This window comes from Ornithorhynchus anatinus, chromosome 1, assembly GCF_004115215.2.
Source record: "Ornithorhynchus anatinus isolate Pmale09 chromosome 1, mOrnAna1.pri.v4, whole genome shotgun sequence".
Taxonomy (NCBI): domain Eukaryota; kingdom Metazoa; phylum Chordata; class Mammalia; order Monotremata; family Ornithorhynchidae; genus Ornithorhynchus; species Ornithorhynchus anatinus.
Genome location: NC_041728.1, coordinates 109033496 through 110186928, shown reverse-complemented (window position 1 = coordinate 110186928; position 1153433 = coordinate 109033496). Strand labels below are relative to the sequence as shown.

Below are 1153433 nucleotides of genomic sequence, written 5' to 3'. Positions count from 1 at the left end.
CATTATTCTTCACTGGTTTTACTTCTTTGAATTTATTCAATGGTTAATCTAAAAGCTGACCCCGAGGGCTTATCAGTCAGGCAACCTATTTGGAGTATTCTCATAACTAAGGTTTTCAGTTTACTACTTCGCAAACACTGGCCTCGTTATTTTTTTATTACAAATTAGTTTAAAGGGACCACACGGACTTTGAAAATATCAATTTTGTCCTTAGAATTAATAATGACAAACTGCTCTTTTTTCTAATGCTTATATTTTCAATGAGAGATGAGTTTTATCAACTTCATTTCCCAATGACTGGTGTATCTATATTAATTGAATAGAAATAGTGATTTTTTAAAAGGTTTACACTTTTAAGGCCCAGTTACTTTTAATGTCTGTAAGATTGTTAAGAAAAACATGGGGAGGAAAGAGGGATTGTTATTAATTTCATTCATTAAATTTCTGAGCTTCGTTCTAATGTTGTGGAACATGGGCAAGTCACTTCACTTCTCTGCGCCTCAGTTCCCTCATCTGTAAAATGGGGATTAAGACTGTGAGCCCCACGTGGGACAACCTGATTCCCCTATGTCTACCCCAGCGCTTAGAACAGTGCTCGGCACATAGTAAGCGCTTAACAAATACCAACATTATTATTACTATTATTTAGATAATTAATTGAGCAATCTTTAAAAGTACAAAAACAGCAACAGCATTCAACTTACTCTTTTGGGTATTGCTTTCTAAAATGATAGGCTACAAACTCGTAAACAATGCAAATAACACTCTCATATTTCAGTTACAAATTTTTTTTATATCAAGCAGTGACAATAGGGTCTTTGAAAAATCCAGGAGACAGGAGTCCTGTAAAACCAGATTTACATATGATGACTTTCTTTCTCTAATTCATCTAGCGAATTTTTAAATTGTAGCGGTATGTGGAAAACCTATGCTGTTTCATCTGTTTACAAATGTCTGGGGAGCAAATACTACCAATAAACATGCAATTTCCTCTAGTATTTTCTCTCAAAGCCAGTGGTTTTGAAAGATCTTTTTATACTGGGAAATCGCAAAATTAATTCCTAGGCAATCAAAAACTGTATCATATTGTCATTTTCAGTTTGTGGCCCAAATCACAGGATTAAAGTAGCAATTTTGTTCAGCTGCTTCAGCCGATCGTTGTTCCCCTCAATCACTTTATGTTACCTTAGACATCATTGTTTACATGGTCTAGATTATTAATCCTGATCCGAGGCTTCAGTTTCTGGAAACCTCTGAAAACTGGAATTACTTTTACTTTACTAGACCAACTACTTTTCATCTAAAACAACTTTGCTCCGTTCATTTATTTAAACATAAGCTGGAATTGATCAATGAACAAGAAGGAAGGGAAGAAAGATAATGGGGGGCTGGGGGGGGAACTTTTCTAAACTTACTTGACAAGAGAACAGTGGCAAACCCATAGAAGAGTCAAATCCATTTAAAGTAAATGTAATCATGATTAACTGTAAAGAGGAACTGTTTATTCTTCCTTGATGATAGTCATTGAATTTAGTTCTTCCTCTGATTAAGAGCACTTAAAACTACTGAAATGCTAGCTGAGCTAACTGATTATTACCCTGTCTACCCCAGCGCTTAGAACAGTGCTCTGCACATAGTAAGCGCTTAACAAATACCAACATTATTATTATCATTTGACAAACCAGTCACAGAGAAAGAATGGGATTTGGATGAAGTAGAACACACCTTCAAGTTAGAAAAAACAGACAACTACCTTCAGATTCTTCTATTGCTCTGCAGCTAGTTATTGACACCGAGGGGCAAGCACTGTGATGAAAATAAAGTTCAGCGATCACAGATTCATCTACCAAAATGCCTCATCTCCAGGTCTAAGCAGGCAAAAAACCAAATCTAAATCACATTGAATATATTACCACTTACCATTGGGTTGGACATTTTGTATCCCTTAACGAACACTCTCGCTGTGATGTGCTGAATGATCCTGACTCAGAATGCAGCTGCTTATGGTTATCTCAACTGGATTTGCATGGCATGCAAATAGCACTAGTAATCTAAAAGCTTAGAGTAATTTGTTTGTCTGACCAGTCTTGGGGACATTTTTCTAAGAAATGGTGAGGGAAAATTGTCTATCTTATCAATTGTCTGATTTACCCAGAAAAAATGAATATGGGAGAGCTCTAGGGAAGTAGATAAAGACTGCACCATAGACATTCTAAGTGGAATTTCATTACAACCACAAAAAATTCAAAATCAAAAAGGTACTTTAGAATGGTTGATCCTCCTGAGGACATACTGGAAGAATATGAAAAGTTTGTCACCAGCAAAATGAATGCCACCTCTACTTTCACAGATCCTTGAGAAACTGAATTTTAGCCACAGTGAACTACCACTTTGTTGGCAGGAAACGTGTCTACTATATTGTACTGTTCTTTCCCAAATGCTTGGTACGGTGCTCTGCACACAATAAGTTTTCAATAAATACCACTGATGGATTATAAGGATTAATTAACACCAGTTGGTGCGTAGAATTTGTTTTCAGTGATCCTGTAGACCCCTCTCAGGATCACACCTTTAAGTTTCCAGTACTCTACTAGTCTCGGCTACAGTAGGGAGAGTTAAAGAGAGGCATATTCATTCCATTCCTAGCTTGGGCAGAGGCTAGCAAGTGGAAGGCAATCTGCTACAAGTCAAAACTCACCTGCGCTGAGCAGCACTGACATGGGAGGGAGATGAGAGTGGAAACTCAAATTTACTGCTCAGAAGAATGCAATGGTAAACCACTTCCATATTTTTACCAAGAAAACTATGGATATACTACTAGAACAATTGCAAGATAGTTGGGTGTTCTGGGAGAGATATGTCCATGGAGTCGCTATGGGTCAGAGGCGATTTGATAGAATAAGACAAGACCCTCTGAAAATATTCTGATTGAATAGGTACACCTTTTGATGTTCTCACAAAAGAAGACTTTTCCTTCTCTCTATAAGTCACAAACCTACCAGAAATATTTCTTTTCAGAGGTCCCAACAAACAATTCAACATTTTAATACCTTGGAATTCAACTCTGGGAGCTCACAAAAAAAAATCTGAGAAAACACCCTGAGATTCAGGAGTGAGGCAGAGTCTAAGCCAACTGGAATATAAATCATTGTTGCTATATTTTTGATAACATCTTTAATTGGACCTGGAAACGAGCAATTAGTTAAATTTATTAAGTGCTTACTGTGTGCAGAGCACTGATGGAACAAACTGAAACTCTGTTATATAGTATAGCACATTTGTTTCAGTCATTCAGTGGTATTTATTGAGTGCTTACTGTGTGCAGAACACTGTGCTAAGTGCTTGGGAGAGTTTAGTACAGCAACACAACAGAAATATTCCTGCCTACATTGAGCTTACAGTCTAGAGGGGGAGATAGACCTTAATATGAATAAATGCAATTACAGATATGTACATAAGTGCTGTGGAGCTGGAGGGGGGAGGGAGGATGGATGAAAGGAGCAAGTCAAAGTGACTCAGAAAGGAGTGGGAGAGAGGAAAGGAGGCTGTGGCCAGGGAAGGCTTTTAAGAAGAGATGTGCCTTCAATAAGGTTTTGAAAGAGGGGTGAGTATCTGTCTGTCAGACGTGAATAGGGAGAGCATTCCAGGGAAGAGGCAGGACGTGGGTGAAAGATTGGCTGCTAGATAGATGAGATTGAGGTACAGTGAGAAGGCTGGCATTAGAGGAGCAAAGCATGCAGGCTGGTTTGTAGAACAGTAGTAAGATGAGGTAGGAGGGTGCAAGGTAATTGAGTGCTTTGAAACCTATTGTTAGGAGTTTTGGTTTGATGCAGAGGTGGATGATCAACCACTGTAGATCTTGAGGAGTGGGGAAATATGGCCTGAATATTTTCTAGAAAAATGATCTGGGCAGCAGAGTGAAGTATGGACTGGACTGTGGAGAGACAGGATGTAGGGAGGTCAGCATGGAGGATGATATAGTAATCAATGAGAGATAAGATAAATGCTTGGATTTCCATGAGAGCAGTTTGGATGGAGAGGAAAGGGCAGATTTTAGTGATGTTGTGAGGTTCAAACCATCAGGATTTAGTGAGAGAGGAGTCAAGGATAATGTGAGAATACAGGCTTATGAGATAGGAAGGGTGGTGGTGCCATCTACAGTAATGGGAAAGTAAGTGGGAGGACAGGCTATGGGTGAGAAGATAAGGAGTTCTGTTTTAGACATTTTACGTTTGAGATAACAGCAGGACTTCCAGGTAAAGATGTCTTGAAGGCAGGAGGCACTGCAAGACTGCCGAGAGGGTGAGAGATCAGGACTGGAGATGCAGATTTGGGAATCATCCTCATAACAAGTGGTAGTTTAAGGAGACCATTGTTAGATAGGGATTGTCTCTATTTGTTGCTGAATTGTACTTTCGAAGCACTTAGTACAATGCTCTGCACACAGTAAGTGCTCAATAAATACAATTGAATGAATGAATTAATTAATTAATATGAGTGAATGAGTTCTCCAAAGAAGTGGGTGTAGGTGGAGAATAGAAGGGGACCCAGAACTGAACCTTGAGGGACCCCCATAGTTAGGGGGTTGGAGGCAGAGGAGGAGCCCACGAAAGAGACTGAGACTGTGTGGCCAGAGAGATAGGAGGAGAACCAGGTAAGGGCGGCGCCAGTCACTGTATTAAGTGCTGAGGTAAATCCAAGTACAGTGATTTGCACACAGTAAGTGCCCAGTAAATAAGATTGAATGAAAATAATCAGATTGAACACTGTCCTACATGGGGCTCACACTGTTAATCCCCATTTGACAGATGAAGTAAATGAGGCACAGAGAGGTGAAGTGACTCACCCCAGGTCACACAGCAGACAAGTGGCAGAGTCTAGATTAGAACCCAGGTCCTCAGACTTCCAAGCTCACATTTTTTCCATTAGACCAAGTTGTTTCCAGCGATTGATTTTCCAGCCATATTTACACCCATGATGGGTGATGCTTTCCCACTGTCATCTTCAAGCTCAAAGGATAATGACAAAGTTCTAAATCCGTGTCGGGCTTAATGGGACTCGGGGCTGGCAGTTCATTTATTCATTCATGCATTTAATTGTATTTATTGAGTGTTTACTTTGTGCAGAGCACTGTACTAAGGGAAAATACAATTTGGCAATGGACAATCCCTGCCCACACCGAGCTTACAGTCTAGAGGGTGGGAGTCTTGGCCCCTCTGGATTTGCTGCTTCTTGTTCCAAAGAGGGCCACTGTACTGTGGCTGGTGTGAGTCTCAAAAGGTCTCCCACAAAATATGAAGCGCAGTATTTTTCTACTATACAGAGCCACCCCGAAGCTAATCAATCAATCAATCAGTCGTTCAATGTTAACACTGAGTCCTTGCTGTGTGAAGAGCAAAGTCAAAGAGCTCCTGAGAGCACGATCCCTGCCCTCCAGGACCGTAAATATAGAGTGTTATCAGAAAAATCTGACATAAGGAGTTTCTGGCCAACCAATACCTGTCTTGCAAAAGAGTCAAGGAATTGTGAAGAAAGGGGGTTCAAGACAGAGAGACTACTTTGCGGATCCGCGGACCCTGCCATATCCCCTGCAAACCCATAGTTAGACAGGGCTTTGTACAGCACCTTTTTTTATTTCTATGGATATGCTTATATACATAATCTCTATAAATGGGTCAAATACATCTTTTACCTACAGGCTCTTTACCGTTTCAGAACAATGACCTTAGAGTTGGATATCAAGGAACATCTTCCACTCCTCCTCAACAAAATCCTGGAACTTTCCAAGACAAGTTATTTCGTGATGCCTGTGTTCATTTGGGAGGAAGTGACAGGTGTATTCTTTGAGAAGATCAGACTATATAGTACAAGTCATTGGAAGCCGTTTCCCAAAAACTAATTAAATCTTTGAAATGAATTATGCAAAAGTGATGCTGGCTCATCTACTTTGTCCTTTCAAAGAAAAGGCATTCACAGCATCTGCCTCTTTCCAATTGTTAATGGTATTTGTTAAGTTATTACTATGTGCCAGACACTGTTCTAAGCTGCTGGGGTAGGTGTAAGTTAATTAGGTTGGACACAGTCCATATTCCACGTAGGGCTCACGGTCCAAATCTTCATTTTACAGATGAAGTAACTGAGGCACAGAGAAGTGAAGTGACTTGTCCAAGTTCACAAAGCAAGACAAAGGGGGAAGTCAGGATTAGAACCCAGGTCCATCTGACTCCCAGAGTTCTGGCTATTCATTAGGCCATACTGTTTCCATTCCCAACCTTAATTTCCAGTGTTCTTTCCATCCAATGCGTACTTCCTGGATTCAGTTTATTACACTAATTCAAATGGTACTCTTCACTTTAAAAAAGTCCCAAGTCCAAAACCAGAGATGATGGAAACGTTTCTGATGATATTCACCAGTGATCAAAATGTGGATCAAACAGTCATCTGCATAAATTCCGGAGTGCTGTGCTCTCATCTTACCAGCAGAATCAGAAAAGACAAAGGTCCACATCCCTTTCAGGGCCTGGGACTCCTAGAGTCTGTTCTTAGTAAAACACAAATACAGCAACAAAATATGTCTGCAGGTCCATTTTAAGTCCTCTGTTTTTCTCACACCTCGATTTATTGGCTAGCTGTATAGTAGTCATCTATCTTAAAACCTCTTGGTGAAAATCATCAGGTGGTTTGTGGGGATCTCTTCAGAGCCAGGTGCATCTTTTGGTAGAAAAAGGAGAACCCCAAGGGGAATGAAATGACTTGGGTACCTCATCTTCTGAAAGATTTGATCGACTGGAAGAGTTGCTGCACATTGTTTAATAACATCTCTCTGAAGTTGTCCCCAATTAGGAAATAGAAAACTGGGTTTATCACACTGTTTAGAAAGGCAATGGGCCTCGTGATAATATAGAAGGAGTTGATGGTGGACTGTTCACTGCAACTTCCAGCCCAGGTGTCCAAGCGAGACGCAATCCTCACATTGCGCATTACATGGTAGGGGGTGAAAAGCACCGAAAAAATGACCATGGCCATGATGATTAAGGTCAGGGGCCTTTCCAGCGGGAGAGCCGATGATATCTGCTGACTCCTGTGTTTCAGGAAAAAAACAATCTTCAGGTAGAAAAAGCACATAACAAAGAGAGGGATTATGAATCCAAAGAACGTGAGGAACAGGCTGTAGCCGAGGTTACATTTTGGATCGCCGGAACTTGCGTAATCAAGGCAGGCGGTGCTGTTTTCTGTTATAACTGGTTCAAGGATGAGAAGAATTGGCAGGATTTCAATTGTTACCAGTATCCAGATGGTCACTGAGGCAACAATTGCTACTTCTTTCTTCTGCAGAAACTGTTCACGGAAAGGATATTTCATCAGAAGATAACGATCGATACTAATAAAAGTGAGGAAAAGGATGCTCGTGTACATGTTGGCATGAAGGATATATCTGTTGCTTTTGCAGAGAACGACTCCGTATGTCCAGCTTCCCGAGGCATAACTCCTCACCAACATTGGAAGAGTACAGAGTAAGGCCAGATCTGACAAGGAGAGGTTGAAGAGATAAATGTTGCAACTTTTCCAGTCCTTCAAGTAGAAGATGTAGCCCCAAACCACTGTGATGTTCCCCAGGAGGCCGATGACAAACTCAATCCCGTACATAATAGACAGGTAATAATTTTCCAGGATCGTCTCTACCACCGTCTGGTTGCAGCGGGTACCATTCTTCTCCTGAGTGAATCAGAAACAGAAGAAAAAAAGCTCAGGAATGCAGATAATCCACCGATTCAACTTTCATATAATGAGCTCCTAGCATTATGATCATGCAGAAACTGAATATAATAATTTTGGTATTTGTTAAGCACTTACTATGTTCCAGGCATTGTACTAAGAGTTGGGTGGGTACAAACAAATTGTATTGGACACAGTCCTTTTCCCAAGTGGAGCTCCCAATCCTGATCTTCATTTTACAGATAACCGAGGCTCAGAGAATTTAAGTAACTTGCACAGGGTCACTCAGCAGACAAATGGTCACCGGGGATTAGAACCCACAACCTTCTGACTCCCAGGCCTATGTTCTATCTGCTACATCATGCTGCTTCTCTATGCATCATATAGTCGGGTCAACTGGTAAATGTAGATCTGAGAAGCAGAATGGCCTAGAGTATACAGAAGCAGCGTGGTGGAACGGCTTACATCTATCATTGGTATTTTGGGAGCTCTTACTCTGTGTAGAGTACTGACAAGGGTCTTGAGAGAGTACAATAAAAAAGACACATCCCCTTCCCATAAGTAATCCTTCCTGGATTTAGGAAGGGAAGAGGTCATCCTTCTCAATTTTCTATCGATTGTTTCAGGCTGCTTATATAGATGTAAATCTCGCTGCGGAAGATGACATAAACCAAAAAAAAAAGAAATTCCATTGTTAATTTCATCTGAAACCTAAATCTGACTTAAGGATCCTAGTAGGGAACCAATGCGTACAAGCACCTGACATGAAAGCTTGCTGTCAAAAGAGTTTGCAAAAGATAGAAAAGTCTTCATCTAGGCTGCTGCTCCAGGGATGCAGCTCCGGGGGTGGGGAGTGGGCAGCTAGGAACTGGACACTGGTGGAGTCGGGTAATCAGAAGTAACCATACCCTCGACACCAAGGACCGACCTAAAGAAGGGTGGATTTATTTGTAGTGGTGATGGTGCTGGTGGGGGTGAAGAAGTAAAGAGAAGGGGTAATGAGTAGCTTCTTTCTCTGCTTCCCACCCCCTGTGGGAACCCTCAGTGTTCAGTTCTGGGTCCTCTTCTACTCTCCATCTGCACCCACTCGCTTGGAAAATTCATTCACTCCAAGGTTTCCAGGCCTGATCTCTCTCCCTCTCTGCAGTCTTGCATTGCCTCCTGTCTTCAAGACATCTCCACTTGGGTGTTCTGGTGTCACCCAAAACTTAACGTGTCTAAAAAAGAACTCCTTATCTGCCTACCAAAATTCTGTCCTCCCCGTCACTTTCCTATCATTGTAGATGGCAGCACCATCCTTCCTGTCCTTCAAGCCTGAAACCTTGGTGTATTTCTTGACTCCTTTCTCTCATTCAACCCACATATTCAATCCAGCACTAAATCCTGGCAGTTCTACCGTCACAATATTGTTAAACTCCTCCCTTTCCTCTCCATCCAAATAGCTACCATGTTAATCCAAGTGCTAATCCTATCTCACTTGGATTACAGTATCAATCTCCTTGCTGACCTCCTTGCTTCCTGTTTCTTCCCACTCCAGTCCTAGTTCACTCTGCTGCCCAGATCATTTTTCTACAAAATCATTCAGGCCATGTTTCCCCACTCCTCAAGAACCTCCAGTGGTTTTCCATCCACCTTCACATCAAAACAAATCTCTTTACCATCTGCTTAAAGACACTCAGTCACCTTGCCCCCTCCTACCTCTCCTAGCTGCTCTACTACAACCTACCCCATATACTTCTTTCCTCTAATGCCAAATTTCTCACTCTACCTCGATTCCGCCTATCTTGTGGCCAAGCTCCCCCCCAAGTCTTGCCTCTGATCTGGAACACCCTTCCTCTTCATATCTGATAGACAATTAGTCTCTCCGACTTCTAAGCTTTATTGAAGCCACATCTTCTCCAAGAGGCCTTCCCTGACTAATCCCTTATTTCCTCTTCTCCCACTTCCTTCTGCGTCACCCTGACCTGCTCTCTTTGTTCTTCCCCTCTCCCAGCCCCACAACACGTAAGCACATGTATGGAATTTCACTTGTTTATATTGATAGCAGTCTCCCCCTTTAGACTGTAATTCCTTGTGAGCAGAGAATGTGTATATTATATTGTTATATTGTACTCTCAACTATTTAGTACAATTCTAAGCACCCAGTAATAAATACAATGGACTTACTGACTTTCTCCACTCCCCAATCAATCAATAAATTAATCATATTTGAGTGCTTACTGTGTTTAGAGCACTGGACTAAGACTTGGGAGAGTAGAATACAACCCCTTCCCTTCTGCCATGCCACTGCCTGGTCCCTTCAATCAATCAATCAGTCACTTTTATTGAGCTCTTATGTACAGAGCACTGTATATAATACTTTGGGAAGCTACAATAAAGCAGAATTATCAGACGCATTCCCTGCCCATAACCAGCTTACATTCTAGTAGTGGAGACAGACATCAAAATGAATAATCTATTTATAATATATAATTTAAAGGAAAAGTGCTGTGGGTTAGAGGTGGGGTGAATATCAACTGTCCAAAGCTCACAGATCAAGTGTTAGATAACTCAGCTGCAGCTAGAGGAGCAGAATGTGAGAGTTGGGTGGTAAAAGGAGATTAGTAAAATGAGTTAAGCTAGGGCAAGATGTTTGAGTGCTTTAAACCCAATGGCAAGGCTTTCCTGTTTGATATCGAAGTGGATGGGAAGGAGTATGGTCTAGTGGATAGAGCAAAAGTCTGGGAGTCAGAAGGTTGTGGGTTCTAGTCACAGCTCTTCCATTTGTCTGCTGTGTGACCTTGGGCAAGTCACTTCACTGCTCCATTCCTCTGTTTTCTCATCTGTAAAATGGAGATTAAGACTGTGAGCCCCATGTGGGAAATGGGCTGTGCCCAACTCGATTTTCTTGTGTCCACCCCAGTGCTTAGAACACTGCCTGGCACACAGTAAGCGTTTAACAAATAGCACAGTTATTATTAGTATATTAATGGCAGCCACTGGAGCTTCTTGAGGAACCACACTTAATAAAAATGAGGACAGGTGGGAGGCAAAAAGAGTCTCAAAAATAGTGACTATCCATCTTGAGACATGTCTGGTCACCTTGCACAAAGCTGTCCTTGATAATCCAGGCAAAGAATGCTATGGGTTTAACCTACCAGATTGTCTGCTTTGAGTCTGGAACATTCTCCCAGATTGGAGGATAGATGTCTGACTGGGTTAGCCGCATGCTAGAATTCTAGGCCCCTGAGCTGAGACAGTTTAAAGCAGGAGTTGGAGGAAGGCAGAGAAGAAGAAACAAAGATTGGGGAGGCTGTTGTGGTTACTTGATTTCTAAGTGGAGTCCCTGGACTGGTAGACAAGTTTATTTTACTTCCAATCAATCAATCAATGGTCTTCATTGAAATGTTACTGTGTGAAGGGCACTGTACTAATCACTTGGGAGAATACAATACAGCATACTTGATAGGCACATTTGCTCCCAACAGGAATTTGGCTATTCTATCAAATAGCCTCTTTGAATTGTCATAAATTTATTAATGTAGGTATAAGGAGGCACATAAAATTGATTGAGTGCACAATTCTGAGGAATGATGGCAAAACAGGCTATCTGATCTGGGTTCAGGAACCAATCATTCAATCATTCGTTCAGTAGTATTTATCGAGTGCTAACTGTGCGCAGAACACTGTACTAAGCACTTGGGAGAGTACAATATGACAATGAACGGACACATTCCCTACCTACAATTAGCTTACGGTCTAGTTGGGGGTGAGACAGACATTAATATAAATATATGAATTACAGGTATGTACATAAGAGCTGTGGGGCTGGGGCAGGGAATGAACAAAGGAAGCAAGTCAGGGCGATGCATAAGGGAATGGAAGAAGGCACATGTCTTCCAAGAAGCCTTCCCTGACTAAGCCCTCCTCTTCTCTTCTCCCCCTCCCATCTGTAATGCTCTTACTTGCCCCTTCATTCATTCTTCCTCCCATCCCCACAGCACATATGTATATATCTGTCGATGTATCTGTAATTTATTGTATTTATTTATTTTTACCAATGTCTGTCTCCCCATCTAGTCTGTGAGCGCATTATGTACAGGAATGTGTCTGTTTTCTTATACTGCACTCTCCCAAGTGCTTAGTTCAGTGCTTTGCATACAGTAAGCGCTCAATAAATGTGATAAAATGAATGAATCAATGAGAATAGGAAAGGGGCCTACTCAGGAAAGGAATCTTGGAGATGTGCTTTCAAGGCTCTGAAGTCGGGGGAGAGTAATTGTGTGTCAGATTTGAGGAGGGAGGGTGCTCCAGGCCAGAGGCAGGACATGGTCTAGGAGTCAGCGGCGAGATCGACGAGATCGAGGCACAGTGAGAGGATTAGAATTAGAGTCAGTCAGTTACTTCACTTACTGTATGCAGAGCAATGTACTAAGCACGGGAGAGTACAATATGACATTGTAACAGACACATTCCCTACCCAACCCTCAATTTATAATATTGTTCCAGTGAAAAAATTGATTCCACTTACGCTTTGGCTTAGGCATGTTTTCAGGTACCCAATTATGCTGGAATTCTAAAGACTACTTCTATCTCATTTCTTAGAAGGCATTATTTTTCAGTTTTTGCTCCCTTTAATTTGTTCAATGGTTAATTTAAAAGCTGACCCATTGGTGTTATCAGTCCGACAACTTATTTGGAGTATTCTCATAACTAAGGTTTTCAGTTCACTACTTAGCAAACACTGGCCTTGGAATTTTTTTTTAACAAAAATTAGTTTAAAGGGACCACCCAGACTCCAGAAATTTCAGTTTTGTCCTCAGAACTATTAATGGCAAATTGCTCTTTTTTCTAATGGGTATATTTACTAAGAGGGATGGGTCTTATCAACTTCATTTCCATATGATTGGTGTTTCTATATTAATTAAATAGAAATAATGATTTCAAGGAAAAGTTATACTTTTTAGGGCCATTTCCTTCTAATGTATGTAAGACTGTTAAGAAAGACATGGGGAAGAAAGAGGGATTGTTATTAATTGTATTCATTAAATTTCTAAGCTTTGTTCCAATGCCATGGAGCATATTTACATAATTCATGGAATGATTTTTAAAAGTACAAAAAAGCAACAATATTCTACTTATCCCTTTGGGTATTGCACTCTAAAAAGATAGGTTTGAAGGGTAATGTGGCAAATAACAGTCTCATACTTCAGTTACAAATATTTTTTACATCAAGCCTTACAAATAGGATCCTTGAAAAATGAAATTCTACAAGGGGATAACAATCATCTAAAACCAGATTTACATATGATGAGCTTATTTCTCTAATTCATTTAGTTAATTTTTAATTTGTGGAAACCCTATACTGTTTCATCTGTTTTCAAATGTCTGGGGAGCAAATATTACAAACAGACATGCAATTTCCTCTCTTATTTTCTCTCAGTGCTCGTGGTTTTGAAAGTTCTTTTTATACAGCAAATTCCCAAAATTTATTCTTAGGCAATCAAAAACTGTATCATACTCTCATTTTCAGTTGGTGGCTCAAACCACAAGATTAAAATAGTAGTTTTGTTCAGCTACCTCAGGTGATCGCCTCAGGTTCACCTCAAACACTTTGTTAGTTACCTTTGACATCGTTATTTACAAGATCCAGATTATTAACCTTGATCCGGGACTTCAGTTTCAGGAAACCTCTGAAAACTGGAATGGTGCCAATTACTTTTGGTCTAGTTTTCATCTGAAACGTTTTGCTCTGTTCTTTTTTCTGACATAACTCTAAGCTGGAATTGATCATTTAACAAGAAGGAAGGGAAAAATGATGATTGGGAAAACCTTTTCTACAGTTCCTTGATAAGAGAGCAATTGCAAAGTCATCTACTTAAAGTAAATGTCATTATGATTAACTGTAAAGAGGAACTCTGTATTCCTCCCTGATGATAGTTATTGAATTTATTCCACCCTCTGATTAAGAGGACTTAAAACTACTGATATGCTAGCTGAGCTGAGCCAATTTAGCTAATTTTAAGAAACAAAGAATGGGATTTGGATGAAGAAGATCACACATTAAAGTTAGAAAAAGCAGACAACTACCTTCAGATTCTTCAGTTGCTTTGCAGCTAGTTATTGACACTGAGGGATGAAACACTGTCATAAAAATAAAGTTCAGTGATCACAGATTTATCTCCCAAAGTGCCTCATCTCCAGGTCTAAGCAGGCAACTAAACTCTAAATCACATCAAATATATTGCCACTTACCATTGGGTTGGACATCTTGTACCTCTGATTGAACACTCTGGCTGCGATGTGCTGAATGATTCTGACTCAGAATGCAGCTGCTTATGGTTATCTCAACTTGACTTGCATGGCATGCAAATAGCACTACTAACTCAAAAAGCCTAGAGTAATTTATATGTCTGACCACTTATGGGGACATTTTCCTACGAAGTGCTGAGGTAAAACTGCCTAATTTACTTATTGTCTAATTTACCCAGAAAAGATGAATATTGGAGAACTGTAGGAAAGTAGATTAAAACCACAGCAAAGACATTCTAAGTGGAATTTTACTACAACCACCTATATTTCAGAATCTAAATGGTACTTCAGAACAGTTGACTCTCCAATACACATTTATATGTCGGGAAGAATATGAAAAGGTAAATGGCAGTTTGTCACCAGCATACAAAATGCCACCACTACTTTCAGATTTCCTTGAGAAAATTGAATTTTAGCCCTGGTGAACTAGCACCTTGTTGGCAGGGAACGTGTCTACCATCTCTACTTATGTACTGTGGTACTATTCTTTCCCAAATCCTCAGATCTGCACATAATAAATGCTCAGTAAATACCTTTGATAAATATCATTGACTGATATTTATTCTGTTTAATGAGATGTGCATCACCCTGATTCTATTTATTTGTCATTGTTTTAATGAGGTGTTCTTCCCCTTGACTCTATTTATTGCCATTGTTCTTGTCTCCCCCGATTAGACTGTAAGCCCATCAAAGGGCAGGGACTGTCTCTATCTGTTGCCGATTTGTATATTCCAAGCGCTTAGTTCAGTGCTCTGCACATAGTAAGCGCTCAATAAATACTATTGAATGAATGAATGAATGATTATAAGTATTAACACCAACAGGTGGCTGGAATTTAAGTAGGGTCACCTTTTGGAAATATTCTGATTGAAGAGATGCACCTTTTGCTGTTCCTGCAAAAGAAGACTTTTCCTTCTTTCCACTAGTAACAAACCCAGCAGAAACATTTCTTCAACACCTTGGAATTCAACTCTGGGAGCTCCCATAAGAAAATCTTAGAAAAGAGCATAAGATTCAGGAGCGAGGTAGAGTCTAAGCCAACTGGAATACGAATCATTGTTGATTCATGCATAGATTTCACTTTGAATTATTGAGTACTTACTATGTGCAAAGCACTGTACTAAGCATTTAATAATGTTGGTATTTGTTAAGCGCTTACTATGTGCCGAGCACTGTTCTAAGCGCTGGGGTAGACATAGGGGAATCAGATTGTCCCACGTGGGGCTCACAGTCTTAATCCCCATTTTACAGATGAGGGAACTGAGGCGCAGAGAAGTGAAGTGACTTGCCCACAGTCACACAGCCGACAAGTGGCAGAGCTGGGATTCGAACTCATGAGCCCTGACTCCAAAGCCCGTGCTCTTTCCACTGAGCCACGCTATTTAGAGAGTATAACTGAATTGGCAGACATGTTCCCGCCCCCTCCACGGTCTCTGCCCACAACAAGCTTACGGTTTAGAGGGGGAGACAGACATCAATATAAATAAATAACAAAACATATATTTTAAAGATATCTAGATAAGTTTTCTAGGGTTGAGGGTGGGGCACATATCAAGTGCATAGATGATGCAGAAGAGAGAGCAAGCGAGCTGGGAGAAAAAAGGGATTAATTGGAGATGGCATCTTGGATGTTTTGAAGTTGGGGAGTAAGGAGGTCTGGCATATATGGAAGGGGAGAGAATTCCAGGGTAGAGGGAAGATGTGGGAAAGGGGTCTTTGGCAAGATAGATGAGATCAGGAGACAGTGAGTAACTGGTACTAGAGGAAGTAACTGGTACTAGAGGAGTGAAGTGAATGGGCTGGGCTGAAACAGGAGAGTAGTGAGGTGAGGTAGGAGGGAGGGAGCTGATTGAGTTCTTTAAAACAATGGTAAGGAGTCTCCGTTACACAGAGTGGGATGGTCAGCCATTGCAGGTTTTTGAGGAGTGGGGACACAAGGACTGAAGGATTAGAAAAATGATCCATGCAGCAGAATGATGTAGGTCAGCAAGGAGGCAGATGCAGTAGTCAACGAGGGATAGGATAAGTGCTTGGATCAGTGGAGTAGCACTGTAGTAGAGGAAAAGGCAGATTATAGCAAAGTTGTGAAGATAAAATGGACAGGATTTGATGACTGAATATGCTGGTGTAACGACGCCAAGGCTATGGGCTTGTGAGACAGGAAGAATAGTGGTGTTGTCTTCAGTGATGGGAAAGACAGGGAGAGGACAGTGTTTGGGGGGAAGGTAAGCAGTTGAGTTTTGGACATTTTGAGTTGAGGTGTTGGCAGGACAGCCAAGGATAGATGTCTTGAGGGCAGGAGGGAATGTGAGATTTCAGAGACGGAGCAGGGTGAGGACTGCACGTGCCCTAGACCTCTACCTCATCCATCAGGTAAATCCCCAATCTTGCATATTCCAGTACTCAAATCAGGCTTACTTAAAAGGCAAATTATATAAGTAAAGTCTACCAAGACAGTGAGGCCACAATCTGGGCTTGTAGAAGCAGTGTGATTAATGGAAAAATGTGCTTTCTAATCCCGGCTCTACCTCTTGTCTGCTGTGTGACCTTGGCAAGCCACTTAACTTCTCTGTGCCTCAGTTACCTCATCTGTAAAATGGGGATTGAGACTGTGAGCCCCACGAAGGGCAACCTGATTACCTCGTAACTACCCCAATGCTTAGAACAGTGCTTGGCACATAGTAAGCGCTTAACAAGTATCATTATTATTATTGTTATTATTATTATGGCCTGGGCGACACTCCGCCACTTGTCTGCTCTGTGACCTTGGGCAGATCACTTAATTTCTCTGTGCCTCAGCTACCTCATCTGTAAAATGGGAATTAGACTGTGAGCCCTATGTGGTCAGGGACAGTATCCAACCTGATTAGCTTGTACCTATTCTATTCTGTTTAAGTACAGTGCCTGGCACATAGTAAGCATTCCAGAAATACCACAAAAAGGTGCACCTGGAAAAAATTTTTCCCTTAAGATCGCAGTGCAGAATTCATGATTTTCATCCCCCAAATCAGAAAAGGAAAGCTTCCTGAAAAAAGTGTGTAACTTTATCCGTGACTTAAATTCAGAGCTCGGGCTGAAGTTGGACATGTGAACGCAAGTCTCTAGCCAGTTTTGTGGTTTCAGTGCTTGAAAGCCCTAGTGACTAGTGAGATTATTGTCCAGGCACAACCTCAGAATTACAACATTTATGATTCCTGGAAACCTGTCTAAACACTGCAAGTCAGAACCAATTTCCTCATGGGGATAATATTAAAGATTAAAGATGGTTTCATCCTGAACCAAGGTTGGATAGCCTATATTTACTCAAATATCCAAATTACCCAGATATGTGGATTCAATTAATAAAAATAATTAGAGATAAGTAATAATCCATCAATCACATATATTGAGCATTTATTGTGTGCAGAACACTGTACTAAGCTCTTGGGAGAGTTCAATGTAAGAATGTAAGAGACACATTCTGGGGGGGGGGGGGCTCCCCTTCTAGATGGCAAGCTTTTTGTGGGCAGGAAATTTCTGTTTATTGTTATATTGTACTCTCCCAAAAGCTTAGTACAGTGCTCTGTGCACAGTAAGCACTCAATAAATATGATTGACTGACTGAATGATTGATGTGGACTGTGTCCAAACCTGATTTGCTTGTATCTATCCCAGCATTTAGTACAGTTCCTGGCACAGAGTAAATGCTTGATAAATACCACTTAAAAAAAGGGACAGCCTTCCAAACTTACTTTTCCTGGAAGTCTGTCTCTGGGATCTAGTATAATAATAATAATAATGACAACAATAATAATAATAATAATATGATCACCATAATCGGTAGCAGCTTGGTCAAATGGAAAAATCACAGGCCTGGAAATCAGGAAGTTTGGGTCCTTGTCTTGGCTCCACCACGTGCCTGCTGTGTGACCTCGAACAAGTCACTTAGCCTCTCTGCGCGTCATTTTTCTCATCTGTAAAAGAGAGATATACCCCCTGCTCAGCCCGACTCTTAAACTGTGAGCCTCTTCTGTGACAGTGACTGTGTCTGATCTTGTATCTGCATATAGTCCCTACTTACTTCTTATGAAATACAAATTTGCCACACTTTTACCTGCAAGTAGAATCTTCTTTCCAGTAGCATGACCTGGGTATCTGAACTACCACTATAGGCTAACAGTCCACCCAGAAGATCTTTTAAATTACAGAATTAAAAAAAATATATTTCAGGTTTACAAAGTATTAAGAGAGAAAGGAGGGCCTGCATTCCAAATGAAAACTGGGAGTCAATCTGCTCAGGCTATACCTTCTTGGTGCACTGCCATCAGGAAAAAGGTGATACTCTCCAAGCTATAACTTCATAAGGAATGCGAAACAAGGAGGAAAAAGAGAAAGCTTTATCAGGTGTTGTAAATATTAGTCATAACATGATTAGGCACCGCCTTTTTGTGTGCACAATGTGTCCCGGACTATGGATCCTACACAGAGTTCTTTTTAGGCACACACCCCTTCATGTGCAAACTTCACTCTCAGCAGTATTGTCTTCAAATATGAGGGTTAACTATATATAAATGTGTATAGCTTTAGCTGTAGATAAAGATTCTACATCTCTATCTTTATGAATGTATGTATATTTATATGTATCTCTTTGACACATCAAAAAGAAGCTGCATGGCCTAATGGATAGACCACAGGTCTGGAGGTCAGAAGGACCTGGACTTCATCACTTGTCTGCTGTGTGACCTTGGGCAAGTTACTTGATATCTCGGTGCCTCAGTTACCTCATCTGTAAAATGGGGATCCCCATGTGGTACAGAGGCTGTATCCAAACCCATTTGCTTGTATCTACTCAAGTACTCGATACAGGGTCTGGCACATAATAAGTGCTTAACAAATACCATATCTTAGTACATAATATTTGGCATGTGCTTAATAAATACCGTCATTTCTATTATTCTCTGTGAGCTGGGAACGTGTGTACCAATTCTGTTGTACTGTACTCTCCCAAGCTCTTATACAATGCTTGCACACAGTTTAGGGCTTAATAAATGCCCCTGATTGATTGATTGCCGTGGTATTTATGGAACATTTATTATGTATGTTCCGAGCACCGTGGAAGATACACGATCATTCAAGCCATCAGACAAGGAGCTGCCTTTCCTCTCTCTGCAGCTCCGGGAGTCATATGGATAAGGTGTGCCAGAATGCACTCTGGTGATGGCCACGCTTGTCCCTAATTGTGTCCATCATCAATCAATCCATCAACCGTATTTACTGAGCACTTACTAGGTGCAGAGCAGTGTCCGAAGCACTTGGGAGAATGCAATACAGCAAAAGCAGCGTGGCTCAGTGGAAAGAACCTGGGCTTCGGAGTCAGAGGTCATGGGTTCGACCCCCGGCTCTGCCACTTAGCTGTGTGACTGTGGGCAAGTCACTTAACTTCTCTGTGCCCCATTTACCTCATCTGTAAAATGAGGATTAACTGTGAGCCTCACGTGGGATGACCTGATTGCCCTGTATCTCCCCCAGCGCTTAGAACAGTGTTCTGCACATAGTAAATGCTTAATATTACCAATATTATTAATTAGCTGACACATTCCCTGCTCATAATGAGATTATGGTTCATCTCCCCTCCCCTTCCCTCTCCTCTGTAACTGACCCCGTCCCTCCCAGACCCCAGAACGTGCACCTCCCTGTCAGTCTTCCCCTACAACAGTACCTACCTTCCCTCTGTGTGGCTTATTGGTTTAACCTTTGCTCACTGGGACCTCTCTACCCCTTACCTGATTCCTGACGGGCAGAATCCTTTCAGCCTGTTCTCCCAGGAATTCTGAGGGCTGGAAGAGAACTAGACAAGTGAAGAGGTCCGCCTGGAGGCCCCTGTTACCCCTCAGCCTGCCCTGGCTCCGCCTCCCCGGAGTTCAGAAGTGCCAGTTGTGTGGTAAGAGTGGGGAAGTGTGGCTGTCGCCAGCCAGATTAAAAAAAATAAAGCCATACAAGGAAGGACTGTGTACAGGCAAGGGGACGATCCAGTGAGAGGTGTAGTGGGGAGGGACAGGAAGAGTGGTGGAGAAAAGGGGTGGGATAGGGATTATGTTTGTGAAGCACCACGGCCTAGTGGATACATCAGAGGCCAGGCAGTCAGAAGGATCTGGGTTCTAATGCCAGCTCTACCACTTTTCTGCTATGTGAGCTGGGTCAAGTCACTTTACTTCACTGTGCCTCTGTTGCCTCATCTGGAAAATGGGGATTAGGACACTGAGCCCCATGTGGGACAGGGACAGTGTACAATGTAATTTGCACGAATCCACTACAGTGCCTGGCACATAGTAAGCTCTTAACATATACCATCTCTATTATTATTCTTGCACTTTTTTTAGATCCACCCCAGCACTATTTACAGTGTCCGGCACATAGTGCTTAACAAATACCACAATTATTATTATTATTATTAGGTGGGTGGGGGAGAGGAGCAGGGGAGCCACTGGAACGGAGATCCAGAGGCATGGGGAGGGTATGTGAGGTGAGGGAGGTGAGAAAGGGTGACTGAGATAAGAGATCCAGAGGAAGGCTGAAAGAATTTAGAAATCCACACAGGAAAGGAGGGCAGGGTGTGAGCAAGGATCTTACAGTTTGATTGACTGACTGATTATCCCCTTCACTCTTACCAAGTTCTGTCTTCTCTTTTGGGGGTTGAATGCATCTTTCTTAGGAAGCCAAATTCAATCTGGAAGAAATTAGTCTCTTATTCCTGGAGTATTTCACAATCCATTTTTGCCTTCAATCTGCCAGAATTTGGCCTCCTCCAGACTGTAAACTCTTTGAGGGAAGGATATGGGTCTATCTATCGCTCTGTACTCTTCTAAGCGATGAGTCCAGCACTTAAATATCATTGACTGATTGCCTGAGCGATCCGATTCCCGTTTGAAACAGATGAGAGTATAAAAAGACTGAAATGGAAAGCAAAATACCAATTCATTTCCTGATTAGATAATTTGCCGTACACATGAATACAATTCCCTTTTCTGAATGATAGTAATAATGATGATATTGGTATTTGTTAAGCGCTTACTATGTGCAGAGCACTGTTCTAAGTGCTGGGGGAGATACAGGGTCATCAGATTGTCCCACGTGAGGCTCACAGTCTTAATCCCCATTTTACAGATGAGGTAACTGAGGCACAGAGAAGTGAAGTGACTTGCCCACAGTCACACAGCTGCCAAGTGGCAGAGCCGGGATTCGAACCTATGACCTCTGAGTCCCAAGCCCTGGCTCTTTCCACTGAGCCACGCTGGTGGCATCATTACAACACTTTAGGAGGGTTTTGAAAATTTCCACAGTTCTAGTGAATTTCCTTTGGTGGGGGATCACAAGGCCACAGTCGCTTTTTAACCCCCAGAGATGGTATCTGTGGGCCAGGATTTGACATAGAACTTTGGAGGAGGAAATGCGTGAGTTTTCAGTTTGTGTCTAGTGGTGGAAGACAGTGGGAACCTGTCCTGAGTGGAGTCACGCAGCCTAGTAGAAACAGCATGAGCCTGGAATTCAGAAGGACCTGGGTTCTAATTCTGACTCCACCACTAGTCTACTGTGCGACCTTGAATGAATCACTTGTGCGTGGCTTAGTGGAAAGAGCACGGGCTTGGGAGTCAGAGGTCGTGGGTTCTAATCCCAGCTCCGTCACTTGTCCGGAAAAGTCACTTAACTTCTCTGTGCCTCAGTTACCCAAGTGTAAAATGGGGATTAAGACTGTGAGCCCCATGTGGGACAACCTGATTACCTTGACTCTACCCCAGCTCTTAGAACAGTTCTTGGCACATAGTAAGCACTTAACAAATACCATCATTATTAACTTTAATAACTTCTCTGGGCTTCAGTTACCTCATCTGTAAAATGGGGATTAAGCCTGTGAGCCCCATGTGAGGCAGGGACTGTGTCCAACCTGATTAGCTTGTATTCATTCATTCATTCATTCATTCATTCAATTGTATTTGTCGGGCACTTACCTTGTGCAGAGCACTGTACTAAATGCTCGGGAGAGTACAATACAACAATAAACTGACATATTCCCTGCCCACAATAAGCTTAGAGTCAAGTAAGCTCTACCACAGTGTTTAGTACAGTGCCTGGGATACAGTAAGCACTTAATGAACATATTAAAAAAATAAAGGAAGCGTTGGCAATTCCAGTTTGATTACCTCTTGTGGGCTTCCAGCTGAGACCTTGGCTGCCACATGGGCTGGCTGCACTTCTTGGCATGTGTGTGCCAAGGAGCAGGCTCAGTCTTGGCATCCCCTAGCTCCGTCCTAAGACCATGACCCGGGGTCCGAACCCCAGGTGTGTTAGGCTGCCAGTGCACCCACTCGCTGTGGGCAAGGATCGTGTCAATCAACTCTGTTGTATACTGCACTCTCCCAATCACTTAGAACAGTGCTGTGCACACAGTAAGTGCTCATTAAATACCACTGATTGACTGATTTGATTGAGCACCCGGCAGCAGTGTCCGCTCCCACAGCAACCCACCTGGGGAGATCTCGGGAGCCCCTCTGAGGTGGAGTCTGGGGGGAAATCCTACCACCAATCCTGCTTACCTGCTCATCTCTGCACCTGGATTTGTGACCTTTGGGCATTTGTTATTGGCCCCAACCCTAACCCCACAGCACTTACGTAGTATCTATAAATCATATGTTACCAATTATTTATTTATATTAATGTCTATCTCCCCCTCTTGGGAGATAATAATAATAGTGATAATAATAATTATTGTGGTATTTGTTAAGCACCTACTCTGTGCCAGGCACCGTATGAAATGCTGGGGCAGATATAGGCAAACTGGGTTAAGCACAGCCCCTGTCCCACTTAGAGCTCACAGTCTCAATCCTCATTTTACAAATGAAGTAACTGAGGCACAGAGAAGGGAAGTGACTTGCCCAAGGTCAAACAACAGATAAGTGGCAGAGCCGGATTTAGAACTCATGATCTTCTGACTCCCTGGCCAGTGCTCTGTCCACTGCTCCATGTCACTTCGTGATGGATCTTCCAAGGTTTTAGTACAGTGTTCCGCATGGGCTTGGGTGTCAGAGGTCATGGGTTCTAATCCCGGCTCTGCCACTTGTCTGCTCTGTGATCTTGGGTAAGTCACTTGACTTCTCTGTGCCTCTGTTCCCTCATCTGTATAATGGGAATTAAGCCTATGAGCCCCTTGGACTGGGTCCAACCTGATTACCTTGTTTCTACCCCAGTGCTTAGAACAATGCTTGGCACATAGTAAGCACTTTACAAATACCATAACTAATGCCTTAATTAGTAAGCGCCCTGTAAATATCATTAATTGTTTGATTGCCTTGAGGTTGACAAGAGGTAGTTTCTGGCTCCACAAAAGCCCCTAAGTCAGCCCCTCATCCACAGAAGACTGCAGGGGGGCTGATCTGTGACAAGCAAGCAAAGGGGATTTGCTGGTAATTGGAAAGGTCGGAAATTGCTGCAGTTTGAACACCTTGAATGCCCAAGCAGCCTCTTCCCATGGTAAATTGAAGGTGGGGAGGGTGAAGGAAAGGCAGATGTGGAAGGAGATTTAATGATGATCCAGCATGGCCTAATAGATAGATCACAGGCCTGGGAGTCAGAAGGACTTGGATTCTTAACCCGGCTCCCCGACTTGTCGGCTGCATGACCTTTGGCAAGTTACTATACTTCTCTGTGACTCAGTTACCTCATCAGTTACTTCATCGGAAAAATGGAAATTAATACTGTGAGCTCCATGTGGGACATGGACTGTGTCCAACCCGGTCAGCCTGGCACATAATAAGCACTTAGCTGTAATTTATTTATATTAATGTCCTTCTCCCCCTCTAGACTGTAAGCTCACTGTGGGCAGGGAATGTGTTTGTTACAGGGTTATGATGTACTCTCCCAAGCGCTTAGTAATAGTAACTGTGGTATTTGTTGAAGTGCTTATAATAAGTGCCAGGGCAGATGCAAGCAAATCGGGTTGGACACAGTCCCTGTCCCACATGGGGCTCACAGTCTTAATCCCCATTTTCCAGATGAGGGAAATGAGGCACAGAGAAATGAAGTGACTTGCCAAAGTCCAGACAGCAGACAAGTGGCAGAGTTGGGATTGGTACCCATGATCTTCTGACTCCCACACCCATGCTCTATCCACTATGCCAGGCTGCTTCTCTGCTCTGAATACAGTAAGTGCTCAGTAAATATGACTGATGGACTGACTAATACCAAAAAAAACCCCAAGTTAATGAAAAAAGAATTTTTAAATTAGGTTCTCCCATTTTCAAGTATTTAAGAATGAATTAACAAGAAGTTGCCCTTCTTTTGATTATGTTTTGATTCTTTCTTTTGGAGCTGACCCTCATACTGGGAGCATAGGGGGAGGAGTCTCGAGTGCGGTTTCCTCTGGCGGGGGCCAGGAGAGAACCAGGGGCCCCAGCTATAAGACCTCTTCCTCAGATCATGAAGCAGCATGGCGTAGTGGATAGAACACTGGGTCGGGAGTCAGAAGGTCATGGATTCTAATCCTGGCTCTGCCACTTGGCTGCTGTGTGATCTTGGGCAAGTTACTTCAATTCTTTGAGCTTCAGTTACCTCATCTGTAAAATGGGGAGTGAGAATGCGAACCCCATGTGGGACAGGGACTATGTCCAACATGATTTGCTTGTATCCACCCCAATGCTTAGTGTAGAGTGTCTGGCACATAGTAAGTGCTTAACAAAAACCAAAATTATCATTATTAATATCTCTCAGGAGCGGACAAGGCAGCGGGTTCCAAGTTCACAGATGTTCTACTACGAGACCTTCCTCTGGAGCTGAATCGGGGAGTGGGCTGGGGCAGAGGCGAGGCTGACATCAGATAACCTCATATGATCGGCAAATGTCAATCGTAGGGGACATAGCTCCATGTTGAGTTGAAATTCAACCCCTTTTACTAGGGATTTCTAGATCTAATAATATGCCCAAACACATACGTAATCCAAACCCATGCCTCTTATGCAAATTGAACCCATTTTGTGCAACCACGTCGCCCTCCCTGACTCAAGACACAAAAAAGGTCTCTCTCATTCACTGTTCCTTTTATAGCTATGCTCAGGAACAGAGTAGTCCTCAGGTGTCTGTGGGGGCTGAGACATGGTGAGGGGCCACAGCTTCGGCACTCTGTCAGGGTTAGGTGAGGGGAGTTTAAGGAGCAGAATTAAGAATCCACCTATAAACACCTCCCTTCCCCATTCCTGTCAGCACCCATGGCCTGATAGGACCAAGAGTTGATTTGGTCCTGATTTTTTGTGTGTGTGTGTGTGTGTGTAAAAGAGAGAGAGAGAGAGAGAAAGGATGTTTGTATCATGGAAGTGGAAAAGGTAAAAAGCCTCAGGGAACAATTTCTTATTTTGAAAGCCCCTGCTCTAAAATATTGGTTTAATCTTTCCCCACCTCCTACACAAAAAAATTCCTCCAAACCCAATGCTTGGAAGCTATCATGAGTCCTGTTTCTTTTTCTTTCACTGGATTCATGATCTGACTGCCTTCTTTTCTCTGGCCACATTTTAATTAAAGTGTGGATCAGGAAGAGTATCGGCATCTGGGACTTTAGAATTGGAAGGTCCAGGGTCTGGGAAAACCATGGCCAGTGAGCTCTTGCCATCCTCACAGAGGAAACGTCCAGGCACTGGGACAATTTTAAATGTCAAATAAGTTGGTTCTTCTCCAGAAAAAGGCCGCTTGTTCTGCTGGAGAGTGGCACAGTCCAAATCAACATGGGCCAACTCACTCCAGAGGAAATTGGAAGGCAGATTGTCTCATCCACAGGACAATCCATCGTGAAAAAATTACCCCCTTTCGAGTCAGTTTTTTTTTTGAGGTCAGAACAAGAGCCCACAGTCTGCTGTCCGACTGAAAATCCTGCATGCTACTTTCTGAGGGAGAATGTAGTGATTTGTTGGAGATGAGAGTGGAACCTAATCTACCCATTTTTTCTAGTGGACTCAGCTCCAAGCTATGGTAATGGAAACCTGATGGCGTCGGGGTTTGGGGAGTCAAAGTGCAAAGTTCAGAAGATGATGGAAATGCTGATGATGGTGATCAGAGGTCACTCATTTAACCTATTTTTCCAATACCCAAGTCAGTATAAACTCTTCATAATAATAATAATAATGATAATTATATTTGTTAAACCCCTACTTTGTGCCAGGCACTGTACAAAGTGCTCGGGTAGATCGAAGCAAATCGGGTTGGACACAGTCCCTGTCCCACATGGGGCTTCACGGTCTCAAACCCCATTTTACAGATGAGGTAACTGAGGCACAGAAAAGTGAAATGGGTTGCCCAAGGCCACACAGCCGACAAGTAGCAAGCAGGATTAGAACCCATGACCTTCTGACTCTCAGGTCCCTACTCTATGTCAAGCTGCTTCTCCTTCAGGACAGGGCTTGTGTCTGTATTCATCTGTTATGTTGCTGGACTCAGTTCAGTCCCCAGCACACAGTTGGAGCCAGTAGATACTGTTGACAGGAGAGAAAAATCCATGTACATAACTCTTTCCCCTAGTCAGGGACTGAGTAACTGAGGTCTTCCCTAATTTTGCCTCAAACCAGCGCAGCCACCCAGGTCTTTGCAGTATAAGTTATATAGTTGAGGAGCAGCCTGACCTAGTGGAAAGAGCACAGGCCTGGGAGCCAGAAGGACCTGGGTTCTAATCCTGACTCTGTCACATGCCAGCTGCGTGTCCTTAATTTATTTGTGCTTCAGTTACCTCATCTGTGAAATGGGGATTAAGAGTCTGAGCCCCATGTCAAGGACTGTGTCCAATCGGAATGACTTGTATCTTCCCCATCACTTAGAACAGTGCTTGGCACAAAGTAAGTGCTTAACAAGTACCATTATTATTATTATTATTATAATCATCATCTCCCACCAAATAATTGGGTTTCCCACTAAGGCTCCTTAACAGCAGAGCAAATCACACTGCTAAGGTTGAAACCCAATTTTTCTTTCCATGACCTGTGACTGCCAGGAAAATTTTCCCATGTCTATAGGTCAAGGCATTCCTGGGAGGGTCCCAAAGGGCTTGAATCAATTCCAAATTCCAGTGTGTTTCAGGAGGACTTGTTTCATGGGACAGGAAAGAAGTGAGGCAGCTGAGATGTTTTGCTTGATTCAACTGAGACTTTGCAAAGTCCCTCTGAGGTCATCTGAAATTTCAGATTTGCAGCTGGAACGTAGACTAAAAATACCTTGGCTAGATATGGCTCTGAGAATCTCTGGAGAAAAGATGTTATATTAAAGTAGGAATTTTCATTAATCATGGCTGTAGTCATGGGGTCGCTGCTGGGAATAGCCACCGATTTGGGATACCTTTGAATTATACTACTTTATTGCCAGAGATTATTGTCAGTAAATTTAAATTTTACACTGAGTTTTAAGACTAGGGAGGAGACTGTTATGGTAATCCATTCTGGAGGTGGGAAAGACTTGTTAACAAGATAGGGATGAATCCAGATGTCACTGTTAAAGGAAAAATCAATGATCTCCTGCCCCTTCTAGCATCCTGACTCTGATCAATGCCCTTTTTTTAAAAAATAGCATTCCTTAAGTGCTTACTATGTGACAGGCACTGTGCTAAGTGCTGGGTAGATACAAGCTAATCAGGTTGGACACATTCAATGTCCAACACGCTCAATGTCCCACATTTTACAGACATGGGAACTAAGGCACAGAGAAGTAAAGTGACTTATCCAAGGTCATCCCCTCTCATTCATTCATTCATTCAATATTTATTGAGCGCTTACTATGTGCAGAGCACTGTACTAAGCACTTGGAATATACAATTCGGCAACAGATAGAGACAATCCCTTTCCAGTGACGGGCTTACAGTCTAATCGGGGGAGACAGACGGACAAAAACAAGACAACATCATCACGATAAATAGAATCAAGGGGATGTACACCTCATTAACAAAATATATAGGGAAATAAAAATATATACAAATGAGCACAGTGCTGAAGGGAGGGGAAAGGAGTGGGGGAGGAGCAGAGGGAAAGGTGGCTTATCTGAGGGGAGGTGAAGGGGGGAAAGGGGAGGGAGCAGAGGGTGGAGGGGGAGCAGAGAGGGAGCAGAGGGAGCAGAGGGAAAAGGGGAAGCTCAGTCTGGGAAGGCCTCCTGGAGGAGGTGAGCTCTCAGTAGGGCTTTGAAAAGGGGAAGAGAATGAGTTTGGTGGAGGTGAAGAGGGAGGGAGTTCCAGGACAGCGGTAGGACGTGGGCCAGAGGTCGACGGCGGGATAGACCCCTCTCAGGGTCACACCTGGGGAGTTCCAGTACTCTACCAGTCTCGGCTATGGGAGGGAGAGTCAAGCAGAGGGCTATGTCAAGCAGAGGGCTAGAGAAGCAGCGTGGCTCAGTGGAAAGAGCACGGGCTTTGGAGTCAGAGGTCATGGGTTCGAATCCCAGCTCGGCCACTTGTCAGCTGTGTGACTGTGGGCAAGTCACTTCACTTCTCGGTGCCTCAGTTACCTCATCTGTAAAATGGGGATTAAGACCGTGAGCCCCACGTGGGACAACCTGATTCCCCTGTGTCTACCCCAGCGCTTAGAACAGTGCTCAGCACATAGTAAACGCTTAACAAATACCAACATTATTATTAACATTATTATGTCCACCTATGCTGGGCAGCAGTGGCATGGCAGAGAGTTGAGGGCGAAGACTCAAGTTTACTGCGTGAAAGGCGGCAGTGGTAAACCATTTCCGTATTTTTACCAAGAAAATTCTATGGATGCACTACCAGAACAATTGCAGATGGAGAGCAGGGTCTTCTGGGAGAGATGTGTCCATGGTTTCGCTATGAGTCAGCAATGACTTGATGGCATAAGACAAGACCAATATCATACAGCAGACAAGTAGCGGAGCTGGAATTAGAACCCAGATAAATCAATCAATCAATTGTTTTTATTTAGCATATGCTAAATGACAAGCACTGTACTAAGCGCTTGGGAGAGTACAATAGAACAGTATAACAGACACATTCCCTGCCCACAATGAGTTTACATTCTAGAGGAGTGTCAGGCATGAATAAAAATAAATTACAGATATGTACATAAGTGCTGTGAGGCTTAGGGGTGGGACGGGGGGTGAATAAAGGGAGTAAATCAAGACCATGCAGAAGGGAATGGGAGAAAAGGAAATGAGGGCTTAGACAGGGAAGGCCTCAGGGAGGAGATGTGCCTTCAGTAAGGTTATAAGGGTAGGGAGAGTAATTGTCTGTAAGATATGAAAAGGGAAGACATTCCAGGCCAGAGGTGGGCAAGAGGTTGGCTGTGAGATAGACAAGATCGAGGTCCAATGAGTAGTTTGGCATTAGAGAAGCAGCGTGGCTCAGTGGAAAGAGCATGGGCTTTGGAGTCAGAGGTCGTGGGTTCGAATCCCAGCTCGGCCACTTGTCAGCTGTGTGACTTTGGGCAAGTCACTTCACTTCTCGGTACCTCAGTTACCTCATCTGTAAAATGGGGATTAAGACTGTGAGCCCCACGTGGGACAACCTGAATGCCCTGTGTCTACCCCAGCGTTTAGAACAGTGCTCGGCACATAGTAAGCGCTTAACAAATACCAACATTATTATTATTATTATTAGAGGAGAGAAGCTGTAGTAGGAGAGTAGCAAGGTGAGATAGGAGGGGGCAAGGTGATTGGGTGCTTTAAAGCCGATGGTAAGGAACTTTGGTTTCAAATGGAGGTGGATGGGCAACGACTGGAGGTTCTTGAGGAATGGGCAAACTTGCACTGAACGTTTTTGCAGAAGAATGATGTAGGCAGCAAAGTAAAGTATGGCCTGAAGTGGGGAGAGTCAGAAGGCAGGGAGGTCAGAGAGGCTAATACAGTAATAAAGGCTAAGATAAGTGCTCGGACTAACATGGTAGCAGTTTGGATGGAGAAGAAAGGATGGATTTTAGCTATGAGAAGGTTGAACTGACAAGAATCAGTGATAGATGGAATATGTGGATTGGGTGAGCGAGAGGAGTCAAGAGTAATGTCAAGGTTACGGTTTGTGAGGCAGGAAGGAAGGAGGCATATCCACCTCTACTTAGACCTTTCGCAACCCACCAAATTAACAAACTAACAGTAGCAAACCCTGCATGTGTCTGTTTATGTGAGAGGTGAATAGTTCACTTTACTGTCATTCATTCTCTAGCACAGAGGTCAAGCCCTGACTCGGTGATTATATTTTGCTGCTCTTTTCGCCTGGGTGTGCACACAGGAGTCTGCGTGTGTCTGATCATGCCGGAGATAGCGAACTTGCAGTGTGAACAGCAACTCAAATACATATGATTCAAGATTGGTTTTATGGATTTGTATCAAGCTTGGGGAAAAGTGGTCAGCCAATGGATAATTCCCAAACTGTTGGCAAGTCTGTTCCATCCTATTCCTGGAAATCTCTTGTGAATAGGATTTCACAACCTCTTGTTGCAATACGAGAGATTCATTTTGCATTAGAAAGTTGGAATGTCCAAAAGAAATCTCCTTTGCAGCAATCAAAACCCATTTCCTTTCTTTGTTGAAGATTATAAACAGCTGTTAGCTCCCCTCCTTCTAACTCTTCAAATACCAGAAGATCAACATTAAATTGTATTTCAGTCTTATTTTTACTAGACTCATTAACCTCCCAATTCTCTGAATATTTTCTCCTGGGTTTGATTTTTAAGCCCTCTACTCATTTTTAATTGTTTTGACTTGCGCCTTCTATCTCTTCTTCATAACTTCTTAAGAATTAGAGGCTGAAGCTAAACATAATATTCTATAGATGGCCTGACTTGCATATTTTCATAATAGCAGCGTGGCTCAGTGGAAAGAGCCCGGGCTTGGGAGTCAGAGGTCATGGGTTCAAATCCCAGCTCTGCCACTTGTCAGCTGTGTGACTGTGGGCAAGTCACTTAACTTCTCTGTGCCTCAGTTACCTCATCTGTAAAATGGGGATTAAGACTGTGAGCCTCACGTGAGACAACCTGATTACTCTGTACCTTCCCCAGTGCTTAGAACAGTGCTCTGCACAGAGTAAGCGCTTAAATACCAATATTATTATTATTATAATACTGTATTTGCACTCTAAATTGTTACATTTTTTTTCCATAATTTCCACAACTGCAAATTAAGGGAGGGGATATTATGCTCGATTAAAGTCTAATATTTAATTATCTTCTTCCCATCTATGCTCTTTCCTCATGTATACCTTTCTGTTCTTCCTCCTTCCTCTGTACAGGACTGTCACCCCTTACAACTATGTAGAATAGAAAATTAATTTGTATTCCCTCCTTAAAACTTGGAATGAGGCAATTATATTTAAATATATTTTAATTTTGCTTTCCCCTCTCAGGGTCACACCTGGAGAGTTTCCAGTACTCTACCAGTCTCGACTATGGGAGGGAGAGTCAAGCAGAGGCCTACCCCTTCCATTCCTAGCTTGGGCAGTGGCCAGAGAGTGGAAGGCAATCTGCTTCAAAACAAAACTTCCCGGTGCTGGGCAGCAGCGGCATGGGAGAGACTCGAGGATGGAGACTCAAGTTTACTGTGCGGAAGGAGACAGTGAAAAACCACATCTGTATTTTTACCAAGAAAACTCTAAGGATCCACTACCAGAACAATTGCAGATGGAGGTTGGGTGTTCTGGGAGAGATATGTCCATGGATCGGAGACGAATCAACAGCACAAGACAAGAAAATTCCACATGAGTAATTATTATTATATATTATAAATTCTCATGATATATCATAAATGATTATGCATTACACATTATATATTCTACATTTCTCATTTATTCATATGGATGTCTGTCTCGCACTCTAGACTGTAAGTTCACTATGGGCAGGGAACATGTCCGCTAGTTCTGTTTTATTGTACTCTCCCAAGAGCTTAGTATAGTGTTCTGCACATAATAAGTGCGCAATGAATATGATTGTTTGACTGACCGATAATTATGCAGTGGAAGCAATAACGTGAGTAAATATGGTTATAATAATGATAATACACTCCAGTGCAACCTTCTAGACTGTGAGCTCATTGTGGGCAGGGAATGTGTCTGTTGTATTTTTCTCTCCCAAGCACTTTGCAAACAGTAAGCGCTCAATAAATATGATTGAATGTATGAACCACAGTGCATATTTTCTTTATGTGTTTTCCCTAGAATATTGTTACGGAATCAGAGAACATCCTTCCAGCAAAGCAAGCCTGTTTGGTTGCAGGGTGTTGTGTGGGATGAATTAGTCAGGAATGTGCAGTTGGACTGAGCCATCCTGAGTACCACAGTGTAAGTTTGCCCTCGTAGGTCTATTTAAACATTCAATTCTCCCTTTAGAGGAGAACTGGATGTAATAGAACTGCGTACTTTTTTCTAAAGGACATTTGCATAATTCAATTCATTATATCCTCACAATATTCATGGGAGGAAGGGAAAGATAGGTAATGTTATCTTATTAAGAAAGTAATTGAGGCAGAGAGTGGGGAAGTGACTTAGCTTAGGTCACGCCTCAGGTAAGTCTGTCCTCTTGGCAATAGGACATACTATCCTCTCTTTGTGCTCCTATTACACTCAGCAAAATATAAGCTGGTCAATAACTGGCCTAGTGAATTAGTAATAGCAGCAGCAGCAGCCTCTGGCCTGGAACAACTTCCCTCCTCTTATCCAATGGACAATTTTTCACCCCAACCTCAAAACCTTATCGAAGGAACACCTCCTCCAAGAGGCTTTCCCTGACTAAACCCTCCTTTCCTCTTCTCCCACTCCCTTCTGCGCCACCCTGATTCGCTCTCTTTATTCATTCCCCCTCCCAGCCCCATAGACCCTATGTACATATCTGTAATTTATTAATTTAAGATGTGTCTTCCTCCTTGAGTTTGTAAACTGGTTGTGGACAGGGAATGTGTCTGTTTACTGTTTTATTGTACTCTCCCAAGTGCTAGGTACAGTGCTCTGCACACAATAGATGCTCAATAAATAAAATAGGATGAATAATAATAATGATGGCATTTGTTAAGTCCTTACTCTGTGCCAAGCACTGTTCTAAGCGCTAGGGTAGATACAAGGTATCCAGGCTGTCCTATGTGGGGCTCACAGTCTTAATCCCCATTTTACAGATGAGGGAACTGAGGCACAGAAAAGTTAAGTGACTTGCCCAAAGTCACACAGCTGACAAGTGACAGAGGTGGGATTAGAACCCATGACCCCTGACTCCCAAGCACCTGCTCTTTCCACCAAGCCATGCAGCTTCTCCACTAAGCCACCCTGCTGCAGCGTGGCTCAGTGGAAAGAGCACGGGCTTTGGAGTCAGAGGTCATGGGTTCGAATCCCAGCTCGGCCACTTGTCAGCTGTGTGACTTTGGGCAAGTCACTTAACTTCTCGGTGCCTCAGTTACCTCATCTGTAAAATGGGGATTAAGACTGTGAGCCCCACGTGGGACAACCTGATTCCCCTGTATCTTCCCCGGCGCTTAGAACAGTGCTTGGCACATAGTAAGCGCCTAACAAATACCAACATTATAATGAATGAATGAATAGCAGTAGGAAGAGTTTTATTAAGCATTGTCTTTCTGGAGACCACTACACTGAAGGCCGGGAAAAAACTCACAGGTGAAAATTTGAAATGATATCCAGTCCCGAAAGGACTCACAAGTGAAGAACAACAGAGGTGACACGGAATGGTGACTATATTGCTGACATAATACCCTACATTGTAGATCCTCAAGGGATCCTGGTCACCTCCCTTAGGCTTGGTATTTTTCCCCATCTTCATCTTTAAAGTATGATTTAGCCCCCTGGCCGCCTCCCCCCTTAAGTATGAACCTGTTTTGTGGAGATCCTGTCTTTTAATCTGCTCGATAAGTTTTCTTCAGCTTTGCAAAAATATGTTAGCAACCTTAATCCAAGTAGCATCATCAGAAAATGTAGTCAAGTGGATGTCCAACTTCAAAATATGTCAAAATCTTCCAGTTGCAACTGATAATGCACAGAGAACACACTGCACAGAGAATCTACCATTACTTCCCAGGAGTCGTTCCTTAAACCCCGCACCTGATTTCATTCAATCGTATTTACTAAGTGTTTACTGTGTACCGAGCACTGCACTAAGCACTTGGAAAGTATAATTCGGCAACAAAGAGAGACAATCCCTACCCAACAATGGGCTCACCGTCTAGAATACAGTCTAATTAGGCTCATGGTCTAATTTACCCACATATTGCCTAGCTGAAGGTGAGAATACTCCAAAGAGGCTACAGACTCATAAATCAGGGATGAGAATTTACTCTGGAAAAGAGCTAGCTCTCTTAGAGAAGCAGCGTGGCTCAGTGGAAAGAGCCCGGGTTTAGGAGTCAGGGATCATGGATTCTAATCCCACCTCTGCCACTTGTCAGCTGTGTGGTTTTGGGCAAGTCACTTCACTTCTCAGTGCCTCAGTTACCTCATCTGTAAAATGGGGATTAAGACTGTGAGCCTCACGTGGGACAACCTGATTACCCTGTATCTACTCCAGCGCTTAGAACAGTGCTCAGCACATAGTAAGCATTTAACAAATACCAACATTATTTATTCATTTATTTAGGACATCAGTAGTATATCTCCAACCCTTGTCTACAAGGCGGGCCAATTCATTTTAAGAGATTTTTCCATGATGTACTCTTCACAGAGATTTCTGCCTGAAGTTTGGCTTTATCTTGGCAAATGAGTTGTTTGGTAATTAATCCTAAAATTTTCAATCATTCAATCAATCCGTCAGTCGTATTTATTGGGCGCTTACTGTGTGAGGGGCACAGTATCAAGTGCTTGGGAGAGTACAATACAACATGGTCGGTAGATACATATCCTGCCCACGACGAGATTAGAGTCAGAGCAGGACCTAGGTAGTTCCATCCTCATTTTATATCCCCTGCTCCCTTCCAAACACATATTTGTTCATCCCCGTTGCTTGGCTATATGGTGACTGGTTCAGAGCTATTTAGGAAGAGATGGGGAATAAACAAGGGAGATGGCCTGAAAGACTCAGGGATCTGCACCCCTACTGCCTCCTTTCCTACTTCAAGCATGTATCTTTTTTGTCATTCATTCATTCAATCATATTTAATGAGTGCTTAATATGCTCAGAGCACTGTACTAAGTCCATGAAAAGTACAACACAACAATGAATGGTGACATTCACTGCCCGCAATGAGCTTTCAGTCTAGAGGTGGGGAGACTGACATCAATACAAATAAATAAAATTACAGATATATACATAAGTGCTGTGGAGCTGGAAGGGGGGAATAGCTAAGGGAGCAAGTCAGGGTGATGCAGAAGGGAGTGGGAAATGAGGAAAAGTGGGGCTTAGTCTGGAAAGGCCACTTGGAGGAGACGGGCCTTCAATAAGGCTTTGAAGTGGGGAAGAGTAATGGCCTGTCAGATTTGAAGAGTGAGGGCATTCCAGGTATTAACATTAATAATGATAATTGTGGTATTTAAGTGCTTACTATGTGCTAGGTACTGTACTAAGCACTGGGGTGGATACAAGTTGATCAGTTTGGACACAGTCCCTGTCCACATGGGGTTCCAAGTCTTAATCCTCATTTTACAAATGAGATAACAGATGTGGCTCAGTGGAAAGAGCATGGCCTTGGGAGTCAGAGGACATGGGTTCTAATCCCGCCTCCACCACTTGGTCTGCTGTATGACCTTGGGCAAGTCACTTAACTTTTCTGTGCTTCAGTTACCTCATCTGTAAAATGGGATTAAAAATATGAGCTCCACTTGGGACAACCTGATTACCCTGTATCTACCCCAGTGCTTGGAACAGTGCTTAGCCCATAGTAAGCACTTAAATACCATTAATTATTATTATTATTATTATGCACAGAGAAGTGAAGTGCCTTGCCCAAGGTCACCCAGCAAACAGTCTCTAGTCTGTAAGTTCCTGGTGGGTGGGGAATGTGTCTGTTTATTATTATATTGTACTCTCCCAAACGCTTAGTACAGTGTGCTGTACATATTAAGCGCTAAATAAATACAATTGAATGAATGAATGAATGAATGAGAGAAATGGGGAGCTGGGATCAGAACTCAATTTCCTCTGACTCCCAGGCCCATGCTCTATCCACTAGGCCAAGCTACTTCTCTCAGTGGTGGGTGAGGGGTAGGCCGTTTATAACCCAAGGGGGTGGCAAGTATAGCTTGACTTAAACTCTTTTACAGTTAAGACAAAGAACACTTAGGTTTCTTCATTTACCCCAATCTTACCTTCATCACACATTGGTTTTGACTGCAACACTAGGTCCGGGTATGTGGGTGGTGGTGGCATGGTGGCAGAGGGTGGATGAAAGCATAGGGGAAATGGGGAAATAATTTTAAGAGTTGCAATGGGCATGTCACTCCTCTCCTCAAAAACATCCAATGGTTGCCTATCAACTTTTGCATGAAGCAAAAACTTGTCACTCTTGGCTTCAAAGCTCTCCATTACCTTGCCCCCTCCTACCTCAACTCCCTTCTCTCCTTCTACAGCCCACCCCGTACACTCCACTCCTCTGCCACTAACCTCCTCACTGAGCCTTGTTCTCACCTGTCCCACCGTCGACTCCTGACCCACGTACTACCATTGAACTGCAATGCCCTCCCACCTCAAATCCGCCAAACTAACTCTCTTCCCCTCTTCAAGGCCCTACTGAGAGCTCACCTCCTCCAGGAGGCCTTTCCAGACCAAGCCCTCCCTTTCCCGCTGCTCCTTCTCCCCTCCCCATTGCCCCTTCTCCCTCCCTCTGCTCTAGCCCCTTTCTCTCCCCACAGCACTTGCATATATTTGTACATATTTATTGCTCTATTTATTTTGATAATGATGTGCATTTATCTATGGTTCTTTTTATCTATTTTGATGGTATCGATGCCGGTCCACTTGTTTTGTTTTGTTGTCTGTCTCCCCCTTCTAGACTGTGAGCCCATTGTTGGGTAGGGATTGTCTCTATCTGTTGCCGAATTGTACTTTCCAAGCGCTTAGAACAGTGCTATGCACACAGTAAGCACTCAATAAATATGATTGAATGAATGAATGAGGTAAAGGAAGGGGACGATTGAAGAGCGTGGTGGGGGAGGAGCCAGAAAGGCTGAATAGTGGAGGTCACTGGGAAAGGTAAAAGTATATATTTTCATTCATTCATTCATTCATTCATTCATTCTAGACTGTGAGCCCATTTACAGACTGTGAGCCTGTTGTTGGGTAAGGATTGTCTCTGTTGCCAAACTGTACTTTCCAAGCACTTAGTACAGTGCTCTGCACACAGTGAGTGCTCTGTAAATACGATTGAATGAATGTTTACTGAGCACTTACTCTGTGCAGAGAACTGTACTAAGTTCTTGGGAAAGTACAGTACAACAGTAAACAGAGACATTCCCTGCCTACAACAACCTCAGAGTCTAGAGGCTGGGAGAAAGACATCAATACAAATAAATTACAGTTATGTGCATAAGTGCTGTGAGGCTGGGAGGGGGAAAGAGCAAAGGGAGTGAGAGATGAGGAGAAGGGGGTGGGAGATGTGGAAAAGTGGGGCTTAGTCTGGGAAGGCCTCTTGGAGGAGATGGGCCTTCAATAAAGCTCTGAAGGCAGGGAGAGTAATCAATTATCTGGCAGATTAGAGGAAGGAGGGAGGGAGTTACAGGTCAGAGGCAGGATATGGGTCGGGGTCAGCGGTGAGACTGACGAGATCAAGGTACAGTGAGAAGGTTAGCACTAGAGGAGTGAAGTGTTTGAGTTGGGTTGTAGAAGCAGAGAAGGGAGGGGAGGTTGGAGGGGCAATTTTGCTTCCGATGAAGTAAAAGTCAGTGGCTCTATCCTGGAATCTCCCTGACTCAACATATTATTCCATCGATACAATTCTGAGTAATTTTGGTAAAAAAAAAAAAAGGGCATCTCACCTTAGTTAAGCAAATGATCTCCCATTCATCAATCAATCAGTAGTATTTATTGAGCTTTTACTGTGTGCAGAGCACTGTACTTAGCACTTGGGAAAGTATAGGGTACAAATCCAAGTGAATAGAGGACACAGAAGGGAGAGGGAGTGGGAGAAATGAGGTCTTAGTTGGGGAAGGCCTCTGTGTGGAGATGTGATTTTAAGAAGTCTTTGAAGGTGAGCAGAGGGGTGGACTGAGATATGGAAGGGGAAGGAGTTCCAGGACAGAGGGAGAAAGTGGGCAAGGGGTCAGCAGAGAGATATAAGATTGAGGTACAGTGAGTAGGTCGGTGCTAGGGGAGCAATGTGTGCGGGCTCATTTGTAGTACCAGATCAAGGAGGTAAGGTAGGAGAGGGCAATCTGATTGAATGCCTTCAAGTCAGTGGTGAAGAGTTTCTATTTAATGACCACCACATTTTTCAAAAAACTCCAATGTTTGCCCATCCACCTCAGCATCAAACAAAAACTCCTCACTATTAGCTTTAAAGCACTTTATCACCTTGTCCCCTCCTACCTCACCTCGCTACTCTTCTACTCCAACCCAGCCCACACACTTCACTGCTCTAATGCTAAGCTTCTCTCTATAACTCGATCTTGCCTACCTCGCCATTAACTCCTCGCCCACATCCTGCCTCTGGCCTGGAACATCCTCCTTCCTCAGATCTGAAAAACAATTACTCTCCTCCCCTTCAGAGTCTTACTGAAGGCACATCTCCTCCAACAGGCCTACCCTGACTAAACCCTCCCTTTCCTCTCCTAACACTCCCTTTTGCATCGCCCTGACTTGCTCCCTTTGGTTTTTTCCCCCTCCCAGCTCCATTCATTCATTCATTCAATCGTATTTAGTGAGTGCTATGTGCAGAGCACTGTACTAAACACTTGGAATGTACATTTCGGCAACAGATAGAGGCGATCCCTGCCCAACAACAGGCTCACAGTCTAAACGGGGGAGACAGACAACAACAAAAAAACAAGTGGATTCATTCATTCAATAATATTTATTGAATACTAATAATTCAATTAGATAGAGACAATCCCTGCCCAATGACGGGCTCACAATCTAACTGGGAGAGACACGGACAAAAACAAGACAACATAATCACGATAAATAGAATCAAGGGGATGTACACCTCATTAGCAAAATAAATAGGGTAATAAAAATATATGTAAATGAGCACAGTGCTGAGGGGAGGGGGCTTAGCTGAGGGCAGGTGAGGGGGAAAGGGGGAGGAGCAGAGGGCAGATGGGGAGCAGAGAGGGAGCAGAGGGAGCAGAGGGAAAAGCGGTAGCTTGATGAACTGTCAGATACGGAAGGGAGAAGGAGTTCCAGATCAGCAGCGTGGCCTGGTGGAAAGAGCACGGGCCTGGGAGTCAGAGGACTTGAGTTCTACTCCTGGCTCCACCACAGTGTGACCTTGAGCAAGTCACTTAACCTCCCTGTGCCTAAGGTTCCTCATCTGCAAAATGGGGGTTCAACACTTGTTCTCCCTCAGACTGTGAGCCCCATGTGGGACCTGATTAACCTGTATCTTCCCCAGTGCTTAGTTTAGTGCTTAGTATACAATAAGCACTTAACAAATACCACAGCTATCATCATTTCTATTATTATATTATTATACCAGGCCCAAGGGAGGAATGTGGGCAAGCGGACGATGGTGGGTAGATGATTTTTAAGACCAATGTAGCCTTCCAATCGTTTGCTTTGTAAATATTGTCTCTGTTGCATATTAGCCCGGAACCTAGTACCATTTTTATTTCTCCCTGTGTCACAATCTTACCTATTATATATACCTCCAATAAGATGTCGCAAAATGACACTAGCAACTCCACGGATGGGAAATGCATGTATACCTAGGAGGAAGCCATTCTGAGGGTGTATATATATTCTTTCATTCAATCGTATTTATTGACACTTACTATGTGTAGAGCACTGTACCAAGAGCTTGGAACTTACAATTCATATTTGTTAAGCGCTTACTATGTACCAAGCACTATTCTAAGTGCTGGGGTAGATACAAGGTAATCAGGTTGTCCCACGTAGGGGTCACAGTCTTCATCCCCATTTTACAGATGAGATAACTGAGGCACAGAGAAGTTAAGTGACTTGCCCAAGGTCTCACAGCTGACAGGCAGCGGAGCAGCGATTAGAACTCATTACCCCTGACTCCTAAGCCCGGGCTCTTTCCACTAAGCCACGCTGCTTCTCTTGAATTCGGGAACAGATAGAGACAATCCCTGCCCAACAACAGGCTCACAGACCGAACGGGGGAGACAGACAACAAAACAAAACAAGTAGTCTGGCGTCAATATCATCAAGACAAATAGAATCATAAATATATACAAATCATTAACAAAATAAATAGTGATAATATATACAAATATGTACAAATGCCTTGGGGAGGGGATGGGGAAGAGCAGAGGGAGAGAGAAGGGGCAATGGGGAGGGGAGAAGGAGCAGAAGGAAAGGAGGGCTCTGTCTGGGAAGGCCTCCTGGAGGAGGTGAGCTCTCAGGAGGGCTTTGAAGAGGGAAGAGAGTTATTTTGGTGGCGGTGAGGAGGGAGGGCATTCCAGGACAGCGTGTAGGACGTGGGCCGGGGTCGACGGCAGGACAGGAGCCAACGAGGGACCGTGAGGAGGTTAGGGGCGGCAGAGGAGCTGAGTGTGCGGGCTGGGCTGTAGAAGGGGAGAAGAGAGGTGAGGTAGGAGGGGTCCAGGTGATGGAGAGCTTTGAAGCCAAGAGTGAGGAGTATTTGTTTCATGCGAGGGTTGATAGGCAACCAAAGGGAGATTTTAGAGGAGGTGAGTGACATGCCCAGAGCGTTTCTGTAGAAAGATGATCTGGGCAGCGGAATGTAGAATGCATTTCTATACATATCTGTAATTTATTGATATTAATGTCTGTCTTTACTCATCTGGACTCTAAGCTCTTTGCAGGCAGCTAATGTGACCTAAGCTCTTAGTAAAGTGCCCTGCACACAGTAAGTGCTTAATAAATATGAATGAATGAATGAATGAATGAATGAATGATGGGGTGATGGACAATCACTGGAAGTTCTTGAGGAGTGGAAAGATGTGAACTGAACTTTTGGTTTAGAAAAATGATCCGGGAAGTCAAATGAAGAATGGAGTGGAGAGAAATAAGACATAGGTAGGCCAAGGAGGAGGCTGATGCAGTACTCAAGGGGCATATGATGAGTGCTAGGGTCATTCATAACATTATTCCTAAAGGAAAATCGGTTCTGATTTACATTTGACTCAAGATGCAGTATTCGGGAACCATTTTGGACATTGGTTCGAGGACTCCCTGAATGGCATTCAGCCTTCCCTAAAAATCTTTCTGGAAGCGGACTAGTCTGTCATCTCCTAATTTTAAAAACTGGCACAACTTCTCCCTATTCCCCTCTTCAGGTATTTTTCACCCTTGCACAATCAATCTGTCAATCATATTTATTGAGCACTTGCTGTATGCAGAGCACTGTACTAAGTGTTTGGGAGAGTACAACATAATAGAGTTGATAGACACTCTCTGCCCACAGTGAGCTCACAGTCTAGATCATAGTAATAATGAAGGCATTTTAAGTGTTTACTATGTGCCAAGCACTGTTCTAAGCACTCCACCCACCAACCCTAAAAAAAACCAAAATAAAAGAGCAGTTGATAAGCAGCATGGTCTACTGGATAGAGTACGGTCCAGGGAATCAAAGGGACCTGGGTTCTAATCTCTACTCTGCCACTTGTTTGCTGCATGACCTTGGGCAAGTTACTTCACTTCTTTGTGTCTCAGTTACCTCATCTGTAAAATGGGGATTAAGACTGGGAGCCCCATGTAGGGTCATGATATGTGTCCAACCTTAATTAGTTTGTATCTACAATAGGGCTTAGTAAAGTGCCTGGAACATAGTAAGCACTTAGCAAATACAAAAAAACCAAAAACAAACAAAAAAGCCCCAAATAATTGCATAACAAATACCACTTCCCCAAGTTTTCAAAGACCTCAGTCCACAAGCCTGGCTAACTGGAACCTTCCAGGGTTTCCTAGGTGCGAGGAAAGAAAGAAATGGAGAAAGCTGCTGATTCTCAGTAAATCCAGGTCAGGAAGCTCACCACGGCAGCCAGGGCTAAAAATATCTGAATTGCAGCAAGCTCCCTATAGGAGTGAATCTTCCACTCAGATTTTGATCTGGTCTTCTTTGGGAATTGCAGTGAGGCAATAGCTTACACATTATATGGCTTCAGGAAGGAACAGCCAGCTGTTGCTTATTAATCTTGTCTACAAAATGGAGGGAGGGAATTATTTGCTAGGTTTTCATTTGTGCCTGTACCATTATAAAACACGGACTGCCCCACTAACTCTTTGTGTTCAGTTCTCAGATCAATTTCATATATTTTATGGAGCTATTTGATCTTCGGAAACCACTGAGGTGGCTATTGATTCTTCAACCGTGAGAAAATTATCTGCACTTATTCGCCCCTAAATATTATACCCTTTTTGACAATACCTGAAAATATAACTCCCTGAATAGACCCTTTTACAACGAGGGATCATTGCTTGACTACATCTGTCACAATACTGCAAATGAGAAGCAGCGTTAGCTAGTGGAAAGACCATGGGCCTGGGAGTCAGAAGGACCTGGATTCTAATCTAAACTATGTTATTTGTTGGCTGTGTGATCTTGGGCAAGTTATTTCGCTTCTCTGTGCCTCAGTTAACTCATCTGTAAAATGGGGCATGTACTGTGTTTAACCTGATTAGCTTATCTACCCCAGCGCTAAATACAGTGTTTGGCACATAGTAAGCACTTAACAAATTCCATTAAATAAAGAGCACTCTCCTCCTCAACTGACCTTTAAAAACATTTCAGCTGATAAATAGGAAATAAAAGCCAAGGTAAATCTCACTTTTCCAAGTACAATATAGACTAGAAATGTTGAACTGGGGATGCTAAATGAATGAATTAATTAATGTTGGTATTCATTCAATAGTATTGATTCATTCAATAGTATTTATTGAGCGCTTACTATGTGCAGAGCACTGTACTAAGCGCTTGGGATGAACAAGTCGGCAACAGATACAGTCCCTGCCGTTTGACGGGTTTACAGTCTAATCGGGGGAGACGGACAGACGAGAACAATGGCAATAAACAGAGTCGAGGGGAAGAACATCTCATAAAAACAATGGCAACTAAATAGAATCGAGGTGATGTACAATTCATTAACAAAATAAATAGGGTAATGAAAATATATACAGTTGAGCGGACGAGTACAGTGCTGTGGGGATGGGAAGGGAGAGGTGGAGGAGCAGAGGGAAAAGGGGAAGAAGAGGGTTTAGCTGCGGAGAGGTAAAGGGGGGGTGGCAGAGGGAGTAGAGGGAGAAGAGGAGCTCAGTCTGGGAAGGCCTCTTGGAGGAGGTGAGTTTTAAGTAGGGTTTTGAAGAGGGAAAGAGAATCAGTTTGGCGGAGGTGAGGAGGGAGGGCGTTCCAGGACCACGGGAGGACGTGACCCAGGGGTCGACGGCGGGATAGGCGAGACCGAGGGACGGCGAGGAGGTGGGCGGCAGAGGAGCGGAGCGTGCGAGGTGAGTGGTAGAAAGAGAGAAGGGAGGAGAGGTAGGAAGGGGCAAGGTGATGGAGAGCCTCGAAGCCTAGAGTGAGGAGTTTTTGTTTGGAGCGGAGGTTGATAGGCAACCGCTGGAGTTGTTTAAGAAGGGGAGTGACATGCCCAGATCGTTTCTGCAGGAAGATGAGCCGGGCAGCGGAGTGAAGAATAGACCGGAGCGGGGCGAGAGAGGAGGAAAGGAGGTCAGAGAGAAGGCTGACACGGTAGTCTAGCCGGGATATAACGAGAGCCCGTAGCAGTAAGGTAGCCGTTTGGGTGGAGAGGAAAGGGCGGATCTTGGCGATATTGTAAAAGTGAAACCGGCAGGTCTTGGTAACGGATAGGATGTGTGGGGTGAACGAGAGGGACGAGTCAAGGATGACACCGAGATTGCGGGCCTGCAGGACGGGAAGGATGGTCGTGCCATCCACGGTGATGGAGAAGTCTGGGAGCGGACCGGGCTTGGGAGGGAAGATGAGGAGCTCAGTCTTGCTCATGTTGAGTTTTAGGTGGCGGGCCGACATCCAGGTGGAGACGTCCCGGAGGCAGGAGGAGATGCGAGCCTGAAGGGAGGGGGAGAGGACGGGGCGGAGATGTAGATCTGCGTGTCATCTGCGTAGAGATGGTAGTCAAAGCCGTGAGAGCGAATGAGTTCACGGAGGGAGTGAGTGTAAATGGAGAACAGAAGAGGGCCAAGAACTGACCCTTGAGGAACTCCAACAGTTAAAGGATGGGAGGGGGAGGAGGCTCCAGCGAAGGAGACCGAGAATGACCGGCCAGAGAGGTAAGAGGAGAACCGGGAGAGGACGGAGTCCGTGAAGCCAAGGTGAGATAAGGTATGGAGGAGGAGGGGATGGTCGACAGTGTCAAAGGCAGCAGAGAGGTCAAGGAGGATTAGAATGGAGTAGGAGCCATTGGATTTGGCAAGAAGGAGGTCACGGGTGACCTTAGAGAGAGCAGTCTCGGTAGAGTGGAGGGGATGGAAGCCAGATCGGAGGGGGTCAAGGAGAGAATGGGAGTTAAGGAATTCTAAGCATCGATTGTAGATGACTCGTTCTAGGATTTTGGAAAGGAAGGGTAGTAGGGAGATAGGGCGATAACTGGAGGGGGAAGTGGGGTCAAGAGCGGGTATTTTTAGGATGGGGGAGACGTGGGCATGTTTGAAGGCAGAGGGGAAGGAGCCATTGGAGATTGAGTGGTTAAAAATAGAAGTTAAGGAAGGTAGGAGGGCAGGGGCGATGGTTTTAATAAGGTGAGAGGGAATGGGGTCCGAGGCGCAGGTGGAGGGGGTGGCACTTGCGAGGAGGGAGGAGATCTCCTCTGAGGATACTGCAGGGAAGGATGGGAAAGTAGGGGAGGGGGTTGGTTGGGGGGGAGGGGAGAGGCGGAGGGGTGACTGGGGAGCTCAGACCTGATTGTGTTGATTTTTGATTTTTGATTTTGATTGTGTTGGTATTTGTTAAGCGCTTACTATGTGCAGAGCACTGTTCTAAGCGCTGGGGAGATACAGGGTAATCAGGTTGTCCCACGGGAGGCTCACAGTCTTCATCCCCATTTTACAGATGAGGGAACTGAGGCACAGAGAAGTCACACAGCTGACAAGTGGCAGAGCCAGGATACGAACCCATGACCTCTGACTCCCAAGCCCAGGCTCTTTCCACTGAGCCACGCTGCTTCTCTCTCCAGTCAAAGTCTCATTCTTAACACCTAAAATGAAGACATCATGCTCAGAATAGATAAAACTGAATTTTCAAACAATGAGGCTTAGTTCAGGAGCCAATCTACAGCAGAAGAACCAGATTTACTTGAGATGGAGGTGACCAGAAGGGGCCATAAAGTCTGAAACACTGACAGACACAAAATGCACTTTTCAAAGCGGGGTCCCAGTGCTTCCACCTCCGTGGCATGGTGTCCACAGTGGGAGTGGTGGCTGCTGTCAGCACAGCCAAGAAAGAGGAGGGGAAAGAGAACCCCACTCTTCTCCAAGGCTAACACACACAGCCACCACTGGGGCTGAATCCTCCTTGAGGATTGGAATTAGATTATTCTAGTGAGGCCAAATGACGTGTGTCTGGACAAAACTCTCCTATTTATGGTCTGGAAGAACACTACTGTTGCTGTTGGGGAAGCTGGTATCTGTCTCTAGCATGCATGTGTTTATTTCTGACCTTCCCCTTTATGTGCATATATTTCATTCATTCAGTAGTATTTATTGAGTGCTTACTATATGCAGATCACTGTACTAAGCGCTTGGAATGTACAATACGGCAAGAGATAGAGACAATCCCTGCCCATTGATGGGCTTACAGTCTAATCGGGGGACACAGGCAGACAAAAACAAGAGAACTTAATCACGATAAATAGAATCATGAGGATGTACACCTCATTAACAAAATAAATAGGGTAATAAAAATATATACAAGTAAGCACAGTGCTGAGGGGAGGGGAGGGGAGAGGGGGAGGAGCAGAGCGAAAGGGGGCTTAGCTGAGGGAGGTGAAGGGGGGGCAGAGAGGGAGCAGAGGGAAAAGGGAAGTTCAGTCTGGGAAGGCCTCTTGGTGGAGGTGAGCTCTCAGTAGGGCTTTGAAGAGGAGAAGAGAGTTAGTTTGGCGGGGTTTGGCACATAGCAAACACTTAAAAAAACACACAGTCATCATCTTTGACATTTTTATTGCCAAATGAACGGCCACTTATCGATTCTGATTATTCTATCTGTAAATCTTTTTTTATTTCTGTCTCCCTCAGTAAACGGTAACCACCTTCTGGGCGTAGAATGTGCTTTTGTTGTACTTTCCCAAGCATCCTCTAGACTGTAAACTTATTGTGGGCAGGGAATGTGTCTGTTTATTGTTATATTGTAGTCTCCCAAGCGTTTAGTAAAGTGCTTTGCACAAACTAAGCTCTCAATAAACATGAATCCCTGAATGGCTGACTTAGTACAATGCATTGCATCCAATGGATGCTCAATAAATACCATTCCTACTTTTAAATAGGGAGAAAAGTTGGGAGGGAGGAAAGGAAGATTGGGAAACTAGCCAATATGGAAGCTAGTTTATTGATCTCATATGTTCCTTTTTTCTCACAAACTAGATTTTTATTACTATAGTATTTGTTAAGTGCTTACTACGCATCGGTGTTCTAAGTACCGAGGGAGATACAAGTTACTTGCATTTTTAGAGCTCTGTTCTAAGCCCTTGGGACAGTACAACATAACAAACAGACATTTCCTGACCACAAAAAACTTTCAGTCTAGGCTGCTGCTCCTTAAAAATAATAATAATAATGGCATTTGTTAAGCACTTACCAAGTGCCAGTCTCTGTAGTAAGCACTGGGGTGGATATGAGCAAATTGGACTGGACACAGTCCCTGGCCCACGTGGGGCTTGCAGTTTCGATCCCCATTTTCTAGATGAGGTAGTGGGTACAGAGAAGTGAAGTGGCTTACCCAAGGTCACACAGAAAACAAATGGCAGAGTCAGGATTAGAATCCAGATCCTTCTGACTCCCATGCCCGTACTCTAACCACTAAGCTACATGGCTTCTCCTCCTGTTGTCTCTGACTGCACCATTCCAATAGGAGGCCCCTGTGGGCAGGAACTGTCCCTATCTGCTCTGTTGCCTTGTACTCTCCCAACTACACACTACAGTTCTCTGCACATATTTTCACCTTCCTTCTCTCTTTCTCCATCTCTACATTGATCCTTGAGGTCTTCAATATAATAATAATAATAATGTTGGTATTTGTTAAGGACTTACTATGTGCAGAGCACTGTTGTAAGTGCTGGGAAGATACAGGGTAATCAGGTTGTCCCACATGAGGCTCACAGTTAATCCCCATTTGACAGATGAGGTAACTGAGGCACAGAGAAGTTAAGTGACTTGCCCAGAGTCACACAGCTGACAAGTGGCAGAGCCAGGATTCAAACCCATGACCTCTGACTCCCAAGCCCGGGCTCTTTTCCACTGAACCACGCTGCTGGGTGGATACCCTGATGATCATTCCACTGTCACTAATAATAATAATGATAATAACTTTGGCACTTGTTAGGTGATTACTATGTGCCAAGCACTGTTCTAAGCACTTGGGAAATGCAAGTTAATCATGTTGGACACAGTGTCTGTCCCACATGGGGGTCACTCATAGTCTTAATCCCCATTTTACAAATGAGGGAACTGAGGCACAGAAAAGTGAAGTGACTTACCCAAGGTCACATAGCAGAGAGGTGGAGGAGCCAGGATTAGAACCCAGGTCCTTCTGGAAGTCATGTTATTCTTGTACCACTAATTCACAACCCTGGATCAACTCCATAGTCCGTTTCTTCTGCTCTTGTCCATGAGCTGTGGAGAGTTGCTAGCAGAAATCCAGACACCTGATCACCTCATCTGTCTTAAATCCATCCTCACCTGGTTTAATTCTGCTCCTTCCTCCACCTGACAGTACTTCTCCAACCTTACTGACTTCCACACCAATTGCCTCATGAGGTGTACCAGACATTTAACTCCCTCCTAAAACTGCTTTTGACACTATGGACCACCCCCTGCTCCTGGAAATATGATCTAATCTTGGCTTTACTGACACTGTCATCTCCTGGTTCACCTCTCATTGCTCTGACCATTCCTTTTCCGTCTTTTTCACAGCCTCCTTCTCTGCCTCCCACCCCTTGATGGGGTGTGTGTGTGTGGGGGGGGGGGGGTTGTGAGGGGGTGTCCCAAAAGGCTCAATTCTAGCTCCTCTTCCATTCTCTTTCTATGTCCACTCTCTTAAAGAACTCATTTGCTGCCAAGGCTCACCTACCATTTTAGCTAAATGATTCTCTAGTTTACCTCTCCAGCTCTGACTTTTCTCCTTCTCTGCACTCTCACATTTCCTCCTGCTTTCAGGACATCTCTACCTGGCTGTCCTGCAGGCAACTCAAACTAAACATGTCCAAAACTCCTCATCTTCTTGCCCAGACCTTTTCCTTCTTGTGCATTTCAAATCACAATATGATTAAATTAATACGTGTTGTTTACGTAGATTGAGCCAGAATAAAGAGTATGCCTCTGGTTAGCCCTATTTTACAGATGAGAAAACTGAGGTACAGAGAGGTAAAGTGACTTGCCCGAGTTTATCCAGCCAACAGTGATAGAGCTGAGACTACAGCCTGGTTCTCCTGACTCTTAATCCTGCAATCTTTCCCCTAGGCTATGCTTACTTATTCATTCAATCATATTTAATAATAATAATGTTGGAATTTGTTAAGCAGTTACTATGTCCAGAGCACTGTTCTACACGATGGGGGAGATACAGGGTAATCAGGTTGTCCCAAGTGAGGCTCACAGTTAATCCCCATTTTACAGATGGGGTAACTGAGGCCCAGAGAAGTTAAGTGACTTGCCCACAGTCACAGAACTGACAAGTAGCAGAGCCGGGATTCGAACCCATGACCTCTGACTCCCAAGCCCGGGCTCTTTCCACTGAGCCACACTGCTTCTCTAGTGCTTTATTTAGTGATCTATTGAGTGCTTACTGAGTGCTAAGTGCTTGATGAATTTGATGTACATAGTGCACTGATGGCAACATTCATTGACTAGAATTATTTGCGTCTAATACAAGTCTTCTCTTCCTTTTCTAAATCTCACCAGGGGACCATGACTACAATCACTTACTCAATGTCCCCTCTGTCCACAAGTTGCGCAACACTCACAAAACATCTTCACCACCAACACAGCCAATGAAAATGTTTCATAACCATGGGCGACTTTAGGTTTTTATTAAAATGAAATGCATTTGTTAAAATGCATGGCAAATATAGTCATCTTGCTTTAAGATAGATTAGCAAAGCTTTAAAGTGGAGTTTCAGGGATTTCTAAAATTTGGTAACATTAGAAAATTATCCAGGTAATTCTCATGCCAGAGAAAATTTAGACCTCAATTTTTCAGACATTTTCTGTCAAGGTGCTCTTTCCTAGGACTGATTAACAGTGACCACGGAGATCATGCCTGAAGTAGCTGAATACTATACTTGCGTGGAGTCAATCTTTTGCCATATTTACATATTTCAATTATCTGGATCATTTGAGCACCTCAAATACACCCTGGTATCAAGTACCTGATGAGTTTGAGTGAAAGAGGTATTTTGGACTAAGAGACATGTAATTCCCTCCCACTTATGCAATGAGCCCTGTGGAGTAGAAACTGTGTCTGATCTAATTCGCTCAGCTCTTTCCCGCTCTCTCCTCTGCCTCCTCCCCCCCTCCCCTCCCCCGCCCTAGAACCCCACTCTACCAGCGCAACCTCTCTTCCCCCTCCCCCTACTCTCCCCCACACCAAACCACTTCCTCACCCCCTCCCCCCTTCTCTCTTCCCCACCCACGCCCCATCCCAGTCCTCCTGTCCCACCGCTACCCCTCCTCCCCCTCTCCCCGTCCAGGGCCCCGCCACCTCCTTCCCATCCAAACCCTCCCCTCCCCCCGCCCTTTCCCCCTCCCCCCCTTGCACCCACAGCTACTTTCAAGTGCAGCCTCTGGAACCCCCGCTCTATTACAGGTAGGCTACCTTTTGTCCATGACCTTTTCCTCTCCCGCTCTCTCCTCCTCCTCGCCCTTTCGGAAACGTGGCTCCCTCCCGAAGACACGGTCTCCGCCGCCGCTCTCTCCGGCGGAGGCCTCTCCTTCTCCCACTCCCCCAGACTCACCGGTAAGGGAGGAGGCGTCGGCTTCCTCCTCTCACCCCATTGCCGCTTCCGCACTATCCCTCCCCCCACCTCACTCTCCTTCCCCTCCTTCGAAGCCCATATCATTCGCCTCTACCACCCACTCCAGGTACTTGTCGCTGTCATCTACCGCCCTCCCGGTCCCACCTCCGACTTCTTCAACCACCTAGACCCCTTTCTCACCTTCCTTCTCTCCTTCTCTCTTCCCACTCTGATCCTCGGAGACTTCAACATCCATATGGATGTACCCGACGACTCCTCTGCCGCCCGCCTGCTATCCCTCCTCGACTCTGCCGACCTCCTCCTCCACCGTACCGCGCCCACTCACCGACTCGGTCACACCCTCGATCTCGTCATCTCCTACCGCTGCACTATCTCCTCCCTCACCGACTCTGAAATCCCTCTCTCTGACCATAACCTTCTCACCTGCCTCATCTCTCACACTCCCTCCCCCTGCAAATCTTTGCTACTGCCCCACAGAGACCTCCGCTCTCTCGATCCCATCCGTCTTTCCAAAAGCATCTCTCTTCACCTTGCCGCCCTGTCCTCTCTTCCCACTCTCGACGATCAGGTCTCCGCTCTCAACTCCACCCTCTCTACTCATCTCGACTCTCTCGCCCCCCTTTTCCTGCGCCGCTCTCGCTCCACTAACCCACAGCCCTGGATCACCTCCTCCGTCCGCCTCCTCCACTCCTATGCTCGAGCTGCCGAGCGCTCCTGGTGAAAGTCCAAGCACCAAGCCGACCTCAAACACTTCAAATTTTTCCTTTCCTGCCTTAACTCTGCCCTCTCCTCCGCCAGGCAAAACTTCTTCTCCTCCCTCATCGACACCCATGCCCGTCACCCCCGCCGATTGTTCCGGACCTTTAACTCTCTCCTTAGGCCCTCTGTTCCTCCCCGTCCTCCATCTCTCACCCCCAATGATCTGGCCACCTATTTCATCACAAAAATCAACACAATCAGGTCTGAGCTCCCCCAAGTCACCCCTCCTCCTCTCCCCTCCCCCCCACCAACCCTCTCCCCTACTTTTCCATCCTTCCCTGCGGTATCCTCAGAGGAGATCTCCTCCCTCCTCGCAAGTGCCACCCCCTCCACCTGAGCCTCGGACCCCATTCCCTCTCACCTTATTAAAACCGTTGCCCCTGCCCTCCTCCCTTCCTTAACTTCTATTTTTAACCACTCAGTCTCCAATGGCTCCTTCCCCTCTGCCTTCAAACATGCCCACGTCTCCCCCATCCTAAAAATACCTGCTCTTGACCCCACTTCCCCCTCCAGTTATCGCCCTACCTCCCTATTACCCTTCCTTTCCCAAATCCTAGAACGAGTCGTCTACAATCGCTGCTTAGAATTCCTTAACTCCCATTCTCTCCTAGACTCCCTCCGATCTGGCTTCTGTCCCCTCCACTCTACCGAGACTGCTCTCTATAAGGTCAGCCGTGACCTCCTTCTTGCCAAATCCAATGGCTCCTATTCCATTCTAATCCTCCTTGACCTCTCTGCTGCCTTTGACACTGTCGACCATCCCCTCCTCTTCCATACCTTATCTCACCTTGGCTTCATGGACTCCATCCTCTCCCGGTTCTCCTCTTACCTCTCTGGCCGGTCATTCTCGGTCTCCTTCGCTGGCGCCTCCTCCCCCTCCCATCCTTTAACTGTTGGAGTTCCTCCAGGGTCAGTTCTTGGCCCTCTTCTGTTCTCCATTTACACTCACTCCCTCGGTGAACTCATTCACTCTCACGGCTTTGACTACCATCTCTACGCAGATGACATGCAGATCTACATCTCCGCCCCTGTCCTCTCCCCCTCCCTTCAGGCTCGCATCTCCTCCCGCCTCCGGGACGTCTCCACCTGGATGTCGGCCCGCCACCTAAAACTCAACATGAGCAAGACTGAGCTCCTCATCTTCCCTCCCAAGCCCGGTCCGCTCCCAGACTTCTCCATCACCGTGGATGGCACGACCATCCTTCCCGTCCCGCAGGCCCGCAATCTCGGTGTCATCCTTGACTCGTCCCTCTCGTTCACCCCACACATCCTATCCGTTACCAAGACCTGCCGGTTTCACTTTTACAATATCGCCAAGATCCGCCCTTTCCTCTCCACCCAAACGGCTACCTTACTGCTACGGGCTCTCGTTATATCCCGGCTAGACTACCGTGTCAGCCTTCTCTCTGACCTCCCATCCTCCTCTCTCGTCCCGCTCCGGTCTATTCTTCACTCCGCTGCCCGGCTCATCTTCCTGCAGAAATGATCTGGGCATGTCACTCCCCTTCTTAAACAACTCCAGTGGTTGCCTATCAACCTCCGTTCCAAACAAAAACTCCTCACTCTAGGCTTCGAGGCTCTCCATCTCCTTGCCCCTTCCTACCTCTCCTCCCTTTTCTCTTTCCACTGCCCACCCCGCACGCTCCGCTCCTCTGCCGCCCACCTCCTCACCGTCCCTCGGTCTCCCCTATCCCGCCGTCGACCCCTGGGCCACGTCCTCCTGTGGTCCTGGAACGCCCTCCCTCCTCACCTCCGCCAAACTGATTCTCTTTCCCTCTTCAAAACCCTATTTAAAACTCACCTCCTCCAAGAGGCGTTCCCAGACTGAGCTCCTCTTCTCCCTCTACTCCCTCTACCACCCCCCCTTCACCTCTCCGCAGCTTAACCCTCTTTTCCCCCCATTTCCCTCTGCTCCTCCCCCCTCCCTTCCCATCCCCTCAGCACTGTACTCGTCCGCTCAACTGTATATATTTTCATTACCCTATTTATTTTGTTAATGAATTGTACATCGCCTTGATTCTATTTAGTTGCCATTGTTTTTACGAGATGTTCTTCCCCTTGACTCTATTTATTGCCATCGTTCTTGTCTGTCTATCTTCCCCGATTAGACTGTAAGCCCGTCAAGCGGCAGAGACTGTCTCTATCTGTTACCGACTTGTTCATTCCAAGCACTTAGTACAGTGCTCTGCACATAGTAAGCGCTCAATAAATACTATTGAATGAATGAATCTAATTGTGCTATGACCCCAGTGCTTAGCAAAGTACTCGGACATATTACTTATTTAACGAATACCTCAATTATTAAAATAACTCGAGCATGTAGACACTGTTGATAGCCACCTGTGATGTTGTTCTCTCCAGTCCACTGGATGGTAGCCTTATAGAGGAGCAGCACAATGTAGTGGACAGAGCATGAGCTTGGGAGTCAGAAGGACCTGGGTTCTAATCCTGGATCCACCACATCTCTGCTGTGTGGCCTTGGACAAGTCATTTTACTTATCTGGGCCTCGGTTACCTCATCTGTAAAATGGGGATTGAGAATGTGAGCCCCACGTGGGACCAATTTGATTTTCTTGAATCCACCCCAGCCCTTAGTACAGTGTCTCGCAAATAGTAAGCGCTTAACAAATACTATAATTATTTTTGTTATTATTATTATCATCCTAATTGTCCACAATTCAAGCAGACAGGTCACAGTGCTTCTTAGAAGCTTCTTCTATTCTGTGGCTAGTCAGACCCTGGCCAGGCTAACGAGCTTAGTTGACTAGCATCGAGTTTAGTTCTCTAGCACAGAGGGGTTGGCAGGGAGTGATAGAAAGCATTCAACCCTTCCCATAGCTCCGGGGGCTACCAAGCCAACCCAAAATTGTGATGGGTCTTTTCACCTGATCGTTTTTCACCCCAAATGTGGCCAATGGAAGGGAAGAGGATCGGGAAGTAGCAAGGTATATCCGGAAAGAGGTCTCCACAGACTCTTGGCAGTACGTTGGAACTCTGTCACAACGATGTGAAGAGTTGCCACTACCCAGAGCTGGGGACACCCACTCTGTTAGACTTTGTGTGGTGCTAATTGGACCCCTTCACTGGAGCTAGGAAGAGTGAGTATACTAGGAACTTGAACCCCTCTCGCCCCTAAATGGTGACTGTGGAAGGTAGCCCACATTGGGATGGTTTGAAGGTAACCCCAGGTGAGATGTGGGATGATTTTGAAAAGTGTCTCCTTTCCAGTTTTACTAGCTGCAAAAAGTGGGGTACCATTCTGACCAGTGTACTTATTCCTAATTAGTCTAGAAATAGCCCTGCCCTCTGTAGATTATCTCTCGCAATTCTTTCTACTAAAATCTTAATGAACCTGCTTCCATTACACATAAGCCTCTAGTCTGTGAATCCATCTTCAATCCTCCTATCCATGAGCTCACGAGTTACTCGGTGGCTGGTTTCACCAGATGACATGTTCCCAGCAAAAGGGCTGGGAATTTATATTAATCTTGAAGAATAGAGAAAATCTTGTCACTCCAAGATTGACACTTTTCCCTTGTTCTGAGCCAAGAGGAGCCTGAAATCCTGGTGCACCTGCCATCTTTATCATCGTTCTTGTCCCCTCTGTCCTTGAGGGCTGGGACAGTGTCTACTAACTCCATTGTATTCTCTTAAAGGCTTAATACAACGCTTTGCACGGAGTAATTCCTCAATAGATACTTTTACTACTAGAGAAATACTGTAGATTGATAGATTTCATATTTTTGCTTCACCTTTCCAAATGTGATCATTGTCAACCCCTTCTCTCCACAACTTACCCTTAGACTATGAGCTCCTAGAGGGCCAGAGACTGATTTTATATCCATCTAACAATGGTTGAGTTATCGAGTACTTACTGTATGCAGCGCTAGGGTAGATACAAGGTAATTAGATTGTCCCATGTGGGGCACACAGTGTTCATCCACTTTATACAGATGAGGTAACTGAGACTCAGAGAAGTTAAGTGACTTGCCCAAAGTCACAGAGCTGACAAGTGACAGAGGCGGGATTAGAACCCATGACCTCTGACTCCCAAGCCTGGACTCTTTCCACTAAGCCACGCTGCTTCTATCCGTGTGGCTCAGTGGAAAGAGCACGGGCTTTGGAGTCAGAGGCCATGGGTTAAAATCTTGGCTCGGCCATTTGTCAGCTGTGTGACTTTGGGCAAGTCACTTAACTTCTCGGTGCCTCAGTTACCTCATCTGTAAAATGGGGATTAAGAATGTGAGCCCCACGTGGGACAAGCTGATTCCCATGTGTCTACCCCAGCGCTTAGAACAGTGCTCGGCACATAGTAAGCGCTTAACAAATACCAACATTATTATTATTCTATTCCTCCCTCATCAAGTCCTGTCCATAATTTATTTTAATATGCCTCACCCTTAGGCTCTAAGCTCCTTATGGGTAGCAGTCACATCTGCCAACTCTATTGTATGGTGCTCTCCCAAACATTTAGTACAGTGCTTCACACACAGTAAGTGCTCAATAAATGCAACGGATTGATTGAAATCCCACACCCACTCCCAGGTCCCCCATCAGCTCTCCAAACTTTTAACTCCCTCCTGACATCCCCAGTGCTACCTTCTTGACCCCTGACAGTTGGCCAACTACTTCACTAGCAAAATTCAAATGATCAAGTTTTAACTTCCCAAAGTTTCCTCAGCTTCTCCTCATGACTCTTCTAGCCCATGTCATCTTTTTTTTTTCTTAGGTATTTGTTACGTGCTTACTGTGTTCCAGGCACTGTTCTAAACCCTGGGATAGATACAAGGTAATCAGGTTGAGCACAGTCCCTGTCCGCATAGGGCTCACAGTCTTAATCCCCATTTGACAGATGACATAACTGAGGTACAGAAAAGTAAAATGACTTTCCCAAGGGCAAACAGCAGATGAGTGGTGGGGCAAGAAGTAGAACCCAGGTCCTTCTTTCTCCTGTTTTCCTTCTGTTCCTCAAGAGGAGGTCTCCCACACCCCGTCTTTCTGCGTCACTGACCTAACTCGTCTCACCACTTAGACACACTTACCTCCCCCATTCCCAATCTCTTCTCGTCCCTCACTGCTTCATTCAACCTCTCACTTCCTGTTGACTCCTTCCTTTCTGCTTAAAACATGTCTTTCTCCTGCGCATTTCTGAAATCCTCTCTCAATCCCATGTCCTTCTCCAGGTATTGCCCCATCTGTTGCCCCCGTTCCTCCCCTGATTCCCCAAATAGATCCTTTATGAAGACTACTTTCACTCCCTTGCCACCATCTCTCTTCTTGACCCACTACAATTGGGCTTTCGACCCCTTAACATCATTGAGATTGCCCTCCCTTAGGTCACTAATAGCCCCTTTAGAGGCAGGTCCAAGGGCTCTATTCCGATCTGGATGAGTGATGCTGAGGATCCTGGTGAAAAAGCTGTGAGGATCCCCCAGCACTTATGTACATACCTGTAATTTATTTATACTGAAGACTGTCTTCCCCCTCTAGGCTATAAGCTCGTTGTGGGCAGGGAATGTATCTGTTATATTGTTATTGCTATATTGTACTCTCTCAAGTGCTTAGTACAGTGCTCTGCTCACAGTAAGCACTCAATAAAAACTATTGAGAGACTGACAGTTGCCCCATTGCTCTCTGTAAAAATTGTGGTATTTGTTAAGCGCTTACTATGTGCAAAGCTCTGTTCTAAGTGCTGGGGGATACAAGGTGATCAGGTTGTCCCACGGGGGGCTCACAGTTTTAATCCCCATTTGACAGATGAGGTAACTGAGGCACAGATAAGTTGTGACTTACCGAAGGTCAAACAGCTGACTAGCGGGGGAGCCAGGATTAGAACCCGTGACCTCTGACTCCCAAGCCCACGCTCTTTCCCACTGAGCCACGCTGCTTCCCCCTATAAGGTCCTTGTCTACCAACTCTGTTGTATTGTGCTCTCCCAAGTGCTTAGTACGGTGGTCTGAACACTGGAATCACTTAATAATAATAATAATAATAATGTTGGTATTTGTTAAGCGCTTACTATGTGCCGAGCACTGTTCTAAGCGCTGGGGTAGACATAGGGGAATCAGGTTGTCCCACGTGGGGCTCACAGTCTTAATCCCCATTTTACAGATGAGGAAACTGAGGCACAGAGAAGTTAAGTGACTTGCCCACAGTCACACAGCCGACAAGTGGCAGAGCTGAGATTCGAACTCATGAGCCCTGACTCCAAAGCCTGTGCTCTTTCCACTGAGCCACGCTGCTTCTAATAAACACCACTGATCAAATGACTGACACCTAGGCTCACAGCCTAATTTTGACCTTGAAACCTGAATACATTGAAGTTTCCCTACCCAAACCTACATGACTGGTAGCCTACCTAAAATAGTGCTTATAATAACAATAATAATAATAGTATTTATTAAGAGCTTACTAAGTGCCCAACACTGGGCTATGTGTTGGAGTAGACACAAGATAATAAGATCAGACAGTCCCTAATAATAGTAATAACTGTGCTATTTGTCAAGCACTTATTACATGTCAAGTAATTTACTAAGTGCTGAGGTAGATAAGCAGATCATTCATTCATTCATTCAATAGTATTTATTGAGCACTTACTATGTGCAGAGCACTGTACTAAGCACTTGGAATGTACTAATCGGTTACAGATAGAGACAGTCCCTGCCCTTTGACAGGCTTACAGTCTAATCAGGGGAGATAGACAAGAACAATAGCAATAAATAGAATCAAGGGGATGAACATATTAAAACAATAGCAAATAAATAGAATCAAAGTGTTGTACATCTCATTAACAAAATAAATAAGGTAATGAAAATATATACAGTTGAGAGGAAGAGTACATTGCTGAGGGGAGGGGAAGGGAGAGGGGGAAGAGCAGAGGGAAAGGGGGGGAAAGAGGTCTTAGCTGAGGGGAGATAAAAGGAGGGGTAGAGGGGGAGCAGAGGGAGCAGAGGGAAAAGGGGGAGCTCAGTCTGGGAAGGCCTCTTGGAGGAGGTGAGCTCTCAGTAGGGTTTTGAAGAGGGGAAGAGAATTAGTTTGGTGGAACTGAGGAGGGAGGGCATTCCAGGACGCAGGGGGACGTGGCCCAGGAGTCGACGGCAGGATAGGCGAGAACGGGGAAGATCAGACACTGTCCCTCTCCCATATGGGGCTCACAGCCTAAGAGGGAGGGAGAATGAGTATTCTATCCACATTTCAGAGATGAGGAAACTGAGGCACTGAGAAATTAATTAAGTTCCCCAAGCTGCCTAGGCAGGAAGACAACCCTGGGCTCTTTCAAAAAGTCATGCTGCATCACCGCCTCCTCAGTCCTGTCTCTAAAGACCCCACCAAAATATGCGCAGGCCTCTTCGTTAAAGACGGGTGGTGGAAAGTAGTTTCCTCATTGATTATCCGTTTGGGTTTGAGAAGCTGTCTTTCCACCATCCAGCCTTAAGTAACTTTTGTGTTGAGAAACAACAGGAGCAGGGAGAAGAAAAGATGCTATAGACTGAGTGTGGTGTGTCCGTTATATTGTTGCGCTGTACTCTCCCAAGTGCTTAGTACAGTGCTCTGCACACGGTAAGCCCTCAATAAATACAATCAGTTGACTGTTTGATGCTCACTTTGGTCTTTCGAGAAATAAAAAACCTGCCAAAATTTTTTATTTATCAAGGAGAATGAAGGGAGGTTTGAGGGAGGGAAAGGTTTATTTTATGTTCTGCTGCCCCTCAGTGGCTCGTGCTGCTATTCTACAACTCAAATTATGTATCCCTGACTGAGCACAGGGAAATGTGCTAATATGTTGCTAATACTAATGAGAAAGATTCACTCTATCTTGCTATAACTCAGATTTCTCTTCACCTCGACAAGATTTCTACTCCTCCCTCATCAAATCCTGTCCATAATTTATTTGAATATGTCTCTCCATCTAGTCTGTGAGGTTCTTATAGAGAAGCAGAGTGGCTAGAGAAGGAGCGTGGCTAGAGAAGCAGCGTGGCTCTGTGGAAAGAGCACGGGCTTTGGAGTCAGAGGCCATGGGTTCGAATGCCCGCTCGGCCACTTGTCGCTGTGGGACTTTGGGCAAGTCACTTTACTTCTCGGTGCCTCAGTTCCCTCATCTGTAAAATGGGGATTAAGACTGTGAGCCCCACGTGGGACAACCTGATTCCCCTGTGTCTACCCCAGCACTTAGAACAGTGCTCGGCACATAGTAAGTGCTTAACAAATACCAACATTCTTATGGGTAGGAATTTCATCTACCAACTCTCTTATACCATACTTTCCGGGATTGAGCACAGTGAATTGGGTGGAAGCGTTGCTAATGCTAATGTGACAACATGGCAAAAAGCATCCCTGGTGTGGATGCTGACTTGTGATTTCCCCACCAGCTCCCGCGACAGGGACATCGGGGTGGGTGTCTAGCCTGCCCTCACAAATCCAACATTCCTTTGAGAGATGACTGTGCCCTGGGCCCGAACTCTCCAAGAATCGCCAGGGGCTGCTATTGGGGTGCCCGTCCAAGCCAAGATGGCCACGTCCCTGGAGAGAAAGCTGCTGGGGTGAAGGCAAGTGTCTTCCTCAGTCTGAAGCCGGGCCAACCATTTTGTGTGAACCGGGTTCAGATCTCCCCCATCCAGGCCGGGCTTCCCTCACAGGGCCATCCTCAGAACGATTCCATCCGCGTGGCTAGGGAGGAGCATTCACCACCATCCCCTACCGCCATGATGGAACAGAAGGAGGAAAGGAGGCCTTCAAGGGCAGGAGACTTTCCTGTGTCACCCGGAGGGTTCAGGCAGGAAGCCTCCGGGCTCCCCCAGTCTGGGCATACTTAGGGGCTTCTCCGATCTCTGTCTCTGAGGAAGGCAGGGATCTCTCAGAGCCACTGTCCATCTTTCCTACCCGACACTATTGTGTTGGTTGTACAGATGACCTGTAGACTGTCATAATCTCATTGTCGTCTGGGAACTTGTCTGTTATACTGTAGTCTTGTTAGAGTTGTTCTAATGTCCCAAGAGCTTACTAAAGTGCTGTGCACATAGTAAGTGCTGAATAAATACAATTGACTGACTGACTTTCCCAGTGGCTAACAGAGGGATTCTTTGGACTTGGGTGAGAACAGTGCTAATCCATTCCCTACACAAGGGAGCAGGGTAGGTTTTAGCCAATGTGGCCCCTCATGCCCTTCTCTCTGCCTTCAAAGTCTTATTAAAAGGACATCTCCTCCAAGAGACCTTCCCTTACTAATCCCTCATTTCCTCTTCTCCACCTCCCTTCTTTGTTTCTCTTGCACTTGGATTTGCACCCCTCCTTCAGCCCCACAGCACTTACGTACAGACCTGTAATTCATTTATTCATATTAATATCAGACTAACCCTGTAGTCTGTAAATTCACCATGGGCAGGGAATGTGTCCATTATATTGTAGTCTCCCAAGTCTCACAGTCTACAAGTTGGGAGGCAGACATCAAAACAAGTAAACAGACATCAAAAGCATCAATATAAATAAATAGAATTATCTATATATACACATCATTAATAAAATAAATAGAATAATAATTATATACATATATACAGAAGTGCTTTGGGGCAGGGAGATGGGTAGAGCATACAAGCGTGGTCTAGTGGAAAGAGCTTGGGCCAAAAGTCAGAGGACCTGGGTTCAAATCCCAGCTCCACCACTCATCTGTTGTGTGACCTTGGGCAAGTCACTTAACTTATCTGTGCCTCAGTTTCTGCATCTATTAAATGGGTATTCAATTTCTGTTCTCCCACCTTCTTGGACTGTGAGCTCCATGTGGAATGGGGTATGTGTCCAACTTGATTAACTTGTATCTCCCCCAGTGCCTAGGATGGTATTTGACACCTAGTAAGCATTTAATAAACGCTACAATTATTATATTATTAATATCATCATTGTTATTAAGTAGGGACAGTGTTCCAAACACTGGGTTAAATGCTGGGGCAGATACAAACAAATACAAATAAGAGATCAGGCAGAGTCCCTGTCCACCCAGGTTGATAAAAGTAAGGTAATAGTGGATTGCAAAATACAGCAAGCAATGGAGTGAGCAATCGAAGTCACGACCTCAAGACAAGAAAGCCTAGTTTGTGCAGGTGTGAGTCCCCAGGTTACAGTGGTTGTTTACAAACACCACATCTGCAAACACCCAGGGCTCTGCAGATGGGAAGATGAGCAGTGCACACTTAGTTCTGTGGGGTCGGGGGAGGTTGCAGCAGATCAATCCGTCCATCCATCCATCCCGGGACCTGGTCTTAAGGGGGCTCGGGACCCGCTCCAATACCTCGGCTTGTGCAGGGTTTGGGCCTAGGGAGTCGGGTCGAGACAACAGACGGGGTGTGTTCAGGCAACACTCTGGTCACCAGCCCCAGCAATCCTTTTCCCCCACAGACTCCCTTTGGGTCTGGCACTAAGGGGAGCCTCCGTCCTGCCCACCCTGCCCTATCCTGCCCCCCGCAAACCTGGCTAGTCCCTTCCCACCACCAGCCCAGCTGAGAGGTTCACAAGCTGCCCCATCCTTGGGCCAGGCCTGTGCAAATGGAGATTGCCTGCCAGGTTAAGCTTTTTTTTCCAATGGTATTTGTTAAGCGTTTGTTAACCGCCAGGCACTGTTTTAAGTGCTGGAGTAGATAGAAGCTAATAAAGTTGTTCACATTCCATATCCCACACAGTGTCCACAGTCTTAATCCTCATTTTACAGATGAGGTAACAAATGCATTGAGAAGTGAAGTGACTTGCCCAAAACCACACAGGAGACAAGCGGTGGAGCTCGGAAGGACCCTGGTCCTTCTGACTAGCCGACCTGTGCTCTATGCAGTAGAGCACATTGCTTCTCTTGGTCAGCCCACAGTCACCCTCGGCCCCTAAGGTGCCGCAGCCTCCTCTCTAGGCCCCAGTTCTTCCTCCGCGGAACGAGTCAGAGGCGGGCCAAGGAGTGTGGGGCTTCCAGCATGTGGGGAGGAGCTGGAACCAAAGGGGAGTGGGAGTGGTTCAGAGCAGGAGAGACCTGGGTCGGGCCAACCAGGTCAGAGGCCCGGCCCTGAGGGAAGATAGATAGATCAGGGCCCAGAGAACAGCTGAAACGTGGAGTCCAGAGAAGGAGTTCTGGGGCTCCTGAATCAACCTTACCTGCGCCAAAATGCCTCAGATTTCAAGCCTTTGTGCTATATGATTAAATAGGGAAGATGTCTTCTTTTCCCCTTCCCGCATTCTCCACTTAAGGCCTCCTGTTCTTCCCCACCACAAGGAGCAGAACGAGGCTTGATGTGAACTCTAACTTCAAAAAGTGAATTAAAATCACTTAAAAAAAGCAAGAAAAAGATGAAAATGTCCAATTGTTTGTATTGATGAATTGAGTTCATTTATGTTTAAATTTCATGTAGTATATAATTGTTTCAAAGATATATTATTACATGATATCCTTCCAAAATGAAAAACGTCCTGGTCAGCAATGACTGACCATTGCTTTGCTGTCTCCCCCATTATTACATGATATCCTTCCAAAATGAAAAACATCCCGGTCAGTGATGACTGACCATTGCTTTGCTGTCTGTCTCACCTATTTAGACTGTGAGGCCGTTATTGGGCAGTGGTTGTCTCTATCTGTTGTCGAATTGTACATTCCAAGTTCTTAGTACAGTGCTCTGCACATATTCAGTGCTCAATAAATACTATTGAATGAATGAATGAATAAATCAGGAGGTCACAGGGACAGACATCCTGGGCTCACAGTCTTGGCGAGGTACCTAGAGCTATCAGAGTGTACATCCTTCCCCCAGCCCCCCAATGGCCACCATGCCCACACACCCTTTCCCCTCCGTGATGGCTGCTTTGGGTGTGACTAACACTGGCCGTGGCAGGAAGGAGAGTCTGAACCAAGATGGGGCAAATGAGGATTCGGGGAGGGTGGCAGGGGGGATGTCATCTGGGGGATATACAGGGATTCCATTGTCCCAGTTTAGCAAAGTTTTCACCCTAAATAATCAGCTCTGATTGCAATTCTGGGGATGTCCCACCGAATTGTCTATTTCCCTGAAGAGATTAGACTTTCAAGGAGTCACCCATGAGCAGATTGACTTTCTCCAAGTGAGTGGCAGAGTTCGAAACTCACGTTTTAAGAGACTCATCTCCCACTCCCTTTGCATCACCCTGACTTGCTCCCTTTGCCCTTCCCCCCATCCCCTCAGCACTTAGGTACATATTTGTAATTCTATTTATTTATACTGATGTCTGTTTATTTGTACTGATGTCTGTATTTCCCCACTAGACTGTGAGCTCATTGTGGGCAGGGATTTTCTCTATTGTTGTATTGTACTTTCCCAAGCTCTTAGTACAGTGCTCTGCACAGAGTAAGTGTTCAATTAATATGATTGAATGAATGAATGAGAGAATAAGAGGGCTCGGCACATTGCAACTTCAATTGAGATCTGGAGCTTTAATCATTCCCCTGCCCGGAAGAAGGCAACCTTCTCATAACCGATGACCTTCAGATTATTCAAACGCCCTGTGAAGCTGATAGGTTGACCAAAACAACCAGAGAACCTGAGGTGGTAGGTCTGGGTGGAGACCCTTGAAGCCAGTTGGAAGGAGGAAGTTGGGTAATCACTGGAGGATTTTGAGGATGTGGCCAGGAGTTGCTGCAAGAAGAGGAGCCAGTCGGCAGTGGAGAGAATGTGCTGAAGAAGGGAAAAGCTGGAGTCAACCAGGCAGACTAGAAAGGAGGCCGATCAATGAATCAATGGGACTTTTTGAACATTTACAGTGGACAGAGCCCTGTATGAACCGCTTGGGAAAGTTCAATCTGACAGTGCTAGTGAATACATTCCCTGTCCACCACGAGCTTACAATGTTGGTGGGGGAGATGGATATTAATATAAATGAACAATTTATAATATGTCATAGATATGTACGAAGTGTTGTGGGCCTGAGTGTGGGGCGAATATCAAAAGCCTAAAAGTCACAGATCCAAGAGCATAGATGATGCAGAAGGGAGAGGGAGCGGTGGAAAAGAGGGCTAAATAGAGGAAGGCCTCTGGGTGAAAATTTAACCTATATAAGGCTTTGAATCTGGGGACATTGGTGGTCTGGCATATATTTAGGGTCCAGGCTATGGGGGGGACTTAGTAAAGGGGTCAGTGCCAGTATAGATGAGATTGAGGCACAGTGAGTAAGCTGGAGATAGAAGAGTGAGGTGTGTGGGCTGGACCTAGTAGATCAATGAGGTAGAATATGTGAAGGCAAGCTGATAGTACTTCAAAGCCTATGCTAAGGAGTTTCTGTTTGATGCAGAGTTGGATTGGCAACCCCTGCAAGTTCTGAACTTTTTTGAGAATAATGATGTGGGTAACAGAGTGAAGTGTGGATTAGAGTGAGGAGAGGCAGGAGGCAGGGAAGTTAGCGAGGAGGCAGATGCAGTAGTCAAGGTGAGGTATGATAAGTGTGTAGATCAGTGTAGTATCGGTTTGGATGGAGAGGAAAGGGTGGATTTTAGTGATGTTGTGAAGGTAGAACTCACGGGATTTGGTGACAGATTGAATACATGGGTTGAATGAAAAATAAATTGGACAATGCCAAGACTTTGGGACTGTGAGATAAGATAGTGGTGTTCTCTACAGTTATGAGAAAAGCATGGGGAGGACAGGGTTTGCTTAGGAAGATATATAGCTCAGTTTGGACACATTTAATTTGAGATATCAACAGGAGGAAATGCAAGACTATAAAGAAGGGAGATCTGGATTGGAGAAGGAGATTTGGGAATCATCCACATAGAGATGGTAGTTGAAGTCATGGGAGCATATGAGTTCTCCAAGAGAGTGGATGTAGATAGAGAAGAGAAGGAGAACCAAAACTGAACCTTGAGGGACCCTCACTGTCAGAGAGCAAGAGGCAGAAGAGGAGCCTGCAAAGGAGACTGAGAAGGACCTGACACAAAAGTAGGAGAACCAGGAGAGAACAGTGTCAGTGAAGCCAAGGTGGGTTAATGTTCGAGCAGAAGGGGTGGTCTAGTGTTGAAGAGAACTGAGAGGTCGAGGAAGATTAGGATGGAACAGTAATTATGGTATTTAAGTGCTTACTACGTACCAAGCACTGTTCTAAATGCTGAGGTAGATATAAGGTCATTAGGTTGTCCCACGTGGGATTCAGTCTTAATCCTCATTTTACAGATGAGGTAACTGAGGCACAGAGAAGTTAAGTGGCTTGCCCAAAGTCACATAGCTGATAAGTGGTGGATTCAGGTTTAGAACCCAGATCGTCTGACTCCCAAAGCCATACTCTTTCCATTAAGCCACGCAGCTACGGATTTGGTGAGAAGAAGGACATTGGTTACAGAAACATTCTGGGCATATCACCCCCCTCCTCCAAAATCTCCAGTGGTTGTTTATTAACCTTCGTATCAAACAAAAACTCCTCACTCTTGGCTTCAGAGCTCTCCATCACCTTGGCCCCTCCTACCTCACCTCGCTTCTCTTCTTCTACAGTCCGGCCTTCCCAGACCAAGTCCTCCTTTTCCTCTGCTCCTTCTCTCCGCCCCGACTCCCTTCTTCTGCTCTACCCCCACAGCACTTCTTATAAATGTACATAGTTATCATTCTATTTATTTTATTAATGATGTGTACATATATCTATAATTCTATTTATTAATACTGATGCTGTTGATGCCTGTTTACTTGTTTTGTGCTTTGCTTTGTTGTCTATCTCCCCCCCTTGTAGACTGTGAGCCTATTGTTGGGAAGAGATTGTTTGATGAATTATATTTGTTACTGAATTGTACTTTCCAAGCGCTTCGTATAGTGCTCTGCACACAATAAGTGCTCAATAAATGCGATTGAATGAATGAATACCTTAGAGAGAGAGCTGTTTCTGTGGAGTGAAGGGCCTGGAAACCAGATACAGTAGTTTAACTTCGATAGGACAGACCACAGTTTGGACCCCGGGTAGTAGGCAGTTTTAGTGGAGAGGAGGGGGCACATCTAGAAAGTGTCCTGGAGGGAAAATCAGCAGGATTTAGCAGTTGACTGGATGTAGGTGCTGAGAGACACTGAGGAGTCAAGGATGACCTTCTGGTTGTGGACTTTGGGGTCAGGGAGGATGAAGGTAACAGAGGTAGGAAAGTTAAAGAGGTCTGGTTTCAAGAGGGAGGGTTAGAGGTGTTGGTGAAAGGAGAATTGCATAAGTTGTAACCAATTGATAGAGGGATAGGAAAACGATGTTGAAACTAGAGACAAAGCCCCTGCATAGACTTACACAACTCATGGAAGGTGAACAAGATAGGGGTGTGTTTGTTTTCTTACCCAGAAAATACTGTAAGTTCTAAAATTTGCGGGAGAAAAATGGATCTGTTTCTAAACTCTCTGCCATTTGGGCTTTTGTTCAAAACAACGTTGAAGAAGGGGAAATTCACAGGGATGAAAATGTTGGTCAGTTTATCATTCCAAATCATCGGCAATTTAGAAGAGAGAAAAATCTGTCCTAGAGGATTATGTGGTTATGAAAGTCAGCCGGTGTATCTAACCGCCCCACTGTGAGCAAAGTTCTAAGCAGAGTTCTTTCAGACAAGTTACTGAAGAATACCATTAACTCTGGATTATTATCTAGTTCATGGCCCCAAGCCCAGTCATAGCCTAATTTGAAACTCAGCATGCTTTCCAACATCTACAGATCACTTATCAGTTGTCAGATCTCATACTGGTCAGAGACTTAGCCTGTCATTGTTGATATAACAAGGGGCAGGGAATCAGAAGGACCGGGGTTCTATTCCTGCCTCTGATACTTTTCTGCTGTGTTACTTCTCTGTGCCTCAGTAACCTCATCTGTAAAATGGGGATGAAAACCGTGAGCCCCATTTAGAACGTACACCATATCCAACCTGGTTAGTTTGATTCTACCCAAGTGCTTAATACAGGGCCTGGCACATCGTAAACACTTAACAGATACTTGCGGAGGTGAGAGGGAGTTGAAGTGGTGTGACTGCGGAGGGGATGTATGAAAAACAGGTGAATCAGCTGGCATGGTTCCAGTTTCAGTGAAACCAAGCAATCACCTCAAATGAGCTGACCAATGGCTGGCTGGTCTAGTTGCTCTGACCCCCCTTCTGGCCATACGAAGGTCACCTGTAGCTTTAGCCACCATAAGAGGACCTTCCAATGCTACCTGGACTGTAGCCCTCAGAGACAAGGTCAACAAAACATCTGAATAGAAAAGAAGAGTTAAAAAAATACGTTCTCCCAATGCCAGCAGCAGTTATTTACGTCTCGGGATTACATTTCCTCCTCTCACCTGACACCCCTGTATAACGATTTTGGAGATGAAGGCTTAGCAAGACTGAATTAGTTGGCTTTCAAAATTTTTAGGGTGGGAGTCTTCATTAGTGTGTCTCGTCCATTAGAGGTAGGCACGGTGTGGTTGGGGTTAGGGGAGAGCCCAGGCTGAGTCTGTGTCGTCCCCCAGGTCATGGGCACTGTATAAGGGCTGCTCTTCCCCAGAGTACTCAGAGACAGTGGCTCAGATCTACCCTCAGCTCCTCCTGGTCCTTATCAGCCAGGCCCACTACCTTCTGCAGAGAAGCAGTGTGGCTCAGTGGAAAGAGCACGGGCTTTGGAGTCAGGGCTCATGAGTTTGAATCCCAGCTCTGCCACTTGTCGGCTGTGTGACTGTGGGCAAGTCACTTAACTTCTCTGTGCCTCAGTTCCCTCATCTGTAAAATGGGGATTAAGACTGTGAGCCCCACGTGGGACGACCTGATTCCCCTATGTCTACCCCAGCGCTTAGAACAGTGCTCGGCACATAGTAAGCGCTTAACAAATACCAACATTATTATTATTATTCTGCCCTCAGCCCAGAGAGGTGAGTGGAGAAGGGCCCGGGAGAGTAGTCAGGGGTCAGGGGACAGGCGGTGGCTGCAGACTCAGACCGTTGCCCTCGGGACTGTGCACTGTGCGCTGTGCAGAGGGCTCAGGGTTGGAGACTTGTGGTAAGTCCTGATGAGGTTGTACATGGGAAGAACTCCAGCCCTAGCCCAGGCCTTTGTCCAGCACTGAGCAAAATTTCCAGTGGGGAGGGGTTGGGGTGAAGCATCTTAGGGGCAGTCAGGGTAGGGAGCGCAGACAGAGGTTGTGTTGGCCTCACTGGTGCGAGAAGAAGAGAAGTGGCATGTCCTAGTGGAGAAAGAATGGCCCTAGGCATCAGAGGGCCTGGGTTCTATTTCTGTTCTGCCACTCGCCTGCTCCGTGGACTAAGGCAAGTTACTTAATTTCTTTGTATCTCAGTTTTTTCTTCTGTAGAACAGGAATTCAAAACCTCTTCTCTTTCCCCTGTAGACTGTGAACCCCATTTGGAATTGAGACTAGGGCCAACCTGATTATCTTCCCTCTATCCCAGTGATTAATTCTGTGTTTAGCAGAAAGTCAGTGCTTAGCAAATACCACAGTTATTATTACTAAGAGGTCAGGTGGAGTTAGTAATAATAATAATGTTGGTATTTGTTAAGCACTTACTGAAGCAGCGTGGCACAGTGGAAAGAGCACGGGTTTTGGAGTCAGGGCTCATGAGTTTGAATCCCAGCTCTGCCACTTGTCAGCTGTATGACTGTGGGCAAGTCACTGAACTTCTCTGTGCCTCAGTTCCCTCATCTGTAAAATGGGGATTAAGACTGTGAGCCCCACGTGGGACAACCTGATTACCCTGTGTTTACCCCAGCGCTTAGAACAGTGCTCTGCACATAGTAAGCGCTTAACAAATACCAACATGATTATTATTATTATTATGTGCAAAGCACTGTTCTAAGCCTGGGGTAGATACAGGGTAATCAGGTTGTCCCACGTGAGGCTCACGGTTAATCCCCATTTTACAGATGAGGGAACTGAGTCACCGAGAAGTTAAGTGACTTGGCCTCAATCACACAGCTGCCAAGTGACAGAGCCGGGATATGAATCCATGACCTCTGACTCCCAAGCCCGGGCTCTTTCCACTGAGCCCCGGGATCCACCCCTAAGCTCCCCTGGCCCAGCCCCTCACCACTGCCCCCTATGCAGCCACTCCACTGCCATCTCCCTGCCCCTGCCTGCGGTCTCCCCCAACCCCCACCAAAACTGCACTGCCTTTCTCCCCCGAGGCCAGAGCCCCTGGGAGCCAGGACTCCCGGAGTATTAGGGATGGAGCGAGGCTACCTCTGACCAGAGCTGGTCTGCCATCTCCTCCCTGACCTCCTCCAGGAAACACGAGCACGCAGCCAAGGGGAAAGTGAGCCCCCTCCCTCTCTGTGGCCCCCATCTTCCCCTCCACCTCCCCAGTTCTGTCTCCCTCCTTACAGGCCTTTGCCTCCCTTTCTTGCTTACTCTTAATACATGCTCTTAGCACACTGCTCTACTTACATTAATAACTGTAGAAAGTCCCTGGCTCATACTAACCCAGCACCTTCCTAGACTGGGGAGCCTCAGTGACACTTAGTAGAATCAAACCACACCACGAACCATCAAGGGTACTGTGGAAAGTTTTTACTTCTCTCCTGGTTCTCCTCATTCTCCTGATTCTCCTCTTATCTCTCTGGCCGTTCATTCTCGGTCTCCTTCGTAGACTCCTCCTCCCCCTCCCATCCCCTAACTGAAGGGGTTTCCCAATGGTCATTTCTTGGTCCCCTTCTGTTCTTCATCTATACTCACTCCCTTGGTGAACTCATTCCCTCCCACAGCTTCAACTATCCTCTCTACGCAGATGGCAACCAAATCTACATCTCCTCCCCGTTCTTGCTCCCTCCCTCCAGGTTTGTATCTCCTCCCGCCTTCAGGACATCTCCACCTGGATGTCCACCCGCCACCTAAAACTCAACATGTCTAAGACTGAGCTCCTTATCTTCCCTACCAAACCCTGTCCTCTCCCTGACTTCCCTGTCACTGTGGACAGCACTCCCATCCTTCCCGTCTCACAGGTCCACAACCTTGGTGTCATCCTTGACTCTGCTCTCTCATTCACCCCACACATCCAATCCATCACCAAAACCTGAAGGGTTTCACCTTCACAACATCACCAAGATCTGGCCTTTCCTCTCCAGCCTATCTGCTACTTTGCTGGTTCAACCTCTCATAATATCCCAACTGGATTACTGCGTCAGCCTCCTCTCTGATCTCCCATCTTTCTACAGAAACGCTCTGGGCATGTCACTCTTGCCCAGTGGTTGTCTATCAACCTTTGCATGAAACAAAAACTCCTCACTCTTGGCTTCAAAGCTCTCCATCACCTGGGCCCTTCCTACCTCACCTCCATTCTCTCCTTTTAGAGCCCACCCCATTCACTCCGCTCCTCTGCCGCTAACCTCCTCACAGTCTCTCATTTGTTCCTGTCCAGCCGTCGACCTCTCTGGCCCACATCCTACCACTGCCCTGGATTGCCCTCCCTCCTCACATCTGCCAAACTAACTCTTCCCCTCTTCAAAGCCCTATTGAGAGATCACCTCCTCCAGGAGGTCTTCCCAGACTGAGCCCTCCCTTTCCCTCTGCTCCTCCTCCCCTTCCCATTCCCCCTACTCCCTCCCTTTGCTCTTCCCCCTTCCCTTCCCCATAGCACTTGTGCATATTTGTACATATTATCTATTATTCTATTTATTTTGTTAATGATGCAAATATATCAATGATTCTAATTATCTTGATGGCATTGATGCCTGATTACTTTTGTTGTCTGTCTCCCCCACGTAGACTGTGAGCTCGTTGTTGGGCAGGGATTGTCTCTATCTGTTGCCCAGTTGTACATTCCAAACACTTAGTACAGTGGTCTGCACATAGTAAGAGCTCAAAAAATATGATTTAATGAATGAATTTAGTTTTACCTACGTAATAATGTTAATAATGTTGGTATTTGTTAAGCGCTTACTATGTGCCGAGCACTGTTCTAAGCACTGGAGTAGATACAAGGGAATGAGGTTGTCCCACGTGGGGCTCGCAGTCTTCATCCCCATTTTACAGATGAGGGAACTGAGGCACAGAGAAGTAAAGTGACTTGCCCAAGGTCACACAGCTGACAAGCGGCGGAGCCGGGATTAGAACCCACGACCTCTGACTCCCAAGCCCGGGCTCTTTCCACTGAGGCACGCTGCTTCTACGTGCAAGGGAATGACACATATACACACATTCATTCAATAGTATTTATTGAGCTTTTACTATGTTCAGAGCACTGTACTAAGCACTTGGAATGTACAATATGGCAACAGATAGAGACAATCCCTGCCCAATGATGGGCTCACAGTCTAATCGGGGGGTACAGATGGCAGAGCAGAACAGAACGAAACAAAAACAAGACAACATTCATTCATTCAGTTGCATTTATTGAGCACTTCCTATGTGCAAAGCACTGTACGAACCGCTTGGAATGTAAAATTCAACAAAAGATAAAGAGCAATCCCTGCCTAACAACAGGCTCACAGTCTAAATGGGGGAGACAGACAACAACAAAAAACAATTAGTCAGGTGACAAAACAAGTATTCTCTCACTCACAGAACCAAGGGTCTAATAAGAGAAGCAGCATGGCTTAGTGGAAAGAGCCTGGGCTTGGGAGTCAGAGGTCTAATCCTGACTCTGCCACTTGTCAGCTGTGTGACTTTGGGCTGGTCTCTTAACTTCTCCGTGCCTCAGTTACCTCATCTGTAAAATGGGGATTAAAACTGTGAGCCCCATGTGGGACAACCTGATTATCCTGTATCTACCCCAGTGCTTAGAACAGTGCCTGACACATAGTAAGCGCTTAACAAATATCATCATCATCATCAATACCAGTTTGATGGTTAAGGGAGCCCATTGTGCTGATGCTTCTTCTTTCCATTTCCAAACGCTGCTACTTTCAAGTGCTGCTCCTCCTGCTTTCTGTGCATTTCAGTGCTGCTTCAGGTGCTTTCTTGCCATTCAAAACCAGTGCCTTTTATCTGCCTTATGTATCATTCTTTCATTCATTCATTCAATAGTATTTATTGAGCGCTTTCTATGTGCAGAGCACTGTACTAAGCGCTTGGAATGTACAAATCAGTAACAGATAGAGACAGTCCCTGCCCTTTAACGGGCTTACGGTCTAATCGGGGGAGACGGACAGATGAGAACAATAGCAATAAATAGGCCATGCTGCTTCATGCAGATACAGATAATCAGGTAGGTACAAGACAGTCAAGTCAAATAGAGTCCCTCATGTGGCTCCCAGTCAAAAGGAAAGGAGAAAAGGTATCTCATCCTCCATTTTATAAATGAGGAAACGGAGGCACAGAAAAGCTAAGTGACTTACCCAAGGTCACTCAGCAGGCAAGTGTCGGACCCAAGATTAGAACCCAGGTCATCTGACTCCCAGACCCGTGTTCTTTCCACTAGGTTACACTAGTTCATCAATTTGTAAACTACTAAATTATACTGCAATATACTTACACACATCTTTAACTTCCATTGCACGTTCTGAAGTTCTTCATAATCAATGAAGTGTACTCAGAAGGACCTCAACAAATACATTGTTTCTCTTACTCACTTTTGTCTTTCCTGCCTTTTTTGCCTCATCCCCTACAGCTCATGCCCCTTGACCCAATTGGCCATCTGGAAATTATGGTTATCTTTATTTCTGTACCCCATTTCTTTTTCTCTGTATCATTTTAGCTCAAGTTGCCCATGACTTCTTTTGTAAAGGTTATGGTAAGGAAGTCCTGCAAGCTCAACTCTAGACTGTAAGCTCAATGTGAGCAGGGAATGTATCTGCTTATTGTAGTATTCTGTGGCCTAGTGGATAGAGAAGAGGCCTGGGAGTCAGAAGCAAATCAAATCTAATCAAAACTCCACCATTTGTCTGCTGTGTAACCTTGGTCAAATCACTTCACTTCTCTATGACTCAGTTACCTCGTCTGTAAAATTGGTGAGTAAGAATGTGAACCCCATGTGGGGCAGGGACTGTAACAAACCTGATTAGCTTGTATCTACTCCAGCTCTTAGAACAGTGCTTGTCACAAAGTAAGCACTTGACAAATAACATCATTTTCATTATTATTATCATTACTCTCCCAAGTGTTTAGTACAATACTCTGAACACAGTAAACGCTCAATAAATACAATTGAATGAATAAATGAAGCCTGTTAAAACCTGATCAAAACTTAGGAAAAAAGCTCACTCTCTTGTTACCAATAAACAGCTTCATTCAAATTCTAAACTAAGTGACAGCTTAGACCAAGAGTCATTATTTTTTGTTTCTTTCTTACGGTATTGGTTAAACACTTACTATGTGCCAGAACTGTATCATGATCATCATCATCATCATCATAAATAGTATTTATTGAGAACTTACTGTGTGCAGAGCATTGTACTGAGTGCTTGGGAGAGTGCAATACAACAAAGTTGATAGATACTTTACCTGCCCACCTTGAGTTTACAGTCTAGAAGGACTGTATTAAGTCCTGGGGTAGATACAAGAGAGTCAGGTTGGACACAGTCCCTGTCACACATGGGGTTCACCGTCTTAATTCCCATTTTACTGATGAGATACCCAAGGCACAGAGAAGTTAAGTGACTTGCCCGAGGTCATATAGGAGACAAATGGTGGAACCTGGATTAGAACCCAGGTCCTCAGATTTCCAAGTCCTTGCTCTTTCGACTGGGCTATGCTCTTTTCTAGACAAGGATTTAGATATTCTTGAAAATCCTATATGAGGCAAAGCTATAGCTTGGGATCATCAATTGAAATAAAATTGAAAATCATATAATAATAATAATCGTGACATTGGTAAGCCTTGTACGAAGCACTGTGCTAGGAAGCCCTATATAGGAGCAGCTAGTGGAAGGAATATGGGACTGGAAGCCAGAGGACCTGGCTCTACCACATGACTGCAGTTTGACCTTGGGCAAGTCACTTAATTTCTCCATGCCTCAGTTTCCTCATCTGTAAAATGAGGATTCAATACCTATTCTCCCTTCTACTTAGACTGTGAGCACTGTGTGGGACAGGGATTGCGTCTGACCTGATTATCTTGTATCATCCCCCGTGCTTAGAGCAGTGCTTGATGCATAGAAAGTGCTTCATTCATTCATTCATTCACTCATTCATTCATTCATTCGTTCGTTTAATCGTATTTATTGAGTACTTGCTGTGTGCAGAGCACTGTACTAAGCATTTGAAAAGTACAATTAGGTAACAGATAGAGACAATCCCTACCCAACAATGGGTTTACAGTCTAGAAGGGGGAGACAGATAACAAAACAAAACAAGTAGACAGGCTCCTTTTACAGCCCACCCCATACACTCTGCTCTTCTGCCGCTAACCTCCTCATGGTCCCTTGTTTGTGCCTGTCCCGCTGTCGACCTCTGGCCCACGTCCTACCACTGTCCTGGAATGCTCTCCCTCCTCACATCCGCCAAACTAACCCTCTCCCCCTCTTTAAAGCCCTATTGAGAGCTCACCTCCTCCAGGAGCCTTCTCAGACTGAGCCCTCCCCATTCCCCCTACTCCCTCCCTCTGCTTTAATGTTGGTATTTGTTAAGCGCTTACTATGTGCAGAGCACTGTTCTACGTGCTGGGGTAGATACAGGGTAACCGGGTTGTCCCACATGAGGCTCACAGTCTTCATCCCCATTTTACAGATGAGGTAACTGAGGCACAGAGAAGTTAAGTGACTAGCCCACAGACACACAGCTGACAAGTGGCAGAGCCGGAAGTCGAACCTATGACCTCTGACTCCGAAGCCCGGGCTCTTTCCACTGAGCCACGCTGCTTTATCACCTTCCCTTCCCCACAGCATTTGTGTATATCTGCATATATTATTTATTGCTCTATTTATTTTATTAATGATGTGTATTTATCTATGATTCTATATATCTATTGTGATGGTATTCATGCTTGACTACTTGTTTTGTTTTGCTGTCTGTCTCCCTCTTTTAGACTGTGAGCCCATTGTTGGGCAGGGATTGTCTCTATTTGTTGCCAAATTTTACATTCCAGGGGCTTAGTACAGTGCTCTGCCCATAGTAAGCGCTCAATCAATAGCATTCATTCATTCATTCAATCGTGTTAATTGAGCGCTTACTGTGTGCAGAGCACTGTACTAAGCACTTGGAATGTACAATTCGGCAACAGAGACAATCCCTAACCAACAACAGGCTCACAGTCTGTCAAAATAGATAAATAGAATTATAGATATATATCCATCATTAGCACAATAAATAGAATAATGTATACGGACAAATATACACAAGTGCTGTGGTGTGGGGAAGGGGGTGGAGCAGAGGGAGGGAGTCGGGGCGATGGGGAGGGGAGGAGGAGCGGTGGAAAAGGGGGGCTCAGTCTGGGAAGGCCTCCTGGAGGAGGTAAGCTAATATTTGCCACAGTTAAGCAGCGTTGCTCAGTGGAAAGAACACGGGCTTGGCAGTTAGAGGTCATGGGTTCGAATTCCGGCTCTGCCACTTGTCAGCTGTGTGACTGTGGGCAAGTGACCTACTGAGAGCCCACCTCCTCCAAGAGACCTTCCCAGACTGAGCTTCCCCCTTTCCCTCTGCTCCCTCTGCTGCTTCTCTGCCCCCCCTTCACCTCCCCTCTGCTAAGCCCCCTTTCCCTCTGCTCCTTCCCCTCCCCTCAGCACTGTGCTCATTTATATAAATCTTGATTACCGTATTTATTTCGTTAATGAGGTGTACATCCCCTGGATTCTATTTATTGCTATTGTTTTTGTCTGTCTCCCCCGACTAGACTGTAAGCCCATCAATGGGCAGGGATTGTCTCTATCTGTTGCCGAATTGTACATTCCAAGCGCTTAGTACAGTGCTCTGCACATAGTAAGCGCTCAATAAATACTATTGAATGAATGAATGAAAGTCACTTAACTTCTCTGTGTCTCAGTTACCTCATCTGTAAAATGGGGATTAAGACTGCGAGCCTCACGTGGGACAACCTGATTACCCTGTATCTCCCCCAACGCTTAGAACAGTGCTCTGCTCATAGTAAGCTCTTCCAAATGCCAACGTTATTATTCTTTTTAAGCAGAGAAGATAAGCAGGTGAGACACAGTCAAAACCATTCCAAATGTCCTTGGGAGAGGGTGCTGTGGGCCCTCCCAGCCCAGCCATGAATCCAGTTGAGAGACGCCCCATGCTCGCTAAGCCCGTTTATCTGTTGATAATGAAAGGGCATCAACCTCATTGCACAACCTTCCATCTGACGGAGCCTCCTGAGAAGGAACAGGACCCAGATGTTCCAGCCAATCCAGTCCGGCAGCCAATCGGCGTGGACTGCTTCGCAACCATTAAAACGAACTTTAGACTCTCATTCAGTTCCAAATCGTGGGCAAAGGGAAGAGCTACAACATGGGAAGATCAACGCTCTGTTTTCTGATTTCATTTGCCCTGCTGGCTTACTACCTCTACACGCCCCTTCCTGACAATACTGAAGAAACTTGGAAACTGATAGTCATTCATAATGGTTTTAAGACTATGCAGTATCTGGTAAGTTCAGAATTGTATTTCTTCTGGAAACTCAGTGGCAAAATATGGATGTGACGGGAGGTACAGGTAATCTTTCTGAGGTGGTGGAGTTTTACAGTACTGTTCTTTCAGTTCATTATGTTAATGTACAACTAATAATAATAATGTTGGTATTTGTTAAGCGCTTACTATGTGCAGAGCACTGTTCTAAGCGCTGGGGGAGATACAGGGTAATCAGGTTGGCCCATGTGAGTCTCACAGTTAATCCCCATTTTACAGATGAGGTCACTGAGGCACCGGGAAGTGAAATGACTTGCCCACAGTCACACAGCTGCCAAGTGACAGAGCCAGGATTCAAACCCACGACCTCTGACTCCCAAGTCCTGGCTCTTTCCACTGAGCCACGCTGCTTCTCTGATTGTCAATCCGTTGTAATGATTGTCATCTTTAAAGTCTAATCATGTTTTAGGAAGTTTTAATTGTAGTCCACAGATCAGTGAGATTTGGTTTGGACCCTGAAGATGGTAACTAATGAATGAAAGGAAGTATTTCAACCCGACAATGTTCGTTCATTTTAAGAATTGCCCATGAATGAATAATAACAGGTCCTGAAATTCTTTTAAAATTTTTCATCCATTTTTCTCACATGTATGCAGTTTCTAATTAGCTGTAGATTACTGACAAATCATCAGGCATTTAGGGTCACCACGATTCTCTAGAATTCAGAGGAAGAGTAGACTTCTGGCCCAGTTTGGCATTGCGGTTAGAGCACGGGCCTGGGTGTCAGAAGTCATGGCTTCTAACCCCAGTTCTGCCGCTGTCTGCTGGGTGACCTTAGGCAAGTCACTTCACTTATTTGTGCCTCAGTTGCCACATCTGTCGAATGGGGATTGAGAATGTGAGACCCACGTGGGACAGGGAGTGAGTCCAAGCTGATTAGCTTGTGCCTACCCCGGGGCTTAGTACAGTGCCTGGCACATAGCAAGCACTTAACAGATACCAAATCATTGTTATTATTATCTCAGAGAGGGGAGAAGGAAAGCAGGATGGGGATGAAAGAAGGAGGGTGAAAGATACTGAAGATACTGCAAGGTCTTTGTGGTCCGAGAATGTATCCGTCAACTCTATTGTCAACTCTCCCAAACACTTAGTACAGTGCTCTGCACACAGTAAGTAATTGATGGATTGACTGAAAGAGCAGTACATGGAAAAGTGGAAGAGTAGAGGTATATTTATAATTTATTTTTATTAACGTCTGTCTCCTGTTTTAGATTATAAACTTCTGATGGGTAGGGAATCTGTCTACCAGCTCTGTTGATTTTTCTTTATGGCATTTGTTAAGCCTTTACTATGTGCCAGGCCCTGTACTAAGCGCTGAGGTAAATACAAGCTAATCAGGTTGGACACAGTCCATGTCCTTCTGCATGGGGCTCACAGTTTTAATCCCCATTTCACAAGTGAGGGAATTGAGGCCCAAAGAAGTAAAGTGATTTGCCCAAGGTCACACAGCAAACAAATGGCAGAGCTGGGATTGGAACCCAGCTCCTTCTGACTCCTAAGCCAGTTCTCTATCCACTAGGCCATGCTTTACAGTGAAGCAGCGTGGCTCAGTGGAAAGAGCCCAGGCTTGGGAGTCAGCGGTCATGGGTTCGATTCCCGGATCCACCGCTTGTCAGCTGTGGGACTTTGGGCAAGTCACTTAACCTCTCTGGGCCTCAATTACCTCATCTGTAAAATGGGGATGAAGACTGTGAGCCCCACGTAGGACCACCTGATCACCTTGTAGCCCCCCAGCGCTTAGAACAGTGCTTTGCACATAATAAGCGCTTAACAAATACCATCATTATTATTATTATTCCAGTGCTCTGCCCACAGTAAGCACTCAATAAATACCACTGATTGATATGTAGATGTTCAAGAAGAGACAATGGACATACATATAGGCAAGGTCAAGGTGATTAAGTTTGCCCTTTTTTCCACAAAGCACACATTCATTCAGTGCACACACCCTGGAGAAGCACTGTGGCTTAGTGGAAAGAGCATGGGTTTGGGAGTCAGAGGACGTGGATTCTGATCCCGGCTCCACCACTTGTCTGCTGTCTGACCTTGGGCAAGTCATTTAACTATTCTGGGCCTCAGTTACCTCATCTGTAAAATGGGGATTAAGACTGTGAGCCCCATGTGGGACAACCTGATTCCCCTATGTCTACCCCAGCGCTTAGAACGGTGCTCTGCACATAGTAAGCTCTTAACAAATACCAACATTACTATTATTCATTCAATTGTATTTATTGAGTGTTTATTGTTTGCCGAGCACTGTACTAAGGACTTGGAGAGTACGGTAAAGAAGTAAACACATACATTCCCTGCTCACATGCACACACGCAACACACACACACACAGGGCCTGGGCAAAAGCCATTATATTCATTATAATATTAGTATATCAGTATAATCATTTTGAATAATTCTGCTGGGTGGTGGCTGGACTCCCCCAAGTGCTGGTGCATTTTGGCAGCTGGAATCAATATTATTGCCCAGCCCTGCCTCATAAGAACAGGCTTTGCCAGCAGAGCTTGTAGTTTCTCCTACAAAGAGATTGCACTGAGAGGAGCAGCCTGACCTAGATAATAGACCACGGACCTGGGAGTCAGAAGGACTTGGGTTCTAATCCCAACTCTGGCATGTATCTGCTACGTGACCTTGGGCAAGTCACTTCACTTCTCTGGTCCTCAGTGACCTCATCTGTGAAACAGGGATTAAGCCCGCGAGCCCCATTTATTGCCATTGTTCTTGTCTGCCTGTCTCCCCCGATTAGACTGTAAGCCCATCAGAGGGAAGGACTGTCTCTATCTGTTGCCAATTTGTACATTCCAAGTGCTTAGTACAGTGCTCTGCACATAGTAAGCGCTCATTAAATACTATTGAATGAATGAATAAATGACATGAACTATGTCCAAAATGATTATCTTGAATCTACCCCAGAGCGTAGTATAGTGCCTGACACGTAATAAGAGCTTAACGAATACCATGTAAATTTTTTTAAAAAGGCACCCTGCACCCAAAGCGTAGTGGGAGTTGGGACTCTACAGAAATAAGAGAGCCTTTCTTGCAACTGGTCTCACACTGGTCTCCCTGACATTTCCTAGTATTCAGGCCTACTCTCCTCTTCCAACCAACCCTGCTCCTCACCCCTACAAATCTCTGGGTTACAGGTCTAAGAAAATATGTGGGCAGGGAATGTGGCTGTAGATTGTTATATCGTACTCTCCCTAGTGCTTAGTAGAAGCAACGTGGCTTAGTGGAATGAGCACGGGCTTCGGAGTCTTACGATGTGGGTTCTAATCCCGGCTCCACCACTTTGCTGTGTGACCTTTGGCAAGTCACTTAACTTCTCTGTGTCTCAGTTAGCTCATCTGTAAAAATGGGGATTAAGACTGTGAGATCCCTGTGGGACAACCTGATTACCTTGTATCTACCCCAGCACTTAGAACTGTGCTTGGCACCAAATACCATCATTATTATTATTACAGTCATCTGCACATGGTAACCGCTCAATAAATATGACTGACTGACTGACAAAGCAACTGCTCAGAAATTTCCCTCCAAACTTCTCCTTAAATAGAGATTGTCCCAAATGCCAAATTAAAACGAGATACAGAAGAAGCAATGGTAGATATAGAATGTGTTCAATTCTTTTCCACCTTATATGGGCTTCCCTTTGATTCTGGGTGCATGGGGAAGTACTGATTTTCCCAGCTGCTGCTCCTAAATTCTATTAATGTTCCCGGTTCCCTCCCTATCATCCAGGTTGGGGCTAGAAAGCCTCCACTCGGGGATGTGCATGATGAGGAGAGATTTTCTGCTTCCTCCTGGTTCCCTCTCTTGAATTTAGTTAGGGAAGGCAGTGGCTAGAGACCCTGAGCATTGTCGATACCTTGGGCCTGTCCTGGGGTGGGGGTGACCTTGCTTGAGAAGCTAAAGGGCTTCTAGGGTAATCCCAGGTCTCATAGGTAGCACCGTCCTTGAGGGATGTAGGGGGAGGGAGGGACGGAGTCCCTTCAAGCCCCTGTTGAGGTGGTTGAATCAATCATTAGTGTTTATTGAGCACCTACCCGGTGCAGAGTGCTTGGGAGAGAAAAACATAATAGAGTTAGTATACACAATCCCTGCCCTTAAGGAGTTTATTATCCACTGGGGGAGACAGATATTAAAATAGACGATAGGGGAAACAGCAGAGTAAGGAGCCTATATACTTAAGGGAAGCAGCATGGCCTAGTGGATAGAGCAGAGGCATGGGAGTCAAAAGGATCTGGGTTCTAATCCTGACTCTGACACTTGTCTGTTGTGTGACCTTGGGCAACTCATGTCACTTCTCTGTGCCTCAGTTCCCTCATCTGTAAAATAGGGATTAAGACCTTGAGCTGCGTGTGGGACAGGGACTGCATCCAACCTGGTTAACTTGTATCTACCCCAGCATTTAATAATAATAATAATAATAATAATGTTGGTATTTGTTAAGCGCTTACTATGTGCCGAGCACTGTTCTAAGCGCTGGGGTAGACACAGGGGAATCAGGTTGTCCCACGTGGGGCTCACAGTCTTAATCCCCATTTTACAGATGAGGGAACTGAGGCACCGAGAAGTTAAGTGACTTGCCCAAAGTCACACAGCTGACAAGTGGCCGAAAGCAGTGCTTGTTACAAGCACTTAACAAATACCATAGTCATCATTATTGTTATTACTATTATTATTATTATGTGAGATGTGTTGAAGTTAGTATCAAAGTGCTTAAAGGATACCCTCTTAAGCGCATAGGTGTTACAGAAGGGAGGAAAAATAGTCTGGTGAAATGAGAAGGAGGTAAGGCTTCTTGAGGAAGATATGATTTTAGTATGGCTCTGAAAATGGGGAGAGTGATGGTCTGTTGGATATGAAGGAGGAAGCCCATCAAGGCCAGAGGGAAAAGGTGAGAAAAAGTTTAATGGAGAGAGTGGCGTGCTTGAGGTACAGTGAGTAAATTGGTATTGGAGGAGTGAGGTGTGGACGCTGGGATGTACTGGGATCGGAGGAAAGTTAGGTAGGAGCAGAGAGCTGATTGAGTGCTTTATAGCCGATGGCGAGAAGATTTTATTTAATGGGACATAAATGGGTTAACACTGAAGGCTTTTGAAGGGTGGGAATACATGCCCAGAGTGATATTTTAGAAAAATTATTTGGGCAGCAGAGTGAGGTATGGACTGTAGAGGGAAGAGGCTAGAGGCACTTTCTTCCCTTCCCATCATTTACGTATATATTAGTAATTTATTATAGTCACTGTCTCCCCTTCAAGAATGTAAACCCCTGGAACCCATCTACCAGCTCTGCAGTAATGTACTCCCCCAAGCACTTAGTATGATACTCGGATCAAAGCAAGTGCTCAATAAATACTGTTGATTGGTGGACTGATTGATTGATTGAGGCCGGGAGGTCAGCGATGAGGGTGATGTGGTAGTCGGTGGAGCTGTAAGCTAACTGTGGGTAGGGAATGTGTCCGTTTATTGTTATATTATACTCTACCAAGTGTTTAGTATGGTGCTTTGCACACAGTAAATTCTCAATAAATATGATTGAATGAATGAAGGAATAAATATAATAATAATGTTTGTATCCGTCTCCACCGATTAGACTGTAAGCCCGTCAAAGGGCAGGGCTGTCTCTATCTGTTACCGATTTGTACATTCCAAGCGCTTAGTACAGTGCTCTGCACATAGTAAGCGCTCAATAAATACTGTTGAATGAATGAATGAATTAAGTGCTTACTATGTGCAGAGCACTGTTCTAAGCGCTGGGGGAGATACAGGGTGATCAGGTTGTCCCACGTGGGGCTCACAGTTTTAATCCCCATTTTACAGATGAGGTAACTGAGGCACAGAGAAGTTAAGTGACTTGCCCACAGTCACACAGCTGACGAGTGGCAGAGCTGGGATTCGAACCCATGACCTCTGACTCCCAAGCCCGGGCTCTTTCCACTGAGCCAAGTGCTTGGATCAGCATGGTAGCAGTTTGGATGAAGAGGAAGGGGTGGATTCTAGAGATGTTCTGAAGATCATACCAACAGGGTTTGGTGACAGGCTGAATGTGCAGATTGAAGGAGAGAAATGAGTCAAGTCAAGGGCAATGCCTACATTGCAGGCTTATGAGACAGGGACGATGGTGGTGTTGTCAACAGTGATGAGAAAGTCATGGGAGGAGAAGGTTTGGGTGAGAAGACGAAGACTTCTGTTTTGGACATTTTTTAGTTTGGGGTCTTGGCAGGGCATCTAAGTAGAGATGTCCTAATAATGATAATAATCTTGGTATTTGTTAAGCGCTTACTCTGTACTGGGCACTGTTCTAAGCTCTGGGATAGATGCAGGACAAGCAGGTTGGAAAAAGTCCCTTTCCCTCATGGGGCTCACAGCCTTAGTCTCCATTTTGCAGATGAGGTAACTGAGGCACAGAGAAGCTGTGACTTGTCCAAGGACACACAGCAGACAAGTGTCAGATCCAGGAGCAGAACCCAGGGCCTTCTGACTTTCAGACTTTTGCCCTAAGGCAGGAGGAAATGTGCAGTCTTCCACATGGTGTAAACTGCAGTATGAGTTCATTTACTAATTGAATTCCCCTGTGGAACAGTGTTGTTCTTTCCAAAATCCTGAGGGGAATTTCAGCACTCTATAAATGCTCATTATAGAGGGTTCTTGCACTTGACAAACATTAAGCATTTCTGTGTCGTTGTACCATGTGCTGTGAAAATAATAATAATAATAATGTTGGTATTTAAGTGCTTACTATGTGCCGAGCACTGTTCTAAGTGTTGGGGTAGACATAGGGGAATCAGGTTGTCCCACGTGGGGCTCACAGTCTTAATCCCCATTTTACAGATGAGGGAACTGAGGCACAGAGAAGTTAAGTGATTTGCCCACAGTCACACAGCAGACAAGTGGCAGAGCTGGGATTCGAACTCATGAGCCCTGACCCCAAAGCCCATGCTCTTTCCACTGAGCCACGCTGCTTCTCCGTAGCAAGTAGCAAGTGAGGAATTGGCTTGCCTGACACCAACCAAATTTCCCTGACCACCTATAGCTGGGTGACAAGCACTGCCAAAATGGCTGACGGAATCACTCTTGATATGAGTGGAAACACATGTGAGAGACTGAATAGGGACTTTGTTCAAAGACAGAAATGTCACTGATGATTTACTGTATAAGGTTCTATTCATTCTTTCATTCAATAGTATTTATTGAGCCCTTACTATGTGCAGAACACTGTACTAAGCACTTGGAATGAACAATTCGGTAACAGATAGAGAAAATCCCTGCCCACTGACGGGCTTACAGTCTAAGCGGGGAGATAGATGGACCAAAACAAGACATCGCAATAAATAGAATCAAGGGGACATAAACTTCATTAACAAAATAAATAGGGTAATAAAAACATATACAAATGAGCACAGGCTGAGGGGAGGGGAAGGGAGGGGGGAGGAGCAGAGGAAAAGGGGGCAAAGGGGGCTTAGCTGAGGGGAGGTGAAGGGGAGGCAGAGAGGCAGCAGAGGGAGCAGAGGGAAAAGGGGAAGCTCAGTCTGGGAAGGCCTCTTGGAGGAGGTGAGCTCTCAGTAGGGCTTTGAAGAGGGGAAGAGAGTTAGTTTGGCGGAGGTGAGGAGGGAGGGCATTCCAGGACAGCGGGAGGACGTGGCCCGGGGTCGATTGCAGGATAGGGGAGAATGGGGGACGGTGAGGAGGTGGGCGGCAGAGGAGCGGAATGTGCGGGGTGGGCAGTAGAAAGAAGGGAGGTGAGGTAGGAGGGGGCAAGGGGATGGAGAGCCTTGAAGCCCAGGGTGAGAAGTTTTTGTTTTGTGCGGAGGTTGATAGGCAAACACTGGAGGTTTTTAAGGAGGGGAGTGACATGCCCAGAGCGTTTCTGCAGGAAGATGATCAGGGCAGCGGAATGAAGAATAGACTGGAGAGGGGAGAGACGGGAGGAAGGGAGATCAGCGAGAAGTCTGACACAATAATCCAGGGAATGTGTCTGTTTGTTGTTATATTGTACTCTCCCAAGTTCTTAGTATAGTGCTTTGCACACAGTAAGCGCTCAATAAATATGACTGAATGAATGACTGTATAAGCTATGAATTACATTCTAATATTGAGAAGCAGCATGGCCTCATGGAAATAAGATGGGCCTGGTACTCAGAGGACCTGGGTTCTAATCCTAATACATGTCTGCTGAGTGACCTTGGGTTAGTCACTTAACTTTTCTGTGCTTTGGTTGCCTCATCTATAAAATGGGGATTAAAGCTGCGACTCCCATATGGGACATGGATTATGTCCAACCCGATGGTCTTGAATCTACCCCAGAGCTTAGTACAGTGCATACTGTACAGTATAACAATGTACACATTCCCTGCTCCCAGTGATCTTACAGTCTTGAGGGGGAGACAGACATTAATATGATTAAATAATTACAGATATGTGCATAAGTGCCATGGAGCTGAGGGAAAGGTGCATAAAGGGAGCAAATTGGGGTGATGCAGAAAGTAGTGGGAAAAGAGAAAATAAGGGCTAAGTCAGGGAAGGCTTGGAGGAGACTTGCCTTGAGGAAGCCTTGGAAGGTGGGGAGAGTGATCTTATGTCGACTATGAAGAGACAGGGCATTCCTGCCTAGATGCAGATCATGGGTGAGAGGTCGGCGGTGAGATAGACGAGATTAAGGTACAGTGAGTAGGTTGGCATTGGAGGTAGCAAAGTGTACATGTTGGGTTGTAGAAGGAAATCAGAGATTTCATTGTCTGAAAATAATAATTTCATCACCTACAATAATCATCTCTAATTATCTTTTTTGGGGCAGTTATTAACCATTTACTATGTGCCAGGCTCTTAACTAAGCACTGGAGTAGATTCAAAATAATCAAGTGGACACAGTCCACGTCCTAAAAGGGACTCATAGCCCCATTTTGCAGATGAGGTAACTGAGGCACAGAGAAGTGAAGTTCCAGGCAGGAGGGATGGTATGAGTGGGATGGTATGAATAAGGGGCTTACAGAAAGAGAGAAGTGTCTGAGGTTGGGTAAATAGGATGGGGTTAGAAAGATAAAGGGCGGGCTGGGTTGTAGTGGGAGAGGAGAGGAGATCAAATAGAAAGAAGTCCTGACTAAAAGGGATGCTTTAAAGCCAATAGTGAAGAGCTTCTACTTGATGCGGAAATTGGGGAGCCACTGGAGGTTTTGGAGGAGTGAAAAGACAAGCGTAGAATGATATTTTAGAAAAATGATCCAGGAAGCAAAATGAAGTATGAACTGGAGAGGGAATAATAATAATAATAATAATGTTGGTATTTGTTAAGCGCTTACTAGGTGCCGAGCACTGTTCTAAGCGCTGGGGTAGACATAGGGGAATCAGGTTGTCCCACGTGGGGCTCACAGTCTTAATCCCCATTTTACAGATGAGGTAACTGAGGCACAGATGAGGTAACTGAGGCACAGAGAAGTTAAGTGACTTGCCCACAGTCACACAGCCGACAAGTGGCAGAGCTGGGATTCGAACTCATGAGCCCTGACTCCAAAGCCCATGCTCTTTCCACTGAGCCACGCTGCCAAGGAGGCCAGTGTACGACAAGTGCTTGGACTGCTTAGGTAGCTGTTTGGATGGACAGGAAGAGACTGAATAGGCAAGTTGAAGGAGAGAAATGCTACTGCTAGAATTGTGGGCTTGTGTGGCAGGGAAGACGGTGGTGGTGTCTACGGTGATGAGGAAGTGACAGAAAGGATAGGGTTGAGGTGGGAAAATGAGGAGCTCTATTTATTTTGGAAGTGTTTAGTCAGTGAAGTGTTCAGATTCCCTCAGTCTTAAGAGCCCACCACTGGTCACTCGTATCCAGTAGCTTGACCTGGCTTCTCTAGGCCTCCCTTTGGTTTAGAAAGTCATAAATCATTGCAAGACATAAATTCACCATCTCTTACTTTGCTGCAAGCTCTTCTTGAATTTCAGAGTAGTTTTTATCAAATCATTCCTCGTGGTGGAACTTTGCTATCTCTAGCCTTGGCCAAGTGTTTGTGGGAGATGGTATCACAGATAATCGCAGTTCATGTTGGTATCTGGGGCAGGGACTCCTGGTTCTGGAAGACCTTCTGTGATATGGTCATAGCGTTTCTGGCAGATGTTCTCTTTCTCCAGGGGTGAGACACTGAGTCATCAAACAGCAGATATATAAAGGGATGTCACTTTTACCTTAAAAAGGGGGGGGGTACCATTTTGAATTTCCTGCCCTTGGTTTCACATTTAATTGTGAATCTGAAGTACTTAAATCTCCAGAAATGCATGTTATTTAGGAGGTTGGGCATAAAACAGGAACCCAAATGGAGTTTGAGTTACAAATAATACCTGAATAATCATCAAATTAAACAAAAACGTGTTAGATTTTACCAGATTCGGAGGAGTGCAAAATTGAGGAATTTTGGTTCACTAGAAGTTCGGTCAACTATTTTCTCTTTATCTAGTTTCACTTAGATCTATTTCCACTTTAGCTATCAGATTTCAACAAACTCAAAATTCAGCCAAGCCTCTCTAAATTAGGCTTCTTGGAGAGTTTGCCAAATTGGGAAGTTTGAATTGTACAAACAACTCCGGTAATAAAGGCAATCTGCACTCAGTGCCTGGGTAGTTTCATCAAGGTTCAGCAAATCTTGGAATCTCTGCATTGGGGATCTGCCAAATCAACCTTCCAATTTCTCCTTCAAATGGTCAATCTTTGCATGCCTAGCCAGAAGAACTTGCTTTTCAACTGCACCCAGAGTTCGTGTCTTTGGTAAAACTGAGTGAAACCTGGATCCCTTCCCTCCCTTGTGCACTAATAATCTCTTAATCCCCTGAATTTATTGCATTCCTCACTCAGCTGGTTCAAAGCAATAGGCTGGTTATTCAAACTTTTAAAAGTGCACTTCGGGAAAATGGATATTGTTTCCTACTTTTGCACTGAGAAATGCCTGGGCAATGATTGGGAAAGACTGGGATTTAGCCTGGAGTTTGCAATCAGCAGAGACTTTGGTAACAATGCAGATCATGTTTAAAGTCTGTCAATCAATCAGTCAGTGGTATTTATCAACCACCTACTGTGTGCACTGTACTGTACTAAGTGCTTGAGAGAGAACACCAGAGTTGGTAGACATTCCCTCCCCTCAAGAAGCTTACAGTCTACAGGGGGAGACCGATGTTAATGTATAAAGGCTATGTAGGTAAGTGTTGGGGGCTGATGGTGGTGTGAATTTCAAGTGCTTAGAAGGTACAGATCCTAGTGCACAGGTGACACGGAAGGGAGAATGCAAAGGAGCGAAAAGGGTTTATTAATAATAATAATTATGATCTTTGTTAATCATTTACTCTATATCAGGCACTGTACTAAGTGCTGGGATAGATACAAGCAAATTGTGTTGGATGCAGTCCCTCTCCCACATGGGACTCATAGTCTCAATCCCCATTGTACAGTTAAGGTAACTGAGGCACAGAGAAGTAAAGTGACTTGCTCAAGATCACACAGCAGACAAGTGGCAGAGCTGCGGATTAGAACCCATGACCTTCTGACTCCTAGGCCTGAGCTCCATCCACTATGCCATGCTGCTTCAATGAATTGGGGAAGGCCTCTTGCCTACAACTGCCTCCCATCAGCAATGTTCAGGGGTTCCTATAAGAGAACCCCCACAAAGAAGGGAAGGAACCCACCCTTTGCCCCAATATAATTTCTAATTCATTCATTCAATATTATTTATTGAGCACTAATTATGTGCAGAGCACTGTACTAAGCACTTGGAATGCACAATTTGGCAACTGATAGAGACAATCCCTGCCCAATAACAGGCTCACAGTTAAATGAGGGAGACAGAGAGCAAAGCAAAACAGAACAAAACAAAAGAAGTAGTCTGGCAGATCCAAGAGCTTAGGACAGTGCTCTTCACACAGTAAACAATAAATATGATTGAATATATGAATGAATGAATAACACGTCAACAGGTCCACATCAATGCTGTTTACTGGCTCGCCCATATATTGGTTTAGGGATTAGTGACCTCTGTCCCACAGAGCCAAGACCAGTGTCTCCTGGGCCCATTTTATACACTTCAACACACCTGGCCCCTCCCCGGTTCCACCCTGAAGTTGGGCATCCTCGTCTCTAAAATCGGTCTGGCTGGTCTAGGATGTAACTTAGGTGTGTTCGCATGTTTCGGGGTGTACCCTGGCTGGGAGTATGTGCATTTCTTGCAAAAGGATCATGGTGTGGTCAGCTAGAATGACCTTCTTGGGCTGAAAGTCAGGGGGAGGCTTTCCTTCCCCTTCAACATGGCCAATATCAATAGCTGAATGTGTCTGTTTATTGCTTTATTGTACTCTCCCAAGCGCTTAGTATGGTGCTCTGCACACTGTAAAGCACTCAAGAAAGATGACTGATTGACTGAAAGCATTGACCTTTCTCCAGAGATAGTTGGCCAAGGCCTAAGGCCAAGGCCAAATGCAGTTTAAGTAGAATTAAGGCCAAATGATATCCCCTTCCTTCCATGTTGGTCAAAGATTCTGAAGCTCATTATTAAAACTCTTCCCAGGTATGATTGGTTTCGGTTTTCAGCAGGATTGTATGATTCAGTGGATGATATTGGGGAGGAAAATATTGGTTCAAAATAAAACAGTTTAAGAATAATACAGTGCTAACAATAGGAATAATAACAGTAATATTAATGATAGTTGTGGTATCTGCTAAGCACTTACTATGTGCAAAGCACTATTCTAAGCACATACTGTGCACACCCAGAATAATCAGAATTGACAAGGTCCTTGTCAATCATTCATTCATTCATTCAATAGTATTTATCGAGCACTTACTATGTGCAGAGCACCGTACTAAGTGCTTGGAATGTATAAATCGGCAACAGATAGAGACAGTCCCTGCCCAGTGACAGGCTTACAGCCTAATTGGGGGAGACAGACAAAAATAATAGCAATAAATAGAATCAAGGGGATGTACATCTCATTAAAACAATAGCAATCATGAGATCACAGTCTTAGTAGGAGAGAGAAGAGGTATTGAAACCTTATTTTAAAAAGATGAGGAGACTGAGGCATAGAGAAGTTTAGTGACTTGCCCAAGGTCACAAAAATGGCTGATTTAGGAGTCTAACCATGGTCTTCTGACTCCCAGTCCTGGAATAGCACAAGGATGATGGCCAAATGCCTCTGTAAATGAATGAGGGATGTAGCCACTCCAGAAAGAACAGCAGCATAAACAGGCTGAGTAGTACAACTTACATTTGGTGTTGTGGCTCCCAGCTGGGATCAGCATTAGAGCAGTTATGGACACCCTGGACAACTATTCCTTGACCCCAGAGACTTGGGGAAGCCCATTTCTCAATGTAAGGTCCCTATTTACTGATTGTAGTGATAATAAGAATTACAGTATTTGTTAAGAATTTACTATGTTCCAGGCACTGTACTAAGTGCTGGGTGAGCTACAATCAAATTGGGTTGGACACAGTCCCTGTCCTACGTGGGGCTCACAGTCTCAACCCTCATTTTACAGATGAGGTAATTGAGGCACAGAGAAGTGAAGTTACTTGCCCAAGGCCACTCAGCAGACAAGTGGCAGAGCCAGTACTAGAACCCATGACCTTCTGACTCCCAGGCCTGTGCTCTATCCATTACTCCATCAGGGGTCTCCACAGCACGCATGTGGTATTACATACCTGTAGTTTATTCAAAGCTCTAGACTGGGAGCTCATTGTGGGCAGGGATTCTCTCTATTGCTGTACTGTAGTTTTCCAAGTGCTTAGTACAGTGCTCTGCACACAGTAAGCACTCAATAAATATGATTGAATCATTGAATGATTAGATTCCCCTCTAGACTGTAAGCTCATTGTGGACAGAAAACATGTCTACCAATGCTGTTATATTGTTATACTGTATTTTCCCAAGCACTTACTCCACATATTAAGCAGTCAATAAATGTGATTGATTGACTGACTGATCTCCATGATCCCCAAAGAACCCTAAACACACCTGATACCTGAAGAAGCAGTATGACCTAGTTCATTCATTCATTTGGTTTTATTTATTGAGCACCTATCATGTGCAGAGCACAGTACTAAGTACCTGGAAGAGTACAATTCAACAATAAACATCCCCATTCCCTTTGCTCAATGAGCTAACAGTCTAGAGAGGGAGACAGACATTAGTATAAATAAATAAATTACAGATATGTACATAAGCGGCAGTTATAATAGTATTTATTCATTCAGTAAATACTATTGAATGAATGAATGAATGAATGAATGAATGAATGAATGAATAAGTGCTGTGGGGCTGGGTAAGATCGGATCAAGGATGACTTTGGAGAAATGCTCTAAGAGGCCTCTGATGGACGTCCGGAAAATGGTACATGTGATGCTACTTACCTCTCATGATGCATGGGACATCGCTGATGTCAATCTGCCAGTGTCTGAAAGATGAATGAGCCTCCGTTCTGAGGGAGAACACGCTCAGAGGAATCGGTTATAATGAGAGCATGTCGGTCCAGGCGTACTCTCTCAACCTTGTCAGTTGGGATCCCAAATAGGCTTGAAGTAATAATAACAATAATAAATACTGTATTTGTTAAGCACTGGGGTAGATACAAGGTAATTGAGTTGGACACAGTCGCTCTCTCACAAAGGGCTCACAGTCTTAATCCCCATTTTCTAGATGAGGTATCTGAGCCCCAGAGAAGTGAAGTGACTTGCCCAAGTTCACACAGCAGACATGTGGCAGAGTCAGGATTAGAACCCAGGTCCTTCTGAATCCCAGGTCCATGCTCTATCTACTAATCCAGGCAATAATACCTGTGTTTCTAAGTGGTGCTTTTATCAACACTGTAAGCCCGTCGATTAGACTGTAAGCCCATCAAAGGGCAGGGACTGTCTCTATCTGTTACAAATTTGTAAATTCCAAGCACTTAGTACAGTGCTCTGCACATAGTAAGTGCTCAATAAATACTATTGAATGAATGAATGAATTAACAAAGCGCCCTATTCCTTACAACAACCTTGCAAGGTAGGGTTCAGGTACTTTTACCCCTCATTTACAGCAGGGGAAACTGATGTATGGAAAGGTTAAGTGACTTGCCCAAAGCCACACAGCAAATGGTGGTCAGAGCCTGGACTCGAACTTGGGATCCCTGGCTTTCAGTCCCACAGCTAGGCAATGAGTGAGTAGGCAGGCAGAAGGGCAGCACACAGAGGGGTTTTTTTTGTGTGTGTGTACATCATTAATAGTATTTCTTGAGTGCCTATCGTGCAGGATGCTATACTGAGCATTTGGCAGTGTATAACTGATGAGAAATTGAGGTATAATTGAGAAAATGTTGGACCCTAGTGGGAAGAACCCGGGCCTGGGAATCAGAGTTCTGTTTTGTAGTCCCAGCTCTGCCACTTGTCTGCTGTCTGACCTTGGGCAAGTCATGTCAATTCTCTGTTCTTCATTTACCTCATCTTTCAAATGGGGATTAAGGCTGTGATCTCCATGTTGGACATGCATAGTGTCCAACCTGATTAGCTTGTAGCTACCACAGCGCTTGGATACAGTGTCTGGCATATATTTAAATGCTAAATAAATACCATTTAAAAAATGAAACAAATACACAATTCCTGCCCTCAAGGAGTAAACAATCTCCTGGGGAGATGGGCATGCACTAAACTATTTATAAAGGGTGGGCGTAGAAGAAAGAAACAGCTGCCAGAGAACAAAAAAGACAAAATAATGAGTTAACAAACTCTATGCCAGTTCTAACATGCAGAAGTGACACTCTCGCACAGGAGTTACATAAAGGAAAACTCATGGGGTCCATATTAAGCTCATGCATACAAGACATTTCTTCCAACACTGCAGTGTTGAACATCCAAATTGACTCACATTGCCATTTGGGTGTTTCATAATTCCTTAAAATTGTACTAGCCTCAAAATGAAGTGAATATGTATCTTCTGACAGAATTTGCTGGACAGGCTACTGCTTGCAATGATTATGAATATGTAAGTGTTGAGGACATCTAGTGGGAGAAAATTCATCAGGGAAGGCTTCCTGAAGGAGGTGAAAGTTTTTGAGGGCTTTTAACCTGAAGAGAGCTGTGAATTTGAGACTTTGAAGGTGGAAATCAAATTCCCATCTATCCTAATCCAAATTTTCTGTTGGATGTGGAGCAATCTCCTCCATTTTAGGACAACAGAACTGATGTTCGGTAAAGCGCAGTTGCCCACTCCTCTCTACATCAAACAGAAACTCCGGACCATCAGTTTTAAAGGCTGCAGCACTTTTCCCCTCCTACTTATATGCTCTCTTCTCCCACCATGCTCCTGGTTGTACTCTTTGTTCCTCTCATGCCAATCTACACTTCATACCTCATTTCTACCTCATGCTCTCCCTCTTCCCTCAAACTTCCTCCCCCTTCACATCTGACAAACTGTGGGGTGAAAACAGATTCAATTCAATTCCATTCAATCAATTGTACTTATTAAGCACTGTACTAGGCCCTTGGGAAAGTACAATACAGTAATGAAGAGTGACAATCCCTGCCCACATTGAGCTCACAATCTGGGGGCGGGGAGACAGATATCAGTACAAATTAACAGACATCAATATAAATAAATGCTGTGGCAGAACTCAATGTATCTTCAGTCCTTCATCGTTGATAATATTTTGCTCTTGTGTAACATTTAAATTTTTCCAAAGCAATAGTAGTAATAGTAATAGTGGTAAGTGCTTACTGTGTGCAGAGCACTGTACTAAGCGTTAGGAGAGACTACTCAGATGGGAATTAGACACAGTCCCTTTCCCTTGGGGGATCACAATCTAAGTGGGGGAGAAGGGAATAGAGATAAACACATCAGGAATGATGAAGCATAATAATAATAAAGATAATTCTATTACCTGTTAGGTCCTTACTATGTGCCAGGCATTGTACTAAGCACTGGGGTGGATAGGAGCAAATCAGGTTGGTCACAGTCCCTATCTCACATGAGACTCACAGTCTTAATCACGACTTTACAGTTGAGGTAACTGAGGCACAGAGAAATTAAGTGACTTGCTCCAGGTCACACAGCAGACAAGTAGGGGAACAGGGATTAGACCCCAGGTCCTTCTGAATCCCAGGCTGGTGCTCAATCCACTAAACAGTGCTGCTTCTTGAGACATTAAAACACAAGGCAGAATTTTTCTCTCCTGGGATCAATAATAAAGGAACTAGTAGTCAAGAAATACACTGAAGATTAATATTAGGAAGACTTGCTTTGAAGAGCCTGGAAAAAGTCATGAACGTGCTGATGTAACAATTGCCACAATGAACGTGCTGATGTAACAATTGCCACGAAAATAGAAACTGTCAGTTCTGTGGTGTTTCCAGTGACAACATATGGATCCAAAAGCTCGACAGTGGAAAAAACAGGATAGAAAGAGCATTGAGTCTTTTGAAATGTGGGGTTGGAGAAGGCTTTTGCCAATACCACGGACTGCTCGAAAAACATACAAATGTAATTGGGAGCTAATTAAACCAAAGTGGTGTTTTTGAAGGCCAAGTGACTGAACTTAGCTTATCTTATTTTGGACACACTATCAGGAGAACTAATTCTCTGGAGAAGACATTAATGCTAGGAAAAGCCCAGGGAAAACGTGGAAGAGGCAGACCGGCAGCTAGATGGATAGAGACCATAATAACGGTAACGGAAGAACCATTAGCATGGTTAAGAATTATGGCAGAAGACAGGATGTTCTGCGGAAAGTATATTCATAGGGTCATATGAATCGGAAATGACTCAATGGCACTTGATAATAATAATAATAAAGGACCAGAATTTCAGGCTCCTCAGGGCTCTCAGTTGAGGGCACACCCATGGCCACCAGTCTTCCCAGAATTTTGTGGTAGCCTCATGCTGTGGGTGTGTTGGGAGTAACTTTTATCACCAGCCAGGAGCTTCAGGTGAGGATTTGCAAGAACAGACCTTCACATTTTAGAAGAACTGGGTGTATCGGTTGGCGAAACCTAAAGCATAAGAAGCAACAGGAACGTCTTTGGTAGAAACTTTGAATGCCAGTAATATGTGCATTTCTTTAAGGAACATCTAGTGATTCTGGATTCCTTAAATTCAGAAAGCAAATAAAAAACAAGCTGTTCCCCCAGCAGAAAAAGTGCAGCTTCTTCTGTCAATCCATTAATAATATTCATTTTGGACCACATGTTGCAGAGCACTGAGTGGAAGGAGCATGGGCCTGAGAATCGGAGGACCAGGGTTCTAATCCCAGCTCTGCCAATTTCTCGCCCATTGCTTGCTGTGTGATCTTGGGCAAGTCACTTAAGTTCTCTGTGCCTCAGTTTCCTAAGCCATAAAATGGGGATTCTATACCTGTACTCCCTCCTACTTAAGACCATGAACCCCCAAGAGGGGTACGGACTGTGTCTGACCTAATTAACTTGTAACTAACCCAAGGCTTAGAAAAGTGTTTGACACATAATAAGCATGTAATAAAAACCACAGTACACACAAACCGAAGTAAAGACACAGTCCCTACTCTGAGGAAGCTAACAATCTAATGGGGAGACAAGTGGATAAGACCTACCAATCATTCAATAAGTAAAAGAATACGAGAATAGGTAAAACAATTCAATAAGTAAACACTCACATGTTAACGTGGCTGATGGGACATTACCAGGGATTTGTAGAATAACCCCTGGATTTGTAGAAAAGGAGGGCTTACGACTTTCTATTATAGATAAGCAGCGTGGTTCAGTGGAAAGAACACGGGCTGTGGAGTCAGAGGTCATGAGTTCAAATCCCGCCTCTGCCACTTGTCAGCTGTGTGACTGTGGGCAAGTCACTTAACTTCTCTGTGCCTCAGTTACCTCATCTGTAAAATGGGGATTAAGACTGTGAGCCCCACGTGGAACAACCTGATTGCCCTGTGTCTACCCCAGCGCTTAGAACAGTGCTCTGCACATAGTAAGCGCTTAACAAATACCAGCATTATTATTACTATTATATGATTTTATATTGAAATAATTTGTAATATTCCACTGAGTACTTGGATAATTCCTATCTGTAATGTATAAAATACCATATGCATGATTTTTGTGTGTTTTTTTGGTTTTCATTTCAGATTTTTAAATACTTGTTTATCATTTCTTTGATCTTAGGCTACATTAACTGAAATACTGGGGCTTGCCCATTATATGGATGTTATTAATGCAGTCACAAACCAAGGAAACGTGGGCCCGATATCAGATGAAAATATCACTGTGACAGATACGACATTTAATGGCATTCCAGTTCGTTTATACATGCCAAAAAGGAAATCTGATACCCTGAAAAGGGGAGTGTTCTTCATTCATGGTGGTGGTTGGTGTATAGGAGATAAAGGTAAGTGTGAAAATGAAACATTTCTTTAGTTGCAAAGTAATTACTGAATCTGTTAAAGAGGGTGTCAGTGTGTTGGACAATGGATATACTTATGTTCATTCATTCACTCATTCAATTGTATTTATTGAGTGCTTACCGTGTGCAGAGCAATCTACTAAGTGCTTGAAAAGTACAATTTGGCAACAGATAGAGATGATCCCTACCCAACAACGGTCTCACAATCTAGAAGAGGGGAGATAGCCAACAAAAGAAAACAAGTAGACAGGCATCAATAGCATGAAAATAAATGAATAAACTTATAGATATATACAAATTATTAATAAAATAATGAATATATACAAATATACACAAGTGCTGTGGGGCAGAGAGGGGTGTAGATCAGAAGGAGGGAGTAGGGGTGATGAGGAGGGGAGGAAGAGCAGAGGAAAAGGGGGGCTCAGTCTGGGAAGGCCTCCTGGAGGAGGTGAGCTCTCAGTAGAGCTTTGAAGGGGGGAAATGAGCTAGTTTGGCGGATGTGAGGAGGGAGGGCATTCCAGGCCAGAGGTAAGAAGTGGGCCAGGGGTCGATGGTGGGACAGGTGAGAACGAGGCCTAGTGAGGAGGTTAGTGGCAGAGGAGCGGAGTGTGCAGGCTGGGCTGTAGAAGGAGAGAAGGGAGGTGAGGTAAGAGGGAGCAAGGTGATGGAGAGCTTTGAAACCAAGAGTGTGGTGTTTTTGTGTCATATGAAGGTTTATAGGTAACCATTGAAGATTTTTGAGTAAGGGGGTGTTGCCCAGGGCGTTTCTGTAGAAAGATAATTGAAACAGTGGAGTGAAGTGTAGATTGAAGTAAGGAGAGACAGGAAGTTGGGAGATCAGAAAGGATGCTGATGCAGTAATCCAGTCGGGATATGATGAGCGATTGTACCAACAAGGTAGCGGTTTGGATGGAGAGGAAAGGGCAGATCTTGGCAATGTTGTGAACGTGAAAGCGGCAGGTTTTGGTGATGGATTGAATGTGTGGGGTGAATGAGAGAGCAGAGTCAAGGATGACACTAAGGTTGAAGGCTTGTGACACAGGAAGGATGGTAGTGCCGTCCACAGTGATGGGAAAGTCAGGAAGAGGACAAGGTTTGGGAGGGAAGATAAAGAGCTCAGTATTAGACATGTTGAGTTTTAGGTGGCGGGCAGACATCCAGGTGGAGAAGTCCTGAAGACAGAGGGAGATATGAGCCTGGAGGGAGAGAGAGAGAACAGAGAAGATGTAGATTTGGGTACCATCTGTGTAGAGATGAGAGTTGAAGCCTAGGCTGGTCTTAGTGGCTTGGCGTCTTAGTCATTAAGTCAACATTCAGTGATTTTTTTAAAAACTATGTGAATGCAAAGCATCATCCTAATGGATAATGGATACAACAAGACTTGACTCCTGGATATCAAGGACCTCACAATCTAAAACAGTAGATAATGGACTTATGAGGAAAGACAGAATACATTAAAATCAAAACAATGTGTGACACAAGGACAATGCTACTCTCCTTTTGGGCAGGGACTATGTCTACCAACTCTACTGAATTGTACTTTCCCAAGTGCAAAGTCCAGTGCCCTACATATAGGAAAGTCTCCTTAAATACCTCTGATTAATCGATTGTCCACGCAGTGTGACTCAGATGGGGTAGGGCGGCAGTGCGTGTCCATGCACTTGGCCTAGTGGATACAGTATGGGCCTGCAAGTTAGAAGGTCATGGGTTCTAATCCCGGCTCTGCCACTTGTCTGCTGTGTGACCTTGGGCAAGTCACTTCATTTCTCTGGTCTTCAGTTGTTACCTCATCTGTAAAATGGGGATTGAGACTGTGAGCCCCACATGGGACAGGGACTGTGTCCAACCCAATTTGCTTGTATCCACCCCAGGGCTTAGTACAGTGCCTGGAACATAGTAAGCACTTAACAAATACCAAAATTATGTTCATTATTATTATTGTTACTATGCAATGTGTCTCAGAGAGACAGAAGTATGACCTAGTGGAAAGAACATGGGCATGGGAGTCAGAGGATCTGGGTTCTAATCCCAGGTCTGCCAACTGCTTCTTGAGTGCCACAATTTTCATTCACTCAATCGTATTTATTGAGCACTTACTGTAAACTAGGGGTTCAATATCTGTTCTCCCTCTTAAATAGACCATGAGTCCCACGTGGGTCAGGGAATGTGTCCAAACTGAATAATTTATATCTACCCTAACTCTTAGAACTGTGCCTGGCACATAGTAAGTGCTTAACAAATACCATGAAAAAGAGTGTGTGTCCATGCACCGTGGCTCATTTTGGGGGAGGAAGGGCTGGAGAAGTGGATGACCCAGTCAGCAAGGCTCCGTGGTGCTACTTTTTTTTATATGGTATTTGTTATGCTCTAAGTAAGCCCTGGGGAAGATGCAAGTTAATCAGGTTGGACACGGTCCATGTCCCACATGGGGCTCACAGTCGTAATCCCCACTTTACAGATGAGGTAACTGAGGCACAGAGAAGTTTAATGACTTGTCCAGGGTTCACCCAGCAGATAAGTGGCAGAGCTGGGATTTGAGAAGCAGCATGGACTAGTGGAGAGAGTATGGGCCTGGAGGTCAGAAGGACCTGTGTTCTAATCTCTGCTCTGCTATTTGTCTGCTGTGTGCCCTTGGGCAAGTCACGTCACTTTTCCATGCATCAATTCTCTCATCTGTAAAATGGGCAGTGAGACTGTGAGCCCCAAATGGGCCAGGGACTGCGTCTAACCTGACTTGCTTGTATTGACCCCATTGCTTAATTTAGTGCCTGGCACAAAGTCAGCACTTAACAAATACCACAGATATTATTATTAGGTCCTTTCTATTCCCAGGCACGTACTCTATCCACCAATCCATGCTGCTTCCATTCCTCCTCACTCTTCACCTCATAGAAATAGTCAAAACAAATTGGAGTCTCAAAGTAAATCATTTGTAATGGTGAATTAAATGCTGTAAAGGAGCCATAACTTGCTAGAGTAGTTTGAAATTTCTTATTTAATGAGGGCAGAACTAGTGCCCCGACATTCTGAATCACCACTGTAACCCACGAACTGTTAGTGAAGGGAGGCTTAACTAGATGGAAAATGATGAAAAGATATCACCGTTTTGACGTTGCTCCTCTCGTGCTGTGACTACTTAAAGGGATTCGGGAGGAAGCCAGGAGCACACCCAAAAATTGCTGAGGTGGAACAAGCGAAATATAGGTTGTGATTTCCCGATTAGCACTGACGTAGACAATATTTTCATATGGGCTGAACATAGAATGGTTTTCAGTTTCTGGATAGTTAGTAGTGTTAGCTGTAATAGTATTAATTGAGCACCCACTTGATGCAGTGCCCTGTATTAGGTGCTTGGGAAGCCCAGACAAGCACCGGATGCTAGGCATCAGGGCATACTAAAGGTTTTGATGGTTATAGTCAGGCAGGTGATTAGATATCATATGGTGAATTTAAGAAATGTGCTACCTGCAAGCAGTTGTCCAATTTCCTTTTTTTAAATGGAGAAGCAGCGTGGCTCAGTGGAAAGAGCACGGGCTTTGGAGTCAGGGCTCATGAGTTCGAATCCCACTCTGCCACTTGTCAGCTGTGTGACTGTGGGCAAGTCACTTAACTTCTCTGTGCCTCAGTTCCCTCGTCTGTAAAATGGGGATTAAGACTGTGAGCCCCACGTGGGACAACCTGATTCCCCTGTGTCTACCTCAGCGCTTAGAACAGTGCTCGGCACATAGTAAGCGCTTAACAAATACCAACATTATTATTATTATTATTATTAAATGGTATTTGTTAAGTCCTTACTATGTGCCAGGTACTGTTCTAAGAGCTGGGATAGATAAAAGATAATCATGTTGGACACAGTCTCTGTTCCCTATGAGACGCACAGTCTTCATCCCCATTTCACTGATGAGGTAACTGAGACAGAGAGAATTTAAATGACTTGTCCAGGGTCACACAGCAGACAAATGGTGGAGCTGGCATTAGAGCCCAGGTTCTCTTACTCTCCAGGAACATGTGCTTTCCACTAGGCCATGCTGCTTTGCTAGTATGTAAGACTCTTGTGGCATTCACTACTAATTTCCAACACAGAGAGGAACCTATATAGGTATCCTTTGGACCTGCTAGATGGAGTCAAACAAAGATAATGATGATCCCAGAAACCTTTTCATATTTGAAATGCAGATAAGCAAGGTACATGCTGGAACAAGACAATTACAAGTCAATTTTCCCCAATCTTCAGTGTGACTTGTCCCTCTAAATTCCCTCGAAAATCTGCACCCTCTGCATTGGTAAAATGATAATGATAATAATAATAACTGTGGTTTTTGTTAAGTGCTATGTGACAGGCACTGTACAAGCAAACTGGGTAGGACTGAGTCCCTGTCCCACATTCATTCATTCAATAGTATTTATTGAGCGCTTACTATGTGCAGAGCACTGTACTAAGCGCTTGGGATGAACAAGTCGGCACATGGGGCTCATAGTCTTCATCCCCATTTTACAGATGAGGTAACTGAGGCACAGAAAAGTGACTTGCCCAAGGTCACAGAGAAAAGTGGCAGAGCCAGAATTACAACCCAGGTCCTTGTGACTCTCAGGTCTGTACTTTATCCACTAGGCTACTCGGTACCTTCTAGGCTGTAAGAGCTCATTTTGGGCAGGGAACGTGCCCACCAACTCTGATGCATTGTACTCTCTCAAATGCTTAGTACAGTGTTCTGCCTATAGTAAGTGCTCAATAAATAGCATTGATTGATTTAAAGGAGGTGGAGTTTTACTCGACACCAGCCTTGAATTTAGTGCAAACAGGATATACACCTGGAGGGTTTCCAGTCTCAACTATGGGAAGAAAAGTCAGGCAGAGGCCTACCCATTCCATTCCTGCTACAAATTCACCTGTTCTGAGCAGCAGTGGCACCGGAAAGAGTCTAGGGTGGAGACTCAAGTTTATTGCATGGAAGAAGGCAATGGTGTACCACTTCCATATTTTTTACCAAGAAAACTCTATGGATCCACTACCAGAACGATTGCAGATGGAGGTGGGGCGTTCTGGGAGAGATATGCCATGGGTCGGAGATGACGGCACAAGACAAGGATATATAACTTGCTAATAGTTATGGGAAGGGTTCAGTCTTTGAGCTGGGTGGATGTTTACAGAGGTGGATGCACGGGGAAAGCTCACTGAATTCTGGAGCTTTTCGAAGGATTGAATGATTCTACCCCACAGCCCCAGAACATAGCAGTATTGGAAACATGGCAATGGAGTTGAGCCCAAACAATAGCCTTCAACTCTCCTTTTGTGATGAGCCCTGATAACGCCGGCTCTTAACTTTATCATGAGTCACAAGCTCCTTCTTGCCTGCCCCAGATGTTTTGAAGCATGAATAAACAAGAACAATGAACTAACCGGAAGAGATCAAAGAAAAACGCACGGCAGCTTTGAGGTCCCGCGTTGCAACACTCCCGTCCTTCCATTTTCTCTTCTAAATGGTGGGATGTCCATAACTGCTGGGGGCCGTGGATGGGAGCTAAGCCTTCGACCAAACTGAAATCCCACAGATGCTTGCTATACTTCCATGCCTGAAGATCCGGCTGATTACATTGCAACAGTTCCTATGGGAAATCTACTTGCTAATGTATAGATAAATGTAGTTTGTATGCCTGAGTGGTTTTTATCCATGTCAGTTTTACCCACATGTTCCTATCTCTAGATATTGTCACATCACACACCTGATTGCAAATACTTTTTTTTCCTCCCATAGTAGTGATTAGAAAAAAGTTGCCTGGAATTTGCTCTTGGGGTGTGGCAGGAGGTTTAGCCAAATGAAAGAAGGTTTGGCAGTCAGCCCTGATCAAGTCAGGCTAGAGTGAGTTTGAATGGGTTTTAGATCTCCAACATTTACTCCCTCCCCCCTCTAATTTGAACAAAATGGTGAGGGCAAAAGGAAGAATAGTAGAATATAACTGACGAAACTCTTTCAGTCATTAATTTAGGGGCTGTCTGATTACAAACGGTCAATCAATCAATGGTATTTATTGAGCTCCTAAGAATAATAATAATGATAGTATTTGTTAAGCACTTACTATGTTCCAAGCACTATTCAAGCACTGGGGTAGATACAAGGTAATCAGGGTGTCCCTCGGGGGGTTCACAGTCTTAATCCCCATTTTGCAGATGAGGTAACTGAGGCACAGAGAAGTCAAGTAATTTGCCCAAAGTCAAACAGCTGATAAAAATAATAATAATGATGGTATTTGTTAAGCACTTACTATGTGCCAAGCACTGTTCTAAGCAGTGGGGTAGTTACAAGGTAATCAGGTTGTCCCACATGGGGCTCACAGTTTTAATCCCCATTTTTCAGGTGAGGTAACTGAGGCCCAGAGAAGTTAAATGACTTGCCCAAAGTCACACAGTTGACAAGTGGCAGAGCCAGAATTAGAACCCACGACCTCTGACTCCCAAGCCCATGCTCTTTCCACTAAGCCACGCTGCTTCTCTGGCAGAACCACTATCATAGTTGGGATTACTACATGCAGAGCACTGTACTAAGTGCTTAGGAGAGTACAATATAACAGATATTGTAGACATGTTCTCTGCCCCAAATAAGCTTACAGTCTAGAGGGAGAGACAGACATTAATATAAATGAATGTTACAGATATAAAAATTAGAGGACACAGTGCTCTGCGCACAGTAAACACTCAATCAATATGATTTATTTATTTATTAATGTCTCCCTCTCTAGGCTGTAAGCTCCGTGTGGGTAGGGATAGTGCTTTCTGTTGTACTATAGTTTTCCACCTTCTTAGTACAGTACTCTGTATACAGCAAATGCTCAATAAATACCATTTATTGGCTGATTTATCACTTGGAGAAGTAACCCACAGATTTCTCAAGGGGGACATACCTAAGTACAGAAGTGACACAGAGGGAGAGCTAAGTGAGGGCTTAGTCAGGGAAGGCCTCTTGGAGGAGACGTGATTTTTATAGGGCTCTCAAAAGGGGGAGAAGGGTGGTCTGTCAGATTTGAAATGGGAGGGAGTTCCATGTCAGTGGACAGTCATGGGCAAGGGGTCCGGGACAAGATAGACAAATCTAGATTTAATGACTAGTTGATAAAGGAGCATAAGTATGTCGGTTGGTCTGTGGTAGGAGACCAGTGAGGTTAAGTAGCAGGGGGAGAGCTGATTGAGTGCATTAAAGGCTATGGTAACAAGTTTCTGTTTGATGTGGATGATGTGGAGGTGGATGGACATCCCCAGGAAGCTTTTGAGGAGTGGGGAATTGTGGACTGAATTTTTCTTAGAAAAATGATATGGGCAGCAGTGTGGACCAGAGGTACGGACCAGAGCAGGGGGAGACAGGAGGAAGGGAAGTAAGTGAGGAGCCTGATACCATAGTGAAGGCAGGATATGGTAGCTGTTACGTATAGAGGAAGGGGAAATTTTAGAAACGATGTGACGGTAGAACCAACAGGATTTCGTGACTGGCTGTAAGTCTCTGTACGGATTGAATCAAAGAGATGAATGGCAGTGGTTGTGAGACATGGAGAATGTTGGAGTTCTCTTTGGTCACTGGAATGTTGTGGGGAAGACAGTGTTTGGGTGGGAAGATTAGGAGTTCTGTTTTGGACATGCTAAGTTAAATTTGAGGTGTAATTGGGCACATGGTAGGTGCTCAATATGACTGATTGATTGATTGATTCAAGTTGAGGTGTCTTGAGGCAATTGGAAATCCAAGACTGCAGAGAAGGAGTAATTTCAGGGCTGAAGAGGAATATTTGGGAATCAACCATGTAAAGAGGGGTGACTATTGAGACTTGGGCTCAGTACTCTGTGTACTGTAAGTGCTCAATAAATACAATTGATTGATTGATTGTTTGATCGGTTGGAGGTGTAACCATCAAAGACCTCAAGGGATACAGACCAAAGTGCAAAAGTGACAGAGGGAGAGAGTGGAAGGCATAGAGACGAAGAACTGGGGAAAGTGACTGAGAAAGAGATAGAAGAACCAGGAATCAGTGAAGTGTTTACAGGAGAAGGGAGTGTTCCACAGAGTTCAAAGCAGCTGAGAGAGGTTAAGAAGCATAAGGATGGACGAGAGACCATTGGATGTGGCCTGAAGGAGATCACTGGTGGCCTTACAGAGGGCAGTTTCCGTGAAGCAGAGAGGACAGAAGCCAGAAGGCAGAAGTGCAAGCAAACAATTAAAGGGGAGGAAATGGAAGCCGCAGAAGTAAACATTTTCTTGAGGGGTTTGAAAAGGAATTGTAGTTATTGGGGCAGTAAATGAAGAGGGTTAGTTATAATAATATTAATGATGGTATTTGTTAAGTATTTACTATGTGCCAGCTACTGTACTAATCCTGGGGTGGATACAAGCAAATCAAGTTGGGGACAGTCCCTGTCCCATGTGGACAATCTCAATCCCATTTTTCAGATGAGGTAGCTGAGTCACAGAGAAGTGAAGTGCCTAGCCCAAGGTCACACAGCAGACAAGTGGTGGAGTCGAGATTAGAAACCAGGTCCTTCTGACTCCCAGGCCTGTGCTCTATCCAGTACACCATGCTGGTTCTCTGTTATCTCGCTACCCCTCATCTTCCTGGTAGTGATAATGAGAAGCAATGTGGCCTAGTGGATAGAGCATGAACCTGGGAGTCAGAAGGACCTGGTTTCTAATCTTGACTCCACCACTTTTCTCCTCTGTGATCTTGGGCCAGTCACTTCACTTCTCTGAGCCTCAGTTACCTCATCTATCAAATGGGGATAAAGGCTGAGGGCCTCATGTGGGGCGTGTGGACTGTGTCTAAACTCATCAGCTTGTATTACACCATCGCTTAGCACAAGACTTGGCACACTGAGAGGGCTTAACAAATGCCATTTTAAAAAAAAGTGAGGCAAGCTGGCCCTGCTGAAATGGCACTGTTTCTTCTATCCAGGGAGGGGTCAGAAGCCTCTGGGAATTAGCTTCCTTTGTGAAGGCTGATTTTCTATTCAAATATGGCCATTTAGGAATGGATCCAAATATGCATTAGCCAAGCAGGCAGCAACTAACTCTCTTCCCCTCTTCAAAGCCCTACTTAGAGCTCACCTCCTCCAGGAGGCCTTCCCAGACTGAGCTACCTCCTTTGCTCCCTCTGCTCTCTCTCTGCTCCCCCTCCACCCTCTGCTCCCTCTCCCTTCCCCCCTTCACCTCCCCTCAGCTAAGCCCCCTTTCCCTCTGCTCCTCACCCTCCCCTACCCTTCCCCTCAGCACTGTGCTCTTTTGTATATACTTTATTACCCTATTTATTTTGCTAATGAGGTGTACATCCCCTTGATTCTCTTTATCGTGATTATGTTGTCTTGTTTTTGTCCATCTGTCTCCCCCGATTAGACTGTGAGCCCGTCACTGGGCAGGGATCGTCTCTATCTGTTGCCAAATTGCACATTCCAAGCGCTTAGTACAGTGCTCTGCACATAGTAAGCGCTCAATAAATACTATTGAATAAATGAACTGAATCCTCGCATGGAGAGGAGGGATTATAAGAGGATGGTCACAGTGGGGGTTTCTGATGAGAACCCCCCTGGGTGTTTTCAACTGCATGAATAGTTCTAATTTTCTTTCTCCAATTTCAGCCATGAAGAACTATGATTTGATCTCAAGACGGACAGCGAACCAGCTTGATGCTGTGGTTGTATCAACCAAGTAAGGAATGTTTGGTTTAGGGATTAGACTAATAATGTTGGTATTTATTAAGCGCTTACTATGTGCAGAGCACTGTTCTAAGCGGTGGCGTAGATACAAGGTAATCAGGTTGTCCTACGTGAGGCTCATAGTCTTAATCCCCATTTTACAGATGAGGTAACTGAGGCACAGAGAAGTGAAGTGACTTGCCCACAGTCACACAGCTGACAAGTGGCAGAGCCTGGATTCATAGGGGTACCTAAAATGAGAAGGAGGAGATTGGCTCAGTGGAAAGAGCATGGACTTGGGAGTGAGGTCATGGGTCAAATCCCAGGTCAGCCGCTTGTCATCTGAGTGACTTTGGGCAAGTCACTTCACTTCTCTGGACCTCAGTTCCCCCATCTGTAAAATGGGGATGAAGACTGTGAGCCCCACATGGGACAACCTGATCACCTTGTATCCTCCCCAGGGCTTAGAACAGTACTTTGAACATAGTAAGTGCTTAACAAATGCCATAATTACTATTAGAATGTCCAAGTCTCCCCTCTCCTCAAGAGCATGGCTCAGTGGAAAGAGCATGGGCTTTGGAGTCAGAGGTCATGAGTTCGAATCCCAGCTCTGCCACTTGTCAACTGTGTGACTGTGGGCAAGTCATTTAACTTCTCTGTGCCTCAGTTCCCTCATCTGTAAAATGGGGACTAAGACTGTGAGCCCCATGTGGGGCAACCTGATTCCCCTGTGTCTACCCCAGCGCTTAGAACAGTGCTCTGCACATAGTAAGCGCTTAACAAATACCAACATTATTATTATTATTATCCTCCAGTTATGCCCAAACCAACTCCATCTCAGGCAAAAAATCCTTTCCTTGGACTTTAAAACACTCCATTGGTTCAACTCCTCCTACCTTACCTCACTGATTTCCTACTACAACTCAGCCTGAACACTTTGTTCTTCTAATGCCAACCAACTCAGTGTACCTCAATCTCATCAATCTCACTACCAACCTTGAGCCCACGTCCTCCCTCTAACCTGGAACTCCCCTTTCATATCCAACTGACCATCACTCTCCCCACCTTCAAAGCCTTATTAAAATCACATTCTCTATGCACTTGAATACTCTTTAAGCCTTCCATACCCACCCTACAGAAATTATGTACAGAATTCCGTATCAGCCCCAGATAATTTATACTCATATTTGTGTTCTGAAATTTAATTTAATGTCTGTCTCTCCTTCTAAGCTGTACGCTCCTGGTGGGCAAGGAATGTGTCTATCAACTCAGTTATATTGTATTCTCCCAAGAACCTAGTACACTGCTATGCACACAGTCACTACTATTGATTGACTGACTAATGGAAATTAGAGTAGGGGACCATAATGTGGCTTAGTGGAAAGAGCACGGGCTTGGGAGTTAGATGTCATGGGTTCTAATTTTGCCTCTGCCACCTGTCAGCTGGGTGACTTTGGGCAAGTCACTTAACTTCTCTGCGCCTCAGTTACCTCATCTGTAAATTGGGGATGAGGCCTGGGAGCCCATGTAAGACAACCTGATTACCTTGTATCTACCCTGTGGCAACAGTATTTGGCATATAGTAATTGCCTAACAAATATTATTAAGCGCTTAGTATAGTGCTCTGCACACAGTAAGTGCTCAATAAATAGGACTGAATGAATTTCATGCCCCATGCCATTCAGGGATACCATTGCTTAGACATCAAGGGAGATGTCAATGGGAAAGACAGAGCCCTGTGACGGGATGGCAGGACATGCGATGTTTTTTACAGGATTGGTTAGCTTATTATGGGAAGGGAACGTTTCTGCTGATTCAGTTATACTGTATTCTTCCAAATGCTCACTACAGTGCTCCACAGGTAGTAAGTGCTCATAAATATCATTGATTGAGTGATCCGTGGGTGACGGGTCAGTCGGAGTCATCCACATTTTCTCTCCCATTCTCTCCACAATGCCTAATGGCATACGTTACAAACTGTTAGCAGGGAGAGAGGTACAATCTCCCATAATGGAATACAATAACAACATCTGAAACCTCAACAGCAGCAGACAAGACTGGGCTCTGTCTCATTTCCTAAGCCACTGTTGAACATAACATGAAGAGCGGCTGAAAAATGTGTGGGGTGGAGTATTCTCTTCCACTTTCTTGCAAAAAACAGGGAAAGCAAAAGCAAGCGTGCAAAACAAACCAAAGAACAATAGGAATAAAATATACTCTGTTCCTTTGCACAACCAAGCAGACTAAAGCTAGAAAATGAGAATAGCGAACAAGGCAGAGCATACGTAGATAAGGATATTGAGGGAAGCAGCAGCATAGTCTAGATGAAAGATAATCATACTGGACAGCAGGGGACAATGCTTCTAATCCCAGATATGCCACTTGTCTTCTATGTAAACTTGGTCAAGTGATCTGGCCTCTCTTGGACACAGTTTCATCATCTGTAGGAAGCTGATAAAATACCTGCTCTTTCCCCTGCTTATACTTTGTGTAAGCTCCTGTGGGTAGGGGACTTTGTCTGACCTAATTATCTGGCATCTATTCCAGTGTTTTGGCACATAGTAAATACTTAATAAATCTCCCAATTTAGGGCCGCTGTTTCAGGAGGAAGAGCAGGAATTGTCTAATGATGGACGTCCAGAATGATGGATGGGAAAACATTCAGGGAGGGTCTCATCTTGGAGGAGTGTTCGCCATTGGGTTAAAACATCAGTGGTCACTGGGGTTTTCCTCTATCTGATCTGCTAGTCAAACTACCCTCAAACAGGGACTCAGATAGAGCTAAGGGAAGGCTCAGTTTTAGATATCTCTGGCTCTTACACATTTAAGCATTTTTGTATATAATTTTATTCAATTATTCATTTTGTTTCCACCTATAGCATTTTTATATATAATTTTATTCAATTATTCATTTTGTTTCCTATTTAATACAGCCATATCCCACAGTAGAGCCATGATGTGTATATTGAAAAACATGGATACAGCAGCGTGGCTCGGTGGAAAGAGCCCGGGCTTGGGAGTCAGAGGTCATGGGTTCGAATCCCGGCTCTGCCACTTATCAGATGTGTGACCTTGGGCAAGTCACTTCATTTCTCTGTGCCTCAGTTACCTCATCTGTAAAATGGGGATTAACTGTGAGCCTCACGTGGGACCACCTGATTACCCTGTATCTCCCCCAATGCTTAGAACAGTGCTCTGCACATAGTAAGCGCTTAACAAATACCAACATTATTAAATAGTTGTATCATGGGGCTCAGTTTCCCTTAGGTTTATGTGTTATAAATGTTCCAATTATAATAACATTTCTCATTCATTCATTCATTCATTCAATAGTATTTATTGAGCGCTTACTATGTGCAGAGCACTGTACTAAGCGCTTGGGATGAACAAGTCGGCAACAGATAGAGACAGTCCCTGCCGTTTGACGGGCTTACAGTCTAATCGGGGGAGACGGACAGACAAGAACAATGGCACTAAACAGCGTCAAGGGGAAGAACATCTCGTAAAAACAATGGCAACTAAATAGAATCAAGGCGATGTACAATTCATTAACAAAATAAATAGGGTAACGAAAATATATACAGTTGAGCGGACGGGTACAGTGCTGTGGGGATGGGAAGGGAGAGGTGGAGGAGCAGAGGGAAAAGGGGAAAATGAGGCTTTAGCTGCGGAGAGGTAAAGGGGGGATGGCAGAGGGAGTAGAGGGGGAAGAGGAGCTCAGTCTGGGAAGGCCTCTTGGAGGAGGTGATTTTTAAGTAAGGTTTTGAAGAGGGAAAGAGAATCAGTTTGGCGGAGGTGAGGAGGGAGGGCGTTCCAGGACCGCGGGAGGACGTGACCCAGGGGTCGACGGCGGGATAGGCGAGACCGAGGGACGGCGAGGAGGTGGGCGGCAGAGGAGCGGAGCGTGCGGGGTGGGCGGTAGAAAGAGAGAAGGGAGGAGAGGTAGGAAGGGGCAAGGTGATGGAGAGCCTTGAAGCCTAGAGTGAGGAGTTTTTGTTTGGAGAGGAGGTCGATAGGCAACCACTGGAGTTGTTTAAGAAGGGGAGTGACATGCCCAGATCGTTTCTGCAGGAAGATGAGCCGGGCAGCGGAGTGAAGAATAGACCGGAGCGGGGCGAGAGAGGAGGAAGGGAGGTCAGAGAGAAGGCTGACACAGTAGTCTAGCCGGGATATAACGAGAGCCCGTAATAGTAAGGTAGCCGTTTGGGTGGAGAGGAAAGGGCGGATCTTGGCGATATTGTAGAGGTGAAACCGGCAGGTCTTGGTAACGGATAGGATGTGTGGGGTGAACGAGAGGGACGAGTCAAGGATGACACCGAGATTGCGGGCCTGCGGGACGGGAAGGATGGTCGTGCCATCCACGGTGATGGAGAAGTCTGGGAGCGGACCGGGCTTGGGAGGGAAGATGAGGAGCTCAGTCTTGCTCATGTTGAGTTTTAGGTGGCGGGCAGACATCCAGGTGGAGACGTCCCGGAGGCAGGAGGAGATGCGAGCCTGAAGGGAGGGGGAGAGGACAGGGGCGGAGATGTAGATCTGCGTGTCATCTGCGTAGAGATGGTAGTCAAAGCCGTGAGAGCGAATGAGTTCACCGAGGGAGTGAGTGTAAATGGAGAACAGAAGAGGGCCAAGAACTGACCCTTGAGGAACTCCAACAGTTAAAGGATGGGAGGGGGAGGAGGCTCCAGCGTAGGAGACCGAGAATGATCGGCCAGAGAGGTAAGAGGAGAACCAGGAGAGGACAGAGTCCGTGAAGCCAAGGTGAGATAAGGTACGGAGGAGGAGGGGATGGTCGACAGTGTCAAAGGCAGCAGAGAGGTCAAGGAGGATCAGAATGGAGTAGGAGCCATTGGATTTGGCAAGAAGGAGGTCATGGGTGACCTTAGAGAGAGCAGTCTCGGTAGAGTGGAGGGGACGGAAGCCAGATTGGAGGGGGTCTAGGAGAGAATGAAACCTCTAGTAAAATAATATGAGATTCCTGTATGTGCTCTATTCCCCTACATTCGTTACACTGTTATATTCAGCTTCAGTGAAAATTATTGAGCTCAATCTTTTGGGGAACTCATTTGCTCTCATTGTTCAGCCATCACCACTGTATGTATGATGCACAAACCTATCTCCCTAACCCAGACCTCTCAAATGACCTACAACCCTATATCTCCTTTTATGCCCAGGGCATCTCCAATTGGGTGCCCTGATGGCTCCTCAAGCTCATTATGTCTACATCGGAAGTCCACATTTGCCATCTTATCAGCAACACCATCTTCCCCATCCCAAAAGCCTTCCAACCTGGATGTCATCCTTGACTCTTCACTATCTTTCAACTCACCCTGACCATGTCCTCATTTCCTCTATCCTCCCTTCCCTCTGCATCCACTGGGCACTTGGCTGTGTACCAATAAATACCATTGAGTGATTGATTAATAATAATAATAAAAAAATAAATATAATAATTATAACAATACTTATGGTCTTTGTTAAGTGCTTTCTATGTGCCAGGCACTGAAGTAAGCGCTGGAGTGGATACAAGCAAATTGGACACATTCCCTGTCCCGCAGGGGGCTCACGATCTCAATCCCCATTTTACAAATGAGGTAACTGAGGCACAGAGAAGTGAAGTGACTTGCCCAAGGTCACACGGCAGACAAGTGGCAGTGTAGAATTAGAACCTATGACCTCCCGAGTTCCAGGTCGGTGCTCTATCCACTATGCTATGCAGCACAGCCTGAGAGTCAGAAGATCATGGGGTTCTAATCCTGGCCCCGCCACTTTTCTGCTGACCTTGGGCAAGTCACTTCACTTCTCTGTGCCTCCACCCCAGCACTTAGTACAGTGCCTGGCACATAGTTAGAACTCAACAAATACCATTATTATTATTACTATTATTCTCTCTGATTTGATTGGTAACCTGCAATGGACAATCTGGAAAAACGGTTTATCGAGGTATGCCTCCATAGGTTAGATGGTGGGGGAAGAGAGTTGATTGCATAGAAGCTTCCCCCAAGCTTTACACTAACAAGGAAATCACCTGTGAAAACTGTCAAAATATGGTAAGAGCAAAAGTGGACAAGGAGAATGGTCTGCTTAGCAGTTGAGTGGTCTGTCTTAGGTCTGCCCTTATTTGCTATTGTTTTAATGAGATGTTCTTCCCCTTGACTCTATTTATTGCCATTGTTCTTGTCTGTCCGTCTCCCCCGATTAGAGTGTAAGCCCGTCAAAGGGCAGGGACTGTCTCTATCTGGTACCGATTTGTACATTCCAAGCGCTTAGTACAGTGCTCTGCACATAGTAAGCTCTCAATAAAGACTATTAAATAAATACTATTGAATGCCCTGGACAATCACCTGGGGACCTGCCCAGTTGAGTTGACTATAACTGGTCCTCAGGAGAGAAACCCTCCTGGATTTGCCAAACAGCTCTCTGCCCTTTCAGTCCCTGTCAAGAATGATAATTGTGATATTTGTTAAGTGCTTGCTATGTGCCAAGCACTGTACAAATCACTAAGGGTAGATATAAGTCTAGATGAGACGCAGCGTGGCTTAGTGGCAAGAGCATGGGTTTGGGAGTCAGAAGTAGCGGGTTCTTAATCCCGGTTCTGCCACGTCAGCTGTGTGACTTTGGGGAAATGACTTAACTTGTCTGTGCTTGGTGCATAGTATGCACTTAACAAATACTATTATTATTATTTTTTTATTATACAAGATACAGGCCCTGTCCCACACTGGGCTCACAGTCTAGGTACAACCAATTTTTAATCCCTATTTCACAGATGAGGAAACGGAGACATAGAGAAGTTAAGTGACTTTCCCAAGGTCACGGAGCAGGTGAGTGGTAGAGTGTGGATTAGAAACCGTGTCCTCTGTCCCCACAGCTTGTGTTCTTTCCACTAAGCCATGTTGTTTGGGGAAAGGCATCCAAAAGGGTCAGGCAAAATTTCAGGTGGGAATTTTGAGAGATGACAATGTCTCTGTTTGCATTCTAGGAACAAGTTCAGGTTCAAGTTCAAGTTCAGAGCAGCCGGAGGCCAACAGAGAATTGCCGCTAGCAGGAAACTCTATGGCTCCATTTTGGTTAGCATAGGGGTACCAATGGATTTGCTAATGAATACTGTTTCTGACCCATCTCAAAGAAATAAAACATCTGGAAGGTTAGGGAGAGGAAAATGCTGACGGGGAAAGCTAAACGATGATGCTATTTATTAAGTGCTTACTATGTGCCAAGCCCTTTACTAGCTACTACAAGCCGAACAGATTGGATACAGTCCCTGTAACAGGCAAGTGGCAGAGCGAGGACTAGAACCCAGTTCTTCTGATCGTTAGGTCCATGTTCCTTCAATCGCTCCTCCTATCCCGCCTAGATTACTGCATCAGACTCCTTGCTGACTTCCCAACCTCCTGTCTCTCCCCACTTCAGTCCACATTTCATTAGGCTAACCAGGTCATCGTTCTACAAAAACGTCCAGGACATGTCACCCCCCTCCTCAAAAATCTCCAGTGGTTCCCTATCCACCTCCGTATCAAACAAATATTCCTCACTTTAAAGCCAGCATCTCCTTGACCCCTCCTCCCTCACTTCACTTCTCTCCTTCTACAGCCCAGCCCACATACTTCCCTCCTCTGGTGCTAACCTTCTCATTGTGCCTTCTCATTCTTACCTGTCTCACCACCGACCCCTGGCCCACGTCTTGCCTCTGGCCTGGAACACCCTCCCTCCTCAAATCCAACAGACAATTATTCTCCCCCTTTTCAAAGCCTTATTGAAGACACATCTACTCCAAGAGGCCTTACCAGAGTAAGCCCCAATTTTCCTCATCTCCCATTCCTTCTTTATCACCCTGTCTCCCTTTGCTCTCCCCCACCCTCCCAGCCCCACAATACTTATGTACATACCTGTCATTTTATTTATTTGTAATTGTAAGCTTATCGTGTTCAGGGATTGTCACTATTTATTGTTGTATTGTACTTTCCCAAGAGCTTAGTATGGTGTTCTGCAAACGCTTAAAAAATACAATTGAATGAATAAATGAATAAATACTGGGCCATGCTGTACCAGGGGCCAGTGGAGAATTCTGGCCATGATTGAGCCTGACCTTGGTATGAAATGAAATGAAATGAAAAAGTGAGTCGAGGAGGGGTTGACAGTGTTCTAATTTTCTCCTCCTGGTTAATGCCTGGGTTCAGGGAGGGTGCCATTGCAACTCTTTAACATTGGAATTTAAATGATCAATACTGGGGATTCGGCCTTAAGCAGATTACCTTGAGACACCTCCCATTAGGGCTTGAATTCGATGTCAACAACTTTAAGGGGAAATAGGAAAAATCTTCACTTCCTGGTGTTCAGCTCTCCCCAGATAAACTACTTTAACAAAAATGTGGCATCATGTCTTGAGCAAAATGATGCACTAATCCTCACAAATTTGATGAACTTCAAATTCAAAAACTTATTACTATGTACTGATGAATGAATGAAAGAATGATGGGATGAAGAAGTTAAAGAATGAATGAAAATTAGTCTGCTTTCTTCTCATTCCTTTCCTATTCAGTTGAACTATAAACAAATCTAGAGGGTCAAAAAATATGTTTTACATTTCACCAAGCTTTTCAAATGGTACATTTCAGCACTTCAACACAGAGCACCTGCATTTATTGTAACTTCAATGGTATCTTAATTTTTTTATGGTATTTGTTAAGTGCTTACTATGTGCAAAGCACTGTTCTAAGCGCTGGGGATGATACAAGGTAATCAGGTTGTCCCACGTGGGGTTTACAGTCTTAATTCCCATTTTATAGTTGCAGTAACCGAGACACGGAGAAGTTAAGTGACTTGCCCAAAGTCACACAGCGGATGCGGTAGAGGGGATTAGAACCTCTGACTCCCAAGACCATGCTCTTTCCACTAATCCACGCTGCTTGCATTTCTTAATGATATATTAAAGCTATCTTAATGACATGAGAACAGCATGGCCTACTGGAAAGAGCACGGGCCTGGGAGTGAGAGGACCTGGGTTCTAATTTTAGATCTGTCAATTACATTCTGTGTGACCTTGGGCAAGTGACTTAACTTCTCTGTGCCTTAGAGTCCTCATCTGTAAAGTGGAGATTGATTACCTATTAGAATAGTGCTGGACATGCAGTAAACATAGTAAACACTTAATAAATATTATTACTATTGAGAAAAAATGCCAGTAAATGAATGCAACACTAAATATGGAATTTGCTTTTGTCCCCATAGTTATAGGCTAGCACCTAAATATCATTTTCCAGTTCAATTTGAAGACGTTTATACTGCTGTGAGATGGTTTTTACGAGGTCAAATTCTTGAAAAGTATGGAGTGGATCCAAGCCGGATTTGCATTTCCGGAGACAGTGCCGGAGGGAATTTAGCTGCTGCTGTGAACCAGCAGGTAAGATACTTCAAGCGTACACGTTTTTTTTTTTGTTGTTGTTGTTCTAGCTTGTTCTATATCAATGCATTTCATGTATCTAGAAAAGAAAAAACCAAAGACTGCAGTAGCGTCTTAAAGAACATCGTAGAATTTATTAAAGTTCTTGACATATCCAGTATTTTAAGAAATCTCTTCCGTTCTTATCTCAGGTCTAGGATAACTTAGAATTTTTATTGCTTGGGATCCCCTGGGGCTTATTTGTGAATGAAACAACTGAGAAGCGGCGTGGCTCAGTGGAAAGAGCAGAGGCTTACGAGTCAGAGGTCATGAGTTCTAATCCCACTCCGCCACCTCTCAGCTGTGTGACTTTGGGCAAGTCACTTACTTCTTGGTGCCTCAGTTCCCTCATCTGTAAAATGGGGATGAAGACTGTGAGCCTCATGCGGGACAACCTGATTACCCTGTATCAACCCCAGTGCTTAGAACAGTGCTTGGCACATAGTAAGCGCTTAACAAATACCGACATTATTATTATTATCAAACAGTTCTTTAGGTAGCTATCCTTTTAACTAGCAGGGATCCTTGTTGGTCAGGCTAATAGTTTTGGGTTGATTAAATGATTATCTGGACTCAGCATACCCTCTCAGGGTAGCACCTGAAGAGTTTCCAGTCTCTACTACGGGAGAGAGAGTAAAGCAGAGGCACATTCATTCCATTCCTAGCTTGGGCAATGGCTAGGGAGTGGAAGGCAATCTGCTACAAACACCTGTTCCGGGCAGCAGCGGCCTGGGAGAGATTCGAGAGTGGAGACTCTAGTTTTCTGCACAGAGGAAGGCAATGGTAAACCACTTCTGTATTTTTACAAAGAAAACTCTATGGATACACTATCAGAATGATCGCAGAAGGAGGTGAGTGATTCTGGAAGAGATGTGTTCATGATGTTGCTATTTGACAGCATAAGACAAGACTCAGCATACACTTTGGCCAGAATGGGAGAGTCCAAAATTTTGTGTATTGTCATAAGATTACCAACTTTCAAACTAACATGTAGACTTTGGAAGAGATACGTATTTCTGCAAGAATTATTCAGATTTTCTACCTTCTTTCATAAAAGGGAGTCTTAAACTGCATTTTCCAGAAACATGTTCCCCAAGAAACAAATTCCAAAGGTTTTGAAGACATTAAAGACCAGGGTGCCAACTTTCCATTATAAAAACAATAATAATGATGGTATTTGTTAAGCGCTTACTCTCCTGGGGGAGATACAGGGGAATGAGGTTGTCCCACGTGAGGCTCACAGTCTTCATCCCCGTTTTACAGATGAGGTAACTGAAGCACAGAGAAGTGCATTGGAGGCAAGGTATATAAGGGACAAGGGAGGAAGATTTGAAGGGGAAAGGGAGAAAGGAGGGAAAGAATGGAAGAGGGAGGGAAACAAGGGAAGGTGAGTGAATGAGGGGAAGAGTACATATAAACTGCAAACAGTGGCCAGGAGCCCATCACATCAACAGGGAGTTGTCTGCCTTCTTGCCCCACCCCTGCCCAATCTCACCTGATTCTTGTCTTATGCTTTCCAGTCGTGTCCGACTCATAGTGACATCATGGACACATCTCTCCCCGAACACCCAACCTCCATCTGCAATCGCTCTGGTAGTGTAACCATAGAGTTTTCTTGGTAAAAAAATGGATGTGTTTTACCACTGTCTCCTTCCATGCAGTCAACTTGAGTCTCCACCCTCGGTTCTCTCCCATGCCACAGATGCTCAGCACAAGTAGGACCACCTAAATCTTATTGCTAAAGCAGCTCCGGCATTTCAACTCCCATCCAGCTTCCATTTGTTTCACGAGGATCCCAGCTCACACTGGTCCAGCCTCCCCTCGTACTGGAGAGATCCCAGCCCCCATCCAAATGTGAAGACCCCAGCCTTCAAGGCATCCACGAGGTCTATTCCAATTAGCAGGGGCCAAGAGGTGGAGTTTGCCATTTTGACTCCTAGATTCTTTTCTAAAGAGAAGGGAGGGTCAGGCTAGGTATCCTTCCTGGTCTGCCCAGAAAACTGTGTTGGTGGGGAGAGAGTGATGTCACGCTCACAGTGCCAAGCCCTTAGGAGTGTGGACACATGTTTAATTCACTATACTGACAACACGGGCTTGGGAGTCAGAGGACATGGGTTCTAATCCCATCCCTGGCACTTATCTGCTGTGTGACCTTGGGCAAGCTGCTTCACTTCTCTGTGCCTCAGTTACCTCATCCGTAAAATGGGGATTAAGACTGTGAGCCCCACATGGGATAACCCGAGTACCTTGTATCTACCCCAGTGCTTAGAACAGTGCTTGGTACCTAGTAAGTGCTTAACAAATACCATAATAATAATAATAATAATTGTTATTATTATCTCCTTCTTATGAATTTCAGAGCAGCTGAATTTGTCGCTGTTCTTCTGATTATTGAACCAAATTATTTAATTGCCCATTTATTTTCACAGCTGCTAGACGACCCAGATGTCAAGATTAAAATCAAGATACAGTCTTTATTTTACCCCGTGCTTCAGTCCCTTGATATGGATTTACCATCCTACCGGGAAAATGAACACATGCCTATTCTGAAAAAATCATTCATGGTCAGACTATGGAGTGAATACTTTACCACAGACAGAGCCCTAGAAGAAGCGATGAGATCCAATCGGCACGTACCCGTGGATTCAAGTCATCTGTTCAAGTTCGTGAATTGGAGTGCTTTGCTTCCGGAGAAGTTTAAGAAAGGTCACATTTACAATAGCCCGATTCCAGGAACTCCTGATTTAGCCAAGAAATACCCAGGATATCTAGATGTGAGAGCATCCCCGCTCTTGGCTGCCGACGCAAAGTTACGCCGCCTACCCCTCACTTACATCATGACCTGTCAGCATGATGTCTTAAGGGACGACGGCCTCATGTACGTCTCTCGACTCAGACAAGCGGGGGTCCAAGTGGTGCATGAGCACATTGAAAACGGATTCCATGGAATTCTGTCTTTCATCAGTTTTCCAACTGATTTAAATGTAGGCCACCGAGTAGGAAATGAATACAACTCTTGGCTGAAGGAGAATTTATAGGACAAGCTCTGATTGGGTCAGGCCAGTGATCCAACCAGCCCAGGATTCTGCAGCTGGCAGTGGCAACAGAACACTTGGAAGAACCTTATAATATTCATTCTTAAAATTTGGATACCCTCTTGTTACCCAAGAAGCGTTATCTACCATTATTTACCTCTTTTCAAGCTTTACAACATCTCTAACATTTTCTCTGTCATCCTTAACCCTCCCTCCAACGACTCGTTATGGACATGTGGGCCACAAATTTTACCCGAATCTTTTTTTGAACATATTGATATTAGTTTTTTGTTTTTTCAATGTCATTTGCCCAGTGCCATTTTACATTTTCCAGACTGTGAGCTCCTTTTAGGCAGGGAAGGTGTCTACCGACTCCGGTGTATTGTACTTTCCCAAGCACTTAGTATACTGCTTCACACACAGTAAGCACTCAAGTAAATGCCATTGATTGATATGCAGATTGATTGATTTTGCCTGCACAATTTCTTGGAGTAATAAAATCTCCTGTCTTTTTGAGCCAATGAATCAAGCGTCCTCTAATAATTCGACTATCGGGCGAGATGAGGTTTGGCAAACTCTACTGGACAGAAGTGTTGAATAACTAATAATAGTTATGGTACTTGTTAAGCTCTTACTATGTGTCAAGCGCTTTCCCAGGCCCGAGCTCTCTCCACTACACCACACTGCTTCTCCTAGATCGTTCCTAGATTGTTTCAGATCGTTCCTGTGTCCCTCAAGACAGCATGGCCTGTGGGAAGAGCATGGGTCGGGGAGCAGGGGGATCTAGGGTCTAATCCCAACTCTGCCGCTTGTCTGCTGTATGACCATGGACAAGCCACCTAAATTCTCTGTGCCTCAGTTCAATCTTTGGGAAAATGGGGACTCAATACCAGTTCACCTTAGACTGTGAGCTCTATGTGGGACAGGGACTGTATCCAACATAATTTTCTTGTATCTGCCACAGTATTTAGTACAATGCTTGGCACATAATAGAGCATGGTCCTGGGAGTCAGAAGGATCTGGGTTCCAATCCCGGCTCCACCACTTGTCTGCTGTGTGACCTTGGGCAAGTCATTTCCCTTTTCTGTGCCTCAGTTACCCCATCGGTAAAATGAGGATTAAGATTGTGAATCCCATGTGGACAGGGACTGTGACCAACCCAATTACCATATATTTACCCCAGCACTCAGTACAGTGCCTTATCAAGCACTTATCAAATACCACAATTTTTATCATTTAACAAATATGGAAATTATCAGTATTACAAGATTTTTAAGTTAAGACTTGTCCCTCATCCCATACCTTCCTGAAAGCCGAATAACTCATAACTCTCTTTTTTTTCTTTTGTGGTATACGTTAAGCACTTAATATGTGCCAGGCACCTTACTAACCACTGGGCATATACAAATTTATCAGGTTGGATGCAGTCCCTAACCCACATGGAGCTCACAGTCTTAATAATCCCCATTTTACATATGAGATAACTGAGGCCCAGAAAAGTAAAGTGACTTGAGCAAGGTCACACAGCAGACAAGTGGTGGAGTGGGATCAGAATCCATGATCTTCTGACTCCCTGGCCCGTGCTCTTTCCACCAATTAATAAATACTAATAATAAAAGATAATCATGGTATTTGTTAAGCACTTACTATGTGCCTAGCCCTGGTCTAAGCACTAGGGCACATAAAAGGTATTTGGGTTGTGCCACGTGGGGCTCACAGTCTTAATCCCATTTTTACAGATGAAGTTACTGAGGCACGGAGAATTTAAGTGACTTGCCAACGTCACACAGCAGACAAGTGGCAGAGCCTGGATTAGAACTCATGCCCGCTGACTCCAAAGCCTGTGCTCTTTCCACTAAGCCACACTAAAGAGTGAATAGCTATGGGATGAGTTTCATTCATATCTAATCTAATCATTGATTTTTTTAAGGTCAGGCGAAGTCTCCCTTTCTAGGTTGGAGATTGTGTTCTTGGTTCCTTAAGCAGTTAACTCGAAACCATTTCATAGGTTAGTTTCACTTTCTGCAGGATTCAAGTTGACACCCTAGGAAATGTAGCTCTGTTCGCCTCAGGAGCGCACTGCTCTGGTTGACAAGCTACCATCATAACACACAGGGATTGAGGGTTTATATGGAACCTGGCCTTGGCCACTTGGAGAGCCTTTCCATTTGGGAGTCACCAAGTGGCCATTTGGATTTCATTCATTCATTTAATCATATTTATTGAGCACTTACTATGGGCAGAGCACTGTACTAAGCGCTTGGAATGTACAATTCGAATCTGCAATTCGATTCTGCCAGGCAGTCCATCATTCAGGTGGCCTGTCCCCCAGCCACTACCAATAAGGAACCAGACACTTCTATGGCCTAGATTTTTTTTTTTCATTTTAACACTTAAGCCTCCCTCCACAGCCCTGACAAGAGTTCACTCAGACCTCAAGGAAGTAGGAATTTTTTTTTAAAGGTATTGGTTAAGTGCTAACCGGTCTCTTTGCCACTTGTCTGCTGTGTGATAATAATGTTGGTATTTATTAAGTGCTTACTATGTGCAGAGCACTCTTCTAAGTGCTGGGGTATACAGGGTAATTAGGTTGTCTCACAGTCTTAATCCCCATTTTACAGATGAGGTAACTGAGGCACAGAGAAGTTAAGAGACTTGCCCACAGTCACACAGCTGACAACTGGCAGAGCCGGGATTCGAACCCATGACCTCGGACTCCCAATCCCATGCTCTTTCCACTGAGCCACGCTGTGTGATCTTGGACAAGTCGCCTCACTTCTCTGTTCCTGTTACCTCATCTGTAAAATGGGGATTAAGACTGTGAGCCTCAAGTCGGATATGGATTGTGGCCAACCTGAGTAATTTAAATCTATCCCAATGCTTAGTTCAGTGGCCAGCAAATAGTAAGCACTTGACAAATACCACTTAAAAAAGAATCATTACTCTATGTACAGTGGTAGATACAAGATAATCAGGTTGGACACAGTCCTTGTCCCATAGGAGGCTCACAGTCTACTTAGGTAGGAGGGAATAGGATTTCATCTACATTTTACAGAGGAGTTAATTGAGGCAGGGGAAAGTTAAATCACTTGCCCAAAGTCACCCAGTGGAAAAGTGGCAAAGCAGGGATGAGAACCAAGGTTAATAATAATAATAATAATGTTGGTATTTGTTAAGCGCTTACTATGTGCTGAGCACTGTTCTAAGCGCTGGGGTAGACATAGGGGAATCAGGTTGTCCCACGTGGGGCTCACAGTCTTAATCCCCATTTTACAGATGAGGGAACTGAGGCACCGAGAAGTTAAGTGACTTGCCCACAGTCACACAGCCGACAAGTGGCAGAGCTGGGATTCGAACTCATGAGCCCTGACTCCAAAGTCCGTGCTCTTTCCACTGAGCCACGCTGCTTCTCCAATAATGTGGGTATTTGTGAAGCGCTTGCTATGTGCAGAGCACTGTTCTAAGCGCTGGGGTAGATACAGGGTAATGAGGTGGTCCCACGTGAGGCTCACAGTCTTCATCCCCATTTTACAGATGAGGTCATTGCGGCCCCGAGAAGTGAAGTGACTCGCCCACAGTCACCCAGCTGACAAGTGGCAGAGCCGGGATTCGAACCCATGACCTCTGACTCCCAAGCCCAGGCTCTTGCCACTGAGCCACGAAGGTTCTCTGACTCCCAGGCCCACACTCTTTCCGCTAGGCTACATTAGAAGCAGTCAGGCTTCTAGGCTGTCAGAAGCTGGTCGGAGGATGGTCAGAAGGTCCCCACAGAGAAGCATTCTAAGATTAAATGACCTCAGGCCCACTTCCATAACATGGCACTTGTCATCACATCTATCAATCAGTGGTATTTATTGAGCATTTATTGTTTGCAGAGCACAGTGAGGCATAGTGGATAGAGAAGGGGTCTGGGAGTCAAGAGGTCACAGGTTCTAATTCTGGGTCCTCCACTTGTCTCCTGTGTGACCTTAGGTAAGTCACTTCACTTCTCTGGGCCTCATTTACCTCATCTGTAAAATGAAGATTAAGAGTGGGAGCCCCACCTGGGGCAGGGACTGTGTCCAACCCGATTTACATGTATCCACCCCATTGTTAGTACAGTGCCTGGTACATAGTAAGCACTTAACAAATACCATAATTACCATTATCGCTTGTGAGAGTACAGTATAACAGACTCCATAGGCAAGCTCCCTGCCCACAACAAGCTTATAGTCTAGAGGATCTAGATCTAGATCTAGCGGATCACATTCATTCAATAGTATTTACTGAGCCCTTACTATGTGCAGAGAACTGTTCTAAGCGCTTGGAATGTACAATTCGGCAACAGATAGAGACAATCCCTGCCCATTGACGGGGGTTTACAGTCTAATCACATTATGGTGAGTGGCCCAGGAAACACAAGTAACAGCATGTTTGGCTCCTTGTCTGGAATTCTTGAGGTCTACTGGTGGCCGTCGTAAGAGAGACTCCTGGCTCATCTCAGCTGCCTGTAACCAGCCGGCTGCACTGCCTTTCCCTCTAGATCATAAACTCCTTTTGGGCAGAGAACATGTCTTCCAACTCTGTCATGCTGTAGTCTCCCAAGTGCTTAATACAGTGCTCGGCACACAGTAAGTACTCAATAAATATGATCGATTGATTCACAGTAGATCAGTGAGGAAGAACAGTTAAGTACATTGCCATCCACATATTTATTTTTTCTCATTACTAAATGATTTTATTATTGCTGATAATGATAATAATGAAAAAAACTGTGGTTGTGTTAAGTACTTATTATGTGCCAGGCACTGTACTAAACAATGGGGTAGATACAAGCAAATCTGGTTGGACACAGTCCCTGTCCCACATGGAGCTCACAGTTTTAATCCCCACTTTGCAGTTGAGGTAACTGAGGTACAGAGCAGTTAAATGACTTCTCAAGGTCACACAGCAGACAATTGGCAGAGGTGGGATTAGAAGCCAGGTCCTTCTCTCAGTCATGTGCTTTATCCATTAGGCCACACTGCTTCTCTAATTTTGTGTCTTTTTACTCTGTAACTAACTGTTTTCATTGGTTTGTTCGATTCATTTAAGTGGTTGATGCTGCTTGTGGACCAAGGACCATACATTAATCAATCATTCAATCAATGGCATTTATTGAGTACTTACTGTGTGCAAAGCACTGTACTGAGCACTTGGGAGAGAACATGATAACGGAGTTGGTAGAGATGATCCTTGCCCACAAGGAGCTTACTGACTCGATTAGGGGACAGACAATAAAATAAATACCAGATAGGGGAGATGGGAAAGTATAAGGATATTAATCAATCATTGGTATATATTGAGAACTTACTTTGTGCAGAGCACTGTACTAAGCACATGGAAAAGTACAATAGAATGGATATAATCATAACTGCTATGGGGCTGAGGGTGATGTGAAGCAGAATGGCTTAGTAGAAACAGCATAGGCTTGGTAGTCAAAGGTCGTGGGTTCTAATCCTGACGCCGCCACTTTTCTGCTGTGTGACCTCGGGCAAGCTGCTTAACTTCTCTGTGTCTCAGTTACCTCATTGGTAAAATGGGGATTAAGACTGTCAGCCCCACATGGGACAACCTGATTACCTTCTATCTACCCCAGCGCTTACAACAGTGCTTGGCACATAGTAAGCACTTAACAAATATCATCATCATTATTATTATTCTTATCAAGTGCTTAAGGGGAACAGATCCAAGTCTATGCACTTGGGAGAAGGGAGAAGTGAATAGGGAAAGTGAGGGATTAGTCAGAGAAGACCTGCTGGAGGAGAAGAGATTTTAGCAGGGCTTTGAAAGTTGGGAGAGTGATAAGGTCTGTCCAATATGAAGGGGCAGGGAGCTCCAGACCAAAGGGAGAATACAGACAGAGAGTTAGTGGTGCGATAGGTGATTATAGCAGTGCTCAGCACATAGTAAGTACTTAACAAATACCATAATAATAATAATTATTATTATTAGTGCACAATAGTTGGCACTAAAGGAGTCAAGTGTGTGGATGGGATTGTAGTAGCTGATCTGCAAGGTAAAATAGGAGGGGGAGAGCTGATTTAGTACCTTAATGCTGATGGTAAGGAGTTTCTATTTGATGAAGACATGATAGGCAACCATTGAAGGTTATTGAGGAGTGGGGGACTGTGAACTGAAGGCTTTTTTGGAAAGTGATCCAGGCAGCAGAGTGAAGTCTGTACTGGAGTTGGGAGAGACAAAAGGCAGGGAGGTCAGCGAGGAGGCAGAAGCAGTAATCAAGGCAGATTAGGAATAGGGTGTGGATCAGCATGGTAATAGTTTGGATGGAAAGGAAGGGGCAGATTCTAGAGATAATCTTCTATTTTTCCCTTGCATTTAGTAGAGCCCCTAACCCATAGCAACTGCTTAATGGTATTGATTGGTCCGTTTAATGATTGAACAGGTCCAAAGAGAGGAAGTATCTCATTATTTCATTTCATGAATCACCAGGAAAATATCAAGACAGGGGTACTGATTTGCATAAGAGGGAAGCAGCATGGTCTAGGAAAGCAAAGTGGCCGAGTGAAAAGAGAACGGGCCTGCAAGTCAGAGGAACTGGGTTCTAATCCCAGTTCTACTGTGTGATCTTGGGCAAGTCATTAACTTCTCTGTGCCTCACTTTCCTCAACTGTAAAATGGGGGTTTACGACCTGTTCTCCCTCCTACTTAGGTTATGAGCCTCAGGTGGGACACATACTTTGTCTGACCTGATTGATTTATATGTATCCCAGTGCTTAGAACAGTGCTTTAACTCCTAATAAACACTTAATAAATACCATAAAAAAGAGGCTTTTGGTTGGATAACAAATTTGCCTTGGCATCCTATCTATTCTACCAAACTAGAGTCGTAGGGGTCTAACTACCACCCGACATGGCGCCCCCTCCCCCTGCCAGTCTTATGACTCAGTTTGACGTTGGCCTGGCCCCTGCCCATGATGGAAGCATGAGTGTGGCCCCATTAGGCCAGACAGTGGTCTGGGGGTCACCCCTGCCTCAGGCTGCTGTTCTCTCCAGGAGATTTAATTTTTTGTTGGAACTTTAAATGAAAAGAGAACAAACACACGGCTCCTTATGTCATCTCGTATTCAATGAATGAATCTCCTCCTCCTGCCCCGGAGCCTGGGCCAGAGGGTCCAGGGTCTGGGAAGGAACCGAGGGTGCTCTCCTGCTTTCTCCCCTCCAGCCTCTGCCCTGGAGTCTGGGCTGATGAGTGGGGAGATGAACATCCAACCGTGGTAGGCCTGGATCTCTTCCTCCTCCCGAGCTTCCCAGAAAGTCCCGCCTCCCTAATGCCACCCCCTGCTCGGAAGATCCAGAGACTTTGTGATTTAAATTGAAGACAGTAGAAAAGGAGCTGCTATAAACTGCCCATCTGCTGGATCATCGTGAATGATTTTGTCTGATTAATGCACTACAGTGCAAACTGTTCCTATCTGACTTAGAACTATGTGAAGTTCAGTTTGTCTCTTTCATATATAAAAAATGTTCAGAAATAAGATCTTAGAAAAGTTGGCCTGAAGAACAAGACTGTAAGCTTGTTGTGACTGGAGAATGCATTTGTTTATTATTATATTGTACTCTCCCAAAAATTTAGAACAGTGCTTTCCACACAGTAAGCACCAATAAATAAATTGAATGAATGAATATATGAATTTTCCTTGGTATGAAGTGGCTGCTTTGCAGCCTTCCACTGATCCCCTAGGCCACCAGCCATGTGGAATCTAGAGTCCTGATGAGAAGCACTGTGCTAAATGTATAGAGCAGGGGCCTCAGAGTCAGAAGGACCTGGGTTCTAAATCCTTCACCATTTGTCTGCTTTGTGACCCTGGGCAAGTCACTTAACTTCTCTGTGCCTACATTTCCCCATCTGTAAAAGGGGGATTAAGACTGAGCTCCGTATGGGACAGGGACTGTCCCCAACCCGATTAACTTGTGTCTACCCCAGTATTTAGTACAGTGCCTGGCACACAGTATGCACTAAAGTACCATAAAAAAGACCACCTAATGACCAGTGCAGCTCCTTTTGGCCAGCTTGATATTGTTTTGGGGAGCTGTGGGATGGGGGGTGGGGGAGAGAACACCCAGATTTCCCCATCCAAACCCTGTTTTCCCCAGAGTCCCTGCCCCAGCTGACCCTGAGGTCTTCGCTTCTTGGCCTGGGTTACTCAAGTCTCCTGTCAGTGCACTGTGCCCAGAACTGGGCTTTCTCCAGGCCCCTGGTTCCTCCAGATGGTGTCCTGTTCATTCTGCCTCTGCCAATCAGCTACCTTTGACACGGTGGACCACTCCCTTCTCCTGGAAACATTATCCTACCTTGGCTTCACTGACACTGTTCTCTTCTATCTCTCTGACCACTCCTTAGCAGCCTCTTTTGCAGGCTCCTCCTCAGCCTTCCACCCTCTAACTGTGGGAGTCCCTCAAGGCTCAGTTTGGGTGCCCTTCAATTTTCCATGCACACTGATTCTCTTGGAGAACTCATTTGCTCCTATGGCTTCAACTACCATCTCTAGGCGGATGATTCCCAAATCTAAATCTCCAGCCTTGAACTTTCTCCTTCTCTGCAGTCTTGTATTTCCTCCTACTTTCAGAACATCTCTACTTTGATGTCCCACTGACATCTCAAACTTAACATGTCTATAACAGAACCTCTTTTATCTTCCCACCCAAAACCTCTCATTTCCAATTAATTTCCCATCACTGAGCTGCTCCCTGTTGCACAAGTCTGTAACTTTGGAATTATCCTTGACTCATCTCTCTCATTCATCTCACATACTCAATCTGACATCAAAATCTGCCAGCTATACCTTGCCAACATCACTAAAATCTGCCCTTTCTTATCCCTCCAAACTGTTACTATACTGATCCAAGCATTTATCACATCCCACCTTGACTATTACACCAGTCTCCTCCTTGATCTCCCTGCCTCTTGTCTCTCTCCACTCCAGGTCATGCTTCACTCTGCTACCTGGATCATTTTTCTAAACAATGTTCAGTCTATTTTTCTCCACTCCTCCAGAACCTCCAGTGCCTTCCTATTTACCTCTACATCAAACAGAAACTCCTAAGTATCAGCCTTGAAGCACTCAATCAGCTTGCTCCCTCCTATTGACCTTGCTGACTTCCTTCTACCACCTGGTACGTTCCCTTTGTTCCTCTATCTCCAACCTACTCACCTTACCTTGATTTCACTTATCCCACCACCTACCTATTATTCCCTATGTCATCCCTCTGGCCTTGAACTCCCTCCCTCTTCATATAAGACAGACCACCACGCTCCCCACTTTCGAAGCCTATTTAAAATCACATCTCCTCCAGTGGATGTCTTCCCCGACTAAGCCCTTCTTTTTCCTACTCCCTCTCCCGTCTTTGTCATCCTGGCACTTAGATATGCACTATTTCAGCATTTGAAATCTACCTCACTCTCAGACCCACAGCAATTAGGTGCATACCTGTATTTAATTTATTTTAAAGTTTGTCTCCCCGTCTAGACTGTAAGCTTCTTGTGGGGAGGGAGCATATCTACCAACTCTGGTGTACTGCTTTTGCCCAAGAGCTTAATAATCAATCAGTGGCATTTACTGAGTGCTTACTATGTGCAGAGCGTGCTTACTATGCGCAGAGCACTATTCTAAGCGCTTGGGAGAGTACAAGAGAATATGCAGATCTGTTCCCTGTCCATATTGAGCTTACAGTCTAGAGGGGGAGGAGACAGATATGAATATGAATGAATAACTAATTTATAATAAACAATTCCATTGATTAAATCCATTTCATCTTTATAAATTATTGTTAATATTCTCAATAATTTTAATATGTTGATAAAAATTTAATACACTGCTCTGCCCACATTAAGTAGGCAGTTACCACTGACTGATAGATTGTGGAATTTTTGTCTCTGTTGCCACTCCTGAAACTGGAGGATCAGGAAACAGCAGGCTGAGGCTCAGTAGCTGGAGCATTTAAAACTTCTTACCCCACCCCCCTCTCTTCTGGCTCTCAAAAACAAGAACGTGAGCAGGAATAAAATGCATTTTGTATTACATCTGGGAAAAGAGTGAGATGCCTTTAATACATAGACAAACCTACTTCAACTTCTATCCTTTGCTGCCTTTACAGCAGTGTCTGGCTTTTAGCACAGTCCTCTCCACTCTTCTGAAACCCTCTAGGGGCTCCTTTCCTGCTATCAAACAGAATGGCTTTCTAACCTATGGAATCTTGGAAGCCTGTTCCCTCCTAGTAGAGGGATCGTATTGTACTCTTCCAAGCTCTCGATAAATACGATTGAATGAATGAAAGAATGGCCCCTGCCTGACCTCCTGTGGATGCCTCCCCTCTTCTAGAGTCCTCCAAAACCCCAACCTCCTCTGGCCCCTCTCTACTCCTGGACCCTCCTGTTGGATCCAGGGGACTGACTGAACCTTCCTCAGGCCTCTGCCCTGGCCCTGGCCCTGCCCCTGGCCCCCAGGCACCTGCCCCTGGCTCCCAGGCATGCACTCCTCCATGGTCCTGGGCTCTCTCATCTTCATCAGCCAGATACTGTATTTGACTGCAGGCTCTCCCTGCTCTCCAATGAGATAATAATAACAATAATAATAAAGGTATTTGTTAAGCACTTGCCACGTGCCAAGCACAGTTCTAAGCACTGGAGGAGTTACAAGGTTAACAGGCTGTCCCAGGTAGGGCTCACAGTCTTAATCCCCATGTTCCAGATGAGGTAACTGAGGCACAGAGAAGTTGAGTGTCTTGCCAAGAGTCACACTGCAGACAAATGGCAGAGTCGGGATTTGAATCCACAACCCATGACTCCCAAGCCCGTGATCTTTCCACTAAGCCATGTTGCTTCTCTGACATGTTCCCTCACGGCCCTCAATCAATCAATCCATCAATCAGTGGAATTTGTTGACCACTTTCTTTGAGCAGAGTACTGTACTCGGTGTTTGGGAGAAAACAATACAACAGAGGTGGTAGAAATGTTCCCTGCCCAACTGGGTCTTACAGTCTAGAGCAGGAGGCAGACATCGAATTATAGATGTGTACCTAAGTGCTTCCGGGCTGAGGGAGGGTGAATATCAAATGCTTAAAACTTACAAATCCACTGGCAAGGGTGACACAGAAGGGAGAGAGAATAGGGGATATGAGGGCTTCGTCAGGGAAGGTCTCTTGAAGATGTGATTTTATACAGCTTTGAATGTGGAGAGAGTGGTGGTCTGTCATATACGGAGCGGGAGGGAGTTCTGGGTCAGGGGATGTGAGCGAAGGGTCGGCAGTGAGGTAGATGAGATTGAGGTCCAGTGAGTAGTTTTGCAATGGAGGTGTGTCCCCGCTCCCTAGTTCTAGGGTGAGGTATCTCCTCAGGCTCTTAGCTTCTCGGGGGTTCAGGGGAGGACTGGAAAGGTTCCAGAGGTTGGTGCCCCACACCCCGGGATCAGGTCTATCCAGGCTAGCTGGGAGGATGTTCGACAGGGTCTCATGGTCCAGGATAGAACCCCTTTGCTCTCTTCTCCTCCATCCCCAGGCCCCTGAACTCTCCTCTACACTAGTTCCTCCCAGGTCTCAGCCTCCACTCAGCTTCTAAGTGCTTTCCCTCAGCCCTCAGGGGTTCACCCCTATCCCCTCAGCTCCCGCCCCAGCCACCGGGGCTCTTCCCGACAGTTCTGGTTCACTTACCACGGCCAACCAGTTGGTACTGAAGGCCGTGTGTTCTCTCTCTTCTCCACTAAGTTTCAATCAATTATTAGTATTTATTGAGGCAAGTGTTTGGGAGAGTACTCTACAATAGAATTAGCAGACACATTCCCTGCCCATAATGATCTTACACTATAGAAGGTGAGATTCTCCTCAAAATTCTCACATATTCACACGCCAGCTCTGGGTAAAAACAGAAAAATGTATTCTTGCCTTACTGGAAATGGAGAGCCAGAGACAAGGTCAGTGGACTAGAGACACAACAGGGAGAGGGAGAACTTGGGAGAGGGGAGGGGGAGGGAAAGGCAGGAGCCAAAGATGGGGGGAGACTCACTTTCCTTTGGTATGATCCTTGTGTTTTATGTGGACGAGGACGGGGGGAGTTGAGGGATGAGTTCTTGCTAGAGACAGTCTAGCTCCATCCCTTCCCTGCCGTGAGTTCTGGCTCTCAGGAGGTTTAGGCCAGTGGCAAGCACTCAGACTCTAACCTATGGGGAGAACAGGCCTGGTGAGGCAGGGCTGGGGATTGGAACAGCCCTAGGGGAGGTTTGTAAGGCAGTAATGGAGGAGAGCATAGCCAATCAGGGGCAGGGGTTCCCCCTTGGGACAGGGCAGAGAACATCCCTGCCCCACCACGGGGTACCCGGCAGTGACACTGATCCCTTCAGATCTCTGGCACTGCTGGGGTCAGGCCTGTTCTGCATCCCCACTCTCTTTCCAAGCCCAGCTCCACAAGAAGTCCTGTTCTGTCACAAAGTCCTTGCCCCAGTCGGGGCTGACCCGGGTTGCTCTTGGGGGGAATCAGACTCCAGACAGGGTATCCCTGTCCCTACTCCCTCAAGGAGCACCAATGGGTCTGGATCTCTCGGCTCCTCCCAGCTCCTCCATCTTTCCCATGGGTCCCTGTCACCATGCCTCCCAGGGTCTGGAGCTCCGTGGTCCCTGCCCAGCATCGATAGCCCCACTCTCAGAATGGCACCATCTCTGCAGTGCCCTCGGCAACCTCATTTACCTCAGAGAGAGGAGCCCACTGCCATCGTCTGCCATTAAGACCCCAGAAAACATTGTTGGTAGGCTCTGCTGGAAAGTCATGGATTATTAAACCGTGGCTCGAACCCCTGAACAGTTGAGGTGGGTCCAGAATGGACTTTTCCACACAAACTGACTACCGCCTGAAGGTTCGGTGTGGGTGACCAGGTCCAGCTTCGCCAGCGGTAGAAGAGGAATATGAGCACTCTGATTAATAAAAAGAAAATTTTAAAAATCACAAGATCATCCTCTGCAGACAAACATGGGGCCTCCACAACTTGGGAGACAGATGGCTTAGCCCCACACCATCAACACTCCCATCAGTCCCTGCTCCAGCTCCTGCCCCAAAAGGATGGAGATACAGCAGCAGGGTGAGCCCTTCTGAACCCTCAGAGCAGAGCCAAGTCTGAGATGTGGCTATCATCTCTAAAAGGCTCTGGACAACTCTACTGAAGCTGCAGGGAGCCCAGTGTTCTGTTTTTCCAACGAACTACTGCTTTTAATGTATTTGTCATTGCCTTCCTTGTTGTTTTTATGTTTCTATCACTTCATCTTCTCTAATGAAGCCCCTTGGGGGCCTGAATCCCATCTAATTCTCTTCTGTGTAAATTTGCCGGTGCTTAGAAGAGTACTTTACCCACATTAGGCATTCAGTTAAGAAAAGGTGTGGCTTAATGGAAAGAGCACGGGCTTGAGAGTCAGAGGTCATGCCTTCTGATCCCTGCTCTGCCTCCTGTCAGCTGTGTGACCTTGGGCAAGTCACTTAACTTCTTTGTGCCTCAGTTACCTCATCTGTAAAATGGGGATGAAGACTGTGAGCCCCACATGGGACAATCTGATTACCTTGAAATCACCAGCGCTTAGAACAGTGCTTGCCACATAGTATGTGCTTAACAAATACCAAATTTATTATTATTATTACTACTGAATGGATGAATAATAATAATAATGTTGGTATTTGTTAAGCGCTTACTATGTGCAGAGCACTGTTCTAAGTGCTGGGATAGATACAAGATAATCAGGTTGTCCCACATGACGCTCACAGTCTTCATCCCCATTTTCCAGATGAGGGAACTGAGGCCCAGAGAAGTGAAGTGACTTGCCCACAGTCACACTGCTGACAAGTGGCAGAGCCCGAATTCGAACCCATGACCTCTGGCTCCCAAGCCCGGGCTCTTTCCACTGAGCCACGCTGCTTCCCAATAAATGAACAAATGAGTGAATGAATGAATGAATCCCCCCTCAGGGCCCACCCCACCTCTCTTAGGGTCCTACCAAGGATGAGGAACCTGTTCTGGACCAGTGTCCTGGGTGAGGCAGCCCAGCTAGGCTAAACACAGGAAGCAGCCAGGGGCCCCTGACCTAGAGAACGGGAGCTTGGGGATGAGGATGGAAGGCCATTCTGATGAGGCAGAACCTATCCCTAGGTCTCCAGCACCTTTAGTACCTGGAAAGTGGGACTCTGCTCTCCAGGAGAGCCTCAGGGAGGAATAGGAGGCCAGGAACCAGCCACCTTCCAGCTCCAGGGGACTGAATGACCTCAGGCAGCCCGGGGTGGAGAATAGCCCCTTTGGAGCTTCCAGGGAGAAGCATCCTGAGGAACACCCGAGGGGCCAGAAGAGAGGAGAGGAGGTGTCAGTTGTGTGGGGCTGGGATGTCAAAGAAAAGCTCGATGGTGCCAGACTCCCCCAATCTGAGAACCGGGAGATATCAGAGCCGGTCCCAGTGCCCCCATAGCCTCATTGATCCCCACATGCCAAACCAGGTGGTGTTCAGTCCCACAACCCCAAGAAAATTATGGCCCAAGCCTGTTGGATGCCAACTTGTGCCACAGATTTCGGCTTATTTCAGGCAACAGCAACAAATCCCCTAACTAAGCAGTCACATCGGCCACCCAGGGTCAAGAGTGAAGGCCAACAGCAGAGCTTCCCCCATCTTGCTCCAATGAAGGACAATAAAACCTCTGTCTGTCTTACACATGCTGATTGACCCTAAGTTACCCCAACTCCATCCCCTTGACATTTTTGCTGAGTGCTCGACAGAGGCCTGGGCTTGAGCTGGAGTCCTTTCCATGTACAGCCTCATCAGGATTCTACCACCGGCCCCGGGTCCTGAGCCCTCCCTACAACGCACAGCCCCAAGGGAGTCGGTTTGAGTCCAAAGCTCCCTCCTTTCCCACATCTCTGCCTTCAACACCCCCTTCCTCTCCCCCACCCTCCTCTCCACTCACTTCCCTGGGCTGAGGGCAGATTGAAGGGTGGCTCTCTGGCCCCAAGGCAGGCCTAGTGTCAGTAATAATAATAATTAAAAATAATTATTCTGGCATTTGTTATGTGCTTACTGTGTGCCGAACACTGCATTAAGCACTGGTATGAGACAATCAGGCTGAACACAATCCCTGTCCCACAAGGGGCTCTCAGTCTCGATCCCCATTTTCCAGATGAGGAACCTGAGGCACAGAGAAGTGAAGTGACTTGTCCAAAGTCACACAGCATACAAGTGGTGGAGCCGGAATTAGAACCCATGACCTTCACTCCGTGTGGCTCAATGGAAAGAGCACGGGCTTGGGAGTCAGAGGTCATGGGTTCGAATCCCAGCTCTGCCACTTAGCTGTGTGACTGTGGGCAAGTCACTTAACTTCTCTGTGCCTCAGTTACCTCATCTGGAAAAGGGGGATTACGACTATGAGCCTCACGTGGGACAACCTGATTACTCTGTAAATCTACCCTAGTGCTTAGAACAGTGTTCTGCACATAGTAAGTGCTTAACAAATACCAACATGATTATTGTTATTATTACTCCACGCTGCTTCTGGGTCTGACTGACCAAGACCAGGAGGAGCTGGCAGAAGACATGGACATTGGTCTCTGAGTATTCCGGGGAAGGAGAGCATGGATATGATGCCCATAGCCTCAGGGAAGACAAACTTAGTTTGGACTTCCCTCTCCCCGCTGAAATCCTGTCCTCTCTGGGAGATTCAGCCTTGCTCCTCCTGCTGCTCCTTCTAAGCTGGATTGAGGCCCCGCTGCAGCCCCAGGCCACAAGGTAGTGAAATAGCTGACCCCAACCCACATCCCTCAGACCACAGACCCCAAACTTTCCCCATACTAGGGCATAGCTGCCTTCAAAGGAGGGATGTGGAGACACTCCCTGCTCTGAGGCCATCCTGCCTGAACTTGCTCTGTCCTGCTTTGGTTTCCTCATTCCAGTCTTTTGTCAGTAGGGTGGCCTAAGGCATTAGGGAGGCCTACGGTCCCGTGAGATTGGGACCAGCTGCCCTGGACTTAAATGTGTCTACCAACTCTTCTTATATTGACAAACTGTACTCTCCCGAATGCTTAATATAGTACTCTGTACACGGTAAGCAGTCCGTAAATATAATAACCGATTTGTACATTCCAAGCACTTAGTACAGTGCTCTACACATAGTAAGCGCTCAATAAATACTATTGAATGAATAATGTTAATAATAATGTTGGTATTTGTTAAGCACTTACTATGTGCAGAGCACTGTTCTAAGCGCTGGGGTAGATACAGGGTAATCAGGTCGTCCCACGTGAGGCTCACCGTTAATCCCCATTTTACAGATGAGGTAACTGAGGCACAGAGAAGTGAAGTGACTTGCCCACAGTCACACAGCTGACAAGTGGCAGAGCCGGGATTCGAACCCATGACCTCTGACTCCCAAGCCCGTGCTCTTTCCACTGAGCCACGCTGCTTGATTGGTTGATTGTTGGTCCATGCTCAGCCTTTTCAAGACACTAAATTGGGTTTCTCTCGGCACTGCAATATGACAGGATGCCTCTGGGGCCCTGAAGGACAAACCTAACCCAACCCATCTGCCTCCCAGCCTCTCTCGCACAGGGGACTCTAACCTGGTCAGCTGTGGCTCCAGATGTCGACAGCAGGACTTGGAGAATCCTGACTTCATGGCTCACTCTAGCTGAGCTGCAGCTCTTCAATCTAGCCGGGACTTCCTGGGCAAAGTCTCTCTCCGGGCTTGCTGACAGCTGCTTGGCCAAAGCCTGTGGAGAGAGAAGAGTCGGGTGAATGTGGGGCAGAGGGGGAGGGCCAGGACCTGCCTCACCACCCCCAGAGCTTGTCCTACAGCTGGAAAACACTGGAAGCTACTGGAGATGGACAAATAAGAAAAAGATGGACGTAATGAAAACGGAGTAAGACAAGGACAACTTGCAATGGAGCGTTGTAGCTAAGGGAGCCAAGTTTCAGATTCAGAGCTCCACAGGGTCCAGAGTCCAGAGTCCAATGGTCCCAATAGTAACAACATTCCCAACGGTCCCAGTCTTCCCAAAGTTCTAAAAGCTGCCAGCCCCGCACCTGGTTCCTCCAGGCTGGAGCGGGACATAATGGGAGCTTGTAAGACTCTGGGGTTGGTGGACTTTCTCCAAGGTAGCTGGGTCACATGCTCTAATATTGGAGGAGTGACTGGGCTCATACTTAAAACAGCAATGAGTCCTCATCCTGTCTATGGGAGAAGTTGCAGAATTCACCTGCTTTACCGAGATTGAACCACCCCTTTTCCCCTGCACCTCCTCCCCTCTCTGTCACCCCGTCTCCCCCCCTCTGCTCTACCCCCTTCCCTGCCCTACAGAACTTGTGTATATATGTACATATTTATTATTCTATTTATTTCATTAATGATATATATCTATAATCCTATTAATTTATATTAATGCTATTGATACCTGTCTACTCGTCTGGATTTGTTATGTCTCCCCCCTTCTAGACTGTGAGCCCGCTGTTGTGTAGGGATTTTCTCTGTTGCCGAATTGTACTTTCCAAGCACTTAGCACAGTGCTCTGCACACAGTATGTGCTCAGTAAATATGATTGAATGAATGAATATCATCAAATTTCCCGACTTTCTCCTAGGTAGCTGTGTCATAGGCTCCAATATTGGAGGAGTTGCTGGGCTCTTCACCCTGAGTCTTCACCCTGTCTATGGGAGAAGTTGCAGAACTCACTTGCTTATCATCAAATTTTCCTAAATAATTCCTGGTTCTCAACTTTCTCTCTCTCCCTTTCTTACACTCCCACTCTCTGTCTTTCTCTCTCAGTGAATGGTATTTATTGAGCACCTACTGAATGCTCAATGCCATACACGTGAGCAGATAACAGAGAACAGAAACATATTCCCTGGCCTCAAGAGCTTACAGTTTAGTGGGAGTGAAAAATAAAATTTATTTGCAGAGAGTGAAACCAACAGAAAGAATGAGGATTCAGCAGGAAGTAGGAGAAACACATCAGGGTGAAAGTTGAACAAAAAACTGAATGTGCAGATAAATATATAAGGAAGATCTTTGAAAAAATGAAAATTCATACATTTCCCCCGGTACTGAGGATAGGAATGAAATGCACACATGCTAAGGGTGTGCTTTGGGCTAATGTGACAGGGCATTGGAATTAATCAGCAAAGACTATGTGGCTGAAGCAGCGTGGCTCGATGGAAAGCATGGGCTGGGGAGTCAGAGGTCATGGGATCGAATCCCGCCTCTGCCACTTCCCAGCTGTGTGACTTTGGGCAAGTCACTTCACTTCTCTGTGCCTAAGTTACCTCATCTGTAAAATGAGGATTAAGACTGTGAGCCTCATGTGGGACAACCTGATTACCCTGTATCTACCCCAGCGCTTAGAACAGTGCTCTGCACATAGTTAGCGCTTAACAAATACCAACATTATTATGAAGGTCTTTAAAGTTGGGAGAATTCATTCATTCATTCAATCATATTTATTGAGCACTTACTGTGTGCAGAGCACTGTACTAAGTGCTTGGAAAGTACAATTCAGCAACAAACAGAGGCCATCCCTGCCCACACCGGGCTTACAGTCTAGAAGGGGGGAGACAGACATCAAAACAGGTAAACAGGCATCTATCTAAGTAAATAGAATTATAGATATATATACACATCAAAACAAGTAAACAGGTATATTAAAACAATAGAATTCAAGATATGTACATATATACATTCATTCATTCAATTATATTTATTAAGCGCTTACTGTGTGCATCATTCTCCATGTCCAGAAATCTGCTACTTGAGCATAATTCTTAACCTTCCACTGTCTTTCAGCACTCACGGTCCTTCAACAGATTTTCTCGTTACAGGGCATCCTTGTCCTTCATACACCTCTCCACTCCTCAAGGCCTTAGAGTGACTCCTGATCTTTGCATCAAGCAAACACCTTTTACCAATGGCTTTAAGACACTCCACCCACTCTCTCCATCCTACATATCCACTCTCTAAGAAGCATGGCCTAGTGGAAAGAGTAAAGGCCTGAGAATCATAGGGCCCGGGTTCTAATCCTGGATCCGCCACTGATCTGCTTAATGCTCTCGGGTAAGTCATTTGATTTCTCTGTGCCTCCATTTCCTCATCTACAAAATGGGGATTAAATCCTATACTCTCCTAATTAGACTGAGACACCCAAGTGGGACAGGACACTCTGCAACCTGATTAACGTGTACCCACTCCAGTGCTTAGAACAGTTTTTGGCACAAAGTAAGCATTTAACAATTACTATAATAACAGCGATAACTATAGTTATTATTACCTATATTATTAACTTGAGAACGTCAGAAGAAGGACTGTTTAAGGAAGAAAGGTAAGTACATTTCAAAAAACTGGATTAAAATCCCCATTTTGCAGATGAGGCACCAAAAAGTTAAGTGATTTGCTCAAGGTCATACAGCAGGTATGTGGGAGAGCTAGGATCAGAACCCAGGTTCTCTAATTCCCAGGCTCCTGGTCTTTCCACTAGGCCAATGAGTGTTACACAGAATCCCTTGCCTGATTGAACACCATGTCCATGAAAATATAGCAGTGCACCTTTCCTGGATCCCTCCTATTGGAGGTGAGCATTGTTCAGACATCAGTGATTATTACAAATATTTATTATTATTACTACTAATAGTAATAATGATAATGGCAATGGGCGTGACTCAGTGGACAAGAGCCTGGGCTTTGGAGTCAGAGGTCATGAGTTCGACTCCCGGCTCTGCCACTTGGCTGTGTGACTGTGGACAAGTCACTTAACTTCTCTGTGCCTCAGTTACCTCATCTGTAAAATGGAGATTAACTGTGAGCCTCATGTGGGACAACCTGATTACCCTGTATCTACCCCAGTGCTTAAAACAGTGCTCTGCACATAGTAAGCACTTAACAAATACCAACATTATTATTATTATTACTTGTTAAGTGCTACTGTGCGCCAAGCACTGTTCTAAGCACCGGCATAAATAAAGACCATCAGGTTGGGCACAATTCCTGTCCTACATGGGGCTTATATGCTAAGTAGGAAGGAGTAGGATTTAATCCCCATTTTACAGATGATGAAACTGAGACACAGAAGAAATTGAGTCACAAAGAAGTAAAGTTACTTGCCCATCCATTTTCATCTCACAACCATAACGTTTCTCTTAAAACTTATCCTAGGGCACTACACCTTTTTTAAAACCTTCTGAAAGCTTTGAACAACTCCAAACTTTCCTTTTAATAATTCATCAAAGACCTCTCATCCAACTATGCTTCCTAGTGATTCTTTAGCCTGTTGGTATTTTCTGTCTCCACACCTGCCCATACATACTACAGTGGAAGGTTAATACTTGATCCTTGCCTGGCTTATTCAGTAGCCCAACATTTACAACTTTTTGAGTTCGGAAGAATGGCCTTTTCATTATTTCTAGTTTAGCAACCTGTTTTGGCTTTATCACACCAGATCAATCAAATAGTGGTATTTATCTAGCACTTACTCTGTACAGAGCACTGAACTAAGCACTTGGATGAGTACAATATAACATATTTGATAGACTCATTCCCTGCCCATAATGAACTGACAGTCTAAAGAGGGAGACGGATTATGGATATGTATGGATATGCACTCTGGGGTTGAGTGTGCAGCAAACATCGAGTGCTTAATGGATACAGATCCAAGTGTACAGGTGACACAGGAGAAAGAAGGAGTAGGGAAAATGATGTCTTATTCAGGGAAGGCCTCTTGGAGCAGATGGGAATTTAGTAGGACTTTGAACTTGGGGAACGTGGTGGGCCGTGTATACGAAAGGGGGAGAAAGTTCCAGGCCAGATGGAAGACATAATCAGAGAGATAGATGAGATGGAGGTTCAGCGAATAGTTTAGTATTAGAGTAGTAGAGTCAGGGGTCTAGTTTGTAATAGGAAATCAGTGTGGTGAAGCAGAATGAGGGGAACTGATTGGCACTTTAAAGCTAATGGTAAAGAACAATTATTCATATTTACTGAGTGCTTACTATGGCAGAGCTTAGGAGAGTAAAGTGTGTCCTCTGGGAATCAGCGTGGCCTAGTGGAAAGAGCAGAGACCAGGGAGTCAGAGGACTTGAGTTTTAATCCCAGTTCTGGCACTCGTCTGCTGTATGACTTTGGGCAAATCACTTCATTTCTCTATGCCTCAGCTGTAAAATAATTTTGGTATTTGTTAAGCACTTACTATTACTGTTACTACTGTTACTGTTACTACTGTTCTAAGTGCTGGGTAAGATGCAAGGTAAACAGGTTGTCCCACGTGGGGCTCCCAGTCTCAATTGCCAATTTACAGATGTGGTAACTGAGGCCCAGAGAAGTTAAGTGGCTTGTCCAAGGTCACACAGCAGATAAGTGGCAGAGCCAGAATTAGAACCCACATCCTCCAACTCCCAAGCCCGTGATCTTTCCACTAAGCCACACTGCTTCTCCTTGGCAATTAAGACTGTGTGTCCCATGTTGGACATGGACTGTGTTCAACCTGATTAGCCTGTAGTAACCTATCTACCCAGGGGTTACTACAGTGTTGGGCACATAGTAAGTGGTTAATGAATACCATTTAAAAAAACAGAGTTGGTAGACACATTCCCTGCCCACAAAGAATTTCTGTTGGATGTGGAGGTGGCTGGGCAACAACTGGAGGTTGTTGAGGAGTGGGGAGACAACTGAACTGAACTTTTTAAAGAAAAATGATCTGGGCAGCAGAGTGAAGTAAGGGTTGGAATGAGGAGAAACAGGAGGCAGGGAAATCAGTGAGGAGGGTGACGCAGCAATCAAGGCCGGAGAGGATAAGAGCTTGGATAAGCAAAGTAGCAGTTCATTTGGAGAGCAAAGGGTGGATTTTAGCAATTTTGTGAAAGTGAAACTGCCAGGATTTTGTGACAGATAAGATATGTGGCTAGACGGAGAGACATGAGTCGAGGATAATGCCAAAGGTTAAGGCCTGTGATGCAGGAAAGATGGCAGTGTTGTCTACACTGAAGGAATAGGGGAATACAGAGTTTGAATGGAAAGATGAGGAGTTCTGCATTGGACATGTTAAGTTTGAAGTGTTGGCGGGTCATACGAGTAGAAATATCTTGAAAACAGTACCATGAGCCCAGACAGAGACCTTTGTGCTGCTTGGCCTCCCCCAGGCCGCTAAAGATTCACCTCACCCAGATTCCTGCTCCGCTTCGATGAGATCCTTGGATGCATCTCACCTACATTTCCCTGGGTTGAGATCCTTGGATGTTCCTCCCCCACTGCAAAGCACTAATTAACCAGGACCTCCTAATGGGTCTGGCACTCGCTGGCAAATTCAAAGTGAAACCAAACCACTACTGTATAAAGCAGAAAGTGTCATTCCATGCTAGTCGAATTAGGAGGTGTAAATACGTACACACACTCACATACTCACACACGTTCTATTACAATAAGCATGGCTACTCATCTGGCTGTTTGTCCCAAGTTTGTGCAGATGGTCTCATGAAGGAAAAGTTCTAGAAGTCCAGATGCCCACGCTACATCATCCTGGCTCGAGTCTTAGGTGCTTCCTGGAAACCACTACAGGCGTCTCAGTGCATTTCTTAGATGGTTTTGCCACCCTGCCGGGGGCTGGCTCTCTCCCCCATTTATCTACTCATTTGGCAGTTGTTTCAGGGGAGTCTTAGCACCGGTCTTCATTTGCTGCTCCAATTACTTGCTGTCAAGAACTCGTTACCCGGCAAAACCAGAGGGGATGACTACTCCTCCTCCTTCGCCTACCCCCTGGGCTACCTTTGCAAGAAACGTCCAGCAGTCTTTCACCTACCAGACGACAAGGCAATTCAGATCCTTCTCAAACTCCCCTGCAAGACAATTCTGTTTCTTCTTAAATTCCTCAGCAATTCAAGTCCTCCTCGTACTTTGCAGCAAGATAATTCGGTTTCTGATATTTGATACTGCTGTTCACAGGGTCAAAGAACAGTCTCTTATAAAACGGCTTCCGCATTACAAGATGGATTCACTTTTGCTCACCACAGGCAGGAGGAAATGTGAGACTGCAGAGGAGAGAGGTCGGGTCTGGAAAGGTAGATTGGGGAATCATCTGCACAGAGATGATATTGGAAGCGATGGAAGCAAATGAGTTCTCCAGGCTAGTAGGTGTAGATGGAGAGTAGAAAGGAGTCCAGAACTGAGCCTTGAGGGACTCCCATAGGAGGTAGGCAGAAGAGGAACCCCTGAAAGAGGCTGAGAAGCGGCCAAAGATATAGGAGGAGCATCAGGAGAAGACAGTGTCAGTAAAGCCAACGTTAGATAATATTTCAAGGAGAAGGATGTAGTTCCTTGGGGTGGAAGGAACTGGGAGGTCGAAGAGGATTAGGAAGGAATAAAGCCTTCAACTTTATGACACCAGATCCCTTTTTCCTGCCCATTGTCCACTGATTTGTCACATGTCCAAAAGAGATCTTGGCCCTCCCTTATTTCACATGGCGATCAGGAAAGCAACCAGCCCCACAGCTTCACCTACTCGACCTCTTGTCTTGTCTTATGCTGTCAAATTGTTGTCAACCCATAGTGACGCCATGAACACATCTCTTCCAGAATGCCCGACCTCCATCTGCAATCGTTCTGGTAATGTAGTCACAGAGTTTTGCTCCCCTCTTTAAAATGTCTTCCCCCTTTCCATTTTCCTGCTCTTGTATATGCCCTCTTCCTGTTTGACCCCTGCACCTCCTGCACCCTCAAAATATCCTCCTCCTGTTCCCAGTAAAGTATTTTTATAAACTGTACCTGGCAAGGCTGGCCCTTTCCCCATCAGCAGTCAGTCAATCGTATTTATTGAGTGCTTACAGTGTGCAGAGCACTATACAAAGTGCTTGGGAAAATATAGTGCAGTGGTGCAGTGGACAGAGCACGAACTTGGAAGTTAGATGGTCATGAGTCCTAATTCAGGCTCCGCCATTTGTCTGCTGTGTGACCTTGGGCAAATCACTTAATTTATCTGTGACTTGGTTAATTCATCTGTAAAATGGGGATTGAGGCTGTGAGCCCCACTTGGGGCAGGCACTTTGTCCATTCCAATTACCTTGTATCCATCCCAGTGCTTAGTTAACAAATAAAATAATCATAATTATTATAATATAACAATAAAAAGATACTAGTTGCCGTCCTCACCCCACCAGCGTACCATGACCGTGGAGCTAACTTCTCTTTACGTGACATAGGAGAAAGACTAATGTGATTTATGTTTTTACCTATTCCCAGTCATGATATTAAAGTGATGAACTCAAAGATGGGGGGCTGAAAAATCTGAGAAACCATAGTAGTGACAAAACTTGTACAGCTGTTTTTAATTTCAATAAGGCTGGAAAACCTGGGGACTATTATCCAGACATGGACATTCATGAACTTCTCATTAAATATGAACCTAAGAAATTAATCCTTGTAATGAGGGAAGAATGAACAATAAAATGATAAAAAATACAATGTAATACCTAAGTATCCGTTTGCTTAACACTTGATCTATCCACAGGGACATTTATAAATTTTTACAAGGTGATATTTTAAAATAAATAAAAAATCAATCACTGAGTAGAAAGGCAAGGGAATAAGAAAACAATAGAAATAAAAATGATGAAAAATAAAAATAAAATCTAATTTTCCAGCTCATCTAACACGAGCTATCCACAGGGATATTTATTCACCTCCTACAAATTATGAGCATCGGAAAGGATCGCCGGGATGATGAAAGTGGTCATCAATTAGACTGTAAGCTCAAGGTGGGCAGAGGATGAGTCTGTGATATCGTTACATTGCACTCTGCCCAGGTCTTAGTACAGTCCTCTGCACATAATAAGTGTTCATTAAATATGATTGACTTACTGGCTGATTTAAAGTGAGTTTAAATGGTTAAAAAGAAAAATCCTGAAAAAGCAATCCATGGTATTTATTGAGCAGTTTTTGTGCGAAGAACACTGTGCTTCATTCTTGGGAGAGTAGAAAGAGTAAGTGGACATCTCATCTCTGGATTTTGAGCCCCAGGGGCTAGTGAAATTTTTGCCCAGGGTGATTTTGCTCTAAATCCCATCAAGACACAGGAGCCTTCTTTATAGTTGGGTGAGACCCCTAGTGGGTTCTAGCAAGTTTTACTCCCTGCAGTTCATTCATTCATTCAATCGTATTTATTGTGTGCTTACTGTGTGCAGAACATTCATTCATTCAATCAATCATATTTATTGAGTGCTTCCTATGTGCAGAACATTCATTCATTCAATCGTATTTATTGAGTGCTTACTGGGTGCAGAACATTCATTCATTCATTCAATCGATTTACTGAGGGCTTACTGTGTGCAGAGCATTCATTCATTCAATCATATTTATTGAGTGCTTACTGTGAGCAGAGCATTCATTCATTCAATCATATTTATTGAGTGCTTTCTATGTGCAGAGCATTCATTCACTCAATCGTATTTATTGAGCGCTTACTGTGTGCAGAGCATTCATTCAATCATATTTATTGAGTGCTTCCTATGTGCAGAGCATTCATTCATTCATTCAATCATATTTATTGAGCGCTTACTGTGTGCAGAGCATTCATTCAATCATATTTATTGAGTGCTTCCTATGTGCAGAGCATTCATTCATTCAATCGTATTTATTGAGCGCTGACTGTGTGCAGTGCACTGTACTAAGCTCTTGGTAGGTACAATTCAGCAACAAATAGAAATAATCCCGGCCCACAGTGGGCTCACAGTCTAGAAGTGGGGATACATCAAAAAAATAAATAGGCATCTAGAACAGTGTACTAAGTGCTGGTGAGGGTACAATATAACAACAAACAGATACATTCCTTGCCAACAACGAGTTCACAGTCTAACAGCGAGCTCACAGTTCTCCCCACCGCAGCAACCTAGCCATCACCCCACGATCCAGGAACCCCTGTTTCTCCTACCCCACCCTACTCTACCCTTCTCCCCTCTCCCCAACATATCCCCCCCATCGCATCAGGACCCTTTCTTGGTTCTAACCCACAACCTCTGCCTCTCCATCTCTCTCCCAGCCCCAGTGTCCCCACAGGCTAAGTCACGGTCACAGTTACGGTCACTTCTCCCCCAGGGCCGAACGGGGCCCAGGTAGAGCCAGGGCTCGTTTTGGCCTGGTCTGGCTGCAGCGCTCACCTCTGATCACCTTGAGCCCCCTATTTTCAGGGGGGGAAAGGATGGCCCTCCTCCCACAGCTCATCTGAAGCCCTCGGCCCATTTCTCTGCACTTGAGTGTGTGTATGTGTTTGTGTTTGTGTGTATGTGTGTGTTCTTGTGTGCCTGTGCTTGCATGCCTGTGTATGTCTGGTGTTCATGGGAAAGAGTGCTTGCAGCATTCATTCATTCATGCAGAACAGAGCTTGGCACATAGTAAGCCCTTAACAAATACCATCATTATCATCATTCAGGCATTCGATTGTATTTATTAAGAATTATGGTATTTCCTAAATGCTTACCATGTGCCCAACACGGTTCTAAGAGCTGGGATAGATACAGGATAATTAGGTTGTCCCACGTGGGGCTCACACGTGGGACATTTTATATTGAGGTAACTGAGGCACAGAGATGTTAAGTGATTTGCCTAAGGTCACACAGCAGTCAGTGGCAGAGTCGGGATTAGAACCCACATCCTCTGACTCCTAAGGCCATGCTCTTTCCACTAAGCCACGCTGAGTACTTACTGTGTGCAGAGCACTGTACTGTTTGGGAGAGGACAATACAAGAATAAACAGAGACATTCCCTGCCCACACAGAGCTTACAGTCTAGACGGGGGGTGGGGCACAGACATCAATACAAATAGTAGAAATAGTATCATTAAGCACTTACTCCGTGCAGAGCACTGTACAACTCCGTGCAGAGCACTGTACAGAGTGCTGAGAGAATATACACAGGTATAAATTAATTGTAGTCCCTGCCCCTCGTGGGTCTCACAATCTAAATTGTGTGTGTGTGTGTGTGTGTGTGTGTATGTCTCTGTGTATGTGTATATCCATATTTGTATTTAAGTAGCTCTTGGGTCAGAGTTACATGTGTATTCCTAAGTGAGAGTGATGCTTCTATGTCCGCCCATTTCACCAGGTCATCTCAGTCTCCTCAAAACCTCATTTTGTTAATGAGATTCTATTTATTTGCTATTGTTTTAATGAGACGTTCATCCCCTTGATTCTATTTATTGCTATTGTTCTTGTCTGTCCGTCTCCCCCGATTAGACTGTAAGCCCATCAAAGGGCAGGGACTGTCTCTATCTGTTACCGATTTGTTCATTCCAAGAGCTTAGGACAGCGCTTTGCACATTGTAAGCGCTCAATAAATACTATTGAATGAAAACCTCAGCCATAGGTGACCCTGGGTCCCCTGTCTAATCCTCCTTGACCTCTCTGCTGCCTTTGACACTGTCGACCATCCCCTCCTCCTCCATACCTTATCTCACCTTGGCTTCACGGACTCTGTCCTCTCCTGGTTCTCCTCTTACCTCTCTGGCCGGTCATTCTTGGTCTCCTTCGCTGGAGCCTCCTCCCCCTCCCATCCTTTAACTGTTGGAGTTCCTCAAGGGTCAGTTCTTGGCCCTCTTCTGTTCTCCATTTACACTCACTCCCTCGGTGAACTCATTCGCTCTCACGGCTTTGACTACCATCTCTATGCAGATGACACGCAGATCTACATCTCCGCCCCGTCCTCTCCCCCTCCCTTCAGGCTCGCATCTCCTCCCGCCTCCGGGACGTCTCCACCTGGATGTCGGCCCGCCACCTAAAACTCAACATGAGCAAGACTGAGCTCCTCATCTTCCCTCCCGAACCCGGTCCTCTCCCAGACTTCCCTATCACCGTGGATGGCACGACCATCCTTCCCGTCTCTCAGGCCCGCGATCTCGGTGTCATCCTTGACGCGTCTCTCTCGTTCACCCCACACATCCTATCCGTTACCGAGACCTGCCGGTTTCACCTCTACAATATCGCCAAGATCCGCCCTTTCCTCTCCACCCAAACGGCTACCTTACTGCTACGGGCTCTCGTTATATCCCGGCTAGACTACTGTGTCAGCCTTCTCTCTGACCTCCCTTCCTCCTCTCTCACCCCGCTCCAGTCTATTCTTCACTCCGCTGCCCGGCTCATCTTCCTGCAGAAACGATCTGGGCATGTCACTCCCCTTCTTAAACAACTCCAGTGGTTGCTATCGACCTCCGCTCCAAACAAAAACTCCTCACTCTAGGCTTCAAGGCTCTCCATCACCTTGCCCTTCCTACCTCTCCTCCCTTCTCTCTTTCTACCGCCCACCCCGCACGCTCCGCTCCTCTGCCGCCCACCTCCTCGCCGTCCCTCGGTCTCGCCTATCCCGCCGTCGACCCCTGGGTCACGTCCTCCCGCGGTCCCGGAACGCCCTCCCTCCTCACCTCCGCCAAACTGATTCTCTTCCCCTCTTCAAAACCCTACTTAAAACTCACCTCCTCCAAGAGGCGTTCCCAGACTGAGCTCCTCTTCTCCCTCTACTCCCTCTGCCATCCCCCCTTTACCTCTCCGCAGCTAAACCCTCTTTTTCCCCTTTTCCCTCTGCTCCTCCACCTCTCCCTTCCCATCCCCACAGCACTGTACTCGTCTGCTCGACTGTATATATTTTCGTTACCCTATTTATTTTGTTAATGAATTGTACATCGCCTTGATTCTATTTAGTTGCCATTGTTTTTACGAGATGTTCTTCCCCTTGACTCTATTGCCATTGTTCTTGTCTGTCCATCTCCCCCGATTAGACTGTAAGCCCGTCAAACGGCAGGGACTGTCTCTATCTGTTGCTGACTTGTTCATCCCAAGCGCTTAGTACAGTGCTCTGCACATAGTAAGCGCTCAATAAATGCTATTGAATGAATGAATGAATGAATGAATGAATACAGGAAATGGGGCTAAGGAGAAGGGGAATAGTCGAGGAAAAGACGTCTGCTTTCCTGTTCTCCCTCCCTTGTTCTCTCCCTCTCTGTCCCTGTCTCTCTGTCTTTGTCTCTCTCATTCCTCTCTGTTGGTCTATCTCTATCTGTCACGCTTCTTTGCCTCTGCTTCCTGCTCTGATTTTGTTCTTCTTTTGTTCCAGGCTTTTTCTTCCCAGGACAATCTCACTACCTCATCTCCGACTAAGGAATTGGAATATCTTGGAGCCCAAATTGTTTCTACTGCTTCCCCAAACCTTCTAACTTCTCATCTGGTGCTGGTACAGCGCCTTTCACCTCTTTCCCCTTCTACCTAAGTAATCGAACAAATAAATCCCTGAAACCCAAGTCAGGAATCAATCAATCAATCAGTGGTATTTATTGAGTGCTTACTGTGTGGAGAGTGCTGTACTAAGTGTTTAGGAGAGTATGATATAATAGACTTAGTAGACACATTCCCTCCCCACAAGGAGCTTACAGTCTAGATAGGCAAAATACCTAGAACACAGACCATGTATTTCTCCCTCGCTCTTTCTCTCCCTCTATGTTGCCCCTTCATCCTCATATAAACCTCCATTTCCTCTCTATAATCACCATTATTATTATTCTTGCTTTTAACTCCTTTTCCACACCTTTGTCCAACCCTGAATTGATAATCATGGTATTTGTTAAGCACTTCTATGTGCCAGGCACTGTACTAAGAGCTGGGGTATATAAATCAGATGGTGTTGAACACAGTCACTGGCCCAAGTGGGGCTCACTGCCTTAATCCCCATTTGGCAAATAAGCTGAGGAACAGAGAAGTAAAGCGACTTGCCCAAACTCACCCAGCAAACAAGTGAAGGAGTGTGAATTAGAACCCATGACCTTCTGACTCCCAGCCCCATGCTCTATCTACTATGCCATGCTGCTTCTCTGCCATCACTCGTTGCTGATCCTGGTGTGGTTGTGTTTGCTGGGATGGGCCAAGAGCTTAGTAGCAATTTCCCAAATTCATTAATTCATTTATTCAACCATATTTATTGAGCTCTTACTGTGTGCAAAGCACTGTACTAAGCACTTAAGAAAGTACAATATAACAACAGATACATTCCTTCCCACAACAAGCGTTAATATGAATAAATAAATTACAGCTGTATACAGATACATACATATGTGTGTGGGGAAGAGGGAACTGAAGCACAGAGAAGTGAAGTGACTTCCCCAAGGTCACACAGCAGGCAAGTTGCAGAGCCAGGAATAGAACCCAGGTCCTTCTGACTTCCAGGCCTGTGTTCTATCCACTAGGCTATGCTGCTTCTCTTAGGAGTACTAATGCCATTTCATGACTGTACTAAATACTTGGGAAAAAACAACAGAAGTAGAAGACACAGATCCTTACTAAAAGGAGACTACAGTCTACTGGGGGAGGTGAGTATAAAAGCATTTACCACTAGCGTGAGCAGTAGGACAAAGAAGGATCAGATAAACAGCAGAATAATAACGTTGGTATTTGTTAAGCACTTACTATGTGCAGAGCACTGTTCTAAGCGCTGGGGTAGATACAGGGTAATCAGAATGTCCCACGTGGGGCTCACAGTAAATCCCCATTTTACAGATGAGGTAACTGAGGTCCAGAGAAGTTAAGTGACTTGCCCACAGTCACACAGCTGACAAATGGCAGAGCCAGGATTCGAACCCATGACCTCTGACTCCCAAGCCCGGGCTCTTTCCACTGAGCCACGCTGCTCCTCCAATCAGAATCAAACAATCAATTAATCAGTGGTACTTGCTGAGAACTTACTGTGTGCATAGTACTGTATGAAGCATTCCTACTTAGACTGTGAGCTCCACGTGTCACTTGGAATGTGTTTAGTAGAGTGTTGGGCAAGTAAGATCTTGACAGTTATTATTATCATGATGGGGTGCTGGGAATTAATTGGAATTAATTAATTTTTAAAAATTGGAAAAATTTTTTTAATGATATTTATTATCACTACATTCCAGGCACTGTACTAAGCACTGGGGTAGATACAAGCTAATGAGGTTGGACACAGTCCACATCCCACATCCCACATAGGGCTCACAGTCTTAATCCCGATTTTACAGATGAGTGAACTGAGACAGAGAAGTTTTTTGATTTGCCTAAGGTCAAGCAGCTGATATGTGATAGAGCTGGGATTAGAACCCAGGTCCTCTGACTTCCAGACCACACTGCTTCTTGAGGCTTCCTGGAGGAGGTGGAATTTTGCAAGGGCTTGGAAGATGGGGTGATGGATTTGGTAGATTTGGAGACGAGGGCATTTCAGACTGAAGGAAGATCTTGAGCATGGGGTTGGATGGAAAACTAGGGAGTGAGACCCAGCTAGAGAGCTATGGGAGAAGCAGCCGGGGATTCAGTGAAGCCTCATCTTCCACGGCTCCAACAGCTGCTCTCAATCACCTTGCCCCCTCCTACCTTACCTTGCTGCTCTCCTACTACAGCCCAGCCTGCACACTTCGCTCCTCTAATGCCAACCTACTCATTGTTCCTTGATCTCATCGATCTCAATTCCAACTTCTCGTCTATATACTGCTTCTGGCTTGGAATGCCCTCCCTCTTCAGAGGCAACAGACAATTACTTTCCCTACCTTCGAAGCCTTACTGAAGGCACATCTCTTCCAAGAGGCCCTCCCAGACAGAGCCCACATTTCCTCTGATCCCATTCCCTTCTGTGCTGCCCTTACATTTGGATTTGTTCCCTTTATTCACCCCTTCCTCAGCCCCAGAGCACCTATGCACATATCTGTAATTTATTTGTTCATATCAATGTCTGTCTCCCCCTCCAGAATGAAAACTCACTGTGGCCAGGGAATGTGTCTTCCGACTCTAATATATTATGTTTTACTCTCCCTAGTTCTTACTACTGCACACAGAAAGTACTCAATAAATACAATTGATTAATTGTTGAAATTAGGGACCCCCCCCACTCCACCCCCTTCCTCAGTATCCCCTCAGCTCTGCAGGACACTAAGGTACCAGGGAATAGGAGAAGAAGTGGGAGGGACAAGGGGGGATGAGGGGAAGCAGGAGGCAGAGGGCGATGGGGATAAGTGGACGAGTGGGTTGATAGACTTGGGGAGACCAGAGAAAGCAGCAAGATGCGGGGGGAGTTAGGGGGAAATGTGGTGAGAGTAGGGGAGACTGGTGTCACAAATGATATGGTGACGGGAAGGCAATACAAAGTCTAACCCCACTTGTTTCTCCTGACCCACCCACTTTTCACTAGTCCTGGAAGAAGCAACACATAAAGGACTTGGGAAACCATTGGGTCAGCCTGCTATGTTGACCTCATGGCCACTAATCTTTAAGGGATTTGCTGATTAGCAGTATCCCAGCCTATAATCTTAACTGTGATACTTATTAACTGCTTACTGTCCCAAGTGCTGGGGTAGATACAAGATAATCAGGTCCCACATAAGACTTTCGGTCTAAGTAGGAAGGAGAATAGGTGTTGAATCCCATTTTGCAGATCAGGACACAGAGAAGTGAAGTGACTTACCCAAGGTCACACAGCAGGGCAGTGGCAGAGAGAGATTAGAAGCCAGGTCCTCTGAGTCCCTGGCCAATTTTCTTCCCAAGAGGCCATGCCTTTCCCTATAAAGACACGGTTCCTTCGTGGCACTGTCCTGTAGGATGGGATGAGTTAGTGAATGGTCTTTGTTATTATGATTATTAATGATAATAGTATTTGTCAAGCACTTAACAAATGCCAATTACTATATTAAACAATGGGGTAGATACAGTATAGTCAGATCAAAGTCTTTGTCCCACATAGTGAAACCCTCCTAAAATCTCACCTCCTCCAATTAGCCTTCCTTAATTAACTCCCAACACCCTGAGTCATATCACCTCATTAGCTACTTCTAGCACTCACATATCCCCTAGTCTTCCTCAGTATTTGCATATATATAGAATCAATGGACAAATGCTTCTTCTGATTACTCTATTAGTGTATAGTGGTTATGTCTTCCTCCCCTGATAAAGTGTAATCTCTGTGTGCAAGGCACGTCCTGGGTTTCTCTTGTATTTTCCCAACTCCTTTTATACTGTATTATACACACTAAATACTCAATAAATACCATTATTAAGTAAATAAGGAATGGCCATCAGAACATTGTGGTGAACATATATGCCGTCACAGTAAAACGTTTTCTGAGAAACACGAATTTAGAGTGTTTTAGATGTTTGTGGAAGATAAACGCTTAGTACGGTGCTCTGCACACAGAAAGCGCTTGGTAAATAGGATTGGTTGATCTATAAGATTGGTTGATTCACAGCACCTGAAAGCTAGCACAAGCAGAAGCAATTTCAGCGGAAAATATCACCATGGCAGCTGTAACAAACTATATGAAATAACCACCAGATTAAACTTAGAAAGAACATGGCTTTACTTACTGTATGACCTTGGACAAATCACTTTACTTCTCTGGGCTTCCGTTCCCCCATCTGTAAAACAAGGATTCAATACCTTCTTAGACTGTGACGCTAATGTGGGACAAGGACTTCACCTGGCCTTATTATCAGGTGCAATGCTTGGCACATAATAAGTGCTGAACAGATATCACAATTATTAGCATAGAGCTTGGCATATAGAGCACAAGCTTGGGAATCATATGGTCATGGGTTCTATTCCCAGCTCTGCTACTTGTCTGCTGTGTAGCCATGGGCAAGTCACTTATTTCTCTGGGCCTCAGTTACCTCAGCTGCAAAATGGGGAGTAAGACTGGGAGCCCTATATGGGACAATGACTGTGTCTAACCTGCTTAACTTGTATCTACCCCAGTGCTTAAAACAGTGCTTGGCACATAGTAAATGCTTAACAAGTACCACAGTTATTATTATTATTATTATTGTTATTAAAGCCTCAATAGATACAATCTCCCTGTAATCAGCTAGTTTCCTTCCCAGTTTATCCCCTAGTCTACTAAATCTTTTCTGACATCTTGGCAAGCTTCATCACTGATTGACTGCTGTCTCCTGGAAATTATTTCAGGACTCATGTTGAAGTTAAGAACACTGGCTCACTCATGTTTTTCTGACCACATCCTAGGCCTTCTTAACTGGTGCTTTTCACTCTCCTTACCCATTAACTGTCAGTGTCTTCCAGGGATCAAAGTTAGTTCCTCAATTCTTCCCTCTGTGCATTCTCTCCTTTGGAGAACTCATCTGCTCACATGATTTCAACTAATACCTTGCTGTGGATGGCTTCCAAATTTACGTTTCCCCATCTCCAAGCCTGGATCTTTTACCTACTTACTCTCAAGATGCAATTTTGATCCTCCTTCTGGGACATTTTTTGCATGGACTTCTTGCTACTGCCATAAGCCCAGTATGAGCAAAACAATGTATATTCTCCCCTAAAAACTCTTCCCTTCTTAATTGCCCCAACTCATTGTTATTATTATTATTATAATTATCATCATTATATTGTTTTTATATGTGTCTGTCTCCCCCACCTCTAGACTTTAAGCTCATTGTGGGCAGGGAATGTGTCCATTTATTGTTGTACTCTCCCAAGGGCTTAGCACAGTGCTCTGCAAACAGTAAGCACTCAAAAAATATAATTGAATGAATGAATATTAATTTATGTTGGTAATTGTTAAGTGCTTACTATGTGCAGAGCACTGTTCTAAACACTGGGGTAGATACAGGGTAATCAGGTTGTCCCACGTAATGCTCCCAGTTAATCCCCATTTTACAGATGAGGTAACTGAGGCACAGAGAAGTGAAGTGACTTACCCACAGTCACACAGCTGACAAGTGGCAGAGCTGGGATTCGAACCCATGACCTTTGACTCGCAAGCCCGGGCTCTTTCCACCGAGCCAAGCTAAGTACAAAGCACTGTTCTAAGCTCTGGGGAGGATACGAGATAAAATCCCGATTTTACAATTGAGGAAACTATAGCACAGAAAGTGACCTTGCCCAAGGTCACGAAGCAAGGAACTGGCAGAGCCTGGATTAGAAGCCAGATGCTCTGACTACCAGGCCTATGCTCTGTCCACTAGGCCATGCTTCTTCTGTTGCCACCTACCTCCCTACCAATCAAGCTTACAACCTCAGAGTCCTCTTTGTCTCTTCCTCTGGCTCTCCCCTCACAACTCTTTTGTCACCAATTCATGCCAATTCCATCCTATAATGCTTTGCCCAGCTGTGTCCCCTCTTCTTTCTCCTCTTCATGCTCTCTGCTCTCCCCTCATATAAGCCCTCTATGCCTCATTTCTCCCTATTACTATGGTTTCCTCACAGGCCTTTCTGCTGTCAGCTCCAGCCCTTTTCAGTCCATCATCAATAATAATAATAATAATAGTATTTATAAAGCACTCACCATGTCCCAGGCACTGTACTATGTACTATGGACACTGTATGATGTCCCAGGCACTGTGGTAGTTGCAAGGTAATTGTGTTGGACATAGTCCCTGTCCCACATCTCCAACCCCCATTTTACAGATGAGTTAACTGAGGCACAGTGAAGTGAAGTGACTTGCCCACCGTCACACAGTAGACAAGTGGCAGAGCCGGGATTCAGCAGCACCATCAGTCACCTTCTGAAAACCTAGCCGGGTGACATCACTCCCCTCCCAAGGCATCTTCCGTGGCTCTTCTTCAGACAATCAATCGTTGGTCATTATTGAGCACTTGCTGTGTGCAGAGCACTGTACCAGGCACTTTAGAGAGTACAGTATAACCGAGTTGGTAGACATATTCCCTCTCCACAGTGAACTTACAGTCTAGAGGGGGAGGCAGTCAGTAATATTAATAAATACATTATAAATAAATAATAAACTCCAACTCTCCACAAGCTGCTCCCACCTTCCTGGACAGCCCCGGCTCTGCTCCACACCACCTCACGTCTCTCAGCCCAAATTATCTCACGACCACTCATTTGACTTTCCCATTCCTCAGACACTCCTTCCCCAGGCTTGCCTCCCAGTTTCCTCACTCCATTTCTCCAAACTGCACTCCTCCCATCCTCCCGCGGTCCTGGAACACCCTCCCTCCTCACCTCCTCCAAACTAATTCTCTTCCCCTCTTCAAAACCCTACTTAAAACTCACCTCCTCCAAGAGGCCTTCCCAGACTGAGCTCCCCTTCTCCCTCTACTCCCTCTACCACCCCCCCTTCACCTCTCCACAGCTTAACCCTCTTTTCCCCCCATTTCCCTCTGCTCCTCCCCCTCTCCCTTCCCCTCCCCTCAGCACTGTACTCGTCCGCTCAACTGTATATATTTTCATTACCCTATTTATTTTGTTAATGAATTGTACATCGCCTTGATTCTATTTAGTTGCCATTGTTTTTACGAGATGTTCTTCCCCTTGATTCTATTTATTGCCATTGTTCTCATCTGTCCGTCTCCCCCGATTAGACTGTAAGCCCGTCAAACGGCAGGGACTGTCTCTATCTGTTGCCGACTTGTTCATTCCAAGCGCCTAGTACAGTGCTCTGCACATAGTAAGCGCTCAATAAATACTATTGAATAAATGAACATTAAAGCCACTCTCAAAGTCTACTTTCTAAATAAAACCCACCCACCCACTTCCCACCCGACTCCCTGCCCTTCTAGCAGCATGGCTCAGTGGAAAGAGCACGGGCTTTGGAGTCAGGGGTCATGGGTTCAAATCCTGGCTCGGCCACATGTCAGCTGTGTGACTGTGGGCAAGTCACTTAACTTCTCAGTGCCTCAGTTACCTCATCTGTAAAATGGGGATGAAGACTGTGAGCCCCACGTGGGACAACCTGATTCCCCTGTGTCAACCCTGGCGCTTAGAACAGTGCTCGGCACATAGTAAGCGCTTAACAAATACCAACATTATTATTATTATTAGTTTTACTATCCACCATATCCTATCATATTTTTCACAGGTTTATGTGCGTGTGTTTATGTGTATATATCTCAACTCTGATATCTCAACTCTCCCAAGCACTTAGTCCTCTGTGTACAGTACGTGCTCAATAAATACCACTGATTGATGGATGGATGGATTGATTGATTCATTCATTCATTCTGATCACCCCGGCCACTGCTCACTGGAAGACTGCAAGCAGTATTGGGGCTGCAGGCTTTGATGACGATAGAGTCTTCATCTAAGAATGATGGAAGAGTTTTGGAGATAAAACGTTCAGGTCCCGAGCAAGGGAATTTGATTATTGTGCACCTGGGATTAGGACTTGGGCCCAGTGACAGTTGTCATCTCCACCTGCAAGTTCTCAATTTGCTTTGGTTTTAGGCTGATAAAGGGGCCAATCTGAACTTCCATTTCTATCCTTTCTAGATTCTCCTCCATGAGGCTGTTTCATCCATGACTTCTTTTTCATCCTGTCTGTAATGTGATTTTGTCAGATTGGCAAAATAAAGATCAACAGTATGATTAGTTTAAATGAAGCAAAATGACGATAGAATGAAGCTAAATGAAAATCTCATTCTTACATAGTGAACATCAGAACTTTATTCAACATTCTGCTATCAGAGCCACTAAGTCGTTCCATTCATTTGCTCCCAGGAAATAAGGAAATGAAAACTGAGCCATTCAATCTAATAACATGCAATTGAAAACATAAAAGATTTCCCCCATGGTACTCAGCCGCTCCTCTCAGATAATTGTTCAGCAAGTGCCTTTTTCACTTTTCTGACTTAGATTTCATTGGTACATCCACTACCTCCACTTCCTCTCCTCCAATTCTCTCCCTGACCTCTTCCGATCTGGCTTCCACTCCCTTCTTGGCACAAAAACTGCCCTCTCAAAGGTCACCGAAGATCTCCTTTTTGCCAGATCCAATACTCTCTACTCCATTCTATTCCTCCTTGACCTCTCAGCTGCGTTCGACATTGTCGACCACTCCCTTCTCCTGGAAACATTATCCAACCTTTGCTTCACTGACACTGTCCTCCCCTGGTTCCCTTCCTATCTCTCTGGCCACTCTTTCTCTGTTTCTCTCTCAGTCCCCTCCTCCGTCTGCCACCCTCTAACTGTGGGAGTCTTTCAGTTCGCCTTCCATTCTCCATCTACACCCATTCCCTTGGAGAACTCATTCATGTCCATGACATTAACTACCATCTTTATGCTGATGATTTTCAAATCTACATCCCAAACCCTGATCTTTCTCCTTCTCTTTAGTCATATTTCCTCCTGTCTTCATGGCATCTCCCCTGGGAGAAGTAGCGTGGCTAAGTAGAAAGAGCATGGGCTTGGGAGTCAGAGATTGTGGGTTTTAATCCCCCCTTTGCAAGTCACTTAACTTCTCTGTGCCTCAGTCACCTCATCTGTAAAACGGGGATTAAAACTGTCAGCCCCACATGGGACAACCTGATTACCTTCTATCTACCCCAGTGCTTAGAATAGTTCTTGGAACATAGTAAGCGCTTAATAAATATCATCATTATTATTTTGTCCTGCAGACACTTCATATTTAGCACATTCAAAATAGAACTCCTCATCTTCCCTCCCAAACCCCACCCTCCCTCTGACTTTCTCATCACTGTAGACAGCACCACCGTCCTTATTGCTCTTAAGCTTTGACATTATCCTCGACTCATCTCTTTCATGCAACCCATATATTCAATCTGTCACCCAATCCAATCAGTTCTATTCATTCAATCATTCAATCATAATTATTGAGCACTTACTGTGTGCAGAGCACTGTACTAAGTGCTCAGGAGAGTACAAAATTAGAATGAACAAAGATAGCCTGCCCACAACGAGCTACGTTCACAAGTGTGGCCTGGGAGGCAGAAGGACCTGGGTTCTCATTCTAGCACTGCCACTTGTCTGCTGAGAAACCTTGGGCAAGTCACTTCACTCCCCATGCCTCAGTTACCTCAACTGTAAAATGGGGATTAAGATTGTGAGCCCCACGTGAGACAGGGGCTGTGTCCAACCCAATTTGCTTGTATCCACCTCAGTGCTTAGAAGAATGTCTAGCACGTAGTAAGCACTTAACAAATGCCACAGTTATTATATATACTAATGATGTTATAATCATAATAATAATATTAAAACCTACGCTTTCCTCTCTATCCAAACTGCTTACACACTGATCTGAGCAATAAACATATCCCGCCTTGATTACTGTATCATCTTCCTTGCTGACCTTCCTTCCTCCTGTCTCTCCCCACGTCATTTCATACTTCACTCTGCTGCCCGGATTATTTTTCTACAGAACTGTTCAGTCCATGTTCCCCAGCTCCTCAAAAACCTCCAATATTTGCCCATCCAACTCCTTATCAACAGAAACCCTTGCTCCTCTAAAGCACTCAGTGACCTTTCCCCCTCCTACCTTACCTGCCTGATTTCCACCTACATTCAGCACACACACTTCAATCCTCTAATGTCAACTTATTCACTGTACCTTGATCTTGTACATCTCATCACTGACCCTTCGCCCACGTCTGTTTCTGGCCTAAAACTCCCTCCCCCTTCATATCTGACAGACGATCACTCTCCTTAACTTCAAAGGCTTAATAAAATCACATCCCTTCCAAGAGCCCTTCCCCAACTAAGACCTCATTTTCTCTTCTCCTACCTATTTCTGCTTTTCCCTGACTTGTAATAATAATAATGTTGGTATTTGTTAAGCGCTTACTATGTGCAGAGCACTGTTCTAAGCGCTGGGGTAGATACAGGGGAATCAGGTTGTCCCACATGGGGCTCACAATCTTAATCCCCATTTTACAGATGAGGGAACTGAGGCACAGAGAAGTTAAGTGACTTGCCCACAGTCACACAGCTGGCAAGTGGCAGAGCTGGGATTCGAACTCATGAGCCCTGACTCCAAAGCCCGTGCTTACCTATGTGCTTAGAACAGTCTTTGTCACAGAAAAAATGCTTAACAAGTACCATAAAACAAACAAAATCCCCACCACTGGTCCAGTTGGGAGTAATGGGGCAGCCAGAGACAAGACCATGAACAAAAACCCACAACTGAAACAATCTACTGTATACAGGCTCACTGCACTTCCAAATGTGGCATGCTGATAAGATCTCATTTTAGACTGTGAGCCCGTCACTGGGCAGGGATTGTCTCTATCTGTTGCCGCATTGTACATTCCAAGCACTTAGTACAGTACTCTGCACATAGTAAGCGCTCAATAAATACAATTGAATGAATCTTATCAGCTGAGCTGTGTCCTTTCTGAAGACACATTGTGTCAGAGAGGACATCAATAGGCATTTTTCAGTAGATGGTCCAGACAGACTCTTATTAGAGAGAAGATAGAGATTATGGTAGACTCCAGTCGGCTCTCTCATCTTTTTCCTTGAAGATGGTGATTATAGTTTGGCCTTTGATGCCCTCTGGCATTACCTCAGTGTATCATTGATTGAAAAATAGGTCCTGCTGATATATAAGCATCATGTAACAATAATAATAATAATAATAATGATAATAATGGTATTTTTTAGGAGTTTACTATGTGCCAGGCACTGTGCTAGGCCCCAGGGTAGATACAAGCACATTCCATCTGTTAGCTCCTTGTAGACAGTCAATCAATCATATTTATTGAGGGCTGTGTGCAGAGCACTGTACTAAGCACTTGGAAGCAGTGTGGCTATGGGAAGCAGCGTGGCTCGGTGAAAAAGAGCCTGGGCTTTGGAGTCAGAGATCATGAGTTCGATTCCAGGCTCTGCCACTTGTCAGCTGTGTGACTGTGGGCAAGTCACTTAACTTCTCTGTCCACAAAAGGCAGGGAATGTATTTACCAACTCCATTGTATTATACTCTCTCAAGTGCTTAGTACAGTCCTATTTTAATACAATAAATAGCATTGATTGGTGGACTGATTATTGGTGGAATCTAGCAGGGACCCCATCAGAGTTAGAGCATCACTGATTTATCATATCTCATTGCTTAGGTTTGGCAAAGATTCCCTCAAAAGCCGGTCAGTTCTTCTCACTTTTTCACGTTCTCTAAGGTGGTACCAGCCTCACCCTAGATGATGGAGGAATATTTAGAGGATAACCGTAAGTTGCTAACCCCTTGATAGGATTCTCTTATTGACTGTATGAGGGAGGAAACACTGGCAATTGACCATCAGTGCTGAGATGGTATGAATGGGGCCTTACCACTCCTTTGATATTTGTTAGTTTCTAATTGATTATAGCTGTGTGAAGGCAAAGCCCACCAGATACAGCCCTTCGATCATTTTAATTTGATTCAGTGAGAAAGGTGATTTTTCGGTACACACCACCTTTTCTAGGAGTTGAGGCACACTCCCCATTTGCAGGTAGATACCAGGTGACATTTATAACCACATAATCCCTTTACATAGATTTTTCCCTATTCCAAGTTGCCAGTGATTTGCAAGCATAAAAAAGAAAAACACATTCATCCCTCTGAATGTTCCAGCCTTCAGCTTTGTCCTGCAAAAAACCCAGGGAGCTAGTTCAAAGAAAGATCTGTTTTCTCCCTCAAGTTTTGGAACTCATGGTATTTTCTTGGGTGCGGGGGGAAGAAACAACTTGTATCCTGTTCACCTTCCATGAGTTTTGTAACTCTATTAACAGGCTCTTTCTCCACTGTCAACATCCTTTTCTTATCACCCCATCAATCAATTACAACTTACACAATTCACCATTCCCCAGCCTCTCCAACCCTTCCCCTTAAAACCAGTTCTCCTCTGTGCCACTAATACCCACATCCTTCCTGACCCCAAAGCCCACAAATGGGGTCATCCTCAACTCCTCACTGTCATTCAGAGATTCCATCCAGTCAACGGCTAAATCTTGTCAGTTTTTCCTTCATGACATTTTCCAGATCCTCCTCCTCCTCTGCACTCAAACACCTAAGACCCTTGTTCATCCTGTCAAGGTTTAACTATTGCATTGGTTTCCTTGACAGTCTGCCTGGTTGATTCCAGTTTTTCCCCACTTCAGCGTATTCTCGCCACTGCCAACTGGCTCATATTCTTGCAGCATCTCTCAGCTACATTTCTCCACTCCTCAAAATCCTCCCATGGCTACCCAACTTTCTCTGCATCATGGGGAAATTCGTCATCACTGGCTTCAAAGGTCTCCAACTGGACCCACCACCCTAGGTTCTCTGGTTATGTTAACCTCCCAAAAGTGAACACAAAAATCAGACTCACAGGTTATCTGAATCATTTGAAGATTATCTGGTACCTGAAGACTGTCTTCCTCCAACAGGGGAATGACTAAACCTCTAGATCCTATTCAAATTTGCAATGTGCTGGGCCCCCTTTAAAACCTGAGTTTTGAACTCTATGGCTCCCTTGGATGAAGACATCTTATCTGCTCACTGAGGACTCCTTAGTAGTGTAAGCTCTCTGAGGAAATGAATGGTAATTAGACAAGTCAGTGGGATCATTTCCAGAACTATAATCAGAGAGGATTGCTTAGGATGAAGGCTTTGGTTGCCAGGGATGGTGGAAGCTTGGTGGATCCCCCAGATCGATGCTCCCCTACCCCCCCGAATCCCCACTTGCCCTGCTTCAGAGGCAGGCTCTCTGTCCTGCTATGGTCAGTGCTGTTCATGCCAAAGCAGCAGTTACGGATGGGGAAGGGTGTGTGACCATGGCAGGGAGGCTCTGGATGCCCCACCAAGATTGTGGGCCCGGGGTTCCTGTCCCTATCATCCCCTGATTCAGAAGCTCCAGAACTACTCTCCCGGCGCCAAGTTTCAGCCGTTCCCTTAAGCCTTGATCCATCTCCCCTCAAGGCCAGAACTGTAACCTGATTGACCCCACCAGCTCCAGGTCTGCAGCCTTTTCTTAGCCCTGGCTGTTCTCAGGCTCAACTGGTCCTCAACATCTGCCTCTGTCCCCACTCCAGCCTTGATCCGGTTACGCTCCTACTCTCAACATGACACCACTGCATTCCTCTCTCATCCCACATCAGGGTTGGGGGGCAAGGAGTGAGCCTGTTCTTGGGTAGGGATTGTCTCTATTTGTTGCAGAGAAGCAGCGTCGTTTAGTGGAAAGAGCCCGGGCTTGGGAGTCGGAGGTCATGGGTTCGAATCCCGGCTCTGCCACTTGTCAGCTGTGTGACTGTGGGCAAGTCACTTCACTTCTCTGTGCCTCAGTGACCTCATCTGTACAATGGGGATTAACTGTGAGCCCCCATCTAGGACAACCTGATTACCCTGTATCTACCCCAGCGCTTAGAACAGTCCTCTGCACAAAGTAAATACTTAAGAAATGCCAACATTATTATTATTATTATTGCTGAATTGTACTTTCCAAGTGTTTAGTACAGTCCTGTGCACATAGTAAATGCTCAATAAATACAATTGAATGAATGAATGACAAGAGAGGGGACAGGCCGGAGCATAGTTTAGTGGACAGAGCATGGGCCTGGGAGTCAGAAGGTCATCAATTCTAATCCCAGCTCTGCCACTTGTCTCCCGTGTGACCTTGAGCAAGTCACTTCACTTCTCTGGGCCTCAGTTCCCTCATCTGTAAAATGGGGATTGAGACTGTGAGCCCTGTGTGGTACAATTTGTTTGTATCCACCCAAGGGCTTAGACCAGTGCCTGGCACATAGTAAGTGTTTAACAAGTACCATCATCATTATTATTATTAGAAGCAGTGTGGCTTAGTGGAAAGAGCACGGGCTTGGGAGTCAGAAGTTGTGGGTTCTAATCCGGGCTCCACCACCTCTCAGCTGTGTGACTTTAGGCAAGTCGCTTATCTTCTCTGTGCCTCATTTACCTCATCTGTAAAATGGGGATTAAGGCTGTGAGCCCCACATGGGACTACCTGATTACCTTGAATTTACCCCAGAGCTTAGATCAGTGCTTGACATAAAGTAAGCACTTAACAAATACCATTATTTTTATTATTATTAGAGGAACTTGGGGAGGTGGAGGATGGGTGATTCTGGGCTTTTGAGGGGATGCCCACCGTCTGGACCAGCTTCTGCTCAATCCTGCAGGAGTGGAGGCCCAGTTGCGGAAGTGTTAGGGAGCAGAAGCTGCCTCACTCCTGTGTTTTTCCAGTGTTGGGAAGGCTGCAGCAGGGCCACTTCCCTGGAGAGGTGAATGAAGAACCAGGAATCCTTTCTACAAGCTGATCCTCCTTCTCCCCACCACCCCTTCCCAAGTTACATCCTATAGCCCCCAGGTATTCAGTCTGTCATCAAATCCTGTTGGTCCTAGCTTTACAAAATCTCTACAATCCATCCCTTCCTCTTCATCCCAACTGCTAACACACCAACTTATAATATCCCACCTCAACTACGCATCAGCCTCCTCGCTGACTTCTCTGCCTCCACCTCCCCCCTCTCCAGTCCATACTTTATTGACTGTACCATTATTCTAAAAGATGTTTCTGCACATACCTCCCCACTTCTCACAAATCTCCGATGGTTGCCCATCTATCTCCGCATCAAAAAGAAAGTCTTCACTATTGGCTTTGAAATGAATAATAATTGTCATATTTGTTAAGCACTTACTGTGTGCCAGGCACTGTAGTAAGTGCTGGGCTGAAAACAAGCAACAGCGGGTTGAACACAGTCCCTGTACCACATGGGGCTCACTATCTCAATCCCCACTTAACAGATGAGGTAACTGAGGTACAGAGAAGGGAAGCGTCTTACCCAAGGTCACACAGCAGACAAGTGACAGAGCTAGGATTAGAACCCAGTTCCTTCTGACTCCCACGTCCATGTTCAATAAACATCCACTAATCAATTAATTGAAACACCTCGTTGGCTAAATTCCACACATGTGCAGATCTCTCGCCACTGGCCCATGTATAACCATATTGGCTGAATCCTCCCCTTCCCCCCTGTGGAGGGAAGTGGCAAGAGCTGTGCTCTCTCAAGGCCGAAGAACCACTCCACTCACCCTTGGGACAGTCAGTCAATTATATTTATGGAGCACTTACTCTGTGCAGAGCATTGCATTAAGTGCTCAGAGAGTTCAATATAAAAATTAACAGATACAGTCCTTGCACACAACGAGCTTAAAGTCTAGAGGACGTCTGTATAGCCAACAGTGTCAGTTAGGAAAGAAGGACAGTGGTCTTGGGAGAGACCCTGCCCTCCTCAGAGACAGAGAGCAGAGAGATCTTCAGGCTGGGGGAGTCTGACACTTTCTGCCCTAACCCTGAAGGCTACGAAGGCGTGTTTTCTGCCCTGGCTGGCCTCCCTCGCTCCTTCTATTCCATCTTGGCGGCCAGAGATGTCTGCAGCTGCTCGTCCTCGGCCGTGTGGCCGGCCCCGTTCCGAAGACGCCACAGTGAGGAAAACCAGGCCCGGACGGAGGAGATCCAGAGGCCAGCACACGCTGTATGGGTGGCCCGGCCTCAGACTGAGAAAGACGTTCTCCTTCTCCCCAGTGGTTTTGTCTCCAGGGAAGTAGTCCTCTTGGGTAGGACAGGCACCCCGCCAGCAGCCCCCAGGGACATTCGGGGGCCTTGGACCCAGGGCACTGTCACCTCTCAGGGGAATGTTGGATTTCTGTGGGGAAGCAAGAGACCTGAAGTCTCCTGCAAGATCGAAAGCATGGAAATCACGAGGCAGTGTTCACATTAGCGACACATTTCATTGAGCTCAGTCTGGGACACGTAAATCGAGTTGTGGAATGGCTGCACAAGCCACTGAGGGGCAGCAGAACACCAAACAAACCCTTCCCTCCCTCAAACCTCCCTTTGTTTTCCTTTACAGACCACAAACTGTGCTGAGGCTTTTATTTCAAGAAAGACCAAAGTGGGCATTTTTCTTCTCCCTGGCCCTGTTGTTTCTCAACACAAAAGTTACTTTAAGGCTGGATTATGGAAACACAATGCCTCAAACCCAAATGGAACATTAATAAGGAAACTACTTTCCACCAACCATCTTTAACGAAGAGCCCGGCACACACTTTGCTGATACATTTACAGACAGAACTGAAGAGGCAGGTAGGTGGCTTGGCCTCGTGGAAATAGCCCAGGTTTGTCATCCTGGTTTGGCCAGTTGGCAGCTGTGAGACCTTGGCAAAATAATTTACTTCCCAATGCCTCAATTTCCTCATCTGTGAAATGAGGATATAATACCAGTTCTACCCCATGTTAGGCTGTAAGTCCTATAATACCAGTTCTACCCCATGTTAGGCTGTAAGTCCTATTTAGGGCAAGGCCTGTGTCCAATCCCAAAGCTATATTATATTATATCTACCTCGGCACTTAGTACAGTGCTTGGCATATAGGGAACATATAAGAAATACTGCAATTATTACTATTATTGAGGACTGTGTCTGATTTTATTATCTTCTATCTACCCTGGCTCTTAGCCCAGTGGTTGGCACATTGTAAGCACTTAATACGATTATTTTTACTGTCATCATTAGTACCAATTCAGGTAGGGAATTTTCAATGCAGCCAGACTTCAGGGTCAAAATTAGGATGTGGTCATAGGTGGCAATCAATCGATGAATGGTATTTATTAAGTGTTGACTGTACTCAGAACACTATAATCAATCAATCAATATTTTTGAACAATTCCTGTGGATAGAGCTCTGTACCGAGTCAGAGAATACAATAGAGTTGGTAGACATGTTCCCTGCAAACAAAGAGCTTTCAGCCTAGAGGGGGAAACAGACATTAAAATAAACTGTGGGTATGTAAAGAAACTCTGTGGGGCTGAGAGTGAGATGAATATCAACTACCTAAAAAGTAGAGAGCCAGGGCCGTAGGAAAGGTAGAAAGGAGTGGAAGTAGAAGAAATGAGGGCTTAGTCGGGAAAGGCCTCTTGGAGGAGATGTTCTTTTAATAAGGCTTTGTAGGTTGAGGGGGAGTGATGGTCTCTTGGATAGGAAAGGGGAAAGAGTTCCAGGTCAGTGGGAGGATATAGGCAAGGAGGCAGCACTAAGATAGACAAGGTCTAGGTCTAATGGGTTGGCATTAGAGGAGTAAAGTGTGTAGACCGGGTTGTAATAGGAAATCAGCGAGGTAAAGTAGGAGGGGGAGAGCCAAAGGCTGTTAAATGCAGAGGTGGCTGGGCAACCACTGAAGGTTCTTGAAGATTAAGAGAACATAGACAACTCTTTTTTTTAGAAAAATGATCCAGGCAACAGAGTGAAATAAGGATTGGAGTTAGAGATAGGAGGCAGGATGCCAGAAGGAGGTGGATGCAACAGTCAAAGCATAGTCAAGAAGTCAAGCAATTTCAATAACTCCTTCACACAGTGAGGATGGATAGGGTTGGGTGTGTGTGTTTGTGTGTGCATGTATGTGATGTACAATTGACACTCCATTCCCCATTGGTGTTCACAGATTTGAAAAAGGACAGCCACAAGCAAGGAGGCCAGACCAGGGCTATAATGTCATGATGAAGCCCCATCTCGGGCAATATAATAATAATAATGGCATTTGTTAAGTACTTACTATGTGCAGAGTACTGTTCTAGGCACTGGAGAGGATACAAGGTGATCAGTTTGTCCCAAGTGGGGCTCACAGCCTTAATCCCCATTTTACAGATGAGGTAACTGAGGCACAGAGAAGTTAAGTGACTTGCCCAAGGTCACACAGCTGACAAGTGGCTGATCCAGGATTTGAACCCATGACCTCTGAGTCCCAAGACTGTGCTCTTTCCACTGAGCCAAGCTGCTTGCAGTGCCATTGCGGGAGAGAAATGGCAGGGGGGAAATTAAAACGCAGGTTCTCAGATCCCAGGCCCCTGCTTTTTCCACTAAGTCATGCTTTTTCCATTAGGTCGTACTGCATCTCACACACTGCTGAACATGTAATAAGCACTTAACAAATACCATAATAGTAATATATTTCAGAGAAAACAGGGTGATGCAAATGTCTGTGACTATTACAAGCTATTCATTTCACTAAGGTCCAGCAATTCTGATGGGATAGATGGTGCCTGAGAAAACTCTAGCTTTAAAAGGTTCTGGCTTAAAAGGAATTTAAAATGGTATAAATGAAAACATCAACAAAACTGATTCATGTCACTAAATAGGAGCTTGGCTTTGTCTTGTGAAAGCAAACAGAAACAAATTTCTTGCCCTCTGCATGAAAGCCAAAGGTTTGATTTTAAGTGGATTGTGGATGAAGTGATTAGTTTAATATCCTAGCCTGTTTATGGATACTAGCCTGCCAAAAATACAAATTTATCAAAAACTTACCATTCATACATACATTAAAACTCAAATGCTGCTAACCTATTCACTCTGCCTCATTCTTATCTCTCCTACCACTGAAGTTTTGCTCACAGCATCCCCCCTTCCTTCACATCCAGAAGATCATTGCTCTACCCATCTGATCGAGTGCAGTTTGCATCTTCTGTAAACAACGGGTTAAACTTAATGCCCTTTGACATATCGCTTATTGTGATCTCAGCCAGATGGGAAGATAGGCTCCAAATGAAGACAAAATGATAATACATATTGTTGTAGTCCTTGTATTTTTATGGCTATTAATTTGCCCAGAAGTGAGCCAGGGCCATGCTCTTGCTGTGGCTGGGGTCGAGTGTTGAAGGAAAATAGGCTAAGCTAAAGACTCGACAGCAGAAGACAAGACAAGAAAGACCCCGGGCATTAGCACAACTAATGGACCCACTTCTTGAGACTAACTCTTTTTAACATTAACTCAACCCTTAATCTACTTCCTAAACTCTCTCAACAAACACTACCCCCAGACTTCTGCTTATCACATCCTGCCAAAGTGGAGGGATCACAGACTTAGCAATGGGAGAAGAAAGAAAAACCGAAGAAAGAAAACTGCACCATCATCCCAAATTGCCCAGAACTGAGCAAACTATTTGGTAGTAATAGATTAGGGCATCCCTGGGAAGAAGCTCAGTGTTATGGGCAATAAGAATAGTATAAGAGGAGAGGGAAACGAGACCCATGTTGCCATTCACTGTCCTCCGAAGGGAAAACAAAGTAATCCCAGGCCCAGGGACTTCTTAGGCTGGGGATGCCAGTGCCAGTCCGGCTCGTTAATAACCTGAACACCAGATGAGATTGAGCACTTCGCAGGAGGAAAACTCTATGCCTGGATTGGGCAGGGCATAGTTGTGTAATCGCTATAGCTGAATCTCTGATTTCCTGCCGATTGTGTGCTGTATATTAAAGCATCTAGTTTCTAAGTTGTGGTGATCATTCCCCCCATGATCCCAACACATGAACCCTCCAATATAACCACGGGTATCGAGTTGGCCACTCGGGACCATATGCAGTCTTCAAAGCCCTTTTGAAATAACATGGTCTCCAGGGGCCTTCCCTGAGTGTGGCCTTGTGGAAAGAGCACAGGCTTGAGAGTCAGGAGACCTGGGTTCTAGTCATTGGTCTGCCACATGTTTTCTGAGTGACCTGGGGCAAATCATTTAACTTCTCTGTTCCTCAGTTTCTTCATAAGTAAAAGAGGGATTCAATACCTGTTCTTCCTCCTACTTAGACTGTGAGCCCCTTGTGGGTTAGGGACTGCGTCCGATCTGATTATCCTGTATCTAATAGAGTGCTTAGTACAGTATTTGGTACACAGTGCCTGATCAATATCACAGTTGCTACTATTAGTAGAAGTTGTAGTATTCAATCAAATTTATTGAGCACTTACTGTGTGTAGAGCACTGAACTAAGCACTTTGGAGAGTACAGTATAACACAAACAGACACATTCCCTGCCCACAGTGAGCTTAGTGGTAGTAACTTCACCTTACATCCAAGGCTCTGCACTCAGTAAGCGTTTCATAAATATGTTTGATTAGTTGATTTTTACATCTCCCATCAGCCCTACCACCAACTATGCATATATGTTTTGTTTTTCTTTATGAAATTCATTAAATGTTTACTTTGTGCCACTATATTGAACCCTGGAGTAGATACTAGATAATCAGGTTAGACACAGTCCATATCCGGTCCATGGGACTCACAATTTTCATGCCCATTGTGCAGATGAGGTAGTTAAGGCACAGAGAAGTGAACTGACTTGCCTAAGGTCATACAGCAGACAAGTAGCAGAGCAGGGATTTGAACCCAGGTCCTTCTGACTCCCAGGCCTATGTTCTATCCACTGTGCTGTACTGATTCCCACAGATCAACCCACAGCCATTGTGTTCAAATCTTATAAACTCTATTTACTCTCCTTAGCTGCAATTGACCATATTTACTCACTTAAATGCCTGTTTACTATTACAAAAAGTATGCCAAAAGCTGAGGGCATTTAAGTGAGTAAATATGGTCATAACAGGCATTTAATTGAGTAAATATGGTGAACTGCAGCTAAGGAGAGTAGAGTTATTTAGAGTCATGAGTCATATAAGAGTTAGATGTCTAGCAATCAAAGCTATTTATTGAGCACCTTCTTTATGTAGAGCACTTTACTAAGTGCTTGAGAGAGTACACTATAATTAGTAAAAACACTTTCCTCACATAAGAGGAGCAGGAAAAAGAGAGGAGGAAAAGAATAGGATGTAAGAACGGGAGAAGAAGATGCTAAGGAAGTAAGCTCGTTACAGGGAGGGAATGCATCTGCTAATTCTTTCGTATTGTACGCTTTCACGTGTGTCTATCTGTTGTTATATTATACTCTCCCAAGCGCTTAGTACACTGCTTTGCACACTGTAAGCACTGTATTCGTCCGCTCAACTGTATATATCTTCATCACCCCATTTATTTTGTTTAATGAGATGTACATCACCCTCATTCTATTTATTTGCCATTGTTTTGATGAGATCTTCTTCCCCTTGACTCTATTTATTGCCATCGTTCTTGTCTGCCTGTCTCCCCTGATTAGACTGTAAGCCCATCAAAGGGCAGAGACTTTCTCTATCTGTTGCCGACTTGTACATTCCAAGTGCTTAGTACAGTGCTCTGCACATAGTAAGCGCTCAATAAATGCTATTGAATGAATGAATGAATAAATATGATTGAATGCTCAGTATAGTGTCCTGCACACTGTAAACATTCAATAAATATCATTGATTGAGGTACTAGAGACTGCATCTCTTTCATGGATATCACTGTTCCAAGTGCTGCATAACATAGGCATTCAGTGAATTAAACTCACTCCCTTTTTCTCTTCTTTCCTTGGATCCCTCCTTTCTCAAAGAAGAAATCCCCCTCCCCAGGCATAAACCCATTTCTGCTGCATTATCACGCACTGACACTTTTCTTCTTCCACTAGCTGGAGCCTCTATTACTGCTCACAATTTTGTGCTACCAAATCAAATCACCTCAAAAATCAGGGTGGGGCAATTATACAGGGTAGTGAGGTGAGTAAATGTGATATTTAAATATCTGTCTCTCCCCTCCAGACGGCAGGCTTCTTGGAAGTAGGGAATGTATCCTCTAACTCCATTGTACTCTTCCAAATACTTGGTACAGTACTCTGCAAACAGTAAGTGCTCAATAAATGCAGCTAATTGGTTGAGTCAATCAATTTATTGATTGCTCACTTTATACAGGGCACTTTATTAAGGCCTGGGAGTCAGAAGGTCATGAGTTCTAATCCCTGCTTCTCCACTTTTCTGCAGTGTGACCTTGGGGAAATCATTTAACTTCTTTGTGCCTCAGTTACTTCATCTGTAAAATGGGGATTGAGACTGTGAGCCCCATGTAAATCACCTCCTCCAAGAGGCGTTCCCAGACTGAGCTCCTCTTCCCCCTCTACTCCCTCTGCCATCCCCCCTTTACCTCTCCGCAGCCAAAGCCTCATTTTCCCCCTTTCCCTCTGCTCCTCCACCTCTCCCTTCCCATCCCCACAGCACTGTACTCGTCCGCTCAACTGTATATATTTTCGTTACCCTATTTATTTTGTTAATGAATTGTACATCGCCTCGATTCTATTTAGCTGCCATTGTTTTTATGAGATGTTCTTCCCCTTGACGCTGTTTATTGCCATTGTTCTTGTCTGTCCATCTCCCCCGATTAGACTGTAAGCCCGTCAAACGGCAGGGACTGTCTCTATCTGTTGCCGACTTGTTCATCCCAAGCGCTTAGTACAGTGCTCTGCACATAGTAAGCGCTCAATAAATACTATTGAATGAATGAATGTGGGACAGGGACTATGTCCAACACAATTTGCTTGTATCCAGTGCTTAGTAATAATAATAATAATAATAATGATGGCATTTGCTAAGAGCTTACTATGTGCCAAGCACTGTTCTAAACACTGGGGGGGGGGGTGGTACAGTGCCTGACACACAATAAGCGCTTAAGAAATACCATTATTATTATTATCATTTTTATTACAACACAATAATATCCGACACATTCCCTGCCCACAACCAGCTTGCAGTTGAACTCCCTAAAACATTCCAAACTGTTATAACCAGAGTATCCCAAAGGAGGCAAGAATGACAAAGGTTTTGGCAAAGAACGCAGGACCTCACTGGGAACAGTCAAACCAATGAGTCTTTTCGATCTTCTCCTGTGGCCTCCCGGCCCTGGTGAAGGGATTAGTAGAACTGAGGAATGGTTTTAGCTCACCCCTTGGAGAAAGTGTGCTAAAAGAGATACAGCTCTCCCAGGATAAAACTACTTTTAATTCTTTCTGAACAGAGTACACATATAATGCTTGAGATCATTTTTTTTTTCTTCCAAAGGAGTTCTAAGGGGGAAGACTTTGTGGAATCAAATTTTTCTACACCAGCAGATGGTGGCTAACCCCAGCCTATGTACGTGTCTTGAACAGAGGTTGCCTTTTGTGATTTTCCCATAGTGCCCAAGCAAAGAGCATGTTCTTTGGAATTTCACAATGAGGTCAGGCCTGGTACAGTTAGAGTTGGTTTTCTCCTGGGATGACACGATTGCTCTTTTCAGGACCAAAAGAAAAAAAAATATTTGAAAAGTTACAAAGCCAACCGCAAGGTTCCATGGATGCCAAACAGCTTTCGAAAGCCAATTTAGTGATTTCATGACATAAGTGTAAACGAATCAGAACCATATGGATTCAATTTCCTTTAGACCCCATGCCATTTTTAAAAGGGAATTGTGTCTAAAATGTGCACTTAATGTATTAATAGTCATATTCTCTGAACTAAACTAAACTAGAGAATAGTTTGTGATATTTCTTAAGGCCATTCACAATCCTAATATGTATAAGCTTTCGTATATGATATGCTTGAGAACTGGGAGCTACCTTGTGAGTCAGATGTGTGGCTTAGTTAAGAGTCGGGGTTTCCCATTAGGGAGCTTTCAATAATACCCCTACTTTCACCATATCAATCGATCACCGGTATTTTAACACCTACTGTTCACAGAGCTCTGTACTAAGCACTTGGGAATGTACCCTAGTGGTAAAAGACAGGACTCTTGCCCTCAAGGAGTTTACAATCTAAACAAGGGAGACCAACCAAAATCATTTTCAAAATCATCTAGACTGAAAACTCATTATGGGCAGGGAATGAATCTTCAAACTCTGTTATGTTGTACTCTCCCAAGTGCTCGGTACAGTGCTTTGCGCACAGTAAGTGCTCAATAAATACAATTGATTGGTTTTAGACATTGTACTTTTTGAGTGTTTCTTATATGGCAAGCAATGTACACAATGTTAGTGTGAACCGAGGAGTCTCAAAAATCAGGCAAGGTACCAGTAACAGAGTCCCTGAATTTGTAGTCTAAAAGGGAAGGAGAACAAGTATTTTATCCCCATTTTACAGATGAGAAAACTGAGGCAGAGAGATGTTAACGAGCTTATTCAAGATCACAAAACATGCAAGTGGTGGAACTAAGACTAGAACATAGGTCTTCTGACTACCAGTCCTGTGCTCTTTCAATAATAGGGCATGCTGCCTAATAGAAGAGAAAGAAGAGAATGAGAAGCTGGATATGGGGATAATTAAGTACTGAAATAATCCTGTCTTGTCTTATGCTGTTGAGTTGTCTCTGACAGCATAGTGACTCCATGGAAACATCTCTCCCAGAACACCCCACCTGTATCTGCAATCGTTCTGGTAGTGTATCCATAGAGTTTTCTTGATAGAAGTATGGAAGACATTTATCAGTGCCTTCTTCTGTGCAGTAAACTCAAGTCTCCACCCCTGACTCTCTCCCTTGCCACTGCTGCCCAGCATGGGTGAGTTTTGACTGGTAGCAGATTGTCTTCCACTTGCTAGCCACTGCCCAAGCTAGGAATGGAATGGGTAGGCCTCTGCTTGACTCTCCTTCCCATAGCTGAGATTCATAGAGTACTGGAAACTCTCCAGGTGCCATCCTGAGAAGGGAACTGAAATAGTAGGGAATGCAAATTGATGTATACAGAAAGTGCAGTGAGTGATCATGAGTGTCTAAATGCTGTAGTGGTCCAAAATGGCTCAGGTGTTGCTGAGAAGATATGTTTGGAGAGAAGAAAAATCAAGTGCTTGCTCTGCACATAGTAAGCGATCAATAAATATGACTGAATGAACTGGGGAAAGTCTGCTGGAGAAGGTGGGATTTCAAGGGGTGTTTGGAAGCTGGAGAGAGATGTGGTCTAATTGATTCGAAGGAGTAGGAGATGCTAGGGTGGAAGAAAGGCGTGAGCCAGGGAGTAGAGAATAAGGAACAATGAAAAGGTTAGCTTGAAATGAATGAAGAGTGAGAGCTGGAGAATCAGTGTTGCCTAATGGAAAGAGCACAGACCTGGGAGTCAGAGCACTCGGGTTCTAATCTCATCTCCATCACTTGTCTGCTGTGTGTCCTTGGGCAGGTCACTTAACTTCTTTGTGCCCCAGTTCCCTCATCTGCAAAAGGAGGATTCAATATCTGTTCTCCCTCCTACTTAAACTACGAACTCCATAAGGAACCTGATTATCTTGTTTCTATCCCAGAGCATAGTACAGTGCTTGGGATATGGTAAGTGCTTAAAAAATACAATTATGATCATCATAATTCTTACTATTATTATTATTACCTGGATTGTAGTTGGAGAGGAGCATGTAAAGGTAAGAGGGCAATGCCCATGAAGTGCCTTAAATTGAATTGTCAGAAAGGAATGCAGAAGGAATAAATAACTGTTAAAACTTAACTTCTCGGTGCCTCAGTTACCTCATCTGTAAAATGGGGATTAAGACTGTGAGCCCCACGTGGGACATCCTGATTCCCCTGTGTCTACCCCAGCGCTTAGAACAGTGCTCGGCACATAGTAAGTGCTTAACAAATACCAACATTAGGTTTGTGAATCATTGGTATTCAAACTGTGTCTGCTGCCTCTCCCACTGGATTGTAGACTGCTTGAGGGCAGCAAAAGTGTCATTAACACTTATTGTACTCTACTTTCAGACACACAGTAGACATACAATTAAATACTGATGAATAGTCAATGAATAAATAAATGAATAAATTCATTAATCATGCAGAAGGCTAAAAAAAGTCCCTCTGAATTCCCTGGAAAGTCTGATAGACTTCCCTCCAACCAGTACCATTTAAGAACATATCTTTCTAGTCTATTCATTTCTCCTACCTGCAGTTGATTTTAGTATCTGTCTCCCCTACTTTATTGGGAGCTCATTAAGGGGAGGGATCTTGCCCATTGTACTCTACCAAGCGGTGAGTAAAATACTCTGCTCAGAGCTGATGCTAAATAAATAGCATGGCCTAGTGGATAGAGCAGAGATCTTGGAGTGAGAAAGACCTCAGTTCTAATCCCAACTCCACCACTTGTCTTCTGTGTGACTTTAGACAAGTCACTTCACTTCCCTTGTGCCTCAGTTACTTCATCTGTAAAATGGGGATTAAAACTGTGAGTCCCATGTGGGACATGGACTGTGTCTACCTGCTTAACCTGTATCTATCCCAAAGGTTAGAACAATACCTGATATAAAGTAAGTGCTTAATAGATAGAAAAAAAATCTATTGATTGAGCTGAGTTTTCAAGACACTGAGGAGCTTAATAACAAAATTTTCAAGAGAGATCATTGGGTTTTCTGAGGTATGGATGGAACAAACATTTGGATCCAAATCTCTACTATTAATTTTTCTTCTTCCTATGTCCTGCCAACTACAACCTCAGCACTCCAGTTCCAATTACACATGCAGCACTTCTGTTCATATCCTCTTACAGGGAAACATCAGAGCCTTCCTCCTGAGGCTATTCATGAACATGCCTGCCCAACTCCGGGACTGAAGTTGGACAAACAGAAGCTGACCTGCTGGAGCTTCCGGGTGATGGCCCCCAGTGCCGAGGGCCAGGAGCCGCAGGACCGGTTCACGTGAGCCAGGTCTTAACTGGTGATTCGGTGCAGTGGGGAAAGAGTCCGCTCCTCCGTCCATACTAGGGAATCCTGTGAATGCCATGTTAGACCCCCTGCTGTTTTCTACAGAAAAAAATTCAAGTCAGTCAGCCAATCAGTTAATCATAAGAATAATAATGATGATGGTATTTGTTAAGTGCTTACTATTTGCCAAGCATTCATTCAATTGTATTTATTGAGAGCTTACTCTGAGCACAGCACTGTATTAAGTGTTGGGGGAGATACAAGATAATCAGGTTGTCCAACGTGGGGCGCACAGTCTTAATCCCCATTTTACAGAAAAGGTAACTGAGGCACAGAGAAGTTAAATGATGTGCCCAAAGTCACATAGCTGACAAATGACATCCAGGATTAGAACCTCTATCTCCCAAGTCCGCTCTCTTTCCAATGAGCAACACTGCTCCTCTACTGAGTACTTAATGTGTGCAGAGTACTCTACTAAGTGCTTGGGAGAATACAATAAAACAATACAAGGGACACATTCCCTGCCCACAACAAGCTTACTGTCTAGAGGGGGAAACAGGCATTAATATAGGTAAATAAAATTGCAGATATTAACCTAAGTAATGAGGGGCTGTCAAGGGGGATGATCAGGGCAATACAGAAGGGAGTAGGAGAGGAGGGCTTAGTCAGGAAAGGCCTCTTGGAGGAGATGTGCCTTCAATAAGCCTTTGCAGGTAGGGAGAGTAGTTGTCTAACAGGTATCAAGTGGGAGGGCGTCCCAAGCCCGAGGCAGAAGATTGGGCGAAAGCTTGGCAGCGAGACAGAGGAGAATGAGGTACAGTGAGAAGGTTGGCATTAGAAGAGCCAAGTGTGTGGTCCGGATTGTAGTAGAAGACTAGTGAGATGTGGTAGGAGGAGGGAAGGTGATTGATTGCTTTAAAGAATCCAATTGTGTTGAAGGTATGTCATAGCAATGTGCTCTGTGACCAATTCCTCAGCCACTGGTCCGGGTGGCAACATCCAAAACTCCTCAGAAAGAGCTGATCCTGCATCTCCTGGGTAATAATAATAATAATAATGTTGGTATTTGTTAAGCGCTTACTACGTGCAGAGCACTGTTCTAAGTGCTAGGGTAGATACAGGGTAATCAGGTTGCCCCTCGTGAGGCTCACAGTCTTAATCCCCATTTTAGAGATGAGGTAACTGAGTCACAGAGAAGTTAAGTGACTTGCCCACAGTCACACAGCTGACAAGTGGCAGAGCCAGGATTCAAACCCATGACCTCTGACTCCCAAGCCTGGGCTCTTTCCACTGAGCCACGCTGCTTCTCTGTAAGGGTGAGGGAGAGGCACAGGCCTTATAGAGCCACATCTGCCCTCAGGGTGGTCTCTAGTGACAGCCTGCTGGGGCTGGGACTCTACAGATCTGAGACCCCCATGACCCCAGGCCCAGTCAGGAGAGGGAGAAAGAACACAGATGAAAGTGAATCAATGCAGCGGCTCTCACACAGCCTGACACCCAAGCCTCTCCATGCACTCTCTCTGTTCTCCCACAGTTTGGCCCCTACCCCACCCTGATCATTCATTCATTCATTTAGTCAGTTAGTTGTATTAATTGAGCACTTACTATTTGCAGAGCATTGTACGAAGTGATCATTCCCTGACCACAGTGAGCTCCCAGGGTAGAGAGGGAGACCTACACCAATCTAAATAAATAAATTACAGATATGTACATGAGTGCTGTGGGGCCAGGACCAGGGGATGAATAAAGTGAGCAAGTCATTATGACACAGACAGCACGAGACTCCCTGGGGTCTGGGCCCAGGCACAATAGTATTAATAATAATAATAATTATGGTATTTGTTAAGCATACAAATGCGCCAAGCACTCATCGAAGTGCTGAAGTTGATATAAAGTTATCAGGTGAGACACAGTCCCTGTTCAACAGGGGCTCACAGTCTTAATCCCTATTTTACAGACCAAGTAATTGAGGTTCAGAGAAGTTAAATGACTTGCCCAAGATTACACTGTAGATAAATCAGAGATCCAGAATTAGAACCCAGGTCCTTCTTAATCCCAGGTCCGTGCTCTAAAATTAGGCAATTCTTTTTCTCACTTACTCCTTTTTTTATCTATACTTATATATCTGTCTCCCCTACTAGAAAACTTCTTGAGGGCGGGGAACTCTAAAGACCCAAGTGCTTATTGCAGTCCTCCACATATAGAACATGATCCAAGATGTTATTAATTGATTAATGCAACAGACCTAACATTAGACACAAAATGATTCATCCCAGTGCCTGGAATTTGGAGAGGAATGATAGGAGAAAGATGGGCTGATAACTGGAGGGAGTCATGGGGTCAAGGGAGGGTTGTTTGAGAAGCACCCTGGTTTAGTGGACAGAGCACAGGCCTGGGAGTCAGAAGGGTCTGGATTCTAATTCCAGTTCCGCCTCAAGTCTGCCTTGTGACCTTGGGCAAGTCACTTAACTTCTTTGTGCCTCATTTACCTCATCTGTAAATTGGAGATAAGAATGTGAGCCCTTTATGGGACAGGGACAGTGTCTAACCTGATTAACTTGTATCTACCTCTTAGAACAGTACTTGGCACATAGTAAGTGCTTAACAAGTACCATGATTATTATTATTATTATTTGGGACATGGGCTAAGTAACCATGTTTGAAAACAGTGGGGAAGAAGCTAATGGAAACTGGAGAGTTGAAAATGATGGTCAAGGAGGAAAAAAGGGAGGGGGGCAAGTATTTCAAAAAGGCATAAAGGGATTTAGTGAGCTCCACCCAGGAGGCATAAAGATAGAGTCACACCTCCCCATCTCCTGCACTGTCTGTATTGAAAATGGGGTCACAAGCCCTTGGGATATTTGGATTCTGAAGTACTGCATGTGTGAGATGGAGACACAAAGGACACAATGCACACAGTGCCAATAAACAAGACTTTGACTTTATATTACTTCTGCTCCAGGGATGCGAGAGGGATCTGTTAGGATAATTGGAGTCAAACCATACAGGTATAGTTAGGAGAATAGTTCATAAAGAGATAGGTATAAAGGAGGAATAATACCATAGCAGTTTCATTCTGGCATGAAAGAGCCCCGGGTTCTCAAATGGACCTCCCGCTCTCACACTGCTTGGGGTTGCCTGGCGTCAGCTACAGCATTGCTGGACCCAAAGCTGAGGCTCAACTCCTTTGATCTTCCTGAGGTAATAATAATAATAATAATGTTGGTATTTGTTAAGCACTTACTATGTGCAGAGGACTGTTCTAAGCGCTGGGGTAGATACAGGGTAATCAGGTTGTCCCACGTGAGGCTCACAGTTAATCTCCATTTTACATATGAGATAACTGAGGCCCAGAGAAGTTAAATGACTTGCCCATAGTCACACAGATGAAAAGTGGCAGGGCTGGGATTCAAACCCATGACCGCTGACTCCCAAGTCCGGGCTCTTTCCACTGAGCCATGCTGCTTCTCAGTCTTATATACCATTCAGCTGCCAACTGTACATATGCAGCTGGGTCTCCGAGGCTTTTCAGCCTGTTACCTTCCTGCGCATCTTATCAATGGAAAAACATTTCTTCCTGTCCTGAGTCCAGTCAACTAACTGTCTGTAGGACTGCTCAGTGCCTTTGTGTCAGACCACAAATCAAAGTGTTAGGTAAACTGTGTGTTGGGCACCCAGAATGTATGATCAGCACTCAGGCATAATACCCCACATTCCTCAGGTTAACAATTTATTTTCCTCCTTGAGTACAATGTTCTTGCATGTACACTGTCCACTGTGCACGCTTAGCATGTGCAGGCATGTTACAAACACTGGGTATGATGAGTCAAATGAGCCCCTCAACCAATCAACCCATGATATTTAATGACCACTTACTGCATACAGAACATTGTACTTAGTGGTTGGGAGAGGACAAGACAATAGAGCTGGGAGACAGAGTCCCTGCCCTCAAGGAGTTTACAATCTAGATGGGGAGCCAGACATTAAAATTCATTCAATAGTATTTCATTCATTCAGTAGTATTTATTAAGCGCTTACTATGTGCAGAGCACTATGCTAAGTGCTTGGAACGTACAAATCGGTAACAGAACAGATAGAGACAGTCCCTGCCCTTCGATGGGTTTACAGTCAGAGACAGTCCCTGCCCTTTGATGGGTTTACAGTCTAATCGGGGGAGACAGACAGACAGACAAGAACAATAGCAATAAATAAATTACAGATAGGGGAAATGGGAGAGTATAAAGATATGTACCTATATTCTGAGGGGCTGCAGAGATGATGCAGGAAGGAGGATGAATATGGGAAATGAGGGCTTAATCAGGGAAGGTGTCTTGGAGGAAATGTGTGATTTTAGGAGACCCTTGAAGTGGGGAGAGTGGTGGTCTGTCAGATATGAAAGTGAAGGGAGTTCCAGTCCAGAGGGAAGACATGGGCAAGGGGATAGCAGCGGAGTAGATAAGATTGAGATACCCATGATTATGTAGGCATTACAAGAGTGAAATATGTGGGGTGGGTTGTAGTAGATCATCTGACTGAGTGCCTTAAAGTCAATGGTAAGGAGTTTCTGTTTGATGAGATTTTTGAAGAGCGGGGAGATATGAACTGAACATTTTGTTTTTTTGAAAAATGATCAGGGCAGATTATGATGACAGATTGAATATGTGGGTTGAATGAAAGAGATGAGTCGAGGATAATTCCAAGGTTATGGACTTGTGAAATTGGGAGGATAAAAATTGTCATCTTTGCCACTGTACATGTGTGATTGCTATGTGAAGAGCACAGGTCATTCATTCATTCAATCGTATATATAAAGCACTTACTATGTGCTGAGCACTGTACTAAGTGTTTGGAATGCACAATTTGGCAACAGACAGATACAATTCCAGCCCAACAACAGGCTCACAGTCTAAACAGGGGAGACAGACAACAAAACAAAACAAAACAAAACAAGTAGTCTGGCATCAGTGTCATCAAGATAAATAGAATCATAGATACATACACATCATTAACAAAATAGAGTAATAAATAAATTATAAAAATATGCACAAGTGCTGTGGGGAGGGGAAGGGGTAAGAGCAGAGGGAGAGAGAAGGAAGAATGGGGAGGGCAGGAGGAGCAGAGGGAAAGGGAGGGCTCAGTCTGGGAAGGCCTCCTAGAGGAGTAGAGCTTTCAGTAGGATTTTGAAGAGGGGAAGAAAGTTAGTTTGGCAGATGTGAGGAGGGAGGGCATTCCAGGTCAGTGGTAGGACGTAGGCCAGGAGTCGACAGAGGGGGGACAGGTGCAAATGAGGGACCGTGAGGAGATTAGTGGTAGAGGAGCGGAGTGTATGGGGCGTGCTGTAGAAAGAGAGAAGGGAGGTGAGGTAGGAGGGGGCAAGGTGATGGAGAGCTTTGAAGCCAAGAATGAGGAGTGAGTGAGGTCTGCAACTTCCAAGTGGTCAAGCCTCACATATCCTGAAGGGATGCCCAGTTAATTATCAGTTGGTGCCAGAAATCTGTTTCAGTATTGTCTTGGACATTCTCCACTCTTTACAAACAAACCTATCATTATCTTGGGAAGTTGCCTATCCTTGCCATGGGGACAGCCCCCCAAAGGTCACATCTCAACATTAACCATGACCTTCCCCACCCCCTGACCCAGGTTGGAGGAGGGACCAAGGATCAGGAGGAAAGTTTGCTCTAGGAGAGGGATATGTCCTTTCTGGGCAGTGTAGGTGAATCCAAACATTCTCCATTGCTGAACCTGGCCTCAAATTACATTTGCCCATAAAAACAGATGATTTCCATAAAGCCACGGAATGTCCTTGACTTTAAATGAGTAAACGAAGAACATTTGAGACCAAGCATTTTAAAATGAGTAAAATCACAATCTATTTCCTACAAGTCATTTTGGAATAAAGTGGTGTAATGGAAGACAAATAATTCTACTTGGAGCATGTCTTCTTCTCTGGGGTTCTTAAAAAGGTCGAATTTTCCTGAATAAGCACCTCAAATAACAACTTGATATCAGAATATACTGTCTTATTCAAGTCTCTTTGCCCTAATGACCTGGCCACATACATTATTAACAAAATTGAAACCATCAGGCAAGATCTTCCTAAAATCCTCTCTGCTCCTCTCTAATCTCTCCCTCCTCCTGCATCTCTTTCAATTCCCAATATACACAGTAGTACCCTAAGATGAAATTGCTCATCTCCTCTAAAAATCTACCCCTCACCTGTACCTCGAACCCCTTCCCTTCATACCTTCAGATCTTATTAAATCACTTGCCCCCTCCTTTCTTCCCTCCTTGGCAGCCATCTTCAGCCTTTCCCTTAAGAATGGCTTTATCCCCACTGCTTTCAAACATGCTCACGTATACCCTATCTCAAAAAAAACCCCCTCCCTTGACCCCATGACTCCCTCCATTTGCTGGTCCATTTACTTCCTACCTTTCCTCTCCAAACTCCTTGAGAGAGCTGTCTACATCCATTCTTACCATTTCCTCTCCTCCAAATCTCTCTTTGATCCCCCCTCCAATCTGGTTTCTGCTCACCACACTCCAAGGAAACAGGCCTCTCTAAAGTAACCAATGTCTTTCTTGACAAATTCAATGGTTTCTACCCTGTTCCAGTCCTCCTGGACCTTCGGCTATGGACCAACCCCTTCTCCTAGAAACATTTTCCGAACCTGGCTTAACTGACAATGTCCTCTGACGATTCTCCTCTTACCTCTCTCTGATCACTCCTTCTCATTCCTTTTTTTCAAGCTCCTCCTACCACCATCTGACAGTGGAGGTCCATCAAGGCCTGGGTGTCTTTCTATTCTCCTTCTACATCCATTCTTTTGGAGGACTCATTCACTCCCATGGATTCAATTACCATGTCTAAATAGATGATTCCTAAATTTATCTTTCCAGCCTTAAGCTCTCCATTGCAGTCTCACATTTCCTCCTGCCTTCAAGGTATCTCTACCTGGATATCCTGCCAACACCTCAAACACAATATGATCAAAACAGAACTAGTTATCTTTCCACCAAAATCCTGTCCTCCCCCTATATTTCCCACTATCTTATCTCATAAATCTGTAACCTTGGTGTTACCCTCAACTCACCTCTCTCATAAACCCCATACATTCAACCTGTTATGAGAGAATCAGTGTACTTAGTGGATAGAGCTCGGGCCTGGGAGTCAGAATCAGAGTCAAACAATCACTATTCCCCCCTTTGAAGTCCTAATGAAGGTGGATCTCCTCCAAGAGATCCTCCCAGACTAAGTCCCCTTTTCCTCAGCTCTCCCTCCCTTCTGCGTCAACACTTAAGTATATATGTATATATCTACAATTCTATTTATTTATATTGATGCCTGTTTACTTGTTTTGATGCCTGTCTCCCCTCTCTAGACTGTAAGCCTGTTGTGGGCAGGGATTGTCTCTGTTTCTGCATTGTACTTTTCAAGTGCATAGTAGAGTGCTCTGCACACAGTAAGCACTCAAAAGATATGATTGAATGAATGAATGAATGAAGGACCTGGGTTCTAATCTCTGATCTACCACTTGTCTGTTGTATGACCTCGGGCAAGTCACCCCAGTTCTCTGGGCCTGCGTTCCCTCATTTGTAAAACAGGGATTAAGACTGTGAGCCCCATGTAGGACAGGGATTATATCAGAACTGATAACCTTGCATTCATTCATTCATTCATTCAATTATTCAATTGTATTTATTGAGAGCTTATTGTGTGTAGAGTACTGAATTAAGCTCTTGGTAAGTAAAATTCAGCAATAAAGAGAGGGAATTCCTGCCCATTCCGGGCTTACAGTTTAGATGGGGGGAATAATAACGGTATGTGTTAAGCTTTTACTATGTGCCAAGCACTGTTCTAACCACTGAGGTAGATATAAGGGAATCAGGTTATCCCATGTGGGACTCACAGTTTTAATCTTCATTTTACAGATGAGGTAACTGAGGCACAGAGAAGTTAAGAGGCTAGCCCAAGGTCACACAGCAGATGTGGCGGAGCCAGAATTAGAACCCACGTCCTCTGACTCCCAAACCCACACTCGTTCCTCTAAGCCATGCAGAGAAGTGAAGTGACTTGCCTAAGGTCACACAGCAGACGAGTGGCAAAGCCCGGATTAGACCTCATGACCTAATAACTTTCTGGCCCACGCTCTACCTACTACACCATGCCGTACTTAGTACAGTGCCTGGCACATAATAAACACTTTATAAATACCACAATTATTATTATTATTACCTAATCCTGTCAGGTCTACTTTTGTAACATCTCTGAAGTCCAGTCTTTCCGTTCCATCTAATCTTATACTATGTTGATCAAGGCACTTATCTAACCCACCTGACTTCTGAATCTCTCTGCCTCCTTCCTGTTCTCACTCCAGTCCATACTTCATTCCGCTGCACACAACATTTTTCTAAAAAAAAATTTCATTCTAATGCTCACTGTGCTTCAGTCTCATCTATCTCACTGCTGACCCCCTTCCTGTGTCTTGTCTCTGTCCCAGAACTCCCTCCCATTCCATGTACACTCTCCCCAACTTATAAAACCTTATTAAAGTCCCATCTCCTCCAATATGCCTTCCCTGATTAGAGGTCTTTTCCCTGACTCCTCTCCCTTTTGTGTCATCTGTGTACCTGGGTCTGGATTCTATAAGCACTTGATACTCACCCCACCCTCACCACTATCCATAAAGTATTTATTTATATCAATCTCTATCTCCCCTACTTGACTGTAAGCTCGCTGTGAGCAGGGAACATGTCTACCAACTCTGTTGGACTGTGTCCACCCAAGCACTTAGTATAGTGCACTGCATTCACTAAATGTTCAATAAATAACAATGACTGAATTGAGTTTTAGCTGGAACAATTGAGCTAATCCTAATGAAGAACACTTAACTGTAGTGACCATCTGAGGACATGCAGTATGATGATTCCAGACAAGGCCTGGAAGCAACATTCTCCAAATGATCAGAGCAGTCTGGGAGTTGGACTGAATTAGAAACCAGATCCCCTGATTTCCAGTCCTCAAATCATAGGATTGACCGGTTTCCCAAAACCTTAAATAAATGATTTGGGTGACTCTTAATTTCCTTTGCATGGAGTCAGATGTTCACTCTTAAAGTCTATGAATATTTCACATAAGGACTCTGTTTCAAGGTACACACTTTAGCCATCTCTCCTCAGCAATAAACTTCTCTGTGCCTCAGTTACCTCATCTGTAAAATGAGGATTAAGTGTGAGCCTCATGTGGGACAACCTGATTACTCTGTATCTACCCCAGCGCTTAGAACAGTGCTCTGCACATAGTAAGCGCTTAACAAATACCAACATTATTATAAAGTGATTTCCTCACCACTAAGTGGAAATGAAAACTGCCACCTGTGTTCTATGTTGAATATGGCTTAAGAAGATTACACCTACAGTAGACTGAGAATTTATGGCAAATTCACTAATGCCAGGCAGAAAACTCAGTCGAATGAAACAAGTCAAGAAGGCCTCACCTTCTCCAAGAGGCCTTCCCAGACTGAGCTCCCTTCTCCCTCTACTCCCTCTACCACCCCCCCTTCACCTCTCCGCAGCTAAACCCTCTTTTCCCCCTTTCCCTCTGCTCCTCCACCTCTCCCTTCCCCTCCCCACAGCACTGTACTCGTCCGCTCAACTGAATATATTTCCATTACCCTATTTATTTTGTTAATGAATTGTACATTGCCTTGATTCTATTTAGTTGCCATTGTTTTTACGAGATGTTCTTCCCCTCGACTCTATTTATTGCCACTGTTCTTGTCTGTCCATCTCCCCCGATTAGACTGTAAGCCCGTCAAACGGCAGGGACTGTCTCTATCTGGTGCCGACCTGTTCATCCCAAGCGCTTAGTACAGTGCTCTGCACATAGTAAGCGCTCAATAAATACTATTGAATGAATGAAGTCAAGCATCTCCTTGTTCAAGGGACAAGATGAAGAGAAGATGCAAATCTAATGCATTTGAAATTCCTCCTTCCAAGCTGATTTTTTGGGGAATAAGATCATCTATCTTATTGGCTTAGAAGATCTGAGAAACTGATGTCCCTAGGTCATGCATGTTTATGCTGGAGTAAACCCTTCCTGTAGCCTGTAGGTTAGATTGTAAATGGACAGCCAATCAATGATATTTATTGAATTCTTATTGTGTGCAGAGCATTGTATTAAGTGCTTGGGAAAGTACATCCTTGCCCTAAACGGGGGAGACAGACAATAAAACGAAACAAATGGTCTGGCATCAATATCATCAAGATAAATAGAATCACTGACATATACACATCGTTAACAAAATAAAGTAATGGATAATATATACAAATATGCACAAGTGCTGAGGGGAGGGGAAGGGGGAAGAGCAGAGGGAGGGAGTAGAGGCAATGGGAAGGGGAGGAGGAGCAGAGGGAAAGGGAGGGCTCAGTCTGGGAAGGCCTCCTGGAGGAGGTGAGCTCTCGGTAGGGCTTTGAAGAGGGATAAGATAGTTAGTTTGGCAAATGTGAGGAGGGAGGGCATTCCAAATCAGCGGTAGGAGAGAAGCAGCATGGCTTAGTGGAAAGAGTCTGGGCTTGGGAGTCAGAGGTCTTGGATTCTAATCCTGACTCCTCCACTTGTCTGCTGTGTGATCTTGGGCAAGTCACTTAACTTCTCTGTGCCTCAGTTACCTCATCTGAAAATGGGGATTAAGACTGTGAGCCCCTCATGGGACAATCTGATTACCCTGTATCTACCCCAGCACTTAGAACAATGCTCTGCACATAGTAAGCACTTAACAAATACCATAAATATTATTATTACATGGACCAGGGGTTGATGGCAGGACAGGTGTGAATGAGGGACCATGAGGAGGTTAGCAACAGAGGATCTGAGAATACAGGGTAGAAGGAGAGAAGGGAAGCAACATAGGAGGGGGCAAGGTGATGGAGAGTTTTGAAGCCAAGTGTGAGGAGTTTTTTTTTCATGTGAAGGTTGATGGGCAAGAACTGGAGGTCTTTGAGGAGGTGAGTGACATGCCCAGAGCGTTTCTGTAGAAAGATAATCCAGGCAGCGGAGTGAAGAATAGACTGGAGTTGGGAGAGACAGGAGGATGGGAGATCAGAGAGGAGGCTGATGCAATAATCCAGTAGGGATTATAGGAGAGCTTGTACCAGCAAAGTAGCAGTTTGGATGGAGAGAAAAGGGCAGATCTTGGTGATATTGTGAAGGTGAGACCGGCAGGTGTTAGTGACGCATTGGATGTGTGAGGTGAATGAGAGAGCAGAGTCAAGGACGACACCAAGGTTGCAGGGCTTTGAAAAAAGAAGGATGGTAGTGCCATCAACAGTGACAGGGAAGTTCTTCATTCCGCTGCCCGGCTCATTTTCCTGCAGAAACGCTTTGGGCACATCACTCTCTTTCTTAAAAACCTCCAGTGGTTGCCTATCATCATCTGCACAAAACAAAAACTTCTCACTCTAGGCTTCAAGGCTCTCCCTCACCTTGCCCCCTCCTACCTCTCCTCCCTTCTCTCTTTCCACTGCCCACCCCGCACGCTCTGCTCCTCTGCTGCCCACCTCCTCACCATCCCCCATTCTCACCTAACCTGCCATCGACCCCTGGGCCACGTCCTCCTGCTGTGTTGGAATGCCCTCCCCCCTCACCTCTGCCAAACTAATTCTCTTCCCTTCTTCAAAGCCCTACTTAGAGCTCACCTTAGAGCTCACCTCCTCCAAGAGACCTTCCCAGGCTGAGCTTCCCCTTTTCCCTGTGCTCCCTCTGCTCCACCTCTACCCCCCTTCACCTCCCCTCAGCTAAGCCCCCTTTCCCTCTGCTCCTCCCCCTCTCCCTTCCCCTCCCCTCAGCACTGTGCTCGTCCACTCATTTGTATATATTTTATTACCCTATTTATTTTGTTAATGAGATGTACATCACCTTGATTCTATTTATTGCTATTGTTTTAATGAGATGTACATCCCCTTGATTCTATTTATTGCTATTGTTTTTATCTATCTGTCTCCTCCAGTTAAACTGTAAGCCCATCAATGGGCAGGGACTGTCTCTATCTGTTGCGGATTTGTACATTCCAAGTGCTTAGTACAGTGCTCTGCTCACAGTAAGTGCTCAATAAATATGAATGAATGAATGAATGAATGAATGAATGAAGTCAGCGAGAGGACAGGGTTTGGGAGGGAAGACAAGGAGGTCAGTCTTGGACATGTTGAGTTTTAGGTGGTGGGCAGAAATCCCGGTGGAGATGTCCTGAAGGCAGAAGGAGATATGAGCTTGGAGGGAGGGGGAAAGAACAAGGATGGAGATGTAGATTTGGGTGTCAGCTGCGTAGAGATGATAGTTGAAGCCTTGGGAGTGAATGAGTTCACCAAGGGAGTGAGTGTATATGGAGAACAGAAGGGGGCCAAGAAATGACCTTTGAGGAACCCCTACAGTTAGTGGATGGGACGGGGAGGAGGATCCTGCGAAGAAGACTGAGAATGAATGGCCAGAGGGTTAAGAGGAGAACCAGGAGAGCACGGAGTCCGTGAAGCCAAGGTTGGATAATATATCCAGGTGAAGGGGATGGTCCACAGTGTCAAAGGCAGCTGAGAGGTCGAGGAGGATTAGGATAGAGTAGGAGCCGTTGGATTTGGCAAGAAGGAGGTCATGGGTGACTTTTGAGAGGGCAGTTTTGGTGGAGTGGAAGGGATGGAAGCCAGATTGGAGGGGGTCCAGGAGAGAGTTGGAATACAAGGCAGTGAGTGTAGATGACTCATTCTAGGAGCTTGGAAAGGAAAGGCAGAAGGTAGGTAGGATGATAACTGGAAGGGGAAGAGAGGTCAAGGGAGGGTTTTTTTCAGGATGGGGGAAACATGGGCATGTTTAAAGGCAGAGGGGAAGAAGCCACTGGAGAGTGAGGAATCCAATATCACTATTTGAACAATCAATCAAGAGTATTTGTTGAGCTCTTACTCTGCAGAGCTTTGTACTAAGTGCTTAAAAGAGTGTGGTAGTTAGTAAATGTGATTTCTACCCTCCAGAAGCTGCGGAAACAGACACAAAAATGAAGTGCAGTGTTGGAGAGTGCCGTGGAAGCCATTAAAATGAATTACAGGTAGGAGGAAAAATTCTCCTTGCAGAATGGTACCTGGGGAGTTTCCAGTACTCTACCAATCTTAGCTATGGGAGGAAGAGACAAGCAGAAGCATACCCATTCCATTCCTAGCTTGGGCAGTGGCTAATGAGTGGAAGGCAATCCGCTACAAGCCCAAACTCACCTGTGCTGTTCAGCAGAAGCATGTGAGAGAGTCAAGGGCAGAGACTCATGTTTACTGTATGGAAAAAGGCAATGGTAAACCACTTCCACATTTTTACAAAGAAAATTCTATGGATACACTACCAGAATGATTGCAGATGGAGGTGGGTTGTTCGAGGTGTCCACGGAGTCACTTTGGATCCGAGGCGACTTGACAGCAGAAGACACGACAACAAGGAAGAAAAACAGAATCGATCAACTGTATTATTGAGCATTTACTGTATGCAGAGCACTGTTCTAAGTGCTTGGGAGAGCACAATATAACAGAATTGATAGGCATGGTTCCTGCCCACAAGGAGCTAACAGTCTAGAGGAGGCAGACATTAAAATAAATTATGGTTATATAGATAAGTGCTGTGGAGTGAGGGTGGGGTGAATAAAGGGTATAAATCCAAGTGTGAGGGTGTCGCAGAAGATAGAGGGAGTAGGGAAATTGAGGGCTTAGTCAGGGGGAAGGCCTCTTAGAGGAGTTGTACTTTTAATGAGGTGTTGAGAAGCAGCATGGCATTGTGGCTAGAGAACAGACCCTGGAGCCAGCAGGTCATGGGTTCTAATGCCGGCTCTGCCTCTTGTCTGCTGTATGACTTTGGGCCAGTCAGTTCACTTCTCTGTGCTTCAGTTAACTCATCTGTAAAATGGGATTGAGACTGTGAGCCCCACAGGGGACAGAGACTGGGTTCAATACTATTTGCTTGTATCCACCCCAGTGCTTAGAACAGTGCCTGGCTCATAGTAAGTGCTTAACAAATACTACAATTATTATTATTATCATTATTATTATTATTGTGATTTAGGTGGCGAGAGTGATGAGGGTCTGTTGGATATGAAGGGAGAGAAAGTTCCAAGACAGAAGCAGGATGTGGACAAGGGGTCAGTGGTGAGATAGATAAGATGGAGGTCCAGTGAGGACCTTCAGAACAATTGTATTTTTCTCCTAGATAGCCCGAGACAGTGGGGTTGCTTGCAAGTGAATAAACTCATAGTAGGAGCTCAGGCAGAAGGAGGTTAGTTACTTAAAAATAAAAGTTCTAGGCATCAGACATGGAAGAGACCAACCGAAAGCTGGGCTACGTGGCATAAAAGCCAACTGCCAGTCTAGTACACAGGCAATGAAAGTGAACTAAAAACTAATTTCCTCCTGTCATCAAATCAGGATTACCTTAGAGTGTCTCAAATCATGATTACCTAGAATGCATCAAATCAGGATTACGTGGGGATTTCAAATCAGCATTATTTAGAGTTCTTCAGCATAAATAAGAGGTAAGAAAGCGACCCATTAATGCCAGATTCCCTTTTCTGCCAAATAACATGAAAGGTCACAGGTTAGAAGATGGCTATGGGCTATATTTTCTGAAAGCATTACAGATTTGAGCTTCACAGATGTTGGATGAAGTGAATGTATAATCTAAAGCGCATCTGAATGCCACCCCCAGGCATACTTGTTTTTCCAAAACCTCTATTGCGCTCAGGAAGTTTTATCTTTCCCTCAGACTGCAGACCTCATAGGCCCTGGTAAATACAGAGAGAAAGCCTGATGCCAGATGTGGTCATTTCTTGAGGCAAAAGCCAGGGAAGAAAGACATGAATCCTAGGGAAGGACTTGACAAATTACCCAGAATCATCCTCCTATCAACATGGAACAGCTAGCTCTGCTTAGATTCACTTTAACCGAATTTGGATGTTTGTTGACTTTGAAGACAGGAGAAAACGTTTCAAAGCAGCAGGGCCTATGATACAAATACTTCAAAAAATGGAAAAATGGAAAAATCATGTACATTTAATGCCTGCTATTCCTTTTCCTTCCAAATAATTGGATCTGCCCATTTCTGAGGAGGGTCTGAGCACAGTGGGAATGTGATTTAGACTGTGAGCCCGTCACTGGGCAGGGATTGTCTTTATCTGTAGCTGAACTGTACATTCCAAGCACTTAGTACAGTGCTCTGCACATAGTAAGCGCTCAATAAATACTATTGAATGAATGAATGATTTTCATTATCCAAACTCAATGAGTCATTTCCAATTCATAATGACTCTATGGATATATTTTCTCCAGAATGTTCTATCTTCTACCATAATCTGTTACCTTGCTAACAATTCTCCAGTTGTCATTGTTATTTTTGTATCCATTTAGCTGCTTGTCTGCCTCTTCCACATTTTCCCTGGACTTTTACTAGGATTAGTGTCTTCTCCAGAGAATTAGTCCTCCTGATGATGTGTCCAAAATATGCTAATCTAAATCTTGTCATGTGGCCTTCCAAAGACACATTGGCTTAATTTGCTCCAAATCCCATTTGTTTGTTTTCTGGGCAGTCCATGGTATTTGCAAAAGCTTTCTCCAACACAACATTTCAAAGGTATCAATGCTCTTTGTATCCTGTTTTTTCACTGCCCAGCTTTCGGAGCCAGACATTGTCACTGAAAATACCATAGAACTGACAATTGACAATGTGTGATTAAATGTGATACACAACACAAAAAGCCCACCTGAGCATCTCAACCTAGAAATATTTCTGCAAATATTCCAGTGCTTATCTTTAGCAGGATAGAGCTGCACAGTTGGAAACACAATACTTAAGGCTGCTCCATCTCTTCACTTTATGCTGAATTTCTTAAATTTTATAAAGGGTCATCAGGATCCTTCTTAGTTTATCCTTCAAAAAAGTAGAATCCCAAGAAATGAAAAGCATGTTCATTACACAATGTATGTTCAAGCTACTTGTCGACAGGGAAGATGTGTACCAACTATGTTATATTGTACTTTCCCAAGTGTTTAGAACAGTGCTCTGCACAAGGTAAGATAAGTTCTGTCCTATCTCTATAGTAGAAAAATTTCCCTGGTTCTGTGTTTTCCCTAGTTTCAAACCACATTGACTTATACTAAAAGTTACAGTACGTAGAATTTCCTAAGAAATTCATTTTCAAATAGAAATACATTTTCTGAGAAGTAGCTTGGCCTAATAGAGGATGAGCCTGTTAATCAGAAGGGCCTGGGTTATTAATATTATTATTATTATATTTGATAAGTGCTTACTATGTGCCAAGTACTGTTCTAAGCCCTGGGTTAGATAGAGGGTAAACAGGTTGTCCCACGTGGGGCTCACAATTTTAATTCCCATTTTACAGATGAGGTAGCTGAGGTACAGAGAAGTTAAGTGACTTCCCAAGGTCACACAGCAGACAAGTAGCAGAGCCGGGATTAGAACCCTTGTTCTCTGACTCCCAAGCCCGTGCTCTTTCCAGCATGGCGGGCTTGGGAGTCAGAGGTCATGGGTTCGACTCCTGGCTCTGCCACTTGTCAGCTCTGTGACTGTGGGCAAGTCACTTCACTTCTCTGTGCCTCAGTTACCTCATCTGTAAAATGGGGATTAACTGTGAGCCTCATGTGGGACAACCTGATTACCCTATGTCTACCCCAGCACTTAGAACAGTGCTCTGCACATAGTAAGCGCTTAACAAATACCAACATTATTATTATTATTTCCACTAAGCCATGCTGCTGCTGTGTCACCTTGGAGAATTCACAATTTCTGTGTGTCTCAGTTATCTCATCTGTAAAATGAGGATTAAGATGCTGAACAACTTATGGGACATGGACTGCGTTCAACATTGTTATATCAGCTTGTATCTACCCCAGTGCTTAGTACAGTGCCTGGCACATAGTAAGTGCTTAACAAATACCTTGAAAAAAACCCAAAACTATTATTGATTTGTCCAGCAACTATTAACTGCCTCTTTAATGAACATGATCAGGTATGTTGTAAAAATGGGTTCTCTTTTAACCCTCTTTTTAAAGAGAAATAAGTTCAGTAACTGCATATACTAAGGAGATATATATGTATATAATATATATATTTATACACATGCATATATATGTATACATGTATGTGTATATGCATGCATGTGTATATACACATATGCACATGTGTATATATATTTTCAATTCTAAAATGTTTCCTTTCTTGTTTTCAGAGCTAGTAAAGCTTGCCTATTTCAACTAGATGGCCATCTGATGAGGAAAAGCAAAAAAAAAAAAAATAATTAAGGTTAATATCCAACAGCTGTGAAAAACCACTACCACAAATGACTTGGAGATATTTGCTTATGCAAGGGAAATTTTAGCCCTGCTATTAAAAAAGTCTTGCCACTGATATTCCTAATAGTGACATTAAAAAGTCAGAGGTTCTATGATAATACTAATTTTCTAAACATATGAAAATGTAAGTTTACCAAAGGACATCAGAAGGAATATACATTCTAAGATAGATTTCAAGAAAGAATAGACTTTAGGCAGGATTACATTAAAATAAATTCTATGGATTGTTGGTAAAAGGTTCTTTAAGCTTCCAAATCCTCTTTCCCCATCCCTTCTGCATCATTAAAAGTAATTCAAATCAATTCAATCATATTTATTGAGTGTTATCTGTGTGCAGAGCACTATACTACACACTTGGGAAAGTATAATACAGCAATAGAGACAATCTCTGCTCACAACAAACTCACAGTCTAGATTACAATAGTGGTATTTATTATGTGCTACCTATATGCTAAGCACTGTTCTAAGCACTGGGGTAGATAGAAGCAAATTGGGTTGAATACAGTCCATGGGCTCACACTCTTAATCCCCATTTTACAGACGAGGCAACTGAGGCCCAGAGAAGACAAGTGACAGACAAGCGGTGGAGTTGGGATTAGAACCCAGGTCCTCTGATTCCCAGGCCTGTGCTCTATCCACTAGGCCATAGTCCTCTGATTACCAGGCCTGTGCTCTATCCACTAGACCATACTGTACTTGGATCTGTACCCTCTGGGCACTTGACATTCATCCCACATTCAGCCCCACATCACTTCTGAACCTTTCCATAATTTATTCATAATGTCTGTCTCCCCCTCTAGACTGTGGGCAGGGAACTATTTTACCAACTCTGTTGCACACTCCCAAATGCTTAATACTGTATGCTCTGCACAGAGTAACTGCTCTATAAATACCATTTTTTGATTGATTGAATACATCTAATTGTCAAGCTACCTAAATCATTATTTTGCCATCTAGAGTTTTTTAAGCAAGGATGATAATAAAGTACTTTTATCAATATGAGAAAATACTGTTATTCTTGTATTGCTACCTCTAACCAATTGCATCCTGAGTGCTTTTTAAAAAATAAATATGATTATTATTACAAGTTTTGGCATGTCCGAATAATGTTCACGCGCTGAGTCAGACCAGTGGTTCATCCAATCTGAACCAAGAGAAGCAACCGAATGAATTCTTGGGAGAATTACACAATGGTCACCCTCCTTGACCCCTATCCTAATGATTTATGCATATTCACAAATTTTTGTTTGGACATAGAGATAAAGAGATAGGTTTCTTTCCTTTTCAAAAGTGAATCTACTTGACAGTGAAGCTCTCTACAGGCATACAATTGTGGCTCAAAAGAGTAAGACTAGGTGTGGAATGAAAATCATCAATTGATTGATTGATGAGTGACTGATACTCCTTCTCACATGATGTGCAACTAAAGGCACATACTGGCTGTGTTAGCAGGTCACCTAAAGGCACATGCTGGCTGTGTTAACAAGTTTGTCCCATTTAGGGCCTGCCTCTGTTTACAACACTGCCTCTTGTTATTTCATCCTTTGCCAAATATTTGCTCAAAGAGTGCAGCACTCCCCACCACTTCCCCTTCCCCCCCCACCCCAGGTTTGGGGCTCATCAAGCTGCTCCTGCCGTCATCTCCAGCATTCCCCTGCTGCATATCAGTTAAGAATCTGTTTCACCTCATCTTTAGCGTGGCTCAGTGGAAAGAGCCCGGGCTTGGGAGTCAGAGGTCATGGGTTCGAATTCCACCTCTGCCACTTGTCAGCTGACTGTGGTCAAGTCACTTCACTTCTCTGTGCCTCAGTTCCCTCATCTGTAAAATGGGACTAAGACTGTGAGCCTTATGTGGGACAACCTGATTACCCTGTATCTACCCCAGCGCTTAGAACAGTGCTTTGCACATAGTGCTTAACAAATACCAACATTATTTACTATTGTTCATTTGCTCCTCCTTGAGAATCTCCTTTCAGTTCACCTCGGAGCTGCTGTGTGGGTAGTCTGCTGTCACCATTCTCCTCACGGATCTTGCTCAGCACAACTGTGCATAGCCTACTAGATAGAGGGCCTGGGAGTCAGAAGGACCTGGCTTCTAATCCTGGCTCTGCCACATGTCTGCTGTGTGACCTTGGTCAAGCCAATTCACTCCTTGGGCCTCAGTTAACTCATCAATAAAATGGGGATTGAGATTGAGAGTCCCTTGCAGACTGGGACTGTGTCCAAACAGATAACCTAGCATCTATCCCAGAGCATAGTACAGTGCATGGCCTTATATTAAGCACTTAACAAATACCATAGTTATTATTATCATTATACTATTATTAATATTATTATTAATGCAAAAGGGCTAGGGAGATGGGGAAAGGGGTAGGAAAGACTAAGCAGGAGCCAACTCAGTCTGAGTTCACACAGACATTGCCTCAGTCTATTACTATTACTATCACTATTATTGCAATAGTGTGTTGTAGATTTTTAAGTAAACTATAACTTCTTATAATGTATCCTTGTATCATGGGCCTCACAAAAAAAAACCACAAAAGGAGATGTAGCCTTTACCAAAAGTTAGGCTATCTTCCTTTTATCATACATCAGAGTGATGCAATAATAAGAAATCAGCAGGAACTGGCATCATTTTAATTTTAGGGTGATCACACTTTTTTTGTGAGTACCTTTAGGGAGAGATACAGATATGCATTTTCTTTAATTTTCCTTTCAGTCACCCATACTGATGCACCTCCTTCATCTCTCTCAATCAATCAATCAATCAACCAGTGGCATTTATTCAGTGCTTTCTATGTGTAGAACAGTGTATTGAGTGCTTGGGAGAGTACAGTACAACAAGATTAGCGGACTCAATCATTACCCATAATGATTTTACAGTCTAGAGGGGGAAACAGGCATTAATATGAATAGCTAAGTAATTCATAATATATAATTTAAAAATACATACATAAGTGCTGTGGGGCTGGGGATGGGGTGAATATCAAATGTCCAAAGGTCACAGATCCAAGTTGATAGACTATGCAGAAGGAAGAGACAGCCTAGGGAAAAAGTGCTTAATCAGGGAAAGCCTCTTGGAGATGTGACCTTAAATAATGCTTTTATCTCTTTTTGCCCTGACTCACTCTTCAGCTTGACTGTGCTTCAGTATCTTCAGCATCTGCTTTTAATTGTTCTTGTCTTACTTGGTTTTTCTTATGGGGTCACTAAGACTCTCTTTCTCTCTATGTTCCTTTTTGTCCGATTACATAGGGAAGGAAGGGTCACTGGACCGGTATTCAAATAATGTTTCATTTTTGAAAATGCTTAGATTTTTCCATCGTTATCATTAAAAAATCAGCTCCGTCAAAATTTCCCAGGGAAAACAAGTTTAAAACAAGTAACTTCTTCCTGGGATGACTGGAAGCACTCAGAGAGTCTCATATGTACATTTACATAAAAGATGAAGATTGTGGCTATCAGGCCGAGGCCATCGGAGAGCACGATGTCTGAAGCTATAAATACAAACAGTGGAACACACCACTGAATGTGACAGACAGCCCCCATAACAGGAACCGTGTCAAGAGCTTACATCTTTCCCTTCTATCCTCAAGGCATTGGGAAGGTAGCTTAAATGAATTGCATGAATAAACAGAATTAATTTTCAAATATTTCCATTTAGACTTAATGCACCATTCACTCTCTATTATAAAACAAACACACAAAATCAGAATGCTATCCCTTTGCTTCGGATTCCTGTGCATTTCCCACATCCCAGGTGATCTGTATATGGCATAAAAGCTCCAGGAGGATTTAAAGCAAATGCCACTGGTAATTTGAAAAATCTTTTCCTTCAAAAAGCCAATACTGCACTCTGTAGAGAACTCAGGATAAGAAATTGCCACTGCCAATCTATTTATAATCAGTTCCCTCTCCAGGCTTGGGATATGTGAGGTGGTAACAGGCTCAGCAGATGGGGTTTTCACTGAACTTAGAAATATTCCCCAGACACCAAAAAGATTGGTTTCTGGTAACTGGATTGATGCTGTCCCATTGTCTTCTCATTCTTGAAGTGTGTTTGCAAGGATATCCATTCGTACTTAAATTTAAATCTTCCATTAATACTAGTTTCCATTAATATCACCACACTCTTTCCCAGCATAATCAGAGCCAGCATTTCTAGGACAGGATCCCCTGGTTTTAGTTTTTCAGTTGGGGCAGTTTCAGTCAGTGTAAAAGACAACAACAGAACACATGGCCCCAGTCACCTATAGCGTCAAGGGAAGGAGGTATTAATGGGCTGGGAGCTGACTGGGCAGTTGAAAGTGGCTCTGCATACAGTAAGTGCTCAATAAATTCAACTGATTGATTGATCGTTGATGGCACACACCATGAAAATGAAGTCACCACTTGTTCATTTTGGCTCATTCTGCATGGCCCATTTTCCACTAGAAATTATTGCTCTCATCCTACTAGGAGTAGCTTTGAAGACATTGCAAACTTTAGACAAAAGTTCATGAAAAAAATTTGTAATATTCTTTAACCACTTATTATGTGTCAAGCACTGTACTATAAGCGCTGGGGTAGATACGAGATAATCCAGTCCCACATGAAGCACACAGTCCAAGTAGGAGAGAGAAGGGGTAATGAATGCCCTTTTTTGCAGATGAGGGACCTGAGGCCCAGAGAAGTGAAGTGACTTGTCCAAGGTCGCATAGCTGAGATTAAAACCCAGGTCCTCTGATTCTCAGTTTCATACTCCTTCCACTAAGCCATGCAACTTCTCTTGAAATTTATAATTACTAAAATTGCCTGAAGTGGGTCCCTTGGAGCTTGGGGATTTCTGATGTCTGACTTTGCTCGTTTCAGAAAAGCCTTGGTTTCTGGGGGAGGCATGGCAAGAATCCAACTACTGAGGATGTTTGAACATGGCTGAAGTGATGTTCATGGAAATGGCTAAAGAACTGTACTTGATGCCAAACTGTTGACACTCTGTTCTCATCCCATTTGGATATTTTTCCCCACCAATACATATAGCACTGCCATATGAACTCATCTCACAGGGCAGCAATAATATTAATAATAGTAATGACAATAATATTTATTAATGTTTGCCAAGAATTGGGATAGACACAATGCAATCAGATCAGACAGTCTCAAACCTTTTCCAGCCTCAAATCCAACAGCTTTCCTCACATCTGGCCACACTAAATCCTTTCTCAAAGCCCACCATGAAACATCAAGATTTGTGAGGTACCCAGAGGAATGATCCAAACTGACTAAACCTATTTCATAAAAACTGAATACAGCTTACTACCACGGTCTCATCAACAAATCCATACTACTGTGGCTTCATCATCAAATCCATGCTTCTTCAGTTTGCTGAAATACAGGGTACACTATATCCATTTATACAGTACAGGAGGTATAAAAGAATTTTGCAGTTTGTAAACCAAATATCCTTGTATAATCCTTGGGTCTCTTTAATAATGTTGGTAATTGTTAAGCACTTACTTTGTGCAGAGCACTGTTCTAAGCGCTGGGGTAGATACAGGGTCATCAGGTTGTCCCATGTGAGACTCACAGTCATCCTCCCCATTTTACGGATGAGGGAACTGAGGCATAGAGAAGTTAAGTGACTTGCCCATAGTCACACAGCTGATAAGTGGCAGAGCTGGGATTCAAACCCATGACCTCTGACTCCCAAGCCCATGCTCTTTCCACTGAGCTAGGCTGCTTCTCATGATGGTATTTGTTAAGCGCTTACTATGTGCCAAGCACTGTTGTAAGCACCGGGGTAGATACAAGGTAATCAGGTTGTCCCATGTGGGGCTCACAATGTTAATCCCCATTTTACAGATGAGGTAACTGAGGCACAGAGAAGTGAAGTGACTTGCCCAAAGTCACACAGCTGACAAATGGCGGAGCAAGGATTAGAACTCATGACTTCGATGTTTACAACCTTGGTTTTTAAAATGGTGGCATTGCTCCTCCTTGATCGGGAGAAGAATTGGCCATGGTTTCAAAGATGGATCTCATTAAAAAAGGTTTTAGTGCACTGGTCATTTGTCATCAAAGGAACAAAGTGATTTTAGCCTGTGAAACAATTTGGTGATCTTCTCAACTGCTGGCATGGGTGCATTTAATTTTTCCATTCCCTGGGTTTGCATAAATTTGACACAGACAGATTTTAAAAATTACCCTTGCTTTTCTTCTCTAGCACTATAGATGGAAACATAGGAGTAACCTCTAACTACAACAGCATCCTTATCAATCAGCAGAGTTTAGGGCAGTGTAGATTGCATGGGTCACAATGTGAGTAATAATGTTAATAATAATGTTGGTACTTGTTAAGCGCTTACTATGTGCCGAGCACTGTTCTAAGCGCTGGGGTAGATAGGGGAATCAGGTTGTCCCACGTGGGGTTCACAGTCTTAATCCCCATTTTACAGATGAGGTAACTGAGGCACCGAGAAGTGAAGTGACTTGCCCAAAGTCACACAGCTGACAAGTGGCCGAGCTGGGATTTGAACCCATGACCTCTGACTCCAAAGCCCGGGCTCTTTCCACTGAGCCACGCTGCTTCTCTGGCAACATCAGTCAAAATCCTGAAGAGAATAAATTTAGCTTTTAGATAGTATATTTAATTCCTATATGATATGGCTACAGATTTGAGAAACAGGATTGCCTAGTGCAAAGAGCATGGGGCTGAGAGTCAGAGGCTCTAATCCCAGCTTTGTCACTTGCCTACTGTGTGACCTTGGGCCAGTCATTTAACTTCAATATACCTCAATTATCTCATCTGTAAAATGAGGATGAAGACTTGTGGGATATGGATTGGGTCCAACCCGATTAGCTCGTAACTACCCCAGAGCTTAGCAGAGTGCCAGTTACTTAGTAAGCATATAACAACATTTAAAACCAAAAAAGAAAAAGAAAAAGTGGCAGTCTGTGGACCAGGCCTGCTGCTATCAGTCTCGCCCTGAAGGAGCTATGAACCAAGGCCTCAGACACTGCCCTGAAGGGCAGAGAGGCAGTATAGAATCCTGTATTTCAGTCTCAGTCTGTGCAGGTTAGTGATGGAATTATCATTTCCCCTCCAATTTCTTGCTCCAGGTCAAATGAGAACTGAGGACCTGGGTTCTAATCCCAGTTCCACCACTTGTCTTCTTTGTGACCTTAGGTAAGTCATTTTACTTGTCCGTGCAGCAGTTTCCTCATCTGTAAAATGGGGATTGAGACTGTGAGCCCCACATGGAGCATGGACTGTCCCTAACCTGATGAGTTTGTATCTACCCCAGTGCTTAGTACAGTGCCCAACACACAGTAAGTGCTTAACAAATGTCATAAAAAAAGAACTGGAACTGTGGGCGTCTAGCCTTCCCAATTTACCCTCTGTATCTCAGTCGTGACTATCTCATCTTCGACTCCTTGCCCACATCCTCCTTCTATCTGGAACTCTTTACCCTGTAGTATACAGTAGAAGCAGCATAGCGTAGTGGATAGAGCATGGGCCTGAGAGTCAGAAGTACATGGGTTCTAATTCTGACCATCTAATTCATTCATTCATTCATTCATTCATTCACTCACTCACTCAATCGTATTTATTGAGTGCTTACCTTGTGCAGAGCATTGTACTAAACATCTGGAATGTACAGTTCGGCAACAGAGACCATCCCTGCCCAACAACGGGCTCACAGTCTACTTGTCTGCTGTGTGACCTTGGGCAAATTACTTCACTTCTCTGTGCCTCAAGGTACCTCATTTGTAAAATGGATATTGAGACTGTGAACCCCACATGGGACAGAGACTGTGTCCCACCATTTTTGCTTGTATCCACTCCAGTGCTTAATACAGTGCTTGGCATATAGTAAGCACTTAACAAATACCATAATAAATAAATATACAGTCCACCACTCTCCCCATCTCTAAGGCATTGGTAAAATTACAACTCTTCCCCATTTTAGCCCCTCTTGACCCTTCAACCTCTCTATGTCATCTACGCTCTAGAATCTGTACCCTTTCAGCACTTGATTTTCACCCCAACCTCAGCCCCCAGTACTGATGTACAGATTTGTAATGTTTTTAATTATATTAATGTATGTCTCCCCGTAATGACTTGTAAAGTCCTTTTGGACAAGGAAAATGTCTACTAACACTGTTGTATCATATGCTTGCAAGTGCTTAGTACAGTGTTCTGCACAAAGTAAGCACTCAATAAGTATCACTGACTGATGGATTTCCAATTCTTGGCCCAGTCCAGAAGGCACTTAATCAATCTTTGAGCACTTACAATGTGCAAAGCACTGTACTAAGATCTTGGAAGAGTACAATGTAACAGAGTTGGTAGACATGTTCCCTGCTCATAAAGAGCTTACGGTCTAGAGGAGACCAACATTAATATAAATAAAGCATATGTACGTAAGTGCTGTGGTGCTGAGGGAGGAGTCAATGAAGTGTGAAAATCCAAGTACAAGGATTTGCAGAAGGTAATGGTGAGAAGAGGAAATAAGAGGCTAATAGGGGAAGGCAACTTGAAGGAGATGTGCCTTCAATTAGCATTTGCAAGTGAGGAGAGTGATAGTCTGTTAAAAATGACGGGGGAGGGCTTTCGAGGCCAGAGGAAGGACATGGGAGAGGCCAATAGCGAGATAGATAAGTTTGAAGTAGAGTGAATAGGTTGACATTATGGAAGTGAAGTGTGAGGGCTGGCCGTAGGAGAAGAGTAGTGAAGTACGGTAGGATTGGGCCAGATGATTGAGTGCTTTAAAGTGGCAGTAAGGAGTTTCTGTTTGATACGGAGGTGGATTGGCAACCAGTGGATGGCCTGAACGTTTTTGTAGAAAAGTGATCTAGGTGAAATGTGGACTGGAGTGGGGAGAGGCAAGAGGCAGGAAGTTCACCACGGAGGCTGATGCAGTAGTCAATGCAGGGTAGGTTAAGTGCTTGCATTAAAGTGTTAGTAGTTTGCAGCAAGGCTTAGTGGAAAGACCCTGGGCTTGGGAGACAGAAGACTTGGGTTCTAATCCCGGTCTGCCACTTGTCTGCGGTGTGACTTTGGGAAAGCCACTTAACTTCTCTGTGCCTCAGTTACCTCATCTGTAAAAGAGAAATTAAGACTGTGAGCCCCACGTGGGACAACCTGATTACCTTGTATCTACCTCAGAGCTTAGAACAGTGTTTGGCACATAGTAAGCACTTAATAAGTACCACAATTATTATTATTAATATTTGGATGGAGAGGAAAGGGTGGATTTTGGCCATGATGTGAAGTAGCATGGCCTAGGAGAAAGAACCCGGGCCTCGGAGGCAGAGATCCTGGGTTCTAAACACAGCTCTGCCACTTGTCTGCTCTGTGATTTGGGGCAAGTCACTTGACTTCTCTGTACCTCAATTCCCTCATCTGCAAAATGGAGATTCAATACCTGTTAGACGGTGGGATTGGAGGGGAATACCTCACCGACTTAGACGGTGAGCCCCATATGGGACCTGATGATCTTGTATCCACCCCAGTGCTTAGTATAGTGCTTGGCACATAGAACGCACTTAACCAAAACCACAGTTTTGAACTGACAGGATTTGGTGACAGATTGACTACGTGGGTTGAGTAAGAGAGATGAGTCGAGACTAATGTCAACGTAATCCACTCCAATCAATCAGTCAATGGTACTTAGTGAGCACTTACTGTGTGCAGATCACTGTACTAAGTGCTTGGGAGAGTGCAAGAGATTCCCCTTCCTGAGGGCCATTCATGTGCAGTGCATTCAAGGGAGTCAGTTCCTACCGGCTACTGGGATTTGGGGTCCAACTGCCCATATGTGATTATATTGCACAGGGCCCTCCCACATCAGTCCCAAAGAGCAGAGAGCCCTAGGTGTCTTGACTAAGTCTAGGCCATGCTGGGACTTGGATGGATTTTTAGACCCAGTGGGCTGCTTCATCTCTGTATGGGCTCTCTCCCCATCTTCCCAGGTCGCACTGCTTTTAGAGCAAAGCAAACTTAGTAGCTTGCTCCATTTGATCCAGGCCCAGGCATCCTGCCAACGTTCTGTAAAAAAACCGAGTGAAACCACCTTATTAAAATCTGAAGGGCTTACCTTGGAAACTTCACCTTCTGAAAACTCTGGTTTCAAAGGTTCACCGTGAAGTCCAATGTTATGAAGGGGAAAAAAAGTAGGTTTTACATTATAAGAGCTTAATTCACATCAAAAGGTTTATGTGGAACTACACAGAAAGGAACATATTTTGCTTAAAAAGGGCTTATTTTGAAACCACAGGTAAACAAATATAAAATGATCAAACCCAGTTTAATGGAAACTCTGAGTCCACGGAATCTCATCTCTTATGTTTTCTTGCCCAAGTGCAGAAACCGTTACTAGTTTTCCACAAGGTGTTTTCTTTGGGGGAAGGAAAGAGTTCACTTTTACCTGAGGTGATGACAAAAATACATATTAAATTCCAGTGCTACAGTCCTTTGTGAGACTTTCCAGGCTGAAACATTGGCAACAGCAGGATGGAATATTGAGGGCTCAGCCTTGACATCTTCAGGCCGGAGGGAAGTCAAGAACAAACCGCCACTTTGCTCTTTCCAAGGTATTTTGGCTTAAGATCAGCCACGGAGTCCAAGATTAATCCAGAATCTGGAAGAACAAAATGATCCCTTCAAAGGGAAATAGACTGGAAAGAAGGGGACGAGAAATAAAAGGACAAAAAGAAGAACTGGCGTGGACAGTGAAAATAGAATATTTCGAGTTCCATAAGCCTCATTACAAGTAAATTCGATTGTCTAATCAAATCCCTGCCATTTATCCCATAGTGATTTCACCACACTAGGTTAATGAGGTTCAATTTGAAGCAGAGACAATGAGAAGAAAATCTGGCCACCAAAAGCCAGAGCCCTATAATAAAATAGGAGTGATCAGCACCCTGACCCACTTCATGACCAAGGAATCTCAGTGGGATATCTACATAGCCATTTTCACCCTCTTGTTTTCTAAAGTAATAGAGTCACCTCAGTAGCATAGCCGATTGTCCAGTGGTAAAAGGGGGTTTTAACAGCACCTCCCTCTGTGGCTTATGTTGAGGTTGTAAGGATTACAATTACAATTTCCTTGGCATTTTGAGCTCTTCACATCAAGCTTCAGTAGTCCCTCTCTAATTCCCAATGATGCACTCCAACAGAGCTTATAGTTAGTGAAATTGACATTTGAAAAGTCTTGCTTCAATGGGGAAATTTATTCTTTCAATAGTATTTATTGAGCTCTTTCTATGTGCAGGGGACTGTACTAAGTGCTTGGAATGTACAATTCGATAACAGAGAGAGACAATCCCTGCCCAGTGACGGGCTCACAATGGGGAAATTTATTGATAGTGGTTGAAATGTGTGTTCTTCTCAACCCCTACCACCAGAACTTCTTTAGTCCTTACACATCCCTAGGTTTGTGCGCACCTGTCTGATACCGTAGTGATGTTTCTAGGAATGCGGTATGCCATAATATGGTTCTGTGTTTGTTGAGCAAACCCTGAAAAGCACAAATCTGATACTTGTTTTAAACCCTGTCTAGGCATTGGAAAGACAGGCTGGGCAGGACAATTTCTTCATTAAAAGGTGAAGGTGAGATTGGTACTGCTAATACTAAACAGATTAAGGACAGATTATTTGTAGTTATGCTAATACCACAGGTTTGCATACAAGTAAACCTTTTGTGATTGGAAAATATAATTATTCTACAGTCTTCAAAGATGCTAATTCTTTACCAATATTTACAAAATGCAAGGTAAGTCTCAAATGGAGAAAGTTATTTCATTTTATTTCTCTTTTTCTAGTAACAGAAAATTTTAGAAAATTAGTTTTGCCTGATGATGGCCAAGGTATTCTACTGCTAGTCACTTGTAGAGTTTAGTGTCATATAATAGAGAAGAGAACAGTGCTTGGCTCATAGTAAACACTTAACAAATGCCATCATTATAATAGAGATGGGGCTTGTTAAGACTTATCTATCCTCCTGTCTACAATTGAATTAACCTCACTGAAACAGTCTATGAATCACATTGTAATTCAACATGGAAATGTTACTAGAGAAGAGATTTTCTGGGAAAGATAATCATGAAGACACTGTATAGAAGTAGTGAGGCCTAGTGGAAAGAGCATGGTCCAGGGACCCAGAGGACCTGGGTTCTAATTTTGACTCTGCCACTCTTCTATTATGTGACCTTGGTCAAATCACTTAACTTTTCTCTGCCTCAGGCTCCTCACTGGTAAAATGGAAAATAAATTTTCATTTTTGCTTCTACATAAACTGTGAGTCCCATGTGGAAAGAAATTATGTGTCTGACCTGATTTTCTTTTATCTATCCTGTTGTTTTAGTACAGTACTTGGCAAACACTAAGTGCTTATCAAACTTTTAATAAGAGAAGAACATAAAAACAGTGCAAACTCTAATGTTCCCTGTGGGTCTTGAATTCTATTAACAGTGAAACACTGAGGAGAGCTTGCATAATGTCATGGCTTAGTGGTACAGTCACAAAAATGTCATCTGTTGATAATAAACATTTATAAAGAAGAGGTGAAAAAATAAATAAATGTGTAAGCAGAACTTGAAATGGTGAGGAACACATCTTGTAAATGAGATTTAAAAGGCAGATTGAAGCTGACAAGAATACTGAATTAACACCTCTTGCTACTGATATAAGAACAACAAATAGTGATTTGAATTTCAGCATTTCAAACAATAAAAAGAACAGTAAAATCAGAGCTTTTAGTGACGAGGATGAAGGAAACTAAACATTTTTATTATAATTCTCAGGTATTTGTTAAGCAATTATGTGCGGAGGATTTTACTAAATGCCAGGGTAGATACAATATGATTAGGTTAGACAGAGTTGCTGTCCCACATGGAACTCACAGTCTAAAGGGGGAGGAGAAGAGGTATTTTATCCCATTTTTACCTAGGAGGAAAATGAGGACCAGAGAGGTTGTGACTTGCCCGAGGTCACTGTACTAGACGATTGGCCACCCTGTCTCCACTCTATCTCCTTCCAAAACTGTACTAGATATCCTGTCTCCATTTTATCTTTTTACTGTGGGAGATCAATCATTTAAGTTTCGGCAGCGATGTGTCAATTACATTAACTTATATGGACCATTCCTAAGAACTGGGTTCTGATTGGAGGCTGGAGTACCGGCAGCGCAAGGAGATTGGGAAGGATTTCGCACGCTGGAAGAGTTGCAGTCGAGTGGAAATATTTGCAAATAAAGGTACCAGGTTCGGACTGCACAGGGCTGTTTGTAACTCATACCCTCCTGGGGTCAACGTGCAGGCAGCCACTTTCTACCTTTTCCTGCTCTCTCTGCTCACCCTCTTGAGTCTGTTCATCTCTACACCAAGGTCACGAAAACCCTCTCATGCGATTATGAGATCAGAGTTGTTTCTCTGATAAATTCCATATCAGTCACACAGCAGGTAAGTGGCAGAGTAAGGATTAGAATCCAGATCTTCTGCACTACCAGGCCTGTGCTTTATCCACTAAGCCACACTGTTGCTTCAATATTTTAGAGACTACCTTGGATAGAACACGGGCCTGGGAGTCAGAAGGTCATGGGTTCTAATCCGGGCTCTGCCACTTATCTGCTGTGTGAACTTGGGCAAGTCACTTGATTTCTCTGGGCCTCGGTTACCTCATATGTAAAATGGGGATTGAGACTGTGAGCTCTATGTGGGACAGGGACTGTGTCCAACCTGATTTGCTTGTATCCACCCCCGTGCTTAGTGCAGTGCTTGGTATATAGTAAGTGCTTAACAAATGACATCGTCATAATTATTATTATTATCTAATTGTGTGTTCACCACTCTACCTTCACATAAGTAAGATTATTTCAGGGCTTATTCACAAAAGTTTCTAGGGTTAGTCAGAGAGTCAGTTCACATATACTCAATCAACTCTATCTTCCACATCTACACTTGATGCTAGGTATTCTGTTTGGCTAAGTATTCTCTTGTGAATGTGTACTATATACAGTTAGTACATATAATCAATCAATCACTGTTATTTGTTGAGTGCTTTGTGTGCAGTATACTGTACTGAGTTTATGGGAGAGTACAATACAAGGTAGTTGGTAGACATGACTCCTGCTAACAAGGCACTTACAGTCTAGAGGGTGAGATAAACATAAATTACAGACAGGGAATCTGGCAGAGTATGAGAATGAGTACACAGATGTCGTGGGAATTGATTAATTACATCACAGAATGTAAGGGATGTGAATATCAAGTGTTTAAAGGGACCTACGCAAGTACATCAGTGACTCCAAAGGGACGGCAAGTAGGAGAAATGAGAGCTTAGAAAGAGAAGGCCTCAGTGTGGAGATGTGATATTAGGATGACTCTGCAGTTGGGGACAGTGGTGGTCTGCTGGATATAAAGGGGGAGGTAGTTCCAGGCCAGAGGCAGCATTTAGTTGAGAAGTATGTCATCTCGAGATAGACAAGATGGAGTTACAGTGAGAAGGCTGAAGGTAGAGCAAATTGCGTGGGCTGGATTGACACAGGAGATCAGTGAGGTAAGATAGGAAGGGTTGAGCTGATTGAGCATCTTAAAGCCCAGGGTAAGTAGTATCAGTTTGGTGTGGATGTGGTTGGGCAACCCCTGGAGGTTCTTGGATTTGTACCCTTTAATTTACCCCACCTTCACAGCATTTATGTGCATATCTGTAATTTATTCATTTATATTAGTGTTGTCTCCCCATCTAGACTGTAAGCTCCAAGTGGCCAGCGAATGAGTCTACCAGCTTTGTTGTATTGTACTCTCTCAAGCACTTAGTACAGTGCTCTGCATCAGTAAGTGTCCAATAAATATATGATTGATTGGACGATTGATATAATGTGGCCAAGTTGACAGATTGGAAGGAAGGTGAGGATAAAATGCTCTAGGATTTGGAGATGAGGGTGAGGGTGGAATCAGGTAGACCACAAGTCTTGGCACCTCTGAGATCATTTCTCCAGATTTCTCCTTCCTCAGGCAGTGTCTCGTCTTCCCAACGTCCATTCCAACCTTAGACCTGCGCTACCTAAGCATTGAAGTTAATTCAGTCCCAGTAGAACTTATTCATTCATTCATTCAATTGTATTTATTGAGCGCTTACTGTGTGCAGAGCACGGTACTAAGCGCTTGGAAAGTACAATTCTTTAACAGAGACAACTTATTATATGTAGACATTATATACTCTGTTCCCTCAATCCCTGCTCTGCCACTTGGCAGCTGTGTGACTGTGGGCAAGTCACTTAACCTCTCTGTGCATCAGTTACCTCATCTGTAAAATGGGGATTAACTGAGAGCCTCATGTGGGACAACCTGATTACCCTGTATCTACCCCAGTGCTTAGAACAGTGCTCTGCACATAGTAAGCGCTTAACAAACACCAACGTTTAAAGCACTGTCTCCCTTGCTAGACTGCAAGATCCTTGAGAATAGGGATCATTTTGTAGTCTCCCAAAAGCTTAGTGCATTATTCTGCACACGTTAGTTGCATAACCCTAATGTGATTGAGATTATCATTTGTGTATCATGAGGTTCAATATTTCTGTTTTATACTCCCAATTTGACATTTTAAAATCTCTTTTTAGAGACCAAAAGTAGGAACCCTTCTTAGACAAAAGGGGGTGAAGGAAGCATGAAATAGGCATCCCCATCTGCCACCCCACCACCTCAACTCCTGCCACTGGAAGCACATGATAAGTTTGGTAATACCTGATTCTCATGACTAATGAAAGACTTTTGGGAAAGCTTTACCGTTCAGAGTCTTCCAATTAATACAGTGTTGCCCCTCCTCTGCCTGGTTTCCCTAGAAAGGATATGATTAGTGGAAAAAACTATACGTTCAGAACTCTGCACCACTGACACAATCCCTCTTCCCTGACTAAACTCTCCATTCCTCTTCTCCCACTCCCGTCTGTGTCGTCCTGACTTGTTCCCTTTACTCATCTCTGTTTCCATCCCCACAGCACTTATGTACATATCTGTCATTTCTCTCTTTCTATTAATGTCTGTCTCCCCTCTAGACTGTAACCTCAATGTGGGCAGGGAATGCCTCTGCTTATTGTTTTCTTGTACTCTCACAAGAGCTTAAAAGAGTACTTTGGACACAGTAAGAGCTCAGTAAATATGATTTACTCATTCATTCAATAGTATTTATTGAGCGCTTACTATGTGTAGAGCACTGTACTAAGCGCTTAGAATGTACAAATCGGTAACAGATACAGTCCCTGCCCTTTGACGGGCTTACAGTCTAATCGGGGGAGACGACAGACGTGGCTCAGTGATAAGAGCCTGGGCTTCAGAATCAGAGGTCATGAGTTCGACTCCCGGCTCTGCCACTTGTCAGCTGTGTGACTGTGGGCAAGTCACTTCACTTCTCTGTGCCTCAGTTACCTCATCTGGAAAATGGGGATTAACTGTGAGCCTCATGTGGGACAACCTGATTACCCTGTATCTATCCCAGTGCTTAGAACAGTGCTCTGCACATAGTAAGCACTTAACAAATACCAACATTATTATTATTATTAATAACAATAGCAATAAATTTAATGGATGACTGAATGAATGAAGGCAGGAGGCTGGAAACAATGGGTACTCAAAACACACAGTATCTTGCTTCTCATGGCCACAAGGCCTTGTACTTTCCACCTCTCCTGATTACTGGTCCTGTACTCTTCCATAGCAAAAGCAAAAACTCCCAGAAAAGGGGTAGCAGAAACTGTGGGAGGTTGGGGGAGGGAGAGCAGTTGGAATGTGAGCAGGAGCCTGAGTCTGAGGCAAGTCACTCTCACCGCCACTTGTCTTCGATACGTATTCATTCATTCATTCAGTCATATTTATTGAGTGCTTACTGTGTACTAGAGCTTGGAAACTACAATTCAGCAATAAAGAGAGACAGATGGGCTTACAGTCTAGATGGGGAGAGACAGACATGAAAACAAGTAAACAGTCATCAATATAAATGAATAGAATTATAGATATATACATATATTCATAAGTGAAGTGGGACGGGGAGAGAGGGAGAAGAGTAAAGGGAGTGAGTCGGGGTGACATGGAAGGGAGGGGGAGCTGAGGAAAAGGGCGCTTAGTCTGGGAAGACCTCTCGGAGGACGTACACCTTCAGTGAGAGCTGAGTACAGTTTTCAGGGAACCCAGGAGAGCCTTGGACAGTGTGGGGCTCCCTGACTCCTCTTCTCCCTCCCATGGGCACCTGTACCCTCTCCATCCTGGGTTGGACCCCCAACTCTGTCCCCAGTGTCATATCCCCCCATGCAGAGGTGCCTAAATCAGTCAGCCGGTCAAACATATTTATTATTTAGTGTGTGCAGAACACTGTAGCAAGCACTTGAGTGAATACAATATAACAATGAACAGACACATTCCCTGCCCACAAAGAGGTTACAGTCTAGAGGGAGACCCCTCCAGAAAGAATTAGAAAGAAGTAGACCTGGGGGTATATGGGTGGTCCCTGGGGATGTTACCCTGCAGCAGAGGGTCCTCATCTCCACTTCTCAATCCTGCCCTGCCCCTCGTTGCAAGCAGAACAGCACCTCTTATAACACTTGAAACAGAGAATAATAATAATAATGCTGAAAATAAAAATAATAGCGTGGCTCAGTGGAAAGGGCACGGGCTTTGGAGTCAGAGGTCATGGGTTCTAATCCCAGCTCTGCCACTTGTCAGCTGTGTGACTGTGGACAAGTCACTTCACTTCGCTGTGCCTCAGTTACCTCATCTGTAAAATGGGGACCAAGACTGTGAGCCCCACGTGGGACAACCTGATTCCCTTGTGTTTACCCCAGCGCTTAGAACAGTGCTCTGCACATAGTAAGCGCTTAACAAATACCAACATTATTATTAACATTATTAATAGTATTTGTTAAGCACTTACTATGTGTCCAGCACTGTTCCAAGCACTGGGGTAGGTAAAAACTAAGCAGGTGGGACACAGTCCATGTCTCACAGAGGGCTCACAGTCTTAATCCCCATTTTACAGATGAGGTAACTGAATCACAAAGAAGTTAAGTGATTTGCCCAAGGTCACATAGCAGACACAACAGAGCTAGGATTAGAACCCCCAGGTTCTTCTTACTTTCAGGCCCATGTTCTTATCCACTAGTCCATGTTGCTTCTTTTTGTAAAGCCACCTGGAAAATGGTCAATCTGGGGGACTCTGCTGAGCATGAGTATCTTCATCCAAAAAGACATAATAGCTTCATGGTCCCATAGACTCTCTTTTCAGTCTAAAGTTGGCTTATGGGCCAGAGGTCTGAGTGACTGGATTGCAAGACAAAATTGAAAACTAAATTACCTGTCTATTCTATAAAAGCAGTCTTGTAGCCAGGGATCGAGTCAACTAACCCTATTGGATTATATTTTCCCAAGTGCTTAATACAGTGCTCTGCACACAGTAAGTGCTCAATAATACCCTTGATAGATTAGTTGATTGATCAAGGGTGATTCTGATATTAAAAATAAGAAGACATAAATTCACAAATGTATACAAAAATAGGTTTCCATTTAAAGCAAAGTGTCATAGACTCTTTTTAATAGTAGTACTATTAATAGCATTAAGCACATAGTGTGTTCAGTGCACTATATTATGTGCTGGTAAAGAATGTACAGGTAGGGATTAGGCATAGTAGTCTTATAACCCAACATTACTGAATTAAAGTCAGTACTGTGATTAATGTCAAGTTTCTACAAAAAGAAAGTTAGTAACAAAACACCCAGTCTGCACACTTCACTCCTCTTATTCACGGTGCCTTGTTCTTATTTCTCTGGCCATTTACCTCTTGTTCATGCCCTTTTCCTGCCTGGAACTCCCATCCTCTTCACATCTGGCAGATTGCTTTCCCCATTTTCAAAGGGCTACTATAATAATAAACATAATTATCATGCTTCTTAAGCACTTGCTATATGCCAAGCACTATACTAAGTGTAGGGATAGATGTAAATTAGTCAGGTTGGACACCGTCCCAATCCTACATAGGGCTCACAGTCTTAATCCCCATTTTACAGATGAGGTAATTGAGGCCCAGAGAAGTGAAGTGACTTGTCCAAAGTTACACAGCTGACAAGTGGGGAAGCTGGGATTAGAACCCATGACCTTCTGACTCCCGGGCCCTTGCTCTATTCATGGCCCAGTGGAAAGAGCACAGGCTTGGGAGTCAGAGGTCATGGGTTCTAATCCCAGCTTCCCCACTTGTCAGCTGTGTAACTTTGGACAAGTCACTTCACTTCTCTGGGCCTCAATTACCTCATCTGTAAAATGGGGATTAAGACTGTGAGCCCCACGTGGGACAATTTGATCACCTTGTATTCCCCCCAGCGCTTAGAACAGTGCTTCACACATAGTCAGTGCTTAACAAATATCACCGTTATTATTATTATCAAATCACATCTCCTTTAGGAAACATTCCTTACACAATCTATCCTACCCCTCCCACCCCTGACACACCATTTGCCCTTCTTTCTCTATCACCTATGCACTTGAGTCCATCCCCACTAAGCACCTTGGTGTTCACAGTACTTCTGTAGTGGAAAGAGCCTGGGCTTGTGAGCCAGAGGTCTTGGGTTGTAATCCCAACTCCACCACTTGTCAGCTGTGTGACTTTGGGCAAGTCATTTCTCTGTGCCTCAGTAGCCTCATCTGTAAAATGGGGATTAAGACTGTGAGCCCCACATGGGACAACCTGATTCCCTTGTATCTACCCCAGAGTTTAGAACAGTGCCTGGCACATAGTAAGCGCTTCACGAATACCACTATTATTATTATTATTATTATTAAATAGCCTTGTACTTGGTTGCCTCCCTTACCTGCAATTTATTTTAGTTTCCATCTCCCCTGCTAGATTGTAAATTTATCAAGGGCAGAGATCATGTTTGCATACCTGTTCTCCCTCTATTTAGACCGTGAAACCCATTTGGGACCTGATGATTTTATATCTTTCCTAGTACACTGCTTAGCATACAGTAAGTGATTAATAAATACCACATTTTTTTTAACTCTATTGTGTTCTCACAAGTCCTTAGCACCGTGATTTGAACAAAGTAAGTGTACTTAATAAGTAGCATGGTCTAGTGGACAGAGCACGGGCCTGAGAGTCAGAAGGACATGTGTTCTAATCCCAGCTCTGCCATTTATCTGCTGTGTGACTTTGGGCAAGTCACTCCACTTCTCTCGGCCTAGGTTACCTCATCTGTCAAATGGGGATTAACACTGTGATCCCTGTGAGGGATAAAGACTGTGTCCAGCCTGATTTTCTTGTATCCCCCAGTACTTAGGACAGTGCCTGGGAGGGAATGTCACTGTTTATTGTTGTACGTTTTGCCAAGCTCTTAGTACAGAACTCTGCACACAGTAAGTGCTCAATAAATACAAGTGAATGAATAGTAAGCACTTAAATACCACAGTTATTATTATTATTGTCATTATTATTGATACAACTGATTGAATTTATAAGCACTGAAAACAGTGTAGCCTTTCTGATTGTCCTTGAACAGAATTTGCTTTGATCTCCTGATTTCCAGAGCAGTGTTCTTTCCCCTGGACCAATAGCAGAGTTCTATCCTTTTAATCCTCAAGTGAAGGTGCAGGGACCTGTTACCAAGGAAGCTGAGTGTCCTAATCTCCTTCAGTCCTTGGCTTTCCTTCGCAATCAATAAATCATCATATTTAATGTGCACCTACTATGAGCAGGGCACTGTACCAGGCACTTGGAAAAGTACAAGACAACAATATAACAGACACATTAACTCACCACAACAAACTTAGACTCTAGGTAGGGAGGCGAGAATTAATATAAACTAAAAAATTACAGATAAGTACATAAGTGATGTGGGGCAGGGGGTGGGGGTGGTGAATAAAGGGAGCAAGTCAGGATGACAAAGAAAGGAGTGGCAAAAGAGGAAATAAGGGTAAAGTAAGGGAAGGATTCTTGGAGGAGATATGCTTTCATTAAGGCTCTGAAGGTGGGGAGAGTGATTGTTGGATATAAAAAGGTTGGACATTCCAGGCCAGAATCAGGATGTGGGTGAGATTGAGATACAGTGAGTGGGTTAGCATTAGAGGAGTGAAGTGTGAGGACTGGGTTATACTAAGAGAGTAGCAAGGTGAATGGGGCGGGGGGTGAGATACTGAGTGCTTTAAAGCTAATGGTATGAAGTTTCTGTTTGATGAGGAGGTGGATGGGCAACCCCTGGAAGTTCTTGAAGAGTGGGGAAACATGAACTGAACATTTCTCTTTTGACCACTAACTGTATTGCTCAAGGAACAATTCTAGGAAAAATGTTGAGTCCCTATAACATTGGGGAATGTGCCAGATAAACTAAAAATTCAGCCAAAACAGAATGTTGCCAACATTTATCTAGGACTTTCCGAATGAAAGTCTTTAAATGAGCTTTGACCCAAAGGAGTCATTTAGACAGTCTCTGAACGACTTCAAAGTATCTTAAGTATTTACATGCAACTTCTAGAAACAGTAGCACGTGTGCATTTCTATTTTAAATACTGTAAATACTTCCACTTATTACATTATTTCAAAGGAATCTGTTGTTTTTCTATCGTGCCAGCATGTAAAGTTACGTTATGACCATATGCTTGCCACATTGGCTTCTTGTTAATCCTGTATATCTTCTCACTGATAGCAATTAGTCAATCTCCTCTTCTCTTTTGCTTGCTTCAAATAATTTTCCCCATACACTACTGGCCAGTGAGGGAGGGTCAAATTCCAAAGTGTGTCGCATGAGTCTCATTATGGGCATACTTTCAAGCCCCGGGGAATTCCTGGACCTAATCATTTATGAGAAAAATAAACTTCCAAGGATTTCAAAAAGGAACAAACTCTGGCCTTGAATTCAACCTGACCCCAAGGTTATGTTCTGTTAGTAAGTTCTGATTTCCATTGTTCTGATTTATGACTGCTGTTATTATTATTCTTGTTGTTGTTGTTAAGTGCTTACTATCTGTCAAGCACTGTTCTAAGTGTTTGTGGAGACACAAGTTAATCAGGTCAGATACAGTGCCTGATCCATATGAGGTTCATAGTCTAATCAAATCCCTATTGTACAGATGAAGAAACTGAGTCCCAGAGAAGTTACTTGATTTGCCCAAGGTCTCACAGCAGGCAACTGGCAGATCTGGAATTAAAACCTAGGTCCTCTGACTTCCAGACCCGTACTGTTTCCACTAAGCCATGCTGCGCCTCATGAAAACTGTCAGGTCAAGTTAAGGCTGAGGCTCCCATGAAAACTGAACTACCAAACATCATGAGGCTAAGGATAATGAGAAAACAGCATGGCCTAATGGAAAGAGCATAAGATTGTGTCAGGAAACCTGGGTTCTAGCCAGTATATGCTGTGTAACCCAAGAAAGTCACTTAACTTCTCCGTGTCTCCAATTCCTCATCTGTAAATGCATTCGAATTCTTTCTCCATGTTAGCCTGTGAACCCCATGTGAGGCAGGGACTCTGTCCAGTCTGATTATCCCATATCTACCACAGTGCTTGGCAAGGGGCTTGGCACATAATAAGTGCTTAACTAATTCCACAGTCATTATTATTATCATTATGACAATTCCTGTTTTCCACCATCTCTTTCCCTGATGGTTGGCCATCACTTTTGGAGATGGGCAGGGTTGGCTCTCTGCCCACCTCTGCCAAACTCTGCCCAGACATTGACCCTTCATCTGGAAGGCCAAGCTGAAGCACAGAGTAAATGCCTGGGGAACCTGTAGGAATCTTTTCTGGCAATCTTCTCTTCCATCACAACTGATTGAAATGTGTGCCCTATGAACCCTGGGCCCTTTCACCTCTGCCAAGGAACTCTCTGCCAGCCCCGAGCATGATTTGCATACCCTAGGCCGCATATAAAAGACACAGCTCTGCCTCCTCAGCCTTTCTCATCTCCAGCAGGGTAAAACGCCTGGCTATTGCAGCCTCATTTTCCTGCTTCTGGCCCAACCCCAAACGTAGCCAAATGAACTGTCTTCCCTCCCCACCTTCCAGGGGCAGCATCCATTCCCCTCTGCAGCATCAGGAGACCCTATTCCCTCCTGTTTACCACCATCCCATTGGGAGTGAGCACATCACCTACATCATGAGGCCTCATATAACCTCAGGAAAGCTAGTGGCTTCTGAGCTCTTGCTGTAGACTCTGAATCATGGGTAGATATTCTCATTCTCTAGCTCTGGCCACAGCTTCCTACTGACTTTTGTTTTCATTTTATATAGTGTGAATTGTTGTTCCCCCTTATGCTTTTTTAATGTTTTATGTTTCTTTGCTCTTGATGTGTCTGCCTTCAGTCCTCTCCTCCATCTATAATCTTAGATTGTGAGCCCCTCAAAGGACTGGGACGTATCTAATTCTCACCTGTATATTCTTGCCCAGTGCTTAGTACAGTGCTCGTGGCGCAGTGGAAAGAGCACGGGCTTTGGAGTCAGGGCTCATGAGTTCGAATCCCGGCTCTGCCACTTGTCAGCTGTGTGACTGTGGGCAAGTCACTTAACTTCTCTGTGCCTCAGTTCCCTCATCTGTAAAATGGGGATTAAGACTGTGAGCCCCGCGTGGGACAACCTGATTCCCCTGTGTTTACCCCAGCGCTTAGAACAGTGCTCTGCACATAGTAAGCGCTTAACAAATACCAACATTATTATTATTATTATTATGCTCTGCACTTCATAGGCACATAATAAATACTATTACTACTAATACAAAGAAAATCATCAGCAAAAAGTATGAAGCAAGAACCCAGAACTCCAGGTTTTGGAGTTCAAGACTCTCATATGCAAGGTTACAGAGAGCAAATGAGTTCTGGTGGGGAGTTAGAAGAGAGAGTTACAGGGAGTACAGCCCAAATTTCAAGAGCCCAGACTGATTTTAGGTAACACTTAATCTGACCCCATTGGCAGAAGTGATGAATTATCCTGCTAACATGGGAGCTCAAGATAATTTCTTTTTCTGCCTGCTTGAGTCTGAGTCTGATTTGCTGTGTCCTGCAAAGAGGCTAACCAGATAAGTCTCCAGCCTAAGACAAATGATGGAAGCCAGAGAATTCTCAGATGTTTCTGACATTAATTAACTACTGGCCATTTAGTGCTCTAGAAAACACCAGCTCATTGTGGACCGGGAATATGCCTACCAGCTCTGTTGAATTATAGTCTCTCAAATCCTCAGTGCAGTGGTCTGCACACAATAAGCACTCAATTAGTACACTTACTAATACTAATACTAATTACTGATAGATGTGCTATACCTACTCCCTCGGAGAACCCTCCACTCCTCTCTTCTGCTCCCTTGTCTTAAACTACAATCTTTATGATTTATAATCTCTACCCAAATATACAACTCCAATCTTGACCTCTTATCTCTGCAGTCTCATATTTCCTGCTGTGAAATATCTCTACCTGGATGTTCCACTGACACCTCCAACGCAACATGTTCAAAACAGAATTCCTTTTCTACCCATCCAAATCCTGTCTTCTCCCTGCTTTTCCCATCACATTAGACAATATCACTATCCTTCCTATCTCACAAGCCTGTAACCTTGGCCTTGCCCTTAACCTATCACTCTCATTCAGTGCAGATATTCAATCTGCCATCAAATCCAATCAGTTCTATCTTTACAACATTGCTAAAACCTACCCTATCCTCTCCATCCAAACTGCTACAATGCTGTTCCAAGCACTTATCCTATCCTGTCTTGACTACTCCATCAGTCACCTGATCTTCCTGCTATCTTGTCTCTCCCAACTGTAGTCCATACTTCACTCTGATGTATCATTTTTCTACAGAAACATTCAGTCCAAGTTTTCTCACTCCTCACCAACATCCAGTGGTTGCCAACCACCACCACATCAAAGAAAAACTCCTCACCATTGGTTTTAAAACACTAAATCAGTTCATCCCCTCCTACTTTACCTCACTTATATACAGACCAGCACACATACTGTACTCCTCTAGCACAACCTTGCTCATTGTGCCCCAATCCTATCTATCTCATCACTGATCCCTTTCCTAGGCTGGGACTCCCTACCCCTCCATATACGCTAGATCACCACTCTTCCCATCTTAAAAACATTATTAAGGGCATATTTATTTGTTTATCTATTTCTTTATTTATATTAATGTCTGTCTTCTCCAGAGACTGGGAGGCCAGCAAAGAGGATGATGCAGTAATCCAGGTGGGATAGGATAAGTGACTGTATTGATGTGGTAATAGTATGGATGGAGAGGAAAGGGCGGATTTTAGTGATGTCGTGAAGGTGGGACCGACTGGATTTGGTGATGGATTGACTATGTGGGTTGAATCAAAGAGAGAAGTCAAGGATAATGCCAAGGTTATGGGCTAGTGAGACAGGAAGGATAGTGGTGTCGTCTACATTGATGGGAAAGTCAGGGGGAGGACAGGGTTTGGGTGGGAAGATAAGGAGTTCTGTTTTGGACATGATAAGTTTGAGGTGACAGGAAGACATCCAAATAGAGATGATTTGAAGGCAGCAGGAGACACAGGACTGGAGAGAGGGAGAAAGATCAGGGCTGGAGATGTGGTTTTGGGTGTCATCTGCATAGAAATGGTAGTTAAAGCCATGGGAGCAAATCAGCTAGCTCTCCAAGGGAGTGGGTGTAGTTGGAGAATAGAAGGTGACCCAGAATTGTACCTTAAGGGGCCTCCACATTTAGGCGGGGCAGGGGGGGAGGAATAGGAGGAGTCCACGAAGACTGAGAATGAATAGCCAGAGAGATAAGAGGAGAACCAGGAGAAGACAGAGTCAGTGAAGCAGAGGTTGGATAACGTTTCCAGGAGAGGGGGATGGTTCACAGTGTCAAAGGCAGCTGAGAGGTCTAGGAGGATTAGGATGGAGTAGAGGCCACTGGATTTGGCAAGAAGATAATAATGTTGGTATTTGTTAAGCGCTTACTATGTGCAGAGCACTGTTCTAAGTGCTGGGGTAGACACAAGGGAATCAGGTTGTCCCACGTGGGGCTCACAGTCTTCATCCCCATTTTACAGATGAGGTCACTGAGGCACAGAGAAGTTAAGTGACTTGCCCACAGTCACACAGCTGACAAGTGGCAGAGCCAGGAGTCGAACCCATGACCTCTGACTCCAAAGCCCGTGCTCTTTCCACTGAGCCAAGCTATCACTGGTGACCTTTGAGGGTGGTTTCTGTGGAGTGAAAAGGATGGAAGCTAGATTGGAGGGAGTCAAGGAGAGAATTGGAGGAGAGGAATTTGAGACAGCGGGTGTAAGACAACTCGCTCAAGGATTTTGGAGAGGAATGGTAGGAAGGAGATGGGGCAATAAGTGGAGGGACCCATGAGGTAAAGGGAGGGATTTTTTAAGATAGGGGAGACATGGGAATGTTTGAAAGCAATGGGGAATGAATGGTTAAAGATAGCGTTAAGGAGGGAAGAAGGGAGGGGGGGCGAGACTTTTGATAAGGTGCAAAGAAATGGGGTCCAATATGCATGTGGAAGGGGGTGGCTTTTGGGAGGAGGCAGGAGATCTCTAGAGATACTGCTGGGAAAGATGGGCAAGTTGAAGATGGGGCCAGAGGGGAGAGGGACTGGGAAGGGGCAGGGGTTATTTTAGGGAGCTCACACCTGATGGTGAAATTTTCTTAATAAAGTAGGTGGCCAGGTCAATGGGGGCAAGGGATGTGGGAGGCAGGTGGACAGAGAGCCTGAGAAAGGAGTTAAATGTCTGGAACAATTGGCGAGGGTAAAGTGCATTGGTTCCAATAAGGGTAGAGAAATATTTTTTCTGGGCAGAGGCAAGGGCAAAATTAAAGCATGCAAGGATAAACTTAAAGTAGACAAAGTCGACCTGATATTTAGATTTCTGCCAGCAACATTCTAGACTGTGAACTCGTTGTGGGCAAGAAATGTCACTGTTTATTATTGTATTGTACTTTCCCAAGCACTTAATAATAACAATAATAAAAATGTTGGTATTTGTTAAGCGCTTACTATGTGCAGAGCACTGTTCTAAGCGCTGGGGTAGATAAACGATAATCAGGTTGTCCCACGTGAGGCTTACAGTCTTCATCCCCATTTTACAGATGAGGTAACTGAGGCACAGAGAAGTTAAGTGACTTGCCCACAGTCACACAGCTGACAAGTGGCAGAGCCGGGATTCAAACCCATGACCTCTGACTCCCAAGCCCGGGCTCTTTCCACTGAGCCATGCTGCTTCTATTAATACAGTGCTTCTACTTAATACAGTCCTCTGCACACAGTAAATACTCGATAAATATTATTGAATGAATGAATGAGTGAATGAATCAATGGACCTGGGTTCTTCTAATCCTGAGTCCGCCATTTATAATCTGTGTAAACTTGGGCAAGTCACTTAACTTCTCCGTGCCTCATTTACAGAATGTGGATTCAATACCTGTTCTTCTTCTTACATAGGCCCTGAGCCATTCATTCATTCAGTCATTTTTATTCAGTGCTTACTGTGTGCAGAGCACTGTACTAAGTGTTTGGGAGAGTGCAACATGACAATACACAGACACATTCCCTGCCCACAACGAACTTGAGCCTATGTGGGACCAGCTTATCTCGTGTCTACCCCAGCACTTTGTACATTGCTTGGCACATAGTAAGCACTCCTTGGGCAAGTCACTTAACTTCTCTGGGCCTCAGTTACCTCCTCTGTAAAATGGGGGTTAAGAGTTTGAGGTCCATGTAGAACAGGGACTATGACCAACCTGATTAACTTGTATCTACCCCAGGGCTTAGAATAAGGCTTGAAACATAGTAAGCACTTAACAAGTATGTAACAAATGCGACAATTATTATTATCATTCTTATTATGACATGAATAAATATAAAAGTTTGTTTAAATGGATGGATATGTAGCTGTTCTTAAGATGTGAAGGAGATTTTATCACACATATGACTGTGGTTAATAAGTAAGATGTACGTCTGAGGTTTAGAGTACCTGATCCACTGATGAATTATTGGGTTTCATTTTTTTTAATTTAGTTTAAAAATGGGGCTGAAATTAAAACTTTTTTTAAAAAAACTGGGTTTTATTTTATCTTTTTAAGGCTAATGTGTTTGGAAAGTGTTCCTTAAAAAATATTCCCCCTTCTGGATAAAAGTGATAATTGTGGTATTTGTTAAGTGCTTCCTATATGCCAAGCACTGTACTAAGCACTAAGGTAGATGCGAGATTATACATAGTCCCTCTCTCACTTGGGGCTCAATCTAAAAGGGAAAGAGAACTGACATTTAATCCCCACTTTACAAATGAGGAAAGTGAGGCACTGAGAAGGCAAATGACTTGCCCAGTGTCTCACAGCAGGCCACTGTCAGAGCTGGAATTAGGACTCAGGTCATTTGAATCCCAGGCCTGAGCTCTTTCTACTAGGCCTGGAATGTGCCAGTATCACAAATGACTGAACAAACACTTGATATCACAGTTAGCTATTTGCCTATGGTACAGGATTAAAACAATATTACTTAATTTAAGATACTGACCTTGGGCATCAATCCAAAACAGAGCAATATCCAAAGCTTGGAGGGAGAAGAATACTGACAATCATGCTAAAATGAGCAGATCCTGACCACAATATTGGTTACCCAAAAATACTCCAGACTCTTTTCCAGTGTGCAGAGGTAGAAATCCTCCAGATTAAAACAAACAAAAATAGGATCTTTCCCATTTTTGTACATGAAGTAGAAGCAGCATGTCCTCATAGATGATAGAGCACAGGCCTGGGAGCCAATTGTCTACTGTGTAACCTTGGATAAATCCCTTACCTTGTCTGTGCCTCAGTTATCTCATCTGTAATAATAATAAGAATAATTATGGTACTTGTTAATCCCCTTATTATGTGCCAAGCACTGTTCTAAGCACTGAGGTAGATACAAGTTAATCAGGTTGGATACAGTTCCGGTCCCAGATTGGGCTAACGTTCTTAATCCTCATTTTGAACAAATGAGCTAACCGAGGCACGGAGAAGTTAAGTGACTTTCCCAAGGTCACATAGCAGCCAAGTAGTAGAGCAGGGATTAGAACCCATGGCCTTCTGACTCCCAGGGTGGTGATTTATCCAGTAATAATGTTGGTATTTGTTAAGCGCTTACTATGTGCCGAGCACTGTTCTAAGCGCTGGGGTAAACACAGGGGAATCAGGTTGTCCCACGTGGGGCTCACAGTCTTAATCCCCATTTTACAGATGAGGGAACTGAGGCACCGAGAAGCTAAGTGACTTGCCCAAAGTCACACAGCTGGCAAATGGCAGAGCCGCAGTTCGAACCCATGACCTCTGACTCCAAAGCCCGTGCTCTTTCCAGTGAGCCACGCTGCTTCTCACTACTCACTTCTCAGTACTCTATGCTGCTTCTCTAAAATGGGGAATAAGGCTGTGAAACTCAGTTACATCAGCTGAAGCATAGTCAATTACAGAGGAGGAATTAGGCAAGGATGTGAAGAGATCATGAGGAATATGAAGGCCAGAGGTGGTAGGAGAGGCCCGGCATGAAACTAGTTTTGGTGAGGAAGCCTGAAGGAGAGATCAGGTCTAACTATCATGGAAGTAGCTGAGAGTGGCTTTGTCCACAGAGTTGCTGGGGAAAGGGTCATCCCTGGGTTTAAAGTAGAAACAAGATCCAGATTAAAGAAAGGGGTTCATTCCTAGATCTAGTTTCAAGTTCCTCCAGTCTCAATATCCTGAGCTTCATATATTCCATTTATTCAAATGTATTTATGGAGCACTTACTGTGTGCAAAGCACTGTACTAAACACTTGGGAGAGCAACAATAAACAGACACTTTCCCTACCCACAGTGAGCTTACAGTCTGGAGGGGGGGATACAGTCATCAATACAAATAAATGAATTACAGACATGTACATAAGTGCTGTGGGAGTGGGAGGGGGAAAGAGCAAAAGGAGCAAGCCAGAGTGAGGCAGAAGGGAGTGAGAAAAGAAAAAAGGGGAGCTTAGTCAGGGAAGACCTCTTGGAGGAGGTGTGACTTCAGTAAGGCTTTGAAGGGGAAGAGAGTAATTGTCTTTCGGATTTGAGGAGGAAGGGTATTCCAGGCCAGAATACTTCTCACTTTACTTCTCACAAATAACCTTTTTTTAAATTTATCCTTCCAATCTCCCAGTACTCTAACTAATAATCAAATGCATCGAGATATGTCATCTCAAAGACCTCCATAAAATGTCCTCAAAAAACTGCGCTGCCAACACAGATCTACTGATTGGGAAACTTTTTTAATGTGGGATATTACTCCCTCCTCCAAAATCCTTTTGTGATCATTTTCGATTCAGTTATAACCATGCACTCTTCATTCAAGCCCATACACCAAGTATTTTGTAGTTTTAAGTAGATGGCTATGCAGAATTGCTAGGGGTGATACAATTCACTGAAACCTTCTTACAGAAAACTCCAAGTGGCTGGGGAAGAATTAAAAATTTCATTCTGCAAATGGCTTTAAATCCAAGGGCTTTGCCTATGATTCATTCATGTCTGTCCTCTTAATCCTGTCTGGGAAAATGGTTTCCCTGAATGTTCCAGAAGAAATCCTTGGCATGAAGGAAGCCAGGTTTGCTTGACCAATCCAGTGCAATCACTCCTACAAACTATCAGAAGCAGTGTTGCCTAATGCTCGGTAGACAGAGGACCTGGGTTGTAATCCTGGTTCCATCATCTATCTGCTCTGTGACTTTGGACAAGTCACTTCACTGCTCTTTGCCTCAGTCTTCTCATCTGAAAAATGAATTTTAAATCCTACTCCCTCCTACTTGGACTGTGAGTCCCACGTGGAACAGGGACTCTGTTCAACCTGATTATCTTGAATCTATCCCAGTTCTTAGAGCAGTGCTTGACACAAAGTAAGCATTTAATAAGTATAATAAGAACGATAATCATTATCATCATCATCACCATATTCCCTGGAACTTAGGAAATTTACATACTTAGGAAAACTTAGGAAATAAAACCCCAGGCAATTCACTGAATATTTATTTTCACCTTCCTCTATGAACATTGTGTAAGATGAGCTTTAAAAGTCTAACCTACAATTGGTAGGGAGGAGTCCTCTGGAAGAACAAGTCAGGAAGGGAAACCTAAACTACAGAGCTAGAGAAGCACTACTCACTCTTAATGGGGACAGGATAGAGAAGGTGCCCTATATTGCCTTCTAAACCTCAAAACTGGTGAACGTGAAGAGGTCCATGCCTGGTGAACGTGACCTCAGTCACACTCACACACATGAATAGGCTCCTACCATCAAGCTTGGGAGACAGAGATATCTACATGCATGCCTACATACATACATGAGACATGATAGCAATTCCAAAGGGCCTCACTAATTCCAAGGAAGCAATGTTAAGCCCTCAGAAAATTGGACTCTGTACATTTGGAAACAATACCTCCATCAGTTAAAAAGTGAGATTCTCAAAGAAGTTACTTGGAGGTAACCAGGAGCCCCACCCTGAAAATCTTTGATGATCTGAAGACTGATTAGCTGGGCCTAGTCATTGCTCAAAGCTCACATCTCCTGTGGATGGAGGCTTGGAATTGGGTAAATATGGTTTGAAGATGAAGATGATGCTCTCTTTTTTACGGAATTTGTTAAACACTTACTATCAGCCAGGCTGGGGTAAACACAAGCTAATTGGGTTGGATACAGTCCATGTCCCACATGAGGCTCACATTCTTCATCCCCATTTTATAGATGAGGTAAATGAGGCAGAAGAAGTTAACTGACTTGCCCAAGGTCACACAACAGACAAGTGGTGGAGTCAGAATTAGAACCAATGTCCTAATTAGACAGAATTAGAACCAATGTCCAAATCCTGTCGGTCCCACCTTCACAACATGGCTAAAATCCACCCTTTCCTCTCCGTCCAAACTGCTACCACATTAATACAATCACTCATTCTATGCCACCTAGATTACTGCATCAGCCTCCTTGCTGACCTCCAAACCTCCTTACTTTCCCCACTCCAGTCCATACTTCACTCTGCTGCCCACATCATCTTTCTACAAAAATGTTCAAAACGTGTTACCTCCCTCCTCTAAAATCTCCAGTGGTGTTCTATCCATTTCCGTACCAAACAAAAACTCCTCACCACTGACTTTAAAATGCTCCATCACCTTTCTCCCTACTACTTCATCTCACTTCTCTCTACAACTGAGACCTTACACTTAGCTCTTTTGGTGCTAACCTTCTCACTGTACCTCTAATGTTACTGTTTCGCCACTGACTCCCGGCCCATGTTCCATCTCTGGCCTGGACTTTCCTACCTCCTCAAATCCTCCAGACAATTACTCTCCCCCATCCTTCAAAGCCTTACTGAAGGCAGATTGCCTCCAAGGGGCCTTTCCAGATTAATCCCCATCTTTCCTCATCTCCCACTCCATTCTGCATTGCCCTGGCTTGCTCCCTTTGCTCTTCCCTCCTCTCCCCACCCCATTCTATCCCACCTAGATTACTGCATCAGCCTCCTCGCTGACCTCCAAACCTCCTTACTCTCCCCACTCCAGTCCATACTTCACTCTGCTGCCCACATCATCTTTCTACAAAAATGTTCAGGACATGTTACCCCCCTCCTCTAAAATCTCCAGTGGTTTTCTATGCATTTCCGTATCAAACAAAAACTCCTCACCACTGACAGCAGCGTGGCTCACTGGAAAGAGCACGGGCTTTGGAGTCAGAGGTCATGAGTTCGAACCCCCGCTCTGCCACTTGCCAGCTGTGTGACTTTGGGCAAGTCACTTAACTTCTCGGTGCCTCAGTTCCCTCATCTGTAAAATGGGGATTAAGACTGTGAGCCCCACGTGGGACAACCTGATTCCCCTGTGTCTACCCCAGTCTTAGAACAGTGCTCGACACATAGTAAGCGCTTAACAAATACCAACATTATTCTTACTCCATAGCACTTATGTATATATCTGTAATTTTATTTATTCATATTGATGTCTGGCTCCCCCCGTCTAGACTGTGAGCTAGTTCTGGATAGGGATTGTCCATCTTTATTGCTATATTTCCCAGGCACTTAATACAGTGCTCTGCACACACTAAGTGCTTAATAAATATGATTGAATGAATGAATGAAAGTCCTGCTGACTCCCAGGCCCATGCTCTATCCGTTTTGTCACAAATCCTTCTCAAGCCTCAAGCTTCAAGTCTCTATTTTTTCTTTCTGAACTCACATCCTGAAGAGAAATGGATGCGTGGGTTTTCATGGGCCAATGGGTGGAAAGGTCATCTTATTTATGAAATTAGTGCTTTGACTTAATTTGCAACTTGGCTCCTGCATCTATGGTTTCCTGCATTCAATAGCTCTGATGAAGGATTTCAGTGAAACCACTAGAATGAAACTGTTACACTATAGCTTACAATTAACTCTGGATATCTAATGACAGTAGAGTTAAGAATTGGTTGCAGAAAAACCAAATGACCCATTGTCTTAACATCAGAATTGGGCTGGCCGAATTACATTCTCCTTGACATAGTAAACCCTTGTTGGTGGTACCAAAACTCAGCTGGCCTTAGTACAGTGCTCTGCACATAGTAAGCGCTCGATAAATACTATCGAATTAATGAATGAATGAATCTGAGAGCAATTCACTGAACCTTTCCTCATCTGAGCAATGAGGAGGTAGGACAGTTTTCATGGGAGGCTGCCCTTCTGTGAGATTAGATTTTTTCATGGTATTTGTTAAGCACTTACTATGTGCCAGACACTGTATTAAACATTAAGGTAGATACTATATGATTGTCAGGTTGGACACATTCCCTGGGGTTTACAGTCTTAATCCCCCAATTTATAGATGAGGTATTTGAGGCCTAAGGAAGTGAAGTGACTTGCCCAAAGTCACCCAGCAGACAGGTGGTGGAGCTGATATTAGTAATAGTAGTAATAATAATTATTATTAATGAGGAAATAATGATAACAGTACTTGTTAAGTGCTTACTATGTGCCAAGGACCATTCTATGTCATGGGATAGGTACAAGTTAAACAGGTTGGACACAGTCCCCGTCTCACATGGGACTCACACTCTTAATCCCCATTTTACAGATGGGCTAACTGAGGCCCAGAGAAGTAAAGTGACTTGCCCAAGCTCACACAGCAGACATGTGGCAGAGGTGGTTTGAGCCCAAATCCTTCTGATTCCCAGGCCCATTCTCTATCCACTAAGACACACTGCTTCTCAGGTTGGGGTGGGCACAGAGTGGGGTCTGCCACAGGGCTGAATGTGCTGATGGCCTGCTCTGCCCTTTAAGACCCCATCAAATATAATCAATCAATCAGTGAGTAGATCACTCTATTAAGCAAATCAGCATGTGGTGGCATTCATTCATTCATTTAATTGTATTTATTGAGCACTTGCTCTGTGCAGAATACTGTATTAAGAGTTTGGGAGAGAACAATACAGCAGTAAACAGACACATTCCCTGCCCACAGTGAGTCCTCCCTTCCCCAGTCACCACCTCAATTTCACCACAGCCTCTGGCTGGGCAACAGGCCCGCCTTGATCTTAACTTTGCAATCTGGGCTAAGCATCCTCCTGCTTCAGAGAGCAAACTAGAGAATCAGGTTCATTCATGTGGGAGGAAGGTTTGTCAGGGAAAGCCTCTTCATACTGAACACTTTTCCTTGTTCTTCTGCCGGCCCTTTGTTCTTTTCTCCTTTTCCCCTCTGTCTCCATTTCCTGCTCTCATACTTTCTCTTTTTCTTTCCCTCTCTTTCTCTCTGTCTCTTTCTCTCTCATCCTCACCTTCTTTGGACAAACCTCAAATCACCATTAAGTGAATTGTGTGTATATGCATGTGTATAGGAATTCTAGAAACTCTTTTCTCCCTTCCACCTACACTGTGAGCCCCATGTGAGGGACCTGATTATCTTGTTTCTCCCTTCCACTTACACTGTGAGCCCCATGTGAGGGACCTGATTATCTTGTATCTATCCCACCTCTTATACAGTATTTGTCACATAATAAGTGCTTAACAAAAGACATTATTATCATTATTTATAGTAGTAATAATAATATCAGGGAAGAGTCAGGCCCAAGTACAACATGATGAAGTATTTAGTGAATTTTTGCAAGCTCAAAGCAAAATCCTTTAAAAGGAATACAGAGCCCCATATCATATTTCTGACATGCAAGTTTCAAACACCCTGCTTTTTTCTAAAGGAAAATTAGCTAAAAGTAGTACTTAGAGTTAGCTCATTTTTTTCTCACTGCCCACAACAAAACAGATGTTCTATTCAATCTTTGTGTTGAGAGTAATAGCTTATTTAGCTTATGATTTTCTGAACATCCCAAACAATAGCTTAGCTGATGTCTTCCACGCCCATCTTGTCCCATTTTTGCCTATAATTAGTACTAAGCCTGAATATCAATCCCTAACATTGCTCATTTTGCCTTCCAAAGTCTTCCCTCGGATCTGGATCACCAGGAACAATAGAAAGGAAAATATTCATTTCTCTGAGGATTCTATCTGTGTGTAAAGAATGTTTGGCTTGGCATGGAGTTACCTTATCAATCTGGAGAGCCGGAAGTTCTCCTGATTGGAACTACTACATCTGTGCGAATGATATCCGAATCTAAATCTCCAGCCCCAATCTCTCTCCTTCTCTTCAGGCTCACATTTCCTTTTGCCTTCAAGACATCTATACTTGGCTGTCCTCCCATCAAATCAAGCTTAACATATCCAAAACAGAACTTCTTATCTTTGCACCCAAACCCTATTTTCCCTGTGATTTTTCCATCACTGTTTACGGTTTTCCATCACTGTAAACACCACCACCATCCTTCCTGTCGCACAAGCCCATAACCTTGGCATTATCCTTGACTCCTTTCTCTCATTCAACCCACCTATTCAATCCATCATGAAATCCTGTTGGTCTCAACTTCATAACATTGCTAAAATTTGCCCTTTCTTCTCCATCCAAACTGCTACCACATTAAATGTAATCACTCATCTTATCCTGCCTCAATTACTGCATCAATCTCCTTGCTGACCTCCCAGAGTCCTGTCTCTCCCCATTCCAGTCTACAAAAACATTCAAGAAATGTCACCCTGCTCCTCAAAATAATAATAATAATAATGGCATTTGTTAAGTACTTACTATGTGCTGAGCACTGTTCTAAGCACTGGAATAGATACAAGCTAATTAAGTTTTCCCACCTAGGGCTCACAGTCTTCATCACCATTTTACAGACGAGGTAACTGAGACCCAGAGAAGTTAAGTGACTTGTCCAAGGTCACACACAACTGACAAGCGGCAGATCCAGGATTACGACCCACGATCTCCGACTCCCAAGTCCGTACTCTTTCCACTGAGCCTCACTGCTTCTTGTGACAGCTTGACAAGTTGACAGTGAGATAGACAAGATGGAGGAACAGTGAGTAGTGAAGAGTTTGGACTGGGTTGTAGTAGGGGAGTAGTGAGGTGAGGCAGGAGGGGACAAGGTGATTGAGTGGTTTAAAGCTAATAGTAAGGAATTTCTGTTTTATACAGAGGTGGATGGGCAACCACTGGAGGTTCTTAAGGAGAGGAGAGACATGGACTGGATGATTTTGTAGAGAAATGATCTGCACAGCTGAGTAAAGTATGGTCTGGAGTGGGGAGAGTCGGGGAGAGAGGTAAGCATTGAAGCTGATACAGTAATCAAGGCAGGAAGGGACAAGTGCCACTAGGCCATGCTGGTTCTCTAAAACCTCTTTAAGATAGAAAAATCAAATCAATCAATCATATTTATTGAGTGCTTACTTTGTGCAGAATATGTACTAAGCGGTTTTTGGAAGGCCAAATGACTTGACTTAGATTAGCATATTTTGGACACATAATCAGGAGGACTGATTCTCCGGAGAAAACAGTAATGCTAAGAAAAGTTGAGGGAAAACGTGGACAAGGCAGATCAGCAGCTAGATGGATAGAAGCCTTAACAACGATAATGGAAGAACCATTAGAAAGTTTGTGGATTATGGAGGAGGACAGGACATTCTGGAGAAAGTATATCCATGGAGTCACTATGAATCAGAAATGACTCAGTGGCAGTTAATTATAATAAGAGCTTGGGAGAGTACACTATAGAAGTCATTAGACGAGTGCCCAGCCCTCAGTGAGCTTACAGTCTAGAGAGGGAGACACGAATTAATATGAACAAATACAATTATGTATAAGGCATTAGTGCTATGAGGTTGAAGGAGGGATGAATGAAGGGACCAATCCTAGTGCAGGGGCAATGCAGAAATGAGGAAATGAGGACTTACTTGGGGAAGGCCTTTTGGCGGAGTAATGTTTTTAATATAGGTAAATGTGTTTTTAATAGCATCTTAATCAAATGTGGAGAAATATACATGAAAATCAAGTTTAAAAGATTGTAAACCTCCACCACTAAATTGGGAGCCCCATGATGGCAGGGATCTTATTTACCAACTTTATTTTCCAAAATGCTTAGTCCCTTGTCTGGCTACCAGGTTTTCACAGGTGACTCCACTATCTACATTTCTAGTCTGCTTTTTCACCTGATTTACAATCAGGTATCTTCTTTCTACCTTTCAGCTTTCTCCTCCTCCTGACACTTTGAACTTAATTTATCAAAAACTGAACTCATCAACCTCCTTCCTAAATTTTCTCAATTTCCTAACTTGACAAACTCTACAGGATGAGCATCCTCCGGTTACAGAGGTTCACTTATCTTGGTGGCAGCTCTGACTTGTTTCTGTACTCAACTCTCACATTCAGTCCTTAGCTACATTCCACTGGTCCTTCCTCTAAACTATGGAAGAGTGGGTTTGTGGTTCTGCCCTTTCTTTTCCCCTTTTCCCTGCCTGTGTTTCAAAGCTAACACTCTTTGGCCTAAAACTTTTATAGTGGTTTAATTCTGTTGGGTTATGCCACAAACTCCCCTGCTTTCTCCACCACCAGCTCTGCTATACCAGCTATCACACTCTGTACCATGGATTGGTGGAAAGAGCATGGGGCAAGAAGAAATGAGATCTGGGTTCTAATTCCAGCTCCATTATCTTGTTATGCAACCTTGGGCCAATTTCTGGGCCTCCGTTTCCTGATCTCTGAAATGGGGATAGAATAGATGCTCTTCATACCTATTTGATTACGAACCGCATGTGGGACAGAAACTGTCTCCAATCCAATTAGTTTGTATCTATCCCAGGGCTTAGGACAGTGCTTTGCAGAAGGCATACCACAAGAGGTTGACAATATAAGAGGAGGAAGACAACACGATTAGACTGCAAGCCCGTCAAAGGGCAGGGACTGTCTCTGTTACCGATTTGTACATTCCAAGTGCTTAGTACAGTGCTCTGCACATAGTAAGCACTCAATAAATACTATTGAATGAATGAACATATAACAAAAGAATATCATACACACAATGGAAACTTGTCAAAAGTAATGATGGATTGCAATTGAAATTCTATGTGTTCGAGTTTAGATGAAACATTTTTTAAGGAAGTTGGAGTCTAACAGAATTCTACTAGGGAGAAACGTTGAGCAAAATATGTGCTATAATGGTTCCAATGAATAACCGATGACCTATTTTTAGCCTGCGTGATTTGCCTCTCTTGATTAGACTATGTAGTTAATACAAATTATCCACAATAGTTGCAGCATGTCCCCTCAGCAAATTCACCACTTAAATATTTTATCTGATACCTCCTGACTAGGTCTATTTTTAAGACTTTTCAAGGGGATAACTGGATTTTTAAATGCCTTTAAGTGCTCTACTCAGTGTTTCTCAAAGACTCCAGCTCAATTTTCTGTTTTCAGTTTCAGGTGATAGTCCGTCTAATTATATTCCCGGCCATTTACAGTTGCGTTTCACACTCAATAAATGACCTGCTGGGAAGTAGCTCTCTGAAAGGGCTTTTTCCATCAAAATTCACTTTGAACTTCCCAGCACATACCAACTGGTTTGTTTCGCATGTACCAGTTTAGAAAAGCTCATTTATCAATTCTACTGCTCCCCTACTCTTACAGAGGTGATTGTTCTCTTGAGACTGGGTTATAAAAGAATAGAAGCAACATTATTTGCTTTTCTCACTCAAGACTTTCCCTCTTTTCATTACTAGCTCAACAGGAAAACAATAAAGAACGTTTTGTACGTCCAAGACCTCCCTTATTTTTTCTTCTGTTTTTTTCATGCCTTAGACCACCACACTTAACACCCTTCTTGTGCAGCCCTTCGGGAAAATGGTTTTTGCCTTTCTTCTTCTGATTTTGCTCTGAAAATTGATGGATCTTTGCACTTTCAGGCTGGATTCATGTGTTTAAATGAATGAGGATTTGGCAATGATCAGGGTAATGTAATCAGTGAAGGCAGATCTAAAGACCCTGAATTATCTCGTCTGGCTCTCTACATTGATCAGATCAACTGGTTAATTGCTAAATCACCTCTTCATCTTGTGCTGTGCAAGCACGGATAATGTTCAAAAGACAGACATCATTAGGAGGCAATGTGGCCTAGTGTAGAGAAGCAGCATGGCTTAGTGGCAAGAGCACGGGCTTGGGAGCCAGAGGACATGGGTTCTAATCTTCCCTCCACCACTTGTCTATGTGACCTTAGGCAAGCCACTTAACTTCTTCTTGCCTCAGTTCCCTCATCTGTAAAATGGGGACTAAGGTTGTGAGCGCCAAGGGGGGCAACCTGATTACCTTGTATCTACCCCAGTCCTTAGAACAGTGCTTGGCATATAGTAAGCACTTAGCAAGTACTGTAATAATAATAGTAATAATAATAATATGCCCAGGAATGGGAGGTTTTTTGTTGTGTATTCTTCGTGGTATTTGTTAAACACTTACTAAGTGCCAAGCATTACTCTAAACACTGGGGTAGATACAAGTTTTATCGGGTTGGACACTGTCCCAGCCCTCCATGGAGCTCAGACTATAAGTAAGAGGGAGTTTGGGGACCCGGGTTCTAGTCCTGGTTCCTCCACTTTCTAGCTGTGTAACCTCAGGGTCATCTTCTCTGTGCCTCAGTTTTTATTTGGAAAATCGGGATGAAATAACTGATAACCCTCTCCCATTGAAATAATGATCTCTTTGTGGGATAGAGACTATGTGATAGATGTTTAGCTTGTATTTTCCCCAGTGCTTAGCATAGGTCTTGGTATATAGCAAGAGGTTAATGAACATCATCATGATTATGTGATGTCAAAATGTGATATGATGGTTATTGAGATTAACCAGAAGTTTCTTTTATATAGGAAGAGGTTACTAAACATTATTATATGATGTCTAAATATGACAAGATGGCCATTGAGATTAGCCAGAAGTTTATCTTATTCTTAATTCTATGGCTTCATCAATCAGTCAAATATATTTATTGAATATTTACTGTGTGTAGAGTACTGAACTAAGTGATTGGAAGACAAGTTCCCTGCCCATAATGAGTTTACAGTTTAGAGGGAGATACAGACATTGATATGAATAAATAAATTACAGATATGTACATAAATTCTGTGGGACTAAGAAAGAGGTGAATAAAGGGAACAAATCCAAGTGCAAGGGTGATGCAGACAGGAGTGGGAAAAGTGAAGAAGCAGCAATGCCTAGTGGATAGAGCACAGGTCTGGGAGTCAGAAGGGCCATTCTGTTCCTGGCTCTCTCACATGTGTGTGTGAGCTTGGGCAAGTCACTTAAATTATCTGTGCCTCAGTTGCCTCATCTGTAAAGTGGGGATTAAGACTGTGAGCCCCATGTGACACGGAGACTGTATCCAACTTGATTACTTTGTATCTACACAATTACTCTCCCCACCTTCAAGACTTATTGAAGGCACATCTTTTCCAAGAGGCCTTCCCAGACTAAGCCCCATTGTTCCACATCTCCCACTCCCTTCTGCGTTGCCCTGACCTACTCCCTTGGCTCTTTCCTATCTCCCAACCCCACAGCCCTTAAGTACCCATATGTAATTTTATTTATTTGTATTGACATCTTATTTATATTGATGTCTGTTCCCCATCCCACCTTCCCCCAGACTATGAGCTCGTTCTGGGCAGGGATTGTCCCTCTTTACTGCTGTACTGTACTTTCCCACGCGCTTAATACAGTGCTCCACAGGCAGTTAGCACTTTATAAATATGTCTGAATGAATGAATGAATGAATCTGCAACTCATCTCTTTTATTCAACCCACTTATTCAATCAGTCACCAAATCCTGTCAGTTCAACCTTCATATCATTACTAAAATCCACCCTTTCCTCTTCATCCAAACTGCTACTACCTAAATCCAATTATTTACCTTATCCTGCCATGATTACTACATCTGCCTCCTTGCTGATCTCCCTGCCTCCACCCCACCCAAGTCCAGTCTTCACCCTGATGCCCAGATTGTTTTTCTACAAAACAATTCAGTCCATGTTTTCCTACTGCTCAAGAACCTCCAGTGGTTGCCCATCTGGGCTTTAAAGCCCACAATCATCTTACCTTCTTTTATGTCACCTCACTGCTTTCCTACTACAACCCAGCCCACACACTTGAGGGAGTAAGGGAGGAGGAGGAGGCAGGGCATTCCAGGGCAGAGGCAGTATGTGGGCCAGACATTGGTGGTGAGACAGGTGAGATTGAGGCACAGTGAGAATGTTAGCACCAGAGGAGCGAAGTATGTAGGCTGGGTTATAGAAGAAGAAAAGTGAAGTGAGGGAGGAGAGGACAAGGTAATGGACTGCTTTTAAACCAATGGTGAGGAGCTTTTGTTTGATAAGAGGTGGATAGGCAACTAATGGAAATTTTTGAGGGAGTAACATGTTCTGAATATTTCTGTAGGAAGATGTTTCTGTAGAAAGATACAGAGTGAAGTATGGACTGGAGTGGGGAGAGGCAGAAGGTTGAGAGGTAATGCCCAGGTGGAGCTGTAGATGCCCAGGTTATGAGTTTGTGAGGCAGCGAGTATGGTGGTGTTGTCTATAGTGATGGGAAAGTCTGCGGAAAGATAGGGTTTGGGTGGGAAGAGAAGGAGTTCTGTTTTCATCATGTTCAGTTTGAGGTGTCGGCGGGACATCCAAATAAAGATGCCCTGATGGCAGGAGAAAATGTGAAACTATAGAGTGGGAGAGAGATCAGGACTGGAGAAGTAGATTTGGAAATCATCCATATAGAGGTGGTAGTTGAAGCCATGGGAGCATATGAGTTCTCTAAGGGAGTGGGTGTCAGTGGAGAATAGTAGATGGCCCAGAACTGAGCCTTGAGGGGCTCCTTGAGAAGCAGAGGAGGAGTTTGCCAAAGAGACTGAGAATGAGCGGCCAGAAAGATAATAGGAGAACCAGGAGAGGACAGTGTCAGTGAAGCCAAGGTTAGATAATGTTTCTGAAGGAAGGGGGTAGTTGGCAGTGTTCAAGGCAGCTGAGAGGTTGAGGAGGATGATGATGGAGAAGAGGCCGTTGGATTTGCCTAGAAGTTTAACCGCAACTTGGAAACCCTGAACCTGAACAGTCCAAGGCTTTTCTCAAACCACTGTGCATGATTAAAATTAAAATTTTCTCACTTGTCAGTTTTCTTACCTGAATCCCAACAAGAAATAATTCTTAAGTATAATTTCATTTATTCTCCATATGGTATTTATTTCCTATGGATGTGTTTGTAAAATTGTGTTTGGGAAATTGTCTTACGCTAATATATGAATCCCAAAATATTTATTTCCTGTATATTTTTACCACTTTCATTCAATGATCCAGTAAAGTATTCAAAATGTGGTGCTATTTGAAATATTCCTAATTTTACTGAGAGGCCCATTCTTTTATTGGTATTTTTAAGAGCTTACTATATGCTGTACTCAGCGCTAGAGTAGATAAAAGCTAATCAAATTGGGTGCAGTCCCTATCCCACATGGGTTTCACAGTCTTAATGCCCATTTTACCGATGAAGTAACTGAGGCTCAGAGAAATTAAGTGACTTGCCAAGGTCACAAACCAGAGAAGGGGCAGAGCTGGGATTAGAACCCAGATACTTCTAACTCCCAGGCCTGTGCTCTAACCATTAGGCTATGCTGCTTCTCTATATTTATGTACACTGAGACTTAACAATCCCCTCCTCTTTTTTGTAATAATAGTATTTAGTAAGTGCTTACAGTGTATAGAGCATTATGCTAAATGCTGAGAGAGTGGGATACTCTCACAGTCTCTCTCACAGTCCCAATCCCATGGGGGAAGCTCAATACCTAAATATTTAAGTGGGGAGAAGAATTTGGAGACAAACAAATCCAGAGTGATGAGACCTTGAAACACAACACAGCTGTTATCTCCAGCCCAGCATGTCCAGGGAATGCCAGGAGCGAAGATTATAGAGGGTGGGAGGGGAGGCGGCCCTTACCACAATGCTTTCCTTGGGAGGGATGGAGGAGTCCAATCACACAAGGGAGCAGCTTTTGTCCCTGATCCAGCAAGCCTGAAGCATGCTGAGAACAGGGACCCTCAGCGACAGGAGGGAAGGTGGTCTTTTAATAATGTTGGTATTTGTTAAGCACTTACTATGTGCAGAGCACTGTTCTAAGGGCTGGGGTAGATACGGGGTAATCAGGTTACCCCACATGAGGCTCACAGTCTTAATCCCCATTTTACAGATGAGGGAACTGAGGCACAGAGAAGTTAAGTGACTTGCCCACAGTCACACAGATGACAAGTGGCAGATCCGGGATTTGAACCCATGACCTCTGACTCCCAAGCCCAGGCTCTTTCCACTGAGCCACGCTGCTTTTGCCAACTCTAAATTGCTGTCTCTCTTCCATGGATTCTGATTAAATATAACCTCAGGAGATTAAAGCAAACAGCCCAAGAGTCCTAAGGAAGATGGGATCGGGGTAGATTTGGGCAGTGGAGGAGAGGGAGATTGGATGCTTCAGGTTTTTATATCAAATACCCAACTATTTCACCCCTAAGTAAATAGACATATTTCAGATCCAACTGGAGCATAGCCCACTGATAAAATTCAATCACTTCTACACTGATATGCTCAATAATCTTCCTGTCACTTATAAATGTATGCTTATATATATATAGCAAAATTTGTAGAAAAGAAAAAAAAGGTTGTTTTCAACCATGTTATTCTAGGTAATCCATAAAAGTAGAAAGCTGGAGTTTTCTTTCAAAAGTTGTACCTAGTCCACAATGCATGTAGACACAGTTCCAGTCTGAATATCACACAAAACATCCCCTCGTTAGGGAGCTACACGGTTGTAGTCTGGAAATGATAGATTCATTCATTCCATTTTCATCGGTATCCCAGGAAAGAAATACTGAAAAATGGATGGGAATGAGGTATTTTAACTCTTAAAAGGAATCGATCTGTCATACCAAATAATCTACAATGTGAAGTTAATGGCTCTGTCCTCTGGTTGTCTTGCCTCAAGGAGCCTCTGTGCTCTCTGGAATCCATACAAAAACTATCCTCTGAGCTGTTCAAACCCTCTTCTTTCGAAGTGCCTCTCCACATTCAACTTCTTTGATGACTGGGCCAAGGGTAAATAAAAGCAGGATTCATCAAACAATCCCCTGAGAGTTTTGAAACATGCCCCTGAGAACTCAGTGTGCCCTGAACATGAGGAGGAGTTCCCGGGGTCAGTTTCAAGAGGGGATTTGTATCCAGGACACCAAAGGCTCTCCATCTGGATTAGCTAAACTCAAAGGCATTGACCTTTTCTACTCAAAAGCAGTCCAAGCAAACAGGAGCCCAAGGCAATGAAGGCAATTTTGCACTCACACTAAGATCCTGTGGGGTTGCATGAAACAATTGCTAAGTACTCCTAATGTAACTATTTTACTTTTCCTTTAGCTATTTCATTTATTTTGCCTCCTAGAACAGAGTATAAAAAGCTTTTGGGCTTTGTAGTTGGAGCTGTTCATTAGAACAAATTACTGGCCTCTGAGCACAATAGTAGTTTCTTCAAATGTCACGCAATCATTTTCCAAAAGGAGATGGCAGTTCCTTTTAAATACTTCTGGTTAGCATCTAAGGACAGTTTATAAAATGCTTCAGAAGCTAGCAAGTTACATAAAAGAAACCCAGGCCCCAGCCGACCCACAGACTTTTCATAGCAGTTAATTTCTAATGGGAGAGGTGGCGAGGCCAAAGTGACTCCAGGCAGCAGCGACAGATGCATTAGGTGAATGGCCAAATGACACTTGCAGAGATGCCAGGGCTCAACCTACCCACGAAACAAAGACTCCTCAATCTTGTCTTCAAAGCCTCTCCATCACCTTGCCCTGTCCTATCTCACCTCCCTTCTCTCTTTCTACTGCCCACCCCATTCACTCTGCTCATCTGCCGCCCACCTCCTCACTGTCTCCTGTTCGCACCTATCTGCTGTCGAGCCCTGGCCCACGTCCTACTGCTGTCCTGGAATGCCCTCCCTCCTCACATCCGCCAAGCTAACTCTCTTCCAAGCCCTACTAGAGCTCACCTCCTTCCCCCTTCCCCTCCTCTCAACACTGTGCTCATTTATATATATTCTTTATTACCCTATTTATTTTGTTACTGAGGTGTATATCTCCTTGATTCTATTTATCTTGATGATGTTGTCTTGTTTTTGTTTTGTTCTGTTGTGCTTTGCTGTCTGTCTCCCCCATTTAGACTGTGAGCCTGTCATTAGGCAGGGATTGTCTCTATCTGTTGCCGAATTGTCCATTCCAAGTGCTTAGTACAGGCTCTGCACATAGTAAGTGCTCAATAAATACTATTGAATGAATGAAAGAATATGACCTGCCCATTTCAGAGGTGGCCAGGCCTTGGTCTTGAAAATACCCTGCACCAATTAAGCACAATCATCCCTTTAGTAACTGCTGCACCCCAGATTATGTTGGAATTTCATATTGATAGTATTAAAAATGGTATTAAGTGCTATTGTGTGCAGACTACCATGCTCAGTACCATGATATGTGTGGATGCCAGGCCTTGCAGAAAGAGTAGATGAAGGAGATGAATGGTTTTGGATGGCACTGGGTTGTTAGTATGATGATTTTCACCCTGAGTGTTTAAAACTGACTAATCAGAGCAAAATGAAGGAACTGTGGAGTTGACAGCCACCTTGTGATCATTCTTGAGACCTCACCAGATTTGTGAGATTTCTTGAGAAGCAGTTTTGCCAAGTGGAAACAGAGCTCTTAATCGACACCTGTTCTCCCTCCAGCTTAAATTGGTCTGTGTCCAACCTGATTAACTTGTATCTATCCCAATGCTTAATACAGTTATTGACACATAGTAAGCGCTTAACAAATGCCATGATAGTGATTGCCATGAGCCCCAACTGAGATGGTTTCAGGCACTCAAGACAAGTCCTAAGGGAAAACTATCCTCATCGCCATTTTAAGTCACGAGTCCCTGGCCTTGCTCTATAGATTCCAAACCAGCCCCTCCACCTGAGCTAGGAAAGTCCCAAGCCTATGGATACCTCTCATTCTCCCGTGCCTACCTCATGGGCTTATCTGGCAGTCTACTTACTGCCCACAAGCAGGGCAATTTAACCTCTCTTCAAACTCCCATGCGAAACAATTCCATTTCTCCTCAGCAATATAGAGCCTCCTGTAACTTCTCTGCAAGTTAATTCAGTTTCTTCTCCAATTCCTCCTTTCAACTTGTTGCTCTTGGGGTCAAAGAACCCTCTCTGAGGAAATGGTTTCTGTGTTACAAGATGGAATCACACTTCCTCACCACAGTAATGAAAGCAATAGTACAGGCCTGAGAATTAATTCACTGTTTCATTCATTTATTGCACTTTTTGAGCACTTTCTATTTGCAAAGCACTGTACTGAGTGCTTGGAAGAGTACAAAATTATAACAGACACATTCCCTGCCCACAGCATGGCCTAGTGGATAGAGCATAGGCCTGAGAGTCAGAAGGTCATGGGTTCTAATCTCAGCTCCACCACTTGTCTGCTGTGTGGCCTTGGGCAAATCACTTAACTTCTCTGTGCCTCAGTTACCTCATCTGTAAAATGGCAATTGAGTCTGGGAGCCCCACATGGGACAGGAACTGTGTCCAACCCGATTTGCTTGTATCCAACTCCCAGTACTTAACAAATACCATAATTACTATTATTATTATTATTAGAGAATCAAGGGACTTGGATCCTAATCCTGGCTCCACCACTTTCCTGCTGTGTAACCTTGAGCATGTCACTTAACTTATTTGTGCCTCATTTGCTTCATCTGTAAAATGGAGATTCAGTGTCTGTTCCCCATCCATCTTAGACTGTGAGCCTCATGTGGGAGAGGTCCTGTGTCTGACCTGCTAATCTTGTCTTTGACCAAGCACTTAGTACAGTGCTGAGCAAAAGGTAAGTGCTCAATAAATTCCATACAAATTAGCTTTCTGCAAAACTTTCCCCATGAAGGCTCAGCAGGCTCAGAAGCAGTGTAGCCTTTTCATTCACTCATTCAATCTTGTTTATTTAGTGCTTACTGTGTGCAGAACACTATCCTGGCTCTGCCACTTGTCAGCTGTGTGACTGTGGGGAGGTCACTTAACTTCTCTGTGCCTCAGTTACCTCATCTGGAAAATGGGGATGAAGATTGTGAGCCTCACGTGGGACAACCCAATTACCCTGTATCTACCCCAGCGCTTAGAACAGTGCTCTGCACATAGTAAGCGCTTAACAAATATCAACATTATTATTATTATTATAAGCACTTGGAAGGTACAATTCAGCAACAAAATAATAATAATGATAATGATATTTGTTAAGTGCTTCCTATGTGCAAAACACCGTTCTAAGCACTCTATTTGTTAAGCACTTACTATGTGCCAAGCATTGTTCTAAGCACTGGGATAGATACCAGGTAATCAGGTTGTCCTACATGGGGTTCACAGTCTTGAGCCCCATTTTACAGATGAGGGACCTGAGGCCGAGAGAAGTTAAATGACTTGCCTAAAGTCACACAGCTGACATATGGCAGAGGTAGGATTAGAACCCATGACGTCTGACTCCCAAGCCCATGCTCTTTCCACTAAGCCACGCTGCTTCTCCAATAGAGACAATCCCTACCCAACAACAGTCTAGAAGAGGGGAGACAGACATCAAAACAAGTAAACAGGCATCAGTAGCATCAGTATAAATAGAATTACAGATATATACACATCATTAATAAAATAGAGTAATACATATATACATATTACAGCATACACAAGTGCTGTGGGGCAGGGAGGGGGGTAAAGCAGAGGGAGGGAGTTGAGATGATGGGGAGAGGAGGAGGAGCAGAGAAACGAGGAGATTAGTCTGGGAAGGCCTCCTGGAGGAGGTGAGCTTTCAGTAGGACTCTGAAGTGGGGAAGTGTGTTAGTTTGGCGGATGTGAGGAGGGAGGGCATTCCAGCCCAGAGGCAGGACCTGGGCCAGGGGTCGACAGTGGGATAGCCTAGTGGATAGAGCACAGACCTGGGAATCCGAAAGTCCTCAGTTCTTATCCTGGCTCTGCCACTTGTCTGCTGTGTGACCTTGGACAAGTTGCTTAATTTCTCTGTGCCTCAGTCACCTCATTTTCAAAATGAGGATTAAGACTGTGAACCCTCTGTGGACAGGGACAGTGGCCAACCTAATTAGCTTGCATAATAATAATAATTATGGTATTTGTTAAGCGTTTACTATGTGCCAAGCACTGTTCTAAGTACTGAGGTAGATACAAGGTAATCAGGTTGTCCCACTTGGGGCTCATAGTCTTAATCCCCATTATACAGATGAGGTAACTGAGGTACCAAGAAGTTAAGTGACTTGCCCAAAGTCACACAGCTGATAAATTGGGGAGGTGGGATTAGAACCCATGACCTCTGACTCCCAGGCCCATGCTCTTTTCATTAAGCCACGCTGCCCACCCCAGCGCTTAGTATGGTTCCTGACACCTTTATTCATTCATTCATTCATTGAATCACATTTATTGAGCACTTACTGTGTGCAGATGACTGTACTAAGCACTTGGAAAGTACAATTCTGCAACTGATAGACACAATCCTTAGCCTACAATGGGCTCACAGTCTAGAAGGGGGAGACAGACAACAAAACAAAACAAGTACACAGGCATCACTACCATCAAAATCAATAAATAAAACCATAGTTAAATGCACATCATTCATAAAATAAATAGAGCAATAAATATGTACAAATATATTCAAGTGCTGCAGGGAGGGGAAGGGAGTAGAGCAGAGAGAGGGAAAAGGGGCAATGGGGCGGGAAGGAGGAGCAAAGGGAAAGGGAGGGGTCAGTCTGGGAAGGCCTCCTGGAGGAGGTGAGCTCTCAGTAGGGCTTTGAGGGTGTGAGGAGGGAGGGCATTACAGGTCAGAGATAGGACGTGGGCCAGGGGTCAACAGAGGGACAGGCGAGAACGAGGGACCATGAGGTTAGCGGCAGAGGAGCGGAATGTGCGGGCTGGGCTGTAGAAGGAGAGCAGGGAGGTGAGGTAGGAGGAGGCAAGGTGATGGAGAACTAAACAAATACCATTAAAAATAATCAGTTTTGGATGGGTGGGAACAGCTGAATAGTTGAAATCCTGACAGATAGGGGTGGGCAGACTCCAGTTGGTACCAGACTGAGGGAAAGGGTGCTATGGGCTCCCTAGGAAGCCCTAGGTATCAGCACCCACCTCTGTAGCAGACCTCAGCCTCCTCCCATTTATCTCTGAGCCTCTCACTCCCCTGACTCCCCTTTCTGGAACCCCCCTCTCCTCTCACAGACTCTTCACTCTCCTCAGTTCCTTTTTATTTTATTTTCCTTCATGGTATCTATTAAGTGCTTGCTACGTGCCAGGCACTGTACTAAGCACTGGGGTGAATACAAGATAATCAGGTTGGACACAGTCCCTGTCCCACATGGGGCTCACAGTCTCAATCCCCATTTTACAGATGAGTTACCTGAGGCCCAGAGAAGTCAAATCGACCTTCCCAATGTCATATAGCAGATGAGTGGCGGAGCCAGGATTAGAACCCAGGTGCCCTGACTCCCAGGTCCGTGCCCTTTCCACTAGACCATTCGGCTTCTCTGCAGTGCAGACTCCTCACTTAGACTCATTTCAGTTTCCTCAGTCTCCCCACTCTACTTATAGACTTGGCCCACTCCCCGTGAAGACTCTTCCCATTCCCCTCTCAGACTCTTCACTTGCCCCACTCTCCTCGCAGATTCCTCAGTTGCCCCACTTCCCTTTTAGTTTCCTTACTTGCCCCATTCCCCTCAGACTCCCCACTCTCCCCACTCCCCTCACAGACTCCTCACTCTTCCCACTTCTCTTTCATTTTCCTCACTCTCCCCATTCCTCTTTCAGACTCCTCTCTTGCCCTACTCCACTCTCAGTCTCCTTCCAATCCCTTCTCAGACTACTCCCTCTCCCCACACCCCTCTCAGACTCACTTGACCCATTCCATTCTCAGACTCCTATTCTTCTCAGACTCTTCCCATTCCCTTCTCAGACTATCCACTCTCCCTTCACCCCTCCCAGACTCCCCCCATTTTCCTCACTCCACTCTCAGACTCCTTACATTCCCCTCTCAGACTCCTCCCTTTCCCCTACTCCATTCTAAGACCCCTCCTGTTCCTTTCTAAGACCCCTCCCATTCCCTTCTCAGTCTTCTCCCTCTCCCCAGTCTTCTGTCAAACTCCATTCCCTTCTCACCCCTCCGTTCATTTCCCCTACTCTCACTGTATCCCTCTCAATAGGCATTGCATAAATACTATTGATTGGCCCGAAACCCCATTTACTTGCCTCATTTGAACTTTCATTGCTCAAACATTAGTGGGGAGTATCTGCTCTTAGATTGTTTACATTTAGATGTCATATTTATGATGATGATGGAATAGGCATTCCTCCAGTGGATCTTTCCTGAGAGAGAAAACTGTCTCTGGAGCTAGGTTGCTATACTGAGAAGCAGCGTGGCTCAGTGGAAAGAGCCCGAGCTTTGGAGTTAGAGGTCATGAGTTCGAATCCCAGCTCTGCCACTAGTCGGCTGTGTGACTGTGGGCAAGTCACTTAACTTCTCTGTGCCTCAGTTACCTCATCTGTAAAATGGGGATTAAGACTGTGAGCCCCACGTGGGACATCCTGATTCCCCTGTGTCTACCCCAGCGCTTAGAACGGTGCTCTGCACATAGTAAGCACTTAACAAATACCAACATTATTATACTTGAGCAAAGACTGAAAATCAGAATACAAAGAGGCAGGCGTGAAAACAGACCCAGGCCTCATATGGGACAAATTAATTAGATGGCCCTCCTGATGGTGGGATCCCATGTGAGTGCCACTTGAAGAAGAGTGAGGAAGTCCTCTATCCATTAAGACAATCCACCACAGAGAAGTATGGCAGAGTGGATAGAGCATGGGCCTGGGAGTCAAAAGGTCATGGGTTCTAATCCCAGCTCCACCACTTGTCTACTGTGTGACCCTGAGCAAGGCACTTAACTTCTCTGTGCCTCAGTTACCTAGTGTGTAAAATGGGGATTGAGACTGTTAGCCCCACTGTCTCCCCCTTTCTAAACTGTAAGCCCGATGTGGGCAGAAATTGTCTCTTTTTATTGCTGAATTGTACTTTCCCACCCCTCTCAGGGTCACTCCTTTAGAGTTTCCAAAACTCTGCCAGTCTCAACTACAGGAGGAAGAGTCAAGCAGAGGCATAGCCATTCCATTCCTAGCTTGGGCAGTGACTATCAAGTGGAAGGCAATCTGCTACAAGTCATAATTCACCTCTGCTGGGCAGCAGCGGCATGGGAAAAAGTAGAGGGTGGAGACTCAAGTTTATTACATGGAAGGAGGCAATGGTAAACCATTTCCATATTTCTACCAAGAAAACTATGGCTACACTACCAGAATGATTGCAGATGGAGGTGGGACATTCTGGGAGAGATATGTCCATGACGTCGTTATAGGTTGGAGATGACTAGACAGCATAAGACAAGACTTTCCAAGTGCTTAGTACAGTGCTCTGAACACCACAAGTGCTCAGTAAGTATGATTGAATGAGTGAAAATGAGAGAGGGACTGTGTCCAACTAGATTTGCTTGTATTTACTGCAGTGCTTAGTACAATGTTTGGCATATAGGAAGCACTTAACAAATGCCAATATTATTATCATTATTATCCATCTTTTCAGCAACACTCACTAACAGATAAAGGATCTCACCATCAAGAGCTTCATCTTTGAAAGAAAGTTCAGATAGGAATACATCCATCAATATAGATGTCAACCTAGAGTGAATGGAGTTTCAGCTCGATAAACCTGTCCATTGGAATGGGTTTGCTTTCTGAGGCAGGTGAGTTATTACGTTTCAACGCTAGAGAGTTCCAGTGTTTGTCTGGTTAGTGCTCAGTTACCTTTGATTTATGAGCCAAAGCAGACACTGGAAACACAAAAGCATCTCATCAGAAGAACCAGCTGAAAAAACCATTCCTCAGACTAAAACCAGGCCTCACATGGACTTAACTATATGTAGAATCAAGCATGTTACTGTTCTTAAAAAGCTTACTTGACCGTTTCCACACATGGAATGTATTATGTCAAGCCTACTGTTATGGAAAAAATAACCCAATCTCTTTCACTAATCCATGGATTGAAAGCATCTTGCAGAGTGTTCAACATTGCATTTCCTTAGCTGGGAAATGCATGTTAAAGAAACCGCTAATCTTACTGGCATTCATTACAGTGTTTGATAGATGCTGAAAGCTAGAGCTGATGTGCCAAACCCTGGCTTGTTTAATAGCAGTTCTCTGAAAGTGATGACACCTATTTCATATCCTAGAGTCTATAATAAGCAACCTCCAAGAAACACCATTGGGTTTCCTTCTAGTTTCACTATGACAGTGGATACATGACAATCAAGTTGGACACAACCACACCATAGAGAGGAAGGAGGACAGTTATTTAATGTTCATTTCACGCCCGAGGAAAGTAAGGCCTAAAGAAGTGAAATGACTTTCCCAAGGTCACACAGCAGGCAAGTGGCAAAGACAGAATTAGAACTCATGTCCTCCGACTGCCAGGCCAGTGATCTGTCCACTATGTCATGCTGCTTCTCTAGGAGGCTTGTGATAGCCTGGTCATGCTGGCCACTTGCCATCTCTTGTCCTGACCTAGAACGACTCTTCCCTACCACTGCTTTCACCATCATTTGAGGCAGGAAATATTTGCTGGGTTTTTCAACTATCCTCTGTACATCATTGCTCTAAGTTCCCCACCTCCCAACATTCTGAAAAATTATATCTCTTTGAGCATATTAATATCAGCTTTATGATTCACACCCTAGGAAAAAGAACAGTACCCCACAGAGGAGTGAAATAGTGAGTCTGCCCTTCTGGTGTAAATTGCTCTTGGGAGGCAAGCAGTGAGTTCATTTCCCAAAACAACAGGATACTCTGTTGTGAATTACCTTTCTGGCCCATGTGGGTTTCCCTGCCCTGAAAGAGTTGATTCATAGCATAAAATGAGGTGATTGTGCCCCAGACAGTAACTCATTTGGTTTTTACAGGGCTGGACCAACATTACAACTGTTTAAGTAATGATAAATTCTACTCCTAAATTGCCATTCATCTGAGAAAAAAGAAAAGCTGTACAAGCACCGTCATTTTGAGGGGTGAGGGCTAATTCAACCTGGATTATTTGATCCTTCCATATTACCTGTTATATCCTTGCTCTTCATGCTCCCACTATTTGAAAATCATTTCCTTTCATAGCATCCATTAGATTGGAAGCTCCTTGAGGGCTGGGACTGTGGCTTTCGATTCCACTGTTCTCTCCCAAGCATTTAGTACAGTACAGTATTTTGCACTCAGTTGGCTCTGAATAATATCACTGATTGATATTAGGATATTGATATTAGGATATTGCTTCCTATAGATATTAGGAAGCAGCGTGGCTCAGTGGAAAAGAGCCTGGGCTTCGGAGTCAGAGGTCATGAGTTCGACTCCAGGCTCTGCCACTTGTCAGCTGTGTGACTGTGGGCAAGTCACTTCACTTCTCTGTGCCTCAGTTCCCTCATCTGTAAAATGGGGATTAACTGTGAGCCTCACGTGGGACAACCTGATTACCCTGTATCTCCCCCAGCGCTTAGAACAGTGCTCGGCACATAGTAAGTGCTTAACAAATACCAACATTACTATTGATTGGTTGGTTGAGTGAATGATCGATTGAAGTGATTTACAATTTGCTATTTAGGACACGGACAAGGGCTCTGTAGGTTCGGTAAACTGCAGAAGTGGTTTACCACTGCCTCCTTCCCGGAGGTAAACTTGAGTCTCCACCCTTGACTCTCTCCCAAGCCGCTGCTGCCCAGCATAGGTGAGTTTTGACTTGTAGCAGATTGCCTTCCACTGACTCGCTAACCACTGCCCAAGCTAGGAATTGAATGGATATGCCTTTGCTTTCATTCATTCATTCATTCATTCATTCACTCAATCGTATTTATTGAGAGCTTACTGTGTGCAGAGCACTGTACTAAGAACTTGGAAAGTACAATTCAGCAATAGAGAAACAATCCCTGCCCACACCGTGCTTACAGTCTACAAGGGGGGAGACGGACATCAAAACAAGTAAATAGGCATCAATGTAAATAAAAAGAATTATAGATGTATACACATCAAACAGGCAATAATATAAATGAATAGAATTATATATATATGTACAGATATACATAAGTGCTGTAGGGCTGGGGGGGAAGAGGAAAGGGAGCAAGTGCTGAGGAAAAGGAGCCTTAGTCTGGGAAGGTCTCTTGGAGGAGGTGAGCCTTTAATAGGGCTTTGAAGGGGGAAAGTGTGCTGGAGTCTCCATCCCATAGTACTGGACACTCTCCAGGTGTGACCCTGAGAGGGAAAATTTGTATCTACCCTAGCACTTAGACCAACCCTTGACACATAGTAAGAGCTTAACAAACACCATTATAATTTATTAATAATAGTAATAATACCATGATTTCATACTGTGATGTTCTAAACATAACCTTACTGCCTTGCCCCGAGTGGGTCCATTCATTCATCACCCCCACCCAGCCCCACAACACTTATGTATATATTCTCACTGTTGGCAGGGAATGTATGTATTGTCATATCACATGCTCCCAAACACTTAGTACAGTGCTCTGCACACATTAAGTGCTCAATAGTTATGATGGAATCAATATCTGTAATTTATTTACTTATATTAATGTCTGTCTCCCATTCTAAACATCGTTGGTTGTGGGCAGGGAATCTGACTGTTCATTTTTATATTGTACTTTCCCAAGCACTTAATAAAGTGCTTTGCACACAGTAAGCATTCAATAAATATGATTGAATGAATGAATGAATGCACATTTGACCAGGGGTTTCCACCCACCCTCTATGGGAAACTGTAGTCCTACAGTCTCAGAATTTCACAGGGAGTCCCCCTCATCCCCCTAGACTGTAAGCTTGATGTGGACAGGGAATGTGTCTGTTTATTGTTGTAGTGTATTCTCCCAAGTTCTTAGTATAGTGTTTTGCACACACTAAGCACTTAGTATAGTACCTGCACATAGTAAGCGCTCAATAAATATGGCTGAATGAACTAAGCACTCAATAAATATGATTGAATGAATTAATGAATTAATGAAAGTCACCTTCTGCAGCACCCATTAGGGAGAATTCTTCCTCTCAAATTCTCTTTCTCCATCTCAGTAAAAATATTCATTAGAGCCAAGCCAGTGAGAAGCAGTGTGACACAGCTTGCCCTAAAGGATAGAGCATGGGCCTGGGTTCTAATCCCAGCTCTGCAATTGTCTGCTCTATGACCTTGGGCAAGTCATTTAACTTCTCTGTGCTTCAGTTACCTCATCTGTAAAATGGGGATAATGACCATTCATTCATTCATTCAATAGTATTTATTGAGCACTTACTATGTGCAGAACACTGTATTAAGTGCTTGGGATGTACAATTCAGCAACGGATAGAGACAATCCCCGCCCAATAACGGGCTCACAGTCTAAAGGGGTGAGACAGACAGCAAAGCAAAACAGGACAAAACAAAACAAGACATCATCAAGGTAAATAGAATCATGGAGATATACACCTCATTAACAAAATAAATAGGGTAATAAATAATATATACAAATAAGCACAGTGCTGAGGGGAGAGGAAGGGGGAAGAGCAGAGGGTGGGAGAGGTGGGGAAAGGGAGGGGAGGAGGAGCAGAGGGAAAGGGGGAGGCTCAGTCTGGGAAGATCTCTGGAGGAGGTGAGCTCTCAGTAGGGTTTTGAAGAGGGGAAGAGAGTTAGTTTGGCGACCTTGAGCCCCATGCGGGATATGAACAGTGTCCAACCTGATTAGCTTGTGTTTACTCCAGCATTTAGTACAATTCTTGGCACACAGTAAGTGCTTAACAAATACCATAATCAATAATTTAAAACGCCACTTTTCTGTGGGGATGGAGAACAGCAGCAGCCAGAACAGATCATAAGAGAAAACAACACTCTCACCCTAATGCTTCAAAAACCTCGAGGTTCACAGAAAGGCATTCTCTTAGTAGCTTCTTCTGTCACTTCTAGTCTTCCTGCTACTCCCAATTAACATTATTTGATTTCCTCACCAGCCATAAAGGTCTAAAGTGCTCGAGATGTTCCCAGGGGTTATTGTATTCTGTTCGACAACTTCAGATTTAGACCTCAAATGAAGAGGCTGCATTTTAAAATTTCTCCATATATCATTGTATAAATGATTATATTCTTCTCTGAGATATAAAGTGAAGACTCCCTATCAATCACATAGATGCTTTGGCTTTATTTACAGTTGTTCCAGATGAATAAAAATGGCCAGGATTCCTCTCTGTGGTTTATAAACTTATTTTTATTTTCATTCCACTCCTGGGTTTTGTTCTTGTTTTAATGTAGAAACATTATATCCTCTTTTGTTGTTTTCCAACTTGCAACTGGTTGTCTAAAAGAGTCAAGTCAGATGTTCAGTCAACTTTCCACAGGCAGCATCTGATTATCCTGTGTCTACCCCCAATCTAACTTAGCACAGTGCTTGATACATAGTCAGTGCTTAACAGAAAAACACAAAAGTGCCTAGTGCCCTTGGGAGGGGATGGGTGGAAAGAGGCTCTTTATGAAGAATTGATCTCCTAATATTGGGACAACAGAAGAGCAAAGCTTGGTAACCACTGTATCTGATTTTTTTGTTAAATGATTTCAACTGGTTGGCAAATTTATAATTTTCAGCCTCTGTGAATACTTTATTACTCTTCAGATTCCATCTACCTAGTTCAGCTTGGATATGATATAAAATATATAAAATATCATATATTTTATGATATAAAATCTCATCCCAGGATTTTTCAGTGTAGTCCACTGTCTCGGGTATTTGACAGATGGATGAAGCAGCCAATTTGGCAAAATATTTGCCCTTCTGTTTTACATTTGACATGTCATAATAATGAAATATTTTTTACAATGTGCTTTCCATAATTTAGCCTTTATTAAAGTTTTATTTTGGTTTATGGGAACCAATGTCTTCATTTAGAGCTGCCTCATAACAAAATGGAAAGAATATGAGCTTGGGAGTCAGGAGACCTGGATTTGCATCCCATCTTTGGCACTTGCCTCCTGCTTGACTTTGGGTAAGTCACTTAATTTCTCTGTGCCTCATTTTCCTCATCCATAAGATGGGGATTCAACATCTGTTCACCCTACGTCTTGCGCTCTGAGCCCTTTATGGGACTAGAACTATGTCTAACCTGCTTATATTGTACCTACCCCAGTATTACAGGAATGTAGAACACACGGTAGGTGCTTACAAAATATCACAATTATCATTTAGGATCTGTGTCACTGCTGGCTGAAATCCAGGTATTAGGCCAACCTTATATCTACCCTCTCTTCTGCTAAGCAATTCATTTCTCCATCCTTATTGACTCCCAGGTCTACAACACTTGTTCCAGACATTTAAATCCCTCCTTATATATCCTGTCACCCCACCGTCCCCATCTCTTGTCCCTAATGACCAAGCCATGTACTTTATTGAGAAAATTGAAACCATCAGGTGTAATCTCCCTAAAATCTCCCTTGCACCTCTCCAGTCCCTCCCTCATCCTGCCCCTTCTTGAACTCTCTCAATTTTCCCAAGAGTTTCTTAAATGGAGATCTTCTGCCTTCTCTCAAAATCCACCTTCTCCACCAGCTCATCCGACTCCATCCATTCGAATGTGATTAAAACACTTGCCCCCTGCCTTATTCCCTCCCTGACCACCATCTTCAACTGTTCACTCTACAATTGTTTTCTGCCCACTGCTTTCAAACATGCTCATGTCTCTCACCTATCCTAAAAAAAAAACAACCTCCCTTGAATGCCATGGCTATCCCCAATTATCGACCCATCTCTCTCCAAACTCCTCTAGTGAGTTGTCTACACCCACTGCTTCCAGTTCCTCTTCTACAATTCTCTTCTTGATCCCCTCCAATCTGGCTTCTGCCCCCTTCACTCCACAGAAACTGTCCTCTCAAAGGTCACAAATGATCTCCTTCTTGCCAAATCCAATAGCTTCTACTTCATCCTAATCCTCCTCAATCTGCCTTGGACACTGTCATCCACCCCCTTCTCCTGGGAGGATTAACTGTCCTTGGCTTCACTGACGCTGTCCTCTCCTGATTTATCTCCTATCTCTCAGGCTACTCATTCTCAGTCTCTTTGACAAGCTCCTCCTCTGCTTCCCACCCCCTAACTATGGAACACCTTCAAGGTTCAGTTCTGGATCCCCTTCTATTCTCCATATACGTGCACTCCCTTGGAGAACTCATTTGATCCCATGGCTTCAACTACTATCTCTATGTGGATGATTCCCAAACTCACATATCCTGCCCTGATCTCTATTTTTCTCTACAGTCTGATATTTTCCCCTGCCTTCAGGACATCTCTATGACACCTCAAACTAAACATGTCCAAAATATAACTTCTCATTTTCCCACCTAAACCCTGTCCTCCCCGATTCCTATCATTGTAGACAGAACCACCATCCTTCCTCTCTCACAAGCCAGTAACCCTGGCATTATCCTCAACACATTTCTCTCATTCAGCCCACAGATTCAGCCTGTCACTAAATCCTACCAGTTCTACGTTCACACTGCTAAAGTCTGCCCTTTTCTGTCCATGCAAACTGCTACTACTTTAATCCAAGCACTTAGATCTATATTGCCTTGATTACCGTATCCACCTCCTGGCTGACCTTCTGGCCTCCTCTCTCTCCCCACTTCTGTCAATATTTCATTCTGCTGCCTGGATCATTTTTTGATGAAAAAGTTCAGTATACGTTTCCCCAACCCACAAGAACCGCCGCATCAAACAGAAACTCTTTACCAGTGTCTTTAAAGCACTCAATCACCTTGCCCCATCCTACCTTCCCTTGTTGCTCTCCTACTACAACCTGCCCACACACTTTTCTCCTTTAATGCCAACCTATAAACTGGAGCTGGATCTTGTCTATCTAGCCGCCGACCTCTTGCCCACATCCTGCTGCTGGCCTGGAATTCCCTCTGTCTTCACGTCTGACAGAGGATCACTCTCCCCACCTTAAAACCTTACTGAAGGCACATCTCCAAGAGGCCATTCCCAACTAGACCCTCATTTCCTCTTCTCCCATTCCTTTCTGTGTCACTCTTCAACTTGGATTTGCACAGTTTATTCACACTTTCCTCACTCCTACACGGGCTGGAAAGAGGCCTCCTCTCTATGAAGGGCCACTGAAACTGTGAACAGAGGAAGCACATAGCCTCCCATCTTCCAGTCGTTCCTCTCAATCCCCTTCCAAGTTGTTTCAGGTTCTTGCTGTCCCTATTGGGAAACAGCATGGCATATTGGATAAAGCAGGGTCCTGGGAATCAAGTCATGGGTTCTAATCCCAGCTCTGCCACTTGTCAGCTGAGAGACCTTGGGCAAGTCACTTCACTTCTCTGGGCCTCAGTTTCTTCAGCTATAAAATGGTGATTAAGACTGTGTGCCTTATGTGGGACAGGTACTTTGTCCAGGCCTATTATCTTATATCTACTCCAGTGCCTGGTACATAGTAAGTGTTTAACAAATACCATAATAATAATAATAATTATTATTTAGTTTATATCCATCATTTTTTCATTTATATTAATGGTATTTAAGTGCTTACTATATGCCAGGCAATGTTGCTGGGTTGGGTACAAGCAAACTGGTTTGGACACAGTCTATGACCCACATGGGGCTCACAGTCTCAAACCCCACTTTGCAGTAAAGGAACTGAGGCCCAGTGAAATGACTTGCCCAAGCTCACACACCAGACAGATGGGGGAGTCTGGATTAGAGCCCAGGTGTACTGACTCCCAGGTCCGGTCTCTTTCCGCTACACCATGTTAATGTCTATTTCTTTCTCTAGACTGTAAGTTTATTGTGGGCAGGGAATGTATATACCAATCCTGTTGTATTATACTCCCCAAAGCGCTTAGTACAATGTTCTGCACACAGTAAGCACTCAATAAATACGATTGAGTAATTAATTGATTGATTAATCTGTGTCTTTACTATATCACACCTGCCCTTAAATTTAACTTTTCATTCCAAGATGTCATTATTAATAATAATAATAATAATAGTATTTATTAAGCACTTATTATGTACCAAGCACTGTTCTAAGTTCTGGGGAAAATACAAGGTAATGAGGTTGTCCCACTTGGAGCTCACAGTCTTAATCCCCGTTTTACAGATGAGGGAACTGAGGCACAGAGAAGTTAAGTGACTTACCCAAAGTCACACAGCTGACAAGTAGCAGGGCCGGAGTTAGAATCCATGACCTCTGACTGCCAAGCCCATGCTCTTTCCACTGAGCCATGCTGCTTCTTTAGCCAGGAGAAGCCTAGATATTGGGATGGTATGATAACCTCTCTCCACATGTCAGTGTTCTCACCACCTTTTCTGTTGCTGTTCAGGATTTCCAAGAAGTTTAATATGCAGGCAGCCTTAAATTTAAGGAGAACATATTTGGCTTGGCTGTCTTTTGGTTGAGAATGACTGCATTAGACCCTATGCAAAGGGTCTAATTCAACTGACAGAGTAGAGGACCACTTAGATGAATTTCATCTCATTCAATTGATCAACAGCATTTCCAGAGCACTTACTGTGTGAAGAGCACTGTACTAAGCACTTGGGAAAGTACAATAGAGATAGTAGACATAATCCCTGCTCACAAAGAGTTTACAATCTATGAGATTCAATCAGCTACATTGAGGGTGACCACTATTAATTGAATAATAGGAGGAATATTTGGCTTAACACATGGACTTCTGCTTATTGCTCTGCTGAGGATTCTATTTAAACAGTCCCATGAAACATTTATCTCACCCAAATAAAAGTTATTGGTAAGGGAAACATGTAGTTGCAGCATGGAGTTCTAACAAAGGGAAACTGAAGGAAGCTGCCTAATTTTGATCCATTCTCCCTCCCTCTGCTTTCCCCCCGAAAAAAGATTTTGTTTCACCCTGGATTTCAGGTCTGTCTAACCTCCCAAACTCATATGCCAACTAGGAAATTGGACAATAAGGTATGGGGGAGAATTCTGGAGCATTCAATTTCATAGCAAAACCTCAGGCACTCACTAGACTCGTTTGCTCACTGCTGACTCTGGAACTTTCAGATGCATGTCTCCATTCACTCTGACAACCAGCCAAAAATCTGAATTTAGACAAGTTTCTCATGGGCTTGAGTTCCAATAGATCTAAAATGATCGGTTTGAGGTTCAGTATGGTGCAGACCACTTAGGAGCCAATTACACCAAACCGCAGGAAAGAAGAGAAACCAGAGAGCCACTAAAATACCCCTTCAAAGTGAAGGGCTACTGACAGAGCGACGTCGGTCCAGATGTAAAACAGGCCATCATGTCTGTACAGTTTTTCACATTCGTATCATATTCCAATCATGACTGAACTGCTTTGAATATTTTTTCCCTTATCTCAAAGGAAGTCCAACAATACAGAATGTTCAGAAATGTGTTCCTACTAAAGGAAGCATATGTTCTTCCTGTGCAAAACATCCGTGTAGATCCAAGGCTATTAAAGTGGAACAATCTTGTTGCCTCTAATAGCCAGTCAGATGATGTCTGCTTTTTCTTAGGGATTCCAAATCATACCACAACCTCCTACAGGGATGGATTTCCCAATAGTTCATATAGGAGGCAATGAGGCTTAGTGGATAGAGCACAGGTCTGGGAGTCTGAGAACCTGGGTTAGAATCCTGGCTCTGCCACATGTCTGCTGTGTGACCTTGGATAAATCCCTTAACTTCTCTAAGGCTCAGTTACCTCATCTTTAAATGGGGATTAAGAGGGTGAGCCTCCTGTGGGACAGGGACTGTCTCCAACCTAATTAATTTGTTTCTACCCTAGTGCTTAGAACAGTGCTTGGAATATAGTAAGTGCTTAACAAGAACCATAATTATTATTAATATTATATGTGTATATATGTCCTCTGGAATGTAGGCTCATTATGGGCAGGGAATATGTCTGTTAATTTTGTTGTACTGTACTCTTCTAAGTGCATATTATAGTGCTCCATAGAGCAGAAGCAGCGTGGCGCAGTGGAAAGAGCACGGGCTTTGGAGTCAGGGCTCATGAGTTCAAATCCCAGCTCTGCCACTTGTCAGCTGTGTGACTGTGGGCAAGTCACTTAACTTCTCTGTGCCTCAGTTCCCTCATCTGTAAAATGGGGATTAAGTGGGAGCCCCACGTGGGACAACCTGATTCCCCTGTGTTTACCCCAGCGCTTAGAACAGTGCTCGGCACATAGTAAGCGCTTAACAAATACCAACATTATTATTATTATTATTATTGCTCTGCACAGAGTAAATGGTCAATAAATACCATTGATTGATTGATACATATTTTAGCAAACTTGAGTAATTCACTTAGAAAACATTTAGCAATGCTTTCTTTCCAGCTCCTTCTAAATAATATTTGTCAAACACGTACTGTCCCGAAACCAGAATGAGGAACTTGAGGGACGCTCTGAAAAATCAAAAGATCCCTTCCCTACCATCGAGGAGTTCACAATCTATTAGAAAAGTAAAGTGATAATAATAATTCTAATATTTAAATGCTTGTTATGTGCCAAGCAGCACAGTAATTACTGGGAGGATACAAGATAATCAGGCAGGATGTAGTCCCTATTCCACATTTGGCTCACAGTCTAAGTAGAAGGGAGAGCAGGTATATGATCTCTCAGTTTACAGATATGGAAACCAAGGCACAGAAAGTTACATGACTTGCCCAAGGTCAAATAGAAAGTAAATGAAAAGCAATATCGCCTTGTGGAAAGAGTATAGACCTGGGAGTCAGTGGCTGGGTTCTAATCTTGGCCCTGCCACTTGCCTGCTATAGACACTTTACTTCTCTGTGTCTCAGTTACCTCTTCTGTAAAATGAGGATTAAGACCCTAAGTGGAACAGGGTCTGTGTACCACCTGATTATCTTTTATCTACCCCTATGCTTAGTACAGTGTCTGGCATATAGTAAGTGCTTAGCAAATGCCATCAAAATAAAGGTGGCAGAACAGTATTAGAACTCAGGTCCTCTGACTCCCAGGTGCATGCTCTTATAAATTAAGGTCAAAATACAACCAAAACAAATTCCAAAGCAATATACTATCCATGTAGAACAAGATGGGTGCTAACAATACTGTGAACAACCAAAAGAATCTAAAAGCATCCAGTTTATCATGAGGCAATGTCAGTTATTCTTTTCTCCCGAAATGAAATATTTTACCTTCTGTCTAGACTTGGTCATCAGTTTCTGTACGGTACATGTTGGGCTAATAAATAAAGGCTAACAGATTGGCAGACATTTAAACTGCTGTGGTATTGGCTCAAAGGATGAAAAACAAACAGAAATCTAAATTCCAGGAGCTTGAAACCCAGATTTCCAACCTCCCCCTCTGTTAAGTTGGGAAAACATGCTTAACTAGTTATTTCTTATTCATAGGTCTTTAAACCTGGAGTAAAAGTAAAGTAAGAATCCACAAAATTCTGCTTTTTACATAGCAATTTTGGTTTCCTGGTTTCCTAATCAGTTCAGCCTGTCTAATCAACAGTAGTAAGCCCATTAGAGCGGTTTCATTTCTCTGCTGGAAAAAGGAAAAAATATACTCTTCCATTCTCCACTTTGGATTACATTCAACTTGAGTATGTGAAGTGGACTAAAACCTTTCTTCTTAGCATATTCCTAATTCTTAAAATTTGATGTTGCTACAGAAATACCAAGACAAGACAAAGAAATACCAAACTAGTCCTTTATTTTTATGGCATTTGTTAAGTGCTCACTATGTGCCAGCCACTATACTAAGACTGGTGTAGATACAAGCTAATTAGGTTGGACACCTTCCACGATCCACATAGAGTGCGCAGTCTTAACCCCTATTTTAGAAATAAGGTAACCGAGGCACAGGAGAGTTAAGTGAATTGCTCAAGATCACAGAAGGCAAATGGTGGAACTGAGATTTGAACCTAGATTCTCTGACCCCACGGCCCATGCTCTTTCCACTAGGGCATGCTGCTTCCTAGTCCTACTCATTAAGTATCGAGAAGTTTTCACAATTCTGCTTTCAGTATTCATTTTATGAAAAAATGAAGACTAAAATGAAGCATCAAAATATCTTTAACATGTTAATAAATACATACCTTTGATTGATTGATAAAATATATCTTGCTTGTCTCTGCCTCTTGTGTCTCTCAACTCCACTCTGTACTTTGCTCTGCTGCCCAGATTATTTTTCTATAAAAAAGTTCAGGCCATGTTTCCCTACTCCTCAAGGATCTCCAGGGGTAACACATGCATCTGTACATCCAGCAGAAACTCCTAACCATGGGCTTTAAAGCACTCAAACGCCTTGTCCTCATCTACCTCACTTCACTAGTAGCCATCCCACACACTTCACTCCTCTAAGGCCAACCTACTAATTGTACCTCCATAACACCTATCTCGCTGCAAACCTTTGGCCCACATCCTGCATCTGGCCTAGAATGCCCTCCCTCTTCATAGCCAACAGACTCACCCCTCCTTTCAAAGCCATATTGAAGGTACATATCCTCAAAGACCTTCCCTGACTAAGCCCTCTTTTTCTTTTCTTCATTCTCTTCTGCACCTCCCTGACATCTTCCCTTTATTCATCGCCCCCTTGCAGCCCCAGAGCACTTATGTATATATCTGTAATTTATTTACTTATGTCAATGTCTGTCTCCACCTGTAAACTACTGTAAGCTCGTCATTGGGCAGGGATTGTCTCTACCTGTTGCTGAATTGTATATTCCAAGCACTTAGTAGAGTGCTCTGCACATAGGAAGCACTCAATAAATACTATTGAATGAATGAATGAACTATGAGCTCATTTCGGGCAGGGAATGTGTCTGTTATATTGTTATACTGTACTTTCCCAAGCCCCCTCTCAGGGTCATTCATTTGTATTTACTGAGTGCTTACTGTGTGCTCTGTGTACTGTACTAAGCGCTTGGAATGTACAATTCAGCAACAGAGACAATCCCTGTCCAAAAATGAGCTCACAGTCTAAAAGGGGGAAATATACAGCCAAAAAGTAGACAGGCATCAATACCACCAAAATAAATAGAATAATAGATATACACACATCATTAATAAAATAGAGAAATAATATGTACGAATATACACTAGAGCTGTGGGGAGGGGAAGGGGGTAGAGTAGAGGGAGGGAGTAGGGACAATGGGGAAGGGAGGAGGGGCAAAGGGGCAGAGGGAAAGGGAGGGCTCAGTCTGGGGAGGCCTCCTGGAAGAGGTGAGCTCTCAGTAGGGGAAGAAGAAGAGGGGAAGAGAGTTTGTTTGGCAGATGTGAGGAGGGAGGACATTCCAGGACAATGGTAGGACATGGGCCAGGGGTCGACGGCAGGACAGGTGCCTCCCCACGAGGCACCGTGGGGAGGTTAGCAGCAGAGGAGTGGAGTGTATGGGGTGGAGAAGGAGAAGGAGAGAAGGGAGGTGAGGTAGGAGGGGGCAAGGTGATGGAGAGCTTTGAAGCCAAGAGTGAGGAGTTTTTGTTTTATGAGAAGGTTGACAGGCAACCACTGGAGGTTTTTGAGGAGGGGAGTGACATGTTCAGAGCATTTCTGTAGAAAGATAATCCGGGCAAGCGGAGTGAAGTATAGACTGAAGCAGAGAGAGGCAGGAGGATGGGAGATCAGAGAGGAGGCTGATGCAATAATCCACTCTGTATATTATGAGAGATTGTACCAGCAATGTAGCAGTTTGGAAGGAGATGAAACGGCGGATCTTGGCCATGTTGTGAAGGTGAGACCAACAGGTTTTGGTGACGATTGGATGTGTGGGGTGAATGAGAGAGCAAAGTCAAGGATGACACCAAGGTTGCGGGCTTGTGAGACAGGAAGGATGGTCGTGCCATCCACAGTGACGGGAAACTCAGGAGAGGACAGGATTTGGGAGGGAAGATAAGGATCTCAGTCTTGGACATGTTGAGTTTTAGGAGGCAAGTGGACATCCAGGTGGATGTCCTGAAGGCAGGAGGAGATAAGAGCCTGGAGGGAGGGAGAGAGAACAGGGTCGCACCTGGAGAGTTTCCAGTATTCTACCAGCTGTGGCTATGGTAGGAAAAGTCAAGCAGAGGCATATCCATTCCATTCCTAGCTTGGGCAGTGGCTAGCTAATGGAAGGCAATCTGTTGCAAGTAAAAAGTCACCCACGCTGGGCAGCAGTGGCATGGGAGAGAGTAGAGGGCAGAGACTCATGTTTACTGTGCAGAAGGAGACAATGGTAAACCAGTTCCGTATTTTTACCAAGAAAACTCTATGGATTCACTACCAGAATGATTGAAGATGGAGAGCAGAGCATTTTGGGAGAGATGTGCCCATGTGTCGCTATGGGTCAGAAACGACTCGACGGCATAAGACAAGACTTTCCTGAGCACTCAGTACAGGGCTTTGCACACAGTAAGCACTCAGTAAATATGATTAATCAATTAACTGTGTTAGTACAATACTCACATCTATATTATATGTACCACAACTGAAATGCATTAATTTGTTAAAGTCATTAACAGTATCATCATAATTACCAACATCTTTGACTGAGTGTCCACTGTGAGTACAGAGGACTGTACTAGGAATTTGAGAATATGCAACAGAAATGGCTGATGGAGCCGCTAACCTTGAGGGACTTATCTTTAGGGAAGCAGCATGGCTTCGTGGAAAATCCATGGGCTTGGGAGTCAGAGGACGGGGCTTCTAATCCAGGTTCTGCCACTTATCTGCTGTGTGACCTTGGGCAAGCCACTTAACTTCTCTGTGCCTCAGTTACCTCATCTGTAAAATGGGGATTAAGACTGTGAGTCCTACTTGGGACAACCTGACAACCTTGTATTTACCCCATTACTTAGAACAGTACTTGGCACATAGTAAGCACTTGACAAATACCAACATTATTATTATTATGAGGGGGATAAATGAATTCATTGAATAGCAAATAGATATACCTTTTAGTGCTAATGAGGTGTTTGGGATGTCCAAGAAAGTAGATTTTACCAGGAATTCCTCCCAATCAATCAATCAGCAATTTTAATTGAGTTGTGATGTGTGTAAAGCAGTGTACCATGCCTCTGGGAAAATTCAGTAGGGTTAGTCAACATGATCCCTGTCCTCAAGGACTTTACAATGTAGCCAGGTAGAGGACCAATAAAATAAATTCCAGGTAGGAGTAAGTAATAAAGTATAAATACGTAAGTGCTTCAGGGAAGGGGTTGAGGCAGAAGGGCTGAAGTAATAATAATAATAATAATAATGGTACCTGTTAAGCACTTACTTTGTGTTAAGCACTGTTCTAAGTCCTGATGGTAGATACAAGATGAAGGGGCAGTAGAGGAGGAAATGGGCTTGGGGGAGAAACAAGAGGTGAATCAAGGAAGTACTCTTGGAAGAGGCAAGATATCAGCAATCCTTTGAAAATGCGGAGAATAGGGGTCTGCCGGATATAAAGGAGGTAACACTTTAGAAGGATTTTGAAGGAAGTTCCTCCATTAGACCGAAAGATCACTGAGTCAGGGATTTTGTCTACCAACTGTATAGTAGCTTCTCTGTGCCTCTATTACCTCATCTGCAAAATGGGGATTAAGACTGTGAGCCCCATGTGGGACAGCCTGATCACCTTGTTTCCCCCCAGAGCTTAGAACAGTGCTTTGCACATAGTAAGCGCTTAACAAATGCCAACATTTTTGTCCTCTCCCAAACTCTGCACAAAGTAATCTCTCACTAAACACCATTTATTTTTATTTATACTATTCATAGAATGTTTATTATGTTCCAGACACTGTTTTCTAAGCAATGGAGTAGATACAAGTACATCAGTTTGGACACAGTCCCTGATCCATCTGGGGCTCCAGTCTCAATCCCTATTTGACAGATGAGGTAACTGAGGTACAGAGAAGTTAAATGAGTTAAATGAGTTCCCCAAGGTCACACAGCAGACAAGTGGCAGAACCAGGATTAGAACCCAAGTCCTGACTCCAGGCTCATGCTCTATCCATTAGGCCACTGTGCCTCTCGATTAATTGACTAATTGATTGGCAGAGAAAAGACTGGAGCTGTCTCATGCAAAGAGAAAAACTCAAAAGAGTGAGTCAGGGATGGGAGAGTCACAAGTTAGGTAGTTAGAAAGTTTCCTTGGGATGAGTGAAAAGTATAAACAAGGTGTAACAGGAGATCAGAATTGTATATTCCTGCTGAATTGTATATTTCAAGTGCTTAGTACAGTGTGCTGCACATAGTAAGTGCTCAATAAATACTACTGAATGAATGACTCAGAAAGGCTAGCCTAGCAGGAAATATTTCAAAGAGAGTCTCCAATTCAGAAGAGGAGAAACAACATGACCTAATGGATAGAGAAAGGGCCTGGGAGTCAGAAGGACATGGGTTCTAATCCTGAATCTGCCATTTACTATACTATAAATGTTTTTCCTACGTCTTAGGTTTGAGTCCCAAGTAGGACAGGGACTTTGTCTAGTCTGACTCTCTTGTATTTACTGCAGCATTTAGCATAATGCTTAGCAATGGAGATTAATAAATGCTATAATTACTATGATTATTATCAGTGGGTTTTCTGCACACCAATGTTTCATTCCACACTGGGTGGACAAAGAAGTTGTCATCTATCTCACTGGAGAGCTTGTCATTTGCACTGCCACTCTTCTAAAATCTCCTTCTTAGTAGTACATTCCAAAACAAATGAAAGGAACCCTTCTTCCCAGAGTGAGTGATAAACATTCGGACCGCTTTGGCACCAGAGGTGACTCAGGTCCGAAATACCACTTGTTTGGGGTGTTTGGGATAAATTCCCAGCCATAATGAAATTCTAAATTGAAAGTTAGGGTTTTAACAGGAAAAGTTGGGAATGTTAAATGGCAAATCCTTAATGAAGGGGTCCAGATGGGCAACTAACATTGGTTCCTCAAGTGTTCTGTTAATACTAATAATGATGATGATGATGATGATGGTATTTGTTAAACACTATGTGTCGAACACTGTTCTAAGTACTGGAGTAGATACAAGCTAATCAGGTTTGGCACAGTCCATGTCCCACATGGGACTCATAGTCTTTATCTTCATTTAACAGATGAGGCAACTGAGGCACAGAGAAGTTAAGTTACTTGCCCAAAATCACCCAGCAGACAAGTGGCAGAGCTGGGATGAGAATCCAGGTCGCTCTGACTCCCAGGCCCTTCTGACTCCCAGACCCATGCTCTATCCACTAGGCCAAACTGCTACTTCTCTGCTATGTGACTTTGGCAACTCATGTAATTCCTCTGTGCCTTAGATTCCTCAACTGTAAACTAGAGATTCAATATCTGTTCTCCCTCCTACTTAGACTGTGATCCTCATGTGGGACTGGGGCTATGGCCAACCAGAAAAGCTTGTATCTACCCCAGCATTTAGAACAATGCTTGTCACATAATAAGAATTTAACAAATACCAGAATAACAGCTACCAGAATAATAATGAAAGATCTTTGACCTGCCAAGAATACTTACATTTTTCATGCCAATTGATGAAGCCAGGTTATGCAAGATACCGGGTTCAGATCAACCAACTTGAATGACATGGATAAAATGGACAGACTGGCAACCTTTTACCAGAATGTGCTTTTCTCATCCAACCCGTTACATCATTTGCACTTGGATCCAATTTATATTTATTTCCCTCCACAGCATTTTTGTGCTAACCAACTTTTCTTCCTAGACTTCAGCAGACACTGAATGACAGATGAAAAGGCGGGACAAAATTTGCCTGGTCCAGGAACAGATGACAAGTCAAATTATACTCATGGAAAATATGTAGAAAAAAATGTGAATTGAGACTGCCTGCCAGAATCTTCCCCCTTTACGCCAGATCATCTTTGCTTTCATTAAGATGTACCTGAAAGACCATAGTCCCATGATGAGTTTTCTTCTATGACATTCAAGTTCCAAATAAAGCTAAAATGACAGTGATGAGGTCCCTGGAAATGATCCCCTTTCGAGGAGTTGTTAGGGTTTGAAAACAGGAATAAATTCAAAGTGCCTTGTGAGGAGGAGCTTGGCCTAGGGGAAAAAGCCTGGGCCTGAGAGTCAGAAGTTTTGTGTTCAAATCCAGGCTCTGCCACTTGCCTGCCATGTGACTTTGGCCTACTATCTTTACTTCTTAGTACCTCAGTTTCCTCATCAGTATAATGGAGATTAAATCCTATTCTCTCTGATTTACTCTGTGAATCCCATGTGGGACAGGGACTGTATCCAACCTGATTAACTTATGTCTGCCCCAGTTTCTAGAACCGTGTTTGACATATAGAAACCACTTATTGAATACCTTTTTTTTTTTTTTGGATTTGATTTTCAAGTGAATTAGATGAATGGGAAATTGTCCTACTGTCTCAAGGTGACTCTGGAGTATCGACCATCTCAAGGTCAAATGCTATCTCTTGACCTCCTGAGGCAGCAGGTGGAACTCGGAAGTGAGGGTGGGATACCGCCCCCACAACCAAAACTGCCAGATTGACAGCCCGAGCCGGGAATACAAAAGGTACCCCTCGCCCCTGTGCTAATCAAATTAAGTGGAGGGGGGAGGTCAGGGATTGAATAAACTGAGGCTGGAAACTGGAATGGCCTAAGAGCACAGTTGATAAATATCTACAGCCTATAACCTTCTGTGCAGAAAAACGAGACTTGCAGCAGCCAGCTGCAGGTCGGCTCTGTCCAGAGCGTGAGAAGCCAGATCTGCCTGCACCTAGTGAGGAGCCATGGGATGGATGGGTGCCTGTCCTGTCCTGCTGAATGCTCGTGGGCCTGGAAGCCAGATGCTTCACCATGGGTATGTAACATTTAATTGGATTCCTCCTGAGTGGGACATGAACATGGTGGGAGCTAGCCACCTCACTATGTGCGAGTAGCGCATAAGTGGACTTAACGCATAAGTGGATTCCTCCCGTGAGGGGAGGGCACATGGATGAGAGGTAGCCACCTCCCCATGTGCAAACAAACCATAAGTCGATTCCACCTGGGTGGGCCTGGGTGTTCTTCCATGTGTAAGTAACATATGAGTATATTCCTCCCATTGGTGAAGCTCTCATACTATTATACAAGTATATTCCTCCTGTTAGGAAGCTGTAACTCCACCGATAATCATATTCCTCCTGAAAGGGATTTCAGTTCATTACGTCTAAATAATCAAATAATTCAGTTTGTCTCATGGAATAAATGTGATACAAAACTCAAGCTTTCCATCCCCAGCCTCTCTCTCTCTCTCTATGGTGCCGATTACAAACAAACCCGTGACACCTACTGAAAGAAAATAAATTTCTGCAGGGTCATTTGTAAGATAGTGCAATTAGGCATGAAAAAATACTCAAATTCAGGTTGAGGAACGACAGGAACAGGCTCAGGTAGAACAGAATGAGATATAGGGAATAGGGAGAAGGGTCTGGGGAGGGGCAATCAAAGACATCAGAAACAGCATATCAGTCAATCAATCATACTTCTAGAGCACTTTGTGCAGAATTTGTCAGCAATGTGATGCTCCTTTTATGTCAATGTGCTTCATAAAGGATGGAAAGAACCTGGGAGCTAGCAGAGAACAGCAGCAGAAATGAAAGGGAGGAAAAACTAGAGGTCCATTGAACAGTCACTTTCAACTAACTAAAGGGTTTTTATAGAGAAAATGGTGAAAAATTTTCTTCATGTCCATAGAGGACTCAATGAGAATAAATAGGTACAATTACCACAGAAGAGATTTTACTTGAGCAGAAAGCTGAACTCCTTGAGCAACAGAGGGACCTGGCACTGGAATTGAACTCCAGAGAGTATAATTTTTGTCCCTGTGGGTTTCCCTCGAATGGACTAGATCCCCTTCTGACCTGGAGTGTTTAGAAATTCATAAACCTGGAGGCAGGCTCTGGACCAAATCTTATTTCTAGGATTATTCAGCTCTAGATAATGGGATAGAGTTAGGGTTATAGTGGTGCTAGGATAGTACATTCCTGGAGGGCAGGGATTGGGTCTACTAACTACTGTACTCTTCCAATATTGTGCTCTGCCCAGATCAATTCTCCGTATATACTACTGGTTGATTAAGAGTCTATTCTGGACTGTTTCAGAAGCCCAGCTTTCTCTGAGTGGGTTCAGGCAGTTACCGCCTCATTTTTCTGAGTTTCCCAAGAACCTAGTACAGTGCACTGTAACCAGTGGGCACATAATAACATCATTATTATTACTTAATAGATGCTACTTCTTTTGGTCACTGCCCGTCCTCCCGATCACTAGGGAAACATGATTTCCTCAGCTCCGCCACTTTGTGGTCAGTTGATCTCATGCCACTCTACCGTGTTTCACTCGACCCTACACCACACTCTCCTCAACTCATTTCTCCAAACCACCCCAACAATGTCAGCGATAACCTTATTCCAAATCAACACATTTCTACCCACACTTCCCTCTACTTTGTCTTGCCTTATACCGTCGACTCGTCTCCCACCCATAGCAACTCCATGGACACATCTCTCTAGTCTGTCTCCCCCAGTTAGACTGTAAGCCCATCAGTGGGCAGGGACTGTCTCTATCTGTTGCCGATTTGTACATTCCAAGCGCTTAGTACAGTATTCTGCACATAGTAAGTGCTCAATAAATACTATTAATGAATGAATGAATGAATCTCCATCTGCAGTCATTCTGGTAGGGTATCCAGTGAGTTTTCATGGAAAAAATATGGAAGTGGTTTATTATTGCCTTCTTCCTCTCAGTAAACTCAAGTCTCCATCCTCTATTCTTTCCCATGCTGCTGCTGCCTAGTACAGCTGAGTTTTGACCAGTAGCAGATGGCCTTCCACTCTCTAGCCACTGCCCAAGCTAGGAATGGAATTGGTATGCCTCTGTGATTGACTCTCCCTCCCATAGTTGAGATTGATAGAGTACTGGAAACTCTCCAGGTGTGTTCCCGAAAGGGGTCCTTCTACTTACTACCCTATAACATTGATTCATTATATTCTGTGGAATTCCAACTTTATCTTGAATAAATTCTCTTTCACCTTGGGCTTGTTCCTCTGCAGCTCATTCAAGCATCCCACCATTACTAAAACCTGTCCCTCTGCTGATGTTACTGTGACACCTGCTGCAGTCTCCTAGTGAGGTCTCAGCTTTTCTCAAGTCCCTGTCTTATGAGCAAAGGTGGAGACACTGGTCCTCTCCTTGTCTCCAAATAATAACAATAATAATGTTGGTATTTGTTAAGCACTTACTATGTGCCAAGCACTGTTCTAAGTGCTGGAGGAGATACAAGGTCATCAGGTTGACCCACATAGGGCTCACAGTCTTCATCTCCATTTTACAGATGAGGTAACTGAAGCACAGAGAATTGAAGTGACTTGCCCAAGGTCACACAGCTGACAAGCAGCGGAGCAGAGGGTCCAAGCCCGGACTCTTTCCACCGAGCCACGCTGCTTCTCAAATGATGTTTCTGTCCTGTCCTGCCCTCTTCATTGCTCACCTCCATGCCATCTGGTAACCCATGTCATCAGCCTCGACCAGTAACTTACAGTTACTTCTAACATCTATCCAATGACTTCCTTTTGGCTAAATCTGAAGAGCAGTACTTTGATCTAATCCTCAAATAATTCATCCCTATTAATAATAATAATAGCATTTGTTAAGCACTTACTATGTGCCCAGCACTGTTCTAAGCACTGGGGGAGATACAAAGTAATTAGGTTGTCCCATGTGGGGCTCACATTCTTAATCCCTATTTTACAGATAAGGTAACTGAGGCACAGAGAAGTGAAGTGACTAGCCTTAAATCACACAGCTGACAAGTGAGGGAGCTGGGATTAGAACCCCTAACCCCTGACTCCCAAGCCCGTGCTCTTTCCACTGCAATAAGGATGGATGTCTGAAGATAGCCATCACAAGTTTCTCCAAATGGGTGACCACCATTATCAGGGAGAAGATCATGGTGAAATGGTTGAGAGATCCAAACAGAAACAGGGCCAAGAAGAAAGAATCCTTGCCAGCAGAGCTCAGTGAAACATTTTGTTCCAAAGCAGACATTTTTCCAGGGGAACATTTGTAGCTGAAAAGAATAGCAGAAGTAGTTTAGTAGACAGTTTAACAGATTTTGGCACAAATAGAGTGATTCCTGTACTGAGCATCAGTCTGCTTTGCAGATGTAAAAGCCAGGATCTGAACTTCCCCTCTTCTCTTCCAGTATTCTGCCTAAAGGAAAGGAGTGGTGGATTGGCAGATTTATTTACATGTATCTGTACCCTAATTGATAATAAGATTCTGTCCACTTGTGTGAATATGGTTGAAAAGTCCAAAGGGTGACTGACATTCAATTCTATACCATGTTCATGGAAATGTACAGAGAAGTAGCGTGGCCTAGTGGAAAGAGCAAGAGTCTGAGAGTCAAAGGACTAAACTCAGCTCTGCCACTTGCCTGCTGTGGAACCTTAGGCAAGTCACTTCACTTCTCTGTGCCACAGTGACCATCATCTGTAAAATGGGGATTAAGAGTGTGGAGCCCTATGTGGAACATGAATTGTGTCCAGCCTGCACTGCTTGTATCTACCTCAGCATTAAGTACAGTGCCAGGCACACAGTAAGCACTTAACAAATACTATCAAAGAAAAAAGATTAGCCTATATCACACTGGTAATGTCAAATGCCTTTTGAGTAAAACCTAAAGAAGAGGGTTGGTAACAGGCATCCACCAGCAAAGGGAGATAGAGAAAAAGCTCTGTTTCAGGTCTAAAATAATCAGACTATTGCCTCAGTTAAAGAATTTTTCAATAGGTATCTCATTTTGGAGCCTGGTAGGGAAAAGGAAAATCAATCACTTACTCAATCAGTGGTACTGATTGAATGTTGTTCTAAGCACTTGGGAGAACCCAATATAACAGAGTTGGTAGATATGTTCCCTGCCTCAAGTGTGCTTACAATTAAGAAAGACTAGACCTTTTAGTCCTACTAGACTGTGAGCCTGTTGTTGGGTAGCGATTGTCTCTATTTCTTGCTGAATTGTACTTCCTAAGAGCATATTACAGTGCTCTGCACACAGTAAGTACTCAATAAATATGATTGAATTAAACAAAGGGAGGCAGTAAAATAAATTATGTATATGTACATAAGTGCTGTGGGGCTGAAGGTGTGATGACTATCAAATCCTTTAAGGATACAGATCCAAGTGGGCTTAGTCAGGGAAGTTGGCTTGGAGGAGATGTGATTTTAGTAAAGTTTTGAAGGTGGGGAGAGTGGTGGTCTGTTGGATATCAACAGGGAAGTAGGTACAGCCCCGGACTGTGAGCCTGATGTTGGGTAGGGATTGTCTCTTTATGTTGCCAAACTGAACTTTCCAAGCGCTTAGTACAGCGTTCTGCACACAGCATGTGCTCAATAAATATGATTGAATGAATGAATAATAATAATAATAATAATAATGGCATCTTTAAGCACTTACTATGCTTACTGTTCTAAGCACTGGGGTATATATAAGATAATTGGGCTGGACACAGTCCCTGTCCACATGGGGCTCACAGTCTCAATCCCCATGTTGCAGTTGAGGTCACTGAGCCATAAAAAAGTTAACTGACTCGCTAACGGACATATTTTCTTTGTACTTCTGGTTACCTTTTTCTGCTGTGTCTGCCCTTCTCGTTTCTTGTTCTGAGTCTGTATTGCCAGATCCTGCAATGAGGGTCCTTCAGATTAAATGAACAATCTGGGAAGGCGTAGAAATGGGTTCAAGACAAAATTTCTTCTGAAGAGTTTTTTGAACCATAAAGCATCTCAATTCAACTCAAGTTAAAAGTAACTACCTTTGAAAGCAGACAACTGGGTAGCGGGGATTATTCATTCATTCAATCACATTTATTGAGCTCTTTCTGTGTGAGAGCACTGTACTAAGCACTTGGAAGGTACAATTAGGGCAACAGAGAAAATCCCTATCCAACATCGGGCTCACAGTCTAGAAGGGGGGGCGGACAGACAACAAAACAAAACAAGTAGACAGGCATCAGTGTCATCAATAAATACATACAAATATACACAAATGTTGTGGGGAGGGGAAGGGGGTAGAGCAGAGGGAGGGAGTAGAGGTGATGGAGAGGGGAGGGGGAGCAGAGGAAAAGGGGGACTCAGTCTGGGAAGGCCTACTGGAGAAGGTGAGCTCTCAATAGGGTTTTGAAGAGGGGAAGAGAGCTAGTTTGGCAGATGTGAGGAGGGAGGGCATTCCAGGCCAGAGGTAGGACGTGGGCTAGGGGTCAACAGCGGGAAAGGTGAGAATGAGGCACAATGCAGAGGTTAGTGGCAGAGGAGTGGAGTGTGTGGGCTGGGCTGCAGGAGAGAAAGGAGGCAAGATAAGAGGGGGCAAGGTGATGGAGAGCTTTGAAGCCAATATTGAGGAGTTTTTACTTCATGTGAAGGTTGAGAGGCAGCCGCTGGAGATTTTTGAGTAGGAGAGTGACATGCCCAGAGTGTTTCTGTTGAAATATAAACTGGGCAGCAGAGTGAAGCAGGGAGAGACAGGTGGATGGGAAATCAGAACAGAGGCTGATGCAGTAATCCAGTCGGGATATGATGAGTGATTGTACCAGCAAGGTAGCAGTTTGGATGGAGAGGAAAGAGTGGATGTCGGCAATGTTGTGAAGGTTAGAACCCAGGCCCATGTTCTATGTAGGCAAGTGGTCAGTGCCAAGGTAATCAAGATTGAGGTTCAATGAGTGAGTTGGCATTATGGAAATGAAATGTGCAGGCTGGGTTGTAGTAGGAAATCAGAGAGGTAAGGTAGGATAGGGATAGCTGATGATTGCTTTAAAGCCAATGGTAAGGCATTTTTGCTTGATGCAGAGGCAGGTGGGCAACCATTGGAGGTCTCTGATGAATGGGGAGATATGGACTGAATTTTTTTTAAAAAAACAATGATCTATGCAGCCGAGTGATGGTCCAGATAAGGTTTCATTTTTTTTTTTCTATTTTGAGATTTGGTGTTTTAGGTAGAGTGGGAGATTGGTTGAGGAGGAAGGCCTAGTCAGAGGTAGTTACTTTTAATTTTGGTTGAATTGAGATGCTTTATAGTTCACAAAACTCTTCAGAAGAAATTTTATCTTGAACCCATTTCTACTGCTTCCCAGGTTGTTCACTTAATCTAAAGGACCCTCATGACAGGATCTGGCAATCCAGACTCAGAACAAGAAACGAGAAGGGCAGACAGCAGAAAAAGTTAACCAGACGTACAAAGAATATATGTCCACAGGATGAATCAATGTGAAATAACTTGGCTCAATTTAAGAAGAAAAACGGGTTGCATCATGTCTCGGGAAATGGTTTTGCTCATTTGAAGTTTCCAACTGGGGGGGTAAGGTTCAGAAGGTGAATGAAACACTCAAACAGCTGCATGATTTCAAACTGAGATGGATCAAGCAGCAAAAGAGGTAAAAATCACATTAAATAGAGAGAAAAAACAAGGAAATATTTGGGCAATGTCTTTCTTACTAATTACACTGACACCAAGGAAATTTATGGAACTTAAGAGGAACCATTATGGGCAAACAGCAAACCTTGCTCCAATCTCATGACGGAATTTTATCCCTCTCAGGGTATTGTCTGATTCTACCTCCTAGGAATCACTATTTTTGCAATCTCTTAAGCCACTAATCACCAGATAAGTGTTTCTTTGTTTTCTGAGCTTCAATATTATATAACAGTAGAGATCTTAATTAACATACTGTTCAAAACTACTTTAAAATTACCTTGAATATCTTTCTCCCACCTGCTTCTCAACTTGCGAAATGTTTGCGTGAAAATACAGAGACAAGTCCCAGTAACTGGGATTTATGTAGCAGAAACATCCGCACTGCCCCACACTAACCTTCCTGCATCCTTCAGTCAGATGTTTGTCCTTAAAGTTTTATGAGCTCCAGTTGTGATTTGTTAAAAGGAAGCACAGCACTAAATTCAATTGTTCTACTAGGGAAAGAGCTTTCTCACACAATATGATTTTATAATACCAGGAGAAGGCAGGTTGAGACCATTTTACAGTGAACTGCCTCTAGAGTTAAGTAATTTCATTAATTCCTCTTGCTGCCTCCATGGGACAGACTTCTTTTCCTGTGGAATTTTTTTAAACATCTACCCAGGCCCATGTTAAATGTGAATTGTAAACATGTGTCCAGGCAAATTGGAGAAGAAAGTGAGGAAAGGGCATGGGGAAGAGAGTTGGGGTAAGAAGGAAAGAGATAGAGAGACCCTGAGGGAAGGGGAGGAGAGGAAGGGGAAAACAAAGATCTGTGGAGAGGGATGGGGGAGACAGTGCGGACTCATGGAAAAGTAACGGGCAAAAAGCAAAACATGGACACAGACCCCAACTGAAGCATGGTCTAGAGAGAAGAGCACAGGACTGGGAAGCAAAGGACCCAGCTTCTGATTCCGGCTCCACCACTTGCCTGTTGTGTGACCATGGGCCAGTCACTTCACTTCTCTATGCCTCAGTTACCTCATCTGTAAAATGGGGATTGAGACTGTGAGGCCCAGGTGGGACAGGGACTGTGTCCAACCCTATTTGCTTGTATCCACCCCAGCGCTTAGTACAGTGCTTCATACATAGTAAACATTTATCAAATACTATGATAATAATAATAAGAAAGGCAAAGCCGCTAATTTGTTTAAAATCCTTCAGCCCAAATAGGAGTCAGAGGTCATGAGTTTGAATCCTGGCTCTGCCACTTGTCAGCTGTGTGCCTGTGGGCAAGTCACTTAACTTCTCTGTGCCTCAGTGACCTCATCAGTAAAAAGGGGATTAACTGTGAGCCTCACATGGGACAACCTCATTACCCTGTATCTACCCCAGCGCTTAGAACAGTGCTTGGTACATAGTAAGAGCTTAACAAATACCAACATTATTATTCTTCTTCTTGCTCTTTTCTGCAATAGTTAATAATAATAATAATAGTAGTAATGTTGGTATTTGTTAAATGCTATGTGCCAAGCACTGTTCTAAGCACTAGGATAGATACAGGGTTACCAGGTAATCCCATGTGAGGCTCACAGTCTTAATCCCCATTTTACAGATGGGGTACCTGAGGCACCAAGAAGTAAAGTGTCTTGCCCAAAGTTACACGGCTGACAGGTGGCAGAGCCGGGATTAGAACCCATTACCTCTGACTCCTAAGCCCATACTCTTTCCACTGAGCCCTGCTGCTTCTCTGAAATGACAGTATTTGTTAAGCATGTACTATGTGCCAAACACTGTTTTAAGCACTGGCGTAGATACACGGTAATCAGGTTGCCCCACATGGGGCTCACAGAATCCCCATTTTACAGATGAGGTAACTGAGGCACAGAGAAGTTAAGTGACTTTCCCAAAGTCACACAGCTGACATGTGGGATTAGAACACACGATCTCTGATTCCAGAGCCCATGCTCTTTCCATTAAGCCATGAAGAGTTCTCAAATCAATATCCGTTCTCCCTTCCACTTAGACTGTGAACCCCTTGTTTGACCTGATTAACTGGTATCTACCCTAGTGCTTGGTACAGTGCTTAACATATAGTAAGTGCTTAACAAAAACCACAATTAATTAACTACAATCAACTAATTTACCTGTCCCTTATCATTTCCACCTGGATAAGCCAGCCCACTCTGTCCTCGGATCTCCAAAGCAAACGTCCTTCTAATGGGAAGTTGGGGAAATAAAGAGTGTTTATTCCCCCCATTTCACAAATATACACACACACATACACAAACATACACAAACACACACACACACACACATACTCCCTAACCAGCAGTGTGGCTGAAACATGCTGCACCTGGTCTACCCATATCCGCCCTTTCCTCTCCACCCAAACGGCTACCTTACTATTACGGGCTCTCGTTATATCCCGGCTAGACTACTGTGTCAGCCTTCTCTCTGACCTCCCTTCCTCCTCTCTCGCCCCGCTCCGGTCTATTCTTCACTCCGCTGCCCGGCTCATCTTCCTGCAGAAACGATCTGGGCATGTCACTCCCCTTCTTAAACAACTCCAGTGGTTGCCTATCGACCTCCGCTCCAAACAAAAACTCCTCACTCTAGGCTTCGAGGCTCTCCATCACCTTGCCCCTTCCTACCTCTCCTCCCTTCTCTCTTTCTACCGCCCACCCCGCACGCTCCGCTCCTCTGTCGCCCACCTCCTCGCCGTCCCTCGGTCTCGCCTATCCCGCCGTCGACCCCTGGGTCACGTCCTCCCGCGGTCCTGGAACGCCCTCCCTCCTCACCTCCGCCAAACTGATTCTCTTTCCCTCTTCAAAACCTTACTTAAAAATCACCTCCTCCTAGAGGCGTTCCCAGACTGAGCTCCTCTTCCCCCTCTACTCCCTCTGCCATCCCCCCTTTACCTCTCCGCAGCTAAAGCCTCATTTTCCCCTTTTCCCTCTGCTCCTCCACCTCTCCCTTCCCATCCCCACAGCACTGTACTCGTCCGCTCAACTGTATATATTTTCGTTACCCTATTTATTTTGTTAATGAATTGTACATCGCCTTGATTCTATTTATTTGCCATTGTTTTTACGAGATGTTCTTCCCCTTGACGCTGTTTAGTGCCATTGTTCTTGTCTGTCCGTCTCCCCCGATTAGACTGTAAGCCCGTCAAACGGCAGGGACTGTCTCTATCTGTTGCCGACTTGTTCATCCCAAGCGCTTAGTACAGTGCTCTGCACATAGTAAGCGCTCAATAAATACTATTGAATGAATGAATGAATATCAGGAGTCAATTAGCCCCCCACTTTATAATCTTGTGTCTTGTCCCTCTCTCCTTCCCTCTGACTGGAGAAACTGTTTAGCCAGTCAAAAAAGGCATAGGCTCCCCATTCAAATCACAGCATGGGTAAAACACTGAACTTCTAGATCTTCAAAGAACATGCAGTACTCTCTCTAAATTCCTTTTTGTTTATGACCTGAGTGCCTCTCAGCTCATAGCTTCTCAGGTCATAGCTTCTCTTCTAAAAGCCACTTAGCTTCGACGTGCCTCAGTTACCTCATCTGTAAAATGGGGATTAAGACTGTGAGCCCCATGTGGAACAACCTGATTACCTTGTATCCCCCCCACCAAGTACTTAGAACAGTGCTTTGCACATAGTAAGGGCTCAACAAATGCCATCATCATTATAGCCCATACTATTAAGACCTTCCAGATCAGGGCACCCAGCAATATTGTAACCAATGTCCAGAAACAGCATAGCCTAATGGATAGAGAACATGCCTGGGAGTCAGAAGAACCTGGATTCTAATCCTGACTCCACCACTTATCTGTTGTGTGAGTCTGGGCAAGTCACCTAATTTCACTGTGCCTCAGTTACATCATCTGTAAAATGGAGATTAAGACTGTGAGCCCCATGTGCGACATGGACAGCGATCTACCTAGTTAGATTGTATTTACCTCAGCACTCAGTAAAGTGACTGGGCACATAGTAAATGTTTAACAGATAACAAATACCAAACAAATACCATGTCGAGAAATTTCACCCCAGCTCCCTGTTGGCAGGGTTCATGTCACCAACTTTGTTGTATTCTACTCTTTCAAGGGTTCTATATATTGGACTGCACACAATAAGTGCTCAAAAAATACAATAAATTGAGTAATTGATCTCTATCTGCCATCTTGCAATGTCTCCTGCAGGACACAGAAGGACTGGACAGGAGACCGTGAACGGTTTGGCACTAACCACAAGTACTTCTGGAAAAACAAGTCAAGCAACTATTCTACTGACAGTGAGATACCTCTATTTCCCCTGCTCTTAGATAATAATAATGTTGGTATTTGTTAAGCGCTTACTATGTGCCGAGCACTATTCTAAGGGCTGGGGTAGACACAGGGGAATCAGGTTATCCCACGTGGGGCTCACAGTCTTAATCCCCATTTTACGGATGAGGTAACTGAGGCACCGAGAAGTTAAGTGATTTGCCCAAAGTCACAGAGCTGACAAGTGGCAGAGCCGGGGTTCAAACCCATGACCTCTGACTCCAAAGCCCCGGCTCTTTCCAGTGAGCCACGCTGCTTAGATGAATGTCTTGAGCAGCAGTGTGGCTTAGCGGAAAGAGCCCGGGCTTGGGAGTCAAATGTTGTGGGTCCTAATTCCAGCTCCTCCACTTATCAGCTGTGTGACTTTGGGCAAGTCATTCTCTGTGCCTCAGTAACCTCATCTGTAAAATGGGGATTAAGACTGTGATCCCATGTGGGACAGCCTGATTACACTGTATCTACTCCAGTGCTTAGAACAGTGCTTGGCACATAGTAAGCGCTTAACAATACCATCATCATTATTATTATTAAATAGGCAGCTCAGGGCATTGATCATTTAATCACTGATTCATTCATTCATTCAATTGTATTTACTGAGCACTTACTGTGTGCAGAGCATTGTACTAAGTGCTTTGAAAATAAAGTATGGCAATAAAGAGAGACAATCCCTGCCCATAATGGGTTTACAGTATAGATTGAGTGAGACATCAAAAGAAGTAAGCAGGCATCAATATAAATAAATAGAATTATAGATATATACATATATACAAAAGTGCTGTGGAGTGGGACTGTGGGGGGAGAGCAAAGGGAGTGAGTCGTAATGAGATAGAAAGGAAGGGAAACTGAGGAAAAGGGGGTTTAGTCTGGGAAGGACTCTTGGAGGAGGTGCACCTTCAGAAGGGCTTTGAAGGGGGGAAGAGTGATTGTTTGGAAGATTTGAGGAGGGAGGGCATTCTAGGCCAGAGGTAAGACATGGACCAGGGATCAGTGGTGAGACAGGTGAGATCGAGGCACAGTGAGAATGTACCAGAGGGGTGGAGTGTGTGGGTTAGGATTTAGAAGGAGAGAAGGGAAGTGAGGTAGAAAGAACCAAGGTGATGGAGAGCTTTAAAGCCAGTTATGAGGAGTTTTTGTCTGATACAGAGAGGTTGATAGGCAACCACTGGAGATTTTTTTTTTTGAGAGGGGGGAGGATGGAGGGGTGACATGACTTAAACATTTCTCTAGAAAAGATAATCTGGACAGCAGAATGAAATATGGACTGAAGTGGGGAGAGAGGAGTTTGGGAGGTCAGGAAGAAGGCTAATGCAATAATCCAATTAGGGTAGGATGAGTGATTGTACTAACATGGTAACAGCTCAGATGGAGAAGAAAGGGTGGATATTGGCAATGTTGTTAAGGTAAGAAAGACTGACAGGATTTGGTGATGGATTGGATATGTGGGGTGAATGAGAGAGGGGAGTCGAGGATAACATCAAGGTAACAGGCTTGTGAAACAGGATGGATGGTTGTGCTGTCTACAGTGACAGCAAAGTTCAGGACAGGACAGGGTTTGGGAGAGAAGATAAGGATCTCTGTTTTGGACACGTTCAGTTTGAGGTGGCAGGAGAACATCCAAGTAGAGATATCCTGAAGGCAAGAGAAGATGTGAGCCTGGAGGGAGGGAGAGAGAACAGGGGAGGAGATATAGATTTGGGTGTCATCCTCATAGAGATGATAGTTGAAGCCATAGGAGCGAATGAGTTCTCCAAAGGAGCGAGTGTAGATAGAGAACAGAAGGGGACCAAGACCTGAACCTTGAGGGATCCCCACAGTTAGGGGACGGGAGGGGGAGGAGGAGCCCGTGAAGGAGACTGAGAATAAATGGCCAGAGAGTAGAACCAGGAGAGGACAGAGTCAGTGAAGCCAAGGTTGGATAATGTATCGAGGAGAAGGCGATGGTCCACAGCGTCAAAGACAGCTGAGAGGTCCAGAAGGATTAGGATGGAATCTAGGACAGAGGCAGCGGTGTCACTTGGCAACCCCCTGAGTGCCAGAGCACTCAGGGACAAGCTGCTCTCCAAATAACAGATAGCCTAGAAAATGTGCCTGCGACATTGCCTTCCATGCCAGCGTTCAACTTCACAAGAGTATGATGCCAGGCGAACTTCGATCTTGTGGTGCAATAACAGTTTTTACATAAGTAACAAAGAAGGGCCTGCTGCTCTTATTTTTCTCATTTCAGTTCTATTCACATTTGGTTGGGATTCTCCATCAGCAGTACCATTTTCAACAGCCACAGTCACACATCTTTAGCCTTGGTTCAGACCCTCATTACCTCGCACGCTCCTGGGACAGCCACCTTGCCAGTGTCCCTGAACCTAGTACAGTGCTTAAGTGCTTAGCGCAGTGCTTTGGACACAGTAAGTGCTCAATAAATAAGATTGAATGAATGTACCTGTTCTCTCTCCCCGTTAGTCATCCCACCAAGAATCGCTCACTCAGCGAGGAGTGCAAAACCCCATACTAAGGGAGGTAGTGTGGATTAGTGGAAAGAGCTTAGGTCTGGGAGTCAGGAAAACTGGATTCAAGTCCCGGCTCTGCCTCCGGCCTATAATATCTCCTTTGGCAGTGTGACATCAGGATCCTGGCCAAGCTAAAGGCTTACAGAGCTGAGGTGTTGCCCAACCTTCTCTAAGGCTGAGAGACCCAGAACATACATGGGCACCACGTCCGCCGTCTTGAGAGGTTCTGTTGAGGTCACTAATCGGCCATACTCAACACCAAAAAGCAAGATGAGGTCACGGACAATGAAGTCTTGGGACAAAGTCAAGTCCTTAACCATCAAAGCTAAGGTCCTCTTAACACAGCTACACTGGGTGGCTTATGTGAGGAGGATGAGTGACAGCAGGATGCCCAGCCAATCAATCATATTAATTGAGTGCTTGGTGTGTGCAGAGAACTATACTTAGAACTTGGGAGAGTACACAATAATAGAGTTGGTAGATGTGTTCACTGCCCACAGAGAGCTTAAAGTCTAGAGGGAACTAGAAGCTGCTGTTTCAAGAAAAGAGCTGCTTATCTTCCCACCCAAACCCTGTCTTCCCCTGACCTTCTTCTCACCTTAGACAACACCACCGTCCTCCCTGTCTCACAAGTCTGTAACCTTAATAGAATCTTCGACTTATGTCTCTCATTCAACCCACACATTCGATCTGTCACCACATATCTGGACTCTCTAGAATCTGGCCTTTCCTCTCCATCTAAATTGCTCCTATGCTGATCCAACTTTATACCATTTCCTTCCTTGCCTACCTCATCAGCCTCCTCATTGACTTCCTGCCTCCCATCTCTCCCCTCACCAGTCCCTACTTCACATTTCTGCCCAGATCATTTTCTAAAATATCATTCTGACCCCATCTCCACACAAAAATCTCCAGTGGTGGCCCACCCACCTCTACATCAAACAGACACTCCTTACCATTCACTTTAAGGCACTCAAACAGTTCTCTCCCTCCTTCTAGAGCCCATCTTGCACACCTTGCTCTAATATCTATTCACTAGACCTTGATCTAGTCTATCTCAACAAACTTAAGTAATATTTATTGAGCGATTACTATGTACGGTGCCCCATACTAAGTGGTCGGGAGAGTACCGTAGAGAAGCAGCATGGTTCAGTGGAAAGAGCCCGGGCTTGGGAGTCAGAGGTCATGGGTTTGAATCCTGGCTCTGCCAGTTGTCAGCTGTGTGACTGTGGGCAAGTCGCTTCACTTCTCTGTGCCTCAGTTACCTCATCTGTAAAATGAGGATTAACTGTGAGCCTCACGTGGACAACCTGATTGCCCTGTATTTACCCCAGTGCTTAGAACAGTGCTCTGCACATAGTAAGCACTTAAGAAATACCATTATTATTATTATTATTATTATTACAGTACATTAGCAGACATGTTCCCGGCCCCTAATGAGCTTATAGGCTATTTCTCCACTGACTCCTTGCCTACATTTCCCCTTTGGCCTAGAGCTTCCTCCTCCTTCATATCCAATAGACTACCACTCTCTCCATCTTCAAAGCCTCCTAAAGTCACATCTTCAAGAGGCTTTCCCTAACTAAGCCCTAATTTCCCTGGTCTGCCCTCTCTTCTGCATACCTTTGTAACATGATTTGAACCCCTTAAACACTTAATATTCACCCCAGCTTCAGCCCCATAGCACTATCTTAACACTTTGTCATTTCTAACCAACTCTATTGTATCATACTTTCCCAAGTGCTTAGTGCAGTGCTCTGCCCACAGAGTTGGTAGATATGTCCCTTGCCAACAGGGAGACAAAGAAGCAAAGGAGAAAAGAGTTCCATGTGTTTCCAGAATTTATTTATATTGGTGTCTGTCTCCTCCTCTAGATCTGTCTCCTCCTCTAGACTGTAAGCTCATTGTGGGCAGGAAATATGTCTACCAACTCTGTTGCATTTATACTCTATGAAATGCTCAGTACAGTGTCCTGCACACAGTAATCACTCAATAAATACAAGTGATTAACTGAATGATGTACTGAAAACATTAAGTGCAACAGCACAACAAAGAATCATCTTATTGTGTGAAAATTGTGGCTGGGACTGTGAATAGTGCTCTGCGCACAGTAAGCGCTCAATAAATCTAGTTGAATGAATGAATGAATCCTGCAATGGCTCTTTCAGCTATGCACACACTCATAGGTGAATTTCTAAACTGTAAACTCACTGTGGGCAGGGAATGTGCCTGTTATAGTGTTACATTGCACTCTCCCAAGCACTTAGTGCAGTGCTCTGCACACAGTAAGTTCTCAATTAATTCAGTTGATTGATTCACCATCAGAGGTATACTCTTCAATGAATCTTCAAATATGAAGGACGATTATGTACAACAGAGTTGGTAGCCACGTTCTCTGTCCATTAATAGTTTATATTCTAGAGGGGGAGACAGGCACTAATATAAACAAACCACAGATCTGTTCATAAGCACTGTGGGGCTGAGGATGGGTTAAATACCAAGTCCCTAAAAGGTACATACTGTATGACCTTGGGTAAGTCACTTAACCTCTCTGGACCTCAGTTTCCATATCTGTAAATTGAGGATAACATAGATTCTGTGCCTTTTTTTTAAAATGGTATTTGTTAAGCACTTACTCTGTACTGGGCACTTTACTAAGTACTGGGGCGGATACAAGCAAATCAGGTTGGACACAGTCCCTCTCCCACCTAGGGCTCACAGTCTCAACCCCCATTTTACAAATGAGCTAACCGAGGCACTAAGAAGTTAAGTGATTTGTTCAAGGTCACAGCAAACAAGTGGCAGAGCAGGGATTAGAACACAGGTTCTTTTGACTTCCAGGCCCTTTCTCGCACTGCTAAGCTACACTGCTTCTAGTTCGGTATGGAACAAGGGATCTAACCAATTTCACAACCTTGTATCTATCTCAAATACAGGGGTAATGCACACAACAAAGGCCATTATTATCACTATTATTTCTTAAAAGAGTTTAATAGGAGCAAGACACATATTCTCTCCTCTAAAAGAGCTTACAATCTAATAGGAGGGGTCCAGCAAGCAAAAATGATTCACAAATACTGGAAATAAGGGAAAGAACATAGATATAGTAGTCCAGACTCTACATGTACATAAATAATTGAATATGAATTACAAATAAATATACCTATGTACATAAGTGCTGAGAATAGGAGGAAATTATGAAAGTGTTAAGGGTAGCTGATGGGTCGACACAACTAGGGTGTCATAAACAAGTTGGGGAAGGGTATTTGGAGGAGCTAGAATTTTGGGTGAGCTTTCCAGATGATGATACCTGTGATCTGGCAGATGTGGAGGGGAAGGTTGTATCAGGCTGAGGAAACCCTCCCATTCACCTCTGAGATGCACAAAAAGTTTCTGATTGTGAAAGTTAAGACTGTTCACCCTTACTCAACCTCACATATTTTCCAATTATCTCCTGACTTTCACTCTCCATTCCAGCTCGACGACCAGCAATCCAATCACTTCTATTCCCTCCTTGGAAAAATTGGACAAATTTCAGCTCTCTCCAGGAAGATTTCCCAGCTAATTCCATCTCTTTCCTGTCTCTCCAATCAGAACAGCAGCTCCTTCAGGTGGAGCTAAACCACTGTGGTTGGTTACATGGGAGTTTGTGCTTCCATTGTCTTTGAATCTATAATAATTATGGTATTTGTTAAGCACTTACTGTGTGCCAGATACTGTTCTAAGCACTGGGGTGGGTCTCTTCTCTCTCATTCATCCCACACATCCATTCCGCCACCAAAACCTGCCAGTCTCACTTTCACAATATCGCCAAGATCTGCCCTTTCATCTCCATCCAAACTGCTACCTTGCTGGTACAATCTCTCATAATATCCCAACTGGATTATTGCATCAGCCTCTTCTCTGATCTCCCATCATCCTATCTCTCCCTGCTTTAGTCTACACTTCACTCCACTGCCCAGATTATCTTTCTACAGAAATGCTCTGGGCATGTCACTCCCCTCCTCAAAAACTTCCAGTGGTTGCCTATCAACCTTCTCATGAAGCAAGAACTCACCCTTGGGTTAAAAGCTCTCCATCACCTTGCCCCCACTACCTCTCCTCCCTTCTCTCCTTCTGCAGCCAAACCCATACACTTCGGTCCTCTGCTTCTAACCTCCTCACTGAGCCTCATTCTCGCCTGTCCCACCATCGACACCTGGCTCACGTCCTACCACTGATCTGGAATGCCCTCCTTCCTCACTTCTGCCAAACTAACTCTCTTCCCCTCTTCAAAGCCCTACTGAGAGCTCACCTCCTCCAGGAGGCCTTCCCAGAAGGAACCCTCCCTTTCCCTCTGCCCCTCCTCCCCTCCCCATTCCTCCTACTCCCTCCCTCTGCTCTACCGCCTTTCCCTCCCCACAGCACTTGTATACATTTGTATATATTATTTATTCCTCTATTTTTTATTGATGTGTATATATCTATGATTCTATTTATCTATTTTGATGGTATTAAGGCCTGACTACCTGTTTTGTTCTGCTGTCTGTCTCCCCCTTTTAGACTGTGAGCCCGTTGTTGGGCAGGGATTGTCTCTATCTGTTGCCGAATTGTACATTCCAAGAGCTTCGTACAGTGCTCTGGATGCAGTAAGCACTCAACAAATATGATTGAATGCATGTATGAATGAATGAATACTAACAAATCCAGTTGGACACTGCCCCCATCCCACTTGGGGTTCCTAGTCAAAATCCCCATTTTAGAGATGAGGGAACTAAGGCACAGAGAAGTGAAGTGACTTGCCCAAGGTCACACAGCAGACAAGCAGCAGAGCTAGGGTTAGCACTCATGACCTCTTGATTCCCAGTCCTTTACTTTATCCACTATGCCATGCTACTTCTAACCTCTCTCCCCAACCAGGTTGCAAGTTAGGGTAGAGAGTCTGTACTGCTCCTCCATCATAACTCTCTTATTATTTCTGCAGGATGCAGGTCAATAAATGTTGGGGACTTGATGACAAGGAAAATTATGATAATTGAAGCAAGAGGACTTACTACAGGTATCACTGGTACCGCCAGTGGGATAAAAGAGGAATGCACCTTCCTTTTGTTCCTGCTCAATTTATTTATCGCAGTCATCTTGGAAGTATTAGAATATACTTTTACACCCCTGGGAAACTTTTCCAACTTAACAGCCATGAAGGAAGCAGAAAACTGCATTAAGACAAACAGTACACCTACTGGCAGACTGTCAAAAAGAGTGGAACGGCAAACTGGTATTAAGAACCAGACCAAACTAAAGGCCTACAAATAACGTAGAGCTGTCCAAACTTCCCCTTCACATCTGGGCTTCTTGAGCAGCACCATCACCTTTCTTAAAGGTTATGAGCAGCAGGATTCACAAACAGTGAATTCTTGATTAAAGTCAGTTTCTTAGCACTGAAGCTACACAAGCTTCAGTATACCTGCACTGGGTGAGACACATAAGGAGAATGAGTGAGAGCAGGATACCCAAACAGCTGTGGTATTGGTGAGCTGAAATTAGGAAACCAAAAAAAAAGAGGACAGAGGAAAAGTTTTGAGGTTAGAATACCATGGGGCAGCACTGCAATCAAGAAAAGGTCAGGCTTTTTCGAGCAAAAACTCTGGAAGGATTTTGAGACAAGAAGGCAAAAGTAAAAATGTCAGGTACAGCAAACGTCAAAGAGGAAAGAATGGCAAGTAGTTTCCTTTGTACAGGTCAAATAGGACTTGGTAAATAATGAACACTATGATTACTATTATAGGCCTCACTTTGGCCTTTTAAGTCACCCCTGTACCCAAAAAGGTAAATTCCACCTTTTTCTCTGAGTGTCGAGTTCAACTCAAGACATATTAAGTTTCTTTCAGTTCCATTGCCTGACTTCTCTCAGCGTGGCCTGGTTTCCTTTGTTCAATTCCCAGGCAAAAGCTCATTTACATATTTGCTCTAAGCCATCTGAGAATCCAGAGGAAAAAGATGTAACTAATGGATAAATCAAAAAGAATTCATTTTCTTGACATCTGGTTGATGTTACTTTTAAGTGAAAACAATTGGTTTCCAAACAAATCCATAAAGGACAATTATTGTCATCCTGGGGCCACGTATATACAGTGTGGACTTTTCCTATTTAATCCTATAAAGGAAAACAGAGCCCTGATAGAGAGGGGAAAATACAATTATATACCAAGGAGTCAGTCAGCAATAAAGTCAATAAGAAAAATTATTTCTCTAGTTACAAGTCTGTTTTTCTTTTCCAACCAATTCTTTATTTTTTTTCTGGAATATAGACCTCTACACTAAAATCTAAATAATTCTTTTTAATAGAGAAGTTCTTTGTACCCCAAAGACTGAAACACACTTAAGATGCCCCAATATTCCTTTTGGTGTATTTGTTTATTTATATTAATGTCTGTCTCCCCCTACAGAGTGTTAGCTCGTTTTGGCAGGGAATGTGTCTGTTTACTGATATTTTGTACTCTCTCAAGCGTTTAGTACAGTGCTTTGCACACAGTAAGTGCTCAATAAATACAATTGAAAGAATGAATTCATTCTTGTATCATTTCAGCAGATTCTGAGCTCTCAAAGCCCTCAGTGATAATAATAAAAATAATGACGGTACTGGCTTTAAAGAACTCAATCCTCTTACCTCCTCCTACCTTATTTTCCAGCTCACCTACTGCATCCCAGCCTGCACACTTTGCTTCATTAATGTGAACCTACTCACTGTACCTCGATCTAGTCTCTTTTGCCTCCATCCTCTCGCTCACATCCTGACTGGCCTGGAACACCCTCCCTCTTCAAAGCTGACTGACATTCATTCTCTCCACCTTCAAAACTTTATTGAAGGCACGACTCCTCCAAGAGGCCTTCCCCATCTAAGCGCTCATTTCCTCTTCTTCCACTCCCTTCTCCATAGCCTTTGCATTTGGATTTGTTCACTTTACTTACCCCTCCAACAGCCCCACAGCACTTATGTACATACTCGTAATTTATTTTTATTTATTTCCACCTCAAGACTAGGTTACTGTATCTACCCACTCTGTTCTATTGTTATACTGTACTCTCCCAAGCACTTAGTTCAGTAGTCTGCACACAGTAAGTACCCAATAGGTTTGATTAACGCTCTTTCAAGTGCATTACACTTCAAAGGATGAGGACGATTTCCCCACAGTGTCCAAAAAAACAGGTGGAAGCCAGGGGAAGGAAAGACATTCTCGATCAATCTCTAGTCAATTCTTCTTATTCTGTGACATGAGTTGATTATCCTCATCAATATCTCAGATTTGTGAATGTCAATCTATTATTAGAACTTCAACTCCAGTAAATGACTCACTCATCCTCCCTCTTTCAAAGAATAATTCAAAAGTGAACTCTCCACTTGCATTCTGGTCTGGCACTGATTATTTCCAAGTGCATGCTGCTGTGAAACTCCCTGGGTTCCTCACGTGACTTCTAGCTTAAAATATTTTGTTGGCCACTTGTTGGGCCCATATGAACTTGGAGTCCCAAAAGATGTGATCATAGGTTAAATAGGAGGTTAAGTAGATTAGTAAGAATATGATCAGTGTCAAATTATTTCACCATCCAGCAGGACTCATTCAAATTGCAAATCCGCATAGAAAAATGCAAGTAACTGGTACAGGAAGGAGTGAATTGTTCACTGGAAGGATCTTGAAAACTGCACTTTTCATTTCTGGTAGTTCTGTGAAAAATATAGAAAGATATGTAGTCATATTCCAATTCAAAGTTTAAAATCATAATTAACACCCCTCTTCTGTCAGACCCTGAAATATCAGTGATAAATCCTAAATGATCCTTCTTAAGCAGTGATTGTGTGCCAAGCACCATGTTAAGTACTGGATTGATTCAAGATAGATTGGATGGAGTTCTTGTCCCACACAGGGCTCACAATATAAGAGGAAGGTAGAAGAGGTCTTTTATCCTGATTTTACTGATGACAAAAATGTGGTCAGTCAATCAAATTTACTGAGCTCCTACTGTGTTCAGAGCACTGTACTAAGCATTTGGGAGAGTACAATATAACAAAATCATGGACACATTCCCTGCCCACATCGAGCATACAGTTTAGCATCTAGAGCCTAAAGTCTCACAGCAGGCACGAGGCAGAGATAGGATTAGAACTCCGGCCTCCTTTGCTCTTTTCTCGCGTGGCTTTGGCAAAAAGCACAAACTGCTAGAACCCCATCCTAATCTCAAAAAGGGACTTATTCTTTATTTTGAATAAATTTAGGTATTTTTTCTATTTGTGGATATCAAATTCATTCAATATGATTATCAAAATCACACAAACTTGATTCTGCCCCCAAAATATTTTGCAAGCACAATGACAAAGGAAACTTAATCCCATCAGAGCTGACTGCAGTTTAATGCAAGCACAGTATCCTTAAGGACGATTTCAAAACTCTTTGAAACCAACCCAAAAGAAAATCTGAGTCTCAGTTAAAATTGCTCCAGAGGCAGCATTTCAGTATCTTGGAAAAATGCATAGACTCTTTCCTGGCTATAGAAAAATCACAAGATGGTTTTCCTGAGACAGTAACTTCATGCTTTTTAGTCTCCCTTTAAATGGCAAACTTTTTAAGATATACCATATGCTGACATACGTAAAAACATTGGGAAATGTCACTTGTGAACATCACAAAATGGACTCTGGTCTCAGGAATGCAGATCAGGGTCTAGAATGCATAAAAAATTGGTTTAACATCTTGGAAAAATGTAGAAGGAATGAACATCTATTTATCATAACAAAGACTTTCTAAATTTTATCAATTAAAAATTAGTTGTGTATTTCACAACTCTATTCATGGAACATTAATCTCTCTGAGTATAGATGGCAGAAATGGCACTCAATAAATCAGTAAAATCTATTTATCTGTGTTCAGAGCACTGTGTCATCTACTTGGGGGAAAAAAGCCAAAAAAAGTTCTGTACTCAAATATCTTACCACACTTTTGCTTCATTGCAAAGAAAACGATGATATTTTGCAAAATCAAAAGGGAAATCTGAAAAATCACTGTCTCTCCTTCTTCCTTTCCCATTATTGTGCCAGAAGGGATCAGCCTATTTTGTACAACCGGACATGTGCCAATATTTAATCCACACTTTTCCAGAGAAGCCCAAAGGGAAAAATCAATAACCATTGACTAAGCCCCATCCTTTACCTAGCCCCACCCCCCAGTGACATTGGGCAGAATATCACAATTTGGTGAAATGCCAAGATAAAAACAAACATTGTGGACTAATGGAAAGAGTACCGACCTGGGAGTCAGGGAACCTGGCATCTAATCCCAGCTCTACCACTTGTCTGCTGTGTGACCTTGGGCAAGACACTTAACTTCTCGGTGGCTCAGTTCCCTCATCTGCTAAATGGGGATTAAGCCTGTGAGACCCACATGGGGCTTGGTTTTAGTCCACTCTGATTATCTTGTATCTACCCTTGCACTTAGTAAAGTGCCTGGCACATAGTAAGCATTTAACAAATGCCACTGAATGAAAAATAAAATAAGTAGCACCATTACTGGGTCATATGAAACATCCAACAGCCTAGGATCTTGTTTCCAACTGTGTTATAAGAAGGTTGAAAGACCCATGTGATGGTTGCCCTCCCAGATATTAACTCTCATAGCTAGTAGCCCATGATCAGCATAGTCTTTCCTAGGATGTCAAAAGCATTTGTCTGGCTCACTGGGCAGTCTGACAATTATTTGATTGATTGATTGATTCTATACCTTCATCCCACAGTCCATAAGGATGTCAAGCAAACCAGAAGACTTTCATTCTGAGCAGAGTACAATTTTCAGCATTGACAGGGATTTGATAGAATGAAAGACATTTTAATATTGGAAAAAAGTGAGTATATAATGAGACCCAGTTACTTGTTGGCGGTAACAATGCATTAGTGACAGAGCTAGGAAGACGATGCCTCAGTTCCTTCAATTTCCTGAATCACTTGGCTTTGTGTTCTAGTAATAATAGTTCTGGTACTTGTTAGTGGATAGCTATGGAGGAAACATTTTGCTAAGTGCTAGGGTAGATGCAATGCAATCAGATGAGACAGTGTCTTTACGCCACATGGGACTCACAGTCTAGATGGGAGGGAAAGCATTTTACAGATGAGGAAAGTGAGGCTCAGAGAAGTGAAGGGACTTGCCCAAGGTGACAAAGCAGTCAAGTGGTGGAGCTGGACTTAGAATCCAAGTCTCCTGACTCCCATTCCTGTGCTCTTTCCTCCAGGCCATGTAGCTTCTATGAATCCTTTCAGGTTTCTAGTCCTTGAAAAGTTTTCTAGAGAATTAAGTCTAAAATATTTCAAGCAATGTATGTCAGAAAGAATATAAAAATATTTTCCAACTTCTGCATCTAATCAACTTGGGGAAATTTTTAACTGAAAGAGTTTACTGCTTTCTTTCCACTAAAGAAAAATAATCATAGGATTCCATATGAATAGTGCCAAAAATCTAAATTTTTTGAGAATGACTTCATTCTGTTTCTCTCTTTAGAAGTTCATCTGAATTTCCCATCCTTTTGGTTCCTTTATACTTTTTTCTTTCATTTACATTTCTGTTTCTCCCCATTAGAAACATTTTCAAATGAGTTTTCACACATTATGAGTTAAAACTGGATTCTTTGGCCTATTTCAAACACTCATAAAACACCATGGCTGTAGCACTGAATGCCTGGCCATCAGTACATGCTATGCTGATGAATGATCATCAGTGAAAAAAACCTTTTCAGTGAACTTTTTGAGGAATTTCATGAAAGAAGTCAGGTTCTCATTTCAGAAGTCAGGTCTGTACCACAAAGCATGTGGATAATACTCCATTCCTTATCATTACCAAATATTCTCTTATCTAGGACATTATTCTCTTGTCTGGGACATTAATCTAGGCCACTGCACTTGGATTTGCACCCTTTATTCACCCCTTCCCTCAGCTCCACAGTGCTCATATATGCATCCATTATTTATTTATATCAATGTCTGTCTCCCTCTCTAGATTATTGGAATCTCATTATGGGTAGGGAACATGTCTACTAAATGTTATAATGCATTCTCCCAATTGCTTAGCACGGTGCTCTGCACACAGTAAGCTCTCAATAATTACCATTGATTGATTGATTAAGCCTCTTGTAGGAAGGGGTCTTGTCTACCAACTCTGTTGCATTATACTTTACCAAGAGCTTAGTACAGTGCTCTCCACACAGTAAACCAGTAAATACAAATGATTGATTGAGAAATGGTAATTCTTAAAAGTTGGAGTTTTTTTCAGACCTATCTTCCAGGCATCCCATCAAAGTAGACAACAGAGTTTGCTCCCAAAGGCCTCCCAAAAGCTGTGCCACAAAACAAGGAAATATGTCAGTGCCATTTCCTTTCCCAAGGTGGTTTTGACACCCTACAACCAACTCTTGGGAGATGGGTAAAATAAGGCAATGAATTATGTGGGTGCCATTTCATTCATTCATTCAATCTTATTTACTGAACACTTACCGTGTGCTGTATTAAGTGCTGAGTCCATAAGAAGGGAGATAGGTTGGTGGTGGCAAGACCAGGGAAGAACTTAATAATAATGATAATTATGGCATTTGTTAAGTGCTTACTGTTTGCCAAGCACTGTTCTAAGCTCTGGGGTAGATAGAAGATAACCAGGTTGTCCCACATGAGGCTCACACTTTTAATACCCATTTTACAGATAAGAGGCACAGAGAGGTTAAGTGACTTCCCCAAGGCCACACAGCAGACCAGTGGAAGAGGTGGGATTAGAACCCACGGCCTCTGACTCCAAGCCCGTGCTCTTTCCACTAAGCCATGCAGGGTCTTGGCGGGCGTAAATGGGGCTCATTGCTCTTTGCTCTCAGTCAGAGAAATCTGACTAGTAGGCCAGTGTGAGTTGCCATGTACATTTGTTTCCAGTAAACTGCATAGCTTTGGACCTCCTGGCATGTTGGTTAATTCTTTGGTTATCTCTCTGGCGTGGTGAGGAGCTGGGGGAAGGTTTGAGGTTCTTGCAGTTTCTCTCACAGGGCCCCTGTACATTGACGACAGAGGGCAGCTGGAAGCCACATCAGCCATAAAGAATCCAGCCCTCATTTTTTTTTCCTATCTCCACACCACTCAAACATTTTTCTGGCTGTTGAAAACTGAGGTTTGGTCTTGAAAACCCTGCTCCTAGCCAAATGTATGCTAACTAATACCATTCCTTTTTCAGAACTGATCTTGGGTTCACTAAGCTGCTGCTCCCCCTTTGCTTGTTCATGTCAGATAAGAATTGTTTGGGGGCTAGAGTCAATCGGATGTCAAAGTTTTCATTTTGATTTCTTAATGACCCACCGGTCGTTGATTTTTTAAAAACTTTTCTCACCTTAAGTTGTCAAGGACTTAAAAGGAAGATTTTTTTATGGTATTTATTAAAAACGTACTATGTGCCAGGCACTGTACTACGAACTGGGGTAGATGAACCTGACCAGGTTGGACACAGTTCATGTCCCACACGGGGTTCACATTTTAATACCCATTTTATAGATAAAGTAACTGATGCACAGTGAAGTTGAGAGGCTTGCCCACAGTCACACAGCAAGCAAGTGGCATAGACAGGATTAGAACCCAGGTCCTTCTGACTCCCAGAACAGCGACCCAGAACACTAGCCCATGTCGCTTCACATTGTTGATGATGACAGTGATGATGATGATGGTATAATGTTAAGTGCTTGCTATGTGCTAGGCCCTGTACTAAGTGTTGGGATGGATACAAGCAAATCGAGTTGGACACATTCTGTGTCCCATGTGGGGCTCACTGTCTCAGCCCCCATTTTACAGATGAGATAAATGAGACACAGAGAAATTAAGTGACTTGTCCAAGGTCACAGAGCAGAAAAGTGACAGAGCAGGAATTAGAACCCATGACCTTGAGACCCCCTCCCCAGGCCTGTGCTCTGTCCACTCCGCCATGTTCATAGCTTACCTCTGCACACAGTGCTTATTAAATATGATCGATCAATGGACTGATTGACCTGGAGAAAACCACCATCATAATAATTATGTTATTTCTTAGCACTTACTATGTGTCAAGTACTGTGTTAAGTGTTGAGTTAGGTACAACATAATGAGATAGAAAGAAAGGAATTAGAAGTCTTATTTGTTTTTCTTCAGTCCCGAGCTATTTTTCTCTAACTTCCCAAGTCGGTGAATGACCTTGCTGTATCCTTCTACCTCACTTCTCCTGCTATGTCAACTCTCTGATATTATTTAGTTGTGGACTCTGAGCCCCATTTTATACCTAGTTAGGGTCTCTGGTGGTCACTCCTCTAGTAGAACATTGTGCTACAAAATCTATTTCCTTCCTGAACCGTGGAAGCCTTTGGACCTCTTAAGCCTGTAACGCATGGCAATTCCCGATTAGGTAGTGTTTCCATGTGTTGTTCACCACTGAGTCAGCCATAAAGGATTTCTGCGATTGGTGTATGTTGCCGGTGTTTGCACAAATTGGACATTTCAAATGTCATGCCAAATCATGATCAACAAACCTCCAGGCAAGGGAAATCGTCCAGTCTCAATTAAGAACTGGCATCTGAATCCCTGTTTAGGCGTCACTCAGATTTCTTGGATCAGAAACCAGACAATTGGATTCAGCTTGACTAGTCCCTTGAAACCCTTACTAAGTTTACCCAGTCTGGTAGAGCATTGATTTCTTCACGTTACTTTGAGTTGTTTTATAACAAAACAGAAGCAAAGGAATACTGCTTACAAGGATGACACATGGCTCAGAGCAATCCTAGGTTGGAAGATTTTAGTACTTCAAAAAGTGATTTAAGATATGAAATAGCATGCTAAAGTCTATTTTGAAATAAAGCCAGGCACAAAAACAAATTAACAAATTGAACCAGCACTCCTTAGTAATTACCATTCATGTGTCTCAGAAGTAGATCTAGCCACACTTGGAAGATGCTGGCTCCATTTATGATTTCAAGAGTCGTTTAAAGAAAGATGATAAAGTAATCATCTTTCTTCTTTAAAGAAATAAGAAAGTGATAAAATACCAAAGCATCCTCCAAACAGATAGTCACAATATGACTGAACATCAGCCGCAGTGAGAGTCACCAACTCCAATTTTCAAGAACAATTTCTCCACCTGTGAGGGAAAGCCAGAGGCTTCTGCTCTCTTTTATCTCTCCTTTCTCTTTCTATTACTCACTCTCCCACTGCCCCTGAACACCTATTTTATCTTTTCCCTGCCACAGACACAGATTGCCCTAGAAATCAAGTGATCCATGGTGATTAATTGATTGATGGTTGTGGAATCTACGCAAATGATACTGATTGAATGGTTCAGAGATTTCTGTGTGCAGGGTACTTCATTCAGTACTTTGGAGAATACCATTGAGATAGTAGGCATGGAACCTGCCCTTCCTCAAGGAGCTTACTATCTAGCACATTAAACAGAGAGAAACAGAGGGAAGCCAAAGAAGTGATAGATCTGCATGTAAGTGCTACCACAATGGGGTGAGGGCCCAAATGCTTAAGAGACATGGAAGGGCTGATGTAGGAATAGGTGGGGAAATAGTGTGGAGAAATGAGAGATTAATCAGGGAAGACCTCCCAGAGGAAATGGGATTTCAGAAGGGCCTTGAAGATGGGGAAAGTAGTGTAATGGAGATGGACAGAATTGCCAGCAGAAAATAAGAGTGTCATTGGCGAGAGAGGCAAGGCAGAGTCAATAGGCTGGACTGAGAGGGGCGAAGCATGCAAGTTGGGGTATAATAGGAGAGAAGCAAAGATAAGAGCTCACTGAGTGCCAATGGTCTGGAGTTTCTTCTTGATACAGAGAGGAATGGTTGATGATGATGGTTGGAGAGGAAAGAAGGATGGGAGCAATTGCGATTGGAATTGGGAACCTATAGTAAATTCTTCAGAAATATCTGGGAATGTGGAATGAGTGATGTTGGAATCACAGGAAGGTGGGGAAGTTAAAAGGGAACTTTGAGGAGCTGACCATTTTTGGCTTTAATTTTAACAATAAAGTTGGTGAGGTTATAAAGAACAAGAGATGGGGTAAAAGTTAACACTGGGGGCTGCAGGAGGGAGTGAAACATCTGGGGGCTGCAGGTATGGAAATTGGTAAAGGAGGAATAGTAGATAACAGACCCAACTTTATACATATTCCTCTTCTCATTCGTCCATTAATTAGAAGATAGATTTAACCTTTCTCTAAGTTGGCTGCTCAAATTCAGAAACTACAAACTTTTGATTGTCCTTATGGGAGAGCCAACTTTTCAGATGTTTGAAGTTATTTTCTGATTCAGTGCACATCTATTTCATTCCCTAACTGGAATTCAGAGAAGCTGAAACATGCTTACATGGGGTCACAGCATATATCGGACAAGAAGAAGTATGGCCTGGTGGAAGCTGTATAATCTAGTGAAAAAAATCACAGGGTCTGGAGTCAGGAGAACTGAGTTGTCATTAATCTTGGCTCCTCCACAAGCCTGTTGTGTGATCTTGGACAAGTCACTTAGGTGTTCTATGTCTCAGTTTCCTTATCTATAAAATGTGGATTAAATAGCTGTTTTCCCTCTTTCCTGAAGACTATGAGCCTACATGAGACAGGAACTTTTTCTGATCTGATTATATTTTCTCTATTGCAGCATTAGCCAAGAGCCTGCCACATTGTAAGTGCTCAACAGATACCACAACTATTAGGAGACAGTGATCTCTCTTCACACTGAAACACCAGAAGGTGAAATTGTCTTAATGTCAGCAGTCCCCTTCAAACAAGGACACTTACATATATGGCTCTCTGGTGGTTCCTGCCTCGATCACCATATATGAGCTCAATTCAAGTTAGTCTTCCTTCAGATGTTTTCTTGTTGATCAAACGTATGTATCTAGGCCTCATCCATATAACTTTGAGCTCCTGGGTCACAGGAAGGGTGTGTTTGGTTGTGTGGGGTGGATATGGGGGGCGAGGAGGAGATAGTTTAATTTGCTCTTACTATTTGTCATTTATTGTCCTTAATTCCTATTTCTAAATGTGTCCATCCTCTTCCACATCAATTATGGGTATAGAATCATTTCTGAATTATTTTATCTCCCACATGCAAAAAAAACCAAACACTTGAACACACTAATGCATTAATTAACATTATTAATATTAGCAATAAGCAATCCAAAACATGAAGTGCTGCTGTCACCATCATCAATATTATAAGATCAATGATGTAGACACTTAATGATAATATAGAAGAGGTGGAAGACAAAACCTTGCCCTTGAGAGCCTTATTAACTAGTAGAGAAGATGAGCTAACATAATCAGCTGATTTTCAATAGTTTAGGAGTTAAAGCAAATAATGAACAAGATGGATAAATAAACAACAACCAGGCCATTAAAAAAGAAATAGAGAAATGCATAAAAGTTTTGGCTGAGCAGATGGCATGGAATTTATTGAGGAAGGCCTCAGAGGAAGAGGTGTTTTCTGGGAAAGGGTTTGAAAAAGGAAGGGTGGAGTGGCATAGCTAATGGGAGACTGTTCAGGAAGAGGTAGTCATACCATAAATGTTACTATTTGACAAACAAGAAGAATAACAAAGGGTCTGGGTTGCCTTTCAACAGGACTTCAAAGACTGCAAACATGCTATTTATATGGGAAACTGAAGTAGATTACCTGGAAGAGAGATTGGATCAATCACTCCATCAGTGGTATTTACTGAATGCTTACTGTGTGCAAAGCACTGCATTCATTAATTCAATCATATTTATTGAGCATTTACTGCATGCAGAGCACTGTAATAAGCTCTTGGGAGCTACAATACAAGAATAAACAGACATATTCCCTGCCCACAATGAGTGTACAGTCTAGAGGGGGAGACATATTAATATGAATAAATAAATTACAGATATGTACATAGGTGCTGTGGGACTGGGAGGAGGGATGAATAAAGGGGGAAGTTAGGGTGATGCAGAAGGGAGTGGGAGAAGAGGAAAGGAGGGCATAATCAGGGAAAGTCTCTTGGAGGAGATGTGACTTTAATAAGGTTTTGAAGCCAGGGGAGTAATTGTCAGATTCAGGGAGGGAGGGAGTTCCAGGCCAAAGGCAGGATGTAGGTGAGGGGTTGGTGGCTAGATAGATGAGATCGAGGTACAATTTAGCATTAGAGTAGCCAAGTGTGCAGGATGGGTTGTAGGAGAAAAGCTAGATAGAGGTAGGAGGGGGCAGGGAGAATGAGTGCTCTGAATCCAGAGTTGAGGAGTTTTTGTTCAACATGGAGGTGGATGGGTAACCACTGGAGTTTCCTGAATATTTCTGTAGAAAAATGATCCAGGCAGCAGAGTGAAGGATGGACTGGAGCAGGGAGAGACAGGAGGTTGGGAAGTCAGCAAGGAGGACGATGCAGTAATGTAGGCAGGATAGGATGAGTGATTGTATTAATCTGGTAGCACTTTGGTTGGAGAGGAAAGGGCAGATTTTAGCTATGTTGAGAATGTGGGACTGACAATATTAGTGACGGATTGAATATGTGGGTTAGATGAGAGAGAGAGGAGTTAAGGATAATGCCAAGGTTGTGGGCTTGTGACCTAGGAAGAATGGTGGTGTCATCTACAATGAAGGGAACGTTGCAAGAAAGACAGGGTTTGGGTGAAAAGATAAAGAATTGTGTTTTGGACATGTTAAGCTTGAGGTGGTGGGAGGGCATACAACTAGAAATGTCTTGAAGACAGGAGGAAAAGCAAGACTGCAGAGAGGGAGAGAGATCAGGTCTGGAGATGTAGATTTGGATATTAGGCGAATAGAGGTAGTAGTCGAAGCTATGGGAGCAAATGAGTTCTCCAAGGGAGTGGGTGTAGTTGGAGAACAGAAGAAACCCAGTACTGAACCTTGAATGAACCCCATAGTTAGAGGGTGGGAAGCAGAGGAGGAGCCCACGAAAAGACTGAGAATGAGGAGCCATAGAGATAAGAGGAGAACCCGGAGAGGACCGTGACATTGAAGTCGAGATGGTATAATGTTTCCAAGAGAAGGGGGTGGTTGACAGTGTCAAAGTCAGCTAGAGGTTGAGGACGATTAGTCTGAAGAAGAGAGTATTGGATTTGGCAAGAAGGAAATCTTTGGTGACCTTTGAGAGAGTGGTTTCTGTGGAATGAAGGGGACGGAAGCCAGAATAGAGGGGGTCAAGGAGAGAATTGGAGGAGAGGAACTTGAGACAGCTGGTGACAACTCACTCAAGAAGTTTGGAGAAGAATGGTTAAGAGGGTGATACCTGGATATTAAGCACTTGGGAGAGTATATAACAGAGTTGGCAGACCTGTTCCCTGCCTACAATGAGCTTACAGTCCAGAGGAAGGAATGTATTTCCTCTTCAGCTACTATGATGAGAAGCTTGGAGGATCTGTCTGATATAGAAATATTAGTAATGGTCTTCACTGAGCACCCACTGGGTGCAGTGGACTGCATTAAGCTCTGTGGAAAAGTAATAATAATGATAATAACTATGATAATTGTGTATTTGTTAAGCACTATGTGCCAAGCACTGTACTAAGTGCTGGGTAAATACAAGATAATCAGGTCCCTCATGGGGCACACAGTCTAAATAGGAGGGTCAACAGGTGTTGAATCCCCATTTTGCGGATGAGGTAACTGAGGCACCGAGAATTGAAGTAACGTGTCCAGAGGTCACACAACAGACAAGTGGCAGAGCTGGGATTCTTCATTTGTAATAGAAATGCAGTAAGGTAGGAGGTAAGAAGGAGTGAACTGATAGAGTGCTTTAAAGCTGACCATAAAGAGTTTTTTATTGATGTAGAGGAGGATGGGCAACCACTGGAAGTTCTTGAGGAATGGGGACACATGGCCCACGCATTTTAAAAAAAGGGATCCGAGCTGCAGAGTGAGGTAGGGACTGGAGTGGGGAGATACAAGAGGTAAGGAGGACAGCATGGAGGCTGATGCAGTAGCCAAGATGGGAAATGACAAGTGCTTGGATTAATGTGGTAGCAATTTGGATATAGAGAAAAGGGAAGATTTTAGTATTGTGTTGAAATTTGAACCGACAAGATTTGTTGTCAAGTTAATAAATAGCCAAATCCCAGTTCTTGGCACCCAAACCTCTTTCTCCTCAGAGAGCTCTTGCTCTTCTCATGGATGCCCACTCCCCTTCCAGATGAAAGCAAAGATCGTATATCTATTCTCAGTTTAGGGTAGTTCAGGTTTACTGAGAAAGGAGACTGTTCTACTGATGTCATGACTCTGCAGAGGATACACCTGAGAAAAACAAGAATCTCAGAATCAGCACATAGAGAACTCATCCAAGAGGACTAACCAATATCCCTTAGCAGAGTGCCAGTGCAGTCTTCACCCCCCTATGGTTCCTGACAAGAACATTGATGCATTTCCTGTCTGCTCAAGAGAGAGTGCAGCTGAAGCCAATAGTAGAGTTCTCATCCTATCTTAGGTCACTTGAAGACAAACAGATTAAAATCCCACTTTAAAATCTCTCACAGCTGTGAAACCAGCCTGCGAACAACAGCCTACAGCCTCTACAGAGTCTCCATAATAACCATCCAGGTGCTTTGGAGTCCTCTTAAAACAGGGCTCCATCCCCATCCCCTGAAGTCCACTTGTACAACGTAAAGTTCTCTGAAGAGGTTGCTGGGGTTTTTAACTAAGAACTACTTACTTGGCACAGTCAAGGCATTTGTTGATTTCCACTTCCAAAATGTGATTCCCCTACTTCTAATCTTTTTTGGCATCTGTCTCCCTCACTAGATTGCAAGCTCCTTAAGGGCAGAAATTCTACTTATTCTATTGTTATTACATGCTCTCAAGAGACATATACAGTGATCTGCACACAGTAAGCTCTTAAACACCACTGATTATTACTGTCATACTTTGTCCAACTCTTGGAATCATGTCAACTCAAAAGCCATCCTTAGCACTTATATTGATTTCCATTGCATTAATTTTCTTTTTTTTATTCATTTTACATCCTTTCATACTCATTCTATGATCAACGGTTGCTTTGTCCTTTCTCTCCTTCTTGCTATTTGTGAGTCATTTGTGGTTCTCCTGTGTTCTAGTGATTGGAGCTTACTGAGAGCCATGACTATCCCTTTTATGTCCATTTACTACAGTGTTCTGATTGCAGTAGGCATTCAGCAAATATTTTGATGGATTATTCAATCTGATCCTAATTCAGTTTCTGGAAAGAGAAACATTCTATGTTAGTTGGTTATCTTCCAGCAATATCCAGTTATCCTAGGACACTGCTTTTTAAATCCATTGCTAGCAAATGCAGCTTTAAAATCTGTTGTTTTGAAAATAAGTTACTACAAAAATTCACAATTACACTTTGATCAGGATACCTTTGATGAAAATTTTGCTTTCCTAATAATAGTAAAGGCCTAACAAATACCTCTATTATGTGTCAAACAGTGTTCTCAGCATTGGGGTTGAAACTGCTCTACACACAGTAAGCACTCAGTAAATACAATTGAATGAATACAAGATAATCTGGTCAGACACATGCAGTCTCTGGTTGACATGGACCTCAAAGTCTAAGAGGAGGGAGAACAGGTTTTAATCTCCATTTTATAGAAGAGGAAACTGAGGCTCAGAAATGTTAAGTGCCTTTCCCAAGGTCACTGAGGAGGAACATCGTGGATTTGGGATTAGAACCCAGGTCCCTTTCCAGTAAGGCCTTGCTGCTTCTCAGCTCTTCCTGTGTCCTGTCTTTCATTTTCTGCCTGACAGAATGTTATGAATTTCCTTCAGTTGGTTCTGGATGTTGCCCACTGATGTCTATTACAAGTCACCTAACATAGTTCTTTAAATCCTTAAATAGCCAGTCCATAAATCAGTAAAAGCTATGAAAGGATTTCCTTCCTGGGAAATATTTTCCTTTTCCAATAGCTTTACTGAAAGTCAAGAATAAAATTGCTTCCAATCGCTTCTCCAAGGAATCATTGGCATCATTTCCCCCAACACCTAGTCAGGGACAGGAGGAAGCTGAGAATTCTGCCAGCTGAGTTAGATATTCTGCGAATTGCAGTGGTCTGGTGGAAAGGTTACCTTAGTGATTCCATTTTCTTCCAGTGAATGAATAAAACACTAGCTGTGTAAACCTTTATAGCACTGTCTCAGTCATAACCATGTAGTTTCAGCTTGAGAACAAAGCAGTGTTCTCACTCGCCAACTGAAAATGCACTGTTTCTAAGAGCCAAGTCAGGGCTGGCATTGTTAAAAGTTTCATGACTCTATCACCTCTTTCCCAGAAAAGTACAATGCAGCATTTTTTTAAACTGTCAAGCAAATTTCTAAAGTACACTAAATAAATGCATCACCTCATTTTATTTTATTTTCTTTAAACAACCGGATTGTTCTGAGTACCCAAATCTTACCACTGTAAAAAAACCAATTGTGCTCTATATTCTAATGTTGTATCTCTTTAAATAGCTTATCATTGGGCACTGGTACATATGTTGCAGCTCCTCTTGATCTTAACATAATGGAGGCCTTCAAAAACCTGTGAAGATATTAAGATCAAACTAAGAAACTTGCAGCAGCAGAGTGTCACACCTGAAGAGATCAAGGGATAGCGGGCCTGCCACAACAAACTGAGGACTTTTGCTCATCACTAAAGTTGACCTACAACCTCATATACCCAACTCTGGTACGCCTGAAGCACAAGATAGTACCACTCTTACCAGAGATGAAGACAAGATCTTATGGAGATGAGGTCATTATGGGCAGGGAGCATTTTTTGCAAATTCTATTGTACTTTCCCTAATGCTTAGGTCAGTACTCTGCACATAATAAGCCCTCAATAAATTCACATAGTAAGCATTCAATAAATACTATCGATTGACTGATGGCAAAACACTATACCAAACTCTTAAACATGCCTTCTACTATCAAGGAGGATCTCTGAAGCATTAAAAAAGCTTGCCATAGGATTCAGAAACTAATACTTATTTCTGACATTTGACAAAGTAACTTAAAACCCTTGAAAAGAGGGGAGCACCCAAATCTGAAGCCATTATTGTAAGAATCTCTGAGCAAGAAGGGGCCTAACCTTCCGATATTTTCTTAAGTAGCAGCAGTAGCAACATTTCTTGAGCCCCCACTAGGTTCAGTGCACCTGTACTAAACACCTAGAAAGTACAGAGTAAGCAACCCATTCTATCCCCACAAACGGCTTATACTCTGAAGGGGGAGACAAAGATAAAAATGTTAGCAAAATTAATCGAGCAGACACATAAACGTGAGTCCACTCAACACTTGGATCACTAAGGAGATGCCACAAGATTTCAAAGAGGCTACTATAATCACAGTTTTGAAGAAGCAAGGGGAGAGAACTGACTGAGGAAAATGGAAAGGAATCTCCCTGCTTAACAAGATTGAAGCCGGCATCTTACAAGTAGACACCTAAAGAACAGAGTTAACTCTCTGATACCTGAAATTTAATATGGGGCTTCTTGGATGACTATCCTTTGCCCCTCCCTTTCATCCAATCATCTCTTGCAGTAAGCCCAGATCTAACTCATTTTATACCAGACATCCTCCTAAATTGCAAGTTATGGTAACACCACGTGGCCAGATATGCCACCTGGTTGGTCTACCCAGAAAGGGAATGCTTTGGCATGAGTGGGGAGGCTACTTCACCTTGGGGTAATGGCAGTGAGAAGAGAATCAGAGGAAGGAGACACAGAAGAAGTGCTAGTTAGAGGTAGGCTTTATCGCTAAAATGGCCACTGATAGCCCCTTAAGCCCACACGAAGGGAAATACTTTAGTTAAAAGCTGGGTGAATTGTCCCCCAAAGTGTGCATGGCACTGTACCAGAATCAAGTTAGGAAAGGAGGTTATCTGCAGGACAATATTATTTGAGAGTGGGCAAAGTATTATTCATTCAATTCATTCAATCTCATTTACTCATTCATTTATTCAACCATATTTATTGAGCACTTATGTGCAGAGCACTGTACTAAGCTCTTGGGAGAGTCCAATATAACATTAAACAAATGAATTCCCACAATGAGGATGTAAAATCACATTTCCTTTATTTGCAAAGTTTCAAGCAAATGCAGATTGCTGTCCCTCTTATCCTGCATGCCAATAAAGCCACAGTAGTCAATACCAGCCACTTGGCTGAGGAGAATCGAGGAAAAGGAGCTTCTCAGTCCTATGAACTTTCTTGTTTTTGTTTCTGCCACGTCTTTTGCAGTGTAGAAAACAACAGTGTATTCTCCATGTTATTGCCAAACTGACATCATTCAATTAAGAACTCCAAATGTACATTGTAATCGTCTTCCCTTAGAGCATTGCCATTTATGAAATGATATATGGAGTGACCCAGCAGAGTTTTACTTACTTTTTTTTAATCCTGGAAAATGAAGGAATTGTCTCTACTATAATAATGTCGCTTCCAGGGCCTTTCAGCAAGATTAATAGCTCCCACATAGTATGCAGCCCAAAGAATTGTATATTTCCCTTCATATTAACAAATGTTTAACTGATTAACTGCAGATGGGTAAAGACCTAACTCCAAAGTAAAATGCACTCATTTGCTCCTGCTTCCAACTCAAATTAAGGGTCCTTGTGTCCTGCACCACTTCTCTACTCCCTATTTCCGAACTGCAGTGAACACCTCAGATGTACTTAGACTGTGAGCCCCAGGTGGGACAGGGATTTGAAAGCTCACCTCCTCCACGAGGTCTTCCCAGACTGAGCTCCCCCCATTTTCCCTCTGCTCCCTCTACCCTCCCCCTTCACCTCTCTGCAGCTAAACCCTTTTCTCCCCTCTTTCCCTCTCCTCCTCCCCCTCTCCCGTCCCACCCCCTCAGCACTGTACTCGTCCGCTCAACTGTATATATCTTCATCACCCTATTTATTTTGTTCATTTTGTTTAATGAGATGTACATCACCCAGATTCTATTTATTTGCCATTGTTTATATGAGATGTTCTTCCCCTTGACTCTATTTACTGCCATTGTTCTTGTCTGCCTGTCTCCCTGTAAGCCCGTCAAAGGGCAGGGACTGTCTCTGTTGCCGATTTGTCCATTCCAAGCGCTTAGTACAGTGCTCTGCACATAGCACTCAATAAATACTATTGAATGAATGAATTGTGTCCAAATTGATTATCTAACATCTACCCCACTGCTTAGTACAGTGCTTGTCACATAGTAAGTACTTAATAAGTACCATTAAAAAAAATAATCCTCCCCTAAGCCGATAGCACTAAAAACACAGGGCAACCTCTGCTAAAATCTCAGCAATGGCATTCTGTCCTGTTACCCACTGTTTGGGAGATGGGATTAGGTTTCTCAGGATCCCAACACCCTTGGGTAAAAAGAACTGACTTTACCAGTAGCCCAGATCCCAATCAATCAGTGGAATTTATTGAGTACTTACTTGTGCATAGGACTGCACTAAGTGCTTGGGAGAATGCAACAGAGTTAGTAGGTATGCTCCCTGCAGAGTCTAGAGGGGCAGACAGATATCAAAATAAATTTGAATATGTATGTAAATCCTGAAGGGCTGACAGTGGGGTGAATAAAAGGTACAAGACCAAGTGCAGGAAAAATGAAATTTGCTGAAGATTAGAGAAAATTTTTAAGTACATTTGTTTTTTATGGTATTTCTTAAGCCAACACTGTGTCAAGCACTGTTCTAACCACTGGGGTAGCTACAACTTTATCATGGTGGACACTCCCTCTCTCACATGGGGCTCATAGTCTAAGTGGGAGGGAGTAGAAATTAATCCCCAATTTACAGTGGAGGAAACTGAAGCACGGGGGGGTTAAGTGTCTTTCCCAAGGTCACACAGCAAGAAAGTGGCGGAGTGGGATTAGAACCCAAGACCTCTCACTCCCAGGCTCTCTCTACTATGCCATCCTGCTTTCTGTCATTTTTCTTTATCCACACCTTATTCTGCTCTCAAAAAGGGTCTCTCTCCTTAGGTACATTTTCCATCCAAGTCATGGAATGCTTTTCAGAGCCTTCAAGTATGCCAAAAGTTGAATTTAGTCAAGAGCCTCTCTTGACTTGAGCTCAGCAGGGAGACTCTATCAGCACACATCAGATTTAGGGATTAGCAATTAGGGCTTGGCTGCTTTTTTTCTTGATATTTGCAGTCACGCTTTATTTGAATTCCTCTTACCTCCAGTCTTAGAAACCAAAATCTTGAATATTTAATTTTCCAAGAAGTCTGTTTGCAACAGGCAGGGTCAGGTGTCACCCCTTGGTTGCAACTGACTGGGGGAATACTCTTAGATCAGATAAGTATCACCTTCAACTTCTCACTGGTGTTTTGTCAAGGGTTTTGACATGGACAAAAGCAGAATAGTGAAAGTGTGCCCAAACTAACCTCGAAGGACATTTCATAGTAAGGATTCAGTAAATACCATTGATTGATTGATAATCCATCTCAAGAGACATCATCAGGAGCTCCAAAAGGCAGTCTATCCCCCATACAAATCTATGATATGAGCTCATAATTATTTTGAGGTGGTTCAATATTGATGTCACATATAAAAAATGTCCCACTTCATGATTTACATTTTAGTAAGGTGAGCTGGTATTATGGTGCACCGGCTCATTTAGGAACAATGTGTATGTGTCAGTTGAGTTTTGGGTTTTTTCTTTTTGTTTTTATAATGATACTTATTAGCCCCTTACTACATGCTAAACAGTGGTCAAAGTGCCTGGGTACATTCATGATAATCAAGTTAGAAAAAAATAAATCCTTGTACTGTATGGTGCTGACAGTTTAAGTAGGAATAAATAGGATTTCAGCCCCATTTTGCAGATGAGGTAATTGCAGCACAGAGAAGTCAAGTGGCTTACCCAAGATCACACAGCAGACAAGTGGTGGAGTCTGTGTTAGAACCCAGGACTTCTCTTTCCCAGGATCATGGTCATTCCACTAGGCTGCCCTGTTTCTCCAGATGCTTGTTTTCAGACCTTCTGAACTTCAGCTCTATCTTTCAAGGTATTGTTCTCTTCCAAGTGCTTCACAAAGTGCTATGCACACATTAAGTATTTAATAAATACCACTGATTGATTTAGTTAGGTTGTTATTATCTAGAGTAGAATTGCCCAAATCAGTTCAGGTTATATTGCCTCCTCCTACTCTCTGTGTGGAAGGAATTCTTCTCTTGTGTTACAAGAGGTTTTGCAGGGGGTCTTTTGAACCTACCTAGTGCTCGACTAATTTCACATGTAAGCCCCCAACAAGCTGCCTTTCTAGTTGGTGAGGGAGACGGGGCTTTGTCTCCCTGTTCTATGCAGTAGAACAGGCCTGGAACAATCAATAATTGCTACGTAGAGCCACAGCTGCCATGCCTAAGGCAGGTAAAAGGTGTTGCTTTGAATGAAGCATTTGCAAGGGGGTACTTAGAAGTGGCCCAGATTCTCTCACAGGAGGTACAGAGGGAAGCATCTGCAGCACCAGGAAAGCAGCACTTGGAAGCAGAAAGAAGAAGCATTAGCAGAATGGGCTCCTTGGACCACAGACTGGTATTGGGCTCTTGGTGGAGGGGAGTGAGTGTGTGTATGTGTGACTCCCTTGCACGGTGGTAAAACTAAGAAAAAAACTTTCCATTTTAACCTTTGTGATCAGAGGTGTGGTTTGACTTCTATTATGTGTCACTGAGGCTTCCCCATTTGAGTATGAACTGGGGGGCTTGTGACATAATTATGGTACTTATTAAGCCCTTACTATGTACCAAGCATTCTTATAAAAACTGGAATAGATATAAGTTAATCAGGTTGGACACAGTCCCTGTTGTACATGGAGTTCGCACTATTTTCGTTGCCTTCACTTAGTGCTTACTGTGTGCAGAGAACTATACTAAGTGCTTGGGAGAGTACAAAACAACAGTAAACAGACACATTTCCTTCCCACAATGATCTTACCTCATCTATCCTTCCCACCCTGAGACTGTAACTGAGGCACAGATGTGATGTGACTTGCCCAAGGTCACACAGCAGCCATGGTTTCCAACTTTCCCCCTGATTTGCACACTTCATCTTGCTACATCCTCTAGGTAACAGAGAAAAAGGCCAAGAAACTTTGTCGAGGGGCAAAGGTAAGGAGATACAGAATCCTGAAGAATAATTATGGTATTAAGTACTTTATGCCAGGCACTTTACTAAGCGCTTGTGGTGGCTTCTGAAAAAGAGGAGCTGAGTGAATGTCATAATTCTCTCAGTAATATTCAAACGCATCCTCACTGTACTTACTCAAAAGTTTCATACTGTGCTTTGCACACAGTAAGCATTGTTAAATACCACTGATTAATTGATCCACATGTCTCCTGCCTGCCTATGCTGAAACTGGGATGAGGGTGGTGACAGACTACAAACCCTGGATGGGATGACCAGGCAGTGTGGTTCAATGGAAAGAGCATGGGCTTGGGAGTCAGAGGTCATGGGTTTGAATCCCGGCTCTGCCATTTGTCAGCTGTGTGACTGTAGGCCAGTCACTTAACTTCTCTGTGCCTCAGTTACCTCATCTGTAAAATGGGGATTAAGACTGTGAGCCTCATGTGGGACAACTTGATTTCCCTGTATCTCCCCCAGCGCTTAGAACAGTGCTCTGCACGTAGTAAATGCTTAACAAATACTTAAAGCAGGACCTAAGGTCAATGGGGAGGTCAGAATCACCAGTTCCCTTGGCAGTGGGCAGAGCAGAGTGTGTGATGGAAAGGGGCAGTGGTGGTGAATGGACCTCTGGATGCTGCCTTAGAGGGCCAAGTGGAGTGTTTGGAAGATCAGTTTTTAAGCTCCTTGTGGGCAGGAATGTGTCTTCCAACTCTTTTATATTCTCCCACATGCTTAGTACAAAGTTCTGGATACACTAAGCACTCAAATTTGATATATTACTCTTCTTACACCTCCCTAGACCCTCAGACAGCTGGCAGCTTCCCAGTCCAGGGCTCTAGCAGTGTCCCTCTCTTCCAATCCTGCAGCTCTGGGACTGTCCTGCCTTGGATACTGCTTTAGTGGCCTGGGAGGCCATTGCACTGGGCACTGTAAGGAAAGTTGGATGTGCTCTAGGATGCCCTCCCACCACTTATCTGCTGTGGAACCTTGGGCAAGTCACTTCATTTCTCTAGGCCTCAGTCCCCTCATCTGTAAAATGGGGAGAGAGATTGTGAACATCATGTGAGACAGGGACTGTCCAACCTGATTTGTTAATGTGTACCAGCGCATTAGTGGTGCACATAGTGCCTGGCACATAGTAAGTGTTTAACAAATACCATAATAATAATAATAAGGGGAGCAAGGACCCAGCAGTCAGTGGCAATCCATTCCATATTGTATAGAACAGACATCAACTCATTGTGTAAGATACAGATTGTAAACTGCTTGTGGGCAGGGAAAGTGTTTGTTATACTCTCCCAAGCACTTAGTACAATATTCTGCACACAGTAAGTGCTTAATACATGTGATTGATTGCTGAGAGTGCATGGGAATGTGCCCAGATCCCCCCTTCAGAAGGCCAATCAAACCTTGGAAATGTTTCACTCCCAGTCAAATGGCAAGAAGTCCCAGACTGCAGAGACAGCAAGCTGGGAACAGCATGGGCTTAAATCTGTTTTGCTTGGGAGGAGAAAGTTTCATTTAAAAGCCAATGAGGGAGACACTCTCTGGAGGACTAATATTATGATGGAAAGTGTGTACATGATTTCCCTTCTGCAAAGAAAGCACCAACATCTGCTCAGGGGTTTATTCAGCTGGCTCCAGGGTATGGGATCAGATGATAAAATCCATTCATCCAAACTGGGTCCATGCTAGGTACTAGAAATACAGCTCTTTTTATGCATCTCAAATTCACCCTATTAGATTACCCCCCAAGCATAAAATTCATCCCCCAAAGGCTACTGAAATGCATGGAATATTTTATGTTCAAATGTGGTTATGATTGAATTGAGCAGCTATAGGTAAATTACAGTGGTTAGGCAAACCCAAGCTAATGTTACAATTTGGCCAGAAAATCCTGACACCTGAATGGTAGACAGAGACATTACTGTGGATGTGATCCATTGCCAAGGAGAAGAAACCATTTTCAGATGTGACACACTGTTTTGGCAGGATTAACGGCCATAAGGTATAATCAGCAGTGCTAAATAGGGTTGTTATCCATGAATCCTCTCCTCTTAAGTAGAGTTAGACCTCCTTGCAGCAAGTACTTTTTAAGTGTGAAACAGTCTGGAACTTGGAACTGTCCTGTAAAAGTAAAAGGATTGATGTTGCAGACTTTGAGAAATGGTATGGCCTACAGGAGAGAGAGCAAACCTGGGAGTCAGGGAACTGGGTTCCAATCCTAGCTCTACAATTTACCTGATGGATGTGTGACCTTGGACAAGTCACTTACCTTCTCTGTGCCTCAGTTTCCTCCTCCATAATAGAGAAGCAGCATGGCTCAGTGGAAAGAGCCCAGGCTTGGGAGTCAGAGGTCATGGGTTCGAATCCCAGCTCTGCCACTTGTCAGCTGTGTGACTGTGGGCAAGTCACTTCACTTCTCTGTGCCTCAGCTCCCTCATCTGTCAAATGGGGATTAATACTGTGAGCCTCACGTGGGACAACTTGATGACCCCGTATCTACCTCAGCGTTTAGAACAGTGCTCTTCACATAGTAAGCACTTCACAAATACCAACATTATTATTATTATTATTAAAATGGGAATTAAACCCTATTCCTTCCTATTTAGATTGTGAAGCTCATGTAGGGCAGGAACTGTGTCCAACCTGGCTATCCTTTATCTACCCTAGCACTGCTTGAGGCACAGTAAGCATTTAATAAGTATCGAGTGCCATTAAACGCTTAAGTTACCACAAGTATTACTATCAATACAGTGGCTCCTCTTCTTGGCTGTGGATTCAATTCAAACATCTACCATGGATATTCAAGTGCTTGCAGAATTTAAGACTGCCTGGCTCTTCCTTTCATTATGTTTCCTTCTGGTTCCCACCACCTCCAGCTATCACTGGCTCCACCCTAGTTCAGTCTTTGACGTGGAATGACCGTATCCCTCACATCTCCCCATTGTAATTGATTTAATTATTTACGTATTTTAGAGTCTATCTCCCCATCTAGACATGAGCATGTTTTGGGCAGGGATTGTCTCTGTTGCTGAATTGTACATTGCAAGTGCTTAGTATAGTGCTCTGCACATATTAAGCACTCAAATATGATTGAATGTAAGTGCTTTGCACAGAGTAAGGACTCAATAAATACCATTGAATGAATGAACAATGTAGCACTCTCTTTCTTTTAATTTGTAACACCAGACTTTTATATCCAAATATATAGAGATTTATCAATATATTGATATCCATGTAGGTAATAATAATAATGTTATTTGTTAAGCGCTTAGTAGGTGCAGAGCACTGTTCTAAGTGCTGGGGTAGATACAGGGTAATCAGGTTGTCCCACGTGAGACTCACAGTTAATCCCCATTTTCCTGATGAGGGAACTGAGGCACAGAGAAGTGAAGTGACACCCACAGTCACACAGCTGACAAGTGGCAGGGCTGGGATTCGAACCCATGACCTCTGACTCCCAAGCCCGGGCTCTTTCCCCAGAGCCACACTGCTTCTGCTGTATTCACACAAGTTTCCTGCAAGAGGCAGGTCCTAAGAGAGTTTGTTTTTTAATGGTATTTGTTATGCATTTCCTAATCGCTAGGCACTACATTAAGTGCTGGGGTAGATAAAACCTAATAATAATAATAATTATGATATCTGTTAAGCACTTACTATGTGCCAAACACTGTTCTAAGTGCTGGGGTAGAATCAGGGTAATCTGATTGCCCCAGGAGCAGCTCAGAGTTTTAATCCCCATTTTACAGATGAGGTAACTGAGGCACAGACAAGTTAAGTGACTTGCCCAAGGTCACAGCAGACAGGGGTGGAACAGGGATTAGAAGCCATGACCTCTGACTCCCACACCCATACTCTTTCCACTAAGCCACGCTATTTCCATTTCTTATTCAAAGAAATTATAACCCCTTCCTCAATCCCATACCACTTATGTGCGTTTCTGTAATTCTATCTATTTCTGTTTAATTTATCAATGTCTGTCTCCCCCTTCTATCAGATGTATTGAGTACTTACTAGTTGCAGAGCACTGTACTAAGCGCTTGGGAGAGTACAATACAAAAGAATTAGCCGACACATTCCCTGCCCATATTGAGCTTACATCTAGATGGGGAGACAGACACTAATATGGAGTGTAAACTTGTTGTGGGCAGGGAATGTCCTTTGTTATACTGTTTGATCCCTGATAATGAAGTTCTCCTATGAGTGTGTGGCAGAAAAGGTCAGAGTGGGATCTACGGGCCCAGCCATATCGTGTGCCCAAATAGGTTGTCACTTGTCATGTTTAAATTCAAACTTAACGATGTTTTTTGCAACTGTTAATCTACCCATCCTGTTAATCCACCAGCACACAATTTTCCTTCCCTATGCTCTCTCTTAATTATTGATATGTATGTAATGTACATATACAGTGATATCAATTGCATTTTTGTAAGGTTCTAGTGACATCTAAATTTTTATATTCAAAAGTGTTGTTACACCTTATAGCATTTGATATATTCTGTTTGAGTTAGGTGGTGTGTGTGTATGATTATACATATCAATCAGTCAATCATATTGAGTGCTTACTGTGTGTAGCACGCTGTACTGAATGCTTGGGAGATTACGAAGGGGAAAGGAGAACAGATATTTCATCCCCATTCTATAGAGGAGGAAACTGAGGCACAGAGAAGTTAAGTGATTTTCTCCAAAGTCGCATAGCAAAACTGTGGACAGCAGCTAAATCCTCTGACTCCCAGACTCGAACACTTTCCACTAGGCCATACTATTTGAACTGAGGCAGAGCCATCATTCTGAATGGAAAATTCCATCCAAAGAAGCCTCAAGGCTTCTCTACTTTATTCTTCTCCTCCTTCCTCAGTGAGGGGCTCCATTGAAGTTTATTCTTCCTCCTTCTTAAACTGCAATCCCCATGTTTCTCAGGGACTGCATCTAACCTGATTAACTTGTATGCACCCTACTGCTTAGAACAGTGCTTGACACATAGTAAGAGCTTAACAGAATCCATACAAAACTCATTTGGCATTGGGAAAAACAAGTGAGACTATATAGGCCGATGCCAGACATGAGCCTGGAGATTATTTCCCATGAGGTTATTGGATGCCACGTCTGGTGAAAAGAATTTAGATGATTTACTCCTTCAGGCATCCTGCCAAATCCTCAAGGAGAGAGATAAAATTGTTATATGCTCTTTTCCACTCGAGAGGGGAGAATAATATCTACAAAGACCTCAATCTCATATCTCTAAAATGGACAATATTTTTGTAATATCCCTCTTCTCAAGAGGCAACTCTATCAACTCTATTGTAATATAGTCTCCCAAGGGCTTACTACAGTGCTCAGGCACATATTGTGTGCTCAGTAAATACCACTGACTGATTGATTCTTTTCCTGAGAATCTGAGAGCTGATGGGTTTGGTATTAGCTCTGAGCGTGAGTGTTGGAACTCAGTTCTTCTTTGAACATGCCAGTAGGCAGGGAGCTTTCTCCAAATAAGTGAATCAGACTCAGAGAGATTTTGCTGGATCTGAGCAATGGTTGCTTGAGGATCCAAGGTCTGGAAGCAGTGGAAAGAGCCCGGGCTTGGGAGCCAGAGGTCATGGGTTCTAATCCCAGCTCTACCACTTGTCAGCTCTGTGACTGTGGGCAAGTCACTTCACTTTCCTGTGCCTCAGTTACCTCATCTGTAAAATGGGGATTAACTGTGAGCCTCACGTGGGACAACCTGATTACCCTGTATCTACCCCAGTGCTTACAACAGTGTTCTGCAGATAGTGCTTCACAAATACCAACATCATTATTATTACTTCTCTGTGTGTGTGGAAGTGTTGCCAACAGTGTAATCAAGGCTAAAGAGGAGAAGAGAGGTGTTGATAACTGGTTACTGGCAGGAAACTTGTGTGGATACGTACATGGATATCAAAAAATCTCTATACATCTGCCACGTAGTGTCAGCCTGGGCCTTACTTAATGATTCAGGGCCCTCCAAACTATAATTTTGCTTTCAATTCCTGCACTTCCCTCAGACAGCTGGTGCCCAAAGGCATCTGAAAAAAGATACTGGCATAAAATCATCCCCTATAGCAGTTTGTGGGTTTGGTGGATAGCTATTCCAGCCAGAGAGTATTTGCCAATCTGTCCAGAAAATGGTGGTCTCATATTAAAAGACCACATAGCTGAAATGACCAGACTGTCTCTAGACTATAAACTCATTGTGAGCAGGGAACATGTCTACCAACTTTGGTATATTGTAGCCTCCCAAGCAATTAGCACAATGAGTCATCAATCAATTGTATTTATTGAGTACTTACTGTGTGCAGGGCACCCCAAGCTTACAGTCTGTCTTAGTTCTCTGTACATAGCCTTCAATAAATATGATTAATTGATTGACCAATTATTTGGTCCCATTAGTCCATGTCTTTTGGAAACTTTTCACCTTTGAGACTTGAAATGTCTTGAACTTACACTCCTGACTCTGAAATGTCCTGTCCTTACTGCTCTCTGTCCAAGTTCACTTTGGCTGCTTGGTTTTCCACACTCTTGCCATTCTGAGTGGTGACCCTTTTTCCTGCTCCCACTCTTTGCAAACTATTTCTGTCTGCTTTATCTCCTTCATTAGATAATAAGTGTCTAGAGGGTTAAGAATGATGTCTCTTTTATTGTACCCTTCTAAATGCCTGTTAGATTGTAAATGCCTAAAGGGCAGGGATTGTGTCTACTAACTGTATTATTCTCTCCTAAGCACTAAACACAGTGTGCTCCAAAGAATATAGGTTCAATAAATACTACTAGCTGATAGTAGAGGGATCCATTCACAGTAAGTTTTCACTAAATATAATGGAATGATTGATTCCAATCGCTGTACTCTCCAGGTATTTACTTATAAACATGAGAACTTTTAGAAATGCAAATGTTCAGCTGGTGACATTTCTCTGGCATCTTGGTAAGCTGGATGCTCCCAGAAGTCAGGCTATAAAAATGAAATCCCCTTGATCATCATCTGAAGTGAGGAACAAGGCACTATTCTGTGAGAACCTTTAAAGCAGGGAAAGTGTCACTTAGAATACTGCTTTGCACTCAGTAAGCACTCAATAAATGCCACCAATAAATTGATTTATTGTGATAGCCCAGATAAATGAAATCTCCAGGTATTGATGATGATAATAATTGTGGTATTTGTTTGCTGCTTATTGTGTGCCAAGCCCTGTACTAAGCACTGGAGTATATACAAAGGTAGTCAGGTTCCACATGGTACTCACAGCCTAAGTAGGAGGGAGAACAGGTATTGAATCCCCATTTTTAAGATGAGGGAACTGAGGCCCAGAGGTGTGGAGTGACTTGCCCTAGGTCATGTAACAGGTAAATTCATTCATTCAATAGTATTTACTGAGCGCTTACTATATGCAGAGCACTGTACTAAGCGCTTGGAATGAACAAGTCGGCAACAGCTAGAGACAGTCCCTGCCGTTTGACGGGCTTACAGTCTAATCGGGGGAGACGGACAGACAAGAACAATGGCAATAAATAGAGTCAAGTGGAAGAACATCTCGTAAAAACAATGGCAACTAAATAGAATCAAAGCGATGTACATTTCATTAACAAAATAAATAGGGTAATATATACAGTTGAGCGGACGAGTACAGTGCTGAGGGGATGGGAAGGGAAAGGGGGAGGAGCAGAGGGAAATGGGGGGAAAAGAGGGTTAAGCTGCGGAGAGGTGAAGGGGGGTGGTAGAGGGAGTAGAGGGAGAAGAGGAGCTCAGTCTGGGAACGCCTCTGGGAGGAGATGAGTTTTAAGTAGGGTTTTGAAGAGGGGAAGAGAATCAGTTTGGCGGAGGTGAGGAGGGAGGGCGTTCCAGGACCGCGGGAGGACGTGGCCCAGGGGTCGACGGCGGGATAGGCGAGACCGAGGGATGGTGAGGAGGTGGGCGGCAGAGGAGCGGAGCATGCGGGGTGGGCAGTAGAAAGAGAGAAGGGAGGAGAGGTAGGAGGGGGCAAGATGATGGAGAGCCTTGAAGCCTAGAGTGAGGAGTTTTTGTTCAGAGCGGAGGTTGATAGGCAACCACTGGAGTTGTTTAAGAAGGGGAGTGACATGCCCAGATCGTTTCTGCAGGAAGATGAGCCGGGCAGCGGAGTGAAGAATAGACTGGAGCGGGGCGAGAGAGGAGGAAGGGAGGTCAGAGAGAAGGCTGACACAGTAGTCTAGCCGGGATATAACGAGAGCCCGTAGCAGTAAGGTAGCTATTTGGGTGGAGAGGAAAGGGCGGATCTTGGCAATATTGTAAAGGTGAAACAGGCAGGTCTTGGTAACGGATAGGATGTGTGGGGTGAACGAGAGAGACGAGTCAAGGATGACACCGAGATTGTGGGTCCGAGAGACGGGAAGGATGGTCGTGCCATCCATGGCGATAGGGAAGTCTGGGAGAGGACCGGGTTTGGGAGGGAAGATGAGGAGCTCAGTCTTGCTCATGTTGAGTTTTAGGTGGCGGGCCGACATCCAGGTAAATGGCAGAGCTGGATTAGAACCCAGTTCCTCTGACTCCCGAGTGTGTCCCAAATAGAAAGTAGTTTCAACGTCCTCATTCTCCCAACCGTATTTTCCCGAGTCTCTGAATTACCTTTCTACCTGAGTCTCTACCTCATAATTGCTCCACCACCTCCCCCACCATTCTTCCCAGCACTTGGCCTAGCAGATAGAGCAAGCGCCTGGTAGTCAGAAGGACTTGAGTTCTAATTCAGCTCCCCCACTTCTCTGCTGTGTGATCTTTGGCAAGTCACTTAAGTCTCTTTGCTTCATCTGTAAAATGGGGATTAAGACTGTGAGCCTCATGCATGATATGTCCAACTAGATTAGCTTCTATCTACCCCAGAACCTTGTACAGTGCCTGGCACATAGTAAGTGCTTACCCAACACCAAAGAAATGAAAAAAAAAACACTTAAAGCTATGTTCTTATGTTTTGTTGTGTCTCCTACCTGTAATATAGTTTGTCTTCCTGAATTGAATATAAGCTCTTGGTACTCCAAAGGTGTTTAGTAAAGTGCTCTGCAAACAGCAAGCTCTCAATATATACCACTGTTTACTTCATTCAATAGTATTTATGGAGTGCTCACTGTGTGCAGAGCACTGAACTAAGCACTTGCATAAGTGCAATATAGCAATACAGAGTGACAATCCCCACCCACAAGAAGCTCACAGTCTAGAGGCAGGGAGACAGACATCAATACAAATAAACAGACATCAATGTAACTGAAATTACAGATATATACATAAGTGCTGTGGGATGGAGAGAGGGGGAAAGAGCAAACGGAACAAGTCCGGGTGATGCAGAAGGGATTGGGAGATGAGGAAAAGTGGGGCTTAGTCTGGGAAGTCCTCTTGGAGGAGATGTGCATTCAGGAGGGCTTTGACGGGGGTGGGGGGGGAGAGTAATTGGCAGATTTGAGGAGGGAGGGCGTTCCAGGGCAGAGGTAGATGTAGGCCAGGGGTTGGCAGAGAGATAGGCAAGATGGAGGCACAATGAGGTTATCACCAGAGGAGCGAAGTGTGCAGGCTGGGTTGTAGAAGGAGAGAAGCTAGGTGAGGTAGGAGTGGGGCAAGGTGATAGAGTGCTTTAAAGCCAGTGGCGAGGAGTTTTTGTTTGATACAGAGGTGGATAGGCAACCACTGGAGATTTTTGAGGAGATCACACAGCAACGTTTCTGTAGAATGATGATCCGGGCAGTAGAATGAAGTATGGACTGCAGTGGGGAGATGCAGGAGGTTGGGAGGTCAGAAAGGCTGGGGCAGTAATCTAGGTGGAATAGGATGAGTCGAGTTGATCTAGGGAGGCAAACAGTGGCAATCAATCATATTTATTGCATACTTACTGTGTGCAGAGTATGTATTAAGTGCTTGGGAGAATTACAGTATAGACACATTACCTGCCCACGATAAGCTTCCAGTCTAGAAGGGGAGGGATCAAGTTCTGAGGGATCAAGTGTCAACGACAGAACTGCTAGAGCAGAAGGCAATGGGCTGTGTGGTTTAGTACATCCCTGGCTGAGCAATCCAATTCTACATCACTCAGTGACTCGAAAGAAGATGCCAGGACTGGTAAGTCTGGCCAAGATTTGGGAGATTGGAAAAAGTGATGTCTGCTAAATCAGAAAGGTCTCTCTTAAAAGTGACAGTGCTAAAGGTAACGGAACAGGAAATCAGCCTGGAAATAGAGTTTGCATGAAACAGGAGCCTCTGTCTGTGGTTTGGGAAGCCACAGACCAGATTTGGGTGGAAATTAGCAAACGAAGCCAAAATTCTGATGCTGAGCATGACATAGCATGGGAGGGAGCAGGCTCCTGGACCCTGGAAATGCCACCTCCCGGGCACCATCCCAAAGTTTCCATTCTAGAGGGTTGGTGGAGAAGCAATGGGAAGCCAGATGGCATCAAACTGAGAATGTAGAAGAATTTTACAATCAGAGAGTGACTCCTCCAAACCGCCCCATTGGCCTTGCTGAGCAACCGGGCTACAACCTATTTCAGTGTGGTTCCTTTAAATGTAGAAAGCAAAGTCAGCTGACCCACCTTTTTGCAATCAGTGGACCTTAGACACTGAACAAAATTTAATTTGGGTCTTCCACGCATGAAATGATTTCCCTTTTTTTCTTTTTAAATGGTATTTGTTAAGTATTTACTATGTGTCATGCACCATTCTAAGCACTGGCATAGGTACAACTAAATTAGGTGGGAAATAGGCTCTGCCTGAATGGGGCTCACCATCTAAGCGGGAGCGAGAACAGATATTTAATCCCCATTTTACAGTTGAGGAAACTGAGGACCAGAGAAGGTAAATGTCTTGCTCAAAGTCACACAACAAGAAAGTGGTGGAGTAGAATCCAGGTCTCCTGATTCCCAGTCCTGTTCTCTTCCAACTGGATGAGCCTCTCATCAGAAACCTGACACATCACAGCACAACAGACATTATGTCTAGGGAGGCCGGGAGCTGGAATGCTCTGGGCACCAAACATTGGGAATTTACTTGACAGAACCTCTTCTCCTGGACCACTGGGGAGAGAAATGGGAGACTAATGACTGCAAAAAATATGCATAGCAAAGCAGCATGGCCTAGTGGTTAAAGCATGGCCCTGGGAGTCAGTTAACATGGATAATGGGAGACAATTATTACTGAGAAAAGTGTGCATGGTGAAGCAGCGTGGCTTAGTGAGTAAAGTAACGTCCTGGCAGCCATAAGAACCTGGGTTCTAATCCTGGCTCTGCCACTTGTCTGTTGTGTGAGCTTGGGCAACTCACTTCTTTTCTCTGTGCCTCAGTTACCTGTTCTAAGCACTGATAACTGTTCTAAATGTTAAGACTGTGAGCCCCATTGGGGACACGAACTGTGACCTACTTGATTCTTCTGTATCTACCCAGCACTTAGTACAGTTCCTGGCAAATGGTAAGCGCTTCACAAATACCATAAAAAAGAAATTAACATTTTCCCCTTTTTCTAGCCTCTGAAAATATTCCATGGCTTCCCCTGAAAACTGACTAGTGGCAGCATCCTGTTACTGCCCAAATCCTTGGACTACATCCCCCTTGCTGGGGGAGGGAGAGGAAGTGAAGGGAGGAGCAACACAGGTAGGAGAGGAGGCTGGGGACAGTCCTTTGTGTTGAGGCAAAATGAAGACTAAATCGACTTGAGCGTGAAGCGGGGAGGCTGACAGATTGGGTGGGAATGAGGAACAGGGAAATCAATCAACCCTGATTTAGCCCTCATTTCTCCTACTCAACCTCCCCACTTGGCTGTGTACTCGGAGCACGGGCTTGGGAGTCAGAGGTCATTGGTTCGAATCCCCGCTCGGCCACTTGTCAGCTGTGTGACTGTGGGCAAGTCACTTAACTTCTCTGTACCTCAGTTACCTCATCTGTAAAATGGGGATTAACTGTGAGCCTCAAGTGGGACAACCTGATTACCCTGTATCCACACCAGAGCTTAGAACAGTGCTCTGCACATAGTAAGTGCTTAACAAATACCAACATTATTATTACTCCTTAAGTACTTTGATACTTATTGAAGCCCCTTGGCACTTAGGTACATATCCTCAAAATCTATTTTCCTTACCCCTAATGTCTGTATCCCCTGTAGGCTGTAAATTCCTTATGGGCAAGGATTGTGTCTACCAATGCCATAATTTATTACTATTATTATAGAGAAGCAGGTGGCTCAGTGGAAAGAGCCCGGGTTTGGGAGTCAAAGGTCACGGGTTCGATTTCCATCTCTGCCACTTGTCAGCTGCATGACTGTGGGCAAGTCACTTCACTTCTCTGGGCCTCAGTTCCCTCATCTGTAAAATGGGAATTAACAGTGAGCCTCACGTGGAAAACCTGATTACCCTGTATCTACCCCAGCTCTTAGAATAGTGCTGTGCACATAGTAAGCACTTAACAAATACCAACATTATTATTATTGTATTTAATTACTTATTCTGTGCCATGCATTGTTCTAAGTGCCAGGGTAGACACACAATAATGTTTGGACACAGTCCCCTGTCCCACAAGGGACTCACAGTCTAAGAAAGAGGGAGACCAGGTATTGAACTTCCATTTTACAGATGAGGACACTGAGGCTCAGGGAGGTTAAGTGACTTGCCCAAGGTCACACAGCAGGCAATTGGCAGAGCTGAAATTAGAACTCAGGCCCTCAGTTTCCTAGGCACCTTCCAATAGGCCACACCACTCCTCTTGTGTACTATTCTCTCCCAAGTCCTTAGGACAATGCTCTGCATCCAGTCAGTGCTCCATAAATGTCAATGATCGATTAATCCATGGCCAATGAGTAAGGAAAGTGGCCTCCAGGGCCCATCACACTTACAGGGGGTGGGATTATATACATTATGAAGCTGTTGATGTGGATGATTCAGGACTCAGCCTGAGAAATTGTATTCTTGGGGAAGCAGCATGGCTCAGTGGAAAGAGCACGGGCTTTGGAGTCAGAGGTCACGGGTTGGAATCCTGGCTTGGCCACTTGTCAGCTATGTGACTTTGGGCAAGTCACTTAACTTCTCGGTGCCTCAGTTACCTCATCTGTAAAATGGGGATTAAGACTGTGAGCCCCACGTGGGACAACCTGATTCCCCTGTGTCTACCCCAGCGCTTAGAACAGTGCTCGGCACATAGTAAGCGCTTAACAAATACCACCATTATTATTATTAATTCCAAGGGGAAGGAAAGGGGCTAAAACACGGAGACACCTTTTAGGCGGACAAAGGACATTTCACAAATTGTGTTTAAAAAAAAAAAAAACTACTGAACTCTCAGTGGTCATATCTTACCTGGGTCCAAACAATCAATCACTTGTATTCATTGACTCTTCATTTTGTGCGGAGCACAATATTTATTTATTCAATCATATTTATTGAGTGCTTTCTGTGTGCAAAGCACTGTACTAAGCACTTGGGACAGTACATTACAACAGTAAACAGACACTTTCCCTGCCCATAACAAGCTTACAGTCAAAAGCGGGGAGACAGACATTAATACAAATAAATAAATTACAGATACGTACATAAGTGCAGTGGGGCTGTGAGCGGGGAAGAACAAATACAGCAAGTAAAGGTGATACAGAAGGGAGTGGGAGAAGAAGAAAGGAAAGTGCCTAGTCTAAGAAGCCCTCTTGAAGGAGATGTGCCTTAAATAAGGCTTTGAAAGGGGGAAGAGTAATTGTCTGTAAGAGCTAAGGAGGGAGGGCATTCCAGGTGAGAGGCAGGACAGGGGAGACCGAGGCATAGTGAGAAGGTTAACGCTCGAGAAGCCAAGTGTGTGGACTGGGTTATAGAAGGAGTAATGAGGTGAGGTAGAAGGGAGCAGGTTGGTGGATTGCTTTAAGGCCAAAAGTGAGGAGTTTTTGTTTGAGGAGGAGGTGGATAGGCAACCAATAGAGATTTTGAGGAGCAGGGTGACATGTCCTGAACATTTTTGTAGGGAATCAATCCGGGCAGCAGAGTGAAGTATTGACTGGAATGGAGAGAGACAGGAGGCTGGAAGGTCAGCAAGGAGGCTGATAAATTCCATCATATTTATTAAATGCTTACTGAAGCAGTAATCCAGGCAGGATAGGTTGAGTGATTGGATTAACATGGTAGCAGTTTGGATGGAGAGGAAATGGTAGATTTTAGTGATGTTGTGAAGGTGAGACCTACAGGATTTAGTGATGGATTGAATATATGGGTTAAATGAGAGAAAGGAGGCAAGGATAATGCCAAGGTTAAGGGCTCGTGAGACAGGAAGGATGGTGGTTAGGTCTACGCTGATGGGAAAGTCACAGGGAGGGCAGGGTTTGGGTGAGAAGTTAAGGAGTTCAATTTTGGACATGTCAAGTTTAAGGTGACGGGAGACCATCCAAGTAGAGATTTCTTGAAGGCAAGAGAAAATGCAAGACTGCAGAGAGGTTGAGAGATGAGGACAGGAGATGTAGAATTGGGTCTCACCTGCCTAGAGGTGGTAGTTGAAGCCATGGGAGTGAATGAGTTCTCCAAAGGGGAGGGTGTGAATAATAAGCACATAGGAGAGTATAATAGAATTAGCAGAAGTGATCCTTGCCTTTAAGTGAGTCGCCGCCTTGGGGGGCTCCAGAAGGTCGGGGGGAGAGGGGCGGAGTGCCGCCGTGGCATGCTCCCCAAGTAGCCTAAGAAACCAGCCTCCTCCTCAGCAAACCTGTCAGAACCAGACCCCAGGGCCAGCGTGGTCAGACCCACTTCTTTCCACCTCCTGGCCCATAGTTACTGCTTCCTTTGGGGGTTTGCTGCACAACCTAGTGAAAAGCAGCATGGCCTAGTGGATAGAACCCGGGCCTGGGAGCCAGAAGAACCTGGGTTCTAATCCCGGATCCGCCACTTATCTGCTGTGTGACCTTGGACAAGTCACTTCACTTCTCTGTGCCTCAGTTACCTCATCTACAAAATGGGGTAATAATAACGTTGGTATTTGTTAAGTGTTTACTATGTGCAGAGCACTATTCTAAATGCTGGGGTAGATACAGGGTAATTAGGTTGTCCCACGTGAGGCTCACAGTTAATCCCCATTTTACAGATGAGATAACTGAGGAACAGAGAAGTGAAGTGACTTGCTCACAGTCACGCAGCTGACAAGTGGCAGAGCAGGGATTTGAACCCCTGACCTCTGACTCCCAAGCCCGGGCTCTTTCCACTGAGCCACGCTGCTTACAGTGAACCCCATGAGTGACAGGGACTGGGTCTAACCTGATTAGCCTGTATCTACCCCAGTGCTTAGTAAAGTGCCTGGCACATAGTAAGTGCTTTACAAATACCATCATCATTATCATCATCATTTAAGGATTTTACAGTGTAGTGGATCGACTAGGTCCCATGTTGAGATCTCTCTGATTCATCATGCCGCTGACCCCTTGCCCACATTCTTCTGCTGGCCTGGAACTCCCTCTCCCTCCTTGTACAATGAAGCATCACTCTCTCCACCATAAAAGCCTTTTTAAAATCAAATCTCCTCCAAGAGGCCTTCCCTGATTAAACCCTCATTTCTCCTACTCCCTTTCCTTCTGTGTTGCCCTTTTACTTGGATCTGTACACTTTACTCCCCCCACACTCAGCTCCACAGCACTTAAACACATCGCGGCTCAGTGGAAAGAGCCTGGGCTTCGGAGTCAGAGGTCACGGGTTCGACTCCTGGCTCTGCCACTTGGCAGCTGTGTGACTGTGGGCAAGTCACTTCACTTCTCTGTGCCTCATTTACCTCATCTGTAAAATGGGGATTAACTGTGAGCCTCACGTGGGACAACCTGATTACCCTGTATCTACCCCAGCGCTTAGAACAGTGCTCTGCACGTAGTAAGAGCTTACCAAATACCAACATTATTATCCTTCATTTATTTTAGTGTCTATCTAACCCTCTAGACTGCAACTCCTGGTGGACAGGGAACTTGTCTACCACTTCTGTTCTATTATACTCTCCCAAGTGCTTAGTGCAGTGCTCTGCACACAGTAAACACCCAATAGACACCACTCACTGATTGATTCTGCCACCACCCCACGCTCCCCACAACTCTTCATTCACTCTTTTCCTCCATGCCTGCAAATTCCTCCCCCACCCCGTAGCCTTTTACAGCTGTTTCAGCTGTTTCAGAGTTGCAGCAATGGCAAGCTTACTGGCTGATTACATAAGGAGGGGAGGTAAATTTCTAAACTCCTCCAATCACTTGCTTCCAAGGTTTTGGAGGGTGGACAGGAGGATGAGGGGGAGAACGGGGGTGTGACCAACCAGCCACAAGGGATAGAGTTGTAGTGGAGGGGATAGGGATAGAAGGGCCAGGGAAAATATACACACACCTCCCTCTCTCACACACACACTCACACAAGAGAAAGTCAAGAGAGCTTGAAAGCCTCAAGAGGGAAGCCAGGCAAAGAAACTTCCAAAAGAGCAGGGAGCGGAGAAGAAACCCCAGTTTTGGCATCTGTGCATAGGGGAGAGATTTGTTCATGAAAGGATATTTGAGGAGAAGTTCGTGGGACCAGGAAAAAAAAAGAGAAACTGAATGTGACTGGAACTAAAACGAAAATCCTAAGAAAAGCTGCAGTGTAAGGAACTGCCCAGGGAGAAAGTAAAGCAAGAGAACTGAACTTTTTCATACATTTCAGTCACTTTACAAGTATTGCTGGATTGACTTGAGCTTTCACGTGACCCTGAAGCACCGAGGAAGCTGTGAGCCTGTAAGCCCGCCCGGCTCAATGTGCTAAGCACATTCTGCCAAGCGAAACGACCGAATCATCCATCGTATTGCCCCATTGATGGGGATGAGGGGACTTGGTGTGCGCCTGGTCTGGTGAAATTTTCCCTTGTGTGGGAGGGTTTCCCACCTCTGCTTACATCACAGGAGGAGCCAGGGACTGAGAAAGCATAAACTGCAACACAAACACAAATGTCAGGTATTGTCTCTCCTTCATTTCTATTTCGATAAGGGGACTCCACAGCTTTTTATCTACCTTTCTCCTGTCCTTCTCGGATTGATCCTTTTCAGTGCAATTTCGAGATGAGCCCCAGCGGGGTCTAGTGGGTGGGGAATTGGGTTGGACAGCATGATTTTTTGCCACTGGGAGATAGCAACTCCAACTCATAGAACCTTGACATATCTAACTGTAGCACAGGGCTACTGCTTGCCAGTCAGATGCCATTAAAATGTGTTGTGACCAGCTGGGAGGAGACAGTAAATAATGGATAATTTTATGAAGTGTTCTAGGGTTACCTTTCCATCTGGGTTAGACATCTCCAGAGTCCAGTTTACTGAATTGGATTTAGTGTTAGGCTGCCCAAAATTTTGACAAACCATAAGCAATTCAAAGTGGTATTTTAGTCCTCTATGCCAGAAGACTGTTATTCAGAACAAAGGTCTTGTCCCTGTAACAGGGTTGTCTTCTCCCTGGAGACCTGATCCCTTTGTTACAGGGGAATGGAAAACTCTCAGGTGCTCCACAAATGGGCAGTGGAAGTACAGAAAATCAAAGATCAACCTGGAACAAAGTGGAGGGAATGGAGTTTATAACAGTTTCTCTGGCACTAGCAGCAGCTATTTACAGCTCCACTCTCTCCCCAGATTTGCTCTCTGAGACCAAGATTTTCAAGGAATCTAATTCCCACACATACACACTTCTCACCCCCACACTCCACTCCTCCACACACCTCTTAATAATTGATAATTATAGCACTTGTTAAGTGCTTACTATATGCCAAGCCCGGTCCTAAGCGCTGGCATAGATACAAGTTGATCACACTCGGATACAGTCCCTGACCCAAATGGGCTCACAGTCTTAATCCCCATTTTACAGATGAGAGAACTGAGGCCCAGAGAAGTGAAATGACTTACCCAAGGTCACACAGCAGACATGCAATGGAGCTGGGATTAGAACCCATGAACTTCTGACTCCTAGATCTGTGCTCTATCAACTAGGCTGACAGCCAGCTCCCTCTGCCTCATCCATGCACTTGGAGTTGTGTCCTTTGAGCACTTGATATTCAACCCAACCTCAGGCTCACAGTACTTATGTGCACAACCATCATGTTTTTATATTAATTTCTGTCTTCCCATCTAGACTGTAAGCTCCTTGTGGGCAGGGAATGTGTCTACCAACTCTGTTGTATTGTACTCTCCCAAGCACTTAATACAGTGCTCGCCACAAAGTGCTCCAAAAATACCATTGAATGATTGATTCCCCCACCTCTTTACATCTATCAGTACTTGACATTTTAGAGACCCTTTATTATAGATGCAAAGCACTGCAGTCTCACTTCCTGGTGGTGGGGAGGGGGTCCTTCTCCCTTAGACAACAAAGACTGTAGGGCAAGATGCCTAGGCATTAAACCCCAGGAGAGAGTTTTCCCAGAGAGGAGACATATGGGCAACAGAACTGCTGTTACTTGAAGGTCTGGAAATTCTCCCCCTTATTCTGTCATCAAGAACAGTTAGAGAGGGTGAGTAAAGTGAAGCAGAGGGGGAGGGGGACACAGCTAAGACGCAGTATGGTTTAGTGGAAAGAGTCAGAGGTCGTGAGCTCTAATTCCAGCTCTGCCACTTCTCAGCTGCGTGACTTTGGGCAAGTCACATAACTTCTCTCCCTCAGTTACCTCATCTGTAAAATGGGGATTGAGACTGGGAGCCCCATGTGGAACAACCTTATTACCTTGTATCTATCTACCCCAGCACTTAGAACAGTGCTTGGCACACAGTAAGCACTTAAATACCATCATCATCAAGTGTCAATACTTGTCTTTCCTCCTAGTTAGACTGTGAGCCCCAGGTGGGACAGGGACTGTGTCCTACCTTTTATTTTTTATGATATTTTTGAAGCACTTATTAGGTAGTGGATATTCATATAAGTGTGATGGGGTTGAGGGTGGGATGAACATCAACAGCTCAAAGAGTACACTGTCTGGTGAGTAGTAAGGATGTTATTATTATTATAGTTATTACCATCATAAGTGGGGAATTCTTCCCACAGACATTCTGAGGAAGAGGATGGGCAGGATGGTTCCCTTTTCAGCCTGACATTAGTCCTGCTACCTTAGCCCCTCTCACCTCCTCTCACACTGTTTCTTAGTAATGGCTCTGCAGTAAAGGAGCTGATGTATTCTGTGGCCAAGACACTTTGGAAGCCAATTGGAGGTGGTTCAAAGTGACAGGAATGTCTTATATTTGTAACCCACAGCTCTAGCATGGTCTCGGTCTCCAGTTCCCCTTGTGAACTGGCCAGCAAGCATAATTCCCCCGTTGCTTTTCATTAAGAAAGAAGCAGAATGCTTAGAGGAATTTTCTAATGAATACCCCTCCTGAAAACACCAACATTGGTCGGGCAGCAGAGACTACATTTTCCACTAGAAGAAGCGTTGCAAAACTGCCGAGTTACTACATCTCCTTGGGACCTGGGTCGAATCTGTGGTTGTGTGCAGGTCCCTCGGGGAGCAGGGATTGTGTTCTACCTGGCTATCTTGCATCTATCCCAGAGCTTAGTACAGTGTGTGGTCCATAGTTAGTGCTTAACAAACACCACAATTATTATTAGACTGGGACTCACAGTATTAATTCCCATTTCACAGTGGAGGTAACAAACACAGAGAAGTTAAGTGACTTGTCTAGTTGGTAGACTGGAGAAGTAGCATGTCCTAGTGTACAGAACGTGGAACTGGGAATCACAACGACCTGGGTTCTAATTCTGGATCTGCCAAATGCTTGCTGTGTGACATTAGGCAAGTCATTTAACTTCTCTGGTCTCAGTTTCCTCAACTGTAAAAAGGGGATACATTAAAAAGGGGGAGGTTCTAATAAATAATAATAATGATGGCATTTGTTAAGCACTTAGTATGTGCCAAGCACTGTTCTAAGCGCTGGGGTAAATATAAGGTAATCAGGTTGTCCCACATAGCGCTCACAGTCTTAATCCCCAATTTACACATGAGGTAACTGAAGCACAGACAAGTTCAGTGACTTGCCCAAAGTCACTCAGCTGAGAAGTGATGGAGCTGGGATTAGAATCTATGACCTTTGACTTCCAAGCCCGGGAGCGTACCACTGAGCCATGCTGCTTCTCTAATAATAATAATGGTATTTGTTAAGCTCTGACTATGTGCCAAGCACTGTTCTAAGCACTGGGGTCATCAGGTCATATGATACAAGGTCATCAGGTTGGACCCAGTCCCTATCCCACATGGGACTCACTCTCTTAATCCTAATTTTACAAATGAGGGAACTGAGGCCAGGAGAAACTAAGTGACTTGACCAAGAGTCACACAGCAAACAAGTGGCAGAGCCAGAATTAGAGCTTAGGTCCTTCTGACTCCTGACTTCTGACTCCCAAATCCGTGCTCTAGCCACTTTCCTACTTAGACTATGAGCCCCAAGTGGGACAGGGACTGTCCGACCTAATTAATTTGTACCTACCCCAGCATTTAGAACAGCATTTGACACATAGTAAGCGCTTAACAAATACTGTTAAAAAACCCCACTCCTTGTGGGCAGGGAATGAATCTACCAACTCTGCTATATTGTACTCCCCCAAGTGCTCAGTACAATGCTCTTCAAAGAATGTACACTCAACTGATGATTGATTACTTATAGATACTAATGGTTCCATTTTAGGGTTTGCCCCCAGGAGGAGAGTGAAAGGCAGAGGGAATCCCTGCTTGTTGGCTTCCTCTTCCTTCTTCATCAGTATCTGCCTGGCAGCTCTTCCTGGCACTGGCGCCTGCCCCAGACGCTGCGCGTGCTATGTCCCCACGGAGGTGCACTGCACGTTCCGGTACCTCACGGCCCTCCCGGACCACATCCCTCCCAACGTGGAGCGCATCAACCTTGGGTACGTTCGAAACTCTCTTCTTCCTCCTCCTCCTCCTAGTTCCCAGCCTCTCCCTGCTGGGATGGGTCGGTGTCCCTCACCACCTGGTCCTGTATAACTAGGATAGGATATAACTTCCATGGAGTTATATTTCATATTTGGAAGAATATGTCACTGAAAGCAAAATTCCCCTATGGGTATGAAAATAGCTGAAGAGGCCAATTAGAGACAGTCCCAGCCTCACTGTGCAAACATAAAGGTCGTTCCCTTTTGTCCTATCATGTTTAATGTTTTCAGCATCTGGTGCTATTTGGTCTTTTGCCTCCTATGTCTTGTTCATCCATTTCTAGGACTATTTGAACACTGCTGCCTGTGTCTCCATAAATGTTCAGTGTCTGTGTATATATATATATATAATGCCTATTATATTATACATTTTTACTTACATTAATAACTATCTCCTTATCTAGATTGTAAGATTACTGTGGGCAAGGATTATGTCTACCGACTCTGTTGTACTGTACTCTCACAGCGCTCTGCCCACAGTAAGCACTCAATAAATACCATTGATGATGAAGAGGATGATACCAATGGCATGCTCGCTGATACTCTGTGCAGGGTCCTTTTCCCACATAATTAAATTAACATACTGCTAGTTCAGGCCATGTTTCCCCAGTCCTCAAGAACCTTCAGCGGTTGTCCATGTACCTCCACATCAAAAAAAGCCTCCTCACCATAGGCTTTAAAAGACTCAATCAATTTGCCCCTTCCTACCTCACCTCACGGCATCTCCTACTACAACCCAGCCTGCACACTTCATACCTCTAATGCTAATCTCGCCACTGATCTCTTGCCCATGTCCTGCCTCTAATCTGGAAAAATCTCCTTCCTCAAATCTGACAATTACTCTCCCTGACTTCAAAGACACTGAAAACACATCTCCTCCAAGAGGTCTTCCCAGACTAAGTCATCCTTTCCTCTTCCCCCACTCCCTTTTGCATCACTCTGACTTGCCCCCTTTATTCATCCCCCCTCCCAGGACCACAGTACTTATGTACATATCTGTAATTTACTTTTTTTATGCTAACGTTTGTCTCCCCCGCTAGACTGTAAACTCACTGTGGGCAGAGAATGTGTCTTTTTATTGTTGCATTGTATTCTCCCAAATGCTCTGTACAGTGTTCCACAGACACACTGAATGAATGAGATTTTTCTGGACTTAAATTCAGGGTGGTTGTGTCGAGGTGTTGATCCATGTAATGCCGTCTAAATGCAGAAAGTCAGGCCTGGCTTTATAAAGTAAGTGAGGTAAGACACCATATCAAAGCCGCTCTGCAAAGGGTGACTGTGCAGGACTTTACCAAAATGGCAGTCGTTCTATTCTCAAAAATGGCCTCAGCATTGCCATTCTTCAAGATGGTGGCAGGAGATTGGTTAGTGGAGTGAAAGTCAGGATTGTGGAGTGGAGCTGCCCAAGGAGCTCAGTCAAAGGGTGGTGATGGAGAAAGGTTCATTCCCAGAATGTTGTGTAAAATGTCACTGTGTTTTATGTTGCGTGCCTGTGCGGTGTGACAAGACATTCCCATGCAGAGTTTATGGTTGGCTCTTTTGGCCCCATCTCAGGGTAGCAAAATATCTGGTCCACCCCCAAAAAAGATTATATTCTACCCTGGTTATATTAATTATATTGACCTTTCAAGATCTTACAGTGTAGACTTTCCTGCTCCCTGTCTGTGTATCTCAAACTTGCCTCTGCCCTCCCCCTTTCTTGAGCTTCCCTATGACTTCCCTCTCCTCCTATCTTCAGTCAGTCAATCAATGAAATGTATTAAATGCTCACTGTGTACACAGCACTGTACTAAGTGCTTGGGAGAGTATAATATAACAGAGTTGGTTGACCCATTCCCTGCCCATCAGGAACTTACGGTCTGGAGGATGACAGTAGAGTGGCTATCTGGTCAGGGACCTCTAAACAGATTGGACACCAAGATGGATTCAAGAGTCCTATCCCAATATGGAGTGGCCAGTGGAGTAATAATAATAATAATTCTGGTATTTAAGTGCTTACTATGTGTCAGGCACTGTTCTAAATGCTAGGGTAGGTACAAGTTAATCGGGTTGGACCCAGTCCCTAATCGACCTAGGACTCACAGTATTAATAGCCATTTTACAGATGAGGGAATTAAGGCACAGAGAAGCTAAGAGACTTGCCTAAGGTCACACAGCAGACAAGTGGCGGAGTTGGGATTAGAACCTAAGACCTTCGGACTCACAGACCCAAGCTCTATCCGCTAGTCCATGTGTGCCCTTCAATTTATGGGCATTACCTGGGAAAAGGCAGGAGACTCCCCCTTTCACATTCTGTCCCCAACCTGCCCTAGTTCCACTCTATCAGAGCTTGATTTAGTGGAAAGATCACAGGCTTGGAATTAGAGGCTATGGGTTCTAATCCCGATCTGCTACTTGTCAGTTGTGTGACTTTGGGCAAGTCACTTAACTCTCTGTGCCTCAGTCACCTCATCTGTAAAATGGGGATTAAGACTGTGAGCCCCATGTGGGACAACCTGAATACCTTACAACTACCCCAGCACTTAGAACAGTGCTTGGCAGATAGTAAGTGCTTAACAAAACCATTATTGAAGCAATATGGCCTAGTGGCAAAATCACGGGCTTGGGAGTCAGAGGATGTGGGCTCTAACGCCAGCTCTGCTATGTGTCAGCTGTATGACCTTGGGCAAGTCACTTTACTTCTCTGTGCTTCAGTTACCTCATCTGTAAAATGGGGATTAAGAACTGTGAGCCTCACGTGGGACAACCTGATTACCTTGTATATCTACCCAGTGCTTAGAACAGTGCTTGGCTGTAAGCACTGAACAAACACCATTTTATATATAAATCTATATATAGATATACATATATATATACCTTCCCAACCTGCCTCCCTCTGCTTCCTTTTCTTTCATCCCCTGCTCTGCCCATCCATTCCCTTCATCATGGTTTGGTGCAAGAGAAGGTACCTGATATAACCCAGCCTGCACACTTCGCTCCTCTGGTACTAACCTTTTCACCATGCCTCGATCTTGCCTGTCCGGCCATCGACCCCTGGCCAACCTCCTACCTCTAGCCTGGAAAGTGCTCCCTCCTCAAATCCGGCAAACAATCACTCTTCCCCCACCTTTCAAAGCTCTACTGAAGGCACACCTCCTCCAAGAGGCCTTCCCAGACCAAGCCACCCTTTTCCTCAGTTCCCCCCATTTTACATCACCTTGACTCACCTCCTTTTGCTCTTCCACCCTCTTCCTGCCCCACAGCTGTTATGTATATATGCATAGTTCTATAATTTTATTTATTTATATGGAGGCCTGTCTACTAGTTTTGATGTATATACATCTACAATGCTATTTATTTATATTGATGCCTGTTTACTTGTTTTGACATTTGTCTTCCCCCTCCTAGACTGTAAGCCCAGTGTGTGCAGGGATTGTCTCTCTTTATTGCTGAATTGTATTTTCCAAGTGCTTAGTACAGTGCTCTGCACAGAGTAAGCACTCAATAAATACGATTGAATGAATGAATAATAGGGAGTGGGTGGAGACTGAGTAGTGGGCTGAGACAATCTCAGGATCCAGAGAGCCAGGCTGGCCCACTGGGGAAAATTCTGGTAGTCGCAGGTTGCTGTGAGCATGTGTGAATCTCCAAGCGGCTACTGTGACTTATTGCTCATTGTGGGCAGGGAACATTTCTACCAATTCTGTTATCCTACTCTTCTAAACACTACAGTGCTCTTCACACAGAAAGAGCTTGATAAATACAACCTATTGACTGATTGATTGATTTGGGCTGGGAGCAAAGAATGATTGTCTCTGAACCAGTTAGGAGAGCAACAAGTGGAAGTAGAGGAGCTTCTGTTTCTCCAACTCTCGCCCTTCTCCTAACATTCCACTCTGTGGAACTGCCTGGTAAGAATTTTCTACCATCACAGTCTAGGGCTGAGAGGAGAAGGCCTCAGACTCAGAGAGCCAGACTTTTAAAGGGTGCAGAGACTGAGGTGCCATAGAGCTCCATCTTCAGCCTCAGCAAAATTTTCTTGGTAACACCTTGATGAAGTGAGCACCAATTTTATGGATGCCCAACTTTCCCCTTAGTAAAAGTGTCCCATCGAAAATGATTTCTAAAATGACTGTCCATTATATACCTGTCCAGAGAACAAGCAGGTGGAGAGGGGAAAGGATTGAGCAGTATAAAATCCATTCCTCCTCCATCAGGTTCTTAGGGATAACCTCCCAGTATCCATGTCATGGAAATTGTTTCTTACAGTGGCTATGTCTTCTCAGGACAAGTACATATTTCAAGAGAATTTTCACCCTTTTATCAATGAATGAATCAGAGATTGAGGACATACTCTCTGCCTAGTGCAGTACTAAATGCTCGGGAGAGTATAAGACACTTGGTAGATATAATCCCTGCCCTCAAGCAATTTACAGTCAAGCAGAGGAGACAGATCTCTATCTGTTGCCAAATTGTACATTCCAAGCGCTTAGTACAGTGCTCTGAACACTGTAAGCTCTCAATAAATATGATTGAATGACTGAATACTAAAATAAATTTCAGGGAAGGCTTCTGGGCGGAGATGTGATTTGAGTAGGGCTTTGAAGCCCACGCTGAGAAGCAGCGTGGCTCAGTGGAAAGAGCACGGGCTTTGGAGTCAGAGGTCATGAGTTCGAATCCCAGCTCTGCCACTTGTCTGCTGTGTGACCTTGGGCAAGTCACTTCACTTCTCTGTGCCTCAGTTACCTTATCTGTAAAATGGGGATGAAGACTGTGAGCCCTACGTGGGACAACCTGATTCCCCTGTGTCTACCCCAGCGCTTAGAACAGTGCTCTGCACATAGTAAGCGCTTAACAAATACCAACATTATTATTATTATTATTGAAGATGGAGAGAGTTATGATTTGTCAGATGTGAGGGGTACGGAGTTCCAGACAGGAGGGAAGGCTGAGCAAGTGGGTGAGGCTAGAAGAAGTGTTAGTGAGTAGGTTGGTATTAGAGGAGCAAAGTGTGTAGGCTGGGTTGTAGTGGGAGAGGAGTGCAGATGATTAATGGGGAGAGAGCTGATTGAGTGCCTTGAATCTGATGGTGAGGTGTTTCTGCTTTATGCAGAGGTGATTGGACAACCATTAGAGAGGTTTTAGAGGAGTGAGGGGACAAGCAGCCCTGATAACCCATAAAACATTTGATGCAACATGTCCAAGTGGACATGGAAGCCAGAGGACGTGGATCTAATCTCATCTCCACCACTAGTCTATGTGTGGTCTTGGGCAAGTTGCTTTACTTCTGTGTCCCTCAGTTACCACAACTGTAAAATGGGGATTAAAGCTGTGTACCCCATATGGGACACGGACTGTGTCCAACATGATTATCTTGAATATACCCCAGTGCTAGGTACAGTGTGAGACACATAGTATTGCTTAACACCATAAATATATTTCCTTGCTTGACTGTAAGTTCAGTGAAAGAGGAATCATATCTTCTAATTATTTTCTACTCTCCCAAGTTCTCATTAGCATGGTCTGCACACTATGATTTTGATTGATTTTTTCCAGTTCCATGTCAGTCTCTCCATCCCAACAGCCACCCTAGGCTGCTTCAGAGCTGCTCTCAGGGCTGAGTAGATTGGCAGCAGAGAGAGCAGACTGTATCTGATCTTATTATTTTGTGTCTACCCCAGTGTTGTACAGCGCTTGGCACAAGTAAGTGCTTAGCAAACACCACAATTATTATTAATGAAGTCATGACACAAGTTGTCACTGATATCCAGATAGATGCTGGAGTCACCCAGAAGGCACCAGAACATTTTAATCTCTCAAATAATTGTCCATTTTACCCAGCCTGCGCATACACAAATCTTCCCAGTGAATCGCAGAATAGACTCCTGATTCCATATCCCCTTTACACCAGTTGGCTAATGAGTTGGAAACCTTTAACATGAGAGATCCAGATGGATTATTTGAAACTTTAAAACCCTCCCTTAGGGTCCTCAACAGACATGGGTATTCTTCAAACTTTTTTGTCTCATCAGATCTGGATTAAAAGTTTGCTGACAGGTCTTTGCAGAAAAAATTATCTTGATTGCTTTTACACGCCGGTATTGACTGACTGCCTAACCCAGGTTTGGAATGAAATGTCTCTTACAGTTACAACAGCGTGGTTAAACTGACTGAAAAGAACTTTCTGGGCCTGAACCACTTGGAACTGTTGATGTTGCACAGTAATGCGATTCATACAATCCCTGACAAGGTATTCACCGGTTTACCTGCATTACAGGTAAGGAACAAGAACGGGAAACTCTCCCCCATCTTTCAGTCTTGTGAGGAAAAAGCAGTAGATTTCTATGCAATCTGGGAACATGTGAAAAGCAGTGTGGCCTAGTGGGAAGAGCACAGGCTTGGGAATCAGAGGACCTGGGTTCTAATCCCAGCTCCACCATGTATCTGCTGTGTGACCTTGGGCAAGTCTATTAATGTCTCTATCCCTCAGATTCCTTGTCTTTAAAATGGGCATTCAGTACCTGCTCTCCATCATACTTAAACTGTGAGCCCCATGTGGGACTGTCAGAAATAGTTATTCCATATCTACCCTAGTAGTACAGTGCTTGGCACATAGTAAGCACCTAAATACCACACAAATACAAAAAAATGCTACCCACAAACTTTGCAGAGTGAGTGGACATTGGGTTACATGGAAGTTCTCATATCCTAAGATAATTATGAATTTTTATCTTTCTCTCAGGATTTACATATCTTTTAAAACTGAAAAGGTTAAACACGCTCCCTTAGATGATTGTATTTTTATGGTATTTTTTGAGTGCTTACTATAGTCCAGGTAGTATACTACACACTGGGGCAGATATGAGATAATTAGGTTGGTCACGGTCCATGTCCCACTGGGGGTCACAGCTTTAATCCCCATTTTACAAATGAGCACTTTGAGGCACAGAGATGTTTAGTCATTTGCCCAAGGTCACACACCAGAGAAGTGGTGGATCCAGGGTTAGAACCCAGGTCCTCTGACTCCCAGACCCATGCTCTTTCCTCTAGGCCATACTGCTTCTCTTGCACAGAAACAAAAAATAAAAGCCTGAAGACAAGACCTTCTATGAAGCATTACTTTCCTTAGTTTGTGAGAAGGGAATGTGCCTACTTTTTTTTCTTATGGTATTTGATAAATGCCTACTATGTGCTAGGCACTATTCCAAACGTTGAGGTAGACACAAGCTAATCAGGTTGGACACCATCTTTGTCCATATGGGGCTCACAGCTTTAATCCCCATTTTACAAATGGGGTAACCCAGGCACAGAGAAGTTAAGGTCAGACAGCAGACAAGTGGTGGAGCCAAGATTAGAATTCAGGTTCTTCGGATTCCCAGGCCTGTGCTTTATCCACTAGGCCATGCTGCTACCACTGACTCTGGTGTATTGTACTCTCCCAAGTGCTTAGTACAGTGCTCAGCACATTGTAAGAGCTCAATATATACTGTTGATAGATTAATTTATTGCACATACTCATTTGAGCACTCTTGCTTAGTGAAAAGAGCACAGGCTTGGGAGTCAGAGGACTTGGGTTCTAATCCCAGTTATGCCACTTATCCTGCTGTGTGACCTTGGGTAAACCACTTAACTTCTCTGTGCCATATGGGACAACCTGATTACCTTGTATCTACCCCAGTGCCTAGAACATTGCTTGGCACATAGTAAGCCCTTAACAAATACCATAATAATAATAATTATTATTATCCTTCCTTTTGAGAAAGGCAGCCCATGAACACAGATGGGGTGTCATAAGCCCTTTCAGAAAGTTTTGCTCAGATATCACTTTGGCATTGTGCTAATTTCCCTTTCACTTGAGGAATGACACTTCCTGCCTTCTACCTTAGAGAAACAAACTGAAAAGTAGCTACAAGCTTCTACTTTGTACACAGCTATTTCATGTCCTGAAGCAACGTAAGTGCTTGAACAACCCAGTACCAAATGGGTTTGTCTGAATGAAGGTTCTAGGTCTCCCATAAACTTAATAATTTTGGTATTTGTTAAGCGCTTAGTATGTGCGGAGCGCTGTTCTAAGCGCTAGGGTAGATACAGGGTAATCAGGTTGTCCCACATGAGGCTCACAGTAAATCCCCATTTTACAGATGAGGTAACTGAGGCACAGAGAAGTTAAGTGACTTACCCACAGTCACACAGCTGACAAGTGGCAGATCTGGGATTTGAACCCGTGACCTCTGACTTCCAAGCCTGGGCTCTTTCCACTGAGCCACGCTGCTTCTCTTAGCCCCACTCCCTTAGCACTTTAGGCATTCTCCCACAGAACTTAGGTACATATCCTTAAACTCATTTGCTTCCCTTACCTGTTATTTAATTTAATGCCTGTCTTCCCCAGGTCGACTTGAAAGCCCCTTAAGGGTGCGGATCATGTCTACCAAGTGTATTATGCCCTCCCAGGTGCATAGTACAGTGCTCTGCACAAAACAAGAGCTCAATGAATACTATTGATCACTAGCTCAGCCTTGGGATCATCTATGGTCATCAGGAAAGTAAGGTAGCTCAGTGGAAAGGGCATAATACTGGGAGCCAGGAGATCTGGGTTCTGATCCTGGCTCTGCCATTTACCTGCTGTGGACTCTTGGGCTAGTCACTTAACTTCTCTAGGCCTCATTTTCTCCTTCATTAAAATGGGGATTAAATTCCAGATCTCCCTCCCTATTAGATTGAGTTCCAGGTGGGTCAGGGACTGTGTCTGATCCGATTGTACTCTATCAACCACAGACCTTAGCACATAGTATGTGTTTTGCAAATACCACCATTATTATTATCATTATCATTTTCTCATTGAAATCCACAGGTCCTTAAAATGAGCTATAACAAGGTCAGAAAATTGCATAAGGACACCTTCTACGGCCTCAAGAGCCTGATTAGGCTGCATATGGACCACAACAATATTGAGTTCATAAACCCCGAAGCCTTTCACGGACTCAGCGCCCTGCGATTGGTGCATTTAGAAGGAAACTTTCTCACCAAACTCCACCCAGACACATTTGTCTCCTTGCGCTTCCTCCAGACATTTCCGATATCCTTCATAAAGCACATCTACCTTTCAGACAACTTCCTAACCTCCTTGCCCCAGGAGATGGTCGAACAAATGCCTGACCTAGAGAGCCTCTACCTTCATGGGAACCCTTGGATTTGTGACTGTGGTCTGGAATGGTTTCCGGGATGGATGGAACGTAATCCAGGTGGAGTATAAATATCCTGCTTCTTCTCAGACATTTGGTGGGCATTTCTGGCCCCAACCTTGTAGAAAGAAAGTATTAGTGGTGGAGAAGGCTCAGAGAAAGGCAACTAAGAAGATTGGCAAGATGGAGAGCCTTCCTTATAAGGGTAGATTGAAAGAGTTAGGACTTCTGAGAGGAGACAGACCTGAAAATTACAAACACAGAAATTTCAGTCATCGGATCCCCGAAACACCTTGGATGTGAGGATGCTTTTTGAGAATTAAAGGTGATAGGTTTAAAACAAACCGACAAGGAGATTTATTTTTCACGCAGTGAGTTGTTACTAGGGAATCTGTCGCCTGGGTTAATTGGGCAGGCAGAAGATTTAAGCAGATTAGAGAGTGTTGGGGTTAAACTCAAGGATAGATGGTCCAAAAGAGATTGCTGAAAGTGTAGAAGGGAAGAGAATTAGGGATGTAAGATTGTATATCCCTAACCACTGGGATGGATGTGCATGAGGGTAATATGATAAGGCCCTTTGGGAGATAAAATCCTAGTCTGAATGGACCACTGATCTGATCCAATCTGACAATTTGGTCTTATCTGTTCCTTGTTATGTGGTAATTTAACAATGAGTAGAAAAATGGACAGAGAGGTTAAAACTGAGATAAAAAGTAAAGACCAGCTAACATAGAGAAGCAGTGTGGCTCAGTGGAAAGAGCCTGGGCTTGGGAGTCAGAGGTCATGGGTTCGAATGCTGGTTTTGCCACTTAGCTGTGTGACGGTGGGCAAGTCACGTAACTATTCTGTGCCTCAGTTCCCTCATCTGGAAAATGGGGATGAAGAGTGTGAGCCTCATGTGGGACAACCTGATTATCCTGTTTCTACCCCAGCGCTTAGAACAGTGCTCTGCACATAGTAAGCACTTAACAAATACCAACATTATTACTATTATTATCCCAGTAATTGAGAATCAATCATCTTGGGGAAATATTATTTAGCATACCAGTCCTTTATGTTATTTCTTTTGAATATCTCATTTTAAGTTACTGTTTAAAGAAGAATTCACACTAATCTTATTGCTGTCAACATCCCTATGTTTTTTCTTCATTTTACATTTTTTTTATTACCACATGCTTGATGCAACAGATGTTTCATATTTTCTAAGAGCCTCCTGCCATCACTATTGCACTGGGAGTAATACAAATGACAGACTTACCAAAGTTCAGCTTTTATTAATCATCCATAAGGTGCTGAGTAGGGGAGATCAGGTTCCAATACCACCCAGGCCTAGAAAAATGTATAGAAATATCTTGGACTAAAGTGAATATCTAGATACATTCTCAAGAGGGTTTAGAAAGCCAGGAGTGTGGCTGAGCAGATATGCACTCTGTGCTAAAATTGACAAGAAACCAGGCTGCTGTGTCATCAATCAATGATATTTATTGAGTGTTTACTGTGTGCAGAGCACTGTACTAAGCATCTGGTGGGGGGGTCTGATGCAACAGAGCTAGTAGACACGCTCCTGGATAGTAATTATATTACTAGAGAAGCAGTGTGGTCTAGTAGAAAGAGCAAGGCAAAAGTCAAAGGATCTGCGTTCTAATTCTTGTTCTGCCATTTGTCAGCTTTGTGACACTGGGCAAGTCATTTAAATTTTCTGTGCCTCAGTTTCCTCATCTGTAAAATGGGGAGTAAATACTTATCTCTTCCTCTTAGACTGTGAACCTGTATCCATCCAACCTGATTAACTTGTATCTATCCCAGCTCTGAGTACACTACTTGGCACATAACAAGCACTTAACTACCACCATTATCATTATTGGGAATAATCAGGTTGTCCCCCATGTAGCCTCACAGTTTTAATCCCCATTTTTACAGATGAGGGACCTGAGACACAGAGAAGTCAAGTGACTTGCCCAAAGTCACACAGCAGATAATAGTAATAGCATTATTGATACATTAAATAATACTATTAATTATTGATTAGTATTACAGGCACTAAGAAAAAGTTCATAGATAATTATAATTGTGGTATTTGTTAAGCGCTTACTATGTGCCAGGCACAGTTCTAAGCAATGGGGTAGATACTAGATGTTTGGGTTGGACACAGTCCCTGGTCCACAAAGGGCTCGCAGTCTTATTCCCATTTCACAGAGGCACAGAGAAGTTAAATGACTTGCCCAAGGTCACATAGGAGACAAATGGTGGGGCTGGGAATTAGAATCCAAGGCCTTGTGACTACCAGGCCTGTGCTCTCTCCACGAGGCCACACTGTTAGATGTGGTCTCTGGGCCTGAAAAGTTCATAATCTTTGACTGGATGGGAGCAGAAGGGTTGCCACAGGCACACAAGGAAAGATACCACAAAAAAGGCACAAAAACAATATAAAAGACAAGAAAAATGATGAATAAGAGTGCCTAATACAGCGCTTGGTATATGGTAAATGCCTAACAAATACCACAGTTAATAATCTCTAAACTCTAAGTGCCTGGTGGGTAGGGATCATGTCTACCCACAAGACTGTACTGTAGTCTCCCAAATCCTTAGTTCAGTGCTCTGCACCTGTAGCCTCCCAGGTGCTTAGTTCAGTGCTCTGCACCCAAGTAAGGGCTCAATAAACATTATTCATTTTCTGATTGATTGATGAATACAATACAAACAAAAGGGTACTGTTGCTTAAGGGTTTCAGGCCTCTCACGGCCAGAGAACAACATTCTAAACAGTCACAACCATAGCCAAAGCAGAGAGTGGGAAGGCCATAATGGAACGCTGAGAGTTGGAGAACTGTAGTTCCCAGCATTCTAAATCCTGCCAGTTTGTCTTCAGTCAGTCAGTCACATTTATTGAGCGCTTACTGTGTGGAGAGCACTGTAATAAGTGCTTTGGAGAGCACAAGATAGCAATGAATAATAATAATGATGTTGGTATTTGTTAAGCGGTTACTATGTGCCGGCACTGTTCTAAGCGCTGGGGGAGATACTGGGTAATCAGGTTGTCCCACGTGAGGCTCACAGTTAATCCCCATTTTACAGATGAGGTAACTGAGGCACAGAGAAGTGAAGTGACTTGCCCACAGTCACAGAGCTGACAAGTGGCAGAGGTGGGATTCGAACTCATGACCTCTGACTCCCAAGCCCGTGCTCTTTCCACTGAGCCATGCTTCCTCTGTCCACAGTAGCTTACAGTCTTCACCCTTCCTGGGATGCAGCAAGGGCTAATTGGAAGTCTTGACTGCAGAGGCGGCAAGATAGCTGCTCTCCTAGATTGCAGGCCTCACCAGTGCAGTGTTAAAGGCTTGGAAGGTGTCTTCCTAATAATAGCAATAATAATGATACTTGCACTTACTATGTGCCAGGCACTGAACCAAGCACTGGGGTGGTTACATGCTAAATGAGTTCAACACAGTCCCTGACCCATTTGGGGCTCGCAGTCGCAATCCCCATTTTCCAGATGAGGTAGCTGAGGTGCAGAGAAATGAAGTGATTTGCCCAAAGTCCCACAGCAGACAAGTGGTGGATCTGGGATTAGAACCTCTAACTTCCTGATTCCCATGCCCATGATCTATTCACTACACCATGCTTCTTCTCCCACTCTTCCTCCTGTCTTCGTTCCATCATTTACCTGAGCAACATGTTGGTCACTGACTTTGCCACCTGTGTCAAGCCATCAGGTTTGCTTTGCCCATTGGACTAGATGCAAAATCCCCCCCCCCCCCACCACCGTTTAGAGGTGATGATACTGAAGCTCAGAGACATTAAGCTAATTGCCCAAGTTCACACAGCAGGTCAGCAGGTCGAGCTAGACACCAGACCTCATGACTCTGAACTCTCAGATCCATGCCATTTCCACTAGACTGTATACTGTCTCTCTTCTAGAGCTCAGTTTGCAGCAACGCTGATCAAACTGCTCCTCCTGGGAGACAAACTATGGGGGGGGTGGGGGAGCGCTGATTTGGGCTAGGGTTATATCAAAAGTTGAGGGTCAGCTAAGGAACTGAATCATCAGGACTACTTTAAATTGGAGCTTACCTTGAAGAGTCCCTCTAGTTCCAGGGCCAGGAACAGGGGTTTGAAAGAATGCTATGTGCATGAACATTTTAGCTCTTCTCTTATTACCGGTCCTTATCAGTTTCAGAAGTGCCTAAGATAGATTGTATATCAGCTATTGATTTGTTACTGTCTTTGGGAAAGCAAACACAGGCTTATCTGCAAGAATACTTAGAAGAAAGATAACGATGAGTTATGAAATACTTAATCATGACAGATCTTAGATTAATCATGACTGATTCTAGAACAACACTGAATCATTTTAATATTGCATCAATGTATTGATCAATGGTATTTATTGAGCTCTTAATGGATGCAGAGCACTTCAGTTAGCATTTGGGAAACTGCAATACAACAGAGTTGGTAGACATTTCCTGCCCACTATGAGCTTACAGTCAAAAGGAATGGCTTTTAAGTAAAACTGATAGAAAAGTGGCTTAGATAGAATACAGTATAATTGCGATAAAAATGATCATATTTTTTGCCAGGGTGATTCAGTTTGAACAGGGGCCTGATTTTCAGGGTCTTTCAAAAAATCAAAAAGAATGAGCCAAGAGTCCTATTTTCAGGTAAGGAGACATAGCATGCCCTAGGGAATAGAACACAGGCATAGGAGTTAGGAGGATCTGGGTTCTAGTCTTGGTTCCACCACTTGTCTGCTGTATGACCTCAGATGAGTCACTTAACATCTCTGTGCCTCAGTTACCTCATTTGTAAAAATGGGGGCAAAAAGTATGAGCTCCATGTGGGACATAGACTGTGTCCAACCTGTTTGCCTTATATCTACCCCAGCATTTAGAACGGTGCCTGGTACATAGTAAGTGCTTAATAAATACCATTAAAAAAGTTATCTCACCTTTAAAATGGAGATTAAAACTGTGAACTTCAGGTGGGACAGGGATTGTGTCTAACCCAATTTGTTGATATCCACCTTGGCACTTAGTACAGTGCCTGGCACATAGTAAGCACATAACAAATGCCAATATTATTACTACTGTTTTTATTATTCAAAGGAAAGTGTATTATTCAAAAGAATTGTGATGAAGAAACATTTCAAACTGATATTAGTACAGTTAGATAGTAAATTATAAAAATATACAACTCTAACCTGATTTTAGGTTTTAGGATTAGGAAAATATAAAAAAAAAGAAAAAAAGAGAGGGTTGGAAAAAAATTTCAGTGGGCCTAATTCTAATAAAAACTCTTTCTTCAAAATGTAAAAATATTAGCCACAACAGAGGCTCCTTGGGCATAATCATCGAAGTGCTTTTTTTCCCTCCAGATGTAGTGAAGTGCAAAAGAGACCGAAACAGTTCTGCTTCCCAACAATGTCCAGTTTGCAAAAATCCCTGGAATTCTAAAGATCGACTCTTAGCCGAGATCCCAGCTTCCGCCTTGGTTTGTACTAAACCCGTCATCGATCCGACCCTAAAGCTGCGGAACACCAGTCTTTCTGAGGAAGGCGATTCTACGCCTGCATCCCCTAAAGAGTTCTTAGCTCCCATAGGCTCCATGGATTTGAACATGGCCGACCACTCCGGAAATGAAGCCAAGTTGGTCTGCGATATTCAGAAACCCTCAATAAAGTCACCCATCTCACTTCTACGTGAAAACGACCTCTCCTTACTGAACGTATCATTTTCAACTTTCTTGATATGCAATATAGATTCCGCTCACATCCAGACACTCTGGAGAATTCTGGCCCTTTACAGTGTCTCTCCCCTAAGGATGGAAAGAAGCCACTTGCTTACCGAGACGCCTCACGTCAGTTACAAATACAAACAGGTGACCTCCAAGAGCGAGGATATCTTCACCGACATAGAGGCGGAGGTGGGAGCTGAGCCGACATGGCTGATGCAGGACCATTTCTTGCTCCAACTGGACAGGACGGCCACCACCCTTAGCACCTTGCATATCCGCTTCTGGACGGAGGCCCAGATCACCCTCCCTCCAGTGGGAGACGGAGGACGAGGGAGATATAAGTGGACCGCCATTTGCCGAGATAACAGCACAAAGCTGCAGCACACAGTTTTGGTAGGCGAAACTGTGGACCTGAACTGCCCTGGGCACGGGGACCCTGCCCCACACGTAGAATGGGTTCTAGCAGATGGGAGCAGAGTGAAGGCTCCGTACGTCAGCGAAGATGGAAGAATCCTAATCGATAAGGCCGGGAAATTGGAACTCCAGACGGCTGATAGGTTTGACGCTGGCCTTTACCACTGCATCAGCACTAATTATGGAGATGCAGATGTTCTGACCTACAGGGTGATCATGGTCGAGCCGGACTTAGGGGATCGCCATGTGAACGGAGTTCGGCGAACGGTCATCCTTGGTGAAACAATTGATCTTCCTTGCCAGTCGACTGGGGTCCCGGATGCTTCTGTCAGCTGGGTCCTCCCCGGACCCATCCTGCTCCATCGATCCTCAAGGAACAAACACATTTTCAGCAATGGTACTTTAAGAGTCCAAAGAGTCACCCCACGAGACGGCGGACTTTATCGATGCGTAGCAGCCAATCCATATGGAGTGGACTTTCTGACTTTCAGAGTGTCGGTTGAAAGCACAGGAAATGCTGCTTTGACCAGGGATGATGGTGAGACTGATGGCTCTGGGCAGGAAGAACATAAAATTGCTAGTAAGGTTACGGAGCTTCCTCCTGAAAGAACTGATGGAACATCTCCTCCAGCTACGGAACCGGTTGGGAGAAATGCACGTAAAGGGCAGCCTCGTAGCAGGATGACCTACCACCACCGCGGTGACTATTGGAACAGACAGTTCAGGGGTCACAGACGACAATTCCCTCCTTCCATCAGAAGAATTGACCCACAACGTTGGGCGGCATTTGTAGAAAAAACAAAAAAGAACTCTCCTCCAGAGAAGCCAGACAACAGCACCTCCACCCCAATGCCAAATGTCAAACAGTTCTCAAAGGACTTAGGAGATGGTGAAGGATCTTCAGGTGTCTCTCCTCCAGAGGAGGAGTTTCTGCTGCCAGTGACCAAAACTCTTACAATATCAGCAAATACATCAACCTCAAAGCCCACAGTACCATCAGGTAACAATAAAGCCAACTTCGGTCCGGTCCCGGAAGCCACTCCAGCTGGGAGTTCATGGCTCTTCTCGACTGAGAGATCTGAGACAGCAACATTACATGCAGATCATGAACTTTCACCCTCTGTGACAGCAATGCCCAAGAAAACAAACATAACCCAAGCCTCACTCATGAATGGACAAGAGTTGATGAAACGACCAGCAACTACTTTCTCCTCCCTACTGACCAACACAGGTGAATTCCGGAAGGTGGACCAGATGTCAGCGTCTTTGGGAAAAAGAAATGAACGGTACAAAAAACCATCAGAAGAGTTAGTGGAGGAGACCATCAAAGACATCCATTTTGAGAAGTCTCATGTGGAGGACAAAGCGGAACTACTGACAGACTCTAGTCATTACACATCTTTGTCCACAGTCAGCAGGCCAAGAGATGAACGCTTGTATTTTCTCACTACACAAAAAACAATTACCCCAAGCCCCCTTCCAGGTTCAACCATTACTGCCCATCATCAGATCCAGGTCATTAATGACTTAGTGACTACTGTACCAATGTCCAAACATTATGGGAGGCGAAGGAAGATTTCTGGGAGGAGAAGAATTATCAGACCAAACCGAATTCCAAATATCAGAGAAAGATATAATTTTGCCAGGCTACAATTTAAGGGATTTGCTGAAGAAAGGACAACTTTTCTTCCAACTACAGTGTTGGATCGCAAGTGTTCATCATGTACTTCTGGACCAACGCTCCCTCCAATGCCCATCTATTCGGTCACCCCAAGGATTTCATACTCCACCCCAACACCATTCCAAGTCAATGCTCCCACAGCTCCACATGATCAATCTACAACTCTGCCCACAAGACCAGCATCACCCACTCAAGTGAAAATGGAACCAAACTTAGAGGTAGAGAAACCAACTCCTACCATAAGGTTTTTCTATGCTGAAAGCACACAAGTAACTCCACAAAATGACTCAGTGACCAATGCCCCAATATCCATTCACACTGAACAAATTCCTTCCACGAGCATTAGTGGCCCAATGGTAATTCATACCTCAGTCAGTGCGATCTGGGAGACAGCACCTGTGACCTCTTCATATTCGGTTGAAAGTGCCAATTCTCTGACCTCTGCTGCCCAACCCACTGTGAGAGCATCAAGAAGAAAAATTCCCTGGCATCACATCTTTGTCCACAGTCCTGTCCAAAAAGAAACGATCAATTCACATAAACCCAGTTCACTTGCAGGCATAACCCCGGGGCTGTCCCAAATTACCCCTGTTCAGTCCACAGTTGGGGCTTTCCACATTCATTTAAAAACTATCTCAACAAGACAAGATCAAACAGAGAACTTTCTGCTTCCAACCAGGGCTACAGTGGCCCACGATAACCTCTTGGAAAGACATAGCCCTCGGGATACTGGCATCCCCGTAGAGCGGCCCTCTCCCTCTCTTACCCCTCATCTTGCAAGCAGCACAGCAGATTCATCCAGGATCACGTTTCCTTCTCTTCCCCACACCCTGGCCACCGTCACCCAGACTCCAACAGCCAGATCTGTGAAGCAGAAAGGGCAAAGACGAAAGAGGCCTCAAAAAAGGATAACCACGGCCCAGAGTATGACCTCAACTCAAAGCCCTGCATTTGCTCCATTTGGAACTACGTCTCCTTCCATGTTCAAAATGGTGAGAACTTTAATGCTGCCTCCCATACCTGAATACAGCCCATCTCCCCCACAGGGCACTTCTGGAGTCCCAGTTAAATTCAGCCCACCACCGGTGAGTCTTCACAGGGCAGATGTGACTAGAGAGATATCCAGAGTAACCACTCAGCCACTGAAAACCAATGCTAAGATGGCTGGGCCCAGGAAACCACTGGAGGTCAGCACTCCTGAGAAATCAACATTCACACTCCCAGCTACCCCACAGTTCCTGAAGGATAATGACCACATTCCAGCAATGCCTCCAATTGGCACTCTAGGGATATCCATTGGGTACCCTGAGCAACCATCAACTCTCATCTCGGACACGACAAGGGCAGGCCTACCCCAGACTTCGAGAGTCGACACACTTCAGCTTCTGACGGAGGTTCCGCCGGATTCTAGATCATCCCCTAATACAAAATCTCCTGCTGGAACCACCCTCTTCTCCAACACACAGCATTTGGGCCTCCTACCACCACTGGTAACAGTTCCACCCCGATCCTGGAAAGACAAGACCGCTACTCCTCGGTGGTCAAACAAGTTTGAGCACAAGCCAAATTCAGAGATTCCTGAGAGAGGCCAGACTGTAAGAGAAAATACAGTGACTGTACCAAAATCCAGTTTACCCGCCACCTCCTCTCTCCATACTTTGGGTCAGGAAAGGGAGAAGGTGGATTCAATCGGGAGCTCGTTTGACCAGGCAGCCAATCAAGAAATAACTGGCTCCCACCACCTCACCCTAGACTCCTTGCCCAGAAAGAGATTTGAAAAGCCTAGAATCATTGGAGGAAAAGCAGCTAGTTTTACGGTCCTGGTGAACTCAGATGCTTTCATCCCATGTGAAGCAAGTGGAACTCCTCATCCCACCATATACTGGTCTCGAGGCTCATTAGGTAATTTAAAATGGTCTCTGCAATTCTCTTTATCCATACACAGGGTGGGATTTGCATTGGCCAATCAGTGGTACTTATTGAATGCTTACTGTATGCAAAACACTGTACTAAGCACCTGGGAGAGTACTGGATAGAACATGGGCCTGGGAGTCAGAAGGACCTGGGTGCTAACCCCGGCTCCGTCACTTGTCTACCGTGTGAGCGTGGGCAACTCTTCTCTGTGCCTCAGTAACCTCATCTGTAAAATGGGGATTAATGCTATGAGGCCCATGTGGGACAGGGACTGTGTCCAACCTGATTAGCTTGTGTTTAGACGAGTGCTTGACACATAGTAAGCACTTGAGAAATACCATCATTATTATTACAATGCAACAAAGTTGATAGACACTTTCAGTACCCACAGTGAGTTTACGGTCTAAAGGGGGAGACAGCCATCAGTATAAATAAATTATGAATATGCACATAAGTTCCTTGGGACTAAGGGAGGGGTGAATATCGAGAGCTCAAAAGGCAGAGATCCAAATGAATGGGTGATAGAGAACGAATGGGAGTTGGGAGAAAATGGCTTAATCATGCCATTCAAGGCAAAGAATGAATTGGAGGTTAATGCCTCTTGGGACCTCAAATGACCACTATTCTGGGACTCCCCATGACTTATAGGTGCCTTATTGTGATTTCTAATGTACGAAGATTAGCAGAATGAAGAGGATGTATCTAGACTATCTTGCATTAAAGCATAATCACTTGAATGGTTCCTTTTCAAATAATAAAAATCAATAGACAAGGAGTATATATAATCACATTTGAAGCCACCAGCCATTAGGACATAATGGATTTCCTGGTGATGTACGACTTTACCGTTCCTATAATGAATCTTTTCTCCTACCGTTAACCTTCAGGTTAAACCTCCCTGTATAAGTAAAGCCTAAACGGGAAGCTCTGATGCTCTATGTCTGTGTTTTTCTCTTGTGCTTTTTAATCAGGACTCATTATAGCCAGCGGGAGGCAAGAGGGTCGATTCCAAGTGTTTGCCAATGGCACCCTCTCGATCCAGGCTACGAGGGTTCAGGACCGTGGACAGTATCTGTGCGTGGCCGTCAATCCACAGGGCTCTGACCGCCTCTTGGTCACTCTATCTGTGGTCACCTACCCCCCCAGGATCCTGGACAGTCGCACCCGGGAGATCACCGTCCACGTGGGGAGCTCGGCAGAAGTGAGCTGCAGAGCCGAAGGCCGACCTCTCCCAACGCGCTCTTGGATTCTAGCGAACAAGACAGTCATCCGGGAAGCATCCGAGGGAAGCCGGCGAGTCTCCGTGAAACCCGACGGCACCTTGGTCGTTCGATCCCTGACCGTTTACGACCGTGGGGTCTACACGTGTCTGGCACGCAATCCCGCTGGCATGGATTCCTTGAGCGTGAAGATCCAAGTGATCGCCGCCCCACCCCTCATCCTGGAAGAGAAGAGACAGCATGTGGTGGGGACCTGGGGTGGAAGTTTGAAGCTGCCCTGTACCGTGGAAGGAAATCCTCAACCCACCGTTCACTGGGTCCTCTCGGACGGAACCAAAGTGAAACCCTTGCAGCTTGTAAATGCCAGGTGGTTTCTGCTGGCCAACGGAACCCTTTACACCCAGAACCTGGCCCTTTCGGATAGCGGTAGGTATGAGTGCATAGCGACCAGCTCCACCGGCTCCGAGAGGAGGGTGGTCAATTTGATGATTGAACGAAGAGACTCGGTTCCCAGCATAGAGACGGCATCCCCCAAACTGACCGAACTGAATTTAGGGGACCCTCTCTTCCTGAACTGTTCGGCGACAGGCACGCCCGAGCCCAGGATAATCTGGAGGTTGCCTTCCAGGGCTGTGATTGACAGGTGGCACAGGTGAGCATGTGACTTTATATCAGACTGTCTTCATTTCAGTGATACAAGATTTCAGACTCTCTGAGAATTGCATCAGAGGGAAGGCCAGGGCAAGTGAATAATAATGTTGGTATTTGTTAAGCGCTTACTATGTGCAGAGCACTGTTCTAAGCGCTGGGGGAGATAAAGGGTAATCGGGTTGTCCCACGTGGGGCTCACAGTTTTTTGATCCCCATTTTACAGATGAGGTAACTGAGGCCTAGAGAAGTGAAGTGACTTGCCCACAGTCATACAGCTGACAAGTGGCAGAGGTGGGATTTGAACTCATGACCTCTGACTCCCAAGCCCGAACTCTTTCCACTGAGCCACGCTGTAAATCCTGCGTCGGTCCCTGACATTACTGGGAGTTCTCAGGACTGTACCTCAGCCAATGGAGTTCATGGAGCCAATTTAGGAATGCTCGTTCCCTGGTTAGCTTCAAAGGGGTCCTAAAGCCTTACTAGTCTCCTTTTCATTCAATCATATTTATTGAGCACTTACTATGTGCAGAACACTGTACTGAAATGTGGGTTTAAGGATTTATTCACTCATTCAAATGTATTTATTAAACACTGTGTGCAGAGCACTGTACTAAGCACTTGGGAAAATCCAACAATAAACGGTGACATTTCCTGCCTACAAGGAGCTCACAGTCTATGTTCTGCTCAGTGCAGCTTAGTTCCTCAAATTCCTGTTGCTGTCACCTCCTGCAATTGAAGCCCAGGCATCTCTGTGAAGATGAAAGGGTCATCAGCCACTAGTCGACCACCTCCTTCCTTGGAGGTGGAAAATGTTGTCAACCAAAATGTTAGATATTTGAGGAAATGTTTGGATGTGGGTTCCCATCCCGGTTCTTCCACTTGTTTGCTGTATGACTTTGGACAAGCCACTTAACTTCTCTGTGCATTAGTTACCACATCTATAAAATGGGGAGGAAGACTGTAGCCCCACGTCAGACAACCTGATTACCTTGTATTTACCCCAATGCTTAGAAGAGTGGTTGGAACATAGTGTTTAACAAATACCATCATTATTGTTATTATTTCCTGAATCCCTCAGATGAGCCCGTGTCTCTATATTTAATTCAGTTTCCATTGGTTACCGACTAACTGAATTTATCAAAAGGCAAATGACTGTAAAAACTGGTGATTTTTTTGAGGTATTTGTAAATACTTCCTATATGCCAGGCACTATATTGAGGGCTGGGGTAGATACAAGATAATCAGGTTAGATCCATTCCATGTCCCACATGGGGCTCACAGTCCTAATCCCCATGTAACAGATAAGGTTACTGAGACACAGAGAAGCTTAGTGACTGGCTCAAAGTCACACAGCAGAGAAGTGGTGGAGCTGAGATTACAACCCGGGTATTTCTTCTGACTCCCAGGCCTTTGGTCTTTCTACTAGGCCATGTTGCTTCTCCTACACCATTTCAATGAATCATTAAGTATGGCTTAATCCACTCTTTGGAAAATCTATTTCCATGTTTTTCTCCTGTTCCTTCTTCCCTCCCCTCTCTCTTATTCTTAGATTGTGGACTCCTGGAGAGCCAGAGACTTTGATTAATGTTTTCCTGGGTAATTTTTCTAACCAGTAATAAACACCATTACTATTACAACTACTGATCATTCAACTTCAACTTGTAATATCAGTATATGTACACTCATGCTATGTGTTAAATGCCATGTGCTCCTTCTACAGCAGCATAGACACGAGACAGTAGAGAGATGAGAAAGCACAGGTTCGTCTTTTTCAATACGGGGGCACAACTGTTCAGCAAACAGGGTACAACAAACCTTGAAAGGTTATATAATACCTGAAAAGATCTGTTAAACCATTTTGCTTGAAGAATTTGAAATGATAGGGATTTACTGTTTCGGCATAAATGGAAATGGTGGGAAGTCAGGAACACTGTTTGCAATTTTTCCTAACCATTACACGAAAAGCAGCACGGTCTAATGGAAAGAACTTGGGCCTGAGGGTCAGAGGGCCTGGGTTCTAATCCCAGCTCCACCACTTGGCTGTTGTGTTACCTTAGGCAAGTCACTTCACTTCTCTGTGCCTCAATTTACTCAGCTCTAAAATGCGGATTATGACTGTGAGCGCTATTTGGGACAGGGACTATGTTCAACCTGATTATCTTGTATCTACCCCAGTGCTTAGTTACAGTGCCTGGCAAATAGTAAACACTTAACAAACACCACTAAACAAAATCACAAATCCCAATTTCAACTTGTTCCATTAGTTTTAATCACATGGGTGAGAAAACACAAACATAAATCTCTGTCTGGATCTCACTCCTGATTTCACATGACCCTTTTTCTCTCTTCCCACTGAATGATGGATGCTAAAACCAGTTTTTCTCTTTCCTAGGATGGGCAGCCGGATTCACGTGTTCCCAAATGGCTCCCTGGTCATCAGGGCTGTGACCGACAAGGACGCAGGGGACTATTTGTGCGTAGCCAGAAACAAGATGGGCGAGGACCTGCTCCTGATGAAAGTCATCCTGAGAATGAAGGCCGCACAAATCGACCACAAGCAGCACTTCAAAAAGCAAGTACCCTACGGCAAAGACTTCCGAGTTGATTGCAAAGCTTCTGGCTCCCCGGTGCCCGAGATATCTTGGAGCCTGCCGGATGGGACGATGGTGAACAATGTGATGCAGGCCGATGACAGCGGCCACAGGTCCCGTCGCTACGTTCTTTTTGATAATGGGACTTTGTATTTTAACAAGGTCGGGATGGCTGAGGAGGGTGATTACACCTGCTACGCCCAAAATACTTTGGGGAAAGACGAAATGAAAGTGCACCTGACTGTGGTAACCCCTGCCCCACAGATAAGGCAGTCTCCCAAGAGTTACCAGAGAGTCAGAGCGGGAGAAACTGTGATTTTGGACTGTGAGGTCATGGGAGAACCCAGCCCCAAGATATTCTGGCTGCTGCCTTCCAGTGATAAAGTTTCATCTTCCAGTGACCGGTATTTGCTTCACACTAACGGTTCCTTGTCCATCAGCAAAGTAAAGCTGTTGGATTCCGGAGAGTATGTCTGCGTCGCCCGGAACTCCGGTGGAGATGACACAAAACTGTACAAGCTGGATGTCATTTCCAGGCCTCCTGCAATAAACAGCTGGTATGCAAACAAAACGGTCATTAAAACAACCGCAGTGAGGCATTCGAAGAAACATATCGACTGCAGGGCCGAGGGGATGCCTCCGCCTCAGATTATGTGGATTATGCCTGACCATATTTTCCTGACGGCCCCCTACTATGGCAGCCGCATCACCGTCCATCCCAACGGGACCCTGGAGATCAGGAACGTCCGGTCGTCAGATACTGCGGAGTTCACCTGTGTGGCCCGTAATGACGGGGGAGAGAGTGTCTTGGTGGTGCAGCTGGAGGTATTAGAGATGTTGCGGAGGCCCACGTTCAGAAATCCGTTCAATGAGAAAGTGATAGCCCTCCCAGGGACACCCACTGCACTGAATTGTTCTGTCATTGGAAACCCACCTCCTGAAATCATCTGGCTCTTACCCAATGGCACTCAATTTCCCGCCCGAGCCGGGAATGCCCGATTTCACATCAGAAGCAACGGATCCCTCGTCATCCAAAACCCGACTAAAGATGATGCTGGGAGATACCGTTGCACTGCTAAGAATCAAGTGGGCTACATTGAAAAATTGATCATCTTAGAAGTGGCCCAGAAACCCGTTATCCTAACGTACGTACTAGAAGCCATAAAGGGCATCAGCGGACAACTGCTCTCCCTTCACTGTGTGTCCAGCGGAAGTCCGAAACCCACCGTGACTTGGACCGTTCCAGGTGGCCGAGTGATAGACAGATCTCATGCTTGGGGAAGGTATATCTTGCATGAAAATGGTACTCTGGTCATCCAAGAAGCAACCGTTCACGATAGAGGAAACTATATCTGTAAGGCTAAAAACAGCATCGGGGTTGCAACGGTAGCCGTTCCTGTGACGATCGTCGCCTACGCCCCTCGGATTACAAATCGACCCCCTCGAAGTATCCACACCGTGTCGGGTGTGGCCGTTCAATTAAACTGCGTGGCGCTGGGGATACCTAAGCCAGAAATCACCTGGGAGATGCCCGACCATTCGGTGCTTTCAACAGCGGGTGGAGGACGCTCTTCTGGGAGTGAACTTCTCCACCCCCGGGGGACGCTAGTCATCCAAAATCCCCAAACGTCTGACTCTGGGGTGTATAAGTGTACTGCAAAGAACCAGCTGGGCTGGGACTCGGCTATGACATACATTCGAGTGCACTGAAATGAAGAAATACAGCCTGAACCACCCTTAAAGAAAGTCTACATCTGGGCCAAGTTTCTTTTTGGAAGAAGTTTAATCAAAGGCAGCCAGAGGCACAGAAATGATTTAGAACACATTTACAATATTCACTTTATAATGGACATGCAAAAAAAGACTTGGAAAAAAATCTTGCATTTATGAACTAGTATTGATTCCCTCAATGACCAAATGGATTTGAAAACAAACTTTAACTTAAGGCACTTTTATTTTGCCAACAAATAACAGTAAAGGTTAAAATAAAATTACTCTCATAAAAGAAGAAGCTTCAAATGTACCTGAATTTTCCAGTAAATAATGATTTTTTTTCTTTCTCTCATTTACATAGCATCTGTCTTGTTGAACAGTGGTAAACATGGCACCCATAACAGAGAAAATCTGAAAAACCAAATTTAGTTACATACCATGTGACTATCCTGATGTAGAATCATTTTGCAGTTTGTGTATTGGTATATTTGCCAAAACCCATAGAAAATAAGCTTTGAAATATGGTCAAAATCTAACACTTCCACACTGGAAATTTTCTTTGACCAGGAATACAAAAATGGTTTAATCAAGGCATTTAACAATGCATGTGGTCTGCCAATCCTAAACACTCCTAAAAGAACTCCATGCCTGTACATTCATTGAAACCGCACAGGCAGGATTGATTCCTCCTCTTGTCAGGTACGCCTCTCACCAAGGTATTAAAAATACAATAAAACTTCCTTACACTCTGAAAAATTCACTCCAAGAGGCCTTAGCTTGAAGCTCTAGCTAATGGTCATGGCTCCCTGGCTTTCACACTATACCAAAATGAAAATTTCTATTAAATACAGATGGTGTGAGGGAAGGAGGAAGAAGAAGGCTGAATGGAACACAGCTATAAGGAAGTTTCATTATATTCCAAAGAGATGAACTTTTCTTCCTAACTACAATGAAGTACTATTAAGGGCTCCATTTGACCTGAATTTACTTATTTCCTTAGGGAAATCCAATGGACGCTTTGCACTAGGCCATAGCTCTGGAAGCAGACAGAGTTGTACTACTCCATCACCTCTGCCATAGCCAGTAGAGGATTTGTCTACTCTTTCTAGGATTAGGATTTTTCTAGGGTCACTTAAGACTAAGAAGGTCCTAAAAGATTCCTCCATGGATCCCCTGATACTCAAAACATACGTAAGTACCTATGTACGAACGTGTGTGTGGGGGGGGGGGGGGGCGCGGAGTTTACTGTTCCCTTGCACTTAGTGAGGAACACTGTGGATGAGCCATTTAGTAGGGAGATAGGGAAGGGACTGCATTTGGAACATGCCAATGTTGAAAAAGTCCAAAGTATATGGGCGACCTAGTGGCTTTCAGTCAAACCTTTGCAGACAGGTATATGGAGGGAAGACTCTAGGCTCTGGGAACTGAGGTCGTATGTCTTTTTCCATCTTTCCAAACAAACAAGACAGCAAAGCCTTTCACAGGCTAAATATGCTTTTACATGTGGCTGTCCAGGCCCTATTTTAGGGTGAGATGGACGGGATTTACTTTCCAACATTTTGGAAGAGAGATTTGAAGTGGGAAAAAAAGTCGGGGCTTGGGTGCCTGTTTGCATGAGTCATTTTTTCTGTAAAACTTTTCGAGATTCAGGAAACCGGTTTCCTCTCACACCATACAATCAAAGATGAGCCGTTTCCTTTCTTTGCCTCCGATGCTCATCTGTAAAATGGATGTGGATGGTCTTGACCTATCAGCCTACTGCACGTGAAAATTGGGGGAAAAGAATGGTCCGAGATGCTGCAAAATAGAAAGGGCTCAGAAATGCTAATTGTTACAATAGTCTAAAAACAGGAATCCTGTCATAAGTTCTCTGAGCTGGGGTGGTGGTGGAGAGGAACCAGTTCAAAGAACTACCTGGTGTTTCAAAACCAGTAATGACTACATAAGAAAAGAGAGGCATGAAAAGACAAGTGCCAGGATCTCAGTGTTTGACCAGACATGAATCTAGTTGTGGAAAAATCATATTATTCTAATTATGATTTGAGCAAAAGGGAAAAAAAAACCTGATGTATAAAATACCAGCAAAAATCGCTAGGTGAGTTTCTGAGAACAACTGATACCTGTTATTTTGGTGAAAAGAGTGGTCTTCATGTTTTGGCAAAGTCTTTTCCAGCCCATAGGAAATGAGAAATCAGGAGGCCGGAGCTAAATATTTTCACAGTGTACAAAACAGTTCACAGGAATGTTGCTACAGCAAAAGAAGCTGACATATAGTTGAGGTCGTTTGCATTGGTCAAACCTTGCAATGAGGAACTCACTGAGGAAGATACATCTCTATAATGATTTTTCAAATGAAGTCATCGACTAAAGTTGAACTAGCTGCATTTTTCTTGTCGCAGCTCTACACAGTTTGTTCATTTTAGACATATCTATTCACAGTATGTTTGACTACCATAAATGGCAAATCATATGGCAAAAAGAAAGATAAAACAAATACAGAACAGGGGAATATATTCCCACAGGTTTTCAAATGCCCTGCAATTTTCACATTCAAAATTTGTGCATCTAATCCTAAAAAAATATCATATGGAATACTCTTGTTACACAAACCAAATTATAATTTACTGTAATTTTTACTCTAATACGAGCAAATTACCACATACTCAAACAAGGTTAAAATAGTTACTATTTCATTAGAATCAATTCGATGTATAATTTACTTGTGCTTTTTGCACCGATTTATAAATACAGCATATGCATCACACAACCAAGACTGACTGACACCCACGTTAATAATGAAAGTCAAAATATCAAATACTTACCCTACCAAATCAACGGCAAATACATCAATGAGAGCAAGAGCCTTCTGGGAGCTTGGGCCGGGTGATTGGAAAACCGGGCCAAGTTACAGCCCTGCGGAGACTCAGGCCGACTCTGAGAAAACTTCCTGGAGTGCGGGAGAGGGGTGAGCCAGCCTGGAGGAAGATCCTGGAGGGTCAGAAGCCGGCTGAAACCATATGACCTGCTCCTGGCCGCTACCTGCTCAAAGCAGACACTCCAGCGATAACCACTGGGCCCTTGCCACCCAAGCGTCGTATCTTTACAGAGGCCCCTTGGTCAATGAACTTTCCAAAGAGAAAGAAACCGTACAGGACTACTACCTCTAGAAGGTTTATTAACATCGTACTGTGGCTTTTATAGAACCCTTAAGAAGTTTAAATACAAGCAAGAAACTCTATCAGCACCCTCTGACCACAACGAAAGCAGGAGAAAAATTTTGTATTCTAACACAAAAAAAGTTTATAAAGTGCTTATGAAATTACAAACATTTAAATCTAATATGACTCAAATCAACATTCACTTGACTGTCAAAAGATTAAGAGGTGAGCAGTGAAGTCAACTTTTATGTCAAAATCTGAAATGCCTTTAATTTCAGTCGTTTGGTCCAGAGCAGCTAAAAAAACAAAACCAAACAACAAACAAAAAAAAAAAACCTTTCTTGATAATGAATAATCTCTTTAAAGCCAGTATTCCTCGTTAAAAAACAAAAAAATCAACGGCCAAAGAAAGAGCCAGTTTCTTTGCTTTGCAACAAAACAAGCCCATTAAGAGGCCTACACACACCATATTTTTTAAGCTCTTCACAATGTTAAATGCAAAAAGGCCCCAAAGCCAACACCATTTCACCGTTCACTAATCTCCGTGCTGTATATAGCACAAAATTAGTGGAAAAAATTCAAAATAAAGAAGAAACAAATTAAAATTATTAATAATTAGTGCATTGAATTTTGATTTTCTTTTCTTCAGTGCAACCATAAAACTACATGGTGATGCCTCTTCCAGATTTAAAAGTGTGATGGGTGTCCATAAGGATTGACTCCTTGCTGTGGCTGGTTACCTGAGGGAGATACATAAACATAAAGTTAAACTCCCCAAGAACCCACATATTGTGCCTAAATATTTTTAAAAATGGAAAGTTAGGTCATTTCTATACATGAAACCTCTAAAGTGCTATCATAACTCACCATTTTCAAGGAGAATGTTGAGAGAGCCACGTGTAAACTAGAGGCTCCTGTAGACTGTAAACTCCTCCCTAGACTATAAGTTCACTGTGGGCAGGGAACATGTCCACCGATTCTGTTGGATTGTACTCTCCCAAGTGCTTATTACACAGTTCTGCACACAGTAAGTGTGAAATAAAAACCACTGATGGATAGAAGGGAATCTCTCTGCTTTTCTTTGCAGGCAAGATTATAGTCAAATCCATTTCAACTAGCTACTAAAGAACATAGTTTAGTATTACATGAATTTATAGCACGGCTTCAGACATAGGTACAGTAGAGATGATATTAACTTTATGGTGTGACAGATTCAGGGAAATTGCCAAGACCTTTACCATCAATAAATCAATGATATTTACTGAGTCCTTACTGTGTGCAGATCACTGAACTAAGCACTTGGGAAAATACAACACATTTGGTAGACATGATCCCTGCCCACTACGAGTTACAGTCTAGAGAACTGAAGTGTTTCCACTGCCCTTACAGTACAAGTAAGTGCAGTGCGAAATGCTTAAAACAGTGATCTACACACAGTAATCGCTCAATAAATATGACTGAATGAGTCAACAAGACAGGGCTCTGGAGTGAGCTATATAAAATTCAGCTCTCCTGAAAATTTACCAAGATCTTCAGGTAACTATACTTGGAATGGATGATCAAACGGGAATTGAAAGTGCTTTACCTGACCTTTCTCCCTATTACCATTGATACACTCAGTCCTGTTCAATTAATCAGTCTATCAATCAACAATATTTATTGAGTGCTTACCATGTGCGGAGCACTGTATTATCAGTTGGGAGAATACAACAGAATTGGTAGATACGTTCCCTGCCCACAAGGAGCTTACAGTCAAGAGCGGGAGACAGACATGAAAATAAATTATGGGCATATTCATAGGTGTTCTGGGGCTGAAAGCAGGGCTTATATCAAAAGCTAGAGGGTATAGATCCAGGTGCATAAGTGATGCCGAAGGGAGGGAGAAGAGGAGAGATAGGTGATGCCAAAGGAAGGGGGAATAGGAGAAATGAGGTTTTAGTTGGGGGCTACCTCTTGGAGGAGATGTGATTTTCACAAAACCTTGAAGATGGGGGAGGTGGGGGAGTGTGGGGGAGTGTTGACTGCCATTTTTTAAGGGGGGAAGAGTTCCAAGCCACAGAGAGGAAGTGTGAGATGGATTAGGAGCTAGATGGGATAAGGTCAACCCATTCTATGCTGTTATGTTTAAAGAGGCAATGGATCTAGAATGTAAGCTCGTTGTGGGCAAGGTATGTGTTTATTTAATGTTGTACTCTCCCAAGTGGTTAGTTCAGTGCTCTGCATACAGTAAGTGCTCAATAAATGTGATTTAATGAACAAAAGAATCTACTACATGAATCTCTACTACTACAAATGAGTCTCTTGGTGAACTCATTCGCTCTCACGGCTTTAACTAACATCTCTACGCAGATAACACGCAGATCTACATCTCTGCCCCGTCCTCTCCCCCTCACTTCAGGCTCGCATCTCCTCCTGCCTCCAGGATGTCTCCACCTGGATGTCGGCCCGCCAGCTAAAACTCAACATGAGCAAGACTGAGCTCCTCATCTTCCCTCCCAAAACCGGTCCTCTCCCAGACTTCTTTATCACAGTGGATGGTACGACCATCATTCCCGTCTCTCAGGCCCGCAATCTCGGTGTCATCTTTGACTCGTCTCTCTCGTTCACCCGACACACCCTATCTGTTACCAAGACCTGCCAGTCTCTCCTTTACAATATCGCCAAGATCCGACCTTTCCTCTCCACCCAAACGGCTACCTAACTGCTACAGGCTCTTGTTATATCCCGGCTAGACTACTGTGTCAGCCTTCTCTCTGATCTCCCTTCCTCCTCTCTCGCCCCGCTCCAGTCTATTCTTCACTCCGCTGCCCGGCTCATCTTCCTGCAGAAACGATCTGAGCATGTCACTCCCCTTCTTAAACACCTCCAGTGGTTGCCTATCAACATCCGCTCCAAACAAAAACTCCTCACTCTAGGCTTCGAGGCTCTCCATCACCTTGCTCCTTCCTACCTCTCCTCCCTTCTCTCTTTCTACTGCCCACCCCGCATGCTCCGCTCCTCTGCCGCCCACCTCCTCGCCGTCCTCCGGTCTCGCCTAAACCCGCCGTCGACCCCTGGGCCACGTCCTCCCGCGGTCCTGGAATGCCCTCCCTCCTCACCTCAGACAATCTAATTCTCTTCCCCTCTTCAAATCCCTACTGAAAACTCACCTCCTCCAAGAGGCCTTCCCAGACTGAGCTCTCCCCTTTGTCCCTTCTGCTCCCTCTACCCCCCTTTATCTCTCTGCAGCTAAACCCTCTTCTCCCCCCTTTCCCTCTCCCCCTCCCCCTCTCTCATCCCACTCCCTCAGCACTGTACTCGTCTGCTCGACTGTATATATCTTTATCACCCTATTTATTTTATTTTGTTTAATGAGATGTACATCACCCTGATTCTATTTAGTTGCCATTGTTTTTATGAGATGTTCTTCCCCTTGACTCTATTTACTGCCATTGTTCTTGTCTGCCTGCCTCCCCCTATTAGACTGTAAGCCCATCAAATGGCAGGGACTGTCTCTATCTGTTGCCGACTTGTTCATTCCAAGCGCTTAGTACAGTGCTCTGCACATAGTAAGCGCTCAATAAATACTATTGAATGAATGAAATGAATCTACTATCCGCTTGGTGTAGTGGATAGATCATGGGCCTGGGAGTCAGAAGGTTATGGGTTCTAATCCTGGTTCCATCACTTGTTTGTGGTGTGACCTTGGGAAAGTCTCTTCACTCCTCTGCGCCTCAATTACTTCATTCCCATTAAAATGGGGATTTAGACTGTGAGCCCCACATGGGACAAGGGACTGTGTCCAACCCAATTTGTTTGTATCCACCCCAGGTCTTAGTACAGTGCTTGGCACAGAGTAAGCACTTTGCAAATATCTTAATAACTCAGTGCATAGTGCTTGGCACATAGAAAGCACTTAACAAATACCATAATTATTGCTCCTTGGGGAGTGAAATCACACTTCTGATCCACCGGGATACTGTTATAGCTCACAGGCTACAAGCATCATAACAAGTCTTTCAGACCAAGATTCAGGAATTGCATAAGTACACAAAAATAAGAGGACATGAGCATTCATGTGTGTAACTCTGCAGATTTAACACTCAGCTGTGGATTAAGAATAAATCTGAAGAAATCTAAAGTTGCAGTCCACAACCTGGAAACCCAATCAATTAAGGGCACTTATTGAGTGCTTACTATGTATACAGCTCAGTACTAAACATTCTGGATGACAGACAAGAGAATCAGGATCCCCACCTTACAATCTAATGAGAAAGGTGGGCATTAAAATAAATACACTAGTAAAGGTTTTCACTGATACAAAGAATCTAAAGCTTCCACCAAATTCTGCTACCTAGACAGCACACACTCTGACATGCCCAGATAGATGAAGTAGAAAACAGAATTAAAACCGAAACAATCCAACACTATTTAGACTCTAGACTGTAAGTGCACTTTGGATAGGGAAAGTATCTGCTCATTTTGTTGTATCGTACTCTCCCAAGGACTTTGTACAGTGCTCTGCACATAGTAAGTGGTCAAAAAATACCATTGATTGATTGTTTGCAGCCAACTTCAAGACTGCAGTGATCCCAGGGCATTAAACTCCATATCAGTTTGAAGGTCAACGAAGCTGTTGTGATGCTCCAATGTTCTATGTGGGTCTGACACCTGGGCCTACTGCACAAGACACATCCGGCTTTCGGAGAAGTGTTATCAATCCCACCTGACATTGCATGGCATCCCTCCAAACTCTTTATGAGCAGGGAACGTGTCTTCTAACTCCATTGCATTGTACTCTCCCAAGTGCTTATTACAGCTCTGCAGATAGTGAGCACTCAATAAATACCACAAGAGCTTAGTACAGTGCTCTGCACACAGTAAGCACTCAATGAATATGATTGAATGAATGAATCATCTCTGGAGGGGCTAAAATGAACGTTTGGGACCTTCTAGACTAGCCAACAATGTTGTTTCCCAGGGAAGCCTTCATTTCTAATGGAGACTCTTTGAAAGCAAAAAACAGAGCCAACTCTTCTCCCAGGATAGAGCATGGACCTGGGAATCGGAAGGACCTGGGTTCTAATCCCAGCTCCACTGCTTGTCTGTTGTGTGCTAGTCAGTCAATTGTATTTATTGAACACTTACTGTGTACAGAGCACAATACTATGCGCTTGGCAAGTGACTGAACTTATCTGTGCTTCAGTTTTCTCACCTGTAAAATGGGGATTCAAAGCTTGTTCTCCCTCCTAATTAGACTGTGTCCAACCTGATTAGCTGGTATCTACCTCAGTGCTTAGTATAGTGCCTGGCACATAGTAAGTGTATAACACAGAAGAAGAAAGAGAAGAAGGAGGAGGAGAAGGAAGAGGAAGGAGAACAACAAGGACAAGAACGAGAGGTAGAACAAGAAGAACAACAACAAGAAAAAGCACAAGCGCTTAAAACAAACGCTTACTTAGACTGTGAGGCCAATGAGAGACAGGGAATGCATCCGACGTGCTTTACTTGTATCTACCCCAGTGCTTAAAACAGTGCCTGGCACATAGTAAGTGCTTAAAAAATACCATTTTAGAAAGAAAAAAAAAACGAAAACAAAAACAAATGTCATAAAAAAATAAACACAAAATTTAAAAATAAAGGAGATCAACTCCAACTTTAACCAAGGTCAGTACCTTATCTACTTAGGACCACAATTTTCAGACAGTGGAAAGGAGACAGCACCAAGGTCTCCTGGCACAAACTGCCTGAATCAGTCATGAGATTTATTGGGCAGTAGGGAGGGTTAGCAAAAGGAAAAATGTCCCTGATGGCATTATCCCAAGAAAAGAGATGCAAATTCAGGGATCCAAGGATCCTGGCCGTCGGACTCATCCCAGTGCCAACTGCAGGCTGAGGTCTGATTGGGAAGGAAAGTTGACTGCCCCACACAAGCCCATCAAGGATTGCTGGCTTCAGAGGGAGCCTATTAGAGTGAAAACTCAGATGGAACGGAGTGAGAAAGCACAAGGCTCTGGGAAAAATCCCTTCCTTGGCATGCTCCAAGTGGTCCAGCAAGTGATTTTGGTGCCTATGAGTCAATATATGGAGATGAGCCAGGTACAAATGAATATGCCATATGCATTTGTAATTTTACAGTTTTGGCAAGTGAACAAGAACAAGAGAAGCCTCCTCTCTCCCGACCAGAGGAAAACGATCAGATTTTCAGGGATTAAAGTTTCCACCAATGAACACCCAGAGACGAAACCAAAAAATTGCCAGTGGAGTCTAGGTAGGAAGTTCCTTTCATCCGGTTTTGGCTCTTTGTTTGAGGCACTTACTAGATAGCTGTTTTTGCAGTTGTCGGACCAAAGCTGCTGTCTGTTGCTGCTGCTGCGTCTGCTGCAAGCCTTGTCTGGGGAACTGCAAAAGAGTAGTGGAAAGAGTGAGAGTGGGTAAACCTCCCCATGACGATTATTATCATTATGGTGTTCGCTAAGTGCTTACCATAGTGTCAAGCACTGTTCTACGCTCTGGGGTAGATACAATGAGTTAATGAGGTCAGGCACAGTTCCTGTCCCACACAGTGCTTACAGTCTAAGTCCCCATTTTGTTTTTAATAGTATTTGCTAAGTGCTCACTATGTGCCAGGTACTGTACTAAGTACTGGGGGAGATACAAGCTAATCAGTTTGTACACAATCCCTGCCCCGCATAGGGCTCACAGTCTTAACCTCTATTTTGCAGATGAGGTAACTGAGGCAGAGAGGGGTTAAGTGATCTGCACAAGGACACACAGCAGACAAGTGGTGGAGCCAGGATTAGAACGCAGGTCTTTCTGACTCTCAGACCTGTGCTCTATCTTGGAAGGAGAGCAGTTGGCTACATCTATTGCTTTCAAAGATCTCCAAAGATGGTCAATTAATGAACGCTATTTATTGAGCACTTACTAGGTGCAGAGCACTGTACTAAGTACTTGGGAGGGTATGATAAAACAGAGTAAGAAGACATGTTCCCTACCCATAAAGAGATGGTGTACAGTATTTTGGTATTTTTGTCATGCTGAAAATATGAAAACGAAAACGCTTGCTGCAGAAATAGAATTGACTGATTAAATTACACCAATCTTGCATCTTCAACCTCCAAGAACAATTAACACTAAGTGGAAAAACACACTGACAACTCTCCATCAATGATCAAATGCAGCATTAGACTAAAAAATCAACTCATCAATCCATAGTACTTATTAATTGCTTACTGTGTACAGAGTACTGAACTAAGCACTTGGGAGAGCACAATATAATTGAGTTGATAGACACGTTTCCTGCCCACAATAAATTTACAGTTTAGATGGGGAAACAGACATTAATATAAGTAAATTACTGGCAAGTACATAACTGCTGTGGGGCTTCAGATGGGTGAATACCAAATACCCAAAGGATATGGATCCAAGTGCACAGAAGACACAAAAGGGAGAGGGAGTCGGGAACAAGATGGCTTAATCAGGAAGGCCTCATTGACTCGATGGAACTCTGTAGAGAAGGGAGTTTTGAAATAGTAGTTCAAACATTTAACATTCTCGACAGGGGCATTTTCTAATACAAAAAAAACCCCCAAAAATGAAATTAACCCCTCCATTCATTTTTCTGTTTCTTATAAGGAGAACAAAATAATCAGTCATTTGTACAATTTGGGTTAAGGATGAGGTGATACAGTCATTCTAAAATGAAGAAGTCAGTGTATTGGGCAGACTGTCTTATGATTCTAAAAAACAAAATATATTATGATTAAGTATATGAAACAGTACATAGAATATGCACCATCAGAAGTCAGAAGTTAGCATCTCCTTTAGAAAGGGAATTTGTGTAACAACTTTGTTGAATTGTACTCTTTCTAGTGCTAAGTTTAGTTGCTCCACTCCTGGTAAGTGCTCAATAAATACCACTGATTCTTTGATTGATACTCAGTTAGTTTACTAAAGGAAGTTTAGAAATAATCTCTTAAAATATGGGACAAGGGAGGGAAGTGACATAATTGAGTTGATTTCAATGAAGCAAACACTTTCTACCACAGTCCAGTCTCAATAGAGAGATGAGGTTTGGATGGAAGGTTCACTTTTTTTCCAAGAGATAAATCAAGAGAAATGAAGGTCAGAAAGTATCCTTCATTGGAAAAACTGGACCTGTGTTCAAATGCTCTCCCTCCTACCTCTCCTCCCTTCTCTCTTTCCACTGCCCACCCCGCACGCTCCGCTCCTCTGCCGCCACTCACCTCCTCATCATCCCCCGTTCTCGCCTATCCTGCCGTCGACCCCTGGGCCACGTCCTCCTGCGGTCCTGGAATGCCCTCCTTCCTCACCTCCGCCAAACTCATTCTCTTCCCCTCTTCAAAGCCCTACTGAGAGCTCACCTCCTCCAAGAGGCCTTCCCAGACTGAGCTTCCCCTTTTCCCTCTGCTCCCTCTCTGGCCCCCCTTCACCTCCCCTCAGCTAAGCCCCCTTTTACCCCTCTTTCCCTCTGCTCCTCCCCCCTCCCTTCCCCTCCCCTCAGCACTGTGCTCATCCGCTCACTTGTACATATTTTTATTACCCTATTTATTTTGTTAATGAGATGTCCATCCCCTTGATTCTATTTATTGCTATTGTTTTTGTCTGTCTCCCCGATTAGACTGTAAGCCCATCAATGGGCAGGGACTGTCTCTATCTGTTGCCAAATTGTACATTCCAAGTGCTTAGTACAGTGCTCTGCACATAGTAAGTGCTCAATAAATACTACTGAATGAAATACTCCTTTTGGGTGACAAAGGTATCTCAGAACTGGAATCTACTACAGATGTCCTTCTCCCCTCAACCCCTCACCCCACTCTGACCAAATCCCTGTCTGCTCACACCTACTGGGATAGACGAAGAGGGAAAAGAGAGTTTTGTTGGGCTAAAGGAAACATTTTCACACAGGGGAAGGTAAAAATGTGGAATTTGTTACCATAGAAATGAATGCAGGCTGGAAATATCAGTAGGTGCCAAAAAGGATTGTATAAATCATAAGATGAGGATTCCACAGTGCATTTCTAAAAGGAAAGTTAGGGATGTGGCAGGCAAAGGGGAGATGATCCATCCAAAACCATAAGGATGAATGTACGGAAAGACAGCTATCACATAGTTTCACTCAGCATCTTGTCGAACACGATGCTGAGCTGGATCAGTCAGTCAATCATATTTATTAAGTGCTTATGCAGAGAACTGCCTAGTGGCAAAAACCCGGGCCTGGGAGTCAGAGGTCATGGGTTCTAATCCCAGCTCTGCCACTTGTCTGCTCTGTGGCCTTGGGCAAGTCACTTAAATTCTCTGTGCCTCAGTGACCTCATCTGGAAAATGGGGATTGAGATTGTGAGCCCCATATGGGTCGGGGACTGTGTCCAACCTGATTACCCTGTATCTACCCCAGCGCTTAGAACATTGCTTGGCCCATAGTAAGTGCTTAACGAACACCATAATCATAATAATAATAACGAGTTCTTGGGAAAGTACAATATAACAAAGGCATTCCTTGCCCACAGTGAACTAACAGTCTAGAGGTGGAGACAGACAATAATATAAATAAATAAATTAGGCTGCTGAGGGGCTGTGGGAGGTGAATAAAGTGAGCAAGTCAGGGCAAGGAACAATTGGTCTGCTCCATTCATTCATTCATTCATTCAATAGTAATAATAATAATAATAATGTTGGTATTTGTTAAGCGCTTACTAGGTGCCGAGCACTGTTCTAAGCGCTGGGGTAAACACAGGGGAATCAGGATGTCCCACGTGGGGCTCACAGTCTTAATCCCCATTTTACAGATGAGGTAACTGAGGCACAGAGAAGTTAAGTGACTTGCCCACAGTCACACAGCTGACAAGTGGCAGAGCCGGGATTCGAACTCATGACCTCTGACTCCAAAGCCCGTGCTCTTTCCACTGAGCCACGTATTGAGCGCTTACTATGTGCAGAGCACTGTACTAAGCTCTTGGGATGAACAAGTCGGCAACAGATAGAGACAGTCCCTGCCGTTTGACGGGCTTACGGTCTAATCGGGGGAGACGGACAGACAAGAACAATGGCAATAAATAGAGTCAAGGGGAAGAACATCTCGTAAAAACAATGGCAACTAAATAGAATCAAGGAGATGTACAATTTATTAACAAAATAAATAGGGTAACGAAAATATATACAGTTGAGCGGACGAGTACAGTGCTGTGGGGATGGGAAGGGAGAGGTGGAGGAGCAGAGGGAAAAGGGGAAAAAGAGGGTTAAGCTGCGGAGAGGTAAAGGGGGGATGGCAGAGGGAGTGGAGGGAGAAGAGGAGCTCAGTCTGGGAAGGCCTCTTGGAGGAGGTGAGTTTTAAGTAGGGTTTTGAAGAGGGAAAGAGAATCAGTTTGGCGGAGGTGAGGAGGGAGGGCATTCCAGGACCGGTAATGATACTGCTTATGTTGTTTAGTAATCTGAATTTTTGGCTGGATTTAGGTTTGTGGGAAGAACTGTGGTTGAATTTGGGACAAGTTAGAAGCTAAGGAAATTCAAGTCCGTTACGATGCGTACTAAACCTCTAATACATCCCCATAGAAACCTCCTCAGGTAAGATTTAATCTGCAGAGATTTTCCAAATGATTTAGGCCCAGAGAAGCAGACACAAGGTACACGCACAATTATGGCTAGAGGACTGTAATATGGATTCATGATCTTAGGTAGCTGTTTCTATGAAAACAGAATAACATCTGCTAGCAGAAAGTCATTCTGACCACAAAAATAAAAAACCTCATACCAAATGTTTTTTTTTCTGTATTTCTTGGCTTGGTACCTTTCATCATTGTACTCTCTTGGTCAAGAACCAGTGCTCTGTGTTTCACAACATGGCAGAGAATGCCAGAATTTGGACCCAATGCATTTAAAAATATAACTCCACATTTCTGAACTTCTGAGGAAAAGTTCTAATGTCCTCAAGTTCTACTACTGAATTCGTTCTATCGTATTTACTGAGCACTTACTGTGTGCAGAGCACTCTACTAAGTGCTTGGGCAGCTCTGAGGCATTCAGTCTGCCACTTAGTAGTAATAGTATTTATTAAGTGCTTACTGTGTGCACAGCACTGTATTAAGCACTGATAAAGCGTATTTAGGTTTTGGGGGACCAAAATGGGTCTTAGTTCTTCTGCAGTCCTCAATTCTGGGAGTATATAGGCAAGCATTAGGGAAGCAGGGAGTCCTAGCCCATGGACTAGCACACAGGAAGGTTGTTCTGTGGACCCAGATAAATTCATTTTCTCTGTTTCAAATAACAATAATAATAATAATGTTGGTATTTGTTAAGTACTTACTATGTGCAGAGCACTGTTCTAAGCACTGGGGTAGATACAGGGTAATCAGGTTGTCCCACGTGAGGCTCACAGTTTATTCCCATTTTACAGATGAGGTAACTGAGGCACAGAAAAGTTAAGTGACTTGCCCACAGTCACATAGCTGACAAGTGGCAGAACCGGAATTCAAACCCATGACCTCTGACGCCCAAGCCCAGGTTCTTTCCACTAAGCCATGCTGCTTCTCACCGAAGCACCGTGACACCAAGAGTTCAAGACAGGCAAGGGCCAGACTCTCTATGAGTTTTCTATCTCTCCAGGAGAAAGAAGGAAAGAAATCCATTGCTTTACACAGCTTCTAATTGCTTCCTGTTCATGTAAGGGAATGGGCAGGGAATGTGTCTGTTTTATTATTATACTGTACTCTGCCCAAGTGCTTAGTACAGCACTCTGCACACAGTAAGCACTCAATAAATACCACCAATGGACTGACTGGTTTTGTGGCTCACAGTATTCTGCTGTTAGAGACCTCATTCCAGAACCTGGACTTAGGTTCTAGGATGCTGAAGTTGTGATTTTTTTTGTACTTTTTAAACAACCCAATGACCTCTTTTGGAGCACACATTTCACATGAAGTCTCTTCTTTTTGTTTCGGAAAGTTCTCCTTTCTTATGTTTCAAGTCCCAATAGAGAAAGGCAAAATACCTGATTCACAAAATCTTTCAAGTCAGTCAGTCGATTATATTTATTGAGTGCTTACCGTGTGCAGAGCACTCTACTAAGCACTTGGGAGACTATAATATAACAATAAACAAACACAATCCCTGTCCACAAAGAGCTATAAGAATGACTATCATTGGAAAGTTCCTGGATTGGTAAGAGCTCTCGATTTCCATGAGGATCCTCAATGGACTATCCAGAGGGAGGATCAGAAAAGGCTCTGAAGACTGCAATCATCATCCCAGGGGAGTAAATCATTCTGAATTTCTGGACTTCAAGAAAGAGAAAATTCCTCAGGCTGGATATCTCCAGTCAGGTTAAAAAATTTTTTTTTTTCCTCGAATGATTAAATATAGTGGAGGTACTAGGAAATACTTTTAAAATGAAATACATAGAAGTCCAAAGGCATATTATAAAATGAATCATACAAAAAAAGAGCATTTATAACTCATTAATAAGTGCTGACAATGACAAATCATAGTAACATTTTCAGGAGAGAAATGCAATGCACATAAAATAACTGCAGGGTATAAATGCTTTTTTTCCCCCTAGGAACATCCTAAATTTCTTTGAGATCTCATATATCACATGTGCTTCCAGCCAGATCCAAGGGCATCGTGTTCATTCCTCTACAAATGTGAGGATTGCCGAGCCCAGGGTTATCCTTTCCATTTTTATCCATCATCATGGGCAAAATAGTGAAGTGGTACAGCAGTGGTAGAGGGGGAAGGGGAGAAAGGAGGAAGAGGAGGAGGAGGAGAAAGAAGGAGGATTAGGAAGGGAAGGGAAAGAAGACACACAGCTTCTTGCATTTTGTGGGGGGTAGGGAGTCAATATACCTGGTTCTTGGTTCTAGGGTGGAAATCCTAGAGAAACACACTCACTTTTCTAAAACCTGTGGGAAGCCACCCCCCTCCCATGTGTTTCAGCTGCTGGGGTGATGAGTGGAGGTCACTGCACCTCAGGCACTAAAATTACCTTTTTCAGGGAAAAACACGTTTCTTTAAGTACAAGGAGACCACCTTCACATCTTTTTTTTCCTAAGTGAACCCCCTCCCCCCACTCCTGGGTAAATCATAGCATCAACATCCCAAAAATGAAGTCAGAAGAGCCTGGCTCTCCAAATCATAATTTATTCATCTTTGAAAAAACTATAATGTCACTAAGAGGTACCATCTCCAAAGGGGTAAACGAGGCCATTAATTCCCATGACTTAATTATTAAGCACTTACTATGTGCTAAGTGGTGAGATCTGACATAGGCTCTATCTTACCTGACACTCGGTCTACCTTGTCCCCATTTTTCAGATGAGGAAATTGAGCCTCAGGGAAGATAATAATGATGGTATTTATTAGGCATTTACTATGTGGCAATGACCAATCTAAGCAATGGGGTAGATACAAGCTAATCAGGTTGGATACAGTCCCTGTTCCACATGGGGCTCACAGTCTCGATCCCCATTTTACAGATGAGATAACTGAGGCACAGAGAAGTGAAGCGACTTGCCCAAAGTCACACAGCAGAGAAGCGGCAGAGTAGGGATTAGGACCTAGGTCCTTTTGGCTCCCAGGCCCAAGCTCTATAAGTGATAAGTGACTTGTCCCAAGTTGCACAGTAACTCTAGCTCCTGTGGAGGAGCTGGCCCTGAAACCAAGTCTCCTGATTCCTAATCCTGTCCTCTTTCGACTAGGCCTTGCTGCTTCCCCAGTGGGCATTAATAATGATAATGATAATCATAATAGTAGTATTTATTAAGTGCTTACTATGTGCCAGGCATGGATCCAAGCGCTGGGGTAAATACAAGCTAATTAGCTTGTATCTAATCAGGTTGGACACAGTCCCCATCCCACATGGGGCTCACGGTCTTAATCCCCATTTTACAGAAGAGGTCACTGAGGCATGAAGAAGTGAAGTGACTTGCCCAAGATCACACAGCAGACAAATGGTGGAGCTGGGATTGGAACACAGATCCTCCTGACTCCCAGCTCATGCTCTATCCACTAGGCAATGCTGCTTCAAGCAAAACACATACTTTATGCCCTCGAGCAGCTGACCATCTACTGGGAGAGACCGATAAAAAAGATTTATAGATAGTAGAAACAAATATAGGCCTTTATGAGAAAATGGCACCCTCCAGGATATGGTGGTAATATGTACCTTGAAAATGTGGGTGTATTGTGAACATTCACATTGTAGGATATATTTTCCCAGAGAACTAAATGCAAGTAGCATTTAATAGAGTATAATAAATGAAGTATAATAAAGTAGCATTTAATAATCAAGCATAAATGTACCATTCTAGAATTAGTCCCAACAAAAAGATCAAATCCTAAAATTTAAGCAAATTATCCTTATATCACTCCCCATTGCTCCTGGGTCCCTTGCCTTCTCTCCCACTATTCTTAGGAACTATCTTATAATTGTAATTATAATTGATATTAAGCACTTACTCTGTGTTAAAGACAGTACCAAGCACTAAGGTAGATATTGGACATGGGCCCTGTCCCACATGGGGATCAAAGACTAAGTAAAGGGAGTAGGATTTAGTCCCCATTTTAAAGATGAGGAAACTAAGGCAGAGAAAAGTTAAATAAATTATCCAAAGTCGCATGGCAGTCAAGTGGCCAAGCCAGGATTAAAACCCAGGTCCTCTGACATCCAGGCTTGTGTACTCTTTCACTAGGCCATGGTTTTTGACCTCATATGCCCCACCCAGATCCCCGAAATGCACTGGATCAGAAGACACGCACTACTAGATTTTCTTGGGCAAAGTGACAGGCACTGACAGTCACTGACAGGCACAGTCATGGATACAGTCTTACCTTCAGTATCATCGTCTTCACACCAGAGGTCAAATCATTAGGATAACCTCCCATCAATGAATTTACAGTTACACCAAAACTGATGAAAATAACTTAAATACTATTTACATAGTTTGACTTGGAGATGAGATGGTCTTGATTGACAGGGCAAGGACAGAGTGAAAGATAAAATCATCAAAAATTTACCCCATCTAACAAGGTTCCTGGGCAGGGTGGCCAGGAGGGAGAGACAATACACCCCCTGCACCTCTAAGCTGACATGCTGATGGAAAGAGGCGATAGTTAATCAATCACTCAGTCATATATATGTGAAGAGGTTACTGTGTACAGAGCACTGTACTAAGCATTTGAGAGCATACACTATAACAACAAAGAGAGACATTCTCTGCCCACAACTAGCTTAGTGTAGAGGTTGGGAGACAGATATTAAGATTAATAAATAAATTACAGCTATGAACATAAGTGAGGTGGGGCTGGGAAGGGGGACGAATAAAGGCAGTGAGTCAGGGTGATGCAGAAAGGAGTTGGAGAAGAGGAAAGAAGGCCTTAGTCAGGGAAGGCCTCTCGGAGGAGATGTGCCTTGACTCTGAAGTAGGGGAGAGCAATTGTCTGTCGGATATGAGGCAGGAGGGTGTTCCAGGCCAGAGGCAGGGCATGGGCGAGGGTTGGCAGTGAGATAGATGAGCTCGAGGGGCAAAGTGAGAGGGTTAGCATTAGAGGAAAGAAGAGTGTGGACTGGGTTGTAGCAGCAGAGTAATGAGGTGAGATAAGAAAGGGCAAGGTTATTGAGTGCTTTAAAGCCAATGTTGAGGAGTTTCTGTTTGATGTGGAGGTGGCTATATTATAAAGGAATGGGGGCCCAATGTTCAAATAGCTATGGGTTTTGCAGGTTAATTCTGCCCACACCTGTTGCAGTGGAGGCAGAAGGCTTCTTCATACTGTCCACCCAAACTCCTCTGCCCTTCCCCTCCCAACCTCTGGGGATGAGAGGACAGCGGTGCTTTCGTTCCTGCATCACCAGAACTAAATAGTAGAAGGGAGGCTTTAGGCTTGTAAGATGAAACTTCACTTCCTGTATGGGGTGTCTCAGATTTTCTGACCACTGGGGCGTTGGCATTTCAAATTGCACCCTGTGGTTTAACCAGGAGGTCATTTTGGGGATGAAGAGGGAGGGAGGGCATTCGAGGCCAGAGGTAGGAGGTGGGTGCGAGGTTGGCAGGGAGATCGACAAGCTCTAGGTGCACCTGATGGAGTCTTTTTGACCCGTTAGCTCTGTGAAGCCCAACCCCTTTCTTCTCCTAAAACCCTGTCTCTCTCCCACTTCGACCCTTAAATTGGAGAGTAGGCTCTGCTTCTCCCAAATGCCTTAATAATAATATTCATATTTGTTAAGTGCTTACTATGTGCAGAGCACTGTTCTAAGCGCTGGGGGAGATACAGGGTAATCAGGTCGTCCCACTTGAGGCTCACAGTGAATCCCCATTTTACAGATGAGGTAACTGAGGCACAGAGAAGTTAAGTGACTTGCCCACCGTCACACAGTTGACAAGTGGCAGAGCCGGGAGTCAAACCCATGACCTCTGTCTCCGAAGCCCAGGCTCTTTCCACTGAGCCACGCTGCTTCCCTGAGCCACGCTGCTTCCCTGACTCTCGTATTTCATTTTTTCATTTGCATAATATTTTTTTATTTTTGCTATTCATCATTCATTAATGAAATAATGAAATAATGCCTTCTGACTCTCCCCAAGGCTCCATTTCTGTGAGCATCAAAGCACAGTCTGCACCCAGCCTTGCCAACGGCCTGCTTACCAAAGGCTGCTGGGTCTGCATCGCTTGAAGCCCGAGGGTCTGCTGGCTCTGCTGCTGCTGTGGTGGCGGCGGCGGAGGGTGGGGCTGAGAAGCTTGGGGCTGCGGCGGCTGTGGCGGCGGCTGGGCTGGCTGGGGCTGGGGCTGGGGCTGGGGCTGTTGTTGCTGCTGCAACTTAAAAAAAAAAAAATCAGTCACTGCCACCCACGGATAATAATAATAATTTTAGTTTTTGTTAAGCGCTTACTATGTCCCAAGCACTGGTCTAAGCGCTGGGTAGATACAAGGTAATCAGGTTGTCCTACGAGGGGCTCACAGTCTTAATCCCCATTTTCCAGATGAGGTAACTGAGGCACAGAGAAGTGAAGTGACTTGCCCAAAGTCACACAGCTGATAAGTGGCAGAGCCGGGATTAGACCCCATGACCTCTGCCTCCCAAGGTCATGCTCTTTCCACTGAGCCACACTGGCTGGCTTTTTCATTCTCGAGAGATGAAGTAATCAGGCATTGTGTTCTCCTTCAACCTCTCTGTCTCCAGTGAACTGCTCACTGGCCATACTGTGATAGGAAGGATTGTTTTCACCTTCTAATAATTGTAGTGTTGTTGTTTGTTTGTTTTTTAAATGGTATTTGTTAAACACTTACTAGGTGCCAGGTACTACTCTAAGCACTGGGGTTGGACACATGGGGCTCATAGTCGTAATCCTCATTTTGCAGCTGAGGTAACTGAGGTCCAGAGAAGTGAAGTGACTTACCCAAGGTCACATAGCAGACAAGTGGCGGAGCCAGGACTACAATCCAGGTCCTTCTGACTCTCAGGCCCCTGCTCTATCCACTATGTCATGCTGCTTACTACGTACCAAGCCCTGTACTAAGCTCATATAAAATAAGCAGATTTTGTATCCCTGTCGCCCACGCAGCTCACAGTCTAAGAGAGAGAGAACAGGTATTATATCTGCATTTTACAGATGAGGAACCTGAGTCACCGAGAGGTGAAATGGCTTGCCCAAGGTCACCGAGCAGGCAATTGACAGGATTTGAGCCCAGGTCCCCTGAGTCATGGTCTAAGGCTCCTTCCAATTTGCCCCACTGCTTCTCCACTCTGTGGCTTTTTACATTTTGCTCGCATTGGGTTGCACTGCTAGCAGGGACTGCTTGGCTAATGGCTCTTGTTCCATTTCACAGGCCAGTTACCCAACACATTTTTCAAAAGCAACTCTGGTAATGAATCTGTTTGCAAATAAACATATACAACTGACATTAAAAATCTTCCCTCAACTATTACCTATAAGCAAGAATATGAAAATTCCTATCGATTAGTATAGGAAAGTAATATGCCTTGGAAATTTTTCTTACATAAAGGGAAGCAGATTACCAAAATTAAGTGCAGATATCCAATCACACCACAAAAATAGAAGATTAAGAATTATTATGGTATTTGTTAAACTCTTAACTATGTGGCAGGCAACATTCTAAGCGCTGTTCTCCATCTATACTCACTCCCTCCATGAACTCATTCGCTCCCACAGCTTCAACTATCATCTCTACGCAGATGATAGCCAAATCTACATCTCCTCCCCTGTTCTCTCCCCCTCCCTCCAGGCTCGTATATCCTCCCGCCTTCAGGACATCTTCACCTGGATGTCCGCCAGCCACCTAAAACTCAACATGTCCAAGACCGAGCTCCTTATCTTCCCTCCCAAACTCTGTCCTCTCCCTGACTTCCCTGTCACTGTGGACGGCACTACCATCCTTCCTGTCTCACAGGTCCACAACCTTGGTGTCATCCTTGACTCTGCTCTCTCATTCACCCCACACATCCAATCCATCACCAAAACCTGCCGGTCTTACCTTCACAACATTGCAAAGTTCTGCACTTTCCTCTCCATCCAAACTGCTACCTCGCTGGTACAAGCTCTCATAGTATCGCAAATGGATTATTGCATCAGCCTCCTCTCTGCTCTCTCATCCTCCTGAATCTATCCCCACTCCAGTCTATTCTTCATTCCGTTGCCCGGATTATCTTTCTACAGAAACGCTCTGGGATGTCACCAGCCTCCTCTCATAATATCCCGGCGAGATTACTGTGTCAGCCTGCTCTCTGATCTCCCTTCCTCCTCTCTCTCCCTGCTCCAGTCTATTCTTCACTCCGCTGCCCGGCTCATCTTCCTGCAAAAACCCTCTGGGCATGTCATTCCCCTTCTTAAAAACCTTCAGTGGTTGCCTATCAACCTCCGCACAAAACAAAAACTTCTCACTCTAGGCTTCAAGGCTCTCCATCACCTTGCCCCTTCCTATCTCTCCTCCTTTCTCTCTTTCTACTGCCCACCCCGCAGGCTCTGTTCCTCTAGCGCCCACCTCCTCACCGTCCCCCATTCTCGCCTATCCCGCCATCCACCCCTGGGCCACATCCTCCCGCGGGCCTGGAATGCCCTCCCTCCCTCCTCACCTGCACCAAATAATTCTCTTCCCCTCTTCAAAACCTGACTTAAAGCTCACCTCCTCCAAGAGGCCTTCCCAGACTGAGCTCCCCTTCTCCCGCTGCTGCCTCTACCCTCCCCTTCACCTCTCTGCAGCTAAACCCTCTTCTCCCCCCTTTCCCTCTGCTCCTCTGCCTCTCCCTTCCCATCCCCTCAGCACTGTACTCGTCCACTCAACTGTATATATCTTCATTACTCTATTTATTTTGTTAATGAGATGTACATCACCTTGATTCTATTTAGTTGCTATTGTTTTAATGAGATGTTCTTCCCCTTGATTCTATTTATTGCCATTGTTCTTGTCTGTCTGTCTCCCCCGATTAGACTGTAAGCCCATCAATGGGCAGGGACTGTCTCTATCAGTTACTGATTTGTAATAATAATGTTGGTATTTGTTAAGCGCTTACTATGTGCCGAGCACTGTTCTAAGCGCTGGGGTAGACACAGGGGAATCAGGATGTCCCACGTGGGGCTCACAGTCTTAATCCCCATTTTACAGATTAGGTAACTGAGGCACAGAGAAGTTAAGTGATTTGCCCACAGTCACACAGCTGACAAGTGGCAGAGCTGGGATTCGAACTCATGACCTCTGACTCCAAAGCCCATGCTCTTTCCACTGAGCCACGCTTTAGTACAGTGCTCTGCACATAGTAAGCACTCAATAAATACTATCGAATGAATACCCTCCTCAAAAACCTGCATGGTTGCCTATTAACCTTTGCATGACACAAAAACTCCTCACTCTTGGCTTCAAAGCTCTCCATGACCTTGTCCCCTCCTACCTTACCTCCCTTTTCTCCTTCTACAGCCCGTACACTCCACTCCTCTGCCGCTAACCTCCTCATGGTCCCTTGTTCTCGCTTGTCCCGCCGTCGACCCCTGGCCCACATCCTACCACTGACCTGGAATGCCCTCCCTCTTCACATCTGCTAAACTAACTCTCTTCCCCTCTTCAAAGCCCTAGTGAGAGCTCACCTCCTTGAGGAGGCCTTCCCATATTGAATTCTACCTTTCTCTCTGCTCCTCCTCCCCTCTCCATTCACCCTCCTTCTGCTCTTCCCCCTTCCCCTCCCCACAGCACTTGTGCATATTTGTATATATTATTTATTCCTCTATTTTGTTAATGATTGCATATATCTATGATTCTATTTATCTTGATGGTATTGATGCCTAACTACTTGTTTTGTTTTGTTGTCTGTCTCCCCCATTTAAACTGTGAGCCCGATGTTGGGCAAGGATTGTCTCTATCTGTTGCTGAACTGAACATTCCAAGTGTTTAGTACAGTGCTTTGCACATAGTAAGAGCTCAATAAATATGAATGAATGAATATAAGATAATTGGGTTGAACACAGTCCCTTTCCTACACAAGGGTCACGGTCTTAATCCCCATTTTACAGATGAGGTAACTGAGGCACAGAGAAGTTAAGTGATTTGTCACAAAGTAGAGAAGTTCCAGAGTCAGAATTAGAACCCATGACCTTCTGACTCCCAGGCCCATGCTCTATCCATTATGCATGCTGCTTCTCTGATACAGCAGATTAGAGAAAGCACCAGACTGGCTTCTGTCTATTGCTTGGTAGCATTTATTGAGCACCTACTATAGGTAGAGCATTGGACTATGCAGTTGAGACGGTACCATAGTGACTATGTCCCGGTAGCAGTAATTGTATTTATTTAGGGCTTACTACGTGCACAGCACTGCATTAAACACTGGGAGAGTATATCTAGGTGGGCAATAGATATGATTCCTGTCCTTTCAGAGGCCCACAGTCTCAACCACATACTTCTTTCCCAGTACTGATTGCAGGACTTTGCACACAGCGGATACTTAATAAATATTACTTCCATTACCAGAGAGTTAGAAGACACATTCCCAGACTTTAAGGAATTCATAATATAGTCTACTGGGAAAGAACACGGGCCCTAGAGGCAGGAGACCTGGGGTCTAGTCCTATGTAGCTCTCTCACTGGCCCACTGGGTGACCATGGGCAAGTCAATTAACCTCTCTATGCTTCATCATCAGATGAAGATAAAAATCCCCTCCTGTCCTCGACAGGGGCATGATTTTGGAAAAACTACAGAAAACTCTGTAATTATCTCCCAGAAAGATGCCGCAGGATGAGGACACGTAATTATCTTTGGTTGAGTGACACAACACCTCATTCTTTCCATGAGTGAAGGACACATGAAGCCAGATTGTGGTCTCATCTTTCACACTGAAACTGTAGCCCATTCAATGGTATTTACTGAGTGTTGTGCAATCAATCATATTTATTGAGTGCTTACTGTGTGCAGAGCACTGTACTAAGTGCTTGGGAGAGTACAATAAAACATAGTTGGTAAACACGTTCTCTGCCCACAGTGAGTTTACAGACTAGCAGGGGAGACAGACAATAATGAAAATAAATAAATTACAAATTTTTATATAAGTGCTGTGGGACTAAAGGGATGGTAATTAAAGAGTGCAAATTGAAGTGCAAGGGTGATACAGAAGGGAGTGGGAGAAGAGGAAATGGGGTCATAGTTGGTGAAGGCCTCTCAAAAGAGAAGTGCTATTAATAAGGCTTTGAAAATGGGGAGAGTGATTGTCTGTCAGATATGAAGAGGGAGGAAGTGCCAGGCCAGATGCAGGATGTGGGCAAGGATTATTGGCGAGATAGATGAGTTCAAGGTACAATGAGTATGTTGGCATTAGAGGAATGAAGTGTATGGCCTGGGCTTTGCAGCAAGAAGTCACTTAAGTAGGTAGGAGGGAGGAAGGTGAATACTTTAGAGCCGAGAGTAAGGGGTTTCTGCTTGATGGTTAGGTGGATGGGCAACCACTGGAGGTTCTTGAGGCATGGGGAAACATGAACTGAGCAGTTTTGTAGAAAAATGATCCAGGCAGGAGAGTGAAGAATGGATTGAACTGGGGAGAGACAGGAAGCAGGGAGGTCAGCAAGGAGACAGATACAGTAATCAAGGCAGGATAGGACAGATGGTTGAAATGAAGCGGGAGCAGTCTGCAACGAGATGAAAGGACACATTTTAGCGATGTTGCTAAGGTTGAACCAACAGGATTTGGTGACAGATTGAATATATGGGTCGAAAGAGATAGATCAGTTGAGGATAATGCCAAGGTTATGGGTATATGAGACAGAAAAGATGGTAGTGTTGCCCACAGTGATGGGAAAGTCAGGGGTAGGACAGAGTTTGGGTAGGAATATGATTGACCTTTCTGTGGGATATCCAAGTAAAGATGTCCAGAAAGCAGGAGGAAATATGAGACTTAAGAGGAGGAGAGAGACCAAGGCTGGAGATGTAGATTTGAGAATCATCTGCATAGAGATGGCAGCTGAAGCCATGGGAGCTAATGAGTTCTCCAAGGGAGTGGGTGTACATGGCAAATAGGGGAACCAGGACTGAGCCTTGAGAGACTTCTTCAGTTAGGAGGTGGGAAGCAGAGGAGGAGCCCATGAAAGAGACTGAAAATGAGTGGCCAGAGAGTTAGGAGGAGAAGAAACCAGGAGAAACCAGGAGAGAACAGTGTCGGTGACGTCAGTTTTGGATGTTTCCAGGGGAAGATAATGGTCAACAGTATCGAAGGCAGCTGAAAGGACAAAGAGGTTTAGGATGGAGTAGAGGTCATTGGATTTGGCAAGGAGTTCATTTTGTGACTGCAGAGGGCAGCTTCGATGACGTGTAGGGGGCAGAAGCCAGATTGAAAGGGGTCAAGGAGAGAATTGGAAGAGAGGAAGTAGAGGGAGCAGATGTAGACTACTTGCTCAGAGAATTTGGAGGGAATGGTAGGAGGAATATGGTGCAATAACTGGAGTCAGTAAGTTGTATTTACTGAGCACTAACTGTATGCAGAGCACTGTACTAAGTGCTTGGGAGAGTACAATGCAAAGATAAACAGACACTTTTTCAGCTCACAATGTGCTTACAGTTTAGAAGGAGAGGTGGGATCTAGGAAGATTTTATTTTAGATTGGAGAGACATGAGCAAGGTTTCATGCGGGGGAGAATAATAATAATGATGATTATGGTATTTGTTAAGCGCTTACTATGTGTCAAGCATGTCCTAAGCATTGTTGTAAGCGCTGGAGTAAATAAAAGGTAATGAGCTTATCCCACGTGGGGCTCACCGTCTTAATCCCCATTTTACAGATGAGGTAATGAGGCCCAAGGTCACACAGCTGACAAGTTGCAGAGTCAGGCTTAGAACCCACGTCCTCTTACTCACAAGCCCATGCTCTTTCTACTAAGTCATGCTGCTGCTCCACTAAACCTAGCTGAAGAAGCTACTGGAGAGTGAACAGTCAAAGACTGAGGTCAGGGAGGGAAGAGGAGAGGGGGAGAAGCATTTTAATAAGGTGTGAAGAGATGGGGACAGAGGCACAGGAGAAAGGGCTGAATTTTGAGGGAGGGCAGGAGATTTCCTCTTGCTGGGAAAGATGGGAGAATTGAAGAAAGAGCAGAAGGAGGAACTGGAGTGGTGCTGGGGAGATTTTAGGGAGATCACACCGATGGTTTCAATTTTCTCCATAAAGGATGTGGTCAGGTCATTAGGGGCAAGAGATGGGGAAGGCTGGGGGACAGGGGGTTTGAGGAGGGAGTTAAAAATCTGAAATCACTGAGTAGGGCAATGGGCATGGGAGTCAATAATGATGGAGAAATAATGTTGCCAGGCAGAGGAGAGGGCAGAGATGAAGATGAGCTTGAAGTGGGCAAGGATAGCCTGATAACTACTTCCCTGTACTAGGTGTTTGGGAAGTACAAAATAAAGGTGAGATATGTTTCCTGGAGTTTATAAGCTACCAAGGGAGGCAAGCAAACATATTTACAACTAAAGTGGTCAAAATAAATCAACAGGGTAGACAAATATTCATGAATGTGAAGGAGGATGCATATAAATTCACAACAGTCAGAGTTGGTTGAAGGGTTGACATGGCTCAGGGTGCTGGAAATTAATTGTGGAAAACTAGTTGGATGAGGTGGGATTTAAGGAGGGATTTGAATGTGGGGAGAGCTGTAGTCAATTTGATGTGAGGAGGGAGGGAAGGAGTTCCACGCCTAGGAAACAGTGTGAGCAAGGGGACAGAGTCAGGGGAATAGTGAGGTACAGCTAGAAGGTTGGCTTGGAAGGAATGAATGAATCAATCTGTCAATGATATTTACAGAGTGCTTACTGCGTGCAAGACACTGTTCATTCATTCATTCAATCATAGTTTTCCACAATTAATTAATTGTGTATGTTTAATACATACATTGTTCCCCCTCTAGATTATAATTTTGTTGTGGGCAGGGAATATGTCTCTTTATTATTGTATTGTATTCTCCTGAGCATTTAGTACAGTGCTCTGCACATGGTAAGCACTCAATAAATGACTGACTGACTGAATGAATGAATGAATGTATGTACAAAGTATGTGAATGAAGACAAGTTTGGGAAAAACTGGTGAAGAAAGCAAATAAGTGAGGTAGGGCAAGATGGTGGAGAGCTTTGACTGGCACTCTCTTCTCTGGGTACTGAAATCAATCAATCGATGGTATTTACTGAGCACTTACTATGTGCAGTACACCGATAATAGTAAGGATAATTTGGGTACTTGCTAGGCAGTTACTATGTGCCAAGCACTATAGTAAACAATGGGATGCAAACAAGAAAATTAAGTTGAATAGACACTGTCCCACATGGGGCTCACAGTCTTAATCCCTATTTTACAGATGAAGTAACTGAGGCACAGAGAAGTGAAGTGATTTGCCCAAAGTCACACAGCAGATGAGTGGCAGAGCTGGATTAGAACCCAGGTGACCTGGATTAGAATCCAGGTCCATCTGACTCCCAGGCCCATATTCTATCCACCAGGACACAGAGGGGAGAGTACACGACAAAATAATTAGCAGACTAGTTACCTGCCCATAATACACTTACACTCTAGAGGGGGAGACATATCAATATGAATCTATAAACCAAAAACTGGCATCCAACCACACGCTTCCGATGAAAACCCCATTTCCAACAGGACCCGCCCCCCCAAACCCAACACACACACCTGAAGGAGCCTTTGCTGCCGAATTTGCTGCTGTCTCTGTCTCATCTGATCTTGAGGCAGTGGCACTGAGTTTAGGTTTGGATGCGATGTGGTTGTCGCTGTCGTGAGCACAGCATCAAGTCCCCCTCCCACCAGAGGGCTTGGCTGCAAAGGCTGGTGGGTCAGTCTAGAAAATAGAAATAGGTTTCACAGTTGATTGATCAGATTTCATGATGGATCGTTTTTGGGTTGCGATTGGAACATTTGTACCTCTGAACCCCCTTGGTGGGAAACACACTGCAACTGGGTGAAATAACATGGCTGAGTAGAAAGAGCAAAGGCCTGGGAGTCAGAGGACCTGGGCTATTCTGGCTCTGCCAAATGCTTCCTGTACGACCTTGCCACTTAACTTCTCTGTCTTTCACTTCTTCTGTTCTTCCTTCTGTGAGCCCCATGCAGGACAGAGATTGAGTCCAACCTAATTCATTATATCTACCCCAGCACTCAGAACTGGGTTTGACACGTAGTAAGCATTTAACAAGTATCATAAAAATGACCCAAAAAACAAAAACTGCATAGGTAAAATGGCATGAAATTCCATGTGCAAAAATCAAAAAAAATTACAGTCACCTCAAAGACCCTTATTGAGGGAACTAGAACAGGGGAACAGGGTGGGTCTACTTGTGTTCTTATGAATCAGTGGAAAAGAAAATATACTTATTAAATTATATCTTTCTGCAAACTGAGCCTGGTGGACTGGCATCACAATTATCCCTTGGTCCAGAGGGAGCAGATTGGAGCCCCAGGTGTCCCCAGTAATAATAATAACAGGTCTTTGTTAAATGCTATGTACCGGGAACTCTACTAAGCACTAGGGGATGGGGAATACAAGCAAATTGGGTTGGACACAGTCCTTGTCCCACAGTGGGCTCACAAACCTAATCCCCATTTTACAGATGAGGTAACCACGGCACAGAGAAGTGAAGTGACTTACCCAAGAACACACATCAGACAAGTGGCAGGGCCAGAATTAGAACCCAGGTCCTTCTGACTCCCAGGCCCATGCTCTAACCATTAGGCACAGCTGCTCCTCCTTTGCTCTGGTGCAGTTAACTGGACTAATAGAAGATGCCCCTGCTTGAGGAGGTGCTTGCTGTTATAGACTAAGCCAGATTTAGCGACTTGCCAGTTTAGGTCAACCCTGATTTTGATGACTGAGGTTGTCAAGAGGTAGGATCAGGTCCTACACCGCAATTTGTCAAAGGTTGACTTTTAAAAGACTGTACAAGCTTAGTCTCTCCTCTCTGCTTTTCCAGTAAGTGAAAGCTAAGTGAAAATTCCTTACTGCCTAGTGAGTTGGGTGACATAGGATAAAAAAACGAACATCGCTAAATTGTTTTAGGATTGACGTTAAGCAGACTCAGCTCTAAATTCCATTTCAGAGTTGGAATCTGGGCTACAGAGTTCTTGAAATTGAATGTGGAGATTAGGACTGTCAGAACCTTACCGCTGGGGGCCCGTCAGAGGCTGGAGGTAGGCTGCAGCCTGCTGCTGAATGTACCCGCTCGGTGGCTGCTGCTGCATCTGCCTGAGCCTTTCCATGAGTGCGGGACTGGAATGCGAGGGAGGATACGCTCTGGGATTATAGCCAGGAGAAAGGACCACGCCTCCGGTCTGCTGCTGCTGCTGTTGCTGCTGCTGAGGCTGCAGGGGCATCTGAGTGCCGTACATCGTGTATCCATGGGGCATGGACTACAGAACACAGGCCGAGACAGAGCACATCCTGTCAATGATCACTTTCCCGACCTCCAGGACAAGGTCGGCTGGACACCCTTGAAACATTGGTTTAATTCTCAACTGCCAGTTGCCAATCTTAATTCTAAATGAATATCCCCTCTCTCCATATTTGGACTAAATTGGTTTATGGTGAGAAACCTCATATGACTGTGCCAGCTGTGAAGACAGTTGATCTTTTTTTGCCCTAACAATCCCGGAAATTTAACTTTGATCTACACTGAGACCCCATGTGAGCCAAGTAACTTTTAAATGCTTTTAAAGGCTTGATGGGGAACAACTCTTTAGGGACTGAAGCATTTTGATAACCATTATCATCCACCATCAATATTCTGCATCTACTTTGAGGTTTTTATCCAAGAATCACAAATGATTTTCAACATTTAAAATTCACTCATCCTTAGAACACCCAGCATGGTGCATTTGGTGACCACTTTAAGCCAGATTTATTCAAAGGAAATAATGCTGTTGTAAATCCAACTATTGAAAAATGAAAAACTATCAAATGAACTGAACTGAACAAAATCGCTATTGATTTTTCCTCTGGGTAGCTCTCTCAAATCCTAATACCTATCTCTCTCCCTCTGGTCCCTAGAAAACATGGGGGTAGGCAAATTACTTAATGAGGTCAGAAATCATTTATTGACCCTTGCCAACACTTACACAGCCATAGATAAGAAAAGTCAAGCAGACTGCCCAAATTCACTCAGCAAGCCAGACACTGACCTGGGTGAAGAAAGCAGGTCTTGCAGGACTCCAAGATTTTCAACCTCTTCAAGTCAACTGACTCAAGGTTTCACCTGAGGTACACACACCTCCCTTTCAAGTATGCTTCCCCTAACTGGGATTCTCTCTACCCAGACACCCCCCTCAGCCTATCAACGGTATTTATTGACTGCTTACTATGTGCAGAGCACTGTGTTAAGCACTTGGGAGAGTACAACAGAATTAGCCTAAACACACACACCCTTCACTGTCACACATATCCAGAATTACACACCAGTGTTGATCTCCTGGGAAACAGAGAGCAGCAGCATAGTCAGAGCAGATGTCAAGAGAAAACAACTCCACCAAGACTCACCCCAAGACTCAAAGACTGCAACATTGAAGAAGGCATTTTCTTCTCATCTTCTTCTGCAAATTCCTTGCTGAACTCCATCTCCAAAGTTTCCATTATAGAGCTTCATTGTTTGCCATTCTGACTACACTCTCTATAGTGTTTTAATATACCCCACAGAATATACTTACCCTTGGTTGAAAACTAGACCATCTAAGCCCCTAAATCGCTAGTGCACTGACAAATACATTTTTAAAAAATGCAAACTACCTGGGCTTGCTGCAACCCTGGATACTGGGAAAGCTGGGAAGATGGTCGAACTTGTTGAGCAAAAATAGCAGCTTGGTCTATTGGCTGGCTCTGAAAAACAAACCATATGAAAACTTAGCATTTCTGAATGTTTGCTTTACTCTTCTTTCATCTGGTCATCTATCCCAACAACTCATGCAGTAAAGTGTTGCTGAATGAATGAAATGTACACCTTTCCAACTTTCCTCTTCCAGGACTATATTCTGGTAAAATAAAACTTTGGCCCTTTATTTTCTTGTCTCTTACTATGGCTACAGGCCTGCAGCTGGTCTGGTGGAAAAAGTACTTCTTCTTGTAGTTAAAAGACCACGGTTCTAGTCCCGATCCTGCCCGTAATTAACCAATGTAGGAGAAGCTCACACATGGATTTCTCAATGTGCTGAACCCTCAATTGCTCCTGACAATCTACGCCCCAGCTGAAACAAAGTTAGCAAGGACAAGAAAGCACAGGTGAGGCTGCGACAGCCACTTTTACTATAATTGATTCCGTCGCTCAAGGTCTCAATCTTGAAGAATCAGGACTAAGTCCACCCATTGCTCCTGATGGGACATGCCATCATCACTACAGATGTACAGAGTTGAATTTTGCTCAGGAAAATCTCTAGTTTAGTCCAAAAGGGGCACAAAGACCTACATCCATACCCACATAGAGTGGGAGAAATAACTGATTGATTTGCTCAGCAAATATGTCCTGGAGACTATTTGGCCAAGGGTAAAGAGGTAAATGCCTGGGAGTCAGGTTCCAATCCTGGCTCTGCCCCAGCCTGCTGTGTGACCTTAGGCAAATCACTTAACTTCCTGGAAACTCAGTTTCTTTAACTAAAATGGGGATGAAAAACCTATTTTCCTACTTTCTTAGAATGTGAGCTCCATGTGGGATAGGGACAGTGTCCAGCCTGATTCACTTGTTTCTACCCCTGTACTTTCAAAAGGGCTTGAAACATAAGTGCTTAACAAATATCACAAATATTAGACTCACTGTTGTATTATTGTTGTTATTATTAATAAACACTAGGAGTACAACAGATCCTGTCAGGGAAAGAATCTCTAAAGACCTAAACTTTAGCCACGGAATCCCTCCTTGAGAAATAGATCTGAATATAGGTGGCCTCACATTTCCTTATTCAATTTAAAACAACTTTTAGAAGTAGCCACAAGAGGACTAATTTCACCTCGAGAAAGAATAGCTAAAAGGGAAGAAGAAATCATCACCATAAATAACTAACGATGAAAAAGACACATTGACCTTTATCTACAACCACAATCACAATGCAAAATTGCTTCTATCTCTCTGATCTCAAGGGACAGAAGGAAAGGCTTTAAATGAGGTATCAACTAATCCCCTGAAATGAGAAAAATTAGCACTTGATTTATACTTTTCATTAAAGAAATCAGTCTTTGTCATAGTAGCACCACTCGGGGGCAGAAGAAAGCTGCTAAGGAAATAACTAAACATGTGATTTGGGATTTCAGTAATTTAAATGGTATTGGGCAGTAGCACCCATCAACAGGTGAAGAAAAAGCTAATTTATTGGCATCCCCTCCTTCACTCAGACATATCTTCATTACAGTAACAGGTTTGTAGGTAGTTTTGTTTCATAGGTAATTTTAAAAAATGGATGAATGACAAAATAACAATGAATAATCCCCATAGTAATAGCAGTGAGGCTGTTGTCTTCTGAACAGAATAGATATGGACATCAGAAGAGATACAACCATCAGAGCTGGGGAGGGGTGGAGGGAGAAACTGATAAAATAAAGACATCAGGGTCACTGTAACTGCAGAGACCTGGATTCAGGGGTTGAAGAAAGCAAGAGGAAGGGGACCCAAGCAGGAGAAAGATCTGGAAAAGACCAGACACTTTGGGGTCAGAAAGCAGGAAATATGTCTGCTATATTGTACTCTCCTAAGCACTTAGTACAGTGCTATGCACACAGTAAGTGCTCAGTAAATACAAATGGCTGATATAAGCCACCTGGTTTTAGATGCCGTTGAGCCTAGCACCTCCTAGAAGCACTTTGTCCTGGATAGGGTACAAGAAACAGGAGGTCCTGGGAAAGGAGAGTGGAGGAAGGGCCCCAGGAAACAAAGGTAAGGGAGGCCTAGATGACAGTGGGGAAGAGGGCAGAAGATTCACAGGCAAGAGGGCAACAGAAAGGGGAGAAAGGCAGAGCAGATGGAGTGTGATAAAGGAGACAAAGGGTGCAGTAAGAGACAGAGAGGGGGCATAGAAGCCCAAGAAAAGGAGGGTATATGAGAGGAAGGGGACACTGTGAGCTTGTTATGGAGAGGGATTGTCTCTCTCTATTGTGGCATTGTACTTTCCCAAATGCTTAATACAGTGCTCTGCACACAGTAGGCACTCCATAAATACGACTGAATGAATGACAAGGGAGATGCAGGTGACAAATATTTGAATGAGAGAAGAAAACTAGGAGATGGATGAGATGGAAGATGGTGTAGAGAACCTGGATGAAGGTGAAGAGGATGACATATTTTCAAGGCAGAAACTCTGAAAATTAATGCTAGTTCCTTTTATTTAGAAGATGACCTTTCTGTATAGCGACATTTTCAAAATGGAGAACATGCTTAATTAAATGCTCACTGTCTTAATGTAAAGCTGTTCATTTCATTTTCTCCAAATATTGCAAAATTTTAAGCAGTACTACATTACCTTATTTAACACCGCCATGTTTCATGATGGAATTGATTTCTTTCATCGGCACCCCAACCCTCTCTAAAATGACTAGAACAATTTCTCTCAGATTATTTCCATCCCAATTTACATACCATCAGTTCAACCATTTTTCTTGGGCTTCTAATATTTCCAGAAAATATCTCCTGACTTTGTAATTTTCTTTTGTCCAAATTATTCACTTTTCCACTATAGCCCCTCCTCCCAAACCACCCCCAAAACCCTCTGTGCCGGAAAACTCATTATGCAAACTCACCAGTTAGCCAATACAAGCCTAATCTGGACAACTGGAAAGAACAGCTTGCATGATTGAACATAAATGGACATTCAATGAGAGTCAAACTCCTCTTTTTTCCTGTAGTTGGATTTTTTTGAGAACAATCAGTGCCACTCCTGAGTCAGATCCGTGCCCCAACCAGCCCAGTCTTCTGAACTTGACTGTGACAAGAGAATGCACTCTTCTACATCAGTCCTAATGGTTAGGGATAGAGCCTCTGATATCTTAATTTTTGCCTCTATACTCCATCTCCCCCCAATCATAATCCCTTAGTGTCCCCTCATCCAATCACTTCTTGAAGTTGCTGGTATTTTCAGACTTCACAGCAACTACCAATACTTGACCTCCGCTATGTGAAAAAGTGTTTCTGTAGATTTGAAATTGCCATCTTCAATCTTTAGTGAATGTCCTGCACACTGATGTTGAGGGGTACCCCACAATTCTGTGTTTAGCCTGCCCTCATTTTCCACGATTTTATAAACTTCAATTGTCTCCTCAGCTTTATTGATTCATTCAATTGTATTTATTGAGCGCTGTGTGCAGAGCACTCTACCAAGCCCTTGGGAAAGTACAACTTCATAAACAGACACATACCCTGCCCACAATGAGCTTTAATCTTTCCAGACTAAAGAGTTGTAAATTTTTCTGCCTGTCATTATATAGAATCATTCACCTGATTTTACCCAAACCTTCTCCAACTCTGTTCTGCCTTCTGAAAATGCAGGGACCAGACTGCAGGCAGCATTCTAGGTGTGGGCATGTAAGGATGGCAATTCAAATGTAGTGGCAAAACTCTGCCTTTTTCTCTTTCCAGTCCAGGGAAGCAGCATGGCCATTAATGGAAAGAACACGGATGTGGAAGTCAGAAGACCTGAATTTGAATCCTGACCCTGCCAATTACTTGCTGTGTGACCTTGGACAATTCACTTAACTTCCCTGTGCCTCAGTTTCATAATCTCTAAATGGGGTTTAAATACCTGTTCTTCCTCCCACTGATACTAAGAATCCATGAGGGGCAGGAACCGTGTCTGTCTGACCTGATTATCCTGAAGTCTTACCCCAGCACATGGAACACTGCTTGACACAGAGTAACAATAATAACAATAATGATAGTATTTGTTAAGTGCTTACTATGTGCCATGCACTGTTCTAAATGCTGGGGTAGATACAAGGTTAACAGGTTGTCCCATGTGGGGTTCACAGTCTTAATCCCCATTTTAAGTGACTTAACCAAAGTCACTCAGCTGATAAGTGGTGGGGGCAGAATTAGAACCCATGACCTCTGACTCCCAAGCCCTTGCTCTTTCCACTAAGCCATGTTGCTTCCCCATGCTGCTTAACAAATACTAAAATTATTATTATTATGATATTAGTCTATTTCCAAATTAGTTTGGATAATCAGTTTTCTATGGTTAATTTCACTTCCTTGGTAATCTCCCCTCTCTCACACTATTTTGCTCTAACTTTGTATTCCCTTTCATTCTGTATTTGGCATATATCTGCAGATAGGGAGTTTTTTGATGTAATAGCCACTTTCACATGGGTTTGAGAAATAATAATAGATGCCATAGGAATAACTGTGACCAGCCAGCAGACTTAGCTTTCAAAATACCTGGACCTCCAAGCTATTCTCCATCACGTCTGGCTCCTTTCATTAACTGTGCAAAGAGAGAATGCTTCCTCTAAATTAACTTGACCATACCTTCAAAATGACTCTATCGTCTCTAGACTGGAAGGATCAAAAGGTCATTGGCCTTTTGGCTTCCTAACTGGCTGGATCTCCATCTTGCCAAATCCAAAGGCCTTTTACTCCATTGTAGTCCTTCTTGACCCCTTGGCTGCTTTTGATGCTGTTGACCATCTCCTTCTCCTGGAAATATTATCCAACCCTGACTTCACTGACATTGTCCTCTACTGTTTCTCCTTCTCTCTGGCCGCCCATTCTCGGTCTGGGCTTCTCCTCTGCTTTCCAGCCCCTTATTATGGAAGTCCCTCAAGGCCCAGTTCTGGGTCTCCTATTCTCCTTCTACCCCTCCTCCTTTGGAGAACTCATTTGCTCCCATGGCTTCAACTAGCATCACTATGCTGATGACTCCAAAATCTACAACTTAAGTCCTGATATCTCCCCAGTCTCACATTTCCCCCTGCCTTGAGAACATCTCTAATTTGAATGTCCCGCCCTCAAATTTAACATGTCCAAAACAGAACTCCTTATCTTCCCACCAAAGCCCTGTCACCTGACTAGCTTTCCCATCACCGTTCACAGCACCACCATCCTCTGTATCTAAAAAGCCTGGAAGCTTGGTGTTATCCAGTCTGCCACCAAATCCTGTTGCTTCAACCTTCATAACCTTGCTAAAATCTTCCCTTTCCTCACCATCCAAATCGTTACCATGCTAATTAAAGTTCTTATCCTTTCTTACCTTGACTTACCTTGACTTCTGCATCAGGCTCCTTGCTCACCTCCCTGCCTTCTGAATCTCCCTACTCCAGTCCATACTTCACTCTGCTGCCCAGAATATTTTTCTATAAAATTGTTCAGTCCATGTTTCCCTATTCCTCAAGAACCACCAGTGGTTGCCCATCCACCTCTGCATCAAACAGAAACTCCTCACCACCAGCTTTAAAGCTCTGAATCTCCTTGTTCTCTCCCACTTTACCTCCCTGATTTCCTACTATAATCCAGCCCACACACTTCACACCTCTAATGCCAACCTACTCACTCTACCTCGATTTCATCTATGATGCCACTACCATCTTGCTCACATTCTGCTTCTAGTCTGGAACACTCTCTCACTTCATATTCAGTGGACTACCCCTCTCCTCACATTCACAGCCTTATTCAAGGCACATCTCCTCCCGGAGACCTTCCCCAACTAGGTCCTCATTTCCTCTTCTCGCACTCCCTTCTGCATTACCTTTATAATTGGATTTGCACCACTGATTCACCCCTACCTCAACCCCACAGCACTTATGTACATATCTCTAATTTATGTATTCAAATTAGTGTTTGTCTCCTCTAGATTGTGGGCTCTTTGTGGGCAGAGAATATGACCACCTACTCTGTTGCATTGTTCTCTTCCAAGTGCTTAGTACAGTGCTATGCACACAGTAAGTTCTCAATAGAAGTAATATTGATTAAGCGCCTCATGGGGAGGGATCGTATCTACCTACTCAATTGTACTGAAATCTCCCAAGTCCTTTAGTAGAGTGGGTTCTAATCCTGGGTCTGCTGCTTGTTAGCTGTGTGACCTTGGGCAAGTCACTTAACCTCTCTGTGCCTCAGTTACTTCATCTGTAAAATGGGGATGAAGACTGTGAGTCCTACGTGGGACAAGCTACGAGAAGCAGCGTGGCGCAGTGGAAAGAGCACGAGCTTTGGAGTCAGGGCTCATGAGTTCGAATCCCAGCTCTGCCACTTGTCAGCTGTGTGACTGTGGGCAAGTCACTTAACTTCTCTGTGCCTCAGTTCCCTCATCTGTAAAATGGGAATTAAGACTGTGAGCCCCACGTGGGACAACCTGATTCCCCTGTGTTTACCCCAGCGCTTAGAACAGTGCTCTGCACATAGTAAGCGCTTAACAAATACCAACATTATTATTATTATTACAACCTGATTACCTTGTATCTACCCCAGTGCTTAGAACAGTGCTTGGCGCATAGTAAGCACTTAACAAATACCAACACTAATTCATTAATAAAGAGTGGTCTATTCCCAGTAAATGCTCAGTAAATGCCATTGCATGATTACGGGGCAACTTCATTGGCAAAATTTTATCCACTGACTCTCTCAAATATTAAGCAGCTCCCGATCCTAAAGGTTAAACTGAGCAGTGGTACTTGGGTTTGTGAAATTCCTACAGACTTTTCAGGGCACTTGAAAGATATCAAGGATGTCTGCTGTAGCTTTTTAATGAGTTGCTTTTACTCAAGATCATCAGCTTAAGGGCAATGCCTTGAGCAATCAGGCCAAGCAAAATCTATAGGAGTAACTCAAAGAAAACTTTAAATAAAGAGCTGCTAGTCCACAAGGCAGCCACAGAGCCAGGTCTAAGGCTGAGAGAGATGTCAGTGATCAGTTTGGCCTGATCTGGCCAAAGATGAAAAATTATTTCCCTGAAATAATTAATTGATAGCTTTATCACTGGGGATAAAGAGTTCTGCATTCCAATTTAGGTTACAGCTGACACTCAATAATAGAACTTGTACTACTTTGGCATGGCCTATTGGAAAGATCTTGAGCATGGAAGTCCAGAGATCTAGGTCCCACTCCCACCTCTGTCACTTGTTTGTTATGTGACTTTGGGTGAGTCACTTAACCTCTCTGGGCATGAGTTTCCTTTTATGTAAAATGGGGATAAAATACCTATTCTCCCTCCCTCTTAGGCAGTGAGGCCCATGTGGTACAAGAACTGTGTCCAATTTGATTATCTTGTATCCAGCAGAGTGCTTGATGTATGGTAAGCACTTTATAAATGCCACAGTGATTTTGATTATTATTCCATGACTATACCACAAAGCTATGCATTTGGAATTGAAAACAATAACAGATTGAATATGGACATAGATTGCAGTGAAGACCTTTAATTTCCAACAGAGGTGTTTGCAGGAATTGTGTCTACTCTATGGTTCCTTCCTAAGGGCATAGCGCAGTGCTCTGTACATAGTAAATGCTCAATTAATACCACTGATTGAATGATGTTTGGATATGACTGAAAATGCACTAAACTGTGAATTTCATTGTAGGCAGGGAATGTATCTGTTATATTGTTTTGCTGTATTCTTCCAAGTGCTCAGTACCTTACTCTGCACACAGTAAGTGCTCAATAAATACAACTGATTGATTGGCTGATTGATTTCTGACACATACTGAGAAGCAACAGACTTTCACTTACCTAAAGTAAACTTGTCAAATGGTTAAAAATATGATCTCTATGATTGCTGGTCTCAAAAAGACAAAGATTTTATGAGATAATATATAGAACAGCAAAATCATGGATGTATACTGCTTCATTTTGCCTTTTCCCAAATGCTAGACTTCTACCACTAAATAAGTTCTTCCAGAGTAATATCAAACACATCTTCAAAGACAGAGAGGAAGGTAATCCCAATTGTATTTCCTAAATAATTACAGAATCCTTGGGCTTTCAGAATATGGAGACTCTCCAGATCAAATATGGTGACCATTAAAAGTTTTTTAAATACAAATGGTCATTGATGGGTAATTTTTTTCAAATGTTATTCAGCTATAAAAAAAAATCATAGCCAGAGACACTTCTGGGAGAATAAAAATTCCAGAAGCAACCTCTCTTCAGTATATGAATAAATGGAAAGGAAGCAATATAATTTTTTTCCATCATGGAGGAAAAATGATGGAATCTATTATGCATTAAATTGTCTGTGGAACAATTTGATTTATGTAGGTGCTTGTGAATTACACTGTTTTTACTCTATATTGTTGTTGGGTTCAAGTTACCAGTTCATGACTTGATTCAGAAACCTGCAGTTCATTTAAAAGACAACATGCGTTCTTAGCTGGGGCATCAGGTGGTCACACCACAGTCCTGCATGCATGGGATTCGGGCACCAGAGGATCGCCTTTGCATGGGACATACATGAGATGCAATTTTCCTTTTTTTGGTGATTTTGGGGTGTGGGAGATGAGATGGAAAGAGGATTTTCAAAAACCTTTCACCCATCATCAGGTCCATGAAAGCAACATGCCCATGCATGTCTCTCCTTTTGACCGAAACTGCACAGATGTGCCATTCAGACCTCAAGGATGCAGAATTTTTCAAAACCACTTGGGGGATGGAGGTGCATAAAGTAGGTCATGCTAAAAAAAAGCCATGGGCGCAGAAACTACATTGTCTTCTATAGTCTTAGAAATCTTCGATGAGGAAGTGCAGTATTCAAATGCAGGCATTTTCTAAATGACCCAAAGCCTCCCAGACAGCAGTGAGGTGAGTGTGTTAGTTTATCTGCATGCATGCTAACTGGACTGAGGACAGAATCATAGGTTAAACAATATTAAATGGTTTCTTCATTTCTGTGCTTAATAAAAGTGTTGCAAAGGAACAAAAAAAAAAAAATTAATGACAGCAGAGTGGTTACCATTATGTTGTCAAAGCCATCCTGAAGGGTTACAGCAGAGTTACAGAAGTCCTATAGAAAGGGGACATCAAAAAAATGGCAGACAGTACATGTGAAAATATTGATAGCCTGCTTGGATAAATAGCAATTGCTCAGACCATAATACACACGACATGAAACAGCCTCTTTTAACCAATGTCTCTTTGGATCAAGGCTTGGTGACACTTGCTCTGTCGCTCCACGACTCCTTCCCCCAAGTCAGTCAGTGTAAGAGGAATCCCAGCCCTACTTCTCTGCTTGGGATCCACTGGAGCTGCCCAAGATGGGGTCTCCCAACTTTATTGCCTTAGACTCTCCCATGCTCTGCACTCAGTAAATGTTCAACAAATATTCTTGATGGATTGATTTATTGCAGCACAAAGCCCAGCTAGGTGTCCCAGGGGCATTTGGCTGCAGACTATTGATTGTAAGCTCTAGATTGTAAGCTCGTTGTAGGCAGCGAGTGTGTCTGTTATACTGTATTGTACTCTCCCAAGCACTTACTACAGTGCTCTGGACACAGGAAGAGCTCAATAAATATGAGTGACTGACTGACTAAAGTAGGAAGGGGAGAGAAAGACACCAGGGACTGAGTATTGTCTCATGGAACCCTTAGAACCCAGTCCTGGGAGTAAGAAGGACCTGAGTTCTGATCCTGGTTCTGCCACATATCTGCTGTGTGATCTGAAACAATTAAAATAAAGAAAATGGGAAAGCCCCATGAACCCCATGTGGGAAAGGGACTGTGTCCTTGTATCTACCCCAGTGATTAGAACAGTGCTTAGCAAATAGTAAGCGCTTAACAAGTACCACATTATTGTTACTATTATTCCCTTTCTTGGGAACTCTGAGAAATCCTTTTAGATACCACATCACAGTGGCAGGTGAGAGAGAGAGAGAGTGTGTGTGTTTTCGGGAGGGGGAGTGCTCAGAGAGAAGGAAGCTTGAGCCAGGATCCTTAGAAATTGCATTTGGGAGGTCAATATGGAGCCAGAACTATATAGCCTGCATCTCCAAATCACCTTCACATAAAAGCCACTGTTGAGAAAAACTGCCACCCCAAGAATTAAACACCACTGAAGTGCTCCCTCAAACCTTGTTCCTGGGAAAGTGAACAGAGGAGGTGGTCAGTTAAATGAAATTTCTGTAAAATTCTTTCTCTCAAGAGGCAATTCAAAATTGAACACTGTTTGGCCTAATAAGGAGCCCATTGTCAATCCTCACTACTTCCCTGTCCCCCACAAGCCCAGAACAAGGATAGTTTGAACAGTGATGATAGAACAGTAATACATGTTCAGTCAGGACAAATAATTTGCACTCCCAACTGCACACATTCAGACGGAGAAATCATTAGTTATTCTACTGAATGTATATCTACCTTTTCCTATGGCCCTTCTTTCAGAAAACAAACTGATAGCTATATCATCGCTACTGCCTGAATTGTTTTTAAATTCAATCATTTTCATATTTGAACCAGCACTAATCCAAACACCACCCCCAATAAATTCAGACATGGCTAGACAGACCGTGCCTTAGTAGGAAAAAGAGAAAGGGCAAGAAATTTTGAATAAATTATTCATATCTTATATAATATATATAGAATAACAGGATATTAATCACCCGAAAGTTTTAGCACTCAAATAAATCAGAGCTTAGTGACAAAGAAGCTCATTTATTTGTTCTGCAATTATTCTTTTCAGTGTTCTATTTAAGCTTAACTTGTTTGGCGAATTCGAATAGATGCAGCATGGCCTAGTGGAATCCTAGTGGCCTAGGAGTCAGTAGGACCTGGGTTCTAATCCTGGATCCACCATTTGTCTATGTGACTTTGGGCAAGTCATTTAACTTATCTGTGCCTCAGTTATCTCTCTGTAAAATGGGGATTAATACTGTGAGTCCCATGTGGGGCCACAGACTGTGTCTAGCTTGATTAACTTGTATAATATTAATAATAATGTTGGTATTTGTTAAGCGCTTACTATGTGCCGAGCACTGTTCTAAGCGTTGGGGTAGATACAGGGTAATTAGGTTGTTCCACATGAGGCTCACAGTCTTAATCCCCATTTTACAGTGACTTGTCAAAGTCACACAGCTGATAGGTGGCGGAGCGGAGATTAGAACCCATGACCTCTGACTCCTAAGCCTGTGCTTTTTCCACTGAGCCATGCTGCTACCCCAGCGCTTAGTACAGTCCCTGGCATATAGTAAATGCTTAACAAATACCATAAAAAACAAAATTTGATAAAAGATAGACACATATGAATATAGATCTACATCTATAGCTGTCCTACATATTCAAAGAAGACTGAATTATGAGTACTTGTGTTGCTGAAAAGGCCAATGCAGGATCACGGGTCCTGACCAGACAAAAAAGTGGCTCCCCCTTTGCTGTGTTGTCATGCTTAATGTTTGCAACACCTGGCACTCCCTTTTCTGTGCTTCCTTATCTCTCATTCCTTAGAAAGCATTTGCTCCAAGGTAGCCTCTCCTTTACTGATAGCAGTTTGTCTTCCTGGTCTGTCTGCCTCAGGGTTTCTTTCACCATCTCCTTTAAAATAGTTCCTCTGCCCTCTTTGCTTTTAGTTTCCCAATTTCAGCTCTCCTCATAGCAGCTGTTTAGGTCTCCTGCTGTTGTCCAGTCTCTTCATGCACCCAACCAAGTATAGCTGTGTTTAGGCGAACACAGTTTCTATGCTAGGTGACCAACCACATTCCAGAAGTTCCACCGCTTGTGATCTTGTCATTTGATATTGAGTATGGACCGCAAATGCCATTGCTGGAACTCTTCAAGGAACTGAATGTGGTGTCTTTGGGGAATCCAGATCTCATTCTGTACAGAGGTTACTACTGCGTGCAATGAGGGGAAAATGATATGGTGAGGTCCTTTGGGAAAATGAAAGAATGAAGGAAAGGAGAAGTAGAGGGATCAAAGGCGTACAGGAGTTGCTACTATCAAAATGATCAAGATAATACAATAGGAAATATTTTTTACCTAGACTGTGAGAGACTGTGTCCAACCTATCTCCTCCAGTGCTAAGAACAGTCGTGCTTGGCATATAGTAAAGGCTTAACAAATACCAATAATATATATATACACACACACATATATATATATATGTATATATATATATAATTGTATCCAACTCAGTTGGCTTGTACCCACTCCAGTGCTTAGTACAGTGCCTGGCACATAGTAAGTGCTTGACAAATACCATATATATATATTCTGAGGCCACCTGGAGCAAAATTCAACATGTTTGAAGTGGCATAATTGGAAGAGTACCATGCCCATTGAAGAATAAGCTGCAGGTGGCTTACAAGGGTGCTATAATTCTGAGCCCTACAAAGTCTATTTTGGGATTCCCAAACACAAACTCAGATATACTTTCTGGCCTGAAATGACCTCACTGTATTCAGAATCTCAATGGTTGGATTCAGCCTTGTGCCATCAATACTAATCCATCCTGGACATTTAAGTAAACAACTGCGTTTTACAGCCTTGAATCACTATAATCAATCAGTGGTATTTATTGAGTGAGGGCTTACTCTGTGCAGAGCACTCTACTAAATGCTTGGGGAGTACAATACAACTGAGTTGGTAGACACATTCCCCACCCACAAGGAACTTACAGCCTAGTAGGGGAAACAGACATCACTATAAATGAATAAATTAATTAAGGATATGTACATAAGTGCTGTAGAGCTAAAGGTGGGGAGAATGTCAAGTGTTTAAAGGGCATGACTTCAAGTGCTTAGGTGATACAGAAGGGAGAGGAACTAGACAAAAAGAAGGCTTAATCAGGAAAGGCCCCGTGGAGATGTGATTTTAATGAAGTAAAGTAGCTTTTTTTGTCAAAATATCACATGTCCACATGATAGCACAATCTATTAGAAATATTCATCTATTATAGGCTTTCTAGTGCAATTTTTCAAATGATGAAAAAAAAGTCACGATGCACATTAATGCAAATGGTCATCTGAGTGCTATTTAGTAAAGTCTTCAAGACTGAACAGAATCACTTAGCATTCATGGTGCTTTGATTCACAGAGGGTTATTATACACATACACAAACATCCATGAATGCACATAGTTCTATGAACACTCTATTCTTCTGGAATACAACCATGTTTATTCAAAATTTACTACATGGAGTCAGCTGGGAGAAGGTATTATGTCCATTAACTCAACTGTACTTTAAACTCTAAGCTTCTTATGATCAGGGAATACGTCTGCTAACTCTGTTGTACTGTCCTCTCCCAAGCACTTAGTAACAGCTCAATAAATACCATTCATTGATTGTAATCCCCCAAAGGCTTAGCACAGTGCATTGCAGAGTAAGCGCTGAATATTATTCCTTGACTGGAATAATAAACAATAAATTTATTCCTAATAATAAATATTATTCCTTGCTACTAGAGAATGACTCAGGAACCAGGAGGGAGCAGGAATAGCTCTGAGGTAAGATTTCTCATTTGAAAAGCACTGCTTATCTTGCTGATTGGGCCTCATTCCAAAGGATCCTGGGAAATGTCCACCTCTAACCTCTGGCAAATGTATCTCCGAGCAATAGGGGCAACAAGAATGCATGGCTACTTCTTTGTTAGTCCCTTTGACCTCAGCTCCAAAACTAATGAGGTCTGAACATTTTCAATCAGACCCTGCCCCAGTACTTATTTCAGTGGGAAAGTGACTCCAGGGCCTTGAGGAGGGAACTCTACGGAGCCAGCCCAAGGAAATGGACATAGAAACTGGCATTCGCCAAAAAGACAGAGAGTGAGCTGGCTGACCTCCCAGGGAAACTAAATGAAGCATAGCTGTGGGCTAACGGAAAACATTCATTCATTCATTTAATTGTATTTATTGAGTGCTTACTGTGTGCAGAGCACTGTACTAAGTGCTTGGAAAGTACAATTCGGCAACAGATAGGGACTCTCTACGCAACAACGGGTTCACAGACTAGAAAAGTAACCCCTGGATTGATGTTCCACAAAAGAACCAGATTATGGATCAGTGTGGTCTCGTAGTAAGAGCATGGGCCTGGGAGTCAGAAGGCCCTGGGTTCTAATGCTGGCTCCACCACTTGTCTGCTGTGTAACCTTGGGCAAGTCACTTCATTTCTCTGTGCCTCAGTTACTTCATCTGTAAAGTGGCAATTAAGACTGTGAGCCCCATGTAGAACAGGGTCTGTGTTCAATCTGATTTGCTTGTATCCGCTCTAGTGTTTAGGAGAGTGCCTGGCACGCTGTAAGTGATTTAAAAATACCACAGTTATTATTCTGGCCTATAACTTTTGTAGAATTTGCAACCCTTAACTAAGAAAATACTGGCTGGCTCTTTATACCCAAAGTATATACCTATGTAATCTGTATGGGGGGACACTACTGACTCAATGCTTTGCTCTCCCTGTTGCAAATCTCAGCAACCAGACTCTGGGGGTGCAAAACTGTCCAGCTGAAGCTGGAACTCATTCAAAGAGAGGACCCCAGCAATGGAAAGAACGAACAGATGGAGAAAGAGGTAGAAAACAGGAAAAAAAGAAAAGGCCAGCATAGTCTGGCAAACTGTAAAATGAAATGTGTGGATAGGGAGGCTTCCTTCCCTTTGCCCGATAAGTGGCTTCTCTTCTCTTTTCTCCATCAACTAAGTTGATGGAGTAGTGCTCCATCAACTAATTGCAATATTCTGTGAATATTTCTGTCAGACTTCCAAGTCATTTATTCATTCATTCATTCAATAGTATTTATTGAGTGCTTACTACGTGCAGAGCACTGTACTAAGCACTTGGAATGTACAATTCAGCAACAGATAGAGACAATCCCTGCCCAATAATGGGATCAAAGTCTAAACGGGGGAGACAGCCAGCAAGGCAAAACAGAACAAAACAAAACAATTCATCAAGATAAACAGAATCATGGAGATATACACCTCATTAACAAAATAAATAGGGTAATAAATAATATATACAAATAAGCACAGTACTGAGGGATGGGGAAGGAGGAAGAGCAGAGGGCGGGGGGGGAGAGGGGAGGAGAAGCAGAGGGAAAGGGGGGGCTCAGTCTGGCGCATGGGCAGGGAACATGTTCCGTGATTCTGTTGTACTTCCCAAGCACTTACTACAGTTCACAGTACTTAGTAAGCACTCAATAACTACCATTACTACTACTTAGAGAAGCACCGTGGCTCAGTGGAAAGAGGCCGGGCTTGGGAGACAGAGGTCGTGGGTTCTAATCCAGGCTCCGCCTCTTTTCAGCTGTGTGACCTTGGGCCAGTCACTTAACTTCTCTGGGCCTCAATTCCTTCATCAGGAAAATGGGGATGAAGACTGTGAGCCCCACGTGGGACAACCTCCTTACCTTGTATCAACCCCAGTGCTTAGAATAGTGCTTGGCACATAGTAAGCACTTAACAAATACCAACATTATTAAACATCATTATTATTATTACTCAATAAATACGATTGTGAGATTTTGTCCAGAAGCTCCAGTTTTAGTCACATCAAGCATCTAAGAACCGTTCACTGGCATCTCCATCACCTACGGTTAGGGCAGCACACCACCAACAAGCTTCTGTTGGGTGGAACCCGAGAAGAATGGATGACAACAGGAAACGAGTCTGCAGCGGTATTAACTGTAAGGGGGGCATAGGTAAATTGGGAAGGCAGAATAAATGATTTAAAGTCATAGTAATAGTAAAGTGCTAAGCACTTACTGTATGCCAAGTACCATACTAAGCAATGGGAGAAAGTTTACAGGTGGGGACTTCAACGAGGTCCCTGTTCCCTGAATGGCTCACAGTCTAAAAGCGAAACACAATCTAAGACTATGTGACACAGCAGTGGACCTTTGGGAAATGGGTCCCCAAGAAAGACCAACATTGCAGGTAGAAAGCAGGAAGGGAGGGGTCTGACTCCTTGAGAAAGGCTGGGAAAAGATTTGGATGTCAAGAGGCAGGCTCAAGATCAAAGATGAGACCTGCAAAAGAACAAACACATTAGCGCAGCAGGTATCTGTCCTTATGAAGAAACAGGATGATCCGTGCTCCAGCATAGGGACCTCAACTATTTTCTTTATGTGGATGACACCCCAGTCTATATCTTCTTCCCTGTACTCTCTCCCTCCCTCTAGGATCGCATCTCCACCTGTCTTCAGGACACCTCCACCTGGATGTCCGCCAGCCACCTAAAACTCAACATGTCCAAGACAGAGCTCCTTATCTTCCCTCCCAAACCCTGTCCTCTCCCTGACTTTCCCATCACTGTAGATGGCACTACCATTCTTCCCGTCTCACAAGCCCACAACCTTGATGTCATCCCTGACTCTGTTCTCTCATTCACCCCACACATCCAATCTGTCACCAAAACCTGCCAGTCTCACCTTCATGACATTGCCAAGATCCACCCTTTCCTCTCCATCCAAACCGCTATCACGTTATTACAACTACTCATCCTATCCCGACTGGATTACTCCATCAGCCTCCTTTCTGACCTCCCAACGTCCTGTCTCTCCCCACTTCAATCTATACTTCTCTTGCTGCCCGGATTATCTTTCTACAGAAACGTTCTGAGCAGGTCACCCCCCCCTCAAAAATCTCCAGCAAAAACACCTCACTATTGGTTTCAAAGCTCTCCAACACCTTGCCCCCTCCTATGTCACCTCCCTTCTCTCCTTCTACAGCCCAGCCCACACACTCCACTCCTCTGGCGCTAACCTTCTCACTCTACCTCATTCTCCACCTGTCTTGCCGTCGACCCCTGGCCCACACAGTAAGCTCTCAATAAATACAACTGAATGAATATGGACATTGGAGGGGGGACGAGTAGGAGGCTGGGAGACCAGCAAGGAGGTTAATGCTAGATACCCTCAGATTCCCACAGTATTTATGTGTATGTCTTCCATAACATTATTTAAGTACTAACTCATATATTCTCCAACTTTCTTTCTCATCCTATCTCTAAATTAATGTAGTATCTGTTGAACTGTAAGCTCTTTGAGGGTAAAGATAATGTCTATTAGTTCTATTTCATTCTCCCAATTGCTTAACACCGAAAGTGCTAAATAAATACTATTGACTGACTGAAAAGAATATATTTTAAGCAATGCAAAAAATTTGAAAGGATTAACTCTAAGCTTGGGCAAGATTTCCAAGTATTTTTCCCTCTGAAACTTTTAGTAAACTGACTGATTTCAGTGAGCACATCAACCATAAATTTTACCTGAGCAAATTTCTCCACGAACCTTAGATTTGGCAGCACAGATATTAGTTTAAAGCAGCAGATACACAACTGGCCATTTGTTTAGCACCTTTATTCCTAAGAACTCAAAAACTCATTCATTCATTCAATCATATTTATTGACACTTACTGTGTGCAAAGCACTGTACTAAGTGTCTGGGACAATACAATACAACAACCAACAGACACATTCCCTGCCCACAAAGAGCTCTACCGCATAACATACAAGCATACGGTTGGCTTCATTCATTAACTGAGTTCACTAAGTCATGAATTGCCTTTGGGGTTTTAATGCCAGGTGTCTTGCATTATATTCCAGGGATCAACTCCCAACACTGCAGACTTTTCTTGGTTCCTCCATGGAAAATGGCGATGGGCCATTTCTAAATAAACCAGGGAATGTTTACTTTGTTAGAATTGCAGTTCATCAACTCCCCATTGACTAATAAACCAGTGGTAAGAAAATAGTACATATGACAGTCTAATTATTCACGAATGCCCAGAATGCCTTGCAGCTGCCGGCTGGATTGCCTTTTTCAAGCGGGCTTCAGATGCAAGGTAAGGTAACATATTTCAGATCATTTATCAGTAGCAATTGTCGCTATTGATAAATGACCTCATATCTTTTCTTACAATGCTAGGTTCCTAGCCCCGGTTAAGGATGGCTGAAAGACTAGGGTTTTAAATGATCTGGACTTGACTTTCAGCAGAAATCCTGGGGTTTAAAGGAGGCAAGAATTGTTTTATGGCAATGAAATCTCAAGTTTGTACATTTGTCCTGGGGGTGGAAGGAAAGAGAGAGTACCTGTGATTTCGGAGGGGTTGAAGGAATTTTGTCTGACATTTCTGCAGTTCCCAAGATGCCCTCATGGGTAAAATGTCAGTAATTTATAATCACAAGCATCAGCCAATGATATTTACTGAGTGCTTACTATATTTAGAACACTGTATGAAGCACATGTGAGCTTGTTTGGGTTCACGTGAAGGGAATGGATCTCACTGGAAACTTGGAAGCCCACTACCTGATTAATCAGGGGGCAGCGTGGCTCAGTGGAAAGAGCCTGGGCTTAGGAGTCAGAGGTCATGGGTTTGAATCCCAGCTCTGCCACTTGTTAGCTGTGTGACTTTGGGCAAGTCACTTCACTTCTCTGTGCCTCAGTGACCTCAACTGTAAAATGGAGATTAAGACTGTGAGCCTCATGTGGGACAACCTGATTACCCTGTATCTACCCCAGGGCTTAGAACAGTGCTCTGCACATAGTAAGTGCTTACCAAATACCAATATTATTATTATTATTAGTCAAATAATCATTCATTCATTCAATTGTATTTATTGAGTGCTTACTGGGTGCAGAGCACTGTACTAAGTGCTTGGAAAGTACAATCTGGCAACAGATAGAGATGATCCCTACCCAACAATGGGCTCACAGTCTAATAATAATAATAATAGTTATTATTATTATGGTATTTGTTAAACACTTACTATGTGCCAGGCACTGTACTAAGCACTGGGGTAGCTACAGGGAAATCGGGTTGGACACAGTCCCTGTCCCACGTGGGGCTCATAGTTTCAAACCCCATTTGACAGATGAAGTAACTGAGGCATGAAGAAGTAAAGTGACTTGCCCAAAATAACACAGCAGAGGGGTGGCGGGGCCAGGATTATAAAACCATGACCTTTTGAATCCCAGGCCCTGGCTCCATTCACTACACCATGCTGTTTCAGTTAAAACAATCAACAGTGGTCATTGAGTTCTTATTGTATGCAGGCACTGTACTAAGCCTCTGGGAGAATACAATAAGGGTAATACGCATCATTCCTGCCCTCAAGGAGCTAACAATTTAGATGGACTGGGGAAGGACGCACAAAAAGAAATTACAGATTGGAGTAAAGCAGTTGGAGTTAACTTGGGAAGCAGTTGGAGTTCACTTAAGTGTTGCTGAGGGTCAGTGAGTAACCAAGTGCTTAGGTCAAGTGGAAATGTTGCACTGGCAATAGTGGGAGGAAATAGGTGGGGAGAGGAGAGATCAATGAGGGAAAGCTTCTTCTTGGAAGAGTTGTGATTTCAGAAGGGCCTTGAATCCGGGGAAAAAGTGTTGTTCAAGCCAGGAAGGGAAAAGGGAAGGTACAGGCAAGAAGTCAGAGGTGAGAGAGAAAGAGGCGTGGTGAGCAGGTTGGCTTGAAGCAGCAGAAAGGTATATATTTGCTTTTCTTAATTTACATATACATTCAATTTTCTCAAAACACATGTTTTCATCAGCTATATGATGCACACCTATTTGTATAGACCATGATGTTGTAGCAGAAGAAACAGTTGATTGACAGTTGGTCAGTCAAGGTCTATGCACTTTAATGTGAGCTTTCATCAAGAATGTAACCCTTATGAGGCAAGGAATGTGCCTACCAGTTGTATTGTACTCTCCAAAGCACTTAGTACAGTACTCTGCACATAGTAAGTGTTCAATAAATACGAGTGATTGAATATGGGAGAATTGAGTGTATGGAGATTCATGCCACCAGCCTCTGAAAATGGCTTTCAATGTTTGGCCTCACAAGAATGTAGGTACTTTCAAGCGCAATTACATGATACCATGTTTTACTTCAGCATCACCAGGAGGGGTACTAGGAATAAATCAATCATTTTTATTGAGGGGTTACCGTGTACAGGGCACTGTACTGAATGCTTGGGAGAGTACAATAAAACAATATAACAGATACACTCCCTGCCCACAACGAGTTTACAGATTACTGTACTCTCCTTAGTGATCCGAAAAGTGCTCTGCACAAAGTTAGCGCTCAATAAATGCCATTGATTAATTGCTAAATATTAATCTCCTAAAAGGTAATCTTTGTTTTAAATATCTTCACAGTATTCTCCTCCCCAATTCAGGTATAAAATATACAAGAAACATGGCCAAGATATACAAAAAATTTCAACGGAATGTCTTTAAATGCCAGCTTTTTTTAAAAGGGGAAAAAAATAATGAACTGTGACACGCTTAAGATTTCACACAGTCATAATATCATTCATTTTCCTGTCCAAGCACCTCAAAAGTCTTTTAGGCACCCACTGCCTTCAATTCCTGTCCTTCAATGTCTTCCTGATCCACTGTAATCCAATTATCAGCTCATTTAGAAAGCAATTGTTTTGGATAGACATGCCAAGAGCACTCAGCTGTGCTGTTTGAAACATAACTGAACACCTTGTCCTTGATTCTTCTAAATCTTACTGGTGAAACATATTTAAAAGTTTTGTCTTACCCAAATCCTAAAATTAGACAAAGCTTCAAGACACAAAATAAAATCCTCAATGAATCATAATTCTATTTAGGCAAAGAAAAAATTGCCCCTTTAGTTTTATTTGTCCATTAATCCCTTTAAATTCAAATAATTGTCAAAGAGTCTCAAAATCACATGAGTCAAATCCCTGGGCTGAGGCATTATTTTGTGGAGGTTTCCATACATCAATTTAACTTACTCTTATTCTCATTTATTCTTACTTATTCTTCTCACTATACAATTTCAAATATCGCTCATATTTATTGGGCATAAGTGATATCTTTCAAGTGATATGTGATATCTTTCATTATTTGGATGCATTGAAAATGATTTAAAAAGTACACTATTTGAACACTTTGAATCCATCAAAGGCCAATCTCAATGGGTTGTTTTTTTCAATTAGTGAATGAATGGTATTTATTGAGCACTTATGGTTTGAAGAGCACAGTTCTAAAATCTTGGGAAACTACAGTACATAGAGTCCAAAGTCAGGTTCCCTGCCTACAAGGAGCTTCTGCCCAATCTTGCTTCTGCCCCTTCGTTACACGGTAACTGTCCTCTCAAAGGTCACCAATAATCACCTTCTTGCCAAATCCAGTGGTCCCTACTCCATCCTGATCCTCCTCAACCTTATTCCATCCTAATCCTCCTTGACTGCTCAGCAGCCTTGGATGCTGTGGATCACTCCCTTCTGAAAACATTAGCTAATCTTATTTTAGAGTCAATGACACTGTCCTCCCCTGGTTCTCCTCCTATCTCTCTGGCCACTCCATCACACTTTCTTTCACAGACTCCTCTGTTTCTCACCCTCTGAAAGCAGGGGTCCCTAAAGACTCAGTTTGGGGTTCTCTTCTATTCTCCATCTATACCCATTCCCTTGGAGAACTCATTCACTACCATGGCTTCAACTACCTTCTCTATGTGGAAGATTTCCAAGTCTAGGTCTTCAGTCCTGATTTCTCTCCCTCTCTGCTGTTTCATATTTACTCCAGGCTTCAGGACTTCTCTACTTGGATATCCCGCTGACACCTCCAATTTAACAAGCCTAAAACAGAACTCCTCATCTTCCCACCCAAACCCAGTCCTCCCTCTGACTTTCCTATCACTGTGGACAGGACCACCATCCTCCCTTCTCATAAGCCCATAACCTTGCTGTTATGCTCAACTCATCTCCCTCATTCAATCCACAACAATCCATCACCAAATCCTGTCAGTTCTACCTTTACACCATCAATCAATCAAATTCAATGAGGGCTTACTATGTGCAGACATTGTACTAAGCCCTTGGGAGACTGCAATATAACCGAGTCTCTACACATGTCCCTTGCCCATAAGGAACTTACAGTCTAGAGGGGGAAACAGACATTAAGATGAATTATGAATATGCACATAAGTGATCTGGGGTGAGGGCTGGGTGAATATCAAGGGTTTCAAGGATACAAATCCAAGAACAAGGCTGAAACAGAAGGAAGAGGGAGAAGGGGAAATGAGGGTTTAGAGGGCAAGCCTCTTGGAGGAGTTGTGATTTTAAATTTACGAACTCTAATTGATTTGCAGTTTAGGGATTATAGCCTCAGGGAGTCATAGCATCCCTGTTTTGCCAAAAGGAAGTACGATTTTCATTCACGCACACCCATATGAATATCCACTTGGGACACTCCCAACTGAAAGTTGTTATTTTCACCCTAAAAGCTCCCTACTTCATATGGGCTATGTGGTGTGTTTTGTCAGATGTACATTTAGGTTCTGGAATCCTTACAGACATTAACAGATACTTATCGAAGAGTAGATGGTAAGGCAGTTCATATATACACCCATAGATAAACTAAAAGAAAGGACGTATTTGACACAAGCATGAACACATCCCTGGCTAGGAGAGAAACGGAGCTTTAGAAGATTCTATGTTTTGGGTTGGGACTGACCTGCTGAAAAGGTCTTGTCTGGGCTTGCTGCCTGAGAAGTCGCTGCTGCTGTTGTTGCTGCTGCTGCTGCTGCAGAAGTTTCATCTGCAGCAACTGCTGCTGGGACGTGAGGGCATGCAGGGTGGGTGGCTGCATCATGGTGCCAGATCGCCTCTGCAGCATGTTCGAGAGGGCTTGCTTTGTGTTTGTGGGCACAAATGATCCAGAAGGATCCAGTCTGGAGCCACCTGAAGGGAAAAATGAAAATCACAGAAATAAAAAGATTTTAAAAGTCTGAAGCCCATATAACTGTGTCAAGCCACAGTCCAAACTACTAGGAACGCAAGCTTCTGTTTCCTAAAGTTCAGAATCTCCATGGAGCTTATCGGCCGAGTTGCCGGAGACAAATTTGAACCTCGTGGGGCTGGAGAGCTTTAGCCATATCAAATAGCTTAGGTGAAAAATGTGCTTGTTGGAAAAGCTGGGAAGGTGTTTGAGATTTTCAAAAATATTTTTTTTTGGTAGATGAAACGATTTTCACCAAAGCCACGGATTGCTTTTTATTTAAGAAATCAGAAATTGGATAAGGAAGTCTTCTCCAAATGCATTTTCTTTTATCTGAGCCACCTACCATTGATCATAAAACTTCAAATATTTGATGGGTTCAAGCTGCCACAACTCAGTGGATGAGTTCTGCAAGACCTGTGAGAAGTAGAAGCAGTGTTGCCTAGTATAAAGAGCACAGGCTTATGATTCAGAGCACCTGGTTCTAATCCTGGCTTCTACACTTGCCTGCTCTGTGACCTTGGCCAAGATACTTAACCTATTTGGGTCTGTTACCTCACCTGTAAAAAGAGGTTTATGACTGTGAGTTTTGTGTGGGACAAGGACTGTATCAAACTTAATTAGCTTGATATCAATCATATTTATTGAGAGCTTACTGTGTGCAGAGCACTGTACAAACCACATTCTAATCCCTACTCCACCACCTGTCAGCTGTGTGACTTTGGGCAAGTCACTTAACTTCTCGGTGCCTCAGTTACCTCATCTGTAAAATGGGGATTAACTATGAGCCTCACGTGGGACAACCTGATTACCCTGTATCTACCCCAGCGCTTAGAACAGTGCTGTGCACATAGTAAGCGCTTAACAAATACCAATATTATCATTACAACAAAATATAACAGACACATTCCCTGCCCACAATGAGCTTACATTCTAGAAGGGGTGTAACATACCTGTAATTTATATGTTTATATTAATGTCCGTCTCCCCTCTAGACTGTAAGCTCATTGTGGGCAGAGAATTTGTCTGTTATATTGTAATAATAATAATAATAATGTTGGTATTTATTAAGCGCTTACTATGTGCCGAGCACTGTTCTAAGCACTGGGGTAGATACAGGATAATCAGGTTGTCCCATGTGCGGCTCACAGTCTTAATCCCCATTTTAAGATGAGGGAACTGAGGCACAGAGAAGTAAAGTGACTTGCCCACAATCACACAGCTGCCAAGTGGCAGAGCTGGGATTCGAACCCATGACCTCTGACTCCCAAGCCCGGGCTCTTTCCACTGCACCACACTGCTCTCCTAAGTGCTTAGTACAGTGTTCTACACATAGGAAAAACTCAATAACTATGATTGAGACAGACATTAATATAAAAAAAATTACAGATATGTACATAGGTGGGGTGGGTTAATAGATGGAGAAAGTCAGGGTGATGCAGAAGGGAGTGAAATGAGAAAATGAGGGTTTAGTCAGGAAAGCCCTGTGGAAGGAGATGTGCCTTCAATAAGCCTTTGAAGGTGGGGAGATGATTGTCTATCGGATATTGAGAGGGAGGGCGTTCCAGGCCTGAGGCAGGATGTGGGTGAAAGTTTGGTGAGAAGATAGATGAGATCAAGGTACACTGAGTCGATTAGACTGTAAGCCCGTCAAAGGGCAGGGACTGTCTCTATCTGTTACCAATTTGTACATTCCAAGCGCTTAGTACACTGCTCTGCACATAGTAAGTGCTCAATAAATACTATTGAATGAATGAGTAGGCTGGCATTAAAGGAGTGAAGTGTGTAGGTTGGGATGCAGTAGGAGAGTAGCAAGGTGAGTTAGAAGGTGGCAGGGTGATTGCTTTAACGCAATGGTGAGGAGTTTCTGTTTGATGCAGAGGTAGATGGGCAACCCCTGGAGGTTCTTGAGGAGTGGGGAAATATGGACTAAAGATTTTTATAGAAAAGAGATTCAGGCCTCAGAGTGAAGTATGGGCTGGAGTAGGGAGAGAGAGAGGAGGCAGGGTGGTCATCAAGGAGGCTGATACAGTAATAGAGTAATCAAGATGAGATAGAATAAGTGTTTGAATCAATATGGTAGTTTGGATGGAGAAGAAAGAGTAGATTTTAGTGATGTTCTGAAGATGAAACCAACAGGATTTACTGATAGATTGACTATGTGGGTTGAATGAGAGAGAGAGGAGTCAAGACTAACACCAAGGCTATGAGTTTAAAGGACAGGAAGGATGGTGGAGCTGTCTACAGTGATGGGAAAGTCAGTGGGAGGACAGGGTTTAGGTGGTAAAGTAAGGAGTTCTATTTTGGACATGTTAAGCTTGAGGTGACAGCAGGACATCCAAGTAGAGATGTCTCGAAGGCAGGAAGAAATGTGAGACTGCCGAGAGGGAGAGAGTTCAGGTCTGGAGTTGTGGATTTGGTAATCGTCGGCACAGAGGTGGTAGTTGAAGCCAGGGGAGTGAATGAGTTCTCCAAGGGAGTGGTTGTAGATGGAGAACAGAAGGGGACACAGAACTGAACTTCGTGTGACATCTTCTGTTAGAGGGTGGGAGGCAGAGGAAGAGCCAGTGAAAGAGACTGAAGAATGAGTGGCCAGACTGATGAGAGGAGAACCAGCAGCAATGTCAGTGAAGCTGAGGTTGTATAACGTTCCCAGAAGAAGGGTGTGGTGGACAGTGTCAAAGGCAGCTGAGAGGTGGAGGAGGATTAGAATGAAGTAGAGGGCATTTAATTTGGCAAGAAGGAGATAATTTGTGACCTTAGAGAGGTCAGTTTCTGTGGAATGACATATTGGAAGGGGTCAAGGAGAGAATTGGAGAGGAACTTGAGACAGCAGGAGTAGAGAATTCGCTCAAGGAATTTGGAGAGGAATGGTAGGAGGGAAATGGGACAATAACTGGAAGGAACCTTGGGGTCCTTCTGAGGATGGGGGGAGATGAGCATGTTCAAAGCAGTGGGGAAGAAGCCATAGAAAGCACTTAACAAGTTCCTTTAAAATGTATATGTTAAAAGTTGCTTCTCTTTGAGCTTTGTAAATAAAAACTTCCTTGTCCCATTTTTATGCCTTCAAATTTCACTTCCTATTTGATGTTTATGAATAGACCTATTTCTCAAATGCACACAATGCAGCCGGCCCACAAATCCTGCCAAGAGTCATGCTGTCTTCTGGGGCTTTGCTAGATTAACTTAAATTCTTTTCTCTTGTCAGAAGTGATCTGGACCTAATTTTGTGGGAGTGGAATCTGTTTAAACTTAGTACCTTTCGGTAAGTCGGTCCTGCTGCCATTATGGTAGCTGACCACCGGCACTTTCTGACACTGAAATATTTGATGGTTGATGTTAGCAGCATGAGTGCTCCACTGTTAGCCCAACACCCAGCCTCCAGGACCCACTATGCGGGATAGAAGCTGCTCCACTCCCAGGCCACTGGGAGGGATTCGCATCAGCCCCCTCTCCAGCCTGAGAAGGACTCAAACGATGGCAGCAGAATGAGGCCTTTCCAACTTTTAGAAGATTGGGGAGGACAGTGCTGCATCTGTGGCTGTGACTTCTGAGACTGCAGGTCTGAATTGTGAGGAGCCCGGAACCCTGCTGCTCCTGATGTATTTAGTATCATCTTTGTTTTTATGTATTTTTTCCTTATGTGTCTGGTGCCAATCCTCACTATCGCCCCTTCATCCAATCAACCAGTGTTATTTACAGAGTGCTTACTGTGTGCAGAACACTGTATTAAGAGCTTGGGAAAATACAATAAAGCTGGTAGGCATGATACGTGCCCACGAAGAGCTAACATTCTAGAGTGGAGAGACAGATAGTAAAATGAATTACGGGTAGGGAAATGGAAAAGTAAAAGGATATATACATATGGTGTGGATATCAAAATGCTTAAAGGGTTCATGCCCGAGTTTATAGATGTGAACACCTTGAGGGACAGGGACTGTGTCTCTATCTCAACTGTATACACCTTTTCCAGAATTTAGAACAGGGCTTTGCATATAGTAGTGTTTAATTCATACTACCACTATTATTATTATTAGTACTACTATATTAGAACAATCTCAAAACCAATGAAATGGTTGGAAAACATATTAAAATGTGGTACTAAAGCAATGAAGGAACCATTCAATGGAGGGGCTGGTTTTTGGTTCATTTCACTTTCACACTGTGCTTCTCAGGGTCCCCCAGTGGCCGAATAATATAGGAACTCCAACGTGGTGCTTTTTCCCCACGTTCTTTCGGTGTGACACATTTCAGTCTCCTTGGATGGATACTGCAATCAGCTCCAATCAATTTTCATGAACTTTTCCAGCTCTCTTATCCAATTCCTCCTTTGTCATTCATTATGCTCTAGATGATATCTTCAAGTGAGCAACTGACAACCCAGACAATTCTTCCTCTGAGAGGTGTTAAGGAGGGGGAAGATAGCTAGTTCAGGAGGTTCAGAAAATTTCCCCCTAAATATGTTGTACAAGGCCAACAGTGATTGGTGGGAAAGAAGGCTTGATATTGCACAGTTTTGGTTCCATTCTTTGTGCACCTATTCACCCTTCTCAGAAATTCAAAACTTAAACTGAAAGTTTGATATCAGGAAGAAAAATTCCCCAAAATAACACCTTGAACTGAGAGAGTCTCACAGTTTTCATCTTTTATATTCTGGAGCCTGATTACATCAAGATGGGGAAAGGTTGGGGGAAGTAAGGCTCTAAATATAATGGAAAAAAGTATCTACCTTCTCATTTAGAAAGAAAATTAACTTGACATATTCATTTGGGAAATGCTGTGCTCAGAAAATTTTTCCACATTTGGAAACACAATAAATTTATTTTGTCCAAACCAGGAAAACAATTTACATATAATGAAATTTATGTCAGCAATGAAAAAAACCCTTTCACTAAAGTTCCAGTGGTCACTTTAAAATCCAAGAACGAACGACACTGATTTCCAAAGAAATATAAAAACTACAGTAGTCTGAACATGAGCACTGAGTGCCCAGTAGATTTTGTTGCTATTTATCATTGGGTTAGAATTAATAAACCCAATTTTTCAAGTAAGAATTATGATATATTAAATCAAAATTAAAGAAAGAGACCTGAAATGTGGTATCTACAGTAGCACACATTATTTTGTCTATAAGTGAAAAATCACTTTATAAATATCCTCAATTTCACATTATTTTATTTATGAACTTTCAGGTAGATACCTGAAGAACGTTGTGTCAAAGAATAAGCCACTTCCCACATTTAATATCAAAAGCGATCTCAGAACTTTTTCAACTAAATTTACAAAACCAAACTGTTCAGTGAAAGAATAATGGAATGTCACTAAGCCTTTACAGCTAACCAACTGCCCAATTCCTTAGAGAAGCTACATGCCCTGAAGAAAGACCTTGAGCCTGGTAGTCAGAAGACATGGTTCTTATTCTGGCTCTGCCCCTCGTCTGCTGTGTGATCTTGGGCAAGACACTTAACTTCTCTGAGTCTCAGTCTCTTCATCTGTGAAATGGGCTACAATACCCAGTCTCCCTCCTACTTGGACAGTGAGCCCCATGTGGGACAGGGACCAGTTCCTATCTAGCTGATACAAAATAACTAGTACACTGTTTGGGACATGTTAAGCACTTAACAAATGTAATAAGTATTACAGTAATGAAAAGATTCACTAGTATATTTCTAAATTTCCCTGGGCATTTCAGGTCAATAACGAAGAGGAGGAAATGGGATGCCTTGGAAAAAAGTTTAAAAGTTCATATTAATAATAATCATAATAATGATGGTATTTGTTAAGTACTTATGTGCCAGGCAGTGTACTAAGCACTGGGGTGGATACAAGCAAATTGGGTTGTGCACAGTCCCTGTCCCACTTGGAGCTCACAGTCTCAATCCCCATTTTACAGATGAGGTAACTGAGGCCCAGAGAAGTTAAGTGACATGTCTAAGATCACACAGAAAGACAAATGGAGGAGCTAGGATTAGAAACCATGATCTTTTGACTCTCAGGCCCGTGTTCTATCCCCTCTGCCACATTGCTTCTCTAAGTTAAGAGAAGGCCACTTTTTAAGGGAGAGAGGCATCTTTCACCCTACACACCACCCACTGGACAGTTGGATGGCCCTGCCGAGCCTGCACTTACCTGGGGTGAGCTGCTGGTTCTGGAGGAAGAAGCCCGGCTGCTGGGGCTGGCCCATGATGTTATAGCCCCACAGGGCAGACTGAGGGGGGTGCATCATTTGTGCAGAGATGGGGGAGTAATTGGGAGGCACTCGGTAGATGGTGTTCTGGGGATATTCCTTCAACATGCAGGAAGAAGAAAGAAAATGATTGCCATCTATATTCTGCAAAAATGAACAATACAGCACCTCATTCATTCAATCATTTATTGAGCACTTACCATGTGCAGAACACTGTACTAAGTGCTTGGGAGAGTACAATACAACAATAAACAGACATATTCCCTGCCTACTATGGGCTTACATCTCCCTGCCAAGATGCCTCAGCTGTACCCCGGTGGAGCTGACGTTGTTTCTGAGTGTGGAAGCGGAGACAGGAGGCCAGAGAAAGAGGAGTTAGCCTACTTCCCTCTTCTCTACAGGTGAGATAAATGAAAAAAAAAAGTCCTCTGCTCAGGTAACTCAAAACTTTCTCTTCTTACCTTGGCCCAATTTTCACGGAATCCAATATGCGTTCAGAGCACTGATGCCCAGGAAAAGAGAGAGAGAGTGAAATGCTTTCCTGGCAAAAGTTCTGGTTCTTTGGCATTCCCCGGAGCTTGAACTGTTTCAGGGCAATTAGTTGCAGGGCTCTTACTGTTTCTGACACACCTGAAGAGAGGAGGGCGGGGGTCACACCCTAAAACCTCTAACATCCTTATTAAACCCATCCAATCCTCTAGATTTGGTCTAACCAAGACACCCAAGGTGCCCTTGGATTATCATTAATTCAAAGCCCTCATGGGACAATCTCAAAATAAAGAGGACTCTGGGGGTGTGAAATAATTGTCCCTAGCAAGACCTGCTTGCTAGATGGCCCATGAGATGGGTTTTCCATATCTGGTTCCAACTATTCTCATATTCACTGGTACCAAAAACCTCATTCATTCATTCATTCATTCATTCATTCATTCATTCATTCATTCAATTCATTCAATAATATTTATTGAGCGCTTACTACATGCAGAGCACTGTACTAAGCACTTGGAATGTACAACTTGGCAACAGATAGAGCCAATCCCTGCCCAATGACGGGCTCACAGTCTAATAGAGGGAGACAGATGGACAAAAACAAGACAACATAATCACGATAAATAGAATCAAGGGGATGTACACCTCATTAGCAAAATAAATAGGGTAATAAAATACATACAAAAGAGCACAGTGCTGAGGGGAGGGGAAGGGGAGGGAGAGGAGCAGAGGGAAAGGGGGCTTAGCTGAGGGGAGGGGAAGGGGGGAAGGGGGAGGGAGCAGAGGGCGGAGGGGGAGCAGAGAGGGAGCAGAGGGAGCAAAGGGAAAAGGGGTAGCTCAGTCTGGGAAGACCTCTTAGAAGAGGTGAGCTCTCAGTAGGGCTTTGAAGAGGGGAAGAGAGTTAGTTTGGCGGAGATGAGGAGGGAGGGCATTCCAGGACAGCGGTAGGACGTGGGCCAGAGGTCGACGGTGGGATAGGAGTGAATGGGGGACAGTGAGGAGGTGAGCGGCAGAGGAGCAGAGCGTGCGGGGTGAGCAGTAGAAAGAGAGAAGGGAGGTGAGATAGGAGAGGGCAAGGTGATGGACAGCCTTTAAGCCAAGAGTGAGGAGTGAGGAGTCTAATGTCCGAAGGAGCCCTTTTCCCCTGAAGAAATCCAAATTAGCACCCTACTCTTATTGTCCAGACACAGATGTTAGCATATACGGTCCAGGGACTATTTCAATTATGGTTCAGCGGGGTTGTGAAAGAGGGGGAAGTTTGTTTTCCTGCAAAGACCAAAGAGATTCTGGGCTAAACTCAACAGGTGAGATGGTGAAAATGAATCCAACCGAACTAGATTTCAGTGCTTCATGTGAATAAGAATGGCTTCCTGGGAAAACAGTAAACTGTGGGATATTGGAAAACCAAAACCGGGTGTTTCAATAAGGGATTGGGTCCCAAAATTATTTTAAGTTGTAATATTGCCTACATTTGGAAATTAAACTTCAATTATTCAGCATGAGGAAAAATCATGAAAATGCAAATTCACAAAGGGAAGGGTGCATCCCCAATGTTCCTCATCTTCCCTCCCAAGCCCGGTCCTCTCCCAGACTTCCCTATCACCGTGGATGGCACGACCATCCTTCCCGTCTCTCAGGCCCGCAATCTCGGTGTCATCATTGACTCGTCTCTCTCGTTCACCAAACACATCCTATCCGTTACCAAGACCTGCCGGTTTCACCTTTACAAGATCGCCAAGATCCGCCCTTTCCCCTCCACCCAAACGGCTACCTTACTGCCTTGGGCTCTCGTTATATCCCGGCTAGACTACTGTGACAGCCTTCTCTCTGATCTCCCTTCCTCCTCTCTCGCCCCGCTCCAGTCTATTCTTTACTCCGCTGCCCAGCTCATCTTCCTGCAGAAACGATCTGGGCATGTCACTCTCCTTCTTAAACACCTCCAGTGGTTGCCTATCAACATCCGCTCCAAACAAAAACTCCTCACTCTAGGCTTCAAGGCTCTACCTCACCTTGACCCTTCCTACCTCTCCTCCCTTCTCTCTTTCTACCGCCCACCCCGCACGCTCCGCTCCTCTGCCGCCCACCTCCTCACCGTCCCTCGGTCTCGCCTATCCCGCCGTCGACCCCTGGGCCACGTCCTCCCGCGGTCCTGGAACGCCCTCCCTCCTCACTTCCGCCAAACTGATTCTCTTCCCCTCTTCAAAACCCTACTTAAAACTCACCTCCTCCAAGAGGCCTTCCCAGACTGAGCTCCCCTTCTCCCTCTACTCCCTCTACCACCCCCCTTCACTTCTCTGCAGCTTAACCCTCTTTTCCCCCCATCTCCCTCTGCTCCTCCCCCTCTCCCTTCCCATCCCCTCAGCACTGTACTCGTCTGCTCAAAAGTATATATTTTCATTACCCTATTTATTTTGTTAATGACATGTACATCGCCTTGATTCTATTTAGTTGCCATTGTTTTTACGAGATGTTCTTCCCCTTGACTCTATTTATTGTCATTGTTCTTGTCTGTCCGTCTCCCCGATTAGACTGTAAGCCCGTCAAACGGCAGGGACTGTCTCCATCTGTTGCCGACTTGTTCATTCCAAGCGCTTAGTACAGTGCTCTGCACATAGTAAGCGCTCAATAAATAAATAAATAAATAAATAAATAAATAAATAAATACTATTGAATTTAATGTTCAGGCTGCAAAACTCCCCTGCACGTGAACCCACTATAGGAAGAAGTAAGTGGGTAGGAGGAAGTGGAACATGATTTGGTGGCACACAGGAGAGGAATCAGAATTACGAAACCTCTGAAGGGAGAAGGGGAGGGTGGTGGGTGATCTGAGGGTGAGAGGGACCTTGGATTTGAAGGGGAGAGGGCACCTCTGGTGAAGCTTTAAGGTGGCAAAGCTAGTTTCATAAAGATTTTGATGAATCCCCACCCAAATAGATTAACCAATCAGTCAATCAATAGCATTCAATGAGCACTTACTCTGTGCAAAGCACTCTACTAAGCACTTGGGAGAAGACCATAGAGCATGGGCCTGGGAGTCGGAAGGACCTGGGTTCTAATCCCAGCTCCGCCACTTGTCTGTTGTGTGACCTTGGACAAATCACCTCATTTCTCGTCAGTTGAGAAGCACCATGGTGTAGTGGATAGCACACGGGTCTGGGATTCAAAAGGCCATGGGTTCTAATCCCAGCTCTGCCACTTGTCTGCTGGGCTTGAGCAAATCACTTCAGTTATCTTGGCCTCAATTACCTCATCTGTAAAATGGGGATTAAGATTGTGAACTCTATAAGGGGCAGGGGCTATGTCCAACCCAATTTGCTTGTATCTACTCCAGCACTTAGAAGAGGGCTTGGCACATAGAAAGTGCTACAAAAATACTATAATTATTGTTATTATTATTATTCTCTAGGCCTCAGTTGCCTCATCTGTAAAATAGGTATTAAGACTGTGAGCCCCATGTGGGAAAGGGATTGTGTCTAACCTCACAGTCTTACTTATATCTATCTCAGTGTTTAGAACAATGCTTGGCACAGATTAAGTGCTACAAGTATCATAATAATTATTATTATCAGTAATAATCATAGGAGACCCAATCCCTGCCCTCTAGGAGTTTGATCTTTAGCCCCAAATTATGAAGTAATTCCACATAAATTAACCATTCTCTATTCAGGTTTCCACAGCATGGGAGAGAAATGGAGATATGTGGGAAGCAAAGAAGAGGTAACAATAATAATAATGATCGTATTTGTTAAGCACTTACTATGTGTCAGGCACTGTTCTAAGCACTGGGGTAGATACAACCTAATCAAGTTGGAATAGTTCTTGTCCCACTTAGGGCTCACAATCTTAATCTCCATTTTATAGATGAGGTAACTGAGACCCAGAGAATTTAAATGAGTTGCCCAAGGCCACATAGCAGACCAGGGGCAGGGTCGGAATTAGAATCTATGACCTTCTGATTCCCAAGCCCATGCCCTATCCACTACCAGGGAGGGCCAACAGTGAGAAATAGAAAAGGAGTTTGGAAAAGATAGAAAATTCTGGGGAGATCTTCAAGGATTAAGGACTCCATCCTACTTGGTGGAATCTGCTCTCTGCCACAGCCACCTGAAAAACAGCAACTACTTTCAGGCCATATTAGAAGGAATATATACAGTGAGAACAGGATAATGCTGCCCTGGAATTACAAGCTGCCAGAGTCAAAAAGAAAAGAAGGCAACAAAATTCCCATTTTAATTCAGGGCAAGCAACTAAAAGAGAGGAGAAAGAAAAATAAAATATAACGACCCTGCCTCCCCCAGTCCGCACAACTCAAGGTTCATTTTCAGGATTAACGACTCACGTCAACTCTTGTATTCGATTTGGTCTTTCGCTTCCTGCCTTTTGTTTTCTTCTCTTCATCTGTAGTGGTTTTTCCCTGATCGGACAACTCGGCCGATTTCCTTTCCGGTTCCTGAGAGATGGGAGAGGTGGAGTCTTCTTCCTCCTCTTCGGGAGGGAGAGGCAGGGGCTCGAGGTAGTAACTTTGGGGTTTGGGCTTTGGGTGGGTGTGGTACAGAAGAAGGTGGTGCTGCTCCTCGTATTTTATCACCTTCCTGTCAACGCGGACGGTCCCGAACCAAGCCCATGAGAGCGGGGCTGGGTTTTTATGACCCTCAAACAAGTCCCAAGGGGAGACCTTCTGTTTCGTAGACACCTGGAGCCCCTGTTTCAAAATTAACATTTATGTGAATATATGTTCTAGATAGGTAACACACTAGCATCAGTGTTCGGGCTGTAGACTTTCTTTGAAGTGGTTCTAGGGTCACCAGCTTGCATGGATATTTGTATATTTGGGTTGTGTACTGGATTCAAACTCTCAGGCACTGAAAATCTACAGTCTCTGACAGGCAGTTAATATCCAAGTTAAATATCTTTTCTACCTTTCATTTGAAAATGGGAATCTTAACTACCATAAGGATGCTATCAAGAGGCTCTCCAGAAAAATGAAAACTGTCATTATATCAAAATTGAACCAAAGTAATCTTTGAGATTTTTTTTAAGTAATAACTAAAACACCACAGTGAACATTTTCAACCTCCTGCACAGGGGAACAAAAAATGTAGATATGAATAAGAAAAGTTCTGAACTTGAAAACAATGATCTTTAATAGCATTAAATAGCATTAATCTTTAATGATCTTTTCAATAGCACCAACTGATATCTACTGAGTTTTAGTGACTCTTACTAAGTGCAGAAAAATCAATCAACTGAACTCAGAACACTGTACTAAATACTTGGGAGAGTAAGATAACATTAGTAGAGATGATCCCTGCCCTCAAGGAACCTACCATATAGTGGAGAAGAAACACTAATATAAAATACAGAGAAGAAGAAGTAATGAAGTATAAAGTTACATATAAATCGAAGGGAAAGTGGAGTGATTATCCAAGTGCTTAGGTGGCAGGAGGAAGGAATATAATGTGAGGAGATTAGAAAATAATCAGGGCCGGCCTCCTGGAGGAGATGTGACTTTAGAAAGGCATTGAAGACGGATAGAGCAGAGGCCTCGAAGAGAGCTCATGTCTTCACATGGTTCCTAGATGACTCTCCCAAATCTACTTCTCCAGTCCCTCTCATTTTAACAACTCCACAAATGCTGCCTTCAATAACAGAACTAATAGGGAAGCAGTGGGTCTTGGGGGAAAATCCCAAGACTAGGAGTCAGAAGACTTGGGTTCAAATCCTTTCCATAACACTTTCCTGCTAAGTCAACTTGGGCAAGTCATTTTACTTCTCTGTGCCTCAGTTATTTCATCTGAAAAATGGGAATTTATGCTGTGAGCCCCATATGGAACATGGACTGTGTGAACCTGATTAGCTTGGATCTATCCAAGTGCTTAATACAGCCCCTGGCACATAGTAAGCACTTAGCAAATACCATTTGTAAAACAACAACAACAACAAAAAACTCTGTACTTCAGTCTCATTGGTAAATGGGGAATCAATACTTGTTCTTCCTCCCACCGTGAAGCCCCATTTTGGACAGGGACTGTGTCCAACCTGATTATGTTGTATCTGCCCCAGTGCTTACTACAGTGCTTAGCACAAAGCAAGTGTTTAACAGATACCATCATTATTATTTACTAAGCACCCCTTTGGTGCAGTGCAATGTGCTAGGCACTGGGAATGACAGAATAGCAAAGTGACTTGACTTGTTCCCTGCCTACAGTAAACATATACTCTAACGGGGGGAGACAAACACAAAAATATTTACAACTAGAGTGTTGAAAATAAATAAATTGGGTGATCACAGAGCATGGGCATGGATGTCAAAAGGACCCGGGTTCTAATTCTGACTCTGCCACATGTTTGCTGTGTGACCTTGGGCAAATCACTTTACTTCTCCATGCTTCAGTTACATCTGTAAAAGGGCGATTTAGAGTGTGAACCCCATGTGGTACAGGGACTGTGTCCCACCTGATTAATTTATATCTACCCCACTGCTTAGAACAGTACTTGGCACATAGTAAATGCTTAACAAGTTCCATTAAGGGGGTGGGTAAAGGAATTGATAACTAATAGAGTTGGCTGAAAGAATGATATGGCCCATGTGCTGGAAAGTTAAGTGAGGAAATCTTGTGGCAGGAGATGGGATTTAAGGGGGTATCTGAATGTGGGGAAAGTTGGGGTCTGATGACAGGGAGGGAGGAGGAAGCCGTAGGAACAGCGGGAATAGGGGGACAGAGGCAGGAGAGTCAAGAAGTGAGAAATAGTGAGCAAAGAGAGCAGATGGATAATGTGGGGCCAGATGGTGAACAGCCTTGAAGCTGACTGCAAGGAATTATTTTTGATATGAAGAAACACAGGGAGTCAGCGGAGGATTCTCAGAAGAGTACATATGTGGGCTGGGCAATGTCTGAAGAAGATGATCCATGCACCAGCATTTATTAGAGATTGAAGGGGAGCTGCAGGAGACTGGGAAGCCAGTGTGGAGATTAATATAAAATATAATAAAGTGGATGCAGAGGAAGACTTGGAGCCCTGTGTTGGACAGGGACTGGGTCTGACCTGATTAGCTTGTATCTTCCTCAACACTTAGAACAGTGCTTGATACATAGTAAGGATTTAACAAATACCACTTGACTTGCTCGCTTTATTCATCTCCCCTCCCAGCCCTAAGCATTTATGTACATATCTGTAGTTTTATTTATTTTTATTAATGTCTGTCTCCCCCTCTGCACTGTAAGTTCATTGTGGGCAGGGAATTTTTTTGTTATATTGTTATTTTGTACTCTCCTGGGTGCTTAGTACAATGCTCTGCACACAGTAGGTGCTCAATAAATATGACTGACTGACTAATTGAATCCAGAAGATACTGTGCAACTGTGTAGGGAAATTAGGCAGGATTTCTCAGACCAGGCAGATGTCTAAGATTTCCCCTCTTGGGTGTCCCATTGACACCTCATATTTATCATTTCTCAACACATCTGAACATTTTCCTCCTGTCTACTCCTCCTAGCTTTCCCATCTCCATCGAAAACACTCTGTCCCGGAAACCTGCCACCGTTGTGTCACCTGTGACTCCTGACTTTCAGTTCTACTATTCAATCTGCTGCTATATCCTGACTCTTCTTCCAACACATCTCCTGAACCAGTCCCTTTCTCTTCACCCAGATAGCTAATATGTGGGTCAAGCTCTCATCATATTGCAGTTAGATTCCCTCTGACTTGCCTCCCTGCCACTAGCATCTCCCCCCTCCGATCAATAAACATATTGCTGCACGGATCATCCTACACGCATCATCTCCATGAAGTGTCTCTCTGCACATAATTCTCCCATTCTCAAAGACCTCCATTGGCTTTCCATTTCCCTTTCCATGAATCTGAACTCCTGATACTAACAATCAGCATGGCCTGGCAGAAAGAGCATAGGCCTGGGAGTCAGGATGCCTGGCTTTTAATCCTGCCTTGCCTTTGCCTGCTGTGTGATATTGGACAAGTCACTTAATTTCTCTGTGCCTGTTTCCTCATCTGTAAAATGGGAATTCAATACCTGTTCTCCTTCCCCCTTAGACTGAGAGCCCCATGTAGGTCAGGAACTGTGCCAGAACTGACTATCCTGTATCTACCCCAGTGCTTAATATACAGTGATTGGCTCATAGTGATCACTTAGCAAATATCCAAGGCTCTCGTCATCCATCATCTTATCACCCAAGGCTCTCCATCAGCCTCTTTTTAAACTAAAAATCTGCCCTCTTCACCTGCTACTTAAAGTGCTGCCACTTCTTTAAGCATAATACTAATACTTTATTAAACTATTTTAGCACAATTTGTACAGAACTTTCTTGATTATTCCACTAGGCAGACTATTTTCAGGGGCTAGGGGCTAATTCCTACTCTCACCTCCAACTCTAAGTGACTTCTTTCAAAGCCCAAATGGGTTCCAAGATGCTGAAGGACTGAGCCAAAAGGAAATCATAACAAGAAAGGAATAAGGTGAGTCAGTGAGCATGTGTGTTTAGCAGAAGTGAATGGATCATCTGCTCTTTCCATTATCTATACTAAAACTCTCCCCTGTAAGTGTGTACATCAGACTTGATTTTTTTTCTTTTTATAATACCAAGACACCTCAATTTTAAGGGGCTTATTATTTTAAAAGGTGATGACTTTAAAGACCATAGCTATCAATAGCCTGTACCGTGATACAGTACAAGCCAAATCTGTGTTAACTAAAAACCACCAGGCATTCAACAATTAGAGTGGCTAACAGTTTAAAACATCATGGTAAAAACTGATAGAGTAGACTCCTTCAGGTAAAATGAGCAGCCATCCAACAGTAGCTTTTGGACACAGCTGCAAACTGTGTGATTAAAAAAGGCCAATAACTCTTTTTATACACCACTGTAAAAAGACTATATCGTTAAAACAAAATATCTCGTTATACACTATTGTTATAATATATTGTTATAACACCGTTTCCATTGTTATCTTTCTCTGTGGCCTTGTATTTCCTCCTGCCTTCAGGACAACTCATCTTAAACTCAACATGCCCAAAAGAGAACTCATTTTTCCATCCAAACCCTGTCCTCCCCAACTTTCCCATGATTACAGAAAACACCACTAACCTCTCTGTCTCACAAGCTTGCTACCTTGGCATAATCCTCAATTCACCATTCTCACTCATACACAGTAAGTGCTAAATAAATGCCACTGATTATAATGATGATTCAAACCACACACTCAACCTGTTACCCAATCCTATCAGTTCTACCTTCAAGACTTTGCTAAAATCTGTCCTCTTCTCTCCATCCAAACTGCTACTATGCTGATGCTATCCTACCTTGATTACTTACTGCATTAGCCTCCTTGCCAACCTACCAGCCTCCTGCCTCTCCCCACTCCAGTCCCCACTTCACTCTGCTGCCAGGAACATTTTTCTGAAAAAAGTTCACACAACATCTACCTCTTCCTCAAGCACTTCCAGTGGTTGCCCATCTGCCGCTACCTCAAACAGAAACTCCTTACTATTGACTTTAAAGCACTCAATCACCTTGCTCCCTCCTACCTTACTTCCCTGACTTCCTACTACAACCCAGCCCATACACCTTGCTCATCTAATGCCAACCTAATCACCATAACTCAGTGTCTTCTATCTCTCCACCAAGCCCTTGCCCACATTTTCCCTCTGGCCTGGAATTCCCTCACACTTCATATACAACCGAACATCACTCTCCCTACCTTGATAGCCTTATTAAAATCACATCTCCTCCAAAAGGCCTTCTCATATTAAGCCCTCATTTCCTCTACTTCCTTTCCCTTCTGCTTTTCTTGGATCTGTATCCTTTAAACCATTGTAATTCACCCCACTCTCAGCTCCACAGCATTTATGTACATATCCACAATTTATTTATATTAATGTCTGACTCTCCCTCTACACTGTAAGCTCCTTATGGGAAAGTATCATGTCTACCAATTTTGTTTTGTTGTATTCTCCCAAAAGCTTAGAACAGTGCTCGGCACACGGTAAGCACTCAATCGATATTGATGATTGATAAACCACTGGCAAGGAAAAGGATTTGATTTATCGCACATTGCAATATCAAAAGTATTTTAATGTATTGTTTGCTTTAGGACTTTTGTCCAGTTTCAGGCAAAAAATAAATTCTTAACATAGGCTAGAAATTTAGAAAAAACTGCACTGAGCAAAACTATCAAATCACTCCATTCACATTAACATGCAACTATTAAGATGGGTGAAATTTCAGGATGCAGTTATTTCAAAATGAAGAACGTCTACTGAATAATGAACTGTGAGAAAGTCAAAGGACTTTATAACTGACACCAAATTCCTAAAACTATTTGACTTAGACACCTGGAAAAAAATAATTAAACCAAAATGAAGGTGAATAGATTTAAGGAAAACATTTACTCTTGCCTGTTTCTTATCTATGGAGTCAAATCCTGCAATTTTGTTTCCTTTCGTGTCAATCAACGATCCCATGGGCTCACAAGTGATAACATCACACGTCTGCTTTGGCAAAGGGAGCAGCTGGCGAACTTTGTCAATACTTTCTGAACGTTTGTCCCCTAGTTCTTTCTAACAGAAAGGAGAAGTGTGAAAGAAAATTACAAAGTTTGCGGAATTTAAAACCAGGAAGTTCCTATTTGAAACATTTCCTTTTCCTTAGATGGGATGTTCTTCAGAACTTTAGCGTAGCCTGGGTTTCATCTCTATGCTGCTTTGGGTAGTGTTTTTCATTTCTTCTATTTGAGCAGAAAATAGAACATCAATCTAATCGGGGCTATTGCTCAATTTGACCACCTAGGGCTGGAGCAGGAAAAACACACATTTGTGTTTGGGATCCACAGGCAGGAGTTGAGCGATTCGAAAGGTTCTCGGCCATCCAGGGTATGTTCACAGACAACTTACAGTCATTTAATTGGTAAGGTAGCTGATTATTGCAACTTTTGTCTTACCTTGGTTAAAATTTCACTGATGTGGGTAATGTCAAGAACTAGAGAAATGTGATGTTTTGGGGACTGTCTAGCCTACAGAGCAATTTCTTGAGTGTAGAGGTACAATTCTATCAGCATCTAATCCTCTTCTACCATCTTTTGCTGCCTGATTTTATATACTGGTTTTTTTTTGTTGTTTTTTGCCTACTACTCATAGACCCTACTTTTCTTAAAATATTCCAACTAGGGTTCAAGATCAGCAAAATGGCTCACGTGTGCTATGCTGTGAGGAACACAGTAGTATCACAAGAAGTATTTTAGTTGTTAATTGAAAGCAAGATGTGATCTCTTTTTGGTTAATGTTCAAACTGGGAGCTTCAAATGATCATAATTACATAGCCGGAACCCAGAAATTGCATGAGGTGATGTGAACATGTGAACTGTTGTGAAAGCACAAATCACAGACTTACTTTTAGCTTTTTCACTAAATTCATGTATGCCCTTTTGTTCTCTTCCGCTCCCCCTTGGGAAGCATTTGAAAGGTCAGAGGCTAATGTCCCATTGATGAGAACACCCAGCATGTCAAGCACAGTGGTGAATAATTCACTAAGAAGTGAAAGATAATCATTATGTGACATCTTGAGCAGCAATAAGGGTACCGTAATCAGAGCAAAGCAAACAGTGCAAATAGTCTTTGGACAAGCAGATATTCAAAAATATCCAGAGAAATCGCTTTAGGCAGACTGGCTAAGATCTGAAAATCCCATCCATGCAGCAGGAGAAATTGAAAGAGATCGGGACCTACCTGTTTGTCTGCATGTCAACGGTTCCTGAAGTGATTATCTGAAGGAGCAGAAGAGCCCAGTCTGTAGTCCACTGAGTACTTCTCTGCACGGTGTCAAACATCCCACCCACCTAGCAAGCCAAACCCAATAGAAAATACATTTTATATCAAATAGGTAAAGCTGTTCCATATCATTTTTCATTTTCCAGTGTGTGGATGAGCCAAGCCTTTGATTTTCCTCCCCATCCTCTGTTTTTAATTTGCACCCTGGGAGATGGGTAGGAGCAGGGAGAGATCCCAAATCAGGATAATATCCTTCTAGTTAACCCCTTTAGGAATACAGCTCATTTACGCCCTTTCATTTATACAGCTTAAAATCCCCTTTTCCTTGTGTTCACAAGATAAGCATGTCATTTGGTACAAGACATTATTATTTTTTTAATATGCTAAATGAATGTATTTCAGGACTAAAATCCACTAGTATGAATCTGGTCTCTCCTGGGGAGAGAAAGTGTGAGAAGCAGCAACATGTCTTAGTGGAAAAAGCAAAGGCCGGGGAGTCAGAGGACCTGGGTTCTAATCCCAGCTTTTCTACTTGTTGCATGATCTGACCTTGGGCAAGTCACTAAATTTGTCTGTGCCTCAGCTTCCTCAACTGTAAAAATGGGGACTCAATACCTGTTTTCCCTCCTACTTAGACTATGAGCCTTAACTGGGACAGGGATTGTCTCCAACCCAATTAAATTGTATCCACCTGAGCACTTAGAACACTACTTGACATATAGTAAGTGCTTAACAAATAGATAAGTATTAATTAATTAATGAGTATTAATAAGATGATTTATTCTGCAAGGTAGAGTAGTATGATCTACCATTTGGACCTGAGTTTACTAGCTTGAGTCCCAAATTAGGATAATTCTGAACTCTTGTTCATCCTGTCACCTGAGCAAATTGGATTAATTCTTGGCCTCTTTGCCTATTCTGCCAAGACAGATACATTTTATTAAAAAAAGAACCCTCAAGTTTCATGTGAAAAATGTAAAAATTCTATTAACATTTCATCTAACTCTCATGCACAGTGCAATTCGTTCAATCAAATGCTTTTTATTTCAGAAACACAGTTTCAAACTAATTTCTAACAAGAATCAAAGATAGCAAAATCCTATTTCTTGTTAACTTTTTATCCAGGATCTAAGAAGGTCTCAGGAGACATGATTATCATATTTATGTCCACAGCATACCTGAGTCTATGCATCAAACTGTCTGGCTAAAAAGAGCTAAGAATAAACTTTAGCCTGCATTATACAGTCATTTGGGGCAAAATACACAGCTTGTCTGAAAAATGCAGATAACTGGGGACAAAATGTGTCTTGGGGGCCTGAACTACCTAAGCTATTTTTGTGTTACAAAAAAATGTTAGATGGATGTGCAGGGTTTAAGCCTCCGAGATGGGAAACAAATTCCCTCCTGGTTAGTGTGGAGATTTTAAAAAAAGGATGAGTTTGGGAAAAAGGGAAATGAAAATTAATGAAGCATTGGAAATAGAGACTGAGGTGGTGCAGGGACCACTGAACACTACAGTCTCTGTCCAGTTACAGACCCAAAACCGCTGCTTTCATAGTCTCATTCTCCTTCTGGATAGTGGAGCTAAGGAAAAAAGCCAGAATGATTTCTCTTACCAGGTTGAGGCGGAGCTGCAATGCTTCGTGCATCATCTGCCTTGCTTTAACATCATCTTGATATCGCTCTTCCCTCCAGTTACTTAAAATCTAAGACCAGAAATGAACGATTTTGGGGATCAGAGCTTGACTTCTTTCCGGATTTAGGGTAAAACCGTGCTCTGACACCAGCCTTCAGACCCGCCGTCCCCCTGAGCCTGGGTGGAAGTCGACTTTTAACTGACAAAGCCTGATGATGCCCTCTGAGACTCTGTGTGGGGGTTCTTTCTTACTTTTTTTTTCTGACCAGTGTGAGTTATTTCCCCGCTTGTTAGCATCTCTACTGGAGAAGGGACGGGAGAGGAGAAAATCAAGTCTGTTTTGCTAGTTGCTCACAACTTCAATGGAGGATCAGTGAGGAGGGCAACAAATTACTGGATAACATATGATTGATAGTTGCAGAGTTCAATTTTCTATGGTTTTCTACACCAAATTCCTACAGACTACAGAGATTTGACCGAACACTGGCTACTTTTCTGAACTTTTCCCAACTATGACCAGTGACCTTACTAAGAATTCTAGGAATTCAATTGTTAGGAAGGCCAAAAGGAGTTCTTTCTACTAACACCATCCCTAACCCTGGTCTGGGGTTTTCACTTTTCTGAACCCATTACATCTAATGCTTTCTTTTGGCAAGATCAAAAGGGCTGGATCTTCAACTGTATATATTTTCATTACCCTATTTATTTTGTTAATGAATTGTACATCGCCTTGATTCTATTTAGTTGCCATTGTTTTTACGAGATGTTCTGCCCCTTGACTCTATTTATTGCCATTGTTCTCGTCTGTCCGTCTCCCCCGATTAGACTGTAAGCCCGTCAAACGGCAGGGACTGTCTCTATCTGTTGCCGACTTGTTCATTCCAAGCGCTTAGTACAGTGCTCTGCACATAGTAAGCGCTCAATAAATACTATTGAATGAATGAATGAATGAAGGCCCAGAGCAAGGGGGAAAGAAGACAAATAAGTGAGAGCAAAAACTATCTAAAAGGATGTGGGTGCAACAATTTGAACAGGTGTCTAGGAGAAGCCAGCAGTTTCAATGGGATTGATCAGGGAGGTAAAGAAGAGCCATTCACCTATGTCTGAAAGAGGCTTAAGGCCTCTGAGAGTACTGTGGGTGAATGAAATGGCATCTCTTGGCTGGGGGCTTGTGTTTTCAGTCCCTCTACTTAATCTATTCTACCTGAGGGATTTTTTTTTTAAAGATACAATATTTATAGGAGAGCTCTGGGCAGACTGTGTAAGGAGAGATTAAATGTCATCTTTTCTCTTCGCCAAAAAATCTAAAATGAGAGCACCAGCTCACCTCAAGAGTTTTCAGAACTCAATAAGCCCAGTTCTCCTAGGGCTCTAAGTTACTCTCTGGCTGTGCATTTGGCACTTTGGGAGGAGCACCAAATCTTTCAATTCAGCGTAGCCTACTGGAAAGAGCACAAGCCTGGAAGCCAGAAGAACTGGGATTTACTCCTCGCTCTGCCACTTGTCTGCCGTGTGACACTGGACAAGTCATTTAACTCCTGTGTGCCTCAGTCACCTCATTTGTAAAATGGGAATTAAGACTGCGAGCCCCATGTGGGACAGGGACTCTGTCCAACCCAATTATCTTGTATCTACACCAGCATTTAATAATTAATCAATTATATTATAATCAATTATATCAAATAATAATTAATCAATCCCTTTCCTCCCTTCCCCTCTGCTCTGCCGCCTTCCCCTTCCCAAAGCACTTGTATATATTTGTACATATTTATTGCTCTACTCATTTTATTAATGATGTGTACTTATCTATGGTTCTTTTTATCTATTTTGATGGTAGTGATGTCTGTCTACTTGCTTTGTTTTGTTGTCTGTCTCCCCTTTCTAGACTGTGAGCCCACTGGGTAGGGATTGTCCCTATCTGTTGCTGAACTGTACCTTCCAAGTGCTTAGTACAGTGCTCTGCACACAGTAAGGGCTCAATAAATGTGATTGAATGAATGACTGAAAATGAATATTTATTGAGTACTTTCTGTATGCCCAGCACTGTATTATGCACTTGGAAGAGTGTAATATAACAATAAGCAGAATCATTTCCTACCCTCAATGAGCTTACGGTCTAGAGGAGCTTTGCCTGGCACAGAGTAAGTGTTTAACAAATATCATAAAACAAAATCACTAGAGGAACAGTGTGTGTTGGCTACTACCTACATTTCACATAAAATGAACACATTTCCAGGAGCATCAGTGTTCCTCCTAACGTGCCTGACCAGCTGTAGGAGAATCAGGTTCAAAGCAGTGACAAAAAAAAAAAGAGAAAAGGAATAGATGATGAACGTACCCGGGAAAGGGAAAATGCACCTTCTCTTACCTGATTGACTTGGTTTTGCAAGGATGTTAGGAGCCCTTCCCGCTGCTCATCCTGTCCCTTCAAGCAGGTAAGTACCAATGAAAGGAAAGGCTGCTGGCTCAAGAGAGACATGCTGTAGCAAAAGGAAACACAGGAGGGTCAGAAAGGAAAGTCAGCTGATTACTTCCTGCCATTATACACATCCTACCCCCGGTTGTGGGTCCCGTTCTCATTTCTTTTTGAAAAGAAAACTGCTGCAGTGCCAAAGGATACGGCAGGTGATGTCTGAGTGAATCACACTCGCTAGGTACTGCCCGAAAGGACTACAGCCAATAGAATAACAGCATTAGAAATCAATTGAATCAATGCCATACATTAACAGCTCTTAAACTTGGGGTCTGGTGGGAGATGAGTAAGTCTGGGAGTTAGTAGCCCTGGCTTCCAGTTCCACTCTGCTCTATTCTGACAAGTCATTCAACCTCTTAGGACCTCAGTTTCCCCATCTGTAAAATGGGTGTAATAATACCTCTCTCAAACATGAGATAACTGATGTGTTCAGTGGTTTGGAAAAAGAAGAGAGGGTTAGACAATTAATTACTGGTATTAGTAGTGGTATTGATATTTAGAAAGAAATGTAAACTATCTCTATTTGGGAAATTGTAGTAACTGTATTTATTTAGGATTTACCGTGTGCAGAGCAATATACTACAGAAAACAACTCCCTTATTCACATATCAGAGAATTTTGCTCCAAAAAATTTCAAATTCTATATCTAGACTTCAGTTATTAGCCAGAACCATAAACCTTTACTATCAGGACCCCTCCTCTCAAATTCCTCCTCACTTCTTCCCTTTCATTATTGTGATAAACATTGAAGAGGTATATCTTAATGGCAAGAGCACGGGTTTGGGAGTCAGAAGACATGGGTTCTAATCTCAGCTCTGCCACTTGTCTGCTGTGTGACAAGTCACTTAAATTCTCTGTGCCACAGCTACCTCATCTGTAAAATAGGGATTAAGAATGTGAGCACCATGTGAGACAGGGACTGTGTCTAACCTGATGACCTTGTATCTACACCAGTGCTTAGAACAGTGCTTGGCAAATAGTAAGTGCTTAAAAAATATCATGATTGTTATTATTATTATTGTATTTAACTAGGAAAATTCCATAGATACCATCCTTCCACAGTTTATATAGCATAGAGGCAAAGTACCCCAAAGTTGTTTTCTCTCCTTCATTCATTTGTTCAATTGTATTTATTGAGCACTTACTGTGTGCAGAGCACTGTACTAAGCACTTGGAAAGTACAATTCAGCAATAAAGAGAGGCAATCCCTGGTCACAGTGGGCTTACAGTCTGCAAGGGGGGGAGAGAGACAGATACCAAAACAAATAAACAAGCAACAATATAAATAAGTGGAATTATAGATTTTCAATTGTATTTATTGAGCATTTACTGAGTGCAGAGGACTGTATTAAGTGCTTAGATATATACATATATACATAAGTGCTGTGGCGGGGAGGGGAGAAGAGCAAATGGAGCGAGTCGAGGTGCCGCAGAAGAGAGGGGGAGCTGAGGAAAAGGGGGCTTAGTTTGGAAAGGCCTCTTTGAGGAAGAGCACCTTCAGTAGGGCTTTGAGGGGGGAAGAGTGTTTGGCAGCTTTGAGGAGGGAGAGCATTCCACACGAGAGGTAGGACGTGGGCCCGGGGATGGCAGCAAGACGGGTGAGATCAAGGCACAGGGAGAAGGTTAGTATCAGAGGAGCAGAGTGTGTGGACTGGGATGTAGAAGGAGAGAAGGGAGGTGAGGTAGGAAGGGGCAAGGTGATGGAGAGCTTTAAAGCCAATATTGTGTAGTTTCTGTTTGATACAGAGATTGATAGGCTAGCACTGGAGATTTTTGAATAGGGGGGTGACATGCCCTGAACATTTCTGTAGAAAGATAATCTAGGCAATGGGATGAAGTATGGACTGAAGCTGAAGAGAGAGGAGGTTGGGAGATCAGAAAGGAGTCTGATGCAGTAACCCAGTCGGGATAGGATGAGAGATTGGACTAACGTGGTAATGGTTTGGATGAAAAGGAAACGGCGGATCTTGGCAAAGTTGTGAAAGTGAGATCGACAGGATTTGGTGACAGATTGAATACGTGGGGTGATTGAGAGAACGGAGTCAAGGATGCCACCAAGGTATACTGGCTTGAGAGGTGGGAAGAATGGTTGTGCCGTCTATGGTGATGGGAAAGTTTGAGAGAGGACAGGGTTTGGGATGGAAGACAAGGAGCTCTGTTTTGGACACGTTGAATTTGAGGTGGCAGGAGAACATCCAAGGAGAGATGTCCTGAAGGCAGGAGGAGATGCAAGCCTGGAGGGAGGGTGAGAGAATAGGGAAGGGGATAAAGATTTGGGCGTCATCGGCATAGAGATGATAGTTGAAGCTGTGGGAACAAATTAATTCTCCAAGGCAATGAGTGTAAATGGAGAATAGAAGCGGACCAAGAACTGCCTTTGCAAGCTTTGTGAGTCCATGCTGGGATAGCTGTCTGCTTCCTTTGGATGGCCTGATTCAATCTCCCTTTCCTGTTGAATGATAATATTTCAGTCCTCTTTCAATCTCTTCATTTCCCAAATGTCGCATTTTGAAATCAAATGCATTGTGAAAAACAAGATGCGTAAGCTACTAAAGGCCAGCTGAATGAAGAATTTTGTAACTCTACTCTTATTGAGCAACAGCAAAGTGCTGAGCACCTTCAGTAACCATCCTAAAGTTTGCTGTTACGCTGCAGAGAATTTTAAAGTGAATATTGATCTCCACAGTGGCGAGAAGCAGCATGGTGTAGTGGATAGAGCACAGGCCTGGAAATCAGAAGGTTGTAGGTTCCAAACCCTGCTCCACCACTTGTCTGCTGTGTGACCTTGGGCAGGTCACTTCACTTCTTTGTGCCACAGTTATCTCATCTGTAAAATGGGGATTGAGACTGCGAGACCCAGGAGGGACAGGGACTGTGTTCAACTCGATTTGTTTATATCCATCCCAGCACATAGTAAGCCCTGAACATAGTAAGTGCTTAACGAATACCACAATTATTATTATTATTTGATGACTGCAGAGAGCACAGACAGTTTTTTAGGGCCCTAATTGCAAATGTGAGCATTTGACCAGTTGGTCTTGGGCTATATGCGCTCTAATCAATCAATCAAATCGATCAGTGGTATCTATTGAGCACTTACTATGTGCAGAGCCCTTGGGAGATGACAATAGAGTCGACAGACACTTTCCCTGACCAAAACAAGGTTACTCATTCATTCAATAGTATTTATTGAGCGCTTACTATGTGCAGAGCACTGTACTAAGCGCTTGGGATGAACAAGTCGGCAACAGATAGAGACAGTCCCTGCCGTTTGACGGGCTTACAGTCTAATCGGGGGAGACGGACAGACAAGAACAATGGCACTAAAAGGTTACGGTCTCCCTCATTTAACCCTGGGGAGGGAGGAGGTTCTCGCTGCCATACCTTTTTTGTTTTTGCCTGTCTCTTTCCTTTTTTGAAGAGGATCCTAAGTGCTGTCCTTTCTCCAGCTCTTCCCCAGCTGCTTTCAGGACCCTTCCTTGGACGGAAGTAGGCAGCTTGGCAATCAGCGGAGCCATCAACCACACACCTCGGCGTTCGGAGGAGCTAAAACCATAACCGGAGCTTATTTTACAGCAACCCCAGTAGTTATTGTTGTTTGACATTACTCAGAGGACAGAAACACTAAGCCAAGCACCGCTGGAGAAAGCAAACATGACCTCCCACACCTCAGAGACTGGAGTCAATAAAACACCGTCTTCCATTTCCTTAATGCCTTTGGCCTTGACCACATAGGTCCATACCACATAGACTTTCAAATGGAAAGTAAAATGGAAATCCCACTCAAATGGAAAAGCTGGCAAATCTGACTGGCTGGGGTGCCAGCTTCACCTCTGGTGAAAAGCATGTGCTGGTGGTGAAAAGGAAATGTCTTACTAAGATCTGGGCAGAAAACTCCTACTCTTAAGGTCGTCTTCTTCTTGTTTCAGAATCCCAGCTTTTTAAGATCCCTTCTGTTCTCATTTAATGACTGTCATAACATCCAGTTTGCCCATCTGGGGCCAGCAGAGTAAGTCAACCACATTCTGATTTTTACCTGTCATTTCCAGGAGTTTGGGTGCTTGGATTTTCAGTCCAGGATTTAGACTAACAAAGAAATGATCATTACAATATACCCTTAATTTACTATTAAATGAATATAATTAGCAGCAACTTACAAAGAAGTGCTCTTCATATCCCTATGCCTTACATCAAAACCGATTTACTGAGGTAGTAACAGTTCCTTTTTACGGGAGAGAAACTGCCAAGATTGCCATAGGTGATAATTCAAATCATTAGAATACAGAAAAGCTACAGAAAAATACCTTAGGAATGCCTTTTTACCATTCTGTCTTGTGTTACTTGTGTCAGCGTTTCCAATAGCAATTGGGTTGAAGAGGCCTATACCAGAGTTAGAAGAGTTATTGTTTAAATCAGCGGATTGCTGAAACACCTCTATTGTCGTCTTTGCAATATTATCCAACAAGCTGTTCATTTCAGCCACAGACCCAGAACCCTACAGTGAAACATAAGTAAACTAGCACATTCATGGTAGGTGTCACTCAATCCATGAACAAACTTGATCATACTTTATTTTGCATTAAATGGTTAGAAATATTTTTTTTGGCAAGCAAACAAAACAAAGCCAATACTCACAGGCTCCTTCATGCACTGCTTGATCATTAATTGAAGCTCCAACCAGGACTGCTTGAGAGTCCACTGGTCTAGATTCTGAGGGAAATCAAATAAATCAAAGAATGTTTTACCAAGGAAATTACCACTGTTTGAAAAGGCAGTTACTATTGCCAGGCACTGTATTAAGCACTGGGATAGATACAAGCAGATCAGGTTGGACACAGTCCTTGTCCCACATGAGGCTCAGAGTCTTAATCCACATTTTACAGATGAGGTAACTGAGGCACAGAGAAGTAAATTGACTTCATCAAGGTCACATAGCAGACAAGGGGCGGGTCCATGCTATGTCCACTAAGCCACGCTGCTTCTCTGTTAAGCATTTAATGTGGGAAGAGCACTGTGCTAAACTTGGGAGGGTACAATTCAACAGAATTGGAAGACACGTTCCTTGCCCACAGCAAGTTTACACAATCTAGAGGGTGAGACAGACATTAATATGAATAAATTACGACAACTTGATAAGTCCAATAAACAGAGGATTGAAACCTGGCTCAGCGTCATTTCCTGGCAAGGGTGTTCTCGGGTACTCACACGTTACCATGAGACTCCGAATCCAGACACACACTGATCAATCAATCAGTGGTATTTATTGAGCACTTACTATGAGTGTGGAGCACTGTATTAAACGATGAGTGCTTGTTAAGTGCTTACTGTGTGCCGAGCACCGTTCTAAGCACTGGGATAGATACAAAGGTTTCCAGGTTGTCCCACGTGAGGCTCATAATCTTAATCCTCATTCTACATATGAGGTAACTGAGGCACAGAGAAAATGGGACTTGCCCAAAGTCACATAGCTAACAAGTGGTGGAGCTGGGATTAGAATCCATGACCTCCGACTCCCAAGCCCACGCCCTTTCCACTGAGTCACGCTGCTTCTCTGCTTGGCAAGTATCATACTACAGATTGGTAGATACGATCCCTGCACCAAAGGAGCTTACAATGAGAAGATAGACATTAAAATAAATTACAATTGGGACTTTGCTGTGCTTCACTTGCTGTTGATCCCCTTTGGTTCTTCGTGAGTTGATTTGGTCCATTTCTCTTCCCCACCTCCAAGTTAGGTCACACTCGGTATTGTGATGCTATTGCTCATTTAAGAAAACAAGAATTGAATCCCTAGTATATACACATGACCTCCGAACTCCCTTGTATTCCTAGCATTGTAAGCTTCTTACATCTTCTATGTAGTCATTTTTTTGGAAGCAGCATGGCCTAGTGGATAGAGCCCAGACCTGGGAATCAGAAGGACCTGAGTTCTAAACTCAGCTCTGCCACTTGGCTGCCGTGTGACCTTGGGCAAGTCACTTAATTTCTCGGTGCCTCAGTTACCTCATCTGTAAAATGGGGATAAGTGAGCCCATGTGAGACAGGGACTGTATCCAACCTAATTAACATTTCTACCCCAGTGTTGGCACATGGTAGATGCTTAACAAGTACCACAATTATTAATTATTATTATTGCTTCATCGAAGCTTTTGACACCAAAAGGTCCTAAAAATATCCTGATGAAAGGACCTTTCATTGGCTTTTGTGAATAAAATGGGGATTGAGACCATGAGCCCCAGATGGGACAGGGACTGCGTCCAACTCGATTTGCTTGGTGTTTAATACATATTATCATTATCATTATTATTATTATTATTATTAAAGGCACTAAGAAAAAGGACTGTGGCTGTGATTGTAACTGTGACTGTGATTATAGTAAGTCACTTTTCTCCCTCTGCTTTCTACTTCCTCACCTCATCTCCAGTCCCAAGATCCCCTGGGTGAAGTGTGGTCAATACATTCCACATAAGCAATTGAGGATATTGAGCATTTGGACAGAATCAAGTCAAACTGCATGAAAAACATATTTTTAAATCATACACAGCATGATTCTTAAGAGTGCTGAAATCTGTCATGACCATGGTCAGGATGTAGAATTGAGTAAACCTGATGTGTTTTTTGGGTCAGTTTTATTTTTTATAATTCCCTCCATGGACAAACTGAATAGCTTGCATTTACCCCAGCACTTAGGACAGTGCCTGGCACATAATAAGTGCTTTACAAACACCTAAAGAAACAAACAAAGAGAAAAAAGCAGAGACAGAGTGTTGCAGCTCAGTATAGGTCTAGGCAAAGTTGTTCATTGAGCAACTTACCATGACACAGTTTACATGTGACCCCTAAAAATAGATTGTTCTCTCTCTTCCTCTGCCTCTCTACATGTATATTATATTTACTATACTTGGAAACTATAAACAATAAATATTCGATTAGCTGACCCCGGTTGCAATTTGTCCATGCCCTTCCTGCTGTGGGGTGGGGAGCGTCGAAGAAGTGACATAATAATAATAGTGATAAATGCGGTATTCATTAAGCACTTACTATTTGTCAAGATTGTACTAAGCGGTAGGGTAGACACAAGATAACCAGGTCCATATAGTCCCTGACCCACAGGAGGTTTATGGTCTAAGAAGGAGGGAGAACAGCTATTCCACTGATGAGGAAACGGCGGCCCGGAGACGTTCAATGAATTGCTAAAGGTCACCCAGCTGGCAAGTGATAGAGATAAGAGTGGAACTCAGGTCTTCTGACTCCCAGATCTATGCTCTTTCCACTAGACCTTGTTGAGCTGAGAAGTTGCTGGCCTCCACCACCAGATTCTCAGCAAAAGGAGGTTTATATGGTGAAAGAGGCTTGGGACGCCCAAACCTGGTCAATGTTGCAACTCTCATTGTGAAGGATGGAGAGTACTCAACTCTATGGGATCAAACCTCCTTCGCTTAGTTGGCCAATCCGAGCAGACAAAGCACCAAACTCTTCCATGAGAGAAACAGCAACAGCATGTAGTCAACCCATGGTACTTACTGAGCGCTTACTGGGGGCAGTCCACTGTACTAAAAGCTTGTGTAGTACGAGGCCATTATTGTGTCACCAACCCAAAGTCCTCCCACTTCAATAAACTATGAGGGAAGGAAAGCTTTCCATTTTCCATAGTTCTCAGTTTTCTGGTTTGCCCAAGTGGGGTAATTCAGAGTACATGTACAGTTTGTCTTTCAATTAATAATCAAGGGAATTCATGGAGCATGCACTGTGTGCAGAGCACTAAATCAAGTGCCTGGGAAAGAACAATACACCAGCCTTTATCTCTTAGCGTTCATACGTGACTGTTGGGGTAAGTCAGGGTGGGAGGAAAGTGGGGTAAAGGGAGAGACCACAGTGCCAGTGAGCATCTCATGTCCTCTGAGACATTATTATTATTAATGAGAATAATAATACTGATGATTATGGTATGGGTTAAACATTTACTATGTGCCAGGAACTGCACTAAGCGCTGGGGCGGATACAAGCAAATTGGTTCGGACACAGTCCCTGTCCCACGAGGGGTTGACAGTCTTGATCCCCATTTTACAGATGAGGTAACCGAGGCAGAGAAAAGTGAAGAGACTTGCCCAAGGTCACATTGCAGACAAGTGACAGAGCCAAAATTAGAACCCATGACCTTCTGGATCCCAGGCCTGTACTTTATCCAATATTCCACATAGTACTGAGAAGCAGCAGCGTGGCTCAGTGGAACGAGCACGGGCTTGGGAGTCAGAAGTCATGGGTTAGAATTCCGGCTCTGCCACCTGTCAGCTGTGTGACTGTGGGCAAGTCACTTAACCTCTCTGTGCCTCAGTTACCTCATCAGTAAAATGAGGATTAAGACTGTGAGCCTCACGTGGGACAACCTGATTACCCTGTATTTACCCCAACGCTTAGAACAGTGCTCTGCACATAGTAAGCGCCTAATAAATACCAACATTTTTTATTTTTTACTGATCTCCTGCCTCAGTCATCTCTGGAGACTGCCCTCACTTGAGCAGTTGATCTCTCTGGGGGCCTCCTATCTTCAGCCTCAGAAAGGTCTTGTGACTGGGTTCAGAGACCACTCACTCCCTTCCGGGCCAGGTCAGCCCAGGCTCCTGCTAGGGAGGAACACTCTCATCGGAATGGGACAGGGGAAGACCCAGCTAGAATGGCACAGTGGATTTGTTAGTACAATAACTTACCATATCCCGACTTGATTACTGCATCAGCATCCTTTCTGATCTCCCAAACTCCTTTCTCTCCCCATTTCAGTCTATACATCATACTGCTGCCCAGACTATCTTTCTATAGAAACGCTCTGGGAATGTCACCCGCTTCTCCAAAATCTCCAGTGGTTACCTATCAATCTTCAAATTAAGCAAAAACTACTCACTATTAGCTTCTCAAAACTTTCCATCACCTTGTCTCCCTTCTCTCCTTTTACAGCCCAGCCCCCACACTCCACTCCTCTGCCACCGCTAACCTCCTCACTGGGCCTCGTTCTCGCCTGTCCCGCTGTCAAACCCTGGCCCACATCCTACATCCTCTAGCCTGGAACGCCCTCCCTCCTCATATTCACCAAACTAGCCACTTCCCCCCTTCAAAGCTCTACCGAAAGCTCACCTCCTCCAGGAGGACTTCACAGACTGAGCCCCCCTTTTCCTCTGCTCCTCCTCCACTCCCCCTTGTCCCTACTCCCTCCCTCTGCTCTACCCCCCACCCTGCCCCACAGCATTTGTGTACATATGTACATATTTATTATTCTGTTAATTTTATTAATGATGCGTATATATCTATAATTCTATTTATTTACTCTGATGGTATTGATGCCTATCTACTTGCTTTTTTTGTTTTGTTGTCTGTCTCCCCCCTTCTAGACAGTGAGCCCACTGTTGGGTAGGGATTGTTTCTATTAGTTGCTGAATTGTACTTTCCAAGCGCTTAGTACAGTGCTCTGCACACAGTAAGCGCTCAGTAAATACAATTGAATGAACGAATGAATCAAGCACAGGCCTGGGAGTCAGAAGGTTATGGGTTCTAATCTCAGCTCCACCACTTGTCTGTTTTGTGACCCTACCAATGTCTGTCTCTCCCTCTAGAGTGGAATCTCGTTGTGGGCAGGGAATGTATCTACCAACTCTGTTATACTGTACTCTCCAAGCACTGAGTAGAGTGTTCTCCACACAGTAAGCGCTCAATAAATAAATACCACTGATGGACTGATTGATTGATTGAGCTCAGAACCTCTCATTGGGGCAGAGGAAGAAGAAAAGACTGAAAGATGAACAAAGAGATGGGGCCAGAATCTCTCAACCACTTATCCACTTACAGGATCAGTTTAGAATAAGAATCTGTATCTTCCACCCAAATGGAGACTGTACGCCCGTCAAAAGGCAGGGACTGTCTCTATCTGTTGCCAATTTGTACATTCCAAGCGCGTAGTACAGTGCTCTGCACATAGTAAGCGCTCAATAAATAATAATGTTGGTATTTATAGCGTGGCTCAGTGGAAAGAGCCAAGGCTTGAAAGTCAGAGGTCATGGGTTCGAATCCCGGCTCTGCCACTTGACAGCTGTGTGAGTGTGGGCAAGTCACTTCACTTCTCTGTGCCTCAGTTACCTCATCTGTAAAATGGTGATTAATCGTGAGCCTCATGTGAGACAACCTGATTCCCTTGTATCTCCCCCAGCATTTAGAACAGTACTCTGCACATAATAAGCGCTTAACAAATACCAACATTATTATTATTAATAAATACTATTGAATGAATGAATGAAGAAGATGGCAGGAGAATATGGGCACTTCTCTGAAACGGGAAGCCTGGTTTTCAGAAACCACCAGAAGTCAGGACCAGTAGAGGTGAATAGCAAACACAGAAAAAATTCTGAATTTTATGCATACTGATTTTGGCTGAATGGGATAGGGAAACAAAGCAACTATCGACAGTAAATTTGTCCATGCAGAGTGAACAGTGAAGTCTTTCCAATACCTGAAGGATGCGCTTAATATGTTGTCTTTGAAGGTTGTCCCCTTCTGTACACTCTTTAATTCCATGAGGGTAGCAAATCAGCTGCAACAATTTCTGGGCTTGCTTGTGTGAGAGAACAGGATCTAGGATGAGATCTTTGTCTGTGCACAACCTTTCTGGTTCTTTGAGGCAATGCTCTCCTACCCATTCCTGAAAACAACATATAATGAAGCAGGCGATGACCATCAGGGCACTTAGACTGAGTGCTTCCTGGAAGCATAATTAACAACAGTAATAACACCATTTTCAATTTGCATAACATTTTCATTACTCCAAAGAACTCACACCAATTACCTCATTTTGACGTGAAACATCCTGAGGTGGAAGGCAGATGGAGGTATTAATAACTCCACTTTACTAATGAGTACCAAGGACCAGAGATGTTAAGTGCTTTGCCCAAGGTCACGCAGCAGGCCAGTGATAGAGCTGGGACCAGAACCCGGGTCTTCTGATTCCAAGATCGGTCAAGCGATCCACTAGTCCACACTCCATGACATGCAGCACCACTCCCAACCCCACAGCGAATATGTACATGCCTTTAAATTATTTATTATAAATTACTTATTCATATTAATGTCTCTCTCCCCCTCTAGATTGTAAGCTCATTTTAGGCAAGGAACATGTCTGCTAATTCTCTTATATTGTACTCTCCCAAGCACCTAGAATAGTGCTCTGCACTTAGTAAGCACTCAATAAATACCATTGATTGATAATAATAATGGTAGTTGTTAAGTGCTTGTTATGCACCAAGCACTGTAATAAGTGCTAGGGTGGATACAAGCAAATCGGGTCGGACAAAGTCACTGTCCCAAAGGGATTGTCTCAGTCCCCATTTTACATATAAGGTAACTGAGGCACAGAGAAGTGAAGTGACTTGTCCAAAGTCACACAGCAGACAAATGGAAGAGCCGGGATTAGAGCCCATGACCTTCTGACTCCCAGGTCCGTACTCTAGCCACCATGCCATGCGGCAGACACTTAGAGAAGCCTTATCCAACATGATACAATGGTGGGCTTTTAGCTCCTGGTGGGCTGGGGAGTCAAAGGGAGATGGTTGAAGACAAGCTTTCCTCCTATAATCCTTCCATGAACTATTGCAGGTGTCTTTTATGATCAAGGCCAGGCATCCTGAAAAATCCTGAAGCATCATATCCTGGAATTGCTAAATGGAACCACCCAGGCTTAAACTGGAAAGTACAAAGATGGAGGGCATAGCCTTTTGAAGGGCCAAGAAGGGCAGCCAACTCTAGTGTAGGCAGAGGATAAGCACATATAATGATGAATGCTGAGATTCAACTGGGAAGCATGGTGACCTAGTGGAAAGAGTATGGGCTTGGGAGTCAGAAGACCTGGGTTCTAATCCCGGCTTCCCTACCTGATTGCTGTGTGATCTTGGGCAAGTCACTTAACTACTCTGTTCCTTAGGTTCCACATCTGTAAAACAGTGATTTAATACTCATGCTTCCTCCTACTTAGTCTGTAGGACAGAGACTATTTCCAACATGAATATCTTTGATTCTATCCCAGAGGTTAGAACAGTGCTTGACACGTAGAAAGTACTTCACAATAATAATGATGGTATTTGTCACATGCTTCCTGTGTGACAAGACTGTTTTAAGTGCTAGGGTAGATACAAGTTAATCACAAGAACTATAATTACTATTACCAGTTTCCCTTTCTAGACTGTAAACTCACTGTGGGCAGGGAATGTGTTCATTATATTGTATTCTCCCAAGTACTTAGTACAGTGCTCTGCACACAGTTAAGCATTCAATAAATTCGATTGACTGACTCAAACAAATAGAACAGATATCCCAGGTAAATGTGGAAGGGGACATCCAAATGCACGTTTCCTTTCAACAAGATTTAATCAATCAATCAATCAATCAATGATATTTATTGAGTGCTTACTATGTGCTGAGCTCCGTACTAAAAGGTTGGGAGAATACAATATAACAGAGTTGGTAAATACGCTCCCTTCCCACAAGGAGATTACAGACTATCATAATCATCAAATGGTATTTATTGACAGCTTATTCTATGCAGAGCACTGTACTAAACACTTGGAAGAGTTCAAAACAACAGAGTTGACAGACACATTCCCTGCCCACAGCGAGCTCATAGTCTAGACTGGGAAAGAAACATTAGTATAAAGAAATAATTTAAAATATAGAATATGAAGCTATGTACATAACTATTGTGGTGTTGGGTGTGGGGGCTATTATCAAATGCCCAAAGTCAGAGATCCAAGTGCAGAGTCTAGAGGGGAAGACAGATATTACAATAAATAAACATCAGATATGCACATAAGTGCTGTGGGGCTGAGGGTGGAGTGAATAAAAGGTGCAGCTCCAAGTGCAAGGATGACACAGGAAAGGAGAGGGAGTAGAGGAAATGAGGGCTTAGTCAGGAAGCTTCCTGAAGGAGATGTGATTTTAATATAGCTTGAAGGTGGGGAGAGTGATGGTCTGTCATATATGGAGGGGGAAGTAGTTCCAGGTCAGAGGGAGGACACAGGCAAGAAGTTGGCAGAGAGATAGACGAGATTGAGGTGCAATGAGTAGGTTTGCATTAGAATGAAGTGAGCTTGCTGCATTATAGGAAATCAGTGAGGTAAAGGTGTCAGCAGAGCATCCAAAGGGAGATGTCCTCAGGCAGGAGGAAATATGAGACTGTAGAGAAGCAAAAAGATCAGTACTGAAGATGCAAATTTGGGAATCAGCTGCAAAATGAAGGTAGTTGAAGCCTTCAGTGAATGGATTCTGCACGGAAGTGGGTGGAAATGGAGAATAGCAGGGGACCCAAAACTGAGCCTTGAGGGACTCCCACAATTAGGGGATGGGAGGCAGAGGAGTAACTTATGAAAGTGACTGAGAATGAGCAGCCAGAGAGATAGGAAGAGAACCAGGAGATTGTAGACTGCCTTCACTGTTCACTCTAGACTGTAAGCTTGTTATGGGCAGGGATAGTCTACTCTTCCAAACGCTTAGTACAGAGGTTTGATTGCTGATTGATTGAATGAATGAAGACAAGAACCAGGATGGGATAAGCCTATAAAATCCCAAATCAACACAAATCCCAGACATATGAGGATTCAGTACTGTGTAAGGCTCAACCAATTACCTGCTGGCAGATTGTCCTTAGCACATATCTAGCATATTCACTTAAACTTGCAGTTTCTATAGAAACGGCTTTCCCACAGGATTTCATGGTTTGTGTGGAGCCCCAAATATCATCATCGTTAATGTCATCCAATAAACCCTTCATGGTGAAATCATCATTCTTCAAAGAGTTGGTGTTGCTGGTGCCAATTTCAGCATCCCCTAAAGTAAAATAAATAGAGGAGTAACTGTTAGAAAACTTGCCCACGTTTCGCAAATCAGTATTATTTACTTTTAAGAGCTAAAAAGATGGCCAAAGGGTTCTAGCTGATGTTAAGATGCATTATAACACAGAAACCAGCCGAGAGCCAAGCCCAGTGGAGAGATCTCCAGCAGTTTCTACGAGATAGAGAGAAACTGTGTTTTATAAATATGCTCCTTTCTTTGGCATTTTGAGTGAGTTCTGAATATGAAAAGCCACTCCAGATGATACCATAATAAAATATCTCCAGGCCAGACATTCAACCAGTTCCTTTAACAGTGATTGCAGGTGGAATTGACTAGGTTGAGTGAAAGTAAAAAAAAAAAGAATAAATAAAATAGGATGCACACAGAAAAGCTCAGCTCATTTGGGCAGGGAATGTGTCTACCAACTCTATTATACTGTACTCTCTCAAGCTTTCAGTACAGTGTTCTGCACGCAGTAGGTGCTCAATAAATATGACTGATTGATTGAACCCTAGTGCCTTAGACCACTGACTAAAAAACTCTAATCATAGCGGTCCATTTTCCTGGGAGCGCTGTTGGGGTTAGGGAATGCTTGATGACTAATCCTCGTTTTGCCAATCTCCTCAATCCATCGATCGATAGTACCTAATGAACACTCATTCTGTGCAGAGCACTGTGTTTGGGAGAGCATAAAATAGTAGACACCATCCAAGTGTTTAGAACAGTGCTCTGCACACAGTAAGTACTCAAGAAATATGATGGAATAATTGAATGAATCTCCGTGTTCAAAGAGCTTACACTACAGTGGGGGAGATAGACATTAAAATAAATTAAAGGGAGAGGGAAGCAGCAAAAGCTTAAATATCAGTACATAAGTGTTACAAGGGGTCAGGGAGTGAGTGTCCAAGTGCTTTACTGATGAGAAAGTGCTGGAGTAGTATTAGGGGGGAAATAGGGTGAGACTATGAGAGGTTAATCAGAGAAAGTCTCTTGCAGGAGGTATGATTTTATAAGGGCTTTGAAGATGGGGAAAGTGGTGGTCTGTTAGATGTAGAAGGAGAGGGAATTCCAGGCAGGTGTGAGGAGTTGAGAAGGAGTTGAAGATGAGAGAGAAGAGAATGAGGCACAGTCTGGCTTTAGAATAGGGAAGAGTGCAAGTCAGGGTCAAGTGGGAGAGAAGTGAGGATAACCAGAGGGGAAGAGAACTTATTGAGTGCCCTAAAACCAATGGTTAGCAGGCTTTTCTTGATTCAGAGAGGAATGGACAATTAAAGGGTTTTGGAGAAATGGGCAGATATGTGTAAAATGATTTTTTAGAGAAGAGGTCTGGGCAGCAGAATGAAGTTTTTATTGGAGAGGTGAGAGGCTGGAGGCAGAGAGGTCAGCGAGGAGGCCGATGCAGTCAACAAGTCGTGATAGGACAAGTGCTTAGACCAGCATGGTGACAGTTTGGATGGCAAGAATGCAAAGATCCTCTCTGCCAGCCACCATCCAATTGGAAAAACCTACTTGATGAATGCCTGAATTTACTCAGTTAGTTAGCATAGAGGCTTAGTACATCCTAAAAACAACTAAGAAAAATTTCTAAATTGCTGTAAGGAAGCCACATATCTTTGCAATGACTGAAATAACCACAGTTGATATTAGAGTGAGAAATAAACCTGAAATGTTAGAGGGGACTTCAAAACCTCTGTGGAATGTTCAGGCCTCAGTGTTTTATCAGTCAATCAATCAGTGGTATTTATTGAGTATTTACTGTGTGCAGAGCACTGCATTAAGTGCTTGGGAGAGTAGAATACAACAGAGTTGATAAACATGTTCCCTGCCCATAATGAGCTTATCCACTAGGAATTCAGACTAGCTGACTTGGATGAGATTTTAAATGAATTGATAACTGAGACAAGGTAACCTGTAGTCCCACCACCAGCCCTCCAAACATCAGGCTGAATGGAGATTCTACCCTGATGTGAAATGAGGAATTCAGTAACTAAGGTCTATGAAAGGGAGACCCTAAATGATCAATCATTCAATGGTACCTTTTGAGCTCTTACTGCATGCAGAGCACTGAACTAAGAGAAGCAGCATGGCTTAGTGGATAGAGTATATGCCTGAGTGTCAAAAGGGCCTGAGTTCTAATCCAACTCCTCCACATGTCTGTTGTGTGACCTTGGACAAGTCACTTAACTTCTCTAGGCCTCAGTTACCTCTTCTGTCAAATGGGGAATAAAAGTGTGAGTCCCATGTGACACAGGGACTGTGTCCAACCTTTATTAACTTGTATCTACTCCAGTATTTAGAACAGTGCTTGGCACATAGTAAGTACTTAACAAGTACCCTAATTATTATTATTATTATTACTATTAAGGCCTTGGGGACTACAATACAGAGTACAAGATAACAAAAACTGGTAAACACGCTCCCACTTTCCCTGCCCACAAGGAATTTACAATCTAGAGAGGGAGACAGACATTAAAATAAATGATGGATATGGACCTAATTGCCGTGAGGCTGAGGGTGGGGCTTCAAGTGCTTCAAGGATGTAATCCCAAGTGCATGGATTACACAGAAGAGAGAGGGAGTTGGGGAAATAGTCTCAATCAGGGAAGGCCTCTTGGAAATCAATCAATCATATTTATTGAGCACTTAATATGGGCAGAGCACTGGACTAAAGGCTTGGGAGAGTACGATACAACAGAGTTGGTAGACATGTTCCCTGCCTACAAGGAGCTTAGAGTACAGAATGGGGGACAGACAAAATAAATTACAGGGCACACGAGTTTGCTTACGGGGCAAACTCAAATAATTCACCTTGAAATGCCAAATATTTCTCTCCTATTACCAATCTGAAACTATGCCAAGGGCAATGGAGGAATATTCCTGGAAGGGAGCAAGTGGGAAAAAGAGATTCTGAGACCAAGCTGACATCTAATCATTTGTGGTTTGTTACTAATTTGGCTTTTTAAGTGGGTTCCAACTTTCTTGAGACTATAGGGAGCTCGATTATGTTGTCTCCTCTCCAGGCTCTCCCAAAACGCACCTTGCTACAAGGGCCAAAAGGACCCTGAGCACTGTGGGTTAGACATGCAATCCTAGTAGAGATAGCAGTTTTTCATAAGGGGCTGCAGGGTGTGAGGAGTCCCTGAGTTCAGCCCCTGCTCAATTGCATGCTCCTCAAGGCAGGTAACACCTGGATTCCTTCTACGCATCATTTAGTTCCCAAAAGCTTATTCCAATGCTCCACTCACAGTAAGTGCTGGGGGGCAGTCAGACATCTCTGGAGCATGGAAGCGTGGGTATGAAGGATTGGAAGTATGGGAAGAATTCTGGCCTAATGGATGCAAAGAGCATGAGTTTTGGAGTCAGAAGGACCTGGATTCTAATCTCAGCTCTGCTAGTTGTCTGCAGGGTGACTTTGGGCAAGTGCCTTAACTTCTCTGTTCCTCAGTTACATCACCAGTAAAATGGGGATTAAGACGGTGGGCCCCATATAGGATATGGCCTGTGTCCAACCTGATTAGTTTGTGTCTACTCTAGTGCTTAGTACTGTGCTTACAGGGCACATTCTAAGCGCTTAACAAATCCAATAAAAATATACTAAAAATGAGGAAATGTAAATTTGACTTCTCATTTAGAGCATTCATGCAGAGAGCAGCATCGGACTCCCTGTCTCACAGGCTTGTAACCTCGACATTATCCTTGACATCTTCCCCATAGTCAATCTGTCACTAAATCCTGTCGTTTCAACCGTCAAAACATTGCTAATAATAGTTAACAGCTACAGCAATTACAAATTCAAAAAAAGATTATTAAAGTAATCAAAAATAATTACCAGTGTAGACATACCTGAACGGATACAAAACCCCATCCTCTACTAAAATGCAAACGGAAGTGTTGGTAATTCTGATCTTCAGTGTTGACTCAGATCTTTCACTCATTCATTCTATTGTTAAATTAATTCATAAATATTCAGTGCTTACTGTGTGCAGAGCACTGTACTAAGTGCTTGGAAAGTAGAATACAGCAATAAAGAGAGACAATCCCTACCCACAAAGGGTTCACAGTCTAGAGGGCTTACAGTCTTTCTTTCCTCAGGGGTGGGCAATGATTATCACAGGGTTGGGGGAACAGCCTGGCATGGCTGAGAGACGGCCTCAATCTTTACCTGTGCTCAGCCCAGGTGCATAGACACACCCTTATTTATCTATCTATGAATCCCGGCTCTGCCACTTGTCAGCTGTGTGACTGTGGGCAAGTCACTTAACTTCTCTGTGCCTCAGTTACCTCATCTGTTAAATGGGGATTAAGACTGTGAGCCTCATGTGGGACAACCTGATTACCCTGTATCTACCCCAGCGCTTAGAATAGTGCTCTGCACATAGTAAGCGCTTAACAAATACCAACATTACTATTATTATTATTTATTCATATTAATATCTTTCTCCCTCTAAAGACTGTAAGCTTGTAATGGGCAGGGAATATGTCTGTTCTATTGTTATATTATACTCTCGAAAGTGCTTATAACAGTACCCGATCTATGAGTCTCCAAACAATGGCCCTGGGGTAGTGGTGATCGATGTGATTTCGCTTGGGATTCACCAGGCCCTGCCCACTCCTGCTCCTGGACCCACTCAGCAGGAAGTCTAAGGCCAGGGGAGAGGGAGACATGCTCTTTTCCTCTGCCAATGCCTCTTGGGAGACTAGGGAGTGGGGAGAGAGGATGGGGAGGGATGAGGGAGATGAGACCAGCAGGAGACTCTAACTGGAAAAAAAAAGCAGCTGCGGAAGTCATTGCACCCCACTTCCCACTGGGTATCCCCACGGGGGTGAAGAGAGTGGGGGTGCCACAGCCCGTGGGCATCCCCTGCCGATGGGGCTCTGAGGTTGGTCTGGGTTAGAATGACCCAGGCTCAGGAGGCCCCTGATGGCTCTCACCAGGCACAGCATTTAATAGTCACACATCATTTAATCAATCCATTGTATTTGCTGAGTGCTTACGGTGTGCAGAGCCCTGCACTAAATGCTTGGGAGAATACAACAGATTTGTACATATCCATAATTTATTTATTTTAAAATGTATCTTCCCCTCTAGACTGTAAGCTAGTTGTGGGCAGGGAATGTGTCTCCCAACTCTGTTATACTGAACTCTCCGAAGAGTTTAGTACAGTGCTCTGTACATTGTATGTGGTTAAAAAATGTGATTGGTGGATTGATTGGTAAACATGTTTCCTGGCAACAACGAGCTTACAGTGCCAATTTGTGGAAGTCCCATGCTACCTGATACTAGGCACTAAAATCGAAACGGTAAAGAAACCCACACATGAAAGCAATCAAGACCGGAGAGGGGATAGGCCGGCTGAAAACAGTATAAAACACTCATGTATATCCCCAGCACTTGAACTGGCTCCCAGTCTGACACATGGGACAATCCCCCTCACAGTGACTAATCTCTATTGGAATCCCATTAAATTGATAACAACCAGCTGGCTTTCTTCTAAGTTGATAAAAAAGGAAACTGAGCCAAATATGCATTATTGTAACATAATAATAATTATCATAATAGTAGTAATAGTATTTAAGCGCTTATTAGCCCATAATAAGCTTGCCTTCAATCATGCCCATGTCTTTCCCAACCTAAAAAAATCCACCTTCCCTTGATCCCACAGCCCCCTCCAGTTACCGCCCCACCCCCCTCCTACCCTTCCTCTTCAAACTCCTTGAGCGAGTCGTCTACATCCTCTGTCTCAAATTCCTCTCCTCCAACTCTCTCCTGGATGCCCTCCAATCTGGCTTCCGTCCCCTTCACTCCAAAGAAACCGCCCTCTCAAAGGTCACCAATGATCTTCTTGCCAAATCCAATAGCTTCTTCTCCATCCTAATACTCCTCGACTTCTCAGCTGTATTTGACACCGTGGACCACCCCCTTCTGGAAACATTATCCAACCTTGGCTTCATTGACTCTGCCCTCTCCTGGTTCTCCTTATCTCTCTAGCCGCTCATTCTCAGTGTCCTTCATGGGCTCCTCCTACCACCCCCTAACTGTGGGGGTCCCTCAAGGTTCAGTTCTCGGTCCCCTTCTATTCTCCATCTACACTCAATCCCTTGGGAACTGATTCGCTCCCACTGCTTCGACTACCATCTCTATGCAGAGGATACCCAAATCTACATCTCCTCCTCTGATCTCTCTCCCTCTCTCCAGGCTCGGATTTCCTCCTGTTTTAAAGATATCCCTACTTGGATGCCCTCCCGTCACCTCAAACCTAACATGTCCAAATCAGAGCTTCTTATCTTCCCACCCAAACCCTCTCCTCTCCTGAACTTTCCCGTCACTGTAGATGGCACCACCATCCTTCCCGTCTCACAGGCCCGTAACCTTGGCATCATCTTTGATTCCTCTCTCTCATTCAACTCACATATTCAATACGTCACCAGATCCCGTCGGTCCCACCTTCACTACAATCACTAAAATCCACCCTTTCCGCTCCATCCAAACTGCTCCTATGCTAATAAAATCACTCATCCTATCGTACCTAGATTACTGCATCAGCCTCCTTTCTGACCTCCCAACCTCCTGCCTCTCCCCCCTCTGGTCCATACCTCACTCTGCTGCCCGGATCATCTTTCTACAGAAATGTTCAGTCAGGTCATCCTCCCTTCTCAAAAATCTCCAGTGGTTGCCTATCCACCTCTATATCAAACGAAAATTCCTCACCATTGGCTTTGAAGCACTTCACATCACCTTGCCCCCTCCTACATCACCTCATTTCTCTCCTTCTACAACCCAGCCTGCATACTTCGCTCCTCTGGTACTAACCTTCTCACTATGCCTCAATCTCACCTGTCTCACCGCCAGCCCCTGGGTCACATCCTGCCTATGGCCTGGAACACCCTCCCTCCTCAAATCCACCAGGCAATTACTCTCCACTGCTTCAAAGCCTTACTGAAGGCACATCTCCTCCAAGAGGCCTTCCCACACTAAACCCGCTTTTCCTTATCTCCCACTCCCTTCTGCGTTGCCCTGACTTGCTCCCTATTCTCTGCCCCACCAGGCCCCCAGCCCCATAGCACTTATGTGTTTATCTGTAATAATATTTATTCGTATTGATGTCTGTCTCCCCCACTCTAGACTGTAAGCTCATTGTGAGCCGGGATTGTCACTATTGTTATATTGTACTTTCCCAAGTGGTTAGTACAGTGCTCTGCACATAGTGAATGCTTAGTAAATATGATTGAATGAATGAATGGTGAAGAAGCTGAAGGGTGATAGCCAACTTGCTGCAAAATAGGCATTTACCTATTTACTTTCAAAAGTGAAATGAAACTAAGGCTCCCTTGCTTGAGAGGTGAAACTGTGGACTTTCCTTTTTTTAAATGGTATTTGTTAAGCAGTTCCTCTGTGCCAGCCACTGTACTAGTACTGTACTAATGAGTTTGGACCACACCCCATGTCATGTCATTCATTCATTCCTTCAATCGTATTTATTGAGCGCTTACTGTGTGCAGAGCACTGTACTAAGCACTTGGAATGTACAATTCGGCAACAGATAGAGACAATCCCTGTTCCACATAGGACTCATAGCCTAAATCCCCCTTTAACAGATGAATTAACTGAGGCACAGAGAAGTTAAGTGACTTGCCCAAGGTCACACAGCAGTCAAGTGGGAGAGCCAGGATTAGAATCCAGGTCCTCCTGACTCCCAGGCCTGTGCTCCATACAATACGCCATGCCGCTTAAGTCCTTACTATATATCAAACACTGTACTAAGCACTGGGGTAGATACAAGTTCATCAGGTCGACTCAGTCCCCATCCCACATGGGTCTCCCAGTCTAAGTAGGAGGGCAAACAATAGACTGTGAGTCCACTGTTGGGTAGGGATTGTCTCTATTTGTTGCCAAATTGTACTTTCCAAGTGCTTAGTACAGTGAGCACCCAATAAGTGCTCAGTAAATAGGATTGAATGAATGAATGAAAGTATTGACTCCCAGTTTCACAGGTGAGGAAATTGAGGCACAGATAAGGGCAAATCTCTTAACTTCTCTGTGCCTCTATTTCCTCACCTGTGAAACTGGGATTCAACAGCTAAGAAGTTAAGGGACTTGCCCAGTGTCACACAGTAGACAAATGGTGGAGCTGGGGTGAGAACCCAGTTTCTCTGCTTCCCAGCCTTGTGCTCCTTCCACTAGGCCATGCTGTATCCACGTAAGGTGGAAGGTGCTTTAAGGGGTTGACATCATTACAGTGCTTATTGTGAGAATGATGGCAGATATGATCAAAATAATAATAATGATGATATTTGTTAAGTGCTTACTATGTGCCAAGCACTGTTCTAAGCGCTAGGGTACATACAAGGTAATCAGATGGGACACAGTCCCTGTCCTACATGGGGCTCACAGTCTTAACCCCCATTTTGCAGATGAGGGAACTGAAGCCCAGAGAAGTGAAGTGACTTGACCAAGGTCACGCAGAAGACATGTGGCAGAGCCGGTATTAGAACCCGTGTCCTCTGACTTCCGGGCCCGTGCTCTTTCCACTAGGCGACGCTGCTTCTCAGCGTACATGGGGCTGTGGCGGCCCGGGCTAGGGGGCCTTCTGTCTGGTCAGGGGAGTGGGCAAAGTGAGAGGCAAGAGAACCTCCCCGCCAACACACACCACAGCCAAGTGGTGTTTCCTGATGTGACTCTCCTCACCGCTCCCTCTCCATGCTTTATGAGTCACGCAGTCAATCGTCTTTACTGAGTGTTTACTGTGTGCAGAGCACTGTACTAAGTGCCTGGGAGAGTACGCTACAACAATAACACATTCCCTGACCACAGTGAGCTTACAGTGGCTTGCTTTTCCAAGAGCAGAGGCGACGGTGGTGTGGGTCAACAGGGGCTGTGACAGGGGATACTCCCATTTCCTCCATCCTAACGACACCTCGCAGAGCAGTGGCCCAGTGCCCCAGTGACAATCAGCATGGCCTAGTGGGTAGAACACGGGCCTGGGATTCAGAAGGACCTGGGCTCTAATCCCATCTCTGCCACTTGTCTGCTATGCGACTTGAGGCAAGTTACTTCACTTCTCTGGGCCCCAGTTACCTCGTCTGCAAAATGGGGATTGAGATTTTCAGTCCCTTGTGGGATGGGGACTGTGTCCAACCTAATTTTCCTGTATCCACCTAAGTGCTTAGTGCAGTGCCTGGCACATAGTAAGCATTTAACAAATGATATTTATTAGACTGTGAGCCTGTCATTGGGCAGGGATTGTCTCTATCTGTTGTCGAATTGCACTTTCCCAGTGCTTAGTACAGTGCTCTGCACATAGTAAGTGCTCAATAAATACTACTGAATGAAAATAAATACTATTGAACATAATTATTATTATTAGAACATGGACTTGGGAATGTCCCATCCAACTCTGTTGTATTGTACTCTCCCAAGTGCTTAGTACAGTGTTCTGCACACAGTAAGCACTCTTACCATTGACTGATTAACTATCGAACATTGCCAGCTCATGCACGGAGACCTGAATGAGCTAACGAGTAATAAAAATTCCACGTATCCCGGAAACGTAAAAACTTCTACTTTAAACGTCCCTATGAATTCACTGAGTTTGAAATTTACGAACAAAGTGAGCTCTTTGGCTATGATGACCTCTTGCCCCCTGATGGGGAATCTGAATCCCTAATCACTCATCTGGCAATACCTTCCACAAGGGAGTCAGGGAGTCGTGAATCATGAGCAAGACGGTGGCAAGAGGGGTTTGGGTGGAAGGTGTCCAGGACTGGGATTTGGGAGACCTAGGTTTTGGGCAAATCTCTTAACTTCTCTTTGCCAATCCATCAGTCATATTTACTGAACGCTTACTGTGTGCAGAGCATTAATATGTGCCGAGTACTTGACTAAGCACTTGGGAGATTACAATATAACAGAGTTGGTAGCATGTTCCCTCCCCATAACAAGCTTACAGTCTAGACAGAGAGACAGACTCAGTTTCCTAATCTACAGAATGGGGATAAAACACCTGATTTCCCGCCCCCTTAGACAGGAAGTCCTGTGTGGGATAAAGTCTGTGTCTGCTACAGCTATGCTATATGTGCTTAATAATGACCATTATCATTATTACTATCAATAATAATAATAGTAAACATAAGACAAGACAGAGCACACATTCTTAATTATCTTCTTATTCTTATCTTCTTATCTTATATTTATCTTATCTTATTATCTTATTATTCTTAATTCTCTTCTTATCTTAATTATCAACTGTGTGACTGTGGGCAAGTCACTTAACTTCTCTGTGCCTCAGTTCGCTCATCTGTAAAATGGAGATTAAGACTGTGAGCCTCACGTGGGTCTACCTGATTACCCTGTATCTCCCCCAGCACTTAGAACAGTGCTCTGCACATAGTAAGCACTTAACAAATACCAACATTATTATTATTATTATCTTTTAGAAGGGAAGTTGGAGATACTAGAAGGTTATTAATAAGAACTGTGGCATTCGTTAAGCACTTACTATGTGCCAGGCACTGTACTAAGTGCTGGGGTAGATACAAGGTTGATAGAGTTAGATTCAGTCCCTGTCCCACATGGGGCTCACCGTCTTAATCCCCATTTTACAGATCAGGTAACTGAGGCACAGAGAAGTGAAGTGAACTTGCACGGCATTAGAACACGGCAGACCAGTGGCAGAATCGGCATTAGAACCTAGGTCCTACTGACTACTAGGCCTTTGCTCTATCCACTAGGCCATGCTGTTTTCCAAACAGGGGTTTAGATCAACTCATGAAAAAGAGACCCCAGTGGCTTGTTAGAACACCCATGGCTTGTTAGAACATCCATCCCTATCCATGAGTCCGGATGTCAAAGAGGGCAGCTAAGCCAAGCCACATCTGGGCTAGAGAGACCACTGATTTGAGTAGTCAGTCCATAGCAGAGAGCATGTAGCCTTATGTTCAAATATTTCTAGCAGCTGCAATGAATAGAAAGTGGTGTTCCAGCTAGGAATTTGGAGAGCAGGCCTTTCTGCCTGATGTAAATTCTTTCAACAACAGATGACAGGAAAGGAATGAGGAGGAAAACTTGGGGAGCCTTTTCCCCACCCTAGAAAGGCCCTTAGAGAGTTTTTACCTCAGAGTTGAGCTATCCGGCTCAAGCCAAATCACATGTCAAGTTACCATGGTTGAACGGACAAACAATCCTCTCCTCAGTGAGTTTTTGCAGGCTCTGGAAGAAGTGATTCACTCCCCAAAGCCCTAGTTGCTACATTTTTATATGTGTAGAAAGATTTCACCTCCAAAACAACTTATATGTGCATATACACACTTCTGCATATGCCTTAGGAAATTCCATATTCAATGGGGTTAGTTCATTCAATCCATCAATCAATTAATGATATTTATTGAGCACTTACCGGGTGCAAAGCACTGTAATAATAATGTTGGTGTTTGTTAAGCGCTTACTATGTGCAGAGCACTGTTCTAAGCGCTTGGGGAGATACAGGGTCATTAGGTTGTCCCACATGAGGCTCACAGTCTTAATTCCCATTTTACAGATGAGGTATCTAAGTCTCAGAGAAGTGAAGTGACTTGCCCACAGTCATACAGCTGACAAGCGGAAGAGCCAGGATTTGAACCCGTGACCTCTGACTCCCAAGCCCGGGCTCTTTCCACTGAGTCACGCTGCTTCTAAATAAATGGTGGTATTTGTAAAGCGCTTACTATGTGCAAAGCACTGTTCTAAGCGCTGGGGGATACAAGGTGATCAGGTAGGTTGTCCTATGTAGGGCTCACAGTTTTAATCCCCATTTTACAGATGAGGTAACTGAGGCACTGAGAAGTTGGGTGACTTGCCCACAGTCACACAGCTGACAAGTGGCAGAGCTGGGATGTGAACCCATGACCTCTGACTCCCAAGCCCGTGCTCTTTCCACTGAGCTACGCTGCTTCTCACTGTACTAAGCACTTGGGAGAATATAATAAAACCGAGGTGGTAGACAAGTGACCTGTCCACCGGGGGTTTACAGGAGCTTCAGATAAATTACCAATATGTAATTAAGTGCTAAGGAGCAGGAGGTCGGATGAAGAATATCCAGTTCTTAAAGGATACAGATCCAAGTGCATAGGAGATGCAGAAGGGAAAATGAGGACTTAGGACAGGCCTCTTGGGGAAGATGTGATCTAGAAGCAGCATGGCTTAGTGGTTAGAGCACGAGTTTGGGAGTCAGAGATCATGGGTTCTAATCCTGACACTTCCACTTAGCTGGGTGACTTTGGGCAAGTCACTTAACTTCTCTGGGCCTCAGTGGCCTCATCTGTAAAATGGGAATCAAGACTGTGAGCCTCACATAGGACAACCTGATTATCTAGTATCTATCCCAGTGCTTAGAACAGTGCTTGGCACCCAGTAAGCGCTTAACAAATACCATGATCATTTAAGGAGAGTTTTGAAAGGAGGTGAGAGTGAAGCTCTTTTGCATACAAAGGGGGGAGAGAGTTTGGGGACTTTTTTGTATTTGTTATTATCATTATTAGTAATTATTATCATTAGTAATTATTAGTAATTATTAATAATTAGTAATTATTATCATTATTAGTAATAATAATGATAATTGTGTCATTTGTTAAGCACTTATTATGTGCCAGGAACTGTACTAAGCACTGGGGAAGATACAAGCAAATCGGGTTGGACACAGTCCCTGTTCCACATGGGGCTCACAGTCTTAATCCTCATTTTACAGAGTAAAGAATTGAAGTACAGAGAAGTGAGGTGATTGCCTAAGGTCACACAGCAGACAAGTGGCAGTGCCGGGATTAGAACCTAAATCCTACTGAATCCAGGCCTGTGCCCTAGCCACTAGGCCTCGTAGCTTGAATTCTTGCTGATGGTTTTTCATTTACCAAAATAGCCAGTGGACAAATCCATCTGGCTCATTCCTAACAACTGAATACTAACTCAACCCGAAAGATTCATCAGGCTACAAGTCAATCCCAGCTATTCTTCTTCCAACAAGCTCACCAAAGCTGAGACCGGCCCTGCTGGATGTTCATCTCGAGTGGCCCAGAACTTTGTCTCCCATTCATTCATTCAATCATATTTATTGAGCGCTTACTGTGTGTAGAGCACTGGATTAAGTGCTTGGGAGAGTACAATGTAACAATAAACAGACACATTCCCTGCCCACAGTGAATTTACAGCCTAGAGGGGGAGACAGACATTAATTTTCATAAACTACAGATAGGAATATAAGTGCTATGGAGCTGAGAGGGGGGAATGAATAAAGGGAGCAAGTCAGGGCAATGCAGAAGGGAGAGGGAGAAGAGGAAATGAGGGCTTAGACTCTAAAAGAGACACCACAGAGGTCTCAGGAGGAAGACAGAATTGGACTAATTTTGGGGGACTATTTGTAAAGAGAAAGGACCAAAAGAAGTCAATACAATAGGAAGGGTTTAGTACACTGGGTGGGGAACCGGATCAAACCATCACCTGTGTGTAGAATCACCAATGGAGTGGAAAATTCCTGTAAGGGCATTAGCTAGAATAGGAAGAGTTAAATTCCTGAACACCACGTTGAGGAAAACGTGTCCTGCAGGACTGAACCCGTATCCAATAGCATACATATTTGCATGACTGTCTCTTTTATTTTCCTTTAATGGTATGTGTTAAGCGCTTACAGTACTAAGCTCTGGAATCGAAACAAAACAATAGGGTTGGACATGGTCCCAGTCCCACAGAGGGCTCATATTATAGATGAGGTAACTGAGGCACAGACAAGTTAAGTGACTTGCCCGAGTTCACACAGCAGTCAAGTGGAGGCAGGGATAAGAACCCAGGCCCGTGCTCTTTCCTTTAGACCACACTGCTTCTTTTCTGAGACCACGTCGTGTTGTATCCATGAAGAGCTGTGTTGTCAGAAGTACTTTCCCAATTCTGTTGTCTTTCTAACTCTGGTATTGATTAATCACTTACCATGTGGGCTAAGCGCTAGGGTAGATACAGATAAATCAGATCGCCCCAGGCCTATGTGGGGATCACAATCTTAGAGGTGGGGAGAGCAGGTAGCTTTGTCCCATTTTACGGATGACGAAACTGAGGCCCAAAGAGGTGGCAGAAGGTCACCCAGCAGGCCGGGAGCAAAGCTGGCTCTAAAACTCAGGGCTTCTGACTCCCTGCCCAGTGCTCTTTCTAGCCAAAATGTGTAATGACGGCACATATAGAAGAATTGCCCTTACTGACTAATAAACTCTTAATCCACTAACTCCTCCTTTGAACAGAATTGAGTGAATTCAGAAATGTTTCATTTACAGAGATGTGGGCTTGCTTACACCCAGATCAGAAGCAAGGGCCCCTCGGTTTCCAATAATAAGAAAGGACTTTGTCTATTTCTTAAATTTTCTCCTACACCCTCTATTAAATGAATATACAGCGTGGCTCAGTGGAAAGAGCCTGGGCCTCGGAGTCAGAGGTCATGGGTTCGACTCCCGCCTCTGCCACTTGTCAGCTGTGTGACTGTGGGCAAGTCACTTCACTTCTCTGTGCCTCAGTTACCTCATCTGTAAAATGGGGATTAACTGTGATCCTCACGTGGGACAACCTGATTACCCTGTATCTACCCCAGCGCTTAGAACAGTGCTCTGCACATAGTAAGCGCTTAACAAATACCAACGTTATTATTATTATTATTATATACTGTATTAACTGAATATAAATGAGCCCTGCAGGAGGAAAAGAAGTTTATGGGTAATGCCGTGACCTAGTGGACAGAACACAGACCTGTGAGTCAGAGGACCTGGGATCTAATCCTGGCTTTGCCACTTGTCTGCTGTGTGACATCTGGCAAGTCACTTGACTTCTCTGTGCCTCACTTTCTTCACATAAAATGGGGATTAAGACTGTAAACCCACATGGGACAGGGAATGTGTCTATGAGAAGCAGCATGGAATAGTGGATAGAGCACGGGCCTGGGAGTCAGAAGGTCATGAGTTTTAATCCTGGTTCCGCCACTTGTCTGTTGTGTGACCCGGGGCAAGTCTGCATATAATAAGCGCTCAATAAATACGATGAATGTACTTCACTTTTCTTTGCCTCAGTTATCTCATCTGTAAAATGGGGAATGAGACTGTGAGCTCTACATGGGACAGGGACTTTGTCCAACTCGATCTGCTTGTATCTGCTCCAGCGCTTAGTTCAGTGCTTGGCACATAGTAAGCACTTAAATACCATCATTACTATTATTAATAACCTGATTAGCTTGTATCTACCCCAGCACTTAGGACAGTGCCTAGCACACAGTAAGCACTTAATATTTAAAAAGAGTGTTTTTGGTGGAGTAAGAATACTTTTTGCAGGGGGCCAGGGGCCTGGGTTTGAGACAAACTCTCTCATTCTATTGAGCACTCCCTTGGCAGAATTAAGGATGGGCAGCAAAGAGGATCTCACCCTACCCTCTAGGTTTCAAACTGCATTCTCCACTTGGTAGAGGGAGAAGACAGTAGACTCTAGAGAGCAGAGATGGAGGAGGGGGAAATCAGTGCAGAGGGCAGGTAATAATAATAATAATAATTTTGGTATTTGTTAAGTGCTCACTAGGTGCCAAGAACTCTACTAAGTGCTGGGGTGGATACAAGCAAATCGGGGTGGACATAGTCTCTGTACCACCTAGGGCTCACAGTCTCAATCCCCATTTTACAGATGAGGCAACCGAGACACAGAGAAATGAAGTGATTTGACGCAGCAGACAAGTGGCAGAGCCGGGCTTATTCATTCAATTATTCATTCATTCAATCATATTTATTGAGCACTTGGTGTGTGCGGACCCTATACTAAGCACTTGGAAAGTACAGTTCAGCAATAGAGACAATCCCTGCCCAGAACGGGTTTACAGTCTAGAAGAGGGGGAGGCAGACATCAAACCAAGTAAACAGGAAGCAAAAGCATCAATATAAATAAGACTAGAACCCATGACCTTCTGACTCTCAGGCCCGAGCTCTATCCACTAGGCTATGCTGCTTGGGTCATCTTGATACACAGATCTGGAAGCTGAGGTGGGGCACGGGCCTAGCTGCCGCTCAGGACTCTTCCCAGCATGGCGTGCTGCACCTCCATCCTCTGAAACTGTCATGGTGTTGGAAACCCTGTCACATTCTGATGCTGGAGGCTCTTACCACTAAGCCATGCTGCTTCCCTACTTAAATATGCTTGATTATACTGCAAGTTGATGAAGAACTGTGATTTATGTTGATGTCTGTCTCCCCCTCTGGCCTATAAACTTGTGGGCAGGAAATGTGTCTGTTAAAATGCTTTATTGTTCTTTCCCAAGCGCTTAGTACAATGCTCTGCACACAATAAGCGCTCAATAAATACGATTGACTGGCTAGGGAGGGAGGGTCTCAGGCATCCTGTACTTCCATCTCGCCCTTCTATGGCCTGGGCCCAGGACAGCTACCTCTCCTATTTTGCTAGCTATCACTCTAAGAGGAAATACTAGATAAAACCCACAGTTATGTCCTGATTCACAGTGACACAAGCAGGGGGAGATAGAAGACAATCAGCATGACCACAGGCTCCCAATCTAAAGAGGTAGGGAGAGCAGGTTTTGAATCCCCATTTTCCAGATGAAGAAAAGGAGTAACAGAGAGATTAAGTGACTTGCTCAAAGTCGGCAGGCAGGGTGATAGCAGGCAGAATCTGCATCTCCTGTCTCTTAGCCCCATACTAACACTAATATTAACTGTGGTATTTGTTAAGTGCTTACTATGTGCCAAGTACAGTTCTAAGAGCTAGGGTAATAATAATAATATTAGTATTAAGCACTCACTATGTGCAGAGCACTGTTCTAAACGCTGGGGTAGATACAGGGTAATCAGGTTGTTCCCACGTGTGGCTCACAGTCTTAATCCCCATTTTACAGATGAGGTAACTGAGGCACAGAGAAGTTAAGTGACTTGCCCACATTCACACAGCTGACAAGTGGCAGAGTTGGGATTTGAACTCATGACCTCAGACTCCCAAGCCCGTGCTCTTTCCACTGAGCTATGCTGCTTCTCTAAGATGATAGAAGATAACCAGGTACCTCCTGGGACTCACAGTTTCAGTAGGAGGGAGAACAGGTATTGAATCTCCACTCTGCAGATGAGGGAACTGGGCTACAATGTCAGGAAAGAGCACGGGCTTGGGAGTCAGAGATCATGGGCTCTAATCTCAGCCCTGCCGCTTATCAGTTGTGTGACTTTAAGCAAGTCACTTAACTTCTCTGTGTCTCAGTTACCTAATCTGTAAAATAGGGATTAAGACTGTGAGCCCCACGTGGGACAATCTGATCACCTTGTATCCCCCCCAATCCTTAGAACAGTGCTTCACGTACAGAAAGCGCTTAAACAAATACCATCATAGCGGGTAAGTGGCAGAGCTCGGATTAGAATCCAGGTCCTCTGACTCCCGGCCTATGCTCTTTTCACTAGGCCACGCTGCTTCCTTACGCTCATTTCTCTAAAAAATTGTTTCGAGCTTGTCTCTCCACTATGCAAAACCCTCCAGTGGTTGCCCATCCACCTCTGCAAAAAAACAGAAACTCCTCACCATTGGCTTTAAGGCACTTAATCAGATCTCCCTTTCCTACTTAGCCTCACTCCTCTCCCATTACAATCGGGCCCACAAATTTCACTCCTCTAATGCCAACCTACACATTATACCTTTTTTTTTTTACATCTCTCTATTTACTGTACCTCTTTTAGGTCTTTCTCACTATTGACCCCTTGCTCACAACCTCCCTCCGGCCTAGAATTCTCTCCCTCTTCGTATCTGACAGACCACTACTGTCTCCATCTTCAAACCCTTACTAAAATTACATTTCCTCTGGAAGTTTTCCCTGACCAGTCTCTCTATTCCCTACCCTATTTTCCTTCCTTTACAATATGTACTTGGGTCAGTACCCACTATGCATTTTGATGCACAGCCCACCTCTAGCCCATACCACTTTTATACATATCATTATACTCTCCACTTCTCCCATCTTAAATTTATTTAAATTCATGCCTCCTTTACTAGATTATCATCTCCTTGAGGGCAGGGATCATGTCTACTAACTCCATTGTGTTATATTCTCCTAAGCGTTTAGTTCAGTGCTCTGTACACAGCAAGCGCTCGATAAATATCACTGATAAATTGGTTGCCTAAGAAATACCACAATCATTATTATTATTATAAACTCTGGCTAAGAATGCATGCTTGAAGCCATCTTCTCTCCCAGTCAGATAACAGAAATGAAACAGCTCCAGCTCTCAACAGGTAGGCGGAGACAGCATATTAACATGATGCAATGAAATCTCCAAACATGATTTAGTTATAAGGCAAACATTGCTCCTGCCAAGTGACTCATGAGGAGCCTGACGCACAGCAGGTTAAATGGCCCAGGGCCACTCAGAGAGATGCCCGGCGAACGGAGATGCCAGCTCAGTGTTCTTGACTACCAGTCGATGTTGCAATCTGGCTGAGATTTCAGTCTCTGGTCCAAACCACCCAAAAAGTAATGTTTAGAAGCCTATACCTTCCGCTTCCAGTGTTAAAGCTATTCCCTAAAAGGGATTTTGGCAAATGCAGCCAATTACAAACTCAGCCTCCATTTCAACGAGACATCCTGCAATTAAAATGCCACGGGAAGTGTTGGGGTTGGATTCACTTAGCTCCACTAGAAACAGAATCAGACTCTGCGGGAGAGGAAGCTAACTCGGCCTCTGTATTTCTTGGGAAAATCAGTCACCGAGCCAGGGACGACACATTCGTTTTCCGTAAGATTGACTGGGGTCAGCACTCCTCGGAAAAAAAATATCCTCGACCCAAAAGCTCTTTCCTCAGGGCGCTCAACTGAGAAGTTGCAAATGTCGCTCTTTGAATAATCTTACCAAGCATCAAAATTGCCTTTAAGACCGCGAACACAGCCCCCACTTCGATGCTGTTGTGAGCGGCAGCTAAAAGGTGGCGATCGCACGACGAGCGAATTCCTGGGAAAGACTTTCCTAAGAGAGGAGAGGGAGTCATTTGGAGTCAATAACACAGTCATCACTTCACTCATGAGACTTTGTTTTCAGATGGCACTATGGGGTATTTATGTCCTTTCGTCATAGGCTCGTTCTCACTTAATGTCCTTTCATCTGAGGCACTCTCTCACTTAAATGGCATGGCCTGTTTTGGGAAATTACGAAAATGTGTCTGTGTGGCACTTTACCAGTTCCATAGGAATCAATAAACTCAATTCTCCCTGCACCCAAAGTCACCCAAAGGAGAAGCCTTCTCTTTCAGACCAACAGGGTGTCTTTTAGCGCAGTGGTGCCTTGAATGATGTACCCACAGCTCCCTAATGGTTGAAAAATGTTACTGTTGCTCCCAAAGGGGCCAACTGAAAACTGGAATATCTCTGAAGCCTGGAGTGAAATGGCTCACTATCTTGCCTTGAACCTTCCAGGTGTGACAAAACAGGGAAGAAAAATGATGGAAAGTGGATACCTCTGTTCCTTGATTATCAAGCTTAAGGGCTTCCCTTCTTCCAGTTGACTGCATAGAGTCATGTCTCCTTTCCTGCCCCCCTCTCTCTATGAATGTCCAGAGGAATTGTATCAAAACCAGACCAGACACTTGGTTTCCTGGCCACATCTCTAAGACCAAAGACCTCCTTCTCCTTCACCAAACCAAAATTAAAAATGTTTAGCTGTATTCTACCATTGCCCTCTCGCCCTCCCACACGGCTCTATAAATCGTTAAACTATTTTCCCTGGTTGATGAATTGCTACTTTGAATTTGGCAGTCCATCCTGGCTGTTACTCTAATGACAGATGCTTTCAGCCTCTTTATCAACTGCCTCCCTGATTCATTCAAGCCTCAAGGCAGCCCTCCACAGACAGATCAGGAAGGGCATTCCAGAGTAGGTTGTCTCTGTGGGCGTGCAGAAGGCCGACGTTCAAAAACAGAAAGGAAAGTGGCCGACTTTCAGCCGTCGACTTACCAGTTGCTTGAGGTAACAAACAGACCTGGGGGGTTCGGAAGAGATGAAGCAGGAGCCGGCAGGTCATTCTCGCTCCAGATTCCGCATCTGGGTCCCCACAAGCTGAGGAAGGCAAGACTTTAGAGCCCTGTTGCCGGCACGCTTAAGGACAAGAATTTAGCAGTTTGACTGAAGTCCTTCGCTTCGGGAAGAACTGAAGCTTAGACTTCTCAAGATGCAGAAAAAATAGCTGATTGATACTTTTTCTAACCACAATCTTAGCACTGCATCCCCCTCCCAAATTAAACTGTCTTTTCTTCCAAATTATCAATTTTTAAAATAGCAGCTCCATAAGAAAACTTTCTTTAAAAAGCAATGCTACAAAGTCTCTTGTCCAGTGTGCCTCAACACCACAAGCTAAAAATTGTGGCAACTTGCAAGTCAGTTAATATGGCCATCAGTAGTGGATAGATCAATTCTTCAAGGTTATCATTCTTATGGTAAAGGTTCTTGCTATTTTCCTACCTGCTGCAAGCAGAGAAGGGAGGGCTACATGTTGTACGACATCTTCCAGGGAAAAACACTGCCGGGCTATCAGAATTGCAATGAATGTGGCTAGGGAGTCATGGAATGAGAGATCACTCACCTTCAAAGAAAAAATATTGGCATGTTTTATAATGGCAGCCTTTAAGATAACGTGCATGTCAATAACAGAGAGAATATTGGTTAATCAACAGAAATAAAATAGCCCGGAGCAAACCAACAAAGTCCCTTTACCTGGGAGTCTTTCAAGAGAAATTATGTTTCTTTCTCTCATTAATGAACTACCATAGAGAAAACAGGAAATGCAAATTTTATCTCCAAAATTAGGAAGAAATTCAGCTATTCCCAGAGACACCCCCCCCTTCAAAACCCATTTACTTTTTAGCCAGTGAAAGAAAAACAAAATTTGCCTAAAAATAAATATCTGCCTATTGGCAGGCTCCATATAACAGTTTGTTACATTTCACTGGAAAACAAATCTACTGCACTGTTGATTTCAATAAAGTTTTCCTTCCATATTTATATGCAAACACAAAGCAATTTAACTAAAAACAAAAGAGGAAGCCATCCAGCAGCACATAGGCTACTCGGTTAACAGTAGCAGACTGTGAGTTGGGAACTGTGGATTCAGACGACATCAGAATGAGTTCAATCCTACCATTCCCTGAAGTTATTTCTTACAGTCTGCTATGTTCTTTGAGAGGACCATTGATTTTCCCTCACCATCAAGGGGCCGGATTATGCATTACAGTCAAAGAATCTTTACTGGTCTGAGTTTCTGCTCAGTATCTTTCTACTTGCTATGGAAGCATCTCCGTCAAAAAGTGTGAAATATACCCAACCCCTAGTATTTTTCCCAAGTCATAAGGCTATGGACAAAAGAGCGTGAATAGTTCAAATTACAAAAAAATCCGTTATAAAGCAACCATATGCACATCCATTCCATAGTACAGAAGTCATACATTTAATTGTATTTATTGAGCTCTTACTCAATAGCCCCTTCACTCCTATCAGTGTTCTGCACATAGTAAGCACTCAGTAAATATGACTGAGTGACTGTTTTAATACAAAGATTTGGGCAATGCTACACATGTGGGGGTTTTTGGGGGGGGGGTGGGGGAGATAAAGCCCTTTTTTTTTGGCACATTCTCTGCTTGCTGTAAAGGATTGTACATCATTACATGTGCCACCCAAGAAACCCAATTTTCAATTAGAAAAGAAAGGTGACTTTCCATTCGGGTAACATGTCCATGACACATAAACTTACATCTACGCTGCAGAGAAGATCATTAAAACCCCAAACATGATTTGAAGAGCAACAGAGAGCCTTTAGTACCCCTAACCACTCTGAACTGAGCACTGTACAGCAAGCGGTCAGCTCAGCACAAAGGTTGGCTATGTCATTGATTCTGGAAGAAAGAAGAAAGAACAGTGTTAAACAACTTACTCAAAGGAAAACAACCACAATGAGCAAGATGGCATTTCATTTCTTGCCTCAATCTGTGGCTGACTCTCAGTTTGACTGATGGGATTTTTTTTAAATTCCATTTGGACTTGGTAAATGTTCCTATCCGGTGCTAGGGACCAGGATGGATAAAGGAGCAGGATGGCCTAGTGGAAGGAGCACGGGCCTGGGAGTCAGAGGACCTGGATTCTAATCCCAGCTGTGCCACGTGCCTGCTGTGTGACCTTGGACAATTCACTTAACTTCCTGTTGTTTCAGTTACATCATCTGTAAAGAGGAAATTCAAAATCTGATCTCCTTTCTTCTTAGACGGTGAGTCCTGTGTGGGACAGGGACTCTGTCTGACTTGATTATCTTGTATCTTCCCTAGAACTTAGATAACAGTGCTTGACTGATACTAAGCGCTTAACAAATATCACAATCATAATGGCGGTCAGAGAACGACAGCTCAGGGGGGCTTGAGTGAAGGAGGGCAGGCGGACAGGGGAAAGCTTCCACTAAGGGAAGACCAGCTTCGCCAGTGTCAGGAAAGCAGTGTGTCTAATGGTTAGACCACGGGCCATAATAATAATAATAATGTTGGTATTTGTTAAGCGCTTACTATGGGCAGAGCATTGTTCTAAGCGCTGGGGTAGATACAGGGGAATGAGGTTGTACCACGTGAGGCTCACAGTCTTCACCCCCATTTTACAGATGAGGGAACTGAGGCCCAGAGAAGCGAAGTGACTTGCCCACAGTCACACAGCTGACAAGGGGCAGAGTCGGGATGCCATGTAGTCAGAAGGACCACCACTTGTCTGCTGTGTGACTCTGAGCAAGCCACTTCATTTCTCTGAGCCTCAGTTTCCTCATCTGTGAAATGGGGATTAAGACCGTGAGCTCCATGTGGGGCAGGGACTGTGTTCGTCACAATTTCCTTGCATCAGCACCAGAACCTAGTACAGTGCCTGGCATAAACTAAGTGCTTAACAAATACTACAATTATTAGTATTATTATTATTCTCTTGGAGCTTCCTGAAAAGTTATAGAGAGCTGGCCACTGGGATGGCAGGGGGCTACTTCGCCCAGCCAGGTCTCTTCCCTCCCTTCTGCTGCTTTTCTCCCCAAAGGCTCCAATCTGCTTTCTCTCTGTCATAATGGTTGCTTGGGTGTTTCCGATGACCAATCAAAATCTATGTTGGGTTAAGATGGTACCCGGATAACGAAGGCAGCCTACCAATGTGAAGATTGACCTTAAAAACTGGTTTAAGAGTTACGAAATATAAGTATTCATACCACAGATTTCTCTTTCCTCCTCAGATTTTTACAGTTCATCCAATGGCCCAGTGAACTTACCAGTTTCTCCTGCATTTGCACTCATTCTTTCAGTGCCAGTTCCTCTTTCTCCAGGTTGCCAGTGGGTCAGCAAGTATTTACTGGACACCCATGGGTGGGGGGCATAATCTCTGACCTCAGGGAACTTAATCGTACGAAAGGTACTAGGGAGTCACATATACAATGAACTTAAATATGTACTATTAGATACAACCATCACAGAAATGAGCTGAAAACAGGAGTGGATCGTGGGTTGTGTTGATAGGTTGGAGGTAGAAGGGTAACACAGATGCTTCCCTGCATGCAAATAAAGATCTTCATTTTAATAGAGCCTTTTTTTTTTAGCAGTGTCGCAGGATGTCTCACAAGCTGCTTTGAATTTTATCGCATCAGTGATTAGAAAAGGGAATCTTTAGAAATGAACTGAACAGTCTCCTTCACAGACTCTTCATCTGAGTCTGGCTCCCTAACTGGTGGGGGGGCGTCCTTCAAGGTTCAAGTCTGGGTTCCCTTCTATTCTCCATCTACACTCACTCCCTTGGAGAACTCATTCACTCCTAAGGCTTCAACTATCACCTTTATGCGGATGATGCCCAAATCTATATCTCCAGCCCTGATTTATCTCCCTCTCTGCAGTCTCGTGTTTCCTTTTGCCTTCAAGATATCTCTACTTGGATGTCTTCCCATCACCTCAAGCTTAATATGCCCACAACTGAACTATTTATCTTCCCAGCCAAATCCTATCCTCCCTATGACTTTCCCATCACTGTAGATGTACCACTATCCTTCCTGTCTCATAAGTCCTTAACCTTGGCATTATTCTTGACTCCTCTTTCTCATTCAACCCATATATTCAATACGTCACTAAATCCTATTGGTTCCACCTTCACAACAGTGTTAAAATCTGCCCTTTCCTCTCCATCCAAAATGCTACCAAGTTAATACATTCACCTTATCCCATGCAAATTACTGCATCAGCCTCCTTGCTGACCTCCCAGCCTCCTGCCTCTCTCCACTCGAGTCCATACTTTATTCCACTACCCTGATCATTATTCTACAAAAATGTTTAGGACATGTTACCCTGCTCCTCAAAAAACTCCAGTGGATGCCCAACCACCTCTGTACCAAACAATCCACCACCACGCCCTCTCCGACCTCACCTCACTACTCTCCTTCTAGAACCCAGTCCGCATATTTCACTCCTCTAGTGTTAACCTTCTCACTGTCCCTCGGTCTCGCCTGTCTCGCCGCCAATACCTCACCCACATCCTGCCTCTGGCCTGGAATGCCCTCCCTCCTCAAATCCGACAGACTATTACTCTCCTCTCCTTCAAAGTCTTATTGAAGGCATATATCCTTCCAGTGGCCTTCCCTAACCAGGCCTCCCCTTTACTCTTCTCCCACTCCCTTCTGCAATGCCCTGATTTGCTCCCTTTATTCTTCCCCTCATCAGCCCCACAACACTTATGTCTTCGTGACTCAGTGGAAAGAGCCCGGGCTTGGGAGTCAGAGGACGTGGGTTCTAATCCCAGCTCTGCCTCTTGTCAGCTTTGTGAGACTTTGGGCAAGTCACTTAACTTCTCTCTGCCTCAGTTACCTCATCTGTAAAATGGGGATTAAGATTGTGAGCCCCACATAGGACAACCTGATCACCTTGCATCCCCCAGTGCTTAGAACAGTGCTTCACACATAGTAAGTGCTTAACAAATGCCATCATTATTATTATTATTATTATTACTATTGTCTGCTGTAATGCCATCAAGTCGTCTTCGACCCATAGCGATGCCATGGACATATCTCTTCCAGAACTCCCCGCTCTCCATCTGTAATCATTCTGGTAGTTTTCCCATAGAGTTTTCTTCATAAAAGTATGGAAGTGGTTTATCATTGCCTCCTTCTATGCAGTAAACTTGAGTCTTCATCCTGGAGTCCCTCCCATGCTGCTGCAGCCTAGCATGGGTGAGTTTTAACTTGCAACAGATTGCCTTCCACTCGCTAGTCACTGCCCAAGCTAGGAATGGAATGGATATGCATCTGCTTCACTCTTCCTCCCGTAGTTGAGATTGGCAGAGTACTGGAAACTCTTCAGGTGTGACCCTGTGAGGGTCAGCATTTACGTACATATCTGTAATTTATTTATTTGCATTGATTCTGTCTCCCTCATCTAGACTATAAGTTTGTTGTGGGCAGAGAATGTGTCTGTTTATTGCTGTATTATACTTTCCCAAGTGCTTAGTCCAGTGCTCTGCACACAGTAAGTGTTCAATGAATACGTTAGAATGAATGAATGAGTGAACTATCAATACAGGCCAGATCCCCAAATAGTTATTAAGTTTGAGAACTCCCGGAATTAAAAAAAGCTGCACCTATGCTCCTGTTTAGCTAGGACAGTCCTGGAATTTGGTAAGCTGTTGCACATCATGTTGAGAAAATAACCAGATGTTTGAGAATCAGCATTGTCCCAGCTAAAGTCCTTATTGAATCGTGACCTGGCTTCCAGCTGCTTCTTGTGCAATTTAAGAAACAATAATGATGGAATTTATCGAGGTTTACTCTTTGCCAAGCATTCTGCTACATTGAGTAGATACAAGATAATCAGATCAATACTTCGACTTTAATATCCAGACTGGTTGTGCTCACTTTGGGTCCCAAAGCTTTCTGAGAACTGTAGAATCAATAATGTCTGGAGATTGTCCCATGTTCCAGTGAGGACATGGTTACCTGAAGGTGGAAGGGAAAGGAACTCAAGTTTGGGGGTATGGTTATCATCATCATTATTGTCAGTGGTATTTATTAAGCACTTATTGTGTGCAGAGCACTGTACTATGCACTTGAGAGAGTATTAATAATAATGTTGGTATTTGTTAAGTGCTTACTACGTGCAGAGCACTGTTCTAAGCACTGGGGGAGATACAGGGTCATCAGGTTGTCCCATGTGAGGCTCACAGTCTTAATCCCCAATTTTCAGATGAGGGAACTGAGGCACAGAGAAGTGAAGTGACTTGCCCAGAGTCACACAGCTGACAAGTGGCAGAGCCAGGATTTGAACTCATGACCTCTGACTCCCAAGCCCGTGCTCTTTCCACTAAGCCATGCTGCTTCTCTGAGAGTACCCAAAACACCTACTGGTTTTCAACAAAGCTAATATGGTCATCCTATATATGTATATAAAATCAAATGACATGGTTCTGTCTCCCGCGATTAGACTGTAAGCCCGTCAAACGGCAGGGACTGTCTCTATCTGTTGTCAACTTATTCATTCCAAGCGCTTAGTACAGTGCTCTGCACATAGTAAGCGCTCAATAAATACTATTGAATGAATGAATGGTTCATTTAAAAAAAAACAAGAAGTAGTGGAAAGAGCCTTGTGGAAAGAGCACGAGCTTGTGACTCAGAGGACCAGAGTTCCAAACCCAGTTTTGCCATTTGTCCTCTCTGTGACCTTGGGCACGTTACTTAACTTCCCTGGGACTCAACTTCCTCATCCGTAAAATGGGGATTCAATCCTACTACCTCCTACTTAGACAGTTAACTCCCTGTGGGAGTGGAAATGTGTCCAACCGGCTTATTTTTTTTTTTTTTATGATATCTGTTAAGCGGTGGGGTGCATACAAGGTAATCAGGTTGTCCCACGTGGGCCTCACAGTGTTAATTCCCATTTTACAGATGAGGTAACTGAGGCACAGAGACATCAAGTGACTTGCCCAAAGTCACACAGCTGACAAGTGGCGGAGCTGGGATTAGAACCCATGACTTCTGACTCCCAAGGCCAGGCTTCTTCCACTGAGCTCTGCTGGCCTATCTTATATCTACATCAGTACTTAATATATGGTTAGCAAATAGTAAGCACTTAATAAAAATCAACAGCATGGTCTGATAAAAAGAGTATGGGCCTGGGAGTCAGGCGGTCTGGGTTTCAATTCTATCTCTGACACTTGTGTGCTGTGTGACCTTGGGCAAGTCACTTCATTTCTCTGGGACTAAATTTCCTCATCTGTAAAATGGGAACAAAATACTGTTAACACTTCCCTTCAGACTGGGAGCTCCATGTGGGGCAGGGATGGGGTCCAGTCTGCTTATATTGAATCTTCCCCAGATCTAAGTACAGTGCTTGGCACACAGTATGTGCTTACCAAATATCATTGTCATTATTCCTGTTATTATTATCATTATTATTATTATAAACATTGCCAAATTTCTCCCCTAGGAAATGAACACTGATAGGAAAAAAAGAGAAAAGAAAGAAAATAAACAAAAAATTAAAAAAAAAAGAAAGGGTTGGGTAGAGAAGAGGAAGGAAGGAAGGAAGGAAGAAAGGGAAGGAGGGAGGAAGGGAGCAAGAAAGGGAGGAAGAGAGAAGGGGAAGATGGGACAGGGAGACAGAAAAAGGAAGAAAGGAAGAGAGGGAAAATGGAATAGTGAGAGGCTGACTGCCCAACGATATTTTCCACTGGAGACAGTCAATAAAATTCAGCCTATTTCCTTAACTTGATTTTTAAGCACTAACAAGCAGTAACTTGGACACTGACCTTTGAGAGATGATCACAAACCAGTCATCTCAATTCACCATCCCTGATTTTGAACTTGGGAGAACAGATGGCTGACTTGTGGGTGAACTTTCAAAAATATAACATTGGATCCAGACTAGGAAATCAACTTTCCTTTTTTGTTTACTAAGGGCAGTTCTGCCTACTAAATTCCTTGAATAACTCTACCAAACTAATGATGATCCACGTGTCAATTATTGAGACTGAGTCTTGTTTCAAAGACTAGTTTCCAACACTTAAGAACGTATCTTTATTTCCAGCTCCAGCTAGCATTTTTCTTTCAGTCCTTGCAGTAATGAGAAATTGTTCAGTATGTAACATAATGACCGTGATAATATAATTATCAATGCAATAACATCACTAATGCAGAAATAACACTAGTAATGGTAAAACAATAACAACAAGGCTGAGGCTTACTTATTTAACTTGTTTCGATTTCTAAATATTTTAAGAAATCAGCATTTAATTTTAAAACATGGAGACCGAAGACAAACTGAGGGATAGAGGTGGTAAAAGCAGTGATACCTCTGACAGTTTCAGAGAGTAATAGCATTTTAATGAATTATACGTAATGTGAAATTATATTAATCTTGCATAACCAGACCAAAAGGAGGAAAGGGTTCCTAAAAGAACCAGAAAAGAGTCACCTCTCTCAGGCCAAACGTGACCATAGAAGGTTCCGTCAAATCATCATCAGGGGAGACAACACATCGGAGTCTCTCCAAGAGGACAAAACAAGGAAGGGGGAAGGGGGAAAGGAGAAGAGAGAAAATGTAAATACTTAAACAGCCGACAGTTTAGGGAATCTCGGCCTATTCCTAATCACGTTGACCACATTCATCAACCCAGAGGTGACCCATCTTACCTTCCTGCATCCTGATGTCCCATACATACATTCATGAGGGCGTTACACACAAAGCTGTAGCGATTGGCTGCATTGTCGCTGAGGATCTTGCCTAGCATTGAGTAGTTGATGCTGTGAGCAGAGGGGTTCTCGATAAAATCCAACATGAACTCAGGGTCCCATAATAGATTGGAGTTTGAGGGCTGTACATTGCTGTATATAGTTTGCTTTACCTTGGAACAGGCGCTACTGAAGGTAAAAAAAACAGAAGGGATTATGGGGGGGGAAAAATAGTTAAATCCCAAGAAAGTGAATCACTTTGGCTTCCTGAAAGACAGAAAAAAGGCAAGAGGGAGTTGAAAGATAAAATTGTGTGGTATTTGTTAATGTCTTACTCTTGCCAGGCACTGTACTAAGCGCTGGGGTGGACACAAGCAAATCGGATCGGACAAAGTCCCTGTCCCATGTGGGGCTCACTATCTCAACCCTCATTTGGCAGATGAGGAGACTGAGGCCCAGAGAAGTGAAGTGACTTGCCCAAGGTAACACAGCAGACTAGTGGCAGAGCCGGGATCAGACTTCCATGACTTCCAGACCGTGCTCTGGCCATTACACCTTGCTGCTTCTCATTCATTCATTAATTCAATCATATTTATTGAGCGCTTACTGTGTGCAGAGCACTGTACTGGGCACTTGGAAGGTACAATTCAGCAAATTCTCACTAGACTAGATGCTGCTTCTCATTAGACACTAGTGGTGTCTCACTAGACACCCTGTTGCTCCTCAGTAGACTACAGACTGCATTCTACTCTAGACTATAAGCTCGTCTCTAGACGGTAAGCTCATTGTGGGCAGGGAATGGGTCTGTTCATTGTTATATTTTACTCTCCCAAGCACTTAGTTCAGTGCTCTGCAAACAGTAAGTGCTCAATAAATATGATTGAATTGAACTGCAGATTACTGCACTATGTTCATTCAATAGTATTTATTGAGCGCTTACTATGTGCAGAGCACTGTACTAAGCGCTTGGAATGTACAAATCGGTAACAAATAGAGACAGTCCCTGCCCTTTGACGGGCTTACAGTCTAATCGGGGGAGACGGACAGACAAGAACAATAGCAATAAATAGACTCAAGGGGATGAACATCTCATTTAAACAACAGCAAATAAATAGAATCAAGGCGATGTACATTTCATTAACAAAATAAATAAGGTAATGAAAATATATACTGTTGAGATTGAGAAAGTACAATAGAGTTGGTAGACACAATACCTCCCCTCAAGGAGATTACCCTCTAGTCGGGGAGACAGGCATTAGAAGAAATTACGGACAGGGGAAGCAACAGAGTATAAGGATAGATACATAAGTGCTATGGGGGAGAGGTAAATGGAGTATCAATCAATCGATCGATCAATTGTATTTATAAAGCGAATACTGTATGCAGAGAACTCTACTAAGCACTTGGGAGAGTACAGTATAACAGAGTCGGAAAACACATTCCCTAAGGAGCTTACAGTCTAGAAGCTGAAACTGAATTATGGATATATACATAAGTGAAGTTGGGGCTGAGGGAGGGGAGAATAAGGGGTACAAATCCATGTACAAGGGTGAGGCAAATGGGAGGAAGACTAGGGGGTAAATGAAGTAAGCAACAAAAATCTATTCAAGGTATGGTGCCATTGCTAATGGTGTTTCTGCAACTCCTGGGTAGATGTAAGGGTAGCTGGTTATTTTTAATTAATAGTCAAATATACCTGGTATCTCAAGAAAGAATGGTCAATGTCATCATCTCTATCTTTTCCCGCAAAACACAGATTTTTCAGTTTCCAAATTGCTTTCATGATGTAAAGAATGGAGTTAATATAGATTTGACACTAATAATGGTGGTATTTGTTAAGCGCTTACTATGTGCAAAGCACTGTTCTAAGCACTGGGGGGATACAGGGTGATCAGATTGTCCCACATGGGGCTCACAGTTTAAATCCCCATTTTACCGATGAGGTAACTGAGGCACAGAGAAGTTAAGTGACTTGCCGAAAGTCACACAGCCGACAAGGGGCAGAGTCGGGATTAGAACCCATGACCTCTGACTCCCAAGCCCAGGCTCCTTCCATTGAGCCACGCTGCTTCTCTACTGAATACTGAATAATACTGAAGCAAGTTTCTTATTACCTGGATCAGAATGGCACACCCGATCAACATTCACCCGTTCAATAATAGAGTTACAGTGCATTTCACTGAGAAGCATTGTGGCTCAGTGGAAAGAGCCCGGGCTTGGGAGTCAGAGGCCACGGGTTCGAATCCCAGCTCTGCCGCTTGTCAGCTGTGTGACTTTGGGCACGTCACTTAACTTCTCTGTGCCTCAGTTACCTCATCTGTAAAATGGGGATGAAAACTGTGAGCCCCACGTGGGACATCCTGATCACCTTGTATCCTCCCAGCATTTAGAACAGTGCTTTGCACATAGTAAGCGCTTAACAAATACCACCATTATTATTATTGTTATTTCACAAAGACAGCTAAAAACAGTTGCGACAGACCCACGAGCGGCTACATCAGTTGTGAGGGAAAGCGAGGAACCATTCCTTAAGAATGGTTTTGCACAGACACATGACAGTGATATGACTCATTCCTCGGGAAAGGGGCAGGTCCAGGATCGAAACTCAAGCTGGGAATTCCTGTTGCACTCGGGAAAAAATGAGTAGGTTTCTCTGGAGAGTAGCACAGTCTACGGACAGAAGCCACAAGATGGCAGTGATGCACAAATACCCAAAATTTGGTCCTCTCAAAAGCATCGAAACAAGGCAGGCACTTTCGTTTTTTAATGGTATTTTTATCAGTACTTGTGCGCACTGATGATGATGATGGTATTTATTAAGCGCTTACTATGTGTCAGGCACTATACTATGAACTGGGGTAGGTACAGGATAATCAGGTTGGACACAGTCCCTACCCCACGCAGGGCTCAGCCGTAATCTCCATTTACAGATGAGGGAACTGAGGCCCAGACAAGTTAAGTTTTTCGCCCAAGGTCACACAGTAGACATGTGGCAGAGCCGGGATTAGAACCCAAGTTCTCTGATTCCCAGGCACTTGAGAGAAAGGCTGGCAGTTTCCTTTCTAGAGAAGATCAATCAATCGATGGTATTTAATAATAATGTTGGTATTTGTTAAGCGCTTACTATGTGCAGAGCACTGTTCTAAGCGCTGGGGTAGATACAGGGTAATCAGGTTGTCCCACGTGAGGCTCACAGTTAATCCCCATTTTACAGATGAGGTAACTGAGGCACAGAGAAGTGAAGTGACTTGCCCACAGTCACACAGCTGACAAGTGGCAGAGCCGGGAGTCGAACTCATGACCTCTGACTCCGAAGCCCAGGCTCTTTCCACTGAGCCACGCTGCTTCCCATTTATCGAGTGCTTACTATGTGCACGGTAATGTACTAACTGCTTGGGAGAGTACAGTAGGGACGCAGTGTAATCAAGTGGATAGAGCACGGGCCTGTGAGTCAAAACACCTTCCTGCTGTATGACCTTGAGCAAATCATTTCACTTCTCGATGCCTCAATTCCCTCATCTGCAAAATGGGGATTATGACTGTGAGCCCCAAGTGGGAAATGGAACTGTGTCCAACCTGATGACCTTGTATCTACCCCAGTGCTTAGAACAGTGCCTGGCACATAGAAAGCACTTCCCAAATACATAAAAATAAAAATAAGTAAATTAAAATAAAATCAAAGGACATGGGTTTGGATCCTAGCTCTGCCACTTGTCTGCTATATGACCTTGGGCTAGCACTTGACTTCTCGCTGCCTCACTTACCGCATCTGCAAAATAGGGATTAAGACTGTGAGCCCCATGTGGGACATGGACTGTGTCCAACCTGATTACCTTGTACCTACCCCATTGTTTTCTTACCAGTATAAAGAAACTCCGACTCATTGGTCATGATCATTAGAGGGATGAATCCCACGGCCCTAAGAAGATGGAGCACTCAGTTGACACTGGAAGGGGCTATATTACAACAACAAGAAAGGAAACACTTCTACACTTAGTAGTTGCAAATGGAATGTGTGCCCTCAGGAAGTCACGCAGACAAAAATACTAGAAGGTAAATCAATTGTATTTACTGAACACTTCGTATGTGCAGAGCACTGCACTAAGCACTTGGGAAAGTATCCCGCCTTTGCCACTTGTCTACTGGGCAAATCACTTCTCTTCTCTGGGCCTCAGTTCCCTCACCTGTAAAATGGGGATTGAGACTGTGAGCCAAGGACAGGGAGCGTGTCCCACCCTATTTGCTTGTAATCACCCCAGCGCTTAGTACAGTGCCTGACACATAGTAAGCGCTTAACCAACACCACAGTTATTATTACTATTATTATTACAATATACCAGAGTGGGCAATCATTGCCCACAAGGAGCTTATAGTCTGCAGGGGGAAATCAGGGTTTGGAGATGCCAGGTTTTAACTAAATGTGGCTAAGTCATGAAGGATTTGGCTAAATTTATGGATGGGAAATCTATAATAGGTTATAGAGGGAAAGTTAAAGATGTTAGATGAGTCAGCCTTAAAGAGCAGAATGAATGTTAAGGAAGGCAGACATTACATGGTTGTAATAATGATAATAGTAAGGGTTATAATGATGGTAATAGTAATGGTTTTTGTTAAGCACTTATTATAATAATGATGGTATTTGTTATGCACTTGCTATGTATGAAGCACTATATACTAAGACCTGGGGGGGATACAAGGTGATCAGGTTGTCCCACGTGGGATTCACGGTCTTAATCCCCATTTTACAGATAACTGAGGCACAGAGAAGTTAAGTGACTTGCCCAAAGTCACACAGCTGACTAGCAGCAGGGCCAGGATTAGAACCCACGACCTCTGACTCCCAATCCTGTGCTCTTTCCACTGAGCCAAAGCTCTGGGGAAGAGACCATATAAACAGACAGTATGAAGTACCAGTTAAAGGGGGAGGGAGAATAGGTATTTTATTTCCATTTTATAAATATGGAAACTGATGCAGAGAGAAGTTAAGTGACTTGCCCACGGTCACACTGCAGGCAAGCGACAGAGCCGAGATAAGAATCCACGTCCTCTCACTTGTAAGCCCGTGCTCATTCCACTAGTCCACACTGCCCCTCTTCTGACAAGCTTCCTTAAATGTCATTATCAGAGCCAGCACACTGCAAGGAACAGCCTGGGCCATGCAGTATAACCATATTTATTTGAGTTTATTTGAGTTTATTTGCACAATTCTTTGCAATTCCAAAAGTGGGGAGGAGCTGCAGTTCAGCAAATAAAGTCCAGCAATAAGTGAAGCAGGACAACTCCGCCCCTGTCCTCTCCCCCTCCCTTCAGGCTCGCATCTCCTCCTGCCTCCGGGACGTCTCCACCTGGATGTCGGCCCGCCACCTAAAACTCAACATGAGCAAGACTGAGCTCCTCATCTTCCCTCCCAAGCCCGGTCCGCTCCCAGACTTCTCCATCACCGTGGATGGCACGACCATCCTTCCCGTCCCGCAGGCCCGCAATCTCGGTGTCATCCTTGACTCGTCCCTCTCGTTCACCCCACACATCCTATCCGTTACCAAGACCTGCCGGTTTCACCTCTACAATATCGCCAAGATCCGCCCTTTCCTCTCCACCCAAACGGCTACCTTACTATTACGGGCTCTCGTTATATCCCGGCTAGACTACTGTGTCAGCCTTCTCTCTGACCTCCCTTCCTCCTCTCTCGCCCCGCTCCGGTCTATTCTTCACTCCGCTGCCCGGCTCATCTTCCTGCAGAAACGATCTGGGCATGTCACTCCCCTTCTTAAACAACTCCAGTGGTTGCCTATCGACCTCCGCTCCAAACAAAAACTCCTCACTCTAGGCTTCAAGGCTCTCCATCACCTTGCCCCTTCCTACCTCTCCTCCCTTCTCTCTTTCTACCGCCCACCCCGCACGCTCCACTCCTCCGCCGCCCACCTCCTCGCCGTCCCTCGGTCTCGCCTATCCCGCCGTCGACCCCTGGGTCACGTCCTCCCGCGGTCCCGGAACGCCCTCCCTCCTCACCTCCGCCAAACTGATTCTCTTTCCCTCTTCAAAACCTTACTTAAAAATCACCTCCTCCAAGAGGCCTTCCCAGACTGAGCTCCTCTTCCCCCTCTACTCCCTCTGCCATCCCCCCTTTACCTCTCCGCAGCTAAAGCCTCATTTTCCCCTTTTCCCTCTGCTCCTCCACCTCTCCCTTCCCATCCCCACAGCACTGTACCCGTCCGCTCAACTGTATATATTTTCGTTACCCTATTTATTTTGTTAATGAATTGTACATCGCCTTGATTCTATTTAGTTGCCATTGTTTTTATGAGATGTTCTTCCCCTTGACGCTGTTTAGTGCCATTGTTCTTGTCTGTCCGTCTCCCCCGATTAGACTGTAAGCCCGTCAAACGGCAGGGACTGTCTCTATCTGTTGCCGACTTGTTCATCCCAAGCGCTTAGTACAGTGCTCTGCACATAGTAAGCGCTCAATAAATACTATTGAATGAATGAATGAATGACAAAAAAGATGAAATAAGTTGGAGGAGGAAAGGAAGGGAGAAGGAAGAGAAGGCAAGGGGATACACACCCTCCCACTTCCAGCTTATCTCGCTGATTTCCCACTAACACCCAGCCCTTCTAATTCACTCCTCTAATGCCAATCTAGTAACAGTGCCTAGAACTCATCTTTAATAACAATACTAATTATAATGGTATTTATTAAGCACTTACTATGTGTCAAGCACTGTTCTAAGCACTGGGTTAGATACAAGGTTATCAGGTTGTCCCACATGGGGCTCACGGTCTTATTCCCCATTTCACAGATGAGGTAACTGAGGCACAGAGAAGTTAAGTGACTTGCCCAAAGACAAACAGCTGACAAGTGGTGGCGCCGGGATTAAAACCCACGACTTCGGACTCCCAGGCCTGTGCTTTTTCCACTAAGCAATGCTGCTTCTTTCTTGAAGCTAATTCTTTGTCCAAGTCCTCTTTTGGCTGGAACTCTCTCCCCCTTCATATTCACTCATTCAATCAATAGTATTTATTGAGCAATTCTTATGTACAAAGCACTGTACTAGGCACTTGGGAGAGTACAATACAACAGCCCCTCACCCCAACAATGGGTGACTATCCAGTTTTTAAGGGGAGCAGATGCAATTGCATACACGACCTAGAAGGAAGAGAGAAGCATTTATTCTATCGCACCTTGACTTCTGCATCTGCCTCCTTGCTGACCTCCCCACCTTCAAATCCCTCCTAAAAATCACATCTCCTCCAAGAGGCCTTTTAATGACTAAGCCCTCATTTCCTCAGTCATCAATCAATCATATTTACTGAGAGTTTACTGTGTGCATAGCACTGTACCAAGTTTTGAGAGAGTACTGAATAAAAGTTGGTAGGCATTTTCCCTGCCCCCATGGAGCTTACAGTCCAAAGGGGAAGGCAAATGATAATATAAATTACTATGTTCATAAGTGAGGATGGGGTAACTAAAGCGCGATGCAGAGGGGACCAGGAGAAGAGGAAGTGAAGGCTTAGTTGGTGAAGGCCCTTTGGAGGAGATGTGCCTTCAGTAAGACTTTGAAGGTGGGGAGAGTGATAGTCTTTCAGATACGAACCAGAAGCAGGACATGGGTGAGGGGTCAGCAGAGAGATAGACGAGATGGAAGTACCGTGAATAGGTTGACGTTAGAAAGCGAAGTGAGTGTGCTGGGTTGTAATGGGAAATCAGAGAGGAAAGGTAGGAGGGGGTGAGCTGATTGAGTGCTGTAAAGTCGATTCTAAGGAATTTCTGTTTGATGCGGAGGCAGATGGGCAACCACTGGAGGTTCACGAGGAGTGGAGAAACATAGACTGAATGGTGTTGTAGAAAAATGATCCAGGCAACAGAGTGAAGTAGGAATTGAAGTGGGGAGAGACAAGAGGCAGGGAGGTCAGCAAGAAGGCAGGTCAAGGAGGGATAGGATAAGTGTTTCATCCTTCACTCCTCCTGTGTCATATATGCAATTGCATCTGCACCCCCTAAGCACTCCTTTGCGCACAGTAAGCACTCAATAAATTAGATTAAATGCAGGTGTAGCAGTCAAGGAGGGATAGGATAAGTGTTTCACCCTTCACTCTTCCTTCTGTATCATATATGCAATTGCACCTGCACCCTCTAAGCACTCCTTTGCGCACAGTAAGCGCTCAGTAAATAAGATTAAATGAGTGAAGTATTGTCTCCCCCGATTAGACTGTAAGCCCATCATAGGGCAGGGACTGTCTCTATCTGTTACCGATTTGTACATTCCAAGTGCTTAGTACAGTGCTCTGCACATAGTAAGCACTCAATAAATACTATTGAATGAATGAATGAATGGCTGGAGGGATGGGGAGAAAAGGCAGGAAGGTCGGCGAGGAGGCAGATACAGTAGTCAAGGGAGGCTATGGTAAGTGCTTGGATCAACATGGTAGAAGTTTGGATGGAGCGGAAAGGATGGATTTTAGAGATACTGTGAAGGTGCTAATATTGATAATTATGGCACTCGATAAGTGCTTACTATGTGTCAGGCACTGTTCTAAGCGCTGGCGTAGATACAACTAAATCAGGTTACTCACAGTCCCTGTCCCACATTGGGCTCACACCCTTAATCCCCATTTTTTCAGATGAGGTAACTGAGGCATAGAGAAGTGAAGTGACTTTCCCGAAATCACACAGCAAACAAGTAGTGGAGCCGGGATTAGAACCCGTGATCTTCTGACTCCCAGGCCTGTATTCTATCCATTTCACCTTAGAACTGACAGGATTTGGTGACAGATTGATTTGTGGGTTGAATAAGAGACATGACTCAAGGATAATGCTATAGCTGTGGATCATGAGGCCAGGAAGATAGTGCTGTTGTCTACAGTGATGGGAAAGACAAGGGGAGGACAGAGTTTGGGTGGGAAGATGAAGAGTTCTGTTTTGGCCATATTATTATTACTATTATTATTAAGTGGAAAGTGTCAGTGGGTCATCCAAGTAGAGATGTCCTGAAGGCTGGAGGAAATGTGATACAGCAGAGAAGGAGAGAGGTCGGGGGGGGGGGGGGGTGAAATGTAGATTTGGGAATCATCTGCATAGATGGTAGTTGAAGTCATGGGGGAGAATGAGTTCTTCAAGGGAGTGGGCTTAGATATATGCATATATACATATATAGATAGATATATATCTATCTATATCTATCTATGTATACGTATATATCGATATATACGCACCTATATATAGATAGATTGATAGATATCTATATATATATACGTATCTATCTATCCACATATATATCTATATCTATATATATATGTCCTTATACTGTCCCATTTCCCTTATCTATAATTTGGATCAGAGATCCTGCCTACTAATACTATTGTATTGTACTTTTCTGTATCTAATGCAGTGTTCTGCACAGAGTAACACTCAACAAATACTACTGATTGACTGATACATCTATTGCATTCTCCCAAGCACTACCTACAAAAAGCACTCAATGAATGATGGTAAACAGCCCCCACCACACCCATCCAACATCCTTCTCCTTTTGTACACCGGCATGTGTGCGAGACTTGAGCCTGTATCAGCGGTGTCCTAATCTGACCTTTCTTCCTACCTCAGAGCGCTGCCATCACTGCTAAAAAAAACTTATTTTCTCATCAAATCAGATAGGCAAGGGAAGGAGGAAAGAATATGCAGTGGAAACAATTATATGAGTAAATTTATATGCTTACTACTTTTGTTAGAGAAGCAGCGTGGCTCAGTGGAAAGAGCCCGGGCTTGGGAGTCAGAGGTCATGGGTTCGGATCCCGGCTCTGCCACTTGACAGCTGTGTGACTGTGGACAAGTCATTTCACTTGTCTGTGCCTCAGTTACCTCATCTGTAAAATGGGGATTAAGACTGTGAGCCTCATGTGGGACAACCTGATTACCCTGTATCTACCCCAGAGCTTAGAACAGTGCTCTGCACATAGTAAGAGCTTAACAAATACCAACATTATTATTATTGTTGCAATTCAGCAAAGAAGGGCTGAAAAGTGGTAAGGGTGCAGCTTGCTTATGCAGTACTAGATGTATTGATGAGGGGGAGATCCTGTATGCATAACTTCTGATTAACAGCAGCGGCCTCTGAATGCCAATGACTCACCACATCAATCTGCCACAGTCTACTTGGACTCTCACGAGTCCAGAGAAGAGGGCCGAGAAGCAGAGTGGCACAATGGCAAGAGCACAGACTTGGGAGTTAAAGGTGGTGGGTTCTAATCCCAGCTCCTCCACTAGTCTGCTATGTGATCCTGGGCAAGTCCCTTAACTTCTCTCTGCCTTAGTTCCCTCAACTGTAAAATGGGGACTGAGACTGTGTGCCCCACGTAGGACAACCTGATTACCTTGTATCTACACCAGCGCTTAGAACAATGCTTGGCATAGAGTAAGTGCTTAACAAATACATCATTATTATTATTAAGTCATTCCTGATGCTGATGCTCTAAGCCCGAAGGCTAAAAACACTGAAAATACCACTTGTCAGAATCCCTGATTTTTAAATTCTTTGGATGGTATTAGATGTGAGTTTTACAGTTCCAAGTTTCAGAAGCAATGCCAGCATTCATAGAAATCAGTCAATCAGTGGTATTTATTGAGCACTTATTGTGTGCAGAGCATCGTACTAAGTGCTAGAGAAGTACAGTACAATTGAGTGGGTAGACTCTGATCCCTGCCCGCAAGGTTCTCAAATCATTTCCTGTTTTTGACATGTTGATGCTTATGCCACCCCCAAAAGTCCCCAATTTTTCTTTCCAAAACGCCTTTCAAAAAGTATGCCTGTCTAGTGCAGACATTCAATATGGAAAATAAGAAGAAGAAGAAGAATACTACCGGTGATAATTGGGGTACTGAGTGCTTACTCTGGGCCAACTATTGTACTAATTATATAAAGGGAAAATGAGCTAATCTATGGTGAATGCAGTGTGAATTCAGCATACTGTGGGATCAGAGTGAAGTTAGTGAATCAGCAGTCACAGCAACTAAACTACACGAAAATGAATTTCCAACCTTATCTGCAGAGTCTGCGATCTTGTCCTCTGATTCTTCCTATAATCCGTCTTTATGTATCCTCTTGTCATGAAGGAACGGGATGGGTTAGTCAGGAAGTTGTACCAGACAGAGGTAGCCCAAATGATAAAAGTGCAGACGGAGCCTAACCAAAAAGTTAAAACTCCCAAACAAATACACCCTCTATTTCAATTCACAGGTTACTAAGAATACTTACAGAGAGAAAGAGATGGCAATGTCTGAGAATATACCTCACCCCAAAGGAATTGATGATTTGCTTAAAAAGGAAAAGGGAAGTTAACATGGGTTTAAATGTTACATAAGGGCATGGAGAAGTAAAGTTCAGCACATCGGTTTTGCTTGGTAGGGAAAAAAGAATCTAGGCTTTTACGATACAAAAGAAAAAGCCATTAAAAAATGCCATTTCCTACTTATTTTAAGGCATATTTAAGAAACAAAGGTGAATGACTAATAAATTCAGTTTTGTCCATTTAAAAAGTATATAGGAAGTGCTCAGTACAGTTCTTTGCATCGAGTAAGCACTGAATAAATACCACTGACAGACTGACTTGTTGATTACAGCCTACCAAGGAGAAGGAGGCCAGCCCTGTCACAAGAATAAATGAAGCAGCGTGGCTCAGTGGAAAGAGCCTGGGCTTGGGAGTCAGAGGTCATGGGTTCGACTCCCGGCTCTGCCGCTTGCTAGCTGTGTGACTTTGGGCAAGTCACTTAACTTCTCTGTGCCTCAGATACCTCATCTGTAAAATGGGGATTAAAACTGTGAGCCCCACGTGGGACAATCTGATCACCCTGTATCCCCCCAGCGCTTAGAACAGTGCTTTGCACATAGTAAGCGCTTAACCAATACCACCATTATTAACAGTGCTCTGCACATAGTAAGTGCTTAACAAATACCACCATTATTACAAAGCTATGCTACTGCACTTATCAGCACTGGGCCTATACCACTTGCTATTTTACATAAAGATCTTTTATACAGGCAGAAAGAGTGCAAATGTGAGAACTGCCTTTGGTATTATGAAAAGGCAGTACTGACATAGAGACCCTATCCTGTTGAGTGCAGTTAACAACAGTTAAGGAATTGCAGAGAAACGGAAGTAAACTTTCAGCATTACACAGTGATTGCGTATTTCTAAATTCTGAATTTATCAGAGAGCCTGCTGAAAATATACAGCTGAAATTCCAATGGAATTCTAATTCAAAACATCACGTAGTTCAAAGCTAAGTATTCTGTGCATTGTAGGGCCATTAGGCAGGCCTGTGAAACAAGTAGAAAGCATTCTTTGGTGTTGTGGGAGATGCATTTTAAAAAAACAACTATTCCTCTTTCCCCTTAACCTCTTCCTCAAAACAATTCCCATCTAAGTCTGTAAAAACACCTCCCTTCTCCACTCCAGAAGTGTACAACTTCATTGTCATCCTTGACTCCTCAATGTCTTTCAGCTCTCATATTCAAACCGCTGCTAAATCCTTTCAGTTCTGCTTACACACCATTTCCCAGACATACCCCAGCACCCATTCCCCTGGAACAACCTTCGTCATACCATGGCTAGACCACTGTTGAACTAGCCTTTCTGGTGGCCTCCCAGCCTCTAGCCTCTAACCTCTCTGATATTACATCCTTCTGAACAGGTTATTTTGGCCCACATCACTTCTCTCCTCAGAACCCTCCACTGGCTTCCTGTGTCTCTCTGCATCAAACAAAAGCCCCGCCCAATCGGCTTCAAGGCTCTCTACCAACACACCCTACCTTACTGTTCTGTTCTGTTCTCTCGCTATTCCCCATCTCGCTGTCTTCGTCCCTCTCGATTTCACCTTCTAATTGTACCTTGCTCTAAATTCTCCCAACTCCACCCCATCGCTCACTGTATACCCTTCCCTCCCCAAATCCAACAGATCACTGTTCTCCCCACCCTCAAAGCCATCCTAATAACCCACCTCCCCAAAATCTCTCTCTCAGTTAATTCCCAGCTTCCCATCAGTCTTCTCTAGTATTTATGGATTTACTTACGCCCACCCTCAGCACTTTTCTAAATATATGTTTTTCCCACAGAAGACACCATTGATGGGAAAATTCACTTATGACTGTGTGTCTGAGACTGAAAAAGCCAAAGTCAGATCCATACTCTCAGCCACACCAAGCTCACGAAAGTTCCATCCCACTTTTTGTTGCTGTATTTGATGTTTGCAGTGCCTGGTACTGCTTTTTTTTCTTTCACCTCCTTGTCTGGCTTCTTACAAAGCTTCTGCTCAAGAAGAGCTACTCTTCTGTATAGATGCTTGTTCAATTATTTATCTCAACAACTCTATTTGTAAATATTCTCAAGTCTGTCTCCTCTATAAGAGTATAAGCCTGGTGGACAGAGAACATCACTCTTTTGTTTTGAATTTTTCAAGCACCTAGTACAGTGTAGCACCCCAAGAGGGTGCTCAAAAAATACTCCTATTACTGTCATTAATAAAGGAAGTAGAATACTAGGTTGGGCAGACCCAGTATGGCTTTTTTTTTTTACATTCCTATGTAAAGGCCACACCACAAAACGTTGAAAGTAGTAAAATCCAGACATGATAAGGCAATGTTTGAACGCAGGGCGTTTCATTAATTAAAAAATTTTGGTCAAGTGTTGATGGTGATGGAAACCTTCGTCCTGTACCAACCTGAACAGGTCTCCAAATTTGCTTCTTAGATGGCTACATGACACGTAGAGATCGTAGAGGTAGGCTAAGATGCATCTTTCAGGAGAAGAGCATTCTGATGGATTGACAACGTGCTTTACCACACCACATAACCTGCAAGGGAGAAATGACAATAAAAATCACCTGTCTCAGAATGAACAAGTTCCAACAAACAGAAAGAGCATGATCTATTTGATAGAAACAAGAGAGAGTTCTAGGGGTTGCCAGGATGCTTCATTTGGTAGATCTGCTGAAAATTGTTTGAAAGGAGCGCAGTCCAAAGAGGAAAAGTCAATGAGGATATGATGTGGAATAAAGTTTGAGTCCAGAAGCCCACTGCAAGCTAAGGACCCTTCAAGATCAATTTTCACTTCCAAATCCTATGACTTCTCCGGCCTGTTTCCCCGCCATTATATTCTGAGCAGAAATCATTAGGAGCTAAGACTTTTTCAAGTTGTCTCTTTAGAGACACAGAGGAAGAACTTGTTATCCAACATCTGTATTGCCAAAAGGAGGATGTGGGGTTTCCTTTCTCTTGAGCCAAACCCAAGCCAGGACCAATAGGCATTGGCCCAGAATGGCTGTGTGGATATCTTCCAGAGGCCTGGGTTGCCAAATGATTCTCAGGCAGTGGCCAAGTAGGTAACCAAAGCAGCTTTTCATTTCCCCAACTATCTCAATTCCCATATTTCCTTGGAACAAGTGGGCCATCTGCTGGGAAGGGCTACTTATTATCTTTGAGCTCCCCACCCACATCTTTGAAGTCTGCAATTGGGTTTCGGCAGAGGGAGAGACCGTAGGTGGTGCTTAGGGTTCAATATAGAAGCAGCATGTTCTAGTAGATAGACCATGGGCCTGGGAGTCAGAAGGACCTGTGTTCTAATCCCAGATCCGCCAGTTGTCTGCTGTGTGATCTTGGGCAGGTCACTTAACCTCTCTGTGCCTTAGTTCCCTCATCTGTAAAATGAGGATTAAGGCTGTCAGCTCTATGTGGGACAGGGACTGTTTCCAACCTGATTACCTTGTATCTATTCCAGCACTTAGTACAGTGTTGGCACATAGTAAGTGCTTAACAAATATCAAAATTATTATCATCATTATTATTATTTTGGGGTTTCCATTTCGAGGATGGGGTGGGAAAATTGGCGGGGGTCCAGTAGAGTACCCTAGTTTTTGAGTAGAAGATTGAACAGAGGATCTCATAAAGGGAAGGGCCCCTTCTCAGACCTGCTCAAAATATGCTTCTGTGCTCAGGATAAACAGGTCAGAAATTAGCAGCATGGTGGTCAGCCATGCCGGGTGTTTCTGTTTTTACTCCCCAGTGCTCTCTGAATCATTATATGTGGCACAGTCTAATAGCCCAGGGAAGTAAATGTGACAAAATGTAAAAAGAATCAGTCCCAAGAGTATATGGGGGAGCTCATCTTCCACTGTTCCCTTCTCAGTTTGTCTGAATACATCCGGGGAAGTCTTTTCTTTGGCCACAAGGGATGAAGGTGCTTATTGGCAATTCATTCCCCTTAAACACTGACTCCTTCTCTGAGGGAAGAGGGAACCAGCTAAAGTCACAGACTGGGAAGGGGAGAGGGCCCATGGTACCACACTTGGCCAACAATAGTCTGATGGGGGTAAAGTTGCCTGGAAAAAAATGTATTCCACCAAGGAGGAAACTCTTGCCTGTATACTACACACTTCTGTGCTTCCTCCCCAATGAGCTAGACATTTCAGTGAAACTAAAAGGAGGCGCTGCCAAATCCCAGAAAATAGGTAGCATCAAGAGGGCCCTCAGTGCCTCAACCCCCTTGTTAAATCGACTCTCCTGCCACTGTGTGGAGTGTGCCTTTGGTAGGAAACAAAGGCATTTTGGGCAATTATCACACACATGGACACTGCAAGATTCCATCACCTATTGTGCCCTTGAAACATTATAAACTGAGGCACAGAGAAACTACAAACCCTTCAAACACTTGTGCCGTCTGGTCAGGGTTCAGAATTAGACAAGCATGGTACCGTCGCAGAACAGCTACAATGCACACACATAATCCTGTTGTGTAACTTCCTGCCAAGCTGGAGGACTTCAGCAGCAGCTCCGCTTCCACAACACTCAGCTCATTTAGCAACTACAACAGAAAAGGATACCGAATAAAAAGTCACATTCCAATCAAGCAAAAAAAGTATTTCTGAGCACTGCTAATAGCCATGTTAAAGCTGACTCCCTAGGTACTCTGGGGCAAAACATCTAAGTCTTCAAAATGGGAGGGATATTAATGGGTGGTGGTGAGAGGGGAAGGGCTGAGCAGAAGGAGGCAGGCTAAAGAGAAGAGTAAACATAATGGTTAAAATAAAAAGAGCAAACTCAACCGCTCAGTAAAGGTACCGCGAGCTTCTAGTGTCTAGACATCAAAGTTGCATAAAAGAGGGAAGTGCTTAAAACTGAAATGGCTACTGAAACTTTAGAACAGCACAATGCATTCCAGACCTGTTATTTTCAGATAACCAGACCCCTTTATTGAAATGGACTTCATTTCCCAATGCTCATGAGTTTCCCACTAATATGGCTAAGCCTCACAAACGAAATTATGGAGGAAACTGAATCTCATTACCAGCTTCTTAAATGAGAACGGGAAATATGCTTTAAGAATGTGTGATGACTAAGCATTAGAGACTAATTCTTAGTTATCCTTTTGCTTTGAACCGGGAAAATATATCAAATAAGCTAATTTAGTCAATAAAAAGTAGCATCATATCTGTTATTTTAAAAGAGGGTTGTTCTGTTTTTTTTATCATGTGATGCTCATTTATTTGAATTTGAGGTCACGACAACATTTACCATTTTGTTCAACAAATTTCATAGCTGCGTTCAAATTCTACAATTTTCAGGAGCAGGGACAAGGAGAGGGAGGGGGAGGTTGTTGCTGGGGAGAGAAGGAGAAGTTTCTTTATCTCTTTGGCTGAGAAGACTGAAGTGATCGTCTCGGTACCTGGATTGCAAAATCAATGAGACCGTTGATGTTCAGAGCTGGCTCCATGAGATCAAAGATAAACTGTATATGGTGAGCCAGAGGGAGGTGATATGACATTCCTGAAGCAAAGCTAGTTATCTGCTCTAGCACATTGCTGGAGATCTAGGAGGAGAAAAATTGTTCTGTCAAAAACCTTAGCAAATCCAATGCCCTGATAATCTGCCCCAGTCAAGCATTTTGGTGAATAACACTATTACTGCCCGGGATGAAAGATTTTGTAGTTGCCTGCCATGACAGCCATTAATTTATTTCAAAAAATCCAGGTGTAACCGGTTCATCTGGTCATTAATCTGACTTGTTGGGCAACTGCATCATTCCTTGTGGGTGACATCACAGAGAAGAGCATCCCATAAAAGGTCACACATTATATTTATTTCAACAACCCAAACCAAGAGGGTGCAAACATTCACTCATCTAGAGATGGCAATGTACATTTGAAGTTGCAATCCCATCTAACAAAGGAAAGATTCCACTAGAGAAGTACTTGTTCATATTTTCCAAAATGAGTTTCTGAAGAATTGTCAATACCCCCCAAAATGATAAAATTTAAGAAACTGTAATTTTATTCAAGGCCAGTACCTGAGATGTCACTTGATGTTGATCAAAATAGGAGAGCTGTTGTAGTTTTGTGAACACTGTCTCTAGGGTTGGAAATGATTCTTGTTTACTCTTCCTGGCTTTTTGTCCTTCATCCCCAACTTGATAAATAAAATCATAGGGTGATCATTTTGCATTTAGTGAAGCCCCATTATTCATTAAAATCAACTAAAAAGCCCCCTCACACTTGATTCCCAATAGAATCTTTCACCTTTTGCATCATTTTCCTTTAGACTTAAAAAATAAACAAAAATAAACCCTCAAAAGTCTCATAACATTTTGAGGTGCAGGAAATGAAATTGCTTTACTCTAAGTCACTTAACTTCTCGGTGCCTCAGTTCCCTCATCTGTAAAATGGGGATTAAGACTGTGAGCCCCACGTGGGACAACCTGATTCCCCTATGTCTACCCCAGCGCTTAGAACAGTGCTCGGCACATAGTAAGCGCTTAACAAATACCAACATTATTATTATTATAAAGTGCAAAGTGGCCTGGGAACCCACGGAAATTATTTGAAAACTAGGAATAGAACAATGGCACATACTATTTTACTTATATGGGTCATTAGATATTTTTAAGCCAAATATAAAACTATGATTAGTTAAAAATGAGAGGAAATTATTGAACAAGTGGGACCAAAGCCCAAAATGAAAGCCTGAAAATATGGAATATCCATACATTCTTTAAGTCACAGGGATTGGAGTCAACAGACCATTCATGGCAATTAAAGAAGCTCAATTTCAGAGAATGAGACATCCTAGAGTTTCTCCTGGTTCAAAATCACCCTGCTCCCACCTCCAAAACTCTTATGTAGATATCTGGAATTTCATTTATTTGCATTGATATCTGTCTCCCTGTCTCTAGACTGTAAGCTTGTTGTGGGCAGGAAATGCCACTGTTTATCCTTTTCTTGTATTTCCCCAAGCAGTACAGTGGTCTGCACACAGTAAGTGCTCAAGAAATGATTGAATGAATGAATGAAAGACCCACGTGAAAATGAGACAGCATTAGAGTAACTGATCTACTACTCTCACAATTTTTCAATTAAAAATTAGGGTCAGTTTCAAAACCTCACTACCTTGAACAAAATAAATAAAGATTCCAAGTTGAATTATTGAAATTCAGTAGCATTTTGAAAAATGCTGCAGGTGCTATTTTATACAAGGTTTTGTGTTCTCCGAATTTAAACTTCTCCTGGTGTCTGCTTAGTCTTCTCTTTTCTGTCTGTCAAATTAAATATGCCTAAGGAAGTGGAAAAAGTAGATATTTTATTCCCTGCTGACTTCCAGTTACCCTTGTGTATCTACTGCCGCTTGAATTTTAATGAAATCTTCTTGAAATTCATCTACAGTGAAACACTTCCTTCTTTACAATGAAGCCTACCTGCCTTTAGAAGTTGTAGAAAGAACAAAGGGAAGACTATAACAAATTCTAGGTTAGTGGGGCTTGAATTGAATAGATTTTATTGCAAACTCAAGGAAAAGCATAAAAATAATGGAATGCCTTGCATTTTTTTTTACTTTAACCACAAGGTGATGCATGTGACAGCATTTTATATGAGTATAAATGCAACATGGCACAAAAGATAGAGCATGGGCCTGGGAGTCAAAAGGTCATGAGTTCCAATCCAGCCTCTGACAATAAATGATAATAATGATGGCATTTGTTAAGCGCTTACTATGTGCAAAGCACTGTTCTAAGCACTGGAGAGGATACAAGGTTGTCCCACGTGGGGCTCACAGTCTTAATTCCCATTTTACAGATGAGGTAACTGAGGCACAAAGAAATTAAGTGACTTGCCCGAAGTCACACAGCTATGTGGCTGAGCCAGGATTTGAACCCATGACCTCAACTCCCAAGCCCGTGCTCTTTCCACTGAGCCACGTACTTGTCTGTTGTGTGACCTTGGGCAAGTCACTTCACTTCTCTGGACCTTATTTAGCTCATCTGGAAAATGAGGATTGAGACTGCGAGTCCCATGTGGGACAGGGACTGTGTCCAACCCGATTTTCTTGTGTCCATAACAGTGCTTAGTACAGTGCCCGGCACAGAGAGAGTGCTTAACGAATACAATAATAATAATAATTAATGCTCGGAAGGAAAAAGAATAGATTTAAGAAAACTGATACAGCACTCGATACTTTTAAGGCAGTACTTTCTTTGCCAATGCATTTATTTTTACTCTTCGTTTAATCCTTGGTGTCTGACCAATGCTCACTTGAATGGTAAGAACCAGAAAAGACATATTTGCATGGACACTGTAAGACTGTAGGCCATGGTGGGCAGGCAACGAGTCTTATTGTTATATTGTACTCTCTCAAGCATTTAGTACAGTGCAGTGAACACAGCAAGTGCTCAATAAATACGATTGAAAGAATAAATGAAACAGTATGTAAGTGGGATAAATATTTGCTCTCAGAAACACAATAAAGTTTGTTGTGGGCAGAGAATGTGTCTACTTATTGTTATACTGCATGCTCCCAAGGGCTTAGTACAGTGCTCTGTACACAATAAGTGCTCAATGAATACGACTGATTGACCTCAGCCTCTTCTTTGAACAGAAGAATAACTCCATCCTCCCTAACTTATAGGGTGAAACTGCAATTGGATTGCTTTTACCAAAAGAATAGTTGGTCTTACCTAAAAGACACCCGTGTCATTCTAAACATTTTAGCTGAGGGAGTGAGTCAAGCTCTTATAAAACTCAGGAAGATTTACCTCATCAAAATATGAAATGAATGTCACTTTACAGTCAAAATCTAATACTGACAGAGAGGAGAAATTGTGGGTGATGTCCTGAGCAATGATTCCCAAACATTAATTTTGGGGTAATTCAAAATCCTTCTTAATTATGGATGCATCAGTTCAGCATTCCTCTCCAAAGTCAGGGGCAGTTCTGAGTCTTCCTGGAATAGCCTATTGTCAGTTACTCAGTCAGTCGATCATATTTATTGAGTGCTTACTGTGTGCAGAGCACTGTACTAAATGCTTCAGAGAGTACATTATAACAATAAACAGACACATTCCCTGCCCACAAAGCGCTTACAGTCTAGAGGGGTAGACAGACATTAATATAAATTATAGATATGTTCACCTTTCAGCACTAGCAATGGGACTGGACATTTGTCAAAACCGGCTGGTATTTCTCCAGCAGTCCAGATATTCCCCATGACTCTGGTTTGGCCTCTTATGAAATCTATGGCACTTTTTACAAGCCCCTAATTCCTATCTACCCCTCAAATCTGAGCCTCATTGACCCTAGGCCTTTGGATTTAATACAGCAGGTTATTAGTACAGTGTTCTCCACTCAGTAGGTGCTCAATAAACACCACTAATTGATTAATTCATATTCTTATCTGGTCTTCCATTGAGATAAACTGATAGAGTGCTACAACATTTTTGCTGTCTATTTACATAGTTCTGGTGGCGTAAACAGAACGATTGCAGATGGAAGTGAGGCGTTCTGGGAGAGACGTGTCTAGGGCGTCACTCTGGGTCGAACACGACTCGAAAGCATAGGACAATAACGACAACAGATGTCGCTGTCCTTCATATTTGAAGAACCATTCGATCAGTGATATTTACTGAGTGCTTAGTTGTGTAGAGTGCTACACTAAGCACTTGGGAGATTACAGTATAACAGAGTTGGCAGACATGTTCCCGGCCCACTGTTCACTTATATGGACTGAAAAGATCAATGCAGGATCCACAGTCCGGGCCAAATTGGGCTACAAAAAGGGTTGACCCATGTCGTGTTGCTGTGCTTAATATTTGCAGCACCAGGCACTGTTTTCTCTTATAATAATAATAATCATAATCATGGTATTTATTAAGCGCTTACTACGTTTCAAGCACTGTTCTAAGCACTGGGGTAGAAACAAGGTTATCAGGTTGTCCTATGGGGGGCTCACAGTGTTAATCCCCATTTTACAGATGAGGCAACTGAGGTACAGAGAAGCAAAGTGACTTGCCCAAGGTCACAGAGCAGACAAGTGGCGGGGCCGGGATTAGAACCCACGTCCTCCTATTCTCAAACCTATGCCATTTCCACTAAGCCACGCCGCTTCTTTAGCCTCTTTGACTCTTTCCACATGACAAGACTTGGGCAAGTCACTTCGCTTCTCTAGGCCTCAGTTACCTCATCTGTAAAATGGGGATTGAGACTGTGAGGCCCATGTAGGACAACCTGATTACCTTGTATCTACCCCAGCTCTGAGAACAGTGTTTGGCACATAGTAAGTGCTTAACAAATACCGTAATTATTATTGTTATTATTATTAAGTGCAAGGGCAATGCAGAAAGGCGTGGGAGTGGGAGAAGAGGAAATGAGGACTTAGTTGAGAAAGGCTTCTTGGAGAAGATGTGCTTTTAATAAGGATTTGAAGGTGGGGAGGGTGCTCATCTGTGAGATATGTAGGGTGAGGGAGTTCCAGGCCAGAGGCAGGATGCAGGGAGAGGGGTCGGCAGTGAGATAGATGAGGTCAGAGTCCAGCACGTAGGTTGGTATCAGAGAGGTGAGATAGGAGGTGGCAAGTTGATTAAATGCTTTCATGCTAGAGGAACTGCTCGAGGATTCGGGTGTCGAGCCTTTGCCTGGTCCAGGTCTCAGAGAAGGTTGGATAAGTGTTTTTTTTAATGATATTTGTTAAACATTTAGTATGTAGCAGATAGAGCACGGGCTCGGGAGTCAGAAGGTCATGGGTTCCAATCCCAGCTCCGCCACTTGTCTACTGTGTGGCCTTGGACAAGTCATTTCACTTCTCTGGGCCTAAGTTACGACATCTGTAAAATGGGGATTAAGACTGTGAGCCCCACATGGGACAACCTGATTACTTACAGTTCCCACAGATCTTTAAGCATCCTCCAGCACAGTTCCATAGAACAAGTTAATCAGGACTAGGCTTGCTATACATCTCTGCCTTACTCCACTGGCTATGGTAAAAATCCTAGGCGCTGATCTCACCAGCCATGCATTTGTTTCAGTCAGCAGACAGAGGGTCTGGATACTACAGAGCAAATTTTGCTGCCCTGAAAATTTCATCAATAAAGACTGTGGTATTTGTTAAGCACTTACTATGTGCCAAGCACTGTACTATGCAATGGGATAGATACAAGATAATCAGGTCCTATGTGGGCCTCCAAATTCAGGAGGTAGAACAGATATTGAAGTCCCCAGTTTGCTGGTGAGGGAACTGAGGCACAGAGAAGTTAAGCAACTTGCCCAAGGTCGCTCAGAAGGAAAGTGGCAGAGATGGGAGTCTGAGGCCGTTTCCAAAATGCCAACGAAGCAAATACGAATGAACTCTGTCGCCATAAGAGGAGCATGGGTTTTGTTCCATTTTTCATTCGTGGAGGAGAGGGACTTATTTCATAGTTTTATCTTGGCACGTGCCATGTAAACTTTATAAGATCCAAAACATCTTTAGGCCAGAAGGACTCCTATTGGTTTTGGCATAAAGGTTGCTATTGTATAGCACTGTGCAGATTTACATGTCTCAAAATGTAATAAACACTGACATAATAAATGATTGGCCCTCAGCTCAGTTTGATTTTACACCTCTGCCAGGATTCCTTTGGCTTCAGGCACTCACAAGATGGATCCAATTTGCTACCACAGTACTAACTTGCTGTCTGAAAGATTTCTAGGCAGCCTCAGGGACCCCGTGGGCAGCAGGAAGCAGAAGTTGAGCCAATCCCAACCTGCCCTTCCTTGACACAGAAGCCCTACCTCTCTGAGAGGGAAGCATAGCGCAAATCTCTCAGATTTGGGTAACAAACAAATCTGTTTTAATGCCCACCTCACCCTGCTGATTAGAAGCTCCTTGTGGGCAGGGATCGCATTTACCAACTCTTTAATATTATACTTTCCCAAGTTCTCAGTACAGTGTGCTTCACACGGTAAGCACTCAATAAGTACCATTGTTAGACTGTTTGATTGATTGATGGATTGAAGAGATAGATCTCTCTTTGGGCCAAGGGCTGGATGAGAAGCAGCGAGGCTCAGTGGAAAGAGCCCGGGCTTCAGAGTCAGAGTTCATGGATTCGACTCCCGGCTCTGCCACTTGTCAGCTGTGTGACTGTGGGCAAGTCACTTCACTTCTCTGTGCCTCAGTTCCCTCATCTGTAAAATGGGGATTAACTGTGAGCCTCACGTGGGACAACCTGATTACCCTGTATCTACCCCAGCGCTTAGAACAGTGCTCTGCACATAGTAAGCGCTTAACAAATACAAATACCAACATATAGTGGGAAGAAGAGCTAGCAGGAGAGAAGATGGGAGGGTAAAGAGGGCAATGGGGAGAATTTCAGGGAACTGAAGAGAAGAGGAAGGAATTGGCTTCCATTTCCAATCCTGAGAGGAGGTCTTTTATATTCTATTACTTTTCCCAGTTTGTAACATTATATCACCTGTTTCCCCCGCTAGATTGTAAACTCCTTGAGGGCAGAGAATTTATCTGCTCACTCTACTGTATTCTCCCAAGCGCTTAGAACAGTGCTCTGCACAGAGTAATTGCTCAATAAATACCACTGATTGACTGATTCAGGGAACAAGCTCTCTTTTCATTGAGGCCATGCTAGATACTAGTGCTCCCCACTTGTACCTTCTCAATTGGAGGCTTCTTCCCCAAAACTGCAGTGGAATCAGAGAATCTCAGAAGCTGAAATATATAATCTTCCCCACTCCCAGCCCCACAGTAATTATTTACAAATCTGTAATTTTTTTTATATTACTGTCTCCCCCGCTCTAGACTGTAAATTCACTGTGGTCAGGGAATGTGTCTGCTTATTGTTGTACTGTACTCTCCCAAGCACTTGGTACAGTGTTCTGCACACAGTAAGAGCTCAATAAATAGGATTGAATGAATGCAAAAGGTCATCGAGTCTGGGCACGTGACTTTCTATGGTTATATACTCCAAATAACCATCTCCTCTTCACTGAAAAATTTCATAGAAGGCAGTGAACTTTGGTTTGATACCCTTTGCTGTCAGAAACTGGATCCTAAACTTAACTTACATATTTTTCTCTTCTTGTTCAGTGGGGAATTGGAAAAACCTTAATGAGATCGTTCACCCCAAGCAGTTAAGGCAGCATCTTTTACTTTTGTTATAATCAATCAATCAGTGGCATACATTGAGCACTTTCCCTGTGCAGTCTGTACTGAATGCTTGGGACAGTACAGTCGGGGAATAAGAAACCATCTTTGTTCTCAAGCAATTTACAGTTGAATGGGGAAACAAATTATTTACAGCCAGTGGAAGCAAGAGGAAAGTCAAGAACACAACAGGTGTCCTGAATAAATAATTAATAAATAATAAATAATTGAATATAAAACTGAATGCACACACATACATACACAAATTCTCAGGGTGGGATTTATGATAATAATAATAATAGTAATGTTGGTATTTAAGTGCTTACTATGTGCAGAGCACTGTTCTAAGTGCTGGGGTAGAGACAGGGTAATCAGGTTGTCCCACGTGAGGCTCACAGTCTTAATCCCCATTTGACAGATGAGGTAACTGAGGCACAGATAAGTTAAGTGACTTGCCCAGAGTCACACAGCTGACAAGTGGCAGAGCCGGGATTCAAACCCATGACCTCTGACTCCCAAGCCCATGCTCTTTCCACTGAGCCATGCTGCTTCTCTAACCTGTACATTTGGGAACCAGCATAGCCTAGTGGAAAGAGCATGGGCTTGGGAGTAAGAGGACCTGGATTCTTACCCTGGCTCTGCCAACTGTCTGCTGTTTGACCTTGGGCAAGTCACTTAACTTTTCTGTGCTTCAGTTACCTCATCTGTAAAATGGGGATTAAATCCTATACCCTTCTCTTAGACTGTAAACCCCTTATGGGACAGGGACTGTGAACAACCTGATTTACTTGCATCTACCACAGAGCTCAGAACAGCACTTGACACAGAATAAGTGCTTCAGTATAATAATAATCAAAATAATGACAATTGGGCAAGAGTTTCTGGAGAAGGTGGGCTTGAAAAGGAAAGGTGTTCTATATAGGAGGAAGGGTGCCAAGCAGGAGTCAGGGGTGGGAGAGTTAAGAGTGATGGAGAGTAAAAAGAGTGTATTGCAGTGTTGTACTCTCCCAAGTGGTTTAATTCATTGTCCTGCACACAGTAAGGACTCAATATATATGAGAGAGAAGCAGCATGGTTTAGTGGAAAGAGCATGGGTTTGGGAGTCAGAGATCGTGGGTTCTAATTCTGGCTCCACCACTTATCAACTGTGTGACTTTGGGCAAGTCACTTAACTTCTCTGTGCCTCAGTTACCTCATCTGTAAAATGGGGATTAGGACTGTGAGCTCCACGTGGGACAACCTGATTACCTTGTATCTACCTCAGCAGTTAGAACAGTGCATGGCACATAGTAAGTGCTTAACAAATACCATCATTATTATTATTATTATTGTTATTATTATTGAAGATTAGCTTGGGTGAGACCCAGGAAGTACAGAATGAGGAATGTTGACAAATAAAATGGGAAAAACTGGTGGAGATCCTTGAAGCCAATGGTAAGACATTTCTGCTTGACAGAAAAAGAAATAAAAAGACTTTTGGAGGGTTTTAGGAAGGGAGAGAAATGTACTGCATAATGAATTAGGAAAATGTACTCTTTCTAAAACTTGAAACACTGTTCTGCTCATAGGAGATGGTCAGTAAATAAATTAATGATATTCATTATTTTATGGTATATGTTAGACGCTTATTACGTGGCAGGCACTGTACTAAGCACTGGGGTAGTTTTGAGGTAATCGGCTTGGACACACTCTCTGTCCCACATACGGTTCACAGACTTAATCCCCATTTTACAGATGAGGTAACTGTGGCCCAGAGAAGGCAAGTAACTTGCCCAAGGTCACACAGCAAACAAGTTTCAGAACTGGGATGAGAACCCAGGTCCTTTGAACTCCCAGGTCCATCTTCCAGGACCTGGAAGGGGCACAGAGTCCTGTACTAAGTGCTTGGGAGAGTATAATACAACTGAGTTGGTAGATATGGTCCCTGCCTATCAGGAACTTATGGTCAACAGAGGGAGATAGGCATTAAAATAAAATACCGATATGTACATAAGTGCTGTGGGGCTGAGGGTGGTGAATTAATAATAATGTTGGTATTTGTTAAGCGCTTACGATGTGCAGAGCACTGTTCTCAGCACTGGGGTAGACACAGGGCAATTAGGTTGTCCCACGTGGAGCTCACAGTCTTAATCCCCATTTTACAGATGAGGTAACTGAGGCACCAAGAAGTTAAGTGACTTGCCCAAAGTCACACAGCTGACAAGTGGCCGAGCTGGGATTTGAACGCATGACCTCTGACTCCAAAGCCCGTGCTCTTTCCACTGAGCCACGCTGAATTGCAAATGCTTAAAGGGTACAGACCCAACTGCATAGGTGACCCAGAAGGGAGAGTAGGGGAAATGAGCACTTAAGTCAGGGAAACTTCCTTTGAGGAGACTTGATTAATAAGGCTCTGAAGGTGGGGAGAGTGATGGTCTGTCATATATGAAGGGAGAGGGAGTTCCAGGCCAGAGGGAGGACATGGACACAGGCTCAGTGGTAAGACAGATGAGATCAAGGCACAGGGTGTACGCTGATGTTACAATGGTTGAGTGTGGGTGCTGGGTTGTAGTAGGAAATCCTCAAGGTAAGATAGGAGTGGGGTGGACTGATTGAGTGTTTTATAGCTGATGGTAAGGAGTTCCTATTCGATGTGGACGGATGACCACTGGAAGTTCGTGAGGCAAAGTGATACATGGACTGAACCTTTTTTAGAAAAAAGATCCAGTCAGAGTAGAGAAACATAAATTGGAGAGAGGAGAGGTTGGCTAGCATTATCATTTTAGCCTCAATCGTCTCTTCTCCAATCTAAATAATCCTGACTTCTCACGGCTTCTAGGTCCTATTTCCACTAAAGGAGAGTTGTATTCACTTCTATGGCTATGTCTTGTCTTACGCCTTCAAGTCGTCTCCGACCCATAGCAACACCATGAGTTCGAATCCACCAGGGCTCATGAGTTCGAATCCCAGCTCTGCCACTTGTCAGCTGTGTGACTGTGGGCAAGTCACTTAACTTCTCTGTGCCTCAGTTCCCTCATCTGTAAAATGGGGATTAAGACTGTGAGCCCCACGTGGGACAACCTGATTCCCCTATGTCTACCCCAGCGCTTAGAACAGTGCTCGGCACATAGTAAGCGCTTAACAAATACCAACATTATTATTATTATTATTATTATTGTTACCATGAACACATCTGCCCCAGAACACCCCACCTCCATCTGCAATCATTCTGGTAGTGTACCCACAAAGTGTTCTTGGTAAAAACATGGAAGTTGTTTACCATTGACTCTTTCTGCACAGTAAACTCGAGTCTCCACCTTCGACTCTCTCCCATGTCGCTGCTGCCCAGGAGAGGGGAGTTTTGACTTGTAGCAGATTGCGTTCCACTCGCTAGCCACTGCCCAAGCTAGGAATGGAATGGTTCTGCCTCTGCTTGACTTTCCCTCCCACAGTCGAGACCGATAGAGTACTGGAAACTCTCCAGGTGCAACCCTGAGAGAGGCTGTTCCTATCTACCAGTGCAGTAACCCTAAGCATACCCATCTTCTTACGTTTTTTTCCTGTTTCCCCAGTTAGTTATCCCACTGTTAAGTTTAGTAATATTAAGAACAGGACACTAGCCTACTAGATTATAAGGTCCTTGCATAGGCCTAATAATAATAATGATGATGATGATATTTGTTAAGCATTTAACACTATACTAAGCACTGGAGAACAGCATGTATTTCTGAGATGCAGCTTGGCTTAGTGGAAAGAGCACGGGCTTGGGAGTCAGAGGTCGTGGGTTCTAATCCTGGCTCTGTCACTTGTCAGCTGTGTAACTTTGGGCAAGTCACTTACCTCATCTGTAAAACAGGGATTAAGACTGTGAGCCCCACGTGGGACAACCTGATTACCTTGTATCTACCCCAGCGGTTAGAACAGTGCCTGGCACATAGTAAGCGCTTAACAAATACCATCATCATTATTATTATTACAAGATAATCAGCTTGAACCCAGCCCCGTCCCACATGGGGTTCATAGTCAAAGTAGGAGGGAGTAAGCACTTAACAAATACCACAGGCATGTGCTAAGAATATCTCATCCTCTATCCCCTGAAGCCCAGAGTGTTAGAAGAGTGTTGGTGTAACAGGCCAAACCCAAACAATCTTTCTATTGGCATATTATTTCAGGGTTAATGTAAAGATATGTGTCTATTTGGATTTTTGTGGAACCCAATTCACCAGGGTCAAAAGTTCCTCCCTGATAATAATACATTTAACACTGGGGGGAGCAGGGACAAGGGGGAAACTGGAATGTTTGATTTTACCAAGGGGGCTTTTAGTTTTGTAGTGGTCTGAAATAATTATTCCTCCTCCTCAAGTATCCAACATATATATGAGGAAGTAGTTTTAAACACTGAGAGAATGTTTTTGCTTAACTTTGAAATGACCTTAAAAGTATAACTAGGTAAATTTTAAGTGGATATTTGCATTCTAATTACAAAAAGGTAATTATGTAATGCGGTGACATAATGTGAAGCTATTATTTGATCCCTTGAGACTCATAAAATGCAGGACTGGCACAGCACACTTCTTACATTGACAAAGAAATACATCATTTAGTCATTGCTGATTACTTCCCAAATACCCTGGTATTGCACTGGCTCAAAAACAATCATTCCACTGTGGACCTCAACAGAACCACCCCACCATTATTTTCCTACATGTACAAAAAGCTCACGATGAAAAGAAAAGAAATATCTCAAAGATGGTAAAAATAGATCTTCTCCCCCTCAGACTCTGACAGGGGTCAACGTGGGGCAGGTACTGTGTCTGACCTGATTATCTTATCTCTACCCCAGTGTTTGGCACATAGTAAGCACTCAAAAAACACAATCATAATATTGCTAATAATGGATGTAATGAAAATAATCATAATTAGAGGGCTTTCACAAAACCCTCAGGCTAAAGGAACCCGGAGAAAAAACAAGCATTGAGCAAGCACAGAGTGTGGAAAGACTGTGGGGGTGACAGCCACACCTATTACAGTCATCCATTGAACCCTGGGACAAATTCTGCCCTAAGAGATCTGTTTTACTGGCTCGGATCCAGGCCTTGAGTGGTACTTCAAACTCCCCCGGCAGGAGGAGGACAGAACTTTACCGCCACTTTCAGTTGTGCTCTTCTTGTTCAGGATTTTCAGGATATCTTTGGCTATCTTCTTCAGCTGGTGCCTTGCCTCATCCCGCTCTTTCCCGACTCCATACAGAAGAATTGTCCGCTGGTTACATTCGTGACTTGAAGATTCATCCTGCAAAACACAAATGGATTCAGAAACCAGGGTGGAGTGGGGAGGGCCGTCCTGTGGTCCCTGAAATGAAATGTACTGCTCACGTTAGGCCTGTCGGGGAACTTAGACAAGTAGGGTGGCCATTCATCTAGTTTTGAATCAGACAGTCTCTTTTTAAGCCAGTCTGGCTGCTACTGGTCCTGATAATGATAATAATTATGATGGTATTTGTTAAGCACTTACTATGGGGCAGGCACTGTACTAAGTGCCGGAGTGGATACGAACTAAGCGGATTGGACACAGCCCCTGTCTCAGGTGGGGCTCACAGTCTCAATCCTCATTTTACAGATGAGGTAACTGAGGCACAGAGAAGTGAAGTGACTTGCCCAAGGACACACAGGAGACAACTGCACTGGATATGTTTATGCCCCGTATGTTTGCCCAGCCTCCCTCCGCCTTGGTTTTGTCCCATGGCTGAGAAGAAGTTTCCGTATTCACAAAGACCCAGGAAGGGAAAGCAATGATTCTGGACCCAATAAGGGGTCAGGGATCACCTGGGAAATATGCTCTATGTTCTTCAGCGTGTCCCAGTGGATAGAGATGGGCCTGGGAGTCAGAGGAACCTGAGTTCTAATCCCAGCTCCATCAGTTGTCTTCTTGGTGACCTTGGGCAAGTCATTTCACTTCTTTATGCCTCAGTTCCCTCATCTGTAAAATGGGACTGTGAGCCATATGTGGGACAGGGATTGTGCCAACCTGATTAGCTTGCATCTACCCCAGCTCTTAGAACAGTGTCTGGCACATATTAAGCACTTAACAAATGCCACAATTATTATTATCATTGTCTTTGGAAAGCCATTCATTATCCTAAATAACCTATATCGCATATATAATGTAAGTACATCTATTTACTAGACTGGCAAAGAGGGTCACCCATTACCACCTCTCTCTGAGTTCCCCACCACTGCACCTCAACAAGCCTGTTGTGGGCAGGGATTGTTTCTCTTTATTGCTGAACTGTACCTGCCAAGAGCTTAGTAAAGTGCTCCACATACTGTAAGCGCTCAATAAATACAACTGAATGAATGAATGTGCCATAATTTGGTCCCTCCATCCAGAATTGTATTAAAATACCAAACTGCCCACTGTATGGGGGTATTTGGTAACGTGCTCATAGGTACTTACTCCACATTAATCTCAAAATGCCATCCACAGTCCAACTGCTTAAGCACCAACTAACACTATTTCACTACCCAGCAACACTTGAAAAACAGCATTAAATATTTTACTAAAGCCATACACCTTTTGATTTAAAACTCCTCTTCAAACTGTTGTAAACCTGTAAACCAAATGCCAATTCCTATCAAGCTGGTTGTCAGTTGAGGGTTTTCTTTTGTCTGACAGTAATGATAGTATGCATACCTATTGATCAATAGATAGCTATTCAGTCTCTCCCAAAGGGGATTAGAGTGCTTTCATAGCTCTCCTCCACCTTCCACAGTTCTTGAAGGTATATGAATGCAGTACAGTCAATCAAAACATAAAGCAAAATTCCTAAAAATCTAGATTGACTAATTGATTACAAAAATCATTCTACGGGGAAACACTGGGGAGAAAACTAGGACTCTAGGACTATACCTAAAATGTCTAAAACTGAGCTCCTTATCTTCCCTCCCAACCCTGTCATCTCCCTGACGTCCCTGTCACTGTGGACGGCACGACCATCCTCCCGATCTCACAGGAACGCAACCCTGGTGTCATCCTTGACTTAGCTTTCTCATTCACCCCATACATCCAACCTATCACCAACACCTGCCGGTCTCACCATTACAATATTGCCAAAATCTGCCCTTTCCTCCTCTCCATCCAAACGGCTATCGTGCTGGTACAAGCTCTCATAATATCCCGACTGGATTACTGTGTCAGTCTTCTCTCTGATCTCCCTTGCTCCTGTCTCTCCCCACTTCAGTCTATTCTTCATTTGGCTGCCCGGATCATCTTCCTACAGAAACGCTCTGGGCATGTCACTCCCCTCCTTAAAATCCTCCAGTGGTTGCCTATCAACCTCCACACAAAATGAACTTCTCACTCTTGGCTTCAGAGCTCTCCATCACCTTGCCCCTCTTACCTCATCTCCCTTCTCTCTTTCTACTGCCCATCCCGCACGCTCCGCTCCTCTGCCGCTCACCTCCTCACCGTCCCCCATTCTCGCCTATCCCGCCGTCGACCCCTGGGCCACATCCTCCCGCTGTCCTGGAATGACCTCCCTTCTCACCTCCGCCAACCTAACTCTGTTCCCCTCTTAAAGCCCTACTGAGAGCTCGGCTCCTCCAAGAGGCCTTCCCAGACTGAGCCCCCCTTTTCCCTCTGCGCCTCCTCCACCCTCTGCTTCTCCCCATTCTCCCTTCCCCTCCTCTCAGCTGAGCCCCCTTTTCCTCTGCTCTCTTCCCCCTCCCCTCTCCTCCCCACTCCATCCTCTGCTCCTCCCCCTTCCCCCTTCCCCTCCCCTCAGCACTGCGCTCATTTGTATGTATTATTTATTACCCTATCTATTTTGTTAATGAAGTGTACATCCCCTTGATTCTATTTATCATGTTAATACTGTCTTGTTTTCATTTTGTTCTGTTTTGCTCTGCTGTCTGTCTCCCCTGATTAGACTGTGAGCCCGTCACTGGGCAGGGTTTGTCTCTATCTGTTGCCGAATTGTACATTCCAAGTTCTTAGTACAGTGCACATAGTTAGCGCTCAATAAATACTATTGAATGAATGAATATACCTGATCTGATTCCAGAAAGCTCAGGGAATCAAATATGCTCACTGATGTAAGAAAAATACATGTTCTGCCTCATCAAAATCGAGTTGTAAGAGTCATACCAAAACCCGTCTGATATTCAAACAGCTTTATAGTTTTGAGGTAGAGCCTAAAGCAGTGGGCACCACTACGTTTTGTCACAGACAGTCTTTCTGAACGACCTTACTGGAATCTCCTTTTAAGATTCAAATAATTCTTCTCCTCCTGCCATATGGCTAATGTCCATAATTTTACAGACAATCCCTCTAGCTCCTTCTACAGAGGTTACTTCACCAGCTCCTTCCCTTTCCCCTCTGCTCCTACTTCTTCTTTCTTTTCTCCTGCTCTCTAGGATAGTCTCTGCTCCTTCCACTCTGCACTATCTTCTAATCAATAACTGTGGTATTCTTCAGCATTTACTATGTTCTAAGCACTGTACTAAACACTGGGGTAAATACAAGATCATCAGGCCCCATATGGGGCTCAGAGTCCAAGTATGAGGAAGACCAGTGATTAGATTTCCATTTTGCAGATGGGGGAACTGAGGCACAGTGAAATGACTTTCCCGAAGTCACATACCAGGCAGGTGGCAGAGTCGATATTAGAACACAGGTCCTCTGACCTCCAGGCCTGTGATCTTTCCATTAGGGTAACTCCTTTTCTACAAGATAGTCAGGATGGAGTTAGGATGGACTATAACCTGTGGAATGTTATCTGTCCCACGAGTGACCCATGGTCTAAGGGGAAAGAAGAACCAGTATAATGCATATATCTGTAATTTATTAATTTATATTAATGTCTGTCTTCCCTCCTCTAGACTGTTAGCTCATTGTGGGAAAGGAATGGATCTGTTTATTGCTATATTGCTGGGTATATTGCTATATAACCCAAGAGCTTAGTACAGTGACTTATACACAGTGAGTGCTCAATAAATATGACTGAATGAAATGAATGAATGACATATTTAATCCCTATTTTTCAAAGGACAAAACAGAGGCACCAAGAGATTGAAGTGACTTTCCATGTTCACACTGCAGGCTAATGTCAGATTAGAACCCAGGTCCTCTAACTACCAGGCTCTTGGTCTTTCCACTTTCCACTGGGGAGGAAGTATGTGTAGTGGAAAGAGCACGGGCCTTGGAGTCAGAAGATCATGGGTTCTAATTCCAGCTCAGCCACTTGTCTGCTGTGTGACCTTGGGCAATTCACTTCACTTCTCTGGGCCTCAGTTATCTCAACAGTAATAAGAGAATTGTAACTGTGAGCCCCATGTGGGACAGGAACTACATCCAACCTGATTTGCTTGTATCCCCCCAGTGCTTAGTACAGTGTCTGGCTCGTAGTGCTGAACGAATACTTTAACAATGATAATTATTATTAAGCAACACTGTTTCCTTTCTTCTGGCTCTGATTGTTCATAGTGGCATCAGATCATGCTCTATGAATCAATTTCAGACGTTATTCAGAGAGTCTGCTGAAGCATTATTCATTCATTCATTCAACTGTATTTATTGAGCCCTTACCGTATGCAAAGCACTGCACTAAGCACTGGGGAGAGTACAGTACAACAATAAATAGATACATTCCCTGCCGACAATGAGTTCACAGTCTAGAGGGGGAGACAGACATTAATACAAATAAATAAATTACAGATACGTACATATGTGCTATGGGGAATGAAAGGTGCAATCAGGGTGACACTAAAGGGAGTGGGAGAAGAGGAGAGGAGGGCTTAGTCAAGGAAGGCTTCTTGGAGGAGATGTGCCTTTAATAAGGTTTTGAAATAGGGGAGAGAAATTATCTGATAGGAGGGAGGGCATTCCAGACCAAAGGTAGGATGTGGGCGAGAGGTCGGGGTGAGATAGATGAGATTAGGGTACAGTGAGCAGGTTAGCATTAAAGGACTGAAGTGTGCAGGCTACACTGTAGTAGGAGAGTAGTGAGGTGAGGTAGGAGGAAACAAGGTGATTGAATACTTTAAAGCTAACGGTGGGAAGTTTCTGTTTGATGTGGAGGTCGATTATGTCAAGGTTATGGGCTTGTGAGACAGGAAAAATATTGGTGTCATCAACAGTGATGGGAAAGTGAGTGGAAGGACAGGGTTTGGGTGGGAAGACAAGTTCAGTTTAACCATATTAAGTTTGAGGTGATGGGAGGACAACCAAGTAGAAATGTCTTGAAGGCAGCAGGATATGTGAGACTGCAGAGAGGGAGAGAGATCAGGGCTGACGATGTAGATTTGGGTGTCATAAGCATAGAGGTGGTAGTTGAAGCCGTGTCTGCAAATGAGTTCTCCAAGGGAGTGGGTGTAGATGGAGAAAAGAAGGGGACCCAGAACCAAACCTTGAGGGACATCCACAGTTAGTGGATGGGAGGCAGAGGAGGAGCCCACAGAGGAGACTGAGAATGATCAGCCAGAGAGATAGGAGAGGACAGTGTCAGTGAAGCCGAAGTTGGATAATGTTTCCAGGAGAAGGGGGTGGACCACAGAGTCAAAAGGCAGCTGAGACTTCAAGGAGTTTTAGGCTGAAGTTAGGATGGAGTATAACCTGTGGAATGTTGTCCGGGGAATAGGGAAAAGTCTAAGTATGATGGAGGATGGGACAGCCCAGCCTCCCCACATGAGAGAAGCAACACGGCCTAATGGAAAGAACACGGGCCTGGGTGTCTGAGCACCTGGATTCTAAACCCAGATCTACCACCTGTCTGCTGTTTAACCTTGGGTAAGTCACTTCACTTCCTTTTGGCTCAGTTACCTCATCTGTATAACCCAGAATCAGACTGTGAGCCCATGTAGGACATGGACTGATGATCTTGTATCTACCCCAGTGCTTAGTACAATGCTTGGCACATAGTAAGCACTAACAAACACCAATAAAATAAAACAGACAGGATGGGGGTATACACTGCATTCTCCCATGGTTGCACGAATCATTATTACTGTTTGTCTCCCTACATTTTTATTCATTTTCGCCCCTTCGCCCACCTTCCAAAGTATCCAGATGGCAGTCATTGTTATCATATCCAACCTACAGTTCAGCTTCTGTGCCAGGAAAACCACCTAGTGTATTTAAATTCCATCTGTGTTTAAGGAAAGCAAAGCCCCCAAACCTCAGCACCGCCACCCTCCACCACCCTCCGCCACAGCTTATGAAAAACGGAGGAGGACAAAGTAGCAGTTATCTATGCTGAGGGCATCACACAGAAACATTCTACTCTACAGCATAGCTGGCCCCGGTTTCGCCCTCCAGCAGTCTCCCATCACATACCCTGACCTGAGCTGACCTGATTTTCACCACTGGCCACCTGGGACCTGTGGGAGAGAGAGAGAGAGAGCACTGGGGCTCAGTACAACCTATTTCCACTGATGGGAAAGCAACTTAATAATAATATTGATAATACTCATTATGTGCCAAGCACTGTTCTAAGCACCCAGGTAAATACAAGTTAATCAGGTTGGATGCAGTTCCTGGCCTACATGGGCTCACACTCTTAATCCTCATTTTACAGATGAGGTAACTGAGGCTCAGAGAAGTTAAGTGACTTGCCCAAGGTCACACAACAGAGGTGGTGGTGCCGGGAGAAGAACTCAGGTCCTTCTGAGTCTCAGATCCCTGCTCTACCCACTAAGGAGCTTGCTATAGTGCAGGCCCTGCTAGTAGCCAAGTATTCCTTCCTCTGTCCTTCCCCCTCAGTCCCAAACTGAAGTTGTATCAGAGGCAGCCCCATAATGGGGATACTTGGAAGGCAGCAGTGACAAATCCCAGCTCTGCCACTTGTCAGCTGTGTGACTGTGGGCAAGTCACTTAACTTCTCTGTGCCTCAGTTACCTCATCTGTAAAATGAGGATTAAGAGTGTGAGACTCACATGGGACAACATGGAGAAGCAGCGTGGCTCAGTGGAAAGAGCACGGGCTTTGGAGTCAGGGCTCATGAGTTCGAATCCCAGCTCTGCCAAATGTCAGCTGTGTGACTGTGGGCAAGTCACTTAACTTCTCTGTGCCTCAGTTCCCTCATCTGTAAAATGGGGATTAAGACTGTGAGCCCCACGTGGGACAACCTGATTCCCCTGTGTCTACCCCAGCGCTTAGAACAGTGCTCAGCACATAGTAAGCGCTTAACAAATACCAACAACCTGATTACCTTGTATCTACCCCAGCACTTAGAACTGTGCTCTGCACATAGTAACAAATACCAACATATTATTATTATTATTAAGAATCCACTGTCACCCAAACCAGCTGAGGAGCCAGAAAACAAGGCTTGTTCTCTGTGTGTGGGCCATGAAGAAGCAAGTACTACTTCATCCACAATCCCCACTGTTGTGACTTCTATCCCAGTGCTTAGAGCAGAGCCTAGCACATGGCAAACCCATAAAAAATACCATTCATATAAAGAAGTGCAAATCCAGGTGCAAGGGTGAGGCAGAAGGGAGTGGGAAAAGAGAAAATAAGGGCTTAATCAGAGAAGGCCTCCTAAATGAGATGTGCTTTGAAGCAGGAGATAGTGGTTCTTTGTCGGATATGAAGAGGGAAGGGAATCCAGGCCAGAGGGGCAGGACTGTGGGCAAGGGATTTGTGGCTTTGGAAGTGATATTTCTCCTGCAAATATTAGCCTTTACAATTAAATATTTACCAAGCTCAGGAAATATTTTAAAAGGGCTCTATTTTTCCCTCCTAAATGGAAGAAAATTCACATCCTTCTTCCCCAATGAAAAACAATACTTCCCTAAAAATGAATGAATGTACCTTCATGTGCACTGGCAATATCCAATAGAGAGATTCTACATACTATTTACAACAAAACTCAATAATAAGTCAGTATGTTTAAGAGCAATCAATAGATGGTACTTGTTGAGTAGATAGTAAGAAGCACTTGAGTACTAAGCACTTGAGAGGGACAATCAATCAATCATATTTATTGAGCACTTGCTATATGCAGAGCACTTCTAAGCACTTGGGAGAGTACAGTAAAATAGAATTAGCACACAAGTTTCCTGCCCATAACAAGTTTACAGTCTAGAGGTGGAGACAGACATTAATATGAATAAATAATTTATACTATATAATTTAAAGAGAGTACATAGATTCTGTGGGGTTGGGGTAAAATTGGAGTAAAAGCCGATGGGTTCTGTGGGGTGAAAGACACCCCAGTGCCACTTCCCTGACCTAGAGAGCCCTATGTGGAGAGTAGGAACCAAAGACTCTCCACTTCCTCCTTGGAGGCAGCAGTAGGGATGACCACAGGGTAGATGGAGAGAACACTGAACCACGGGGACAGCCAGTGCCCTGAGAACAGGATTCACTCTAGAAACATGCAGGTTATGTCTGCTCTTTCATCATTCATACAACAGAGGCACAATTTACTGACCGGCTCTGCCCCTGAATAAGCAAGTTCTTCATTTCCAACCACAAAATGAGAAGTAATCAGCCAAATAATTCCATTAGGAAGTACCTGCATATCACTCAGTCACTGCCCATTGTGTCCCTTTTTGAAGCAGGAAATTTAAAATATTACTTCAAAAATGCAATCATTAGCACTGCCATTAATGCACCGTGACAATAAATCCACACACCCATAAGTGAATTTCACCAGCCGTACCATCTCCTTTCCTCTCTCAGGGTTGTACCTGGAGAGTTTCCAGTATTCTACCAGTCATGACTACAGGAGGGAGAGTCAAGCAGAGGCATACCCATTCCATTCCTAGCTTGGCCAGTGACTAGTGAGTGGAAGGCAATCTGTTACAAGTCAAAACTCACCTGTGCTGGGCAGCAGGAGCTTGGGAGAGAGTCAAGGGAAGAGACTCGTTTACTGCACGGAAGCAGGCAATGGTAAACCACTTCCATATTTTTACCAACTCTATGGATACACTACCAGAACGATGGCAGATGGAGATGGGGCACTCTGGGAGAAATGAGTCTATGGTGTCGCTATGGGTTGGACATGACTAGACAGCATAAGCCAACCACAACAACAAACCATCTCTCTTAAACATGAAGAACAACTATTTTTATAGGGGGAAGCCTATCAGTACACAAACCATCAGGTGTATGAGCATATACTTATTATTCTATTGGGTGCTGTGATACACGTCTCTTACTGAATATATAACCCACGCTATTTAGAGGTATAGGATGCTCCCAGCTCTTTTGCATTATTGCCAGAAGTGCCTGCAGCCAAGTTGGAGTCTTTCCTTAACGATAAGGAAAAAGGAAGCCATTCAGTGCATAATTTTTATAGCTAAGCTTTAGTTTTCCAATTAAGTGTATGCTAAGTGTGCTCTAGATTGATGTTTCTTAAATGTGGCTACCTGAGGACACAAACAAACAAAAATTTCTCACTACTGGCTTCAGAGCTCTCCATCCTCTTGCGCCTTCTTACCCCACCTCCCTTCTCTCCTTCTACACCCAGCCCGCACACTCCACTTCTCTGGTGCTAACGTTCTCACTGTGCCTCAATCGCACAGGTCTCACCATCAATCCCTGGCCCACGTCCTACTCCTGGCCTGGAATGCCCTCCTTCCTCAAATCTACCAATCACTCTCCCCCCCTTCAAAGCCCTACTGAAGGCTCACCTCCTCCAAGAGGCCTTCCCAGACTAAGCCCCCCTTTTCCTCAGCTCTCCCTCCCTTCCGCATCACCTTGACTCACTCCCTTTGCTCTCCACCACCCTCCCCCCACCCCCACCCCGGCCCCACAGCACTTACGCATATAAAATAATAATGGTATTTGTTAAGCGCTTACTATGTGCCAAGCACTCTTCTAAGCACTGGGGGAGATACAAGGTAATCAGGTTGTCCCACATGGGGCTCACATGCTTCTTGTGTGTATATATATATATATGCATTATATCCATATATACATGTATGTATCCATAATTCTATTTATTTAAATTGATGCCTGTTTACTTTTTTTGATGTCTGTCTCCCCCTTCTATACTGTAAGCCCAGTGTGGACAGGGATTGTATGTCTTTATCACTGAATTACACTTTCCAAGCACTTAGTATGGTGCTCTTCACAAGGTAATTGCTCAATAAATACAATTGAATGAATGAATGAGGATCTCAATGCAGTGAGAAATTCCCAAGCAGTCAGCAAAGCAAACTGACTTAGAAAGGCAGGGGGCCAACCGAAGAAGAGGCTGACTTTAATCAGTCAACAAATGGTATTTGTTCAATCAATTGTAATTACTGAGCACTTACTGTGTGCACTGCACCTTACTAAGCATTTGGGAAAGCACAATAAAACATAGCTGATAGACACAACTACCTTGTGGTTGTCCTGCTGACAAGGAACTTACAGACTAGAGGAGGAGACAAAGGTTTATATGAATAAATAAAATATGGATCTGTACATAAGAGCCATGGGGATGAGAGTGCACTGAATAAAAGTGCAGATCCAAGTGCAAAATCAACACAGAAGGGAGTGGGAGAAGAGAAAATGAGGGCTTAGTTAGGGAAGGCCTCTTGGTTTAATAAGGTTTTGAAGGTGGGGAAAGTGATAGTCTGTCAGAAATGAAGGGGAATGGTGTTTCTGGTGAGAGGGAGGTCATCGATGAGAGGTCATCGGCTAGATAGATGAGATTGAGTTTACGGTGACTAGGTTACATTAGAGGAGCAGAATATGAGGGCTGAGTTGTAGTAGGAGAGTAGTGAGGTGACGTAGGAAGGGGCAAGATGATTGAGTGTTTTAAAGCCTATGGTATGGAGTTTCTGGTTGATGTGGAGGCGGATGGGCAACTACTGGAAGTTCATGAAGGGTGGAGAAACAGAATGAATGCTTTCAAAGAAAAATGATCTGGGTAGCAGAGTGAACTATGGACTGAACTGGGGAAAGACAGGAGGCAGGGAGGTCAGAAGGAGGCTGATCGAGCAATCAGGGTGGGATAGGATAAATGCTTGAATTAACATGGTAGAAGTTTGGATGGAGAGGAAAGGGAGGATTTTGGTTACTTATTGAGCCCTTACTGTCTGCTGAGCACTGTACTAAGCATTTGGAAGAGTCTGTAGACAGGTTCCCTGACCACGAAGAGCCTACAGTCAAGAGGAGGTGCTTATTAATGTATTCTATGGGTCTGCCAGCCGTGCACTAGCCTACTACTTGAAAGTTGCAGCTACTCAAGTATTGTGAGGCTGAAAACTTGCCCCAGCAGATCAGTAAACTTATTCATTCAATTCATTCAATAGCCCTTACTGAGTGCTTACTGTGTGCAGAGCACTGTACTAAACACTTGGGAGATTACAATATAATAAACAGACACATCCCCTGCTTACGAGTTTACAGTCTAGAGAGGGAGACAGACATTAATATACATAAGTCAATTACAGATACATACATAAGACCTTGTCCCGTCAAACGGAAGCAGCCCAAACTCTGTTCCTGGTCAGGAATCAGTCTCTTGGGACCTCAAAATACTGCTGCAACTAAACAAGATTTCACTGAAAAGCCAGAGTCACAAGTTCTTCTCTTAGTGGTCGGTTTCGCAATCTCCCAGATGCAGTGGGTGACAACTCTCAGTGTTAGAAAGTTATTTCTAATTTTCTTCCCCTAGAAATCCCCATTCCCTCTTTTACACAAGGTGAAGAAGGGGAAAAAAACCCGCTCACTGCCCTAAAAAGTTGCCAATTCAGTTAAAAAGTAGACTAGAAATATGCAGGTGCATCACACATTCCTACTGTTTCCAGTGAAAGGACTTTGTTCAAAAACCTCACTAGTAGCTTGACAGATTTCACAAGCATGGAGCAGCACTTGGGCACTGTTATCCATAGAGTCATAAAAATACCAAATAATTGCATTAATCTAGAGAAAGCACAGAATTTTACTACTGCATCTGGAAGCTCAAACACCAAGTGGATATTAGCTCAACAAACTATACACAACATGCTGGAGGATATAATTAGCATTCATAAATCTTTTGCTAGTGAGCAGTCAAACTGGTTTCTTTAAAGCAGGAAGAGAGGTATCAGCTTTCCGAGCCGGCTGAATAATTTTGACAGAAATATTCCTGGTAGCTGGAATTGCTCCTACAAGTTTCAATTCCAAGAAGGGTATTTGTAGGAACAACATGATATTCTGGCCCTTACTAATTTTGCTGGATGCATATCCCAACTAGATTACTACATCAGCATCCTTTCTGATCTCCCAATCTCCTCTCTCCCCATTTCAGTCTGCACTTCACTCTACTGCTGGATTATCTTTCTACAGAAACGTTCTGGGCATATCACCCCCCTCCTCCAAAATCTCCAGTGGTTGCCTATTATCCTTCTCATGAAGCAAAAACTCCTCACTTTTGGCTTCAAAGCTCTCCATCACCTTGCCCCCTCTTACCTTACTTCCCTTCTCTCCTTCTACAGCCCAGCCCACACACTCTGCTCCTCGGCTGCTACACTCCTCACTGTGCCTCGTTCTCAACTGTTCCACCGTCGACCCCTGGCCCACGTCCTACCTCTGGCCTGGAATGCCCTCCCTCCTCACATCCGCCAAACTATCCACTTCCCCGTTTCATAGTCCTACTGAGAGCTCACCTCCTCCAGGAGGCCTTCCCAGTCTGAGCCCCTCTTTCTGCTGCTCCTCCTCCCCTCCCCATCACCCCGACTCCCTCCTTCTGCTCTACCTCCATCTCCACCCCACAGCACTTGTGTATATAAGTACATATTATTCTATTTATTTTATTAATGATATGTATATATCTATAATTCTATTTATTTTGATGTTATTGATGCCTGTCTACTTCTTTTGTTTTGTCATGTGTCTCCCCCATTCTTTAAGGTGAGTCCGTTGTTGGGTAGAGATTGTCTCTATTTGTTGCTGAATTGTACTTTCCAAGCACTGAGTACAGTGCTCTGCACACAGTGAACACTCAATAAATAAGATTGAATGAATGAATGAATTTTGGGACCACACCCAGGGGCAGTCCCAAATTCCAGGTAAGATATTGAATCTAAGAAAGGTTCTGTTTGATTTGGTAAGAAAATATATCAACTGAAAGGCCAATCTCTGCTTGACCTCAGACTATACCAGTTTGCATCTTGTAATGCACAGGGAGCAGTTGGCTAATTTCAATACATCTTACAACTTCATCATTCGGACTCCTTGAAATGATGCTTTTCTTCAGAGCGGCAAACCAGACTTGTTAAAATTAATCATAATAATTTTCTTTCATGAGCTGTGTTTCATCTGGAGATCTCAAAGCACATCACAAACACCAATTAGGTTTTGAAATTCACTGCAGAGGGACGTACTGTCCCCATTTTAAGAGGAAAACTGAGGCCCAGGCTGTCTGCAAGGTGATGGCAAGGGACATCTTATGAGGACGCGACCTAGAAACAGTCTGCTTAACAAAGCAGTGTAGCTTAGTGTAAAGAGCACAAGCCTGGGAGTCAGAGGTCATGGGTTCTAATCCTGGATCTGCCACTTGTCAGCTGTGTGACTTTGGGCAAGTCATTTAACTTCCCTGTGCCTCAGTTACCTCATGTGGAAAATGGGGATTAAGACTGTGAACCCCACATAGGACAACCTGATTACCTTGTGCCTATCCCAGCGCTTAGAACAGTGCCTGTCACATAGTAAGAGCTTAACAAACACCATCATTATTAGACTGCAGCCTGGGGCGCTGAAGTGTGTGCCTTGTTGGGAATTTCCTGTCATAGCTGCTCCCAGGATCACTGGTGTCCCCCTCTGGATTGCAAATGTTGTGAGGAGTCAGCGGCTGTGGGTTCTAATCCTGCTTCTGCCACGAGTGTGCTGAGTGACCTTGGGGAAGTCACTTCACTTCTCAGTGTCTCAGTTACCTCATATGTAAACTGGGGATCAAGTCCCATGAGAGACAGGGACTACTTCCAACCTGATTACCTTGTATCTACCCCAGGACTTAGAACAGTGCTTGGCACCTAACAAACGCTTATCAAATAACACAATTATCATTATCATCATCATTATGTGAGCAGGGAATATGTCCATTATATTATTATAGTGTACTTTCCTAAGCACTCAGCACAGTGCTCTGCACAAAGTAAGTGCTCATTAAGTACAACTGCCTGACTGACTAGCGGATGCCCATGCTGTCTCCCCGGGAGACTCTCCCCCGCTTCACTAATGAACCTCCATCCTGCCCTTCACTGCCACGGAATAGTGCAGCCACAGCCCGGTTGCCTCCACAAAACCAGGAAATGCATCTGTTTAATGGTATATGGCACTCTCCTAAACTCTTAGTATAGTGCTCTGCACACAGTAAGCGCTCATTAAATATGACTGAATGAAGCCCAGCTTTGGAGGATGATGTAGCAGTCTCTGTGGCCACAGTTGTGACTGGACTCTAAGCCACAAGCAGTCCCTATCTCACAAAGGCCCACAGTTTTAATCCCCATTTTATAGACGAGGGAATTGAGGCCCAGAGAAGTTAAGTGACTTGTCCAAGGGCACACAATAGATGAGCGGAGCATAATCCAAGGCTCCTGGAAACCCTGTCCTCTCTTACAAGCATTCCCCTCATTAACTCCAATACCCCTATTTCTTTATATGGCTTCTCATGTATGCAAAATGTATTGCAGAATATTTGTCAAAGTCTTTTGTCTGTCTCACGATTATAATGTAAGCTCCTCATGCGAAGAAAGTATGTTTTGGGCTTTTGTTGTTCTCTTCCAAGAGCTGAGTTCAGCGCATTGCACTGGCGTGCACTTAAATACCATCATTACTACTAGCAAATAACCACAGCCAGTGGATTATTTCTAGGCATATTCCAATAGGGTCAGCTCCTTGTAGGTAGTAATCAAGTCTATTAATGCTCTTTCATTGTACTTTCCAGGTGCTTAGTACAGTGCTAGGTACTCAGTAAGCAATCAATAAATACCGTTAATCAACTGACAATCTAGACCGCAGATGATGATGTAGAGATTAATTGATTAGTGATCTGCATAAAGAAATCTACTGCTGAATAAGTAACTTTATTCATTTTTAGTTCAGGATATTTATACTAGCATCAAGTACTATTTACTAAGCATTTTCACGTGCAAGGCACTAGAAGAGCGGTCTAACTGAATGAATTCATGTTCTTAATTTAACTACAGCTGCTATCACTGGCTCCCAAACCTTCCCGCCCCATGATGAGGTCTTTTCCTTGCTTCATCATCCCTCTTTCTATCCCTATCGACTTCCGTCCTTGCTCTTCCTCTGCCTGTGACTTTCCCATCTCACCCCCATTCTCTCTCTCAGACTCATGCCTACTCAGTCTTCTCTTCTCCGGACCAGGTAAAAGTTCCTGAGACAGTAGGTGAGTCTAGGACAGCAGCACCATTAGACTATTCAAAGACCGACTTATTGCAATTCTTAAGTCCCTGGAGGCTCAAGTTGGGTCACGATTTGCTTCACCAGTCAGACTTCTAGACTAGATAGCATTTATGACCGTCCCAGGCCTGGAGAGATTCCACACGTTCAATGGCCTCTGATCCAAGTTGCAAAATAAAGGAAGTGCAAACTGGAAATATTCCCTTCAACACTTCAGCATGGACTAGTGGATAGAGCACGGGACTAGGAAACAGGGAGTTTAGGGGCAAGTCCTAGCTCTGCCACTACTCTACAGGGCCAATTTTTGCAAGACAACTTCCCGAGGCCTCAGTTTCTTCACTGGCAAAATGGGGATAAAATGGATTGGGAGCCTCATGAGGGACAGGGACCATGTCCAATCTCATAACTTTGTATCAAGCCCAGATCATCGCATATAGTAATCACTTAATAAATGCCATTGAAAATTTAGCTTTCAAATGTGACGCTTTTAAAGGAACCATTTCCAGTTCTTTCTGAAGAACTGCCTAGGTTGTTTGAAATAAATATTGCACTGTGCCCTTTTAAAAATATCCTATTTAGTTGTCTAGGAGAAGCAATGTGACTTAGTAAAAAGAGCATGGACCTGGGAGTCAGAGGACCTGGATTCTAATCTTGGCCTTACCACTTACCTGCTGCATGACCTTGGGCAAGTCACTTAACGACTCTGTGCTTCAGTTCCCTTATTAGCAAAAATGGGGATTCAATACTTGCGCTCCCTACTTAGACCGTGAGCCCCATGAAGCACCCTGATTACCTTGTATTCATTCATTCAATCGTATTTATTGAGCACTTGCTGTGTGCAGAGCACTGTACTAAGTGCTTGGAAAGTACAATTAGGCAACAAATAGAGACAATCCCTACCCAACAACAGGCTCACACTCTAGAATGGGGGACACAGACAACAAAACTAAACAAGTAGACAGGCATCGATAGCATCAATATAAATAGAATTATAGATATATACACTCTATTATTATTATTACTATATCTATTAGATATATACACTTCATTAATAAAATAGAGTAATAACCCCAGTGCTTAATACAGTTTTTGGCACATAGTAAGTTCTTAAATATCATTTTCATTATTGTTAATATCATTATTGTTTATGTCTTATAAGTCTCGTTCTGAGCGATTTTGTTCATGATTTTTATACTTTCATTCCTGAGAAATAACAGTTTAGAACCTTCATTTCTAGGTGAAATAAATCTCAACCAATACTCAGCACCTCTGTGAGCAGAGCATTGCTTTAGGAGCTTGGTAGAGTCCAGTAAGGTTAGGAGGCCTAGTCTGGTCTCTACCTTTAGGGAATCAGCAAATGATGGCAGAGACAGACAGATGTAAATTGTATATTTGGAGTGTGATGTAGATTCAACTGGCTATAGCAAGAGTACAGAAAACATGAGTAAGGATTGCTTTTAGAGTGACATGGCCAGAAGCACAGGAAATCAGTTGGGGAATGTCCCAGAGTAAATCAATCATGAAGAGCATTTATAACTTCATTAATCAATGAATCAATCCATCAGTGGTATTTACTGAGCACTTATTCTGTGCAGAGAACTATATTAAGCGCTCTACATACAATAATAATGCAATGACACAACCATGTCAGACTGGACATGCTACAGAGACTCTCAGAATCTCCAGTTTCTTTGAGATTTTATTTTTCTTTCAGAAAACTTTATTTGTTTACCCATCAATGGAAATTCATTTAAAATAGGCTTCTGTCAGTGGAAAGATGTAGTTTTTCCTAAAATGCATCTAAACCAGAAACAAGAAAAGTTGTTTTGTTGCTACTTCAGTAGAATCTCAGAAGGGCAAAAAAGGTATTTTTATATAATGTATTCAGTAGCATAATGTTGTTCCTCCTAATATGATTTAGTTGTAATGGAGGGAAACTGTTCTGCTTATATGGGAGGCCTTCAAACGCTGATTTCCAATAATGACATTAGTAACCAAGGAAAATATAAAAAAGAAAGACTTATCACCAGTCAACATCCATAAATATGGAAGTAACAGAATTACTTGCTAAAAGGTAATAAATCACACAGTGTTTGAACACAATTTACTCTTTTCCAGGTAAATAATAAGCTGAAAGAAAGAGTCTGCAAAGCTTCTTTTAATAACCAACAGGATGACCTCAGGATGAAAGGAATTGCTAGTTATTTTATTCTTAATGTTTATTTTTAGAGAGAAAATAAGTACTAGAGGAGCTGAGTGTCTGATGTATCATTTCTCCAGCAGGTTTCTGTAAACAGACTGAAGATTTCAAATTGCTTTTTAGAATCGTGACCCCCCTGCCCTGTTTTCTGAGGAAATAAAAGCAGAAGCATTAAAGCCGCCTGCTGGAAATTCAAAGTGTCAGTGGAGCCGAGGCTCAACAGTTATTTAAAGGTAATCTCTGACTTCACAGGCATAACATTGAGCCGTTCAGAATAACAAAGATTGGGTTGATGAAATCGATGAAACTTTGGTATCTTTAGAGTGTTTTCACTTCTCAAAAGAGAGACGAAAAGAAAAATACCAGGTGATGATCTTCGAACAGCTTTAATTTCTAGTCACCTTAAAAGCGGGTGCCCTGCGGAACTCTCCTACAGTTTTCAGGTAACTACGTCGGCAAGTATATTGCAATATTTCATTTCCTCTATGTAGCATATCATCAATATTTTGCAAAGTACTCTGTACCTCTTAGAACAATGACTGGAGGATCGTTTAAGCTTGCAGATATTATTTATGGAAAGAGAAAATTCACTTGTGGTAATTGGTGTGAAGGAGGGAGTCAGATGGGGTTCATATCTCCTCACTTAGGGATGTGTGGCGCACTCTGATTCTTCATTTTTACATAGAGGTTTCAAGCATGATTTGACCATAAAATGCCATCCATTGCTCTATAACACTTGACTAACATTAAGAGAATTCACTGAGATTAAAGCATTAAAATACCAAGAAAAGCATTTCAAGTATTCTGAGAAATGAGAAATATTGTTAGAAGCTAGTCAGGTGCTGAAGGAACTTGGTTTTATTTGATGTGAAAACATGAATCATGCTATAGTAAGGTAAATTTTCCAAATGGTTACTAAGAAGGTACTTCCAAAAGAGGAAGAATCCAAAATGCACAGCAACATTTGATAAACTCAGCTTTATCTATAACATTTTGGTTGGATGTTTTCTTGCTCTTTCTACCTCACACTCATACATACAAATGATTCGCCTAATCTGTGTTATACCTAAACCTATTTGAATTGTTTGGAAAATGAAAACCTCACCCGAGGTAATATGTGAGTGTTTTTTCATGCTAATTTAATATCACTCCATAATACGAGAATTCTCTAAGATATTTTAAGAATCTTTGTTCAGTCTCTTCTTGCAAATTTCACCCCCTATCCTGAATGAATTAAAAGAAAAAAAAATACAGAATTCAGGAAATTGGGATCCTGGAATTAAATTTGAGACTTCCTAATTAACGGTCAGAATACAAAAGAATAGTTTTTAAGTGTTAAGGTAGAGTCATTTTCACTTAGCTACTGATGAAAATGCTCAATTCCTGAATCATTTTCATTCCCAGAAACTACGCATTGTAAATATTCCCTTTTGATGACCTGCCAACATTGAAGGGAAAGTTCTTTTTCCCCAAGTCCTAGCACTCAGCACAATATAAACACATCACATTAATTTCTTCGGGTTTATTAATCGAGGCACATTACTGAAAATCTAATATTTCTCGGTACTTCACTAATACATGGTTTTTGTGGTTCTATTTCTGAAATTTTAAAATTAACCTTCGATAGTTTATAATTAGAATAGAGAGCTATGTGACCGTTAGTAAATCACTTCACCACGCTGTGCCTCAATTTCATCATTTGTTAAATGGGGATTAGATATCTTTTCTCCCCTCCCCTTAGATTTAGAGGGACTGTGTCTTACCTGACTATTTTGTATCTTATCCCAGTGCTTAGCACACAGGGAACACACCTACCAATTCTGTTATATCATATTCTCTCATGCACTTAGTACAGTGCTCTGCACACCGTAAGCACTCAATAAAAACTGCTTTTTGATTGATCAGTATAGAAGGCTCTTACATACAACTGCTATTACGATTAAGAAGTGTTAGTGGGGCAAAGAAATGTGACTCAGAGGTCACATGTCCAGAGAATGCCATGTAGGATGATTAAAAGGTAAAGAAGAAGGGTATTCCAATTTTGAAACATGGCTCGTTTCGATACAGTGCTCCGGATAAGTTATTTAGCATCCTGTTCATTTCACTTTCATACCAAACCTCTCTCAATCCATACTTCTCAAAAGTAGAATCATGCTTTCATGTATTACCACACCGAGGTACTGCTTCTCTGAATCAGACTATTCTGACTTTGACAGGGAGGAAGACACCTATATTAGTGACCGAAACCCCGTTTTTGTGTTCATCACAGTACCATAATGAAAACACCCAGTGAGGATAAAGCCATGACAAAAGGCAGGAGAAACATAAGTAAGGGGAGCAATGGGGAGGAGGAGGAGGAGGAGGAGAGAGACAGAGCTGTGTGCATAGAGCAAATACGAATTCCCCTTTCTTCATCACAAGTCTGGAAAGCCTGGATAGAATAGGATATGCTCTTGCCCAAGAAAGGAAACCAAATCTACTGCTGTGGGAAGACTGCTGGGATGGTTGTTCACTCCTATCACTTCCCCTTATGTTACTACCCCAAGTGCTATATATGTGTGAAGTACCCAGAATCTCATTTTAATTTGAAAGAAAGCAACTGCTCCTTTTAGAGGTCTCTTTTTGCCCCCCGCCCCCCCCAACGGAACTCATTCTGCAGTGAGTGGCTTTGAATTGTAGGTTAACTCTAAAAGCAACGCCAGAGTCAAAAGTCACGCAATGGCCCTTGGCCCAACAGGAAATAATGAGAATTAAGATAATCGATCTTCCTTTTCTTCCAAAGGTCGCGTGGGAGAAATGAGGGTGAGCCATAACTTCACCCAAGCCCCAGGAAATGGCAGCAGTATCTGCAGCAGAGATTACAAAATCACTCAAGTTCTCTTCCCTGTGCTCTACACCGTTCTGTTTTTCGTAGGCATCGTCATGAACGGCCTCGCCATGCGGATTTTCTTTCAAATCCCCAGTAAGTCTAACTTTATCATTTTCCTCAAGAACACGGTCATTTCAGACCTCTTCATGATCCTGACCTTCCCCTTCAAAATCCTGAGTGATGCCAAACTGGGCCCAGGGCCCCTGAGAACGTTTGTCTGCCAGGTGACCTCTGTGATATTTTACTTCACGATGTACATCAGCATTTCATTCCTCGGTTTGATCACCATTGATCGTTACCAGAAAACCACCAGACCGTTCAAAGCTGCAGGCCTCAACAACCTCCTGGGGACCAAGATTCTCTCTGTCGTCATCTGGGCATTCATGTTTCTTCTCTCCCTGCCGAACATGATTCTGACCAACAATAAGCCACTCCGGGCGAACGTGAAGAAATGTTCCTTCCTCAAGTCGGAGTTCGGGTTAGTGTGGCATGAAATCGTCAATTATGTCTGCCAGGTCATCTTCTGGATCAATCTGGTCATCATAATTGTCTGTTATGTTCTCATCACGAAAGAGCTGTACAGGTCGTACGTCAGGACCAGGGGGGTGGGGAAAGTGCCCAGGAAAACTGTCAACATGAAAGTGTTCATTGTGATTGCCGTGTTCTTCACTTGCTTTGTGCCGTTTCATTTTGCCCGAATTCCCTACACCCTCAGCCAAACCAGAGATGATGTTTTTGACTGCTCTGCTGAGAATACCTTATTTTATATTAAAGAGAGCACTTTATGGCTCACGTCCTTAAATGCCTGTTTAGACCCATTCATATATTTTTTCCTTTGCAAGTCCTTTAGAAATTCCTTGAAGGCTATGCTGAAGCGCCCAAATGATTTGACATTTTCCCATGAGGAGATGAAGAATAAAAGACAAGAGAGCAGCACCCCGAGTGAAGAGACTCCTATATAGAGTTTCGAGCATTACAGAGGCACTTCTATCTGTCTTTATCTGAATCCTTGGAGAAAGACACTCTATGAATACCGCTGTCAGAATTCCCTGGGAAACTGGGAAGCTGACTTAAACATTCCACCACCTGTTAGGAAAAATTAAGAACAAATGGAAAACTATAACTTTTTAGGCTATACATTTTGAGAATTTAAGATACTTAACATGTAGGGAAAGTACATTAGAGTTGGTAACAAACTATAACTTCCAAATAGCTATTTGTTCATTATACAGAGTATATATGTATACATATACATATATAACTATATGCATACATACATATGCATATAAACATATATAGGAACAACTTTGGCGAAGTTGTAGTAAACTGCATGTGTTGCCTGTTTTTATTTTAAAAGTGTATTCTGACTGGCTCTATTAGGGCATAAGGCTCAGGCTTACTTAAATAACTTAATAAGAATCTACATAGATATAGCTAATTTACTAACTCAGCTTCTGTTCCAATTGACCAAGTACTTTTTTAATGAATTCCATTTCATTTCCTTTTAATAGGTGTAGCAAAGAAAGCATAATTAAGAGTCCTAACATTTTACAGTCAGCACTTTATTGGAATTCACACTACATAGTCTGATAATTATTAGGAGTCTTTGTTTTTTAAATAATCTTACGGAAAGTTTTTCTCCTTGAAATGAGTACAGATGAAGAAGACAACATAAAAAGGGTGGCCCTTTCTATGGCAGTAGAGACCTAATACCTTATAATTCAGGCATAATGGCTAGTTCAAAGTACTTGGGCATTATTTATGTCTATTAACTATTTTGACTTCAACTGAATTTGTTAGGAAAACACTATTATGGGTACTGAAAAGTGAGTGATGAGTCAGATTAAGAACCTTTCTTTATAATGACATCATGGGATAACAATCTTCAAAAAATACACTTGTGCTTTTCAAGGGTAGCAAGAATTGCATTAGCATAAGTCATCATATTTTCACCTTTACAAAAACATTTATGCAGTTCTCTTTATTGTAAGCTCCTTGTGGGCAGGGAACATGTCTACCAATTCTGTTTTTACTATAGTAAGCGTTTAGTACAATGCTGTGCACAGGGTAAGCACTCAGTCAATAATGAGTGAATTATTGACATTTCAGAAAAGAAGGAAAGTATCTCCTCAGATGGAGATCCAGGTAGAATCTCAAGACTTTTATACTGTACACAGACTTCAACAATGTTGGTACCAAAAGAATTCCAATTTCTAACCCCAGTAAAAAATATATTCTAATGTGTCCTCATACTACAGGCATCAGCCCACTACCATATTTATTCACATAGTTGGCCCACTTCCTTGCATATTTTTTTAAAGCCAAAGGTAAGGAGAGACTCTCACATGAGAATTAAGCCTAGCAAATGCAAGGAGCAGGGGCAAAAAAAGGAGAGGAATAAAAGGAGGGTAGGAGGAAGATAAAAGTAAGAGGATACTTGAGACTGAATCCCATTCTCCTGTTGCACTCTCACAAAAGCTGCACGTAGGATAAATTTTGGTAAGCCTCTTCTCTGCCCTCCTTGTCCTCTTCATACACCGGGACACAACTGTTTTAAAAAAGTAACTCCCCTTTCCCACCCAAACCTGTCTCTTGACATTACCATGCCTTGACCCTTCCCTTTTTCCTACCCCAGAGCATGCATGTCTTAAAGAACTTCCCTTTGGCAATACCATGTTCCAACCTTTCCCTCTTCCTAAGCAGAAATGTGTCCCAAGCATTGCTTACCATCAACAGTATGTAGGAGGACCAAAAAAATCATATTTCTTCATTACAAATCAAAAGGGGTGGGGAGGGTTATTCAGTGGTAGCAATTAGGCTAGTAAATTTTGTCTGCTTCTTAAGACCTCTAACCTCATCCTTAAAGTCATTTAAAAATAAATGAGTAATTTTATTATTCTAGCCCTGTACATATGAACATTTGTACGAAAAGCTAAAGCATATTGTAACATCAAAGGAAAAGTGTGTTCGCCAGGTGAGAGAATACATCTTACATAGCAAATTTCTGCGACAGAATAATTAACTATGTAGTTCTGAAGCTAAAAGTTGGTATCTTAGAACTTTGCTTAAATGCAAAGATGGGGAGTGGTCACACACATTTTACTTTTTGATGTGTCCAAAAGACTTTGATTTCTTACATAGAGATCATACCCATCACAAAGTACGAAGCTAAATTTCAGTATTCCATAGAGGGCAGACCACTAACTATGTAGTGGGTGGTGAACAATAAATTGCAGTAATTTAGACACAAAACCCTTTGGGGTCAGAGAGAAACCCATTAGTTAATGGGAAATTTACATGGAGCCTCTGAATCTCTTGGTATGCCTAAATCTCCTAGGGATCATAACTCTGCTCACCAATAGAAGAATTTCCAGGAAGAGTTAAAAGATAAAAAATGCAATTAATTGTTGAGATACTTTTACTAATGCTCTGCAAAATTGTGACTACATAAACTGATGCTGTTGCTCTTCATTAAAGGAATCAAAACCCTCACGTTGTTGTTCTTTCTCATATTAGAATATTACGTACAGTAGGGTCTTTTTTACCTTCGCTTAAATACGATATCAGAAATATTAGAGGAATCTCACTTTAGATAATTAGGTAAAGTCTGTCCACCACTTTCATCCAGGCATCAGTGTACTCTTGTTTAAATCTGGGACTTTCCATGACTGAGGAAGAAACTGGCTCCTTCCTATCAAGTGCTCACAATGTGCTCATTGTAGAGTACATTTTTTCTAAGCATCCACCGCTTAAAGCAAAGTAATCTTCGTCATCGTCATCGCATTTTTTGAGTGCCCCCACTTGGCATGCCGCATAGCGGCATGTACAGATGTGCACATTGACACATGGGTCATCATTAGAGCTTGTTCATGTTTTTATATTTTACCTGTTGGTGGATTTCAAATGTGTATCGAAAACAGAGAGAACTGGGCAAGACAGATGATCGGAGCTACGGCTGTGCCCACCTGGACAGAACTCCACACTAGTTCCTCTGTGTCCAGTATCAAAGAGGGCTCCAGAGAGGGGGATCAGAGAGCCCCAAAAACTCCAGTCAGAGGAGTCATGTGAACTCTCCATGGGCATGCTCCAAACTCCTCTTCACTATGGGTCTCTCATAATATCCCGGCTGGATTATTGTGTCAGCCTTCTCTCTGGTCTCTCCCCACTCCAGTCTATTCTTCATTCCGCTGCCCAGATCCTCTTCCTGCAGAAACGCTCTGGGCATGTCAGTCCCCTCCTTAAATACCAGTGGTTGCCTATCAACCTCCGCACAAAACAATAATAATGTTGGTATTTGTTAAGCGCTTACTATGTGCCGAGCACTGTTCTAAGCGCTGGGGTAGACATAGGGAAATCAGGTTGTCCCACGTGGGGCTCACAGTCTTAATCCCCATTTTACAGATGAGGGAACTGAGGCACAGAGAAGTCACTCTGGGCTTCAAGGCTGTCCATCACCTTGCCCCCTCCTACCTCACTTCCCTTCTCTCTTTCCACTGCCCACCCCGCATGCTCCGCTCCTCTGCCACTCACCTCCTCACCATCCCCCATTCACGCCTATCCCACCGTCGACCTCTGGCCCACATCCTACCGCTGTCCTGGAATGCTCTCCCTCCTCACCTCTGCCAAACTAACTCTCTTCCCCTCTTCAAAGCCCTACTGAGAGCTCACCTCCTCCAAGAGGCCTTCCCAGACTGAGCTTCCCCTTGTCCCTCTGCTCACTCTACTCCCTCTCTGCTCCCCCTCCACCCTCTGCTCCCTCTCCCTTTGCCCCTTTACCTCCCTTCAGCTAAGCCCCCTTTCTCTCTGCTCCTCCCCCTCTCCCTTCCCCTGCCCTCAGCACTGTGCCCATTTGTATATATTTGTATTACCTTATTTATTTTGTTGATGAGGTATACATCTCCTTGATTCTATTTATCGTGATTATGTTGTCTTGTTCTTGTCCATCTGTCTCCCCTGATTAGACTGTAAGCCAGTCATTAGGCAGGGATTGTCTCTGTTGCCAAATTGTATATTCCAAGCGCTTAGTACAGTGCTCTGCACATAGTAAGTGCTCAATAAATACAGTTGAATGAATGAATGAATGAATATGTGTCTGAAAGCTTTGGGAGCTCTCAATGATTATGTTTGATTGATTGAATGAAGTGGCCTGTGATAGACAAGATTTGGAGGAGTGAATCAAATTGGTCCAAAGCATTTATTGAGCACTTACTGAGTGCATTTAACATTTATCTATACGTTTGTCTCCCTCTCTAGATTGTAAGCTCGTTGTGGGCAGGGAGTGTGTCTGTTATGTTATCTATCCCAAGTGCTAGTACAATATAACAACATAACAGACACACTCCCTGCCCACAACAAGCTTACAATCTAGAGAGGGAGACAAACGTATAGATAAATGTTACAGATATGTATGGAAGTGCTGTGGGTCTGGTGGAGGTTGGTTGGTGAATAAAGGGAGCAAGTCATGGCAACACAGAAGGGAATGAGAAGAAGGGGAAATGAAGGCCTAGTCAGGGAAGGCCTCTTGGAAGAGATGTACCTTCAGTAAGGTTTTGAAGTGGGGAGAGTGTCACATATGAAAGGGAGGGCCAGAGGCAGGAGATGGGCGAGGAGATTGGCAGCAAGATAAATGAGATTGAGACACAGTGATCTGGTTGGTATTAATGGAGCAAAGTGAGTGGACTTGGTCATAGTAGGAGAGATGCAAACTGAGGTAGGAGGGAGGAAGGTGATTGCGCGCTTTAAAGCTGATGGTAAGGAGCTTCTGTTTGATGCAGTGGCGGGTGAAAAACCACTGGAGGTTCTTGAGGAGAGGGGAAACTTGGACTGAAAATTTTTGTAGAAAAATGATCTGGGCAGCTGAGTGTGTACTGGAATGGGGAGAGACAAGAGACAGGGAGGTCAGCAAAGATGCTGATATAGTAAAAAGGCAGGATAGGATATGTGCTTGTATTAACGTGATAGCAGTTTGGTTGGGGAGATAAAAGTGGGTTTTAGCAATACTGTGAAGGCTGAACTGATAGAATTTACTGAATATGTGTGTTGGATGAGAGAGAGGAGTCAAGGATAACGATGAGGTTAAGGGCTTGTGAGACAGGAAGGATGGTGGTGTCGTCTACAGAGATGGGAAAGTTGGGGGAAGACAGAGTTTAGATGGGAAGATAAGCTGTTCTGTTTTAGACATTCATTCATTCAAACATTTATTGAGCACTTACTGCATGCAAAACAATCCCTATGCACTTGGGATACTACATACGGACACATTCCCTGCCCACAGTGAGCTTATGGTCTTGGTGGAGAGGGGAAACATGTTAGGTTTGAGGTGACAGGAGGATATCCTAGTAGATATGTTGTAAAGGCAGATGGAAATTCGAGATTGCAGAGAGGGAGAGAGATCAGGGACTCTGCCACTTGTATACTCTGTGAACTTTGGCAAATCATTTCTCTGTGCCTCACTTACCTCATCTGCAAAATGGGGATAAAGACTTTGAGCCCCAAGTGGGACAGGGACTGTGTCCAACCCAATACACCCCAGGGAGGAGTACAGTGCCTGGCACATAGTAAATGCTTAACAAATACCATAAGAATAATTATTATTATGGAGATGTAGATTTGGGAATCATCCGCATAGAGATGGTAGTTGAAGCCATGGGACTGAATGAGTTCTCCAAGGGAGTGGGTATAGATGGAGAATAGAACAGGACCCAGAATTGAACTTTTAGGAACACCCACAGTTAGGGAGGCAGAGGAGGCACCCGTGAAATGAGAACCTAAGAATGAGTGGCCAGAAAGACAGGAAAACCAGGAGAGAGGACAGTGTCAGTGAAACCAAGGTTAGGTAATGTTTCCAGGAGAAGGGGGTGATCGACAGTACAGAAGGCAGCTGAGAGGTCCAGGAGGATTAGGATAAAGTACAGGCCACTGGATTTGGTAAGAAGGAGATAATTGAGAGGGCGGTTTCTATGGAGTGAAAGGAATGGAAGCCAGATGGGAAGAGGTCAAGGAGGTAATTGGAGGAGAGGAACAGTGGGTGTAGACAACTCATTCGAGGAATCTGGAGAGAAATGGTAGGAGGGAGAAGGGGTGATAACTGGAGGAAGCCATGGGATCAAAGGAGGGTTTTTTTAGGATAGGGGAGACATGGGCAGGTTTGAAAGCAGTGGGGAAGAAGCTATTGGAGAGCAAACAGTTGAAGATGGCAGTTAGGGAAGGAAGAAGAGAGGGGGCAAGTGTTTTGATGAGTTAAGAAGGAATGGGGTTGGATCTGCAGGTGGAGGGGGTGGATTTTGAGAAAAGGCAGGAGATCTTCTCTAGAGACACTGTTGGGAAAGATGGGAAAGTTGAAGAAGGGGAAGGAAGGGGGGGGGTTAGGGAGGGGCAGGGGAGATTTTAGGGAGATCACACCTGATAGTGTCAATTTTCTCAATAAAGTAGGTGGCCAAGTCACTGGGGAAATGGGGTGAGGGAGGGGAAGCGTCAGGGGGTTTGAGGAGGGGGTTAAATGTCTGGAACAACTGGTGAATGTGATGGGCATGACTGTCAATAAAGAAGGAGAAATAAATTTTCTAAGCAGAGGAGAGAGCAGAGTTAAAGCATGCAATGATAAACTTGAAGTGAATAAAGTCAGCCTGACAACTAGAATTCTGACAGCAGTGTTCTACGGTTCCTACACAGGAGTGAAGGGAGCAGACTGTGGAGGTGATCTAGGGCTATGGTTAGTGATACAAAGGGATATGGGAGTGGGTATGTTGAGTTTAGTAGAGAGGGTGGTGTTGAGAGTATCAATTTGGTCATCAAAGGAAGGTAGCTGGGTATGGAGGCTAAATGGGGCACGATGACTGGAGAAAATTTGATGGGGCCAAGATCCCAAAATGTTAGTACAATCACTCATCCTATCCTGACTAGATTACTGCATCAAGCATCCTTTCTGATCTCCCAACCTCCTGTCCCTCCCCACTTCAGTCTATACTTCATTCTGCTGCCCAGATTATCTTTCTACAGAAACGTTCTGGGCATGTCACCTCCCTCCTCCAAAATCTCCAATGGTTGCCTATCAACCTCCATATGAAGTAAAAACTCCTCACTCTTGGCTTCAAAGCTCTCCATCACTTTGCCCCCTCCTACCTCACCTCCTTTTTCTCCTTCTACATCCCAGCCCACACATTCCTCTCCTCTGGTGCTAACCTTCTCACTGTGCCTTGTACTCACCTGTCCCACTGTCGACCCCCGGTCCACATCCTACCTCTGGCCTGCAATGCCTTCCCTCCTCATATCTGCAAAACAATCACACTTCCCCCCTTCAAAGCCATACTGAAGGTTCACCTCTTCAAGAAACCTTCCCAGACTAAGCCCCCCTTTTCCACAGCTCCCCCTTCTCTCCCCATCCCCGACTTACTCTCTTTGCACTACCCCCCCGGCCCCACAGCACTTGTGTATATATGTACATATCTATAACTCTATATTAATGCTTGTTTACCTGTTTTTGATGTGTACATATCTATAATTCTATTTATTTATACTGATGCTATTGATGCTTATTTACTTGTTTTGATGTCTGTCTCCCCTTTTCTAGAATGCGAGCCCATTGTTGGCAGGGATTATCTCTCTTTGTTGCTGAACTGTACTTTCCAAGCACTTAGTACAGTGCTCTGCACACAGTAAGTTCTCAATCAATATGATTGAATGAATGAATGAATGAATGAATGAATGATTGGAGGTCTCTGTCAGGGAACAGGACAGATTGTGCGGGATAGAAGGCAGGTGACGAAGATGTGGTTGGATAGAGGGATTTCGGCATTGGAGGGTGTAGAAATTGTTCAGTGATGAGAGATGATGAGATCAAGTGCATTTCCATGTTGACGAGTGGGAGTGCTGAGGAGAAGTAGAAGACCGGTGGAGTTGAGGAATGATAGACAGTGGATAGTGGAAGGATCTAAGGAACATCTGCGTGGATACCGAAGTCCCCAAGGAAATGGGCTCCTCATCCAGTCTTTCACTATCCAGTAATTGATTTCAGTTTTTTTCTAAGATGTTTTTTGAAAGCAATCACCTAACGCAACCAGTAGACGTCATTCTGAGTTTTCAGTCTGCCGAGCAATCATTCGCCAAGATATTGTTGGATTCTCAGGTCCCTATAAGAATGATGACCTCTGCATTCAATCTGCATTCAATCTGAAGATGCAGCTACATATAAAGCTCCATAATCTAAAAGACATTGTCACCCATCAAAAGTTGCTTAGTACAGTGCTCTGCACATACTAAGCGCTCAATAAATACAACTGAATGAATGAGTAAATGGTCATTTAAAAGCATTTACTATGTGCCAAGCACTGTACTAAACGCTGAGGTAGAAACAAGAAGATCAGGTTGAACACAGTCCCTGTCCCTCAGAGGGCTCACAATCTAAGTTTCTAATTTAATTGAGAAGTAGTAACGATCAACTCTTCAACTGGCTATCCTAACCTAATGCCTCCAAAATATGGAAGGTTAGGAGTGCAGCTGTCATGAGAAGCAGCGTGGCTTAGTGGAAAGAGCACGGGCTGGGGAGTCAGAGTCATGGGTTCTAATCCCAGCTCTTGTCAGCTGTGTGACTTTGGGCAAGTCACTTAGCTTCTCTGTGCATCAACTACCCCATCGGTAAAATGAGGACTAGGAGTGTGAGTCCGGCGTGGGACAACCTGATTACCTTGTACCTACCCCAGTGCTTAGAAGAGTGCTTGGCAAATAGTAAGCACTTAACAAATACCATTATTATTATTATTGCAATAAGGGACAGCTTTAGGCTATAATAATAATGTTGGTATTTGTTAAGCACTTACTATGTGCACGGCACTGTTCTGAGCGCTGGGGTAGATAGAGGGTAATCAGGTTGTCCACTTGAGGCTCACAGTTAATCCCCATTTTACAGATGAGGTAACTGAGGCCCAGAGAAGTTCTTTCTAGAGAGTTTCCCCAATTCACAGTCTTTGGCACTTTTAGAAATTAGACTAAAATGTGTTTTTTTCTCTCTACTTCTGGATTATGAAAGTACCTGTGACTGGGACAGCCCTTGATGGAAACAGAATAATTGGGAATAAACAATTATGAGGATAGTGCTGTTTCAAGTCAGGGAGAAGACTGATGGATGATATTTCAATCAATTAATCAATGCTACTTATTGAATGCTTATGGTATGCAGAGCATTGTACTAAGCACTTGGGAGAGTACAATACAACAGAGTCAGTAGACATGTTCTCTGCCCACAGCGAATTTATAGTCTGGAATGGGAGATGGACATTAATTTATAAACGGATTACAGATATGTAGATAAGTGCCATGGGATTGAGGCTGGGGTGAATGCCCAAATAATGCAAACCCCAGGATGGGGGGGACGGGAGGGGAGGAGGGGAATTTCACTGCAGTTTCCGTGAAGTGCTTGAGAAAAAAAATTAACCCACACAAGATATATTCCCCTTGCCTCGTGAAGTGAATAAATATGCCATCGAGTGAATTTACATCATGTGAGAAAAGTGTTTCCGGTCCAGAGAGGTCAATCTCCTTTTACAGGAAATCAGCATTTGCTGCCCTGAGACTTACTGTAAACATCAGCCAGGATTGTGCAAAAGGATTAGCACACAAGGGAAGTCTTCGGATTTGGTCATCAACCCCAGCAAGTCCAGTTACTGATACTGCATTTGGGGTTCCAGAGGGCACACTCTCACAAACAATTTCAATCAATCAATCAATCCTGTTTGCCAAGGGCTTCCTGTGTGCAGAGCACTGCACTAAGCGCTTAGGAGGTTTTCATACCAGAGATGGTAGACACGTTACCTGCCCACAGTGAGCTTACAGTCGAGATTTCCTATAGTCATTCAACCTGCACACATTGCATGAGGCGCAGGAGTTGTTGTGCAAGCTTCAGGGCTGTTTTAAGACACTAAGTAAAGTAAGAGGTTGCCACAGGTCGGTACCCGGAGGGGAGATAGCCTGCTTCCTGACACACACAAGACTCCTCTCACTTGGGACATTCTAGGTGGTGTCCAGACTGGAACTCTCACCGAGGCCGCTACTACGTAGGTGCAGAGTCCTTTCCAACTCCCTCTGACACTGTACCTGCGTGGCAGCCAACTTGGTTTCATTTTTACAATAATAATCATTTTGGTATTTGTTAAGTGCTTACTACATGTCAAGCACTGTTCTAAGCGCAGGAGTAGATACAAGGTAATCAAGTTGTCCCATGTGGGGCTCACAGTCTTAATCCCCATTTTACAGATGAGGTAACTGAGGTACAGAGAAGTTAAGCGGCTTGCCCAAGGTCACCCAGCAGACAAGGGAGGGGAGCTGGGATTAGAAAACACGTCCTCTGACTCCCAAGCTCGTGGTCTTCCCTCCTCCTTCCTTCAGCTGTCCCCTGAAGTAAAAACACCTCTGTCACATGGTTTCTTTGTTTGTCTTCTAATTTTCTAATAATGTTGGTATTTCTTAAGCACTTACTATGTGCAGAGCACTGTTCTAAGAGCTGGGGTAGACACAGGGGAATCAGGTTGTCCCACATGGGGCTCACAGTCTTAATCCCCATTTTACAGATGAGGTAACTGAGGCACAGAGAAGTTAAGTGACTTGCCCACAGTCACACAGCTGACAAGTGGAAGACCTGGGATTAGAACCCATGACCTCTGACTCCCAAGCCCGGGCTCTTTCCACTGAGCCACACTGCTTCTCTATCTACTATGTGCCACGAGATGTGGATTTGGAGCTGGGGAGGTGAGCAGTGGCAGGGAAAGAATAGAAGGGATGGCAGGGGTGGGGGTGCAGAACCTCAGCCCCATCCCCAGAGCCAGGCGGGGAGGGGGCATGGAGCCGACAGGGCAGTGAGTGGCAGCAATGCATGGAGCAGGAGTGCAGGAAGCTGGAGACCAGCCTCAATCACAGCCCCAACTTCGGGAGCCAGGCACGGAATGGGCATGGAGCCCAGTGGGGCACTGATTTTGGAACTCGCCATCTGGCCAGTTCCGGGGGATTGACCCATGAGTGTGTAGCTACAGCCCTGCTAGCCCCCACCTTGGGGGCCCAGGGATTGGCAGGACACAGCGGCTAAAGCAAGCTTGGCGCTCTGCCACTGGAGATGGGGTAGCCAGGGTGAGTCTGAAGCCAGATCTAGGGGTGATGGAGTGGTGTGGCAGGGCAGAGCAGAATAAATCCAACACTAACTTCACCACCAATCCACAGCTCCAGAAGCCAAGGTGACAAAGGGATCCTACGCACTACCTTTTATGGTATTTGTTAAGTGCTTAATAATAATAATGATGGCATTTGTTAAGAGCTTACTATGTGCAAAGCACTGATCCAAGAGCTGGGGAGGATGCAAGGTGATCAGGTTGTCCCACGTAGGGCTCACAGTTTCAATTTCCATTTTACAGATGAGGTAACTGAGGCACAGAGAAGTTAAGTGACTTGCCCAAAGTCACACAGCTAAGTGGCAGATTTAAGCAGCATGGCTTAGTGGAAAGAGTCTGGGCTTCGGAGTCAGAGGTCATGGGTTTGACTCCCGGCTCTGCCACCTGTCAGCTGTGTGACTGTGGGCAAGTCACTTAACTTCTCTGGGCCTCAGTTACCTCATCTATAAAATGGGGATTAACTGTGAGCCTCACGTGGGACGACCTGATTACCCTGTATCTCCCCCAGCGCTTAGAACAGTGCTCGGCACATAGTAAGCGCTTAACAAATACCAACATTATTAAATTTGAGCACACGACCTCTGACTCCCCAGTCCAACCTCTTTCCACTGAGCCACGCTACTTCCAAGCAAGCTTCCATGCTTCCACTGTCCTGAGATCTGGGGTAGGTTCAAGGTTGGATTCAGTCCATGTCCCACATGGGGCTTACATTCTAAAAACTCATTTTACAGATGAGGTAACTGAGGCACAGAGAAGTAAAGTAATTTGCCCAAGGTTACACAATAATAATAATAATGTTGGTATTTGTTAAGCGCTTACTATGTGCAGACCACTGTTCTAAGCCCTGGGGTAGACACAGGGGAATCAGGTTGTCCCATGTGGGGCTCACAGTCTTAATCCCCATTTTACAGATGAGGTAACTGTGGCCCAGAGAAGTTAAGTGACTTGCCCACAGTCACAGTGGGGCAAGGATTAGAGCCCAGGTCCTTCTGACTCTATTTCTCTCCTAAAGCCCTCCACAGTTTGAGGAAGATAAAAATGAATCAATCAAAGGCATTCATTGAGTGCTTACTGTGTGCAGAGCACTGTATTAAGCACTCGGGAGTAGACAATGAGTAGACATGTTCTCTGAACACCAGGGGCTTAGAGTTTAGAAAGGGGAGATAGACAATAAAATAAATTACAGTTTTGTACATAAGTGCAGTGGGGCTGAGGGTGGGGTGATTATTAAGGTGCTAAAAGGGTACAGACCGAAAGGCACAGGAAACACAGAAGGGAGACAGTTCATTCATCATCAAACTGATTTTGTGCATGGTCCTGGGGCATCCAGGAGGCGGTCAAGGCAGTTCTAAATTTCTAATTTTCCCGAATCAACTGTAGTCGCCTCTACAGTCATGAGTTCCACAACCCTATAGGACTCATTTCACTGTTCTAATAGTAATAATAAAAATAATAATTATGGTATTTGTTAAGTGCTATGTGCCAGGCACTGTTCTAAGCACTGGGGTGGGTACAAGCAAATCAGGATGGACACATTCCCAGTCCCACACTGGGCTCACTGTCACAATCCCCATTTTACAAATGAGGTAACTAAGGCCCAGAGAAGTGAAGTGACTTGCACGAGGTCACGCAGCAGACACATGGCGGAGCTGGCATTAGAACCCATGAGCTTCTGACTCCCAGGCATGTGCTCTATCCACACTGCACCATGCTGTGCTGTTCTAGTAATGATAATAATATTTATTGTATTTGCTAACTGCTTACTGTGTGCTAAGCACTGTTCTAAAAACTGGGGTAGATAAAGGTTATTAAATTGGACATAATCCATGTCCGATTTGGGGATCACAGTCTAGGTAGGAGGGAGTAAGATTTAATCCCCATTTTATAGGTGAAGAAACTGAGGCTCAGAGAAGGGAAATGACTTGCCTAAGGTCACACAGCAGACAAGTGGCAGAGCCAAGATTAGAACCGAGGTCCTCTGTCTCCCAGGCCTGTGTTCCATCCACGAGGCCTTGGATTGCCCTTCTAAAAGGAGACAACTGCAACAGCCCTGCTAGGAATCCACCTTTCAGGCCTATATATTTCAATTAATCTCATTTCTCATGCTGAAGGTCAAATCTGTTGGAGAAATCTAAACAAATGTCCACAGGGTGGCAAAGGAACCCAATGGGGCCCCACCAGCTCACTAGTTCAGGTGTGCAAAAAAGGTCCCCAATGATGAACCACCACCTAAATCTGGGTCCCAGTAGGTTAACGAGGGTGACCAAATAGCCCAGATCCCCCCTCAACTCCTAAACCTGCCAAGGACACAATTTCTAGTCTCTTTCCCCAGTGCCTAGATGCTTAAAAAGCTAGTGGGCAAAAGATACAATGATATGCAACTTTATTTCAGCTCTTTGTGTAGCTAAATGTGACTTTTAAAAAAGTGCCATCATGTCCCCTTTACTTGTGGACAATACATGATGAGGGTTAATGAAAGAGACAGAGATACAGAGAGAGACAGAGAGAGACAGAGAGCGAGCATACTTAAAAGGGTACTAGAGGAAGCAAGCTCCCTCTAGATATATGCCACAAAAGAGAAAAAGATGACAGAAACCAGATAGCGTCTTTCCCACTCCTCCCACAACGCTTAAACAAATATGGGCTCCAATCCATGGCAGTTTCCACAGAGGCCCTTTTAAGTTTTCAGCCTTCAGAGCAAACACCGGCAGTCAGGCTTCCAGATGCATATCAACACAGAGAAACCTGGGCCTCCTCTGACAAAAATCTAACTTTGAAATGGCCAGTGTCCTTCACATTGCATAGAATTTGCCCCCTTCCCTCGAGAAGTCATCAAGATGATCTAAATTCCTGGCTACAAAGTCATCTTAAACTCCAAATCAAACCAGGGGACCCAAGGAATACCATACTAGATGCCTCTAAGCCGCCGCACCCAGAAATTCAGAAGGCCCCACTCTGTTCCCCAAATTCCATCCGTTTTGCTCCTACCTGGGCTATATCTCTTTTTGGGAAATTCGAAACAAAGCTCAGGCAAGAGACCCAATGTTTCCCATTTGATGGATCAGATTTCCCCTTCTTTTTCTTTGGGAAAGGTAGATCATCCTTTCCCCAGGGAAGACTGTCAGAGGGAGGTCAGTGCAGAACCAGCCCCCTTAGGGCTTGAAGCCATCAATAGCCAATGTCGAAGATCTGAGACCCTCCTAGAGAAACCCAATCAATTTGAGCTGGCAATGCCTCGTGGGTCAGGAAGACAGAACGATGGTTCTTGGATGAATTTTGATTATTACAACAGTGAAACAGATTGTGAAACTCTCATTTCCTACAAGGTGGACTACTAGAAACGAAACTAATCTTGGAACCAGAAGATATACAAAACAAAACAAGGGAAATGAAATACTAATAATTGTGGCGTTTATTAAGGGTTTACTATGTGCTAAGCACTGTAGTAAGCAATGGGGCAGATACAAGGAGATCCAGTCAGACAATCCCTTTCCCACATGGTGCTTAGACTTTGGAGCCCAATGGAGAGGAGAGCAGACACTGAAGGCCCATTTTACAGATGAGGAAACCGAGACCCACCAAAGTTAAATGACGTGCCCAAGTTCATACAGTGGCAATCAATCAGGTCTATTGTGAGCTTACTGTGAGCAGAACACTGTACTATGTGCTTGGGAGAGTACAGTATATTAGAGTTGGAAGACAAGTTCCCTGCCCTCAAGAAGCTTACAGTGTAGAGGGAAGTAATAATAATAATAATAATGACAATTATGGTATTTGTTAAGGGCTTACCATGTGCCCAGCACTGTTCTAAGTGCTGGGGTAGATAGAGGGAAATCAGGTTGTCCCATGTGGGGCTCACACTTTTAATCGCCATTTTACAGATGAGAAACTGAGGCCCAGAGAAGTCAAATGACTTGCCCAAGGTCACAGAGCAGGCAAGTGGCGGAGCCGGAATTAGAACCCATGTCTCGGACTCCCAAGCCCGTGCTCTTTCCACTAAGCCACACTGCTTCTCTATAATAACGATGGTATTTGTTAAGCACTACTGTGCTGCCAAGCACCGTTCTAAGCATAGAGGTAGATACAAGGTAATGAGGTTGTCCCATGTGGGGCTCACATTCTTAATCCCCATTTTACAGATGAGGTAACTGAGCCAGGAAGAAGTTAACTGACTTGTCCAAAGTCACACAGCTGCCAAGTGGCGGAGCTGGGATTAGAACCCATGTCCTCTGCCTCCCAAGCCCGGGCTCTTTCCACTAAACCACACTGAATGAATGAGAACCCAGGTCCTCTGACTCTCAGGCCTGTGTTCTTCCCACTGGGCCATGCTGCACCATTTACTTTTATTTATTTTAAGCTTTCCAATAACCTTGTAGATCCTGGGTTTCACTGAACTCCTGTCAAGATACTTGATTTAAGGAATCTAAAGCTCCCGAGACACACACATTACACAATATATCCTACAAAGTCTCTGAAGTTCAAGTCACTGAATTATCAGTTGGAAGATGGAGCAAGTTGTCTCCCTTCCTTCATTGCCATAAGAAAAAAGGAGGAATCTAGCAGCATGGCCTAGTGCATAGAGCAGGGGCCTCAGAGTCGATAGGACCTGGGTTCCAATCCCAGCTCCGCCACTTGTCTACTGTGCGACCTTGGGCAAGTCACTGCTCTGTTCTTCAATACCTCATCTGGGCTTAAGACGGTGAGTCCCACATGGTACAGGGACTGCGTACAACCTGAATCGCTTGCATCTACTATCCCTGCTCTTAGTACAGTGCCTGGCCCCATAGTGAGCTGTTAACACATACCCTAAAAAAGTTATTCTGAACTAATTCATAGGCACAGCTTTCAAACGAAGAGATAGAGGAAAATATAAGTAAGGGCATAAATAAGTGATCCTTCATCAGGCTTTCTAAAGGAATGTTCAAATGCATGAAGATAAATAAACAATAGATGAGCCAAACTAAGAGAACGAATTGTTTCTTCTACCCCTGCCTCCGTGATACAAACGTGCCAGTCAGAAACATGCAGTTCCATAAAAAGTTTCAGAGCACACGATCCTGAAAATGAGGAAGGAAGACCCATGAAAAAGTTTGAGGCTGTAATCCAAACCAACACTTCCCCTCTCACACAGAACGAATGACAGCTGCATTCAGAAGAGATAGAGCGCTCTGTTCAACTGTCCATTCAACAAAAGGTGATTTTTTAAAAAATTCATTATGTATGTTTTGCTGTCTGTGCAATATGTAATTTGCTTTAAGTCAAAGTGCCTTAATAAACATGATAAACAAAAGGTTTGGAACATAATTTATGGAAAACATATTATATTCCCCCTTGTTCTGGACTGTCAGATTAGTATATGGGAACAAGAGTTTCAAAGCTGGAGCAATTATCCAGAGGATGCCATATTATACTGGTAATATGTCAGTTTTTAGAATCACTCTTTATAGTTTTACTTTGACATTTCCAGGCACTGAGACTGTATTTTAGCCAGAGATTGTTCTTAAAACCTACCATTGCCACTCTTTTACAAGTACTGAAGCAGCATAATAATGCATTTTTTTGTATCAGTTTAAGAAATGACGATCGCATTAAGTCTAAAATCTTTTTTCATAACAAGAAAATGTTTATTTTTTGAAGGAGCGAATGAATTATGCCACCAGTTCTGGATAAAATGCTTTAAAAAAAATCCTAAGTGCTTGATTTTTCTTTTTCTGTGTCTGCCTTTTTTTGTTTTTTTTTGTTTTCTTCACAGGTGACATCAGAAACCATGAACTCCACTCTGACGAACATCTCTCACGGTACATCCAACGGCTCGGATCGCTGTCCGAGGGACACCCGGATTACTCAGTTGATATTCCCAGCACTTTACTCTGTCTTATTCCTTGTCGGTATCTCACTCAACAGTCTGGCACTGTGGGCCTTCTTTCAGATTCCCAGCTCATCTACGTTCATCGTCTACCTCAAGAACACTCTGGTGGCTGACCTGATAATGACTCTCATGCTCCCTTTCAAAATCCTCACCGATTCCAACCTGGTGTCTTGGCAACTCCGAGGTTTCGTCTGTCGTTACTCAGCAGTCGTCTTTTATGAAACCATGTACATTGGGATACTATTCCTAGGGCTCATAGCATTTGACCGGTTTCTTAAGATCATCAGACCCTTTGGGAAGTTTTGCGTGCAAAAACCAATTTTTGCAAAAACTCTTTCAGTCACGATCTGGATTTTTTTGTTTTTTCTCTCTTTGCCCAACATGATCTTAACCAACAGAGAAGCAACACCCTTAACTGTGAGAAAATGTGCCTCCCTGAAGAGCCTTTGGGGTCTGAAATGGCATAAAGTGGTGAATTATGTGTCTCAGTTCATCTTCTGGTCTGTTTTTGTTCTCATGGTTCTGTTCTATGTGGTGATTGCCAAAAAGGTGTACCAGTCTTATAGAAAAACCAAAGGCAAAAGCAGGGGAAGCAACAAGAAAATGGAAGGCCGTGTGTTCATCGTGGTGGCTGTCTTCTTCTTGTGTTTTGGCCCATTTCACTTCGCAAGAATACCATATACGCAAAGCCAGACAAACAGCACCACAAAGTGTGCCATGCAAAACCAACTGTTCATTGCTAAAGAAATCACTCTTTTTTTAGCGACTACCAATGTTTGCATGGACCCCTTGATATACATATTTCTGTGCAAGAAGTTCATACAAAAACTACCATGTACGAAGGGGAGGAAAACCATCCCATCGAGTCAAGAATTTCAAACCACTCAAACTGACAATATAATCTTGTCTTGACAATGAGACAAGTATAGCATTCTCACGACTCTGCCGGATTTCTGAGGGAATGTTACAGAATACGCCCGCCTAATTTGTTTTTACTGGGGAAGTGAATTTAAGCAATAAAAGGGAAGGAGATCATTTGAACGGAAACGTTTTGCTTCGTTTGAATATCAGGCGTGCAGAGTGGATAAAGTTGATGTTTCTTTTCTGTATCCTCTGAGAAACTGGATGACCCATCAGGAAGAGCAGTGTTAACTTGGGGTGACAACTCAAATTGCATAAATGAGTCCGATCAACCACTAGAGGTCACCTCTTAAATTCGAGAAGGGTTAAGGAGCGGGGGAAATCCAACCCGTCAAAGCCTTCCTGCTTTCCCCGAGATCTCCCCTTCAAAGTTTTATATTTTTTAATGGTATGTGTTAAGTGCTTACTCTGCGCCAAGTTCCGTACTACGCGTTGGGGTAGTCGCAAGCTAAGTACTGCACTAAGCGTTGGGGTAGGCCCAAGCTAATCAGTTCGGAAACAGTCCAGGTCTCCGCTGCGCTAAAAAAAAAAAAAGTTGGCATTTGTTAAGCGCTTACTATTTGCGGATCACTGTTCTAAGCGCTGGGGTAGATACAGGGTAATCAGGTTGTCCCACATGAGGCTCACAGTTAATCCCCATTTTACAGATGAGGTAACGGAGGCACCGAGAAGTTAAGTGACTTGCCCACAGTCACACAGCTGACAAGTGGCACAGCCGGGATTGCAGGTCCATGCCTGCAAGTAGTGAACTTAGGCCTTGCTCGGGACAGGGACGGATATTTAATCCTGAGACGATCCGCTCCATGCCCTTGAGTAATCAGTCAATCAATCAATGGCATTTATTGAATGTTTTCTTGTGCGGAGCACTGCACTCAGCACATGAGAGAATGCAATCCAATACAGTTGGAAGACAATCCCTGCCCACAAGGAGCTTAGAGTCTAGAGGGTAGGTCCAGGGCTTGACATTTAAAATCCCTTCCATTCATTCATTCATTCATTCATTCAATAGTATTTACTGAGCACTTACTATGTGCAGAGCACTGTACTAAGCGCTTGGAATGTACAAATCGGTAACAGATAGAGACAGTCCCTGCCCTCTGACGGGCTACTAAATCGATAGTCACCAAAAGGCTAAGGATGGCTGTTGGGGTGATATGGACTGGAGTGATGGAATTTCTTTGTTTTTTAAAAGAAATTTTTTAAGCATATACTATGTGCAAGGCACTTTACTAAACGCTGGGGTAGATAATAACTAATAATGATAATTGCAGTATTTGTTATGCACTTACTATACGCGCTGCTTTGGAGCAGCATGGTGTAGTGGATAGGGCACAGGCCTGGGGTCAGAAGGTTATGGGTTCTAATCTTGACTCTACCACTTGTCTGCTGTGTGACCTTGGGCAAGTCACTTTTCTCTGTGCCTTAGCTTGCTCATCTGTAAAATGGAGATTAAGACTGTGAGCCCTACGTAAAACAGGAACTGTGTCCAACTAGAGTCCCTTGTATCTATCCCAGCGCTTAGAACAGTGCCTGGCACATAGTATGTGCTTAACAAATACCATAATTATTATTGTTATTATTATGAGCCAGGCACTATACTGAACACTGGGGATGATACAAATTTGTCAGGTTGTACACAGTCCCTGTTCCATTTGGACTCACAATCTTAATCCTCATTTTACATATGAGATAACTGAGGGACAGATAAATTAAGTGACTTGCACAAGGTCACACAGCAGACAAGTGGCAGAGCTAGGATTAGAACCCAGATCGTCCTGACTCCCAGGCCCAAAAAATTAGTTGGGAAATGCCTCCTGGAAGAGATGGATTTGTAGAAGGGCTTTAGAGTTGGTCAAAGCTGTGGTTTGGTGGATTTGCAAGAGGATTTGACTTCCAGGCTGGGGGTGGGGTGTGAGAAAAGGATTGAGGTGGGAGAGAAGAGACCAAGATAAAATAAGGAGGCTTACTGGAGAGGTGTGAGATTGTGGGTTAGGGAGCAGATGAAGGAAAGAGATAAGATGAGTAAGAGGCTGGTGGAGGGTCTTGAATTCAGAAACTTCTGCTTGATGTGGAGGGAATTACGTAGCCACTGGAGGTTATCAAGGAGTGATTACATCCCCCCAAAAAATTTACACTGTCCTTGATATTAAAAATTTGGAGTTAATGTAGTATCATCACCTTGAAACCGAAGCGTAGCAAAAACCTCATTATTTTTCTCCGATAATACAGAGCACTATCATACTCTCTCAAGTCTGTCTCTCCCTCCCTTCTTTCCGTCTGCCCTTCTTTCCCTCTTTTCCCTTCCATTCAATCAGGCGATGAATCAATGGTATTTGTTGAACAGCTACTGTGCACAGAGCACTGTACTCAGTAGTTCGGAAAGTACAACGCAGAGTTGGTAGACACTTTCCCTGCCCAAAAGGAGCTTACAGTTTAGAGGGGGAGATTCTTTCCCTTTTCTCCTCTCCCACTCACACAGCAACAACCAAGTTCCATCCCACTTCTCAGCAAAAATTTCATCAAGATAACTGTGGTGAGAGGAATAGTATTACTAAGACTTCATTACCCTGACCAAGTATGTTATCCATTTACTAGTGGGTTATAAAATATTACAATAAATAATTAAATCCAAACCACACTTGTCCAAATAAATGAGCTACATAGGATGGTGCAACATCATTAGCCTGTCTGCAGGCCTAAAGGGGAATTGTCTTAACCCAGTAATCTCAAAGGATCTCTCCTTTATTCATGTGCAAAATGATATACCTCTTTGCGCATTCACAAACACACACATTTAAATGTGGGTGTGCAGATGCATATGTATAGTACTAGTTCTTTTTCAAAAATGTTGCTGCTAATGGGGAAATCCTAACCAGGTGTGTCAATGTGGCTGAAAAGATGGATGTGTGACAAACTTTCCTTTCCATATTTTCAGCACATATTCATTCATTCAATAGTATTTATTGAGCGCTTACTATGTGCAGAGCACTGTACTAAGCGCTTGGAATGAACAAGTCGGCAACAGATAGAGACAGTCCCTGCCGTTTGACGGGCTTACAGTCTAATCGGGGGAGACGGACAGACGAGAACAATGGCAATAAATAGAGTCAAGGGGAAAAACATCTCGTAAAAACAATGGCAACTACATACATAAGCACTTACTAGGTGCCAACCACTGGACTAAGCACAATAATCAAGCTGGTCGCAGTTCTAGTCCCAGATGAGGCTCACAGTCTTAAGGGGAAGGGAGAACAGGTATTGGAATCCCCATTTTACAGATGAGGAAACTAAACAGCCCATGGGAAGCTGCATGGTCTAGTGAAAAGGGCATAAACCTGAGAATCAGAAAACTTGCGTTCTAATCCCACTTCTGCCACTTGCCCACTGTGTGACCTTGGGCAAGTCACTTAACTTCCCTGGACTTCACTTTGTTAAAAGGTAATTCAACACTTGTTCTCCCAACTACTTATTCTAGAAGCCCTGTCTGGGAAAAGGATTGTGTCTGACCTGATTCTCTTTATCTACCCCAGCACTTAGTACAATTCTTGGCACATAGCAAGCATTTAACTAGTATCACAATTACTATTATTATTAGCCCACTGTTATGATCCTAATTGTACATCACAACCAGGAATATAGTGCTGAGGTAGAAAATTTAATCCAGGAATTTAAAAATGTAAAGAATTCTAGCAGATCTAACTGATCCTTCAGGTTAATAAACCAGGTCCATGGCATAGAGAAGCAGCATAACTTAGTGGAAAGAGCACAGGCTTGGGAGTCAGGGGTTGTGAGTTCTAATCCTGGCTCTGCCACTTAACAGCTGTGTGACCTTGGGCAACTCATTTAACTTCTCTGTGCCTCAGTTACCTCATCTGTAAAATGGGGATTATGACTGTTAGCCCCAAGAGGGACACCCGGATTACATTGTATCTACCCCAGCGCTAAGAATAGTGCTTGGCACATAGTAAGCACTTAGCAAATACCACCATTATTGTTATTATTATTATTATTATTATTATTAGTGGAGAAGCAGCATGGAATAGTGGACAGAGCCCAGGCCTGAGAGTCAGAAGGTCATGGGTTCTACTCCCAGCTCTGCCACTTGTCTGCTGTGTGACCCTTGGACAAGTCACTTCACTTTTATCTGCTTCAGTTACCTAAACTGTAAAAGGTGGACTAAGACTGTGAGCCCCATGCGGAACATGTACTGTGTCCAACCTGATTACTTTGTATCTACCTCAGCACTTAGTACAGTGCCTGGCACAAAGTAAGCGCTTTACATTTACCATAAGAAAACAAAAAAGGAAACACCAAACAGCCTGTGAGGTCCAGCGCTTAGAACAGTGCTCGGCACATAGTAAGCGTTTAACAAATACCAACATTATTATTAAAGCCAACTTCCCAAAACTGAGCATGCCTTAGTGCTTTAGGAGAGGTGATTTACAAAATCGAGTCGTATACTCGGGACACAGACTTTTAGAAAGGAAAGGAGAAATCTGTGGCCACCTTAGAATTTCCTATGCTACCTGTGAAAATTATTCAAATCTTGCTAATCTCAAAAAAGTAGAAAGCCTGCCTGATTATCCAGGTGAGAGAGCCCAGAGAAAGAGCCAAAATGTTTACTTTGAATAACATGAGCTGACCATACTTGATCTCACTCCAAAGACCTCTATCTAGAGAAAATCAAATATGGGAGGCAAATGTAAAGCCAGAGACCCATAAGTGTTATGTCAAAAGCTTTTCCCATTTTGTTATCACTCATACCTAACTACATTCATGATTCTTTCTGAATTTCAGGTTGTGTGAGTTGGATGTGGGAATCCTGTCCTGAATGGGCCAGTGTTTTTCTCCAAAAAATTACTGAACCATTGGCAGAAAATGTTTAAACTGAGGACCCAAAGGAAGGAGAGTCTAATCTCCCTCGATTAAACTTTAAGCCCATCAAAGGGCAGGGACTGTCTCTATCTGTTACCGATTTGTCCATTCCAAGTGCTTAGTACAGTGCTCTGCACATAGTAAGCGCTCAATAAATACTATTGAATGAAGGGAGAGGAGCGCACCTATCAGCAAGGGAGAGTGTCGTTTCTCCAGAACCTCTGGGGAGTCAGATATACAGAATGACCTTCAGAGTCCATTCCCCAGTATTCGCTCAACTGAAGTAAGGAAGGGTCACGAATCAGAAGAAGCAGCGGCACTGTTTTGTGGCCTATTCTGCAGCCTGAAAACCAAAGATGAAGTTGATTTAAAGGCTCCCAAAGTCTGGGGTGGGGAAAACCAAATCTCTCAGATGCACCAATATGACTGCACCCACAGTTGAACTGGTTGTGTTCCAGAACAGTGATGGGAGTACCCAGAATAGCAAAAAGCATATCATCTGGCAATGCCAGAAACTCCAACCACTGGACCAGAAAGAGGTCAGTTCTGAAGAAGACAGAGAATGGGATCATAGTCTGACTTTCCAGACAAGTGCTTCACCGGCAGGACCCAAATCTTGGGTGCAATCAGTCAGTCAATCCTATTTATTGAGCGCTTACTGTGTGCAGAGCACTGTACTAAGTGCTTGAGTATGATCTAACAATATAACAGACACACACCTTGCCCACATTGAGCTTACAGTCTAGAGCAGCGTGGCTCAGTGGAAAGAGCCTGGGCTTTGGAGTCAGAGGTCATGAGTTCGAATCCCAGCTCTGCCACTTGTCGGCTGTGTGATTGTGGGTAAGTCACTTAACTTCTCTGGGCCTCAGTTACCTCATCTGTAAAATGGGGATGAAGACTGTGAGCCCCACGTGGGACAACCTGATTCCCCTGTGTCTACCCCAGCGCTTAGAACAGTGCTCTGCACATAGTAAGCGCTTAACAAATACCAACATTATTATTATTAGAGGGGGAGAAAGACATTGATATAAATAAATAAATGACAGATATGTATGTAGGTGGGGTGTCCCTCAAGGTTCAGTTCTGGGTCCCCATCTACACCCACTCCCTTGAAGAACTCATTTGCTCCCATGGCTTCAACTATCACCTCTATCCAGATCTACATTTCCAGCCCTGATCTCTATCCCTCTCCGCAGTCTCGCATCTCCTCCTGCATTCAAGACATTTCTATTTGGGTGTCCTCTTGTCATCTCAAACTTAACATGTCCAAAACAGTGCTCCTTATCTTCCCACACAAACCCTGCCTTCCCCCGACTTTCCCATCACTGTAGACAGCACCACCATCCTTCCTGTCTCTCAAGTCCATAAGCTGGGTGTTTTATCCTTGACTACTCTCTCTCATTCAACCCACATAGTCAATCCATCATTAAATCCTGTCGGTCCCACCCTCATAGCACTGCTAAAATCCACTCTTTCCTTTCTATCCAAACTGCTATCACGTTAATACAATCACTCATCCTATCCTGCTTGGATTTACTTCATCAGTCCCCTTGCTGACCTCCCAGCCTCCTGTCTCTCTCTGCTCCAGTCCATACTTCACTCTGCTGCCTGGAACATTTTTCTAAAGAAAGATTCAGAACATGTCACCCCTCTCCTCAGCGGTTGCCCATCCACCTCCACATCTACAAAAACTCCTCACCATTGGCTTTCAAGTACTCCACCACCTTGCCCCCTCCTACCTTACCTTGCTTCTCTCCTTCTACCACCCAGCCTGAACACTTCAATACTCTAGCAGTAACCTTCTCACAGTACTCTGCATACAGTAACCATTCAATACAATTGAATGAATGAATGAATGAATGAATGAATGAATGAATGAATGAATGAATGAATGAAAGGGGAGATGAATAAAGGGAGCAAGTCAGGGCAATGCAAAAAAAAGTGGAAGAAGGAACAGGGAAGCCTACTGGAGGACTACTGGAGGACCTGGGCAGCAGTTCCAGTGGGAAACCTTATGGCAGGGCATGGATTCGCAGGAGTCTAAAGGCAGAAGTGAGTGCTAAATTGACTGCACATGCCCATATATATGCGTATAGGCCCGTCTATATGCTTATGGTTGCCTCCCTTGTCCCCCTTCCTTTGTTTCTCCAGGCATCCCCTTTGCTCTCTTCTTTTTCTGACCCTTTTGCTCTCTTTCTTTCTCTGGTCACCTCTGCCAACCTGCCTTCCTGTCTCTGCCTCCTGGTCCCATATGAGTGACCAAAACCTTATCATCTTACTTTGAACATTTTCTAAACTTCCTAGGTTCTCCTGAAAATTTCCCAGATACGGATAACCCTAACTATGTATCAAGCACTGTTCTAAGTGTTGCGGTCAATCAAGTGGGAAACAGTCAGTTCACTTCTTTGGGCCTCAGTTACCTCATCTGTAAAATGGGGATTGAGACTGTGAGCCCCACATGGGACAACTTGATTACCTTGTATCTACTCCAGCGCTTAGAATAGTGCCTGGCCCATAGTAAGTGCTTAACAAATACCACAGTTATTATTAATATCATTGTTAGGGAGAAAAGGGATTAAATTCCAATTTTAGGTTTGAGAAAACTGAGGCACAAAAGAGTTAAGTGACTTGCCCAAGGTCATACAACAAGCAAGTGGCAGAGCTGGGATTTGAATTTAGGTCCTCTGACTCCCAGGTCCATGCTCTTTCACTAGGCCACACTGCTTCTCACTTTCCGATCATCTTCTTTTTACTAAATTTAAGAAAAAAAATTTCAGACACACCCACTTCCTCTTCCACCCAACCTCTCAACTCCCCTCAAATTTCTAGGCAAAGCCAATGGGTAACCCTTGCTCAGAACCAACTGGGGTTCTGGAAAAGCCTGGGACTCCAGGAGCATGGAAAGCTCCTTGTGGGCAGGAAGCAGGAAACACGTCTATTGTACTCTCCCAAGAGCTTAGTGCCGTGCTCTGTACACAGTAGTGCTCCATAAATACGACTGATTATATTGCAAACAATCAATAGGATTTATTGTCCATCTACGGTATGCAGAACAGCATGGCGTAGTGGATATAGGATGGGCTTGGGAGTCAGAAGGTCATGTGTTCTAATCCCGGCTCTGCCACTTGCCTGCTGTGTAACTATAATAATAATAATAATAATAATAATAATTTTGGTATTTGTTAAGCACTTACTATGTGCCAAACACTGTTCTAAGCACTGGAGCACTGTTATAAGCGTATGGGCCTCATCTGTAAAATGGGGATTGAGACTGTGAGCTCCATGTGAGACAGGGACTGTGTCCAACCTGACTTGCTTGCTTCCACCCCAGCACTTAGTACAGTGTCTGACAGTAAGTGCTTAACAAATACCATCATTATTATTATTATTTTTATTACTTTGTCTTAGAGCATAACAATCTTACTAAACCCATTAAACAAATGAGAAGTTCAATCACAGAAAAGTTACATAGTAATATCTCAGCTTCAGCAAGGTTTTTCTCAAGCTCTTGCCTGTCTAAGAACAGGAACTGAAAATGAAGTTGGTTGCTTCAGAGGCATTTCACATGTCCCAAAAGACTGTAGATACAGGTTGCATATTCTCTCTGACAAAAAAAGAGTAAAACTAATTTGGGATGAAACCCCAGATAAAGACACCTGAGCTTGTGTCAGAAAAGGGCCTAGTGGATAGAGGATGGACCTGGGAGTCAGAAGGACCTGTGTTGTAATCCTGGTTCAGCCACTTACCTGTTGTGGGACCTTGGGCATGTCATTTCACTTCTCTGGGCTTTAGCTACCTCATTTGTAAAGAGGGGATTACAACTGTGAGCCCCATGTGGGACATGGGCTGTGTCCAAACTGATGGCTTTGTATCTAACCCAGCACTTAGTACAGTCTCTGGCACATAGTAAGCGCTTAACAAATACCATAAAAAGGGGTATGCCAACGCTTAAAGGATCCCAGCCGGCTGCCACTGCAGGGTGATCCTTGGGTGCTTGTTTCCATCATGTTAAGATAGGGATCAAGAGACGACCAGAGTCAAGTTTTACAGAATGTCTGGGCAAACCAGTTTGGGGAAAAACCCAAATCCCTTCCCCCACCCCGTGAACTTTTGCCACTCCTCTAGTGAAACTCAAACAGAGAGGATGACAATTTTCTGGAAGTGAATCAAGCGTGCCAAAATTTTCACACTTGCATTACAATTTACTCCCCCAAATCACTAAGATAATACCCCATGAGAGGTCCCTGGAGCTAGGGGGTTTTCAATTTTAACCTTTATATTGGGCACCACCCTGAACTGCTAGATCATAACTGAAGACGGATCTGGACCTCACCTTTGGGGAGGCACACCCCTGAGACACTGCCAGGAGAAATGGCTGCCCAGCTGGTTTTAAAAGCGTCTCACGGGAAATCAAAATATTTCATTCAAGACCCTTTTTACTGCCCATTTCTCTAAGTGAGTTAAACCTACTGCTTTTGAGACTGAGATATACAGACCGATATACTTAGACTGTGAACCCTTTGAGAGACAGGGTCTGTGTCTGACCATCATTATCAATGCCTTTGAGCGTTCACTATGTGCAGATTACTGTATTAAGCACTTAAGAGAATATAACAGAGTTAGCAGACACAACGCCTATCTACTATAGTTGACAGTCTGATCTGATTCTGTTGCAATTGGCCCAGTGCTTGGCACAGTGTTGGCACATTACAAGTGCTTAATAAGTACCACAGTTAACTAAATGCCCAAGAATGACACATTGATATTATTTACATTTGGTCTTGACAGGTAGAGACTTTGAATTTGCACAAAATTCTTTTTGCCCGTGCTCCATAACTCTGACTGTAAATCCCTGTGGCAAGCAATTAATCAATCATTCAATGGAATTTATTGGATGCTTACTCTGTGCAGAGCACTGAGCTGCATGGCCTAGTGGAAAGAGTATGAAGCTGGGAGTCAGGGGCCTGCTGCATGACCTTGAGCAAGTCACTTAGCTTATCTCTGCCTCATTTTCCTCAACTGTAAAATGAAGATTAAATACCTGTACTCTCTCCTACTTAGACTGTGAGGCCCACACAGGATAGGGACCGTGTCCAACCGGATTAACTTTTTTATTTTAATGGTATTAGTTAAGCGCTCATTATGCATCAAACACTGTTGAAAGTGCCAGGGTAGATACAAATTAATTAAGTTGGACACAATCCCTATTCCACATGGGGCTCGCAATCTAAGTAGGAGGGAGAAGAGGAGAGCTGAGGTACAGGGTATTTAAGTGACTTGCCCAAGGTCACATAAGCTTTTGGCAGAGCTGGGATTAGAACCCAGATCCTCTGAAACCCAGGCCTTGTGCTCTTTCCACTAGGCCATGTTGCTTCCCTTGTATCTCCTCCAGAACTTAGAATAGTGTGTGACCCATAATAAGTGCTTAACAAATTCATTTAAAAAAAAGTTATACACAGCATTCAGGAGAGTGCAGAAGAATTAGTAGAGAAGCAGCATGGCTCAGTGGAAAGAGCTCGGGCTTGGGAGTCAGAGGTCATGGGTTCGAATCCCAGATCTTCCACTTGTCAGCTGTGTGACTGTGGGCAAGTCACTCAACTTCTCTGTGCCTCAGTTACCTCATCTGTAAAAATGGGGGTTAAGACTGTGAGCCTCACGTGGGACAACCTGATTACGCTGTATCTCCCCCAGTGCTTAGAACAGTGTTCTGCACGTAGTAAGCGTTTAACAGATACTAACATTATTATTATTCAAGAAGCTTAAAATCTTTCAGGAGAGACAGACACTAAACTAAATTACAGGTAGAGTAAAGTAATAGTGTATAAACCTAAGTCCATAAGGGCAACAGGGTACAAAGGAGATGGAGTGCGTAACCCAAGTGCTTAGGTGATACAGAAGTGGCAAATTGTAAAGGTATTTGTTAAGCACTTACTATGGTGCTGGGGTAGAAACAAACTAATCAGGTTGGACAAAGTCCCATATCTCACATGGAGCTCACAGTCTTAATCCCCATTTTACAGAAGAGGTAACAAAGGCCTATATAAGTGAAGTGACTTGCCCACGGTCACACAGCAGATGAATGGATGAGGCAGGATTAGAACGCAGGTCCTTCTGACTCCCAAGTGCTTGTTCTATCCACTTGGCCATGCGGCTTCTGAGAAATTAATCAGGGAAGTCACCTTGGCCTTCAGTGTTGCTGGGATTGGCTTGGACTCGGAAAATGACATGTGCTCCAGAACCGTTTCTTCTCAGTGAAAAGCAGCACTGCATATGGCAATGATCGAGACTAGGGGATACTGCCAAGCCTAGCCATTGTAGTCTCAGCTGAACCCCAGATTACACCGCCGCTGGTCTGAGCGTCTCTGTTTCAAAGTTTCCGAGGCCAGTAAGGAGAATGGATTAATCACTCAGTGGAATTTAAACACGAAGCACTATGGCCCAGTGGAAAGAGCATGGACCTGAGCGTCAGAGAACCTGGGTTCTAATCCCGGGTCTGCTACTGGCTTGCTGGGTGACACTGGGCAAGAGATTTCAGTTTTCTGTGCCTTAGTCCCTCATCTGCTCTACCTCCTACTTTGAATATGAGCCCCAAGTTGGGCCTGATTATTTTATACCTACTTCAGCATTTAGTCCAGTGCTTAGCACATAGTAAGCACTTATGAAATACCCCAATTATCATTATTTTGATTATCATTATTATTACTAAGCACTTACTGTGTGCAGAGACTATCCTAAGTGCTTAGGAGAGAACAATACAATAGGGTTGGTTGACATGATTCCTGCACCCAAGGAGCTTACAAACTAGTTGGGGGAGACAGATATGGATAGGGGAAGCAACAGAGAAAAGGATGTGTACCTAAGTTCTGTGGGGCTGGGGGTGGAGTAACAAAACGCTCAGAGGGTAAAGATACAAATGAATAGGCAACGCAGAAGTAAGGGCAAATAGGGGAAATGAGAGGTTAATTTAAGAAGGCATCTTGAAGGATATAGGACTTTAATAGGGCTTTGAAGATGGAGAGAATGGCAATCTGTCAGATGTTCAATTCAATCGCATTTATTGAGCACTTACTCTGTGCAGAGCACTGTACTAAGTGTTGAGAGAGTACTCTACAACATAGACATATTCCTTGTCCACAAGGAGTTTACAGTCTAGAGGGGGAGATAGACATCAATAAAAATAGATAAATTACAGATATGTACATAAGTTCTGTGGGGCAGGGGGTGTGGGGGGAGAAGAGAGGGAGCACGTTAGGGTGATGCAGAAGGGAATGTGAGAAGAGGAGATGAAGGCTTAGTCAGGGAAGGCTTTTTGGAGAAGATGGCTTTGAAAAGGGGGAGAGTAACTGTCTGTCGGATTGAGGTGGGAGACTGTTCCAGGCCAAAGGCAGGGCTTGGGCTAAAAGTCAGTGGCGAGATAGGTGAGATCAAGGTACAGTGAGAAGGTAAGCAGTAGAGGAACGAAGTGTGCGGGCTGGGTTGTAGAAGAAGAGAAGCGGGATGAGGTAGGAAGGACAAAGGTGATGGAAAGCTTTAAAGCCAATGGTGAGGAGTTTATGTTTGATGCGGAAGTGGATAGGCACCTCCATGCCCACCCACCAGATATGAGACTGGAGGGAGTTACAGGCAAGAGGGAAGACATGGGCACGGAGTCGGCATTAAGAGAAATGAGATGGAGGTACAGAGAGTAGGTCAGCATTAGGGAAGTGAAGTGCGAAGGTTGGGTTGCAGTGGGGGAGGAGCAAGGTAAGGTAGGAAGGGGAGAGTTGACTGTGTGCTTTAAAGCCGATTCATTCATTCACTCATTCATTGTATTTATTGAGCGCTTACTGTGTGCCAAACACTGTCTAAGCTACCGGGAGAGCACAATACAACAAAAAATGGACACATTCCCTGCCCATAACGAGCTCACAGTCTAGAAGGGGAAACAGTGGTGAGGAGTTTCTGTTTGGTGTAGAGGACGGAAGTGTACTCAATCAGTTGCTGTGCAGAGGTCTGAAATGAGGCTATGGAGTAGAGTGGTTCTGAAGAAAAGTTAAGGAAATAATAATAGTAATGATGATGATAATATTTGTTGAGCACTTACTTTGTGCCAAGCCCGGAGATAAATTCTAGTAGATTCACTATAAGCAGATAGGGCACAGTCCCCGCCCCACATGGGGCTCACAGTCTAAGAGGAAAGGAGAACAGGTTGTCCCAACTGTACAGCTGAGGAAACCGAGGCCCAAAGAAGAGACTTCTCCAAGATCATCCAGCAGACATGTGGCCCAAGCAGGATTGGGACCCAGGGCTCCTGAGAATCAGTCTTGTGTCCTCTCCACTGAGTCATGGAGCTTCTCATCAAACCACGTGAACTGCTTGGAGACAACTTCCACAGGGGAGAATCAAGACAGTTTGACACTGGCAAGAGACCTTAGTGTAAAACTCACTAGCATGGCCAAGGACAAGATGGATATGCACACAGTCTGATATAGAGTTTCAATCCCACATTTGGACTTTGTGCTCATAGCTGCATAAAGCAGCATGGCTCAGTGGAAAGAGCCTGGGCTTGGGAGTCAGAGGTCATGAGTTCGAATCCCGGCTCTGCTGCTTGCCAGCTGTGACTTTGGGCAAGTCACTTAACTTCTCTGTGCCTCAGATACCTCATCTGTAAAATGGGGATTAAAACTGTGAGCCCCACGTGGGAGAATCTGATCACCCTGTATCCCCCCGGCGCTTAGATCAGTGCTTTCCACATAGTAAGCGCTTAACAAATACCACCATTATTATTATTACTGAGTGCTTACTGTGTGCAGAGCACTGTATTAAATGCTAGGGAGAATACAATTGAGTTGGTAGACACATATTTTTCCAAGGCATTTGTTAAGCACTTACTTTATACCGACCACTGTACTAAGCTCTGGGATAGATACAAGTCAATCAGGGTGGACATAGTTAATGTCTCACATGGGGCTCAGAGACTTAATCCTCATTTTCCCGATGTGGTAACTGAGGTCCCCAAGGTCACACAACAGACAAGTGGCAGAGCCAGATTAGAACGCTTCTGACTCCCGGACCCATGTTCTAACCATTAGACCATTCTGCTCTAGAGCCTCACACACAAGGCTAGTCCTCACTTACACAGGAGAGTCACCTTCATATACACACTTCAAGTCACACTTTCTTTGTTGGTATGGGCTTCACTTTTTCTAATTCCCCCAGCCCCCTCAGGAGAATCATTTATCAATCACTGCGTCTGTGGAACCATTTAGGCAATTACTGTATGCAATTTTTTGAGGCAAGTCAAGACAGAGGGTAGACAGAGATTTACACTATGTCATAGATGTAGAGTGTTTTCATATTTGGGGAACATTCAGAGTCAATGTACAAGCAAAGAAACAGATCATCTGCTTGAGGCAGCTGAGAGAACTAGTGACAGATAAGGGCTGGACCTGGGAGGCTGTGTTGAGAGCTCCCATATCCATGTTTCTCTTTCCAACTAAAAATGCCCCATCAAAAAATTAAGGAGGGGGGAGGAGGTCGTTCTGCTGAAGAATATTAATGGTTGCCTTTATTGAGGTTCACTGTGTCCACGCACCATGCTAAACTCTACGGGATATATGAAATAATCAGACTGGACACAGTCACTTGCCCCTCACAGGCCTCACAGTTGAGCAGTGAGGGAAAACAGGTATTTTATTTTACAGCTGAAGAAACTGAGGTAAAGAGAAATTAAACAGTAGTGGTAGTTCTTGCTAAATGCTTTCTGGTAGAAAGAACTGTGAAAAGCTCTGGGAATTAGACAGGCCCATAATCTAAGAATACAGGGGGAAAGGATCTGGTGACCAACACCTAAGGAAAGCTTAAACAATCAAAACACAAAATCAACATAAAACATGGGGGAGGGATAAATACAAAATGAAATAAAATTAAAGCTTTGCCCAGGGTCACCCAACACACAATTGGCAAAGGCAGAGTGAAACCCCAGTCTCCTGACTTTTTCCTGACTCTTGCCACTAGGCCATAAAATATAATTATCCAAATTCAGATATAGCATGTATTGAGCACTTACTATGTATAGAGTGAAAACTATACTCAGTGCTTGGGAGAGGACAAGAGAATTAGACTGTAAGCTCAACTCTAGACTGTAAATGTGTCGGTAGGGAATGTGTCAGTTTATTGTTGTACTGTACTCTCCCAAATGCTTAGTACAGGTGTGCTGCACACACTGAGTGTTCAATAAATATGACTGAATGGATTAGCAGACATGTTCCCTGCCGATAACGAGTTTACAGTCATTAGAGGGAAATCCTACCAAATTAGCCTCCCAGATGAGAAGGAAGCAGAGGAGGGTTCGAGTACTCCATTCCCTCGGAACTGGAACAAAAGGCATCAGCTCCATAGGCCGTGAGCGGCCATTTCTTCCTTGGAATTGGAACCAAAAGGCAAAGGCACTACCTTTACCCTAAAGCTTTAGGGACAGGGCAGGGGACTACGATCCCTTTCCCCTTCAACAAGCTCAACTGCCAGTCAGCCCAGGCAAGCCTGAGTTCCTCTGTGAAAGAAGTTTTGTGACAGCCAGCTCCACTGGCCCTCACACTTAGGAGGAAGATGAGGAAGAATTGAAGAAAGTTACCCTGTGATGTCCCTCCCTAAGGGAAGAGCATATACTTAGCTGAGCCAATCAGAGGGAAGGTTTGGAAGGAGGTAGGGAGGCCAGCTAGTCGGAGAAGACCACCCTTAGCCATGGTGTAGGTGAGAGGTTCTCCATTTACACTCACTCCTTGGTGAACTCATTCACTCTCATGGCTTCAACTACCATCTCTACGCAGATGACACACAGATCTACATCTCTGCCCCGTCCTCTCCCCCTCCCTTCAGGCTCTTATCTCCTCCTGCCTCCAGGACGTCTCCACCTGGATGTCTGCCCGCCACCTAAAACTCAAAATGAGCAAAACTGAGCTCCTCATCTTCCCTCCCAAGCCCGGTCCTCTCCCAGACTTCCCTATCACCGTGGATGGTACAACCATCCTTCCCGTCTCTCAGGCCCGCAACCTCAGAGTCATCTTTGACTCGGCTCTCTCATTCACCCCACACATCTGATCCGTTACCAAGACCTGCCGGTCTCACCTTTATAATATCGCCAAGATCTGCCCTTTCCTCTCCACCCAAACGGCTACCTTACTGCTACGGGCTCTCGTAATATCCCGGCTAGACTACTGTGTCAGCCTTCTCTCTGATCTCCCTTCCTCCTCTCTCTCCCCGCTCCAATCTATTCTTCAATCGGCTGCCCGGCTCATCTTCCTGCAGAAATGCTCTGAGCATGTCACTCCCCTTCTTAAAAACCTCCAGTGGTTGCCCATCAACCTCTGCACAAAACAAAAACTTCTCACTCCAGGCTTTGAGACTCTCCATCCCCTTGCCCCTTCCTACCTCTCCTTCCTTCTCTCTTTCCACTGCCCACCCCGCATGCTCCGCTCCTCTGCCGCCCACCTCCTCACCATCCCTCGGTCTCGCCTATCCCGCTGTTTTCCCCTGGGCCACATTCTCCTGTGGTCCTGGGATGCCCTCCCTCCTCACCTCCACCAAACTAATTCTCTTCCCCTCTTCAAATCCCTACTTAAAGCTCACCTCCTCCAAGAGGCCTTCCCAGACTGAGCTCTCTTTTTCCCTCTGCTCCCTCTACCGCCCCTTCACCTCTCCGCAGCTAAACCCTCTTCTCCCCCCTTTTCCTCTGCTCCTCCCCCTCTCCCGTCCCATCCCCTCAGCACTGTACTCGTCTGCTCAACTGTATATATCTTCATAACCCTATTTATTTTGTTTATTGAGATGTACATCACCCTGATTCTATTTATTTGCTACTGTTTTAATGAGATGTTCTTCCTCTTGACTCTATTTATTGCCATTGTTCTTGTCTGTCCATCTCCCCCGATTAGACTGTGAGCCCGTCAAAGGGCAGGGACTGTCTCTATCTGTTGCCGATTTGTACATTCCAAGCGGTTAGTACAGTGCTCTGCACATAGTAAGCGCTCAATAAATACTATTGAATGAATGAATGAGAGGTTGTGAGCCATACAAGGGCAGGCTCATGCTGTGATCCTGGACAAACACAGAGTGCAAGGAGACATCGTAGGTGACACCTGGAAAGGATTAGGATAGCATGGAGATTCAGGATCCAGTGGTTAGGATGCTGGAGGAGTGAGACTCCCACCCCTGAAAGGGAGAAAGGGCGCAGGGAGACCCAGAATCCGAAGTGCATGGAATGGGGGAGACAAGACTGTGAGCCCATTGTTGGGCAGGGATTGTCTCCATATGTTGCCAAACTGTACATTCCAAGCACTTAGTACAGTGCTCTGCACACAGTAAGCGCTCAATAAATATGATGGAATGACTGAATGAATGAAGAACCGGAGATGCACCAAGAGTAGAGAGGAAGGACCAGAAGAACATGATTCTCCAGGACATCTTCAGGGAAGTACAGAGGGTCCTGGACTGGGGAGCGTTCAGAGAGTAGGAGGGAGCGTATCCAATCTTGAGAAACGTGGTTTGAACAGGAATTGTTTTCGATGTTACCAAATTAAGAAACTGTTAAACATTATTGTTATCTCTGATCTTAGTCTGTGGTAGGGGTTGTAAGAGAGCCTCCAGGTGCCGGTGAGACTCATGGAGCTGGGGAGTCGTGCGTAGGGAGTGCTTTGTCCGGGAGCTTCCTGCAGCCAGCCCGGCAGGGGTTGGTAGACTAGTCCCCAGTGTCCTCTTCAGCTTTGGGAGACATTTGGGCTTTAGTTGAAGGATGGTGGTAGCAATAGCAGGGATTTGGAGTGTACAGAGCAGGAAATGTCTTTAAACCTACATTAGAAGAACTGCAGAGCTGACAGTCACTAGGACTCAGTGGAGGTTGACGGGTTTGATCACTCCTAGCGTGAGTCTGGGGGTTCTTTTTGGTGAGGAATTAGGGCTGAAAACCCCCAGTAGTGTCACCAGTGCAGGTTAGAGTTTGGGAGTCCCCACAGCCAGGTGGCTAAAGGGACATGGGGCTACCATCTAGATCGGAGCTCGTGTACAGCAGTTGATCTGGCTCTGTGGCCACTCAGTGCTCAGGAAAGCAGCACGGCAAACAACTGGCACAGTGGGGCTCACGGCACCACAATCAATGGCTCTGATGCTTCAACGGCCACCTCGTCCTAGGAGGCTGCCCTGGGCTCCCTGGGAGGACCAGGAGTGAAGCAGACAAATGTCTCGTCCTCACTTAGCTGCACAGGATTGGAAGAAGGGAAGAAGCAAGAAGCAGAATGGTCTAATGGAAAAAAATAGGGGCCTGAGAGTCAGAGGACATTGGTTTCTAATACCAGCTCTGCCACATCCTTGCTATGTGACCTTAAGTAAGTCACTTAACTGCTCTGTGCCTTAGTTTCCTCAACTGTATATATATTAGGATTCAATACCTATTCTTCTTCCTACTTGGCCTGTGAGCCTCCTCTGAGACAATAACTGTCTGACCTGATTTAATTCTACCTACCCCAGTGCTTAGAACAGTATTTGACACATAGTAAGTGTTTAACAAATACCATAATAATAATAATGCTCTCTGGCTCGGCCCTAGAACTCAACGAGGGTGAAAGAAATGGGGAAGGTAGGAGTGGCAATGAATGTCTGGTAGGGAAGGTGACAACCTTTACTCTCTCTCCCTTTCACCAACCTCCTCCTCCCATCTCACCTTCACCTGCCTCTCTCTCCTACACCTCCTGTTCCCCCACCTCTTTTCCTCCTCCTCCCAATCACCCTCCTCTCCTTCCTGAACCCCCAAACCCCAGCCCCCTCATTACCCTGCACCAAATTCACCCTCACATTTGAATGGAAAAGTTGGTTTCCATGTATGGAGTGCAGCAAGAGATTAGGTTTTAAGGCAACACAATGAGAAAGAGATGTCAGAATGGGAGAGCCATTTTCCCCTCACACCCAATGTACTGAAGATCTTTCATGTGCAACAAAATAGGCAACGCCTGGAAGATTCCTATGCATTATATTCCAGTAAAGTAGGAGGTTTTGTATTCATTGTGTAATAATGATAATTATAATGATAATAATAAAAAGTAATTGTGGTATTTATTAAGCACATACAACTGTGCCAAGCACTGTACTATGCACTGAGGTACACACAAGATGATCAAGTCCCATACGGGGCTTCCAGCCTAAGTAGGAGGGAGGACAAGCATTGGGTCCCCATTTGGTAGATGAGGAAATTGAGGCACAGAGAAGTTAGGTGACTTGCCCAAGGTCACACAGCAGACAAGTGGTGAGGCTGGGATTAGAACCCTGGTCCCCCGTCTTCCAGGTCAATGCTCTTTCCACTAGACCACACTGCTTGCTGCTGTAATAAAGATACATATTGGAAAAGATATATTCTTTTATTCTTGTGGCTCATTTTTATTTTCATTTCTGAGTAAATGGCTGTGATAACCTGAGGATTTAGGAAATCACGGAGAAGTTAAGGAGCACTGGGAGGTGGAAAAGGAATCATGACTGGAAACTGTAGACTCTACAGAGCCCCACTGGAGAGGGAGGGAAAGGAGAGATACCCCAAAATCCACTGGGAGTCCCAGCCAGGAGAGGAGAGGAGAAGGGAAAAATAGAGAGAGGAGGCTCATCTTTGGCAGGCAGAGAGCCATTGGACATTAGAGAGATTTTCAAAACTACCCCTATCACCACACACCACACACACAAATACACTCCCTCTCTTTCTTTCTCTCTCTCTCTCTCTTTCATACACTGGGTTAAAGAAGAGCAACAAAAAGCTGGCCCACTGCAGGTTGAAGGGGTTCTTGGAAGGTCTCATCCCAAACTTTCCTAGAATTTTACAACCTCTTCCTATACTTTTGAAGGAAAACAATGAAAAACCCCATCAGATCACCCCAATTCCCCCTTCAGCCCACTCTATGCCCTCCTCCTTCTCCTCACTGTCCCCTGACAGAGCTGCCCATGGCATGTTTCTGCCCCTCCCCCCTACCACCCAGCTCCACGAAGAATGACTCTGCACTTACGTCTATTGAGGAAGGATATTTCCCTTCCCCACAGGATGATGGGGGTGAGGCCAGAGGTGCGCCCCAGGGCTCCTAATCATGAAATATCTATGGGCCAACATCTAGTACACGAACCTGGTAATGCCTCAGAGTTTTTACCCAACATGGCTCTGGTGAACCATGCAGTTGGATCTCTGCCTGGCCAGATTAGGTCAAACTCCAATATGCTTTTATCAAAGAAACTTCAGAATTCCAATGCAAGTCACATCGTTGAGGTTTGCCTGCATTAAAATTAAACTTTGGCTTTATTAACCCACCATGCCTGTAAAAAAAGCTTCCCCATGTTGAAGAGAGTAAAATTGTCTGAGCTATTATGAAATGTCATTTAATTGCAGATTAAAAAAACAACAAACAGGTTCACCTCTAAATAATTTGAACAATAATAAAGCTATGAGTTGGTTTTGAGTTGCTCTTTTCATCAAAGCAATACGTTTATTTCACTTTCGTGACTAAACGTGTACTGCTTCCCATTTTTTTTTATAATGTTGGGCAAGACCAGCTTTAACAAGCTTCAACTTGAGAACTGGCATGGGGTGTTTCAAGATTAATGCATAAGGGCTTTCTGACATTAACTTTTTCCTTACCAGACCTAATTTGCATTGAGAGGCTGGGAAACACTTGGGATACACCATGCACAATGTTGTTACACACCCTAGCAAAATTTAGGAGGTTCAGCAAGGTTTTGAAAAGTAGGCACAACTCAATTCCTCCCTCCAGTATGACAAGATAGACCAACTGCAAATATAGGGCACAAACCACAGTCCTCTTGGGAGTTCCTTTCAGGACTCTGTTGCCAAAGGGAAGTGGGGAATACTTTAAGCCTGACTTTGAACATTTCCATTGGATGACTAGCGCTGGGAAACAAGTGAAGAACATCTCCTGACCATATACTACAAGTGGGCTTAGAGTGTCCAAGTTTACCTTGAAGTTGCTTACTGAAATCCTGACAAGAAATACTCTGAACCTCTAAAAGCAAACAAAAAGCCTCAAAGACAATTATGTTCCTGGAAACTTGCTGCTTAATTTTGGGGGCAATGAACTGACTGAAAGAAACTACCTTGCCCTCCTCCCTCTGGCCTGCAAAGATCCAAGCAGCACTCATTGTTCAAAATCAGCATCAGCAGCCTTTCAACTGCATGTAGGCACCACGTCACCAACAACATTGACTCCTCCCAAATGGAAAAGCCACGCAACACCTGAGTGAATCAATAATCACCCAATGGTTAGGAATCTGCTTCGATGGACTCTTGTTTAAGAGTTAATCTACAGCTCAATAAATCAATCTTATTCCATCAATCTTATTTAATGAGCACTGAATGTGTGTAGACCACTGTATTAAATTTCAAAACATGATCTTCTCAATAGCCACAAGTTGCCGGCCCAGGGTAAGGATTCAGATCTGTAGTTGTCCTGTGTTCACACCTGAGGTCAGCATCAATTTTTGATTAAGGAAAATGGACACCTGATGATGTAAAAATCAATCCATTGTATTTATTGAGCTGCCCCATGTGGGACATGGACTTTGTCCAACCTGTTTACCATGTATCTACGTGAGGGCTTAGAACAGTGCCTGGCACATAGTAAGTGCTTAACAAATGCCATTAAAAAATAAAACAACTTACTGTGTACAGAGCACTTGTACTAAGGGTTTGGGAGAGTACAATATAACATATTTGATAGACAAATTGCCTGTCCACAAGGAGCTTATTATAGTCTCCACTTGGCAAACCTGAAGAACTTGAACTAACATATTTAAGGAGCAGTGGGAGGAGGAAGAGGAATCATGACTGGAAGCCATAGAGCTCCACTGGAGAGTGCAGAGTGGAGAGATGTCCCAAAGACTATTGGGGGGTCTCAGCAAGCAGAAGAGAGGAGACTGGAAATGTAGAGAGTGGAGAGAGGACACTCATCTTTGGCAAGCATAGCTTAGGGGTTGACAGGATATTTTTCTAGGATTTATTTCTCAGATTTTTCTGTCTCCTCCATTTTGGGAACATCAAGAAAGGAATCATATACTTAATTTTGAAAAACCGTTCATTTTTGTAAAGTTCCTTTCTTTACCAAATGTACCATGAATTGTTAACTGGTTTTTCGAAGAGGCATGAGAAGGTCTCTGTTAAAGAGATTAAGCATGACTCTGGGAAGAGTGGCTGAGTCTCGTTCATTCCTAAATAGCATACCTTGTGTCTGAAGACAAAAAAAAATAAAAAATGAGATATATTGTTTTAAGGTATTGGGTTTTTTTAAGCTTATGTATTTCTCCATATATAATCTATCATTTTCTAAAAGATCAAGGCAAGCCAGATATATCTGACTATTCAATGCAGTCTCTGATAATCTGCAAGTTGTATTCTTAAAGAACCCCATATTATTGTTATTATTATTATACGTATCTTTAAGCACATGTCAAAGACCATTCTAAACACTGAAGTAGATACAGATTTATCAGTTAGGACACAGTTCCTGTCCCACATGGAGCTCACAAAGTAAGAAAAATGAGTCAAAATTAAAGAAAAGCAATAAAAGTCAAAATTAAAAAATCAAGTCACTGACTAGTACACGTTTCTTGATGGATTCTGCATGCACACAAGCAATCATTTTTTTTCAATATCACTGGGTTCTATCCAGACAAGTGTGTTTGGAAAAAATATTGGAAAAACATTGGAAAAAATGATTGTGTGCATGTATTCACATAGAGTCTATCACGAAATGGGTACTATTCAGTGACTTTTCCTTAGACTTTTGATTGATTTTGATTTGATTTTGACTGCTGGATAGACTGCAAGCCTGTTGCAGGTAGGGAACATGTCTATCAACTCTGTTATACTGAACTCTCCCAAGCACTTTTACAGTGTACTGCTCATAGTAAGTACTCAGTAGACACAATTGATTGATAGACTGATCAAACACATACATTAGGGTACAATTCCATCCCTCAAAATATCTGGGACATGATATCCTGGATGGTTAGAATTTTATTTGGGCAAAGGCACAAGTCTGGGCATGTTGAGCTCTCGAGGTCCCTGACAGTTCCAGGATCCTGTGAAATTAGAAATTATTGTTCCTTTGAGTCAACCTTCAGAACAGATTTCACATAGATTGAGTGATGAGAGTATATGCTCATAGAAATACTAGACACTTGGACTCCCTTATGGCTTTGGTTGAATTATGAAGGCCTTCAAAATCATCTGAAATAAGTGGTTCTAAAAGAAAGGTTTTATTAATTTGAGGTTAAAGGGAGCTGGCATAATTTAATCATTTCAAAAGACTGTTCAGCGAAGGAATCAATCAAGCAGTAGGGGAAGCAGTGTGGCTCAGTGGAAAGAGCCTGGGCTTGGGAGTCAGAGGTCATGAGTTCTGATCCTGGCTCTGCCGCTTGTCAGCTGTGTGACTTTGGGCAAATCACTTAACTTCTCTGAACCTCAGTTCCCTCATCTGTAAAATGGGGATGAAGACTGCGAGCCCCACGTGGGACAAGCTGATCACCTTGTACCCTCCCTAGTGCTTAGAACAGTGCTTTGCACAGAGTAAGCGCTTAATAAATACCATCATTTATTGAACATTCACTGTATGCATAGCACTGCATTAAGGACCTGGGAGATATGATCCCCTGCCTTCAAGGAGCTTGGCCAAAAGCAAAAGCGTGGTCTCTCAGAGGTTTTTTTTAGGCCTTATTGGTTTCAAGCACTTTGCATAGTGCTCTGCATAGAGTAAGTGCTCAATAAATACCATTGGTTGACTGATTCAAGATAGTCATTCACTTTGCAGATGTACAAGAATGGTCAGACTTGTGTTTCATGAAGAAGACTCCTGGAAGTTTCAGAGACGGGGCTGGAATTTCAAAAACCAAGGGAACAGGATTTGTGTCTCAGGGTGTTATCAGAGGGGCTGTTTTCCAGTTTTAGATGGTAATGTGACTAAAAAATATGATTTTCATCTTCAAGAGAAGCTGGTTGGTCTAAAACAAGCCTTTGTGTTGCTAGAAACTACATTAACCTCACTGGTTCAAGTTAAAAGTCTTGAATTTCTCCAATGTCAGATAAAATGCACACTCCCACACCCATTCATAACTCCCCCATATACAGCAGCAGCCCAGAGAAGAGATAGGGAAGGTAAGCTACAGCAATACATGCCTTGAGTCCTTCACCCCAAAGCTTTACACAAACCTCCTGGTATTTAAGGTACTACTAAGCCACTGCTCCCCCCAGGTGAATCACTGTCTGAGTCCTGAGTTAGTGTTCCTTTAGGATCAGGAAATGAGCTTCTAAGGCTGCAAATCTCACCTCCTCTTACAGGTGAGTCATTTCCATTAGCGAGAGAGCTAGCTGGTCCACCGGCTCCAGATCGGGGGAATCCGTGTCTTCGGAAGGCGGGCCCCCGAGAGCAGTGGACAAAGGGGTCCCTGCCTTCCTGGAAGGGAAGAAAACATGATTCTTCTCTGTGCTTTCCTGGAAAAGCTACTCTTCTCCCCGTAAAAGTTTGAAGGTCATTCTTAAGTAGAGTTGAGGAGCCCTACGAATGGACGGCCACAATGACAGGTAAGTGATTGCTCAAAATGGGTTCGGGAAGGTCCAAAACTACCGGGGTGAAAAAGCTGACTGAAAACATCAATGACACCTTTTTTTTTTTAATTTAAGCCCGGGGAGAAAACTGGGAGTTAAATGTCAGTAGAGGGGAGAAAAAATTAGTTCAACCTGAACGCTGAACAAGGCGTTAAAGAGACAAGCGCACTCTGCCCTTGGCAGGATTTTATAGTTTTCAATTCAGGGGAAACCACAGAGCCATTGAAAATGTAAATTGCACATTGAGTTCTCAAAAGGAGAATAAATATGAGGCTGGAAAATCATGTCGCCTAATAGTTGTTTTCAGGAAAGCTCTCTAAAACAGTTTATTTCTGGATAAAATGAGATTCTAGCGACAAAACAAATTCATTCTACAGTGTACAAATCTGACTTATTTAAAAATGAAATGAGAGGGGTTTGGAGCATTTTGGAAGGTCTTTTCTGGGAGGGTTTTTTTCTTCTTTCAATAAAGAATATCATTCTTTTAATTATACCACAAAGAGCAGGGTGATCCTCATTCAGATTCTTGAGAGATCATGTTAAAACATGTCAGGTAAGAGTCACTGGGAAAATTACATGTCTAACAAACAACCTAGCAACTGTATTATGTTGTACATTTAGAAAAAAGTTGGTGAAGTAATTTCAGTGAGTACACCCGACTCCTTTCTAAAAACAGCAAGCCGCCTCATACTCGATTTTAGAAAGGACTCTTCCAAGTTACTATTGAAACTCAGCAAGGCTAATACTTCTGTTAGTTGGTGTGGTTTTTTTTAATCATAGAGGACAAACACTATCATTCTGCCCTATCTTTAAGCCTTAGCCTAGTTTGAATTATGTTTGCCAAGCATTTTGAAGACGTAGTTACCTTATAATTCAAGGACTGTTTTCTTGCGAAACCTTCAAAAATGCTCACTGCAAAACTCCCGATTTTGTGTGCCTGAGTACTGGAGCTGCTTCGACAACACGCCTGACCAAGCCCAGTGTGGTCACAAGGATGTGATCTATCAGCGTCCTAGACAAAAAAATGTTCTGAAAATTCACATTACGGTATCACTAAGTGAACCTTGCCTTTACCACAACTGGATCTGTACTGATAGGAGAAATGTGAGGTCAATCAATCAGTCATATTTATTGAGTGCTTACTGTGTGCAGAACACTATACCAAGAGCTTGGGAGAGTACAAAATAACAATACAACAGACACATTCGATGAACATTGGCCCCAAATTACAGAAAAAAATGATTACTGGAATCAAACGGAAGGATGAAGGGATGGGGCGACGGATGGGGAATGGGTGGTGGCACCTGGTAGAATGTTTGTCTTTTCATTCTTTATGTTTCACTCTCACAGAAAGAAAAATCAATGAAATTTGATAATATGGGGACAGAGGGTTGACTCTGACTCTAGAATAAAGGGTCTAGATACTAATAGAGGTAAAAGCTCAAGGCAGTTCTAGTTAGGGCTCGAAACCATTTCAACGAAATTCCAGACATCTTATGGGGGCTCTTATTTTCTTATGATTCTTCTGTTACCAGAACTTTTCCCTCCTTCTGCCATGAAGTGTGGTCATGACTCAGAAGGTAATCCTTCTTTCACTTTCAGTATTCACCCCCAAGAATATTTCTTCTAAATACAAACAACTAGAGATTTCAGTATGTCTGCTTCCAAGCATGGGTACCAGGAAGGATAAAGAAGGTGGGGCAGGGGAGTGAGAGGGCAGTTTGGCTAGTTACCCAGCCAGGGAGGGTGTGTGCTGGGAAGGGAGAGGATGTGGCAGCTTGGAGATCAAATTAGGCCACCTCTTAAAGAGACGCCAAGACAGATTGTACATTGACTCCTAAAGCCGGGAGCCTGGGAGCCAGGGAACGTACATCAGGCAGAAAGGCCAGGGACGAGACTGACTTACTCTTGTTTGTGGAAGTAACTGAATGCTGAGAACTGATTTTCTAATGTGGTTGATCAGTTGAGAAGTGTGTTTGGAATAAGGCAGTGCATGTATGGTAGGGGGAAGAGGGAGAGGGGAAGAGATAGAAAAGGAGGAAGGCGAAGGCTGAGTTTGAGTATAGAGAGTACTTCCTGATGGCCATGCTTACTTTTGAATCGAGGGTCAAGACAAAGACTGAAGTCCACGAGGGCCCTTCAAAGAGCATTGGAGATCATAGATGTCATGAGAAGCAGCATGGAATAATGGATAATAATAATAATAATAATAATAATGTTGGTATTTGTTAAGCACTTATTATGTGCCATGCACTGTTCTAAGTGCTGGGGTAGATCCAAGGTAATCAGGTTGTCCCTCAGGGCTCACAGTCTTCATCCGCATTTTCCAGATGAGGGAACTGAGGCAGAGAGAAGTTAAGTGACTTGCCCAAAGTCACACAGCTGACAGGAGGCAGATCCGGGACTCGAACCCAGGACCTTCTGACTCCCAAGCCAGGGCTCTTTCCATTGAACCACGCTGCTAGAGCACAGGCCTAGGAATCAGAGGGACCTGGGTTCTAATCCCACTCCACCACTTGTCTGTTGTGTGACCTTGGGCATGTCACTTCACTTCTCTGTACCTCATCTGTAAAATGGAGATTAAGACTGGGAGCCCCATATGGGATATGGACTCTGTCTAATCTGATTACCTTATATCTACCCCAGCACTTAGAACAGTGCCTGGCACATAGTAAGTGCTAAACAAATACCATAAATATACACATATACACACACATATATATAGATATAGATAGATGTATCTATCTAAATCTATATATGTAAGGCAGTGCAAATAAAAGCAATGAAAAACCAAAAGTGCATGGGATGGGCCTTTCCTTCCACAGCAGAGACTTTCTTTTCCTAAGCATGATAAGAGAATTTGGGAAGCAATGTGGCCTAGAAAGATGAGTATGAGACTGGAGTCAGAGGACCTTGGTTCTAATGCCGACTACAACATGTCCCTGCTGTGTGACCTTGGGCAAGTCATTTAACTTCCCTCATCTGCAAAATGGAAAGTCAATGCCTGTTCTCCCTCCCAATTAGACTGTGAACCCCTTACGAAACTTGATTATCTTTTATCTACCCAAGTGCTTAGTATAGTGCTTGGCACACAGTAAGCATTTGACAAATACCACAATTATCATTAACTATCATATTAGAAAAGCATGTTCCGTTGGCCTTGGTTTCAAAGGGATGGGACTTTGGCACAGGGCACAAATGCACATTTTTGGACACTTTATCAAAGGAATGACTTCCTGAATAATGACAGGGAGTCAAACTGGGAAACTTAGCCAATGTTACACCAGGGAAGGAAAACCAAAAACCAAATCCCCTCAAAATGTGTTTTTTATTCCAGTTTTTCAAAGGCAGAAACATATGTTAAATTCTATGGTGCTACCTCACCCCGCTCAAATATGAAATATTCAGGAATACGTGGGCTTTGTGGAACAACAGGTCCAATATGGGAAGGCTCTGATTGGTCGACAACAAAGAATCCAAAATGCCCATTATCATCATTCATCAAAAAGTAAATTTTTGAAGGCATATGATATTGACATAGGCACTGAAGGCCTGTGAAAGAGGCTCTAGTTTAGTGATTAATGGGCATTAGTTAAGGGCTGTAATTAGAGCTTGGATTAAGCTATAAGTAAAAAGTAAAATTCCAGTCACTCCTGTTGAAAATGGACATAACCCTAAAAGCTTCCTTCTGCATATGATTCCAGTTGGCTCCTGAATATATAGCCAGATCCCTTTTACATAAAAGGGCCAAACACAACATATTCAATTGTCCCAAGACTTAATAATTGCCCCTCCATTGTGGACCACAACTTCTGGGGGCCATATCTTCCTCAAAGAGAAGACCTTTAGAGAATCAGCATGGCCTACTGGAAATAGCATGGCCCTGGGAGTCAGAGGACCTGGGTTCTAATCCTGTCTCTGCCAAATGCTTGCCGTGTGACCGAAATCACTTAACTTCTCTGTGCCTCAGTTCTCCTGCTCTCCCTCCTACTTAGTCTGTGAGCTCCATGTGGAACAGGTAATGTGTCCAACTTATTTCACTTGCATCTACCCTAGTGCTTAGAACAGTGTTTGATACATAGTAAGTGCTTAACAAATACCAAAGAAAACAAACAAAAACCTATCAGAAATCTCCAACTACCATGATGAGTAAAAAGGAAACAATCCAAAGAAAGCAGTGTGGCCCAGTTGAAAGATCATGGGCTTGGGAGTCAGAGGGCCTGGGTTCTAAGCCTGACCCCGCCACTTGTCTGCTGCTTGACCTGGGGCAAATCACTTAACTTCTCTATCCTTCAGTGACCTCATCTGTAAAATGGGGATTAAGACTGTGCGACTCATGTGGGACATGAACTGTGTCCAACCTCATTAGATTGTATCTACTCCAGGGTTTAGTACAGTGCCTGGCACATAGTAAGTGCTTAACAAATGCAATAAAAAATATACAAAGAGGAAGGAAATGTAATTTTTTCTTGTCATTCATAGCATTCATTTAATAATGATTCTATTTGTTAAGCCCTTACTATGTGCCAAGCACTGTTCTAAGCACTGGGGTAAATACACAGTTATCAGGTTGCCCCACATGGGGCTCATAGTCTTAATCCTCATTTTCAGATGAGGTAACTGAGGCACAGAGAAGTTAAGTGAATTGCCCAACGTCACACAGTTGACAAGTGGAAGATCTGGGATTAAAACCCACGACCTCTGACTCCCAAGCCTGTGCTTTTTCCACTGGCCATGCTGCTTCTCAGCACCACCATTCTCTCTGGCTCAAAAGCCTGTAACTTTGGCATTTTCCTCCATTCATCTCTCTCATTCAAACCACATATTCAATCTGTCACCAGATCTTGTCAGTTCCATCTTCACAACATCGCTAAAATTTATCTTTCCTCTCCATCCAAACTACTACTAAATTAATCCAAGCATTTATCCTATCCCGCCTTGACTACTAGCATCAGCCTTCAGCAAGGAGGCTCCTTGCTTCCTGTCTCTCCCCACTCCAGTCCACACTTAACTCTGCTGCCTGGATAATTAAAAAATATACATAGATGTATATATAAATACATATATATATATATATATATATATATATTCAGTCCATGTTTTCCCTATCTTCAAGCACCTCTAATAGTTGCCAATCCATCTCAGCTTCAATAAGAAATTCCTTACCATTAGCTTTAAAGCTTTCAATCAGCTTTCCCCTCTAGTTTACCTCACTGATTTCCTACTATAATCCAGCACGTTCACTTTGTTCTCCTAACGCCAAACTATTCACTGTACCTCAATCTTCTCTATCTCACCACCAATTCCTTGCCCATTTCGTGCCTCTAACCTGGAACTCCCTACCGCTTCATATCCAACAATCACTCTCCGCACTTTCAAAGTCTTATTAAAAGCACATCTCCTCCAAGAGGCCTTCTCTGACTAAATCCTCATTTGCCCTAATCCCTTTCCCTTCTGCATCACCCTTGCATTTGGATTTGTACCATTTATTCACCCCACCCTCAGCACTTAAGTACATATCCACAATTTATTTTAATGTCTGTCTCCCCCCTCAGACTGAAAGCTCCCTGTGGGCAGGGAACATGACTACCAATTCTGATATACTGTACTCTCCCAAGCGCTTAGTATAGTGTTCTCCACACAGTATGCACGCAATACGTATGACTGATTGTCATTTTTAAAGGAATGACCCTCTAGTGAATATGCAGAGTAGATGTCCCATATTTTTCATGTCCTAGTTTCCCTTCTACTGTGACAAGCCACAAATGCAGACAGAGCAAATTATCTGTCAACATTTATGAAGCATGCTTGTTTACATGGGAGCAACTCTATATAAGCATCTCAAGAGGTTGCTTTCCTGATCAAGAAGGGCCAATTTGTCCTTACTTGAACTGTGCATAGATTCAAAGTGAGCTAAGTTTTGGTATGTTTCTCTTGATTTCAGATACCCCAACAGAACTTGTTTAAAGTTAGCTCCACTTTAATATCTCACTACTCTCAATTTCCAAGCCCATAATACTAAATGGAGTTTCAAGCTAAAATAAACTGGATTGGAACCTTAGAAAAACATGGGGCAATGAGAAATCTGGTAACTAGAGTTTGGTGATTTCAAGCTGACTGGAGTGGGAGTCCAAAGAAATGTGATTCCACTGTCCTGGGACCCTCACCTTTTGTGGAGATAGGTCCTGGGGAACTGGGTGGGGACCCCCTCCTGGATAGGGATTGCATAGTTTGCTGCCAGCCAGATAAAAACAGCAGCAGAAACTCTTTACCATTGGCTTTAAAACATTCGATCACTTTTTGCCCCCTCCTATCTTATCTTGCTGATTTCCTACTACAACCCAGCACTTGTAGTTTGCTCCTCTACACCATCCAACTCACTATACCTTGATCTCATCTATCTCAGAACAGGGGTTCTGTTTCTGTTTGTTGCTAAAAAGCATCCTGGGAAACGGAGTGACAGCCTTTTGGGTCTGGGGCAGGGGAGTCTGGGAGGCAATAATCTTCCTCTCAATACTCTCCATACTTTCTCTGACCAGAATGTAAATAAAAACAATAACAATACTTAATAATAATTTTGGTACTTGTTAAGTGGTTACTACATGCCAAGTCCTGTTCTAAATGCTGGGGCAGACACAAGTTACCCCATTTGGACACAGACCCTGTCCCACATGGGGCTCACGGTCTTAATCCCCATTTTATAGATCAGGTAACTGAGGACCAAAAAAGTTATGTGACACCCAGGGTCATACAGCAGACACAAGGAAGAACCGAGATTAGAACACACATCCTTCTGCCTCCCAGGCCCGTGCTCTACCCACTAAGGGAAGCTTACATGTAGGAGTCCCGCTCAGAGTTTACCAGACTGTAAGCTTGTTGTGTGTGGGCAGGCAGCATGTCCACCAACTCTATTATACTTTACTCTCCCAAGCGCTTAGCACAGTGTTCTGCACACAGTAAGCATTCAATAAATACAATTGATTGATAGTTGCCCTGCCAATAAGGTGGACATAATAATTGTGGCATTCGTTAAGTGCTTACTATGTGCCAAGCACTGTACTAAGTACTGTCCTAGATACAAGATAATCAGGACCCACAAAGGACTCACTGTCTAACTAGCTTCTTCAAGTGACTCTTGCCTAAGATAAGAGGCAAATGAAGTAGGTGGACCAAAATAGGTAATTGAGATTAGTTATCGTGTGGAAGGTAAAGATAATAATAATAATTGTGGTATTTGTTAAGCACTTACTATGTTCTGAGCTGCGTAATGAAGGTGTTTTTAAGCATTTAGTATGTGTCAAGCACTGTTCTAACTGCTGGGGTAGATAGAAGATGATCTGGTTGGACACACTCCCTCTCCCCAATGGAACTCACAGTCTTCATCCCCATTTTACAGACAAAATAAAGGAGGCACAGAGAAGTTAAGTGACTTGCTCAAAGTCACACAGCAGACAAGTACCTTATTGCTATTGTTCTTTTATTGCTACTGTTCTTGTCTGTCCGTCTCCCCCTATTAGACTGTAAGCCCGGCAAAGGGCAGGGACTGTCTCTATCTGTTACCGATTTGTACATTCCAAGCGCTTAGTACAGTGCTCTGCATATAGTAAGCACTCAATAAATACTATTGAATGAACAAGTAGCAGTGATGGAATTAGAACTCAGGTCCTTCTGACTCCCAGGCCTGTGCTAACTGCCGGGGTAGATACAAGATAATAAGGTCCCACATGGGGCTCACAGTCCAAGTAGGAGGGAGAACAGATATTGAATTTCCATTTTTGCCAATGAGGGAAACGAGGCAAAGAGAAGTTAAGTGACACACAGCAGGTATGTGGCGGAGCAGGGATCAGATCCCAGATCCTCTGACTCCTAGGCCCGTGCTTTTTCCGCTAGACCACACTGCGTCTCAATGTACTGGGCAAGCCTGACCGCCCAACCAATAATTTTTAAGATCAGGCCATGCAGATCTACATACAAAAGGCACTTCATAGCCCCAAATCTCAATGCTGAGCCTTCCTCCCTGACTGATAAGGACTTTCTAGCTTTTCCACTTTTTCTTCCCAGCCCGATTCCCCACACCTAATGCCAGTCTCACTGGTTTGAAGGCAGCTCCTGAGGTGGGAAGACAAGGTTAGGGTGGTGGGGGTTGCACAGAGTCACCAACCCCATGTCATAGTTTTCAATCAGTCGGACTCCTGGGCCAGGGAAAAGAGATCAGCCCTAGGCCCAAATGGACCAAGTCTAAGGTGGGAAGAAAGAACTTGTCTTATGTTGTCAAGTCGCCTCCAACTCATACCCATGCCATGAACACATCTCTCCCAGAATGCCCCACCTCCATCTACAATCATTTTGGTAGTGTTTTCTTGGTAAAAATACAGAAGTGGTTTACCATGGCCTCCTTCCGTATGGTAAATTTGAGTCTCCGCCCTCCACTCTCTCCCATGCCACTGCTGCCCAGCAGAGGGGAGTCGACTTGTAGCAGAACACTTTCCACTCACTAGCCACTGGCCAAGCTAGAAATGGAATGGATAGGCCTCTGCTTGACTCTCCCTCCCATAGTTGAGACTGGTAGAGTACTGGAAACTTTCCAAGTGCCACCCCGAGAGGCCACAGTCCCGTTCCTTAAATTATTCCTCCCTCTCCTCTCACTTAGATGGTAGACTCTTTGTGGGTGGGTGTTGTATCTTTTGTTTTTGTTATATTATACTAAGCACTTAGAATAGTGCTTCCCAACATTATAATAAACACCATTAACTGTCCTGCCCCTCCTCCCCATTCCAGACCAAAATGGTGAACCATTGGTCCCTGAGACCAAACTGGTCCCACCCCAGGATACTCCTGGATTATGCCAGTCATTATTTGGAGGGTGGTGGGAGGAGACACCATTCTCTGAAGAGCAGGACCTGGGCCAGGTGTCAGTCAGTCAGTTGTTTATTGGTCAGTCAGTTATTTTATTGAGCACTTACTGTGTGCAGAGCACTATACTGTGTGCTTGGGAGCGACACATTCCCTGCCCACAATGAGCTTACAGACTAGAGGGGAAGACAGACATAAATATAATTAAATACATATTGCCTAGACTGGCTCTCCCTAGAGTTGGTCCTGAGGGCAGATGTTATAAAAGCAAGCCTGTCCCACCTGCACGACCCCCATTCATTGCTTTTCAACTTCATCATGCTACATATTTACATAGCATACTGTAACAAAAAATTACTAGTGGTAAATTCCATTTTCTTTAACTTAATGATAAATCAGATACTAAGGTAGAGAAAGATTCCATAACATTTTTTGCAATCCATTCACCCTGTGCAGAAGCAGCATGGCTTAGTGGAAAGAGCACAGGCTTGGGATTCAGAGATCCTGGGTTCTAATCCCGGCCCCACCACTGATCAACTGTGTGACTTTGGGCAAGTCACTTGACTTCTCTGTGCCTCAGTTACCTCATTTGTAAAATGGGGATTAAGACTGTGAGCCTCAAGTGGGAGAACCTGATTACCCTGTATCCACCCCAGCGCTTAGAACAGTGCTCAGCACATAGTAAGCATTTAACAAATGCCATCATTATCATTATTATTATTATGGATGAATCTCAAATGCACTGCTTTTTTTTAATGGTACTTGTTAAGCAATTACTATGTGCCAGGCACTGCACTAAGCTCCTGAGGTAGATGCAAGCTAATCAGGCTGGACACACTTGATGTCCCACATTGGACTCACAGTCTTAATACTCATTTTTTAGATGAGAGAACTGAGGCACAGAAAAGTTAAGAGACTTCACCAAGGTCACACAACAGGCAAGTGGAGGAGCCAGAATTAGAATCCTGGTCCTTCTTACTTCCTGGCCCATGCTCTATCCACTAGGCCACACTGATTTAATTGCTCATTCTTCAGCCTCTTCTCAAGTCATAGTGAAGGAAAGTTCTCTTCCCCCATACTGACCTCCCATTTGTTGGCATCTGATAGACTGAATTCCATTTCTGACAGTCAACTGGGAGCTCTCCTTCTCTGAAGGTACTCAGATAAAAGACTGATGTTTCATGTGCATGAGAAAGCTTAAATGGGTTTCCTGACTGTCTAAAGTTCCCTCTATGTCCATGATATTAGTTAAAGCCCACCCCCGCAAAAAAAACCTTTCAGTCATCCTTGTTACAAAATTCAGGACAAACTGTCCAAGCCTGGCGACACCAGAATTACCAATTAGCCTCCCGATCCAAGGAAATTCTGCTTCCTTAGGGATAAAATATAGGAAGGTGAGGAATATTTTAAGCCACTGTTGACTCTGCTCTTACAAATTAGTGAATGAAAAGGAAATGTCTCTATGACTCTAGGATTTGATTCTTTTGACTAACCCTCGTCTATCTGATATCTCCCCTCATCTCATAAAACTACAGAATATGGGAATCATCATTACTAGATCAGAGCAAACACTCACCCTAACCAGTATTATATCTCTGACACATTGCTTGTTGGACTTTTGTGTCCAGGGCTTAGTAGAGTGCTTGGCACATAGTAAACATTTAACAGACACCACTATTATTATTATTATTGTTATTATCATTGTGATGTTTGTCCCTCTAGTCATCAAAAGGGATGGGAGATTTAACAAGATTAGAAGAGATGAATGAAAGGAAGATAGGCGAACTAGCAAATTAGGGACAAACTCTGATTAAGGTATCATTAGATAATAGATCTTCTTTGGGCAAGTCTAAATGGGCTCTACTTTGTCCTAATCTTCTCTGACCTCTTGCTCCCTTCAGTGCTCTTCATCACTTCCTTGTGCTTCGGTTTCCTCATCTATAAAATGGGGATTCAATACTTTGTTCTCCCTCCTACTTCGACCATGAGCCTCTTGAGGGACCTGAGGGATTGTGTCTGATCTGATTATCCTGGATCTTCCCCAGGGCTTAGTATGATGCTAGGCACATTGTAAGTGTTTAGCATATACCACTATTATTATTATTATGCTTTTGATTCTTATCACTTCCTTCTCCTAGACACTCTTATCACCATTATTTCAGATATATGAAATAGTATGAATAGATCATGGGCCTGGGAGTCAGAAGGATTTAAATTCTAATCCTGGCTCTATCACTTGTCTGCTGTGTGACCTCGGGCAAGTCACTTCACTTCTCTGTACCTCAGTTACCTTATCTAAAAAAATGAGTATTAAGAATATGAGCCCCATGTGAGAGATGGACTGCATCTGACCTGATTAGCTTGTATCTACCCCAGGGTTTAGTACAATGCCTGGTACACAGTAAGTGCTTAACCATTTAAAAAAAAGAATATGAAACTCACATGGTTCTCCGCTTACCTCTCTGACCCACTTCTCAATCTTCATGGATGATATTTCTCCCTCCCCTCAACCTTCATCTTGCTATCCCTACGGTTCTGTCCCGGTTCTCTCCTCGTCTCACTTTACCCTCGTTCTCTTAGGGAGCTTATCTGCTTACAGAGTCTCAACTACCACCTTTATTTAAATGACTGCCAAATCTTCCTCACCATCTCCAACTTCTCACCTGCCTTAATAGTAATAATTGAGTTATTTCCCAAATGCTTATTATGTGCAGAACACTTTACTAAAAACTGAGGTAGATACAAGATAAGCAGGTGGGCCACAGTCCCTGTCCCACATGGGGCTCACAACCACATGTTTCCTCCTGCCTTCATTCGTCCTAGCTTGTGAACTGGGGGTTAGCTTTGAATTCTCACTGATTTTCTGCTCCCATATTTTATCTGTCAGTTTTCCCTCTACAGCATTTCTCAGACCCAGCCCCTTTTCCTTCACCCTTCTCACCACCACTCCGGTCCCAACCTTTGTCACTTACCCTGCTGGCTTATGGTACCAACCTCCTAACAGGCCTCCCTGCCTCCAGCCTCTCTCCTCTTTAACCTGTCCTACTTTCAGATGCCCAGGCCAGCTTCCTAAAATATCATTCATTCAAAGAAAGAGGTCACCAATTAAGTACAGAATATCTGTCTCTTCCTCAGAACCCTCTAATGGCTACTCATTTCTCACAGCACTGTACTTGTCCGCTCAACTGTATATATTTTCGTTACCCTATTTATTTTGTTAATGAATTGTACATCGCCTTGCTTCTATTTAGTTGCCATTGTTTTTACGAGATGTTCTTCCCCTTGACGCTGTTTAGTGCCATTGTTCTTGTCTGTCCGTCTCCCCCGATTAGACTGTAAGCCCGTCAAACGGCAGGGACTGTCTCTATCTGTTGCCGACTTGTTCATCCCAAACGCTTAGTACAGTGCTCTGCACATAGTAAGCACTCAATAAATACTATTGAATGAATGAATTTCTCTTCCTATGAAACAGAATCGCCTGACCAGTAGATGCAAAACTCCCCACCCATTCTTTCCTACTGAACTGTCTGCACTCTTCGCTCCTCACCTGTAATCTTCCTAGTTGTATTTTGTTCTTAACTTTCCCACCTTCAAGCTAAACCACTCCCCCTGCATAAAACTCCTTCTTTTAAATTGACAGACCACCTGTACCAGGAGGCCTTCTCTGATTAATCCCTATCTCCCCTGGCCATGTCATCCAGTCATCCTTATTTCTATAAATTGGTTTATTTATTCCTCTTATCTATTTTTCTACGTTTTTGCTGCTCCAGTTGTATCTGTGTTTTTCCTCCTGTTTCCTCTTCGTGTATTCAATCTGTGTGCCTGTCTCCCTCATCAGACGGAAACTGCTCAAGGGCAACAACGATGCCCGTGAAATATTTACAATGAGCAGACTGCTTTGCTTAAAAATACTAATGTGGGAATGAATAAATCATTGCCCTCTTAAAAGAAAAGACTTCATAAATTCTGATAACTATTTTTTAGTAAAAAAAAAATATTTTAAATTGAAGAAATTCAACAACAGCAACTTTAGCAAAACAGTGTGCTTTTTAACAGCACAAGTTTTGAGATACTTTAAGACTTGGTAACTTTTATTTTATGGTCTTTGTTAAGTGCTGATTATGTGCCAGTCACTAAGCAGTGGGGAAGAGACAAGCTAACCTGGTTGGACATAGTCCCCACCCCACTCAAAGTCTTAATTCCCATTTTGTAGCTGAGGTTACTGAGCCACAGAAGTTATGTGACTTGTCCAAGGTCACACAGCAGACAAATGTTGGAGCTGGGATTGAACCCAGGCCTTCTGACTCCTAGGCCTTTGCTTTTTCCACTAAGCCGTGCTGCTTTTTTGTATCTTAAAGAAGGCTGAAAAGCTCAAGTTACCAAACAGCTGTAAATTATATTTTCATTGGGATCACCACTTGAATACCGATTACACATGAACTACTTTAAGTGACTCTGTGGCTTATTTTTTCAGAATTTGGAAGTGTGATGCAAAAAGAGTGTTAACCGGATAGCAGTTTGAGTCAGTAAATGCATCAAGAATGAATCCCAACTTTGCTGATCTATCAATTACTGCACATTTGGTGTTATTATCCCAAGTGCTTAGTACAATGCTCTTCTCCTAGCAAGCACTCAAATGCCATTGATGATTTTTCAGTTCAGAGCCCGGACATTCTAATACCCAGACCCCTTCCTCTCCCTTCTTTCCCTTTTAACGCTCTTGCTAAGGAGGTTTTTTTTTCTGGGACAGCACTGAGATTAGGGAAGGGAAAGAAATCTAGCAAAAATGGTTCCCTTTTTTAAAAAAAAGTTATTTCTTAAGCACCTATTATGTTCCAGGCACCCTACTAAGCACTGGCCTAGATTCAAGCTAATCTGGTTGGACACAGTCCATGTTGGACATAGTCCATGAAAGCTCACCTCCTCTAGGAGGTCTTCCCAGACTGAGACCCTCTTTTCCTTTGCTCCTCCTCCCCTCCCCATTGCCCCTAGTCCCTCCCTCCACTCTACACCCCTCACTTGTGTATATATGTATATATTTATCATTCTATGTATTTTATTAATGATGTGCATACATCTATAATTCTATTTATTTATTTTGATGTTATTGATGCCTGTCTACTTGTTTTGTTTTGTTGTCAGTCTCCCCCCCTTCTAGACTGTGAGCCCATTGTTGGATAGGGATTGTCTCTACCTGTTGCCCGAATTGTACTTTCCAAGCGCTCAGTGTAGTGCTCTGCACACAGTAAGCACTCAGTAAATATGACTGAATGAATGAATGTACCACATGGGGCTCATGGCCTTAATCTCCATTTCACAGATGAGGTAACTTAGGCACAAAGAAGACATTGAGAATAATAATTATGGTTTGTAAAATGCTTATTATGTGCCAGGCACTGTACTAAACGCTGGGCTGGATACAAGCAAATCAGGTGGGACAGAGTCCCTTTTACACATAGGGCTAATGGTCTGAATCCCCATTTTACAGACGAGGTAATTGAGGCACAGAGAAGTGAAATGACTTTCCCAAGGTCACACAGCAGACAAGTGGTGGGACTGGGATTAAAACCCATGACCTTCTGATTCCCAGGCCCATGCTCTATCCACTACATTATGCTAGTTACCTGTGGATAACTGATAAATGTTTAATGAGGAAAGGAATTGAAATAAATGTCTAAAGTAAAGTTCGGGCGATTATCCACTATTCCATTAATGCCTGTCATTTTCCCCCATTCTACAGAAAAATCAATGGTAGGTTATAAGGTAATTTGGCAAGGAGATTTAACAAGACAAGAGCACCACTCTTCTTACTAAACCAGGGAAACTACCTGAGAAGATATTAGAAACAGTTGTTGTTATTGTTGTTATCTTATGCTGTCAAGTCGTGACTGACCCATAGCAACATCAAGGACACATCTCTCCCAGAATGATCCACCACCATCTGCAATCCTTCTAGTAGTGTATCCATAGAATTTTCTTGGTAAAAATACAGAAGCGGTTTATCATTGCCTCCTTCCACACAGAAAACCTGAGCTTCCACCCTCAACTCTCTCCTGTGCTGCTGCTGCGCAGCCCAAGTGAGTTTTGACTTGTAGCAGTTTGCCTTCCACTTGCTAGCCACTGCCCAATCTAGGAATGGAATGGACAGGCCTCTGCTTGACTCTCCCTCCCATAGTTGAGACTGGTAGAATGCCGTAAACTCTCCAGGTGTGACCCTGAGAGGTGTTAGGAACAGTTACATTTCTATAAATCAAATAAAACTAGGTTACTTACACTTTCTCAATGAATAAAACTTAGAAAATTGTAGTTTCTTTTGGCGTAATGTGCACATTGATGATTCAAGACATAGTTATGCAATTAAAATGAACCAGTACTCATTTTAAATAATTGCTGCATTTAAGGTTCCAATTGAAAACTCTATATTTCCCAAGGTAAATACTTCTGGAATTCCTTATACTCTTATTTCAGCTTGAATACATCTATTCACCAATAGAATTATTGAACATTTACTGTGTGCAGAGCACTGAACTAAGTGATTGGGAGAGTATAATACAACAGAATTAGTAGACATGTTCCTGCACATAAAGAAAAAGGAGGAAAAAGTGGAGCATACATAAATGAGTGAATTAAATTGAATGACAGTGATCAGGATGATTATACCACATTTAAACAGAGGATGATCTTTTCTGTTCCAAAAAAGGAAAATATTTGTGCTACAATGAAGCTCCTAATTGGCAGATGTTCCCCATGCTTCTGTTGTACTCCCTTTCATATCCACTCCCAGCCCCACAGCACTTATGTACATATCTGTCATTTATTTATTCATATTAATGTCTGTCGCCCACCCCCTACTTAGCCTATAAGCTCATTGTGGGCAGGGTTTGTGTCTGCTTATTACATTGTACTCTCCCAAGTGCTTACTACAGTGCTTTGAACACAGTAAGGGCTCAGTAAGCATGACTGAATGAATGAATGATCAAAATCTTTAGTCCAGTCCACTCCTCCTTCCTTCATTTTGTCAGTAAATACCTACACCTAAATGTGAGATAACCCCTTAGATCTGGACTTAATTTCTATCTTATTGATGTCTTGAAATCTTTGAGAACCCATTGGTCTGGAATAGTTCCCCTTTTTATGGTATTTGTTAAGTGCTTACTATGTGCCAGGCACTGTACTAAGCGCTGGAGCAGATACAACCTAATCAGGTAGGACATGGTCCGTGTCCCACATGGGGCTCACAGTTTTAATCCCCATTTTACAGATGAGATAATTGAGGCACAGACAAGTTAAGTGACTTGCCTAAGGTCACACAGGCAGACTGGAATTGGAACCCAAGTCCATGCTGACCCCTAGGCCCATGCTCTACCCACAAAACCATGCAGCTTCCTTTTAGGATAGAATGGTTTCTGTAAAGCACGCAACTTTTTTTCTAGTGTCCCCAACTCTCTGCTCAAATGTAAAAAGATTGAGATCTTGACTCATTCTAGACCGTAAAATCGCTATGGACAGGGAACTTGTCTGCTAATTCCATTGCATTGTAGTCTCCCAAGTGCTTAGTACAGTGTTCTGCACGTTAAGCACTCGATAAATGCCGCTGATTAACTGAGTGATATGGCTTGTGGATAATTCTGATGAGTCTTTGGTCCGTGGTCCAGATACAACCCCAAGCCATCTCCTAACCAAGCAGGAAGAGAAACTGAAAGAACAGAACTAACTAAACTGTGGAATACAATTACGGAGACTAATGGCTTGTTTAAGACTTTGAAAGAAAAGTTACAGCTGTGAAAAATTTTTGTTCAGTGGAATATGGCTGAAAATTAACTACAGTGATCAAAATCTGTGACCTTTTAGAGTCTCCTCAAATGTAGCAAAAGAGAATATATGGGGAGCCATGTTCCCTAGAGAAAAGAGCATGGGCTGTGAGTCAGAGGACCTGGATTTTAATCCCAGCTCCACCATGTACCCATACCTTCTGTCACTTAACTTCTTGGTGCCTCAGTTCCCGCATCTGTAAAATGGAGATTCAATACCTGTTCTCCCTCCTACTTAGAATGTGAACCCTATATGCGACCTGATTATCTTGTACCCACCCCAGTGCTTGACACACAGTAAGTGCTTAATAAATACCACATTATTAAATGGGGTTCTTGTTGCCTATCTGAAACCAACATTGCAGAAAACACGATTTACAAGTCACAAAGCATGGGAAATAACAAAACCAGGAAAATGAAACTTCTTACAATGTGTGTTTTATTTCAACTTCCCTCGCTGGTGGAATAGAGTTTCTCGGAAATATAGAAATCCCTGACCACACATATGTCATGGTTTTTAGGATAAGACACTGGTTTCCATGCAGAGTGCTCTCTCTTGAGACGCTCATAACCACCTGTGGGAATGCTGAAGAAGATCTTAAGCCTGCCCAAATATGCATTTAGAAAAGAAAGATCATTCCAAGAGAATGTTAGATCTTGAAATAACACATTTCCAAATAACATTTACTTAGTTTCCTCTTGCCCCGGATGAGAACCGAAGAACGAAACATAGTTATCCTTTCAATATTTGTGGAATTTATTGAGGGCTTATTAAGTGCCAAGCATAGTGTGAAGCCCTGAGGCAGGAGCAAAATAATCAGATCAGACCCATCCCTGGCAGACAAGAGGCTCGTAATGTTCAGAAGTTTGAAAGCAACCTTCTTATTCCCATTTTACAGATGGAGGAATTGAGATTCAGAAAGGTAAGTATAATGACCTGCCCAAGGTCACACAACAAGTCACAGCAGAGCTACGATTAGAACCTGGGTTCCTGACTCCTAATCCCATGCCCTTTCCTCTAGGCTACACTCCCAGTGATTTGGGCTTTTAGATGACATCTGGCAAGCATAATTAAAACCCAATTATTGTCTTAAGATAGTTGAAGAAGGAAGGGTAAGTGGGAAACTGAAGATCTGGAACTGACAAAACGATAAGCAAATGGAAGTGACATTCAACTTTAGCCAGGAAGGAACTTGCACTGTGGCAAATTAACTCCAAATGCTTGGGGTTTCCATTCCAACCATCAAACTCCAAGGTTTTTCTTATTAGAGTACTCCATGGATGTTTCGCCTACATTGCTATGACTAATGACTGTACCAATGCACTAAATTTAATCCTTTGGACACCTGTAATTCAGGGAGTGTTAAAATGTTGATGGATATTCATTCATTCACATTACCTAGCAGGACATTCCTACCAGTCCTTCATGTTTAGGAGGAAGTCTCCTGAAATATTAGCTATTTTTCCACTGCTTCCCTTCCCGTGTGAAGAATTAACCCAATGGGTTTCAATGGTGGGCAGGTACCATACCTAATTCACGTATGATTCAGCATTATGCACTTTAGTTGGAATTATACGAGGGTTACTTTATCACAGTGTCATTAAGAAAGGGGAACCAAATATGAGATCAAGCTTCCTTTCAGTGAGGAACCTACGGGATTCCCCAGGAGAGAAGCAATTAATGGAAAAATATGAGCAGAAGGCCCGAGTGTGAAACGCGCTGAAGAGAAGGACTATGTCACTCAGGCTAGAGACCACATAGCAAGATGACAACTGCACTCATGGGAAGTGGTGTGTTGGTACAAGTTGGAGAGTGAGATGAAAAATGTAGATGGCAAAGACATGAAAAGTGACACTTGTATTGCCAGTAGGTACTGTATGCATCAATGCGATCAATGGCATGTATTGAGCGTTTACTGGGTAGAGAGTACTACACTAAATACTTGGGAGAGTACAATGACTGTTCTCTGCCTACAACACCCTTATAGTCTAGTGCCTTCAGTAACCAAGGCACTGAACTACGCGCTTAAGAAAAGCGACATGGCATGGTGGATAGAGCATGTGCCTTAGAGGCAGCCGGTAATGGGTTCTAATGCCGCCTCTGCCACTTGTCTGCTGTGTGACCTTGGGCAAGTCACTTTATTTCTCTGTGCCTCAGTTACCTCATCTGTAAACTGGGGATTGGGACTGTGAGCCCCATGTGGAACAGGGACTGTGTCCAACCCGATTTGTTTGTACCCGCCCCAGCGCTTCATACAGTGCCTGGCATATAAAAAGCACTTAACAAATACCACAATTATTATTATAATCATTAAGAAAATTACAAATGATAAGATGTAATCTAAACCCATAAGGAGCTTAGCATCTATAGGGGATGGTGTTAGAAGTGTTAAGGCAGTCCCCAAATTCATAGGTAGTACTGTTTCCTTCTCCTCCTGATGCTGAAGTGGTCTACTAACCCTTCATCGTCATCTGTGTATTAAGCCAAATAGAATTTACTAGCCTCAAAGAGATGTTTTGAGATTTTATTAGGTCAGGTTTGTGATATGCTTTGAAGATGAAAAGTAGGATGGTCTATTTATTAGATGCCCAAGATGGATATATTTTTCAAACTCAGTTTTCTGAGCTGAGGAGGGATAGTGGCAGGAGGCCTAGAATTGAGGGCCTGAAATTTGTCCGAGGATGTCTTTAAAATTGACTGCTTATTTAAGGTTTTTGTGTTTTTTTTCGGCAGAGATGGAGTCAGGCCAACGAGTGTTTAGATTCTTTAAACCATGTAAACCTCCAGGATCATCCACCCTACTCATACAATTGTATTTACTGAGCACTTAATATGTGCAAAGCACTGGACTAAGCACTTGGAAAAGTACAATATAAAAGTATCACACACACAGCCCCATCCAGGGAGAAAAATCAGTGACCACTTTCCCAAAGTCAATACCATATTGGAGCTGATCCCTTAATACTCCCTTAGCCTGAATCTCAGACAATGCAATGCTGAATCGTATTATTTCTGTCTATAAAGGCATGCACCAGTACCCAACAATTAAAGTTTAATTTCAAATTGGGTCATAAGCTCCTTTAGGGCAGGGACTGTGTCTTTCAACTCGGGCTGGACAATTCCCAGCTTAATGTGGGTAATTTTTTTTTGAAAATGAAGTTTAGGTGCCTGGGATTTTGCTTGCTGGGGATGAAATACTGCAGCTGTGGGAAGCAATTTACCAAGCCACTAACACTGCTTTGAGAACTATCGAATGAAATTTCAAGTATGAAAGTGTCATGGGTTACGAGCAGGGAGCTTTGAGCTGCCATGGTGTTGGGATGAATTCAGTTTCAGATTGTTTCTTTCTGAGTCCACAGGGTGATATAAGAAATCATCAGAAACCAAGCGCTTAGATATCACAGGTCAACAAATCAATTGCTTAATGTTAATTGTCACCAATCAAGCCACTGACCCAAAGAATCATTAATAGCCGATCTAACCTTGATGTTAAAGCCCAACATGAACACTAATCTTGACCCCAGTCTTAACCACAGATCCTACTCCTAATGATGGTTTTCAACAGTTGAGGTTGTTATGGATTGGTTAATTCTGATTTGGGGAAAAGCCGATTCATATTATTTAAAACACTGAATCTTGGGTTACCTTCCCAACAATCTAAGAGGGTGGTGGGAGAGGGAGAATAGGAACCTCTTTGTTATGGCAATAATAATAATAATAATGGTATTTGTTAAGTGCTTACTATGCATCAAACACTGTTATAAGTGCTGGAGCAGATAAAGGTTAATTAAGTTGGATAACGTCTCTGTTCCACATGGGGCTGACAGCCTAAGGAGGAGGGAGAATAAGAGAACTGAGGCACAGAGAATTTAAGTAACTTGCTCAAAGTCACACAGCAAGCATTTAGCAGAGCCAGGATTAGAACTCAAGTTCTCTGATTCCCAGGCCTGTGCTCTTTCCACTTGGCCCTGCTGCTTCTCCTCTTAAGGAGGAATAAGAAAATGCAGTAAAATTCTGCTTTTACATCACAGATTTTTAATCTTTGGAAATGAATGCACAATTAGTCAAACTTTTTTTTTAAATGATACTTGTTGAGCATTTACTTTGTGCCCAAAACTGTACTAATTAGATACAAGATAATCAGGTTGGACACAGTCCATGTCCCACACGGGGTACACAGGATTTAATCCCCATTTTGCAGATGAGGTAATTGAGGCACAGAGAAGTGACTTGTCCTAGGGTCACATGACGGGCAAGTGGTGGAGTGGAATTTGAACTCAGGTCTTCTGACTTCCAGGCCGTGCTCTTTCCACTAAGCCATGCCGCTTCCTGACTTAAATATGTTTAATTATACTGCACGTTGATAAAGAACATAATGATTTATATTAATGTCTGCCCCTCCGTATATTCATTCAATCCTATTTATTGAGCACTTACTGTGTGCAGAGCACCACACTAAGCACTTATAGACTGTAAGCTCCTTGTGGGCAGGGAATGCGCCTACCAACTCTATTATATTTTATTCTTCCAAGTGCTTAGTACAGTGCTCTGCACATGGTAAGAGCTCAAAAAATAAGACTGACTGATGGAGAGAGTGATGGAGTCTCAAAAATATATTCTTCCATTTCCCCCAGATTTTCATTCATCACCTTTTTGGGCATTGTATCAGGCTAAGACGACTGTTGGATCTTACCCCAGCGTGAACCTCCCTAGCTTTATGGTGAACTCTGTCCACCCCGACTTCATCCTCCTCCTGGCCCCACAGCACTTATGTACATATCTGTAATTTATTTGTCTTCACGTCGATAGACTCTCAGCTCACTGTGGGCAGGGAATGTCACTGTTTATTGCACTTACCCAAGCACTTAGTATAGTGCTCTGCATACAGTAAGCGCTCAATAAATATGATTGAATGAATGAATATATGAACAACTGGGTCCATCGGACCCACAGATGCGAGTTGTACCTTCAGTGAGTTTGTTTTAGAAGGTGGGGGACCTTCCACATCTAGCTAGCTTTATGGTAAACTCTGCCCACCCTTGCGGTGCACCCTGGGATACCCAAAGCTGCCTTCTTAGTGTGGCATGTCCAAACGCGCATTGCAGCTTGAGGGACTCAAATCCCAGAGCCTACCAGGTGGTGCAAGACTAAAGGCAGCCAAATTCCATAGAATCCCCGAGCTGGAAGACACTCAAGTGATCATCTCAACTGGTCCATTCCTCTGCCTCCTTCAAACCATTCCAGACAGTTGCTTATCGTTCTTTCACAGCTCTTCAGGATCAGAGAATCTGCCTCCTGCCCCATCTCATTCCAGCACAACCAGAGGTGTTCTTGCTAAATTCAACTCCCCTTCCTCCTTTTGGATTAAGGAGTGCCTGGTAAAGAAGAACCAGGCATAAAAACAAGAACCTGAGAAGCAGTGTGGCCTAGTGGATAGAGTATGGGCCTGTTCGTCAGAAGAACTTGAGTTCTAATCCCAGCTCTGCCTCTTGTCTGCTGTGTGACCTTGGGCAAGTCACTTCACTGCTCTAGGCCTCATTTACCTCATCTGTAAAATGGGGATTAAAATTGTGAGCCCCATGTAGGACAGAGACTGTGTCCAACCCAATTTGCTCGTTTCCACCCCAGCGCTAAGTACAGTGCCTGGAACCTAGTAAGAGCTTAATAAATCCCACAATTATTATCATTACCATTACCATGATTATTATGATGACTATCATTCAAAGTGTGGAGACAACATGGTCAAATTCTAGTCTAATTCTCAGTGGCTGGAACACCCACCTTCACAGAGAAACTCACTGAAACTAGGACACACATTTATGGGTGCGATGGACCCAGTCGTTCATTCATTTATTCAATCATATTTATTGAGCGCTTACTGTGTGCAGAGCATTGTACTAAACTCTTGGGAAAGTACAATACAACAATTAAAAGTAACATTCCCTGTCCCAATGAGTTTATAATCTAGAGGAGAGGAGACAGACATCAATACAAATAAATAAATTACCAATATGTACATTAGTGTTGTGATGCTGGGAGGGAAGACAAATGAAGGGAGCAAGTCAGGGCGACGCAGAAGGGAGTGGGAGAAGAGGAGAGGAGGGCTTAGTCAGGGAAGGCTTCTTGGAGGAGATGTGCTTTCAATAAGGCTTTGAAGTGGGGGAGAGCAATTATCTGTTGGGTATGAGGAGGGAGGGCATTCCAGGCCAGAGGCAGGACATGGACGAGAGATTGGCGGCGAGATAGATGAGTTTGAGGTACAGTGAGAAGGTAAGCATTACAGTCCACAGTATCCTCCTTATATTTAAAGGTCTCCTGAAATTTCACCACCTCCATGATCCTTCCCCAGTTAATTTCCATCACCCCATTAGTTTCCTTTAGCACATACATCAATCAGTTAATTAATCAATGGTCTTTATAGAGCACTTAATGTTTGTAGAACACTGACTAAATGCTTGGGAGAGTACAATATAACAGAGTTGATAGAACCATTTCCTAACCACAATGAGCCCATCCTCAGCATTAATGCATATATATTTTATTAATAATAATAGTGATTATGGTATTTGTTAAGTGTTTACTGTAAAATGGGGATTCAATACCTGTTCCAACTCTTACTTAGACTGTGAGCCCCATGGTAGGTCTGATTATCTCGTATCTTTTCTGATGCACAGTATAATGCTTGGCACAGAGTAAGTGCTTAACAAATACCACAATTATCATTATTATTATTATGAAAGCAAGAGGAACTTATCCTTCTTCAGCCTGATCCTTCACCACCATCTTTCTCCATCATCTATTAGTGGTCAGCCTCTTCCAAGGATTTGGGAAGAGGAACCAGGAAGTAGTAGAATGATTAGGTCTTTAGATTGTAAACTTGTCGTGTGCAGGGAACATGTGTACTAACTCTGTTAAATTGTACTCTCCCAAGTGCTTAGTACAGGGCTAACCAATGTCAGGATGGGTGCTGATGAGGCCATATATGATACTTCCTGCTGCTCCACACACTGGAGCAACTCACAATGAGAGTATCTGGGATGCTGGCTACTGAAATGACTCAAAAGTACTATAAACATAGTACTCCAAGAGGTCTTCCCTGATTAAGCCTTCATTTTTCCCTCCCATCACCTATGTACTTGGACTTTCCCTCCCTTTCCCTCTGCTCCTCCTCCCCTCCCCATTGCCCCTACACCCTTCCTCTACTCTACCCTTTTCCCCTCCCCACAGCACTTGTATATATTGGTACATATTTATTGTTCTATTTATTTTATTAATGATATGCATTTTATCTATGATTCTATTTATCTATTTTGATGGTAGTGATGCCTGTCTACTTGTTTTATTTTGTTGTCTCTCTCCCCCTTCTAGATTGTGAGTCCGTTGTTGGGGAGAGACTGTCTCTATCTGTTTGCAAACTTTACTTTCACAGTGCTTAATACAGTGCTCTGCACACAGTAAGCTTTCAATAAAAATGAATGAATGAATGAATGGACTTCTACCCTTTTACCACTGGATATATTTCCCACCCTCAGCCTCACAGCACTTATGTATATGTCCATAATTTACTGAATTATTAATTTATTTATTTATGTCTCTCCCTTTAGGTTGTAAGCTCCTTTTTATGGTATTAAGCTTTTATTACATGCTAAGCACTGTAATAAGCGCTGGAGCATATACAAATTAATCAGGTTGGGCATAGTCCATGTCCCACATGGCGCTCACAGTCTTAATCACCATTTTACAGTTGAGATAACTGAGGCCCGGAGAAGTTAAGTGACTTGCCCAAGGTCACACAGCACACATGTGGCAGAGTCGGGACTAGACCCCAGATCCTTCTGACTCCTAGGCCCGTGCTCTAGCCACTAAGCCACACTGTTAGTAGTAAAAATAATGATAATAAATGATAATGATGATAATAATTGTGATAGCTGTTTAGCACTTTCTTCATGCCAAGCACTCTAGTGATCACTGGGGTAGATACAAGATAATGAGGTCACACAGCAGGCAAGGGGCAGAGCTGGGATTATAAACCAGATCCTCTGACTCCCAGGCCCATGCTCTTTCTAGTAGGCCACACTGCTTCCCGTTGTGCTGTAAAGCTAATTACTTGTAATGGCCTGGCACTGTTTTCGCTTTCAGCTTTTTTTTGCACCACCGCTACAAGGTCTGTGAAAAATAAATGGACTTTTGGAGGACGGCACCAGAGGGAAGGGAAATGATAAACCTGTTGTTTAACACAGACAGGCCACCAGCAGGAAGGGTGCCCAGGAGAGTTCATTCATTTATTCAGTCGGATTTTTTGAGGGCTTACTGTGAGCAGAGTACTGTATAAAGAGCTTGGGAGAGTACAATCTAACAATAAATAGACACATTCCCTGGCCACAGCAAACTTACAATCTAGAGGGCAAGGCAGACATAAATATAAACTACTGATAGGTACATAAGTGCTGTGGGGCTGAGAGGAAGGGATGAATAAAGGAAGCAAGTCAGGGTGATGCAGAAGGGAGTGGGAGAAGAGGAAAGCAGGGCTTAGTCAGGAAAGGCCTCTTGGAGAAGATGTGCCTTCAATAAGGCCTTAAAGTGGGGGGTGGGTGGAATAATTGTCAGTCGGATGGCATACAGAGAGCAATGGGAGTGTCAAGAAGGAATCAGAGAGAAGTAGTGTGGCCTAGTAGAAAGAGCACAGCCTGGGAGTCAGAAGACCCAGGTTCTAATCCGACTTTTGCCACCTGCCTGCCATGTGACTTTGGGCATGTAGCTTCACTTCACTGTCCCACAGTTACCTCATCTCAATCAAATTAATTGATTACTTACTGTGTGCACAGCACTGTACTAAGCACTTGTCTTGTCTCGTCTTATGCTGTCGAGTCGTCTCCGAGCTACAGCAACGCCACAGACACATCTCTCCCAGAACGCCCCACCTCCAACTGACATTGTTTTGGTAGTGTAGCCATAGAGTTTTCTTGGTAAAAATACAGAAGTGGTTTACCATTGCCTCCTTCCACACAGTAAACTTGAGTCTCCGCCCTCAACTCCCGTGTCGCTGATGCCCAGCACAGGTGAGTTTTGACTTATAGCAGATTGCCTTCCACTCGCTAGCCACTGGCCAAGCTAGGAATGGAATGGATAGGCCTCTGCTTGACTCTCCCCCCCATAGTCAAGACTGGTAGAGTACTGCAAATCCTCCAGGTATGACCCTGAGAGGGGACTAAGTGCTATAATAGAGCAGTATAACAGAGTTGGTAGACACATTCCCTGCCCAAAATAAGTTTATACTTTAGAGAGGGAGACAGGCATTAACATGAACAAATAGATTAAACTACAAACATGTACCTGGGTGCTATGGGGTTGAGGGAGGGGTGAATAAAGGGAGCAAATCCTAGCACAAGGGCAACACAAAAGGGAGAGGGAGAAGAGCAAATGAGGGTGCCCAGTAGGTGTACAAGGCATTTGGCCCAAGATCCCATCTGACAAGGAGTTTACAGGGGAGAAAGACAAAAAAGATTCAGAAATGGAGAAATCAGAATAAATAAATCCACTCCGTGACTGACCATACAAAAGTGTCAAAGGTGGAAATAAATCAATAGTGTGTAAGTGGGAGAGGTGGCTGACGGGTTGATGAGTCCTGGGTTTTGGCAGCAGAAGTTCCGTGGGATTTCTGCCATTGTGAAGTGGACATACTTATCGCAGCTGCAATCTCACTCATTTCTACCTAACAGTGTGATGACCACCCCTTCCAGAGCCACAGCAGCGATGGCTCCTCAACCCAGAATCGTCCATCTCAGAAGTGCTCAAAATGCTGTCCTTGCAGTCATGGTTCAGATGGATTCTTAGTCTACATCTTGCCTGAGGCCTGGAACACTCTCCCTCCTCATATGGACAGACAATTACTCTCCTCTACTTCAAAGAGTTATTGAAGGCACATCTCCTCCAAGGGGCCTTCCCTGACTAAGTCCCCTTTCCCTCTTCTCCCACTCTTTTCTACATCACCCTGACTGGCTTCCTTTATATCCCCCTCCCTGCCCCACAGCACATATGTCCATATCTGTAATTGACTTATTTATATTAATGTCTGTCTCCCCTTCTAGACTGTAAGTTCATTGTAGGTAGGGAATGTGTCTGCTATATTATGACTTTGTACTCTCCCAAGAGCTTAGTACAATGCTCTACACACAGTAACCACTCATTAAATACGACTGACTATATTTTTTTTTTCCTACCCTCCCTGTCTTTCAGAAGCTAAAGCAGGCCCAAGCTGCTCGGATCCCAGGGCTCAATCCTGTCTGTGTGTGTCCTGAAACACAGCCCAGCCAAAGAATGGGGCTCAATCTGGCCCGGGGGAAATCACCAGGTAAAAAGCCAAGAACATTCTAGTATGATGCCGGCTGAGGAGAGATTTCCTTCTCAATCCCTGCTGTTTCCACAATGTTCTCTGGTTTTGCATTTATAGGAATCGGGGGAAAGCTCCTTTGAATCTATCAGTGGTATTTATTGAGCACTTACTGTAAGCAGAGCGCTGAGCTAAGCTCTTAGGAGAGAATACTACAATAGAATTAGTGGACACATTCCCTGCCCCTAACAATCTAACAGCCTAGAATGGGAAATGGCATTGCCTTTAATAATAATGTTGGTATTTGTTAAGCGCTTACTATGTGCAGAGCACTGTTCTAAGCGCTGGGATAGACACAGGGGAATTGGGTTGTCCCACGTGGGGCTCACAGTCTTAATCCCCATTTTACAGATGAGGTAACTGAGGCACAGAGAAGTTAAGTGACTTGCCCACAGTCACACAGCTGACACGTGGCAGAGCCGGGATTCGAACCCATGACCTCTGACTCAAAAACCCGTGCTCTTTCCACTTAGCCACGCTGCTTCTTTAAACTGGCAATGGGCCAGAGACTGTCAAGCCTGCAGTTTTTGGTTAATAAGTGTACTTTGACCCACTGTGGGCATCCTTTTCATCCAAAGACTGTCCCAAAATAGTGCTCAGGATGAAATGAACATAAATATTTTCCAACTTTAATTTTATGAATCTGGGGTTTGATGAGGTTGACTGATAGCCAAAGGCAATATTCATCTCTGATGATCATTTAGAGAAGCAGTGTGGCTCAGTGGAAAGAGCCCGGGTTTGGGAGTCAGAGATTATGGGTTCTAATCCCTGCTCAGTCACTTGTCAGCTGTGTGACTTTGGGCAAGTCACTTAACTTCTCTGTGACTCAGTTACCTCATCTGTAAAATGGGGATTAAGACTGTGAACCCCATGTGGGACAACCTGATCACCTTTTATCTCTCCCAGCACTTAGAACAGAGCTTCGCACATAGTAAGCGCTTGACAAATACCATTATTATTATTATAATAATTATTATTATTCTTTAGCCAATGGTCAATGCAGGTAGGCACTACACCAGAATAAACAACACCCTATAATTCACATGACTTCAGATGTTCAGTCCTGCTCAAGGGCAGAAGGCCTTTTGATATTTCCACACTTTGTGGTAGTGACAACCTGCCCCAATGAGCAATGACACATCACCTCTGCAAAAGAAAAAAAAAACATGAAAGGAATAATAGTGTAGGAGCGTATTTTCTTCCTCCTGGATCTTGGGGACTCAAAATGGTTCTTGTGCAACTGGAAAACCCAATCACAATGTGACCATCTAGAAGGGTGATCTGCTTCTGGGGAACCTGGGGGAAGGTTTCCAAGAATTCTCTTGGAGTATCTAGATGATAAAGGTCAGGTTATCAAGACAAAATTATTTGGAGAATTTGGCTCTGTAGACCAGAATTCAAAGCCAAATATCCTTTCTTGGTTCTGTTTATTCCCTTAGATCCAGTACAACATAACAATCAGTTCTGTTTCATTTTTTAATGGTATCTGTTAAGCAGTTACTATGCCAGGCACTGTATTAAGTGCTGATGTACTAAGCTACTAAGTTTCTAAGTAGCCACCAGAAACCTCAACCAATGCAAAGAGGCAAGCGTGAAAAACAAGAGAAAACCAACCCATCAGTGGCTGACAGAGCCAGTGACCTGGAGGCTCAGGAAACTTTAGAATCATTTCTGGCTGAGCTGAAAGGTAGAGGAAGAAGAGGAAAACCACCTCTCTAGACTGAAAGCTTACTGTGGGCAGGGAAGGTATCTAGCAACTCTATTATACTGTACTCTCCCAAGCACTTAGTACAGTGCTCTACACACAGTAAGCGCTCAGTAAATACAATTCATTACCTCTTTCCTAGAAAGCTTTCCAACCTAGGAGGAACCTACTATGTTGGTGTACTAAGATTTCCTTCTGCTTTAGTGGTCAGCTTCTTATCTTGCAAGAGTCTTTTCAGCAACACTTGCATATCTGGATAAGATCTTACTGTCACTAGATTCATCTTCAAAAACAAAGGGGAGACACCTGTCATTGAAACATGCCTGCAACAAGTGGCATGAAGACGCACAATTTAGCGTAGAAAAGAAGGTGTGGATGGATGAGGAATGTGGGGGAGATGCGATGTGAGAGGTGAAAGGGGAGGGACAAGGAGAGGTGGGAGAGGAGGTTTAAAGGGATACAAGAACTGCAGGAGAAAGGAGGGAAGGAATAGCTAAGTGTTTCCCTTTACATGTGACTAGTTCACATGGCTAAATAAGTTTTAATATATAATAATTGTAGTATTTATAAAGTGTTTACTATGTGCCATGCACTGTACTAACTGCTGGGGGAGATACAAGATAATCAGGTCCCACATGGGGCTCAAAGTCTAAGTAGGAGGTAGAACGGGTACTGAATCCCCATTTTTGTAAATGAGTGACCTGAGGCACAATCAAATGAAGCTGCTAACAAGTCAACTCCGAATGTAACTTAATGATCAATACAGTTCATTAATCCTTCTCTACAACACAAGGATTTTTGTTTTTAATGGTCTTTGTTAAGTGCTTACTATGAGGTATATTGAACTAAACACTGGGGCAGATACAAGCAAATCAGATTGGACACAGACCACGTCCCACATAGGGCTCACAATCTCAATCCCCATTTTACAGATGAGGGAACTGAGGCATAGATAAGTGAAATGATTTGCCCAAGGTCACACGGCAGATAAGTGGCAGAGCCGGTATCAGAACCGGACATCAAAGCCGGTAGAGAAGCAGCATGGCTCAGTGGCAAGAGCACGGGCTTGGGAGTCAGAGGTCATGGGTTCTAATCCCGACTCCGCCACTTCTCAGTTGGGTGACTTTGGGCAAGTCATTTAACTTCTCTGTGCCTCAGTTATCTCATCTGGAAAATGGGGATTAAGACTGGGAGCCCCATGTAGGACAAACTGATTACCTTGTACCTCCCCAGCGCTTAGAACAGTACATATAGTAAGCGCTTAACAAATACCATCATTATAAGCGCATACTACAGTACTCTGCACATAGTAAGCACTCAATAAATACTATTGAATGAAAGGTCCTACTGCCTCCCAGGCCCATACTCTATCCACTAGGTCACACTGCTTCTCAAAGTGTTTACTACTGGTGCCCATCTTTGATCTACCATGCGGACATTCTCACTCCCATGTGGCAGCCTCATGGATGCACGGCAGATTCAAAGATGGTAGCACCTAAAACCAGGCCTTCACCATGCCTCTGGGCATTACCATCTTTGATTTCACCACTCCTAAAGACCTGCTTCTTCAGAGCATGGTGCCGCCTCACTCATGACCAATGGCATTAAATATGGCAGCATCCAGAAAAGCAGCAAGTCCCGGGTGCTAAAGGCGGTCATGTCATTGTAAGGGCATGCCCGGGGAAAACAAAGATGGTAGTGCGGTAATGTTTCAGGGCCTATAGATCTTCCCAAGCACAGTAATTAGCTGGGAAGCTTTAATTTAGGTCATGAGGGAAGCAGTGGGACCTAGTGGAAACAGCATGGGCATGGGAGTCAGACGACCTGGGTTTTAATACCAACACTGCCGCTTGTCTGCTGCGCTACCAGGTAAGTCACTTACCTTCTCTGTGCCTCAGTTTCCTCATCTGAAAAATGGGGGCTAAATACTACTTCCTCCTACTTAGATTGTGAGCCCCATCTGAGACAGGGACTGTGTCCAACCTGATTATCACGTATCTACCCCAGCGCTGGGTATAGCGCGTGGCATATAGTAAGCGCTTAACAAGTACCACAATTACTATAATTACGAGCCTTCATTTGCAAACAAATCCCAGAGAGATTTAATTATATATCCCTGTAAACAGAAGCAGGATTTTTCTACAGGCACATTGTCCCCCCCATACGTAGTAGTTTTAATGGTATTTACTAAATGCTTACTTTGTACGGAACACTGTACTAGCAGCTGTGGAAAAATACATGGGTAAAAACTAAACACAGATCCAGGTCCACATGGGGCTCACAATCTAAGGAAGTCACTAGCTACTGATGTAGTCCAAACTTCTTTTTAAAATACCTCTTCTAACCACTTTACACTAACGGTAGTGACACACCTGCTTTCCCATTATAAACTTCCTGCCATGATCAACCGAGAACATTTTCATCATCTCACCACCCACCCTGCCTTGAAAGCTCTAAGAAGGTTCCCACACAGACGTTGTCATCTTTCTTCTACGGTTGGGCCCATAAGTATACATTACGTCGTCCTTTTCAACGCAAACTACAACGGGCTTTCACTGAGCATTTGACTAAAAATGCAGAGTTCTCTCTTTGTAAACTGTGGGAAGAGAGATGGCAGTGATAACCAGACCTATCAGTCTGAATTAAACAGATGCACTCATTACCCACCTTGTTAATACTAAACACAAAGACAGTGCCAAAAGTTTCAGGGGCTGACATAATCCAGACGCAGACGCTGTCACCGAGTTGAACGTCTCACAGCCTCAAAGCCACAGGGTAGTTTTAATCTCGGCAATCCCTCAGCACAACTTTTACTTGTCATTTTTTAAATGAATAGAGTTGTGTCCAACCTCAATAGCTTGTATCTCCCCCAGTGCTTAGAACAGTGCTTGACACATAATAAGTGCTTATCAAGCACTATTATTATTATTACATCCAGGGCCTTTTTTAAAAGTGATACTTGTTAAGGCTTACTATGCGTCAAACCCTACTCTACGCTCTGAGATAGATACAACTTATTTAGGTTGGACACAGTCCCTGTCCCTCACAGGGCTTACAGTCTAAGTAGGAGGGAGAACAGGAGAACTGAGGTATAGAGAAGTTAAGTGACTTGCCAAGAACACAAAACAAATGATTGGCAGAGCCAGGATTAGAACTCAGATCCTCTGACTTCCTGATCTATGGTCTTCCAACTAGGCCATGCTGCCTCCCTCTTTGCAAAGGCATTCTGAATGTAGGTCTCATCTTGTCTCATGCCGTCAAGTCGCTTCCGACCCATAGCTACACCACAGACACATTCTAGACTGTGAGCCCATTGCTGGGTAGAGATTGTCTCTATGTGTTGCCGAATTGTACTTTCCAAGTGCTTAGTACAGTGCTCTGCACACGATAAGTGCTCAATAAATATGACTGAATATATGAATCTCTCCCAGAACGCCCTGCTCTCCATCTGCAATTGTTCTAATAGTGTATCAATAGAGTTTTCTTGATAAAAATACAGAAGCAGTTTACCACCGCCTCCTTCCACTAGTAGATTTCAGTCGCCATCCTCGACTCTCTCCCATGCCGCTTCTGCCCAGCACAAGTGAGTTTTGACTTGTAGCAGACTGCCTTCCACTCGCTAGCCACTGCCCAAACTAGGAATGGAATGGGTAGGCCTCTGCTTGACTCTCCCTCCCTTAGCCGAGACTGGTAGAGTACTGGAAACTCTCCAGGTGTGACCCTGAGAGGGGGAATATAGGCCTAGCCCAATGGTTATGAAGCCGCAGTCATTAAGCAATCAACTTCCAGAATATGTTTGAACCAAATAGAAGATGGAAATCAAGTTGCATATTATCAATCGATGCTATTTATCGACGCTTACTACGTACAGAACACCATATTACGCACTCAGTGGTACACAGACACACATACACACAGAAACAGAGAACTGGTCAAGCACTCGGTGCAGTGCTCTGCACACAGTAAGTGCTAAATAAATACCACTGACTGGTTAGGCAATGGAACACCACTTTTGAAGCACTGAGGTAGATGGCCACCAGGGAGATTCAACCTGCCCAAGGATCCTGTCCAGTGGCTAACAAACACAACCCAGTAGGGAGCTATTGGAACTTTGAAATGGCTATTTGACCTTTTCCTCATGCAAAATTTAACCTGTCTGCAAAACCCACAGGAAAACACACATACACAAAGCAAGAGTAAAGAGGAATATGCAGACAGAGCTGCAAAGTGGCTACTCCTCATTTATCAGTTGTACGGTATTTAATGCTGGATCTTAATACCTCATTGTAGGCAGGGAACATGACTGCCAACTCTGTTGTACTGTTCTCTCCCAAGAGGATGGTACAGTGCTCTGCCCTCAATAAGCACTTAACGAAGGATGATGATCATTGTGGGCAGGATAAGCTCAGTGTGGGCAGGAAATATGTCTGCTATGTTGTACTGTACTCTCTCAAGCTCTTAGCAGAGTGCTCTGCATATAGTAAGTGCTCAGTAAATGCCAATGATTGATTGATTTATCTTCAAGGCCTCAGGTTTCTCCCCATATTTTATCACAGGTGCAAATGAAGCAGCGTGGCTCAGTGGAAAGAGCCCGGGCTTGGGACTCAGAGGTCATGAGTTCGAATCCCGGCTCTGCCACTTGTCAGCTGTGTGACTTGGGGCAAGTCACTTAACTTCTCTGTGCCTCAGTGACCTCATCTGTAAAATGGGGATTAAGACTGTGAGCCTCACGTGGGACAACCCGATCACCCTGTATCTCCCTCAGCACTTAGAACAGTGCTCTGCACATAGTAAGTGCTAAACAAATACCAACATTATTATGTCTAAGCCCCATTGGGAAAAGGGAAGTTGGGGTTTACAGCAGAGGTGGTCCAGCGGATGGCTCACAGACCTCACTTCCCTGAGGGAGGGATAGCAGGGCTGTGGTTGGATACACCTGCCTGTCCCCCACTCAGCTAGTGAAGCAAAGATTTCCTCCCAGATTAGCATCCCTCCCCTCCCTGAGTGGCTTATCTCAAATCTAAGTGTGGGAGTAAGGGGGGATATGGGGACTTTAGCCCTCTAGACATTCCTAAGACTCAGTCTTGGTCCACATAAGGCCCACTCCTTGCCCTGAATCCAAAGGTCCGGGGATCTTCTGAGCTCAGAGAACAGTGGAGAGGCAATGTGGCCTAATGGATAGAGCTCAGGCCTGAGAGTCAGAAGGGCCTGGGTTCTAATCTCAGCTCCATCACTTGTCTGCTGTGCATCCTTAGGCAAGTCATTTAACTTTTCTGTGCCACAGTTACCTAATCTGGAAAATGGGGATTAGAACTGTGAGCTCCAGAGAAGCAGCATGGATCAGTGGAAAGAGCACGGGCTTGAGAGTCAGTGGTTGTGGGTTCTAATCCCAGCCCTGCCACTTGTCAGCTGTGTGACTTTGGGCCAGTCACTTAACTTCTCTGGGCCTCAGTTACCTCATCTGTAAAATGGGGATTAAGACTGTGAGCCCCACGTGGGACAACCTGATCACCTTGTATCCTCCCTAGCACTTAGAACAGTGCTTTGTTTATAGTAAATGCTTAACAAATACCATCATTATTGTTATTATTATTATTATGTGGGTCACAAACTGTGTCCAACCTGATTAGCTGGTATCTACCCTAGCGCTTAGTACAGGACCTGGCACCTATTAATTCTTAACAAATACCATTAAAAAAAAAAAAAGCTTACGTTCTAGAGAAAACAGAGAACAAAGTCCCCTCTCTCTTTTCTAAGACGCATAAGGGGCTAAGCGCCTCCCATTTTCAAGCCAACTCATTCAATTCAGAGATATCTCTCTCTCTCTCTCCTATCTGGGGCCACCCACCATGACTAGATAAAATGTCTCTAAGCAGAGAAGCTTGGCCGCTTCTGGCCGACTGGTGCTGTTTATTTCTCTGCTGCAGTTAAGGCTACTCAGCTCTCACAGCACACTCCTCTAACCTTCTCCAGAAGTTGACAACTGGTTTGTGGGGGAAAGAGGAAGAAAACAAACAAATGGGAGTGAGCAAATCCAGAGAGAAAACCTCCTCCAGGTGACTAAGGGAAAGGGGTGGGAAAGGCCCTTGTGTAAGAGAGCACTCCCATCTAGGAACAGTAAAAAAAAATATCTACAGCAGCTGAACCAGGAATTTTGAACTCTTTTTATGGTATCTGTTAAGTGCTTACTTTGTGCTACACACTGTTCTAAGCGCTGGGGTAGGAACAAGTTCATTATGTCGGACATAGTCCCTGTCCCTCATGGGGCTTACCACTAAGTAGTAGGGAGAAGAGGTATCCCCATTTTACATATGAGGAAACTGAGGCACAGAACAACGAAGTGACTTGTCCAGGGTCACACTGAAAGCAACTGGCAGAGCTGGGATTAGACCCCAGTTCCTTCGGAACCCCCCGCCCATGCTCTCTCCATTAGGCCACGCTGCTTCCCACAACTTGTAAAACTTAACAGGATCCTTATTCCTGAACTGGGTGAACCAGGGATGGGTGAATAGACTGGGTTGGGGATATTCCAGGGGGAAAAACCAGTTGATTAAAGCCCGTAAGTTCTCTGCTAAAAACACAAGCCTCGTAGGTCAGCACCCTATATTTCAGGAAGTGCTTTCACTCCCAGATCCTGAAGGAAGATGACAACCCTTCTGCTTCAACTCTCCAGCTCAAACTCACTGGTATAGTGGCCCTAGGCGGGTGAGAGGCGGAACCCTAGCCAACGCCTTGGAATGGACAAATACACAAAACACACACAGTGGGAAAGGCAGCCTCCCAGAAAGAAATAGGGACTGGAAACATTTCTGGGGCTGCCTTTCTCCACTCCTCTCTCAGGATGGCAACTGGAGAGTTTCCAGTAGTCTCCGAGTCTCGACTGCTGGAGGGAGAGTCAAACTTGGCTTGGGCTTGGCTTGGCTTCCTACCTTGGGCAGTGGCTAGCGAGTGGAAGGCAATATGCTACAAGTCAAAACTCCCCTGTGCTGGGCAGCAGTGGCATGGGAGAGAGTCGAGGACGGAGACTCAAGTTTACTGCGCAAGAGAAGGCAATGGTAAACCACTTCCATAATTTCACCAAGAAAACTCTGGATACACCCCCAGAACAATTGCAGATGGAGGAGGGGCTTTCTGGGAGAGATATGTCCAAGGAATTGCTATGAGTCGGAGACAACTCGACAGCATAAGACAAGGCTTTCTCCACTTCCCTTTAAGCCTGAAGAAGACACGATCTGCTCATCCTCCCAACCAAATCAACCCTTCTGAAAGTTTAAATGAAGTCTGCCTTCAAATAGGTCTTGAATCCATGGTGGAGGGAGACCCTGTGGAAAGATTTTAACAGCTGGCATTCATCCGAGACATAATTACATGAATTCAGGGACTCCTAGTTAGGTTGATATTTCATGTGCGTATAAGGAGAAGAGCCAGCCTTACAAATGGGTACAAAGCACTAACCAGCCCACATGCATTTTTTGCCAACCTGGTAGTAAAATGAAAACTACACTGCTGTGTTGTACTGGTGGCATGAATGAAAGAAAAATGTTTTGTTTCCCAGCCTGGTATGACTTCTCTCTGAATACATATTGACTTACACACACACACACACACACAACACTCCGGGGGACATGACAAAACTCACTGCTTACACCCACAAATCTCCCTGGGTCCTGCGGAGGCTAAACATATACCACAAAGACTGAGGAGGTTTTAGGCTGTTAATGCACAGGATTTAATAGAATGCTAATCCCTGGCAAGTGGATTTTTACAAAGACAGAGAATCAATACTCCAGGGGGACAACTCGCTCCAGACCTTCTGGAATCCTGGCTTGGACCACATGGCTGCAGGAGCGAAGGAGAAGAAAAACAGATGGAAACCTCTCCTCCTGCAGATGGCAGGCGCAACTCCATCTCATTTCCCGATTTCTGAGTATCAGGACCAAGATTTTCAAGGAAGACTAAATTGACTATTTAAAAAAGTTCTAGTAAGAAGAAGTCATGGGCTACTGCTGCTGGCTATGTTAAACAACTGCTCAGCACAATGAAGAGGGCACTATTTCCTCCCGAAGGCCACCTCAAAACTAGACCGAGGAATGTGCAAAAGATGAGAGTCTGGAGCTTGGCATTTATAACAGTGGAGAGCTCTTAGCTTCTTACTAAAACCAGTGAAAATGAGCACTTCAAATCTTGAGGGGGTAGGCCACGGGAGAAAAAAAGCATGTTTATTTGATGCCTCTGAAATCAATGTGGTTTGAACTCTTGAGAGAAAGGTGATGGAAAAGGGAAAAAATTTAACAACCGTCCCTCCCCACTTCCGGAAAAAACAAAAACCCACCAAAATCAAAAGATTCTGGGGATAAAAATGTTTGGCTTTAACAATCAATCAGTGTTTGCTGCACTTACTGTGTGCATACCACAGTATTAAGCAGGTATTCAGTTGCTTCAGACCATATCTCACCAAGATCCGCCCTTTCCTCTCCAACCAAACGACTCTGGTAATAATAATGTTGGTATCTGTTAAGCACTTACTATGTGCAGAGCACTGTTCTAAGCACTGGGGTAGATACAGGGTAATCAGGTTGTCCCACGTGAGGCTCACAGTTAATTCCCATTTTACAGATGAGGTAACTGAGGCACCGAGAAGTTCAGTGACTTGCCCACAGTCACACAACTAAGTGGCAGATCTGGGATTCAAACCCGTGACCTCTGATTCCCAAGCCCAGGCTCTAAGCTCTCATAATATCCCGACTGGATTATTGTGTCAGCCTGCTCTCTGATCTCCCTTCCTCCTGTCTCTCCCTGCTCCAGTCTATTCTTCATTCTGCTGCCCGGATCATCTTCCTATAGAAACCTTCTTGGCATGTCACTCCCCTCCTTAAAAACTTCCAGTGGTTCCCTATCAACCTCTGCACGAAATAAAAACTTTTCACTCTGGGCTTCAAGGCTCTCCATCATCTTGCCCCCTCCTACCTCACCTCCCTTCTCTCTTTCTACTGCCCACCCCGCACGCTCAGTTCCTCTGCCGCTCGCCTCCTCACCATACCCTGTTCATGCCTATTCTGCCATTGACCTCTGGCCCACATCCTACCGCTGTCCCGGAATGCCCTCCCTCCTCACCTCCGCCAAACTAACTGTCTTCCCCTCCTAAAGCTCTACTGAGAGCTCACCTCCTCCAAGAGGCCTTCCCAGACTGAGCTTCCCCTTTTCCCTCTACTCCCTCTGCTCCCCCTCCACCCTCTGCTCCTCCCCCCCCCTTCCCCTCCCCTCAGCACTGTGCTCATTTGTATATACTTTTATTACCCTATTTGTTAATGAGGTATACATCCCCTTGCTTCTATTTATTGTGATTATGTTGTCTTGTTTTTCTCCATCTGTCTCCCCCGATTAGACTGTGAGCCCGTCATTGGGCAGGGATTGTCTCTATCTTTTGCCAAATTGTATATTCCAAGCACTTAGTACAGTGCTGTGCACACAGTAAGCTCTCAATAAATACTATTGAATGATTGAATGAATGAATCTCACAAGCAACCATTAGCTGAGAGGCCCCTAGGGCTGTATCTGTAAGCTCATTGTGGGAGGAGAACATGTCTACCAACTCTGTTACACTGTCCTCTCCCAAGGGCTTAGTTACAGTACTCTGTACCCAGTAAGCTCTCAATTTCAAGCTATTAATTAACCAAATTTATTGAGTGCTTCCTATATGCAGAGCACTGTACTGAGTGCTTGGGAGAGTACAACAGAATTAGCAGATATGGTCCTTGTCCATAATGAGCTTAAAGTCTAGAGGGGGAGGCAGACATTAATATGAATAAGTAAATTATGATATATAATTTACAGATATGCACATAAATGCTGTGGGATTGGGAGTGGGGCATATATCAAATGTCCAAATGTCACAGATGGAAGTGCATAGGTGGCAGAAGGGAGTGAGAGCTCAGGAAAATAGGGTTTAATTGGGGAAGGCCTTTAGGAGGAGATGTGATCTTCGTAATGCTTGGATTAAATATGACTTATTGACTGACAGATTAATATGTCCAAGGGAATTCAGGGAGTTCCACCCAATAAACTTCCCAACCCTTAGAGCATGGGGACTTGACATGTTGGACTGCTTACAGCATATTACTTTGCTCTTAAGATTTTTGGGGGGATAGGAGTGGAGAAAGATCAGTCAATCAATCAATGCTATTTATTGAGCAGTTACTGTATGCAGAGTCTTGTACTAAACGCCTGGGTGAGTACAGTACAACAGAGTTGGTAGAAATGTTCCCTATCCACGATGAGCTTACAGGTTAGGGGGGAGACAGACGTTACTATAAAAAATTCATAAATATGTTCATAAGTGCTGTGGGGCTGAGGGTGGGGCGAACACCAAATGTCCAAAGGTCACAGATCCAAGTGCAGAGATGACAAAGGAGAGAGAGAGAGAGAGGTGGGAAAAAGAGGCCTCAAATGGGAAGGTGAAAAGGGCTAGTTATCAGACATCATCAGCAATGTGACTCTTGATTCGTGACTCTGGGATAAAAACTTCCTGGAGCCAACGAAATGGGATGATCCATATTTTGAGTATAGCTCCCGTGATTAGGACAGTGACTGTAAACTAGGGTGTTGAATGCCCTTCTCTTCATAGGCCTATTTTCCCGATGCCATCTTCACAACACTGTACTGAGGAGTGGGTTCCATCGGGCCCCGGTACTGAGTCATTCCACGTTTGGTCAAATACAACAGGGCATTCCCTCTAAGATGTCAGCGGGCGCTGACAATGTTTGTGTGCAGTACACAGGCTCATATGTTCCTTTCCATTCCTCCCACAGACAGCCAATTGGGCCCAGACCATCAGATTTCAGGTAACACGACGACGGGCCTGCCGGGAAACACCACAGCCAACAATGAATTCGTCACCATCGTCTTACCCGTGCTTTACCTCATAATATTTGTGGCAAGCCTCCTGCTGAACGGACTGGCCGTGTGGATTTTCTTCCACATCCGGAACAAAACCAGCTTCATATTTTACCTTAAAAACATCGTGGTCGCAGACCTGATCATGACGCTGACCTTTCCGTTTAGGATAGTTCACGACGCCGGGTTCGGGCCGTGGGACTTCAAGTTTTTCCTCTGTCGCTACACCTCGGTCCTGTTTTACGCGAACATGTACACGTCCATTGTGTTTCTGGGGTTGATCAGCATCGATCGGTACCTGAAGGTGGTGAAGCCGTTTGGCGACTCCAGGATGTACAGCGTCACGTTTACCAAGGTCTTATCCGTCTGCGTCTGGGTGGTCATGGGTATTCTCTCCTTACCGAATCTGATCCTGACGAACGGTCATCCCACCAAGGAGAACGTAGGGGACTGTGTCAAACTTAAAAGTCCCCTGGGAGTCAAATGGCATGAAGCCGTCATCTACGTCAACAGCTGCATCTTCGTTGCTGTGCTGGTGATACTGATTGGATGTTACATTGCCATATCCAGGTACATCCATAAATCCAGCAAGCAGTTCATCAGTCAGTCAAGCAGGAAACGAAGACACAATCAAAGCATTAGGGTGGTGGTGGCTGTATTTTTCACCTGCTTTCTGCCCTACCATCTGTGTAGAATACCCTTCACTTTCAGCCACTTAGACCGGCGTTTAGACAGCTCTGCCCACAAGATTCTTTATTACTGTAAGGAAATGACCCTTTTCCTGTCCGCATGTAATGTATGTCTGGATCCCATTATTTACTTTTTCATGTGTAGGTCATTTTCGAGAAGGCTGTTCAAGAAATCGAACATCAGAACTCGGAGCGAGAGCATCAGATCGCTTCAAAGTGTCAGAAGGTCCGAAGTCCGTATATATTATGAGTATACCGATGTATAGGGTGAAGGGTCGTGGAAACTGCTCTCCTTTGTAGAAATGAGCGTGTACCATATGTAAATAAACTCTTCTTTTGATTATCTGTGTGGTGCGCCTAGCCAAGTGTGTGTAGAAAAGGGGAGTTGGGGTGACCTCAAATTCTCAGTCAGAAAGTGGAAACATTGAAAACAGGATGTGGCGGGTCCTCGGGTCTGACAAACTGCAGAAGTGCTCTTTCACCCTCTGCTTTCTTAAATCCTCAATGGGATGTTGAAAAGCTAGTACACAAAGAACGAGCAAACTACGTCTGGGTATTGCTGCCCTCTCTCGGTAACTGGGAGACTGGGTTGAATACATAAATGTACTAGAAAACGTACTCTTCACGAGGACACAGATTTAAGAGACCTTGACGTAGCCTCGGGGTTAATAAGCAGGGAAAAACAGGTTTGGGCATAAATCATTTAACCCTAATACGATCTAGTTCCACTGACTGGATGATTCATGGGCTGCATATCCAGTTTGCTGTTAAAACAGGCCTCCTGCTTCTCCTCCTCACTCCTGAAGCCAGTTGAGACAGACCACAGGACCACTCAGTAGTATCTTCATTGAGGGAGGGGAAGGAGAATAATAATGATAATAATAGTTAATAATAATGATGGTATTTGTTAAGCGCTTACTATGTGCCGAGCACTGTTCTAAGTGTAATCAAGTTGTCCCACGTGGGGCTCCCAGTCTTAATCCCCATTTTACAGATGAGGTAACTGAGGCACAGAGAAGTTAAGTGGCTGGACCAAGGTCACATAGCAGACAGGTGGGAGAACTGGGATTAGAACCCACATCCTCTGATTCCCAAACCCGTGCTCTTTCCACTGAGTCAGAAGGAGAAGGAAGGAGAGAAGCAGTGTGGTCTGCTGGATAGAGCACAGGCCTGGGAGTCAGAAGGACCTGGCTTCTAATCCCAACTCCACCTGTGTGACCTTGGACATGTCATTTACTTTTCTGTGCCTCAGTTTCCTCATCTGTAAAATGGGGATTAAGACTGTGAGCCCCATGTGAGGAATGGACCATATCCAATCTGATTAGCTTGTATCTACCCCAGGACTTAATACAGTGCCTGACACTTGACAAATACCGTTTAAAAAAAAGGAGGGTGGAGGAAGGAAGACCAAATGACACTCAAAACATCAATGCTTATGACTGACAAGAGTTCCACAGTTTAGCTGAAGAGAAGCAGAGGCTGCTGGATGACAATCAATTAATCAGTTGATCAGATTTATCGAGAGTTGACTTCGATCAGAGCACTGTACTAAGTGACTGGACTATATGCTCCCTCTAGATTTTAAGTTCACTGTGGGCAAGGAATGTTCCCGTTATATTGTTCATTCATTCATTCATTCAATAGTTTTTATTGAGCGCTTACTATGTGCAGAGCACTGTAGTAAGCGCTTGGAATGTACAAATCAGTAACAGATAGGGACAGTCCCTGCCCTTTGACGGGTTTATAGTCTAATCGGGGGAGACGGACAGACAAAAACAATAGCAATAAACAGAATCAAGGGGATGAACATCTCATTGAAACAATAGCAAATAAATAGAAACAAGGTGATGTACATCTCATTAACAAAATAAATAGGGTAATGAAAATATATACAGTCGAGCGGACGAGTACAGTGTTGAGGGGAGGGGAAGGGAGAGGGGGAGGAGCAGAGGGAAATGGGGGAAAAGAGGGTTTATCTGAGGGGAGGTGAAGGGGGTGTAGAGGGGGAGCAGAGGGAGCAGAGGGAAAAGGGGAGCTCAGTCTGGGAAGGCCTCTTGGAGGAGGTAAGCTTTAAGTAGGGTTTTGAAGACGGGAAGAGAATTAGTTTGGCGGAGATGAGGAGGGAGGGCATTCCAGGACCGCGGGAGGACATGGCCCAGGGGTCGACGGCGGGATAGGTGAGAACGGGGGACGGTGAGGAGGTGGGCAGCAGAGGAGCGGAGGCTGCAGGGTGGGCAGTAGAAAGAGAGAAGGGAGGAGTGGTAGGAGGGGGCAAGGTGATGGAGACCCTTGAAGCCTAGAGTGAGAAGTGTTTGTTTCCCCAAGCGCTTAGTCCAGTCCCCTGAACACAGTAAGCATTCAATAAATACAACTGGCTGATTGAATGAGAGAGTACAGAATAAGAGTTGGTAGAAAAGTTCCCTGCCCACAACAAGCTTCCAGTCTAGAGGGGGAGACGCACATGAACAGAAATAAATTATAGATATGTACGTAAGTGCTTTGGAACTGAGGATGGGGTAAATATAAGGTGCAAATCCAAGGGCAAAAAGTGATGCAGAAAGGAGTGGAAAAGGAAATGATGGCTTAGATAGGGGAGGCCTCCTGAAAGAGACATACCTTCAATAAGCCTTTGAAGATGGGGAGAATGATATGAAGTGGTTCATTTATTCAGTGCTTATTGAGTGCAGAGCACTATACTAAACACTTGGGAGAGTACAATAGAAAAATAAACAGAAACATTTCCTGCCCGCAATGAGCTTATAAGTCTAGAGATGATCTGTGGGATATGAAGAGAGAGGCAGTTCCGGTTAGTAGGCAAGGGGTTCGGCAGCGAGATAGATGAGATTAAGGTATCGATGTTCAGGGAGAAAGCTGGCATTAGAAGAGCTAAGTGTGCAGGCTGGATTGCAGTAGGAAATAGGTGAGGTAAGGTAGGAGGGGGCAAGGTGATTGCTTTAAAGCCAATGGTGAGGAGTTTCTGTTTGATGCAGAGGTGGACAGGCAACTACTGGAGTGGGGAAACTGGACTGACAAAACACCTAGGCCACAGGCAATAATATTTATTGCTGCTGGTGGGGAAAGGGGAAGAGGATCTGAATTTTTTAAATTTTATTCTCATATAATTGCAGTACTGATTCATAGTAATTGTATTTGTTAAGTGCATACTATATGCCAAGCAATGAACTAAGTGCTGGGCCAGATACAAGATAACTAGGTCGCACTTGGGGATTTGATACCTGCTCTCCCTCCTTCTTAGACTGAGCCTCATTTCATAAATAAGGGAACTGAGGTATGGGGAAGTGACTTGTCCAAGGTCACACAACTGACGCAAGGCAGAGCTGGGATTAGAACCACAGCGCTCTGACTCCCAGACCCATGCTCTTTCCACTAGGCCATCCTGCGTCCCTTAAATGATTTCCCTAATTAAATGGCACCTTAATATCCTTAAATAATTAAGCTCTAAGTCCCTGACTTGCCATGGGGGGAAAGGTACAAGGAGGGGCAGGAGCTTGCTCCATCATTTCCGTGTCTCGACCCGCAAGTGGCGTGCTTCGAGGGTTAGTGCCTTCCACCTTAGGAATTGAACAACAGACCACTACTCTCCACACCTTCAAATCTTTACTGAAATCACATCTCCTCCTCCTCCTCAAAAGATCTTCCCCATCTAACTCCTCATTTCCCAGACTCCCTCTCCTTTCTGCATCCCTTATGCACCTGGATCGTGGCTCAGTGAAAAGAGCATGGGTTTGGGAGTCAGAAGTCATGGGTTCAAATCCCCGCTCTGCCACTTGTCAGCTGTGTGACTGTGGGCAAGTCACTTAACTTCTCTGGGCCTCAGTTACCTCATCTGAGGGTTAAGACTGTGAACCTCACATGGGACAACCTAATTACCCTGTATCGACCCCAGCGCTTAGAACAGTGCTCGGCACATAGTAAGCACTTAACAAATATCAACATTATTATTACCCTTTAAACACTTGATATTCACTCCACCCATAGCACATGTGTACATATCCATAATTTATTTTAATACTCCTCTCCCTCTCTAGATTGTAAGCTCCATGTGGGCCGGGACCGCATAATAACAATAATAATAATAATAATGGTATTTGTTAAGTACTTACTCTGTGCCAAGTACTGTTCTAAGCGCTGGGGTAGATACAAGGTAATGAGGTTGTCCCATGTGGGCTCACAGTCTTCATCCCCATTTTATAGGTGAGGTCACTGAGGCACAGAGAAGTTAAGTGACTTGCCCCAAGTCACACAGCTGATCAGTGGCGGGGCAGGGTTAGAACCCACGACCCCTGACTCCCAAGCCCGGGTTCTTTCCCCTAAGCCACGCTGCTTCTCATCTACCAACTCTATTGTATGGTACTCTCCTGAGCACTTCTCCCAGTGTCTGCACACATTATGAGCTCAATAAATTGTCTGATCGACTGATGTAGGAGAGCAAGGCTGAGAAATGGCTGGTGAACAAGCAAGGTATGTGAAAAGGGAAGGGATGTAAGGAGAGGGCTAAAGAGCTTAGAAGCCAATGGTTAGGACCGTCTAATTAATGAGGAGGCAAATGGATAGTCACTGGAAGTTTGTGGGGAAGGGAGAGGCGTGAACTGAATGACATTTTAGGAAAATGGTGCAGGTGGTAGAATGTGGTACAGCTTTAGGAGGGAGAAGTTTAGCCCAGTGAGGAGGCTGATGTAGTAACCTGGCCTGGAAGCCTGTGGCACGAATCTGAACCAAGGTGGCACCCATCTGGGTAGAGAGGAAGGGGTGGATCCAGGAAATATTTTAGGGGTTTAGCAATCGACTGAATAACACTGAGGAGTCAAAGATGACATCAAGACTATTAGCCAACCTCAAGTGGCAAGACGGTATACCAAACATAAGACAATCTCCTAACAGTGAAATTATGCTCGACTTACAAAGCTTTATTGGGTGGGACATGTGAGGAGAATGGATGATGTGGTGATATGAAATTGGGCAATCAAAGTCAAGGGGGTGGAGGAATCAATCAATTAATGGTATTTATGAGCACTTACAGTGTGCAGAGCATTGTACTAAATTCTTGGGAGAATGCAATGTGGTACACACAGGTCCTGCCTACAATAATAATGTTGGTATTTGTTAAGCGCTTACTATGTGCAGAGCACTGTTCTAAGCGCTGGGGTAGAAACAGTGTCATTAGGTTGTCCTACATGAGGCTCACAGTCTTAATCCCCATTTTACAGCTGAGGTAACTGAGGCACAGAGAAGTGAAGTGACTTGCCCAAAGTCACAGAGCTGACAAGTGGCAGAGGTAGGATTCGAACCCATGACCACAAGGTTACTATCTAGTGGGGGACACAGACAATAAACAACATCCATAATAGTACTGGTGTCTACTGAGAGCAATGTCCAGCACTAAGTACTTGAGAAGTAGAAAAGAAGTGGGAAATTCACCAACCGAAAGGATTTTGCAATCTATTAATGCAAACCAGAAATATAGGTATTTACAGATAAGGTCAAAATAAATAATTGAATGAGCATATATACATTTGCTGATGATGGGTACATATAAGGTCATATATACTGGAATTTAAGAATACAGTATAGGCAGTTCTCGGATGTATGACTCATATTTAATAGGCAAGTCCTGAAAACGGTGTCTTAAATTGAAAAAACGCCATTAATCCAACTCAATTTCCTTATAGAAATAAGTTATTCAAAGGAAATTAGTTCCTAAACAAAGGCCAGACCCCTGATTTTTACCAAAATTATCTAGAGTTTTATACTGTCAACTATAAATATCATTATTATTATATTAAAATACTTTATTCCATTGTATTAGTCGCTTAGTGCTTGTACTCTGCACAAAGTACGTGCTCAATAAACATCATTGAGTGGCTGCACATGACTAAAGTAGCTACGTGATTATATTCATATTGAATCATTCATTCAATCCTATTTACTGAGGGTTTACTGTGTGCAGAGCACTGTACTAAGCCCTTGGAAAGTACAATTTGGCAACAGATAGAGACAATTCCTAACCAACAACAGGTTCACAGTCTAGAAGGGGGAGACAGACAACAAAACAAAACAAGTAGACAGGCATCAATACCATCAAAATAGATAAATAGAACCATAGATAAATGCACATCATTAATAAAATAGAGCAATAAATATGTACAAATATATACAAGTGTTGTGGGAAGGGGAAAGGGGTAGAGCAGAGGGAGGGAGTAGGGGTAATGGTGAGGGGAGGAGGCGCAGAGGGAAAGGGAGGGCTCAGTCTGGGAAGGCCTCCTGGAAGAGGTGAGCTCTCAATAGGGCTTTGAAGAGGGGAAGAGAGTTAGAGAGATTTTATGGATTTTATTTCATTGTAAATAAATGTATCAATACCTGGACTTTACTTCCTTTTAAGTAAATGGTAAATAAAATGAAGAAGTGTGGTCTATCAATCAATATTTATTAAGAAGCAGAGTGGCTCAGTGGAAAGAGCCCGGGCTTGGGAGCCAGAGGTCATGGGTTCGAATTCTGGCTCTGCCACTTGTCAGCTGGGTGACTGTGGGCAAGTCACTTAACTTCTCTGTGCCTCAGTTCCCTCATCTGTAAAATGGGGATTAACTGTGAGCCTCACGTGGGACAACCTGATGACCCTGTATCTCCCCCAGCGCTTAGAACAGTGCTCTGCACATAGTAAGCGCTGAACAAATGCCAACATTATTATTAAGCGCTTCTGTGTGCAGAGCACTGTACTAAGCACTCGGGAGAGTACAATACAACAATACAACAGACACATTCCTGTTCACAATGAGTTTGTGGTCTAGAGGGGAGACAAACATTAATATAAATTAAAAAATTAGAGATTTGTACATAGTGCTGTGGGCTGTGAGGCAGGGGGATGAATAAAGGAAGCAAGTCAGGGCAATGCAGAAGGGAGTGGAAGAAAAGGAAAAGTGGGCTTTGTCAAGGAAGGCCATCTGGAGATGTACCTTCAATAAGGCTTTGAAGCGGGTAGAGTAAATGCCTGACGGATGTGAAGAGGGAGGGCGTTCCAGGGCAGAGGCAGGATGTGGGCGAGAGGCTGGCGGTGAGACAGACCAGATCCAGGTACAGTGAGTGGGTTGACATTAGAGTAGCATAGTGTGTGGGCTGGGTTGTGAGGTTAGGTAGGACAGGGCAAGGTGACTGAGTGCTTTAAAGCCGGTGTTAAGGAGTTTGTGTTTCACGCGGAGGTGGATGGGCAATCACTGGAGCTTCTTGAGGAGTGGGGAAACATAGCCTGAACATTTCTGTAGCAAAATGATCAGGGCAGCAGGGTGAAGTATGGACTGGAGTGGGGAGAGACAGAAGGCATGGAGGTCAGCAAGGAGGCTGATACAATAATCAAGGCAGGATAGGCTAAGCGCTTGAAATTACTACTACTAGTGGTAGTAATAATAATAATGTTGGTATTTGTTAAGCGCTTACTATGTGCAGAGCACTGTTCATTCATTCAATAGTATTTATTGAGTGCTTACTATGTGCAGAGCACTGTACTAAGCGCTTGGAATGAACAAGTCGGCAACAGATAGAGACAGTCCCTGCCATTTGACGGGCTTACAGTCTAATCGGGGGAGACAGGCAGACAAGAACAATGGCAATAAATAGAGTCAAGGGGAAGAACATCTCATAAAAACAATGGCAACTAAATAGAATCAAGGTGAAGCGCTGGGGTAGATAAAGGGTAATCAGGTTGACCCACGTGAGGCTCACAGTCTTAATCCCCATTTTACAGATGAGGTAACTGAGGCACAGAGAAGTTAAGTGACTTGTCCACAGTCACACAGCTGACAAGTGGCAGAGTCAAGATTTGAACCCATGACCTCTGACTCCCAAGTTCGTGCTCTTTCCACTAAGCCATGCTGCTTCTCTGTTTGGATGGAGAGGAAAAGGCACCATCCCTCTAGACTGTAAGCTTGTTGTGGGCTAGGAATGTGTCTGTTTATTCTTGTATTGTCCTCTCCCAAGCGCTTAGAACAGTGCTCTGCACACAGTAAGCACTCAGTAAATACGACTGAATGACAGATTTTAGCGATTCTGTGGAAGTTTAACCGACCGGATTTAGTGATAGACTGAACATGTGGGTTGAATGAGAGAGAGGAGTCAAGGAAAATGACAAGGTTAAGAGCTAGTAGAAAGAGTGTGGGTCTGGGGGTCAGAGGACACGGGTTCTGTCCCAACTCTGCAACTTGTCTGCTGTGTGACCTCGGGAACATCTCTGTGCTTCAGTTCCCTCATCTGTAAAGTAGGGATTAAGACTGTGAGCCCCATGTGGGAAATGGACTGTGTCCAAACTGATCATCTTCTATCTACCCCAGTGCTTAGTACAGGTCCTGGTACATAGAAAGCTCTTAACAAATACCATTAAAAATATGTATGTTAACCTTCCTGGGTGTCTCCACCTGACAATTAGGTAATCCTCCACCCCTACCCACCCTTCCAGTAACTACAGCTTATAATAATAACTGAGATATTAATAATAATTATTGAGCGCTTACTGTGTGCAGAGCACTGTACTAAGTGCTCGGGAGAGTGTAACAGAGCTGGAAGACACCATTGCTGCCTACGATGAGCTTTCAGTATAGTGGGGGAGAAGAGATTACTATGTGCCATGCAATATATAATGGATATAATATACTCAGATCAGACACAATCCCTATCCTACATTAGGCATACAGTCTAAAACCAAGAGAAAAAACTGAATGAATTACCATTCACAGTGAAGGTAAGTGACTAGTCCAAGGTCACAGAGCAGGTAAGTATGCAAGTCAGAATTAGAACGCAGGTCCTCTGACTCCCAGACCTGTGATCCTTCTACTAGGCACCAATGCCTTCCCTAGCAACTTTGCCCCCTTCCCAACTTTCCCTCCATCTTTTCTCTCCACATCACAGCTTTCAAATAATTTTTCCCATTTCCTGGTAACTCCCTTGCACCGCCATCTAATACCCACTCCCAGGGGTACTCCGTAAAGAAACGTACTGTTGTAAAATCAGAATGAATCAACTGATCAAATATATCGATTATATTTTTAATGGCATTTAAGCACTTACTATGGCATTGTACTAAGCATTGGGCTAGATTCAAACTTATTAGGTTGGACACAGTCCATGTTCACTCCCTATCACCGTGGATGGTACGACCATCCTTCCCGTCTCTCAGGCCCGCAACCTCGGTGTCATCTTTGACTCGACTCTCTCATTCACCCCACACATCTGATCCGTTACCAAAACCTGCCGGTCTCACCTTTATAATATCGCCAAGATCCGCCCTTTCCTCTCCACCCAAAAGGCTACCTTACTGCTACGGGCTCTCGTAATATCCCGGCTAGACTACTGTGTCAGCCTGCTCTCTGATGTTCCTTCCTCCTCTCTCTCCCCGCTCCAGTCTATTCTTCACTCCGTTGCCCGGCTCATCTTCCTGCAGAAACGCTCTGGGCATGTCACTCCCCTTCTTAAAAACCTCCAGTGGTTGCCTATCAACCTCTTCACAAAACAAAAACTTCTCACTCTAGGCTTCAAGGCTCTCCATCACCTTGCCCCTTCCTACTTCTCCTCCCTTCTCTCTTTCCACCGCCCACCCCACACGCTCCGCTCCTCTGCCACCCACCTCCTCACCGTCCGCCATTCTCACCTATCCCGCCGTCAACCCCTGGGCCACGTCCTCCCGCAGTCCTGGAACGCCCTCCCTCCTCACCTCCGCCAAACTAATTCTCTTCCCCTCTTCAAAACCCTACTTAAAACTCACCTCCTCCAAGAGGCCTTCCCAGACTGAGCTCCCCTTTTCCCTCTGCTCCCTCTACCCCCCCTTCACCTCTCCCAGCTAAACCCTCTTCTCCCCCCTTTCGCTCTGCTCCTCCCCCTCGCCCGTCCCATCCCCTCAGCACTGTACTTGTCTGCTCAACTGTATATATCTTCATTACCCTATTTATTTTGTTAATGAGATGTACATCACCCTGATTCTATTTATTTGCTATTGTTTTAATGAGATTTCTTCCCCTTGATTCTATTTATTGCCATTGTTCTTGTCTGTCTGTCTCCCCCAATTAGACTGTGAGCCCATCACAGGGCAGGGACTGTCTCTATCTGTTGCCAATTTGTACATTCCAAGCGGTTAGTACAGTGCTCTGCACATAGGAAGTGCTCAATAAATACTACTGAATGAATCCCTTCTTTCTTCCCTAACAGCCATCTTCAACTGTTTGCTCTCACATAGCATTCTTCCCCACTACTTTCAAACATGACCATGTCTCCCTTCTCCTTAAAAAAACCCTTCCTAGACCCCCACAGCTCTCTCCTGTTATCACCCCATCTCCTCCTACCATTCCTCTCCAAACTTCTGGAGAAAATTGTCTAAACCCTCTGTTTCAAATTCCCCTTTGATCCCCTCCAAATCTAGCTTCCATAGACCTTCACTCCACAGAAAGCTCCCTCCCAAAGGTCACTAAAGATCTCCTTCTTGCCAAATCCAATGTCTTCAACTCCACCCTAATCCTCCTCGACCTCTCAGCTGCCTTCGACACTGTAGACCACCTCCTTCTCCTGGAAACGTTATCCAACCTTGTCTTCGCTGACACTGTCCTCTCCTGGTTCTCCTCTTATCTCTCCGGCCGCTCATTCTCAGTCTCCTTGGTGGGCTCCTTCTCTGCCTCCCACCTCCTAACTGTGGTGTTCCCTCAAGGTTCAGTTCTGGGTCCCCTTCTATTCTCCATCTACATGCACTCCCTGAATAATAAAATAAAAATATAATTATGGTACTTGTTAAGTGCTTACTATGTGCCAAGCACTATTCTGAGTGCTAGGGTAGATACAAAGTAGTGAGGTTGGACACAGTCCCTGTCTCACATAGGTCTCACATTCTTAATCTGCATTTTACAGATGAGGTAACTGAGGGCCAGAGAAGTGAAGTGACTGGCCCAAGCCCATACAGCAGTCATCAGGCAGATCCCGGATTAGAACCCATGACCTTCTGCCTCCCAGGCCTGTGCTCTATCCACTAAGCCACGCACGCTGCTTCTCCCTTGGAGAACTCATTCGTTCCCATGGCTTCAACTACCACCTCTCTATGCGGATGTTACCCATATCTACATCTCTAGCCCTGACCTCTCTCCCTCTCCGGAGTCTCGCATTTCCTCCTGCCTTCAAGACACCTCTATTCGGATGGACTCCTGTCAACTCAAGTTTAACACGTACAAAATAGAGCTTCTTATCTTCCCAACCAAACCCTGTCTTTCCCAAGACTTTCCCATCACTGTAGACGGCACCATCCCTTAACCTTGGTGTTATCCTTGACTCCTCTCTCTTAATCAACCCATATAGTCAATCCATCACTAGATCTCGTTTGTTCCACTTTCACAGCATCACTAAAATCTGCCCTTTCCTCTCCATCCAAACTGCTACGATGTTAATACAATCACTTATTCTATCCCGCCTCCTTGCTGACCTCCTAGCCTCTTGTCTCTTTCCCAATCCAGTCCATCCTTCACTCTGCTGCCTGGATCATTCTTCTCCAAAATGCTCAGACAAGCTTCCCCAGTCCTCAAGAAACTCCAGTGGTTGTCTATCCACCTCCACATCAAACAAAAACTGCTTACCATTGGCTTTAAAGCACCCAATCGCTTTGCCTTTTCCTACCTCACCTTGTTACTCTCTCACTACAACCCAGCCCTCACATGTCACTCCTCTAATGCTAACCTTCTCACTGTGTGCCGACCTCGTCTATCTCGCTGCTGACCCCTCACCACATCCTGCCTCTGGTCTGGAATGCCCTTCCTCCTCAAATCCTAATGGAAATAATGATGGCATTTGTTAAGCACGTACTATGTGCCAAGCACTGTTCTAAGAGCTGGGGTAGATAAAAAGTAATCATAGTCTTAATCCCCATTTTACAGATAAGGTAACTGAGGCACAGGGAAGTTAAATGACTTGCCCCATTTCACACAGCACATAAGTGGAGGAGCTGGGGTTAGAACCCATTACGTTCTGACTCCCGGGACCATGCTCTATCCACTACCCCATTATTCTCCCCAACTTTCAAGCCTTACTGAGGGCACATCTCCTCCAAGAGGCTTTCCCTAAGTCCACTTTTTCTCTTCTCCCACTCTTTTCTACGTTATCCTGACTGGCTTCCTTTATCTCCCCCTCCCTGCCCCACAGCACTTATGTACATATCTGTAGTTCATTTATTTATATTAACGTCTGTCTCCCCCCTCTAGACTGTAAGGTGGTTGTAGGCAGAAATGTGTTTATTGTTGTATTGTACTCTTAGTATAGTGCTCTGCACACAGTAAGTGCTCAAAAAATACAATTGAACGAAAGAATGCATTTGTTTCCAGGGCTTTCTATGGGGACGATTCCCTAACCTGTATTTCCACCCCTGATCTTTCTACTTCTCTGCAGCAAATTTTCTCCTGCCTTCAGGACATCACTACTTGGATGTCCCACTGACAGATGAAATTTAACATGTCTAAAGCAGAACTCCTCATCTTGCCACCCAAACTCTATCCTCCCCGTGACTATTCCAATCTCTGTACACAGCACCACCACTCTCCGACTCATAAATCCATAATCTTGGCATAATCCTCACCTCATCTCTCTTATTCCATCACACATTCAACCTGTCACCAAATTCTATAGATTCAACTGGGACAACAACCACTAAAATATGTCCTTTCTTTTCCATCCAGACTGTCGTTATGCAAATCTAGACACTTGTCACATCCCGCATTGACCACTGCATCAGCCTCCTTGAGGATCTCCCTACCTCCTATCACCCCACGCTCCAGTCCATGATTCACTCTGATACTCGGATCATTTCTCTAAAAACAGACTGAGGTCACATCTACCCACTCAAGAGCATCCAGTGGTTGTCCATCCACCTCCTCATCAAACAGAACTCTTTACCACTGACTTTAAAGCAATTTAACAGCTTGCCCCCTCCTCTCTTACCTCACTGATTTCCTTCTACAATCCCACCCACACCATTTACTCTTGTAACACCATTCTATTCACTGTACCTCAATCTCGCCTATTTTGCTGCTGACCCTTCACCCACATCCTGCCTCTGGCCTAGAACTCCTTCCCCCTTCATATATGACAGAGCACCACTCTCCCCGCTTTCATAGCTTTACTGAAATCACATCTTTTCCAAGAGGCTTTACCCAATTAAGGATTCATTTTCCCTACTCCCTCTCTCTTCTTGCACTGCCCTTCCCCTTGGATTTGTACCTTATTCACCCCACCCTCAACCTCACAGCACTTATGTATATGTCCGTAACTTATTTTAATGTCTGTCTTCCCCCTAGATTTTAAGTTCCTTGTGGGCAGGGAATATGTCTACCAACTCTACCAACTGAGAAGCAACGTGGCCTAGAGGGAAGAGGATAAAACTCCTCCAAGAGGCCTTCCCTGACTAAGCCCTACTTTCCTCTTCTCCCACTTCCTTCTGCATCACCCTAACTTGCTCTCTTTATTCATCTACCCTCCCAGCCCCATGGCTTTTATGCACATATCTGTAATTTATTTATTTATATAAATGTCCGCCTCCCCTTCTAGACTGTAAGCTTGCTGTGGGCAAGGAATGAGTCTGTAAGCAGCGTGGCTCAGTGGAAAGAACCCGGGCTTGGGAGTCAGAGGTCATGGTTCGAATCCCTGTTCTGCCACTTGTCAGCTGTGTGACTGTGGGCAAGTCACTTCACTTCTCTGTGCCTCAGTTTTCTCATCTGTAAAATGGTGATTAAGACTGTGAACCTCATGTGGGACAACCTGATTACCCTCCCCCCAGCGCTTAGAACAGTGCTCTACATATAGTAAGCGCTTAACAAACACCAACATTATTATATTGTATTCTCCCAAGTTTTTAGAATAGTGCTTCGCACACAGCAAGCAATTAATAGGATTGAAAATGAATGAATGAATGAATGAATGAATGAATGAATGAATGAATGAATGAATGAAAAAGAGGATGGGCCTGGGAGTCAGGGAACCTGGGTTCTAATCCAGGCTCCACCACTTGTGTACTTGGTGACCTTGAGCAAGTCACTTGACCTTTCTGTGCTTCTCTTATCTGTAAAGTGGGGATTGAGACTGTGAGCCCCATATGGGACATGGAATAAGTGCAACCTTAGTTTGTATCTTCCCCAGCACTTAATATGCTTCCTGGCACATAAGTGCTAACAAATAGCACTAAAAAACCTATATTAAAAGCGATATTGCACTCTCCAAAGTACTTAGTACGGTGCTCTGCACACAGTTAGCAATAAATTGATTGACTGGTCGAGGAAGAGTTCATTGGAAAGATGACCCTGATATTTACTGAAATGCTTAAGTTTCCTGCAGTTTCTATCCCGTGGGTTGCAAAACCTTCCATTCAAAGGAAAATCATGCTGAGATTTAGTATATCGTAAAACTAACAAAAATTAGAGTGTCCTGAGGACAATTTGATGGGCACACTGCTAAAATAGCTTTTCAAAAACAATTACCATGATGCTAAGTACAATGCCTGGCACATAGTAAGCACTTAACATATATAATTATGATTATTATAAGAAAGGGGAAACCTGAAATACCATAATTATCATTATTATAAGAAAGGGGAAACCAGATACTAATTTCAGCACTACCTCACTGGTCCACCATAGTTGCAGTTTTTGTTCAATAAAACTAGTTTGACGATTTAACATGATGATTAAGAGTTGAGAAACATTTTTTTTGTTTACATTCCAACCCATATGATTACCACCCTTGGCAATGTCTCTGCTTTTATCATGCAAAGAAAAGGCCATTGTCAATAACATTAAGAATGGCAATATTTTCACCTGAAAGGAAACACATGAAGACATATAATAAATGTTTGTATAAGAAACTAAAGTTGCCCTCACTACTCAACCATGATCCTTTCAAGATGGTATCCAATTGCTTAGGAGTATTATTATCTGGAGTTAATTACTGCTGATCATCAAGTTTCAGTGGTAAAGAAGGAGTCCTGGTCTCCCACTTGGGGAAGGGAAGAGCCATGTGTTGTAAGTTGCCATGGAAAGGCCTCCATGGAGAAAAGCTTTCTGTCCCTTAACTCAGCAGAAGGCACGTGCCAAGCAGCCACCTGCTGGCCCACAAAATCAATCAATTATTGAGCGCTTACTCTGTGCACAGAACTGTACTAAGCACTTGGGAGACGACAACACAACAGAGTTATATTGCACACAACAGCACTTAAGTACATATCTGTAGTTTAGTTCTATTAATAATGTTGGTATTTGTTAAGTGCTTACTACGTGCAGAGCACTGTTCTAAGCGCTGGGGTAGATACAGGGTAATCAGGTTGTCCCACGTGAGGCTCACACTTAATCCCTATTTTACAGATGAGGGAACTGAGGCCCAGAGAAGTAAAGTGACTTGCCCACAGTCACACAGCTCACAAGTGGCAGAGTCGGCATTCGAACCCGTGACCTGTGCCTCCCAAGCCCGGGTTGCTCTCCTTCTCTAGTCTAAGGTCACTGTGGGCAAGGAATGTGTCCGTCATATTTTTATATTGTACTGTCCCAATCACTTAGTACAGTGCTCTGCATAAAGTTAGCGCTCAATAAATACTACTGAACGAACAAAATACAATCGACTGACTGACAATATAACAGAATTGGTAGGCCCGTCTGCTGTTTATCACTTGTGTCTATCCCAGCACTTAGTATTGTGCTTAGCAAGTAGTTAAAGCTTATGATTATTATTATTATTGAAATAACAATAATAAACCTAATAATAGACTATAAGCTCCTTCTCTAGAATGTAAGCTCCTTGTGGGCAGGGAACTGTCTACTTCCTCTGTTATACTGCACTCTCTCGAGCGCTCAGTTCCAGCGCTTAGAACAGTGCTTGGCACATAATGGAAAGAGCCTGGGCTTGGGAGTCAGAGGTCATGAGTTCAAATCCCGGTCCTGCCACTTGTCAGCTGTGTGACTGTGGGCAAGTCACTTAACTTCTCTGTGCCTCAGTTTCCTCCTCTGTAAAATGGGGATTAACTGTGAGCCTCATGTGGGACAACCTGATTACCCTGTATCTACCCCAGCACTTAGAACAGTGCTCTGCACATAGTAAGCGCTTAACAAATACCAATATTATTATTATTATTATAGTAAGTGCTTAACAAATGCCATCATTATTATTATTATTACTACAGTGCTTACAGTACATAAATCGGCAAGGCAGTGCCATTTGCCAGTGGAGTAGGCCCACGCTCCCAAAACCTCCACCCACAGTGGCCACTCCACTCCCTCCATGGCACTGCAACACGCCACAGGTGCCGAGGGCGGAGAATCCACTAGAGAAGCACACGGAGAAAAAAGGGAGGGTGATGTTTCAGGGAGCGGGAAGGGTTGTTCTCAGGCTGCTGTTTCTAAAACAAGCATCATGGACTAATCCCAGCTCCTCCACTTGTCTGCTGTGTGACCTTGGGTGAGTCACTTCACTTCTCTGGGCCTCAGTTAACTCATTTGTAAAGCGGGGAATCAACCCCTGTTCTTCTTACTATTTATACTGTTAGCCCTGTGAGGGTCAGGATCTTTGGCCAACTTTATTACTCCAGCACTTAGTATTGTGCTTGGCAAGTAGGAAGCACTTAAGAAATACCACTGTTATTATTGTAATAATAATAATAATGGCAATGATCTGTAAGCTTCTCCTCTAGAATGTAAACTTCTTTTGGCCTGGGAATGTTTCTACTATCTCTGTTATATTGTACTGTTCCAAACCCTTAGTACAGTGCTTTGTACACAGTAAGCACTCAATAAATACGACTGATTGATTGAATATTCATTCATTCATTCAATCGTATTTATTGAGCGCTTACTATGGGCGGAGCACTGTATTAAGTGCTTGGAATGTACAATTCAGGAACAGATAGAGACAATCCCTGCCCAACAACGGGCTCACAGTCTAAAAGGGGGAGACAGACAACAAAACAAAACTAATCAGGCATCAATACCATCAAGACGAATAGAATCATAGGTATATACACATCATTAATAAAATAGAGTAATAAATAATATGTACAAATATACACAGCGCTGTGGGAAGGGGAAGGGGGTACAGCAAAGGGAGGAAGTAGGGGGAATGGGGAGGGGAAGAGGGGCAGAGGGGAAGGGAGGGCTCAGTCTGGGAAGGCCTCCTGAAGGAGGTGAGCTGATTGAATAAGCTGGCATGTGGGGCCTCTTCATGAGTTCAGATGGAAGCCTAGCACTTGCCTCACCGTTGCTCAATTGGGATTTAGCTTGTTAATGACAAACCTATTAATGATGTGCACTCATCTATGGTTCTATTTATCTATTTTGATGGCATTGATGCCTGTCTACTTGTTTGGTTTTGCTGTCTCCCCCTTCTAGGCTATGAACCCGTCGTTGGGTAGGGATTGTCTCTGCTGCTGAACTGTACCTTCCAAGCGCTTAGTACAGTGCTCTGCACACAGTAAGAGCTCAATGAATACGACTGAGTGAGTGAGAGAAAGAAAGAGAGAGAGAGAGAGAGAGAAAGAGAGAAAGAGAGAAAGGGAGAAAGAGAGAAAGAAAGAGGGAGAGAGAGAGAGAAAGAGAGAGAGTGAAAGAGGGAGAGAGAGAGAAAGAGAGAGAAGAGAGAAGGAAGGAAGGAAGGAAGGAAGGAAGGAAGGAAGGAAGGAAGGAAGGAAGGAAGGAAGGAAGGAAGGAAGGAAGGAAGGAAGGAAGGAAGGAAGGAAGGAAAGAAAGAAAGAAAGAAAGAAAGAAAGAAAGAAAGAAAGAAAGAAAGAAAGAAAGAAAGAAAGAAAGAAAGAAAGGAGGACAGGAGGACAGAAAGAGAGAAAGAGAGAGAGAGAGAGAGAAAGAGAGAGAAGAAAGAAAGAAAGAAAGAAAGAAAGAAAGACAGACAGGAGGACAGGAGGACAGGAAGAGAGGAAGAGAGGAAGAGAGAGAGAGAGAGAGAGAGAGAAAGAGAAAGAAAGAAAGAAAGAAAGAAAGAAAGAAAGAAAGAAAGAAAGAAAGAAAGAAAGAAAGAAAGAAAGAAAGAAAGAAAGAAAGAAAGAAAGAAAGAAAGAAAGAGTGTTTTCCGGGGCTCAGAAAAAGGAGGGGCTACCATTTCTAAAAATGGAAGAGCCCAATTAAAATTCAAAGCCCGCTCTTGGCCAAGTGTGGTGGACAGAGGCAACCAGCAGGTGGCGACAGTCTACAAGGCATCTCTCCTTTGTAACTAGGGCTGCGGGCTTCCTTCCGGCCCAAAGATGCCAGATTGGAATTCTTGGGCTCCTATTCCTGTCAGTGAGCACTCTTCCTTCCAAAACCCAATCCCTAATGTCATACGATACGAAAGGCCACCTCCTAGATTTTCAGATTTTCAGATCAACTACCTCCTTTCGAATGAGGATCCACGGACAAACCCGACGCAACTTTGGCATTAATAATAATTATGGTACTTCTTAAGTGCTCACTATGTGCCAGGCACCGTACTAAGCGCCGGGGTGGATCGAAGCTAATCAGGTTGGACGCAGTCCCTGTTCCACTTGGCTTACAGTCTCGATCCCCAGTTTACAGATGGGGTAACAGGCCCAGAGAAGTGAAGTGACTTGCCCAAGGTCACAGAGCTGGGACTAGAACCCACAACCGTCTGACTCCCAGGCCCATGCTCTAAAACACCTCCAGTTTCTGTTTTTAGAAACAAAAAATTGCAGAAGGTACCTCCTGTGACTGTGTGGTCGGTAAGAGGGTAATTTATCCGTACAACACACACACACATATCTTCTGTCCTAGAAGGGAGAAGCCATTGTGGTACCAAGCAGTCTAAAGTAACGACAATAACAATTATCATACTTGTTAAGCGCTTACTGTGTGCCAGGTACTGTACTAAGCGCTGGGGTGGATATAAACAAATTGGGTTGGATACAGTCCCTGTCCCACATGGGACTCCCAGTCTCAAACCCCTTTTTACAGATGAGGCAACTGAGGCTTAGAGAAGGGAAGTGGCTTACCCAAGGTCACACAGCAGACAGGTGGCAGAGCTGGGATTAGAACCCACAACCTCTGATTCCAAGTCACATGCTCTATAATGTTAGTATTTGTTAAGCGCTTACTATGTGCAGAGGACTGTTCTAAGCCCTGGGGGAGATACAGGATCATCAGATTGTCTCACGTGAGGCTCACAGTCTTAATCCCCATTTTACAGAAGAGGTAACTTTAGCACAGAGAAGTTAAGTGACTTGCCTACAGTCAAACAGCTGACAAGTGGCAGAGCCGGGATTCGAACACTTGTCCTCTGACTCCTAAGCCCGTGCTCTTTCCACTGAGCCACGTTGCTTCTCGATGATCTCTGCAAGGATCTCAAACAATCAACTAATCAATGGTATTTACTGAGTACTTACTGTGTGCAGAGCACTGTACTAAGAACTTCAGAGAGTACAATATAACAGAGTTGGTGGACTAGATCCCTGCCCACAACGAGCTTACGGTCTTGGCAGGGGAGGCGTGTTGGGTATCTTACACTCTAGCTCAGCACCTCATGGAGAAACGGATGCATTTTCATCGATTCCCAACTTTTAGAACGTTAGGAAGGCCATGCTGTTTTTTCTGTTGAATTCTGGGTCGCCCGGCTATGCAGAACAGACTCTGAACTAAGGTCCCTTAGTTGCAACTTCTGCGACTCCTTTTAAGTTGTCATGTCAGTGTGGCTCAGTGGAAAGAGCTCGGGCTTGGGAGTCAGAGGTCACGGGTTCGAATCCCAGCTCTGCCACTTGTCAGCTGTGTGACTGTGGGCAAGTCACTTCACTTCTCTGGGCCTCAGTTCCCTCATCTGTAAAATGGGGATGAAGACTGTGAGCCTCATGTGGGACAACCTGATTACTCTGTATCTACCCCAGCACTTAGAACAGTGCTCTGCAGCGTGGTTCAGTGGAAAGAGCCTGGGCTTGGGAGTCAGAGGTCATGGGTTCAAAACCCAGCTCTGCCACTTAATAATAATAATAATAATAATAATAATAATAATGTTGGTATTTGTTAAGCGCTTACTATGTGCAGAGCACTGTTCTAAGTGCTGGGGTAGACACAGGGTAATCAGGTTGTCCCACGTGAGGCTTACAGTTAATCCCCATTTTACAGATGGGGTAACTGAGGCACAGAGAAGTTAAGTGACTTGCCCATAGTCACAGAGCTGACAAGTGGCAGAGCCGGAGTCGAACCCATGACCTCTGACTCCGAATCCCAGGCTCTTTCCACTGAGCCACGCTGCTTCCCAAGCTGTGTGACTCTGGGCAAGTCACTTCACTTCTCTATGCCTCAGTTACCTCATCTGTAAAATGGGGATTAGCTGTGAGCCTCAAGTGGGACAACCTGATTACCCTGTATCTACCCTAGCGCTTAGAACAGTGCTCTGCACATAGTAAGCATTTAACAAATACCAACATTATTATTACATTATTACATAGCAAGCGCTTAACAAATACCAACATTATTATTATTACTAATGATACTGGGTTTTGGGGGGTTTTGGTTTTAATGGTATTTGTTAAGCACTCTTTATGTGCCAGGCACTATACTAAGAGCTAGAGTAGGTACGAGCTAATTAGGTTGGACACAGTCCATGTACTATATGGGGCTCATAGTCTTAATTCTCATATTTGAGATGAGATACCTGAGGCACACAGAAGAAAGTGGTTTGCCCAAGATCATACAGCAGATAAGTGGCAGAGCTCAGGTTAGAACCCACGTCCTCTGACTACCAGGCCTGTCTTCTGTCATCTAGGCCAAGGGGTTTCTTATCTCCTAACCTAAACCCAGACTTTCCCAGCACTGTAGATGACACCACTGTCCTTCCTGTCTCACAAGCCGGTAACCTTGGCATTATCCTTGACTCCTCTCTCTTATTACACCCATATATTCAATCCATCACTAAATCCTGTCAGTTCCACCTTCAAAACATCACCAAAATCTGCCCTTTCCTCTCCATCCAAACTGCTACCAAGTTAATCCAATCACTTACTCTATGCCGTCTTAATTACTGCATCAGCCTCCTTGCTGACCTCCCTGCCTCTTGTCTCACCCCACTACAGTCCATACTTCATGCTGCTGCCCGGATCATTTTACTACAAAAATATTCAGGACCTCTTTCCCCACTCCTCAAGAACTGCCCGTGGTTGTCCATCCACCTCCGCATCAAACAAAAACTCCTCACCATTGGCTTTAACACACTAAAACCTTGCCCCCTCCTACCTCACCTCACTACTGTCCTACTATACCCGAGCCCACATACTTTGCTCCTCAAATGCTAATCTTTTCACTGTACCTCTCTCTCCTGTATGTCATCACTGACCTCTCGCCCACATCCTTCCTCTGGCCTGGAAGGCCCTCCCTCCTCATATCCAACAGACAAACGCTCTCCCCCTCTTCAAAGCCTTATTGAAGGCACATCTCCTCCAAGTGGCCTTCCCTGACTAAGCCCTCCTTTCCTCTTCTCCCTTTCCCTTTGCATGACCTAACTTGCTCCCTTTATTCATTCCCCTTCCCAGTCCCACAGCACTTACATATTTGTAATTGATTCATTTGTATTTATATCTGTCTCCCCCCTAAGCTGTAAGTTCATCATAGGCAGGAAATGTGTCTGTTTATTGTTTTATTGCACTGTCCCAAGCATTTAGTACAGTACTCTGCACTCACTAAGCATTCAAAAAATATGATTGAATGAATGAATGCTTCTCTATTATGTCAATCTTTCCACATGGGCCTGTCACCCAGCTCACGCCACTGCTTTAGACCATGAACCTTGTGAGGGTAGTACTTATTACAGTGGTCTGTACAAAGTGGGTGCTCAATATATATGACCAAAGATGATACTACTGTTATTGAGGCCCTATGCATCCATGCAAATGTGGCTTAAAAAACTGATGCGTGACAGACATTCCCATCTGTGTTGATTGCTCGTAAAGCTATAGACTTGCTTTAATATTTCTGCTCCACAATCTGTTTCTGTTTAATAGTAATGATAATGTTGGTATTTGTTAAGCACTTACTATGTGCTGAGCACTGTTCTAAGCGCTGGGGTATACAGGGTAATCAGGTTGTCCCACATGAGGCTCACGGTCTTAATCCCCATTTAATATTTCTGTGCCTACTTTCTTATTATTGATAATTTTTAGGGTATTTGTTAAGGGCTTACTATATGCCAAGCACCGTTCTAAGCACTGGGGAAGATACAAGATAGTCACGTTGTCCCACATAGGGATCACAGTTTTAATCCCCATTTTACAGATGAGGTAACTGAGGTCCAGAGAAGTGAAGTGACTTGCCCATGGTCACAAAGCAGACAAGTGGAAGAACTGGGATTAGAACCCAAGACCTGCTGACTCCCAGGCCCACGGTCTATCCACTACGCCATGCTGCTTCTCTGCTTTCTAACTTTCCTCGGTTGTACCTTACTCTGTCAAGCACTTATTACAGTGCTCTGCACATTGTAAGCACTCAATAAATACCACTAATTGGTTGATTAGTGTGCCCATCTTCCTGAAGCCTTTCCACTAGGAGAACAACCCCTCTCCCAAAGCCTGCTGCCTTGGTCTGCTGGCAGCCCATATCTAAGTCCTCTAGACTGTAAGGTCATTGAGGACAGGGAGTGTGTCCATCATATACCCCAGCGCTTAGAACAGTGTTCTGCACATAGTAAGTGCTTAACAAATACCAGCATTATTATTATTGTACCCTCTCAAATGTTTAGTACAGTGCTCTGCACACAATAAGCGCTCAATAAACGTGACTGACTGACTAACAAGTCTCACTCTCTGAGGCTGTGCTTTACTAGATCTTTACATTGCTCATTCCACCCTCCCGGCAGTGCAAGCTCCCTTTCAGTTCCTCAAACAGCAGCTGTTTGGGTATCCTGATGTCATCTATTCTTGCTCATATATCCTGCCCAGGAGGGCTGGGCTTCTGCAAACATTGCCTCAGGGCCATGATTTGAATGCCTCTTGGGGGTGGAGGGAAGCTTGCTGCTAATCCTGTCTTCACACTTCATGTTGAGAATGGCTTGTATTACAATTATTATCGTTTTTCATTCATTCATTCAATGGTATTTAATGAGTGATTACTTTATGCAGAGTTCTGTACTCAGTGCTTGAAAGAGTACAATAAAACAATAAATAGATCCATTCCCTGCCCACAATGACCTTTCAGTCTAGAGAGGAGAGACAGATGCTAACATAAATAAATGAATGACAGATATGGATATAAATGCTGTGGGGCTGGAGATGGAGATGAACAAAGACAGCAAGTCAGGGCAACTCAGAAGGGAGTGGGAGAAAAGGTAAGGGGGGCTTAGTCAGGGAAGGCCTTTTGGAAGAGATGTACCTTTAATAAAGCGACGAAGGTGGGGACAATAATTGTTCGATTTGAGGAGGCAGGGCATTCTAGATCAGAGGCAGGACGTGGGCGAGGGGTTGGCGGCAAGATAGGTGAGATCGAGGCATTATTATCACCATTATTATTATTACTCATATCAATGTCTGTCTCGCCCACTAGACTGTCAGCTCGTTATGAGCAGAGACCATGTCAGCATGGCCTAGTGAATACAGCATGGGTCTGGGAGTCAGAAGGACCTTGGGTTCTAATCCCGGCTCCGCGACTTGTCTGATATGTAACCTTGGGCAAGTCCCTTCACATCTCTGTGCCTCAGTTCCCTCGTCTATAAAAGAGGGATTAAGACTGTGAGCCTCAGTTGGGGCAGGAACTGCTTCTAACCTGACTGCCTTGTATTCATTCAATTATATTTATTGAGCGCTTACTGTGTGCAGAGCACTGTACTAAGCGCTTGGAATGGACAATTCGGCAACAGATAGAGACAATCCCTGCCCAACGATGGGCTCACAGTCTTGTATCTATCTCTGCGCTTAATAGAGTGCTACCTAAATTTGAATGTAGCCTCAGACCAAAACAAAACAGAGCAGACACAATCATTACAGCATGATAAATACAGGAAAAGAGTAACACCTCTAACACGTCTAACACTAGTGCTCCTTGACCTAATATAAGCATTTGACTCTAAGTTCGCCTCTAGACTGAAAGCCCATTGTGAGCACAGAATGTGTCTACCAACTCTGTTTTAGTGTACTCTCCCAAGCGCTTAGTATAGGGCTCGGCACACAGTACGTGCTCAATAAGGATGATTGACCGATTGACTGACTGATTGGACAGAATCAGCAGACCAGGGCTCAGCCAAATGGTAAGCAAATTCATTCATTCTGAGAAAGTCACCCAGTAATTTAGGTTACTTCCCAATTGTGTAGTTGGTCGAGTCAGAATTGAACGGGTTTTATCTGCCCGTCACCCAAAGAATGAAGCACAGAGTGGTGTGGTAGTTTCGGTGCCTATTCTATGCTGCTGTGATTAAAGATAATAATAATAATGGTATTTGTTAAGCAGCACGGTGTAGTAGATTCAGGTAGATTGAGCATGGGCCTGGGAGTCAAAAAGTCATGGGTTCTAATCCCAGCTCCACCACCTGCTTGTTATGTGACCTTGGGCAAGTCACTTTACTTCTCTGTGCCTCAGTTACCTCGTCTGTAAAATGGGGATTGAGACTGTGAGCCCCACGTGGGACAGTGACCGTGTCCAACTCGATCTGCTTGTATCCACCCCAGCACTTAGTACAGTGCCTGGCACAGAGTAAGCACTTTACAAATGCCATTATTATTATTATAATTATTACTAAGCACTTAATACGTGCCAGGCACTGTACTAAGCGTTGGGGTGGACACAAGCAAATTAGATTGGAAAGGGTCCCTGTCCCACATGGGGCTCACAGTCTTAATTCCCATTTTACAGATGAGGTAACTGAATCACAGAGAAGTTAAGTAACTTGCCCAAGGCCACACAGCAGACAAGTGGCGGAGTCAGAATCAGAAACCGTTACCTTCTGACTCCGAGGCCCGTGCTTTATCCATTACGCCATGCTACTTCTCATAAGATCTAATGAGAGATCTGCGAGTAACCCCAAGCTGAAAGCAACTTCTTAATATGTAATTTACAATACTTTTCACTTTATTTTGTTCTTCGTTAACTGCAAAGATATGTTACATGGTCAGTACCATGGTTCACCTACTGGTGATTGACATGATACTGACGGTGGCAGAAAGCTCCTAGCTAGACTGTAAGCTCCTTGTGGGCAGGAATCATGTCTACAAATTTGGTCATACTGTACTTTTACAAGCACTTAGTACACTGCTCTAGAAACAGAAAGTGTTCAATAAATACAAGTGATTGGCTGATTATAGAGGGGGTGCTCAACATTCCGAGATTTAAGTAGTTTGGGGAGAGGAGTGGCTTTTCTCAGAGCTCTCTCTATGCTATCCACTGTTCTATCTGCTCCCACCACCCACTCAACTGCTTTTTCCTCAACCACATAAACAATACTTATAATAATAACTGGGATATTTGTTCAGCATTTGCTCTGTGCGGAAAGAGCACGGGCTTGGGAGTTAGAGGAAACAGGTTATATCCCGACTCTGCCACTTGTCTGCTGTGTGACCTTGAGCAAGTCACTTAACTTCTCTGTGCCTCAGTTACCTCATCTGTAAAATGGGGATTAAAACTGTGAGCCCCACCTGGGAAAACCTGATTACCTTGCATCCACTCCAGCGCTTAGAACAGTGCTCGGCACATAGTCAGCGCTTAATAAATACCATAAAAAAAAAGCACCAAAGAACCAGCATGGCCCAGTGGATAGAGCACAGGCCAGGGAATCAGTACGACCTGGGTACTAATCCTGGCTCTGACACTTATCTGCTGTGTGACCTTGAGCTAGTCACTTGACTTCTCTGTGCCTCAATTACATCATCTGTTAAATAGAGTTTAAGACTGTGAGCCCCATGTGGTTACTACAGTGCTTCACACATAGTAAACTGTTAACAAATTCCCTATTTTTTAAAAAATAATTAAAAAAATAATAAAAACTACCATACTAAATACTGGGGTAGATACAAGATAATCAGGCTAGACACAGTCCCTGTTCCACATGGGGCACTCAGGCTAAGTGGCAGAGGGAACAGGTATTTAATTCCCATTTTACAGATGAGAGAACTGAATCAAAGAGAAGTTAAAAGGTCACACAGCAAGCAAGTGGTGGAGCCAGGATTAATTCATTCATTCAATCGTATTTATTGAGCGCTTACTATGTGCAGAGCACTGTTCTAAGCTCTTGGAATGTACAATATTTAAAACCCAGGCCCTCCTGGCTCCCAGGTGAAGGCTCTTTCCACTTTTTTTAATGGTATTTGTTAAGAGCTTACTTTATGTCAAACACTATTCTAAGCACTGGGGTGGGTAAGAGTTAATTAGGTCAGACACAATCCCTGTCCCACATGGAGCTCACAGTCCAACTAGGAGGGAAGACACAGATCCCCATTTTACAGTTGAGGAAACTGAGGTATGGAGAAGTTAAGTGACTTGCCCATGGTCACACAGCAAGCGATTGGCGGAGCTGGGATTAGGACCCAGGTCCTTCTGACTCCCAGGCTCAGTCTCTCTCCACTACGCCATGCCGCTTCTCTTAAACCTCAAGCCTCAGGAATACTAGGCCCATGTCTGAATTATTCTGCTGCTACAGGTGACGCTGTGAGGATCTCCTTTGGGGATGGAGGCACAGGGCAGGGACGATTTGCCTATTCCTTCCCTAGCTCCGCCACTTGTCTGCTGTGTGACCTTAGGAAGTCACTTCACTTCTCTGTGCCTCAGTTCCCTTATCTGCAAAATAGTGATTCCGTTCTCCTTCCTACTGAGACTGTGAACCCCATAAGGGACCTGATCATCTTGTATGCTTTACACTTACTAACCGCTCAACAAATACCACAATCATTATCAAATGATATACAGTAACATAAAGTTCAGAGATAAAAGACAGAATTGTTAACGCTTTTCTTTCTTATGACCTGAACGGTTTCATTCACAATTTTTCAAAGCCTGCCTTGTTCCATTCTGAAATTCCATGGTAATTTAAACAACCAGAGAGCTATTAGTCCCTAAATTCACCCATCCTTGCTTCAAAATGAAGAAAATGACATTTTCAAGGTAGCATTTGTCTCAAATAAAAGTTATGCTATTCAATTAGGCCCCAAGTTAAGGAAGCAGAACAAGGTTGAACTAGAGACCCTAGAAGCCAGTGGAAACTGGAGTTTTTCTCAGAAATACAAAACTGCTCAGGATGGGGCGGAGAGTAGGAGGGAGCCGAAGGCAAAGTAGAAAGGGCATAGAAGGAAAGGGGAAATCCTTATGAATCCGTTTTAATGCTGGTTCCTAGTTTTCTCCAGGAGGTTGAAAATGGGGCCGTTGAGAAAGTGGCTGGATTAGTACCAACACTAGGGATGGAGATGGATGTCGACCTCTGGCCCAAGTCCTACCGCTGTCCTGGAATGCCCTCCCTCCTCACCTCTGCCAAACTAACTCTCTTCCCCTCTTCAAAGCCCTGAGAGCTCACCTCCTCCAAGAGGCCTTCCCAGACTGAGCTTTCCCTTTTCCCTCTGCTCCCTCTCTGCTCCCCCCCACCCTCTGCTCCCTCTCCCTTCCCCCCTTCACCTCCCCTCAGCTAAGCCCCCTTTCCCTCTGCTCCTCCCCCTCTCCCTTCCCCTCCCCTCAGCACTGTGCTCATTTGTGTATATTTTTATTACCTATTTATTTTGTTAATGAGGTGTTCATCCCCTTGGTTCTATTTATCATGATTATGTTGTCTTGTTTTTGTCTGTCTCCCCCCATTAGACTTTAAGCCCATCATTGGGCAGGGATTGTCTCTATCCGTTGCCAAATTGTACATTCCAAGTGCTTAGTACAGTGCTCTGCACATAGTAAGCACTCAATAAATACCATTGAATGAATGAATGTAAAACCAGGGCCAGTTTTAGTCCAGGGCCTAAGACAAGGGAAGGAAGTAGTTTTCTCCCATCAGGACCCAAAACCCACCTCTGGCAATGGGACCTGTGGCTACTGAAAAAAAACCCTCTGCAGTCAAAAGATCAGCAGGGTGGTTGTCTGATTGAGGAGGAACTCTGATGGGCTGATGGACAGCACGAGGTGGAACTGAAAACGGGCTCGAGTGCTGAGAAGAGCCAAGGTTTCAGCACAGGAAGTGGCATCATTCCTGACCCCAAAAATGTCCTTTTCAGAATGTTCTATAGAGTGATAGAATCTGGCACGTGGGTGTTGGGCTTCTTCAGTTTTCTCAGTCTTTTCTAAGGAAGCAGCATGGCTTAATGGATAGAGCCACAGGCCTGAGAGTCGGAGGACCTGGGTTCTAAAAGCCCAGCTGTGCCACTTGTCTGCTGTGTGACTTTGGGCAAGCCACTTCACTTCTCTGTGCCTCAGTTCTCTCATCTTTAAAATGGGGATTAAGCCTATGAGCTTCATGAGGGACAGGGCCTTGTACAAACCCAGTGCTTAATACAGTGCCTGGCACATAGTAAACACTTAACAAATACCGTAATTATTAATTATTATTATTATCATTCTCTGATACAGATTAGAGGTGTGTGAGTCAATCCCCCCCCAAAAATACAAGTGCTACATTACGAAGCAAAATCAAGATTGAGAATCACGTCTTCCTGTCATTTAGGGGTCTGCAGGAACCTTGTCCTTAATATCTGTGTTCAGCACCCAGAAGAATGGAAGAAAGGCTAATTTATTCTTATGTGGGGTAGTTCCTCCCACAGTGATCATCAGCTTCTAGAAAGAGCAATTAAATCATGCCTATCTGAACTGATTGAAATGTAAATATTAATCAATATTTAGTACTTCAATATTCATTCAATCATATTTATTGAGTACTTACTATGTGCAGAGCACTGTACTAAGCGCTTGGAATGGACAATTCGGCAACAGATAGAGACAATCCCTGCCCAACAATGGGCTCACAGTCTAAACAAAAAATATCGTAGCATTACCTAGAGCTGACCTATTGACTTGGTCCAAAAAGACAAAAGCCCTTCTTATCAGACTACAAAACAGTGCTGGTAAACTGGTGGCTAAAATCTGCCCTTTCCTCTCCATCCAAACTACCACCATATTAGTACAAGCACTTATCCTATCCCACCTTGATCCCTCTATCAGCCTCGTAGCTGACCTCCCTGCCTCCTGTCTCTCCCCACTCCGGTCCAAACTTCACTCTGCTGCCCGCATCATTTTTTTCTACAAAAACATTCAAGCCGTGTTTCCTCACTCCTCAAGAACCTCCAGCAGTTGCTCATCCACCTCCACATCAAACAGAAATCCCTTTACCATGGCTTTAAAACACTCAATTACCTTGTCCCTTTCTACTGCATCTCATTACTCTCCTACTACAACCCAGCCTGAACACTTCACTCCTCTAATGCCAACCTTCTCACTGCACCTCAATCTGTTTTACCTCGCCGCTGGCCTCTCATCCACAACCTGCCTCTGGCCTGAAATGTCTTCCCTCTTCATATCCAACAGACAATTATTCCCCGCACCTTCAAAGCCTTATTGAAGGCACATTTCCTCCAAGAAGCCTTCCCTGACTAAGCCCTCCTTTCCTCTTCTCCCACTCTCTCCGCATTGCCCTGATTTGCTCCCTTTATTCATCCCCATCCCAGTCCCATAGCACTTATGTACATAGCTTTAATTTTATTTATTTATATTATCTGCCTCCCCCTCTAGACTGTAAGCTCACTGTGGGCAGGGGATGTATCTCTTGTATTGTTATACTATGCTCTCCTAAATGCTTAGTTCAGTGCTCTGCAAACACTAAGCGCTCAATAAATTCAATTCACTGACTGAAAACTAAAAGTAAAGCTTCATCTTCTAGACTGTAAGCTTGCTGTGGGAAGGGAATATCTCTAACAACACTGTTGTACTGTACTCTCCCAAGAGCTTAGTACAGTGATCTGTACACAGTAAGCCCTGAAAAAATACCATCCATTGTCTCAGTGAATAAACAGCACTGACTAACTGGAGATAAGTCTGGTTTCAAATCCTGTCATTTAGTCAATTTCCTTTTCCAAGTATACATAAGTCATCGTGCGTTTTATAGCCCATTTTTCAAATCTTTTCTTTCATTGTAGTGGGCATATGTGGAGGCACTTTGCAAAAATACAAAGTTGAGCAAAGTAGCCCTGGGTCAGACTGTTAGGATCATATGACAGCATCATAGGTATTGATTTCCACATCAGGGTGGCACCAGACAAGACACAGCCTCAAAAGTAATCTCAGAGACTATTCCCTCCCTTCAAGTGGAATTCTGAGAAAATTATCCAGATCAACTATTCCAGATTTCTCCCTGCTTTAGAGAGAACAGAGACCTCCTGCTCTATGTGGTGCAAGAATCCAGAGAGAGTAATTGATTAAGGCAACACACAGTCATTGAATTCAGAGCCAGCATTCAGGGGCTGGCCAATATGAAATGCCTAACAGACGTCTAAAATCAGTTGATTACATCAGCAGAGACAGAAAGGAGCAGAAAGAGAGCTGCTCCAAGATGCAGATATTCAAACAGAGCTAGACGAGAAGGGGAGATAATAATGAAAATAATGATGATTATGGAATTTGTTAAGCACTTACTATGTGCCAGGCACTGTTCTAAGTGCTGGGGTGGATACCAGACAATTGGGTTGGGCAGAGTTCTTGTCCCGCATAGGACTCACAGTCTTAATCCCCCTTTTACAGGTGAGGTAGCTGAGGCACAGAGAAGTGAAGTGATTTGCCCAAGGCCACATAGCAGACAAGTGATGGAGCCAGGATTAGAAACCGTGACCTTCTGACTCTCAGGCCCATGCTCTATCCAGTATGCCATACTGTGGAGAAAGATGCAAAGAGGACAGTGAAGCCCAAAGGGACCTGGGAGTGCGGGACGGAAAGGAGGGGGAGAGAAAACGAGCAAGTACAGGGTGGGAGCCCCAGAGAAGGCAGTAGGGTGAGGCACTGACAATCTCTTTTTAGTCTATCCTCTCCCACATAATCTCATTTCATTTGCAATCAAACCACACGTGTACCACCTTAGGCACTCTACAACACCCACTGCAATTTCACAACTCCCCCATGTGTCCCACTTTACTATTATTATCATTATCATCATTATCATCATGATATTTGTTAAGTCCTTACTAAGAGTCAAGCACTATTCTAAGCACTGCATTAGACTCAAGTTAATCAGGTCATAAACAGTCCCTGACCTACATGGAGCTCACATTCTAAGTGGCAGGGAATGTGTCTGTTGCTGTATGGTACTCTTCACAGTAAGCGCTCAATAAATACGACTGAATGAATGAATGAAGGCGGAGAGGTAACTGAATCCTCATTTTAGAGATGAGGAAACTGAGGGCAGAGAAGTTAAAAATAAGAAGAAGAATTGTGGTATCTGTTAAGGGATCACTCTAAGCACTGGAGTAGAGTCAAGATAATCAGGTTGGACACAGTCCCTGGCCCACATTTTACAGATGAAGTAATTGAGGCATATAGAAGTAAAGAAACTTGCCCAAGGTCACAGAGTACACACGTGTTGGAGCCTGGATTAGAACCCAGGTCCTTCTGACTCCCAGGCCCTTGCTCTTCCACTAGGCCACTCTGCTTCAAGTTATGTGACTTACTCAAGGTCACCCAGCAGGCAACTGGCATAGGTGGGATAAGAACACAGGTCCTCTGACTCCCAGCTCATGTTCTTTCCACTATACCACAAGGTCCCTCATCTATAACTCTATCCCCTATATATATAGCCAAGGATATCTGCATATATGGGTGCTTACTGCTTCCCACTTACTAAGGGAAGATTAACCCAAGCCAGACTAACTCAATAAGGAACTGCAGCTTCCAACTAAGAAAAGCAAAACAACAGTAAGAGAAGTTTCCTCCTAGAGAGACAGAGAGGCACGGTGCCAGACATCATACATTCAACCAATCCATCCAAACACAGTAAGTAGCATCTGGACTGCATGCCTCCCTGCCTGTTAAGGCAGCACCTTTTAAGGGGGAACTTGGACTCTGAAGAGAAAATAATAATAACTGTGGTATTTGTTAAGCACTTTCTAGGTGCCAGGCACTGTACAAGGCCCTGAGGTAGATAGATGTTAATTGGGTTGAACACAGTGCCTGTCCCTTATGGGGCTCACGATGTTAATCCCCATTTTACTGACGAAGTAACTGAGGCACAGAGTAGTTAAGTGACTTGCTCAAGATCATAAAGCAGACATGTGGAAAAGCCGGGAGCACTTAGTACAGTGCTCTGTATACAGTAAGTGCCCAATAAATACCACTGACTGTGAATAGTTGGAGAATGTCTTCTGGAAGAGGGGATATTTTAGGAAGACTTGGAGGTGGGGGGTACCAGTTTGGCAGATTTACTGGGAGAATGGTAGCTAGATCTAGTACAATTAAGACGTTAGGTGGGGATGAGCAAAAACAACAAGCTTGTGCATAGGAAGTGCAAAGGAGCAAACTGCTAGTGGAGACTCTTAAATCTCTTGGTCAAAATTAATGAAATAGGGACCCCCTAGAGCTTTCTGAGAACGTGAGATTGGAAACTCCTTGAGGGCAGCTACTGTGTCTTCAGCTTCACAAATTTAACTCACATACTTAATTCCCATTTTACAGATGAGGGAACAGAGGCAAAGAGAAGTGAAGTGACTTGCCCAAGGTCACAGAGCACAAGTGGTGGATATGGGATTAGAACCCGGGTCCTTCTTACTCCCAGGCCTGTGTTTTACCCACTAGGCCACATTGATTCAAGCTAAGTGACTTGCCTAAGTTCACCCAGCAGGCAACTGGCAGAGGCGGCATAAGAACACAGGGCTTAAGAACACTGAATCGCATACACTAATGCTATTGTAGTCTCCCAAGTGCTTAGAACAATGATCTGTACACAGTAGCTGTGAAATTAATACTACGGATTGATGTTCCGTAGACTATTCTGCCCAGAGTCATTACTATTCATTCATTCATTCAATAGTATTTATTGAGCGCTTACTATGTGCAGAGCACTGTACTAAGCGCTTGGGATAAACAAGTAGGCAACAGATAGAGACAGTCCCTGCCGTTTGACGGGCTTACAGTCTAATCGGGGGAGACGGACAGACGAGAACTAGTAATGATAATTATGAAGTCCGGTGACAGAAAAATTCCTGCTGTGTGACCTTGGGCAAGTCACTTAACTCTTTGTGCTCCAGTTTCCTCATCTGTACGATGGGGGTCAAATTCCTGTTAATAATGTTGGTATTTGTTAAGTGCTCACTATGTGCCGAGCACTGTTCTAAGCACTGGGGTAGACATAGGGGAATCAGGTTGTCCCATGTGGGGCTCACGGTCTTAATCCCCATTTTACAGATGAGGGAACTGAGACACAGAGAAGTTAAGTGACTTGCCCAAAGTCACACAGCTGACAAGTCGCCGAGCTGGGATTCGAACCCATGACCTCTGACTCCAAAGCCCGTGCTCTTTCCACTGAGCCACGCTGCTTCTTGTCCCATAGCCTTAGACTATGAGCTGTGTGTGGGGCAGGGGTTCTGTCAGACACATTTATCTTGTATCTACAGTGCCTGGCACACAGTAAGCATTTAACAGATACCACTACTATTATTCTTTTTATTCTTTCACCCCGGGAACATATTTGTCAGAATATAAATAGAATTCTTTTCTGCTTCACTATATTTCCTTGGAGATCAACGTCCCAGACAACTGAATGATCTAATGAAAATTTCCCACATCAGAGAGAGTGCCAAGCCCAATAGAACGCAGAAGAGCATCAAGACAATCTCATCAACACTAGCGCCCAAATTCTACATCTTCTAAATGATCCTTACTTGACTGATTAAGGATAACTTGGAAACTTGGGAGGTTTCTCCAGCTGAAATTTCTCTGCAGCATTTCATTCAATCCATCACTAAATCCTGTCAGACCTACCTTCACAACATCGCTAAAATTCGCCCTTTCCTCTCCATCCAAACTGCTACCTTGTTAATACAATTACTCATCCTATCCCGCCTGGATTACTGTATCTGCCTCCTTGCTGACCTCCCAGCCTCCCGTCTCTCCCCACTCCAGCCCAAACTTCACTCTGCAGCCCTGATCATTTTTCTACAAAAACGTTCAGGCCATGTCACCCCCCTCCTCAAAAAATTCCAGGGGTTGCCCATCCACCTCCGCATCAAACAGAAACTCCTCACCATTTTCTATAAAACACTCCACCACCTCGACCCCTCTTATTCTCACTATTCTTTTACAACCCAGCCTGCACTCTTGGCTCTTCTAATGCTAACCCACACTGTGCCTCCATCTTGCTTATCTCGCTGCCGACCCCTCGCCCACGTCCTGCCTCTGGCCTGGAACGCCCTTCCTCCACAAAATCTGACAATTACTCTCCCCCCACTTTCAAAGCCTTAATGAAGGCACCTCTCCTCCAAGAGGCCTTCCCAGGCTAAGCCTCCCTTTTCCTCTTCTACTCCCTTCTGCAACGCCCTGACCTGCTCCCTTTGTTCTTTCCCACCTCCCAGCTCCACAATGCTTATGTACATATCTGTCATTTATTTATTTGTACTGATGTCTGTCACCCCCCCACCGCTGCCTAGACTGTAATTTTGTTGTGGGCGGGGAACGTGCCTGTTTATTGTTGTATCCTCCTCTCCCAAGCATTTAGTTCAGTGCTCTGCATACAGTAAGTTCTCAGTAAATACAATTGAGTGAATAAATGAATGATTGACAATCATCTTGGGTTCAAGTTGAAACAGACTGGCTCAACCAGGACTGCCGCCTCTAGGGCTTATGTTGTTTCAGGGTTCACCTCCAATCCTTGGGGCAGAACCGTGCTGGGGCTAGAAACTCTAAGCCCCAACCACTGGGTTTCTGTCGTGACAGGAGCAGTGAGCTGGAGTTGATAGGCATGTCCCCCAACCACAACGAGCCTACAGTCTAGACGGGGAGACGGACATCAGTATAAATAAACTGTGGATATGTACAGAAGGACATAAGTGCTTTGGGGCTGAGGGAAGGGTGACTAAAGTTTGCAAATCCATAAATTCACTGTGGGGATGGACGAGGGACTCTGTGACAAGAAGAGAATTACTGGTCACTCCTGGCTCGGTTCTGAACACTTGGTACCCTACTTTGCACATAGCAAGTACTTTGTCAATGGTATTTATTGAGTGCTTACTCTGTGCAGAGCATTGTCCTAAGGGCCTGGGAGAGTAATAATAATAATGATAATAATGACTGTGGTATTTGTTAAGCACTAACTGTGTGCCAAGCATTGTCCTAAGCGGTGGGGTGGATACCAGCAAATTGGGTCAGGCACAGTCCCTGTCCCGCAATAGGGTTCACAGTCTTAACCCCCATTTCAGAGATGAAGTAACTGAGGCTCAGTGAAGTGAAGTGGCATGCCCAAGGACACACAGAAGACAAGTGGCAGAATCGTTATTAGAATCACAACCTCCTGATCCGGGCCCGTGCTCTATTCATTACACCATGCTGCTTCCCAAGACGATACAACAGAATTAGCAGACGTGCTCCCTGACCATAACAAAATCCCATAATCATTCTTCTTATTTTTACTCCATTCTCTCTATCAGAGTTGAGCCTCTCTGGTGCCTCATCATTTTGAGGTAATATAATGGAGGAATTTTTCAAGTGCAGACACAGGGAGTGAGCCCACAAGACAGTTGCTCCAGTGGGAAAGGGGAGGAGAAAGACCCGGCAGAGGCAGCCGTTCGTTCTTCCCACCCACCCTAGATCCAGGCTGGAGCGTTTGTGGTCATCGCTGAAGCTCTCCAGAGGAATGGAACAGCTGCTTGTGCTCCCAGGGTCCCGAGCTGAACTTGAGAGGTGGAAGGGCCAGTGTCCCCTGTGACCCTCTCCCGCTGCTGTTTCCCCTCATGTGTGTGAGTGTGGTTTGTGTCTCTCTGTCCCCATTTCCTGCAGCCTTCTCCCCACTATCTTGAACCACTTTCCCCTCCCCCTTGGAGGTCCTGTCCACATGCCAGATGACTGTAAGAAAACTATTATCATTCTCAAATTTACCAATTTGCTCCTTATTTTACAAACACAGGCTCGGTTTTTTGCTAACATATTGAAAATGTGACTTTTTAATGCATGTTTTCCCGTGCAGTTCATCCACGGGAGCAGTTTGGCATGTAATAATAAAATACTGATAGTAATAACTGTGGTATTTGTTAAATGCTTACAAATACAAAATAATTAGATTGGGGATAATACAAGATAATTGTATCAGATACAATCCCTGTCCCACAAGAGGATTATAGTCTAAGTAATAGTAATAATTGTGGTATTTGTTAAGCATTTACTATGTTCCCAGCACTGTACTAAGCACTGGGGTATACACAATATAATCAGGTCTCACATGGGGCTCACAGTCTAAGAAGGAGGGAGACAGGCCCAGAGAAGCGTAGTTCCTTGCCCAAGGCAATACAGCAGACAAGCGTCAGAACCAGGATTAGAACGCAGGTCCTCTGACTCCCAGGCCCTTGCTTTTTCAACTTAGACCTCGTTGCTTCCCAAGTAATGGAAGAACAGCTATAGAATCCCCATTTTATGTGGGGCTCAGTCTAAGAAGAGGGAAAACAGGTATTGAATCCCCATTTTACAGATGAAGAAATGAAGGCATAGAGAATTAAGTGGCTCATCTATGGTCACACAGCCGGGAAGTGGTGACGCCACACTGTCTCCCCCCCAACCTCCCTCTCTAGACTGTTCAAGTTTGTTGAGGGTAGGGACTGTGTCTGTTTATTGTTGTTTTGTTCTCTCCCAAGCACTTAGTACAGTGCTCTGCCCACAGTCAACGTTCAATAAATACTACTGAATGAATGACTGAACGAAAGTTTCCTCTAGCCCATTCTGGGGCACGATAGTTGTTGGATGTCATAATTAAATCTGAAGGCATAATTGGTTTCAGTCGATGATTTAAACACTGATCACTCAAGGGCAGGTTTGGACAAGTAAATGAAAAATCGCTTAACTAGTAGATGTCATAACTGCTAGGGACAAAAACACTTTTGTACCCACAAGTCTAGTAGACATTTTGAGGTAACATCTCTGTTGTCATTAGTCCTTGGATGTAATTATTAATAATAATGGTATTTGTTAAGCATTTACTATGTGTCAAGGACTGTTCTAAGCGCTGAGTGGGGAAGCAGCATGGCTCAGTGGAAAGAGCCTGGGCTTCGGAGTCAGAGGTCATGAGTTCGACTCCTGGCTCTGCCACTTGTCAGCTGTGTGACTGTGGGCAAGTCACTTCACTTCTCTGTGCCTCAGTTACCTCATCTGTAAAATGGGGATTAACTGTGAGCCTCACTTGGGACGACCTGATTATCCTGTATCTCCCCCAGCGCTTAGAACACTGCTCTGCACATAGTAAGCGCTTAACAAATACCAACATTATTATTACTAGCTAATCAGGTTGGACACAGTCCCTGTCCCACAGAGGGCTCACAGTCTTAATCCCCACTTTACAGATGTGGTAACTGAGGCACAGATAAGTGAAGAGACTTGCCCAAGGTCACACAGATAAGTGGCAGAGCCGGAATTAGGACCCAGGTTCTTCTGACTCTGAGCTCCGTGCTCTACCCACTAGACCATGCTATTAACTGTGTTCCACTTTCATCAAGAGATCCTCAAACAAAAGGCTGAGACGGTTGCAAGACAGCCTGAATCCAGCTATGTGTCCAAATAAAAAGGATCATCTTCATGAAACCAAAACCTGCAATGTCAGAATCCATAATATCTCTGACCTTGACCTGTCCGGAGCACATCAGATATGGTCCTTTGCTAAACGTCCAACGGCTGGCTCTTTAGAAACTGTAAACAACAGTTGTGTTCCTTCCGCACTCTTCAGTTGCCGGAGGGATTGGTCAAGGCCAGTTGGGATGCCACTACTTTGGAATTTTGGTGCGTCAGGACCATCAACTAAAGGACCACACACCCCAACAAGTGGATTTGAGCTTTCTTAGTCTCCCTCCCGGTCTTTGATAAGTACAAACAAGCAAACTCAGCCCACAGTGAGAGTTAACCCACTAATTGTGGCTTCTGGTTTAACTGTGGAGTTCCTGATTTCCATCTGCTTTCACACACCAGCAGCGGCTGAGTTCACGAGAGTTTCTTGTGGTGGTTCTGTTGATTTTCAGAGGATTTTGCGGGGCAGGCATCTCAAACCAGTGGGCAGTGCCCTCAAGAAGGAAATTTGAGAGAAAGAGGTAAGTACTTGGTCTCCATAATCCTTCGACTGAAATTCTATCGGGCGAGCTGAGGATAAGAAGAATCAGAGAAGGGCAGAAACAAAAAAAGTGAAGTCGCAATTCTTTTTTCCTAAAAAACTTCTAGAAATGCAGACTCAATAGCCACACAGAAAGAAAACTTTTTTCATCGGCTGGTCAACTTGGAATGACTTTAATCCACTGAACAAGCAAGGGTGGATTTAGCAGGTGTTAAATTCTTGAAAAGACGCCTTTAGGAAAATAGTTATTACTGCAGATATCTTTGATATCACCTTTCAAGTTTTAATACCTGGGTTTCTTCTCTTTGTCAAACTTTCCCACTGTGATTTCCCCCCTCTGACAGCTATAACCTCTTTGTTTTGGGTTCTTTTATAGAAGGTTTTTAAGATTTTGGAAATTAAAGGGAGAATAGATTGAGGAGGAGGAGAAACAAGGAAATGCATGTTTTAATTTATTGGAAATTACAGGCCTGACTATCATTTCCCTGGGTTATTTTGAGGGGAGAGAGTCAACCATAAAATACATGCTGTAGTTTGGATGAGAATGAGATCTACTTTAAAGCTGGAAACTCCTGCACCAACTGAGTAAAATCCCCTGAAAAATGACAGAATCGATCAATCGCATTTACTGAGTGCTTCTTGTGTGCGGAGCACTGTACTAAGTTCTTGGGAGAGTACGATTATAACAAAAATCGAAATTGAAAACAAAAGGAGCAAGCCTCACAGAAACAAAGAGGATCCTCCATAATTCCCCAGATGCTTGTCATCCCAGCTTGGTAACTGACTATGACTGTATAGACAAGTCACCTAATTATTTGTTGCCTCAGTTTCCCCACCAGTAAATGGGGATGATACCAAAGGGATGCTGGATGAAGGAGATATTAGCTGTGCAAGAATGTACATTGTTTACATTTCAATAAATTATATTTATTGAGCACTTTGAGCAGAGTACTACATAAGTGCTTGTGAGAGTACAATACAACAGAATTGTTAGATATGCTCCCTGCCCACAAGCAGCTTACTGTCTAGGGTCATTTCCAAGTGATATCATTATAACATTTCCTGTTTCTAAGAAAAATTCAGTTTATAACTACTGTGTCTAAGTTTAGAGTACTGTTTTTAACTGAGTAAATACAACATTTCTTTTACCTTTGGTCAATATGTATACAGTTCTTGACAAGAAAATTCTTTAAGAAAATATACCCACAAATCATGATTTTTAGGGGGCAAGAAAGGTCAATAGAGCATCTCACAAAGGGAGATGAATACAGCTTTGAGCAAGAACACAATAAGGCATCACAGCGTCAGCTGCCAAGTGGTTGGCTTCTTTCACTGGGAAAAAACATTTTGTCATTTTTCAGCTTTCAGCTGGAACACAGGGAAAGGTTGAAAATTAAAGGTAGATTTGAAAGACTTCAGTGCCGACTGAGGAACTGAAGTCAGGATAAGAGAGAAAATCATCAAGGAAGCAGGCTGTGGTTCACACTATTTTACTGCTGGTCCTGCAGACAGAGGGATACCCTCTACCCTATCCTGAACAAAAGTCCTAGGCAGGTAGGCACCCAGGAAAATGGTGTTCTGATCCCTGAGATGGCAGAAGTGTAGTTCTTGGACATTTGGGGTGAGCGGACACCCGAAGTTAGAGTACACTGCACACTTTAAGTGGGGAGGGATTAGCAAGGGATTCAAAATGTTGCTTGGTTCACCACATTCAAAACTAGCTCACCAGATCTGGGGGACTTTGGTTTTGGGGGTGGATTTTTTTTTTAATTGCACAACCAAATGCTAATCACCTATACCCATGATGGAAAGGGATGCTGGTTGCCCATTACCAATTCTTAGTACAGGGTTCTGCACACAGTAAGTGCTCAAAAAACATGGTTGTTTACCCTTTGCAGACATATTTCATTCATTCAATCATATTTATGGAGCTCTTACTGTGTGCAGAGCACTGTAAAACATGGTTTTTTATCCTTTGCAGACATATTTCATTCATTCAATCATATTTATGGAGCTCTTACTGTGTGCAGAGCACTGTACTACATATTTGCATGTGGGAATAAAGTCTCAACTCAGCTTCAAACAACCAAGGACAGCCCTCAATCTCTAGCACTCGCTCCATACAACTACATGCCCAAAAATGTATACAGTCATCCTTTGGTTAAGATGACAGTCATATCTACACACAGACACACACATGCATGCATGCAAATATACAGTTTCCGTTTCCTCACCTAGGTATGCGTATATATATATATAACACTAGGAAACAGATTCAGTATTGCCTAGAGCCGAGTCAAGGGGTGAGTCAAGCAGCAAGTTTTCTTAGGCTTCTGCCTGGGTTCAGAACCTCTGCTCTTCTAAGAGCAGGCCAGCACAGTCAAGGTCCGTTGCCATGACCATTCCTCAGCATAAGAAATGAAGAACATTCAGGAATCTTGATGGAGATGGTCTGTCTGCTTCTCACCAAAGGGATGAGGAAAACAGGGAAGCAGCTGGGGGAAACTAGGAGGAAATCTCCACCCCTTTTGCACTGTGGTATTTGCAAAGCATTTACTACATGCTAAACCTGCACTAAACACCAAACAAAACAACCAGGTCTTTGAGCTCCTATGCTATATGGCAAAGCTCCCAATTATTTTTTCAATGAATATTAGTCACATTTCTAGTTCATTTATTTGATTAAAATGGTGGGTTACTTCTTTTTTTTTAGAAACAAGACACTAGCATTTAATCAGCTCACAAGAAAGCTGAAGTTCATTTTAAGAATAATAATAATAATGATAATGTTGGTATGTGTTAAGCACTTACTATGTGCAGAGCACTGTTCTAAGCGCTGGGGTAGATACAGGGTAATCAGATTGTCCCACGTGAGGCTCACAGTTAATCCCCATTTTACAGATGAGATAACTGAGGCCCAGAGAAGTTAAGTGACTTGCCCACAGTCACACAGCTGAAAAGTGGCAGAGCTGGGATTTGAACCCATGACCTCTCACTCCCAAACCCGGGCTCTTTCCACTGAGCCATGCTGCTTCTCACTGAAATTCAAGCCCCTGGATATGCAAAGCAGAATTAAAAATCAAACTATCTCCTCCAATACTTCTCTAGTCTTCCAGATAATAAAAATAATAATAATGGTGGTATTTGTTAAGCGCTTACTATGTGCAGAGCACTGTTCTAAGCGCTGGGGTAGATACAAGGTAATCAGGTTGTCCCACGTGAGGCTCACAGTTTTAATCCCCATTTTGCAGATGAGGTAACTGAGGCACAGAGACGTTAAGTGACTTGCCCACAGTCACACAGCTGACAAGTAGCAGGGTCGGGATGACAATCTGGTGGTGGGTATTTTTATAGGCAGAATTACTATAGAAGGGAAAAGAAAGAACAGAAAGGTTGAAGAGTGGGGAAACTAAGTATCACTTGTGACTCTCATTCCCATAAAAGTGATGGTGAGCCACCTGACTCTGTGAACAAAACGAGCTCTCACGTCAGTCCTTCATGAACTCCATTACTATAGACTCTCCCGTGAAGAACGACAGACAAGCTTCAGCCCAGTAGATTTTGGGACTGAGAACCTCCCCAAAGTTATTGATTCTAGTTATAATGGTTTACATAGCATCCTCTGCACTCATTGTCCCTAACAATAATGTCTCCCCTGGAGCTCCTTGAGGATAGGAATTGTGACTTCCACACGTAGTGGATAGAGCCCAGGCCTGGGAGTCATAAGGCTGTGGGTTCTAATCCCGGCTCTGCCACTTGTCTGCTTTGTGACCTTGGGCAAGTCACTTCACTTCTCTGGGCCACAGTTACCTCATCTGTAAAATAGGGATTAAGATGGTGAGCCCCATATGGGACAGGGACAGTTTCCAAGCTGATTTGCTTGTATCCACCCCAAGGCTTAGTACAGTGCCTGGCACATAATAAGCACTTAACAAATAGCTTAATTATTATTATTATTACTAGTGTACCCTCCCAAGCACTTAGAACAGTGCTCTGCACTGAAGGTGCTCAGAAAACACTATTGCTCGACTGATAGCCAGGCATGGGTGCAGCATATTGCAAAGTGCATGCAAAGCTTTTTCAATCCATCAATCCTGGGTATTTACTGAGAACTTTGTGCAAAGTACTGTCAAAGGGCCTGGGTAAGTACAATAAAATTGGTAAAACTGATCCCTTTCAAGGATCTTACAGTCCAAATAAGGGAAGCAACTATTTAGAAGGATATGTACATAAATGCTGTGGGGATGGGATGAGATCCCTAAATGCTTAAAGGGTGGGACTAAGTGAATGGGTGATGTGCAGGACCTATTACCAGCCTACGGAACCAGACTGTGATAATAGTGGTAATATCGCCAATCTACAGTGGTAACACTTTGTGAAAGCCTTCTAGCCCATCAGGCAGTTGCCAAGAAAAATACCAGAAGCCATCGGGGTATAAGCAACCCATGTTGGCCACCTATTATTACCGAATTTCTGCTGGGCTTGCGTACTTTGGGGAAGCAGCATGGCCTAGTGGATAGAGCTGGGGCCTGGGAGTCAGAAGGATCTGGATTTTAATCACAACTCTGCCACTTGTCTGCTGTGTTGAACTGGGGCAAGACACTTCACTTACCTGTGCCTCAGGGACCTCATCTGTAAAATGCGGATTAAGACTAGAGACAAAGGAAATGGTAGACATGATCCCTGACCACAAGGAGCTTACAGCCGAACAGGGAGACACATACTACAGTATATTACAGGCAATGGAAGCAACCAAGTATAAGGATACGTACATATGTGGCGTGATGGTAGATGAGGGGCGAGTACTTAAATTCTTAGAGGGTGGGATTAAGTACGTGGGAGAGGCAGTGGTAAAGGAAAATAGGTTGTGGGTGGGATGAGACCTTAATCTTGGAAGGCTTCCTGAAGGAGATGTGATTTGAGTAGGACTTTGAATATGGAGAGAGTACTGGTCTGACAGATATGTTGGGGAAGGATGTTCCAGGCAGGAGGGCCAGTGCAAGCAAGGAGCTGATGGGGGATGAGGAGAGAGCAATAGGAAGTGAGAAATAATAGTTATAATAATGGTGGTTGTTAAGCACTTACTATGTGCCAGGCACTGTACTAAGCACTGGAGTAGATACAAGATACAAGAGGAATAGCAGTCAGCCTGATGTCTGGATGTCCACCAGCAACTTTCTGCTGCTCTTACACAAGAGTGAAGGAATCGTTCCGTGGAGGTGATCCAGGGCTGTGGTTGATGGTATGAGGTCAGTGGAGGGACAGTGATGCAATGGATTTGACTTCAGATGAGTGGGCAGTGTTGTGGGTTTGGACTGGCAAGATAGGGGAGGTTGGATTGGGAGAGTAAATAAGATAAGATGGTCTGGACTAGGTGAGAGTTTATCAAGAGATGAGGGGTCTCTGTTGGAGGAAAGGTCAGTTTTGTGGGGAGGTCATGTGTGGGATAGAAGGCAGGTGAGGGGATTGTGGTCAGAGATTGGGATTTGAGAGTCAGTGACGTTAGAGATGGTAGAACGACTAGCGATGATAATATCAGGTGCGTGACCAAATTGGTGAGGGTGTGAAGTGGAGCCGGAGGTCGGCAGAGCCAAGGGAGAGGAAGCCGGTGACTGAGGAGTTGTTGCAATAGATGCTGCAAGGGTCGCCCAGCCATTACATTAAGCACGAAAGTCTGTTTTAAGAATGGGAAGATCTGACACCATCAACTGAGGTTGAGGCATCCAACCTTCAGTTTCCCATAATAATGCTGGTATTTGTTAAGGACTTACTATGTGCAGAGCACTGTTCTAAGCGCTGGGTAGATACAGAGTAATCAGGTTGTCCCACGTGGGGCTCACAGTCTTCATCCCCATTTTACAGATGAGGTAACTGAGGCCCAGAGAAGTTAAGTGACTTGCCCACAGTCACACAGCTGACAAGTGGCAGATCCGGGATTCAAACTCGTGACCTACGACTCCCAAGCCTGGGCTCTTTCCACTGAGCCATGCTGCTTCCCATCTACCCAGGGTGAAGGTTTCGAACCCACACTAATGTCTCATGGATTTCCAAATCTTGTCAAATATAAAAATCAGCATCACTCAATCCATTAATGGTATTTATTGAATGCTTACTAAGTGCGAAGTGCTGTACTAAGCACATGGGTGAGAGAAGCAACATGGTCTAGTGGATAGAGCAAGGGCCTGGGAATGAGAAGGACATGGGTTCTGATCCCAGATCCACCATTTGTCTGCTGTGTAACCTTGGGCAAGTCACTTAATTTCTCTGTGTCTCAGTTACCTCATCTATAAAATGGCGATTAAGACTGCTAGACTCATATGGGACAGGGACTGTGTCCAACCTGAGTTGCTTGTATCTACCCCAGTGCTTAGAATAGTGTTTGACACATAGTAAGCATTTAACAAATACCATTATTATAATAATCATTAAAATACAGCAGAATTAGTAGACACGTTTCCTGCCCACAATGAGCTTACAGTCTAGAGGATATGTGAAGTTAAATCTGATCATCTGCTTGTATTTTAGCTCCTAATCCTGGACAGGGTATCGGATATTTTTGGCAGAAATATAAATAAAAACAGGGGTGTCCCGAATTAGTGTTTGGTGTCAGAGTGAAGAGAGGAAGGTTTTCTCCAAGAGGTCCGCAAGGATCTTTGTTTTTTATGGTATCTGTGCCAGCCACTGTACTAAGCACTGGGGTGGATACAAGCTCATCAGGTTGTATCCGTGTCCACGTCCCACATGGGGCTAACAGTCTTAATCTCCATTTTACAGACGAAGTAACTGAGCCACAGAGAGGTTAAGTAACTTTCCCAAGATCATACAGCAGACAAGTGGTGGAGCCAGGATTAGAACACAGATCGTTCTGACTCCCAGGCCCATGCTCTATCCACTAGGCAAAACTGCTTCTCTATCTTCAGGGAGGCAGAGGGACCAGGCTATGCTTTCCTAAGACATCTGCTGACCATTTCCAAATGCAGGAACCTCTCAGCCTCCAATCTACAAAACAGATGGTTTTATTAATTTGGTAACCATAGAGCTGCCCTTTGGGTTTGAAGATGATGATAGCGATGGTGAGATTTTATCCATGCGTGTGGGTGGGACTGAGAGGCAGCTATGTGACAAATTCTTCTCTCCCACGCTGACACATAAAAAAGTCATCCTTTTCCTAGCAGTGGCATTTGCTATTTGGTGAGCCTGGCACCTGTGATTCAGCCCCTTGCCATTACCCCCCTCCTGGAGAACCAAAACCTAAATGTACAGTAATATACTGAATAGTGGATTCGTTTGGGCTTCTAATTTCTCCCAGAACTTCACATTTCCTGATTGCCTACTCAGGTCCAAAACAGTCATTTGGAAATCTTTTCAAGCCATTACAGGTCTTTAGAAGAGATTTCTAATTCTCTTTGATAAAGGAGAAGCAGCATGGCCTAATGGAAAGCACATGGGACTGGGAGTTAATCCCAGGCCCACCACTTGCCCGTTGTGTGACTTCGGGCAAGTCCTTTCATTTCTCTGTGCTTCAGGTTCCTTATCTGTGTAATGGAGAGAAAATCCCTTATGTACATATCTGTAATTTATTCATACTAATGCCTGTCTCTCCTTCTACAGTGTAAGCTCACTGTGGGCAGGGAATGCATCTGTCTATTGTTGCATTGTACTCTTCCCAGTGCTTAGTATAGCGCTCGTCACACAGTAAGCGCTCAATAAAAACGATTGACTATTCTCCATCCTACTTAGACCATGAGCCCCATGTGGGATAGGAACTTTGCCTGACTTGATTATCTTGTATTTGCCCTAGTGCTTAGAATAGTGCTTGACATGTAGTAAGTGCTTAACAAATAATACAAGCATTACTATCCAGAGCTCTTGTAGTATGGGAAAGAGTTAAATTTTAATGAAAAGTTATTAGAGACTTTGAAGAGGGATTTGCTCTTAGGAGAAAAATGTTCTGCAGTTACTAGAGCATAAACATATTTCCTGGGAGCAAGTCATATAAACAAAGCAAAGAGGAATTCATTTCTAAGAGCCACGTTTTGATAATCGGGGGAAGTGAGTCAATTCAAAACTTTCAGAGAGAACTGAAGTGTTGCAACCTAATGCTTATTTAAATTTCATTTAAAAAAGACTTCAATGGATTTAATTCTTTCCTTGAAGCATTACTTAGGAGAATAAGTGGTTTTAGGGCACTGTTTCATAACTAAGACCGTCAACAAAATACATAAAAATTGCATTAGAACATGTTCTCTTAGAAATTTCTGAGTATCTTTCTAAATTTATATTTGCTTTGATACCTTTGCCTTCCAGCTATGTCTCAGGATTGACCATATTTTAGAAAGATATGGCTGCCGTGCAGGTAGTAGGGTTGTCATTCTTCTGGTTTTCCATGAGCCAGTCTGATTTTCAGCTGGTCTGCCCCATCTGGGATACGTGCCATACCGGGTGTCTTTTGGTCCTGTTTTATGATGAACCCAGCCCCTCTCCACTGTGGCTCCTGGAGCTGGCTTCTGCAGCTCAGAATCAATCAGTGATATTTATTGAGCACTTACGATGTGCAGCATACCATACTGAGTGCTTAGGACAGTACAAGAGAATATAGTTGTTAGACATTATTCCTGTCCACATGGAGCTTAAAGTCAACAGGGAAAGTGAGGCCATTGCTCTTAGGGACTTGGGAAAGGTAGGCAACGGCTCTGGAGTGAGAAAGGAGTTTTTTTTAACTACAGGCTCGCATCTCCTCCTGCCTTCAAGACATCTCTACTTGGATGTCCCCCCATCACCTCAAACTTAACATGTACAAAACAGAGCTCCTTATCTTCCTACCCAAACCCCGTCCTCCCCCCGACTTTGCCATCACTTCAGATGGCACTATAATCCTTCCTGTCTCACAAGTTCGTAACCTTGGCATTATCTTTTATTCCCTTCTGTCATTCAATCCATCACTAAATCCTCTCAGTCAACGCATCGCTAAAACCCCCCTTTCCTCTCCATCCATACTGCTATCATGTTAATATAGTCACTCATTCTATGCCTCCCGGATTACTGCATCAGCCTTCTTGCTGATCTCTCAGCCTCTTGCCACTCCAGTCCATACTTCACTCTATTGCCTGGATCATTTTTCCACAAAATCTTCTGGACACGTCACCTCAAAACACTCCGGTGGTTGCTTATCCACCTCTATATCAAACAAAAATTCCTCACCATTGGCTTTAAAGCACTCCATTACCATTACCTTGCCCCCTCCTACTTCATCTCGCTGCTCTCCTCCTACAACCCAGCCCACACACTTCGCTCCTCTAGTGGTAACCTTCTCACTGAGCCTCGATCTCGCCTGTCTCACCACCAACCCCTAGCCCACATCCTGCTTCTAGCCTGGAATGCCCTCCCTCCTTAAATCCGACTATTACTCTCCCCACCTTAAATCCCTATCGAAGGCTTATGTCCTCCAAGAGGTCCTCCCAGACTAAGATCCACTTCTCCTCATCTCGCACTCCCTTCTGCATCACCCTGACTTGCTCCCTTTGCTCTTCCTCCCTTCCAGCCCCACAGCACTTATGTACATATCTGTAATTTAATTATTTGTATTGATGTCTGTCTCCCCAACCTTGACTGTAAGCTCACTCTGGGCAGGGAATGTGACTGTTTCTCGCTGTACTGTACTTTCCCAAGTGCTTAGTAAAGTGATCTGCACACAGTAAGCACTCAATAAATACACTGAATGAATGAATGAATGAATGAATGAATGAATGAATGGAGTCCCCCCAGTGACTGCTAAGGTATTTGTTAAGCGCTTACTATTTGCAGAACACTGTTCTAAGCGCTGGGGGTGATACAGGGTCATCAGGTTGTCCCACATGAGGCTCACAGTTAATCTCCCATTTTACAGATGAGGTCACTGAGGCACAGAGAAGTGAAGTGACTTGCCCACAGTCACACAGCTGACAAGTGGCAGAGCTGGGAGTCGAACCCATGACCTCTGACTCCCAAGTCCGGGCTCTTTCCACTGAGCCACGCTGCATTGTAGATATTCCTGCAGATAATCTTTTTGGGTGTGTCCTAACAGCAATTTTGTTCGTTTATCTGTTGCTTGTGCCACGATGAGCCAGAGAACAAATGTCTTGTCTGCTTCATAGACAAATACTGTGTGCTGGGAATGCGTCTGTTACATCGTGTTATACTCTCCCAAGTGCTTAATACAGTGCTGTGCACTCAGTAAGTGCTCAATAAATACGATTGAATATGAATAGTACAGTGCTTTGCACACAGTAAACACTTAATAAATTTGACTAATTGATGGGTTGATGGCTATAGTCAGGAATGGAGAGAACTACAAAAACTAATTGTTCCCACAGGGTAAATGCACTCTGGTTGTTATTTTTGAAATATTTAATAGACACTATTTATTTAAATGAACGGAATGGGCTGGCGGGAGTCCAAAATTTCTAAGTGCAGTCAGTCAGTGGCCACTCCAGATAATAGTGTCAGTGGGAAAAAATTAAAAAAAAACACCTGGGCATGAAATTAGATCTACTCTTTCGAAGAAGTAATTTCTACAGTGAGAGCCAAGGAAAATGGTCAGATATCCAGATTAATTAATTAATTCATTCATTAAATAGTAATTATTGAGCGCTTACTATGGGCACAGCACTGTACTAAGTGCTTGGAATGTACAAATCAGCAACAGATAGAGACAGTCCCTGCCCTTTGACGGGCTTACAGTCTAATCGGGGGGGACAGGCAGCATTCCTGTAGAAATCTACCAGCAAGGTGGGGACCTGATCTTCAAGTGTCCGCATGAATTCTTCCATCAAAATCAATCAAATTCTGGTATTTATTGGACACTTACTATACTCAAAGCACTGCACTAAACGCTAGGAAGTGTACAATACTACAGGGTTGGTACACCCATTCTCTGCCTATAACAAGCTTACAGTCTAGGGGCAGGGGAGACAGGTTTCCTCAACAAACAGCACCCTGAGGAAAAATCCTAAGACTTCAAAAGATGCCACTATAATCCATCAATCAATTGAATTTATTGAGCACTTACTGTATACCGAGCCAGGCACTAAGTATGGACTGAAGCGGGTAAAGGCTGGAAGCAGGGAGGTCAGCATGGAGATTGATGCAGTAGTCAAGGTGGGTTGGGCTAAGAAGCAGCGGGGCTCAGTGGAAAGAGCCCGGGCTTGGGAGTCAGAGGTCATGGGTTCAAATCCGTGCTCTGCCACTTGGCAGCTGTGTGACTGTGGGCAAGTCACTTAACTTCTCGGTGCCTCAGTTCCCTCATCTGTAAAATGGGGACTAAGACTGTGAGCCCCACGTGGGACAATCTGCTTCCCCTGTGTCTACCCCAGCGCTTAGAACAGTGCTCGGCACATAGTAAGCGCTTAACTAATACCAACATTATTATTATTATTAAGTCACTTAACTTCTCTGTGCCTCAATCACCTCATCTATAAAATGGGGATTAACTGTGACCCTCACGTGGGATAACCTGATTCCCCTGTATCTACCTCAGCACTTAGAACAGTGCTCTGCACATGGCAAGCGCTTAACAAATACCAACATTATTATTATTATTTAAAGTGGTAGCAGTTTGGATGGAGAGGAAAGGGAAGATTTTAACAATATGGTGAAGGAAGAACTGACAGGATTTGGTGGCAGATTGAAAACGTGGGTTAAGTGAGAGATGAGTCCAGGACAATCCCAAGTTTATAGACTTCAAGGCAGTGAGGATGGTTATTCTGTCTACAGATGGGAAAGTCAGGGGGAGGACAGGGTTTGGGCAGGAAGATGAGTCCTGTTTACGCCATGATTATATTTGTTTTGGATATAATCACCTTCCTTTTGAAGGTCAGAAATCTGATTGGAAACTGCTGAAGCATTTTGCTGCTGTTCATTGTCAGCAAGATTCCAGATGGAATCCTTCTGGACAGGCGACTGAGGAAGCAAAATGTAGTTTCAGATCAAAAAGGAAACCAGCAGATACAATCTCCACCCTGTGACCGATATGGCAAAGAGTAACACCTTCAGGCCTCCTGAAGGAGATGAGCTTTCAGTAGGGCTTTGAAGGGGAAAAGTGTGACTGTTTGGTGGATTTGAGGAGGGAGGGCATTTCAAGACAGTTGTAAGATGTGGGCCAGGGCTCGGCGGCAGGACAGGCGAGAACGAGGCACAGTGAGAAGGTTAGTACCAGAGGAGTGGAGTGAACGGGCTAGGATGTAGAAGGAGAGAAGGGGGGTGAGGTAGGACGGGGCAAGGTGATAGACAGCTCTGAAGCCAATAGTGAGGAGTTTTTTGCCTGATACGGACAATGATAGGCAACCACTGGAGATTTTTGAGGAGGGGGGTGACAAGCCCAGAACGTGTCTGTAGAAAGCTAACCCAGGCAGCAAAATGAAGTATAGACTGAAGTGGGAAGAGACAGGAGATTGGGAGATCAGAAAGGATGTTGATGCAGTAATCCAATCGGGATATGATGAGTGACTGTTCTAACAAGGTAGCAGTTTGGATGGAGAGGAAAGGGTGGATCTTGCCGATGTTGCGAAGGTGAGACCAGCAGGTTTTGGTGACGGATTGGATATGTGGGGTGAATGAGAGATCCTAGTCAAAGATGACACCAAGGTTGTGGGCTTGTGACATTGAAAGGATGGTAGTCACATCCACAGTGACAGGAAAGTCAGGAAAAGGACAGAGTTTGGGAGGGAAGATAAGGAGCTCATAATAATAAGGAGCTCATGAGAAGCAGCGTGGCTCACTGGAAAGAGCACGGGCTTTGGAGTCAGAGGTCATGGGTTCGAACCCCGGCTCTGCCACTTGCCGGCTGTGTGACTTTGGGCAAGTCACTTAACTTCTCGGTGCCTCAGTTCCCTCATCTGTAAAATGGGGATTAAGACTGTGAGCCCCACGTGGGACAACCCGATTCCCCTGTGTCTACCCCAGCGCTTAGAACAGTGCTCGGCACATAGTAAGCACTTAACAAATGCCACTGATTCACTGACTGATGTACTGTCAGTCCTCAGAGCTATGCCAAATCCTTAAAGTGACTCACAATCAATTGCTTGTGCTCTTGAGTAAACACCTCTCTGAATGCCTGCATTGCTGAATGCCTGCCTCAGAGACTTTAGGTGATGTTTTTATCCTGTTGAGCTGAAAGTGACCTTGTGGATTGGAAAGGTATTCTGATTCGAGTTCCCAGATACCAAGTTGCATCCCTGCGTATAATAATATATAATAATGTTGGTATTTGTTAAGCGCTTACTATGTGCCGAGCACTGTTCTAAGCGCTGGGGTAGACACAGGGGAATCGGGTTGTCCCACGTGGGGCTCACAGTCTTAATCCCCATTTTACAGATGAGGGAACTGAGGCACCGAGAAGTTAAGTGACTTGCCCAAAGTCACAGAGCCGACAAGTGGCCGAGCCGGGGTTCGAGCCCATGACCTCTGACTCCAAAGCCCCTGCTCTTTCCACTGAGCCACACTGCTTCTGCTGAAGTCTTGGACATGTTGAGTTTTAGGTGATGGGAAGACATCCAGGTGGAGATGTCCTGAAGGAAGAAGGAGATGCGAGCCTGGATGAAGGGAGAGAGAACAGGGGAGGAGATGTAGATTTGGGTGTCATCTGCGTTGAGATGATAGTTGAAGCCGTGGCAGTGAATGAGTTCAACAAGGGAGTGAGTACAGATGGAGAACAGAAGGGGACCAAGAACTGACCCTTGAGGAACCCCTCCAGTTAGGGGATGGGAGGGGGAGGAGGAGCCTGCGAAGAAGACCAAGAATGAAGGGCCAGAGAGGTAAGGGGAGAACCAGGAGAGGATGGAGTCAGTGAAGCCAAGACTGGATAACGTGTTGAGGAGAAGTGGATGATTGACAGTGTCAAAGGCAGCTGAGAGGTTGAGAAAGATTAGGATAGAGTAGAAGGAGTTGGATTTGGCAAGAAGATAGTCATTAGTGATCTTTGAGAGGACGGTTTCAGTGGAGCGAAGGGGATAGAAGCCAGAATGGAGGGGACCCAGGAAAGAGTTGGAGGAGAGGAATTTGACGCAGCGAGTATAGATGACTTGCTCCAGGAGTTTGGAAAGGAAGGGTAGGAGGGAGATGGGGTGATAACTGGATTGGGCTGTGGGTTCAAGGGAGGGCATTTTAGGATAGGGGAGACTTGGACATGTTTGAAGGCAGAGGGGAAGAAGCCATTGAAGAGTGAGCAGTTGAAGATGGAAGTTAAAGAGGGGAGGAGGGGAGGGGCAAGAGTTTTTATAAGGTTGGAGGGAATGGGGTCTGAAGTGCATGTGGAGGGCATGACACTTGAGAGCAGGGAGGAGAGCTCCTCTGAAGATACTGCTGGGAAGGATGGGAAAGTAGAAGAGGGGGTCGAGGGCAGGGGAAATGGAGGAGGGGGAGGGGTGACTTTGGGTAGCTCAGACCTGATGGTGTTAATTTTCCCAATGAAGTAGGTGGCCAGATCCTTGGGGATGAGGGATGGGGGATGGGAAGGAACAGGGGGCCTGAGGAGGGAGTTAAAGTCTGGAACAGCTGACAAGGGTGATGGGCATGGGTGTCAATAAGGGAAGAGAAATAGTTTTACCTGGCAGGAGAGGGTAGAGTTAATAATCATAATAATAATGATGTTGTTTGTTAAGCGCTCACTATGTGCCAAGCACTGTTCTAGAAACTGGGGTGGATACAACATAACTAGGTTGTCCCTCGAGGGACTCTCAGTTTTAATCCCCATTTTGCAGAAGAGGTAACTGAGGCAGAGGAAAAATTAAGTGACTTGCCCAAAATCACACAGCCGAAAAGTGGCGGAACCACGATTAGAACCCACTACCTCTGAATCCCAAGCCCGTGCTCTTTCTGCTAAGCCACCGTTGCTTCTCTAGTTACGGCAAGAAAGGATAAACATAAAGTGGACAAGGTTGGCCTGGTGTTTAGATTTCCACCAGTAGCGTTCAGCGGCTCAACCATAAGGGCGAAGGAGGCTGACAGTGGCGGTGATGCAGGGCTGAGGGTTAAGGTCACGAGAGCGATGAAGCGATAGGGGAGCGAGTGAGTTGAGTCGAGTAGAGATGGTGGAGTTGAGAGCATCTATTTGGTCACCCAGAGTGGGTAGAGTGGGTATGGAGGCTAGATGGGGTGTGAAGCACTGAGAGAGATGGATGAGGTCGAGAGCGCGGAGGTCTCTGTGGGGGAATAATACAGATTTATGGGGAGAAGGAGTGTGAGAGAGAAGACATTTGAGAAGGTTGTGGTCAGAGAGAGAGGGATTTCAGAGTTGGAGAGGGTGGAGATGGTACAGTGGTTAGAGATGATGAGATCGAGTGTGTGTGACTGAGTTGGCGAGTGGGTGAGGTGGAGTGGAGCAGGAGGTTGGCGAAGGTGGAGTGATAGGAGGCGGGCGGCAGAGGAGTCACCTGGTGCTTCTATGTGGATGTTGAAGTCTCCAAGGATCAGCCTACACCTGGGAAGCCTGACTCACAATCAAAAATAATAATTGTGGTATTTGCTATAAACCAAGCACTGTAAGTAATGTGGTTGATATGAGCAGATCGAATCCAGTCCCTATCCCACATAGGATGCACATGGTAACTATAGTACTTTCCCAAGTGCTTAGTACAGTGTTCTGCACATAGTAGCTGCTCAATAAATATGATTGATTGATTCTAAGGGGGAGGAAGAACAGACATCCATTTCTACTGATGTGGAAACTGAGGCAAAGAAAAGTGGTTTGCCCACGATCACACAGCAGGCAAGTTGTGGAGTTGGGATTAGAACCCAGGTTCCCTGAATCCCAAGCGTCGGCTCTTTCCATTAGACCACTTTGCTTCCGGCAACACAAAACCCCCAGGCATTCTGTTGTCTGGCCAGCACCCCATCTAATGATGCACCGTTATTCATAACAGTAGAAAACAGAATGAATGAGACCAGGATGGTTTTTGAAATACTGACAGACTGAATGTGGGTGACCTTGAGGCCTCGACCTTCCATATCACGTTGCAGGTCTATGAAGCTCTGATGGTGTCCAACTTAGTATAGGATTAGGAGACACTGGACCCACTTCAAGAAGAGACCTGGGGCTTCTTTTTTAATGGTATTTATTAAGCACTTGCTATGTATCAGGCACTCTACTAAGCACTGGGGTAGATACCAGTTAATCAGGTTGGACATGGGCCCTGTCCCACAAGGGGTTCATAGTCGGTCAATCGTATTTATTAAGCAATTACTGTGTGCAGAGCACTGTATTAAGTGCTTGAGAGGATAGTAATAATAATAGGAATTACAGTACTTATGAACCGCTTACTATGTGCCAAGTACTACTAAACACTGGGGTAGTTCCAAGTCAATCAGGTTAGACACAGTCCCTGGCCCAAATGGGGCTCTCACTCTTATCCCCATTTTATAGATTAGTACAATATAACAGATACATTCATTGCCTATGACAAACTTACAGTCTACTTCCCATTTTACAGATGAGGTAACTGAGGCACAGAGAAGCTAAGTGACTTGTCCAAGGTCCCACAGCAGATAAGTGGCAGAGACAGGATCAGAACAAAAGTCTTTCTGACTTGCAGGCCATGCTCCATGCACTAGGAAATGCTGCTTCTGCAGCATTTATGTCAGCATCACCTACAAGATTCACACCACACCCCGCCCCAGAGGACAAATGTGGCTCAGTGGAAAGAGCCTGGGCTTGGGAGCCAGAGGTCATGGGTTCGAATCCCGGCTCCACCACTTGTCAGCTGTGTGACTGTGGGCAAGTCACTTAACTTCTCTGGACCTCAGTTCCCTCATCTGTAAAATGGGAATTAACTGTGAGCCTCACGTGGGACAAATTGATTACCCTGTACCTACCTCAGTGCTTAGAACAGTGTCCTGCACATAGTAAGCGCTTAACAAATACCAGCATTATTATGATTACAATGATGAGATTCTGCAGTGGAGTCTGCTCACCAGCACTCAAACACAGCGGAGGAGCATCCTCCTACTGGGCAAGACGAGTGAGGAGAATGGATGACAGAACTTACCCAGGCAGATGAAAGGGAGCACAAGCAGAACGGGTGGTTTAAAAACCTAGTACAACTCTCTGAACGCAGTAAGTGCTTAAAAAATACCAGTGAGATCTCATGCATTTACCAGGGGCCTGGGAGAGAACAATACAGAAGAAGAGTAGTGAACCACAGTCTTAAGCATTGCGACGTAGCAGTGGCCTGTTAGGGGATGACTGATGGAGGCTGACCAACGTGAAGGGCAGCCAACAAGAAAGGGTTCTGTTTTTTGTTATACTGCTTTGTTTATTGCTATATCGTACCCTTCCAAGCACTTAGTACAGTGCTCTGCACACAGAACGTGCTCAATACCTATTCCCAGCAGGGTATGGGGCTTGCCATTCCACAGTTATTATTATTACTATTATTTTTCTAAGAAAACCACTCAGTCTACATCTCCCCCTCCGCAAAAACCTCAAATCATGGCCCATTCACCTCTGCATCAAATCGAAATTCCCTGTAATAATCTTTAAATTACTCGATCAGCTCCCCCCTCTCCTATCTAACCTCCCTGATCTCCTATTACAACTCAATGCATTCACTTCAGTCATCATCACCAATCTACTCATTGTATTTCAATCTCCTCTTTCTCGGCACTGACTTCTTGCCATGGGTTAGTGGAAAAAGCCGGATTTGGGAGTCAGAAGTCATGGGTTCTAATTCCGACTCTGCCACTTGTCTGCTGTGTGACCTTGGGCAAGTCACTTAACTTCTCTGTGCCTCTGTTCCCTCATCTGCAAAAATGGGAATTAAAAAACGTGAGCCCCATGTGGGACAATCTGATTATCCTGTATCTACCCCAGCATTTAGAACAGTGCTCTGCATAAAGTAAGCACTTAACAAATACCATAATTATAATTATTATTATTATAACCTCCCTTTGCCCTGGAACTTCCTCACCTTTCACATGAGACAGACCACCACTCTCTCCAACTTCAAAGCTCTATTAAAATTATATTTCCTCCAATAATTCTTTCCTAACTAAGCCTTCACTTCCCTGACTTAGGCCTCCCTTCTGCATCGCCTATGCCTTTGGGACTGTTCCTTTTAAGCACTCTGAGTTTTCACCCCTCCCAGCACCAGAACACTTATTATAATGATAATAATGTTGGTATTTGTTAAGCGCTTACTATGTGCAAAGCACTGTTCTAAGCACTGGGGTAGATACAGGGTAATCAGGTTGCCCCACGTGAGGCTCACAGTTAATCCCCATTTTACAGATGAGGTAACTGAGGCACAGAGAAGTTAAGTGACTTGCCCACAGTCACACAGTTGACAAGTGGCAGAGCCGGGATTCAAACTCATGACCTCTGACTCCCAAGCCCATGCTCTTTCCACTGAGCCACACTGCTTCTCTAGGTAATTTATTACAATAGGTATTACAATAGGTAATGTATTTATTTAATTTAATTTACTGATATATTATTACATATTATATACTTTATATATAATTTATATATATTTTAATATTATAATTACAATTATTATATAATAAATATATAATTAATTTATTACAATAGGTAATTTATTTTAATGCCTGTCTCCTCTTCTAGTCTGTAAGCTTCTTGTGGACAGGAATTGTACTTATCAACACTACTGTATTCTCCAAAGTATTTAGTCCAGTGCTCTGTAAGGCCTGGATAACTGCAGCATGGTCTAGTGGTTAGAGCACAGGCCTGAGAGTCAGAGGGAACTGGGTTCTAATCCCACTCTGTCACTTAATTGCTGAGTGAACTTGGGCAAGTCACTTATACAGATACCTCATCTGTAAAATGGGGATTAAGACCGTGAGCCCCATGTGGGACAGGGAATATGCCGATTTCATTAGTTGCATTAGAAGTTGCATTAGTTCATTAGAAGCAGCATGGCTCACTGGAAAGAAGACGGGCTTGGGAGTCAGAGGTCATGGGTTCAAATCCCGATTCAGCCGCTTGTCAGCTGGGTGACTTTGGGCAAGTCACTTAACTTCTCTGGGTCTCAGTTACCTCATCTGTAAAATGGGGATTAAGACTGTGAGCCCCACGTGGGACAACCTCTTCACCATGTACCCTCTCCAGTACTTAGAAAGTGCTTTGCACATAGTAAGTGCTTAACAAATGCCATTAATATTAGTAGTAGTAGTACAATGCCTGGCACATAGTTAGCACTTAACAAATACCATTACAGCAAGCAGCATGGACTAATGGAAAGATCACAGGCCTGGGACACTGGTTCTAATTCCGGCTATGCCACTTGTCTGCTGTATGACCTTGGGCAAGTCACTTGACTTCTCTGGGCCTCAGTTACCTCATCCGTAAAATGGGGATTAAGACTGTGAGCCCCACGCAGGGCAGGGGCTGTGTCCAACCTGATTACCTTGTATCTACCCCAGCACCTAGAACAGTACTTGGCACATAGTAAGCGCTTACCAAATACCACAATTATCATTAACATTACTAAGCAACCCTGACTGATTGATTGCTGGAAAATGGAAACCACCACTCCTATCTCCTAACACAGCTTTTCCATTACTACCTAGACTAGATAGTATCTAGACTGTGAGCTCATTGTGGTGAGGGCATGACACTATTTATTGTTGCATTGTACTTTCCCAAGTGCTTAGTACAGTGCTCTGCACACCGTAAGTGCTTAACAGGATCGAACTGAATGAATGAATAAATGAATGTAGATGACTTCTCAGTGGGTCAGAATTATAACTGAGCAAAGTGATCCTCAGGTCACTGGATAAGCCAGATCCTGCAGAGTGCTTTCCGACCCTCTCACAGGCCCACCAAGAGGTGTCTGGGGATCTAATGAAGAGGAGAGAGAGCAAGCCCAATGACAAATCCATCCAGCAGCACCAGCCTCTTGAACTGAAGAAATTTTGAACTGCTAGCTTTAAGGTGTTCAGTGGGAAAGGGAGTCAAACAAATAAACTTGCAAAAATCAGACTTCAGATGGGTAACTCACAGAAACATTGAGGGACTGCAATGCATCTCACTCCTGGTCACACTAGGCCAACGAAATCTTATGCTTCAGGGGCCATCCAGGCCATGGGTGAAATTTCAGCAAATCATTTTCCCTAAAGCAACAGTCACTTTGAAATCAAATGTTTGGTGGCAGAAATCTAAGGCCTTAGTTATCAACTTCTGCTTGGGGGACCAGCTCTTCTCATCATGGCTAGAATAAAAATAAAATCCTTTTAAAGGCAAGAGCTTTAAGAGAATAGTTGGGGCAGATGTCCCCTCAGTCAATCAATCATACTTATTGAGCATTTACTGTGTGCAGAGCCCTATACTAAGTGCTTGGGTTAATACAATAAAACAGAGTTGGTTGATACGTTCTCAGCAAAGGAGCTTACACTGATAGTGTACCCTGAAATGCTTTATCTGGCTATATATATATATAAAGAGCCAACCCTACAATTCCATGACCAGGTTTTAAAAGGCAAATGGGGAGAATACAACAGCTATTTTTCATTCATTACTTTAAAATCTAAAAGAACAAAAGCGGAAAAGAGTAAATCAGATTTTCCACGGCACATGTGTGATAAAGTCATCAATCAAATAAATAACATAAGAAAACAACAACTTCTCTAAGGAAATCCAGCCACCAAAATACTCCTGGGGATTTTAATGGGAAAATGACAAAAGTCCAGAAGCAAATCATTATTTGATTAGATCAACTCTTCATTAACCCAGGATTCTGCTCTGGGCAGTGACAACCAGATTCTCCGATGAACAAAATTATGATTGCCCTCTGGACATTCATGCATGTCTGAAGGAAAAATTCAATAGTGTAACATGGGGTTTTAGGCTATTTTTAGAATCTGTGACCCTTTGGTCTCAAAGTTTCTCCCACAGTCTTGTTTCAATCAGTCAACAGTATTTATTGAAGCAGCATGGTGTAGTGGATAGAGTATGGACCTGGGAGTCAGAAGGTCATGGGTTCTAATCCCAAGTCCTCCACTTGTCTGCTGTGTGATCTTGAGCAAGTCACTTCACTTATCTTTGCCTCAGTTACCTCATCTGTAAAATGGGGATTGAGACTGTGAATCCCACATGGAACGGGAACTATATCCAACACAATTTGCTCGTATCTACCCAGTGCTTAGTACAGTGTCTTGCACATAGTAAGTACTTAATAAATACCAAAGTTATTATTATTATTACCGAGCACTTGTGCACAGAGCACTGAACTTTCCCATCACTATGGACAGCACAACCATCCTTCCTGTCTCACATGCCCGGACCCTTAGTATCATCCTTGACTCCACTCTCTCACTGAACCTACATATACACCTTTACAACATCACCAAGATCTGCCCTTTCCTCTCCATCCAAACTGCTACCATGTTAATACAATATCTCATCCTATCCCGACTACATTACTGCATCAGCCTCCTTTCTAACCTCCCAACCTCCTGCCTCTCCCCGCTTCAGTCCATACTTAACTCTGTTGCCAGGATTATCTTTCGACAGAAACATTCAGGGCATGTCATCCCCCTTCTCAAAAATCTCCAGTGGTTGCCTATCCACATCCATATTAAAGAAAAACTCCTCACTATTGGCTTTAAAGTTCTCCCTCACCTTGTTCTCTTCTACCTCACCTCTCTTCTCTCCTTCTACATCCCAGCCCATACACTCCACTCCTCTGGTGCTAACCTCTCACTGTGCCTCGATCTCACCTGTCTCGCCACTGACCCTTAGCCCAAGTTCGGCCTCTGGCCTGGAATGCCCTCCCTCCTCAGATCCACCAGACAGTCTTCCCCCTTCAAAGCCCTACTGAAGGCTCATTTCCTCCTACAGGCCCTACCTTTCCTCAACTCCCACCCCCTTCCACTTCTCAACTCACTCCCTTTGCTCTTCCCACTCCTCCCTGTCCCACAGTATTTATGTATGTATATATATATATATATTATAATTCTATTTATTTATATTGATGCCTGTTTACTTGTACTGATTTCAGTCTCCCCCCCCGACCCAGACTATGATCCCGTTTTGGGCAGGTATTGTCTCTATTTATTGCTCTATTGTACTTTCCAAGCACTTAGTACAATGCTCTGCACATAGTAAGTGCTCAATAAATAAAATAAATTATGGTATTTGTTAAGCGCTTACTACGTGCAAAGCACTGTTCTAAGCACTGAGGGATACAAGGTGAACAGGTTGCTCCATGTGGGGCTCGCAGTTTTAATCCCCATTTGACAGATGAGGTAACTGAGGCACAGAGAAGTTAAGTGACTTGCCCAAGGTCACATAGCTGACTAGTGGCAGAGCTGGGATTAGAACCCGTGACCTCTGACTCCCAAGCCCAGGCTCTTTCCACTGAGCCACGCTGTGACTGAATGAATGAATGAATGAACTTGGGAAAGTACAAAAGAATTAGAAGACATGACCCCTGCACTCAAAATGCTTACAAGAGAGGTAGACAGATGGGTGCAGATGGGTGGAAGAAGGTAAAGGGGGCACGTGCGTGAATTAATGCTAAGGTGGTATATTATGTTGATATGTACTTAAGGGTTTGGGGAGCATTAAAAATGTGTGGTGGCATCAAAATGGATGATATAAACTAGTGGGGCAAAATAAAGGAATTGGAGAAGGCATGCTGGAAAAGGTGAGGTTTCAGAAGGGCTTTGATGATGGGGAGAGATGTAGTCTGAAAGAGGTGGGTGGGGAGGGATTTCCAGGCAGGAGAAAGGATATGAGCAAGAGGTTGCTGAAGGAAGAGATGAGAACTGAGTACAGAAAGTAGATTAGGTGGAGAAGATTGGAGAGTGCAAGCCGGTCTGTAATGGGAGAAGAGAATGGATTCGTGGAGAGGAGAGAGAGAGACAGCTGACTGAGCGCCTTAAAGCCAATGCTCAGAGTTTTTTATTGAGGCAGTGAGGAATGAAGGGATTTTAATGAGTGGTAAGACATATTCACATTGAAGTTTTGCAAAAATGATCTGGGCAGTAGAATGAAGCATGAAGGAAAGGGGAGAAACTACAGGCAGAAAAGTCAGCAAGGAACTGACTTTGCACTTGGATCCATATCTCTTAGGCATGTGATATTCACCCCATCTTCAGCTCTATAGCATTTTTATACATACCCGCAATTTCTTTTAATGTCGGTCTCCTCCTCTAGACTGAAAACTGTTCCTGGGATGGGAATTCATCTACCAACTCTGTTACATCATACTTTCCCAAGCACTTAGTACTGTGTTCTACATATGGTAAACAATAAATAACATTGACTGAAAGAAGCGGATGCAGTAGTGAAGTCAGAATTTGCCAAGTACTTGAATCAACATGGTGGCTGTTTGGCGGGAGAAGGGGCAGATCCTAAAAATGTGGAGGAAAATCCTCAGGATTTAGCAACATACTGAACATGGGGATTGAAAGAGAGGGAGGAGTCAAGATAATGTCAAGGTCATGAGCTTTAAATATGGGGAGGATGGGGATGTTGTCCAATGATTTACATCTCTGCCCCATCCTCTCCCCGTCCCTTCAGGCTCGTATCTCCTCCTGCCTCCAAGATGTCTCTAGCTGGATGTCCGCCCGCCACCTAAAACTCAACATGACCCGAACTGAGATCCTCATCTTCCCTCCTAAGCCCTGTCCTCTCCCCGACTTCCCTATCACTGTGGATGGTACGACCATCCTTCCCATCTCTCAGGCCCGCAACCTGGGTGTCATCTTTGACTCGGCTCTCTCGTTCACACTCAGCTCTCTCGTTCACCCCACACATCTGATCCGTCACCAAGATCTGCCAGTCTCACCTTTACAATATCACCAAGATCCGCCCTTTCCTCTCCACCCAAACGGCTATCTTACTGTTACAGGCTCTCGTAATATCCTGGCTAGATTACTGTGTCAGCCTTCTCTCTGATCTCCCTTCCTCCTCTATCTCCCCGTTCCAGTCTATTCTTCACTCCGCTGCCCGGCTCATCTTCCTGCAGAAACACTCTGGGCATGTCACTCCCCTTCTTAAAAACCTCCAGTGGTTGCCTATCAACCTCCGCATGAAACAAAAATTTCTCACTCTAGGCTTCAAGGCTCTCCAATCCCTTGCCCCCTCCTACCTCTCCTCCCTTCTCTCTTTCCACTGCCCACCCCGCACGCTCCGCTCCTCTGCCGCCCACCTCCTCACCGTCCCCCGGTCTCGCCTATCCCGCCGTCGACCCCTGGGCCATGTCCTCCCGCGGTCCTGGAATGCCCTCCCCCCTCACCTCCGCCAAACTAATTCTCTTCCCCTCTTCAAAACCCTACTTAAAGCTCACCTCCTCCAAGAGGCCTTCCCAGACTGAGCTTCCCCTTTTCCTTCTGCTCCCTCTGCTTCCCCTCTACCCTTCCCACCTCTCCTCAGCCAAGCCCTCTTTTTCCCTCTTTCCCTCTTCTCCTCCCCTTCTCCCTTCCCCTCAGCACTGTACTCGTCCGCTCAACTGTATATATTTTCATTACCCTATTTATGAGATGTACATCACCTTGATTCTATTTATTTGCTATTGTTTTAATGAGATGTTCATCCCCTTGATTCTATTTATTGCTAATGTTCTTGTCTGTCTGTCTCCTCCAATTAGACTGTAAACCCGTCAAAGGGCAGGGACTGTCTCTATCTGTTACCGATTTGTACATTCCAAGTGCTTAGTACAGTGCTCTGCACATAGTAAGCGCTCAATAAATACTATTGAATGAATGAATGAAGCAGAAAAGTTAGGTGATAGAGAGGATTTGGGAGGGAAAATGGGAAGCAGCTTGACTTAGCAGATAAAGCAAGGGCCTAGGAGCCAGGGGACCTGGGTTCTAATTCCAATTCCGTCACTTGCCTGCTCTGTATCCTTGAGCAAGTGATTTAACTTGTCCTTGGCCTCAGTTTCCTCAACTGTCAAATGGGAATTCAATATGAATTCTCCCTCCTATATTGACAGTAAGCCCCATGTGGGACTGTGTCGCACCTGATTAACTTGTACCTAATCCAGTGCTTAGAACAGTGTTTGACACATAGTAAGTGCTTAACAAATGCCACAAAAAAGTTCCCATGCATCCCCAGCACGATGCCCTCTTCTTGTCCTTCCCTTTGACATGCACCCACAGAGAAAGTCTCCAGAGCCAAGCCTCCTTTTAGTTGGAGAGTAACAGCAGTAAAATCAAGTAACAACAGAAAACTGCTCCTTTAAGCATCAAATCCTCAAGGCTCTAAATAAGCTATTCTCTTTTCAAGTCTGCCCCCTACAGTTATTTGAAATATCTCGAGTTGTATGGGTGCCCTATACGATAATCTCTTTCAGAACAGAAAGTCTTCACGTAATGCTTTTTTCCCCCAAATGATTAGTACAGTTAGCGAAGTGTAAAGTTCCTGCCCTCTTGTTTGGTGATGCTTGGCAACCCAACCAGAGATGAAGAAGGGGAGGAGGAACAGGAGGTGATCAGAGAGAAATGAAACATAAATGAAGGGAAACCAACCAGACAAGCTAGTCCCTGTAGTAGCTGAGAAAAAGAGAAGGGTTTAGTGTTGAGTCAAGGGTCTAGTCTAGAAGCAGTGATACTAGAAGCATAGTGGATAGAGTTCGGGCCTAGGAGTCCGAAGGTCATGGGTTCTAATCCCGACTCCGCAATTTGCTGGCTGTTGTGGCCTTGGGCAAGTCACTTCACTTCTTTATGCCTCAGTTACCTCATCTGTAAAATGGGGATTAAGACTGTGAGCCCTATGCGGAATAGGGACTGTGTCCAACCTCATATGCTTGATCTACCCCAGCATTTAGTACATTGCCTGGCACAGAGTAAGAGCTTAACAAATACCATAATTATTCATCATTATTTTCAGTTTCTTTCTCTGCCTTTCCCTGTGCCTTCCCACTTTCTAATCGTGGGGATTCCTCAAGGCTCAGTTCTGGGTCCCCTTCTCTTCTCACTCTCCATCCATTCCCTTGTGGAGCTCATCTGCTCCCAAGATTTCAACTATGCTATCTACACAGTCGACTTCTCTTTTTCTTTGCAATCTCGCATCTCCTCCTGCCTCCAGAACACCCCAACATGGATGTCCCACTGGCACCTCAAACTCATAATGTCCAAAGCTGAATAAATTTTCCCTCGCCAAACATCTTAGTTTGGGATAATCTTCCTATCACAACTTCCAACACCACCTTCCTCCCTGACTCTCATCGTTGTAATCTTGATATTATCCTGGACTCCTCCATCTCTTTCAATCCCCACATTACCTCTATCTCCAACCTATCGATTCTTTCAAAACATTCCCAGAACCCAACCCTCTTTCTCTACTACTGTCACTACTCCAGGCCAATCAATCAAATATATTTATCGAGTTCTTAGTGTGTACAGAGCACTGAAATAAGTGCTTGGGAGAGGACAGTACAATAGAGTTGGTAAGCAGTCCCTGCCTACAAGGAGTTTACAAACTAGTCTGGGAGTCAGACATGGAAATAAATTACAGATAGGGGAAATAGCAGGGTATGAGCATAGATACATAAATGCTTCGGGACTGAGGGCAGGGTGGTTAACAAGTGCTTAAAAGAACTTGGTAAACACTTGTCATATCATCCCAACTGGACTAGTTCATCAGCCCCCTCAAAGACCTCCCTACCTCCAGACCTTTCCCTGTCCATTGCTGTGCCTGTTCAGCCCATACTTCATTTTACTGCCAGATCATTTTCCTAGAATATCATCATGCACACAAATCCATGCTCCAATCAAATCAGTTGTATTTACTGAGCACTTACTGTGTGCAGAGGACTAAACTAAGCACTTGGGAGTGTACAATGTAACAGACATTCCCTGCTCTCAACAAGCTTACATTCTAGAGGGGAAGACAGACCTTAATATTAATATAAAAATTGTGAATATGTACATGACTGCTGTAGGGTTGGGAGGGGGGATTTATAAAGGGACTAAGTCATGATGATGCAGAAGTGAGTGGAAGAAAAGGAAAAGAGGGCTTTGTCAGTGAGGGTCTCTTGGAGGCGACGTGCCTTAAATAAGGCTTTGAAGCAGGGAAGGAGTAATTGTCTGTCTGCTCCAAAGAGGGAGGACATTCCAGGCCAGAGGCAGGACGTGGGCGAGGGGTAGGTGGTGAGATAAATGAGATTGAGGTACAGTGAGTAGGTTGGCATCAGAGGAGAGAAGTGTGTGGGCTGGGTTGTAGTGAGGGGAGGTAGGGTGATTGAGGATGGGGGAGGGAGGATGAGGCAGGGTGATTGAGTGCTTTGAAGTCGATGGTAAGGAGTTTCTCTTTGATGTGGAGATGGACGGACAATCCTTGGAGGTTCTTAAGAAGTGGGAAATCATAGACCGAATGTTTTTGTAGAAAAATGATCCAGGCAGCAGAGTGAATTATGGAATGGAGTAGGGAAAGACAGGAGGCAGGGAGGTCAGCAAGGATGCTGATACAGTAATCAAGGTGGATTGGATTGGATTAACATGATAGCAGTTTGGAGGGGAGAGAAAGGGTGGAATTTAACAATGTTTTGAAGGTTGAACCGACAGGATTTAGTGATATATTGAATATACTGTTTGAAAGAGAGAGAGGAGTCAAGGATAAGGCTGAGGTTATGGGCTTGTGAGACAGGAAGGATGGTGGTGCTGTCTACAGTAAAGGTAAACTCAGGGAAGGTGGGAAGATAAAGAGTTCTGTTTTTGACATGTTAAGTTTGAGGTGATGGCAGTAGACAACTCATCCAAATAGAGATGTCTTAAAAGCAGGAGGGAATGTGAAACTGCAGAGAGGGAGAGAGATCAGGGCTGGAGTGGGTAGATTCGGGAATCGTCCGCCTAGAGGTGGTAGTTGAAGCCATGGGAGCGAATGAGTTCTCCAAGGGAATGGATGTACATGGAGAATAGAAGAGGACCCAGAACTGAACCTAGAGGGGCACACACAGTTAGTGGGTGGGAGGCAGAGGAGAAGTCCGTGAAAGAGATTGAGAATAAGCAGCCAAAGAGATAGGAGGATAACCAAGAAAGGACATTGTCAGCTAAGCCAAGGTTGGGTAATGTTTCCAGGAGAAGGGGATGGTCGACAGTGTTGAAGGCAGCTGAGAGGTTGAGGAGGATTAGGATGGAGTAGAAGCCATTGGATTTGGCAAGAAAAAGATCATGTGTGACCTTTGAGAGGGTGGTTTCTAAGGAGTGAAGGGAATGGAATCCAGATTGGAGGGGGTCAATAAGAAAACTGAAGGAAAAGAAGAGGAGGGAGTAGGTGTAGACAACCGCCTCCAGGAGTTTGGGGAGGAACGGTAGGAGGGAGATGGAGCAATAACTATAGGGAACTGTGGGGTCAAGGGATGGTTCCTTTAGGATAGAGGAGACAAGGGCATGTTTGAAAACAGTGAAGAAGAAGCCACTGGAGAGCAAAGAGTTGAAGATGGCAGGGAGGGAAAAAGAGAGAGGGTCACTGTTTTGATAAGGTGTGAAGGGATGGGGTCGGATGGGCAGGTAGATGGGGTGGATTTTGAGAGAAGGCAAGAGATTTTCTCATGAGGTACTGCTGGGAAAGATGGGAGACTTGAAGAAAGGGCAGAAGGAGGGAGGGAGGGAGGGATGAGGGAGGGGCACGGGAGATTTTAGGGAGATTAAACCTGAAAGTTTCACTTTTCTCAATAAAATAGGTGGCCAGGTCATTAGGAGTAAGAGATATGAGAGGTGGGGCACAAGAGGTTTGAGGAGGGAGTTAAACATCTGGAACCACTGGTGAGGGCAATGGGCATGGGTGTCAATAAGGATGGAGAAATAATTTTGTTGGGCAGAAGAGAGGGGAGAGTTAAAGCACATAAGAATAAACTTGAAGTGGATGAGATCAACCTGATACCTAGATTTCCGTCAGCAGCGCTCTGCAGCTTGTGCAGAAGAGCGAAGGAAGACGACTGTGGAGGTGATCCAGGGCTGTGGTTAGTGGTATGAGATCGACAAAGGGATAGGGGAGTGAGTGCATTGAGTTCAGTAGAGAGGATGGTGTTGAGAAACATCAATTTGGTCATTAAGGGAAGGTAGTATGAGTTTGGAGGCTAACTGGGGCACGATGAGAAAACTGGATGGGATCAAAAGATCGGAGGACTCCATGAGGAACAGCACCGATTTGAGGGGAGGAGGGGTGTGGGAGAGAATGCAGGTGAGGAGGCTGTGGTCAGATAGGGAGAAGCAGCATGGCCTAGTGGAAATAGAATGGCCCTGGGAGTCAAAGTACCTGCCACCAACTGTCTCCTGAATGACCTTGGATAAGACACAGCACTTAGTACAGTGCATGGCACATTGTAAACGCTTATGAAATACCACTGAAAAAAATACCATTCTCTGTGCCTCAATTACCTCTTATTGTAAAATGGGGATGACGACTGTGAGCCCCATATGGCACAAGAACTGTGTCCAACCTGATTACCCTGTAACTACTCCAGAGTTTAATACAGTGCCTAGTTAAGTGACTTGTCCAGAGTCAGACAGCAGACAAGTGTGGAGCCAGGATTAGAAACAAGGTTCTCTGACTCTCAGACACATGCCCTATCCACTAGGCCACAGTGCTTCCTTAGGGCTCAACCAAGCTCACAAGGGTAGACTCAGGTGAGGCCATTAATATTTCTGGTGGCAGAAGCCCAAGATTGATTATCAGTGCAGGAGACATGAAGGCCTGGATCCCCAAGCCCAGTGGGGCTAGTCTCCACCCGCCAATGGGCTCCTGACCCAGCAAAGTTTTTTCCATCCACTTTATTAAAAGCTAGTTATTCTATGTACAAAGAACAATCAGCCAGTCAGTCAGTTGTATTTGTTGAGCATTCCCTGTGTCCCTCTAAGTGCTTCCCCCTCTCAGGGTCACACCTGGAGAGTTTCCAGTTCTCTACCAGTCTTGACTATGAGAGAGAGAGACAAGCAGCGGCCTACCTATTCCATTCCTAGCTTGGGCAATGGCTAGCGAGTGGAAGGCAATCTGTTGAAAAGTCAAACCTCATTTGTGCTGGGCAGCAGCAGCAGCGGAGAGAGTCGAGGGTGGAAACTAAAGTGTATTGTACAGAAGGAGGCAATAGTAAACCACTTCCATATTTTTACCAAGAAAACTCTTTGAATACACAACCAGAACAACTGCAGATGGAGGTGGGGCATTCAGGGAGAGATGTGTCCATGGCATCACTATGGATCAGAGATGACTCGACGGCATAAGACAAGACCTAAGCGCTTGGGAGAGTACAACATAATAATATAACAGAAACAGTCCCTGAATTCACATTTGCAAATACTGTGCATTCCAAGGTGCCATAAATTCAAACCTTGTTATAAAGGTTATGTCTAAGAGGAAAGACTTCAAAATATTTAAGCAGTCTTGGAAGTGGTAGTTTGAACAGGAATCAGCAACGAGGAAGTGAGTGGCCTTGGATGTGAAGCATGATAGCCTAAAAGAATTCCGCCATATCCACTCTCTTGTGCCAACATTTGCTCCCGGACTTTGCACTTTGAATGCGGCCAAATTGTACAAATGCTTTTCAAAGTGGGAAATCTTTCCCGTTTTCAGAGGTGCCACGTTACGCATCACAGTGGGGCCAAGTTCAAATACATCCTGGAGGAAGTCGCTTGACTGCAGATGTTACTGCATCTCTGATTGCAAATCTTCCTCCCCATTCACATCTTGCAGACCACTGTACTCCCCATCTTCAAGATCCTCTTGAAATCTAATCTCCAACAGGAGACTTTCCCCTATTAATCTCATCTCCCCATGCTATTTTCCTCAAAACAGACACTTCAGCACTTCTGCATCACCTATTCACCTACCAAGAGCAGTAAACAAAATTCAGTAGAGAACTCAATCTTCCTTTCTCCCTACTCAATCCTTACTGGAGTGTCACCAGAAAGATTATTCAGCTGATCCAATCCATCGTATTTATTGAGCACTTGCCGAATGCAGATCACTGTACTAAGCGCTTGGGAGAGTAGAATATAACCAAGTTGGTAGAGACGCTCCCACGTCCACTGCTGAGTTAGTTACTTGTGAGCAGGGATGGTGTCAACAACTCTATTGTACTCTGATCCCCCAAGCACTCAGTAAAGTTCAATAAACACCACTGATTGATTGATTTCCTCCCTTGGGATCTAGGTCTCAGTTCCACATGCTCCTGAGCCCACATCTTCCATGAAACATTTTCTCTTCCAGCCTCTGTTCACTACTAGTTTGTTCTGGGAGTCCAAAAGGGCACATTGCAAACCCTTTACAAAAGCACACCACCATTAGAAGTGAAATTTTTTAAACAAATAGTTTCAACAATGATTCAACACAAGGGTTTGAATCACTGCTCAACAAATGAATTAAACAAATAGTCTGGGCCAGCTAGGGCAGCTTGAAGATCTCAGTACATATCTACAGGATCGCAATAAGGATGTACTCAACACAGCTCTTTTTTTACTTCCCACCCTCACTCCCACCATCCTCCCACACACAAACCCATTCCAAATGGATTTAACAGAAATACAAAGACTTTGAACTCTCAACTTCAAGTTAAGGGTTCCGGGAAGAAACTTGAAAAGGAATGAGATTGTTCATGTTTCATTAAAGACCCCTTATTATCAGAGGGGAAACATTGCGGCAAGTTGATGCTATCTTGAATTCTTCTTTAAACTGAAGATAAATACGTAATGTAAATACATGATGACAAGATGACACCACAGTAAGATTTATCAGGGTCTGCATTCCTGCTGGGTGGTACGGAATGGTAAACCCCAGAATTGTTCATGTATTTCTACCTCATGATTGAGTTGTAGGAGAAAGGTGATTGCGGGGAATTCAGTGTGGCCTAATGGTAACTTAAAACAGAACAGTTTGGGCTTCTTTAATATTTACTACACTTCCGCCCTCATATCTATCAGCCAACCAGGCTCAGTGGAAAGAGCACGGGCTTGGGAGTCAGAGGTCATGAGTTCGAATACCGGTTCTGGCACTTGTCAGCTGTGTGACTGTGGGCAAGTCACTTAACTTCTCTGTGCCTCAGTTCCCTCATCTGTAAAATGGGGATTAACTGTGAGCCTCACGTGGGACAACCTGATTACCCTGTATCTACCCCAGCTCTTAGAACAGTGCTCTGCTCATAGTAAATGCTTAACAAATAACATTATTATGTTACCCTGAAAGAGTGGGAGACTCTTTAAAGATTCTATGTCATGCCAAACAACCATATCCCTTAACAGGAGAAACATAAAGTCTTTTATGTTGGAGGGTTTTAGACCCAAGTCATCAAATTTCACCTCCATCTGCCAAAGATGGCTTGATTTGCAAGGCTCAGATGGGGAGAAACAATCAAGCAGGGAGTATAGCAGAGAGAAAATGAAATACACAAGTCATGGACTGCGTCTGGCCCAAGCAAACCCAGAAATAGTTGAAACAATGGCCTGTATTCTGATAACAATATTGGCATCTGTCTGACTGTAAGCCAGCTAATATTGGGGCTGGGGGATGATACTATTATCACAGAAGCACTGAAAAATGATAATGAAAAATTTTGAAAATTAGAGTTTTTCTGCTGGAAGTGCAGGTCACTGTGCTTTCACCATTTTTTAAAATATTTTCTAAGCACTCACTACGTGCCAGGCAATGTACTAAGAGTTGGGGTATATATAAGATAATTGGGCTGGACACAGTCCCTGTCCCACATAGGGTTCACAGTCTTAATCCCCATTTTACAATTGAAGTAACTGAGGCAAAGAGAAGTGAAGTAACTTGGCCAAAGACACTCAGCAGACAAGTGGCAGATCTTGGATTAGAAACCAGGTTTTCTTACTCCCAGATCCATGCTCTTCTGTGGATACAGGGTAATCAGGTTGTCCCATGAGGTAACTGAGGCACAGAGAAGTTAAGTGATTTGCCCAAGGTCACACAGCAGACAAGGGGTGGATCAGGGAATAGAACCCACGTCCTCTGATTCCCAAGTCCGTGCTCCTTCCACTAAGCCACACATCTCCCTATTGCTGAATGATACTGAGAGGACAAAATAAGACCAGTGAAAACATCTTAAAAATGAAAGTGATATAAATTCAAGAGATTTTTGAGGGTTTAGGGTTACTTTTTGCTACCACAACACTACTTTCCAAAACGTTAAGAGTGTCATACTGGCAGAAGCACAACTTTATAGCTTTGGGGGTGCTCTCTAAATATTTTCTGACATTGCATTAAATGTCAAAGAACTGCATTAGCTAGACAGGCTTAATGACCTCCGTGCCTCAGTTTTCTCGTCTTCTGAAAGGGGTAAAATGTCCCCTAACCTCATGTGACTGGTAATTCATTTTGCTCTGTCTGTGGAGGTTCTTCCTGACAATTTACACCGGGAACATTTTAGGCTCTGAAACAAAAGGGCTGGGCAAAGAAGAGATTGTCAGAATAATCGGTAAGATAATCATCTTTAGAAGCATCTTATTTAAGACTGTGTGAAAGGAGGACTTCCCCTGGAGCCTTGAGCCCTTTCTATCTATCAGTTGAGGTCTTCAGAGGGTGGGACACTCAAGAGAATGAGTTAGCTGGAAGAGTTTTTGCAGGGTCACAGAAAACTATCCTAGCAGAGAGGTTTGTTCAGTTGAAGCCTGAGGACTCGTAGTGGATCCACAAGAGGCTTCTGCGTGGGGCCCATAATAGCAGAATGGTTTGAATGAGTGTTCACTGCGTGCAATACAGTGCACCAAGCGATTGGGCAGGTACAGCAGAAAGAAGAGATACCTTCCCCACATATGGTCGTGTCTTATGCTTTCGAGTCACTTCCATCCCATAGCCACTCCACAGAGGCATCTCTTCCAGAGCACCCACCTCCAGCTGTGATTGTTCTGGTAATGTATCCTTAGAGCTTTCTTGGTAAAAATACAGAAGTGGTTTACCACCGCCTTCTTCCACACAGTAACTTGAGTCTCTGCTCTCGAATCTCTCCCAAGCCGCTGCTGCCCAGCACAGGTGAGTTTTGACTTGTAGCAGATTGCCTTTCACTCACTAGCCACTGTTCAAGCTATGACTAATAACAATAATAATGATGATATTTGTTAAGCGCTTACTATGTGCCAAGCATGGCTCTAAACTCTGGGGTAGATATAAGAAAATCAGATCGTCCCACGTGGGGCTCACAGTCTTAATCCCAATTTTATAGATGAGGAAACTGAGGCACAGAGAAGTTAAGTAACTTGCCCAAAGTCACACAGCTGACAAGTGGCAGAGCCAGGATTAGAACTCATGACCTCTGACTCCCAAGCCCATTTTCGTTCCACTGAGCCACTCTGCTTGACTCTCTCTCCTGTAGCCAAGACTGGTAGAGTACTAGAAACTCTCCAGGTGTGAACCTGAGAGGGGCCGTGGAGATATAGCTAGTTTTAATTCCATCAAAGAGGTCTAGGCATCACATCACTGAGCAAAGAAGTTTCTATGCAAAGAAGATAATTCTGAGTGTCAGTATGGGCCCCACAGAACAGCCCCAATGAAACATCTTCCTTCAGACTTTAGAGCAGGACAGTTACCTGCTTCTCAATAGGGTCAATAAACTTGGATTGCAGCTAAATAATCAAAGTAAATTAGCCAAATCAAAAGAGTTTGTGAAGATATATACAAACATAGGCAAAGGCAGAGGTATTCACTGGATTATATACCTTATGATTTATACTGAAGGCATGAACTTAATTTTTCTTTGTTCATTGAAGTTTGTGCTAAATACTTTACATAACACTTAAAATTTTATGTGGGAGTAAACATACATTTGTCCATCATTATTAAGGCGCACCATTTTATAGTGGGACTTTAGATATGTTTTAATGTAATAGATCAGGCAAAAAGATTTAAGTGACTGCAGCTTTTTTAAAAAAGAGGAGGAGGACAATTTATCCTCAACATAATAACTGCATCCCTGCAAAACCCCACCTCTGCTAAAAACTGTATTGTGTCAATGTTTTCTTCAATAGATAAAGATTTAGGGAGAAGATAGTATAAAATGATTTAAGTAGTTCATGGCTTTAATCAGCCCTGGTGAAATTCAAGACAAAAAAGCCTGCTACTGAACTACTATATTTCACTTGTTCCTCTGAACCAAATCTAATATTTATCAGTAGCCATTAGTACCACACTGGGAACCAAATTTGCAATGTTTAAAATTAGTTTCTGATAATAAACTGTATATTGATGCAATTGGTTCCCTTTGCAATGTTAACAAACTACCAATAACAGCCCTGTTCGCAAGGTTGCCTTCATCCTGCTTACTAGAGAATTCTTGCCAGCCACAGAAGCATTGTGACCTGGTGGAAAGAGCACAGGCCTGGGAGTCAAAAGGCCTGTGTTCTGATCTTGGATGTATGATTGGCCTGCTGTGTGACCTTGGGCAAGTCACTTAACCTCTCTGTGCCTCCAGTTCCCCACCTGTAAAACGGAAATGCAACATCTGTTCTCCCTCCTATTGAGACTGGAGACACTTGTGGGTAAAGTACTGAGTCCGATTCTTCACATATTGTATCTACTCCATCAGTCGACTGAGTGCTGACTGTGTGCAGAGCAGTGTACTAAGCGCTAGGGAGAGTACAATGCAACAGAATTGGTAGCCACATTCCCTGCCCACAAGGCGCTTATTATCACATACCATTGAAATCTCCCTCCTGCAGGAATGCCCGGGCACCAAACTCAAATATTTCCACCTCAGGATACACCTTCTACACATTGCCATCCAGTGATAACCAAAGTCTTTCCCACAGCTGCCCACGTCCCATAAGTGACCCAGTCCCAAGTAAAATCAGAAGAATGCTTCTATTTTCACTCTGATTCTACCCATGTTAAGCTCGATGGGCTATGTAGTTACGGCCCAAGGAGAGGTGTATATCTATCTGCCTCTGAGTCAGACCCAGAAGCCCTGATATCAGCCCATCAGATCCACCTCTCAGACTGTGAGTACTGGGCAGGGCAGGGACTCTGTCCCATCTGATTATTTTATATGTACCCTAGCGCTTTTCACATTAAGTGCTTACGTTATGCCGAGTAAATGCGCACCTAATCCACAGACAAAATCTCAGATATCTCTCTACCACACCCTTGTCCCCTGCGGGGGTGGAAGGGGAGTTTCTGGCAGTCCTCCAAACCCAGGCAGACCTCCCCCAAACTTGAGGGGAATGAGCAAGCTACCACTATAACCCAGCTATCACTTTACAAGCATGGGCCCAATCAACAGAAGGAGGCACCAACAAGGAGCTGCTATATTAGGCTCTGCTCCCTGGTGTTCCCTTTTTCAGGTTTGGAAGGTCAGTTAGCAACACAATGGTAGTTAAGCAGGCCCTGGTGTCCACTCCGATTCTCACCATAATAATAATAATAACAATAAAAATAATAATAATGATATTTGTTAAGTGCTTACTATGTTCTAGGCACTGCACTAACCGCTGGACTAGATATAAGCAAATTAGGATGGGCACTGTTCCTGTCTCAGGTGGGGCTCACGGTCTCGATCCCCATTTTACAGATGAGGTTACTGAGGCACAGAGAAGTAAAGTGACTTGCCCAAGGTCACACAGCTGACAAATGGCAGAGCCAAGGTTAGAACCCATGACCTTCTGACTCCCAGGACCATGCTCTATCCACTACAGCAGACTGCTTCTCTACCAGCCAATGCAGTCGGAGACACTGTATCACTGTTCCCAGACATGATTTGTCCTAGACATGAACCGCTGATTTTCAGGGCACGCTGGAATGGAACCCAGACTGCCTCCCAGAAGCTGCTTAACAGGAGTGGAGGCGGTAGACGGGAGAAGTGAACACAATATACGGGTACTTGTTAAGCAAACACCTAGACAAAAAACAGTTGAGCACTCATGTACTCCATTCCCGGGGACCACACCACTTCTTGGGGATTTGAGCTTGACCAGAGATGGCCCACGGCGGTCTGGAGCAGCTCCAAAATTTTGGCAAACTTCCAGGAGCTCCACATCCAGGACAGAATTGTGACTGGGCAAGTCACTTTATTTCTCTTTGCCTCAGTTACCTCATCTGCAAAATGGGGATCAAGACTGTGAGCCCCAGGTGGGTCATGGACTGTGTCCAGTCAAATTAGCTGTATCTACCCCTACGTTTAGTACAGTGCCTGGCACAGGGTAAGCACTTAACAAATACCAGGAAAAAAAGTCTGGGATCATTCCATAGCATTTGGTTCAGTTTTTCACTCTGCTCCAGAGTGAATGGGGGACTTCCCCCCACCCCATCTCAAAGTAATAACATAAAAGATATAAATGACTCAGTAGTGTCCTTGCTCTCAATTCTCTTTTACTTCTATCCCTTCCCTTATGCCATTCGCCTGACTTAGATCTCCTCTCCACCTAAATCTGCCAGACCACTTGCCTCTCCATCTTCAAAGGCTTCCATAAATCATTCTAAAATCTCCTTCTAGAACTATTCCCATCTCCCTAGGTACATATCCCAACAGCACCTCTAAGCATTTATGTCTTCTATTCCTAAATTCACACTTACACACATATGAATAGTGGGATCTGGATTGTCACTTGAATAAGCAATGGCTTATTCTGCTAAATTACCCTGCTATAATTGAACTCCTTCCTGTGACTGCCTCCTACACCTATAATTTTTAAATAATTTTTCACCGGTCTCCCCTATTAGCCCATGATCAACTTTAGAGCAGGGAATATGAGTTTTACTGTTTGTTTTACACTCCCAAACATCGAGTACATAGTTACGTGCTCAGTCTGGGCTCTAAAGATACCAGAGAATAATGGAAGAAAGCCCATCGCTTTCCCTTTCACGCTTTCTTCCACCCCACAAGTCAACCCTGCCTAAAATAAGAGAGTAAATGAATAAAGACCTCAAGTCCGGTTCTAAGATAAAAAGTTTCTAACATTTACATTGAAGCCTATGACTCGGATCTATTTGTCTTTTGCTCTTTTCCTAAAAATAGGCAGATTCTTGGAACATGGTGGGAGGTAGCCCCAGTTCCTCTAGCTATTCAGTTTTGTTTTTTTATGATTGTTTGTTTTTTAGGTTTTTTAAAATGGCATTTGTTAAGCACCCTTCTCAGAATAACTTCTGGAGAGTTTCCAGGAGTCAAGCAGAGGGAGAGAGAGTTAAGTAAAGGCCTAACCATTCCACTCCTAGCTTGGGCAAAGGCTATTGGGTGGAATGCAATCAGCTACAAGTCAAAACTCACCTACCTCTGCTGGGCAGCAGGGGCATGGGAGAGAGTCGAGGGAGAAGACTCAAATTAATGCGCCTAGGAAGGCAATGGTAAATCACTTCTGTATATTTACCAAGAAAACTCTATGAATACAGTACCAGAACAATTGCAGATGGAGGTGGGGTGTTCAGGGAGAGATGTTTCCATGAAGTCGTTATGGGTTGGAGATGACACAACAGGATAAGACAAGACAATATCTCTATGGGAAAGGTGTCTCTTCTTTCTGCTGTACCTTCCCGATTGCTGAGTGCACTGCATTGCACACGGTGCCCACTCATTAAAACCATTCCACCTCTACTATGAATTCCATCCAGAAGCCTCTTATGGATCCACTAAGGGTCCTCGACAGCATAAGACAAGACAATTTGTTAACCAATGTTCCAGGCACTCTACTAAGTCCTGGGGTAGACCCAAACTTCTCAGGAGGACACAGTTGACATGTCCCACATGAGGATCACAGTCTTAATCCTCATTTTACAGATAAGGGAACTGAGGCACAGAGAAGTGATTTTCCCAGAGTCACACAGCAGACAAGTGGTGGATCTGGGATTAGAACCCAAGTCCTCTGACTCCCAGGCCCATACTCTTTTCACTAGGTCCTGCAGTTTCATTTGAAACATGGGTGGGGAAAAAGCAGGAAATTTCATATGAACGGAGATTCACAAGGAGACTGACTTATGGAACGTCAAACTCTAAAAGGAGATAAAGTCATTGATAGCTCTTTATTAGCATATTGTAAACAAGTGGAAAGCTTAATAAGATACATCTTAGCAAACTTCCAAATATGGTACTAAACAAAAAATACCTGATAATCATTTTAAGCATAATTTTCCTTTCCCATTTTTGTCAAGGATTCGTGATTGGAAATATTTAGAAAGAGCTAGTATATGTCTAAGGGGAAGGTCTCTCACCTACTCAGATCCTCAAGTTTCTTCGTTCAGTCGTATTTATTGAGTGCTTATTATGTGAAGACCACTCTATTAAGTGCTTGGGAGAGTAAAATATAACAATAAGCAGACACATTCCTTTCCCACAACAACAACAAGTCTAGTGGGAGAGGCAGACATTAATATAAATAAATGACAGAGAGGTACATAAGTGCTGGAGGGTCTGGGATGAGGGATGAATAAAGGGAGCAAGTCAGGACAACATAGAAAGGAGTGGGAGAAGAGGAAAGGAGGGCTTAGTCAGGGAAGGCCACACTCCTTGACAGCAGGGATAGTGTTTACCTACTCTACTGTATTGTCTTAGTGCTTAGTACAGTGCTCTGCATACAATAAAAGCTCTATGAATACCACTGATTGATTCAAGTAATGTATCTTCTTTGACCAGTAATAAATATGATTGAATGAATTTCCACCATAAAACACTAGATCTAAGCGGCAGCAGTTTGATTCTCATCTGACCTCATATCATGATCATCTTTCTTCTGCCTGAATGGGAAAAACTAAACTGAGCCTCTCAGAATGTATTAATAATTCAGGGAGAACAAGCCAGGGATCTGAGCTTAGAGCTAATGGGGATAAATCCATCAATCAATGGCATTTATTGAGCATTTACTATGTGTAGAGCAGGATACTAAGCACTTGGGAGGGTACTGTACAACAGAACTAGGGACCTGTTCCCTGCCCATAACAAGCTTACAGTCTATAGATGAGATACGCTGGGAAATTGTGTCCAAATTTCTCCACTGCTATTTAATAAGAAGCAGTATGGCATAGTGGATAGAGCACTGTCCTGGGAGTCAGAAGGTCATGGGTTTTAATCCCGGTTCTGCCACTTGTCTATTCTGTGACCTTGGGCAAGTCACTTAACTTCACTTTGCCTCAGCCTCATCGGTAAAATGGGGATTGAGACTGTGAACCCCAAGTGGGACAAGGGATTGTGTCCAACATAATTAGCTTGTATCCACCTCAACACTTAGTACAGTGTGTGGCACATAATAAGTGCTTAACAAATACCATAATTATTATTATTACTTCTCAAAAAGTGTATTTGGAGAGTATTTCACTAGCCAAATCTTATAAAGGCAAATGGTTTTTTATGCCCATGGTACCATAGCCTGCACAACATATTCACTCATTCAATTGTACTTGAGAGCTTACCATGTGCAGAGCGCCATACTCAGCAATTGGAAGAGTACAATATAAGAATAAACGGACACATTCCTTGCCCACAAACAGTTTTCAGTCTAGGGACTGCACAAGAGACACAAGGTGCCCAATGACTGTGTATTTAGGTCTGTAAGAGTCCATTAAGGTGGATTGGCCTGTGGCCACGTCTCAAATGCACATCAAAAGGACTGGCTGATACCAACTTGACCACGCTAAGTCATCATAGAACATATGCTGATACTATCAAGCAGGAAAAAATGTGTGACTACTTTAACTGGTCCCAATGGGTGAACCCATCTTATAAAAGGTGAAGTCTGAAAGCAAGAGTCTAGAGGCCAGAGTGGAAGCATCTGCTTGTTGGTCAACCCCCTCCTGTCCTCTAAGGAAAGTTACCGTACATACCCACAAAATGGGCAAATTGAAGCAACATTTGGTGGTCAGTAAATACCAGAATAACCACCTACAGGCTATTTTACTTCCTTTGGAAAATGAAGGTGACATGTGCACAGAAGTGACCATGGAGGACCTAAGGGAGACAGAGATTCTCTGTTCTCAGGAGGACTACGACAGCGGAATTCGCATAACCGACTTTCCCCATTTGCTCTTACAGGCAATGGAAACCCTAACCTAGCCCTTCAACTTGCACCTGCCTCCCTCCCTCCTGGCAAAAAAAAATAATAATAATTGTGATTTTTGTAAAGCGCTTACTGTGTAGAGTAGGTCCAAGGTAATTGGGTTGGAAAAAGTACCTGTTCCACATAGGGCCCACAGTCCATTTTACAAATGAGGTAACTAAGGCACCAAGAAGTTAAGTGACTTGCCCAAGGTAACACAGCAGAGAATGAAGTGCCAAAATTAGAACCCAGGTCCTTCTGACTCCCAGGCTTGTGCTTTATCGAGTAGGCCACGCTGCTTCTATTAAATCAAATACTACTGTCAGACAGTAAACCTCACCTGAGATTTTGAAATGGAAACGTGAGATTAGGAAATTTAAGCTTATTTAGTAACAATGATAATGATCAAGTGTTTTTTATTTGTCAAGTGCTGGGGTAGAGAAGCAGCGTGGCTCAGTGGAAAGAGCCTGGGCTTGGGAGTCAGAGGTCATGGGTTCGAATCCTGGATCTGCCATTTGTCAGCTGTGTGACTGTGGGCAAGTCACTTAACTTCTCTGTGCCTCAGTTACCTCATCTGTAAAATGGGGATTAACTGTGAGCCTCATGTGGGACAACCTGATGACCCTGTATCTGCCCCAGCGCGTAAAACAGTGCTCTGCACATAGTAAGCCCTTAACAAATACCAACATTATTATTATTATTATTACATGCAAGGTTATGAGATCTGATTAAGCCCCTGTCCCTCACCGGTTCACCATCTAATTTATCTCCCATTTTAAAGATGAGGGAGCGAAAGCTTAACAAGGTTAAGTGACTCACCCAAGGTCACACATAGCAGGTCCGTGACAGAGCTGAGTCTAGAACTTGGGTCACTCATTACTATCAATTGCATTTAAAAAGGGAACATGCCTACTAACTCTGTTGCCTTGTGTTCTCCCAAGCGCTTAGTACAGAGTTCTTACTGCATGGTGTAACTGATTGATTAATGAGCACGACTGTGTGAAAGAGGAGTCAGAGTAGGGAGAGGTGAGTACAAGGTACAGTGGATACCTGAGCATTTTACTGGGGACAAGGCTGCCTGTCAAGTGGTGTCTGGCAGCTGAGATTGGTTTGCCTGTACAGTCCAAAGGCCCAGGGCTACCAGATCTGTGCCACTCAGTCCCCTGCTCTGATTTCATACAAATAAAACTATCAATCATTTCATAGTTACTGAGCATCTACAGTGTGCGGAGCCCTGTGCTGAAAGCTTTGAAGAGTTCCTTATAGCAAAAAGGGTTTTTCAGGTGTAGAGTGGGAGCTAGACAAATCATGGGTATGTACATAAGAGAAGCAGCATGGTTTAGGGGAAAGAGCAGGGACTTGGGAGTTAGAGGTTGTGGGTTCTAATCCCAGCTCCGCCACTTAGCTGTGTGACTTTGGGCAATTCACTTAACTTCTCTGGGCTTCAGTTGCCTTATCTGTAAAATGGGAATTAAGACTGTGAGCCCCACGTGGAACAACCTGATGACCTTATATCTCCCCCAATGCTTAGAACAGTGCTTGGAACATAGTAAGTGCTTAACAAATACCAACATCATTATTATTATTATTATTATTACTACTTGTAAGTGTTGTAGAGCTGAGGGCGTGGTGAATATCAAGTGCTCAAGGGTACTGACAAAGTCCATAAGCGATGTAGAAGGTAGAGGGAGTAGAGGAAATGAAAACTTAGTCAGGGAAGGCTTAGTCAGGGAAAATTACCCCTGGTTAACTTGGCTCTCCTGCAGAGGCTGTGACCCATGCTCACAGCTATGGGCACAATAAAATTCATTCATCCATTCAATCACATTTATTGAGCACTTACTGGGGCAGGGCATTGTACTAAGCACTTGGAAGAATACAATACAACATGGGAAATGGAAATTAGACTCCGACACTGCATGTGCGGATCAGTTTGGTGAGCAGCAAATCTGTGCTTTTGTTTTTGTGGCTTGTGGCAGGGTGATAACTGAAAGATTTTAAATTGGGCTATCCAGAATTGATAAAAATAGATATCCTATTTCAATCTGAAACTCAAGGCATCCAGGGAGAACAGCCAATATGATGTACACCCTTGACCCTGGGGTTCTCTAGACCTCTTCTCCAATTCTCTCCTTGAGCCCTTCCCCAACTCCCTAGTCTGGCTTCCGTCCCCTTCACTCCTCAGAAACCACCCTCTCATAGGTCATCAATAAACGCCTTCTTGCCAAATCTAACACCCTCTACTCCATCCTAATCCTCTTCAACCTCTCAGTTGCCTTCGATCCTGTCAACCACTCCCTTCTCCTGGAAACATTATTCAACCTCAGCTTCACTGACTATCCTCTCCTGGTTTTCCTCCTATCTCTCTGGCCGCTCATTCTCCGTCTCTTTCAAGGGATCCTCCTGTGCCTTCCACCCCTAACTGTGGGGGTCATTCAAGGTTCAGTTCTGGGTCCCCTCTTATTCTACATCAACACCCACTCCCTTGGAAAACTCATTCACTCGAATAGCTTCAACTACCACCTTTATTTGGATGATATCCAAATCTACACCTCCAGCCCTGATCTCTCTCCCTCTCTGCAGGCTTGACTCCTGCCTTCAAGACATCTCTACTTGGATGTCTTCCAGTCACCTCAAACTTAATATAGCTAAAACTGAACTTCTTATCTTCCCACCCAAACCTCATCCTCCCCCAACTTTCTCAACACTGTAGAGGGGCCCCACCATCCTTCCTTTCTTCCTTGGTGTCATACCTGACTCCTTTCTCTCATTTAACCCACATATTCAATCCATCACTAAATCCTGTCAGTTTGACCTTCACGACATCACTAAAATCTGCCCTTTCCTCTCAATCCAAACTGCTTCCATGTTAATCTAATCACTTAATAATAATAATGTTGGTATTTGTTAAGCGCTTACTATGTGCCGAGCACTGTTCTAAGCGCTGGGGTAGACATAGGGGAATCAGGTTGTCCCACGTGGGGCTCACAGTTTCAATCCCCATTTTACAGATGAGGGAACTGAGGCACAGAGAAGTTAAGTGACTTGCCCACAGTCACACAGCCGACAAGTGGCAGAGCTGGGATTCGAACTCATGAGCCCTGACTCCAAAGCCCATGCTCTTTCCACTGAGCCACGCTGCTTCTCCTATCCTGCCTTGAGTACTGTATCAGTCTCCTTGCTGACCTCCCTGTCTCTTGTCTCTCTCCACTCCAGGCCATACTTCACTCTACTGCTGGATCATTTTTTTCACAAAAACGTTCAGGCCATGTTTCCCCACTCCTCAAGAATCTCCAGTGGTTGCCCATCCAACCTCCACATCCAAAAGAAACTTCTTACCATTGGCTTTAAAGCAGTCAATCACCTTGCCCCCTTCCTATCTCACCTTGCTACTTTCTTACTACAACCCAGCCTGCACACTTCACTCCCCTAATGCTAATCTTCTCAGTGTACCATGCCAACCTCTCGCCCAGGTGCCGGAGCACCCTCCCTCATATATGACAATGACTCTCTCCACCTTCAAAGCCTTATTGAAGGCACATTTCCTCCAAGAAACTTTCCAAGACTAAGCCTTTCTCTCCTCCTCTCCCACTCCCTTCTGTGTCGCCCTGACTTGCTCCCTTCATTTCATCCCCCCTTTCAGCCCCACAGCACTTATGTGCATATCTGTAATTTATATAAATTCCTGTCTCCCTGTCTAGACCATAAGATCATTGTGGGCAGGGAATGTGTCAGTTTACTGTTGTACTGTACTCTCTCAAGTGCTTAGTACAGTGGTCTGCCCACAGTAAGTGATATATAAATACAATTGACTGACTGAATGACTGACTAAACTGAGAATTAGCTCAAAGAGACTCAATTCAGCCACCTGGAAGTGTCTCAGCACACCAAAGGGTTTCATATAGGTTGACAGGAACATGCAATCTCTGTTGTGAGTTGCTTGGTGACCTCTCTACACTGTTATGGATAAGGTTAAGAGAACGCAACTTCCACCCATTTGGTTTGTACTTGGAGATGGTGCATTTGGGTTCTCGCATTCAGAAACTTTAGCAAGAGGAGCGCTCTTTAACTACCTTTGATAACAGTGATTTTGAGCAGGCCACATGCTGGCTGTTTTTCTTCAGAGTTATCACAGAGTGTTTCCACAACCAGTGCTCCCCATGTGGAAATGGGGCTGCTGCAAATAGTACTTGTAACAATCTTACCCCATGACTATCTCAAACAGGTTCAGCTAATAATAATAGTGGCATTTGTTAAGCACTTACTATGTACCAGATACTGTACTAAGCGCTGGAGTGGATACAAGCAAATTAGGTTGGACACAGTCCCTGTTCCACAAGGGGTTCACAGTCTTCATCCCCGTATTACAGATCAAATAACTGGAGACCGGAGAAGTGAAATGACTGGCCCAAGATGACACAGAAGATGAGTTGCAGAGCTGGGATTAGAACCCAAGTCCAAGCTCTATCCACTAGGATAGAGATGCACTGCTTTGGAGGAGAAATAATAGCAGTGAATCAGAGCTTACTGTGAGCAGGGTACTGTACTAATCGCTAGGAGAGTATACTCAGATGGGAATTAGACATGGTCCCTATCCCTCATGTGTGTGAAGGTAGTAAGGTAGTGCAGATGAAACCTTGACAAAGAAGGCTCAGGTCTGAAGGAAGGTTGAAATATCCTGCAACAGGACAGTGATGATGACTATGTTGATTAAGCAACTGTCATTCACCTCCACCACCAAGACAGACCAGGCCTTCGCCTTTCTGTGAAATGGACAAAAAACAGAACTAAAGCAAGACATTTATCAATAAGCACCAGGCCTGGGAATTCGAGGAACTGGGTTCTAATCCTGACTCCATCGCTTGCCTGTGGTGTAACCTTGGGCAAGTCAATTTACTCCTCTGAGGCTCAGTTTCCTCCTCTGTAAAATGGATAATCAATACCTGTTCTCCCTCCCTATTAGACTGTGAGCCCCATGAGGGACAGGGGTTGTGTCCAACCTGATTATCTTCCATGTACCGTAGTGCTTAGTACTGCTTTAGGTGCACAGTAAAGTGTTTAAATATCTCAATCAAGGAAGCACTAAATTATCAATCTTTATATTTTTTCCAAAATGATTAGTGAATCTCTAAGACCAATTTATCAAACAATATTTTTGTGTGCCCAGTACAGCACTAAGCATTTGGGAGAATTCACTAAAGGAAGACATGACTCCTGCCCACAAGGAGTTCACAATCTATTAAACTACATGTTTTGACAACTACTGAAGGCACATCTCCTCCAAGATGTCTTTCCTAAGCCCTCATTTCCTTTTATCCCACTTCCTTTTGCATCGTCCTGATTTGCTCCCTTTAGTCACCACTTCCAGCACTTATGTACTTAACCATAATTAGTTTACTTACATTAATGTCTGCAACCCCTTCTAGCCCCTCTCAGGGTCATGCCTAGAGAGTTTCCAGTACTCCATCAGTCACGACTACAGGAGGGAGAGTCAAGCAGAGGTCTAACCATTCCATTCCTAGCTTGGGCAATGGCTAGCGAATGGAAGACAATCTACTACACGTCAAAACTCCCCTGTGCTGGGCAGCAGCGGCATGGGAGAGAGTCAAGGACAGACTCGCTTACTGCGTGCAAGGAGGCAGTGGTAAACCTGTTCTGTACTTTTACCAAGAAAACTCTAAGGATATGCTACCAGAACGATTGCAGATGAAAGTGGCGCATTCTTTGGCGCCGTTATGGGTCGGACATGATTCGACAGAATAAGACAATAACAACAATCCCCTTCTAGACTGTAAGCTTATTGTGTCTATTATATTGGACTCTCCCAACTGTTTAGCACAGTGCCCTGCACATAGTAAGCATTCAATATATACGAGTGATTGACTGGATGTGCTACACTGGTCCAACTCACACCTCACTGAGGAGGGGTCGTGAAATAGGTTGAATGAGGGGAATGACTGCTGGGGGTGTGCCATCAGCGATGAAGACTTCTGACCCAGAAACAACATGGGACATCTCCGTTGGTGGACAGACTCTGCAAAAATTCTTAAAATAGCTAGCGTGGCCAGGGAAGACCACACCGGGCAGTCACGGTGGCAAACCGACTGCTGGACAGTGGTGCTCTCATACAGCATCAACTCTGCATGACGGAATGGATAGAGCACAGACCTGGGAGTCATAAATTCTAATCTCAGTTCTGCCACTTGTCTGCTGTGACACCTTGGGCAAGTCAATTTACTTCTCTGTGTCTCAGTTACCTCACCTCTAAAATGGGGATTGACACTGAGAGCCCCAAGTGGGATGGGGATGTGTTCAACTCAATTTGGCTGTATCCTCTCTAGCGCTTAGTACGGTGCCTGGTATTTAGTAAGCACTTATCAAATACCATAATTATTATTATAATGGGCTGCCCCCTCACTGCTTACTCTCTTGCTGCTCCCACTGTCCCGTTGGGAGTCCATCTGGCAAGGATGAGAGGAATGAGTGGCACTGTGCCAGCCACTAGCACATAATAAATTCCTCTGTGCAGGTTCTCAACCCTAAAGTCTTCGTGTGGGCAGGATATTTGCCTACCAACTCTGTTGCACTGTACTCTCCCAAGTGCTCAGTACAGAGCTCTGCACTCAGTAGACACTCAATAAATACCACTGATGAGGAGGATGATGGCTGCATTACAGTTTATCTGTTGTTTACAGTGAGTGGCTCCATCCACCCAACCACCCATTTCGGATGAGCTATATTCAAAATGTTACATTTAAGGTCACATCTCCTCCAAGAGGCCTTCCCCGACTAAGCCCTCTTTTCCCCAGCTGCCTCTCTCTGGTCTGCATCATCTATGCATTCAGGACTTTGAGCTTTGGGCATTTGATATTTGTCCGCCCCTCAACCCTACGGCACTCAGGTACCTATCTTTAAATTACGAATTATTTCTTTATATTAATGTCTGTTTCCCACCAAGCTCATGGTGGACAATGAACATATCTGCCAACTCTGTTATGAGAAACAGCATGGTGTAGTGGAGAGAGCAGAGGCCTGGGAGTCAGAAGGTCATAGGTTCTAATAGGGTTCTGCCACATCTGCTGTGGGCAAGTCGCTTCACTTCTCTGCGCCTCAGTTACTTCACCTGTAAAATGGGGAATGAGGCTGTGAGCCCCACGTGGGACAGGGACTGTGTCCAACCTGATTTGTTTGATTCCACCCCAGAGCTTAGTACAGTGTCTTGCACATAGTAAGCGCTTAACAAATACTATAATTAATAATAATGATAATAATGTTGGTATTTGTTAAGCGCTTACTATGTGCAGAGCACTGTTCTAAGCGCTGAGGTAGATACAGGGTAATCAGGTTGTCCCAAGTGAGGCTCACAATTAATCCCCATTTTACAGATGAGGTAACTGAGGCACAGAGAAGTGAAGTGACTTGCCCACAGTCATGCAGCTGACAAGTGGCAGATTCAGGATTCGAACCCATGACCTCTGACTCCCAAGTTCGTGCTCTTTCCACTGAGCCACGTTGCTTCTCAATTATTTAAATTATTTAATTATTATTATTATGATTTAAATAAGTATTTAAATCATAATTATTATGATGATTATTATCCCAAGAGCTTCATACAGTGCTCTGCACATAGTAAGAACTCAATAAAGACCACTGATTGATTTATGGATATCGCACCATCTAGCCCAGAGTTTCAATAACTGCCAAGACTTGGTTTTCCCTGAAATATATCTTCATTATGACTAGCATGTTAGCGTGGCTCAGTGGAAAGAGCACGGGCTTTGGAGTCAGAGAGCGTGGGTTCGAATCCCAGCTCTGCCGCTTGTCAGCTGTGTGACTGTGGGCAAGTCACTTAACTTCTCTGTGCCTGTTACCTCCTCTGTAAAATGGGGACAAAGACTGTGAGCCCCACGTGGGACAACCTGATTCCCTTGCGTCTACCCCAGCGCTTAGAACAGTGCTCTGCACATAGGAAGCGCTTAACAAATACCAACATTATTATTAAGGAAGAGGAAGCCAAGTGAATTTGAACTGGAATTTACAGAAGCTCTCAGTTTAGCGACTTCACAGGAAAGGTGACCGCCAGGCATGGGAACAACCTCTCCTCCTCCTCTCACTTTTCATTAATGGTGTGTGCACGCAAAAGCTGGATAAACTCTTTACTGCCCATCTTAGCTTTGATCATTTGTAATTCTGAGCCCAATTCAGGTCTGACCCTTCTAGAAGCACATAATTCTGAAAGAGGCTGAGACATCTGTAGCTCTTTGACATTTCAACTCTATCTGGCAGGGCTTCAACAATTCTAATAGTATCTTAAAATATTTTGGCTTGGGAGCTGTTGTAGCATTTCCCAGAAGATCATGAAAGGATCATGATCCTGAGAGCAAAGTTTAGCCCATTTTGCTCTGACAGTCAATGATCTAGTCACATCACTGATAAGAGCTGATTGATCGATTGACTCCATGGCTGCCACAGGTAAGTCATAAAATTCTTCTTGCATTTCCCAAGGGATTTAATGTGTGATTATGACACTCTTAAATTAACTGCAGAATCACAGGCGGTCTTATTTTCCTGTTTGAGTTCTTAAAAGTCAAGTGCTCTATCTCTCTAAATCATTTTCTGCAATCGGAAGTTAGAGCTAAGTGCTATTTTCTTCCTTAGATCATAACTGCATGGTTCATAACTCCCAGCTGGGTGAGGTTTGAATTTTTTTTTATTTTTAAGATATTTTTCACTGCACCCAGGTCGACACACAAAGGGGAAAAATAAAAGCTATTTCGATTGAGATTTGGAGACAAACCCAATTAGGTTTGGGCTACAGTTCATTCGCTGCATAGCTCTTAGAGAAGATAAGAGAATGTAGAAAAAGGGCTTTCATTCAGGCCACAGTCGTAGCACTGCCAAATCCTCAACACAAATTAACGAACTTCATGCAAATAGAGCCCTCATTTTTCTAAAGAATATGGAGAGAGCCGTTCTCCTTTAACTGTGATCTCCATGTAGGCAGAGACTGTGTCTGACTGGCATATACCGTACCTACCCCATCGCATAGCACGGTGATTAGCACATAAAACCATCATTATTAGTAGTGGAGATCGGGTGGTTGTGAGGCAGAGAAGGAGCTGTGTCTTTGTGCTCAAAGATGATGCATCTGAGAGTGCAGCGGTTTCCATCCAGTTGGTGTGTTGATTAAGGAGGCAGTCTCTATCTCAGCGAGCTTTGGCAAAGGGATTAGGATGCATTGAAACGCTCAGGAAAGGAAATTTACTTCCCTGAATTTGAGTTTTGCTTTTAAATGGGTCTCTAAAGCTCTCAGTTCCTGAGGGCTTTTACTGTTTTGGGGTTAGATTATGTCACATTTTAAATATCAATACTTTTCAAGAAGCAGCACGCATTGATTTGTGTTTTATTTAGGATGCCTCTTAGGTTTATGGTCATCACAAGCCCCAAAAAAAGAGTACAATAACTAACCCCTAAGCCTTATATGACTGAGTGGGTCAATCCACATGCAGTTTTTCAAAACTGTCCCTTCAGAATCTAGACCAAACAAAAATAAAATTTAACTCCTAACCCCGGGCAACATAAGCGAATCTTAGAAGGATTGATTCAAGAAGGGGCGGGGAGGAAAGGTGAAGAGGGAAGAAAGAAGCAGCATGTCTTATTGAAAGAGTGCAGAGCACCTGACTCCTAATCCCAGCTTCACTTGTTTTCTTTATGACCTTAGACAAATCAGCTAATCTTCTCCATGCCTCAGTTTCCTCATTTGTGACTTGGGTTTCAATAACTGTTCTTCTGCCTCCTTAAACTGTGAATTCCATGTGGCATTGAGACTTTTGTCTGAAATAATTATTTTGTATCCACACCAGGGCTTAGTACAGTTCTTGGCACAAAGTGCTTAACCAATGCTGGAATCATCATCATCATCATTATTGTTATTATTATTAAGAGAGAATTGGGGAACAAACTGTTTCCTAATGCACCAAAAAGTACAGCGGCATACATGCAACTTCCCCAAAACCTGAACGGTTACTACAAAAGAGAAACAAGGCCATTCTAGTACCAGTGATTGATTCTTACACCTGCCCCGTAGTCCTCTGAGAGTATTCTGAACTCCTCTCTAGAGCCAAGAACGAGTTGATTCTAACACAACTGAAATTGAGCAACTCCCTCTCCTGCTTTAATAATAATGGTATTTGTTAAGCGCTTACTATGTGCCAAGCACTGTTCTAAGTGCTGGGGTAGATACAAGGTTATCAGGTTGTCCCACGTGGGACTCTTCGTTTTAATCACCATTTTACGGATGAGGTAACTCAGGCACAGAGAAATTAAGTGACTTGCCCAAAGTCACACAGCTGATAAGTGGCAGAGCTGGAATTAGAACCCATGACCTCTGACTCCCGAGCCTGTACTTTATCTACTAATCCATGCTCCTTTACTCAATAGATCTAGGATCCGCTCTACAGTCAGGTTATCAACCCTAAACTCTTACTATGCAGCACCTCAAGAGGATTTCTGGTTTCTAAAAAGCAGGCAGCTATTACCATCCAGGGGATGGTTCTGGAGGTCCAGAGAGCAAACCATTCACAGGCAGTTTGGTCTATCAATTAATCAATTGATGCAATTTATTGCTTACTGTGTGCAGAGTGCTGTACTAAGCACTTGGGAGAGCATTGTACAAACAGACTTACAACCTAGAACAAACAGTAGTCAGGTACTGAGCTCAGCTGGAGAAGAGAGCTGACACTGTCACATCCCACTGAAACTTCTTGAAAAGTGGTTCTTAACGAAACTGTAAGCTCTTTGAAGGTAGGGATTATTTTTACTAACCCTAGCGGACTCCCCGAAGCATTTAGCCCAGTGCTCAGCACACAGTAAAGGCTCAATAAATACCAGGGATCAATTGATTGATTCTGAGCAGTAGAGCCAAGATTGAGTCTCAGCAGAAACACAAAGAAAAGAGCCATTTGCAAACTGCTAATGAAATTCCCCTTTCTAGTCACTTACCCCTTCCTAGCCATTCCTGCTCAGGGTAGCTGCTAACAATGCCTGAGGGAACAGGGCATTGGGAAACAAAAATGGATCACTGGCCTAAATCATGGGATGATAAGGGTGTAGGTGAAGGGGTGGGCAATAAAGCAAGAACCAAAATATTTCCTTTTTAAATGTTTCCCTTCCAATTTCCTTTTTAATTACGAGAATGATGTTTACAATTACTATGAAGGAGGAAGAACTACTGGAACTCGATGCTCATTTCTACTAAACTAGGTCAGAAGTGGAATTACGCAATCCCAAGAGGCAATGTTTAGGGGAAAGAGGGTTAAAAGAAATAATGATACCCTGATTTTTTTAAATGGTATTTGTTAAGCACTTACTGTGTGTCAGAAACTGTACCAGATACTGGGCCAGATACAAGATAATCATGTTGGACAAAGTCCATGTGCCATATCAGGCCCACATCTTAATATCCATTTTACAGATGAGGCAACCGAGGCACAGAGAAGTGAAGTGAATGGCCCAAGGTCACACAGCAGACAAGTCAAAGAGCCAGCATAAGAACCCAGGTCCTCTGACTCTCAGGCCCGTGCTCTTTCACCAGACCACACTACTTCCCCTTGAATTTGCATAGTGCTTTTATTTTTCCAAAGCACTTTCACACCAAGGGTCTCATTTTGCTCTCATAACAATCCAGTAAGGTAGGGTGGAGTAAGCAGCCCTATCCTCATTTTACGATGCCAGAAACTGGGGCCGAGACAGGTTAAGCAACTCCCCCAAAGTCATATAGCAGGACAGCGGCAGAGAGGGATTAGGAACCAGGTATCCCACCTCCCAGATTCATGAGGAAAGGAAATTCCCAGACGGATCTGATCCCTGTCACACCTGGTGGAGAGGATGGAAGGAGATTAATCCACTTGAGAAGGAGGGTGGTCTAGTGGCAAGAGGACCTGGGTTTTAATCCCAGCTTCTCCACTTGACTGCTGTGTGCTCTTGGACAAGTCACTTAAAAATATTATGAGAGGCAGCCAAGTGACCTATTGGATAGAGCATTGGACTGTGAGTCAGAATGACCTGGGTTCTAATCCTGGCTCCACTGCTTGTCTGTTTTGTGACCTTGGGCAAGTCACTTCATTTCTCTTGGCCTCCATTACTTCATCTGTAAAATGGGATTAAGACTGTGAGCCCCATGTGGGACATGGAATGTGCCCAATCTTATTACTTTGTATCTATCCCAATGCTTAGAACAGTGACTGGCACATTAGACTGTAAATCCGTCGTTAGGCAGGGATTGTCTCTATCTGTTGCCGAACTGCACATTCCAAGTGCTTAGTACAGTGCTCTTCACATAGTAAGCGCTCAATAAATGAATGAATGAATAGTAAGCATTTAAAAAATGCCATTAAAAAACAATCTGTGAGCCCCATGTAGGACATGGACTGTGAGTGTCCACACTGATTATCAGGTATGTACCCCAGTGCTTAGTACAGTGCCTGGCACCAAATGAGTGCCTAACAATCATTTAATTGTATTTATTGAACTCTTTCAGTGAAGAGCACTGTACTAAGGGCTAGGGATAGTAGAATATAGCAATAAATAGACACATTCCCTGCCCATGAGTTTACAGTCTAGTAAATACCATAACCCCTCCATTCCTGTAAGGTCGACAGCTGGGCCAACCATGCCAGTCTGCCCCGGCCAGCATCTCCTTTACCTTCCACACCCTGCAGGGGCCAACATAAGTAATAAAGCTTCATTGGTTGAGCAATAGTTTTTGTTGATTGCTTACTCTAGGCAAAACATTGTATTAAGCACTAAGGAGAGTACAGTGAAGTTAGTAGGCCTGATCACTGCCCTCAAGGAGCTTACACTCTAATGGGGAGATGGATACTAAAATAAGTACAAATAGGAAGAAGCAAATGAATGTAATATAGTTTGTTGTGAGCAAGGAATGTGTCTACTTATTGTTATTACTCATTATTATTTTTGTCAAGCGCTTACTACATGCCAGGCAACGTACTAAGCACTTGGGTAGATATGAGCAAATTAGGTTGGACACAGTCCCTGACCCGCACAGGGCTCACAGTCTTCATTCCCATTTTACAGATGATGTAAATGAGGCACAGAGAAGCAAAGTGGCTTGCCCGAGGCCACACAGCAGACAAGTGGAGGAGCCGGAGTTAGAACCCATGACCTTCTGACCCCAGGCCTGTGCTCTATCCACTAAGTCTGTATTGTACTCACCCAAGTGCTTAGTACATTGCTTTGCTTACAGTAAGAGCTCCATAAATACGATTGAATGAATGAATGAATAAGTGTAACACTGGCATGCAAATACTCAGGTTGTGCAAAACTGCTGAAATGGCAGCTGGAGTAAACAGGGTGGAAATATGAGGGATTCTCAACCCTATTTATGGTATTGTACTCTCCCAAACATAGAGAACAGTGCTCTGCCCTCTGTAAGTGCTCAATAAGTGTCAATGATCAACTGAGATTAATCATTTGGTTGAGACTGAATGCTCATCCACGCACTTGAATCTGTACCCTTCAGGCATTTGGTATATTCACTCTGCCCTCAGCCTCACAGGATGTATGTACATTTCTATTATTTATTTTTATTAATGCCTGTCTCCCCCTCTAGAGTGTAAGCAAGCTGTAGGCAGGGAGCATAACTTCCAACCCTTTTGTACTCTCCCAAGTGCTTATTCTGTAAGCACTCACTAAATACCATTGACTGATTTATTGAGATTAATCAGGGAAGGCCTCTAGACTGTAAGATCCCTCTAGCAGTCAATAAATACCATGGATTAGTTGCTTGTGGTGAAAGAACTGACAGGATTTGGGAAACCTGTGGCAAAGTGTCTGCTTATTGTTATATTGTACTCTCCCAAGCGCTTAGTACAGTGTTTTGCACACAGTAAGCGCTCAATAAATATGATTGAATGAATGAGACTGGATATGGGAGTTGAAAGAGAAGGACAATGCCACAGTTCCCGAGCTTGAAGGATGGGGAAGATGGTGGTGGTGTAAACTTACTAATGAGGAGCTAATTACAATGAGGAGATTTGGGCTGTGAGAGCAATCTCACTGGGGTGGAGGGGTGAACTCAGGATTTTAGAGGGTTGAAGGAGGGAGCTATAGAAGAAGTGGAGGCAGTGGGTGAAAACCACCCACTTGAGGAGTTAGAGCAGGAATGGTAGGAGGGAGATGGGACTACAGCTGAATGGTGCTGTGGGGTCAAAGGAAGGTTTTATTAGGGTAAGGGAGGCAGAGATGTTAAAAGCAGAGGGGAGAGTGTGCAGGGAGGGAAAAAGAGTGGGCACAAGTGTTATCACTGCCAACTCCTTGCCCAAATCCTCTCTCCGGCCTGGAACTCCCTCCACCTTCATAATGCTCTTCATATGATCGTCACTCTCTCCAACTTCAAAAGCCTATTAAAATCACATCTCCTCTAAGGGGTCTTCCTTGTCTCAGTCCTCACTTTCTCTCTTTGCCCTCTCATCTGCATCACCCATGTATTTGAATTTCTACCTCTTAAACAACTAATATTCAGCCCACTCCTAGCACCCAGAGCACTTAGGTACTTAAAGCTATACTCTGCCATTTCCGGTACCTGTATTTTATTTCAGTGTTAATTCAGCAATAGAGAGAGACAATCCCTGCCCACAGTGGGCTTACAGTCTAGAAGGGGGGAAGACAGACATTGAAACAAGTAAAGAGGCTTCAATAGCATCGATATAAATAAAAAGAATTATAGATATATACACATCAAAACAAGTGAACAGGCATTAAATCAAAGAAATAGAATTACAGTTATGAATATATATATATACACACACACACAAGAGTGCCATGGGGCGGGGAGGGGGAGTAGAGCAAAGGAAGTGAGTCAGGACGATGGGAAGGGGAGGGGAAGCTGAGGAAAAGGGGGGCTTAGTCTGGGAAGGCCTCTTGGAGTAGGTGAGCCTTCAGTAGAGCTTTGAAGGACGGAAGTGTGATTGAAGGATTTGAGGAGTGAGGGCATTCCAGGCCAGACATAGGACGTGGGCCAGGGGTCGACGGCAGGACAGGTGAGAACGAGGCACAGTGAGGTTAACACGAGGAGTGGAGTGTGCAGGCTGGGATGTAGAAGAAGAGAAGGGAGGTGAGGTAAGAAGGAGCAAGGTGATGGAGAGCTTTGAAGCCAATAATGAGGAGTTTTTGCTTGATATGGAGGTTGAAAGGCAACCACTGGAGATTTCTGAGGAGGGGATGGTGACATGCTCTGAACGTTTCTGTAGAAAGATAATTCGGGCAGCAGAGTGAAGTACAGACTGAAGTGGGGAGAGACAGGATGTTGTGAGGTCAGAAAGGATACTGATGCAGTAATCCAGTCGGGATACTGATGCAGTAATCTAGTCGGTATAGGATGAGTGATTGTATTAACATAGTAGCGGTCTGTGTACAGAGCACTGTAGTAAGCACTCAGGAGAGTACAAAAGAATGGCACAGTTTGCTAATCCAGAGCCCACAAAAATGACATTTTCTCTTTGCAGGTAAGGCCAAGGAAGTCCAAATGCTGATCCGGGCTACCTTCACAGGGGTGGAGCAGGGAAGAGGGCTTGGCTTTGGAGTGAGGGACAAAGTAGCTATCCTAAACTCTCCCCCAACCTTGTGGTTCCCACAGGCCCCGCTGCTAAAGTAGGGAGCTGTAGCCACTCCAAAGCCCTTTCAACTCAGACCGCTCCGAAACACTGAGGCAGGGTTTCTCTCCTAGCTCATTGACTCATAACTCTGTAGAGGGGAAAACAACCTTGCCTCTCAATGCATATAAAGTCGATATTGCAAATCATTTTTTTTTTACTTCTTGGAAACCTTTAAGCCATTGATTGATCTACTAATATAATTCACATGTTATTTATGCCTATTTCCTCATCCTTAACTTCATCAATTTGGGTTTGTTCTTCCCCCAGTGGAAAGTACACTCCCAGAGGGGAGGAGTCACTTTAACTCTTTAGGTCTGTGTGGAGCACTCAGTTCAGTGCCCTGCATTTTACAGGGGTTTGGCCAAAAATGGGGATGACAGTGACACCCCTACTTGCATCGTCCAGGTGGAGGGCTTGAGGTCAGTAGTGACTCATTCCTCCTGAGCTCCTTCGCATACCCTTCCTCCCCTCCCTCTCACAGGATGGAAATCGGCTTAGTGGATAGAGCACAGGCCTGCAAGTCAGGAGGACCTGGGTTCTAATCCCTGCTCTGCCGCTTGTCTGCTGTATGACCCTGGGCTAGTCATTTCACTTCTCCATGCCTCGGTTACCTCACCTGTCAAATGGGAATTAAGACTGTGAGCCCCGTGTGGAACATGGACTCGTCCAAGCTAATTAGTTTATATCTACCCAGCACTTAGTACAGTGCCTGGCACAGAATAAGCAGATAAAAATAATAACAACAAGAAAAAAAAAGCTAGGTGCTGCCTGGATGGGTGGCAATCAATTGCCAGCTTGGGCTAATAATAATAATAATAATGATATTTGTTAAGCGCTTATTATGTGCCAAGCACTGTTCTAAGCACTGGGGTAAATGTAAGGTAATCAGGTTGTCCCACGTGGTGCTCAGAGTCTTAATCCCCATTTTACAGATGAGTTAACTGAGGCACAGAGAAGTTAAGTGACGTGCCAAAGTCACACAGCTGACAAGCGGTGGAGCCGGGATTAGAACTCATGACCTCTGTCTCCCAAGCCAGTGCTCTTTCCACTAAGCCACGCTGCTTCTCTTCTAATCCTGCTGCCAACCCCATTGCATGCAGCAGACAAGGTAAGGTGAGAAAAACTGACATCTTCTCTGTGGTCTGTGACCTACAAAGAGGTTGCAACAGGCTGTTTCATCAGCTTTAGAATAAAGTTAGCCCGTAAAGGCTCAATGAATACCACTGCTTGATCGATCAAGCCTCAAGGTACAGATGTTTCATCCTGGAAAATTAACTCTACTCCCACTCTGACCCTTGTTCTTCCTACTGATCCCACTACTGATAAATATTTTGTATGCTTGTTTCCCTGGTTAGATTGTGACTTCGTTGCAGCCAGCCCCTTGGTTTCTGATGCACTTATTCAAGCACTTAGCACCGTGTGCAGCACATAACACTCTTACCATTACAACTACCATTACCCCTGGGGGATACCCTCACTCTCTGTTTTAGGATGCCAGAAAAATATTTACCTGGCACAATTAATATCACCTAAATAATAACGATGTTAGTCATTGAGCTCTTACTTTGTGCCAAGCACTGAGCTAAACTCTGGGTTAGCTATGAAATAATCAGATCAGACAGTCTCTGTCCCATTCTAAAGGGAAGGGAAAAAAGGTATTGAATCCTTTTCAGAAGAGGAAACTGAGGCACAGAGATGCTAAAAGACTTGTCCAAGGTCACACATCAAGTGAGTGGCAAAGCTGGGAATAGAACTCAGGAGTGGCAGAGGAGGGACTAGAACTCAGGTCTCCTGATGAGCAAATCCTGTGCTCTTTTCACTAGGCCTCGCTGCTTGACAGTAACTTGGGAAAAAAAAACACATTTCTTCCTGATGCAATCATCAGGCTCAAAGCTAGGGAGCAAACACTTCATGAAAACCTAATAGTATATTCATTTTTCAGATGGTTTCTCAGTTGTTTTTTTACCCAAAAAGTACTTTGGAGCAAAGCAAAGAGTTGTGTGGATAATACACAGATCACTTCTGACAAGACAACAGAAAATGGGATAATAGCTTGATCGACATCTGTCATTGGACTTCTTGGATGTCTTAATTTCTAAAGATACTTCCTTGAAACTTGTCAGGTTCTAGAAAAGCCAGTCCCTCCTTTCAGAATTGTAAACACTGGTCAGGAGAGAGAATTTAAGTGATTGGCTTTGAAAAATGCAGTTGGGCTTCCTGGTCACACCAGATTTCTGTTTCTACCCCCTGAATGAATCATGACCTCCTGACATTTTATAGGCTGTAGGGACCGGGGAAATGTTTTCCTCGTTCAGCTCCTTCGTTTGAGGCTTTAACTGAACAGCTTGTCATCGTTTGTCTTTAGTGTATAATGCCTTGCACCGAGTGGCGTGATGACACTTTCCAAACTATTTTCTCACTGAAGTGCACAACTGCTCCTTGGGCAGAGAAGTAATTCACCTCCACTGCCCCTTGACGTTCTTAAAAGAACGAAACTAACAATTCATCTTCACAGTCCCTAGCCTCCTCTTACGCTCTCCTTCAATTTCTTCCTTTTTCTTTCTCTCTCTCTCCTACTGTCTCTCTCTCCTATGCAAGAGAGGTGAAAGACACACTCCTTGACCTTATAGGGATTATAGATTAACAGGAAATAACCTTTAGCACATAATTCTATATCCTAGTTGGTGATTCCATGTCCTACTTGAGCACCTGGGATATAACAGTCTTGTTGATCTTCATATTTTTTTTGCATTGACAAAACTCTCACCACCTCAAAGTAGACCCCATTTCTGAATAACCATCATAGCCTTAAAAAGTCTCTGCTAGACAACCTAGATAACATCAACTGCTCTCAGGAGGGAGGGGAGCTTCCTGTTTTTGTTTTTTTTAAATAAACCTCAATATAACAATGAAAAACAGACTTTGTGGAGATCTCCAAAAATGGGTTCTTAGGTGGAGCGGCTGATGTTTCCTTTTTCTCTCCTGAGAATTGATAAATTGATTATATAAAGTTGGGGAGTTTGGGGGATTTTCTTTCTCCATTTTAACTCCTGTCCTCCCCTATTGCTATTGAAAACATAAAGAGGCAAGGGAAAGGTAGATTAAGAGATGGGAAGTAGAATACGGGAATTTTCTTTCATTCAGAAGATGGTTGTAGAAAAGTTCCTTGTATATTATAGTTTTAAAGAAAAAAAAGTTAAAACAAGCCACTCAGGGCTCCCCTGGGAGAAATTCAGAACCTCAGAATAGATGTGGTTTGGGCCTTTCCCCTCCCTCACTGACCACAGCGACCCATGGGATCGGCATTCATTCATGAATTCAATTACATCTGTGTGCAGAACACTGTACTAAGCGCTTGGAAGAATACAATAAAACAATAAACAGACACATTCCCCACCATCTGATTCACAGATGCAATCAGCGGCATTGCCGCTCGAGCACCCGGTGTCAGAGGAGCCTCCTGGGGCTCGCAGTGACCCGCTGTGCTTGACGCAAATGGGGACTATTTCTCGGGAACTTGTTGGGGAAAGAGCCACCGGGAAGCCTTCCTTTGCAGAACAGCGTTCGGTTTTCTCAGGCGGAGAAGCTAAAGCATTGCTCTGGGTTTAATGCAGAGGGCCCCCCAGCTGGGGGGCCCGAGGAGGAGGGAGCAGTTCCCTTATTCTTAGCTGGTTGCTGAGTTTCAGTTTCTAGAGAAATGGCCACATCTGAGTGTCAGCTCATTTTTCAGTCAGACATATTGCCCGGGAAAGTCACTAGCAATTGAGAACAGGATCTCAAGTTCTAAGTGGGAGAAATGTAGAGCAGATCTCTCTCTACTGATTTCCTCTATCCTGGTAACCCGTTCCCTTATCCTTGGGGAAGCAGCATGGCTTAGTAGAAAGATCACGGATTGGGAGTCAGAGGTCATGGGTACTAATCCCAGCTCCACCACCTGTCAGCTGTGTGACTTCGGGCAAGTCGCTAAGCTTCTCTGTGCCTCAGTTACCTCATCTGTAAAATGAGGATTAAGACTGTGAGCCCCACGTGGGACAACTTAATTGCCCTGTATCTACCTCAGTGCTTAGAACAGTGATTGGAACATAGTAAGCACTTAACAAATAACATAGCTATTATTATTATGATTTCATTTACTCTTTCTCCCTAGATAAAGGAGAGGAAAGCCTTCTAGTGAAATCTATGTAAAGGCACTCTTTTTTTTGAATGGCATTTGTTAAGTGAACAAACTATGTGCCAGGCACCATACTAAGCAATGGATAGACACAAGGTAATCAGCTGGGACACAGCCCATGTCCCACATGGGGCTCACAGTCTAAATTTCCACTTTACAGATGATGTAACTGAGGCACAGAGAAGTGAAATGACTTGCCCCAGGTCACACAGCAGACAAATGGCAGAGCCGGGATTAGAACGCAGGTCCTTCTGACTCTCAAGCCCGTGCTGTATCCGCTAGACCACACTGCTTCACTCATGTCTGGCAACCTAAATTTAGTGTTTTAAAGTTTATTTATATCTTTCTTTCCAAATGTTGTACTTATTTTATAATAATAGGATTCTCTTTCTAAAATATTTTCATGTCTGAAGCACAAAGCCTCAGGGTTCGGCCTCACTTCAAATGTTAGCCCCAAAATATGGACCATTTGAAATATTACAAGTGCAAGGGTAGTTTGTGAAAAGGGTCTTCAGTCACATTTTTCTGGTATCCTAAGAGAGTGAGGGTATCCACCACAGGTGATGGTAATTGTAGAGCTAAGGGTGTTATGTGCTTCACACTCTACTGTGTGCTTGAGAAAGTGCACCAGAAACAAAACCTACAGTGGCTGGCCACAGGGAGCTCGCAATCTAACCAGGGAAACAAGCATACAAAATATTTACCAGTAGTTTGAGCAGTGAGAAGAACAAGGATAGGAGAGGGAGTAGAATTAATTTTCCAGATCCTGTACCCCAAGGCTTGACTGATCAATCAAGCAGTGGCATTTATTGAGCACCTGGGCAGCTTTATCCTAAAGCTGATGAAACAACCTTTTTGCATCCTCTTTGTACATCACAGGCCACAAAGATGTCAGCTTACTTCACCTTACCTTATCTGCTGCAGGTGATGGGGATAGCAGCAGGATTCATGGGGACTTGAAATTGACTGCCACCCATCCAGGTTGCTCCTACTTCTTTTTTTTCCTGTGGTATTTTGAATTGCTTACTCTGTGTCAGACACTGTACTAAGTGCTGGGGTAGATAAAAGCTAAATAGTTTGCATACAGTCTATTTCCCACATGGGGCTGACAATCTTAATGATTACTATCATTATTATTTAGGTGACATTTAATGTGCCACGTAAAGATGTCTCTACCTGGTGGGTGAACAGTACTGTTTAGTAATTCTTTCCTGAAATGAATTTCATTCTTTACGACAGTGTAAAAGTCACAGAGTTCATAGCTGACTGGAGAGGGTGAGTATCATTTGATAAATAAAACCCTGGATGGAATTCCCTCCCCTCTCAAATCCACCAAACTACATCCGTCCCCATCTTCAAAGCTCCCCTAAAAGCCTTTAAAGCTTTAAACTACATCCCTCCCCACCTTTTAAGTTCCCCATCTTTAAAGCCACCCCCTCCAGGAGGCATTCCTTGATTAATCCCACTGCTGTGGTCAAATCACCCCATCAGCCCTCACTTACCACTACTATACATAACGACTGATCTAATCTATTTATTTATTCATTCTTATTTTTCCTACTTGAATTTTGAGCAGTTGCATTATATGTTTACTCGTGTTCCTTTTTTACCCATCTTTCTCACCTATTAAATTGTAAGGGCCTTGAATGCAGGAATTGTGTCCTCTATTTCTCTCATGTGTTTCCCAAGGCTCAGTATAAAGCTCTGTCACAGTAGATGCTCAAAAAAACTAGATGGCGATGATACTGTTAATATTGTAGCTCTCACATAAAAGTCTCCAAGAAAACAAAGGAGCAAAAAGCAATTTGGCTTATGCCACAACAGCGCTAATGTCAACGTGAATCATAGGCACGCCTACATCATTCCTCTTTTCTGTCCGGCGCAATGCCACATGCTGCTCTCTATTCCTCTCTCAGCGTATCTCCCCTTACTTTATGCATGGTTCTCTATGACTCCTTTCCCTACCTGACTTCGTCCTTTCTTCTCCACTTCTGCTATCCGCTTCCTCCTTCCCCACCCTCGCCTTCATATCCAGGAAGCAGTGGCCTGAAAGTGATAAACTGTTTCCCTCAGTGATTCTCTCCAGGGGCCGTACCCGGTGCATGTCGCCTCGGACACACAGGATGTGGTGGATGAATTGGGGCCCAGGGCTTGAGCATTCAAGGGAGAGGTAGCCATGCCAGACACACATTGAACCAGAGATACAGCCGACATGTCTCTTTGTTTTAAGGAGACAGGCCAGGAGGATGGTAAATTATAATTAAAACTTTTGGAAGGCAGGGATCGGATCTATTTACTCTTTCTCTATTGTATTGCTTAGCACAGTACTCTACACCCAGTAAAAGCTCTATAAATACCATGGTCTGACTGATGGATAGATGTAGATGACAATAATAATCACCTCTGCGGAGAGACAGAACCGTCCTTCCCAAATTTAAGCATTTTATTAACAAGAGGGGACAACGAAGAGATTCCAGAGCATCCCTGGGCCTGATACCTCATTGGATGACAGGGGCTTGGAGGTTCCTCTATACAAATACTGCTATTAACTGCTAAGTGCTTACGAGGTGCTAAGCACCAAACTAAATGCTGGGTTATAGAGTACATGTTTAGTGGACATGGTCCCAGTCCCACAAAGAAGCACACAGTCAAAGTAGGAAGGAATACAGGTATTGGATCTCCATTTTAATAACAAAAATAACAATGGTATTTGCTAAGCACTTATTATGTTCCAGGCACTGTACTAAGCAATGACCCTGTCCACATGGGGCTCACAGTCTCTCCCCATTTTACAGATGAGATAATAGAGGCACAGAGAAGTAAAGTGATTTGCCCACAGTCACCCAGCAAAGTGGCAGAGTTGGAATTAGAACTCAGGTCCTTCTGATTTCTAGGCCCGTGCTCTATCCACTAGACTATGCTGCTTTCTCCCTAACAGTTTAGAGAGCTCTCCAGCCCATAAGGGGCTCAGCATAGCCATGCCAAACATATACTGAACCAAAGCTTCAGCTAACGTGATTTTTTTTTAAGGCCAGAAGAATTGAAATTAGATTGAAAACTCTTGGAAGGCAGGGATCAGGAAAAACCTGAGGCATAGAGAAGTTAAGAAACTTATTCAAGGCCCCCTAGCAGGGAAGTGGCAGAACCATGGGTTCAAAGCAAGTCCTCTGACTCCTACTCCCATTCTCTTATGATTGCTCTATGGGGACCTGAAATGGGGAAACTGCAAACAGGGTGGACAATGACACGACGAAGCAAAACTTCAAACAAGGTAAAACCGTAGCGGACAGAGGCAAGAAGCTGCAGAAGGCAAGCCAGCCTGACGAGGAGCAATTAGAATGGGATTTTGAAACCACTGTGAAACTAAGAGGGAGAAATGAAAACGGTGTAAGTCACTTTGGGTAGGAAATGCAGCAGGACCACAAAGGGCAAGTTTTACATGCACTCAATGAGGAAACTCAGTCAGGCACGGTCTTATCAGCCACATCTGCTCAGAATGATACAATCTCACCTCCAGCAATGTTGTCATCAATCTTGAAGGTCAGCTAAATCTAAACTGGGATTCCAACAGCCTCAAAGGGGCAGGATTACAACAAGACCCTCAATGCTTCCAAGATCCCAGTAGAGGACTCGAACACAGTGAGGGTTCCATAAAAATTGAAGGTGATTCATTCATTTATTCGTATTTATTTAGGACTTACTGTGTGCAAAGCACTGTACTAAGAGCTTGGAAAAGTCCATAAGGACAGTGGACGTTGATGCCACTGAAAGTGGAGGGGTGGAGGTAAGATACAGAACTAACCTAACCCAAACACGCTCTATGATGCCTGAGGCCAAGAGTGGGTCTCCAAAGGATATCCAATTCAGCAGCATTCCTGATATCCCAAAATTAAGTGGGTCGGGAGCTCTGAGCCCGCCATCTTGGCCCCGTGTTAGCCAGACACTGGGGAGCTTGACTTCTTTGTGGGAGGATGTAGCTCAAATCAGACCAGTTAGCCACGGTTCAGGAAAACTGGTGGTAGAAGGTGGTTGAAGCTTGAAATCAAAATTAAACTTTGGGATAATTTGCGGTCTGTGGATTACTAATATTTTCCCCTCCTCCATCATTAATCACAGATAACATAGAGCTGCTTGACCTAGTTAAGATGGCTGGAGATAGATTTAAAAAAGGTTTGGATAAACATAGGGACCAAGGTAACCAGTAGAAACAGAAACTGAGATGTTACAGGGGGGTAGGGAAGCAGTGTGGCGTACTGGGAGTCAGATGAACTGAAATCTAATCTTGGCAATGACACTTGCTGTCTGTATGGCCTCAGGCAAGTCACTTCACTTCTCTCTGCCTCAGTCTCCTCATCTGTAAAATGGGGATTCAATATATCAATCAATATCAATCAATAGAATTTATTGAACACTTACTCTGCACAGAGTACTGTACTAAGCACTTGGGAGAGTACAATATAATACAATTGGTAGAGAGGTTCCCTACCCACAGTGAGCTTGCAGTTTATGGGGGAGATAGAAATTAATATAATAAATTATGGATATGTACATAAGTGCTATGGGGTTGAGAGAGGGGTGTCCTCCTCTAGACAGTAAGCTCCTTGTGTGAAAGGAACCTGCTTACCAACTCTGTTATATTATACTCTCCCAAGCACTTAGTAGAGTGCTCTGCACACAGTAAGTGCTCAATAAATGATACTAGGACTGATTAATTGGCTATCCACGAGGACAGTATATCCCACTAAGTGAGGAGATTCTATCATCTTCCCTTTGAAAGTATTTTTTTTCTCTTTCATTTTATGATTTGAAGATAGGGGAGGGAATTGCTACTTTTTTCCAAACCTTGAGGGAGGCCAAGCACAAGCTGAGCTCAGAAAGAAAATGATAAGAATAATAATGCTGATGGAATTATTAAGTGCTTACTATGTACCAGGCATTGTTCTAAACACTGGGATAAATACAAGCAAATCAAGTTGGACACAGTCCCTGTCCCATGTGGGGCTTCAGTCTCAATCCCCATTTTACATATGAGATAACTAAGGCATGGAGAAGCAAAGTTACTTGACCAGAGTCACACAGCAGACAAGTGGCAGAGCCAGAATTAGAACCCATGACCGTCTGACTCCAGGGCCATGCTTTATGCACTATTCCATTCAGCACATCATTCCACCTAATGAACTGGAACTAAAGGGGCAGATGCAAGAGCAGGGGAAACAACATGGAGCATCAACAATCAAAGGAGATTGATGAGGGAATTCTCAAATTATTCTTGCGCATAGCAAACAGTGGACAATCCTGAAAACTAAGAGATCTAACACCTTTTCTGGGAAGTCGCCATCATATTCAAGAATGGACTGGATGGTGTCACAGGTTAAAATTGTTCTTAATGTTGAATCTATCTCCCCAAGTACTTCAGAGGCTAAAGTGTAGAGATGCATAAATCACTTCCCACCGGATTTACAAGTGTAGTGTGGTTATTTCTCTTCAGCTCAGAATTGCTGCTCTTTATGGCCCTAAGTCTCTTCGTTCTGGATCAAAGTCTTCCACTTGAAGATGCAGTGTGGCTCAGTGGAAAGAGCATGGGCTTGGGAGTCAGAGGTCATGGGTTCAAATCCCGGATCGGCCACTTGTCAGCTGTGTGACTGTGGACAAGTCACTTCACTTCTCTGTGCCTCAGTTACCTCATCTGTAATATGGGGATTAAGACTGTGAGCCTCATGTGGGATAATCTGATTACCCTGTATCTACCCCAGTGCTTAGAACAGTGCTCTGCACATAGTAAGCGCTTAACAAATACCAAAATTAATATTATTATTATGCTATGGGAAAGTCTGCAGGGGCCACTCTCCACAGATTGACCCGATCATAAAAGTACCACTGCTGCTGTCAGAAGGAATAGGCTATCTGAGGTGGTTCTGCTCCTGGAGAGCCGCGCTAATAATCAACGCTATCCAATCAATCAATTGTACTTATTAAGCGCTTGCTGTGTGCAGAACACTGCACTAAGTGTTTGGTAGAGAACAATGTTACAGAGTCGGCAGACATGAACTCTGATCACAGTGAGCTTACAGTCTATTGGGCAGGGAACTTCTCTGTAGCTCTGTTGTATCGGACACTCCCAAGTGCTTAGTACAGTGCTCTGCACGTAGTAAGTGCTCAGTAAATAACACTGATTGATGAGCTTACAGCCTACAGTCTATCCCTCATGAATGAATCAATCAATCACATTTATCGAATGCTCACTGTGTGTAAAACACTATACTAAGTGCTTGGGAGCATGTTACAATATGACAATGTAACAGAATGGGTAGACATATGTCCTGACCTCAACGAGCTTACACAAACCAACTAATAAGAAACACTAATGAACTTTATTGTTGCAAAATGTGTATAGCACCACCTGAAGGCTGTGAGATAGAGGAAAAAAACCCAAGGTCATCAGTCTATCCATGGTATTTACTGAGCACTTAATGTATGCAGATCACTGCACTAAAAACTTGGCACTGTGTTAAATTCATTCCCAGATAAGTTCTTTTTAGACAGTTGTCTCATGTAATTTAACTGCCTGTTCACCCTTTCATCCAAAGGTACTCTAATAAAGAAAGAAGGAGGTTTGGACGACTTAAAAGATGGGCAAGAGCCAAAGATAGGACTTTGATGTTCTAGTGACTGCGAACCATTTCTCCTGCCTACAGGTAAGAAAACAAAGTTAAGAGCTGTCCTTATAGATTAACCTCTTAACAATTAATTACAGGCAATAGAATGGCAAGAAAACCACGGAGCTACCATTCTCCTTCCCAGATGTGCCTCACAATGTCCTTTAACTATATCTGCGTTGGGAACAAAATATCCCACGAATAGACTGGTTACCATTGGAATAAGAATTCAGTAGGGCACTCCACACCCGAACCAAGAGAAAATTGAACCTCAGAGGACCTGGGTTCTAATCACAGCTCTGCCACTAGTCTGGTCTGTGACATTCGGCAAGTCACAACTTCTCTGGGTTTCAGTTACCTCATCTGTAAAATGGGGATGAAAATTGTGAGCCCTATATGGGACAGGGACTGTGCCCAACCTTGTATCTACTCCAGTGCTTAGCACAGGGCCTGGAATTTAGTTTTTAAACAAATACCATAAGAAAAAAAGGGAAAAAAAATAAGAACCTCAACCTTAACACTGCATCAGTTTAAACATAAGCCTAATTCTATTGAAAAAATCCCGGAGTGATACTGCTGACATTTATATTACAATGAATGTGACCACTTTCTTTTTATTTACCGTTTTCCTTTCCACAGCAGTCATTTTTTAGCATTTTCAACTAACACAGTATATTACTACACCACAAGCTTGACCATTTTCAGGACTCCTGGGGCCTGGTCCTCTCTTTGCCCAAATATAGCTCACTGCCTTTGGCTTCCACTAAATCAATCAGCCTTAACTTCATTTCCTCAACAGTAACCGGGCATTTAGCACTGGGGACAAGAGAAACACTTTGCATTCCCACAGGGCTATTTCTAAGAGTCCATACGAGCAGTCCAAACTGCTACCTTGCTGGTACAAGCTCTCATAATATCCCGGCTGGATTATTGCAGCAGCCTCCTCTCTGATCTCCAATCCTCCTGTCTCTTCCTGCTTCAGTCTATACTTCACTCTGCTGCCTGGATTATCTTTCTACAGAAACACTCTGAGCATGTCACTCCCCTCCTCAAAAACCTCCAGTGGTTGCCTATCAACCTTCACATGAAGCAAAAACTCCTCACTCTTGGCTTCAAAGCTCTCCATCACCTTGCCCCCTCCTACCACACCTCCCTTCTCTCCTTCTACAGCCCACCATGTACACTCTGCTTCTCTGCCACTCACCTCCTCACTGTGCTTCCTTCTCACCTGTCCCACTGTTGATCTCTGGCCCATATCCTACCACTGAACTAGAACGCCCTCCCTCCTCACATCCGCCAAACTCTCTTCCCCTCTTCAAAGCCCTACTGAGAGCTCACCTCCTCCAGGAGGCCTTCCCACAATCCTTTCCCTCTGCCCCTCCTCCCCTCCCCATTCTCCCTACTCTCTCCCTCTGTTCTACCCCCTTCTCTTCCCCACAGCACTTGTGCATATTTGTATATATTATTTATTACTCAATTTATTTTAATGATGTGTACATAGCCATGATTCTATTTATCTATTTTGATGGTATTGATACCTGACTTCTTGTTTAGTTTTGCTGTCTCCCCCTTGTAGATTGTGAGCCCATTGTTGGGTAGGGATTGTCTCTATCTGTTCCCGAATTGTACATTACAAGCACTTAGTACAGTGCTCGGCACATAGTAAGTGCTCAATAAATTCGATTGAATGAATGAATGTATAATTTGGTGGTCCCAGGTGAGTTAACAGATGGTGAGAAGACTCGTCATGCCATTACCCTGCCCTTCTTCCCCAACTCCCCACCCAAACCAAAACCAGAAAATTCTGGTCACAGAGTCCAATAATGATAATAATAATAATAACAAGAATGATGGTATTTGTTAAGTACTTACTATTCATTCATTCAATAGTATTTATTGAGCGCTTACTATGTGCAGAGCACTGTACTAAGCACTTGGAATGTACAAATCAGCAACAGATAGAGACAGTCCCTGCCCTTTGATGGGCTTACAGTCTAAACGGGGGAGACAGGCAGACAAGAACAATGGCAATAGAGTCAAGGGGAAGAACATCTCGTAAAAACAATGGCAAATAAATAGAATCAGGGTGACGTACATCTCATTAAACAAAATAAATAGGGGATGAAGATATATACGGTTGAGCGGACGAGTATAGTGCTGAGGGGGTGGGACGGGAGAGGGGGAGGAGGAGAGGGAAAGGGGGGAGAAGAGGGTTTAGCTGCGGAGGGGTGAGGGGGGTAGAGAGAGCAAAGGGAAAATGGGGGGAGCTCAGTCTGAGAAGGCCTCTTGGAGGAGGTGAGCTTTAAATAGGGTTTTGAAGAGGGGAAGAGAATTAGATTGTCGGAGGTGAGGAGGGAGGGCATTCCAGGACCGCGGGAGGACGTGGCCCAGGGGTCGAAGGCGGGATAGGTGAGACCAAGGGACGGTGAGGAGGTGGGCGGCAGAGGAGCGGAGCATACGGGGTGGGCAGTAGAAAGAGAGAAGGGAGGAGAGGTAGGAAGGGGCAAGGTGATGGAGAGCTTTGAGGCCTAGAGTGAGGAGTTTTTGTTTTGTGCGGAGGTTGATAGGAGGTTAAAAACTGGAGGTTTTTAAGAAGGGGAGTGACATGCCCAGAGCATTTCTGCAGGAAGATGAGCCGGGCAGCGGAGTGTAGGATAGACTGGAGCGGGGAGAGAGAGGAGGAAGGGAGATCAGAGAGAAGGCTGACACGGTAGTCTGGCTGGGATATTACGAGAGCCCGTAGCAGTAAGGTAGCCGTTTGGGTGGAGAGGAAAGGGCAGATCTTGGTGATATTATAAAGGTGAGACCGGCAGGTCTTGGTAACGGATTGGATGTGTGCGGTGAACGAGAGAGCCAAGTCAAAGATGGCACCGAGGTTGCGTGCCTGAGAGACAGGAAGGACGGTCATACCATCCACGGTGATAGGGCAGTCTGGGAGAGGACCGGGCTTGGGAGGGAAGATGAGGAGCTCAGTTTTGGTCTTGTTGATTTTGTCTATCTGTCATGCACTGTACTAGCGCTGGGGTGGATACAAGCAAATTAAGTTGGACACAGCCCCTGTCCCATTTGGGGCTCACAGTCTCAATCTCCATTTTATAGATGAGGTAAATGAGGCTCAGAGAAGTGAAGTGCCTTGTCCAAAGTCACGCAACAGAAATGGGGCGGAGCAAGGATTAGAACCCATGACCTTCTGACTCCCAGACCCATGCTCTATCCACTAAGCAACGAGGCTTGGTCTGAGAGAGGTCAGCCTAAAAGCACGGAGATACAGGGGAGACAAGGAAGTCCTACTTTTCCAATCCTCCACCAGCCTGGGCCTTCAAACGCCAACTTGTCCTGGATCATCCATTTTCTCATTCCTTCCACTTTGCTTCCTGAGGAATCACCCTGCTCACACACCCCTAGTTACAAGGCAGCCCACTCTTTTCCTCTTCTGATTCACATTTGCTGTGGATTTGACTGGTCCTTTAGAAAGATCTAAAATCAACTGAATTATCTGAAGCCAGACCGAGTCGTCTTTTCTCTTCCATCTCCACCACCCACGAAGGAACCAGAGCTAGAAGTTTCCTCCTCTGACTGATTGTTGTTTTTAAGTGTTATGGAAGCCATGCTGAGAAACAGATATGTGAACCTCCCTGGCCAGTTACCAACTTTGATAAGATCAGAAAGTCATGGCACCTCACAACTTCCAGTGATAGAGTTTGTTCTGCAAAAGATGATATCTGAATTGTGGCTGACACACACACACGCACACAAGCGGACTCTTCCTTCACGTCAATTATTTATTTTACTGTTTCAGAGTTAAAAACTCGAAGCAGACCCTTTTTTGTTTCTATTCCATTATGCACACACAGCTGTGGAGCACAGTGATGCATCAATATTTACAGGGATATCCTCAGATGTGGCCAAAGCAACAGAAATCAAGCATTTGAGGTGATTTTTCAAATTCTAAATGGAACCTGCAGGATGCTTCTTGAGGAACTTGAGAACTTAACTCTAGTTTTGTTCTGCTTTTCTAGCCAAACATTCTTTTTACCCATTACTAATTTGAGATACACTTCCCTGAGCAAATGCCTTTATTTGGCTATTAAGGAACTAAGCAATTTGGCAAAACTTAACTGTCGGCAGCAGATTCTGCCTTCCTTCCCAAAGGAATATTTAACTACTATCAGCAATGATGACCGGTTTACTGGTTCTCCCTCTTCTTCAAAATATTTACTGATTCAGTGATGGCTTATTTTGTGCCTCTTGGTGGAGGAAAGGACTCTAGGAGCCCCATCGTCCTCTCTCCCTTTAACAAGATACCTACCTTTTCTTTTCACCCACCCCTCTATCCTAAACCAATTCTTCTCTTTCAATAGCAGATATGGAAGTCTTTCAGATATCTTCCAACCTGATGCCTGGGGAAACATTTCTGCTCTAGGGATTTTCCATAAGAACTTTCCTGCTGTCTCCAATTCCCAGATTCATGCTAAATACATCCCCAGGGTGTAGGTAGGTACTGAATCCCCATTTGGCAGATGACGAAACTGAGGCACAGAGAATTTACTTACCCAAGGTAAGCAGGCAAGCAGTGAAGCCGGGATTAGTACTCAGGTCCTCTGGCTCCAAGGCCCATGTTTTACCCAGTAAGCCACACTGCTTTCTTAGCAGTCTAGAGTAAGATTTCTGCAATATGCCCTAAGTATTAAGATATGGTAAGCGAAGTACAGGGAACACTGACTTTTGCTTGTCACTTGTTCTAGGCCTATTTTGAAGTGCCTATCAATCAAGATTTAGTTTGGACTGGGGTGAAAACACATAAAAAGGTTCAGAAATTCAGACACCTTAAATTTGGAAATTGGAAAGCAAAATGCCAGCTGAGGGAATCAGAGAAGAATTATCAGCAAACACAACATTTTTAGATTTATTACCATTCTGAGACAGGATCATTACCTTTGTTTCATTTCTTAGTTTCTTTTTAAGGTTTTTATTAAGCACTTACTATGTGTTAAGCACTGGGGTAAATTTAATCAGGTTGAATACAGTCCCTGCCCCACATGGGGCTCACAGTCTAAGTAGGAAGGACAGTAGGTACTGAATCCCCATTTGGCAGATGACGAAACTGAGGCACAGAGAATTTACTTACCCAAGGTAAGCAGGCAAGCAGTGAAGCCGGGATTAGTACTCAGGTCCTCTGGCTCCAAGGCCCATGTTTTACCCAGTAAGCCACACTGCTTTCTTAGCAGTCTAGAGTAAGATTTCTGCAATATGCCCTAAGTATTAAGATCTGGTAAGCGAAGTACAGGGAACACTGACTTTTGCTTGTCACTTGTTCTAGGCCTATTTTGAAGTCATTCATACTTCTCTTTACCACCTATTACCAAAAGATGGCATAATCCAGTTCCTGATAAAGAAATCCAGAGCTGAAAGGTCAATTTCAAGGATCAATTTTGTTGATGAGCGCAGTTTAAACCAACATGATTTCTGTTCATGCACCTGGCTGGTTGAAATGACATTGAGTTCCACTGTTTCTCATGTATTTTTAGTGCTCCAAGTTGAAACGGTTGAAAATGGTCAACTCCAGTACAGACACTCAGAAAAACTGTTCTGATAACAACCTGATAACCCAACAGGTTATCCCACTGCTTTACGGCCTTGTTTTCATCGGGGGCATTCTTCTCAATGGAGTAGCTGCTTGGATTTTCTTCTACGTGCCGAGCACCAAGAGTTTCGTCGTGTACCTCAAGAACATTGTTGCCGCTGACCTGCTAATGAGCCTCACGTTCCCCTTCAAAATTTTGGCCGATTCAGAAATCGGTCCCTGGCAGTTAAACATCTTTGTGTGCCGAGTCTCCGCTGTGATCTTTTATCTCAACATGTACATCGGAATCCTGTTTTTTGGACTCATAGGTTTTGACAGGTACTACAAAATTGTTAAGCCTCTTTTGGTGTCTCCAGTCCACAAAGTCAAATGCAGCCAGATTATTTCCTCTCTAATATGGGCCACCATGCTGTTTGTGACAGTTCCAAACATGATTTTGACTAACAAAGAGGTGGGCAATGAAACTTACACAAAGTGTATGAAACTGAAAGGTGAACTTGGTTTAAAATGGCATAAGGTTTCCACCTACCTTTGTGTTGGGATTTTCTGGGTTGTATTTCTACTGCTCATTGTCTTCTACACGGCTATCTCAAAAAAAATCTACAGCTCCTATCTTAAATTCAGGAGGCATTCCCTCTCGGCCAAGAAAAAATCCTCTCGTAACATTTTCAGTATCATGTTTGTGTTTTGTGTTTGTTTTGTACCGTACCATGCCGCCAGAATTCCCTACACACAAAGTCAAACTGGAAAGCAACATAATTGCCAGTCCCAAAAAATTTTGTTCTACATAAAAGAATTCACTCTGCTCCTGTCTGCTGCAAATGTGTGTCTTGACCCCATAATTTATTTCTTTCTCTGCCAACCATTTAGAGAAAAGATATTTAAAAAGCTACATATCAAGTTAAAGCCTCCAAATGACCTGGAAATTTCAAAAAGCAAAAGATCCAATACAATTCACGAAAGCATGGGTACTTTATAAGTTCCCAAATGACTCCAACAAGTCAATTTGCTATCTGCAAATGATCTGTACAACCACTAGTGAGGCCTAGTGGAACTAAGCTATCAGGAGCCCTGGGTTCTTATCCCAGCTCTGCCACTGGCCTCTGTAACTTTGGGCAAGTCACTTAGCTTTTCTGGGCCTCAGCTTCCTCCTCTGTAAAATGGGGACAATCAACCTTGCCTCTTCCTATCTCAAAGGGATGCTGTTAGGAAAAAGTGAGATCACTGGTGCCAAAGCACCTGGAAAACTAAAAGCATAATAACAATTAGTGCTATTAATGTTCTGACAAATTCCCTTAGCTCTGAGCCTAAAGGGATTATCAATTATCTCATCTGTAAAATGGGGGTTAAGATTGTGAGCCCTATGTGGGAAAGGAACTGCATCCTACCTGATTATCCTGTACCTAGCCCAGAATTTGTACACAATACCTGGCACATAGTGCTTAAATACCATAAGAAATAAAAAATCATATAATTCACTCAATATCTGAGGCAGTTGCAGAATACTTCGCAATACAATAACCTCAAGGGAAAAATTAGCCTTCATCCAATTTATTCAAGGAATGCAAATCTTTCCTCCATATATATTTATGAGTCTTTCAGTCAGCTAGAAAATTTGCTTGCATGAGGATTGGTGTGATCAGTGAATGTTTAACAATGCAATGTCTTGGAGTTTAGAACAGATATAAAGATGAGTTCTTCCTGGCCTTTCCTCCTAGTGCTACCACCCCCATCTCATCCAACCATTTATACTGCTCAAGTGACTCCAGAAGCGATGGCTTAGCATATTTCACTAATTCTACAGCTTGACCCCTTCTTTTCCTGCGTTTCTCCTTATTATCTTCATTATACCCACTTGAGAAGGAGTGTGACCCAGTGGAAAGAGCACGGGCCTGGGAATCAGAGGGCCTGTGTTCTAATCCCAGCTCTGCCATTTGTCTGCTATGCGATCTTGGGCAAGTCACTTAACTTCTCTGATCCTCAGTTCCCTCATCTGCAAAATGGGGATTCAATTCCTGTTCTCCCTCCTACTTAGATTGGGAGCCTCATGTGAGACCTGATTATCTTATATTTACTCCAGTGCTTAGTACAGTGCTTGACACATAGCAAGTGTTTAACAAATACCATTAACATTATTATCATTATTATTAGCATTAATAAAAATAAAATCTCACCTGAATGCTCACTGGGCCATGTCTTGAATAATAATGAAAATCCAGGAAGAGTAGGGACAGGCAGGTACTACAAAAGTTCTCATAACTGGTGAAAGTTACTTCACTTCCAGCAGTTTCACTGCCTACATAGCACAATCACAGTTCTTCTGTCTGAATTAATCAAACTTTGAGAATTCTTGGACAATGAGAGTAGGGCTACAGCCACAACCCTTAGGTATTCCACACGAGTCCCCACATGCATAGGGACTCTGTATGTCTACAAAAAACATGGAGAGCACCCAACTACCTTTCTAAGAATTCATATTTAAAGAAAGGAGGAAGAAGTGGGTCTTTGGTTATTAAAGTAGACATTAAGGTACTGAAATAAGAATTCACTCTATGACAGAAAAGGAGCATAGTCTAATGGAGAGAGCACAGAGCTAAGAGTCAGGAGACAGAGGTTCATTCATTCATTCAGTCAACTGTATTTATTGAGCGCTTATTGTGTGCAGAGCACTGTACTAAGGGCTTGAAATGTACAATTAGGCAACAGATAGAGACAATTCCTGCCCAACAACGGGCTCACAGTCCAAAAGGGGGAGACAAGTCTAAAAGGGCTCCATTTCTTGCTTGTTGCGTGACACTGGGAAAGACACAACTCTTTGTGCTTTGATTTCCTCATCTGTAATATGAGGACTGAATACTTGTTCTCTTTCACTCTCAGACACTGAGTCCTATGTGGGATAGGGAAGAAGCATGGCCTAGTGGACAGAACATGGGCTTGGGAGTCAGAGGCCCTAAATTCTAATCCCAGCTCTGCCACTTGTCTGTTCTGTGACCTTGGCCAAGTCACTTCACTTATCTGTGCCTCATTTACCTCATCTGTAAAATAGGGATTAAGACTGTGAGCCTCATGTGGGACAGGGACTGTGTCCAACCTGATTAGCTTGTATCTGCCCCGGCACTTAGACCAGTACTTGACACACAGTAAGCACTTAACAAATTCTGTCATTATTATACCCTATCTGATTTTCTTGTAACTACTCAGCATAGCACGTGGTACATAGTAAGTTTTGTAGAAAAATAATGTTCATTCCTTTAACCACATGGATTTTATGTCTTTGTTTATTCCAAGGGTTTTGAGTTTGGATAGCTTTATAACCTAGCTTGGGTCCCTGATACGATGAGGCACATCATTTTTGAGTGTATCAACTCATGAAATAAGAAAGGGCCACTTTCCTGAATGCTCGCCTGGGAGCTGGCTTCCTTTCCTATAGACAGCAGGCAGCCAGACAGCATTGGGATGGGTTGTCAGCTATTTTTGCTCTCTCAGCTAAGTAGTATTCCCAAATTGAGCAACTTCCATTTGGGTAGCAGGATGGAGGAGTGGAATTACAGGAATTCATAACTAAGGCATTTGTAAATGGAGAAACATTCATGAAATGCCCTGAGGGCAACAGATACTATTAGGCCTGAGACCAAAGTTGGGAGAAAATGCCTGTTTTACATTCAACCTGATCTGAATAAGATAGAATGTCATAGAAAGCAGCATGGCCAAGGGGAAAGAGCACGGGCCTGGGAGTTGGAGGTCATGGGTTCTAATACCGGCTCTTCCATGTCTGCTGTGTGACCTTGGGCAAGTTACTTATCTTCTCTGTGCCTCAGTTTCCTCATCTGTAAAATGGGGATCAAGATTGTGAGTCCCATGAGGGACATGGACTGTGTCCCAACTGATTACCTTGTACCTATCGCAGTGCTTAGAACTGTGCTTGGCGCACAGAAAGTGCTTACCACAAATATCATCATTATTATTATTACTATAAACTTCCTGGGTCTTCAGTTATGTTGAGCACAGGGATAAGTGACTGAGTGATGGCCTGTCTTGTATCTACACCAACACTTGGTATGGTGCCTGGCACATAGCAAGCACTTACCACCACCACATATTAATCTAGTGGCTGAATTAATTCCTAAATTTGCTCAAAGGAGACAGCCTCAGCTGTTGGACTACAATTTCGGAGGCAGGCAAATTAGTCTGTCTCTACTTCAAATTGACTGAGAGACCTTAAGCAAGTCATTTAGCCAGCATGTACTTCCTCCCCCATTGCTTAAATGGTCTCTTACTGAGCAACCAGGTGTTTTGGGAGAGGGATCACTGTATATTTTTTCTTTCCCATCAGCTGTGTACACAATGAACAACTCCAACCCATGCTTGCCTCCTCTCGTGTTTTACTACGTTTGTACTAAGAATAAACAAGCTATTTTTACTAACCCCCTGCCTTGTCTGTGGAGTTATGGGAAGCAAGAGGCTGAGGGATTGTTAGCATGCATTCTGAAAACCACACCACAACACTGCCCAGTATTTTTGGTACCCTAAACAACAACAGCGGAGTCCCCTCTGTTCTGGGGAGGCAAGATCTTGCGTTTGGAGGACAGCTTGCCCTTCAGTGGGTCAACAATTCAATAGTTTAATCAATCAAGGGTATTTATTAAGAACCTACTAGTTGCAGAGCATTTTATGAAGTACCCGAAGTAAAATAGTGAAAGCACACAATGCCTGCTCTCAAGGAGTTTATAATCTACTGGGGGAGCTGTGACACGAAATGATTTACAGGTATGGGGAAAAAGAGAATGCAAAGATGGATGAGTAAGCAAGAACTTAAATAGTAGTGTGTGTAAATTGATATGCAGGTAAGTGCTACAGTGGCTGTGAGGGTTTAACTGTGAAGATATAACCCAGGGAGAAGAAAATTACATTGGGGAGTGCCTCCTGGAGGTGGCAGAAATTCAAAATGAATGTTGAACATAATTCAATATTCCTTCACTCTGCACGAACCCATAAGACTCTCAACAAAGGCCACATCACAAGGTATTTTCTTCCTAATCCTCTCCTCACTCTGGCTCAGAGGATCCACCTTGCTGTGACTGGGCCCACATGGAACATCTCATTTTAGGCAAAAAAGACTTTTCTAGAGCCCACCTTTCTTCATGGCCCTAACGGTATTCCCCATGTTTTTCCAGACTGTTGGAGACAATCTAAGACCTCTGAGAAATAATGGATGCATGAAAAGAATTCTGCATGAAATGCATCCCTGCAATCTTAGAGTACAGCCAATCTTAGAGAGGCTAGCAAATCCAGAAGCTATTAGAAATCTGCCATACTCTGGATCAATAAAACCCCCCAAACTAATCAAAACTTATGGAAAATGTCAAGATCTAAAATCCATTAATTCTTTCAGTCAACTCTAGTGTTAAACTGATTTACACCTCTATTAGTACCCATGTATGTTGTCTGCTTCATTTATTTAATTATGGACCTTTCTAGATGTAAATATTTTCATGTTTAACTCCTCTACTGGAATGTAAGCTCCTTATGGGCAAGGAGTGAGTCTGTTCTATTCAGTACTGTACTAGTATCAATTAATGGCATATATTGAGTGCTTACTATGTGCAGACCACTATGCTAAACGTTAGAGAGAGTACAACAGAGTTGGTAGACATGAGCCCACCCTCAAGGAGCTTACAAACTAGGCACAGAAACCAACACTGAAATAATCTATATGTAGGGAGAAGCAGATGAGTATAAAGATGTGTATATAAGTGCTCCAGTGGGGGGGATGTGGTAACAAGTGCTTAAATGACAGCGGAAGTGCTGAAGTGCCAACCGAAGTGGGTGGGGAATAAAAGGTGGGGAGATGAGAGATTAATCACAGAAAACATCCTGAAGGAGATGTAATTTCAGAGGGTCTTTGAAGATGGGAGGACTAGAGGTCTGCTGGGTGAGAAGAGGGAGGGAGTTCCAGGAAGACAGGAGGCCATCATCAAGGAAGTTGAGAACACAACCCATTGAGTAGGCTGGCTTGACAGGATTGAAGTATATGAACTGGGGTATAGTGGGGAAACAAGGATAAGTGGGGGAAGAGAGTAGATGGAGTGTTTTAAAATTTGGAGATCAGGAGTTTCTCTTTGATGTGTAAAGCACTGGGAAAACACTGGAGGTTTTTGAGGAGTGGGGACATGTAAGAATGATATTTTAGAAAAATGATCCAGGCAGCAGAGAGAGAATTATGGGCTAGAGAGGGGAGAAGGGAGAGACTAGAAGCAGGAAGATGAGTGAAGAGACTGATGTAGTAGTTTGTCCAGGATTTGATAAAATACGCGGATTAACATGGTGGCTGAACATAGACGGATGAAGAAGCAGATCAGGAGATGTTATGAAGGAAGAATCAACAGGATTAGGTGACAGACTGAATATGTGGATTGACAGAGTGGGAGGGGTCAAAGAATACGCTAAGGTTACGGATTTGAAAGATAGGGAGAATGGATGAATTACGAACAATGAAAGTTCATAGGAGCAGAGGGTTGAGAGGGAAGATAAATTCAGTTTTGTACATGTTGAGTTTGAGGTGTTTCAGAGGCACATCCACAAAGAAATATCTTGGAAGTAGGAGGAGATGTAGGACAGCAGGGAAGGATAAAGATCTGGCTAGAGAGGTAGATGTGACAGACATCCTAAGGAGGCGGTAGTTCAGGCCGTGCAAACAGATGAATTCCCAAAGGAGTGAGTGTAGATTGAGAAGGAAAAGGGACCCAGAACTGAGCCTTGAAGGACACTGACAGTTAGGGCATAAGAGTCAGAGGGCTACTAGTCTGAGTACGACTGGCCATGGACCCTGGAGAGCACCAAATCAGAAAAGCTAAGGTTACATCATTTTCAGCAAAACGGGGCTGTCAGAGGCACAAAGGTAATGAGGAGGATCCGAACAAGAAGAGTCCATCTGATTTGGCAGGAAGATCATTGACAACCTAGGAGAGAGTGGTCTCAGTAGAGTGAAGAGGGTGTCAACTGGACTTTACAGGATCAGAGTTGAAGAAGAATAAGTGGAGGCAGTGATTGCATATAATCAAACTGAAGAGTTTGGACTAGCATGGTAGAATGTAGATGTGGCAGGATTGTCTGTACTCCTGGCTGTTTCACTCCAAAGTTCATCTCCACTAGCCTTAGAGTTCAACTGAGTCACTCGGAGATCAGGTTCACACCACCGTAACGAAACCCAATTCACTGCCTGAACCCATCAGAAATACATCCTGGACAATGCAGTGGGTGGATGTTAGTCTTATATCCATTCATAAATTCAATTCAGAGAACTCAAAACAAATTCAAGCTGCTAACAGATCAAAAGAAAGAAGCTGAAGATGAAAAGACCTTGGATTTCCCACTCCAGAAGCACATACCTAAATTTTCCTCTCAATTCACTCATCCTCCCTTTAGCACTAAATCACAAAGAAACAAGATTCATTACAGCCTGGCTTTCCCTACTAAAAAAGAAGTGCAAGTAGTGTGTTATCTACTTTTCCTAGAATTCTGAATACTTTCCAAGACTTTCTAAGTTATTTCTTAGAATTAGAGTGGAAAATGATTTTACTATGATGAAGTCACTAAGTATAAATAGCTTCTTCCTAACTGCAAAATATTTTAGTGTTTATCTCCCCAGCTGGACTGTCCTCTCCTTGAGGACAGGGATCTTGCCTAAGACTAACTGGACTGCCCTCCCTCAAGCATTTAGTACAGTGTTCTCTATACAGAAGGTCCTCATAAACATTCTTGATTGACTGTGCTTCCCTTCAACTTCTGAAAGCCAAAAGGGTCTGAGAGGCAGTCATAAAATGAGATGCCTAGCCCTAGCTCTCAGTTCTCCCATCTTCAAACTTCTGAGTACCCTCTTCCCCTCCTGCATGGCATTAGCTCATGTCAGGAATGCACCTAGCCACATATCTTTGATCTTCAAGACTCTCCTAAAAACCTCCCTCTTCAGGAACCAGTCCCCAATGATCACACCTCTCCCATCGTGTCATCCCTTAACTCTCCTGTGTAGAACTGCAAGGATCATTTTTCTAAAAAGAAAAAAATGGTCAGCCATGTCTCCCCACTCCTCAAGAAACTCCAATGGTTGCCCAACCATCTCAATATCAGACAGAAATTCCCACCAGAGGCTTTAAGTACTTAAACACCTTGCCTCACTGCCTTACCTCATTGATCACTTAAAACAGCCAAGTCCATACTTTGCTCCTCAAGTGCCCGCTTGCTCACTGCGCCCTGACCTCATCTCTCGCCACTGACCCCGTTCCCATGTCCCCCACAGCCTGGAACTTCCTTCCCTTCCATATATACAAACCATCACCCTTCCCACCTTCAAAGCCTTATCAAGGTCACATCTCCTACAAAAGGCCTTCCCTGATTAAGCCCTCCTTTCTCTGGTTCCCTTTCCCTTCTGTGTCATCTAGGGCCTTGGATCTGTGACCTTCGGGCATTTGATATTCACCCCACCATCAGTCCCATGGCGCCTATGCACAGATCTACAATTATATATTAAAAATCATTCATTTATATGAACGTAAGTCTTCCTCTCTAGACTATAAGCTCAATGTGGGTAGGGAACCTGTCTATCAACTTGGTTGTACTGTACTCTCCCAAACACTTAGAGTGCTCCACACATAGTAAGCGCTCAATAAATACCATTGATAATTCGATGATATAACTGTTTATTCTGGTTTTTTTTATTGTCTACTTTTGTTCTGATGTGTTCTCCTACTCTCCTTCCTAGTGTGTTCGCTATTCTACCAGTAATACCCAATAGAGGCCTTCCTCAACTGGGCCCTAATTTCTTCTCCTCCCACGTCCTGCTGTGTACCCTTATGCTTGAGTTTAACACCTTGTATTTACCCCTGCCTCAGCCCCACAGCACTTCCGTATACATATGCAATTCATTTATATCGACGTCTGTCTCCCCCTCTAACCTGTAAGCTCATTGTGAGCAGGGAACCTGCCTACCAACTCTGTTCTACTGTATTCCCCCAAGTGCTGAGTACAGTGCCCTGCCCATAGAAGGGGCTCAATAAATATGGTTGATTGATTAGATTGTAAGCACCTTAGAGGCAAAAAACCATGACTTCTACTTTCATTACATGTTTTCAAATGTCTAATTCAGGACTAGGCTGCAAAAAGCAAGCAGTAAGCAAGATAAGCCACCTGCTGCTGACTTAGCCCCTGAAAGAGGGTGCTCCAAGGAAGAAAAGTGTCACGTCTGCTCCCCCTTTCCACTTGGCTAACACAGGAATGAGCGAATATAGCTTTAAGACTCCACGTATTTTAATTACGCACCCCTTTTCCTTTCTTTTACTATCTGCAATTGACACTTCCAAGCCTGAAACCCTTCCAGTGGTTAATACAATTTCCATCGCTGCTGAGAAGAGCACCATGGTAACCACAGCCTTCCCTCCCGCCACTGAGGGTTCCCGCTCCCGGCTTGCTATGCACCCAACGAATCAGAGATAATAGTTGCTCTTGCATTCATTCAATAGTATTTATTGAGTGCTTACTATGTGCAGAGCATTGTACTAAGCGCTTGGAATGAACAAATCGGTAACAGATAGAGACAGTCCCTGCTAGCATGCCTGCATGCCCACCGAGACTTTGAGCCTATTTTGTGTATTTGTTTTTGTTGCATTTTCGTATTTCATTGCTCATGATGTGCCTATCTCAAATTTCTTCACCTCACTTAAACTCTTAGATTGTGAGGCCCCAAGGGACAGGGACCGGGTTTAACTCCCAACTGTAAATTTGTTCCCAGCACTTAGTACAGTGCTCTGCACACTGTAAGCTCTTAATAGACACTACTATTAATGAGGATGATGGTGTTTCTAAAGTGCTTACTACATACCAGGAATGGTGCAAAGCACTTAGTAGAGTGGGTGGATACAAGCAAATCGAGTGGGACACACTACCTGTTCCATGTGGGGCTCACAATCTCAATCCCCATTTTTCAGATGAGGTCATTGAGGCACAGAGAAGTAAAGTGACTTGGCCAAGGTCAAAGAACAGAAGAGTGGTGGACCCGGGAAAAGACCCTATGACCTTCTGACTCCCAGGCCCATTCTCTATCCACTATGCAAAGCTGCTTCTCACTAAATTACTACAATTACTACTATTACTACCAGTCATAATATCAGCAAACCTACATGAACTGGATCCAGGAAACAGAAGGGCAATAAGAAAGGTAAATCCTTGGTTTTTGTTTTGTTTTGGGGTTGTTGTTTTTTTCATATGTTCTGCCACTGGTCTGATTCAAAGCTTCTGGGTAAGTGGGGATTCCCTTGACCCTGATTTCTGGCTGGGTTGAAAAAGAGCATCTGAGCCCTTATCTTTTCTTGGATTTTAGTTGTTTTCAGTAAATCCTACTCCTTCACCCTTCACTTCCATAAGACATGTCTCTGGATTGGTCGCTTAGGGAAATGAGAAAAGTCATTGGACAGAAAGGATGGCCTCTCCTGGGGGACCCGGGAGGACAGCCAGATCTGAGCTGAGCTCTGGGGGAGATGGTGCAGTCAGGCAGGGTGGCTACCAGAAAAAGGTGCTGGACACCTTTTCCTCATCAGAACCATTGGTACTGGATGGAGTGGTTCCACAGTCAGACAGTTGCAGGGAAGAGCTCTTCTAAATCCACCTACAAACAACTTTCTGATGCTGCTGCACTGGCTCTCTGAAAGATAACCCTTGCCCACACATGTTCCTGCCATTATTTGAGAAGCAGCATGACGTAGTGGATAGAGCACAGGCCTGGAAGTCAGAAGGCCATGGGTTCTAATCCTGGGTCCACCAATCGTCTGCTGTGTGACTTTGGTCAAGTCACTTCGCTTCTCTGCACCTCAGTGACCTCATCTGTAAAATGGGGCTGGAGACTGTGAGCCCCACATGGGGCAGGGACTATGTTCAACCCGATTTACTTGTACCCACCCCAACCCTTAATACAGTGCCTGGCACATAAAAAGCGCTTAACAAACACCAAAATTTTTATTATTATTATCCTGGCTTTGATTTATCAATTTCAGCAGGCATCCGCTAAACACTTTTTGGTTGCTGTTCTTTATTTTGTTCTTTGTTTCTAGCTCTTGCTTTCCCCCTGGTTTTTGCAGCTCACTGAGGGCAGCGAACACGCCTGTAAACTCTGTTATAATGTACTTTCCCAAGAGTTTTGTGGAGTTCTCTGCACACAGTAAATGTTCAATAAATACCATTGATTGATTGCACAATCGTGGCATAGACTCCCTTGACCATTACTAAGTCACTCTGAGTAATGTACTCGAAGATGGCTAACAATGCAGGTGAGGGCAAGGTGGGGCCACTGAGGGCTCAGAGATATTCCATTCGGGGACTCCCCACCTCATAATGTGTACCGCTGGCTTAGAGGGACCGGGCTAGAGAATGTGGATGGCTCAGTGCAAACGATCACCACTGTGGCAAAAAAAAGTAAAGCTCAGGTCCTGCTGCGGTAGGGACATGCCTTTCCCCTCTTAACCAATAGTAAGTAGTGCTCACCCTATGTGGCTAGGGTCCAAAACTGGTGCCCCACTATATTTGAGGGAACAGCATGTGGGAACACCATGCCGATGGATACAGGCTCACTGTCAACGCCATCACCTTCGAATTGTAGGACAACTCCACGCTCCCAAGGGCTCAGTACAATGCTCGGCACACAGTGGATCATCAACAAATGTGGATGATTAATGAAGCATCCACTCAGTGTGCAGAGCACTGTACTAAGCACTTGGACCCTGATTGTACATCGCCCTGATTCTTGTACATCACCCTGATTCTATTTATTTGCTATTGTTTTAATGAGATGTTCTTCCCCTTGATTCTATTTAATAATAATGTTGGTATTTGTTAAGCGCTTACTATGTGCAGAGCACTGTTCTAAGTGCTGGGATAGATACAGGGTAATCAGGTTGTCCCACGTGAGGCTCACAGTTAATCCCCATTTTACAGATGAGGGAACTGAGGCACAGAGAAGTGAAGCGACTTGCCCACAGTCACACACTTACTGCCATTGTTCTTGTGTGTCTGTCTCCCCCGATTAGACTGCAAGCCCGTCAAAGGGTAGGGACTGTCTCTATCTGTTACCGATTTGTATATTCCAAGCGCTTAGTACAGTGCTCTGCACATGGAGTGCTCAATAAATACTATGGAATGAATGAATATAACAGAGTTAGTAGACACATTCCCTTCCTTACCCACAACGAGCTGTTGATGATGCGGCCAGTGAAGCATAGAGTCCTTAAATGGAAAGGTTTCTTGACATGTCCAGGAAGTACTCCAAGAATTACTCATGCCTTAATTAATCAATCAGTCAGTGGCATTTATTGAGTACTTACTTTTTGCACAGTACTGTACTAAGCACTTGGGGAAGAACAACACATAACATAAGGTATGTGAAGCAGCTTGGACTAGTGGATAGAGCACAGGCCCGGGAGTCAGCTGGGTTCTAATGCCAGCTCTGCCACTTTTCGGTTGTGTGACCTTGGGCAAATCACTTCTCTGTGTCTCAGTTACCCTCATCTGTAAAATGGGGATTAAGATTGTGAGTCCCATATGGGACACGGCTTATGTCCAACCTTATTAACTTGTTCCTACCCAACGTTTAGTATACAGTACATGGCACATGGTAAGCACTTAACAAATGCCATTAACAAAAAAACAAAACAAGCTAAGAGTCTAGCGACTGTAAGCCATCTCTCTATGGGGTCCAACTTCTGAAGACCCTCTCCCCACAGTATTTCACTAGGTATATTTCACAGTCTCCACTTTTCATCCTCTCACTGTTGGGAAATTTCTCTCTCAATCCAGACTAAATCCCTTATGATAGAGTTCCAGCCTTTTTCCTGTTCTGCCCTGAATGTAGGAGCTCTTCAGATCCTCAGAGGCTATGGATTAAATCATCCTTCGGCCTCTTCTTCTCCATGATGAGCACCCAGGTTTCTTTCACCTTGACTCAGAGGTCTTGGACTTTCAAAGTTTTTTGAATCATCTTTCTTCTGTAGGGAAAGAGGGAATTTTTATGCCCACTTCTGCCTCTTCATGGGACATTCTTTGATTTTTCGCTAAGCCATTGAACTGCTTCCTTATATACATTTTCCTCATTCTACTGGTTTACCACCCTTCCAGGTCTTCCACATCACTATGTTTTTATGACATCAAATAATTCCTTGTGTACGAGAGTCAAATCAAGAAAAACATCTGCTTCTGGTCAGAAGCTTCGTGGCCTAGTGGGAAGAGCACAGACCTGGGAGTCAGAGGACCTGGGTTCTAATTCCGCTCTACCGTGTACCTGCTTTGTGACTTTGGACAAGTTATTTTAATATCTCTGTGCCTCACTTCCCTCATCTACAAAATGGGGTTTCAATACCTGCTCTCCCTCCTACCTACATTTTGAGGCCTGTGTGGGACCTGATCATCTCGTATCTACCCTAGTGCTCAGGAACATAGTAAGTGCTTAACATATGCTATTATTACTATATTACCCTCAGATCCCCCCTAAATTTTCCTATTGAAGTCTAAGAACATTTTGGCCATGATTGTTTATCCAGCAGGAACCTAAACCATTGAAATCTTTAGGGACCACCAAATTTTGGGCTTTGACATTATCAAGTGCCATCAACTGGTTCCCCGTTCATAGCTACTCTATGGATTTATTTTCTCCAGAAAGTCCTGCCTTCTGCCATAATCTGTAACCTTGCTAACAGTTCTTGAGTTATCGTTGTTATGGCTTTGACAATGCCACCTTAAATTCCTCCTTGCTTATAATCCCTTCATTTTAAGAGACTTTTCACCACCCAATCCTGCCCTGACTCTGAACTCGGGAGGAAGCATTTGGCCCTTAACGGTCATGGCCACATCGCTGACCACGCAAGTGAGAGGTCATAAGCAGCGGGTGCGCATTAAGTGATGAATTGGAAACTCCAAATCAGGCTTGAAAAAAATACTCCAGGGGTTTCCCAGGTCGACTAACTTGTAACCTTAAATTGATCACACCTCCTAAATGGACCCTGCGTTTGGGCCATGAAGGAGAAAGGAAGGGAATGTGCAGACTCTCAACTCATCAACATCAGTTAGGCCTGGCAGCACTAACACAACTTGAGTTAGAAGGTTAACACGCATTTGCCCTTCATGGCTTGATTAAAGATCATCTGAACCTAACACTACGCCCTTCCCTTTCTCACTTTCTCCTGGCCTTGTAGCTTCACACCTAGCTCTGCGATCAGACTGCATTCTCTAGCGTGAACTCTACTTTCTGTTTTCTGCCCCTTGTTAAGTTCGGAAGTCCCATCTCTATATTTTTCCCTGTCTCAAAACTACAAGATGTTCTAGTCAGTACTGCTTCCCTCAATCTGCTCCAAAAATTTCTATGCCTCAATGAAATCTATTTTTTAATTAGATTTTTAAATCAGCTGCAGCCTTTGATAAATACATCATCCATGATCACAAGATGCTCCCTTAATCAATCAATTGTATTTACTGAGTGATTACTGTGCTCTAGCACTAGAGTTGGTAGACACATTCCCGGCCCACAGTGAGCTTTCAGTTTAGAGGGAGAGACAGACATTAATATAAATAAATTATGGACGCGCACATAAGTATTTGTGGGGGTGAGGTGATAGGGTGTGGGTGGGCGGTGAATAAAGGAACCAAATCAGGGCGACAAAGACGCTTCTGATGCAGAAACCACTGACGTATTGGAGCATCTAAGGCACTGCCTTAGATAATAATAATAATGATAATTGTGGTATCTGGTAAGTGCTTACTACGTGTCAAGCACTGTTCTAAGCTCTGGGGTAAATACAAGGTATTCACGTTAGACACAGTCCATGTCCCTCATGGGACTCACAGTCTTGATCCCCATTTTACTGCTAAGAGGATTGCTCCCTTCTAAGAGGGAGGGGCAAACCTTCTAAGAGGTGTTGGGCAAAACTCACATAATTAAGCATTCTAAACGTGTAAGATTTATTGCTCTTCTAATTCTGATGTTTAACTTTCTCTAGATTGTAAGCTCATTGTGGGCAGGGAATGTGTCTGTTTATTGTTGAAATGTACTCTCCCAAGCACTTAATACAGTGCTCTGTACATAGTAAGTGCTCAATAAATACAACTGAATGAACTGGTTTTCCTTAGAGCAGCAAACTCTGGTCATCCGTCCTTTGAGATAGTGAATTTAACTAGCTATAATAATTGTGGTATTTGTTAAGCATTAACTATGTACCAAGCACTGTACCAGCACTGGGGAAGATACAAGATAATCAGGTCCCACATGGGGCTCCTAGTCTTAGTCAGAGGGAGAACTGGTATTGAAGCCCCATTTTGCAGATGAGGAAACTGAAGCCCAGAGAAGTGAAGTGACTTGCCCAAAGTCACACAGCAGACAAGTAGCAGAGCTGGGATTAGAACCCAGGTTTCCTGACTGCCAGACCTGTCATCTTTCCAGCAGGCAAGTCATAGGCAGGGGAGTGGGTGGGTCATGGTGTCTTGGGTACCCAGCTCCTGACCTGCAATCGAGTGTTGTCAATGCATGGATGAATTAAAGGGCAGAAAACAACCATTAGTGGGTTATTTTTAAAAAGTCCAAATAATAGCTATATATGAGTTTGTGGGTGGGAAGCATGTGCTCTCCATGAGGAGAAGCGCAAACAGACTGCTCATAATTATCTATGAAAGGGAGGGGCAAGGCTAGATGATTAAATCTCCAGATAAAACCAAAAACAACCATTGTGGCCAAGTACTGACCAAGTACTCGAACTTCCTCCACTACTAAATCTCTCATCAAGACTTTAATAAGGAGTGTACAAATTTGTGCTTAGTTTCCTCCATTTTCCACTCCTCTGCCCATCTTCAAATGGAGCCCTGTCATTGTGCCCTGGCTTGCCCTTTCCTTCTGTACTGCAAAATAACCTGGGGCAACAGGATCATCGGATAAACCGGAGGTTAGAAGTCCTTCACTGCTGAATATGACTGGTAAATGTCAACCTGGTTAAGAAACAAGCAGGCTGGGTCCAAATTCCAACTCTGCTATTTTATTTTTTTTTTCCATGGTATTTGTTAAGAGCTGACTACATGCCAGGTCCCATACTAATTACACCACCAACACAAGGAAGGGAGGGAGGAAGGGAGGAAGCAATGGGCTGGAATAACCCCGAACCGACTGGGCGCAACTTTCTACGGTGTGCAAAGGAGGAAGATCCCTGGGAGGCCACAGGGACCCAGACCAGTCTTGCCTGCCACAATCACGAATGGAGTGGCTCTTTCAGTGGCGGTAATTCTAACAGTATTTATTGAGTGCATTATCCCAAACATTTGGGATGTACAAAATGGGCTCTGAAAGTGGCACCAGGCACAATGAAAGCAGTTGCAGCTAAGGACACTTGACCTGCACATACTTTGAAAGGGACAACTGCACATCAGTCTGTTGAGCAACACCCACACGGTCTACAAACATCGCCGTTGGCGAGTTGCCCCACAAAGGGCAGCTATTATAACGCATGTACATATGCTTATTCATCTTATGCTCTTTGCCTATAAACTCCTGAAAAAAGCATTCTATCAATTGCTTAGTCCTCTCGGGCCCCGTGGGGAGGGATATGTTAACAGCAAATACCTTTTCTCTGAAATAAGTGGGCAGATTCGAGTCGCTCCTGAAAATACACATGAATTAAAAAAAAAAAAAACTTAAAGAAGGTTGGGTAATTTGCATACCACTAGTTTCACCTACGTCAATCTAGAATTTTAAAAACCACATGCATGCGAAAGGGAAAGATTAACACTTGAAGCAGATGAGTGATGGGGCAGTACCTCCCCAAGCTGGCTGAACACTTTTCACTTTACTTCACCGACCTGAACCTGTGACTGCCAATGTTCGGAAACTAGCGATCCAGGTACATCTTTTTAAATTATTTCAATTTGATCAAATGCCTTTCAGGTTGTCTCTGCATAGGGCAAGGATGAGCCTTTCACGGTGCAAAGGGGGTGGAAAGGAGGATTCTAGATCACTAATAGGCTTACGTGAAGGGTGTTCATATTTTTTCTAACAGTACCAACATGCACTACTGGGTAAATTTGGGTGATAATAGATCAGCTTTCCTTATCGCAGATTCCCAATGAGACCATTCCCTGCAGAAGCAAACAGCAGTACTTCGGTGGGATTGGGGAGCCAAGGAAAAGGCAACAACCTATTCCCTGTGAACCTCCTCCTTTTTATGGATAGCGCATGTCTGGATGTATTGAGCAGCAGAGGGCTTGCTCCAACCTTCTAATACATGACCTTTTCCTACAACACCAAAGTCGGCCACTGTAGCTAGTACCGAGCCAGGCGGCGACATTAGGGGTCCAGTTACTAGGGGCCCGGAGCGGGAGGAGAGAAAGAGGGGACTGTACAGATGATGATATAATCCTTGATCTAATCACTCAGGAAACATATGTAAACACAAATAAATGTAGGACACAATGCCTGTCTGAGAACAACTGTTCAGCAGTCTGCCGAGGCACATGGAGGTGCTGAAATGTCCCAAAGAGTCCTTTTGTGAAGCAATGTGGCCTAGTGAAAAGAGCACAGGTCTGTGAGTCAGAGAACCTGGGTTCTAATTCTAGTTTCATCCATTACTTGCTGTGTGACTTGGGCAAGTCATTTGACTTTTCTGAACCTCAGTTTTCTCAAAGTGTAAAATAGGGACTCAATATCTGTTCTCCCAACTATGCAGCACAGGAACTGTGTCCAACCTACTTTACTTGTACCTAACCCAGTGCTTAAGAACAGTGTTGGACACATAAGTGCTCAACAAGTACCATAAAATAAACAATGTGCCTAAAGCCTTTAAGGACAAATCCTGCTCCTAATATGATCCAAGGGGACAGTCATTTTTTTTTATTTTATTTTTTTCCACAAGTCCATTCCCTTAGTATCTGGAAAGGCACGTAAAACACCCCTTTGAATCCACATTTATAGCTGTGGTTTCTCCCCTCAAAAAAAACACATTCATGAATGGAAACTTTAATAAAAATATCAATTATATTGTGCCCTGTCACTGTGTCCTAGCTTGCCACTTCCTTCTTTACTGAATAACCTGGATCATCAGATAAACTGGAGATCAGAAGTCCTTTGCTGCTAAATATGACTAGTAAATGTCAACTCAGTCTAAGAAATAAAGCAGGCTGGGTCTGAATTTGAACTCTGTGACTATTTTTTTATATTTATTAAGCATTTGCTGCATGCCAAGCACTGTACTAGCTCTGGGTATATACTAGAAAATCAGGTTGAACACAGACCATGTTCCACATGGGGCTCACATTGTCTTAGTCCACCTTTTACAGAAGAGATATCTGAGGCACTGAGAAGTGACTAGCCCAAAATCAAACAGCAGACAAGTGGCAGGGAACCCAGGTATTCTGACTCCCAGGCCCATGCTCTTTTCACTATGTCATGCTGCTTCTCACAGGCCATGCTGTTCTCACTTTCTAGTCTTCTCTCCTTTGGGGAGACTGAGGCAGGACTCTGTATAAGCAGTTCGGGCCAAGCTCCGATCTTCCATGCAGACATTGTGAGTTAATATCTAAGTACAGAGAGGCATTTGAATCATACATTATAAATTATTTGTGTATATTAATTTGTTTCCCCATCCAGATTGTAAGCTCATTTTGGGCAGGGAATGTGTCTAACTCTGCTGTATTGAACTCTCCCAAGCACTTAGTACAGTGCTCTACACACAGTAAGCATTCAATAAATAACCACTGACTGATTTTGAAACAATGAAAACACCACCAACACTACAAAAGTGATGAAGTACATGAGTGCTCAAAAGCCTGTCTACACTAAGCCTTTTACAGACATAAACTCATTAGCCCATTTTTTTCCAACCACCAAATGGAAAAATTATTTGTTCAAGATGGTTCAAAAGTCTGTAGTGGATTTAAAACTGTCTGGTCTCAGTATCATACACTAAAGCCAGGACTGGGGCCTTTCATCTAATAGCAAAACTATCGATGAGGTAAAACGTTCATGCCGAAAGCTATCCTTAAATACCTTTACACCCTTAGTCATTTGTGAGGCAAAGGAACCAGATGAATAAACAGTTTTATTTGTTTTATTGCTGTATTATCATCCCTTCTGTCAGTTGATCTCTCTCTTCCTTATCTCACATTTATTATTTTAGTGTTCCTTTGGGTTTTTATCATTAGAAGTGTCCCTAAATTAAATCATACAATTCATAATAGGTTTCCAACTTTTAAAGCTTTGGCCACAAGTCATATCATTGATGGCTCATTTCCTCTCTATTTCTTAGAATTTCAGTTCTTGGCACTCAACACATACACACATCTCACACTTCCTAGGTTATTAGTTAACACTGCAGCAACCAAAATTCAAAGGGAGTAGTGTCATTGGGAAAAAAAAACCCTCCTCATCTCTCATTCTTGCAGAAAATCTGTAAAGAATTTACCCCAAATTACACATCTTGTCAATGGTAAAACCCCAGCTTCCTTAAAACTCAACACCTTGACCATGAAAACTTGTCTAGTTCTATACGAGGACATACTCAACTGACTCTATAGGGAACATCACAGTTACATCAATCATTCAGTGACATTTACTGAGCTCTCTCAAGGTGCAGAGCACCATACGAAGTGCTTGGGAATGTATCTGTTATACTGTTATGTAGTACTGTCCCAAGCACAGTGTTCTGTTCACAGTGCTCAATAAATAAAACTGATTGCTTGATTGTGAGAGTCAAATACAATAAGGTTGACATGATTCATTTATTCAATTATTGACCTCTCACTGTATGTAGAGTACCGTACTAATAATAATAATTGTGTTATTTGTTAAGCACTTACTGTATGCCAGGCACTGTAAGAAGCGCTGGGGTAGATACAAGGTAATTGGGTTAGACATCGTCCCTGTCCCCCATTGGGCTCACAGTTTTGGTCCCCATTTTACAGATGGAGTAACTGAGGCTCAGAGAAGTGAAGTGACTTACCCAAGGTCACACAGCAGACACGTGGCAGAGCAGGGATTAGAACCCAAGTCCTTCTGACTCCCAGGACTGTGCTCTATCCACTAGACCATGCTACTTAGTGCTTGGGAGACTCTTGTCTTATTCATTCAATAGTATTTATTGAGCGCTTACTATGTGCAGAGCACTGTACTAAGCGCTTGGAATGTACAAATCGGTAACAGATAGAGACAGTCTCTGCCCCTTGACGGGCTTAAAGTCGTTTCCAACCCATAGTGACACTACAGGCACATCTCTCCCAGAACGCCCCGCTCTTCATCTGCAATCGTTCTGGTAGTGGATCCATAGAGTTTTCTCATTTAAACTATGGAAGTGGTTCACCATCGCCGCCTTCAGCACAGTAAACATGAGTCTCTGCCCTTGACTCTCTCCCATGCCGCTGCTGCCTAGCATGGGTGAGTTTTGATTTGTAGCAGATTACCTTCCACTCGCTAGCCATTGCCCAAGCTAGGAATGGAATGAGTATGCCCCTGCTTGACTTTCCCTCCTCTCGCTGAGACTGGTAGAGTACTGGAAACCCTACAGGTGGGACCCTGAGAGGGGGTTGGGAGAGTACAATATAACAATAAACAGATACATTCCCAGCCCGCAGTGAGCTTACAGTCTAGATGGGGAGACAGACATTAATGGAAATAAATCAACTACAGATACAAGTGCTGTGGGGCTGGGATGGGTGACAGTGAATGGAGTGGGAGAAGAGGAAAGAAGGGTGTAGTTAGGGAAGGCCTCCTGATCCCCACCCTCAGGTAATGCAAGGCAGTGAAAAGGGGTACCATCATCATCATCAACGGCATTTCTTAGGTGCTTGTACGCAGAACACTGTACTGAGCTCTAGGGAGAGTACTAAGCAACAGCGTTGGTAGACCCGTTCCCTGAAGTAAAAATCTCTGCAGGGCTAACTAGTGCGATTGCTGAAAATTCTGCTAATTTCTGTCTTTTTCAACCTAGCCTTAGGGCTGTGGACTCCTTAACAGCCAACATCCCTTTCTTCATCACAAGATGGGTGAAATGGATCACAACACTTCTTCCGTGTGCGTGGTCAACAAGGATTTGGAGCCGTTTACGTATTTTTTCTATCTGGTTTTCCTCATCGGAATCATCGGCAGCTGCTTCGCCGCCTGGGCATTCACCCAGAAAGACCAGCACCACAAGTGCTTGAGTATTTACTTAAAGAACCTCCTCACCGCAGACTTCCTCCTCACCTTGGCCCTGCCCGTGAAAATCGTGGTCGATTTGGGGGTTGCGCCCTGGAAACTCAAGATTTTCCATTGTCAGGTGACTGCATGCCTAATCTACATCAACATGTACCTGTCCATCATCTTTCTGGCTTTCGTAAGCATGGACCGCTGGCTCCAGTTGGTACACAGCTGCCAGGTGTATCGGATACAGGAGCCTGGGTTTGCCAAAATGATATCCACCGTGGTGTGGGTCATGGTCCTCCTCGTAATGGTCCCCAACATGGCCATCCCCATCATTGACATCCCGGAGAAGCCGACAGTGGGGTGCATGGAATTCAAGAGAGAGTTTGGGAGAAACTGGCACGTGTTCACGAATTTCATCTGTGTGGCCATCTTCTTAAACTTCTCGGCCATCATTTTAATATCTAATTGCCTTGTTATCCGACAGCTCTACCGAAACAAAGACAACGAGAGCTATGCAAATGTGAAACGAGCCCTGATCAACATACTGTTAGTAACGGTGGGTTATATTGTCTGTTTTGTTCCTTACCACATCGTTCGGATCCCCTATACGCTCAGTCAGAGCAATGTCATAACGGACTGCCTCACCAAAAAATCCCTCTTTAAAGCCAAGGAAGTGTCGTTGCTCTTAGCTGTCTCCAACCTGTGCTTTGACCCCATCCTCTACTATCATCTCTCCAAGGCATTTAGATTAAAAGTTACTAAGACATTTTCATCTCATAAAGAGGCCAAAGCGAACCAAAGGGAGGCAGAAAATGCGATCGAGGAGTGACGGATCATTTTCCCCGAGAGCCCGCTGTGACCTGATTGGTATCATTAGCATCTGGGACTCAGAATCCTGTGGGCATTTGTTGAGTAAGGCTGATGCAATACAAAATTCGAAAATTTCATCATGGGCCAATTGAAATGGAGAGAGAAAACACTCTGAGGTCAGTTTATTTGCCAATCCCACTTCCGGTCCCAGGTCTCGTGGTTGCTGACGTGCCTTTGAAGAGAGTCTTGGCCAAAAACTTGACTTGGCCAAAAAGCCCCAAAAGGAGCCAAAATGGGAGCTCTTTGACTCATGAAATGAGGTCAACGATACCATAATACAAAGCACTTTAAGGATGCCACGTGGTACTTCCAAGAGTGAAGATCTTCTAATGGGCCAACTGAAAGCCCCGCAAAACAAGCTCAAACAGAACCCCTCAACCAAGAAAACTACACAGGGGGTATTACACTCTCAATTCAAAGACAGGAGAACGCGTTCAGCTCACTGCTCTGAGAAGGACTGCATGTTACTTTAAACCAATTCACTGCCACCACCAAAAAGTCGAGGCATTTCTTTAGATGCTCCAAGAACTTTATTTTTACGGAAGAGAGGCTTTACTGAGGACATATTAAGGGAATTCAGAAAATGTGTACTGTTTTTGCTTATATTGCACTGCCAATTACAAATAAAGACTTTTATAACAATTATAATCTTCCTTCCAATTACTTCCATGTCATGCAATTACCTCCAAAGTCCGTTATCTGAGGGGACAATATTCAACTAGGAAGCTGGATGGCAGAGTGAAATTTCTGGGTTGCAGCTCTCAGTTGGAATTCTGCCTCCAGTTGCACATGTTGGGGATGGGGTGTTCAGGTGACTGGGTCTCGGTTCAGGGAGGTTCATTTAAAAGCCATTCTACCTTGTTCCTCGAAAAACAGACCAGACTACTGCACAAGAAAAGCTGCTTGATGCGATATTTTCCTTAGCCCTCAAAGCTAGTGATACTAATAACCGTGATATTTGCTAAGTGCTTACTATCGGCCAAGTGCTATACTAAGCCCTGAGGTAGAGGCAAGATAGGTCAGACACAGACAGTCTTTGCCCCAAGTCTAAGGAGGCCGAAGAAACAGGCATCATTTTACAAGCTGAAGAAACAGAGGGACCGAAAAGTGAAGTGACTTGCCTGGGCTCACATGACAGACAAGTGGCAAAGTTGGAATCAGAGCCCAGGTCTCTTAACTCTCAGACCTGGGCTGTTTCAGCTAGGCCACGCTGTGTCACTTCAGGGCTGCATAACCCTCAACAGTTTGGGGGCTGGTGACAATGGTAACTTTGGGGATGATTTTTCTGCGGTCACTGGCCCCACTCACTCTGGATTGCGGCAGGGGGGAGGGGACGGTTGTCCTCAGACACGCTCTCCTGTGGAGAGTGGTGTGGGAGGGCCTGAGGGGAAGGAGACAGCTGAAAGAAAGAAAGCACTCTCACCTAATAGCTATGATGTCCAACATCCCCTTCCTACCTCTGAGTGAAATTTAGAAATGGCTGGATTTACTAGGTACTTTTATAACCACTGTGGTGATTAATCATCCCAGAAGTAGCTGAGGCTCAGCGGGGTCTAAAGCCAAACTCGTGCATTCGAGACCACTGATTGCAATGCAACGGGCAGCCCCTCCACAGAGAGGGAGCTCGTTACGGGAATGTGTGCCAACAGGAACTCTGCCAGCTTAGAAGTGATGGAATAGTTTTCCCAAGGGCAGCAGTCAGCAGCAGCCTGTGCCCACAGGCCTAATCCAGTCCAAACGACTCTACCCCATAAGCCCCTGAGGGGACCGGGGAAGAGCCGTGAAGAAAAGATGTGGTGGAGCCAGAGGTTTGGATCCAAGCTGCATTCCCTGCCCCTCAGGTGGTCCAGAGGCTAGCTGGGCCTGCCTCTACACAGCCCAGGGCGGGGGGGCCCTGACGTGTTTCCAGCTGGAACTACATGGGAAAATTTTCCAGATTTGGGGCAGAGGACAACCTACTGGACCCTTGGACCTCTGCTACTTGTTTTCATGTGTTAGTTGTGGTTAACCAGCCTCCTCCATGATACCATTAACTCCTAGAAGGCAAGGACTTTATTTTCTTAATATCTGTGATTTTAGTTAAGGTTTACCATGGGCCAAGCACTTCACTGAATGCTGAAAAGATAATCAAATCTGACAGTCCCTGTCTGACTTGGGGTTCACAGGAAGAACAGGTAAGTCTGTTTATTGTTATACTCTCCCAAGCACTTAGTACAGCGCTTTGCACACAGTAAGTGCTCAATAAATACAATTGAATGAAAGAATGAGGGTATTTTGTCCCTATTTCACTGAAGAGGAAACTGAAGCACAGAGAAGCCAAATGACTTGCCCACCGTCATATCGCAGGCAAATGGTGAGGCTGTCACTAGATTTTCTGAACCCCAGGCTTCCCTCTTCCTACTAGTGCATGCTGATTCTCTCAAAACCTCCCACAGAGGTTAGGAAACAGGAGGGACAGGGGTGTTCAATAAGTGCTGTTTTACTCTGACAAGCCAGGGATCATCATCCCAGGTAGAATGAGGAAGCATATTTTACTCATAGAGGCAGGGGCTAAGTTCACCATTTCCAGCCCAATGAAGCCACAAAATGTTCAGCAAGAGGCAGAAACACAAAAGGAGTTCCCTCTTACATTGATTGCTATTACCTCCTGTTAGCACTTCTGTATGTACCTTTTATAGCCTATTACTTTCTCCTATCTGTAACTTGTTTCTGACTCCCAGGCTAAATTGTAAATTCCTTGAGGGGAAGGATTGTTTCTATTTCTATTGTATTCTCCCAGTTAATCAGTGGTATTTAATGAGTGCTTACTAAATGCAGAGCACTGTACCAAGTGCTTGGGGCAATACAAAAGTATAGAGAAGCAGCATGACATAGGGATAGAGTACAGGCCTGGGAGTCAGAAGACCATGGGTTCTAATCCTGGCTCTGTCACTTGACTGCTGTGTGACCTTGGACAAGTCACTTCATTCCTCTGGGTCTCAGTTACCACATTTGTAAAATGGGGATTGAGACTGTGTCCAACACAATTTGCCCGTATCCACCCCAGCGCACAGTGCCTGGCACAAAGTAAGCAATTAAAAATACCATCATTTTTATTATTATATTATTATAAATATTTTTTATTAGTAGTAGTAGTAGAAATGTTCCCTTTCCATAACACTTACAATCTAGAGTGGGAAACGACATTAATATAAATAATGAATAATATATCCTTTAAAGATACGTACATAAGTTTGGTGAGGTTGGGATTAATATCAAACATCCAAAAGTCATAGATGAAAGTGCTTAGTACAGTGCTTTGCACACAGTGAGTGATCTGGAAATGCAACAGATTTAATGAGTCTCCAGCCCAGTGATGTTTCTCTCAACCTTGTGTTCTGAGGATGTGATGATGATGCCAGAGGTCACCTGGGAAATGTGTCCAGAAAAGAGGCTTCAAAGGGCCCAAACTTGTGAGATTTACCCCAGCACTCTGTAAACTTAGATTCTATAACTGGCTCCCAGATGTGGCATTCATTCATTCAATCATACTTACTGAACGCTTACTGTGGGCAGAGCACTGTACTAAAAGGTAATCAAGTGCTCCTGGCAGGCATCCGCCGGGTACATTAAACTTGGTCATCAACTGACCCTGCCTTAGGTTGCTGAGGGACATGGAACTTCAAGGGAAGAGGGGAAAATGGAAGACTGGAAGTCACAGGGAGAAGAGGCAATCTTGGTAATCAGAAGGGAAAAAGAGATTGGGATTTCTTGAAGGAGCCCCACTGAGAAATAGGATGAAAGACTCTTTTAAATCTGTAGATCAAAAATCCCTCACCTACAAAACAGTATGGCATCTAAATACACCCCACAGCTCAATTCCAGAGAATCACAAGTATAGTGGCTAGCAGTTCAAATTCAGGAACACCCAAAGGTCAGGAATTTCATCCTCCTTATTGTAATCGCAACAAAGTTTTCACATGACTAATTTCAATATCTTTCAGACTCCATTTAAAAAATCCATTTCTGCATCTCCAATTATGATTCAGAAAAATACACTGCAAAACTGAAAACTACTAATACAGGTGCAGTACTGGGAAATGGAGCAGTTGAGTGACCTAATTCTCTAGTACCCCATATCTACAGTGACTAACTGCTCCAGACTCTCTAGATTATACAAGGAAAATTCCATCTCAACAGAGAAATACTTGCGAAAAAACCACACATACACAAAGGATTATCACTATTTTGGTGAGACATTGCTAAATAAAAGATCAATACCACAAAGCATTTACCATGCAAGCCCACACCAAACCTCTTGGTTCTGCTATTCCTAGACAAAGTTACTTTTCTCAGACAATAAAACCTAGCCACATTTTTAAATTTTTTTCCTTTTTCAATAGCGAGTTAACATTCACAGCTCTCTACGACACCAATTAAATTCATCCTGAATTCAAAAATCACATTACAAGATGACGCAAAGTAACCCACAAGGCTGATGATTCTGAGAAACAACCTACTAGAAATGTATGAACGAGTTCAGAACACCCTAAAGTGCACTGAAAGAAACACCATCCTGAGAGCACCCGAAAAAAGACTTTTCACCCAAAGAAAAGACACTTGATTTCTCTTCTTGGACTAAAAATTTTTCTCTAAGCTAACCAGCTGGAAAAGTACACAAAACATGATGACCATTCCAATCAGAAAAACTCAAACAATTCACAACAGCAACAGGGGAGAGGGTCGGTTGAGAGGGGAAATACTGGCCCCAACAGGTTCATGAAAAATCTAATAAGTACCAGCCCACGTTGTCTCCATTCTGTGGCAGCAGTTGGGATTAACTGGGGTGGGGTGGGGGGGGATGGTGGTGGTGAGGTCAAACTACAGGGAAGTGCAGAGGGTGGACAGAACCATGAAGAAAAAAATATCATTGTTTACTTACCAGAGGAATAGGGAAGTGTGTTGCATATTGAAGGTGACGAAGGAGATCATAGTTGGAGGGGAAAATTAATTCTCTCTGTTTTTCCCTTTTCACCAACTTCTCATTGTGAACTGAAATTCTTCTGTCTAAGGAAGGGTTGGCATTCTCGCAAGATTCTCCAGGCATAGGGGAAAAAATCTAAGTCATGTAAAACAAACATGTAAAATTGTAAATGAAAACATGAAACCCGAAACTCCCCCTTTCAGTTCTTCAAATTCATGAGATATGACGGCAATAATACCTTTCCAGTATCTTTCTTTGGGCATTAAACAGCGCTTTGCTGCTATGATCTCATTAACCTCCCCAAGACCCTTATGTATGGTGGGGAACTCCAGTATATGGATGGGAAAACAAAAGCACAATGAAGATAAGAGATTGGTCCAGGGACACTCAATGGGTCTTGGGGAGAACTATGAATCAATTTCCAGTTCAGTGTTTCCTCTCCTAAATGATCTAAAAACTGATTATATGAACAATTATAGTTTCTGGAGAATTACAGCCAGAAAACACTGTTGTTGGGTCACATCTCTTAATTTTTACCCAGACTACAGATTGAGATGCATGAAGACACGTGAGAATTTCCCACAAACCACTTCGTCTTGGGCTACAGCCAAAATTGACCAGGAAAAGGTATTATTTTAGGAGCCGGAGATCAGAACGGATCGATATGGACTGAGATGGCAGGCCCACACTTCCATGTTCCTGGGTGAATATAAACAGGGAGGACCTATAAATGAATCGGAGGGCAGTGGGGGACATCAATGAGGATGCAAAGGAGAGAGTTCAGCCAGGTGGCAAGGCAGCCAAAATGAAAGGCAAGGGGACAACTCATGTGAGAGCACAATTTGACACCGTTTCTGTGGAGCCAAGAATGGGAGCAACACGTTCATGAGACAAAGACAGAAATAACTCCAGTGCAGGATTCAGGCAACACAGGGCAGGGCACAAACCAAAGAGTGACAGAATTGAGAAAAATTCAAAGGTTGAACCTACTGGAAATTCTGAACCAAAGTCGGTTTTAAAGTCATTCTTGTCAACTTCATCAAAAATACTAGCGGTTCCTGAGTCAATGCCCATATGTTCCATAATACAATGTTCCTGATGATGGGCAGAAAAAGAAAAAAAATCATCGTGTAAATTGTGTGATCTCATTCATCTAAAAATGAAGCGAACGGCTCTGAAAATGCAAATCGCTCAAATCCCTGATCTCTTTCTTTTGTTTACGGAAATGAACTTGAGCAAATGCGCCTACTAAGTTTTGCTTAGCAATCTCTTCTCCTTCTAGCTGGATGATGAAAGCATCCCCAGCCAGAGGAAAGATGGCAAACCAGCTCAGGAAACCCTGAGCTGAGGAATTCCATGCCCAGATATGAAGGGGCCTCAGCCTCTCACCAGCTCTCTCAGGACTCATGATTCACCACAAGAATACAAAATCTGTGTTTTGTAACCATCCATACCTCACCCACCAAGGGTCTCCTGCTATTCTCAGGAAGGGAGACCGACCCAGTTTTATATCTTCAGTTCATTAAATACACTCATTTCAAATGCCCCTATTTTCCCTCTGGTAGGAATTGTGTTTGCTAGTATGAACAGCAAAATTGGAGATTAGAGAGTCAGCATGGGAGGGAAGAAGAAGGGATCTTCAATGAAAGTTGCCTCTCTTCTTCTACAGCAGCCCATCCACCCCCCACCTCCGACATTGCACGGCAACTGTGGATGGCCACATGAAAGAACGTGACAGCCAACGGCAGATATACTAATTAATTTTAGCTCACCGCAGAAAATACACTGCTGAGTCTTTGGGTATCTAATAAAGATCACGTTTGAGTTAAAGCTAGGAGTGGAAAACTTGTACGATATGTCGCACCAACATTAGGTGGTTCATGGTGTGAAAACTTGAAAATTGACCAAAGGGGATGGAGACAAAAGAGGAGGAGGATCCAGGAATCATCACTCTCTGGATTTCTGAATGCCAAAACTGAGCATGCTGCCTCAACAAATGATACATTTGAATGGACTTAGTGTGTGCACTTGGGCCACATAATAATAATAATTATAGTATTTATTAAGTGCTTAGAATGTGCCAGGCACTATTCTAAGCACTGGGGTAGATACAAGATAATCAGGTTGGACACAGCCCCTGTCCCACATGGGATTCACAGTCTTCATCCCCATTTTACAGATGAGGGAACTGAAGCACAGAGAAGTTAAGTGACTTGCCTAGGTCATTCAGCAGACAAGTGGCAGAGCCGGGATTAGAACCCATGACCTTCTGACTCCCAGGCCCGTGCTCTAACTACTACGCCACGCTGCTTCTCATTAGAGCAAAGTAATGGTACTCTTGAACAAATTATCAAAAATCATATTTTTACCACAAGACAACCGAAATGTCTGAATACTAGGCAGTCTGAAATGTCCTGGCCTGACTCTTCCTCTCAGCCCCAAACATACCAGAAGAAAAAGGGGGTACAATCCACACCAATACAATCAATTTTTAAAGAATCTAAAACTCTTGATGGTCAATTGTCAAAGTTTTTCCTTCAATGGATTATAGTGGGTCTACCTTACTGTGACCTGGCTATCACTACTATTTTTTATTTTTTAAAAAAAACACTTGTTAATGCTAACCTTCATACTGTACCTCAATCTCATCTACCTTGCACCTGTCCTCTTGCCCACGTCCTGTCTCTGGTCTGGAACACCCTCCCTCCTCACAACCAACAGGCATTTATTTTCCTGCAAAGTCTTATTGAAGATACATTTCCTCTGAGAGGCTTTCCCTAAGTAAGCCCTCGTTTCCTTTTCTTCAACTCCCTTCTGCAATACCCTGACTTACTCTCTTTATTCATTCCCCCTCTCAGCCCCCAAAGCACTTATGTACCTATCTAGAATTTATTTATATTAATGTCTGTCTCCTCGCTCTAGACTGTAAGGTTTCCACATGCAGGGAATGTGTCCATTATATCGTTATATTGTACTCTCCCAAACACTTAGTACAGTGCTCTGCACACAGGAAGCACTTAATAAATACAACTGACTCATAGTCTAAATTGGAGGGAAGGGGTTTTAATCCCCATTTTACAGATGAGATAGCCACAGAGACATTACGTGACTTGTCCATAGTCACACAACAGACAACTGACATATAATTTTGATGTAACCCTCTGTGTAACCCTCATGACTATGAACCAGCTAGGGGCCTCATCTACCTGAAAAGAGAATCATCTTTCAGTAGATTTAATTCCAGATCAAATTTCTTTAAAACACTTCTGGTAGCATCCAGCCCCTCTTGTCTCTTCTCCTTCTTTAATAATGTTGGTATTTGTTAAGCGCTTACTATGTGCCGAGCACTGTTCTAAGCGCTGGGGTAGACACAGGGGAATCAGGTTGTCCCACGTGGGGTTCACAGTCTTAATCCCCATTTTACAGATGAGGGAACTGAGGCACAGAGAAGTTAAGTGACTTGCCCACAGTCACACAGCTGACAAGTGGCAGAGCTGGGATTCGAACTCATGAGCCCTGACTCCAAAGCCCGTGCTCTTTCCACTGAGCCACGCTCCTTCTTCTTTAGTTTTTCAATGCTTCAGAATGCCAGGGCTCCAGCATAGGCATACCCCAGCTCCAAGCACTTTAATATGTAAAATCCGGAGCTTCATCAGGAACTAATCGCTGGTGGAGTCTAGGATCAGTAAGGCCCATCCCACATTACATTCAGTCATTGCAGAGAAATCAATTCCCTCCCCACTTCTTCCTTCTCTCCCGGAACACACACCGAATGCCGGGTTCTCTTCCTCTATCCAAAAGTGGCAGAGAATCACAACACTAAAAATGACTGCTAAATCTTGCTAAATGCCTGTGCTTATATCTTTGCTGCTTTAGAATGACTTAGAAAGGCCCCCTAATTTAGGCACCACTCTCCTCCATCCACCTCCCCTACCTCCCCACACCCTCTCCAAACAAACTGAAAGCAGCAGAGAATCACAATGGGGTAGAAAAGGCTGCTAATTCCAGTGAAAACCTCTGTCCTTCTACCACACCGCAGTTCTCTGCTACTCTCGGGTGAAGCGGAGAAGCCCCAGCTCCCAGGTGGCAGCGGAAGAGGCTGTGATGGCTGTCAGTAAGGTTAGAATCTTTCGGTCCACCACTCCCAGCTAAAACCTTTGGATTAAAATGTCTTGCAACTATTTTCAATAAAACAGCTGGAACTTGAAAAATAATTGAAAGGCCCTGATAGAGGAGTTCCAAGGTGTGCAGAGGAGAAGGACTCAGCCAACTATTAGGAGTTTTGTAAAGAAGACGGTTGTTCAAATGAAATTGAACAAATGTTTCACTAAACCTGAAAAACCACAACTCTAGTCAGCAGAGCAGGCTTCTACTTCTGCACTTACCTCCCAGGACTAAAAACCCATATTGTACTCCTTATTTATTGTTGTGATGTAAAGCTCTGAATTACTTTATTAGGGAATAAAAATCATTTAGTGATATTTAACAAATCATAACATAGTGTATAAAAGAATGTCTCATTCCAGAAATGCTGGAAAAAGCTCCAATTTATAACAAGTCTTTGGAAAAACGTACCCCACCATACAGCCGTTCATTTTTGAGGAACAGAGAGAAACAACGTGAGCTAGCAGAAAAGACCACAGGCCTGAAAGTCAGAGGACCTGGTTCTAATCCCAGCTCCACCACTTGTCTGCTGTGACACCTTGAGAAAGTCACTTAACTTCTCTGTGCTTCAGTTATCTCATCTGAAAAATGGGGATTAAGATTGTGGAACATGGGCTGTGTCCACACTTACTTTGTACCTACCCCTGTGCTTACTACAGTGCCGGGCACATAATGAGCACATAAAAAATACCATTAAAAAAAAATTACAACTATATGGTGGGGTAGGCCTGTATTCCATTTCATGCCTACTGCTGGATTCTCGATAAAATACCACCAGACCAATAAACTCCTCTCTCCCGAGTAGGACACAGAGATCAACTTGAATCTCCCATCCAGGGACAAACAGTATATACAAACCATACCTCCATCTTTCCGCCATGGTCCTTTGAATAGTGTTCTTCCCCCGTTTCTCCAATCGGTGACCGAGATCTAGTTGTTGCCGTGATCGATAAGTCTCCCCGGGATATTAAAGTACACATGTAGGCATCATGAGAGAAAACGTCATGTCGGATGAACTCACAAAACAGTAGCACCAGATTCACGAACTCTGTCTTTTCGTATTCGCTGTTGGGGTCAGCTAGCATGAAGATAGTTACAATAAAGAATTCACATTGCGGTCAGCTTTGTCAAACTAAAATTTAATCAGTCAATCAATGGTATTTGAGAACTTAATGTGTGCAGATCACCATCCTACGCACTTGAGAGCATAATACAACCAAGTTGGTAGAAAAACCTTTCCCGCCCACAAGGAGCTTATTTTTGATTTTGAAATCTTTGCTCATCTCAACAGCAAACAAGCTAGCTTACAAGACTGCATTTACACAAACTAAACTTGTTGGCATTGTTGAGATTAATACTAGATGCATCAATACCTAGAACGTAAAAATGTGACACAAAACTGGTCACAGTTATAATCAAAATGGCAACAGCTAGTCATCAGATGAGCAAAAAAGCACTACCAACTTATCATCAATCAATCACTGGTATTTACTGAATGCCTACTGTGTGGGGAGCAGTGGAGTAAGTTCATTCATTCAATCATATTTATTGAGCACTTACAGTGCAGAACACTGTACTAAATGCCTGGGAGAGTACAGTATAATAGTAAGTGTCACCATTATCAACTGATATTCCTCTTGAATGCCTCCCACAGCTATTTTTGGGGAAACAGGACCCCCAGTTTCCCCAGTCACTGGTATTTATTGAGCACCCTCTGCATCTTAAGCATTATACTAAAACAGTGGGAGAGTACATCAGAAACAAAACACATATTCTCTGATCTCAAGGATTTTATACTTAATGTAGTCATAATAATATTTATCAAGTGCCTAGAGTGCAAAGCACCCTACTAGAGCTGAGGAAAAACTACACAGTTGAGATATAGAAATGGTGTCTGGCTTTCAAGTGGCCACATGATTGGAGAGAGGGGGGACGAGAATGGCAACAGACACATAAGAAAAAATGAAAACAAAAATGCATGAGATAAAGACGATGAGACGAATGTGACAAGCAATAGAGTATTGTGGGTAAGGGGAGAAGAGTCCTGGTCTCCTCACGGTTTCTCAGCCATAGCCACAACCTTCCAAACATTCTAAAAGTTGAGACGACTTCCCCAGACTGAAGTGGGGGCTGAAAGGAGTCTTCAGTGTATGAAAGGGCAACTGGAAGTCAAAGATGCCTACTCCAGAGAACAAAATTTCAAGGTGTATTTTAAAGAAGAAATATGGGTACGATGCTCAGACAAGGAAAAAGAAAGGTGTTATGGTCAGGGAATGTTTCTGCTAATTATTTTGTACTCTCTAATGCACTCAGTACAGGGTTCTGCACATAGTGCTCAATAAATACCACTGATTGACATTTCCAGCAGAGTAATAATCCATTAAATATAATTCCTAATCAAGTCTCCCTTGCTTTAAATGGACTCCTGTCTGGACGTGCTTGGAGTCAAACAGAATTCTTATTTTTTTTTGCGCAGCCCTTATCTTTTCTGGAGGCAGTTGCATCATCTGCACGGTCTGTGGAAAGGAAGAAGCGAGGCCCATCCCAAGCCCAGGATCAGCAGTCTTGTGCTTGTTTTGCACTTCCAAAGGGCTTAGCAGAATGCATTAGACCCAATGGGGGCTCAATTGATGTTATTACTACTAAAGCCTGAAGAGCAGGACTATGGCGACTTGGATTGGATTTGGTATAAGTGGTGGGCAGAGGAGAAGTTTAGAGAAAAAGCTGAATTCTCCTGAGGCCTGTGATCCAAGAAACAGAAGGGGAAAATGGCTCTGAAAGATGAATTTTATAGGATAAACTTCAAAGACCTGGATAAGTTTTCAATAATATTAATAATATTTATTAAGTGCTTACTATGTGCCAAGGACTGTTCTAAGTGTAGGGGTAGACACAAGGTAAATCAATCATTCAGCCAATCAATGGTATGGAGAAGCAGCTTGGCTTACTGGCAAAAGCTTGGGCCTGGAAGTCAGAGACTTGAATTCTAATACTGACTCGGGCACCTGCTTGTTGTGTGACAACTTCTCTGTGCCTCAGCTTCCTCATCCGTTAGATGGGGATTCAATATCTGTTCTTCCTCCTTCATAGATTGTGATGCCCATGGGAACTGGATCTGACCTGACTGTCTGGTATTTACCACAGTGGGAGAAGCAGTGTGGCTCAGTGAAAAGAGCGTGGGCTTCGGAATCAGAGGTCATGGGTTCGACTCCCGGCTCTGCCACTTGTCAGCTGTGTGACTGTGGGCAAGTCACTTAACTTCTCTGTGCCTCAGTTACCTCATCTGTAAATTGGGGATTATCTGTGAGCCTCACGTAGGACGAACTGATTACCCTGTATCTGCCCCAGCGCTTAGAACAGTGCTCTGCACATAGTAAGCGCTTAACAAATACCAACATTATTACAGTGTTTGTTATATAGTGAGCACTTAATACACACCCCTATTATTATTACTACTGTCCAAGAAAAACCAAAAACAAACAATTTGGCAGGCAGCCAGAGAGAGATACTTACACAGTGATGGGGCCTGCGTGTCTAAAAACCTGAGGAGCACATTCTGAAAGACCGGCAGGCTGGATCCGGCAAGGGAAGCTGAAGAAATAGATTCCTTTTCGTCTAAGACTTCTGACTCACCACATCTCTGCAGGTTACAAATAAACAAACACTGAGCAATTTTGGCAAAAGAGGAATGTGAAATTATAGCCGGGGGGCACTCTTCTTCCCAGAGGAGTGTGTTCTAACTGGAGCTAGTGAAAAGGAATGTACTGGCCTTGCCACCTCTTACTTCACCTCACTACTATCCTACTACAACCCACCCAGACATTTCATCCTCTAATGCCAACCTTCTCACTGTATCTCGATCTCGTTTCCCTCGCCACCAATCTCTCTCTCACATCCTGCCTCTGGCCTGAAACACCTTCCCTCCTCATATCCAACACACAATTACTCCCCAACCCTGGCTCCTCAAAACTTTATTGAAGGTACATCTCCTCCAAGAGGCCTTTCCTGACTAACTCCTGCTTTCCTCTTTTCCCACTACCTTCTATACTGACCTGACTTGCTCCTTTTATTCATCCCCCTCTCCCAGCACTTGTGCACTGATCTGTAATTTATTTAATGTCTGTCTCCCTCTCTAGACAGTAAGTTCACTGTGGGCAGGGAATGTCTCTGTTGATTGCTTTGTTGCTCTCTCCCAAGCGCTTAGTACCGTGATCTGCCAATAGTAAGCGCTCAATAAATATGATCTCCTGACTAATTCACTCAAAGGCTACCTGCAGCAGGAGAGTGAACAACCTGTTGTCTAAATGATTGGGGAAGCAACACCAATGTAACCCCACAACTCCAATAATCCCAATATCCATTAACCAATAACTGAAAAGTAACCTGTGAACCAGCTACCATAAAACTCTGGCAGTAATAAGCAACTTAAGGCCAGGCTGTCCCAGAACCAACTGGCTATTTGATTTACGAATCCTGATCTACATTTTCATTCATTCATTCATTCAATAGTATTTACCAAGTGCTACTATGTGCAGAGCACTGTACTAAGCGCTTGGAATGTACAATTCAGCAACAGCTTAGCGACAATCCCTGCCCAATGATGGGCTCACAGTCTAAACGGGGGAGACAGACTGCAAAACAAAATAGAACAAAACAAAAACAAGACAACATCATCAAGATAAACAGAATCAAGGGGATGTACACCTCATTAAAATAAATAGGGTAATAAATAATTTATACAAATAATATATACAAATGAGCACAGTGCTGAGGGGAGAGGAAGGGGGAAGAGCAGAGGGTCAGGGGAAGGGAGGGAGAGGAGCATTTCCAATAACTTCTCTTATTTGGGGGATTTAATTGTAATATACTCTTCCTAGAGCCCAGCACAGTGCTCTGCACCCTGGAGGCTCCCCCTAAATTTTGCTGAATGGAGTTGACCCAGTATCAATGTAAAAGTTTGCATTGTGCCACCACAACTTTGTTTTTATTGAGAAACGTTTAAGAGATGCCCTTACAGCCTGCTTCCTACAAGAAGTAACTTTGTTTTCTAGACGGTTCTAGCTTTGTTTCTAGGTTTGTTTGTTTCTAGCTTTATCATGCACAAACATTTAGGACATTTCTGAGGCACTGAATGGAGGTAGGAAATCTTACTATAAATTAAAGAATTCTACATTTTGACAGGAAGGTTCAGCTCTGTGAGGTTGTAAGAGGCACTCTACCACTAGCCTACCAACCCTTCCCCATTTATAGCACCAGCATTTAGTGCTGGCCTCAAGGACCCAGAACGTGTAGGCCAGTCCAAGGCCCCCTATTTCTGCATTTGGGGTCGGGGGGAGGAGGAAGAGGAGGAGAAAGAGAAAAAGGAAAAGTTGAGAAGGATGAGGAGGAAAAAAAGAGGAGAAGAGGAGGAAGAAAAAGAGGAAGAGGATGAGGAGGAAGACGATGAGAAAGATGAAGAGGAGAAGGCTGACAAGAAAGAGGAGGAGAAGAAAGAGAAAAAGGAAGAAGGGGAGGAATGAGAGGAGGAAAAGGGAGTTAAAGAAAGGGAGAGGAGCACAACTTCTATTGGTGCAGTAACTTCTGTTCCTTTTAATCCCCACCTCCCAAGCACAAATCCATGAAACATTTGCCTGTTTGATCCCTCAGTGGTTGTTCTTTCACACTATGTTCTGCTGTTGGAGAAAGGAAGGGTGGGAACTCCTAAAATGTGAGGCCTTGGGTCAGGGTAATTTGTTGGGAGCGGTGGTCATGCTATGTCATGCCCTCCCTGCTCCAAAAGCCCTCACCCACACACCCTTTGGGGGAAAGTGTGAGGAGGAGGTGGTCTCAAGGTCACTCTCACAGCTACTCAGTTGAGCCTTCCATGTGAGGGCACACGACATCTGAGATCTCTGCAGTAAGAGGAGGGCTCTGAAACCTCTCAGGGTCCATCCAGAAACAGTCGACTGTTCTATTTCCCTCCAGATGACAGAAATGATATTCACTAAAATGCCAAGTGATAAGGTATCCTCTTATCCCCTTTCCCTTATCCTCTTATCCCCTTTCCCTTATCCTCTTATCCCCTTTCCCTCCTGCAGCTTTCCTGAGATTTCTCCCCTGGATGAGGTCTCTTTCCAATGCAGGTTCTGCCGGTGACTCTGGCCTCAAGTCATCACAATAGGAAGTTCCACAGGATCACTTCCATGGTGTGACTTTGGCTCAGCCAGACCAGAAGTCAGTGACGAGAAGACCAGACCCTTGGGGGCAACCTCAAGCCTGGGATCAGAGGTTGCGTCGCTCCAAATTCTATGACTGAGTAAGCATGGGGTCAGGGTACAGACTACCGTCTCCGAACTCCAACATCCAGACATTATGTCTGAGAAGAGACTCCGCTTTGAAAAACGGGACTACATCCTAGAAGCTCATATGGTATTTATGAAGCAGAGAACTTCTCTTTTCCCTCTACATACCTCTGTGTTGGTAAAACTTGGTTGGTTCACCTGAGGCTAGAAAACCAACAGGTAATTCTCCCCAATTGACAGAAATGGTTGGCACCATCTCAAGAAAAGAATGCCAATCTCCTATGTCTTACTGTTTTTCTAAAATCTGAGTGTCTGTTTCACTTTCTCTTTGTCTTCCTATGTCTTCTTTCTCCTTTGTCTTTTCACCAATCATATTTATTGTGGGTTAACTGTGTGCAGATTTAGTGCTTGGGAGAGTACAGTATGATAGAGGAAATCAGGGGTTAGTCAGGGAAGGCCTCTTGCAGGAAATGTGCCCTCCATAAGGCATGGAAAGTGGGGAGAGTAGTTGTCTGTCAGATACGAAGAGGGAGGGCATTCCAGGCCAGAGGCCTGTGTATGCGTATGCAAAAGTAAAGTTATCCCAGGTAAATCTACGTGGAAGTGTGTGTAGGGTGAGTGAATGAAATGTACAGAACCAACCTCATTAATCTATGCTATGACTAATGGCCAATAAAGCCAAACACTAGAGCACTCTCATCTGAGTAGCAATGTGACTGAGCCAGCACTGCACTGGAACCCTTACCTTCCTGGATTAAAAAAAAAAAGGCAGTCAGCCAGTCAATCATATTTATTGAGCACTTACTGTGTGCAAAGCACAGTACTAAATGCTTGGGAGAGTACAATATAACAATAAACAATCACATTCCCTGCCCGCAGCAGGCTTACAGTCTACACTGCGAGCATAGAGCTACACAAAACCTATTTATAATACACTAAAAAGGAACCAAATAAGGGTCCCAAATCCCAAGCTAAAAGCCATTTCTAAAGCACTGCTCACCACCTAGAAGAAAACTGAACTTACATCAGCCTCAATTTCAGCTTGCCGCTTCTCCAAAAGTTTAGCCACAGCCATCGCTCTGTGTTTTCCGGATCTCTTGCAGCTCACGGCCCATTCGCACAGCAAAGTCACCACTGCTTCATCATTGGGGGCAACCTAAGCAATATAATAATAGTAATGATAATAACAATGGAATCTGTTAAGCTCTGTGTGCCAAGAACTGTTCAAAGTGCTAGTGTAGATACAAGGTAATCAGCTTGGATACAGTCCCTGTCCCACATGAGACACAGTCTTAATCCCCATTTTACAGATGAGGGAACAGACACGAGAAGTGAAGTAACTTGTCCAAGGTCACACAGCAGACAAGTGGCGGATCCGGGACTAGAACCCATGTCTTCTTGCTCCCAAGCTTGTATTCTTGCCATTAGGCCATGCTGTTTTCATAAAAGTGTGAAAGTGTGCAGAGTTACCTGAACATGGTCACAAAACAAGAATTAGAGAGCAAGCAATGACATTTACTTTTTTTCCTATTTTTTTTAAAGTACATATTCCCACGCCTTGCAAAAGTAAAATTATCCCAGGTAAACTAATTTCCAAATCTGAACTAAAGGAGTCTGTCTGTGGTTGCTATATACTCTGACTTTTCCACCGGTCTTCTTCTTCATAGGGACTGTTAATGCTCTTTCATTCTAGCACTAGCTCTAATATCAATAATAATCATGGTAATTTTAACAAGAGTAACATGGTATTTGTTAAATTATTATGTGCTAAGCACTGTAGCACAGATACAATAGAGACATTTTGGAGACAGCTCTTGTCCCTGACTCACGGCCCAAGTAAGACAGAGATAAAGTAATTTCCATTTTACAGATGAGAACACTAAAACGCAGCCAACTTAAGTGACTTGTCCATGATCACACAGCAGGCAATTGGAGGAGTCAGGTCTGGAATCAAGGTTTGGATACCCAGACTTGAGCTATTCCCACTAGGCCACACTGTTTCTATTCTGCAGTTGAACGACTGGGCATCAACTGCCTCAATGGGAGATTGTGAGATCCTCATGGGCAGGGAATGCGTCCTGTTTATCGTTGTACTGTTCTCTCCCAAGCGCTTTGTACAGTGCTCTGCACACAGTAAGTGCTCAATAAATACGACTGAATGAATGAATTGTTCAACTGGGATATATAATGGCTAGGAAAGCAGTATAGTCTAGTAGAAAGAGCTTGGGCCTGAGAGTCAAATGCTGTGGTTTCTAAACCCGGCTCCTCCCACATGTCTGCTGTGTGACCGTGGGCAAGTCATTTCACTTCTCTATGCCTCAATTACCTCATCTGTAAAATGGGGATTAAGATTGTGATCCCCAGGTAGGACAGGGACTATGGCCAACCTGATTGCTTTGTACCTATCCCATCACTTAAAACAGTGCTTGGTACATAATTAGCACTAAGAAATACCACAGTTATTACTATTATTATTACTATTATAAGGACCACAGATAACTTTTTTCTCCCTAGCACTACAGATTGGGGGGAGCATAGTACAAAATACTGTTTGAGCACTTACTGAACACATTGTTAAATTTCAAAACAAGTGTCAGTCTTCTTGTATAGCGCCAGTTCGGAAAGAGCAATGTAAACTGGCAGAGGAACTAAATGGCTCCTTAGTCCCATGTAATCTTCAGAAAGCCAAAACAGGCCACACCACTGAACTCAGACCACATCTTGGCAGGCTGAGGGCTTGTTTTCAACTTTCCTGGTTGGTGTTTGGCCCCAAACTCAATCCTTTTTGGGAATTTTAAGCTCATTTACACGTGGCACCAGAAGGCTTCCTGTAATCCATGGCAGATTCTCAAGAGTCTCTGGCCATCAGGTTGTTTTTATATTTGAATCACTTGACAACACGGCCTTGTTGAAGTAAACTAAAAACAGACGGAGTATTTTCCTTTGAAATATACAAAAGTTGAATCGACCAATCAATAGGAACTGTAGAGGACTTCCTCTGTATGGAGCATTACTCTAGGCACTTGGGAGAGTATAACAGGGTCAACAGATTTAATCCCTGCCTTGAAGGATATTATAGCCTAGAGGAGGAGAAGATAGGGGGAAGGAACTGAAGTTCAAAGATTTATATAAAAGTACCACTGGAGGGTGGGGGTAGGGAGGGGGAAGGGATGAATACCCAGTGCTTGACTATCTCGCCATCGTCCTCCTGCCCATGCCCTGCCTCTGGCCTGGAATGCCTTCCCTCCTTACATCTGACAGACGATTACTCTCCCTGTTAAGATTGTGAGCCTCATGTGGGACAACCTGATTACCCTGTATACCCCAGCGCTTAGAACAGTGCTCTGTATATAGTAAGTGCTTAATAAATACCAACATTATTATTATTATTCAAAGCCTTACTTGAAGGCACATCTCCTCCAAGAGGCCTTCCCTAAACCCTCTTTTCCTTTTCTTCCATTCCCTTCTGAGCCACTCTGACTTGCTCCCTTTATTCATCCCCCTCCCTGTGCCACAGCACTTATGTACATATCTGTAATTTATTTAATGTCTGTCTCTCCATGTACACTGTAAGCTCATTGTGGGCAGGTAAATGTGTCTCATATTGTTATATTGTACTCCCCCAAGCGTTTAGTACAGTATTTTGCCCCCCAATAAGTGCTCAATAAATATGACTGACTGCTTAGGTGATGCAGAAGTGCTGATGTGGCTGGTAGTAGATGGGGAGGACAGAGATTCATCAGGGAAGGTTTCCTGGAGGAGATGTGATTTCAGGAAGGTTTTGGAGATGGAGGACCAGTAGCCTGATGTATATGGAGGGGGAAGGAGTTCGAGAAGGATGGGAAGGCAAACAATCAATAGCAAGAAAAATTAGGCAAGACAGAGTGGCTGGTTTAAGAAAAGCCAAGCATGCAAGCAGGAGTGCAGTGGGAGTAGAACGGGAATAAGTAATAATAATAATTCTGGTATTTGTTAAGCACTTACTATGTGCCAAGCACTATACTGAGGAGCCGGGGTGGATATGAGCAAATCAGGTTGGACACAGTCCCAGTCCCAGTCCCACAAGGTGGTCATGGTCTCAATCTGTGTGCAAGCCAATGATCAGGAGTTTCTCCTGGGTGTACAAGCAATGGGAAGCCATTAGAGGTTTCTGAGAAGTGGAGAGGCGTATGCAGAATGATGAGACAATGTAAATAGCCTCCTTGCCCTGGAAACATTATCTAACCTTGGCTTCACTGACATTCTTTTTTTTATGGCATTTTTTAAGCGCTTACCATTGTGTCAGGCACTGTACTAAGCGCTGGAGTAGATACAAGATAAGCAGGTTGGACACAGTCCCTATCCCACTTAGAGCTCACAATCTTACAGAAATTTCTTACTACTGGTTTTAAAGCACTTAATCGGCTCTCTCCCCTCCTATCTTAACCTTACCCCATTTTACAGATGAGGAAGTGGAAGCACAGAGAAATGAAGTGACTTGTATAAGGTCACACATCAGACAAGTGGCAGAGCCGGGCTTAGATCCCAGGTCCCCTCCTGGATCTCCTCTTATATCTGTGGTCGATCAGTCTCTTTAGCAGGCTCCTTTTCTGTCTCCACCCCCTAACTATGGGAGTCCCTCAAGGCTCAGTTTTGGGTCCCCTTCTAATACCCACTCCTTTGGAGAACTCATTTGCTTCCACAACTTCAATCTCAGTCTCTACTCACACAAAAACCCAGATCTACCTTTCCAGCCCTGACATCTCCTCTCTCCAGTTTCACATTTTATTCTGCCCTCTTGACATCTCTACTTGGACATCCTGTCAACACTTGAAACCTAACATGTCTAAAACCAAACTCTTTGTCTTCCCATGCAAACACTGTCCTCCCCAAGATTTTCCTATTAATAATGTTGGTATTTGTTAAGTGCTTACTATGTGCAGGGCACTGTTCTAAGCACTGGGGTAGATACAGGGTAATCAGGTTGTCTCACGTGAGGCTCACAGTTAATCCCCATTTTACAGATGAGGTAACTGAGGCACAGAGAAGTCAAGTGACTTGCCCACAGTCACACAGCTGACAAGTGGCAGAGCCGGGAGAAGAACCCATGACCTCTGACTCCGAAGCCCAGGCTCTTTCCACTGAGCCACGCTGCTTCCCCTGAAGATAGCACCTCCATTCTCCCTGTCTCACAACCCCATAAGTTTGGCATTATCTTAGACTCATCTCCCTTATTCAACTCACATATTCAGTCTGTCACCAAATCCTGTTGGCTCTACCTTCTCAGCACTTCTAATAATAATTATGTTGGTATTTGTTAAACACTTACTATGTGCAAAGCACTGGGGGGATACAAGGTGATCAGGTTGTCCCTCACGGTGCTCACAGTCTTCATCCCCATTTTACAGATGAGGTAACTGAGGCCCAGAGAAGTTAAGTGACTTGCCCAAAGTCACACAGCTGACAAGTGGTAGAGCCGGGATTAGAACCCACGACCTCTGACTCCCAACTTCAACTGCTACCACACTGGTCCAAGCAGTTAATTCCCACCTTGACTACTGCATCAACTTCCTTGCTCACCTCCTTGCCTCCTCTCTCTCCCCTCTCCAGTCCATACGTACTTCACTCTGCTGCCTGAATCATTTTTCTAGAAAAGCACTATGTTCATGTCTCCCCTCTCTTCAAAAACCTCCAATAGTTGCCCATCCACTTTCACATCAAAACAGAAATTTCTTACTACTGGTTTTAAAGCACTCAACTCCTCTCTCCCCTCCTAGAAGCAGCATGGCTCAGTGGAAAGAGCCCGGGCTTGGGAGTCAGAGGTTGTGGGTTCGAATCCCAGCTCTGCCCCTTGTCAGCTGTGTGACTGTGGGCAAGTCACTTCACTTCTTTGTGCCTCAGTTACCTCATCTGTAAAATGGGGATTAAGAAGGTGAGCCTCACGTGGGACATCCTGATTACCTGTATCTACCCCAGCGCTTAGAACAGTGCTCTGCACATAGTAAGCGCTTAACAAACAAATACCAACATTATCTTACCTTGCTAATTTCTTACTGCATCCAAACAGATACACTTCACTCCTCTAACCCTTTCTCACTGTACTTCAACCTCATCTTTTTTGCAGCCAATTACATGCTCATGTTTTCCTTCTGCAACTCCCTCCCTCTTCCTGACAGACCACCTCCTTCCCCATCTTCAAAGTCCTAAGGAAATCAAATCTCCTCCAAAGCTTTTCCCAGGTAAACCCTCATTTCCCTCCCTGTTTTCGCCCTCTCTTCTGTGTCACCTATTCACTTGGGTCTGTCCCCCTTAAGCACTTGGCTATTCACCCCTCCCCCAGCTCCACAGCACTTAGGGCATATCCATCTGTAATTTATTTTAATGTCTGTCTCCCCCTCAAATCTGTAAACTCCTACCTACCCTTTTGTGTTGTGCTATCTCAAGGGCTTAGTAGAGTGTTCTGCACAGAGTAAGGGTTCAGTCAAGAAATGCCAAATGCCATTCTTGACCCCTTACTATGTACAGAGCACTGTACTAAGTGCTTGGGTGAGTATAATACAACAGAGTTGGTAGACACATTCCCTGCCTACAAAGGAGCACACAGTCTAGTGGGGGAGCAGTCATTAAAAGAGATAAATTACAGATCTGTACATAAGCTCTGTGGGGCTGAGGGTGGGGTAAATATCAAGTGCTTAAAGGATACAGATCCAAGTGCAGAGGTGAAGCAGAAAGAAGGGAGAATAGGAAAGGAAGGAGGAGAGAGACGAAGTGAGAGAGAGGGAGAGAAATATGAAACAGAGAGGAGTCAAGGATAATGCCAGGGCTGCAGGCTAGAGAAACGGGGATGAGATTGGATTTATCAACAGTGATGAGTCAGAAGGGAGAATTTGGGAGGAATCAATCCTATCTATTGAGCACTTACAATGTAAGAGCCCTGAACTAAGCACTTGGGAGAGTAAAACACAACAATATAGCAGAAACATTCCCTGCCACAGTGAGCTTACAGTCTAGAGGGGGAGACAGACATTAGTATAAATAAATTACGGATATAATTTATTTTAAGTACTGTGGGACTGGGTGACATAGAAGGGAGTGGGAAAAGAGAAAATGAGGGCTTAGTCACGAAAGGTCTTTTGGAGGTGATGTGCCTTCAATAAGGGTTTTGGGGCAGAGTAGGGGGTGGGGGAGGAGAGAGTGATTGTCTTTCAGCTCCAAAAAGGGAGGGTGTTCCAACCCAGAGGCAGGATGTGGGTGAGAGGTCAGTGTCAAGATAGATGAGATCAAAGTAGAGTGAGAAGGTTAGCACTAGAGGAGTGAAGTGTGCAGGGTTGTAGTAGGAGAGTAGCAAGGTAAGGTAGAAGGGAGAAAGGTAAGTGAGTGCTTTATAGTTGATGGTAACGAGTTTCTGTTTGGGCAACTACTGGAGGTTCTTAAGTGGGGAAAAATGGACTGAATGTTTTTGTAGAAAAAGGATCCGGGCAGCAGATTGAAGTATGGTCTGGAATGTGGAGAGACAGGAGGCACAAGGCAGCAAGGAGGATGATCCAGTGAGCTTGGATTAATGTGGTAGTACTTTGGATGAAGAGAAAAGGGCGAATTTTAATGATATTGCGAGGGTTGAATTAATGATAGGTTGAAGTGGGTTGAATGAGAGAGGAGTCAAGGATAACACCAAGGTTACGGGCTTGGAGAGATGGGGAAAGATGAGAAATACAAATTTAGATATGATGAACTTGACATGCTGATGGAACATCAAGGTAGACATATCCTGGAGGCAGGAGGAGATTGTGGAAGGTGGGGGGGGCGAGAGAGAGAGAGGGGGAAAGAGAAGGAGGGGGGAGAGAGAGAGAGCGCGAGCACTGAGGGTTAGTGAGATTTTAGAGTCATCCGCATAGGGGTGGTAGTTGAAGCTATGAAAACACATGCACTTCCCCAGGAAGTGGCTACAGATGGAGAACAGAAGGAGATGCACAATTAGAAAGTGGAAGGTAGAGGTAGAGCCAGGGAAAGACACTGACAAGGACATCAACTCCGCCCTAATACTCTCAGTTAAGCCAATGATCCGTTTCAACACTCAGCTAAAACTTTTCTTGGAAGGACCTGATCTGTACAGCAGCATTTCCCAATTTCACTTTTGCAAAAATTTATTTCGCTCCAAATAAAAGGAAAAACACTAAGCATTGTCAATTTTTCTTGAAAATGTAAAAAATAACTACAGCAGTCTGCGGACTCCGAAAATCAAATTATGGCACATGTTTTTTTTAAAAATAATCTTTAAAACTTTGACAGAAAGGCTATGACTGTATCAAATCTGAAGTGCCTCAGAAAAGCACATTAAACCTTCCAGGAAAGATCAAGCACAATCAATGATATTGTGTGCTTACATGTACAGAGCACTTTACTACATGCTTGGGAGAGTACGATACAATATTGGTAGACGTGTTCCCTGACAACAAGAAGCTTACGGTCTAGAGGGAGAATTAGTTTAGGTTTATGTAGAAGTCATTGTCTGAAAATAACGGAAAAACTATACGATCTTGAGAAATCCCTCAAGAAAACCTCATTTTCAATCTCCAACTGGAACTTTCATGCAGTGATTCCAAACGCAGACAGGAGTAGAACTGATCGCTACTGAATAGTTGCACGTCTTGACTGATAAAATTCTCTCTCGGGAACAATGAGGAGTTACCCAGCCTGTGATAACAAGCATACTGAAGTTTAGCCATTCCTGAGCCTGGGACTGCAGGCAAATAATTCCTTGAATCTAGTATAAATACATACGGAAAGGGAATGTTAGCTTGGAAATTTTCAAGTAGAGGGCAGACACTCAAAGGACCTCTCTGAACTGTGTTGCAGCCTCCAGTGAAATTCTAATAACTCTAGATTCAGCACTCAATTCACACAACCAAAAACTTGTATCAGTGTGCTATTTACAAAATAAACCAGTTAGTGCTATTTATTGAGTGCTTACAGTGTTCAGAACACTATACTACATGCCTGAGAGAGTACAACAGAGTTGGTGGACACATTCAATGCCCACAAGAAGCTTACAGTCTAAAGGGGGAGACAGACATTCAAGTAAATTATAGATCTGTACATAAGTGCTGTGGGGCTTAGAGTGGGGTGAATATCAAGTGCTCAAAGGGTACAGATCCAAGTGCATAGGTGATGTAGAAGGAAGAGGGATTAGGGTTAATGAGGGTTGAATCGGGAAAGGCCTCTTAGAGATGCAATTTTAATAAAGTTTTGAAGGTGGGGAGAGAGGTGATCTATCATATATGAAGGGGAAGGAAGTTCCAGGCCAGAGGGAGGACATGGACAAGGGGTCAAAAGCAAAATAGACAAGACTAAGGTACAGTGAACAAGTTGGCAATGGAGGAGCAAAGTGTGCAGACTGAACTGGACTCCCCACACCAGTCTACTCTGCATTCCGCTGCCTGGATCACCTTCTTACGGAAATGCTCTGAGCATGTCACTCCCCTCCACAAAAACCTCTAGTGGTTGCCTATCAACCTTCACACAAAACAAAAACTCCTCACTCTTGGCTTCAAAGCTCTCCATCACCTTGGCCCCTCCTACCTCACCTCCCTTTTCTCTTTCTACTGCCCATCCCATATACTACGCTCTTCTGCCGCTCACCTCCTCACAGGCCCCCATTCATGCCTATCCCACCATCGACCCCGACCCACGTCCTACTGCTGTCCTGGAATGCCCTCCCTCCTCACATCTGCCAAACTAACTCTCTTCCCCTCTTCAAAGCCCTACTGAGAGCTCACCTCCTCCAGCAGCCCTTCCAAGACTGAGCCCCCTTTTCCCTCTGCTCCCCTTCCCCTCCCCTCACCCTCTGCTCTTCCCCCTTCCCCTCGTCTCAGGACTGTGCTCATTTGTATATATTATTACCCTATTTATTTTGTTAATAAGGTGTATATCTCCTTGATTCTATTTATCTTGATGATGTTGTCTTGTTTTGTTTTGTTCTGTTTTGCTTTGTTATCTTTCTCCCCCGTTTAGACTATGAGCCCATCATTGGGCATGGATTGTCTCTGTTGCCAAATTGTACATTCCAAGTGCTTAGTACAGTGCTCTGCACATAGTAAGCGCTCAATAAATACTATTGAATGAATGAATGACTGTAGTAAGAAATCAGTGGGTAAAGATGGGGGGTGAGCTGACTGAACGCTTTATAGCCAATGGCAAAGAGTTCATTTGACGCAGAGGTGAATGAAAAACCAATGGAGGCTCCTGAGGAGTGGGGAAAAACTGACTGATATACATATATATATATATATATATTTTTAAGAAAAATGATCCAGGTAGCAGACTGAAGTATGGACAGGAGTAAGGGGAGGCAGGAAGGTCAGCAAGGAGGCTGACGCTGTAGTTAGGGAATGATATACTTTACTTGGATCACCAGAGTCGCAATTTGGATGGGGAGGAAAGGGTGGATTTTAGCAAAGTTGTGAAAGTAGAACCAATAGGATGCGGTGATGCATTAAATATGTGGGTAACATAAAATATATGAGTCGAGGATAATGCCAAGGTTAAGGGCTTGTGAGATAGAATAGTGGTGTTGTCTACAGTGATGAGAAAAAACAACAAGAGGACAGGATTTGGGGAGGCCAGGGGATGAGTTTTGGACATGGGAATATTGAACTTTTGTTCTGTAAACTGTCTTTATTTCTGGCTGGTTTCTAATAACATGATTTAACTTCCCCTCAGCAGTTCCCTGTTGGCTTCCAAAGGTCATCCCTTGGTGAGTATCAAAATGGTAGGCCATGTGATCTTGCCCTTTCCCATCTCCCTTCAGTCTGTGGAGACCAAAGAAAGGATGAACTGGAAGGCTCCCTGAGGCTTCCTTTAAGAAACACAAACTCTCCTCAAACTCTCCCAGAGGTTTATGGTTTGTAAAAATAAGCACTTACATGCTGACTTTAGCTACAAATCCTAAACAATCACAGTCACATATCAAGTGCTGGGTGGGATAATCTCCATATGCACAAACCGTAGAAAGGGCTGTCAATCATGCAGCCCACCCATGCACACTTGGATGAAAATCTGACTCTGTGAAGCATCATCTTCAAATCCTTAGGCACAGGTCTGGGAGGTCACATGACCTGAATTCTAACCCTGGCGCCATCACTTGTCTTCTTTATTACCTTGGGCAAGTCACTTAACTTCTCTGTGTCTCAGTTACCTCAACTGTAAAGTGAGATTAAGACTGTGAGCCCCATATGAGACAGGGTCTGTGTTGTTATTTTGTACCTATCCCTGCGCTTAGTATAATGCCTGGCACATAGTAAGCCCTTGAAAAATACCATTTAAAAAAAAATCTTGGAAAAAACATTTTTACTCAAGTGGACAATTTACACCACAGTCAGAAGAAGAAACTTCCACAACCTCCTGCTGAATTGTAAATGCCTCATCATCTCTCCCAAATTCTCACCTAACCCTAAACTCCTCTTCATTGTTAACCCCACCCGCTCCCTGTCTCTCATACACGCAACCCTTGACTCCAACATTTTCAACTTTCCATATTAAATCAGATCTTTCTTCACAAGACCATCAGATTCCTCCCCTTCTTGCTGTATAAACTGCCACAGGCTGGTCCAAGCATTTATCATATCTCACCCTGTTATTCATCAGTCTCCTTACAGACCTCCCTGTCTCCAGCCTCTCCCCTCTCCAGTCCATACTTCATTCTGCTGCCTGGATCAGATTTCTAAAACATCATTTTGCAGACTTCTCTTGAATTCTCAAAATCCTCCAATGGTTACCTATTCCTCTCTATATCAAACAGAAACTTCTGACCATTGGCTTTAAAACTCTCTCCCCTCTACTTATTTTTTCATCTGCTTTGCTCCTCTCAAGTTCACTGTGGTTCATTCTCCTCTCTTTAGCCACCGACCTCTTTCTAATGCCCTCCTTTCTGACTGCAAATCCCTCCACATTCACATGTGGCAGACTTCTGCTCCCCCCACTTTCAGAGTCCTTCTAAAATCACATCTCCTCCAAAAGGCGTTCTCAGATTATTCTCACATCACCCCACCCTATTTCCCCCATTACTGCCACTTCAGCATTTCCACCATCACCTAAAGCACTTGGTTACTCACCTTCTCCAACCACCATTTACGTAATATCCTTAAACTTTATCGCTGCTCCCATCTGAAGCTTACTTTAGTGCCTTTCTCCTCAACGACATTCTAAACTCCTTGAGAGTAGGGTTTTTGTCTACTAATTCTCTTATACTAAAAACGTCTCACCTTTGGTTTTAAAGCACTCAATTACCTTGCCTCCTCCTACCTCACCTTGGTATTCTCCTACTACAACCTAACAAGCACACTTTGATCCTCTATTGCTAACCTTCTCACTGTATTTCGATTTTGCCTATCTCACCGCCGACCCTTCATCCACGTCCTGGAATCTGGAATTCCCTCCCTCCTCAAATCCGACAATTACTATCCCCGTTCCAAGCTTTATTGAAGGCACATCTCCAAGGGGCCTTCCCTAAGACTCCCTTTCCTCTTTTCCCATTCTCTTCTGCATCATCCTGATCTGCTCTCTTTATTCATCGCCCTTCCCCCCACCTGCAGCCTCATCACTTATGTACATATCTGTACAAAAGTACAGATATGGACTGTAAGCTCATTGTGGGCAGGGAATGTGACTGTTTGTTGCTGTACTATACTCTCCCAAGTACTTGGCACAGTGTTTTGCACACAGTAAGCACTCAATAAATATGATTAATGAATGAATAAGCAAATTACTGATTGACTGAGATGCTATTTACCTCTACCAACTTAACAATATTTATATCCACAGCTAATTCAGCCATAAAATGTTTTCATCACGTTTTGAGAAGAACATTGGTAGAGAATGTTAGTCTGACGACCCAAGCCTATTTGGATTCGGCATTCAGCAATGAAGGAAGAAAGCATTTGTGTTTGTGGAGTCAGAACCCGTGAATTCGGGACAGCTGAATCCACAGCCATGTGTCCTATAGTGTGAATTTTCCTCAACAGAGGACTGTGGAAGAATACTACTCCCATTCTATAGGAGAATTGAGCTATAAGTGTTGCATATGTGTAATTTTCATCTCAAGTCCTGGTCCCAGGAGAACACAAAATGAATAATCACAGCAAAATTGAGAAACATTATAAAAATACTGAAGATGCGAAAAATAAAAACCAAGTCAAAGATGGTTAAAAGAAAATTATAAATGGTTACAGTATTTAATAAAGAAACAAGTGAATTTAAGTGAGCCTTTTCTAGATTGTAAACTCCTTGTGGGCAACCAACAGATCGCATCTGCCAACTCTGTACTCTCCCAAACAGCAAAGCACTCAATAAATACCACTGATGAGGATCTGATATGAAGAAAGACATTCGATCTTAGTCTGGTTCACAAGCACAGTGTGCAATTTTCTCCCTCTAAAAACTGCTGCCACCTGACATTAAAGTAACTTCATGTCTGGTGAAGCTGTGAATCATCACTTCCTGACATTAATTACAAATCAATTAAGCAGGCTGCTGGTCTAAATCAATTCAAAAATTAATCTTTTATCTCTGACACCTTTCTGTGCAACAGCTGTACTAATTAGAGCCTTCAATGTCAGGCTTTGGAACCCTAAAATCATTCCTAACAAATCCAGAGGTTCTGAAAGTATCTCTGTATATATCTTAAACTCTAAAAGGTTTTTCCACCATCTAGAGACACTCCTTTACTTGGATGAGCTAGTACTGACCTGAGCAATAGCCAATGCTGAAAACAGCTGGTGAGGCAGGCAAGCAGACTCTAAAGTACCTCCAAGGGGTCCTCAGTGAGATCTCCAAGACAGCCCAGTTTGGGGGGGGTTTTTGTTTGTTTGATTAATGGCATTTGTTATCTGCTTACTATGTGCCAGATACTGTACTAAGCACTGGCTAAATAGAAAATAATCAGGCTGAACATAATACATGTCCCACATGAGGGTCACAGTCTTAATCCTCATTTTACAGATGGGGTAACTGAGGCACAGAGAAGTGAAATGATTTTACAGATGGGGTAACTGAGGCATAGAGAAGTGAAATGACTTGCCCAAGGCCATATAGCAGACAAGTGGTGGAGCCGGGATGAGAACCAGGGCTCACCCACTATCCACTAGGCCATGCTGCTTCTCTTTAACAGGAATCTTTGACTAAACACCTTCTATTTCCTAAATTTGCCAGATAAAGTTTTTGTCATAAAGTGGCTGTTAGCACCAATTGGATTCTATTTTTAATAAAACCAGTCAACCATATTTGAGCACTTACTGTATGCACATCACTGCACTAAGTGCTGGGGAGAGCACAATATAACAGAGTTGATAGACATATTCTCTGCCCCTATGGGCTTAAAGATTAGAGGGGGATACAGACGATAACATAAATAAATTACAGATATGTACATAAGTGCTGTGGAACTGAGGGAAGGGTGAATAAAGGGAGCAAAGCCAAGTTTACTGGCGATGCACAAGGCAGTGGAAGAAGAGAAAACACAGGCTTAAGCCTCTGAAGATGAGGAAAGTGATCATCTGCCGGACATGAAGAAGGAGGGCGTTTCAGACCAGAAGCAGGATGTGAGCAAGAGGGTTTTTAAATTTAAAACCCAGAAGCATATTTTTCATTTCTTGACAAAGCTCAATATGCTGAAGCTGCTTAATTTTATAACACTTACAGGCAGTCTCCTATAATGTAAGGGTTGTGTTCTTGCAAGACCTGACATTATGGAAAACACAGACTAGCACTCACTCGCTCCAACTCAAAGAGTGTGCACACTCAAGCACTTTCTTCCAAAAACACAAAACAGATTCAAGTTGTCAGAAGAATAATCTCTTATTAACTGTGGTCTAGTCCAAATGAGTAGAAACAACATGCTATGGCAGAAAATTAAGAAGTGACTTGCCCAAGGTCACCCAGCAGGCAAGTTGCAGAGCCAGTATTACAACTCAAGTCCTCTGTCTCCCACAACCGTGGTTTTTCCATTAGGCCATGCTGCTTAGGAGATATGGGCTCAGATGTATAGGTGATGCTGGAGAGGGAAAAATGAGGTGGGGAGGTGATAGATTAGGTAGGGAAGTCTTCCTGGAAATGTGATTTTTAATTCGGCTCTGAAAACGGAGAGGGTCGTGGTCTGTTGGATATAAAGGAAGAAGAAGTTCCAGGCCGAGGAAGGAGGAGAACAAGTGGTCCATGGTGAGAGAGAATATAATGAGGCACAGGGAGTCGGTTGGTGCTAGAGGAGCAAATTGTGTGGGCTGGGTTGTAGTGGGAGAAGAGGAAGAATACGTAGTGAGGAGAAAGCTGATTGAGTGTCTCCAAGCCAATGGTGAGGAGCTTCTGCAGAATACAGAGATGGATGGTCAACCATTGAAGGGTTTTTGACAGGTGGGGAGATGTGCGCAGAGTATTTTTAGAAAAGTGATATGGGCAATAGAGTGAAGAAAGGCTGCTGCAGAAATCATTATGACAACTACTTGAACCAGAAAGTTAACAACTTGGATGGAGAGGAAGGGGTGGATTCTGGAGGTGTTCTGACCATAAAATTGCCAGGATTTGGTGACTAAATATGTAGGTTGACTGAAAGGGATAAGTCAAGGATAATACAATGATTGGGACTAGTGAGACAGGGAGGATGATGGTGGCATGTAGATCAGATCAGGGGGAGAAGACGCTTTGGAAAGGAAAATGAGAAAATTGACATGTTGAGGCATAGATATCCTGAAGTCAGGAAGAAGTACTAGACTGCAGAGAAAAAATGGAGAAGTGGTGAGGCATAATGGATATAGCACAGGTCTGGGAGTCAGAAGGACCTGGGTCCTAATCCCAGCTCTGCCACTTACTTGCTGTATATCTTAACTTCCCTGTGCCTCAGTGACCTTATCTGTAAAATAAGGATTAAAACTGAGCCCCATATGGGACATGGACTGTGTCCAACATGATTATCTTGTATCTATCCTAGCGGTTAGTAAAGTGCCCGGCACATAGTAAGTGCATAACAAATGCCATAAAAGATAAAAAAGAACTTTTTCTAGCTCTTAGTAGAGTGCTCTGCATGCAGTAAACACTTAATAAATAGTATGACTACTACCACTTGACCCCTCACTCTCTGATGGAGCCTTCCTCTCTGCCTTCAAACATATCACGCCTCTGCTGTCTTAAGAAAACCTTCTCTGGAGCCAATCTGCGCCATCCAGCTATCACTCCATCTCCCTCCTATTTCTGGCCAACCTGTCAAATGGATTGTATTTACCTGCCATCTCCAATCCCTCTCCTCCAACTTCCTTCTTGACCTACAGCTCTAATTCCATCCTTTTCATTACACTGAGCCTGCGCTCTCCAAAGTCTCCAACACCCTCCTCCCTTGCCAAATCTATCGGACTCTACTCCGTCACAAATCACCTTGACCTCTCAGCTGCCTTCCACACTGGGGACTGCTCCCTTCTGCTTTCATTGATGCAGTTCCGTCTCCGGGTTCTCCTCTTACCTCTTTGAGAAGCAGAGTGACCTCGTGGAAAGAGCACAGGCCTGTGAGTCAGAGGGCCTGGGTTCTAATCTCAGTTCTGTCACTTGTCTGCTGTGTAATCTTGGGCAAGTCACAACTACTCTGTGTTTCATCTGCAAAATGGGGATTCGATGCTGTTCTCCCTCCTACTTAGATTGAGACTCCCTATGCAGGACCTATCTTGTATCTATCCCAGTAGTGCTTGGCACATAGTAGGTGCTTAACAAATACTTTCACTATCATTATTGTTATTCTCAATCTGTCACTGTCTCTTCTTCTGCCTTCCCACACCCTACCTGTAGTTATTCCTCAGGATCTGACCTGGGTCCCCTTTTCTTGTCGAAATAAACTCAATCCCCTAGGTAGCTCAACTGCTCCCATCTCTTTGCTAATTTATTCAATCATATTTATTCAACGCTGTGTGCAAAGCACTGTACTAAGCATTTAATGACATAGTGAATGATTCCCAAATCTACCTCTCTAGTCCCAACTTCTCTCCTCTGCAATCCTTCATATCTATATATGTGCACTCCATCCACTATTCCCCAACACGCTTTCATCATTCCCTCTAAGTCAGTCTTCGATCTGTACTTTGCTTTCTACTCTTACTCGTGCTGTTACTCCAAGTTGGAACTTCCTCCTTTTCCAAACCTGACAGACCACAGCTCTCCCCACAATCAAAGCCTTCCTAAAATCTTCCCTCCTGCAAGAATAGTTGACAGATTAATTTCCCAACACCCTATTATTATTAAGTGCCGTTCGAGTCATTTCCGATTCATAGCTACCTTATGGTTATATTTTCTCCAGAATGTCCTGTCTTCTGCCATAATCTGTAACCTAACGGTGCTTCTGTTATCATTGTTATGGTCTCTATCCATCTAGCTGCTGGTCTCCAAACACCCTAAGCAACATAAAACCATCATCCAAATCTAGCACTAAAGAATCTGTTATATCCATCTACTGGGCTCTTGCATATATATTTATTCAACTGTACGTTTGATTTATTTTGACTATTCTAGTTGTAAAATCTGACCCATTACAGTAGGCAGGGAACATGTCACTTCTTTATTCTGTGTTTCCCAAGTGCCTAGTAGAATCACTCTACCAGGATGCATTCAATAAATATTAAACACTAAATAAACAATAAACATAAGGAGCGTGGCCTCATGAAAATTGCATGGACCTGAGAGTCGGAGTACATGGTTTCTAATCCTGGTTTCGCCATTTACCTACTGTGTGCCCTTGGGCAAGTCACTTAACTTCTCTATGCTTCAATTCACTCCTCTGCAAAATGGGGATTCGATACCCGTTTTTCTTCCTACTTAGCCTGTAAACCCCATGTAGGACCTTATTATGTTGTATCTACCCCAGTGCTTAATACAGTGCGTGGCACATAGTAAACACTTAAATACTACTATTATTATAGAAATGATTTGCGATCTGTAAATACTGTGGCAGTGGGCTTCAGGGGTGCCAGGCACTGTACTAGCTTGGGATAGATAATCAGGTTGGACACAGTCCCTGTCCCACCTGGGGCTCACAAGCTTAATCTCCATTTTAACTGTGGCAAAAAGAACTTAAGTGACTTGCCCAAGGTCAAACAACAGACGTGGCAGAGCCAGGATTAGAACCCAAGTCTTTCTGACTCCCAGGCCTGTGCTCTATCCACTAGGCCATGCTGCTTCTTTATTTCAGGGCAATTTTCCGTAAGCATGGTTGCTTCATCGCTTTCAGTAACTCCTGGAGAAAACTGCTGCATGAATTTACTAGCAAGGAGACATAGCATCTTTGTAGGCCTGTAGGTTTAACTCTACATTAAAAGATCATCCTATTTGAAAATGTTGCTACGTCTGGGTGTAACAGTGTGGCCCAAAATGCCAAAGTAACACCCAATGGCAAGATGGGGGTCAAAAATGGTGAAGTCCTGGACCAATGTCAGTCTCCTAGCAATAAAATTAGGCTCACCACCACACAGCTGTGCAGCACGGGACATGTGAGGAGAATGGACGGCAGCAAGGGCTTTTTGAGGAACTGAAATGGGGAAACAAAGCAAGCAGGACAGAGGAAATAACTAAAGGGTATAGTAAATCAAAGCTTTAGAAAATGTTATATCCCAGCTAAAAGCTGGGAGTCCACTGCAGGAGAGAAACCAGTGTGGCACACTGGCATCAGGAAAAGAGTGACTCTCCTGGAGAAGAAACTCCTTAAGGCTCATAAAATTAGGAAGCAAGGGCAAAAACAGTACCTACCACTGCAAATAACCAATATGATGATGATGATGATGACGACTGTGGTATTTAAGTGCCTACTATGTGTTAGGCACTGTTCCAAGCACTAGGGTAGATACAGGATAATCAGGTTGGACACAGTCTCTGTCCCACATGGGGCTTATAGTTTTTATCTCCATGTTATAGATGAGGGAACTGAGGCACAGAAAAGTGGTCACTTTCCCAAGGTCACATAGCAGACAAGAGGAAGGGCCAGAATGAGAGCCCATGTCCTCTGACTCCTAGACAGGTGCTCTATCCACTAGGCAAAGCTGAGAGCACTACAGATATTTACTTATGCATGCATACAATGTGGCTGGAATGGTTTGCTCTGCATCATCCTTTTCCGTTACCCGCAGGTGCATGGATGAATTTCATCCTCGGCGATGGCATCTTAAAGTATGGAAGACAACACTATAAACAGAGGTGATATGGCCTAGTGGAAATAGCAAGGATCTGACAGTCAGGAATCTCAGGTTCTAGGCCCATCTCTAAACTTGCCTGTGTGGCCTTAGGTAAGTAATGATAATAATAATAATTGTGGCATCTGTTAAGTGCTTATTATGTGCTAGGCACTATACTAAGCACTGGGATGGATACAAGAAAATCAGGTTGGACAGAGTCCATGTCCCACATGGGGCTGACAGACTTAATACCCATTTTTCAGATGAGTAAACTGAGGTCTGGGGAAATGAAGGACTTGCCCGTGGTTACACAGCAGACAAGTGGTAGAGTCAGAATTAGAACTCAGTTCCTTCTGACTTCCAGGCCCATGCTCTATCCACTTTGCCACACTGCTTCATTTCAGAAGCACTTAACTTCCCTGGGCCTCAGTTTCTTCTTCTGTAAAATGGGGATAAATGCCAATTTTTCTCCCCTCAAGACTATAATCTCACGGTTGGGCAGAGAATGTATCGGATCTCATTATCCTACAACTATCTCAGGGATTATCACAGTGCTTAATACCAAGAGCATCATTATTTTGATTATTATATTATTATGTACACAAACACACACACAAAATATATTGGGGCCACCAGTTCATTAAACAGTTTGCCTGGATATTAAAACAGTTTACAAAAAGATTTGTACACAAACTGAGCTATTAGATAAATGACCAGCCAAGTGTAAATAGATGTAGGATAGGCCCTTTGCTGCAATCCCTTCGGTAATTCGCTGGAGAAGCAGCGTGGCTCAGTGGAAAGAGCACAGCCTTGGGAGTCGGAGAATCTGGGTTCTAATCCCGACTCTGCCACTTGTCAGCTATGTGACTAAGCAAGTCACTTAACCTATCTGTGTCTCAGTTACCTCATCTGTAAAATGGGGATTAAGACTGTGAGCCTCATGTGAGACAACCTGATTACCCTGTATCTATCCCAGCGCTTAGAACAGTGCTCTGCACATAGTAAGCGCTTAACAAATACCAACATTATTATTATTATTAATTAGTGGAATTGTAAAATCACATTAGGACTATGGTGGGAAGAAATCAATTCTCCAATTAGTGAACAAACCTGGCTGTTTACCAAAATGGCTCTTTAAACAATGAAGTGAAACGGCTTGAGAGATTAGAACTTCCTCCAGACCTCTGTTGAGAAAGTCCTTGCATTTAGAAGGTTCAGCAGCTCCCATCTGCAAACGGGGGAGCAGGAATGTGAAACCAAGGGCCCATAATCTTTCAAAAGCCAAACTTTCTAACCCCCAAATAGCTAGAGCCCCTTAGATGGCTTCAAAACAAGAGAAATTTACTAAAAAATTAGTCAGGAAAACATCTGAGTCCAAACTCTTACAAACAAATCCTGATAGGCCTGAGGATAGAAGCATTATGTAAAGATTTGCAAAGACTCCAGGTTTAGAGCCAGATAATCCCATTTTAAGGGTGACAGATCCAACAATGTAGGAGTGATTTCAACTTCACCAAGTGCTAAACATTAAATTAAACAATGCACAGAAGCGGTGTGGCCTAACAGACAGAGCATGGGCCTGGGAGACAGAAGGACCTGGGTTCTAATCCTAGTTTTGCCACTTGTCTTCTCCGTGACCTTAAGCAAGTCACTTAACTTCTCTGTGCCTCAATTACTTCATCTTAATGGAGACTTGTGCCAAGGTAAACTCAGGCACCCGCCATCTCAAGGTCAAACCGCAGCGTGGCTCACTGGAAAGAGCACGGGCTTTGGAGTCAGAGGTCATGGGTTCAAACCCCGGCTCTGCCACTTGCCAGCTGTGTGACTTTGGGCAAGTCACTTAACTTCTCGGTGCCTCAGTTCCCTCATCTGTAAAATGGGGATTAAGACTGTGAGCCCCACGTGGGACAACCTGATTCCCCTGTGTCTACCCCAGCGCTTAGAACAGTGCTCGGCACATAGTAAGCGCTTAACAAATACCAACATTATTATTATCTGCGACTTCCTGAACTAGTAAGGTGGAACTCGGGAATTGAGGTGCGAGGGAGGGGGCACACAACCGAGACCACTAAGACATCCCAGGCCAGGAGTGAGGAAGTAGGTGTCCCTCACCTCCGTGCCAATCAAATAAGGTATGGAGGAGAGAAGGCCAGAAGGCATTGGACAAGTGGAAGGCGAAAAGAAAAAACAGCCTGGGAGCACAGGTGATAATTACCTGCCACCTCCAATGTTCTATGCACCAGATCGAGACTTGCAATGGCAGCTGCCTCCCCTACCCAGAGTGTCAGATTCCCGCTCTGCCTCTGGAATAGGAGCACTAAAGTGAGGGAACATGGGATGGGTGAGTGTCTCACTGAGCGCTCATGGACGGGAGCTTGGTGCTTCCCTACGGGTGAGCGACACATAAGAGAATTCCTCCTGAGTGGGAAGCATTTGTTGGTGGATGCTTTGCTACCACTAAAGGCGGGTAACGCTAAGTGAATTCCTCCCATAAGGGAAATTCAATTTCCCGCGACCAAACAATTGAATAATTATATTCCGCCCATAAGGGATGTTCAATTTGCTGTGTAGAATAAATTTTGAACAGCTCAACCTTTTGACCCCAGCCTCTTTCTCTGGCCACACCTCTTCCTACACCCATCCCCAGGTGATGGGTGACAGGATTAAGACTGAGAGCCCCATGTGGGCCATGGACTATGTTAATAAGCAGCGTGGCTTAGTGGAAAGAACATGGGCTTGGGAGTCAGAGGTTGTGGGTTCTAATCCCTGATCCGCCACTCGTCAGCCGTGGAACTTTGGGAAAGGCACTTAACTTCTCTGTGCCTCAGTTACCTCATCTTCCAAATGGGGATTAAGACTGAAAGCCCCAGGAGGGACAACCTGATGACCTTGTATCTACCCTAGCGCTTAGAACAGTGCTTGGCACATAGTAAGTGCTTAACTAACACCATAATTATAATTATTCAAACTGATTAGTTTGTATCTACCTGAGCACTTAGTACAGTGCCTGGCCCATTGTAAATGCTTAAGAAATACCATTAAAAAAAAGCAGAGGTGGATGGGCAACTATTGGAGATTTTTGAGGAGTTGGGAGACAAGGACTGAAATTTATGTAAAAATATTCTCCATGCTATATATTTTTTTCATTTCATAGTAAGGATTGTGCTCCATTATTCCTAGAAGATCATTTCTTAAGATTGATTCACTGTGCTAAACTTAAAAATTGAACCAGATTATCTTGTTTTTTTGAAAAGGCCTAACGGCAACTGTCCTGACTCTAAACCTCTTTGAGACTGTCTCTGTGCTTGCTTTATGCTGCTTTTACCAGAGTCTCCATCACTGTGGCAGTGGATAATAATTAATAGTAATAATAATCATAATAACTGTAGTATTTGTTAAGCACTTACTGTGTGCCAGGAACTGAACTAAGCGCTGGGGTAGGTATAAGCAAATTGTGTTGGACACAATCCCTGTCCCATGTGGGGCTCACAGTTTCAATCCCCATTTTCCAAATGAGGTAACTGAGGCATAGGGAAGTGACCTTCTTAAAACCATCGCCCCTGCCCTCCTCCCTTCCTTAACTTCTATTTTTAACCACTCAATCTCCAAGGGCTCCTTCCCCTCTGCCTTCAAACATGCCCACGTCTCCCCCATCCTAAAAAAACCCGCTCTTGACCCCACTTCCCCCTCCAGTTATCGTCCTATCTCCCTACTACCCTTCCTTTCCAAAATCCTAGAATGAGTCGTCTACAATCGATGCCTAGAATTCCTTAACTCCCATTCTCTCCTAGACCCCCTCCAATCTGGCTTCCGTCCCCTCCACTCTATCGAGACTGCTCTCTCTAAGGTCACCCATGACCTCCTTCTTGCCAAATCCAATGGCTCCTACTCCATTCTGATCCTCCTTGACCTCTCTGCTGCCTTTGACACTGTCGACCATCCCCTCCTCCTCCATACCTTATCTCACTTTGGCTTCACGGACTCTGTCCTCTCCTGGTTCTCCTCTCACCTCTCTGGCCGATCATTCTCGGTCTCCTTCGCTGGAGCCTCCTCCCCCTCCCATCCTTTAACTGTTGGAGTTCCTCAAGGGTCAGTTCTTGGCCCTCTTCTGTTCTCCATTTACACTCACTCCCTCGGTGAACTCATCCGCTCTCACGGCTTTGACTACCATCTCTACGCAGATGACATGCAGATCTACATCTCCGCCCCTGTCCTCTCCCCCTCCCTTCGGGCTCGCATCTCCTCCCGCCTCCGGGACGTCTCCACCTGGATGTCGGCCCGCCACCTAAAACTCAACATGAGCAAGACTGAGCTCCTCATCTTCCCTCCCAAACCCGGTCCTCTCCCAGACTTCTCTATCACCGTGGATGGCACGACCATCCTTCCCGTCTCTCGGGCCCGCAATCTCGGTGTCATCCTTGACTCGTCCGTCTCGTTCACCCCACACATCCTATCCGTTACCAAGACCTGCCGGTTTCACCTCTACAATATCGCCAAGATCCGCCCTTTCTTCTCCACCCAAACGGCTACCTTACTATTACGGGCTCTCGTTATATCCCGGCTAGACTACCGTGTCAGCCTTCTCTCTGACCTCCCTTCCTCCTCTCTCGCCCCCTCCGGTCTATTCTTCACTCCGCTGCCCGGCTCATCTTCCTGCAGAAACGATCTGGGCATGTCACTCCCCTTCTTAAACAACTCCAGTGGTTGCCTATCGACCTCTGCTCCAAACAAAAACTCCTCACTCTAGGCTTCGAGGCTCTCCATCACCTTGCCCCTTCCTACCTCTCCTCCCTTCTCTCTTTCTACCGCCCACCCCGCACGCTCCGCTCCTCCGCCGCCCACCTCCTCACCGTCCCTCGGTCTCGCCTATCCCGCCGTCGACCCCTGGGTCACGTCCTCCCGCGGTCCTGGAACGCCCTCCCTCCTCACCTCCGCCAAACTGATTCTCTTTCCCTCTTCAAAACCCTACTTAAAACTCACCTCCTCCAAGAGGCGTTCCCAGACTGAGCTCCTCTTCTCCCTCTACTCCCTCTGCCATCCCCCCTTTACCTCTCCGCAGCTAAAGCCTTATTTTCCCCTTTTCCCTCTGTTCCTCCACCTCTCCCTTCCCATCCCCACAGCACTGTACTCGTCCGCTCAACTGTATATATTTTCGTTACCCTATTTATTTTGTTAATGAATTGTACATCGCCTTGATTCTATTTAGTTGCCATTGTTTTTACGAGATGTTCTTCCCCTTGACGCTGTTTATTGCCATTGTTCTTTCTGTCCGTCTCCCCCGATTAGACTGTAAGCCCGTCAAACGGCAGGGACTGTCTCTATCTGTTGCCGACTTGTTCATCCCAAGCGCTTAGTACAGTGCTCTGCACATAGTAAGCGCTCAATAAATACTATTGAATGAATGAATGAATGAAGTGACCTACCCAAGGTCACAGAGCAGACAAGTGGTGGAGCCAGGATAAGAACCCATGACCTTCTAATTCCCAGGCCCGTGCTTTATCCACTAGGCCATGCTGCTTCCAAAACTCAGTTTGAAAAATTTCTTCAGAATGTAAAATTGGGTCAACGGGTTCCCATCAAGACATCCTGTGGACTTGACAGTGACTGAAAATATTTTCCTTGTGGAAGAGCTGCAAGGATTCCTCCCTGACAAATGGACATGATTTGGGGCCCCTTCTACACAAGGCTAGGCCTCGCTAGACTGTAAGCTCCTTGAAGGCAGGAATTGTACTGTACTCTCATGTGCTTAGCACGGTGTCCTACACAAAGTAAGCGCTCAATAAATGCTATTTACTGGTATTCTTCAGTGGTTTACTCTCACCAGCAGTGAGTCTTACACTTTAACTACCTTGACCAGATTTATGCTTGGCTCAGAACTATCTCCCATCCACCCACTCTTATCCAGTCCCACCCATGGCAATCAATCAGTTGATCCATCAGTGGTATTTAATAATAATAATAATAATAATAATGTTGGTATTTGTTAAGCGCTTACTATGTGCCGAGCACTGTTCTAAGCGCTGGGGTAGACACAGGAGAATCAGGGTGTCCCACATGGGGCTCACAGTCTGCATCCCCATTTTACAGATGAGCTAACTGAGGCACTGAGAAGTTAAGTGACTTGCCCAAAGTCACACAGCTGACAAGTGACCGAGCCGGGACTCGAACCCATGACCTCTGACTCCAAAGCCCATGCTCTTTCCACTGAGCCGCGTGAGCACTTACTGTGTACAGAGTACTGTACCATGTGCTTGGGAGAGGACAACACAACCAAGTTGGTAGACATAATCCCTGCACAAGGATTTTACAATCTAGCAAGGCCTAGCCCTGTGTAGAAGGGATCCTACATCATCTCTATCTGCCCCACCCTGCTCACAACAAGCGTACAGCCTAGAGGGAAAGACAAACATTAATATAAATAAATGAACTGCAGTTATAATCATAAGTGCCGTGGCGCTAAGCATGGGGTGAATACTAAGTGCCCAAAGAGTACAGATCCAATGCGTAGAAGAACACGGTAAGAGACTATTAGCTCACTGTGGGCAGAGAATGTGTGTTTGTTATACTGTTCTCTCCCAAGATTTTAGTACAATGCTTTGCATAGAGTAAACACTCAATACATACAATTGAATGAATTAAATGAAGTAGAGTAAGGACAAAGTTTATTATCCCCAAATGGAGCTCCAGTGTACTCGACCACAGAACATGGTCACCAGGCTCTACCATCCATAGGCCTCCGATACCGTGGAGCCCATAAAGTGTTCACATTAGCAATTCCTATGTCCTCTGCTACTCACAGAGCAGTTTAGAGTTCAGTCATGGTGGATAAGTGAACTGTTTCACATGTGGTGGATATGCTACATACAGAGCAAAATGATGCCAACATTTTTTGTAGTTTCTGAGAATACACAAACATCCTTCTGCGATCATCAGCCACAGCTACCCCGTCCTTTGGAGTTACTTGGTAAGTAACTTGCTTCATGAGGCAACAGAGGGAGAAGTGAAAACTAGACTCCTCCCCTATGAAAACGAAGACTTTTTGAAACTGCTTCACTGCTCTCCAGATGCTGTCCTCTCTCTTACTTCACAGCCCTCTAGCAAGGTCCCCCTGCCCCAGTTTTGGGGACCTCAAATTCCCACAGGAGCCTCTCTCCTGGAAATCCTCACATATGATGAAAACAACAAATCTAAAGTAGGTTGTATGAGGTACAATGAATCTTACTAAAACTAAACAGACTCCACATCTTGCTGACTGGATCTCAGCTTAACTGTTCAGTCCTCTATGGCTGCAGGGCCAGGTAGATGTCCAATTCAGGTCCATTTTCACATCGTTCAACTAGGTCAGTTTGCAGCTTTAAAAAAAATGTGCATAGACAAATTGCTAGACTTTCGATTTTATGAACCTGAATTTTCAGGAAGCATTGAAATCAGACCTCTCTAAAGGTATTCATGTCAGTCAGTCAGTCAATTGTATCTATAGAGCATTTACTGTGTGCAAAGCACTGTACTAAGCACTTGGGAGAGTACAATATCACAATTAACAGATACATTCCCTGCCCAAAATGAGACTATAGTCTAGAGGGAGAGACAGACATCAATATAAATTACAGATATGTATGTAAGTGTTATGAGGCTGGGAGGAGGGGATGAATAAAATGAGCAAGTAGGGCAACGCAGAAAGGAATAGGAGAAAAGGAGGGTTTAGTAAAGAAAGGCCTCTCAGAAAAGACCTGCTTTGAAGGTGGGGAGAGTAATTGCCTGTCAGATATGAGGAGGGAAGGTGTTTCAGGCCAGAGGCAGGTCGTGGATGAGAAGTCAGCCACAAGATAGTGAAGATTGGGGTCTGGTGACAAGGTTAGCATTAGAGGAGCAGTGTGCAGGCTGGGTTGTAGTAAGAGAGTAGTGTGGAGCAGTAGTAGGGGACAAGGTAAGTGAGTGCTTTAAAGCCAATGGTGAGGATTTTCTGTTTAATGTGGAGATAGATGAGGAACCAACAATTGGAGTTTCTTGAGGCATGAGGAAACATGGCTTGAACATTTTTGTAGAAAAATGATCCAGGCAGCAGAGTAAACTATTGACTGGAGTGGGGAGAAACAGGAGTCAGGCAGGCCAGCAAGGAGGCTAATACAGTAATCAAGGTGGGAAGTCCACGGTGGGCAGAGATTGTCTTTCCTTATTGCTGAATTGTACTTTCCACATACTTAGTACGGTGCTCTACACATAGTAAGCACTCAATAAATGCAATTAAATTAATGAATAAGTGATTGGATCAATGTGGTAGCAGTCTGGATGGAGGAAAGCACGTATTTTAGTGATTTTATGCAAACATGCCTACCTGCTTGCTGAGTCTACCGGTTAGGCGATGCAGCCTCGATTTGTTACAAAGGTAGGATCCGCTTCAGGACATCTGAGTGGATCCCTCCTTTAAGCATTTAAATTCTCTTTATAAAACAGGGCTGCCACTTTGACCCCTTTCTGATCTTGTTCTCTTAATTTTCAGAATCAGTTGAATGGGAGGAAAGGCCTCTGAATTAATCAATCTAACTGCATTTACTGAGCACGTCAAGTGTGTAGAGCACTGTACTAGGAACTTGGGAGAGTACAATAGCGTAAACAGACAGGACTTCTGCACTCAGTGAGCTCACAGTGTGGGAGATGCTAAAAAAAAAAAAGCAATCAAGTTTAGGGACATGTTCATAAGTTCTGTGGGAGTGGGGTGGAGATGGAGATGTAAAGATGAAGACATAACCATGTTCTGGGAGAGCTAAGCAATGTCACTGTGTTCTTTCACTTACACAGCTTCCAGATGATAAATGAATCCTTCACTAAAAAGCCTAGAGTGAGAATGTAATGAGGACAGATCAGTGCAGACTAGGTAAATGTCCCTGTGATTCAAACACCCCTGACTTCCTCTTGCACCTTGAGCGTTCAGAGCTTTTGCTTTACAGCCAAATATCCCACTGGCAATATCACAGAGAACCGAAGGGAAAGAGGAGGTAGGAGCATAAAGAGTAGTAATAGCAGAAGGTAGGAAACTGTAAAAACCTTCCCAAAAAAGTCTACTTCTTAGTGCCTCGGTTGGAAGGCTGGCTAGACACCCAGTCAAATTTCAAATAACAAAGGGAGACATGTCTTTGGAGGAAGTGAGGCTTCATTTGTTCCTGAGACAGAAAATGTTCAACCACACAGCTCGCTTCTGACATAGTGCTTTGAATCTTCGTATCACTACTAACCATCTCAATAAAGAGTTTAAAAAGGTTTAGATAGTCTGTGAAAGCAACAAAGAGTTTATATGACCCAACTATTTTCCAACTGAAGAGATGAAACTGACAGACATCCAATGGAAAAGAAAGACACACATGTAAGCCCTATGCCACCGAGATACTAGATTTCCACCTTATTAAGTTAATGGGGAAAAGATACTACCACTGACCTGAGTTCATTTACTCTTCCTTTCCAGTTTTCAAAAGAAACCAACAATCTAAGGTGAAGGTTCAACAAACTAGACAAAGTTAACTGAAAATATCATGTGTAATAAGAATAATAATAATAATGATATTTGGTTAAGCCCTTACTATGTGCAAAGCACTCTTCTAAGCACTGGGGGTGATACAAGATGATCAGGTTGTCCCACGTGGGGCTCACAGTCTTCATCCCCATTTTACAGATGAGGTAACTGAGGCACAGAGAAGTTAAGTGACTTGCCCGAAGTCACACAGCTGATAAGCGGCGGAGCCGGGATTAGAACCCACGACCTCTGACTCCCAAGCCCGTGCTCTTTCCACCGAGTCATTTTAGCAGCACTGTGAAGCATCTTGATCCTTTGATCTATTATAAGCCGTTCTGTTTTCCCCGGGGTCTGGCAAACTTCATAAAGGGCGGGGATGTTGAAAGAAAAAGGAAGAAATATGCAAGAACTCTGTCAGGTCACTGGTAAGAGTCTACAACTTAGAAGTTGTATACATTTCTCCCTCAAAGACATAAGACAATAATCCCTAGAGAATAATACAAGACAAAATTCGGGATGTTGCCGAAGAGTATACCAAATAGGTGGTCCACTCCCTTCAATTCCCTGGAGTGTGGCAGATCCAGTCCTTGGGGAGAGTAAGGGATCTGGCAATGCAATTCTAATAACAAGCTGCCATCTAGTGGCTCAACTCTTTGTAGGGAATTCCAAGGAATTACGGGGAAGGGACAGGAGGCGGAAACCACTGGATTTCGCTTGAAATCGCTTGAGTTAGGTGAGCAGAGTGCCTGTGCCAAGAGAACGGAGTAGAGTACACTCAGCTGCCTCCATCCGCCAGGGTTATCCACCCTTTTCATTCACTTGTGACTAAATAATTCTCTTTAATGAAGTAGGTTCAGTGACTCAGTGAGCCTGTTGTTGGGCAGGGAATGTCCCTATTTGTTGCTGAACTGTACTTTCCAAGCACTTAGTACAGTGCTCTGCACACAGTAAGCGCTCAATAAATACGACTGAATGAATGAATCCAGTTCTGCTACACGGCAACTGGGAAAGCTGATTCTGAAACCCGGACAGCCCCAAGCACCCATAAACATAATGGCTGTATATTATTTTTTGCTGGTTTTTTCCAGATTCCTTTTCCTAATTTGGGAATCCATCAAGACTCCGAGTGTCTTACCTTTCTCACTATAATAATTAGTAATTATGGTACTTGTTAAGTGCTTACGATGTGCCAAGCATGGTTCTAAGTGCTGGGATAGATACAAGTTAATCAGGTTGGACACAGTCCTTGTCCCACATGGGGCTCTCAGTCTTAATCCCCATTTTACAGATGAGGCAACTGAGGCCCTGAAAAGTTATGTGACTCACCCATGGTCACACAGCAGACATGACGTGGAGCCGCATTTAGAAATTCCAGTTCGGTGCTCTATCCACTAAGCCATGCTGCCTCTCTAAACCCACTCCAAACTGACTCTCTTGGGATACCTATCCTTTGCCTGGCATCAACTACCAATTAAATCAATCAACACTAGTTATTGAGAGTTTACTGTGGGCCGAGCACTGTACTAAGCAGTTGGGAGAGTACAATACTGTTGGTAGACAACCAGTCCTGCCCTCATGGGAACTTACAAACTACATGAATGGCAAACCCACCTCATCAGCACCTATCTTGCCTCCTGCTACACAACCATGCATCTCCTCTTGCCTCTAGGACATCTCCTCATGAAGAGTCCACCAATATCCTATATTGAACAAGATCCATAAGATGACAGGTAGATTTGGAGAAGGAAATTGTTTCGCTCACACGTGACGTGTTGGTTAAGGCATGTTGCTCTTCCACTTCCCAACCTTTACCTCCACCTTACTGTACTGCATCAAACAGTACTTTGTGTTCCCTTGTGTCTTTGAAACTTTACAGTATTTACAATAAAATAACAATGAGCGCAACTTACAGTCTCTACGGTCCTTGTAGGCAGGGAACATCTCTACAACCTACTGAACTGATCTCTCCTAAGCACTTAGTAGAGTGTTCCAATAGATATTATTGTTTGCTCTGAACACAGTAAGTGTTTGATAAATACCCCTGATTAATTGTGGTGGGCCTCGAGCAAACTGTGTGGAGATCACTGTCAATCAATTAATTAATGATGTTCATTGAGGGATTACTACATGCAGAACATTATCTTAAATGCTTGGGAAAATACAAAAGAGCTGGTGGATATGATCCCTGTCCTCCAGAACCTTATAGTCTATTGCCCAGAATATAGGAAAGAGGCATGAAAAAATGCGTCATGGTGGAATCTTCAAATCAGCTACTTCCTAACTCTTGTTTTGTAGATGCCATTTTCCCATAGCACAAGTTCTTTCAGGAACAGGGGCCAGTAACCTATGGTTCAGGAGCTATATCTGGCTTCCAAATTTGGCTCTCAGGTTGGTGAGGACGGTGCTGAGGAGTAGGAAGTTATAAATGGCGCCAATGGCCTTGGACTAAGAGGAGCCCTCACCAAACACCCATAATGCATGATGCCAATACCATATATCACCGACCTACCTGCCATTGCACTGCGTGTGGGCCTGCTAAGCTCTTCCCAGCTCATCATTGCCCGAGTTGGGGGGGGCATGGAGAAGGGAAGGGGGGGCACACCCAGGGTCTTCCCAGCTCTGGGCTGTGCAGGTGACCCTAGCCCTCAGAAGACCACAGACCCGGGATACGCGCCTTAGAGGTTCCCAAGGTGGGAGGCCCCAGATGGAGCCAGATCTAGACCACCTGGACCACCCACCCTGCACCGTTTGGATCGGGGAGCCTCATTCCATCTCGCTTGGGAAGGGAGTTTCCGCCCCTTCCTGGAAAGAGATCAACGCCCCTGGGGGCTCCCTCATGCTCAGCAGCTGCTCCCAGCCTGGGGGGATGGAGGGAGGCCTGTGACTGCTGATGGGAGCGAAAGTCTCAGACACCCTCTACACAGACCCAGAAGACCCTCCCTGCATCTCTCTGCCATAAGAGGTAGAGTCATCACTTGTGGGTGACCAGAGGACAGGAAAGGATAGGATCCTGGTAGGGCTGGGGAGAGCAAGAACACGTGTGCCCAGAACCCTCACCGTAGCCCTCCTGGAGGAGGGGGAGGATCTCCTGTCTTCTGCTCACAACTCACAGCAGGGAGGAAGGTGCCGCCTCATTGTGACCCATATCCAAGCAGAAAGGCACTGCCTGCTCACATCTCTGGGGCCGGGGAGCAGAGGGATGGGAAGGGGGAAGACACTGACCTCTGTCAGTGCTGACCGTTGATCCAGCTCCTCCTTTCCATCCCCTCCCTGTCACTCCCCTCCCTCTCTCCCATTAGACTGTAACGCCATGAGAGCAGGGATTGGTTCTTTTACCTCTATCATGCCCCCCAAGAGCTTACCATTCTTCCCTTAGATGTAAAATCCGCCCTTTCCTTTCCATTCAAACTGCTACACTTAAATCAAGTACTATCCTATCCTGCCTGGATTACTGCATCAGCCTCCTTGCTGACCTCCCAACCTCCTGTCTCTCCCCACTCCAATCCATATTTCACTCTACTGCCTGGATCATCTTTCCAAAAACACGTTCAGGACATGTCACTCCCCTCCTCAAAAATCTCCAGTGGTTGCCTATCCACCTCCGTATCAAACAAAAACTCCTCACCATTGGCTTTAAACCACTCCATCACCTCTCCCCCTCCTACCTCACCTCACTTCTCTCCTTCTACAACCTAACCCACATACTTCACTTCTCTGGTGCTAACCTTTTCACTCTGTCTGATCTCCTGTCTCGCCGACACCTGGACCATGTCTTTCCTCTGGCCTGAAATGCCCTCCCTCCTCAAATCCGACAGACAATTCCTCTCCCCTCTTCAAAGCCTTATTGAAGGCACATCACCTCCAAGAAGCCTTCCCAGACTAAGCCCTATTTTTCCTCATCTCCCACTCCTTTCTGCGTCGCCCAACTTGCTCCCTTTGCTCTTCCCTTGCCCCACAGCACTGATGTCTATGTCTGCAATTTTATTTATTTGTATTGATGTCTGTCTCCCCGCTGCTAGACTGTGAGCTTACTGTAGGCAGGGATTTTCACTGTTTATTGTACTGTCCTTTCTCAAGCACTTAGTTCAGTGCTTTGCCACACAGTAAGAGGTTAATAAATATGACTGAAAGATGAGAAGCAGCATGGCTCAGTGGAAAGAACATGGGCTAGGGAGTCAGAGGTCATGGGTTCAAATCCTGAATCCGCTGCTTGTCAGCTGTGTGACTTTGGGCAAGTCACTTAACTTCTCTGTGCCTCAGTTATCTCATCTGTAAAATGGGCATGAAAACTGTGAGCCCCACGTGGGACAACCTGATCACCTTGTATCCTCCCCAGCACTTAGAACAGTGCTTCGCACACAGTAAGCACTTAAATGCCATGAATGTATATTCTCCCTGCAGATCCCCTGAACTCTGCTTACAGTAGGATTCAGTCAATGACAGTGACGATAGTAATCAATCAATCAATGATATTGATCAAAGGCTTACTGGGGGCCGAGCACTGTATTAATGGCTTGGGAGAGTGCAATGCAACAGAGTTGACAGACAATTTCCCTGCCTACAGCAAGCTTACAGTCTAGAGGAGACAGGCAATAACATGAATAATATATCATATATAATTTAAAGATATGTACATGAGTGTTGTGGGGTTGTGGGCTGAGGTGAATATCAAATGCCCAAAGGTCACCAATCCAAGTGCCTAGATAACGCAGAAAGGAGAGGAAACTGGGGAAAAGTGGTGTTTATCAGGGAAGGTCTCTCAGAGGAGACGTGACTTCAGTAATGCTTTGAAGGTGGGGAGAGTGGTGTGTGGCATAAATGGACAGCGAGTAAGCAACAAATGGTAGATGAAATCAAGAGCCGGGGGCATAATCCCCTTCTTAAGTGTGAGGGGAGAGTGGGTTCAGCTGGTACATGTAGGCATAGGTAACAGCTGGTACATTTTTCATGCAATGAATTTTATTAATAATGTGTTTATACCTATGATTCTATTTATCTATTTTGATGGTATTGATGCCTGTCTACTTGTTTTGTTTTGCTGTCTGTCTCCCCCTTTTAGACTGCGAGCCCATTGTTGGGCAGGGACTGTATCTGCTGCCGAATTGTACTTTTCAAGTGCTTAGTACAGTGCTTTGCACACAGTAAGCACTCAATACATGCAAATGAAATATGATTGAATGAATGAATTCCCCCAAATATCTTGCTGCCATTTAAAAATCTCGAGTGCCCAGAGACTCTGTCTATCAGGGGTATCTTGAGAAGAAACATAGCCTAGTGGGAAGAGCATGGACTTTGGAGTCAGAGAACCTGGGTTTTAATTCCGGCTCTGACATTTACCTGCTTTGTGACCTCGGGCAAGTAATTTTATTTCTCTGTACTTCAATTTCCTGACCTGTAAATTAGGGGTTCAATACCTGTTCTCATTGTAAGCTTGTTGTGGGCAAGAAATGTGTCTGTTTATTGTTAAATTGTGCTCTTCCAAGCGCTTAGTACAGTGCTCTGCACACAGTAAGCGATCAGTAAATAATAATGACAATAATTATGGTATTTGTTAAGCGCTTACTATTTGCCAAGCACAGTTCTAAGTGCTGGGGTAGATACAAGATTATCAGGTTGTCCCATGTGGGGCTCACAGTCTTAGTCCCCATTTTATAGATGAGGTAACTGAGGGCACAGAGAAGTTAAATGACTTGCCCAAAGTCACAGAGCTGACATGTGGCAAAGCTGGGATAAGAACCCATGACCTCTGGCTCTCAAGCCCTGCTCCTTCCACTAAGCCACGTTGCTGAATGAACCAACTACTACTAATAATAATGTTGGTATTTGTTAAGCGCTTACTATGTGCAGAGCACTGTTCTAAGCGCTGGGGTAGATACAGGGTAATTAGGATGTCCCACATGGGGCTCACAGTCTTAATCCCTATTTTACAGATGAGGTAACTGAGGCACAGAGCAGTGAAGTGACTTGCCCACAGTCACACAGCTGACAAGTGGTGGAGCTGGGATTCGAACCCATGATATCTGACTCCCAAGCCCGTGCTCTTTCCACTGAGCCACGCTGTTTCCCCATACTTAGTCGGAGAGCCCCACGTAGGACAGGGACAGTGTTTGACTTGATTAACTTATAGCTAACCCACTGCTGGCATATAGGTTTTGTTAAGTGCTATGTGCCAGGCACTATACTTAGCGCTAGGGTAGATACAAGATAACCGGGTTGGACATAGACCCTGGCCTACTTAGGGCTCATTGTTTTAATCCCCATTTTCAGATGAGGTAACTGAGACAAAAAGAAAATAAGGCCACAGAGCACCAAGTGGAGGAGCCAGGATTAGAACCCAGGTCCTCTGATTCCCAGACCCGTGCTTTATCCACTAGGCCATACTGCTTCTCATAATCCATACCACAATTATTTTTCATCTTGCATTCCATCATGGAGAGTAGACATGGTCAATCTCAGCAATGTACAGTTAATTTTTCAGGATACAAGAACAAAGGGATGAATAACTAAATTCCACCAAAATGTTCACTTAGTCTTTTCACTTTGACCTTCTTTACCTAAGGAGCCCAAAATATGGTATAAAACCTTGCACAGAAATTCAAACAGCAAGAATACTGGAAATGTTTCTTTCACTTTTCACTACTAAGAATTGTGATACACTTTCTTATGAAACAATCAGGAAATGTGATTCAATCTAGTCAAAGAAAACACCCCAGAGCCCCGATTCGAAAGGATTATTTTAATAATAAAGGATCATTTTGTCTCACAATGTTATCACCTCAAAAGTGTCAAAATCTCCCAGCTCAGAATTTCATGCCTCAGAAATACTTAGGGCAAAGTGGAAAGAGCAAACAAACCTATTTATTTAACACGCTTACTGTATGCTGCGCTTGGCAGAATACAATATAACAGAGTAGGTAGAACCATTCCATGCCCAAAAAGAGCTTATAGTCTAGAAGGAGAGAAGATCATGAAGAACACATAGGAAGGGAAGAGGGAAGAAAAATACCCCTTACCTCCTGGTTATCTTTGTTTTGGTTTGCCCAGAAAATCTTGTGATAAAGGGTCTCCATTGAATTGCTGGAATCCGATCGGTCAAAACAGTGACGATCCAAAACTTCCAGCGTGTGCAATACGCGACTGATGGTGACCCCTAGATCCAGAAAAAGAAGCAAAGCATGTACCACTGAAGGAAAACACCTTTGAACAAGTGTTTCCCCAGCAGAAGGGCACATCAGAAATTTTCAACGAACCCCAATCGACAGAGATGAACCCTCAGACTGATACACAAAAGGCCCTCTGTTATATCGAATTCCCATCCCTCAGCTTCATCGAGGATGACTTAGGAAGTCTATCAATTTACGGAAAAATGATGCATTAAACCCAAGCCCCAGTCCCCTAAACCCGATGTTCAAGAGCATTAAGAATTGATTTTGCTAAGTTACTTTTGGTACCTGCTGTTGTCTCCTGGCACTTGTCAAAAGACCACCGCACCTCCACCGCACGACCCCTTTGTTTTATCTGCTGTTCGACCTCATAGATTTTTGCCCGAACCTGAAAGAGGAGTCCTGCTAATTAGCTGGGGCTAGAAAAATTACAATTCTCACCTCAAACACGACTTCCTCCTCTGTGTGAATAGGACATCTGACAGCGCTCTAAAACATTCCCCACATTTGGAAAAGGTAGCCGACTGCTTGGGTGTGGAGTGGGTTTTTATTTTCATGTCTACCAGCTCCACGGAAATACACAAATGTCCATTTTAGAAACTAAAATTCCACCTCAAAGAGGCATTGTAGGAGTAAATAATTTTCCCCTAACACATTATGCTCTGTTAAAAGTTTCAATGTACACGCTCCTAACTAAGGTTATGTGGGTGGAAACAGCTCTTAAGCTTTCTCCAGTTTAAGAAAATTGACTGGCAAAGGCCAGAGATCTTATTCTGAAAGCTTTAAATTACAATGCTACAATTCAAATTCGTAATCCTTTAATCCAAATAATCCGGCATTCATATATAAAGCCATAGCAATTATTGAACTATCACAATGAATACCTCTCCAAGGCTGCTGGAAAGTAATCCCCCAGAACCATGACCATAGTTTTGCAGCTAGGGGCTGGGTCCCTGTAGGAGATTGGGCTGGATTTACCCATCCAGGGACCCGGGTAGATCACACCTTGACAACCCAGGTAGACAAAGGTTGGGTTGTACTTGGGCTGTGTGTGTTTCCGCGTGTGTGTGTGTGTTGGGGGGGGAGGGGTATGGTATTTGTTAAGCGCTTACTATGTGCCAGGCACTGTTCTAAGCACTAGGGTGGATACGAAGCAATCAAGTTGGACACAGTCCATATCCCACACGGCACTCACGGTCTTAATCCCCATTTTAGAGATGAGGTAATTGAGGCCTAGAGAAGTGAAGTGACTTGCTCAAGGCCACAAAGCAGATGAGTGGCACAGCCGAAATTAGAACTTAGGTCATTTGGACTCCCAGGCCCGTACTCTCTCCCAGTAGGCTACACTGTTTCCAGGTGACCTGCATTTCCTTCATTTGGGGTCTGGAGGGTTCTGATGCAGCAGCTAAAGTGCAGCCACACATGCATGAAAAATAAACATGTAATGGACTAAATCAGCCAGTCAGTCAGTCAATCGCATTTACTGAGCACTTGCTGTGTGCAGAGCACTGTACTAAGTGCTTGGGAGTGTACAATATAACAATAAACAGACACATTCCCTGCCCACAATGAGATTACAGTCTAGAGGGGGAAACAGGCATTAAGATAAATAAATTACAGATAGGTACTTCAGTTCTGTGGGGATGAATAAAGGGAGTAAATCAGGATGACACAGAGGGGAGTGGGAAAAAAGGAAAAGAGGGCTTGGTCAGAGAAGGTCTCTTGGAGAAGATGTGCCTTTAATAAGGTTTTCAAGTGGTTGGGGTGGGGGGAGTCACTGTCTGTTTACGGTTGTATTGTACCCTCCCAAGCACTTAGTACAGTGCTCCGCATACAGTAATCACTCAAGATCCAACTGAATGAATTGTCTGTCAGACATGAGGAGGGAGGGCGTTCAAGGTCAGAGGCAGGATGTGGACAAGAGGTCGGTGGTCAGATAGACAAGATCGAGGTAAAGTGAGAAGGTTAGCATAAGTGCATGAGCACATGCACTGTAAATGTGCAATCCCAGCATGGCCTAATGGCAAGTGCTTGCTCCTGGGAGTCAGTGGATGTGAATTCTTATCTCAGCTCTACTTCAATCAATCGTATTTGAGCATCACTGTGTGCACAGCACTGTACTAAATGATTGGGAGGGCACACTACAAGAGAGTTGGTAGACACATTCCCTGCCCACAACAAGTTTACAGTCTATAGGGGAATACAGACACTAATATAAATTAATTACAGATATATACATAAGTGCTGTGGGGCTAAGGGAGGGGTGAATATTGCAACTTGCCTGTTGTGTGACCTGGCAAACTTCTCTGTGTCTTAGTTCCCTCATTTGTAAAATGGGGATTCAGTACCTCTTCTCCCTCCCCTTTATATGGGGAGCTTCATATGGGAAAGGGTCTGTATCTGATCTGATTATCTTGTATCTACTCCAGCATTTAGCACAGTGCTTGGCACCTGTAAGTGCTTTAAAAGTGCCACAACTATTATTATGACCCTCACCCACAAGAAATGTTTCCCAACCCTCTTCAGGAGATGATCAATGTAGGCCAGATGAGAGTCCATGGATCCAGGGTCTAGGCCAGGCTGGGCCAGATCAGATCTGGAAACCTTTGGGCTGTGCAGGAACTCCTCCTTCCCCACCTTATTTCCCAGCAAGGGCGTGGAAAAAAGGGCAAGTTCACTCCAGGAAGAAGGTTTAGACTGTGTGGGAATTCCGGGGGGAGGGGAATAGCATCTGTCTCACCTGGAAAACCTCAACTATTGAGGATCACATGACTGTAACTAACTCTTTCCTCCAGGGCATCAGCCCCAGGACAGTTCTCAAGCCATGAGAATTCCAGCTCGAGCTCAGAGAACCCTGCTCCTTCATTCATTCATTCATTCAATAGAATTTATTGTATGCTTATTTTGTGCAGAGCACTGTACTGAGCCCTGGGAAAGTACAATTCCTTCCCTCTTCCCAGGGCCCTAGGCCTACCAAGGGGCAGCCACAAGTCATCTCAAAAAATTCTTAAGAAAAACAAAAGGGGATTTTCTTGCAGGGACCTTAAGTGGGCTCCCAGGCACTTCACCCTAGAGAGACAATCAATCAATCCATGGAATTGATCGAGGGCTTACTAGGTGCAGAGCACTGTACTAAGTGCTAGAGAGAGTAAACTATGACAGATTTAGCAGACACATTCCTTGCTTATAACAAGCTTACAGTCTAGAGGGGGAAACAGACATTAGCATGAATATAAAGAGACACAGCAGGGCCTGGGAGTCAAAGGTCATGGGTTCTAATCCCAGCTCTGCCACTCGTCTGCTGTGTGGCCTTGGGCAAGTCATGTCACTTCTCTATGCCTCCATTACCTCCTCTGTAAAATGGGGATTAAGACTGTGAGCCCTACGTGGGACAGGGATTATGTCCAACCCAATTTACTTGTATCCACTCCTGAGCTTATTACAATGCCTGGCACAGAGTAAGTGCTTAACAAATACCATTATCATTATTATTATGAATAATTTATAATAGTTGATTTAAAGATATGTACATAAATGCTGTGGGGTTGGGGCAAATATCAATAAAGGGCACGAGGGCAAACCATCCTGGGGATCCTGAATCCCCCTCGAAATTCCAGACAAACCAAAATTAGAATCTCTACAAGTAAGCCTCTCCCCAACAACAGAATTCCATGAGTCTGTGAATCAGACATGAGCTCAAGCGCTAGACTTGCATCTATGCACAAGGACCTCACAGCCTCCTCTCAATCAGAGAACGCAGCCATGTCTTAGGAAAGATTGCCCATGTCCTACTGTAAGATGCAACCAGGGTCCGAACAGCCATGACTGTACCTGGTATACCAGATCAAGAATCCTAACCTCAAACCATAGGTCAAAAGGTAAGACACTGAAGGGAGGTGAACTCCTGAGCCGACAGCTTTGGAATCATTTCCATTGTCCAGGGAGAGCCTACCTGTTGATTGAACGTTGAGTTTCCGCCTGGCATAGGTAAACTCGACGGCGCGACTTGGAGCAAATCCAGAGGCGAGCCCGGATTAAGGCTCTTGCTTTCATTTGTGGAATAGTTCCACACCAAGGCACTTGGGCAACAAAGTGTTACAGTCTGAAACAACAAGGACAAAAAGAGGTTGCACTGCCGGTGACAGAATACTCTAACGGTGACCATTAATGGCTCTAGGAAGGTAAGGATTGGCCCCTGCCTTGGTGGTCGGTCATTCATTCAATTTATTCAATCATATTTATTGAGCACCTGTGTGTGGAGCATTGTACAAAATCATGCAGTAGGTCTCCTCAACAACATTTCTTGGGAATTCTTCCACTGGGGCGGAGGAGGAAGAGAAGTGGCTCCAGTTTGCTAGAGACTTGCTTCTCATGCTTCCTGACTTGCTTCCCATGCTTCCTGACATGGAAGGGGTCACAATGACATCAAGGGAGCCCCTGCTGCTACATAAGCACATGCTCCTTTCATTCAATCATTCATTCAATCGTATTGATTGAGTGCTTACTGTGTGCAGAGCACTGTACTAAGCACTTAGGAGAGTACAATACAACAGTAGACACAGTCCCTGCCCATAACAAATTTACAGACAAGAAGACTTACACAAGATCATCTGGCTCCACCCTGGCCACCAAACAATCTGTTAATCAATGGTATTTATTGAGTGCTTACTCCGTCCAGTATACTCTAGTAAGCGTTTGGGAGAGTACAGTAGATTAATGTATGAGTAGTATTTATCGAGTGCTTAATGTGTGCAGAGCACTGCACTAAGTGCTTGAGTGAATGCAATGCAACAGAGTTGGTAGACATGTTTCCCGTCCACAAGGAGATTATGGTCTAGGAGGGATTTAATCAATCATATTTACTGAGCACTTACTGTGTGCAGAACACTGTACTAAGCACTTGGGAGAATACAATATAACGCAGTTGGTAGACACCTTCCCTGTCCCCAAGGAGATTACAGTCTAGAGAGGATTTAATCCCACGGGGAAAATTGCTGCTCTTTCTGTTTCCAGGCAAATCCAGATTCACTGAAAACTTATTTACTTCTCAAAATGTGAGGGTGAGAAATGCAATTAAAATAAGGTTTTTTTTAAGTTATTAAACTGAAAATGAAATCTTCAAACAGGTAAGTTTAATCGGCCTTTCGAATGACTTTAAATAGCGTAAGATCACATCAACAGCTACTAAAAAGAGATCAATGTTTCTCATTAAAACAAAATCAGCATTTTAAAGTCTGTGCTGTTTTTCTTTCGATTGAAGAAAATTGAAATGCCAGCTACTCATGACTAATCAGCTAAATGAAATGTTCTAACATGGTTCTACAGCCAATAATTTCTATTAACTAGCCCCCAAAATAACTTCTATTTAATTTCAAGTGAATTTAGCCACGCCTGAGAGCCTGGGAGAATGGATTTCATCTCCCTATAAAACACCATGGGTATTGAAGTGCCAGGAATGTGGATGCCCAACCTTCCCTCTTAGTTTATATTCATTAATCAACTAATGAATGGTATTGAGTGCTTACTGTGTGCAGAGCACTGCATTAAGCACTTGGGAGATTACAGTACAATACACTCCCCGGGCCTCTCTTCTGGATATCCACAAGCTTCTGCTTAGGGAGCTTAACTGGTGGCCCGTAGACAAGAGTTGGAAAACCTATGTTCCAATTTGTAATGAACGTACCAGCTCTATAAAATCTTCCGGTATGCAAGGGAATTGGGGTGGGTGGGAAAGGAGATGGAAGAAGTTGGAGAAGTAATCAAGAAACGTGTGCAGCTACACTTTTTTCTGGTTTAATGGCTAAAGACTGATCCTGCTGGTGCATTTCAAATTAGCATTCCACAGGCAAGCAATTTCCTGAAGAGTGATGGGAGCTAACAGGAGTTAGAGAAAGTCTTTAAAGCTTGCATTTCCACCCTAGATTTTGAGAGGTACAAAGCTAATAAGGCAGACCAGATTGTTAGCAGTAGACTGGGCTGCAGTTCAGCACTGGAACGGGCCCACTGAGGCAAAACTTTTTCTGGGAGGGGGAAGGGTTGGCCAACGTCATCTTCCTCCACCCACCCTGCCTGCCTCTGGGTGGGTTGCAATGGCCAGGGGCAGGTTAGGAGGGCATTAAGGAGCAGTCGTCCGGCAGCTTGAACCACTCTCCGCCACAGACCGAGCCAGTGGTTACAGTCAACATGACCCCCAGCTCAACCACCGGTTGACTGCCCCCACTGAATTCACAAGAAGGGGATCCGATCATTCCTAGAGTTGCTGGTTGCCGGTTCACCATAGGGAAAACTCCTAACTCTATAGTCAGCTGGCTTAAAGCCAGGACCCTCTCTGGACTGGGCCCCAAGCAGCACTTCCCAAACTCCGGCTGCCTTGGAAAATCCCACGCTCTCAGAACCCGAGAGGTGCCAGAGCTGAGGCCGGGATGCCAGCCGCGCTGGGGAAGACTGCCAACCACAGACCTGCAGCATACAACTCAGTCCGTAAACCAGTGGACGGTGCTGAGGGCAGGAGAGAAAATCCGAGCAGGCCAGCTGGACCGGGCTCATTACGGGGGCGGGTGTGGTCGGGCTCGGAGCTGCTAAGGGCGGGTTGCTTGGTCCAATCATCATATGAGGTGAGTGTGCAGCGAGGAGAGTGGGACTGTCGCTCAGCAGCAAGGAAAGACGTCTGGCACAAAAGAAAGCAAGGCGACGAGACAGGTAGGCTGACTGAACAAATTCTTCGGAATACTGAAACAGAGAGAGCACAATAATCTCACGCTTGAGCCTCCCCCAATTCATTCGAAAGCATTTCAACCTTTCCAAGTGACAAAAGGATCACTTATTTTCTTATAAACATCCCCTACACGGTATTTAGAGTTAGCTGTGTCTTGGACAACTGCAGGCCCCTAACCCCAGGATTTATGTGAAATCAGGAAGGGTACCTCTTCATGCATTCATTAATCATTCAATCGCATTTATTGAGTGCTTACCATGTGCAAAGCACTGCATTAAGCGCTTGTGAGAGTACAATATAACAAACAGGCACATTCCCTGCCCACAATGAACTTATAGTCTAGAGGGGGAGACACCTCCTCCTCTCAATTAATCACTGGTATTGACCGAGCACTTATTGAGAACTGAGCACTGGACTAAGCACTTGGCAAAGTGTAAGAATATGAGTAGTGTTCTTCCTAGTCCCTGTGTTTGATGACTGTGGAAATCTATTTCATGTGAAACTCCAAGTGCCTTGGCTGCAGGCAGAAGATTGTGGTTCCTAATCCTAAAATCTAGGAAACAGAGGGAAAAGTGGAATTAGCTAGAGAGGGCAGCCATTACACAACTGGGGAACCTAATGCTTTCCTTGAAAACTACTCTACGACAATCACCGTGATCAGTACCAGAAACTCTGCTTTAATTTATTTTCACTTTTCCCCTCTCCACCTCTAGTCACACCCATCCAATAGCAAATATGGCTCTTCTAGACTTTTGTGTCTGATCAGATGATCCATTTTTCCATCTACAATTTCAAAATTCCAAAGATGTACTCTACCTGCAGCATTAGTGGCAACAAGAGTTTTAGTAGATCATCATCCACTGGTCTAATTTTTTCCAAAACATCCAGTATCCACGTCAAATACTCATGTCTTTCGAGCATTCCTTCCTTAAACAAAGGAGAGAATCACATTAGGAATGCACAAGCCACCTGGAGAAGTGCTCTGGCCTTGTTAACGACAGGCACGACAGCAGCAGATGGCTTCTAATTCATCAGAATCAAAAATCTGAGGGGAAAGAAGAGGGAGTAGTACATCATAAAGTGGGGGGAAATTAGCTTCCCTTTCTAACTGATCTGTCAACTCCACGGAGAAATACTCTATTTACGTTATCCAAGGTGGGCAGACAAAAAAAATATCAGAGATTCAAGGAGAGCCTAAATAAATTCTTGGACATTGTGGGTTGCCAGAGGGAAAAGGAACTTGAAGGATGTTGGAGGATTAAAGTTGCTCCAGGCATCCACTTTTTTTTAATGGTATTAGTTAAGCACTTACTATATGTCAGACACTGGACTATGCACCGGGGGAGATTCAAGCTAATGAGGTTGGACACCTTATCCATGTCTCACATGGGGCTCAGTCTTAATCTCCATTTTAAAGATGAGATAACCGAGGTGCAGCAAAGTGACTTTCACAAGGCCACACAGCAGACAAGTGTTGGAGTCAGGATTAGAACCCAGGTCCTCTGACTCCCAGCCCCGTGGTCTTCCCAGTAGGTCTCGTCACTCCTTGCCATCATTGTTGGGAGACGGACTACTGTTCTGGATTGATCACTGGGCTGATCCTGGGATGGCCCTTGTAAATGGCTCATGTTAAAAGGAACAACTCACCATGAAGGCCCCGCAGAGGAAGAACATCTTTATGGTCAGTGATCTTCTTATTCGGCAAACTCCTCCCGGGTAATCCGATAAAATGCCACAGGACTTTGACAATTCAACCACTGTCTAAATCTTTAAACCTCCCTAGTTGCAGGGCTGGTGAGGAGGGGGCAGGTTTGGGCCTTCCGGTGACCCCCCACCCCCAGTTCCTTCACCCCGGTGGGGTCTCCCAAGGACCAATCACTTCTTGGTCCTCCATCCTTTAGCAAGGCACGGATTTTTCATGTCCCCACCATGAACAAACACAGATACCCACAGTATTTCCATTTTTTCTTGGCATTTTAGCATCTCATGAAAAATGCCTCCTCCAATATGTCACTCTCCCACAACCTGAAAGCAGCATTAACCCTTGTGAGCCACAGCACACTCAAAAAGCAAAATATTACATGATCCCTGGCTATATTAATGGTATTTTCCTATGCTATTTATGAGTTTCCTATGTGCCAGACACTGTATTAAGCGCTGGGTAGATACAAGGTAATTAGGTTGGATACTGTCCCTATACCACATAGAGCTCAGAGTCTTAGTCGCCATTTTACAGCTGAGGTAACTGAGGCATAGAAAAGTTAAGTGACTTGTCCAAGGTCACACAGCAGTCAACAGTGCTCCAGTGCTTAGAACAGTGCTCCACTTGGGCACATAATAAGCACTTAAATGCCACAATTGTTAAACGGCAGAGACAGGATGATTCTATTTACTTGCTATTGTTTTAATGAGATGTTCCTCCCCTTGATTCTACTTATTGCCACTGTTCTTGTCTGTCCGTCTCCCCCGATTAGACTGTAAGCCCGTCAAAGGGCAGGGACTGTCTCTATCTGTTACTGATTTGTACATTCCAAGCGCTTAGTACAGTGCTCTGCACATAGTAAGCGCTCAATAAATACTATTGAATGAATGATGATAATGTTGGTATTTGTTAAGCGCTTACTATGTGCCGAGTACTGTTCTAAGCGCTGGGGTAGACACAGGGGAATCAGGTTGTCCCATTTGGGGCTCACAGTCTTCATCCCCATTTTACAGATGAGGTAACTGAGGCACCGAGAAGTTAAGTGACTTGCCCAAAGTCACAGAGCTGACAAGTGGCCGAGCCGGGATTCGAACCCATGACCTCTGACTCCAAAGCCCATGCTCTTTCCACTTAGCCACGCTGCTTCTGAATGAATGAACCCAGATCCTTCTAACCCCTGGGCTCATGATCTACCCATTAAGCCACACTGCTTCTAAAAGTTGTGTGAAAACTAGGAACTACAGGCCATCCAAATAACAAAGAATTATTTAAAGTTCCCAGTGAAATTAGTGGGAAGAGCAGAGGACTTGGAGTCAGAGGACCTGGGTCCTAATCCCAGCTCCACCACGTCTGCCACGTGACCTTGGGCAAGTCATTTGCCTTCTCTATGCCTTTGCTTCGTCACGTAAAATGGAAAGTAAATACTTCAGTGAGCCCCACGTGGGACAGGGTCTGTCTCCAGCCTAATTATCTAGTATCTACTCCAGAACTTAGTACCATTCCTGGCAAATAATAAACAAATATCACAATTATTATTATAATTATAATTATTTTTATCACACAAGTATGCTCCTAGGAATTTGGCCAGGTCTGTTCTTCTCAAGAACAAGCAACAGAAGCAGGGTCTACCTACTGAAAAGAGCACGGGCCTTGGAGTCAGAGGACCTGGGTTCTAATCCTAGCTCTGCCACTTGTCTGCTGTGTAACCTTGGACAAATCACTTAGCCTCTTTGTGCCTCCTCATCGGCAAAACGTGGATTAAGACTATAAACCCTATGCGGGACAGGGACTGTGCCCAACCTGGATTATTTTGTATCTACCCCAGCGCTTTGTATCTACTTGGCATATACTAAACTCTTAACAAATGCTAGTAAAATTTAAAAAAAACAGGTGAAATGAAACACTTCCTAGACCCATGAAGTCGCTGTACCATTACTCTAGTTGATAGAGGAAATATCTAAAGTGCCTTGTTTTTTTTTTAGTTTTTCTGAAGGTCTTTCTCCAGATGAAAAGGTTAAACTTGAAAATGTTAAGAATGGCAAAATGGCCCAACACTAACACCTTAGAGGAGTTTCCACGAGGGCAACCACAACCCCACAGTTGCTCAAAGGATCCAGTGATCATGGAGCAGGCAGCTTCTTGGATTGGACCAACCATCGTTCCCTTCTAGTGGTGCCATTTTGTGGGTTCTAATGAATAGTTTATTTCTAGCAGCTTGACTTAGTGGAAAGAGCACAGGCTTGGGAGTCAGAGGTGGTGGGTTCTAATCCCAGCTCCACCTCTCATCAGCTGTGTGACTTTGGGCAAGTCACTTAACTTCTCTGTGCCTCAATTACCTCATCTGAAAATGGGGATTAAAACTGTGAGCCCTATATGGGACAACCTCATTACCTTGTATCTACCCCAGTGCTTAGACTAGAGCTTGGCACATAGTAAGCGCTTAACAAATACCATTATTATTATTATTAATTGGTCAGGAGATCATTACAGAGGGAAAAAAAGCATGTATTTCTTGGTAAGGCTACCTGGAACATGTAAAATGCCAACTTTTCATTGTATTCCCACTGCTTCATGGCTTGTTCCACATCTTGGGGGACAGCTGCTGAGTCGTGGCCAGGGTTCGAGGTCATATGGTAAAATTCGGCAATCTTCGCCAGCTGTTCTCGAAGGTAGCGGGTAGAGATCTGGGTCCATTCTGCAAAACATGGATCAGACCTACCTGATTTTCATAGGCATGGTGATCAGCGAGTACTTTTACTTTAAAAGCAAGACTTTTTTTATTAACTATAGAGACATTTGCAAAACACTAAGTAGCAGCTGTGAAACAGCATCTATTATGTGTTAATGGGTTTTGAGCGTGTATCTTCTATGCACTGTTCTGAAAAGCGTACCCACGGTGAAGTGCCTAACTAGCTAGCATATCCTAGTCTAATGAATGCCTGCACCTGCAGCTTAAGAGCAGAAATACGGGCCAGGCCTCTGGGGATCATGGTTCCATCCCAACAGGGTTCAATCCCTTGAACCTAGAAGCGAGGATAAACGCCCTCCAATTAGCCCGTTCCATCTGGCCAAGATCCTAAATATCAGGTATCTCAATGCAAGATCATGGGGATTTTAATGGCCTATATAAGGAGAAAGGAAACAAAAAAATTACCGAGTGCTTCAGATCTAACCCAAATGGCTTCCAATCTGCTCAAAATAAAGCACTCTTAAGAAAGGGCTAAATAAAGGTTATTGTGAAAGGTGTCAACTGGGCTATTTGAACCATGCTCTTGTGCAACTTGAAAGAGGATTTTCAGGAAAGATGGACAGTCATCATGACCCTCAATCAGATCTCACCTTTCACATATATACACACACCCAACCACAAACACCTGCCCCGACACACACACCCAAACACGAACATCCACATGACACGCTCTATCTCTTTTTCAGGCAGGATTCTGGGCTGTTCCCATAGGAGCCTCTCCAGCTGAGGTTTTTACATTATCTAAAGGTCTCCGGGGTCACCTAGAAACAAAGTCACAAGAGGAGGGGGCAGACAAAATTAGTATATTAAATGAAATTGAAGGGCTCCAATGGAGTAGGCATATTGCCTTTGACATTTTGGGAAACTGTACCACCAACACAGATCTTCCTGTGGGTAGAAAGGGAATATCCTTGTGTTGACGGCTATAATTTAATAATTATGGTATTTGTTAGGTGTCAGGCACTGTTCCTGTGATTTCCACAAGTAATGGTGAAACAATAGCCCAGAAACCCTTCCCACTGAAACTCTATCACCCTATCGAGTGCTTCTATCCCATTTTTCCTTGGGGACATGGCGTGAGCCCCAAAGTGGAGTTTTTAGGAACTCCCATTAATTGGCCATACTTCATACCCAAAGGACTCTACATAGAATGATGACTTGCAAAAAAACCAAACAAAAGCATATTATCTGTGTAAGTGAACCCAAAGGTTATCAAATGATAGCTGGATGATAAATTTGCTCTTAGACCATCTTGAAAATTACCCACATGCTTCTATATACACAACTGCCAAACAAATTAACAGGGGGTCTAATTGTGATGGCCAACTAACCAGTTAGGAGCCAAAAGAGAATTTAAAGGCAGCCAACAACTAATCACTTTTGAGATGATAATGATAATAACAACAAGAATAATAGTGAAGTGATTTGCCCAAGATCACACGACAGGCAAGTGGTGGAGCCGGGACTACAACTCATGACCTTCTGCCAATTAGAGAGATGCAGAAGAGAGTGGGAGAAGAGAAAATGAGAGCTTAGTCGGGGAAGGCCTCTTGGAAGGGATGTACCTTCAGTAAGGCTTTGAATGTGGGGTCAGTGATCATCTGCTGAATATGAAGAAGGAAGGTGTTCCAGGCCAGAGGCAGGAGGTGGGCGAGTAGTCAGTGGCAAGATAGAGGAGAGTACACAGAGTAGGTTGGCATTAGGGGAGCAAAGTGCGCAGGCTGGGTTGTAGTAGAAAAGCAGTGAGGTAAGGTTTGAGGGAGCAAGATGATTGAGTGTTTTGAAACTGATGGTAAGGTGTTCGGTTTGATGCAGAGGTGGAGGGGCAACCACTGGAGGTTCTTGAGGAGTGGGGAAATGTGCACTGAACATTTTTGTGGAAAAATGATCTGGGCAGCAGAGTGAAGTAAGAACTGGACTAGGGAAGAGACAAGACGCAGGGAGGTCAACAGTCAGGCTGATACGGTATTCAAGGCAGGATAAACTCTTTGGATTAATGTGCTAGCTGTTTGGATGGAGAGAAAAGTGTGGATTTTAGTGCTTTATGAAGGTAGAAACACCAGGATTTAGTGACAGATTGAATATGTGGGTTGAATGAGCGAAATGAGTCAAAAATAACACCAAGTTTACTGGCTTGTGAGACAGGAAGGGTGGCGGTGAATTCCTTCCCAAGCCCTACAACTGGAAAAGAAATGACTCCCTTCTGTATTAGGTGGATAGCCTGTTCTCTAAAATACATATCTTCTATGTGGGGTGAAAGGTTCGCTCTTCAAAAACCACAGGTCGGGCATTAAGAAGAGCGGGAATTTCCAAACTGCCTTTAGTCAGCCGAGAAATAAAAGCGTCAATAAATACTTGACACGGAACACTTTCTAAAAATGATTCAGAAGTCCCTCTTTACTCCTCTTTCTCTGTCATATTCCTGTAAAAGGACTATTGTCAAGAGGCAACTTATGACCAATATTTCTGTGCCTCTGCATTCACAACCCAAGGGAATGAATCATTGTCACCACTCCAGGCATAGATCTGAAAGGGTTCAAGGATTGGCCACAATTATAGTCAGAAATAAAAAATGACTCCCTGAAAGCTCCAAAATAATCTCACTCTATCCGGGAAACTCCCACCATCTTTTCCACTTGGGTCGGAAATTCAAAACAAAATCTGGGTGTTGGCGCATGATTCTAGATAGGAAAATGCTAAAAAAGGGCATCATAGGGCGAGAGCAATAGAGTAAGGCGGAGGTAAGTGGACTGGCAGTTGGCACGATGCTGTGATTAATTTTAACTCCTCCACGGATGTTCTCGGAGCAGTAAATTGCTGCCTGGCCCCTCAAGCTCTCTCGTTCAGAGGGGTCAAAGGGGATTTTAATGCCAGAGAAAGCTTTTAAGACAGAGTGAGAGGCTCAAATTAAATTGTTTATGAAAGCAATGAGCCATGGACCATATTTTGCAAGCTGCTAGATTTTTCAAGTCATCCTCCAACAGAGCTCCCTCTCACAGGTTTTCAGACCTGACTCCATATTACTTGCTTGCTCCCACAGAAGGCTGGGACTATAACGAGTCTAAAAATTTGACCCATTCTTTTGACTTTCACTTATTCAAGAGCTTCAAGGAATGACATTTGCTGAGAGGCCCCCGTTTCATAAGCACATACTGCAGCAATGTCCTTTATCAGATATCAACATGCCAAATTTAGGGTGGAACAGAACCTCAAATGTCAAAACTAGGTAATACTTTCTACCCTACTACCCTACAGTGGTCGGTGCTTGGCTCAGTGGAAAGAGCATGGGCTTGGGAGTCAGAGGTCATGGGTTCAAATCCCAGCTCTGCCACTTAGCTGTGTGACTGTGGGCAAGTCACTTCTCTGTGCCTCAGTTACCTCATCTGTAAAATGGGGATGAAGAATCTGAGCCTCACAAGGGACAACCTGATGACCCTGTATCTCCCCCAGCGCTTAGAACAGTGCTCTGCACATAGTAAGCGCTTAAATACCAACATTATTATTATTATTATAATTATTATTATTAACCTCACCACTTTCCTTTTTCCTTTCCCCTTCCCTCCCGGATTTGTTTGGTCATTTGGGGCAGGAACACTTTTCCCGGGCAGTCAGTATTCCCACTAGGCAAGGTTCTTTTCCAACCCAAACACCGTTTGTCTCATCTTGACTCTGTAAGTCCTGCAGAAATGTGTCTGCTGTGTGACCTAGGACAAGCCAGCTTCTTTGCACCTCAGTTACCTCATCTGTAAAATGGGGATTAAGACCGTGAGCCTCGTATGGGACAAGGACTTTGTCCAATCTTATTAGCATCTACCTACTCCAGCACTTAGTTCAGTGCCTGGCACACAATCTCTTAATACCATAAAAAATAAATAAAAAAAGAAAGTGTCTGGAGAGAACAGAAGAGGCTCAGAAGCAGCAGGGGAGAAAGAGAAGAATAGAAACGCAATGGAGCGAGGACAAGACAACAGTATACAGCCAGAAGGTCAAGCAACAAGAAAATCAACCCTGGGGGTTGTTAACCCACCACAAAGGCTCTCCTCACCCAGAAAAATCAGCCCCAGCTACCAGAAAGAGGGGAAGCTAAGGCAGTCTTTGTTGTCCTTGGGTCCAATTTCACAAAGACAACAAACATAAAGGAAATTTGAGCTGTCCCTGTGACTGATGAAATGTCATCCTATTTCTATGTGCTTCCCAAGTGAACTCCATGCCCTGGATCTCTTTCATAGGGAACACTGGTTTTGGGAGCTCAGTGGCCATGATGACAATAGCTCTGACACCACAAGTCTACTGAACATCTACCCCTAAGCAAGGCCAGTCCAATGCAATGGAGAAAGAAGAGGCCCCACAAAACGCATCAACAGCTCTCGAGATGGAACACCAGAAATTCAGGAAGTAAACTCCACTGTCCTCTCCTAAAAGATATACCTGACTAGAAGGGTGTCATTGTGGGGGTATCAACATGCCACCGAGAAAGTTGAGAAGTCTTCCTAATGAAAACTTTCCTTTCCCTTCATTTTATGCCACCCCACACTCAGTCTGTAAGAAAGTTGAATCTGAGAGTTTCCTTTCTCTCCCAATACATAGTCTATTCTCAATTTGATACTCTCCTCTCCGATTAAACGCTATTTCCCGGTGTTTTTCTTCTTGTCCATTCTACTACTGAGCCACCATTCGGTCCCTTGATTAGGAATTATTCATTCCCCCATCAATCATGCCACCATTTCCCTTCCCACATTGCCACTGGCTTTTTATTGCTCTGGGAGTTTGCCTCCTAATCGTAGGCAAGATACAGTTCCCACATCATGATCAATGACATTACCTAGTCATAAGTCATCCAACCCTCTGAAATTAAAGTTCCTGGGCTTGTCAGGTGAGCTGTTCTAAAAATTTGGAAGATTACTAGGTAAAGGAGAAAGTCAAAATACTGTAGCAGAAGGATCAGCCCAAATACTATCCTGACCTTATCATTCTGAGCCAGGAAAAATGGCCCAGAGTGTCAATCCTAAAATGCTGCTCCTGGCACTTCCCTTAGCCCAGCTAGCCAAGGGCAATGACGGTGTCCACATTTAACCATTCTAGGAAGCAGCATGGCCTGGTGAGAAGCAGCATGGTCAAGTGGATAGAGCATGGCCCTGTGAGTCAGAAGGACTTTGGTTCTAATCCTGACTCTGCCACTCATGCTCTGTGTGACTCTGGTCAAGTCACTTAACTTCTCTGTGCCTCAGTTACCTCACCTGTAAAATGGGGATTGAGACTGTGAGCCCCATGTGGGACAGGGACTGTGTCCAACCTGATTAGCTAGTATCTACCCCAGAACTTAGTACAGTGCTTGGCACATAGTAAGCACATAAGAAGCGCCATAATTATTACTATTATCCTTCATATCCCAGTTGTCCCTGATGCTTTGGGTCACTTGGAACCTCTGCTGTACCTCTCTCTGGCTCATCCACATGTCTCTCTCACCCTGTCACCCGTCCTTCTATTCTAAATCTATTTCTAATAAATTTGTGTTTGGGTCTGCAAAAGCAAAAGTCACACACGTCTCCCTGATCCTGTCACCCGTACCTCTATTCTAAATCCATTTCTGAAAATTTGCTCTTGTGTTGGCAACACGGTGGACCTGGCTGACGCAACATCTTTTGACAATCTAGTCCCCCCTCACAGAGATGTCCAGCGACTCCCATGCCCCAGCGATGACCACAGAGCCAGAGAGCTGATGCAGCGGGGCATCAGCACTGCAGAGGCCTGCTAGGTGGTGGTGGCGGAGGAGGTGAATGTCAGAGGAGATCTGAGATTCTTCCATGCCTCCTCTACAACCTGCTCTCCCCTCATCCCAGTTTGGTTCAGCCTCAGTCTCCACCCCCGGCTTTGTGGCCACAGGGAATAATAATGATAATAACAAATGTGGTATTTGTTAAGCCCTTACTGTGTGCCAGGTACTGTATTAAGCACTGGTGTGGGTACAGGCCAGTCAGGTTGTACACAGTCCCCATCCCACATGGGGCTCACAGTCTCAATCCCCATTTTACAGATGAGGTAACTGACGCACAGAGAAGTGAAGTACATGGCCTAACGTCACACAACAGACAAGTGGCAGAGTCAGCATCAGTACCCATGACCTTCTGACTCCCAGGCCCGGGTTCTGTCCACTACATCATGCTGCGGGGAGTTAGGGCTTGGAGTGGGTTGGCTTTATATTGGGGTCAGCTAACCTGTGGCCACCAACTATCTAATTATTCTCTACATATTTCTTGCTACACACAAATGTGATGGCTAGACGTCTGGATCTATACTGGGGGTCCAGTTTCAGCTGGGGTGTCCCCTGACCAGACCAACTGGGAGCCTGACTCTTGTTTTAAGCACTGAGCCTCTATTTACTGTGGCTCCTGCTGATGAACCCCCTGGCTCTGACAAAGAACTGTAATGACCCTGGAGCAAGTATGTGTTTGGAGGTGAGTCAGGCTTTCCCCTCAAAGAAACACTCCAGGTTTGGTCAAACACTGTGGCCTAGTGGTAAGAGCATGAGTCAGGGACTCAGAGGACTTGGGTTCTAATCACACCTCCATCCTTGCCAGCTGAATGACCTTGGGAAAGTCACAACTTCTCTGTGCCTCAGTTTCCATATCCTTAAAATGGTATTGTTGCTGAACTATACTTTCCATGTGCTTAGTACAGTAAGTGCTCAATAAGTGTGCCTGAATGAATGAATGATTCATTCCAATGCCTGATTTCCATCCTACTTAGACTGTGAGTTCCTATGTGGGACAGGGACTGTGTCTAACCTGATTAACTTGTATCTACCCCAGTGTGTAGAACAGTGTTGAACACATAGGAAGCATTTAAATACAATCAAAAAAAATTTAATGGCACCTCCGAAGTCATGTTATGCTGTGTGCCCAGCCTAACACCTATGACATCAAGTGCACCTCCTTCTCCTGAATTCAGGAGGTCAGTCAGTGATCACGCTATGTTCAGATCAGCCCCATTGAGTGGTTGAAAAATCATAAAGGGGTTAGAAAGTTGTGTTTTATGACTCTACTTTATTATCTGGCATATTATTATTACCACCATCTATTTCCCATCACGCGTGCCAGTAATTACAGGCTTTAATATGGGTTTCCTTTTTAGGAGGATGTGGCTTGTGGATCTTCATTCTGGTCTACACAGGGACCCCAGGGCTGAGCTGGGCGGAGCTCTTGGTCTCAGTTATAGACAATAAGGTCTCAACATTGACCACAAGGAAAGCCCCCAAAGTGCACCGGTTCAGAAAATGCAAGCCCTCAACAACAGGTCTCATTTGGAGTTGCCAAGAGGTCCCACATTTCCAAAACAGATTTCGTCAATAAATGAGAACTCTGTGCAGTGAAAAGAGAAAGTGTGATGATTTTATCTTACAGCATATGAAATTTTGGTGCTTGTGGGGGAAAAACAAGCATTCCTTCAAATCTCCTTATAAAATATAATTGTTCTGCAAGATACTTTCCAGGGAAGGGAGAAAACCACATCTCTGCTACCCTTTATTGTTTCTTCATTCTATCCTGAATTCCTTCCTCCTCCGATATCAAATCTGGATTGTCTCTTGAAAATACTGGTTATTAAATTATCTCAACAGTTTAGAAGAGAAAGATCAGCTACATCACTCCACAAAGATCCCCTCCCCATAACAAGAATATTCTAAGCCACTGAGGAGAATCACTGACTATGACTAGGTTTAGCCTAGCAAAGCTAAAACTTTGAAAACAAGTCGGCTCTTCCACCTCTGGAGAGGGAACATTTTACAATGGAGGATTAAATTTCCCTATTTAGTCAAATGGGGGGGGTTGGAAATATTTGCCCAATTATTTTTGAATTTTTAATAGTCTTATGACCTCTCAGCAGAGGGATGTCAGTCCCCTCAAACTTGATTCCCAACCAATAAGGCAGATGTCAAACTGAGGCCCTACTGGTGACCCCATATTTCCTGACTTCACTCTGTACAGCACACAGGCCTATCACCCACCTTTCCAGAAGAAGAATTTATCCAGAAATGTGTGGAAGAAGTTGGAAAACTTTGTCACTATCCACAATGCACCAGCCGAAATGGGTGGCCAGGCATGCCATGACTGCCAAAGGATAGGCATAGGCCCTGCTCTCAGTGTAGTCAATGGCTACTTTTTTTAAAAGAATGGTAACAGTGCTTACTATGTGTCAAGCACTGTTAATAATAACCATTATTATTATTATAATGGTACTTCTTAAGTAATAATAATAATGGTACTTGTTAATTACTTACTAAGTACTGTTCTAAGCACTGAAGAGATAAAAGTTAATCAGGCTGATAATAGTTTCTGTCCCATATGGGGTTCACAGTCTAAGTAGGAGGGGGAACAGGTACTGAATCTCCATTTTGCAACTGAGGAAAGTGAAGCCCAGAGATGTTAAGTGACTTGCCCAAGGTCACACAGCAGGCAAGTGACAGAGCCGGGATAAGAACCCAGATCCTCTGACTCCCAGCCCCGTACTCTATCCACTAGACCACGCTGCTTCCCTTGGAGTTTAGAGATGTGTGCTTCAGAAAAGTAAAAGGGCTATGCAAATTCAAGATGGTAAAAACAGTATACACCCCAGGCATTTTAAGAAGCCCAAAGCCCCATTGTGACCAAATGGAAAGAGCATGAGCCTGGGTGTCAGGAGACCTGGTTCTACTCACAGTTCTGCAATTTGCCTGCTGTGTGACCTTGGGCAAATCCTTAACTTCACTGTGCCTCAGTTTCTAAATCTGTAAAATGGGAATTAAATACCTGTCCATCCTCCCTCCCTCTTACACTGGGAGTGTCATCACTGTCTCGGATGGGGTTTCTTGTATCTGCTCCAGGTTTGTCTTGTCTTATGCCGTTGTTTCGACCCATAGCTACACCACTGTCACATCTCTCCCAGAACGCCCCGCTCTCCATCTGCAATCGTTCTGGCAGTGGATCCATAGAGTTTTCTTGGTAAAAATACAGAAGTGGTTTACCACTGCCGCCTTCCACAGAGTTGACTCCAGTGTGCACTCTCGACTCTCTCCCACAATGCTGCTGCCCAGCATTTGACTTGAAGTTTGACTTGTAGCAGATTGCCTTCCACTCGTAGCTAAGAATGGAATGGGTAGGCTTCTGCTTGACTCTCCCTCCCGTAGCTGGGACTGGTAGAGGACTGGAAATTCTCCAGGTACGACCCTGAGATGGGCCTGCTCCAGTACTTAGCACTTAATACTTGGCTCATAGTAAGTGCTTAACTACACTCGATACAAGATACAAGGCAACAAGATACGAGACAATCAGGTAAGACACAGGTTCAGTTCTTCATGGGGCTCAATCAAAGGGGAAGGTAGAAGAGATATTGAATCCCCATTTTACAGTTGAGGAAATAGGGGCACTGAGAAGCCAAATAACTTGCCCAAGGTCACATAATATCCAAGTGACAGATCAGAATTAGAATCCAGGTCCCTGGGGCCAAAGCCCATGCTCTTTCCACCAGGCCACGCGGCTTCTTGGGGGGAGTGTCAGTGACCTATGATCTTTTTAGCCACAGCCACTTACAAGCATAAGCTCTCATCATCTGTGGCCATATCTTCAATCTTTAGGAACAGTTCTTTAAAACTCTATCAATTATTTATGAGTTTCTGTCATTCATGCTTTTCAGAGTCTTTTAGGGATTTGCCTCTGTCCTGTGTTTTGGGTTTACTTACATGTTTGTGAATTTGTGTTTCTATAATCTCCTCCTGGAGGGCAGGATTCTGAGAGGTGAGGAGATGGGAGAATAATTATATTTTAGGAAGATGATCCAGGTTGAAGAACATAGAGCAGACCCGTGTGCAGACTGATAAAGTATTGCAATTGAGAGATGATGAATGCTTAAACCAGCGTGGTGACCGTTTTCAGGAAAAGGAAGGAGAAGATCCAAAAAACAGTACGGAGAAACAAGTGGTAGGATTTTGCAACGGACTGAAAGTGAATATTAAAAGACAGTGAGGAGTCAGAGGCGACCCCAAGGTTGCAGGACTTCTGGGACACAGAAGACTGCGGTGCTGCTGACAGAAATGGGGAAGCAAGAAGAGCTGGTTTAGGAGGGAGAGTGAGCTCATAATAATCTTTCCTGCTGCCACAGTGTTTTCCAAATCAAGCAGAAACTTCATTTTCTTCCCTGAAATTTCTCCTGAAAGCACACTTATGCAAGCCCACGTTCTCTGCAGGGGCCTGAATTACCATCACCTTAATACAGCAGACATGGGCTCTGAGAGTGAAGCCTTTCAGGACAGAAACCCACATTCTCGGTTTAAGTGCTGGGCAGATCTACTGAAACACACACAACGATAGGGGAGGTTTGGGTGAGCCGGCCTTCTTGCCGCATTTCTTTCAGTGAGATTCCACTGACTAAACTAATCGACTTAAAAAAAATCCCATTAAAATCAAATAGCGGTACTTTATAGTCCTATTCCAAATCCAAATGTGGTTTCCTAATAACAGAGCATATGTTCCCATGATGAAGAAATAAAGTCACCTTATAAGCTCATCTAAGCAAACACAGCCACAAAACCACAACCAAATAAGTGTGGCCCAGGATATTCAATCTCCTCCCAAGGTTGGAGACAGGTTGCCACCAGAGCATGATGTAGTTGAAAGAACACAGGCCTGGGAGCAAGAGGACCTGGGTTCTAATCCTGCCTCCGCCACTTATGTGCTGTGTGATTTTGGCAGGTTAACTTCTTTGGGCCTCAAGTTACCTGATCTGTATAATGGGGAATAAGGCTGTGAGACTCACGTAGGACAACGACTGTGTCCAACCTGATGAGCTTGAATCTACCTCACCATTTAGTACAGTGCTTGGCACATAATAAGCACCTAGCAAATACCATGAAAACTAATAAAATAATGAGAACTCAACTGGAACCCATTTTTAAATGTCTCTGCCACTGAATTCTGACAGCCAAGGATACACTGGGCCTCACTGAAAGTGAGATCAATAGGACAAACCTATTTATTGAGCACTTACTGTTTGCAGACCACTGTACTAAACGCTTGGGAGATAACAACAGTTGGTAGACATGGTCCCTGCCCACAGTGAACTTACAGTCTATACAAGTAGCAGCAGCATGGCTTAGTGGATAGAGCACAGGCCTGGGAGTCAGAAGGACCCAGGTTCTAATCCCAACTCTGCTACATGTCTGCTGTGTGACCCTTGGTAAGTCACTTAGCTTTTCTGGGCCTCAGTTACCTTATCTGTAAAATGGGGATTAAGAGTGTGAGCCCCACCTGGGAAAGGACTGTGCCCAACCTATTTAACACATATCTATCCCGTGGTTAGAACAGTGCTGGGCACATAGTAAACACTTGAGTACAATTATTATCATTACTATTGTTGTGAAACTGTCATCTCTCTATTCTCTGAGCTGAACCTCCCCTTTTGTGGTTACAGCACAGGATTAGGCTTCAAAGAACTAAAAAAGTCAAAAGTTATCTTCCCTTCCCTCAGGGAACTTGCATTACAATGGGAAAGGCAAAGACATACCCTGATGGATAGATGCTCACTAAAAGTATGAGAAAAGATACAAAAAAATACCCAATTGAATGTATAACTGCCAAATAACGAAACTGAAAAATGCATCAGTGGTAAAGGTGACTGAGGCGATGACATTTCTGTGGAGGTGGGGGGAATTCATCCTTGAGGTGATGGCTTTTTAGGAGACTTTGAAAGAGGTGATCAGAGATGGCAACTGAGGCAAGGGGAGAGTAAAGAGTGAACAGTCGGAGGCAGAAGAGCAAAGAGCGGCAGGTGGTTAGAAAGTTATACAGGACCGAAGCACTCAAGTTAAGGTGTAGGCAGAAGAGAGCAGAGAGGTGGGGTGATTCCACAGTGATTTTTCTAGACCTGATGAAATGTTTCAGCCTTTTGAAAGGCTTATAATTTAGAAGTAATATGATTTAGATTAAGAAGTAAAACCTTAACCTTGAAAGCATTTGGAACTTGGGTCTTTTGGACCTCTAAAGCTTCCCTTTGTTCTCTGGAGGGGAGAGAGAGAGAGAAGGACAAGCACCCTCCTGACAACAGGGAGAAAAGCTGTCTCCTGCAGATAGGCTTAGCCAGGCCAGGATTGCCTGCACTCCAGGGAAAGAGCAACACAGCAGTGTATGTGACAGCTAATGACCGGCACCGACTACCACCAGCTACTTTGAGGGGCCACGGCCTTCCAAGGCTAGAGTTGTGGGTATTCCAGCTCCGTAACAGGGAAAAGAGAGTCTTCCCTGCAGGAGGGCTGGCAAGAGAGGAGAAGAGAATGTCAATCTATTTTTCTACTTCCCTAACTTGATGTCCAGGGAAAGTGATTATGATTTTCTATTCCTCAGCATCGGTTCTTTATCTCACTTCAACCGTTCGTATTTATTTAGCACTTAATGTGTGCAGAGTATTGTACTAAGCACCTGGGAGAGAACTAATAGAATTGGTAGACATGATTCCTGCCCATATCGACCTTGGTCTAGAGGGGAGACAGACGTTGATATAAATGAAAATGAATTACAGGTGTGTACATGAGTGCATGCTGTGGGATGAGGAAAGAGGACAAATTCAAGTGAAAGAGTAACGCAGAAGGGAGGAGGGCTTAGTTGGGGAAGGCCTCTGGACTAGAAGGAAAGGCTTAAAAGGACATTGTAAAAAGGCTGAAGAAGTGCTGACTGAGAAAAAGTAGCATCCCCCATCTGGGCCCCTCAGAGGAAGCTCCTTGCCTTAATGAACTGGATGATTCCACTGGGGATGCTCATCTTTCTGAGCTTTCGAAGGTATTCGGTGATGTCGCTCATCTGAAAGCCGACGCTGACGGCAGTATACAGGGATTAGGCCATCAGTTTGTAATAATGATAGTGGTATTTGTTAAGCGCTTACTATGTGCAAAGCACTGTTTTAAGTGCTGGGGGATACCAGGTGATCAGGTTGTTCCACGTGGGGCTCACAGTTTTAATCCCCATTTTAATATAATAATAATGTTGGTATTTGTTAAGCGCTTACTATGTGCAGAGCACTGTTCTAAGCATTGGGGTAGATACAGGGTCATCAGGTTGTCCCACGTGAGGCTCATAGTTAATCCCCATTTTACAGATGAGGTAACTGAGGCACAGAGAAGTGAAGTGACTTGCCCAAAGTCACACAGCTGACAAGTGGCAGAGCCGGAATTCGAACCCAAGACCTCGGACTCCCAAGCCCTGGCTCTTTCCACTGAGCCATGCTGCTTCTCTTTGTACTCGTGCACATACCCATTTCTCCACAGGTTTCAATTTCCTGGGAAGTAGGGCTGCTCTTCCCAGAGGAAGAAAAATTGTGGATTCTCTAAGATCTTAAAAAGTGGGACTATCCACCTACTGGGGAGGGTTCTGAGCAGAGAAGGAAAGACCAGGTGATCTCAAAGGATCATAAACGAGCCCTAGAATGAGAAACAGCATGGCTTAGCATGGGCCCGGTATTCAGAAAGATCTGGATTCTAATCGTTGCTCCACCACTTGTTGGTCGTGTGACCTTGGGCAGATCATGTAATGTCTCTGTTCTTCAGTTACCTCACTGTGAAATGGAGATTAAGACTGTGTGTCCCATGTGGGAAGTGAACTGCATCTAACCTGATTAACTTGAATTTACTTAGTACAGGGCTTGGCACATAGTAAGTGCTTAACAAATACCATTTTAAAAAAGTACCAGAAACATGAGACAGTAATTATTTGCTTGAAATATCCCTCAATGGCTTTCTCTCCCACCCCAGAGGCAGGGAAAAATTATAATCACCCCCTCAACATTCATACCCAAAAAGGGGTTTAAATTACACTTTTCTAATCTGAACAATTTTCTTTTTGGTTCAAGTTGAAAAGATACTTCCTCTTTCCCTAAAAGTACCCACTCTCAAGGTCCCAGTCCACATAACTTCTCCTAATGAGTTTTAGAGCTTCATGATTGGTTTTCAGAGGTACCAAAAAATACTTCACTCATTCGTTGACAAGTATTTACTATTGCTTGCAGATAATTAGACCGGCCTCTTGGGAGAGTCCAAGAAAGGTAAGAAAGGCAGCCTCTGCCCTCAAGTAATTTGCAACTTAATAGGTGAGAAAGGCAGACAAATTTTGAAACCATTGGTAACAAGAGAAAGGAAAAATGAATAAATAGATTATGGGAACTGATATATTCAAGCCACTATCTCACCTGGCTACCCTCCTACTCTGCCCCAGTCCATACATTTTGCTCCTCTAAAGCCAACCTATTTCCTATACCTCAATCTCATCTATCTCACCACCAACACCCTGCCTTTCATCCGGAACATCCTCCCTCTTTATATCCAATAGACAGTTACCTTCAAAATGATCCAGGCAGCAGAGTTAAGTACGCACTGAAGAGGAGGGAGGAAGAAGGAAGGCAGGTTGATGGAGTAGTAGAGGAAGGATATGACAAGTGCATGGACCAACATGATGGCAACTTGGATGGAGAGGAAGGAGTAGACTCTAGAGATGTGAAGGAAAAATTGCTTCTATTTGGTGACAGACTGAATATTTAGGTTGATGATGATATTATTTATTAAGTGCTATGAGCCAAGCACTGTTCTAAGAGCTGGGGTAGATACAAGATGATCAAGTTGGATACAGTCCCTGACCCACACAGGGCTCACAGTATTAATCATTCATTCAATAGTATTTATTGAGTGCTTACTATGTGCACAGCACTGTACTAAGCGCTTGGAATGTACAATTTGGCAAGAGATAGAGACAATCCCTGCCTAATGATGGGCTCACAGTCTAATCAATAATGTTGGTATTTGTTAAAGCGCTTACTATGTCCAGAGCACTGTTCTAAGCACTGGGGTATATACAGGGTAATCAGGTTGTCCCACATGAGGCTCACAGTCTTAATCCCCATTTTACGGATGAGGGAACTGAGACACAGAGAAGTTAAGTGACTTGCCTACAGTCACACCGTTGACAAGTGGCAGAGCTGGGATTCAAACCCATGACCTCTGATTCCCAAGCCCAGGCTCTTTCCACTGAGCCACGCTGCTTCTCACAATCCCATATTACAGACGAGGGAACTGAGGCACAGAGAAGGGACTTGCCCATGGTCACATAGCAGCCAAATGGTGGAGCCGGGATTAAAACCCATGACCTTCTGCCTCCCAGGCCCATGCTCTATCCACTAGGCATGGGTTCATTCTTTCAGTCAAATTTACTGAGTGCTTACTGGGTGCAGAGCACTGTACTAAGTGCTTGGAAAGTACAATTCAGCAATAAAGAGAGACAATCCCTGCCTACATGGGGTTTAATAAGAGAGAGTGTCTAGGATACTGCCAAGGCTATGGGCTTATGAGACAGGGAGGATGGTGGTGTTGTCTGGTGATGGGAAAGTCAGGGGAGAAGTGGGTTTGGGTGGGACGATAAGGAGTTCAGTTTTGAACATGTTAAGATTGAAATGTCGGCAGGGCAACCAAGGACAGATGTTCTGAAGCAGAGGGAAATGCATGTGCAGAGAAGGAGAAAGTTCAAGGCTGGAAAGGTACATCTGGGAATCATCCACGTAGAGATAGTAGTTGAAGTCATGAAGTGAATGACTTCTGCAAGGGAGTGGGTGTAGATAGAGAATAGAAAGGGATCCAGAACTGACTCCCATAGTTAGGGGGTGGGAGGCTGAGGAGCTTACAAGAAGAGATGGAGTAGTAATGGCACAGAGACAGGAGAACCAGCAGAGGACAGTGCCAGTGAAGCCGAGGTTGGATAATATGTCCAGGAGAAGGGGGTGGTCCAGTGTCAAAGGCAGCTGAGAGATCGAGGAGGATTAAGATGTAGGAGAGTAATTTGGACTTGATAAGAAGGAAGTCATTGGCAACCTGGGAGAAGACAGTTTCCACAAAATAGAGGGACAGGAAAGCCAGACTGCAGGGACTCAGAGACAGAATTGATAGAGAGGAAGTGGGAGCAGGAGGTGTAATCAACTCATTCAAGGAGTGTGAAAAGGGGTGGTAGGAGGGGGATGGGGTGATATTTGGAGGCAGCAGCTGATTGAAGACAGTGGCTGGTAAAGAGCCTTGAAGCCAACGGCATAGAGCTTTTGCATGCTGCCTAACAGGATTAACTTTCTGAGTTGGAGGAGCACAGTGCTGTGTTCAAAATAGCATTTGAGCAAGATGATCCAGGCAGAAGAGCGTAGTCCAGACTATATCTAATTTCCAACTGTGCATTTTTTCCCAGAACTTAGTACAGTGCTCTGCACATAGTAAGTGCTTAATACTATTACTACTAGACTTAAAAAGGGAGAGGCTGGAATTAGGGCTGGGGAAGAGAATGATGCAGTAGCCTAGTTAGATGATGAGAGCTTGAATCAAAATGAGGACCTTAAAAGTAAAAAGGAAAGGGTGATAGAACTGGGCAATAATGTGTTGGACAAACCAGCATATTTAACAGATTGAATATGAAAGAAAAAGGATAGAGGACTCAAACACAATGCTAAACTTCAAAACTTCTGACATGGGGAGGATGAAGATGTTGCGATGGGCAAACGACAGGGTGCGTAACCATCTAAACAACGTCTGGATTACTGCCATTACTAGTGCCCCTATCTGATTTACTATCACTCTATTGAAGGGGTGGTTAATTTATGATAAGGCTAATTTATGGTAGGTTAATAAACGTTGTTTCTCATTGGTCACCCCCGACATGAGCTTCATTCTTTAACTGGTCCTTGCCAACATGATCTGAAACTTTATTAAAGCTTAGAGATGGAGCTAAAGTTAAAAGTGAATTTAGTAGGGAAGATGAGAAATTCCACTGAAGCCTCACTGAGCTTAAGGAGGGAGGTGCTTACCACCTTCTGTTCTCCCTCCAGTTTAGATTGGGAGCCCCATGTAGGACAGGGATGGTGCCCAAACTGATTAACTTGTCTCTACCCCACCGGCGCACACAGTAAGGACTTCCAAAATACAATAATTATTCATCATTATCCATGTGGAGAGATGCCCTGGAGCAGCATGGAGCAGTGAGTAAAGCACAGGCCTGGGAGTCAGAAGGTCACAGGTTCTAATCCCAGCTCCGTCATTCATCTGTGTGACCTTAGGCAAGTCACTTCACTTCTCAGCTTCAGTACCTCATCTGTTAAATGGGGACTGAGTCTGTGAGCTCCAAATGGGGCAACGAATGTGTCCAACTCGATTTGCTTGTATCCACCTCAGTGCTGAGGCAGCGTCTAGCACACAGTTAGTGCTTAACAAATGTCATCAATATTATATGTGGCTGTAAAACAGATGAGAAATGGTGGTTAGTGGGGTGGACCTAGGGGTCATCTGCAAAGAAGTGGCAGCTGAAACTATGTGAGGAGATATGCATTTCCAAAAGAGTGAGAGAAGAATGAAAAAAGTAGGGAACCTAAAACAGAACCTTGCAGGACACACAGGTAGAGCATGAGAGGTGAAAGAAGCGCCAATTAAGGGGACTGAACCATCAGAAACATTAAGGTAAATCACATAAGTACTACTACAGCCCGGGCCTGAAAGTCAGAAGGTCACGGGTTCTAATCCCAGCTCTGCCACTTGGCTGGGTGGCCTTAGGCGAGTCACTTCACTTCTCTGTGCCTCAGTGATCTCATCTGTAAAATGGGGATGAAGACTGTGAGCCCCATGTGGGCCAGGAACTGTGTCCAACCCGATTTGCTTTTGTTCATTCAATCGTATTTATTGAGTACTTACTATGTGCAGAGCACTGTACTAAGTACTTGGAGTGTACAATTCGGCAACAGATAGAGACAATCCCTGCCCAACAATGGGCTCACTGTCTTAAAGGGGTGCTTGTACCCACCCAGCTCTTAGTACAGTGCCTGGCACATAGTAAGCACTTAAGTACCACAATTATCCCTCTAGATTATAAACCAGTCGTGAGCAGAGATTGTCTCTCTTTACTGCTTAATTGTACCTTCCAAGCACTTAATAAAGTGTTCTGCACACAGTAGGCACTCAATGAATATGTGAATGTCAGCAAAGGCAAGGATGGATAGCATTTTTAGGAAAAGGGAGTGGTGACTGATGGCTCAAGGTGGAATAGTAGTAGAGACCACCAAACTTGATTAGGGGTAGGTTAATGGAGTTGTTCATTAAAAGGTGACTAGGTCAGGGTGAAAGCCAGATTGCGGGGATCTAGTAGAGTTCATGGAGAGGAAAAGGTGGTGGCAGATGGGAGCAAGAAGTTGGGGCAATATTTGGAGTAAACTGAGGGATCCAGTGAAGGCACAGGAAAGAATTGAGCATATTTTAATGCAGATGAGCCAGTGGAGATGGCAAGTGCAATGGGTGGGAATCAAGTATTTTCAATAGAGAGAAAGGATGAGATAAATAACAGGTAGAGGAGCTAGATTTTAAAACATTTGCAAACTTCTTAAGAGAATTCAAAGGAGGAAAGAGTTGAGAAAGTAATGGTAGCTCGGGGAAATTCTCGTCAGATATTCCCATTTGCCAAGGAAATGAAGAAACCAATTGGACATTACAGGGGAAGTCTGGGTGGAATGGAAGCTTCCGGGAGGAGTTAAAGAGCTCAAATAACTAGCTGATGGGGGTACAAAATAGGGATAAATGCCTCAAAGGAGGTTGAGTGATATTGTTGGGCAGAAGAAAGAGCAGAGTTCAGCAGGTTAGAGCAAATTTAAAAGGGTAACAGTCTAATGTCTGGATGGCTACCAAAAAATGCTTAGCTGCCCAAGTGCAAGAAAAAGAAAACTGTTACAGTGAGGGTTTCAGAGGGACAGAATAATAAAATAATAATCGTGGCATTTTTAAGCCCTTATGTGCCAAGCACTGTACTATGCACTGAGGTAGGTACAAGATAATCAGGCCAGACACAGACTCTGTCCAACAAGGGGATCACGGCAGAGAGAACAGGTACTGATGTTCCACAGTACAGCTGAGGAAGCTGAGGCACAGAGGAGTTAAGTGGTTTGCCCTAGGTCACAGAGCAGGCAAGTGGCAAAGCTGGAATTAGAACACAGATCCTATGACTCTGCTCATGAAAAATGTCCTGATAATTTGAGGGAATCACATTCTTATAGTGTCTGTACACAAACACAGACACACACACACATAGAAATGTTACTACTGCCAAACCATTTCCTAAAATTCTGTCTGAGGCAACAGTACCACCACAAAGAGAAGCACAACTGTAGATAGGAAGTGCGTGTTGCTATCTACCTCCTTGGTAAGGGTCAGGCTTTTCACAGCCTATGATCCCGGATATGTCACCTATGGGTAGAACATTGTGCTTAGCACTTGTGAGAGTAAAATACAACAGAGTTGGCACATATGTTCTCTGCCCTCAAGGAGCTTACACAGAGAAGTGCAGACTAGATCACATTTGGATGAAGCAAAAACAGATCAATCAATCCCACCCAAGCAGTGACTTGACTGCATCTCCCAATACATTACCCACTGATAAACAGAGTGCCAACAACCACCTCAGCACTTACCCACATTTGGGTCGGAAGTCTGACGTTTCTTGATTTTAGCCTCAGAAATGGCAGAGTAATAGGCACAGGTCATCTTGATGAGCCATGCTGCCCGAAGCAGCGGCACCGAATACTTAGCTAAATAAGCAAAAACATCCTCTTTTTTACTGAGGATTGGGACCTGGAAAGGAACAAAAGGGGAAATGTTTAAAACAAATCCCAAGCCTCACCCCTCCAGAGAAGCTCGGGGTAGGAAAAGGAGAAAGGAAGTGGCGAGTCTCTAAAGAACCCATTCTAAAAAATAATAATAATGTTGGTATTTGTTAAGCGCTTACTATGTGCAGAGCACTGTTCTAAGCCCTGGAGTAGATACAGGGTAATCAGGTTGTCCCACGTGAGGCTCACAGTCTTAATCCCCATTTTACAGATGAGGTAACTGAGGCACAGAGAAGTTAAGTGACTTGCCCACAGTCACACAGCTAAGTGGCAGAGCCGGATTCCAAACCCATGACCTCTGACTCCCAAGCCTGTGCTCTTTCCACTGAGCCACGCTGCTTCTAACCTCCTCAATCAGTGCTCCCATCCTACTTAACCTCCTTCCTCTCCCACTACAACCCAGCCTGCATCCCTGGCTGCTCACTGTGCCTCAGTCTCATCTCTCTCACCTGAGACACTTTGCCCATGTCTTCTCTCAGGTCTGGAATTCCCTCACTCTTCACATCCAAAAAACCACTCTCCTTGCCTTCAAAACCCTACTAAAATCACATCTCTTCCAAGTAGCCTTCCCCGACTAACATCTCACCTCCCTTATTCTCCCTCCCTTCTGCATCATCTAAGCACTGGGGTCTGTACCCTATTAGCACCCTGATGTCTCAACCCACCCCCGTAACACTTATGTCTGTATCCTTATACTCTGCCACTTCCCCTATCTTTAATTTTATTTGAAAGTCTGTCTCCCCCTTTAGACTGCAAGCTCCTTGAGGTCAGGGATCTTGCCTACCAACTCCAATGAGTTGTACTCTCCCAAGCACTGGGAAACAGTGTGGTGTAGTGGATAGAGCACCAGCCTGGAAGTCAGAAGGTCATGGGTTCTAATCCTAGCTCAGTCACTTGTCTGTGTGACCTTCAGCAAGTCACTTAATTTCTCTGTGCCTCAGCTACCTCATCTGGAAAATGGGGATTGAGACTGTGAGCCCCGCTTGGGCAGGAAGTGTGTCCAACCTGATTTGCTTGTATCCACCCCAGCGCTTAACAGAGTACCTGGCACATAGTAAGCACTTAAATACAATTATTATTATTATTATTATCATGCTCTGAACACAGTCAGGGCTCAATAAGTATCACTGATTGATTGACTGACTCAGAAGAAACGCCAAGGAGCCTGAAAGGGTCAAAGAGCTAGGCAGGAATCCAGGTTCCTGCTCTGCTGGGGAAAATGTCTGGGGTCAATGCCTGTAACAATGAGAAAACAAATTAAACCACTTCCCATCATAAAATTGGCAGGAGACTTAAGCCAGGTGAACAGATTTGAAGGCTGCATGCTGGCTTTGTCAGTGACAACAGGTTCTGTCAAGGGCCCTGCATAGTTTGCTCCAGTGTTTGAAAGTTCTCAAAATTCTAACAGATGCTGAAACCAATTAAGTCTTATCACCAAGAGTTGGGAGAAAGACTTCAAGAAAAGATGGTTTCTTAGCCATGAGATTGAAAGGAATAAACCAGCTGCCAGATTGCCCCACAAAATACATTAAAAACAGAGTGTTTGTGGCCGAAGACTGTAATGCTTGCCATACTTTTCATTCAAGAAGCTGTAAATGTACTTCAGCCTCATTGATGAAATGGACATTAAAGGAGCAGGTGGAAGAGTTTTAACAAATAAACCTACACATGAGGAAACCAATCCAGGGTATTGTAACACTTCCAGCCCCCAAAATACCACTTAGCAAACCAGTGTTCCATAGTACTTTGTGACATCTAATAGTCCAGGAGTAACTTTCTAACCTTTAGCATCTGGCCTTCTTAAAGGGATTAGAGGGACTTAGAGGCTTTAAATGCTTGGACTATTGAAATCCCTTTCCAATAAATTTTTACCAGCTGCATCTCATGTCATTCAAGCAAAGTAAACTACTCCACACCACACTTTGGACTGACTGACCACTATATCTTTCAGGACAGTTACATGAAAAGTGCAGACAATATTCATCTCAAGGACAGCATTACTGTTCAATCCAACAAGCAGTAGAGATTGCAAGGGGTAAAACAGGTATATGACGGTCAAAGCTGCTTTTCATTCAAACACTAAACAGACCATATAAGTAGAAGATCTGAAGAGAGATTGGCAAACAAAAGAAATGAAACAAGCTTGGCCCCTGGAAGAATTATTACCGATAGCATCTTCCCTGGGTGGCTCAGTGATTTCTTTTGAACAGTAACTGACAGGAGGATTTAAATGGCAATGAAAAAATATTTGATGTAATGTATGAAATATTCAGAGGAGATATTGAAGCTTAGCTACTGAACATATGCTCATATCTGTAAGCAAACCTTTATCATTCCTATGGCAAGTATATGAAATAGCTGATATCAGATGCCAAAAATTCAGAAATCTATGTAAAGGAAGTACTATAATTAAGGATGAGGATAAATATCGACAACCTCATGGAAATTGACTTCAGTTAACTCTGGACCAAACCACTGGGGATGTCTGAACAAATGAAAATATTTGTTCTGAGAGAAACAGTCTGGCTACAAGGTCACGCCGAATTTCTGCCCTAATTCAATTCCATCAGTCGCTTGATGTCTCCATCCACCTTAAGTAAGCTCGGTGCTTCAAGGAAGCCGTGCTATATATCTGCAGACCAGTATGGATCTGTCTGATGCTGCTGATGGTGATATTTATTGTATTCTTTGGAGTGTGGTTGAGCGAAAAATCTCCTTGCATACTGTTAAAATGTTCAAGAAATTACCAACTGGGTGAGGAATCCTCTGAGCGAAAGGCAGCTAACACTCTTTAGAACTCCTTTCCACCAAATACCAGGTTTCTAGCTGAACAACCTCATCCCCGTCTAACTATAGTTTCGGTGGCTACAAGGATCACTGCCATCTGTAGCTGAAGAGATTTTGTCCCGTAGAGATTATCTGAAGCCTGTAAAAGCTTTAGAAGCAAGACAGCCCTTTCTCAGGGAATTTCAGAATTCTCCTTGTCCATATCCAGTAATTACCTTGGCAAATAAACGGCCCCAGGAACCCTAGATGATTTTTAAGCTAAACCCTAAGAACTCCAGTGAAACAGAAGCAGGACAGAAGATTGAAACTTACCCCTCACCCCACACTACTTAGGCTGCCTGCTTGGATGTCGATCATCTCTCTGATCTTACCAAGAAAGACAGGGATTTCTACTTTTAACTGTCTCAGAGAGGAATACTAAAAAACTTGAAAGAAGCAAAAGTTTCTCATTTACTTTAAATAACCAAAGGACAGATTTCCTCCCCAATAGGACAAGAGATTCTGAAAACCCAAGTAAATGATGGTGCTCAGACCGCAGAATTGGTTCATGGTATAGTGGATAAAGCACAGGCCTGGGAGTAGGAAGGCTGTGGGTTCTAATCCTGGCTCTGCCACTTAACTGCTGAGTGACCTTGGGCAAGCCATTTTACTAGGTCTTAACTCCCTCATCTGTAAAATGGGGATTGAGCCTGTGAGCCCCACATGGGACAGGGACTGTGTCCAAGCCCATTTGCTTGTATCCATCCTAGTGCTTAGGACAGTATCTGGCACTTTGTAAGCACTTAACAAATACCACAATTATTATTATTATATCCTGCCTGCTGTGTGTGATCTTGGGCCAGTCACTTAACTTCTCTATGCCTCAGTTTCCTCATCTGTGAAATGGGGATTCAATACCTGATCTCCCTCCTACTTAGGCTGTGCCCCATGTGGGCCTGTGTATTTGATTATCTTGTACATACCCCACTTTTTAGGTCAGTGCCGGGCACATAGTAAGTGCTTAAAAATACCACCCTCATCATTATTAATATATTATGCCATCAATCTAACAGAAAAATATCAATAAACCTAAAGAGAGCACATGCTATGACTTACTTCAAGGAGCTTGAAATCCTGCTTCTCTAAGCACCAGCACCCTACTGATTTTTGTTTTTATTTGGAGTATTCTCATTGCTCTTTCTCTAACTTTCACCAGTCCTATCTCAAAACTTACATTCTTACACTGTGTGATCCTTGAGGGTCAGGGACCATATCTAATTCCCATCTCTAAATACTTTCCTAGTCCTCAGTAGAGTCGTCTGCACCCAATAAGTGCTTTCACTTACCACTACCTGACTGGTTCTTCATCTGGCCAGAAAAGGCAATTCCAAATAAGAAGACAAAACCTGATACACTCATGCATGATTTTTCTTCATTTTTTTCTTTCATGCTAAACGATGAGTGATCAACAAGCTCCTGTTGAAAAATATGTCATCCCCCTTTAGTACATACCCTACAGAGAACTGATGGGCAGGGAATGCGTCTACCAAACTCATTAAAATGTACTCTCCCAAGATCGTAGAACAGTGCTCTGCACAGAGTAAATGCTCAATAAATACCTTTTTTAAATGGTATTTGTTAAGCACTTACTGTGTGTCAAACACTGTTCCAAGCGCTGGGGTAGATACAAGTGAGCTAGGTTGGACACCGTCCCTGTCCATGGGGCTCAGAGTCTAAATAGGAGGCAGAACAGAACTGAGGCACAGAGGAGTTAAGTGATTTGCCCTAGGTCACATAGCAAGCATTTGGCAGAGCCCGGATTAGAACTCAGGTCCTCTGACTCCCAGGGCTGTGTTCTTTCTACTAGGTCATGCTGCTTCTTGACTGAGAGGAAAGAGTGTTAAAAATATTTTCCATACAGAAAAGACTGAAAAAGAAGAGGTCAGACTGGAGACGGTGAAGCTCATTCATGTGGGACAAAGGGCTGTGTCCAATCTGATTTTGTACCCTAGCACTTAGCGTAGAGTAAACACTTAAAACCTTTTTATTATTTGGTGGCCCTGATGCTACCTAGCCTGGATGGACCAGTGGTCTGAAATAAAATTGGCACTGCTCAAATTACATTATTTACCATCCTAATGCAAGGCATCAAGTGTGACGCTTGACAATTTGATTTACAACTCTAGCAACTACAGAACACAGTGGGAACCTATATTTCCCCTGAAAGACATACTAAAGCAGTCAGTGGGAAGACAATGGCATTTCCCAAATGATGAGAAATGATGCATTTTCAAAAACTGTTTTAGACACTTGAGACTTTCCACTGGTAATGTCAAACTCTGACTCTTACCAGGCCCAAAAGAAGCAACAAATTTTTTTGAGGCTGTTCCCACCTTTGACCCTAGGATACTCCAATCTACTTTATCAAGAGTGGAAGTTAGGAGTAGCAAAAACAAAAAAATTTGGGGGAAGGAGGGAGTGGGCAATGAGGATTTAAGTGGCAATGAGGATTAAGAAAGTTGGCAGGTGGTCAAGAGTGGGGAAAAAAAATAATTCCTAAAAGTAAAACATCAGAAAAATGAAAGGGTTTCCATTATCTTTCAGCACCTCCAGACAATCTTGCACTGCCCAAGTGCTGATCCTGATTACCAAGTAAAGCCGGGAGCAATCAGCATAATAATAATAATAATTAATAATAATCATTATGGTACTTGTTAAGCACTTACTATGTGCCAAGCACTGTTCTAAGTGCTGGGGTAGATAGAAGGTAATCAGGTCGTCCCATGTGGGGCTCACACTCTTAGCCCCATTTTACAGATGAGGAAACTGAGGCACAGAGAAGTGAAGTGACATCCTAGTTAACCATTCTGCTACCTTTTTAACTTGGTCAAACTTAAAACACAAACTACCACATTTTTATCCAAAAACTTTGGAATCATTTAAAGAGGAAACGATGCCCTAAGCAAGGATATTTTATCATCTCTTTTTCTTGCAGAACTGCCGAAGGTCCATGAGGGAAAGGTGACGGACTACTCTAATTTTACGCTATAAAAAATCCATCTCTCCCAAAATTCCTATCTCCCTTCCATATAGAGTTTTTAGGAGGCTTTTCAAAGAAGCTCTATAGTCCTGACAACTAAAGCAATAATGAGGGCCAGAGTAACTCTTCTACTTCATTACGGGAAAATGTCTGCATTTCTAGAACCCCGAGAGTACAACAACATGAAAAATGTTTGATACCTTTTTTGCTAAATTAGTCAGAGGTTTGTTTCCTGCCAAATCTGAGAACCAATTGTGAATTGCACTCTGAGAGCGAGCCGTAACCAGCCAATAATTATCTTTAGCATTAACTTGCGGCTTCTTCTTTCCTGTGTCTTGGAACGTATTGAGCTTTAATTTCTCCGCTAATATGCTGCTAAAATATGCACCAATCTGTTAAAGCAAAAAAAAAGACAAGAGAAAACACTAGTGAATGTAAGGCAATAAGCAAGCATTTTACTGGACTGGCAATGCAAGATTGCCATTTGAATCCCAAATCGTCACATAATAAGATTACAGTTTAATCCCCGAAAGGGCAAGAGTTTGGGATTTCCTGATGCTAAATGGCAATGCAAAATTACCATGTCATCCCTGTGCTATGGAGGCCACAGCCATTATGACCAAGTTGTTAGTGGGAGAAAAGGAGTCTTTGTAACGAGCGAGAAATTATAAATGAGGACCCAGGCACGCTTAATCTAGGAGGTTGCTTTCTGATCCTTTTACTCCATCTTCCTATTCATTCCCTCAATCGCATTTATTGAGCGCGTACCATGTGCACACTACTGTACTAATCGCTTGGGAGAGTACAATGCAATGAAAAACAGATTCCCTGACCGCAACGAGCTTACAGTCTAGAGGATGAGCTAGATGACTTAAGTACGCCCACATTATATACACACCTATTAGGTCCATAAACGCTAATCCTCTCCAGAAGAATGTGCTCAATGATGAGAATCTCGTATTAACTGAAATCTCAATTACAGTGGGCCTAATTTTGCCAGTGCTTAGGTTTGCTCTCAAGTAGTACATTAAGTAGCTTGGCAGGAGCATTTGACTCTTTCGAACACTAGGGGGCCTGTTGTGTGCATTGCTTGTATTACACAGGTAATTAATAATAATAATAATAATAATAATGATGTTGCTATTTGTTAAGCGCTTACTATGTGCCCAGCACTGTTCTAAGCGCTGGGGTAGACACAAGGTAATCAGGTTGTCCCATGTAGGGCTCACAGTCTTCATCCCCATTTTCCAGATGAGGGAACTGAGGCACGGATAAGTTAAGTGACCTGCCGAAGGTCACACAGCTGACAAGCGGCAGAGGCAGGATTAGAACCCATGACCTCTGATTCCCAAGCCCGGGCTCTTTCCACTGAGCCACGCTGGTAGCAAAGCACTAGCAGTCCCTAAGGTTTGGGGTAATGCTCCCCCGAAAGTGTCTAGCTTCCTTCCTGGAAATCACTTCAGAGAATCAGACAGAGAGTACTCCAGAAGCAGCAAAGTCACATGAAATGAGCACAGAACAGGGAAAGAGCGGATCTGGATTCTAATCCCTCCTCTGACGCTTGCCTGCTGTGTGACCTTGGCCAAGTCGCTTAACTTCTCTCTCAGTTTCCTCATCTGTAAAATGGAGACATAAAACCTGTTCACCCTCTCCCTTAAACTGTGAGCCTCATATGGTACAGGAACTGTGACGCATTTGATAAACTCCCCCTAGATTGTAAATTAATTGTGGGCAGGGCATATGCCTGTTATATTGTACTCTCCCAAGTGCTTATTACAGTGCTCGGCACACAGTAAACCCTCGATAACTACCACTGAATGAATGGATTATCTTGTAATGACTCCATCACTTAGCACGTTGCTTGGCACATAAGAACTTAATAAATATTTCTATTACTTTTATTATGCAGTCTCACAATTTGTAAACCACATGGGGAAATCCATGTCTTAAAAAAACTATAGTGGTTGTTAACAATAATAACAATTATGGTACTCGTTAAATGTTTACTCTGTGCCAAGCACTGTACTACGCACTGGGGTAGATACAAGATAATCAGGTTAGACAGAGTCCCTGTCCCACATGAGGCTTACAGTCTAAGTAGGAGGGAGAAGGATTTAATCCCCATTTTTACAGTTGAGGAAACTGAGGCATAGACTTGCCCAAGATCACACAGCAGGCAAGTGCAGGATCCAGGATTAGAACCCAGGTCCTCTGACTCCTGGGACAATGCTCTTCCCACTAGGGCACACTCTTATCCTTTGGTGTGCTGATGGACTCAGAATCCAAAATCACTGTTCCTTTTTGAGAAAGTTTGGCTCCTGCTTTTTAGGATTTAATCTCACAAGAAGCAGGATTTCCCAGTGGTGTCTGCCCTTAGTCCCCTTGACTGGAGGGCCCCAGGGGTCCTGGCCTGGGAAAACTGGCTGGGCACCCCATCCTCTGAAACCCTGTCTCCTCTGAAACCCTGTCTCCTGAAAGCGAGGGGTTGGAGGGAAAATGGCTCAAGGAAGAGGATAAGCCTTTTCCTTGTCCCTTCCCTCCCATCCATCTTGCTGTTCATCCTCCCACTGCTGCTACTATCGCCCTCTTCCTCCCTGAGGAGGGGAGGAACCCAGATATCGGCCAGACCTGTCAAGGATTCTACAACAGTTAGCCTGTTGATGGGTAGGGATTGTCTCTGTTGCCGAATTGTATTTTCCAAGCGCATAGTACAGTGCTCTGCACACCGTAAGCACTCAATACCACTGAATGAATGAACAGTTCTACTTTCTGTCATGCCACTCATGATAGAGGAAACAACAGAAGTAGGAGCCCAGTATCAAACTGGGAGAGATTAGTGTCTGTCACCCTCTCTCTTTTCCTTTCACCATCCCTATCTGTCACCATCACTTTCCTCCCTCGCCCCCTCTTCCCACCTCTGTCAAATTGGCATAAAGTTCAAGTCTTTCTGCTAATAAACATACTGTGATTCATAAATAGGCACCCCCACACACACATAACACATACACACTCAAATTCTTACCTGGCTAGCTCAAAAAGGAGGCAGTGGGATGTGACCTTACCTTTGATGGGTTAATGACAATATTCCTGGCTGATCCATGCTCATCACCGGAGAATGCTGGTTGGTTACTGAAGCCTTGTTTTACATTCACTGCAGTAAGTTCATCCTGTTTAACATTAGGCATTTCAAAGTTAGGGCTCAACATTTCAAAACACATCAAAATCTTCCATGGAATTTTAAGCTGAAGGTTTTGCAAAGGGGGTAAGGGAAGGGGAGAATGATGTATATCAACATGTACAAAAGAACTTCTCAAGCAATAAAATGTCTCCCCCATTTTTGATAGCTTAGGAAAATCGACATATTTAAATGTCTAATCCTATTAATCTATTAAATCTAACTTAAGAGTCAGAAGGATTTGGGTTCTAATTCCCGCTCCACCACTTTTCCGCTGTGTGTCCTTGGGCAAGTCACTTAACTTCTCTGTGCCTGTTACCTCATCTGTAAGTGGGTTTTAAAATGTGAGCCCTAAGTGGGACATGGACTGTGTTCAACCTGATTAGCTTCTACCTATACCATTGCCTGGCATATAGTAAGTGCTTAAATATCTCACTTATAGCCTTCATCGATAGAGTCAGGACTTAGCAGATTCCTCATTTTAGGTCTCATTGTCCCTGGCAGGGTGACGACTGCCATATTTTCTCATGAGTTATCTTTAAACAAATGGTTCTAATGCAATATTATACAGAAACAGGCTCTTCCCTACATCACTCTTCCACGTATTTCATGCTAAAATATTTGAGACTTGAAGCACCATGGAAACTCAAAGACACATTACTGTGATTCAATTATTATTAGTATATAGCACATTGCTTAAGCTCTAACTTTCTGGTAAGTACTCTGCCTTTTTAATCACCTCTCATCCTGTTTCATTATTTTGTAGGTTTACTTTATTTATGGCTTTATGTTTGTCTACCCCTTAGAGTGTAAGGTTCTTGTTGACAGGGAGCATGTCACTTTGTTATTCGATATGTCCCAAGCAACTAGAACAGTGCACTGCACTATACTATAATGATTACGGAACTTGTTAAGCATTTACTATGTACCAAGCACCATACCCTGGTGCTGAGCCGGAAGAGATGCAGCCTTCTGGAGTCTTTCCCATTCCACGCAGCCACCATTATTCTTTCACAGATGTTACATACCACTATTATTATTATGTTTGTTAAGCCCTTACTATGTGTCAGGCACTATTCTAAGGGCTGGGGTAAATACAATAGGACTCAGTCCCTGACCCACATCGGGTTCACAGTCTAAAGAGGGAGAACAGGCACTGAATCCCCATTTTACATACAGATGGGGAAAATGAGGCACAGAGAAGTGAAGTGATTTGCCCACGGTCAATGGCAGGCAAGTGGAAGAGCCAGGATAAGCACTGAAGAAAAATCAGCAAATATATTGCTGGATTCAGCACATAATCTCACCTCCCCCAGAATCCCAGCTCTCCCATTATACTTCCACCGTACAGGAATCTTTACAAACTGCACTTGCTATAGTGGCCAGGTAGTCAAAAGAATGGGCATGTTTGGTAAAATCCAGTGTAAACCTATTCTAAGCAAGAGCTCTACCACACAGGCCTTTCCTTGCAAGATGTTTTTTGGGGGGAGGGGGAGGAGCTGGGGTGGACAGGGCTAAAATCCATGTTCTCTTACCTAATTCTAATCACCATCCCCAAAGGCTGGGGAGGACAAAAGATCACAGGCACAAATCAGCATTCACAATAATCAGTCTAGGCTTCTGAGAGAAGAGGAAAGGGAAGTGCCCACTCCATTCTCCTCTTCCTTGCCTTCTGAGAGGAAGCAAACTGAAAAGAGTAGGGAGTGTGCACCCACTGGCCCCCATCCTCTTTCAAAGTTATCTACTTTCAAAGCCAAGTCAGTGCTCATACCCAGAATGACAGGCGTAGCAAAGACCCAGGAGTTGGTTAGGAAGAAGCAACCCGGAAAAAAAGGCCTAGAATCAAGACAGACGTACTCGACTACACTATCTTTTTTTCTTTTTTATGGTACTTAAGTGCTCTCTATGTACCCAAAAATTTACTAAGTGCTGGGGTAGATACAAGCTACTCAGGTTGGACACAGTCCTTGTCCCACATGGGGCTCACAATCCTAATCCCCATTTTGCAGATGAGGGAACTGAGGCACAGAGAAGTTAAGTGACTTGCCCAACATCACCCAGCAGACTAGTGGCAGAGCCAGGATTAGAATCTGGGTCCATCTATCACCCAGGTCCATGCTCTATCCACTCAGCCATACTGCTTCTCTTCTGCCATCCAGTGAATCACAAACTGCATACCAAGTATAACATCTGCCAAGTAGGAGCCCTAGTTTCATCTACACAGAATGATAAGAAAAAGTCTGCAGTTCTTCCAACCCCTGACAAACCAACATACAGTCAAGGAATATGAAACACAGCCATAACCTACTAGTTAACAAAATAAAATTAGGGGAAGCAACATGCTCTAGTGGAAAGAGCACAGGCTTGGGAATCAAACCTGGGCTCTAAACCCAGCTCTGCAAATTGCCTGATGCATGACAAGTCACTTAGCTTCTCTGTGCCTCTGTTCCCTCATCTGTAAAATGGGGATTAAATTCTACTCCTTCCTACAAAGACTGTGAGCCTCATGTGGGACTGTGTCCAACCTAATTAACTTGTATCTACCCCAGTGCTTAGAACAGTGTTTGACATATAGTAAGTGCTTAACATCCCCTCTCATGGTCGCACCTGGAGCGTTTCCAGTACTCTACCAGTCTCAGCTATGGGAGGGAGAGTCAAGCAGAGGGCTACCCATTCCATTCCTAGCTTGGCCAGTGGCAAGCGAGTAGAAGGCAATCTGCTATACGTCAAAACTTACCTGTGCTGGGCAGCAGAGGCATGGGAGAGAGTTGAGCTTACCACACGGAAGGTGGCAATGGTAAACCACTTCCATAGTTTTACGAAAAAAAGTCTATGGATCCACTACCAGAACGACTGCAGATGGAGAGGGGAGTGTTCTGGGAGAGATGTGTCCATGGTGTCGCTATGGGTTGGAAACAACTTGACAGCATAAGACAAGTGAGAAGCAGCATGGCTTAGTGGAAAGAGCCCGGGCTTGGGAGTCAGAAGTTGTGGGTTCGAATCACACCTCTGACACTTGTCAGCTGTCTGACTTTGGGAAAATCACTTAATTTCTTTATGCCTCAGTTTCCTCATCTGTAAAATGGGGATTAAAACTGTGAGCTCCATGTAGCACAACCTGATTACTTTGGATCTACCTCAGTGCTTCGAACAGTGCTTGGCACAGAGTAAGCGCTTAACAAATGCCATCATTATTATTATTATTATTATTAAGTGCTTAACAAGTACCATAAAACAAACAGGGACTGTATCTGACCGATTAACTTGTATCTACCCCAGCACTTAGAATGTGCTTTACACAGAGAAAGCACCTAACACATACCACAGATAAAGTAAATAGTAAGTGAAGAGGTTACGCAGCAACTTGGACACTAAAGCAAAATGGACAAGAGTTGAAAACCTGATTCCCCACTTGATCGATTTCCCAGCATTCATTCTTGAGGCTCTACAACTAGGACAGATCATGACTGTGTTGGAACCAGTCCCTGTTTCCTAAGGTGTTTAGACACCCTGATATGGGGATCAATCAACCAATCAACAGTATTTGCTGAGCTCTTACTGAGTGGGGAACTCTACCCTGAACACTTGGGAGAGTAGAGTTGGCACTATGGTGGGACACAGATGGGGCAGGAAAAGGAGAAAAATGGGATACAGGGGAGGGAAGAGAAAGGAGAAGGGAGGCAATCTAATGAGGACAGTCAGGTGAGAGCAACCCCGGCGCTCGGCCCAGGGCAGGATGGGTGCGTTAGAGCCGCTGCAGCCTCTGGCCGGTGGCAGGAGCCATGGCAAGATTTATTCATTCAATCATACTTATTGAGCACTTACTGTGTGCAAAGCACCATACTAAGTGCTTGGGAGAGTACAACAATAAACAGATACATTCCCTGCCCACAGTGAGCTTTCAGGCTAGAGGGAAAGATAGACATTAATAAAATAAATAAATTCCAGATTTAATGCCTGGCCCAGGGCAGGATGGTTGAGTCAGCTTCTGGACCAGTGGCAGCAGTCATAATAATAATAATAATAATGATGGTATTTAAGTGCTTACTACGTGCCAGGCACTAAGTGCTGGCGTGGATGCATCAAATCGAGTTAGACACACTCTCTGTCCCACATGGGGTTCACAGACTTAATCACCATTTTACAGATCTGGTAACTGAGGCACAGAGAAGTGAAATGATTTGCCTATGGTCACACAGCACACAAGTGGCAGACCCGGGATTAGAACCCATGACCTTCTGACTACCAGGCTTGTGCTCTATCCATTAAGCCACACTGTTTCTCTCATAGCGTCCAGCCTAGGAGAGAATAGTTGGGTCAAGGCCTCTGCAACTTCCGACCCAGATGGCATCAGTGACAAAGGATGATGACCTCCTGTCCCTTCAGCCCCTTTTCTTCTTCTCTCCACAGAGAGGTGATGGTGCACGTTTTTCCAAGGGGAGCCAGAATGGGGATCAAAACCAAAAACAGAGGGATCCATTATCTCCGCATTGCTTGAAAAGTTAATTGAGTAACAGCATATGCTTTTATCTAAAAATGCACAGCCTTAGTCATGAGGAAATCTGCGTGGTTTTCAAGACCTAATAGTTCAGTTCCATCTGGGGCTGCTTCATTTCAGCTACAGAAGTTTTGGCTCAGAACAACAAAACAACAACAGAAGCAACAGCTCAGCATACATTCTTCATTCACTCGCTCACGTTCTTTCCGCTGGAAAAATGGCTCAGATATTCAACATATTCCCGCTAAACTTTCCTCAAACAAAAAGGAACAGCATAGACATCCTTGGAGAGCAAAACCATCTACTTGAGGAAATGTTCTCATTGAAATGAAACTACATTATTCTAAGCTAGTGTCAAAACTGCCACTTGTCTTCTGTGTGACTTTGGGCAAGTCACTTCAGTGTGCCTCAGTTACCTCATCTGTAAAACAGAGATTATGGTTGTGAGCCCCGTCTAGGATATGGACTGTATCCAATCCAACTGGCTTGGATCTACCTCAGCGCTTAGTAAAGCGCATGGCACATAGTAATGACAAATATTATTTTTAAAGGAATAGGGCTTTGCACCATGTTTGCCTGTGTCTTTATGGCAGGAGAGTATACCCTACCATTCTACTATTTCCTATGCTATTTTACATGCCTGATCTATTTCAATGTCTGACTCCCCCTGTAAACTGTGGGCAGGGATCACGTTTACCAATTTATTCATTCATTCAATCACATTTATTGAGCACTTTGTGCAGCGCACTGTACTAAGCGCTTGGAGAGTATAATTCAGCAACAGAGAAAGACAATCCCTCCCCACACTGGAATTCTGTTGTACTATACTTTCCCAAGTGCTTAATCTAGTGCTCTGCATACAGTACCACTCATTAAATACCTCTGATTGACTGACGGATAACTGCCCTGGCTAAAAACCACAGAAAACCCCCCAACTGGAGATTTGGGAGTTTTATCCACCCTGTTGGGTGCTCAGGATAGGAAAGGGAAAGGGGTAGAGAGTGGGGAGTGGGAAAAGGAGGGGAGGGCCATGAAGTAAAGTTCTAGGGCCACTCACAAAGAGAAGGAATCCTGAAAGGGGGTGCAAAATCTGGGGAAGTGCTTAGTAAAGTGTTCTGCACACAGTAAGAGCTCAATAAATATGACTGAATGAATGGGAAAGGGTAGGAAGCTAAATCCAGGCTACCCACAGAGGGTGGCCAATCAATCCATCAGTGGTATTTATTGAGTGTTTACTGCATGCAAAGCACTGTACTAAGAGTTTGGGAGAGAACATCGCAAACAGAGTTGGAAGACACAGTCCCTGTCCTCAAGGAGCTTACAATCAAAGGGGAAGATGGATGTTAAAATAAATTACAGGTAGAGGAAGCTACAGAGTCTATGGATTTGTACATGAATGCTGTGAGGCTGGGGATGGGTTATGCATCGAAGTGCTTCACGGGTACACAGCCAAGTGCAAGGGTGATGCTGAAGGGAGGGAGAATAAGGTAAGGAAATGAGAGGTTAATCAGGGAAGGCTTCTCGGAGGAGATGCAATTTTAGTATGGTTTTGAAGATGGGGAGATTGGTGATTTGTCAAATATGAAGGGGCAAGGAGTTCCAGGTCTGAGAGAGGATGTGAGCGAGGGGTGGACACAGAAAAGGGTGAGATCGTGAATAGGATGAGGTTCTTGGGCTCGGATGGTGGGGCTGGCAACGGGGCTTGAAACTTATTGCCCAGGCCAGGGAGGGTGAAGGCCACGTCGGGGGTAGAAATGTCCACAAAACAGGGACTGGAGCCAAGCTAAAACCTGCCCCTCACCGACTGTTCCTTCCACTTGGAGGCAGGATCGCAATCTGTATTCAGTGTGTGAATTGTACCTTAGTTTTTTTAAATGGAAAGATAGGAGATTTGCATCATCATTTAATTGATGGAAACATAATCACGACCTATTGTTAAGAAAAATAAAGCTATCAATATAATCTCTAGGCTCTAAGCTTGTTGTGGGAAGAGAATGTGTCTATCAACTCTGAGAAGCAGCATGGATTAGAGAAGCACGGATTAGAGAAGCAGCGTGGTTCAGTGGAAAGAGCACGGGCTTGGGAATAAGAGGTCATGGGTTTGAATCCTGGCTCTGTCGCCTGTCAGCTGTGTGACTGTGGGCAAGTCACTTAACTTCTCTGGGCCTCAGTTACCTCATCTGGAAAATGGGGATTAAGACTGTGAGCCTCACATGGGACAACCTGATTACCCTGTATCTACCCCAGCGCTTAGAACAGTGCTCTGCACATAGTAAGCACTTAGCAAATATCAACATTATTATTATTATTGTTATTAGTGGAAAGAGCACGGTCTTGGAAATAAGAGGTCGTGGGTTCTAATCCCAGCTCCGCCACTTATCAGCTGGGTGACTTTGGGCAAGTCACTTAACTTTTCAGTGCCTCAGTTACCCCATCTGTAAAATGGGAATTAAGACTGTGAGCCCCACATGGGGCAACCTGATTACCTTGTATCTATCCCAGGACTTAGTACAGTGCTTGGCACACAATAAGCGCTTAAATACCATCAATATCACTATTATTATCATTTTTAATTCTTTTGTCCTGCAGTCTCCCAAGCGCTTAGTACAGTACTCTGAACAATGTAAGCACTCAATAAATACCACTGATCAATCCCCACCTTCCCCACTTTGTGGACTCCTCAAACCCCTTGGCACTCTTAGATAGTTACCTGTTTATTTTGTGTGTATATACTTCTATATCTACATACAAGTTGATATAGACCTACATAACTTTTGTCTATGTATAATTTATGGTTTTTGTTAAGTTCTTACTATGTGTCAAACACTGTTCTAAGCAAGTTAATTAGGTAGGACACAATCCCTAACTTGCATGGGGTTCACAGGCTAAGTAGGAGGGAGAACAGGTAGCCCCATTTTACAATCCCAGCACTTAGTACAGTGCCTGGCACATAGAAAGTGCTTAACAAATGCCATGGGGGGAAAAAGAATATCTAAAGTTTAGGCACCTTCTCTTAGACTCGGTGAAGTTGCTCTGTATAAAGTTTGAAAGACCGCCATCCATTCGGCCTGCCTTTCCAACATCTCCTAAGCCTTAGGTGAAGCTGCATGGCCTAGTGGAAAGAGCAAGAGGGAGAGAGATCAGGGCTGGAGATGTAGATTTGGTATCATCAGCATAGAGGTGGTAGTTGAAGCCATGTGAGTGATTGAGTTTTCCAAGGGAGTGGGTGTAGATGGAGAAAGAAGGGGACCCAGAACTGAACCTTGAGAAACCCCCACAGTTAGGAGATGGGAGGCAGAGGAAGAGCCCGTGGAGGACTGAGAATGAGTGGCTAGAGAGAGAGGAGGAGAACCAGGAGAGGACCTGGGTTCTAATCCCGGCTCTGCCAAACGCTTGCTGTGTGACCTCGGGCATGTCACTTAACTTCTCTGTGCTTCAGTTCCCTTAACTGTAAAATGGGAATTAAATATCTGTTCTCCCTCCTACTTAAACTGTGAGCCCCATGCAGGACAGACATGGGCTTTGTCTTTACCTATCCCAGCACTTAGAACAGTGCTTGACACATAGTAAATGCCTCATACCACTTAAAAAAAGAAAGCCTTACAGCTCTGACAGACCGTACTGTCATTTCAAAGGGAAGCAGCAAGTTCAACACTGGACACGGTTTTAACGGCTCCTGCTGGGACTGTTTCAAATTGGCTATAAAAATAGCAACGGGAATGCCACAAGCATCCTATTGAGACATAAAAGGATTCTGAACCGAATCAATTCTTTTGTGCTTTGATTTGAGCTCGATTCTCCCGTGTGGAAGTGTGCATAAGCACCATTCTGCAATCTGCATAGAGAAATGTCAGTGGAAAACACCGACATATGATCACAGCGGTTTGGCTTCTGATGACGTTGCCCCACACACTTCAGGGACCAGAACTCAGACATCCTTCACAATGTGTGTTTCCTTTTCTATTTTTTTTGGGGGGGGGGTGTTATTTTAAATGGTATTTAAGCAATTACTATGTCCCAGCCACAATATTAAGCACTGGGGTAGATACAAGTAAATCAGGTTGGACACAGTTCATGTCCCACATTAGGCTCACAGCCTCAATCCCCATTTTACAGATGAGGTAACTGAGGCACAGAGACTAGGTGATTTGCCCGTCACACAGCGGACAAGTGGCAAAGCTGAGATGAGAACCCAGGTCCTCTTCTGGTTCTCCTCCTATCTCTCTGGCCATTCATTCTCAGTCTCTTTTGCAGGCTCCTCTGCCTCTCATCCCCAAACTGTGGGGGTCCTTCAAGGTTCAATTCTGGGTCCCCTTTTTTTCTCCGTCTATACCCACTCCCTTGGAAAACTCATTTGCTCACATGGGCTCAACTACCACCTCTAGGCTAATGATACCTAAATTTATATCTCCAGCCCTGATCTCTCTCCCTCTCTGCAGTCTTGCATTTCCTTCTGCCTTCAAGACATCTCTACCTGATGTCCCCCCATCACATCTTCCCACCCAAACCCTGCCCTCCCGCTGACTTTCCCATCACTGTTGATGGCCCCACCATCCTTTCTGTCTCACAAGCCCATAACCTTAGCATTATCCTTTACTCTTCTCTCTCTTTCCACCCACATATTTCAAGCCATCACAAAATCCTATCAGTTCTTCCATAGCAACATTGCTAAAATACGCCCCTTCCTCTCCATCCAAACCGTTACCACAGTAATGCAACCACTTATCCTAACCTGTCTTGATTATTACATCAGTCTCCTTGCTGACCTCCCCGCCTCCTGTCTCTCCCCACTCCAATCCATTTTCCATTCTGCTGCCCAGATCATTTTCCTTCAAAAATATTCAGACCATGTTTCCCCAATCCTCAAGAAACTCCAGTGGTTACCCATACACCTCCATATCAAACAAAAACTCTTTACCATTGGTTTTAAATCACTTAATCACCTTGCCCCCTCCTATCTCACCTCGCCACTCTCCTACTATGATTCAGCCCACATACTTCATTCCTCTAATGCTAACCTTCTCACTCTACCTCAATTTCGCCTGTCTCGCCAACCCCTCGCCCACATCCTACCTCTGGCCTGGAATGCCCTCCCTCCTCATATCCGACAAATAATTGCTCTCCCCCACTTCCAAGTCTTATTGAAGGCACATCTCCTCCAAGAAGCCTTCCCTGAGTAAACCCTCCTCTCTTCTCCCACTCCCTTCTGCATCACCCTGACTTGCTCCCTTCATTCATCCTCCCTCCCACCCCCACAACACAAATGTATATATCCGTAATTCATTTCTTTATGTATGCATATTAATGCCTGTCTCTCCCTCTAGACGGTGAGCTCATTGTGGGCAGGAAATGTGTCTGTTATATTGTACCCTCCCAAATGTTTAGTGCAGTGCTTTGCACACAGTAAGTGTTCAATCAATATGGCTGAATTGGAATTGCATTCAGGTCCTCAGACTCCCAGGCGCCATACTCTTTCCACTAGGCTGGGCTGCTTCTCTTCCAATTGTGTAGTCATGGTCTCTATACACAGTAAGCCCTCAATAACTGCTATTGATTGATTGACTGGGAAAACTGTGCACAATCCATTTTAACCCCTATTCAGCTATCATTCATTCAATAGTATTTACTGAGCGCTTACTATGTGCAGAGCACTGTACTAAGCACTTGGAATGTACAAATCGGCAACAGATAGAGACAGTCCCTGCCCATTGACGGGCTTACAGTCTAATCGGGAGAGAAAGACAGACAAAAACAATAGCAATAAATAGAATCAAGGGGATGTACATCTCATTAACAAAATAAATAGGGTAATTAAAATATATACAAATGAGCAGACGAGCACAGTGCTGAGGGGAGGGGAAGGGAGAGGGGGAGGAGCAGAGGGAAAGCAGGGGGGAAAGGGGGTTTAGCTGAGGGGAGGTTAAGGGGCGAATAGAGAGGCAGAGGAAACAGAGGGAAAAGGGGAAGCTCAATCTGAGAAGGCCTCTTGGAGGAGGTGAGCTCTCAGTAGGGCTTTGAAGAGGGGAAGAGAATTAGTTTGGCGGAGGTGAGGAGGGAGGGCATTCCAGGACAGCGGGAGGACGTGGCCCAAGGTTCGACAGCAGGATAGGCGAGACCAAAGACCTATTCTTGGAGGTCACTTTTAAGGCATTAGAAGGCTTCAAATACCAAGTGAACCAGCAAAGAGTTTCTCTCTCTGGTATCATCTCTGTCTTCGAATCATCTCTCTCCATTCAGCCTTATTTCACCCTTCAGCACAACCTTCCAGAACCTCATTCTGGGCTTCCCTAGTGCTCCTCACTGAACCATCAGAAATGCCTCTTTTCTGCTCTGCTCCCTTGGCTCTGAGTTCTAGCTTCAGGCCAAATGCATTGAAGAAGCAAAGCAGCCTGTGGCCTACTTGAAAGACTACAGTCCTGGGGGGCAGAGGATCTGGGGTCTAATATAGGCTCTGCCACTTCTCTGCTACTTGACCTTGGGCAAGTCACTTAACTTATCCTTGCCCCAGTTAGCTCATCTGTAAAATGGGGATTAAGACGGTGAGTCACACATAGGACTGATTCTCTTGTTTCTACCTCAGTGCTTAGTACAGTGCCTGACACAGAGTAAATATTCAACAAATGCCATTTTTAAAAAGTCTCTCTCTTTCTCTATCTTCCCCTCCCCCCTCTCTGCTGGTGGCAATGGAGTTACCTGAAGATAATTTATACCAACAAGAATCTTGGTTCCATCAGGCATTATTAGTACAACTCCAAATTACTACCACATCTTGGCAATTTTATTTTGTAAAATTTGCCTTTTCTTGTTCCAGCTCCACAAAGGTTTTACTCCAAAAGTTATGTTTCACAAAGTTTTGCTTAGGACTTCTTCAAAATGGAAATGTATGCAAAATATAATAATAACAATGATGCACACAGACAATTGTACTAAGCACTGGGAAATACTATGCAGGTGAGATAGCTCAGTTTTGATAATATGCTAATTCATTCAGAGAAGCAAGGTGGTCTAGTGGAAAAAGCACAGGCTTAGGAGTCAGAAGACCTAGGTTCTAATGCCAACCCCACCATTGTTCTGCTGTGTGACCTTGGGCAAGTCACTTACCTCTTTGTGCCTGTTGCCTCATCTGTAAAATGGGGATTAAATCCTACTCCCGCCTACTTAGAGTGTAAACCTCATATGGGTCAGGGACCGTGTCCAGTCTGATTATCTTGTATACTCCAGTGCTTAGAACAGTACTTAGCACATAAAGTGTTTAACAAATACCATAATAATAATAATCATGCTAATAATGATCATAATACCATAAAATACCATAATTATCAAGATCCTCAAAGCCAAGCCTGCAGTCTGGTCCAATGCTGATGACCCTGCACTCAATTCTCAGCACTCAAAAAAACTAGACCCAAAGAAGCACACGGCATGACACGTGGGGTCGGCACACAATCTGTTGTCATGTCACATGGACGCCTTTTTCCGGATTCCCGCCCAAACAGAATTCCTCCAGGATGCCCTGGGTCTTCCCCCAGGTACCTTGCACCCTGGTCTTTCTACCTGTTCCTCCTCCAGGATGCCTCCTCCTCCCCTCTAGACTCTGAGCCCATTGTGGGCAGGGATTGTCTCTCTTTATTGCTGTATTTTACTTCCCAAACTCTTAGTACAGTGCCTGGCACACAGTAAGCGCTCAATAAGTACAACCGAATGAATTGAATGAGTGAATGATGTGCTGGTCCTCTGACTTGCCCCTCTTCCAGAGTACCCAGGCCCTCCCATTTGCTCCAGAACCATTTCTTTCCAACCCTCAGATCGCTTAACACACCTGTGCAGTTTCCAGGTTACACAAATTGGCAGCAGAAGGTGAGTGGGAAGGTAAGCTGGCTGCTGGAAATGAAAATACCAGACTTAGAGGCGTCCACACTGAATTCATACCAGACCAGAGAGAGAGGGCCTAAAAACCGGGCTGTCCAATATCAAGCCAAACATAGGGTCACCTTGCCCTGCATAAAAACTCCAACCTGCTTATTTCCAAACATTGAAAATGGATGGCACCAGTTCAACCTTATCTGGCTTTCACTTTAAAGAGAGAGAAATGGGGTACAAACACTTCAGGGTCTTAGAAGTAATTGGCACAAAGTAAATGCTTAACAAATACTATCATCATTATTATTATTAATTATTATTATTAATACTAATATTTACTAAGCTCCCCCTATGTGCCAAACACTGTGCTACAAGCTGGGGTGGATACCAAACAATATGATCAAAGTTCCTGTCCCACATGGGATTCAAGGTCTAAGAGGGAGGGAGAGTAAGCATTTAATCTCCATTATACAACTGAGGCAAAGAGAGGTTAAGTGACTTGCCAAAGGTCACCCAGCTAACTAAGGTTAAGCATTTAGTACAGTGTTCTGCAGACAGTAAGTGCTCAATAAATACAATTGAGTGAATTGAATGAACAGCAGGCAAGTCAATCATATTTATTGAGCGCTCACTGTATGCAGAGCACTGTATTAAGCGCTTGGGAGAATCCTGGTCTCTTGTCTCCCAGTCCTGTGTCCTTTCCACTACATCACCCTGCCTCCATCTCTAACTTGCTTTAGTAATAATAATGGTATTTGTTAAGTGCTTAACTATGTGCCAAGTACTGTACTAAGCACTGGAATACCCAGAATGAAGAAAAATTGCAAGTAAAGCTAACCTGTGGTTTTTGAGATCTATACCCAAATGAGCAAAGGGGGCAAAAATCATTTGGATTTTTTTTTTAAATAATATTTAAGCACTTACTGTATGCCAGGCACTGTAATAAGCATTGGGGTAGATACAAGGTTGGATACAGTGCATGTCTCACATAGGGCTCACAATCTTAATCCCCATTTTACAGAAGAGGTAACTGCAGCATAGAGAAGAGAAGTGACTTGCCCAAGGGTCACATAGCAGACAAGTGACAGAGTCAGGATTAGAAGCCAGGTTCTTCTTACACCCAGGCCTGTTTCTATCCACTAGGCCACGCTGCCTCTGAAATAGGGGAAATAATTAAAACATTAAAAGTTAAAGCTGCAATTTAAACAAGAATCCCTCTCACACTATCATTGATATTTATTTTTTCTAGGATGATTTATCTGCTTAGCAGCCACTGCATCTCAATCCCTTTCACCCCTGGATACGGAATCATTCCAGTTACTTCCACACTAGCAGACAATGATTAATAAAACAACTAACACTAATATAAAAATCAGGCCATAGACCAATCTCTGCTATTCAGTACCTGGGCTTATAATACATTTTGCAACAGTGGTAGAAAAATATCCCTCTATGCACTCATTGAGCACATCAGGCCATCATCTTGCAAACAGTAAGTGTGTTTTAACCCCTGTTTCCTCAAGTACAGGCCTAATCTGAATCTAGGCAGGTCTGAACATCTTAGGCAGAAGAGACATGCAATTGAGTTACTCAAAGAGTAACAGCTTGCCATCAGAATAGGATGCTTTTAAGGTACAGTCTGTTGTTGGTTTTTTTTTTATGCCTGCAATGCAGTTTACACCTCATCATTAATATATATTTATTGAGCACCCACTATTCAAGGGGCAATGTACCCAGTGTTAAACCCAAATAGAAAGAATAAAGGCCAGAAGTCTTTATGGGTCATGAGGCAGTCATTTTTGTTGCTACTATTTGTACTTTCCCAGGCACCAAGTACAATGTTCTGCACAGAGTAAGCATCACTGATGGACTGGATACACGTGGGATGGTGACCATGCTTTCTCAGTCCTGGGTGAAATCTTGGGACTTTTCAATCATTTTGGTTGTAGGGAGGATTAACTGAGAGTCTCAGCTCCAGTGAGGTGAGGCAGTTGGAGATTTTCATATCTCTAATTTATGATACACTCCCCCTCTGGACTCTAAGTTCCTCGTGGGCAGGGAAAGAGTCTACCAACACTGTTACAGTATACTCTCCCAAGCGTTTAGTACAGTGTTCTGCACACAATAAGTGCTCAATATATACAACTGACTGATTGAGCCATCATCTCTAAAACTGACCACTGGGAGCAGGATTTCAACCTGTACTATTACCATTGGGAGGCACACATTATTGTGGGCATCTGGTGCCCATTTCTTTCTCCAAATTTCCTCAGTCAATCACTGGTTATAATAATAATAAGAATAATAATAATGGTGTTTGTTTAGCGCTTACTAAGTGCCAGGCACTCTTCTTCTAAGTGCTGGGGTGGATACAAGCAAATCAGGTTGGCCACAGCACTCCCTGTCCCACATGCGGCTCATAGTCTCAATCCCCATTGTACAGATAAGGTAACTGAGGCACAGAGAAGTGACATGGCTCACTCAGGGTCACAAAGCAGACAAGTGGTGGAGTGGTGGGATTAGAACCCATGACTTGGTGACTCCCAAGCCAGTGCTTTATGCCCTACGCCGTGAGCATTTACTATGTGCAGAGCACTGTACCTAGTGCTTGGGAGAGTACCATTCAAAGGAGCAGGTAGACACGATCCCCGCCCAAAAGGCACTTAAAGACTAGAAAGGGAGTCAGACGTTAATATATATTACAGATGGACACAGACATAAGTACTGTGGGGTTGAGGGAAGAGATAACATCAAAGTGCTTAAAGGGATAAAGTGCCCAATTGTCAAATGGCCATAATAATAGAAATAACTGTGGTATTTGTAAAGCTCTTACTCTGTGCCAAACACTATACTAAGCACTATGTGAGAGACGAGATAATTTGTTTGGAAATAGTCCCTATCCCACATGGTTTTCAAAATTAATGGGAGGGACAACCGGTATTGAATCCTCATTTTAAAGATCAGGAAACTGAAGCACAGAGAAATGAAGTAACTTATCCAAGGTCATACAGCAGGCAAGTGGCAGAGGACTGAAGAGAACTCACGTCATCTGACTTCCAGGTCCATGCTCTATCCACTAAGCCACACTGCTTTCCACTAGGCCATCTTCCCAGTCACTTTAATGTAGGTCTTGTCTATGGAATAGCTGATCTTTTTAGACCATCCGGTTGGGAAACTATACTGAAAACTCCAGTGAGTCCCCACTCATTCATTCATTCATTCAGTCGTATTTACTATGCGTTTACTGTGTGCAAAGCATTGTACTAAGTGCTTGGAAAGTACAATTTGGCAACAGATAGAGACAATCCCTACCCGACAACAGGCTGACAGTCTAGAAGGGGGAGACAGACAACAGAACAAAACAAGTAGGCAGGCATCAATACCATCAAAATAGATAAATAGAATTATAGATATATACAGATCATTAATAAAATAAATAGGATAATAAATATGTACAAATATACACAAGTGCTGTGGGGCAGGGAATGGGGCAGAGAAGAGGGAAGGAGTCGGGGTGATGAAGAGGGGAGGAGGAGCAGAGGAAAAGGGGGGCTCAGTCTGGGAAGGCCTCCTGGAGGAGGTGGGCTCTCGTAAGGTGTTTTAAAGGGGAAAGAGAGCTAGTTTGGTGGATGTAAGGAGGGAGGGCATTCCAGGCCAGAAGTAGGATGTGGGCCAGGGGTCGAAGGTGGGACAGGCGAGAAGGAGACACAGTGAAGAGGTTAGTGGCAGAGGAGCAGAGTGTGTGGACTGGGCTGTAGAAGGAAAGAAGGGAGGTGAGGTAGGAGAAGGGAGGTGAGGTAGGAGTGGGCAAGGTGATGGAGAGTTTTGAAGCCAATAGTGAGGAGTTTTTGCTTCATGCGAAGGTTGATAGGCAACTACTGGAGATTTTTGAGGAGGGGGGTGATATGCCCAGAGCATTTCTGTAGACAGATAATCTGGGCAGCAGAGTGAAGTACAGACTGAAGTGGGAAGAGAGAGGAGGATGGGAGATCAGAAAAAAGAAGCTGATGCAGTAATCCAGTCAGAATATGACGAGAGAACAGAAATGTACTCAAGAACAGTACATGGTAGAGGATGAGAGAGTAGAAGTGTCTCTGGTGAAGAGGACTTATAGAGTCTGCTCCATGGCTGACTGGACCGCAACTTCAGCCACACACTTCACAACATGTGCTGTTAGCAACAGCGAGACCGAGGGAAAGTGTGGATGAGTCCATGCAACTCGGCACCACTGCTGCACAAATATCCTGGACAGTGAGAGACTGCCCTCCTAGAACGTGGCCTATTGGATATAGCATAGGCCTGAGAGACAGAATGATGATGGCGATGATGATTATGGTATTTGTTAAGCGTTTACTATGTGCCAATTACTGTTCTAAGCCCTGAGGTTGATACAAGGTAATCAGGTCATCCCATGTAGGGCTCACATTTAATCCCCATTTTACAGATGAGGTAACTGAGGCACAGAGAAGTTAAGTGGCTTGCCCAAGGTCACACAGTTGACAAGTGGCAGAGCCAGGATTAGAACCCATGTCCTCTGATTCCCAAGTCTGTGCTCTTTCCACTAAGCCACGCTGCTTCTCTATAATGATGGTATTTGTTAAGCACTTACTATGTTACAAACACTGTTCTAAGCACTGGGGGAGATACAAGGTTATCAGGTTGTCCCATGTGGGGCTCACAGTCTTAATCCCCATTTTACAGATGAGGGAACTGAGGCACAGAGATGTTAATTGACTTGCCCAAAGTCACACAGTTGACAACATTCTAATCCTCCTTGACCTCTCTGCTGCCTTTGACACTGTCGACCATCCCCTCCCCCTCCATACCTTATCTCACCTTGGCTTCACGGACTCCGTCCTCTCCCGGTTCTCCTCTTACCTCTCTGGCCGGTCATTCTCGGTCTCCTTCGCTGGCGCCTCCTCCCCCTCCCATCCTTTAACTGTTGGAGTTCCTCAAGGGTCAGTTCTTGGCCCTCTTCTGTTCTCCATTTACACTCACTCCCTCAGTGAACTCATTCGCTCTCACGGCTTTGACTACCATCTCTACGCAGATGACACGCAGATCTACATCTCCGCTCCTGTCCTCTCCCCCTCCCTTCGGGCTCGCATCTCCTCCTGCCTCCGGGACGTCTCCACCTGGATGTCGGCCCGCCACCTAAAATTCAACATGAGCAAGACTGAGCTCCTCATCTTCCCTCCCAAAGCCGGTCCTCTCCCAGACTTCTCTATCACCGTTGATGGCACGACCATCCTTCCCGTCTCTCGGGCCCGCGATCTCGGTGTCATCCTTGACTCGTCTCTCTCGTTCACCCCACGCATCCTATCCGTTACCGAGACCTGCCGGTTTCACCTCTACAATATCGCCAAGATCCGCCCTTTCCTCTCCACCCAAACGGCTACCTTACTGCTACGGGCTCTCGTTATATCCCGGCTAGACTACCGTGTCAGCCTTCTCTCTGCCCTCCCTTCCTCCTCTCTCGCCCCACTCCAGTCTATTCTTCACTCTGCTGCTCGGCTCATCTTCCTGCAGAAACGATCTGGGCATGTCACTCCCCTTCTTAAACAATTCCAGTGGTTGCCTATCAACCTCCGCTCCAAACAAAAACTCCTCACTCTAGGCTTCAAGGCTCTACATCACCTTGCCCCTTCCTACCTCTCCTCCCTTCTCTCTTTCTACTGCCCACCCCGCACGCTCCGCTCCTCTGCCGCCCACCTCCTCATTGTCCCTCGGTCTCGCCTATCCCTCCATCAACCCCTGGGCCACGTCCTCCCGCGGTCCTGGAACGCCCTCCCTCCTCACCTCCGCCAAACTGATTCTCTTCCCCTCTTCAAAACCCTACTTAAAACTCACCTCCTCCAAAAGGCCTTCCCAGACTGAGCTCCTCTTCTCCCTCTACTCCCTCTGCCACCCCCCCTTTACCTCTCCGCAGCTAAAAACCCTCTTTTTCCCCTTTTCCCTCTGCTCCTCCACCTCTCCCTTCCCATCCCCACAGCACTGTACTCGTCCGCTCGACTGTATATATTTTCATTACCCTATTTATTTTGTTAATGAATTGTACATCACCTTGATTCTATTTAGTTGCCATTGTTTTTACGAGATGTTCTTCCCCTTGACTCTATTTATTGCCATTGTTCTTGTCTGTCCATCTCCCCCGATTAGACTGTAAGCCCGTCAAATGGCAGGGACTGTCTCTATCTGTTGCCGACTTGTTCATTCCAAGCACTTAGTACAGTGCTCTGCACATAGTAAGCGCTCAATAAATACTATTGAATGAATGAATGAATGACAAGTGGTGGAGCCAGGAATAGAACCCATGACTCTGGCTCTGCCATTTATCTGCAGTATTACCTTGGGCAAGTCACTGCTCTGTGCCTCATTTACCTCATCTGTAAAATGGGGAGACTGTGAACCCTGCGTGGGACATGGTCTATGTACGACTCGATTACCTTGTATCCACCCCAGAGTTTAGTATGGTGCATGGCACATATTAAGCATTTAAATACCATTATTATTATTATTATTTCGTAAAAACCCCTAGCAAGTAGGTAGCTTAAAACCTTGGTCATCCCCTGGGAATGTGAGCAGCCCTGTTTAGAAACTCTCTCCTCACCACAAATGTGGAAAGGCGATATAAACGTTAACTTAAATATTGCCAGCTTAATGAATTCCAACCAGGTTTACCAAAGGCTATCTGGGCTATCTGGTAGGCTGTGAACCTGTACCATCATAAACAATGCTCACTAACAGATACAAATAAAAATAACCATTTCTTCTTGAAATCTAACTGGGATGGTGACAATAGCTGATGTCTTTCAGGAGTTGGATTTGAAATTAGACAGCCTGTAGCACTAGGGTTGTCAGCTGTCTCTGGTGGGCAGTAATTAGGAGAGGGGTTGTTCTCCGCCAACAGAGTTTTCAGGAAGATGGGGATACTAAGAGGTGGATTTGAAAACTACAACAGGTCCTGAGGCATCTCAGCACACCAAAGGATAATAATAATAATGTTGGTATTTGTTAAGCGCGGGGAAACAGCATGGCTCAGTGGAAAGAGCCCGGGCTCGGGAGTCAGAGGTCATGGGTTCTAATCCCAGCTCCGCCGCTTGTCAGCTGTGTGACTCTGGGCAAGTCACTTCTCCGTGCCTCAGTTCCCTCATCTGGAAAATGGGGATGAAGACTGTGAGCCCCACGTGGGATAACCTGATCACCCTGTATCTACCCCAGTGCTTAGAACAGTGCTCGGCACATAGTAAGCGCTTAACAAATACCATCATTATTACTATGTGCCGAGCACTGTTCTAAGCCCTGGGATAGATACATGGTAATCAGGTTGTCCCACGTGAGGCTCACAGTTAATCCCCATTTTACAGATGAGGTAAGAAGCAGCATGGTCTTGTGGAAAAAGCACAGGCCCGGGAGTCAGACACTCCGGATTTTAAATCCTGCCACTTGCCTGCTCTTTGACCTTGGGCAAGTCACTTAACTTCTCTGTGCCTCATCTGCAAAATGAGGATTCAATAGCTGTTGCCCCTCCTTTGATTCTGAGTCCCGTGTGGGACAGGGACTGTGACTGGCCTAATTATCTTGCATCTAACCAGCACTTAGTTCAGTGCTTGGCACATATCAGATGCTTAACACCTACTACAATTACTATTATTATTTTAATCTTTGCATCCTCATAACATGGATTGGGAGTATCAGGAGTTTATCTGACTGATCAGCCAGAGCCAAGAACTGATAAAGGACCGGGAAAAAGGCAAATGTCGGATTTTCCAGCAAGTTTCTCCAACTTATCGGTGCCCAGAAAGCATATGCATCTAACATGCCAACATATATAGAGTCACACGTGAGGTGGGCTACTAACCCCCTGATTGGAGCAGGACAATTTAAAGCCAATCCTCCCCTCCCCTGGGAATCTGTACACACAAGAAAATCAGCACAGCACATTCAGCAGAGCAAGCCAGAGGTGAGATGTGAACCTGCCTCACTCATGTCCACTTCTGGCTCCAGGCAGGCCTTAACCAGAGCAAACTCCAAGCTCCAAGAGGCCAAAGTCAGGTTAGGAGGGAGCAGTGGCATTCTACAGCCCTAAAGTCCAGTGGATAAGAAAGTCAACAGTGAAGTTTTGATAAAGAAGCTGATTTTTCACAACAAAATTCAGGTTGCTTCTTTGGCTATTTTCATTATTACTAATACTGTTATATTTATTGAGCACTGACTATGTGTCAAGCATTCATGTCTTAGAACAGTGTTTGGCGCATAGTAAGCGCTTAACAAATACCATAATTATTATTACTTTTCTAAGCACTGGGGTAGATACAAGTTAATTAGGTTGAACACAGTCCTTGTCCCACAAGAGGCTCACAGTCTAAAGAGCATGGAGAACCAGTACTGGAGCCTCCCTTTACAGTTGAAGAAATTTAGGCATAGAGGAGTAAAGTGACTAGCCCAAGGTCACAAAGAAAGCAATCAGCAGAGCTAGAATTAGAACTCAAGTCCTCTGACTCCCAGGTCTGTGCTTTTTCCACTAGGCCACGCTGCTTCTATGGAAACAGGTAGGCATTGAATGAAAAATCCTTACTTGTTCCTCATTGATCAGGCAGAAAGTTAGAGATAGATTAATTATTTTCTGGGGAGACTGGAAAAATGACAAATTCAGACTACTAAGGCAAAACAATGACCTAATGAATTGAAAATCCACCTCATCATTAGCAATTAATATTGACTAGTTACGTATGTAGTACCTCCCACGTACTAAGTAAAATTTTTAAAAAAGGGGCCTTCAAAGAATTTACAGTTAGGAACCAAATCTATCATGAGCCCACTAGATTATAAACCTCTTGAGGGCAGGGATCATATCAACTAATTCTACTGTTCTCTTCCAAGCGCTTAGTACATTGTTCTGTACAAAGGACAAAAAGTACTCAGTAAGTACTACAGATCAAAAGAAAGAATAGCATCCACATTTCTCTTGAACATTATTATCATTGTATTTGTTAAATGCTTACTATGTATGAAGCACTGTTCTAAACACTGGAGTAGATACAAGGTAATCAGGTTGTCCCAAATGTGGCTCACAGTCTTAATCCCCATTTTACAGATGAGGGAACTGAGGCACAGAGAAGTTAAGTGACTTACCCAAGGTCACTCAGCAGATCGTGGATGGCACTACCATCCTTCCTGTCTCTCAGGCCCACAATCTCGGTGTCATCTTTGACTCATCTCTCTCGTTCACCCCACACATCCTATCTGTTACCAAGGCCTGCCGGTTTCACCTTTACAATATCGCCAAGATCCGCCCTTTCCTCTCCACCCAAACAGCTACCTTACTGCTACAGGCCCTTGTTATATCCCAGCTAGACCACTGTGTCAGCCTTCTCTCTGATCTCCCTTCCTCCTCACTCGCCCCGCTCCAGTCTATTCTTCACTCTGCTGCCTGGCTCATCTTCCCACAGAAAGGCTCTGGGCATGTCACTCCCCTTCTTAAACACCTCCAGTGGTTGCATATCAACCTCCGCTCCAAACGAAAACTCCTCACTCTAGGCTTCAAAGCTCTCCATCCCCTTGCCCCTTCCTACCTCTCCTCCCTTCTCTCTTTCTACCGCCCACCCCGCACGCTCCGCTCCTCTGCCGCCCACCTACTCACCGTCCCCCGGTCTCGCCTATCCCGCCGTCGACCCCTGGTCCACGTCCTCCTGCGGTCCTGGAATGCCCTCCCTCCTCACCTCCGGCAATCTAATTCTCTTGCCCTCTTCAAAACCCTACTTAAAATTCACCTCCTCCAAGAGGCCTTCCCAGACTGAGCTCCTCTTCTCCCTCTACTCCCTCTACCGCCCCCCCTTCACCTCTCCGCAGCTAAACCCTCTTCCCCCCATCTCCCTCTGCTCCTCCCCCTCTCCCTTCCCATCCCCTCAGCACTGTACTCGTCTGCTCAACTGTATATATTTTCATTACCCTGTTTATTTTGTTAATGAAATGTACATCGCCTTGAATCTATTTAGTTGCCATTGTTTTTACGAGATGTTCTTCCCCCTGACTCTATTTATTGCCATTGTTCTTGTCTGCGGGTCTCCCCCGATTAGACTGTAAGCCTGTCAAACGGCAGGGATTGTCTCTATCTGTTGCCGACTTGTTCATTCCAAGCGCTTAGTACAGTGCTCTGCACATAGTAAGCGCTCAATAAATAGTATTGAATGAATGAATGAAAATGGCAGAGCTGGGATTAGAACCCACATCCTGACTTCCCAGCACATGCTCATTGCACTAAGCCACGCTGCTTCTCTAGATCTTCACAAACTTGTTTCCAACTCCACAATTTCCATCCTTGTAATACAGTAGCCAGCCTCCTGCATGGTCGGAGAACCTACACTGTCCTCAAAGTTCCATATCTGGTCCTAGATCACTTTAAAAGCCTCACTCAACTTCAAGCAGAAAATTAAACCCACAAACAACCAAGTCAGCCATATCAGATTGGACCTATTTTGCCTCTATACAACGTGCTAGGTGGAGAATATGAGGACAGAATAGGCTGTAATCTCCCTGAGGGCAGACCATCTGTACCACCTCTATGGAATGTCCTCCCAAGGGCTCAGTACAGTGTCCTGCACACAGTAAAGTGCTCAATAAATGTCACTGATGAATTCACTGCATGACACCCCAATAGCGGCAGTATGGTGAACTGAAAAAGTGAGAATAAGGGGACAGACAAAATTTTTTAAAGGAGGGGTAAGACACACTCTCAATTAGCAACTGGGGGACAACTGAGGTAGAGGCTCACTGTAATCAAGAAAGGATGCTCTTTCTGAAGAGAACTGGGCTCTAATCCCAGCTCTGCCACTTGTCTGCTGTGGGGCCTTGAAAATGTCCCTTCACTTCTCTGTGCTTCTGTTACCTCGTTTGTAAAATGTGGATTAAGGTTAGGCGCCCCATGTGGGACAGGGACTGTATCCAACTGATTATCTTGTACCTATCAGAGTGCCTAGAAGAGTGCCGGGCACATAGTAAGAGCTTAAGTACCATAAAAAAAGAAATTTCGAGCAGATTATGAGAAGCAAAAACAAAAAGTAGAGCAGGAGATGCAAAGAGCAAACTCATCTACTGTAGTGTGGCTCAGCGGAAGGAGCACGGACTTGAGAGTCAGAGGGCGTGGTTTCTAATCCCCGCTCTGCCATTTGTCTGCTTTGTGACCTTGGGCAAATGCTTAACTTCTCTGTGCCTTAGTTACTTCATCCTCAAAATGGGAATTAAGACTGGGAGCCCCACGTCAAACAACCTGATTACCTTGTCTTTACCACAAAACATAGAACAGTGCTTAACGCCTAGTAAGCACTTAACAAATACCAACATTATTATCAGCAGGACAGGGAGCAATCCATGGTAGACATGGTATGGTGGGGTGGTAGTCACATATCAGCCTTTATGGCCCTATAGCATTCATAGGTAAATAGAGCCCAGCAGCCACTGGAGCCTCTTGGAGAATTTTCATTCTTTCACACAGAGTCAATGCCATCATCATAAACTATTTATTATGGACTGAGGTGGATATGAAGTATCTTTCAGTGGGCCAATGAAGGATTCCATCACCTCAGAAGACTTAAGAAGGCCACAAATGTTTCACTTTCTAATGTGAGGGGAAAGAGGCCTGCATTTTCCAGGAATTACATCTCCAGGTGGTCTAATTGCAACTATAGAAACCAGAGCTATTCAAGGACGCAGTGTGGCCTACAGGAAAAGATACGGGCCTGGAAGTCAGAGAACGTGGGCTCTAATCCCAGCTCGGGCAGTTGCTTGATGTGTAATCTTGAAAAAATGACTTTGCTTCTCCGTGCCTCCAGTTTCCTCAACTATAAAACTGGAATTCAATACTTGTTCTCCCTACTTGTACTGTGAGCCCCAGGTGGGACAGGTACTGTGTGCAAATATTAACTTCATTCATTCAACTGTATTTATTGAGTGCTTACTGTGTGCAGAGCACTGTACTAAGCGCTTGGAAAGTACAATAGAGCAATAAAGAGAGACAATCCCTGCACACAACAGACTTACAGACTAGAGGGTATTTACCCTAGAGCTCAGAACAGTGTTTGACACATAGTAAACACTTAAGTATCACAAAAAAAGTAAGATTAAAAAAAAATCTCATAATATCAAGGTCAGCTCTACCTCTGACCCACTGTAAATGTACACACATTGTGGAAACAAAGCCAATCAAGCAAAGGTATGTACTGAGCTCCATGGTGGCAGATGAATGTGTGGGCATACCTCTATATTAGTTCTTTAAAACTCCTATTTCTTTGCCATTTTCCTCCCATTCCACAATACTAAACAGAACAAGAGGAAACCAGCAACTTTTGGGTATGATGGACTTAGATGATATTCACTGAATCGTATTTATTTAGCTCTTACTGTATGCAGAGTGCTGTACTAAGTGTTTGGAAGTGTACAATATAATAAACATATTCCCTGCCCACAATGAGTTTACAGTCTAGAGGGAGACACAGACATTACTATAAACAAATTACAGATATGCACATAAGTGCTGTGTGGCTAGGAGGTGGGTGACTAAAGGGAGTATGTCAAGGAGATGCAGAAGGAAGTGGGAGAAGAGGAAAGGAGGGCTTAGTCAGGGAAGGCCTCTTGGAGGAGATGTGCCTTCAATAAGGCTTTGGAGAGGAAGAGAGTAATTGTCTGTTTTATGAGGAGGGAGGGCATTTCAGCACAGAGACAGGATGTGGGCAAGGGGTCAGCAGCAAGATAGACAAGACCGAGGTACAGTGAGAAGGTTAGCAATTGGGAGCAAAAAATATCCCAAACACGTGTGACCTGCCTAACTACTCTGTGCACCTGCAGATGTTTTCCAGGAACCTCCATCCTTGAGGGAGATTTTATAAGAAAGCTGTTCATGACTGAAGGAGACCAGAATGCCACAAAACAAGTGGTTGGTGATTAGATCTTATCCATATTTTGCAGACTTTGGGGAGAGGTCCTGTCCATAATTCACACCAAATCAATTTTATCCGATTTGGGATAGTCCTAGTCAGTGCGACTAACAAGTCCACTGAGGTAGAAGTAATTATAAGTTCACCCTTTTCTTAAGGCAGCCAAATATCTTTGCATGAATCATTTATCAATAAAAATGTTCAGTTCATGTCTCCCCACCCCTCCAGAACCTCCAATGGCTGACCATCCAACTCCTCAAACAGAAACTCCTCACCATTGGCTTTAAAAGTATTCAATCAGCTCATCTCCCCCGCCCCCAATCCTCAATCTTACTTCTCTACTCTCCTAGTACAAGCCAAACCACACACTCCACTCCTCTAGTGTCAACTTAATCACTGTGGCCGATCTCATCTATCTGGCTGCTGACCCCTTTCCCATGTTTCCCCCCTAGCCTGGGACTCCCTCCCCCTCTGTATACACCAGACCACCACTCTCTCCACCTTCAAAGCATTAAGGTCACATCTCCTCCAAGAGGCCTTCCTTGATTAAGTCCTCTTTTCCATGGCTTGATCTCTCTTCTGTTTCATGTATCCACTTCAATCTGTGACCTATGGGCATTAGATATTCGTCCCAACCCCACAGCACCTATGTACATAGCTTTAAATTATTCTAAATTACTTATGTGTTTATATTAATGTCTGGGGAAGACATTATGTATTATGTATTCATATTAATGTCTGCCTTCCACTGTAGACTGTAAGCTCATAAAGGGCAGGGTAGGTGTCTGCTAATCCTGTGGTATTGTACTCTTCCAAGAGCTTATTACAGTGCTCTGCACTTAGCACTTAATAAAAACAACTGATTGTACAATTGATTCCTAATTAAGCATCACCAAGGATTTGGAAGAAACCTAGATGATGCCTCCTTTTCTCACCCATCCTGACTGAACCCTTTCATTCTTGCCATTTTGCTTCATCTTCCTTCCCTCTCCTATTGCCTCTTGCTCTCTCAGTTTTGCTCTGCTCTCTTCCAGTCTCTTGTCTTCAAGGGCTTACTCCCTTCCAGTAGAGGATGCTTCTTGCTCGCTAGTAATGCCCCGCCAATCAAACAAGCCAACTGTAAAATCCCTTCCACCTATCCTATCTTCTCCAGTTGTGAATCTTTGAAGCAGCTTAACCACTGCAAAACAGTTCATACCTGCTCACGGTCGGCACTGAGACGCTGCTCTGAGGACAGGTTCTGTACAGCTAAACATAACCGCACGACACGACTAGAACAATCCCAGCAGAATTCACCTGGGCCAGAACCAGTTTAGATCAATTTTGATCAATTTGGTTTGGCGCTTGGGTTACCAAATGCATACCTAGCGGACTTACTTTCTCTTTCACTGTTGTATTTACGGATATACGTTCCAGGTGTGCATTGGCTAAAGTTTAAAGGATCAAACAGCTGAGGGGGCTGGATACTGCAGCAAGTTTGCCAATCATCTTGGAGAACTTTGCCAAATAGTGAGGTCCAAGTGCTCTGAACGCAGTAAGCACTCGATAAATACGATTGAATGAAGTTCATAATGATAGGAATCCACTGGGGAACTGTAATTATAAAAAGAGGGTCTTTCTGCTCAAACTGAAGATGGGCCTTAATGTTTTCAGCTTTTTTACATTTTCATATTTCTATATTAACCAACTTTGGATTGGAATGACTAGTGCTTCTTTCAAGCCCCTAACAGGGGCATTTCAAATGAAATGAATCCCTTCTTTCCCAACTATCTCATTCCCTTCCTGCACCGAGCCCTCAGCTCATTCTGGTCTGTCCTCCTCTTGAACTCTCCGTCTTCTTTCTCTCTCATTCTGCAGTGGTCCATCCATCTTCTTGCTACGCTTTCGGCACCTCTCTGTGCTTCAACAGAATGACAGTAATACACTAACATATATACATATACATATATATATATAAAACGATTCACTAGGTAAAACCCCTTCCCTCTGAGCTCTTACAATTCAACACTGATAGAAAAATCTAGAAAGGGGTGGAAAAACTGAGAACAATACAGTCATAAGCAGATAACAGCAGAAGGTGCCAAGCCCTTAAATAAGTACCATTTGCCTCAAGTAAAAAGCAGAGTTTTTATATGTTTTTTGTTAGGTCTGTTTTGTCTCAGTGGATAGGAGAATAGGCTACACAATTTGGAGTTTCAGAGAGCTCTGACACGATATAGGGCAGTGGAGGGAAATGGTTTTGATCCACAACCCTCTTAATCAATCAGTAGAAAAGAAGTGTAGCCTAGCGGAAAGAGTTTGGGTCTGGGAGTCAAAGGAACAGGGATCCTAGCTCTGCCAATTGTCTGCTGACTTGGGCAAGTTAATTAACTTCTATGTACCTCAGTTACCTCATCTGTAAAATGGGGATTAAAGCTGGGATCTCATGTGGAATGTGGACTGTGTCCAACCTGATTATCTTGTATATACCCCAGGGCTTAGTACAGTAACTGGCACATAGAAAGCACTTAAATAGCATAAAAAGGCTATTTGAGTAATAGCCTTTAGTACTAAGTGTACTAATAACCACTGTACTAAGTGGTTGGGAGAGCAAATATTTACTCCTTACTATAAATCTATTTAATTCTGGCTGTAATAGTCTGCAGTCCAACTTTGAAGCACTAGGGAGAGGTGGAGCATGAGTATTTAGACTACAGTAGAACAGCCACTCCCCTCTCGAGATCACACCTGGAGAGTTTCCAGTACTCTAACAGGTTCGACTATGGGAGGGAGAGTCAAGCAGAGGCCTATCCATTCCATTTCTAGCTTGGGCAGTGGCTAATGATGATGATGTTGGTATTTGTTAAGTGCTTACTATGTGCAGAGCACTGTTCTAAGCGCTGGGGTAGACACGGGAATCAGGTTGTCCCACGTGGGGCTCACAGTCTTCATCCCCATTTTACAGATGAGGTAACTGAGGCACAGAGAAGTTAAGTGACTTGCCCACAGTCACACAGCTGGCAAGTGGCAGAGCCAGGATTCGAACCCATGACCTCTGACTCCAAAGCCCGGGCTCTTTCCACTGAGCCACGCTGCTAATGAGTGGACGGCAATCTGCTACAAGTTAAAATTCACCTGTGCTGGACAGCAACGGTATGGGAGAGAGTCGAGGGCAGAGACTCAAGTTTACAGCACGGAAGGTGGCAATGGTAAACCACTTCCATATTTTTACCAAAAAAACTCTTTGGATACACTACCAGAAGGATTGCAGATGGAGAGTGGGGCGTTCTGGGAGAGATGTATCCATGGAGTCATTATTGGACGGAGATGACTCGCAGCATAAGACAAGAGCAGTGACCTCTGCCTACAGTAGCTTCTACCAGGAAAAGAGCCAATCGGCTGACCATTTACTCCCAGCTCCTCCACTAGTCTGCTCTGTGACCACGGGCAAATCACATGACTTCTCTGTGCCACAGTTACCTGTAAAATGGGGATTAAGACTGTGAGCCCCTTATGGGGCAAGGCCTGTGTCCAACCTGATTATCTCGCAACTACCCCAGCATTTAGTTCAATGACCCCTTAAAATATACAATTAGTACTAATTATTACTAAAATGCTATGTTCAGAGCTGCAGGAAAAAGGAACTTGCTTAGGGGATCTGGAAAAGGCTGCCTGTGGCATGGCATAATGATAGGGCATGGGCCTGGGAGTCAGAAGGCCATGCGTTCTAATCCCAGCTCTGACACTTGTCCGCTGTGTGACCCTGAGCAATTCACTTCACTTCTCTGGGCCTAAGTTACCTCATCTGTAAAATGGGGATTGAGACTGTGAGCCCCACATGGGGCAGAGACTGTGTCCAATCCAATTTCTTTGTATCCACCCAGTGCTTAGTACAGTGCCTGGCACAAAGTAAGCGCTTAACAAATACACACAGTAAGCACTCAAATACGATTGAATGAAATACCACAATTCCTATTATTATTAGAGGAACTGGCTCCCACAAAGCCTCCAGAAGACTCTATTTTGCCCATACCAGAGGGGAGCCTGGTCCCCCTAAGCTGCTCCAAATATCCCTAGCTGGAGCTGCAAAGGGATGAGGCAGGTTCCCTGGGAGTGCAGAAGCCATCAGCTCTTTGTAGGCACAGAATGTGTTGGCCAATGCTGTAAAACCAAACTCTACCAAGTATTAATAATAATAATAATAATAATGTTGGTATTTGTTAAGTGCTTACTATGTGTAGAGCACTGTTCTAAGCGCTGGGGTAGATACAGGGTAATCAGGTTGTCCCACGTGAGGCTCACAGTCTTCATCCCCATTTTACAGATGAGCTGAGGCACAGAGAAGTTAAGGGACTTGCCCACAGTCACACAGCTGACAAGTGGCAGAGTCAGGATTCGAACCCATGACCTCTGACTCCCAAGCCCGTGCTCTTTCCATTGAGCCACGCTGCTTCTCTGAGCCAGTGATGAAGAGCACTGAAGTACTTAGCAGAGGGCTCTGAACACAGTAAGCTCTCCATACCACTGATTGATCAGAGCTATTTACTGAGGCCCTAATGCATGCAAAACCAAGTGCTAAGTGTCTGGAGGACCACAGCTGAGTAAGAATTCTGGTTCCTGCTCAGGAGGAGGATAGGGAAGACTGACAGTCAAAAGTCATTCATAAATAGTTGGAGGAGAAAGAAACAAGGCTACAAGCTGCCGATAGCAGAAGTACGGAATGATAAAAAGGTAAATAATGCAGAAATCCCTCTCCCATTGGATTCAAGGACCTCAATCAGCTCTCTCACTCTTACTTAGCCTCACTCCACTCCCATAACAACCCAGCCCACACTCTTCACTCCTCTAATGCCAACCTACTCACTGTCCCTCATTCTCGCCTACCTGCCGATGACTCCTTGTTCCCAGTCTCCCATCTGCCTGGAACTCCCACCCGCTACATATCCAACAGACCGGCACTCTCGCCATCTTCAAACCCTTACTGAAATCCTATCTCCTCCGGAGGACCTCCCGGACTACGCTCTCCTCATACCCCAACCTTATTTTCCTGCCCTATAGTGACACTAATATATTTAGTTCCACCCACTAAGCATCTAGGTGTCCCTCACATCGCCACCCATGCAACACTTATGTACATATCCTTATATCAAGTTGTTTCCTCTACTTGTAATTTATTTTAATGTGTGTCTCTCCCATTGATCTGTATGCTCAATAGGATCAGAGATCTTGCCTACCAACTATATTGTACTCTCCCAAGCACTCAGTACAGTGCTTTGGCCAACATAAATGCTCACTAAATTCATTCATTCAGTCAGTCATATTCATTGAGCACTTACTGTGCGCACAGCACTATACTAAGGGCTTATATGTACAATTCGGCAACAGATAGAGACAATCCCTGCCCAACAATGGGCTCCCAGTCTAAAATGGGGAGACAGACAACAAAACGAAACAAGTAGTCAGGCATCAGTACTATCAAGATAAACAGAATCATAGATATATACACATCATTAATAAAATAGAGTAATAAATAATACAAACAAATATACATGAGTTCTGGGGGGAGGGGAAAGGGGAAGAGCACAGGGAGGGAGGAGAGGGAATGGGGAGGGAAGGAGGAGCAGAGGGAAAGAGAAATATGTACAAATATATGTACATAATAATGTTGGTATTTGTTAAGTGCTTAACTACGTGCAAGGCACTGTACTAAGCGCTGGGGTGGTTTCAAGCAGATCAGGTTGGACACAGTCCCTGCCCCACGTGGGGATCCCAGTCTCAATCACCATTTTACAGACGAGGCCCAGAGAAGGGAAGTGACTAGCCCAAGGTCACACAGCAGAGAAGTGGCAGAGTTGGGATTAGAACCCAAGACCTAGAGCAGAGGGAAGGAGTAGGGGGAATGGAGAGGGGAGGAGGGACAGAGGGAAAGGGAGGGCTAAATACCATTGGTTGATTCTAAGTCAAGAATAGGCAAAGGGATTGAGGGCAGATGCTGGGGAATGTCTGCTGCATTAGGTGGGTTTTTCAAGGGATTTAGAAGGTGGGGAGGGTAGTGACTGGCAGATTTGAAAGGGTAGGAGGATCCAGGGGCAAGGGGGGAGTGGAGGGCACAAGCAAGAGGTGAGAGACAGGAGATCAAAACTAAGGCCTAGTGATGATACCTTGAGAAAAATGAAGAGAGCAGCAGGGATGGAGTGGGAGGAGAGAGCTGATAAGTAACATGGAGAGAGCTGGTGCACTGCCTTTAAGTCAATGGACAGGAGTTCCTGCATGAGGCAGAAATGAATGAGTAACCATCAGAGGTTTTTGAGGACAGGAGAAATGGGTGCAATGCATAGGTTTTAGAAAGATGATCTCGGCAGCACAGTGAAAGAGGTGGGCTGGAGAGGGGAGAGAGTGACTTAGTCATCTAACAAGGATATGAAAAGAGTCTACACTTGGGTGGTGGCCATTTGGGTCAAGAGGAAGGGCCCCAGGAAAGAACAGCATGGAGCAGAGGAAAAAGCATAGCCCTGGGAGTCAGAGGCCTGGGTTTAATCTTTGTTCTGCCCACTGACTACTGTGTGACCTTGGGAAAGTCACTTCACTTCATCATCATCTGTAAAATGGGGATTCGATACCTGTTCTCCCTCCTACTTAGACTGTGAGCCCCATGTGGGACAGGGACTGTGTCTGACCTGATTAACTTGTATCTACCCCAGAGCCTGGGACAGTGCTTGACCCAAATTAAATGCTTAACAGATGCCATAATAATAATTATTATTATGTTGTGTAGGGGAAAAAAACAGATTTATGGACACACTGAATTTCAGGGGAAAAGGATAGGGAGGAGTAAAAGATAAGAGTGCAAGGTCCTGGGCTAAGGAGGATAATGGGATTGCCAACGTTGAAGAGAAAATTAGCAGTAGGGTTGGGAGAAAAGATAAGATGAGTTTTAGATGTGCAAAATTTGAGAACCCAACAGGACATCCAAGCGGAGACGTCCCAGAGCTAAGAAGACGATGAGGCGGGAACTGTGGAGCCGGGGAGAGGTTAAGACAGTACTCCTCAGGAAGGTGGTGGCTGGAGCCATGGAAGACAGCACACACCCTGAGAGGGAGAGTATAAAGTGAAGAAGCAGAGGGGCTCAAAATGGAGGGACACCCACAGTTGAGGGGGGTGAGAGGAGGAAGAGGTGCCAGCGAAAGAGGCAGTACAGGGCAGTCAGGAAGATAGGAGGAGAACCCGGATGGGAGCCTTAACAATAACATTAATAATAATAATTGAAAAAATAATCACAGCTGTGGCATTTAAGTGCTTATTATGTGCCAGGCACTGTACTAAGCACTGGAGTAGATACAAGGAAATCATGTCCCTCATGGAGCTCACAATCTTAACCCCCCTTTTACAGATAGGTACCTGAGGCACAGAGAAGTGAAGTGACTTGCCCAAGGTCACACAGCAGACATGTAGCAGAGCTGGGATTAGAACTCAGGTCCTTCTGACTCACAAACCTGTGCTCTATCCCCTAGACCATGCTGATCAGATCTACTCCTGAGGCGTCTCCGTGGGTGTGGAGTCTTGCGGTGTGGGAGAAGTAATAAAAATTGCATTACTAGGAGTATGAGTTAAATGCTTATTATGTGTCAAACACTGGGGTACCTACGGCTACACTACCAGAATGATTGCAGATGAAGAACGGGGAGTTCTAGGAGAGGTGTGTCCCTGATATTTTTTGGGTCAGGAAACAACTCCAAGGCATAAGACACAGGGTCAACAGAAGGTCCAGGTCCTGTGATTCCCAGGCCCTTACTCTTTCCATTAAGTCCATTAAGTCTTTCCATTGCTATTGTTCTTGTCTGTCCATCTCCCCCGATTGGACTGTAAACCCGTGAAAGGGCAGGGACTGTCTCTGTTACCGATTTGTACATTCCGAACACTTAGTACAGTGCTCTGCACATAGTAAGTGCTCAATAAATACTATTGAATGAATGAATGAAAAAGTCAGACTGCTTCTACTCCCTCCAAAAACTGTCTTTAGCTACTTTGTTTTATAGTACAATCTTGCATGTTGATGATTGTTGTTCTATTACTGTGGGTGTGTCTGTCTACCCTCCATCTAATGTTTACCTATTTTAATTACCACAATACTTAAAGCTTGCCCACAGTAAGGGCTAAGTAAACTTCATTACTCCTGTTACTAAAAGAAAGGTCCCAGACCATTTCCAGGAAAAGGAGTTGGTCAATAGGGCACAAGGCAACAGAGAGATGGAGGAGGATTAGAATCGACTTATTGAGAGCAGAGTTCAGCATGTTAGCTCAAAAGCAAGCCACTGGTGACAGTGAAGAGGTGTGAAACAAGACTGTAGGGTGTCAAGAAGGAAGCTGGAGGAAAGGAAGTCAAGGTAAGGAAATGGAGGTAGCAGGTGTATAAAACCACTGTTTAACAAATACTGCAATAATAATAATAATAATTATTATTATAGGGTTACACAGCAGACAAGTGGCAGAGCCCGGATTAGAACCCATGGCCTTCTGACTCCCAGACCCGTGCTCTAGCCGTTAACCCACACTGCTTCTCCACAGCCACACTGCTTCTCTGCTGCTTGGACGGGGGAGTGGTGTGCGAGAATCCAAGGGGTTTGGCTGCAGCCAGCCTTAAACAGGAAGGGGGAATCCTAGTTCTTGTTGCTTCAGGGCAGGTCTCCAGTGAGCTTCAGTAATAATAATTATTATTATTATTATTATCCAGGGAGTTTGAACAGGACTAGGAACAAGAAGATGGGATGATAACTGGAAGATTCAGCGTGGTTTAGTGGCAAAAGCCTGGGCTTAGGAGTCAGAGGTCGTGTGTTTTAATCCCAGCTCCGCCACTTGTCTGCTGTGTGACCTTGGGCAAGCCACTCAAATTCTCAGGCCTCAGTTACCTCATCTGTAAAATGAGGATCTGTGAGCCCCATGTGGGACAATCTGATTACCTTGTATTCATTCATTCATTCAATAGTATTTATTGAGCGCTTACTATGTGCAGAGCACTGTACTAAGCGTTTGGGATGAACAAGTCGGCAACAGATAGAGACAGTCCCTGCCGTTTGACGGGCTTACAGTCTAATCGGGGGAGACGGACAGACAAGAACAATGGCAATAAATAGAGTCAAGGGGAAGAACATCTCGTAAAAACAATGGCAACTAAATAGAATCAAGGCAATGTACAATTCATTAACAAAATAAATAGGGTAAAGAAAATATATACAGTTGAGCGGACGAGTACAGTGCTGTGGGGATGGGAAGGGAGAGGTGGAGGAGCAGAGGGAAAAGGGGAAAATGAGGCTTTAGCTGCGGAGAGGTAAAGGGGGGATGGCAGAGGGAGTAGAGGGAGAAGAGGAGCTCAGTCTGGGAAGGCCTCTTGGAGGAGGTGATTTTTAAGTAGGGTTTTGAAGAGGGAAAGAGAATCGGTTTGGCGGAGGTGAGGAGGGAGGGCGTTCCAGGACCGCGGGAGGACGTGGCCCAGGGGTTGACGGCGGGATAGGCGAGACCGAGGGACGGTGAGGAGGTGGGCGGCGGAGGATCGGAGCGTGCGGGGTGGGCGGTAGAAAGAGAGAAGGGAGGAGAGGTAGGAAGGGGCAAGGTGATGGAGAGCCTTGAAGCCTAGAGTGAGGAGTTTTTGTTTGGAGCGGAGGTCGATAGGCAACCACTGGAGTTGTTTAAGAAGGGGAGTGACATGCCCAGATCGTTTCTGCAGGAAGATGAGCCGGGCAGCGGAGTGAAGAATAGACCGGAGCGGGGCGAGAGAGGAGGAAGGGAGGTCAGAGAGAAGGCTGACACAGTAGTCTAGCCGGGATATAACGAGAGCCCGTAATAGTAAGGTAGCCGTTTGGGTGGAGAGGAAAGGGCGGATCTTGGCGATATTGTAGAGGTGAAACCGGCAGGTCTTGGTAACGGATAGGATGTGTGGGGTGAACGAGAGGGACGAGTCAAGGATGACACCGAGATCGCGGGCCTGAGGGACGGGAAGGATGGTCGTGCCATCCACGGTGATAGAGAAGTCTGGGAGAGGACCGGGTTTGGGAGGGAAGATGTGGAGCTCAGTCTTGCTCATGTTGAGTTTTAGGTGGCAGGCCGACATCCAGGTGGAGACGTCCCAGAGGCAGGAGGAGATGCGAGCCTGAAGGGAGAGGGAGAGGACAGGGGCGGAGATGTAGATCTGCGTGTCATCTGCGTAGAGATGGTAGTCAAAGCCGTGAGAGCGGATGAGTTCACCGAGGGAGTGAGTGTAAATGGAGAACAGAAGAGGGCCAAGAACTGACCCTTGAGGAACTCCAACAGTTAAAGGATGGGAGGGGGAGGAGGCTCCAGCGAAGGAGACCGAGAATGACCGGTCAGAGAGGTAAGAGGAGAACCAGGAGAGGACAGAGTCCGTGAAGCCAAGGTGAGATAAGGTATGGAGGAGGAGGGGATGGTCGACAGTGTCAAAGGCAGCAGAGAGGTCAAGGAGGATCAGAATGGAGTAGGAGCCATTGGATTTGGCATGAAGGAGGTCACGGGTGACCTTAGAGAGAGCAGTCTCGGTAGAGTGGAGGGGACGGAAGCCAGATTGGAGGGGGTCTAGGAGAGAATGGGAGTTAAGGAATTCTAGGCATCGATTGTAGATGACTCGTTCTAGGATTTTGGAAAGGAAGGGTAGTAGGGAGATAGGACGATAATTGGAGGGGGAAGTGGGGTCAAGAGCGGGTTTTTTTAGGATGGGGGAGACGTGGGCATGTTTGAAGGCAGAGGGGAAGGAGCCCTTGGAGATTGAGTGGTTAAAAATAGAAGTTAAGGAAGGGAGGAGGGCAGGGGCGATGGTTTTAAGAAGGTGAGAGGGAATGGGGTCTGAGGCGCAGGTGGAGGGGGTGGCACTTGCGAGGAGGGAGGAGATCTCCTCTGAGGATACTGCAGGGAAGGATGGGAAAGTAGGGGAGGGGGTCGGTGGGGGGGGAGGGGAGAGGCGGAGGGGTGACTTTGGGGAGCTCAGACCTGATCGTGTTGATTTTCGTGAGGAGAAAATCGTGAGGTGGCCAGATCATTGGGGGTGAGAGATGGGGGAGGGGGAGGAACAGGGGGCCTAAGGAGAGAGTTAAAGGTCCGGAACAATCGGCGGGGGTGACGGGCATGGGTGTCGATGAGGGAGGAGAAGAAGCTTTGCCTGGCGGAGGAGAGGGCAGAGTTAAGGCAGGAAAGGATAAATTTGAAGTGTGTGAGGTCGGCTTGGTGCTTGGACTTTCGCCAGCAGCGCTCAGCAGCTCGAGCATAGGAGCGTAGGAGGTGGACGGAGGAGGTGATCCAGGGCCGTGGGTTAGTGGAGCGAGAGCGGCGGAGGGAAAGGGGGGGCGAGAGAGTCGAGATGAGTAGAGAGTTGTACCAACCCCAGTGCTTAGAAAAGTGTTTTGCACGTAGTAAGCACTTAACAAATACCTTCATTATTATTATTATTATTATTATCATTATTATTCAGGGGGATCCTGAAATGACTCTTAATACAGGAGAAATTTAAACATGTCTCGAGGCAGAGAAAAAGGAACCACTGGAAAATATGAAGGGAAAAACCATACAAAGAGGTGAACCTTTACACAGGAGCATGATTAAAAGCATGCAATCAAAATTCCCAGCGCCTTCCCAAATGTTTTGTCTCCTTTGAGCTCTCTGACACTCGCACACATCTGTCGACTAGGCGATGATAACAATCACCAGGATGAGCCCAGTCCCGGCCCAGACCTCCGGAGGCCGGGAAGGCAGATCAGGCAGACGAAGGGAGCATCTGCTGCGGCCGTGCCACCCGTGGGAAAGGCTTCCGACCTCACGTACTGGAAAGAGCCCATAGGATTCCTGAAAATTTCAGGCTAATATGGACGGTGAAGACCACAGCAGATACTTAGGTGGCTTTACTAGTACCCTCTCATGAAGCTCATTGGAGGCCTGCCCTGAACCAACAAGAACTGGGGTTCCCCCTTCCTGTTTAAGGCTGGCTGCAGCCAAAACCCTTGGATTCTCACACACCACTCCCCAGCCCAAGCAGCAGAGAAGCAGCATGGCTGTGGAGAAGCAGTGTGGGTTAGCGGCTAGAGCACGGGCCTGGGAGTCAGAAGGCCATGGGTTCTAATCCGGGCTCTGCCACTTGTCTGCTGGGTGACCCTAGGCAAGTCGCTTCACTTCTCTGGGCCTCAGTCACCACCTCATCTTTAAAATGGGGATTAAAAGTGTGAGCTCTAAGTGGGACAGGGATTGTGTCCCATTTAACTTGTATCTACCCCAGTGCTTAAAACAGTGCTCTGCACATAGTAAGAGCTTAATGAATACCATAATATTAATGTTAACCCCACTCCTAAATTGGGGCAAAAACCTGACATCACAAGAGTCCAGAGCCACGGGTATCACTGCCCTTTATTGGAGATTCATCAGATCAGGGAGAGAAGGGCCAAGAGGATGATGGCAACTCCAGGGAACACAACAGCCTTAATACACCCCTCTCTGCTCGGCTGCAGTCAGGCCAGGACCTTTTGGAGTCCCTGCACCTGATCCACTTCTTCAACTGATAAAGGTGTCCAGTATTACAGATGGGGAAGCAGTGTGGCCTAGTGGAAAGAGCAAGGACCTGAAGTTCTAATCCCAGCTCTGCCACGTACCAGCTGTGGGAATCTTGGGCAAGTTACTTACCTTCTCTGTGACTCAGTTCCCTCACCTGCAAAATGGGGATTCAATAGCTGTTCTCCCTCCTATCAATCAACTGTATTTTTTGAGCACTAATTATATGTAGTGCACTGTACCAAGCATTTGGGAAGAGTACAATACAGCAGAAATAACAGACACAGTCCCTGCCCATTAAGACTTGTGAACTCCATGTGGGACCTGATCATCTTGTATATATCCCAGTGTTTGGGACAGTGCTTAGCACCTAGTAGATGTTTAGCAAATACCACAGTTATTGTTATTAATGCTAATAAACGCTTAATTCCATTATTATCATTATGCCAACTTCTGGATCACCATTTCCACAGTATTTCAGCCTTCAAAGTCAACAGGGGGCCTCTGCCACTGCTCTGGCCATCCCCTGCCAAATTCTAGGGAGATTTTGTGTAAAATAATGTAGACCCAATATCTGGCCTGCAAGGGGCTCAAAAATCTAAATACATGAAGATTCAACCGATATAATCCTTCAAAATCCAAAATTCTACATCTGCGCTCTCAACAGTAGAAACTCTGACCATTCCTTAATGCTAGCAAAGAGGTCCGGATACAGGCAGAGAACCCAAACCTCAAGCTTCTCCCTGTTGCAGGCTGACAGGACCACCCTCATCCACCCTGCCTGATCCTTCCCATAACTTCTCCTAAGGTGGCAACGAGGCTCCCTGCCCATCCTCGACTAGCCAGAGTGGAGTGAGGGCAGGGGGTCTCCTGGCCCCACACTGATGGTCAAGGAGGAAACACCCAGTCACTAGCCTCCCCCAGCCTCCCCACTTACTCCCGGCAGTTCCCAAAACTAATCTTCCCAATCACCCTGGATATTTTTTTTTATGGTATTTGTTACGCACTTACTTTGTGTCATGGACAGAACTAAGCACTGGGATAGATACAAGATAATCAGGTTGAACCCAATCCCTGTCCCACATGGGGCTCACAGTCTTAATCCCCCTTTTACAGATGAGGGAACTGAGATATCAAGAAGTTAAGTGCCTTGTCCGAGTTTAAACAAGGGTCATTTCCCTTCTCTGCCTCCTTTTCAAACAAAAGATGATGTCTACAGGGTTCTTTGGGGTGCCACTGTTGGGGAATCCCCAGAGTCACAGAAGCGCAGGGTGTTAGGGTCTTGGGGCACAGGATTTCAATAAATCAATGGTATTGTGGGCTTATTATGTGCAGGGCACTATACTAAGCGACAGGGAGAACACAATTCAGAGTTGGTAGACACATCACAATGAACTGATTTGGATAACTGTTCGAGATTATTTCCTCTTGTGCTGTGCTTAAGGCTGGGCCAGCTGGGTTTTCCATATGACCCTCGGCTTAATCAAAGACTAAAGACTGCACTTAGCGATAGTTATGCTGGGACCCTGGGCCAGGACTCCCTCTTTCCAGTTCAGGGTTGGGACGGGAGGTGGAGAGGGGGAGAATGAAGGGAGAGAGAAATAGGCATCCATAAAGCCACTCCTCTGTGTTCCAAGTAACCATCTAGACTTGGTAGTCCAGGTGCCTTGTGGGACTTTGGAAGCACTTCCGATGTCATATATTGGGGGTTTCTCTAGGCAACGAAAAGCCAAGCTCAGTGGTTTGCTTCCTCTAAGATTGTTCCAGAATGACATTCCTAAATGCTGGGGGCTGCAAGAAACTGAATCACACAGTTTAGCTACCATGTTGTTATTGCAGTACCTATTAAATGCTTACTATGTGTCAACCACTGTTCTATGCACTGAGGTAATTACAAACTACACACAATCCCTGACCCACATGGGACTCACGGTCTAAGTAGGTGGGAGAACAGGTAATTAACCCCCCTTTTACTGTTGAAGAAACTGAGGCACCAAGAAGTTAAGTGACTTGCCCAAGGGCCCAAAACAAGCAACTGGCAGATCCAGGCTTAGAAACCAGGTCCTCTGACTTCCAGGTCCATGATCTTACCACTAGGCTATTCTGTTTCTCATGTTGCCCTTCAATCATCTTCCCTCGGTGAAATAATCCCCGTTCCTTTAACCTTTCCTCATTGATTCTATTTTCAACCCCTTTAATCATTTTCATTGCTCCTCTGTGGACCCTGTCCAATTTCTCCATCTTCTTAAAATGGGCTGCTGAAAACTGAATTACAGTATGCTAATAAGGTTCTTACCAATGTCTCACTTCATGGTTCTCGTTAGGTGATGCTCCCGTTATGGCATTCAAGTGTTATGCAAGCAGTTTTTTAAAATCCCAAAACTATCCTCTTGATTCATATTCTGCTTTGGGTCCACTATGACCCTCGGGTTCATTTCTAGGCAGTTATTTTCCTATCCAGTCTTTGCACAATTTGATTTTCCTCCCTATCCCGTACTTAGTCCTAGTTCATCACATTTACAATCAATCAGTGGTATTTATGGAATGCACAATACCATGGCCTAGTACATACAGCACGGGCCTGGGAGTCAAAAGGACCTGGGTTCTAATACGTCCAGCTCCACTACTTGTCTACTGTGTGACCTTGGGCAAGTCACTTCACTTCTCCGTGTCTCAGTTACCTCATCTGTCAAATGAGGATTAAGACCGGGAGCCCATGTAGCAGGGACTGTGTCCAACCAATTTGCGTGTATTGATTCCAGCACTTAGTACAATGCTTGGCACACAGTAAGCACTTAAGACCACTGTTATTTACCATCCTTATTATTACTATGGGCCTGGAAAAGTATAACAGATGCAAAATACAAGTTCCTTCACCTCAAGACACGTATAGTTTACCTTAAAGCTGATATTTTTCTCCAACTTCCCAATTCTAATCCTTCCAAAGAGTTAGCCACCATTTCCAATTGGCTGATGGATGAAGGGTCCAGCAAAATGGTGTACCTCAAGGTAGCCCTGTGCACAAGTGGAGTCCTTGGTGGCAGGGAAAACTATAGAGGCACAACCATACATAGTATTTACTGAACATCTACTTGGTGCGGATTATACTAAATGCTTAGGATTCTACAATAGAAGATGCAACGCCTTCCCTCAAAGAGCATACAATCTAACAGGGAAGTAAAACACAAAATCAAATACAGTAAGTAGAAGAAAAGAATGGAAAGACAAATATGTGGACGAGTGAGTTTTAAAATAGTAGAGAAGGAAAGTCACTTTGGGAGGTTATGAGGGTACACGTGCGGAGGTGGTGCCAACATGCTGAGGTGGTATTTGGGAAGATAGGATGTGGAGAGAAGGAAAATTAATTGGGAAACGTCTCCTGGAGGAGGTGGGATTTCAGAAAAGCTTTGAACTCGAGGAAATTTGTGGTCTTGCAGATTTGAAGGGGAAGGGAGTTCCAGTCGGGAGAAAGGAAAAGGGCAAAAATTAGGCACATACTCTCCTATCTCTGTTACCTCATTCACACTATCCCTCACATCTGGAACTCACTCCCCTCAAGATGAACAGATAACAGCTCTTGTGTTCAAAGCCCTCCTAAAAAACCACCTCCTCCAGGAAATCTGATTAAATCCTATGGAGAACAAGGGGCAGATCCTAGAAAAGTCATGAAGGATATAAAACTATGTGTAGCTGATAGCCAGTCTTCTAGTTGGCCCTGGCAGGGAGAAAATCCCTAGAAAATCTACCTCCAGTTTAAATGGAGAGATTAAAAATGGGTAGTCAAGGTCGGAGTAGCATGGACCTAAGGCCATGCTGCTTGAACACTTTATAACGCACAAAGAGTAAACTCTCTATGGGCAAGAAACATGTCTATCAACTCTGTTATATCACACTCTAAGTGCTTAGTACAGTACTCTGAACTCAATAAGAGCTCAATAAATGATTGATGCTCCATGTCAAGCAGAATCACAACTAGTTGTGAATAGGGGATGTGTCTTCTATTGTACTCTCCCAAGGATTTAGTATAGTGCTCTGCATTCAGAGGTGCTCAATAAATATGAGCGTAAGATGCTAAGAGCAAAGAACAACACATACAACTCAATGATGGGGGAGTGGATGGGAAAGGATTCTTCATACTCATAGGATCCTGAAACACTTCAGAGTCTCTGAGGACCCTGACTCTCTGCAGTTCTGCTTCCCCAAGGTCTCTCTGCCATTCAGAACACCTGGCAGGCAGCCCAGCACCACCTTCCAAGGGGACCAGGATATTCACATCAGGGCACAGACAGTGTTAACAATGTGAGTCACTTAGTTTCTCCTAGGGAAAAAGGAGACAGTAGAACTGAAAAATACAAAAACCAAATGGGGGGAAATCCAGAAAAGTGTCTCCTGGATATGAATGAGCCAGAATATATCACCAGTCTGAACTTAATTGAGCTGAAGTAATTCACAATTTTTTTTTAAATGGACAGATATATCTGATTCTTTGGCGCCCTCGTAAAAAAAAAAGTGCTTAAAGGTGATCACTGCGATACATACAAGCCACCCTCAATTATCCATACTTTTGCCTCTTAATTTTTTAACAGTTCTGGATTTTCTTCATTCTTGGTTCACAGCCCATTCCAACTTTAACATTCCTCCATTCCTAATGCTACTAAATAGCAATTAGCCATTGTGCAAAAAATTAAAATCTCCAAGCACAAAACACCTCCAGGACTTGAATCTTCCAAGCTAGCAGGCCCTTCCCAGCAGAACTGTATGGGGAAACAGTTAAATGAGGATACTTCCTTGTGAACCCTTCAAACTCCATTTGGATCGCCTCCAGTTAATGAGGCACAATTAGCTGCTGAAACTCCACTATATAAATTATCTCTAACCCAGAGGTATGTTGTTTTACAATCCAGAGTAACCAAACAGTTTAAAACAAGAAAAGTGTTTTTCCACCCTACTTATTAAACAGCAATTTTAACTTTGCATAACAAAAAAAAGTTTAAGGCCAACCTACTGTTGATTAACTTATGTAGCAGAGTAGTTCAATGATAACTCATCAATAAACATTTTCCGGTCAAATTCCAGATTCCTAAAAAGATGGTCTTTCGCCTGCAGCAAAAGAAAAAGCTACTGGAGACAAAGAGTTTGCTCCTGCCTGAACCTCTTAAGGGTACAGACGGGTAGCAGGTGAGGTTAAAAACATAAACAAGCCCCAAGGCAAATTGGAGCAAGATGTGATTACAAGGAAGGAATAGTTACATAATTACTTGTTAGCTCTAGCCTATTCCAATATGCACCGACACCTAATGTCATGGTTACCATAACCATTCCACCTAGCGGTACCCAAAATGGTGAGAAAAGCTTTCTACAGCAAAGATTTCTATTGGATTTTTCAATGAAGAGGGTTCTACTATTTCCAGCTTTCCAATACCCATCCTTTCAAAGGTAACTACCTGGCCAGGATGCACACCACATATATTTCCAAGAGCAAATCGGCGCCTACCCCGGTTGCTTTCCCGGGCAACGGATCCCAACCGGTCTCCCCTCTACCATCCTGCCCGGTGAGGGAAGGGGGAAGAATTCACGAGCCACACGTTCTCACATCCCAGCACCTGCCACTCGCAAGGGCTGACAGCTTGCAAGTGAAAGGGGGAAAAAAGGGGCAGAAAGGGGTTGCTCTGCCCCCTCCCCAGGCCCCCTACCCTCAGTGCTGGTTCCCTATATTCCAACATTTTTGAAAAGTTTAAGAAGATTCACCGAAGAGGCGGAGAGGATGGGGTGGAGCAGGAAAATATACGGAAAAGGAAAAAAAACACACCTCTTCATTAGCAGGCGGCCACCAAGTCCCTGAAGGCCCAGGGAGGAGGGAGACCACCACCCCCTCCTTATGAGCCTGCTCTGGAGCTCGGGGCAGGGGTTGACAGGGCAAATCCCCACTCCCTCTCTGCCAGGCGTCTCACCATCCTGGACTGGCACCTTCCCCTTCCCACCCTCCCTACTTTGGATCCCCCCTGGGCAGCCTTGGCCCAGGGTCAGCGCTGCAGAGCCTGGGCAAGGTGGGAAGGGAGCGTGGAGAGAAGGCTAAGGGGAGATGGATGGAGACTGGGAGACGGAGGGAGGGGACCGCGGGGGCTCGTACCTCCTTCTGCTTGGGGTCCTGGGGGTAGACATCAGGCGGCCCGAGGCGGGGTCGTTTCAGAGGTCTCTGCTCATAACTGAGAAGCCCGAAGGCGGCCATGATCTCTCATGTTCGCCGGGAAAAAGAAATGAATGAGAGTTGGGAGATGGAGCAGGCCGCTTCTGAGCACCAGGGAGCAGCAGTTTGCAGACGAGTCTCTCTCTCTCTCTCCGCAGGAACAAGCAGGTTGGATGCTGCTGCTGCTGCTGCTGCTGCTGCAACACAGGGACACTGTCACACACACACACACACACACCCCTGTTGAGGAGCTCACACACACAAACCACACACACCTCATGCACACACTGACAGAGGGACAGCTCCCTCTGGGACGGTACTGAAGCTAGAGATGGGGTGGGGGGGGTGGGGGAATCCACCTGCTGGAGGGGGTTAAGGGGAAGGGATGCAGGACCCCCCCACCGGGGAAGCATCCGACTTTGCAATCCCCCTCCCCCCGGACCCTCGCCCACCCCCACCGTGCGGGGGGAGAGGAGGAAACTTTTCTTTGCAATGACCGTCCAGCTCTCCAGGGTGGCAAGGCTGGAGCTATTCCTAGAGTTGGGGGGCGGGGATTTGAGTGGGGAGGGGGGCGAGCGGGTGGCAAAGGCGGCTAGCAGCCCTCCGCAAACCGCTCCGCATCGCCCTCCCCTCCAGGGAGCTATTCCCCGGGGGAGGGGATGGACCCCTCCCCATCACCACCACCTCTTGGGACACTAACTGGGACCCGGGTGGGGGAGGAAAGGGGGGTAAAGGGGATGCAGTGCCCATCCGCAGGGAATTGATATGCCCACGCCCCCCACCTCCTCTGCCCGATGGATGCAAAAGTGGGGGCGGGGGGCGCACAGATGCCCGGTGAATGGGGGGGGGGGGGAATTAGCATTGATGCAATAATTACCGATGTTGCAATGATTGGCTCCCTATCTATAATTAATCCGTAACCCATATATCTATCCTTGATTTACATTAACGTCCCTCTCCCCCTTCGGACTTTCAGCTCACTGCGGGCAGCGAATGTGTCCATCGTTACACTGCACTCTCCCGAAGGCTGAGCGCAGCGCTTTGCCCAGAGTAAGCGCTCAATAAATACGACTGACAATGAACGAATGAACGCCTCCCCCAAATGCCAGCCCTGCCCTCGGCACCCGGGAAGGGGGAGATGCCCGCCCCTAGAGAGGGGGGGATGCCTGCAGGGGCGCCACCCACCCCTGCCTCGGTTTACCTGTTGGGCAGCGGCTAGGGCGAGGGGGCTGGCACCGGCTGCAAAGACCGAGCTCCTGCAGCCTCCTCCTCCTCCATGGTCCGACCCTCCGACGGTGCCAGCCGGAGGAAACTTTGCCAAGGTGCCCGAGGGGGTGGAGGGAGGCTGCGGAGGGAGCAGGGGTGATGGGGATGGAGGGGCGAGGGGTGGCACGGCTTGGCCGGTGGCGACCCAACAGCAGCGGAGGCTACTGAGCATGCCCAGCTGGTCCTGCCGGCCGCCGCTCCGGGCCCGGGGAGGGAGGGAGGGAGGGAGGGAGCGCCATCCGCCCGCCGGGTTTTGGCTGCAGCCGCGGGGAGCCGGAGCCCCGTCCTCACCCGCTTTCCGGGTTTTGGCCGCAGCCCGAGCCCCGTCCTCAGCCCCTTGCCGGGTTTGGGCCGCGGCCCGAGCCCCCGTCCTCATCCACTTTCCGGGTTTTGGCCGCAGCCCGAGCCCCGTCCGGACCGGATCGCCCATCCGGGTTTTGGTCGCAGCCGCCGGACGGGAGTCATTCATTCCTTCGACCGCATTTATTGAGCGCAAAAGAATAATAATAATAAAATGTAATGTGTAATATCATATGCTATATTAGAATATAATACATAATGTATGATATTATCTACTATATCATAATCCAGTCTATGATGGTATATACCATCTTATAATGTAGTATATAACGTTATGTGCTATATTATAATGATGCATAATGTATGATATTATCTACTATATCATAATCCAGTATATAATGTTATATACTATATTATGATATAATATAGTATATTACATCATATGCTATATTATAATACATAATGTATAAGATTGTATAGTATGTAATGATACAATACGTAGTGTATCATATTATCTACTATATCATAATCCAGTATATAATGCTATATACTATATTATGATGTAATATAGTATATTACATCATATGCTATATTATAATACATGATGTATAATATTGTATAGTATATAATGATATAATACATAACGTATCATATTATCTACTATATCATAATCCGGTATATAATGTTATATACTATATTATCATATGATATAGTATATAACATTGTATGCTATATCATAATATACATAATGTATATTATCTAGTATAGCATAATCCAGTATATAATGTTATACACTATAGCATAATATTATAGCATAATATAGTGTATAACATTATATACTATATCGTAATATAATACATAATGTATAACATTATATACTATATCATAATACAGTATATAATGTTATATGCTATATTATAATGTGATATAGTGTGTATTATATTATAATATAGTATATAACATTATATGCTATCTCACATGGGACAACGTGCTGACCTCCTATCCTACCCAGCGCTTAGAACAGTGCTTGACGTATAGTAAGCGCTTAACAGCGTGGCTCAGTGGAAAGAGCCCGGATTTGGGAGTCAGAGGTCAGGGGTTTGAATGCTGCCGCTGCCATTTGTCAGCTGTGTGACTGTGGGAAAGTCACTTCACTTCTCTGTGCCTCAGTTCCCATATCTGTAAAATGGGGATGAAGACTGTGAGCCCCACATAGTACAACCTGATTACCCCGTATCTCCCCCAGCGCTTAGAACAGTGCTTGGCACATAGTAAGCACTTAACAGTGTGGTTCAGTGGAAAGAGCCCGGGCTGGGGAGTCAGAGGTCATGAGTTCTAATCCCGCCTCTGCCCCTTGTCAGCTGTGTGACTGTGGGCGAGTCACTTCACTTCTCTGGGCCTCAGTTCCCTCATCTGTAAAATGGGGCTGAAGACTGTGAGCCCCACGTGGGTCCACCTAATGACCCCATATCTCCCCCAGCGCTTAGAACAGTGCTCTGCACATAGAGAGCGCTTAACAAATACCAACATTATTATTATATATTATATTATTATATCATAATGCAGTATATAATATTATATACTATATTATAATATATACTGTTATACTAATATGATATATACTATTATTATGTATTATGATATAGTATATATCATACATTATGTATTATATTATAATATAGTATATAACATTATATACTGTATTATGATATAGTATATGATATTATACACTATGTATTAACAGTCTTCATCCCCATTTTCCAGTTGAGGGAACTGAGGCCGGAGAAGTGAAGTGACTTGCCCCAAATCACCCAGCTGACAAGGGGCGGAGCTGGGATTTGAACCCATGACCTCTGAGTCCCCAGCCCTTGCTCTTTCCACTGAGCCACGCCGCTTCTCTAGACAGGCGTCTTTAACAAAATAGATAAAAAGCATCATAGACAACCCAACCTAATTCCCTGCCCAACGACGGCCTCCCAGTCTAGAAGAGGGAGACAGACAACACAACAAAACAAATAGGCATCACTACCATCAAAATAGATAAAGAGCACCATAGATGAATGTGCATCATTAATAAAATAAGTACAGCCATTCATTCAATCGTATTTATAGAGTGCTTACTATGTGCAGAGCACTGTAGAAGCAGCGTGGCTCAGTGGAAAGAGCCCGGGCTTGGGAGCCAGAGGTCATGGGTTCGAGTCCCGGCTCCACCACTTGTCAGCTGTGTGACTGTGGGCAAGTCACTTCACTTCTCTGTGCCTCAGTTCCCTCATCTGTCAAATGGGAATTAAGACTGTGAGCCCCATGAGGGACAACTTGATCACCCTGGACCTACCCCAGCGCTTAGAACAGTGCTCTGCACATAGTATGTGCTTAACAGATACCAACATTATTATCATTATTATTATTACTAAGCGCTTGGAATATACAATTGGGCAACAGATAGAGACAATCCCAGCCCAACAATGGGTTCATAGTCCAGAAGGGGAAGACAGCAAAACAAAACAAGTAACCAGGCATCACTACCAACAAAATAGGTAAATAGAAATATAGATAAATGTGCATCATTAATTAAAAAAAGAGCAATTCATGCATTCAATCGTATTTATTGAGCACATACTATGTGCAGCACAATGTAATCAGCGCTTAGAATGTACAATTCGGGCACAGATAGAGACAATCCCTACCCAACAACGGGCTCACAGTCTAGAAGGGGGAGACAGACAACACAACAAAACAAGTAGACAGGCATAGCGTGGGGCAGTGGAAAGAGCACGGGCTTGGGAGTCTGAGGTCATGGGTTCGAATCCTGGCTCTGCCACTTGTCAGCTGTGTGACTGTGGGCAGGTCACTTCACTTCTCTGGGCCTCAGTGACCTCCTCTGTAAAATGGGGATTAAGACTGTGAGCCTCATGTGGGACAACCTGATGACCCTGTATCTACCCAGCGCTGAGAACAGCGCTCTGCACACAGTAAGCGCTTAACAAATACCAACATTATCATTATTATTATTATCACTACCATCAAAACAAAGAGAAACATAGATAAGTGTGTATCATTAATAAAATAAGTAAAGCAATTCATGCATTTATTCAAACGTATTTATTGAGCTCTTACTGGGTGCAGTGCACTGTAGTAAGCGCTTGGAATGTACAATTCGGCAACAGATAGAGACAATCCCTGCCCCACAGTGGGCTCCCAGTCTAGAAGGGGGAGGCAGACCACACAACAAAACAAGGAGACAGGCATCACTACCATCAAAATAGATAAATAGAACCATAAATAAATGTGCATCATAATAAAATAAATAGAGCAATTCATGCATTCATTTAATTGTATTTATTAAGCGCTTACTTTGTGCATCTCACTGTACTAAGCTCTTGGAAAGTACAAGTTGGCAACAGATGGAGACAATCCCAAGAGTGTTTTCACTGTCTAAAGAGGGAAGACAGACAAAATAAAACAAGTAGTCTGGTGTCAACATCATCAAGATAAATAGAATCATTCATTCATTCGATAGTATTTATTGAGGGCTTACTATGTGCAGAGCACTGTACTAAGCGCTTGGAATGTACAAATCGTAGATATATACTCATCATTAGTAAAGTAATAAATAATATATACAAAGTTGCACAAGTGCTGTGGGGAGGGGAAGGAGGAAGAACAGAGGCAGGGAGGAGAGGGAATGGGGAGGGGAGGAGGAGCAGAGGGAAAGAGAAATATGTACAAATATATATATATATATAATTATAATAATAACAGTTCTGGTATTTGTTAAGCGCTGAACTATTTGCCAGGCACTGTACTAAGCGCTGGGGTTGTTACAAGCAGATTTGGTTGGACACAGTCTCTGCCCCACGTGGGGCTCCCATTCTCAATCACCGTTTTACAGAGGAGGCTCAGAGAAGGGAAGTGACTCGCTCAAGGTCACACAGCAGACAAGTGGCAGAGTCAGAACTAGAACCTGCGACCTTCTGACTCCCAGGCCCGAGCTCTAGCCACTAGGCCGTGCTGCTTCTCAACATGAGAATTACAATAATTCATTTAATTGTGTTTATTAAGTGCTCACTGTTTGTAGATCGCTGGGCTAAGCGCCTGGGGAAAGTACAGTGCACAGTAACAACAACTGTGATATTTAAGTGTTTACTGTGTGCAGAGTGCTGGGCTAAGCACCTGGGAAAGTACAATGCACAATAATAACAATACTTGTGATATTCAAGTGCTTATTGTGTGCAGAAAGCTTTGCTAAGCACCTGGGAAAGTCCAGTACACAATAATAATGATAATCGTGATATTTAAGTGCTTACTGTGTGCACTGGGATAAATGCCTGGGAAAGTACAATACACAATAATAAAAATAATCGTGGTATTTTTAAGTGCTTATTATGGGCCAAACACTGTACTAAGCACTGGGGTGGATAAAGGGGTGGACACAGCCCCTCTCCAGCTTGGAGCTCACAGGCTTAATCTCCATTTTACAGATGAGGTCACCGAGACCCAGAGAATAATAATAATAATATTGGTATTTGTTAAGCGCTTACTATGTGCAGAGCACTGTTCTAAGCGCTGGGGTAGATACAGGGGGATCAGTTCGTCCCACGTGGGGCTCACAGTTTTAATCCCCATTTTACAGATGAGGGAACTGAGGCACAGAGAAGTGAAGTGACTTGCCCACAGTCACACAGTTGACATGTGGCAGATCCAGGATTCGAACCCATGACCTCTGACTCCCAAGCCCAGGCTCTTTCCACTGTGCCACACAAGTTCATACAGCAGACAAGTGGAGGAGTTAGGATTAGAACCCGAATCCTGACTTCCGGGCCCATGCTCTAGCCACTAGACCATGTTGCTTCATGCTGCTACCAAGGTGAACTGGGCGTCCAATATACTGGCTGCCCAAGAGGTGGGCATTATTTTCTCTGGAGAAGATCCCGGACCACCCAGCAAGCTGCAGATACAGAAACAGTGCGGCCTAGTTTCTCACTCTAGGTTTCAAGGCTCTCCATCATCTTGCCCCCTCCTACCTCTCCTCCCTTCTCTCTTTCCACTGCCCATCCCGCACGCTCTGCTCCTCCGCCGCCCACCTCCTCACCGTCCCCCGGTATCGCCTATCCCGCCGTCGACCCCTGGGCCACGTCCTCCCGCGGTCCTGGAACGCCCTCCCTCCTCACCTCCGCCAAACTCTTCAAAACCCTACTTAAAACTCACCTCCTCCAAGAGGCCTTCCCAGACTGAGCTCCCGTTCTCCCTCTACTCCCTCTACCGCCCCCCTTCCACTTCTCCTCAGCTAAACCCTCTTTTCCCCCCATCTCCCTCTGCTCCTCCCCCTCTCTCTTCCCATCCCCTCAAGCACTGTACTCGTCTGCTCAACTGTATATATCTTCATTACCCTATTTATTTTGTTAATGAAATGTACATCACCTTGATTCTATTTATTTGCTACTGTTTTAATGAGATGTTCATCCCCTCGATTCTATATATTGCCATTGTTCTTGTCTGTCCGTCTCCCCAGATTAGACTGTAAGCCCGTCAAAGGGCAGGTACTGTCTCTATCTGTTACTGATTTGTACATTCCAAGCGCTTAGTACACTGCTCTGCACATAGTAAGCACTCAATAAATACTATTGAATGAATGAATAGAGCACAGGCCTGGGAGTCAGATGGACCTAGGTTCTAACTGCTGCTCTGCCACTTGTCTGCTGTGTGACCTTGGGCAAGTTACTTAAGCTTCTCTGTGCCTCGGTTACGTCATCTATAAAATAGTGATTAAGCCTGTGAACCCTATGTGGAACAGGGACTGTGTTCAACCCGATTTGCTCGTATCCACCCCAGCACTCAGTACAGAGCCTGACACATAGTAATTCTTTAACAAATACCATTATTATTATTATTATTATTATTTTCAGAGGGAAGGGTAAATCGGGACAGACTAGAGAAATTGACTCCTTTGAATCCCAGCGCTCACTGCCCCCAGGCTAGAGGGAAAGAGCCCAGGGCCTAGGAGCAGACATGTGTTTTGTCTTTTTTTTTCTCCGTCTCAGGCCCAGGTTTGGGAAGTCATTTATTCAATCATATTTATTGAGTGGTTACTGTGTGCAGAGCACTGGTCTAAAAGTAGGGATGTGAGAGGAGCAGACACTGGCTAATCAAGGGCAGATTAACTCTCCCGTGAAATTGGGGCTATTAGATTTTGTGGGATTCCTGAGTATGCATTCAGTAGTATTTATTGAATGCTTACTATGTGCAGAGCACTGTACTAAGCGCTTGGAATGTACAATTCGGGGTATTGAAGTCCATCATTTGTTTGGGTTTGGACAGGAGGCACTTTGATGACTCTCACTGTTCCCCCAAAAGCCTAGTTCCTTTCTTTGTACACAGTAAACAAAGGTTCTCAGAGCTCCAACCTCTCACAGCTGCTTAATTCGGACAAACCAATAATAATAATAATGTTGACATTTGTTAAGCGCTTACTATGTGCAGAGCACTGTTCTAAGCACTGGGGTAGAGACAGGGTAATCAGGTTGTCCCACTTGAGGCTCACAGTCTTCATCCCCATTTTACAGATGAGGTCACTGAGGCACAGAGAAATTAAGTGACTTGACCACAGTCACACAGCTGACACGTGGCAGAGTGGAGATTCGAACCCATGACCTCTGACTCCTAAGACCGGGCTCTTTCCACTGAGCCATGCTGCTTCTCTAAGGAAAGTGAGAGACTAATGATGATGATAATGACAATGGGATTTGTTAAGGTGCTTACTATTTTATGGTACCTGTAAAGTGCTTTGTTCCAGGCACTAAAGTAAACCCTGATGGAGATAGAAGGTAATCAGGGTGGACATAGTTCCCAGGCCATATTTTACAGATTAATCCCCATTTTATGAATGAGGTAACTGAGACACAGAAAAGTTAAGTGACTTGCCCAAGTGATAGAGCCAGGATTAGAATCCAGATCTGCTGACTCCCAGGCCCATGCTTTTTCCACTATGTGCCAAGTACTGTACTAAGTGCTCATTTGTATATATTATTTATTACCTTATTTATTTTATTAACGAGATGTACATCCCCTTGATTCTATTTATTGTGATAATGTTGTCTTGTTTTTCTTTCGTTCTGTTTTGCTCTGCCGACTGTCTCCTTCGATTAGACTGTGAGCCCGTCATTGGGCAGGGTTTGTCTCTTTCTGTTGCCGAATTGTACATTCCAAGTGCTTAGTACAGTGCTCTGCACATAGTAAGCACTCAATAAATACTATTAAATGAATGAATAAGTACAGAGGTAAATACAAGATAATGAGGTCAGAGTCCCTATCCCACATAGGGCTCCCAGCCTGGCAGTATCTCCAGGGTATTGGCTGAATTCTTACTGGTTATTGAGGCAACATGGTCTATTGGAAGGTCTGAGGTACTGAGAAGACATCAGATTTTATTCTCAGCCTTATCTTGGGCCTGCTATGCGAACTTGAACCTCTCTGTGCCTTCCCATACTCATCTGTAAAGTGGGGAAAACAATACCAGCCTCTCCCAATCTGTAGGGCAGTTGTGAGGTTAAAAAGAGACAAGTGTTGGGAAAATAAAGGCACGCTAAAAATATTATTGTCCTGAAGGCAGTGTTACCATGAGCACAGCATTCTCTTTGGGACCTGCCTCTCACCCAGATTTATCCCCAAGACAATAGGAGATTTTCAGTCTTCCTGCAACCAAAGAGTCTCCTCTATGAGACGTATAATAGTGAACCCATAAAGAAGGCTCCCTATTTGGAAATAAAGCATAATCACCTTGGTTGATTACTCACACCTACCCTCATTCCTTCCCATCTGGATTCCTATCTCTCCCTAAACTTGTATTCCACAACTTTTATGTACAAAATCTGTGTTAAATTCAATGCTAACTGCATCTCTTTGCTCTTTCCTTTCTCCCTCAAATAATATTAATGATCAATAGTGGCATCGTTAAGCATTAACTCTGTGCCAAGCACTGTACTAAGTGCTGAGGTAGATACAAAGTAATGCAATCGAACACCATCTCTGTTCACCTCAGGCTCAGGGTCTAGTGGGGAAATAGAACAGGTACTTAATTCCCTTTTTACAGATTCATTCAATAGTATTTATTTCATTCAATAGTATTTATTGAGCATTAACTATGTGCAGAGCACTGTACTAAGCGCTTGGAATGAACAAGTCAGCAACAGATAGAGTCAGTCCTTGCCATTTGACAGGCTTACAGTCTAATCGGGGGAGACAGGAAGACAAGAATAATGGCAATAAATAGAGTCAAGGGGAAGAACATCTCATAAAAACAATGGCAACTAAATAGAATCAGGGTGATGTACATCTCAGATGAGGAACTAAGGCAGAGAGTGACTTGCCCAAGCAAGTGATAGGGTTGGGATTAGAACTCAAATCTCCTAAATCAATTTAAGTCTCTCTTCCTTGCCTTTCTATTCTCCTAGCAACACCTGCTGAAAGCTAAGCACCCTTGTTCTCAAGAAATATGTATAAAGATCCAGTTTTCATTGACCTACCTTTTTAGGGAAACCTTATGGCATAGTGGAAAGAGCATGGATCTGGAAGCCAGAAGGTCATGGGTTCTAATTCCTGCTTTGCCGCTTGTCTGCTGTGTGGCTCTGGGCAAGTCACTTCACTTCTCTGGGTCTCAGTTACCTCATCTGTAAAATGGGGACCAAGACTGTGAGCCCTTTGTGGGACAGGGACTGAGTCCAACCCTATTTGCTTGTATCCACCCCAGCACTGAGTACAGTGCCTGACACATAGAAAGGGCTTAACAAATACTATTATTATTATTATCAATTATTATTTAGAAAGGGTTCCTTTCAAAGACAAAAGATATTGATAGGCAAGGGAAAAATCACATGCACCTAAATAGTTTTGGAAGATCAATCAGTGGTATTTATTAGGCACTTAATAATTGTAGTATTTGCTAAATAATAATAATAATGGTATTTGTTAAGCACTTACTATGTGCAGAGCACTGTTCTAAGCGCTGGGGTAGATACAGGGTAATCAGATTGTCCCACATGAGGCTCACGGTTTTTAATCCCCTTTTTTACAGATGAGGTAACTGAGGCTCAGAGAAGTTAAGTGACTTGCCCAAGGTCACACAGCAGACAAGGGGAGGAGCGGGATTAGAACCCACGACCTCTGACTCCCAAGCCCATGCTCTTTCCACTAAGCCACGCTATGCCTACTCTGTGTCAAACGCTGGAGTAACTACAATACAATCCGGTCGGACACATGGCGCCCTCAGTCTAAGTATGAAGGAGATCAGGTATTGAATTCCCCATTTTACAGCTGAAGAAACCCAGAGAAGTCAAATGACTTACCCAAGGTCACACCGTAAGGAGGTAAGAGGCAGAGGTGGGATTAGAACCCAAATCCTCTGACTTCCAGGCCCATGTGCTTTCCATTAGGCCAAGCTGTTTCCCAGTGCTGCTGTGTTCAGACCATTGTACTAAGAGTACAGGGAAGTAGGTAGTCATGATCCCTGCCCTCAATTAGAAGAACAAAAGGCGATATACAAGAGGCTAGATAAATTATTTAGTTCAGTCTTTACCAAGGAAAATGTTAGAGATGGTCTGCTCACTAAATTGTAAACTCCTTGAGAAAAGAGGTTATGCTAATCAATCCCTCAATAAATGGTTTTGGGAGGCAGAATGGTGGGGTACTTATTGTGTGCAATACACTGTACTTGGGAGAGTACAATACAATCCAGTTGGTAGATAAGTCTTCTAACTCCTTTGTACTTTCCCAAGCACTTAGTACAGTGTCTGCATACAGTGAAAATTAACACCATCAGGTCTGATCTCCCCAAAATCACCCCTCCCCCACCGCCATCCCCCCCTCCTCTCCAGTGGCATCTTGCCCCCCACACCTTCAAACATGCCCACATCCCCCCATCCTACAAAAACCCTCCCTTGACCCCAAAGCCCCCTCCAGTTATTGCCCCATCTCCCTCTTACCCTTCCTTTCCAAACTCCTGGAGCAAGGGTGTCTCAAATTCCTCTCCTCCAACTCTTTCCTAGTCCCCCCTCCATTCTGGCTTCTGTCCCTTCCACTCCACTGAAACGACCCTGTCAAAGGTCACCAATGACCTCCTTCTTGCCAAATCCAATGGCTCCTACTCCATCCTAATCCTCCTTGATCTTTCATCTGCCTTTGACAATGTGGACCATCCCCTTCTGCTCAACACATCCAACCTTGGCTTCACGGACTCCATCCCCTCCTGGTTCTCCTCTTATCTCTCTGGCTGTTCATTTTCAGTCCCCTTCGTGGGCTCCTCCTCCCCCTCCCATCCCCTAACTGTAGGGTCCCTCAAGGATCAGTTCTTGGTCCCCTTCTATTGTTCATCTACACTCCTTCCCTTGATGAACTCATTCACTCCCACAGCTTCAACTATTATCTCTAAGCAGATGACACCCAAATCTATATCTCCTCCCCTGTTCTCTCTCCCTCCCTCCAGGTTCACATCTCCTCCTGCCTTCAGGACATCTCTACTTGGTTGTGCTCCCACCACCTAAAACTCAACATGACCAAGACAGAGTGCCTTATCTTCCCTCCCAAAACCTGTCCTCTCCATGACTTTCCCATCACTGTGGATGGCACAACTGACTTCCTGTTTCACAAGCCAGCGATCTTGGTGTCATCCTTGACTCCATTCTCTCATTCTCCACACGTATCCAATCCGTCACCACGCCCTGGTCTCACCTTCACAACATAGCCAAGATGCACCCTTTCCTCTCCATCCAAATCACTACCAGATTGTTACAATCACTCATCCTATCCCAACTCATCAGCCTCCTTTCTGACCTCCCAATCTCCTGTCTCTCCCCACTTCAGTCTATACTTCATTCTGCTGCCCTGATTATCTTTCTACAAAAACATTCTGGGCATGTCACCACCCCTCCTCAAAAATCTCCAGGGGTTGCCTATTAACCTCTATAACAAAAAAGAGACTCCTCACTATTGGCTTCAAAGCTCTCCATCACCTTGCCCCTTCTTGCCTCACCTCCCTTCTCTCTTTCTCCATCCCAGACTACACACTTCACTCCTCTTATGCTAATCTTCTCTCTGTGCCTCGTTCTTGTCTGTTCTGCCATCGACCTCCGGCCCACATCCTACCTCTGTCCTGGAATGCCCTCCCTCCTCAAACTTGCCAAGCAATCACACTTCCCCCCTTCAAAGCCCTACCAAAGGCTCACCTCCTCCAAGAGGCCTTCCCAGACTAAGCTTCCCTTTTCCTCAGTTCCCCGTCCCCTCCGCATTGCCCCGACTCACTCCCTTTGCTCTATCCCCGTCTCCCCACTCCATAGCACTTGTGTATATATGTACATGTCTATAATTCTATTTTTTTATATTGATGCCTTTTTACTTGTTTTGATGTCTGTCTCCCCCTTTCTAGACTTTAAGCCCGGCGTGGGCAGGGAATGTTTCTCTTTATTGCTGAATTTTACTTTCTAAGCACTTAGTAAAGTGCTCTGCACCCAGTAAGCACTCAATAAATTTGATTGAATGAATGAATGAAACTGGGTGCTCAATAAACAAAATTTATCTATTTATTGATTCCCACACCAAAATTGTTTTGTTAGTAGACAGGTGAGAGGAACTGGGTTATATTGTGGTGAATACACAGATTATTTTAGACTCACTCATTAAAATAAATGCACCATCCAAGGATCCTTAAAGAACTTGGTTGGAAAGTTGCAGGACATGTGGAAGGAGTGTGTCTCCTTTTAATGGTATTTCTTAAGTGCTTACTATGTACCAGGCACTGTACTAAGTACTGGGGTATAGCTAAAAGGTTGTCAGGTTGGACACAGTCCCTGTCCCACAAAGAGTTTACAGGCTTAATCTCCATTTTACAGATGAGGTAACTGAAACACAGAGAAGTTAAATGATTTGCCCAAGGTCACCCAGCAGACAAGTGCCAGGGCTGGGGTTAGAACCCACGTGCTTCTGACTCCCAGGTCTGTGCTCTATCCACTAGGCTACACGGCTTCTAGTGTTACAAATGTCCCCCATACCAGAGAACTGGCATATTGCCAGTGTAATTCAATCAATCAATAGTATTCATTGTGAACCTACTGTGTGCGGAGCACTGTACTAAGTGCTTGGGTGAGTGCAATAGAATTAAGATGTGATCCTTACCCTCAAGATGTTCCAGAGTGGCTGAAAATTTTAGGCCATGAAAATTGGTACAATTTATGTCAGATTCCCCCAGTAATCTAATGATCCAATTTAGGCATTTAGGAAAACCCATCTACTGAAAAAAAGACAACATCAGGAATCAGGCCTCACTAATCTGCTGGAGTTCTTTGAAGGGGAATAGAGGGAAAGCATAGAATTAATATATTTTAAAAGTTCCAAACAAAAGTGGATTTATAATGGGATTGAAGGGGTATCCTGTCATGGTTAGAAAACTGGCTAAAAGATGATCTTTCCTCTCTTGACAATTAGGTAGGGATGCTAACTTTTGGGGATGGAGAGTATAAATGGCAAAGTCACTCAGATTGTGTTTCACGGATGTTCAATCAGTCAATCAATAAATAATATTTCCTGAGGACCTACTGGGGTGCACAGCACTCTAGTAAGCATTTGGGAAAATACAATAGAGCTATGTAGTAGACACAATCCCTGCCACCGAGGAATTTACAATCTAGAGAGGGAGGAACGCAAAAGCTATTTTCAGGGCAGAGAGAGAGGAAAAGTGGATATGTAGGTGACTGAGTGCTGCAGTAATAGGGTGTATAAATCAATATGTACAGAAGTGCTACAGGTGATTGTGAGTGCATAAGGGTACTTTCTTATCCCGAAGAGGGAGTGCGAGGTGAAATCTCCAAATTAGCCAGTTAAATGAGGGTCTTCCAGGTAGGAAAATGTCCTGTAGTTGGAAAGAAATTTTAAGAACACCTCATTAACTGAATGGTTGGACAGAAAACTGGAAACCGAACTTCCGCTAATGCACCTAACAAGAAAGGAACTGTTCTCTTCGAGCAAGAGCTTCATAGAGAAGGAAAGACAAGGAGGAAAAGGAGAGAAAAACATCAGGCACTGCAATCTGTAAACATAATCCTTGATCTTTCTGCTGCCTTTGACACTGTGGACCATCTCCTTCTCCTTGTAAACATTATCTACCCTTCGCTTCCTCTCTCTCTCTCTCTGACTGCTCCTTCTCAGTGTCTTTTTGTTGCTCCTGCTCTGTCTCCCACCCTGTGGGGGTGCCTCAAGGCTCAATTCTAGGTCTTGTGCTAATCTCCATTTACACCCACTCCCTTGATTTGCTCCCATGCCTTCCACTACCATTTCCACACAGACGATTTCCAGATTTTTCCATCAGTGTAGACTGCACCACCAACCTTCCTGTCTCATAAGCCCATAACCTTGGTGTTATCGTCGACTCATCTCCTTCATTCAGCCCACATATTCAATTTGTCACTAAATCCTGTCGGTTCAACCTTCACAACATTGCTAAAATCCAGTGTTTCATTTCCATCCAAACTGCTATCATGTTAATCCAAGCATTTAGCCTATCCTGCCTTGATTACTGTATCAGCTTCCTTGTTAACCTCCCTGTCTCCTGTCACTCCCCACTCCAATCCATATTTCACTTTTCTGACTGGATCATTTTTTTACAAAAGTATTCAGTCCATGTTTCCTCATTCCTCAAGAACCTCCAGTGGTTGCCCATCCACCTATGCAACAAACAGAAACTACTTACCTCTGGCTTTAAAGCACTCAATCACCTTGTCCTCCCCTACCTCATCTGGCTACTCTTCTACTACAACCCAGCTTGCACATTTCAATCCTCTGGTGTCAACCTACTCTCTGTACCTCAGTCTCATCTATCTCACCACCAACCTCTCGCCCACATCCTGCCTCTGGCCTGAAACACCCTCCTTCTACATATATGACAGACTATCACTCTTCCCACCTTCAAAACCTTAACAAAGTCACATTTCCTCCAAGAGGCCTTCCCTGACTAAGCCCTCATTTCTTCTTCTCCCACTCCCTTCTGCATCTCCCTAATTGGCCTCCTTTATTCACCCCCTGACCCGCCCCCCCCCCCCAGCCCCACAGCAGTTAGGTACATTTACATAATTTATTTATTTATATTAATGTCAGTCTCCCATCTAGACTGTAAACTCACTGTGGGCAGGGAATGGGTTTTATCTCCAACTCTGTTATATTGTATTCTCTCAAATACTTAGTACAGTGCTCTGCACACAGTAAGTACTCAATTAATACAATTGATGACTGATTGATTGACCTACCTCTCCATTCCTGACCCCTCTCCTTTTATGAAATTTCACATTTCCTCCTGCCTTCAGGACATTTCTACTTGTATGTCCCAATAATGCCTCAGATTTAACATGCCCAATACAGGATTCCTCATCTTCCCACCCCAACACTGTCCTTCCCCTAATTTTCCTGTCACCATACACGACACCACCATCCTCCCTGCCTCACAAACCTGTAGCTTTCCTTTTATCCTCAACTCATCCTTTCATTCAATCCACACATTCAATCCGCTGTAAATCCAGTCAGTTCTTCCACAGCATCTCTAGGATCCTCCCTTTCTCCTTCATTCAAACTGCTTCCATTCTGATCCAAGCACTTTCCATTTCCCACCTTGTCTACTGCATTATCCGCCTCACTGATCACCTTGTGTTCTGTCTCTCCCAGCCAGTCAGTCAGTCATATTTATTGAGCGCTTACCTTGTGCAGAGGACTGTACTAAGCACTTGGGTGAGTACAATATAACAGTGTAACCGACACATTCCCTGCCCACGAGTTTACCATCTAGAGAGGGAGACAGACATTAATGTAAATAAATAAAATTACAGATATGTACATAAGTGTTGTGGGGCTGGGAGGGGGTGACTAAAGGGAGCAGTGCAGTCCATGCTTCTTTCTGTTGCCCAGATGGTTTTTCTGAAAAACTGTTCAGTCCATATTTCCCCACTCCCCAGAAACCTCCAGTGGTTGCCTATCCACCTCTGCATCAAACAGAAACTCCTTACCCTTAGTCACTCAATCAGCACTTCCCTTCCTACCTTGCCTGACATTACAACTTAATCTGCACACTCGGCTCCTCTAACACCAGTCTACTCTCATCAATCCCACCGCCAATGCCTTGCAAAAGATTTCCCTCTGGCCTGGAACTCCCTCCCCCTTCAATTACAATAGACCACCACCCTCCCCACCTCAAAAACTGCCATAAAATCACAGCTCTTCCAAGAGGCCTTCCCTGACTAAGCCCTGTATTTCCCCTACTGGCTCTCTTTCCCTTACCATCAACTATACGCATGCATCTGTACCCCTTAAGAACTTTGATACTCACTCCAGCCCCACGGAACTTATTCATACACTCTATTATTTTAGTTTATTGTTTAGTTTATTATTATTTTAGTTTTAAATAAAATGTTTCATTTTAAAATAAAATAATTTCTTTTTTAATAAAATTATTTTATTTTAGTTTATTATTATTTAGTTTAGTCTATACTTTATTTTGATGTCTGTCTCCCCGTGTAGACCAGTAAGCCCCTGGAGGGCAAGGGATCACACCTACCAATTCTATTGTATTCTCTCTCAAATGCCTAGTATAGTGCTCTGTGCACAGTAAATGCTCAACCACTGATTTGTAGACAGGCTATTTTTGTGCTATATGTGGTCAGGATGGTGAGTCCCACATTGGCCTTTTCAGCCACAGGTGAATTTCACCCTAAGTTGGTGTCTTCTTTGAATACGAACTACATATAACATTGTTGATATCTTATGTTGTCGAGTCGTGTCCGACCCATAGCGACGCCATGGACACATCTCTCCTAGTACGGCCCACCTCCATCTGCAATTGTTCTGGTAGTGGATCCATAGAGTTTTTTTGGTAAAAATACGGAAACAGTTTACCATTGCCTCCTTCCACGCAGTAAAACCGAGTCTCCACCCTCGACTCTCTCCCATGCCGCTGCTGCCCAGCATGGGTGAGTTTTGACTTGTAGCAGGTTGCCTTCCACTCGCTAGCCACTGGCCAAGCTAGGAATGGAATGGACAGGCCTCTGCTTGACTCTCCCTCCCATAGTCGAGACTGGTAGAGTACTGGAAACTCTCTAGGAACGACCTTAAGAAGTGAAATATAATGTACTTAGAGGAAAAAAATAATCCACATTTTAACCAATAATGCTGGGCTCTTAACTGCAACTCAAAAAAGAAATCTTGGAGTCATTACTCATTTCCCCCACATTACTGGCTTTATTATGTGGCTACTTTCCCAAAGTGCTCAACATCAACAAGAAGCAATAAGTACAGTGCTTGACTCTTAAGAAGCATTTAACACATTTTATTATTATTATTATTACTGGGATAAAAAATTAAAGGAAAGGCATACTTCGCCACTATAGAAAACCACACTATGCCCACACCTGGAAACCTGGAATGATAAGTGGATTTTTTTTATAGTACTTAGCACTTACTATGGTTCAATCACTGTTCTAAGCACTGGGGTAAGTAGAGGTTAATTAGGTTGGACAGAGGCTCTGTTCTTTTGGGGGTTCACAGACTAAATAAGAGGGAGAAGGGGTATTTAATCCCCATTTTAAAGTTGAGGAAACTGCAGCACAGAGAAGTTAAGTGACTTGCCCATGGTCACACAGCAGACAATTGACAGAGCCAAGATTAGAACCCAGGTCCTCTGATTCCCAGGCCTGTGCTCTTTCCACTAGGCCATGCTGCTCCTCACTGCCACATTTTGGAAAGATCATTGTAGAGCTGAGTAAGTTAAAGCTTCCATATAATAATAATGATGGTATTTGTTAAGCACTTACTTTGTCCCAGACACTGCACTAAGCGAATCAGCATGGCCTAGTGGCTACATCACAGGCCTGTAAGTCAGCAGGATCTGGGTTCTAATCCCGGCTCCATCACGTGTCTGCTGTGTGACCTTGGACAAGTCACTTCACTTCTCTGTGCCTCAGTTCCCTCATCTGTAAAATGGGGATTAAGACTAAGTCCTATGTGGGACAGGCACTACATTCAACCTCATTATCTTGTATCTATCCCAGTGCTTAGAACACTGCCTGGCACATAGTAAGTGCTTAGTAAATGACATCGTTATCATTATTATTATTATTATAAGATTAAGGCTCTTCAGTCTGGAATGACACAGGCCAAAAGGGAGCATGATTGAAGGATACAGATTCACAGTTGGTGCGGACTGGGCGATCACAGAATTGTTGTTCACCAAATCCTACTTCACTAGGACTAGATGACACCCCCTTAGGCTTGAAAGGCATGGATTCAAAGTGAACAAAATGGTCTTCACCCAGTGAATAGTAAGCATATGGAGTTTGTTACTCCAGGAAGTTGAACAGCCCCAAAATAGCTGCAGGTTCCAAAGGATTAGGGATATTTTCTGGGTGATAAGAACAAAGGTTAGGGATGTAGAAGAAAGTTAGGGAATGCTAAATGGTCCATAAATTACCGTTGAATGCTTGGATCTGTCTAGGGCTGTGTTACCAAACCAACAAAAGTAATGGCCGAGGGGAGAGAGCACAGGCCTGGGTGTCAGAGGACCTGGGTGGGTTCTAATACTGACTCCACCACTTGTCTGCTGTGTGACTTTGGACAGGATGCTTAACTGCAGCATGGCTCAGTAGAAAGAGCACGGGCTTGGGAGTCAGAGGTCATGAGTTCGAATCCAGGATCTGCCACTTGTCAGCTGTGTGACTATGGGCAAGTCACTTAACTTCTCTGTGCCTCAGTTACCTCATCTATAAAATAGGGATTAACTGTGAGCCTCATGTGGAACAACCTGATTACCCTGTATCTCCCCCAGCGCTTAGAACAGTGCTTGGCACATAGTAAGCACTTAACAAATACCAACATTATTATTATTATTAACTGCTCTGACCCTCAGTTCCCTCATCAGCAAAATGGGTGTTCAATGCCTGTTCTCCTTCCCACTCACGTGGGACCTGATTTTCTAGTCTCTACCCCAGTGCTTAGTACAGTGCTTGGGCCCTAGAAAGCACTTAAAACATCACAGTTATTATTACCATTATTATTGTTTTGTTATAATATTTTCTTCCTATACTTTGGTCCCCAGTTCAACCAACTAATTAATTGTATTTATTGAGTGCTTATTGGGTGCAGAGCAGTGTACTAAGTGCTTGAGAAAGTGTAATACAACAAAGTCTGTAGACACTATCCCTGCCCAGAAGGAGCTCACAATCTAGAGGGCAAGACAAACATTAAAATAAATTATGGATGTGTACATAAGTGCTGGGGGCTGAGGGTGGAGTGAATAACAAATTCCGAAACCGTACAGATTCAAGTGTATAGACGATGCAGAAGGGAGGAGTGAGGGAAATGAGGGGTTAGTCAAGGCGGAGCTCTTGGAGATGTGATTTTAATAAGGCTTTAAAGGTGGGGAGAGTGATCGCCTGCCATGTATGAAAGGGGAGGAAGTTCCAGACCAGAGGGAGGATATGGGCATGGAGCCAGCAGTGAGATAGATGAGATTGAGGTACCATGAGTCGGTTGACAAAGTAGAGAGGTAGAGGAGATCAAGGTACAATGAGTAGGTTGGCATTAGATGAGCAAAGTGTGAAGGGTGGTTTGTACTAAGAAATAAACTAGGTAAGGTAGGAGGGAGCAAGCTGATTGAGTGCTTTAAAGCTGATGATAAAGAGTTTCTGTTTGATGTGGAGGTGGATGAGCAACCATTGGAGGTTCTTGAGGAGTGGGGAGATGTGGACTGAACTTTTCTTAGAAAAATGATCCAGTTACATTTTAACAGCAGACCCACCCACAAAAAGTCTCTTGCCAACAGGCAGCTCTGAAAACTCCTTTGGGGGCAAGTCCTGCTGCTGAATCAGATGCACGATGGAATTACACAATCACAGATGGAGCCACTTTTGATTCATTCCCAGTTTCAATCAATCATCAATATTTATTGAGTACTTAGAGTGTGCAGAGCACAGTACTAAGCACTTGGGAGAATATATTGCTGTAGTTACCGGGTTGAGACCATTTGAGAGGTACTTTCTCTGCCATTTGTTCTTATTTACACACCAGGATTTATTTTTTTTGGCTCATTGTGTTAAAATAATTGTTTATTTAAAAATTTTTCCACATCACCTAACTTTGGACTAGGATTCACCCTTGGTATCCATAACCATTAAGGTGATCTTCACTGGTTCTTCCAAATACAGTGTTCTATTTTCATTTGTTGTCAGGGGCAGAACAATCAATCAATCAATCATATTTATTGAGCACTCACTGTGTGCAGAGCACTGTACTAAGTGCTTGGGAGAGTACAATATCTCAGAGTTGGTAGAAACGTTCCCTGCCCACAGTGAGCTTATAGTGTAGAGGAGGAGACAGACAGTAATGTGAATAAATAAATTATAGATAAAGTGCTGCAGGGCTAATGGAAGGATGAATAAAGGGTGCAAATAATAATAATAATGATGATGGCATTTGCTAAGTGCTTACTATATGCAAAGCACAGTTCTAAGTGCTGGGGTAGATACAAGGTAATCAGGATGTCCCACATAGGGCTCACAGGCTTCATCCCCATTTTACAGATGAGGGTACTGAGGCCCAGAGAAGTTAAGTGACTTGCTCCAAGTCACACAGTTGACAAGTGGTAAAAGTGGGATTAGAACCCACGATCTCTGACTCCCAAGCCCAGTCTCTTTCCACTAAGACACACTGCTTTTCCATCCAAGCGCAATGGCAATGCAGAAGGGAGTGGGAGAAGGGGAAATAATAATGTTGATATTTGTTAAGCACTTACTGTGTGCAGAGCACTGTTCTAAGTGCTGGGAGAGATACAGGGTCCTCAGGTTGTCCCATGTGAGGCTCACAGTTAATCCCCATTTTACAGATGAGGTAACTGAGGCACAGATAAGTTAAGTGACTTGCCAACAGTCACACAGCTGACAAGTGGCAGAGTTGGGAGTCGAACCCATGACCTCTGACTCCGAAGCCCAGGCTCTTTCCACTGAGCCATGCTGCCTAGTCATGGAAGACCACTTGGAGGAGATGTTCCTTCAATAAGACTTTGAAGGTGGGGAGTGTGATTTCTGTAGAATATGAAGAGGTAGGGTGTTACAGGTCAGAAGTAGGATGTGATCGGAGGTGAGATAGACGAGATCAAGATACAGTGAGTAGGTTGGCATTAGAGGAGCAAAGTTTGCAGGCTAGGTTGTAGTAGGAAATCAGTGAGGTGAGGTAGGAGGGGGCAAGGTGATGCGAGTGCTTCAAAGCCAATGGTAAGGAGTTTCTGTTTGATGCCGAGGTGGATAGACAAGTTCTAGAGGAATGGGGAAACATGGACTGAAAGTTCTTGTAGAAAAATGATCTGGAGCAGAGTGGACTGGAGTACGGAGAGCAGAAGACAGAGAAATCAGCAGGAGGCTGATGCAATAATCAAGGTGGGAGAGGAGAAGTGGCTTAGAGAATGTAAACTCATTTTGAGTGGGGAATGTGTCTACCAACTCTGCTATACTGTATTCTCACAAATGTTTAGTACAATGCTCTGCACACAATAAGCGCTCAATTGATAAAATTGATTGATTAATGTGGTCACAGTTTGGATGGAAAGAAAATGGAGGATTTTGGCAATATGGTGAAGGTTGAACCGTCAGGATTTAGTGACAGATTGAATATGTGAGTTGAATTAAAGAGATGAGTCGAAGGTAATGCCAAGGTTATGGGTTTGTGAGACAGAAAGGATGGTGGTGCTGTCTACAGTGACAGGTAAATCAGGGGAAGTGTGCACTTTGCACAGACTAGAAACAGCATGGCCTAATCCCAGCTCCCTCATTTGTTTGCTGTGTGGCCTTGGTTAAGTCATTTAACTTTTTTGTGCCTTGATTTCCTCTTCTGAAGAATGGGGATTAAATTCTTACTGCCTCCTGGTCAGACCATGAGCTCCATGTGGGACAAGGACTGTGTCTGCCCTGTTTGTCTGCTTCTGTTTTTTTTGGTTATGTTTGTTCTGTCTCACGCTCAGAACACTGCTTGGCACCTGGTGAGAGTTTAACAGGTACCATAATTAATCAATTAGAGAGGCAAAGTAGAAAGTTGGATGAGAAAGGCTACGGAGTCGAGGGATTGACAGAGAGGAGAAACAACATAGAACCTAGTTTCACACTCAGCTAAAGGTCTATAAAGCTGTGGGTGTGCAATTTCCTTTTTGGCTATGTGACCTGGACTGACCCCAACAGGCACATCTAGCTTCTGGAGCACTTTCATTAGCATCACCCGAATGCCACCCTCCACATTAAATAGCAGGACTAGCTCAGCAACAGCGAGGAACTTGGAGCCCGCCAGCATTGAGGCGTTGCTCATCACAACACAGCTTTGCCGGGCGGGAGATGAGAATGGATGATTGTAGGACACCCAAGCAGCTGCTCTGCAATGAACTGAAATGAGACCTTCGCAAATGGAACAGAAAAATGGATATAAAAGCCAAAGTCCAGTGTCAAACGGTGGTGGAATGCAGCGAAATATTGGGAGAGAACTAGAGCAGACAGACCACTCTGATGTGCAACCACCAGGACAGAGGATGCTCTCCTTGGTGTGGAGCCTTGAGGATGATTAGGAGCTCATTGTGGACAGGGAATGTATCTGTTATATTGTTATACTGTACTCTCCCAAGTGCTTAGTCTTCTCTTAAGATCGCTCCTGGAGAGTTTCCAGTACTCTACCAGTCTCGTCTACGAGAGGGAGAGTCAAGCAGAGGCAGCACTGTGGTTTCAGCATGGCTCAGTGGAAAGAGCCTGAGTTTCAGAGTCAGAGGTCATGAATTCGACTCCCAGCTCTGCCACTTGTCAGCTGTGTGACTGTGGGCAAGTCACCTCACTTCTCTGTGCCTCAGTTACCTCATCTGGAAAATGGGGATTAACTGTGAGCCTCACGTGGGACAACCTGATTACCCTGTATCTACCGCAGCGCTTAGAACAGTGCTCTGCACATAGTAAATGCTTAACAAATACCAACATTATTATTATTATTAGAACACGGGCTTGGGAGTCAGAGAATGTAGGTGTTTAGGTCTGCCACTTGTTTGCTGCGTGACCTTGGGCAAGCCACTTAACTTCTCTATGCCTCAGTTACCTCGCTTGTAAAATGGAGATTAAGATTAAGATCAAATGGACAACTTGATTACCTTGTAACTACCTCAGCCCTTAAGAACAGTGCTTGGCACATAGTAAGCGCATAACAAATACCATAATATTAATAATAATAATGGCATTTGTTAAAGTGTTTATTATGTGCAAACCAATGTTCTAAGCGCTAGGGAGGATATAAGGTCAGGTTGTCCCAGGTGGGGCTCACAGTTTTAATCCCCATTTTACAGATGGGGTAACTGAGGCACAGAGAAGTCAGTGACTTGCCCAAAGTCACACAGCAGACAAGTGGCTGAGCCGGGATTTGAACCCATGACCTCTGACTCCCAAGCCCGTGTTCTTTCCACTGAGCCACGCTGTAATACCCATTCCATTCCTAGCTTGGCCAGTAGCTAGCGAGTGGAAGGCAATCTGCTACAAGTCAAAACTCACCTGTGCTGGGCAGCAGCAGAATTAGAGAGTTGTCGAGGGTTGAGACTCACGTTTACTGCATGGAAGAGGCAATGGTAAACCATTTCTGTATTTTTACCAAGAAAACTCTGTGGATACACTACCAGAACGTTTGCAGATGGAGGTGGGGTGACCTGGGAGAGATGTGTCCCTGGAGTTGCTATGGGTCAGAGATAACTAAACAGCATAAGACAAAGACTAGTGTTTAGTACAGTGCTCTGCACACAGTAAATGCTCAATAAATACGATTGACTGATGGACCAAGAGGCTGATTGTAAAACAGCGTCAGGCATGCAAATGCATTAGCACAGCAAAGAAAGACTTTTATAATAATAATAATAATAATGTTGGTATTGGTTAAGTGTTTACTATGTGCAGAGCACTGTTCTAAGCACTGGGGTAGATACAGGGTAATCAGGTTGTCCCACGTGAGGCTCACAGTCTTCATCCCCATTTTACAGATGAGGGAACTGAGGCACAGAGAAGTGAAGTGACTTGCCCACAGTCACCCAGCTGACAAGTGGCAGAGTGGGATTCGAACCCATGACCTCTGACTCCCAAGCCCGGCCTCTTTCCACTGAGCCACGCTGCTTCTCTCCAAATCACCCAAGGTGGAATGGAGTGAATAGTCACAAGAATGTGAATCGTCACACACATCTATTCAGCCATTCCCTCACAGGCCAATATAGATGCAGCCTTGCTTAGTGGAAAGAACACAGTCTTGGGAGTCAGTGGATGTGAGTTCTAATCCTGGCTCTGCCACTTATCTGCTCTGTAAACTTGGACAAGCCACTTAACTTCTCTGTGCCTCAGTTACCTCATCTGTAAAATGGGGATTAAAACTGTGAGCCCCACATGGGACAACTGACTACCTTGTATCTAGCCCAGAGCTTAGAACAGTGCTTGGCACATAGGAATGGTTTAACAAATACCATAATTATTATTATTATTGTTATTATTATTATTAGTTGTCTCTTCTCCTTAGACTTTGAGCCCCACACGGGACAGGGACTGTATCCAATCTGATTTTATTGTATCTGTCCCAGTGTTTAGTATAGTGTTTGGCACACAGTAAACACAACAAATATCACTTTTATTATTAATTTACTGTCAGTGGTGTCATCTGTGAATGTGAAGGACAACTCCACCACTATTCATGTCAGGAGGACAGAGTTAGGTACCTGAGTAATATGAAGAAATAAAAGATCTGATCGCTCCCTTTGAGATTCTTAGTAGTCTTATCATCCCTACTGGACTGATAGCAGGGCATAACCTAAATGCTAAAACTCTGATACTGGTTTCAGGATCACCACATAGTTATTAATGATAATAACAATAATAATAGCACTTAAGAATTTACTGTGTCAAGTACTTTCTAAGCACTGGGGTCTTGTCTTGTCTTATGCCGTCGAGGCGTTTCCGACCCATAGCAATACCACTGACGCGTCTCTCCCAGAGCACCCCACTCTCCCTCTGCAATCGTTCTGGTAGTGTATCCATAGACTTTTCTTGGTAAAAATACGGAAGTGCTTTACCATTGCTGCCCTTCACACAGAAAACTCTAGTTTCCGCCCTCGACTCTCTCCCAGGCCGCTGCTGCCCAGAATAGGTGAGTTTTGACTTGTAGCAGGTTACCTTCCACCCGCCAGCCACTGGCCAAGTTAGGAATGGAATGGGTAGGCCTCTGCTTGACTCTCCCTCCTGTAGCTGAGACTGGTACAGGACTGGAAACTCTCCAGGTGAGATGCTGAGAGGGGAAGCAATGGGGTAGATAAGTTAATCAGGTAGGACACAGTCCCTGTCCCACACAGGGCTCACAGGCTTAATCCCCAGTTTACAGATGAGGCAGCCGAGGCCTAGAGAAGTGAAGTGACTTGCCTAAGGTCACACAGCAGACCGGGGCGGAGCTGGGATTAGAACCCAAGTCCTTCTGACTCCCAGGACCTTGCTTTATACACTAGGTCATGCTGCTTCCCTAGTGGTGCTGCCTTGGGGCTCATTTTGCAAGTTCATATTGAAGTGTGACCGTGTCAGACATGAAACCCCAACAGCAATCTAAAAAGCATTTGCAGAATCAGCCTGCATGAAAAGGCTCTTAACTACCCCAGTAATATGTGCCTTTACTGGCACATAGTAAATGCTTAACAAATACCATTTTAAAAAGCAAACAAGCAAACAAAAAACTATTCCTGGTTCATTAGCCAAACAGGGAGATTTAATACTAGTCATTGTTATCACAGCTCAGTCCCGAGGGCCAAAAAGCATTATTTTGTGGTTGTGGAGGCAGGCTGAGTTATTCTGGAAGAGTATGACCTCATTCGGGCCTTCTGATTAGCTAGAAAATGCTCCCCAAGGGTGTGGGTAACTATGTGGCCCTCCTCCTTCCCCTTTGGTCAGCTTCTGGGAGCAGCCAGAAAAAAACCCTAGGACAGCAGTGGAGTGAACCTGTGCAAATTCAGGTCAAAGAATGATTTCTCTTCAGGAAATTTATCTTCAGTGTGTTTGCCCCATGCAGACATTTTCAGTGTGTAGTCATTACAGTCGATTCCATGCACATTTAAGAAAGTCTGAGGAGCCCGGAAAGGAAGTAGATTCTGCACAAGTCTGAAATTTTTAAAAAAGCATACACACACACTCACTCACTCACTCACTCTTAGCCTTAGAGTGTCTGAGCGCAAAATCATTAATATGGTTGTGCGTCCCCTGGGGCGGCCATACAATTGAGTTTTGTAAACTGATATGCTCCAGGCGGGGTTGCTGCTTTCATGCTATTTATATCCCCGTTAGGTTTAAACTTTCTTGGTTGTGTCTCTGAGTTCAAAGGTAAAACTTGCCCCCTTTTTCTCACTTTTATAGAAAACTTCATTGGGAAATGAGGGCAGAGTGGGAATGGTAACTGGAGAGCTCTCTGCCCAGGAAGGGCCTTCATGCTGGCTTTTTGAGACAAGTTACTTATAGAGATGTGAAAAATACAGATATTAGGACATCAAAGGACCATTCAAAAGTTAATGAAACTATAAAACTGCGGGATCTTAACCAAATCCCTGTAGAAAGTCGGGTGGTTTTCCAACTCTCAGGAACAAAGAGAAGGGCAGAGGAAAAAATGTAAAAATGCCAGAGTGGGACAGGAGAACAAGGTTGAAAACACAGGGGGCAAACTAGCGAATGAAGACAACTCAGAGAAAGCACCTTAAGCCAAATCACCTAAGATTGCAGATAGGAGGGTCATCTCTTCCAAGAGGCCTTCTCAGACTAAGCCCCACTTTTCCTCATCTCCCGCTCCCTTCTGTGTCGCCCTAACTTGCTCCCTTTCCTCTTTCCCACTTTCCCCACCCCCCACCCCACAGCACTTATGTATGTATCTGTAATTTTATTTATTTATATTGATGCCTGTTTATTTGTATTAATGTCTGTCTCCCCCCGCCACCCAGACTGTGAGCTTGTCGTGGGCAGGGATTGCCTCTCTTTATTGCTGTATTGGACTTTCCTAAGCACTTAGTACAGTGCTCTGCACACAGTAAGGGCTCAATAAATATGATTGATTGAATGAGTGAATGAATAAATGAATGAATGAATGAATGAATGAATGAATGAATGAATGAATGAATGAATGAATGAGGGTCCTAGGGAACCAGTCAAGTGCCCATTTCAGTGGGGAGGTCAAGCAAAGAATGAGGTAAGCAGATATTAAAATGACACTAGTGACAAAAGTGAAAGCAAATTCATTTTCATTCATTCATTCAATCATATTTATTGAGCGCTTACTGTACTAAGCGCTTGGAAAACAATTCAGCAACGAAGAGAGACAATCCCTGCAGAATTGTGCTGGCCAACCAGAGCTCTTCCTTATGCTTTTCTCTTCATTCATCCATTCAATTGTATTTGTCGAGGGCTTACTGTGTGCAGAGCACTGTGCTAAGTGCTTGGGAGAGTACAGTACAACAATAAACAGACACATTCCTTGCCCTCATCGAGCTTCTGAATTTACCAAAGCAGGGCTGGAAGAAGTGGAGAGAGAGCAGTGTGGTCTAGCAGAAAGAAGACAGGCCTGAGCATCGGGGGACCTGTGTTCTAATCCCAACGCAACCACTTGCTTGCGGTGTGACCCTGAGAAAATCACTTCACTTCTCTCTGTCTCAGTTTCCTCATCAGTAAAATGGGAATTTTTAAATTGTTCTCCCTCCTATTTAAACTTAAAGCCCCATGAAGAACAGGGATCATGTCCGACCTGATTATCTTATATCTTTCCCAGAGCTTAATATGGCACATTGCAAGACCTTTTCAATACCATATCATACCAGTACTTAAAAATACCAAAGTTATTATAATTTATTTATAATTACTTATGAACATATCTGTAATTTATTTATATTAATGTCTGTCTCCCCCTCTAGACTGTAGAGGGGCAGGGAATGTGTCTGTTATATTGTTATATTGTACTCTCTCAAGAACTTCTTACAGTGCTCTGCACACAGAAAGCATTCAATAAATATGATTCTCTTATTATTGTTATTATTGTCATTATTTTATTACAGGGGGAGAATTACTCCAGGCCAGCCCTCCCCTAGCCAACCACCCTTACCACTGCCAGCCTGTTACTGCCTACTGTGCCATTGTGCCAAGTCTGCTGCTGATTTAGAAACACTAGGGTGAAGGGAACTGGCAGTGATGTAGTCACGTGAAGAATGCAGCATGTATTTTGGGGAATATGGGGGAGATGCAACAACATGAGTTTTCCATCCTTATTGTATCCCATGTCCACTGCCCTCACCAGTTGTTTCAGACATTTAATTCCCTCCTTAGAGCCTCTGTCAACTCATCCCCTCCCCATCTCTTGCCCCTAATAACCTGGCTATATACTTTATTGATAAATTGAAACTATCAGCTCTGATCTCCCTAAAATCTCCCCAGTTCACCCTAAGCCCCCCAGGTCTCTCCCTTCTCCTGCCCCTTAGACTCTTCAATCTTTTCCATCCATATCTTAAAAGAAGAGCTCCTGCCTCCTCTCCAAATTTACCCCCTCCACCTGCACCGACTCCATCTCTTCGCACCTTATCAAAACACTTGTCCCCTCCCTTCTTCCCTGCCTGACCACCATCTTCAACTGTTCACTCTCCGATGGCTTCTTCCCCAGTACTTTCAAACATACTCATGTATCCCCTATCTTATAGCTTCCTCCAGTTATCACCTTATCTCCCTCCTACCATTCCTCTCCAAACTCCTTGAACAACCTCCTGACTCCACTTTCTTTCCTCCCAAATTCATCATTATCGTCCTCATGAATGGTATTTGTTGAGTGCTTACTATATGCAGAGCACTGTACTAAGTTCTTGAGAGAATACAAAGCAAAGTTGGCAAAGACATTCTCCTTTACCCTCTCTAATCTGATTTCCATCCCCTTCACTTCATGGAAACTGCCCGCTCAAAGGTCACCAATGATGTCCTTCTTGCCAAAACTAATGACCTCTAATCCATTCTAATTCTTTTGACCTCTCAGATGCCTTTAACATTATGTACCACCCCTTCTCTTGGAGACATTATCTAACCTTGGATTCACTGACACTGTCCTCTCCTATTTCTCCTCCTCTTTTTTTGCTTTTAATGGTATTTGTTAAGCACTTGCTACATCAGGCATTGTTCTAAGCAGTGGGGCAGATACAAGGTAATCAAGTTGGACATAGTCCCTATCCTACATGCATCTCATGGTCTTAATCCCTATTTTTCAGTTAAGGTAACTGAGTCACAGAGAAGTGAAGTGAATTGCACAAGGTCACACAGCAAACATGAGGCAGAGCCAAGATTAGAACACAAGGCCTTCTGACTCCTAGGCCTGTGTTCTATCCACTAAACCATGCTGCTTCCTCTGCCTCCCAACCCTTAACTGTGGAAGTCACTCAGGGCTCAGTTATGGGTCCCCGTTTATTCTCCATCTACGCCCCCTCTGTTGGAGAACTTATTCACTCCCATGACTTCTACAACAATTTCTATGTAGATGATTCCCAACTCTACATCTCCAGCCCTGATCTCTCTCCTCTGCAGTCTCATATTTCCACCTGCTTTCAAAACATCTCTAGTTGAATGTCCTTCTAACACCTCAAACTTAACATGTCCAAAACAGAACTTCTCATTGTTCCACTGAAATCCTGTCCCTGCACTGACTTTCCCATCACTGTAGACAGTACCACCATTTTCCCAATTTCACAAGCCCTTAACTTTAGCATTATCTTCAATTCATGTCTGATTCAACCCTCGTATTCAGTGTTATCAAATACTGTCAGTTCTACCCACACAAAATTGCTAAAATCCACCCTTTGCTCTCCATCCAAACTGCTACTTCTTCTCTGTTCATTCATTATTCATGAATAATTAATTAGCCTTGATCATTCATCATTCAATTGTATTTACTGAGTGCTTACTTTGTGCAGAGCACTGTACTAAGTGTTTAGAAAGTACAATACAGCAATAAAGAGAAAGAATCTCTGCTCACAATGGGCTTACAGTCTAGCCGGGGGGAGACATCAAAACATCAAAACAAGTAAACAGGCATCAATATAAATAAATAGAATCATACATATATACATATATACATAAGTACTGTGGGGTGGGGAGAGAGGGAGAAGAGCAAAGGGAGAGAGTCGAGGTGATGCAGGAGGGAGGGGGAGCTGAGGAAAAGGGGGCTTAGTCTGGGAAGCCTCTTGGAGGAGGTGAGCCCTCAAGAGGGCTTTGAAGGGGGGAAGAATGATTGTTTGGTGGACTTGAGGAGGGAGGGCATTCCAGGCCAGAGGTATGACATGGACCAGGAGTCCGCAGCAAGACAGGTGAGAATGAGGCACAGTGAGAAGGTTAGCACTAGAGGAGCAGAGTGTGCGGGCTGGGATGTAGAAGGAGAGAAGGGAGGTGAGGTAAAAAGGGACAAGGTGATGGAGAACTTTGAAGCCAACAGTGAGATTTTGCTTGATACGGACGTTGATAGGCAACCACTGGAGATTTTTGAGGAGGGGCGTCACATGCCCAAAACATTTCTGTAGAAAGATGATCCAGGTACGGACTGATGTGGGGAGAGGTAGGAGGTTGGGAGGTCAAAAGGAGGCTGATGCAGTAATCCAGTCGCATTAGAATGAGTGATTGAACTAAAGTGGTAGCGGCTTGGATGGAGAGGAAAGAGTGGACTTTGGAGATGTTATGAAGGTGAGACAGGCAGGATTTGGAGATAATTTGGATATGTGGGATGAATGAAAGAGCGGAGTCAAGGAAGACACCAAGGTTACAGACTTGTGTGATGAAAAGGATGGTTGTGCCATCTACAGTGATGGTAAAGTTCGGGAGAGTACCGGGTTTGGGAGGGAAGAGAGAGAGAGAGTTCGGGGAGGAGATATAGATTTCACATCTCCTCCAAGAGGGGTTCCCCAACTAAGCCCTCATTTCCCCTATTTCCCCCTTCTGTGTTGCTCCTGCACTTGAATTTGTATCCTTTAAAGATTTGATATTCATCCCTGACTCAACCCCACAGCACTTATGTACATATCCAGAGTTTATTTTCGTGTCTATCTCCTCCTCTAGACTCGTAGCAAAGTAGAAAGGGCACTGTCTTGGGTATCTATCAGAAGAGCTGGGTTTGAATCCTGACTCTGCCACTTATAATAATAATAATAATAATAATGATGTTGGTATTTGTTAAGTGCTTACTATGTGCAGAGCGCTGCTCTAAGCCCTGGGGTAGATACAGGGTAATCAGGTTGTCCCACGTGAGGCTCACAGTTAATCCCCATTTTACAGATGAGGTAACTGAGGCACAGAGAAGTGAAGTGACTTGCCTCCAGTCACACAGCTGACAAGTGACAGAGCAGGGATTCAAGCCCATGACCTCTGACTCCCAAGCCTGGGCTCTTTCCACTGAGCCATGCTGCTTCTACTGTGTGACCTTGGGGAAGTCGCTTAACTTCTCGGTCTCTTAGCTTCCTCATCTGTAAAATGGGGATTAAATCCTACTCCTTCCTAGTTAGATTGTGAGCCCCATGTGGGACTTGGACTGTGTCCAAACTGATAACCTTGTATATACCCCAGCTCTTATAGCAGTGCTTGACACAGAGTAAGTGCGGAATAAATATCATTTTTATCATTCTTATTATTATTAGCAGGGAACATGTCTACCTACTCTGTTTTACTCTCCCAAGTGCTTAGCACAGTGCTCTGCATACAGTAAGCACTCAATAAATATGATTGATTGATTCCTTGCCCCTATTTTGGGTTCTTTCACCATAGAAAATAATCCTCCATTAATCCATGTCCCTCCTAAAGAGGTTCTGGACCGCACCCTGCATTTCAAACCCCGAACCCAGAGTAAGTCGGGTTTCTGGACCAGGGACCGGAGCAGGTCAATTGAAATGATATCAATCTTTGAGCATTTATTGAGCATCTACTACAAGCAGAGCACTATACTAAATCCTTTGGAGGGAAAATAGAGTTAGTAGGTATAATCACTGCCAATAAGGACCTTAAAATCTATTGGGGAAGACAGACATAGGAAGAATTTACAGGTGGGGGAAGAAGGAAAGGGGATCTGCATAAGTGAGTGCTTAAGTAATAGGGTAGTAAAATCTGTGCATAAATGCCGTGGAAGTTTTGAATCTACAAGTACTTACATGGTGCAGAAGTGCTGAATCATATCATTCACCTGAACCACCCACTCCAAATACTTGTCACTGTCATCTACCGTTTCCCAGGCCCCACTTCCAACTTTTTAAACCAGTTTGGTCCTTTGCTTACATTCCTCCTCTCTTTCTCCACCCCTCCATTCATTCGTTCATTCATTCAATAGTATTTATTGAGTGCTTACTGTGTGCAGAGCACTGTACTAAGTGCTTGGAATGTACAAATTGGCAACAGATAGAGACAATCCCTGCCCAATGATGTGTTTACAGTCTAATTGGGGGAGCCAGACAGACAAAAACAAGACAACATAATCATGATAAACAGAATCAAGGGGATGTACACCTCATTAACAAAACTAATAGGGTAATAAAAATACATACAAATGAGCACAGTGCTGAGGGGAGGGGAAGGAAGAGGGGGAGGAGCAGAGGGAAAGGGGGCTTAGCTGAGGGGAGGTGAAAGGGGGAAGGGGGAGGGACCACAGGGCAGAGGGGGAGCAGAGAGGGAGCAGAGGGAGCAGAGGGAAAGCTCAGTCTGGGAAGGCCTCTTGGAGGAGGTGAGGTCTCAGTAGGGCTTTGAAGAGGGGAAGAGAGTTAGTTTGGCAGAGGGGAGGAGGAAGGGCATTCCAGGACAGCGGTAGGACGTGGGCCAGAGGTCGACGGTGGGATAGGCGTGAACAGGGGACGGTTAGAAGGTGAGTGGCAGAGGAGAGGAGCGTACGAGGTGGGCAGTAGAAAGAGAGAAGGGAGGTGAGGTAGGAGGGGGCAAGGGGATGGACAGCCTTGAAGCGCAGAGTGAGGAGTTTTTGTTTCATGCAGAGGTTGATAGGCAACCACTGGAGGTTTTTGAGGAGGGGACTGACATGCCCAGAGCGTTTCTGCAGCAAGATGATCTGGGCAGCAGAATGAAGAATAGACTGGAGTGGGGAGAGACAGGAGGAAGGGAGATCAGAGAGAAGGCTGACACGGTAATCCAACCGGGATATTATGAGAGCTTGTACCAGCGCGATAGCCATTTGGATGGAGAGGAAAAGGCAGATCTTGGCGATACTGTAAAGGTGAGACCGGCAGGCATTGGTGATGGATTGGATGTGTGGGGTCCTATGATCCTATGGTACTTCAATATCTGCATAGATCTCCCTGACGACCCTTCCTCTGCCCAGTTTCTATCACTCCTCAACTCCACTGACCTCCGGCTATACCCCAGCTCACACTCATCAAGTTGGTGAACACACTTGATCTCATCATCTTCAGTCACTGTACAGTCTCTACCCTCACCAACTCTGAAATCCCCCTATCTGACCACAACCTCCTCATCTTCCTTCTTTCCCACATACCTACTCCTCACAAATCTGTCCTATTCCCCCACAGAGACAACCGATCTTTTGACCTATCCAATATTCTCAAGTCATCATGCCCCCTTTAGCCTCCAAACACAAACTACCTTCCCTTTATGGCCAAATTGGCACCCTCAACACCACCCTCTCCACTCATTCCAATCCGTCACCAAAACCTGCTGGTCTCAACTTCACATCACCAAGACCTGTCCTTTCCTCAACATCCTAACTGCTACCTGGCTTGTACAAGCTCTCGTAATATCCCGACTGGATTATTTATTGCATCAGCCTCCTCTCTGATCTCCCATCCTCTTGTCTCTCCCCTCTCCAGTCTATACTTCATTCTACTGCCCGGATTACCTTTCTACAGAAATGCTCTGGGCATGTCACTCCCCTCCTCAAAAACCTCCAGTGATTGCCTAGCAACCTTCACATGAAACAAAAACTCCTCACTCTTAGCTTCAAAGCGCTCCATCACCTGGCCCCCTCCTACCTTACTTCCCTTCTCTCCTTCTACAGCCCACCCCATACACTCCACTCTTCTGCCGCTGACCTCCTTACGGTGCCTCGTTCTCGTCTGTCCTGCCATCAACCCCTGGCCCACGTCCTACCACTGACCTGGAATGCCCTCCGTCCTCACATCTGCCAAACTAGCTCTCTTCCCCACTTCAAAGCCCTACTGAGAGCTCACCTCCTCCAGGAGGCCTTTCCAGACCGAGCCCTCCCTTTCCCTCTGCCCCTCCTCCCCTCCCTATTCCCCCTACTCCCTCCCTCTGTTCTTCCCCCTGCCCCTCCCCACAGCACTTGTGTATATTTGTATATGTTATTTATTACTCTATTTTATTAATGATGTGTATATATCTATGATTCTATTTATCTTGATGGTATTGATGCCTATTTTGTTTTGTTGTCTGTCTCCCCCTTTTAGACTGTGAGCCCACTGTTGGGCAGGGATTGTCTCTATCGGTTTCCGAATTGTACATTCCAAGCACTTGATACAGTGCTTTACACACAGTAAGCGCGCAATAAATAAGATTGAATGAATAAATGAATTTCAACTCACTCACCTATCCCTTCATCAATCATGTACCGCTCACCCAAAGCCCCTGATCAACTCCTCAGTCCACTTCCTTCTCTTCTGTGCATAAGCACCAGAGTACAGCTGGAAGAAATCTAGATATCTGACTGACCACGTTCACCTCAAGTGTATCCTTGTGTGTGTTTAACTCTGCCCTCTTCACTGCCCGACAAAATCATTTCTCCATCCTTATTGTCACCCATGTCGTTGCCCTTGCCAGCTGTTCCAGATGTTTAACTCCCTCTCAAGCCTGTCCCCCCACCTTCCCTATCTCTTGCCCCAGTGACCTGCCCATTGACTTTATTGAAAAAATTATTAATAATAATAATACCAATAATAATTGAGGTATTTGTTTGCACTGTACTAAGTACTGGGGTGGATATAAGCAAATCGGGTTGGACACAGGCCCTGTCTCATGTGGGCTGACAGTCTTAATCCCCATTTTACAGGTGAGGTAACTGAAGCATAGGGAAGTAAAGTGACTTGTCCAAGGTCACAGAGCAGACAAGTGGCAGAACTGGGATTGAAACCCACAACCTCTGACTTCAAAGGCCAGACACTTGTCACTAAGCCACACTGCTTCTCATAAAGTACTAATCTTTAATACTATGAAGTACTATACTGTACTTTGCCAAGCACTAAGAACAGTGCTCTGCATACATTAAGCGCTCAGCAAATACCATTGATTGATTGATCGAAATATTTATTTTGACCAAGAGTCTCAGGCCCTAAATCACTCTACTAATTCCTGTACTGCTCACAACTACACAGACATATTGTTCCAAGCTTCATCATCATGCTATCCCTGCCCTGCTTTAAGAAAGATGCTAGTGAACCCTGAAACAAAGTCATTTATGGAGGAAGAGAACTGAGCACACTGGATAATCTGCACACTGGATAATCTGCACACTGGATAATCAGCACCTTGCTGAAATAAAGACTCGATTGGGGTTTGAAAGGCTAGGGGCAACTCTACCTGGCTTGGGCTCTGGCTTCATGGCTGAGCTCTGGTACATTTCTCAATCATTCAGTGTCCCAGTTTCCCTGCCAACCGGAGGATTAATGAGATGCCTGCGAAGTACTTTGAGTCCTTCAAAAGAATTCCTTGGTATCTATTATTGGTATCTCTTGCTCCTGGCTGGAACTGCCTCTAACCGAGTACGTGATCGGGATTTGTAAGAGATTTCCCAACTCTGGAATCAATCAAGATCGAGTGTTGGACCCTCCTGCTTCTCACTAAGTTTGCTGGTTGATGCCTTTCTCCTGTCTGGAGACCTCTGTCCCATTTGAAGATAAAGTACAGAGGGACAGGAAAAAGAATATAACAAAGAAGGAGGGGAAGGAGGGGAAGAAATCATTGAGAAGAATGGAATCACACAGCTGGAAGGGGCTTGGAGAGGTCATCACTCAAGAAAACAAGGATTTATGCACCCCTCATTCCATGGGGTGATTTGAGGGGGTGCTGTACAAACGAGACCCAGTTCCTGCCTTTAAGGAACTAAAGATAAATGGTGGATGCCAAAGTCAATGGTGAAGATGGTGAGGAGCAGAACAAAATGTACCAGAGGGCATTATTTTTTTCTTTTAGAAAATGTAATAACTGAATTTCAAATTATTAGATCTACTTTTGTTTTCTTGTCATTAAATTACTCTTTCCAATTACCACTCTCCCACACAGTCTGTACCTCTTCCATTTATCCTGGTATCTTTGATGCCTCTTTTCTAGACCCAGGCTCTGCAGTGTCTTCCACTGCTTTGGGGGGGGGGGGGGGAAACAGCCTGATTGTGTCTCTCCAGGTAGCAGCTAAGCAAATTATTGTGCAAGAAGCCCGGGTGATGGCAAATGGTTTGAATTGGTTAAATAATGATCATAATACTAATGATAATGGTGGTATTTGTTAAGCACTTACTATGGGTCAAGTGTCGTCCTAAGCATTGGGATAGATACGGGTTGACAATGTTGGACACAGTCCCTGACCCATATGGGGCTCCCAGTCTAAGAAGGAGGGAGGATGGGAATTAAATTAAGGCTCAGGGAGGTTAGGTGACTTGTCCAAGGTCTCACAGCAGGTAAGTGGCTGAGGTGGGAATAGAACCCAGGCCCTCTGACTCCCACGCCTGTGCTCTTTTCACTATGTCATGCTGCTTTTTGTGGCCTTTCGGCCAAATAATGGAATATGTTAGGTGATTACTATGGGCCAAACACTTTCTGCTCTGTGACCTTGGGCAAATCACTTAACTTCTCTGGGCCTCAGTTACCTCATCTGTAAAATGGAGATTAAGACTGTGAGCTCCATGTGGGCCAGAGCTGTGTCCAACCTGATTAACCAATACCATCCAAACCACTACAAAGTTAGTACCGTCATTCATCCTATCCTGACTGGATTAGTACATCAGCCTCCTTGCTGACCTTCCAGCCTCCTGTCTCTCCTCACTTCAGTCTATACTTCACTCTATTGCCTGGATTATCTTTCTACAGAAATGTTCTGGTCATGTCACACCCCTCCTCAAAAATCTCCAGTGGTTGCCTATTAACTTCCCTATCAAACAAAAACTCCTCACTAGTGACTTCAAAGCTCTCCATTATCTTGCCCCTTTTTACCTCACCTCTCTTCTCTCCTTCTAGATCCCGGCCTACACACTCCGCTCCTCTGGTGCTAACCTTCCCACTGTGCCTCATTCTCACCTGTCCCACCATCAACCACTGGCCCACATCCTACCTCTGGCCTGGAACGCCCTCCCTCCTCACATCCGACAAACTAGCACACTTCCCCCCGTCAAAGCCCTAGTGAAGGTTTACATCCTCCAAGAGGGTTCCCAGAATAAGCCCCCTTTTCCTCAGCTCCCCCTCCCATCTGCGTCGCCCCGACTCACTCCCTTTGCTCTACCCCCCTCCACAGCACTTGTGTATATATGTACATATGTATAATTCTATTTATTTATATTGATGCCTGTTTACTTGCTTTGATGTATATATATCTATAATTCCATTTATTTATATTGATGCCTGTTTACTTGTTTTTATGTCTGTCTCTCCCCTTCCAGACTGTAAGCCCGATTTGGGCAGGGATTGTCTCTATTTCTTAATTGTACTTTCCAAACACTTAGTACGGTGCACTGCACACAGTCAGTGCTCAATAAATACAACTGAATGAATGAATGAATTAATTAATTAATTAACTTGTAACTTCTCCAGTGCTTAAAACAGTGCTTGGCACATAATAAGTGCTCAACAAGTGCCATAATTATTATTAGTAGTATTAAGATTGGACAAAGTCCTTGCCCCCTTGGTGTTCACAGCCTAAGAGGGAAGAAGAACTGGTCCTTGGTGGCCTGGAGCCTACTTGGATTTGGGCAAAAATGACACGCATTGAGGCCTAGCAATCAGGAGAAATTTTCTCTAACAGCCTGCATACAGTCATTCACTGACTCCAAATACCACCACTTCAGACAGGCTCAACGAATCAGCAAGAGTAAAAAGCACAGGCAGTAAGCACAGAGTGAGGTGCAGAGTTCCAGTTTAGATAGGCTATGTTGCTTGCAATGAGTCAATTCCCTTATCTTTCTGCTCCTACTTCACCCTCTGCTCCTCTCAAGCAAACTTCCTTCCTGAACCTTACTGTTAACTCTTCTGATCTCGAGCCATTGCTCATAAAGAACACTGTCCCCAAATAGCTTTACCAAACCACACCCCACCCCTCCTTCTCCTTCAAAGCCCCCAGTTAAAAATCTTCCTTTGGATGGCTTTCTCTGATTAATTTCCCACTATATCCCAAGCATGCCTTCCCTTCAGCCACCCCAATCCTCCTCTGCACAAATATGTTTATTTTTAAATATCTATCCACTGGTTTTATGGATCCATTTGGTTATTATTAATATTCATATCTTTTCTAATTTCCTTTTACTATGTTAGTCGCTTTGTCTGCTTTTGTCTTAGCCTTACATTGTGAACTCCTAAAGAGTAGGGATTACATCTTAGATGTCTTATGTGTATCCAAAGGTCTAGTACAGTGGACCCCTCTAGACTGTAAACGCGTTGTGGGCAGGGAATTTGCCTATTCATTATTGTATTATACTCTCCCAAGTGCTTAGTACAGTGCTCTGCACACAGTAAGTGCTCAATAAATATGATTGACTGACTGAGTGATTGCTCCACATATAGTTGGTGCTCAATTAATACTGTTGCTGATGAAAATGTTCTAAAATTGAAAGAGTGAAAATATATTCTGCCCTTCCCCCATCCCTTTAGCCCCCTTCCCTCAGCAAGAACACAATAAGCTCTTATGCCACATTAGTGTCCTTGACAGGTTTGTATTTATCTATTGGCTTTCTCCCCCCTCTCAGGATCACACCTGGAGAGTTTCCAGTACTTTACCAGTCTCGGCTACAGGAGGGGGAGTCAAGCAGAGGCCTACCCATTCCATTCCTAGCTTGGGCAGTGGCTAGCGAGTGCAAGGCAATCTACTACAAGTCAAAACTCACCTGTTCTGGGCAGCAGCAGCATGAGAGAGAGTCGAGGATGGAGACTAAAATATAATAATAATAATAATTATGATATTTGTTAAGCACTTACTATGTGCGAAGCACTGTATTAAGTGCTGGGGTGGATACAGCAAAATCAGGTTGGACACAGTTCCTGTCCCACATGGGGCTCACAGACTCAATCCCCATTTTACAGATGAGGTAACTGAGGCACAGAGAAGTAAAGTGACTTGTCCAAGGTCCCACAGCAGATAAGTGACAGAACCAGGATTAGAATCCATGACCTTCTGAATCCCAGACCCATGCTCTACCCAGAGGGAAGTGGTAAAATCTTTCTGTATTTTTACCAACAAAATTCTATTGATTCACTACCAGAACAATTCATTCATTCATTCAATAGTATTTATTGAGCGCTTACTATGTGCAGAGCACTGTACTAAGCGCTTGGAATGAACAAGTCGGCAACAGATAGAGACAGTCCCTGCCGTTTGACGGGCTTACAGTCTAATCGGGGGAGACGGACAGACAAGAACAATGGCAATAAATAGAGTTAAAGGAAAAACATCTCGTAATGGGGCGTTCTGGGAGAGATGTGTCCATGAAGTTGCTATGGGTGGGAGATGACTTGACAGCCTAAGACAAGACAAGATTGGTTTACTCTGACCCCCAATTTCAATAAAAGCTACCTGGATTTGAGGCATGCTCCATGTTTAATGGCACAGCCTCTTGGAAAACTCTCATTTCCTTGTTTACACTCCTCAAAAGAGCCCAAGAATTCAGTGACATTCAAATCAATCTTCTCCAGCTAGCCAGAATGAACAGTGGAATATAGCACACATTGGCATATATGGTTTCTACCAACATCAGCTCTATTAGAATGGAACTCAGTAATGAGGTTTCCAAATTTTTCTCATATTGCCTGGCTTTGCAGAATTGCACTACCTGTGTTAAGATTCGTATCTTCCATAATAACTTCTGCTATTAAACTTTAAAGCATCTGCATTGATTTAGGTTTGCTAAGGGTTCCCATTTTCTCATCCCTTGATCTCTTCTATCCTTTTAGAATTAAAAATCATTCAGGGAGTTTTGCTAAAGTTTTTTAAAAAATCCTACATGCCAGAAATGTAACAACTTGAAACACATGGGCCACCTTTTTTGACTTAGTTTTGTTGGACTTTTTTAATTAAGCAAAGAGAACAATGCCTAATACCTTCTATTTATTGATGAGATACTTTATTTAAGGACTGGCCATGTTTCCTAAATTTTGAGAATGGGATTTATACTCATTAAAGAGAGTTACCCTTGTCTGAGTCAGACAGAAAGAAAACATTTCCCAGTAGACTCTCAAAGAATCTGCCTAAGGAATCCAAAAAAAAAAATTCAAACCCCATGTTGTACTTTCCTGATAGTATCACCGTGGTGATCAATCATTCAATTATTGAGCACTTATGTGCAGAGCACTGTACTAAACACCAGGAAGAGTAGAATAGAACAGAATTAGTAGATATGTTTCCTCCCCATAATGAGCTTTTCAGTCTAGAGACAAGCTTACAAGGGTAATTAGAGGGTTAGGTTATTTCAAAGATGTGAAGAGCGAGGCTGGTGAGGGTTTAGTTTCCTGATCAAGTCATTTCTGTCATAGACTAGATTAATGGACGAGAAAGAGACAGTCTCCACCCTCTTAGAAGAGCAGATTAACTGGGTTTAAGATACTAGATTTGCTCACCAAAATGGTATACCTGGGAAGTACGGTATACTCGATTTAATATGGCAATCTGCAAATAAGATGCACCCACTTGATTAGCACGATTGCTTGAGAATGGTACACCACAACTCAGTGATACTGAGTAAAAATGGAATTGTAAAGTAGTTTAATTAGCTAGGTCAGAAAACAGCCTTCACCAGCATCAGGATAGAGATCAAACTCAACATCAAATACCACAATGCATACATTAAATCAAAATGATCTGGGTAAGGCAAATAAGTTATTAATGTTGTACCAGATATGCAGATATAAAAATAAAACAAATTACAATCTAGTTTTATCTTCAAGTAGCTAAGTATTTGATTAAAACTAATATTGATTTACTGCTCTGCTGATTCACATATCTGATATACCGTTCTCTCATCGGATGCTCATTTCTTGAAAATATTTTTTTCTTATTCTTACTCTGATGTTTCATAAAAGGAGGTCATTTCCTAAAACCAAGCACTGTGCTTTCTTATTTCATTTTTGGTGGGCAAATAAATCCAGCAATTTGGATTTTTTTTTCTAAATTAAAGTAAGAATGTTTTGCTTTAATTAATTCAAATAATTCAGGTATTCAGCCCTGAACGTGCACTTCAACCTAAATGATGTGAACTTTTCAGATGGATGGGTTTTAGGGGCCTCAATTATTTGGAGTGTGTGTGCCCCTGAACCCGTGGGGGGAGGGGGGGCACAAGATATTTAATTTTTGTTTTTCAGCAGGGAGGTACCAGAATAGAGTTCAGGCTTCCTTACTGAGGAGAGAATAAGACAGTCAGATCTGTTGGCATCATGCAAAGCCTTTGTTTATTTTCTTCAAACCTCAATATTTCTTAGTGATTCAAACAGTCATTATTATTGTCTTTATTTTACAATTTATTAACGGTTTACTATGTGCCAAGCACTGCTCTAAGCACTGGGAAGATACAACATAAACAGTGAAATCCTGGTCCTTGCCCCAAAAGGGGTTCATAATCTAAGTGGGGAATGACAGATGCCTAGAGCAAATAATATTAATAATAAATTACCAAAAGCAATAAGAAAAGACATAAAGCAATCAAAAATTAAGAATGATAAAATAAGTAACTAAAACAGTACTTGAAGGGGGCAAGCCTCAAGCTCCTCACCACTCCAGGCAACAGTCCTTAGGAAGAAACAGCCATGGTCTTCTCAGTGTTTTACTGACCAGTGATATAGAGTTCACCTCTGCAGTGTCAAGCAGTGAGACGATGGCTGCTTGGCCTCTAAGAAGCCTTTGCAGTTCCCGGTATTGTGGAGATTCAGATCAAACTGGTCCCAGCTTCCTGCCTCCTTTTCACCCCAAAAGAGAAGGGACTGGAGAACAGAAAAATTGGTCATCTACATCTGAGATTGTTTCAAGGCAGTCTTAAACATGATCGTTTTGAGTTCTGTAAAACATGGATTCCAGGATATGAGACTGTGTGCTCATGAAGGACTCCTTCTAGGCAAGATTGGTAGCTTCTGCCTGGAAATGTAAGGAACTCTACACTGCAGCAGTACGGCCTCGTGGATTGAGCTTGGGCCTGGGAGTCAGAAGGACATGGGTTCTAATTCCGGTTCCACCACTTGTCTGCTGTGTGACCTTGGGCAAGTCATTTCACTTCTCTGGACCTCAGTTACCTCATCTGTAAAATGGGGATTAAGACTGTGAGGCCCCATGTAGGACAGGGACTGTGTTTAACCTGATTTGCTGTATCCCCCCAGGGCTTGGTACAGTGGCTGGCACATAGTAAGTGCTTAACAAATACCACAGTTATTATTATTACTGCCCCTTTCACCCAGCTGCCAGCCTCTCTGGCCCTACAGTCACCACGGACTCGAGAGTAGTTTCGGGGAATAACGAATTCTGAAAATGTTCGCTGTCAGCTGGGTGGACCCACTGATTTCAGATCTCCTTTTGGGACTAGCGGAACGGGATCCCAGAACCCTCCTTGCTGGGCACACAACTATCTCTGCAAATGTTGTTTCTGTAGCAGAGCTGAGGTTTACCCTGAGAAGTTTCAAGATTCTCCACTAGGAAAAAACCCCTCAAAGTTAGGACTTGCCATAGGCTCTAATTCCACAGGAACCCTAAGAACGGTCCCCTCAGGTTTTCGGCCATGGAGAGAAAGGCACCTACTTAACTTCTCCAGGCCTCAGTTACCTCATCTGTAAAATGGGGATTAAGACTGGGAGCTCCACGATGGACAACCTGATTACCTTTGTATCTACCCCATGGTTTAGATTATCTCTGTTGCTGAATTGTACATTCCAAGAGCTTAGTACAGTGCTCTGCACATAGTAAGCACTCAATAAATACTATTGAATGAATGAAGGAACAGTGCTCAGCATTCATTCAATAGTATTTATTGAGCGCTTACTATGTGCAGAGCACTGTACTAAGCGCTTGGGATGAACAAGTCGGCAACAGATAGAGACAGTCCCTGCACATAGCGCTTAACAAATATCATTATTATTAGTAGTAGTAGAGACTGGGGTGCTAATTGCCTAAGGTGCTGTTTGATTACATTATGGATGTACCTAGATTCCCCTATCTGATTTTCTTCCACCCAGTTGTAGGGAATGATTTATGACAGGCTAATGAACCATGTCCTCTGATTGGTTCCTATGATTGGGATTTGATTTGTTTCAGGCAATCAATTGCATTTATTGAATGCTTGTTGTGTGCAGGGCATTCATTCATTCATTCAATAGTATTTACTGAGCGCTTACTAAGTGCAGAGCACTGTACAAAGCGCTTGGAATGTACAGATAGGTAACAGATAGAGGCAGTCCCTGCCCTTTGACGGGCTTACGGTCTAATCGGAGGAGACGGACAGACAAGAACAATAGCAATAAATAGAATCAAGGGGATGAACGTCTCATTAAAACAATAGCAAATAAATAGAATTAAGGCAATGTACATTTCATTAACAAAATACATAGGGTAATGAAGATATATACCGTTGAGCAGATGAGTACAGTGCTGAGGGGATGGGAAGGGAGAGGGGGAGGAGCAGAGGGAGATGGGGGGAAGAGGGTTTAGCTGCGGAGAGGTGAAGGGGGGCGGTAGAGGGAGTAGAGGGAGAAGGGGAGCTCAGTCTGGGAAGGCCTCTTGGAGGAGGTGAGCTGTAAGTAGGGTTTTGAAGAGGGGAAGAGAATGAGTTTGGCGGAGGTGAGGAGGGAGGGCGTTCCAGGACCACGGGAGGGCGTGGCCCGGGGGTCGACGGCGGGGTAGGCGAGACCGAGGGACGGTGAGGAGGTGGGCAGCAGAGGAGCGGAGCGTGCGGAGTGGGCAGTGGAAAGAGAGAAGGGAGGAGAGGTAGGAGGGGGCAAGGTGATGGAGAGCCTTGAAGCCTAGAGTGAGAAGATTTTGTTTTGCGGGGAGGTTGATAAGCAACCACTGAAGGTTTTTAAGAAGGGGAGTGACATACCCAGAGCGTTTCTGCAGGAACGCAGGAATGCAGAGCATTGTATTAAGCGTTTGGGAGAGTACAATATAACAATATAACAAACACCTTCCCTGTCCACAGTGAGCCTCCAGGCCAGAGTGGGAGACATAAATATAAATAAATTACAGATGAGTACATAAGTGCTGTGGGGCTGGGAGTGTGGATGAATAAAGGGAGAAAGTCAGAGTGATGTAGAAGGGAATGGGAGAAGAGGAAAGGAGGGGCTAAATCAGGAAAGGTCTTTTGGAGGAGATGTGTCTTTAATAAGGCTTAGAAGCAAGGGAGAGTACCTGTCTGTCAGATATGATGAGGGAGAAAGAGTGATGTAGAAAGGAATGGGAGAAGAGGAAAGGAGGGCTAAATCAGGAAAGGCCTTTTGGAGGAGATGTGTCTTCAGTAAGGCTTAGAAGCAAGGGAGAGTACCTGGCTGTCAGATATGACGAGGGAGGGTGTTCCAGGCCAGAGGCAGGATGTGGGTGAGACGTGGGTGGCGGTTGAGATAGACAAGATCTCAGTAAGTACAGTAATAAGGTTAGAACTAAGGAGCCAAGTTTGTGGGCTGGGTTGTATGTAGTAGGAGAGTAAGAAGGTGAGGTAGGAGGGGACAAGGTGATTGAATTGTTGAATCTGTCAGTGATACGATGCTGTCTGACTAGGACAAATCCATTAATAACATTTGAGTTTATGAGCTTATCAGATATGGCAGGGAGAAGGAGCCCCTGCTGCTGACTAGGAAGAGATAAAAACCTAGGGGAGATGATAGCCCATTGTCTTTGAAACTGTCCCCTCCCATCTCTACGGTGCTTCCAGCTGTGTGAAGTCTTTCATGACTGGAGGTATAATTTCATTCACTGAAGTGATGTCCTATTGTATTGTATTGCTGCAATTATCTTAGAGAATAAAAGCAGAGACACAACCAGGAAAAAACATAGCCTGGTAGAATCAAACTTTAAGCAAGCCTTATAAATTGTCAGTAAATGTCAAATAGGTGAACCTGTGGGGGTGCTTATTGAGTCAGAAAAAAATTCCTTCCTAGTGCTTGGTGATTATTATTAGTAATAATAATAATAATGCTATTTGTTAAATGCTTACTATGTGGCAGGCACTGTATTAAGCGCTGGGGTGGATACAAGCAAATCGGGTTGGACACAGTCCCTGTCCTTCTCTGAGGACCAGAGAAGTGAAGGGACTTGCTCAAGGATATCCAGCAGAAAAGTGGCAGAGCCCAAATTAGAACCCATGACCTTCTGATTCCCAGGCCTGTGCTCTATTCACTATGTCAACAGTGCTGCACACAGAGTAAGTGCCTAGCAAATACCATAATAATAAAATCATCTGGGTGGAGGAAGGGTGGGAAAGAATATTGAAGAACACTTTAATTATGCTCCTCTCCAATTTTGAAAAAAACTATTTCCTCTTGTTCCTGGGTTTTTCTTACACCACCAACCCCCATCCCTGGATTACTCCAACAATCTACTCCCTCTGATCCTGCACTTATGCAGCTGAGCACTCCTGGTGAAAATCTAGGCAGCAGGCCCACTTCTGCCACTTCACACTCATTCTGCCCTGCTATAATTCAACCCGCGCTCCTTCTTGGCAACACTTCTCTTCCTCCTTCATCAACCCCCTCACCCACAGCCCCTGCCAACTATACTCAGATCTGTCGGAAAATGTGTTTGCACAACGTGCTTTAGCTAGAATGCAAGTTAGGGAACGTTATTCCAGAAAAGCACACCTTTCTCGGATGCAGCGCAACAGGGTGTTGGAAGAAATGCTGTGTACATGCATGGGACACTGGGCATGGTACGCATACCATTTCACAAGTCTTCTTTAACGAGGGCTTCTGCAAAAATACAACCTCCCTCTAGACTGTAAGATAGAAGTAGGCAGGGAATGTCACCGTTTCTTTTTGTATTGCACTTTCCCAAGCGCTTAGTACAGTGGGCTCTGCACACAGTAAGCACTCAATAAATACCACTGAATGAATGAATGAAAAGAGATCTAATCTTTAACTCCCTTCCAAAGTGGTGTCCTCACCATCTCTGTCGCTTATTCCTGGTAAAATAGAAAATGTCAAATGAAACCTTCCCACAGTCCCTCCATCCTCTCCTCAGCGCTTTACTATCCCTCCCTCATCTTACACCTGCTTTCCACCTACTTTCAATATCTAACCCTTCTACTTGTCCCCTTCACTTAAAAATACCTGCTCCACTCTCTTCCCTCTTACAGTCCTCTAGACTGCAAGCTCACTGTGGGTTGGGAATATGTCTGTTTATTGTTATAAGTGTATTCTCCCAAGTGTTTAGTACAGTGCTTTGCACACAGTAAGCACTCAATAGATACAATTGACTGACTGACTCCCTTACTGCCATTTTCAAACTCTTACTCTCTTATAGGTCCTTTCCTTTACCTCCAAACATAATAAATAAAAAAATAAATAAATTGTGGTATATGTTAAGCGCTTACTATGTGCACAGCTCTGTTCTAAGCGCTGGGGGATACAAGGTGATCAGGTTGTCCCACGTGGGGCTCATAGTTTTTTAATCCCCATTTAACAGATGAGGTAACTGAGGCCCAGAGAGGTTAAGTGACTTGCCCAAGGTCACACAGCTGACTAGCAGCGGAGCCGGGATTAGAACCCGTGACCTCTGACTCCCAAGCCCGCGCTCCTTCCACTGAGCCATGCTGCTTCTCATAATAATGATAGGGGTATTTGTTAAGCACTAATTCTGCTAAGCACTGTGCTAAGCACTGGGTTAAATTCAGTATTGTCAGGTGAGACACAAGGCCCTACCCCACATGGGGTTTACAGTCTAAATAAGAGGGAGAACAGGTAATGAATCCTTATTTTACAGAAGAGGAAGCTGAAGAAAAGAGAAGTTAAGTGACTTGCCCAAGGTCACACACAGGCAACATTATCAAGTTTCTACACATCTCCCTCCAGCTACATCGCAGCTTGTTGATCCTATTCCTGTCCAGATTCCTAGAACAGTTTCTACTTACCCGCTGTCTCCACCTACTCTCCACCAACTCTATTCTAAACCCACTAGGGCCAGGTTTTCTCCTTCATTCTCCTGAAAAGGTACACTCCAAGGTCACAAGTGACCTCCTAACCTTCACATCCAAGGACTTTTAGTCTTTTCTAATCCTTCTTGAACTTCCAACTCTCTTCTAAACTGTTGACTACTCCTTCGGAGAAGCAGGGCGGCCTACTGGAAAGAACATGGGCCTAGGAGTCAGGGGACTTTAGTTCCAATCCTGGCTCTGCCACTCAACTGCTGTGTGACCGTGGGTAAGTTTTTTAATTTTTTTTAAATGGTATTTGTTAAGCGCTTACTCTGTGGCATGCACTGTTCTAAGCGCTGGGTTAATCTGGTTGGACACAATCCCCATCCCTCATGGGGCTCACAGTTTACAGGGGCAACTGAGGCACCGAGAAGTTAAGTGACTTGACCAAGGTCACACAACAGACAAGTGGCGGAGTAGGGATTAGAACCCAGGATCTTCTGACTCCCAGGCCCAGGCTTTAACTACTAGGCTATGCTGCTTCTCAAGTCATGTAGCTTCCATTTCTTCATTTGTAAAATGGGGATTAAATACCTGTTCTCCCTCTCCCTTATACGATGAGCTCCATGTGAGAGAGGGACCGTATCCAAGTCTGATTATCTTGTATCTGCTCCAGGGTTTAATGCAGTGTTTGGCACATAGTAAGTACTTTAAACCACAATTGTTATTATTTTCATCCTTTGCCCTTGAAATGTCACAAGACTTTGGTTTTGCCAATACAGTGCTCACTTGCTTCTTCTACTTCTCATCATTCATTCATTCATTCATTCATTCATTCAATCGTATTTATTGAGCGCTTACTGTGTGCAGAGCACTGTACTAAGCGCTTGGAAAGTACAATTTGGCAACAAATAGAGACCATCCCTACCCAACAACAGGTGCACCATCTCTTACCACGCTTCCTCAGGTGCAGTCCTTGGCTCCTCTTCCACGTCCCCACAAGCCTCCTTTCTGACACCCCAACTCTTCTCACTTTGCATTCACTTGAATGGGGAGCTCATCTGCTCTCACAGCTTCAGCTACCTCTGATTATGTGCATGACTCCAAGTCTGCCTCACTAGCACTAACCCATCTACAGCCAGAAAAGCAGCATGGTGTTGTGGAGAGAGTAGGGCCCTGGGAATCAGAAGGACCTGGGTTCTAATCCCAGCCACACATCTGCTATGTGACCTTGGGCAAATCACTTAACTTCTTTGGGCCTCATTTACCTCATCTGTCAAATGAGGATTAAGAGGGTGAGCACCATGTAAAACAGGGACTGTGTCCAGCCTAACTTGTATCTACCCCAGGGCTTAGAACAGTATTTGACACACAGCAGGTGCTTAAGATGTACCATTATTATTATTTATTTCCTCTTACCTCCAGGCTCTCTCCACTTGGCTATCTCATGACTTCCGTCTGGCTCGTTAAACTCAAGGCATTTAAAACTGAATTCATTCCTCCACCTAACTTTCCCATTTCTGTTTACAGCACCTCCATCCTCCCCTGTTGCAGAAGCCTGCAATCTCATTGTCTTTCATTTCCCACATTCAATTAACTACTAAATTCTGATGTTTCTTCCTTTAGGACGTTATCTTAATCATCCCCTTCTTCTCCACTCAAATAGCCTGGTTCAAGCTCCCATCATATCACGATTAGATGGCTGTGTTAACCTCATTGCTTCCCGATCTTCAGTCTCTTTCCCACTCAGTTTGTACTATGCACTTCCTGAAACTTCACTTGACATATGTCTCTCCACTCCTTCAACCATTCCAGTGACTGCCCATCTCCTTCTGGATTTAGCAAAAATCCTAACAATTAGCTTTAACTTTACCTTATTTACCAGCTCTCTTCACCCATTATACCCATCACTCTTCACTCCTCCCAAGATCACCTTCTTACTATATTTCTCTCGTGACTTTCCTGACTCCAACCCCTTGCTGATGTATCCCATAATCGACCAGACCAAGCTCTTCCAAATTTCGAAGCCCTCCTAAAATCCCACACGCCCCCAGAAAGTCTTTCTCGATTAATCCCCAACACACCCACTAGCATCCTTAAATCAGCCAACCTAAGCACTTATGTATTTACCAATCAGTGTATTTGAGTGCTTACTGTATCCAAAGCACTGTACTAAACACTTGGGAAAGCCTACTCTCAACACTTCTTTATATATGTAAATCCAATTTTAAATTCAATATTCTGCTATTCCTGTTGTAACCTTTTTCTTCCTCCTGATTCTGCTTCCACTATTTGTAATCAATTTACGTCAGTTGATTTCCGTAGACTAGTCTCCTTAACAAGAGGGAATATATCAATCAGTTGTATTTATATATATCAATCAGTTGTATTTATTGAGAGCTTACTGTATGCAGGGTTTACTGTACTAAGCGCTCGGAAGGGTACAACACAACAATATAGTTGACACATTCTCTGCTCACAATGACTTAAATATTTTGTTTCTGACTGATTGATTGATTTTGCACATTCCAACTTTTTGTGCTGGACTCCCAGCCTTACACATCCAGGTTTCTGACCTGACCCAAGAGTACTGAAAGGAACAGAGTTGAAAACATTTAAAATTAAGCCTTTCGGACCCATTAGCTCTTCAAAGCCTGCTAGCCTGTCACTCCCAAGCCCCATATATTAGGTCACTGTGATGGTTTTGAGGTTTTTTTCAGCCATCTTCTAAGTCCAAATAGAAGCAGTGTGGTTTAGTGGATAGAGCATGGGCCTGGGAGTCAGAAGGTCATGGGCTCTAATCCTGGCTCTGTCACTTGTCTGTTGTGTGACCCTGGGCAAATCATTTCACTTCTCTGGGCCTCAATTACCTCATCTGTAAAATGGGGAGTATGAACCCCATGTGGGATAGAGAATGTGTCCACCCTGATTAACATGAATCTACCCCAGTGCTTAGAACAGTGCTTGGCATATAATAAGCACTAAGTGCCATTATTATTATTATTATTTTCTAAGTCCAAATTACCCAGAAGCCAATTGACTGAGGGTTCTGATGCCCAGAACCCGGGGTTCTAAAGCCTTCAGCTCTTTTCCTTCCAAGGCAAAAATCACCCCCTTTACTTACCATCAGCATCCCATGATTTTCAGATTTACACCCCAGGGGTGTGGGGAATCAACTGTGAGTCCCCTTGGCCAGTCCTGCTTCAAGAGAACTGTTTTCTGGGAGTTGGAGATCATTTTCCCCTCCCCCGCTGATGTGTCCTATTCTATTTGTGAGTTCACAAAAACATAGTTTATGCAGAATTGCAGAAGCGGTAATTGGTGAGGATACACTGCAAAGATAAAAATACAGAATTGGTTCACTTGCCATCTTTCCCACCTCCCACCCTTGCTTGATCTTGATAGTGCCCACTCCTTCAAATCCTGATGTACACAAACTAAACACACACTCACACACACACTCTGCTGACCCAGCCCTCTAGGGGTTAGTGATCTTTAACCTTTGTAAAAAATTACCTCAAAATTCCAATAGATCACCACATGAAGCTGTTTAACTACAGCAAAAGCTACTAAAGAGCTATAAAAAAGTACCCCCTCTCCCTTCTCCACCCCCAGCCCTGTGAAGCAGCATAGTCTTTGTGGATATGTTAAAGCTCACCTCCTCCAAGAGGCCTTCCCAGACTGAGTTCACCCCTTTTTCCCTTTTTCCCTCTGCTCCCTCTACCCCCCCTCACCTCTCCGCAGCTAAACCCTCTTCTCCCCCCTTTCCCTCTCCTTCTCCCCCTCTCCCGTCCCACCCCCTCAGCAATGTACTCGTCCGCTCAACTGTATATATCTTCAACACCCTATTTATTTTGTTTAATGAGATGTACATCACCCTGATTCTATTTATTTGCCATTGTTTTTATGAGATGTTCTTCCCCTTGACTCTATTTATTGCCATGGTTCTTGTCTGCCTGTCTCCCCCGATTAGACTGTAAGCCCGTCAAACGGCAGAGACTGTCTCTATCTGTTGCCGATTTGTACATTCCAAGTGCTTAGTACAGTGCTCTGCACATAGTAAGTGCTCAGTAAATACTATTGAATGAATTAATGAATGATAGAGCATGGGCCTGATAGTCAGAAGGACTGGGTTTTAATTCTGGCCCAGCCAGTTGTCTGCTGGGTGACCTTGGGCAATTACTTTGCTCTCTGTGCCCCAGTTACTTCATCTGGAAATAGGGTTTAAGACTCTTAGCCCCAGGTGGGACAGGGACTGAATCCAACCCGATTAGCTTGAAGCTACCCCAGCACTTAGAACAGTGCTTGACACATAATAAGCATTTAACAAATACCATCATTATTATTATTATAAACGGCACCCAAATCACCCTTTGGTTTCAGTGACTGGCACATAGTAAATACTCAACAAATACCATATCTATATTTAATATATGAATTTCCAAAAGCAGTAGTCAGAGTTAAGAAACAAAAAACACTGAACAGAAGTCATGCTTCAAAACTCCTTTCCTTAACCGTGAGGACTTCTACCTCCAGAAAGTGATATCCCCTTTCCCCTGGGATCTCTTACTTCCTTGTAATGGTTCTGGAACTTTCCCCAGTTCACAGAAGCACCAGTTGAGGTTCTGTTCATTCCTCACTATCCAGGCAATTCTGCAGAGAAAGCCTTGCCCCCTAGTCCTAGAGCTTTAGATCCTTAAATGGAGATAGCCTCTTCTACACCAACATTTAAAATAGCTATCATCTCCAATTAATAAGAACCCTCCTCTTTTTTCTTAATCTCCCCCCTAGACTGTAAACTCATTGTGAGCAGGGAATGTATCCCTTATATTGTTATATTGTACTCTCCCAAGTATTTAGTACAGAGCTCTGCAAACAGTATGTGCTCAATAAATACGACTGACTGAATGGCTTTGTTTCAGGTGATAATAATGATGATATTTGTCATGTGCTTAGCAGTGGAGGAGATACAAGATCATCATCTCATACACATGGTCCCTGCCCCCATGGGGCTCACGGTCTACCAGAGAGGGAGAACAGGCATTTTATCCCCATTTTACAGATGAGGAAACAAAGAAACAGAGAAGTTAAGTGACCTGTCCAAGGTCATTGGCACAACCAGGTTTAGAAAATGAATCTACATTCATTCATTAATTCAATAGTATTTATTGAGCACTTACTATTTGCAGACCATTCATTCATTCAATAGTATTTATTGAGCGCTTACTATGTGCAGAGCACTGTACTAAGCGCTTGGGATGAACAAGTCGGCAACAGATAGAGACAGTCCCTGCCGTTTGACGGGCTTACAGTCTAATCGGGGGAGATGGACAGACAAGAACAGTGGCAATAAATAGAGTCAAGGGGAAGAACATCTCGTAAAAACAATGGCAACTAAATAGAATCGAGGCGATGTACAATTCATTAACAAAATAAATATGGTAATGAAAATATATACAGTTGAGCGGACGAGTACAGTGCTGAGGGGATGGGAAGGGAGAGGTGGAGGAGCAGAGGGAAAAGGGGAAAAAGAGGGTTTAGCTGCAGAGAGGTAAAGGGGGGGTGGCAGAGGGAGTAGAGGGAGAAGAGGAGCTCAGTCTGGGAAGGCCTCTTGGAGGAGGTGAGTTTTAAGTAGGGTTTTGAAGAGGGAAAGAGAATCAGTTTGGCGGAGGTGAGGAGGGAGGGCGTTCCAGGACCGTGGGAGGACGTGACCCAGGGGTCGACGGCGGGATAGGCGAGACCGAGGGACGGTGAGGAGGTGGGCGGCAGAGGAGCGGAGCGTGCGGGGTGTCTGGTAGAAAGAGAGAAGGGAGGAGAGGTAGGAAGGGGCAAGGTGATGTAGAGCCTTGAAGCCTAGAATGAGGAGTTTTTGTTTGGAGCGGAGGTTGATAGGCAACCACTGGAGGTGTTTAAGAAGGGGAGTGACATGTCCAGATCGTTTCTGCAGGAAGATGAGCCGGGCAGCGGAGTGAAGAATAGACTGGAGCAGGGAGAGAGAGAAGGAAGAGAGGTCAGAGAGAAGGCTGACACAATAGTCTAGCCAGGATATAACGAGACCACCGTACTAAGCGCTTGGAATGTACAATTCAGCAACATATAGAGACAATCCCTGCCCAATAACAGGCATTTCAGATCAGCGGTAGGACGTGGCCAGGGATCAGTGGCAAGTCAGATGTAAACAGGGGACCGTGAGGAGATGAGCGACAGAGGAGCGGAGTGTATGGGGTGGGCAATAGAAGGAGAGAATGGAGGTGAGGTAGGAGGGGGCAAGGTGATGGAGAGCCTTGAAGCCCAGAGTGAGGAGTTTTTGTTTCGTGTGGAGGTTGATAGGCAACCACTGGAGGTTTTTAAGGAGGGGAATGACATGCCCAGAGCGTTTCTGTAGGAAGATGATCAGGGCAGTGGAATGAAGAATAGACTGGAGAAGGGAGAAACAGGAGGAAGGGAGATCAGGGAGGAGGTTAACACAATAATCCAGTTGGGATATTATGAGAGCTTGTACCAGCACAGTAGCAGTTTGGATGGAGAGGAAAGGGCGGAACTTGGCGATATCGTGAAGGTGAGACTGGCAGGGATTGCTGATGGATTGGATGTGTGGGGTGAATGAGAGAGCAGAATCAAGGATGATACCAAGGTTGCAGGCCTGTGAGATGGGAAGGATGGTAGTGTTGTCCACAGTGACGGGAAAGTCAGGGAGAGGATAGGGTTTGGGTGGGAAGATAAGGAGCTCTGTCTTAGACATGTAGACTTTTAGGTGGCCGGCAGACATCCAAGTGGAGATGTCCTGAAGGCAGGAGGAGATACAAGCCTGAAGGGAGGAGGAGAGAACAGGGGAGGAGATGTAGATTTGGGTGTCATCTGCATGGAGATGATAGTTGAAGCTGTGGGAGAGAATGAGGACTCTCCCAAGTGTTTAATACAGTGCTCTGCACACCGTAAGAGCTCAATAAACATGACTGATTGATTGCTTTATTGATTAACTCTCCTGACTCCCAGCCCCATGCTCTTTCCACCAGGCCTAGCTGCCTCCCAAGTGAATGACTCCTTATGCTAATAAGCATCACCTCATAATGGACACCAGGAGCAAAAGGATGATTTTCCAACTTCCCTGTGCATGGGTTAGCTTTAGTGATCGTCAGAGTCTCCACCATAGAAGCTCAGCTTTCTTTCCATGTCTGCCTTCAAAATGAAAAGTTGGCACCTCTGACGTCACCCCGGAGGCCTATCCCCTAGGTGCAACCCATGAGAAAGGGCTCCACAAAAGATCATGGCTAAGCAAGGAGAAGATTAGTAAAGGGTGAGGGTTTTTTTAAGGAATCACCTATTCTGGCCATGGGACTCCAGGATTAACATTCTTGACTAATCTTCCGTCTCACATCTCAGTCAGACTCAGGCCCAGAAGTCAGAAGTCAACTCTTCCTGGAGCATTTCTATAGAAAACAAAGACTGTGAAAGTACATGGCTTGTGCACTAGTTCACAGATCAGTTGGGACTTTCTTGTTGGGATTTCCACTCACATTGGTGAATTCAGATTTCTCGTGGTGAACTCCCATACTGAAGTTAGTTTACCTCTATGCCTAAAGTGCATGTTTCCAAACCCATTAAATGATTGTTCAGCAGGGAATGCACTTAGCTTACCATAGCATCCTAGTAGTCCCCTGAAGTCAACAAGTAGGACAGGAATGTAAGCCCCCATTTGGCAGAAATGATCCCAATACCTTTACCTACTTGTTTTCCTCTTTTAAGAGGGGAGCAGTGGAATTTGTCTCCGATATTACAGCTCTCTCTGCAGAGCACCAAACCCAACTTCAGAGGTATTTAGAGAATTAACTTCCCATTAGGGACAAGAGAGGTGAGGGAGAAAGGGTATCGTGAGCAAAGGAGATTTCAGATCAATTCTGATTCTGTGCAGCAATTCATGGAGGACCAGTTTCACATAGAGTAGAAATTTATCCCGGAGTGCAGAGGAAAAATTCAGCCCAGAAGAATCCAACTTTATCCCCTCTCAAAGGACAGTCCGATCCCATCACTCCTCTCCCGCATAGATCACGCTCTTGAACAGACATTTGATTTTTCGGCTCATCCACACAGAGAGTCATTCTGCTAAGCTCTAATAATCAACTTCAGCGGGAGGTCAGTGATAAGCCAAGAAGGTGATAGCAGCAGGGTACCCTCAATGTTTGTGGGATTTTTAAAATGCATCTGCCCTGCTGCCTTCCTCATGTATTTTATCAGTCAGATAATATCCTCAGAGTCAGAGTCTCCCATTCACATGTCATAATTTGGCGTTGTTGATTATGAGACTCCTCAGCTTCCCCTTGGGGTCTAATCACTTGCCAAAAAAGACCATTTATTGCTTCCTGCACTCCAGCAGTTGAAGGGCATTTGATTTGAAAGCTGGCATGTGTTCATGAAGACTGCTCTACAAGAATACAAAATGGCTTAAAAATATCAAATACTTGTGGGGAGAGCTTTTTCCTTGAAAATTGCTTGATCTATGAAAGGCCTCTTCTACCGGGGCCACATTATTTTAAGCAGTTTGAAAATGATACTGAACTGTAACGCAGTTTTTGTCAAGGCACAAGTAATATCCACAAGAATACCAAATTAATCCACTTTTATCTCAGTCACTAAAATGAGTTGAAATTAGTCTCAAAGTGACACATTTTCTAAAAATTTGCTAGTTTACCATTCGATTACATCGCCAATAGCAACAGTTAACATTTCAGTCAATCAATAGATAGTACTTATTGAGCATTTACTTATGCAGAGCACTGTACTAACGGCATGGGGAGTAAAATAGAGCACGTAGACCCCATCCCTGCCTCCAAGGAGTTTACAGTCTCATGGGGGAGACAGATCTTAAAATATGTGTTATTACACATAGGGGAAATCAACTGAGTTCAAAGATATAAAACGTCTACCAATTCTGTTGCACTGTACTCTCCCAAGTGCTTAGTGCTCTACACACAGCAATATATGCATACCATTGATTTTTTTGCTTTGAGTGAATGAGAGGGAGTGTGAGGAAGGTGTTACACATTCATCAGGTAGTAATTAAAATGTTCAGATAAATGAATAAACCTTTCTAGCAGAGAAAAGAAACATAAAAAATTCTCCTTTTGAGCTCATCAAGCTGAAGTTGACAAAATATTAAGGGATGCAATTGAGAACAGCCTACTGATGGTTTCTATCAGACCACAATGCATAGTACTGCTTCTGGGATTACACTGTGTCTTGCTAAAAACAGTGCTTGGCACATAGTAAGCGCTTAAATGCCTTCATTATTATTGTTTCAGTCAAACCATGGTGGCTCAGTGGAAAGAGCACAGGCTTTGGAGTCAGAGATCATGGGTTCGAAACCCAGCTCTGCCTCTTGTCAGCCGTGTGACTTTGGGCAAGCCACTTAACTTCTCTGTGCCTCCGTTACCTCATCTGTAAAATGGGGATTAAGACTGTGAGCCCCACGTGGGACAACCTGATTCCCTTGTGTCTACCCCAGAGCTTAGAACAGTGCTCTGCACATAGTAAGCGCTTAACAAATACCAACATTATTATTATTATTATTCATTGAGCGCTTACTATGTGCAGAGCCTTGTACTAAACACTAGGGAGAGTTTCCTGCTCCAGGATCTCTGGCAAAGTTGGGAAGAATAGGAAAAAACATTATGGTTGTTTGGGTAATGGAGGCAATTCTGGTTTTTTTCCTCTTATCATAAAAGCAGAAATTAATGATATTTATGGAGCGCTTACTATGTGCAGACGACTATACTAAGTGCTTGGGAGAATACTATACAACAAAGTTAGCAGACATGTTCCCTGCCCACTTCCAGCACTTAGAACAGTGTTTGTCACATAATAAGCGCTTAACAAATACCATTATTATTATTTTTAGATTGTAAGCCCCGAAGCATTTATGTACATATCTGTAATTAATTATTTGTATTAATGCCTGTCTCCCCCTCTAGACTGTAAGCTTGTTGTGGGCAGGGAATGCATCTGTTAATTATTGATTGATTGAAAAGTGATTTCAATCATTATAAGTCTCCTTACCTAGAATATCTCTCTAGGCTGTAAGCTCATTGTGGGCACTTGTCTACCAATTCTGTTATATTGTACTCTCCTAAATGCTTAGTACAGTGTTCTGCCCACAGTAAGCACTCAAGAAATATGATTGAATTTGTAATGCAGTGAATGATGGAAGCTTTTTAGAGGGGCTCAAGGGGGAAATATTTAATGACTTCGTGTGTTTCGGCTATGCCATAATTGTTTTCTCATTTGTGGTACCTAGGTCAGTTCTGCCTGGTTTCCATACCAACGAAAATGCAGTCTATTTCCCAGTAGGGAGAAGACAACACTTGGAAAACTGTTGTGATTGTTAGAAGACCTGGGTTTGGATTGATCTGTTCTTGTCGGTGAAACTAAAACCCAGTACACTATGCAGGGGTCTCAAGGCTGGACATGGTCTCCTCTTCACTCTTAAGCACTCTTCCTCTGGGTCCTTTTAACCAAAGGTTCTAGAAGGGTATCCTTCCATTCTGGTTTTGGAAAACTGGTCCCAGTGATATTGTTTCTGGCTACTTTAATTCTTTCTCTACTGTCTCCAATGCATATGCCTGCAGAAGAGAAGATGGTGTGCTGCAATTGATCTGACCTTGGAGGGAGTTTGGCGGGAACGATGGGGGCCCTAAATGAATTTTACAGTTGAAATAAAGAGGCTGTAGGCCCCCAAAGGACAGTGCACAGAAACAGGAACTGGATGTGCTTTATTTAGGAGAGATATCACTGTTCTTCATAGTGAAAACCTTTGGAAGTAAGCTCCAAATCAGCTGGGGCTTTTAGGGCTTCCAAACTTCCCAGAAATAGTATGACAGGTGACCTAATGTCCTAAAACCACCACTGTATTCTCCCAACCCCTTAGCATAGTGTTCTGCATACAGAAAACACTCAATAAATATCACTGATTGATTGATTGACAGGTTGAATGATTAGCATCATCAAAATTAGAATACCTTGTCCCCATAATCTGTTCATATATCATAGGTCATATGTCCTTGACAAATGTGGATAAGAAGAAAGATTTCAGAAGCATTCAAACACTTCCAAAGTCAGACCTCTAGAAAGAACGAAGTGGGTGATGAGAGCTAAGTGTCGCCTAATAGACAGAGCATGGACCTGGGAGTCAGAAGTTCGTGGGTTCTAATCCTAGCTCCACCATTTGCTTGCTGCGTGACCTCAGGCAAGTCACTTAATTTCTCTGTGCCTCAGAGCAAAAATGGGGATTAAGACTATGGGCCCCATGTAGGGACTGTGTCCAACCTGATTATCTTGTATCTACCCCAGTGCTTAGAATAGTGCTTGGTATATAGTAAGCGCTTAACAAGTACAATTGTTATTATTATTATTAGCTAAGATGAATCATTCTGATAAATAATTCTCCATCATTCCTCGAAATTGGTTTGGGCAGAGAGGGCCTACTTTTGTTGAACGAGTGCCATTGTGTGCAGAGCACTGTAGGAGCTGCTGGGCCAGGAGCCACTGCCAAGAGGAACTAATGAAACTTTCCCAAGCTCAGATAGGTCCCCAAGACTCATCTGAGCTTCTTTGTTTCCTCAGGCTAATTAGTAAGCAGAGTATAAATGTTTTATGTAACATATCCAGCTCCTTTGGAACAGTGCTCTCCATCTAGGGAAGTGTCTGCAGTTTGACTTTATTTCCTGGGCATGGCACTGGGAGGTGGCCAGGAAAGAAGGCTTGTTGGCATTCCATGGTGTTGAGGCAGAAGGTTGCCCCTCTCAAGGTCACGCTTGGAGAGTTTTCAGCACTCTACCAGTCTCGACTTCAGGAGGGAGAATCAAGCAGAGGCATGTCTATTCTATTCCTAGCTTGGCCAGTGCCTAGTGAGTGGAAGGCAATCTGCTACAAAGTCAAAACTCCCCTCTGCTGGGCAGCAGGGGAATGGGAAAGAGTAGAGAGTGGAGATTTGAGTTTACTGTGCGGAAAGAGGCAACGGTAAACCACTTCCGTACTTTTACCAAGAAAACTCTATGGATCCACTACCAGAACGATCACAGATGGTGGTTAGGGTGTTCTGGGAGAGATGTGTCCATGGCGTCGCTATGGGTCTGAGATGACTCGACCACATAAGACAAGACAAGGGGAAGAGGGAGATGGCGTTTAACACTGCATATTATTACTGCCATCTTGCACAAGCCTCTTTGATTTCAGTGCAAGAGTCGCTATGGAAATAAACCAAAATGTCTCCAAGGTTTCCAGGTTTCCCGAAGTAATTGTAACATACCAGGCTGATCGCCCCTTATGGATATTGATGTGGATAGTGACAGTGCTCTGCACACAGTAAGCGCTCAATAAATATGATTGAATGAATGAATGAATGACATCTCTTAAGTAGTAGAAGGAATAATAGAAGCATTTAATGAGCACCCATTTGATGTGATGCACTAATGACAAGACAAACAAAATGATATGTTCCCTACCCACAAGAACCTTGCACTCTAATGAGGGAGACAAGCACAAACGTTTTTACCACTAAAATGGTCAAAATAAATAATTGAGCAGATATATATATGTCTATATATATGTATATTCATTCAATCATATGATTGAATATGGAAAATGGAAAATATAAATATGATTGAATGAATATACATATATGTATATGTATATACACATCAATCATATGATTGAATATGGAAATATGGAAAATATAAATACGATTGAATGAATATACATATATTTTATATAGTTATTATTGTTATTATGGTACTTGTTAAGTCATTTGCCCAAGGTGACACAGCAGACATGTAGCAGAATCAGGATTAGAACACAGGTCCTTTTGACTCCCAAGCCCATGCTCTTTCCACTAGGCCACACTGGCTTTAGCAATAGATGGAATGTGAGAATTCAATGATAGCGAAGAGTCAAGGATGATGCCAAGATCGTGAGTGTCTGGAACAAGTAATGTGACAGATATGGATGCTACTGTGATAAGCCCATCCAGATCCTTCTGAAATCTTTCTCCTTATCCACATTTGTGAAGGACATATGATATATGATACATCTACTAGGCCACACTTAGCTCTCATCACCCACTTGGTTCTTCTTTCTAGAGGCCTGACTTTGGTAGTGTTCAAATCCTTCTGAAATCTTTCTCCTTATCCACATTTGTCAAGGATATATGATATATGAACAGATTATGGGGGCAAAACATTTTAATTTTGATGATGTTCATGCAACCAACCAATCAATCAGTGGTATATATTGAGTGCTTGCTATATGCAGAATGCTATACTAAGGGTTTGGGAGAATACAGTGGTGCTTTTAGGACATTAGGTCACCTGTCATACTTGAGAAGGACCATGGCTCATTGGAAAGACCCTGGGCTTGGGAGTCAGAGGTCATGGGTTCTAATCCCAGCTCAGCCATTTGTCAGCTGTGTGACCTTGGGCAAGTTACTTAATTTCTCTGGGCCTCAGTAACCTCATCCGTAAAATGGGGATGAGGACTGTGAGCCCTACGTGGAACAACTGGATTACGTTGTATCTACCTCAGCGCTTAGAACAGTGCTTGGCACATACTAAGCGCTTAACAAATACCAACATAATTATTATTATCATTATTATTTCTGGGAAGTTTGGAAGCCCTAAAAACCCCAGATGCTTTGAAGCTTACTTCCAAAGGATTGCCCTATGAAGAGGAGTGATATCTCTCCCTACAGAAAGCGCATCCAGTTCCTGTTTCTGTGCACTGTTCTTCGTTGTCAAACTTGGTTTTGCTCAGAGTTGCTCTACTGGCTCAGTATCACATCAAGTTCCTATGCAATTTACATTTTTCTCCCTTTTTGTTCCTATGACAGTACCACAGCTACAATGCCTGGTGGATAGAGCATGGGCCTAGGAGTCAGAGGTCATGGGTCCTAATCCCAGCTCTGCCACTTGTCTGCTGGGTGACCTTGGGTAAGTCACTTTACCTCTTTGGGCCTCAGTTACCTTATCTGTAAAGTGGGGAATGAGACTGTGAGCCCCACGTGGGACAGGGACTGTGTCCAACTCAATTTGCTTGTATCCACCCCAGCGCTTAGTACAGTGCCTGAAACATAATAAGTGCTTAACAAATACCATCATTATCATTATTATTGGTAATACCACTGGTAGCCAGGAAAGTCACCCTTCACTGCAATTTGTGGTGGGGAATAGAAAAATGCCAAATTGTGACTGTCTGATAATAATGTTGGTATTTGTTAAGCGCTTACTACGTGTAGAGCACTGTTCTAAGCACTGGGGTAGATAAGGGTAATCAGGTTGTCCCACATGAGGCTCGCAATCTTCATCTCCATATTACAGATTAGGGAACTGAGGCACAGAGAAGTGAAGTGACTTGCTCACAGTCACACAGCTGACAAGGGGCAGAGTTGGGATGTCTGATGAGCTGAAAGAAATCTCACCCTAAGTCATGAGGCAATGGCCCCTTTGCCATCTTCCTCAACTGTGAAGAAACAATAACACAGAAGATAATGTGTAATAATCCTAATACAGAGGATTCAGTGATGGGGTGACCCACTTAGAACAAGTACATCAAACTGAATCACAAAGACCAAAGTTGTAAGTAACAAAAAAGTTGTGAGTTTTGACAGCAGTTCCTGACCAAACCATAGACTCAGCCTATAATTGGTGTCTCAGATCCCAGGGGTCACAGATAGGTCCTTTTTAATAAACATAGATATCCAAGTTATGGTTTCTCACAGAAGTAGCATGACAGTGTAAAGAGCACGGGCCTGGGAGTCAGAGGACGTGGGTTCTAATCCCTGCTCTGCTGCTTCTCTGCTGGGTGACCTTGGGCAAGCCACTTAACTTCTCTGTGCCTCAGTTACCTCATCTATAAAATGGGGATTGAAACTGTGAGTCCCCTGCAGGAAAACCTGATTACCATTTATCAACCCCAGTGCTTAGAACAGTGCTCCGCATATAGTAAGCCCTTAACAAATACCATTATTATTCTTTTAGACCATAAGCCCATTGTGGGTAGGGATTGTCTCTCTTTATTGCTGAATTGTACTTTCCAAGTGCTTAGTACAGTGCTTTGCACACAGTATGTGCTCAATAAATACGATCAAGTGATTGAATGACTGAATATAGAAATAAAGATCAATCGAACAATCAACGATCTTTATTGAAGGCTTACTGTGCACTGAGCACTGTGCTAGGGGCTGGGAAAAGAACAATACATTACAATTGTGAGCCCTATGTGGGACAGGGACCTGTCCATCTTGATTAGGTGGTATCTACTCGAGCACTTAGAACAGTTCTTGACACATAGTAAGTGCTTAACAAATACCATTATCATTATTATTATTATTATTACAGTTGGTGATACGATCCCTGCCTACAGTGAAGGCAACATTATGACTATGACTATTGAGGTGCCAGTTAATTTTTGGAAAGCTTTTTAATGAAGCTGTTATAAGGAAACGTTTATTTAATATGTACAACAGTACATCTGGAAAGCACCAATACTATATGTCAATTTAGATGGGAATTAGCTCTTCCATGTTGTAGGAGAGGACCACTGGAAGATGGATTCACTTCCTTATCCACACTCCACACTCCCAGAATGAACTTCTTTAAATAACACCAGCAATTTCCACCAAAAGTAGTTTTGACCTTTAGGTAAGTGCCCTTTCTTCTAGGCAATTGATTTTTGCTGTTCCCTGGAGTGCTTGCTCAAAAAAGGATTTACTTTGTTGGTTTCCCATGGAAGAGCAATATCTCGAGTAAACAATTTTCTGTCATTATCTATGTCTAAGTCCCAGCAAAAGTACAAACCAATGAAGTAGGTTGAGATGGATCCTTTTTGTTCCCCTTCACTTTTCTTTCCTTGACCGAGGCTTTTAATAGAAGACTTCAAGAGGATTTGCAAGTTAATTAGCAGAACCTTTGGGTCGCAACATGAAAAGTAACCTGTTACTGATTTCCCAGTTCCTAAAATACACCCTGGATGTCAGCTCTCTGGAAAGTATGGGCTGGTCTGTCTTCTTTCTCCTTCCCCAGTTGATGTGTGACTGAAGCCTCCGGATGTTTAGTGGTATGGAAATTAGGAGGAAAAGTACCTCCCACGCTTCTAAGAGAAATGGACTCTTTGCCATATCTTGAAAAGCAACATTTTCCTCCCAAATCAGACACCCTCCCCACAACCAGTTTTAGCCATACCAAGAAGATTTTAGAGAAATAAATAAAAGAACAGCAACATTCTCACTTGTAAAGTTCCTTCCTGGGAGTTCCAAGTGAAAATGAATAAATCATAAAGTTTATCCATCCCCCACACATAACTCTCACAAGAGAAAAATTGATCAGTACACAGGTTCTGGTCTGTGCTGGCACCAACACCCTAGTATTTGGAAGATTTGCTTGATGTAAGAAAAAGGGTTTTGAAGCTGCAAGAATAAAAGAAACCCGTTAATAGATATTGATTGTGCTACAACATCGATTTGATTCTGTGAAACAGCATTTAAACAGTGTCTGACTAACTGAATTTACTGACCTACTAGCAGTTAAAAACGTGTATCTACTTACTATTAAGTCTCCTATCTTTCACTGGGGTGGAAAGAAAGATTATTCAAATGTTGTTCTAGGGTGCTCACCCATGCACTTAGTACAATGCTCTGCATACAGTAAGCGCTTAATAAATGTGATTGATTGACTGATGCAATTCCATAGATAATCACTGGGAAACCCAGGCTGGGCAGTAGGAGTAAAGACTGGTGACTTGTGATCTCCAGAGTCCTTATATAGATTCTTTGACAAATTATGAGAATTAATAAAGCATTAGAATTCTCCTTTAGTTTGACAATCAGGCAATCAATAGTGAGTTTGCATCAATTAATCAATCAGACCTATTTAATGAGTGCTTATTGTATGCAGAGCACTGTACTAAGCCCTTGGGAGAGAAACTCTATTGTTAAAATAATTAAAATTACATTAAAATAAATCACATTAAATTATAGGTAGGAGAAGCAACATGGTAAGAAGATATGCACTTATCCTAGAGTGGAAGTTCCCCTCTACACTGTAAGTACATCATTGTACTTACATCACTGTGGTCGGGGAATGTGATTACCAACTCTGTTTTATTGTATTCTCTCCAAGTACTTAGTACAGTGGTCTGTACACAGTAAGTTTTCAATAAATACCATTGATTGATTTATTGATAAGTGCTGTAGGGCCGGGGGTGAGGTGAGTTTCAGTGTATCTGAAGGGTACAAATACAAGGGCAAAGATGATGCAGAGGGAGAGAGAATAGGATGGGGAGATGAGATATTAGTCAGGAAAGGCTTCCCAGAGGAAATATGATTTTAGGAGAGTTTTGAAGTTGAGGAAAGTGGTGGTCAATCAGATGCGAAAGAGGAGGGACTTCAGGGCATGAAGGAGGAAGTGAGCAAGGGTAGATGATGAAAAAAACAAGATTGAAGAAGAGCAAATAAGTTGGGGTTAGAGGAGTGACATGTGTGAGCTATATTGTAGTGGAAGAGGAGCAAGATTAGTTAGGAGGGAAAGAGAGTACCCTAAAACTTATGGTAAGGTATTTCCATTTGATGAGGAGATGGATGGGCAACTATTGGAGGTTTTTTAAAAAATGGAGAGACAAGCACAGAATGATATTTTAGAAAAATAATCTGGGAAGCAGACTGGAGCATGGTCTGCACATACTAAGTTTGAGATGTTGGCAGAACATCCAAGTGGAGATGTCCTAAAGGCAGGAGGAAATGAGAGACTGCAGAGACCCCAGCTTATGCTTTCAGCAACAGCATCCAACCAGCCCACTCCACCACAAGGAAGCTGGATCTGGCAACTGAGTGTGTGTGTGTGTGTGTGTGTGTGTGTGTGTGTGAGAGAGAGAGAGAGAGAGAGAGAGAGACTGAATTGGGGTTTGGGTGTCTGGGTGAAATAGTGACTGATATGCGTGCCTAGGTGAAGGTTGGGTTGGTAAACTGGTGTGCTTGGTGAAGGTTGGGTTGGTAAACTGGTGTGCTTGGGTGTGTGGACCTCATATGTGTGGCAGCTGAGAGACTGTGGGGGAATGAATAGGTCTAAATGACTGGTGTGTGTGTGTGTGTGTGTGTGTGTGTGTGTATTCTGGATTTGTGGGACTGGGTGATTGTTGTGTGTTTGAATTGCCCAGATTTGTATATCTGAAGGATTGGGGTGTGAATGTATGTGTTTGTTCCAAATGTGTATAGAAACACAAATAATAATATAGTAATCATAATGCTATTTATTAAGCACTTACCATGTGCTAAGCCCTGGAGTAGATACAAGATGACTAGATCCGAAACAGTTCCTATTCCACAACAGAAAGAGAGAGCAGGTATCATCTCCATTTTATAGATAAGGAAACTGAGGCACAGAGCAGTTAAGTGACTTGCCCAATGTCATTCAGCAGGCAAATGACATCTGACAGTCCCAGGGTGTTCTGGAGCTGCATTCATTCAGTGGCAGAGCACTGTATTATGTGCTTGAAAAGTACAATTCGGCAACAAATAGAGGCAATCCTTATGCAATAATGGACTCAGTAAAGATGTTCGTTAATAATAATAGTAATAATGGTGGTATCTGTTAAGCACTTATGATGTGCAAAGCTCTGTTCTAAGCGCTGGAGGGATACAAGGTGATCAGGTTGTCCCACGAGGGGCCAACAGTTTTAATCCCCATTTTACAGATGAGGGAACTGAGGAGAGAAGTTAAGGGACTTGCCCCACGTCACACAGCTGGCGAGCAGCAGAGCAGGGATTAGAACCCATGACCTCTGACTCCCAAGCCCAGGCTCTTTCCACTGAGCCATGCTGCTTCTCTTATACTTCCCACACCCTTCACCAACTCAGTCCCCAAGGAAGAAGGGAGAGAACTGCATCCTAACACTCTGATTATTTAAGAAACAGTGCATCCCACCTAGCTATTCCCCAGCTTGTCTCCTGCTTGTCTCAGGCAAACTGATGAAGTGGTCCCTTCATCTGCCCACCTCTGTCCACTGCCAGGCCTTCTCCTAATCCTCATCCTCTGCCATCCCCAAGCCCAGAAGCCAGAGATGGAAAAAAAAAAATCTTCTCTGGTCATCTTTCCTTCTGTCCATAAATTGTGGACAGAATGGAGAGGGTGGAGAGAGAGCAAACATTTTCCCTCATTCTCCTCTTTAGTCTTTCCCAATGAAGGACATTTCTGCAAACTAAATCTCTTTTCTTGTTTTTCTTAGTCGAAGGTTTTCCCAATTTTGCAATGAGTGTGTAGTTCTGACTTGGTGAGAGGGTTGAGGAAAATTTATCAGACCTCGGGTTATTTTCTCATATATTTCTGCTTGAAGAAGGGAGCTAAGTTAATAACATCCACAAATATTCTAATGAGCAATCAGCAACGGCTTCTTCCCAAAAGCAATGCTGCTGTTCATTGAGAAGTCCCGTTCCAGTTCCATCAGACTCCGTTAAGGTCCGAAAGGAATATAATAATAATGGCAGTATTTGTTAAGTGCCTACTATGTGCCAAGCACTGTTCTAAGCGCTGGGGTAAATACAAGGTAATCGGGTTGTCCCACATGGGGCTCACAATCTTTATCCCCATTTTACAGATGAGGGAACTGAGGCCCAGAGAAGTGAAGTGCCTCGCCCAAGGTCACACAGCAGACAAGTGGCAGAGCCGGGATTATAACCCACATCCTCTGACTCTCAAGCCTGGACATTTGCCACTAAACCACGCTGCTTAGACCTGCTCCAATCAGGGGCCAAGAGGAGCTAATCACTCCATTAAGTAGTGCTTATTGAGTAACCACTGAATGTAAAGCTCTGTACTAAGCTCTTGGAAGAATGCTGCAGAAGCTAGACATGTTCCCTGTCCTTAAGGAGCTTAAAATTTAATGTAAACTAAAACTTAGAATTGGTCCAGAGTCAACCTTGGGGCAGGGCTAATAAGGCAGGGCTTGGGGAAAGGAGCATGGTCTAGTGGATAGAACACGGGCCTGGGTTCTCATCCCGCTCCGCCACTTGTCTGCTGTGTGACCTTGTGCAAATCACTTAGCTTCTCTGTGTCTCTATTACCTCATCTATAAAATGGGGAGTAAGTCTGTGAGCCCCAAGTAGGATATGGATCATGTCCAAACGGATTAGCTTGGTACAGTGCCTGGCATAGTAAGCACTTAAACAAATACCATAAAAAAAAAATCAAGGAATTGCCCTAGGTCCCTGGATCCAATCAGTCAATTAATCAGTGATATTTATTGAGAGCTTACTCTATGCAGGCCAGGTACTAAGCGCTTGGGAAAAGAAGCATGGTGTAGTGCATAGAGTATGGGTCTGGAAGTCAGAAGGTCTTGGGTTCTAATCCCAGCTCAGCCACTTGTCTGCTGTGTGACCTTGGGCAAGCCGCTTAACTTCTCTGTGCCTCAATTACCTCATCCGTAAAATGGGGATTAAGACTGTGAGCCTCATGTGGGACAGGGACTGTGTCCAACCTGATTTGCTTGTATCCTCCCCAGCGCTTAGTACAGTGCCTGACACATTGTAAGCACTTAACGAATACCATTATTATTCCTGGCTCCACCACCTGTCTGCTGTGTGACCTTGGGCAGGCCCCTTCACTTCTCTGTGCCTCAGTTACCTCATCTGTAAAATGGGGATTAAGACTGTGAGGCCTACGTGGGACAACCTCTTTACCTTATATCTACCCCAATGCTTAGAACAGTGCTTGGCACATAGTAAGTGCTTAACAAATACCATAATAATAACAATTATTATTATTACAATATAAAAATTGGTAGATATGTTCCCTGCCCACAGTGAATTTACAGTCTAGAGGGGGAGTCAGACATAAATATAAATAATAATAATAATTTTGATATTTATTAAGCACTTACTATGTGCAGAGCACTGTTCTAAGTGCTGGGGTATACAGGGTAATTAGGTTGTCCCATATGAGGCTCACAGTCGTCATCCCCATTTTACAGATGAGGGAACTGAGGCAGAAAGAAGTGAAGTGACTTGCCCACAGTCACACAGCTGACAAGTGACAGAGCTGGGACTCGAACCCATGACCACATTTCCCCTGTGTCTACCCCAGCGCTTAGAACAGTGCTCGGCACATAGTAAGCGCTTAACAAATACCACCATTATTGTTATTATGACCTCTGACTCCTAATCCCATGCTCTTTCCACTGAGCCACTCATTATGAATACAGATCCCCAGGCCTTGGAGCCTTCTGTCTCCCTGAGGGGCAGGATTTCAGAGACCTGCCACTTTGAGGGGCAGCAGAGAGAAGAAGCAGTCACACACCCAAGCCCAAGGGAGATGACAGGTCCTGATGGTCAGGGGGAAGAAGATTTAAAGAGCAGAAATTTTGCCCACTGATCTTTTTCCTACTACTCCCTCCCAAGACCAACTCTGTGCACGTTGTGGGCACCCCTTGCTTTCCTCTCCTGCCCTGCCCAGCAACCACTTCCCCAAGTCTTGTCCCCCAGGGATGAACCCCCTAAGGAACAGGCCTGGGATTATCCAAAACCCAACGTTACCCCAACTCTTCTTCTCCCCCCAGCCAACGGAGATGGCCTTAGGTGCAGGTATTAATGGATTGCTTTTAAGAGTTTGGGCTTATTATTATTACTATTATTAATCATATCTATTGAGCACTTACTGGGAGCTTGGGGGCTTATCCAGTTCCTAGCAATCATCCATCAATAGTAAGCACTGAGCACTTACTGTATGTAGAGCACTGTACCAAGAGCTTGGGAGAATACTGTACAAAAGAGTGGGTGGAGATGATCCCTGTTCACAAGAAGCTTTTAGTTTAGAGGAGGAGACAGACATTAAAATGAATTGCAGTAGGGGGAACGGCAATACACATAAGCATTGTGGGGCTGGAGGTGGGGTGAATATCAAGTGCTTAAAGGGTACAGATCCAAGTGCATAGGTGATGCAGAAAGGAGGGTAAATAGGAGGAATGAGGGCTTAGGGAAGGCCTCTTGGAGGAGATATTTAGGAGGAATTTATTCTTGATTATTCTTGATTTATTCTTGATTCTATTTATTGCTATTGTTCTTGTCTGTCCATCTCCCACGATTAGATTGTAAGCCCGTCAAAGGGCAGGGACCGTCTCTGTTCCCAATTTGTACATTCCAAGCGCTAAGTACAGTGCTCTGCACATAGTAAGCGCTCAATAAATACTATCGAATGAATGAATTTAAGATGGGGAGAATATGGTCTTTGGATATGGAGGAAGAGGAAGTTACAGGCCAGAGGGAGGACACGAGTAAGGAGTTAGCTGACAGATAGATAAGATCGAGGCACTGCGGTAGGCATTAGAAGAGCAAAGTGTGCTGAATGGGCTGTAGTAGGAAATCAGCGAGGTTAGGTAGGAGGGGAAGAACCGACTAAGTGCCTTAAAGCTGATGGCAAGGAGTTTCCGTTTGATGAGGAGGTGGCTGGGCAACTGCTGGAGGTTTTTGAGGAGTGGGGAGAGGTGGACTGAATGTCATTTTAGCTGTGAGCCCGTTGTTGGGTAGGGATTGTCTCTGTTGTCGAACTGTACTTTCCAAGCATTTAGTACAGTGCTCTGCACACAGTAACTGTTCAATAAATATGATTGAGTGAATGAATGAATGAAAAATGACCCGGTCTGCAGACTGAAGTATAGGCTGGAGTGGGGAGAGGACAGGAGGTAGGGAGATTAGCAAGGTCGCTGATACAGTAGTCAAGGTGGGATAGGATAAGTGGGTCAGTGGAAAGAGCATGGGCTTAAGAGTCAGAGGTTCCAGGTTCTAATCCTGGCTCTGCCACTTGTCAGCTGTGTGACTTTGGGCAAGTCACTTCACTTCTCTGTGCCTCAGTCACCTCGTCTGTAAAATGGGGATGAAGACTGTGAACCCCACGTGGGACAAGCTGATGATCTGGTATCTTGTATCAGAGAAGCAGGGTGGCTCAGTGGAAGGAGCCCGGGCTTGGGAGTCAGAGGTCATAGGTTTGACTCCCTGCTCTGCCACTTGTCATCTGTGTGACTTTGGGCAAGTCGCAACTTCTCTGTGCCTCAGTGACCTCATCTGTAAAATGGGGATTAACTGTGAGCCTCACGTGGGACAACCTGATGACCCTGTATCTACCCCAACGCTTACAACAGTGCTCTGCACATAGTAAGCGCTTAACAAATACTAACATTATTATTACCCCAGCGCTTAGAACAGTGCTTGGAACATAGTAAGCGCTTAACAAATACGAGCATTATTATTATTATTATCAGCGAGGTAGCAGTTTGGATGAAGAGAGGGAGGGTGTAGATTCTAGCGATGTTGTGAAGCTCCTAGTTACAGTGTTGTCTAAAGTTGTTCAACAGGACTTTTAGGGGGAAACAAGCCATACTGAAAGTCAAGATTTGCTTTGGCCTGGACTTTGCGGCTTGGGGGTTGGTAAAAATCCCAGCGTGCTGTGCTTGGCCTGAAATCCCGACCTCTGGAGAGTTCAAAGATGACATTTCTCCTGGGAAGATCTTATCAGGGTGTGGTGGTCTGGCTGGCTGCTAAAGCCACTGCTGGATGTATCAGAGGATCGTCCCTTCTGCATTATGTGCACATAAGGATTAATCCTTGCTGCTCTATAATATTCTATTTATTCTATTTATTCTTGATTCTATTTATTCTTGATTCTATTTATTGCCATTGTTCTTATCTGTCTCCCTCGATTAGACTGTAAGCCCGTCAGAGGGCAGGGACTGTCTCTATCTGTTACCGATTTGTACATTCCAAGCGCTTAGTACAGTGCTCTGCACATAGTAAGCACTCAATAAATACTACTGAATGAACGAATGAATAATATATATTACCTGCAGTGCAAAGCACTGTTTTGGATCCACCCCTGGGTGTTATGATCCTCCAGGAGCTCCAACACATTTGCCCATTTCTGACCACTGTCCATCAGGCTGACCTGTTTTCTCCTGCCACCTCTCATCTGTCCTCCACTAGGGATTTCAGTAATAATAATAATGTTGGTATTTGTTAAGCGCTTACTATGTGCAGAGCACTGTTCTAAGCGCTGGGGTAGATACAGGGTAATCAGGTTGTCCCACGTGAGGCTCACAGTTAATCCCCAGTTTACAGATGAGGGAACTGAGGCACAGAGAAGTTAAGTGACTTGCCCACAGTCACACAGCTGACAAGTGGCAGAGCCGAGAGTCGAACTCATGACCACTGACTCCAAAGCCCAGGTTCTTTCCACTGAGCCATGAAGGGTATCTTCTGTGCACCCTGTTTAAGGTTAATCTATTTGACTCACTCAAGAACAGTTTTCGCATAGCCCTTCATTCACTCTCTCCACCACGCCCAACGAGGGTGGGTAATAATAATTAATAATATAATTTTGGTATTTGTTCAGCGCTTACTGTGTGCCCAGCACTGTTCTAAGCTCTGGGGTAGATACAAGTTAATCAGGTTGGACACAGTCAGTGTTCCACATGAGCCTCCAAGTCTAAGTAGGAGGGACACCTGGAATCCATATTTTGAGGAAACTGAGTCCCGGAGAAGTTAAGTGATTTGCCCAGAATCACACAGCAGGAGCACGATGGAGCTGGGATTAGAACCCAGAGAAACAGTGTGGCATAGTGGAAAGAGCCCGGGCTTGGGAGTCAGAGTTCATGGGTTTGAATCCCGGCTCTGCCACTTGTCAGCTGTGTGACTGTGGGCAAGTCACTTCACTTTCCTGTGCCTCAGTTACCTCATCTGTAAAATGGGGATCAAATGTGAGTCTCACGTGGGACAACCTGATTACCCTGTATCTACCCCAGCGCTTAGAACAGTGCTCTGCACATAGTAAGCGCTTAACAAATACCAACATTATTATGATTATCCTCTGATTCCCAGATCCATGCTCCTACCAATAGGCCACAGCTGCTCCTCCATCCTTACTCACACTGTGCTCTAGAACCTCATTGCCCATGGTCTTGTATAGGACATTCATTCATTCAATAGTATTTATTGAGCGCTTACTATGTGCAGAGCACTGTACTAAGCGCTTGGAATGAACAAGTCGGTAACAGATAGAGACAGTCCCTGCCGTTTGACGGGCTTACAGTCTAATCGGAGGAGACGGGCAGACAAGAACAATGGCAATAAAGGACATGATGTTAAGTACTGCATTTAGCTCAAGCACTTAGTACAGTGCTCTAAATACTCAATAAATACCACTGAGTGACTGGTAACAATGGTGAAACTGAGTTCCATGTTGAACAAGGACCCCATCCAAACTGATTATCTTGTATCCATACCAGCGCTTAGTACAGTGCTCACAAAGTATATAGTAATACCACAGGTATTATTATTGTCAGAAGTGGCTTCTGTGGTGGATCCAAGCCACTGCTTAGTGGGTAGAGTGTGGGCCTGGGAGTCGGAAGGACCTGGGTTCTAATCCCAGCTCGATTGCTTGTCTGTTGTGGGAACTTGGGCACATCACTTAACTTCTCTGGGCCTCTGTTACCTCATCTGGAAAATGGGGATTAAAACTGTGAGCCCTTTGCGGGACAGGAACTGTGCCCAACCTTGTATCTAGTCCAGCACTCAGTACAGTGCCCGGCCCATAGTAAGTGCTTAACAAATGCCATTAAAAAAAAATAAGGAACATTCAGCACTGGTATTTTTTTATACTTTCTGTCTGGTCTAAATCTTGACGCCGTGGTAGAGCTACATTCCGTTAATTTCCCACAGGACACACCTCCTCAATTTGGTTTCCTACCTCCTGGTCTAGTCTTGCATCATTGGACAATATGTTACCCAGGTAACAGAATTCAGTGGCAGCAGTTGGCTCTACACCCCTGATGTTGATTTTTTGTTGGGTGTAGAATTTGACAGGTACATAACCTCATTCTTCAAGAGAATTGTCAGTCCATAGCATTTGGCTGATTCAGAAAAGCCATTCACAATCATCTATAAGGCTGTGTGTGTGTGTGTGTAGAATTTGCCCGGTACGAAACCTCATTCTTCAAGAGAATTGTCAGTCCATAGCATTTTGCTGATTCACAAAAGCAATTCACAATAATAATATTGGTATTTGTTAAGCACTTACTATGTGCAGAGCACTGTTCTAAGCGCTGGGGGAGATACAGGGTAATCAGGTTGTCCCACGTGAGGCTCACAGTTAATCCCCATTTTACAGATGAGGTAACTGAGGCACAGAGAAGTGAAGTGACTTGCCCACAGTCACACAGCTGACAAGTGACAGAGCCGGGAGTTGAACCCATGACCCCTGACTCCGAAGCCCGGGCTCTTTCCACTGAGCCATGCTGCTTCATCTATAAGGCTCTGTGTGTGTATGTGTGTGTGTGTGTGTACACATGCACACATGTGCTTCTAGGACGCAGTTGGCAACATTTAGAGATTCCAGTAAGAAGGATTCAAGAACTGTTGACGATGCTCACATAAGAAATAATTAGAAAGCCAACAGAATTTATAACAGGTTTGTTGGTAAGACCAAAACAAACCTAAAATACACACTGGAGTGTCATGTGCTTCATTTTCTTTGTTTATTTATAGAAAGCTTTAAAAGATAATTAGAGTAAATGATATGTTCAAGGAAAGAAATCATTTAATTGTGCCACGTTCATTTTTTGCCACCCTATGATATAATCCTTTCTCAAGAGTCACTCTTGGGCTCATCCTTGAGAAGAAAGTTGGAGGTAGAAAAGAAAACAGCCAAAAGGAGGAGGAGGATTAGCTAATACAGAAGTCATTGTTTTAAATGCAAAATGTATCACTGAAAAGGAAGAAAGACAGGTTATCAGTGACTCAGAAGATCACCCTGACACCAAGGGATCTAAGAAAGACACATCATCTTTACATCTTCACATCCCATCATGGGATAACACTACTAGCAATGATGATGAGGCTTCTAACAATGGCAGAACCACAACTACCAATACCTACTAATACTAGTAATAATAGCAATAATAATAGGAAGAATGATAACTTAAGCACTCACTACGTGTCGAGCAGCATGGTTTGGTGGATAGAGCTGGGGGCTTCAAGTCAGAAGGTCATGGCTTCTAATCCTGGTTCCCCCACATGTCTGTCTGCTGTTTGACCTCGGCCAAGTCACTTCACTTCTCTGAAGCTCAGGTACCTCATTTGTAAAATGGGGATTGAGTCTGTGAGTCCCATGTGGGACAGGGGCTGTGTCCAACCTGATTTGCTCGTACCCATCCCAGCGTTTTATTCATCCCAAGCGCTTAGTACAGTGCTCTGCACATAGTAAGCGCTCAATAAATGCTATTGAATGAATGAATGAACATAGTAAGTTCTTAACAAATACTATCATTATTATTGTAAGTGCTGGAGTGCAAAAATATCAGGCACAGTTCCTGCCCCACACAGGACTCACAGTCTATGGGCGAAAGAGGACAAGGCATTTAATCTTAATTTTACAGATGAGATAACTGAGCCACAGAGCAGTCAAGAGAGTTGCCCAAAGATTCACAGCGGAGAAGCAGCAGAGCTGGGATTAGAGGCAAGGTTTTCTGGCTTCCTGACCTGTACTCTCTACTAGGCTGGGCCGCTTCTCACAAACTCCTTGTGGACAAGGAACGTGTCTACCAATTCTGCTATCCTGTACTTTCCCAAGCACTTAGTATAGTGGTCGGCCTACAGTAAGTGCTCAATAACTACGATTGACTGACGGATTGACTGACAGAGTGAGTTTCCCTGCCATAATACAATCCTGTCTAATGTCCAGCACTTAGCCAACATGTGGGCATCCAGTCAATACTAAATTCCAGGTAACCCATTTCCTAGGTCAGGCAGCTGACCTACAAAGAAGTCACCCCAATTGAATGGCTCCCACTCCAGTGAAGTCTGGGCTGAGCTTATTCCTCATTAAAGATGGATTGGAAATACCTCCATGACTGGCATTTTCCATCCAAATTCCTATACGATTTTTAGGTGCACCACAAGCAGATTGCTTCCCATGCTTCCCGTGAATCATTCATTCAACTATATTTATTGAGCGCTTACTGTGTGCAGAGCACTGTACTAAGCACTTGGAAGGTACATTTTGGCAACAGGTGGAGACAATCTCTACCCAACAACAGGCTCACAGTCTAGAAGGGGAAGAGAGAGAGACAACAAAATAAAACAAGTAGACAGGCATCAATAGCACCAAAATAGAGTTATAGATATGTACATATCATTGATAAAATAAATAGAATAATAAATATGTACAAATATATGCAAGTGCTATGGAGCAGGGAAGGGGGTAGAGCAGAGGGAGGGAGTAGGGATGCTGGAGGGGAGGAGGAGCAGTGGAAAAGGGAAGCTCAGTCTAGGAAGGCCTCCTGGAGGAGGAGGGCTCTCAGTAGGGCTTTGAAAGGGGAAAGAGAGTTAGTTTGGTGGATGTGAGGAGGGAGGGCATTCCAGGCCAGAGTTAGGACATGGGCCAGGGGTCGACGGTGGGACAGTGAGCTCCTTGTTCGGTAGGAATCACCTCTATTGCCAAATTGTACTTTTAGTACAGCGTTTAGTACAGTGCTCTGCACACAGTGAGCACTCAGTAAATACGATTGAATGAATGAGTTAAGAACGAGGCACAGTGAGGAGGTTAGCCGGGGAAGAGGAGAGGAGGGTGCAGGCTGGGCTGGAGAAGGGGACAAGGGGATGGAGAGCTTTGAAGCCATCACCTTGCATCATACTGGGATCCTGTGGACCATTTAGTCCCTGGAATCTTTTCCCCACATAATCATCATTATTATGGTACTTGTAAAGCACTTTCTACATGCCAAAGCACTAGTCTAAGCACTGGGAAGATACAAATTAATCAGGTTGGACACAGTCCCTGTCCCACACATGGGGCTCATCCTCTGAATCCCTATATTACAGATGAGGTAACTGAGGTCCAGCAAAGTTAACTGACTCACCCAAGGTCACACAACAGACATATGGCAGAGCTAGAATTAGAACCCATTCCCAGATCTGTGCTCTATCCATTAAACCAAGCTGTTTCTCACGAAACTGGTGAATTTTCAACATGAATTAGAGGAACCCTGAATTTGCCCAATGGTCATTGCCCCAAGAGAGTGGGAAGCGGGGAAGAAAGAAAGGGAGGGTTAGGGGTGGGGAAAGCGGCTGGAGTGGGTATATTCTGTGGATGTGAAGATCCATATGATTCCTGACCCAGCTGTTATATGTCACTGCTCCAGACCCACTAGGGATTGCACTACTCAAGTGTGACTTATTCCATGTCCCCGGGTTGGATTCACAACTTGAAAAGACTTAAAAAAAAAAAGATCCCAATCGCTGTGACCCGGCATGCTCCCTTCTCTTCCCCAGTGCCTTCCTCCGCCTTTTGTTCTACAACATTACCGGGTATTACAGGTGCCTTGCTAGTATTACGGGGGGGCGGGGGGGGGGTCAGTGTTGAAGAATTACACGGTGTTACAGTGCTGAGAAATGATGTGGAAAATGCTAAGGAGATTCGTTTAATGAGATCAATTGATGCAAGGAGTGAAACGTGCAATTGAGGCCCAGTGGAAACAGTGGCAATCAAGCGGGCACTGGACGCCTCCAACTGGTCTCCAGATGAAATGTCTCCGGTCTGAGGGGGTCCCCCCTTTCCCCATCAAAAAGGACAGATTTGGGGGAGGTGTGAGGGGGGCCACAAGTGCTAGGCATCACACTGGCGAAGACCACAAGGTGTCGCTGCACATCTAAACCGGCCAAACCCGTCATTACCCTTCAAGGTCATAGTTGACAATCATCCCGTTTGCATTCACTCAGTCGTCTTTATTCATTCATTCGATCAATCAGTCGTATTTGTTGAGCGCTTACTGGGTGCAGAGCACTATACTAAGCGCTTGGGAAGTACAGAGACAATCCCTGAGCTCCTTATCTTCCCTCCCAAACCCTGTCCTCTCCCCGACTTCCCTGTAAATGTGGACGGCACAACCATCCTTCCAGTCTCACAGGCCCGCAACCTTGGTGTCATCCTTGACTCTGCTCTCTCATTCACCCCACACATCCAATCTGTCACCAACACCTGCCGGTCTCACCTTCACAATATTTCCAAGATCTGCCTTTTCCTCGCCATCCAAACGGCTACCGTGCTGGTACAAGCTCTCATAATATCCCAACTGGATTATTGTGTCAGCCTCGTCTCTGATCTCCCTTCCTCCTGTCTCTCCCCACTCCAGGCTACTCATCATTCCGCTGCCCGGATCATCTTCCTTCAGAAACACTCTCCCCTCCTCAAAAACCTCCAGCGGTTGCCTATCAACCTTCGCACGAAACAAAAACTCCTTATTCTTGACTTCAAAGCTCTCCATCACCTTGCCCCCTCCTACTTCTCCTCACTTCTGTCTTTCTACTGCCCACCCCGTGCACTCTGCTCCTCTGCCACTCACCTCCACACTGTCCCCCGTTCGCACCCGTCCTGCCGTCGACCCCTGACCCACGTCCTACCGCTAACCTGAAATGCTCTCCCTCCTCAAATCCGCCAAACAACTCTCTTCCCCTTTTCAAAGCCCTACTGAGAGCTCACCTCCTCCAGGAGGTCTTCGCAGACTGATCCTTCCCCCCGCTCCTCCTCCACTCCCCTTCCCCCCCGCCCTCTATTCTTCCCCTTTCCCCTCCCCTCAGGACTGTGCTTATTCATATATATTATTTATCAACCTATTCATTTTCTTAATGAGGTGTATATCTCCATGATTCTATTTATCTTGATGATGTTGTCTTGTTTTGTTCTGTTTTACTTTGCTGTCTGTATCCCCACTTAGACTGTGAGCCCATTATTGGGCAGGGATTGTCTCTATCTGTTGCCGAATTGTACATTCCAAGCACTTAGTACAGTGAATGAATGAATGAATAAATCCCTGCCCATGATAGGCTCACAGTCTAAAATGGAGGAGACAGATGTCAAAAGAAGAGGCATCAGTAGCATCATTATAAATAAAAAGAATTATGGATATGTTATAAATATTTACAAGTAGACACAAGTGCTGTGCGGTGGAAGGGTAGAGCAGAGGGAGTGAGTTGGGGAGATGGGGAAGGGAGGAGGAGCAGAGAAAAAGGGAGGCTTAGTCTGGGAAGGCCTCCTAGAGGAGATGGCCTTTCAGTAGGGCTTTGAAGGGAGGAAGTGTGCTAGTTTGGCAAATTTAAGGAAGGAGGGTATTCAGGCCAGAGGTAGGACCTGGGCCAGGGATCGATAGTGGGATAGGAGAGAACCAGGCCCATTGAGAAGGTTAGCACCAGAGGATCAGAGTGTGGGGGCTGGGATGTAGAAGGAGAGAAGGGAGGTGAGGTAGGAGGGAGCAAGGTGAAGGAGAGCTTTGAAGCCAATAGTGAGGAGTTTTTGCTTGATACGGAGGTTGATAGGCAACCCCTGGAGATTTTTGAGGAGGGGGGATGACATGCCCAGAGCGTTTCTGTAAAAAGATAATCTGGGCAGCAGAGTATAGACTTAAGTGGGGAGATCCAGGAGGTTGGGTGCTTACTGTGTGCAGAGGACTGCTCTAAGCGCTTGGGATAGTACAATACAATAATAAATGGTGACAATCCCTACCCAGCTCATAGTTTAGAGGTGGGAGACAGACAAATACAAATAAATAAAATTACAGATATATACATTAAGTGCTGTGGGGTTTGGAGGCGAGCCAGTGATGGGCAGGGATAGTCTCTCTTTATTGCTGTATTGTACTTTCCAAGAGCTTAGTACAGTCCTCTGCACACAGTAAGCACTCAATAAATACAATTGAATGAATGAATGAATGAAATTCTAAGCTAGAGACATATTTTGTTACACATTCTGCCCTGGCTCCACCTGAATATTTTTTACACTCACTTTGACAAAACACCCATCCCTGGAAAGTGATTCCCTGTAGCCTCAATTTTCTGTAAAATCTGAAAAATTGGGATTCAAAACTTGTTTTCCCTCCTACCTATATTGTGAGCCCCATCAATCAATCATATTTAATGAGTGCTTACTGTGTGCAGAGCACTGTACTAAGCACTTGAGAGAATACAATATAACAGACCAATGTGGACTAGTGGAAAGAGCACAGGCCTAGGAGTCAGAGGACCTGGGTTCCAATCCCTACTCCTCTGCAGGTCTGCTGCGTGACCTTGAGCAAGTCACTTAATTTCTCTGCCTCAGTTCTCTCATCTGAAGAATGGGGACTTAGACTGTGAGACACATGTGGGAGCTGTGGATAGCCTATAGCTGTGGTGATACAATAGCAGAACAGAAAAAAAGAGGAGGAGAAAGAGAAGAAAGAGGAGGGGAAGGAAACGGAGGAGGAAAAACAGCAGTAGGAGGAGGAAGAGAAGGTGAAGGAGGAGGAGGAGGAAGGGGAGTAAGAGAAGGTAAAGGAGGAAGAAGACGAGGAGGAGGAAAAGGAGGAAGAAAAGGAGGAGGAGGAAAAGGAGGAATAGATGGAAGAGAGGAAGAGCAGAAGGAGGAGGAGGAGGAAAAGGAGGAGAAAGGGCAGGAGGCGGAGGAGAAGTGGTTTGAGGCCATTGGCGGGAGTGTCAGGGTGGAATCAGGTGCAATTGCCATGCAGGGGCTGAACCTGGGAGTTCCCCCCTCCTCTCTCATTTTCCCCTTCTCCCTCCCCACTTTTCCATCTCTCAATCAATCAATTGCATTAATTGAGCGCTTTACTCCCTCTTACTCCCTTAGGCCCATAGAGGCCCCAGTCAATCACTCAATCGATGGTATTTATTGAACCCTTACTGTAAGCAGAGCACTGTACTAATCCCAGCTCTGCCACTTGTCAGCTGTGTGACTGTGGGCAAGTCACTTAACTTCTCTGTGCCTCAGTTCCCTCACCTGTAAAATGGGGATTAAGACTGTGAGCCCCACGTGGGACAACCTGATTCCCCTGTGTTTACCCCAGCGCTTAGAACAGTGCTCTGCACATAGTAAGTGCTTAACAAATACCAACATTACTTGGGAAAGTACAACACATCACTCCATCCTCCAACACATTCTATGCCCCAAACATCTCCCCGAGCATAGCCCGGAAACCATCCCCCAGCACAATCCATCCCCCAAATCACCAATGTCCCACCTGCCCCTAAATTGAAATAATCAGGCAAGCATAAACTCACTGTTACACACTTAGTATATGAATAAATCAGTGGTATTTATTGAGCACTTAGTGTTTGCAGAGGAGTGCAGTACAACAGGATTGGTAAGCATGTTCCCTGCCTACAATTTACACTGTACATTCACTTTACACTGTAGAGGAAGAAACCAAAATTAAAACTATACATATATATATACACACATATATATGTATGTATGTGTATATATATATATATATATATATGCATATATATATATATATATATATATATATGCTGTGAGGCTGAGGATGGATGATATCAAATGCTTAAAGGGTACAGATCTAAGTGACTAGGTGACCCAGAAGGAAGAGGATTTAGGGAAATGAAGGGTTTAGTCGGGGAAGGCTTCTTGGAGGAGATGTGAATATAATAAGGCTTTGAAAGTTGGGAGAGTGATAGTCTGTCATACAGGAAGGGGGAGGGAGTTCCAGGCCAGAGGGAGGACATGGGCAAGGAGTAAATGATAGATGAGATCAAGGTACAGTTAGGATTTTGGAATTGGAGGAGTGAAGCACGTGGGCTGAGTTGTTGGAGGTAAGATAGGAAGTGAGTTAATTGAGTGCTTTAAAGTCAGTGTGGAAATGGGTGGACATCTACTAGAGGTTCTTGAGGAACTGGGAAATGTAGATTGAGTGCTTTCTTGGCAGCAGAATGAAATAAGGAAAGCAGTGGGGAAAGACAGGAATCAGGAAGGTCAGTGAGGAGATTGATGCAGTAGTCAAGGCATGAAAATCAGCATGGCCTAATAGAAGATCATGGACCTGGAAGACAGAGGACCGGGGTTCTAATCCCAACTTGTCTGTTGTGTGACCTTGGGCAAGTCACAACTTCTCTGGGTCTCACTTACCTCATCTGTAAAATGGGGATTAAACTGTGAGCCCCACGTGGGACATGGACGGTGTCCAACCTTATTAACTGGGAACTGCCCCAGAGCTTAGAACAGTGGCTGGCACAGAGTAAACAGTTAACAAATGGCATTTAAAAAAACAAAAACAACCTTCTCTGAGCCTCAGTTCCTTCAACTGCAAAATGGGGATTCGATACCTGTATTCCTACTTAGACTGTGAATCCCATGTGAGACCTGATGATCCTGTATTTACCCTAGGGCTTAGTACAATGCTTGGCACATAGTAAGCAGCCCAAGTATTATTATTATTATCATTGTTAAATTATCATGGGACAAAATAAATACTTGGATCAATTTAGTAGCAATTTGATTGGAATGGAAAGGAATGGGAAGTTTTTCCTCTTAGATAACCTTTATAACAAGGTTTGATTTCCTAGCACCGTGGAAAGCACTGTATTTGCAAATGTGAATTCAGGGAGTGTGTCTCTTATATTATTATGTTGTACTCTCCCAAGAGTTTAGGAGTACAGAGTAAACACTCAATAAATACGATTGACTGACTGACTCCTCTTTATACATAGAATAACTAGCCTTTAATAAAGTGGATGGAAAGAACCTGGTCCATATGTTGGGTCCGGGGCCCATTAGTGGGTGGAGAATGAGGATGACCATCCCCACAGGGCTTGGGGGTCGAGACCTGAAGGCCTTCGTGTCTCTTGCATTGATAATCGGTCCTGGGTTTCTTCCACCAGGAACATTAATGGCTCCCCTGAGTCTGCCCCTATGAGCTCGGCTGAGCCCTAACGAAGCACCGCGGCCTAGTGGATAGGGCACAGGTCTGGGAGTCAGAGGAACCTGGGCCCTAATCCTGGCTCTGCCATTTGTCCACTGTGTGACCCTGGGCAAGTCACTTGGCACTATATTAAACACTGGAGTAGATACAGGGTAGTCAGGTTGGACACAGTCCGTGTGCCACACGGGGCTCACAGTCGTAATCCCCATTTTACAATATGAGGTGATTGAGGTACAGAGAATGGTATTTTTTTCAATGTTATTTGATAAGCGTTTACTTTGTGCCAGGCACTGTACTAAGTGCTGTGTCTTATCCAAGGTCATACAGAGGACAAGTGGTGGCATCAGGATTCGAGCCCAGGTCCTTTGATTCCCAGGCCCATGCTTTTTCCACGGGCCAGGCTGCTTCTCTCTATTTGACCATAATTTCCTCATCTGCTTTCTCTCCCCACACATCCTCCCCACAAATGGTGCTGTTACCCCACAGAGACCTCTAATCTTTTGATCTCATTCAATTTCTCAACTCATCAAGGAGCGTGGCTCAGTGGAAAGAGCCCGGGTTTAGGAGTCAGAGGTTGCGGGTTCTAATCCCGGCTCCACAGCTAGCCAGCTGTGTGACTTTGGGCAAGTCACTTAACTTATCTGGGCCTCAGTTACCTCATCTGTAAAATGAGAATTAAAACTGTGAGTCTCACATGGACTTAGAACAGTGCTTTGCACATAGTAAGCACTTAACTTTCATTCATTCATTCATTCAATAGTATTTATTGAGCGCTTACTACGTGCAGAGCACTGTACTAAGCGCTTGGGATGAACAGGTCGGCAACAGATAGAGACAGTCCCTGCCGTTTGACGGGCTTACAGTCTAATCGGGGGAGATGGACAGACAAGAACAATGGCAATAAATAGAGTCTAGGGGAAGAACATCTCGTAAAAACAATGGCAACTAAATAGAATCAAGGCGATGTACAATTCATTAACAAAATAAATAGGGTAATGGAAATACATACAGTTGAGCGGACGAGTACAGTGCTGTGGGGAGGGGAAAGGAGAGGGGGAGGAGCAGAGGGAAAGGGGGAAAAGAGGGTTTAGCTGCGGAGAGGTGAAGGGGGGGTGGCAGAGGGAGTAGAGGGAGAAGGGAGCTCAGTCTGGGAAGGCCTCTTGGAGGAGGTGAGTTTTAAGTAGGGTTTTGAAGAGGGGAAGAGAATCAGTTTGGCGGAGGTGAGGAGGGAGGGCGTTCCAGGACCGCGGGAGGACGTGGCCCAGGGGTCGACGGCGGGATAGGCGAGACCGAGGGACGGTGAGGAGGTGGGCGGCGGAGGAGCGGAGCGTGCAGGGTGGGAGGTAGAAAGAGAGAAGGGAGGAGAGGTAGGAAGGGGCAAGGTGATGGAGAGCCTCGAAGCCTAGAGTGAGGAGTTTTTGTTTGGAGCGGAGGTTGATAGGCAGCCACTGGAGGTGTTTAAGAAGGGGAGTGACATGCCCAGATGGTTTCTGCAGGAAGATGAGTCGGGCAGCGGAGTGAAGAATAGACTGGAGCGGGGCGAGAGAGGAGGAAGAGAGGAAGAGAGGTCAGAGAGAAGGCTGACAGGGTAGTCTAGCCGGGATATAACAAGAGCCCGTAGCAGTAAGGTAGCCGTTTGGGTGGAGAGGAAAGGGCGGATCTTGGGGATATTGTATAGGTGAAACCGGCAGGTCTCGGTAACGGATAGGATGTGTGGGGTGAACGAGAGAGACGAGTCAAGGATGACACCGAGATCGCGGGCCCGAGAGACGGGAAGGATGGTCGTGCCATCCACGGTGATAGAGAAGTCTGGGAGAGGACCGGGTTTGGGAGGGAAGATGAGGAGCTCAGTCTTGCTCATGTTGAGTTTTAGGTGGCAGGCCGACATCCAGGTGGAGACATCCTGGAGGCAGGAGGAGATGCGAGCCTGAAGGGAGGGGGAGAGGACAGGGGCGGAGATGTAGATCTGCGTGTCATCTGCGTAGAGATGGTAGTCAAAGCCATAAGAGCGAATGAGTTCACCGAGGGAGTGAGTGTAAATGGAGAACAGAAGAGGGCCGAGAACTGACCCTTGAGGAACTCCAACAGTTAAAGGATGGGAGGGGGAAGAGGCTCCAGCGAAGGAGACCGAGAATGACCAGCCAGAGAGGTAAGAGGAGAACCGGAAGAGGACGGAGTCCGTGAAGCCAAGGTGAGATAAGGTATGGAGGAGGAGGGGATGGTCGACAGTGTCAAAGGCAGCAGAGAGGTCAAGGAGGATTAGAATGGAGTAGGAGCCATTGGATTTGGCAAGAAGGAGGTCACGGGTGACATTAGAGAGAGCAGTCTCGGTAGAGTGGAGGGGACGGAAGCCAGATTGGAGGGGGTCTAGGAGAGAATGGGAGTTAAGGAATTCTGAGCATCGATTGTAGACGACTCGTTCTAGGATTTTGGAAAGGAAGGGTAGTAGGGAGATAGGGCGATAACTGGAGGGGGAAGTGGGGTCAAGAGCGGGTTTTTTTAGGATGGGGGAGACGTGGGCATGTTTGAAGGCAGAGGGGAAGGAGCCCTTGGAGATTGAGTGGTTAAAAATAGAAGTTAAGGAAGGGAGGAGGGCAGGGGCGATGGTTTTAATAAGGTGAGAGGGAATGGGGTCCGAGGAGCAGGTGGAGGGGGTGGCACTTGCGAGGAGGGAGGAGATATCCTCTGAGGATACTGCAGGGAAGGATGGGAAAGTAGGGGAGAGGGTTGGTGGGGGGGAGGGGAGAGGCGGAGGGGTGACTTTGGGGAGCTCAGACCTGATCGTGTTGATTTTCGTGAGGAAATAGGTGGCCAGAGCATTGGGGGTGAGAGATAATAATAATAATAATAATGTTGGTATTTGTTAAGCGCTTACTATGTGCAGAGCACTGTTCTAAGCGCTGGGGTAAACACAGGGGAATCAGGTTGTCCCACGTGGGGCTCACAGTCTTAATCCCCATTTTACAGATGAGGGAACTGAGGCACAGAGAAGTTAAGTGACTTGCCCAGAGTCACACAGCTGACAAGTGGCAGAGCTGAGAGATGGGGGAGGGGGAGGAACAGGGGGCCTAAGGAGAGAGTTAAAGGTCCGGAACAGTCGGCGGGGGTGACGGGCATGGGTGTCGATGAGGGAGGAGAAGAAGCTTTGCCTGGCGGAGGAGAGGGCAGAGTTAAGGCAGGAAAGGATAAATTTGAAGTGTGTGAGGTCGGCTTGGTGCTTGGACTTTCGCCAGCAGCGCTCGGCAGCTCGAGCATAGGAGCGTAGGAGGCAGACGGAGGAGGTGATCCAGGGCTGTGGGTTAGTGGAGCGAGAGCGGCGGAGGGAAAGGGGGGCGAGAGAGTCGAGATGAGTAGAGAGGGTGGAGTTGAGAGCGGAGACCTGATCGTCGAGAGTGGGAAGAGAGGAAAGGGCGGCGAGGTGAGGAGAGATGCTATTGGAAAGACGGATGGGATCGAGAGAGCGGAGGTCTCTGTGGGGCAGTAGCGAAGATTTACAGGGGGAGGGAGTGTGAGAGATGAGGCAGGTGAGAAGGTTATGGTCAGAGAGAGGGATTTCAGAGTCGGTGAGGGAGGAGACAGTGCAGCGGTAGGAGATGACGAGATCGAGGGTGTGACCGAGTCGGTGAGTGGGCGCGGTACGGTGGAGGAGGAGGTCGGCAGAGTCGAGGAGGGATAGCAGGCGGGCGGCAGAGGAGTCGTCGGGTACATCCGTATGGATGTTGAAGTCTCCGAGGATCAGAGTGGGCAGAGAGAAAGAGAGGAGGAAGGTGAGAAAGGGGTCAAGGTGGTTGAAGAAGTCGGAGGTGGGACCGGGAGGGCGGTAGATGACGGCGACAAGTAACTGGAGGGGGTGGTAGAGGCGAATGATATGGGCTTCGAAGGAGGGGAAGGAGAAGGAGGGGGGAGGAGGGATAGTGCCGAAGCGGCAACGGGGCGAGAGGAGGAAACCGACGCCTCCTCCCTTACCGGTGAGTCTGGGGGAGTGGGAGAAGGAGAGGCCTCCACCGGAGAGAGCGGCGGCGGAGACCGTGTCTTCGGGAGAGAGCCACGTTTCCGAAAGGGCGAGGAGGAGGAGAGAGCGGGAGAGGAAAAGGTCATGGACGAAAGGTAGCTTACCTGTAATAGAGCGGGGGTTCCAGAGGCCACACTTGAAAGTAGCTGTGGGTGCAAAGGGGGGAGGGGGGAAGGGCGGGGGGAGGGGAGGGTTTGGATGGGAAGGAGGTGGCGGGGCCCTGGACGGGGAGAGGGGGATGAGGGGTAGCGGTGGGACAAGAGGACTGGGATGGGGCGTGGGTGGGGAAGAGAGAAGGGGGGAGGGGGTGAGGAGGGGGTTTGGTGGGGGGAAGAGTAGGGGGAGGGGGAAGAGGGGTAGCGCTGGTAAAGTGGGGTTCTAGGGCGGGAGAGGGGAGGGGGGGAGGAGACAGAGGAGAGAGCGGGAAAGAGCTGAGCGAGAGAGGGGAAGGGGAAGGGGAGGATAGGAAGTGGCGGGAGGGGGGAGGGAGGGAGGAGGGACATGGCGAGGCCAGAGAGGTGGGTGGCAGCACTGACAACAATAAACAGTAATAAACGAAATCGGTAATATAGCAACATGATACAGTATGATATAATACGGTAGTGCTAATATAGCAACATGATACAGTATGATACAATATAGTCGTGTTAATAAAAGGGCGATGACCAGGGTCGGGGGTAGGCTCGATTAAGGGGCGACCTGATCAAACTCAAAGTCTGACGACAATAAACAATAACAAGCGAAATCGCTAATATAGCAACATGGTACAGTAAGACACACTACAATACTGTTAATAAGCAGGCGATGACCAGGGTCGGGGGACGAGTCGACCCTACCCGATCAGACTCAAAGTCAAGCGGCCAGCGGCCGAGAGAGTCCCAGAGCTCATGACCAAATGTCCCTGTGGCGGCGGGGGGGCCCTGCAAATACCACCATTTTATTTAGCCTCCATACCCATACTATTTTCCCCTGATGACCAAATTCATGCTCTCAACACCATCCTCTCTACTTAACACACTCACTCCCCTATCCCTTTGTCGATCTCCTACCACTAACCCACAGCCCTGGATCACCTCCACAGTCCGCTTCCTTCGCTCTTCTGCACAAGCTGCAGAGCGCTGGTGATGAAAATCTAGATACCAGGCCGACATCATCCACTTCAAGTTTATTTTTATGTGCTTTAACTCTCCCCCTCCTCTGCCTGACAAAATTATTTCTCCATCCTTATTCACACCCATGTCCACTGCCTTTTCCAGTTCCAGGTGTTTAACTCCCTCCTCAAACCTCTTGCCCCTTCATCTCCCCCATCTCTTACCCCAGTGACCTGGCCACCTATTTAATTGAGAAAATTGAAACTTTCAGGCATAATCTCCCTAAAATCTCCCATGCCCCTGCCCAGTACCTCCCTCATTAATTAATTAATTAATTCATTCATTCATTCATTCGTTCAAATGTATTTATTGAGCACTTACTGTGTTCAGGGCACTGTACTAAGTGCTTGGAAAGTACAATTCAGCAATAAATAGAGACAATCCCTGCCCACAAAGGGCTCACAGCCTACCAGGGGGTAGGGGGAGAGGCAGACAGTAAAACAAGGAAAGAGGCATCAATAGCATCAATAAATAGAATTATAGATATATACACACCATTAATAAAATAAATACAATTATAAATATGTACATTCATACACCAGTGCTGTGGGGTAGGGAGGGGGGTAGAGCAGAGGGAGCAAGTGGGGGTGATGGGGAAGGGTAGGGGAGCAGAGGAAAGGGGGGCTTAGTCCAGGAAGGCCTCCTGGAAGAGGTGAGCTTTCAGTAGGGCTTTTAAAGGCCCATCCACCTCCACATCAAACATAAATTGCTCCTTTAAAACTAATTTATTCACATTCCTCAATCTTTTCTATCTTGCTGCTGAATCCTTGCCCACTTCCTCTTTCTAATAATAATAATAATAATAATAATTTTGTTATTAATTAAGTCCTTACTATGTGTCAGGCACTGTATAACCACTGCGGTAGATACGAGATATCAGGTCCCTCATGGGGCTCAAAACATAAGTAAGACAAACAGGTATTAAATCTCTATTTTGCAGATGATGAGGCAATTTAGGCACAGAGCAGTTAAGTGACTTGCATAAGGTCACACTGTTGGTACGTGGCAGAGCCAGAATTAAAACCCTGGACCTCTGACTCCCAGGCCTGTGCTCTTTCCACTTGATTGAGATTGAGAAGCAGCATGGCTCAGTGGAAAGAGCCCGAGCTTGGGAGCCAGAGTTCATGGGTTCAAATCCCGGCTCTGCCACTTCATTCATTCATTCATTCAATAGTATTTATTGAGCGCTTACTATGTGCAGAGCACTGTACTAAGCGCTTGGAATGAACAAGTCGACAACAGATAGAGACAGTCCCTGCTGTTTGACGGGCTTACGGTCTAATCGGGGGAGACGGACAAACAAGACAATGGCAATAAATAGAGTCAAGGGGAAGAACATCTCATAAAAACAATGGCAACTAAATAGAATCAAGGCGATGTACATTTCATTAACAAAATAAATAGGGTAATGAAATATGTACAGTTGAGCGGACGAGTACAGTGCTGAGGGGATGGGAAGGGAGAGGGGGAGGAGCAGAGGAAAATGGGGGGAAAAGAGGGTTAAGCTGCGGAGAGGTGAAGGGGGGGTAGTAGAGGGAGTAGAGGGAGAAGAGGAGTTCAGTCTGGGAAGGCCTCTTGGAGGAGGTGAGTTTTAAGTAGGGTTTTGAAGAGGGGAAGAGAATCAGTTTGGCGGAGGTGAGGAGGGAGGGCGTTCCAGGACCGCGGGAGGACATGGCTCAGGGGTCGATGGCGGGATGGGCGAGACCAAGGGACGGTGAGGAGGTGGATGGCGGAGGAGCGGAGCGTGCGGGATGGGCGGTAGAAAGAGAGAAGGGAGGAGAGGTAGGAAGGGGCAAGGTGATGGAGAGCCTCGAAGCCCAGAGTGAGGAGTTTTTGTTTGGAGCGGAGGTTGATAGGCAACCACTGGAGGTGTTTAAGAAGGGGAGTGACATGCCCAGATCATTTCTGCAGGAAGATGAGCCGGGCAGCGGAGTGAAGAATAGACCGGAGCAGGGCGAGAGAGGAGGAAGAGAGGTCAGAGAGACGGCTGACACAGTAGTCTAGCCGGGATATAACGAGAGCCCGTAGCAGTGAGGTAGCCGTTTGGGTGGAGAGGAAAGGGCGGATCTTGGCGATATTGTAAAAGGGAAACCGGCAGGTCTTGGTAACGGATGGGATGTGTGGGGTGAACAAGAGAGACGAGTCAAGGATGACACAGAGATTGCGGGCCCAAGAGATGGGAAGGATGGTCGTGCCATCCACATCCACAGTGATAGGGAAGTCTGGGAGAGAACCGGGTTTGGGAGGGAACAGGAGGAGCTCAGTCTTGCTCATGTTGAGTTTTAGGTGGCGGGCCGACATCCAGGTGGAGACATCCTGGAGGCAGGAGGAGATGCGAGCCTGAAGGGAGGGGGAGAGGACAGGGGCGGAGATGTAGATCTGCGTGTCATCTGCGTAGAGATGGTAGTCAAAGCCATGAGAGCGAATGAGTTCACCGAGGGAGTGAGTGTAAATGGAGAACAGAAGAGGGCCAAGAAATGACCCTTGAGGAACTCCAACAGTTAAAGGACGGGAGGGGGAGCAGGCACCAGCGAAGGAGACCGAGAATGATCGGCCAGAGAGGTAAGAGGAGAACCGGGAGAGGACGGAGTCCATGAAGCCAAGGTGAGATAAGGTATGGAGGAGGAGGGGATGGTCGACAGTGTCAAAGGCAGCAGACAGGTCAAGGAGGATCAGAATGGAGTAGAAGCCATTGGATTTGGCAAGAAGGAGGTGATGGGTGACCTTAGAGAGAGCAGTCTCGGTAGAGTAGAGGGGACAGAAGCCAGATTGGAGGGGGTCCAGGAGAGAATGGGAGTTAAGGAATTCTAAGCATCGATTGTAGACGACTCGTTCTAGGATTTGTCAACTGTGTGACTGTGGGCATGTCGCTAAACTTCTCTGTGCCTCAGTTCCCTCATCTGTAAAATGGGGATTAACTGTGAGCCTCACGTGGGACAACCTGATTACTCTGTATCTACCCCAGAGCTTAGAACAGTGCTCTGCACATAGTAAGCGCTTAACAAATACCAACATTATTATTCAACTAGCCAGCTCTTTCCACTAGGCCAAGCTGCTTCTCTATGGTATAGAACTCCCTATCCCTTCATATGTAACAGTCCACCACTTTCAAAACCTTTAAAACCTTTCAAAACCTTATTAAAATCTCATTTCTTCCAAGATGTCTTCTCCGATTATGTCCCTTTTTTCTCTATTCACCTTCCCTTCTGTGTTGTGTGTACTTGAATCAGTACCCTTGAAGTATTTGATACTCACCCCACCTTCAGCCCCACAGCACTTATGTACAAACCCATAATTTATCTTCATATCTGTATCCCCCTCTAGGCTGCAAGGTTCCTGTGGGAAGGGAACGTGTCTACCAACTCTGTTATATTGTACTCTCCCAAACACTTAGTACAGCCAAGTAGTTAGTACAGCTAAGCCCAGAGTAAGCATTTAAATTTGGTTGATTGATTGAAGATTGATTGACTGATCTTCTGATCTCATTGATCTCTCTCACTCCAGTCTTTCCCCTTTCAATTCCATACTTTACATTTCTGCCCAGATCCAATTTCTAAAATTAATTTCTGCAGACACCTAACTGCTCCTAAAAAACTTCAAGGGTAATTTTTTGAGGTTCTGTGAGAATGGCATTTTAGAAAGATGATCTGATCACTGGCTTTAAGGGTCTCCACAGTTTTTCTCCTTCTTACATAACTTCTCTCTTCTCCCATTACACCCCAGCTTCCACTCTTCATTTTCCTTAAAATAATCTACTTAATGTGCCTTGATCAGGAACAGGCATTGCTCCTGCCTCTAACATCTTGCTTACACACCCTTCTTCCTGCCTGGAACTCCCCTTCCCTTCAAATCCACCAGACTATAGCTCTCCCATCTTCAGTGGAAGCCCCACTTATTCCAAGAGAAGCAGTGTAGCCTAGGGGAAAGAGCTCAGGTCTGGGAATCAGAGGTCCTGGGTTCTAGCCCTAGCTCCACCACTATTCTGCGGTGTGAACTTGGGCAAATTATTTAACTTCTCTCTGCCTCAATTACCTCACCTGTCAAATGGGGATTAAAAATGCAAACGTCAAACAGTGCCAGGCACATCATAAGGCTTCAACAAATGCCACTAAAAAAGGAGGCCTTCCACATTCAATTTTCTTCTCCCTAAGTCATATCTCCCATCTGCTATACCTCACCAACTTTGTGCTATCATCATACTTTTACATTCCTGGCTGCCCATAGCACTTCTCTACTCTATTTACTTTTTTCAAACAATTACTCATCCAAAAATCCACCTTTCTAGTCTCTTTTTCATCTTAGCTATAAATTATTTGGTGTCCATCCCCTGCTGGACATCTTCTTGAAGGCAGAGGTCACATCTAACTCTAACTCTATTGTTGTCCTCTAAGGGCTTAGTACAGTTCACTGTACTCACTACCCGATCCTCACTACCTTCCTTCCCATAACGGGGGACTCCTGCTCTGGATATGCTGTATGTATGCTGAGCCAGGGATAAGAGTTGCTCCTATATGCTCTTGCTGTCCTCCCAAATGCTCAGTAAATACGACTGATTGATCAATTGATTCTCAGAAGAGCAGAAGCCTCAGGGAGGGCAGGCATCAAAAACACTTGTTGAGAGTGAAGAGGAGGTCCATGTTCTTGTAATAGTCACCAGAAAAGGATAGAATATTATGTATAGAATATTCCTTTGTTCTTTCCCACTCCCCAGCCCACTGCCTTACATATATAACTGTAATTTATTTATTTGTACTGATGTCTGTCTCCCTCACTCTAGACCGTAAGCTGTAAGGGAATGTGTCTGTTTATTGTTGCACTGTGCTTTCCCAAGCACTTAGTAAGGAGCTCTGCACACAGTAAGCACTCGATGAATATGATTGAATGAATGAACGAATATGCATAACTGTACCCTTGACTAATCAATGATAGCTATGGAGATTCGCCATTTCAAGCAAAGGAAAATATAAATCTTCTTACATGCAAAACTTACCTTCATTAACTTTAAAATCAAATTCCACCCAAAGACTTGTATAAAGTTACTTGTTTCAGCAATTTTCAGAGTGGTATTTCCCTCGTTACCTTGGGCTCCCACCCTCCATCATCTATATCGGCCTGAATGGAACATGTCTGCCAACTCTGTTATACTGTACTTTCCGAACGGTTTAGTGCAGTGCTCTGCATACACCAAGTGCTCAATAAATACAATTGATTGATTGACTGCAAGATAAGGTGAATTTCCCCCACACTCAGCTCCATCTGGGGCTGTAAACTAGGTGACGGTCAATTTTTGCAGTCAGCGCTTCAATTCCAGTTTGATTCATCTGGAAATGAAGAGCCTATTTGCAGGTGAAAATTGACTGATTATGCTAGGGATATATCTCAACATAGAAGCTAATTTGACCATTTTTTATGGTATATGTTAGGCATTTACTATGTGTCTAGCACTGCTCTAAACACTGTGATAGATACAAGTTTATCAGGTTGAACACAGTCCCTGTCCCACATAGGGCTTACAGTCTCAGCTGGTGGGAGGAGGGTTTAATCCACATTTTACAAATGAGGTAACTGAGAAATGGATAAATTAAGTGACTAGCCCAAGTTCACATAGTAAGCAACTGGCAGAGGTAGAATTAGAACCCAGGTCCCCCAACTCCCAGATCTGTGGCCTTTCCACTACGTCATGCTGTTTCTCACTTTGACGTCCACTTCCTCCACTAAGAGTTTCCCAAACTCTTATTACAATGCTCTGCACACAGTAAGCACTAAATAAATGCCATTGGTTGATTGTTTGTTTGAAGAGCTTGAACAAACTTTGAGGAATCATTTTCCCAAAAAAATTGAACTTGCAAAAGCCAATGAACTTACTGGGTTACTTGTAACTTCCCCCAGAGTCCAGCCTCTTTCTGGAAGGTTCTGCTCACCCAATCAAACAATGAACACCTTCGCTGAGCTGGGAGATGAAGGTGGGGGCAGTAGGTATTGATCAAATTACCCAGACGGTTCCATGTGTTATCTTAAACCTTTGTTACTAAGTGACACAGAAGGGATACTCAAAAGTAATTTGACGACAATTTTCTTTTCCAGTTCCTTCTAGTGAAGTTTTATCAACAGGAATGAGCGGCAGGAAAGAGGCACGATAAAGGATAAATGCCAAGTGAGGGTGAGGAAGTTTGATTAATGACGAAAAGCTACTAAACTTTACAGAAGACTCCCGTTGGCTGAAAAGTCCACAGACTGTTTGAATTTAGTACATTGTGTCATGGCCGGGCATCCTGTTGGAATGGCTTGGCTTGATAACATTTCTGAAAGATCTTTGTTCCGCATCTTGTCCTAAAGAAATTAGAAGCCCATCATGTCCAGCAGGCAGAAGAAAGTTATTTTTGGAGTGGCTGGCTTGTTCAGCTTCGCTTGTGCCCTGGGCGTTCTAGCAGCCACAGGCACGCAGTCGTGGATTAAAGGAACAATATTCTGCCAAACCGGAGCCCTGCTCGTCAATGCTTCGGGACAAGAACTGGAGAAGTTTATTGGCGAAATTCAGTATGGGCTCTTCTCGGGCGAGCGAGTCCGACAGTGCGGGTTAGGAGGGAGACCTTTTCAGTTTTCATGTAAGTAACAATTGCATTTGAATTATTGATAGTAGGGCAGGCGCACCCTTCCACAAAGGTAGAAGAAACAGATCCTTGGATCTTTGAGGGTTTTAAAGGGGTTGGGAAATATTTTCAGAATTGTTGGGATTGTCCTCGGAGTAGTTTACTTTATGACAGCTTTTATTTAGGCTATTATGGCTTTTAATTCAAATTCAGAGGCATTGTTATGATTTATTTCAGTGGACACTCAAGGCCAGGGAAAGGAAGTTTTATTTATGGTAAAGAGTGTTCGAAAGGAGGCTTTGCCTTCTCTTGTTTACTCTCTGCTGGGATCTTGAAAAACATGATATTTATCACGACTTTGAAGACCTCTTCAGATGTTCATATAGACCATTTATTTATTGATTTCTGAACTCTTCACCATTAGAAATTAGTGATGATCACCAGTACTAACAGAGTATGGTAAAAAAAAAAAATGCCTATTTATTCATTAGCTTTTCAGTGTCAGTGACCTTGACCTTGTAACCGGCAAGTCAGAGTTGGTGTGGAGAGTTTTATGAGGAGAGGGGGTTGAGCAGCAGTATTCATAACCCATTTTTCTTGAGGGAAATTTTTAAAATTAACAAGTAAATGTGCACGACATTAAATGGAAATTAGCACAAAGCCATCCGTTATGTCTCCCATGCAACATGCAACCAGAAATTATTATTTAAAAAGGACAGTTTGGAGCACTCTTTTGAAGACACTGCTAGTAAATTACTGACATAAATCACTCTTCAGGAAAGAAGGTTACCAACTGAAGCACTTTGAATAAATTAGTCTGCCTCTTTCTTTCCCTGCAAAGGTGGAAGACTAAATTAATTGAATTTATTATTAACATTTGCCATCTCTAATTAAATTTCAATGCCGAACTATTTATAGTTCTGAAACGACTCCTTTTACTGTCCCTGCCGACCCTGGGCCTTTCTTACATTCTACCCACCCACGTTCCACGTGATAGGAATTTTCATACAGTTCCACTAAACCCCCAAGAATGACTTTTCCTCTCCAAGAGCTGATTATGAACTGGTGATGATAAAGCAGCCACACTATGTGCTGGATGGATTTCATTCCACATTCATTAAGGTAATGAAGCTTACAAAGTTGCTAAGCCTTCTTTTCCTTGGGAGAAGGTGAACAAAGCAGAACATCTCATGATTTGTAACTGTAACTTAAAAAAGCTAGGGGGGTAATTTAAGCATCTGAGTCAGCGAAGGCCTGAGAGGGTTGGGAAGTCTCTCACTAATGAGTTTTGGCAAAAACGGAGAATGAACGGTCGATTTACTAGAGTCCTTGGATTTTCCTCCAGTAAAACAGCTGTAGAAAATCTCTGCTGGTCCAGTGGCAACACCTCCCATGTTGTCTGCTTCATTTATCTATCAATCTATGGCATTTATTAATAATAATAATAATGCTGGTATTTGTTAAGCGCTTACTATGTGCAGAGCACTGTTCTAAGCGCTGGGGTAGACACAGGGGAATCAGGTTGTCCCACGTGGGACTCACAGTCTTAATCCCCATTTTACAGATGAGGTAACTGAGGCCAGAGAAGTTAAGTGACTTGCCCACAGTCACCCAGCTGACAAGTGGCCGAGCTGGGATTCGAACCCATGACCTCTGACTCCAAAGCCCGTGCTCTTTCCACTGAGCCACGCTGCTTCTCTGATTTATTGAGCACTAACTTGTCTAGACCAACTGTCTCAAGTTCCTCTCCTCCAGTTCTCTCCTTGGACCTCTCCAATCTGGCTTCCTTCCCTTCACTCCACAGAAACCATCCTCTCAGAGGTCACCAATGATCTCTTCCTTACAAAATCCAACAGCCTGTATTCTGTCCTAATCCTTCTTGACTTCTCAAATGCCTCTGACACTGTTGACCACCCCCTTCTCCTGGAAACATTATTCCACCTCAGTTTCATTGACTCTATCCTCTCCTGGTTTTCCTCATCTCTATGGCCTTCATTCTCAGTCTCTTTGATGGGCTCCTCCTCTGACTCCCACCCACTAACTGTGGGGGGGGGGAGGGGGGGGGCGGGTCCCTCAAGGTTCAGTTCTGGGTCCTCTTCAATTCTCCATCTCCATCCACTCCCTTGGAGAACTCTTTCACTCAAATTGCTTCAACTACCAACTCAAGGTGGATGATACCCAAATCAAAATCTCCGGAAGCAGCCTGGCTTAGTGGAGGGAAAGTCAAACAGAGGTATAGCCATTCCTTTCCTAGCTTGGGCAGTGGCTAGTGAGTGGAAGGCCATCTGCTACACGTCAAAACTCACCTGTGCTGGGCAGCAGCAGTGTGGGAGAGAGTCGAGAATGGAGATTCAAGTTGACTGCGCAGAAAAAAGGCAATGGTAAACCATTGCTGTATTGTTTCCAAGAAAACTCTATGGATCCACTGCTGGAACAATTGCAGATGGAGGTGGGGTGCTCTGGGAGAAATGTGACCACGGTGTTGCTATGGATTGGAGGTGACTCGACGGCAGAAGACAAGACAAGCATGACCTTTAGATTGGACAAAATAAGAATACGAGCATTCAAGGGAAAAGAATAGGACACAATTGAAAGATGACTGTGGTGCACTGAACTTACTTACGTAAAATGCCTCTTTATCTCCTCCAGGCTGTAAACTCCTTATGGGCAGAAACTGTGTCCATTTACTCTGTTGTACTCTCCAAGTGCTTTGTACAGTAACCTGCACATAATAAGAGCTCAGTAAATTGATTGATTGATTGGTTCTCCATTTATATCACCTAAACAATTCTGCTGTAGTTTTACTACCATTTTAAAAGCAAAGTTTGTATTCCTTTTAATTTAATCTATCAATCACTGGATATCTATTGAGCACTTCCTGAGTGCAGAGCACTGTACTAAACCTTTGAGATAACAATGATAATAATAATATTGGTATTTATTAAGCGCTTACTATGTGCAGAGCACTGTTCTAAGCGCTGGGGTAGAGACAGGGTAATCAGGTTTCCCATGTGAGGCTCACAGTCTTAATCCCCATTTTACAGATGAGGTAACTGAGGCACAGAGAACTTAAGTGACTTGCCCACAGCCACACAGCTGACCAGTGGCAGATCAGGATTCGACCCATGACCTCTGACTCCCAAGCCCATGCTCTTTCCACTGAGTCACGCTGCTTCTCTACTTTTGAGAGAGTACAACGTGATAGAGTTGGTAGACACATTCCCTGCCCATAGAGAGCTTACAGTCTCCTGGGGAGACAGACTTTAAAATAAATTATGGATAAGTACATAAGAGCTGTGGGTCTGAGGGCGGAGTGGCTATCAAATGCTAAAAAGGTACAGATCCAAGTGCTTAAGGCCATTAAAAATTCCATGATTCTATCAGGGGTGCCTTTTCTCTTTAGTGCACATAAAAGCAGGCCAGTGAGAATTTTCTGAACTAAAAATAAACATTTTGTAAATCATGGGCACCTCTAACTCCAATACCTCAACTCAGCCCATTTGAATCCTCTTTAATGAAAAGAGGTTGTAATACCAGATTTGACCCAAATTTTTCTTCTGGCAAATGCAGATCAGGAACTCCATACCTGCCCTGGAAAGCTCACAGGAAGGGCAGGCAGAGTTACTTGCTATTTCATCCCCAAGAACCTCCGGGCTGGAACACAAGTCATTTCCCAAGATTCTTCTTTCTCTTTTATCCTTAGAAAAGGACTGAGAAAATACTACCATTTCAGAGGACCAGCGTGGCTCAGTTGAAAGAGCACGGGCTTGGGAGTCAGCGGTCATGGGTTCGAATCCTGATCTGCCACTTGTCAGCTGTGTAACTTTGGGCAAGTCACTTAACTTCTCTGTGCCTCAGTTACCTCATCTGTAGAATGGGGATTAAAACCGTGAGCCTCACGTGGGACAATCTGATTACCCTGTATCTAGCCCAGCGCTTAGAACAGTGCTCTGCACATAGTAAGCGCTTAACAAATACCAATATTATTATTATTATTTATTATTGAAAAATTGCAGAAAAAAGGTCTTTTGTCCTTTATGGATTGTTCTGAGGCTATTTTTCATCATCTAGATGAAGAAAATGCAGTATCATCCCTTAATGATAGCATATACTTGAACATCACCAAGTAGCTAACCAGACCTGTGTTGAGGTAAATTTTCATCTGGGTGGTGACCCATTATGAAGAGATATGGCTTAGGCCCTTTTCCCAACAAAAACTGATTTTTCCTCTATGCTATCGCAAATGTCCCAATAGGTGTGACACTTATGCACAATATATACGTCGCTAGCGTAACGCCTAGAAATGTGATATACCATGCCAGAGGAAAGAAGGCCCAGAAAATAGGTTAGACGATTTAGTTCTGTTTGTTCCCATTAAATGCTCCCCACTGACCACTATATCTCTTTTAATTATAAAAAGCATTTGCTCTGCCAGCAAGCTCTGTTATGCTGGGAAAGCCTTCTGCTTCATTTACTCTGGCTGATTCTCATCAGTTTCTGGGTCAGCACTTCATTTTCGAAAGGTCACCAGCACTCATACCTCGCACACAAATTCATTCATTACCGTGAAGGAATGTTTTTCTTTTGAGACGACGCGACTGCTGGGTCTAATTTTTCCTGATATGTCACCTGTAAAATTTTAATGATGATGCTTAAATTCTAAATGCAGCCATCAAGACAACATCCAGTGACAGGATAAAGGGAGAGGTTTTTTTAAAATATATTTTGAGGGTTAAAAAAATTAATAATTGGAGAAAAAACTATTAGTAGGATCCAGGCTGCAAGACACCACAAAATTAAAAATCTGAGTATCTACCAAAGGATCCATTTTTTCCCTAGAAATACTGATATTCAATGCAGGGCACTGATGCTGGCATAAGGAAGGCTGTGTTTTTATTAGGAGAAAAATGGATCCGAAATGACTACATACTTAATTCAGGACATATGGCCCCAAACATCAATCACAGAGCCTGGAATTTGAATGTTACAGGGTCTCACCCCACTTTATGCTGAAAAGGTCAGGGATGATGGAAGTGCAGGATGTTTTAATAGTGTGGGGAATGAGCTAAGAAGAGCCCTAATTCTAGTTCTGCTCTGCTCTCTACTAAGCGCTGGTGTAGATACAAGCTAATCAGGTTGGACACATCCCCTGGCCCACTGGGGCTCACAGTCTTAACCCCCATTTTATAGTTGAGGAAACTGAGGCCCAGAGAAGTTAAGTGATTTGTCCAAATTCACACAGCAGACAAGTGGCAAAGCCAGGATTAGAACCTAGGTCCTATTTACCCCCAGGCTTGTGCTCTATATACTAGGCCATGCTGCTTCTCAAAATTCAGTGAGTCCCATCCATTTGCCAGCTGCGTGAACTTGGGCAAGTCACATAACTTCTCCGGGCCTCAGTTTCCTCATTTGTAAAATGGGGGTTACCTACCTGTTATCCCTTCCCCTTAGACTGTGAGCCCCATGTAATAATAATAATGTTGGTATTTGTTAAGCATTTACTATGTGCCGAGCACTGTTCTAAGCGCTGGGGTAGACACAGGGGAATCAGGTTGCCCCACATGGGGCTCACAGTCTTAATCCCCATTTTCCAGATGAGGTAACTGAGGCACAGAGAAGTGAAGTGACTTGCCCAAAGTCACACAGCTGACAAGTGGCCGAGCCGGGTTTCAAACCCATGACCTCTGACTCCAAAGCCCGTGCTCTTTCCAGTGAGCCATGCTGGACTGTTCTGATTGAACTGTGTCTAACCTAGCACTTAGCACAGTCCTTGGCACATAATATGCACTTAATAAATACTAAGATGATTACTCTCATTTAGAGGGGAAGTAACCTATGGGCCATGAAGCAGCCTCATCATCGCCGCAGGCTTTCATATTGGGTCCTCCCCAGATATTTCATAAGGCTGATGAGAGATTCACCACTCAAGAGTCCAGTGGAATCCAGCCTTCCCACATTACCCCAACTCCTGACATCCAGCAGGGAGTTGACCACAAGCCCAATCACAAAGGAGGGAAGGGAGGAAATGGTGGAAGGAGGGAGAGAGGATAAGAGGGATGGAAGGAAATAGAGGGAAAGAGGAGATGCTCCTCCCCATCCTTCCTGGCCCTGCAAATCCCTGAGGAGCTGCAGCAATACCTGGGCTTGGTTCAAGTCAGGGACTTGAGGGTTAATTTAAAGAAAGAAAAAAAAACTACTGAAGCATGAGTGGAGGAGGGGGAAGAAAAGAAGCAGGAGCCTAAATTGAGGTGGGGAAGGGGGTGAAGAAAACCACTGGGAAGAGGGGCGATCAGGAGGTCTGGCATGGAAGGGATCAGCTTAGGTGCAGTGATTGAACATCCACTGGGAACAAGGTTTAGGTACGATAGGATAAATCAGTAAAATGTGCAGGACCTATCCTTGCACGTACTGTGGGATGATTATAATTCGGGATATGCCCATATTGTTGCTGAGCAGGCATAAGGGTGAAGTTGCAGTTGACAGGCTGGCTGTCTGGCTGAGGTTTGGCCCTGGATTTTGGATTTCCACCAGTAACACTGAGCTGCAGAAGGTGCAGGAGCATGAAAGTTAGCAGTGTACTGAGCGTGATCCCTGGCTGGGGGTTGGGGATGTGAGAGGATTTGAAGGTGGGGCAAGGGAGCTAAATTCCACTGAGGGGGAGTGGTTGAAATGTAGAGAGTTGTTAGAGAATCTGGAAGAGACAGGGGAAGGAAAGGGAGGCAGGAACCCAATTCTCTGAGCTATCTCCCAGCCAGAGCCCTTGAAGTCAGCAGCCCATACAGCATTATAGTGTAGTGGAATGAGCTCAAGAATGGGAATCAGGAAACCTGACTTCTAATCCTGGCCCTGCCACTTAGTATTATCTGTCTTTATTTATCAAAGGTGATTCTACTGGATATGAGATTTTTAGCACTTTTATACAAATCTGGAATTTATTTATATTAGTGTTTGCCTCCTCCTCTAGACTGTAAGCTTGTTGTGAGGCGGGAAGGTGTCTACCAACTCTATTACACTCTACTCTCCCAAGCACTTAGTACAGTGCTTATAGTAAGTGCTCAGTAAATATCGATTTATGGATTGATTTGTTCAGGTGTGGCTGAAAAGACTGATGTATGCCACAGGGCAATTAAATGATCCTTAGTTTTCATGAAACAAGGGACAATATCTTGCACTCCCTACAGCACTCCATATTAGCATAGGACTTTTATTAGAGAAGCAGCATGGCCTAGTGTGTAGAGTATGGGCCTGGGAGTCAGAAGGTTGTGGTTTCTAATCCTGTCTCTGCCACTTGTCTGCTGTGTACCCTTGGGTAAGACTGTTCACTTCTCTGTGCCTCAGTTCCCTCATCTGTAAAATGGGGATTAAGACTGTGCCCCATGTGGGACAGGGACTGTGTCCAACCTGATTAGCATCTATCTGCCCCAGTGCTTAGAGCTGAGCTAAGCACATAGTAAGCACTTGAAAAATACCATTATTATTATTATTAATAGTAATTATTATTGGAGTAATTAAGTGCTTACTCTGTGCCAAGTACTACAATATATTAAGCACTGCAGTAGATACAAGATAAGGAAGTCAGAAACAAGCATTATTCTACATGGGACACATGATAAAAATCAAATAACTAATAGTATTTCTTGACCATTTGTTTTTATTCTTAAAGGTATGTATTAAGCACTTACTATGTACCAGGCACTGTTCTAAGCACTGGGGTAGAAACAAGGTAATCAGGTTGAACACAGTCCCTGTTCCACATGGAGCTCACAGTCATAATTTCCATTTTACAGATGAAGTAACTGAGACACAAAGAAGTTAAGTGACTTGCTCAAGGTCACACTGCAGGCAAGTGATGGAGCTGGGACTAGAATCCAATTCCAACACTGTACCTTGGGAGAATATAATTCAACTTAACTAGTTGACATCCCCTGCTCACAAGGAGCTTAGAGTCTAAAGGAATTCAAAGTAAGAGGGAGAACTGGCATTCAATCCCCATTTTACAGATGAGGAAATTGGGTCACAGAGAAGTTAAGTGACTTGCCTACCATCACATAGAAGGCAAGTTGCAGAACAGGATAAGAACCCACCTCTCCTGACTCCCAGGCTTCTGTTCTTTCCCCTGGACCATGCTGCTTCTTCACTTAGCCTTCCCTATTAAAGCCAACTGGTTTTTATAGTGAGGGGGGGCAAAAGTTACTGATAGGAGTATTGGACTCAGCTGGCAATTAGGCCTCAGTTTCACAGAGTATAAAATGGTTTTGACACTTGCCAAAAAGTAGCTCACTCTTCGCCAGCTGAAAACTATTGGCTTTAGGCAGGTGTTCGCTGGATCGATTCAGTAGATCAATCAAGAAATCAAACAGTAGTATGCATTTAGTGCTTACTGTGTGCAGAGCTAGAAGATGAATTCTTCTTGTTCACAAGAAATTTTCAATCTAGCTGGAAATAATTACAAATAGAAAATAATAATAATAATGGTACTTGTTAAGTGTTTACTAGGTGCCAAACACTGTTCTAAGCACTGGGGTAGATACATGGTAGTCAGGTTGGACACACTCCCTGTCCCACATAGGGCTCACAGTCTTAGTCTCCGTTTTAGAGATGAGGGAACTGAGGCCCAGAGAAGTGAAGTGACTTGCCCTAGGTCACATAGCAGACATGGGGGAGCCAGTATTAGAACCCATGACCTTCTGACTCCCAAGCCTATGCTCTATCCACTAAGCCACGCTGCTTCTCAGAGTGCTCAGGGAGCATAGTATGTAAATCAGTGTGTGCCAGAGTGCAACAAGTAGTGAGTACAAAAGTACTGAGATGATAGGAGGGAGGATAGAATCTGGGAGTAGCCAAATGAATCAGGGAAAGCTTCCTGAGGGAGGTGGGATTTCAGAAGGTTCAGAAATGAGGAGAGTCACGGTCTGGAGATTTTGAAAGGAGAGGAAATTCAACACAGGAGGAAGGGTTCAAGTTAGGCAGGAGAATCAAGAATGGGGCACAGTGAGAAGGGGAGCTTGGAGGAATGGAGAGTGTTACCTGGGGTAATGGGAGATGAGCGAATGAAGGTGCGTGGCTCAGTGGAAAGAACCCGGGCTTAGGAGTCAGCGGTCAGGGTTCTAATCCCGGCTCTGCCACCTGTCAGCTGTGTGACTTTGGGCAAGTCGCTTAACTTCTCGGTGCCTCACTTACCTCATCTGTAAAATGGGGATTAAGACTCTGAGCCTCACGTGGGACAACCTGATTACCCTGTATCTACCCCAATGCTTAGAACAGTGCTTGGCACATAGTGCTTAATAAATACCAACATTATTATTATTATTAAAGCCAGGAGTTTAAGTTTGGTGCAAACATGAATGGAGACTTTTGAGGAGTGGAGCGATGGGTGCACAATAACATTTAAGAAAGTGGTTCCCTCCTCTGTAAAATGTAGAGGATTGAATTGAATGAGAGTTGAGAAGTGCAGCAGCAGCAGCTAAGCGAGAAGCGAAATCTCATCTGATTCCTTGTGAGCCTGTCAATGGGCAGGGATTGTCTCTATCTGTTGTCGAATTGTATATTCCAAGCACTTAGTACTGTGCTCTGCACATAGTAAGCGCTCAATAAATACTACTGAATGAATCCGATGTCTCTGCCACAGGCACTCCATGGTTTTCCTCACAACCTCCCTCCTGCCTGGAACTCCTTCCCCTCTTACATCTGACTGACTCTGTAAGAGAGTGTACCCCATGTGGGACAGGGTCTGTATCCAACCCAATTAACTTGTATCTACCCTGGTGCTTAGAACAGTGCTTGGCACATCATAAGTGCTTAACAAGTACCATAATACTTCTTATTATTATTATGAGGGGAGATGTTGGAGAGAGGGGGATCAGTAAGGAGGCTGATATTTCACTTTCCTGACTACCTCACACCCACATTCCTTCTTCTAGCCTCTATGCTATGAAATAAACCAAACCGAAATGATCCCTTCAGTGGATCTGACAACTCATTTAAGACCAAAAAAAGGGCTGTTTTGTTCCATGAATTTAATGTTCATTTCTGTCATTAAACTCCTCCAACTTTGACTTTCTCAGTTCATTTTGAAGGTAGAGTTGTCACCATATAACACCATATAAGATCAAAATTCTGCAGTCCTTAGAATCAAGAAACTATTTTGAACTTTTGTAGATTTGGGACTATAGGGCTTCAGATTCTGGCCTGAATTCTGAGAAACCTCCTCAGATTGTTCTGTTTGCCCTAGAAGGCAGGTTTTAAATGACCCTGTGATTGATTTAAATATGAATATGAATTAAGGAAAGCCTGCTGAGGGAGGTGGGATTTCAGAAGGTTCAGAAATGGGGAGAGTCTGATCAATTCAGACTGGAGAATTTAATGAACAATTTAAATCACCATTTAATGAACAACTGAATGAGAGTTGAGAAGTGCAGCAGCAGCAGCTAAGCGAGAAGCGAAATCTCATCTGATTCCTTGTGAGCCTGTCAATGGGCAGGGATTGTCTCTATCTGTTGTCGAATTGTATATTCCAAGCACTTAGTACTGTGCTCTGCACATAGTAAGCGCTCAATAAATACTACTGAATGAATCCGATGTCTCTGCCACAGGCACTCCATGGTTTTCCTCACAACCTCCCTCCTGCCTGGAACTCCTTCCCCTCTTACATCTGACTGACCACCACTCTCCCCATCTTCAAAGCCTACTAAAATCACATCTCCAGACAACCACTCATATCCCCATCCTATATTCCCTCCTTACCACATCACCTGTGTACTTGAGTCCATGCCCATGTCATGCCGTGTCATGTCCATGCTAAGAGTGCTTAGAGCGCTCTGATACTCATGCCATCCCCACAAAACTTATCTACACATCCTCATAATCCATAGCTTCTCCTACCTACAATTTATTTAATATCTGTCTCCCCAGCTCCTTGAGGGCAGGGAGTATGTCTCCCAAACCTGTCCTCCCAAGCACTTAGGACAGTGCTCTTCCCAGAGCACTTCTATCCTCCCAAGCATTTAGTTCAGTGTGCTGCACACAGTAAGTGTTCAATAGATACAATTGATTAATTGAAGGACTGTGTTTCCTTAGGCTATTTTACTGTCTCAAATGCTGTGCCCTGCAGATTGTACGTGCTCAATAAATACCACTGATTGTCCGACTGATTGAAGCAAATCTTCAGGCCATGGAGCCCAGTTTCTAATAAGGTTTGACAGCCTTTACTCTCCCGCATGGCAGATTGCTAAATCCTAGAAAAGCCGTTTGTCAGTAAGGCAAACCTTTTGCCAGCCGCCTTAGTGAAGTTGGATGAAAAGTCAATTTCTTTCACGCCGTGGCCAGAACAGTCCCAAAATATATGTTGTGGGCAGAGAGAGGCAGCTCTGCAGGATGGATTAACACTGTGAGTTTTAAAAAGAAAAGCATTTTAAATAAGTTGCTGTTGCATTGAATCACCTTAACCTTTCCCACAGAATACGAATGGGATCTGATTTTAACAAAACTCATAGTAAATGGAACGAAAAGTATAAATAATTTTCCTCTCATTATTCACACAGAAGAACATATTGATTTGCTGTCCCCAAGCTGGTTTTATTATATGTACAATAGATCTATTTGCTGGTAACCATTATACAAGGGAGTTTAATTTATTTGTGGCTCAGACTGAGCTCCATTTCAACACATAATGACTTCAGCCATTATAAATGGGGAGAGATCAACCGACGTAGTGTTGTTCCAATCAATCAATCAGTGGTATTTATTGAGCACTTACTCTGGGTAGAGCACTGTCCTAAGTGCTTGATAGACATAATTCCTTCCCACAAGGAGATTACAGTATACAGGGAGAGATAGACATTATAATAAATTACAGATATGTACAGAAGCTCTGTGGGGCTGAAAGTAGGGTGAATGCAAAGTACTTAAAGGGTACAGAACCAAGTGCCTAGGTGATGCAGAAGGGAAAAGAAGTAGGAAGAAGTGAGGGCTCAGATGGGGAAGGCATCTTGGAGGAGACGTGATTTTACTAAGGCTTTGAAGATGGGAAGAGTGGTGGTCTGCCATATATTAAGCGGGGAGGCACTTCCAGGCCAATCGGAGGGGTTGGACAAGGGGTCAGTGTTGAGGCAGATGAGATTGGGGTGCAGTAAATTAGGTTGACATTAGAAGAACAAAAAGCTGTAGTAGGAAATCAGGGAGATAAGGAAGGAGAGGGCAAGGTGATTGAGTGCTTTAAAGCCGATGGTAGAGTTCCTGTTTAATGCAGAGGAGGATGGGCAACCACTGGAAGTTTCTGAAGAGTGAGGAGATGTGGTCTGAACAGTTTTTGGCAAATGAATCTGTGCCAGAAAGCAAAGTAAGCCCTAAAGAGGGTAGACAAGAAGCAGCTAGGTCAGTGAGAAGACTGTTGCAGGAGCTTAGGCAGGATGTGATAATTGCTTGGTTCAACATATTAGCAGTTATGGATGGAGAAGAAATGGCAGATTGTAGCAATGTTGTGAAGGTTAACCGACAGGATTTGGTGATAGATTAAATATGTAGTTGAATGAGAGAGCTGATTCAAGGGCAATACAAAAGTTATGGGCTTGGGAGACAGAGATGATGGTGGTGCTGTCTATACTGATGGAAAAGTCAAGGGGAGGACAAGGTTTGGGTGGCAAGAGTAGGAGTTCTGTTTTGGGCACATTAAGTTTGAGGTGTCAGGTAGAAATGTCCTTAAGGTAGGAGCAAATGCGAGACTGCAGAGAAGGAGAGAGGTCAGGACTGGAGAGATGGATTTGGAAATCATCCACATAGAGATGGCAGTTGAAGCCATGGGAGTGAATGAATTCTCCAAGGGAGGAGGTGAAAATGGAAAATAGAAGGGAGGCCAGAACCAAGTCTGGAGGGGGAACCACAGTTAGGCAGAGGGGGAGCCTGTGAAAGAACCTGAAGAGAAGCAGCCAGAGAGATAGGAGGAAAACAGGAAAGGTCATTATCAACAAAGCCAAGGTTAGATAATGTTTCCAGGAGAAGAAGGTGGTCCACCATGTTAAAGGCAAGATCAAGGAGGAGTAGTTTAGAGGAGAGACCTTTAGATTTGGCAAGAAGGAGGTCAGTGATCCCCTTAGAGAGAGAAGTTTCTCTGGAACAAAGGGGGCAGAAGCTCTTGAGGTTAGGGACAGTTCCCACTATAATCGAGCTTCCCACCCCTTTGCTCCCAAGACCTCATTTCCTCCGGTAACCAATAGGCTCTTCTCCACCCTAATTCTCTTAGGATTCTCAACACCTTCTCCTCAAGACACTTTCAGGCCTTGGTTTTGCTCACACAGTCCTATCCTGATTCTCCCTCTACCTCTCTAAAAGCTAGGTACCTTTCCAACCTTATGGGCCGGATGAGTATCCTACGAACTCAGTTATGTTGTACTCTCCAAAGCGTTTAGTGCAGTGCTCTGTGCACAGTAAGCACTCATTAAGTAAGAATGATTGACTAATTGGTAGTTCTTTCTCAATTTCATTCACAAGCTCCTCTTACAGTTCCTGTGTCCTGCAAGGGTCAGTTCTGAATTCCCTACTGTCCTCACTCTACACCCACTCTCTCTGGGAACACACATGCTCATGGCCGAGGGGAGACCAGTGTCATCTCGTGGAAAGAACACAGGCCTGGGAGGCGGAGGCCTGTTTCTGAATCCTGGCTCGGCCACTTGCCTGCTGTGTGACCTTAGGCAAGTCCCTTGACTTTTCTGTCTTAGTTTCCTCTCTGTAAAATGGGGATGCTTTCAATCAGTGACATTTACTGAATGCTTAATGTGTACGGAGCACTGTTCTAAGTGCTTCTCCCTCCCCTGTACTCTGTGAGGCCCAGCATTTGGCCCATTATAAGCACTCAACAAATATTATTATTATTATCATTATTATTACTTCAGCTACTACTTTTACCAACCTCAGCTATATCATTATCATTTTCAGTATTGACTAATCTGTGCAGGACACTGTACTAAGGGTTTGGGAACATACACTAAAAGTAGAAAGAACTATCTCTGCCAGATGACCAGGAATAATGACAATAATAATTGGGGTATTTGTTAAGCACTTTTTAAGTGACTGCAGCAGAACATGCAATGAATCTATTTGCCCAAGTTTTACACCTTGGAATTAAGTCTGTCTTAAATCTTCCAGTCTACTGGGGAATTATTAAGGAGACGGCTGTCTATCCTGGCCACCACATTAATGTCTTTCTCCCCTTTCAGACCGTAAACTCGTTGTGGGCAGGGAATATGTCCATTATATTGTTACATTGGATTCTCCCAAGTGCTTAGTACAGTGCTCTGCACACAGTTAGCACTCAATAAATACGACTGACTCTGTGCCAGGCACTGGGGTAGATAGAAGTTAATCCAGTTAGTCACAGTCCCTGTGCCACATGGGGCTCACATTCTTAATCCCCATTTTACAGATGAGGGATCTGAGACACAGAGAAGTATAAGTGACTTGTCCAAGGTCACGCAGACAAGTGGCGGAGCCAGGATTAGAATCCAGGTCCTTCTGACTCCCAGGCCCATGCTCCATCAAATTCAGTTGAAGAATTTTGTTTAAATATGACTAGTATAGAAATGGCACAAATGATGGTACGACATTGTTTTAAATAATCATAACGTGGAGCTAATGCCCTATTTTTAAGGATTCTCTTTCATTTTCTTCAATCCCAACAAATGTACAGTTAGCCTGGCCTTCCTGATTTTGTTGGATGTTGCATATAAGAGAAGCAGCGTGGCTTAGTGGAAAGAGTCCGAGCTTGGGAGTCAGAGGTCATGGGTTCTAATCCTGTCTCTGCCACTTGTCATCTGTGTGACTTTGGGCAAGACACTTTCTTCCCTGTGCCTCAGTGATCTCATCTGTAAAATGGGGATTAAGACTGTGAGCCCCAAGTGGGACAACCTGATTACCTTGTATCTGCCCTACCACTTAAAACAGTGCTTGGCATATAGTAAGCACTTAACAAATGCAATCATCAGCTGCAGCAGCAGTAGCAGCATCATATACATATGCCCCTGCCAGTTAAGAGTAGAGATTTCCATTTAGAAGGTGAAAGAAGGTGAAGTACAAACAAGTAAAAACTTGCCTGGAACATAAAAGCTTGAAATAGATTTCTTCAGTGAGGAAAAAAAAAAAACAATTCCCAGATCATTCTCAGAAAGTGTTTTCCATGGCTCAGTGCTGCACAGAAATATTGCTGCTACTTCTACTCTTCATCCTCCGGTAGCCACGATGCTTGTTTTGTTCCGAGATAAAGAGGCTAGCTAGCTCTCCCAAGCCTGGACTAGCCCTAGTTGGGAAGCCACATTGCATTTTAAGAGAGAATTAAGGAAACAAAGGGGTTTTCTGAGAAATGTCATTAAAAGCTTTGCCGACCCGAGGAGGAGCATTCTGTTACCGACCCTGGGCTGAGGTAGATAGCAGTTGTTGATATGGGAAATTAGACAGGACCAAGAAGGTCAGGCGGGGTTTACCTCAGAGTTCATCCTTCGGATATTTTCACCAGTTTTCATGACAGAATGACACAAAATGCTTCTGCCTTCAAACATCCTTATAAATCTGCTTATCATTAATGGATGATCCCCTCTTACTCCTTTGATTGAGTTTTAATGGCATTTTAAAGAAAGCCTTTGGGGAAAAAAAAGATTGCATACTAATGTTGAACTTGTAACCCACTGAAAATAGCTTTTTCTCTAATCCTTGTTTTCTCGTTCAATTTTCAGTCTTCCCCGATTTGCTCAAAGTTATCCCTTTAAGTATCCACGTCAGCGTCATTCTCTTTTCTATAATCCTCATTGTATTTACCCTGGTGGCCACAGCTTTTTTCTTGTTCAACGCATTCGGCAAGCCCTATGAAACGCTACATGGCCCTACAGGACTGTATTTTTGGAGCTTCATTTCCTGTAAGTACTTCATTCCAGAATGAAAGAATTGCAGCCCTTTATAGATTATTCAATTCAGTTCTTAGATTGTTTTTTGTTACCCTTGTCCAGAGATAAGGTTTTGCCATCTTGTAGTTTGCTTTTCTTGGTCTATAAAAAGGAATATTCTTGTCTAAATCTAAAATAATCAGATTGGACACTGTCTCTGTCCCGCAGTCTAAGGGAGAGGGAGAACAGGTGTCTCATCCCCAGTTAAGGGGATGAGGGAATTGAGGCACAGAGTGGTTAAATGATTTGCCCAAGGTCATGCAGCAGGCAAGTGGCAGAACTCAGCTATAATGCTGTCTCCTGAACCTGGTCCAGTCGCTCAGTCTCAGGTTTCTGCTGTTCATAAATGATGTAGTGACTGGAATGATACTCGGGGAAGATACACAACACCAGTGACATTTTTTTTAGAGCCGATCCTTTGTGGGCGTGTGGCAGAAGAGCTGTGTGGCCTTCATTGGATAATTTGATCAAATGCACTGGCTTGTAGATCTTCCGCTCTCTTTGTCTCAAGAAATAGGCATGGCAGCTATCAGTCATTGAAGCAACATGAAAAGAGGAGCGTTTCCATTTTGGGAATTCACTTTTGGCTCTTTAATCTTCAATTACTGACTTTCCTGACATGGCGCATCACTTCACAGAAAATTAGGGCCTCCAATGGCAAAAGATTCTTTCCAATACGATAAACATCGTGCGATGAAGGAAATGGAGTGTTGCTAAAATTCTACCTCCATTCTGGGTTTTCATGAATGAGTTTTACTTGTCTGAAAAGGTGTGATTTTCCTACGGGTTGACACTATAATCACATCTCATTCTTCTTGTTAAAAGTTGCCGGCGAGAGAGAGGATGCTCATTAGTTCTCTGTCTGGGGGATTTTCAGAAATGGAATAGGGAGGACCTGTTCGGGGACACAGAGGTCCAAAAAAAGATATGAATTTCTCCCAGTCCTTCTCCCTGACTCCTCACCCCCAACTAGTGGGATTTTTTCAATTGTAAACCCAGACCCTTCTAGACCAGATCTCACTTGAGTGTTTCCCCTTCTCTGGCAGTGACGGAATTTGGCTTAGTGGAAGCATGGACTTGGAAGTCAGAAGGACCTGGGTTCTAATCCTGACTCTAACACATATCTGCTGTGTGACCTTGGGCAAGTCATTTAATTTCTTTGGGCCTCAGTTTCTTCATCTGTAAAATGGGAATTAAGACTGTGAGCCCTCTGAGGGACAGGGACTGTGTCCAACCTGATTCACTTGTATCTAAACCAGTGCTTAGAACAGTGCTTGGCAAACAGTAAGTGCTTAACAAGTACCAAAATTATTATTATTATGTGACTTCTGGTTTCAATCAATTTCTTGAGTGCTCGCTCTTTGCAGAGCACTGTACTAAGCACTTGAGAGTGAGACGTGCTCCCTTCCCACAAGGAGTTTTCAGTCCAGTGAATCAATCAATCATTCAAAGGTATTTATTGAACACTCTCTGTGGACAGAGCACTGTACTTAACTCTTAGAGGAGTACATTATAACAGAGTTGGTAGACATGAGTCGGTAAACGGGAAGGTTTCACAAAAAGCTGAGGATCTAAGAAAATGGTACTGGGTGGTGGGGTGGTGGTGGTGGGAGCGGGGAAGGGTACCATCTCGAAAAAGCCAGGAGTTCAATAGTAACCAACCGAGCTGCAGCCAAATGTATGCCTAACAATCAGTCGATCAGCAGTATTTATTGAGCACATACTGTGTGCGGAATTCCGTACTAAGTGCTTGGGATTAAAGAAGCACGTGGCTTAATGGAAAGAGCACAGGTTTAGGAGGCATAGGACATGGGGTCTAATCCCCACTCCACCACTTGTCTGCTGTGTGACCTTGTGCAAGCCAGTTAACTTCTCTGTGCCTCAATTACCTCATCTGTAAAATGGGGATAAAGACTACCAGTCCCACATGGGACAACCTGATTAGCTTGTATCTACCTCAGTGCTTAAAACAGTGTTTGGCACAGAGTAAGTGCTTAACAAATACCATAATTATTGGGATAGTACAATACAATAGAGTAGGTAGACGTGATCCCCGACCCTCATGGAGTTTACAGACCTTTAAAGAAGACACTTTACAAAGCAAGGCAGCCAACTCTAATAATAATGTTGGTATTTGTTAAGCACTTACTATGTGCAGAGCACTGTTCTAAGCACTGGGGGAGATACAGGGTAATCAGTTTGTCCCACATGAGGCTCACAGTCTTAATCCTCATTTTACAGATGCGGTAACTGAGGCACAGAGAAGTTAAGTGACTTGCCCAGAGTCACACAGCTGCCAGGTGGTTAAGCCAGGATTTGAACCCATGACCTCTGACTACCAAGCCCGGGCTCTTTCCACTGAGCCACGCTGCTCAGTGTAGCACTTTCACACTTATTTACACCTTCCCTATAATTCAGTGGTATTTATTAAGCACAGAGCAGTGCAGTGTATTGTTGCTTCCCCCCTTTCCTTCTGCTCCTTCTCCTCTCCCCTCCCCCCCCCCACCCTCTACTCTTCCCCCTTCCCCTCCTCTCAGAACTGTGCTCATTTGTATATATTATTTATTACCCTATTTATTTTGTTAGTGAGTTATATATCTCCTTGATTCTATTTATCTTGATGATGTTGCCTTGTGTTTGTTTTGTTCTGTTTTGCTTTGCTGTCTGTCTCCCCGGTTTAGACTGTGAGTCCATCATTGGGCAGGGATTGTCTGTCTGTTGCCAAATTGTACATTCCAAGCGCTTAGTACAGTGCTCTGCTCATAGTAAGTGCTCAATAAATACTATTGAGTGAATGAAAGTATTAAGCCCTTGGAGGAGTCCAATAGAGTTGGTAGATACACTCCATGGCAGCAGACTTCAGTCTACCTAATTTAATTTTGAGTACTCTAATTGTAAATATTTCTTTGATTGTCTTCTCCATTAGACTGGGAGCACCTTGTGGGCAGGGAATGTGTCACAATGTTAATCTGTACTTCCCCAGCATCTAGTACAGCGCACCACACCAACTGGGTGCTCAATAAATACTACTATTACCACTACTCTTACTTGTATTAGGGGTTTTCCATGCAAGTATGCTCTGTTCTCCCATGACCCGTATTTTCACTACATGTTTTGGATAGAATATATCAGAAGATTTAGGAAAACGTCCTTCCAAAAAAGCACTCTGGTCTGGATGCAGCACAGGGTAGAGTAAAAAAGAAAAAGGTTGTGCACAGGCAGAATTGTTTGAGGTGTGGGGACTGAAAGCAAGAACAAGGTATATCAAGAAAGCGACCCCTGCAATAAAGAGGCACTCGTCTTCCCAATTCAGCCCCAAATTGGCTTACCCTCAAATCTGTTAAAAATCTTTGGCTTGGAATGGCCAATCAGGCCAAATGTGAGGAGTGAACGAACAGCTGTGCACCCGAGGATCAGGCCAAAAACTGGGAGATGAAAGTTTAGACTGATGCTGATTCAGACCTTGTTTCTGAAAGGGAATGGGATCAAGCAGACAAAGTCCAGAGACGGGATTCAGGAGACTGCTAGAAAGAACACAAGGCTGGAGTCAAGAAACATGGATTTTAGTCCCGGCTCTACTTCTTGCCCGCTATATGACCTTGGGTAGTCACTTAACCTCTCTGTACCTCAGCTTCCTCATCTGTAAAATAGAGATGAAAATCACTGTTTCCCCTCTCATTTATACTGTGAGCCCCAGGTGGGACAGAGACTGTTTCCAATCTGATTATCCTGTCTCTTCCTCAATCAATCAATCAACTGCTGGTGTTTATTGATTTCTTCCTATGTGCAGAGCACTGTGCTAAGCCCTTGGAAGAATACAAAACAACAAAGTTGGTAGACATAAGATATGCCCACAAGGAACCCCAGGGCTTAGTACACAGTAAGTGCTTAATAAAGCATATTGGCTCTAGCTCTACCACTGGTTTGCTTGGTGAACTTGGACAAATTGCTATGTAATACCTCTGAGCCTCAATTTCCCTCTCTCTAAAATGAGGACATTACTTGCCTCCCTCCCCCTACCCCAGAGAAATGTCCTGGGGATAAAACGAGATTCTGGTTGTGAAAGAGATTTGAGAAGATAACTAAAGATTTCATCAAGTTAAGGTTAAAAAATAAAATGGGCCTTAGTCCAGCCTCTTAGATTTCAGGCCTTTTTTTGGCCATTCAACTCCCCATCTGGTTGAGTTTGAACATTTTGAAAAATAACAATTTGGGAAGGAGTTTTGATCTCAGAGACCTCATATTAAGCATTTATTTCATGAACATTGTGTGTCTGTGCAACACTAATGCACTTTCCTCAGCAAAACTGTCATCATGAACAATGATCTAATTCAAAAATGAGGTTGAGCTTAAATTTCCCCTTGATGCAAAGAAGAGATGCCAGTCTTCTCTACAGTTAGAAGGCATCATCCCCAGACATCTCAGGGAAGGCCCTGAAGGAAAATAAAACTGGCCTCTCTGTGAAACTTTCATAGAAAAGCAGGATCTCAGTAATGTTTCCTCTTTTTTAATGAAGACCTTTCCCAGAGCTAGGTTAAGGGAGGAAACTTATTTGGAGCCAAGCAAAATTGAATGTTTCTAGACCACCCCCACTCAGGGCACGGCATCAGGGAGATAGAGAGCACAGAGTAATTAATTCTCACTATTATTAATCATCTTCTTCCCAAAGGAACAGGATTCTGCTGTAATGACCTCTCTCAAGCCCTTAGTACAGTGCTCTGCACATAGTAAGTGCTCAATAAATACCACTGATTGATAGAAAAGTGAATAGGGCTTAGTCCTTTCTTCGATGCATGAAATTTTTCACAGGACTGGGAAATCATTATTGGTCCCATCATTTGACTTTGGGTTTTGTTTCAGGTACCTGCGGTTGCCTTGTCATGGTCCTCTTTGCCTCTGAAGTGAAAATCCACCGTCTCTCAGAGAAGATTGCCAATTATAAAGAAGGAACTTATATCTACCTGACTCACAGTGAAAACTACGCCAGCTCATTCTGGGTCATCTTCGTTTGCTCTTTCGTACACTTTCTGAACGGGTTTTTAATCCGGCTTGCTGGATTCCAGTTCCCTTTTGCTAAATCTAAAGATTCAGAGACGACTAATGGAGCAGTGGATCTAATGTACTAGAAGATGTCTTTTTAATAATCTTGAGGTCAAGGAAGTCGGTTGATACCCTGGTCACTTTCAGGCCCCAGTGAGTTTGCCTAATGGTGAATTCTGAATGGATGAATCCCCCGCAAAAAATAGAAGTTGTATTTCCTCATGGCGTAAGGCACAAGGCATCCCTTTTTCCCACCTGGAGATGAAGATAAAATGAGACAGAAACAAAAATAGGTGAGAATGCATTTATTTTTCCAACTATTCAAAGGAACTGGCAGGGATGAGCTGATACCATAGACAGAAACTCCAGTATAAATCCACCCTGGCATCGATCTGGATACACAAAACCTGAAACAATGCAGCAGCCTCCTTGTGTTCTGATCAATCAATCGTATTTATTGGGTGCTTACCGTAGGCAGTAAGTTCTTGGGAGAGTACAATGTAACAGAGTCGATAGGCATATTCCCTGCCCACAGTGAACTAACAGTTCTGATGACTTCAGGATTTACTCCTAGTTGGACCAGAGCAGAGGAAGTTTAAAACCTTTTTCTAAACCGGCAGTGTGTTTAGACTGACCACAAGCACTGTGGTCCTTGTTTGGATCTTCCAATTTCCAAAAGCAATAGAAGGAAGACAGGCAGTGATGACAGTCCTCCCCTTCCCTCTCACCCTACAAGCCCAGGGCCCAGGACTTCAAGCAATTGGAAGGTTCTCTCTGACTGCAAAGTCAGAAAAGACTCTCCTTTATAAGCTTTAAACGAGAATCATATCACCCCTCTTCTTAGGGTCAGTACTTCCTCCACTCCTCAGCACTTGACATAATCATTGGAAGCCCACAACTTTCAATTATTTAATTGCAATTGGATTTGTACCATTTATTCACCTCTCCTTCAACCCCATAGCACTTATGTCCCTATCCAAAATTTACTTATCTGTATTAATGTCTGTCTCTCCCTCTAGACTTCAGAGTTGACTTTACAGCTTATGCTTATGGGCAGAGAACATGTCTACCAACTCTGATATACTGTACTCTCCCAAGAGTAGAGTGTGCAGTACACAAAGCTGAGCACTCAATAAATATGATAGAGTGATTGATTTATTGATTGATTGATTGATTGAAAAAGTGTCCTTACATTCACATGAGAACAGTAACAAGAACTGTAATTGTATTTATAAGGCCTGGACATTTTCTCCTCCTTTACAGCCAGAATTGAACTTAGGATGCCCAGGTAGGTCAAAATTAATCCAGGAACAGACTTGGACCATTGTGGCCCCATCTGGACCATTGTGGCCCCTTCAAGAGAACATCAACCGTGTAAACATTTAGCTACAAGTCTTGCAGAACCTTTAAACTGGGTCAGAACATCAACCGTGTAAACATTTAGCTACAAGTCTTGCAGAACCTTTAAACTGGGTCAGAACATCAACCATGTAAACATTTAGCTACAAGTCTTGCAGAACCTTTAAACTGGGTCATTTACAGCAGCCACCTGTGCAACCAGGCTGATGAAAAAGACTGGGCGGGAAGACCTTTGGAAAGATGAAAATGCTACCAGTGTTTGTGATTCCCAGATTGAGCTCTGCGTAGGATTCCACCTAGAAGAGAAAAGAAAAAAGAACACAAATCTTGCAGTAGTCCCACTAGAGACCAGCAAGTAATGAGCAATGTAATACTGACACCATGCCTGGAATATGGAATAATAATAATAACGATGGTATTTGTGAAGTGCTTACTTTATGCCAGGTACTGTACTAAGCCTTGGGGTGAATACAAACAAATTAGGTTGGATGCAGTCCCTGTCCCACATGGGGCTCACAGTCTCAAACCCCATTTTACACATGAGGGAACTGAGGCACAGAGAAGCAAAGTGACTTGGTCAAAGCCACACAGCCGACAAGTGGCAGAGCCGGGATTAGAACCCATGACCTTCTGACTCCCAGGAACTCATACAAAAGACAAGGGAGCTTCCGATACGGTGGGGGCTAATCAGGGTTGAAAATTATTTAGGATTCTTGCCCAAAGCACTTATGTACATATCTCTAATTTCATTTACTTGTATTGATGTCTGTCTCCCCTGCCCTAGACTATGAGCTTATTGTGGGGAGGGAATGTCACTGTTTATTGCTGTATTGTACTTTCCCAAACAGTACAGTGCTCTGCACACAGTAAGTGCTCAATAAATACGATTGAATGAGTGACTGAATATATTTATGTATAGCTATATATACATATATTGGGTGGCTCAGTGGAAAGAGCATGGGCTTTGGAGTCAGAGGTCATGAGTTCGAATCCCAGCTCTGCCACTGGTCAGCTGTGTGACTTTGGGCAAGTCACTTAACTTCTAGGTGCCTCAGTTCCCTCATCTGTAAAATGGGGATGAAGACTGTAAGCCCCACGTGGGACGACCTGATTCCCCTGTGTCTACCCCAGCGCTTAGAACAGTGCTCTGCACATAGTAAGCGCTTAACAAATACCAACATTATTATTATTATATATTCATTCATTCCAATGTATTCATTGAGTGCTTACTGTGTGCAAAGCACTGCTTTAAGTGCTTGGGAGAGTACAATATAACAACAAATAGACACATTCCCTGCCCACAGTGAGCATATATATATATGGTGGTCTTCAAATATAAAGGACAACTATATATATATATATATATTTATATTTATCATTTATATTTGAAGACCACCATATATATATGCTCCCTGTCGGCAGGGAATGTGTCTATTTGTTGTTGACTATATATATATATATATATATATATATATATATAGTTGTCCTTTATATTTGAAGACCACTGATGGTGAAGTTCACCTGGGAGTGCAGGTACAGCTGTAAAGGCCAATGTGGGATCCACAGTCCTAGCCACACAAAAAGTCATCTTCTTGTTGCATAGCTATATTTGATATTTACAACTCTTGACTCTATTTTCTTTTGCCTCTTTGTCTCATTCCTTACAAAGGTTTTGCTTAAAAAGAGCCACTCCTTTCCTAATAGCAGTACACCATGCTGATCTCTTCTCAGCAGTTGACTCTCAGTTTTCAGCTGTGGTTTTGTTTTACTGCTTTCTTAAAATGATCCCTTTGTCCTCCTTGCTTTCGGTTTCCCAATTTCAGCTCTCCATTCAGCAGCTGTTTAGGTATCCCGCCGTTTCCCATTCTCCTCCTGCATCTCACCCAGGACAGCTTTGCGCAGGTGAGCATAGCTTCTAGCCTAGAAGGTGGAATAAGTTCCAGAACTTCATTGTCTGTGTCTTAAGTCCGGTGCCAACAACTGGAGGTGGCTGTGAATGGGAAGGTGTAGCCCCAGGTGGAACCACAGCTGTGTCCTTGACACCCAGGAGTTCAGTACTGGGCCTGTGTCAATATCACCTCGATCTGCAGAGAGCTTTTATAAAACACAAACTCCCAATTTTGCTGTTACCCAAGGAGATTTTCAGAGCCCAGCTTAATATACAGCAAAGTTCACTGTGTAAGCAAACGAAAAACAGGACTGGAATAATGATTTTTCCAGGCTAAGAATGGACAAATGCACATGCATCTGAAATTTGAATTCATTTTTTAAAAGTACCAACTAACACAGTTAGCTGTGTCCTAGAGTTTTTAAGTCCCACAGGTACTGAGGAGTCTTGCTGTAGCCCCATCCTCCTGCCTCCCAAGAGATCTAGGTGATGCTGGTATTAAGTCTTCCTCTTGGCTAGGAGCTTCTCAGGCTGGTTTTTCCATCCAGAGGAAAGGAGACTCAATTCTGATAGCTAAACCCATCATGAGAAACTCCTTCTCTAAAGAATCAGCTTCCTTGGCCTAACAAAGCAGAGTGGCTCAGTGGAAAGAGCACGGGCTTTGGAGTCAGGGCTCATGAGTTCGAATCCCAGCTCTGCCACTTGTCGGCTGTGTGACTGTGGGCAAGTCACTTAACTTCTCTGTGCCTCCATTCCCTCATCTGTAAAATGGGGATTAAGACTGTGAGCCCCACGTGGGACAACCTGATTCCCCTATGTCTACCCCAGCGCTTAGAACAGTGCTCGGCACATAGTAAGCGCTTAACAAATACCAACATTATTATTATTATTAACAAGGACATGTCAAACACCCGAATTTGTCATTTGCGGTTGAGCCGAAAGCCTATGTCTAGAAAGCCATGAATTACATTTGTAAGATAACTCTTTCTCTTTTCACTTAAATGAAATTCTGTGCCCCCACAAGGACAGCAAAGGGATGGTCATGACAGTGGGATCACGTTACTGTTACAGGAGGTTATGGTCCACATTTACGATGGAATTTCCTGCTCGGCAACCTCCCCAACTACAAATGGGCACTCAGACTTGGTCCCATGGGTTTGGTTAAGGATAAGGCTCAGATATGCCTCTTCTGGTGGTGATTAAAAAGTCTTGGTCTTTGTCCTTTTTTAATGCTATTTGTTGAGTGCTTACTATGCCAGGCACTATACTAAGTGCTGGAGTAGATACAAGGTAATCAGGTTGGACACAGTCCCTGTTCCACACGGGGCTCACAGCTTTTATCCCCATTTTACAGATGAGATAACTGAGGCATAGAGAAGTAAAGTCACTTTCCCAAGGTCACACAGCAGACAAGTGGAGGAGCCGGGATTACAACCCAGGTTTTCTGCTCTCCAGGACCATGCTCTTTCAATCAATCCATTAATCAATCACATTTGTTGAGCACTTACTGTGTGCAGAGCCCTATACTAAATGCTTGGGAAAGTAAAATACAACGGAGTTGGTAGACTGTTCCCTGTCCACAGTGAGTTTAGGAGTCTAGAAGGGGAGAACAAAATTGATATACATAAATAAATTAAATTACAGCTACGTATTTATTAAGCACTTACTATGTGCTCACTTAATGTACTAAGTGCTACACTCACTTATGTACTAAATGCTACATAAGTGCTATGGGCTGAGGAGGGGTGAATAAAGGGTGCAAATCCTAGAGCGAGGGCAATGCAGAAGAGAATGAGAGAAGAGGAAATGAGGGGTTAGTAGGGAAAGGCCTTTTGGAGGAGATTGTTTTTAAAAAGGCTTTAAAGGTGAGGAGATGCTTCTTCAGCATCATTGAGGTGTGATTGTATAAAATGCATGGGAACATCCACACAGTGGTTTTCTGTGTACACATCATTATTGGGGAGAGTCAAAAATCTCCAAGAAAAGCCTTAATCTGCACTCATCACAAGCAGAGGGTAAAATTTTTATATGGATTAGATGAGGTGTCTGATTTTTAGACTTTGCCCTGCTCAATCCTTTCAATAACACTCTGTTACCTTGTCTTTCAGACACAGTCCTATCAGTCAGGAGGCAATTCCTGTGGATTCTAATAAAAAAAGGCTTGTGTGTATGTAGGTCTGCCTGGGTATTTGAAGGTGTCTGCTGAAGTCTGTGGGTGCCTGGGTATGTGCCTACAGGCATGCCTGTCGGTGTGTGAGGGGCTACGTGTGCATGTGTGGATGTGTGCCTGCATAATAATAAAAATAACAGTATTTGTTAAGTGCTTTCTATGTGCCAAGCACTGTTCTAAGCACTGGGGTAGATACAAGGTAATCAGGTTGTCCCATGTGGGGGTCACAGTCTTAATCCCCTTTTACAGATGAGGTAATTGAGGCACAAAGAAGTTAAATGACTCGCCCAAAGTCACACAGCTGATAAGCGGCAGAGCGGGATTAGAACCCACGACCTCTGACTCCCATCCCGTGCTCTTGCCACTAAACCACGCCTCCATGTCGGTTGGAGGACAGATTATATGAGCAAATTTTTAAATCTTGGATCTAGCTTGCTTAGGAAGTACTTGGCCCCCTCGCAAAGCAGCCACTCTTAGATGTCTGCTGATCCACCAATTGTCCATTGTCCAGTACATACACACTCCATCCTGCCAGATAGTGTGAAAATATGCATTTTGGCCAAAACCTGGGTGCTGAATTAGGGAATATTCTTTTAGCAACGCTTATCTACCTGGGTAGTGCACACGTGGTGTTGGAAGACACAGTCTCATGTGCCCCCTGGACTCGGACATGGATTATTAATACAGCACAGGTTTTCTGCCAAGGGTTCCCCAGGGATGCAGCCACTTGGGAAAGAAAATCTTGGTGTACCCTAAAATCACTTGCAGACTTTACAGTCCAAAGCAATTGCATAGTATTTCCCTGAAGAAAGAGACAAAACAGCTTAGCTAGAGGAGTCATTGTGGTCAGGGAATGTTTAATAATTAATAATGATCATGGTATCTGTTAAGCACTTACTATGTGCCAGGCACTCTTCTAAACACTGGGGTGGATATAGACAAATCAGGTTGGACACAGTCCCTGTCCCACATAAGGCTCACAGTCTCAATCCCCATTTTACAGATGAGGTAACTGAGGCACAGAGAAGTGAAGTGATTTGCCTAAGGTCAAACTGCAGACAGGTGGCGGAGACGGGATCATGCCTTCTGACTCCCAGGCCCATGCTCTATCCACTATGCCATGCTGCTTCTCATACTCTGCCATGCTGCTTCTCATGACATAGTATTTTGTGTTTCTACCAACTCAGTTCAATTGTACTCTCCCAGTTGCTTAGTACAATGCTTTGTGCACAGTGAGTACTCAATAAATACCATTGATTGATTGATAGAGGAAGAAGATAGAAGAAATAGCGTATCTGGAAGAGGACCAAAATACTCCCAGGTCCTACTGGGACTTCGTAAGTACAAATGGGTATGAGCGGGGGGTGGAGAGGATAGAGAAGCGGGAGTTGTTTTGCTTCCTCCATCCCCCCTCCTCCTCCGAGTCCATCCACCGGCACCAAGGCACAGAGCTAGTCAGGGTGGTGCAGGGCAAGTACAGGACACTCTGTGGGCTGCCAGAGCCTGGGCCTACCCACTGCCCCACATGAGCTCTATCACCTTGGAATGTCCCTGGCCACCCACCAGGACAGCTGACCTGGAACACGTGTTCTATTCAGCAGCTGCCAAGGAGTTCTGACTATCTCAGCGGCATTCAGTTGGGTTTCTGAGGCTGGGAAGCCCAGACCCTCACAGGGACCTCCTCCTGGGGTAGCCCAGACCCTCACAGACCTCCTTCTGGGGTGTCCCAGGCCTTCACAGGGACCTCCTGGGACAGGTCAGACCCACACAGGCACCTGCTCAGGAATCGCAAACTTGCATAGTGACCCACTGGGGCAGTTTAGACCTGCACAGGGACCTGCTGGGTTTGCCCAGACCTACAAAGGGACATTCTGGGGCAGCCCAGACCCACACAGGGACCTGCTGGGGTGGCCCTGGACCAGCCCAGACTGGCACAGTCACATGGGGGTGACCCAGACCTGCACAGGCACATGCTGGTGTGGCCCACCCATGCACAGAGACCTGGTGGGGCAACCGAGACCCGCACAGAGATGGGGCAGCCCAGACCCACACAGAGATCTGCTGCTGGGATGGCCCGGACCTGATAGAGGCATCCCAGACCCGCACAGAGACCTTGGGGGGTCAGCCCAGACACCTTGGGGGGCTGCCCAGACCCACACATCCAAGCCTGCCACCACTGCACACACTACATATCACTACCACCCAGTGAGTCCATTCAGGCGAGACGCTCCCCGATTAACAAAACTTCCCATTATATCAGTGAAATGCCTGTCCCCTTAAATCATTTCTACTGCATCTTCCTCATCACCAAAAGACAAATGCCTGATTGAGGGATTTCAGTTGGCTTTGTTAGTTTAAACCCATCAAAACTACAGTAGTGACGTAGGGCACCCCAGGCCTGGAAAGTCCACCAGCTCCTGGCAAGGGGTGAATTCATTTCTAGGGCTGGAGATTGCCCTGGAGGAGCTTGCTAACAGCTCTCTGTCGTGTTCCCAGATTTGGTTTCTTGGGTGGGAGCAGGCCCCGAGTACTGGAGACACCCAGCAATGTGCGGTGTCCATGCGTATCAACAGATACATAAGCTCTAGGCAATCTTCCACAGTCCCTGCAGCCTTTTCCATTTACGTGCTTGGTGTGTTTATCACTGGAAAGTGCATCATCCGCTACAGACATATGGGCTTCTGCTGTTCCGATTGATTGACTCGCCCTTAAATTGTCAAGCCTGTTTTCTGCAGTGTCCACTGAAGCAAGGCGAGAGTGGTATGCGGTTATGCACCAAAGGTCAGCAGGCCCTGATGGAAAAGGTATTAACTGGCACATGTTCACCGAGCCATCTTGTGAAATGTGAACCCTTAAGTTTTAAATGTATGGGCCTGTATCCACATTAGCAGCTTTTAAATAAAACCAGTTTTATTTGGATTTTCAATGGCAAAAGAGAAATTTTTCCTTTTTAAAAGATTATTATTATATTACAATATAATAATATTTAAGTGCTTACTATGTGCCAAGCCTGGGGTACTAACAAAATAATCAGGTTAGACATAGCTCCTGCCCCATATGGGGCTCACAGTCTAAGGAGTAGAAAGAAGTGGAATTTAATCTCCATTTTACAATTGTGGAAACTGAGGCCCAGATAACTGAAGTAACTTGCCCAAGGTCTCAAAGCAAGCAAGTGACGGAGCAAGGATTAGAGCCCAGTTTCCCTGACTCCCAGGCCTGTGCTCTTTCTAAAAGGCTATACTGCTTCCATCTTTGAAGGACAGTGTTTTGAAAACAGAAATCTCCTTGAGAACCTTAGGACTCTTTAAGAGTCAGAAGGACCTGATTCTATTTCTGGCTCTTCCACTTGTCTGCTGTGAGACCTTGGGCAAATCACTTGACTTCTCTGTGCCTCAGGTTAAAATGAGGATCAAGACTGTGAGCCCCATGTGAGACATGGAATGTGTCCAACCTGATTACTTTGAATCTACCCCAGCATTTAGAACAGTGCCTGGCACACAGTATGTGCCTAAAAAATACCATCACAAAACACCACCAAAAAAAAAACCAAACTAGATGTCATGACTGCCTCAGACCAGAGTCCACCCAGCTTAGGATTCTACCTCAGACAGTGGCATCAAGACATCAAGAGGAGCTAATAATAATAATATTGATAGTATTTGTTAAGCACTTACTATGTGCTAAGCACTGGGGTAGATACAGGGTAATCAAGATGTTCCACATGGGTCTCACACTTTTAATCCCTATTTTTCAGATGAGGTAATTAAGGCACAGAGAAGTTAAGTGACTTGACCAAAGTCACACAGCAGACAAGTGGCAAAGGCGGCATTAGAACCCACATCCTCTGACTCCTAAGCCCATGCTCTTTCCACTAACCTCTGTTATGGTTGCCCTCCTGTCATTCATTATCACAGTGAGGGATTCAATCATTCATCCAGTCATATTCATTGAGTGCATACTGTGTGCAGAGCACTGTATTAAGCGCTTGGGAGAGTACAATACAGCAATAAACAGATACATTCCCTGCCTAAACCTAGCCTAAAGTCTAGAGGGGTGGATTATCTGCCACACCTAATCTTTCTTCTTCTGTAACTTCCTTCTAGTGGCCCATTTCCAGCTCACCAAAGAGTTCATTAATCAGAAGGGTCACAGAGTGTTTGGATATTTGTGGCAGGTACAGTTGGCTTTCACAGCTAAACAGGGTAAAGAATGGTTTTCTGCCATCCTAAATCACTGAAGATATATTCCTGAAGCTGATCAGAAGACTGAGGCCACAGAATATGGTGGCTAATGAAAGAAGTTATTAGCTGAGAGCCATTCCTTCATGCATTCATCATTCAATCATATTTATTGAACGCTTACTGTGCGCAGACCACTGTACTAAGCGATGGGGAGAGTCTGATACAAGAAGAAGCAGATACATTCCCTGCCCACAGTGAGTGTACAGTCTAAGAGGGGGAGACAGACGTTAATATAAATAAATAAAATACAGATATGTACAGAAGAGCTGTGGGGCTAGGAAAGGGCAGCTGCATAAAAGGAGCAAGCCAGGGTGACAGAAGGGAGTGAGAGAAGAGGAATGGAGGGCTTAGTCAGGGAAGGCCTCTTAAAGGAGATGTACTTTCAATAAGGCTTTGAAATCCTGACAGATTTCCTGAAATAGATGGAAATGACAGAAATCCTGACATAATATTCCTGACATAGTGTTCCTCTAGGCTGTTGATAATAATAATAATAATGTTGGTATTTGTTAAGCGCTTACTATGTGTAGAGCACTGTTCTAAGCGCTGGGGTAGACACAGGGGAATCAGGTTGTCCCACGTGGGGCTCACAGTCTTCATCCCCATTTTACAGATGAGGGCACTGAGGCACAGAGAGGTTAAGTGACTTGCCCAAAGTCTCACAGCTGACAAGTGGCAGGGCCGGGATTCGAACCCATGACCTCTGACTCCAAAGCCCATGCTCTTTCTACTGAGCCACGCTGCTTCTCTCTGTTGATCCCTTACCACACCACTCTGCACCCATCCTGAAGGCCAGGACATCCCAACAGCCCCTCTACAGACCCCAGGACACATTTGGGCTTACAGAGGAGCCTGACTCTTTTCCCACAAAGGTAAGGGGTTTTTCCACTTGGGCCGGATAGGCATGGAATACCCCAGGAGGTGGGTGAGCCTCCCATCTTCTAGCTTGTGAGCCCGTTGTGGGCAGGGATTGTCTCTGTTGCTGAATTGTACTTTCCAAGTGTTTAGTACAGTGTTCTACACACAGTAAGCACTTAATAATAATGGTGATATTTGTTAAGCACTTACTATGTGCAAAGCACTGTTCTAAGCACTGGGGGGATACAAGGTGATCAGGTTGTCACATGTGGGGCTCACCGTTTTAATCCCCATTTTACAGACGAGGTAACTGAGGCACAGAGAAGTTAAGTGACTGGTCCAGAGTCACAAAGCTGGCAAGCGGCAGAGCCGGGATTCGAACCCATGACCTCTGGCTCCCAAGCCCGGCCTCTTTCCACTGAGCCAAGCTGCTTCTCTCTTAATAAATATGATTGAATGAATGAATCCTCCTCTACCCTGGATTGTATTTTTCTTCCTTTATTTCTAAACAAAGCTGGGGCTACTTAATAGAATGAGCAGAGGGATCTTTCTCTTCACGTGCCATAAAAGATGAATACATCATTTTCCCTCCTCATGAAAACTAAGGAATTTTAAAAATCTTCAAATGAAAGCCGCATCTTTAGAAGATTTGTGATGCAGTGACACTCCTAGCTATTAATATTTATCCATATGGCTTAGGACATCATCCTTGGTTACCACATTTTGATCTGGCAAAGAATTAATCATGGGCACGATTCCAGCATAATAAATTGCTCTACTCAATTTGTAATGAAAGAGACAATAGGACTCAAACAATTATGGAATTTCACCCACATCCCCCCAGTGTCATTCCACGCAACTGTTCTCTTTCCCTACAGAGACCCCTGATGTGTATAATCCTCCGCTTATCCCAAGCCTTAATGCTCCTCTTGGACATCCTACCAACCCTTGATGTAGACGTCCATACCCTCAACACTGACCCCTCCACTAAACTCAACTTCTTTGCCCCCCAGGAACCTCTATCACCCTCACACCACCGGTCCTCAGCCTTGCATCATCTTCTACAGTATGATCTCTCTGCTGCTGCACTGAATGCAGCTGAGTGCCACTGGTGGAAATCCAGACACCAGACTGACTTGTCACTCAAATTCACCCTCACCTGCAACAACTCTGCCAACTGGCGGGCAACGCTTTTCCTCACTCATTGATGTTCAAGCCCATTGGCCCACCATTTTTTTTAAAATGGTATTTGTTAAGTGCTTAACATATGTTAAACGCAGTTCTAAATGCCTTTCACTCCCAAAGCCCCCAGAGCCCCCACTTTTTTTTGCCCTTGACAACGTCACAAGCTCCATTGTGGATAAAATTGAAACCATCAGGTTTCCTCCCCCACCATAGACTGTCTCCTCTTTCCCAGCTGTCTTTCAAAAGGAAGGTTTGCCTCCTCATCTCCAAATCTAACCCTTCTGCTAGTTTCTCGGACCCAACCCCCTCACACCTTACAAAACACCTGCCTCTGACCTTTTTCTTCTGCTAGTTTCTTTTGCACCAAATCTTCTGTTAAGGTACAACTTGGACTAATTGGATTCTCAGCTCCTTTCTCTGCCTTGGATTTGGCTAAAGTGATCCTGAGCACAGAGGCAGCTAAAAAGTCAGGTAGTGATGGTAGAAGAAAGAGAAATAAAGGGTAGGGGGTGTCTAAAGGAGGGGCAGTATGGTGGGAATCAGCAGGCCTGATAATACCTGCCTCTCCATCCCACCTGGAGATACTATAAGGATAAAATCAGATCACTGATGTGAAAGCACTTTGGAAAAGTAAAATGTTCTCTTTGAAATCAAAATACAATTATCAGTGGTTAATCTGCTCCTGAAAAACTGGACTTAGCTGGATTCAGTAAAGCTCTGTAATGCTCAATTGGTATCCCTAAATGTCCATTTGCACTACTTGTATACCCATTCTAGAAAGAAGGAGTAAGCACTTGCAGAATGTAGAAAAGAAGCAAGCTGCCCTGGGCCCTGACCCACTATTGTCCTGTTTGAGGATGGTCTCTGTCTCCCACATTAGATTAATAATAATAATTGTGGCATTTGTTAAACACTATGTGCTCGGCACTGCACTGGGGTAGATAGACGATAATCAGGTCAGATACAGTAACTGTTCTACAAGAGGCTCACATCCTAAATAGGAGGTTGAATCCCTATTTTAAAAATGTGGAAACTGAGGCCCAGAGATGTTAATTGCCCAAAATCACACAGCAGGGCAAGTGGCAGAGCTGGAATTAGAACCCAGGTCCTCTGCCTCCCAAGTTATAAGTTTTTTGAGAGTAGAGAACATGGGTCTTGCTTTTGGTGTATTCTCCCAAGCACTCCACAGGGTCCAAACTGAAAACCCATCCTACAACCAACACGATGTGGTGGAATGATTGAAAATGGGAACTAAGAAAAATCCAGGAAGTAAGAGGATGTTTAAAGGCCTGGAAGCCTGATTTAAATGTTAGCTTTTATTATGGTCAGGGAATTTATCTACCAACTTTATGCTGTATTTCTCCCAAGTGCTTAGTACAGTACTCTGCCTGCAGTGAGTGCTCAACAAATACCACTGCTTGATTGATTAGCTTCCAAAAATCATTGACTTCATTCTGAGAAACTACGATATAAGTTTGTACTAATTAAAAATTGACACATTTAATTCCAAACTTCTAAATTTACCATCATTTAATATATTCATAAGCTAAAGTCATTAGCAGTTCCTTGGGATTACTCTTATAAATTAGCAAAGCAAAAGAAATCCTTGGTTTAATCCATTTTTAACATTTATAATGGTGGAAGTTATAAAGGCTGAAAACTTCAGTGGCTTCCAGAGTGGTTTAGAGAGATTCATGAGAGGTCCAGGCTAGGTCATTAGACAGAATGTTAGGGTCGGAGAGGGAAAAGTCAAGAAGAGTTGGTTGGTCCGTTACTAAACCATAGTCAGTCAATTGTATTTATGGAACACTTACTGTGTGCAGAGCACTGTACTAAGTGCTTGGGAAAATACAATCTTGGGAAAGTACAGTGTAGTAATAAACATTCCCTGCCTACAAGCATGGTGGATGTCCAGTGCATGGATGCTCAGTCTAGGGGTTTCACTAAACATCCTGTTGCCATGGTGGAAGACAGAAACTCGGGCCGAGTAAACCTTTAACCTACCCAGAAATGGTAATGATTATGGAATCATGTTTAGCTCTCCCGCAATCCCCTCAGCCCACATCCTCCATTTTCCCAAAGGACTAGGGTAAAGCAGGAGAAACATCTTTCCTTTTATTCCACAAAAGTGGAAGGAAGAGCCAGAAAAGAAGGCAAAGGAATGATCACTGTCTGGGGGGAAGAAGGTTGAGCCGAAAATCACCACTACCAAAATTCCTTTCTCTCTCGCCTGTGTTCCTTTACCCTAAGAAACCCTGAGTTGGAGTAATTAGGTTGCTAAATCAGTGCAAGTAGAATGTTCATTACAGAATACACATTTTCTGTCACCTGTCCAAACCAGGTCTTTATGGAGATGCTGCTGGAATGGATGGTATGAAACTAGGAAACTTTCCCGCCCACTCTGTTTCTAGTTTGTGGATGACTCAGGGTATACATACTGCATAATTGGCAGATTGAGGATGAATGGTCTACTATGCTACCTTAAAGTGAAATTCTCAAACACTTATGAATACTAAGGTCAAAGAGGTTAGGGACTGTTAGCCCATATGATCTGCCCGTTGCAGATGCTCAATAATTTCATTTAAAATCTTAGATCAAAAGGAGGTGATGGTGAGGTTAGAGCTAATCCTGGGGCTAGGGAAAAATATTTACCAACTCTGTTATATTGTACTTTCCCAAGTGCTTGGTACAATTTTCTGCCCACAGTGAACTCTCAATAAATGTGATTCTTTGATTTATTGATGGATGAAGAAACTGAGGCACAGAAAAGTTTAGTGGCTTGCCCCAGGTCACACAGCAAGGAAGTGGCATAACAGAATTAGAACCCAAATCCACTATCCAGGGGCCACACTGGGCTACACTGCCACTCTAAAAATGTATGAGTTTAAAAAGAATGGAAAAGTTATAGATGGGGAGAGCATAGGGGCCAGGTTAGTGCAGGAGAGCCCAAGTGACAGAAGAGTATGGACATATTAGAGAAGCAGTGTGGCGTAGTGGAAAGAGTGTGGGCTTGGGAGTCAAAAGATGTGAGTTCTAATCCCACCTCTGCTCCTTGTCTGCTATGAGACCTTGGGCAAATCACTTAACTTCTCTGTGCCTCAGTTACCTCATCTGTAAAATAGGGATTAAAAGTGTAAGCCCCATGTGGGACAACCTGATTATCCTGTATCTACCCCAGCACTTACAACAGTGCTTAGCATATTGTAAGCACTTAACAAATACCATAATTATTATTATTATTATTATATTCGGGGAGTAGGAAGCTGGGGAGAGAATTAAGTGAGGCAGGGAGCAGAGTTTCTTACCCAGAGAATTAGTAAACGTGAAAGCCGAAGTACTTTGAAAGGAAGTGCTACTTGTGAAGCTGTCAAGAAACATCTCTGCATCCTGAGATAACACTGTGTGTCAAGAAAATGCAACAGTCCATTGGGGAACAATCTTTCCCGGCACTCCATCTGGAATGGATTGTCAACTGCACGATTCCTGTCAGCCACCTGGATAAGATTTCATAGTCGGTAATGTCTCTTCAAACACAGCCCATCGTGCTCATCAGCTCTTTCATTTTTCACTATAGAACAAAAAAGAAAGAAAGGAATGCTTCACTGGGACAGACCCACAGCACTGCTGGAGCAGGACTCTGTCTCTGAGCGTGGTTCGGAGAGACTCTCGGAGGAACGGAGATAAGGCAGTTGCTTCTCTGTCACCCCTCCTCCTGGTTGGGAATGGATTCCCCCCAACACACACACACACACACACACACACACACACAGAGTTATTAACCTCATTCTTCTCTCAATTGAGCAATTAATGGAATTTATTTAGCAGTTACTGTGCACAGAAGACTGTATTAAAGTGCCTACAACAGAATTGATAGGTATGTTCCCAGCCCACAATAAGCTTACAGTCTAGAGGAGGTTGTCTCCCTAAAACTCAACCCACATACTTCATCCCTCTAATATCACCCTACTCATCATGACCCAATTTCATCTTTCTTGTCACTGAGGCTTTGCACATTTCCAATCATCTGCCTGGAACTCCCTCCCCCTTCATATCTGACAGACCACCACTCTCCCCATCTTCAAAGCCCTATCAAAATCTCATCTCCTCCAGGAATGATGATAATAATAATAGTAATTGCTATTATTATTATTATTATTGTGGCATTTGTTAAGCACTTACTATGTGCAAAGCACTGTTCTAAGCACTTGGGCAGTTACAAAGTAATCAGGTCGGATACAGTCCCTGTCCCACAGGGACCTCACAGTCTCCATTCATTCATTCATTCAATAGTATTTATTGAGAGCTTACTTTGTGCAGAGCACTGTACTAAGCACTTGGAATGTACAAATCGGTAACAGATAGAGACAGTCCCTGCCCTTTGACGGGCTTACAGTCTAACCGGGGGAGACGGACAGACAAGAACAATGGCAATAAATAGACAGATGAGGTAAAATGGAGATGTTACACAATCTCCACTTTACAGATTAGGAAACTGAGGCACAGAGGAGTTAAGTGATTTGCCCAAGGTAACACAGCAGGCATGTGGTGGAGTCAGGATTAGAATCCATGTCCTGTGACTCCCAGGCCCCATCTCTTTCCATTAGGCAATGCTGTTTCACTACCTTGACTAACCTCTCATCTCCCTAGTCTACGCACTTGAGTGCAAACATCCTAAGCATTTCATCCCCAATCACAGCACTCACCATTACAATCCATCATTTCCCCACCTGTAATACATTTTAAAGTCCATCTTGATTGATTGGATCAGTTAACATTCCTAGATTTTCCCGATAGCAATCCACCGTGGATCTCTCATCCATGTGATTTATCTAAACCTCCTTTGAACCAACTTCAAGTTTGTGTGCAAACACACACACACACTTTGTAGGTAGCTATTTTGCTACATGCTACCTGAAGTGACACAATAACAAATGTTGTGTCAAGGCACTGAGAAACATCTTGGCCTAGTGGAAAGAGGATGAGCCTGGGAGTCAGTGGACCTGGGTTCTAATGCTGGATCTACCACTTGGTTGTACAATTTGGGGCAAGTCACTTAACTTCTCTGTGCCTCGGTTACCTCATCTGTAAAATGGGGATTAAGACTGCGAACTCCATGTGGACTGTGTCCACAACTTTATAAGTTTATAACTTTAAAGGTTTATAAGCTCATATCTATTTTATAAGCTCATATCTACCCCAGTGCTTAGTAGAGTTCCTGGCACAGAGCAAGTGCTTTAACAAATACCACAAAAAAAGCAATGTAGCCATAAAATCCAGAAGGCTATCTGTTCCTCTCTGACCCTGCTCATGATTGTAAGCTAGTTGTGGGTAGGGAATGTGTCTGCTATATTATTATACTGTAATAATAATAATAATAATAATGTTGGTATTTGTTAAGCACTTACTATGTGCCGAGCACTGTTCTAAGCGCTGGGGTAGACATAGGGGAATCAGGTTGTCCCACGTGGGGCTCACAGTCTTAACCCCCATTTTACAGATGAGGGAACTGAGGCACAGAGAAGTTAAGTGACTTGCCCACAGTCACACAGCCGACAAGTGGCAGAGCTGGGATTCGAACTCATGAGCCCTGACTCCAAAGCCCGTGCTCTTTCCACTGAGCCACGCTGCTTCTCGTGCTGCTGCTCTGAGCCATGCTGCTACTGTACTCTCCCAAGCACTTAGTACAGTACTTTGCACACAGAAGGTGCTCAAAAAATATGATTGATTGATTGATGAGTCATTTCTTATTGAAGAGACAATACCAATGTGATTCTGTCTTCTTTATTAGCTTCTCTGCAAAATGAACCAGAGTAATTATCCTTCAATTGGAAAACTGAAGTAAATTATCATTTAAATGAAACTTAGGGGCCCCTAAATAGGCATTTATTCAATTGAAATTTTGTTCTACTGAAATGGACTCAGTTTATTTTAGGAGCATGTGCCGCCAACGCTTTTAAATTTTCTTCAAAATGAAATGCAGCAGAGTTAAATTAGTTGATTAATAATCGCGTGGAAAACATGATTTAATCTCCACCTCAAAATCCAACGTTTGACAAGTCTGGCATTTTAACTAGCTTGATAAATAATTTGACATTATTTCAAAATAATGTGATTCAAAGATGCTAGCAGAATAGATGTTGTCTTCGACATTTCATCCCTAATGCCAAATTCACTTCTAGGGAGCCTTCTCAGTATTGGAAATATTGTTCTTTCTTAGTCCAGTTCTCCTGCCAATTAAATTATTCAGATTTCTTTGATTTAGATAAGTAATTGCCATCTCTTTGTTTATAAATCTGCAGCTCAGATTAAACATTCATGGGGCATTTGCAGTGAGCAGAGAGCTCTCAGACCCTTCTTACTAATGAAAGTTTAATCATGATCTGATGGCCTGATCTCATAGCAGTAGCAGCTATCTAAGAATGGTCTTTGTGTTACTCAGTAATGCTCTACTGTCACTGCCCATCTCTGACAGTCACATCTCTTTTGGCAGTAGTCTTTTGTGTCAAGCTTTACTGACTCCCACTTTCAACACCCTCTGCTATGTATTTCACAGGACAAAAAAGGAATCAGATGAGGAGCAGAGCTTTCAAGAAGAGATACTGGAAGAAACAACCTACAAAATTTTGGCTCTTGAAAAAAAGAGAGAATTCTTCAGTTGTCATAGTTGTTTCAATCTTTCAATTTTCTCACTTCCCTAGAACTAGGCAACCTTGTAAACGGATGGACTCAATGTGCCTGATTTCTATGTGCAAAATTCCCATTAATAGCGTACTCTGAAATATATCCAAGTTTAATCAGTTAAATAACTGATTAACACTTTTTGTTATTCGTAGGTGCAAGTCAGTACAGTACTCCTCCACCTCGAAAATTGTTTTTCTCAGCAGTGGATTTATTTGATTTTGATCTTTACAATGAAGCGATCATATCTAAAAGAGTATTCATCTTCATTTTTTTTTGTATGGCGTAGCATACAGAGCAGCATAGTGTAGTGGATAGAGTATGGGCCTGTGAGTCAGAAGGTCGCGGGTTCTAATCCCTGCTCCACCACTTGCCTGCTGAGTGACCTTGGGTAAGTCACTTAACTTCTCTTGCCTCCTTTAAAAAATGAGGATTAAGAGTGTGATCCTGATGGGGGACAGGGACTGTGTCCAACTTGATTGACTTGTATTTACCCCAGCTCTTAGAACAGTGCTTAGCAAGTATCATTATTATCATTATATAATACTATTTGTTCTTGAAATTAGTTCTTGCTCCTTGCTCCTCAATGCTGCTTTCTCACATTCACCACACCCCATCCCTCTCTTTCCCTTCCTTTGAAGCCACATTATCTGTCTCTACCATCCTTTACAATTACTAATTGTCCCCTCTAGATTGTAAGCTTGCTGTGGGGCAGGAAACTCTCCCAAGTGCTTAGTACAGTGCACTGCATACAGAAAGTGCTCAATAAATATGATTGATTGATTGATAGTTGCTGTCACCATCCTCTATGACCCACCACCAACTTTCTGAACTATACCTTTTCACTTTTCTTCTCTCTTTCTCCACCCCTACGCTGATCCTCAAGAACTTCAAAATCCATGTGGAAGTTCCCAACAACCTTCGGGTTGCCCACTTCCACTCACTCCTCAATTCTGTTGATTTCCTGCCCCACCCAACCTCAACCTTTCACTGGTTTGGACACATGCTCGATCTTATCATCTCTAGTCACTGTACCATCTGTAACCTTGTCTACTATGAAATCCCACTCTTGGACCACAACCACCTCAACTGCCTTCTCCTCCAAACGCCCCCCTCAACAAAACTATCCTGTCCTCTCACAGAGACCTCTGATCTCTCCATTCACTCCAATTTTTCAAAGTCATTAAGTTCCATTTGATCTCCATACCCAAATTACCTTCTCCTGATGCATAGATCTATGGTCCCAACTCCACCCTCTCCACAGAACTCTACTCCCTCCCTCCCCTGTCCCTCCATTGATCTTGTACCACCTTCCCACAGCCATCATTCATTCATATTTATTGCTGCTTACTATGTGCAGAGCAATCAATACATCAACCAGTTGTATTTATTGAGTGCTTATTGTGTGCAGAACACTATGCTAAGCACTTGTGATAGTACAATATTACAGAATTAGTAGATACATTCCCTGCCCACAGTCAGCTTTCAGTCTAGATGGGGAGGAAGACACTAATAATAATAATAATAATGTTGGTATTTGTTAAGCGCTTACTATGTGCCGAGCACTGTTCTAAGCTCTGGGGTAGACATAGGGGAATCAGGTTGTCCCACGTGGGGCTCACAGTCTTAATCCCCATTTTACAGATGAGGTAACTGAGGCTCCGAGAAGTTAAGTGACTTGCCCAAAGTCACACAGCTGACAAGTGGCCGAGCTGGGATTCGAACCCATGACCTCTGACTCCAAAGCCCATGCTCTTTCCACTGAGCCACACTGCTTCTCTAAATAAATAAATTACACCTGAAGGAGGGTGAATAATTCATTCATTCATTCATTCATTCAATAGTATTTATTGAGCGCTTACTATGTGCAGAGCACTGTACTAAGCGCTTGGAATGAACAAGTCGGCAACAGATAGAGACAGTCCCTGCCGTTTGACGGGCTTACAGTCTAATCGGGGGAGACGGACAGACAAGAACAATGGCAATAAATAGAGTCGAGGGGAACAACATCTCGTAAAAACAATGGCAACTAAATAGAATCGAGGCAATGTACATTTCATTAACAAAATAAATAGGGTAATGAAAAAATACAGTTGAGCAGACGAGTACAGTGCTGAGGGGATGGGAAGGGAGAGGGGGAGGAGCAGAGGGAAATGGGGGGAAAAGAGGGTTAAGCTGCGGAGAGGTGAAGGGGGGCGGTAGAGGGAGTAGAGTGAGAAGGGGAGCTCAGTCTGGGAAGGCCTCTTGGAGGAGGTGAGTTTTAAGTAGGGTTTTGAAGAGGGGAAGAGAATCAGTTTGGCGGAGGTGAGGAGGGAGGGCGTTCCGGAACCGCGGGTGGACGTGGCCCAGGGGTCGACGGCGGGGTAGGCGAGACCGAGGGACGGTGAGGAGGTGGGCGGCGGAGGAGCGGAGCGTGCGGGGTGGGTGGTAGAAAGAGAGAAGGGAGGAGAGGTAGGAAGGGGCAAGAAAGCATGCAAATCTAAGTGCAAGGACTGACACAAAAGGAGGAGGGGGAAGAGAAAATGAGGACTTAGTCAGGGAAGGCCTCTTGGAGGAGAAGTGCTTTTAACAAGGCTTTGAAGTTAGAGAGAGTGATCAGCTGCTGGATATGAAGAACTAGGGTGTTCCGGTTCAGAGTCAGGATGTGGGCAAGGGTTTGGGGATGAGATAGATGAGATCCGGGTACAGAGAGTAGGTTGGCATTAGAGGAGCGAACTGTAGTAGGAAATCAAGGAGATGAGGTAGGAAGGAGCAAGGTGATCTGAGTGCTTTAAAGCTAATGGTAAGGAATTTCTGTTTGATGTGGAGGCGGATGGGCAACCACTGGAGTTTCTTGAGGAGTGCAGAAGAGTGTTTTTGAAGAAAAATGATCCAGGCAGCAGAATGAAGTGTGGACTGAAGTGGGGAGAGACAAAAGGCAGGGAGGTCAGCAAGGAGGCTGATGCAGTAGGATCAATGTTGTAGCAGTTAGGATGAAGAGAAAGGGGTGGATTTTAGTGATTCTGTGAAGGTTGAACTGACAGGATGTGGTGACAAATTGAATATATACGTTGAACGAGAGATGAGTAGAGTATAATGCCAAGGTTATGGCATTACCTCCATAATAGGCCTCCTCTGTCCACGTGATTGTGCCGTGGAACACTACTGGCAGAAATACAGACATCAGGCGGAACTCGCCCATCGAAAATTCATTCTCACCTTCTATAACTCTGTCCTTCCTTCTGTCAAAAAACAATACTTCTCCACCCTTAATGACTCCCATGGCCATTGTCCATGCCAGATGTTTTGGTCTTTTAATTGCCTCCTTAAGCCCCCTGTTTCTCACCTCCCCACTCCTCTTGCCCCTAAAAACCTTCCTATTTCATCCATGCAATTGAAACTATCAGGGGTAATCGCCCAAATCTCCCCTGTATCTTTCCAATCCTACCCTCCTTTTGCCCCCCAGTTCAAGTCTCCCATTGTTCCAGCAGTATCTATAAAGGAGATCTCCTGCCTCCTCTTAAAATCTACCCCATTCACGTGAGGCTCCAACCTCATTCTTTCACACCTTAGTAAAAATTTGCCCTCTCTTTCCTTCCCTGACCTATGTCTTAAACCACTCATTCTCCAGTGGCTTCTTCCCCACCGCTTTGAAACATGGCCACACACCCACTATCTTGCAAAAGCTTCCCCTGACACCACAGCATCCTCAAATTATTGCACTATCACCTTCTTATCACTCCTTTTCAAAATACTCCTTCCTTTTCACTCCTCAAGCATATTACCACTGATTGCCTCTACTTCCTCTTCTCTGATTCTCTCCTTGACCTCCTGCAATCTGACCCATCCCCACCACTTTTTTTTATAGTATTTATTAAGCACTTACTATGTTCCAGGCATGTTGGACACAGTCCAAGCTAATCAGATTGGACATAGTCCACATCCCACATTGGACACACAGTCTTAGACCCCATTTCACAGATAAGAGAACTGAGGTACCGAGAAATTAAGTGACTTGCCCAAGTTCACACAGCAGACACGTGGCAGAGCCAGGATCAGAACCCAGATCCTTCTGACTCCCAGGCCCCGATCTATCCACTAGGCCAAGCTGCTTCACAGAAGTGATCCTCTCTAAAGTTATTAGTGACCCTTCTTGCCAATCCAGTGGTCTCTACTCCATCCAAATCCTCCTTGTCCTCTCAGCTGCCTTCATTACTGTGGACCACCCCTTCTCCTGGAAATATTATCCGATCTTGGCTTCACAGACACTGTCCTCCCCCGTTTCTCCTCCTATCTGTCTGACAGCTCCTTCTCAGTCTCTTTCACTGGCTCCTCCTCTGCCTTCTACCCTTTAACTCTGGAAGCCCCTCAAGGCTCAGTTCTGGGTCCCCTTTTATTCTCCATCTACCTCCACTTCCTTGAATAACGCATTCGCTCCCATAGCTTCATCTAAGATTGAGAAATATTAATTTTTTTGTAAACAGTTTTTTCAGGAAATTGATTTGGACAGATCAGGATAAGAACCTGGAAAAAGTTGGAGCGGTGGCTGAGAACTCTATATCTTTACCCCAGATGCTGGAGATTCTTTCCCAGCACTTAGTACAATGCTCTCCACATACTAAGCATTTAATAAATACTATCACTACCACTATTCTATGCAGATGATTCTCAAATTTACCTCACCAGCCCTGACCTCTCTCCTCTGCCGTCTCCCATCTCCTCCTGCCCTCCTGTCATTTCATTTAGATGTCTCAACTACACCTCAAACTTAACATGTCAAAATAGAACTCCTTATCTTCCCACCCAAACTTTCTCCTCCCTTCAACTTTCTCATCACTGTAAACACCACCATCCTCCCTGTCTCACAAACCTATAATTTTGGCATTTTCCTCAACTCATCTCTCTCATTCCATGCAGATATTCAGTCTGGCACCAATCCTATTGATTCTACCTTCACAGCGATTCTACAATCCACCCATTCATCTCCACCCAAACTCCTACCACGCTGGTAATAGCAGTACAAGTATTTGTTAAGCACAAATTGTGTACAAAGCACTATACTAAGCACTGGAAGAGAATACCCAGGTAGGAATGAAACATAGGTTCTATCCCTTGGCGGGGTTCAAAATCTGTTTAAGTGAGGAGAAAAGATCAGAAGCAGACATATCAGGAGTGATAAAACATTAAAACATAACACAAACAAGTACAGAAAAAGGGTTCCAAGTCTCGGCCGCAGTGGAGGAGTCGGAGAGTGTGTGGGAGAAGCTTTCAACCCCAGAACATTCAGGGACTGAGGACCTTCTATGGTAGGAACAAAGGCTATGGTTACCTTGGTTCTTCTCTCAGCAGCTGGTCAAAGCACTTTTAATATCATGTGTCAACTACTGACCTTCCTGCTTCCTGTCTCTACTCTATCCAGTCCGTAGTTCATTCTGCTACCCAGATCATTTTTCTAAAAAAAAAAAGAGTTCTGAGCACATCTCCCCACTCCTCAAAAACCTCCAATGGTTGCCCACCCATTTCAACTTCAAACCAAAATGCCTTATCATTGGCTTTAAATCACTCAATCCCCTTGACCCCTCCTACCTCATATCCTTACTTCCCTACTACAAGTCAATCCACACACTGCACTCCTCTAATGCCAGCTGGATCCCTGATCGACTCTTAATAAAAGCACATCTCCTCCAAGAGGCCTTTTCCATCTAACCCTTCATTTCCTCTTCTCCCACTCCTTTCTGCGGCCCTCATGCACTTTGATTTGCATCCTTTATTCAACCCAAAACCACACTGCGAAGCACTTAGTACAGTGCTCTGCACACCATAAGCCCTCAATAGATACGACTGAATGAACCCACCATTTAGCCCCCACGACTTACATATACAGTTGTAATTTATTTATTTTTATCTGGCCCCTCTTCTAGACTGCAAATTCCTTGTGGACAGCAAATGTGTCTTCTAACTCTGTTATAATGTACTCTCACAAGCACTTAGTACAATGTTCTGCACACAGTATGTGCTCAATAAATACAATTGATTGAGTGACTGCTGGATCTTGTTTCTTTTGTCTCCAAACTTTTGCCCTCGTCCTCCCTCTGTCCTGGAACTCCTTCTCCATTCATAACTCACAGACTACCATTCTCCCAACCTTCAAAGCTCTACAAGAATCATAGCTCACACAAGAAGCCTTTCCTGATTAGCCTCCCTTCTGCATCACTTATGCACTTGTGTCCATACCTGTTAAGCACTTTGAAACTCACTTATGCTCTGTCGCTTCTCCTACCTGTAATTTATATTAACGTTTGTCTCTGCCACTGTACTGTAAGTTCCTTGCAATTGGGCTATATCTACCTGCCCTGTTGTATTCTACTTTCTCAAGTGCCCTGCACACAGTAAGTGCTCAATAAATACCATTGATGGATTAATTAATTGATTAACTGAAGAGCAGCATGGCCTAATGGAAAGAGAACAGGTATGGGAACAGGCATGAACCTGAGCTTTAATCCCAGCTCTGCCAATTGCCTGCTGGGTGACCTTAGGTAAGTCACTTAACTTCTCTGTGCCTCAGTTTCTTCATCTGTAAAATGGGAACTCAATATTTGTTCCCCCTTCTACTTGGACTGTGAACCTCATGTGGGTCAAGGACTATATCCAACCAAATTAACTGGTATCTACCCCAGCACTTAAAACAATGCTTGACAAATAGTAAGTGCTTAACAAACACCATGATAATAGTAATAACCCTAATTAGAATCAAAATTAAAAATAGCTAGCACCGGACACCCTTCCTATATTCAATTATTTCCCAATTTTAAGGAGTTTTTTGATTTCAAAAAGTTCCTTCAAATACCTATTCAATTAGTACAAGTACAATTTCCAACTGGCATTACAAGTTTTTAGTAAATATTTAGCTCAGATAACCAAATACTCCGATAGCTTTAGAAGAAAGGTATTTCTAAAAGCAATTTTTATTCATTATTATTTTAGTACAGTGCCCCTGCACACAGTAAGTGCTTAATAAATACTTTTTTAATTATTTAATCTTTATCTTCATGCTTTTGGAAATAAAAATTGAACCAGAATATCATTTTTAAAATAGATTATTTAAGTATTGTTCTTGAACATCAGTTGGAAGATTTCAATTACATCCTGACAAACAGATAACCATTAATAGCTTATACAATTTAACACGTATTAAGAAGTCATTTTTTTTCTTCCATGAGTATCTGGGTAATCGAAGAATGGAATACTGATATTCAAAATAAATCACACCACAAGTTGCATTTCATTTAAACTAAACTCCGATCAAAAGTATCTTCTCTAGAGAGTTTCTATCAAAAATATTCTAAGTCAGAATCAAGAGATGATATTTGCATTTTTAATTTGAGGTCCAAACAGGAGATAGTCGAGATAGAACCATCTGGGAGGGTGAGGGTATTCAAGACAGAGGAAGAACACTTTCCAGAAAGGAAAAGAAATAATTCCAAGACTATTTTGAAGCCCAGTAGGAAATGCTTGGAAGTTAATGAAACTTAAAAGTCTCATTTGGCTTGCATGCATCAGATCCCCCAGATTGCTTAGGACTCAGATGCTGGGTGGCAGAGATAAGAGAAAGCTACTTTCCAGTAACTGGAATCCCAGGAGAACTGAAGAGATAGCTTTCTTGTCTATGTTTGCACAGTCACAAAAAGACTTTCTTTAAGGTCACCTTAAATTTCCTCTATAAACATACAGTCATTTGTCCCAGAAAGCCAAAGATCAAGGAATGCAACTGATTCCAAGTTGAGTTGTAGCAAAATATTGCAGACAGTCCAGAAAAGTCGATGCATAAGTAAAGGTAAATCGATCGTAAGCAGGGAGATTATAATCCGAAATATTGAGTTTGTGCGCAGGAAAAAAACGCATGCTCAGTTATCAAAGCAATTAATAGATATAGAAATTCTTTAACTGAGTGTGATCTTATGTATTTTGGAATTACCATAAGAGACATAGGTAAGCCACTAATCAAATTCCATCTTTGGAACAGCAATAGTCAATGACATTTAAATCTTACTCTAAATATAGTTACAAATCTTGGCCTTGACAGCACCAATCATGTTTCCATAGTTACATTTAACCTCTTGAGGGTCACAGAAAACCTCTCAGGAGCCTTTTGCCCATTTAAAATTGTTTTCTGTGCTTTCCATTGCTATTTCTTCATTTTTTTAACATCATGAAAATGAGGTAACAAAACTAAGGCATTTTCATGAAACTTAGGTTTAAAAGACATCCACAATTGTATTTACTGTAAATTTCCAAGGCAAGCATCCTTTAGTTTGTGGATGTGTTGGTTTTTCATCTGAAATCCCAAGACAATTCTAAATCGGATGATGATATTGAAGATAGAGAAGAAATGAGCCACACATATGAAAGGACAAGGACAATTGTCATCAAATGGTTTTTACTTTTGTTTCCTAATCCATTATGGGCTCCTGGAAATGAGGTGATGTTCCTGATTCCCTAGAAATTGCAACTGTGAGGCATAGCTTGGTGATGAAACATGAAAAGAAAGTTAATTTCACCAAAACAAAGAGGCAGGGGAATCTTATCTGGTGTTGAGGGAGAGTCTTAATTAAGTGAAGCCAGTCAAGTGTTGTTATCAATGAAAGGAGAATAGACTGCAAATGATTTTTCAAAATATTTCTCAAGAAAGTAGATGATGTAACAATCCCTATGGCAACCCTGAAAATCTATTTATTTATCAGTGGTGGAGTACTGAATGTAAAGCACTCCACTAGACTGTAAGTTTCTTGAGGGCAGGGATGGTGCCTACAAACTCTGTTGTGTTGTACTCTCCCAAGACTTTAGGAGAGTGTTCTGTACTCAGTAAGGGATCAATGAATATCACTGATTGATTGACTTATTGATTGACTGAGACTAAGTATCCAGAAGTAAGTTACTTGGTCCCTGCCCTTAAGGAATTTGCGACCCAACTCCACTAGACTGTAAACTCATTACGGGCAGAGAACGTGTCCACCGATTCTGTTGTATTGTACTCTCCCAAACGTTTAGTACACATGGCTTAGTGGAAAGAGCCTGAGCTTGGGAGTCAGAGGTCATTATGGGTTCTGATCTTGGGTCGTCATTTATCAGCTATGTGACTTTGGGCAAGTCACTTAACTTCTCTGTGCCTCAGTTACCTTTTCTGTAAAATGGGAGCGAGCCCCACGTGGGAAAACCTAATTGCCGTGTATCTACCCCAGCGCTCAGAACAGTGTTTGGCACCCATCATACCTCACACAGGTGTGAGGTAATATCAATATTACCATTGATTGATTGATTGATCTAATGGGAGATAGACAAACATTACCAATAGTGGGAGCGGGAGAAAGAATAAGGATATGACACATACAAGAATATCTCTCTCTCTGGGGGTTCCATATCCGACCCTTCTCATCTATCTCTTTCAGATTCTACCTCTAGTCCCTGGACCCCCTATTCCATCCCTTCTCAGCTACTTATTTTTGCCCCCTTTCCAAGCCCACTGTAGTCCTGCCAAATCGAATGTTCCAGCCTGTCACTGAACAGATGCAAAAAGGTTACAGGCTCTCTTGTTTAAAAACCCTTTCGTCCACCTTTGGGGGAACTTTTGGTCATGAGCTGGGCCAGCTCTGAGAAGAAGAGGAGAGAGACTTTACTGATGGACTCACTGAAATAAACACTTTTGCAACTGACTCTGGAAAAATAAGCAGTCCCATTTAGACTGTGAGCCCGTTATTGGGCAGGGATTGTCTCTCTCTGTTGCCGAATTGTACATTCCAAGCGTTTAGTACAGTGCTCTGCACATAGTAAGCGCTCAATAAATACTACTGAATGAATGAAAAATAAGATGAAACTTCTCCATGGGAACATCCCTTTTCCTCGACTGACATTTCTCGCCAGGAAGCCCGACCTTTTGCTTACCATCACTTTTGGAGTCTTCCATCCAGGAATGCTCAAACTCCAGAAATCTTTGTACTTCTGAAAGACACATGCTGAGCAATGTTTTAGAAAAGGGATCTGGTAAAAGCATGTAGCAAAGACTGAGGTGGGGATGTCTCATTGTTCCTGTCATGTCTGTCTCTAGTTCCTTAGATTGCCAGGCCCCCTGAGCGACATGGTCCCTGTCTAACTTCCACCTGTGTATTCTCTTCCAGCACTCAGTACAGTGCTCTACCCACAGTGAGTGCTTAATAAATACTATTATCATTACATACATGAAATTCACTCTATTAGTAAGCTATGCCGCCCTGACATCAACAGGTTTGAGATGGGTTGGGATACACTTTTGCATAAATCATACGGGTTCCCACTCATCTTGGTGAGGTGAGATTTGATTTAGAACAGATCTTAAATGGCCTGTCCATGCCTTTCATCATTTTATAGTTTCTCCAGCCCCCTGATCATTTTGGTTGCCCCTCTGCGCCTTCTCCAGATCTGTTCTGTCCTTCCTAAATTGGGGAATCCAGGATTCCAATCCAGATGCTGGCACCTCCTTCCCTCTTCTTCCCCCACTTCCTACCACTCCTCCTCCCCCTCTCTTTCCCTTTATCTCACAGCCATTAGGTGGACCTTATAATAGAAGGAGAGGCATATCTCTCTGGCTTACTCCAAGCATCCTGTTGCCACTGTTGCAAACATGTTGGTCTGACTTAGAAATGGCTTGTCTCAGAAATTGAATGCATTCTCTTCTAAGTAACGGGAGCTTGGTAAATTTAATACATATGCACTCCAATGAATCTAATCTGAAATGAATTCATATCCCTTGATAAAGATTCTCTAAAAAAAATAAGCACCAATTAACTCCCGTTTTGCAATATCACAAGTTCGCATTTTGGGATTTAATACAGCCATGCAAATTGGAAAAGGCCCACCACCCGAGAGAGGCCAGGAATAGAAGAAATTATGCTCCCAGAGATGAAAGCACTTCCTCAAAATTGCAATTAGAACTCTCCATGTGTGCTGTGTCTGCCAGGAGAGAGAGGTCCCGCTGCAGGGAGATGAAAAGCAGCATGGCCTTGTGAATAGAGCACAGGCCTGGGAATCAGAGCAGCTCCGCCACTTGTCTGATGTTTGACCTTGGGCAAGTCACTTAACTTCTCTGTGCCTCTGTTACCCCACCTGTAAAATGGGGATTAGGACTGTGAGCCCTATGTGGGACAAGAGATTAGTCTAATCTGATTAATTTGTATCTACTCCAATGCTTAATAGAGTGCCTTGCACATAATAAGCGCTTAACAAATACCAAACAGACAAAAAAAACACCTCACTGAGTACATAGCGTAGTGGATAGAGCACTGGCCTGGGAATCAGAAGGTCATGAGTTCTAATCTCGACTCCACCACCTATTTGCTGTGTGATTCTGGGCAAGTCACTTCACTTCTCTAGGTCTCAGTTCTACTGCTATTGTTCTTGTCTGTCCGTCTCCCCCGATTAGACTGTAAGCCCGTCAAAGGGCAGGGACTGTCTCTATCTGTTACCGATTTGTACATTCCAAACGCTTAGTACAGTGCTCTGCACATAGTAAGTGCTCAATAAATACTATTGAATTAATGAATGAATCTGTAAAATGGGTATTGAGACTCTGAGCCCCACATGGGACAGGGACTGTGTCCAACACGATTTGCTTGTATACATCCCAGTGCTTAGTACAATGCCCGGCACATAGTAAGTGCTAAACAAAACAAATACCATTATTATTATTATTATTATTACAGCTCTGACATTTGGAAGCCTGAGATTAGTCGGTGTATATTTGGTGAGGCTGAGGGATGTTTCTGTTTGCCAGGTTGGTCTAAGGTGGAGAAAGCAAGCTAGAAAATGTGGCTCACCCCTAAGACCCAGAATCTCCAGGATCAAGTTAAGACTTGAGTGTGGAAAGACAAAATGGAACTTGATTTCAGGCTTAGATTGCTGTGAGGAGGAAAAGGATTTCTCACCATTTTTCACGTTACCAGGGTGTGCAGAGAAAGAATTGAAACAGAAGCCAAAAATACTTCAATCAGCAGGTTTAGCTGGAGGCCTTCACTGTCACTTGTATCTTCCACTAAATTGTTCTCGTCTCGTTCCCTCTTTCTCTTGTCTCTCCCAGGCCTGGGTTTGAATCCCAGCCCTGCTTCTTGCTCCCTGTGTGACCCTGGATAAGTCACTTAACTTCTTTGGGTCTCAGTTTCCTTTATCATATAATGGAGATAATAATTGTTATTAATAAAAATAATAATATCTGTTAAGCACTTACCATATGCCAAGCACCGCACTAAGTACTGGAGTAATAATAATAATAATGTTGATATTTGTTAAGCGCTTACTATGTGCAGAGCACTGTTCTAAGCACTAGGGTAGATACAGGGTAATCAGGTTGTCCCAGGTGAGGCTCACAGTTAATCCCCCATTTTACAGATGAGGTCACTGAGGCCCACAGAAGTTAAGTGACTTGCCCACAGCCACACAGCTGCCAAGTGGCAGAGCCGGGATTCGAACCCATGACCTCTGACTCCCAAGCCCGGGCTCTTTCCACTGAGCCACGGTACAAGATAATCGGTTCCCACAAGGGGCTCACAGTCTAGGTAAAAGGGAGACCAGCTATTGAACCTCCATTTTGCAGATGAGGGAACTGAAGCACAGAGAAGTTAAGTGATTTTTCCAAGATCACCCAGCAGCCAAGTGGAAGAGGTGGTATTAGAACCCTGGTCCTCTGACTCCAAGGCCCATGCTGAATCCACAAGGATATCGCTGCCCCCTCGTCCTTAGACTTTGAGTCCCATGTGCGACAGGGACTCACCCCAGTGCTTAGTACAGCATTAACGTAGAGTAAGCCAGTTAACAAATATCAAAATTCTTATTTTGATTATCCCTCATAGTTTGGAGTAATTAAGAAATGCAGGGCAAGAAGAGGCTCTGCCAGAGCTCTAATGGGGCTTCTGTGCCAGCAGGAGACAGTCCAAAGGCTTCCATCTGGCTCGTCACAGCAGATACTCACTTCACCTCTGCTAATTCTACTGAGCGAGGGAATCAGTTGCTGTGCTGTGAACAAATGGGATCTGCGGCTAAATCTAAGCATCTCTGCTTGATGTGATGTCCAGGTGGGGTTGAAGCGAGATTTTTTCAGCTGCCTCTCAGTCAACCCGCTTGTTGGCTTGTTGGCTTAGGACTGATGGAATCGCTCCCACCCCGTCTTGAGCAGCACCTCTGACGCTGCCCAGGAGTTGAATGTTGAAACCTAGCTGAGTGACCTGATGCACTTGTTTTTAAACGGATGCTGAATTGATTCCCTCACAATGCAGGGCTGGAGCAAGAATTTTCCAAATAAACTGTATGGTTTAAATCAGGGAAGACCCTAGTAGTCAGTAATTGCTTATTCATCACAAAAGAGACAAAGAGCCTTGACTTCCCTAAGAAAAATTTTCCTCTGAGTTTTCTAGATTCCAGATTTATTTTTTAACTCCCCAAAGGACAGACTTGTCAGTGTGGCCATTTCCTGCCTCTAGACGGCTAGCTCACTGTGGGCAAGGAACACATCTACTAACTTCGCTGTACCGTCCTCTCCCAAGTGCTTAGTACAGTGCTCTGCACACTGTAAGCGCTCAATAAATGTCATTGACTGCTTTAGCTACACTATATATTTATAAATAGATAGAAGCAGCGTGGCTCAGTGGAAAGAGACTGGGCTTGGGAGTCAGAGGTCATGGGTTCGAATCCCAGATCTGCCACTTGGCAGCTGTGTGACTGTGGGCAAGTCACTTAACTTCTCTGGGCCTCAGTGACCTCATCTGTAAAATGGGGGATTAACTGTGAGCCTCACGTGGGACGACCTGATTACCCTGTATCTACCCCAGCGCTTAGAACAGTGCTCTGCACATAGTAAGCGTTTAACAAATACCAACATGATTATTATTATTATTGTCATTAATCAACCCATCAATCAATCCATCAACTGATGGTATTTATCAAGTATTTCCTGTGTACAGAGCACTGTATTAAGTGCTTGGGAGAGAACCATAGAGTTGATAGACAAGATTCCTGCCTGCAAGGAGTTTATAACAAAAAGAGGAATAATGGGGTTAGTGCTTCAAAGCTTTCAGGTTTCAAGGCACACAGCTGGCCCTACACCCTTTCCCCGGCCCGTTGTCCAGGACGGGCCCATTGCCCCTCGCATGACTGACGGGCTTCTTTGTTAAAGTTTTCAGGGGGTGAAAATTCCCCTCCTTCCCTTTGAAGCTCATCTGAACATTTCATCCAGTCCTGTAGAGACTTGAACTCCATCACAGTTTCATCCAGAAATGCCTTTCAGTCCCTTTGAGCCTTAAGACCTCTGGGATGATGGAGAAGCAGCATGGCCTAATGGATAGAACATGAGCCTGGGAATCAGAAGGACCTGGGTTCTAATCACAGCTTTGCCAGTTGTCTGTTATGTGACCTTGGGCAAATCACTTCACTTCTCTCTGCCTGTTACCACATCTGTAAAATGGGGATTGAGACCTTGAACCCCACATGTGACAGGGACTGTGTCCAACCTGATTTCATTGTATCCACCCTAGTGCTTAGTATATTGCCTGGCACATACTAAGCACAGAACAAATGCACACAATTATAATTATGGAGTTGCCCATTGAGAAGAGTCAGTTAATCAATCATATTTATTGAGCACTTATTGTGTGCAGAGCACTGTATTAAGCACTTAGGAGAGTACCTTATAACAATTTAACAGACACTTTCCCTGCCCACAAGGAGCTTGAGAGACAGATATTAATACAGATAAATAAAATTAAAGATATGTATATAAGTGCGTTGGGGTGAGCCTTGGTCCTGAGATGTCGGTATTAAGACTCCACACCTAGAAAGTTATTACAGAGCTAGGGGAAGGCTGAGCACTATTTGTCCCCTCCTAACCTTAGCACTCATTCATTCATTCATTCATTCATTCATCCCATCGTATTTATTGATGCAATTTGTGCAGAGCACTGTACTAAGCATTTGGGAGAGTATAATATAGCAAAAAACAACATCCCTGCCCACAACGAGCTGATAGTCTAGAGGGGGAGACAGACATTAATATCAATAAATTGCAGATATCTACATGAGTGTTGTGCGGCTGGGAAGGGGAATGACTAAAGGGAGCAAGTCAGGGTGACGCAAAAAGGAGTAGTAGAAGAGAAAAGAGGGGCTTAGTCAGGGAGGGTCTCTTGCAGGAGATGTGTCTTCACAGAGTTGGCGGATCCCTGTCCACAGCAAGTTTACAGCCTGGAAGATCGCTGTTTCCAGGATGAGCAGGGAAGAGAAGGAAGTGAGGGAAAAGGGGAGGCCAGGGAATCCCAGGCCCCTGCAGCTGGGTCGGCCCAGCCTCCTGGGTCCCTCAGGCAGGCAGGCTCCGGGCATTCCACGGGAGGTGGGGCCCCACCAGCTGCTGTCGCCCTTGGCCCTCATTCCTCCCCGGGGTGCGCACCTCTATACCCCTACAGCCTGGGGGGATCCTGCCGTTGTTGTCTAATGCTGTCAGGTCTGAGGGATCCCACTACTGGCAGTCAATTTTTTGCTGGGCCACTAAGTGCATTGAGAGAATTGAGAGGAAGAGGCAAGCAGAGGAGTACATTATGAGAGGCCCACATACAATTTTGTTACCTGCAAGACAGATTTCCGGCTGAAGTGACTGACTGCAGCCTCATGCCAAGGCAGCTCTGCACAGGTCGCTTCTCTTCTCACCCCTCAGTTACCTCATCTATAAAATGGGGATTAAGTCTGTGAACCCCATGTGGGACAGGGACTCTGTCCAACCTGATTGTTTTGTATCTATCTCGGCACTTAGAACAGTGCTGGACACGTAGTAAGCATTTAACAAATACCCTCATCTTCATCATCAGTGCCGTGACCCTGCTGGTGGTGGTTGCCTTGGTAGCCACTGTGGTCTTTAAAATCCCAAAGTGCCAGCATTCGGCCTCAAAACTAAAAATGTTTCACAGTTGGGCAGTGTAGAAGAATAGAATGTATAAAAAGCCTGCGAAATCATTTTCCCAGACTGGACTCCTGCTCCACAAATCAAGACTTAAGCAGCTCATAGCAGCTCGTACTGATAAATGGCTCATTAACATCCTAGGATAAAATCCCTGCGGACACATATTTCCCTCACCCCCCCAACCGTTAGCGTTCCTTTCCTGGGGTCCAGTGACTAAACCCTGCCTTGCAAAACCTACAGCCAAGAATCTTCCTGAAGTGAAAATGGCCAAATGGACCAGATAAAAATGAAGATATCACACACAAGAAGTAGGTCAAAGGACGTATAAATAGCCCGTGTTTGCTTCAAAATCGACCCAGAAATCCACTCCGTAATGACTGGAGCCTTATTGAAAAATCACTAATGCGTCTGTCCTGACTCCCCTAGGGTGCCGTGCCAGCTTTCCTCTGGGGGCTCTGCTGCAGTCAACCCCTGATAAAAATGGCTGAAATGGCCCCCGTAATGGCCCGAGAATCCAGAGAGCTTATTATGTTGTCTCTGTCAGACAGGCAGAGTGCCCTTTGGGAGCCGAGGTATTAACTAGCAGAGAAATAGCTACTGTTGGGGTTTAGTTGTCTTACCTGAACTGTAGCTATGTTTTGGAGGAAATATTTTCAATCCACTAAATAGGTACAAAAGAGCATTAGGCCATGAGCGATGCCATTTCTGAGCCAGAACCTGGGTTCATCCAGGTCAGTGTTCCACCCCCAGCAGAGGCAACAGGGAGTTTAAAGAAATGCTGAGATAGTTGCTTCCTTTCCATTCATCCAAATATTTAGGATTGTCTTACACATCCAACTTTCCTCTGGCTTGCTCATTTTCCTCTCTAATATCTCTATTGCGAACCTCTCAGGGTGATAATAATAATGATGATTAGGGCATTTGCAAAGTGCTTAGTGTGGGCCACGCACTAGTTCTTTCCCCTATCCTTTATTCATTTTAATATTTATCTCCCCCTATAGACTGTAAGCTCCTTGTGGCCATGGGGCATATCTACCAACTCTATTGTAATTTCCCAAGTTCTTAGTATAGATCAATCAGTGATATTTATTGAGCCTTTACTGTGTATAGAGCCCTATACTTACACTTGTATAGTGCTTAGTATAGGGTTCTGTAAGCCGTAAAGGCTCAATAAATATCACTGATTGATCTTTACTAAGAACTGAGGCAGATACAAGATAATCAGTTCGACTGACTATCCCACATGGGGCTCCCAATCTAAATAGGGGGGAGAACAAGCAATGAACCCCTATTTTACAGATGAGGAAACTGAGGCAAAAAGAAGTTAATCAGTGAATCATATTTCTTGAGAGATTACTCTGTACTGACTGCTTGGGAAAGTACTCTATTACAAAACAAGACACGTAGACATGCCTCCTGCCCACAACGAGCTACAGTCTAGAGGGGGAGACAGACACGAATATAAATAAATTACGGATATGAACATGAGATGTAGCTTTGAGGGAGAGGTGAATAAAGGGTGAAACTCCCAATTCAAGGGTGACGCAGAAGGGACGGGGAGAAGAGGAAATATGGGCCTAGTCAAGGAAGGCCTCTTGGAGGAAATGTGCCTTCAGTAAGGCTGTGAAGGTAGGGAGAGTAATTGTCTATCAGATACGAAGACGGAGGGCATTCCAGGCCAGATGCAGGATGTGGGTGCGAGGTAGACAAGATCAAGGTACAGAGAGTAGATTGGCATTAGAGGAACAAAGTGTGTGGGCTGAGTTGTTAAAGGAAATCGGGGAAATCAGGTCGGGGGGAAGGATAGGGCAGGCAAGGTGATTGAGTGCTTTATAGCCAATGGTAAGGAGTTTCTTTTTGATGAAAAGGTAGATGGGAAACTACATACATGGACTGAATGCTTTAGAAGAAAAATGATCCAGGTACCAGAGTGAAGTAGGAACTGGAGTGGGGAGAGACAGGAGGCAGGGAGGTGAGCAAGGACCCTGCTGCAGAAATCAAGGTGGGAAAGCATAAGTGCCTGGATTAACAAGGATGCAGTTTGGATGGAGAGGAAAGGGAGGATTTCAGCAATGTCGTGAAGGTTGAACCTACTGGATTTGGTGACAGATTGTATGCACTGAATGAGAAACATGAGTCAAGGATAATGCAAAGATTATGGGCTTGTGAGAGAGGGAAGATGGTGGTGCTGTCTACAGAGACAGGAAAGTCAGGGGAAAAACAGGGTTTGGGTGGGAAGATAGGAGTTTTGATTTGGAAGAGTATAGTTCGAGATGTCAGCAGAACATCCTAGTAGAGGTGTCCTGAAGGTAGGAGGAAATGAAAGGCTGCAGAGGAGAGAAATCAGGGCCGGAGATGTAGATTTGGGAATCATCATCAATCAATCAATCAATCAATGGTATTTATTGAGAGCTTACTATGTGCAGACCACTCTACTAAGTGCTTGGGAGAGTACAATACAACAGAATTAGCAGACATGTACCCTTCACATAAGGAGAATCGTCCACATAGACATGGTTGTTGAAGCCATGGGAATGAATGAGTTCTCCAAGGGAGGGGGTGTAGGTGGAGAATAGGAAACCAAGAATGCCCAAGGTCACACAACAGACAAATGGCAGAGCCGGCATTTAGAACACAGTTCCTTGGATTCCCACTCCCACGCTCATTCCACTAGGTTATGCTGCTTCTCTCGCCCACAGATTTACCAAACCCCTCTTGAACCTTTGAATATTTTAGGCAGCATAACTTCCTGTCATGCATTCAAAATTCTTACCTCATCCTGGGTGAAGAAGTGCTTCCTTTGGTTTGTTTTAAACCTAATTGGTTCATCCATCTTTCTCACCCCTGACATGTGGTAGGTTAAAACCCTTATGGTTTAGCTACCGAATTTTCATTCACCTTTCTTTAGAATAGAATTACTCTCAAAAAGCCAAATGTCATAGCAGAACTTAGCTATATGCCCTTTTTTTTGTTATCGCTTACTATGTGTCAAGCATTGTTCTAAGTGCTGAGGTAGATACAAGTTAATCAGTCCAGATAAAGTGCCTGTCCCACATGAGGCTCACAGTTTAAGGAAGAGGGAGAACAGATATTGAATCCCCGTGTTGCAGTTCAGGAAGCTGAGGCACAGAGAATTTAAGTATCTTGCCAAAGCTCACACAGTAGGCAAGATTGGGAGACGGGGACTAGAACCCAGGACCTCTGGCTTCCAGGCCCATGCCTAACCATGAGGCCACGCTACTTCTTAAGTGTCATGCTTCTCCATGTGCTTGCCTTGTGGATATTGGCTTTTACATGGACTGTGTCCAACCTGATTTCACTGTATCCACCCCCGTGTTTAGTACAGTGCCGGACACATATTAAGTGCTTAACAAATACTGCAAGTATCATTATTGTATCTACCTCAGGGCTTAGTAGAGTGCCTAGCATATCGTAAACAAATATAAAAAACAAACAACAAATATAAAAAAACAGAAGGAAACAGTGCGAAAGCAGTAGGCCACCAGATTGATGAGAAGCCAATGCCTAGTTAATCTATCAATCAGTGGTATGTATTGAGCACTTACTTTGTGCAGAGCACTATACTAAGTGCTTGGGAGAGTACAGTACAGTAGAATTATATATTTCAAAGACATGCATGTAAGTGCTGTGGGTTTGGGGGTGGGGCGACTATCAAATGTCCAAAGGTCATGGCTCCAAGTCCATAGATGACGCAGAAGGGAGAGTGAGTTCGGGAAGAGAGAGCTTAATCCGGCAAGATGTGACCTTAACAATGCACTGAATGTGGAGAGAGTGGTGGCCTGGCATATTTGGAGGGGAAAGGAGTTCCAGGCTAAGGAGAGGATGTGGGAAAGGATTTGGCGGTGAGATAAACGAGACCGAAGCAGGGTGAGTAAACTGGAGCTAGAGTAGTGGAGTGTGAAGATTGGGCTGCATTAGATCAGTGAAATGAAGTAGGATGGGGACAGATTGAATGTTTTAAAGCCAATGGTAAGGAATTTCTGTTTGATGAGGAGATGGATGGGCAACCATTGGAGGTTCTTGAGGAGTGAGGAGTCACGGCTTGAACGTTTTTGTTGATAAATGATCTGTGCAGCAGGGTGAAGTAGGGACTGGTTAGGTCCTAATACTTTAGATCCCTCCATGCCCCTCCCCTGCCCCCGCTGTTACTGCTGGGTTCTCACCACTTTTTCCTGACCAGTTTGGTCTTTCCCTGTCAGCCGCCCCTCGAGCTGTCATCCGGCCTCTCTCTCGCTCATAGGGAGAGGTCCAGCCCGTCCCTGTGGAGACTTGGCCACGGTTCAGCCAATGGTGGTCCCAGGCCACTGCAGAGGAAATGTGCTATGGCTCTGGGAGAGGAGGGGGAGCGAAGGGATGCCAGCCAACTACACCAGTCTGCCCGTTCCTGGTGCACCCAGAGGGGTCAGAACAGCCACAGTAGCCTCTCTCAGTGCCTGCCGGGTGTCAATCAGTCAACCACCAGTGGTTCCATCAGTGCTGGGAATGCTGCTCAGAGCAGGGCTCTCCTGGAGCCACAGTGTTGGCCTACTGCTTTCGCAGTGTTTCCTTCTGGTTTTTTATATTTGCTAAGCATTTACGATATGCTAAGCACTCTACTAAGCCCTAAGGTAGATACAATAACGCTACTTACCATATCTGCTAAGCACTTAATATGAGCCTGGCACTGTACTAAACACTGGGGTGGATACAGTGACATCAGGTTGGACACAGTCCATGTTCTACATGGGGCTCACAGTCTTAATCCCTATTTTACAGAAGAGGGAACTGAGGCACACAGAAAAGAAGAGAGTTGTCCAAGGTCACCCAGCAGACAAGTGGTGGAGCTGGGACAGACCCCAGACCTTCTAACTCCCAGGGGAGTGCCCTATTTACTAGGCAATGCTGCTCATTTGTTTTTTTGTCTGCCTGTTTGTTTTTACTTTCAGTGTATTTATCCCTGCCTTACATTGTTTCGGTGTTTTTCTTACTTTTTCTTCTCCTTATTCATCTGTCACCATTCCCCTCTTCCTACTTGGGATTGGGTCTAATTTCCACCCTTAGTACAGTGCTTTGCACACAGTAAGTGTGCAATAAATCTGAATTAATGAATGAATGAACCTATGTACTCTTTTCCAGCGTTAAATAGAGCTTTGCACGGTTCCAAAATGGTGTGGTGGATTTTCCTCTCCAAAATGTTAAGCAGGTGAAATCCTTCAAGACGGTCCCATAAAAGCAACTCTTTATAAAACCTCCTGCCCATATCTCCTCATAGGTTAAATAAGGAAGTCTCCAGCCCTTCCGAACAGATGGTGGCTCTGGGGAAGAGGGAAGTGGGAATTTCTGTAAAGCTCAGAAGGAAAGCACCCAGGCTGACCACAGGTCTCATGTGCTTTTCTCCACTGCCCTGGATCATTTTTCCAGCCTCCGGAGCAGGGGAAGCAGAAAAACACATTTTCCGCTGCTATTATGGCTCATTTTCCTGGACTCCGGAACAGGGGAAGCAGGAAAACACATCAGTCATTCATTCATTTATTCAATCTATTTACTGAGTGCTTACTGTGTGCAAAGCACTGTACTAAGCGCTTGGGAGAGTACAATATAACAATAAACAGACACATTCCCTGCCCACAGTGAGCTTACAGTCTAGAGGGGAAGATACACATTAATGTAAATAAATAAATTACAGATATGTAAATAATAATAATAATAATAATGTTGGTATTTCTTAAGCGTTTACTATGTGCAGACCACTGTTCTAAGTGCTGGGGTAGATACAGGGTCATCAGGTTGTCCCACATGAGGCTCACAATCTTAATCCCCAATTTACAGATGAGGTAACTGAGGTGACTTGCCCACAGTCACACAGCTGACAAGTGGCAGAGCCGGGATTTGAACCCATGACCTCTGACTCCCAAGCCCGGGCTCTTTCCACTGAGCCACACTGCTTCTCTAACACATAACTGCTGTGGGGCTGGAGGGGGGATGAATAAAGGGAGCAAATCAGGCAATGCAGAAGGGAATGGCAGAAAAAAAAAGTCTGAAACCCCCTAGGCCAGGAAGCATTACAGCCACTGCTCGGCCCAGATGGACTGAGCCCAAAAAGGCCATATCAGGCTGGCATCCGGTTGTGTCATATGACTGGGGCCATCTTGGACCATAGTTCAACCCTTTCCACTCAGGTTTGGGAAAATTGATGGGCTGCCCAGACATATTCGTAAGCCAGCCAAAAGCCAGCCCTGTTGCGAACTCCTTTGCACACCATATATGCTTAGTAAATACTATTATTATTCCTGCTATTTATAAGCCTATTAAGGGTAGAAAATGTGCCTGCTAATTCTCTTGTATTGTCCTCTCCCAGCAGGGCGCATTGGATAGACCATGGGCCTAGGAGTCAGAAGGACCTGGGTTCATTCATTCATTCATTCAATAGTATTTATTGAGCGCTTACTATGTGCAGAGCACTGTACTAAGCACTTGGAATGTACAGATCGGCAACAGATAGAGACAGTTCCTGCCCACTGATGGGCTTACAGTTTAATCGGGGGATGCAGACGGACAAAAACAATAGTAATAAATAGAATTGAGGGGATGTACATCTCATTAAAACAATAGGAAGAAATAGAATCAAGGGGATGTACATCTCATTAACAAAATAAATAGGATAATAAAAATATATACAAATGAGCGGACGAGCACAGTGCTGAGGGGAGGGGAAGGGAAAGGGGGAGGAGCAGAAGGAAAGGGGGGGAAAAGAGGGCTTAGCTGAGGGGAGGTGAAGGGGGAGTAAGGAGGCAGCAGAGGGAGCAGAGGGAAAAGGGGAAGCTCAGTCTGGGAAGGCCTCTTGGAGGAGGTGAGCTCTCAGTAGGATGTTGGTATTTGTTAAGCGCTTACTATGTGCAGAGCACTGTTCTAAGCTCTGGGGTAGATACAGGGCAATCAGGTTGCCCCACGTTAAGCTCACAGTCTTCATGCCCATTTTACAGACGAGGTCACTGAGGCACTGAGAAGTCAAGTGACTTGCCCACAGTCACACAGCTGACAAGTGGCAGAGCTGGGATCCTAACCCATGACCTCTGACTCCCAAGCCCGGGCTCTTTCCACTGAGCCACGCTGCTTCTAATCCCAGCTCTTCCACTTATTTGCTCTGTAACCTTGGCAAAGTCACTTAACTTCACTGGGCCTCAGTTACCTCATCTGTAAAATAGGGATTGAGAGTGAGACCCATGTGGGACAGGGATTGTGTTCAACCTAATTAACTTGTATCTAAACCAGTGCTTAGACCAGTCCTTGGCACATGGTAAGTGCTTAATAAGTATTATTATCATTATTCTCTGCAAATAGTAAGCATTCAATAAAAACGATCGATTGATTATAAGAGGCAGGAGTTGAGAAAGTCAAACTTACTTCATTCAACACACAGTCCAGCCGCATGTGCAGATGGGACTGAATATATTAATTATGAAACCGAGGTTGCTGGCCCAGGGATACAAAACCATGATAATCATCTGCAGAATTCCTCTCATTTCCTAAACTGCCGCCTAGTCCTGTAGGCAGTCCTGCCAGGTTTTCTAATGTCAATCGTTATTCACTCTTCTTTTGCTCTGAAAATCCAAGTATTAGGATTAGTACATAATCATATTGGAACAATGTCCAATGGAAAATTCCATTGTGGGTGTGTTACTAAAATTTCTTGAATCAGTCCTGTGCATGTAGGATGATTCAGTTATGTTTTAGGGTCAAACGCCCAATTTTTAACAGCAGGGTCCTGGCTTCTACAGGTAGTTACAGCCCCAGTTAATAGTAATAATTTGCCACTTCCCACTCTCAATGATCAGGTTACCGCTCTCAACTCCACCCCCTCTACTCATCTCAACTTGCTTGCCCCCCTTTCCCTCCGCTGCTCTTGCTCCACTAACCCGCAGCCCTGGATCTCTGCCTCTGTTCGCCTCCTTCACTCTTATGCTAGAGCTGCTGAGCACTGCTGGCGAAGGTCTAAGCCAACCAAGCCAACCTTATTCACTTCAAATTTATCGAATCCCGGCTCTGCCATTTGTCAGCTGTGTGACTGTGGGCAAGTCACTTAATTTCTCTGTGCCTCAGTTACCTCACCTGTAAAATGGGGATTAACTGTGAGCCTCACGTGGGACAACCTGATGACCTTGTATCTACCCCAGCGCTTAGAACAATGCTCTGCACATAGTAAGCGCTTAACAAATACCAACATTATTATTATTATTATTGTTATTATTATTATTATTATTATCCTTTCCTGCCTTAATTCTGCCCTCTCCTCCACCAGGCAAAACTACTTTCCTTCCCTCATTGAAACCCACCCCCGATATTCCCACCAATTGTTTCGGACTTTTAACTCCTTCCTCAGGCCCCCATTCCTCCCCCTCCCCCATCCCTCACCCCAACCATCTGGCCACCTACTTCATCACGAAAATTAACACAATCAGGTCTGAGATCCCCAAAGTCACCCCTCCCCCTTCTCCTTCCCCCCGGCTCCCAATCCTCTCCCCTCCTTCCCTGCAGTATCCTCAGAGGAGATCTCCTCCCTCCTCACAAGTGCCACCCTCTCCACCTGTGCTTCGGACCCCATTCCCGCTCACCTTATAAAAACTATTGCCCCTGCCCTCCTCCCCTCCTTGACTTCTATCTTTAACCACTTTCTCTCCAATGGCTTCTTCCCCTCTGCCTTCAAACATGCCCATGTCTCCCCCATTCTAAAAAAACCCTCTCTCGACCCCACTTCCCCTTCCAGTTATCATCCTATCTCCTTCTTATGCTTCCTTTCCAAACTCCAAAACGAGTCGTCTACACTTGCTGCCTTGAATTCCTCAACTCCAACTATCTCGTGAATCCCCTCCAATCTGGCTCCATCCCCTTCACTGTACCAAGACTGCTCTCTCAAAGGTCACCCATGACCTCCTTCTTGCCAAATCCAATGGCTTCTACTCTATCCTAACCCTCCTCGACCTCTCAGCTGCCTTTGACGCTGTCGACCATCCCCTTCTCCACACCTTATCTCACCTTGGCTTCACGGACTCCGTCCTCTCCTGATTCTCTTCTTACATTTCTGGTCGTTCATTCTCGGTCTCCTTCATGGCTCCTCCTTCCTCTCCCATCCACTAACTGTAGGAGTTCCTCAAGGGTCAGTTCTTGGCCCTCTTCTGTTCTCCATCTACACTCACTCCCTTGGTGAACTCATTCGCTCCCATGGCTTCAACTATCATCTCTATGCAGATGACACCCAAATCTACATCTCCTCCCCTGTTGTCTCCCCATCCCTCCAGGCTCGTATCTCCTCCTGCCTCCAGGACGTCCCCACCTGAATGTCTGTCCGCCACCTAAAACTCAACGTGTCTAAACCTGAGCTCTTTATCTTCCTTTCCAAACCCTGTCCTCTCCCTGACTTCCCTGTCCCTGTGGACATCATGACCATCCTTCCCATCTCACAGGAACACAACCTTGGTGTCATCTTTGACTCTGTTGTCTCATTCACCCCACACATCCAATCCGTCACCAGCGCCTGCCGGTCTCACCTTTACAATATCACGAAGATCCCCCCTTTCCTCTCCATCCAAAGAGCTACCATGCTGGTACAAGCTCTCATAATATCCTGACTGGATTATTGTGTCAACCTTCTCTCTGATCTCCCTTCCTCCTGTCTCTCCCCACTCCAGTCTATTTTTCATTCTGTTGCCCAGATCATCTTCCTACAGAAACGCTCTGGGCATGTCACTCCCCTCCTTAAAAACCTCCAGTAGTTGCCTATCAAACCTCCGCATGAAACAAAAACTCCTCGCCCTTGGCTTCAAAGCTCTCCATCACCTTGCACCCTCCTACCTCACCTCCCTTCTCTCTTTCTACTCCCTACCCCGTACAGAAGCTAATCAGGTTGGATACAGTCCCTGTCCCATAGTGGACTCACAGTCTACGTAGGTGCAACACTAGGCATTCAATCTCCATTTTACAGAAGAGGAAATTGGGTCACAGAGAAGTTAAATGACATGCCCAAGTTCACACAGCAGGCAAGAGCCAGAGCCGGGATTAGAACCCAGTTCCTCTGACTCCCACAGCCGCGCTCTTTCTAGTAGGGTAGAGAACACTCTCGGAGCTCCTTGCTAATGTGCTCTTAAATTGCCCAAGTAGTTTGCGGTCACCATCCCATGACTCAGGTTTCCCCAAAGGACAGGTCAGGGTTCTTACACCCAAGGTTTAGTTCCACAGATTTGAAAGGAATGTTCATGACCACCTACTTCCTTGGTACACAGTCTCTCCAAATTATCTGGTTTCACCGGCAGAAATTATTCAGATGCTCTCTCTGGTTATAAACATGTATTTATTGGAGAGAGATTTCATCAGCAATGGTAATTGCAAGACAGGATCTTAGATCCGGGAATGACTACCCATCCCTGATCTAGTTCTTGTTCTGATTTGACACCCAGGAGCTTTCCATCCCTCAGCAATACTGCCGTATGCTGAGTTCTCTCAAAATAGGTATTTTCAGTTTAACTTCTGGGCGGCAATTTAACTTCTAGACTGTAAGCCGGGTGTGGGCAGGGATTGCCTCTCTTTATTGCTGAATTGTACTTTCCAAATCCTAAGTACAGTGCTCTGCAAACAGTAACACTCAATAAATATGATCAAATGAATAAAGTCAATCTTATTTATTAAGCACTTGCTGTGTGCAGAGCACTGTACTAAGCACTTGGGAGGGAACAATATAACACTATCTTGAGACCCATTCGAAGCAGCATGGCATAGTGGATAGAGCACAAGCTGGGGAGTCAGAAAGTCATGGGTTCTAATCCCCGCTCCTCCACTTGTCTGCTATGTGACCTTGGACAAGTCACTTAACTTCTCTGTGACTCAGTTACCTCATCTAGACTGTAAACTTGAGGTGGGTAGGGAACATGTCTACCAACTGGCACACAGTAAGCTCTTACCAAATTCCACAATCAGAATTATCAGTATTATCATTTATCAGCATTATTACCAACTGTTATATTGTTCTCTCCCAAGTAATAATAATAATAATAATGGTATTTGTTAAGTGCTATGTGCCAATCCCTGTTCTAAGCGCTGGAGTAGATACAAGGTAATCAGGTTGTCCCACATGGGGCTCACAGTCTTAATCCCCATTTTACAGATAACTGAGGCCCAGAGAAGCAAAGTGATTTGCCCAAGGTCACAGCAGACAAGTGGTGGAGCCGGGATTAGAACCCACATCCTCTGTTTCCCAAGCCCGTGCTCTTGCTACTAGTCCATGCTACTTAGTTCAGCACTCTGTACCCAGTAAGTTCTCAATAAATAGGATGGATTGATTGATGTAAAATGGAGATCAAATCCTCTTCCCTCCAATTTAAACTGTGAAATCCATATGGGGCAGAGACTGTGTCTAACGTGATAAACTTGTATCTACCCCAGCGCTTAGAACAGTGCTTGACACATAGTAAGCTCTTAATGAGTTCGAATCCCAGCTCTGCCACTTGCCAGTTGTGTGACTGTGGGCAAGTCACTTAACTCCTCTGGGCCTCAGTTACCTCATCTGTAAAATGGGGATTAACTGTGAGCCTCACGTAGGACAACCTGATTCCCCTGTATCTACCCCAGCGCTTAGAACAGTGCTCGGCACATAGTAAGCGCTTAACAAATACCAACATTATTATTAACAAATGCAATTTTGAAAAAAAAAAAGAAAGTCAGGAAGTGCAGACAGGGGAGGAGCAGGTTATTCTCGCCGGAGTCCTAGCAGAGAGATTGATATTAACCCTTTGCCGTGGGGGAGCGACAGGTTTCTTTGCACGTGGCCAATAATCAGGACCAAGATAAGGGTTCTTGTCATCCCCTTCCCCAGAAACAGGGCTGCCTCTCAAACACACGCAAACATACATATACACACAGACAGAGTAACACACACGGTGTAAATCGCTGTGACTTTTTCTGGTCTGGTAGAGCTCCACTTCGGATCATCATCTCCATCCTCTCTCCTCCCTCATTTCTATCTCCCGGCCATCTCCTCTAGACTGGAAGGAGGGGTGGGGGACAAGGAGTGATGAACTAGGCAGAGAAGTAGTGTGGCTTAGCAGATAGAGCACAGGCCTGGGAGTCACAAGGACCTGGGTTCTAATCCCACTCCGCTACTTGTCTGCTGTGCGACCTTGGGCAAATCACTTCACTTCTCCGTGCCTCTGTTCCCTCATCTGTAAAATGGGGATTAAGACTGTAAACCCCATGTGGGGCAGGGACTGTGTCCGACCTTATTAGGTTGAGCCTACCCCAATGCTTAGTACAGTGCCTGCCGTATAGTAAGCACTTAACGAATACCATTTAAAAAGTAGGTAAACAAATACCCCAATGCTTAGTACAGTGCCTGCCGTATAGTAAGCACTTAACGAATACCATTTAAAAAGTAGGTAAACAAATAGCTGATCCCATTTCTGGGAGTCACCCAGAAAGCGGCGTGGCTTAGTGGAAAGAGCGCGGGCTCGGGAGTCAGAGGACGTGGGTTCTAATCCCAGCTCCGCCATTTGTTTGCTCTGTGACCTTAGTCAAGTCACTGAACTTCTCTGTGCCTCAGTTACCTAATCTGTAAAATGGGATTTAAAAGTGTGAAGCCCCATGTGGGACAACCTGATTACCCTGTATTCATTCATTCATTCAATCATATTTATTGAGCACTTACCATGTGCAGAGCACTATACTAAGCACTTGGAATGTACAATTTGGCAACAGAGAGAGACAATCCCTGCCCAGCAACAGGCTCACATCTACCCCAGCGCTTAGAACAGGGCTTGTCACCGAGTAAGTGCTTAACAAACGCCATCATCATTATTATTATTATTATTTCTTAGGCCCTGGAATAAGGCTTGGCAAACCAAAGTAGTCCCTGTGTCATTACTGAGGCAGTGTGGGAGGGTGTGAAGGAAATGGGATATGTGAAACTGTAAAGGCAGTGCCACTCAGTTTAAGGAGAAGGGAGAACAGGTATTGAATCCCCATTTTACAGATGAAGAAACTGAGGCACAGAGAAATTAAGTGACTTGCCCAAGGTCACACAGCTTATATAAGCGGCAGAACCGGGATTAGAATCCAGGTCCTCAGACTCTCAGGCTCCTACTCTTTCCACTAGGCCACTCTCCTCCTCAATTATCCAGGACAACATCCCCTCTCCCATTTGTCCCCACGGAGAGAAATCCCCAGACCCACAGGAGCAGAGAGTTGGTGGAAGCCAGTGTGCAATTTTTAGAATACTGGGAAGGGATGGTGGGGGTGTTTCATATCTACACACTTTTGCTGGGAGCAGTCAGGGACCTCAAGTCAATCCTCTCTGAGGTATGATTTATGTTAACCGCTGATGCTTTTAATCATTGAACGATAAATTCATTTTCACTGTGGTTTGCATTGTATTTCTTTGTTTTGGGTTGTGAATACTTGTGGGCCCGGCGGGTTGCACGTAGATTTTTTTGCAATTACTGTAGCGATGTTAATGCTAATTAAATGTTAATAATAAAAATATGTACATAATTCCAAAAAAGTTGAAGGATAAAACTGTGCCTATTATAAATTTTGGCTTAGAAAATAAGCAGATGTGCCAATCTATGCTAGAAACTAATATATTGATAGAATTCATTCAATAGTATTTATTGAGCGCTTACTATGTGCAGAGCACTGTACTTAGCGCTTGGAATGGACAAATCGGTAACAGATAGAGACAGTCCCTGCCCTTTGATGGGCTTACAGTCTAATCGGGGGAGACGGACAGACAAGAACAATAGCAATAAATAGAATCAAGGACAGAATGTATTCCTTCGAGGCACAAGACAGTATACCAAACACTCCATCCTCTAGAAAAATACACATGAAAAATCTGGAATTTTAAAATTCCAGACTATATGCCCTGATTACATAGAAAAAGTGCCCAGTAAATGCCTTTAAATGCTTTCTTGATTGAAAAAATCAAAGCTCCAGGAACAAATTAGCATGGCTCAGTGGAAAGAGCCCGGGCTTGGGAGTCAGAGGTCATGGGTTCAAATCCCGGCTCCGTCACTTGTCAGCTGTGTGACTTTGGGCAATTCCCGTCACTTCTCTGTGCCTCAGTTACCCCATCTGTAAAATAGGGATGAAGACTGTGAGCCCCATGTGGGACAACCCGATCACCTTGTATCTGCTCCAGCGCTTAGAACAGTGCTTTGCACATGGTAAGCGCTTACCAAATGCCATAATTATTATTATTATTATTATTATTATTTATCCCCATGCAGGTGGATTTTAAAGGATTCAGGATAACATGAAACACCATCAATGTTTGTCCACAAGATGGTGCTCAGAGAACAACTAGTCATTCTCAACACACTCTGCTTAACAACAATAGCCATATTGAGGGTTTACAGTGTTTCTACGGGGTTAGAAAGAATATAAACAGTTTGAACCAAGTCCCCTGACCACAAAGGGCTCCCAGTCTAAATACGAAGAAGGAAGATTTAATCTCCATTTTACAGATGAGGAAACTGAGGCAGAGAAGACGAGTGGCAGAGCCGGGATTAGAGCCCTCGGACTCCTACGGCACATGCTCTTTCCACTAGCCCATGTTCTCACTACATTTTGGCTAAAACGGTATATAGCTATAATTCTATTTATTTATATCGTTGCCTGTTTACTTGTTTTGATGTGTGCCTCCCCCCTTCTAGAGTGTAAGCCTGGTGTGGGCAGGGATTGTTTCTATTGCTGGATTGCACTTTTCAAGTGCTTAGTAGTGTGACTCAGTGGAAAGAGCGCGGGCTTGGGAGTCAGAAGTCATGGGTTCAAATCCTGCTTTAGCCACTTGTCAGCTGTGTGACTTTGGGCAAGTCACTTCACTTCTCTCTGCCTCAGTTACCCTATCTGTAAAATGGGGATTCAGACTGTGAGCCCCACGTGGGACAACTTTATCACCTTGTATCCTCCCGAGAGCTTAGAACAGTGCTTTGCACATAGTAAGCGCTTAACAAATGCCATCATCATTAGTAGTTAGTAGTAGCACTTAGAAGCAGCGTGACTCAGTGGAAAGAGCACGGGGTAGGGAGTCAGAGGTCGTGGGTTCTGATCTCGGCTCTGCCACTTCTCTGCTGTGTGACTTTGGGCAAGTCACTTCAACTTCTCTGGGCCTCAGTCACCTCATCTGTAAAATGAGGATTAAGACTGTGAGCCTCACCTGGGACAACCTGATGACCTTGAATCTATACGAGCACTTAGAACAGTGCTTTGCACAAAATAAGCGTTTAACAAATGTCATCATTTATTTTATTTATTTTATTTTAATACAGTGCTCTGCACACAATAAGCGCTCAATAAATGTGATTGAATGAATGAATGAATTATTGGGAATTAGGGAATGTTTGTTCCACAAAGAAAGCCTGTTTAGACACTGTCCACTGCCATGTCACAAGAAATTGTGCATGCAAGTGGGAGGTGGACGAGGAGTGAGGAAAGACCCTCCAGTCAAGCCAGAAATGCGGTGGAGACCCCCTAGATCCTGGGTTAGCCCCCGTCCCCCACACGGGGCCAACAATGTGCCCTTGCCTGGGGCTCCCAGCAGCATGGCATGGTGGATAAAGCAAGGGACTGGGAGTCATGGGTTCTAATCCCTGCTCCACCACTTGTCTGCTGTGTGACCTTGGGCAAGTCCCTTCACTTCTCTGTGCCTCAGTTCCCTCATCAGTAAAATGGAGATTGAGTCTGTGAGCCCCACATGGGACGGGGACTTTGTCCAACCCGATTTTGGCTTGTATCCATCCCAGCGCTTAATATAATGCCAGGCACATCGTAAGTGCTTAACAAATAACATCATCATTATTATTATTATTGTTATTATGGTTTAAGAACAGGAGGGTACAAAAGTGAATGTTTTCTTTAGTGTGAATTCAAGCAATCACTCACCCCAACCTCACAGCACTTAAGGGCACACTTTAAATTATATATTATAAATTACTTATCGATTCATATTTAGCTCGTTAGGGGCAGGGAATGCATCTGCTAATTCTGTTGCATTAAAGAAGCAGCATGATGTAGTGGATAGAGCACAGGCCTGGGAGTCAGAACATCATGGGTTCTAACCCCAACTCCACCACTTGTCTGTTGTGTGACCTTGGGCAAATCACTTCATTTCTCTGTGCCTCTGTTATCTCATCTGCAAAATGGAGAGCGAGACTGTGAGCCCCATGTGAGACAGGAACTGTGTCCAATTCCATTTACCTGTATCCACCCCAGCGCTTAGTACAGTGCCTGGCATATAGTAAGCACTTAATAAGTACCATCATCATTATTATAGTTGTATTGTACTCTCTCGAGCCCCTCTCAAGGTCGCACCTGGAGAGTTTCCAGTACTCTAGCGGTCTCGACTATGAGACGGAGAGTCAAGCAGAAGCCTGTCCATTCCATTCCTATCTTGGGCAGTGGCTAGCGAGTGGAAGGCAATCTGCTACAAGTCAAAACTCACCTGTGCTGGGCAGCAGCATCGTGGGAGAGAGTTGAGGGCAGAGGCTCAAGTTTACTGCGCAGAAGGAGGCAATGGTAAATTGTTTCCGTATTTTTACCAAAAAATCCCTACGGATACACTACCAGAATGATTCCAGATGGAGGTGGGGCATTCGGGGAGAGATGTGTCCATGGTGTCCCTAAGGGTCGCAGACGATTTGACAGCATAAGACAAGACTCTCTCAAGTGCTCAGTACAGTGCTCAGCATATAGTGAGCTCACAATAAGTGTGATCAACTGATTGAGCGCCTACTTTGTCAAAGCATTGTACTAAGCTCTTGGGGGTGTACAATATAACAGAGTTGGTGGACATAATCCCTGCCCTCAAGAAGTGGTGCAAAAATGCAATCCCTGGGTTATAAGTGACCTGGGTATACCAGAAACAAATCGAGGACCAGTCGGATGTGGCTAACTAGAATCAATAAAGATCCAATTTCTGGAAACCTCAATAGAAGGATTTCATGAAGACTCAGGATTCAGAGAGTTATAAGATCATTTGCAAGTGGAAAAATCAGAGGCTGGGGAAGGAGGACCTGGGTTCTAATCCTGACACTGTCACTTCCCTACTTGTTGAATTTAGACAAGCTACTTAACTTCTCTTTGCTTCCTTTTCCTCATATGTAACATGGGGATTCAATACATGCTTTTCCTCCCTCTTTGAGTGTGAGCCCTCTTTGAGGGCTTTTCCTCCCTCTTTGAGTGTCAGGACTGTATCTGACCTAATTATTGTATCTACCGTCTCTGGACCGTAAGCTCGTCGTGGGCAGGGAACATATCTGCTAAGTCTGTTACACTGTGCTCTCCCAAGCACTTAGTATGGCGTTCTGCACATAGTAAGTACTCAATAAGCGCCGTTGACTGAATAACTGTTTCAATACTTGTTCTTCCTCCCATTGGCCTGGGAGCCCCTTGTGGGACAGGGACTGTGTCTGATCTGAATATTGTATCTACAGAAGCAGCATGGCTCAGTGGAAAGAGCCCGGGCTTGGGAGTCAGAGGTCATGGGTTCTAATCCTAGCTCTGCCACTTGTCAGCTGTGTGACTTCGGGCAAGTCACTTAACTTCTCTAGGCCTCAGTTACCTCATCTGTAAAATTAGGATGAAGACGGTGAGCCCCATGAGGGACAACCTGATCAACTTGTATCCCCCCAGTGCTTAGAACTGTGCTTTGCACATAGTGAGCACTTAACAAATACCAACATTATTATTATTACCCCAGTGCTTAGTACAGTGCTTAACCAGACAGAGGATGGACAAGTATGCTTCTCCTTACAGCTAAGCTGGGCATCAGGTAGTCATGACCGTAGAACCCACACAGCTGCCAACAACTAGGAGTCTCACCTTGACTGGTCTCATGCTGCTGAGTTGCCTTGGACCCAGAGCGACACCATGGACACATTTCTCTCAGAACGCCCCACCTCCATCTGCAGTCCTTCTGGTAGTGGATCCATAGAGTTTTCTTGGATTTACCACTGCCTCCTTCCACACAGTAAACTTGAGTTTCCACCCTCGACTCTCTCCCGTGCCGCTGCTGCCTAGCACAGGTGAGTTTTGACTTGTAGGGGATTGCCTTCCATTCTCTAGCCACTGCCCGAGCTAGGAATGGAACGGGTATGCCTCTGCTTGACCCTCCTTCCCACATTTGAGACTGATAGAGTACTAGAAACTCTCCAGGTGCCACCCTGAGAGGAGTGGGGGGGGTCACACCTGCCGAGGATAAATTCCTGGACAGGAATTCATAAATTCTAAATAAATTCTCCTGGACAGGATTTAGACCCCTCCTCCTAAAAAGCATTCAGCTCTACAGACCTCCACCTTCCCTTGGCATTTAGTGTTATAACGTTTCCATATTCCAGCTACCATGTCAGGATTATACTCTGACTCCCCGATGGTTGCCTGATGTAATATTACTCTATTACTGAGCCTATCTGGGAGAAGCAGTGTTCCCTAGTGGATAGAGCACGGGCCTGGAAGTCAAAAGGGCCTGGGTTCTAATCGTGACTCCACCACCTGTCTTTGTGATCCTGAGCAAGTCACTTCACTTCTCTGTGCCTCAGTTACCTCATCTGTATAATGGGGATTAAGACCGAGTCCCTCGTGGGACATGCGTCCAACCTGATTCATTCATTCATTCAACCGTATTTATTGAGTGCTGAGTGCAAAGTACTGTACTAAGCACTTAGGAGAGTGCAACTCAACAATAAACAGACACATTCCCTGCCCACCACAAGGTCATTTGTATTGTCTTATGCCGTCGAGTCGCCTCCGACCCATAGCGACGCCATGAACGTATCTCTCCCAGAACACCCCACCTCCATCAGCAATCGTTCTGGTAGTGTAGCCATAGAGTTTTCTTGGTAAAAACACCGCAGAGGTTTGCCGCTCTCTCCTTCTGTGTAGTAAACTTGAGTCTCCACCCTCAACTCTCTCCCATGCCTCTGCTGCCCAGCACAGGTGAGTTCTGACTTGTAGCAGATTGCCTTCCACTTGCTAGCCACTGCCCAAGCTAGGAATGGAATGGACGGGCCTCTACTTGACTCTCCCTCCCATAGTCGAGTCTGGTAGAGTAGTGGAAACTCTCCAGGTGCGACCCTGAGAGGGGACAACAAACTCACAGTCAACTTGTATTCACCCCAGCCCTTACGAAGTAAACACTTAACAAATATCACTTAAAAGAGAAAACTCCCCTCCATCCATAATGTTCAGACTCCAGTTGTTTCCAGTTATATCTCTGCTGTCAGCCCCAGGTCCAAGAAAGAGTAAATTCACTGACCAATTTTTATTTAGAATGGAGTAATGCTGGATGCAGAAAACATTCTGCAGTCTAGTACCCCATTTATTACCACTCAGTGACTCCCTAAAACCTTTGACCTACTGCACTAACTAATCAAATCTGACTGAGCAGAAGGTAAGTGGAAACCCGATGTGCCAACAGAAACCGACAGGGGTGTAACTTCCCTGGTTTTCTATCGGTAAGGCAGGCAGACTCCTTAAATAAGCAATTTACAGCCACAGAGGATAGGTGGACTGCAGCTCATTGGAGAAAATAAATCTCCTCTTCCAATCTGGCCCCAAGATAACCTTAGAATATGGAGAAACTAATCATAGGATCAAAACTCTCCTTTCCCTAGAACAGAGGGAATCCCTGTTTGAATCCTGTGTCTGTTTAGGCCGCACTACAGCATGGGCTTAGGAATCGGAAGGATGCACGTTCTAATTTCAGCTCCATCCCTTGTCTGCTGTGTGACCTTGGCCATAATCACTTCTCTTCTTTGTGCCTCAGTTACCCTGTCTGTACAATGGGGATTAAGACTGTGAGCCTCACATGGAGCAGGGGACTACAGAGAAGCAGCGTGGTTTAGAGGAAAGAGCATGGGCTTGGGAGTCCATGGGTTCTAATGAGCATGGGTTCTAATCCCAGCTCTGCCGCTTGTCTGCTGTGTGGCCCTGGGCAAGCCACTTAACTTCTCTGTGCCTCAGTTACCTCATCTGTAAAATGAGACCACCTGATTACCTTCTATCTTCCCCAGCACTTAGAACAGTGCTTGGCACATAGTAAGTGCTCAACCAATACCATAAGTAATTAATTAATTAATGTTGGTATTTGTTAAGCGCTTACTACGTGCAGAGCACTGTTCTAAGTGCTGGGGTAGACACAGGGGAATCAGGTTGTCCCACGTGGGGCTCACAGTCTTAATCCCCATTTTACAGATGAGGTAACTGAGGCACAGAGAAGTTAAGTGACTTTCCCACAGTCACACAGCTGACAAGTGGCAGAGCTGGGATTCAAACTCATGACCTCTGACTCCAAAGCCCGTGCTCTTTCCACTGAGCCACGCTATTCGTTCATTCAGTTGTATTTATTGGGCGCTTACTATGTGCAGAGCACTGTACTAAGCACTTGGAAAGTACAATTCAGACCCATCTGATTCTTATATCTTACCAGCACTCAGTACAATGCCAGGCACATAGTAAGCACTTAATAAATACCATAAAATAAAAGGGGAGCTGAAATGGATGAGAATGAGCTCAGGAACATTTTCAATTCAGCAACCTGGAAAACTGTCAGGGCTGCTTTTAGTATAGTGTCTGACACATAGTAAGCCCTTAACAAGTACCTTTTTTTAAAAAAAAAACATGCTTAAGGGGTAGATAGCCAAGTGCACAGTTGTTGCAGAGTGAGAGAGGATAAGGGAAATGAGGGCTTATCCAGGGAAGGCATTTTAGAGAAGATGTGATTTTAGTAGGGTTCTAAAAATAGGAAAAATGGTGATTTGTCAAATAGGAAAGGGAAGGGAATTCCAGACCAGAGGGGATGTGGCCCAGGAGTCAGGGACGAGATAGAGGAGATCAGGGAGATCAAGTGGGCTGGCATTAGAGGAGTGCAGGCTGGGTTGTAGTAGGAGATCAGCGAGATGAGGAAGGAGGGAGAGAGTTTAATGAGTGCACAAAATAAGCACTCAACAAGTGGAATAATAACGAAGCAACAACTGAAAGAGATATTAAATGTAAAAGATGTCATTTTTTCCACCGTGGGAGTGAAAAATACAGACTTACTAATGGTTCACATTAAAATTGTTGCTTGAGAAAATTAGGGAGTTAATATCTTAGATATGAGAAACTGGACATTTTTCACATGCCTTAATATGAATATACAAGTGGGAATCGTCTTTAAAGAAAAATGGCTGAAGCCCACCTCAATAATACATCCAGTGGAATTTTTCTAAGGCAATGAAAATGAATCCTCGGTAGAGGCCATTAGAAATGCAGTCATTAATAGATCCATCTAACCAACAGGCAATAGCTGTGCCATGCCACAGATATGCAGTGTAGCTCAAAATAAAACAAAATCTCTCTGGGGACACTAAAATGTCTGCCTCACACATCAAATTGGAATGCCAAAAGCTCTAAAGAAAAGAAATTATCACAGAACCGACCTACATGTGTGATGGCTCAAACCCAACTTGGCCCAGAGAAGGGCAGAGAGCACAGCCTACCAAGAAGCAGCAGAGACCTGCAGATCTGCGTGGCTACGGGTTCAGAGAAACCGGCTTCTAATCCCAGCCCTGCCACTTGCCTGCTGGGTGAATATGTGCGAGTCACTTAAGTTCTCTGGGCCTCAGTGTCCTCATCTGTAACATGGGAATTCAATACCTGTTCTCCCTCCTTCTGTGAGCTTCATGTGGGACAGGAACTTTGTTTGACCTATCTTGTATCTACTCCAACACTTTGTACAGTGACTGACACATGGTAAATGCCTAAGAAATACCACAGTTATTATTATTTTTAGAGACAAGGTGAATAACAGGCTAAAAGGCCTTAGGGCCTTCCCTGATTAGGCCATTCCTGATTTTTTTTTAAATGGAAGTTAAGCACTTACTATGTGCTAGCCACTGAACTCTACTCTGCGTAGATACAGGTTTGTTAGGTTGGACACAGTCCCTGTCCTGCACAGTGCTCACAGTCTTACTCCCCATTATGTAGATGAGGTAACTGAGGCACAGAGAAGTTAAGTGACTCACTCAAGATCACACTGTAGACAAGTGACAGAGTCGGGACTAGAACTCGGGTGCTTCTGACACCCCGGCCCATGTTCTATCCACTAGCCCATGATGCATCTTTTAGGCCTTCCCTGACTAATCACTCATCTCCCCAGCTTTTTTTTCTCCCTACAACCACTTCAGCATTTCTGCCTCATCTTGGGTACTTACCCTATCCTCTCCCCGCCAGAGAGGCAACGTGGCTCAGTGGAAAGAGCACGGGCTTTGGAGTCAGGGCTCATGAGTTTGAATCCCAGCTCTGCCACTTGTCAGCTGTGTGACTGTGGGCAAGTCACTTAACTTCTCTGTGCCTCAGTTCCCTCATCTGTAAAATGGGGATTAAGACTGTGAGCCCCACGTGGGATAACCTGATTCTCCTGTGCCTACCCCAGCACTTAGAACAGTGCTCTGCACATAGTAAGCGCTTAACAAATACCAACAGAGGACTGAAGTACATATCGTATTATTTGGATACTTCCCTCACCTGTAATTTATTTTAATATTTGTTTCCCCAGCTTGATTGAAAGTTTCCTGAAGGCAGGGATTGCGCCTACCAACTCTATTGTAATACCTCGATGGTGTTCTCCCAAGTAAATAATATTGAGCGATCCATCCTGGGCCAGGGAGAGGAAAGCAGGTGTTGACCCAAGAACACAGAATATAACATAAGGTGGAAAGATCATGGAGGTCATGAAACATGGAAGTTTGTGAGGAAGAAGTGAATGAATGGAAATTCTCTATAAAAGAGGGAAAGCTAGAGATAGCTTGTGAAAACAAATGTTATTTTTGCTGACCAAAGCCCATCTCCAAGATTTTAGCCATATTTGGCAATTACTAATAAATCATGAAAATACTTATGGAATTCATCAACATAGACAACAACCAGAAACCTCGATTTCTGTTAAATAACGATTACCTCATAGAATTCAGATGTGAGAACAGGAGAGAAAGAGCCAGCGATACAGATGCATACACAGAGGCACAGAGACTAAAGAGAAGAGGGAGAGACTGTATGGCTCATACAGTTTTCTTACCAATTCATTAATTAATTATGGTATTTGTTAAGGACTTACTATGTGCCAAGCACTGTAGTAAGGGCTGGGGTAGATATAGGAAAATCAGGTCAAATGCAGTCCTGAAGAGGGGAGGAAAACAGACTCCATTTTAAAAAGAACCCAGGTCCTCTGACTCCCAGACCAGCACTCTTTTCTCCAGCCCAGGCTGCTTCTCTCAGAAGAACATGACACACTTCACTCCTTTAATACTAACATTCTCACTGTACCTCAATCTTATCTATCTCGCCCCTGATCCCTCCCCACGTCCTGCCTCTGGGCTGGAACACCCTCCCTCCTCAAACTCAACAGAAAATCACTCTCCCCTATTCAAAGGCTTATTGAAGGCACATCTTCTCCAAGAGGCCATCCCTGTCTAAGCTCCCCCTTTCCTCTTCTCCCTCTCCCTCTGCGTCACCCTGACTTGTTCACTTTGTTCATCCCCCCACCCAGTCCCACAGCACTTATGTACATAGCTGTAGTTCATTTATTTATACTAATATTTGTCTCCCACTCTAAACTGTAAGCTCATTGTGGGCAGGCAATGCGTCTATTGTTGTATTGTACTCTCCCAAGTGCTTAGTACAGTGCTCTGCACACAGTAAGTGCTCAATAAATACAACTGAATGAATGAACGAATATCTGTGCCCTTTTTTATTACGAAACATGATGAGGTGGCCTTTGTTTCAGGAAGCCGTGGCTTCGGCCCTCCTCCACTGGACCATCAAGTCGGGCCTCTCGCCACCCCAGACACCATCCTGAGGTGTCCCAACTTGCCTCAGTGGAACAGGACTGGGAGAAACAAATGCTGGATCTATGCTGCTCCAGATTTTAGATGGTTGGGAAGTCTGCGGCTGTTAAGCTTCTCTAGCCAGCCCTGTCTGAGCAGTGAGGAGCCTGAAAGTGCTTCATTTTCAATTCATTCAACCGTATTTATTGAGTAATTACTGTGTGCAGAGCACTGTACTAAGTACTTGGGAGGGCAGCATGGTTTAGTGCTTATAGCACAGGCCTGGGAGTCAGAAGGACCTGGGTTTTAATCCTGGCTCTACCTCTTGTCTGCTGAGTGACCTTGGCCAAGTGTCTTAGCTTCTCTGTGCCTCAGTTAACTCCTCTGTAAAATGGGAATTAAGACTGTGAATCCCATTGGGACAGGGACTGTGTCCAACCTGATTAGCTTGCATCTACCCCAGTGCTTAGAACAGTGTTTGACACATAGTAAGTGCTTAACAAGTACCATCATTTTTTTACAATAAACAGACACATTCCCTGCCCACTTTCAACCACTACATGCTGTAGCACTTATGGGTTCTTTCATTCTACTGTTGTGCTTTCTTCATGATTTCACTCTTGCTTCATATACCCATCACCCCCATCATCATCCCCATCATCATCATCAATAGTATTTATCTAGCGCTTACTATGGGCAGAGCACTGTACTAAGCATTTGGAAGAGTACAATACAGCAAAATTGATACACATGTTCCCTGCTCATAGCAAATTTACAGTCTAGAGGGGGAGAATGACATTAATATAAATACTTTTTAATATTAAAATATATAACGATATAATATTTAATACAATATTAAAATATATAACAATATAATGGGCACATTCCCTGCACACAACAAGCTTACAGTCCAGAGGACCCCTTGTTCCCAGGAAATGAAACCCGCAGAACCTCTCTCAGATGATATTAGGTGATATGGTGAACTCATTCGCTCTCACGGCTTTGACTACCATCTCTACGCAGATGACACACAGATCTACATCTCCGCCCCTGTCCTCTCCCCCTTCCTTCAGGCTTGCATCTCCTCCCGCCTCCGGGACGTCTCCACCTGGATGTCGGCCCGCCACCTAAAACTCAACATGAGCAAGACTGAGCTCCTCATCTTCTCTCCCAAACCCGGTCCTCTCCCAGACTTCCCTATCACCGTGGATGGCACGACCATCCTTCCCGTCTCTCAGGCCCGCAATCTCGGTGTCATCCTTGACTCGTCTCTCTCGTTCACCCCACACATCCTATCCATTACCGAGACCTGCCGGTCTCACCTTTACAATATCGCCAAGATCCACCCTTTCCTCTCCACCCAAATGGCTGCCTTACTGCTACGGGCTCTCGTTATATCCCGGCTAGACTACTGTGTCAGCCTTCTCTCTGACCTCCCTTCCTCCTCTCTCGCCCCGCTCCGGTCTATTCTTCACTCCGCTGCCCAGCTCATCTTCCTGCAGAAACAATCTGGGCATGTCACTCCCCTTCTTAAACAACTCCAGTGCTTGCCTATCAACCTCTGCTCTAAACAAAAACTCCTCACTCTAGGCTTCGAGGCTCTCCATCACCTTGCCCCTTCCTACCTCTCCTCCCTTCTCTCTTTCTACCACCCACCCCGCACGCTCCACTCCTCCGCCGCCCACCTCCTCACCGTCCCCCGGTCTCGCCTATCCCGCCGTCGACCCCCGGGCCACGTCCTCCCGCGGTCCTGGAACGCCCTCCCTCCTCACCTCCGCCAAACTGATTCTCTTCCCCTCTTCAAAACCCTACTTAAAACTCACCTCCTCCAAGAGGCCTTCCCAGACTGAGCTCCTCTTCTCCATCTACTCCCTCTACCACCCCCCCTTCACCTCTCTGCGGCTAAACCCTCTTTTCCCCCCTTTCCCTCTGCTCCTCCCCCTCTCCCTTCCCATCCCCTCAGCATTGTACTCGTCTGCTCAACTGTATATATTTTCATTACCCTATTTATTTTGTTAATGAAATGTACATCGCCTTGATTCTATTTAGTTGCCATTGTTTTTACGAGATGTTCTTCCCCTTGACTCTATTTATTGCCATTGTTCTTGTCTGTCCGTCTCCCCCGATTAGACTGTAAGCCCGTCAAATGGCAGGGACTGTATCTGTTGCCGACTTGTTCATTCCAAGCGCTTAGTACAGTGCTCTGCACATAGTAAGCGCTCAAAAAATACTATTGAATGAATGAATGAATGAATATGGTGGTACTCATAAGGAATCAGTTCTGAAGAAGCTTCTCCTTGATCAGCATCAGAATCTATCAATCGTATTTGTTGAGCACTTAGTGTGAGCAGGACACCGTAGTAAGCGCTTGGGAGAGTACAGTACAACAGAGTTGGTAGACATGTATTCTGCCCACATTAAACTTACAGTCTGGTGTGGGGGGACTGAAACCTAAACCTGTGAAGAATAACAATAATAATAATAATGTTTTTTATTAAGCACTTACTATGTGCTAAGCAATGTACTAGACACCACTTTTAGATGATGAATCCCTCTGTAGACAGGGTTTGAGTTTTACTTATCCTTTATTGTGTTTTTCCCCAGCCCTTAATACGGTGCTTGCACAATAGTAGGTGCTAAATGGAGCCCAATGAATGAGTGAATGAATGTTATTTTATCATTGTCCATTCCTAGAACAGTCCATTTCGTTTAGTTATCAAAAGCTTTGCAAAATAGTGATTACTATACACATTGTCTCAACTTTCCTGAGACGATCATCCCACCACATGCAGGAATGCAGCACGCACAACTTCCCAGAAAGGTTCAAGGCTTTTCCTGGAAATCTTTTTTCATTCTATTTCCCCCCACACACCATCAACCCAAGTCAATGATGGCTGATTTCATCCCCTCCCCAGCAAACTGCATCCAACTCCAGCCAAACTGGCTTTGCTTCTGAGTCTGGTCGGCACATTTTGGGGCTCCCATGCAGCCTACTTCAACTTCTTGGAATTTACCTGCTCAGGTAGACACTGATATCAGAGGACGGAGGACCACCCCATTCCTGGGCATTAAGTAATTCAGGAGATGAAAACTAAGAGACTGAAACTCTCAGCTTGCACAAATAAGACCAGAATTCTGATAAAAAAAAGAAACAAAGAGGGCTTGAGTCTGGGAGATGAGCCAGAGGATGAGCGAGACAAAGGAAATGTTCACTGCGGTCGACCTGAAGTCCCCTAGCCAGGATCATCTGGGAGAGGTTCTGCGGGTTTCATTTCCTGGGAACTAGGAGTCCTCTGGACTGTAAGCTTGTTGTGCGCAGGGAATGTGCCCATTATATTGTTATATTGTACTCTCCCTAGTGCTGAGCACAAATACGATTGACCAACTGATAGCACTCAATAATAATAGTGATGGTATTTGTTAAGCACTTACTATGTGCCAAGCACTGTTCTAAGTGCTGGATAAATTCAATTGACTGACTCTGAAGTAGGAGAATGGTGAGGAAGGATGGGGCAGGGACAGAGGGTACCGGGAGGGAGGATCCAGGGGCACGAGTGGGAGAATTGAAATCTATATCTGTGTATAATAATGATGATTCATTCTTTAATTCATTTAATCATATTTGATAATACTAATAATCCAGTATCTGTGAAGCACTTACTACGTGTCAAGCAATGTGCTAAAAACGGGGGTAGACACAAGATAATCCACTAGACACAATCCCTCTCCCATGTAGGGCTCACAGTTTAAGGGGAGGGGAGAACAGGTATTTAATCCCATTAGAAATCAGGTCTAAGAAGCAGCATGGCCTAGTGGATAGAGCACAGGCCTGGGAGTCAGAAGGATCTGGTTTCTAAGCCTGGCTCTACAACTTGTCTGCTGTATGGCCTTGGGTAAGTCACTTAATTTCTCTGGACCTCAGTTACCTCATCTGTAAAATGGGGATTAAGACTGTGACCCCCATGTAGGACATGGACTGTGTCCAACCTGATTAGCTTGTATCTACCCCAACGCTTACAACAGTGCCTGGCACATAGTAAGTGCCTAACAAATACCATAAAAAAATGGTCTCCAGTCTCCCAGACCCATGCTCTTTCTATTAGGCCACACTGCTGAATAAAAAATGTCAATTTTGTTCTTCAGTAGATCAATTTAAATCAGTCATAGCAGAATGAGGAGAGATTCGTAAAATCAACTTGAATTTTCCACTGCCAAGAGCTTTTTGTAGGTTAACTTTTTTTTATTAAAGACTGATTCAGCGGGTAGGAATCTAGTTAAATTGGGAAAAATTTAAAAATCCAAACTCTAATGATAGTTGAATATCCTGAGTGGGATATAGCTTGCTCTCTGATGGAATGTAGTTGAAAGCCATTCTTGATGTGATTTAGTAAGTCTGGTGAAGATTTTGTGTATTTCTGAGAAAGGGCTATTGAGAAGCAGCATGGCCTAGTGGGAAGAGCGTGGGCCTGGGAATCAGAGGACCTGGGTTCTAAATCCAGCTCCACCACTTGCCTGCTGTGTGAACCTGGGCAAGTCAGTTAGCTTCTTTGTGCCTCAGTTTCCTCATCTGCAAAATGAGGACTCAATACTATTCTCCTTGCTATTAGACTGTGAGCTCCGTGTATCTACTCCAGGGCTTTTTTTAATGGCATTTGTTAAGTGCTTACTATGTGCCAGGCACTGTATGTACTAAGCACTATGGTAGATAGAAGACAGTCAGGCTGGACAGAATCCCTGTCCCACGTGGGGCTCTTTTTAATCCCCATTTTAAAGATGAGGTAACGGAGGCACGGAGAAGTTAAGTGACTTGCCCAAGGTGATCCAGCAGAAAGTTGCAGAACTGAGATTAGAACCCAGGTCCACTGTCTCCCAGCCCTATGCTCTTTCCACTAGGCTACAGTGGAAGAGCTTAAAACAGTGCTTAACAAAGGCATTAATAGTAACAATAATTGATGATGATGATGACAGATTAGAGGATCTGCCGAGATTACTTCCTTTCTCCTTTCCATCTTTATCCTGCAGTAAAGATCCACTGGCTCCCAAAGAGTTGAATCTTTGGGTCAGCTCCTTAACAGAGGTAGACATCCTACTTGGAAATATTTGTACCATAGGTTAGCTGGATATTTCCTGAATTTCCCATTGTGAAGTCATTCATTTCCAAACTACTCCAAGTTTTGCTCTCAGGGTAAATGGGAATTATTGGGTGTTTAGAGGAACAACTGTAGAATTGCTTTATCCATTCCAGTCATATTCATTCTCTTTGTTGTCCTCTTTCCATTTGTCTCTTTCAGCATATTTGACATTTCTTTTCCAGCCTCATATTTTTTTCAGCCCTCTCCAAAATCGCTATTTCTGCTGCTGACCTCAACAGCTTTCTGCGCTCTTCACAGTTTTTTGATCAGCTTCCAAAAGTCTTTGCAAAGCATTCCGTATTCATCATTTCTTCCTTCAGCTTTCACAGGTGCCCTTTTTTCTTTCATTTACAGCGTCTCCTCTTAGAGCCTTTGTTTCTTCGTGCTGTCTTCCTCTTTGCTCTGTTTGCTTGCAGAGGCTATTTTTGTAAGGAAAACATCTTAATCACTGTCGATTCCTCCAACCGGCATCTTCGAAGTTCCTTTATTTTGGGGGGATTGGTGCTTTCCCCACTGGTTTCTGAGCTCTTTTAATTTGGTTTTCAATCTCAGCATCCGGTGGTCTGAGCCGGTACACCTGACACTTCTTCCTGTAGTGGCCATCGGAGATTCTTTTCGTGACCAGCACCACCTAATTCATTTCCTCCTGGGCTTTTTCCAGGTCAGCAGTCACTTTTGTATTTTCATGGCTTTAGATGGATGGCTTTGAGAAATGGAACCGAATGGGCTCCTCACTGTCAGTGGTATTTATTAACCACTTACTATGTGCAGAGCACTATACTAAGTGCTTGGGAGAATATTTCACCAACCAACCTAGAAGGGAGAAGAGTAAGGAACGGGTTCGTCATAGATTCCAAGTCAAGAATGAACAAGGGAGCCCAAGTGGTACAAGGGACAAGAAGCTGATTGGTTAATAATATTAGTCTAAGTAAATGATCAGATAAGCGTCTCCACTGAGCTCTTCATAGCTAGCATCTAGTCAGATAGAGACACAGGCACCTATATCCATTCCTTTGCACTCCTTGGGGCAAGAACATATGACCTAGTGGATAGAGCATGGGCCTGGGAGTCAGAAGGACTTGGGTTCTAATCTCGGCTCTGCCACTTGTCTGCTGTGTGACCTTGGCAAGTCACTTAACTTCTCTTTGCCTCAGTTACCTCATCTGGAAAATGGGGATTAAGACTGAGAGCTGCATGTGGGAAAGGGACTGTGTCCAACCTGATTAACTTGTATGTAACCTAGAGCTTAGAACAGCAATTGACACATAGTAAGCGATTAACAAATACCAGGATCATTATCATTAAGATGATTCTAATAGTTCATTACTCATTCAACTCATTCACTTGTATTTATTGAGCACTTACTATGTGCAGAGTACTGTACTAAGTGCTTGGGACAATACAACAATAAACACATTCCCTACCTATGATGAGCTTACAGTGTAGAGACTGCTCCACCAGTTCCCGACCTCCTGAGTTCCCCGCCCTAAATCGGGTGAGCCCCGATGTAGACGTCGCCCCTGTTCCACTGGGGTGCCAGGCCAGGCCCAATCCAGCCAATGTCCTCTCCATAGAGGCTACAAAGGACCTTCACCTCAGTCCAGGTTCTTATTCTTAGAGAAGCAGCATGGCACAGTGGAAAGAGGCTTAGGATCAGTTCCCTCATCTGTAAAATGGGGATTAACACTGTAAGCCCCAAGTGGGACAACCTGATTGCCCTGCATCTACCCCAGCGCTTAGAACAGTGCTCGGCACATAGTAAGCGCTTAACAAATACCAACATTATTATTATTATTATACCTCTTCACCAGACTCAGAAATGCTGAGCACCGCCACCTTCTCAACTGGTGATTGTCCACATGCTGAAGCGGCCTGGAGGACTTGCCCTTTGGCACGTATGCCATGCCATCTCACCAACTGAGCAATCCAAGGGCCCTAACTTCCAGCCCAAGCTTCTGAATTACTTTGTCTGGGACCCTCGTGGATGTGGAGCAGTTGGTTACACTTTCGCAGTTTTCCAAATTCACTTGCTGCCCCATTGCCTTGAACTTTTTTTATGGCATTTGTTAAGCACTTACTATGTGCCAGGCACTGTACAAAGCTGTGAGATACAAGCTAATCAGGTTGGACACAGTTCCCATCCCACGTGTCTCACAATCATAATCCCCATTTTACAGGTGAGGTAACTTGAGGCACAGAGAAGTGAGGTGACTTGCCTAAGGTCCCAGAACAGAGAAGTGGCAGAGTCAAGACTAGAACCAGGTTCTTCTGACTCCCAGGCCCATGTTCTTAGACTGTAAGCCCGTCAAACGGCAGGGACTGTCTATCTGTTGCCGACTTGTTCATCCCAAGCGCTTAGTACAGTGCTCTGCACATAGTAAGCGCTCAATAAATACTATTGAATGAATGAATGTTCTATCCACTAGACCACGCTGCTTCTCTGTTAGCCTACACTGAACTCTGGAACTAAATATTTCTCATAAAATATTTTCATTTCCTCATCTCCTGCCCACTATTTGGACTTATCATGGCCCAGTAGAGAAAGCCCCGGACTGGGAGTCAGGGGACCTGACTTCTAATCCCAGCTCTGCAACTTCATTCATTCATTCAATCATATTTATTAGGCACTTAGTGTGTGCAGAGCACTGTACTAAGTGCTGAGAAGGTACAATTCAGCAACAAACAGTAACAATCCCTGCCCACAATGAGCTCACAGTCTAGAGGAGTCTGGGTGGGGGAGAGAGACATCAATACAAATAAACAGACATCAATATAAATAAATAAAATTACAGATATATACATAAGTGCTGCAGGGTGGGGAGAGGAGGGAAGAGTAAAAGGAGCAAGTCAGGGCAATGCAGAAGGGAGCGGGAGATGAGGAAAAGTGGGGCTTAGTCTGGAAAGGCCTCTTGAAGGGGTCCCCTCAGTCATCCCCACCTCTGGATCTGGGGTCTGCCTTCCCCAAATCCCATACCGTCATCCTCAACTACCCAGCCAGCTCAGAAAAAGAAGAGGGGAGCAGACTCAGTTGATCAATCTGTGGTTTTTACTGAGCATTTACTTTGGGCAGAGCACTAAGTGTTTTGGAGAGTACAGTACTGTTGGTAGATATGACCCCAACCCCCAAGGAGCTTCCAGCTGCACAGACAAGACTCCATTTCCAACCCTGGACTTGGTCCAGGGAGCAACGAACAAACCAGAATTCTGGTCCGAGTCAGACACGCCTTCGGAATGTGCCTGTTGCATCGGGGACTGCTATCTCAAGCGCTTGGTTCAATGCCCTGAGCCTGGTTTTGTCTTGTCTTATGCTGTCAAGTACTTTCCGACCCATAGTGATGCCATGAACTCATCTCTCCCAGAATGCCCACTTCCATCGGCAATCATTCTGGCAGTGGATCCATAGAGCTTTCTTGGTAAAAATACAGAAGTGGTTTACCATTGCCTCCTTCCGCGCAGTAAACTTGAATCTCTGCCCTTGACTCTCTCCCACACTGCTGCTGCCCAAGACAGGTGAGTTTTGACTTGTAGCAGATTGCCTTCCACTCGCTAGCTACTGGTCAAACTAGGAATGGAATGGGCATGCCTCTGCTTGACTTTCCCTCCCATAGTAGAGACTAGTAGAGTACTGGAAACTCTCCAGGTGCAACCCTGAGAGGGGCCTGAACCTGGCAGGTACACAATAAATAATGATTGCCTGAGGTGATATGAATACTCAAGTAGAAAGCTGGCCTGAGGCTAGAGGAGGAGCTCTTCTCTAGACTATAAGCTAGGTGTGGACAGGGAATATGTCTGTTTATTGTTATATTGTACTCTCCCAAGTGCTTAATACAATGCTTTGCACACAGTAAGTGCTCAATAAATATTACTGAATGAATGAATGAATGAGTCTGACCCACTCTGGTCAGTGGCCCGCCAACAGTTGCAAGAGCTAAATGCTCACTGTGGGCAGGGAATTTGTCTGATAGATTCTTATAGTGTACTCTCCCATGAGCTTAGTACTGTGTTCTGCACAGACTAAGTGCTCAAAAAATATGGTTGATTTATTGAGTCCACTGTGGCAGGTGATGTCCCTGAACTGAAAGCTCAGCTTCGATCCCTGGGCCACGGAGAAAAGCAGAGCCAGACTGGGTCTCTGTTGGAAAGGGCCCTATGGCAGGAAACCATAACACCGGGAAGTAGAAAGGGTATGGGCTTACTGGGAGAGGGGTCATTTCTGAAGGACAGAGATCCCTCTGTTCCCACAATAAGAAAATGAAATGGGAATGACTGGAACATTGTATTTCCAGGCTTGTGAACTCCTGAACCCATGCCTCTATCCTCCATTTTAATAATCATTTAGAGATTTCTCCAAAAATATCACCAAGCTGGTCAGCTGGAACATTTCCTTCTGAATCATTACACAGTAGAGCATAAATCCTCCTTAACTCATGATTCACAGACACCCAAACTGGCTGATGGAGTCCCCGAGACACTATATGCTGAGGCCAAAGGAAATGTCCTTTAACAGAGCCTTTTTTTAATTGCACTTGTTAAGCACTTAGTATGTGCCAAGCACTGTACTAAGCACTGGGGTAGATACAAGCTAATCAGGTTGGACACAGTCCGTGTCCCACATGGGACTCACAGTCTTAATCCCCATTTTACAGTTGAGGTAATTGAGGCCCAAGGAAGTTGCGACTTGCCCAAGGTCACACAGCAGACAAGTGCCAGAGCCAGGATTAGAACCCAGGTCCTTCTGACTCTCAGTCCAGTGTTCTACCCATTCGGCCATGATGCACACTAGTACACTGTCCTGTCCAAAACATGCAAGCGGAGACATCACACACAAAAGCATGCCTAAGGTATGACCAGTGCACACCAGTGGATGTGCATAGAGCTGTCTTTCATTTTCAAAGATGATGCTACAGATGGAAAGGCGCCCTTCAGATAACTCTGGTCCTGGCCTACCCCTAGGATGTGATGAAGAGCCACGGTTCCAGCCTCACCATTCCACTGCTGTACGTGAAGAGGGCATGGGTAGAGAATGGTGAACATTAGTTTTGCCAAGCTGGGAGGCAGGATAAGGGTTAGAAGGTGAAGAAAGAACTCAAAAGGGAACGTGTCAACATATGGGGAGAGAGATTAAATACTTCCCATGATGCTATTCCAGGAAACTATTCCTTCTTCAGGGCCAAATATCACACAGGTGAGGAGGGGTGGGGAATGGAAGGGATTTCAACCCTCATGGCCTTCTGGGACTTGTAGTTATTGTAGCAGGGATCCAACTGATCACTCGGCACCACATAGGGTCTGAGGGAGTGGGGATCCCCAGCTCTGGGAAGAGGTGACTCGCCACATTGGTGTGACAGAGTTCTGACCTTTTACCAAGAGTTTGTGTAGACTCCTCCCCAGATATACCTTGCTACTTCCCAATCCTCTTCCCTTCCACTGGCCATATTTGAGGGGGGAAATAATCATATGACAGGACTTATCAGAATTTACTCATTTGGTCTAATTGTTTCGCCTTATTGCTCACCTGTCCTCCAGGATCAGTAGTGCTGGGAGGTATGGGGTCTGCTGGTTTAGACATTTTTTTCATTCATTCATTCATTTATTCAATCATATTTATTGAGCACTTACTGTATGCAAAGCATTGCACTAAGTGTTTGGGAGCATACAATATAATAATGAATGGACACATTCCCTGCTTATAGTTTATAGTCTAGAGGGGGAGACAGACATTTATATAAACTACAGATATGTACATAAGTGCTCTGGGGCTGGGAGGGGGGATGAATAAAAGAGCAAGTCAGGGCAGTGATGAAGGGAGTTGGAAAAGAGGTAAGGGGGGCTTAATCAGGGAAGGCCTCTTGGAGGAGATGTACCTTTAAGGAAGGCTTTGAAGTGGGGGAGTGTAGTTGTCCTTCAGATAACAACTTCTTCCCATCACTCACTACCAGCCCCCCAGTATTAGTGAGCTAAGATTGTTAGCCTGGACAAGGCCTAACCTGTCACGGGGCAAATATCAAATGTTCTAAGGTTCCGGATCTATGTGCGTAGATGAAACAGAAGGGAGACCGAGCCAGGGAAAAGAGGGCTTAATCTAGGAAGACCTCTTGGCTATGTGACCTTAATAATGCTTTGAAGGTGGAGAGAGTGGTGGTCTGACATATATGGATGGGAAGGGAGTTCCAGGCTAGGGAAAGATGTGGGAAAGGGGTCAGCGGTGATATAGATGAGATCGGGGCACAGTGAGTAAGCTGGCGCTAGAGGAGCAGAATTGGAGGTTCTTGAGGAGTGGGGAGACATAGACGGAATGTATTTATTGAAAGATGATCCATGCAGCAGTGTGAAGAATGAATTGGAAAACCACTGGGGTCTAACTGAGCTCCTTATTTTCCCTCCCAAACCCTGTCCTCTCCCTGACTTCCGTCATTGTGGACAGCACGACCATCCTTCCCATCTCACAGGAACGCAAACTTGGTGTCATCCTTGACTCCGATCTCTCATTCACCCCACACATCGAATCCGTCACCAGCGCCTGCCGGTCTCACCTTTACAATATCGCCAAGATCCTCCCTTTCCTCTCCATACAAAGGGCTATCGTGCTGGTACAAGCTCTCATAATATCCCGGCTGGATTACTGTGTCAGCCTTCTCTCTGATCTCCCTTTCTCCTGTCTCTCACCACTCCAGTCTATTCTTCATTCCGCTGCCTGGATCATCTTCCTACAGAAATGCTCTGGGCATGTCACTCCCCTTCTTAAAAACCTCCAGTGGTTGCCTATCAACCTCCGCACAAAACAAAAACTCCTCACTCTTGGCTTCAAAGATCTCCATCACCTTGCCCCCTCCTACGTCACCTCCCTTCTCTCTTTCTACTGCCCACCCCGTACGCTCCGCTCCTCTGCCGCTCACCTCCTCACCGTCCCCTGTTCACGCCTATCCCGCCGTCGATCCCTGGCCCACGTCCTACCGCTGTCCTGGAATGCCCTCCCTCTTACCTCTGCCAAACTAACTCTCTTCCTCTCTTCAAAGTCCTACTGAGAAATCACTTCCTCCAAGAGGCCTTCCCAGACTGAGCTACCCCCTTTTCCCTCTGCTCCACTTCTACCCTCTGCTCCTTTCTCTCCCCCTTGCCCCTCCCCTCAGCACTGTGCTCATTTGATTATATTTTCTATTACCCTATTCATTTTGTTAATGAGGTGTACATCCTCTTGATTCTATTTATCGTGATAATGTTGTCTTGTTTATGTTTCGTTCTGTTTTGTTCTGCCGTCTGTCTTCCCCGATTAGACTGTGAACCCATCATAGGGCAGGGATTGTCTCTATCTGTTGCCGAATTGTACATTCCAAGCGCTTAGTACAGAGCTCTGCACATAGTAAGCACTCAATAAATACCACTGAATGAATGAATGAATATACTGGAGCGTGGAGAGACAGGAAGTCAGTGAGGAGGTAGATAGAGTAGTCAAGGTGGGATAGGGTAAGTGTGGTAACAGTGTGGATGGAGAGGAAAGGGCAGAATTTAGCAATGTTGTGAAGGTAGAATTAAAAGGATTTGGTGGCAGATTGAATGTGTGGGTGGAATGAGAGAGATGAGTTGAGGACAGAGCCAAGGGTTACGGGCTTGGGAGACAGAAAGGATAGTGGGTGTTGTCAAACAATCAATGCACTGTGAGTCCAAATCGAAGGTGGAAGCTATCCAGGAGGTAGAAAAATGGAGAGTAACATTCATGCAATACAGTGGTGAAAGCAGGGCAGAACATCGCTGAATAAAAATCCAGAACTTTTTTTGACTACCGGGGATATTTGGCTATCTTGCCCTGAAAAGATAATTGCTCAGTCAAAATGCTGGCCTCTTCTGAATGCAGGCTAAAAAAATGCCAAAAATTAAATGGGATTTGGGATATAAGAAGGTGCCAACAAAATTTGCTCTTTGTTGTCAAAGTAGCTTCAGGTTTCATGGGGTCACAGGGAGTGGGGTCCCCATGAGACTGAACGTAGCTGACAGGGCGCTTGCCCTGTCAGTTCACTCTCAGTGGCTTGGAGGGAACTCAGAGTAGAGGGGAGACTAAGGCCTGTGAGACCTAGCTGGGCTGTAAGCTTGAACAGGAACCCCAACCCTACTTCCATCATTTTAGGGAGGTTCCACAGCCAGGTACAGGGCCCTCCTCACCTACCCTGCGGGGCTTGAAGGGGGGCCCCAGAGAGGATGGGTCTAGACTGTAAGCTCATCTCTAGACTGTAAGCTTATTGTGGGCCAGGAATGTGTCTGTTTATTGTTGTATTGTCCTCTCCTAAGCACCTAGTACAGTGCTCCACACACAAGAAGCGCTCAATAAATGCCATTGAGTGAATGAATGAATGAATGAATGGGTCCATAGCCCCAGTCTTTGTTTCAACATCAGGCAATCAATCAGTGGCATTTATTGAGCACTTACTGTGTGCAGAGCACCATACTAAACACTTGGGAAAGTACAATATAATGTAGTTGGTAGATGTGATCCCAGCTCACAAGGGGTACAGTCTACAAGTATTTTCATCATCATAATCAGTGTGACGTTTGTTAATCATATACTATATGCCAAGCAATAGCATAGATGCAATACAGAGAAACAGCTTGGCTCAGTGGAAAGAGCACGGCTTGGGAGTCAGAGGTCACAAGTTCTATTCCCCGCTCTGCCACTTGTCAGCTATGTGATTTTGGGCAAGTCACTTAACTTCTCTGTGCCTCAGTTACCTCATCTATAAAATGGGGATTAAGACTGTGAGCCCCACGTGGGACAACCTGATTAACTTCTCACTCTGGGGCTTCAAGGCTCTCCATCCCCTGCCCCCTCCTACCTCTCCTCCCTTCTCTCTTTCTACTGCCCACCCCGCACGCTCCACTCCTCTGCCACCCACCTCCTCACCATCCCCCGTTCATGCCTATCCTGCCGTCGACCCCTGGCCCACGTCTTCCCACGGTCCTGGAATGCCTTCCCTCCTCACCTCCGCCAAATTAACTCTCTTCCCCTCTCAAAGCCCTATTGAGAGCTCACCTCCTCCAAGAGGCCTTCCCAGATTGAGCTTCCCCTTTTCCCTCTGCTCTCTCTCTGCCTCCCCTTCACCTCCCCTCAGCTAAGCCCCCTTCCCCACCTTTCCCTCTGCTCCTCCCCCTCTCCCTTCCCCTCCCCTCAGCACTGAGCTCATTGTATATATTTTTACTACCCTATTTATTTTGTTAATGAGGTGTACATCCCCTTGATTCTATTTGTCGTGATTAAGTTGTCTTGTTTTTATCCGTCTGTCTTCCCCGATTAGACTGTAAGCCTGTCAATTGGCAGGGATTGTCTCTATCTGTTGCTGAATTGTACATTCCAAGCACGTAGTATAGTGCTCTGCACAGAGTAAGGGCTCAATAAATACTATTGAATTAATTAATTATCTTGTATCCACCCCCCCCCCCAGCACTTAGAACAGTGCTTGGAATATAGTAAGTGTTAACAAATACCATTATCATTATAATCCGACTGAACACAGTTCACATACAAATAGGGCCCAAAGTCCAAGCAGGGAGGGAGACCAGATGAGGAAACTAAGGCACAGAGAAATCACACAATATGCCCAAAGTCACAAAGCAGACAAGTAGATTAGAACCCAGGTCTTCCGACTCCCAGGCCCGTGCCCTTTTCTGGCTCTGCTAGGGAGAGTAACTTGGGCCCAGGTCTGCACCTTTGGAGTTTTCTGCTCAACCTTGTTTTATCCAAAGCTTCACGCATTTTGACACAGCAGCAGGGAGGGGAGGGACTGTGAGTCAGATAAATCTTTGACTCATTGTGCCATCACCTGCCGGATAAGGTTGCACTCCCAGTGAAGCCTGGGTCTGCACATAAGCTGGGAGAGTGACTGGGACTTCCACCTCTCCTGGCGCTCCAGCCATGCGTTGATTGAGCAGAGTGACCGGTCTGGGAGCTGGTCCCTGGGGCCTCCGTGCCCAGAGAGACTGTGAGCTGATTCATCTCCTTGCCAGTCCCCAAGGCTCCCCAGCCCGGTTTCAACTTGTACCACGTTGCTAAGGGTGAATCCCAGAGAGACCATGAGCCGGTTCACCTCTGCCCGATAGGGGCTTACCTCAGCCTGGTTTCAGCTAACTTTCTCTGAATAGGTTTGGAAGAATCACTCATGCAAAATGGCAACATCATTTTTTTTTTTAAAGGACGCTTTTCCCTTCCTGAAAATGCTTCTCCACATAAAATAGCATAATTGAGCATCAACTCTGGAAGCCAAACTTTTAAAGGCAACCAAACCCAAAAATCACACACAGACACACACAAACATAAATATAAACCCTCCCCGCAATGATGGAGAAAAGCAGACATTATGACAGAAATGGGTTCAACATTAGACAACCTAAAAAGGCAAGTTCTAGGAAGATTTTAAATTGAATCTGATGATGCTAATATCTCTTACAAAACTTCTTAAGAATTAGATGATTTCCTGGATTGAAAATAAGTCAGGACTTTTCATTTGGGACAAATTGGCCTAGAGTTTATAAGTAAAGGTTTCAAAGGGAAACATACTTCTAAATCCACATTTGCCAGATGGAGAATTATGTATAATCAGTAACAAGAGGTTTCCAGACATTTGCTCTCTTATCAGTTCAAGCAATATATCCTGTGTCTAGAGACTTGCAGGAAATATTATGGAAGACAACATGGTTTGGAAGTTCTAGTTCCAGCCCTGTTAATGGCCTACTGTGTGACCTTGACCAAGTCACTTAACCTCTCTGTGCTTCAGCTTCCTCATCTGAAACATGAGGATAATAATTCTGCCTCTCCCCTCTTTCCAGGGATAATGTGAGTTAAATATAAGATTATGTGACAGCATTTAGGAAAAAAAAGAGTGTTCTACAAACACAAGATAGTCTGGATGAATTTTTGATTTAGTCAATAGAAAAAAAGTAAACAGTTGTAGCATCCTGTATCAAATAAGAAAGACAAACCTTCTTGTGCCTATTTCCCCACAGGGAGAAAGGGAGTAGAATGAGGAGGTTAATGAGATCATGACAATTATCAGGCTGAAAAACATGCAGTCAGCTTGGCCTAGTAGAAAGAACACTGGGAGTCAGGAGACCTGGATTCTAATCGCAGCTCTGTCACTGGCCCACAGTGTACTTTTAGGAAAGCCACTTAACCTCTCTGAGTCTCAGTTCCTCATCCAGAAAATGGGAATGAAACTTGTTCTTCTCGTATCCTAGGATGTGAGGCCAGGAACAGAAACTGGATCAGACAGATCTGATTGTCCTGTATCTACCTGGGTGCTCTTTACAATGCTTGTCACAGAGTAAGTGCTTAATTAAAGCCATAACTAACAAAGTTACCCGCAGGCACAATCAGGAAGGGAGATCTCACTTGGCTCCGGGAATAGTCTCTGACCTGGGATAAACCTGATTTACCAAACTGCATGCTAGAGAGACTGATGGAGTGGTTTTCAGAACCAAAAGTAGGTTGTTGGGAACCAGGCACACTTCCCGTGATGCTAAGCTGAGGGGGTGGGAAAATGAGCCAGGAGAAGGGTATCTAAGGAATGGAACTAACTGTATGCCATTGTTTCCACCTCTTAAACCTCTCCCTCCCTGGATTCAGCCCAGGAGCCATTGATTCCAGAGCTCTACAAGGAACCCTAGCTCGGTTCTGGGAGGGGAGAGGGGTCCAGGACAGAACCACTTCAACAGCAGGAGATTCCGCTCTGAACTAACTTCCCCACCACTGAACTGGGCCACAGATGTCTGATTTACCCAGGGCTGCCAAACTCCCATGCCATTTGGGCTGGGCTGGGCAATTTGGGGAGAGGCTCTTGGGAACACCCTCTGCCAGGCTAGGCCTCTGACTTAATGTACTAGCAGAGCAGGTCTGTTCGGGGATGTGAGTACTGTCCAGAGCAAAATGTGTCCTCACCCCTTCTCTCCTTCACCTAATGTGACCCTTGCCAGGGAGCTGTGAGCACAGTCGAGTAGACTTGTGCCAGAGAGTGTTCCCCAGGGCCCACTGGGAGTGGGCTGGTGCTTCCCTAAAGCCTGGGGATACTGGGAAGCCAGGACTATAAGCCAAAGACCCTAAGGAAGCCACGATTGAAGCCTGACCAAAGGGAAAAGTGGAAATTGATTCTTTGCCTTGTTTTTCCCTCCCTTAATAATAACAACTATTGTGGTATTTGTTTTGCACTTACTCTCCTAAGTGCTGGGGTCGATGCAAAATAATCAGGTTGGACACAGACCTTGTCCCAAACGGGCTCACAGTCTAAGTAAGAGGGAGAAAAGTTCATGAATCCCCATTTTTCAGATGAGGAAACTGAGGCCGAGAGAACTTCAGTGACTTGTCCAAGGTCATTCAGCAGTCAAGTGGTGAATCTGGGACTAGAACCCAGGTGTTCTGACTCCCAGGCCCATGCTCTTTTCATTTGGTCATGCTGCTTCAGAGCCTCATTTAGAAAGATGCTAAAGGCCCATCCACTTGCACCCTGCCTAGATGAATGGCTGCTCTGTTCAGCCCCCGCCATGCCCTGCCATCTTCCAGAGTCAAGGACAAGGATATTTCTGCAGAATCGCTCAACCCCAGATTTTAATATCTCTCTCTTTTTGGGATCAGTGGGATCTAAATTGAAATGTGTGGTTGAGTGACTTTCTGAAAATACACTGACCCCCACCCCTCTTTGCAGAAGGGAAGACCTTTTAATAAGAAACACTAATGCTGATTGCTCCTGTCTGCCTAGTCTCACCAGGAGAGAAGGTTCAGCAGAGCTGATCTGTAGATAGAAAGAGAAGCAGTGTGGCCTAATGGAAAGAGCATGGGCCTAGGAGTCAGAGGACCTGGGTTCTAATCCCAGATTTGCCACTTGACTGCTTGTGTAACCTTGGGAAGTCATTTAACTTCTCCATGTCTTAGTTGCCTCAACTGTAGAATTGGGATTCAATACCTGTTCTCCCTCCTACTTGGACTGTGAACCCTATGTGAGAGCTGATTTAGGCAGTATCTACCCCAGCATTTAGTACCATGCTTAGAAAATATCAGTTATCAGAAAGCTTTGCTCAGACCACACTGAGGATACCGACTCCAAACTGAGAGGAAACGAACACCCCTCAACAGCCAACAAGGACTGAGGCTCCTCTGAGGACTAGTTCTGATTTTAAGACCAGTTGAGAGAGTATTGCTCAGAGTCACTGGAAACTTCCAGGTTTTCTTTTAGCTAAGACCCAAGAGAGATCCTCACAAAACCCGAGGGATCAGGAAGATATTGATTTTTAGAGAAGCAGCGTGGCTCAATGCAAAGAGCACGGGCTTGGGAGTCAGAGGTCATGGGTTCGAATTCCAGCTCCGCTGCTTGTCAGCTGTGTGACTGTGGGCAAGTCATTTAGCTTCTCTGCGCCTCAGGGACCTCATCTGTAAAATGGGGATTAATTCATTCATTCATTCATTCAATAGTATTTATTGAGTGCTTACTATGTGCAGAGCACTGTACTAAGCGCTTGGGATGAACAAGTCGGCAACAGATAGAGACAGTCCCTGCCGTTTGACGGGCTTACAGTCTAATCGGGGGAGACGGACAGACGAGAACAATGGCAATAAACAGCGTCAAGGGGAAGAACATCTCGTAAAAACAATGGCAACTAAATAGAATCAAGGCGATGTACAATTCATTAACAAAATAAATAGGGTAACGAAAATATATACAGTTGAGCGGACGAGTACAGTGCTGTGGGGATGGGAAGGGAGAGGTGGAGGAGCAGAGGGAAAAGGGGAAAATGAGGCTTTAGCTGCGGAGAGGTAAAGGGGGGATGGCAGAGGGAATAGAGGGGGAAGAGGAGCTCAGTCTGGGAAAGCCTCTTGGAGGAGGTGAGTTTTAAGTAGGGTTTTGAAGAGTGAAAGAGAATCAGTTTGGCGGAGGTGAGGAGGGAGGGCGTTCCAGGACCGCGGGAGGACGTGACCCGGGGGTCGATGGCGGGATAGGCGAGACCGAGGGACGGTGAGGAGGTGGGCGGCAGAGGAGCGGAGCGTGCGGGGTGGGCGGTAGAAAGAGAGAAGGGAGGAGAGGTAGGAAGGGGCAAGGTGATGGAGAGCCTTGAAGCCTAGAGTGAGGAGTTTTTGTTTGGAGCGGAGGTCGATAGGCAACCACTGGAGTTGTTTAAGAAGGGGAGTGACATGCCCAGATCGTTTCTGCAGGAAGATGAGCCGGGCAGCGGAGTGAAGAATAGACCGGAGCGGGGCAAGAGAGGAGGAAGGGAGGTCAGAGAGAAAGGAAGGGAGGTCAGAGAGAAAGGAAGGGAGGTCAGAGAGAAAGACTGTGAGAGAGAGAGATTAAGACTGTGAGCCTCATGTGGGACAACCTGATTACCTTGTGTCTATCCCAGCGCTTAGAACAGTGCTCTGCGCTTAACAAATATCAACATTATTATTATTATTATTATTATTATTTCTCCTTAATGTATATTCTACTGGGACAGTGCAGTGACAGGGGTTCTAGAAACTGAGTTAAACAGAATGAGAATGGCATAAAGAGCCTCCTGAAGGAATCTGCCATTATTCTCCCTGCTCTCGCCACTCTCCCCACCTTCAAAATCCTCCTAAAATCACATCTCTGTACCCTTTGGGCATTTGATATTTAGCCCCACAGCATTTACAGTTATATCTGCAAATTATGTATTTATATTAATGCCTCTAGACTGTAAACTCGTTGTGGGCAGGGAATGCATCTACCAACTCTGTTGTGTTGTATTCTGCCAAGCACTTAATTCAGTGTTCTGCACACAATAAGCACTCATTAAAAACCGTAGACTGAGAGACTGATCTCCTCCAAGAGGCCTTTGCAGACTAAGTCATTTATTTCCCCTATCTGGTCTCCCTTCTGTGTTGACTATGCATTTGGCTATGTAGCCCTTAAGCACTTTGATACTCACTCCAATCCCAGAAATCTTAACATAAATATTCTTATGCAGTATTACTTTCCCTACCCCTAACTATTCTAATGTCTCTCTCCCCTGTAGACTGTAAGCTCCTGTGGACAGGGAACATGTCTACCAACTCTGTTATATCATACTTTCCCAAATTCTTAAGTGCTCTGCATGGCCTAGTGAATTGAGCACAGGCCTGGGAGTCAGAAGGATCTGGGTTCTAATCCCAGCTCCACCACTTGGGCAAGACTCAACTTCTCTGTGCCTCAGTTCTTTCATCGGTAAAATGGGGATTAAGATTGTTAGCATCATGTGGGACAGGGACTTTGTCCAACTTAATTAGCTTGTATCTAACCCTAGCACTTAGTTCAGTGCCTGGCACATAGTAAGTGCTTAACAAAAGCATACCAAAAAAATTAAATAAGCACTCGATAAATGCAATTGATCTACAGAGTGGGTAGACATATTCCCTGCCCACAAGGAGCTTAAAGTCTAGGAAGAGTCACTTGTTTGTAGTGAGAGGAAAGGGTGAATCTGAGAAATACTGTGGCGACAACCCTGGCAGAATTTAGTAGCAAACAATGTGAGAGGTAAAAGACAAATCAATTAGTCAATCAATAATATTTATTGAGCACTTACCACGGGCATAGCAATGTGTGGGCCATCGGGATAGGCCCCAGGGGATGCAATATCTTGGCATTCCAGGATCGACCAGGGAAGAGCAGATGATCCACTAGCCAGTAGACTAAACTGCAAGTTCATTGCGGGCATGGAATGTGCCTATCAACTCTGTTGGACTGTACTCTCTCAAGAGCTTGGTACTGTGCTCTGCCTAAAGTAAGCACTCAATAAATACGATTGATTGATTGATTGATTGATAGTGTATCTGGACCTCAGTTTCCTCATCTGTAAAATGGGTATTTCACACCTGTCCTCCCTCCTCCTTAGACTGGCAGTCCCATGTGAGACAGAGACTGGGATCAATTTGATTTATCTTGCATATATCCAAGCCTTAGTTTAGTGCTTGGCACCTATTAAGCACTTAATAAATATTGTTGTTAGTAGCAAATAAAGTAATAACAATAATAATAATGTTGTGAGCTTCTAGGACAGGGAGGTGGGTGGTGGTAGTGGTGGTGGAGACAATATTAGGAAAATTTGTATGAGGAGTGCATTTTAGGAAGGAAGAGGAAAAGTTCAGTTTCAACAGTGTTAAGTTTAAGGTGTCTGTCTGTGGGACACCCAAGGAACAATATCCTGGAGGTATGAGGCAAGGCAAGACAATAGAGTTGGTATGTTGACATGTTCTCTGCCCCCATGGAGCTCAAATTCTAGAGCGGGAGACAGACGTTAATATTAATTATGGATATGGACGGAAGTGCTGAGAGGCTGAGGGCGGGGTGAATAAAGCGTACAAATCTAAGGGCAAGAGAGATGCAGAAGGGAGAGGATTTAGTCGGGGAGGACCTTTTGGAGAAGATGTGATTTTAATAAGGCTTTGAAGGAGGGAAGAGTGATGGTCGGTTGGATATGAAGGGGGAGGGAGTTCCAGGCCAGAGTCCGGATGTTGGTGAGGGGTCAGCAGAGAGATAGGCAAGATTGAGTTACAGTGAGTAGGTTGGTGTTGGAGGAGGGAAGAGGGCATGTTGGGTTGTAGTTGAAGATCAGCAAGGTGAAATAGGAGGGGGAAGATGAGTGAGTGCTTTAAAGCCAGTGGTAAGGAGTTTCTGTTTGATACAGAGGTGGATGGACAATCATTGGAGATTCTTGAGGGGAGGGAAAGAATGGACTGAATTTTTTTTTTTAGAAAAATCATCCTGGCAGCAGAGTGAAATCTATCCACAATAGAAGAAAAGGAAATGTGAAAAGAACCAGATACCCAACAAGCAGCCACTTTCATTGGGCCTATGGGCAAAGCCAGCGGCTCACAATGTTCTTTTTATCAAGGGAGGTCCTGTCCCCTCCTCTCCCCTTTCCCCATTCCCAACATGGATTTCCTGCCTGCTTCCATCTCTCCGTGATCTTCCCACCCACCCCTGCTCCTGCCAGCTTTTTTTTTTTTTTACATTTCTCTTTTACTTAAAAACAAATGAGTACAACTAAGGTTGATGATAATGACGGGTCCCTCCTCCTGAGACTGGAAAGCCAGGCAATGAGACCAGGCTGGGATCAGGGGGGTGGGGAAGGGTGGTGGTTATATAATCTCAAGCCACCTCTTCCACTTCCTGTGTCCCCTGCCTTCCCTACGCTCCATCCAAAGCCAGCCCCTCCACCCCTGCATTATGGTCCCCAGGAATCAGGAGTGGCAAGGCAAAAGTTGGGGCTCACAATGATTTTTAAGTTTTTTTTGAAAAAGAAAAATAAAGAAACACTGCTGGAAGATGGATTTAGGGGGATCACAGAGAGAGGATGGGAGGCGAGCTCAGGGCATAGGGAGGGAGAGAAAGCAGGGAAAAGACGGGGGGGCGAAGGCAGAAAAAAGGAACACGGTGCTGAAGCCACTTCATCGGGAACTGAAATTGCCCAGGTAGTCACTGTCCCCCAAATCCAAGAACAGTTTGGGCGGGGACCCTCAACGTCACAGTCTGTGAGGGGGTCTAACAGGTTACACGACTTTAAATTCATTAACGTCTGTCTCTAAGCGTGTGTACAGCATTGATCACCATGGTAACTGGGTTTCTGACGAACGGGCGATTTTAGCAGAAGAGAGGAGGCGGCGGAGGTCATGACTAACCAGGCTGCTCAGGGCTGTTCTCTCACATGTAAACAGGAGTCCCGGGGGGAAGGGCCACAATCCACTGTTTGGAAGGAAAAGAGGCCAACCACGCAGTCACACTGGATCCCAGCTGAGGTTGGGAAAGAGAAGGTTAACATTGAGAAGCCCCTAAAAGGTGGGGCGTGGGGAGGACTAATTCTAGAGGTACCTACTCTCCAGGATAACAGTACGATTATATTTAAAGATCTGGGGCTGCTGTAGGATTCTTTCCCCCAATCATGGTCCTGGACCAATCCCTCAACAGAACGCATTTAGCAGCCACTACAGTCCCATCTGGGCTCCTTTTTCAAAAGAAATAATACCATTTTCTATCACACTTCTGTTCGTCCAGGGATCATGCCTTTCCTTCCCTACCTTCCTACCTGAGCAGTTATCCATAAGCAAATGACACCCATCAATAAATCAATCAATTGTATTTATTGAGTGCTTACTATGTGCAGAGCACTGTACTAAGCATTTGGGAGAGCTGTGAATAAAGCTGAGTTCATTGCCAGGGTCCCCGCACAGACTTGATCCCCAGCAGAGCTCCCCTCCCTGCAAAAAAAACAAAAACAAAAAAACCCCAAACCAGGAGCCCGACCTCTCACGCGTGTCCTACCTCTCGCTTGGAACGCCCTCCCTTCTCATATTATCTGACAGTTGCTCTCCACCTCTTCAAAGCCTTATTGAGGGTACATCTCTTCCAAGACGCCTTCTCCGACTAAGCCCCCTCCTTTCCTCTTTTCCCACTCCCTTCTGTGTCATCCTGACATGCTCCCTTTATTCATCCCCCCTCCCAGCCCCTCAGCACTCATGTTCATATCTGTAATTTATTTATTTATATTAATGTCTGTCTCCCCCTCTAGGCTGTAAGTTTGTTGAGTCCAGGGAATATGCCTGGTCATTTTTATATTGTCCTCTCCCCAGCATTTAGTACAGAGAAGCAGCATGGCTCAGTGGAAAGAACCCGGGCTTGGGAGTCAGAGGTCATGGGTTCGAATCCCGGCTCTGCCACTTGTCAGCTGTGTGACTGTGGGCAAGTCACTTAACTTCTCTGTGCCTCAGTTACCTCATCTGTAAAATGGGGATTAACTGTGAGCCTCACGTGGGACAACCTGATTACCCTGTATCTACCCCAGCGCTTAGAACAGTGCTCTGCACATAGTAAGTGCTTAACAAATACCGACATTATTATTTATTTACAGTGCTATGCACACAGTGAGCGCTCAATCCAGTGCTTGGAACACTGCTTGGCACATAGAAAGCACTCAGAAAATGCTATCATTATAAATATGACTGAATGACTGATTGAGCCTCGCCCCCAGACTCCAATTGGCAAAATCAGCAAACAGTGGAACACAGGGACCAGAACCTCCAGGGCTTGTATTTCATCGCCAAGCATTCACATCACCCAGAAGGTAGAGCAGTAGTGGTCTCCATCCACTATCTGTTATCTCATTATATTGTACTCTCCCAATCGCTTAGTACAGTGCTCTTCACACAGTAAGCATTCAATAAATACAATTGACTGGCTGACTGATAGACTGATCCACTATGCTGGCTTAGTATATGCTGACATGTTACATATACCTGGCATGACCATTCAGATGAGCTTATGGCCACAGAAGAATGTTCATCTTGCTGCATTACATATCTGGTTTCTATGGGAAGGATCATATCAGCTATTAGACAGACAACTCCTCCCTTATTACAGTGGGAGTTCTGGTATTTATGGATATAGCCATAATTTATTTATTGATATTAATGTCTGTCACCCCCGCTAGACTGTAAATTCCTTCTAGGCAGGGAATACACCTACTAACTCTGCTATAGTGTACATTCCCAAGTACTTAGTACAGTTCTCTGCACACAGTAAGTGCTCAATAAACATGATTGCTTGACTGATTCTGGTCACTTTCCCATTGTCACCAACAAGTCTATCTCAGCATTGTTTTAAAACCCTCACTCTTTTCACATAATCCTACTGTTATCTTGGGGATTTCCTATAATCTCCTAGAGGATTCCCCACTTTAACCCCACATCTCCCCAACATTTTAGTTTGTTTTTTCAACTGTAAAATAAAAAAAGTATCTGCCAACCTCCTGGGCATGTTTTGCAAAGATTAGTTCAAATTTTTACACCCTGAAACTAGACCATTTGCAAGCCCAAACCTAATGCCACGCATGGTGACCATTGAGAAAAAAAACAAGTCTCAACTAATTTCCTTCTCATGGATTGGAAAAATGTGTCCAGCACACTGAACAACAAAGCTGCTTGATCCTTAAAATCATTCCAGATTTTTTTTAAAGCATCATCTGCTTCTCTGCAGTGTAGGTTGAGTTTTTAGGGTCTACAGGGCTACAGGACTGTTTCTTTCCTGTTCTGCCTCTAACACATTGTTTCCTTCATTTGTTCAATGGAGAAAACTGTCCCAGCAATTGTCCCAACACTTAAAGCAATTTCTCAACTGCAAAACGGGAGCAAATACTGCCTCCTCTAGAGGGTACCACTGCTGACAAAAATTACTCACCCAGGCCATGAGAGGGATGGAGAATTGGAATGAGATCCAGTGACAGATTAAGGGTCACTGCAGGATAGCTGGACTGAATAACAACATCAACAACAAGGAGGAAGAGGAGGAGAAAGAAGAGGAGAGGAGGAGAATTTTAAGCACTCACTATTTGCCAAGCACTGTGCTAAGCATGAGTAGACATAATATCAGATTGGATAGAGCTTCTGTTCCACGTGAGAAGCAACATGGCCTACTAAATAGAGCAAGAGCCAGAGAGTCAGAGGACCTGGGTTCTCATCCCAGCTCTGTCACTTGTCACTGTGTGAGAGAAGCAGAGTGGCTCAGTGGAAAGAGCACGGGCTTTGGAGTCAGAGGTCATGGGTTCGAATCCCAGCTCGGCCACTTGTCAGCTGTGTGACTTTGGGCAAGTCACTTAACTTCTCTGTGCCTCAGTTACCTCATCTGTAAAATGGAGATTAAGACTGTGAGCCCCATATGGGACAACCTGATTCCTCTGTGTCTATCCCAGTGCTTAGAACAGTGCCTGGCACATAGTAAGCACTTAACAAATACCAACATTATTATTATTATTATTATCACCTTGGGCAAGTCACTTAACTTCTCTGTGCCTCAGTTACCTCCTCTGTGAAATGGAGATTAAGACTGTGAGCCCCATGCGGGACAGGGAAGGTGTCCAACCTGACATTCTTCCGTTATCAAGACCTGCCGGTTTCACCTCTACAATATCGCCAAGATCCGCCCTTTCCTCTCCACCCAAACGGCTACCTTACTATTACGGGCTCTCGTTATATCCCGGCTAGACTACTGTGTCAGCCTTCTCTCTGACCTCCCTTCCTCCTCTCTCGCCCCGCTCCGGTCTATTCTTCACTCCGCTGCCCGGCTCATCTTCCTGCAGAAACGATCTGGGCCTGTCACTCCCCTTCTTAAACAACTCCAGTGGTTGCCTATCGACCTCCGCTCCAAACAAAACCTCCTCACTCTAGGCTTCAAGGCTCTCCATCACCTTGCCCCTTCCTACCTCTCCTCCCTCCTCTCCTCCCTTCTCTCTTTCTACCGCCCACCCCGCACGCTCCGCTCCTCTGCCGCCCACCTCCTCACCGTCCCTCGGTCTCGCCTATCCCGCCGTCGACCCCTGGGTCACGTCCTCCCGCAGTCCTGGAATGCCCTCCCTCCTCACCTCCGCCAAATTGATTCTCTTTCCCTCTTCAAAACCCTACTTAAAACTCACCTCCTCCAAGAGGCGTTCCCAGACTGAGCTCCTCTTCTCCCTCTACTCCCTCTGCCATCCCCCCTTTACCTCTCCGCAGCTAAACCCTCTTTTTCCCCTTTTCCCTCTGCTCCTCCACCTCTCCCTTCCCATCCCCACAGCACTGTACTCGTCCGCTCAACTGTATATATTTTCGTTACCCTATTTATTTTGTTAATGAATTGTACATCGCCTTGATTCTATTTAGTTGCCATCGGTTTTTACGAGATGTTCTTCCCCTTGACGCTGTTTAGTGCCATTGTTCTCGTCTGTCCATCTCCCCCGATTAGACTGTAAGCCCGTCAAACGGCAGGGACTGTCTCTATCTGTTGCCGACTTGTTCATCCCAAGCGCTTAGTACAGTGCTCTGCACATAGTAAGCGCTCAATAAATACTATTGAATGAATGAATGAACATTCTCATGTCTACCTTAGGGCTTCGTAGAGTGGCTGGTATAAAGTAAGCACTTAACCAACACCATAAAAAAAGAGTCTAAGGGAGAAGGAGAACAAGTATTTAACCCCCAAACTGAGGCCCAGAGAAGTTAAGTGACTTGCCAAGGGCATCCAACAGGCCAGTGACAGAGCCAAAATTGGAACCCAGGTCCTCTGACTCCCAGGCAAATGCTCTTTCCACCAGGCCATGCTGCAGTGCTTATGAACCATGCCCTGAAAACTCCATTTCTCCCACAGCCCCAGGAGGAAAGCCAGCAGCTGGCCAAGGTAAGGGAGACTGCAGGGGCCAAGCAGTGTGGTGGCTAGGGTTGGACTAGCTCCCCAAGCCACCTCTCCCTCCTTCAGTCCAACAAGCTGGGATGGGCACGATAACAGGGCCCCTGGTCCGGAGGGACAAAGGTTAGGACTCTGCCCAGGAGGGCTAGTCCTGGTAGCCTTTCCAATTATCCTGCTTATACTAAACAGTCCTATTTTCAATGATTTGTTCCCTGTCTGGTTCCATTATGGAAGTGGGTGCTTTCATGCCAGTTGCCCATTTCTGGCACCAAGCTTCCCTCCACCTCAGTTCCTGTCCCTGGGTTCCGCAGCTCGAATAATGCTCCATATTGACTCCCGTGACCATTGCCTGGACCAGCGGTATCAGACTTTTAGCCATCCTCAAACCCCCTGTCTCCCCACACCCCTCACCTTTTGTTTTTAATGATCTGGCTGTGAATTCATAGATAAAATTGAAACCATTAGCTCTGGTCTCTCCAAAATCTCCCCTACTCCTCTCCAATTCCTTCTTCTTCCTGTCTTCTCTTAGACACTCTCAGTCTTCCCAGCAGTATCACAAGGGATCTCTCGCCTACTCTCAAAATATATTCCCTCCACCTTTACCTCTGACTCCATTCCTCCCCCTTTCATCAAAACACTTGCCCCCTCCCTGACCACCATCTTCAACTGTTCACTTTTAAATGGCTTCTTTTTCACTGTTTTCAAACAGGTCTCTTCTATCCTTTGACCCCAAGCACCCTCCAGTTATCACCCCAAATCCACCCTACCATTCCTCTCCAACTCCTTAAGCGAGGTGTCTTTACTTGTTCCCTCCACTTCCTCTCCTCCATTCTCTTCTCTAAACCCCTGCAACCTGGCTTTTGCCCGCTTCACTCCACTGAGGTCACTTATGACCTCCTTTTTACCAAATCCAACAACTCTACTCCATCCTTGCCTTCTCAGCAGTCTCTGACTCTGTGGACCACCCCCTTCTTCTGGAAACATGACCCAAACTTGGCTTTGCCGACAGTGTCCTCTCACACTGTCCTCTCCTGATTCTCCTATCTCTCTGGTGATTCATTCTCATTCTCTTTCATGGACTCATCCTCTACCTTCCACTGTCTAATTGTGAGGGTCCCTCAGGGTTCAGTTCTGGCCGTCCTCCTATTCTCTTCTATTACACCCTCTCCCTTGGAGAATTTATTTACTCCCATGACAAACTGCCACCTCTATGTGGATGATTCCCAATTCTCCATCTCCGCCCCTGACCTCTCTCCTTTTCTGCAGTCTCACATATCCTCCTGCTTTCAGGATACCTCTACTTGCATAGCCCGCTGACACCTCAAAGTTAACATGTCCAAAACAGAACTTATCAGTATCTCACCCAAACCCTGTCTCTCCCATCAGCGCCCATGGTGTCTCAGGTTTCCCTACATGCACAGACTAATGGGATGTGATGTCACATGCCTCGCCTTGTGTGGGGCACTGGGGGGCTCCCAGAGGGTCACCCAAGGCCCAGATCAGGGGCCTCCATCCTGGAGAGGGGAGCGTGCTGCAGAAAAATGGTGAGGAGGGGCTCAGCAAGCCCAGACAACAGTGCAGTAGGAGTTAAAGTGCTCATGAGAGCATTTAAACCAGCCTTGCCTAGTGGAAAGAGCACGGGCCTGGGAATTGGAGAACCTGGGTTCTACTCCCAGCTCCTCCATCTGCCCACAGTATGGCTTTGGGAAATTAACTTCACTGTGAATCAGTGTGACCTAGTGGAGAAAACACATGCCTGGGAGTCAGAAGGAGTTAGGTTCTAATCTCAGCTCTACCAGTTGCTTGCTGTATGATCTTGGGCAAGTCACCTAACTTCTCCATGCCTCAGTTTCCTCCACTGTAAAATGGGGATATCTGTTCCGGGATATTAGAGCCAGAATTGGAACTCAGGTGCTTTTGATTCCCAGGCCCAAGCTCTATCCACCAGGTTATGCTGCTTCTTTAATCTCGACTTTGCCACTTATCTGTTGTATGATTTTGGGCAAATTACTTAATTTATCTGTGCCTCAGTTACCTCATCTGAAAAATGGGGATTAAGACTGTGAGCCCTATGTGTTGATGAAACGTACATTCCAAGCGCTTAGTACAGTGGTCTGCACATAGTAAGCGCTCAATAAATACTATTGAATGAATGAATGAATGTGGGACAGGGACTGTGTCCAACATGATTAGCTTGTATCTAGCCCAGCACTTAGTACAGGGCCCGGCACATAGTAAACATTCAACAAATACCATAAATAACCCAACAAAACACATGTCTAATTCCCACTTGTATACCCTTTCCCAGCGCTTAGTGCATCTGCTCTGTATGCAGTAAGTACTTGATAAATACTCTTGCTACAACTGCTATTACTACTGCCCACCACCTCCCAATTCCTCCTTCAAGTCCTTGATTGTCAGGATTTCCCCCATGAAGACTGTGGAACCCCAGAATCAGAACCCTTGAACTGGGGAAACAAAGGTGAAGAGGATCTGGATCTAGCCAGAATACTTGTCACCCTGCTCAGCCCCAGCTTCCTCAGATTGAAACCTCAAAGTTTCAATGGTGAGGAAGGGAGGACAGCAGTGGGAAGATTTTTTTTTTTTAACAGTATTTGTTAAGCACTTACTTCATGCCAAAGATTGTAATAATAATGATGGCATTTGTTAAGCGCTTATTATGTGCAAAGCACTGTTCTAAGCGCTGGGGAGGATACAAGGTGATCAGGTTGTCCTCGTGGGGCTCACAGTCTTAATCCCCATTTTACGGATGGGGTAACTGAGGCACAGAGAAGTTAAGTGATTTGCCCAAAGTCACACAGCTGACAAGTGGCTGAGCCGGGATTTGAACCCATGACCTCTGACTTCCAAGCTCGTGCTCTTTCCACTGAGCCACTAAGTTCTGGGATAGATATCGGATATTCGGGTCCCTGTCCCACATGGGGCTCCTAGTCTTTCATAGATGAGGTAACAGAGGCACCGAGAAGTTAAGTGACTTACCCAAAGTTACACAGCAGACAAAGTGGCAGGCCCGGGATTAGAACCAAGTCCTCTGATTCTCATATCCATAGTCTTTCCATTAAGCCATGCTGCTTCCCTGCACTGCTGCACTCTTGGGGGAAGAGGTAAATGACAACAATAATAATGATAATTTTTTAATAGTATTTGTTAAGTGCTTACTATATGCAGACACTGTTCTAAGCACTTGGATAGGTACAAATTAATTATGTCAGACACAGTCCGTGGCTCGCAGTCTAAGCAGGAGTGAGAACATTTTGCTTTTGCAGAAACTGAGGCATGGAGAAGTTAAGTGACTCACCTAAGGTCACACAGCAAGCATTTGGAGGACCTGGGATTGGAACCCAGGTACTCTGATTCCCAGGCCCGTGCTCTTTCCACTAGGCCATGAGGCTTCTCTTCACCGCTGTAGTCTGGAGGGGAAGAGGTAAAAACAACAACAACAACAAAAGCAAAAAACAACAATAATAATAATAATTTTATGATTCTTGTTAAGCACGTACCATGTGCCAAACAATGTTCTAAGCCCTGGGGAAGGTAAAAGATAATTATATTTGTTAAGCACATATGATGAGAAGCAGCATGGCTTAGTGGAAAGAGCACATGCTTGGGAGTCAGAGGTCATGGGTTCTAATCCCAGTTCAGCAATTTATCAGCTGTGTGACTTTGGGCAAGTCACTTAACTTCTCTGTGCCTCAGTTACCTCATCTGTAAAATGGGGATTAAAACTGTGAACCTCATGTGGGACAACCTCCTTACCTTATATCTACCCCAGCTCTTAGAACAGTGCTTGGCACAGAGAAAGCGCTTAACAAACACCATCATCATCATGTGCTAAGCACCAAGGTAACTAAAGGATAATCTGATCAGACACAATCCCTGGTCCACATGGGATTCACTGTATAAGGGATGATAGGGATTGGTGTGAAGACCCCACAAGTGTTTAGCATCAGGTGTGTGTTGGTGAGGGAGGTGTGAAAAGCATATGAAATATTTTCCCAATAGACTCGACGCTGTTCAGACCTTGGAATGACCCTAGAGTTACCCCATCTGATGGAAGTTGACCATTTTCATCAACTCTGGTGCCTAAACAGTTCTGTGCCAGGGAACATATCAGTGTCCTTTTGGCAAAAAGTTCAAGAAGCAATCCTCTCAGCATTTCTATATTTCTCCTTCCAACAATTCTTAGTCATGTATCAGCATTCTTTAAGAGGAGCACCAAGCATTTCCCCTCCTCCAAAAAAAAAAAACCTTTTCAAACCAACTGTGAAACACATTTTGAAGAAAAAAAAAGTTTTTGCTACTATCATGAATTATTGGAATGCTTTTATTTCCCCCAAATATTTTCACATTCACTCTCCCCTTTCTGCCTCACAGTACACCAGAGAGAAAGGGAGAAGCAGGGATACTTCCATTTTGTGGGTTAGGAAAATAAGAACCAGAGAGATTATGTGACTCGCCCAAGGTGACACAGCAGGATCTGCTCTGGAACCCAGGTCTCCTGCTTCGCAGACCAATGCTCCTCCCCCTAGATCAGATTGCTTTCAGTAAAATGTGAAAAATTACAAAATAGGAAATAAGAAGAGAAGCAGCATGGCCTAGTGGATAGAGCACGAGCCTGGGACTCAGAAGGACTTGGGTCTAACTGCAGCTCTGCCACTTGTCTGCTGCAGGACCTTGGGTAAATCACTTAACTTTCTGTGCTTTAGTTTCCTCTTCTGCCAAATGAGGATTAACTCCTCCTCCCTTCTACTTAGACTCTGAGCCCCATATACTACAGAGACTGTGTCCAATCAGTATCTTGTATCTACACCAGCGCTTAGTACAGTGTTTGACACAAGCTCACTGTGGGCAGAGAACATGTCTACCAACTGACACTGTTATATTGTACTTAGTCCCAAGCACTTAGTACAGTGCTCTGCACATAAGCGCTCAATAAATCCCACTGATGATTATGAAGATGGGGCATAGTAAGTGTTTAACAAGTAACATTGTCATCACTGTAAATGCTCAGGGGCAGTGAGGGTTAAGGGTTTGCCCAGAGACATAATCTAGGGGTTATGTGAAGGCAGAGTTCTTCTGTAAAATGGTGGCGCTGAGGTCATCAGATAATAATAGCAACTGTGGCATTTGTTAAATGCTCACTGTGTGAGAAACACTGTTCCAAGTGCTGGGATAGATACAAGATCATCGGGTTGGACACGGTCCCTATCCCACAAGGGGCTCACAGTCTTAATCCCCACTTTACAGATGAGGGAACTGAGGCACAGAGTAATTAAGTGGCTTGCCGAAGGTCACACACCAGATCTATGGCATAATCCATGTCCTCTTCATTCATTCATTCAATTGTATTTATTGAGGGCTTACTGTGTGCAGAGCACTGTACTAAGCATTTGGAAGAGTACAAAATAACAATAAACATATTCCCTGCCCACAATGAGCTTAAAGTCTAGAAGGGGAGACAGACATTAATATAAATAAATAAATTACAGATATGTACATAAGCCCTCAGGAGTCCTCTGACTTCCAGACGCATGCTCTTTCCACTAGGCAACACTGCTTCCACATTATACTGCATGTCCCACCTCAAGCACGTGATGTCCCACACAACCCCTTATCCAGTATTTGGGAGGACCATCAGCGGCTACCGACAAACTGGCTTTTCCTAAATCTGCACCTGTCTGCACCTCACCAAGAAAACCAAGACTAGCTCTGAAGATCCCCTCTCGCTTAGCGAGGGTGACAATGGAGCCGTCGGGGCAGATCTGAATGCTCTGTGAGCACTCAATTGCTCATAAACAGTTAAAGTCAGTGACTCAAGATTTGCCCAAAGCAATCACCGAAGCTGGGCCTCGCCATTCCCCTATCGAGGAAGCAGGCAGCTTTTCTTGTGATTTTTAACTTGTCTGCCTGCTCTGTTTTGAAACCAATTTCGGTGCTGGCACACAGTTCAGTTTGCGTGTTCCTGGAGGCTGAGTCATGCACCCTAATTAACAGGGCCTAGCTCCAGTTGTGCTACGTGTGGAAATAATGCTTTACTTCATTACTTAACTCTGATTACTGTCATTTGGTACTTTCCAGGGGAAAAGCAAAATGTCTCTAATAATACTAATAATCATGTAGACAATAATAATGGTAAGGTTTTTTGTTGATTTATGGTATTTGTTAAGGGCTTACTACAGGCCAGGCACTGTCCTAGGCACTGGGGTACAGATAAAATAATCGGGTTAGGTAAAGTCCATATCCTACATGGGGCTCACAGTCTTAATCCCCATTTTACAGATGAGGTAACTGAGACCCTGAGAAATTAAGTGGCTTGCCCCCGACCATGCAGCAGAAAAGTGGTGGAGCCAGGATTAGACTCAAGCATTTACTGCATGCAAAGCACTGTACTAAAATGCTATGGTAGATACAGATTAATCAAGTCAGACAGTCTCGGTAGGAAGCAGAACTGGTACTTAATCCCGGCTTTACCAAGGCAGGATGTGGGCTAAGGGTCGTGGGTGAGTGCCCAAGCTTCATCCTGTCTTAAGACCTTGTCAAACTAAACTTCCTGATAAGACAGACACCTAGATAGGGAGAAACAAAAGAGAAAGGAGGGTACGTGAAGGGCCTGCTTCGAATTAATGGAGGTTTGGCCAGTCAAAATGGAATCCAAGCCTAAAAGTCAATCAAATTCAATGCCTCGGTATTCTACCACTCCTAGAGTCTCTAGTCACTGGAGTTTCCCTCTTTCACTTAAATAAGGAGGTCAGGACTAGGAATAAAACAGCTCAGAGGGAACAGTGGATGAGAAGGGGCTAATGCAAGGCCTGAACCACTGTGCTTCCACAAATTGAAGGAGGGATTGGGAAGTTAGGGGTCGTGAGAGGGGCACGATTGGCATGAGACATTTGTTTGGGTTATGAATATACCTGAGTGCCCTAACAGATCTACCAATCTCTAGTAGAAGGGGTTGAACTACAACCCAACATGGCGCCACATCCCCTGTGACTGACATCTGCTAGTAAAATGACCTACACTGACACCAGTCTGGTGTCTGGCTCCATGTGCTTCCTCAGCAGACTGTCCACCCTCCGGCCGCACCACAGACTCCGTCCTCCCTACCCCACTGGAGCGACCTCCCTGGTCCATTGAGGAATGGTGGTTCTGGGAGTTCTGGAATATGAAGCAAAAATGGAACACAAGGTTACAATTCCTCCTGAGGAGCTGGGGCAGAGTCACTTCGGTTTGCGCCCACCCTCACAGACAAATCTGTCCCCGCTGCCCCAACCGTGAGGTTCATTTCCAGAGGAGAATTCCACATCCCTCTTCCCCTCTACCGTTCCCTGGTCAGGAGATTGGAAGCTTCATCAATTAAACTATAAAGGCAACGATTTGTAGTCAATATAAACTACTCATTTATCAGATCATCTTGAAATATTTCTCCTGATTTATGTTATAGGGCAAAAGACCTCAATCCACTGAGGAACTGATTTCTGTCTCTCAGTGGGGGTCATCATCTAAAAAGCTAGGTGGCTCAGTGGAAAGAGCCCGGGCTTGGGAGTCAGAGGTTATGGGTTCGAATCCTAGCTCTTCCACTTGTCAGCTGTGTGACTGCGGGCAAGTCACTTAACTTCTCTGTGCCTCAGTTACCTCATCTGTATAATGGGGATTAACCATGAGTCTCACATGGGACAACCTGATTACTCTGATTACCCAGCGCTTAGAACAGTGTTCTGCACATAGTAAGCGATTAACAAATACAAACAGTATTATTATTATTAAAAGATTGGGGGTGGCCTCCTCTCTTCCCTCCCACTAGCTCTCCTTTTCCAGGGCCACTATCTGCTTGGCAATCCTTGTTTGTCTCCCCCATCCAACCCTGCTCCAGTCCCCTCCAATGTAGCATGACATAGCAGATAGAGCATGGGCCTGGGAGTCAGAAGATCATGGGTTCTAATCCTCACTCTGCCACTTGTCTGCTGTGTGACATTAGACAAGTCACTTTAGTTCTCTGTGCCTCAGTTACCTCATCTGTAGAATGGGGATTGAGACTGGGAGCTCTCTGTGAGACAGCGACTGGGTCTAACCTGATTTGCTTGTATCCACCCCGGGGCTTAGTGCAGTGCCCGGTACATAGTAAAGCTCTTAACGAATGCCACAATTATTATTAATTCTTTGGTAGCAAAAAGGTGTGAAGCATTAGAAAATGAAACAGGTTAAAATAAAGTCCAGGTGAGTTCTTAGTCTAGTCACTAGATGGTAGCAAAACATCCATTACATGCCCACGGGCTAACTGCCTGTGGTAAGTGCTGAAGATAAAGCAGACATAAATCAATCAGTCAATTATTCAAAGGTATTTATCGAGCGCACACTACGTGCAGAACACTGTACTAAGGCTTAGGAGAGTAATAATAGTAATAATAATGTTGGTATTTAAGCGCTTACTATGTGCAGAGCACTGTTCTAAGCGCTGGGGTAGATACAGGGTAATCAGGTTGTCCCACGTGAGGCTCACAGTTAATCCCCATTTTACAGATATAGATTTGGGTGTCATCTGCCTAGAGATGATAGTTGAAGCCGTGGGAGCAAATGAGTTCACCAAGGGAGTGAGTATAGATGGAGAACAGAAGAGGGCCAAGAACTGATCCTTGAGGAACTCATCTACTGTGTGACCTTGGGCAAGTCCCTTCACTTAATGATGTTGGTATTTGTTAAGCGCTTACTATGTGCAGAGCACTGTTCTAAGCACTGGGGGAGATACAGGGTAATCAGGTTGTCCCACGTGAGGCTCACAGTTAATCCCCATTTTACAGATGAGGGAACTGAGGCACAGAGAAGTTAAGTGACTTGCCTACAGTCACACTACAGTTGGTAGACACATACCCTGCCCACAACAAGCTTACAATCTAGAGGGAGAGACACACATTAATATAAATAATTTAATAATAATAATAATCAGGTTGGTATTTGTTAAACGCTTATTATGTGCAGAGCACTGTTCTAAGAGCTGGGGTAGATACAGGGTAATCAGGTTGTCCCATGTGAGGCTTACAGTCTTCATCCCTATTTGACAGATGAGGGAACTGGGGCACAGAGAAGTGAAATGACTTGCCCACAGCCATACAGCTGAAAAGTGGCAGAGCTAGGATTTGAACCCATGACCTCTGACTCCCAAGTCCGAGCTCTTTCCACTGAGCCACACTGCTTCCATACATTGTTAAAGAAATATATCTGGCTGAATGGATCTATTTAGTTTTTAATTTAACTAGAACCTCAGGCAGGACACTTCGTGCATTAGAAGCAGATTGATGTAGTGGATAGAGCATGGGTCTGGGAGCCAGAAGGTCATGGGTTCAAATTCCGGCTCCGCAGTTTGTCAGATAGGTGACTTTGGGCAAGTCACTTAACTTCTCTGTGCCTCAGTTACCTCATCTGTAAAATGGGGATTAAGACTGTGAGCCCCACATGGGACAACCTGATCACCTTGTATCCTCCCCAGCACTTAGAAGAGTGCTTTGCACATAGTAAGTGCTTAACAAATGTCATTATTATTATTATAATTCCAGCTCCACTGCTTGTCTGCTGTGTGACCTTGGGCAAGTCATTTTACTTCTCTGTGCCTCAGTTACCTCATACGTAAAATGGGGATTGAGACTGTGAGCGCCAAGTGGGACAGGGACTGTTTCTAACCCAATTTGTCTGTATCCAACCCCACACTTAGAACAGTGCCTTGCACACAGTAAGCGTATAACAAATACCACTATTATTATCATTATTATTATTATTATTATTTGGACTGCAGAAATCACATGCATGAAAACACCGGGCTGCAAATCAACCAAAATCAAAGTTCAACAGTCCAGTGTGTTTATTGACCTGGAAGTTTAGAAGTTGAGTTGCTAGAGAAATGGCTTGCAGCGAAAGAGGCTTGATTTGCAGGAAGGTAAATGGGATCTTGGGCTGGGTCATAACACCTCACTAGGACAGTTTTTGTGAGCTATGAGAAGTCTGAGAGAAGAGGGGAGAGGTGGCAGACCTGAAATCTCAGGAAAAAGCTCATGGACAGTTTTCTAAGATGTCATCCATCCCCCCCTCATCTCAAACAGGTCAACAGATCCACTTCTCTAACTGGAACCTGTGTTTAAATCACAGCAGGTGAGAATTCTCATATAGTCATGTTCACTAACAAACGGTTTGCCAACACTCTCCCAAAGACCTATCTCCCATCTTGGAACCATCCCATAGCCATGAAACCAAAAATACAGAAGGAGGGACAAAGCACAGTGGCCTACTTTAGGGTGGAAGGTCGTGGATTTTGGGGTTTTGCCCCCTCATCAGAGAAGTCTTCAATGGGACCCTCGAGCAACTCTCCTAGCGCTTAGTACAGTGGCACTCAATAAATATGACTGAAAAACTGAATGAACTAATGGTCATTAAGGCTTCTTCCTGGACATCCGCCCAGCCTGGCCTCTCCGACTTGGCAGTGCTGAGCAGGAAATAACCTCTAACATCATCTCCAGTGAAAGCAACTCTGCAGTACATGTCTGTAATTTATTTATTTCTATTAATGTCTGTCTCCCCTTCCAGACTGTAAGATCACTGTGGGAATGCGTCTGTTTATTGTTATATTGTATTCTCCCAAGCACTTAGTTCAGTGCTCTGCACACAGTAAGTGCTCAATAAACACAACTGAATTAAATGAGTGAATGATTGAATGCAGTGAGATCCTGGGGCCCTTCACTGTCTTGGCCCAGCAGGGGACTGCACATCAATCAATCAATGGTATTTATGGAGTGTTTATTTTGACCAGAGCGCCAATAGGAAGCATTTACTTATTAGTCAATCGGTCAATCATAATGAGTGCTTACTGTGTGCAGAGAACTGTACCTGGGAGAGTAGAGTACAACAATATAACAGATACATGCCTTTCCCACAGTGTGCATACGGTCTAGAGGGGGAGACGGACATTAATAGAAATAAATTACAGATATGTACATAAATGCTGCTGGGCTTGGAAGGAGGGTGAATACAGGGAGCAAGTCAGGGAGATGCAGTGGGTAGAGCACAGGCCTGGGAGTCGGAAGGAGCTGGGTTCTAATCCCAGCTCCCTTCCCCATTTGTCTGCTGTGTGACCTTGGGCAAGTAACTTCTCTGTTCCTCAGTTACCCCATCTGTAAAATGGGGATTAAGTCTGTGAGCCCCAGTCAATCAATCAGTTACATGTATTGAGCACTTACTGTGTGTGCAGAACACTCTACTAAGTGCTTGGGAGAGTACAGTATAACAGAGTTGGTAGATATGCTCATTCCCACAATGAATTTACAGCCTAGAGAGGGAGACAGACATTTAAATAAATAAATAGGGGGACTGTAAAGTCTAGAGTCTAGAAACTGGGGTTCTGGAGCCCTATGTGGAACATGGACTCTGTCCAACCTGATTAGCTTGTATCTACTCTAGTGATTAGAACAGTGCACATGATAAGCTCTTTGTGGACATGTCTACCAACTCTGTTATATTGTATTCTCCCAAATGTTTAGCACACTTCTCTGAACACAGTAAGCATTCTATAAACATGATTAATTGACTAAAAAAATTAAGCACACGGCAGGGGACAGCTCCAGTCAGCATTCTAAACCCTCTCCATCCACCACTGGATGTAAGCTTGTTGTAGGCAAGGGAACATTTCTACCAACTGTGTTATACTCTCCCAAGCACTTAGTACAATGCTCTGCACAGAGTAAATGCTAAATAAATTGCTTAAAAAAATAAGCACACGGCAGGAGACAGCTGCAATTAGCAGCACTGAACCCGCTCCATCCACCCCTGCCCAACCTCTCAGAATTCCAGTCACTTTAAGCGGGAGTCCATCCCCTTGGAGGAGCTAGAGGGGGAGGGGAGGTAAGCCTGGAGGCTGAGGGTGAGTGCTGTCAGTCACCTGCACGGGGCCCTTTTACTGGACCCTCCCCAGCCCCAGAGGTACTAGTGTTTTTCTGCTCCCAATCCTGTCCCAGACCACAAACTCCAAGTTTGGTCTGGGTGTCTGGTGCCTTGACTTTGAAGGGTTTGGAAGAAGGGTGGAGGAAGATACGGGTAAGTCAGCGGGTAGGGAAAAGGCCTGGGAGTCAGAAGGTCATGGGTTCTAATCCCTGCTCTGCCACTTGTCTGCTCATGACCTTCGGCAAGTCACTTCACTTCTCTGGGCCTCATTTCCTCATCAGTAAAATGGGGATTGAGACTATGAGCCCCACATGGGATAGGGACCGTGTCCAACATAATTTGCTGTATCCACCCCAGCGCTTAATAATAATAATGTTGGTATTTGTTAAGCGCTTACTATGTGCAGAGCACTGTTCTAAGCACTGGGGTAAACACAGGGGAATCAGGTTGTCCCACGTGGGGCTCACAGTCTTAATCCCCATTTTACAGATGAGGGAACTGAGGCACAGAGAAGTGAAGTGACTTGCCCACAGTCACACAGCTGACAAGTGGCAGAGCTGGGATTCGAACTCATGAGCCCTGACTCCAAAGCCTATGCTCTTTCCACTGCGCCACGCTGCTTCTCTAATACAGTAATACAGTACTTAATACTAATACTAATACAGTGCTTAATACAGTACTTGGCACATAGTAAGTACTTAACAAATACCATAATTATTTCTAGGTTCTACCTCCGTCAACATGGTACTCTTCTCCTCCACCAGCTGCTGAACAGATGCTGCTCAGCAGATGAGGAGCTAGAGGCCTAGAAACATAAGCGGAGGCACACAATTCCCATTGCACTTACACACACACACACACACGACGCTAATCTTCCCTACTCACTTCAGAACTATAACAGGCCTGGTGGGGGTGAGTGAGGACATGCAGTCAGGGCCATTACTAGGCAGAGAAATAAAAATAATTGTGGCACTTCTTAAGTGCCAAACACTGTCATAAGTGCTGGGGATGCTACAAGTTAATCAGTTTGGACACAGTCCCTGTCCCACATGGGGCTCACATTCATTCCCATTTTACAAATGTGGTACCTGAGGCACAAAGAAGTGAAGTGACCTCCCCCAGGTCATCAGCAGACATGTGGCAGAGCCAGCACGAGAATCCACATCCTTCTGACTCCTAGGCCCATACTCTATCAGGAGTTGGTACAAGAGGTTGGTGCAGGCTAGAAATCCAGAGCTCAGACCAGCCCAAGCTCTGCTTTGGACAGGTCCTGTCCCACCCTTGGGCAGGGGCTCAGATTGAACCTGCTAGGTCCTGCGCAAGGGCCTACCTGTGTAAGTATATTTAAGTTTTAAAAAGTATCCTGGAACTCCAGATCTTAAGGTCCTTCGACTTTGCAGTCTTCTTCTCTACCTCCCACCCGCTAACTGTGGGTGTCCCTCAAGGTTCAATTCTGGGTCCCTTTCTATTTTCCATTTACATCTACTCCCTTGGAGAACTCATTTCATTCATTCATTCATTCAATTGTAGTTATTGAACACTTACTGTGTGCAGAGCACTGTACTAAGTGCTTGCTCTCATGGTTTCATCTACCAACTCTCTGTGAATGATACCCAAATCTACATCTCCAGGCCTGGGCTCTCTCCTTCTCTGCAGTCTCGCATTCCTCCTGCCTTCAATATATCTCTACCTGGATGTTCTCCCATCACCTCAAACTTAATATATACAAAACAGAACTTCTTATCTTCCATTCCAAACCTTGTCCTCCCCTTGACTTTCCTATCACTGTATAGGGCACCACTATCCTTCCTGTATCACAAGCCCATAACCTTGCCATTATCCTTGACTCTTTTCTCTCTTTTAACCCACACTTTCAATCCATCACTAAATCCTGTTGGTTCAACCTTCACAACATTGATAAAATTGCTCTTCCCTTTCTATTCCAGACTGCTACTCCATTAATCCAATCACTTATTCTATCCTGCCTTAATTATTGTATCAGCCTCCTTGCTGATCTCCCAGCCTCCTGTCTCTCCCCACTCCAGTCCATCCTTCACTCTGCTGCCTAGATCATTTTTCTATAAAAACGTTCAGGCCATGTTTCCCCACTCCTCAAGAACCTCCAGTGGTTGCCCATCCGCCTCCACATCAAAGAGAAACTTCTCATCATTGACTTTAGAGCAATCAATGACCTCGCCTCCTCCTACCTCCCCTCACTACTCTCCTACCTCAACCCGACCCGCACATTTTTCTCCTCTAATGTTAACCTTCTCACTGAACCTCAATCTCATCTATCTTGCCACCACCCTCTTACCCATGTCCTGCCTCTGGCCTGGATTGCTCTTCCTCCTTATATTGAAAGAAAATTACTCTCCCCCCAGCTTCAAAGCTTTAGTGAAGGCACATCCAAGAGGCCTTCCTTAAGCCCTCCTTTCCTCTTCTCCCACTCGCTTCTGCATCACTCTGACTTGCCCCCCTTATTCATCCCCCCTCCCAGCCCCTCAACACTTATGTAAATATCTGTAACTTTTTTATTTATATTGATGTCTGTCTCTCCCTCCAGACTGTAAGCTTGTTGTGGGCAGGGAATGCATCTTTTCATTGTTATATTGCACTTCCCCAAGTGTTTAGTATAGTGCTCTGCACACAGTAAGCACTCAATAATGTGATTGAATAATAATGTTGGTATTTGGTATTTGTTAGGCGCTTACTATGTGCAGAGAACTGTTCTAAGCACTGGGGGAGATACAGGATCATCAGGTTGCCCCACGTGAGGCTCACAGTTAATCCCCATTTTCCAGATGAGGTAACTGAGGCACAGAGAAGTGAAGTGACTTGCCCACAGTCACACAGCTGACAAATGGCAGAGCCTGGATTCGAACCCGTGACCTCTGACTCCCAAGCCTGAGCTCTTTCCACTGAGCCATGTATCCCACCCAAGGATCAGGATGTCAATTCCCTCCAATCAATCAATGCTATTTATTGAGCACTTACTATGTGCAGAGCATTGTACTAAGTGCTTGGGAAAGTCCAGTACAACAGAATTAGCCTATAACGAGTTTACCAAAATGAGTTTACAATCAAGAGGAAATGCTGAAAGGGGTCTAGAAGATGAGAGCCAGGCAGAGGCTCAAGAAACAACTTTTCTGTACACACCCCAGGACTCAAAGCAGGCTCAAGGGAGGAGTCCGGAATGATGATTCATCCTATGAAGCAGCAGCAGCAGCTTTGTAAGGATGGAGTCATTTACAGAGGCACCTTCAAGTCCTCGATGCTGAGAAGAAGTCTGGAATGAGGCGTGAACTAGGACAACTCATCTGACTATAGACGGAGTAGGAGAATTGGAGAAAAAGGGCTAGCGAAGGAGATCAATTGATGCTGTTTTAGTCAGGGTCCTTCTAAACAACCAGATAATGTAGCTAAACCCTATTGTATTGTCAGGGCTGCTCATAATTGTAAATATTTTTTACTTGTCTGTCTCATTTGATTATCAAGAACATGTGTCATACTTGAATATTATTATTACTAAAGCATTTGTTAAGCACTGTACTAAAAACTGAGGTAGTTATAAAATAATCAGATTTCAGACAGTCTCTGCCCCTCCAAGTGCTCATAATCTAAGGGGGGGAGGGAGAATAGGTATTTAATCCCCATTTTACAGATGAGAAAATTGAGGCACAGAGAAGACTGTTAACTCTTTTCTAGATTGCGAGCTTCTTGTGGGCGGAGAACAAGTCTCTCATTTTACTGTACTCTCCTAAACGCTTAGTACAGTGCTCAGATTGATAGAAGTTGTGACATGCCCAAATTCACACAACAGGCAAGTAGCAGAACTGGAATTAGAACTCACGTGGGCAAGGATTGTCTCTCATTATTGCTGTATTGTACTTTCCAAGCACTTAGTACAGTGCTCTGCACACAAGAAGCGCTCAATAAATACGATTGATTGAATGAATTCACATCCTCTGACTTCCAGGCTCCTGCTCTTTCCATTAGGCCAAACTACTTCTCTGCTTCTACTGTAATCAATGTTTACAATGTGCAGAGTCCTATACTAAGTGAATGGCAGAATACAATAGAGAAAGTAGACCCAATTCCTGCACTCGACAAATTTACAGTCTAGCAGAGGAGTTTACAATCTATAATCTAGTTGGACTCTATAATCTAGGTCTCTATAAACTGGTTGTATTCGGCCAAGGGCTTAGTTCTGTGCTTTTCGCTCAACAGGTCCTCAGTAAACACCACTGGTTGACAGACTGAGGAACTGGAAAACAGTAATATACAAAATAGAAATTTGGAGCTATGTATGCTTCTGTGTTCCAAGAAGCTGAGAAGGAACAGGACCTAGTGAAAAGAGCAGAGACCTGGCATCAAGAGATTTGAGTTTTAAACCCACTTCTGAAGCATCGTGCCCCAGTAGAGAGAGCATGACCCTAGGAGTCAGAGGACCTGGGTTCTAATTCTGACTCTGCCACTTGTCCGCTGTGTGACACTGGACAAGTCACTTCACTTTTCTGGGCCTAAGTTACCTCATCTGTAAAATGGATTTAAGACTGTGAGCCCCTTGTAAGACAGGGACCGAGTCCAACCCAATTTGCTTGTATCTACCCCAGCGCTTAGTACAGTACCCTGCACATAGTAAACACTTAATAAATACCACAACTATTAAGTAACTTGGGCAAGTCACTTAACTTGTCAGTGCTTCAGTTTCCTCATCTGTAAAATGGGAATTGCTTATCTGTTCTCCCATCCTCCTTAAACCGATTACTTTGACTCTATCCCAGAATTTAGAACAGTGCTTGATACATTGTTAGTGCTTAACATAACAATAATAATAATATAATGATAATAATGATAATTAGTTTTTAGTCAGTTTCAGCCCCAGACCCCTTTAATCCCAGCTCTACCGACTAATAATAATAATAATGTTGGTATTTGTTAAGCACTTACTATGTGCAGAGCACTGTTCTAAGCACTGGGGTAGACACAGGGGAATCAGGTTGTCCCACGTGGGGCTCATAGTCTTAATCCCCATTTTACAGATGAGGGAACTGAGGCACAGAGAAGTGAAGTGACTCGCCCACAGTCACACAGCTGACAAGTGGCAGAGCTGGGATTCAAACTCAGGACCTCTGACTCTAAAGCCCGGGCTCTTTCCACTGAGCCACGCTGCTTCCCAGCACTTCCCAGTGCTTCCCAGACTAGCCCTAGTAGGGTGTGCATTTCCAATGTGTGGATGGGGAAGAAGTGGTTTCTGGAGGGTGAAAGTTCAGAAAAATGAAGTCCAGGAGAAACATTTCTTTTCATTCCACTGGCAGCACACCACTGCTTGGTTCATTTTAAATCCAGAAATTCTAAAGGGCCCAAGATCTACTTGGCGAAAAGCAACTCAGTAAAAAGGGAACTGCCTCCCTGCGGGTTCTCACAAAGGGTTGGAGCGCCAGAGGGAGAATGGTTCCTGGCTGCCTGAAGTAGGTGAGGCCTTAGCTTTCAGAACGTCCAAGGATGCCATGATTTCTATGTCGAGCTGGAAGTGAAATTTAACATGGGGTTCTGAGCCACCCCGGGATAAAGGAGAGCATGTTGGCTGGATGGGATAATATCATTCTGCCTGGTTGGCCCTGCCCTCTGTCAGCACGTCTCCCCCTCTAGACTCTAAATTCGATGTGGGCAGGGATTGTGTCTGTTTAAAACAAACAAAAAAATTACGGTATTTGCTAAGTGCTTATTATGTGCCAAGCAGTGTTCTAAGTGCTGGGCTAAATACAAGGTGATCAGGTTGTCCCAAGTGGGGCTCACAGTCTTAATCCACATTTTACAGATGAGGTAACTGAGGCATAGAGAAGTTAAGAGGCTAGCCCAAGGTCATGCAGCAGACAAGTGGCGAAGCTGGGATTAGAACCCACGTCCTCTGACTCCCAGGCCTGTGCTCTTTCCACTAAGCCATGCTGCTTCTCTATTATTGTACTTTCCCAAGCGTTTAGTCCAGTACTCTGCACACAGTAAGTACCCAATAAATACAACTGACAATTGACTGGCTCTCGGGCTTTCTCCATGCTTGACCCAGCTGGACAATTGGAATCTGCTCTCTGGAGCTCAAGAGAAACCCACTCTCTGTCTCTCCCCCACCTCTCCCCCTTTGACCCAAATATGAGTTGGGGTGTGAGGGGGAGGAGAAATGATGAGTCAAGTTGTGGGGAGGGTGCAGGCTTGTGTTCTCAGACTAGAGAACGGAGGGAGCAGAGCCTGGATCCCCAGTAAGGTTCAGACCAGTGAGTTTTCAGGCATTTGGCGGAATCTGATGAAAGACTTTTTCTAAACTACAGCTGGTTGCTCCACGCGGAACTGGGCTCCATAGGACTGGAGAATTTCAGCCCTGCAGATCAGAGAAGGAAGTTGACCTGCTGAAAAACGCCAAGCTGTCAGGTACCTTCTGAGGACTGGTTCTCAGGCTCTGACTCACCTAATGACCCCCGATGACGCCTTGTCTTGGCAGACATAAGGTACACCCCAATTTCTTCTTTGGGTTATGCATCAGGAACACCAAATATCTGACTCCAGCAAGCTGGCACCATAAAAACCATGCCTTAGAAAAGCTGGCACCATAAAAAAGTGGCCTTAGAAAAGCCACTTGTCAATCAGTCAATGATGGTATTTCTCGAGCTATGTCATCGGTCCCACTTACCAGCACCAAATTCAACATCTCCCATACTCCTTTAATCAAGGGGTCCAAGTGCCCCTGGGAAAAAGCACCCAGCCAGAGTCTCCCTCCCCTTCCTCTCCCTTCCCCAACTGGTACAGGTTCCCATGAATGGCGAAATAGCCTGGCCTAGCTAAAAAGAGCACAGGCTTAGGAGACAGAGGACCTGGGTTCTAATGCTGGCTCTGCCACTTGTCTGCTGGGTGACTTTGGGCAAGTCACTTCACTTTTCTGTGCCTCGGTTACCTCATCTGTAAAATGGGGATTGAGCCTGTGAGCCCCATATAGGACAGGGACTGTGTTCAACCTGATTATCTTGTAACTACCCTAATGCTTGGCATAGTGCCTGGCACATAGGAAGTGCTTAACAATTACCATTAACCAAAAAAAAAAGGCCTAAAATGTTCATAGAAAAGGGAGGCAAAGACTACTGGATCTCAGATCATCTCCCTGGCTCCAGGCTAACTTGTTTAACTGACCACATTCAGCTCAACAAAGATTCCTAGTTTTAAATTTCATAGTTTCAGGTAATCAATGATATTTATTGAGAGCTTACTGTGTGCAGAACACTATTCTAAGGACTTGGGAGAGAACAATAGATTTAGTAGACATGATCTTGGTCCTCATGAGTTTCCAATCTAGCAGGGGAGACCCTGAAATAAATTACAAGGAAGGGAAGCAATGGAGAATAAAGATACATGCTTAAGTGCTGTGGGGGTGCAGATTCATTCATTCAATTGTATTTATTGAGCACTTACTGTATGCAGAGCACTGTACTAAGAGCTTGGAAAGTACAACTCTGTAACAGATAGAGACAATCCCTGCCCACAGTGGGCTCTCACAGACTAGAAAGGGGGAGAAAGACATCAAAACAAGTAAACAGGCATCAGTAGCATCATTATAAATAGAATTATAGATATACACACATTAATAAAAAATAGAATTATAATTATAAATATGTACATATATACACAAGTGCTGTGGAGCAGGGAGGGGAGTAGAGCAAAGGGAGCGAGTCGGAGCAATGGGAAGGGGAGGGGGAGCTGGGGATAAGGGGGGGCTTAGTCTGGGAAGGCCTCCTGGAAGAGGTGAGCCCTCAGTACAGCTTGGAGATGGGGCAAGGGGGAGTACCTAAGTGCTTAAGGGGTGGGACTAAGTGCTTGGGTGAGGCAGTAGGGAGGGAAAATAAGGTGGGAAAGAAGGATGAGCCCTTAGTCAGGGAAAAAGTCCTGGAAGAGAGATGATTTGAGCAGGAAGCACTTAATACAGTGCTCTCCAAATGGTAAGTGCTCAACAAATACAATAGATTAATAGAGGGAGTGGAAATCACACTACCCCCTTAGAAAGATCAGAGGCAGCTAGCAGCCCATTATTTTTGCTCCAGTAAAAAAGGAAGACGAGAAACAAGTTTGTTTTCCTTCAGCGAGAGATTCTGTGATGAGTTCCAATGGACTTAATAGTGATGAATCACCCTCATGCAAAGGTTCATGCCCATTGTCTAAATATGGATGGGAAAATTCATAAGCATTCAAATTTGACGACGCTCAGGGTAGCAAATCTACCTCTGCAGGATCCAGCAGGCCCTGAGCAAGATCAGAGTGTACCAAAGATGAGTTCTCAGGGCTTTGGAGCCAGGCAGAATAACAATAGTGGTATTTAAGTGCTTACTATAGGCCAGGCACTGTACTAAGCACTGGGGTGGATACTAGCAAATAGGGCTGGACCCAGGCCCTGTCTTATGTGAGGTTCACAGTCTCAATCCCCATTTTACAGATGAGGTAACTGAGGCACAGAGAAGTGAAGCGACTTCCCCAAGGCCACACAGCAGACAAGTGGTGAAGCCAGAATTAGAACCCATGACTTTCTGACTCTGAGGCCCAACTCTATCCACTATGCCATGAAACTAGGTTGGTGGGTAACCTAATTGAAGGATTGCACACCTTCCTCGTTTAACAACAGAGAAAGCGCTGAGGATTTGAGATGGGGTGGCCCCTCCAGAGCCACACACCAAGGGAACAGAACGCCACCGCCAGACCCCGCACCCTCCTGCCACACGCCGGGGGCCTGAGGTGTTGCCAGGGGGGAAGGCTGACCTCCCCCACACCCCAACTCTGCCTGCTGGAAGGAACGCTGGACCCCCAGTCCTTACCTCTAGAAAATTCCCTGCTTATGGGCAGGGAATCAATCCACTAATTCTGTCGTATTGACCTCTCCCAAGCCCTTACTACAGTGCTCTGCACATAGTAAGCACTCAGTAAATACCATGAATTGATTGATTCCCTTCCATCCAGCACCTGCCCGGGGCCTGGGACTGGGCTAAGAGACACATAGAGCTCTGCACATAATAATAATAATAATAATGTTGGTATTTGTTAAGCGCTTACTATGTGCCGAGCACTGTTCTAAGCGCTGGGGTAGACATAGGGGAATCAGGTTGTCCCACGTGGGGCTCACAGTCTTAATCCCCATTTTACAGATGAGGGAACTGAGGCACAGAGAAGTTAAGTGACTTGCCCACAGTCACACAGCCGACAAGTGGCAGAGCTGGGATTCGAACTCATGAGCCCTGACTCCAAAGCCCGTGCTCTTTCCACTGAGCCACGCTGCTTCTCCCCAGCTGCTAACAACTTGGTAACACCAGTCCATTCATTCTGGGGTCCCTCAGCTGGGAGATGGTGGGTTCCAACCCACTAGAATAACTGGTATTGGTCACTGGGCTCCTCGGGTCAGCTGCTACAGCTCCGGATTTTCTTTCTTGAACACGCTAGCCACCTCTCATGTCCCCTCAGTCCCTTCCCCTCTGATCATCCCATGCCCAGCACCCTCCCTCATCACCCTCCCCCTGTGCCAACCTTGTTAGCTCCCTCCCTACCAACCCCTTCCCACTCTGTGTCATCCTCTTCCCCCTCCCTATCCCTGTCCTTTGCCAATAACCCGCCCACCCTGTGCAGCCCCCCATTAATTCATTCAATTGTATTTTATTGAGCGCTTTATTGTGTGCAGACCACTGTACTAAGCACATGGAAAGTACAATTCAGCAACAAATAGAGACAATCCCTCTCCAACAATGGACTCACAGTCTAGAAGACAGGCTCACTCCCATCCAACCCCTCCCCACCTATTCTCTCCCCCAGAACACCCCCAGGGGCTCAACCAAGTGCAGCCAGTGGAACACCCGCTCCATCATGGGAAAGCTTCACTTCATCCTTTACCTGTTCCCTACCCAGTTGTTACTCTCTCACCATCACTGAAACCTTGCTCTCCCCAGATAACACCATCTCCCCTGCCCCTCTGTCCCAAGGGGCTCATATTCTCCCACTCCCTAAGACTCACTGGGAAAGGGGGAATTGACTTTCTCCTGCCCCTCAATGCTGCTTTTTGTACAATCCCACCACAGTCCCTCTCTATTTCTTTCTTTGAAGCCCACATTTTCTGCCTCTACCACCCACTCCAATTGCTCATCGACGTTATTTACCATCCCCGGGGCCCACCTCCCACTTTCTGAACTTTCTGAACCATTTTGACACCTTTCTCACTTTCCTTCTCTCTTTCTCTGTCCCTATGCTGTCCCTTGGGGACTTCGACATCCACATACACGTTCCCAGTGACCTTTCTGCAGTCACTTTTTCTCACTCAACTCTAGTGGCTTGGGAGTCAGAGGACGTGGGTTCGAATCCTGACTCCGCCATTTATCAACTGTATGACTTCAGGCAAGTCATTTCACTGTTTTGTGCCTCAGTTTCTTCTCCCACTATCTTCTGCGCGACCCTTGCACTTGGCTAGGCACCCTCTATTCAGCTTCTGTAAAATGGGGATTAAGTCTGTGATCCCCCCGTGGGACAATCTGATTATCTTGTATCTAACCCAGCACTTAGAACAGTGCTTGGCACATAGTAAGTGCTTAACAAATGCTATCATTATTATTACTATTATTATTACTACTGACCTCCAGCTCCTTTCCACCTCACCCACTCACCATCTGGCAGAGATGGGATTAGGACCCAGGTCCTCTGACTCCTAGGCCTGTGCTCTTTCTCCTAGGACATGCTGCTCCTCAGGATTTCCCATCGACACCTCAAAATTTAACATGTTCAAAACAGACTCCTCATCTTGCCACCCAAACCCTGTCCTCCCCATGCTTTCCCATCACTGTAGACAGCACCACCATCCTCCCTGTCTTGACAAGCCTATAATTGCGTCATTATCCTCAACTCATCTTACACCTTCATTCTGCCCCAAAATCCTGTTGGTTCTGGTTCCCCTTCTATCCCCCATCTACACCAACTCCCTTGGAAAATTCATTTGCTTTCTTGGCTTCAAATACCATCTCTATGTGAATGCTTCCTAAATCTACATCTCCAGCCCTGATTTCTCACTTTCACTGGCATCTCATATTTCCTCCTGCCTTCAGGACATCTCTGGGTGGATGTCTCGCTGACATTTCAAACTTAGTATGTCCAAAACAGAACTTCTCATATTCCCACCCAAACCCTATCCTCCTCATGACTTTCCCATCACTGTAGACACCACCGACATCCTCCCTGTCTCACATGCCCATAACCTTGGTGTTACCTTCAAACCATCTGTCATTCAGCCCACATATTCAATCCATCACCAAATCTTGTCAGTTCTACCTTCACAGCATTGCTGAAATCCACCCTTTCCTCTCCATCCACACTGCCACCACATTAATCCAAGCACATATTCTATCCTGCCTTAATAATAATAATAGTAATAATGGTACTTGTTAAACATGTACTATGTGCTAAGCACTGTTCTAATCGCTGGGGCAGATACAAGTTAAGCAGGTTGGACACAATCCTGTCCCACATGGGGCTCACACTCTTATTATTATTAATCATATTTATTGAGCATTTACTATGTGCAAAGCACCACACTTGGGAGAGTACAATATAACATCAAACACATTCCCTGCCTACCATGAGCTCACAGTCTAGAGATCAGCCTCCTTCCTGATCTCCCTGCCTCTTGTCTCTCCCTACTTCAGTCCATACTTCACTCTGTTGTCTGGATCATTTTTCTAAAGAAATGTCCAGGCCATGTTTCCCCACTCTTCAAGAACCTCCAGTGTTTGCCCATTCACCTCCATATCAAACTGAAACGCCTTACCATCGACTTTAAAGCACTTCATCACCTTTCCCCCTCCTACCTCACCACTCTCCTACTACAACTCAGCTCACACGCTTCACTCCTCTAATGCTAACCTTCTCACTGTACCTTGATCTCATCTATCTCACCACTGACCTCTCAATCACATCCTTCCTCTGGCATGGAATGCCCTCCCTCTTCATATTGGACAGGCAATTACTATCCCCCTCCTTCAAAGCCTTATTGAAGGCAGATCTCTTCCAAGTGGCCTTCCCTAAATCCTCTTTGCCTTTTCTTTCACCTTTCATTCAACTCTCAGCCCCACGCCACATAGAACTTATGTACATCTCTGTAATTTATTTATATTAATGACTGTCTCCCTCTCTAGACTGTAAGCTCATTGTAGACAGGCATTGTATCTGTTATATTGTACTCTCCTAAGCAGTTAGTACAGTGCTGTGCCCACAGTAAGCACTCGTTCATTCATTCACTTATATTTATTGAGCACTCAAGTATGATTGATTGATTGAAGAGGCCTTCCCTGATTAAGCCCTCGTTTCTTCTCCCACTAACTTCTGCACGACCCTTGCACTTGGCTAAGCACCCACTATTCAGCCCTCTCGCAGTCCCACAGCACTTACCTACGTACCTATCTGTAATTTATTCATTAATATTAATGTCTGTCTTCCCTTCTAGAATGTAAACTCCTTGTGGGCAGGGAACGTATCTAACCAACTCTGTTATGTTGTACTCTCCCAAGCATTTAGTACACTGCTCTGCACACAGTAAGTACTCAGTAAATACAAATGATTGATGCCCGCTTGAGCTCAGCTTCCTCACTCTGATGCCATTCTGGCTCAGAGGCCTGCAGTTTTTAGCCAGGTCCACGCAATCCAGACACCTTTGCAAAAGACTTTATTATAGTTTTTATACCAGTAGGTGGGAGAAACCCAAAAAATAATTTTATGTAAAAATAAGCTCAAATTGTGTCCACTGACTTTTTTTTTTTACTGCAGCAATTTGTATCTGCTTGTGAAATAAATGTCATCTCGGAGTCAGCCGGCAGGGAGGATGCAGAAGTGCCCAGAACCCCACCAGGAGGTTGCCTTGGAAACATTCTGAAGAACCCCTGCCATCACGGTTGCTCCGCCATTTACATTTTGGTACAGAAACTAATACTGTCCGAGCCTGTCAGAAATCACATCTTCTAGAAGTTTCCACTGGGATGAAGGGGATTAAGTTGTCTCCTCTTGTAGGGTAATGCTGCATGCACTCAATAAATATCACTGATTGATTGAGGAAAAGCAGTACTGTACACACCAGCCATAATAGAGCCCAGGCCTGAGTGTCAGAAGGACCTGGGTTCTAATCCTGGCTCTGCCACTTGTCTTGTGTGTGACCTTGGTCAAGTCACTTAACTTCTCTGGGTCTCAGTTAACTCATCTGCAAAATGGGGATTAAGGCTGTGAGTCCCGTATAGGACAGGGACTGTGTCCAACCTGATTAGCTTTTACCTACCCAAGTGCTTAGAATGGTTTGACACATAGTAAGTGCTTAACAAATACCATTATTATCATTATTATTATTATAATGCATAGGGACCCAAGTGGCTTAGGACAGCTCTATGTCATGAGAAGAAAGGATGGAGGGTCTGAAGTCCCCCATGCAACCCCCTGTGCCTTCTCCCTTTTCTGTGCCTCTTCCTAGGTGTCAGGCCAACTGGTGAGGACTGCAGGCATCAATCAATCAATATTTATTAAACACTTACCTTGTGCAGAGCAAGGTACTAAACGCTTGAGAGAGTACACTGAGATGAAGTGGGCAGACCCCTTCCCTGCCCACAGTCTAGATGGGGAGACAGACATCAATATAAATAAGTCATTTATAATATAGCATTTAAAGATATGTATGTACATGCTGTGGAATTGAGGGTGGGGAGACTATCTAATGCCCAGAGGATACAGATCCAAGTACATAGACGATTCAGAAGGGAAAGTGAGCCAGGGGAAAGAGGTTTTAATCAGGGAAGGTCTCTTAGAGGAGATGTGAAGCTTTGAAGGTGCGGAGAGTGGTGGTCTGGCATATATGGAGGCAGATGTGCATACCTCGACAGCATAAGACAAGACAAATATGCATACCTGCGGAAACCCAGATGCTGGCTTCTAGGTCTCCACGTGGTGTTGCCAACCCAAAAGTAAACATCACTTCTCCTGGTGCCCCTGCCATCCTCAGATGGCCCAGCAAAGGGGGAATGCTGAGTGGTGCCAGGTCAACAATTCAACTCCCTGGAGCGTAGCCAGGGAGAATACTGGGTTTTTATTCACTGGATCTCCCACAGGGTGAGGGGGAGAAGCAGCATGGCCTGGTGGATAGAGCACGGGGCCTGGAAGTCAGAAGGACCTGGGTTCTAATCCTGGCTCCACCACTTGTCTGCTGTGTGACCTTGGCCAAGTGACTTCACTTCTCTGGGTCTCAGTTCCCTCATCTGTAAAATGGGGATTAAGAATGTGAGCCCCACGTAGGGCATGGAGTGTGTACCCTTGTATCTACCCCAGCACTTAGTACAGTGCCTGGTACATAGTAAGGGCTTAACAAATACCGGTTAAAAAAAAAAGTGACACCCCATGGAAGCTGGAGGTGGAAGCAACAACAGTTCTTCAGCCAACGGACAGTTAACAAATAGGAATTCGTTCCAAGTCTGTCCTTCAATCAATGGTATTCACTGAACGCTGCTGGATGCAGAGCACTGTACTGAATGCTTGTGAGAGTACAATGTAACAGAGTTGGTAGAAATGTTCCCTGCCAAAAAGCTTACAGTCTAAAGGGAGCTTAATCAATTAATTTATCAATAGTGTTTACTGTAAGCTTTTTGGCAGGGAACATTTCTACTAAGCTTCCTGTATGCAGAGAACTGTACTATGTTTTTGGTAGAGAACAATATAACAGAGTTGGCAGACAGATTCCCTACTCACAAGGAGCTTCCAGTCTAGAAAGGAAGATAGACATTAGAATAAATTACAGATATATACATAAATACTGAAGGTGGAGTGAATAAAGGGAAAAATCCAAGTGCAAGGGTGATACAAAAGAGGGAGGGAGTAGAGGAAATGAGGGCTTAGAGGGGAGAATTGAGAGCCACTGGTTTGTCTACCTCTCTTTACAGCCTCCCTTACTTCAATTTCCAACCTCTCACTCTGATGGCTCCTTCCTCTTTGCCTTCAAACATAAAAAGTCTCACTCCTACTTAAAAATTCCTCTCTCGGTCCCACAGCCCCAGATCCCTGCTCGCATTCCTATCCAAACTCCTGGAACAGGAATGGGGATTTTCAGGAATACACTCTCATATTTGTAAAAAAATGACTATGAATATTGCTTCCTTAATCAATTAATGGTATTTATTAAACACTTACCTTGTGCCGAGGACTCTCCTAAGCACTTGGGGGAGTACAATAGAATAGGTAGGCATGATCCCTCCTAGCCTCAAGAAGTTTACAGTCTAGTGGGGGACACAGACATTAAAATATATTACAGCTAAGGGAAGCACCAGAATATTAGGTCATGTACATCAGTGTTTTGGGGCTTGGGGTGGGGTGCATAGGCGACAAAGAAGAAGGTGGGAAAGAGTATCAGCAAGCACAGACTATATCGTCGTCAAGACGACGTGAACATTTCCTGACTAAGGGCATGAACGACAGAAAACCTGAACGACCCATTGCTCCATTTCCTTTTTTGAGACAGGAGGAAGTTAGCAAGATGCTGGGTGGACATGATTGAGCCCTGGGCTGACTGGTTCATTGCTTGTGTGCTTTTCTTGAAGATGCAAATGGGTTGGGGTTGAGGTTATGAAAGTTGCTTAGATCAAATCAAATGAGGCTGGGATTTCCCTCACTTGTAACTCTCACTTACGAAGTTTTACAAAAAACAAACTACGAATCAAGTCAACTGTTTCTTCCATTTATCTTTTTCAGAGGGAGAGGGAGGGCAGGAGGAAGAGGTTTATCAAAACACACACACACACACAAACATCCACACACACAAATACACACCCCACAGATTTCTTCCCTCTCAGCTGTGAGACAACAGACTCTGAAAATGTTGGAGAGAAAGTGAGGAGTGGGATCTAGGGGTAGGAGCACTGAGGGGAGAGACCACTTTGGCCTACACCTCTTAGGTACCACCCCAGACAGATTTTGGAGACCACACATACACACGTTGGACACCCAGGTGAGAAACCTGCACAATCACCCAGTACACACAATATACAACCCCAACACTCCTCCCCCTCCCACCCCTCCCTACCACTATCCAGTGGATACCCGCAGCAAAGTTGTGCTTCAGGTGTTTCTATGTGGTTATGGGACCAGCGTAGTCAGCAATTACTTGCTAAAAGGCAGACAACAAAACCCAGGCCTCTTCTACTGAAAGAAAATAACAAAGTGGAGTGCTGATATCTATCTCTTGGGTAAAAACTTGAAAAAAACACTTAATCCAGGTGAGTGGAAATTCCAGTGTGAGGATCAATTTTTCCAAGCCCCTATGGTTTCCCACATTTCCCAATGGAAACAGAAAGGTGTTTGGCTTTCAGATCAAGAAAGGGAGTATCAGCACCACGGCATATGAGATTAGACCAACTTTTCACAGTCTTAGTGAACCACGAAATCAATTGCCTTCTGATTCTCTCTAGCTGCACTTCTAGAGTGGCATGGCTCAGTGGAAAGAGCTCAGGCCTGGGTGTCGGAGGGCCTGGGCTCTAATCTCAGCTCTGTCACTTTCCTGCTCTGTGATCTTGGGCAAGTCACTTCATTTCTCTGTGCCTCAGTTTCCTCAAAGTCATTCATTCAATCGTATTTATTGAGCACCTACTGTGTGCAGATCACTGTACTCAGCACTTAGAAAGTACAATTCGGCAACAAATAGAGAAAAGCCCCACCCAACGGGCTCATATATGAAATGGGGATTCAATACCTGTTCTCCCTCCTACTTAGACTGTGAGCTCCCTTCTGTACTGCCCTTACATTTGGATTTGCATCCTTTATTCACTTTTCCCTCAGCCCACAGCACTTATGAACAGATCCGTAATTCATTTATATTAATGTCTAGACTGTTGTGGGCAGGGAACATTACCTGCCAACTCCATCCTATTGTACTCTCCCAAGTGCTTAGTACAGTGCTCTGCACAGTAAGTGCTTAATAAATACGATTGAAGTGGGACAGGGATTGTGCCCACCATGATTATCTGTATCTGTCCCAGCACTTAGTGCAGTTCTGGGCACCTTGTAAGCACTTAACAAGTACCATGATTATTATTATGAAAAGCTTAAAGGACTTTGACCATTCAGAGCTCTGTTGGGAATCCAGATGATTATCACAAATGAAGGTTGTGGAAACAGATTTTCTCTGCAGATATGGATCAGATAAGGATAAGTAGAGGCCACTGGATTTGGTGAGAAGGAGGTCATTGGTAACATTTTAGAGAGTGGTTTCTGTGGAGTGAAGGGGATGGAAGCCAGTGTGGAGAGAGTTGAGGAAAAAACTGGAGGAGAGGAACTTGAGACAGCAGGTATGGACAATTCGCGCCAAGGGTTTGGAGGAGAATGGTAGGAGGAAGCTGGGGCGATAACTGGAAGGAGCTGAGGGGTCAAGGGGAGGGTTTTTTTTATTTTATGATAGGGGAGACGTGGGCATATTAGAAAACAGTGGGGGAGAAGCCACTGGAGAGCAAACAGTTGATGATGGCTATTAGAGAGGGAAGAAGGGAGTAGGCAAGCGTTTTGATAAGGTGCGAAGGAATGAGGTCAGATGCACAGGTGGAACGGGTGGCTTTTGAGAGGAGGAAGGTGATCTCCTCTAGAGATACTGCTGGGAAGGATGGGAGAGTTAAAGAGGAGGCTGGAAGCAGGAGAAACTGAGGAGGGGCAGGGGCAATTTTAGGGAGCTCACACCTGCTGGTGTCAATTTTCTTAATAAAGTAGGTGGCCAGGTCACTGGAGGCAAGGGATGGGGTAGGCCTGGGGACAGGAGGCCTGAGGAGGGAGTTAACTGTCTGAAACGACTGGCAAGAGTGTCAATAAGGGTGGAGAAATAATTTTGGCAGGCAGAGAAGAGGGCAGAGTTAAAGCATGCAAGGATAAACTTGAAGTGGACGAATTCGGCCTGATATTTAGATTACTGCCAACAGCACTCAGCAGCTCGAGCACAAGAATATAGGAGGAGAACTGCGGAGGTGATCTAGGGTTGTGGGTTAGTGGTACAAGATCAACAAAAGGATAGGGGAGCACGTAAGTGGAGTTCAGTCAAGAGGGTGGTAGAGAGAGCAACTATTTGATCATCAAGGGAGGGTAGTTTGGGTATGGAGGCTAAGTAGGGCATGATGAGTTGAGAAAATTGGATGGAGTCCAAAGATTGGAGATCTCCATGGAGGAATAATACACATTTATGGGGAACAGTTGTGTGGTAGAGGAGGCAAATGAGGAGGTTGTGGTCAGATAGAGGGATTTCAAAGAAGTTAAGTGACTTGCCCTGGGTCACTGAGCAGGCAAGAGGTGGATCTGGGATTAGAACCCAGGTCTTCTGGCTCCCAGGCCCATGCTCTGTCACTAGTCCACATTACTCTTCATAAATGCTTCTCATATCTGCACAAGTTCTTTGGAGAAGCGGGCCTGCTTTAGCTCGATGTGACCAGTCTTTGGAAAATCACGTGTCTGGGTCTATCCCGCTTCAGTGTGTAATGAAGGAATAGTTTCGGAGTGAGGACTTTCGCACTCCCTCATGAGCCTCCATTATATCTGAAGTGATGGGCCAAACCCAAGACCCAGGAGAGATGGCAAGTTTCTCTTTGTTTTTGCAGAGGGGATGGTCTGTCCTCTCGCTGATCCTCCATAGCTGATTAGAAAAATAAACAAAATTCAGTCAGTACCGCAAAGACCCCTTTCTTTTCTTATTCTTAAATAGTCTATCGAGTAAATGATGTCTTAAAGCATAATCTAGACTAAGAACCTCTCTAGACTGAAGGGTCCTTGTGGGCAAACAGTACACATTCAGTAAGAACCATTGGCTGATCGACTGATAATCTGGTTTCCAATAAACCAGTAGTTTAAAATTCTGTTTTCTTCTCCCTTCCCTTTTCAGCCTCAGATATTTGACTCAGTAAAATTCAAAAGCACAGGACAGCCCGAGATTACAGCACTTGGGATTGGGTACCCTGTTTGTGGATTATTCAGACATGATTTCTCCTAGGGGCATTTTCCCACCTATTATTGGTGGCCCTGTTTGGGGGAGGTGGGGAGGGCAGACTGGGTGGGAGACACTGAGGAGGGAATCTGAGCAGCAATGTGGACTAATGGAAAGAGCCCAGGCATGGGAGTCAGAAGACCTGGGTTCTAATTCCAGCTCTACCATTTGTCTTTGTGACTTTGGGCAAGTCGCTTAATTTCTCTGTACTCAGTTACCTCATCACCTCATCTCCAAAATGGGGATTAAGGCAATGAGCCCCACATGGGACATGGGCTGTGTCCAACCTGATTATCTTGTATCTACCCCAGTGCTTAGTACAGAGCCTGGCACATAGTAAGCACTTAAATATCATTCAAAAAAAATTGGGCCAAGGAGTTGAAATTGGTGAGCAATTCAGATAAAAGATCAGATGGAAGGGGGTTGCAACTACTGAGGAAACTGGGTTTTTTGATGACCTGTGATTTCACTGCCTCATGCTCTCTCTCACTGGGCCTGAAAGTCAGAAGGTCAAGGGTTCTAATCCCAGCTCTGCCACTTCTCTGCTGTGTGATCTTGGGCAAGTCATTTCACTTCTCTGGGCCTCTGTTACCTCAGCTGTAAAATAGGGATCGAGAGTGTGAGCCCCACATGGGACAAGGACTGTGTCCAACCCAATTTGCTTGTGTCCACCCCAGCACTTAGTACAGTGCCCGGCACACAGTAAGCACTTAAACACCACAATTATTATTACCACCATCACTGCAGGGAGTGAACTGTAATAGTAATCGTATGGGAAAATTTTGAGTGTGGGGAAAATGTACATGGAACAAAAATGCCAAATGAAAGTGTGGACTTTGTCTTTTTTTTTTTTTTGAAAAAACGAAAAGTGTATGACATAGCCAACTTACCAGTCATCTACAAACTATTCATGATTAACTGTGAAAATGAACTTTCCCCTCATCACAACTCTCCACATGTGGCTGGTTTTACCATGTCCTACTGAGCTGTTGAGTCATCCCTCAACCAACCTATTTGAGTCTAGCTAATAAAAGTCTCTAAAAAAACATGCACACTCTTTGCAGCAACCAGCCCAAGCTGCAGAGAGGTGGTAGAGACAGTGTGTCAATCCCAATAGCCAAGCCATGGGGTTTCACTTACAGTGGCATTTCCCCACATCCTCTGTGGTCCAGATATAATGAATGCCTGTTTCTTTATATTGATTTTCAAAAGCCACTTTGAGGCCTCGTCCCACCCCGATGTTTGAATGTTAGTCTGGAGGGGAATCCCTGAAGAAATATGGTTGCATTTGACTTTTGGGCCATCTGAGGGGGTTGGGGGCTGCGAGACAACATCTTATCTACCTTCCTCAGGGTGAAACAATCAATAGTATTTGTGGAGCGCTTACTGTGTCCAGAGTACTAATCTGTTTCAGAGAGTACAATAAAACAGAGCACACAATGAGCAAAATGGCAAGAGAGGAAGGACTCAGCTTGGGGGTATCTAAGGGACATCTGAAGTAAGTTGGGATGTGCTGTGTCACCAGAGAGACCTGCACTACAAAAAAGGTATCTCTAACTGATGGTATTTATTAAGCACCAGCTGAGTTCAGAGCATGAAGAAACGTGGCTCAGTGGAAAGAGCACGGGTTTGGGAGTCAGCGTTCGTGGGGTCGTGGGTTCTAACCCCAGCTCTGCCACTTGTCAGCTGGGTGACTTTGGGCAAGTCACTTGACTTCTCTGTGCCTCAGTTACCTCATCTGTAAAATGGGGCTGAGGACAGAGCCCCACGTGGGACAGACCTGATTACCCTGTAACTACCCCAGTGCTTAGAACAATGCTTGGCACATAGTAAGCATTTAACAAAAACCATCATTATCACTGTATCAATCAATGGTATGTATTGAGCACTCATAGTGACAGAGCACTGAACTGAGTGCATAGGATAAGATGACAAGATCCCTGCCTTCAAGGAGTTTAAAATCTAGTGAGAGATATTAAAATAAATTACAAATAGGAAAATCCACCAGGCATAAGGAAATACGTGCTTAAGGGCTTGGGAGAGTACAACAGAAGCACAACACAGGCCTCCTGCCCAATAGAGGCTTACCATCTAATGCGGTCACAGGAAGACCAGAAACCAAAATTATTTTTAAATTGGGAAAGAGGAAGAACAAGGATAGAAGAAACTGACTGACAAAAATTATTTACAAAAAAAGGGGAGGAGGAGGAGGAGGAACAAAGATAGAATGGGAAGTAGAATAAGAGAATAGGATTGATGAAAGAGCTGAATATCTGACTGTGCAAAGGTACCTACAAACTGAGGATCAGAATTAAATGTGTGCAAGCTAAGGGACACTGGAAGGTTCATTCACTCAATTGTATTTATTGAGCGCTCATTGTGTGCACAGCACTGTACACTAAGCTCTTGGCAAGTACAATTGGGCAACAGATAGAGAAAATCCCTATCCAACAATGGGCTCACAGTCTAGAAGGGGGGGAAACAGACAACAAAACAAGTAGACAGGCATCAATAGCATCACAATAAAATTATAGATATATAGACTTTAATAAAACAGAACAATAAATATGTACCTATTATACAGAAGTGCTGTGGGGCAAGAAGCGGGTAGAGCAGAGGGAGGGGATAGAGGCCATGGGGAAGGGAGGAGAAGCGGAGGAAAAGGGGGGCTCACTGCAAAGGCCTCCTGGAGGAAGTGAACTTTCAAGTAGGGCCTTGAAGGGGGAAAGTGAGCTACTTTGGCGGATGTGAGGAGGGAGGGCGTTCCAGGCCAGAGGTAGGACGTGGGCCAGGGGTCGATGGTGGGATAGACGAGAATGAGGCACGGTGACATGACTGTGGTGGTGTGGCTGAAGAAGATTACCCTAGTGCACCCTCATCCCCACAAGCATTGGGGTTTTGGAGAAAGAAGTGGCCTACGAGTACAGAACTTGTCTGCCTGCTCCTTTCACTTTAAAGAAGCAGCGTGACCCAGTGGATAGATCTCTGCCCTGGGAGTCAGAAGGACTGCCATTTGACTGCATGCGTGATCTTGGGGAAGTCACTTGGGCAAGTCACTTGACTCCTCTGGGCCTCAGTTACCTCATCTGTAAAATGTGGAATAAGACTGTGATCCCCATGTGGGACAGGGTCTGTGTCCAACTCAATTTGCCTGTATCCACCCCAGTCCTAAGTACAGAGTCTGGCAAGAGTAAGCATTTAACAAATACCATCATTATTATGATTATTATTATCATTAATCCAGGCAGTGATCAGGTCGGCACGGAAGGAAGTTGGGGGTGAGGGACAGAAATAGGTATGACAGGCAGGAAGTTCTCTCCCCTTAGATGGCATGTGACATCTGAAGATCCCCAACAATGGCAGGTCCTAGGGAACTGCTCCTGGTACTATTAATCAATAGGATTTATTGAGTGCTTACTGTGTGCAGAGCACTGTACTAAGCGCTTGCTAAAATACCAAACAATAGAGTTGGCAATCATGATCCCTGCCCACAAGGTGCAGAAAGTCTACAGGGACAAACATTAAAATAAGTAGGGGAAGTGGTACAAGTAGGGGAAATGGTAGAGTATTACGGATATGTACATAAGTGCTGGGGCTGGAGTCAGTATAAAGGAAGCTAAGGGGTACACGCCAAGCACATAGGTGATAAATGGGGAAGGTGGCTAGGGGAACTGAGGGCTTACTATAGTGACCGAATCCAGGACCCCTAAAAATCCAAGTTTGGAGGGGTCCAAGTTTGCCATACCCCCAAGTATGTGAGTGGCTGCCTGTCAAGGGGATGGGCCTGGATCATCTCTCCCTAAAACCCCATCTCCACCAGGAATCAGTGTTCAAAGCACTGTATTCAATACTTGGGAGAGCGATAATGATGATAATTACGGTATTTGTTAAGGGCTTACTATGTACCAGGCAGTGTACTCAGCTCTGGGGTGGATACAGGCAAATTGGGTTGGATACAGTCCCTGTCCCACATACTCTCAATCCCCATTTTACAGATGAGGTAACTGAGGCACAGAGAAACAAAGTGAAGCTAGAGAAGCAGCGTGGCTCAGTGGAAAGAGCCCGGGCTTGGGAGTCAGAGGTCATGGATTCGAATCCCAGCTCTGCCACTTGTCAGCTGTGTGACTGTGGGCAAGTCACTTGACTTCTCGGTCCCTCAGTTACCTCATCTGTGAAATGGGGATTAACTGTGAGCCTCACGTGGGACAACCTGATTACCCTGTATCTACCCCAGCACTTAGAACAGTGTTCTGCACATAGTAAGTGCTTAACAAATACCAACATTACTAAGTGAAGTGACTTGCCCAAGGTCACACAATAGTTGAGTTCCTCAAGGGTCAGTTCTTGGCCCTCTTCGGTTCTCCATCTATACTCACTCCCTTGGTGAACTCATTCGCTCCCACAGCTTCAACTATCATCTCTAGGCAGATGACACCCAAATCTATATCTCCTCCCCTGGTTCTCCCTCCCTCCAGGCTCGCATCTCCTCCTACCCTCAGGACATCTCCACCTGGATGTCTGCCCACCATCTAAAACTCAACCTGTCCAAGACTGAACTCCTCATCTTCCCTCCCAAACTCTGTCCTCTCCCTGACTTCCCCATCACTGTGGACGGCACTATCACCCTTCCCGTCTCATAGGCCCGCAACCTCGGTGTAACCCTTGACTTTGCTCTCTCTTTCACCCCACACATCCAATCCGTCACCAACACCTGCCGGTCTCACCTTCACAACATCGCCAAGATCCGCCCTTTCCTTTCCATTCAAACTGCTACCTCGCTGGTACAATCTCTCATCATGTCCTGACTGGATTACTGCATCAGCATCTTTTCTGATCTCCCATCCTCCTGTCTCTCCCCGCTTCAGTCCATACTTTGCTGCCCAGATTATCTTTCTACAGAAACACTCTGGGCATGTCACTTCCCTCCTCGGAAACCTCCAGTGGTTGCCTATCAACCTTCGCATGAAACAAAAACTCCTCACTCTAGGCTTCAAAATTCTCCATCCCCTGGCCCGCTCCTACCTCACCTCCCTTCTCTCCTTCTACAGCCCAGCCCACACACTCCGCTCCTCTGCCATCGCTAACCTCCTCACTGGGCCACCTTCTCGTTTGTCCCACCATCGACGCCTGGCCCACATCCTCCTGCTATCCCGGAATGTCCTCCCTCCTCACCTCCGCCAAACTAACTCTCTTCCCCTCTTCCAGGCCCTACTGAGAGTTCACCTTCTCCAGGAGGCCTTCCCAGATCGAACCCCCCTTTCCCTCTGCTCCTTCTCCCCTCGCCATCACCCCGACTCCCTCCCTCTGCTCTACCCCCTTGCCCCCACCCACAGCACTTGTGTACGTATGTGCAAGCTACTTATTCCATTTATTTTATTAGTGATGTGTATGTCTATCCCCCGATTAGACTGTAAGCCCGTCAAACGGCAGGGACTGTCTCTATCTGTTGCCGACTTGTTCATTCCAAGCGCTTAGTACAGTGCTCTGCACATAGTAAGCGCTCCATAAATACTATTGAATGAATGAATGAATATAATTCTATTTATTTCATTCATTCATCAATAGTATTTATGGAGCGCTTACTATGTGCAGAGCACTGTACTAAGCACTTGGAATGTACAATTTGGCAACAGAGAGAGACAATTTCGATGCTATTGATGCTTGTCTACTTCATTCAGTTGTATTTATTGAGCGCTTAGTATGTGCACAGCACTGTCCTAAGCGCTTGGAATGTACAATTCAGCCATAGATCGAGACAATCCCCGCCCAATAACTTCTACTTCTACACAGAATAACATCTACGAGAAGCAGCATGGCTCAGGGGAAAGAGCCCGGGTTTGGGAGTCAGAGGTCGTGGGTTCTAATCCCAACTTCACCACTTGTCAGCTGTGTGTCTTTGGTCAAGCCACTTGACTTCTCTGTGCCTCAGTTACCTCATCTGCAAAATGGGGGTTAAGACTGTGAGCCCCATGTGGGAAAACCTGATTACCTTGGATCTTCCCCAGCGCTTCGAACAGTGCTCTGCACACAGTAAACTCTTAACAAATACCAACATTATTATTATAGTAAGCGCTTAACAGCTACCAACATTATTATTATTATTCTGACTCCCAGGGCAGTGACCTATCCTCTGGGCCCCCCTGCTTCTCCCTAAAGGAGCAGGCAGACAAGCTGTGCACTCAGTAGGCCCCTTTCTCCAAAAACCCGAGGCTTGGGGGGCACTAGTGGTGCGCGCAGGGTAAGGCTCATGGAAAGAGCCCGGGCTCGGGAGTCAGAGGTCATGGATTTGAATTCAGGCTCCACCGCTTGCCAGCTGTGTGACCCTGGGCACGTCACTTCATTTCTCTGTGCCTCAGTTCTCTCATCTGGAAAACGGGGATGAAGACTGTGAGCCCCACGTGGGACAACCTGAGTACCCTGTATCTACCCCAGTGCTTCGAACAGTGCTCGGCACATAGTAAGCGCTTGACAAATACCAACAGTATTATTATTATAGTAAGCGCTTAACAGCTACCAATACTATTATTATTATGACTCCCAGGGCAGTGACCTATCCATGGGGCCCCGCTGCTTCTCTCTAAAGGAGCAGGCAGACAAGCTCTGCACTAGTAGGCCCCTTCTTTCTCCAAAAAGCCCACGTTTGGGGGGACCAGGGGGCACTAGTGGTGCACGCAGGGTAATTGCTGATTATCCTGGATCTATCCCAGCGCTTAGAACAGTGCTTGGCACATAGTAAGCGCTTAACAAATACCGACATTATTATTATTATTATTATTCTGACTCCCAGAGCAGTGACCTATCCATGGGGCCCCCCTGCTTCTCTCTGAAGGAGCACGCGGACAAGCTCTGCACTCAGTAGGCCCCTTCTCTCTCCAAAACCCCCAGGCTTGTGGGGGACAAGAGGGCACTAGTGGTGCGCGCAGGGTAAGGCTCATGGAAAGAGCCCAGGCTTGGGAGTCAGAGGTCGTGGGTTCGAATTCAGGTTCCACCGCTTGCCAGCTGTGTGACCCTGGGCACGTTACTTCACTTCTCTGTGCCTCAGTTCCCTCATCTGGAAAACAGGGATGAAGACTGTGAGCCCCACGTGGGACAACCTGATTACCCCGTATCTACTACAGCGCTTAGAACAGTGCTTGGCACATAGTAAGCGCTTAACAGCTACCAACATTATTATTATTATTTTTATTCTGACTCCCAGGGCAGTGACCTATTCACAGGGCCCTGCTGCTTCTCTCTAAAGGAGCAGGCAGACAAGCTATGCACTCAGTAGGCCCCTTCTTTCTCCAAAAACCCAAGGCTTGGGGGGACGAGGGGGCACCAGTGGTGCGCACAGGGTAATTGCTGGTTACCCTAGATCTACCCCAGCATTTCGAACAGTGCTTGGCACATAGTAAGAGCTTGAACACCAACATCATTATTATTATTATTATTATTCAGACTCCCATGGCAGTGACCTATCCACGGGCCCCCCCTGTTTCTCTCTAAAGGAGCAGGTGGACAAGCTGTGCACTCAGTAGGCCCCTTCTTTCTCCAAAATCCCCAGACTTGGGGGGACGAGGGGGCAGTAGTGGTGCGTGCAGGATAAGCGCTGATTACCCTGGATCTACCCCAGCACTTCGAACAGTGCTCTGCACACAGTAAGTGCTTAAATACCAACATTATTATTATTATTGTTATTCAGACTCCCAGGGCAGTGACCTATCCATGCCCCCCCCGACCCCGCTTCTCTCTAAAGGAGCAGGAAAGACAAGCTGTGCACTTAGTAGGCCCCTTCTTTCTCCAAAAACCCCTGACCTGGGGGGACGAGGGGGTACTAGTGGTGCAAGCAGGGTAACCCTGGATCTCCCCCAGCGCTTCGAACAGTGCTCTGCACATAGTAAGCGCTTAAATCTCAACATTATCATCATTCAGACTCCCAGGGCAGTGACCTCTCCACGGGCCACCCCTACTTCTCTCTGAAGGAGCAGAAAAGACAAGCTGTACACTTAGTAGGCCCCTTCCGTCTCCAAAAACCCCAGACTCGGGGGGACGAGGGGGTAACTAGTGGTGTGCACAGGGTAACCCCGGATCTACCCCAGCGCTTCGAACAGTGCTCTGCACATGGTAAGTGCTTAAATACCAACATTATTATTATCATTCAGACTCCCAGGGCAGTGACCTATCCACGGGCCCCCCTGTGCAGTCAGAAGGCCCCTTCCGTCTCCAAAAACCCCAGACTTGGGGGGACGAGGGGGTAACTAGCGGTGCGCGCAGGGTAACCCCAGATCTACCCCAGCACTTCGAACATGGTAAGCGCTTAAATACCAACATTATTATTATCATTCAGACTCCCAGGGCAGTGACCTCTCCACGGGCCCCCCCCGTGCAGTCAGTAGGCCCCTTCCGTCTCCAAAAACCCCAGACTTGGGGGGACGAGGGGGTAAGTAGCGGTGCGCGCAGGGTAACCGCGGATCTCCCCCCGCGCTTCGAACAGTGCTCTGCACATGGTAAGCGCTTAAATACCGACATTATTATTATCATTCAGACTGCCAGGGCAGTGACCTCTCCACGGGCCCCCCTGCTTCTCTCTGAAGGAGCAGGCGGACAAGCTGTGCAGTCCGCAGGCCCCTTCCGTCTCCAAACCCCCCAGGCTTCGGTGGTGCGCGCAGGGTGGGGGCTGGAAAAGGCGACGGCAGGCAGGACCGGCCGAGATCCCGAGGCGCGTCCCCCCCCCTCCCCGGGGGAAGGCCGGGCGGCCTGTCCCACGTGTGGGGTGGCGTCATGTGCCCTGCCCGCCCCCAGCGCCGCTGCCACCGTCGCCCATCTCCCGGCCGAGCCCTGCCCTCCGCCGGGCCCAGCCCGGGAGGGGGGTCCCTCCGCCCGGTGGCCGCGGCCCGATGGTGGGCTCCGAGCGCGATGAGCCGCCCGTCCTCCGCCGGCCCCCCTGCCAGCAAACCCTGTGCTAAGCAGCAGCAGCAGCAGCTGCAGCAGCTGCAGCAGCAGCAGCAGCAGCAGCATCCTCTGCAGCAGCCCGGCCCGGCCCCCGCCACCCTCTCGGCCGCTGGCAGCTCCTCGTCGTCGGGCCCCGGGGGTGGCGGAGGCCCGGCCTCGCCGCAGCACCACGAGCTCACCTCCCTCTTCGAGTGCCCCGTCTGCTTCGACTACGTCCTGCCCCCCATCCTGCAGTGCCAGGCCGGACACCTGGTCTGTAACCCATGCCGCCAGAAGCTGAGCTGCTGCCCGACGTGCCGGGGCGCCCTGACCCCCAGCATCAGGAACCTGGCCATGGAGAAGGTGGCCTCGGCCGTCCTCTTTCCCTGCAAGGTAAGCTCCGAAGAGGTGCACGGCTCGGCGCTCAGTACGGTGCTCGGCACGCAGAGAGCGCCTTCTGCTTTGCTTTGCTGTCCGCCTCCCCCGTTTAGACTCTCAGCCCGTCTTTGGGCAGGGATTGCCTCTCTCTCTCGCCCAATTGTACATTCCGAGCGCTTAGCACAGTGCTCAGCACCTAGTAAGCGCCTTCTGCTTTGCTGTCCGCCTCCCCCTTTTAGACTCTCAGCCCGTTATTGGGCAGGGATTATCTGCCTCTCTTGCCGAACTGTTCATTCCGAGCGTTTAGTATAGTGCTCAGCACGCAGTAAGCGCCTTCTGCTTTGTTGTCCGCCTCCCCCTTTTAGACTCTCAGCCCGTTACTGGGCAGGGATTATCTGTCTCTCTTGCCGAACTGTTCATTCCGAGCGCTTAGTACAGTGCTCAGCACCTAGGAAGCGCCTTCTGCTTTGCTGTCCGCCTCCCCCTTTTAGACTCTCAGCCCGTTATTGGGCAGGGATTATCTGTCTCTCTTGCCGAACTGTTCATTCCGAGCGCTTAGTACAGTGCTCAGCACCTAGGAAGCGCCTTCTGCTTTGCTGTCCGCCTCCCCCTTTTAGACTCTCAGCCCGTTATTGGGCAGGGATTATCTGTCTCTCTTGCCGAACTGTTCATTCCGAGCGCTTAGTACAGTGCTCAGCACGCAGTAAGCGCCTTCTGCTTTGCTGTCCGCCTCCCCCTTTTAGACTCTCAGCCCGTTACTGGGCAGGGATTATCTGTCCTTCTTGCCGAATTGTACATTCCGAGCGTTTAGCGCAGTGCTCAGCACGTAGTAAGCGCCTTCCGCTTTGCTGTCTGCCTCCCCCGTTTATAGTCTCTCAACTCGTTATTGGGCAAGGATGATCTGTCTCTGTTGCCGAATTGTACATTCCGAGCGTTTAATACAGTTCTCGGCACCCAGTAAGCGCCTTCTGCTTTGCTGTCCGCCTCCCCCGTTTAGAATTGGGCAGGGATTGCCTCTGTTGCCGAATTGTACATTCCGAACGCTTAGTACAGTGCTCGGCACGCATTAAGCGCCTTCTGCTTTGCTTTGCTGTCCGCCTCCCCCGTTTAGACTCTCAGCCCGTCACTGGGCAGGGATTGTCTCTCTCTCTTGCTGAATTGTACATTCCGAGTGCTTAGTACGGTGCTCTGCGCATAGTAAGCGCTCAATAAATACTATTGAATGATTGAACTCATAATAATAAGAAGTAATAATGGTATGTGTTAAGCGCATACTATGTGCCAAGCACTGTTGTAAGGGTTGGGGGAGATACGCTGGCATCAGGTGGGGCTCACAAGTCTCAATCCCCATTTTACAGATGAGGGAACTGAGGCACAGAAAAGTGAAGTGGTTTGCCCAAGGTCACACAGCAGACGAGTGGAGGAGCCAGGATTAGAACCCACATCCTCCGACTCCCAAGCCTCGGGCTCTTTCCACTAAGCCTTGCTGCTTCCCTAAATATGACTGAATGAACACACACACACACAACCAACCCCTCACACCCCCAACCCACCAGCCACACACACACACACACACACACACACACCCCTCCCCCCCCCCCCCGAACACTCCTGCATCTGCCTTCGCCAAAGCATTATTTAGACCTACTCGGATATTAATAATGATCATATTTGTTAAGCACTCACTATGTGCCAGGCACTGTACTGAGCGCTGGGGTGGGCACAAGCAAATCAGGTTGATTACAGTCCATGTCCCACATGGGGCTCAGTCTTAATCCCCATTTTACAAATGAGGTAACTGAGAGGCACAGGGATGTTAAGTGGCTTGCCCAAGGCCACAGAACATACAAGTGGCAGAGCCAGGTTTAGAACCCATGACTTTCTGACTCCCAGGCCCATGCTCTGTTCACCACTCCTTGCTTTCTGTAGCTGACAGGGATCATGGTGGCTAACCTGCCAGCCTGGACTCCCAACTACCTGTTTTTGGACCTGATCTGGAAAACTTTCCATGGATCCCTGGATCCATGGATGCTGGGTAATAATAATAATAATGATAGTATTTGTTAAGCACTTACTATGTGTCAAGCACTGTTCTAAGCGCTGGGGTAGATACAAGGTAATCATATTGTCTCATATGGGGCCCACAATTCTTAATCTCCATTTTTCAGATGAGGTAACTGAGGCATAGAGAATTGAAGTGACTTGCCCACAGTCACCCAGCAGACAAGGGAAGGAGTCAGGTTTAGAACCCACATCCTCTGACCCAAGCCTGTGCTCTTGCCACTAGACCACGCTGCCACTCCCGTCCCCAGACTCAGCCACGCCTCGCAGGTGCATAATGTTTTCGAGGGGTTGCAATGGAATAGTCAGCTCCACCCTGCCTGCAATTTCTCCCACTGACCCCTCCCCACCCCAGCCATCCTCTGGATGGAGACGGGCCTGGATGGAGACGGGTCTGGGGCAACGCATCCCCACACCTAATTTCCTGGAGGCATTTGCTGGGAGAAAATCGGGTTGGGTGGGTGCATCGGGAAGGAAAGAAGCCAGAGTAGATCAAGCCATTCCATCCCTCTTCTCCCTCTCTCCATCCTTGGTTGGCTTCCCTCACCAATCAGAGCCACAACCCCCACCAAAAACGGTCCCTCACACCTTGCCCCATGGGGTTTTGGGGGACCTCCCTGAGTTCTGATGGGAGACCCCCACTCCACCATTCCTCGTTACCCGCGCTCACCAGTGAGAATATTCACCCACCACCGTCCCAAGCCGACTCCCGGACCCAGCTAAAAACCCATCCACCCGCACCACATCACTCAATCATACTTGAGCGCTTACTGTGTGCACAGCACTGTGCTAAGTGCTTGGAAGAGTACACTACAACCGAGTTGGTAGGCACATTTTCTGCTCACAAAGAGCTTACAGTCTTCGCTCTTTTACTTCACGACAGCATTCATACCGGGTTGCCTTGTTGGTCAGTGGATTTTCCGCCTCCCCCCCCCCCCCTTCTGGTGATGGTCAGCCACACATTCAGTAGCCAAACTTGTAGAAATTTAATTGCGCGCATTTAAAGTGTTTGAAAATTTGTGGCTATGGACCATAGGCCTTTTAGACAACCATTCTCGTCTCCCAAATGTAGTTTTTGTAGGACGAGTGCCCTTTTTAAATTAAAAAGAAATCCACCAGAGACTTGGAGGCTGGGGAGTCTAGCCTGGCAGGCAAATGAGTGACTTAATTTGGTGGGGCTCTGACCCAGATCGCATTTAACATAAAGTATTACATAAGGGTTTAAGTCAGGGTCATCCCAGAGTTTAATTTACTAAAATGTATTTTATTTTTTAAAAAGTCATGATTCTGTGTGTCTCTCCCATCCATCTGCAATGTGACTTCAGGAAAAAACAAACACCTTTATGCATTAATATGAACATAAACCTCCGACTTAATAGCTGTAGCCATTAAAGAGGAAAAAGCCAAGTCCATTTGTTTAGTGCCTGCACACCTTACTCTATGCATAATCCAGGCTCTCAAATGTTTTCCCTTGTAACATGTTACAGTGATATAACTTAGGGCCATTTGATTAACCACTTTGAAAAAGTTTGATGAGAATCAGGCCAAGAGTTTTAAAAAAAATTTCCCTCAAGTTGTAATAGTGAACTCAACCACCTTCACACCTGCATTTTGTAGATAAGCATTCAGTCAAGTTAAAAGTACTCTGCATTTAAGGCACACATTTGTGACAACGCTGAAAAAAAAAAAATCCTGAATCTTCTTAAGGTTGGCTTGGAAGTGATGAACCCCTCCCAGTCATTTTTGTTTTCTTCAATTTATGGTCAGGTGATGGCAAAATAATTCCATAAATTCCGAGGAAGAGGAAAACCATCCAGTTTGAACATCAGAGAGTTAAGTTCCCAAGTACATTGAATCACAGTTGCATAAAATTTCTCACTTTGTAGATAGGGAAAGAGTACCAAGAAGGCACTCTTCTGATCCGTGGCTTAGCCACCAGAATTTTTCTGTTATCTCATCCCAGGTTTCCTGGGATTGGCTCCTGCCTTGGTTTACCCAGGTGCAAAATGGAAGCATCACTAAAATAGCTGCCTTAGGGGTGTTATAAGGCATAATATATGCTTTAAAGTGATTTCAAACAGGTTTCATGTAGAACAGAACTTCTTAAAAAAAATCCCTCAATGAAATATCTTGCCTCTGTGGCATTTTTGAATATATTTTCTTGCTTGTTGCATGCTTGACAAGTTTTGTGATAATTTAGCATCCTGTCTCCATCTGTACCCTTCTATGAGTTGTGTAGGGGATGAACTAGGAGGTTTTATCAAGAAGCAAAAAAGATTTTAAAATGAACTAGTGATTTCTGTAAGGGAGCGGATGGACCAGTGTTTGACCCCTGGGTAGGTAGGGAGGGAGGGAGGGGAGAGGCCTAGGAATTTCAGATTGTTCAGTTTGCATTTCTAATACCCACAAACCTCTGTATGAATGGAAAGTTTCAGAATCAGTCAGGCGAGGGCTCTAACTTCACATTCAAAAGACCAATCCGATTCATTTGGATCACTACACTCCTTTTACTAAAGGAGAAGTTTTGAAACAGTCCTTAACTCAAATGGGCCTTCTCAGTTCACTTTATGGTTTTCCCAAAATGACAAGTTTTCCTTTTGAAAGGACTCTTTATCCTCCTGCCATCTAAAACTACACTGGGGGGGAAGCACCAGGGAGAATTCAAAAGATAAACTGTTTTTTTAAGGTACGGTGTCTCACTTTTGATCCTGAAATTTGTATTCCAACTACTCCGGGCTGCCAGATGGGGCTTTTGGTAATCTCAAGGATAAATTCCTCTATATCAGAATGATCATGGATTAACACTTTTAGTGAAGACTCCAAAAATTCCAGCTGCTGGCAGAACCCAGCGGTGTTGAGCAAAAGATGTGAAATCTCAGAGGTCGAACAGCAGAGGCTGCCTTAAATGGACTGAATCCTACTACTGGAAAATAGTTTAAGCCCCCAAGAATACTAAAATGCAAAGAAAGAATTCTCGCCAAATTGAATTTCCTCCCTCCTGGCCAGTGTAACAAGAGCACCCCGCAAAATTGTCATGGACCAAAATTACCCTCAACCTTCAGGTGAGGCTAGTTCCCAAGAAGCCACATTACCAGGTAAAGCTTTTGGGGAGGAGCTACAGGAATGATGTCATCCTGAGTAGTATTACCAAGGGGTTGGAGCCTACGAGATAGTTTTTAGATTTTGTTTTTCTGTTGTTTTTTTAAAATGATTCTTCTTAAGTACCATGCGCCAGGCACTGTACTAAGTGCTGGGATGGATACAAGATAATCAGGTTGGACACCATTCCCTGTCTCACAGTCTAAGTACTTCCACATCAGTTTCCCAAAAAACCTCTTTGTGAATGTAGTCCCCGAGAGGCAGCCTTTGTCAAGAGAAGTTGGGAAGAACTAAACTAAGTCTTTATTGATATCTTCAGATTTTGAAGGAAATATGGCTGGGAAAATTTCCCTGCCAAAATGCTATGCTAAAGTGAGCCCTAGTGGATAGAACACGGGCCTGGGAGGCAGAAGGGCCTCCGTTCTAAGCCTGCTTCCGTCACTTGTCTGCCAGGTGACCTTGGACAAATCACTTCACTTCTCTTTGCCTCAGTTACCTCATCTGTAAAATGGGGATTAAAACTGTGAACCTCGTGTGGGACATGGACTTTGTCCAACCTGATTAGCTTGTAACTACCCCAGCGCTTACTATAGTGCCTGACCTGGGCCATAAAGTACATACCACGTACCATAAAGATAATAGTAATCAGTAATATTTGAAAGCAAGCTTTGGTCTAAAGCATTTGGGGGAGTAGGATGGAATACAAGTTTTCTGCCTTAAGGAGTTTACCATTCTAATAGCCTGACTGTGCTTCCTTAAAAAGAGCAAACCAAAAGAGCCTGGAAACTGACAGGAAAGTATCTGAAAAATTTGTTGACAAAGGTTCCTCCACTCCCCTCCACTTGCCCACCCTGCCTTCTCCAACAAGTCTCGACTTTCCAAAATTGAGACATACTTGTTCCCTTCCACCCCATTCCGGAGAGGTTTTGCTATAGTGACTTATACAAACCCCTCACTGGGTAGACACTGGTTTTGAGCCAGAGACTACAGACACACCCATTTTAGCTCTACTGGGGTTGGGTTTGACATTTTTGCTCTACTTGAGAAATTTTTACATATATAAATTTAATAGATATGGGGGTGGAGGGCCTGTGGGAAGGTTCGGTGAGGCAGAGGTTGTTGGGGTTATTTTTCCCCCTATATGTGGGAGTCTTGAGGGAGGGAGGGGTATTTGGGGTTTTTTCAGAGGGAAAAAAATAACCCTGTCTCCTTTGGCCATGCCTAGCCCTTGGGTGGGGTCAGGCAGCACTTTATATTAGAAACAAGCCCACACCCACAACCCTTTCCTTTTTTATAAACTCCTTTTTCAGCATACTCCCCACTCTTTCCCTTGGCCCCCTGAAGGCAGAGCTTCTTAGGAAATGGGAAGGTGCCCGTGCTGGGTTTGCCGCTTTCCTTTCCCATAATCCCCACACTTTCCGATGGCCACTGAAGGGGACAGAGCACAGGCGGTGATCTTCTAGTCCCTAGGCCTGGGTCGACTATTCCTCCTCATCAGGGGTGCTTACTGAGTGTTTACTGTGTGCAGATCAGTGTACTAAGCCGGTAGAAGAGTACAACAGAGTAGGTAGACATGCTCCTTGCCCATGAGTGTTCAGTCTAGAAGGTCAGAGTTCCTCTCCCTCTCTGAACCTCTCCAGACAGCTGGTCTGCCTACATCCTTCCTGGGAATCTTGGTTTTGCCATGGGGTCCTTGCAGCTCTCCCAGAACCCCTGTGCCCTCCTTAGCACTGCCTTTAGATCTGCTGGAAGAGAAAGGGTGGCCTAGTGGAAAGAGCATGGGCCTGGGAGTCAAGGGGATATGGGTTCTAATCCCACCTCCATCACTTGTCTGTTGTGTGACCTTGGACGAGTCATAACTTTTCTGTGGCTCACTTACCTCATCTGTAAAATGGGAATTAAGACCGGGAGCCCCCTGTGGGACATGGACTGGGTCCCACCTGATTATCTTGTATCTATACCAGAGTTTAGTACAGTGCCTGACACATAGCAAACACTTATCAAATATTTTAAAAACAACAGAAAAACTGGCATGGCTGTGGCCCCATGGACCAGTGTCAGGGCATGTCCAACTGGACCCATGTGGCTACTCTTCTGTGACTCTTCTGATAAAATGCAAGGGAAACTTTCTGCTGCAAAAGCAGATACAAATTACAAAGCCCTGTGGAATGCTGATGGGCGAAAACCTTCAAATGATTTTGGTTGTACGTGACAGAGCTTCTAACAGAGGAACAGTGTGGCCTAGTGGATAGAGCACGGGCCTGTGGATCAGAAAGAAGTGGATTCTAATTCCACATCCGCCATTTGTCCGCTTTGTGATATTAGGCAAGTTAATCTCTGTGCCTCAGTTATCTCATCTGTAAAATGGAGGGTTAAGACTGTGAGCCCCATGTGGGACATGGACTGTGGCCAACCAGATTAATTTGTAACTACCCAGTGCTTTCAGTAGTAACTGGCACATAGTAAGCACTTAAATACCATTAAAAAACCCCAAAAAACTAGGTCCACATCTTTTGTATAAGAGGCCCCAGAATCCCTGGGGTTACTGCGAAGGCTCATAAAGGCTCTTGTCCACTAGCAAGAAATCCAGGGAGCCCAAACAAGAAGCAGGGTGGCTTTATGGAAAGAGCAGAGGCCTGGGAGTCAGGAGACCAGACTTCTAAATCCTACCTCTGCCACTCGCCTACTGTGTGACCTTGGGCATGTCACATAACTCCTCTTTCTCAATTGCCTCATCTATAAAGCAAGGATTTAAAGAGGGATACCTGTCCTCCCTCTCCTTGAGACTGTGAGCCCAATGTGAAACAGTCTCTTATCTATTGGACTAAACACTAAGGTAAATACATAGTGACAAACACCACAAATGTCATTATTAAGAAACAGAGCTGCTCCTCCAAGGCAGACACTGTGGGTGGCATGCTTCTGGTGAATTCTCCCCAGTACTTAATACAGTGCTGTCTACCCAGCAGGTGCTTAATAAATATCATTGATGGGCTCCTTGAGCAGCGTGGCTTAGTGGATAGAGCATCGGCCTGGGAGACAGAAGAACCTGGGTTCTAATCCCAGCTCCACCACGTCTGCTCTTTGACCTTAGGCAAGTCACTTCACTGCTCCTCAGTTACCTCATCTGTAAAACGGGGATTAGAGTGGAACCCCTTTATGGGAAAGGGACTCTGTCCAACTAGATTAATTTGTATCTACCCCAGCGCTTAGAACAGTGCTTGGCATATAGTAAGCATTTAACAAGTATCATAATTATTATTCACTGGTACCAGCTCTCTAAGAGTCCAGCCACAGGGGAAATACCACTTCCTGTAGGTTTGATCACCATCCATGTCAGAAGGGGAAGGCAGGGAAAAAACAGGCTTCAGGAGGTAAAACCTTGAAACCTCAGTGAATTATTTCATTTTTATAATAATGGTCCTGAGGGTTTACTATGAGCTAAACTTGGGGTTTATACAAGATAATTAGATTGGACACAGTCCCAGTCTCCCAATCTATGAGGTGGGTGGGGAAGAAGGGAAAACCTGGTATGTTGTACTTATTTTACAGATGAGGAAACCTGAGGCCTAGGAAGGATAAATGAGTTTTCCAAGGTCACAGAGCAGGCAGGTGGCAGAACTGGAACTAATAATAATAGTAATAATAATGATGATGATATTTGTTAAGCCTTACTATATGCCAAGCACTATTCTAAGTGCTGAGGTAGATACAAGGTAATCAGGTTGTCCCACGTGGTGCTCAAAGTCTTTATCCCCATTTTACAGATGAGGTAACTGAGGCACAGAGAAGTGAAGTGACTTGCCCAAGGTGTCACAGCAGATAAGTGGTGGAGGTGGGATTAGAACCCATGTCCTCTGACTCACAAGTCCATGCTCTTGCCACTAAACCACACTGGTAATTTTTGGTAAACATTTAAGCAGTGATGCACAACAGAATCTTAATGAAAATACAGGAGCATGGCAGCTTAAGGTCCAGTAAGGCTTTAAAATTGAGAGTTGGATTACGCTCAGAATCTTAAAATGGGTGGCACCGTCAAGAACTGGATTAAAAAGGAAGCTCTGAAACATTGTCAGGGTCAGAGGGAGCATAGAAGGGAAAAGAGTTTTGTTTTTGTTTTTTAACTGAAGATTTCTTGCCCCTTTAAGGGTAATATAAGTGGGAAAGAGGTCGGGGGCAATTCAGCCCTCTAAAAGCCATCCTTCTTGCTGTTGCCACAGCATGGGTTTATTCACTTATATGAATCCCAAAGGGATCTCACAGAACTGGTTTTGCAGGAAAGTATGTGGCAACTCACTGAACCCTTTGGCTAGAAGAGAAACAGGGAGCATTCGGTCACAAGTCAACTTTTGTTTCAAGTTTCTAGGATTCACAATAAATCATCCCAGGGCCAATCAGTCTGAGCAAAAGCAAAACGTTCCCTTCGTTCCCTCCCTACCCTGCCCCCCGGGGAAAAGGCTCAGGTTACATCTAGGGGACATCAAGACATTTCATAGCCACTTTGGTCTGGGGTACTTAGTAGGGGGGAGTGTGGGCATCAGGATATGTCCACTAAGTTCGTAATCAGAATTATTTTACAAGAGGAGAGCTTGAGTGTACTGAGTTCACCCTAATTTCCCTAGCCTGTTTGAAGTTAGGGTTCTTGAGAAAACAATCTCTCTGCTCATCTGTAAAATTGCTACTGCATCACGATTATTATCATCGGTGTACTTTCCCACCACCTCCAAAAGCTGTGAAAGTTTGCTTCTCAGGTGGCAATGAAGTTGCATGTATCAAAAGGAGTCTGGAACTCTTTGGGGCAAGGGACTACCACCTGCACATTAGGAAGGATAATAATAAAAATGCTATTCATTAAGTGCTTACTATGAGCCAGCCATTGTACTAAGCGCTGGGCTGGATACAAGCAAATTGGGTTGGACATAGTCCCTGTCCCACATGAGACTCACAATCTCGATCCCCATTTTACAGATGAAGTAGCTGTGGCACAAAAAACTTAAGTTATTTGCCCAAGGTCACAGCAGACAAGCAGCAGATCCAGGATTAGAACCAAAGGAAAGGTTTTTGGCTGTCTTCCAGAGATAGCAGAGAAGTTATCCAGGCAGAAGGCATCTATCCTAACATGCTTTCCCAACCAGACATAGTAGTAAGTCAACTCTTCCCACAGAGGAATAATCACTTTTTGAACTTAGAACACAGAGTCCTTGTCTATAAAGTAGGGCTAGCGAGCTCCTACTCTTGGATGCCAACGCTTCCCAAACCAACAGGGTCATTTCTTTGCATCAGCAAGAACAGAGAGCTGGAGTGAAAACAGTGCCAGAGGAAAAACAAAGTTACCCTGAAAGGAGATTAAATAAGTCCTCTAGATGTTAAGCTTATTGTGGGCAGAGAACAACATGTCTACTAACTCTGTTTTATTATACTCTGCCAAGCATTTAGTGCAGTGCTCTGCACATAGTAAGCACTCAAATACCATTGATTAAAAGGCTATAAAATCCCAAGGCCTGGAAAGTTTAGTAAGTCAATCTCCTCCACATCTCCAAAAGCAACACTAAATGCTGTGCATTTCCCCGTCCTCTGATATTTTGTCACTTTGAAGAACAAGTTCCTTCCACATAAGTTTCATTTCACTTAGCCTTGAAACATTTGCTTCTCACTCAAACACTTCAAAAATCTTTTCTTTTTGCCCCAAGAAGAAGGAACTACACTGAATCCAACACCAGTAACTTATCTCTCAAAAATACCTGGTAGGATTCCTTAATCCACTACTCCCAGCAAATTCTCCAAAAAGCTTCTAGCTAAAACACAGAGGCTTTCCCTATCCTTTTTTTTTTCAATTCAACTTCCTGCCTTCCCCAGCCCAGCTGAGGATGTCATCTTCCTGAGTCTCAATCCAGCACACGTGGTTCCCTTATCAAATGTTAATTAGCTCATGGCTGTGCACAATGAGGGGTTGTAAGTATGGAAGGCAGTCTTTGCTTTGCCTTTTGAGAGGCTTTAACAAGCTGGCCCCATCCGGAAGAATGGGCTCTTTACTTTCTTTGATACAGGTTTGGTTTTAGAGGATGAAAGCACTTTAATAGATTTCAAAGAACACCTAATTAGTTGCGTTAAAATAAATGGGATGACATCATTTCTTTTTTTTCCTTACAAGTTTACAAGCACCCACACCAAATACTTGTAATGTTCTTGAACTTTATGGAGTCCTATTCATTTGAGAATCTGCACTTTCCAAATATTTTGTTATTAAACTTCAAAAGTGTCATGTTATTAAACCTCAAAAGCCAAATGAGGTGCAGCATTTATTGTTAGTGGTAGGAACTGGGGCCCAAAGGGGTTCCCCTAAAGGAGAGGGAGAATGAGGAATGGATTCTTTCCTGAGATCAGGCCCTGACCCCTTTGCAGCTGATCCTGAACAGGTACATCATCTAGTCACAAAATCAATCAAACAGTGGTAATAATTGAGTGCTTACTCTGTGCAGAGCACTGTACTCAGTGTTTAGGAAAGTACAGTAGAGTTGGTAGCCATGATCCCTGCCTTCAAGGAGTTTACAGTCTAGGGGAGGAGACAGATATTAAAATAAATTACATGTAGGAGAAAAAAACAGTGTAAGGATATGTTCATAAGTGCCATAGGGCTGGGGTGACTCTCAAAGTGCTGAAGGGGAATAAAGTGAATAAATGAAACAGAAGGGAGGGTGAATATGGTGGGGAGAAGAGAGGTTAGTCAGGAAAGACTTCTTGGAGATGATACGATTTCCATAGGGTTTTGAAGATATCAGTTGGATGCGAAGGGGATGGGAGTTTGAAGCCAGAGGGAGGTCATGGGCAAGGATTCATCTGTAAGTGAGGCAAGATTGAGGTAATCAATCAATGGTAAGTAAGTAGGTTGGTTTTAGCAGAGCAAAGTGTGTGGGCTTGGTTGTACTGGGAGGTGAGTGAGGATAAGTAGGAGGGGGAGAGGTGATTGAGTGCCTTAAAACTTTTGGTAAGTAGTTTCTGTTGGAATGATAATAATTGTAGTATTTTTAAGCACTTACTCTATTCTAAGCACTGTAGTAAGTGCTGGGGTAAATTCATGATAATTAAGTCCCACTGAGTAAGTAGGAAGGAGAACAGGTATTGAATCCCCATTTTACAGATGAGGGAACTGAGGCACAGAGAAATTAAATGATTTGCACAAGATCAAACATGGTATTAGAATTCAGAGCCTCTGACTCCCAGACCCCTCTTTCCACTAGGCCATGCTGTTTCCCTAAATAGACTGTCCCCTCCGAAGCCTCAGTGGCCTGATCAAGTTAAACTCCCACTAATGTAAAACTGCCTCTTATACTAGGTGTTTGCAGTTTTGTGTGCTTGTGATGTTTCACTTACTTCCTATGCAGATTCTGTTATTGAATGGAAATTAAGTCGTGGATAACTTCAAGGCTTAAGATTTCAACCATCCAAGTCCAGTCTAGGAAAAGAAATCGCATCAGTGAAGTCTTAAAATTGTGCCCAACTCTAGGTCAGGCATCTAGTTTGGAGGAAAAACAGGTTTTCACAAGACAGTGTACCGTGCAACATGTGAAGAAGAGTCTGAAGAGAACTAGAAAATGTGACTTCATGATCTCTGAAACTCATTTGACTTTGCTTTCTCTCACTCTCTGCCTGCTACTGTGTTTTTGTTTGCTTGAAAAGACTCTGTATCTCTCCAGGGACATTCTGTTAAATAATCTTTCCCAGGGGATATCACATATATTCTCAGGCTTTTTCATCTGGACTCTGACAGACCTTCATTCTACCAGAAAGCCAGACAGCCAGCATCGCTTACTATCTTTGGTGCAGATCTCAGCCCCAGTACTTTCAAGTAAAGCACCTTTCCAAGGACATCACCATTATTTGATACCAGCAGCAAAATAATAATAATAATAATTATGGTATTTGTTAAACACTTACTATGTGCCAGACACTGTACTAAGCGATGGGGTGGATACAAACATACCGAGTTGGACACACTCCCTGTCCCACTTGGGACTCACAGTCTCAATCCCCATTTTGCAGATGAGTTGAGGCACAGAGAAGTAAAGTGACTTGCCCGAGGTCACACAGCAGACAAGTGGCAGAGCCGGGATTAGAACCTCTGACTTCCTGACTCCCAGACCTGGGCTCTATCCACTGTGCCATGCTGCATCTTGTGACTGATGGCCAGTGGCTTTGCCTGTCAGTTTCATTCATGCAATCATATTTACTGAGTGCTTACTGTAGGCAGAGCACTGAATTAAGCGCTTGGGAGAGTACAATATAACAATATATGGACACATTCCCTGCCCATAATGAGTTTACAGTTTACTCAACTTCTCCCGATCCCTTAATTTGGGAGACCTAGGGAGTTTCACTCTTCACTTTGTACTTCCTCTGTTTTTTAAAAAGCCGCTTTAAAGGTGCCATCTTACAGAGCAAGGGTCTGGGGATGTTTGTGAGGGCAGGAGGAGTCTGAACGCAGGGCACATGCCATTTCTGGAGTAGCAGTTTTCGTTCTTGAAGCCCTTTCATATTTCTGCCTTCCTCTGGTGTTTCTCATCCCCAGTCAGAAACCTTGAATTTTGGGGGCCAATTTGAACTGCAAGTTCTGTAGGGAAAAATCAGCCCCAACTCTCTTACTGTACCTGAGAGTCAGGACACTGCTGCTCTTTAATCAATCAGTCGTATCGATTACAGTGTGCAGAGCACCGCACTCAAACAATCAATCGTATTTATTGAGAGCTTACTGTTTGTGGTGCATGGTAGTAAGTGCTTGGGGGAATAAGATAGAACAGCGTTAGTAGACACATTCCCTGCCCACAAAGAACTAAGTGCTGTGAAACTGAGGGTGGGGTGAATATCAAGTGCCTAAAGGGGACAGGTCCAAGTGCACTGGAGATGCAGAAGGGAGAGAGAGGAGGGGAAATAAGGGCTTAGTCAAGGAAAACCTCTTGAAGATGTGGTTATTTAAGGCTTTGAAGGTGGAGAGAGTTGCATTAGTTTGTTGTATATGAAGAGGAAGGGAGTTCCAGCCCAAAGGGAGGTCGGTGGCGAGAAAGATGACATCAAGTAATAGGGAGTAGGTGGGTGTTAGAGGAGTGAAGTGTACAGTCTGGGTTGAAGTAGGAAACCAGTGAGGTAAAGTAGGAGGGGGCAAGCTGACAAAACTTTAAAATTTATAGTAAGTTATTTCTGTTTGATGCGGAGGTAAATGGGAAGCCACTGTAGGTTCTTGAGGAGTGGGAAGACACTCCTCAAAAATAACATTCAGGCCATGTTTCCCTGCTCAAGAACCTCCAGGCATTGCCCAACCACTTCTGCCTCAAACACCTCAAACAAAAACTCCTCACCATTGGCTTTAAAGCACTTAATCATCTTGGCCCCCTCCTACCTTACCTTGCTACTCTCCTACTACAACCTAGCCTGCACACTTTGCTCCTCTAATGCTAACCTCGTCACTGTACCTCGTTCTCGTCTATCTCACTGCCGACCTCTCACCCACGTCTCACCTTTGGCCTGGAACGCCTTCCCTTTTCAGATAGGACAGACAATTGCTCTCTCCCCATTCAAAGCCTTATTGAAGACACATCTCCCCCAAGAGACCTTCCCTTACTAAGTCCTCCTTTCCTCATCAACCTGACTTACTCCTTCATTCATCCCCACTCCCAGTCCCACAGCACTTACGTACATATCTGTAATTTATTTGTATCAATGCCTGTCTCCCCCTCTAGACTGTAAGCTCATTGTGGGCAGGGAATGTGTAAGTGCTCAACGTATATGAATGAATGAATGAATCCGGGTAGCAAAATGAAATAATGACTGGAGTGGGGAGAGATTGGAGCAGGGAAATCAGTGAGGAGGCTGATGCAGTAGTCAAACCAGGCCATAATAAGTACTTGGATCAGAATAATGGTATTTTGGATGGAGAGGAGAGGGCAGATTTTAGCAACATTGTGAAGGTAGAAACTTCGGGATTTGGTGACAGATTGAATATGTGGGTTGAATGAGAGAAATGAGTTGAACATTGCAGGCTTGTGAGACAGAGAAGATAGAGATGTTATCCACAGTGAAGGAAAAGACAGGAGGAGGACAAGGTTTGGGTGGTAAAATGAGGAGTTCTCTTTTGGACATGTTAAGTTTGAGGTACCAGCAGGACATCCAAGTAGAGATGTCTTGAAGGCAAGAGGAGATGTGAGATTGTAGAGAAGGAGAGAGGTGTGGACTGGAGATGTAGATTTGGGAATCATCCACATAGAGATAATAATTGAGACCACAGGAGTGAATGAGTCCTCCAAGGAGAATAGAAGGGGACTCAGAACCAAACCTTCAGGGACTCCCACAGTTAGAGGGTGGGAGGCAGAAGAGGGATCATTTCTACTAACCCTTGTGTCCTCTGTCAAGCACTTAGTACCTTGCTCTGCATAAAGTAAGCGCTCGATAAATACCACTGATTGATTATTGTGTTATGCCATCCAGTCATCCCTGACCCGTAGAGATGCCTTGGACACACCTCTCCCAGAATGCCCAACTTCCATCTGCAATCGTTCTAGATTGAATGATCCTAGAGCTGATAGAGCATTTCATAGTGGATCCATAGAGTTTTCTTGGTTAAAAAATGGAAGTGGTTTACCATTGTCTTCTTCCACGCAGTAAACTGGTCTCCCCTCTCGACTCTCTCCCATGCTGCTGCTGCCCAGCACAAGTGAGTTTGTAGCAGATTGCCTTCCACTCGCTAGCCACTGCCCAAACTAGGGATGGAATGGATATGCCTCTGCTTGACTCTCCTCCCATAGTCGAGTCTGGCAGAGTACTGGAAACTCTCCAGGTGGGACCCTGAGAGGGGTGATTGGTTATTAGGAGTCAAATAAATGATAAATAAGCCACCCTTCTTCCATGCCTTCAGTGCTCCCCAACACATCTGCTGCCGCCATCTCTTTTTCCCCCTTCTAGGCTGCTTTTCCTGGGCCCTGCCTCCTGTCAGTCACTTCCCCCCCCGCCATGTTTTTCTGCCCAACAGGGAGGAAGCAAAGGTGGGCAAGAGAGATCAGCAGGGAGACTGGGACAGCAGCAGGGGCCCAAAAGAGATGTTGGCAACCCTGTGGAACCTTGCTGCCGTGAAACATATGAATTGCTATGTGCCACACGGGCTGTGGATGCCAGCTCTAATGCAGTGCTTCTCAATTGATCGATGGTATGTGTTAAACACTTACCATGTGCAGAGCACTGTAGTAAGCACTTGGGTGGGGGGGGGCACAATATAGTGTGGTTTAATGGAAAGAGCGTGAGGTTGGGAGTCAGAGATCATGGGTTCTAATCCCGGCTCTGCCACTTGTCAGCTGTGTGACTTCGGACAAGTCACTTAACTTCTCTGGGCCTCAGTTACCTCATCTGTAAAATGGGGATTAAGACTGTGAGTCCCACGTGGAACATCCTGATTCCCTTATATCTACCCCAGCACTTAGAACAGTGCATGGCACATAGTAAGCGCTTAACAAATACCATTATTATTATTAAAGTCCACTGCACTCCCTCCTCTCGCTGCAGAGCAAACAAAGCCCCAAAGGTCCAAGATTCATTTGGAATGTAAGAATCAGGGGTCTTGGGAGAGAGGGTAGTAATAATAATAATAATAATTGTGGTATTTGTTAAGCACTCACGATGTGCCAAGCACTGTACTAAGTGCTGGGGTAGATACAAGCAAATCGGGTTGGACACAATCCCTGTCCCACATGGGGCTCACAGTCTCAATCCCCATTTAGATATGAGGGAACTGAGGCCCAGAGAAGTGAAGCGACTTGCTCACGGTCTCACAGCAGACAAGTGGTGAAGCCAGGAGCAGCCCAATTCCCTCTGCCCCCACTCTCCTCCCATCCCCCCCAACCATCTGCTCTTCCCCCTTCCCCTCCCCTCAGCACTGTGCTCGTCTGTATATATTATTTATTACCCTATTTATTTTGTTAATGAGGTGTATGTCTCCTTGATTCTCTTTATCTTGATGATGTTGTGTTGTTTTGTTTTGTTCTGTTTTGCTCTGTTGTCTGTCTCCCCCATTTAGACTGTGAGCCCATCACTGGGCAGGGATTGTCTCTATCTGTTGCCGAAGTGTACATTCCAAGTGCTTAGTACAGTGCACTACACATAGTAAGTGCTCATTAAATATGATTGAATGAGTGAATGAAAGAATCTATGACCTTTTCACTCCCAGGCCTGAGCCTTTTTCCCATACACCATGCAGCTGCCGTAGTAGTAGTAGTAGTAGTAGTAGTAGTAGTTATTAAGCACTTACTTTGTGCAGAGCACTGTACTGGGAAAGAATGCACAGTTGGGAGTCAGATTTGGTCCTTGTCCTTTTTAAAACCTTAGAGAGAAAATGAGAGACGAGGGTTTTGTGGTTCGGGGGTTTTTGTTTTGGTTTTGGTTTTTGTTGGGGGCTTTTTTGCTTGTTTGTTTTGCTATTTAAGTAGCTTTAAATGCACTCCTTTGTTTCAGATGCAATACTCTGACTGTTCATTCAGTCCAGAACTTTAATCACTCCATGTGTGTTTGGGTCCTAAACGTGTAATCAGCCCAGGTACTTCATGGATCTTACCTGTGCCTTACCCAGCTAGGTGGGAAAGCCTCAGTCAGAAGCAGAAGCTCAACTCCCCAGATCACATTGAATGGCGTTAAAACGCTGGGGAAACAGCCTCAACTGGGAGAAAGCACTGAGAAAAACAGTCATCATATCCCTCCTACAAGTTCTGGGGCACCCCCCTGGACCGTGGGAAGGTTTCTACACTAATCTCAGCCAAGAGACACACAGCTCAAGATGAAACATTTACCAGCCAGAAGACCAGCCCTGGGCCACGGGGCTGCTGTTTGTTTTTACACTGGCCCAAAGATGTGAATGAACAAATCTCCAGGTCAGGACCATGTCCCGAAGGCACGCTAGGTTGAATTATATCCAGTTTCACCCCAATCCTTAGATGGGAAACGCATCTACTCATTCATTCATTTGCATTTATTGAGCACTTACCATGGGCAAAGCACTGTGTGCTTGGGAGAATACAATACAGAAATAGACAGACACATTCCCTGCCCACCACAAGCAGAGACCGAACTCTGTTGTATTATGCTCTCCTAAGCACTTAGTACAGTTACCATTGGTGATGATGATTCATTCATTCATTCAATTGTATTTATTAAGCTCTTGCTGTGTGCAGAGCACTTTACCAAAGGCTTGGGAAATTATAGTACTGATTATTACAGTGCTCTGCCCACAGTAAGCACTCAATACCATAGAGATTGTCTCTATTTGTTGCCGAATTGTACTTTTCTGGTGTTTAATACAGTGTTTAGCACACAGTAAGCGCTCAATACAATTGAATGAGTGAATACCATTGATTGATCGATAATCACTTCTCATCCAAGTAAAAGGCAACCCAAAAAACAGATGCATCTGAAAGCACACTCTGCTCTGGCCCAGAAACTTGCACCTGAGCCCTGCAGGTCTTTCTGGCTATTATAATCCCACCACCTCACTGTTTCAGAGTAGGGCAAATTGTCCCACCCTTTTGGCCAAGGAATGAGAGAGAGAAAGGTTGAGCCATTGGAGTGGTAACTCCTCCTGCCCTTTTTAAGTCCCTCCCAAGTCCCAAACTGACCCCCAGACCAAAGGGAGCCCTTGAATCTTGCACTCGGATCTATGACCTCTGGTCATTTGATATTCAGCCCAACCACAACCCCACATATATCTTTAAATTATATATTATAAATTATTCATTTATATTCGTGTCTGTCTCCCCCTCTAGAGTCTGCCAACTCTGTTGTATTCTCCCAAGCGCTTAGTTCAGTGCTCTGCACATAGAAAGCACTCAATAAGTGCCATTGAGGATGATGGTGATGATGAGGGCCCCACTCCTGACTAGATTTCCTCTTCTCCAGCTTCTGAATGGCTTTTGGTGACCTCTGTCTCCTCCCTAGAATCAACCCTTCCCTGGGTATTTTCACAGCCTCTTTATTGTTTCCAAACACCTTCACATTCCACTCACTTGTCTGTTTCCTGCCTTCATTAGCAATGCAGGAATGCAGCCAAGGGGGTCCTCTGGTATTTGTTAAGTGCTTACTATGTGCCAGACCCTGTACTAAGCACTGGGATGGATACAAGCAAATTGAGGTGGACAGTCCCTGTCCCACATGGGTTCACAGTCTTAATTCTCATTTTACAGATGAGGAAACTGAGGCCCAGAGTAGTGAAGTGACTTGCCCAAGGTCACACAGCAGACAAGTGACAGAGCTGGCTCTGGTCTGCCACAATCGTTGATATATTTCTGAGGGTGAGGCCTACTTTTCTAAGACTTAGTAACCTAAGAATGTGTCTGTTGATATGTTGTATGCTCCCAAGCTTTTAGTACAGTGCTTTGCACACAGTAAGCACTGAATAACTATGATTGAAGGAATGAATGAATGAGTGAATAACCTAACCTGAACCTGATCATAGTTCACAAATTTTCTGCTCAGCACTTCCTACTCTGCTGTTCTGGCCTTCAATAGGCCTACCAGCCTTTTTCCCTTCAGTCCTTCAACAGTATAATGATAATAATAATAATTGTGTAATATGTTAAGTACTTACTATGCATCGAGCACTATGCAAACCCTCTGGACTAGAAAGAAAAATACATCAAATGCAACCACTCCAAGATTTATACCGAAAATTTGGTGGAACAGGTTAATGAAGATGTGCAGCTGCAGAAGAGTCAAGTGTTTAGGCTTTGTTTTAGGAAGCAGTGTGACCTAATGGGAAGAGCACGGGCCTAAGAGTCGGAGGACCTGGGTTCTAATTCCGGCTCTGCCACTTGTCTGCTTGCGACCTTGGGCAAGTCACTTATTTTTTCTGTGCCTCAGTTACCTCATCTGTAAAATGGGGATTCAGTCCTGTTCCCCCTCCTACTTAGACTGTGAGCCCCATATAGGGCAGGGACTTTGTCCAACCTGATGATCTTGCATCTACCCCAATGCTTAGTGTAGTGTTTGGCACACTATAAGTGCTTAACAAATATCGCAATTATTGTTTTTAATTTTATCATCATTGTTGTTACTGGAATAGTTACAAGATAATCCTGTCAGACAGCCCCTGTCCCCCATAGTCTAAAGGGAAGGGAGAACAGGTATTGAATCCCCATTTTGCAGGGAGGAAACTGAGGCACAGAAAAGGTTTGTCCAAGTCACAAAGCCGGCAAGTAGTGGAGCTGGATATACAAGTTCTGATGCTGTGGTGGAACTGAGTTATTTGGGGTTAAGGTCCCTTCGTTTTAGAACAGTGATAGGCACATAGTAAGCGCTTAACTGCCTGACTACTTGTTTTGTTTTGTTGCCTGTCTCCCCCTTTTAGACTGTGAGCCTGATGTTGGGCAGGGATTGTCTCTATCTGTTGCCGAATTGTACATTCCAAGCACTTAGTACAGTGCTGTGCACATAGTAAGTGCTCAATAATTACAACTGAATAAATGAATGAATGAACAAATACCGTCATTATTATTACCATCGCCAGTTCTGCCCGTGTAACCTTGGCATTATCCTCAACTCATCTCTCTCATTCAACCCACACATTCTGTCTGTCCCCAAATCCTGTCACTTCCTTCTTCAGATCATCGTTAGAATCCGCTACTTCCTCTCCATCCAAACTGCTACCATACTGGTCCAAGTGTTTGTCACAGCCTGCTTCAACTACTGCATCAGTCTTCTCGTCTTCCTCCCTGCCTCCTCTCACTCCAGTCCATACATCATTCTGCTACCTGGAACATTTTTCTAAAAAATCATTCTGTGCACATCTTCCCTAGAGAAGCAGCGTGGCTCAGTGGAAAGAGCCCGGGCTTTGGAGTCAGAGATCATGGGTTCGAATCTCGGCTCTGCCACTTGTCAGCTGTGTGACTGTGGGCAAGTCACTTAACTTCTCTGTGCCTCAGTTACCTCATCTGTAAAATGGGGATTAAGACTGTGAGCCCCACGTGGGACGACTTGATTCCCCTGTGTCTACCCCAGCGCTTAGAACAGTGCTCTGCACATAGTAAGCACTTAACAAATACCCACATTATTACTGCTCAAAACTTCCAGCGGTTGCCCATCCATCACCATATCAAACAGAAACTCCTTAAAACATCAGCTCAATCAGCTCTCCTCTTCCTCCTGGACCTCCCTCCTCTCTCACAACAACCCAGCCTGCACACTTTGCTGCTTGAACTCCAACTTAGTTACTGTGCCTTGACCTCGTCCCTCTCGCTGTTGACCCTTGCTCACACCCTCCTGCCTGGAACTCCCTCCTCCTTCATATCAGATAGATTACCACTCTCCCTCTCTTCAAAGCCCTACTAAAATAATTTCTCCTCCAAGAAGTCTTCCCTAATTAACTCTCATCTCCCCATCCTATTCTCCATCACCTCTGCGTCATCTATGCAGTTGGATCCGTGCCCTCTAAGTACTTTGATATCTCACCTCCAGCCTCACAGCATTTATGTACATATCCTAATACTCTGCCATTTTCTCTCTCAGAAATTTATTGTAATACTTGTGTCCTCCACTAAACTGTAAGCTCCTTGAGGGCAGGAATCATGACCATTCATTCATTCAATCATATTTATTGAGCGCTTACTGTGAGCAGAGCACTGTATTAAGTGCTTGAAAAGTACAATTCAGCAATAGAGACAATCCCTTCCCACACCAGGCTTCCAGTCTAGAAGGGGGAAGACAGACATTAAAACAAGTAAACAGGCATCAATATAAATAGAATTATAACTGTATACATAGATACATAAGTGCTATGGGGCAGAGGGGAGAGCAAAGGGAGCGAGGTGAGGTGACGGGGAAGGGAAGGAGTGCTGAGGAAAAGGGCGGCTGAGTCTGGGAAGGCCTCTTGAAGGAGGTGAGTCTTCAGAAGGCTTTAAAGTGGGGAAGAGTGATTGGCAGATTTGAGGAGAGAGGACATTCCCCAACGCTATTGAATTGTACTCAGCCATAGTCCTTGTAACAGTGCTCTGCACTTAGTAAGTGTTCAATAAATGCCATTGATTGATTAATTGATCGATTAATTAATGAACCTAGAATTTGTGAATCCCAAAACTTCCGAGCAGGGAAGGCAGGAGGCGGTGGGCTGGTTGAGGAGGAAATTCAGCGTCTGTGATAGAGTTAAGATTTATGGGGCAGGGCAGAGGAATCACTTCATTTCTTCATAATGTTCTTTTAGAAAAAAATGGCAATATACAGAAGATCATGAGCCTCTAGGTGAAATTTAGCACCGTCTATTGGGTTGATAAATCAACCAGATGTAGTTACTGAGTGCTTATGCACAGCACTGTACTAAGTGCTCAGAAGACTACCAACAGAATTGGTAGGCACATTTCCTGCACACAAGGAGCTTACAGTCTAAACCAGACCAAAGGCGGCTTCTACATTAATTACAACTGTGTTATTTGGTAAGGGCTTACTCTGCACCAAGCAAGAGAAGCAGCATGGGTTAGTGGAAAGAGCACAGGCTTGGGAGTCAGAGGTTGTGAGTTCTAATCCCAGCTCCAGCACCTATCAGCTGTGTGACTTTGGACAAGTCACTTAACTTCTATTTGCCTCAGTTACCTCATCTGTAAAATGGGGATTAAAACTGTGAGCCCCATGTGGGACAACCTGATTAACCTTGTATCTATCCCACCACTTCGAACAGTATTTGGCAAATCGTAAGTGCTTAACAAATACCATCATCATCATCATCATCACTGTGGGAAGTACTGGAATAGTTACAAAATAATCAAATTTGTCCTAAATGGGGCTTACAGTCTAAGGGGAAACGAGAACAGATATTGAATCCCCATGTTACAGATGAGGTGCTCAGAATTTCAGAAGGAAGAAGAGTCGTGCTTTGTCAGAAAGTCACTTAGGTTGGGCTTGGCTGGGGAAGGCATGTAAAAACAGCCCCACCAAGGTATTTTTAGCCACATCCACACGGCCATTTTTAGTAGCCTCGGAACTAACTCAGGCCTTGTAATCACTTTTCTATTTGCGTAACTTTGGGGGTTTCCTGTTCTGAGTCTTCAAATTGGTTACTCTTAAAAAGGGAGCCAGATTCCTCCCCACATTGCACAAGTCAGATGCTGGCAGATGATGTACTCAGAAATATCTTGGGTCTCCATCATGTGATTTTATTACCTTTTTTTTGAGCATATTTCCAAGGCTCCTCTTGTCCAAGTGGCTGCTGCTATTGAGCACAGGTAAATATCTTTAGGTTAAAAAATCAAAAAGGAATTCTTGGTTCATCCAGAGAGTCTGTAGTTCTGTGGACTCATCCCTGATGGCCTTACTGGTTTTGACTTTGGCCTGAAGCAGTGTAAAACTGGGTTTGGGGTTGGAAAAGTACCCTCCAATCCCCAAACTTCCCCTTACCAAAACAGATTCACTTGTGTGTATGTGTGTGTAGAGACACACACACACACACACACACACTCTCTCTCTCTCTCTCTTTCTCGCTCTCTCTCTCTCGCTCTCTCTCTCTCTCTCTCTCTCTCTCTCTCTCCCTCCGAGCCCTCTGCCTCAACTTTGGAATCCTGTGTCAGCATCAGCGTGCTGGGACTTTCAAGCCCCAGTTTTCAGGAACTGGAAACTTCCGACAAAAGCTTGCAGTCAGGTGGTTTAGTGGGGTGAAGGGGAGACAACTCTAGGTAGGAAATCTTCTTGGAATAAAATATTAGTTCCTCTGAGATAGCTGATTGTTGAGAGAGGGACACTTTTCTTTTTGATAGACCAAAATGTAGTCATGCAGCTTAGTCCTGTGCCAGAGATTCACCCAGGTACAAATTCCTTTTTCCCTGTCTTTCAAGAAGGCTCGGAGGTAGCAGAAGGGCCTAACGTTTCTGTTGGCGAGGAATTGAGGATAATTGTTACCTGTTAAGACAGAGGTTTTCAACCAGGGCTACAAAAGCCTCCTGAGGGAACTTTGAAAAGGTGGGGAGACGGGTCTGTTGTGGCTGCTTCTTCCTGGGCTGTCCAACAAGCTGAGAACTCTGGGGAAGCCCAGTACGGAGTAGAGCAAGTGAGATGAGGTACTTTCCCTGCTCTCTCTACTGTCGCTGACTTCCCAAACTTCGTGCCCTTGCCAGGAGCTCAGCAAGAAGCAGCCCCGGAAGCATGGACTAGGGCGATATGGCCACAATCGGAACAGTTTCCTCTCCTCACCCGCTCCTTCGATTCCAGTTAGTTCAGCTCTATGTGGGCAGCTGAGGAGAGCTGAGCCGAAGTGGCTGGGGCTGGGGGAGGCACACTAGATTAAACGTTGAGTCATTAGGGTTAAATTTTCTAAAATGGGGGAAACCCTGGGGTTCATTCATTCAGTAGTATTTATTGAGCGCTTACTATGTGCAGAGCACTGTACTAAGCGCTTGGAATGTACAAATCGGTAAGAGATAGAGACAGTCCCTGCCCTTTGATGGGCTTACAGTCTAATCGGGGGAGACAGACAGACAAGAACAATGGCAATAAATAGAATCAAGGGGAAGAACATCTCATTAAAACAATAGCAAATAAATAGAATCAAGGTGATTGAGATACTGGGAAATGCTTTCTCTTCCCTCCTGTACCCTTGAAACCCTTTATCCCACTCTGGCCCCCATCTTCTCGTCTCATGCCCAGGACAGCTGTTCATTCATTCATTCAGTCATATTTATTTATTGAGCGCTTACTGTGTGCAGAGAACTGTACTAAACGCTTGGGAGAGTACAACAATGAACAGACATATTCCCTGCCTACAACGAGCTTTGCTAGGAGACCCTTACATTTTCAGTCCCCTTCTTTCTTTGCATCATCCCTCGCCAGGTGACCTATCTCTGGGTTCATTCATTCATTCATTCAATCGTATTTATTGAGCTCTTACTGTGTGCAGAGCCCTGTACTAAGCCCTTGGAATATACAATTAGGCAGCAGAGACAGTCCCTGCCCAGTAATGGACTCACAGTCTAAAAGGGGGAGACAGACAGCAAAACAAAACAAGTAGACAGGCATCAATGCCATAAAAATAGATAAATAGAATCGTAGATATATACACATCATTAATAAAATAGAGTAATAAATAATATATACAAATATACACAAGTGCTGTGGGGAGGGGAAGGGGGTAGAGCAGAGGGATGGAGTAGGGGCAATGGGGAAGGAAGGAGGGGCAGAGAGAAAGGGAGGGCTCAGTCTGGGAAGGCGTCCTGGAGGAGGTGAGCTCTCAGTAGGGATTTGAAGAGGGGAAGAGAGTTAGTTCGCCATATGTGAGGAGGGAGGGCATTCCAGGACAGTGGTAGGACGTGGGCCAGGGGTCGACGGCGGGACAGGCGAGAACGAGGCACAGTGAGGAGGTTAGTGGCAGAGGTATGGGGTGGGCTGGAGAAGGATAGAAGGGAGGTGAGTTAGGAGGGTGCCAGGTGATGGAGAGCTTGGAAGCCATGAGTGAGGAGTTTTTACTTCATGTGAAGATTGATAGGCAACCACTGGAGGTTTTTGAGGAGGGGAGTGACATGCCGAAACCTGAGGAAAGGACGTGCAGGAATTGGCAATGAGGATCTGGCAAAGAAACTCCCTGAAACGAAGGGTCTCCAAGCCAGAACTAGACTGCAGTATCCAGACAGATGCCTAGGGAGCCTGAATGCCTAACTTTTTTTATTTTTTGGTGTGTGTGTGTACGTGTGCGCACGCACCCACACTCCTGTCTCCTTCCAGTATGCCACCACAGGCTGCTCCTTGACTCTTCACCACACGGAAAAGCCGGACCACGAAGACATCTGTGAATACCGCCCCTACTCTTGCCCATGCCCCGGTGCCTCCTGCAAGTGGCAGGGATCCCTGGAAGCCGTCATGTCCCACCTCATGCACGCCCATAAGAGCATCACCACCCTTCAGGGAGAAGACATCGTCTTCCTGGCCACGGACATTAACCTGCCAGGCGCGGTCGACTGGGTGATGATGCAGTCCTGCTTCGGCCACCATTTCATGCTGGTTTTGGAGAAGCAAGAGAAGTACGAGGGCCACCAGCAGTTCTTTGCCATCGTGCTGCTCATCGGCACCCGCAAGCAGGCCGAGAACTTTGCCTACAGGCTCGAGCTCAACGGGAACCGGCGGCGGCTGACGTGGGAGGCCACACCCCGCTCCATTCACGACGGCGTGGCCTCCGCCATCATGAACAGTGACTGCCTCGTCTTTGATACAGCTATAGCCCACCTCTTCGCGGATAACGGCAACCTGGGGATCAATGTGACCATTTCCACCTGCTGCCCGTGACGCGCCTGTGGAGGGAAGGAGCCCAAGGGTTCTTGGGGCCTAGCGGTTCTTGTCCTGTATTAGGCGTTTTTCAGAAATGCAGCAGGGCCCGGCTAGGCCTTCCCCTGTTGGAATCTGTCATTAGCCGACGTTTCCTGACGGTCCCCTCCCCTCTTTGATTTGGTCAACAAGTCAAGCCTCTCTGGCAGCGTGAGAATGAGGGGTTTTGGCCTGGTAACGTTGTGACGGGAGTTTGTCTAACCTTCCCTTAAAATCTCCGGCTTCTGGGGCAGCTGCCCGCCTCTGTCAGAGCCTGAGGCCTGCACTAGAGGAGACCCCGAAAGAACCTCTGAGGGTGTGAGCCAGCAGGGGCTGGGGTGGGAGGGGAGAGGGTCTCCGGGCTCCTCCCTGACTCCAGCGGCTACTTCAGTCGTTGTCAGGGGAGGTTTATCGGCTTTAACCTTCATTCAAAACCAAGCCGTTCGAGATGAGAGGGGCGGAGGGGAGTGTCGCAATTTAGGGATTTTACAGAAGGGGCCAGATCTCTGCGCTGAGGGCCTCTGGGTACTTTGATGAGAATCCTCTTCTGATCTGAGCCACTTAGCCAATGAAAATCAACAACTTTCAGGTCACCTTTCTGTAAGGTGGGCAATGAGGCGGCTCGGAGAGCAAGAGGTGTATGTCCAACAGAGTTCTCCATGGGTTGGAATCTGATCATATGCTAGGTTAGGCGGGTTTGTTTACACGTGGCTTCCCCTGGAGACACACTTGACTATCGATATCGTCAAAGATTAATATAGTGGAAAAAGCTTTATGGCCAATGTCCTGTTCTTGCTATTTAAGTTTTGTTGCCATATTCACTTTAGTTTTCTAATAAATATTTTGCAAAAAGCATATTGGATGGTTATTTTTCAGTGCTGATCATCGATCGACCCTGGTAATCCCTGTTGCCTTGTCTCGGGCAGACTGGTGTGCAACTAAGAGAAAAACTGGGGTCTTGAGGTACCCCAGGGACCCACCAAGTCCACAGAACTGGACAGAGAGACCCTGATCCCAGGAACCCAAGTCCATGCCATGTTGAACCGGATTCTTTGCTTTTCATTCTGGCAGAAGGGACTTGCTTGAAGTGCCATTCGGGTCCTTTCCACACCCAGGCTGGGGAGCAACCTCAGTTCGCATGATGCAAATCAGAGCAAGGAGGGAAATGACTTATTGCTGAATTCTTACCACTATTAAGGCCTGGAGCTAGCTGAAGGATCATAGTTATTTAAGGGTGATGCTAAATGGGAGCCGCGTTGGCACTCTTGCAGTTTTTGTGGTAAATGTATTGGCAGTGATGAAATTCGCTGGCCGACTGGAATAACAGGCAGGGAACGGGTCTACCAACTCTGCTGTATGTATTGTACTCTCCAAGTGCTTAATACAGTGCTCTGCACCCAGTAGGTGCTCAATAAATACCATTGATTGATTGATAATGGAAATACAGTTTTTGACCCCACATCACAATTTAGCTAGTTAAACTCCATTTTTTTTTCCTGGTATTTCTAAAGCACTTATTAGGTACCATTCTAAGGCCTGGGGTTAATAGAATCAGACACAGTCCCTGGTTCCACATGGGGCTCATATTCTAAATAGGAGGTAGAATAGTTATCGAATAGCTTAGTGGAACGAGCACGGGCTAGGGAGTGAGAGGTCGTGGGTTCTAACCCAGTTCTGCCACTTGTCAGTTGGGTGACTTTAGGCAAGTCGCTTAACTTCTCCGAGCCTCAGTTACCTCAACTGTAAAATGGGGGGATTAAGACTGTGAGCCCCATGTGGGACAACTTGATTACCTTGTATCTCCCCCAGTGTTTAGAACAGTGCTTGGCACATAGTAAGTGCTTAACAAATACCATTATTATTATTATTATTTTACAGTTGAGGAAACTGATACCCAGAGAAGTGAAGTGACTTGCTCAAGGTCACACAGCAGGCCAGTGGCAAAGCAAGGTTTTAAACTCAGGTCCTATGACATCCAGGCCTCTTCCCCTTTACCCTAGCCCATACCAGTTCCCATATTGCAGTGGAGTCAACCAGCCTGAAAGGAGATGGAAGATGTACGAACATCCCCAAGATAAAACTTTTATTAGGAGGAAACGGCATCTTGGATAATCCCACCCAATCAGGACTGATGTCAACTGAAACTAAATCAAAGGTCAGAGAGCAACTCATCAGAAATAACCATTCCAAAGAAGATTAAACCTATGAACCAGAATGATAAGTTCTCAGTATAGTACTCCGCACACAGTAAGCACTCAATAATTGCATTTTATTCATTCAACTGTATTTATTGAGCACATACTATGTGCAGAGCACTGTACTAAGCACTTGGAATGTACAATTCGGCAACAGATAGAGATTTGATTGATGCAGCATGGCCTAGTGGAAAAATCACAATCCTGGGAGTCAGTGAACTTGGGTTCTAATCCCAGATCTGCCAACTGCCTGCTGTGTGGTCCTGGGCAAATCATTTAAGTTCTCTGTGCCTCAGTTTCCACATCTTAAAATGAGGATTCAATGCCTGTTCTTCCCCGCAGTTGGACTGGAAACACCATGTGGAACAGGAACTGTGTCAGACCTGATTAACTTGTGTCTACCTCAGTTCTTGGAACAGTGCTTGACATGGCGTAGTGGATAGAGCATGGACCTGGGAGTCAGAAGGTCATGGGTTCTAATTCCGGCTCTGCCACTTGCCTACTGTGTACCTTGAGCAAGTCATTTCACTTTACTCATCTGTAAAATGGGGATTGAGCCTGTGAGCCCCACATGGAACAGGGACTGTGTCCAACTTGATTTGCTTGTATCCACCCCAGCGCTTAGTACAGGGCCTGGCACATAGTAAGAACTTAACAAATACCATTATTATTATTATTATTGCTATTAAGAAATATTATCAGAATAAAATTGGAATTTCGCCCTTCAAAAGGTAATTAGCTGAGGGTTCTCCTTCCCGAATGAAACCCCTCACTTATGTAACAACTCAAATCTTCAGGGTTAGAACACACCAGAAAGTAACACCATTGGCCCCCTACTCATCATCTGACTCATCATCTGTCTCTTGGCTTACTGATCTTTACTAAACTCAGCCAAGAGAGCAGGATAGGGAGTTAAAGTTCCTGTTGCCCAAGTTTCCACTAAAAGAGACTTAACCTGTAAGTCTCCACTTTAAAAGTAAGTAAAACTCTCCAAAAGTTGTACGTTTTTGCCATGAAGCTGCTCCACCAAATTCCAAATGAATTATGAATATACATTTCACTATTTGAAAAATGGATTTTTATCTTCTTTCCTCCCCTCTTCATCTCGCCTGAGTTTAGGGTTCTCAGTATGAGTTAATAACACACTCACTAAGAATGAGCGCAGAATGAAAAGGCTAGAAGGTCCACGAGTGATTGCCCAGTCAGATGGGTACCCAAAATTGGGGTCATAATAATAATAATGTTGGTATTTGTTAAGCACTTACTATGTGCAGAGCACTGTTCTAAGCGCTGGGGTAAATAATGTTGGTATTTGTTAAACGCTTACTATGTGCCGAGCACTGTTCTAAGCGCTGGGGTAGACATAGGGGAATCAGGTTGTCCCACGTGGGGCTCATAGTCTTAATCCCCATTTTACAGATGAGGGAACTGAGGCACAGAGAAGTTAAGTGACATGCCCACAGTCACACAGCAGACAAGTGGCAGAGCTGGGATTCGAACTCATGAGCCCTGACTCCAAAGCCCGTGCTCTTTCCACTGAGCCACGCTGGTAGATACAGGGTAATCAGGTTGTCCCATGTGAGGCTCACAGTTAATCCCCATTTTACAGATGAGGTAACTGAGGCACCGAGAAGTTAAGTGACTTGCCCAAAGTCACACAGCTGACAAGTGGCAGAGCCGGGAGTTGAACCCATGACTTCTGACTCCGAAGCCCAGGCTCTTTCCGCTGAGCCACGCTGCTTCTGGGCACTCCCTGGGGATAGGAAGCTGAAGCTGTGGAAGAAATGCATTGCTACCGGTGTTTCCTGGGTTGGGGGGCTTCCTCCTGAAGCCTAGGTGATCACTCGGGGTCCCCTGGCTGTTCTGTCAAGGACAGCCAGAGGGGTCCAAAGAATGGTGCCAGCCTTGGCAGTGGGTGCCTGAACTGGGCATGCACTCCAGCCCTGCCAAGCCCACCACTTCTGGTGTCATCTCTCCTGTAACCCATGTGGCTATCAGGATGCGCTGTTACCACCGGGCCCAGAATAGGAAATAATAACAATCATTATAATAATTGTGGCATTTGTTAAGCACTTACTGGGTGTTAAGCAGTGTGCTAGCTGCCGGGCTAGATGCAAGATAATCAGATTGAGCTCAGTCCCTGTCCAACGTAGGATTTACAGTCTAAGTAGGAGGGAGAACAGGTACTTAATCCCCATTTTCAAGATGAGGTAACTGAGACACAGTGTAGATAAGTGAATTGCCCAAGGTCACATAGCAGGAGCATAGCAGAGTCGGGCCGAAAGCTCAGGTCCTTCAACTCCCAGGCCTGTGCTCCTTCAGGCCCCAATTCCATCTATCAACCAACTTTCCCACATCCTGCCTCTGGCCTGAAACTCCTTCTCCCTCCCTAATAATAATGGCATTTGTTAAGCTCTTACTAGGTGCCAGGTACTGTACCAAGTGCTGGAGTAGATACAAAAAAGCAAATTAGGTTGGAAACAGTCCCTTGTCCCACATGGGGCTCGCAGTCTCAATCCCCATTTTACAGATGAGGTAACTGAGACACAGAGAAGTTAAGTGCAGTAAAATCTGTGATCTTTGAACATTTGATATTAGCCCCACCCTCAGCTCCATGGCACTTATGTACATATCTATACATTATATATAATAAGAGATTTATATTAATGTCTGTCTCCCGCTCTACAATGTAAGCTCACTGTGGGCAGGGAAAATGTCTACCAATTCTGTTGTATTTTACTCTCCCAAGCACTTAATAGAGTGCTCTGCACACTGTGGCTCCGCCATTTGTCCGCTGCGTGACCTTGGGCAATTCGCTTCACTTCTCTGTGCCTCTGTTACCTCAACTGTAAAACGGGGATTAAGACTGTAAATCCTACCTGGGTCATGAGCTGTGTCCAACCCGATTAGTTTGTATCTAGCCCAGAGCTTAGTACAGTGCCTGGCACAAAGTAAGCAAGGAATGAATACTAATTAAAAAAAAGCATTTAATAAATTCCATTTATGGAATACCATTGTGTGAGGAGCTGCCACTAGGAGGTGCCTTAAGACAGCCTCATCCTACCCTTTCCCATTGGATCCTGTACTCCTGTGGCTGGATGAGACTCCCCAAATATGTCCTAGGTTGGAGATATTTTGGGGGGACTCATTCCAGTAGGTTGGCCTTGGGCCCTCTGCTCTCGATTTTATCAGTTTACTTGTTTTGATGTCTGTCTCCCCCCTTCTAGACTGTAAGCCCCCCTGTGGGCAGGGATTGTCTCTATTGCTGAACTGTACTTTCCAAGTGTTTAGTACAGTGCTCTGCACACAGCGCTCAATAAATACGATTGAATGAATCAGATACATTCATTCATTCATTAGCATTTATTGAAAGCTTAGGATGTGGAGAGCACTGTACTAAGTGCTTGGAATGTACAATTTGGCAACAGATAGAGACAGCCCCTCCCAGCGACGGACTCACAGGCCTTCCCCTCTCTGCCTGTTGCCCCACCCTCTCTGCCTCCCGGAGTGGCTGAGTCCCAACTTGGATGGGTGACAAAATGCCTGAGACTTTCTGTCTCCACCACCACCATCTCCCCTTTTCTTCCCTAGGTCCGTGGCCCTTTTCCTCCAAAGCCAAAGGTCAGCTTTGCATTGAGAGAGCCCAAGCCGTGGACGAGTGGCCATTTCACCCATAATCCAACGGATAAGCCAACAGAGCTTATCTAAGGTCCTCCTTAAGATTTCCCAACTCACAGGTCTAGGGGCCGGAAGCCCTTCGAGTCACCCCCAGTTTGTTCCATTGGCCCCACAGTGGCTGGCAGACTTCGTCCACCTCACCCCGATGTCCCCTATGTTAAGATGGTTTCCCAGCAGCTCAGGTGGCCTGGCACCATTCCCCTACCCCAATCCCGGACCCCATCCCCGCCGGGTCAGATGATTCGGGTCAGGTCAAAGAGGGTTAAGAGGGGGCCCATTGGGACCTGGAAGTTGGGTTTGTGGTGAGGCCTGTTGGAAAATCCTCAAGGCTCAGTTCTGAGTCCCCTTCTATTCTCCATCTACACCCACTCCTTTGAAGAACTCATTCAATCCCATGGCTTCAACTCCCATCTCTAAGGGGATCATTCCCAAATCTACATCTCCAGTTCTGATCTCTCTCCCGCTTTGCAGGCTCGCATTTCCTGCTGCCTTCAGGATATCTCTACTTGGATATCCTGCCAACACCTAAAACCTAACAAGTCCAAAGCAGAACGCCTTATCTTCCCACCCAAACCCTGTCCTCCCCATGACTTTCCCATCACTGTAGACAGCACCACCATCCTCTCTGTCTCACACGCCCTTAACCTTGGCATTATCCTTGACTCACCTTTCTTGTTCAACCCACATCTTCAGTCTGTCACCAAATCCTGTCGGTTCAACCTTCACAACATTGCTAAAATCAGCCCTTTCCTCTCCTTCCAAACTGCTACCGTATTGATCCAACCACTTACCCTATCCCATCTTGATTACTGAATCAGCCTTCTTGTTGACCTCCCGCCTCCTGTCTCTCTTCCAATCCATACTTCACTCTGCGGCCCAGATCATTTTTCCACAATACCGTCCAGTCCGTATTTCCCTGTTCTTCAAGAATCCCCAGTGGTTGCCCATCCACCTCTTCCTCAAACAGAAACTCCTTACCACAGGCTTTAAAGCACTCAATCACCTTGACCTCCCCTCAACCTTACCTCCCTGATCTCCTATTACCACCCAGCCCACACATTTTGCTCTCCTAATGCTAACTTACTCACTGTACCTCGATCTTGTCTATCTCGCCACCGACCTATCGCCCGCATCCTGCCTCTGGCCTGTAATGCCCTCCCTGTTCATATCAGATAGACAGTCACTCTCCCCACCTTCAAAGCCTTATCAAAAGCACATCTCTTCCAAGAGGCCTTCCCCTGCTAAGCCCTCATTTCCTCTTACCCAACTCTCTTCTACATCACCCTTACACTTGGATTTGTACCCTTTATTCACATCTCCTTCAGCCCCACAGAACTTATATACATATCTATAATTTATCTATATTAGTGTCTGTCTCCCCTTCTAAACTGTAAGCTCTTTGTGATAGGAAACATGTCTACCAACTCTCCCAAGAACTTACTGCACACAGTAAATGCTCAAAAAGTGCATTTAATTGATGGATCGATTGATTGATCAATTGGGCAGTCACCAAACTGCAGCATTTATTCAGCTGCTTCCAGCCAATTCATTCATCACTCTGTCACTTGTATTTATTAGGTGTCTACTGTGGGATGACACCTGTCTTAAGCACTTGGGAGAGCACAATAGGATTAGTAATAATAATAATGATGGTATTTGTTAAGCGCTATGTGCGAAACACAATTCCCGCCCTCAAGGAGCTCATCAACAGCCCTCTGATTATGGGGCACGGGGCATCAATCAATCAGTGGTATTTATTGAGCTTTTAGTATGTGCAGAGCACTGTACTAAGCGTTTCCACATCACCCTGACTTGCTCCCTTTATTCATTCCCCCCTCCAGACCCCACAGCTCTTATGTACATATTTCTAATTTTATTTATTTATATTAATGTCTGTCTTCCCCTCTAGACTCTAAGATCTTTGTGGTAATGTGCCTGATATATGGTACTCTCCCTAGCGCTTAGTCAGTCAGTCAGTCAATCTCATACATTGAACGCTTACTACATGCAGAGCACTGTACTAAATTCACAATGAGCTTACAGTCTAGAGAGGGAATACTCTACTATATTATACTCTCCCAAGCGCTTACTGCAGTCCTCTGCACACAGCAAGCTCTCAATAAATATGATTGACTGGTGGATTGATTGAGTGCTCTTCTCCAGCCCCTGAGCTCCCTGTTCTCCATCTCTACCTTGGGGGATGAATAAGAGGCGTGGGCTTAATAAATTATTTATTTCTATTTTTGCCTGTTTTCTCCTTCTAGATTTTAAGCTCACTGTGATCAGAGAACATGACTACATACTCTATTACTCTCCCAATTGCTTGGTACAGTGCCCTGCCCAAAGTAAGTTCTCAATAAATAATAATAATGGTATTTGTTAAGTGCTTATTGTGTGCCAAGCACTGTCCTAAATGCTGGGGTAGATCCAAGGTAATCAGGTTGGACACAGTCCCTGTCCCTCATGGGCTCACAGTCTCAATCCCCATTTTACAAATGAGGTAACGGAGGCACAGAGAAGTGAAGTGACTTGTGCAAGGTCACACATTAGACAAGTGGCAGACCAGGGATTAGAACGTATGACCTCTGACTCCCAAGCTCATGCTCTTGCCATTAGACCATGCTGCTTCATAAAAATGATTGACTGACTGACGACTGACTACAATACAGCAGAATTAGCAGATGCATTTCCTGTCCATAACGATTTACAGTCTAATTCCCCTCAGTGGGGTGAGTTGCTGGAGGATCTGGGGCTCGCTGGAGGATCTGGGGCTCCCCCTCCCTGAGTAAGATGAGAAAAAATCGGGCAGTGGAGACGGCAGGCTGCAAGTGGCCCAGCCCCAGGCCCGGACCCCGGCATCATGAAGTAGTGGATAGAGCATGGGCCTGGGAGTCAGAAAGGTCATGGGTTCTAATCCTGGCTCCACCACTTGTCTGCTGTGTGACCCTGGGCAAGTCACTTCACTTCTTTGGGCCTCAGTTACCTCATCTGTGAAATGGGGATTAAGACTGTGATCCCCAAGTGGGACAGGGACTGAGTCCAACCTGATTACCTTGTACCTACCCTAGAGCTTAGAACAGTGCTTGGCATATAGTAAGTAATAATAATAATAATAATAATAATTGTGGCATTTGTTAAGCACTAACTGTGTCAGATACTATACTAAGCTCTGGGGCGGATAAAAGCAAATTGAGTTGGACGCAGTTTCTGTCCCAAGTCGGGCTCATAGTCTTAATCCCCACATTACAGATGAGGGACCTGTGGCACAGAGAAGTGAAGTGACTTGCCCAAACCCACATAGAAGACAAGGAGCAGAGCCGGGATTAAAACCCATGACCTTATGACTCCCAGGCCCGTGCTGTATCCACTACCCATCCTGCTTCCCTCATCCACTGTTCTCTGGAGTGCTCCTGACTGGAGGGTGGGTGAGGTTGGGGCCGGGGGTGGGAGAGGAGAAACTACACCAGACTGCCCCCAAATGACCCCATCCCTAGAGATGGTCCCTTGCCCGGGGTTGGGGGGGGGAAGGGAAGGCACAACAAAATGAGCCTTTTGGCCTCTCCTCACGAGGCCTTGAACAACCCACTAAGGTAATGGCACGGAAGCTTTCCCCGGCTGAGGGAATTACCTGCTGCCTATCCAGTTCCCACGGTTTAAAGCTGGGAGTGGTGCCCGGAGCCAGGATCTCTGTCTCTGCGTCACTTGCTCACTTCGGGCCTTGGCCGCTCTGATTCATTTATCATATCTCTTAAGTGGAAGGTAAGAGGTTCTAATCATACGTTCAGTTGGACTAGACTGCGTGCTTTCACCGCCGGACTTGGTTAGGTAGTGGTGGCAGAATTAAGGAGCAGTCCTCTGCCGCTGGAGAAGACGCATCCAGCCACTTGCGGGGGGGCACCGGCTTCGGGGCCAGTGCTACCGTACTAGCTGTCCGCAGCCAGGGGTTCTGCAAGAGCATGACCCCCACCTTAGAGAACTGGGTAGTAGTAATAGTATTTATTAAACTCCTATTGGGTGCAGAGCACTGTACTAAGCACTGGAAAATTAGACATGGAGTTTGTCCCCCGAGGGGCTCACAATCTATGAACACAGGTCGAGGAGAGAGACCTAGAGACAGACACATCAAGAACAACCTGAGAAGGACTCGGGAGAGTTGCGTTCTAATCCCGGCTCTGCCACACTTTTTTTTTTAATGGTACTTGTTAAATGCTTACTAGCGTGGCTCAGTGGAAAGAGCCCAGGCTTGGGAGTCAAAGGTCATGGGTTCGAACCCCAGCTCTGCCAGTTGTCAGCTGTGTGACCGTGGGCAAGTCACTTAACTTCTCGGTGCCTCAGTGAGCCTCACATGGGACAACCTGATTACCCTGTATCTACCCCAGTGCTTAGAACAGTGCTCTGTATATAGTAAGCGCTTAACAAATACCAACATTATTACTATTTTTATGTTTTTGTTGTTTTGGGGGTGTTTTTTATGGCATTTGTAAACTCACCTGTGCTGGACAGCAGTGGCACGGGAGAGAGTCGAGGGCAGAGACTCGTTTACTGCGCGGAGGGAAGCAATGGTAAACCACTTCTGTATTTTTACACAGAAGACTCTATGGATACGCCACCAGAACGATTACAGATGGACGTGGGGAATTCTGGAAGAAATGTGCCTATGGCATTGCTATGGGTGGAACACGACTTGACAGCATAAGACAGCAACAACAAAGTGCTTACAATATGCCAGGCACTGTTCTAAGCTCTGAGATAGATACAAGGTAATCACAAGGTAATGAGGCACAGAGAGGTGAAGGGACTTGTCCAAGGTCACACAGCAGACACGTGCCAGAGCTGGGACTAGAACCCAGGCCCTTCCAGCTCCCAAGCTGTTCTCTATCCACTGGGCCATGAGCAGACACTGCATTAAGCACTGGGGTAGATACAAACTAAGATTGTACACAGTCCATGTCGCACATGGGGCTCACAGTCTTAATCCCCATTTTACAGACAAGTGGTGGAGCCAGGATTAGAACGCAGGTCCTCTGACTCCCAGGCCTTTGATCTTTCCACTAGACCTTGCTGCTTCTAGCTTCTTGCCACCTGACTGCTGTGTGACCTTGGGCAAATCACTTAACAATTGGGTTGTCATTTTCCTCATCTGTAAAATGGGGATTAACTACCTGCTCTTCTTTCCCCCTTAGACAGGGAGCATCATGTGGGACAGTGACCTGCCTTGTGTGATTATATTTTGCATATCATAGTGTTTGGCTCATTCATTCATTTGATGGTATTTATTGAGCGCTCATTTGGCTCACTGTGCCAAATCAGGATTCCTTATTTTCCCTCCCAAACCCTGTCCTCCCCATCACTTTCCTATTACTGTAGACAATACCACTAGCCTCCCTGCCTCATAAATCCATAACCATGGCATGTTCCTCAGTTTAATTCCTCCATCCAACCCCACATGCAATCTATCAAGAACTGCTATCATTTCTACCTTCACGACATTTCTAGAATCCACCCTTTCTTCTCCATCCAAACCGCTACCGTACTTGTCATATCACACCATTCAGTTCATCTTTCCCCACTTCTCATTTTTCTGAAAAAATGTTCACTCGGTATCTCTCCACTCCTCAAAAACCTCCAGTGGGTGCGCAATCACAGAAACTCCTTACCACTGGCTTTAAAGCACTCACTCACCTTGCCCCCTCCTATCTTGCCTCATTAATTTTCTAACTACAACCCAGCACACTCACTTCGCTCTCCTAACGCCAATCTACTACTCACTGTACCTCGATCTTGTCTATCTTGCCGCCAACTCTTCGCCCACATCCAGTCTCTGGCCTAGAATTCCCTTCCCCTTCGTACGTGACGGGCCATCACTCTGCCCACCTTCAAAGCCTTACTAAAATCCCCCTCTACTCCAAGAGTCTTTACTCTCATTTTCCTTACTCTCTCTCCCTTATACATCAATCCTGTACTTGGATTTGTGCCCTATATTCACCCCACCCCCATGTATATATCCTAAATTTATTTTAATAACTGTAAGTTCCTTGTGGGTTGGATAAGTGTCTACCAAATCTGTTAATTGTACTCTCCCAAGAGCTTCATACTAGTGCTCAATAAATACAATTGATTGATTGGTTACTGTATCAGCCTCCTCGCTGAACTCCCTGATTCCTGTCTCTCTCCATCCCAGTCCATACTTCACTCTGCTGCCCGGATCATTTTTCCACAAAAATGTGCAGTCCATATCCATTCCTCAAAAATCTCCAGTGGTTGCTCACCCACCTCCACATCAAATAGAAACTCCTTACCATCATCTTTAAGTCACTCAGTGAGCTCCCCACCTCATCATCATCATCTGCATGGTATTTATTGAGCCCTTAGTGTGTGCAGAGCACTGTTCTAAGCACTCGGGTGAATAAAGTACAACAGAGTTGGTAGACACATTCCCTGCCCACAGCGTGATCTCCGGCGCTCTGCACAAGTAAGCAACATGTAGTGTTCTGTACACCGTAGGTGTTCAGTAAATACTATTGAACAAAGGAGTGACTGATGTGAGCAGATGGACTCTGAGGAGATGAGCCACAGCATTTTGAAGTGCTCCCGCCCATTCTACATGTGGAAAGGGTTGCCGGTCAATTCTCAGTCAGTATCAACCGCTTTGAAACCCAAAGGGTGGCTAAATATAGACATTATCCTATATTTATATATAGACACATTACCCCGGTGCAGAATAATAACTGCCTTCAAAGGGACCTTATATTTTAGGAACTGGGAGGTTGGGCTGTGGATCTTAATTCTTGCTTAAAACCATGAAAAAGAGCTAAGAAGAGGAGGTCGGTAGGTTTTCTGAATCCAGGAGTATTTTCCTACTGTTTGTTTCTTCCCCCTGCAGCTACCAACATTAGCTTGGCGTGTGGCAACAAGGAGAGCGTTAGTTCTCCTTAAGCAAAGATTTTGCAAAGATTGGTGTTCCAAGAGATAGACACCCTCTAGAATGTAAGCTCACTGTGGACAGGGAATGTGTCTACCACCTCTACTGTGTTATGGTCTCCCAAGCACTTAGTACAGTGCTCTGCACACAATAAGCGTTCAATAAGTACAATTGATTGATTGGTAGAGGCAGGTCCCGATTGGAACAAATCTTCTAGTGCAGCAAGGACCTCTCTTTAGTCGCCAGTCTCGCCTCTGTCTTTGCAGCCACACATGCACACATAGATTGGAGCTTACGGTCAGTAACATCTTCCTGGAAACTGAAGGGCAGTCAGATATACTCCCTGCCTCCTCAACTGCTTTCCTACTCCTCCTGCAATCACCTACCTCTGAACTCTTGTATTCATAATCATATTGATGGTATTCGTTTAGCACTTACTATGTGCCAAGCACTCTTCTAAGCGCTGGGGTAGTTACAAGGTTATCAGGTTGAATGAAATCCTTGTCCCATTTGCGGGGGGGTGGTCACAGTCTTAATCCCCATTTTACAGATGAGGTTACTGAGGCCCCCAAGAAGTGAAGTGACTTGGCCAAGGTCACCCAGCAGACACCAGGCAGAGCTGGGATTAGAACCCATGACCTATTGACTCCCAGGTCTGGGCTCACCCCACACTAGTGGCAGTTGCTGTGGAGATCTGACTCCTGATTCAAAGGAAACGAACCTGCCAAACATGTTTTGCCTCTACGTGATGCTGGGGAACTCTGAGACATCTGCTAATCACCCAACCCTAGCCCTTCCCTGCCTCCCAGTTGGTCTACCTGATGATTATTTGCACATCTACTCAGGCGACTACTTGTGGTATGGAGTGAAGGGATGTGTGCGTGTGTGTGTGTGAGAGAGACTCCCTGAGATGTGTGTGAGAAGGAGTGGCTGAGTGAGTGAAGGTTTTAGGAGCTACTGAGAAGGTCTTGGGAGCTACAGAGTATGAGGGATCATGGAGGGTTGGCTTGGTGAGAAAACGTGTATGTCTGGGTGTATGAAACTGAAGTGGGGGCTGAGATGGAAAAATTGGGGGCCTTCCCTGTCATCATACCCTAACCTGGAAGGAGCCAAGCACCTCCATCAGTGTGTCTCTACGATATTGATTTTACTCATAGATAGATTCCCATGGTGGTGGAATACTCCTGCTGACCCTAAGGTTAGAAGAATAAATCAATAAATGGTATTTATTTAGTGTTTATTATGTGCAGAGCACTGTACTAAGTACTTGGGAGAGAATAATACAATAGAATTAGTGGACTTGTTCCCTGCCCATAAAGTGCTAATGATGACTGAATCCACCACTTTTGCTGTGTGACCTTGGGTCACATCCCTTCATTTATTCAGTCATATTTATTAAGTGCTTATTGTGTGTAGAGCACTGTACTAAGTGCTTGGAAAGTTTAATGCAACAATAAAGAGAGTGAATCGCTGCCAATAAACAGGCTCACAGTCTAGAGCGGGGGAGACAGACATCAATACAAGTAAATAGGCATTAATATAAATAAATAGAATGATAGATATATACATATGTGCTGTGGGACAGGGAAAGCGGGGGAAGAACAAAGGGAGCTAGTCAGGGTGATGCAGAGGGAGTGGGAGTTGAGGAAAAGTGGGGCTTAGTCTGGGAAGGCCTCTTGGAGGAGGTGCCTTCAGTAGGACTTAGAAAGGGGGAAGAGTGATTGACTGGCGGATTTGAGGAGGGAGGGCATTCCAGGCCAGAGGTTGGCAGCAAGACAGGCAAGATCGAAGCACAGTGAGAAGGTTAGCACCAGAGAAGTAGAGTGTGCGGGCTGGGATATAGAAAGAGAGGGGACGTGAGGTAAGAGGGGGCATGGAGATGGAGAACTTTAAAGCCGATAGTGAGAAGTTTTTGTTCAATACGGCGGTTGATAGGCAACAACTGGAGATCTTTGAGGAAGGGGGAGGACATGCTCTGAATGTTTCTGTAGAATGATAATCCAGGCTGCGGAGTGAAGTATGGACTGAAGTGGGGAGAGGCAAAAGGTTGGGAGATCAGAGAAGCAGCATGGCTCAGGGGAAAGAGCATGGTCTGGGGAGTCGGAGGTCATGGGTTCGAATCCCTGCTCCGCCACTTGTCAGCTGTGTGACTTTGGGCAAGTCACTTCACTTCTCTGTGCCTCAGTTCCCTCAACTGTCAAATGGGGGTTAAGACTGTGAGCCCCACATGGGACAACCTGATCACCTTGTATCCTCCCCAGTGCTTAGAACAGTGCTTTGCACATAGTAAGCGCTTAACAAATGCCATCATTATTATTATTATTAGATCAGAAAGGAGGCTGATGGAGTAATCTAGGTGGGATAGGATGAGTCACTGTACTAACATGATAGCGGTTTGGATGGAGAGGAAAGGGCAGATA

General features: G+C 44.3%; 12 protein-coding genes and 13 non-coding genes across 29 annotated transcripts in view; 12 read left to right on the top strand and 13 right to left on the bottom strand.

Moving 5' to 3' along the window:
- LOC100083905 (succinate receptor 1) overlaps positions 1 to 1935 on the bottom strand; it is a 10327-nt gene extending 8392 nt beyond the window's left edge. The window contains exon 1 of the mRNA XM_029062612.1: positions 1921 to 1935. Coding sequence (XP_028918445.1) covers positions 1921 to 1935 — 15 coding nt within the window. The remainder of the gene's footprint in view (positions 1 to 1920) is intronic.
- A 4310-nt stretch (positions 1936 to 6245) lies between these two features.
- On the bottom strand, positions 6246 to 17903 carry LOC100080119 (succinate receptor 1-like). Its single transcript, XM_029071324.1, has 2 exons — positions 17819 to 17903; positions 6246 to 7716 (listed from the first exon to the last, which is right to left on the bottom strand). Exons 1-2 carry the CDS (start codon positions 17819 to 17821, stop codon positions 6763 to 6765), a joined length of 957 nt encoding a protein of 318 aa, XP_028927157.1. The 5' UTR covers positions 17822 to 17903; the 3' UTR covers positions 6246 to 6762.
- Positions 17904 to 31344: 13441 nt separating this feature from the next.
- On the top strand, positions 31345 to 31482 carry LOC114817067. Its single transcript, XR_003764920.1, has one exon. It is a non-coding gene; the product is annotated as a small nucleolar RNA SNORA7 (small nucleolar RNA).
- A 44763-nt stretch (positions 31483 to 76245) lies between these two features.
- AADAC (arylacetamide deacetylase) lies at positions 76246 to 118523 on the top strand. Its single transcript, XM_029074155.2, has 5 exons — positions 76246 to 76428; positions 95620 to 95842; positions 105468 to 105537; positions 114753 to 114924; positions 117393 to 118523. The coding sequence occupies exons 1-5, from the start codon at positions 76291 to 76293 to the stop codon at positions 117999 to 118001; spliced, it is 1212 nt and encodes a 403-aa protein (XP_028929988.1). The 5' UTR covers positions 76246 to 76290; the 3' UTR covers positions 118002 to 118523.
- Positions 118524 to 171936: 53413 nt separating this feature from the next.
- Positions 171937 to 172074, bottom strand: LOC114816262. Its single transcript, XR_003764026.1, has one exon. It is a non-coding gene; the product is annotated as a small nucleolar RNA SNORA7 (small nucleolar RNA).
- A 147541-nt stretch (positions 172075 to 319615) lies between these two features.
- Positions 319616 to 349620, top strand: IGSF10 (immunoglobulin superfamily member 10). Of its 2 annotated transcripts, XM_029061653.2 has the most exons (7): positions 319616 to 320228; positions 323930 to 324146; positions 330321 to 330450; positions 333025 to 333415; positions 338726 to 343081; positions 344065 to 344965; positions 347357 to 349620. In XM_029061653.2, exons 1-7 carry the CDS (start codon positions 320222 to 320224, stop codon positions 349263 to 349265), a joined length of 7911 nt encoding a protein of 2636 aa, XP_028917486.1. In that variant the 5' UTR covers positions 319616 to 320221; the 3' UTR covers positions 349266 to 349620. The 2 variants fall into 2 exon arrangements, with proteins under 2 accessions (XP_028917486.1, XP_028917493.1); XM_029061660.2 differs by lacking the exon at positions 338726 to 343081 and having other exon boundaries at positions 319618 to 320228.
- Positions 349320 to 870798, bottom strand: MED12L (mediator complex subunit 12L). Its single transcript, XM_039912671.1, has 44 exons — positions 870551 to 870798; positions 826502 to 826606; positions 823640 to 823831; positions 817439 to 817598; positions 797730 to 797899; positions 794319 to 794429; positions 793247 to 793516; positions 790740 to 790889; positions 787076 to 787175; positions 786638 to 786774; positions 751972 to 752103; positions 748180 to 748306; positions 745530 to 745744; positions 741493 to 741597; positions 740461 to 740637; positions 498243 to 498390; positions 486008 to 486126; positions 485387 to 485530; positions 484362 to 484525; positions 482388 to 482519; positions 468638 to 468865; positions 461714 to 461855; positions 460429 to 460549; positions 459925 to 460026; positions 458828 to 458941; positions 439743 to 439942; positions 436581 to 436769; positions 430721 to 430795; positions 430390 to 430580; positions 429470 to 429631; positions 425981 to 426092; positions 423593 to 423682; positions 421935 to 422044; positions 421600 to 421735; positions 420609 to 420770; positions 414534 to 414896; positions 409648 to 409804; positions 403255 to 403481; positions 380678 to 380767; positions 379064 to 379308; positions 377578 to 377743; positions 369062 to 369169; positions 358726 to 358807; positions 349320 to 353166 (listed from the first exon to the last, which is right to left on the bottom strand). Exons 1-44 carry the CDS (start codon positions 870647 to 870649, stop codon positions 353114 to 353116), a joined length of 6582 nt encoding a protein of 2193 aa, XP_039768605.1. The 5' UTR covers positions 870650 to 870798; the 3' UTR covers positions 349320 to 353113.
- Positions 420947 to 522002, top strand: P2RY12 (purinergic receptor P2Y12). Of its 3 annotated transcripts, XM_029061694.2 has the most exons (4): positions 420947 to 421116; positions 515722 to 515874; positions 515964 to 516084; positions 518424 to 522002. In XM_029061694.2, the coding sequence occupies exon 4, from the start codon at positions 518438 to 518440 to the stop codon at positions 519470 to 519472; it is 1035 nt and encodes a 344-aa protein (XP_028917527.1). In that variant the 5' UTR covers positions 420947 to 421116; positions 515722 to 515874; positions 515964 to 516084; positions 518424 to 518437; the 3' UTR covers positions 519473 to 522002. The 3 variants fall into 3 exon arrangements, with proteins under 3 accessions (XP_028917527.1, XP_028917552.1, XP_039768600.1); XM_029061719.2 differs by lacking the exon at positions 515964 to 516084; XM_039912666.1 differs by having other exon boundaries at positions 515722 to 516084.
- On the bottom strand, positions 496463 to 496600 carry LOC114817796. The gene has a single exon (XR_003765652.1). It is a non-coding gene; the product is annotated as a small nucleolar RNA SNORA7 (small nucleolar RNA).
- LOC114817364 lies at positions 506772 to 506909 on the top strand. The gene has a single exon (XR_003765218.1). It is a non-coding gene; the product is annotated as a small nucleolar RNA SNORA7 (small nucleolar RNA).
- On the top strand, positions 535770 to 537578 carry P2RY13 (purinergic receptor P2Y13). The gene is made up of 2 exons (XM_001516744.5): positions 535770 to 535856; positions 536415 to 537578. The coding sequence occupies exon 2, from the start codon at positions 536430 to 536432 to the stop codon at positions 537441 to 537443; it is 1014 nt and encodes a 337-aa protein (XP_001516794.4). The 5' UTR covers positions 535770 to 535856; positions 536415 to 536429; the 3' UTR covers positions 537444 to 537578.
- On the top strand, positions 561762 to 602592 carry GPR87 (G protein-coupled receptor 87). Its single transcript, XM_029061681.2, has 3 exons — positions 561762 to 561921; positions 588847 to 588961; positions 601514 to 602592. The coding sequence occupies exons 2-3, from the start codon at positions 588928 to 588930 to the stop codon at positions 602551 to 602553; spliced, it is 1074 nt and encodes a 357-aa protein (XP_028917514.1). The 5' UTR covers positions 561762 to 561921; positions 588847 to 588927; the 3' UTR covers positions 602554 to 602592.
- Positions 570414 to 570551, bottom strand: LOC114815647. The gene has a single exon (XR_003763445.1). It is a non-coding gene; the product is annotated as a small nucleolar RNA SNORA7 (small nucleolar RNA).
- On the bottom strand, positions 587680 to 587817 carry LOC114817355. Its single transcript, XR_003765209.1, has one exon. It is a non-coding gene; the product is annotated as a small nucleolar RNA SNORA7 (small nucleolar RNA).
- On the bottom strand, positions 594299 to 594436 carry LOC114816049. The gene has a single exon (XR_003763825.1). It is a non-coding gene; the product is annotated as a small nucleolar RNA SNORA7 (small nucleolar RNA).
- P2RY14 (purinergic receptor P2Y14) lies at positions 640162 to 714596 on the top strand. Of its 2 annotated transcripts, none has more exons than XM_029061739.2 (3): positions 640162 to 640484; positions 707833 to 707940; positions 713430 to 714596. In XM_029061739.2, the coding sequence occupies exon 3, from the start codon at positions 713454 to 713456 to the stop codon at positions 714462 to 714464; it is 1011 nt and encodes a 336-aa protein (XP_028917572.1). In that variant the 5' UTR covers positions 640162 to 640484; positions 707833 to 707940; positions 713430 to 713453; the 3' UTR covers positions 714465 to 714596. The 2 variants fall into 2 exon arrangements, with proteins under 2 accessions (XP_028917572.1, XP_003431037.1); XM_003430989.4 differs by lacking the exon at positions 640162 to 640484 and adding an exon at positions 689772 to 689872.
- GPR171 (G protein-coupled receptor 171) lies at positions 730297 to 736187 on the top strand. The gene is made up of 2 exons (XM_029061787.1): positions 730297 to 730398; positions 734476 to 736187. Exon 2 carries the CDS (start codon positions 734527 to 734529, stop codon positions 735496 to 735498), a length of 972 nt encoding a protein of 323 aa, XP_028917620.1. The 5' UTR covers positions 730297 to 730398; positions 734476 to 734526; the 3' UTR covers positions 735499 to 736187.
- LOC114816417 lies at positions 733933 to 734070 on the bottom strand. The gene has a single exon (XR_003764191.1). It is a non-coding gene; the product is annotated as a small nucleolar RNA SNORA7 (small nucleolar RNA).
- Positions 870799 to 888178: 17380 nt separating the features above from the next.
- Positions 888179 to 888316, bottom strand: LOC114817685. The gene has a single exon (XR_003765541.1). It is a non-coding gene; the product is annotated as a small nucleolar RNA SNORA7 (small nucleolar RNA).
- A 21858-nt stretch (positions 888317 to 910174) lies between these two features.
- Positions 910175 to 910312, top strand: LOC114817498. The gene has a single exon (XR_003765362.1). It is a non-coding gene; the product is annotated as a small nucleolar RNA SNORA7 (small nucleolar RNA).
- A 54509-nt stretch (positions 910313 to 964821) lies between these two features.
- CLRN1 (clarin 1) lies at positions 964822 to 986482 on the top strand. Its single transcript, XM_001507750.2, has 3 exons — positions 964822 to 965074; positions 980779 to 980958; positions 985846 to 986482. The coding sequence occupies exons 1-3, from the start codon at positions 964822 to 964824 to the stop codon at positions 986109 to 986111; spliced, it is 699 nt and encodes a 232-aa protein (XP_001507800.1). The 3' UTR covers positions 986112 to 986482.
- Positions 986483 to 1039332: 52850 nt separating this feature from the next.
- Positions 1039333 to 1039470, bottom strand: LOC114817066. The gene has a single exon (XR_003764919.1). It is a non-coding gene; the product is annotated as a small nucleolar RNA SNORA7 (small nucleolar RNA).
- A 13372-nt stretch (positions 1039471 to 1052842) lies between these two features.
- LOC114816453 lies at positions 1052843 to 1052980 on the bottom strand. The gene has a single exon (XR_003764235.1). It is a non-coding gene; the product is annotated as a small nucleolar RNA SNORA7 (small nucleolar RNA).
- Positions 1052981 to 1111263: 58283 nt separating this feature from the next.
- On the top strand, positions 1111264 to 1139073 carry SIAH2 (siah E3 ubiquitin protein ligase 2). Its single transcript, XM_029075616.2, has 2 exons — positions 1111264 to 1111779; positions 1137643 to 1139073. The coding sequence occupies exons 1-2, from the start codon at positions 1111372 to 1111374 to the stop codon at positions 1138198 to 1138200; spliced, it is 966 nt and encodes a 321-aa protein (XP_028931449.1). The 5' UTR covers positions 1111264 to 1111371; the 3' UTR covers positions 1138201 to 1139073.
- On the bottom strand, positions 1127631 to 1127767 carry LOC114816034. The gene has a single exon (XR_003763812.1). It is a non-coding gene; the product is annotated as a small nucleolar RNA SNORA7 (small nucleolar RNA).
- Positions 1139074 to 1153433: the final 14360 nt, after the last annotated feature.

Coding starts and splice junctions, on each gene's coding strand:
- P2RY13 (XM_001516744.5), top strand. CDS start 536,430: ATGAACTCCACTCTGACGAACATCTCTCACGGTACATCCAACGGCTCG.
- SIAH2 (XM_029075616.2), top strand. CDS start 1,111,372: ATGAGCCGCCCGTCCTCCGCCGGCCCCCCTGCCAGCAAACCCTGTGCT. Junction 1,111,780..1,137,642: donor CCGTCCTCTTTCCCTGCAAG/GTAAGCTCCGAA, acceptor GTCTCCTTCCAG/TATGCCACCACAGGCTGCTC.
- CLRN1 (XM_001507750.2), top strand. CDS start 964,822: ATGTCCAGCAGGCAGAAGAAAGTTATTTTTGGAGTGGCTGGCTTGTTC. Junction 965,075..980,778: donor GAGACCTTTTCAGTTTTCAT/GTAAGTAACAAT, acceptor TTCAATTTTCAG/TCTTCCCCGATTTGCTCAAA. Junction 980,959..985,845: donor TTTTTGGAGCTTCATTTCCT/GTAAGTACTTCA, acceptor GTTTTGTTTCAG/GTACCTGCGGTTGCCTTGTC.
- AADAC (XM_029074155.2), top strand. CDS start 76,291: ATGGGAAGATCAACGCTCTGTTTTCTGATTTCATTTGCCCTGCTGGCT. Junction 105,538..114,752: donor GCTGTGGTTGTATCAACCAA/GTAAGGAATGTT, acceptor TTGTCCCCATAG/TTATAGGCTAGCACCTAAAT. Junction 114,925..117,392: donor CTGCTGCTGTGAACCAGCAG/GTAAGATACTTC, acceptor TTATTTTCACAG/CTGCTAGACGACCCAGATGT.
- P2RY14 (XM_029061739.2), top strand. CDS start 713,454: ATGGTCAACTCCAGTACAGACACTCAGAAAAACTGTTCTGATAACAAC.
- GPR171 (XM_029061787.1), top strand. CDS start 734,527: ATGGGTGAAATGGATCACAACACTTCTTCCGTGTGCGTGGTCAACAAG.
- GPR87 (XM_029061681.2), top strand. CDS start 588,928: ATGGGGCTCAATCTGGCCCGGGGGAAATCACCAG. Junction 588,962..601,513: donor GGCCCGGGGGAAATCACCAG/GTAAAAAGCCAA, acceptor TTCCTCCCACAG/ACAGCCAATTGGGCCCAGAC.
- IGSF10 (XM_029061653.2), top strand. Junction 330,451..333,024: donor CCGGTTTACCTGCATTACAG/GTAAGGAACAAG, acceptor TGAAATCCACAG/GTCCTTAAAATGAGCTATAA. Junction 343,082..344,064: donor CTGGTCTCGAGGCTCATTAG/GTAATTTAAAAT, acceptor CTTTTTAATCAG/GACTCATTATAGCCAGCGGG.
- P2RY12 (XM_029061719.2), top strand. CDS start 518,438: ATGAGGGTGAGCCATAACTTCACCCAAGCCCCAGGAAATGGCAGCAGT.
- MED12L (XM_039912671.1), bottom strand. CDS start 870,649: ATGGCCGCCTTCGGGCTTCTCAGTTATGAGCAGAGACCTCTGAAACGA. Junction 823,832..826,501: donor TTGTCATTAACCCATCAAAG/GTAAGGTCACAT, acceptor TTGCTTTAACAG/ATTGGTGCATATTTTAGCAG. Junction 740,638..741,492: donor ACTTTGGTTCAGAATTTCCA/GTAGGTTCAACC, acceptor TACATGACTTAG/ATTTTTTCCCCTATGCCTGG.